At 35.2% G+C, this 1,153,433-nt stretch overlaps 1 protein-coding gene, 1 long non-coding RNA gene and 3 pseudogenes across 15 annotated transcripts; 4 read left to right on the plus strand and 1 right to left on the minus strand.

The window, feature by feature from the left end:
- Positions 1-11,606: 11,606 nt before the first annotated feature.
- LOC131409312 (small ribosomal subunit protein uS2-like) lies at positions 11,607-12,699 on the minus strand (annotated as a pseudogene).
- Positions 12,700-87,693: 74,994 nt separating this feature from the next.
- LOC131409313 (uncharacterized) lies at positions 87,694-115,705 on the plus strand. The gene is made up of 3 exons (XR_009220899.1): positions 87,694-87,852; positions 96,643-96,725; positions 115,606-115,705. It is a non-coding gene; the product is annotated as an uncharacterized LOC131409313 (long non-coding RNA).
- An 8,170-nt stretch (positions 115,706-123,875) lies between these two features.
- Positions 123,876-908,677, plus strand: ADGRL3 (adhesion G protein-coupled receptor L3). 14 transcript variants are annotated; one of them, XM_058547158.1, is made up of 26 exons: positions 123,876-125,243; positions 222,487-222,524; positions 294,201-294,269; positions 412,218-412,440; positions 432,787-432,990; positions 492,948-493,161; positions 569,327-569,436; positions 617,324-618,124; positions 676,543-676,623; positions 696,439-696,525; positions 748,913-749,215; positions 751,325-751,428; positions 761,954-762,139; positions 765,124-765,162; positions 786,216-786,399; positions 787,314-787,436; positions 792,469-792,677; positions 793,387-793,563; positions 814,005-814,214; positions 816,609-816,829; positions 830,964-831,030; positions 832,814-832,905; positions 860,350-860,518; positions 868,440-868,565; positions 875,167-875,263; positions 900,435-908,677. In XM_058547158.1, the coding sequence occupies exons 4-26, from the start codon at positions 412,368-412,370 to the stop codon at positions 901,232-901,234; spliced, it is 4,677 nt and encodes a 1,558-aa protein (XP_058403141.1). In that variant the 5' UTR covers positions 123,876-125,243; positions 222,487-222,524; positions 294,201-294,269; positions 412,218-412,367; the 3' UTR covers positions 901,235-908,677. The 14 variants fall into 14 exon arrangements, with proteins under 14 accessions (XP_058403141.1, XP_058403154.1, XP_058403140.1 ...); XM_058547171.1 differs by lacking the exons at positions 222,487-222,524; positions 696,439-696,525 and adding exons at positions 893,553-893,681; positions 898,472-898,489; XM_058547157.1 differs by lacking the exon at positions 222,487-222,524.
- Positions 126,045-135,962, plus strand: LOC131409642 (large ribosomal subunit protein uL22-like; annotated as a pseudogene).
- Positions 908,678-1,040,943: 132,266 nt separating the features above from the next.
- LOC131409314 (large ribosomal subunit protein eL21-like) lies at positions 1,040,944-1,041,626 on the plus strand (annotated as a pseudogene).
- The last annotated feature ends 111,807 nt before the right edge of the window (positions 1,041,627-1,153,433 follow it).

Genomic DNA, 1,153,433 nt, shown 5'->3' on the forward strand with positions numbered 1-1,153,433 from the left:
GCTAAGAGCCTACTATGTGCAAAGCACTTTGTTGAGACTTACAGATAATGCAAAAAGTACCAGTCCTGCTCTCAGTGACTACTAAAAATAGAAGACATACAATTAGAGGAATAATTTTTATATAACACTTTCAAAGCAAGTAAACACTTACTGAGTGCCTACCATGAGCACAGCACTGCTAAGAGTAAAATGTGGCTATACACAGATGAACAAAATGTGCCACTGACAGCAAGTAATCTAAAATCTAAATGGAAAACATAATTTCTCCTGGAATTAGTTACCAGAGATTATAAAATATACATCTGTCCATTCTATCGTCAATAAGCTGGGAATCATCATTATATCACTTTTGAAATCCACTTCTATGCTTGCCCAATGGCACCTGGTAGTCATATTCCTTCCCCTTCTTATATCAGGGCTCAGCAAAACATGCTGAAGGGACCGTAGTGATCAGCACATTGTGTTTTTCTTATCGTCATACTTTGCTTGACTCATGCTGTTTTAGGTAGAGAAGCTGCACTGCTAAATCAAAAGGCTATGTACTCACAGCGACTGGATTCCGATGACCTAAATGATTGAAAGGAGAGTAATTTTCTATGCCATCTGAACTCTGAGTGTGCAGAGCAGAGTCGTGCATGGGGCACATCTCTGTGCTTTTTCTGTGCATTCATGCACTAGGATTTCCCATTCCACATAATTAGTCACTTTATATTAAAATAATTAATAAGAAAGGATTTTAGTGTCTCATGTGTTGCTAATGGTATGTTGCCACTAGCATTAAAATGCTTTACATGTATCTTTGGAATGTGAAAGTGTTTCAACCCAGCATCATGCATTTTCAGGGCTGGGTGGGAGAACAGCGACAGAGGGTTTGTGTTTTTCAGAATGACTGAAATTACCTCATCTGCTACTTATAATCGTAGGTGTTAAATGCCAATAGTCTGTTTTCACTTCGAAGGGAAGTTGTGTATTATGTCAAAGCCAACGGTATGTTTATATTCATGAGATTTGCAGCAAAGGTTGGTAGAAATGCTTAAGGGGTGGAATTTTTACACATGGAAGCAATTGAAGGGCAAAACAGAATCATATAGGTAAAATCTACTCTCAGGGACTCTGCATACAGCTGATTTCTCTCTGAGTTCAGATGAGTACCTAGAGGCTGGGTCTGGCCCTCAGAGTGATAAAAATAACACGTTCTCACACTTATGATGACAGACACCTGTTATTTAGACAATTTCTACCAACAGCAAAAAAAATAAAAAGCAGAATCCTCATTGCCAGCACTTCCCTACTCACAGCTGCTTCCTTTCCATACTAATCACAGCAAAGCAGACAGTCATCTCAAAATTGACCAGAGAATGCAAATGGAAATAAAAATCTTTACTAAAGCATCTGAATATGATAACTGTCTGGCAACAGTGGTTAGGAAAAAGAAGAAACTAAACTGAAATGGAACCAGAAAGCGATAAAGAAAAAGTTCAACATATTCCAAATTGGTAAGTCCATCTTCAGATTCAAGTGTCCTGTGTGTGTATGAATATAAAGTAAAAGATACCCGAGTAGATGTGTCTAGCTTTTTTAAGATGACACTACTTTATTCACTTAACATTTAGAAGCTCCTATCATGAGAAAGGAGAAATTATTTCTTCTTGTTAGATTGGATTGGGCTTCATGGAAATTATGGCATTTGCCCTGAGTCTTAAAGAACTAAAATCTTTTTGTAGGAGAAAGGTGGAAGACAATGTTGAACTCACAAGTAAAATTGATCCTATTTTGGGGAAGCTGCTTTCTAGACTCAAGGTTGGTCCTTTCTACTGATAGAGCAGATGCAATCCTGACATCCATTGGCTGATTTTCCAGCTGCACTTGCTTCCAAGTTATCTAGAGCTGTGCCTTATGGTTTAGGATTGGGCAACTCAGAATTCCCCTGCCTTTCGTGAAATTCCCCAAGTTGAACTTAAAACAAAGCAGGTGCTCAGATATTCTGCTGTAATCCATTTTTCATATATGCCTCGGCCAGCATATGAGAATTTTAAACACTTGTGGTTTCAATGCTCACAAATTGGCTATCTTCTAAGACCCAGCTGTTGTGTGCATTGATCTTGTTCTGTCACTTGATATTCGCCAAAGTGTAAAGAACCTGGTGTCACGGAAACACAGATGATGAGAGGAAATGACTACTTTGTGGACATTTTGCTTAATATGGGTTTACTGAGAATTTGTAAAGGTAACTTGCAAACTAGAAACTTCTATACAAATATAAGAGAGTACCTGCAGTAACAGTATTACGCTGTTGGCCTTCCAAAGGACGCACTGACCTTGAGTCAATTTTCAGTCTCATTTTCAGTGATGGCATCATTAGACAATGCACATATCTCTACGTGGTGTTCATATGACTCGTACCTAAACCCTGCCAACCATGGGTGGAGTTTGGTTGCTGCAACTGTTAAGCACATTTGATTCACTGAGAAGTAAATTATTAAGGTTGTAGTTGACAATATCAGCATAGATGCTGTCTTAACTTAACCACTCTCTAACATCAGTGAAGGAGAAAGAGCTATGTGTTGGTTCTAGTTAAGCTCACAGAATGTCAAAGGGACCTTAGACACGATCTGACTGGTAAGTGCAGCTTCACAAATTTTCTAAAAATTATGAGAAAAATTGGACATTTTCTATACAATAATACCACACATGAACACAAAAATAAGGTTTTTTTATTCTAATCGGCATTATATAAATGTAATAGAGGAGAACAACAATAAATGAATTTTTTGTGAATTGTTGAAATCAATTATTAACTAATTTAATAACAACTGCTTCTGAAACAAACGTTACTAATTTTTAAAAAATCTCCTACTTATCTCCTGCCTTGCCCTCTTCCTAATCCATTCTCCATCCTGCTAACATTATACCATTTCTCAAAAATCAAATCTGATCAAGAGCTTCCTTATTTATACATCCCTTTACAGAGTCTCATTCGCCTAAGGGACGAAGCCCAAACTCCTTATCAGAACATGGAAGACATTCAGTGTCCAAGCCCAGCCTGCCTTTTTAGCACCATTCTCATCTAGCTTCTCATTTCCTTCTACCCACTCATCCACCCACTCGTCTCAACCTCAAACCATACAAAACTGCATGACTTACAGTTCCTCAAAAATGCCAGGATATTTCACGCTGCCTTGCCTTTGCATACGTGGTTTCTGCTGCCAGGCGTGCTCTTTCCATCTTTGCCTAGCAAACAAACACCTACTCATCTTTCAAAATTCAGCTCAAGCTTTATCTTTTCTATGAAGAGTTTCTATATCCCTCCCTCCTGGATGTCCACCCAGTGAGATTCTCACTCTCCCATGTATGGTGTATGTATCATGGTACGTTTAGCATGAGGCACACATCCTCATTTGCAAGTCTGCTGTTACACTCTCACTCTATTCTACCCCACCTCCCACCACCGCTTGATCGTTCTAAGGTCTGGAAACATGCCATAATTATCTTAGGATCCCCGGTACCAGCACCCTGCCATTCAGTGTTTGTGGAAGGAAGGAACAAGGTAGAGAGGGAGAGATGGAAGGAAGTAAAGCCTGAAAGTCCTATCAACTCTACTAAAAAATATATTTGACATCTAACAACACCTGGGCCTATCAGATGGTACCACCCTCATCTGAACCACTCTCATCTGGACTTCTGCATCAGCCCCTCGCTCTGGTCTTTTTGGCTTCCAATTTTGCCTTGCTTGGTCCATTCTCCATACAGCTGCCAAAGTAATCTTTCTGAAAACTATATCAGATTATATTACTTCTCTGATAAAAACTCCCGAGGCGTCACATTAAAAGAAAAAAATCACATGTCATCTTACCTCTCCAATCTCTTCTTGCATGGTGCTTCTCCTCCTAATTCAGTACGTTTCAGCCATACTGTTCTTATTCCTATCTCACCAAGACATCAAAGTTTTCCTTTCCCAGGGCCTTTGCATTTAATGTGTCAGGAACATTCTTCCCCAGATCTTCACATCATTGAGAGACAAGTTCAAATATAACTTCATAAATGAAGTCCTTCCTGACGCCCCTGTTGTAGTCTCAATGTAGCCTCAATCCCATTCTGAATACTACAATTGTCTAAATGGAATCTATCACTATTTAAGGTTATCTCTTATTTTTTCACTTGCTTATTGCCCATGTCCCCATAGTAGAATAGTAGAATAAAGAAGAGCTTTGTCCTCTTCAACACTCTATTCCCAGGGCTTAGAAAAAGTCAGAGTATTCTGCAACAGGAGGCACCTAATACATATTTGTCCAAAGAAGAGGAGAAAAATACTGAGACATTGATACAGTCTTTATCTTTCCCTAGTTCATTTACTCTCTCATTTTCCTAGATAACCATTTGGCAACCTCTCTTTCCTCCAATCTATACTTCCTCCCCCAAATCGTCAGTATCTCCATTTGCTCCAAACCCCTAAGATCCATGCTCCACCCTTCTCTGCTCCTCTGCCATCTGGGAACTGACCCATAAAAATGTATCCCCTAGGGAGCCTGCTGCCTGGTTTCCCAGAGTTTGCAGTGGGAACCTTTGGCAGGATATAAAGAGCAAAAGAGAGAGGTCATGATAGTTCCTTCCTGCTCCCTGCCTGCTGTGACTGTGGTTCTGCCAGGCGCTGTATCCTTCCAAATCTACAAATTCATAAGGGCAGCTCCTTGTCTTACCACTGTTTCCTTCCCTTTCCCCTTTAGGCATAGGAGCAAAATAGCTTTTTGCTGGTGTTGGTCTCCTTTGTGATTTCCTTAACTCTTCTAACACATTAGTAAGACTCTTGAACCAACTACATTAGATTCCATTTCCTGATGTTTCCAGACTAATACATTCATCTTAAGTTGATGATGATTGCTTTCCGCTCTACTAAGAAAACTGGAACACTCAAAAGAGGATTCCCAAGACTTGCCCCACCACATCTACCTACCTACCACTATCTGTTTCAATATCCTCTGCCATCCTGCGTGAGATTCTAGAGCTGCCTGTCTAATATTATAGCCACTAACCACATTTGGCCATTGAGCACTTGAATGTGGCTAGTACGACTGAGAAAGTAAATGTTTAATTTTACTTAATGTAAATTTAAATTTATAATTAAATACTCAATTCAGTTATCGGCAAATTTTAAGTATGTTTGGAACACTTGAGGATATAAATCTACTTTTTGAACAGTACATCTTTTGAAATCTAAATATCAATCAGGTATTTCTGATGAAAATTTAGTGACCAAATTAATATGTTCTGCAGATATAACATACAAGATTTTAAAGATCTAGTACAAAATAAAGAATACAAAATTGGTCATTAATAATTTTATTTTAATACATGTTGAAACGATAATATTTTGAGTATATTGGATAAATAAATATATTATAAAATTAATTCATCTGTTTATTTTTACTTTTTTAAATGTGGCTACTAGAAAAAAGTAAATTACGTAGATGGCTCATTTTCTCTTTCTATCACACAGCGCTGCTCCAGATCCACTCTCCGTGCCTCTAATTTAAATTAATCTCTCACTTGTACACTAGCTCACATCCCTCTCACCTACTCAAACACACCACTTCTGCAATTCTCCCCCCTCTTTCCAAAATTATCAATTTCTCTTTTCAATTGGATCCTTCCCATCCATACGCAGACATGCTATTATTTTTCACCTTCAAAAAAATTATCTTAAGGGGCCAGCCCCGTAGCGTAGTGGTTGAGTTCTGCGAGCTCCGCTTCAGTGGCCTGGGTTTGCGGAGTTCGGATCCCAGGCACAAACCTACACCACTCATCAGCCATGCTGAGGCAGCAACCCACATACAAAAGGAAAAAAATAGAGAAAGATTGGCACAGATGTTAGCTCAGGGCTAATCTTCCTCACGAAAAAAAAAAATTATCTTCATCCCATTTCAACCACTGTTTTGCTACTCCCCTTGGCCTCAAAGTTCCCTGAAAGTGTCTTTGATATTCATGGTCTCCAATTCCACTCCTTCCATTCTCTCTTAAATCAGTTAACCCCCTCCACTGAAATTCCTCTTATCAAGGTTACCAATCACTTCTACATTTCTCACCCATTGATCTGTTCTAAGTCCTGATGTTAGTTGATCTATCAAATCAATTTTAAAATGTTATTAGTTCCCTCTTTCTTGATATACTTTCTTCCTTTAATTTCCAAGCCATCATACTCTTTTGGCTTTCCTCTAGTATCAGATTGTTCCTTTTTGGTCTTTTTTATTAATCTTTCTTTAATTTGCAAACCTCTTAACATCGGAATGCTCCAGGATTCAGTCCTTGGTCTTCTTCTGTCTCTCTACTTTCATTCCTTTGGTGATTTATATCGAGTCTTTTGGCTTTACATATCCTCTGTTTGCCAATGGTTCTAAAATTTATACTTCAAGACCAGAAATAAGTCTGAAATTCAGCTCATATTTCTTACTACCTACTTGACATCTTAAACTTAACTTTTCCAAAACTGAACTTCGGTCTTTCTGATCTCCATCCTTTGAGCTGTTTAGGACAAAAATTTCAGTCATCCTTGATTTCTCTCTTTCTCTATTACACAACAGCACATCAGTGAGGAAATCACACTGGCTCCATCTTCAACGTATATCAAGAATCTGAGCATTTTTCACCACCACAACTGTTACTATGCTGCTCCAAGCCCCTATCATCTCTTACATGGATTATTGCAACAGCTTCCTAACTATTAACCCTGTTTCATCCTTTGCCCCCAACAGTCTATTCTTAACACAGCAGCCAAGCTAAGTATCATAACAAGGAAATCAGATCTTGTCTTTTCTCTGCTCAGGCAAGTTGAATGCTTTACCATTTTGTTTGGAGTAAAAACTAAACTCTTGGGGCTGGCCCAGTGACACAAGTCGTTAAGCACTTGCACTCCACTGTGGCGGCCCAGGGTCTGCCGGTTCGGATCCCAGGTGCGCACCAACGCACCGCTTGTTAAGCCATGCTGTGGCAGCGTCCCATATAAAGTAGAAGAAGATGGGCATGGATGTTAGCCCAGGGCCAGTCTTCCTCAGCAAGAAAGGGGGATTGGCATTGTATGTTAGCTCAGGGCTGGTCTTCCTCACAAAAAAAAACTAAACTCTTAACAACAGCCAACAAACCCTGGCATGATATGGCCAAAACAACGCTATGACCACATCTCCTATTATTCCCCAGTTTTCTCCCTCCGCTTCAGACACACCAGCCTCCAAGTTCTTTCTGGAGAACACCAGGTATTCTCCCTACTTGGGCTTTTGCAATGGCTATTCCCTCTGCCTGGAACAATTTTCCTCCACATATCCATATGCTACTTCCTTTACGTCTTTCAAGTCTTTGTTCAGAATTCACCTTTCCTGTAAAGCCTGATCTAACCCCCTATTTTAAATTGTGACACTCACCCCAAATCCTTTCCCCCTTACCCTGCTTTTTGTTGTCATCTCCTAGCACTTACTGCCTTCTTACCTACTATATGTTTTAATTATTTTCACGCTTAATTTTATTTCCTGCTCCACTAGTACGTACACTCCAAAAGGGCAGAGGTTGTGTCTATTTCCTGCCTACCTAAACTAGTGCCTGGCACATAGGAGACATTCAAAAAGTATTTATTGAATGATATGATAGCTCAACTCCTTCATTCAGTCTTAATTGTTCTTTCTTAATGGTCATATTTTCCAATGCAATCAAGGGCCTAAGTTCCAGTTTAAGAAAAAATACATTCCAGACTCATCCTACTTAGCCTTTGATGTGCTTGAAAGTCCTGATACCCAGAGATCATGATATGAAGATGGTGGTGACGTTTAAGTGCAAGAAGATAAAAGATAGGCGATCTATTGAGGAGCTGCAGCCTAAAGTTATTGCAAGGATGGACCAGTTTGCAACAGCAGCTCTTCATGAAGCTTGAGGCTTTCACTACAGCGTTAAAAGGTGCCTCTAATTTCTGCTAGTAAAGAAATGAAACAGAAGCATAGAATGCCCCATCTAGAAGACCCTGGGGATCATCTGGTCCAATTTGCCCCTGCAGCTATTCAGTAGTAGAGCTTGAACTAGGGGTACTTGTCTCTCAATCAAGGGTTCTTCCCATCATCCTATGCTGCCTCTTCTTATGTGCAGGTATATGCTTACATGCACAAACAGGGATTATAAATGCAGGCTGTTGTTAACTGACAAGAAGCTTGTGTTTGTTTATAAGGCAGTTGTGAAGAAACTGTACATTATTTCCTGAATAAATAACATTATGCCTCTAGGCAAGCAAGCATATAAATGTATTTTACCCGGAATTTAATTGAAGTGTAATATTAATTGTATCTCAGCACCTAATCACCACTTGTAGAAGCACCACTATAAGAAACAGTGCACAAGGTTTCCATTCATTGTACTGAATACACCTTAGTGCCAGCTCCATAAAAAAGAAAACTCTCCAAAAAAGTTTCTGCTGTTTCTCCACAGTGAAGATGGGTCACATACAACAATGCAGTTGCTAGAATGGAAAGTGCAGCATTTCCTAAGTGATGGGAAAACAGACTTTCATGAGTTTTCTGTCAAGGTATCATTATTGACACAATAATAGTTATTGTTTTCATACTTAAGCTTTTATTTTTATTTATTTATTTTTTTTTATTTTTCCCCCAAAGCCCCAGTAGATAGTTGTATGTCATAGCTGCACATCCTTCTAGTTGCTGTATGTGGGACGCCGCCGGAGAAGCCGTGCGGAGGTGCGCGCCCGGGATCCGAACCTGGGCTGCCAGTAGTGGAGCGCACGCACTTAACCGCTAAGCCACGGGGCCGGCCCTAAGCTTTTAAATAAATGCTAAAGTTCTGCCTAAATTAATCAGCAATAATGAGTACATAATATACTCAATCTCTGTTATTCAGCTTTTGCATATGTGGTAGGCAGAATATTGCTCCCCTCACACCAATATGTCCCCATCCTCTTCCCCAGAACCTACGAACATGTTACCTTGCATGGCAAAAGAGACTTTGCAGAGGTGACTAAGGTTAAGGACCTTGAGATGGGAGATCGTCCAAGATTATTCAAGTGGACCCAATGTAATCACAGGTCCGTAAAAGATGAGAACTTTTCCCAGCCCCAGTCAGAGAGGGAAATGAGACTATGGGAAGAAGTCAGAGAAGTGAGATATAAAAATGACTCTCCCCATTAATGCTGGCTTTGAAGATGTTGGAAGGGGGCCACCAGCCAAGGAATGCAGATGGCCTCTAGAGGCTGGTAAAGGCAAAGAAACAGATTCTCCCTTAGAGCCTCCAGAAAGGACCACAGCCCTGCCAACCCCTTCATTTTAGCCCAGGGAGACCCATGTCAGACTTCTGACCTACAGAACTGTAAGACAATAAATTTGCATTGTTTTAAGCCACTAAATATGTGGTAATATGTTATTGCAGTGATAGAAAACCAATATTGTATTCATTTAGAAATATTTTTCTCACTAACTGTAACCCAGATATCAATTGGGATCTCCTTGCCTCTTAAAAACAAGATCCCAGGGGCCGGCCCGGTGGCGCAAGCGGTTAAGTGCGCGCGCTCCGCTGCGGCGGCCCGGGGTTCGCTGGTTCGGATCCCGGGCGCGCACCGACGCACTGCTTGGTAAGCCATACTGTGGTGGCGTCCCATATAAAGTGGAGGAAGATGGGCACGGATGTTAGCCCAGGGCCGTCTTCCTCAGCAAAAAAAAAAAGAGGAGGATTGGCGGATGTTAGCTCAGGGCTGATCTCCTCACAAAAAAAAAAAAAAAAAAAAAAACAAGATCCCAAATGCAAATTTCTAGTCCACTGATTGTAAGAACTGATCCTTCCCCCAAATGCGAATGAATGCAAAGCTAGGGGTGGTTCTCATGGTCATCTCCACATCTATGCCTATTAAAATATTATAGGAACCATTTCTTCATTTCTCTCATATGCCCCCTTTTTATACAGCATAAACTCAAGTGGAATTTAGTTGTTTTCCTGTATTTCCACCAAATTATCTGTGTGCATAAGAGTTTACTGAAGACAGAAAATTTATGCTTCAGAAAAACCACATAAAAGCAAATGTTTTTCAAAAAATTTCCTTTATCTTTCAACCGAAATTTGGGAACCTAGTCTTGTTTCTCTTCCCTCAAATCCTATTGCAGAGTAGTTTATGGCCTTTTCTCCTACTGAACCTTACAAGCCTTGAGTTTTGGCTGTCTTCTCCCCACCCAGTGGCTTATCAAGGGTTTTCTCTAAACAAAACATTTCTTCCCCTAAGGGCTGCAACTCAGATAATTCATTTGTCACCCTTCTACAAAAACCTTGACTATTTAACATATGCCTTTCTATAATCTATGTAAGAAAATATTCTCCCTTCCCCACTCTTCCCCACGTCTATACAATAAGACAAATATTTTATGGCCATCAATCAGACTAGGTAACCATTAAATTCTAATGGCATCATGACCACCTTTCTCATGGAACAGTGAATAAAAAAGGAATGTTCAATTCTAAGCTTATTATTAAATCAATTTCCTGTTGTTTTAACTTCACATACAAAAAAATAAATGTAACTATATTAATCTCCAATATACAATTATGCAGCATTTGGTTTATAAAGCAGCCCATCACTGATTTACAGGAAAAAGAGGGAATTTTCTTTACTATTAACTATGTGCCAACTACTTTGCAGGTATTATCTAATTTAATCAACAAAATGAGTAAAAACTATCCAATAGTATTTGATACTGCAAGCCAGCACAGCATATGTATTTTCCCATTTTTTTTCAATAAGGCTATAAGGTAGGTACTAATATCCTCATAATATGGATGAAGAATATAAGGCATAGAAAGGTTAAGTAATTTTCCCAGCAGTAAAAAAGTCATGAAGCCAAGATTCACTCCTGGAATGCTTTATCAAAAGATAATCTTTCTACCCTGTAGGCTATAATACTGTACAGTCAAGTTACAGAAAAGCAACCTGAAGTTCCAAGAATTCAGGCAAATTCCTTAGAGTTCCATAACTAACTGGCCAAGGGCTAACTTTCCAAGCTCAGTCCATACAGCAGACCAAATTTCATGCACTTTCCACTATTCCCATAATCTGCACATGTTAAGCAACTTGCAACCCCCAAATAGAAAAAAATTTGACTGAAAGATAATTACATTAACCCATTTTTTCCTCTTCAGTTTTGATGCTAAGATATCCAAAACAAAGGTGACATATAAGATAATATTTCAGAGAGGCATAATTTCTTGGAAAGAGTAAAAATTTTGTAATTGGAAAAAACTCAATTTCCTATTTTATACTTATCTAGAATATTTCTTGAAGAATGCACAAGAAAATGAAGAAGTTTTGGCTCTAAGAAAACAAAAGTGTGCCTGGAAGATTGGGGTAAAAGAAGACATTTTTCACTAAATACATGTTATAGCTTTAGAATTTTCTATAATAGACTAATATACTAATTAATGAAAAAATTAATTAACTTTTAAAGATATATTTAATGTAAAAAGTACCTAACACTGTAAATGCATAGAATAGGCACTTAATAAGAGCCTTTTCCTTTTTTTTTTTTTAGAAACTACTTATTTTCCATCAACCTTATTTCCATTTTCTGCTTGGGAGTCTGTGGAAGAACAGCTTAAGACCACTCAGTGGTTGTTCCTACCCGTTCAGTGGCCTGAGCAGTGGGAGCTGCAGTCCAGTCTTCAGTAGGGTACTCTAGAACAGCACAGAGGGCATCTACCTTTGGACCAGTCTGTGACCTCAGGTTGAGTAAAGACATGTGCCACATAATGATATTTCGGTCAATGATAGGCCACATGTATGACAGTGGTGCCATAAGATTAGTACCATATAGCCTAAGAGTGTAGTAGGCTATTCCATATAGGTTTGCGTAACTACATTCTATGATGTTGGCACAGTGACGAAATCACCTAATGACACGCTTCTCAGAAGGTATTCCCATCATAGAAAGAAGCATGACTGTATCAGTAAATTCGGGAGCTGGAGCAGTCCATTCACCCTAAACTTCCTCCTGGTCACAGCCCTTTCAGCAGCAGCCTGCTCTTCCTTTCAATTTCTTCAAGATCTTTGTAGAAGTGGAGGTCAGGCGTGACATCCCACGGGTGCTTGGGCAGATGGTGCTGTGCATGCACAGAATTTTCTGGGCCAGCATCCACCACATCAGACCCGTTGAGTGAGCTCCCTTGTTGTTGCACAAGATGACAATGTCCACATGGTGCAGAAGAGAGTCTGCGTTGCACAACTATGGTAGGCAGGTTAACATAAGACGCCTCTGGGAGAGGCCGGTGGTCAGCCCTGGGATCAGTAACCAGCAGAAGCTGTGGCTCTGAGAAGGATGCCTGGATCTGGTGAGTGAAGCTTCCAGAAGTGAAGCAGCCTGCAGCGGGAGTGGCTCTAGCTGCAGCAGCAAACTTCAGCACAGCTCGCTGGCAAGTATTCCTGAAGGATACGACACTGACATCAGCCGGATTTTAAATGGCAACAATGGCAGAAGCTGACAGCAGAAGCTTCTGTCAGGTTCTCTTCAGATTTATGGTGTAGAGGCCATTGTTTTTCCTTTTGTAGATGTACTGTTCCATTTGGAAGTCAAGGTTGGTGCCACCTAAATGGGTTCTTGCTGCAAGGAATTTGAGGACATTCTCCTTATATGTTTGCAGAACATCAAGGGCTCTGGGCATCATGACAGTTTCCCTTTAATTTACAATAGGAACCCGGAACAACGCTGACTGGACATTTGTCTGGGTGGTGTGGAAAGCTCCTCTTTTTACTCAAAGATGGGAAATACCTCCAATATCAACAGGATACAAAATTCCTGAGAAAGAATTTTTTTAGAGCCAAATAGTGCCCTCCCTCCACAGATGCTGCTGCTTAACAAAAGTATGGTTTCTAATAGTTTTCTTCCCATACTTTAAAACAGAGGTGATTTCTTAGGAATAGAGTTAAGAATGTAAAAACTGCACGGCATCTTTATTTAAGGAGCCATACTAAACTTGACTTGGCTTAGTAAAGCTAGTTTAGAAAATTCATGGAACAAGAAATGTTTTAATTGTAGACAAATTAATTCAGAGCTTGAAGTTTTAAGTTGTATATTTAGTCTATAAATTTTTGCAGCTCCTACAAAAACACTAACCAACATAAAACACAACACTAAAAAAACAAAAATGCAGGTTTAGTATATCCAATTATCACTAGATTTTTCACACACACAAAATGAAAAATTGCTGTAATTGTCAGGATATTTCTAAGAGACATTTGCTGAGTTGTTTGGTTCTTAGAACAAATTGTCTCCAATCTGGTAGAAAAAAATAGTGAAGGTAGAAAAGCAGGGCAATAGGGTATCACTTGGCTCATTAAAAAAAGATCATGGGGACCGGCCCTGTGGCATAGCAATTAAGTGCACACGCTCTGCTGCTGGCAGCCCAGGTTCAGATCCCGGACGCACACCAATGCACTGCTTGTGAGGCCATGCTGTGGTGGCGTCCCATATAAAGTGGAAGAAGATGGGCACTGATGCTAGCTCAGGGCCAGTCTTCCTCAGCAAAAAAAAAAAAAAAAAGACAAGGATTGGCATGGATGTTAGCTCAGGGCTGATCTTCCTCACAAAAAAAAAAAATCACTGCTTCTACTTATAACTAAGATGAGTTAGAGGTACTTTCAGAAAGAAAACAGAAAGACAAAGATTATGCTACCTTGAAAAAATTTGCAAAGAGAGTACATGTCTATAAAATCCTTGAAAAGAAACAGAAAGAATAATGAAGGGTTTTACTTATTAGTCCTACAGTATGTGGCCAATCACCCTAATTATGAAAGAACCAATCCATGTTGATTCCTAAAGCAACAGTCTTTTATAGACTAGGCAACGTCTACTAGACGTTGCTTATTCAGCAAATGTTTCTTGAATATTTTCTAAGTGTAAGGTATTATGCCAAGTGCTGTGAGTAATAGAATAACACACCGTATCTAGTCCCTGACTACAATCACCAGGAAAATAAGAAGAATAGGACATTATGTTAGCTGAAATGCAACTTTTAAAGCCTAGTGGAGCAGATAAGACATGTAAAATAATTATAATAAAAGACAGTACTTAAAAAGTGCCTAATGAGTACAACACAGACTCCTCAATAGAGGCTCAAAGGAAGGATGTGGCTACATAAACAGAGAAAGCTTAATAGAGGACAAGATGTGAGGCAAAGCATCAATTTCCCCATGGCCTTATCAGCTACCCCCTCTTGTGATATGATGGAAAAATCTTAGTCTTCAGAGTATGATCTGGCTAAATTTGAATGCTAGTTCTGTTACCCATACCTGTGCAAGAGGGGTAAGTTTCTTATCCTCTGTGAACCCACTTCCTTATTTGTAAAGTGGGGATAAATGATATCCACTTGTCTTTAAAAAATTTTTTTAGGGATATACCCTTCCTCACTCGAAGACTTCTTAGCCCTTAGCAGTCTGGTTTCATCCCACTCCTGATCACTGGAATCAGCACTGCCACAGGCACCGCTCAATTACCACTGTGTGATTATTAAACCCAACTGAGGTCTTTTGAACATTATCTTCATCTCTCTGCTGCCTTTGACTCCCTTGATTAATCACTCCTTAAAACCCTTTCCTCCCAGGTCATAACGACGTTACATTTGTAGCTACTTTCCGCTGTAGAAGTATTTTTCAAACTGCAGGTCAAGACTTACTTACTAGTGGACTCAACTAGTGGATCACCACCACAAATTTGTTTTTTAATTAAAATAAAATAGAATTGACTTGAAAACATCAAATACATCACATTAATTATAATAAGTATTGTTTGGTGACGTATTTGTTTCAGGGGTGTGTGTGCGTGTGTGTGTGTGTGTGCACGTGTGTTTAGTTGGATTACTGTGTATTTGTATATCTGGCCAAAATGTAAAATGTATTTCTCATCACAAGTCATGGTGATAATTCTGTAAGCCATGGTTCTAGAGCCATCCCTTCTCAGTTTAACTTGCTAGTTCCTATTCTTACATCCACCTCTTTGATATTGATTCTCTTTTTCTCTTCTAACTATCTATAACCTTTAATTATGTCTTTGCGAGCTCTCTCTCCTGAACTTCACAACCACCTTTCCAATATTACCACCTGTTTTTTTAACAAATACCTAAACTCATTAAAAATTATTGATCATTTTAATTGAGTGACATGTAGAAAATGCTTATGTTAGCATGCTTAAGCTGACAACAGTATGAAAGATAGGTTTGAAGAAGAGAGACTAGAAGCAGGAAGATCAGTTAGAAAGTTTTTGCTGTGATCCAGGTTAAAGTGATTAGAGAATAAATGTTAGAGGTCACTGGTGAGAAAAAAAGGTTAATAGCAATTTCAGAAAGAAAATATATATATGTATTAAGATTAAGGTGACAAATTTGATACCAAGTCTACAGAATAGAAAGATTAGATTATTTTTCCAAAGTTTTCAACCTGAAGATGAAAGGAATTTCAATAATAATAATCACATGATAATAATATCATGTTTATTTTATTTTTAACTTAGACCACTAGCAGGATACTAGGCTAAGCAGTTAAAAGGCTAAAATCTGTCCAGAACTAAGTCAAGTCCATAGAAACTTAGTTCCATAGAGATTTTGGTTTAATAAACACTATACATCTCTATTTAGGTTCAACTTTGCACAGAATTAATAAAAAAATAAATATATATTCAGCAAAACTAACTTCTCTGAAATTCTAGTGCTATTGAGCCCTTATATTTATACTTGTGTCATAATCAAATCTATAAACAAATAAGTCATAATTTTTCCAATAGTTCTTCACTCCGCAATAATTAGAGTACAAAAGGAGAAATTTAAAATTCAAACTATTATTTGAATTTTTAAGTACTAGATTTAGGTTTAAAGATATTTTTTCCAAGTGGGAACCCCTTTACTTCACACTAAAATGTCCCTTGCTCTTTTTAGGAACAGTTTAACTTTCAAATTATGTGTCAACAAAGAAATCTGTGATACCATGTCAGATAATTGATTCCTTGTTTTCTCCTCCTCTTCAACTAAACTTCATAAAATGCCCTCTAACCATACTTTAACAGGGTGATGACAATTTAATTAGATCAAGACCTCAGCAAAGAAGAATCATAATGGAATTAAAGACAGTTATGATTACAGTTTGAGGTTTTGCTACCACCTCTTCTATGAGTTCAGCAGCTACATAAAATAACTACCTAAAAAGTCAATGAGTGCTTATAAATTCATGTTATTACTTCCCCACCAATAAAAGAGCCAGTGAGATAATACCCGCCTATTAATGCACAGCATCATTGAAAGAGAATTGAACTTGGAATCAGAAGACCCCTTTTAGGTGTGATTTTATCATTTGCTAGTGATTTGACCTTGAGGAAGTCACTTAAACTCTCTGAGGTTCAATTTCTTTTTCATTTGTAAATAAATTTAATGTATTTTGCAAACTAGAAGGCACTGACACTCCTGTGCCTTCCTAAAATGGCTCCTGTGTTAAAGTCAAAGGGAACATAGTCCACACAACAGCTCAAGGTATGTAAGGTCAATGAATGAGACAGGTTACCAAAAAAAAAAAGGAGACATAAAAAGGAATGGAGTTCAAATTCTACATCGCAATAAAGAGACACTATGTGAAAAAATGCAAAGCAAGCACATGAGAATATAATTGGTTTCACAAATAAGGGATGCTACCAGTGGCATTGTTTCAATCTGAATATTTAAGACTATGTGAGCTTATTGGTAATCATTTAGTAAAAGCCTCAGATTGTCACTCAAAGAGTAGGCAGACATAAAGTAGGAATGCTGTTGCTATGTTTGTATCCAAGAAGAATGGCATTACAACAATGCTAATGGAATATTACAAAAGAGTCATACAAATTGTATTCATGGCTTGCTTTCTTATACTCCAGGTATGTATTGAGAAATGCAGAGTGGAGAACGAGCTGGAGCATAAAACATCCTGTTCTCAAAAGATCTTAGATAGCACAAAACTACAGAAACTGCTCAGGAAGGGAGTAAATATGTCAGTTTCTCAAAAATAGGAATGACCACTGACACCAGGCCCATCATTCCCCTGAAACACTAGCCCAGAGAGAAAGATACTTTCCTAGGTTCCCTAAGGAAATCTTTTTTCTCTTTTCCTGAATGTATATCGTAAAACAAATCTCATTCCACAAATGATGGGAGGTTGCTACGCCCTGGAGAATTCTTAGAGGGGATAATTCTACCAGTCTATCTACAATTCAAAACCATGTGTCGTTCCTATAGAACCAGATGCCTTTTATCAAGCACAGTATCTCTGGGAGACGTAACTCAACATTTCTTTTAACCACCTATTGAACGAGCTTGGTCTCAAAGCAAGCATGATGAACAAGAAACACGGCCATGGGGCAAGAGGAAGAAACTAGGACCATAAAAGAGAGATAACTGAAAACTAATGACATTTCCTTAGGGCAGGACTCTGAAGGGAAGTCCACTGTATAAAGAGCAGTGCCCAAAGAGTCCATGGTTCGTTTCAATAGCCACCAAAGTCTGGGGAACTCCAGCCAGGCAAATGGGGACAAGAGCAAAGATTCAAAGAGGCCGGCAAGACTTGAAATCAGGTCTATAATAGGGTCCTGGTATCAGACCATCAAGCCATTTAGAAGATACCAAACAGGTAATAACTATACTGGGAACAAGATCTAGCCTCTTATGATATGGCAATACCCAAAGCTAGTCAAAGTGTTGGAGTTCTTTTTAGGTAAGCAGTTTAGGACAAGACTTAACTCATGGATAAAATTAGTATTTATCAGTACTTGAAGGCAGAGCTGATGAGGCCTATACAGAACGTATGGACTGACAAGACATGTAGATCCAAGAAATTCTTTTTAGAGATATAAAATCCTAATTAAATAATATCAAAACTATTTCTAGACCTCATCACATTGGTGGGATCAAAATAACAAACGTGTTCCTGGTATTCATCAACGTGAGTTCAAGAACTAAGCAAGGATGAATTTTCACATATGGGGCAGGGAAGAGCATAGCTGAGCATGAATGGAAGAGGCAGAAATTGCCATCAGCCCACACATATAACAAAACCTTTCCTAGTTCTGCGTCAGCAAGATCATTCGTATCACATAAACCTACATCCAGAAGAAGAGAGAAAGTGATGGGGTGAAAAATAGAAAATTCAAGATGTCCATCTTCTCTATATTTTCCCACTAGAGATTTTTTCCCCAGATGAACTAAGTTTAGCCATTTAAGTTGTATCCCTGAATACATCAAGATCATTCCAAATTTATACCAGTGATGTTTCTAAGTTATATTTTTTTATCTTTCTTGTTAACAGATTGATTTTTATTTAGAAATATTTACAATCAACAATTTGGACTTTCAAATGTAAGTTCATAGCATTCATACTAAACTAAGTAGCACAATTCTCCTTAAAATACAAATGAATTAAATATTATTTTTCATTTTGTAATTTAGAAAGTTAAATCATGAAAAAAGTTAACAAACTTGGGACCATCTCTAACTCTTGAGCCCCAAACACTGAAATTTTAAGTTAGCTGGACCCCCTTGTACTATCAAATTGTTGGCCTCTAAAGGGGAGTATCCATTGTCATCATCCTTCTGGATTCTTCTTACTTTAATCCTATTTCTCCCAATTCTTTGTTCCTGCTGTATTTTACTTCTATTACCTCATTTACTTCTATTACCTCATTTCCATCCCTTAAATTTTGGCATTTGGTCTTTACATTTTGATCCTTGGCTTATCTTCAAGGATTTTGACAATGATTCTCACTCAATCCCCACCCCAAACCCCACCCCACCCCCCCAAGGCTCAATTCAGATACCAGATACGTTAGATGGTCCTTGTCATGGACAGAATGTTTGTGTCCCCCATCTTCATATGCTGGAGCCCTAACTCCCCAGTATGGCTGTATTTGGAGTAAGAAAGTAATTAAGGTTAAATAAGGTCATAAAAGTAGGGCCCTGTTCTGATAGGATTAGTGTCCTTTTAAGAAGAAACAAGAGAGAGCTTACCAGCTCTCTGTCTGCCCACACTCAGGAAAGGACATGTGCGGACATAGTGGCCATCTGCAAGCCAGGAAGAGAGTTCTCACCAGAAACTGACCCTGTCAACCTTGACCTGGGACTTCTATCCTCCAGGACTGTGAGAAAATAAATTCTTGTTGTTTAAGCCACCCAGTCTGTGGTATTTTGTTATGGCAGCCTGATCCAACTGGGACAGTCCTAGATTAGAAACCCCATACCTAGACCCCTCACTGTCATACCACAATCTCCCCAATATGCTCCTATTAAGCAAATGTTGGGGGGGCCGGTCCACAGACAAAATGCAAGTCAAAAACCATTAAATTATATATGTTTTCTTTATTACTAAAGGATGCCAGATTTTTGGGAAAAAAACAATGCAAAGATCTATAACCAAAAAGTGAGAGTTTGCCATCATTTAACATTGCAGTCAGAAGTTAACACTATTAATAGTGTGAGGTTTATATTTCTAAACATATTTTTGAAAGTCAAGAATTAAGATCTCACTCATTAAGTAGTAGATAATAACAACAACAAACAAACACATAGAGACAGAGATTGGATTGGTGGTTACCAGAGGGGAAGGGGGAGGGAGGAGGGCGAAAGGGATAATTAGGCACATGTGTGTGGTGATGGATTGTAATTAGTATTTGGGTGGTGAACATGAGATCATGATGTAATCCATGCAGAAATAGAAGTATAATGATGTACACCTGAAATTTATACAATGTTACTGCAATAAACAAAAAATAAAAACCAAAAAAAAAAATCAGGAATTAAGAAATCAAGTGGTTTTAATAATTTGCATATTCTTATATTTATAAGACCCATCAGAGCTGGGCCGGCCCAGGGGCGTAGTGGTTGGGTTCACGTACTCCACTTCGGCAGCTGCCCGGGGCTCGCAGGTTCAGATCCCAGGCCACAGACCCACACACCGCTCATCAAGCCATGCTGTGGCAGGTATCCCACAGATAAAGTAGAGGAAGATGGGCATGGATGTTAGCCCAGGGCCAATCTTCCTCAGCACAAAGTGGAGGATTGGCAATAGGTGTTAGCTCAGAGCTAATCTTCATCACAAAAAAAAAAAAAAATCATCAGAGGTGTTGTTTTACAGTATGGACTGTGATTCACCTTCAGAAATTCTGATTCAGTAGATCTGGGATGTGATCTAGGAATCTGCATTTCAAATATCTAAGTAATTCTGATGATGTAGTCCGAGACCATACTTGGTCAACCCTTACTTTAGATATTCTAGCTATTGTTCTGTGTTTTTATTAGTATTACTATGCATTTGACTATTGTTCAGTTATGTGCATTTTTACTGTTTCTCAAAAATGTATTCATTTTACAATTTTCATAATATATTATTTGTGTAACAGTCTCTAAACATTTATGTTTCCCTTCAGAAAAATAGAAAATCATATTTTAATTGAGCTGTGAACTTGGATTCAGGCCTACTAGAACTCACAGGAAAAGGTGTCTCTGTTTTATTTTCCTTTTTATTAGTTTACTGTCACCAATTACTCATTTAATCCCAGATTTTATGGTTTAACTAATTTGATCCCATAATCTCACAGTATTCATAAAGACAGAGAGATTAGGTAAAATAAAAGACCACCAAATGTGCTTTTTTCTCCTCTGATGAAATTTAAACTAGAGCTATTGAAGTTCATTGTAAACTGCCAATTGTAAAGAAAAAACCCACTAGAAATTCATTTATTGACAAGGAATAGACAAATAAGAAACACTATGCTTCCTTGTAGTCACCATTAACACTTTTAAAGCAAGCAATTAAAAAATAGTCCATTAAAGACTACAAGTGATTTGTAATGTGAGATGGACACTGTTGTCATTGGGGTCAGTCAAGATAGATTTTCATTCAATTACCTGCACATCTTGCCTCCCCAAGGATACTTGAAGGAGTCATCCATACCAAACTCTTCAGTGATTTTTCACTTGAAGTTCATTAGCTCAATGGCAGATTGATGTGCTGCACTTAAAATACACTCAGATGTCATCTTTTCAAAAAATCTGCTAATACAGCCTTAGACTATGGAGTTAAATTCAATCATTTAATTTAGCTTTTGGTTCTTTGGAGAAATTACTTTTCTTTATCAAATTCAAGCTGCAAGGCTGTCAGAAAAGGTGTTAATCACGTCATTTGCTACCATTAATGAAAGCTTTGTTTTTATCCAGTTCTCTGCTCAACTTCTTTCTGCCTCAATTTTTTTTTAGCCAGAGTCTTCCACTGTATAATTACTTCCTAAGAGTTACTTCTGTGTATTAGGAAGCATATTAAACAACCAATAAATAAATATTTATTGAAAGCCTACCGTGTGCCTGAAAGAAGACCTGTGTCCCTTACTCAGAATTTATAATTTTATTGGCAAAATATGATTTACATACATGAAGTGATTAAATGGCCATCAAATAAAATAAAGTAAGTTATGTTGCTCAAAGAAATATATGCCCCACAAGTTCAGCGATAGGAAGGGGGTCAGAGGATTTAAGCTGGGCTCTAAGCAATGAGCAAGGTTTTGGAAGAAGAGAAAAATGAAAACCATTACAAAAAGACTGAAAATGGTATGAGCACAGAAGGTGGGCTCAGAAGCAAGGAGTAGGGCTGACGTGAAGCAGAGTGAGCCACCAGCCTGCCTGGACTGGGAGCTTCATGTTGGGAAACAGTAGGAGATAAGATAGACTGGCTAAAACAAGAATAACATTTATTGGACTGTCCTGCTGTAAAACAAAACAGAAGATCAAAGACTATCTCTGATCTCTAAAAGTTTACATTCCTTAGAGAAAAATAATATTCTAAGAAGAATGTTGCATCCTTGCTTCTTTGAGTTACTCACCTACAGATTTTTATTTCTTCACCTACAGATTTCTTTTTTTCTGCACTTAAATTTGATTCATTTTCCTCCATCACTTGATTTGCAGAATACCAGGGAAGAATTTAAGCTCAATTTTGATTGTTTAAGACTATCTCCTCCTTTATAGGTTAGGAGGTGATGGATTCAACTCAATATAATTAATCACTGACTGGACTTTATTATAAACAGCCAGACATTTGTTAGGACCCAAATTCTGCATTATTTTACACATAGAATAATTTCCTGTGGGAATTATGAATTGGGAATTAAAACAAAGAGAAATTTAATTGAAAATATCTCAATCATACCTTAAATGAACTTACCATGCAAAGAGTATAATATTTTTTGAAGCCGGGATTCAACCATCAATTCCCCATTACCTAGGAAGCTGGAAAATCTCTTCACTCCAATTTTTTTCACTGTCCTCTTTTTGAAAGTAAGACGTGATTTATTGTTCTTTGCTTCTCTGCTCTTCTATTTTCCTTCTTGATGCAATGTAGGAGGTTTGCAGAGACCCTTGACAATGACGCATAGTCTAGTTAATCCAGACATTTGGACTTTGTGACCTCCCTAAGAATCCCAGTCACCCTGATTCTCATTCTCCTTCACACTCTCTCATAATATTCTCATTATGTGTATATAAGTGTTTGGTAAGTGTTGGTTGCCAATTTAAACTATTTATTGTCTTCACTGCTTCAGCTGCCGCTGGATTTCTGAACTTAATCTGCCAATAACTTCCATGCAACACATGCTCACTGCAGTTTTCATTGTGGTTGCCAGTTGCTGAACTCTTTGTGTACATTTGCAATTCATTGTGTTACCCCCTTAGTGCTGTTTCTGGCATCTGCTGTAACTGCTGGATTTTCGGGTAGAGAGAGATTCAGCAATTCTCTTTACAAACTCTCTGCCCGGTGGGAGGTGCTATTATTGGACTTTATTTGGAGAAATTGGCTATTCCCCCAGGAAATCAAACAAAACTCGTGTCTTTTATACTTCCTCATTTTCTCACTCTGACTAAAGTCAAAAGGTATTTCACCCAGGGGCTATGAGGATAGCAGGAACATATTTTGTGGATTTTATTTTAAACTCCAGACTTTCCACTAAATGTGGGTATAAAATCCAGTTTCACAGAGTTAAGAGTTAGCTAATAACTAATGTCGCCTGAGCACCTAAGTGCCAAATTGTATGCTAAATATTTTACACAATTTATTTTAACTTCCACAACAAACCTATGAAATAGATACTATTATCCCCCTTATTCAGGTAAGTAAACTAAAGTTTAAAAAGTTAAAGATATTTTCCCAAGGTAACAAAATCTGTTGTTTAAATATAGGTAGGTATAGGTAGTAAAGAAACAACCAGATGCCAATTTCTTTACTTCTATATTACATTGCCTCTCAGACTATCAACAACACTTAGAAAAGAATCAATTTAGAATGAGATCAGGACCTCCCTGTCTGTGACTATTATTTTTTAAAAGACAGGCAGCATTGTGAGAGCCTAGGACAAGAAGAAAATAATGCACTTTACATTATGCACATGTATTCATTAGAATAGGTAAAACTGTTGTTACAAATAGGACCTAGCCTAGCTCAAACATAATGGAACTTCATTTCTCATTCACATAACAGTGCAGGGGGAAGAGTTTAGATCAGCAGGGTAGTTCTCCTCTCTGTTGTTATTCAGGGACACAGACTCACCGGGCTTGATCATTTACAACATATGGTTTCCAATGTCCCTCTGGTCATCTCTGATTATCACCATTTCAGCCCAAAGAAAAGTGAGAGAGAACATGAGCAGACATGTCTGGAAGTTTTTATAGCCAGCCTCGGAAGTGACTCACATGACTTGTACTCATCTAGAACACTGGAACCATTGGAAGAGCATAGTTTCATGACTCCACCTAAATGCAAGGGTAATCAGGGAACATCGGGTAGCTGGCCAGCTATATGTCCAGCAACTTGATTACAATGGGAGAAAGGGGGAGTACGTTCTGTGGGACAGGTAGCCATCTCCACCAGTCCACCTCTCTGACCATCAAATATCTGTACGCAGACAAAAATAGACTCTTTCCCTCCCCAAGGAGACAATTCAACATCTTATCCAGTTGCCACATTCAGTCCAAAGTCAGGTATCTCTGGAATGTGAAGTTTCTCCACCAGGGCTAGCTAATTTTTCTTTGTTCTACAGAGAACTATAATGAAGGTTATCTGCCCTAGCCCCAGTCAATATACGCTGATGGGACAGGATTACCACAATAAAAATACCTGTTAAAAAAGAGAAGACTATGTGGAGAAACAGAAACTCTTTCATTATTGGTAGGAATACAAACTGGTAAAGCCACTCTGGAAGATAGTTTGGCAGTTTCTTAACAAAAGTAAACATACTCTCACCACATAATCCAGCAATCATATTCCTTGGTATTTACCCAAATGAGCTGAAAATTTATGTCCACATAAAAACCTGCACTTGAATAGTTCATAATTGCCAAAACCTGGAAGCAATCAAGATGTCCTTCAATAGGCAAATGGCTAAATAAACTGTGGTACATCCATACAATGGAATATTATCCAGTGATTTAAAAAAAGGAACTATCAATGCATGCAGATTGCTAAGTGAAAAAAGCTAATCTGAAAAGGCTACATGCTGTATGACTACAACCATATGACATTCTGGAAAAGGCAAAACTATGGTGACTGTAAAAAAGTTAGTGGTTACCAGGGGCTAGGGCTGGGTGGAGGTGGGACAAGGTTTGAGGAGAAAGGGAGAGATGAATACATGGAGCACGGGGAATTTTTAGGGCAGTGAAACTATTCTGTGTAATACTAGAATGGTGGCTGTACGTCATTCTACGTTTGTCAAAACCCAGAGAATGTACAATACAAGAGTGAGCCCTAATGTAAACTGCGGAATGTAGTTAATAGTTTATCAATATTCGCTCAGCAATTGTAACAAACATACCACATTAATAGAAGATGTTAATAATAGGGGAAACCAGAGGGCAGGAGGGAGAACATAAGAACTCTCTCTGCTTTCGGCTCAATTTTTTTGTAAACCTAAAACTCCTCAAAAAAAGAAAACGTCTATTAATGTTTTTTTAAAAAAGAGAGGACAGGGCCAGCCCTGATGGTCTAGTGGTTAAAGTTCGGTGCTATTACCACTTTGGTGGCCCAGGTTCGTTTCCTGGTCATGGAACCACACCACCTGTCGGTTGCCACGCTGTGGCGGTGGCTCACATAGAGAACTAGAAGGACTTACAACTAGGATATACAGCCATGCACCAGGGCTTTGTGGAGGAAAAAAAAAAGAGAGAAAGATTGGCAACAGATGTTAGCTCAGGGCAAATCTTTCCTTGCAAAAACAAAAAAAGAGAGGACTGGGAAAAAATTCAGCAACCATAGTCCATTGAAACAATGCACTCCTACTGGTCTGGCACTGTGTAAACCTCTGTCCTGGTAATAGAGGGGATCCCCAGATTAGGTGTGATTCTGCTCTCTGGGAGAAACTTCCTTGTCCATGATCCTCAGAGGCCCCTGGGTTTGCCTTCTGAGAGGTTTCTTCTTCTCTGTCATCCTCCATGGCACATTTGTAACGAGCATTGAGTGTATGGCCTCCTTACAGGTCAGAGAGTCAAAAGCTTTCTCTGGTGAGGCTTGTAATTTCTTGGCAATTCCCTCAAAACTAAGGAGGTTTTTGGTCTATTTATCTCCTGTCCCTTCCAAGTGCCAGTGTGCACACCCAAAATAATTTCTTAGACATAATTCTTCAAGCTGTTCTTTTTTTCAACTTCCCTGCAGAGAGAGAGAGAGAAAGTGTGTGTGTGTGTGTGTCTGTGTGTGTGTGTGTGTGTGTGTGTGTGTGTGTGTGTGTATGAACTTAAAGACAGCTACCTTGAGTACATTTAAAACACTTGGGTGAGGAGAGATATCACTCTTCATCTGATTTTTGCTGCAGGGTTAAGTGCCTTAATTTAACTTAGACATCTTATTGGACCTTTGCATTTGAAACCTTTTTAAATTGTCTTTTTTGTTTGAGTTTCAGAAGCAGTTAGCTTTTCCAACCCCATGAGGCCCTTCATCTGTGAATTCTCTCTTTCTCCTTCAATCTCTGTGCACAAACCAGACAATTCTTTTAATACCTTACTTCAAGCAATGAATAGCAGCCAACATGTATAAACATTCTGGCTCTTTCCAACCACTACACCTAAAACTATATTAGCATGTGGTCTGCCTTCCAAGTTGTAGTTGGAGATAATTTTAATAAATGCCAATGTTTTGCCATGATATCATGTATTTCTCCAACTTTTCAGCCCGTGACACCACTGCCCAAACATTAATTTCTGGATTGGTTACCATAGACAAATCAGTTGAAACAAATGCCAAAAAATTCAGTAGTTTAAAAATATGTCTTTCTCACATAAAAGTCAGAGTAGGGGTTCCAGGCCAACTCCGGCTTTTCTCCATGTATCCATTCAGGGACTCGTCTGATGATGACTCTGCCATTTTCAACACATATGAGTTCCAAGATCTCTCTGGTTATTGTCATGCTAATTAGGCAGAAGGAGAAAAGAACATGGCAAAATGCTCAGGAGGTTTATAGGCCAGGCCTGCAAGTGGAACACAACACTTCCACTCACATTGCATCAGAGACAACTCAGTAATCTGGCAGCATCTAACTGTAAAGAAAGCTGGAGAATGTAGTGTAGCTAACCAACCATTTGTCCAACACTTCCATTCCAATGGAAAAAGGGAGAATACATTTTAACAGGCGGCAATCTTGCCCAAATCACAATCACCTTAGCCCCACTTCAGCCTAACTTCATGGAATAGTTATTGATTTATCCCCCGACACACACCAGCATGCAGGAGGATACCAACCCACATCCATGTCTAGATACTCAACGAGTCCTTTGGTCAGAGTAAAAAAAAAAACAATTTCCCTTTTACCTCACTTAAAAGTTCACCTTCTGGGGCCGGCTCAGTGGTGTAGTGATTAAGTTCATGCACTTCTGCTTCAGCAGCCCAGGGTTCACAGGTTCGGATCCCAGGTGCAGACGTAGACATTGCCCATCAAGCCATGCTGTGGCGTCGTCTCACATAAAAAAATAGAGGAGGATGGGCGTGGACATTAGCCCAGGGTCAATCTTCTCCACCAAAAGAAAAAAAGTTCCCCTTCTAATTTTCTGTCCCAGAATCTTCCTCTACTCAAGATAGTCGTGAGTGGGAAAGTTAATTCAAGAAAAATTTCCTTCCAGGAACAGGCAAACACGTCAGAGCACAGTAGTGTATATTACTATATCCACCTGGGTCCTTCATGTGTAGAACCAACAGCTGTTTCCATGTTGAACTTGCAGCCCTGTACTTTATACACATCCTCCTGCAACAAGAAGAATCAGACTTGGAGTTCATTCTGCTGTCTTCTGTCCAAACAAAGCACCTACATCTCCAGGAAGAACAAATCCATTTACTGGCAAAATGCAGTCTCAATTCAAACAAAAAATGAAATATTTATTTTAAAAAACAGTAATATTCTCAGAAACATCATCATCACTAATATTAAGCCACTTACTAGATGAGAGAACCCATTCAAAAAGATTTACTTGTATTACTTCATTTAATCTTCCCAAATAGTATTGTCCCCATTTTGCTGAGGAGGAAACCGAGGCTGAGAGAGTTTCACTAATTTACACAAGCAGAGGCAAAGTCATACATCAGCAAACAGTGCGCTTAAACTCAATCCAAAATGTTTTTGTTCGGGTGAACTATTACATCACATTTTTCTCCAAGAACAATGCATAAATCATAAGTGATTCTTGCTTTACATTTGTGCAGCTAAAGGCCCATTCAGGAGGTTTTCTCAGAGTGAAGAAGCAATCAGCTCCAAAGGAATATTCAAGTCTTTGCCCGTTAAAGGAGATGCCTGTAGCTTTTATACGGCAGTGTGTGCAGCTTCTACCTATTAAGATTTCAGAACACACTGTTAGAAAAACTTGTAAGTGTAAAGAGTTGCTCAAAAGCAATCTTAGCCTCATCTCATTTGATATTTGGGTTATCTAAAGCTATTTGTTCTAATTCCACACTCACCAAGCAACCTTCTGATTATGAATTGGCTTCCCATGTGGTTTTGCAACCGGGAAAGAATGTGCTGATCAAAAGGATTTTAGAGTATTTATGGCTCCTGTGACAATACTTTCTTATGGCAAATTAATAAGTGGCTTAGATTATAATGCGACTTCCTTTGCCCATTGCCAAGAGAGGAAACTGCAATGATCATGCAAACTCAGGTGTTCTCACCATGCAATAATTAAATTTATCATTGAAATTAAGAAGTTGATATTCTGGGATCTAGGAGAAAGGATGGAACACAGAAACCAGAAAGGGCCTCCTTGGCTATTTTGTTTGGTTCAAAGACACTAGGCTAACAGTAAAAGATGAAAAGACAGGAAAAGAAGAGCAATGAGAAAAATTAAATTGTGCAAAATTCAAATTTGATACAGATGTTGATAAGGAGGAACTATAGGATTTTAAGGAAGATGGGGATTTGGTCAAACCATGAGAGTATATTTTATAACACAGCCCAGTGCTGTACTTGTGCTGGATAAAATATAATAGAAAAATTAAAATGGTTCCAATCTATAAGAAACTTTAAATATTACTGAATAAGTAACACAAATATACATAGTTTCACAACAACAAGACTGTAAAAAAGAATGATGATTGCAAACTTTTGAGGTATTTAGAAAAGAGAGACAACAAGGCAAACTAAAGTAGGGAGAAAAATTTTTAAAGGAAAGAACATTGGATATGAGTACTTCATGGAAGCTTTTAGGCATCAGCATCACAAGACACAAAAAGCTAAATCATGTAGCAGTCACAGGCGAAAGTTTTACAACCATTATAGCCTGCTCCCCTCCCCCGCAAAAAAAGCATATATGTAACTCTTCTCAAAATCATCATGAATTAGGAAGTTCTATGACTAAAAAGTGGAAATAAGTGACTGGAGACTCTGTTCGATATGTTCTGGTGACCCTTGATGATTAAAAGTTTGAGGATAGTTATACTGGGTTCCAAATTTGCCAAAATACACACACACACACACACACACACACACACACGCCCACCCCCTTTTAGAAAATCAAATAAAAATCCTAGAGTATAGGTGGTAAAGTAGCAGCCCTCCTCAGTGTATTTCAATTATCTGCCGAAATGGGACCAACAGAATCATTTAACATTTTAATTGGTTTCCAACATCTAAAAATCAGAACATCTCAGCTAAAAATTCAGATTCCCAGCTTGCACATTTAAAAAATCTGAATATCTGATAACACTAAATCTGTATTCCACCTGTAACCAATTTATTCTTTCATTCATCGAATATTCACCAAGCTCTGACTACAGGCCAGGCACTGTTAGAGTTACTGGGAATATATCAGAGAACAACAGGAAAAAAAAAAAAAAAGAACTAAGGAAAGGAAAGAAAAGGTTCCCCAATTTCATGGAGATTATTTCAGTAGAATCTACTCGAGCTAAGTAGCAGCTGCCCATTTTAAACAGATATGCAGCCTCCAGGGCCCTACAACCCCTCTGGCTTCTAGTTGGAGACAGAGAGAGAGAGAGAGACAGAAATGTTGAAGAAAAGTTTGAAAAAAATTAGACCATGCCTCTAACAATGAAATAAAATGAAATAATGAAATCCCCTCATGTTAACCATATCATGATTTCAGTAGTCTTTGTTTAAGATTGGCGGGGGGGGGGGGGCACAGTGGGGGAGGGGGGCAGGTGTTGTTGGAGGGGATCAGTAGTCTCTGGCATCAGGAAGCATGCTCTGGTTAGAGTGGGAAGGAGGCACAGGTAACCCTAAATGAACCGGGGGTGCGCTTCAATGGATACTCCAGCCTCCCCATAAACCTTATCTTCCAGTGGGACATTTTGAGAGTTTCTAAGAGGGCCCCCCATTGGGGTGGATTCAATGCATCTTCTGTTGCCTTGTTACCTTCCTTGTCTCATCCCCCCACTTCTTCACATGTGACTATAAAATCACTTCCCAGTAACAACTTTCACCCAAGGCTATGTTTCAGGTGCTTATGTTTACTGTTTTTGTTCTTTTGGTTTGCCTTTCGTTTTGGTTTTTTTGTTGTTTTTGTTGGGCTGGGGGTACTGAAACTAAGACAGTGTCACAAGAAGAGGTCACATGCTTGGGCTCATGACCATGACTATGTAGCAGCTCAGGATTCCTCTTTCCTTCTTTTGCTCACCCTGTCTCCTCCATGCCTTCCCCGGGGCAGCAAACAAATCCTCTATCCTCTAGTTTGCAGTAGAGTCCCACTCATGTCCTGCATATTCAGAGTCCTCTTCTACTTACAAATATTTATATGGCTTTATGCAAATAAATATAGATTCTTTCTTAGGAGGGTTTTGAATACCAATTGTTAATTATTTTTCCCATTTTATTACAAATATTAATTGCATAAAGATAGAAGGAAATAAAAAAGAATATAGAGTTTGCAGCTCACGCTAAGGGGTTGAATTCTAGAAAAGATAGATTTTAAACTAGATAACCTAGTGGATGATGCAAGGGGAGGTCACCAAGTCAGATTTCTAAGAACTTTTTGATTAGAATCACTTCTAAATGAAAATGAACAGTAGAGTTAGGACTCACACTGGAAAAGAACTTACATGAACACTGACAATAAAGTAGAAAATAACTTAGCTCAGCCTTTCACCGGATAGAAATGAAGCATAGACAAATGATTGCATGGTTCCAATTACAGGATAAACCAGCCTTTCTAAGGAGGAAAATAAAAGAGAACCTGAAAAATGCTGTACTGAGCTCATTGAATAAGATCAGACAGTATAGTCCTAATTTACCCATTTCTCTCTATTCAACAATTGTAAGTGGACCTTGAAATTCTTCCCATTGAGGTAAAAAATAATAGTTTATTCACTTTCAATAGCTTGCTAGAAGTGTTTAATTGTAGATGTTACTGGGAGGGAAGGAATTCCTGTGGGAAAAAAAGTCAAGGGGAGTTATGATTCTTCCTCCTAAACCTCATCTACATTGCCTGCCCCACTCTGGATGGCAAGAGAACAAAAGTGTTCAAACAAGAGATGGTGAAGGAATCTTTTTGCTGAGCACTGTGCTGAGGCCCGTGTCTTGTTTGGGATGGGGGAGTGGCTGTGGCGTACAGTGAGCAAAGAAGAAGGAGCTACTTCTAAAGGCAGGACCCACCCACAAGGTGTCAGGATTGTTGAGAAGAGGACTATCTAAAATGCAGCTTATTTATTTGCTCTGAAAACATTTTTAATGACTACTTGTCAGGCAATAATTATCTAGTTATGTCTAACAACCTTCTGAATTTCATTATGGGCATTAAAAAAAACATGCAATAAAAAAGAATGGATGAGATTTGCTTGCCACATCTAAAAAGATGACTAAGCCTCAGTGCAGATAAACAGCCAGTTACTTTGATGAAAAGAAAAAATCAATATCATGTGTCCCTGGGCTAATCTAATCAATGTGGTTGAAAAGGTAGATTTAGAAACTCCCTAAGTATAGCATAACACTTATGAATTTCTTATATATCATGCTAATAATAAGGCACATTTTGAAAACTTTGCCAAAACAGAACAAATGTTAAAAACCACTCTTGAGCCAGCCCTGAGGGCCTAGTGTTTCAAGTTTGGTGCTCTCACTGCTTCTGCAGCCCAGGTTCATTTCCCAGTTGCAAAACCACACCACCCATCTGTCAATTGCCATGCTGTGGTGGAGGCTCACATAGAAGAACTAGAAGGACTTACAACTAAGATATACAACCATGCACTGGGGCTTTAGGAAGAGAAAAAAAAGAAGAGTAAGATTGGCAACAGATGTTAGCTCAGGGTGACTCTTTCCCACCAAAAAAAAAACAAAGAACCACTCTTACCTTTTTGGGGTAGAGCCTTCCAAATTTATTCCTACGAAGAGTGAAGAGGCCTAGTCCTTTCTGCAAGCCACATCTCAATGGCTGACATGACCAATAAACCAGCTATACAAGAAAAAGCTATGGAAGCAATTCTGAGCATCTCCATCTCTCTTCCCTCATATCAAATCCATCTCCAAATTCTGTCAATTGACTTTCTAAGCAATCTATTTACTTCTCTCCATATCAACCACCACCTTCCTTGTCCAAGTTGTTGTCATCTCCTACCTGAAATACTGCAATAGTTTTCTAATTTCTAATTTCCTCTACCACATTCCCATCCCTTAATTGCATCTCCTTTCAATGTCAGAGCAATATTTTAAAAATATAAATCTGATAATTTTATTCTCTAACTTAAAATATTTAATGGCTTTCCACTGCTATAAGATTGAAGACAAAATTTCTTAGTATAGCCTACAAGACTTTTCAAGGTCTATCTCCCAACTATGATTCTAGCCACATCTGGAATTACATTCTCTTTTGCTCACTATCCGCAGTGACATTAGAAGTAACTTTCAGTTAGTACCATGCAAACTCCAACCAGATTCAGACACTGCTCATTCTAAAGTATCCCTTTCTTATTACCATCTTAATTATTATGTTTGGGGCTGCAGAAATCCTCAACTTACAGTAGTTTGATGATCCTTCAATGATCTTTCTGGAATTAATTAGGTTCAGAGCATTTGATCAAGACAAATTTATATAACATCTTAGAAATATTCTACTTTTATGTAAGGATAAAGAAGCCTTAAAGTGATGGTTAGTCAAATCAAAATAACAATATCTTAGAATTTTTTTCCTTTTTATTGATAAAAGCTTTATATGTATAATAAATAAACTTCAAAAACATATAACTAATTTTAAGGTAATAAACAATAGTAAAAAGTCATAAAATAGAGTAATTTACAATGCATTTGAAATCACTTTAAACTTCCATTTTATTCAATTAAAAAGAAATATTTGCATATTTTATCATCAATAAATTTATATCAAGGTAAATAAAAATTTGAATAGTCTAAACACCTTAAAGTTATGTTCTAAAATGCTAATATTCTGACTAGGAATGAAACCAAGGTTAAAACACAAAGCAAAACGCAACCTGAATGTTCTTGGAGAAAAATAAAATGCCTTTTGAAATTTGAATTTGCACACTAAGGCAAGAATCATATACAATATTGGAAAATCAAAGCTATCAAGCAAGAAAAAAGCTTTCCGTTTAGAAATAATGCTTTAGAATGTAATAGACTTTAAAAGAACACTTTCAAGGTTGTTAGGCCATTTTTGTGCCCTCTCTTAAGAGTTATATTGTGAGACTCTTCCCCAAAGAAATACAGATATTTTCTTCCCAATTTATTCTTCCTTCAGTAGGAGATGATCAGGGAGGGAAGAAAAGTCAGATTGTCCTAAAATTTTTTCCAGAAACACGCCATTACACCTGTTCCCTAGTTCCTCTTTACAATGGAAAGATCTAGCAAGTAAGTTGCTGTTCATTTTTAATCTAAAGGCATTCTGCATGGTGGATTCTTGCAGCAAAACTGAATTAGATGGAGGAAATATTGAATGGTAGAAGGAATTATCAATGTACTTGGAAAGTAATATATTTATCAATGTTTTTTGGCATTTTTTGTTCAATGTAAATAAAAAAGACCACACATTTCTATATGTTAATGAAAATTAAATACATGAAATAAAGTGCAACATGTATTAACAAATGGTACATGAACAATGCAAGTTCAAGGAATATTGTTCTTACTAAAGAAAGACACAACATCTTCAGGCTTGCTTAGCTTGACATCTTTGTAGAAGCCAAATGTAAAACTTGTTTGTATAATAGAGACTAAGAAATGATATTCCTGTTAGAGGTGTGAAAACTCAGTTCAAAGTCAGAGATCATTCTAGTGCTAGTCTTGGCTCAACCACTCACTATTTAAAACCCTTCCTCCCTGAATCTCATATGTCTAACCCTAAAAGTGAAGGACTGATGAATTTCTCAATTTATATGAGAAATGAATTTATATTTTAATATAATATTTTAAGACCATTTTTATAGGTGGCAAGTGCTCTAAATATGTTTAAAAACTAGTTAGTAAAAATGGAAAATTACACCTGAAATTTTTACAATGTTATAAACCAATGTTACTGCAACAAACAAAAAATTTTTTTAAAAAATGGAAAACTAGAAATATTTGTAACTAAAAAGAGAACCTATTATATTGAAAAACTTGATGAAGTTACATTTGTAGTTATCTTTTTAACTCATCTGAAATAAAATGTACTTATTTGAGAGTAAAAAGAAATTGCCCTCTTGAGTGTAATAAATAAAGATTTAAGCACAACACATGGTTTCATCGTTTTGGTTTTTTGTTTGCTTTTATTTTACTATAAACTTACAGCAAATATTCAGCTATTCTGACAACGGACTAACTAGTTACATCTTTCTGTTACAAGCTTCACAAACAAAAGTATAGCTTTGTGGCCTATAGTTATTCTTGTTACTTGAATGTCCTTTTTTATTAATAGATATAAGTCAAAAAATAACACGGTTATTTTTCCTTTAAAAAATGCTGAAGATATACCAAATGGTAGACTCTATGTTCTGTAATTCCAAAAATCATCTATAAAATTTTCCTCAGTCATATGAATGTTTGGTACCATTACATGTTTTTCACAGAGAGATAGATAGTTATTTTACAACGTAAGGAAATCAGAGCTATAGGTCATTCATTTAGACAGTGCAGCATGATCAGTCTTTTGGGTAACCTAGACTGGTTTAGGATTGATTATTCCTTTTCTCCTTTCAGCAAAGCGATTTGGTCTAGTAGACTGGCATACAGCATCTTAAGTCTAGGTCAAAATGGATAATCTGCTGAGGTGAAAGGATCTTAAGGCCCTGTTAAAACTTTTATACCCATTGTGACAGTCAACCTCCCAGATGTCCCCAAAATGTCCCTACTTCCGTTGTTGATGGCCTCGTATAGCTCCTGCCACATTGAATAGAGCTGGTATATGCATCCAGTAGGGTATTAAGGATATGATACAGTGTGAATTCCAAGTCTAGATGATAAAAGACAGAGGCTTCTGTCTTACACTTTCTCTTGGATTGCTTACTTTGTGAGAAGTTAGCTGCCATGTTGTGAGGATATACATGCACCCCTATGAAGAGGTCCATATGGAGAAAAGTGAAGCATCCTGCCAACAGCCAGTAAGGAACTAAGATCTTCTCCAGACAGCAGTGATGTTGAATGAACCATCTTGAAAGTGGATTCTCCAGCCCTTGTCAAGCCTTCAGATATACAACTCCAGTTGACATCTTGATAGCAATCTCCTGAGAGACCCTTGCCGGAGCCACCCAACTAAACTGCCCCCAGATTCCTGACCCTCAGAACTCTGAGATAAATGTTAATAGTTTTAATTAGCTAATTTAAGGGATGATTTGTTACATAGTAATATGTAACTAAGGCAATACTAAGAACCTTTGATCTTTTATTTTTAAAAAAACATTTTGTCATCACTACCTCACCATACACACACACATGCGTGCGCACACACACAAATGCACTCACATGCACTTGTACATATACAAATGGAAAACGTATTCTAAAACTTATTTTTTTCTACCCCAAATGCACTCAGAGAATATTCATCTTCTTTAAATAATTTCCTTAGTTACTTTCACTACACATTAAAAATTGCTGTAATTTTAAGATATCTTAAAATTTTTGCATCTGTAAGTCCAGAATTAATTTTACTTTTTAAATATTTTTATATAATATGAAATGAATTTAATCTAATAGTTGGCAACCCCTTACCAAAAAGAATAAGCCTGAACTCTATTAGCTAAGTATATCATTAAAAAATAAACCATTTTACTCTCACAGATATTTAGTGTTCCTATGACTAAGATAGTTTATGCTACCAACAGAGACTTTCTTATTTTGACCTACATAAAGGTAGTCTCTAGAACCACAAAAAACTTGGCACCTGACACTAAACATGTAAGTAAGTTTGCCATCAACACACAATGCTTCTTAGCTAAGGCCTTTACCATAACGCATAAACAAATTCATAAGCATTGATTGTTTTGCTGCTTCAGCTGGTTTGTCTGCTTGCCACAAAGAATCCAAAGTGCAACATCTTGAAGACATTCCTTATATTTAACACCACAGGAAACCACTTCTGCACTCCCAATTTGTTGTGATTTTTTTTTGAAGTAGGGACACTACAGATTGGAAAAGCATGCAAGGGTTGTTTGTTTCCCACAAACTGGCCATCTTGCTGTGAGAAAAGGGAAGCTCCCATCATAAGCTTCTGCAGAAATGCGCTGATTGGCACTCTGCTGACTCGTTGATCTTAAGCACAGCCAGCAGAAGCCTGATTGTAATTATTCTTGTTCCCGCTCTCTGTGTATACATCAGGTGCGGCAGGGCTCTCAGGGATGTGCTGTTTAGTATCAAAACCCAACAGAGTTGGGGAGTTCCCCTTACTCATTCACTGGTAGGCAAGGAAACACATTTAACATGGCTAAGTTGTTTGCAAGCCAAGTCAAACATAGCAGGGCTCATGATCGGAGCCTAGCCAAGTGCTCATAGTGGGTGGTCAATGCACATTTGTCTAATTTAATTGAATGATCACAGAGAGCTTTAAACTAAACTAGAGCTTTAAAAAGATTCCATTATAGGCACCAGCTTTTAACACTAAAATATGGTGGCAGATTCATATTCTCAGAATGTGATTACCAGGGTCTGTCTGGAAACTTCCTGTGGTGTAGGCTAGAATTAGTATATGTGACCAGTGTGGTCACAATGGAAGCTTCTACTATAATTTTCTAGCCCTCCTAGAGAGGTAATGAACCATCCAGTATCCTTTTAATGAATCCATTCTCTTTTTCAATTATGCAGAGTTATTTTCTGTTTGTTACAACTGAGAATCTTGACTGATACAGAGGTCCTTTAAAGAATATATTCTAGAATTTGAAGCTTTTAGGCAACTAAAATAGAGAAAAAAAAAACTTATGGAATCAATATAGAACCGGCAAACACATCATGACATTAAAATAAGATGTTTCAACATAATATTATTTTTAAATGACATCATAACACTAAAAAAGTAAGGCAAACATAATTTCTGAATTTAAAAGTCCTTTAGATTTATTGTATTTAGCTCCATGGAAAAGATAACCGTTTTTCACAGTGAAAACAGTACTCCAAAAGCATTTGGGAATCACTGCTCTAGAACATTCAGCTGTAAGTATATTCCTAACCACCCCTCTCACCATGCCTCATAAACTACCATTTTACTTTATCTATATTACCCCCCAAATATCTCCTTTGGTTCCTATGTAATGAATTTAAATAACTTATCAGTCTATGGATAAACTAGGTTGGGAAAAATGATTTAAAAAGAAATAGATCCTGGGGCCGGCTTGGTGGCGCAAGTGGTTAAGTGCGTGCACTCTGCTGCGGCAGCCCAGGGTTCACCGGTTTGGATCCCGCTTGGCAAGCCATGCTGTGGCAGTGTCCCATATAAAGTGGAGGAAGATAGGCACAGATGGTAACCCAGGGACAGTCTTCCTCAGCAAAATAAGAGGAGGATTGGCAGATGTTAGCACAGGGCTGATCTTCCTCACCAAAAAAAAAAAAAAAATAGATCCTGAAATTGAGCTATAGAGGCAACACAATCTCTATCAAAACCCTACCTGGCTTTTTTGTAGAAGTTGACAAGCTGATTCTAAAATTCATAAGGAAATGCAAGGGACCCGGAATAACCAAAATATATATGTAGAAAAACAGCAAAGTTGGAAAATGCCCACTGCCTGATTTCAAAATTTACTAGAAAGCCACAGAAAATGATACTCTGTGGTGTTAACATAAGTATATACATATAGATTAATGAAATAAAATTGGTAGTTCAGAAATAAACCCATGCATTTATGGTCAATTGATTTTCTACAAAGCAATACAATGAAGACAGAATAGATTGTTTTCAACAAATGGTGCTGAGACAACTGTATAGCCACGTTCAAAAGAAGGAAATTGGACATGTATCTCATACTATATACAAAAATTAACTCAAAATGGACCAAAGACCTAAATGTAAAAGCTAAAACCATAAAACTCTCAGGATAAAACATAGGTGTAAATCTTTGGATCTTGGATTAGGCAATAATATTCTAAGGTATGACACCAAAACACAGAAAAAATAGATAAATTGGATTTCATCAAAATTTAAAACTTTCATGCTTCAAATGATACTATCAAGAAAGGGATGATTAGGCACATGTGTGTGGTGATGAATTGTAATTAGTATTTGGTTGGTGAACATGATGTAATCTATGCAGAAATAGAAGTATAGTGATGTACACCTGAAATTTATACAATGTTATAAACCAATGTTACCTCAATTAAAAAAAAATAGAAAGTGAAAAGACAATACACAGAATGGGAGAAAATTTTTGCAAATTATATATATGATAATGGTCTATAATCCAGAACATAAAAAAACCATTACAATTCAACAATAAAAAGTCAAATAACCCAATTTAAAAATTGGGCAAAGGAGTTGAACAAACATTTCTTCAAAGAAGATATACAAATAGCCAATATGCACATAAAAAGAGACTCAGCCTCATTAGTCATAAGGGAAATGCAAATCATAACCAAAACGAGCTATCGCTTCACACCCACTAGGATGATTATAATCAAAATGACAGAAAATAAAAGTGTTGGTGAGGATGTGGAGGAATTGGAATCCACATAGACTGCTGGTAAGAATGTAAAACGGTGTGGTCACTTTGAAAAACAGTTGGCCAGTTGCACAAAAGATTAAATATAGAATTACAATATGACTCATACTGGAAAAGGCAAATCTTTAGGTGTGCAAAATAGATCAGTGGTACCAGAGGTTGAGAGTAGAGGGAACAGCTGCCTACAAAGTGTCTGCAGGAAGGAATTTTAAGGTGATGTAACTTTTCTACATACTACTGGGGTGCTAGATACATGACTGTATGCATTTGCCAAGACGCATAGAATTATACACAACAAAGATTGAATTGTCCTGTTTGCAAATTTTAAATAATCAACCAGGATGTCAGGGGATTGCAGGATGGAATGCAGACTGTGACCAAAAAAATCTTATTACATTACAAATATATGACATAACTTCACTGAAGGGGGTGAGAGAAAAGAAGAACACACCTAAATAACTTTAAAACAATGTCTTGGCTGGATCCTATAAGGCTAAAGACGAAAAGAACTGTACACAACCACTATTGTCTTGTTGGTAAATTTGTCTCTCACAGGGGTATGGACTAACAATTCTAAAACTACTTTACATGTATCTAGGGTTGAACATATAATTAAAAAAAATTGTACATAATGGGACCTAGTTTCTCACTGTCAGAGAAAGAAGTTACAAATAAACAAGGAAGAAAGGCTGCAATGAACCTTATGGTGCTGGGTTAGTTTCAGAGATACCAGCATGAACTCATGAACTTTACTTTAATATAAATACAGATAGACAGATTCAGTAATATAGATATGTGTGTGTACATGGGTTGGTATACATGCATATATTTCCTAGCTTTGTCAGCTAAGGACCTAAAAGCTGACATCTAATAGCAATAAGCACACCTCACATCCAGATCTTGGTTTCCAAATACCTAATTGTGAAAAGAATTAGAGTTCCTTCAAGAAATGACTTATTCTGAAGCTGGAACTGAGAAAATATAAGATAAGCGTGGAGCATCTTATCACATGAGAAAGTAAGAAACGGCTCAAGAAAAGAAGAGGTAGGGGCCCCTGTCAAAGGGGCACAGAAGTGAAACAGAAAGAGCTCTGAATGGCCAAAGATGGAAAAATTTCTGCAACACAATAAAGAACATATTGAACTATAAATGCAAGAACATAATAAATATTCATCCATCCATGCTGATATAAATAATTGAATAAATAAATAAATATGGAGAAGAAACAAATCTCTTTACAGAAGAATGCCAATGAATAAATGCAGAAGGAATGAGGGAAATAGAACATTACTCTAATAACTGCTGCAGGCAAAGTCCACTGACGAACGCTAAAACTAGTAAGTAAAATAAGAGAAACAGAATGTTTGCAAAGCTTCACAGTGTCTCCCCGAAAGTATTTATTAATAATTATGGTGATTTTTACCATGTGTCCACAAATTCGTTGCTACCCTTCTCTCCAGATAGTGAAATTTAATTCCCTTCCCCTTGAGTCTGGGTTAGATTTAGCAACCTGCATGTAACAAGGGAAATATAGTAACTTTACAGTAGAGAAATTTGGCAGACACCACCTTAAGTGATATATTAGTTTTTGAAGGCTGTGGTAACAAAGTAACACAAACTCAGTGACTTAAAGCAACAGAAACTTCTCTCACAGTTCTGGAGGCTAATAATCTGAAATCAAGTTGTTGGCAGGGCCATGCTTCCTTTGAAGGCTCTTCCTTCCTTCCATCCTCTAGCTTCTGATGGCTACTGCCAATGCTTGGCATTCCTTAGCTTCATTCAAATCACTGCCTCTCTCTTTCTATGGCCTTCTTCCCCTCCTGTCTGTGTCTTTTTCCAAATTTCCCCTCTTAAAAGGACAACAGTCGTTGGATTTAGGGTCCAACCTAATCTAGCACGTCTTCATCTTAATTTGATTACATCTGCAAAGACTTTTACAAATAAGGTCTCATTTTCAGGTTCCAGGTGGACACAAATCATGGGAGACACTATTCAAGTACAAGTGATCAAGATTAACACCAACAGTAAAATCACATTGATATCATCTTCTCACTGGTTTTATAAAGCTGATTTAACGTCTTTGCAGACAATTCCAACGTCTTGGGGTTGGTTCTGTTGATCATCTTTTCCAAGTGAGTTGTGATTTTCCTGGTTCTTCATATGCAAAGCAATTTTGGATTTTACTCTGGACATTTTGAATACTATGTTATGAGACTTTGGGTCTTGTTTAAATGCTATGGCTGATGTTGATGTTTTGGTTTTAGCAGGTAACCAACTCCTTTGGGTACAGGTTTCAAGAATTGACCAACATGCCGTAGGTTGTGGTTTCCTTATCACTTCTATTTTTAAAGCCTTTACAGTGCTATTTGGATCTGTACTGTGTGTGTGCCACTCATTGTTCAGCCTGGGACTTGAGTGAGGGTCTATCTCTTAGTTCAGTTCTCAAAGTCATTGGTATGCTATTTATTTAGGATCACATCCATGCATATATGTCTCAGGGGTGATCCCAAGAGTTCATAACAAATTTAGGTAGGGTGCTTTTTCAAGCTCCTTCCTGTCTGTGGTTTCCCTGGTGCTTTCCAGTTCCCTGGGTCTCCCCTTTTCATTCCTCCATCCAGAAAACTGGGGCCATATTTACCTCACTCTGCCACACACTTCTTGCATATGGAGTGGAGTCGTGATATGACAGAGAGAGACAAAAGCAACACAGGTTTACTCTACCATCTTGGAAGCACAGTACTTCTGACCAAAGAGGGACAAAGAAGTTTCCCCTCCCTCTCAGTTTTAGGTCTGTACTATCACCACCGTCGCTTTGAAATCTCCGTCCTGCTCATCAACCATAAATCAGTATGCTTCTCCTTGAGTCTTCTCTGTCTTTGCTGATGTGCACTTCTGGGTTTCAAATTGCCTTGAGTCCGGGCTAGGAAATAATGGGAAAAAATGGTAAACTCACAATCAGTCCAGTGTCACTAAAATTTTTGGTCTTTTTTTTCTACTATTTACTTTTCAGTCCCCGGATCACTGCTTCATACATTTTGTCCCAATCTTTTTAGCTCATTCAGTAGGAGAGACAGGGTAAACTATGCTTATTCCTTTTACTTGGAACCAGAACCACCATAATGGAAATAAACTAGAAACAAAAACCAGAAAAGTATCAGGACAATCTCCTAATATTTGGAAGTCAAACAACATATTCTAAATAAACAGGGTGCATTGAGGGACATTAGAATTCATTTTGAACTAAATGAAAATGAAAATACAACACATCAAAACTTGAGGAAAACAGCTACAGCAGTGCTTAGAGTGAAAATTGTGCCATTAGATATTCATTTTAGAAAAGAAAATATAAAATCTATAAACTAAGCTTTGAAGGGTAGCAGACTACTTCTCTCTAAAATATGCCACTTTAGCATATCGATCATTCTGAACTGTAGGCCCTTAAATACAGCAAATGCAGGAAGAGGCTGTCGCTGAACTCCCCTTATCTGCCTAAAGACAGACCCTCCAAAACGAACTGAACCGTCATAAATCCCCTTCCTGGGAGTTTCATCAACTACGGAAGATCGACTTCATCACGGGAGAGGAGACTAGAAGTTGACACCACACCCAGACAAACTTTGTCACAAACTATCACACCTCCCACCTATTCTTCTAAAGGTCCATTCATCTCTCTTGAAGATTATTTGCTCTCCACTAAGAGTCCTACATCCCCCTACCCTTTTCTTATTAAGATGACACTTAAACGTGAATTCTAAGCCACCTCTTTGTGTTACTCATTTTTCCCTGGGTATCTCCCATATAAATGAGGTATACATGTTAAAAACTCCTGCTTGTTTTTCGCTTGTTAATCTGTCTTTTATTACAGGGATCTCAGCTAAGAACTCAGAAGGGCACAGGTAATATTATTTTTCCTCCCCTACAATTTCCACTTGCAGAAATTGGATAAATAAAAGCTAAATAAACCCAAAGCAGGGGGAAGGAAGAAGATAATAAAGACGAAACAGAAATCAATAAATTTTAAAACAGAAGAGAAACAATAGAGAAAATCAATGAAACCAAAGGTTGCTCTTTGAAAAGATACATAAGCCAACCTACTTGCTGTTTGGATCAAGATGATAGCACAGGGATGGTGAGAAGCAGTCGTGTTCTGGATATATTTTGATGGTAGAGCCTGTAGGATTTTTGATATACTAGCAGAAGGCTGTGAGAAAAAGAATCAGAGATGTTTTCAAGGGTTTGGGCCTAAGCAACTAGAAGAATACATTTGCAATGTACTGAGAAAAGGAAGACTGAAGAAGGAAGAGGTTTGGTAGGTGTATCAGTCAGGATTTGTTTTTTTCTGCACATAACAGAGGAACCCATATACAAGCAACTTTAAAATTATGTGAGCTTATTTATATCTCATGAAAAACAAGTCTGGAGATAGATCACCAAAAATATCATTGGGAGACTCAAGGTTATATATTTATGCTTCGCTATCCTGGCACATGTTTTCCATTCTCAATGTCACCCATTGTTGTCCAGATGAGACCTAATCCAGCAAATACATGCACATTAAAACTAGTAAAAAGAAAGTCAAGCTGTCATGAAGGGAGTCCTTCCAACTGTGTCAGCTCTCTGTACACAGCCACGCGTGAGTCCCGTGTAACAGACCCACTTCTACCACACTGGTTAGAATTAGTTTGCATAACAACCCCTACTGCAAGGAAGGCTAGACAACGTGTTAACTAACAGCAGGCATTGATGTATCCACCTAAAATCAGGGCTCCAGAGGGCACAGTGTAAGAGTTGTGTTTGATGAGAAGAAGATGGAGATGAGGGGATATACAGAGCCATGTGGGGGTGAAATACGAAAAGGAGAAAATCATGGGAATTTTGTGATAGATGTGCACAGTGGTATAGGACATAACGGCGTGGAGAGCAGGTTGAGAAATGCTAACGGTTCTTGGTACGTGGAATAGATGAAGGTGATCCAACGGCAGCGTTCAAGAGATCTAGCGTATTCAAAAAGCCAGACTCAAATGATCACAAACATTTTGAAAGAGAAAATTCAGGCGTTATTGAACAGGATAGAAACAAGAAAAAACAGGCCAAAAATGGTTCAAAGTGGAAGACAGGAGGTAGAACCTAGAAAAAATATCTGAAGAGAACAGTAGCAAAGAAATTTTCACAGAGTGCTTGTACACTAAGGTGTAGGGGAAAAGGGAGAGAGTAACAGTAACTTTTACTAAAAATGTGATCATTGGCATTGATTGCTGCAAATTTGATTTCGATTATAGAACAGCTACTATAAATGATCCACAGTGCAGATGGGGCAGTGTTGTATCTTTTTATTAATTATTGGTAATTACCAATTATTGGTAATATTGGTAATTACTAAAGGTATTTTGGCCAAGTAATTTAGCTAAAGTAAAAATCATTACATTCACTTTCTTTAGATGGCATTGGGTTTGGGGGTTTTTTTCAGCCACCAAGTTAAGAGGGAAAAAAATCTTTTTTTTTATCATTCTGTTTAAATGGAAATACCACTGATACTTAATTATTACAAACCAATGACAACTATCTACAAAGGCTGTGATTTTATTAATATATTACAACAAGCAATATGGAAAGGATGTTATATGTGTAAGGGGTACTTCAATGGATCAATATATTTTTGTTTAGTACATAAGATAGGAAAGGATTAACATTTTACTGTTTGTATCAATAAAGAATTATCTCATTGGAGGCTGGTTCATTTCATCATCCATACCAAAGATGGGGGAATATCTAAGAGGAAATCCACATGAAAGTAAGAGAATATAAGACAATAATTGGACAATCTTCTTTATGATTATTTCCTACCATTATTTAAATCCACCCATACAGCAATTGTCAAAAAACATCCCCATTGCTTTCCTTCCTTTCTTTTTTTTTTTTTAAAGACTCTTAACCTACATGAAAAAATCCAAAATATTTCACTTAAGACTATATAACTTGACCCAACATTATAGAAATATGTAAGTTTTCACTAATAACTTCTTTTCCCTTCTTTTCAAACTAAGTTGCTGGGGAAATTACTTCTTGTAGGTTTGAAAATGATTACCCATATCACCAATTGACTCAGTAACTACTGGAATGATTGTTTGATTTAAATCTAAACTATTTTATTAGTTCTAAATGAATCCAGAATTGTAACAGTTTTATAAGAACAAAGATTTTAAAAGATAATACTTTCACATTTTTATGGCCTAAAAACTGTCCTAAAGAACCTTCCAACAAAGGTGTTTCATCCAACAGTTACATGTCCCTTTCTATAAATGAAGAAGTGAGTCTCCGTAACATAATCAAAAGGGAAACGTGTAATAACACTTGAGCAATGTGTTAGAAAGGAAACTACCCTTTAGAGAAAATGGATCTATTCTCTACTCCATGCGTGAATGCAACTCTCATTAACACTAATGGAAATTACGCGTGAGCATCAAGAAAATATACGTGGTATAACAGATTTCCAAAATGGGTAATGGCATATAATCTATTCCTGGCAGAGTTGTATCTTTATGCAGCCAAGCAAAAGTACTCCTGAAATTTGGGGATAGAGATTAAGCATTTAAGTGCAGAATTTTGAAGTACTAACAAACCCTGAGAACACAGCAGCGGCTTTGTACTTTTCTTCACTCTTAAAAAACTCCTTCCAGGGGCCGGCCCAGTGGCATAGGGGTTAAGTTTGCATGCTCCGCTTTGGTGGCCCAGGGTTCGCAGGTTTGGAACCCAGGCATGGACCTACGCAGCGCTTATCAAGCCATGCTGTGGCAGGCATCCCACATATAAAGTAGGGGAAGATGGGCACGGATGTTAGCCCAGGGCCAATCTTCCTCAGCAAAAAGAGGACTGGCAATGGATGTTAGCTCAGGGCTAATCTTCCTTACCCAAAAAAAAAAAAAAACCTCCTTCCAGCCACTTTGATTATTTCTCCTCTGCCATTTCAAAGCAATGATGTCACCTAATCAATTAAATAAGATAATCTATAATGCACTGACACAAAGTTAGTGCTTAGAAAAGTTTGTCTTCCCAATGTCATTTGGATATTCTGTATAGAAAATTGTCATGACATTAGCTATCAATAATCCAGAAATCTTTTTTTCTCTGAATTCAAAGATTCTTGATTACAGATTATCTCTTGATATTTTGGTAGCTAAAGTTATTAAAGAAGCTTTTTTACTGTAGAATTTTTTTTTAAATGGGATAGTCACAACATCCAAGCAAATGGAATTTTTTATTAAGCAAATTGTAAGTTTAATTTACCTAATTTATTGAAAATAATCAAGTTAGATATTAATATAATATTCCAATAAACATCAAAATATATGTTAGAAACCAAGGCAGTTTTGTTGACCCTTCACCTAAATATCTTCCATGATTTCTGTCAGAGGTGTAATGTCGGTGTAGAACACCAGAACTTACGTTCAGAAACACTCCAGAACAGCCTCTCTATACAGCTGGTCTGTGTTCAACCAGAGAACAGCTAATTGTTTTGAAATAAGCTACTTCACAGTTCATGGTCTTGGTTTTTGTTTAAGTAGCTAATTACTCAGTTTATCTAAATAAGGAGTTCCTATCCGTTTCATGTATTGATATTTTAGCAGTTTTCTCTGATCTTTCCTCTGCAATTTTTTTCCTACTAAAATTCTTAGAAGCTTCCCAGTCACATTTTTTGCTTCTTGTTCAACAATGGGGATTGCTTGTGATCAACATGTAAATCTCTCTCTCTCTCTCTCTCCCCCTCAGTCTCTCTGTCTCTCTCTCTCCCTTTTGCCTTTTGCTCTCCTCTGTCAACTCTACATAAGGGGTAAACATTTCTCCTTTCCACCCAGCTAACAGGTGGAACAAGTTAATTCTCTTGGAAGAAGTTTTCAAGGATAGTATTCAAGATAGAAATCAAACTGGCTTAATGCTGACATAAACATCTGCGTATTTTCCATAATAATCACTTACATAAATATACTACTGAAATGTTTTGGGAAAGATTGAAGCCATGCCTTTTGAGAGCTAAAATTTGAAAGAGGAGGAAAAAAATAGAGAAAGATACTGACGAAGAGTCTGGAAACAGCATAGATCAAACCGGTAGTGAAGGGAGCTGGCAAGAATAGTGCTAGCATGATTGGAAATTTCCTATATGCCTGACATTTTAAATATTAAGTATTACTGCCATACATTTAGTATCATCCAAAGAGAATGAAGCTCAGAGAGATTTAGTAAATTTCCCAAAGATACACATGTTGTAAATAGTGTATGTGTATTTGACTCCAAAGCTCCTGAACTTTCCACAGCTAGACAAGGCTGCCTCATTAATAAAAGGGTTTTTTGTTTAGCCAAGGTTTCCTCTCCACGGAGTAGATCATTCAAGCCATCAAATTAGAAAGCTTTTAGTCTCCTACAAAACTTCCAACTATACGTACCCCAAACCACATGAGCTGTATACTAGAAAACATGTTTTAATTTTCAGAAGTCTGTAGCGGCCAATTTATTTCATGTTTCTTATTGCATATATATTGCTCTTAATTTCAACTATAATATCTTTTCAAGGGCATGTTTTCCCATTCTGATTCATAAGAACATTATTTGTTCCCCAGTTTCCTCATGTAAAATGAAGATAACCTGCCCTCCACCCTCACACAGTTGTTGAAGGATAAAATTTATGCAAAATAATCTTATTTAGTGACGTCTACTATTTTGTAATTTATCTGTTTCATGACTGAAAATAATGCTTTGCATATAATAATTCTAAATAAACATTGAATGGATGACCTTTGACCTCCTACAATACAGTTCCAAAGAAGAAACATCATATAAACCGTTAACTATTATATTATAATTAAAAGAATTCATTTTTAGTGTTCTAAAGACAATATGCTTTAGATAGGTAACTATCATTCTCTCCACCATTTTCTTCATTTATATCTGTTAATTTTGAATTTAAAGAAGCAATGTGGCATAGTAGAAAAAGCATGAGAAATCCCAAAAAACACATGTTAAAATCCCAAAAATACTTGTTATGAAGTTTATGGTCTTTATCAAAGGTTAAACAACTTGGTGCTTCAGTCTCCACAGCTGCCGAATTGGAGCTGAGTATTTACCCTATTGATTTGTTAAGATGAAAAGGCACTGTACCTGTTACATATTATGCACAAAATAAATTACGGTTACTTTATCATCATCACCATCAACAGTATTCAGGTCAATACAATGAGGTTAGAAAGAATTACTTCATAATCTAGCGTTTATATGTACAATTTACTAAAACGTGTTTTTTAGGTTGTGAACAGTACCCACTAATTGATGGGCATTAAGTTAATTAGGGTACACAAAGCACTAATTGCGGGAACGGAAAAGATTCCCTAACACAAACGCCTCACAAAAGAGAATGACTATATCATCTATCAGAGTACGTGAGTTCTATCAGCACAACACGACACTTTTTTTTTCTCTGCAAAATCTAAATTTGCATACCCAAGCAATAAATTTGTGCCCTTGGAAACTTAAACTAACCAAAAGGTTTCCTTCCTTCCTTCCTTCCTATTTCTTTCTTCCTTTTCAAAAATTTAAAGCTCATTCAATATTCCAAGAAAATATAACAATTTGCTGGCTTTCTCCCTTATTTTATTGTTTTCTTCTTCCATCCCTTTCCCCAAACTCTATTTTCCAGTTCCTTTACTTCCAAGAAAGTCTCAAACCTCATTCACTCTAGAATATAAAAATATAAAGACCAGATTAGAATTACAGTATTATTTGTGGAAAGGAGAAAGATGTGATTTTATATTTAGTTTAAACCAAAGTAACTAAATCACCTAAGAAGCACTTCCCTGTATGAATATTTGGCCCCCAAAAATCTGACTCATTCATGGGTGGCCTTTTTGCTGAATTTTCATAGCTGCATCTCTACAAAGTCCCAAAATATTGACTCAACACTTATAGAAAAAATATAACTGCCAGGAGCAAAATAGAAGCACCAAATGCACAGGAAATCAGCTATATAACTTGTAAAGCACACATTGTAAATTTATCCCAAACTTCTTATCAAGTTAGAGGATTGAATATTAATAATAGGTAAAAAGATCCTGAAGACTATGTTGTGGAAAGATCTACCACAACCACAGCAAGTTATTTATGCCCCCTTTCCAACATTTTCTCTTTGTTCCTGTTATACCTATGTCTCCTAAAAATAAGAACATTAGCTATATCTGCTTAGGAGTCAGAAAAAAGAATAACCATCCTTCCATCTTGTTCCATGTTTACAAATATATTATACCTTTGTGTTTACTGTATCAAACAATATTTCAGTCAACACCTTAGCCGTATGCCCTTCAATCTTTGATTAGTGTGATGGAATTCCAAGTATGACTTAAGAATTGCCTTCTGGTCTATTCTGAACCCACGGTATACCATGTCATGTTCTTTTCCAGATCTGAATAGCTAAACCTTAAATTTAATGGATTAAAGCAAGGCTTTTTTATTAAAAACACATACTGAGAAAAATGAACTCAAGAAAGAAGAAAGATTGACTCTGTAAATTGGAACACATAAAGCTCAAAGGACAAAAGAGAATGGAGTTACATTAAAGTAAGGATAATTTAAAAGTCAAATTTAAATATATGCAGAAAGCATATGAAATTGTGTGTATTTTAGCCATCAAGAACCGACAATATTATTTGCCTCAAAATTCTTAAGTTTCTTTAATGAAATAATATAATGTTTAAAATATGGAGAAAACCACTGTAAAAACTAAGTAGTGTTACTATGTCAACAGAAAACCATTCAACTAGTCTTAGGCACTAAGAAAAGTGAAAATGGATTCTTGCTCCATGAGAAATAATATTAAAGAGAGATATGCAATATATTAGTTACACTTTTGACCTAATAAATACTTCAGCAATATTTAAAAGCAGATTTGGTATAGAAACATTATGTTCTGAGTCTTTGGAAATAAATTTTTTAAAAATTCAGAAAAGAAGCTCCAATTCTGAAGACACCATATGCTATCTCTTGGGATAAAGATGGTACATCAAATGAATTGATTTCTTTTATTGCTTCATTCAACATATATTTATTAGACTTCTACTATGTTCCAGCACTGTGATAGTTACTGTGGATAAAATAGTGAAGAAAACAACACAAATCCTATTATCCTGGAGAGAAAGTAAAGTAGGAAAAAAGACACTAATCGTTTAATCATTTATATACAACCGTAAGATCTTTGCATATGTTGTTCCTGCTGTCAGAGGCAATGGGTAGAAAGAGGGACAGGGAAAGAAATCCTGACAGGGAGACTGTGTGATGAATTCTAGAAACTGTTAAAAAAAATCCAGTTGGGGCCCAATCACACAGGATCTTATAGACTAGGTAAGACTTTGGTCTTTAGTCTAAAGGCAATAGAAAACCATTGAAGTGCTAATCAGAGAAATGAAAGGGTCATATTTTCATCTCAGAGAAAATTAAATTTCAGACTACATTGCTCAGCTTTGTTGTGGAAACCAACATAAAAGCTTGTAAAACAACAAAAGGTTTTTATGTGAATCGCTACTGGTCAGCTGCAGCTCAGTTCTGGCTACCAGGCCACACTTCTGCTCTCCAAGATTTTTTCATTTTCAGATCAGGCTGAAGGAGTAGCTCCTATCCGGGACATGCTCTTCTCGTGGCACATCAAAAACAGCTCCCAGCCATGTTGTCACAAATGGCAAGATTTCATCTTTTTTTATGGCTGAGTAGTATTACTCCTCTCTGGCTCCAACGCTGAATATGCAGGAAGCCCCAGTGTATGTATATATGTACATATATACACACATATATATATGTATATACATATATATATACACACACACATATATCACATCTTCTTTATCCATTCATCCATCAATGAGCACTGAGGTTGTTTCCAAGTCTTGGCTATTGTAAATAACTCTGCAATGAACATAGAGGCTCATTTGGTGGCTGCCAGTGGGGAAGGGGGCAGAGGGAGGGCAAAAAGGTTAAAGGGGGACATCTGTACAGTGATAGATGGAAACTAGACTTTTGGAGGTAAACACAATACAGTCTATACAGAAGTCAAAATACAGTAATGTATACCTGAAACTTAATGATGTTATAAACCAATGTTACCTCAATAAATAAATAAATAAATAAAAAGAGCTCCCAACAACCCACAGTGTTCTTAAAGCCTCTGGCTAAAAGTAAAATAAGATCTTTTCTGTTCCAATTCCATTGACCTCCACAAGTCACATGGCAAAGACTGACCAAGTGGTCAAAAATTGTACTTTACCTAATGAGAAGCAAGGCAAGCTACGTGGCAAGTAAATGGGAGGGGAAATACACAATCCTTCATTCAAGAAGGGAGAGACTAGGGGCTGGCTGGTGGCGCAGCTGTTAAGTGCACCCGCTCCACTTTGGCAGCCTGGGGTTTGCAGGCTCGGATCCCGGGTGCACACTGATGCACTGCTTGTCAAGCCATGCTGTGGAGGTGTACCATATAAAGTAGAGGAAGATGGGCACAGATGTTAGTGCAGGGCCAATCTGCCTCAGCAAAAAAGGGGAGGATTGGCATCGGATGTTAGCTCAGGGCTGATCTTCCTTAAAAGAAAAAGAAGGGAGAGTTAGGGACAATAAAATAATCTACCATAGAGAATTTTATAACTTACCCATGTTTAAATATGCTTTTGTGACTCTAATAAATAAAAGTATAAGATTGTATAGCAAGGTCATATCATTCTTAAAATCACCTTGCTTGTTACTTAGGTATGAGGAGACAGGTGGCAGATTTATCATGAATGAAGAAGCATTTAGAGGAGCTATTCAAGGATGACTACCTCAAGCAATAATTTGAAGGCATATTACAACCTCATAAAATATGTATCCTTCAATAAAAAAGAAAACAAAATTAAAAATCATCTCAGCTAATAGGTTTCAAAGCCTGCATTTGTGACTCACATGTATTTATTATTTTATTTCATCTCCATTAAACAATTTAATTTTAAAGATTTCATGACCAGAATATTAGGGTTTATCTCTGGTTATTTGTGCCCATACACATCAAAAATATGCACAGCACTATGTCACATAAATAAGCATTAAAATTTAGCCAACCACTTCCTATAAAATAAATGCAGTTAATTCATGAACATAGTGAAAGTTATCATTTGGCACTTAAAATACAAATCATATTTATTTGAGAATTGATAGTTTAACTTCATCAGAGCTAGATCACCAAAATCTGTATACTGACAAAGGTAATAGCTTCTTCATTTTGTACTTTTTAATGATGGGGGAATTTCTAAACCCATAAACAATTCTTTGCCACTAAAAAATTTGCCTAGTGATCTGGCCTCATGGGAATTTCATCAGTCTGTCTAGAAATTTGAACACCTGCCTGATCAAAGTTTTGCCAGACTCAGGAGTTTTAATGTTCCTAAAAATGTACTTTATTCATACTAATATATACTAATTTTCATAAGTATTATTTCATTAAAGTTTATTTTCATTAAGTATACCCTTTTAAAAATGATTCATTTTAGCTATTTACAACAATACAAATTTATTGTCCCACATTTTCCTTGGGTCAGGAATCTAAGTATGAGTTACCTGGCTCCTCCGCCCACAGTCTCACCAGTCTGAAATCAAGGTGGCAGCCAGGACTGCAATCTTATTCTTAAGCCCAAGGTCCTCTTCCAGACTTACAGGTTGTTGGCAGAATTCAGTTCCTTGATGCTGTAGGGACTAAAGTCTCCGTTTTCTTGCTAACTGGAGGTCAGGAATGCTTTCAACTCCTAGAGGCTACCCTCAGAACCTTGCAAAATGCTCCACTCCCCCATATCATGTTCACGACATGGTAATTGGCTTCTTTAAGGACAGGAGGAGAATCTGCTGTTTGATTCTCTGACATTTTTTAAGGGCTCAACTGATTATATTAGGCTCACTCAGGAAAACCTCCCTTTTGATTAATTCAAAGTCAACTCTTCAGGGACCTTATTTATATCTGCAGAATTCCTTTTACCATACAACGTCACATAATTACAGCAATGATATCCCATTACATTCACAGGTCCTACCCACACTCGGGGGTGGGGGGTGGGAGGCAGGCGGGCATCTTCAGGGCCATCTTAGAATTCCGCCTGCCAAACGTAGTTACACATTTTTTTTCCAACTGGCCCTGCTGACTCATTCAACAATCTAAAATTGTAGAAATACAAATTCAACTCTGCACAATTAGTTATAAGTGCAATTTAACAATCGATATGCCTGGAAGATCCTCGAGGAAAAACAATTTTTACACTATAGACCATGTTGCAAAACCTTCTATAATTATATAAATAACTTTATATAAATATATATTTAAACCTAAAACAATTTTACTTTAAATAGTGAGTGAACCAGAGAGGTCCAAAAGGGAACTAAGATGGGTTCTGTAATCATTCTACTCCTACAAATTCCTCCAATTCAATCCTTTCCTTTCACTTATTCCCTTTCTTCTAGAGATGATCCTGCACGAGGATAAACAAGAAAAATCTGCACTAGCAACCTCCAAAAATATGGAATTAGTAAAAACCATCACCCCAGGGTAATCCGGTTCCTGAAAATTGTGATCTTGATTTTCAATAATCAAACAAACAAATCAATAAGAGAGAGAGAGAAAAAGAGAGTACTGGGTGGCAACCAGAACCTTACCCCAACCAATGTAAATCCTGAAATTTGTGTTTTAAACTGAATCTCAGCAAATTCCAAAAGTTATATTTATTTTTGCTTTAAATTTTTCTTTCCTTTAAATTCTTAGGGTCACCATATTCAAAAAATGTGTATATATCTGAACCATTTTTTTTCTTTAATTAGGGTTTTGTAACAAACTGAATATCTGAGGGTGGAAATTGATAAATATTAAATGACGAAGGAAATCATCACCTTTTAATATAAGTAGCAAAGTTCTAAGGCTAATTAGGAGATAAAAACCTAGACACCATTGGAGTTGCCATTTATTACTGAAAAATCATCTAATTTCAGCATGGTATAAATATTTAATTGTTTATCAAAACTATTAAAGGGAGAGATGGGTTTTTAGGTACATTCTGCAGGCAGGCATAAAGAAGTGCTGAGTTATCCAATTCAATTAGAACTTGAAAGCTGTCCACGTTGAGATTCAAGGCCAGTTTGAGTGGACTGACATTTACCTTGTTATTTTTCTGTGATACTTTTTATTGTTTATAAGCTTCCTTCACTTTTATATGTTTTATCTTGTTATGAAATATACGACTCAGATTTGAAAATATCAAGATATAAACTATAGTTTTATTATGCTGAATAAAATGAACTTGGATACACAAGAATAGAGAAACTAATCAAAACATAACTTAAAAATATAAGAACATTCTACCCTCCAGACTGGCAAAAAAATGAAAAATTGATAACAAAATACACTGAAATCTCACTATAACACTTTAATCCTTAGAAGAATTCAGCAGAAGGAAGTTAATCTTTCATTTTTCCAGAGAACTTTGGAAGGTAAAGCTTATAAAAGGATTCCAACTCTAAGGTGATCTCTTGTTCTGATCCCTTGAGGACTGTATTATAGAAAGATTTCACAGTATCCCTTCACCCACCAATGAAATGAACACATATTTAAAGATTCAGAAGCTTATTCACAATTCTGAAAATGTTTTTAATCAGCTCTTCCTACAAACCAGTTAAACATCATTCTACTATTTAAGACTAGAGCAAAAACTAAGACTTAGTCCTAAAAATCAAATCATCTTAGATTTTTTTTATTTACAACTTTTCTTCCATAAACTTGACCTTTTTTGGTATTCAGTTCAAGAAATTGTAACACACGTATAGATTCGTGTAAGCCACAACAATCCGGCTCCAGAATAGTTCCATTACCCCCAAAAAACTCCTTGGGGCTCTCCTTTGTAGTCACAGCATGCCCTACCCCTGGCAAGCACTGATCTATTCTGCTCAGTATAGCTTTGTCCTTTCCAGAATGTCACATAAATCAAATGTACAGTATGTAGGCTTCAAACGCAGAATGTTGTATGTAGGTACAAACAATAGTCACATAAAAAAAAACCTCAATCATGTAGAGTTCATTAAAGTAACTTTATGGAAATATAGCTTAAACTTCTGCCCACAAGGCTTGGAATCAAAGACAAAACTGGTTTTATAATATATGAGGTCAGAATGAAAGGATAGAAATGGTGCATTCCGTCACCAGACAAGGACAGGAAAATATAAAGCTGTCCTCAAATTCACCTCTCAGAAGTATTTATCTTTTAGTTATGTCCTACAACTTTAGAATTTATTTTAAGCTGGCTATACCCATTTCCCCCTTTGGAATATGTGGCTACTCTACATCCACCTGTTAGGGTCAATTAATTTGTAAAAGAGCTCCAACAGCTTTGAGCAAAATCTCCTTTACATTTATTAAGGCATCAGAGAGTTGCCATATGTTAATTGCTAATCCATTTCTCACTTAGAACAGTGAGACAACACAAAGGCATTATTTACACAGCATACTAAATTATTGTTTTTTTAAATATAAATAGATATTTCTATAACAATGAGGGATAAAATTTCCCCTAAGAATTGATCCCTTTTTTGTGGACATGTTTTCTCTAGTCCAGTTTTTGGAGAAAAAAATAATGGACAGAGGAAAAAAGTCTTTCAAATGATTTTTGATTCATCTTTATAAATGGATTGAAGATCATGGGTATAATAATTTATAATAAAGAACAATTCCATAAATATTAGTTTATGATGGAAAAAGCATAACTTTATATCAATTAAGAGATTGTCTTATTAGCTAGGCTTTGCAAACAGCAAAGTGATGGAGTAGACAACACTAAATAAAATTATTGCAACTTATTGGGGTTATCACATCTAGAAAGTGATAAAGAAGGTCTCAAATTCTCATTTGAATTTATGGTATTTATTGGTTGTTGGATGGTTTGAGTGACCACTTTGAAGTTCTAACTATAAGAAAGGTAAAGAAGAGAACTTCCAAAGTGTTTGATGGAGATAAGGATCCCAATCCAATACAGATGTATGTTTAAAAAAATTCAGGGATTGGAGAAAAGAAATAAATATTTATTGTCATTTGTGCTTCCTGTTAGCTGTCAGTTTCTCTTTTCTAATATAATATAGAGCTTCAAAATCCACCAGTCATCATTATTTATAAATCGATGAGAATATACGGATTCATGTAAACTTCACTACCTTGGAAGGCTGCAAAGTATTAACAATGAAAGTTGCTCTCATAAATAATAAAATAGCAAACTCTTGTCTTGAAATACTATGTTTTTGGGCCAGCCCTGTGGCTTAGTGGTTAAGTGCACACGCTCCGTTGCTGGCGGCGCGGGGTTCCGATCCTGGGCGCGCACCGACGCACCGCTTCTCCGGCCATGCTGAGGCTGCGTCCCACATACAGCAACTAGAAGGATGTGCAGCTATGACATACAACTATGTACTGGGGCTTTGGGGGAAAATAAATAAATAAATAAATAAAATTTAAAAAAAAAAGAAATACTATGTTTTGATCATTGCAGATTAGAGAGCTATCACACAGAACTACTCGAGGCTAAAATTGGGCCCACAATCTGCAATGCCTTGGTAAATTGCTAGTTTCCAAATAAATCTCAAAATAATATTTTTATTTTGTTCTTGTGCACTACATACTCATGCTACAGCTGGTTCATTTCTCCACTGAGGACAGTTAGACAATTCATGTTTTTTCTTCTATTGGATATTCTATTCTATATGCTACTTAAGAAGTCATTGACCTTGATTAACAATCATAAACATTTATTGAGCCTCAACTATGCATCAAGTGCTTTATTAGTCACACTTTTAAAAGAAGAGAGTCACTCCAAAGTAAACATACCCAGTTAGATTCCCTACTTTCAATCCCCCTGAGGACTGTATCTATCCAACCACTTGGAGCATTCATTCACGAGAAACAGAATCTGTACCTGCTCAGTTGACAGATTATATGCTCCTGCCAATATGATACAGAAGACTCAGCACTGCATCTGGGGAGCAGCTAACAGTTAGTAATCTGGGTGGGCAATCAAGTAGAGGTCAGGGGTAAGGGCTCGGACTAGGAGCTCATAGGTCAGGAAGGTAACATTGGAGTCAATGGGAATATAACAAAAGGGGACTTGATTCAATCTGGTGGAGAGGAAAGAGGGATCAATACCACAAAAAAGCATGAAGTAGTGTATATTTGGTGTCTGCCACTCCACCTTGCATTTTCTTTGGCTCCATGGAAACAATAGGTCCTTTTCACTTAGCTCACGTAACTAGTGATTCTCTAGCCATCCACTAAGAAAATTTATTCTTGAAAGGGATATAGCTTCCTTCACTGTAAGGTGTAAAGTACAAATCTTCAAATTCTACTGCATTTGTCAAGCACTAGAGAAGAGTCAACTAAAAGATAAGAATCAACGTATTATGTAAACTGCACCCGCAGTTGGGCCTGCCTCCTCAAGGTCTGCCTTTGCCCTTCCCTTAAAGGAAAAAAGTGTTTAATCTGACTCTGGGCAGCCCTTTCTCCCTTTGGGGAGTTGGAATCATTGGAAGAGGAAATAAGCAAGACCCCACTACTCCAGGGAAAAATAGACATTTAACTATTATTCTCTGGTTATTTCAATTTTATCTCCGACTTATTTATCTCAGCCCTATTAAGCTGACTCTGCATCTAGTCACTATAAACTCATAAAAGCAAATCAGAGATGACAGCTAAGCAATGATTCACAACCTGAGTTCCTCTCCAAGCCCAGACTCTGGCCTGTCTTATCTTACTATAGGCTCCTGGTTCCAAATTCTTAATTCTTTACAGTAATTTCAGTACTCTCCTTCAAACTTCACCCATCTTGCTCTGGTTTGCTGATAGACTCTAGCATTTTGGAAGCTGGTCATTGTCTAATGTTTTTGGCGTTATCTATGGGCAGCAAAGGGTTAACTCAGCAGGCCTGAGTTACTCAAACCCAGTACATTCCAAAAAAAACGCCTGTCTTCAGGAATGACCCTCGGCTGGCTCCTTCCAGACAATCTCTGACCACCCCCAACCCACCCGCAAAAGAGGTGCTTTTGTTAAAAGACAAGATGTGTGATGGGCAGACCAAAAATAAATATCCATGAAAGAGTGGCATTTAAGGCTTTTACAACCCAATCTATGCCTAGTTTTTATTTTGTCTCCCACCACTCCTTGCTCCCCACCCAACTGTGTATCCATCTTTAGTTATGAAAGGTTATGCCCTATTGTACAATCATATGCTCCCATGCCTCTATCCTATATTTGGAAGATCTTTCCTCCTCCTCTCTACCTTTTGAAGTCTTATTTACCCTTCAAGATTCATTTCGAATATAACTTTTTTGATGACATCTGTCATAATCGACAAGTCACAATCAATTGTTCACTTTGTGCTAAGTTAGACATTCAGTTTATGCTTTTATTATGAATTCACAATCTTAAGAGTTAGTTGTGTGTACGTGTGTCCATCAGCAGGTTAAAGAACAGGAAAAAAATTGTCTTAATTATTTTTATATCCTCTAATTGGGGGTGGTGCCCATGAGTAACTGGGTTACTCAGTTACTGGGTGGCCCCTCCATAATTTTTTCACTGTTCCCTACTTCTACTCTATCAATTTGTAATGTAAGTAAAAAGCATAACTGTTATCCAAAAACAGTGTCAAGACAAATGTAATCTCACCTTCCCACCAGATTGCAACCAGTAACCACAACCTATATGAGTTTTTTGAAATCACTTCGAATCTTAGTGCTTTGATCACAATAAACAGTAAATATTTGAATTGAATTCGATTGAAGCAAAAAACTACCCATTCTCTCTTTAAATATTTTCATTGGCCCACAACTCATCATTCCATTAGTTAGACGACAGGTTGTTGAAAATTAAGGTTTTTAAGTAATAAATGTTAGTGCAAGATTGTAGGATGAGAGTATACATAAGTACAGAAGTGGATTTAATTTGGATACATTATAGAAAATATAGAATTATTTTATATGCATGTCTAAATAAATAGAAGAAAGAATTAATCATTACTCATGAATAAATGGATTATAAATCATACATAGAGAAATTATAAATGTCATTTTTTTAAAAATAGCACATTCATAATCAACATGATTAGTTCCGTGACCATACCTATTGTTGTCTTTTTAAAGAACTATTACTACTGAATCACAACCAAATTTGTCAGCTGAATTCCAGCTACAGAATTCATGTTTATCATAACTATACGAGAGGGAGAAGGTGCAAAGCCTCATTTTCAAGCCCTAGGTTGAGACCACAGTGTCAGCTGGAAAATGATAAATTTTAACTTTTTAAATGAGTTCCTTCTTTGTGGAAATCACTTAGAAAGAATAAATATTAAACCAGTGATAGTGTATTTTCTGATACATATTAGACTTCAGCCAAAGCCAGAAAGGTTGGCTATAGTGTTATAGAAAAATTTTTCCTGCCTAGAAACAGATAGTGCATATAGCTGTCTAAAATAATCTCACTAGACCATTATACATTATATATATAGTTACAGATTCTCGTAATATAAATATTCAGTATAAAGCAAAAAAAAAATCATCACATAAGAATTTTAAATTTAATGATTTAAATCATATATTTTTGCCTGTACTTTCATATATTTTTTCCAGAAGCTGAAATGTACCCTATGACATAGTAAGGGACAACATTTTCTGGTAAATGTCTAATTGGGATTTTATTTTATCTTTTGTTAACCTTTAAAGTTCAGTCTTAGAATGGAAGACCTTTTGTTCATGTTATACATTGGTGTATCTTTTTTTTTTTTTAGAAAGATTGACCCTGTGCCAACATCTGTTGCCAATCTTCCTCTTTTTATTATTTTTCTCCCCAAAGCCCCAGTACATAGTTGTGTATCATAGTTGTAGACTTGTAGCTCTTCTATGTGGGATGCCACCTCAGCATGGCTTGATGGTAAGTAGGTCCGTGCCCGAGATCTGAACCAGCAAACCCCAGGCAGCAGAAGCAGAGCACGCGAACTTAACCACTACCCTACTGGGTGGGCCCCTGTTCACCTTTTTTTACCTTCAGGGTTTTTTGGTTCTTTTGGGGTTTTTTCCTGAGGAAGGTTGGCCCTGAGCTAACATCTGTGCTAATTTTCCTCTATTTTGTACATGGGTGGCCGCCACAGCATGGCTGCCAACGAGTGGTGTAGGTCCACACCCAGGAACCAAACCCAGGCTGCCAAAGCAGAGTGCACAGAACTTAGCCACTAGGCCACGCGGCCAGCCCTCTTAACTTCAGGTTTTTAAAAATTAAACAATAATGTTTGATGTTTAAGCGTGTAGATGCAAAACATGGCATTTAAGATCTTCAATGTGTGTGCCTACCATACCTTCCTGGCTAAACTTTCTTCTACAATAATAGGATGGTTTACTTATGTTGACCTTCTCAGGTTGCTGAATAGTCCAATAACAATGTCTTTCACTTGCTGATATCATGTATTAGTCACAGCACCAAACATGGCATATACAGTAATGAAAATCAGCATAGGAGAATGGTTTAGACATGCAGATGTTTACAGTCACTTAGTAGTTATGCCATGGCAAGCTACTCAAACCCCTTTGGGCCTCCTTTTCCTCATGTATGATTTGGTAGTAATAATAGTACTTAACTCATAGAGTTTTTATGAGCATGAAACTAGTTAATATATGAAAAGTATATATATATACATGTTAAACAACATATAAGTGCTCAATAATCATTAATTGGTGTTTTAGTCCTAGCTTTGTCACTAAATACTGTGAAGTGTCAGGCAAGTCATTTACTCTTTTCCGCCAAATGAAGATAACAACATCTTCCTTACCTAGTTACTAAGGTTGCTGTAAGTGCAAGTTAAAAAATTGTATTAATTTACATATTAACTTAAAACAATCTTTTTAGTATGTGGTCAACCTTTTTTTTTTTTTTTTGCTGAGGAAGATTCACCTTGAGCTAACATCTGTGCCAATCTTCCTCTAATTTTGCACATGGGTTGCCACCACAGCGTGACCACTGACAAGTGGTATAGGTCTGCACCTGGGAACTGAATCCAGGCTACCAAAGCACAGTGCACCAAACTTAACCACTAGGCCACAGAGCCAGCCCCTATAAGTGATCGATCTTAAAGGAGATGGAGAAAATAGAGTTAAGGATGTGCTGAAAGTAGGTATAACGGGAAATGCGAGATACAGGACTAGAAACAAAGAGAGAGAGAAGAAGAGAAAAGAAACCAAGATGTTGTCAGTTCCTGCCCTGGGAATTCTATAAACACTGACCAGAATGTCTGACATTTACAGACCAAAACCAATAATGTTTATAAAACACAGAAACCTGGAAAATATAAACTCATGATAGAGCAATTGTTTTGGAAAATGCAACATGGTAAGTACTTAATAAATATTAGTTATTATGAATATGTTTCTTCAGAACAATCTTACATTGTGTGTATTTTTATCTCCAATTTGTTAATTAAAAACAGAGGTTCAGAAAATTTAAGTAAATTACCCAAGGTCCACAGCACAACTAGAACAATGCAAGAGCTCAACTCAAGTCCTCTGCTGATAAAGCCCATATTCCTTCTAAGATAATAAACTGCCTCTCAATTTCATGAAATCACACCACATAAGTACGTCTAAGCAGTGGCAGAAACCTAGGCTGAAATAGCCAACACGTATTGTCAAACATTTTAGAAAGATTGTTTCTTTTTGTTTAAAGAAGAAGTGGAACATATGCTTCAGGCAGCCAGACAAATAAGTGTTAATGGTTTCATCAATATCCTAAAGGAAGAAGTTGAATAATTAATTGCCACTAGAAAAACATTAGCAATGCAAGAGTGAAAAGAATTGACATATCTTTTATAGGTTTGTATAAGGTCAACTATGTATACTATATTTTATTGTACTATGTTGTATATGTTGAATTGTACAGGGAATTTCAAGGATAGTTTTGCTACATGCAATTTTAACCTTTCTTATTGGCTTCAGAACTTAACATTACACTTCCCATCCACTAATGAAAATCAAACTTACTCTATTCTCCTTATATGACACTCTGCTTTTTATATTCCCTATACGAGTGAAGGTAAGACTAACTACTATAGAGCACAAATGTCAAAATTTCAGTAGTTTACCAGAGTAAATATTTATCTCTTATTTAAAAATCCCTAAAATGGGGACCTGCCCCATGGCGTAGCGGTTAAGTGTGCACGCTCCGCTGCTGGTGGCCCAGGTTGGGATCCCGGATGTGCACCAACACACTGCTTGTGAGGCCATGCTGTGGCGGTATCCCACATAAAGTGGAGGAAGATCAGCATGGATGTTAGGTCAGGGCCAGTCTTCCTCACCAAAAAAAAGAGGAGGATTGGCATGGATGTTAGCTCAGGGCTGATCTTCCCCTCACAAAAAAAAAAAATCCCTTAAATGGGTTTTCCTAATCAGTGAGTGGCTCTCCTTCAAGCTGTGATTCAGGGACCTAGGCTTCTTGCATACTGTGAATGTGATCTCTCATCTTCACCACTTGGCTTCTAAGATCTGTGGACCATCCTCAACAGGGGGAAGAGCAGGAAAAAAATCATACATGGCAAATTTTATAGAGGTGACCTGGAAGTCTGCAAACTTTACAGCATATCTACTGTATATACATTCTACATTGTATACATTACCATGTATATGCAATATACATTCCTTTGGCTGGAACGCAGTCACATAGTTACACCTATCTACAAAGGAGGATGAGAAAAAATAATCTAGCTCTGTGCACAAGAAGGTTTGTTAACAAACTAGCCGGGCTGAGACATAGTCTCTCTACCTGAAGATGATGTCTCATTCTAGAGTTCCACGTACCCAAATGTTTCAAGGACCATTCCAAACACAACCTACCTAAGAAGCTTTCTGGGTTCTCCCAACACAGATGTGATTTCTGCCATATGTGAACCATTAAACAGGTTTGTAGGGTTTCTGTTTTGTTTTGTTTTTTCATGACTCTTAAGGAATTTACCTTAAAGGCAAAACAGAGAGATTAAGAGTATGATTCAGGAGACAACATCACAAGTTCAAAAGCCAACATGTTTACTTATTGACCTCATGACCTTGGAAAGTTGCTTTAACTCTCTAACTTAGTTTCTTTGTCTATAAACAATACTCACCTCAAAGTAGGGTTAAAGGTCCAATTGGTTCAATATATAATATATAATTGGTTTGTGTGTGTGTGTGTGTGTGTATATATGTGTGTATAAAGCTCTTAGAAGAATGCCTGGCACGTGGTGAGTACACAATAAATGTTGTCCATTATCTTAAATCTGTTATTTATTATCCATTAGCTTATCTCATTACTTTTACTAAGCTGTAAACCTCCTGAGGACACGATCATGCCTTACTCACTTTGGGATCCTATGTATTCTGTCTATAGTACCTTAGGAATATTAGACAATCAAATATTTGTTGAATCAAGCAAATAATTTCTTTCTCAGTTTTTATATACACTGTCATTTTTATATGATAATACATCAGAACAAGATATATAATGATGCTTCACATTCAGTTGCAAATATTGAAACATATTTATAATTTTTCCCATTACTTCACGCAGTTTAGTACATAAACATCCACCTAAATGTAAAGGGTGGTATTTATGACTGAGTTTTACCCTATATGCCCTTTATATTAATGTAAACTCTTGAACAGTGACCAAAAATCATTACAGCTTGATGTCTTTTCAGTGGCCAGAATGAAATGAATTGGTCTCAGTCCAATTCCTAGTGGACAAGTGTCTAAATCAAAAACACCACCACAATTAGCATTACTTTAGTTAATAGTTTTAACCACTGAGGTCAAGGATAAAATGAATAACAAAATTTGAACTAACCTTGCAATGCAAGTTGTAACTCCTTCCAAAATAGAGATTAGATAAGTGAAAATGAATGTCTGCTAACTAGTTAATTTCAGAATAAAAGGGAAAAAGTAATTCCAATGAGGCTGACTAGGAAGTTATGCAATTTTATGAAACCAAATTTTCTATAATAGTCATTCCTTTTCGTAAATAGCCTTGAAAAGTTTTTTTCATGAAAAATTAAATTTCTACCAAAATTAACATAACTTTTCAACTTATTATTAATTTTGCAAGTCAAGTTGAGAATTTAAATATAAGCATATTTATTTCATTCTCAACTCACAATGTAGAAGACTCACTATTAAACTCCTAAAAACCAGGAGAAACACAAATATTCCCTAGAGTCTTTACAGAAAGGTAGAAGAGACAAAATCTCTGAATCAGAAAACATCAAAGGACTTCAAAGCACAAAGGCTCAAAAGTGTTTCTAGTAGCAAAAAGGTAAAACCTGAATATTTGTCCCTTCACAAAATGATGGGATTTTCTATATTTTAAGGGAGTCTAGACATTTCATTTTTACATATGAGATAATTAAGGTTCTTATAAATTGAGTTCATTTACCCAGAGTTACACAGTGATCTCCACTCTTCATGTGACACTTAGTGTCTATGCATACGTAATAAAAATTAAAAATTTTTATTTACACATGCACGTATATATGTATGTGTTCAACATTGTTCAAAGCACTGAGAAACACATCAATGAACAAAGTAAGCGAAACTCCTTGCTTTCATGAAATGTACATTCATAGTGATAGGAGAAAGAAAATAAATTAAAAATATATTTAATAATGTAATAGTACAAGGTCAGCGTGATCAGTTTTAGGGACGGTATATTAGTTTGCTGGGGCTGCCATAACAAAATATCACAGGCTGGGTAGCCTAAACAACAGATATCTGTTTTCATACAGTTCTGAAGGCTAGAAGTCTAAGGTAAACGTGTTGGCAGTGTTGGTTTCTTCTGAAGGCTGTAAGGGAAAGATCTGTTTTTAGGCCTCTCTCTTTGACTTGTAGATGGCCATTTATTTCCTGCTTCTTCACATCATTTTCCCATCTGTGCATGCATCTGTGTCCAGATATCCTCTTCTTATAAGGACACCAGTTACACAGGATTCAGGATTCAGGCCCACCCTACTGACCTCATTATAACTTAATTACCTCTTTAAAGATCCTGTCTCCAAATACGGTCACATTCTGAGGTACTAGTGATTAGGATTTCAACATGAAAATTTTGAGGGTCTCACATTTCAGCCCATAACAGGAAGGGGAGTGATATTGGAATTTTAAATGCAGTGATCAAGTTGGGTTTCAACGAAATGGTGATGTTTGGGCAAAGGCATGAAGAAGATAATTTACAAAACAAAACAAGTTAAGTTGCAACTTTGTAATAAAAGTTGGTAATAAAATCCAAATTTGTAATTAATAAAAATCAATTATAGCTAACTAAGGTAAGAGCAAAGTGGTATTGCATAGAACCCAGGAAAAGGCCGTGGTTTGGTTTCAAGAAGGCCCTAGGATCAGAGCCCAGAAAGCCTCCAAGAACCTAGGCAGTGCTATGTCTGCCCATTGCTTGTGTCTGGTGTTCTCTGCACATCTGCTTCATTCTCTTCCTGTAGACCTCCTCTCTCTGCTTGTCAGACCACATAGTTGATGAAGGCTCTCTATGGTTCGCTGTTAATATATATCCCATTTTCAGCTGGTTGTAAAGACTTACTAGACATTCCTGAATGCTAATTCCAAATTCCCAGGAGAGAGAGTCTGACTGGCCCAGTTGACTGTGGACAGAGACCTAGGATCGTGTAGAACAAAGATAGCTGCCCAGCATCCTTCCTCTCTGTGGAACATAGGTGAGGGTACGGCTTGTGGGCTAAGTAAATGCCTCCAAAATAGTGTGACAGACAGTAGTTCTCTTTGGCTATTAGATAGCACATTTTTTTAGAAACTTCATTGTTCAGTGCTTTTTCCTTTTTTCCACTCCTAAAATTCCCTCATCAAAAGTTACCAATTCTTTATCAATTACTCTGAGCATTTCTTCTCTGATGTTGAAAGGTAGAAAGAGTTACAGGAAAGGGAGTCATAAAAATTAGGTGAGATCCTAAATTTCACATTACATAGCCCACGATCTTGAGCGTGCTACTTTATACTCCTCATTTAGAACAGGCATATATAAAGTTCTTATCTCACTGTAGTGTAATTGCTTATTTATTTAAATCCACAACTACTTATTCAAAATTCACGTAAAAATATGTTTATTAATTCCTCACTCTGGGCCAGGCACCCTGATAAAACAGGGCATCCAAAGGCGGGAGGGGGGGGGGGACCTGACATGTTATCTGCATTTAGGAATTGCTATGGATTGAATGTTTGTGTCCCCCCAAAATTCACATGTTGAAATCCTAACCCCCAAGTGATAGTAGTATGAGGTGGGGCCTTTGGGATGAGATTAGGTCATGAGGGCAGAGCCCTTAGGAATGAGATTATTGTCCTTATAAAAGAGACCGAGAAAGCTCCTTAACCGCTTTCTGTCATATGAGGTTATAGTGAGAAGAAGGCTATCAGTGAGGAAGCAGGCTCTCACCAGACTCCAAATCTGCCAACACCATGATCTTGGACTTCCCAGCCTCCAGAACCATGGGAAATAAAAGTTGTTTATAAGCCACCCAGTTAATGGTATTTTTGGTATAGCAGTCTGAACAGACTAAAACAGGAATTATTACCATTTGTAATTTAAAATTCCAATCTGCTTTGTGATAACCTTTACCTATCTCAGTAGATTGAAGCAAGGTCTTCCCGCGAAAATGATGTAAAGAAAATGGAGATAGAAACTGTAAGTTTCTAGAGGACAGGACTAAACCTTGCTTTCTTAAATACTCAAGATTTCACACATTTTAAAAAGACTAGCGACTTTTGTAAATCATGTACCCCATTCTCATAACTTGCTTCTATAAGCGACTCTTAAAGAGGGAAATTTCAGGTTAGATGGATAACAGGGTGATTTCATGACAGACTAGTGAGGGATAAATGAACACGGAAATGAGGATGGTGAGATAACTACGAAACAAAGGCATTGTGGTTGTCACATACTCTCCATATCATAGAATCTTTTGAATCTCAAAAGATGTTCAATCTCCTTTTACCTCTATATGGATTACCAAAAATTTCATGCATGTTGATTGTTTTGTTTTATTTTACCTCTAATTTCAGCCTCTAACCTCAACATCTATATCTCCCAAATGTAAGCAATCCATGAAGAACCACACAATTTAGGGTTGTTAATTAGAATAAAGTTGGCAGTTTGACTGCAGAGGAGTTCAGCCTGTTTTCTTGAGATTCTTTAATGAGGTTGACTGCCTGCAAACATTTAAATGATTCCCCTGCCACTTGTCTATGTATTTAAGCAAATAGACTATTACGAGAACAAAGACCTACTTGGTTTTTCTAATTTGACCAAGGATAAAAGAAGGCTTCCGCAGCTTTGTTTTATATCTAAAGTCATTTAGCACCAAGTGCATATCCACTTCGACTTTTTTGGAAGAGGTTCATTATGAAAATAGTCTAATAATGAGTAGTTGGACCTAGAGTTTTTACCCATGCCTAAATGAACCCAAGCTTTTCTCATCATTTAATGTTTCATAATTATGTTCTCTTTCAGCCCATTCAGACCATTCTGCAGTCTCCTCTAAACATACTCTCTTTTGTACTGTTTCCTTTGTGAATATCTCATTATATGTAGTAATTTCTATCATAGGTCTACAATGTAAATTCAGCAATTGATCTCTAGGTGTCTACTTTTCTTAAATAACTCACTGACAATATATAATATAGGTGCTTGCTCAAAATCTTAGTACTCATATTAGGGAAATAAGTAAATAAGCTATTAAATAAATAGGAATATAAAATATAAACATTTTATAACTGAGATTGAGCTATGCCCAAGCTAAAGGTTTACATGAAGATAGGGTTTTGGGAATGTGATTCCAGGAAGCAGATCTGAGAGGCAGGGACAGGGAAACAAGGAAGACGGCAAAGTAATGTAAGATCACAGAATCTTAAAAACTGAGGCTCAGGATATCAGTAGGTGGGACATTTTTTTGTAGTGGCCTGAAATTGTCTTGTGTGGGCTCCTAAGTGCTCATTGTTAATTTTCAGGAATTTTGCAAGTTGGTTTTCAAACTACTGGTAGTTTGAAATTAGCCATGGTGGTGGTATTTATGCTATGTAAATCAGCAAACACTCCCCATCAGGGCATTTAATTTTTCCCCCAGGAACACTACTCATGCGAACTCCTTTCTGTTCCATCTGGATCCACAGACTACAATGACATGTTTTGTCAATAAAGTTTTATTGGAACACAGCCACACCCATTCATTTATGTATTATCTATGGCTGCTTTTGCACTACAAAGTCAGATTTGTGTAGTTGGGACACAGATCGTATGGCCTACAAATCCTAAAATATTTACTATATGGTTCTTTAAAGAAAAAGTTTGTCAAGCCCTGTGTTGAACTATGCTGAGTGAATTTTCTGCTGTAGTAAAACAAATCCCTATAGCAAGATCATTCCTTTTATCTCTTTGCCTCTGTTTATCAATATGATAAGGGCTACCCTCACTCTTCTCTGAGTAAGGTTTATGCAGAGCTGTCCCAATCCTTGTGCTTCACCTCCATAGGGAGGTACATTTCTTGGCTCCCTAAATTTATCTGGCAGTTATAGAAAGATTTTAAACAGCAGCAGATTTTAAGCTCCCAGACTCTGGTAATAACCACATCCTAGAAAAACAGTGTAGCAAAATTTCCTTTGCGTTTTTCCCCCACCACTACGTGTATCCGTTTCTCCTTTGTGTAGCTGCTGGCTTAACCTACGTCTCCATCTTGGCCTTCAGTTTTGTATAATCCAAGGTCCTCACGACTCCATGCATTGACTTCAGTGTGTCTCTGATCCCAAAGAGCCATGGGGCAACTTTGATCTTCGGAACAGTGATCTTAAGACTCTCCTTCTTTACTTGTTTTCTAGGTCTTTGTTGAACTCTATTTTCCCATCATTACCACTAAAATAAAATGTGCATAGCTCATACAGACCTAAAGCAACATATAAAGCTTCTCCTTGATTTTCAGGCTTTTCCTATATTTATTATTCTCAAGGAATTTTTGAAATGTTATTTAATTCAATGTTTGTATAACTATATTTATTTTTAAAGCACAGCTGCTCTTTTCCATATTTGACCATTTCACTTATCAACTGCTAATCCCAATACGAATCATAATGGCTGATCAGAATTTAATAAAATCCAAAAACATGAGGAAACTCTTAAAGAATTAGATGCCAAATAAAATTTATGCTGTGATTAAAATCCATTATATTTTTTCAAATGTATTTTTAAATTATCTTGATCTAAAATGATGCCATAAAGTCCAAAACTTAAAACACAATTTTTTAATTTCTTTTTCTAAGATTCTAAATATCAGAAGAGTGCCACCTCCTTATAAGTACTAGGAAAAGAAAAAAGCTTGAGTTAGTTTTGCTTTCATCATCAAAGCAGATTTTAGGTGTTGTATTTATCAAGAATCTTGCAATGGAGGAAATGTAGCTTGAACCAAATTAAGCAAAATGGAAATAGGCAGAGGTGAAAGCTGCATATACTTGGCTAGATCCAAGAGTTTCTCTCTCTCTCTCATCTCTCTATCTCTATCTCTCTCTATCTCTTTCTATCTCTATCTCTGTTTCTTGTCTCTGCTTCTCCTCTATTGGCTTTATTCTCAGGCAGGCTCTCTATAGGTAGCAAAAACGACATTCTATGACAGCTTTAAGCTTACATATTACCTGGTAGGTGCTGAAACGGAAAAGAGCCTCTTATACTAATAGCTCAAGATAATGTGTCCTGGGAGGACTTTGATAGTCTCAGCCAATAGGAACACATTTGTCTTTTCCTGACCTGATCAATGTGCCCTGGGAAAACGATACCCTGTGATTGGCCAGGGCTGGATCACATGCTCCCACCGGTGGTATTTAAGGGAAAGCCACATATAAGCCTCAAATAATAATGGATTCTGTTAAAAAACATAAAAAGCAGAGGAAGGAAAAGGAGGGTCATTGTATCTACCAATGTCTTCTTTATTCTATAAATAGCTCCTTTTTCTAAAGTGAAAATTCCCTCTATGATGAAAGTGTGTACTGACATAAAATATAACTAAAAATTGAACACTATTGCTCTTTCTAAAGGGGCTTGATCCATTTCAGATGACAGAATAATGAATAAGTGGATGAATGAATGAGTGCTTAAGCACGGATTCATCTTCTCTGTCCAGGGTAATTCCTACATTCAAGAACTTCAAGGTCAAAGTGACCACTTGTCAATTCTTAAAAGAGGTGTAATCAACTCAGACAACTTAGACCTGGGGAAATGGCCAGGTTTGAACTCAACAGCAAAGTTCTCAAGAACACAAACTTTAAAGTCTTTCTTCAAATATCCCTTTAAAGACAAGGAAGTCAGTATCTTCGAGCTCACTTGAAACTTGCGAATCCCCGGATTTTGTAAATTGCCTCACTTTTCAATAACTTTAAATCCCAAATTTTCAAATGAAAGTACTTATGTCTGCTATTCGGTATAAAATCATTTTTAATTTAGAAGGACGCTTCATAAGGATTGTGAATGAGATTCTTTGGTACTTTTAAAGGCCCTAGAGATTATTTGCTATGATTTCAAATTCAAAGTGTAGGACTTTTTTTTCTTGGTATGCATAAGAAGCTATTTTTCTCTGTCTCTGTCTAAGACATAAAGAAAAATACTATATTCTGTGGAAAAAGGCAAAAGTGGAGGAAGAGTAGAGAATGCGACAGAGATGCTTAAATGACCACTTGTGCAAATATTTTACATTTGGTGGATGTTTACATATTATCATTTTGAACTCAGTTTGCTCCTGTGTGAAGCAAAAAGGAAAGATATTGTTATCTTTATTTAACAAATCAGTAACTGGGAAATTAGAAAGTTAAGACACTAGGGCAAGTTCATGAATCAAGTTAATACATGATGTGGAGCAGGATTATAATTACAATGAAGATTTCCAATCTCCTCCACTTATTAGTAAATTGTATTTGATCAGAAACACCACCCCTTTGGCATCTTTTTTCCTTGATCTTGAAATAGGGATTAAATAGCAGCCACCTAATGAAGTCGTCATGAGGAAATGGAAAGAATGCACAGGCAGCACTGCTCAATAGGGAGTGTCTGTTTTGCAGCCTCCTCAGCAGCTCTCTCTGACTTCACCATGCCAACCTGCCTCGTTTTAGAAAATGTTTGCTTAGAAAAGGCAGAGCAAAAGTGGAAAATAACCATGTGTTGAACTTGCTGAGATGTAATAAGAGAAGCACTAGAAAAAACTTTGTCTGACAATTCATTCTGCAGACCAACAAGAAGTGTTACTGGTTGAGAATGGATTGATTGCCATGGGAGAAAGGGCTTGGGGCTCAAGATGGTGAAGTCTCCCCAGGGTAAGATGGACAGGAAGGGAATGTGTGAATATCGAATGCCGTTTCCCCATGAGACATTTGCAGGACGATGACTGAAAAGGAGCTAGGGCCTACACTGGCCAATACAAGGAAACTTTGGCAGCCTCATAAAAATATTCTGTATTGAAATGCTAGTTTTAAGGAATAAAACACTAAAGTACAAATTTTAAGGAATAAAATGCTAATGATATCGGTGCATTTTTCATATGCAAGTTGCTTGATATTTGCAGACCTTTAATATTTGCAACCAAAAAGTTGCTGCAGACATTTATATTAGGTGTGAGGAGAAACTGTGTGGAAGCTAAGTGTTGTAAGGTCTGGGTTAGCAATTTAGACAATTTTTCAGAGTCCTTCCAGGCTCATAAGCGTTACAACTGTCTATTTCATTTAATACTCCGTGAATATTAACTTTAGATTCATTCTGGTTCTCATGAGTCAACAATTCTTCCACTTTAAAAAGAAAATACAGACATTTTAAATGTTTCTTAGAGTTTATTCACATATGTTCTTGCTCTAACAGGAAAAAAATTTAATATGGTAAATAAATATGGTAAACAAAATGATCATCACAACATTTGTATTTTGATAACAAGTAAACAAGTTATTTACCTGAACAAGAGTATATACCTCTGAACTGAGAGGTAAGAAATAGTTTATCAAAATGTTCCCAAAATCAAAACTAGTCATTTTGAAGAAAATATAATTGAAGAACAGAAACAGATATTTCTGGTCTCTCTTTATTATTATTATTATTGTTATTGTTATTATTATTTGAAAGAAACTGTTCGTTTTCCCTTTCCTTTAATTCTTGATAACGTAATGAATTCTAAGATTAAAAATGTGCAAATGTTCCTAGCATTTGCACACATCCAAGTCCCATGCATCACAAATAATGCTATCTTTGCTCCTTCAACTTCTTCTCACCAAACATCCCACCTTTTGCCATTTGAGCTACAGAGTCTGACATTGTGCAGAGAAAGAAAAGATGTGAGAAATAGAAGAAAAACGTGCCACAAGAGGCTGAGTAATAAACCTGACAATAAAAGGGTTGGGGGAAGAAAAGAAATTACATGGGCTAGAGTAGCATGAGGAGAGAGGAGTGTTTTTTCATGTTTGGATGGTGTAAGTAACTGAAACCAGAGTGAGAAGGGATTGTGATGAGTATTGAGTTTTCATTAGAAGGAGATTTATCTACCATTCAAACACTGGAATTCTCTGGACACATGGGTCCAGGAATCAAAAGATATATATTTGGAGGGTTCATCTAAGATTTTGAAATATCCTGGGATGAAAACTAGAAATGCTAGGGATTTAGAATGATGATACAATCAAGTTTCTCTGAATTAGAAAGTCAAAGAACCATTATGAGGATGACAACACAATGAAGTCAGGGGCACAAAGTTGAGAAAAATATCTGTTTAAAAGTAGATATACCAGGCATAGATCCAAACAAATGCAGCCCTACATAGTCCACTACATTGAGGAAACTGAAAACGTTCCCTTAAGAAGTGTTAAAATAGAATATAGTCTTTGCCCACTCATTGACATACACATCCACACACACCGGCATTCAGTTTCTTAAGAAATGTGCATGCTTATTGGAAGTAAAGAAGAGTTCCAAGTTCACCTTGCATGGGTGAGTGGATTCTTCCTGTCTCTCTGTGGTCAAAACCAAATCTTTGTGGGATTTGGTGGTAACAGGGAACTTAGAATTAAAAGAATTTTTTAATTTTCTGTGTAATTTATTTGCCAAAAGAACTTGGAAAATAGATGAGAAACAATACTTACAAAGTGAGTGAGATGTTGAGCCATAACTGAAATATACTACAGACATTGTAAAAGATTACAGGCAGAGAAAAGCCTCCATTTTAATTAGTCTTCAAGCCTTGCACTGAGATGTAAAGCTGTAAAGAACAGTATTTCTATAAAGACACTAACTCACTGCGCTAGAACTGGGGTAGGCAAACTATTGCCTAGGGGACAAATCCGGCCCACATGTTTTATTACCATCACAGAATCATTTTTATTTTTCAAGTGGTTGGAAAAAATACCAAAAGAAGAATTATATTTGGTGACGTGAAAATTATATTAAATGCAAATTTCAGTGTCCATAGTAAAGTTTTATTGTGACATTGTCACACTCACTCATTAATGTATTGTCTATGACTACTTTCACACTACAAGGCCAGAGTTGAAAAGTTGGGACAGAGACCATACATGGTCTGCAAAGCCTAAAATTTTTACTGTGTCCCTTTACAGAAAAAGTTTGCCAACCACTGTACTAAAAAAAGAATATAACAGAATAGAAGACACCTCTGCCTCTGCCAATTTCATAAATGTATATTAAAAGCAGGGTAAAAAATGTATTCTGTCTCCTGGATAGGCTGTTTTAACACTAGAGGACAGTTTCACAAGGGACAGAAGAGCAAGACATGTGGCCCAGAAGTAAGTTAAAATGGAAGTGATTTGGAGTAAAGAACTCAAAAACTCTATTGGAATCCATGGTTCTTTCAAAATCTCCCAGATTCTCATTGTTGGTGAAACAAATCAGAGCTGAAGAGGAAAATGAGGACAAATTAGAAGCTATCAGGAAATTGGATCAACTAAAGAAATTCAGACTGAGATACAGGGATGAACCTGATAAACCAGAAGGGATATAAATTTCTCTGCCTTTAAAAGATGAAAGATCCCAGAGGGCTGAAATGAACAGATTCGCCAGTCTTAATCAGTGGACTCCACTGCTTATAGGTTGTGAATGGATCTGAGAAGAATCACGGTGCTTGCTTGGATATCCATTCAGAACTCAGCTAGGGTAGCGATGATAACACATTTGCTTTGGTTTTGGCAAAGAAGAACGTTGAAAGATGTTTAGTGGTAAACAGCTATTAATATTGTTATAAAGGAAACAAAATTTTTTTGTCAAACTACTGTTCACTGACACCTGGAAAGTGAGAGAAATAACTGGTAAGTTGCCTTCCCCCAGTCTAAAGTTAGAGGGTCTGTGATGAACCCAATAAGGCTCTGCTTGCCAGTGTTTCTGGAGTTTTTCCAGATGAATTACACAACACTCACCAAGCTCTCCTCCTCCCCTGCCCTCAGTAAAAAAATGAAAAGAAAGGGAGTCAGTGTGTGATAGATTGTCAATGAAAGGATCATCTGAAAGCTCCATTTCAATATTGGATTTGCCTTTGAAGGCATCTGTGAAGATTGACCTGGGTAAATGTGTTAAAAGGGTGAAAATTTTAACTCATAAATTTCCCAGTCTTTTTTACCTCATTAAATGAAGAGAACATAGTCTTTTGCTATTTAGTTTCTCCCTGACAGTGACTCTTACGAAGTGTGTCTTTGTCAGAATATCATGATACAGAATCAGATAATAGGCAGAGAGAAAGAAGGAAGAAGTACACGAAGTGGGGAAAGACCTTTTACCAGACACTAAGATTACTTACGTAATAAAAGTAATTAGAGATTGGAAAACAAAGACAAGAAGAAAAATCTGCATTGATTGGGGCATATTGAAAGGACGTGGGGGTTTATTATCACTTACTTGCACTCAGATATGTTTTGAGGCATTAGTTTTAGATAAAGACAGACTCCAAAGCAATATAGAGTAGAAGAGAATTGGAGAGAAGAGAAAAAAGAAAATGAAAAGAGTTCCAGAATTTGAATATCAGAAATATCATTACATTTAGGTGTCTGCGTACCTATTTCAATATGACCATGAATAACGTGGGATCTGGAGTTGTAGGATTCATAAAGTTTACAATATATTTTTGTTGTGTAGAGCACATATTCAATAGGTGACTGCTACATTGGATCCTTCATTTGGAATAGTACTTCATTCACAGGAGTGAATCAGATTCACAGCCTACGTGACTGGCCGTAGAATTTCACTGCACCCTAAAGATTTTTGGTTGCCCTGCTTTTTGGCAAGCTATCTTGGGCATCCCTTTGCTTTCTATATGAGTGTTGACATGTTACATTGTTTTTCTATAATTTTTCCTTCTAATTTGCAAACACTTAGCCATAAATCTCATTTTTGAGGTGATACAATGACTATTGACTTTTCTAGAAGGACAACAGACTCAATTTTCTCTGCTCTTGAGAATATCTTGACACATATTTGCTCTAATGCTCTAAAAGGATGATAAATACAATTAATGCACAGTGAAATATTTATATGCACAATTCCATTTCTAATGCATTTTCAAAATATCTGTTAGCTCCACTTAAGTAAAAGTTTAAAACTTTGTATTTCCCTAATCAGACAAAGGGTGTGTCACAAAATCTTTCAAATGTAAAGGACTAGCACATTTTGGGTGGCATTTTAATACATTGGTGCAGCAGCCTGACAAAATCGTCTCCAATTAGACCTCCCACAGGTGAGAAAATAATTTATGCTCAAAGATTGAACACTTTTTTTTCAACCTGGAAATTACCATTTTAAGAAGTGTCTTTTAGAGATATCCTGCTACTGAATAGTAAGGGTTAATATAAGTGAAGAGCAAACATATCAAAGAGAATGACTTTTGATGAATGGCAATTACTCCTCCACTGAAGAGAATTGTTATGTCAGAGAATCAGCAGAATGGATCCATACGCAATCATTCAACTCAACAATCATTTATTGAGTGTCTTCTTTACGAAAGGCAATGTACTAGGTGTTGGGGTACAAAGATGAGGAAACCACAAGCTAATGTGAAATAAATATGTCATTTTCTCTACTCTAATGCCAAATGTGCTATAGAGTTACAGTGTGCTACTGGAGAGGGAGAAAAATTATGCTGACTCATGGATTGAGGACAACTTCATGCCGAATGTGGGTTTAAGCTGGGACTTTGAGGATTGTAACTAGTGGGAAAATGTGGAGGAAAAGAATGAGCAAAAGTGGAAAAGCTCACAGAGTATGACATAGGGAATAGAGGTATGAATACACTAGAGGAACTAATTTAAAAGACTCTTCAGAGATTGGATTAATAGGGCATAAGGCATAATGGTATAAGATTTGGTTAAGAGAGTCAAGGTTGGAAAATTCCCTTTGGATACATCTTCCTGCAAAGCTATGTCCCTAAGTGATCTGAAAATTCAGGATAAAAGACAGGTTTTTAGGATAAGGAAATCAATTCTGCTTTGAACATATTATATTTGGGGTAACTATGAGACATACAACTGGAAATATCTAGCAAGCAGTTTAAAATTCTACTCTCTGGAACACAGAAGAAGCTTCAATCAATTATTTATTCAGTGAATAGATATTGAGTACCTATAATTATCAGGCACTGTAGTGGAACCAGAGAATATAAAAATTAGTCAGCATGACTAATTAGAGGCTTCCAATCTAATGATGGAGTTAGACCTGTAAACACACAACTACAACCCAAGGTAAAATGTGGTTTCCTTAAAAAAAAAAAACAAGAGTCATGTACAAAAGGTTGTAGAAGGAAATGGAAGAGAGGGGAGACATAACTCTACCTAAAAAGAAGGGAAGTCTGGTTTCAGGATTAAGGCAGGGCTAATTCTAGGGAAGTTTGACCGTGTCATCTCATTTTTTTTGGCCAGGTCTCCTCTTTATGAACCTGGTTACATCCTGCTAAGAACTTCAATAGCGGTACCACTCCAAGATAATGCTCCTGCATTTAAAATATTTCTGTATGCATCCTTATCTGAACATCTACACCTACCATTTTTCATCTGCAGTGAAAAGTTTTCTCATAAGACTAAGGTGGGTAACTGAATATTAAAGGTATATATTATTTCCAATAGATGTGATTTTTCCCCCTTGAACTCCAAACTTGTACATACAACTGTATATTTGTTATCCTTACTTGGTCTCAAACTTATGATATTCAGAACAAATTTCCTGTTAGACCTCCCTCTTTCTCACCCTGCATAACCCCTTGCGTCTCTCTCAATATTCCCCATCTCAGTAAATGGCACCTTGGTTCTTCTGGTCGCTCAGCCAAAAAATGTTGGAATCTGTTTTTCTCACATTCCCACACCCTAAATGGTCTTTCTGATGCTGCCCTGGCTCTCGGGGCAGCAGTTAGAGTGATTTTTTAAAAAAAACATCTGATCTAGTTATTCTTCAGTTTTAGCTTTCTAACTTTCTCAGAGTAAAAGCCAAAATCCTCACAATAATCTATAGGGCCCTAAAGACCTCTCTCATTTTCTCTCGTGAATCACTCCAGGCAGACACTCACAATTCCCTGTTATCTCTCAAATACAACAGGCGTATTCCCACCTCAGGGCCTTTGTACTTGCTGTTTCCTCTGCATCAAATGATCTTTCCCTAGACATCCCTGTACTCACTCTCTCACATCATTCAAGTCTTTACTTCACTTTCTTGTTTTCAGCAGAGCCAGCTGTAATCACACTGTCTAAAAGTTTAATCTACTTCCTTACTCATACACACAGGCAGTATACTTCCTCTACTGTTTCTTTATTCTGTTTTACTTTTTAATACTCTCCACTAGAATGTAATTTCCATGAGGTCTGGGTTTTTGTCCATTTTTTTCACTACTATATCCTCTGTACCAAAACAGTGCCAGAAACATAGAAGGTGACCAATAACTATGTCAAATTAATACATTAAAGCTGAATGAATTATAACCCTTGAATAATCACAAAATATATTCCTGTAATAGGAAAGATGGAAGGAAGAAAGGAAGGAAGGAGGGAAGGAATGGATGGAGGAGGGAGGGATGGGGAGAGAGATGGGGAGAGCAGAGGGAAAGAAGAAGAGGAAAAAAGGGACAGAACAAAGAGAGGGAAAATAGGCAATGCATTTCCCAGGATAATTTACAGAGTTTCCATGCAAGATACCCTGCTCACATCAGGAGAGTCTTACTCTCAGATCTTCCTGCCAGAGCTTAAACTGAATGCAGGACTGCATTATCAGAAATGTTGACATTCAAGAAGAAATGCATATACGATAAAAAAGGAATCCAAGGAGCAAATTTTGCTTAGGATCAGTTGCCTCTTCTGTAATATTGGACTTTTCCCAATTACCAATTTAGAAGTAATCACTCTCTTTTCTGGGTTCTTAACATTATTTTGTATACTGATGTCTCTTATCAGTATTCTGGAAGCCAGAATAACTGATTATATATTTTCAATTGCTTCTAGCTGACTGTGAAATAAAGAGGGCAATGATAGTGCCCCATTTCTCTTTAGAGAAATGCTAGATCCCCAATCTAGCATACTGCCAATCACACGTTAAGTCCTCCATAACTGTTTACTGAACTTTTTGCGTGGAGAACAGAGAAATATAAACAGCAACATTAGAAGTACAAACATACTCATATTTAACTTTAATAGAAGCCTTTAGCTCTCCTTCTCTCTCATGTCCTTTTAGTATGGTCAGATTTGAATGAGTGATAAAATAAAAATATACATTTTTTTTCTTTTTTCTATATAGCCATGCCCCCAGGGTATCAATCTTCCACGTCATCCTTCAACCTAGCCTTAAATTCAAACATTATTCATCTAGAGCCTGTACCTTGATGACTACGAGGAATCCAGTCCCTTCCAGCAGTACTTCTGATGTTTACTGTTGATCTCCTCTGACCAGCACACACCTATTACTCCAAAAGGTTGTGGGTCTCTTTGACTCACCTCCACTACAAAATACACATACCAACCTCTCCCTTTATCCTTTAAACATCCTAAGAGTTTAGAAATAGCATAATAATAAAAATTAAAGTTAATCCTCATGTCTGAAAGATTTCTCCTTACTCCATGTCCCTAGTGGCCGTCCTTCCCCTTCACCCAGATTTGTCCATGGTCCTAGGGCTCACTTCTTAAACTAGAGTTTCTTTCCTAAATTCTCTCTTTACTAAATCTCTAGACTCCACATCTGGTGTGAGTCCTCAGACAACATAAAAATTATCTGCATAAAGATATCCCTACCTAAAACAATTCCATTATGAAACAGATTGTTTAGCATCCCAGCCAGAAACACCTGCTTTTGGGTTATTTTCAATTTGGTGTCTCTATAGAAAAATGGAATTTTTTTTGGTATTTACCTTATATCTGCACGACTATAAAGACTCTTGAAAGTGTTAGCTTCCAGAAACAAGGGAGAGTCGGCCACCAAAAACTTACAGCTTCTATCCTTAGAGCTATTGAGAGCTCAGAAATATCTGAGTTCAATCTCAAAACAGTATATTAAATACATTAATGTAAGCACAGCAATTAAAATTATGGTGTGTAAAGTAGTAGTAAGCATTGGGGACTGTACAACTTAGTGCTGAGGAAAGTGGGATGATTTATAAATATCGTCAGACTTTTAGAAACTCATTCTGGGTCCTGGAATTATTGCAGCGAGACACCTAAAACAGTTTTTGAAAATAAATAAACTTTTCTGAATACTTATATTATAAGGATATAAACCCAACTGCCCAATGAATGAATGATGATAATTCAAAATTTGAACTGAATTTGTTTTCCTAAAATTTCCATTTATCAAAACTGTCAGTTAAATAATAATGGCTTGGGGTTATGTTTTGAGAATGTATGCTTGTACTTTCGGCCAGCTGCTTTGCTTAAACATATTCTAATTTTCACAGACATTCAAGGCTGGTCTTACTTTCCTATTTTTACAGGTGAGCACAGATAAGAAAACAGATTCAATGGCACTGCAGCCCGTCCTCTCAGTCCACTATACCACACTGCTCCAAAGAGAGCGAATACGATCAACTGTTTCCTTCTCTGATCCTTTCAATATTGAAGAATCCCTCAAAGTTAAGAATAACACAAAGTATACCCTGAAGATACTTATTGCAAGGCAAACAGATATTAATTGTGACTATAAGATATTTTTATTATTCAACATTTCCCTTATCTTTGCAACTGTGCTTATATATACTTAAAAAGCAAGTGAATGCCAAAATTTTCTTCTAACCCAGTCTGTCATCTGAATGATCTCTTACCTAATCTTTTAAAACACATTTACAAATGTGTTTTTACATTAACAAAACATATTTATAATTTTTTCTTGAATAAATTTAAAACGTGTCTGTATTCATGAGGATAGTTCTTATTACATTCTCACTAAAAGCAAAGAAGGCCTCTCATTATGTCTGCAAAGGTTTTTGTGGGGGGTGAGAGGAAAAGGATGGGACAATTTGAAGAGTTTTACATTACAAAGATCATCCACAGAGCAAAGATTAAGAACTTCTGTCAAACAAAATTCAAACTCAAATCTTTCTTGAGATCTGAAGATAAGAAAAAATCATGTCTTAAGAACACATTGTTTAAAATACCTAACAGAATAGTATGTACAGGTGATACTTAATAAATACTATTTTAATACCATGTTTGTAATGAATTTAAATGAGGCTTGCTGCAGAATATGAGACATTTTCACATGTACCTGCTTATAGCATTGTTACCTAAATGCCTTACTTTAAGATTTATAAAGCATCTTTTAAAAAAATTTTTTCATGCTATATGTGTTGCTTCTACAATGTGGTCAAGTGCTAACAGGATTAAATAATTAATTTATTGATTTTTTTTTTTAATTGTCCAGCTGTATGTCGGCATTTGGCATATATTTCTATGAATAGTTGAATACAATACAAAAATCAGATACTTATATATAATGCACCCAATTCAACTGAACTTGAAAAAGAATTTAATTTTTTAAATTATTGTTTATTTCAATTGCTTCTCAAATTAAGTGTATGTATTTTGGAGTAAAATAATGTGTCAACTTAGGACTGACTACTTAAAAACTTTAAAATAAGCTCAAAGGATTCTAAATTTCTAGTTAATATGTGTTACAGGCTGCAGTAGAGGTATTGAAGTTTCCTCCCACAAAATCTAGAGGAATGCAAGAAAGAATTACTGTTTTCTTAGTGTATTACAACTGCAGATGTTTGCACATATTTCCTAAAAGTACATTAATTACCCTATTGTCTGAGTTTGTTCAGACAATTCATTTATCTCAGTGTGTACTTATCTTTTTTTAAATACTTGTCTGTTTTCTAAACACAATTAGAAATATTTTTATTATTAATAGATAAGCTTCAATTTAATTTGTTAAAACTGAAAAATTTTCAAAATCCCAGAGTCTCAAAATCCCATTTTATCCATATACATTTGTGATTATAAATATTCATTAAAAATATTATAAATCTATATAAAAATAAACAAGCTAAAGCCCAACACAACCATATCTAACAAAATCAACATTCTGATATGATGAGTTATACAGAGCAAGTTGCCAAGCCAATAATCGAGAGATGTCTTTGTGAAATCACTTTTTGTTTAGTGAACATTTGTTCAATAAGATTATATGTAGAATTAAATCACTGTTCAATATTATCATCGTATTACAGAAATTTGTAACTCGAGGATTTTCAAAACTTAGTAGAGATGTCTTCTTTCAAGTGGAATGGAGCAGCTTGCAACAGATCAGTGCTCCATCTAGAATAATCAGAAAAGCTGGACAAAGTAGAAAGCTCAGAATACAAGGGCTAGCACTCCAGAGTGAGAAGAATTTTGAAAAGGTAAGTTTACTTCTACATTTCCCAATCACGAGTTTGGAGGGACCTTGAATATGATAGATATCACTTCTTTTTTTTTTTTTAATTTTTTGTTTATTGCAGTAACATTGGTTTATGACATTGTAAAAATTTCAGGTGTACATCATTGTACTTCTATTTCTGCATAGATTACATCATGTTCACCACCAAAATACTAATTACAACCCATCACCACACACATTATCCCTTTCACCCTCCTTCCTCCCCCCTTCCCCTCTGGTAACCACCAATCCAATCTCTGTCCCTATGTGTTTGTTTATTGTTGTTATTATCTACTACTTAATGAAGGAAATCATACGGTATTTGACCTTCTCCCTCTGACTTATTTCACTTTGCATTATACCCTCAATGTCCATCCATGTTGTCACAAATGGCTGGATTTCATCGTTTCTTCTGGCTGAGTAGTATTCCATTGTGTACATATACCACATCTTTATCCATTCGTCCCTTGATGGGCACTTAGGTTGCTTCCAAGTCTTGGCTATTGTGAATAACGCTGCAATGAGCACAGGGGTGCATGTACCTTTACAAATTGGTGTTTTCAAGTTCTTTGGATAAAAACCCAACAGTGGAATAGCTGGATCATATGGTAGTTCTATGCTTGATTTTTTGAGGAATCTCCACACTGTTTTCCATAGTGGCTGCACCAGTTTGCACTCCCACCAGCAGTGTATGAGAGTTCCCTTCAATCCACATCCTCTCCAACACATGTTGTTTCCTGTCTTGTTAATTATAGCCATTCTGACGGGCGTGAGGTGATATCTCATTGTAGTTTTGATTTGCATTTCCCTGATAGTTAGTGATTTTGAACATCTTTTCATGTGTCTGTTGGCCATCTGTATATCTTCTTTGGAGAAATGTCTGGTCAGGTCTTTTGCCCATTTTTTAATTGGGTTGGTAGGTTTTTTGTTGGTGAGATGCATGAGTTCTTTATGTATTTTGGAGATTAAGCCCTTATCAGAAGTATGGTTTGCAAATATCTTCGCCCAATTGTTAGGTTGTCTTTTCGTTTTGTTGATGGTTTCCTTTGCTGTGCAGAAGGTTTTTAGTTTGATGTAGTCCCATTTGTTTATTTTTTCTATTGTTTCTCTTGCCCTGTCAGATGTGGTGTTTGAAAAGATGTTGCTAAGACCGATGTCGAAGAGCGTACTGCCTATGTTTTCTTCAAGAAGTTTCACAGTTTCAGGTCTTACATTCAAGTCTTTAATCCACTTGGAGTTAATTTTTGTGTATGGTGTAAGGTAAGGTTCTACTTTCATTTTTTTGCTCCTGGCTATCCAGTTTTCCCAACACCATTTGCTGAAGAGACTTTCTTTTCCCCATTGTATGTTCTTGGCTCCTTTGTCAAAGATTAGCTGTCCATAGATGTGTGGGTTTATTTCTGGGCTTTCGATTCTATTCCGTTGATCTGTGTGTCTGTTTTTGTGCCAGTACCATGCTGTTTTGGTTACTATAGCTTTGTAGTATATTTTGAAATCAGGGAGTGTGAGACCTCCAGCTTTGTTCTTTTTTCTCAGGATTCCTTTAGCTATTCGGGGTCTTTTGTTGTTCCATATAAATTTTAGGATTCTTTGTTCTATTTCTGTGAAAAATTGTTGTTGGAACTTTGATAGGGATTGCATTGAATCTATAGATGGCTTTAGGAAGTATGGACATCTTAACTATGTTAATTCTTCCAACCCAAGAGTACGGAATATCTTTAGATTTCTTTGTGTCTTCTTCAATTTCTTTCAGAAATGTTTTATAGTTTTCAGTGTACAGATCTTTCACCTCTTTGGTTAAGTTTATTCCTAGGTATTTTATTCTTTTTGTTGCAATTGTAAATGGGATGGTATTCTTAATTTCTCTTTCTGCTACTTCGTTGTTAGTGTACAGAAATGCAACTGATTTTTGTATGTTGATTTTGTATCCTGCAACTTTACCATATTCGTTTATTACTTCTAAAAGTTTTCTGGTGGATTCTTTAGGGTTTTCTATATATAAAATCATGTCATCTGCAAATAGTGACAGTTTCACTTCTTCCTTTCCAATTTGGATCCCTTTTCTTTCTTTCTCTTGCCTGATTGCTCTGGCTAGGACTTCCAGTACTATGTTAAACAGGAGTGGTGACAGTGGGCATCCTTGTCTGGTTCCTGTTCTTAGAGGGATGGCTTTCAGTTTTTCACCATTGAGGATGATATTAGCTATGGGTTTCTCATATATGGTTTTTATTATGTTGAGATACTTTCCTTCTATACCCATTTTATTCAGAGTTTTTATCATAAATGGATGCTGTATCTTGTCAAATGCTTTCTCTGCATCTATTGAGATGATCATGTGATTTTTATTCTTCATTTTATTAATGTGGTGTATTATGTTAATTGATTTGTGAATGTTAAACCATTCCTGCATCCTTGGAATAAATCCCACTTGATCATGGTGTATAATCTTTTTAACATATTGTTGTATGCGATTTGCTAGTATTTTGTTGAGGATTTTTGCATCAATGTTCATCAGTGATATTGGCCTGTAATTTTTTTTGTGTTGTCCTTGTCTGGTTTTGGTATCAGGGTAATGTCAGCTTCGTAGAATGAGTTAGGGAGCTTCCCCCCCGCCTCAATTGTTTGGAAGAGTTTGAGAAGGATAGGTATTAAGTCTTCTTTGTATGTTTGGTAGAATTCACCAGGGAAGCCGTCTGGTCCTGGACTTTTATTTTTGGGGAGGTTTGTGATTACTGTTTCAATCTCCTTACTGGTGATTGGTCTATTCAAATTCTCTAATTCTTCTTGATCCAGTTTTGGAAGGTTGTATGATTCTAGGAATTTATCCATTTCTTCCAGATTGTCTAATTGGTTGGCATATAGCTTTTCATAGTATTCTCTTATAATCTTTTGTATTTCCGAGGTGTCTGTTGTAACCTCTCCTCTTCCATTTCTGATTTTACTTATTTGTGCCTTCTCTCTTTTTTTCTTGGTGAGTCTAGCTAAAGATTTGTCAATTTTGTTGATCTTTTCAAAGAACCAGCTCTTGGTTTTATTAATTTTTTCTATTGTTTTTTTAGTCTCTATTTCATTTATTTCTGCTCTGATTTTTATTATTTCCCTTCTTCTACTGATTTTGGGCTTGGTTTGTTCTTCTTTTTCCAGTTCCTTTAGGTGCATTGTTAGATTGTTTATTTGAGATTTTTCTTGTTTGTTGAGATAGGCCTGTATTGCTATAAACTTCTCTCTTAGAACCGCTTTTGCTGTATCCCATAAATTCTGGCATGTCTTATTTTCATTTTCATTTGTCTCCAGGTATTTATTGATTTCTTCTTTGATTTATTCGTTAACCCAGTTGTTGTTCAGTAGCATTTTGTTTAATCTCCACGTATTTGTGGCTTTTCTGATTTTCTTCCTATAGTTGATTTCTAGTTTCATACCGTTGTGGTCAGAAAAGATGCTTGGTATTATTTCAATCTTCTTAAATTTATGGAGACTTGTTTTGTGGCCTAATATGTGATGAATCCTGGAGAATGTTCCATGTGCATTTGAAAAGAACATGTATTCTTCGGTTTTTGGATGGAATGCTCTGTATATATCTACTAGGTCCATCTGTTCTAGTGTGTCGTTTAAGGCCAATGTTTCCTTATTGATCTTCTGTTTGGATGATCTATCCGTTGGTGTAAGTGGAGTGTTAAAGTCCCCTACTATTTTTGTGTTACTGTCTATTTCTGTTTTTATGTCTGTTAATAATTGCTTTATATATTTAGGTGCACCTACATTGGGTGCATAGATATTTACAAGTGTTATATCCTCTTGTTGGATTGTTCCCTTGATCATTATGTAATGCCCTTCTTTGTCTCTTTTTACAGTTTTTGTTTTAAAGTCTATTTTGTCTGATATCAGTACTGCTACCCCAGCTTTCTTTTCATTGCCATTTGCGTGGAGTATCTTTTTCCATCCCTTCACTTTCAGTTTGTGAGTGTCTTTAGGTCTGAAGTGTGTCTCTTGTATGCAGCATATATATGGGTCTTGTATTTTTATCCAGTCAGCCACCCTATGCCTTTTAATTGCAGCATTTAGTCCATTGACGTTTAAAGTAGCTATTGATAAGTATGTACTTACTGTCATTTTTTAACTTTTTTTTTTCTCAGTGTTTTAGTAGTCCTTCTCTGTTTCTTTCTTCTTCCATACAGAATTGATGGTCACTTTAGTTTGAACTCTGTCTGAAAGCTGTACTATTAACTCCCCTCCTCCCTCCTTTTATGTTTTTGATATCATATCTAACCTCTTTTTTGTGTATTTGTATCCATTACATTCTAATTATGGAAAGAGATAATTTTTCCTATTTGTGGTCTTCTCTTTTCCCCTTAAATCAGTCCCTTTAACATTTCTTGTAGCACTGGTTTCTTGGTGACAAACTCCTTTAATTTTTGCTTATCTGGGAAAATTTTGATCTCTCCTTCCATTTTGAATGATAACCTTGCTGGGTAGAGTATTCTTGGCTGTAAGTTTTTTCCTTTTAGCACTTTAAATATATGATGCCATTCTCTTCTAGCCTGTAAGGTTTCTGCTGAGAAGTCAGCTGATAACCTTATGGGGTTTCCTTTGTATGTAACTTGACATTCTCTTGTGGCTTTTAGGATTCTCTCTTTATCTTTAATTCTGGACATTTTGATTATGATGTGTCTTGGTGTGGGCCTCTTTGGGTTTATCTTGTTTGGGGCTCTCTGTGCGTCCTGTACCTGGATGTCTGTTTCCTTCCTTAGGTTAGGGAAGTTTTCATCTATTATTTCTTGAAATAGATTCTCTTCCCCCTTGTCTCTCTCTTCTTCTGGGACACCTATGACACGGATGTTAGTGCGCTAGATGTTGTCCCAGAGGTCCCTTAGACTGTCCTCACTCTTTTTAATTCTTTTCTCTTTTACCTGTTCAGCTTGGGTAATTTCTTCTAGTCTTTTGTCCAGCTCACAGATCCGTTCTTCTGTATCCTCTACTCTGCTTTTGAGCCCCTCTAATGAATTTTTCATTTCCAGTATTGTATTCTTCATTTCTGATTGGTTCTTTTTTGTATCTTCCATTTCTTTGTTGACATTCTCACTGAGTTCCTCTATTCTTCTCCCCAGATCAGTGAGCATCCTTAACACTCTTAGTTTGAACTCTCTGTCGGGTAGGTTGCTCATTTCTGTTTCACTTAGTTCCTTTTCTGGGGTTTTGTCCTGTTCCCTTACTTGGAATGTATTCTTTTGCCTCCTCATTTTGTCTCTTTCCCTGTGCTTGTGTCTACGTATTAGGTAGGTCAGCTACGTCTCCTGCTCTTGGATAGGTGACCTTATGTAAGTGATGCCTTAGGAGGCTTCCAGTGTGCTTCCCTCAGTTCTCAATGTTCCAGGGGTGACCCCTATGTGGGCTACGTGTGTCCTTCTGTTGTGGCCTGTTTGCTCTCCCTGTAGGCACCCAGGGAGGCTGAGTTATGCTCCTGGCCAGCTGTTGTAATGCTCAGCTGCTTGTAGTTGTTGTGGGCCCTTCAGTCTCTTTATCAGGTGTGGGGAGCCCCAGCACAGTTGGCTGCAAGTTCTAATACCACATTTGTGTTGCAGTATTTCTTTTAAGTGAGTAGGCCCCCAGCGTGGCAGGTTGTTAGGCTCAGGGCCTTACAATTGCTGTAAGCCTCTAGCCTATTAGGTCTCTTGTCAGCTCTCTGAGGATTGCAGCTGGGTGGGGCTGGCCTCAGGCACGGGAGCACCCAATCATTTCAGGCTTTGGAAGGTGGGGCAAACCTCCTATGTGGGTCTTTGAGAAGCACAAGTCTTCTGCAGCTGACAAGCCCTGCCGCCCACAGGTCCACACACACAGTCAACACAGTCCTGCCCCGTGTGAGCGCCCCGACCTCCCCAAGCGGACCCAGTCTCTCCACGGCGGGAGCCCCACACACTCCGCCACCACCCCACACTCTCCACCCACTCCTTGTGCACACCCTGCCCTGCTCAAGTCGGCTCAGTTGCCAGGCTGCAGAGAATCCAGTCACCAATCTATCCAGGCCCACACGTTGCCTGAGGGCTTGTTGTTGGGTGGGGCCCGTCTCTAGGGTGGGCTGCCTGCCCTGGCTGAGCTGGATTAAATCGGTGCTCTAGCGGGTGGGGCAGACCCTGGGCTAGCAGGCCTCAGGGAGAACTCCAATGGTGTCTGTGTCAGCACACCCACACCAGGCCACAACAATGGCCACCGCCAATGTCCCAGTCCCTGGAGAGGTCTCACCCCTCACCGAGATGCACTCAGGGCCTATTAGGTGAGTCTCATTTCACCACAGCACTGTGCACCTTTCTTTCTAGTGATTTTAGGATGCTTTCTGAAACGGGTGAGTTTGCGCGCGGGCCCTTTAAGAGCCAGTTTTAGTTTCTTTGTGAACCGGGTTTTCTGGGGCTGCTCCCCAGTGTTTTAGTAGCAGGCAAAGTCAGATATTATGCCGCTGGTCTCGATCGTGCTGGGTCCACAAAATGCCCACAGCGGGGGCGCTCCCCGGCTCAGGGCCCCGCGTCTCCAGGGAGGCTGCGTACCTGTGAGCTGCTCCCCGCGGCCGTGAAGCTGGCGGCTTGTGAAGGCGGCGTTTTTCCTCTCCAGAAGGGAGTCTCTGCCTCTTCCACCTCAGTTAGGATTGTCCGTTGTTGCAGGGGTTCCTCTTATGCAGTTTTCAGTTCTGTCTCAGGGGTAATTTTTCCACGAGTAGTTGTAAATTGGCTGCGTCCACGGGAGGAGGTGAGTTCCGAGTCTGCTTACACCGCCATCTTGACTCCAGCCAGATATCACTTCTTAATGAGGTTATGTTGCAAGACAGTTGACTTGAAGGAAGTAAGATTATCCTTCTGGACCTGATCTAATCAAGTGAATCCTTAAAAGGGACTGGGCTGTTCCTGGTGAGATTCCAGATGTGAGAGGTAATGAGGGAAATTCTCCTTTTCTGTGTTTGAAAATGGAGGGATCCACAAGCAGGGCACAGCAGGCAGTCTCTAAGAGCTAAAAGTAACCCCTGGCCAACAGACAGCAAAAAGATGGGGACCTCAGTCCTACAACTGCCAGGAACTAGATTCTGTCAACAGCCTAAATGAGCACGAAAACTGATCCTTCCTTAGTCAACTCTTCAGATGAGCTCACAGCCCAGCTGGCTCCTTGATGTCAGCCTGGTGAAACCATGACCAGAGAATTCAGTCATGCCGTGCCCAGACATCTGACCAACAGAAATATAACCTAATAATGAGTGCTATTTTAAGATGCTAAGTTTGTGGTATTTTCTTATGTAGAAATTCTAAGCAAAGACAGAAGGCTGAGAATCTAGTATGTATACTGCTGAAGGGCCATTGCACAGAGAAACCAAAAAAGCTTTTGTTGGAGATTTCCTAGACCCTCAAATGCATGGCCAGTTTCTAAGTGGGATAGGAGACTAAAAACAAGTGGAAAGCCTCTGAAAAGCAGATCAGGTATTTCAACAGGCAAGTAAGACAGAAATAAGGTCCAAGGAAACTCACTGGACTCTCAATTGAAAATCTAGAGGGGCAGGGGTGAACAGAAACAGACTGAGCCTTACAGAGCTACACCCAGCCTCTACTCAGTAAAATCCCGGATGGATTAAGGGACCACTCTCTTCAACTAACGGAAAGGGTAAACCCTCTCCAGAGAAAGATAGTGTCATCTGGAATCTCTACATCTGGCACTCAATCAAATATAACTAGTCATGCCAGAAGTCAGGACTGTGTGGTTGAAAACAACAGAAAAACAGTAGACGATAAAAACAGATCCACCAGTGATCCAGATGTAAGTTAACAAAAAGCTTTAAAGTTAACTGTTATTAATATGTTCCAGAAAATAAATAAAAACAGTGACAAAAAAGATAAAGTGAAGAATTTCACTATAGAATTGAACTATGAAAAAATATAATCATAAAGATGTCCTGAACTGAAAAAATACAATCACTAAAATAAAGCATCATGGATGGTCTTCTATTATCTATGAGCAAATCCATGTCAGAGTTCTCTGAAACAAAAGAAAATGACCAAATAGTCATTATTCAGCTTGACTATGTCATTTTTAAATAAAAAGTACATGTGATTTTACAAAATGCCACTTAAGAACCAATTTCCAAATTCCTCACAGCAAGAGCATCAACAGTGCTTGTTACTTATTTAGATGATTCGTGTCCAACTGTACACTTGTTGTTAGTGCCGTTGAGTCAATTCTGACTCCTAGTGACCCTGGGTACAGCACAGTGGAACTCTGCGCGTTCTTTTTGCGCCATCCTGTCACCTCCTGGCACTGTATCAGACAATGCTCCACTGCTATTCATATGGCTATACACTTGAGCAGAGTTTAAATATTTGTTCTTCAAATCTGGAAAATAAAATATCAATTAACCAAGAGAATGAATACCTAATCTTTAACACTTAAGTTACTGGAATTCTGGAGACACAGGAGTTCACAGATTGGTAAAGACTAGGAAGTCCCATAAATCTAAAGATAAACTTCTCTGAGGACTTCAGGCTAAAAAAAAAAAGATTCAAAAGTTATTTTGAAAGATACTCCCAATTACTATTTTTCAAATTTATAAAGTCTTGGCACAAGCATCCTATTAGGAAATGTCTTTAATTTGATTTCCCCCAGAAATGTGAGAAACTGAAAAGAAACTAGCCCAAAGATTAATTTTATTTCTTAATCCCTTGTTATAAGCTGATCATAAGACAACTCAGAAAATGCTTCACAATAAATAAGGAGCTTCAGGAAAATCATAGCCTACTTGATCCGAGGAAACATACATACTGATTTACCCATAAGGTACTGATTCTACTTATATATTAATTGTTTTTGTTTTGTTCTTAAGTACAACATTTAAGTTTTTTTGAACATGTGAACTAGCTAAAACATTTTACTTAAAGAATACAAGAATAAGTATACACCAAGCTTTTTGTTTCCATTTCTACTGCAGAAAATTTTACTACCCCAAAATAGTACCAACTTTCTTTTGAAAGATTGGTTTTTATGAGTAAAAATCTACTTGTAGGATTCTTGAGTTAGTACACTAATAATTGATATTAGCTATGATTATTATTGCAGATTTAAAAGTATTGATATCCAAATAAAAAGAAAAAATATAGGGGCCGGCCCCATGGCTTAGCAGTTAAGTGCGCGTGCTCTGCTTCTGGCGGCCCGGGTTTGGATCCCAGGCATGCACCAATGCACCACTTGTCCAGCCATGCTGAGGTGGCATCCCACATACAGCAACTAGAAGGATGTGCAACTATGATATACAACTATCTACTGAGGCTTTGGGCAGAAAAAGGGGAAAAAAAGGAGGAGGATCAGCAATAGATGTTAGCTCAGGGCAGGTCTTCCTTAGCAAAAAGAGGAGGATTGGCATGGATGGTTAGCTCAGGGCTGATCTTCCTCACAAAAGAAAAAAAAGAAAAAATATTAATCAAAATTCCCCATTCTGGTTAAGAGAAATCTATTGATATTTAGTAATCAGAGGATCATAATTTTTTTCTCAAAAAACAAAATATTTTGGTGATTCTAGTTAATTACATCCACAGGGTTTTAAAACATATTTTACATAAAATAAAATAATAAAAGATATCACAATAATCAAGTTGAAATCAAGTATAAAATCATTTCGGAAATCATAATAACAAATGTAAGCAGTAATATGTAGGTTCATAGTAAGTTATTATGAAATAGTTAGATTACAGATTTGTTTGTATATATGAATTATAAGCCTTTACCCTTAAAACAAGACAACATTTTCTCATCTTACACCTATTATTGAATATTACAGACAAGTCTCCTGAAATGGGGTAAAATGAACTCTTTCTGCCAATGCTTCCATTTTTAGTAGTCATTAAAATGAAACAAACCTATAAAACATTTAAGATCTGAGCTTTAGACATCACTATGAATTACCTTTTCTGAATTTTGGATCCTTTCAAAAATTCAACATTTATATTTATTTCAAGATTTGTCAGTAATAAAATTTCACATTGGTATGTTAATGGTTTTTATTTCTGGACTAGATCTTAAACTGTGTACTACAAGTAATGCTAAAAATGACTCAGCAAAGCAAATAATATTGGGGTTTCCAGCTTTCCAGATTCTAATTGCCAGGTGGAAGAATGACTAACAAACACTAAATAAATGAGAGAATATCCAAGAAATATATTACCCATATTTATCATGATTAACTATGGTTTATGTAACTCTCCTGTCTGAGATGCCTGGGGCTTACAATCTACTTTGTTTTGCAGTAGGCAAGGTGTAGAAAGAAATGACATTTTCGTTGACCTGTGCCCCTGTCCAACACTTAGGAAAAAAATATTTCCTTGGATTCAGCTTTATACAAATAAAAGACGATGAGTTTTGGAATTGACAGATCTTTGTTACAATTCTGCTCCTACCTCCCTGTCAGCTTTTGGAAATTACACAAGTCACTTAATTTGTTTTAACCTGAGTTTCTTTATCTGTAAAGTGATATACACGTAGGTATTCCTAGCTATATAGGAATAGATATAATATATTTAAAGCTCTTGCCCCTTAGTAGGTATTAAATTGATGGTAGATATTATTAGATGGCCTGGCCCTCCACTGGCAAGTCTTCTATTCAGTGGTTCAAAAGAGTTAATTAACAGAAAACAACATTAACCAACAGTAAATCTGAAGTATGTGTAAAATGACTAAAACTAAAATTCATAGTATGCTCTGCCTCTTGGAATCAAATCCCGCAACGAACATTTCTCGTCTTGCTAATACACAAGTGTGATGAATTTCTCACCAGCTGCTTTCATCGTGAGCCCTGCCAGGTCTTGCTGTGGATGTGACTCTTGCTCAGGCACTCAAACACTATTCCATGGAGCACATTTCAGGCCCAGATGAGTGAAGCCTCTATTTACTCATAGCATTGCTAGATCCCTTTGTTCCCTCCTCCTCGCCCATGAAAATTAGAAAATGTGATGAATGTGTAAGTGTATTTCTCCTTTCCACCCTCTTCCATCACAAACGCCACTCTTCACCTTCCCTTTCAAGGGAAATCATTGTTTACTTCAAGGCTTTGTTTTTTGCATACTTTGAGGTATATGTCACTTTATTTCTCTCTTTGTCTTTATCTCCTATTCGGAGTTCATTTTCCAGATTGAGGATCCACACAAAAGAACTACAGAATTTCTAGGCAACATCATGAATGCACTTATTGAAATTATGTAAGATACGTGTTATTGCTAAATCTGACTCACTGAGATTCAGTTAAAAGGTCAGCTCCACCATTCAAGTTTCCCTAATCAGCCCAGCCCTACTCTGAACTCCAGTAGCAATGTAGCACGCTTTCAGTTCATATCATACGTGGCCTCATTTATAGTTTTGAATGTACACGGATTCAGTTGTTTTTTTTTTTAAGAATGTGAGAACAGCATGAGGGAGAAGAAAGAGCATGGACTTTGTATGTCGCACAAACCCAGGTTGAAATTCCAGCCTCACGATTACTGACCGCGTGGCCTTCAAATGGTTACCTTCATCTTGGCTCAACTGCTTACTTTCTGTATGACACTTCACCTCTCTGTGTCCCACTCTACTCATCTATAAAATGGAGATAACAACAGTTTTTTGTTAGTATACAAGATTGTGATGAATAAATCAGATATTTCATGTTAAGTGTTTAGAACAACTACTGGTACGTGGTAAGTGCATTAAAATAATAACTTTTCTAGTAATAACAATAATTGTATCATAAACTTATCATTATTATTAAACTCTCAATTTTAATTTTCACAATATGTATAATCATACTTTCTTTTCAGGGCTATTGTATGACTTAAATGTGATATTTTATAAAAAGAATACCTAGAATATTTTCTGATGCCTAACGTGTATTTCGTAAATAATGGTCTGTCTTCTATGCCAAATCCTAATTAAAATGTAATTTTCCTCAGAACAGGTAGAATGTTTTACTCATTTTTGAAACTTCCAAATCGTGTTTGTACATAATTGTATCTCAATAAATGTTTGTTGAATTAAATTATATCAAATAGAATTGAATTGAATAGCATTCTACAAAATAAATTTTTGTTGGTGAAGCTGGTTTCTCCCAACCGTCTTCAGTGGTTTATTATTTGTGATTTTGAGAATTTGCAGATTCTGACAAATAGTCCTAACATTTGCTATCAATATGTCAGTAATTTGAAGACTTCCCTCCTGTCTCCAGACATCTGGAGAAATCTACCTTATTCTTAAATATAAAGAAGATAATCTGTTGTAATTCAAAGAGAAGTTAAATGAAAAATATGCTATATACTATACACCAAAATCCAGAAATACCTAAAAGAAAAATGAAAAGTTTGTTTCACTGTTAAGTGAAGAAACTTTAGTCCATTTAACAAATAATTGTTAAATGCATATATATTTACTTTGGGACTAGACATTGTGGGCAACAAAGACATATAAGGAATGATCATTTTACATTTTTAATACTTAACAGTATTTTAAGTGAAATAAGGCATGCAACTGAATGAATATAATATGAAAGAATTGTTGATTTATATGGTAGATGTGGAATGAAGTACTTCATGAAAATAAGGGTATTTTTAGCTGAAAAATGAGAAAAGACTAAAACAGGTATCTGAGCTAAGTATTAAAGGAGGTATAAATGTGTATCATAAGTCAAGACGGAGAGAAGAGTACAGTCAGACTTTCCAGAGGGAAGATGGTTGTAGTGGGTTGAATTATGTCCCGAAAAAGGTATGTTCACGTCTTAACCCCTGGTACCTGTGAATGTGACCTTATTAGAAATAGGATTTTGCAGATGTCATCAAGGTAAGATGAAGTCATACTGGATTAGAGTGGACCCTATACCCAATGGCTGTATCCCCATAAGGAGAGGAGGATTTGGAAACACACACAGGGAAGAAAGCCTTGTGACTATGGAGGCAGAGATTCGAGTGATGCAGCTACAAGCCAAGGAACATCAAGGATTGCCTGCAACCACCAGAAGCAAAGAAGAGTCCAGAAAAGATTGTTCCCTAGAGCCTTCAGAGGGAGCCTGCCCCTGCTGACACCTTGATTTCAGACTTCTAACCTTCATATCTGTGAAACAACAAATTTCTGTTGTTTTAGGCCACCAAGTTGTGGTAATTTGTCATAGCAGCCCCAAGAAACAAACACAATGGTCAAAAAAGATGTTTTCCACAAGTTTACCTCTTCTATTGCAGTAGGCTTTAATGAAAACGACTTCAGCTTTAATCCTAATTTAAATCATGACTGGGCCATTTTTATTACATGTGTAGCATTGGGTAAATTAGTTAACTTCTTGTAGCCTCAACTTCACTATAAAAAAGATATGATGATACCTACCTTACAAGTTTTTAAATTTTTCATGGGTCAATTGAGATAAAGTATATGTGTTATATGATATGTAGCAAATATTTAACCAACATTAGCAGTGACAATGTTGTCAGAGATGACTTTTATACAGGGTCCCTTGCTGATTGCAATTATCAAAAGCACTGATGGTGGCATGATAATTAGTAAAATAAATAACCCCAGACTTTAAATTATACCTTTTTTCAATTTTCTTAAGATTTTGAATATGTAATATGTACCTGTGATTTTTAAGAATCTTGAAAAGTCAAGATTTTGTTTGAAAATAGATAAACAAATTACTAGATACACCAGAACTTTTTTTCTTTTTTGTGTAATTATAAGTGATACACTTGACTCCGAGCATCATGTTTGATTGACATTGGGTAGTAGTCAGATGATAGGATTAAATAAACAAATATGTTCTTTAGTAGACTTGGATCAGCAATATTTCGGCATTATATCAAATAGTGTTAGATATAGTATCACATTTCTTGGTACTGTGTACAAGTGTGTAACTCGAGGAATCACATAGTCCTTACTCTGTTCATTTTGATGAATTGAAGACAGACAATACCATATGCTTTGTCCATGCTTCTTAAAACGAGGTTTAGGAGGTGTGTATACCTGTGCCAGATGATACTTGACAACTCCACAGGATAAGCAGCGCATATATTCCTATAGGCTAAAATTTGGGGAGACTTTAAGAAGAGAATTAAATGTGTAATATCACAGTAAGCACAGCAATGAACAAATAGTTAACAGCACAGGTTCTAAAGTCAGAGAGCCTCAGTTCATCCTACTTGGCCGAGCATTAACTTTGTGAAGTTGGGTAAGTTTCTTAATCTCTGCGTGCCTCAATTTTCCTCGTCTATAAAGTGGGGATAATCACTAATATAATAGTATAACACTTAATATAGTTATTAATTGAGCTAATACATGTAAACCACTTAAAAGAATAGTGCCTGACACCAGAGTTGGATTTACCATGAAGGTATAAACCTTAGCATTAGGCATGTTCTCTTGCATCGCTTATTCCAAGCCTTAGGAGGCACCCTTGCAATATTTTCACAGACTCACATCTTTTTGTAAGTATGCAAAAATCAGATATTTATCCATAATCACTTAAGACAGCTGTCTCTTTCCCTTCTGATTCCCTCGTCATCATCTTTTTTCATGTCAAGTGAATTGGAGTGGCCCTGGGCATTCAGAATCAGCTAAGGGTAAGCTGAGCTGGCGAGATGTTGAGTTTAGGTTTAGTAGGATAATTTGCATGTACAGTTAAGATATTACTGGCTATCTTGATGAAGGAATGCATTCCAGGATTACTCCTAGCCTACTTCTGATTTGTCCAGTGTCATGACATGAAGGTACAGGGCAAGAGGACGTATTGCAAGGTGAACTAGTCCCGTAGCACCTGGCAGTGGAAGTATGTGAGCAGTTGAGAAAAATTTGAAATGTATGCAGCAGAAGATAGTTTCTAGAAAATTCTTCCAAGTCTTGTAGGTTATACATGAAATCAAGTTAATAAACGTTTTCCCAAATTTGAAAACGGTTCAAAAAATGTCAATGACATTATAAATAATGAATTGTGATGCTGAAAGAAGTTTTTCTAATATTAGGATTATTAAAACAAATAATAACCAATCAGTTATGTCAGAAGGAAGACTAAATTATCTTTCTATTCTTGCTATAGAAAATGATGTATAATACACATCCTATGAAGAAGCAATCAAAGAGTATGAAGACAAAAGAAAAGGAAAAGAAAGCAGTATTGAGGTGGGTTATGCATTTAATTAATAAAAATGTTTTATGTTTTCTGGATTTTATGATCATTGTGGCATTTGTTGTAATTTCTTTTCTCATTCTAAATAAATGTTCACTTACATACTTAATTTTATATACGTAATTTTATACTTGCTTTCTTAATGAGCCAACAAAATTTTATAAGCTTCAAACTCTATGAAATTTGGATAAGCCCTTGCCCAGTTTATATTAAGTGATAAAACCACAAAGCCATTAAAAATGGCATGTGAATATATATAAATATAAGTAAATAAATACATACATAAATAGATGTGCATGTTTAAAATCACTCAGCTTTAAATGTAAGACTGAGAGTCCAAAGAAATTTACAGCTCACAGAGAGAGAGCAATCAGACTCTCTACCACCGCCATGGATGATGCTGAGATCACTGCTTCACTGAAACCATTCAGCAGACATTTAGTGAGCTCCCACTAAGTGTTGACTGGAATACAAATTGAACACTTCGCTGTCTCCACCTTCAAGGAGCAGAATCATCCTCATGTTTTCTCCAAGAGAAATTAATTAATAATACCAAACAAAAGACATTATATAGGCCCAAGCAATTAGAATGCAAAATATTTCCAGATATTACTTAGTGAGAACCGTGTCGCAGCAATGACGTATGACAAGCAAAAAAAGTAGCTCAGAAGAAAACAGTGAAAAGGGAAAAATGGACATAGGTGTTTTCCCTTTAACTGATGTTACCCTGGAAATACAAAATCCAATTTTTATAAAATCACTAATGGAGCTATTCTTCAACATAATATAGAAAATCCTTTTTTAAAATAAAGATTCATTTTAATTATTTTTGAAATAAGCTAAAAAATAGCCCAGGGACAAAAGTAGGAGATCAGAGTCAAAACATGGAAGCAAAGGTAGTAAATTATATAAATGGAAAAGCTTTGGTGAATTAACTAAAGAATAATAAAAAAAGTAAAAAGAATAATAGCATAAGAATCAATTACAATATCTTGAGTCCTTCATCAGTTAGTGAGTTAAATAAAATCTTTAACACATGTTCATTTGGCATTTCCACGAGAGTCTTATTTTTTTTTTTTTTTCTGCCGAGGAAGATTTGCCCTGAGCTAACATCTATGGCCAATCTTCCTCTATTTTGTACGTGAGCTGCCACCACAGCGTGGTCACTGAGGAGTGGTGTAGGTTCACACCTGGGAAACAAACCCAGGCCACCGAAGCAGAGTGTGCCAAACTTAACCACTAGGCCCCCAGGGCTGGCCCGAGTCTTAATTTGATACTCTTAAAGACTGTCCACCAAGATGCCCAATGGTTTCGCATGACAGAGACAGGTAAAATGTGTTGCCAGATGATTGCACACCTAATGGATGGCTTAAGGCCAGGCATATCTCTTCTTGAACTCCCAGAGGTGAATTACAAGCATCGACAGAACTTACTTTTTCTGACCCTCTATTTCTCTAGCTATTCTTCTCTGCTAACTTTGAGTTTTGTTTTAGTTTTTGGTTTCCACACAGCAGATAAATTATTACCCATTGGGGGCAGCAATAATTGAGAGTTTGGTTTTATGGTTTGATCCTTTAGTGATTTCTGAAAATAGATTATAGAGATTTATTTTCTGTTGGCTAAGAACTGTCAGAAAATCTTGTTTGTCTTCTTTTATTTGTTTGTTTCTTTTGAGTTCAAATAATTCAAGAATGTCACATCCATCAGAAAAGATAACCACTCTTTTGTATATGGATTTCTGAGGTGGTGTGTTTTTGTGTCTCCTGCATCTCTTTACCTGTGGTTAAAATTGTAGATATTATGCTATAAACTCTCTATGTGTCTGCATGTTTATGTGTCTGCAATTCAAAAGGCCTTTTATTCTTGTTATATTAGTGGGAAATATTTTTCTATTTCCAGGGAGTATTAATAATTAGATTATAAGTTACTTAAATGAGTTCTGTCCTGATTGGTTTATAGAGATAAATAAGTGAATATATAAATTAAACATTCCTAAAATTCCTAAAGAGTAAGCAAATTTAACTTCTAATATTTTAAATGTGCTAGGCTTTAAAAAAAAGTTTTCTTACAGAAACTGACTCAGAAATATTTTAAGAATCCGACTTCATATACTTAAGGTACACTTAAAGTATCAGAATTTGGTAAACCTAAGGTAAATCTCTGGCAAATAGGGCAAGTTTTATAATTTTGGTTTAATAAAAACAACTATGCCCTTTCTCTGACATAGTTTTCAAGTTTTCTCTGTTCTAAGTATCACACAAGCACACGTTTTATTCTACTTGGGTTCCCTTTTCCTAAACAAATTTCACTTTTTTCAACTGATCAAATAAGCTAACTTTACTCCTACACAATGTTTAAGATTATGGAAATGTAAATTTGCATTCAACTAAATTGAGTCATTGTTCTGACACTTTTGATTTCAACAGTAGTTATATATGCCAACTTAAAGACAATTTCTAAAATCTTTTAAGGTAATGTACAACATTAGATTTATATTAAATTGAGTTAATTAGTGGATAAACATTGATAGTTAACTAATTTATATGATAGAATACTGAAACACCTAAAGCACTGATTAATACTCACAACTTAAAGTTTACATATTTTACTAATTTTTCTATGCCATAGAGAGGCTGTATCTTGGGGTAATGCTAATGAAAGTTCATTTTTGCCACTTTAAGAAATTGTAAAAGGGAATGTGTGGCTATCGAATACTTTATTATGTATTTATTTTCACAAGCTTTGTTAATGTGTTAAAATGCTTGAATAAGACAGAGTTCACTTTCCCACCCACCCAGTTTTCTGTGTGAAATAGAAGTTAGTTACTTTTGTTAAAATTTTTAATTCATATGAGTAGTTGAGACCACACAATATATTGAAAACTCAATTTTTTTCCTTTTTAAATAAAAAGAGCAATTTGTCCCAAAGCAGGGGTTCTCAAACTTTTTTGGTCTTTGGATGCCTTCACATTCTTAGAAATTATTGAGGACCCTCAAGAACTTGTATTTATGTGAGTTATAGTTACCAATAGTCACCATATTAGAAATTAAAACTGATTGTTTAAATATTCATTTTTTAATTTATTTGAAGAGAGTAATGATGAATACATTGGATGTTGATATAACTAGCATCTTAATATAATTATGAAATTAGTTTTTACCTGGTAGATTCCCTAAAAGCCATCTTAGTAATGTACCAGTTCTAGAATATGAAAAAGCATAATAAAAAACAAAATTTGTAAGGCAAATTTTATTTTTCTTGGATTATGATACCTGAGCCTGAAAAGAAGCTCTGAAATTTGTTAAAATTTCAGCAGTTTGTTCATCCTGATTGGCTCGCTTCCTTGGTTTACTGATTAATACCTTCACCTACAATGTGAAAAGTAATTCTTTACCTTCTATGTAATCTGCCTACATTGTAAAATTCTGTGTTTTACCAAGATAATTTTCTGTGCTTTATGTTAACTTTATTATATCCTTGATTATTTAAGGGGAAAAAAGGGCAGAAACAAAAGTTTTCACTTTCCAAAGAACTAAGGTTCTTCACAATCCTACCATCTAATTTTTTTAAATGCTTTATTTTCACTTTAATTAAATGGTTAACCGAGTACTGTTTCTCAGGTACCCATGATCTTATCTAAATCAGATGTCCAAATCTCTCCTGAAAACTATTTTGATTTTTACCTCTCAAAAGTCATTATCTTATGATAGATAAAACTTTCAGGATATTTTTACATCTAAGACTATTACACTATATCAGAGGGTGCCTGGAAAATCACAGATTTTTTTCTTTCATTTCTTAAGAAGAGATGCTAGAAGTATCTAATTAGGTTTGTTTGATGAGTTGCATGGGAAGAATTGTCAAATCAGAAGAGATGCTCAGCCTTCCTCAGGTTAATTGATGTAGGTAGAATGTTATTAACATAAATATTCCAGAAATTTCATACCTTATGGGAAGTCTTCGGGTATTTGTTAATGCCCTTGCTTTCAATAATATGCTTTAACCTCAGGGAAAACATTGATCGAAACTCTTATGAAATAGTTTTTTCAAGTTTTCCTGTATTTTTCAGGTGCCTTATCTGGTAATGCTTTATCTAATAATAGTTTTGCTTTATGGCAGTGCTTTATCTAATAATATTAGTCAATAACAATAGAATGTTATCAGTCATAGTTTCAGTTATTACTTAAAATGTTCATAGGCCACTGCTTTACTTTTTAAATTTGAATCTACCATCTTCTAAGCCAGTGGTTCTTAAACTGTGATAAACATCAGACTAACCTGTGGAGTTTTATAAAAATGCAGACGTGTAGGTCCTACTCTAAAGTTTATGTGATATTTTTGGTATACTCTTGATATGTATGCTATGTTTCAGAATCATTATATACTATATCTCAAGATTTTTTTCTTCTATTAAAAAAAGTCCAATCATTTTTTAAAATCAGATAAAACAGTCACTGACTTTCCTAAAAACGGAAAAGGTCAGTCTCCTTCAACACGGGAGGACAATCTCAAAGGCTTGTGGAAAAGAACTCTATTAGGTTCTTCAAACTATTGACACTTCAACGGATAGAATGTTGGATACATGCTTCTGACCCGACATTGTCTAGACCACTTTTAGACTGAGAAGCAAATGGCATCATGAAAATGCTAACTCAATATCCAACAGAACAAGAATTAATTACTTAGGACTGAATGAACTGATGAGGAAAATTTTAATGTGCTTTTTTTTAGGGGGGAATAGTATTAATATTACTTTAATGTTCTATTTCCTAAATATATAAGAAAGATCCTTCTCTTTGTTAAGCTGTCTGAAACCCAGGACAGCTGAGTAAACTCTGCTTTTGTAAATTGAAATGAAATTTTTAAAATGATACCTAATTACCGTTCCTCACCAAATTCAGAAATTCTTATTACTTCCCTTTACTTTTTATGGCAATATAGTTATTAGCTTAGGTTTGATAAGAATGTCTTCCTTTTTATCAGGATATAATAGAACAAAATGATTGTACAACTATGGCCTTATTTTGAGTATCATATTTAAGACCAATACTTATTTAATCAGATACAACAAGCTGCTCTTGAGAATCAAATGGTGGGTTTATTACAGAGACAATGTTTACAAAACCCTCCCAAGGAAATTGCCTGCTACCTGTTTTTTGGGGTCCATGGAGGTTTACAGGTAGTAAGGAAGGTTACTTCCCATTACGTCAAGAAAGAACCTTAGAAAATTTGGAGCACTATGAGAGAAAAATCACCCAAATTTAGAGCTACTGCAGGTGAAATATGGTGGAGGGAGTATCTTGGGCTTCATTTCCTCACCTTGGGACAGTAAATAATAAAAGATTTTGTAAGTTAAATCTGAGGTTACCTATGAAAATTTCCAAACAGAAGTTAACTTTGTGGTGTTTGTAATTGTTAAATATTATACAACTCTTGATTTGTAAAAAGTTTAAGAAGGCCTATATGGTAAATTAATACTCCTACTGCACCTATGTAAATAATCAGGCCAAACCTAGTGAGACCTGCCTTATTTTGTAATCAAGAAAATCTTTCTTTGAGATTATCACAATTACAAGATAAAGAGAGACTGTCAGAAAAAATTGTGAAAGACTTTGAAAGGTACCAAAAAGATTGCAAGGTGTCTTCAATGGAAAACTATGCATTGTCTAGAGCAGGCCCTTCCGGAGTGTCTGACTCTATGGGATTTGCACTTTTCATTGTCTTTGACCTATTTTATAGTTTTGTAAACTGTAGAAAATCAAAATAAAGTGAATGATTCTTGACCATGGAAATGCAAATTAATTATGCTCAGTGGAATGAAACTGATTATTACTCTGTGGATATTGACTAATTTTGCCAGTTTTGCATCTATTAAGCAAATTTATTTGAACATTCACCATAGCTTATATAGGTGTCTGCTCTTTGGATTCTCTAGCAAACTAGTTGTAACATATTACTGGTTCCCTCGTTACTTAATGAATCATATGGAATTTTTGGCATGTGTTCATTCAAAATATAAGAAATAGGTTATGATAAGTAAAATACTTGAATAAGTAGAAGGAGAGTAAACATGCTGAAGAAGTAGGAGGAGAATAAATGCACCTCCACAGGTTCAGGATAAAGCATCTCAAATAAATTTAAAAGATAAAATGTATAATTAAGCCTACGTTTTGATTTCCCAAAGACTGTGAGGGAAGAAGCCATTAAAGAAAAAGTTTAAAGTCTTATGTCAGTGCATTTCATATATCTTTATTTTCTATAACACGGGTTGGCCTATCTCTCAGAAACTATTTTTATGAGCACTATTCAGTCACATAGTTTCATTGTTTTAAATTTGTTAAAAGGCACAACAGTTGCATTTCTGAAGCAGTGCAAAAGTTCTGTCACCTAAAAAATGATATCTCTAAAATGAGAAAAACCAAACTCTATACATTGAGTAGTGCACCCTTGAAGATATATTTCTAAAAACTGACAATTTTTTTCAGCCCATAAAATTTCATAGCCCTGCTCTTGCTTATCAGTATCATGACAATAATGCAGAGACCATCTATGGTCTTAAGGAAACTTATGCTAAAACACCCTTTATCAAAGTAGTAATGAGAAATGCTAGTTTTAAAGAACGTTGAAAAATATTTCTTGCAAAAGGGATTCGGTGTCAATTAAAATTGAGAAAGAAGATTCTCGATGAAAACTGGCATGTTTGAAGTTCTGTGCACTCCTACCATTAAAAATCATACCTGTGAAGCTTTAATTAAAATGAAGTTTTCCAAACCTATGTGAGCATTTTCCCCCATAGATACCAATTAACAGCACATGGAATAATATTTCCCAAAACAATTGTTTAGGGTATGCTGTACTACGTCATGAATCATAGTTTAGATTGTCAGTAAACTCTCAGGATTTTTAAATCCTTTAAAAAATAAGATATTTTTAATGATAGCAATTATAAATGCTTGTATAATAGAAAGAAGTATAAATATAGGCAAGAACAAATGGAAATACAAGTCACATGTAATCCCATCATGTAGAGGTAACTACGTTTAACACTTCGTGTCATTTTTGCATGCATCAGTAAGTACTTTCATTTTTATAAAAAAAGGAATCATAATGCATGTTCTTTTTTATAGCCTGCATTTTTCATTAGACATATTACAAATATTTCTGAGCTGTTAAATATTCTACAACACAATTTTTGACGGCTTCGTGATATTCTATTTACGAATGTACTTAATTTTTTAAACAAATCTTATCAATAACCATTTAAGTTCGTGTCAGTTTTCCATTATCATAAATTCTGCCGTGGATACCCTTATGGCTATATCTTGGGTCCATCTATAATTACTTCTTTAGAATAAATTTCTAATCCAAACATCGTGGATCAAAGAGTATGTAAAATTCTACTGCTTTTGATCTATATAACTGTCTGGCCTCTGATCTCGGTTGCGTCCTCCAAGCTGCAGACCTGTATTATGTTTGTATTTTAGTATCAGCTCTCTTTTCAGTTTTTGAAGATATTTAAAATCATGACCACTCTTCAAACCTTCGACTGTATTCAGTTGACTTTATGTCCTTCTTTAGAGAGAAAATAGAACACACCAGAGAAGAATTGTCTTAACTTCCTTACCTAAAATAATTCTACATACTTAATTGCCTTACTGTCGATTCTTTTCGCCTTTAATCCTCAGATTAAAATGTAAATCTTTGTCCTGCATATTGGATTCCATTCTTTTGGGTTTCTCAGAAACCCTTCAGGTTCACTCAATTACCTGTTTTCTGTTCTGCATCATCAGCCTTTCCTTCTATACTGAATTCTTCTGAAATAAAAAAACTCAACACGACAGTTCACTCCAGCTACTATCTTATACTTCTTCTCCTCCACAGGCAAACTTCATCAAAATTTTGTATCTACTCACTGTCTTCAGTTCCTCACCTGTGCGTACAGCTCATTGCACCACAAGTCTGACCCTCCTCCATATCTTACACTGCTCTTGCCAAGGTCATGTTTTTGCTGATAATTCTAATGGAAACTTGTCATTTGGTCCTTATATTATTTGCCCTCTCTGTGATCTTTAACACTTTTGATTACTCTCTCTGAAACATTCACTTTCTTTGGTTTCATGAAAGCATGCTCTTCTATCACTTCTACCACACTTCTCTTACTCTACCCATGCTTTAAAGTTAACTATCTCTCAAGTACTGCACTAGGCTTTTTTTTCTTGTCTTCTCTTTATTTTTTTATTTTGTTTTTCTCTCCCACATAAGATACACTTTCTAGGAATTATCATCCACATTCATGGGTTTGATTATCATCAATCTCATCTCTATCCTGTGCTACAGTCCTACTCACAATTTCCAGGTACCAGCTATAACTTTAACCAAGTTACTTAAGCTTGCTCAGCCTTAGTTTTGTCATCCATAAAATGGGAATAAAGATTGTATATCTGCCATAGGTCACACTGTAAAGCATCAGTGAGACAATTTAAATGTTTTAATACTGTACCTGGCAAAAAGCAAGGGCTTAATAAATAGCCTTTATTCCTAATCTCTAGTGTATTTAAAATAATTTTGGGATAAACACTACAAAATTCAGGTAACTAGGAGGAACAAAGTCCTTGGTAAATAACAAAATTAAGACAAAAATAAATGACTGATATGTACACAAAAGACTGTATTAGTTAAGGTGCCACTAGCTGCCATAAGAGATGAACCTGAAATTTCAATGGACTAACACAGTAGAATTTTATTTTTCTCTCACTTAAAATACAATAGGTGGGGCAGGGGTTTTCCTCCAATAATTTATTCAGGGACTCAGACTGATGCAGATTTGGTATGCATATAATCTGCCTTCCAGGTTTTTCCTGCTGGTATTTTTGCCAAATATTTTGCCATTGCATATCTTGGGTCTCAATCTTTCTAGCCTCTGACACAAATTTTCTTGCCATCCACTAAGCCATGATGTATCTTTTCGTTTTTTCTTTCGTTAGAGTCCCTATTCACGTCTAATGGTAATTTGCATGTTGGTTATAATAACACAAGCTGCCTAAGAGATAAATGTCAAATCTCAAAATAAATGTCAATGTGGCTTAACATATTGACAATATAAAATTAACATCATTTGTGTAACATCTTCTTCAATTTCTTGATAAACTATGAGTCAAGAAACATGTATTAGTTGTAACATTGTAAGTAACTATAACCAGCAGTATGACTTGGGTGAAGTTATTTCTCTTTTTCTTGTCTCAAATTTTATATATGCAAAATAAGGGGCACGGTCATGGAATAAATGCTAAGATTCCTTCAACTCTATAATTTGGTTAATTTATCATATCCAGATATTCATGACTATCATAGAAACCAACAGGATAAGAAAAATGTGTGTGTTTAGGATCAACACTAAACATTTGTTTAAGTGTTTGTGAAGGAAAGGAGGATGAGCAAGCTACAATAACTATAGCTTAACAAACATCCTTCAGGACATCTGTGATAGGCAGTCTCTAGAATGTCCCCAGTGATCCCACCTCTTGATATTCACATCCTTGTGTAATCTCCTCTGAGTGTGAGGTCAGACTTAGTGACTTTCTCCTAAGAAATAGAATATGGAAAAAATAAAGGGAACTCACATCTGAGATTAGGTTACCAAAAAACTATGACTTCCATTTCTCTCTCTCTCTCACCCTTTTTCTCTTGATCCTTCACTCTAAGGGAAGCAAGCTGCCATGTTTAAGGGCCTTAGACAAGGAACTGAGGCACACATGGCAAGGAACTGAGCTGCAGTCGCCAAGGACCTGAGGTCTGCCAACAGCCACATGGGTGAGCTTGGAGTCAGATCCTACCTCACTCGAGCCTTGAAATGGCCTCAGCTCCAGTTAATAACGTTACTGCACCCATGTGACATTGCCTGAGACAGAGGACCTGGGTGAGCTGGGCTCAAATTCCCAACCCACAGGAATTATGAAATAATAAATGTGGTGTTTTTTTGGGGGGGAAGCTCGGCCCTGAGTTAACATCTGTTGCCAATCTTCCTCCTTTTTTCCTTTTTTCTCCCCAAAGCCCCAGTAGATAGTTGTGTGTCATAGTTGTACATCCTCCTAGTTGCTCTATGTGGGACACTGCCTCAGCATGGCCTGATGAGTGGTGCATAGGTCCATGTCCAGCATCCAAATTGGCCAACCCCGGGCGTCCCAAGTGGAACATGTGAACTTAACCGCTATACCACCAGGACGGCCACCTAAATATGTGTTTTTTTAAGCCTCTGTGTTTTGGGTTAATTTCTTACACAGAAATAGATAAATAAAATATCTGATTGGTAAACAGCAAGGACATCATTCTTTCAAAAACTGGTATTCTGATGTAGAATAACTCACTTCTGGAAAAAGAAGCAGCAAAAAGTCTTCCTTGGATTTCTTCTTGTATTTTCTCTTTGGCTAGGCTCAGTTCCTATCCCCAAAAAAGCAAGGGACTGCAAAATCAGGAATTTCTCCCCTCTCTTTTACTTTGCCCTTTCAGTTCTTAGAATATTTAAATTGTACCTGGCTGTCCCTTATCCCTCTCCATGATAATACATTTACTATTTCCTAACAGATTATCTTTTCCATTAACTTTTTAAATTTTTTGTGAGGAAGTTCAGCCCTGAGCTAACATCTGCCAATCCTCCTTTTTTTTTTTTCCTTTGCTGAGGAAGACTGGCCCTGGGCTAACATCCGTGCCCATCTTCCTTCACTTTATATGGGACACCGCTGCAGCATTGCTTGACAAGTGGTGCATCGGTTGGCACCCAGGATCCCAACCGGGGAACCCCGGATGCCACAGCAGAGCGTGTGCACTTAACCGCTTGTGCCACTGGGCCAGCCCCTTTTCCATTAACTTTTAAAAGTACTTTTTTTTTGTTTTTTGTGAGGAAGATCAGCCCTGAGCTAGCATCTGTTGCCAATCTTCCTCTTTTTGCTGAGGAAGATTGGCCCTGGGCTAACATCCATGCCCATCTTCCTCTACTTTATATGGGACACCGCCACAGAATGGCTTGACAAGCAGTGCGTGGGTGTGCGCCCAGGATCCAAACCTGCGAACCCTCAGGCTGCTGAAGCAGAGCGCGTGCACTTAACGGCTGCACAACCGGGCTGGCCCCTAAAAATACTTTTTAATAATTTTCTTATTATATAAGTAAAATTCATATTGATCATAGAAAATTTAGAAAACACAAATAGGTAAGAAAGAAAAGTAAAAATCACATGTAGTCACAAAACCCAGAGGATCTATCATTAACATTTTGATGTATATCCTTCAAGCAGCTATCTTATAGTTACTTAGATACTCTGGTTTTAAACAATTTAGGAACAATAGCATATATATATATATACATATATATATATATGTATATAGTGCTTTCTATGTGCCAAGTATTTTTCTAAGTACTTCATATATATTAACTTATTTAATCTTAACAAGGACCCTCTATTATTGCCACTTTACAGATAAGTAAACTGTGGCCCAATATATCTACATTCACACACGTTGTTTTTCTCACTGAGCATAATGATCTAAAAGTCACTAGACTGTCCAGGGCTGGCCCCATGGCGTAGTGGTTAAGTGCGCGCACTCCACTGCTGGCGGCCCGGGTTTGGATCCTGGGCGAGCACAGACGCATCGCTTGTCAGGCCATGCTGTGGCGGCATCCCACATAAAGTGGAGGAAGATGGGCACGGATGTTAGGTCAGGGCCAGTCTTCTTCAGCAAAAAGAGGAGGATTGGCATGGATGTTAGCTCAGGGCTGATCTTCCTCACAAAAAAAAAAAAGTTACTAGACTGTAACTGCTTAACACATCATTAAGCACATCTCACTTGTTTACATTTTAACAAAAGCCTTCTAGTGACTCACTTTGTCACACTCAGAGGTTTGGGTAAATGATGAAAGAATAGTAAAAAGCCTGACAAATCTTCCATCACTGCTTTTAAAACACTCGCACACATTTCTTTCATCTCTGCATAAGGCCAGTCCAGAGGTCAACACTTCTCAGAAGTTACCCTGGGGTCCAGCTGCTGGAGAAGAGCATAGATCTATGTTAACATCCCATGCGGTGTGGTCAGGATGAAAGGGGCCATTCTGAGGTATCTACAGACTCCTTCCTCCAATACCTTAAGTTACATCTCCCTACGCTTTATGAGATCTGGAGACCACATGGGCATAATGTCCTTATTAAGTTCAGAGAATAATAGAGGAGCCAGAAGGTGATTTAAAACCTGTGACATAGCATATTAGGAACTCTGGTATTCATTTCAACGGCCAGACTCAAGAATCAGTGGAATGTCAAATCAAGTTGCATTTTACAAAAACTGCGACATCTCTGCATTGAGTGAAAGTTGCTGAATACACTTACTATATCATATTCCATACCCTGCGATTAAACATTAAATACATATGATGTATGTAACACTTTGCAGTTATAATATCTTTGCCACCTTGATTCCTGGATGATGCAAGAAAAAGTTCACTCTTTTTATTACATATGAACATAAACAAATATACAGAATATATTGAATTAAATAATCTCTCAAATATGCTATAGCAATTATATAAAGTATTACCATAGTAACTATATATTGTATATGTAACTGTATGTTACTATAGTTTGACCAGTATAGCAGTACTTTCAAATTTTATCTACATGAAAAAGAAGCTTGTCTGCCTTGTACACCACTTTATCCCCTAGAATAACTTTGTGCCAGACATATTTCATATGTATTCATTCATTTAATAAATACATATGACTACGTACTGTTAACAAGGAAATGAATTAGAGAGAGGCTAACTAACTTAGACAAGTTCACATAGCTGGCATACATTGGTTTGAATTCAACATTATTCCTAAAAGAATCCATCACCACCACCACCACCACGTGAGAAGGAAAAGGTCACAGTGGCAGTGAGTGCTCTGGAACTCACACAAATCTGTATGTCTACCCCAGGAATGTGCCACTAGGAAGCATTGTCAGTCACAGAATTTGAGTCACTGTCAAGATCCATATCTCTATCTGTGTATGTTGCAGGTATTTTTGTCTCCAGCATAGATCATGACTGGTGAAGAATAGATTTCGTGTCTTATTCATATTTGTTACATGGAGCTAATATAGTGCCTTATACACAGTAGAGACCTAGTAAAGTTCTGATGAGTTGAATCAGAGAAGGACAATATGTTAGTTGTACAACTGACTTGTAGAAATGAATATCATTTTTGTTGGACAAGGCAGAATATAAATATATACATATAAACTTATATATGTATACATACAAACAGGTTGATCTAATCTACAATTAACATAGCATCAAACCCCAAATGAAACTAAGGGACTATAAAGTGATGTTTGTTTCTAACTTTTTATAGAGATATAAGAATTTAAAACTAAACCAGGTTATCCAAAAGCAAAAGGAATACCTGCAGTGGGCTAAAGTTGGCAGTGACAGGCATGAATCTCAACCTAGACATAGGGCTGAGTTGTAAAAGGCATCTTGAAAGGAAAATAGTAGGGGAAAAATCAACCAAATAAAACACAGAACAGATAACAGGAACAGGCCTGGATAAGTGGTTCGCATTAATATAAATATACACCAGCACCTCTTACTGGAGTTGCTTAATACTATTAATATGCGTGTGTGTGTGCATATATACGTGTATACGTACAGGTTTGTGTGCATACATATACATACTAACAGATGGATGGACAGAGAGGCTCACATTCAGCGTTGGGGCTGTCTGGCCAAGGGTACCCAGATCCCCTATGTGGATCTGGCATTCAGAAGGAGGGCTCCCATCTGGGAAGAAGACAGGCTGTAGAAAAAGTTTGTCAAATTAAAGAAGTGCTTCATTCCTAGAGGAAATGAGATATCAAGACGTGTTGTCAAGCACAAAAGAGTAAAGCAGCTGCCCCAGCTACTCCAAGTTGGAAACACAGCAAGAACTTGTTCAGTAAATCAAGACAGAAATCATTGACTTAAACCGAAGAAAACAGGGCAGAGCCAGACTTGAAGCAAAATTGATGAAATGCTGAATTTTCTCACTTCTCTTTCTTTCTCTTTGAGTCTTTTCTCATTTTTTTTCTCTTTTTTATTCCTTACCCTCAACAGGAAAAGGAGGTATCTCACAAATTAAGGTCACACGTGACAAAACCGTAACATCATTTACACAATGACGACAGGCAAGTAATGATGGGAACAATAATAACCTCAGACAACCAGGGAAACTATTGCTATTGTGCACAAAACCAAATGCTTACCTTTCAGGCATTCAAAACAAAAGGGGAATATAATAGGATATATCGCCCTCAATAGCTAATAAGGTAGAAAAAACAAATTATCAGGAAAGAGATATTTCCCTAGCTCTGAAATCTGAGCAGAGACATTGCACATGAATCTACACTGGGACTTTTTTGAATCACACAGATAGTATTGTAATAAGGTCTTTCTGGGGGATTAAAAAAAAAAGAAGATATAAAGAAACTTTGGATAAATAATAAATTCATAGAAATGAGAGAGAAAAAAATCAGCACTGCAAGTGAAGATGAGACTTCTAAAAGACTAAAGGAGACAGGCAGAAATAAATAATCACGAAAGATAAAGAAGCACAAAGAAGATAAAAATGGTAGAATCATTTTCACAATTGACCTAGACATGACAAAATACAGATGTTAAAATAATGTAAAATCTGATGGACCAGTATCTGTCACTGTAAAATGTCTACATTTTCCCTAGGGATGCATTAATCATTTTCATATAGGTCTCCCTGGCAGAAATCATTATGATTCAGAATTCTTGTTTTAATGTAGTGGCTACTGAATTAAAAATTTAAGCTGTTTTGTAAAAATTCATTATGTTATCTTTAATATCTTGCTTTAAAAGCTTGCTCCATTGCTAAATGCCATATTAGTTTGTAGAGTTGATCCTCTGTTCATGTGAAGATGCAGGAGAAAGAACGTGGGTTTTTAAGTTAGATAGGTTTAGGTTTGAATTTAGCTCTTCAACTTATTGGTTGTTTGACCCTGAGTGAGTTAGTCAGCTCGTGGTCTTTTTTTATTTATAATATGAGGTAAATAACTCCTATATCTCTGAGTTGTTTTTATTATTAAATGAGATCATGTATATAACATCCCCAGCAAGTTTCTAGGTAAGTATTAGATAAATAATGGGTCTATCTTCTGCTCTTCTCTGATGGGGTTGGGACTCCATATCTTAAATAAGTAAATGAAATATATACGTGTCAGGTAGTAAAAAAGAAAACTTCAAAGGAAAGAATTTCCTAAGTATTTATACAATGAAAACAACCTATGTCTATAGTTTTAAATTGTTTCACATTCAACACTTCATTCATTGAATATCTATTCAATAGGAAAAGCATCATGCTAGATAATATATGTAATAAAATAAATTGTACATGCTTCCCTAACAGTCTAATGGAGGACAGACATATGTAACTAAATATTAGTCAAGCTCTGAGGAAAACACATGAGACTGTGGAAGGTAGAACAAATGGATAATTTCACAATAGTTCCAGAAAAGGTAAGGAAATGACAATGGAGGTTCCTGATCAGCTGTACATTTAACTATTCTGCCTATTATTAAATGTATGCAGCACTGTAGTGATTTTTGTCTCCTATGAAATAACATTTTCCTCTCAAAAAGGTTTCAGTGGTCACATTTTATCCTAAGAAATTCATAAGTACCAAGATTCTTAGTACAAAATAAGCAATATTTATACCCCTGCAAGTTTAACTTTGGTTTTCCCAAATCAAATTGAAGGTCTGGTCTCTCCTTTTCTAATAAATACAAATCAAATTTAGTCATTTTCTTATCCTTGCTCTACCACCTGAGACCCACCAGTTTTCATACAGTTTTTTTTTTATTTTCATTAAAACAAATCTCTGAAATACGGCAACCGCACTAGTTTAGTTCTATAAAATTATTTTAAGGTTTTTCCTGATTTATTTTGTTACTTAGAAGATATTTCAATATTATGGTTTATCTCAAGGTACCAGTAACAATTTTTCTTATAATTCTTTAAGGAAGTTTTTTAAAGTTCAAAAAAATGTTTCTCATAGTATTTGTAATAACTTCCTGACATAGAACTCTCCAGTGCACCAAGGTGGGCTACAGAAAAGTAAAGTAATTCCACTAGCTCACTTACCATAAGCTTCCCATGGTTCCCAAGAGTTGTGTGAGGCTGGAATCCTGTGGTTAGTTCAAAGGTTGGTCGGCCTATTACCGAATTATTCTTGAAGTTTTAAGTATTGAAGTGGAAATAACAGCACATTCTGGATTAGGCCACACAAACCTATTTCACTAAGGGAATGGAAAACTAATTCTAATGGAAAATCAAAATGATCTTTTTAGCCATTCATATGCTCAGCAAATATTTATTGAACATTGCTATATGCCAGGCCCTGTTTTACTTGCTGGGGAAATATCAGTGAGCAAAACAGATAAAAGTCCTCATCCTGCAAGAGCCTACATTCTGATGGGGAGGCAGTTATAAACCAGGGCCAATTTATCCATTAGACACAGAGCCTAAGGCCCACGATACTTCTAGGGGCCCACAAAATGTTTTAATTTTAATTTCTTTTAAAACCAGAAGAAAAGACGTGAATATTATAATAATGCATCCATCCTGGATTATATTTTTCTTCATACCAATGCAGTCATAAAATATAGTTTTAAGTACTTTTATAGAGGGAGGGGCCCATTAAGGCAAAAGTGCCTTGAGACCACGGAAATTACATTGTAGACCTGTAATAAACACAATGAATAAGTAAATTACATGGTATATTAGAAGGTGAGAAGCTCTGCAGAGGGAAAAAAAGAAAGTGTGATAGAGTTTGGGATAAGGTTGTTTGCAGTAAAGTGTTAGAGAAAGCATCACTGAGAAGCAACATTTGTGCACAGACTGGAAGAAGGTTAGGTAAAGAGCTGTGCAGGTCTCTAGGTGAAGAGCATTCTAGGTGCAAAGGTCAGCAGATGCGCAGATGCGAAGCCCTGAATTAAGAGGTGTGCCTAGCATGCAGAAAGAGCAATAAGGAGGCTATCATAGTTGCAGGAAAGTGATCTCTGGGGAGAGAAGCTGAAGAACAAGCCAGGGAGGAGTCAGGGGTCAGACTGTATAGTGCTTTGCAGGCCACCTCAGGTTTATGCTGAGTGATATAGGGAGCACCTGGAGGATTTGGGGCAGGGTCACTGCTATGAGTTGAATTGTGCACCCCAAAAAGTTATGTCGATGTCCCACTCCCAGGTACCTGTGAGGATGACCTTATTCAGAAATAAAGTCTTTGTGGATACAATCAAGTTAAGATGAAGTCCTTAGGGGCCGGCCCTGTGGCGTAGCGGTTAAGTGCACGCGCTCCGCTGCTTGCGGCCCAGGTTCAGATCCCGGGCGCGCACCGATGCACTGCTTGTTCAGGCCATGCTGTGGTGGCATCCCATATAAAGTGGAGGAAGGTGGGCGCAGATGTTAGCCCAGGGCCAGTCTTCCTCAGCAAAAGAAGAGAATTGGCATGGATGTTAGCTCAGGGCTGATCTTCCTCACCAAAAAAAAAAAAAAAAAAAGGTGAAGTCATGAGAGGGGCCCCTAATCCAAAACGATCAGTGTCCTTGTAAGAAGAGGAAAACACCCTGTGAAGACAGAGATACACAGGGAGAACGCCATGTCATGAAAGAGGCTGAATTTGCAGTGATGAGCTGCAAACCAAGGAATGCCGAGTATTGACGGCCACCATCAGAGGCCAGGAAGAGGCAAGAAAGGATTCTATCAAGTCTCAAAGGGAGCATAGCTCTGCTGACATCTTGATTTCCAACTTCCGGCAGAACTATGAGACAATAGATTTCTGTTGTTTTAAGCCACCCAGTTTGTGGTACTTGGTTACAGTAGCTCTAGGAAACTCATATAGCTACTTTGTTCTAACAGCATCTCTGCAGCTGAGTGTCGAGAATAAACCATAATAAAGGCAAGCATAGGAGGTGGGAAGCTTTCTTAGGTCAAGTGTCCTGGAAAGCAGATTCTAGGATGGCAAACAGGAGGTTTATCCAGGAGCTCTCAGGAACAACACAGAATGGGCATGGGGAGGGGTGGGAATGAGGGCCTCAGAGTAGAGCAGAGGGAAAAGTGGAACTTCAGTAGAGCCTTCAGACAATCCAATGGGGGCTCACTGAACCCGGAATGGTCCTTCAGAGTCATCTTGAAGCAGGAAATGAGCCTACTGTAAGTACGCCTGAGAAGGACAGGAATTGCACGTGGGCTGACCCCCAGGGAGGGAACATAATCTTGAGTAAGACATCTCCCTTCAGCAGAGGGAGGGAAATACTTGAGGAACTCGTATGTGAGCAGCCTACATTCCTCAAGCTGTGGAAATGAATACTTAGGTCTTGGGGAGAAGGAATATGTAAGGGGTTTCATAGCATCTCTGAGAGAGGATATTTTATTTATAGAGGAAAAATTCAAACAGCATGGGAAAACATGAGAGTTAGAGTACAGCACATGGAATTCTGTGTGTATAAATGGTGTAGTTGTGTGTGTGTGTCCTAGCAAGTATCTTCCATTTGAATAGCACTCTGAATTTATAATATACTTAATTTAGTGACCAGAATAACCTTGAAATGTAGGTAGGACAGATATTGTAATATGCCAATTTTACTGGTATGGTAAAGAAAACTTAGACATATTAAGTGACTTTCCCAATACACAGTGAGTTAGTGGTAAGGACAAGACTGAAATATGGTTTTCTGAATCCATGTCCTGAGTTCTTTGTACTGTGTCATATGGCCTAGATATTACTTCAATTATGTGGCAATGATTGGCTCCACAATTCTGTATATTCTTTTATATTTCGTTATTTCAGAACCACCAAGAGAGTGTGTGGCAGAACCCGCATAGTTGTTTATCAAGCACACATCAACTTCTTCCTGCACCCAAGGCTAGACTACGTTTGTCAACCTCCTTTACAGGTAGGTGTAGTCCTATGACTGAGTTCCTGTGAGTGGAATTTGAGCGGAAGTGATAAGGATCATGCAGGCCCATAAATAGAGTGCTAAGAAATCATCCCTCTCCTCTGTTCCCCTGGTCTGCCCAGGGCAACCTTGAAAGCCATGTGTTAAAGACGGAGGAATCTCCATGAGCCTGGATCTCTGAACGTCTGAAAGGAACAAAGACACTGATATACCCACCCCCCTCCAATTTAGAGTCCTGATCCAGGATTATCTTAACCATTAGAGAATTAGAAACACAGCATGCATACCTTAGTGTAAGATGCACAGTATAGATTTGGAATTTTATTTTATGACCTTTCACATAAGTATAACTAATATATCTTATTTAAATCTAATATCGAATCTCTTAAGGTAAGAATATGCCAAGTTGTTGACATGTATATGTTTAAGCTTTTCACCATTTTGTGAGATAAATTGGAAGAAAATTATTATTCTATTTTTCTAATTGTTAAGTCCCTGAGAGACAGCTTGGAATAATATAAACAAACAAACTAAAACAAATAAATAAAAGCAAGCTTCAGATTTACACCATTCTAACTTGAAAGCACACCAGAGAAGGAGGGAAAATTTCTCTATTCCTGTGTTCATATAAAAAAAAAAAAATCACAGGGAAGAACTCTGAATAGCTTGACTTCTGTTATGTGGCCATCTATAACAAGTCACTGGGGTAGAGCTGGTTACAATATTTGATTTGGCCTGGATCATTTGCCTTCCCTATGTGGTCTGGATACCACAATGGACTGATCATGCCAATATATAAAGTGAAGAGGAAAAAGGCACCCAAAGAAGAAGCATGCTATTTCCAGAAATGGGAATTAAGAAATGAGCAGACAAAACCCACTGATAACTACTACAAAGTTGTGCTGGCTTCATCAAAAAGGAGAATGTAATGTAACACCACAAGGGCTGTTTTCCAGAGACTAAGTACAGAAATGTAGCTGGATCTCAGAAAAGAAATAGAACCAGGGTCCAGAAAGCCATCCAAAACCTCTCTCTGCATTTCATCTAGGCTCCTCTCTGTGCGGGTGTTTTATCCTTCTTTCTGCAGATTAGCATTCTCTTCACTTCTGTTGGTGGTGAAAAGCAAGTTCAACTGGTAATAGAATATTCCATGTCTCCCAACAAGAGTGAACCGCCTCTAATTCTTGAATTAACATGGCAGGGAAAAGAGGTCCACACCACAGGTTGGTAGTTACATGGCCTATTCAGAGAAAGAAACAATGACTCGCTCAACCTGAATTCCAATTTTGATGGGAAGAACACAAGATTAGCCTGCTAATAACGCAATTTACCTCTTCCCCTCCCCGATCCAATGAACTGTAGCCAAGGAGGAAGGTTCTCATTATAAGAACACGCCTTTAGGATCTCCACCAATATAGGCAGAGGGTTAGTAAGACAAACTTGTCTAAATGGTGTACTCTACTGAGTGTTCAGTCTTGAGAAAGTTATTATACTGTCTGAATCTTAGCATCATTATTAATAAAGTGGGAATAATACCTATATTGTTGGTTTCTTGTGAGGATTAGGTATAGTCCATAGAAAGTGATGCTCATTACTTTAAAGTAGTCTAAAGTTAATCCACAGGAAAAAATTAGTCATACTTTATTTATTTTGAACATGAAATATTGTTTCCTGGCTTGATAACTAATTAGATGATTTCAAAGCTCTATTCCAGTTCTTTAATGCCAGCGATTTTTTTTTCCAGTTGATTCTAAATCATTAGCCAAAAAAAAAGAAAAAAAAATCAAATGTACTTTAAAAGTAAGAGATTTGTTAATATCTTAAGGCTACTCCAAATCATGCCGTAGTATAAAATGATTTCAAAAGGGTTCAATTTATTTTGAGCAATGGCAGCCTCCCCTAGTCAAGGTGACTAATTTGAATTTGATAGCTCTCACTTAAATGTATAACTTCTATTAACATAAAATCTTAATAGAAGGATGGATATATTAATCAGACAGTTTAATAGACACATCTTATGCATTTTATAATATATATTATATAACACTTGGATGAATTATTTCATTCACCAGACATTTATTGAATATCTACCATGGGCCTGAACACTATTTCCAAGTAGGCAATAATCATTATTTTCCTACCACTCTTCATTTTGCTTTCATAAGAAAAGAGGTGAGGTGTATGACTGAAGCAGATACCAGAAATGAGAAAATCATCTGACTGGGAGTCCTGCAAAAATAATGTGACCAACATTCCCAGAAGAATAATGTAATATGCCCTCTATGAGCTCAGCTTTCAGGAAAATCCAGTAGGCAGTCTTAAGGGGAACCCAATTTCCTGGATATCACTGTAACGCAGATTGCATGTTAGCACTGTGACAACATGTCCATACAGAATTTTCCCCTTGTGTGCATCTTATTTGGGAGTTTAGATATAGATGCAAAATAAAAGGGAATTTCTGATTAAGGCTAGCAGTATTTTTAAAATCTGATTGCATTCTTCCAGAAAATATTGAACTAAGTTAGGTTTAGATGGCACCATATAGCAGAAAATGTGGCCATGAATAGTCACTGAGCCTCCTCCATCTTCAGAGATGCATTAAGACCTTTCCATAGTATAGTCTGAAATATGTTGGGGAAGGATTCTGATTAGCCAAACTTGGGTCAGCTGTCTTGCCTAGACCCGTCAACCACGGCCAAGGGACAGGGCCAAACAGTACGGACAAAGCCATACGTACATGGATTCATTCTTAGGGAAGGTGGAGTAATTACGAGTCAGATATCTACTAGTGTGTCTAGTATAGTCCTTTTTTTTTTTTTTGTGAGGAAGATCAGCCCTGAGCTAACATCCATGCCAATTCTCCTCTTTTTGCTGAGGAAGACGTGCCCTGAGCTAACATCTATTGCCAATCCTCCTCCTTTTTTTCCCCTTTTTCTCCCCAAAGCCCCAGTAGATAGTTATATGTCACAGTTGCACATCCTTCTAGTTGCTGTATGTGGGGATACTGCCTCAGCATGGCCAGACAAGCAGTGCGTTGGTGCACGCCTGGGATCCGAACCAGGCCGCCAGTAGCGGAGCCCGTGCACTTAACCGCTAAGCCATGGGGCCGGCCCCCTAGTATAGTCTTAAAGGAGCATGGCTGAGAAGCAGAGCCCAACTGAGTGGCAATGTTTTACAAAGGAACAAAAAGTCTATTTCCTTCCTTTCTGGTCCATGACAGTCATTATTGACTATAGCCATGTGTCCTTTAACCATGGGGATAGGTTCTGAAAAACGTGTCATTAGGCAATTTCAGCGTTGTGTGGACATCATAGAGTGTACTCACACAAACCTAGATAGTATAGCCTACCACACTTCTAGGCCACACGGTGCTAATCTTATACGACCACCATCATTGATGCAGCCCATTGTTGACCAAAACGTCCTTATGCTGCACATGACTGTATCCCTGGTTGACCATGATATTTTCATTTGCAAAGTACAAGCACATTTGCCTTTATAAGAGGAAGACCTTAAGAAAACAGTGTTGAGTTTCTGAATATTTTCATATTTCTAGAGTCTAGAATCTAGACACTGATTTGATGCTTTTAAGGCAACTATGTTTGTATGAGTGCTGAGTATTTCTGCAAGAGCCAGTGTTCCATCAGTAACATTATAGTAAGTGGCTGAAAGCATTTGGTGTTGAACTTAATTTGCAGTTAAGAAAGGTAATTTAATTGTGGAGTCTAAGACAAGGTAGCTGGGAAAGTTACAGACAAAAAAAAAAGAGAAGTTTGTTGTTCCTTTAAGTCGCCCAGAACCGGCATGTATGTATGCAAATATTAAAGAAATTATGATAGAGAGTTTTAAGGAGACACTTCCATTGGGAAGAAAAAAGTCAGGATGTGGAAAAAGTTAACCACTTAATTAGTTTTAACAAATATCTAGATCTAGATTTACCTTATCTAGATCTATAGATAAGTTTCCAGGTCATTAAGAATGTAGAATACAAGGACCCTCTTTTGGACCAAAAAAGAATAAGGGTGAATTGCTTGAAGCAAGGAGAGAATAGACAATATCAAATTAGTAGGGCAATATAATTTAAGTAAGATTTTACAGTCTTTAAAATGGTCTTTTGATGTATATTCCAGGGAACAGAGTGCATCAGTTGATTCTTCTTAGAATTAAGCTATCCTATAGGGAAGCCAAGTACGTTCTGATAGTCTGTGTAATCTATATTTGAATCATTAGTCTAATGAAGCCAAGACCCCTTAGAATTCTAATTATGCCATGGCATACTGGAATCTGAGTGCTATGCTTTGCAGATATGATTTAACCTTGATTACCTTGATTTATCAGTGTTTCTGGGCCCAATAGCATTTAAGACAGTAACTGTCTGCTGACACTTTTTGGGTATTAGAGAGTATCTTTCCTGAACGCAAAAGCTCAGTAATTGGAAATCTTGTGAAAGTTTACACCTGATTGAAGTAGAAGGTCACTTCATGTGAAGGAGGTATTGTCTAGTGTCTGTGTTAGTTATTCATTTGGTTACTGAAAACCTAAGGTATACAAAGCTCAGCTCAGGGTGGCTCATAATGTCAAGTCATAGGTTGAGGAAGAGCTAAATCGTGAAAGAACCCTGATTTTCAGTTGGACACATGACTGCCTGGAATAGTCAACGTTTCCCATTAGCCTTGCAGCTAAGTGTTACCATCTTGCCGTTTCTGAGGAGTAAATGAAAAGGGAAATGGTGAGTGCAACTTTAGGAAAATGTCCTTGGGTGTGAGTATGCCTTTCTCTTCCTCCTTTTCTTCTTTGCTCCTGCAATGTAGGCATAATTGCTAGAACTGGAATTGGGAATAAAGGTCAAGCGTAGCTGAGCAAGAAGATAAAGAAAGTATCTGTTTCTTTGGGATGCTTTGGAGGGCCATAACCGCCCTGGATCACCAACTGCTAGACTTTCACTCAAAAAGGAAACCAACTTCTATCTTGTTTAAGTCATCGTTCTTTTGTGTTTCTGTTGCTTGCAGCCAAAATGAATCCCAACTATTATAGAATGTATGGATCATTTTAAAAAACATTTTTTGCTTTAACCAACTTTTTCCCCACTAACTGAAGAACTACCAATTCCAATCAGATAAGAGGACTTTTACCAAGTACAAAAAAAACAAGATCACTCTGAATATATGCATGCATACCTTACATACTTACTCCCCTTATATAACAATTATGACTGAGATGTATATAATTGTACAAAAGCCTTATCCATATCTCTGTTTATTTCTATAGAAGTGATATTTGTAAATAGAAACACTGGATTAATGACATATATATTCTATAAGGCAGTTGATACATATTGTCCACTTTCTTTCTGGAAAAAATGGGTCAGTGTACATCAGTAGCATAGGGGCATGCCTGTCTCAACATACATTTGTTAGAGTTTAGTAATAGGGCACTGTTACTTTTCAGCTAATTTCATGGGGGAAACATGAAACATGACGGATCTGATAATTGTATATATTTTTATGTATTGGATTTGTACATGCAGAGCATATTTCCTTACATTTATTGGCCATTTGCACTTATTCTGTGAACAGATTTTCCATGTTCTTTTCCTGACTTTCATGCTGTTGGAGATCTTGGTGTATTTCTTATTAATTTGAAGAGTGCTTTGATCAGAAAATTTTAATAGTTATTAAAATATCTTAATTTTGGTTATCCTATTTGATTGGATATTCAGCTTTTTTAATTTTAAAGGGGTTCTTTTCCATTTGGTAAATATTGATTTTTTTTTCAATTTTAGTGGAGCTGAAGCCAATAGTGCCATCTTTTTCAAAAACCACTGTAGCACAGAGAGCTATCGTGTGTAATAGCACCTTTGCTCAAACATCATCTGTGATACTATCCTGTCCCTGAGAAGAAGGTGTTAAATCTAGTTGTGGAGCAAAGAGGGCACAGGATTTACTTGATTTTATTTTTGTGGAAGGTTCACCTTAGAAAAATGTTGGCAAGAGTCATGGATTTCCTGGCAATGGAATGGGACGCTTTATATGTTAAATCAAATATAGAAGACTATGCCCATCAGATTAAAAATGATTTGGAAGCATGAAGTTTGAGCCTAAAATAGAGGTAGCTGCTGTAAAAATTGTTCCCTTGACCTTTGATGAAATTGTATAAACAATTAGCCTATTCTCTTTCTTTCTTTGCTTTTCTTTAACCATCAGTTGTTTTTACTCACTTCTTTTCCTTTTTGGTTCTTTCTCCCTCATTATTCTGTTTGTAATTTTGTTTGTGGTCAACTCCTCTTTGGTGAATACTTTCAATTACTTATTTAACTTAATATGCTTAGTTTTCAGTTAATATGTTTCTTATTTTGATAAATATATTAATTCGATTTTGAAATTTCATTCCTTTCCCATATCCTTCCAAACCTGTCAAGTGGTGATAAGGTTGATTCTAAAAATTGGTCTATAGGTACTGTTTATATTTCTGCTGCTCCCAGTGATAACATTTAATATCTATACAGCACGTTTCATTGTACATTCTATTAGTTTCATTGTACATTCTATTATTTTATTACTTTTCTACATATATTCTTTGGGGAGATGAATTGAGTAGTTTCCATTTTGTCTGCTTTACAAATAACAGCCTGTTGTCACAATTGGCTACAGTCTACTCTTTCCAAAATTATTTAAGTAACAAGTGACTCCAGATGTCAGTTTATATTTTCTTTAAGTACTCAGGGGCGTTCACAGATACCCTATATTAGGCAAATTCAAGTAGCCTAACTTGAGCCTGTGAACATCTAGTTGGTCAGAATTCAGCAAGAACATTAAATCCTCTCATATTTTAAAAAAAGGAATTACAATGTGCTATGTACTGTGGATACAGAGTAATCTTGTGTTATACAGATGACTAAAATTTGGAATTTGCATTCAAGGAAGATCCAATAATCTGAGGAGGCATATAGACAAGCAACTAATTATTTTAAAAGAAAAAGAAAAAAGCAGAATGAAATAGGTGTTATTGTAGAGATACCATCAAAGTGCTATGGGAATGTAATGGAAGGGGTGATTATTTTGATTGAGGTTGGTGAGAAAAGGCTTCTTGGAGCACTTGACACTGAAATTGAGCTTTAAAGAATGAATGAGATTTTGACAGTCACTTACAATGGGTATGGTCTTTTAATTCTAGTGAGAGTTTAAATTCTTCAGATGTTCTGGGCTTGCTGTTACCTCCCTAAGAGCTCTGGAACGGCATTAGATCATTCTGAATATATACATTCAAATACAATTTGGATATAATGCGCTTGTTGGATCTATATAATAAATGTTAGTTTCTCTCATAATCGTAACTTGAATTTGCTGATATAGAAAATAACACCTTAGCCATTTCAAATCATGAAATTTTAGAGCAGGAAAAGACCTGAGAAATTACCTACTTAACCCTCTCATTTACAAAGAAGGCACAAAGAGGTTGAGTAATTGACCAAGGTCACTCAGTTAATCCGAGCAGACTTTTCCTCTATCAGAAGGCATTGCTTTGGAATCGGCACCTTTCTGTATCCATTATGGTAATTTTTATTGATGTCGTGAAATAAATCATTGATTCCTCACGTCCTATTATCAGAGAAGGATACTTTAAAGTCTGCAATGAACTTGCACGTTGAGGTAAGTTTGAAGAAACATAAAATGGACCAAAGGCAGAAAACTCATTGGGATCTGGTACCTGCATGATGAAAATATGGAATAACCTGCACCTAAGCAGAGAGACAGTGGCAGGACTTTCAATCTGACGTCGTTTACTCACCTGGGGTGCAGTGGAGGAGCAAGAGAAGAGAGGAGAGAGAGAAAGGGGAAGAGGGGGAGAGAGAGGGAGAGAGACAGAGAGGGAGAGAGAGAGAGAGAGAGATTGGGAGAGAAGTGTGCCTGAAAGCCGCAAGAAGTACCCTTTGTTTGACAAACCCTGAAAGGGAAGCCTCTCTCGTTGCCACCTCCAAGCGTTTGCCGAGCTGCTAGGTGGAGCCCGCGCGGCGGAGCCCGAACGTACTCCAGATCCGGGTTTTGCCTGCCACCCCTTTCCCCCGGCGCGAGCCCCCTCCCCGGCTCTCAGCGCTCTCAGCGCTGGCCCGCCGCCGTTCATTCTGGCCTCGGCTCGGGCCCCGGCTGCGTCCGCCGCGCCGGCTGCGCGGCCCCGGTGCATCCGCGCTCCGATCGGCTCTCGGCGCGTCGCCCGGTCGCCTGCTCGCCCGGCACCGCTCGCCCCAGTTCCCAGGAGCGGGGATGCAGATGCTGCCGCTGGTCTGGGTGGGCGCCGCCGCTGCCGCTGCTGGCTTTTCCCGGACTGCTCGTTGCCTCCGCTCCGGCAGCCGCTGCTGCCGCCGCCGCCGCCGCCTGTGACTCGCCCCCTCCCCTTTCTTTCTTCTCTTTTTGCCTCCGTCCTCTTTCTCCGGGTGTGCGCGCGCGCGGGTTGCACGGTTGGCTTTGGCAGGAGCTTGCTCGTGTGTGCGCGTGTGTGAGTGTGCGTGTCTGGAGAGCGCCAGAGCCCTGCTCCCTCTCGGGCAGTCGAAGAAGAGAAAGAACCGAAGAGGCGGCGGCGGCGCGGAGCCCGGGGCCGCGCGATGAAGCTCCCACATGCCTGCAGCTGCCCGGCGCGGCCGGCGAGCTAATCAGCCACCCCCCGGGCTCGGGGCTCCGCGGCCCCCGGGACGCAGCCCTCGGCGGCCCGGCGCCCGCGCGCCCCGGCTGTGCACCGGGGAAGGAGTTTGCGTGGCCCTCGCTCCGGCGCTCGGCGAGGGTTGCGGGCGCAAGAGGAGACCCTCGGCGGGGAGAGAACCTCGGGAGAAGGAGGGGGGTTCGGCGGAGAAGCCACCCCTGGCCCTCGCGGCTCCCCCTACCTATTCCATCGCTCCCGCTCCCAGGCGGAAAGGGGAGGACGAGGAAGAAGAAGAAAAAGAAAGAGAAGGGGGTGGGGTGGGAGAACTGGATATAAAGATCGGCTGGGGGGATGGTGGAAGATTTTTGGTCTCTTCAGCAGCGTCTTTCCTTAAGCGGCAGCAGCAGCAGGAGAAGCAGCCCCAGCTATGACTGCCGCATGTTAATAGCTGCCGCTTGGGTCCCTCGGCTGCTGCTGGAGGCAGAGCCTGACTCCGAAGTTGTGCAACTGTGGACTGGGAGAGACGTTTGAACCCTCCTCTCTCTCTGCTCCGTTTTTACCCTCTTGGTGTGTGTGAAGCGAGGAAACGTGAAGGAAGACAAGCATTGGTTCTTTTTTTTTTTTTCTTTCTTCCTCTTTCTCCATGGCTGTGTAGCAGAAGAAAGGGGGAAGGAGAGACTTTTTGTTGTTGTTTCCTTGGCTGGGGTCTCCACCCTCCTGCTGCCTTCTCTGCGCTTCGGTTATCATCCTTCTTTGCCTCGTGTAGTGGGGGTGTCTTCGCTGGGGCCAGTCGGTCTTTTGCCCCGGGCTCCATGGCTGGATTGTGGAAACTGCACCCGGCTGCAGGTTGTTGAACAACTGATGGGACGATCTCAGGGACCGGCGGTTACGAAAGGTAATTTATTCTTCTCACTCTTCCTAATCTTGGTGGCCCTGGCCCGGCTCAGGCGGCGGCGTCCGCGGGGCGGGCAACCGAGGGGGTGCAGGATTCACGCACACTCACCCTCCCACTCGCACACTCGCCCGCACACACACTCATCCGATCGTGATGCGGGGCGGGAAGGGAGCCTCCTGGCTGGTGGGCGCTGGGGTTTGGCACGGGTTCGAGGTTTTTCCAGCTATTGGGCGATTTGGCGGCCGGGAGGGATGAAGGGGAGAGCAGACTGGGCGCATTCGCAGTCCAACACGCTGGGGAATAGGAACGGTTTCCACTCCGGGAATTGTCCCTCCTCTCTCACCCCAGTGTCATCCCCTGGTGGGGGCTGAAAGCAGACCAGGGGGCGCCTTCTCTCCGCCGGCCTCGAGCCGGTGCGGATGGAGGCGGGAGCGGGCTGGAGGACCGACAGGGACCGGGTGAGGAGCTGGGCTCTCGGGTGATGGGGACTGCGGGGCTGCGAGCCCGCCGCGATCCTCCCTGGACGCCTGCCTGGAGCATCCATGGTGGCCGCGTTTGCCCAGGTCGCGCCCCTGAGTCGTGGAGCAGCGCTGCCTCTCTGCACCCCGCCCGTTGTGTCCCCTTCACGGCAGTTTAGTTTAGACCTGCTTGCCAGGCTTTGTTAGGCGGTTTTGGCTGAAGAGAGCTGCTACTTTCGTGGGTGGCCCGGGGCGGCGCGGTGTCGGGAGTGGGCACGGGGCAGGGGGCGGTGTTGCACGAATCGAGGCGGCCGGGGCGCCGGGGCGGGGTGGCCAGAGTATTGGTGGCCGCGGGCGGCTGGGTTACAGGTAGGAGGGCAGGCGCCCTGGCGCTTCTCATAGGAGAAGAGGAGGCTCCGGGCTGCAGCGGAGCGTGGGTGCTGCCGCGCCCCCGCTGCTGGTCCCACGTCGGAGCTCAGGGGCAAAGCCTACCAGGCCCCCCGGCAGTATAGGTGGGTGGGTGTGTATGTTGCGGGGGGACGAGCTCCGCTACCAGGGTTAGTTGGCGGCGGGGCCGGCGTGTGAGTGTCTGTGCGCGCGTTCGTGCGCTCGGGGGATGGCTGGGAGATATTTGCGGGGATGGCAGAGCTGATGCTAGTTGAGCTGAGCTTGCGTATCGAAATCGCCTGGGATCCGCTTAACTGGAAAATCTAGTTGCGGGGGGCCGCATAGGGGTTGGGAGGAAACCTCTCTGTGTCCCTTTGGCCCAGTCAGGAGCACCTCCGCAACATGCGTGCGGCACTGGAGAGTCTCTGGTGCAGCGCTCGACGCACCCCAGATTGGCCCTGATGAGGACCAAGGGACAGAGTAGTCATCTCTCTGGTAGATTGAAATAACCGAGTGAAGCCTGCATAACCCCTGGTCCCTGGAATTCTTTGGCCACTTTCCTCGCTCCGATAGAAGCGTGCTCTGCTTTATTTATGGCCAGAGATATCATAGCAATTGGGCGAGCTCGAGGCGTGCGAGCCACCTCTGGGTGTCTCCTCCCTATGCCTGTGTGTGATCCTGCCAGCGGTGGTTAGAGCACATTGTAAACAACGGTGTAAGCAGCCCTGCCACAGTCTGTTTTAGAGTCGAACCTGGTGGTGTCTGTTGTGTTTACTTTCCTGGGTGGATTACTCATTAGGAAGTATAAGCCTTCTTGCACCTCTGATTTTACATCCTTTTAGCCAGCTGCTGGGGAAATGAGGAGACGCACAGACTCTGGCAGGAAGGAAAAATTGCCTTCTCTGTTTTGCACTGAAGTAAATAGGCGGTCTGCTCATTTAGTGTCATATGGGCTATCAACACTAGTTAAAGAATGTCGTAGAATCTGCAAAGAAACACTTCTTGAGTAATTTTTCATTTGGAGAATGTTCTCTATTTCCCTATGAGATGAAACAGAATTTAGCCAGATTTCCCTTGTATATTTTTCAATCTGTAATGGTACTAAATGACCTGGAGTTCTGGCGCCCAATGTTTTGTATGTGGATTACAGAGAGAATTGTCAGGTCTTTTATAGTATCACCAAAAGAGGTTTCCAGATTTGTGTAGGAGTTGAAAGGATATTTGTGTTGAAATATCTCTCAGCTTTGTTTCACTCAATCTTTTTTTTTTTGGTAACTAAAGCAAGGGTTAAAAATGTACAAAGATTGAGTTTTAAAAAGTTGAAAAGATAAACTGCTTTTCAGTTCCAATAATTAGAAGATACGAAATTCCATAGTTGTAGATTAGCTTTGATGGCTTTGGTGTTTGTTGCAAATGGCTATGTTCTATTTTGTTTAAAAAAGTATGTAAAATGGTACTTTGTTTCTAGGTCCTATACTTTCTAGTTTTTTTTTTTTTTTTAAAGATCTTGACTTCTTGAAAAAGCTTAAGTGGCAAAAAAAAAAAAGAATACTGAATCATTGATGCCTTATTTTGATTAAGTTATATTTTTAGAAGTTATTGCTAATGGTAGTCATTTTAATAGAAAACTTAGAGAATTGTGACTTAATTCATGAGACTCTAGTTCATGTGTTTGTTTCATTTCTAGAGGGAATGTGCTAAAGTCTTTATGCTTGCAAATATTTCTGAAGATTAAAGAATACTTGTCCTCTCATTTTAGAAGATCTAATCGCAGTGATTCCCAGTCCTTCCATTAGAAGATTTGATCAGATCTGTTCTTTGTTTCCTAGCAGCATGTGTTTCCAGGCAGTCATACATTCCACAGGTCCTGATGTCATTAGAACTGTGTCTGTCAGTGTATTGTGCTGTCTTTAGCTGAAGGTGAATGTGTCAGAGTTCTTGAATGCCATTCCATAGCACTTAGCACTAAATATTCAATAACCTGCTCTATTGGTGTATATGGTTGACTGGACTATTTCTATAAACTTGAAGGAGGTGGAATGATTAGTATAAAGGATTTTGTGAACTATTTAAATTTTTTAGATAGACTGCATCAGACATCCCTGGCCTGAAAAGTGATAAGCCAGCAGGTGATTTGCCTGATGGGTAAATGCTTTTGATGTCTCATTTTAAGTTGTTTGGTGTGATTATCCTTCATATTGAGAGCTCTCCTCGAAAATATGAATGGAAGGTCTTTTGGAAATGATTTTCTTAATAATGATCTTCGTACAGCTTGGAGATTTAAATATTCCTTTCCACAGGGAATAACAGCGAGTCTGAGACTTACTGACTCCGGCTACTGTGCCTGGAATTGTTTCTAGTCATTAGGAAAGGCAGAATTTTTATGGACTTGATTTACCTTTGATTCCATGGTTAGCTCTAGCCAAGGAAAATCCTAAATAGAAAATAAAAAAGGTTATAAAATCAAAAGGATTGAAGTTAGTCAAATAACATAATGCTAAACTGAATTGTTTTTCACATTTTATTTGGACCAATTTGCTGGTTGAAACTCTTTTTGAAAAGGGCTGCCAAGGAGTAGTGACAGTTATTGTTGGAAGTGGGGCATTTTTTGCCCAGTAATCAGCAAGGAAACCTGATGGTGACTTTTGTATTTAAGAACAGAGAGTGATTTTGAGAAATGCTCTGCAGCCTTAAGGTAGCATGATGTGAATGGCTGGAGCAGTCGGAATTAGAGGGAGATGATCTTTCCTTCAATTTTACAAATGGCTATTTTCCCTTTGATTTCTTAAGATTTGCATTATATTCAAAATATGCATTTGCTCACAGAGGAAGGAACCCTAAAGACAGAGGCTATATTGTAATTTAGCATTTGTTTGCCTTCAAGGACATATTTACACTTAGATTTCTATTGCAAGTATGTCTTTTTCTTTTATGCAAATGCATTTCTTTATAGAATACCCTATTTTATAATAAAATATAAAGTAAAATATTCAAATATGTGTAAGTTCCTCCTGCCATTTTCCCTTTGTTGTCTGTGTGCATGTGTGTATGTTCTTGGCCAGTTTGAGAAAGTAGTGTGAGCATGCCTCTAGATAGCATTTCTGAGTCCCAAGATGCGCATATTTTTCCTCAAACCTTTTAATGTCCTTACCCTGGTCTGAGTGTCTATATGGCCCAATAAAATTAACTCTACCACTGCATAAGTAACCATGTGTAATTTTTCTCTTAGAATTATGAAGTATGCTCATATACTCACAAATACAAAATATATTAAAAAAATTAGCCATCCTACTCTTAATTAATCGAAATTCTCCAGTTTTGTTAGGGAGTGGGTGAAAGGGGAGAGTTCTTCCTATATTTGATCAGAACAGATTGTATAGATCTTAATAATTTATGTCTTGCTTATGTCTTATTGACACTTAAAACAAGAATTTAGTTTAATATTATCTTATGAATTTCTTCATAAGAATGATTACATATACATATTAGAAGAAGTTAACATTTGGTCTATATTATTCAAGAATTTAAATAGAATATTGTTGGTGGTAATCCTATTTATTATGAAAATTATCTCTGAGATGGAAAATTAAATCACCCAACTGAATATTTCTTGTCTGGTAAAGCTTTGATTTCAGTTATTTTGTAGAGCAGACAACCCTCCCTTCTCAAAGTGTGTTCTGGGGAAACTTGTGGGTCTTTGAGACCCTCTCAGAGGGTTTGTGAAGAGAAAACATTTTCATAATAATGTTAAGATAGATTTGCCCTTCACTCTTATACTGTAACAAGTGTACAGCGGAGTTTTCCAGAATGTATATGATATGTGATGACATCATTGCTCTGATGGCATATGGCGTGTGTGCTTGTGTATTCTTGTGGTTTAAAATTTTCCCGCTTTAACTACTAATACGTAGATATTGATGGTTATAACCAAGAGAATCAAAAGTTGCTTTAGGTCATTAATTTTTAAGTTTGTAAAAGGGTCCTGGGATCAGAGAGTGAGAACCACTGATGTTGACTTTTCCAAGATCTGCCTCCTTGTATTCACAAATATCACCCCATCTGACCATATAAGGAGCCATCTAGGGTGAGAAAACAAGTGGATTGTTCAGGCTTTCGAAAGACCCAAGCAGGTTGGATATTTTATTAGTTATTTGACATTTCATTATTCTTTTCCCAATCTAGACAGCTTGTTTTTAGTTTTTTGGTCCCCAGTTAGTGAAACAGAAACTTGAAATCTGCAGGTCTCCACCCTGATCTTGTGACAGTTGCACAGGAGCTACGGGGAAAATTTAAAAGCAAGCCACAGGTCTTGAAATTCTGTTATCTGGAGAGGCAGAATGGTGTAGTGGTGAAGAGAAGGGACTCTGGTATGTTTGCCTAGGTTTGATAAATTATTTGACTTGGGCAAGATACTGGATCTCTCTATGCCCAATTTCCTGATACGTTTTAAAGGGTATACAGTTATACCTAATTCATGGGTTGTTGTGAAGATTTAATGGGAAAATGTATGCAAAGTGCTTGAAACAGTTCCGAGCACATAATTACAGGATTGCAACTATTTGCTGCTGTCATTATTATTATTATCATTATTATTATTTACTAGGTTTCATGAGAGTCCCAGGAAACATCAGTTAACTCCACATGTGATTCAGATATGCAATTATGTTTCACCTCATTGTTTTAGAGCATGTCTTAAAAATGCTATTAAGTTTGAAAATTTCATATAAAAGATAATCGTGGGTTTATTTTACCCTCCTACTTTAAAACTCATGAAGAGTTATTGGGATTTTTTTTTTTTTATAGTAAGGATTAATAAAACACCTTTCATCGCTTGGGCTAAGTTTGAAGTAGGGTAGAGTATGAATGCCCAATTAAATCAAGATTTCAAAGACCCTAATTGAATATTTATCTATCTTGGGAATTATTAGGGAGGAAATCACTTTTCTGAAGTGATATCAAGACAACTCACTACATTCTTAGTCTGTTAATCACTATCTAAGCATCACAACAGGCCATTTTCAGTGAAAAGGATCCTTGGGGTAATTATATTCTGTGGTTCAGTTTGTTTGTGAGTGATAATATGCCTAACGAGTAACGGAAGCTCCACATAGAGATTAGTTTTACTAGATGCTAAAGTTTAACTGGGGAACTGTAAGACTTCTGAATGGCACTTTGACATCTATTTGAAAACTTTGTAGATATATTTATAAATTATATACATTTTTGAGGTATATTCCATGGCTAGTTTAATTTCTGACCTAGGCCTACCACTATGAAATTAGTAATGCAGATTTATCTTCTCCAGTACTTTGGTTAATCCTGATTAGTGTTGTAGAAACTAAATTGTGCTCCTTAGATGGACACAGCTGGGCACTGTCCCTAATAATGAACTTCTTAGAAATGGCCTTTGGAATGAGAGACACTTGAATACAGTCCCAATTCTGCAACTTTCCAGCTCTCATCTCTATCTGTAAAATAAAGGTAAACAAATCTACTTTGCTGGTTTGGAATGCAGAATAGTAAGTAGATAGAAAAGTATCTGATGGAGTGAGCATTTATTGAATTGTACCAATTGTTATTAGTCATAGTATTATTAGAAATATCCTTAAGTAGCATTATTAAGAAAATTTAGCTAAATCAACTATCATTTTCTTAATTGAAGAGTTCTTGATGAGCTATGTAAAAATCAATAGCGTTTTCTTAAGCAGTTGAGAAAGGTTTCACAGGTCTTTTTGTCTTTTTCATGTTCTTTCCCTCTCTCCTTTTCTAACCTTTTATTAAGTACCTATTTCTGAGCTCTTCCTCTTAATCTTAAAATGTTATGCTCTGCTACTAATTCTCCGCCAAAAATCATAATCCTGACAGGAAAATATTTTTGATAGCCACCAAGTGTCTGAAGACTGACTTTAAATCAGGTATAAAATGAAAGTAGCAATTTAACTTAAGACATTTTAAATTAAACTCCTGATCATCTTTCACATGGCGTCAGCAGCTCTTTAAGCTTTAACTGCATCAGAATTTTCTCCAATGTCGTAACCAAATTATCATAAACTTCCAAGATTTAAGGATTCCCATACTTTTAAAAGATTTATAATCCCAAAGTTCAAGTCCTTATGAGATTGCCGTAAATGCAGATGAACCCTTAAAATTCAGATCCCAAAATTGCTTTGAAGACTAGAAGTAGGGAAAGGGTCATAAATAAGTCCAAATTTTAGAATTAACATCTGTATTTCAGTGACAGTTGCCAGTAAGAGAAGTTAGTACAATGTGTGACTTTTACCTATAATTACCCAGTGGAAAGAGTACAACATGGTAGGTGGTAAAAATGAATGAAAAAATAAGTTGCACATTGGACAGCTGACTTGCTAAATTGTACCAGACTTAAGTGTTTTAAAGTATGATTCAAGAAAATGAAAGCCAAGTAGAAACGACACCCCCTTCTGTTTGATCAGCTTGTGTTGGTGTTGAAGCGTCCCGCAGAGGCAGAGTGTGTTACTATTCAAGACAGCCCCAGTGGCTCCACAGTAGCCTGAGCCTGTGAGAATAGGGGAGAGACTCAAGCCCAGTTTTTGATGTTCTGCATGGGTGGGTAACCTGAATACTAAAATGCATTCCATTGACAGCTGACCCTGTAAGAGGTTTTTCAACAGTGGTCTGTTTTGTTTTGTTTTGGTTTGGTTTTTTCTCCTTTTCCTTTCCTCAAAACACTTCCAAATACTTTTGGATAAGAGGAAATGGTCCTGACTGCCGGTCATCTTTTTGAGATGAGATTTTCTTTCTGGCAAGAATGGAAGGGCTCAACTGGTTTACATTTATGTCTTTTGTTTTTCAAATTTTCAGTGTTCTTGATTTGTCAATGGCTGATGGTTATTATTTGAACCTTAACTCAGAATACTGATCATGACTTCAAGGAGTAAACAAAGAGTCTATTGAGAAATAGTTTTGTGTTAACATGAGTCTATATCTATAGACTTTCTTTTTTATATTGGCTTTAACTGTTCAGTTGAATTTGTCTGTTGTTTTAATCATATTATTAATCATAGTTGACTTTGGAAGAAGAGCTTAGGCAACTTTTCTTTTAAAATAATACATAATCATTGTTTGAATTTTAGGCATTTTCAGTTAAATTTCACTTTAATTTTCAGTTTTTATGTATGACTTAAATATTATTTTACACTCATTCCAATGCTGCATATTTTATGATAACATCTCAGTTGTCGTATGGACTTAAATTCAACTCAGAAGATTTAGTAGAATGGGTGAATTCATTATTTCTCTTTTAATTGCAAAGACATCTCCAACTAGCTTTAGGCCGCAATGATTAATTTAGTGGGAGGTTATTGTGTTTCTCACATGAAGAATCTTGGGGAAGGATGGAGGTTTACCTAGCCATCAGAAAGAATTAGCACCTTGAATCCCGCTAGGATTCTGCTCTGGTTGCATGCCTACCCAGACTACCACATTTCCTTCTCTCTGCCTGCTAGATTCTTTCCCTTTCAACACAGTCTGAATTAGGTACCCAGCTTTAGATCTATCTACTGTCACAAGCTTAGTGAAGTCAGTAAGGATATTGCAGTTCCTCTGTGGATGGACGAATAGGTTGAAGAAGGAAAGGCTCAATTAAGAGAGGGATCTTGTCCACAGAAAAAGGCAGAATGGTTGATAAAACCTGAATGTCTACTACAGTGATCCTTTGTTAACTGAGACAGATCAGGCGTTAGGAGAATTGGTTAGGAAAACCATTAAAAATGGGTTTGCTCTTTTCCTCTAAGTGGCCAAAGTGATCTTGGAAAATGGTTCTCTAGTCACTTGAGCCAGAAAACCCAACAAAAACATGCAAATCAAGGGATTCAAATCTTCAGGTATAAGAATACCTGTGAAACTGCCCAAGTTATCAAGGCTATGCATATCTGAAAAGCCACCAGATATCTGAAAATGTCATTTACATAAGCAGTGTATGCCATTCCATCATACCATGGTGGAGTTGCCATCGTACAATGCCAAACAGGGGCACTGAACACAGGTTTGGTGGCACATTAAGTGCTGAAGTTTTGCTATGCGTGCTTAAAAATACAGAGAGTAATGCTGACCTTACAGGTTTAAATGTAGATTGTTTAGGTGTTGAGTACATCCAGATGAATGTAACCCCCAAGATATGCCCTCTGACAGAACTCGTGGTTGAATTAAGTTCTCCACCAGCCACATTTAAGATGGTCTTTACTGAAAAGGAACAAATTGTGGAGATGGGACAGAAGAAAAAGTTATCCCAGAAGAAACTGAAGAAACAAAAACTTATGGGAATCAATACAGCATAAAATAAATGCAAATAGAAGTAAAGGCAGAAAAAATGGGTTTGCAGATATGAATCCATCCATCTGTTTGGGACATCTAATTATTTTACACTTGCTAGTGTACTCGTCATGTCATGGTACTGATGGGAATATATATTTATTCAAGTGAACCTTATATTTAGAGGCAGAATATTCAAAAGTACGTCAAGTAGGATATTTCAAATAAATGAGTATGGATAACTTTATTAGCTGCCTGAAGAATCCAATGAAAATATACTTCAACATATCCAGTATAATGTTATTGAAATGACAGACATCTTATATGGATCCATTATTACAAAAACTCGAGTCTGGGGAGTGTTAATGCTGACACTTGATCAGCTGAAGTAAAATGGTGCTTTGGAGGTATTATTTGGATAAGTTGGGAAAACCTCCTACATTTATTGGTTTTTATTTTTTCTTTATTCAAAACAGAAAGTTGTGTTGACTTTTCATTTTTAAGTACCAACTCAATATAAATAGTAGCATAGGATAATTTGGGAGAATTTTTAAAGGTTAGTAGAAACCTTAATTAGAAGAAAAAACTCCCATGTACCTTCTTTATTGTTGCAAATCCTTGAAGAAGAAAGAACACTAAAAATTAGTAGGCTGTCAACATTGTATTTTTATGATTTGACATTATTAAGCAAACTTTGGGAGTATTTCTTTTTTTTGGTGCACTTGATTAAATGTGTGATCTTATCTTGGTGAAATAGCCTGCTGGGCTGCAGACAGTAGTGTTCAGAAATGAAATTCGCTTAGAGCCTCTGAACAGACATTTATTCAATGAGAACCTTTCTTGAATAATGGATGATGGTGAGATTGCAGTAGTGTATATGTGTGTTTTCTTCCTTGAATATGAGGGGTGTTGAGCTAGAGCGACGGCAAAAAAGTAATGGGGTATGAAAGAAAGCATTAGATTTAAAGGTAAGAAATTAACCTAGTTTATTACAAATGAGTGAACTCTCTGTATGAAAGACTCATAGTATCAATGTCACAGGATGGTATGCTAGTCCATCTGCTTTGTTTCACTAATCTTGCTGTGTTAATTCCTTTCCTGCTACTTTCTCTTAGCTTGGTAGATGTTATTCTGGAATTTTTGCTACTATCCCAATGTATATGATTTATGTATGCTCTTTTGATTCTACTTGGGTAGAATCCAATAATAGGTGAATCACCAATAATAGGTGAATTTTGATTCCCATTCATTCTTCCCAATGAAGCTTATTCTACATGCTGAACGATCATATTTAAAAAAAAAATTTTCTGATTATAGTACATGCCTGTGTTGAATTCTTGTAAATACAGAGATATGTACAGTCAAAACAGAAATTACCCAATATATCATAATATAGTGGTACATCACAGTGTTCACAGAGATTATTACACACATATTTTTAGCTTCATTGTCCATGTATTTTATCCGTGTATTAGCGGTATTTTATTTGTATATGTGTGTGTGTTTTAGTAGAATTGAGGTTAAACTGTGTATACAGTTTGTATAATTCTCTTCAATTTCCCAATGCCATTAATTTTTTTTGAAAGCATCATTTTTAATATTATAAAATTTTTCATAGTATGAATACACTATGATTTGTTTAAACACTTCCTTATTCATGTGGGTTGTCGTATTTTGCTAGGATAAGTAATATAAAGCTTGGCCCATTCTCTGATGATTTCTATAGCACAGATTCCTTGAAGTACAGTTCCTAGGACAAAGAGTAAATAATTACTTGTTTGACTTTTACTACTTGGTTACAATGATCTGCATGCATCATTGTTCTCTGTGTGTAACTGGGCTTCCTTTTTGGAAATTCTTAGGAACTTCTCAGTCTCAGCTGTGTATAGTTAGTAGTTACTAACTCATTGGTTATGTAGAGTTAATAAAGTTAGTAATATACCAACTGTTTGTTAATTCTTAAGAATTACTAACTCTCATCTATATCAATGTATAAAAGCTGAGGTCCGTAAAATAGTCAGTAATAAAAAAATGAAATTTACTGGCTATTAACATTTAAATAGGACTGTGCCTAATGTCTTTGAATTTCAAATAATATTAAAACAAAACTGTACAATGAAACTGATTTATGAAGAACTAAAAAGTCCACCATCCACTTTATGTCCCCATAAAATTTCTTAGTTTTGTTCTTTGCTCCGAATGGACCTCTTATCTCTTAAGTTCATCTAAAACATCAACTTAACAAAGTTCTTCTTTCTTTACCAAACCTCTTGTGGAACCAGAAAATTGGTGGGCTTCCTTGGTTTGGGCTACTCTAAACTTTAAGTATGAAAAGTAGAAGTAAATTGTCAGTAAACACTTTTATAGTTATTGAAGGTTGTCTATAAAAGGAGAGAGAGATCAATAAAGAAAAGTAAACAGACCATGATGACTCATAATTAGTGAAAATGGACTCAGATTTTGGTCGGTGTAAGTTCAGTTAGAGGTCTGTCCATAGGAATAAGAATGAGGTACAAAATATGAGGTGTTACAGTAACACTTAAGTCAAGTGGAAGAGTAAAATAGCAGGTGTATAATGCAACTTTTTATCGTTTTTACAATAATACCAATACCTACTGAATTTGATTTCATTAATTCATTTTTTAGTTAAAGGTACTAACAGTTGTACTTTAAGTCGCGTCTTTGTGACTTCTGCTTCCAATCGTAAAGGCATATGTTTAAGGTACATTTCTAGAAGTCAGATTGGAAACTGATTCTTACTTCACTTTCTATATTTCTTTAAATCTGCACCAGAACATATTTATGGACAGAGTTTAACGCTTGATTAATAAATGAATGAATAACTGCATGAATGTGCTTTATGGACCTGAAGAAACAACTGAACATGAAAGCAGTTTTGAAGTTACTGTTGCAAGATAAATTCAAGTGCCATTGAAAATTGCTCTGTACCTGCATGTGGAATAATAAAGGCATAGAAGGAATCCTAAAAGGCACATTCTTGCACACTTTGTTTCCTCAAAAAAAAAAAAAGTTAAATTCTTGTTGATTATCAACTCCTCATTTGCTAATCAATGGGTATAAAGTTTCGATTATGCAAAATGACTAGGTTCTAGAAATCTGCTATACATACAACATTGTGCCTATAGTTAACAATACTATATTGTATGCTTAAAAAATCTGTTAAGAGGGTAGATCTCATGTTAAGTGTTCTTACCACAATAAAAATAAAAATTAAAAAAAAAATAAATCATCAAGAATTGAAGTGACTTGCCCAAAGTGACTCTGCTTGTTTATAGCATATGCTGCCTTCTATCAAGGAATTTCTCAGTCTTGCACTTGAGAGTTCACATTTCTGATTCCAGGCATGGCATTGTCACTTAGCAGCTGTATCACTCGGATCATATAACTTCTCTAGGTCTGTTTCATCTGTAAATAGGGGATAGGACAATGGGTTCTTTCTAAAACATCCGTGAGATAAAATAAAAAGGTAAAGTTCATTAGAATAGAATACCTTTGCTTGCAGTTAATTTTGCAAAAAAACTTAATTCATAGTTGATTTTATAAGAATTTTCTCATTACATCCTTCTTAAAGAGCTAAGGTACAGTATTGCATGTGGTAACAGCGTATTTTAAAAAGATAAAATAGGTTAGACATTCTTTTTGTGAAGTTTTAAAAAGAAAATGACATAATGAAGATATCTTACATTCTTTAAAAATGTTAAGGAATCGAATACGTTTCATATTTCTCAATGTTACATTTCTCTATTATTAAAGATACTCATGTTTTCTTAACAGTAAATCATTTTAGGATTTGATATAGTTTCTTAAATCAACTTTCTTTCCCTTTTGTTTGAAAATCAAATAAATTCTACATCCAGAGCTTTGGGCTCACAGTACTGTTATCTTATATCAAGGCAATCAACATCTGTTCATTTATAAAGTAGCAATGTATATATTGAATATACTGAATATCAAATACAGTGTACCCGTCACTCCTTTTTTCCCCACATGAATGAATTTATTTACATGAAATTATTACAAATTATTTTAAGGTTTAGGCATTAACTTTCATTTAGTTCTATATTAATCAAATGATCTTTACTGACTAATAAATACACATGTAGAGAAACACAAAATGCAGTAATGAAATGTATATTAAAGAGAAGCGAAGAGCTAAAGTAAAAAGAGAGCATAAACTTGGGAGTCAGAAATGCGTGATTTCCAATCCTCTCTCTGGATGGTCCTGGAAAAGCTACTCAAACTCTCCATGCCTCTGCTTCCTCATGTATAAAATGGGGATCAAAATAATACCTTTCAGAGTTATTGTGAGGATTAAATGAGATGATGTATATCAAACATATAGCACACTGATAGCTTTTGTTGTTTGTGTTAATTTTTTCATCTGTTGTTGCAGCTGATATCTTCTCCTAAGTGAGCCGCTCAATTGTTCTGCTTTTTTCTGCAGTTCTCAAAAGACCAGCTTCATTAAATCATTCATTTTGTCATTCGCTATGTATTTGTTAGCACCACATGTCTGCGTCATGCTGAGGATATGGAGCATAACATGGCATAAAGAGCCTCTGACTTTATAGCACTTGCAAAATCATGGAAATAAAGAGGTATTAAGCAATGTAGCTATTATTAATTATTTAGTTAAAATTGTGGTAAGTGCTACCAAGGTCAGCTCCAGGATGCTATGAGAGTTGGAGCAGCAGGATCAGACCTTGTCTGCGTTGAGAGGGTGAGTAGGATGTGGAAAGACTTTGCAGAGCAAGTGACGTTTGAACTGAGATATGAAGGTTGAGTAAGCAGCCCTAGAGAATGTGCTGGTTCACTGCTCCCTTCACATTCTGTCATCAGAAGAGCTCATCACAGACCCAAGCGTTTTCTAGTGGAGGAGGTTAATAGAGGTGAGTAAAGGGAAGAAAATTCAGCATAGTTGCCTTGATTTGGCAATAGGGACAACACACCTGAATTTTTCATTTTACCGAGAAAGTGAACACAGAAAATGTCTTAATATCAGTTGTCTGCCTGTAATATTAAATTTCAGAATGTCATAAACTATCTGTTGACTATAAAGAATGGTCAGGCATTGTAGATTTGAGATAAGGAGAATACTTATGATCTATATGATGTTGAAACTAAGATTTCCTAGATTAGTTTTGGAGATGTGTATCTGTGTGTTTATCCCTGGGAGGGAGTTTTACTCCAGAAGGTTGATGGCTATTCATCCTTACCTAACTGCTCCCCATTCTCATTGGCTTATTAAGTGTCTGGTGTCTCTTGGTCTTGAGGAATTCTGTGAAAATGGAGGAACGAGCTTTAGGAATACCAGTGCTCAAGTTGGCAATGCTATGATTATGACTCTTTACTTGTCAAAGAACAGCAGTAAAATATTAATCTGGAAAACAATAGTTAAGAAAAATGTGGTATTATCATTTAGTAAAGACAGTAGACTTTATCTGTCATCTCACCACTTTTAGGTTTAAGCTTATTTAAAATTTTGGAGGCATTCCACAGTATGTGATCATAAAACCAATTTTATTGTTATTTAGAACAAATCATTGAATGCTAATAAAATAAAGTTAAAGTATGTTCTAGAAAACAAATGATATTAGTTTAAGAGTCTATAGGCAAAAGGATAAATAAGGGTGGTTTAAGAAAGTTATCTCAGTGAAATAAAATCTTTAATAGAGAGAAAATACTATAGTAAGAAGATAGTAAATTTGACATCATTAATCTTTTTCATCCATTTATCAACAAATATTTATTGTGTGCTTCCTCTGTGACAAAATTAAACACAATTGTGATAGAGATTAGAAAAGAGGAAATACATGCTGAGTTTTATGAGAACATTTGACCGAGGGATCTAGGCACTCCAGATGAGAGGTTTTCTCATCCTGTTGAGCCCTGGAGGATATGTCGGAATTGGCCAAGCAGACAGCCTTCCTGAAGCAGAAAACCTGTTTCAAGGCCAAGAGTAAGAAGGAGCTTGGTTCATGTGAAGAACTCAGAGAAGGTCCTAGTAGCTGGAACACAAGGATTGAGGGAGGAAGTGATGTGAAATCTGGCTAGGGAAGTAAATAGAAGTCCAGAATTTGCAATGTTTTTTTAAGGTTAAGTATTTTGGACTTTATCTTAAGAGCAATGGGAAGTCATTAAAGGTTTTAAGCAGGGCAATAACCAGATCAGATTTTCATTTTACGAAGATCATGTTGGCTGTTCTGTGTAGAGGTAATTGGAGGAGGCATCAAGAGGAGATGTGGAGAGACCAGTTAGACAAGAGTCCAAGCTTCTGCCGTGCCCCTTCTCAGCTGGGAAGTGTAAGACAGAGCTTGCCTCTCTCTGGCCTCAACTGATTCGTGTATAAAGAAGGGGTTTGTATTAAATAATATCCCTTTCAACTCTAATATGCTGTACTCTAACTTGATTATAAAGACATGGGGGAGCTAAGTGATGGTAATCGTTGTTTAAATCATTTTATCTGAACTTGTTATTAATTTTTACTGATCTGCCTGTTGATACACTGTTATAATGCTGTATCCAATTATTTAATCAGATGTATTTTTTAACTGAAAGTTAAAATTCGTTCTTTGGAGACCTATAACTAGAATTTATTATATATTTGTATTTTAAATGCTATATAAAAATTGTAAAGTCTGATGTTGGAACTACATTTAATTTAGTTAAGAGGGTTTAAACCACAAAGTTCTTTCATTTTGGTCAAAGTGATTTATTTATAAATTTTCATTATTGAAGTCATTCAGAGGAATTCCTATTTTAATGATACCTGTAAAGACAATAATACGTTTCTTACAACACTACGTGGTCTGATAGTCTGAGTGACAAATGCAAAAGAGTTGACTGTATATTATTTAAGAACTTCTAAGACATTTTGCCTTTTATGTCTTTAATTAATAATTTAAATATTTTATTTCCCTCTTATGTTCTGTCCTCTAATTCCCTGTAGCCTTTTGTTATATCTCTTTTATGGCATTTATGACATTCCACCATGGCTTTTGATTATTTCTCTTCTTGTTTTATACCTCTATGGAAATATAAAGTCACTGAAGGCTGGGACTGCTTTTAGTCTTCTCGTAACCTGGAGAACCTGATTATGTAAATAAGGTTTGTGTTTTATGTTGATTTTTTTTAAAGATGAGGGTGTAGTATTTTAGATAAAACATCATACATGAAATGCATCTTGTATGACTTAAAAAATAGGGGCCGGCCTAGTGGCGTCGTGGTTAAGTTCGCGTGCTCTCCTTCGGGGCCCAGGGTTCGTGGGTTTGGATCCCGGGTGCAGATCTGTGCACCGCTTACCAAGCCATGCTGTGGCAGGCGTCCCACATAGAGCAATTAGAAGGGTGTACAACTATGACATACAACTATCTACTGGGGCTTTGGGGAGAAAAATGGAAAAAAGGAGGAAGATTGGCAACAGATGTTAGCTCAGGGCCAATCTTCCTCAAAAACAAAACCCAAAAAACATAAAAAACACAAAAAAACTCTTGGTTTTCCAAGCCTTAAAAAAAAAAATTTTAATAGCACAGACTCAAATGACTTGGCTGTATCAATAAGACAGTGATTTTAGAACATGCCCTTTAGGGTCAGATGAACTTGAGCCTAATTCTAAACCTTGGAATTACTATGGAGCAGCTGTGTGACTTTGGGTCATTTTCTGAGCCTCAGTTTACTCTGTATCGTTAGGCTAATGATATCTATGTCATAGTGGGATTGTGAGAATTAACTTAAATATAAAGCACTGCCGTGAGGTTTGGTTATTATGAGAGTCAGATGGCAAAAATAGGTGCTGTTAGCCTCGCTTCACGTGGCGAGAAGGGGCGGAGCACAGTGATTCAAGCCATCTCTTTTTTTCCTTTTGCTCTCAAACTTTTTGCAAGATTGACATCACATTTTATATCTGCGGCCTTCACTCTTTATAGCCTTCCATTTGGAATCATTTTGTCATGTTACTTCATGTACACCATACTATCTTTTTTATCTCTGACTTATTCTGAAAGGAATGATTATCTAGCAATTTCTGAGATACAAATGGAAGCCTGAACACTTGCAGGCACTGTCAGATAAGAATGCCAGAAATACCTTTATTACTTATGTCTGATACATTCTGCAGACATAAATATCTAATATATAGAGACTATCAAATACAGTTTGTATACTTAGTATTCAGGGCAGACATAGTCTTCCCCTTTCCCCAATGTACATTTCCCCCTAAATCAACTATTTTTAGGATTTGAAGAAAATTGTTTATTTTAAAAGTGACAACTTAAGAAAATAGTATTACTGTCACAAAGAAATAACTGTTGCAGAGTACAGGGTATAAGCTCAGAGTCCTTTATCTTGAATAAACTTCTCTCATGTTGAATGGAATACAGTTTCATAAACACGTATACAACAATGAGGAATTATGATTAAGTAATACTTAGCAAATTTATTGGTGGCTTTGAGAAAAAAAACAATTGACATGCATAATAACGGCATAGTTTTCAAAAATATTTTGAAGCTAGATATTCTGAAAGCAATTGCAGATGTGTATGAACTAGGACTTGGCCTGTGAGAACTTGCTCTTCGACGTAGGCTTGTAGTATGATGTCAATATTTGTGTGCTCTTGAAGAACTGCTATTTCAATATAAGATATTCTCTGTTCTCTAATTATAGTATGGAGAAAGAGATACAGTTTTAAACCTTTCTTGACAGCTGAAAGGGCGTTTTGAAAGAACCTAAAAACCTTGAAGTTCTTGTTCTTGGTAACCAAATATCTTATTTTACTTATAATCCTAACTACTCTAAAAGTGAATTAGTAATTTTCCTGTGAGTTTTTGAGTCTCTTATTGGAATTAATACTTTCTTCCATAATTAAATTGTTTTATTATTTATTTTTTCTGAATGTTGTATTAAAAAGAACTATTAAACACAGTGTGACACAGTTAAATGTATAAAAAAAACTTTATTTTGAATAATTTTGGGTAATTGTAACCAGCCAGATGTTGCTAAGTTCTTATTTAATCAGAGATAAAAAATATTCGCAATATAGTTTTGTCTGGCTGTCAGCTTAGATAAATGAATCCATTTCAGTCAGCATGCTCCTAGTGAAAAAGGGAGGGGATATAATAACATTTTTCTAGCTACGTTTGTTGAAAATAAATATTAATCTTCTATGTGGTTAAAACCATGCTGTGCCAATTCCATCATAACTATAATTGCAGAGAAGCCTTTTAGATTTTTCATTTTTATGAATCTTACTTCTTTTTATCCTTCTTGAGGCATTGAGTTAGAGTCTACTTTTGTTTAGATTGTGCGCCCATGTAGATTTGTGTTAATCTTATATTATCTTGAGGCTATGTGTTAAGACACTATTGAGTAGTTTATTCTACAGATATAATGCTGTGACGTGGGCAAGATTTTTTTTTCCTCCTAAACCTGAACCTCTATCTTTACCTTTCTTTTCAATCTGCTGTGCTTCACAGGAGAATTTTAAATATTAAAATGGTGCATAAAGTAAAACACTAAAGGAGAACAAAACCCACACTAACAAAACAAAACAAAATAAAGCATAAAGCCAAAAAAAATGTTAATTTCAAGCTCCATTAGAAATGCCAGTGAGAAGAATGCAGGAAGGCATAATTGGTACAGGGACCAAATTGGTAAGGAATGAGTTTACATATCTAGTCTCTTATTGTGCAGTCAAGAAAGGTAGAAAGAAAACTCAGACCGTAAAGTGAATAATTTCCTCTTAAGACAATATCAACAGCATCACTTTTCCATACTAATAAAAGTTTTAAAATTAAATTTATATTCTGTCTTAGGAGCCTCCAGTATTGTTGTATACAAGGAGTTGTAGTAAGGTGTTTGATATTATGACTGTAATTGTTGATTTTTGTCAAATGTATGGAAAGCTCATAGGGAAAATTGTTAGCATAGTAGAAAACCACTGTGAACTGTAATAATTACCAGAGCTAATTGATTGTTCCAGCTTATGTGGATGTTTGTCTAGGCTATTTATTGAGGAAATATAGAAAATGAAGATTGAAGTTGGAATTTTATTTCCCCCTCTAAGAATAATTCCTAAGGATGATTCTCAGATTTTTTTCTTGAAAGTCATGTTCTCTCTCTCATCTCAGTTTTATTCATGTCCTCTCCAGAAAGCAAGTTTTGAAAAGGTTCTTCTTAATTGGTACATAGAAAATTGATTGGAAGAATTTCACAAAATTCTCTTTGGAGAGAAATTAGAATGCCAAGGAGGAGGGGGAAATCATTGACATAGTTTTCTCTCCTCCTGCTTTTATTATAGCATTTTGAGGAAAGAGTAAAGCACACTTAATGGTCTCTCTGCAGTTATGGATACCACGTACAATATGAGCAGTGAAAAGAAAGCGATGCAAAATTGTCCTTTTACTGGTTTCTTATTGGCCTTCTTGCTTCAGTGACTTGATGAATGAGAAATAAAACAATACTCATAGCTTCTCCCGGAACACAGTGGTTTTGAATGTAGGTGTAGAACCAGATTGGTTGAGTGGTGGTGTCAGTCAAATGCCTCTACTTGCGTTGAAGATTTATATGTCAACATTGTGGGTGTTTTGCCCACACACTATGGGGTAACAACCCGTATTTGGATTTTATTTTTTTCCTGCGGTGTGGAGGGTGTGTGTCTGACTGTGACTTGGTGATTGGGCAGAAGAGGTAGGTTGTTTTGAGTTACCTTGTTATTCTTACCTTTGGCTAGTTTCTGTCTGCCTCACTATGTCTTGTGAAGCACAATAGAAACGACAGTCTAGAAAGTAAGCGATTAGCTTCCCTAGGCAAAATGCTAACAGATCTCAGACTTTAAATGTATGATTTGTGGAAGTTTCCAAATATTACATTCAGAAATGTGAGTTCACAACGTACTAGGTAAGTGTCTTTATTTTTGTTAAGCTCTCATTTTAAGTTCTTGATGCATTGCTTAGTCAACAGTTTTTCTACTCATAAAATTACTATAACGGTAAATTGAAACTTATTTTGGGGATAATTTTTAAAAATAATACTTTAATTTTTATTTCCAAAAATAATCTTTTTGTATACATGAGTGGAGTGTCAAAGTCAGATCTGATGAAAATTTCACATCTCATAACTACCTTTATCATTACTCTTCCAGCTTTCGGAAAGCTTTAAATGTGTTTATTTTACATAGCTGTAATTTTTGGGGTGGACTTATAAATATCTGAAGTGTGTTTATGTGCCTTTATTTGGGTCTTTATTGACATTAAAATGTATGGTACAGTGCCAGCCCGGTGGCGTAGTGGTTAAATTTGCGTGCTGCCCTTCAGCGTCCAGGGGTTAGCAGGTTTGGATCCCAGGTGCGGACCTACACACTGCCTGTCAAGTCATACTGTGGCAGGTGTCCCACATGTAAAGTAGAGGAGGATGGGCACAGGTGTTAGCCCAGGGCCGATCTCCTCAGCAAAAAGAGGAGGATTGGCAACAGATGTTAGCTCAGGGGTAATCTTCCTCACCAAAAAAAAAAAAAAAAAGTATGGTACGTGATTGGGGAAGCCACTCTTTTATTCTTGTAAAGTTTATTACAATTTTGATATAGTAGTGGCCAGAAACTTCTAATGTATGAGTTTATTTTGGTCCACAAATTAAAAGTTCCCAAATTATAAATTTTTTGCTTCTTACAAAAGCACTGTGTGTTTACACTTTTTTTAACTGAACGAGAAAAAAATGGACTGGGTTTTCCAGATTTTCTCTGGAGGAAATAAAGAAAAGTTGTGTTGTAAACCTTATATTTTTTAAGCCCAGAAAAAACTATATGCGTAGGGAATGGTAGTGTTTAAAATGTGTGAGTAAAAGTTTAACAGTTCGTAGTCGTCACTTAGAGGTCTAGAAATGAACACACAGCTGCTTGTTTGAGGGCACTGCCTTGAATCCCCTGCAGCCCTGCTCTAGGCTCAGCGGCCTGGCTAACTTCTGTGCCGTCCTAGGCTCACAGTCATTTAGGAATCCTTGGCAAGGCACCTGGGTGTATGACGCTGGACTCCAGGGCTCTGTAAGCACCGCCGCCCTGGCTTCTCCGACTAGATGGTGAGGCAACCATCTCTGATGCCTTCTGCAAGACTGGAAGAGCTTGAAACAGTCTGTATACAAAAAGGAGGGCTCCTCCTCTTCATTAAACTTCCCGTTCAGAATGTCACGCCAGCCACCCCTGCCTGCACGAACCCCCAAACGTTGTGGAGAATGGAGGAGGGCGAAGTGCCTCTCTTGCACGCTCCTTTCACTCTGTTCTCCAGTCCCTCTCACTTCTAGCCCGGAATCTGCTTTGTATTTTATCCCTTGGCAAAGGGAGGGGAAAAGAATCGGTTTTATCGTTTCACCCCAAGGTTGTAAACTCATCCCTGGAATTGAGCAGTTTGCACTCTGGTGCTTTCAGCTCAGCTGCCTGGTAGAGCAGAAGGGCAGTCCATGATCGCAGGAAGTGGGAACAGCCACCTTCCTTTAGTATCATAATGTGACATGTGCCATTTCCTGGATGGTGCTGTGGCTTAGTTAGTTCCCAACCAAACCCAACTTCCTGGAATTGATGGCCACACAGTTAAAGGGCTATGTATATAACACTGAACATTTTAAAAACATGTCATTTTTATGTAGCTACTGGGCCAATATATGGCCTTCCCAATTCTTCCCTTCCTGTCTCGACGCTGATACGGACATTCTCCTTTCTGCCTCATCCTCTTCAAACTCAGTGCTGTCCTGGGGCCGTACCTATAATATCATTTAACTATCAAGTAATGTGATTCATTTTGCAAGATGTGTGAAAATCGTTCCCAATACTATAGTCAAGATTTATCTGTGCAGGTAATTACAAATACCACCTTATTATTCACTTCAGCAAAATACAGATTACTATATTTTAGCAGGCATTTGTGTAATTGGCATCTCTATTTTTACTTCTTGCTGCTCTTTTAGTGATATCCAGTTTAATTACAGAGCTCAGCTTACTTCATTCCTAGAGAAGCAAGGTCCTTTCTTCTGAGCCTTGGTCAGCAGTCAAAACTGTTCTTCAGTGACACAATTCTAGCTCATCAAGTTGTTTGGATTCGGTTCTATGTGTGTTTTCTTACCTGGCCCGTGTTCAGAGTGAAAATACAGTAAATATTTCCTTAATCTCCCTTAGTATTTTTTCCATCACTGCCTTTTACTTTCTTCTCTTCTGAATTCTTTTCCTAAAAGCCCCCAAGTTCTCATTTTTTCTGTAACAACCTCTCAGAGTGCTCTCCACCCCCAATCCTTGTCTCTCCAGGAATTACCATCTAGACTTTATGATGACTCATCTTGGATTACAGGTGTCACTTTTGTCAAGCTTAGATTTAGTTCTCTGTTGTTTCTTTCAGTTCAAATATTAGCATAAACATTAACATTACTAAACCTAATTACAATGATCATGCTTCCCATCAGACATTAGCACAACTCTTCCTTCTAGCTTGGTGAGGAATGTCTTAGACTCTGTAGTTATTCAAGTGGCTGAGATTAATGACCACTTCTTTAAAAGAAAACACCACAAGTTTATTTTAGCTATAACTAGATGATCTTTAGAAGTAACAGCAAATAAATCATTTCATTTTGAAGTGTGGGAGACAAGAAAAATTTTTTTTTTTGAAACGGCACATTGCTTTGCACAATGTCAGAAATCTCTTGTTTTCTGTGCATGTGGCTATTTTAACTTTAGGGTCATTAAATGAGGTTTTGATGAGTGTACAGCAGAAGAACATTCATTTTATGAGACTCTTTTCAGATTCTTGACCTTAGGTGAAATGCGAATACCACTACTGAGGTGAATAATCTCTGAATTATAAAGTAGGATATATTTTATCTTTGTTTATTGGCCTTGTTTTGTGGGCAGATGGAAGAGGTGAAAACCTTGAGAGGTTTCTGCTTCTACTTCAAATTGCCTAGCAAACTTCTTGAGGGACAGCTCAATTGGGAATGTGGCATAAAGTTGTAATTTCACCTCGCTCTGGAGATATTTAGGTGTTAGTTGGAGAAAACTAATGGAAAATGGATACTCTACAAAATCCAACTCTCTTCTTCTATCTCCAGGATAAGTAAAGCCGTATGCAAGTGGAGCCTCATTATCTTCAATTTATCTTCGTAAATTGAAATATTTAAACTCTCAATGAAGGAGACCCAGAAAAGATATCCTGCTGAGAAACCATATTTGACCTCTTTTAGATATTTAGAACTAGATTATTTAACTAATCTGTGCTTTGGGAGTAAGTTATATGTCTGAATGATCATAAAATCTTTTTATTTTAAATTTTGTTTTCTGGAGCTTAACATAAATTACAGTGCCCAGCACATAATACGTGCTTCATAAATGCATATTGCATGAATGAAGGGGTAAAGCTTTGTTTGCCTTCACAAAGATGTTTGCGAAAGATGACTTGGGCAATTTTTGCCTTTTCTTCTAGCAACACATTTGCCCATAAAGTGTTTCTTATCTCTCAGAATTGTATTACAATCGTAATGGAAAAGAATGATCCATTTTCTAATTCTTTCCTTGGCTGAGCTGAGCCTTGGAATTTTATAACTAATGAAACACAATGTTTTTCTTCTCAAGTTCAAATGTAGCACTTAGATTTTCATTTTTCATTCATGGATTTCTTTTTGTAAAACCATTCTTTTGTCAAAAATCAAAGGTTAATAAGCCCTAATTGTTAAACACAGTCAGTAGAAGCTGTGATATGCTGATTTTCTATAACTTTGAATATGTCAAATGGTCATCATTTGGTGTTTTGTGACATTTGGTGTTTTTTGAGAAAACTTGAATTTTTGGCTACCAAGGATTTTTTAGATTTGAATTTTAATATATTATACCTCTTGATCTTCAGATTAGCACTGGAAATATTGCTTTTTTTTACTTAAGTTTTTTCTTTCAACCATATATGTGGTTATTTTAATTTTGTAAACATGTGAAAAAAAGCCAGGCTGACATCAAATGATTTTATGAATCAGAAATCTAGAATGTACTTTTAAAAAAATTATTTCAGTATCTGATCTTTAAGTGTTTCTAGTCATGAGGGCTAAATAATATCTGGAAGTCAGAATGCCCTGAGTTTAGGATTGAACTCTAGCAATTACTAGCCATGTGACATTGGCATGTTCCTGGGTCTCTTGAATTCAGGGATACTAAGTAGTACTTATATCAATAGTGTTAAGATTGATGAGATAATATATCTAAAGCACACAGCACAGTGTTTGGTCCATAATAAGGACTTAATGAATATTAGTTATAATTCTTTAAAGAAGGTATTTTAGGATTTTAAACTACAGTATAACATATGATATTTTGAGAGACTATTGAGAATAAATTAGATGTATCATTGCTGAATAATTGGAAGTTACATTATTAAAACTCTTATCACAATTTTGGTATATGTTTGTTATTTTCATTTTAGATAAAGGAGAAATTTGTTAATTTAATTTTGAATGAATTTAGAGATTATCCTAATATGTAAGTGCTTTATCAAAATATGGGCAGATAATTAGGCAACCATACCAGTGCCAGGAGGGAATAAAGAGAAGTAGAAAGATGGGAATAAATTAGGAGTGATGTAACAATAAGAAAAGAAGAAAACTGTAAAATAATGATGACTTTAATAAATTTTCCTCTTACTACCATAGTAGTAAAAATTCTACCACAGAGGCATTTTTATTTTACTTGGCTCCTAGAGTAAGAATATTGTCAAATGCAACAAAGTAAAAATTCAAATGAGATAATGCGTGCAAATATGCCTAAAGACATTTAACCAAATAGAACTTTATTTTTTTCATGCAACAGTAAATCCAGAGGTGAATAGTCCAAAACTAGCATAGGAGGTTGTTGATGGTAGAAGACCCAAGACTCCTTTTGCTTTCTGGTCTGTTAGCCTTATCTTCTATCATTTGTGTCCTCATGGTCACAACGTGGATGCTTCACTTTCAGCCCCTTACATTCCAGGCATTCTTGTCAATCAAGTGCAGGAGGAGAAAAAGTTGGGAAGGGTTGGAACCAGTGTTGGGAGAGGAAAACTTTCCTAGGGCCACCCCTCGCTACAAGGTGTCTGAGGAAGCAAGTAATTTTTAAATAAGCACGTTCGTACCCTGAACAAAAGTAAGATTCTGTTACATAGGGAAAGGGGGATGAGTGATAAGCAATCAGTACTGTCTACTGAAGCTCTTAGCACAGTTCCTGGCATCTAGTGAGTCTTCCATGTCTGGTAGCCGTTCTACTGTTGTTATTATTGTTACTGTATTGCATTTGAGTTATTTAGATCATCAAAATTAGTCCCAGTTTGATTAAGATGAAATAGTACTTAGTAGAACTATCAAATATTGTAAATATTCCAGATGTTGCAGCGTTTCCCTATCATTTCTGAATTTGTAATGTGGGGTTAATTGTGTAAGTTATTAAGAAATTGTTAATGAGAGAGATTTTTTTCCCAGCTTATTTAAGCCTTCATCCCCAGTGTGTTTCTTTTATTTGCATGTTATGTTTACAAAACATGCATATTACTATTTATCCCAACCACCTGTCACATGTGAGTTTTATAGTAGTATAGCTTTATCTTTGTATTCAACAAAATATTTACTGTGCACTATTAGAAGTTTGTATCCCTATCCCGAAATGCCTGATAATATCTTGAGGCTTATCAAACTTGCAGATAGGTCTCAAAGATTATAGTCTTAGATAAAAGAGCAGCCTCCTGGGGAAAAATGCTGATAAGAACTAGGCAGGGTGGCTTGGGCCCCAACAGGCAGGCATCCGGTCCATGCAGGTGTTTATTGTGCTAGACAGGGAAACTGAGGCAAAAGCCCAGGTGTGTGGAGTGGCCCAACACAATGAGGATTGTTAGATCTCTCTGAGAAGATGGTCACAGCACTGTACAAGACAGTACCCAGACATGCCAAATAAGCAGTTTATGGCAATAAAAGAAAATGCACATGACTCCAGTGGGTGGACTTAAGCTGTTGTTGTATTGCAGTCTTCTCTGGCAATTGGGTGGGGCAGAAACTGAAGTTGGAAGACGTCCTGGGATTCCAGGTGAGAGGGTTTGAAGACAGAAGAGGCCAACGGCTGGCTAGTGATTCACAGAGGGAAATAATTTATGGAGGTTGTTGGGAGAGGGGAAAAACAAAAAAAAACAGACAACCTCTCAGTGTTGGTCTTCATCCTTTTCTTTCTTTGGGAATACTGTACATTCCTTCCTTCTCTGTGTCTTTCTCTTTTCACTTGGCTATTTCAGGTTTATCGTTTAAGGCTCAGATTACACAGTGCCTTCCCCAAATCTGGATAAGGTTGTCCTTCTCTGCATTGCCTTAGCAGCTGTACTTGCTTTGCCACAGCCCTTATCGGGGCTTTTTGTGACTGTGTATCTAATCTACTTGCTCTATTTCCCACAAATAGTATCCGTGTTCTGCATTTTATCCTCTGGATCTAGCACCCTGCCTGGCGTGTGGTAAATGATAAATATAAATTAATCAAAGTTATTCATGGTTCAGGTATCTGCATTGTAATTTACAGTACCTGGGTGGGAGTGTGTTTGAGCGTATAACACTGAGGAGGTGATTAGGATTACGACATGCTATTATAATGCCAGAATGAGACCACTAGCTTGGAATAAGGAAATGGAGAAAACACCGTTTGAGAGTAGCATTACTCGACAGATAGATGAGGAAAATTGTAGAGATATGACCTTGTGCAAGTACTTTACCTCCCAGAGTCCCTGTTTCCTAATCTGCAAACAGTGAAGAGAGTGGTGATATCTCCCTCCTGGGATTGGTGTCGGGATTAAATGTGATGATGTGTGAAGCACCCAGAATCAGGCTTGTTATGGAGTAAGTGATCAATTCTTTTTTGTACATATTCTATTACACTTATTATATATTCTTATCTGGATTTAAAGAGAGGGATTGATTCTAATCTGTTTAGAATTAAATTAAATTAAATTAAATTAAAAAGCCTGTTTGCTTAGATTTGAATTCCAATTCTACCAGTTACTAGCAATTTCACTTTGGAAAAGTAAGTTTATTTATCTTTGAATTGGGCTAATGGTACTCTTGCCTCACAGGGCTGTTGTAAGGATTAAATGGCACTTAGAAAATGTGCTTTAAGATACTTAGTTATTGTAGGTAAAGACACTCAAAATATTATGTTAAGAGACAGGCCCTCACCTTTCATCAGGACACTTACAAGAATTTAGGCAAAAGAGGCTGTGCTCTATTGTGGAACTGTCACCAGCGCCAGGACTTACCCAAAGTTGTAATCAATCTAGAAGATTTGTTGCCTCTGTCTCAGCTTGAATGTGGATAGTGACGATGCTTCAGTAGTTCTAATAATATAACTTTGTTGTAGAATTATGTACTTAAGTCTTTATTATTGCAGACTTTTAAAAGAGATTTACATATTTTATAATTAGTACTAAAATTAGTGCTAAAATGAAAAAAGCCATTATCTAGTTTATTTGAATATATTAATGAAAATGTAATAATAATAATAATAAAAATAAAATCTTGTATTTAAGGTATTAAACTTAGATTTTGTTTAAGTGCTTCCACACACATACTTTCGTTTAGAACCATGCCATCTATTTAGGCAATTTTGAGTGATTGAAGTGATAATGGGTTAAATTCTTGCGTATTTTCTTTCTTTAACTTAGCCTTTTTTCTTTATTTTACTGTCTTGTGCTTCTGCCTTCTCTCTTTTTGAGGCCATTGCTCCCCCTGCCCTGCCAGCATTTTATACGATATACTGCTTTTATATTTTTTTCCTTCTTTCCTCTCTTTAGTTGCAAGATGTGCTAGCTGTTCTTCCTGAGCTGTACTGCTAAAATAATGCAATGTTTGTATTTTTTGAGATGGACAAAATATTACATTTACCATTCACATCCTTCACTTTATAGACCAAGAAGTTGAAGTGTTGAAGGGTTAAAATAATTTACCAGAATACACACAGAGGAACAAACAACAATAATGAAGTTAGCACTAAAGCCACTGTGTCCCTGGCTTGGCCGAGGAGCCCCTGTGGCCATGATGTCTCTGCTGTGGGAGGCAGAAGGCTATTTAGACTGGAGTTCGTGAGCCCTGGAGAAGGATATTGAGGAGAGTTCCTGGGTTGGTCCAGACAATATATGAGAAGATATAATGAGGTTAGTTCCTGTGGTGCTGACCGTGGGAATGTTCCAGTGTTACAAGTATCACATTTATCATAGATTCCTATAATGCTTATTAACCAGTGATTAAGAGACAAATTTAAATTATGTATTCAACATTCAACAAATGCGTATTCAAGTACCTATTCAAAACCAGGCATTGGTCTGGTTACTTGGGATCATAAATGAACAACAAAGATCCCTGTCCTTGTGAAACATTTTTCTAGAGGGGAGAATATATGTATAATGCATGGTAAACTTGGTATATGTTAAGTTATATTGCCTTTTGGAAGGTAGTAAGTGCTATAGAAAAAAGAAGCAGAGCAGGCTAAGGGGATTGGAGTGACAGGTTTGGGGAAGGAAGGCAAGTTGTCATATTCATAGGAGGTCAGGGTAGGCTTCATTGAGAAAGTCACCTTTGAACAAAGACTTGAAGGATGTCAGAATATATAAGGAAGTTTAGTCGAAATTTCTATACAGCTTTTAATTGTATAGAAATTAGAAAATGAATAAGGAAATGAAAATTCATTATTGGTGACCTCTACGTTTTGGGCATTGTGACACATAATCCATAGCTATAGATATGAACCCTGGTCTGTAGGTAAATAGTAGAATTTCAAGGACATTTCTTAGGGAAAATTTTAATTTACTAATAAGGAGCAAGGCAGAGGCAGCTTTTACTGATAGAATGAGGATGATAGATACAAATGATTGCTTAGGCTAAGAATTTTAGCATCCTCTCTAGTCACACAGTGAGAGCAGTGTCTTTGGGAAGAAAAGATTTTTCCTTTTGAAAAATTAAATTTTCTTTAGCTTTGTAGTAAGTTCATTATATTTTAAAATGTGTTTGGCATAATAGTTATTGAATATATTTTTAATTATATTTGAATCAATTTTGGTATCCAGTTGCATATGAAAGTGTTATGTTATCTGAGTGAATGCAGGGCTTGCTCTCAAGGGTTAGCATCACATTTACATCGTTTCTTGACACTGGAAGTTATAGAATGTTAGAACTGTTTGCTAATAACTCTGAGCTATATAGCCACATATTCAGCATTCCCAACCTAAATGACATTACCACTATATTGTTAGTGTAGGGATTTATTATTATGGTGAGCTAAAACTACTAAGTAATTCAAAAAGCCTAGTATGGTGAAGTATGAGCCCTGTTAATAGTGGTGAGTGTAGATAGAAAAGCTTCTTAATTTGTGATAGAGAAGAATATTGTAATATACTTTGTTTTAAATTCTTGTTATGGTGGAGGTTAGTTGTGGTTTGGCCCATCTAAACTGGCAAAGTGAGAATTATTTGTTGACGTTTAACTGGGAAGAGAACTCTGCAATGTCAGTAATCATACTCTGATTTTAAAACATATTATGGTTCAGGTCAGTCATGAAAGAAGTTGAAATTGGTTTCCTAAGACTGCATTAGATATTGGATCAACGTGGCACTGACCTGAATATTGTGCTGTATGGTATGGCAGAAAGAGTATGAACTTTTCAATAAATTTGCTGTGTGTGCATATTGGTGTGCTTTTTAGCAAAAGTCAGGAGAAATTGTGAGGATTAAAGCTAGAGGTAGGTATGAGCCTAATCCTGGTCCTTGACACCCTTATAAGGAGTTTAGACTTCCCTGCAGTTAGCGAGTGTGGGGTATGGAGGGAGAGCTTCAGTCCTAGAAGGGAGGCCAGTTGGATGCCTCTTGGAAATATGTTAAAGACCCAACCAGGCAGTAGACACAAGAATGGTGAGAAATGTACTGACGTATGAGGTTCTCAGGAAGTAAAATATTCAGGAGTTGATGATTAAATTATAGGTGGGCAGTAAGAGAGAAGAAGTCTAGGTTGATTTACATTTGGCTTTTGCTTGGGGGATAGAGAGGATGGTGATGTCATTTTATGGTCTTAGAAGACCATGAAAAAATTGGTGGGAAAGATACTGCACTCAGTATAGCACGTTTCTCTTCCTTACATGTGATTATGGGCTGGATATAGAGTTCTGGAGCTGAGGGAAGGATTTGGGCTAGAGATATAGATTTTTGCATCTTTGAATGGAAGTTGAAGCCAAGGTTATGGATTAAATTACTAGGAGGAGGCATCAAGTGTGGGCGTAGAATATGGCCAAGGATAAAGCCATGGGGAACTCTACCAATGAAGGATAGAAATGAGAACAGGGATGGTCGAAGGGCTGAGAGGAGAAACACTTCAGTTTAAAAATGGAAGCAAAGAAAGAGAGTGTTTCAGGAGTTCCTGTTCAAATGTAATTACTGACCTTTTCCACAGCCCATTTCGTGAAAGGTGGTGTTGCCTGAAAGATGACTACAGTGGTTGGTGATTGAATGAGGGGTGAGTGAGAACAGACAGCAAGTGTAAATTATTTACCCATTTGTTGGGAAAGGAAAGCGAAAATTTTGGCAGTGTCCAAAGGAGAATTATGGACACTTGTGAGGGTTGGTTTTTATTTGTTTGCTGTCTTGCCCACTTGCACTTTCAAGATGTGAAAGGCTGGAACATGATTTTGAGTTTAGAAGTCAGGCAGAAGTGAAAATGCTAGCGAAGAAGGACTGACAATGGAGCAAGTTGTCACTGTTGGCACTGTTACCACTAGAAGAGGTGGAAGGGGAGCCTCAGCGTGCTTCCGTACGTGTGGAGATAACAGTAAGTGTGGAGATAACAGTACCTACCTTTGGGCTGTAAAGAATTCATGAGAGAATATGTTCTCATTTATCTAGTCAAGTGCCTAGTGGTAATAGGCACTCAGTAAATGCAGGTCCATTCAACCTCCAAATCCTCACTCCAAAAATGTGCCTTGCTAACCTACAGTTGGCATTTAGTATGTATTAGATGAAAGTATTCAACTGCTCTATGTGTTTACTCATCCCACATTTATGATAATTAAAATGTTGAACTAGTTGATCTCTAATTCTTAATGTGCAGTCTAAACCTGTCATTTGGCTAATTTTTTAAGCACCAAATCTTTTCTGGCAATGTCATTGATTGTCTAAAGCCTTACAAATATAATGCTTATAGTTCCCAATGACAGTGCAGTCTGTTAGATCTTGCGGACCAAAAGTTGCTTACAGAAGTGAGAAAGAAGGGAAATAAAAATTCCTCAGACAGTGAGATGAGCACAGAATGAATAAAGCATAGGTGTGTGAAGCCATCTCAAAGTGACTGAATTGCTCCCCGGCCTGAAGCTCTTTGCTAGGACTGGGTTGAAGTAGTGCTAGATCTGATAAAATACTGTGTCCCTCAGGAGAAGAGCTGGTTAACTGTGAATGTACAGAACAGAAATTCTGCTCCCTTGGTAAGACCATCACTGTTGTGAGATAGGTAACTTGGCTTTCTATGGAGATCTTTAAATTCTTGAGTTGGTTGATTCCTCTTGTTCTCATTCCTTGTTTGACTTCCCCTGAAGTCTGCCTTTAGGGAGAGAATGGACTGATGGATGAGACCTCTAGTATCCTGCTCCCTGTGAAGGTTATTTCTCCTTGTAAATTAATAAATTGACATTCTGTTTATGTATATCAGTCTCTGTGGGCTTGGATATAGTGAGTCTGCTCTTGAGAGATCATTTTTTTTCTAGATGCACAGCCTTCATCAGTGTTTCTAAGCATGTGAGAGTGAATTCTTCTCTCTGGGATGTGGTCAGTGAGGAGACACCCTGCAGCTTCTTCTTTGGTGAACAACACATCAGCCATTTTTGTACTCTGTGCATCATGGAGATAAAAATTTATACCATTCAAAGCTCTTCTTGTTTATTCTTTATTATTATATGAAAACAGTTTTTACTACATATGAATGTTATTCTAATAAAGGTTTTTAGGTGTTAACATATGAAATAAATTTTTTATGAGCATGCATCAATATTATGATAGCAAACTATCTTTAGTGATTTTTAGCCCCTGTAAGTGGAGGTCAGTGTAAGATGTATAGGTTTGTGTTGTCTGTCTTATTAAGTTTAAAGAAAACATGATAAATTCTAGTAATAATTCCTTTGAATTACAATTGTCACATGAAGTTGTTTTGGAAAAAGTGTTATTTATTTCATAATTCGATAAAGTGAATTAGAGCTCAGTTTCCTGAGTGTGGTATATATCAAAACTCTTTGTCTGCCTGATGAAATCATTATTATAAATCTGTCTAGGCCTGTGTTCTTCCGATCTTTTTAGATAAACAAGGCTATGAATTTGACTTTCTATTTCAGTTATTACTACATTAATATCTTTTGTACTACATGTGACTTTACAGATAATTCTTTACTCATTTGCTTTTCAAAATGAAAAGAAACTTTATTTACTCCTTTACAGTGGTATTCCGAGTTTACAGTTTTATATTTTACTTTATTGTTGCTGACTACTAAGATATCACTTAAGTTTATTTTCCCTAAAGTGTTTTCTTTCAATGTGCGAGCAATAAGATTCTGAAAATGTTAGGAATCCTTACATTTTCCAAGTATATATTCATTTGGGCTGCTGGAAATTTTATGTATATTAAATTTTTCATATTTCAGAAATTGAAAGCATTACATAAAATGTTTTGTATGGCTTACCATCTATTATCTCTACATATGTCACAGTGTTTAGTTTTGCAGGATGGATTTCTATTGGCCATTTAAATATTCTTTTGGCGAATAGAGCCAGGTTAGCTGCATTTTGCTCCACAGAGAGAGGGAAGTTTCCTGTTAGTCTCTATTCTTTGATACAGGGAGGAGCACCGAGTGAAATGGAAGAGTTCACGACTAAAAAAATCTACGAGTTTTTTGTCTATGACAACTTCATGAGTGAAGCTGAGAAACATGCTATTTTTTTCTTTGACCTGAAGTATAACCCCAGTCTGCACTTTAGATGTTCTGAATATTGATAAAGATCATAAAAAAAAAATAGACCTATCAGTTAGCTTAAAAAGAGGAAAAAAAACCAGCTGTAAAATAATTAATGCAGCCGAGCTTTTCTGCAGTTATTAGTATTCTGGAAATATCTCACTAAGTTGCATTAGCTTTTTGAAAGCTCGGCAACATCTATTTTTAAAATCTGGTCGGTAATCACATCTCTAGTGCATTAAATATAAAACAAGTTCTCTTTAAGAGCCAGATGATACTATGATATTGCAAATAAAAACAGTGTATAGTGAAATGGTTAGGGTGAAATACAGAAACACAGTAAAATACATTTCTGAGTGACTTCTGTACAATGTGAATTGGTGTGGCTGAGGCATATAAATTGACAGCAGCTCTTGTGTACTCTTGAGTTGGTGCTGAAGGCCAACAACTTCCTCCTTTCAGCTGATTGATTTTGAATTTTTCAAACTGATTAATGTTTTCATTTGAATGGTAATGCTGACTTTGCAGAAGGTGTGATCTTTTAATTAGCAGATGCTGAGATTAGCATTAGGGCTGAACAGTAATTAGCATTTGTTCTTGTAGTACAAGAGCACAAACTAAGTGGTGCAGCAAATAGAGTTCCATGTCTTCTTTACATTGGCTCTTTAGATCTTCTTTAGGAGAGAGGTTAAAAATTATTGAAATACTTAATCACTGTTGCACTGAAAACATTTAAACAAACTGAAGATTCACTTCAGAGAAAAATATTTTCAGTACCCATATACTATCTGTATAGATGTAGGATTCTGTTTTCAAGGTTTACCTAAATATTTTATAATGAAACTTAAACATTATTTGGTGAAAAGGTAAATTCTTATTTATGTTTATGTGTGTATACATATGCACATGTGTAGTTATCTGAAAAAGTCCAGACTCTTGGTTTCCAGATTGTACTTTTTTCAGTAACAGTCACTGTATTTTTCAAAGCTATTTTGAGAATCAGCTTAAAATCCATGAGCCCCAGCTAGAGACAGTAGAGTGAAGGGGTTAAGAATTGAGTTGTGGGTTCTGGCCAATCTAGATTTAGATCCTTACTGTGCCACTGCCTATGGCATATTATTTGACAGTTCATTTCTCAGTGTCCTTATCTCTAACATGAAGATTGTATTAGAGTTATTATGAAGATTAAAACTGATACTTTACATAAAGTACCTTGTGTACATTAAATAATGAGTAACTTACTGTTTTTAAAAACCCACTATGTATATTAAGTAATACTCATTCTTTTTATGAACTGCATTTAATAAAACATTGAAAAATGATTTATTTTAGCTTAGGTAAGCATAGCAAAGAAAATAACTATTAAACACCTATAGAGTAACTAAACCCCCTTAAAATAAATATATCCTCCTGGCAATACATGTTAGCTTAGAGCCGGTCTTCCTCAGCAAAAAGAGAAGGATTAGCACAGATGTTAGCTCAGGGCTGATCTTCCTCACAATCAATCAATCAATCAATCAATCAATCCTCTTATTCCAGGCAGGCAGGTTTTTCACACTATCTTGTGAGCGGCGTGTGTGCCTCTACCTCCTCTCCAGAAAGCCCTGTCCAGTTAGTCATTGTATCTGTTCTAGCTCTTCTTCACATAAGAATTCTTACAGGTGGGTAGAGATTCCTCTCTAAAACTGCTGCCAAGTGATGGCTGTTTTTAATTTTGTTTTTTGATTTAAATGGTTTCCACAACAAATGGTAGGGAAAAAAGTCAGAGCATGAATGATGAAATATTCATATAAATCCAAGGCAGTTTGTCCACATATGCAATGTAGGCTACATTTGTAGACTGAAGGTAGAGAATGGGGTGATATTTTATAGGGATGCTAAACTTGTGACTGACTGCTTCAAGTATATCAAACTTCCGCATGATGAGACTAGCCAGTAGTATTTAAAGAGGAAATTATTGCTGATTTCTGGTGCCTGAGGAGGTATGGTCCTATATAGACTTTTTTTCAAAAAACTCGTAGTGGCATTTTACATAGCCCCAAAGTCTGCATTTACATTTGTTGCTATGGATGTTACTCTCTCCCAGGAGACATCAAACAGAACACTTAAACTCTGAGTGAGCAGAATAATTGATGGTCTAAATCTCTATCCCCCACCGTTTGCTGCCTGCCCACTTAGATACAAATACAGAGAAAGAGTAACAAATGAGTGAAAGTAGATTTCCAGAAAAAAAGCAAAAAAAAAAAAAAAAAAAGGAAGAAGGAAGGTGTAATGCTTTCTTTCTATGAGAGAGTTTAAGTGGTGCTTGAATGTAATGCAATTTTAACATGAAGAGAAGAGAGAATAAGATTTTCTTTTCTTTCAAGGTGTTTCCATTGAAAATAGGTAGAACAAAATACGACATTGAAGTAGGAGAGTTGTTACTTTAGAATTAGAAAATAGTTAAGAAATACATTCTTGAGAAAGAACTGACTGTTGTAAGTTCATAAACTGAAATGTCTATTTACTTGAGTGTGCGTTTAGTTGAGTATCAACAGATAATAAGGCCATTGATTATTTGGCAACTACTTCAGTTTTCAGACCTAATTAGTTTGAGTGTTTTCCAAATTAATCTTGCAAGATTTCCTTATCTGCCCATCTCTAAGCAGTACTTTCTGTTTCACAAGTTTGATGTAAAGAAAAGTCCATCTTTCTTTCCAGTAAAGTAGAACTTACTTGAACATATATAAAACAGATGTAAAAGATTTTTATCTGTAATTTTTTTTTTTTTCTGTTTTAGTGCTGAAATAAAATTTAATTGAATAGGTGGCAGTTTTCTATGTTTACTAACTTCATATTTTATCAGCAAATTTTAGGAAAGTTTGGTGGATAGATAGAGCTATACACAGATATTTTGATAGGGATATACTCATGAGCTACCAGCAGGGTCTTCATAAATGTTCCTTTCTTTCTAAACACTTGCCAAAAGATGTAGTTTTTTTGTGCATGCATTTGCTTGTTTAAGTTTTATGAGAGATAAATCTAATTTATCTTGTTCATTACAATTTATCCATAGTACATGCTTGATAAGTATTTGTTGAAAGAATTAATGAAAGGTTTTGTTGAAACTTAACGATAGGTATGATTTTAGTGGATATTATATCTATGCATAATATATAATACTTATTGAGCATTAACTGTTCGGTCTTTGCATCCATTATTTCATTTAAATCATATGAATTATGTTCTATTATACTTATTTTTAGATGAAAAAACTATATTTTTATACACACACATCCATACAAAACATACATAGTGAGAGTATAAATCTGTGATAATTTCTAGAACTAATTTGATAAATTACTTAATAGAGCAAATACAGCTCGTGTTGGGCCTTAAAGGATAGAAATAATTTAGAGATGAGATGAATAAAGAGATAGAATGGTTCAATAAAGATGACAGACATTTGTTATAGTTTTTATAAATGTTTAGGTAAAGGTTTCGGAAGAGGCTGTGTGGTTCAGGATAGATTCCATAAGATCTTGAACGACAGGCATAGAATTTTTCACTTTATCAGGAAATTGGACACCATGCAGATTCTTGAATTAGACATCAGTATGTTGAAACTGCTTTTATCAATACCCATTTTAGCCAGATTAATCTATAAGTGGCTTGGAAATGCTTTTGAAGGAGATTACTTTTTAAATTTTTAGGATAGATATTATAAAGAAAATATTATTTTAAAAATTGTACTTTCTACATTGGATTTTCATAAAATTTGTAAGTTATTTATAAGCAGAATCTGTAATTTGAATTGGAAGTAAATTGAATTGGAACCTCTCTTCCATCCTTGTCCATTTTTAACTAGACCTTTCTGAGATTTTTAGTAAGCATCACCATATTTCTACTTGGTTATAGCATAATGTATAGACTTTTTTACGTATGAGCACAAAAATACAATTAGGTATACCATTTACTCTTAGTATAGTTTGAATTTTATTTTCCCGTATTTTGCTAAGCAATGTACTATTTGAGAAGAATATGTTTTATATTTCATAATATATAAACATTAGAATTATTAAATTTGCTATGGTGTGGCATGATTTGGATATCAGAATATATCTGATCATGTAACTTCTTGCTCACCTCTCTCACCTCAGCCCTCTTTTCCTGGGCAACAGCTAGTCATGATTTTATTTGCTTGATTATCTAACTCTTTGCACCAATTATAACCTCAGTGAGGATGGGGACTGTGTCGATTATGTTGCACTGCTGTACCTCCAGTCCCTGCAGAGGATCAGGCATTTAGTCAGCATTCAGTAAATATTTGTTAAATGAGGTGAATGAATGTCCTCTAGACCGATGAAGTTTTGATTCAATGTTTTTTAAACACATAGGATTGTTAATTGCCACAAGGAAGCCTGTGTATAGCTAGCTATTGGCCTGCCTCTGCAATTTTCTTTCCTTTATTTATTCTGTTATCTCATACATTGATTTATATTTAAATTGAAGGGCATTTGCGTTATTTTAAACATTAACTCTCTTATTCATATGTAAGCATAAAATTAGGATTAATGTTTGAAATCCTAAGAAAAACCAGGGCCTGAGTTTATCAGTGAGGAGCTTTCCAGTGAAACAGTTGCATGCATTTTTTATGAACATTAGAACTAGCAGTGCAGAAAATACATAGAAATTCCCAGCGCACAAGTTATCATTGCCTGAAGGCTGCTAGCTAACAGTTTCCCCTCAACTGTTTAGGAATGTGCTCTTATTTGTTGGGTAAATAGAATATATGTGATGATCTCACTTTTGCAAACTGTCATTCTCTTCATACTTCATAAACACATCTTTAATTTTAATATTTTAACATTAAGAATATATGAATTTTAGAATTTGATTTAACAATTATTGAACAGTTCTGCGCAAGGCACTGTTTAAAGGGCCTACCAGTAATGAATTGTTCCTGGCTTGACTTGTCTCTTACGTATTTTCGAGCTATTCCGGAAATAGGACAAATGCTGTAAGCAAACTACAAAGTGCCATGGGAACGTTGAGGAGAAACAATTTCAACAAGGGACTCAGTTAAATGTTCACTGAAATAGGTGGTATTAGACATGAACATTTAAAGATGAGTAGAATTTCAGGAGGTGAATTGGTAAGAACACTGTGACCCTACTGTGTGTTTGGTATAGGGATTTGAAGTTCAAACCAAATGGGAAATAAACACAAGCATCATACAGAAATCAAACTATCTACTTTATTATTGGTAGATCTCAATTACAAACTGTAGTCTGGACCTGCAGCCAAATGGTTTTCCACATACTTCTCTAGAGTTAAACTTATCCAGACCAAGAGAGAAAAGAAAGTTGGCTCACTGGCAAACTGTGACATTTCACACCTTTCTCTTGCTAAATTGAAGAATATAGATGTTAATGACAGACTCTCAAGGTCCTACTCACGATGTAATCTCTGCTTCTCCTGTGGGCAGCAGTGACTAAGGAATGAAGAGATTGTCTAGTGTATTTTTCTCTTGGGAGTAGAAGTTTCTGCATGAGAGAGGGGATTAGGGTTCCCCCAACAGTATATATCTTAATAGAAACTGGCTTAAGTTTTACATGATATGTACTTATAAAATTTTACATAAAGCTGTTTTAGTTCTAATATTGCCTTTTCTTTTAAGCCATCATTTTGTTTTGAAGGAAATCTATTTAATATCCGTTCCAGTTCCTCCTCCTTCAAAGACGTTTAAGGGGAAGTCATGTTTGTATTAGTGGAAATCTTTGGCAAATAATATTAAAAGGCTATTATGTCTGATTTGTGAATGAAGCACAAGGTTGATTTTAATACCGTCATCATAAAATAAGTTTAAGGACATTATTTCACTATGCAATCTCATAAAGCTAACCGCACTATTAAGATTGATTTAAATTCAGTTTTACTTTACCACTAAAATACTTTAATGAAATACTTTATACTTTTTTCTCTATAATGAAGGTAAATTTGTATTGGCAACTTTAGATACAATTCATTGATAGAATGCAAAGATTAGAATCATTTGTTGCTATCCAGATCTACCTAACTCTCCCAACCTGTCATATTTTATAGAGCAAATATTTGTGGGTTATGGACTTCAGTGTGAGACCTTTGGCTGTGCAAGTTTATTAGCAGACTCCAGTTATACTGATTTATGCAGTAGTAAATACGATGAAAGAGGAGGGATTGTGTTTTACTGATCAGAAAACAGATTGGGAATTAGACTTCTTTCGGGTCATCCACTCTCTGGGGAATTTTTTCCTTATAAAAATGTTTTAATGACATATATGCCCATTTGATAGAACAGAAATAAAAGTCACTTAAATAGTATTAAAGAAGAGTTCCAGAACTTGTTTTTCTTTCTCTGTGAGCCCTAAATAACTATACAAGTAATAAACATAAAACTGATGTTTCTCTTTCTCTCTTTAAATAGATATATGCACATGTAAATAGATGTATGATATATTCTCTTATGTTATGTGAGTTTAAATCTATAATACTGAGAAAATAAACCTAGCATTTAATCTTTTAGGGTTATTGTGCAATAACAAAATAAACTCATAAAATATAGCCAAATAAAACCCATTCTTGGATTTCTTGCTATGGAGCGGATGTACACTGAGTTGGTAATTGGGAACACACAGATGGAATCAGCCCGTGTAAAAACAGTCTCGAACTCAGTAGAACCTATGGACTTTGGCAGGGATACAGTGATATTAGGAATATTGCACAGTGGCTGGAGAAGTAGGCAGCCTAATAATCTTCACCTAAATATTTGCACTTAACACTGTGATATGGCTTCACTGCACGGCTTCTGTTTTATCTTTCTGCTTTTCTACTCTTTTATTTCCACCACTCATATTTGTTTATTATGTCATATACTGGGTGTATTTTCTTTTAAATGACAGATTGTTTGATTAGAGAGAAGTGAAGGGTTTACTAAAAGAGGCACTCTGCACATAAGCCTCTCCTTTCCCCTACTCCTCTGCAGGTACTGGTGTGAAGAAATGGGCTTCAGACTGGTGAGTAGGTTAGGCAGTGGTAAATGGAGAGACAGCATCCTGGGCATTCTGTCTTTCTCTCTTTTCCTCTCATCCTCTTCTCTGAGAAGCACGTTCAATTTTGCTGTCCTTACTTCTGCTTTCTTTGCCAGACTGTCAAGGACAGCTGAAGAAGAATCAAATAGTCTTGTGGATCCGTGCTGTTACACATGTAAGGTTTTCAGCCTCAGCCGAACCTTGAGTACTACTCAGCAAATCCTTTCACTTGTCTCCCAGTCAGCTCCCTTTCTCTTCTATCATGCTCTTTGTATTTGCTTGTGCTATTCTTTTCTTGAAATACCTTTTTAAAAAGTTCCTCTTCAGATAAACGCTAGTCATTCTTCAAGACCAGCTGGAATGTTACCTCAGTTTATGAAGCCCATGTTTCTCCTGCCCCTTCCTCCTGCCCATCTTCCCATGTCTTGTGCCAGTAGAGTTAGTTGCTTTCTTTTGTGTACTTTTTAGCGTATCACGAGTAGCATTGCTGTTGGTGTTTATGCCTTTCTCTCCCACATGCAATTAATAGAGGCCATGTCCATGCCTCATTAATTGTTGTCTAACTCAATATGTGGCACATGGTTGACATTGGTATAGGTTTGCTAAGTAAATCAATGCCTGTGAATATGTTGTCAGTCTCAAAATGCAGTCTGCTGGAGAAGCCAGAGTCATCATCTTCTTAGCATCTGTCCAAATATTTTCCTGGTTATAATTATCATACTTTCTTTAAACATATCACTATATAGTAATAGCATTAAGTGGTAAACAGATGGAAGGGTGAGGAAATAGTTCAAAAGTTTAAATATTCCTATTTTCAGATAGGGCAATGAAATACCTTCAGGCAGACATCCGTTTGTTTATTTGTTTGTTTGTTTTTAACAAGGGTTCTCAGGTTCTAGGCTCCTTAATTTCTCTAAGTAGTTCCTGCCACAGTTTGTTAGCATCGGTATGCTACTACTTATATGAGCTCTCTGTGTGTTTCTTTTCCATCCTCATCACCTCTTCTCTTTGCTACTCTCTGTTGCCTCCTAACTATGGCTCTCTCCTACATAAAATCTACAGCTCTTTTCAGATCTCATTTTTGTGAGCCACCCGCCAGCTGTTGAGGCAACAGCTGATTTTTGTTACAGAGTGAAAGGGTGGAGCCATTGATTCACAGCTGCCAAGCTTCTGGTTCTTTTCGCTCACCACCTTGAAAACCCAAGTCCCTTATTACATAAAATAGCCCAGCTGCTGTCTATCTTGTAACAGGTGATCAGGGAAGAGTTTTCTGTAGGATGATTAATAGCAGGACTAGTTCTAGGGGAATCTAGGTGATACCTGACAGACAGCACTTATATCAAGCGTTGGGGGTGAGTTCAGTCATTGCTATATTGCTGCACATTTGGGACTCTTAAAGGGTATTATTATCTTATGAAAAAGGTCACAAACTTTCAGGAGCTGATTATTTGCATGTGCCCAAAGTTGTTTAGTTTTGCCATACTTTTAAACTTAAATATGTATTTAGGTTGGAACTTAGCAGTATTGGCTTTGAAGGTGTTCCAGTCTGGTGCAAATTTTACTTGTTTTCATTTTTCTTATTTTTGTCATGTTATTATTTTATTTTTGTTTTGTCCAGAACAAATGAACATTCACTATGCCCTAAATTATAGATTTATCCTAATAACCCTTTTCCTGTATAATATTTTAACCAAAATGAGCTTTGAATATATATATATTCTATATCTGTATATATATATATTCTCTATATATCTTATATGTATATTTTTTTTTTTTTTAGTAATGGATCAGAATTGGGATGAATGCTTTTTGCTAGGATTACCTATTCTGTGGCATCATATTTTATCATGTGCTTACAGGAAAGATTCTCAATTTATAATATGTAAGATAACAAATTGATTGATACTACTAATAGATTATCTTTTAAGCAAACACTATAAGTAATAATATAACAATGTGATTGAGACTTTTTTTTAAAAAAAGGAAATACTAAATAATTTTTCCTCTGTACATTTTAGTTTCAGACATCTTTGTCATGAGTATATTGGCTTTCAAAGCATGATGAAAAGCAATCATTTTTAGTTTTAGCTAAATTCATTTTGCCGTTCATTTAACATACTATATTTATTGAGTTCTTATAATGTTCCAAACACTGAGTTTCATCCTCAGGATAGAGAGGAGAGTACAAAGAGCCTTCATTGTATTCTGTTGCTATTCAGGGGTACTTTTATAAATAGAAATGTTGCCTGTACACTCTCTCCTATAGGCAGACCAAGATGTATATGGCAATTTGTGTGTTGTAAATTCTATAAAATGTTTAGCTCTTTTCTAAAAGTTCACAAGGCATTCACTTTTTTGTTTGTTTGTTTTGGTGAGGAAGATTGTCCCTGAGCTAACATCTGTGCCAGTCTTCCTCTATGTGTATGTGGGATGCCTCCACAGCATGGCTTGATGAGCGATGTGTAGGTCCACACCCAGGATCTGAATCCTAGAACCCTATGCCACCAAAGCAGAGTGTGCAAACTTAACCACTACACCACTGGGCTGGCCCCAAGGCATTCACTTTTTGATAGTACAAATTGTAAAATTTAGGTAGGTTTTTGAATACCGTCTCTGCATAGTTTGTGGTGGGAGTTAAAAGTATTTCAAAGGGTGTATTTTCCCCCATACTTCCCACCTATTGCTATGATTCACAGTTGGCCATTTCCCTGCCCCAGAATGGTATTTAAGTGTTGACTCTTTTCTAGCAAATTTCAGTCAGTTGCAGGGGTTTCTAGTCGAGTAACAGAACAATAATTCTGTTATCATTTACATTCTATATAGTTATATATTTTTAATGTATTTTCACATAAAAAATTGAATTGCATCCTCCCAACCTCCTGGCAATTTGGGTTTACCAGAAATTATTATTCCCCTTTCTTGGATAATAAAATGATACTCAAAGATGTGAATAATAATAATAATAGCTGTCATTTCTGGACCGGGAACCAGTATTTGTCAAGAACAATATGAAGAACTATGGAAGTTATGCATTATTAACTTCTTTTTACAGCGGAGAAAATTGAAGTTCAGGCATGGTAAATGCCTTCCCTGTTGTCTGTCTACATCAGGATTTGAACGCAGATCTGCCTCTAAAACTTCCTTGGAGTATCTTTCTACCATACCACTCTGTCCCTCTTGCGTGAATTAACCAAAGTCATTCAGCCAGTTATTATCAAAGCTGGAATATCCCAATCTTTTGGAACATAATCTGGTACCTCATTCACTGACTCCTTATTCATTCAAAAATTGTATATTATGTTCTAACTCTCTTCCCTTGATTATGTTTCCTTGCTCATAGAGTTAATGGCAAAGAAACTGATTTGAATTCTCAGTTTATTAGTAAGGCTTTAAAGAAATATGACACCATTCAAAACAAAGTTAGTTTGATTTATGTTTTAGAGCTATTCTGTTTACTCCAGGCATCCCAACAAGGAGAGTGTAGTAACTTAGTTTGAATGCCATTTAAAAGTTTTAGAGGTTGGGGCCAGCCCTGTGGCATAGTGGTTAAGTTCACACGCTCTGCTTTGGTGGCCCAGGGTTTGTGGGTTTGGATCCCGGGTGTGGACCTACATGCCACTCATCAAGCCATGCTGTGGCGGCATCCCATGTACAAAATAGAGGAAGATTAGCACAGATATTAGCACAGGGCCAATCTTCCTCACCAAAAAAAGAAGTCTTAGAGGGGCAAACTGCTGTGTGTTTGAAATGCATTGTTGACTCACTGATTTGAACATTTTCATTTACTTGTCTTTGCTTCTTTAGCAGTTACATCAAGTGCTACTGTAGAGTAAATTTTTTTGTCATTCTTATAGATTTTTAGATTTCTAAAGCAGACCCATGGTAAGTTGTTGAATTGCTTCATTTCAGAAAGTTACATATGACTAGGCATGCTCTAAATTGAAAAGTTAAATTAAATTACTACTTACGTAACATTTCTTTCCAAATATTGAGTTTGATTTCCATTACTTATGAAGCAACTCATCAGTGATTTTATTTCCCTTACCTTAGTTCATTTATTGTTTGTTTAAAGTCCTTTAAAAACAAATTTCACTGCTATTTTATAATCAGTTGACTAAGCAGCAAATACTGGGTTAATATTAAAATATTGTTTTACTTTTTGGTATAATTCGATCCGCAACAAAACCTAATCTGACGTGATTTGTTTGTGGGTTGATAACAGGTAGGCTGAAATAGTTAATAGCTAAAGCATCTGAAATCAGCTATCTTATATTTGTCTAAAATACTCTGTCTTCTTTGAGACACTAACCAGTTTTTCTTTTAACAGCACATCTAATCAATTTCAAAGTGAAGAAAAATAAAGCCTGAGCCAGGTTTGAAAATTATTCCTCCTTGAAAAGTTCTGAGTGCTGGAATTTATTTTACAGTTCCAGCTAAGCAGGCTTCTAGACTGAAAAGAAGGGGATGAATAGTGTCTAAATCTGCTTTAGGAGAGAGCTTGTTTATCGAGCTACACCTCATTTTCCTTTATCTGTCCCTGCGTAAATAATAGGTAGAATTTCTTGGTTGGTTGTATTCTACATGCACAGCATAAACCCTGCAGTCAACTAACTGTAGCATTTCTGAGTCTTCCTTAAGCTCTCTTTTTCTTGCTAAGCTCCCTTCCCCATCTCACCTTCCTGCCTGCAATATGATGCAAACAGAATTATGCAGTTTAGACAATTATAGTCTCCAGTGTCTATCTTTAAATTTGTACATTCAGTCTTGAAATGAAGGATAGGTCCTTTGCAGGATGAAATAGAAATTGCAGTGAAGTAGACTATTAGGTATAAATTGATTTTTTTTTTTTAGGAGCTTTCAACATTTTGTTTGGCAACATTTTTCTGTAAAGGTGATACATTAGTAAGGATTGGCTGTGTTGAACAGCGTTTATCAGAAAATTCAACATATTAGGAGCTTAAACAGTATAGAAATTATTTCTCTCTTGGAAAAAAGTTTATCAGTAGGCGGGGCATGGCTCTATGTTGTCTCCAAGATCTGCAGAAACCAAGGTTTCTGCCTCCTTCAACATTTTGGCTTTGACTTTCATTCTCAGGATGACCTCGTGTTACAAGATGGCTTCTGGAGCTATAGCTATCTCATCTGCATTCCATATTGCAGGAAGGAAGGAAGCAAAGCAGGGAGGACAAAAGGAATGCATTTTCCAGCTGAATCAGCAGGCTTCCAGGAAATTCCACACAACATTTATATATATCATTAGCCTGAACTTAATAACACGGCCACATCTAGCTGAAAGGGTGATTGGGAAACCCAGTTTTTAACTGAGTGCATTGTCCCATTAAATAAAATAAAGAAAAAAGGAGAGAATGGATTTTATGTGCAGCCAGCAGTCGCTGTCAAGGTTCATATACGTGATGGTTACTTCTCCAATTTTCAATTTCGTCATCTGTAAAATGGGCAAAAGAGTATCTTCTCCATGGTGTTTGTGTTAAGGCTTAAGGGAGATGCTGCATGAATGATACTTAGTCCTGGAACACAGTAAATATTATCATGGTTGCTTTTCAGTTCTCATTTTCCTTATCATTATCGTAACATTAGAGCAGCGGGAAGTCTCAAGGCTTTATGGACACTTATGATATGATGATCCACATTAACTTGTGAATTATTTCCCTTTCAGGACTAATTTGTGCTTTGTTTGCAGTTGGTGTCTCCTTGTGTTGTCTCTCTTCTGTAGTGCCTTACACAGCATGCGTACATTCTATCTTCATGCCCTATATATAACTGAGAACTGGGGATTAGTTACTCTTTGAAGTGGAAAAGGGTTAGCCACAGCAGTGATTAATCTATTCTGAAATTTTGTGGACTACAGAGTTCACGGAAACAATCAGTCCACCTAAAGAAGAGGGCTGCTCCCTGGTAAAGGGCACTGCGTGGGGTGGGAAAAGAAGGCCAGCCTTGGGCAAGTCACGTGGCTGTTCTCCTTGTCAAAGGAGGGATTGGATTGGCTGACCTCTGAGGTCCTTCTTACTTCTTAAATAATGTGACTAACTGTAGGCATTCCATTCTCTTCAGATCTTTTCAGACCGGTTAGCTTCTTGCAGTGTTTGTTACCCTTTTTGTGAAGATGGATAGTGAGGGGCTGATCTGGTGGGCTTTAAGGGGCCCTTACAGTTTCACACCATTGCCTTTTGCTGCCTGAGAGACTAACTTCTTTGTTTTCTTCTCTCGAGTTCTAAGAATTTCAGGTTATTCAGATTTGAACTACTCCAAGTAACTACTCCTGAGAATCAAATAGTTTAGAGATAGTTACGGTAATACATTTTTGTTATTGTTGTGAAATGCCTATAGGATGATACGTTACTTTCCTGTACGGTAATACATTTTTGACAGGTACTTTCATGAAAGGAACTGGACATTTGTATCTTTCACATGAGCAGTGCATTACTAATAACTGAGTTCTCCCAAATAACTCAGGTAAATACTTGTTCTGGTATTTGTTAGTTTTGTCTTTGGGGAGATTACTTACACTCTCAAAGACTTAGTTTTCTCATCTGTAGAAATGGGAATATTTATTATACTTGTTTTAGAGGTCTGTGAGAGAGAGTTAAATAAAATCATGAATGTGAAGTGTTAACATTATATCTGGAGCAAGAGATTATTACAATTATTACTTTATTAATAGTACTACCACTGTTACCATTAAGGAAATGGACTTAGCTGGCTAATTCAACTAGGATGATGGTCCATTTATCTATTGGTGCCTAACAACCTATCTCAAATCTAGTGCCATAAAACAACCAACATTTTATTATGTGCACAAATTATGTGGGCAGACTTCTGACAGGACACAGAAGTGACAGCTTGTCTCTGCCCCACAGTTGTCTAGGGCCTCAGTAGGGAAGATTACAAAGGCTGGGGGTGCCTCAGGTTGGAGGCCTGGATCAAATGAAGGCTCCTTCACTCACATGTTTGGTTTCTGGGCTGTGGTGACTTGAAGGCTGTTCCAGCTGGACTATTGACTAGAGAACCAATGCATGGCCTCTCCATGTGGCTTGGACTTCTCCCAGCATGACAGCTGTGTTTGGAGGGGGAACATTCAGAGATCAAGTGTTCCAGAGGACCAAGGGGAAGCTGCTTGGCATTTTATAACCTCACTTCAGATATTAAAAGCAAATAGCATCACTTCTGCCACATTTTATTAATTGACGCATTCACAAGCCCTCCCAGGTTCAAGAGGAGGGGGCATAGACCTTACATGTCATTGGAAGGAGTGTCAAGGAACTTGGGGCCATTTCCAGTGCCCTACTGCTCCTTTCAGAAGGATGAAAGGTGACAAGGAATAAACATGGTTTGGTTTGAAAATAGTTTTTCTGTAAATTATTTCCAAAAGTAACTCTATTCTGTCACCATCTAATATGGGCAGGCAGTTAAAGGTTTTCATCAAAGACCTAAAATTACCGTAAATGTAATCCTAGCATTTAATCCTGCTCATCTTGGACCTTTACACTTGCAACTCTAGGATAAATCTTTCTTTTAACAAGTTTAAAAGTCATTGTGGTTCTCAGGCAGGCATACTTTATTTTTCTCATATAGAAGTTTTCTCTTCCTAAGGTTTTTATGAGGATTAAATTGCCTATTTTTAAAATGCTTAGAACAGTACCAGGTATACCATAAGTCCAATATAAGTGTTCATTAAGTTAAAAAAAATGCCTGTAAACACCTTTTAAAATGCCATAAGGAATAATAGGAAGTAAATTATTCTTAATTCAATATAATATTTACCAATATTGTACCATTAAGATTATCACTACAATATTTTGTCAAAAGATTTGAAAAACAAAGAAAAGTGATTTTGGTAAATTTGTTTTAAAGCTCAGAATTCATTTTCAACAAAACAGTGATTCAAACTTTTTAATGACAGTGAATGAATATTCTTCTTTCTAAGGGCTGTAGTTACAATTATATTTCAGATGTGAACGTCTCATTAATTTTCCAAATTGATCTTTGTTATTTATTTGGAAGCAACAGCATATCTTCAAACTCAGTCAATAGCTCACTTGTTCAGATTGTTGTGTTTTGGATCATTTCTTATTTCTATTTCAGTTGTCTCAAATTAAATGAACATTTTTTTGGAGGAGCCCTGGTAGCTTGTTTCCAAACCTAAGATTATAGCACCCAGTGGTTAATGATACCATTCTAAACTTATTAAAAGCAAAGAGGAAATATATTTACATTTAAATGACCATACTTTCTTCTGTTCCCTATCCAGCCTGCTAGTTCATTTTTATTTATAGTGACCTCATACTAGGAGCACCTTGCATGAGTAGGAGTCTAAAAATTATTTGAATAGCCAGGATAAATATGCCTTCTCTTGATGCTTTTCCCCTCTGAGTGACGTGAGGACACTGAGGTTAAAGTGTGTGAGGCATATTTTTTTAGTTACTCATTCTCGGTCTAAGCCAGTTATATGAGAGCTCTGACAGTTCACTTTGTAAATCATTCAGGAATCTGACCGCTTTCTCAAGACATGCCTGGGCCTTTAGGCGGGAGTCTACAGGTGATTGCCCCTGGATGTTGGCCTGAAGATGATTTAGAAAATTGGTTGGAAGCTTTGCTCTTCCCCAGCTATCAAAAATTAACCTGCCAGAAATTTGCAGACACAGCAACGTTATGTTAATGATTCTGACTCATGCATAAGACTTTTTTTTTAAAGCTGGCTGTTAGAAATTCCAAAGATTCAGCATTTATTATTTGGTAATTTACTTCTGTATTTGTGCTATGAATAGGACATTCATTATCAGCCTCCTTGACTGTCTCGAACCTCTAGGGTGTTGACTCGGTGTATTTTTTGGAGGCAGGTAACCAGTGTTCTCTTACTCCAGTGGTGAATGTGGTTCTCATTTGCTGGGGAAAAAGAGAGGAAAATCTTTGAGTCAAAGACTTAACTCCAAGAGGGACTGTTGTCTGATTTCCAAATAGGCCAGGGAATACATTGTGCTGTCAGATCCCATGGGTATTCATTAGAGCATCCTGACTGGGTCACAGGGGTGAGAGCCAGGAGAGCTGAGGGGGCCTCGTTCCTGACTGTACACAACTTTGTTTATATGTTCAGTTCCACTCATGTAGGCATGTATTTATTATTCAGTATATAGTCACAGCCTGTTTATAAATTTATAAATTACTGAGTTCATTTCTAGAATTATGATGTACCTTATAATTAATATGCTTTGAAATTTTACATATATATTAAACTCTTATACCTGTGAGGATCGAACCAGATGATGTCCAAAGGCTTTTGCAGCTCTAAATCCCTATGATTCTGTGACCCTGGTTATTTTTGTAAAATTAAGCCTCCAGTTTTATTTTTTAGCTTTGCTTAATGCTACATGTAAACATTATCCTGATCAAAGCGCCGTACAGACAATCAAGTCTCATTATCAGTATTGATGGTTGAGAAAAGGAAGGCTTTCTACCTTTTCTCATTTGAAGCACTTATTAACCTCCTTGTGCCTTTTTTCTTTCTAGTTACAGGAATTCATTCACTTTTGGAATCTTTGGGTTGTCATTGTGCATGAGAAGCGTTCACTGTTGTGTATCCCATTCACTCCCACCATGTAGAAGTGTAGTTCGGTCCTTTGGAAGTTTGAACATGGGGATCCTCAACTCAGAATCTTCAGGGGCCAATCAGATATCCTTAATGAGTTACGCATATATTGTGTAAGTGTGGCCAGATCCTCAGATTATTTTTCAAGAGACCAGAAACTCAGATTTTTTATTTTTATTTTTTTTTGGTGAGGAAAATTGGCCCTGAGCTAACATCTATCACTAATGTTCCTCTTTTTTGCTGAGGAAGATTGACTCTGAGCTAACATCTGTGCCCATCTTCCTCTATTTTGTATATGGGACTCCACCACAGTGTGGCTTGATGAGCGGCGCATCAGTCCGCACTCGGGATTCGAACCTGGGAACTCTGGACCGCCAAAGTGGAGCATGCGAACTTAATCACTACACCACCGGGCCGGCCCCTGAAACCCAGATTTTTATTGTTAAATATTCCACCTTCTTAGTGCTGCTTGAAATTATTTTAAGACTCAGAAAAAAATGGAATAAAAGTGATATGACTCTGCAAGACCAGGTCTCCTAGTTCTTTTACCTCTGCTTTAAAACCAGGCATCTCTTCAGCTTCGTGCTGCTAGGTTTTCTGTTGTGAATCATTCCTCCAAACAGACTCCTCCCCTTGGGCTTGCCACTCCTCACTGCTGTGTTGTGCAAGCGTGAACTCGCTGGAAACTATAATTCTCCCTGGATTTTGACAAACGTTCCTCGGTAGTAGTTACCATGCCTGTTAAGTTCCTGAACAAATTTCTGTCTCCTGAACTAATACCGTGTTCACAGGCGTCCAGAAAAGATGCTAACCCTCTGGTTATCCACACACTCCAAACTCTTCCTTTTTACCACTTTTCTTTCTTGCTTGTGGGTCAGCCCAGAACTTTTTACATGTTTTCTGATTTCTTCTTCATCTTTCAGAGTCTGCTCTTTACTCAGTGCACACCTCAGCACCGGTGCTTTCCTTCATTCTTATTATCTTTTATTTCTGTCATAATGTGCCCCTTCTTACAGCTTTTAACACTGTTACACTTTTTACATTAATGGAAAGAATGGGATGGATAATGTACACAAAGTAATTCAAAATGTGGCATAAATATAGTGACCACACAGTAGGTTAAAGAACAATGCTGTGGGCTGGTATTAGAATGACAACACCTGGCTGTGAAATCCATTTGTTGTTGGCATTCGGGGTTGATATCCTGTTGTTCTTGAACACAGACTTGCTCACTTCTGTGAAATTTCAAAGTAGAAAGTTGTCAAGAAAAGAGCTTCTATTCTGAAGTAGCTCTCACGACACAGAAATTATGGTACATACACAGACTGGTGCACTAGAGTTCCTGAAGTGATTCAGCTGGCCCTCTTAGGAAATGGTTTTTGGGTTCCTCTTACTAAACATCAGTTTGATTTTATTTCTATATTTCCCATTGCATGGACAAGACTGTCATGAGTGATCTTGCCAGTTACCTTGTTGAAACAAGTTAAATTCTATCTTCTGCATTTCCCTGCTATACATGTCTGTTTTGTTCTGAAAAGATGATATTATAGTTAGAGATGCCATTTTGGATTATGTATTCTGAGGGAGACATGCATTATTGTCTTATGTTGTCTGAGGATCTATTAAATGCATTGATTTTTCACAACAATATTATGTAGATGTAATATTATTATTGTTTTACAGAGGGGAAGCCAAGATATAGGGAGTGGAAATGACTTGCCCAGATCACATGGGTGGTAAATTAGTTCGGGGCAGTTGAACACACAAGTCTCACTCATAACCATCGCACTATACTGTCTGTCGCTCATTACTTCATTTCGGATAACTCATGGTTAATATAGTGAGGTTATCTCCTTTTCTAGCACTATACAAATCAATTCCTAATAAGTTGTTATGGAAGCTTTTTAAAGAATAATGTAAAACTCTTCTGTCGATATTTTGAAGAATTACGGCTTTCCTCTTTTGCAAACTGAAAATGCATTTGTCTGTCTGCCTGCAGTCTTCTGGTCCCTCTCCAATCTTTTAAGTTCCTTCAAAGATTATTGCAGTTGTTGGATCAGTTTTGCAAGTCCTCTCAAAAAATCTGGTCCTTAGTCAAATGGTCCAGGAGATTGGAATACTTTTCCAGCAGCGGAGTGTGTCTCAAAACACATTTTATCTTTAGCTTCACTTTTCCCTCTGACCTGTTTTTCATCTGCTCTTTTCAGTCAAGTGGTCATTCTTTTTGAAGAGAATTCTGAGCCAGATTGAACATTAGCTGGTTGGCTATCTTTTAATCATCCTTTACTTTTTATACCATTAATTTGAAAATGTATGCCTTTTCCTTTCTTGTTTGTAGGCATTTGCGTATTGCTTTTAATTATTGCGGCGTTGGTATTTAGCTGGTAGAGAATTTAAAAGTAAATCAGAAGTTATCTTTTCTGCAAAGCTGAGTAGATTTTATGAAAACTCCAAGAGTTTTCTCTGAGCTGGTACCAATAATTACCAACATATTTTTTTCTCGGCATGAGCCAGTAAAGGGACTTGACATTTTCAGGAACATCATTTATATCTTTCAAGGTAAATCTTCAAAGGTTAGCTTCTTTTGTGTGTTTATTTGTTTTGTGTGAAGAAGTATTGTGAGTTACTGTACACCAAATCAAACACAGAAAGCACATTTTTACTTTGCTTTGCCAATGATTCACTTTGTTAATTTTCACCTTCTATCAAGTGTAATCTAGAAACAAACTTAGTTTATAAAATCTAAGGATGATTGAAGACATTCAAGATAGAATCACATTTTTAAAATGCAAAGCCAGTTAAATTTGTAGTGCATTTGACTATCTGTAATCTCATATCCTGTCATTTGTATTTATGAAAAAAGAAACTGTGCCTTTGAAAAACTAAATTTAATATTTTTCCTATTAAAAAGCCTAACATTTTTGTGATTCCCTTTCTTATTATGCTTGAGGTCTTTTATACACCCACATACAAAATCAAATTTTAACATGAATTGAAACATGAAAATCACACACAGTATTTCCCAGCTGAATGCAAAAGCATACTGAAAAAGTCTTAATGTACATTCTACAAAGCCAATGACAAATCTTGCCCATAGTTCTTAGAGTTGGTTTCATTGTAAAATATGTTCCATACTTTTACTTCACTTTCCAATATCTTGAATTCCTCAGGATTGAAATGTGGTATTTCTATTAGATCCACATTCCCAGGTCTACCTTCACATATTTGCCCTCCTATGGATAATGTCACTGTAGTCTTATATAGATCACAATGTGAGAGATCACAATGTCAAGAAACTGGTCTTGGTCCAATTTTTAATTTTATTGAAAGAAATAAAAAATTTCTATTTGCTTCCAAATTTTGGAGAGAAGAAAAAACACAGTTATTCAAAACATTAATATTTATTCATGGTTTCTAATTAGTGCCATTTGTTACTGTTATTTTTAAAACCATTGTAATTATTTGGTGGCAAGTTTATATTTTGTGGGCCAGTAAACCTATTTGTTCAAGTTCATGGACCAGGTGTGTATTAGAAAAGATCAGGGTTCTTTGAACTTGGTATTGGACACACCAAATAGTGTAGCTCAGGAACACTTTAAATGTACATTGTGAGTACCATTTTTAAAAGATGGTGATAAGTATTAAAATTCAACTAAAAAAGCCCACTATTGATGTATTTTGTTATGTAGGCAGAGAATCCCCAAATGAGGAACCATGGTTTTGGTACTGATGATTACTTTTCCATTTATACTAGAATCCTCTTGACATAGAGCTCTTGCAATATTCAGGACCCGCCAGGACCCCCTGGGATGCGTAACCATTCAACATATGTTACGTCATCATAAGGTGGTTCATGGGACCTTAGGATCAAGTTTTTGATCTCCTCTGTGGTATGTGACTTTGGGGATGTTACTTTCCTCTCTGATCTCTTTGCTTCTTTGTAGAGGACATAGATAGAAATAGTACCTGCCTCCTGATCGTTTTGTTATATTAAATAACATAATGCATATAAAGTGCTTAGTTCTGTATCAGGCACATAGTAAGTGCTCAATCAATGTTATTGAAATCAATTAATTGTCATGGACGCTCCTGAGATGGTGTGTAACGGAAGAGCGTACCTAGAGTATTATTCATACTCATCCCTTGTAACCCCTAAAACTATAACATCATTGTGCCCATAAACAATAGATAAGTTAACTACCTCAGCAATAATCACATATTATTTGTGTATATTTTAAAAATAAACAAAGTAACTCAATTTTAAGAAGTACAATTAAGTGAAGTTGAATATTGCAAGTGCAATAAAAATAGTCCTCATATACTTTACTTTCTTAAATCCCATATCCAAGATAAGAAGATATTAATTTGGCCTTTCCTTTCTGTCTTTCCAACATTTTAAAGCATTCCTATGTTTGCCTCATTACCCTTAATATCACTTCGGGCACACTTCTTCATCAACTGAGCTTGTCTCAAAACTAATTCATGATATATTCCAATAAAATCTTTCACCAGCATCTTCTCATTGTGACTGTATTAATTACTTTTTTAATCAGGACAGATGGCATGACAATTTAATAGAAGGCCATCACAACTCAGAACTGGTCAGGCTTCTTCCTAAATCTAAACAAGTAAGCAGGCAGCTGTTCTCACAGCCTCGAGTCTTTGCAGCTTTATCCTCGCAGTGTTTGTATTGCATGAAGTCTCATTGAGCTGCAAGTTTGTCCTTGTCTCTCACTGACATGATGAGAGAAAGGAAGAAAACAGCAGTGTTGGCTTTTTGCATCTTTCTCTTGTACTTTTTCTTTGAACATGTTTGTGTTCTGAAATACTCACTTTCATTGGAAATCTATGAGATTCTATTAGAGTGATGCAAATCAATGCAGACTCAAGTAGGTTACCAAGATATATGCCAGTGACAGATTAGATTTCCTTGTTTCTACAATTTCAAAAATCATTACTTATGATTCAATTAAGGACACATTTGAATAAGTACTTTGTATCTAACACTGTGCTAGAGGCTTCAGGGATTCCTAAAGAAGTAAAAAAATGGTTCTTACAATCAAGGAACTTCAGATTTCATTGGTCTTTATGAGACGTGTATGATTAAATGTCAAAATATTTGATGCACATACTAGATATTAATACCATATGAGGTCAAAGTCAGAAGAGATCAGAATGATTCAGATATTTGAAGATGGTTTCATTGAATATTAAACCTGTAAAGATATGAAACTTTCAAAGAATATTTGGAACCTAATAATGGTTTGGTTCTTTTTTAGTATATGGATGAGAGAACAGATAAAGGCTCACATGAACTATATAAATTTTAATATTTTCTACCTAAACATTTAGCCAACAGCTGTTTATAGGAAGAACCAAAAGTATACATTTCTGTCTATTCTTTTCCCTCAACATTGCTTGATTTACTTGTTAATAAATAATGAAATGACTAGAGACAGTGTAGTATAGTGCAGTTCATGTCAGAAGTAACATATAACGGTAAAAAAAAACGGTTTTGGTATAGACAATGTGGTTTTGACTCTTATTTTTCATATTTTCTGCCTTTCTGATTTTGGAAAAGTTATTTAATATCACTGTCTCATTTTTTCCATCCGTAAATATGTATTTCAGGGTGGTTGTGAGAATTAAATAAGTGAAAAGTGTTTAGCAGAGTGTCTGGCATAGAATACATCTCAACACACACAAATTTAACTCTGACTTGAATTAAGAGACTTGTTTAGGAAGTTTGTAATCTTATGCAACCAAATCTAGTTTCTTCATCTGTATTAAGAGAAAGATATCAATTTACCAATGTGTTTTTAAGGATTTAAACGATTGGTATTTTAAAATTGGCCATGGTGTGTGCATGTGTGTGGTGGTGGGGGAGGATGTTTGCGGTGAAAATTGACAAACACTACAAATCAGGATCTTTTTTTTTCCAGAGCTGGTTTATAAACAGAGTGCTGAATAAAAGAGACAAATGATTAAAGACTCACAGTAAAGTATGATACAAAACATAATACAGTGTTTCAATGTAGTTTTTACAAGGACATCGGAACCAGCCAACAAGGTCAAGGAGAGCATCTCCTTTGCAAAGTAGTAACATCTAAATTGAGTTCTTAAAGACCTTAGGATTTGCCATGCAAAGTGTGAGGACAAAAGCATTTGTGGCAGAAGGAAACAACATATGTGAGGCTCCAAAGCTAGGAGAGGACTGTTCTTTCAAGCAACTGAGTTCAGCAGAGCTAGATGTTAGACTCGCAGGGGAGATACAGATGTTAAGATGAGACTGAAGATGTAAAATAGAGATCAGGGAAGGGCTCAGTAAACCATGGTTAGAAGGTTCGACTTGCAACATTATTCCACGTTGAAGGAATCAAGACTTATCTATGAGGGTCATCTTTAATATGCAACAGTTATAAAAATTTTATTTTTTAGCAGTGCCACAGATTCTGGAAAATCTATGATCATTCATAGCCATCTGTGTGGTGTGGTCATTTAGCCATCTATGACTACATAATTATACATTTTTTTCTTATGTATTATGTGTATTATTTTTTAATAAAGGCCTTTACAAAATTCAGTTGCTGAGGATCTGAATTCTGCTGATAATAGTAACTCTCAAAATTAGAAAATAAAATGAGTTTGGTATGACGTCCCTAGGAGTCATCCCTTTCCTCTGTAAGTGCTCATTTTATTTTATAGCTGTTTTCGTTTTACCCAGAAGAAATATTAACCTCACCATTGTGTTATTTCTAGACTCCACTCTTTTGAAACAATTCGAGCAACAGTTTGCTTTCACATTCTCTAAACGGTATATTAGTCATCACCACTGTCAGATCTTTGACTAACCTGGGCTGCTGCTTGCCTGAGTCAGCTTCTTGAACTTATTTAAAATACCTTCCTTAGTTTCTTCCCATCATCTTTAGTTTGGGCCCTAGTTTACTCTTAATCATATTTGTTCTATCATAGTCAATATTAAGAGCATTTACCTTGGTTGAGAAAAGAGAAGGAAAATAGGAGTTGAGGACTTCTTTTTCCTCTCTAATTTTGTCCTACTTCATACAGTGGTACCTATCCACCAAGAATCGTATACTCTTTATCTCTTTCTTTTGAATAACGAGCAGCCAGTTCATTCTTTCGTCCTGTGATGCACTGCCACCACTCTTAAAAACTGCTGTCACTCAACCACAAAAGGATATGTTTTTAAAAATATTTCTGGACAAACTACCAGCACCTCAGGTCTCATGGGTAGTGCAAGAGAAGATTTATAAACTAGTACTCAGATGTGTGAGGAGCTGTGCATATTTAGATGAGTTTAGACTCTAGTAAAAAGGTGAAAGTTTCACGTTTTGAGATTCCTGAAAATTGTTGAATGCAGTCTTGATATATTTAGTCGTTAGGGAGATAATGAATTGATAAATTAACAAGTTAGGCAAAAGTAAAATCATTGCAGAAACAATTCATCCTCAATTTGCTTTATGCTGATTATTTCCTAAATATAATATGTGCCATTTTGTTAACATTATTAAGTGAAAATAATTGGAATGAGATTTACAATATGTAAAATATTATTTAATGGAAGTTGAGCTTTGTAGTGGACCCCCCTAATTTTCCCAGAAAGAAGGAATTTAAAATAATGTATTAATTCACTTTGGCATTTAAAAAACAATTGGCCTATTTCTAAGGGAGAGAAACCTGGTGTTTGGAGTTTAATCCTTTTAATAGTAGCTGTAATTGAATGTAAATTGTAAAGCAGCTGTTTTTAAATATAGTACATGAAAAAGACCCTGGAAAATTCTGATCTCTATGAATTTTTATGTATAATTCTAGCCCTTCATTTTGCTTGAAGAGTAAATACTTCTAAATCTTGCCCATTTGGATGGAGTGTCTGTCTACTGTGAGATGCCAGAAAAAGCCTTAAATGTTGTGTGATGTGCTGCTGGTCATCTAATGAGGCATTCAGTGCAGCGTGATTATGACTATGTTACGTGGTCATTTCAAGTTCTATCCATCAAAACTGTGGGCACTCTTCTCAAATGAATCAAAAAAGTTTCCAGGGCCAGGGAGAAATAAGTACTGAAGTGGCGAGGAACAAATTTCATAAAGTAGAAGTGACTGCAACAGCAAATGTAATGTAGAGAGCTTCATGGTTGTGGATAAAATAGGCTATATTTATTTAACCATTTAGAATAGATTTTTTTTATTTATTCCAGGTTAATTTTGACATTCTTCGAAATCATTTTGAGATAGACTTGTTGGTATCCTTAATTATCTGTATGGTGTCTGCATGAAAGAAGAAACACGTAGATTTCAGGAAGTTTCCATAATAGTTACAGAAGCAATCAAACTGGCCAATATTGAGAATTAGTGCTCCATAAATAATGTGGTTGGTTTCTAACTTTGATTTTATTCAGTCTAATAATAAGTATTGCTCTATAGATAATTGTTGATGGTTGCAGACTCTGATTTCATTCAATTAAGCTGGTAACCTTGTTAAGAAACTGCCTGGGAGAAAGCCAAGAATTCCAGTCAACTGATTTCTAGGGGAACTGAATTGAAATCGTCTTCGCTTAGAAAATGTTCCATGTAGAACACAGCTGTGTTAATTAACCTTTTCCTTAAACTACACTCTCCACACAGAACTCCAAATGGGCAAAAATAGCAAAGGATCATGTTATCTGGATTCAGATTTTGCTCAGAGTGATTATAAACTTGGAAAGACATTATAAAATATGTTTGAGACATAGAGTAAGAGTATGAAGGATGCTCTGTCTTTTTAAATGACATCAAAATTCAGATTATCTCTCCTTCCCTTTCTTGCTTTCTAAAAATCACTGATGTGTATATTCAACAAAAGCAAAACCAATGTGTATTACACAAAGATTTGCTTTCTTTATGTCAAATTATAAATCCATAATGATAAATGTTGGCTTCCAATTTTAGGAAACTTGGTCAAACATACTTTTTCCTAATGAAATGGAGAATTATCAGAGTAGTATAATTGACCTATGACCAGTACTGCCAGTACTGAAATTTTGTTTTTTATTTTTTGTGCTTTCCGGAATGGGAGCGGAAAAAAACACATCTTGTTGAAAGTATTCACTAAGTCTGGAAAGAAAAAAAATGTTTCCTTAAATAAACAAAGCCTTTTGAGTAAGTACCAGTACAAGCTAGGAAGACCAAGGTCGTAGGCCACAGTAACCATATATATCAACAAAGGGTATCTTATGTTTCATGGCTACAACCAGTCATCTGTAAAGTTGTGCTGTTGATCATACTAGTAAGAGGCAAGAAAGTATTAGTGGAATTTCACAACTGTCCATCTCTACCTGGGAATGGTGGCAAGACAAAAGGATAAACTCTTGAAAACATGCTCATTTGAATAATCAGTAGTATGTGTTATCTTTATGTACAGAATAGTTGAGCTAATTTATTAATTGCATCGGCTTGGTTAATATTTCTGTATTTCTGGGAAATTAGAATCTGCCAAAGCACAACTTGCTAAAAGTCATTCATGACATTGCCACAGATACCAAATTTTAATAAGTGAAGCTTCATCGTCTGCTGATGACCTTTATTCATTGCGTTTGCAATTCAGAAGATTATTTCCAAGGTGGTTTTGATTGACTGACTTTTCACTGGCTCCCTGGCAGGGTTGGCATATACCTGACGATTCTAGGCTGTATCTTCTAGGATTTATGTCTACCCTGTGATAGCAGCAGTTGTTCCCTATCTCCCCAGGCTAAACAAAAAGAGACGAGGGTTAATAAGGTGGCTTTGAACAGTGGAAGAAGAACATAGCGATATACCTCAGGTTGTAAACAACCTCTAATCTCTGTGGGCAAAAGCTCTAAGTCACATAAGTGAAAAAAGTATAACATCAGGAGTTTTGTTAGAGGAGAAAAAAGTGAGATAATTGGCTAAAACGGACAAGTGTTGAAATTTACTGCCCTTGAACAGTGATGAAAAGTGCTGAATCCAACTGGCTTTTGAATAAAAGCAATATAACATACTGTGGAGGTCAGTCAGTTCCAATAAGTGGGAGGTCCTGGCACACACAGTAAGATAATGTGAAAAATTATCTTCAGTCTAAGATTTTTGACCTTCAATGCTGTTTCATTCAAAGTTAAGAGAGATTAACCTAAAAAAAATAATGATGTTCAAAATTTGCATTTTGGAATTTATCTTTTCCTTAGTCCTTGGAAAAACATGTACATTGATATCGATGCACATAGATATTTTGGGAAAATTATCCACAGTGGTATAAGTTTAATAAGGAATTCTGATAATTTAACTTTTGAATTTTACATCTTTTAGTCTTGATATATTTCCAGAATTTTTATTCAGGCAGTTACAATTTGATAAACTCAACAGTAATTTGTGCCATTTGAGTTGAGATTCTTATTTTTATTTTGTGGTGAGTCTAACAGTGATTCCATTTTCAGAGAGCTTCTCTGGGCTTCCTCCTTCTTGCCTCTTTCAGCCACCCTGCCCAACCATATCCTCAGGGTCTTTCTGATCTTGAACTTGGTTCTCCATTTCATGGTCTTTCTGGCTTGGGACTACTTAGACAGAGCTCTGTTTTCGAGGCTTTTTCTATGCTTCACTACCATATTACCTTTTCGAATGTGTTTAGGGATACTATAGAAAGATTAAATTGTTCTCATACATATTCATGAGGCAGAATAAAGAGCTGACTCTTTTATTTGGGGAGCCTTTTTTAGAGAGTAGGGATTCTAGACTCTTAAGAACATGCCATTTAATTTTAACATTATATCTACTTCTGATAGAAATATATACAGAAATAGAGAAAGATATTTGTCATATATTGCTTTGATTCACTAAATCCTTACGGGATGTTTTTGGATAGAATTTGTGGACGAGGAATGTTCTGTAGTGGATCCCCTGTTGAGATTTGTGGTACATACATTTTTACAGACTATTATAAAAATATAGGGATAAGAATTTTCAGGAAGTAATTTTTCTGATGTAGTCATTTAGAATTTAATGCTTATTCTTATAGAATGAAAATGGTTTTATATGTAAGGAAAATCTAATCATTCCAAAAATATTTTATGCCTGGCTCAAAAATCATTTTGATCCAAATTATGGTAGTTCAGTAATTAAAGTAAGTCATGGACTAATTTCACTGCCTTTGTTCTTTAACAGTAAATTCACAGGAACATTATTGAAGTAACGCAGTGGAGAGTTAGTGTTCAGAATTGTATTTTCAGTAATGAAAATGTGCTGAACTATTGCTAAAAGCTGAATTTTAATTTAGTTTTGAATATTATTTTTGCAAATATTCTTAATTTAGTGTAAGTATTATACTTTGGTACTTCGATATTATAATACTGAGCCTAATAGTAATTTTGATGTATTGAATGCCATATTTTAAAATATTTTTAAAAGATTTAAGCAGACTCAAACAAGTTACATAAATGGAAGCAGTTACAGTTCTAGTAGGAAAATTAGGCCTTCAACTGTGTTGGAATGTATTTATAATAACCTTTTCTAAAAACAAAATAAATATCTCATATAATAAATTACTGGCATGTGATATTTAAGAGGCATCAATCAGCATTTTCTTATTTTCAGCGAGGGTCACAGCTGCAATACAGCATGAATAAAAGTCTCTGTCCCTCCGCCCCCAAATGATTTATACGTTTTAAGTAAGAGTTACACAGAGAGAGTACTTGTAACACAACTGTACCGTCATTGATCTCAGAGACTGGCCAACCTGCAGGTACCATCAGCCCTGGAGAGTTGACGAGGCCCAGATTTGATTGACTTGCACCCAGAGGGTCGGTTTTCTGATTCTTTTTTTGATTTTAGCTTACCCTCAACATTCCAGCATAGACTAGAAAGAACATTTAAGGTGAGTTGATGTTGTGAGCTTGGTAAATGAACATGGTATTCCTCTCCTAATATCATGGTTCAATAAGAAGAAAAGCAAATGTGCCTTCTTTCCTCTTTGTCTCTCTCATGTACTGGCTCATAAAACCTGTGAGCTACCCAATTAAAAGGCAGGGTGTATGTGGACCAAATCTCCGTATCTGTTTCAGAGAAGACATCATCTGTCTCAAATTGGAATAGGGTCTGGAATATTTTAGTTGTCTTTACTTTTTAATTTCGATATTTTGATTAAGGTATTGTAATTACACAATAAATAGTTCATCCGTATCTACAAGGAGGTATATTGTGAGATGTTTTTAAAAATACAAAATCTTAATCAAGTGAGTTTTCTGAAAGTATACGAACATGCTCTTTGTCCAGAATACTGGCAAGAAAAAATTGATCACTGACCTTAAAAGTTATGAATATGTGTAATTACCAGATTGGCAGACGTGCCACTTTTTATGGTCTGTGTAAATGTATGATTGATTTTTTGAAACATGTGGATTCACTTTTTAGAGAATCCATACAATTTATTTTGCTTTTGTTGTGAATCCAGTTTATTAACTGATCAAAATGAAAAAAGTATAGGTTGTTTAGGGAAAAAAAGTGTGTCTCAGTAAGTTAATATTGCTTCAGTTCTGTTGAAAGTTATTTGTATTTTGAGTGGGCACAAACTGTGGAAGTCGCAAGCCCTAATGATATTCCAATTTGAAATCATTACAGCTTTTCTCTCCTGAATTCATTTTTTCACTCTATGTAGATTCAGAATATAAAACTTCATCTCAAGAATAGTTACCACTTTTAATGCTGATTAATCTAACCAAATCTACATTTTATTATTAGTTATGTTTTAGCCTAAGGTCTAATAAAGTATATAAGAATTTATTGGACTCAGCCATTTTTTTGAGGTAAATTCTATGGTTTGAGGAAGATATTCATGTATCTTAGTTTCCTTTGGAAATGCCCTATGAAATATTTAACGTCGAGTTGCTAGTGTACTTTTTCAGTGCTAATAACCTACTCCAAAGAGAAAGAAATGGCCTTCTTTTTCGTTTTATTCCAATTGTGTGTGACATATTAAAATATGACACATATTTGGAAAAAGACATTATGTAAAATTAAATATTAAACCTGTAATTCATCATTTATTAATTGGGCAAGATAATTTCTTGAGAAACACGGCTACTGTACTATAGAAAATATATGATCGAGTTTTTCAGATGGCAAAAACTGTGTTAGTTTTTTAAAACTAAGGACATTTATTTGGAGAGCACTCTTGGGAAAACCAATAATTTTGTCAACTCATTCATTATTTGCCCTTTATACTTAGAGCTTTAAGAAGTGAATGGTAAGTGATAGTATATCCACTGTTTCTTGGGCTTTCAGATAGTAACTTGTTCAATTAAATATTCTTGTTAGGTCAGACATAATGGATTCTTGTTGTTACTTTTGTATTTATTCAATGAAAGGGATCAATATTTTTGGCCCCAAGGGAGCTACACTGATAAGAGACTCCGCAGTAAGTCTCTCTGTTCATTATAAACTTTTGGCTGGCACGTGCAGTGTCTGTTGTATGACTAATTTTAATTAGAACATCAAGGTGGAATGAGAATTCAGACATTCTTTTTCTCCCTTTTTAATAGCACACATGCTTTGTTAGTGCATTTTCCATTCCCCTTCTCCCTGTTCTCTTGTGTCTGCTCTTTTTATAAGGGATTTCTAAAAGAGAATTTGAGAACAATGGATCTGATTTTGAGAAATTTAACTATCATGCACTTGAACTCTGTACAGAGCCCATTTATTTCAAGTTTGAATAGATTAAATCTTATCGTGGTAGCGTACAGACTGGTTGTACCAGATAGGTAGAGAAATAATCATTCTTCATTATCACAGTCACCTTTGCCAAGTTTTAAATGTATCTGTGTTTAAATTTAATGAAACAGATTTGTGATTTTTCTGAAGCATGGCATTAGATGAAGCCATAATAAAACCTATTTTGCTTTGCTACTTCAAGTACTTTCCAAATATGGCCTAATGCTCTATCCAAGTAATAATGTCATTTGCAGAACAAGCTGTCAGATTTGACCAGCTCTAAATTTGGCTAGAGCCATTATTTAAAAAATTAAGCCAAAATGCAAGTCCTTGCTGTTCTCCAGCAAAACCTTACCCAGACCATCACATTTAATCTAATAGATGATTTATTAACTTGCCATCTAATTCATCTGAGTAAAAGATTTAAATGAGATCATCTATTTGAGAGCTGGCAGGAACCTTTACAAATCATTTAGTTCTGCTCCCTTGTTTCACAGATGGAGAAACTGAGACCAAGAGAAATTAAGTGGCATGCCCAAAGTCACATATCAAATTATTGCCAGAAAAACCAGTTTCCCCAACTTCCAGTTTTCTTTTCAAAATATCATGTCAAAGAGATTTGTTACTGTTTATAAGAAACAATAATTGTTTATAATGGGTTTATGTAATCCATCCCAATTTACTTAGAATGATCAGAGTACAAATAATTTAGACTTGTACAGCTTCCCAAAACAGCCACATTCAAAGGACAGAATATGTAAAGGTTAAATGTTAGAGGCCCAGAAATAACAGTTACGGCCTCTAAGCCTAAACTTAAAAATGTAGGCTCCTGAGTGCAGGAACCCTGTCTACTTCTGTTTTCATAAAAGAAAACCTTAAAGGTTAAAGTACTCACAAAATGTTGTTGCACAACTGATTAAATTCCATAGAGGGTGGGAATTTGAGAGAATTTTACATGTGACTAGCACCCATATCTCCCGTACTGGAATCATATTATTTGTATTATTTTTCGGTTAATATTCTTAATAAGACAAAATCTGTTTATCTGAGATGAGACGTTCCTGGAAGCATATCTCTGTCTAATCATGAAGGTCGTCCTAAGCATCATAGGAGAGTGGCGATTGCAGTAGGTTCGACTTTGCATATAAGATAACATCTATCAGGGGAAAGTGTAAAACGCAGAGGCAATTGGATCGGTTATTAGGAAATTAGTGTTATCAGAAGCATGTTTTTATTATTGCTGCCAATAGGCAGATGAGATATAAGAATGGCCAAGAAATGCAGAATGGCCTAAAAACCTGCCATGGATAGCAGCTAATACAGTAAAAAAGCAAGCGTTTCCTTAAAAATGGAGTCCAGCCCTTGTCAGGCCAGACACCTGATTTTCTTCTTCTGACTTTCCTGATCAGTTCCTTCTTTGTCTATAGTCATGTGGAGACTTAAGTTTGGAAAACCTGATACTGGTGGTTTCCAAATTCTTTTCACATCATGCGTATAAAAAATCATAATATTTGTATGATACATTCATGCCTAGAAAACTGTCTCATGACAATAAACTGAGGAAACCTGTGGTTAAAAGAAACAAGAGAAAAACAATAGCAGTTATTGAATGTCTCTTATATGAGAGGAATATAAGAGACCTTCTCTTAGAAAACGTAAAAGATAGGTATTGTTCTTTTTCTAAAATATTACCGCTCAGGGAAATACAGCTAAGAAGTCGTAGAACCAGAATTCAAATCCAGGCCTTTAGAGTCCAAGTCAGGACTATAATTCAAATGCCTTTAGGAGCCAAGAAAGTAAAATGAAATTGTGAAATTTATGTGTTGTAAATCTTTGCTCTTCACGATTGTATTGCATTGAATGTCTGAGTCTTTGCCTTTCAAGATTTGACAGAATTGAATGTTACCCACTTTTTAAAATATCTCATCTCACATGAGCTTATGCTATGGCATTAAGAAATATAATTACCCTAGGGCTTTTGATGTTTCAGAATAAGAGTATTGTTAGGTTTTCTAGTGTTTTAGATCTTAAATGAGAAAATTTTGCAAAATGAAATCTATCTTGTGTACATAGTAGTTTTATGTACACATCAATGTGAAGTAAGTCTTTATAAGATTGATTTTGTGGCATTGAAGCAAAAAAAAATGTAAACTCCTAGAAGCTGAAATGAATAAGGAAGCAGAGAAGCCTACTTCTTTTCTGAACTCTTTGCTGAAGGCAGCGTGGCCCAGCGCTCACTAATTTACGGAAGAGTATTCACTACTTGTGAGCTTCAGGTTACTCAGAAGCAGCATTCATGGCCAGCCCAGAATTATTGTGTAAGTGACCTTTCTCAGGACTGGGACAGAGGAAAACGTCACTTATCGTGGGAAGAGATAGATTTTTAGATGTCATGAACCTCTCTAGCTTCTATTTGAGCTAAATAGTAGAAGGGTTTCCTTTTCATAAGTGTTCATTCTCATTAGAGAATGAATGGGTGATATATAGTTCCATCTAATTCTAGATTCTTGCTGTTCGTTTGTGTGATGTTTAATACAAAGCGAGAGGGAAGAAAATGATGTGACCATTTAACAAAGAACCTTTCAGTATGTATTAAATTTACCATTAGAGGTGAAAATACTTTGTTTTTTTAAGTGCTTGATCTCTGTGAGGTCTTCAGATGACAGAGTGAATTCACAGTGAATTCCATGTAATGTGGATATTTGGGAATTATTTAGAACATCTGATTTCTCTAAGTGATGGTGTCTCATAGGGCACTAAAACATTTTACTTTCTCATACAAATTAGTGCTTATGCTAAAGCAAAGCTTCTACTGAGTTTTGAAAAGGGATATGGTTTTTTGATATTGTTTTAAATTTTTGTGTGTCCGTTTTTTGAATTTTAGTGACAAACTTAAAATTTTAAATTTAATTTATGTTCAGATACATAAGTATGTTCAGAAGTCATGTTTTAAAAATAAGCAGAGAAAGTGAATCTACAAAAAGGGGGAGTAGGGTAATATCTTACATTTTTCAAATAAAATTAAAGGTAATTTATTAATATTAATGTTGCATTCAATTATATAAATCAAATATCTGTGTAAGCCCTGCTTTTTATATAATGAGGACTATAGGATAGATTTAGCTTTTTGAGCATCCTTTTTAAATTAAAAAAAAATGCAGTCATGATTTTCGTTAAGTGGAAATGCCCTATCACAATATGTCCCCAGATCCCTTGGGGTCCACTGCTAGTGAGAACAGTAGTGCTGTGGCCTCTACAAAGACTCCAGAATGTGATGCTAATGAAAACCAACACTAATTCTGCTGCTTTATTGACATATGTAAAATTTAGAATGAAAAGTAGGTTTTGAATGACCTTAATTATCAATAATATTAAATTTATTTTGATATTTGTGAGAAAAGAATCTTCATTTAAAATTTACTGAGATTCTGCATAATCAAATGCCTATTAAAGAGCATTTAGATTGCTGCATAAAGTATATTCTGCACAGATAGTAAGTTGAAGATACATAGTCTGCTTTAAACTGTTATGTGGGAGTGAAGAAGTATACGATACCGTGGATTATAAAGTCAGAGTGCCCGGATTTTCTTCCCTCTTCTCCTTGCTAGCTGTGTGACTTTGGTAAATTACTTACACTCTCTAAGTCTCCATTTCCTCATCTGTAAACAGGGGATAATGATAAAATCTACTTTTTTTGTTTTGGGAGTGGAATGAGACGGTGCATGTAAATGCTTAATACAATTTCTGGCATATGTGTTAGCTCACTCACGACCAGATTTTAGTTTACTGTGTTGAATTTATTTGATTTGGAAAGGAAAATGCATATTTGAATGAGAACACTGTCATTACTCTGAAGCTCTCTTTTCCTAAGTGTGGTATTTGAAGGAAGTTGTGCAATATAGTGCCTTTTTGTAGTTGGCAGAGGAAGTCACTGCTAAGATGCCTTGTCCTTGATATGGAGAAAGCTGTCCTAATGTCTTCCACTACTTGTGACTGGCATAGTCACTCCCTTGCCACAATGTGCCCATCCACCCAGCCATTTCTGCAGAGCTGTACAGAGGTCCTGTCCTTGCTGAAAAATAGGCTTGTATGGAAAGTCCTTGTGGTGTATTTCGTGGCATTGAATTGCTACCATCTGTTTGTTAGCCAATGTTAAAAGACAAAAAAAAGAGAAGTGGCATTGGAAAATGGAAGCGTTTCATAAAAGCTGTGGTAAAATTTTTGTTTATAACCCACCCCCCACCCTCCTCCATGTGGCATCTGAGGGGAGAATGGCTTCCATACTCACAGTTTCAGATTTACCAATTCACAGCTGTTATAATAAAAACATTTAGAGATTTTAATGAACACTTTCTCTGTTACCTAACATCTGTCCCCACAAATGGAATTTGTGCCGAAGTCTTAATGGCACTTTATGTTATTTACCTAATATATATTTTAATAGGTATTTAAAAAATATTTCTTCTCACAATGATATCTGTTCCTAGGCATACATGAATGCCATTTTAAGAGAAATCCATACAGTAAATGTTAATGGTTTGAATGATTGTGAAAATTCTGACTTTTTCAATAAATAATCTATTGTCTGCAGCAATCTCAGTTACAATAAAGGATGCTAAAATGACCTTTATCTTTTTAATAGAAGGTGAATCAACGTAATAAATGAGCAAAGAATTAAGAAGCCTTAAAGTGCATATGTAGCAATATTAGAGGGAGAAGCTGCTGCAATGTGAATAGCTTTGGCAAGAGAAAGTTAGCTAAAGTGTGGCAGTCTGAGGAATATTTGATGACAGAGTCCTGGCATGAGTAGTTCTTTCCTACCTTTCAACATGAAGAATCCCTAACAGTTTAATGAGCAAATATAAAAATGATAAATGTTAACATTATTATATAAACCACGGGAGAGACTGCCACCTCCAGTATGAAATTGAGGAGTTCCAAATTGTCTCCCATTAGTGGAAGACAAGAAGAATATGTTATGAGCTTTAAACTATGTTGGCCTCATGTTGAAAACATCTACTTCCCCTGACTCTGAATTTCCATGAGGGCGAGACTGTTTATGCTGTGTTCAGCAGCTTACGCCCCCAGTATCTAGTCTAGAACTCTCAGTAAATGTGTTCAATGAAGGACCATATTTATCAGAATGAGTGATTTAAAAATAACATGTTTAGGGTTCATAATGTATCTTCTCTGGTTATCGGAGACAGTGTGCTGGTCAGTAAAGAACACTAGATAGATGGATGCTTAGAAATGTGCTCCTGGCTTTGCCACTAATTAGTTTTGTGACCTTGGGCAAGTCACTTTCTTTTTCTGAGCTTCACTCTCCTTTCTGGAAAACAGTGGTCTAGAATTGCAACGGAGGGCACTTTTAGTCTTAAACTTCATAAAGAGGACAGAGTCAACCTGCCACACTGTTCCCAGATGGTACCTACATATTGTCCACCTGGCTGGGACAAAGAGCTTATTCTTTGCTGTCAGTATTGCCTGCTGTACTATTTAAACCTACATGTCACTCCCTTTATCAGAGATAACGATCTCTTCCATTACACCATAAGTTTATCTGAGATTAGGAGTCTTGCCTTTATCAACTTTGAGTGGTGCCTGTCATAGTACATTTTTATACCTGACAAAATGCTTTCTTCAATAACAACAGAAAGGTACCTTTTAGTAATAACTATGTTTCCAAGAGCATCTGACTAGTGTGGTAGCTGAGGGTATTTGCTTTTATTTTAATAGGATATGTGTACATGAGTTCATGTTGATAAGGAGTATACTGTCCTGTCAAAGTGTATCTGAAGGGACGCACTGGGCCTCTAGTTCTTTTGTTTTCTCCAGGAACCTCGGAATGTCCTGCACGATCTATCCAGTCTGCAAAGTTTGTCTCTCAGTGTTCTTTAAAATATTGAATTAGCTCACCTTAGAAGGAGCATGTATTTTTTAGTTTACCGTAGCTCTCACTGCTTCCCATTGTTTCTTCCCATCCCACTTGACTCGTTTACATAACCCGCCTGGTTCCCGCAGGCCCTTGAGTGTGAACTGTGTCTAGACAGATCAGACTGGGCATTCGGTTTCTTACATATCTAAAATAAAAGTGATGTCTGTTGGCCTCTGGGGAGACACTGTTGAATCTATTTATTCTCTTAAAAATAGAAGTAGAAAACTAAATAAAGGTTAAAGAAGTTTGTGACTCAATTTTTTTTTTTTTTTTTTTTGAGCATTGGATCTGAGACTGTACCATAGGTCAAAGACAGATGTTAGGGAAAAGACAATAAACTGGTATCAGAGTTCATGGTATAAGAGTGTGGGCCAAAAGCAGAAAGATGGGAAAGTTATTCTGGAAAAATGAAGAGTAGGTACCTGGGGGCAGAGAGTGGTAGACAAAAGAAGTTGATTATCCTATTTAGCAAACCAATCCATTTAAATAAAGGTCATGCTGCTGCCAGAAAGAAATATATTATATTTTTTTCAACATCTTCAAATGTTGCTGTCCATAATAAAGAGGACTCTTTCCCCATCATATCTCTAGAGCTTCCCTTCCATTAAAGGCATGCCATCCATAAATTTAGACATTTTCAAGCCATTTGTGTTTTTGGTCTATACAACTTCTTTGGTTCATATGTGTAATGGTTGCAGTAGAGAGTATGTCTTTTTATTTGTTATATATTTACCTCTTTCAAACTTAAAAGAATAGCACTCAATTCTGCTGTATATGGATTTAGAGAATGTCAGTTCCCACCAGTCGTGATTTTATTACAGATTTTCATTGTATTTATTCTTTGTTTCTAGCTTTCTGGGCCATAAAGTACTTTGTTCTTTAGTGGGATTTCCACAGGTGTGTTTAATCATTTTGTATTACGGATTTTAGAATCTCTGCTGTTCATTTCTAATTCCTTTTAGTCAACTTGGTAACGGATAACTGAGCTTCCCTATGTAGGTTTGCCTATTTTCTTTATTTAGACAGTCTTCCCTTTTTTTTTTTGTAGCTGGTACATTAGTAAGAAAACAGGTAAAATTTAGAAAAATCAGGATTTTAATTCTTTTTTTCTAAAAATTTTTAACCATGAAATCTTAGGTCTTAACTTTCTTAAATTACAGTGGACTCCTCTGTAAAATAGGGCTAATACTCAGTACACATTAGAGCTACTGTTATGAGAATCAAATGATTAATTTGTGGAAGAAACTGGAAACTTTGAAATACTAAACACGTTTAAATTTTCATTTCTTTCTAATTGTAGCTGTTGGAAAAGAAAATCCTCCAGGTTTTATTTATTTTTAAAAATAATGTCTGGACTTTCAGCAAGTTTTTTGGATGGTTTCTGGCTAATTTTGGATGGAGTTTTTAATATATACATTATACTCCCTCAAAAAACACTACTAGGGCCAATGACCTGATTTCAGGTTCTGACTCTGCACAGAATAGATGCACAATTTGGGGAAAATAAGTCATTTAACCTGGAGCCTCAGGTTGCAGATTTTGTGGGTGATAATATAGGCCTGTCTGAGTTAAATGGACTAGAGTTATTCATGTGAATCTTAGCGCATGACTAAAGTACTTCAGTAAATTGTTGATAGTGCTTTATCTTGATGAAAGCAGGTAACATATAAAGTACCTGCCATATGACATGATCAGGATAGACACACACCAGTATTAGCTCTATTTCCCCTTCTCATTAAGTTATGGCATATTTATTTACTTGATAAATAAATTTTATTTATTTAAAGTAAATTTATATTTTTTTATATAAAGTATATTATTTTATTTATATAAAATAAATAATATTTATTTACTTTAAATATTTACTTTAAATTTTTTGATCAAAGTTTCAGTTACTTCAATAGAGTCACCATCTTGGCATAGAACTGACTAAAATCCAGAATCTAAAATCACAAGGATATAGTGGAAAGAATGTTTGAATAGGAATCTCAAGATCTTAATTCCAGTCCTGGGCCACACCTCACCAGCTGTGTTGTTCAGAACAATTTACTTAACTTCCCTGAAATCCACCTCTCTCCTTTATAAAAATGGGATAATAATATCTATCCCATGTAAAAAGACTGTTGTGAGGATCAAATAAATTAATCCATGTCAAAATGTATCATAAGTCTATAAAAATAAACAATGCTATTGTTCATATTAGGCCAAGCAATGCAAATATTAGGAGAGGACACTTCAGGAGAAGATAGATCGACCCTCAAACATGTAGAAGCAGCAGTAATGGCCTAATCCTCTGAGGGAAGCCAGCCAAGAATTTATACCTGCTGGGTAAATTCTCAGTTCTAAGGCTTTGTGACTATGAGCAGTCAACAATTTCCAAAGGGCTGGTCAGGAAATTAAGAGAACAGATTAAAATAAAATTGGGTAATGTTTCCCCTGGATCTTTATACCTGAAATTGTTCGACTGGGACACAGCTGATCCTTTCATTTTTTTTAAAACTATTGTAACCAGGTTTGGCTGCCTGTAGTTATGGTATGAATCATGCTTATATTCTGAAAAGATGGTCTCTTTCATCTGCCCTTTCTCTTGCCCTCCAACATGCAGCTAAGATCTAAAAGTGTTTTTTTTTTCCTCAGGGGAATTTCTCCTCAGATCAAAACTCTGGAATTCTGAGCAAAGATAGTTAATGAGCTAGTAACAAATTGAATTTTAGCTTTCCTAAGACTATTAAAATATTTCTTATGGTATGTCTGGTAGTCTTCAGGGTTGAAAATAAGAAATTGCAAAATATCATAGGAAACATTGCAGTGAAATTTTAAAGGGAAAACAAAACCACTTCCTTGGTAAGGAATAGCTTTGAGTACGTATACAAAAAGGAACAGATATGAACACGGTACAGTAGCAAAGCCTGCTTTATACGACAGGTTTTGTATGTTTTGCGTACAGACATGCCAATTCTTAATTCAAGTTGAACAAAACTTCTTTAATAATAAAGTCCTTTTGTGGCTACAATTTAGTGTCTTAAACATATTGTTGCTCCATGTCTGTTCATGATCATAAAGAGAAAAATATTTCAGACTCCAGCAGATTGTGTCTGTCTAGACTTGTTTCAAAAAAGATATTGCATTATTTGATAATGGAAGTTGTAATATTTCAGCTTGGGGCACTCCTTTTAAAATATGGGTCTATTTGGACTGTGTATTGAAGCCAAAAAGTATCACTTCTGAAACTTAGTTTACTTGTACGTCACTAAACTGCTATATCAAAAATTGGGTATTCATTGACATTTCTGAGTATTTTTTATATGTGTGTTTGTTAGATGAAAATGTTTGTTTCCCTGAACAAAATTCATTGTCTCCTATCAGGCAGCTGACTGCCTTCCTGTTCATCCATTCAGAATATACTTACTGAACACCTTAGACAAATGATCTAACAAGAGAGACTGTTGCGAGTGTGATCAAGGAAAGCGTCTTTGAATAGATGACGTTTAACCTCAGGCCTAAAACATTAGAGCCAGCACGTCATCTATATAAGGCTGGATTTTAGGATATTTAAGGTCACGTCTGTGATTCTATGTGTGTGTGAGAAATATAGTAATCTCCTGTGACTGGCTTTACCATGTTTGTTCATTGCTTTATTTTCCAGTTTGAGGACTTTCCAGGTTTGCTGCTGCTGTTTGTTTTTATTTTTTTTTTTTTGTGAGGAGGACTAGCCCTGAGCTAATATCCAATGCCAATCCTCCCGTTTTTTTTCTTGAGGAAGATTGGCCCTGGGCTGACATCCGTGCCCATCTTCGTCTACTTTATATGGGATGCTGCCACAGCATGGCTTCACAAGCGGTGCATCGCTGAGTGCCTGGGCTCTGAACCCGCAAACCTCCGGCCGCTGCAGCGGAGCGCATGCACTTAACCGCTGTGCCACCGGGGTGGCCCCTACTGCTGGTTTTTTTTTTCTCTTCCTATCTACTATTTGTTTTATCCCTCACCCCCCTCACCTCCCTACCTCTCCTTGCCCCATGACAAAAGCACTTGGGTTTAGGAGATTGATGTCAAATTGTTACTGAGCCCCGAGGGACCGGGGACCGGCAAGTGGGTCCTTTTGTCCGGAGCCACCCGCGCCAGTAGAATGAGACCCGGTTCAAATAGCAGAGCAGAAACGTTATTCACTGATCAATGAATGAAGGAGGCAGAGCTCCTGCTCTAAAACACCCTCTCCCAGAAGCGCAGGTGAGCAGGGTTCTTATGGGATGTGAAGAGGAAGGAGTCTCCACTTCATCGCTTGGGGTGAGGGTGTTTGGGGCATGTGCAGATCTTCCCTTCTTGCACACGGCACCTTTTGCACACGTTTCCTTTTGTGCATGGCGGCGGGTCACCATCTTGGACCTGTCTGGTTTGGGCTGGTTCTGCTGTTTGGCCACCTGGCATTGTTCTGCCTTGGTTCCTATAAGCAAGCACAACTTAAAAACAAAGCATTGGACATGGCAGATGTTTTAGGGTCTTCCCTAGGTGACAAAATGTGTTGTTCTTATATTGGTTCTGTTAATAAAGGTATGATTATGGCCAAGTCATTTAACCTCTTTGGGCCAAAGCTTCCTCATCTGTGAAATGAGGATAATTATGTGTTGTAACTACTTCATGGGTACTAGAAGGTGATTAATATTTCAGTATTAAATGCACTAATACATATGAAGGGACTCTGGGAAATATAAACTATGTTGGGAATATAATGTGTCGTGGTACCTTCACCTCAGGAGAGGCTGACGCTGTTACAGGAGATATAAATAAACCCCAGTCAATTTATTGTTCTTTAAAAGAGGTTTCTGTATAAGGTGTTGATGCCTATCCCTACACTTAATATACTGTGTTGCCCTTAATTACACCATGTTGCTTTGGGAGACATAAATAGGAATTAAATATTGGATAATGTTAAATTAAACCTGGCCTCCCCACCCCCCCCAAATTATAGCTTTTTATTATCTGAGTTTATTTTTTCTGAGAAAATTATTTCAGAGTAGATTGGCTTTCTAAATTACAGAGTTGTTATTGTTTAATGACTAAAAAAAAAGGGTATGCTTTTGCCTTTTTAAAAGGAAACAGACAACCGCAGAAGGCCATGTAAAGACGTATTTTTTTGTGTGTGTGTGAGGAAGATCAGCCCTGTGCTAACATCCGCCAATCCTCCTCTTTTTTTGCTGAGGAAGACTGGCCCTGGGCTAACATCCATGCGCATCTTCCTCCACTTTATATGGGACGCCGCCACAGCATGGCTTGCCAAGCGGTGCGTCGGTGCGCGCCCGGGATCCGAACTTGTGAACCCCGGGCCACTGCAGTGGAGCACGCGCACTTAACTGCTTGCACCACTGGGCTGGCCCCAAGATGTATATTTTGATAGCAAGATATCAGAATCAATTTATATGTCTAAAAAATGAGATTAATTAAATATATTATAGATCTACTTAATGGAATGCTTTGTAATAATTGAAACTGTTGATGCAAAATGTACACTTATTGACCTGGAAAATAGCTGTGACATTTTACTGAATAAGAAAGATGGGTCATATAATATGACCTACTTTTGTAATAAAACATATTGATAGATATAATATAGAAAGTTCTGGAATACTGTACAGCAAAATGTTGGTTTTTTTTTTTATAATTTTATTTATTTATTTTTTCCCCCAAAGCCCCGGTAGATAGTTGTATGGCATAGCTGCACATCCTTCTAGTTGCTGCATGTGGGACACGGCCTCAGCATGGCCGGAGAAGTGGTGCGTCGGTGCGCGCCCGGGATCCGAACCCAGGCTGCCAGCAGCGGAGCGCGCGCACTTAACCGCTAAGCCACGGGGCTGGCCCCAGCAAAATGTTTTTATTTAAGGCTTCTAGTAATTTCTGATATTTTTCATTTTATTTATGCCTTTATATATGTCTAGAATTTTGAAAGTTAGCAAGTACTACTTATTATCAGACAAAGCAAGAAAGCTATGTTCAGTTTTTAAAAAAGAGCTAGGATTGTTTGAATTACATTGCCTAAATGGGGACTAGTAAGATTATGATATTAAAAACCAGATTTTTAGCTATATCCACTGCTGCTATTATTTTTAAACTTTTCACATATTAAGCTTCCATTTGTTATGAGTCTGGCAATATTTCTCTAACCTAACCTTTTGGCACCTCAAGAGTAAAATCTCTTTCTTGCATATAAAACTGTATCCTAATGAGCAACTAAATATTTTAAGAGGACTTACATACTCGTAGGTAGCTATATTTTTTTGCGGTAGAAATTGTTAACCATTAAGAATATCTATGGGGACTTGATTCCTGGATGAAGCATTGAGTTACAAACAGCTGTGGAAAAGAAGGCAGGATTGAGACTTCAGAATCTTAGGACTGAAGTACTCCTTCCCTTTGACTCCTTCTAAATGCCTTAAGGCCAAGGAAGCAAAGGCAGGCAAGAATAGGGTGAAGGCATTGTGTAGCATTTCATTTTTAGATGGGGTATATTGGCTGACCTTGACTGAGCATTGGTTGTTTGTCTGGTAACAGTCTTCTTGGACAGCATTCCATTTCTTTTAACTGACAGAACCATAACATTGATTTGGGGAAAAAATCTTTTAATAGGAAGTATTAGATTAGAAAAGCAGGTATTTTTCAAGGTTTAGAAAATATTTTCTGTTTATTATTGTCAGTGTCATCTTTCTAGAGTCATCAATGTGAATGGATCTTTGAAACTACCCATTTTGTTTCTCTGCACTGGCAAGGCCCTTGGCCCTTCGTCTCTAGGTCTTCTAACTCTGGGAACTATATCCAACCTATTTTTCATTTTGCTATCTAGACTCTAAATAGAGTGAGCGATTGCTGCTTTTGCTTGCCTTCGTAGGATGGAACATTATAATAAAATAAAATAGAATATAAAGTGATAACTTCAGTCTCCTCTAATCATTCATTGAGATGACACTTGGGAATAATTTGCATATCTTGAAGTTCTAAGTATAAGGCTTCATGAGTAGTCTGTAAAGAATGCCATTCATATGACTTCGTTCTTTCTCTGAAGTACTGGCAGTTGATAATGGAAGTTTTCGGTTCAAGAGGATTAAAAAATAAGTCTCACAGTTTTAAATAGTGTGTTTAATGGCTACTTTCAGAAGATCGAATTCAGGACTCTATAATGAGATTTTACATCACATTTAAAATCCACATTTGGTTATTAAATTGGTTGGTAATCATTTTACTATTCAAATAGGATAAATTTGTGTGGGGTTTTTTTTGTACACGTGGTTGTGTCTCATAGTAGACAGTTGACTTTCAGGAAGTTAGATTCATAGCGGTTTTGAAAGTATAACATTTTATGAGTTTTTTGAATAATTTTTTGGATGATTTGTGACTTCATTAAAGAGATCCCAACACTTTTTATATTTAGCATGGTCAATTCTCTTTTAGTTCCTATACTTATACGTCTTTTAATCTTATCTCACACTGCCTAGAACTGTTTATTGAGGGTAAATATTGGTCAAAGATTTAAAATAAATAGCTTTGATACAAATAAAAGTCTGAAATTCCACAGTAATTGAGATTTGATATTGATCTTTAGACTCACATTTTAAATTTAACAAATAGTTGAAACATGTTGCCTAGAGTGTGACAACCAGTAGTTATTTCATTCACTCACTATTACTTGGCAGACCCAGAGTTTTTGTTATCTATTGAAAGACTTCAAATGTGAAGAACTTCCTCTTAACGTGAAACATAAATTTTCATACTGGAGATCACGTCTTTTTTGTTTAATCATGGTCCAGCTACTTTTTTTTATCTACGCAGTTCTTCCTTTGTAATATATTCTTATGCCAAAAAGAGTCCTAATAGAAGGTTACGTTTTAAGTAGCCAGTTACACTTTGTCTGAGTCTTCAATAAGGCCACCAATAATTGTATCACACGCTGCCTAATGTAATTTGGAAAAATAAAAGTATTCCTTTCTGTTCCCTTTGTGTTTATGTTTTCTTTGCAAGTTAAGTAACAAATATATCGCTTGAATCTATCAGAATTGAGTAGCCTTCCTGCTTGTGATAACTGTAGCTACCAGTGGCTTGATGGCTAAAACTTAGCTTCCCCAGAAATTGCCACTTAGGATATGAAAGTTTTTCAGGGAGGTGTCTTCCACTGTGCTCATGAATAGGCCATTCAGATTCTTCAATTCCAGCTTTTTCTTTCTTTACCTTTTCTTTTTCTTTTTTTTTTCCTTTTGCAACAGCTGTCTCAGGCACTGATGACCTTAGTGAGATATGTACCCTCAGCTGTGCACAAATACTGTCACCTCTGTGGTCAAGGAATTGAGAGACACTGCTCTCTCTACTTGCAACTAACTTTCAGAAATGGTACAGTCTTTCTTCAATTCTCCAAAGTACCGTAGAGATCAGACTCCAATGGTTCAGACTTTGCTGGTGAAGTTCAAGGATAACAAAGGAAAAAAATAACCGATAGTAATTTACAAATGTTGTTAAAGAAATCTCAGATCTCAAAAGCTTAAGTTTATCCTCAGGGTCTTTTAGCTGCTTACCTTTCTCCAAATACCTGGGACAGCTTACTCTACCAAATAGAGTACTTCAAGCACCTCACTGCCTCTGTGTTCTGGCCCAAATTTGAGAGGGCCATGTCCAGAGTCCTTAATCTGTCTTGATTCATAGTGTTAAGATTCATAGACCAGAGCATACCCCTCCATTTAGTCTTACAACTATATAACCATACCTGCTTGCATCTGTAGTCACAAGGCTGTGGTCTTGACCCCAGTACATAATCTAACCCAGTGCATTCTGAATTGTTGATCCGTGATAAAATAACCTACGCATCTCAGTGTCTTTCTGTGGATTCGTTAATTGATGTGAAGTGACACTTAATTCCGGATCTCCTGCAAACAACTGCTCAAATAAGCAGTAATTTTCAGTCATAGAGCATTCTCCAGAAGTAACAAAACAACATAACGTTGTAATACATTTATAGAGTATTAACTCACTTAAAAGGTACAACCAGGGCTGGCCTGGTGGCATAGTGGTTAAGTTCACGGTCCGGGGTTCACAGGTTCGGATCCCAGGCACGGACCTATGCACTGCTTATCAAGCCATGCTGTGGCAGGCATCCCACATATAAAGTAGAGGAAGATAGGCATGGATGTTAGCCCCGGGCCAATCTTCCTCAGCAAAACAAAAAGAGGAGGATTGGCAACAGATGTTAGCTCAGGGCTAATCTTCCTCTCCAAAAAAAAAAAAAAAAACACCAACACAACCACCAACTTTCTTAACCATTGAGACCATTCACTCCCCTTCTGAAATATCTGCATCAGGTGATTGATTCACTGCTTTTAGGTCTTCCACAAGAAAGAATTGGTAGTTGTTTGCTTTTAATAGCCTATTAGGGCCAGAGTCTACACCCATAGGTACAGAAAATTGTATGGCACATTTAAATAAAAAGTCAGCACCTACCCTTTACCAAGGCATCTCACCACATATTATTTATGAGCTGCATATGAATGATGGATCCAGAGATATATCTTCTCTCTGTCTAAACGTATGCGGAGTTTTTAAATTTATTAATCAGTGTTTTTGACTACTAAAGAAATTGGAGGTTCATATTTTAAAAAATATTTTGGTTTAATTAATGTGGAAAATTTAGAAGTCCATAACTAATTGCTCTTAGCTAAACTTTGCCTAGCTGTGAAAATCATTGGAAGGACATATCCAAATTTGAGCATTGGCGCATTCATTTATCTTATTGTGCAATGGAAGAATTCTCCTTGGAAGAGTTGTATGCTTTCCTTAAAATACCTAAACAAATGGTGAAATTGCATCATATTGGGGTGGGGTGGGAAATCAAATTGGAAAAAATATCAGCATATGTGAATTGACAGATGCTATTTGTGCTCTCTTTCTTTCCTCCCTTCTTCTCTCCCTTCCTCCTTTCCTCCAAGTTATCTTTCCTTCCCCTCTTAATTCTCTTTATTTTTTCATTTATTTTACCAATGGCTTTGTTTAATCTTTTTGTAATAAATTCATGATCTTAATGTCCAAAAAATATGTATTTGTGAAATGTTTGGCTACAGGTAGTTGTGTATGGTTTCTGGCAATGAAAGAGAAGCTACTTAACCTGTAGAGAAAGGAAGAAATAGGACCCTGGCTTTATTTAGTATAATGCTGGGATACCACACGTTAAAAGACCACATCTCTAGAAGCTAATTACAACAGAAGGTTTTACCACCTGCACTGATTAAATCAACCTTAAACAAATAAATGATAGGTTTATCTTCTAAGTAAAAATACAGAATATTTATCAACAAGTGGGAGAACAGATATATATGGTTTTAGTTCTCATCTCTGCGATACTCCTGTGTTTTAAGTCATATATAAATATATGAGAGAGACAGAGTGAGGTATAGATGTGTATATTTCTTATAATTTATTTGTTGGTGGCTAGAAATAGTTGAGTAATTTTCCTGATCTTAAACTTGAGAAAATATATTTTCTAAAATATAAAATGTTTATCAATACATTTTTCAGTTTCCTTGATGACACGCCTAGGTTGCTGATGAGTCCACTGATTTGATCCTCATGTATTTAACTTTTCATTGAGCAACCTTGTCCCACAGTCACACAGTGCCAATCCCAATGTCAGTGTCTTGCTCAGCGCTGTTCTGTGCCCCTTGATAAACTCTGTGCTCGGGGCTGGTGAAGCAGGATAGTTATTCATTGTTGTAAACAAGGGAAAACATGTGTTTTCTAACCTCACTTTTAACCTTTTTAGCTTTAGTTAGGGATTGAAAGGAACCCGGTTTGGAGCGTGGCATTAGACTAGAAATTGTTGCAGATTTTGTGAAATGCTTTGTCCTTTTCGTGCTCTCCCTACATTCCAGTGAACTTGAATTCATTTAATATAGTACCATTAAGAATAGAGAGGGGACTAGTCCCTCTTAGGAAATTAAAAAAAAAATCGTTTGCTTTTACTTGACAGCTTTGACCTAGGTTTCTACTTTGCCTTTCCTTTTCCTTTTTCTTTTTTTCTCCAACTCCTGCGTAGGAGAACTGCAGAAGAGTGTTTAATTCCCTCAGAATTCTTTAAAAAAATGAACCTAGATCTTAAATATATTAAAATACTTTGATTTATTCTGCTGTAAAATTAATCCTCTTTGTGGTCAGCTATTTTACAGTATCTTGACATGGGGATATATAGTGTGTTTTTAAAAATACAATTATTTGGAACTTGATTTATCTTTTTGGCTCAAATATTTGAACCCATAGAATATTTCACATGGATTGCAATGCCAGATTCATGTCATCCTCAGAAAACAATGAAGTTTGTATTTTGCTTAGAGTAAGGAGTCACTCGTTTGGTATTTTTTTTTAGCAATTAAGATTTTCACTTTGTCATGAAAGCTAGCTAGCATTGGCAATGAAGAATTTTAAAGATTATTTGATTTTTGAGTCATTTTTTTGAAGTAAAATGTAAAAGTTTTTTCTAGAATATTTTAGAGCATTTGAGATAGTGACAATTCATTAAGTGAGAGAAGATAAATTCAGTCTGACACTTTAAGAACTTTAAGATAGTGTCTATGTAACTAAGGCAAATTGGTGAAATTATATATAATTACCCAGTGAATTGGGAAACTATGCAAATAGTTAAATATAATAATTCGGGTCTGACATGAATTTTTTCACTCTTTTATATAGCCAGATAAACCTTGTGGATGGTTGTAAATTATGTAAATTCATCATATTCACTGAATTTTTTTAATAGTATCTTCTTTCTAGAGGTCCTAATTTGAATAAGGTAAGAAATGAGGGGGAAAAAACCCAAAACTACACACACACACATACAATTTTCTAGATGTGTAATGTTGGGAATGATATTTCTTTTAAAATTATAAAATCCATAATTTTTCTTTCGAAATAGAGGTCACTAGTTTTGTGCACATTTCCTTTTTTTCAAATTTTATCCTCTTATTTTTGGTAAGCAGGATGTCTATATTCTTTAGTAATTATAAAAGTCAAAGGCCTTTCTCAATTTATAAGAAGAAAAACAGTGTCCAGCTTTACTGTCACTGACTTGTGTTTAATGATTCAACATCACCACTGAATATGGGGCTCTCTATAGTAGGAAGTCTCAGTATGTAGAAGAGACCACATTCCCTGTACATGAGTAGAAAATACATTTTAACACACCAAGGTTGAAACAGTCCAAGTACAAAATGTTTATAGTTATTGTATCATATCGTAGAAGTGTAGTAGTGTAGAAGTTGCACTTTGATGACCGTTTGCCCCCTTGAACATCTTAGGATTTTAATAATGGACAGCTACTAATGTAGTTTTCTTCTATGCTGTGGTCTTGCCTCCAAGAGTATAAATATGTTTGATGTTGTTGTTAAGGTGACACATCCTGTTCCAATATATTGACATTTCTATTTTAATGCATTATACCTGTCTGGTAAGTATAACTTTAATGTGCTCTTGAAACATTAAAAAAAATTACCAGAAAAGAAAAACGTCCACTCTAAGGGATTAGAGGTAATTTAACTTATTATTTTTTTCTGTGTTGTAGGAAAAAAATTGTTTGAATAATGTTACTATTTTGGGTACATTCCCTAAGCTGTCAATGAATTCTGTAAGTAGCTTTCTGAGTGGTAATCAGAAGCATTGAAATATGGGTTCTGCTTGTCTGACGTTTTTTAAAGGTACTGTTTATAGTTCTACCTCTAGAAGAAACTGATAATATAGGATTATGGATTCAGATTTTTGGTAACTTGAGAAAAATGTATCCTTGAGGCATAATGCCTATCTTTTGATATATAACTTTAGTAAGCTAGAACAAATTGTTTTATATTTGTTAAATTGTTGAGATAAGTTTTGAAATACTATAGTTGAAGACAGTGATGATGATTTTGGGGACAGACAAAAATCTGACCCAGATGACTTAATAAATATGTGAATGTACTGACTTTGCTAATGAGTTGCAAGGGTAGATCTGTCTTCAAGCAACAGCTTTAAACAAGATTCAAGAAGTGTGATCAGGACCAGATTCCTCTTTCTACATTTCTTGGTCCTGCTTTCTCAGTGTTGACTCGATTCTCTAGCAGTCCAAAGATGGTGGCCACAAGCTCCAAAACTACACACTTTTCTCTGTAAAATTCTGATGGGAAGGAGAAAAGTCTGCTTCCCATATTATCTTATAAATGTCCCAGGATCAATGCTATTGGCTCTGACTGGCTTGATTTGGAGAGTATACCTAGCTAATCCATCTGTAGGCAATGAGGATGGCATGTACTGATTGGTTTATGACAATGAAGGCTGATGTCTAGATGAGTGTTAGACCAATTTCACATTGCTGGGAAATTTGGGGTACTATTTAGAAAAGATAATGGATGCAGGGGTGGCAACTAACAGATGTTGATTGCAGTAGTATGTTTCATTTTTGGAGCTCATGAACACAGACTATTGATGGGTTGAGAGAGCTTAGCATAAGTTTTTATGCTTTTGGACACTGACATTCACCCCTGCCCCTTATTTTTAAGATCTTTTCATTTATATTACTCCACCCATCCAACATCTTGGGAAATATGGAGTAGAACACTACTGGAGCAGAATGTGATATCATTCTTTTAGACCTCCCCCTACCCTGGGGCTAGTTGGAAAGAGGCATTTTCTCCATTCAATACCATCAATAGGGTGAGATGGTTTTGCTTGGAGAAAACCTTGCTCTATGCTTTTTAGCTGCAATGTCCCTCCCCTCCCCAAAGAACTTTTTTCACTTGGTCCCTAAGATATTTTTATTTGACCAAATAAATACTTCTCCTTCATTGAATCCTTTAGGAGCTTTTGGCTCTACGTAACAGAAGACCAAGCCAGTAGTGGCCTTAAGACTAAAAGGACACTTGCTTACTTAATAAGAATTCCTGAAGAAGGGTGGTACCTGTGATGGTTTAGTTTTGCAATTGAATCATCAAAGATCCACTATCTTTTCAACATCTTTGGTGTGTAGTTTTGTTAACTGGGTAGTAAGAAGGTTTTCAGATACCTTGGCATCAAGTTCTGACACAATAGCATTCAAAGACAGAAGTATGGTGGATTGAACAAATATTTTTCTGAAGTCACCCAGCAAACCCCCCTTACATATCATTAGCTAGAAATAGGACACATAATAATTCCTAGCTTTTAAACGGACTGGTAAATAAATAGCTGGGTTTCTAATACCTAGGGTAGGGACTGTGCCACGTAGAATGTGACTGAGAATAGTTGTGTGGCCGGTGTCTCCCACAACTGCTTAAAGTAAATGAGACAGCTCCTTTGGTTTTGCGTCGAGGCATTGGAAGAGGCTAGTACCATCTTGAAGACGTTGTATTGAGATCCACTTTTTATGGTTTAGTTCTTCTGCTTTTTCAATGGTTCTGAATTTTTAGAATCATGCAATTTTAATAAAATATTTCATATAATAGAAGCTGGTTATGCTAAACTTGTTATCCTCACATGCTTCTTCAACCACGGTAGTGAAAACAGGATGGGTCAAAATAAATAAATAATGTAAAATCATACATATTTATACATATATACAACAGAATATTATATACAGCTGGATATGTGTGTATACTATCATGCATTATAGACGTATACAGTTCCATGATTAGCACAACTGAGCAATTGTAGTAATTTAAAATAGCTTCATCATATTTTCCTTTCATTTCCCAATTTCCAAACTTCTTTCTTTTCATAGGCTCAAACAGGTACCACTATCTTTCCATTCAAATTATATGATCAGTGTAGTCTATTAACAAGAAATGCTTTAGATATATTTTCACCCATAGAAATATTAACATCTTCTCAGAGAAATTTTTGCTTATTATATTTTGCACCATCTTTCTCTTTTTTCTCACTTTATGTCTAATAAGATACTTATTTTACCAGACTTAAATAATTATGACATAAATAATTTTGTTTCACTGGTCACTTTCAATATTAAAAGTCTATTAACATGCTGCATAGTAAATTATAGGGATATGCATTATGGCAATAATTATCTTTTTGGCACGGTCATAATTTATATGTAGTAAGACACCCATTTAGAGATAAGTACTAACATAATAGTTTTTGTCTCATGCTACTAGAATCAGAACTTCTAAATCAATTTTTTTCAAACATTTGAAGTAGGCAAATATTTGGGTGTTGATATATCAAAGATTCTCTCTGTGATTTTTATTTTTGTTCAGGTGGATAAATTTTAAAAAAAAGGAATAAAGGCAAATTTAGTGATTCCAATATAATGTAAGGAGGTAGTAACAGGATACTGAAGACACAATGTCTAGGCTGATAACCCAGCTCCCATTATGAGCTGTGTGACCCCGGGTCACTTAGTTTAGCTCTTTGTTCCTTGGGTTACTTTTCTATAAAATGACTATTAGAACGATTAAATGAAATTATCTGTGTAAGCACTTAGCATAGTGCTTAAAATATGGTAAGCACTTAGTAACTGTTAGCGCTTGTCATTATCATTTAATTTATAAAACTTTGAAAGTGATACTGAAAATTATATTTTAAAAAATGAAAAACAAACAAAACACACCTCCTCGCCTATTATGAAATAATAGGTCTTCATGTGTCCATTAAATATTAGATCATACTTATAAAAATATTTGAACACTCATTAGGTTCCATAATTATATTTAATCATTAAATTACATTGATTAATACCACATTTCTTATATGCATCTATCCTAATCAGCCACACCTTTTGTAATTTTTACAGAATTTATCTGAGATTAATTTAGAGTAGATGACCTCTTGGAGTTGTCACTCCTATACTATCAGAACACTCAGTTAGTTTGGCTAATAAAAATTAAAATAGTTAATTATAAAATTCAGTATTCTAATTGTCTGGTATTGTCATATAATTAAAATTTTAATGTATTGACATATTTTGTCTCTCTCCCTATTTATCTATCCACGTTTGTACACACACACATGCACACACAATGTTAAGGAATATAAGACTATATTTAGGTTATTTTCGTCCTCGTATATGATTTTATCACAATGAGTTGGGCCTTGACCAAGTCGGCCATTGATTAATTTCATGTTTTTCCAGTTGTAAATCTGTAGCATGTTCTTTTTTTAGCACTAGAAGCTTTATTTCTAAATATAAATAATGCAACATATTACAAGTATAACATTTTATAAATGAATGAACTTTTAAAAATGTGAATGCTTGAATTTTTAGGAATGGGCTACTACCTTTCCCTTAAGTCACTTAGGGTTACTGGTGAAAATTCTGATCTCGACTGAAAGGGGAAGTTAGAAATTGGTGAAAGAAAGATCATTGCCCATGCCATTATGTTTCCTTGTAAATAAGAACTGGGCTATATTTATTTTGAATTTCAAAGGCCTAGGATTTTTCCTGGGTTAATATACATGTGTGTGTATGTGTGTGTGTGTGTGTGTGATTTGAGTAAATGAACCAATGGTTTAATACAGAGGCCAAACCATGACTTCTCATGAAAGATGTTTATTTGCCCTTATACCATTTTCAGTATATAAAAAAATGACTATTGTTGAGACAGGAATATAAAATGGAGACATAATAAGAGTAACATAATGATCATTTTCAAATTATTTAGGAGAAGATTTTGTTTCTTTTATATCTAATCTGCATTCTTTAGGCTCTGTCTTTCATTTTATGGTATGATAATTTTTGCTAGTTGAAAATACACAGCTTTTTTTTTTGTTGAAAGTATCAGTTTTAAGCTCTGATGTAAAAAAATGGCAGTTGTAATCACCATTAATTTTTAAAAAATGCAACTAAGAAAGGAGGAGCAAATATTGCACATGTTAGAGTAGAGTCAATGAGATGGATATGGTGTTTCTTCAGTATCTGTTGACTGGTATAAAGTTTGTAGGGTCAAAAATATAGAGCCACAATTAATACTGAAGTCAGCATGAACCTCAGTAAATAAACAGGTACAATTTATAGGCTAAAATCTCTTCATAATTAAAACTATCTTAAGGCTTACGGAAATAAATTCATTTTTCATTAAGGCTGAAGTATGAAATATCATTCTAGGGGCTGGCCTGGTGGCGTAGTACTTGGGTTCACACGTTCCGCTTTGGCGGCCTAGGATTCGTGGGTTCGGATCCCGGGCACAGACCCACACACCACTCATCAAGCCATGCTGTGGAGGCGTCCCACATACAAAGTGGAGGAGTATTGGTGCAGCTGTTGGCTCAGGGACAATCTTCCTCAAGCAAACAGAGGAAGATTGACAACAGATGTTAGCTCAGGGCCAGTTTTCCTCACCAAAAAAAAAGACGAAAACCCATCATTCTGGGAAAGAAAGTAAATTTAATTTAGTTTGTTTTTTTCAATGAGAAAGGCTTCTAAATTTGATGACAAAAAGGAATATAATAACATAAAACAATCTCTGGGCATTTTGAGGCTATAGTTATAAGACAGGTAACACTTACTATAGCTTATCTGGAAGACACTAGTAGTGTTTGGGAATCAGATTATTGTTCCACTAGATAGCGAGCTTCAACATGTTTGTAATTATCTTTTGTTTATATAGAAACATGCTTGTGTGTGTATGTCTAACTGTTCCATAATTTGTACATTTTTTTTTAAACTGTGAATTTTAAGACTGCCCACGACGTAGTCCTTTGATGACTATGTCGTACATCCAATACATCATGGTATTGAACTGAATAATACAAATGGCAGAGAGTCTGCCTGGAGGCTTTTCTTCATTAATACCAAAGTTAGAGACCTGGAGTCAAAGAGAGAAAATCCTGAAAGCTGGGAGGTAGCTGGAAGGCAGAACATAATCTAGTTTACAAAGGTAGAGAGTTTAAGATGCTTTTCTGTGTTCCCTTAGATGCCTATTCCAAAACGTTCCCCTTTCTTCAGATTGCACCACTGGGAAGGCAAATAGAACCTTCTTGACCGGCAAACCAAGAATCATTTTAACAAAATGTGTACCTGAGTGGCTTGACAGTATCTTCTGACCTGTAATTTCCTAAGATCACCTGTCCAATTTGAGGCCCCAACGGAACAGTAAGGAGGGATTTCACAGACTATTCAGGTGAACCATCTTCTTTGCTTCCTCTGTTGCAGTCCCAGCTACAGCTAGTAATCAGACACCCAACACGTGCCTCAGCAGAGCAAGGTTGAGCAGGAAGCGGAGTTGGTGAACTGCAGAGACACATTGTGTAGCAGCTGGAGGTTTTGTGAAGTGGAAGACGCCAAAGTCAAGCTCAAGTGCTGGTTATATTGAGGGGAAAAGAGCTATCTCATCAGAAGGAAGAGTGCAGACACCTGGAGTGGAGAGAATGGTTGCATTCTCTTTCCTCTTGTCTCTTAAACCATTATTACCATAGCACTTGGAAAGGGATCTGCATAAAACATGTTTTCTGCTAGGTTTATATTAAATATGCTGAATAAAGCCTTCTTGATTTCACCTACAAACCATGTGATTTAAAGCAGTTGCTCAGACGTTTCTAATGGATTTATTTTCATTTCCTCACAATGATATTAAAAGTCTACCTTTTCCTGTAAATGGAAGTATATAAGTAGCTAAGGTGCTCAGAATTTAGACTTATGACTTGTCTTATTTGTTATGATATAGACAGTTGTGCTAAATGATAATATTAGCAAACACCCTACCTATGTGTTCCACATTACAACCACATTCGTTAATCAGAAATTAATAGACTCAGATAAGAATGTTCTAATTAATGCTATATTGGTTGATAATACCTAGTAGAAAGTGACCGAATAAAGAAGCATATTCTATTGGTTCAAAATATTTGTTTACTCACTTCTTAAGGAAATCTAGTTTCAAATCTATTAATAAGAATTTAGATCTAGCAAGCAGTAAGCATTAAGGAGGGGTCAACCAATGTGGGATTCATTTTAAATCCTAGCTCCAAGCTTCCTAGTTGTGCTACTAGAACAAGTAACTAAATCTCTTTCCTAAGTTTTTCCACTTCATACATATGAAAAGCTCTCTTGTGGTTTTGAAGGGTAAAATAGGTAATGAACTTGAGATTTGCACAGTGACTGGAACATACTATAATTTATTTATTCCAAGACCTACACTGTATTCATATTGTAATATATTGGAAATTGGATGCATCATAATAATCAATAGTGTATCAATGTAATTGGCAACATACTTTTTTCCTTAATGGTACGTAAAATTATGTTCTGTCTTATAATCAGAGGCATCTTATATTTGTTGAAATATGGTTCATAAAATGGCATATAAAATAATATTTCTCCTTTAATGAGAGGTGTCTTAATATATTATGAATATGGGGATAGGTGCTCCCTAATTGTTAGTTGCCTTTCCTTTTTTGTGGAGCTGTTATTTGGTGTTGTCAGCCATTGTTTAATACTAATGGCTATCTAAGTCTCAATCTAGGCTCCTTTTGTAGTTTTCAAATTAAATAAACATATATAAAAATTATTTTTGATTAATAAAATATAGACTTCATAAATGTAAAGCAAATAATGAAAGTACTGAAATTTTGGTAACTGAACAAGTTAATAATTCCTATGATTTTGCTAAATCCATTTTCACACCTCACCAAGTATCCTACAAAACAATTGATTTACTATAATATATAGGGGTTTAAAAAAAAAACCAGACTCTGGTATGGCATTGGTAGCATATGTTATGTGTTTTTAAATGGACATTTCTATAGTTTCTCATCCAAGATAAACTGATTTTTGTGGCTGTATAGTGTGGTGTTAACATTCATATGTGCAGTACAAAAAGGATATTGTGAAATTGAGGCTAATTTTTATGATAAGAAACAAAAGCAAAGGTAGCTTAATAACACTTTTTTCTGCTGCCTTGGCAAATTATGTGATGAGGGAGACTTGTGTTAGAGTTCAGTGATGAGAAATCAGAACCAGAACATGACAGGTGGCGAGTCACAGGAAATGAAACAGAAGGTAGGGTGACTCTTTCTCAGAACAGCTCTCTCAGGTTAACCGAAAGTCGGGGGCTGGGAACAAAGACAGACTCATTGTCCTTTCATAGTAAATGTCTGCAAACCTAGTCACGAGGGAGCTTTTGGTGGCCTGAAGTGCCTTTCAGCAGATTTGTAAATTCAGTAGATATATGAAATAAAAATCAGCAGTTGGGAGTCAGTGCCTTGCCTTATATTTTGATAGATAAATTGCTTAAGGATTTAAAATCCATTCATAGTCAAGAGGATACATGCTGGATTAAAATTAAGGGATTTATCTGGTCTTCTTTTCCCAGAAAACCAAGATTACTTCGTGTCAAAACAGTGTCTTGAGAAAGTGTAAATAGCAAAAGGCTTTACTTGAAACTTCATTTGGAAGTGAAGACTCTCATATTTCCAAAATATATTATCGTTATACGATATGATTTTGTGTACCTTTATTTCTGAAAGTAAGTAGCTTGCTTTTCACAAAGCAAAACTTGTTAAATTGTGTTTATAAAATATTGCTTTGTGAAAGTAGCAATGCTCAAATATATAATTTATATGTCTATTCTTTGACTCATTACTTTAAAGTTACTTTAATTATATCTGTGTAATTAAAAATACATTACTATGGTATATTCGTCATATCCATACTCTTTGAAAACTATCACCAAGGTGTTTCAAAAAGGTAAGATCACTTTTATAGCAGTTGGTATTTCCACTACACCTCCTTAAGAAACTATAAACAACATAGAACCATAGATCACTGTATAGCGCCATAATGGAGAATTGCACCGTTATCCAAGTTTTCTGTCTTATTTATAATCAATGAGCCTGTTTTTGAGTCTGATATTGTCTGTCATAACTTTTTGGTTGTATAGGTAACAGTTTATTTTAAAACTGTTCTGTTTTATTTCCTGGATAAAATGCATAATTCTGATTGTTGAGTGGTTACATTGAAAACCATTACTGAATAGACACCAGAGATGTTTCTGGAAAAGGGAGTCCTTTTTGTGGTGTCCCTTTAATTGCATTGAATAGATTGCCACCTAATCAGTTTATGAGTTTGGCCCTATACCTTATATAATACATGCTAAATTACAGATTTCAAGCCTTTGTCAGTGGAATGAGGATGTTTATATGTACCTTGAAAAACTGTGGAAAAATCAGAAACACTGAAAGTTAATTTCTAATTTATTAAGAGTGATGATAAAAATTTGCTGCATTTTTAGTTTCTACCTTGAATTTTTGTAAAGCTTTAGGGTACAGTTCTTATTCCTAACAAAAGATTTTTTCTCTCTTGTTTTTTGCTTGAGTCATATCCCTTTTAATTGAAGGTACAAGGCACCCTGGGGAAAAGGATGGCTTTTGAGAGACAGAACTCGCTAAATCCCCACCTTATATTTTTATCTTACTCAGATTACCCCATTCTCTCATTTCTGATGTGGAGTGTAAAGGAGGAAAAATAATTTTCCCTCTACCCTTCTGAGTTCTTAGCTGAGACCCCTATAATAAAAGATAGATTATCAAGAGAAAAATAAACAGAAGTTTATCAAGATATGTACCTCATGTATACATGGGAGATACTCAGGGAAAAATGAGTAACTCCCCAAGGTGGCTAAGAATTCAGTCTTAAGTACAATCTTAATAGAGAAAGCGTAGGGGGATGTAGGTCTTAGGAGAGAATAAATGATTTTTAGGAAAGATGAATGGGCCCTTAGAAGAATAGATGGGAGGTATGACAGTTTATGACAAACGTTCTCTGGGTGTGGTGTCAACTTCTGCTCTTTGCTTCTGTGATAAGTGTCAATCTTCCTGGTTGATGAAACTTCCGGGCAGGGAATTTAGGACAATGAGTTCCTTTTGGAGGCTCTGTCTTTAGGTAGATAAGGCAAGTTCAGAGACAGCCTCTCTCTTGCATTTGCTGTTTTTCATGTGCCTACAGCTCAAAATAATCAGTATTCCAAAGCGGCGTATTTTGGGGAGAGATGTGCTGAACTCCCACAGTCATATTTTTGGGATGGCATATTCTGCCACCCTTCGAGGGTTTGTTTTAATTATCTCAAGAGATTCTTGTGAGGGTTAGATAAGATACCCTCTGCAATGGTACTTAGTATTCATACCACCATTACCACCACCACTGTCTAATATTAGAACATTTATTATTTGCCAGGCTTTCTGTTATGTGTTTTACTTGCAGAATCTTGTATAATCCTCCAAATAGCCATTTTACATGTATGAATACTGAAGTATAAGAAGAATCAACTCCTCAAGATTACGTAGCTAGTACATATTACAGCCAAGGCTGTTTTTTTTTTCTTTTTAATGATTTATGACTCTGTTACAAACTAATTTGAGTATATGTTTTAATTATTGAATATTTTTGAATTAATCATTAACCTGTCCATGTGAACGTTATTAAACAGATACTATTTCTATGTGTCCACCCCGCCCTTTTTTTTGCAAAAAAAGTGAAGATATTAAGGAAGCTGTCAAGACAATATCATAATAATATTAAGGGGCATAGAATCAGATTAATTCCATTTATACCATGCTAACCAGCCTACATTTGTGATCCTTCCACTTGGGCACACAAGCAGCTTGCTGAATTGTGCTGGTAGAGATAACCCTTAATTCCTCTGTATCCTGTTTTTGAATCATTTCACTAAACAAAAGCCTTTGAGTCTTCTTTTGTTGCTGAGAACAAATGGTTAGATTTTAGGAACTGTAGCTACTTTTGTTATTCACAAATTCCAGAGCCTTTCAAAATTTATCATTCACATTCTCTGCTCTGCACACAATCAGTCATTATGTCAGCAGCTGCCCAGGGAGCCACACTTCAATTCATTCAGCCAAGTAATAACCATCAGGACAACCCCTGCTACGTTAAAAATAATAATAAAATTAAATTATGAAGTAGCAGAGTTCTTTACTTCTGCAGTTAAAAATTAATTACTTATATTCTGTAGAAATCCCATTGTACATTTTGACAGGTAGGGAAAAGCAATATCTGTGTTGAAAATTAAATTGATTAGATTGATATGTTTTGATAATAGAAAAGGTTATAAAGGGTTCCATTTCCAAATAAATGACTTCAAATGATTTATTACAGGCTCCCATAACTTAATCAGATGTCAGCTTTTGTTTTTGTAGTTCAGTGAGGGAACAATCAAAAATCTGTAATAATTTGAGTAATTATAAATTTTCAAGTAACTTTAATGCACAAATATCACGTCCACTTTTCTACATTAGAGGTGATAATGACATTACATATTGAACATTTAGCTTGCTTTTGAATGTGTGATATATTTGTGATTAAATTGGAAAATAATTATTTTAAATTACAACTTGAGTGTTCCCCTCCATCTTTCTTCCAACCTGCCCACCCTCCCCGTCTTTTCTCTCCCACTTTTCTGTGATATGTCAGTTCTGGTATTCAGTGGCGTATCATTGAAATAATGCTTCATCTATTACAACCAAACCATAAATATAAATAGTAATTTATACAGCATCGTAGTCAGGCTCTGTCAGGGACACACTTTCTTAGAAGTCATTTGTGTTATGTCAGGTTCTCATTATTTTAAGTGCCCTTGATCATGTTCTTCTCTACTAGTGTCTTAAATGAAAGCTCATGTTTTTGTCGGTATCCTCACTTAATTTCCTTCTTATTCTAAAAATAAAGGAAATGTGATGTAAATGCTGACTCAGATTATCAGTTTGCTGGCAGTTTGCTCTTAAGTCACATATGGAATTAGAGGCATCAATCTATGTCCAATGTTGCCACCTTCTGCTGAACACTTTACCTCTTTGAAAAGATCTGTTTTTCTTTTGGAGTCAGTATCAATTTGAACAAATGAAGGGCTTTATATGAAAAAGTGTAGTTTTGGTTAAAAGAAGAAAAGGTGCGTATGTCAGATGAGTTGAAGATTCGTTTTTTTTTCCCCTCTGATGTCTGTGAGGGCTATTGTTAAGAATCTAGGTAACTTTTTAAAAATTTATTTGCATATTTTCTCAATTACCTTTATCGACAAAAGCTTAATAATTCACAGTTCACTGTTCATTAGCAAATCCAAAATAATAGAGATGCTTTTTTAAAAGATTATCAAGAAATTTTGGTGTTCATAGTAGAAAATGTATATGGCATCCTTTATTATGATTTTTATTTTTACCTTTCGAGTTTTCGCTTATTGTCTTATTTATCATCACATATTGGGATCCAGTTTTCTTTTTTGAAACAAGTGTAGCAGCACGCTGAAGAGTGGGTTTTTTATGGGTTTAAGTGGGTTTTTTATGGGTTTATGTTTTTAACTTACACTTATCAGTAATGGATAGTTCTCACAATTTTCTTATATTTATTTTAATGAAAGAAAGAACTTAGTTGAAATTTAACAACTTCTTAAAAGGGGTGTTTACTGAGGACTCATTCTCATATATAATGCCAGTATCTTATTTCTATATAATCCCAGGTTATTGGCATTATGGCCTTCATTCAGTGTTTCAATGCAAATGTTTCTAAAGGGTTACTATGATTTTGCAAATACTTTAAAATCTGCCAAACAACTCTGCATGCTCTAAATGCATAAATCTTCCAAACAAATCTGATACAGAATTAATATGAAACTGGAATAGGCCAGCCTAATGAATGCCAAGCTTAATGTACAATCTATTTTTTGAATAAATCATACAGGAAAATTGCAGAGTGTGTAAATTACATAGCCATCATAAATCAATATTCTTTAGATTGCTCTGCCTTAGATAAGGGGAGCACTGCAGAGGCCATGACATACTTGAAAGTGAATGAGAGGAAAGCAGTTAAAGTGAGAGAGGAACACCCATTAAGGAAAGGAAATGCTCAGAAAATTATTATAAAAGTTGAGTACACAAATTACACATCCCTGGGCAGCGGTTATTTTATGCAGAGTGCGTGGATGAATGAGATGGCTCATGCTCGTTTTCTCCAGGTGAATGTTACAGGACTAAGTTAAGGAGTTTGAACTGTACTTGCAAATTTGCCCTAATGCTTAAGAATGAGTTCTCTAAATCCTAGCGTTGTTGAAGTAGTTTCTTAATAAACATTTTGAACTCACTGAGAAAGCTGCAGATCGTGGTCTCTGTTCTAATCTTAATTTGGTATAAAAAAATTAACTTTTAAAAATATTTCACTATGGACCATTTAATCATTTTATTATAAAAACATACCTTGCCATCCGTTTTACATTTGTATTGGCTAAATGAAGGAAAATATTAGCCCAAATAAAAAGATTGTGAGTTTAAAATATAACTTTTAAAAATACTGTCTATACTGGCAAAACGAGTTCTATGAGGAGATGTGAACACTTTTTTAAAAAGCTTTTTCACAGGCTTACTTTAACTGCCAGGAAGTTTTGCCAAACAGATTTTAAGGGGAAAATCAGGCTAGCCGAACTGTCCAAATGTTTTCTCACGTTTCAAACAAGCAGCTGCCGGGAGTTCCTGCCAGTAGTAAACCTTTCAGGCAGAATGTGAGCAGCTGCCAATCTTGTGTCAATATTTTAAATTCACTTACAACCATCTTAACTGGTGTAAAAATTTCTCTTTACCCCAAAAGGGCCAACAGATAACTTTTTTTGATGCTTTGCCTCCTTTTACTCCCCTAGTGGTGAAATAGCCAAATAAGCAATTTTGGTAGAGAAAGAGAGATTTCTTTGACTATTAGGAGTAAGAACAAATCTCAGTTTGTCTGTTGATGAGGATAAATCTGAAATAACAACAAAAATAACAAAAATATAAAAAACTTTATAATCTATGAATAGTTCAGCAAAGACTTGTATAATAAATTTATTAATTTAGTGCTTATTGCTAGAGCTTTTATGTTTTAAAAGAAGGAAAGTCCAGAATTTGACCTTCAGAAACTTACAGATCGAGATTGGCAAAGGCAAGAAATAAGGCCTAGAAATTAGTTTGAAAGTATCTATTAAACTTAAACACTGGAGAATAATTATCTTGATTTGACTCTTAGATTACAATATAAGATTATATCATAATCCACGTTATAAAGAGTGTTCTTTAAGGCAGATGAGAGTCAAAGTACCTGGTGTTATTGCAGACGTAAATTCAGAGGAAAAAATTGGCAGAAGACTGTTTGAGATCAGATTGGATGAATCTTTGTTTCTCAGAGTAGGAGGACCTTGGATTTTATTAAAAGGGTGATGATGGGTAATAGTAGAGTGAGAATGATGAGGGAAAGACATGAGGGAACAGTAACATGAGGACGATGCATAGGGCCACTGGTTTGCTTGGAGAGTGAGAATTTGCAGAATTACAGATGGTGAAGTGAACGCCATTAGTGGAGACTGTGAAGCAAATGGTTCAAAATCCATCCTCTCCTTGTGTGTTTTTATCTAACAAATAGGTATTGGGAATTTTTTATTAAAAGTTGAACAGTTTGTGTAACCCAGCATTATTTACTTCTCCTTGAACAACCTTTCACTTTCTCTCTTCTTCTTTTTTTTTTTTTTTTTTGCTTAGTACTGAAAAAAATTCCTTTAGTCATGGATATTTTTTTACAAGATTTAATTTCAACTCTAAAGTTTTGTGAAGTTTTTATTATTCAGGTTCAAAAACTGCTAATATATATTATTGTGCATATTAATAATGTTTATAAAATATCCACAAAACAAAATCCTAACTCATTATTTATGTTACATTATGAGATATAAGTGTAAGGTAATGTGAATTTAAAAACCAAACTGCCAGAAATAGTGCAATTAATGCAAATCAGGCAATCTTTTAAAGTAGTTATTATGGAAAACTGTACACATTCTAGTGATGAGGATATTGCGGAATCATTTTTGAAACTTCTCATTGGAATTGCCTTTATAACTATTAACGGATAAGAAAGTAAGTCCCATTGTTTTGCCAAAAACTATATGAACTATTTCTTTGTGTCACTTCACTCACCTGGCTTGGCTCAAAGTATATTTTCCAAAAATAAAATCTACTCTCAAAAGTTAGCAGTATGCTATTAAATATAATATAGACTGCATTGGTACCCCAAAAATATTAGTTAATTAATGAATATGAAAATGAAGTCTAACAAAGGAGCTAAATTCTAAGAAGGGATTCCAGTATATATATATTTTTTTTAATTAATGGAAAATTTGCTATATTATTGCGTAAATTTTTAAGGTGACTTACGAAGAATCCCCTTCCTTGGTATGTATAAATTCTAATAAACTTTAAAATAAGTTAGATTATTTTATAATATCAACTTAACGTGACTCTCCAAATTGATGACTCTTGTTTGTGGTGTTAACATACCAAACATTTGCTTCTTGGATGAGAACCTTGGATACTAATTATATAGTAGTCAGACTCTCAGACTCTGGGAGATAGAATGTCTACTTTGAAAGCTCAGCTTCAGCCTTTACTAGCTGTGTGGTCTTAGAGGGAAAAAAATCACTACATCTTCCTATAACTCAGTTTCCTCCTCTGTAAATTGGGAATAAGAATAATGTCTCCCTTATAGGTTTTAAAAATTAACAACTTAGTGCATATGAAGTGCTCAGAATGATGCCCTGCACATGGCAAATGTTATCCAAGTGTTGACAATTATTAAGGTAATACTGATAAATTTGGATTTATCCAGTCTTTTTTTCCTCACTAGCAAATTTAATATTAAATGGTCCTATTTGTGATTTTTACCTGAAAATGGTTGTGACAGAAACTGTTTCTGGAAAAGTATTGTTCTATGACTGAATCTGTCATTTTCTTTGGTTAATTGTTTGGAATCTTACATTTTTATAATAAAGACTAATTAGATATTTATGCATTTTACATTTCAGGTGGCAGCATTAAGTTTCTGAAATGCAGGATTTTTAAGGTTAGCACAGCTTTCTTTCTCAGGGTTTAAGATAAATGATTCTGTGTTCTTATACATAAGTGGTGAATTTTATCAATGGTCCCACAGACTACCTAGTATAGTTTGGTTCCCTCATTTAGTTTAATAAACACTAAAGAATACATACTAATTTTGAGTGGTTACATAAAACATGGATTTGACAGAAAAAGATATATTAAACCTTGCAAAAATCACAATTTAAAGAAATGTATTTATTTAAAGACAACGCAGAATCTCTGCCCTGTTCACCAGGCATCATGTTCAGTATTAGGAGATGATAATAGATAGCTTGTTTTTGCAAGGGTGTGAACACATTTATTCTCTGCCTTGGGTAGCAGCTGTGGCTGCTGTGCACAGATGTGACAGACTCTCCAGGTAAATGAGAGCTACAATGTTTGTGTAGCCGCAGCTGATAATTGTAGAATATTTGTGCTGTAGCCCTCCTACCTTGCTCTTCTGCTGCATTCATGGTGGTAAAGACTTCATTGTGGGATAGGTTTTGCCTTCAGGTAATTGATTCAATCCTTGTTTCTCATTTTGTAGTGAAATGCATTTGATTTTAATCCAATAGTTGTGCAACTCTAAAGGGAATACCCACTGCACTATTGTAGATGAAATTCTCTCTGTGCACTTCAGGTCATGAGGCTTCCAGCTTGTTTGTTTATGTTATTGGGGAAAGTGATTGAATACCCTGCCCTGCCTTTGGGTAATGCTACTGAAAAACAAACTCCTGAATGGCAACAGGCAGTGAGGAGGGCTTTTTTAAAATTCTTTTTTAAGCTTTATACCTGAGATTTTTTTACTTTGTGTATTCTCACACTTAATAGTGTGTGTTTTTCAGCTTTTGTTATGCTTATTATTCTTTTCCTATTCTTGTGTTTGTTATAATTTTCAGATTTTCATTTCAGAAGTTAATTGTGTGTGTTGTGTATGTGTGTAGCTTCCTTGTAATAACATATTTCTGTGGTTCTGATTATATCTGTTTTTAACAAGCTCCAAAGGGCCTTGGGACAACTTCTCTGGGGTGTCCTCCCATTGACTTAAAACTCATAGACGAGCGTTACAAATACAGTCCGCCCTCCGTATCCGCGGAGGATACGTGTACTATGTTTAGAGTCTGAGGTTGGTTGAATCCGCGGATGCGAAACCCGCAGAGAAGGAGGGCCTAGTGATGGACTCGAGCATCCGCGGATTTTAGTATCCGCGGGGGTCATGGAAGCAATCCCCCATGGATACCGAGAGACAACTGTATAGTGAATGCTTACTGAAAGCCTAGGGCTTTATGGACCTTTGATGGAAAGGTTCTTCCCATCTTAAGATAAGCATCACCTGAAGTAATTCTGACAGTCCTGGAGTGAATCATTTAGACAGTGCAACACTGGTGGCTGCCTTACAATCCTTTGTCTTTGGATAATTCTACTCAAGATGTAGGCAAAGAATGCAGAGTTCTGGGTCATATTTATAACTTGTTAAATTATGAGTCAAGATTGGATTATTAAACAATGGAGACACGATTGTATTATTCAAAATCAAATAACTAGTATTTTATCAGTCATAAGCCTTGTGCCTTGCATAAACCATTGGCAGGAATAATTTGAAGCACTTAATTCTTTGAAACAGCAGATTTTGCAAATGATTTTTTTTCAACTATTCTACTTTACGTCTATAAGAAACAAGATATATTTTTGCTACAACATTTAAATTGTTAATCTTTTCTTTGGAAAAATGAGTTTTAGTCTAGATCTGGTCTTTGAGTAGTAGGTCACATGTATTAGAATTTCTACATTACTCTGTTGTTACAGAATTTATGTACCATCTTGTACTCCTTCCAAGGAGAGTTCAAGTTTGAAGTACTAAAACAACTGTGTTACATATGGTGTTGTACAATGGATTATAAAATCAATGAGGCTTCTGTTTAGATAAGTATGTGTTGTTGGTGTAGAAAACACTAGATTTCGTAGGGTCTGGGGCAGACTTTTATTGAAAGGTTAGCTTTTATTCAACTTCAGTGATTGTTGCCTTGAAGAAATGTGAGTTCAGTCTTACCAGATCTTCTGATTTTTTAAAGAGAAGTAGGGGATCTAGATTTCCATATGAATTCCCTAGTTTTTAAATGTTCCCTAATAGTTCAAACTTTTTCTATAATTATTTAATAATGAATAGTTCATAGAAAAAAAAGAATCTTTCCATAAAGACTTTGGTTTTCTAACTCTCAGGTTAGCCTGGGTTTTAAAAAATTGAGACATAATTAACATAAAATAATATGCACACTTCTGAAGTGTTCTCTTCAATGATTTTGGACAGTTATATGAAACCGTGTAACCACCACCTAAAACAAGATTTAGAACATTCTCATCACCCTGAAAGTTCCCTGGTGCATCTTTCCAATCATTCCCCATCTGGCACTTGTATAACTATTTTCTAGAACTTTGTTTTAAAGGGCAAAGATCTTCTGTCTTTACAGCAGATGAAGCCCAAGGTTATAGCTACCATTGGCAGCCTCTTCCTATAAAGAAAACAAATAAACTCATTCCTTTGTTTAAAGGAAGAAAGGAGGGGAAATAATATTTATCTAATGCTTGCTCTATGCTAAGCACTTTATATCCATTATTGAATCCCTGTGCAAAACTTCTGCAGTTTTTAAAGCATCATTTTCTAGATGCAGGGACTGAGGCTTATAATGAAAAGGTGGCTTGCCCAATGTCAAACAATTAGTGGCCAAGGTAAGAATGAAAAACCAGAACTGTAATTTTAAAGACTGTTTTTCTACTACTGTAAGCCTAGAAATATATTTTTGAAAATATAATAATGAAAAATGATTATATGTGAAAAAATTATCACATGATGACAATATCTGAAACATCTTGATCATTTATTAATTGCCTAACACCATTCTGGGATACTATTTCCAACTTCACATTCAAATTTACGAGGTAGTATTTTTATTCCTATTTCACAGGTTAGGAAAATAAGGATGAGAGATATTAAGTACCTTGCCCAAATTCACATATTAAATAAATCATGGAGCTGGAATTTAAACAAGGGTCTTTAAAGACTGTCTTTTTTATAAAACTATTTTGTTATATTTTAGTGTTGTAAAGTTACTGATTTTTACTTTGAAAGAAAACTCTTCTTGAGGAGTTAATTCTTTGACAAATATATTCATGAATTACAGATATCAGTTAATGAATATGAAGTATGAAAGTATGCAAACAATATCGACGTTTCAAAAAGTATGAAAACAATATCGATACGAATAGGTATATCTGTATGTAAACATAATATTTAAAAAAAACCCCAATAAAGTGCAGTTATGGTCTATAGTGTATTGTACCGAAGGGTAAGTTCTACAGTCCACATGTCGGATAATTAGCAGTTTAATTTCTTGTCCCATTGGTTGGGGGTTGAATAGTACAAATTAATCACACCCTTTTTTCTGTTTCATTTCTGAACCTATTGGGAAATTAAGATCAAACTGATATTTTTAGAATTGTCAAGGCTAACTTAGAGAGTGTAGCTTGGGTGAAAAAGTGGGGTTTCAAGCTATATCCCACTGAAATGCTCTCACTTAACTTGTTTGTAGAAGGAGAAGCTAGTGAATCAAGATCTCCTTGAAAGCAAGTGTAAGATTGTCCTAGTGACTTCCTAGTTGGAAAAAAAGGATGCTTATGGGCATGCAGGTCCAGGAAAAAGTGAAAGAGCTCATGGAGGGCCCTACATAGGAGTAGTGACTCTGACACAGTAACTCTGCCAAAATTGAGTATGATCCCATTGAAAACTAGCCTCATACCAGTTCTTCCTCTCCTTTGGGGGGAACAAATACCAGATGGAGAGAGAACAGGATCTCCCACTCTAACACTGCCCCTGAGAGTGGAAGGATGGTGGAGGAACACAAGTAGTTCCTTGGAAGCGTGGCAGTGAAAAGAGAGGGAGGGAGAAAAGGGTCCCATCTATGTTAAGTGTTGCTTATTGTTTTCATACCCCTTGAGGTTTCAGTGAGCGACAGTAAAATGTTTGCGTATTCATACTTTAGTGTTTTTAAGACTTCCTTAGGGGACACTTACTATGCTTATCCTGTTCATTCACCTGAGTCTGCTGCTAGGGGTTAATCCACCCTGGCACCATAACTGCATTTGAAATTCACAATAAAATAAAAACCATTAGTGAAGGCATCAGTCAGTAATAAAAATAAGGTCTACAAAACTTATACTGTAATTAAAAATGGGGGCTGATGAAAATGAGAGATTAATGGAGTCATAAAGTAGAAAAATTAAAATGCATAGGTAAAACTGAATGGAATAGCAGTTCTGAAGATTTACCTTGTCTTAAAAGGGTCTCTGCAACTTTCCTCTCATCATTAGATTGCAGTTCTGAAGGTCATGAAGCCAAGGAAGTAGGAATTTGCACAGTCAGCATTACTGAATTGATAATAGAGTGTTACAGTTTATTTACTGTCTTATTTAAAAAGATAATACAGTGGTAAACGATACTATTTTACCTTTCCATTTTGTTTTTCTTTTCTTTACGAGAAAGTAAAATAGATTTTTGTTTGGGAAGTTCTTCAGTTAAATTTTTCTGTGCATGTAGACAAAAGAATACTCCTTCAAATTATGTGGCTCCAAAGGAAAGAGATCAAAATTTATTTTGAGTCACGAAAATGTAAAGCTTTAAATGTTGCTCATTTCTAATTGATTTTGCAGAGGGGAAAAAAATGTGAAGGAAGAAAGGAAATCGCATCTGTCAATTACTTTTCTGGAAATCTATTTGAATTCAGTAAATTAATAAATGACTTGGTCTTCTATGTGGTTCAATATCTGAGGTGAGGACATCTGGAATCCTAATTTGGCTCTGCCACAGTTGGACAGTGGAGATTTGGGTCAAATCATTATAACACCTTTCTTTTTTTTCCCCTCTACCAAGCCTCTACAAATTAAAATGCAGGAGAGTAATCACTGGGGTATGTTACTAGCATCTTATCTACTCATTGTCTATGTGTGAAAATTAGCAAGACAATTACTTCTACCATAATACTTACTTACTGCTATGTAGCAGTGATCATTTATCGTACTAAGAAAATCTCATCCTTATGTACACATATAAATAATAATAAATAAAGCATAGCAGTGTCTTTAGCTAAGAATAACAACCTCATGCTTTAAAGAGGTTAGAAGGAAAAGAAAGGTAGATTGCTGATAATTCACTGGTTCAGAGTATTGGATTTTAGGTGTTTTCACCAATGGACCTACAGTAGATGGACATTCTCCACAAAAACTTCTCTACCACAATCTTCCATCCCTTAAAAATGAAAAGATATGATTTGGTTGTCCCATAAATCACCTTTCCAAGAAAGCGAGCTGTTCTTGCAATAGGATGGCAGATGGAGCAGCTTTTTACCAGTGGGGGGTTTTGTTCTTTGCTGCCAAGGATATTGAGGAAAGAAGGAATTATGCTAATTTATCTGTTTTTCTCCTTTGCAAGCAACTTTACATGTATAAGGAACTCACTTATTTTGGGATCTGAGTTATTTTTTGGCACTTGGCACAAATTGTGTGCTCAATGGATATGCACTGTTTAGCCTGTAAACATTAGATATGAATGCAATATACCGTTAAAGGGTCTTCTGCTTGTTGAATTTCAAAAAGTCATGGGAAGGTTAAGGTCTAGAAAACATTCCAGGTAGTCTCTCTTGCTGCCCAGTTTCTAAGATCATGCGCAGTATATGAGAGCTCTTGGAAAAGTAGAGATTTTCTTTCCCCTGGCCAAAACCTAATAAATAAAAATATGTAAAATGGACCAACTCTCATTCTGATTAGCCATTCAAAGATTATTTATTAAAAGACCAGGTTTGTAGAAGAATAGAGTGCTTAGGCTCTTGGTAAACTATACCCATGGTATTGGCTTCTGATATATATACGGAGAGTTTTGCTCTCTCTCCTGACTTTATACAATGGCTGCTTAAATGCAGAATCTGTTTTCTCTCTGTGAAGAACAATACTGATTTTCCATTCTTTGCCAAGGGCATCGGTTATTCCAGGGTGTAGTCAAGTGATCAATCCATTGGGACACATAATTATATCCTGCTCTTTGGTGCCTTCAAAGAGAATATTTTGTGAGGATTATTAGTTTTCTCAAGCAGTCACACATCTATTGAAACTGTAAGATCAAATCCAAAAGCCTTTTGAGCTTTTCTGGAATAAAGCTAGCATGTGAAAATGATGAGCATCCTCATTACAATTACTACTTTCTAAGAAACCCTTTTTCCATGCCCTCTAATATCAGTATTTTTTTTTAGAGTTCCTTTGTTCCCTTTTCTTTCATCTGCTGCTTTTTACTTGTACCACTTCGGGGGAGATAATTGAATCACCTCAGGCTGAATGCTTGTGGACCCTACAAATTTAATGCCTCTAAATAAGTTATGCATGTTCTACAGGAGTTAGAAAGAGTGGAATGGATGTATTCCAGTCTAGGTTGTGATATCAGATGGATAGTTAATATCTTAGGTGTCTTGTATTATTTTGATAGAGAGGGAATAAAAAAGGATATCCAGATCTTAGGCACAGACAGTCTGCTTTGTGCCAAATTTCAACTTTAGGTAAAATAAGTCTTTTTTCTGAATTTCTCATCCTGACTGCTGAATGATGCTGACAAAAAAACGAAAACAAAAAATAAACTACTATTTTTAGTGTAATATTAAGGCTAGTGCAGGCTATGTTGCAGTGACAAATAAAGGTTTTAATGCTATAAAGATTTGTTTCTTGCTTGTATCCACTGCCTATCAGGTGACTTTTTTTGGGAACTTCTTTTCTAAATCATGATTTGTAGACCCGGGTTGCTTCCATTTTGTTATTCCTTCTGGAATACATGGCTTCTAGTGTGGCTGTGGTAGTATAAAGAGACCTGGTAGACCAGAAGCTGTATTTTAATGGCCAGGTCTGCTCACAGTTCATAATCCAGAAATGAGACGCTTGGTTTGCAACCTCACCACAAGGAGACCTGGGAAAAGTAGTCTTTCTGTATGTACATCCAGGAAGAAGTAACAATGTGGTAAACAGGCTCCATTGTCTCTGCCCATAGTTAGTGCTCCTATAAACTCATAACACAACCTATGCTTTCAAATCATGGTACTTACACTTAGATACCTTATTTATCTTAGTGTTCATAAAGCATTAAATATTTAGAAAGAGAAGACCAGGGCCGGCCCCATGGCTTAGCGGTTAAGTGCGCACGCTCCGCTGCTGGCGGCCCGGGTTCGGATCCTGGGCGTGCACCGACGCACCGCTTCTCCGACCATGCTGAGGCCGCGTCCCACATGCAGCAGCTGGAAGGATGTGCAACTGTGACATACAACTATCTACTGGGGCTTTGGGGGAAAAAATAAATAAATAAAATAAAAAAAAAAAAAAAAGAGAAGACCAAAGTTGGAAGACTGACTACCCAATTTAAAGATTTGCTCTAAAGCTACAGTAATGAAGATAGTATAGTATTGGTGAAAGAACAGACAAATTCTTTTTGTCAAAAGATCAATGGGATAGAAAAAGAGTCCAGAAAAAGACTCACACAAATATAGTTAACTCATCATCCACAAAGGAGCAAAGGCACTTTAATGGAAGAAGGATAATCTTTTCAACAAATAGTACTGCAACAACTGGATATCCACACGCAAAATATATGAAACTAGAAACAGACCCTAAACCTTTCACAAAAATGATAAAATGGATCAAAGACCTAAAGGTAAAACACAAAACTATAAAAATCCTAGAAGATTACATAGGATAAAGTCTAGATGACTTTGAGTTTGGCGAAGACTTTTTATACAGCTAAAGTCAAGTCTATGAAAGAAAAACATTGATAAGTAGGACTTCATTAAAATTAAGAACTTCTGCTCTGTGAAAGACACTGTTCAGAGAAATGAAGAGAGAAGTCATATCTGGGAGAAAATCTGTAAGACATATATCTGATATAAGACTGGCATCTAATATATACAAAGAATGCTTAAAATACAACAATAAGAAAACAAATAATCCAGTTAAAAAGCAGGCAAAACAACAGACAACTCACTAAAGATAAGCAGTTGGCAAATAAGCGTATGAACATATGCTCAGCATCATTTGTTATTAGAGAATTGTAAATTAAACCAGCAATGAAAAATACCACTACATACCTATTAGAATGACTAAAATCCAAAACACTGACAACACCAAATGCTGACAAGGGTATGGAACAACAGGAACTCTTGTTCATTGCTGATGGGAATGCAAAATGATATAGAACCACTTTGGAAGACAGTTGGGCAGGTTTTTTTTGTTTGTTTTTTTACCATACTCTTACCATGTGATCCAGCAATTATGCTCCTTGGTATTTACCCAAATGAGGTGAAAACATATATCCACACAAAAACTTGCACACAAAGGTTTCTAGAAGCTTCAGTCATAACTGCCAAAACTTGGAAGATATCCTTCAATAGGTACATGGATAAACAAACTGGTACATCTAGATAATGAAATATTATTCACAGATAAAAAGAAATGAGCTATCAAGGCACGTAAAGACATGTTGCCTGGTGAAGAAGCCTGTCTGATTCCATACTATATGATTCCAACTATATGACATTTTTGAAAAAGCAAAACTTCAGAGACAGTAAAAAGGTCAGTAGTTGCTAGGAGTTGGGAAGGAAAGAGAGGAAGGGATGTATAGGTGGAGCACAGGGGAATTTAAGGCAGTGAAACTATTCTGTAGGACACTGTAATGTTGGATACGTGTCACTATACATTTGTTAGAACCCACAGAATGCGCATCACAAAGAACATGAATCCTAATGTAAACTATAGCCTTTACTTAATAATAATTGTCAATATCAGCTCATCAAATGTAACAAAGGTACCACACTAGTGCTAGATGTAATAATAGGGGAAACTGTGTCTGTGTTTGGGGGGGTGAGGTGTTATATGAGAACTCGATACTTTCTGCTTAGTGTTTTGGGTAAACTTAAAACTTCTCTACAAATAAAGTTAATTAAAAAAAATTTAAATACATCATCAGTCACTTCTCCTTACTCTAAAAGATGAACTTGTCTTTTTCTTTATTGAGTATGAACTCATCTAGCACATATTGACTTTGTGTTCTCTGAGTGTATCCACGTTTTGCAATGTAGTGATCTCATGGCACTTCACCTCTCTCACTTGCTGGAGGTGAGGACTTTACCGTCCTCTTAGCTCTTTGAGAAGTATTAATTTTGCAGTAGATTCTGATCAGTGTACTCAAGCCCTGGGCTTCTCAACTGGGGGCAATTTTGGTCTCCAGGAGACATTTGGCAATGTCTGGAAACATTTTTTGGTTGTGACAATTGAAGTGGGGGTGAGGGCGTGTGTGCTCCTGGAATCTAGTGAATAGAGGTCAGGGATGCTGCTAAACATTCTGTAATGCACAGGACAGCCTCCCACAACAAAGCAATATTCACTCCAAATGTCAGTAGTACTATGGTTAAGAAATCCTGCTTAGCCTTCTCGTTTTTTTTATGCTTTGTTGGAAATGAAATCTATTATCTAATCATCAACATCACTCATTAATTCAGTCATTGGATACTTATTGGATAACTAGTGTAATAAGGAATTGTAATTAATGTTTTTAAGTGTGAATACATACATGGGGACTTGATCTAACCTGGCGTATCAGAGAAGTCTACCCAAAGAAGGGATATTTAAGTTGAGATTTGAAGGAAAAGGGATATTGAAAGTTGTAAGAGAGGAATGGGGAAGAATGTGGAGAGGGAAGAGTGTTCAAAGCAGAGCACACACTGAGACTGATAAGAATCAGGTCCGACTTCTCAGGAGGAACTGCTCAGTTCTTGCCCAAGATCTTGACTCATAGGTGCCTTGTCCCTGGATCCGTTTCCTTATTTCTGATCTGATCTCTAGTCCCACGGTTGACTGTGGACAGTGTTTGATTCTCCGCCCCAATTCCAGTACACAGAAGTAATGACTGTGCATTATATGTCCCCCTAAACCACTCGTAGGAGTCAAGTGGAAATTCTGATGTCCCTCCTACACCAGTCACAAATACCATGATGGTAAACCTCAGGATATTAGGCCAGGGCTCCGTATAAAGCCCTCATCTCTGAGATCAGAACTAAGCTTCCAATGACAGTGTTACAAAGTGTAGCTTAAGTGATCTCAGTGGAGAAGGATGGGCTGCAGAAGAAGGAACCAGACTGGGCTGGATTTTAAGTCTTGTTTGTATAGATTTAACAGGACCCTTCCTCTTATCAGCAACTTCTGAAAACCATGACAGAAGGTTAGGGACCTAGAGACGTAACGGGAGCCATACTTGGTTGGGTTTTGTGGGGCTTTTGACTGCTGTTTTCTAAATCCGCATAAAACCGTTTTCAGGTCTGTCTCTGTCTTAGTAAGGAGTCCTCATGATGACACTACTTCTTGGCAGCAAGTTAAATGCCACATGAACTTATAGAATAAATTTGCCTCCTATTCTCCCCATTTTCCAGATATTTCTAATGTGTAAAATATAGTCCAGAAGTATCATATTTTACTCTTTCATTCATAGATATTTATTGAGCACCTACTATTTGCCAAAACTGTTTGAGGCACTGGGATGTGACAGTAAACAAAAATTGATCCCTGCTGACGTGAAACAGTTCTACTTGCGGGAGACAGACAATGAAAAAAACTATAAATAACTTCCTAAATAGAATAATTCCACAGAGTGTTAAATACAATTAAAATAGTACAAGGTCAAGGAATGTAGAGTGATCTGGGAATGAGGCTCACCTCGGCTCCATTAAGGAGTAAGATTTGGGATGAGACCCAAACGTTAATAAAGAAGAAACCTCTTGATCTGGGGAAAAGCAAGTGCAAGAGTCCTGAAACAAACAAATTTGGCTTATTTCAGGGACAGAAAAGGCCAATTTGACCAGCATTTAGTGTGCAGGCAAAGTGGGGTAAAAGTTAGAAAGGTAGGTAGGGTCTAAGTTATGCAGGGTCCTAAAATGCCACAGTAAGAAATTTGGATTTTCTTCTGCTTTCTTGCACATCATTTTGGAGAGTTATAAGAAGGCAGAATGACATATCTGATTTACACTGTAAAAGATGAGTTTGGTTACTGGATGGATAGTGAACTGGGGCTCAGTTGGGGTAAGTGTAGAAGGCAGGAGATCAGTTACAAGGCCTTTGCAGTTTTCTAGGTGAGAGAGAATGCTAAGTTGCTAGGGTTGTACTAGTGAAATATAAAAGGAGCTAATTTGATTCAGGAAATGATTTGGAGTTGTTCTTTTCAGTTCTATGTCATTTTCATGTTTTTAGGACTGTTTATCTTGGGATCATTTAAAATATTTGAGTACATTTTTTGCCAACATATCAAGTGTCTGATATGTAATGTGGTGTGCTCTGTCTTGCTCTCTTTTTCTCCCTTTTTGTATTTCTGGCAACTATGTAAAGGCAAGTAGAGAGTTTTAGGCAACTTTTCTGTCTCTATTTCAAGATGCATTTTGTTAAAGGTAGTAAAATTCCTGATAATACAGAAATTGAACTTTTAAATTGATTTCTTGTGAGGTTTTTCCTAAGGCTTTGAAATTTATGAGATTCCACCCAGACTTACCTTTTGGGGTATTTTGTTGTCTAGAAGGGTATAAGAGAGAAGTAAAACCTGAAACTCGTAGAAATGATAGCACTATTGATTTCTAAATTCCCTTACAGCTCTGAAAACTTTGGTTACTTTCTGATTGTGTGCTTGTTTTGTTGTAAACTACGAGGCTAGATTATATGTTCTTTAAGCACATTAGTACGTTTCTTAGAGCTAAATCTGGGAGAGGATCTGGCAAACCAATATCCTAGGTACGGGTCCTGCTAAAGAAGTAGCAATTATTTTAACTCTTTAAAATAGAAAGCAGATTTTCGGTGGAACCATATGCAAGTACCCTAGTAGATTGTAAGGCACTTTTGACCCAGAGATTAATAGGATCCTTACAAAGGCTTTTCACCATGTCATAATTCAAAGAGTGGTTAGAGCACATTCACTATGTACTGCCAGGATCCTTAAGGGGTTTACGGGAGGGCTGGAAATGGATCTCCCTACATCAAAAGCTATTAACTTGTTTTTTCTTTCTTGCATAAGGCATACATTTCTTTATGTATGTATAAGGCATAGGCTTTTCTTTATGTATTGGGTTTAGTACATTTTTGAAGGGCACAGTAAAGAATGAATTGTGAAATGTGAATGCAGGTTACTGGAGAGCAAAGTAGTTTGTTTTCCAGTCATATTTTTTGATTGAGGAAGGAAAGGCAGAAGTGAAGATTGTAGCTTCTATCCTTGTAGAGTAACCAGGGGCTATATTAGCCTTTCAAACTGCCACACTAACAGATTTTTTTTTTTTAATATAGGTTTGAAGAATGTATTTTTTTTTTCTTTGCAGAGGAAGATTCACCCTAAGCTAACATTTGTTGCCAATCTTCCTCCTTATTTTTTCCTTCTTCCCCCCGACCCCTCCAAAGCCCCAGTACATAGTTGTGTGTAGTTGTAAGTTCTTCCAGTTCTTCTATGTGAGCCGCCACCACAGCACGGCTACTGACAGATGAGTGGTGTGGTTCCGCGCCCAGGAACCGAACCTGGGCCGCCAAAGCAGGTGTGCCAAACTTGAACTGCTAGGCCATCAGGGCAGCTCTCACATTAACAGTTTTAATAGCAAAATATCTTCTTAAAATCATTTTCTTCTTCTCCACTCTGATGTAAAAACTCAAAAAGAAACTATTAGTTCTGCACATTATAAAAAGAAAATAACTAGGATATTATTGTAAATAAATGATTTTTCCAAATTCAATCTACTTAACTTTGGAAGAAGATTATTATAAGCAACACTAGGCAAGGAGACTCAAGATATGGATTTTAGCCCTGGTTTTGCTAATGGGCCAAAATTTTACCTTCTCAGAACTCCAGTTCCACCAACAGCGAAAGGGCCATAGTATTTGCCTTGCTTTTTTGTCAAGATTATTTTGAGGATCAAATGAGGTAATGCTTGGAAAAGTTTGTGAATCGTGAAGTAGTGTTATATCATTATAGTTCTCATGATTTGAGTCGTCACTCCCTTTCAGAAGAATTAACTACACACACTGTCTCCTGAAGTCTGTCACTCTGTTTTGTGGGGTTAGCCCATGCTAGTCTACAAAATGACAAAGGCACTGTGACTGTAGTCTTCAGATAAGCATCATCAGAGTCCCTCATCAGGATAATAGCCCTGAACCACGCTGATACACCACAGCTACAATTATAGTGCACACCACCATTTTGCCTTGTTCCAAACTCTATAAGAGTTTGTCAATATGAAAATTCCTTCAGTTAAATTTTCTATGTTTTTTTCTTGGCAAATTTAATATTCCAGAGAATTTAAAATATTTTAAATAGAATTATTATGTTGACAGTCACAATGCTAATTAAATCTCATTTATTTAGCAATTATTAGTTGTCAGATATTTGGCAAATTCTATAAATTATTTCTCTGATTTAATTCTTTTTTTATGTGTGTGAGGAAGATCAGCCCTGAGCTAACATCCGTGCTAATCCTCCTCTTTTTACTGAGGAAGACCGGCTCCAAGCTAACATCTATTGCCAATCCTCCTCCTTTTTTTTTTTTCTCCAAAGCCCCAATAGATAGTTGTTTGTCATAGTTGCACATCCCTCTAGTTGCTGTATGTGGGATGCGGCCTCAGCATGGCCGGAAAAGCGGTGCGTCTGTGAGGGCCCGGGCCCGAACCTGGGCTGCCAGCATCAGAGCTCACGTGCTTAACCGCTAAGCCACGGGGCCAGCCCTCTGATTTAATTCTTATAGCAGTCTTACATTGTTATGCCCATTTTAGTTAAAAGAAAACTGAAACATAGAGATATTAAGTAACTTGTCCAGGTGACACCTGGTAAATGGTGTGATAAGAACCAGGCTGCCTCGTTTTAAAACGTACACTAAAATGCTACCTTCCCAGCTCATTTTTTAAGTGAAAAAAAATCTAAGAAAAATTTTAAATAGAAATGTAGCATTTTCAGAAACTCAAAAAACACCACTCAAGGAAAACATATGACAATCTCTCACTTTTGTTTCATTCCGGGGAAAGAAAATTTCGGTGTTCTCTGCAACCGCTTGAAATAAATTACTAAGTAATTTGATAAAAATCTTCATATCAGTATTACTTTCTGTCCCAAATGCCCAGGACTTTTAACGTCTTTATTTATTTTTTATTCTGTTAAGAACCCTGGGTATATTTACATGTTTACACTTAGAGCTAAGAAAAGAATGGGATGTCTGGCTAATTCCTGAAAATTGACTTAAACATGTTATATCAGTCTAGAAATTCTTCTCCCATCTCCCGCGTGCTGCAGGTGATGAGCAGTTCTGAATATGCAAAGCCTATAACATTTAGAATCAATGGACATAGGTTCAATCCCAGCTCACTATTTGCGAGACTAGTGTACTGAGATTCAGTGTATTCACTGATCTCGTTTGATCATACATAAAATGAGAATAACTATTAATAAAGCTTTTGTAATCTGTTTGAGAATGCCTTGTAAACTATCAAATGCTATATAAATAATTTAATCAATTATATTATTATGTAATAAACTATAGATGCTAGCAGTTGAGCAAGATAAGGTGCTCATGTCTGTGGAACTCTCTTAAATTTTAAATAGAAAAGCTGCTAAAATGTGCATGTACTTTGAAGAATTGTTTCTCCTCTGCTGTGGACTGAATTACATTGGCATAGACATGGAGAAGCACCTGGGTAGTATAATCCATTAAAACATTTATTAAATAGAATGTTAAATTCTGAAAACCTCAGATAATAACCTTATTATCAAAGTTATAATAGAGTTCTTATTGTGTGGAACTCTGACTTGACAGATTACTTTACTGAATCCATTGCTTAAAAATGGTGTATACAAAATTTACAACAGATTTTGTAATGTTAATTTTATTTATGTTGTAGTGCAATATGTGGATATTAACATATGCTCATATACTAAGGCAGAAGTCCAATTGAAATGCCAGTAGAAAGAAGTTTTTCAGTAGTTCAATAGAAAACTATCACTTTGAGAGTGGCATGTGAATTCTCATTTGTTTGACAGGCTTTTTCTTTTTCTGTTTTGTTCACTTAACAAATGTTTGTTGAGCATGTTCCAGTACTAGTTCTAGGTGTTGAAGAGAAGTTAACAAAATAGAAAGGATTCTCCTCCTATGCATCTTATATTCTAGCTTTTGTTTTGTTTTGTTTTTTACTAGTGTGATAATTCTTTTCCTGGTAAATTTATGCTATTCTTCTTTTTATTCCTGGGTATATGGAATAAATTAGAGGAGTAAAAATATATTTATTATAATAAATTATTATGTAAAAAGTTAATTTTGAACTAATAGGATTAAATAGCTTACTGTGAAATAGGAAGGGGGGGCGGTTATTGAGTGAATAAAAAGCTGTTGATTACCTGCATATTGCTGAGAATTATGTCCCTTTAAGAATACTAGAATATTACATTGAAAAATATAACTTGCATGTAAGAAATTAAGAAATAGGGCTACAGGGAACTGGGACCTAGAGAGTTAAATTGTTTGCCCATGGATGTACAGATGAGGAAGCAGAAATCTCAGCTGAGACTGGAAACCAGGTGTATTTCATTCCAACATAAAGACTCTTAACCCAAATGAAACCTGACATTGCTTTGTAAATTACTCATTCTCTTGAGTGAGATGTTTCTAGTGTCTGTATGCTGTTAATATGTACTGTGTTACCAGGAATTTGAAGACTTTTTGGCCACATTGTTTGCATGTATTATCACAGAGAAGGAGTCCTCTGACCTCAGAACCTATTGGAATCCACATGCAGGTCATAAAACAGACTCATTTTTCTACATCTCAATGGAAATTCTAGGCAATATATGATTTGCATATAGGTTTCAAATGAGCACTTAAATATTTGAGAATAGTACAGGAAAATAAACATTTATTACTTGTTTGATTGTTGTAGAAAAATATATTCTCTGTGAACTAGTTTTTAATCATGAAATTTCATTTTGAATCTCCATAAGCATGAAATCATTTTCTGTAGTTGAAATTTTTTTTTTTTTTTCCCCCAAAGCCCCAGTAGATAGTTGTATGTCATAGCTGCACATCCTTCTAGTTGCTGTATGTGGGATGCGGCCTCAGCGTGGCCAGAGAAGCGGTGTGTTGGTGCGCGCCCGGGATCCGAACCCCGGGCCGCCAGCAGCGGAGCGCGCGCACTTAACCGCTAAGCCACAGGGCCGGCCCAGTAGTTGAAATTTACTTGTAACTTTTTCTCCTTAATTTTCACATACATGGAAAAATTTTGTCAATGTAAAAAAGATGCTTATTTTGTTAATCTAAGAAATGTTACGTATTAAACAAGATCTTACAATAAACATTTCTTGAAATCTTAGCAATAAGCATTAGTATTTGCTATGTGCTGGGTGTAAAAGGATGAATTAGCCAGTCTCTTTTCTCAGGACCTAAATATTTAGAGGTATGTTCACTTCGTTTAAATGTTGTCTGAGACACAGAAGGAGATATCTGGTCATTTGCTATGTTTTATTAGATATTTCCAACAGAGAAAGTATTTATAATCATAACTATTCATTTAATTGGTTTTTTAAAACCATTATGAAAGATAGAAATCAAGAAAAATTTAGGTAGCAAATTAATATTACTTCTAATAGTAGCTACAGTTATTTGTTTAATGTGGCAAAATCCATGAACTTTTATTAGATAGATTTTATTTAGAAGAATTTAATTTTAAGTATGAGTTGTTTTGGCAGTGTTATTGATCTCTAGCTAGCCACTATTCTGGTGAAAAAATGTAATAAAAAAAAGAATTCAAAGATTGGTATTAGAATATGTCTGGTCTGAGAATTGGTATTACCTGAGAGTAGAATTTTTTGCCAAACTATTTTCATATTTTATACAATAAGCTCTAAATTCAAACATGAGTTTAAATTTATATGAGCCCAAACTTTGACAAATATGTAAAATGGAAATATGAAGAAATAAGACACAAAAACATATTTAATACTCTTTTTGTACTGAAGGTTATCCACAGTCAACAGAAAGCCATATAGTCAAAGTAGCATATTTTGGTAAGCACAAGACTAGTAAGCCATCTAATAGCAATTTTTTTCAGTGAAATCTCTAATTAAAATATTTGGAAGCGTTTCTCTACGAGGTTAATATTAATGGGGAACAGACCAATCATAATTAAAATTTGCCACTAAACGATTTGGTTTTTGATTTGAAGATAAAACGACTAGTATTTGGGGAAAGAATATCAATTTATATTATGAGTTTAAGAATGGTGAATGGATAATTATACCGGAAAAGCTAGATTTGTGTTGGAAAATTTAAAATTTCCTTTCTTTTGGGTGCTGTTGCTCAGAGCTTTTGGGGTAAATTTTCAACGCAGTATGTGTTAAGATTGAACCGTGCAACTCTCATTGACGTTAATGGGAATCTCTGGGCTAAATCTGCTCATGCTGTGCTGAAAATGTACCCCCTGATGTTTGAGTAGTTTTTCAGCTATCATAGATGCTAAAATAGAGTTATTATGGTCCACAGTATAAACATATATTTAGACAATTTTAAAAATATTTATTCGACATAGGGTTATGTGAATTGTTATATAGAGCTCAAATCTAATACACTACCTCTTAATATTGAAAATAGTGGTGTTCAGTGAACTAAACTGTACATTTTACTTCAAAGAAGACAGAGATGCTATGCTCCACTTTGACTTCAATTTATTCCTTGCTATGATTCTTAAAAGAAGCCACTATGGCACAAAGTGAGAGTACCCAATGGATTTGTTAATGTAATGCCATATGTTAGAAGTATTCTTAGAGCTTCCCTCTTTTTCTCCGTTGTCCTTTATCTAAGTACATCCAAGGCTTCAAAACATTCTATCTGGTATAAGCCACACATTGAGTTTTGCTCATTTTTTTCTCCATTTTTCTTGTTGAAGCAAAGTACATAAATATCTTGTAAAGTATGCTCCTATCTTGTTTTCTTTTTCTGTTTTATTACAAGTAGATGGTTTGTCATTAAAATACTTTGCTGTTGAATCTTTTTTAAATGCTTCATGTACAGAAATTCAAAGCTATTGTAAAGCTAACTTATTAGATATTTACTGTATTATGTGTAGTTTTTGGATGGTATTATTTACTTACAGAAACTTGTGACTTTATAAATAGTCAACAAAAAGTAATTTTTTGATAATTGCAGAATGATGATTAGAACATTTTTTATTTAGGACTTTCTAGTTAGCAGGATCCAAGTAAGAAACATTCCTAAGTTTTGCTTTGATTGTTAGTGTTTTGTATTTGTTTTACGAAACTTTGATGTAGGAAGTTTCAGAAGAAATACAAGAATGAAATGAAATCTGAAAATATATCTATATTAAGTGAGATAGACTATCATAGGGATATATTTAAATTAAGGAAAAGGAAATGGATAGTACTGAAGGTATTTTTTTAACTTTGGTAGAAGAATCATAGAATAATTCCACAACAGGCCTAATTTACAAAGTTTAGCTTTCCCCGTGTCAAGAACACTTTGTCTTTCATTCATTTATTGATGTTATTGACTATTACTATCTAGGCTTAAAGCATCTGTAGATACTATCCAAGACAGACAGATGAATAAAGCACTTGGAATTGGAGAGACATTACACATTTAAGATCGGTGAAAACGAGTTTGGACTTCTTGAGTTCAAAATGCCTCTAGATGCCATCAAGAAGTATCTTCCAGTCAGATTCAAATTGGAAGTCTGCAGCTTGGAGGAAAAGTCAATTCAAAGGACAGATTTTGGAGTCATGAGCATAGAGGTGGTAGTTGAAACTCTACAATTAGAGTAGATCACTAAAGAAAACCAAGTAGAATAAGAGGTGAAAAGTCTGGAGAAATAATACAAATAAAGAGAAAGAGAGAGAGAGAATTTGAAGAGTTAGAAAGAATTGTGAAAATGATAGACAAGGAAGAAATAATTTTAAGAAAGACGAAGTGATCAAATATCTAATGTTCCATAATGTTATTGGCACATTGACTGAGAAAAGGCAATTTAATTTATTAATCCGTGATTATGTTCAGTAGTTTTAAAGAGTTGGAACTTGAGCTCTAAAATATTGAGGTATTAAAGGAAAATGAAGAAATGGAAGCTTCCATTAAAACTGTCCAAAATTCAAAGGAGTTAAGAACATACAATGGAGAAAAGAAAGTCTCTTCAACAAATGGTGTTGGGAAAACTGGATAGCCACATGCAAAAAAATGAGAGTAGACCCTTACTTTACACCATACACAAAAATTAACTCCAAATGGATTAAAGACTTGAATGTAAGACCTGAAATTATGAAACTTCTAGAAGAAAACATAGGCAGTACACTCTTTGACATCGGTCTTAGCAACGTATTTTCAAGCACCATGTCTGACCGGGCAAGAGAAACAATAGAAAAAATAAACAAATGGGACTACATCAAACTATAAAGCTTCTGCACAGCAAAGGAAACCATCAACAAAACGAAAAGACAACCTAACAATTGGGAGAAGATATTTGCAAACCATACATCTGATAAGGAGTTAATCTCCAAAATACATAAAGAACTCATGCATCTCAACAACAAAAAAACTAACAACCCAATTAAAAAATGGGCAAAAGACCTGAACAGACATTTCTCCAAAGAAGATATACAGAAGGCCAACAGACACATGAAAAGATGTTCAAAATCATTAACTATCAGGGAAATGCAAATCAAAACTACAATGAGATATCACCTCAAGCCCATCAGAATGGCTATAATTAACAAGACAGGAAACAACATGTGTTGGAGAGGATGTGGAGAGAAGGGAACTCTCATACACTGCTGGTGGGAGTGCAGACTGGTGCAGCCACTATGGAAAACAGTATGGAGATTCCTCAAAAAATCAAGGATAGAACTACCATATGATCCAGCTATTCCACTGCTGAGTATTTATCCAAAGAACTTGAAAACACCACTGCGTAAAGATACATGCACCCCTGTGTTCATTGCAGTGTTATTCACAATAGCCAAGACTTGGAAGCAGCCTAAGTGCCCATCAAGGGACGAATGGATAAAGATGTGGTATATGTACACAATGGAATACTACTCAGCTGTAAGAAACAATGAAATCCAGCCATTTGTGACAAAATGGATGGACATTGAGGGTATTATGCAAAGTGAAATAAGTCAGAGGGAGAAGGTCAAATACCATATGATTTCCTTCATTAGTAGTAGATAATAACAACAATAAACAAACACATAGAGACAGAGATTGGATTGGTGGTTACCAGAGGGGAAGGGGGAAGGGAGGAGGGCGAAAGGGTTAATTCGGGCACATGTGTGTGGTGATAGGTTGTAATTAGTATTTGGGTGGTGAACATGATGTAATCCATGCAGAAATAGAAGTATAATGATGTACACCTGAAATTTATACAATGTTATAAACCAATGTTACTGCAATAAACAAAAAATTAAAAAAAAAAAAAACTGTCAAAAATTGTTTCAAGAATTTGGCCGTGAAAGAAGGAATCAAGTGCAATGGTAGTGTGATATGGAACAGGAGTTAAGGGAGGATATTTTGTTGTTGATTTATTTCTTTTGGATAGGCAAGATTTGCATACATTTTTCACTAGGAAGATTTGTTAATTTATAGTCCAAACTGGGTCACTTCTGACAGTGAAAAGGGGCTATCAGTATTTACTCGAGGACAATACACATACACTGGGACTGTGCCCAACAAACGAGGATGTAATAGATACCCTATTTAAAGGTTGAGGGAATTAAGCCTAGTAGTTTTTAATTCTAATCTGTTGGGTGGACAGACTGGGGTGTCATAGAAAGCTTTTAGGTTTCTGGATGATATAGAGAGCAGAAACATTGTGACATTTGTTCCTCAGATAATTGGATCCAGTGATGCTTTCCCAATGATTGGCCATAATGCAGAGGCAAAACTTGTAAGGTCTATGCCAATTGTTTCATTATATATTAAAGAGTATCTTCCTTGCAATGAAAGGGAAAGACAAACACAGCAGATTACCTTCTAAACAATTTTTACATAGGCATGTGTCCACAGCATATAAAGGAATATGACAAAGAGGATACCATCCATTACCAGAGAAAATAGCCAGAATTACAGGATTTTTCTTTTTTTTTTTGAGTTCGGGTTAATTTTTTTTTTTTTATTTTGAGATATATCAAATGGGGCCCTCGAAGATTTAGATGAAATTTTGTGTATTTTAAGTCATTTTTTTCCTAAAGTAGGATATTTTCCTGATAAATATGGTAGGAATGTTAGAGATATGATTGGCCTCTTTTTACACTAAGAGAAGCTCATTTGGTTTGGTTTGTTTCACTATTGAATTCTCCTGGCCCTACTCCTGCCTTATTGTGTACTGTTCTCCATAGTCCCTCAAGCTGAAAATTGATCTGCAGTCAATAGTGTGCAGTGATTTGACCTGCTCCGTAATCAGTCCTGCACTGTGAATGAAATTCATCGTGGGAGACTTGATTACTATCTACTGAGATTACAGTCTCAGTTGGGACTGACCTGGCTGAAAGGGCTGTCAAGCTCCCTGAAATTTGGATGCTTTGGACGTTGGCCATGGGAATTCTTTGCTCACCAAGAGAGCTAAATTGAGCAGAGATGAAGGACTGGTGGTTATTGATTTCTTTCTCACCGTTGGTTCTGAGCAGCTAGAGGACGGGATACAAATTTAAAAGCTGTACCCTTAGCATTTAAGTAAAATACTCCTCTACTCTTGTAAGTCTTCCTGATGTAATTTCCAATAACTTTATAAAATAAAGCAAGTTTTATAATTGAAAAAAGAAACATATTTAACTGACTAATAGAAACTCAAAGGAATCTTCGACAGTATTGTGTTATTGCATGTACCTGCTCTTCTTGAAAGCTGAGAATAATATCAGTTTCCTTCCTCTAGGGATCAAACCATCCTTTGTTTGAAATGAAAAGTCAGTCCTTTAATGTTCCACTGAGCCTTTTTTTCTTTTGCTCTCTTTTTTTTTGTTTCAATTGTGATTTGTTTTAAATGTAGAAATTTGATTTTTCTTGCTTTATAAAAAAACAAGATGGATGCTCAATGAAAAGCCAACAATACAGAAAATTATAGAGGAGAATAAAATCACTTATCTCTACAAATATAAATTTTGTTAAATTTAGGTCACTATCTTTTCAGATATCTCACTGTGTGCATATATTGAATTGATGGTGTTCTGTATGTAAACTGCTTTTCTTTACTCAACAATATGTCGTGACCATTTTCTAAGAATAAATATAGGTCTGTGTTCTCTTTTTATGACTGTACAGGATTCAGATATTTAATGGATTTTCTAAGGGTTGGGCATATGGCAGTGTTTCCGGTTTTCTAACATCATAAATAGGGCAGAGGAATAACTTTGTCTTATTCAGAGATTGGTGTCAGGAGAGAGATATTCAGGCTGAGCACCTAGGGGTGTGTTGTAAGGGTACAAACATACCTCAGAGAACCTAAGAATGTTCAGTGGAGTTGGGCCTCCTTAAGGCCTGTAATTAAGATATAAATTGACCTTACTTTTGGGCACCTTGCATTGTCCTGGCTTCTCTTTGGCATCTGCTGGCACTCTTTGCATTTTTTGGGCACCTTGCATTGTCCTGACTTCTCTTGGGCATCTGCTGGCACTCTTTGCATCTGTGTATTTAGTGAAAAATGGCTGCTCCACCCCTACATGTCCTCACAATTTAAGGTTGATTAAAGTTTTCATTTTTATTTCCAAATTGCATGGAGAGAAACAGTATTTGGTCAGCTGGGGTCAGGTGGCTCCTGCTTTTCTGATCAGTTGGGTTCAAGTCTCTGCCCTCTCAGGAGGGACCATTGAGGTAATAGTACGTGTGCCGATTTTCTAAAGAGAGGGAGTGATGAAGGAGAGAATACTTTTGCATGTATTTTTGTGCTCATCTGATTGGATATCTAGGATATCCTAGGATAAATACCTATCAGTAAAATTTCAAGATAAAAAGTACATGTTGTATATTTTAACAGATCCAGCCAACTTGATTATTAGAAAGTTTGTTCCAGTAGACACTCCTTCCAAGAGTACCTGAAATGCTTTTTTGCCTTGATGCTTATACCAACAATACTTAGTTGTCGATCTTTTAATTTTGAACCTATATCATAGCCAAAAAGTTATGACCAATTACATTTCAATGAAATTTATTTAAAAGTGAAGTTAAAAATATTATACATATTTTTGCCAGTGTTTTTTCCTTTTGCTTAAATTTTCCTAGAATAATTTTTCTATAATCATTTTTGGCTCAGTTTGTAGGAGCTTTTTCTTAATATTTAAATTGTTCATACTTTGTCCATCATTGATTATAAATTATTTTTCCCCTTAGGCTTTCAACCTTGTTTATGATGGTTTTGCTCTACAGATTTTATGTTTCCTATTTAGTCAATTATTAAGTATTATGAGATTTGGGGTTTGAGGAATATACGTTCTAAATAAGACTAACTTTTGCTGGAATTAATAGTTTCTAACATTGCTAGTACAGATATAAAAATGTATTCAATTACTTGAAGAGTTTAGTCATTTTTCTAACTTGAATGCATGCAGTACAGTTTCAGATCATTCTTTTCTTTCCTGATTTGGGGACATAGGAGCACACACTTTGAAGTTCTCTCTTGGTACTATTAATAAAAAGGTGAGCACTTGCACTGTTCCATGGGACTAGGCAAGTCGCTTAGATATCGTGGCTTCATTTCTTCTGCTGTAAAGCAAGGCAGTTTGAAACTGTAATTTCTACAAATATGTATTGAGCATCTATAATTTATCCGGCTATTTACATGTACTCTTTATTTATTCATCACTTCAACACCGTAAGATAGGTATTGTTGCCTGCGTTTTGTGTATGGAGAATCTGAGGTTCAGAGAAATGAACTAAACATTCTTATTATCATGCAGTTAATGTATGATAGAACAGAAATGTGAATTTAGTTCTGTCAGAATTTAAAATCTTTCATTTCCCTGTATATCGTATATTAAAGTGATACAGACCCTGTGCTCTAGAAACTTGGTTTCTAATTGGGAAGAGGATGTATTTAATGGTTATTTGCAGTCCAGACCAAGGATTCTTAACTAGAATGGTACCACCCTTGGAGCGTTCAAAAACATGTAAGGACATTTTCATTTGTCATGTTGACTGGGAGTTGCCACTGGCATTTAGTGATTAGGGCAGAGTAATGTTAAACATTTTGCAATGCCTACTTCAGGCCCCTAGAACATAGAATTTTTCCCCACCATTTGCCATTGGCACCGCCATTGAGAGACACTGTTTTTCCCTGTGATACCCATGAGAGCAGGGGACATTTCTTGTTGTATTACTACAGCCTAGTACAATACCTTTTAGCTTTAGTCTCTTATTACATGTACTGAGAACTTCCTAGAGTCATATCCATGAATAGGAGCAGCCCTACAAATGGGGCAGTGGCTATTGCCACCCTTTACCATCTAACCCAGAGTTTCAATACTAGGCACATTTGTTTACTTATAGAATATCCAAAGCCTTCATGGTGTTATAGATTGTACATCATCATCTGCTCCTATGATCTGACTTTTTCGCTGTCAGAATACTTCACTGATTACTTCCTTCCTCAAATTTATATTCTGTTAATAGTGAACTACCGAGGGAACCCTGCTTTCATGCTCTTTCACGTTACTCTCTCTTGAGTCTTGTTCTTTTCTCTAGTAGGAATGCCATTCCCATTTTTCTTTACCTCTGTAGATCTAATCCACTTTTCATTATTCAGTTCAGGTATATTTTCCTGGAAGTCTTCCCTGAAGTCTGAGGTATGGACATAAGTGTTCTTCCTCTGCAATTCCAGAACACCCTGTTCATATTGCTTTTAAGGCATTTACCACCGAATATTATTTCAGTTTTCTGTTCTTGTTTCCCCTCTAACTTGTAAGCTCCCTAAAGATAAGAGACTATGTTTATGTCAACAGATAAAAAATTATAGAATACTTTCCCTGTAATTGGAGTTTAATGAATGTTTGAACTATTCTTGATGAATATACCTCCAAGGGAACAAACTCAACAGTGATTTTGGAACAAGCTGTCCTTGCGCCAATTCAAACTATCCAAACATTGGATTATGTCTTGGCATTCTTTTCGTTGGAATGAACCTTGTAAAATCTTGGTATATGTTCTCTTCACAAAAAAGATATTTATATGGCTTTAAATTCATCATGGATTTCTAAATCTATCATCAAATTTGGCAGTAGACACATTTTTTTGGCTAAATAAGGCTAAATTTTTGTTAAAATTTACTCTCTGCCAAAGCTTCATTCCAAAAAAATTAAATCATTTGCTTTAAATAAGCAATTTAATCAAAGTAGAAGATAATCACATATACTCTGCAAGTAAAGTAGGAACAGGAATTAACACCCATGATAGGAGAGAACACTTGGAAATTTATTAGTGACTTCTATTTCTATTTTGCACTATCATCATAAATTGACTTAAAAGCAAACTATATCTTGATTAAATCCTAAAAAGAAAAGCTTTAGTGTGCCTGTGCCACTATTAAGAATGCAAATATTTGAAATTTAAAAGTACAAGAAATCATTGACAAATGGAATTCTTGGATAATTAAGTATTCTGATATAAAGGAGGCTCAGATTTATAAAGTGTGAACTAGTTACCTCAATTTTTCAGTTGTATTACAAATATCTCTAAAATGCTTTAGCACATTAATTTATATGTAGAACATTATAAAAATAATATATCCTCTTTGATATAGGATCTTATAGTGCCTGAGGATCATTTTTGAAATATGAAGTTTCTAATTGTAATTGTGGGTTATGAATGAAATTATGTGACATGTCTCCTGAGTCCAGAATCTACTCTGGGTAATAGTGTTTTAAGAATAATAATTTATAATGTATTTTCTTGTGATTTATCTCTTTCTTTTAAAAACTATGTATAGTAAAAAACGAGTTTCACTTAGTTGGGGATTTTTGATAATTAAGGTTTTAATGTATCTGTGAAATATAAACTCATTTGCTTATCAATCCTAATGACCAAAATGTACTACAGAACATTAGTTCAAATAAGTAAATGTGTAGGGGTTGGCAGAAGGAAAAATATATCACTTAAATGAGTGAAGTGCTCTTTCCTATTATGGTATATATCTGAACTTGCTTTTAGCTTATAAATAAATATATATACTTATATAATGTAGCGAGGAAAATCAAACTATTCCATAGTTCTATTGAAAATGGCATGTTATTATATTCTACTTTTAATATAATTAATTTTAATTGAAAAAAATGTTCAAAGACCTCAATGAAAATAAAATCGTCACCTCAAACTTTGTGGATTTTGTCTTGAAAAAACACGCTATTATATGTTAGGTCAAGGTTAAAGAATTTATTGTCTTTGAAGGCTCTGACAATTGGGTTGCTGGCATGGTGAAAGAATTCATATTCCATTAATGGGTGAACTTCTCACCCATGTGATAAATAGTATACTTTACAGAGAAGTAAAATGATGAGATTTATTTCCTCGGCTACAGGGAAATGAGGCAAGGTGCATATGGCTATCTTTACTTGAAAAGCTGTCTCCTTACCAATAAACCACAGATAAAAATAGCTTATTTGAGTCCAAGTCCTAAGGACTTGAAAATATATATTGAAACTTTATTTTCTTTGGGCTTTTTTTGTGAGTTAAATTAAAAAGAATACATTGTGAAATTTTAACTCTGGTGTAAACAATACTAATATTGCTGACAGAACTAATATCTTTTTTCTTTTTTCGCTGAGGAAGGTTGGCCTTGAGCTAACATCTGTTGCCAACCTTCCTCTTTTTGCTTGAGGAAGATTGTCCCTGAGCTAACATCTCTGTCAGTCTTCCTCTATTTTATATGTGGGATGCCACCACAGCATGGCTTGATGAGCAGTGTGGGGTAGGCCTGTGCCTAGGATCTGAACTCTTGTGCCCTGGGCCGCTGAAGCGGAGTGTGCAAACTTAACCCATATGCCCCCAGACCGGCCCCAAAACTGATATCTTTCTGATAAACTAGCTATGTATATAAGGCTTTACCACATAGAGCTGTAATGACTTAGGGGGCATGATTTGAACTCAGGAACTTTTGAATCCTGATAATCGTGAACTAATGGAATTCTACTTTATTTAGTGTTCTCTTGTTCAGAGTACAGGTAAAACATCACACAATATGTAGTATAATATCTTGGGAATGTAATAAAGCTGCCTTAATTTTATTTGAGAGTGTCACTTATATGGTGTTTCTGCATTTCTGAATATGTTCAATTCTTATTTAAACTTTCAATTTTGTTGAACTTCCTGATCTTAGTATTACTAAAACATCCTTCAATATAAAATTTTATTTGCAAAAAATATTAAAAAAATATTTTCCATAGTTTGTAGATAATTTAAATTTATTTTTTAATCCAAGAATTAGAATAGATTTTCTGGAACAATGGGGAAGGGAGAGGAGAAGTTCCACCCTTGGTGCTTTTTGTAAATTACTCCCCTCCCTCTGGTGTAATCAGAAAAGAAACTCTGAGAAAAATACCGTGTGGTGCAGAGAGATTAATTACTTGTAGCAAAGTTTAAAAGGGTATGTTTGGCATGAAATGAAAGTAGAAGGAAGCATTTGAAAATAGGGATTAGATACCTAGTGCTTTCAAAGAAGAAACCAGAGTGGTCACTATCAAGAGCGCCATCACTAAATGTTGTCTGGGGCAACCTTCCTTGCCTGATACAGACTGTGACAGTTCCCACAGGTCTAGAAAATGTGCCTTAGAAGCGAGGTTTCTCTAGCCATAGGTGAGGACGCTGAGAAAACTTACACAGATGTCTCCAATTTGGTTTTACTACATTAATCTCTTTTTTTTTTTGGTTAGGAACAACAAACATGAATGCAATCTTATATAATAAATATTTTTAAAAGACTCCTAAACAAGACTATAAAATATGTCTTTTTCGAATTCAATTGAGTTAGGTTTGTGAGACAGCTTTGGTAGGATTTTTCTATTCATCATATTGGATTTAGAAAGAGATTTGTCATCCTACTAGATGAAATGGGGACAAAATCTAGTCTTAAGTTGCATCCTACCATGATATTGAATAAAATTTCTTAAATTCATATAGTAGATACAATATTTACTTCCTCATTAAACATAAAATAATGATTATTAGAATCCATATGAATTGAATTCTCTCCCTTTTAAAAACACAGTTATAAACTAATTATTTTTATGAAAAGTAAAATGATTTCTGCTTTTCCTTGGAAGAGCTTACTTAAAATAATAGAACTAGTTTATTAAAAGACTAATAAAATGTTGAGTTAACCAGTTGTCTTGTTTTTTACTTGAAGGAAAGACGTTGAAACAAACGTTATGTCTTTATGGAGAATTTGTATCTGGGCTTATGAGGGTGGTCTTGTCTCATATAAATGGGAATACTTAGAAAAGCAAGGCTTAATGTATAGGTTCCTTTTCATTCTGTTTTACTCTTAAAATTAGTCAGCTTTTAAAGAAATATCGTTACTCTTTAAGGTTATCCCTGTAATGAGAAATCTCAGCATGCATCTTGAAAAATGGTTCTACTTCATCTTTTTTCATTCATCTCCTAGTGCAATTAGAAATGCATGAGTGCAGTATATGGCTATTCAGGTCACAATCTCTTTCAGGACTGATGTTTTTGTTATACAGTTTATCCATCTATTAACATCCTGATATGTCAAAAGCTTCATTTTTAAGAGTAGAATGTCAGTTTCTTTTTTACTTAGAGTAATTTACCCAGCAAAAAAGCAAGAGATTTGACAGTTGCAGTTGGCAGGGCAAAGACTGGCTAATGATTTGAGGAAATAGGAGTAAATGTTCAAATATGTTTCAGGGTGCCCAAAGTTTATATGTTTCTAGGATAATGCATGAGGTAAAAGGGAAGCACAGATCAGAAAGATCCGTGCACATGTATAAAAAAAGCTGCATCTGATTTGTAAATTTCAGGGTTTTGACAAATATTTCTTCATTCTTCTAAACTCTTTATTTCAGTCTTAAGTGACTTTTGTACTGCAACCAAGTATATCGTTGTAATTGCATGAAAGTAAAGAAGTTTTCAATTAACTATTGTTTACATCTAAATATTTGAAACTGTGATTAAATGCTTTTTATTGATAATTAGAATTTTATTTATTGTAAGCATATTAATAATGAGGAAACCAAGGATATCATACATATGTGGAAAAGATGTTGGGTGGAGAACAAAGATTATATATATTAATAATATAGAATATTTAAGATGTATTCTATAAGTCCTTATTTGTAATATATAAAATGCATAATATACATTGATATATAAAATAAAAATATAGTATAAAAATACTGTAAATATGAATGTATTAATTAACTTAATTGTGGTAATCATTTCACAGTATATACGTATATTAAATCATTATGTTGTACACCTTTAAAAAATAAAAAAAAATACTGTCAAGGGTATTCAGATCTGTGAAAGACTACACAAGCCACACAGTTCTGAAGTTGGCAGTGAAAGCCAAACAATGAGCTTCCCTTCAAACCTCTCTGAAAGTTCTCTTTTTTGTGAGAGAATGGATTGGGGTGGCAGTTTTTAATTTTTTTTCCATGTCAAAAATGAGCTGGACCTGAGAAATGACTTGGTTGTTATCCACACTCCATGTTGATTGAAAATACCTTCCCACGTGTTCATGTGGTGGGATTCGGACGAGTCTGTGCGTCCTGTAAGGTCTGTGAAGTTGGGCCTCTATTCCTTTCTTTTGTTTTCATTCTCTGAGTAGGACCGTGCTGTCTTGAGAAGGTCTATCGGTTTAGACTTTTCCTCTCTAAAATCAAAATAAAGAACGTGGAGGGTAGCAGGTTATTTTGGTGGCTTGTTTCCCTCAGTGTGTGTGTGGGGAGGTGTGAGGGTAGAAATTGGGCTCATTATGTCTTTCAGTTTATTCGTTTGTTGGTCCCCTGTCAACCTGCCAGCCCTCTCTGTGGGATAACTGCCCTTTGTACAATAATCTGCCAACACTCATGGTGGTTGCATTCACCGTACCCATTCTACTTTGGAACTCCATTACGCCTGGGGTTTGAATGCAAAGCTTCATGATATCTGGGTATAAACAGTATGCTGAGCCACAAAGACATCCTTTGTATTTCTTAGTCTTCTTATAATCTGTTTAAAAACAAAACAAAACAAAACAAACTACCTTTGAAGAGGGAATTTTCTGGAAATAGGAAGGAAAATACAGCGGTTACTACTCTATTCCTTACCTTCATAATGTGGTGTTTGAGGTGGGGGGGAAGTTTCTAATTTTAAAACCTGATTTGTTTCCTAGGCTAAAGTGGGCTACGTTTTAGGCTAATTTTCTACCTGTGGAGGTGTGGGTGAATTGGGCTTTGTTTTCTTGCAGTTACCTTGCCTGGCAGGTGGCCACATTGATTATTCTTGGCATGTGCTTTAGAAGTGCCTCTCTGATCCTTGTAAGCTCTTGCTTTGTCCACAGCAGTCCTGTAGAATTCTTAACCCTGAACTCTCTTCTCAAAGGAAGACGTGCCTCTGACCTCTTTATGGTCGCCTCCTCTGAGTCCCTTTTGTTTATTCTGTCTTGTCTGTGGGCATGTGAGATGGCCTTGAGAATAAAAATGACAGAATCTTCAATCAGCAAACAAGTGACAAGTACAAATTAAACAAGAAAGATTTGTTTTCCTTCCCTCCACACCCTGACCCATTACTTGAGCGACAGAATTAAAGCCCTGAGTTATAAAGAAATGCTCCAGTGAATTAAGACAAATGCTATGCCTCTGCTTTTTGTCATTCCTTGCCGCACCTGGGGCGCTTGCACAGGCTTTGTGACGGTCAAGGATCTTTATGAAGGTGTTTTCCTCTTTCCTGTTTTGTTTTTATTGAAATATTTGACTTATATGGAAATTATATGTTCACTCTTTTTGTGAAAAATCAGTGTAAACTGATATTTAAATTATGACATTAAAGTGTTGAGCACTGGCCGAGTACTCTGCTTCACATGTGTTTTCTCATTTAACTCATGAACTTATATTTGCCCATCAAAGTCAGTGCTTTCTTTGGAGATTCTTTGACACTTTAAGACACATAAGTCTAGTCATATTATTGTACCTTGGTTGTTTGGGCAGAGCATTGACCTGCATAAGTTCTTATGTGTACTGTTACACGTACACACACAGACACACACACACACACACAAAAGATAGCAGTCTGCTAATATCTTAATGAGTGCAGATGGATACAAGGCAGGTTCTAGGTCTTTTAGCTTCTGTAATTAAAAGAAAAAACGTCTTTGTTGCATCTTGGTCTCTCTAGCATTGAGTTTTAGTACATCTTCAGGACTTGAAGGACTTCCATGACAATACAAAATGGAGGAAACCTGCCTTTCTGTTCTTCATGTTTCTAGGTGGTTCTCAAAATTTAGTGTGCCCATGATTCACTGGTATTTGTGTGTATGTGTGAGAGAGAGAAGAGATTGATTTGATTTAGCAAGTATTGTTGTTGCACAGAGATTTGCAAGTTAAATAAACATTTTGGTTTTCGTATAAGAAGCTCAGAAACCATAGTTTGAGGATCACCGAGAAATGTCATTGTGTGTAGCATCTAATGTTATAAATGTTTCATTCTGTATGAGGCTCTGCTCATCAACTGTGCTGATTTAACTACACATTTCTAAATTTGATTACCAGAAGAATACTTTATATATACTCTCATTTTCATATGTATGTATTTAAATATTGTACAGATAGCACCATATATTGTTTTCCATTCATCATTCAAAAAATATTGAATAACTAAGTGAAAGTCAGTGTGTAAATCATAATGAACATTTTATAAGAATGTACATTACTGTAGTCTTATGACAAATTATGAAGTGTATTTTACGTTAGATACGTCTTATCAAGTAACACCATTTCCATGTGTCAACGAATTTGACTCATGATCATTCCATGTTTCACGTACACAGTACTTGCTAATACATGCCACTGCTCTCATTAATGAGTTCTGATGGTAATATTGGGGAGATTTTAAAATTCTCTTCATAGGCCCAACAATATAGTATTTAAGTGCTTTCTTGTCAGACTGACTCTAGCAGTGATTGATCCAAACTCACTCTTCGCTAGTGTTTGTGCAGGGTACTTAACTTCTCAGTACTTCCTATCAAACAATTATAAGAATAGTCTTAACTCAGGTTTATTTTGAGGCTTGATGAAAACATATATGCACAAGCCCTTAGCACAGTGCTTCACACGTATTAAACCTTCCATAAATGTTTACTCAGGTGGTCAAGAGTGCCAAGGAAACACATACAATCTACAGATTTGTTCATTTTGGGTATCAGCACAGTTTTGTTTTACTTAGATGTTTGTCAAACTCAACAGTGCAGTTAAATTAGCTTATTTTATACTAAAAGAGATCTGAGAGATTTTTAAGTAAACACCCCGTCATCAGCTTTCATTTCAGAAACTGAGGAAAATGTATACAGAATAGTGAATGAGCTGGCATTACCTGATTTGGTTTATTTGGTCCAGATGCAGAATACACATCTAGCTTCACCGTACTTTTGAATATTAAATTCTTGTGCCTTAATTCACAGAGGTTGAGTTCATTGTCATCAAATAGCGCCCGTTTGATAATCATTTGCACAGTGCAAGAGACTTCGTGTGTAGTTTAAATATTAGAAGGAATATGAAATTTCTCTGATACTAAATTTTTAAAATAATTTTTTCTTTTGAATTTGTTCCTGTAACAACATACAGCTACGCAGATATTTAAACAGTCTTGTAACTAAAATTGTCTTGCCCTTTGTATATTAATATAAATTGGCAAAGATGGTTCTATAGTTTGGCAGTGATTCTGCCTGACAATGGAGCCCGGGGGACAATCTTCGATCTCTTGGTCTTTGGGTTTGTGAAGCTCAGGTGTTTGGAGCTAGTCTGCTGCCAACTGGCCTATCTCAGAGGAGGTAGTCTGACAATAACTCTTCAGGTAGATAGAAGCAATCAGGTTGGTCAAAATAACTGAAAAACAGTGTTATTGGAATCCCCATTCGGGATAATTCCTTTTCAACTGGCCCTGGCTGCCATGTAAAGGGCAGTGCAAAGTTGGGTGGGGTATCCTAACTGAGCTTCTTCTGCACTTCCTAAAATACTCCATCTGAAGACATAGTGCTTTATTTTGGCAGCTGTGATGTGGAGATTAGGCTTGTATTTTAGACAGGACATGCATCAGAGCCATCATCCCATAGATTTAAACTAAATTGGACATTTTGCTCTGGGGAATAATTCTGCTCTACTCACATGTGACTGCTTGCTGCTTACCAGAGGGTGGCCCGACTGGCCCTATTAATCCTCATTTTAAAGTCCAGTCCAAAATATCACCTTTTCAGTGAATTCTTTCTCACTTCCTCTTTCCCACCATATCTTCCCTGGGCTTCTCTCTATTATGGCAATTAGTGATTTCTAATTTTTTTGTCTCACTTTTGGAGGGCAGGGAGAGTAAGAGGGACATTCTTATACTGCCCCTTCTGTACAGCTTTATTTTTTTGAAATCTCCAGTATAATGTTGGGCACATACTAAGTGCTTAATAAAAGTGGAATGAATGACTGTGTAAATTGGACACCTCTTTGTAAGATAGAGTTTAATACGGTACTGGTCGTGGGTGAACAGTGTTGCTATTGCCCAATTTAACTGTATGTAATTTATACCAATTCACGTCTCTTAAGCATTTATCTTGCTCTGGAATATTACTACTCATCTGGAATGTTCTGCTCAACTTTCTTGTTTTAAAGACCCTTTTATAAAGCTGTTTTTCACTAGTATTTAGAAACAATAGTAATAATAAATATGATATATCAAGAGCCAAAGGACTTTCTTTAGGTTTGTTTCTTGGTTTTTATAGTTTTCTTTTTCTCTCCTCTCCAGAACTATATCTGTGTGCACAGTGACAGTGGGGGTGTCCAGCAGTGGCTGTTACATTAGTTTGAGGAACCATGGTAACATTGAAGTAAAAGATGAATTTAATAACAATTCTTTTAAATTAGTTTGCTTTAAATGCAACCTCTTAGATGCAATTGTGGTAATGCAAAATAGAGGTTTTAAAAATGTATATATATGTGTTTTATTTGTCAATTTTATTTGGTATAATGAGTTGTGTGTGGACTTTTTTGTTCTTGTTATTGCAAAACCATTTTGTTAAATGTATAATCTATTAAAATCAATATAATTTTGAGGAATAGCTAAGTTTACATTTTCAAAACTATTAATCTATGGAGATATTTAACATGAGGATATTAGTTAATAGTTTCTTTTGGGTAACTTTTATTTTAATATATTATTACAAATGTCATTTATGAATTCTTATAAAAAATCAAAAACTACAGAAGTGTATTAAGTTAAAAGTATAAATCTCCAACTCCTCCCATTGCCCATAAGTAAATAGGGTAAATGATTTAGTATGTATTTTTCTAGACTTTTCTCTGTATATATAAAGTCACAAATAGGATAGTGTATTTCTATATGCAGTATATGTGTACACATGTATATGGTATATACATATAAAACATAAAATATTTGTTTAAAAATAGAAATATAGCTGTTATACAGAATATTCTCTCAGATATTTTTGTCACTTCAAAATTTATCTTAGAAATCTTTCTCTGTTTCTGTATATAGATTTGTTTCTTTCCTTTTTATTAGTTCTAGAGTAGTCCTTTATATACAAGGTCTACAATTTAGTTATTCAATCCCCTCTACTGGGACTTTTGCATTGTTTTCTACTTTTTCTTGCTTTGAATATAGCTGCAGCAGACAATGTGGGCATAATTATTGGCACATTGATGTAAATATTTTAGGAGACTATATTTGTAAAAGTAGAATTATGGGAAATTATGAAGTATATAATTAATGTTTTGCTAAATATTACCAAAATATTCTCTAAAGTGTAGGAGCACTTTCTTATACATGGTTATTTTGAAACCAAGATCTTGGTATTTTAGGGCAAGCACTTTTTTTCTGATTATAAAATAATGTATATTCACTATTGAAATTTTAAAATTGTAGAAATGTGAAAGAATAAGAAAAGCTTTATGATCCTACCGTCTAGAAGCAATCACTGTTGCTATTTTGATACATTTACTCCAATCTATATTTTCCTATGCATAATTTTTACTGTTTATATCTCATAATTTTATATTCTGATTTTATTATTTGACGTTATAGCGTAGACAGTTGTATCTATATCATTAGAGACATTGAAACACCAATATACTGATTACCTAATAGTTTATTATATAGCTCTAGCATGATACTTGAACTATATGTCTGTATTTTATTTTGATACTTAATATGTCTCCAGTTTCGGCAATCATAAGTAATAAGGTAAGAAGTGTCTCTCATGTAAAGGATTCTGTGGATTTCATATTAGTCTCTTAGGGCATACTAAAAGTTATATAATATTGGGTTAAATAATAGTGATATTAAAATGGATCTTGATGTCCTTTGCCAAATTATTTCCCACAAAGATTGTGCCAATTACAATTGCTCCTGTAGGGTTTAAGTATGCCCATTTCAGCATTCCTGTGCTGTTGTGGAAGGGTTTTTATGATGCTTGGATGAGGTTTTAAAAATGGAGGGCTACAATCCATTTCACTTCTTTGAGTTCCAGAGTATTATTTCTTATTTATTATAGGCACTTCTTTATACTTTTGGCTTAAATTTACAACTGGGGCTAAATCTCTTGAGCCAGCCAGTTGGCCAAAATTATTAGATAGTTCAGGACTGTTTACTTATTGTGTAGTTTTACAGGCATTCTGGGGGTGACCAGTGATAAACTATTAAATTATATAAATATTTAATAGTGATAATGAAAACTGTAGGCTTTCTCTGGAGAAATACCAGATACATAAAGTTTCCTTTCGACTTTGTGTATTTCTGGGTCATCCTCGAGGAGACTATGCCTTTTGTATCCATTTCTCACACACCCTGTGTACCTCAGAGTAGGAAAGGGGGGTCAGTGTCTTCTTTGGTTGCCATATTCTTTTTCATAATTATCCTCTTTTTGTGACAAGCTATATTCTTTTGAGATTCTTGCCACTTGGCTTTATCACCTTCGTCCCCTTTTATTGGTGACATGATTGCTTGCCTCGTCGTTTTCTCATTCAGGGAACATTCTAGGCTCTGTCTCATAGCTTTTCTCTCACTAAAATCCTTAACCTTGTTTTCGGTGACTTCAAATTGCCATGGTGTTAACACATCTTAGTTTTGAGGCCTAACCATCTCTTATAACTTTATCCATCTACCATGATTATCCTAAATCTTATCATCACCAGATATTTCAGCTTTTCAAACCACAAAAATCAGACCCACCTCTCTGACTATATCCTCCTATTCTTCCAACTCACTTTCTCAGATACTCACATAGCATCAATACCATCGGTGCATTGATTTTCTTTCTTATGTGTGTTAGATTCCTGGATCATCATTTTTCTTACAGCCTTGCAAATACTCTCAAAAGCCTTGCTCCTTCTTCTTCCATCACACCAGCCTGGCAAGATGCCTTACCCTGTGTCAGAAGTGATGTGTTGGAAGGACCCTGGCCAGGTCAGGCGCTAGTCCTTGCTCTCATGCTGACTAGCAATATAACCTTGGCAAGTGACTTTACTAATCTAGGCTGTATAAATTGTAGTGTTTGGACTAGATCATCATTTTTTAAAATGTAATAGACGCTAGACCTAGATGTTACATGAAAAAAAAAAAGAGTTCCACAGTCAAATGAGTTTGGCAAACAGCATATTATTCCCTCTCACAAATTCACTGTGCATAATAGCATTTTAAAAGCTCTGAGAATTCCTATAAGAAGAAAAAAACAATTTAACATTATTTATCCTAGCATTGCCCAACCTATTTGACTATGGAGTCTCACACACTTCGTTCAAACCTGCAAAACTTGGGTTCAATTGAACACACTTTGGGAAATACTGGGCCAGATTATCTTTGGCATTATTTATTTTCGATCTTTAATTTCATGATTCTGTAACTCACTTTATGTGTTTGTTCAGTCACTAAAAATATCTAGGATAGATATACTTCAGCGTCTTCATAATTCAGTGAGATGGATTTATGCTACGTATCACCCACAAATAAAATAGTGCATTGACAGTGGTCATTCTTTAAGAAGTATTCTTTTGAGGTCAGCAGTATTTTATATGCTATGTCAAAGAGAGAGAAACAATTCTTATGATTTATTAACTGCAGCGTGGCAAGTAATCCCTTATTCCACAGTCATCACTCAGTGAAAATGAAGGTTTCTTTAAGACCTTTCTTCAAAGTCACTTAAATGAAAAAGTAGATACATTTTTTTGGAAATGCATATATAGAAGAATTGCCAATACTTGCTTTGCATAATTTAGTGATTCTGATAGATTGCTTGAGTAAGTACAAGTTAAACAGACACATGCAAGTACAGGATTGTAAAGTTCAAAGGAAATGCAAACTTGATTAACAAAAGTCACTGTCAGAGACTAATTGTAATTCTGCACCATAAGAATCCTTGAATAATGTCCCCTAAAAGGTCAGCCAAAAGTCTTGCTGCTGTCTCCTGTTCCCTTGAAGAGAATTTTCACGATTTAGGTGTTTCCTGGCATCATAAAAGTCAAGAGAGCTATAGGCATTTTTTTTTTTTTTCAGTTTCTTTTACAAGTTAAAACAACATGAGATTGGTGAGAATAATAGTTGAGCATTTTCTAGTCATTAAGTAATAAAGAGATTTAACTTATAATTAAGTTAACTAAGTATATTATGTGTGAATCAGATCTCTATAAATTGTATACGTCACTTTTTGTTTACGTTTCATTGTATTAATTTTATTTTTTGAGAAAAGATTTCTAAATTTGACCTTTTTTCATACATTAAGTTAGCATATTAAAGATTCATGCCAATGTTATTAGTTATGCATTTTAAAATAATTATGTTGGTTTTATTATAAATATGGGATATAATTTCCCAAGAGCATAGCAGAAATAATGAATTAGTACTTAGACATTTTTCTAGCTCTAATGATTAAAGGATTGCTTCAATAGTATAATTTTTCAACTCTACATAATTAATGACTCTGAACAAGCAATTAAATTATGTTTAATTTTGGTAACTGTTATGATTAAATAATTACATATTTTGTTACTTCTAAAAATTAATTGTTTTATTGGCTGTGATGTTGATTGAGTTCTCACTCACTTAATTTATTGATTTTTGTTTTATAGGCAATGTTTTCTAACTCAAACAAAACGGCCATGTTGATAGCAGGCAAAATCTCTATGTGTTTATTGCATGGGCAAGAATAAAAACTTGGACTGTGGTCCAAGTACAAGGGCAGTTATGTACATTACTAACAGCTTCAAGTACTGTACCTAGAGGATGGTCATTGTTGATACATTCTGAAAGGAAGCTTTCTGTTGCATATTACACTTTTCTGTCTCTTTTGTCTTCTTATAAAATGTTGAGCATTTTATTAATGACTTGAAGAAAGACATCAAAGGGAGTTTCTCCATATTTGCAGAGGACACTTATTTAGTAGCAAAATATTATGTTACAGAAATAAATCCCTAAATTGGTTTATGTGGGCTATAAAATTTGCATCAGTTGAAGAAGAAGAGATTTATGGCATCTTATTTTATTCTATTCAAGAAACCATCTGAGGAATTACTGTGTTGGGTTGGAGAAAGTTAGGAGCTGCTCAATGTATTCACAAATGAACAAAAACTCTTTATTGAGTGACGGCTTACAACATGCTAGCAGGGCCAGCTGCTCCTGGCCCTCAAGGTGCTTATAGTAACAGCGGAAACTGATATGCCCAAATTAGTGAAATTCAATAGTATAGATGCTCTGGCAGAAGTAGCAGGTTTGCATAGGAACAAGATTAAAGTTATTTTAACCACGGACATCACTTTGGAAGTTTGAGGTTTCACTTACCTTACCACAATTTGACACTGTGGTGGTGTCATTAATGACAATTATATTATCCAGAATAGGGCGGTTATTCCTAGTATTGAACAGAAAGAAAGTTAAGAATTAGGGCCATTCTTAGAGGCCCTAATTGTGAAAAATTATGGTGGTGAAGATGTTCCAGGCCATGCTATATTAAAAAAAAACTGTTTAGCCTAAGGAAGAGAATACTTGGGGGCATGACAGCTTTGTATAGATGTTTGCAGATGCCGTAATTCCCTCTCTTACTATTCTATGCTCTCTTATAAGTTCCCAGAATGTTTGTGAGAGTTAATGCAACTTTCAGAGCACCCTGAATTGCATACACAGAGTGTATTAGGAAGTTTAAGCTTCTCCATTGATATGTGAGACTTCCCTAGGTTGGTAATAAGGAGAATTGTTTTAAACTCTTTATGTGCCTTTCATTACACCAAAGTGAAAATTTCCAGCGTTAGGTAGAAAAAAAAAGGTATCGTTTTTTTTTTTTTTTCCCTGCCACCAAGTAGGAAGGTATATTAAACTTGATTACCCTTGGTGACTAAGTCACTTCCTACAGCTATAGGAAGGTGCCTTAGCTCTTTCAGGCCAGCAGGTAACATTTAATGCATTCTTGAAATTATAAAGCTCATTGTGTTATTAATACATCATTCTGGTTTTCAGTATATAACTCAGAACAACTTAGTATTTGTTTTGAACTATAAATCCTACAGCATGATGCCTGAATTCACCAAAAATGAAGAAAGCCAATGCAGTGTATGCCTATGTTAAATCCCCTGATCCATATAGTGCTAGTGAAAGTAACGACTCTATTCAAATGAAAGGACTGATCACAGTGATTTGCTTTTTGTTAAGTTAGTAGAAAATCTTGCATATTCTGTGAGAAAAAGTGTTGAATTTTTGTGTTGTGCTCAAAACCAGAATCAAAAGAGAAGGATACCAGTTTGACTCATGGTATCTTTCTTCATTAACCCATATTTTGTATATCTTATATATGAAGAATTTATTTTATCATAGTAAAAACATAAGCCTGAGATACTTGCTATAAATATTATTAGAAAATTTATATCTTTATTCTTTCTGTATCTTTCTAAACAGGCTATGTTCAGATTTTTTCCTTCTCATTTCTCAAAACAGACTCTCTTAGTGAATTATTCTACCCCTAATAGATTATTTCTTGTCCATCATTTATTAAAGACAGACAAGCTGACTTGTTAATGTTTCCTCATCCTCTAAAATTGCCAGAGAGCACTCAGATAATTTTAGCACTTTTTCTAAACTTGTAATAAAAGCAAAGATTATTGAAAAAAAAGAAAATGTGGATTACCAAAAAGAAGAAACCAAGTAACATCAAACCCCAAAACCCAGAGACAGACACTTTTTATTCCTATATGCACATGTGAATGTTTTTAATCAAAATGATCATAATATGATTATTTTCCTATGTAGTAGATTTTTTATTTTGCATATATTCATGTCATGTAATTTGAAATTAACAGGAGGGTAATTTTTGAATGTGTGCTGAGACATTTGTTAATCTTTTTATTTTTTTATTTAAAAAAGTCACAGCTTGCTCTTTTAACATTCTGTAATTATTCTTCCCTGGGTACTTCAATGAGATCATGTAATAAAATATTCTTTATTATTACAAAGCAGAGTTGTGGGAGAAAAACATGGCATATTCAAATGAGTATCCTAGTAATACTGCCAGAATAAATGTATTTTCTTAAAATACAGTAACAAAACTTATACTTTTTGGAACGTGGAAGCATAATTCTCAAATTAAACTTTTACAAGGCAGAATTAGGGTTATTTAATGGGTGAAATTAAATTTCTGTAATACAGAAAGCTTAAATGTGAGAAAAGGACTAGTCAAAGGTATAAAATATGGTAGATATAATAATGAATTTAAAAACCTTAGTAAATCATGACTGTGCCATTTTATTAGACATTGTTTCATAAACTGGAAGACCTGGCAATCTGATAAATCTGCCTTTTAATATTCAGTGGTTAATTTTTTAAATAAATTATTCCTTTGTCTTCTACTACCGTACTTAACTAAATCTGTCTTAAGGAATATGGAGATCTGCAGTCATGGCAAAGTAATAATACAAATGTAAGTGAAAAATTCTGGACTTAAAAAGTAAAACCTATTATTTTAACCAATTTTTTGGTATAATTTCAAAGGAGAATTTTGAAGTGAAAGTAAAGGAGTTGGGAGGGTAGTTATTTAAGATATATACGTTTAATTTAAGTGCCTTAAAATATTTGTATTATTTCTGTAAGAAGTGATTATGGTTGAATGATAAGTAAATAAAGTTTTTATGATGTTACTAGTTATCATGTGTTAAAATGGCGTTGTTATTTTTTGAAATAGAACATTTTGAGTCTTATGAAATAGTGAAACTTGATAATAAACAGCCTTTTATTTTGGTATTTAGAGATGTGTTCCATCAATATGTAGATTCCTTTCCTCCACAAGTTTTAACATTTAAGAAATATTCTTTGAATAGCAGAAAACAATAGCAGTTTTTAAACATTTGTTATTCCACCAAAAACTATTTATGATATTTTTTTACATTGAAAGTAATTAAGCATTTGGTTATTGTTTTTCTGTGAGTGATTATAGAAAATATACCACAGCAATAACAACCCATGGTTATTTTAATAGTAAATCTCTTCTTCCTAAAATGCTGCACCACAGTTCTCTGTATTCTCTCTGTAAGGCTCGCCATACTATAAAACAGCGTCTCTTTACACACTTTGATCAAGTCCAGACTCCCAGCTGCATCACACACAAGGCTATAACTGCTTACCTCTTTTACCATCTGTTAAATGGTGTAATATTAGTACCTGTCTTATAACTTGTAGTGAGGATCAAATGACATAACACTTAATACCTATACCTTTGTATAAAGTAGGCACTCAAAAAAATGTTAGATGTCATTATTTTCCATTAAACTATGGGGTCAATAGGGCTTTGTTCTCTGTAATATTTATCCATGGCTCCTAAAATTGTGCCTTGCCCATAGTCAATATTTGTTAAATGAATCAGTAAATGAGTGAATGAATGTTTCGTAGATGGTGTTTTCACACTACACCTTGCTCTCGTTCACTTTTGAGTTAGCCATTGAAAACACAAACATACATTACTTCTTCCATTTATTCTACAAATATTTATTGAGTAACCACTCAGAACCAGGACACTCTCTGAGGTTGTCAGTAGGTTAGGATATATTTAATTATTTTAAAAGTTAATTAATTTCACAGATGCATATTGAGTACTTACTATGTATGGGCCAGGTGTCCTGGAGAATGTTTCAGAAGGGGCTCAGATTGGAAACAGAGAAACAAGTTCCAGCACAATGCTGCTTTCAATTAGAGAAAATAACTTGAGGTCCTCTCATTCATGGAGCATGAACCCACAAGTGTAATATTTTCAGTTAAGTTAATACGGCTATCTTTGTCCTCTTGGATTTTGAATTCTATACTGAAGAGTAATTATGAAGTAGAGAGTGTAATTTTTATGAAAAGGTATGCCTTTCCCAAAATATTCTGATGGAGTTTTTCTTTCTGCGTAGGCAAATCTAGACCTTTATAATAACTATCCTGTCAGAAGTATAAAATTAAGAGCCCGGATACAGTACTCTTTCTATTATTCCTAATTACTGCTTTAGTACATTCAGTTACCTGATGGTTTGAGTGATAAATTAAGAATTGAAAATATTCAATGCCCAATAGTTCCCAGGCTTGCAGCTCAACATGACTAGAAAGGAACTGAGTCTCTCCATCTATTTGACCCTCGTTCAAAAATCCCGAGAGAGGACTCTTTCAGGTCTAGCTACTGTAGTTCAGGGAGACAGGTGGTAGCACTACCCAGAAGGAGGAGTTGGCTATGGGTCCGAGTAAAGTGATCCAAGTGGGTGGTCTAAGTTATGATTTATTTGTTTTGAGCAAGAAAATAAATGTTTATATATAATTTATATATGTATATATTTATATGTGTGTGCATATGTATATATGTACATATATGATATGTCTTTATGGCTATATACACATACATATGTATATAATATATTACACTGTGCTGTTTTACACAGTTTCTGTTTTTAGTGCATTTTAAATTTGTTATGAGTCGTTTCCATGAAAAACATGGTAAAAAGCCATTTCATTATTTAGACACTTATACACATATGGATAAAAGTATCATGTAAAATGACTGTTAGTATGTTCTCAGTTTCATCCCAAGGAGGTGTTGGAATGGGTAGCTTTAGCTTTCAAACCATTTTCGTATAAATGTCTATATTATTTACCTATACATTTTCTAATCAATTATGTATAATTTCCTAAGTTAATCACTTATAACTTTGAAGGCGAAAGGGAAGCAGCTTATTTTGTTTTCCCATACATCATCTTAATGTTTATATTTGGTTTTGATATCAAATTTGTTAAAGGATAAGAGTCAAAGAAGGAATTTGATACGTGACATTACTGGATATAATTAGTGAGAGCTGCAAAATTTAAGTTATAGGTAGAAATGTCAAACTTTGTGTTGTGATAGTGATTTAGGAAGTTGTGGTGTACTGAAAGAAATGAGAAACTTGGAAAAAAATTTGAAAAGTATTACTGATTAGATCAACAGTCTGGACAAAATGTATAGTTCAAAATTGCTAATTGGTGGTTGTGATATATTAATAATCTATGAAGTGTAGGAAGTGAGGAGAGTAAAGGGTAAGAGGAGGTGGTGGTATTGCCCAAATCTTGATGATTAGAGGAAGAGGTGACACAAGGCTCCTCTCCTCCCACATGCCCTTTCTCCACCTGCCATACTTCCCAACATAAATCCCTTTGGAAGTTAAGAAGAATATTAAAATAAACTCGAGAGAAAGACTAATTAATTGGTTAACGGTGTTTGAGGGTTCCTTCAGTGAGAAAGGAAGGGGCAGATTCCTCTAGAATAGCCTACTGTTTGCCACACAAAGTGTGTGATCAATAAATATTTGTCGATGGAGTGATTAGAATGCCTGAGATTTCCTGTATGACTTGTGATTCTATCATATAAAAGTAAAAGTTATGTCACCCTAACATTGGAGAAAGCAATACTTTTTTCATATTTTGTTCACTCTGGACTAAAACATCCATATCTGGAAATGCAGATAAAAACTACAATGAGGTATCACCTCACACCTGTTAGAATGACTATTATCAAAAAGACAAAAAATAACAAGTGCTGGCAAGGATGTGGAGAAAAGGGAGCCCTTGTTCATTGGTGGTGAGAATGAAAATTGGTGCAGCCACTATGGAAAACAGAATGGAGATTTCTCAAAAAGTTAAAAATAGAACTACCATAAGATCCAGCAATTCCAATTCTGGATATTTATCCAAAGGAAAAAAACCCCGCTAATTCGAAAAGATATATGCATCCCTATGTTCATTGCAGCATTATTACAATAGCCAAGATATGGAGGCAACCTAAGTGTCCATGGATGGATGAATGGATAAAGAAGATGTGTTATATATACGCAATGAAATATTATTCAGCCATAAAAAAAATTAAATCTTTCCATTTGTGACAACATGGATGGACCTTGAGGGCATTATGCTAAGTGAAATAAGTCAGAGAAAGACAAATACCATATGATCTCACTTATATGTAGAATCTAAAAAACAACAACAACAATGAAGCTCGTAGATATGGAGAACAGATTGGTGATTGCAGGAGGCCAGGGGATGGGGGCAAAATGAGTGAAGGGAGTCAAAAGGTACAAACTTCCGGTTATAAAGTAAGTCATGGGAATATGGAGACTATAGTTAATAATATTGTATTGCGTATTTGAAAGTTGCTAAGAGTAAATTTTAAAAGTTCGTATCACAAGAAAAGTATTCTGTAATTATGTAATGTGATGGATGTTAACTAGACTTATTGTGGTGATCATTTCATGATATATACAAATATCAAATCATGTTGTGTACCTGAAACTAATATAATGTTGTGTGTCAATTATACCTCAATTAAAAAAAAATAAGCTAATTGAGATTAATGGTTCTAGGTAGTTTCATCCTAGGCATCTTTGCCATAAAGATCTTTCCATGAGCATTTTTGCCACATAACTGACTGGTTGTAAGGCAATTTTGCTGTAAAAGATAAAATAATTGGTTGAGTTTAGTTTCATTTTTCCATTGATGAATTAATCAATCAACCACCTTTGGCTGACTTCATGTATTTAAGCTAATTGTCAGTTTGGTTTTCATTTGGTTTCCGTTGACCAAGTTCTCACAGTACTTATTCCCATTTTTATATTATATAAATCTTAAGCCCTCATAATGGTCTCAAAGAGTGAAATAAGAGAATGTAAACCCAGATATTGCATACTATACTAGAAAATGGCAGTATATCAGTTTGCAAATCCTTTGGTGAGCACAGTGATCCATCCCACATTTCCCGTAGAACTTGGGAACTTCTATCCATGGACATGTGACGATATGCCAGAATGAACAACACAACAAACAGTGTTTTTATAACACAATAGAAATCTCAGTTACAAATATGCATCCTAGTCTTTGGAATCTTATATTTGTGATGCCTCCTGGAAGACTTAGAAGACAAGTGCTTAGGTACAATCCACATAATAAAATAGGTTATTATGTTTTTATATTCATTATGTTCAAAACGTTCATTTATGTTCAATTATGTTCAACATGTTCATTATGTCCTTTCTAATGTTCCTCTTTTATTTTTTGTTATTTTATCTTTTATGGCAAAATTACCTTATGGCCACTTAGTTATGTGGTAAAAGTGTTTGTGGCAAAAATGTTTGCTGTGAAGATACTTGCAGAGAAAGTACTGGACACGGAAATTAATATAGGGAAGGCAAAACTTAAAAATATTCCACTATGGGACAGGGTCTCATCTGGATTAAAAGATCTGTCTTTTCTAGATTAAAAGATCCTTAAAAGCCATATGTAAATACTGGATGTAAACCTTTATTATATCTGTTTTGAACAAATCAGCAGTAAAACACAGTAATTCGGTAGTGGGTGATAATAAACAATTGTTTACTAAGGTGTGAAAATAGAATAGTAGTTAAATAGAAAACATTCTTATTTTTTAGATGTGAATACCAAAGTATTTAGGAGTGAAATGTCATTACGAGTATAATTTATTTTAAATACTTCAGCCTCCACCCACTCCCCAAAAGAGATGAAGCAAAGAAAGAAAAATTTTTAGTAGTTTTTATATGTAGATGATGAGTATAAATGCATGCTTTGCATTTTCTCTTTACTTTTCTTAATGGAATTAATTTTTTTTAAGTAATAAAGTTTACCCGTACCATTTCTCACCTTTCTTTCTAAAACCACAAATGGATTTAACAGTCTCATTTTCATTTTTCCAGGTAGAACCTACACCCAGACATTCTTTGTATTTGTGTCTCTATTCTTTTCTTTCTGAAACATAAGGTATATAAATAATAACTGTAATACCAAATGTTTATTGGTTGCTTACTATGTACTATGTATGGTCTAAAGTGATTGACTTGTGTTAACTCTTTTAATTCTCACAACAACTCTATGATATGGGTAAGGATATATTCCCTTTTCATATGGGAACAAATGGAGGTATAGAGAAGTAAGTGGCTTATCTTAGGTCCCACAACTAGTAATCGGATGGGATTCTTGGCAGTCTAGCTACACTGCTCATGCAATTAACCACTAATCTATGCTGCTTCTATAAAATAGTTTATTTCGAATATCTGGGAGTTCTAAGTATATTACATTACAATATAAAATGGACTTTCAGAAGCAAAATCGTTTAAGAAAAAATTATGTTAGAGGTACTACAAATAATTATAAGAATGAAAGAAGGCTTAATTTGAGAAGAAATTTTAATGGCTGAGGTTATTTATTTGGGAAATGGAGCACGATGGCATATATTATATACTTCACATGAAGTCCTCTGTTACCTGGCGATGATAAGACTTTTTCTTGGTGCTGTAGTGACCCAGATAGAATACAGACTGAACTCTGATTCAATAAGCTATTGTAAGATATATAAAATTTTCAAAATTATTAATCAGGAATGTGAATGATCTGCCCATTACCTCTGGGTTCAGAGAGGCCAGGACAGTGGGTTCTGAAGAAATTAGCATGATTTATTAGTAGTTCCAAGTCGTATTCATTTCAATTTATCAGCACGACCTTGCTAAGACTCTTTAAAAAGCTTCTAGTGTTCACCTTGAATCTGTTCTGCCTTAGTTTGAACAGTGGTGTAGTTTTATGGCCTCTTTTCTCTTTTCAGTTTATACTTGCTGGAGCAGGTCAGTGTCTGGTTTCAACTTTTCCTTCCGTCACAGTCTGAATTGATCGGAATATTTAAGGTCAATGGACCAGAATAATTTGTCCTTGGCCTTTTATTGAGGTCCCTAAAAGTAAAAATATAAAGAGTAGATTCATTTTATGAAATCCGAGTAGAGAGACCTCTTTTCTAATACCAATTCTTTAACTGCCTGATGGGTGATATTAGATGAAACACAACTAAGGTTCAACGTTCTCATTGTAAAATTTGGTAAAATGAGATCTGGTCTGCTTGCTGCTCAGGAATGTTGTAAGAGTCAAGACAAAATATTTTCATCAGCTATAAACAGATTCCACATCCGTGTGCATTACAATATTATTATTATAATTTATTTTTATTTAATATTCTTCCATTAATTTTACTTTAAGCCTCCTCTAAAAAGGCTTCTCTCTCAGAGACGTGTATTTTACTCTCAGAATATGTATGTGTATCCATAGCCCATCTTATTTCTCAATTCTTAAATAATAATAATGCATTATTCACCCCACAGAAATTGAGTTAGCTCTATTATGTATAAGCACAGCTATTGTGCTTGGTTTAAAAGCATTTTGTAAGTTCGCAGGTGAAGGTACATATCAAAATATGGAAACCTCCATTTTACCTATCTTTCCAAATTGGTAATTTGAAAATTAAGTTGGTATTTTTAGTCTGTGGAGGGTATGTGACTGAGCCTTTTGTGGCCGTGTCTATTTAGACAAAATGTGCCTTGGCGGTCACTGCAGACGTTGACCCACTCTCGTCTTAAGATATGTCTGTATATATGTAGTATTTAGTTGCTGACCGTTTCAGCTCTCAGCACAGCTATACTAACCTTCCTATGGGAGTTATGTATCTAGCGGAGAAGAAAAGAAATGGCAGTTTTTTAATAAATGTTGGTTAAGTGATTGAAGAATAAATGTTTCAAGGAGAGTCTTCTGGCTTCAGAGATAATGGTCATGCTAATATTCAAGTTTTGAAGTGTAATACTGTGTCTATTTGTTAATTTGATATTAATTTGGTTCCTTTTATTCACTTAAAATTTAGTAATAATAATAACAATTTAACAATTGATTATTTGATCCACACAAATATATATGTGGATGCTATTTCTATGGGAAAACTTTGACGCACTAGATCCTTATATATAGGATGTGATATCTATGACTAGTGGATAGAGGAGATTATACAAATTTCACCACAATTTTGTTTGTCATCTGTGATAAATTCCTTTTCTTTTTTCCTAAAGTGGAAGAATATAAAAGCTTTTGCCACTATTTACTCAGATTACTTCCTTACTAGTATTCTCATTGATGTTGGAAAAGAGTGCATTTAAGGCTCAAGAAATATGTTATGTAGAATTCTTTTCTGCGGAACACTTAGGGCTACATCAGATATACTGTCTTCTGATACTTCACTAGTGAAATAGAAGATCGTAGCTGTTAATGCAGTAAAAGTGATTCCACGTATTAAGATGAAGAATCCAAGATTATTTGTTCTCAAAGAAGAAAAAAATTCAGTTATGTAACTAATGACCATATGCAATAGCTTTTTTTATTTCCATAATACAAATCATACTTTTTATTTCATTTTTGTAAACATTTTGTAATACCCTAATGAAGCAAACACAATTCATTCCATGGGGTATTTGACAAGGTCATTGCATTAAATAGCTTCTTTAGTTTTTGCTTCTTAATTTTCTTTGCTTGGTCTCATTTTAAATTAAAAACAAACGTTAAAATTTGCCTTGCAGTTTCTCTTCATAAACAAAATGACTTGTAAATGTATTTTATCATTTATCATAGGCAGGAAAAAGATAAGTTAAAAAAAAAAAACATTTAAAATGCCATGACTGCAAAGTCCTGTCCCCAAAAAGTTTGTTTTTTTCGGTTTGATGCAATTTGTTGAAACATTGGACACTTTTTCCTCACTGAACACTTTCAGGCTGTGTCTCAACTTACTTACTGGTGTTTGGCAACTTGCTGATACAATTTACTGACAAAATATAGTGCTTTATTTATTTATTTTTCAATAAAATGTTGGTCAGGTTATATGTGCAAAGATGATTGAATTAGTCAATTAAATTGGCATTAATTTTAAATCCTGTCATCATAAATTCAGTTCATTATCCATTGGCGTTAGGGAATTTTAAAGTTTATTTTATCGTGTTGATCTGGGGAAAGTAATAACCCATAGCCTTCTTTTATCAAATCATTACATTTTCTAATTTTGCAATATGAATGTACTAAATTAATTGCTTATTAAAGGCTAATATATATTTCAGTTTGTATATGATATTAATTTAAATAGTAGTGTGGAATAAAAAAACTTAAGGGTGTGAATTCCAATATAACTAGAATTAAATAATGCGGTAGAATTTTTTGAGTTATATTGAATGATAATAGTAGAGCATGTTAGTATTTTTCCGTTATCATATTAATGAGTGTCTGTTAAGTAACAAATACAGAAAAGCGGAAAATAATAAATTTTCACTTACAAGGTCACCAAATTTTTAAAATATTTAATATATTTTACTTTACCTTTTTTATAGTTATTTTTAAAACATAATTATAATATTACATATATTTACCTTGGTTTGCTGCTTTCTTCAGTTCACATTGTATTTTAAGTATTTCTGAAACTATTTTACATTTTGCACATCGAGGATGGTTTCTTTTAGGCATCAAGAACCAGATTTTTGGTAGCAATTTGGCATTAATATCTTGGGAGCCTCTTGATAAAAATATACAGATATGACAGTTTTCAGACACACATGAAAGTTGTCTAAAACTAATAAACACTTCGTTCTGATGGAAAAAAGCAAAAATCAAATAAGAATCCAAGGAAATAGTATTTAATATATATTAAATGGAGCATTTCTAAGAAAAAAGTTACTCTAAAGTCAGAAGCAATCACTTAAATGATATGTGAAGGAAACAGTAGTATTGCCCAGTGGTTAAGGTACAAACCTTAGAACAAGAATAATTAATTATGAGTAATTTACTTAGCTTCATTATTCTCATAAAGAGTTACACATAGTTATGAAGGTGAAAGATATTGATAGAGTTTTCCTCCTTCTATCTTCTTTTAAACCCATAACTAATCAGGCTTTAATCCTGACCATTCTACCAGAACTGTTCTTTTCAGTGTTCATGTTGTGAAATCAAGAGATTAATTTTTACTTTTCCATCTTGATCTTTCAGCAGCTTTTAATATAGTTCCTCTCTCCTCCTTGGAACACTTTTTTCAACTGTCTTCCAGATCACCCCACTTTCCAAGTTTCCCTTTTATTTTTCTGGCATATCCCTTAGTTTTTTTCAATGGTTTCTCTTCATCCTCCCCAAACTATAAATCTTGGAGATTCACAGAGCTCAGTCTTTGCTTATTTTCTGTTTTCTCTCTACATTCACTTTGTTGGTGATCTCTTCTAGTTAGCATTAAATATTATCTAAATGCTGATTACTTGTGAATTTTTATCCCTAGCCCAAACATTTACACCAACTCTAGGCTCACATATGTAGCCACTTTCTCAAGCATCTCCACTAGGATTTATAATAGATATTTCCAACTTAATATGTCCAAAACTAAACTTCTACTCTCTCCCCACGTACCTAAAATGACGTTTTCCTGAAGCCTTTACAATGTCAAAACTGGCAACTCCGTTTTTACAGTTGCAAATGTAAAAAACACATTGACTTCTCTTTCTCTCACACTTCATACACAATTCACAAGCACACCCTACTGGCTCTACCTTATATACATTGAAGATTCCACCACTTCTCACTCCTTACACTGCCACCACCCAAATCACTGCCCCTAAACCACCATCCGTACTCACCTGGATTATTGTCATATCTTTCTAATTAGTCTACTTGGTCCCCTATAATCTGTTCCCAACAAAGCAGCCAGAGTCATCATTTTAAAATGTCATATCATTTTACTCTACTCAAAATTTTCCAGTTGCTTTCTATCTCATAGAATAAAAGACAGAGTGTGAATAATAGCTTGTACCAGAATTAGGACTTAGCCCCGTTAGCTGTCTGATTCTTTCTACCATTCTTCCCCTCTCTCACTCTGCTGCAGCCCCTTAGCCTCCTTACTGCTCTTTAAACAACATCCTTTTCAGCTTCTGCCTGAGGGAGAGCCTGTACACTTGTTCCCTCTGCCTGGAATGCTGTAGATACCCACATAGCTTCCTACCTCGTTCCATCAGGTTTTTATTCCAGTGTCATCTTCTCAGTGAAGAATTCTTTTGTCGTATTCTCTAAAAATTTAAAATCCTTACACACTTGTTATCACTGCATACTGTGAAACATACTATATATTTTACTTAGCATGTTGTGTTATCTAAGCTCTTTGAAGTTAGAAATATTTCTTTTGTTCATTGCTTTATTCCCAGTACCTAGGAAAAATGCTTAGCACATAGAAGAAGCTCAATATATTTGTTGAATTACTTAAATATTTATTGAATGAATGAATTTTGATTCACTTAGTATATATTCAGTTCATAGTATGTATTATGATCGTTTTGTTTTTGTTATTATACGTAGTATTATATATAGTACTGATTAGTCCTTATTTGTAGTGTTGGTTTTCCATCTTGATTGTATTTCTATGGGAGAAATATCTCCTAAATTACCTACCTGTACCCTCCTATCCATGGAGAGAGGCCTAGGAGGCAGGGTATTTATTTCTTTTATTCAACAAAATGTATGAGAGGTAGGATGCACAGAGATCCCTGAGAGGGATGTCGTAAGAAAATAGTCTATGCTTGAGGTGGACCTGGGGGCTACACAGTGCCATGATGTGATTTCAAAGATTATAAATATTTCTAAGATAACTCTGAATACAGTTTACAATATTCAGTTCAATGTAAAAAGAGCTATTTATTAGAAGTAGGAGTCCTAATAGTAACCAACATCATTAGATAAGATGATATATGTGAAATTCCTAAAGAAACAAATTTTTCAGCCTAAAGAAAAGAAGAGCAATGATAAGATTTAAGTACATGATAGAGGGCACTGACCAAATAGTTTCTATAACTACCAAAAACAGAACGAAAGAAATTAAGAAATTTGGCCCAAACTGTAAAAATTTCCTACAAATTAGACTTGTTAAGTATAAGGATATGTTATTAATAAAATTATCTTTACATGAGTTTTTTAAGAAGGAAAACCTCTTTCCTGGAATGGATCTATAAACTAAACTATTAAGAGGGGTTTGGATTTTAGGTGCATAAAAATAGCTGTTGGATGCAACATATTTCAATAGACTTTTCTCTCCTACGGTAAGAAATAGTGAAGGCTAAAATCTTTCAGACATTGAATGAGCATCTTTTTGTCACATACTAAATACGAGAGATACAATATCTGTGAGTACATGATTACTTTCAAATAGCTCTTCCCCTAGAGGATGACAATGTCATATAATAGTAATAATTATAATAGCAGCTAAAGTTTATCAGGCTCTTTTAATGAGTATTTGCCTGTGTTATCTATTTAGTTCTCCAAACATTACTTTCAGGTAGACATTTTTATATTCATATTACCAGTGAAGAAACTGAGGCTAAGAGATACTGCAATCCACCAAGGCCATGAATCTAATAAGTAGGAGACCCAAATATGACCCCAGGGCTCCTAACCCCTGTCCTGTTCTTTCCAATAGACCATAAAGAACACTGTGTGCTGTGCTTGATATGGGGAGCACAGCTGCTTGGGTTGAGTCCTTCACTAGTCCTGTGACTTCCTGTGACTTTTTAAATGTTTTTGGCCTTCATTTCTTACATTTGTAAAGTGCAGATAATTAAATTACCTATGTCATTTGTGAGGTGATTCATATATGGAAACGGTGGCTAGCATATAGCAAATATTCAGTAAGTGTAAGGGATCAGAGAAGAATAGCTACATGTTATGAAAAGAGAGAAGGAAGCTTTGTTCTGACTGATTGCATGATTGTAAAAAGCATTTATTGAAATATCTGCTTTTGATTTGAGCCTCGAAGTATAAATAGCATTAAACCAGTCAAAGAAAGTAGAGAGCAAAATGAAGTGGTTAAGAGCATGGGCTATGGGGTTAAATGGGCTTGATTTGTAGTCTAGACCCTGCCAATTACTAATAAATTTCTAGGGCCTCCATCACTGCACCTTAAAATCAAGACAGCTACTCTCATGATGTTGTGAAGATTAGGTGGGTCACTGTAAGCAAAAGGGCTTAGAACAGGGCCTAGCACATAGCAAAGTGAGCTATTTTTATTATGAATTTACCTGTGTTTTAGGACGGATACTCTGGAAGCAACAAACAGTATGAATTGGCAGAAAGAGAATAAGAGATACAGAAGACTATGATAGACTTCCGTAAATTAAAATTAGCAAAAATAATTATAAATGTTATTAAGAATACTATGAAGTTTAGTATTTTTTTTAGAAATAAGCATAAATTGTGAAGCACACATACATATTCAATCATAATATTGAAGAAAAATATCCAGAAACAACTAAAGGAGTTATGAAATTAACTGTGAGTGAGCTGAAGTAGAGAAGTTCTCTGAGGAAGGATGTATTTTCTTTTATGATGCAAGTATATATTTGAAAATACTATTTTTATTTTATATATAAAAATATATGTAAGAAAAAATGATTACTTCCTAGACACTTCTGCTATAATATATCCCAATGTCTGTTATTAATGTCTATTTTTCAAAGCCTTTTATTAATGAAAATCTTATCCTCCTATATTTTAATTCAGAGCGTAATATATTGACACCAATGTCACATAACTAGCCCTTAACCGCCTTTTCCTTGAGTTTAAATTCTGTATTGATACAACTGTCTAGCTTGAGGAATTTGAAGTATCTCTTTTAGAACTCTATATTGAATGCCTGTGATACTAGAATGGCAGCTTCTCTATTGAAGCTGTTGGTTGGTATGAGTAGCATTTGTCCTCACATTAATTTTAGAGATTATTGTGATAATCATCATGTAAGCCTTGTGGCACTCTTAGAGATGTCCTAGCTTTCTATTCCTGTGAGGGGAATTTTCTGTTTCAATTGTTGAAACAATTATTATATTTTTGAAATTATTGCATTGTATTGTCGAAAATTATTGTATTCTGTCTAAGACTATAGGAAAAAGTTATTAGCATAAACTTAACTAATGAGCTAACTAAATTAATGAATTAATTAAATGATTAATATAAATTTGATAAGAAACAAAAACAAGTACATAATTTCATCTAAGGTGCTGTGCATTTTTATATCTAAATTTTATAATGCAGTCTTACTCCAGAAGACTTGAAGATGTAAATTTAAGGATTTTATGATGGGTATAATACAAAATATCATCAGAAATGATTACATAATATTCTTTTTTGTTTTTTAATAAAGAATACACTGATACCTGTACTTCATTTTGTCAGGATTCTTGAGACAAAGGCCCCAATTAAAAAAAATCAATTGGATTAAAAGCTACCAATATTTAGCTATTTAGGATTTTTTTTTTTTTGAGGAAGATTGGCTATGAGCTAACATCTATTGCCCATCTTCCTCTTTTTCTTTTTTCTCCCCAAAGCCCCAGTACATAGTTGTATATCCCACTTTTAGGTCCTTCTGGTTCTTCTGTGTGGGTCGCCACCTCAACTTGGCTTGATGAGAGGTGAATATGTCTGCGACTAGGATCTGAACTGGCGAACCGCTGAAGTACATCACGTGAACCTAACTGCTACGCCACTGGGCCGGCCCCCTAGGATGTTTTTAACGTTTGAAAAAAATTTTCTCTTGGTTTACTCTGCTAAATTTTTTTGGTAGTGATACTCATCTCTTGAAATGGCTGCAGTTGTGAATGTATAAGTTATGATGCTCAACTTAATATTAGCATGTCATTTTTTTCTGTCCTTTTTGAATATTATAGATATATATTGTCTTATGAGTCTGCCATTTAGTAACTCGCTCACTTTGAGAACGTTTTACATTTTGTGTGCTGCAGATTCATCATCTGTTGAATGATGATAATGGTCTTTACTTTGTAAGTTAAGATTTTTAAAAACATATACATGAAAAACATCAAGTGTAACATTTACAGCCTTAATAACTAAAAAAATTGTACCTGTTACATGCTAGAGACACTTCTAGGTTTTTCACATGGGCTACTTCTTTTAATCTCAATAATACTTTAAGAGAGCTCATAGTCCCCATTTTATAGATGAGCGAATTGAGGCACAAACAATTTAAGTGATTTGAGTTCATGCAGCTAGTGTCAGAGTTAGAATTTGTAATCAGGCAGCCTGCCTCCAGAGCTAGGTTTTATGGGTTGTTTACTATTTTTAAGTATATATTTTATATGTATAGTTTGTGGTAAATAATTGGGGGAGTGGCCAAACTACTCCATAAATGGTATATCTTGTCTCCCATGGGTTTATTGTGTGGTGGATGATATATGAAGTGTGAAATATTGAGTATACAAGGCGAGATTAGGTTTGTCTTGCATAAAAACCTATTGTGCATCTCCACTGCTTTCAGTTCTTTTTTTAAAAAAACGAAGTATTTACCTCATGTTTTTTGAATATTTATTTACACAACAGTTTCCTCCACAGGGTATTAACCTTCGTAGAAAGCAGGGCTCTCGTGTTATTTATTTTTGTATCACCCGTACTAGTGCCGTGTCTAGAGCACAGTAGATTTCAAACAAATGTTGTAGGATGAATGAATGAACAAATAAGTGAAGCTGTTAACATAGGTGGTGAATCGGAGAAGGACATTCTAAATGTGGTTCACCATATGTAGAAACAGGTTAGAGTTAGAGATGAAGACAGGGCATTTGAGAGATCACCCAAATTCAGTAATAATAGTAGTGGTTACTGTAATGTGACCTGTGGTGGCCTTCCTCTTCAGTAGTAACCATGCCTTAATGTCTTCATCAGGTTTTGAATGTCTGTGTTGTGCATGATATTGTAATAGATGTAATAAAGAGCAAAATGCATTCATGTTCTTAAGACTGTTCTTGCAGTTGTGACAAATCTTACGTTAGCCTTAGGTTGAATTTCTAGAGGGAACATTTAACAGTAGGATATTCTATAAATGACCGAAAAAAAAAAGTGCTTATCTGGTAAGGGGAATGGAAGAGGAGATGGGTATTGTAGGCTAATATAATTATGCCCAAGCCGTGAAACAATGGTTATGACATTGTGACTATTATACAGATGCTACTGCCTAGACATCCTCCTAACCGAAGTTGGTTGCTCTAAACGGAAAACAAAAAAAGGAGACTGTTACTGTTGAGTTGACTTGACTACTTGACTTTGGAGATCACAATGCCAAAAAAAAAAAAAAAAAAAACACTTCAATAGAATCTACCACTCAGAAGTTTAACTGATTTTTTAAATGTAAAATCTAATTTTCTTTAGCTCTACAGAGACTGCTGTAGGGACCAATAGTTTGGGAAATGGAAAAGGCGTGGAGGAGACTCTCATCAAACACTAGCTAGTTGATGTTCAACATCATTTGAGCTAAATTATCTCAAGAAGAATTACATCATCCATATACTGGAGGCAAGGGAAACGCAGCCTCCTCGGTGCCGTTCTTGCTCTGCGTTTTCAGGTGGTCCAGGCATAGTTTGCAGGGGTGCCGTTACGTGTCAGGGGCTCTCAGCTTTTGGAGCAGCAGAAGGTTTGAGTGATGCTTCATGGCAGCAAATCTAAACTTGCTTCTGCTTCAAAACTAAAAGCAATTTTTAGAATTCCTCAAGCTCTGCAGGACCTTATTTTCCTGCTTAAAGTGTATAGAATTATAGAACACCAGTTACTATCCTTAGAAGCTGCGATGTTAACCAAAAACTTACGTTGCCTTATTTTTTCTTTCTTTCTCTCTCAAATATCAGAAAAATATGAGTATTTCTCCTTTGTATAGTTAGAATTCTATGTAATGCCTGCAATCTTTTCAACGTACAGTGAATGTAGATTGATGAGAATAATGATGAAAGGAGGAAACATGATATTTATAGGGCTTAGAAAGGCAAGTGAAGCTTACCTTCTCAACAAATTAGACTACTTATTAGATAACGGATTTGAACTAGAGTTTACAATTTACAATTTGATGATATGCTAGCTACTTTCTCTGAAAATAGGGTAGTAGTTTTAGGGGGAAAATGAAGACTTTTTTGAAAAGAAATGGTTGCTTTACTTTAAAACAACTCTTCTCCTGGAAATGTTCTAGATCTCTATAAAGCCGCAGTTTTATGGAACATTTAAGTGGAAATACTGTGGCTAGCTTTATCATCAGCCGCATAAACATCAATGTCTATTGACACATTATAAAGGCATAAGTGGAACGCAGCCTGGCATGCTGCTGTCTGTGCTGAGTTTTAATAGTGCATCTGTATCATTTTTCCTAGTGGAAATAACAGGATGTCGCCTTATAGTTTTTTTACTACTGTATAATAAGATATAGACATAATAAATAGCATCTAAACAAATAAAGCAGATTTGGACTGAATCCATTTTGCCTTCATCACTTAATATAGCTCAGGCTTTTAAGTAGTTGTGTGTCCTAAATTGGCTTAATTAGATCAAGTTGCATTTGACTTTCTTTGATTGCAGTGAAGTGGAGAAAGATTTTATTTTTATTTGCTATTTGATATTTAGGTAATATTTGCAGTATATTTGCCTTTGTACTCCAGTGTGTTATTAACACAGTTTGTCCAGATTGTAGTCTAAATTGTGCTTTGATTAAGTTAGATGACCTCTTAAGCTATTATTGCTGTTGTTTTGTTATTGTTACTATTATTATTCTGATCCGTAATGCTGTTACTTAAATAGTTCCAAACCAAGAGTGTTGTACATTGTTAAGAATTTGCACAATTGGCTGTGAGTGTCCTGGGAGTAGGAATAATGTTTAATTCAGTTTTGTGGTCTGTTAGCTAGCCCAGCTCCAGGTTTACTGTGGCTTAGTTTATTGGATTGATTATTGAATGAAAATAACTATAAACAGTTTTCCTACTTGAAATTTATGTATATAATAGGTTTGCTTTTTAAATGTATTTTAAATTTTCATTCATTTTAGTAGAATGAAGGTTAAAGTGACAAGTTAAAATATAGCATTTAAAAGCTATTGCTTATTAGTAGGAATTTTGCCAAGCATCAGAGGAAAAAAAGTGGATTTTGGGGGTCAAAAAATGATTTCAGCCAAATTTTTCAAACCTCTTTTCTGCTATTCTCCCAGAAATACCTCATTCATCTTTATCTTGATTTTTGTCTGTAATAATCATAGCATGCTATTCTTACAGTTATGATAGCGTATAATAATCATGTAAGAGAAGATGGATGTATGACTGTATTCTATAAAGCGTGGTTGTTTAGTTTTAAATACTATCTTGAAGGAATGAGAGACATATAAAACTTTTTTTTAATTTGTATTTATAGGTAAAGTTATATTTGCATATTTTATCCCATATGAATTTGAGAATTTAACTTTGTTAAGGGGAAAAGTAGAAAAAATAGAAAAAAATTTTCTTATTTTAACTATTAGTATTTCCTTTATATCTCTTAAATGCATACTTTAAAGTAAATTGGTTATATTCAGTAACAGTGTAAGCTAAATTCAGTACCAAGTAAATTAAAAAAACCTCAATATTTTAATTCAAGTAAATAATCTCCCTTGTGTAATGTTCTTTGACTTGTTATTCTGAAAAATACTGTTTCAGTTTGATACACCTTACTTTTTAAAGAGTTGTGTTGATAGTTTGTAGGCAACATTTACTATTTTTGAAAGGTCTGTGAATAAATATGCTTTTCTTCCCCTAAAAACCAACTAATTAAAAAAAATCCTCATGGACATTATTTAGAAGGAGTGGTAGGAATTTTCTCTCTCATGGGTATGTGATACCTAAGTAACTTAAAATGTGGGTTTATGTACTCTTCTTTATCTGTATATAATATAGAAAAATAAAATAGATGTGCTTAAAAGTAATGTTGTCAAAACGGATGGGTAAAAGACACACACATACACATAGCATTTACACTTTATCAAGGTTGTTAACTTTTTTTTTTTTTGGTGAGGAAGATTGGCCCTGAGCTAACGTCTGTTGCCAGTCCTCTTTTTGCTTGAGAAAGGCTGGCCCTGAGCTAACATCTGTGGCAGTCTTCCTCTATTTTGTTTGTGGGTCACTGCCACAGCATGGCTCAACGAATGGTATGGGTCCAAGCCCAGGATCCAAACCCGTGAACCCCGGGCCACTGAAATGGAGCTCACTAAAGTTAACCACTATGCCACTGGGCTGGCCCCAAGGGTGTTAACTTTTAATTGTCTATGATACCAGGATCATTTGAACTTATCAATTTATGATTAGTTTGAATTGTACACGAGTAAAACTTCAGTTATATAGCCTCTTGTTTGGGCAGTGGGTTCTTTGGGTAGAGAAAAATTTCTGAAAAATTTAGGCAAACATCTACCCAATTCAAGTGGCAAAATTCCAGATGTTTGACAATTTGAATAAAAACTGTTTCCATAGCTCTTTCTACGTGGTTTTCCCCAGAGCTTTAGGTATTTGTGGTGGTGGTTAGTCTGTCAGTATGCTGCTTCTGCTTCTTCTGATTTCTATTTGTTAGAACATTATAGACAATAAAGAATAACTAAGTCTTGATTGAGGGTCTTTTCGTGAGTCAAGTGCATTGAGTTTTGGTGCAGTGTGACTTTTTTTTATATATATATTTCTTGATTTAGGACTGTGGACTGTATGTTAGATGGGTCTGATTTCCAGGTGGTGGAGTCTCAGATAAGGGACTTATTACTGTGAAATATAAAGCACACCATTTTCAAGATCTCAGTACTGAAGATTTTCTGCTTGAAATCTTATACAAATTGAGAAATAAAGCTTCATGCAATGAACTTCAGGCAATGTAAGAATTGGACAGAAAAAAAAGGAGAAAGCAGGGTAGCAGTGCGATGGAAATCTGATATTTGATATGTAAGCTAATCCCTCTTAGTCCTCCAGCCAGATTTTTTTTCACTTGTGCAGAATCATTTCTTTATTTCCTTTTTTTCTGCTTTTTGATCCCACACCCTGCCCCCTGCACAGTTGGAATGGCCCCAAAAGACTTTGGCAGAGGTCACTTCTCAGAAGCTTTTTAAACTTTAGTTAGAGTGCATTTATTGATTTTTTTTTTAATGAGCAGAGGAATGAGGACTTTTGGAAAAAGCTCATCTGAGGTTCAGTGTCTGGCTTTGGCAAACCAAACTCTTTTAAACCTTTGGGACCACTTCATTAGACACGAGGTTCTCATCTTTAGTAAAACTTAGTGAGGATCTGGCATGTTGGATTTTTCTTGGAATTGATATCAACTGACAATTTGGCCTCATAGACATTGGAGTTAAAAATTATTTTTCTGGAACTGACAGTCAGAAACTGCATAAGTGTATAAATATGCAGTTACTCTTTTTAAAAAAATTCAGTTATGAAGTCTGTAGAAAATATTTGGGAGCATGCATTGGCAAAGTAACTTTCCTTAGGCTATTTTCCCTATATGGAATAGTTTGAGATTAAACTATTTTACTTGTCTAAATTAGCCATGAAGGGAAAGTACATTTTTGTGAACTAAACACCAGATAATTAAGGATAGCATAATGTTTAAAGAAAAAGGTGTTTTCATATTTCAGCATTTCTGTTTCATTGCATTTTTAAAGTTTCTTGTTTAAATTTTGAACATGAAATAAAACATGAAACGATATCTTACGTCCGTAATTCAGAGATAATTCCCATATAAATCAGAAAGTGTACTCTCTAAGTTATTCTGGTTGATATTGTCCCAGCACCTATGTTTCAGGTTAGCCTCTGGTGTTGGTTTGGTTGGTGTCAAAGGAAAGGAGATGGAGCGATTGTAGAGTGTTTAAATAATATACATTGAAAGCTGATTATTATGCATTGTATTTAAAAATTATTTAGAGATCATTTAAATGGCAAATATCTCTAATACAGTCAAAGTGAATTAATTTATATACAACTTTTCAAAAATACATCTATGATTAGAAGAATTAACATAGTTAAAATGTCCATACTAAAGCAATCTATAGATTCAATGCAATCCCTATCAAAGTCCCAACAACATTTTTCGTGGAACTAGAGCAAAGAATCCTAAAATTTGTATGGAACAAAAAAAGACCCTGCATAGCTGACACAGTCCTGTGAAAAAAGAATAAAGCTGGAAGCATCACACTTCTTGATTTCAAAGTATGTGACAAAGTTGTAGTAGTCAAAACAGCATGGTACTGGCAGAAAAACAGACATATAGATCAGTGGAGCAGAATTGAGAGCCCAGAAATAAACCCACACCTGAATGGACAGCTCATTTTTGACAAAGGAGCCAGAACATCCAATGGAGAAAGGAAAGTCTCTTCAATAAGCGGTTTGGGGAAAACTGGACAGCCACATGCACAAGAATGAAAGTAGACCACTATCTTACACCATGCACAAAAATTAACTCAAAATGGATTAAAAACTTGAATGTAAGACCCAAAACCCTAAAACTCCTAGGAGAAAACATAGACAGTATGCTCTTTGACGTCAGTCTTAACAGTATCTTTTTGAATGTCTCCTCAAGCAAGGGAACAAAAGCAAAAATAAACAAATGGGACTACGTCAAACTAAAAAGCCTCTGCATGGCAAAAGAAATCATCAATAAGATGAAAAGACAACCTACCAGTTGGGAGAAGATATTTGCAAATCATAGATCTGATAAGGGGTTAATGTAAAAAATATATAAAGAACTCATAGAACTCAATAACAAAAAGGCAAACAACCCAATTAAAAATGGGCAGAGGATCTGAACAGACATTTTTACAAAGAAGATATACAGATGACCAACAGGCATATGAAAAGATGTTTAACATCACTAATTATTAGGGAAATGCACATCAAAACCACAATGAGACATCATCTCATGCCTGTCAGAATGACTGTCATTAAAAAGAGAAAGAAATAAGTGTTGGAGATGATGTGAAGAAAAGGGAACCCTTGTACACTGCTGGTTGGGAATGTAAACTGGTGCACCCAGTATGGAGAATAATATAGAGATTCCTCAAAAAATTAAAAATAGAACTACCATATAATCCAGTTATTTCTAGCACCCATTTATCCAAAGAACAGAAAAACACTAATTAGAAAAGGTATATGCACCTCTATGTTCATTGCAGCATTATTCACAATAGCCGAGACTTGGAAACAACCTAAGTGCCCATTGACAGAAGAATGGATAAAGAAGACACACACACATGCACACATGCACTGGAATACTACTTAGCCATAAAAAAGATGAAATCTTGCCATTTGTGGCAACATGGATGGACTTGGAGGGTATTATGCTAAGCCAAATAAGTCAGATGGAGAAAGCCAAATATCTTACTTTTTTTTTTTTTATAATTTTTATTTATTTATTTTTCCCCCAAAGCCCCAGTAGATAGTTGTATGTCACAGTTGCACTTCCTTTTAGTTGCTGTATGTGGGACGCGGCCTCAGCATGGCCAGAGAGGCGGTGCGTCGGTGTGCGCCCAGGATCCGAACCCGGCCGCCAGCAGCGGAGCGCACGCACTTAACCGCCAAGCCACAGGGCTGGCCCCCAAATATCTTATGATTTCACTCATGTGTAATATAAAACAACAACAAACACGTAGATACGGAGAACAGAGTGGTGGTTGTCAGAGGGGAAGGGGAGAATGAAAGGAGTAAAGGGGCACATGTGTATGGTAACGGACGGCAACTAGACTTTTGGTGGTGAACATGATGCAATCTATACAGAAGCCGAAATATAATGATGTACACCTGAAATTTATATAATGTTATAAACCAATGTTACCTCAATAAAAAAAAATAAAAACAAAAGTACATCTATTATAAAGAACAAGGTATTTTTTTCTCTTTGTATATCCACCTTAGAAAAAGAAGGCAACATATGTGAGCTTTAAACTGCATATTCAAACAAGCAATAGCAATCAGTGTCATTTGGATGATGTGTATTTTGAAAATTAATTCTATAAAATTTATGAATTGTAATTTCCTCTTTTAGTAGAAATTCTGAGACTACATTTTTTTCCTTAACTCCTCTGTATTTTGAAAAATATTAATTATTCAAAATTCACTATATTGCTACTGAAGTTGAAACAAATGCACATTGATCTATATAATCCTCTTCTTAATGAAACTTCTTAAATACTAAATTGTTATATTTTTGTTACTTATAAAGCAAACTGTTAAAATTATTTTGAACTGTTCTGTCATAGAACATATAAATATATGTACTTTTTAACAATTATTATTTCATTATAAAAGTAATAGGGTGGATTTCAGTGTGTTCTACTAGAAAATGATTATTTAAAAGTATAGAGAGTAGGCACATTTTATTACAAATGAAAGAAGCTTGATAACTCCTATTACTATAGAATTTGGAAACCATGATTAGGATTCAAATATGTTATGTGTAATTACAGTCATAATGTAGCCATTTTTGAGGGGTAAAAACACAGATTAATAATGATTGCTTTTTATATTGATAACTTGAAAGCTATTTCTCAAGTGAAGAAAGGAAAAACATACATTGCTGAGGAAATAATCTTCCTGGAAGACCACCAAGTCTTCTTAGGGTTATAGCAATGGGCTGCTGACTGCTTGTAATGCAGAAGTGTTAAAAGGACAGCAGGAAACCCTTCTGCCCCCAGCCATTAATCCATTTGACCCCCATTGAATCTACATTATGAACTGAGTCCTTTTCTAGCTACTTCATTGGTTCTAGCCTTCAATACGTCTGTTGTGTATTTTATCATCTTTTCTCCCATCGTATTAAGCTTCTCATTTTCCTGTATATGGTAGAACACTAGAACTCCTTCTGATGGTGAATTATTCACAGCAGGTCACATTTTCTCCCTTATTATGCCATACGGCAATAGTTGAATACTCCTTTACGTAGGAACAAGCTAAAGCATCTGTGAATCACTCCTAGGCTAAATTCGAAGAAAGAGGTGGTTATGGCTATGAAAGCTTTGGGTAGTCTGGATACTTGGGTGAGAAGAATATCCTTGCCATTTGGTATCTTTATAAATGCTGAAAGAGTACAGCAGAAACAGATCTCTGGAAGCATTACCATTCAAGTCCAATGCCTTAGCCGAGTACCTGCTGGGATGAGAGTTTTGGTGTTATGTATGCCCTGGACTTCTGATTAACTGATTAATCAGGACATTGCCATTTCTGTGAGGGCAGAAACTATCTCTGTGTGATTAAATTGCAAGCTAAAGGAAATAAATAAAAGGCCTTATCTTTGGTTTTGATTTTAATAAACAAAAACTCTTCTCTATGAGGGCAAAAACTTTGACTATAGATACTGCTCTAATCTTCAATATTGCACAGGGGCTGGGTGGATATATTAGACACTGATTAAGGGTCCTTCCCTTGCCTATACTGTCCTAGCCTACTTTTGCCTGTCCTATCCTATCCTATCCTCTGTACACAAGCAGGCAAACTGACTGTCACCATAATAAATTTATTCCCTTATCTTGCATTAATTATAACTTATTTTGATACTTATCTAAACAAAATATAAGAAGTTCAGCCTTTTATAAGTGAAAATGTTGGGTAATATATTGATTAAGCTTTGAGGATTATTCTCTGTTTTGTATTATCTGCAGTCCTTTTCCCCTAATAATAAACTATGAGTTGTCCATGTGCTGTTTATTATTTCTATCCTTTATAGATCTGTTGGCTGTTCCAAAAAATATCAATTATATGTTTTCAATGAGGAAGAAAGTTGAGTAATTTATTCTTTTTATTTATTTATTTATTGAGATAACATTGGTTTATAACATTATATAAATTTCAGGTGTACATCATCATATTTTGATTTTTGTGTAGACTACATCATGTTTACCACCCAAACACTAATTACCATCTGTCACTGTACAAAATGCCCTTTACTCCTTTGAGTAATTTATTCTAATTATCATGTTAAAGATGAAGATACTAAGGGCTAGAAAAGGTAAGGGATTTTTCATAATGTAAAATAAATAACTACTGGGAGTGTTTTCATTTTAACATTGGTCTTCTAGTCAACATTACACATTCTTTCCTTTATTATTCTCTCTTTTTTTTTTGCTTACTTTGCATTTAGTTTGCTCTTCTTTTCTTACTTGCTTAAGGTGGAAGCTTCGGTTATTGATTTGAGAACTTTCTTTTCTAATATAGGTGTTTAAATGTATAAATTTGCTTTTAAGCACTGCTTTAACTGCATTCAAAAAATTTTGATATGCTGTGCTTTAGTTTTCCTTCAGTTGAAAATATTTTCTAATTTCTCTTGAGATTTCTTCTTTGATGCATGGGATATTTAGAATTTTTTTTCTTAATTTCTGAATATTCAGGGATTTCCAAATTTTTTTTTTTTAATTTTGATATTAACCCTGTTTTGGTTAGACAACTCACTTTATATGATTTCAGTCCTTTAAATTTATCAAGATTCGTTTCATGACCTAAAAGTCTAGGCGGAGATGGAGGAGAGATGGTAGAATACCCAGGCAAAAATGGCACAGAATCCCCACTGATTGTACCAAGAGCAGAGTAGTTTTTCTGGTATAAACACTTAATTTGTTGGATGACTGGTTAATTTCTGTAGTCCTGAAGCAGTTGTTTTTGATAATTTTGTCCAGTTTTATCATTTAAAATTCTGTCACAAGGTACTCTCCTTTATATAATGGCTTATATTCCTGGGTCCTGTGAACGATCACCCATGGAAAATATGGTGCATTTAGGACTAAACTTTGTACTCCTGATTTAAAATACACCAGGAGTTTAGAGATAGATGTGTTTGTGCTCAAAGTGTTGAGGCTGATTTCATGGGAGCTTGAGATCTTAGCATAGTGTTAGCATGGTATTAAAGCATAAGTGTAGAGAAGTGCGGAGAGCATTCTTGGTACAAGGGATTGCATTAACAAGCCACTCTATCTGGAATAATCTGTCTGAGGAGCCAGTCAGCAACCCAAGGTGGCTGATGTGGAAATTCTTTTTGGTGGAATAGAGTAGCGTCAAAAAGATGTTTGTAATAGAAAAGAATGTTTTCATCCTGTAGAGGGTCTGGAAAGCCAGATTCTGTGGAAAGCAATAGAGTGCTTTTGTGGATTACTAAGCAGAAAATTATCATGAGGAAAATGAGGTGTCAGATTATTCTGGCAACTGTTTGCAAGGTAGCTTTGAGAGGGGATAAAATGGTGCTATGCAATATGTCAGGTGTAGGGGCCAGTGGTGATGTGGTGTAGGGGCAGGCAGCCAAACTAAGAGTAACATGTCTTGGAATCTCATCTTGGCACTATCACGTGATACCTTCAATAATCTTTATGAGTTACAGCTTTCTAATCTGTAAAATAGGAAAAATTCCTTCTCTGCCTACTTTACATGGCTGTGAGGATTATGGTCTTGGAAACAGATGTGAAAACCAAATCTGAATACTCTATAGAGAGACTAATAGGATGACATGATGATGGTTATCAATAAGAAATGAAAGTAGAAGATATCTGAAGATATCTCATAGACTAGTAGCTTGAGAGACTGAAAGGGGGTAGTTGGAAAAATGATTTGAACATCATGAGGAATAAGATAACATGTGAAGGCCTAGTTGAAGATGTGGAGGTGGAATGTCATAAATGCAGTTAATGTGTCTATTTATAGAGCTTTGTCTCATATTTTCTTGTTTAACTGCTAGATAATTTGAAATGATAGATATGATGGCTATATACTTCTTTTTACAGATAATAAAATTGTGGGACCCCATGTTTAACTATTTGTTTAGTTCTAAAACTGCTTTAAGGACTAACTCTCATAGACAATAAAACCAAAAACCAAAAAAACTGCCTCAGATTAGATTTCTCTAATTCATTGTATTTTTTTATCTCAATTCTCACTGACCTTTTAAAAAATATCATCATCTTAGACTGCAAAGCCATCTTTTAACTGACACCAGAATGATCTGTTTAAAATATGTTTGTTCATGTGACTTCTTCATTGCCTCATGAACCTTTACTGGACAGTTCAGTGGGAGAGGTCAAATAATTTTGGAATTAGTGCCACACAGACGAAGACAGTAAAATATCTTTTCATCTTAATTCCAGACTAATTTTACTGGGATTGCCTGGAATCTCGTTTAAATATCAGAGTGTGAAGGTACTTTCTAATATTAATCGGTGTTATGAAATTCTGAGATGATTATTTCCTGAAATTCATTTAAGGGAGCTTATTTTCTGTTTTTCATTATAAACATCCTCTTATCAAATATGGACAGTAATAATCAGGGCAGTGCTATTTGAGAAACTTGAGGGTTTAGACTCTGAATCTGCACTACTTGCATTCAAATTCTGGCTTTGCCAGTCAATGACTCTCAGAATATTTATTTGTAAAATAAAGTAGGTAATGTTCACACTAAGCTCAGAGGATTTTTAGAAAGGTTAAATGAGAATAGAAATAAAGTGTTTAAAACCTTAAAAAAATTTTTAAGGTTAAATGAGAATATAAACAAGATGTTCAAAAATAGAACGTGTTTAAAAACTTAAAAAAGTATCTGAAGAATATAAAGTCTCTCTGGCTCTCATTTTGTTCTTATTCTGCAGCTAGAATGTAAATGTAAACTTTGTGAGTGCTATTTTTGTCTGTCCAGCTCACTCCTGCATCTACAATACCTAGAACAGTGCCTGGGCACTAAGTAAATATTCGATAAAGGAATGAAGTTGCTCTACTTTTTCAACTTTCTATTTCAAAATTAGATAATTTAACTTGAACATTTATCTTTATCATGTGTTCCTGTTTTTTGTTTGTTTGTTTTTTTTTGTGTGTGTGAGGAAGATCAGCCCTGAGCTAACATCCATGCTAATCCTCCTCTTTTTGCTGAGGAAGACCGGCTCTGAGCTAACATCCATTGCCAATCCTCCTCCTTTTTTTTTCCCCCCAAAGCCCCAGTAGATAGTTGTATGTCATAGTTGCACATCCCCCTAGTTGCTGCATGTGGGACATGGCCTCAGCATGGCTGGAGAAGTGGTGCGTCGGTGCGTGCCCGGATCCGAACCCAGGCCACCAGTAGTGGAGCGCGCACACTTAACCGCTAAGCCACGGGGCCGGCCCCCTCTTTTTTTTTTTAATTGATGAATTGAAACTTGATATTTTATTTTCCATTTTTGATGTCTTATGTATGTGTTTGTTTACAAGGTTTTATCTAAAGCAGAGATTAATTTAACTTTTAATTTTTTTTTTAAAGTTTATTTCTTTTTTTTTTCTAGTGAGGAAGATTGGCCCTGAGCTAACGTCTGTTGCCAGTTTTCCTCTTTTTGCTGAGGAAGATTGGCCCTGAGCTAACATCTGTGCCTACCTTCCTCTACTTTATATGTGGGACACCTGCCACAGCATGGCCTGATGAGCAACGTGTAGGTCTGAGCCTGGGATTCGAACCTGTGAACCCTGGGCTGCCAAAGTGGAGCTTGCCAACTTAACCACCACGCCGCTGGGCTGGCCCCTAACTTTTAATTTTCAATTAAAGCAATTTGGTATTTCTACTCAAAGTGTTTCCATCTAATTTGGAAGACCTGGAGCGAATTACAGTAATTGCTGGTGAATTGCTTTGTGTGTCCCTTTTGAACAGTAATGAAAATAAATTTGTATGGATTCATTTTCATCCAAAACAACCAAATTTTTATATCCTCCAATGAGAGCTTTCCTTTGAAGTAGTCACATTACTCACAAATAATTCTAGTAGCTCCTTTTTAAAATCCCTTTTAGATCAAGTTTACTAAGTAGAAAAAAAATTCAGCCTTATTACTTTATACTGATGGAACAATATCGCTTGATATGATACCTTTTCCTGCCCTTCTCTGGTTTTCTGTTCCCTTCACCTGTCTACTCCCTTTTTCCATCCCTGTGTTTTGCCTCAGACCTGGCCTTCTTCCTCATAAGGAGGCTATGACCCTGTGTAAGCTTATTCTTTCCTCTGAGTCGTGTACTAACTCTTAAGTGCCTTAAGTGGCTGTAATTAAGTGAAGCACTGAGATGTTGAATAGCCAAACTGTAAATTGAAGATTCTCTGTTCTTCTGTACAAAAAGAAAGAGGAAAAGGACCTATAAAGATAGTTATGTAAACAAATTCATTTTGTTGACAAATATAATGGTGCATTTTTGTTTTTGGTCTCAATTTATATGAAGCCAATACAATTTCCAATAAATAATTTTATTTATTTTATTATTATTAATTTTTTTTTGGTGAGGAAGATTAGCCCTGAGCTAACATCTGTGCTAATCTTCCTCTATTTTCTACGTGGGTTGCCGCCACAGCCTGCCCACCGACAAGTGGTATAGGTCCGCACCTGGGAACCAAACCTGGGCTGCCGAAGCAGAGCACACTGAACTTCACCACCAGGCCACAGGGCCGGCCCCTTAATTTTTTTAACTTAAAAAAATGTAAATGCTTTGTTCACCCAGTCAGCATTTTTGAGTCCCCATTAGGTGCGTGGTTCTTTAGGGAGGGATAATACAAGTTGAAGAAGTAGTCACGGTTGCTCTTGTCAAACAATTCACACTATAAGCAATCTATATTATAAGTGTAGGGTTCAGCAAAATGGAAGAATATACAAAGAGGTATGGGAGCATCAGGGAAGATATGATTGGTCCTGTCTGTGGCAGAGTGGCTCTGGTGATATCAGGGAGAACTTGTGGAATGTCATGTTTGGATTTCAGAATGTATTTCCTAAATGGGAGAAAAAAGATCTAAAGAGTGAGGATATTTGTAGGAGAGCCTGTGCTGTCATTACCCATGATTGTTCAGATATGTAGAATATTTGCAAGATGGAGAATGCTTGTTCTTCAAAACCCAGGGAAGAATACCTTGTAAACAGCCAAAAATTATTGAAGGAACATGCTTAATTTGTTGAAAGAATGGTTGTGCATGGAAATTCAGGAAGTTGATTAAAAAATTACTTTCAGTTGCCTGTTCAAGTAGTCAGGCATGCCATTCAAATATGGACTTGGATTGCTCTTGTGGTACAAAATCTCATTAATTGGCCCAATATGGGTGGACAATCACTAGTAAAAATATAGTGAGTTCCCATTGCTCTAATATTTTAAGTTCTTCAGATAAATATAATGCTTTATTAGTGATTATTTTTCCACCAATTTATTTTCATATATATCTGATGGTAATCTATAGTGATTCTGTAAAGGAGAACTCAATTTTAATTTTATGCTAATAACTTTCTGCCCATCTCTGAGTTCTTATTCATTCGGGGACAAGATTCTAGGATAGATGGTGGATTTTGTTTTTGTTTTGGCACATATATGATTACTTAGCTTTTTGCTAATACCATAATACTCCTAATAGCATAATAAATACCGAATATCATAATAATTAATGCAGCTGATGTTTGTATAAAGCACTTAAATGGACTCACTAGATAGAAAGTTCAAAAACTGATATGACCAGCTGCAGAACTATTAGAAGACTTTGAAATCCCAAAGAAAATACTTTGAAGTACATTACTTCTTTTCTTGTAAAATATCTGGCCTATTGATATTATTTAATAATAAAAGAAATAGAAAATATGGCAATTTAAAGAAAATGAAGACCACAAAAATCCTGTAAATCTATTATTTAGGTAAACTCTTCTGATATTATTAAAATCTGAATTTGTTTAAATTATTGTAATCACAGTCTCTGTATATATATATATATATATATATATACACTACACATAAATACACAGAGCATGTGTACTTGTGTGTTTGTGCGTGTATGTATGATTAAGTAGCAAGATATACTAAGGTGTTCCTCAATTTTTTTTTTCTGCAGCAGTTCTAATGGTATAAGTGAGTAAACACATCCCAGGATCTTAGCTAGAAGTGCCTGTTGCAAGAAACCAGAAAATTTCTTGGAAATTTCAGAATTTATTTTAAAAAATTGCATATTCTTTTAAATAGGAAAATATTCAAATTCCATACCTACTAAATTCATTAACTGTTCCCAGTGAAAATTGTAGTAAATTAGATGGTGCAGGAAGATGTGTCACCTGTAAATTTAACTTTTTTTAATACCGTAGTTCTGCTGCTATATCCCAAGCATGGTGGAAAAAAAGATACTTGACAAGCAATAACAAATATATGTCTACTCAAATAGTTCTACAACTATAACCATAAAAAAACTATATGTTTTTCTCATCATCTAATTTTTTTTTTTTACAGAAATGTTTAAATGTTCAGTAAATCGGAGGAAAAAAACATGGATTTTTAGCAACTGAAGAACAAGTTAAGGTAATTATTAGATTATTGTTGCCAATCAAAATTGTTAGTAATTTCAAAGTGTATTTAATATGTTTATATTCAAGTTAGTATGTGCTTTTATGAGCATCATACTGAAAATTCAGTGTATTGTTTAATGAGTTACTAAAATGGAATTTTGTATGTTTTTGAAAAATAATTTGACATTTCTTATGAACGAATAGGTAAGTAATATACTTCAAAGTATTTGCTATTATGAGGAAGTTTACTCCAGCTATATGAAAAATAAATGGGCTACTAAAAATAAATAATTTTAATAGCTCGCTGACCCTTTCAAAAGGCATGTAGCTATATTACTATTTTAGGTAATATGGAATAACGATTCAGAATTTTTTAAATTGGTACATGTATACCAACACAGTTTATTCAAGTCACTTTTGTTTAATTCATTCCATTTGCTCTCAGTTACATATCCAAGATGGTGAATATGAATATTAGGAAATAAAATGTATTCATTTTACAGCACCAACATACAGCAAATTATTTTCAAAAGTAATGTTTTTATTTATCACAAATATATTTACGGAGTGCAACATAAAAGACTTCAAGGAGTATAACCTTAGGCCAGTGCATATATTTGCATCTTCTTCAGCAAATCACTTGAAGGCAAAACAGACCTTTTTATTAATCAATCAATCAATAGTAAAATTGGAATTTCCTTTCTTTTTGAAGTTACCGAAGTTAATGTCTGTAAAGTGACTTCGTAATGTTCGAGTGTAAATTACCATAAATATACCAGTTAAAAGTAGAAATATTAACTTTCTTATTTTTCTTCATATTAAAATAATTCATGTTCATTTAATTTTGACTTGATGTAAGTGGTATGTAGTATAAATCATTATAAATCTATTTGAAGATTCTGTATTTTTCTTTTTACTCTAAGAATACTGAGTGACTTAAGACTATAAAAACATTGCACTCACCTTTGTAGGCACTAAATTTTCCAATTGATATTCCTTTTTTTAGATATTTTTGCCTTAATTTCTTTGTCACTGCTTTCTTCTGCACATTCATTCATATATGCAATCAATTATTATTATTCCTATTTTCCAGAGTAGATATGATTGTATTTCCTCTATTTGTACTCACTAGCTTATCTATACATTAACATATAAATTTTGCAGACATCCTTTTACTGACTTGAATATGAAATGAGTTTTTTGGTACTTAGTGAAAAAAGTTAAATTAACAAAACCAGGTTGATTCAATCATCTTTTTTTAAATTAAGCCAAGCGTGACTTAGATGTGCTTGCTCTGGAGAAACTAGACACTAGTGGGAAAGATATGACACTCTGTAGGAAATATTGTATACGTTTTGAAGCGTCAATGACAAACTAGGTGGGAGCTAAGGAAACAAAGGTGGGAGTAGGTCATTTGGCTGGAGGCTCTTGAAACCTTCATGCAAGTTGTGAAATTCACTGAGGGGTTGTTGAGGCAGGGAAGGTGAGGTCATCCAGGCCAACAGACTAGCTTGTGAAAGGTGCATAAAGGAGCAAATGATGGCCATTGAAGGATTGATATTTGCATTGATATTTCCATTGGCTGAAGGATTACACACGTGGTAGGAGATGAGTCTAGAAAAGTAGGGTTTGGAACAGCCTGTGCAATATCATGTTTGCCATCCTAAAGCTTAATTTGCCAGCCTAGGTGTCTCTAGAGTGCTTAGGGTATCCATAAGGTTGTGAGAAGAAAATTTCAGAACCTCTCCTGATATTTATTTTCATGAAGAAATACGAGAAAGAATTAAGACCTCATAATACTTAATATAATGACTGCTGCAGGCCCCCAAATATGAAATTTCTGGAGGAATTATAGGGATTTTTACAATGTTAAGTGATTGACAGTGTTTGCTTCCTTGTTTTTTAATTGACATATAATTCATATACCATAAATTCACTCTTTTAAAGTGTGCAATTTAGTGGTTTTTAGTACATTCACAATCTTCTGTAACTATCACCACTAATATAGAACCTTTTTATAATTCCTAAAAGAAACCTTGTACCCATGCGCAGTTACTCCCCATTACCCCATCCCCTGGCAATCACTAATATACTTTCTGCCTCTGTGGGTTTACCATATAAATGGAATCATACGATGTGTGGCCTTTTGTATCTGCCCTTTTTACTGAACATAATATTTTTAAGTTTCACCTTTGTTGTGTGAATCAGTACTTAATTTCTTTTTATGTGTGAATAATATTCCATTGTATGGATATATTACATTTCATTTATCCATTTGTTTGTTGATGGGCATTGGGCTTTTTATACTTTTTGGGTGTTATTAATACTGCTGCTATGAATATTCCTGTACAAGTTTTTGTATAGGCATATGTATTCCTTTCTCTTGGATATATACCTGAGGTGGAATTGCTGGGTCATATATGGTAACTGTATGTTTCACCTTTCTTTTTTTTTTTGATGAGGAAGGTTGACCCTGAGCTAGCATCCATTGCCAGTCTTCCTCTTTTTGCTTGAGGAAGATTGTCCCTGAGCTAACATCTGTGCCAGTCTTCCTCCATTTTGTGTATCGAATGCTGCCACAGTATGGCTTGATGTGTGGTGTGCCGGTCCGCTTCCGGGATCCAAACCTGCGAGCCCTAGGCTGTCAAAGCTGAGTGGGCGAACTTAACCACTATCCCACCAAGCCAGCCCTGTATGTTTTACCTTTTAAGGAACTTCCAAACTACTACCGAAAGTGGCTGGTCCATTTTACATTTCCACCAGAAACATATGAGTGTTCCAATTTCACTATATCCTTGCCAAAAGTTATTATTGTCATTTTGATTATAGCTATCCTGATGGATGTCAGGTGGCATCTCATTGAATTTTGGTGGCAGTGTTTGTTTTTAAGAGTATTTTAGTGTACTGATGTTACATGTGTTTGGATAAGTGCATTGATTGTCAATTTTTAACTAGACTAGTCCTCATATTTAGACAATTGATTTTATCAAGTGTTAACTAAACATTACAAAATAAAAATTATTTGATTAATACATGCTCAAGTCAACAATAAAAAAAAATTGCAGAGCTGACATTTTCCCTACTCCTATTATAGGATAGTTTTCAGATTCATTATATGATATAAACATTGATAATCTACTCAGATTTATTAAAAATGGCTGAAAACTTAAAATAGTCAAGACTATTAAATAGAGATTTATCTCATATCATAAGTGATTAAACATGTTCTAAGAACATATTTTGTCTTGAGGTGTAGGTTAATGATAGTACACAGCAACATGAATAGCAAGACTTTTAATAACTTAACATCTAGAACACAAATGCAAACCTCTGGGTTTTTCAGCCATATTTAAAGTCATGCTCCATCTAGTCATTTACAAATTTTCACTAAACTTTATGATAAATGTTTAGAAGTCTTGTTTGAGATCTCCTGCAGGGAAGGAATAAAATTGTTAGAGACACCCTAGTTCTTCCTGCTGTGGTAAAAATGTCTGAAATCACACAAGAAAAATTATATGGCAACAAATAAAAATGTATTACTTTATCAGCAGATACTGTTGGAAGATGACATTAAAAATTTTGCTTTAATCAGAAAAAAAGTATTAGAACAAATTATGTAGTATGAGAGGTTCACTTTACATTTGGACAAAATATATGTATTTTTAACATGTCAATTTATGATATTTGCTAGATTAGCCTTTTTAATCAGGTTTATTGATGTATAATGTATGTATAGTAAACTGTTTTTAACACACAATTTTGTTTTGACAAACAAAAAGTTGTGTAAGTATGACCAAAATCAAGATATAGAACGTATCTATCACCCCCAGAAGTTCTCTCATGCCCCTTTGTAGTCAACCCCTCCCACCATTATCAGCCCTGGAAACCTCTACATTCTGTTTTAGTAATAAAATACAAAAACAAAAACAAAAAACACCTGAGAGGAAGCAGAGTAAAGAGGGCAAGTTTTGAATACAGACTCTACATATGACCTTGGGGGTGTTACTTATCCTCTGCATATTCAATTTCCTCATCTGTAATATGGGGTTAACACAATTATCTACCACATATCATTTAGAATAGAGCTGAGCATATTTAAGCACTTACAAGTGCTTAAATAAACTATAATTTTTGAACCTCAAAGGAGAAGATAGATTTTCCACAGTAAATGACCTCTTTGAATGGATTTAACCGCAAGGCGTCAAATCAAAGTTTTCAAAATAATAAAGCCTATTTAGAAACATTACTCTCACGAAAGTTTTGGTTAATGGCCCTATTCTTCCAATTCCTTAGGCACAGATCTTTGGAATGATTGCTGAATTTTCTCTCTCATATCGCACATCCATCAGCACATTCTGTGTGACTCCTGAGCTGAGCACCAACTCAGCTACTACCTTGGTTCAAATCACAATCCCCTCTTGCCTGGAGAATTACACTAGCCTCCTGTTTTTCTGGCTCCACTGTTTTCAGCGTACAGCGCTCATAGCCCTGTTCCACCTTCAGCCTCCTCGGCACTCCAGCTGCCGTGGCTTCATTGCCGTTCGCTGAACTCACCAAGCTACTCTACCTAGGAGCCTTAGCCTACTGGGCCCTCTACCAATCACACTCTCCCTAGTTCCTCCCGTGGCTTATTTCCTAGGCTTTAATTATCCTCTTCTCGTGGCAGCCTTCCCTGAGCATCCTATTTAAAGTTGAAACTGCCGTTGGGTACCCTCTGCCCTCCTCTTCTGCTTTATTTTTCTCCAGATCACATATGACCACATGTTACACAATTTTGTTTCTTGTCTCTTCCCATTAGTTAATATATTCTAAATATTTCCTCTTTATAGCATCCTTTTAATTTCTATTTTTATGTGTCTTTTATTTTGTACCACTGGCCTTGCTCATCAATTTGGATAATAGAATCGTAACTCTGGAGGCAGTGTGGGTGAGTGTGTGACTAGAGGCAGGAGGCTTATCTGGGAAATATTTGCAGTATCTTAGGTGAGTTATAATGAAGATCTGGTTTAAGGCAACAACAGTGGGGATTGAGTGCAGTAACACATTTGGGACTGTTCGGAAGGAAAATATACGGGTCTTAGTGACCGACTGCATTTGGATAGAGAGAGTTGAAGTCTGAGTGAGGTGAGTCTCAGGTTTGAAACTAGCAATCTACTGGCTGGCGGTGCCATTTACGGAGCTTTAGGGAGCAGAGTTCTTTGTTTGTTTTTTTTTACAGAAATAGTAATTAATGCTTTTACCGAAATAGTAATGCGGGTTTTTTACAGAAATAACATCCAGACCTAGATGTTAATTTTTATATCTAGGTAGGAGTGATCTCTACAAACATAACACCTAAACTGAAAGTTGTTAATTCCCTGACTTCTTACCCATTTGTTTATAGAAATTAAAAAAAAAATGTTTTGGTTTGTTATGAAATTACATTCTCTAATTAATTTCAAAACCATGGTCAGAAAGTGCAGGATGTAAAAACTGGCCATGGGCAGAGTAAAGGCACATTAATTATTCAGACAGTCATCCAGTCATCGCTGCTTATTCCCTTCTTGGAGATAGAGTGGCTGTCAGAATCTGTCAGCTGTATAGTTAGTGCCCTTCAGAATTTCCATGCATAAATGGTGACCTTTGTAAATTTGCATAAAGATAAGTGTGGCATTCGAATGATAGCTGCCAGTCAGTTGAGCAAAGCAAAAGTTGTCAGCCACTACTTACACCACGGCCATAAAGCAGTGAACAGCAAATGGAGTATGTACAAAACAGCAATACTTTTTTACCCAAACAAAAATAAAACCTATTTTTAGTAGAGTTTTACAAAGGTTAGAGAAGTAATAACCAATTACTGAATACCCTTGGATCACTATTTTTGATTATATAGCTTTTCTTACTAAACATTTCTGTTAAAACTTTTTATGTTTGAAAGTGGCTAAATTTTAAAATTTGATCATTTAAAATATTTATTAGATTTTATATTATAAAATTAATGCATACTCATTGTAGAAAATTTAGAAAATATTGCAGAGAATATTAATATTATCCATAATCCCACACCGGGAGGAAACCAGGGTTAATGTTTTAGTGTAAATTCTTAGTTATCTTTTAAATAAAAAAATATACAAGGGCCGGCCCGGTGGCGCAAGCGGTTAAGTGCGCGCGCTCCGCTGCGGCGGCCCGGGGTTCGCTGGTTCGGATCCCGGGCGCGCACCGACGCACTGCTTGGCAAGCCATGCTGTGGCGGCGTCCCATATAAAGTGGAGGAAGATGGGCACAGATGTTAGCCCAGGGCCGTCTTCCTCAGCAAAAAAAGAGGAGGATTGGCGGATGTTAGCACAGGGCTGATCTCCTCACACACACAAAAATATATATATATACATAAACATATGTATGGTCTCATATATGGGCAAGTACCTTTTCCCTAGTATCATACTACATTTTACTCATCATAAATACTCCTGAGATAAACATATATTTATATAAATCTTTTGGTACCTAAGTCATTATTTCCTTGAGTAGATTTTTTCTAGTCAAATTATTGGGTCCACGTGTATGACTCTTTTAAAGCTTTTGATGCATGTTGTTAAAATTTACTTTCAGGTTTCACTTCCATAAGCTGTCATTTTACCTGTATCCTCCCCTTCTTCCTTTAATCATTTTTAAATGTTGTATTTTAAATGTCTGATAAAAGCTTGCCATTTAGGGAATATCATATTAAAACCTATAAGGCAGAAAAATAATTTTCAATGTAAAATGTCCATCTTTTCTTTGATTATTGTTACAAATTACAATTTCTGTGTAAGTAGCATGTCACTCATCACTTACCTCACCCATCAACTTAAACCTAAACCATTCATATTTCAGAACAGTGCTGAGTACTTAAAACAAAAGCAAAAAATAATAAAAACAAACTTAAGAACTTTGAGTATTCAAAATAATTATACATAAATAGTGTAAAGACAGACTGTCAGAGCAAACAAAGTTTGTTGCTCATCTCCTGTCTTTTTTTTTGTCATACATCTCTGCCTATTTTAAACATCCCTGTCTTTTCCTGCTTTGGCAAAGAAGCTCATGACCACCGTAATTTTGGAATGCAGCCAGGCCTCCTTTAGATTTTTTCATCTTGAAAATACCTGAACATGTTCTTTAACTCAGTACTTTAAAGATGAAACAAAAAGATTAATTGAGAATAAACACTCTGAAAGGATATACAGCTTTTTACTGATAATATTAAACTTGAATTTGGGCGATATGTGGGAGGCACACTAGTCCAGTCAAACCTCTAAGATGACTGTGATGTTCACTCCCTATTATTTATTTTTATGGGTAAACCCTGAACTAGCAGTGGCCCGGACAGAATCTTGTGTCTTGATCTTTCTATTTGACCAGATCTTCTTTATCTTAAACTGTCCACTGCTGCCTCTAATCCACGACATTGAAAAAATATTATGTGGTTCAAAAAAGACTGCTCATTTCTGTCTGAATCAGGGATGCTATATTGAATAGAGAGAGATCTGCTCTATGCTATAAATATTTATAGATTGGGGTTGTATGCCACAGCTAAAGACTAAAAGCAGTCCATTATTGGCTATAGATTTTTCCTGTTTGTTTTTTGCAGGAGAGGGATTTGTTCATAAATTTTTGAGTATATACATTTAAAATTGCCCGTTGCAAATGTTTAAGGAATTTTAACAAATGTATATACCCATGCAACGATGACTGTTATTTATTTGTCTGTATATCTCTGGCTGTCTATTTATGCTTATAGTTTTTTGTTTTCTTTTGTTTTCTGTGTGCAACTCCATGAGAATTAAGAGTTGTATAAAATTGTGTTTTCATCACCACAAGTAGGGTACAAAATAGTTTTATTACCTGAAAATTCCCTTGTGCTGCCTGTTGTGGTCACTCTGCCTCTGTCTCTAACCCCTAGCAACCACTGATCTGTTCTTCATTCTTGTACTTTTAGCTTTTTCAGGATGTCATACAAATGAATCATACAGTGAGTAGCCTTTGAGACTGACCTCTTGAGACTAACTTCTTTCACTCATCATACTGCCTTTGAGATGCATCCTTATTTTTGACTATGTCAAATAATTTATTCTCTCTTTATTGCTGGGCAATATTCCATTGTATGGATGGATCACACAGTTCACTTATCCATCTACATTTGGGTTGTTTCTAATGTGAAAATAAAGTTGCTTTAGACATTTACATGCAAGGGGTGTGTGTGTGTGTGTGTGTGTACTTAAATTTTCATTTCTCTAGGGTAGATTCCTAACAGTTGGATTGCTGGGTCATATGGTAAGTATATCTATTGATTTTTTTAATTATTTCTGTGTTTCATTTCTCTTACTGGATTTTGTTTCTGTTTTATTTCTATTTTAAATGACGTTATATAAATTGGTGTTAGGCAGAAACTTTAATCTTCTTCAAGTGTGGAGTTAAGTTATTAATTTTTTAACACTAGCCTGACTATGGCAAGACTTGCTTTTATTGGTCTCTGAATTTAGGTAGGAAAAATTACATCATCCAAGTGGAAAATGCTGCTTTTCTGATTTTTCCTTCTGTGATATTTTTCACTTTAAAAAGAGTGGTCTTATTTCCTTTAGTAAATGATCCCCAAACAACTAACCATAGAGACTTTGGCTTAACTGCACTGGATGCAATATTTAGCTATTTTATTCTAACTTAAGGTCATGTGCTTTTTACGTAGAAAAGACCCTCATTGAGAATATATTTTGCAATATATTCTAACAAATGTGGTCACCTAGCATTCAAGACCCAGCAAATTAAATTAACCAAATTATAGAAGAATAGAAATACTGAAAACTAAATATGAATCTGACATTGTATATTAAGGATACTAAAATCATCATAAAAAATTTAGCAGACTGGATCCATTGTAGGTCAGAGCAAAGTTTCCCTAAGTATCTAAGGGCCTCTGAGTTATACACATTTTACAAATGTGGTTCCTATTAGGAAGAATGCTGGATCAATTTACCTTTACTTGAGGCCTGGTCTTGCCGTTTACTTGCTGTGAGACCCAGGGCACATCATATAATCTCTCTGGATTGTAGTATTCTCATTTGTCCAATTAGTGAGGGCAGCACTAGATTATCCATAAAGGACCTTCTTGCTCTAAAAAAATAGGATGCTGCAATTCTGTGATGATCTTGGGTCATTGAGAAGAAAAAGTTTGTGTGCATGTTTAATACACTTTGTTAGAAGGCAAGAATATGTACAATCCATTTTAAAAGACTTTTAAACAATACTTAAAATTTTGAAAAACGGTTTTGGTGCTTGGAAAAAATCCGCTAAGTATTCTAGAAAGTTGAATATTATGGAATCATTAATTTCTTTACTATTTTTCACAAGTTTGATAATTTGAAAAATTCTAGATGTTGTTTTCAATTAGATAAATATGTGGGTAAATGTAAATGTCATATCACCATTTTTTAGTATTGTAGGATTTTATTTAGAATAGTGTTTTAAAATTTTTTCCAGAATTTCTAATGTTGATAAAAATTTATTTAATTAGTGCCTCCCCTTAATTATGAAACATAGGCTTCACAATAAATTCTCCTTTTTTCAGAGTAAATATGCATTTTACTAAACAATTTCAAGCTTATATACTCACAATAAGAAGAGACTGATTAAAAACTTCACCTTTGGTTACATTTGCTTAAGGTAGAATGACTGCTGCTTCTTTAAGTAATGTATTTCAAAGGCTGAGGAATGTCATTGTAAATCTTGAAGAGGAATGATTAAAACAAATTAATTTTTATTTACTTAAAAAAGTCATTTATTTAGTACACGTTTTATTAGTGTAAGTCTGGTGTGTGTAAGACCTCTGCTGTGTTCTGGAGTGATAATGCTGTTCTGACCTAGAGAAAATCAAATCTAGTTGGGGATATGGAAACGTGTACAACTAACTATATTGTAATAGGCTGAATACTATAATAGAAACATGAGAAAAAGGGAGTAATTAATTCAGAACAAAAGGCCTTGGGAGTGCTTCACAGAAGTGGTAGCATATGAGAAGGATTTTACTACTGAAGAACAGAGAATGGACATTCTAAGAGAATGGTCATGGGAAGGCCAGAGTATTCATTAGATAATAATGAATAATCTGTTCTGGGGAAATATGCTTTTCCTGAGTGATAGAGTATTGGGTAAAGATACCTAGGAGGACATTTGAGGACGTATTCAGAGACTTTATATATTATTATATACTTACTAGAAACCTAATTATAGGTAGTATTGGGATACTGTTATTTTAAAGAGCAACATCTCTTGGAAGTGTGACAGATGCATTAAAAATGGGATACAACAATCAGATAAAAAACATGAAATAGAGGGTTAGAACTAATAGCTACAGCATTCTGTGAACTGTTCACAAACACCAGGGCTCTCAGCGCTGATGAAGTTCAAATGGTGAACTCCCTTCAGTGCACTTTTAAATAAACCTTTGAAATATATACCTTTAGACCTTATTTAGCCCAAGAGGACCACATTTTTTCTTCTTTAAGACATTGTAAATTTTATACTTAAATAAAAGTTTCTTTTATATCTTTCCAACCCATTTAATATACAATATATGCATTTTTTTCCTTGAGTCCTAAAATGTGTTAGTGGAAGAGAATTTTATTGCTTAAGAAAAAAAGAGAAATAAAGAAATTGGATTTCTTGGTTTGGCTTAGTGCTGCCTTCAGTGTTCTGAGAACAATAATGCAATTAGCTAAAATGTTTATCCACAAAATTTAATTCTTGGGGAGTATCTTCTCAAATTGCCTCTTACAAGTGTAATGGAAGCAAGCAGTTGTTTGCTGGCTTTGTTGCCAAAAATTGTGAATGGCTAGGTTTTTATAAAACTTGGTGGTAATGCATGTATAATCATGTAAACTCTCCATTGTAAATTTGAATGAAGAAACTGAATTTTGTAGACAAACACTTTTTGTTATATTGTCTCTCGGTGTTCTCAGCCATGAGGGAAGAAATCTTCAGTGTTATTAATTATTCCACAAATGAAGTTTTTAATAGATTTCTTTTTCATTTCAATTTAATTTCATCCTTGATGAAATACACTGAATTGGCAATATTTTTGGATTATCAGTTTATGGATAATCTAGTGATAAGTCATTGAAAATGAAATTTCGATGTTTATTCTGGGCATGTATAAATATTCAAAGAAAATGAATGCTTTTTATCATTATACCTTTATCAGTAAATATTGTAGTAGTAATTCCCTCTGATATACTTTTTTTTTTTTTTTTTTTTTTTTTTGTGAGGAGATCAGCCCTGAGCTAACATCCGCCAATCCTCCTCTTTTTTTTGCTGAGGAAGACGGCCCTGGGCTAACATCGGTGCCTATCTTCCTCCACTTTATATGGGACGCCGCCACAGCATGGCTTACCAAGCAGTGCGTCGGTGCGCGCCCGGGATCCGAACCAGCGAACCCCGGGCCGCCGCAGCGGAGCGCGCGCACTTAACCGCTTGCGCCACCGGGCCGGCCCCCCCTCTGATATACTTTTGAAAAGAATTACTAATAAGAAAAGAACAGAAGAAGTGTATTATAAAACCTTGCTGAAAACATAGCTTCTGAAAAGTTATCCCTGGGTAAAGGCTATAGAGATCATTTCTAATAACTTTGCTTTACTGTACTTTGTTATTTCAGGTGCTTTCTATCTTGATTGGACTATTTCCTAGCTTCAGTTAAAACATACTCACTATTAGGTTAATCCTATACAATAAATATAATAAAAATATGAGCGTTATAATGCGTTATTAAATCCATTCAGCAAAATATCACAATGAATTAAAGCTTTCTTTTAAAAAATAGCCAATTGTAACCTATTTGAAATAGATGAGAAAATGTTAAGATAGCTGAAAATGTTTTCTCTGGCATTGACTTTAATAGAATGCCAAGGAATAAGTTTAATAAAACAATTTGGACAATGTTGATATGCAGGGGAAGAGCTCAACCATTAGTTTAGAAAGACTAACGCTAATAGGTTTTTTATCCCGTCTTCTGAGAGAGCATGCTGTGCTAATGTTAATAGACAAACAAGGAATAATGAACTAATGGAGTCTCTACCAAGCTATATTCACCATGAATTTAAGACCGTATCTGAATTGAGATCATTTTCAAACTGCATTTACTATAGCCTGTTTTAGCTAAAGAAGGAAAGGATTTATTTGTGAAGTGCTACCTACAGTATACCTTCACCCAAATGCTTGACACATTTCTTGTACATATGATATCCAGTGACAGAGTTCTTTTAACTTTAGCTATAGCAGAAAGTAAACTTTTAACAAAGTTAAAATTAATGAAATAAGCTTAGATTTTTTCCCATTATGTATATTCCTGTTTCATATATTTACAATACAAATTCAATTATAATATTGGCCCATTTCCGCCCTTAATGATGATAAAATCTTTAAAGTAAAAAAGAACATTTTTAACTATCTTTGATAATACCCTAGATAAATCATAATTGGGTATTTTTAATCTTTTATAGGGATGTACATATATTAAGTTACATTAAAACACATTTGTTACGTTAATCTGGAAGGGGAGATTCTTATTTTGATTTACCTTGGAAAATTATTGTGAACTTGACTCATACGAACTGAGTTCTTGAGTAGTTTATCATTTGGAGCCTTTGATCTCTGACAACATAATGTATAGTGTGGGAGAAATGAAGAGTACCCAACACACTTTTGGCTTTCCCAGTCAGTGCGTTTTCTGTCATATCCAAGTTCAACTCCTTCAGGAGGAAAGTCTATATTGTTGTTATATTAATGTACAATGTAGTTACTATAAATCTGTGTGTTTTCCAGCTAATAAATTAGTTTCTGAATTGACACCAATAACATGGATTTGCATAGTGCTTTTTGATACTTCTCACATTCAGATTGACATCACTGAGTGTCTATTATGCCCCAGGCACTCTGAAACATATTTTCATGTAATTTATTTAATAATCCATTAACCTAGTAAGGAAGATATTATTACTGTTACCACTGAGAGGGATGGAAATTTGATTTAGTAGAATAAAGTTTTATATTTCATTATTTGTTTTTGACATAATAAATATAGGTTAAAATATAAAATAATATATAACAATGACAATAATAATGCAGTTTCTGGGAATTCGCTTTCATAGAAAATGTCATGAAATCGTTACATCACCATTCAGCAATTATTACAAAATTATATAAAGTTAGGACTTTTAAACAAAAAACTTTTTTTCTTGTATGTTAATATAACCTGTTTTATTGTTCCTGTAACAATTTTGCCTTCTTGTTCTCACAAAACTTTCTGAATTTCAAATCATTTTATAAAAGAATTTAAAGAAAAGGACAGATATGACTGAAGCAGAGTTATCCTCCATTTCCTTATCTGGCCAGCATTATAAACAAATAGTCAAAAGTTTATCCAAAAGGGAAATGGGGAAAATGTGGGGATATGAAAATATGAAAGCACATGATCTCCGGAGGTCCTGCTTTAGACTGGTGCTGTTCTCGTATTTTCTAAATGCTACATGTGAATACTTATCTCGGGAAAATGTGAATAACCACAGAAGTTGCTAATCTCCTGTAAAAAAATTTGAAAGTGGTAACTGGTCTTTTTAGGCTCTTGAGGGGTATATGAATCTCTTACGTGTAAGAATCATTTCTTCAAAGAAGAGATTTTTAAAGTTTAAATTAAAGATTCTGCTTCTTCTCTGTATTTTACTCCAAAGATGGTTTGAGTGTATAGTTGTAGAAATACAGTGGGTGAGTGATAAATCAGTCACTGGAGAGTGATACCACACCATATTTTGAACAGGTAAGTCAATCTGGACTTTGTAAAGTAGATCCTCTGTTGAAATTTCTGGAGCGAACCATTCTTCATATTATTTTAGAAGTCTTTTATCACACCCGGCAGGCTAGATTCTGAATGATGAAATAATAAAGTGATGTTAGTTTTGATATGTTTTATTTTGCGTTGAGAAAAAGATCATTGAACAATGTCTCACTAAAGCTGCAAACCTGGAAATTTGTTAGTGTCCTTTCTGATACTCCCAAAAAGTAAAAATAAGGAATAGTGGAAATGAATATGATAAAAAAGTAATTTATTGAATAAGAAAGCATCCTTTGGAACTCTAAAAATAGGAAATATGATGGTTTTAGCTTTGAATTTTGGATTTTGATTGAAAAGATCCATTTTTATAGACCCTTCATTAGATATCATGGAGTGAGAATTACTAGCCTCTGTAAATGCGTTGACAGTCAATGACGCCACAGTCCAACTTGAAGAATATATTTTTTTCATTGAGATGTTACCTTATCTTTTTTCTTGTCTATTAATACTGAAAATAGGGCAGAGAATTTTATATTTAAAGTTTTCATCCAGGCTTGATTAGCAAGTTTCATTCATGATAATGCTGTCTATCAACCTGAATCTGATTTAGTACTACTTTGTAAAATGTCTTCCTTCATGCCTTTCCTGGCTTCCCCAGGTTTGCTGACCACTCAACCTTTTTGGCTTCATCTGCACTTCTATCATCTAACTCCATTTATGGAGCCTCCGGTACAGACCACTGTTTGTTTTTTTTTTTACGTGTTTGATTTCCTTGGTGTATTCCTGAAATTTGAACTAACATGTACAAAGGATCTGTCAAAATCTACTATTTATTTAGATAGCCGAATCAGATCTGAGGTAGAGAACATGCAAATAAAGGAATCCTCTCTTCTGCTCTTTTCCCTCCTCTTCTCTTTCGCATGTGGTTTTTCTCCTTCCTCAAGTGTCTCCCTAGCCCCTGGTCCCCCTCCACATGTATACGCACACACCAGTCTTTTTCTCTTCTTCATTCTTTCTTACTGCAAAGGAAAGAATAACTTACACTAGGGTTACTTGAATTTATTCACATATTCTAATTAGAAATAAACGGCCTGAATGGACCATTTATAGGACAGGACAATCCCTTACTTGTAAGTTGAAAGTATACGGAAATAGAAATTATCCATAGAGTCAGACATCACTAAAAGTTTTATTTATTCAAATGTCAAAATGGTGTTTGAAGTAGAAATTGCTTACTTCAGTTAATTATCAGATCTATAGTTAAAGATAAATAACATCAAATGAACTGTGTGAAACTGTCAGGAATAGAGATGATTTTTTAATATTTTTCATGATAGGAATTAATATTAATTAGTAAAAGGCACTGCTGACTTGTTTAGCACTGCCTTTGAAAATGTTTTATGGCTAAAGATGTAATAAAGCAGATGATTTTCAATATGAAATCAAATTTTTAAATGACGTAAATCGTATATTAGACAATAATGTGTAACAAAATTAACTTATCGTTATTTCATCGTTTGGGTTAACTCCATTAATTTTCAAGATCTATTTTACGAATACGGTATATACTTTATACTTTCAAGGTATTTAGGTTTATAAATAAAAGTAGAAAAAGATGCCAAATAATCATAAGGGAAACATCACTCTTCTGTAGTGAATAAAAATGATAAATACTTAAAACTACTAGTACTGATTCTATTACTAGACATATTCAGGACATCATTTAACTTCCACAGGCCTCAATTTCTACCCTAGAATTTGAGAGCATTGGACTTAATGTCTAAGGTATCCTCCTGACTCTAAATGTTTAATATTCAAAATCTTCCCTCTTGCTCTATAAACATAAACTTGGTCCTTTGGGATTTTAGGAGTGGGAAGGAATGTCATTCATGTTTGCTCTTATAGATAATAAGGTAAGTGAGAAGCTCAGTTGGAATGACAGAGTATAATTTCCAAATTTAAAATGGTGTGTTGACTACTGCAATAAATTTGTACTTAGTTATAAGTAGAGGTGATGAGTACCAGGACACGTGATTGGTGCAAGTGTGCCCCTGAGACAATATAATTTTTTGCAAATCAAAATAATCAGCAAGCGAGCATATATTTCCTTAATGGAGTACTGAGAGTTTATCAGCTCCTATTATAGTGCTCAAAAAAAAGGAAGAAAAGGGAAAAAGATCCAGTCGAAATTTTAAAAGTCAGTTAAATAAGAAGGTTTTGCATATGTTGTATCTTAATGATTAATATATCTAGAAGGGTTAATTCCATGTTTAAGACAGCACTGTAATAATTATAGAAATGAATGTAATTATTACAAGTGGATTTGAGGAATTAAAATGTCATATAGTTTCATTTATTGCCTTAGTATATCAGACTGTTATAAATAGCTTTTGCTCGAGTTGAACAGGCAAGTGAAATCAGTATAGAATTTAAAAAATTCTTATAACATATAAAAAGAAAAAATCGATATACTTTATTTTCTAGAGAAGACTGGAAAGTCAACTAAAGATAATTCCTCTGTTTAACCAGGCGTTTTGTAAAAGAGAACCATCACTATATATTGTCCATGAGATTCCCTGTGAATAACTGGCAATGTGAGGCTATAGTAGTCAGAGCTCTTTATTCCTTCCAAACCAGTTATTGTGCTGCTAATTAGAATTGGATATTGGTGGTAGTGGAAATGAGGGAGACTATCAATGTTACTTTGTGTTAAATTTTAATCACACAAGTTAGGACATTCAGAATTATGGTTTCCATGGTAACCACAACACTGAGCCCTGTGTGAAGGCATTACAGTGGGAGTCTTTGATTAAAAGAAAGTAAACCAGAAGTGAAACAAAATGCTCCATATGTGCAGCTAAAGTTACCAAAAAAAAAAAGTCCAGCTCCCTTGTCCTTAATTATATTTGCTTAATAGTATGTCACGTGTTTGTGTAGTACACTGAAAGATCTGTTGTAATTCTCATGTGGATGCTGTGTTTTCATTAGATTCTAAATGATTATTTTTATAGCACCTTTTGCATGTTTTTAATGTATTCAATTTATTATTTTTATTTTTGAAATATCTGCAGAATCTGACTTTGGGAAACTTGTGATAATTCATATGGAAGAGGATTTTCTTTTTCACTGAAAAAATTTTTTTAATGTGTAGATAGAATTGTAGTGCTGGGATTTTGCTTATAATCTTTCATTTGGAATATTTGGGTTAAATCAGGTATTTAAAGTTCCATTTTTATTAAGTTAATTTTTATCATCAACATGAATAGAATCCCAAGCAAGAAATTGAGACTGACTAATTCAGAGCATGTAGAGCACTGGATGGGTAAAAGGATATTAACAATAAAAAGTAATTGGAGACACTGATCACTAAAGATAAAATACATTTGGTAAGAAAATTTATTTTTGAAGACGTTTTAGTCAAGAATGAAGATAATAATTAAACCACTGTGTTATATTCCTGTTTCATTTTTGATAGAAATCTAATATTTAGTATATACTGGAAAACAAATATGTCTCATACAATTAGATATGTACATACCAGCATGACTGAGAAATATTTTTGCTGCAGGAACAGAAGAGGCCTGCTCAGATATGGAATTTTTCATGTATTGTAGTAGTGCTTTATTGTGCATCTATTATGGGCTTTGTTTTGCTAAATTTGTCGTTATCTGAGTTTATATGCTACAAGGAGCATATGATCTAGTGATATTCTTGCTGAGAATAAGTAAAATTAACGACAAAGATTTTTCTACATTTTTGTCTCTAAATATAGAAAATACTAATCAGACTAATATTTCTCATGAAATAGTTCAAAAACTTGTAACATATATTCAAATCAAGTAACATAGATTAATTACTTCTCTATTAATACTTAGTCATGGATGAATGCTTGTGGGTCAGACTTTAAAATCAAGCACCGTTTTATAGACCATTAGTCTGTTGCAGAGGTCAGCTAACTTTTTCTGTCAAAGGCCAGATAGTAAACATTTTAGGCTTGCAGGACATGTGGTCTCTGTGCTAACTGCTGAACTCTGCTGTGCAAAGGCAGCTGGAATCAATATGTTAAAAAATGTGCATAGCCGTATCCCAGCATAACTTCAATAGACACTGAAATCTGAGGTTTGTATAATTTTCACATCATAAAATATTCTTCTTCTTTTGATTTTTTTTTCAACTATTACAAAATGTAAAAAGCATTCTCTGCTCGCGGGACTCACAAAAACAGGCAGTGTGGCAGATTAACCTTGTGGGCTGTAGTTTGCCAAATCTTTTCGATTATCTGATTTTTGTTGTGTTTTATTTTTGTTTTTTGGGAAGGAGGGGCTATTTGTTTGTTGACATTCAAAGTGTATTATCTACCTGTATGACAAAAATTAGTACTTAAACATTATGTATTCAAAATTATTTTTTCAAAATTCTAAACAATTTCCATTGATGATTTGAATATTTGATGATCCGTTCTATTATGAAACAGTGGTAATATCATCTACATGGATTTGATAGGCCCAATAAATAGCACATTTTTTTCAGATGTTAATTTTAATTAAATTGAGAGCTAGACAAGAATCTGGATAGGTGGAGATCAAAATGTTAATAAAGTGGTTGGAGAATGTAGCTTACGCATATGGCTGCATTGGGCTCCCTAATATCGCATCCCAGAAATAAGCAGATTCAAGCTCAGAGGGATACATACAGGCCTCCCCATGTAGGGGGATGCCACTGTAAAATTTATGGTGTGGAATAATACACCAGGATCTGTGTTTCCTGTGTGTGCCTGGCTACCCACAGATGAGAGAGGGAAAAGAAACGAGCTGAGTATGTCAGGGTCCTTTCCTAAACTCATCAGTTAGAGAAGTCACTTTTTTTCCTTCAGCAGAGTGAACATAGACTGGCAAATGTCAGAAAGTTACCTTAAATGCTGTTCTTTCTCATGAAAAAATGAATTTAGGGGAAAGGTTCCCCCCCCCATTATCTTTTATTCTTTCATTTATTCAATCAATCATTCAACACATCTTTTTGATTATCTACTGCATTAGTCTGCTTAAGCTGCTTTAACAAGGTACTATATTGCGGGTGGCTTAAACAACAAAAAATTTATTTTTTCACAGTTTTGGAGGCCAGAAGTCCCATCTCAAGGTGCTTGTCTGTTTGGTTCCTGAGTCTCTTTTCCTGACTTGTAGATATCAGCCTTCTTAATATGTCCTCACATGGCCTTTCCTCCATGTGTGTGCATGGAGAGAGAGAGGGAGTGAGCTCTCTGGTGTCTCTTTTTATAGGGACACTAATCCTATTGGATCAGGTTTCATCCTCATGACCTTATTTAACTTTATTTACTTCCTTAGAGGCCCCATCTCCAAATACAATCACATTGGGGGTTAGGGCTTCAATCCCCAAATTTGGAAGGACACGTTTCAGTCCATAACACCCTACTCTGTGCCAAGCTCTGTCCTAGTTAATGTATTTGTATTAGTCAGCAAGGTCCTAGTACCATGGTGTTTTACATTGCATTGGCAGAGACAGACATTACTCAAATAGTTTCACTAATTAATGTGTAATTGCAAACTGAAATAATTTCTCTGAGGAAAAGAACAATATTTTTTTGAGACTGTTATAATAATAAAGAATATATATGTAATACATAATAAAAAAAACCTAACTTAGCCTGATAGGTTCAGAGAAGGCCTCCCTGGAAACTGAAGAGGAGTATTCTAGAAAAAGGAAGCAGATTGTGAAAAACAAAACGTTGTTGCAGTAGGGAGCATGTTTCTGTAGTCTTTCCTGTTCAGTTACTGTGAGGGGAATAGTAACTTGCTCTTTTGCCATTGCAACTTACTTTTTTTAGTCTGCAAAAATACAAGAATAAATCCATGGTCTATAAAAATTATTCAATTGAATTTGAAATAACTTATCTGAAAAAGTTTAAAATCATGTCGTTTGACACTTCTTTATCCTGGCTTTAATATTTACTAATATTAAGGATGCCTCAACTGCTGTGTTACTGCTAAGAAGTGGAAACATTCTTTCAATCCATCAATTTTTATCACCACCCTGAATGAAAAATAAAAATCTTGATACTGTATGTAAGTAGTTTAGTCTAAATCAATAGCACGTTCACTTTTGTCCTTTGCAGAAGATTTCTGGTTAATATCAGTCAAAAGGGAAAATCTATTCATGATTTCAATAATCAATTCAAAAGTATCAGAATCATGATTAAGTAATGGATTAAATAAAAAGCTTTTTGTCTTTTTAGAACTCTAGTATGTTACTAGTGTCCTAATATTGTAAAAGACTATCTAAAAATATTTGAAATATTCATGAGAATAACATAGAAAATGATGGGATATATATATATATACAACTGAGATGTAAATAAAGATGTGGTGAATATGCTTACATTGCACTCCACTTGACCAGAAGTTCTTTGCTAAATCCTTTCCCAGACTTGATCTTGGTGAGTCTTCATAGTAGCTACTTCCTTTTTGAAAAAAGATTAATTCATTGAGGAGGGACTATGGATGTCAAGTCTTGGGAACCACATACTTGCTCATTATGGAGCATACAAAAACATTGGCAGTTTAAAAGACAATCATGATTTTACAGTGAATAAATGATTCCATTAATAAAGGAAACATAAAATTTCACAGACTTTGACAATTTTTTCTTGTCAAAAGAAAGAGTGTTTCTTTTGGAAAGGAACTCAGTCTTAATTGTACTTGGTATTATAGTAACTATTTACATTTCTTATTACCGTTATTTAGAGGGCACAGTTCTGTAAGAAGTAGTATTTGTAAACTCCTAGCACTGAATCTTAACTGTATGTGTTATGATCTACCTAGTCTAGATACATATCTATAGTAATACTCAAAGGGATTCTTTAATTTGAGATTTATAATGACAATAAAAACTTTTGTTAAGAGTGACTGAAGCATTCCTATGGCAAGAGAACTATCCATTGAGCCAAATGGAATACCAAACTGTATTCTGGTACATATCAATTTATTTCAGTTGATTGATTCAAATTCCCCATAATCCTGAAGTAAAAAATATGATATGTAAACTTATGGATAAATATTAGTACTGACTGTGAGACATAGATTTTTTTTTTTTTAATTTAAGGATGGAAAGTGGAATTTAGATTGTGACCCTAACCCAAATTCTTTGGTTGAGAAGCTTCTTTGTATTAAATGCAAAACATGTTTTTCACATTGACAAATGCTAAGCTTTCTAAATAATTAACATTACTCAGTGTAGTGGTCAGCCACAGCAGAAAAAGAATGCATTTTGATCTGTATAATTCAACATCTGGTTGTCACTATAATGCTAAGCCTACTAGAAATACTCTTTGCCAGATGTGACTTATGGTTACATTATGTTTTATTTAGTTCAGCAAAATGTATTTGAAAAGAAGTCAAAGATATTACCAGGAATAAACAAACCTCAAACAATTTATGCATTCATTCACTGATGGTAAAAACATTCTTAATGGAGAAGACCCTGGACAGCTGCTATTTGCATATATGTTACCTTGTTTAATTTTGCATACCAACTCTGTGAGAACAGATTCTGTTTGTTCTTCATTAGATACATGAGAAAACTGAGGAGAAAAAAATTGTGTATGGTCACACAGCTAACATGTGGGAAAGCCAGGCTTTGAATCCAAGCTGAGAGCAAAATGATACACAATACCATCTCCATCAGTGTTGCAGTAGTGTCTAGTGTAACTTTGAACCCTATCTATAAGAACAACTTGAGTGGCTAAATTTCACAGGTCAAATTTTTATTTTATTAAGATGTTTTTCTCTGGTGAACATATAGTTCTTTTTACTGTGTTTAAAATAATTTTTAATATATCTGTGTTGATAGATATTGCACTTTTATAAAATAAATTCATTTCCAGTTTTGTATTACTTTACATTTAAGTCTTTTTTTCCTTTTCTTGTTTATTAAAATACAACAGGATAGATAATGTGGCTGATAAATCATTGGGATTATCAAACCTTTGCAATATTACACATTCATTTTGGAGACTCAAGGGTAGTTCAAATATTTTAACTATAATGTGTTTGTAGAAGAAAATATTCTGTGCAACTTATTCAACATGCCAGGTTAGTAGAAATATGAAACACTGTTAGTATTGTTCTTTAATAGGTGAGCTTATCTCCTATAATGGCTAAATGATGTCATTGGTATTTCCTTTAGCTAATAACAGTATGCTGTATGCCACAAATCATTCCGTGGAACCAACTGTCATAAAATAGAGTGTAAGGTTTTATATTACAACTAAGGTTAAAAATAACAAAATAGCATGTTATGGATATGATTACTTTGGTCTGATTTGTATAGGTTTTATTTCATTTCTATGAAATTCTAAATTAGGCAAATAATTGTGTAAGTAATTCAACAGGACTTTTGTACTTTGGTTTTAGTAGTAAAATTTATATTCAATGTCTAAATCTGACACAATGAAACCTTATAATACTTTATTATAATTTTGCAGAATTAATAATAAAGATAATTTGAAGTAATTTTTTTCTAACTGGAAGCCAAGATTAGAGCCACGTGGAAAAAACTGCATTAAAGAATTATACTAAAATAATGTACTTAAAAAGTAACTTCTTTGGTATTGCAGAAGTGGATGTGTCATTAGTCTTTCACATATTAATTTTCTCTTTGCTCAAATCCATAATGAGAGAACAGTCCCAGCCCTTTAAGATTTGGACAAAATCTGAAAATCTTATACAATAAATAAAATAGTTAACCCTTTAATATCCTTTCTTTATATCCTATGAAGCCCTCAACTTCAAGGTTTGAGGTTCTCACAATCGCTCTTTATTCATAACATCTTAATAGTGTCTTAGAGTTGTCCACAAGAAACAAAAGAAAAGGGCAGCTGTGTAAACAAATTTTTAGTTTACATTGCATCTTGTTTTACCTTCAAAACAAAGCTCTGTGACAACAGTTTCTCTGTCATTGTTATAGAACATCTTGAAGGATTGGGAAAAGGCAATAGAGAGTCAAATCCCAAGAGATAAAAGAGGCTGGATTAGCTCATATGTAATGTATATACTTTACCATTAATTTCACAAATGCCTGTATTTAAAGCTATAAAAATTCTTTTGGATTTTGGCTTGCATTCTCAAGCATAAACGTGTGCGCTCTATATATGAATGAATGAATTCACTAGAGAATGAGTGAATAAATAAGTAAATGAAGGGATAATTTGTAAATCAGACTCAAAATTATAAATTAGTTTTCCATAGCTAACATTTTGTAGACTGTAGTTGTGAGGAATGCATCTGGAAAAATAACCACCTAAATATGCATGATGGTGAGTCTACATTACATCATATTTTGGAAAGAAGGCGGGGCAGGAGGAGGAGGGAGACGGAAAGGAAAATAAGATAAAGACGTGTTAAAATGAAGAGTTCCAGTACTATTTATAAGATGAATCTCTAGTTTTCAGAGAAATTTCATGAAATTTAACATCCAGCAAGGGTTTTTTTAAAGATTGCATTAAATCGACTGTTATACTTTTCTGTATGCTTTCTTTCTGTGGAGCTTTTCCTTTCTCTTTGCCTCCAATGAATTCCAAATGTGCCAAGCTTATTAGCTTGGCCCTTAACTTCTCTTGCTGGGCCCCAGTTGGCCAATGAGAAGGCTATTTTAAACTACTGACCCGGCACCTGGGTATTTGTAGCCCATGGGGGTATTAGCTGCTGTCCATTTTTTTCCCAACTCTACTGCTTGTAAAGACTTGCCTGGTTGCAGACTGTACAGAGATTAATTTGATCGTTCCCTGCTTATGAGAATAGGTTACCAGAAGCCCCACAACTATTTTCCAGCACTTACTGGTATGGAGGACTGACTTTGGACTGAAGCCTGTTTTTTTTCTTAAGCCTGTGAAAATGTCCCCTACTTACCCGTATTTAAGTTGAAAATTGATTTTTAACTTAGATTATTTTATTTATATAAAGTACAAAAGAGTCAGTAATGATGCATTTTAAAATTCTTGAAACTAATATGTATGGTTTTAGACCGAGGTTCAAATCTAAATTGAATGATAGTCTGATTTTTTTTTTGAAAGTTCAGTAAGAAAACACTGAGTTTGTGTGATGCCAAAGTGTTTATATTTTCTTTTGCTAAATCTAGCATGTTATTAAGCTTATTTCCAAGCATTTAAAAATTATTCTTATAGATTAATTTAAAAGAATCATTAATAATGAAGTCTTAGGAACACGTCATAAGAACAATGATTTTGGCTATGGAATTCTGATACTGGCATTTTCTGCCCCAAGACTAGCTCTGCCTGATTCATTAGTTTGCTTTTCCAGTTATCTTTTAATAAAGCAAAGGTATATTTTGAGAAAAAAGAAGTCACAAAAAATTCCCATTTTGTTGAAAAATTTTATGATAACTATGTGTCTTTTCCCAAGCTTTTCCTTTTCATATTTATCAAGCAGGATGCATATTGTTTCTTTTCTTTTCTGATATGTCTAAAAATAAGGCATTGTGATAGCCTTAACTAATTCACAGTCCCCAAACCTTACATATGAATCAAACACAAGAAAGGCATCCAAAAAACCAAATTGTGTAGGGGGTCTAAATGTTTCACTTACAGAGAAAGTCGCCTCATTCACTTTTCAGTCTGTTTTAGCAATATCTAAAAGAAGGATATTATCATAATCCCTTTGTAATTTGAACCAGAAAATAAAATGTTATACTTTCTTTTTAAAATGATTTGTAAATGTGGAATCATATATCTTTACTGGGATTCTAAAAATAATTGCACTGATTTTTATGTTTGATTAAAATAAAAATTTTGACAATGATTTGATTTATAAGGTTATTCCAAAAGAAGAATGCTGAGGAAGATTGGCCCTGAGCTAACATCTGTGCCCATCTTCCTCTATTTTATGTGGGACACCTGCCACAGCTTAGCATGATAAGCAGCGCGTAGGTCTGCGCCCAGGATCCGAACCTGCTAACCTCAGGCCTCCGAAGCAGAGGGCGCGAACTTAACCATTATGCCACTGGGCTGGCCCCTAAATGAACTTTTTGAATTCAACCTTTTATAGAATTAAAACTTAGTTCAGAGCTTAATTAAGGGATCACAGAATGGGAAGTTTAGGATAGAGCCACCATATTTTAGTTACATTTTTGTCTGTAAGGATAGATATACTAGATTTTTACAATAATTAATCTGGTGGTTTGTGTGTGTGTTTGTGTGTGCGTGTGTTTAATGTCCTTTTTTTAAAAAAAAAAACTGCTTAAATCAGCGTTTTCGCAAATGTAAGGGAAGAAAAAATTAAAACTCTAAAAGTTATTTGTTTCTAGTTATTCACTACTTTACAAGAATTGGTGTTGGACATTTTTAAATAACATATTTTTTCATAACTTTATATTTGTAATTCTGTAAACATGGTTTATAAATGTGAGTAGTATTGAGAGGTGAGCTAGATAGAATAGGATTTTTCTTCTTTTTGTTTGACATATTGCAAGAATTATACAAAGACTTCCTATATATCCTTCAATCACATTCCCCCAAATATTAAAATATTACTTGTTACCACAGTTGCTAAAAAAAGGCCACAGTTTTTTAGCACAGTGGCTACACATGCTCTGTTGTCCCATCAGGGTTCACTTACAACAGACAGATGCACAGATAAAATTATTAAGAATTTCAAGATGATTACCGAAGAGCATTTAACCTACCACGTGTTAATCCTTTTGAGCCTGGGCCTCATGTCACTGCACTAGTTGCATGCCCATGAAGCCAGCCTTGTTTATAAACCTCATTCAGATGTTATCACTTGTCCCAATAATGTCCATTATTGCAAAAGAAAATCCGTAATCATGCATTACATTCAGTGATCATGGCTCTTTAGTTTCTTTTTTTGTGTGTGAGGAAGATCAGCCCTGAGCTAACATTCGATGCCAATCTTCCTCTTTTTGCTGAGGAAGATTGGCCCTGGGCTAACATCTGTGCCCATCTTCCTCTACTGCATATAGGATGCTGCCACAGCATGGCTTGACAAGCTTGCGTGGTGCGCGCCAGGGATCTGAACCTTCGAACCCTGGGGGCTGCTGAAGCAGAGCGCACTTAACCACTACACCACCAGGCTGCCCCCAGTTTCTTTTTTTTTTAATGCTTTCTCAGTCTTTCTTTGTGTCTCATTACTTTGACATTTATGAGTAATATAGGACAGTTATTTTATAGAATGTCCCTCAATTTGAGTTTTTCTGATGTTTTCTTTTCTTTTTTCTTTTTTGTTGTGTGAGGAAGATCAGCCCTGAGCTAACATCCATGCCAATCCTCTTTTTTTGCTGAGGAAGACTGGCCCTGGGCTAATATCTGTGCCCATCTTCCTCCACTTTATATGGGACGCCGCCACAGCATGGCCTGACAATCGGTGCATCGGTGCACGCCCGGGCTCCAAACCAGGCCGCCAGCAGTGGAGCGTGCACACTTAATGCTACCCCATGGGCCTGCCCCTCTGGTGTTTTCTTATGATTAGATTCATGTTATACATTTTTTGGCAGGAATACCACGGAAGTGATGTGATGTTCTTCTCAGTGCATCTTATCAGGGGGCGAGTGATGTCAGTAACAATAATTTGCCAGCCCTCCTTCCTCTGTAGAAATGATGTAGTAACAGAATAAGCAAGATTCTTTCTTAAATAGCTTGCCAAATTTTTATTTGCTTCTTATGTGGATAACTGGCTATTTCAAATGTGATGTTACGTGTGTTAATTCTTAAGAGCAATATTTAACTTCTAGGTTTGAATCATTAATGATATTTCTGTACTTTTACTTGTAGTTTTGGCTAAGAGCTCTTTCTGTCTTTATCTTTTATTGGAAAAATGATCAGTTCTCTTTACTATATTGTTAAATTTTGTTTTCTCCACATTCGTGACTGGCTGAAATTTTCAGCACATCTTAAGCTGAGGTGCTGGAAGAATTGCTTATATTTTACTTACTGGATGTCAGGAAATATTTCGGAGATCTGAGAGATTGTCCAAAAACTTTCAGAAGTAGTGATATTACTGAGACAATCACTTAAAAAATTCAGCTAATGTAATGATAATTCTATTTTAAGATGGGAACAAAGGTTGAAAGTATTTAAATGCAATTGTCATTAAACTTTTATTTTTTAGATTAAATATTAAGACTTTGTTAACCCTCATTCATTCATTTTAATAAATGTGAATCGAGTTCTGGGTACTATGTCACTTCTCAAATTTCCAACGTAATAGACCAGGTGCAGTGGTCTCTTGTCTCAAAAAGCTCACTGTTTGGTCAGGGATGCAGAAAAGTAACCCAGCAATTTCAGTTTAGTGGGGATAAGTTCTATGACAGAGGCAGGCATAAGGTGTTCTGGGAGCACTGATGTGGGTGCCTGACTCAGCCTAGAAATTTATTAAAGTGTTAATGTTTCCTGGTAAGCTTGCCCTAAGACTTGCATAAATTTTAAAAGATTACTGAAGGCTGGGGAAAGCCTTCCAGAGAGAGGGAATAGCTACTATCTTTATAAATTGGAGATATTGTGTTTATGTAATTTTTAACTGTTCATTTCATAATACTTATTTACGTTTGTTGATTACGTTTGTTGATTCCAAAAAGAGGTTCCATAACTCCCTGAAAGTATCCACTTTACCCGTTTCAAACAGGAGTTGGAACACGGCATTAAGCATGGAATGAGCTGAAGAGAGTATTGAAAACGTTACGTGAGGCCAGAATGAATAATTATTTAGCTAAGTTGAACATGTCATGGAAGGGACAACCATGAACTGGAAATTTTCTCTTCCACATTTGATTCTTTCCTTATAATCTGAAGATTTGTTTGGTTAATGTTACGCACTTATCAGCTTTTACATTCTTATTTCGTTCTAATGTATATTAAGGTGAAAGATTAGATTTTCTCTAAGGTGGTCTTTTTATTCATCTGTTAATCTCAAATGAAGTAGCTCGAATGTCTTGGGTTTTCAAGGAAAATGGTTTAAAAGAAGATAAGTGCCATTATTGCAACTAAGCTTTAGATGTGATTTCATGATATTTCAAACCAATTTTTCTTTCATATCTTGGGCAAAAAATCTCCATACAATTTGAGAGGTATATAAAAATGTTTATGAGTAATTTGAAAAATGTTTTATTCTTATGTTACAAATTGCAACCTGTGACAGGAGCCTAGGATCTTGTAATGTTTTGTAAAGTAATAAAAAATATGAAATATCCTAAAAATACCCATAATGAAAAAATATTCCAGTATGTTAACTGAAAACTCGTATATTGACGTCATATTAAGGAATTCTAAATACCTCAAATATATTAAATGTACGTAACTAACCCTTAATATTTCCATAGTATACAATATTTGGAATCTAAAAAGTACTGAAAAATAAAATAATTTTTTCATTAACTTACATCAGTTTCATAATTCTCATAGAATTTTGAGTATTATGTAAACAGGAAGAGGCAGGTAATACCTTGTTATATTTATTTCCTGTGAAATGATGCCGAGCACTTTTATTTTGCAGTTTACCAAACAATTAATGGTGTGAAATTTGTCCATTTAAAATAATCTACTAGAAGTAATTAAGTAGCCTAATAAATATACAGTTACTCTTATTTAACTTAAAATCGTAAAATATTTCTATTTTTAAAAAGTGTATGTAAGTGCATATCTAATAAACACAGTTAAACATGTATTCAAATGTGGAAATTAAATTACACAATTTCCCTAAGGTTTACTTTATTAACCACCTTCATAAACATTTTGAACATTTTGTTATTTAGATCAAATTTTTTATTCTTTCTGGAAATTATTGGAAGGACCATCATATTTATATTATTTTACAAATATACATAATTATAATGCTTTATCATGCCGTATTATGGTCTATAATTAAGACCATGTAGTAAAGAATTACAAGCAATGTCATTATTTCAAGCAAATTTTAATATTTATAAACATATTTACTTTGTTTTTAATAAAATTTTTATTTATGAAATTTATAGATAAATGTAGATTCACATGTAAGAAATATTACAGAGAGATATCTTGTACCCGTTACCAAGTTTTCTGGCAAAACGACAGTATGATATTACAACTAGGGTATTGGCATTGATACAGTCAAGATAAAGAATATTGCCATCACTCCAAGGATAGTTATGTTACCATTGTATAGACACATCTATTTCCCTCTGAACCTCACTCCCTCCTTAACCTTTGGCAACCACTATGTCTTCCCCTCTTCTATTATTTTGTCATTTCAAGAATCGTATACAAATGGAATTACACAATATGAAATCTTTTGAGATTTTTTTTTTTCACTCAGTTTACTTCTCTGACGATTCATCCAGGTTGTTGCATATATCAATTGCTCATTCATTTCTATTGCTGAGTAGTAGTCATGACATGGATGTTCCACAATTTGCTTAACTATTCACTTGTTCTCGGACATGCCAGGTTTGGGTTATTATGAAGACTACTGCTATGAACATTTGTACATTTTACATTCCAGTCAGCAATGTATGAATGATCTTGTTTGTCCTTATTTAGTAGTTGTCACTATTTTTTATTTTAACCATTATGATAGATGTGAAGTTATATCTCATTGGTGCTTTAAATTGCATTTCCCTAATGGTTACTATGTTGAACATTCTTCATGTGCTTATTTGTTTTCTTTGTATTCTCTTTGGTAAAATGTCTTTTCATGTCTTTTTTCAATATTTTAATGAGATTGTTTTATTTTGTTTTGCTGTTGAGTTTTGAGCATTCTTCTTTTTTTTTTCGGTGAGCAAGATTGGCCCTGAGCTAACATCTGTTGCCGGTCTTCTTCTTTTTGCTTGAGGAAGATCTCTGCCAATCTTCCTCTATTTTGTACGTGAGATGCCGCCACAGCATGGCTTGATGAGCGATGTGTAGGTCCGCACCTGGGATCCAATCCCGAGAACCACAGGCCGCTAAAGCAGAGCATGTGAACTTAAGTACTATGCCACTGTGCTGGCCCCTTGAACATTCTCTCCATATGCTAGATTCTAGTCCTTTTTCAGATACGAGGTGCAAATATTTTCTGCCATTGAAAATTCTTAATTTGGATGAAGTCTTAATTTATCAATGTTCCTCTATAGATTATGCATTTGGTGACAAAGATCTAAGAAGTTTTTGCCCAGCCCTAGATCCCAAAGATTTTCTTCTATGATTTTCCATAAAGTTTTTATTGTTTTATGTTTTATATTTAAGTCTGTGATCCATTTTAAGTTAATTTTTTATAAGATGTGCGAATTAGATCAAGGTTCGTTTTTTGATTATGTATGTCCACTTACTTCCATAATATTAGTTAAAAAGGCTATCTTTCCTTGATTGAATAGCATCTGCAACTTTATCAAAAACCAGTTGGGCATATTTGTGTGGGTGTATTTCTGGGTTTCCTGTCCTTTTTCAGTGATCCATGTGGCTCTCCCTCTCCCAGTAGCATTCAGGCTTCATTACTGTGGCAATACAAGTCCTGAAATCTGGTAGAAGGATTCCTACTACTTTATTCTTTTTCAAAATAGTTTTAGCTATTCTAGTTTTTTTGCCTTTCTCTGTAAATTTTAGAATAATTTTGTCTGTATCTATAAGAAATCTTGCTGGGATTTTGATATAAATTGCATTAAACCTTTATATCAGGTTGGGGAGATTTGATATTTTACTATGTTGTCTTCCAATCAGTAAACACCATATGGCTCTTGATAAACACCATCTTGTCCTCTTTGATTTCTTTCATCGATATCTTGTAGTTTCCAGGATACATGTCCTGTAGATATTTGGTTAGATTTACATATATTTTTTCTTTTCTTAAGTTACTATAAATGATAATGTTTTGGTGTCTGTGTGTTCAGTGCTAGTATATAGAAATAGAATTAATTTTTGTATGTTTTTCTTGTATCCTGAAACTGCTGAACTCACTTTTTAAGTCTAATAGATTTTTTGTAGATTACTGGGAATTTTTTTTTTTACATAGATGATCATGCCATCTGCAAACAGGGACAATCTTATTTCTTTCAATTGTATTTCTTTTCTTTTCTTGTTTACTGCACTGGCTGGAACTTCCAATATTGTGTTAAATAAGAGTGGTGAGAGTGGGCATTCTTGACTCATTCCTGATCTTAGGAGGAAATCACTGAGTCTTTCACCATTAAGTATAATATTAGTTGTCTTTTCTTCATAGATGCCCTTTATCAAATTGAGGAATACCCCATATATTCTTTTTTTTTTTTTCTGTGATTTTTATCGGGAATGGATAATGGATTTTGTAAAATCCTATTTTGCTTTGGTCAACATGATCATGTGATTTTTCTTCTTTAGCTTTGATTAATTGATTACAGATTGATTTTAAATGTTGAACCAATGCTGCATCAGTGGACTGAATCTCTCTTGGTCATGGTGTATAATTTTTTAATATATATTGCTGAATTCAAATTGCTAATATTTTGTTAAGGATTTTGTGTATACCTTAATCTAGGTTCTTGAGGTAGGAGCTTAGATTATCCATTTGACATTTTTTCTTTTTTCTAATATATGCATTTAGAATTCTAAATTTCCCTGTCAGCAGTGATTTATCTGTGTCCCACAAAGTTTGGTATGTTCTATTTTTTTTTTTAATTTTTCTTGAGACTTTCTCTTTGACTTTTTTTATTATTTATAAATGTGTTGTTTAGTTTTTAAGTTTTCAAAGATTTTCCTGTTATCTTTCTGTTACTGATTTCTAGTTTGATTTGGCTCTGTCAGAGAGCACACTCTGTGTAATTTCAGTTGTTTTAAATTTGTTTAAATTTTATATCCCAGGATATAGTCTATCTTTCTGTGTGTTCTGCAAATCCTTAAAAAGAATATGGATTCTGCTGTTTTTGGGTGGAGCATTCTACAATGTCATTTAGACTCTCTTGATTGATAGTGTTCAGTTTTTCTATATCCTTGCTTAATTTTTTGCCTAGTTGTTTTATCAATTATTGAGGATGGGTCGTTGAGGTTGTCATCTATAATTGTGGATTTGTCTATTTCTCTTTTTTTTTCTGTTTTCCACATATTTTGAAGCCTTGTTGTTTCGTGCATACATATTTAGGATTGATATATCTTCTTGCTGGATCGACTCTTTCCTCATTTTGTAATGTCCCTCTCTGCCTATGACGGTTTTCTTTGCTCTGGAGTCTCCTTTATATGATATTGATATAGCCAATCTTACTTTTCCACTTTTTTACTTTCAACCTGCCTATATCATTATATTTGAAGTGAGCTTCTTCTAGACAGTATGTATGCCAATCTTTGTCTTTTATTTGTTGTAAGTTCACATTTAATATAGTTGTTTATATGTTAGGACTATATCTTTAGTGTTTTTTGGTGTGTTCCTCTACTTTTTATATGGTTTGTCTAGCTGTTATATGACTTATCAAAATATACTGTCGTCAGTATTTTACAAGTACAAGTGAAGTGTGGAAACCTTATCTCCCTTATCTCTGCCCGTTAGCCTCCCTCTTTTTTTTTTTTTTTTTTGAGGAAGATCAGCCCTGAGCTAACATCCGTGCTAATCCTCCTCTTTTTGCTGAGGAAGACCAGCTCTGAGCTAACATCTATTGCCAATCCTCCTCCTTTTTTTTTTTCCCCCCAAAGCCCCAGTAGATAGTTGTATGTCATAGTTGCACATCCTTCTAGTTGCTGTATGTGGGATGCGGCCTCAGCATGGCTGGAGAAACGGTGCGTTGGTGCGCGCCCGGATCCGAACCGGGCTGCCAGTAGCGGAGTGCACGCACTTAACCACTAAGCCACGGGCCGGCCCAGCCTCCCTCTTTTATAATACAGTAATGTGTTGCTTAACGACGGGGATACATTCTGAGAATGTGTCGTTAGGCCATTTAGTCATTGTGCCAACATCATAGAGTGTACCTATACAAACCTAGATGGTATAGCATACTACACACCTAGGCTGTATGGTGCCGGGACCACCCTCATATGTGCAGTTTGTCATTGACCGAAATGTTGTTTTGTGGCGTGTGACTGTATAGTTGTCATTTTTTCTACATAGATTCGGAAATGCATCAGTGTTAAAATTTTGCTTATAATGTCAAATATAACTTAGAAATCTCAAGAAGAGGAGGAAAGTCTGTTGTATTTACCCTTATTTTTTCTTACTGTATTCTTTTTCTTCCTGATAATCGAGGATTCCTGCTTTCTTATTTCCATTCAGTTTAGAGAACCACTTTTAGGCATTCTTTTAGAGTAGGTCTTTTGGTAACAACTTCTTTGTTTTCCTTCATCTGAGGATATCTTTATTTTCCTGTGATTGCTGAAGGATATTTTCCTTCACGTAAAACATATTCATAGATTCCAGCAATTAGTACGTGGATATCTTTGGTGGGCCATTTTAAGCCTGTCAGAACAGGAATGGTAGACAGATCTTTTACTTTATTTTCTGAGGCTCTTTTTATTTATTTATTTTTTTCCAGTTTTTTTCCTCTCTGTGGTTCAAATTGGGCAATTCTATTGTTCTATCCTAAAGTTAACTGATTTTTTTTTCTGTCCTTTCCATTCAGCTCTTGTGCCCTTGCATTCAGTTTTTAATTTTGGTTATTGTATTTTTCAGCTCTAAATTTTCCATTTGGTTCTTCTTTACATCTTATATTTCTTTGCTGAAACTTTCTATTTCTTTGCTAAGACTGTCTGTTTTATCATTTGTTTCAAGTGTTTTCGTAATTGTTCACTTGAACATTTTTGTGATAGTTGCTTTAAAATCTTTGTGAGATTTGTGAGATAATTCTAACATCTCTGTCATCTCAGTATTGACATCATTCAATTTTTTAATTCAGTTTGAGATCTTACTAGTTATTCATATGATGACTGATTTTCAATTGAAAGCTGGACATTTTGTGTCCGTATGTTATGAGACTGTGGATTTTATTAAAATCTTATGTTTTAGCTGGTTTCTTTTGTCACTGCCCCAACAGGGGAAGTTGAGTTCTGCCTTGTTACTGTCACATGGAGATAAAACTCCAAGTTCCCCATTCAGCCATGGTTAAAAACTGAAAGGGGGCTCCTTATTGCTACTGAGTGGGGCTAGGAGGTCCAATTTCCACAAGTCCACTACTGATAATGCCTGATTGGGAGGGGTAAGAGGGCTTTTACTACCCCCTGTGTGGCCTCCGCTGATACCACAAGGTGGGGGAGCCTCCTTACCCGTGGGCAGTGGTGAAAGTCTCCACTTGGCCTCTGCTCACACTACTCTACAAGGAGTCCTTTATTACTGTTGGTTGGAGGAGGGCACTCTGGTTCCTCATGTAATCTTTATTGATAACGTGGAGTTTGGGTGTCCTTGTTACTGCCTAGAGGGGATGAAAGTCCAAGCTCCCCACTGGGCCTTCTCTGACACCACCCTTGTTGGGGAGCATTGGGATGCCTTGTTATAATGTAGTGGAGGTGGAACTCTAGGCTTTCCTTGACCTTTGGTGGCATGGATGGTGGTGAGGCCACAGTGTTTTCTGTGTTGTTGGCCTGGGCTAGAGGGGTTTGTGTTAAAAATTTTTCTGAATTACTGTGCTGCCTCTTTCCTGGTTCTTTGGCTCAAGAGAGCCAGCTTTAGTTGGGCCACTTTTTCTGTCTGCATTTGTTGGTGTTTGCAGGTGGCCAGCTTCTTGTGTTCCAAGTCTGGGTTGTGGAAGTTCAAAAGAAAACCCAGAGACCGTATCATCATGTTGTTCCTTGAATCTTGAGGTCCTTAGCCTATCTGCCTTATTCTCTCCATTTTTCAGTCTTCTTTATGTTCGTTTTATGTATAATATCCAGGATTTTTAGTTTTACTTAGCTGGAGAAATAGAAAAAAATACATGTATACCTTCTTCCTGGGATCAGAGTTCTCTTTACCTTGTTTTTAACAAAAGCAAGGTTTTAGATAATACTCTTATTTAAATGTATCAATTTAGATTTATTTCCTAATATATGTGGATTCAGTATTAAGGAGAGTGAATGGGTTACTGCTAGTTTTTTACTATTAATGGAAAAATATTAAAGTCACATGCTCCACTGATAAGAACTATCTTTGTGTATAAAAGCCACGTTAGTATGAAACTTTATATTTAAGGATGCTTCCATATTACCAATCCGCGGCTTTGCCATTAAGTTTCTAACTTTGCATTGTTTTAATTTTATTTTCATTTTCTTAGTCCCTTTCTTTAACCGGGAGTATTTTCTCCTCTCTTGTGATCCAGACTAATCATTCATTTGACAAGTTGACTTTTTAGACATCTTCTGTATGGTCAAGCGAAAAGAAAACATTCTTCACCCTTTATTTACTCACAGTTTAATAATGATGAATGTATTGAAGAGTGAGAAAGTATTGTGTTTTTTTGTGTGTGTGTGTGAGGAAGATCAGCCCTGAGCTAACATCCGTGCTAATCCTCCTCTTTTTGCTGAGCAAGACCAGCTCTGAGCTAACATCTATTGCCAATCCTCCTCCTTTTTTTTTTTCCCCCAAGCCGCCGTAGATAGTTGTATGTCATAGTTGCACATCCTTCTAGTTGCTGTATGTGGGACCCGGCCTCAGCATGGCTGGAGAAGCGGTGCGTCGGTGCGCGCCCGGGATCTGAACTCGGGCCGCCAGTAGTGGAGCACGCGCACTTAACTGCTAAGCCACGGAGCCGGCCCTGGTTTTTCTTTTTTAAGTATGGGAATATATGTAACCCTTATTTCCTTCTTTTCTTCTTTAGCTTTATTCTTTCCCTTGTATTGAGTCTTGGTACCTTAGAATAAAAAGCCAAACAAGAGCCAAATGTTGACATGGCATATCTTGGATCTTATTGATTTGGGGCCAGTTTATTAAAATTATGCATTTTTCAAATAATTTCTGCATATTTGGCAGCTGTGTGTGATTTTCCTGTAGTTATAAATGTTTATGTCCAAAAGCCCTGTTTCTAATATTAAGGTAAACCACATTGTTGTGACTCGAATTCATCATCTCTGTGGGAAATGAGACAAGTCAGGAGATTATCTCAGAAGTCACTCATAGGCTATCACAGATAATTCTGAAGGGCAGAAAGCGTTACATAGAAATAGGAGTCCTGGTGCTAACTTACCTCAAAAAATGGGAATGATAAGAAAGGCTTTCTACTTACGTTTGGTTGGGACTAAGTAAAATCTGTAAAGTTTCATAAACTCTTCAATAAAAAGTGCCTCACACATATAACGTACATGGTTTCTTGTATGTGATTTTAAATAGGAGCTTCCAGGAATATTTTTTCCACTACTGAACACGTGTTAATTATTTTGAGCATTGGTACTGATAACCAAAGCTTTTCTTTATTCTTTTATAGTATAAGTATATACCACTGTTATACCTAGAGAAGAATTTTCTTTGCTTGAGTCTTTTATTCTCCTCTTTTGGTAAAGAGATAAGAATTATTTCAGGTAACATATAAATGAATATTTCCAACAATTGGATTATTATCCTTGTTATTTTTCTTAACTCTTTGAGTGGTTATTGGTTAACCAGTGTTTTTGCAGTTATATTAGGGGAGAGAGAGGAGAGGCGACAGAGACAGTCAAAGAAAATATGAGAATTGGTTTGTCTTTTGCAATAATATATTAAATCAATAGGTTATATTTCTGGTTATTTTCTTCTGATTTTTATCTGGTTGTTACAGGAGTTGATAGTTGTCATATAAAGGTGATTTTTCACTTAGTTTCTTGTAAAAGACATAATTTTTTTTTCATTTTCGTCATTAAAATAATGATAATGAAGTTTTTATGTTTATATTATCATCTTGGTTTGAATTCTCCAACCTTTCCTGGAGATGCTAAGTAAATATATTTACTTCACTTAACCTACATCATAGCTTTCTGGTTGTTCTAACAATAATTGGAAATGTGCAAACCAATATTCTAAGTAGGTTTCTAAATTGTATCTGAATGGAAAGAGATGCTATATTTTTATTTACAGCTATTTCTTATTTTTTGCTTTGACATTAGGGAATATTTTATATATTTTTTAAGGGAAATAGTCTTGAATAAAAAGACAAGAACCTTTAAAAATGAGCTTATTAAAATATATCACTGGATGCTAACTAATTGTGGTAATCATTTCTCAATATATACGTATATCAAGTCATTGTACACTTTAATACGAACTTATATGTCAATTATGTCTCAATAAAGCTGGGGAAAAATCTATTTATTAAAAGTCATATACCAAGAAATTCACAGTTATATTAGCTTGCCTGTTGCATATTGGTAATTAATTGTTGAAAAATGTTATTTATTTATAAATAATTGCTTATTTCCTTGAATCTTTTTTATTTTAGGAGGATTTTGTTTGTTTTTCATGAAGAACTAAAGAGTTACTGAGGAAAGATGAAATTTTTTTCCAGTGTAGTGCATCCAAAACAATTTTTGCAGAATATTAACACTAAAAAGTCATGAAAACTCCAAATCTAGAAATGTATTACATGAAGACAACAATGTTAAGGTTGTACATTCTTGCACATCATTTTTTGTCTAAGGTTGAAATCCTAGTTTTATACAGATTGTAATCTTAACTTCTAATGAGTAACAGTGATACGTAAATTTGACTGTTGTTAATCTCATTTTCCTCTAGTCTGTCTTTGTTGCCACTTCTTCTTACCAATCTCTTCTCAGTCCTCTCCTTTTTCTCCTCTTCTTCCTTCTCATTTTTAAAAAATGATCTTTATTTAAACTAAAGTGTCTTTTTTCTTTTTCAATACAGCATATATCTTCAGCTTTTCAGATTATCACTTGATAGAGCCAGGAACGTACATTTCAATAATATGGCATGAGGTTTCTCAAAGTAGGGAATCTACATGAGGACATTTTTTCCAAGTTCTGACACTGACATATTATTCTTGCTTTTTGAACTATTCTTCCAATAGAGCATTGTAGAACTTAGTAGTAGTCTATGCTTTTTGGAAGGCTATCTCTTTTCTCCATCTGTCTTTTCTGTGGTTTAGTTAGACGTTCATCATGATTCCTCAATCTCCATTGTTAAGAAGTTTGTATTATTACAGAATATAATTTCCAGAATATAAAAAAATACATTTTTCAGTCATTTTCTCCATGTGCTCGTGTTTTAGAATAGGTAAAAATATGTGACATATTATAATGTGTTAATTTGAAATTATTGTTAGTATATTTTCACAAGCCTAATAGTAACATATGTCTGTCTCAATTTTGGCTGAAGACATATGATGGGAAATCAAAAACTAGTACTTTTTTTGGAGAAGCCAAAACTGCAAGAATTTTTAATATTTCTATACCTATTAGAAAAAATTAAATAACCTTTAAATTTCTTTTAAAAAGCCATTGAACCTCCTTTTTTTCATCTGAAATTAAGGAATAGGAACATGAAAAACTTCCCCAAATTCCTCAGGATGATGTTATTTAATTCAGTTTCAATTTGTGGTCAAGAAAAAAGGATGGTTGAACCCTAAATTGAGTCAGAGTATGTAGGAGTTATATTTAAAAATATATTTTTACCTGCATGTTTGAATCCTAATATAGATGACTTACAAAAGTGGTAACAAAGTGTATGCTGTGGATCCATACCAGTGTGCTAAGTGCTCATTTCCAGTGTGCAACAAGGCGAGGAAAAGTTGAGAATAAGGTTTAGGAAACTTTATAGCAATTTGATATTTGTTGCAAAACAAATCCAAACTTGGATGCAAAACATCCAAACTTATGATCAGTGGACTTGTTTTGTTCAGAGGGTTATATTTTATGAAAGAATTGATCTATGATAGCTTGCATTAAAAAAAAAAAGTCCTTCCTCACAGATAGTCTGTAAAGCACTGGTTTAGAAAACAATCCACTTGTTTGGTTGGATTGTTTTGTGTACAGTTATTTTTGAGAAAATTTAGGAAAGTCTTCCTTAATGTTAAGTAAAACAATAATAGATATTTTTAAATAGTTTGGGCCAAATTCTGTTTTTTTTTTTCTCTTTTTTCACATATAAAAGTAATGGAGCATCCAATTTTGTGCTTAAATTGGGTCTATTTCATGAATGAGAAATATGGATTATGAACTTTGGTGAGAGAGAGAGTTTTTGGGAGACTCCTTTGACTGCTGAAGTAATATAGGTCCAAGGGGATTGGATTGATTCTAGGTTGGTGGTAGAGCAGTGAAGGCTTTCAGTAAACATTTGTTGAATTTTTTTAAAAATGAGGGATGAATTTTAGCTAAGTATATCAGTTAGCAGTAGAGTTTGGTCCAAATTTCTTAAAGATAAGATATTTTATTTTTCCTAAGATGAGTCATCCAGACAAAGGGAATGGAGGCTAGTATGGTTTCATAGGACTCAGCTTTTTCATTGTCTTTATGTGTGACCTTCTTTCTCATGCTTGCAACTGGTTACTAGAGTGCCAATCACCATGTTCAGGCTGGAAAAGGAGAAGGGCAAGAAGCAAAAGGCACATTTCATCTAAGACTGCCATTCGTTTCAGAGATTTTCTAGATGTTGTGCTCAATAACTTTCTCTTACATTTCATTTGACAAAATGATGCCTTATATTCTCCTGTATCTGAAAAAGTGGGAGTGCAATTTCTTTTTAAGGTGAGAACACGGCTTCTGCCAAGAGAAATGGAGTTCTCTTAGTAAGAAGGAACTAGAGAATGGCTATTGGGTAATCACCTAGCAGTCTCTGCCGTAGCAATTGTCTGATATTACGCAATTGAGCATATTTGAAGCTCTGAACATCTGACCTGCTTTTGTCTTCAAAATGGCAGCAATTTTTGATAAAATTTTGTTTGAGGTCATCTGTGTGCATTACTCCTGTGTCTTGAGCATTGTCTGATCCTTTGTGTTCTTGGCAGTACAGTGTTCTTCCTTACAGTCTTCCTGTTGATACCAGTTCTTTTTTTTTGGTCTCACTAAGAGCTTTATTCTCTGATAAAATGATACAGATTGATAAATTCCGCAAAAGAAAACACTTTGAATTAAAACAGACCATTTGAGTATAGAAACAGCAACAGCATTCTGTTCAGAAAATTCTCAGTAAGGCCCAATCTTTGTTTATTCATTTCCTAGTAAAATGTTCTATTCATTCACGTTAATATATGTTAATAAAAGTAATATGGCTCAGTACTTAATTTTGTTAACTGTGTTGAATATTCATGCTACTATGAGGGGAGTTTGAGGGAAGACACTCAAATGGATATACAGGTAGCGCAGAGTAAAATTAGTGGCTCTATAATATATAGGAAGAAAAAAGTATATTAATTTAATTCAGGTATTATTTACAATTTTAGTGACTATAAATAGAAATCCTATGTCATACTTTTCCATAGTTTACTTGATTTATAGTGTGGTACTATGATTTCCACAGCTTTAAGGCTCTTAATATTCATAGCTTAGATGACAATTATTGTGTTAAGAATGTAGGTATAATTCATGTGTGATACATGCAAGTAGATTTTTAGTATCATTATGACTATATTTATTTTGGTAATAATCTATTTTTTTTACAACTTTAGATCTGATTGTGCATGACTGCACAGTTAAAAATTTTAAGCCACACATTTCTATTCTCTTCATTTTTTTCTTCCATGATATCTTTTACATTAGGGAGCATTGCTATGTTAATGTGCAATAGATGTACTAATCGGTAATTTTAAAATGTTTTGGTTTCTGTAAATACACATTGGTTAGTGCTTCTTCACATATATTTTTATCATGATAAATCCTAGAATAATAATAAAATATTTGCACTGGATAAAAGTTTAGAAAATAGTTCAGAGTCTCATTTATATAGATGCAGAACCTAGAGCATAGAGTAATTAAGGGTCATGACCAAGGTGAAAAAAAGCCACATATTTAGTGAGGTGAATTAGAACTTCATTCTCTAAGTCTTTATTTTTCTATCACTTGTCTCATAGAAGAAATGTGCACACCACATGAGAAATCCCACTCTAGTTATTTTGGAATGAGAGTGGAAGAGCCATATTCACGTTTTAACTCTGTCTTTTAAGAACTGCCTAACTTGGGGCAAAATACTTCTCTGTTATCAGTTTTCTATAAAACTGGCAAATGCCGTCTTGCTAACAAATTCACACATTGCTGTGAAGATCAAATAAGATGCATGTGAAAAGCGCCAGCAGTCTAATAATAGTATCAACAACAAGAATAATTTATATCTCTATGGCACTTTTAGAAAGTACTATTTATTATTGCTCTAGTGCCTTATTCATTTGACCTGCTTATTTTTCTCACATTTTATACAAAGAAATCATGAAAAATATTTCTACATGCTGTGATGCTAAATATTATTCTGTGCCGTTGAGTTGGCTCTGACTCCTGGTGACCCTATGAATGAGTGGTGTTCACAATGTTTTGTCCTCAACGGCCCTGCTTGGCTCCTGTAGACTCATTCCTATGGTTTCCTTTATGGAGTCAATCCATCTCATATTTGGTCTTCTTTTCCTGCTGCCTTCTACTTTTCCCAACATGATGCTAAATACAAGTAGGAAAATTTACCTCATGATTTCAGCATGAGTAAATTTAATTTATGAATTTATGAACTTTACAAATTAATTAAAATTAATTTATATCAATATTATGATCTATAATATCAAATAACTAAATATTAGGAACTTTAGTAAAGTCATCTGATAATAGTTCCACAGGTGGATTGGTGCCATGAGTCAAAACACCTTAATGGTACTGATTTTAGTGTCTATATTCAAGAAAACGAAATATACCTTGCTACTGGATAAGTAGCTCTCATATGTTTATGGCTAAATATCATTCATAATGTTCGTAATTAGACATGAATTTTCTTCAGTCATCATTAATTTGTTCCATCACCCTCTCTTGGCCTTGAAAATATCTATTCGTCCTTCAAAGTCCCAATCAGATACCACCACCTTTGGGAATCTTTTCCTAACTTATCTTTTAATTTATATAACTTTTATAGCTTGTATAAACGATGTACTAGAAAATTTGTCCCAACAAAGGCATGTAGTGAGTTACTGCTTTGCGTTTTCATGTCTTTCCATGTTTGAAAGAGAGCAATCATCAGATATCAATGTGTGTATTTTGAGGGTAGGAAGTCTTGAGAATCTTTCATTTAAAATAACCTTTAGAGTGTTAGAGTTCAAATGGATGTACAACTTTTTTATGCAAGTATTAACTTTAGTATTTCTAGAAAGATTATCAACTAGAATATCTTTAAAATATCTTCCTTAAAACATTCTTAAATATTTGGCTTTTTCTAAATAAGAAATGTTTCTTTGATTTCGTTTTTTTTTTTTATAGTGACATGTTTATTTATGTATTTTTTATTGAGGTAATATTGGTTTAAAACATTATATAAATTTCAAGTGTACATCATTATATTTCAATTTCTGTGTAGACTACATCATGTTCACTACCTAAAGACTAATTACCATCCATTACCGTACGTGTCCTCATTTCTCTTCATATATTTTCAGTTAAGATTGTGACAAACATGTCATTATTATGCTTGTCAATATATACAAACATATTCACAAACATCATGTTTATGCATACACAAAGATAAGACAAAATGGAAGTAGTATGGAGTATCTCTTTTTATACTTGGTTATCTTATGTACTAAGGTTTCCAAAATACTTTCTGTAAACATGATAAAACCAAAATTGGCCCAAGATATTTTTCTCTTTAGTTTATGCAAATACATATTTGAGACTAATATAAATGCTTCAGAGTATCTAATTCTTTGGTGTTATAAAGGTTAATAAAGTCCAGCATGGGGAGTAGCACACTGTCTTATTAATTAATAGTAATAAATTTTGGGCTATGTGATTTTATTTTTTTATGAATAGTTTTAAGAACCTATATATTCTTAATATATAAGCTATACATGTAAGAACATATATACTGAAGAATATGTAAGGAAATAGACAGATAGGTAGATAGAAAGAAATTATGAGTTGTTGACTTGGTTTGGCCAAAAAAAGTATGTTAAGCAGATAATAGAAAAAGTAACAATTTTCACAATGAAATTCTATAAACATAAAGATAGATAAAACATATTAGTTCCTAGCCTTAATATTATGAAGAGGTATGCTGAAAGATCTAAGAGAACTATATTATATGAGTTTTGACATTAATTTTAGTGTGGAAGGGCATGGCTAACGACTTTTTAAAATTGAGAAGAATTAGACCATGTTTTGAGATAAAATTATATAGCTTGTCTGAGTTGGTTACATCTTGATTACTTCCCAAGTTTTATAATTTTACTTATCTGGCTGACATAGTATTTCTGTACAGGAGAAGTTGAGGATTCTATGGTGAGGAATCTTGGAGTTGAGAGTCAATTGCCCCAGTAAAACAACCGGAAAGAAATCGATCATTTCAGTAAAATAACAGATGGAGAATTATTAAGATTCTGATAGTAGAGAAGGAACAGGTGGGATCAGGACTTAGGATGGATAAAACAAGAGGCCATGAACTTTCATGATATTCCAGGGAATGTTGAATCCAGTGTGGAGAAGTTTAGCAAAAAATGAGCTGGAAAGGCATACTGAGGTTAAATTTCAGAAATTATTGAATGTTATGGTAGGGAGTTTGGATATCATGCTACAGCAGCATGAAGTCATCTGAGACTTGATGGAAGGATATAGAGAGACCTTTTCAAATAGTTCTGTCTGGCAGGAGTGTGGAAGTTGTTAGGAGCCAAATGAGTTCACAAGGCCCTGCACTTGTTTAATGACAGAAATAGAATGAAGGGGATGGTGTTAGTGGTATGTTGGAGTTGGTATAAAGGAATTCACAGGATTATATGAGGGAGAAGAATGTGGAAGAGGAAAGTCTCCAACATTATATCAGGATTTGTAATGTGGCTGACTGGAAGGCCAATGATGCTATTTCAATAGATGGAAATCACAGGAAGTGAAAGGGCTGGGATTACTAGGAGAGGGTAATGATTGTGGGATGTTTTGTAAGGCCTGCTGAAAATCTTGGTTGTGTTGTTCATTATGCAGTTGGAAATGCATTGTGTTGGAACTTAGAAGCAATGCCAAAGTTCACTTGAAATAAGAAGAATTGGCATAATGTATATAGATGCCATAAACCGAGGAAGGATTGTAGAGTAAGAACATTTCTAAAAATGGGACTTTGATAAACGCCTCCATTTAAAGAAGTGGAGGAAGAGGAAGAGGAGTCAGCGAAGGAAGCTGAGAAGGGGTAACATTAAAGGTTTAGAAGGAAACACAGAACAAGAGGACAATGTTACAGAAGATATTATTGAAGAGAATTTCAAGGAAAACAATCAGCAGTGTCAAAGGTTACAAAAGTGAAGTCAGAAAACACTCTGGCATCCAAAAATATAGTTCGTATTCAAATATCAAGAGGCAGTATATGTAATATACTGGTTAAGAGTTGACTTGGGAGCATAGGAAATAAAGGGAATTGAAGCTTGACAATTTTAAACTGAGTCTTAGCAAAGGAAATTGTGTTGCCCAAAGAAGTGCTTCCAGTAATGGCAAAGACTCACATCTGTATCTAAAGAAACACCACTCTACAGAAACACCACTCTTTCCATTATACCTTGTTGTCTCTCTGGAAAAGAAAGTGTGGGTAGAAAGCAAGCTGGAAAGTTAAAGGTAAAGGGAAATCAAGTGTATCTTAAGTAAATAGTTGGAGAGAGAGGACATTTTGGGCTGAAATCTTCACGGGGATATGGGATCATGTATCATATTCTTCTAATATATTTCAAGGTACTACACATGATAATTTTACAATAAATGTAATTGAAATGGATTTTACCCTCATTGCTGTTGTTTAATGTTGGAGAAAAAGATTATGGAGTTTTATCAGTTTATTCTTTTTTTTCTTTGAACATAAGAGGTAGCTCTGTACATTCTCATGTACACATTTGTAAAAGACCAATAAGTGGTTAAAAAAAGTTCCTGTTTTGTAGGCAGTGTGATTTAAGAAATGAGGGCAATAGCTTGCCAAAGTATTGGATATTGAGAGACTCTCAAGTTATTATAAATTACAGTTCAGAAATATGAATTGGAAGTAGTAATTTTAATTAGGGAGACACACTTGGAAGTGAAGTAATTTTTTTAAGGTAATTTCCTTGGTGAATGAGTGTCTTACTGATCACTCGAGTTTATTTACAACACAAATGTCACAATAAAATAGGTATTTATGGGATAGTTTTTAATTATAAATAATGGCTTGTAGAGTTGAAATGATGAATCATTTTATCCACATACTGTATTGGCTTAAGTGGACCTAGTGAAAGATGATCCCATCGACAGTTTTGGAGTATCCTAACTGAGTGCTTTGTCTTCAAAGGCACAACAAAATCTGTCTTTTGTTTATATTCAGTTTATATTCAAAAGCTCTACATCAAGAATAAGCTTCAAAGATAATCGAAATATTAACCTGTGCTTTGGAAACAAACAGGCAATTTTGCCTTTCATCATAACTGAAGCACTTTATAAATTAATAGAAAAATAAGTCATATGGCTACATATTTCTAAATGTAAATGGGATTGGAAGAGAATCAACCAACCTTGTCAAATTTATGAGCATGAGTGCAGTAGTCTAGCTGATGAGATGGCTTCGCAGGTATGAAGGATATGTCATTCAGAAGGACACATTGATTCGAGTTAGTTCTTTTCTGTTTGTTTGCATTTAATTATGTCCTAAAAGCAGTGGTATAGAGAATAAAATATACACGAACTAGCACTTCTGATTTATAAAAGTGTATCAATGACATTTCAATTTAGAGTACAACCTCTGTAGGGAGAATAAGACTGTGTACATGCAACTTGCATTAACAATATTGAATTCAAATGAAAATTTATTCCTATTTCTCATTCTTTAGCCAAGATATTTTCTTCCTACTGAAATGTACATTTTAACATTACTTGTACTTAAAACCCTCAATCAATAAAACTGAGATACAAAAATAACTAAATAAAACTTGAAAAAACTTATGTACTTAATTTTTTCTTTTTTCATCCCTTATACAGATGGTGTTTCTCAATGCCCCTTAGATAATAGAAACTTAAGAAATTGAATCTACCACTAACTGACTATGCAGAAGTAAAATTTTTCTTGTGATTGCACCATTATTCTGTATGTTGATATCAGAATATATGTTCTACTGAGTATTTTGATGTTAAGGATAGCAGAGGTTTAGTGACAACGTTAAAACCTCAAGCTCAGGAAAGTCTCAAGGTGGTTATTAAAAGGGTAATGAGTCTTAAACTCAGTGTTTTTGATGTTCAAATAATCATTGATTGCTACTAATATCCACCCTCTTTCCATATGTCTTGGCCTTTTCCCAAAATTTGAGCCACAGCCAGTGTAAGATAAAGTAGCTCTGTCTTTAATTTTAAATTACTTGTCATTGTAATCACCATTATCATCACTTGTAACCAAAACAAAAGAGGTAGATTGGAGATGCCTCTCTGTATAGTTTCTGTCAATTTAATTGAAACAATCTGTCTTTGTGAGGAATCTGAGGTAAACTGTGCCGACCATGAAATAGGATCTTTAAGGTGCTTTAAACAATCCCTCTATAACACAAGACCAATAGATGTGAGGGCCATCTGGCCGCAGCAGCTGTCCCTCCGCACCTCTGTTGGCTGCTCTCATTGGATGGTAGACACCCCTTCCTTTGTCTCCTCCGAGGCCAAACACAGAAGATGTCCTACTGAGATAGAGGAGAACTCTTTTCTGTAAGAGTGCTCAGTCTCAGCTAGCTGGACCTGTTTGCTGCCATCTCTAACAAGTTCCATTGACATTAAACTGTTCTAAATTTTGCGTTGTTGTTGCACGGAAAGCAAACTAAATAACAACAAAATGAATTGGAATATAACAAATTTCTGTTGTAGAATCACCATATCAAAAATGACTGGGATAGAATGAAAGCAGGAAAATCTGAAAAGACAGGTTAATATTAAATCTCCCTCAGGAAGAAAGGTATTTTAAATCATATTCTTTATTTTTTTATTTTTTTGTGGGGAAGATTATCCCTGAGTTAACATCCGCTGCTAATCCTCCTTTTTGCTGAGGAAGATTGGCCCTGGGCTAACATCTGTGCCCATCTTCCTCTACTTTATGTGTGGGATGCCTGCCACAGCATGGCTTGATAAACAGCGCGTAGGTCCACGCCTGGAATCTGAACCTGCGTACCCCAGGCAGCTGAAGCGAGGGCATGAATTTAACCACTACACCACTGGGCCGGCCCCCTATATCATATTATTGATGTCAATAATGGCTTATAATAAACTTGTCTAATAGAGTCTTATAATATTTGAAAAGTAACTTAAGCTGTTAATGAAATATAATAATAGCAATAATACTTCCTGTCTGAGTGACCATAGATAAGTTAATGAATTGATCTCCACTTTAGTTTCCTTGTAAGTAAAATGGGGATAATTGTAGTTACTTCATAGTTTTATTATGGCGAATGAGTCAATATATTTTAAGTGTTCAGAATGGTTCTAGCACAGAGTAAGTTAAATATTTGCACTTCTTTTTTTATCACTAATAATAGCAAACTGGACCTAGTGGGCTTTCCTTTAGCCGTTTGCAGAATCATTTGCTTTGTTTGACATATGTAAACCAATCGATCTTTTCTCCTGAAGATTTATTGTAAGACCAAGTTCTTGATACTGGTTTATTTCAAGATATAATTTAAATTACATTGTCACTTTTATGATTCTGTAAACCTCATAAATTTTTGTTTGTAGTAAATATAAAGTTAACTCTTTTAAATCAAGTTATGATGTCATATTAACCTGGTTATCACTGTTGTGCCACAAGGTATTTCTTCCATGCTTATCCATTTTTAGTCCATTCTACATCTATAGATTACCAGTCTTGCAATAAGATTATAATATAAGGCAAGCTTTAACTTTTAAAAGACAAGAGAAGCCTGATAAGTAACAAATACATTGGACTCTTTCCTAATCCTAAATCAGTGTTGCAGGTGTCTCATTAATTGTAATACTTTTCATACTTATGCTTGGTGTTTACTGTATTTCTGGTGCTTCATTTAGGCTTGAGTTACTAGTTTCCTAAAGCTCAGGATCAGGGTAGGCTACAAAACCAATACTTCTTCTACTTGACCATTTTAACGTTTAGAAGTGGCAGTCCTAGAGCAAAAATGCATAGAATAGACAAATTAAATGATTATTTTTCTGCATTGCAGTGACCGCTGTACTTCCCTATGCACTGCTTATATCTGGTATTTTCAATGTTTCATATATATATTTGTGTCATGTTCTGGGCTCATTATATATAAAGATTGCATCTTGTGTTTTATTCCCCTTTGAATTGTCAGCCCACCGTAGATTGCTTGTCATTTAGTAGGAATTTAATAAAAGTTTGTTAAATTTATTTTATCCATATATACGTAGTGTACAAGATGTTTAGATGAAATGTTTTAAAATGGATGAATTTTGGGGCCCGCCCCGTGGTGTAGCAGTTAAGTGCTCGCGCTTGGCTGCTGGTGGGCCGGGCTCGGATCCTGGGTGCGCACCGAGGCACCGCTTGTCAGGCCATGCTGTGGCGGCGTCCCATATGAAGTGGAGAAAGATAGGCACAGATATTAGCCCAGGGCCGGTCTTCCTCAGCAAAAAGAGGAGCATTGGCATGGATGTTAGCTCAGCGCTGATTTTCCTCACAAAAAAAAAAAAAAGGATGAATTTTGATAATACGTGTTTTCAGGATTGTGAATAGTTTTTTTATTTTTTTTTAATCTACCAGGCCACTTCTCTCCCTACTAATGCTGTAACTTCTGTGTTGCTAAATATGGTGGATAATTTCCAGTTTTATCTTACTTAAGTCTCAGTAGAATTCAGAGCATTTAATGACTCACTTTTTCCTGTAACCTTTTTTTTTTTTTTTTTAGTGTGATGAACCAAATCATGTCTCTTGTACTTCCTTTTCAGTTGTAGGCAATGCCTATTTGATTTTCCTCCTTTACCTGTTTACTGAGTTCACTTTTGGTTTTCTATCCTACTTGACCCCTTACTTTCCTATTCTGTAAATACTGAGTCTATGTCACTGAAATTTATACCTATATGATCTTTTCTTCTTAGCCTCAGACTCATATATTCAACTGCCTACTTGATATCTCAACTTGGGTGTCTCATAGGCTTCTCAAAGTTAATATTTTCAAAAATATTAAAAAAAAAATCTCTCTATGCCTTCCAAAACTTTTCTACCAATCTTCCCCATATCAATACATAAGACTTCCATCATGCCAAAGACTTGTGAATCATTCTTGATACCTCTGTGTTGCTCACTCCAGAAGCTACTCCTTCATTGGGTCCTATTAACTGGATCTCCCAAAATATGTCTCAAACGGATTCAGTTTTCATTATATTCCTAAATACCATCTACTTAGTCTAAGCCGCCTAGTTTTCTGATTCAGTCTCCTTTACTAGAATGTAAGCTTCTTAAGGTCAAGAACTAGATATGTTTCGGTTCTTGTCATTTTTCAAGTGATTAGCCCAGCACCTGGCTCACAGGTATTGAAAGATATTTGTGGAATGAATGGATTGATTGGCGCTTCCTGGAGGAGCCTCTTCTGTAATAATTGATAAATGATACCTTGATAATGAGTTCTGCCACAGCCATGGTAGGAAGACTGCTGGCAAATCCTGTATTAAATGACCCTGATATTATTTGAGGTAAATTCAAATGACCTTTTTGATAAAATCCTTCCAGAGTTTGACATGGTAATAAGTTCTGAAAGAGTGACTCCAGATTTAGATAAAAGCAGTGTTGCAAAAGCCATGTGTTCACGTATCTTTAACTCAAAATATATGATATCTGACTATGAAATTCCATGTATTCAAATGGTAATAAAATGAAATGGTGTTCTGCTTTGAATCCTTTGTTTCTATAGTCAGAATAGATGATGGACACACAGAATAGTTTCCTTCTTTAACATCAATGAAGTGTAATGATTATCCTGAATCCTGCTGACTCTTTTAAAACTGTTCTCAAATTTGAGATGTAATAATTTTGAATCAAGAAGAGTACTTTATACTACTGTATTTAGTGAATATTTAGTTTTTTATTCATTGAGTAATTTAAAAGTTAACCAAAGTTCTTCAGATATGCGATTTTTTTGAATTTTTGATTAGAGCTGATTTTAAAACATACTCACAACTTGGTTTAAGTGATATAACCTGTAAAAATTGAGATTTTTAAATTTAAGGATGTAATGTCACTCTGATTTTTGAAACAGAATGGACTTTGCCAAATTTCTTCATGTTGATTAATTATAATTTACATTTATAAAACAAAACTGATTCGTATGGCGGCATGTCCACTGAGATTTAAACAAAATATCACTCAAATTCTGTGAGAGAAAGTTTTCAAACATTAAATTGCAGAATATAAAATTAATAATTCTATTTATTGTAGATGATCTTGAGGTAAAAGCAAAGTAACCCACATTTTTAAATGCCAGAACAATTCTTCTTTGCTATAAATGTGGAAAATATTTTATCAGTAATACCTATGGTCATATGCAAACATAATATTTTGGTGAATTTTTATGTGATGTGACCATTTAAATTTGATATCTTCTACGTAGATGGAACTATTGTTTTCTGTGAAGGCTGTGGTCCCTAAAATTAACAGTGAATCATTGCCTTTACTATTTATTTAATTTTTTTCATGATAGAAGTATTTTTCGTCGTTTCAGAAGGAGTTCATGCCCAGTAATAAAAAGAAAAGAAAAAAATAGCAAATGTAGAGAATAAAAAGTAGATCCTCGCTTAAATTTCAACTCCCAGCAGATATTTATGGATTCGTCATAAATATCGTGTTTTCCACATCAGTACATTTCTTGATGAATGTATATGTGCTCATTTTCAGCATGAAAATAAAAACGTTGGTTTGTGTTTCTATGTATGGACCCAACGAGTTGTTTTGTCTGTATTCTATTGTCTATATATTGTCTCATTCTAGAATATGTCTTTTAACTTCTCACCATCTCCTTTGATCAGTGCATAATCCAAATATTTTATTCCTCCCTCACCTGGACAACTGCATCAGCCTCCTCCCTGATTTTCTGTATCCTCTCTTCTGCCCTGACAGTCCATTCTCCATCAAACAGCCACTGAAATCATCCCAAAAGATAAATCAAATCTCTTCACTTCCCTGCATAAAACTTTCAGATTAGACCCTGTTATTTGGTTATTTTGGGAGGTCCAAATTAAAGCTATCAATGGGAAATTAATCTTTATTGTGTCAGTTTCCTTTTTTGAGTTAGTATTTCTACTAGATATTTATTAGTAATCACTTTTGTAATGGTCATCATTATAAAATTTTAAAGATCTCACGGTAATCTTTTTTAGTATTAGACTGTGTCAGGTATTTCTAGGAATATTTCAGTATTCAAATTAAGCACCTTTTGAACATTGAGCCATTAAATGTTCTTTTCCATTTTTTTTTTTTCCTGAGGAAGATTGGCCCTGCACTAACATCTGTTGGCAAATTTCCTCTTTTTTTTTTTTCCGCCCCAAAGCCCCAGTATGTAGTTGTGTATCATAGTTGTAGAGTTGTAGCTCTTCTATGTGGGATATCGCTTCAGCTTGGCTTGATGAGTGGCGAGTAGGTCAGCACCCAGGATCCGAACCACCGGACTCCAGGCCGCCGAAGCAGAATGTGGGAACTTAACCACTGCGCCACTGGGCTGGCCCCTGTTCTTTTCCATGTTTGCACAACCATTTATTGCCTATGTATTACAGACTTCCCTTTGAGGGCTATTCTTATGTCTAAACTGTGGTCTTGTGCATATGTGTGTTAATTTGTGTACTGTAAAATGTTGAGTCTATTCTTGGCACCATTTGTTTCTAAAGAGATTATAAAATATTGTTCATACAGAATACAGGAAATATCTTTGGTAGGTCAGAAAAATTCAATCTTAGGCAAAAATTAAAAAGGGAAAAAACTCAAGATTTATTTTAAAAGATTCTTATTTACATTTGTGACATTCTTATATGAAAAACATGCATACTTATATCACCTCACACACGGATATGGATCTATACCAGCTTAACAGTAATTATACTTCTTCATGCCTGACTCAATTTTAATATAAGGACAAGGAAATTATATGTTATGTGTGTTGTGTGTGTGTTTCTTCTTGTGTACCTACTTTTTTAGTGATAAATATACAAACTTATATTCTGAGGTTTTTCACATATATTGATGAATATACGTATGTTTAATTGTTGGGTGTTGGTGGCAAGTCAGTTAAGGGAGAGAGCTACAATTATTTTTAAGAGAGGTAATAGATACAATTTATCAGACTGAGACAAAATGAGAGAATGCATCTCTTTTTATGAATGTTTTCGTACTTTTTAGTTCTAGTGTTTTCTCACCTCTACTTCATCATCTTTCTTTGCTTCTCTCTCCACCGTCAAGTGATTTTTATCCTATTTTTTTAAAACACAAAAACATAAAATCAACCTCTCAATTTTATATAATCCAGCATATTTAAAAATATGTATAAAAAAGTTAAATTAAAAGTAGTTCTTAATACAAAATACACATAAATTTGCCCCTGGCATAATAGACACTTTTTATAAATTTGGGATTTCTTCTAAAAATTAAATTACTATGGAAATGCTTGCAGACATGATGTACTCTGAATAACTTCATTAGTAGGAAAGGACAAAAAGAATTAACTTTATTTCACATGTAATCAAGAATAAGAGATGATGGGTACTGATTAAGCTTCGTGATTCCAAATGTGAGCAGCTGTTGTATAATAATACTCTTTTCAGTACCAGTTAATACATCATGTTTAACATCTGTGTCTCAGCAGCTTTAAAACGTATTGTTCTTTTGGAGAAATTAAAGATGTCAACTGTAATTCATTTTTTGCTTCTCTTTAAATTTTAAAATATTTCTATGTTTTGATTATACTTACGGAATAAATGTTTATGGATATGCAATTATATTAGCACCCCATCCTATAAAAGACTGTGGTCAGTCGTTCACTTCTTATGTAGGTAAGCTCATTCTGATCTTATGTGTTCATTTGCTTGTTCAGTTCATGAACAGTTACTGTCACTCTGTTTTCTGTATTAGTACTTGTGATGCACATCTGACTGGACAGTTTCTACTCTCAAGGAGCTCATAGTTTAGTAGGTTATAGTTGATTTGGAAAGACTGACATAAATAAATAGTTACAGGAAAATGTATTTCCTAAGACGTGTGTACAAGGGGCATTGCTGAAATAGAGGAGACCCATGAAATTTGCCAAAGTTCACAGAGAAAGAAACAAGTACTAGGAGATTATAAACCTCGCATTAGTGGCTGCTCATTCCAGGTAGACAGAACACGTTCAAAAGCAAAGTGTGTGAGACAGCATGGCGGTCCCCAAAGTGAAAGTACAGCAGTAGAGCAGTCTCTCTGTAACTGTTGAGTCCAGTTTTCCAAAAACTCTGTTGGCAAGATTTATAGATGAGAAAATTAACACCTCATGTGAAATACAGGGTGAGATCCAAAGACATCGTCCATATACAGAGACCATTAGAATAATACTTTTAAATTTGTAGGACTTGGCATTGAAGAGAGATCCAGGCTGCAGACAAACATTTGGGATTGATCAGCACATAGGTAATAGAGAAAACCTGGGATTGCCTGAAATTTCCAGGAGCCATGAATTTAATAGACAGACCTTCAGTACTTACCAACTTTGTTTCTTTTTTATGCATAAATATCTAAAGTTCGCAAGTAATACTGGACTAAATAATAGTGATAGGAAGCGAAAAGTTGGAAAACAAGATGAGTTTATAAAAATATTGTTATATATGAATATAGAAAAATCATATTTGAGTTGAAGAGAGTAATGACTAGTACCACTGATCCAAAACTAGAAATTCAGTATGTTAGAATTAAATTTTATTTAAAGATTTGTAAGAGGTGAGTATACTCTTATATAAAACATATGCAACATAATGAATGCTTTTAAAAAGCTTTAGTATATATGTTAAAAATTTGAAGTCATCTAAAAAATATTAGTGCATTTTTATGATTGCTAAGTTTATTCCACAGTGGTCTTTAGTATACCATAATATTCCTGGCAGTAAGGCAGACACTTTGCATTGTTTTCCTGGCAATGGTAATAAATTTGACAGCTCCCTTTTTTCCTACTCTTACCTACTCATCTCATCAGTCACGGTGTTTTGTCTATTTGATCTGTAACAGTTTTATTTATTTATTTATTTATTTATTTTTCCCCCCAAAGCCCCAGTAGACAGTTGTATGTCGTAGATGCACATCCTTCTAGTTGCTGTATGTGGGACGCGGCCTCAGCATGGCCAGAGAAGCGGTACGTCGGCGCGCGCCCGGGATCTGAACCCGGGTCGCCAGCAGCCGAGTGCGCGCACCTAACTGCTAAGCCACTGGCCGGCCCTGTAACAGTTTTATATATGTGCTTTCTTACTGACGCTGCTATTTGAGTTTACATCAAAGCTGTCCCCTTCTAATTGTTGTAAATTTTCTCTCATCTCCCACTTTTAAACCACATACTGGTTTCAGAATCTTCTTTGTAAAATATCTATCATCATATCCTTCTCCTCAGAAATATTGAATTACTTGATGTATACAGATGAACATCCTTGACCAAAGTTCTCCCCAGCAAACCTCCCTTTCAGTGCAAGCTTCTCCTTCTGTATAGGACCACCTCAGACAAGCTTGCTCCAGACTCAGTTCTCGCCCTTTTCCCTGCTTAGAATCCTCTGTGTCTTCCTCCCTGCCTGTCTAACATTGCCCTCACTTCAAGGTCTGGATCACATCCCACTCTCCTCCATTGGACAGTAGTGACACTCTTCTCTGAATTCTTATGGCACGCCTCCACCTTAGGAACCTAATCTCAGCTAACTGTTAACATTATTAACAGATTTCCATTATTGACTTCTCAGGCCTGTGTGTGTACCTTGTTTTCCCTAGCTACCTGGAAAACTCCAGCGGGACTGGCAACATGTTTTTTTCTTCCTGGAATTCCTCATACCTAACATTGTATTACTCATATTGTAGTCTTTCTGTAAGCATTTTTTGATGGAGTGATAAGGCACATGTGCCCTCAGTGAGGTGACGAATATGAATATGACAGAATGGAAAGAAGGTATGAATATTTTAATACCCTTTTTAGGAATTTGCATGCTAAAATGCATACACAAATATAAAACTGTCTGTAGGTATTTGAGTCACTTCGTCATTCTCTTTCACGTTAACCTAGTTCATTTCCTTCATAGTACTATTATCAGAAATGAACTTATTTATTATGTTGCATTTTTGTCTATTTGATACATAGACTAGGCTCCACAGGAGACTTGTCTGTCCTCATTACTATGTCCCCAACATCAGCATAGGACCTAGAACTTAATAAATATTAGTCGAATGAATTAATTAATTAATTTAGCAAAAACATACTATGTTAATACTCTATATGTTACTCTCATTCACTAGGTATTAAATTGAAGGAAAGAGAAACTCAGGAGAAGGATATTGAGCTAAATAAATTATACTACGTAGTAAAATCAAGGTACTTGTGAAAACATCATTACATTGTAGTATTCTGTTTAATCAAAACTTCCTGATTTGGATTACATCTGATAAGGAAGCTTCTCCATAAATCTATCTGAGATGTATTAACTCTGAGGTCACTATACTCAGAAATTATTAGAAGAGTAAAATAGACCTGAGGAGCTTGAAAGACAGGATTTGATAAGAGCAACTAATTCTTAACTTATTCTTCTGTCAAGATCTGGTCTCAAGTAATGTTTAAGAGTGACCCACTTATAAATAAGAGGTGACATTTTTCTTGTTAAGGAAAGGGATATAAATATCATATTGGCGGGGCTGGCCAGGGGGCGCAAGCGGTTAAGTGCGTGCACTCCGCTGCGGTGGCCCTGGTTCGCCGGTTCGGATCCCGGGCGTGCACCAACACACTGCTTGTCAAGCCACGCTGTGGCAGCGTCCCATGTAAAGTAGAGGAAGATGAGCACGGATGTTAGCCCAGGGCCCGTTTTCCTCAGAAAAAAGAGGAGGATTGGCATCAGATGTTAGCTCAGGGCTGATCTTCCTCAAAAAAAAAAAATATATATATATTGGGTGAATTTTTATTTTAAACAGCTTTCCTGTTTATCTTAAGATGGCGACCCTTAGAAATATAGATTTCAGAAAAATATTCTACTTTTTCTTTTCCTCCTACACTCATTCTATATCTCTACCCCCTTTTCTTTCCATTTCATCCCCTCTTTTACACATGCACACATACATGGATATGCACACACAGGTTTAATATGTATGCACTTGTCATATGCAATAAAATTATTGCAATTTCAGCTAGTCTCATCAATGATGTATATGTCCTATATTTCTTTTAATGTAAAGTTTATGGTTCTTGCATTTAGAATTTTTTTTCACAATTCATTTGGAAACCGACAAAGTTTAGAAGAAAGATTTAGTCATATGGCTGCTCAAGTCATGTAACAGGTGATTTGAAGCCTATTTATAAAACACCATCTGTTGTCTCAAGGGACTTCTCAGACTTCTCAGCCATGTCAGTAGATTCCCCATAGTTTGTGAGTGGCTTTTCTTAAGAGATCATGATGACAAGGATTTTATAAGAGGCTAACATCTGTAGATGGTAGAAATTGAGTTACTATTTGAAAAGTTTATCAGAATACATATAATGTATCACAATATGTTGTTGACCCATGATGTTCTACTCATTTCTCCTATTATGATTTGTATTATGTTACATTATCCTGATTCTCATTGTTCCTTGCCTTTTCTCTTTGTGTTTTCCTAATAGTAGTAGTGGAGGTGAGGATGGTGGTAACAACAGCAGCAACAACAATAATAATAGAATTACAATTAACTCATTAAGGTCCTAATATGTAATGTCATGTGCTATTTAATTTAAACATTATGCCATTTGATTCTCACCACATTCTAAGACTTAGAGAGGTTTAATTATTTGTCCAACATTGTGCAACTAATAAATGGCAGAACCAATGGCTGAATTCACGTCTCTTTTGAACTCTATAGAGTGACTCCCTAAAATTTATTTTTACCTGCTATTCCTCTTCTTTTAGTACTTTATCTTTCTTGCCAAACTGATCCATTCTTGCTGCATCAATTTGCATCTCTTTGTAAATAATTTTTAAATTGATATCTATGCTCCCATCCCTCTCTTTCTTCTGACCTCCAATCTCTGCCTCCAAATGTCTGATCAATGTCTCTGCCTGAAAATATTCTAGAAATATCGCTGTCTTCCTACCAGTATTTACCCCATATTCTTCTTGGTTAATATTATCACTATTCTTTTAAATATGCAGACTCACAACATTCTCTTTGTCTCTATTCTTTCAATTGCTGTCTACAAACAGAAGGCACATAATGTTGATTTTTATCCTGTTTCCTAGTTTTCTTCATTGTTCTGTATCTTCAGTATCCCTCAGATACATAAAATTATTTTAAATATCATTGCTATTCAGTATGTTGTAAAGCCTGCAAATAGCTTTACAAATTACTCCTACGTGTTCCTGCTGAATAATCTTTCTGAAATTATTGAAAAGATTCTCTTTATACTCTAATAGTCTTCATTGCCCACACATTTTACAAAAAGAATTATAGAGGGCATGCTTGGCATCTTGATATTCACTGTCCTCCATAATTGCATGCCAACAAATATTGGTTACATCCAGAAGTCTCCTTCACAAATCATAAACTTCAATCAAGCTAGACAACTTTTCATTACTTATTAATGTGTCCAAGTCCTTGTTCATTGCTCTTTTATCTCCCTGGAATGTCCTATTCCCCCCATCCCCTTATTAAGTGCCTTCCAGAATTCTGTTCTTCCTTCATTCTGTTTAGATAACTTTTCCTAATGGGAAGTAATCTCTTCTGTGAATGAATGGACCATGCCTAATTCAGCTATTTTCCATTGTAGATGTTGAATAAATGTTTATTTAACTGAACAAGCTTCATCCAGATTCTAAGCTTGGCTGTTAAGATGTAGATCATTTTATAGCTCTCAGTTCACATGAAGTACTATCTTTGCTGGAATCGTATTGATTCTAATTACGAGCATATTGGTTGAATATACTTTCTTTCTGGTATCAGCACTTTTGACTAGATAGTATGGTTCATAATACTCTTGTTTAAAAATTGAGATTTTTCTGCTACCCAGTGAAAATTATGAATGATAATTTCAACTAAAGGAATAATTTGAATTCCAGGGAACAAATTGCTTTCTTCATCAAAACTACAAATATTTTATTTTGTTCCTTATAAAGTATTACTCTAGTCAGTAAAACATATTGATTACATTGTTTTGAATTGAATAATTTAGAGCACCTAGTATGTACATGGTACTGAGTGCCTAGGAGATGAATAAGACCCCCCCACCTTTGCTTAAAATAGAACACCAGGTATTAACAAACAAAAGTACTTTGATGAATACTATAATGTTAATTCAAATAAAGTATTTGGGAAATAGATAGGAGAGTTGGTTATTTTGCATTGGAGAGTTATATCTGAGTTGAACCCCTGAAGCATATATATGAGTATAGGAAAGCTATCACAAGTAAAGGGGAGAGTGTTAAACAAATTTTGGAGGAAAGACTGTGTGTGTGGTGCTAGGGGAAGAGTGAGTGGAGTGGATAAGGCTAGAGTATCAGATACGTGGGAGAAAATGATGAGAGGTTAGATTTAAACGTAGGCTGGAATAGGTAAAAGAAAGCAATTGGATCCTTTTAAGCAGAGAGAGGACACAATTGTATTTATAACACTGTAAATGCTAGATTGGAGAGAGAGAAGAACTGGGCAAGGAGATCATTTAAAAACCACTTCCGGTAAATTAGGAGAAAGTATGCTTTGACTGGGATAGTGAATACGAATGGAAGGAGGCAAGTGTGAAAAGTAAAAGAAAATAGTACTTGACTGAATGTGGGCTTAAAGGAGAGGATAACTTAAGATGTTTATCTTGAACATTGGGTGAGTGATAATGCTACCAATTTAATACAGAAAACAGAGTTTGGGAGAAGGAGCAAGCATAATGAATTTATCTTAAGCTTATTAAATATTTAGGCTTATATCTAGGTTCCTTGAAGCGAAAACATGGTTATGTATCTTAATAATTTATACTTTAGAAAAACCAACATAACCTTATATTTCTTATTATAGTTCTTCATTCCAAAGCATAGTTGTTTTTTTTTTATAGCCAGAAAGAGAAAGGAAGTGTAAAACATTCTTGTTCAAGGCACTCACTGCTATGGGGCATGTTTCAATTTAAATTCATTTTTGTCCTAAGTTATGTTTAATATAATGTGTCTTGGAAACATAAAATAGACTATATAGCATTTTAAACAGAAGTCAAAATACCCAGATACAAAACCATTTTGTTCTAAATCTAGTGCACTGTTTCTGATCCTTTTCTTGCCAAATTCAGCCAGTTTTATATCAATGAAGTCATATAGTTTTCTCAACTAAAGGCCATTTAGTCTTTGTTTCATGCAACACAGTCGGTTTACCAGCAACTGAAGTAATTTTCCGAATCCTGTTGCAACATATACAGCTACGTTCTTTACAAATACTCTCTTTATTTTTAAATGTTAAATGAAGATTTATAGGAATTCATGCTCTACAGAATATTTCAGTACTTATTATTTCATTCCAATTAAAATGTGTCATTTTTTTCTTTTAAGGCAATTGGAGCCATGTCATTTTATCATTAACAAAGATATTATTATCACTGCCTGCTCAATATTTTATGGTTATTATCTAAGGGAACTCGTCTATTAGATCTATTATCGAAGGGAAAAATGTCCAAATAAAGGTAGCATCTAAAACAGCTAACTGCTAATTGTTTTTTCATATTTCTTTAAATTTGAAGATATTACTGGTCATATGTTATATACACTTCGTGTGATGATGGTTTTCCTTTACTCTGGACCAGTTGTGTGGGAGCTGTATCCAAATTCATAATACGTTTTGGCTCTCTATATGCTCTCTAGTCCTCATTGAAAAATCACATACCAGTTTTTCAAAGGAAAAACAGGATGAAGATAAGCCATAACTAACTTCAAATATCAAAATCTTTCATTGTTATTCAATGAGTGATGGTGGGTACAAGGACAAATTACACTATAAATTATGTGAGATTTATATGAAGAACTCATTAATTCACTAACACTGGATTAAGATGGTTTCATTTTCAGTGGTGTCATGTTAAATACATTGCAAATATATTTGATTCTGATGCCTGAATCAGTGTGTGCCATTAGATGAAAAACAAGTGACAGAAATTTATTTTATATTATGTAGTATAGGCAAACGGACTGTATTTACTGGAATAAAAAGGCATTCCCTTTTCACAATATCAAATCAGTTCTATGCATTTAATATAACATTTAAGGATGTAATGTCATTCCATTTATGAAGATATATTTGCATTGTTCCTCACTTGGTGTGTTTGTTAGCTTAATCTGATTAATTCCTTCAGATGAGTAGCTTTTAGGAAAATTGGAGCTTTGTCTGTGGTCACAGGCCTTTGATGCTCTTTCCCCAGCCTGTCAATTCTTTTTTTTTTTTTTGTGAGGAAGATTGGCCCTGAGCTAACATCCATTGCCAGTCTTCCTCTTTTTGCTTGAGGAAGATTGTCCCTGAGCTAACATCTGTGCCATTCTTCCTCTATTTTGTATGTGGGATGCCACCACAGCATGGCTTGATGAGTGGTGTATAGGTCTGTGCCTGGGATCTGAACCTGTGAACCCCGGGCTACCAAAGAGGAGCACTCGAACTTAACCACTATGCCACTGGGCCAGCCCCCTAGCCTGTCAATTCTTGAATCCCTAGCTTGTCTCCTTTCCAAACTTTTGGATTGGCCTATGGACCACCTCCTCCACTCCCCAACCTTGGCCAGATACCATGAGTGGCTTTTGTATTGATATCTGGACCCAGCCTCTGACTTGAGCTCACTTTTCTCAACCTGCTTTTTGTTCCTTTACTCCAGTTTGTGTATAACTGGATCCCTGATGTTTGTCTCTTTCCTAATCTTTTAATAAATTCCAGGCATCTTGATCTTGGCTTTAAATCTTAATTTTTGCTGATTCTTGCATTCTGTATAATGTTTAATTTTGTAATTTGATTTTTTTATTATAGACATCCCTTTGGGTCACTATTTCTCAATTCACTCAGCCTGCACATTGTTTTTTATAATTCATTATTGGCTTTTAACCAACTCAGTGTGGACTGTATGGCCGCAGGCCATACCATGGTTATAAGCTAATCAGGAACCAGGTTTTATAATTTTCTTTCCCTTAGTAATCCCTGAGTTCTTAGAACAACCATTTTAGATTAGGCTCCTTGAACCTGTGAGATAGGATTGACAACTGACAAACTATTAAAATGTGATACTTCTGTGTGGGATTTCCTTTTACGTTTTAGGTTCTGGATCTCGGAATGATCCTTACCCAGGCTCAATGCTGGCAGTGCTGCCCGTAGGAAAAGATGTATTCTGTGTGTCCTGCCTGGAGTAGTTGGAGAAAATACAGATGAGTATGCTGAAAGTCAGAGAAGATTGATATAAGGCAAGGGCAATCTTGTTTCCATTATATCCCCAGAATTTCGCTCAGTGGCCTGCACAGAGCAGTAATACATATTGGCTGAAATCACCAATAGTGTGCTGATAAAATCTTCCCATGCTTCCTTCTCTGTTGTAAACAACCAGGTGTGTATTTATTTAACTTCTTGTAGGCCTAGGCTAGAACAGAAAATATATTTCCTAGCAAATTGTTTGCTGTTAAAAAGCTGAAAAAAATAACTATTAAGGAGAAGTGGACACAGGGACAATAATGAGAGAGATAAGACTTGGGGAAATAATTCTAAGCAGGCTGGTGTCCAAGAATGAGCCTATTTGAGGAATTTTGGGCAAGTTATTTTATCTCTCTGTGCCTCAGTTTCTGTCCTTGTTTGTGGAATGAAAATAACAAAAGCACTTCATAGATTCTTGTGAAATGTATATAAAGTGCTTAGAAGACTTCTCAGCGTATGCATCGTTTGATCAGTGTTACACCCTACATCCTGCGGACTTCAGATAATTTAGTTGAAATTTGATTCAGATGTATATCATTAGCAGCTTTAAAGGCAAAAATGGCAGCGGAGGTTGTGTGTAGGGAAGTTGAAATTGGCAATACATCTTTTTTGCCAACTGCTGTGGGTAGTTGGGGTTTATGGGTTAACTGACCACATAATAAATTGAAGTGTTCATGTAGTCACTTAGCTTTTTCATTAGAGCTAGCTTTTTAGCTCATCTTGACAAATATTTAGTAAGAACACTTGATAAATCACTTTTAGAATTTGGAGTGATGTTGTTTGAATGTGGCAGACCATAGAATAATGTACATGTAGGGAAAAATAATGTACTGATTTTCCAGTTGTTTAGAGTCTTTGAGCACAGGTGTTTATAATCTATAGAGTGTATAGTTTGCTAAGAATAAGAGAGTATGGATTGATAAGTTGCCCCTCCTTTCCCTAAAATGAAACAAAAAGAAGCGATTTGAAAGCCTGTAGAATAATATTATTTTTTATTTTTTGCTTTCTCTTTGCTAGTGTTCCATTTGATTTTTTTCATAGCACTACAATTTCAAAGCCTATAAACAAAATATTTAATCACATGATATTTTTGGACAACTTTTTCATGTGTACTGTTTTCTAATATTTGCAGGATTGTCATGTACAGATGAGCATTTTGTTTACTGTACAAGTCAAGGAGGCAAATAAAGCCTGAAACTCAGATTCTACTTTCACTTCTGAAGGCATGTGTCTAGTATGGGGCTGAGTGTGCACAGATGGGGCATCTTTTTTTGTTGGGTGCGGAAGACTGGCCCTGAGCTAACATCCGATGCCAATCTTCCTCTGGGCTAACATCCATCCCCATCTTCCTCTACTTTATATGGGGCACTGTCACAGCATGGCTTGACAAGTCGTGCTTTGGTGAGCACCCAGGATCCCAACCTGCGAACCCCGGGCTGCCGAAGCAGAGTGTGGGCACTTAACGACTGTGCCAGGGGGCCCGCCCCAGGCATTTTTTTTTTAATGAATTTGCACAAAGTTATTCTATGGGCTAACAGCAGCCCTGAATATTTGGGTCTGACATTCATCTAATGTACACATGACAATAAGCATTAGATATTATAATTGAATTCTCCATTGCAAATGTGTTGTGTCCTAGAGTTATTCAGTGGCAGTTAACAATTGTTCTATAGAGATACTTTTACAAACGGATATGGCTTGCCCTTACACTCATCTTTTAATTCTTTGGAAAAAATTCTTCTTAGACATTTCATTATTCTCCTTTAATTAACTTCAACAAATGAAGATGAATTGTACAATTTTAATCATGACTGGGATGCAGTTTTGTAATGTAGACCTAGAGTTGAAGGTTAAGATCTGCTTATTTCTCTTTATTGCTTTAGATTGATAAGATATTCAAACAATTTATAATAAAGGTCCTAGTAGAGCGTTAAGAGAAAAAGCCAGATTATAAGGGGTTAATGAGTGATTTCTTTGCGAGAAAATGGAAATCATTTGTGTATTTTTTGTGTGTGTGTGTGAGGAAGATCAGCCCTGAGCTAACATCTGATGCCAATCCTCCTCTTTTTCACTGAGGAAGATTGGCCTTGGGCTAACATCCATGCCCGTCTTCCTCTACTTTATGTGGGACACTGCCACAGCATAGCTTGACAAGCGGTGCGTCACTGTGCGCCCGGGATCCGAATCTGCAAACCCTGGGCCACCACAGTAGAGCATGCACACTTAACCGCTGCGCCACCGGGCCGGCCCCTGTATTGCTTTTTCACATACGAGACAAGCAAAGGGAATTTAGTCAAATATGAAAAATATGAAGGAATGATTTTTTTAGGTTCAAACTTTCTAGAAGGAATAGGAATCCTATAGTTTCCTTTTCCTTAATTGTGAATATGCTGAGATTTCCAGCCTTTTTATATACCACTGCTGGGGTTTGAATTCTGGCTTACTACTTGGTGGTTGTGTATATTTACTTTGTGCCATGATTTCCCAAATTATAAGATGAGGGTGATAATTGTAGATACCACATAGATTTTTGTGAGGTTTAAATATCATAATGTACATAAAGAAATAAGAACAGTGCTGGTTACAAGGGAAACACTCAACATGTGAGCTATTATTCTTGTTTTTATAGTTATTTATGTAGTCTTTCATCTGTAAATTCAAATCAATGCTTATTTTAATAATTTATTACCATTTCCCATAGTAAGATGGTAGAAATATATACTTTTTTTCACTTTTAGTCTTACATTCAATAATAATTTTGGAGTTTTGGAAGTTTTAAGTAATAAATGGATAAATGTGTGACACACAAGTGCCCCAAGAATTCACTTTTTAAAGGGAAGTTATTGCATTATCATTACCTTCACCATAATCAATTAGTAATTTATAATGGCATATATTCTACCAGTGCAGGTCTATTTTTGGTTATATTTTTAGAGATTTTCTAAGGCTATATCAATATTAGTATTTTTAAAAGATCTAGTGGTTAATGAAACAATTCAGGGAAATTAAAAAGTGGTGGCCTAAAATTACATTATAGCCTATTAAAAACATAAATGTTTATTCTATTCAGACCAACCTTTGAGTGACTGTATACCACGTTGTCTTGGGCAAGACCGCAGACACAAGTCTGTTGGGCTTTTAAGCCTTTACTATTCTTCCTAGGCCCCAATAGACTGGTTGTTGATGAGCCATAAGAACAAAAATCTAAATAAGACAATTATTATTTTGGGTTAGTCAGATATCACATTGCTTTTTCTAACAGGCATCATGCCTAGAAAAACACTATCATGTCCTTTTCCTTGTAATACTGTTTACATTTTCTAATATGATTGTTAAGTGTGCTGGAGAAACTCGGGTTGCCATGGACTAGTATTAATTGTATTCACTGAAGGTTTGAATATGAATACTTTACCTGTGGTTGGTTTCTAGAGTCCTTATTTAGTCAGCTAAGAATTAGGTAAGAAAAAAAATTTTAGCTAAAGAAATTACATGTTCCAGTTCTCTAGATGGTAACTTGCTGTGTGAACATACTTTAAGTAATTATAAGTTAGAGAGTATTACATACGACAGAGTGCTATGTTCGTGGTCCACACTGGGCATCTAAGAAATTGTGTGATTTGGGGCAAGTCATATTCCTTTATTGGGTCTAGTTATTCTTTGAATAAATAGGTGAGACTCAATTAGGGTGTTCAAACTATATCTTTCTAGTCACACAGTTCTGCGTTTATTTTTTTCATCCAAATGCTGTAAGTCACTAAAAAGAGAAAAGAAATAAAAGTATGATCCCTGAATTAGAGCTGTCCAGTTCCCCCTGTCTTTAAATTCTAAGTGCTCTAAATAAATAATTTAATTCCTTAACAATTTCTTCAGTGTCTTATTTAAAAAGGGAGGAAACATAAGTTCCTACCATGGACATGGTTTTCTCTAAAAATATCCCCTGATTATTTGCTTTATTAGTCTTTGCTGTTAGTCCTATTTTTTATGAAGCTAGATATCCATTGGGAGTTTCATACCTTACATTACAAGGTTTATCTTTTTCTATTCTTTTACGTTAAATTCTTTGTGTCTTGTTGTATAAATGTGTTTTTCAATGTGTTTCTTGTTATATAACACAATTGTAAGTGACAATATATAGTTTAGTCTTACATTTTATCCAACTTGTCAATCTCTGTCTGTTTAATTGGCATATTGAGTCCATTTACGGTTAATATAATTATTGATATATTTTGGTTTAAGACTATTATGTTAATGATTGATTTCCGTTTGCCCTGTCTGCCTTTTTTTCTCTCAGTTTGTTTTAAATACAATTGTTTATTATAGAAATCAATGTTTAATAAAGTGGTCTGATGAAAAATAAAGATAAAAAATTTTCTTATATATAGCTTTCTTATGTATAGGCAAAAGAAGTTTGAAATTTTGCTGTAGGAATTTCCATACACTACAGCCTTAAACATTTCAAACATCTATGAATAACCCTAATAAGAAATATTTGAAAACCATTTGAATAACACTATAAAAATTTGAAAAGATACCTAAAACAAGACTTTACCAAATGGAGAGATATACCCTGTTCCCAGAAGGGAAGAGTAAATATGAAAAAAAGATGTTGATTATCAACTTACGTATATTTACAGAGTTGCACAATTATAATGGTATTAAAGTTTGACAAGATTATTTTAAATTTAATCTGAAAGTGTAAATAGATGAAAAAAAGTTAGTGACCAGTTAGTGAGCACTTATTGTTTGCTGACTATTGCATTCATTATCTAATTTAATAATTTAAATATTTTTAAAGGAATGAATTTGCTACAAGAATAGTCAGACAAATCATTAGACTAGATAGCCCAGAAACAGACCCTACTGTATATATACATCACCTAATTATGTGATAAAATAGATAACTCAAATATATAGAAAATAGATTGAAGTATTTAAAAAGTGTTCCTCTGAAAATTTGTTAGATATTTCTATAAAAATCCATTGACCCTCTTTCATACCATATAACTAATAAATTATAGATGGTTTAAAGACGTAAGTGTAAAGATATAGCATTTTAATGAGGAAAAAAGGGCATAATACTACTTATATCTGAATGGTGAAGAATTTTATAAACTTGCATGTAATGATAAATATCACCAAGGCTGTACAATCACTGTGTTGAATGTCAATAGATTCAACAATTTCCAGATTGATGGATAGACCAGCTCAGATGCCACCAAGGTAAGTAAAAGAGTTTACTTACTTACCTAATATATTTAAAAGACTCTCAGAGCAGTCCAGATGCAGGGTAGAGAAAGGGAGAATATTTTCTAGTGTAAATGGACATTCAAACTTTGAACTCAAATTCCTCACCAAAGGATACAGAGGTGCAGAAAATAACATCTGATTGAGTGAGGATTACATTATGCCGTCCTGGAAGCCCAACTGTAATCTTCAGACTCTCTTTCTATATGTATACATATGTTTATATGTTTGGACTAGACCAACACATAGCCTAATCTGGACTTATTCTGGAAACACATCAACTGGCCAGCAGCCCCCTTTAGTCATTTCTGATCTTAGTGGAACAAGAACAGGGATTGGTTTTCCAGAAGTCACACAAGTCATGGTAACAAGCAGACCAATTAAAGGATTTTACTACAATAGACTAAGGTTAATATGTACTCAATTTTGATTTTGCATTACTTTATTTTCAAAGCCTTTGCCTTCTCCCTACACAAAAGAAATCACTTGTTGTGATGGATGTTAGATACGTTGTGCAGATTCCTCCTCTTTAGCACTGGTTCCCTCAGTTGCCTGGAGTGTGGCTGCTTTGGGCTGACAGTTCAATCTCTCTGCAGAAATATCCCTTAGGCACGGAATTGCCTTACTCAAGGTTATGTCTCTGTCCTCGGGAGGTCTTCCTCCAGTGAGTGGTCAATACTAGGGTACCCAGACTCTCTCCTTTGCCTCGTTGCACGCCTACCCTCAGGGGACATCTTGCCTCTCATTCTCCCTGAGAATTGTCCCTGGGAATAGGCTGAACTCTTATCACAGTTCAACCTTGCCCTCTGCTCAGCTCTGTTTCCCTCACTCCCTCTTGAGTGCTGTTCCCAGTAACCCTACTGCAAAAATATCTTGGACTCAGAGTCTGCCTCCCAGAGAATCTGACCTAGAACACTATTCACATTTATGATAATATTCCAAATCTTGCAGCTGTTGTCTCAGTTTTTGTTGATCCCTGGAGCAGGAAGACAAACTTGTTCTTTGTTGAACTTGTGGTGGTAATGTTTGAGAATCTTTTAAATGTACCTTGCTTGGTGCTTGAAATCATCCTTAGCTTCTTGTCAACCATTAACAGGGTTTTAAGGCACAAAACATGTAAGTCTAATCCTATATTTTCCTCATTCCCACTAAAATTGTAGGCATAACTATAGTGAATATGATATGTCCACAATCCATTTTGAGATTTGGAACATTTGTGATGTGAACTCTCATGATATACTTTCTTACCTAATTGTATAGGCAAGTGAGACAGCTCTTATTTTACAAATGGCTGGAACAAAAATGCCAGTATATAAAATAGCTTGGCAATTGATGGAAGATTTCTTAATATTATTTTCCTGAGTTTTTAAATTCTATTGTATAGACTGCTTAGGAAATATTTACTGTAAGTTTCATATTGATTTTCCAGTAACTCAAACAGAAAGACAGGCATTGATTACATGATTAGAAGTCATATACTGAATTATAATAAGTGATAAAGACCATAGGTGCTAATGTAGTTCAGAAGTATCATAGTGTGATTGGGAAGGATTCATAAAAGAGAAGAGACTAGGTCAGCAGTGAAAGATTTGGAAACAACCATGCGAGATCATTCTGAGTAAGGTCAGTTAAGACGGTGGTAGGTTGTGAAGGGTTTTGAATATTAGTCTAAGGATGTTGAACTTTATATTTTAGGCAGTGTGAAGTTTTAAAGGATTTAAGGGATAAGTAACATGTGAGAAATATATTGTAGATTAAAAAAGATGAATTGGTAGAGGAAGAGAATGGTGGAAGGGTCCCCATTTAGGAAGCGATCTCAATAATGTAGGACGGAGGTCTACTTGATTGTCATATTCTTGATTTAATTATTCAAAACGTTTACAAATATGTTTATGTTTCATACCCTTTGGATTGATTCCTGGGGGCAACTATTGAGAGGATTATCTCAGATTATTGTGTAACTGACAAACCAAATCACATTATTGTGTAACTAACAGTTGGATTTTGGCCTGTTTTGTCACAAAATTAACGTTTTGGTTTGTAATGGATAGCGTATCAATTAAAATCAAAACAATCACCGAAGTCCACAGGTTAAATATATTTCTTTCTCCTTAGCTACATTGCCTCTAAGTTTATTACAGGAGGAAATTAAATTGTTTTGGCAGTATTTATACTTTACAAAGCCATGTTGGTTCTACCTAGTACCTCACGCTTGTGCAGATAATTGAAAATTGAGTTGAACTCAACGGGTATACATCAATCTATAACTTATAATTATTGACCATTTCTTATGCAAAGACATAGTTTTACATCCACTATATTGAGGAACTTCTGCTAGCCTCCACTAACTTCCTTATTTCATTTAAGAAACATTATAATAGGTAGTAGCACTAGGAATAATATCACCTAAAAGTTGCATAAGTACCTGTACACACAGATATTATGTGTGTAGAGAAATATATATAAAGTATATATATAAAGTAAAGATATATGTCTCTATATATTTACTTGAATTGCTTTCAAATTGCTATCATTGTTCAATTGTTCATTTTAATTGAATTAGTGTGGGTGATCCAGATAGCTTGTATTTCAAACTTGAGCAAATTTTTTGTATCTGTAGTTCACTTGTTTTAGATTCTATGAACTTCACATTTGCTAAGAATGTTCCTTGTTTCCCATGTGGTTGATTGAAATAAATGATATCACCTTTTAAGCTAAGATACCTATGATTCCAAAACAGGCTTGTATCTTCCTGATTCCTAGCTATTTCACATAATTGTAAATGAGAAATTATTAAAAGCTGTGTGACTTATGTAAGTGAAGATCCATTTATGTTAACAGAGGTTTGATTAAGAGGTAGCTAACAAGTAAAACCTTGAAGTGTAAAGCTGGGAAAAGAACTAAAAATACAGATAAATCAAGTTGAATGTATGATTTTACTTTTAGATTTGTCATAGAGAAATAATTTCTATGATGTTGAATTTGTTGATAGTGCTGTGGGGTTGATTTCAACTCCTAGTGACCCTGTATACAGCAGAGCGGGACCTTCCTGGGTCTTTTTGTGCCATCTTCTCACCTTCTGGTGCCGTATCAGACAATGCTCCACTGCTATTCATACGGTTTTTATGGCCAGTTTTTTCAGAAGTGGGTGGCCAGGTGCTTCTTCTTAGTCTGTTTTAGTCAGGAAACTCCACTGAAATCTGTCCACTGTGGGTGACCCTGCTGGTATTTGAAATACTGGTGGCATAGCTTTCTTCATCACAGCAACACGCAACCACCACAGTATGACAACTGACAGATGGGCGGTGTGATTCCCTGACTGGAGGACAACCCAGGCTGTGGTAGTGAGAACCCCAAATCTTAACCACTAGACCAGCAGGGCTGCCTGTTGTATTAAATACTGGCCAAGATTTTTACAAATATGTAGCAAAACTATGAAAGATATATGTAAGGTTTTCTTTTTTTTTTTTTTCAGCTGAGGAAGATTCACCCCGAGCTAACATCTGTTGCTAATCTTCCTTTTTTTTTGCTTGAGGAATATTAGCCCTGAGTTAACATCTGTGCCAGTCTTCCTCTATTTTGTATGTGGGTCGCCGCCACAGCGTGGCTGACGGGTGGTGTAGGTCTGCACCCAGGATCTGAACCTGCGAACCCAGCACGCCTAAGTGGAGCACACCAAACTTAACCACTATGCCATGGGGCCAGCCCCTAAAGATATTTTTTTAAAGAAAACTTTCCCATTCCGTCTTTTAATACCAAGGACTCTTTTTGGTTCTATTCATATAGTGAAAGATATTACCCATTAATAGTATTATTGTTTCTTAATTATTTTCTTTCCTCAGCTTTCCTGTTTTGTTTCATATTCGTATTCTTTTCTCTAGTAATATTCTTTAGGGCTATTGTTGTATTGTTAGTGTTAGATAAGAAAAAATTGCATAGATGACCTTGGTAGAAATTACTATAAAATTAGTTATTTGTGAGAAATAAGAATCTTATGTAGAACTCATAAAGGAATGATTAAAACAAAATGTAAGGTTTATTTCTGCAAATAGATAAGTAGTGTCTGTTGTATATGCAAACTTTTGCTTTCATATATCTTCTATTTATTTTTATTTTCATATTTATGGTAACTTTTTTCATCTTTAAAAATTATACCAAATCAGTTTCTGCAATTTGACTATTATTTTCCCTGTACTGAGCATATGGTAGGCTCTCACTCTGGTTAATGAATTTTTAAAAATGAACAATGTTAATTTTCATTGTTTTGATTAAGCTTAAACCTAATGAGTGTGTGATATAGTAATGGTGTATAGTTAACCTTCATCACACACATGTCTATGGTAATATCAATATACACAACTTGTTTCTCCCACATTGATCACCTACATAAGAATCTATTTTGCTTTCAAATATGAGTTTGTTATGCAAGCCAAATATTTAAATGATAAATTTAAATATTTAAATCAAGTGATAAGAACTTATAAACATAAAGCACATGCTTCCTAAACCTTCAAGACCAGCTGAAATTCAATCATTTCTCTCTTTAATCTGTAAGTTAGTTTTTTATTTTTCTGTTTATTAGTTTATTAATGTGGCTTTTTGAAATAAACTTTCCCTGTAATTCTTTGAGATTTAGGAGGTACTATTTATTTATACATATCATTTATTTTATAAAATCTTGATTAATGATTTTGAACCTCCTATTGGCCAAATATGTATCACATATATTTTACTGTGAATCCATATAAAAGATGTTTATTTGTAAATTTTTATCTTTACTCCTTCCTTCCTCTGTTACCCACCTGCAAGGCAGAAATGTTGCTAGATATAAAGAAAATATTCATGAGTGGAATATTATTATTATTATTATTATTATTGGATATTTTTTCTTCTCTTCGTGAGGTTTGGAATTTAAGGCTACATAAAGACATAGGCTCCTTTCTTTCTCTAAATGATCATTTCTAATAAAATAGCAAAAATAGAAAATGTAGGTGACAATGTATTTTAAAATCGGTAACCTAAAATATATATAGACCTGTTTTGAGGATCACATATAAGTGATTTTGTTCTACTCAGGCCCTCCTTGCACACCCAATTCCAGTTGTGAATGGCAGCCCATAGGTAGTGCTGTGGGCAGAGGGGCAAGTGTCAGGATTGCTGTGACTTTATAATGGCTTGCTATTTTCCATAGCTTCACCTAAAAACAAAGCAGCACATTTTATACTATGTTTTTTCTGAACTGTCACTTATCCTTAATTTTGTATATTCCACACCACACAAGCTAATGTTTTGTTTAGGAATAAAGTTATTATTGCTCACAATTTTTACTAGGCTATTTTAATCGACAATTTTGTGATTTGACATTAATAAAGAGTTCTTGGAAAAGTTACTTCCAGGATTTAAAATTGCTCTTGAAGATAGTAATAGCTTTCTTCTTGCAATTATAGATCAGTTACAATAGCAGCCAGTATGTAGACTTTAAAGTGTTTTTAAGCTTGTTGTGGTGAAAAATCCATTATTGCTACATTTTTCTGAGAAAGTACTTGGACATGAAAAGACTTAAAACCATGGCTAGACATATTAATTTCAAATATCAATTTGCTGTGAAGAACAAGGACAATAAGATATTCTTGAAAAGGAGCTGAATATGCACGACAACACAAAGCTTAAACAAATATAATTTGTAAGAAACATTTATAATGGAGAAATAAAATGTAGTGGTGAAGAGAAAGGATGTGCACCAGTCATGTTTCAAATCCTGGCTCTGCCAGCCACTGGTTGAGTGGCCTTGGGCAAGTCACTTATATTCTCTGTTCCTCAGTCTATTTACATACAGATGAGGGATACTAAGAGTGGTTATTTTGTAAGGTTGTTGTGAATGTTAAATGAGTTATATGGAAAGTGCTCAGCTAGCCTGGTTGCTTATCCTGGAATTACAATTCTTCCTGTAGCTCTGAATAGCATGAGGTTTTAATTAAGTCAGTCCCACAACTAAGGTTCACCTTAACTTAGTGGCCTTGGAAGAGAAGTGAAGAAAATCTGTACTTCTACGTTCAGAATACTGGTTTCATTGAGAGAAAAAAAAAAAGATATCTTGAAGAAAAATAAGTGCTTTTGGTCAATGATTTTCTTTTTTTTTTTTTTTTTTGCTTGAGTTGTTTTTCATTCTTACCTTTTTTCTTTTAGGATAATATTTAGATAACTTTTAACATGACACAAATATTTTGCACTTTAAATTTACTTGAAAATACAGATTTATTTTTAAAACAAAACAATGAGAATGTATGCAAACAGGATGTTGGTTTTTTTGGTGGGAAGTATGATATATTATTACAGCATACTGGAGTGGGAAGAGCTTGATTTATAACCCTGGATAGTTAATATGAATAAATCATACATTATGACAGTAAGCTTTTCTGAGATTTAGAATACTTTATTTTGCATATAGTCAGAATGAATTTGGCTGAACAAGTGGTAGCTTTTTGTTTGTGTGCATACATGTGTGTGTATATATATATATACACGTATAGTCTTTAGTCTTTCGTCTATGTAGACTCATATACAAATACTTTTTTGTATCACAGACTAGACACTCATACACATATATGATTGGACAGAATGGAGGATGTTTTTTTCCTTAATTTGCACATGAGAGGATCATCTGTGTTTGGAATTTCTTTTCTTGAGAGCTCACTCTACCAGGAAGTCATAAATGCCTTTCGCATTGGAAATCCTTCCTCAATGACAATGGTATTACAGATTAAAGATGATAAATTTCATTACATGGCTAGTAATGTATTTTATCTGTTTGTTAAAGCAAAACAAAACAAAAATAAAAACAAAAACTCTTTAAAAAACCACTTAATAATCTTGAACTAAGTTTTACTTGGTTCTTCTTTTGTATACCTAAATATAATCACTCAAAAGTAATGATGGTGGGGTAGGGAAAGAACGTTTTTAGATTTGAAGCACTTCAAAGAGGTTATTTCCTAACTAGTGATGATTCTTGAAGGAGAGGGAAGATCACATGAAGGCTGGAGGAGTGGACAAGGCAGTGGGAAGAGCATCAAAGCAATATTATTAAAAGTTGAAAAGGAGAATTCATCATAACTTTGGAATTTTTCAAAGTTGAAAATGTTTTCCTATGACAAGGTTATAGATAAGGACACTTGTAACTAGAAAAAGTAAAAATATGGGGAGAGCTTAGCTGTATCTTGAAGCTGGATGCTGAAGCTAGAATATTTTAAATAATTTATTAAACAAATTTACTGAGCATCAGCCACGAGTCAGGCCCTAAGATTGTAGGTGTGAACAAAACAGACAAAAAACATCATTCTCTTGGAATTTATGTTTGATCGAGGGAAGTAAACTATTAAACAAATATTTGTAAGTATAATAAATAGCGTTATCATATTAATAGTCCAGAACTATTCGACTCTGCTATTCTAGTCTACCGTATTCTCTTCTAGTCTACTGTATTCTATTCTATGTATTCTATTTCATTCCACTCCACTCTATTCTTTACTTGATTCTAATTTAAGAAGAAATGTTTCCAGATAATAGCCCTACTCTACTTAACAAAACACGTTCTTTTGCATCATTGAGATATTTGAAATTGAATAAACCTGTCACTTGAGAATTAGATGTAAAGCACCTTTGATCAATAACAGCCTAGAGATACATGTTTAGTTATTTATTCAACAAAAAACCAATTTTCACATGGGTACTAGGAGTTTTGTCTGTTTCATTCACTTGATGTTTACCAAATTTTGTGTTAGTTCCACATATATTTAATAATAAAACAAACCAGATATTTGAACGAAATATTATAAAACAAACCCTGAAAGGACTCAAAGCCTTAGCTATTTAACTAGCCTTTATTCCACACCCGCTGCTTGTCTTTGCTGTGTAACTCAGGCAGATCAAATGTAAAAGTAAAACACAGCCTCTGAAGTTTTGGGAACAAGTTCAAGACAAACAAAATGATATGTGGCTCAGATAAAACTATGTAGGGATACTTTTGAGGATAGAAGAGATAAATAAGAGTTTTGAAATGAAGTGTGTTGAGGTAGGTCTCGAAATATGCATAAGTTATCAGAAGGAGAAGATGAGAAATGACTTTCCATTTATCGGTTAAAATTTAGTCATACAAATTTTATTATTATATGGTAAAATTTAGGGAGTTATATAACTCAATTTTTCTTCTAAAATTTTTTCATGTTTTTCTTTCAATGAATATCATTTATTCATATTTTGATTTACTTCTTTTTAGTCTTTTGAAAAAATATGTACCTATGACTTTTTTTTTGATATATAATTTTTATGGACCAGAATACATGTACAGTTTGTGTCTTTTACTTAAATTAATATATCATGAAGTACTTTCCTTGCCCTTAAATATTTTTCAGAACGTGATTCAGTGGCTGTTTCCATTGTTTTTAAAAAGCCCATCTCCCTTTATTAAACCACAGTTTGAAAATATATAATTGCCCAACTTAATAATAATTTTTTCCAGGTGTAAAGTAGACTTAGTAGTTAAAAAAGTTACTTCACAAGGTTGCCTGTAGTCATTCTCAAATATTTAGGGGTTAGCATCTGGTAGTCATAGCGCTTACTTTGGAAAATTATGGGAAATTGATTATTAAACATTAAGTAAATAAAAAAAATATTTTCATTAACTCACCATCTCATACATTAAGGAAAAATTCAAGAGAAATTTGAAATTCAGAAAATTCTATCCATTAGCTTATTCTTTTCTCTGAATAGTTTTGATAGGAGAACACTTAGCTTAGATCTGTAATAGTCATGTTCTACAGTAGCTTGGTTTGAAAACCTCTGTTAAAATGCAGATTACATAGTGTTGAATAATGGGAACTTAATCAAATTAATGGGGCTTTAATTTACATTTTTAATCCCTTCTGACTTGTTTCTTGTTCTTTGTGACTGAGCAGATTCAGTATATTATTTTAGAATGGGACCTGAATTGGCAGTTAAGATTCAGGTGTTCGCTTTTAAGGTCGGCTACTATATGCATAAATTTTAGGAAGGTCATTTAACAGCTCTTATTTTACTGATTTGCAAAATGATTAGATTGGACAAGGTTGGAATTTCTTAGTTATTCTTGAAGACCTTGAGTTTCTGTATAAAATTGTCTGTGTATATGTATATATATGCAGATTTTTGGCCTGGAGTTCCTAATCTCCAAGAGTAAATAAACAATCATTGATTTATTAATGCCTCTTGCAAATACAGAATTCAGTCTTTTTGGAGGTCTTCAGATATCGTGAATTGCTTTTTTGCCACAAATTTGTAAAGATGCTTTGTCAGTGAGTTAACATGTTTGTAGATAGTAACTATCTAAAAATAGATTGCATATGATAGTATTCATCTTTTTGTCATAATAGGTAGGATACTTTGCAGTATAATTTTGGACCACTGCTATTTGATTTGTATCTGTTTCTTGGGAAGTGAAAATAAATAATTGGATATTTCCATAGATATAAATATTAGTGTTTTAATTCATAAAAATATGATGAAACAATTGTTAAATGTCTTTACTTAGCCTATACTAATTCAGTTTTTCCTAATTTTTTAAATCTGAGCTAAATGAGTCACTTTGATGCTTGATTTTCAGGATTTCTAAGTAATAAATAAAATGTTTATTAATAATTGGTCAGAAAAATTGGTGTAATTTTAGAACTAGAAATATCTCCTCCAGTGATGGTTGTTTATATACTAAATATGTACTAGATATATGATTTATAAAACTATTTAAGATATTAGCATTATCTAATAATATTCTTGTCAGCTTCCAAATAGTGATTTGTCTTAGAAGAAACAAATTTGGGAAAATAATAGGAATAGAAATAGGTAAATTCCTGCAATTTGATCTTGGAGACTAATTTATTCTAACTTTTAAATAAGACAATGTAATGCTTTCTTAGCAAGGAACTGAATTTACCTAATCAAATTATCCAACACACATTGTTTAGGTTACCTAATATTACTAACCAAAATTAATTTTAAATTATACAGGAAATATATTTTAAACTATAAGGTATTTATTTATTTCCTTTTTGGAACCCTGTTATCCCTAGATGTTCTCTAGATATTTTATTTTATTTTTATTATCATCTTTTTTTGCTGAGGAAGATGCACCCCGAGCTAACATCTATTGCCAATCTTCCTCTTTTTTTTTTAAATTTTTTTTATTTTTTATTTTTATGTAAGCCACTGATTGTCATGGCCACTGACAGATGAGTGATGTAGGTCCGCACCTGGGAACCAAACCCAGGCTGCCGAAGTAGAGCACGCAGAAATTAACCACTAGGACACCGGGGCTGGCCTGATATTTTATTTTTTGAAATAGTGAAATTGCAATGTGATTGACATGACACTAGTATCTCAGAATTTCCATTCCATTTATTTTTATAATTCCTATTTATCACATTTTCTTTTAAAGGATTTAATACATTTAAAATATCACCAATAAGGTATTTGTTGAAAAACGTGTTACCGTTTTATAATATAACTGATGGTAATAATTTTTTAGGAGTTCTGTTGAATATTAAACACAACACCAAGATTTAAAGAGTAGATTATTTCCTTCACATTCTATTAAATCGTTTAGAGGGGAAAAAGAAAAAATATGTATACTCAAGTTTCGAAAATGTGTAGTCAAAAGGAGAAATATTTTTATCCAGAGATTGCATTTTAAACTATCTTTGTATTCCTATTCATTTATTATTTAGTTAACAAATGTTTAATGATATCTGATTAAATACTTTTTTAGGTCCTTGATTTATATATGGCAGTAAAAAATAGAATAAAATCTGTGCTCACCTGAAATGTATATTTTAGCTGGAGGGACAGAAATAAGCAATATATTGGAAATAAAATAATACGTCATTTATTGAAAAATGCTGTGGAGGAAGACAAGATACAGAACCTTATGTAGGTTATTAATGAATGTGTGTTTACTAAACTGAATTGTTGAACTTTATATCACCATTAAAAATGAATTTTAATTTAATTGATTCAGCTCATGTTCTGTTGTATATGAATTATCTTTTTAAATTTGTCACATTAACTATCAAGGAAACAAATTTAATCTTAAATTTTAAATCCATTCTCATTCATTGGCACTAAATTTTTAGGCATTTATCTTAAGAACCAGTCATCTGTTAAAAATCATTAGGAACTGAATTGTTTCATCTTTCTAAGTCGCCAGCACAGATTTTAGTAGCTACCATATTGAACGGATCTATATAAACACTGTTATGTAACAAATAAGACCCAAGCTGGGTCAATGATTTACCTCCAGATTACAGCCAATTCTAGTTCCATGCCTCTTAGCTAGTGTGAGTCAGCTCACAAGTGCATCCTTTATTTTTTGTTATTCATGTGCTCAAAGAGGCTGCCTTTTCATAATTAGAAAAAAATGATAGTTCAAAAATCAAACAAAAATATCATAAATGCCTAAGCATGTATTATTAACTGTACAAGATATACCAAAAACTAATATTTATATATGTAATTAAAGAGCTTTTTGTTATAAAATTTATACTTGAGCTTTCATTTTAATAGCCCTTTTAGGAACCTGGTTATATCCATTGAATGCATCAATAGACATAGGAAGAAATATGATTTCATTAAACGTTTCCAATTTGGGCTGAACTTAACAATAGATATAGTAAATTGTTGTCTACATATTGCGATTTCAAGGGTGCTGGAAAGAAAGCCCCAGCATCCACTAACCTCTTACTTGGCTGTTGAGTGAAATCTCCAGTAAGATCAATTCTTTGCTTTTATTAAAATGCAGATGGGAATTTGAACATCTGGGAAGAATAACAACTTGAGCCCTAGCAGAGCTTTAGGTAAAATTGCTTATCCCATTGTTTTCTAAGTTAGGCGGATAAGACGGAGTGAGAGTTTGAGAAAAGGGAGCCTCTGAAGGGAAAAGGAAATATTAGTGTGGAGACAATAGCTCTCGAATAGAGGAGTCTGGGCAGTAGTCTTCTGGATGCTTTGGTCTTGGTTTGGTCCCTTTCACTGAATCAGTAGAAAAACATGTTATGTGCTAAATCATAATTAGCAAAGGATATGATGACTTGTTAGTGTTACTGTCTCTTGATAAGCTATTCCTTAAATGTCACTTAACAGCAGGAAGTAATAGAGTTAAGTATTTTAGAAAAATAAAAAGAGAAAGAGAAGATAGAAAGTTATGTTGAGAGTTCTGTTTTAGACTTGGCCGAGTATGTTGGGCCAGTCAGCCTAGCCAGGTGTCATGGTGTTACCCAGGATAAACAGCCATTGTTCAAGGAGTATAATGACTAGACAGTACCTGCTTCGTGGCATAAGATAGAACCAAAGCTAAAATAGCCTATCCCTACACTAAAGAGAGTCAAGATTAGTCAGATTTGGGCCTAATCAGAGCTGTTTCAATGGCCCACTGCTCAGATGTTTGCTTTTTCCCACCTCCAGCGTATTTGGTAGAAAAATATAAGCATCAGTTATGGAGCTAATACTCTTCCAAAGGTGAAATAGTTGTATGTAAAGTGAAGTGAATGTAGAAAGGAGATGACAAAAGGAGCAGACATAGCCCCTCTTAATTTTCCGTGCTCTTAGGTATGGTTAAAGGGGAGGGGGAAAGGTTATGTATAATGATCTGCAATATCCAGGACAGATTTGTAGTAAAAAAGTGTATGTTGTTCATCTGAAACTCAAATTTCACTCAGAATACTGCATTTTTTACTTTAATCTGACAATCCTGGTTTAGGGGCATAACACTCAAAAAATCCATCAGTGACACATTAAAAAGAAAAATGATAGGAACATAATAAATGCAATAAATATGGTGCTTTACCCTAACAAAGACTTCGTTTGTTGTGGAAGTGCTTGTCAGCTTGTGAGTTATTATGAGGAAGAAGTGGGTATGATGGTTATCTGAAATTGGATGGAAAGTTCCAACACCAGATGTGGATGGGTGTGACACAGAATGTACACAGTAAACTGAAGTCACTAGTAGACATTTGAAACTATGCTGGTGCTTTTTCTTTTCTTTGTTTTTTTTTTTTGGTGAGGAAGATTAACCCTGAGCTAACATCTATTGCAAATTCTCCTCTTTTTGCTGAGGAAGATTGGCCCTGGGCTAACGTCTGTGCCCATCTTCCTCCACCTTATATGGGATGCCGCCACAGCATGGCTTGACAACCATTGCGTCGGTGTGTGCCCGGGTTCAAACCTGCGAACCCCAGACCACTGAAGCGGAGCGTGTGCACTTAACCTCTACGCGACTGGGCTGGTTCCGGTATGCTGGTGCATTTTGTGTATTCCTCTGCAGCTTGGTTCAGCTGACAGCAACCATTTTCCTAACGGGCCAGAGATGGTCTGTTCAAGTTACTCAGCTCTACCTTTGAAGCATGAACGCAGTCAGAGACAATACATAAAAGAATGGTCATGGCTGTCTTCCAATAAAGCTTTATTTACGAAAACAGGCTACCTGCTGGTTTTGCATAGATTTGCAGACCCATGACTTGGTGTATCTTGCCTACAAAATCTCACATAAGCAAATGCAAAAGTTGCCTGTTGCTCATTTTCCCAAACACATCAATTGCATTGGAACTAAGCTGTGTTTTCAAAACAAGTCTTCTAGTTTATTCTTAAGTTTAGTATGTTAGGATAAGGGATGCAAGGACAAATAGCAAGAGGGTGAAACTTAAATAAGGAGTCATTAATGCCTGTCCTGGGAAAATAAATATGCAAAATTGTTAGTTGGGACATGCTAAATCAGATTTACTGTCTCTGCCAAGATATTTTTATATTTTCATTTTTTAAATTTAACCTTTGGTTTGCACTGTTTAGAAACATCCATTTACTCCAGAAATCTCCATCGTGCCTTTTGGATTTAATTTTGACTTTTGGAAAACATTTTAACTGAAGTTCTAAAATCAGAGCATTTATAATATATTTCTATTATTTTAAAATAACATATAATTAATATTGCAATTTTTAAAGAATCTTTATTACATAATACACATTTTAATATTAGGACCAGGAATATAAAATTGCTTTTTTAGATAGAGCATTTACTAATTATATGTTTCCTAGAAAATTTATCAAGGTTGAAGCATGTAAATACATTCTTTACTTTCTACCTTCTCTTTTTTGTGTGTGTGAGGGAGATCAGCTCTGAGGTAACATCCACGCCAATCTTCCTCTTTTTTTTGCTGAGCAAGACTGGCCCTGGGCTAACATCTGTGCCCATCTTCCTCCATTTTATATGGGACGCCACCACAGCATGGCCTGACAAGCGGTGCATTGGTGTGAGCCCGGGATCCGAACCCGCGCCACCAGCAGCGGAGCACGCACACTTCACTGCTACGCCAGACGGGGCCGGCCCCTCTACCTTCTCTAATGTAGGCAATCAGTTTGTAAATGGTATATATAATTGGTGAATGCTTCAGGCAGTACAATAGGCATCTTAGTCTACAGAACAATATAACTGTTCCTCTGATATCCGTATCTTCTGATTCTCAAGCAGAACTAAAAGGCTTTGCGGTATCCTTCAGAAATGTCCTTGATAAATTGTTTTGGTCAACTGATTCTCAACAGTGGGATCCTGACGTCAGTGTGTGTTTAGGGAAAATACATTGAAATAAATTTTAAAATATTGTGATTATTTTGGAAGACCCATGTAGACAATATAAAAACTTAGTTAATGCTACATTTTATTTTGTATATCAATAAAAAAGTATCTGCAAATATATTTACTTTATTAGCATAGACATATGTAAATGTGAAAATGCAAGAATTTGCCATGACTTCAAATATATTTCATTTGATATTAAATATTTTTCCAATTATAAGTTAGTATAGCATGTGCAGAGGAAGATGGGAAAGATTTTACAAAATAATTGTGAGAAGTTTTTAAATAGTCTAAATACAACCTACAAATAGCCACATTTCTGTCAGAAACAGATTACTCAGCTCTAGCACAACACATAGAATTATGTTTAAATATAATTGAAATACAATTGCAAGGACAAATAGTTGTCAATAACAAATAATCTAGAGGAATTTATGTTGTATTTTATTGAAAGAAAAACAAATATACTTTTTGCGTATATTTCTTGTAATTTTAAAATTAAATATTCAGAAAACTTCAATAATTTCTTGAGTATTAATTATTTCTAACTGCCAAATGATTTTGCCCAAAATTTGTTTTTTCTCTTGGTAAGTTTGACGAACAAGACTGTGGAAAATACAACTGTACTTTGTTTTGGATTGTTGGGCTGGCTCTCAAATGGTAAAATAATATACATAAGTTTTATAAGGGATACATATTTTTGTTATATAATCACAATACAATAAAAATAAACCAACTCATATTTAACGTGAAACTTGAAAAGATTTTAAAGTTGAAAATAACCTTTAGAATAATTTCTACTAACTGATCACTTTGAGTCTTATTTCTAGATTATCTTATCCGTTAACTTATCCATTAATATCAGAAAACAAAGCCTTGGGAAGTTTTTCACCTTTAAAATGACTGTAACATGTATTTCAACTCACCATATTATTTTCTGATGTGAAAGATAGTTTTAAAAAAGCCCTAAAGACTTTATATCATTAGTATTTCATAGAAGTATCAAGAATAAAATGTCCACTAGATAATTCAATTGTAGAAGTTGTAGTAGGTCTTGTTGGTGGGGCAGGGAGCATAAATCAGGTTATGCATGAGTGTGTTTTACATTACCTTATTTCTGCCGTTAAATTGCCAAAGAGTGGAACCGATACTATTTAGACAATTAAATATCCTCAGGAGATTCTAAGTTTCATAAGATCAGAGGCATTGTCTGCTTTGCTCCCTGCTGTGTCTGTCCCCAGATTTGGAATGCCTCGTACAAAATAGGCACTGAATTTGTTGAATGAGTGATGTCTTCCTGTGTTTAGTAAACCAATAAGAGTTTGAATAAACCAATAATAGTTTGGGAAAATTTATTATATAAAAATTTAAGAAATGAATTTAAAATCAAACAGATTCCAGTTGGAATGTCAGCTTTGGTGGTTTTAGGTAAGCTCCTGTCTCTTTTTGATCTTGAATGGTCACATTAATAAAATGTAGATGACAATACCTAAATTACAAAATTGTTTAAAGACTGAATGAAGCAAAAATATGTTTAAAGCACTTAGCACAATGTTTAAAAAATAGAAACCAAACATTTTAGAAGTAACCATTTTTAAAACTATATGTATGAATTGATTTATTCATTAACCTTGGGATAATTACCTACTATACCAATCTTTGGTTTAGGTCTTGGGGATGTAGAAATAAATAAGACACAGCCCGGAGGAATTCAAAGTCAAGCAGAAGGAACAGTTACATAAATAAATAATTACAATACAGTCACACATCACTTAACGACAGGGATACATTCTGAAAAATGCATTGTTAGGTGATTTCATCTTTTTGCAAACTTCTGTTTCTGTGTGGCCAAACACTTGTTTTCCAAATGTTTGCTCCTTTTCACCTACCTGTGAAATACCTCCCTTTCCTGTGACGTCCCTGACTCTCCCCCAATATCTTTATTTGTCATTAGCTGAGGATAGTATTTAAGGTGAGGGCCATTTTGGTGAGTTGTTCAGTTTTCCTGGGTTTATCTCATGTATACATTATTAAAGTTTTGTTTGTTTTTCTCCTGTTAATCTATATCATGTCAATTTAATTCTTAGACCAGCCAGAAGAACCTGGAAGGATAGGGGAAAATTTCTTCCTCCCCTACACTACTTATATAATCCTAGATAGTTTAGCCTACTACACACCTAGGCTATATGGTACTAAGCTTACCAGACTACCATTGTACATGGGGTCTGAAATGTCATTATGTGGCTTATGACAGTACTAAATTTTTAATACCCATAATAAAGGTATGCACATTAAAATGTTGATGGAGATGTGCATTTTATCTTAGATATGTTATTGTTCAAATCTCTTTCACTTATCAGTGTCAAAGCTTGATAGCTGCCTAAAGCACTTGAGAATATTACTGTTACATTTGACTTCCATGCTCTATTCTTAAAATTATTTTTATGGTGTTGTAGACCATACATTTAGTTAAAGAATTCCTGTGCTTAACATACATTTAGTTAAAGAAATCCAGTGTCTGCTACTCCATAACAGCCGTTGAATGAATGAATGAATGATTGAACAAATTAATGAGAACTTTGATTGCATTTCAGGTGTGGACACATGTATATGTGAAATAAATGAAGACTGAGGTAGATGCAGTTGGGGAACAATTTTTTTAAAAAGTGTGGCGAAGAAAGGCACTCTCGTTTAAAATTGAAACATTGGAGTAGAAGTGATCTCTGGTGTCCTTGTCACAGTTTGTGTAAATACAGGTAAATCAACTCCTAATTATTTAACACTTCATTATCCCATTTGTAAATTTTATAGATCTTGCTTTTCTTCAACACTTTCCCTTTTTTATTTCAAAAAATCTTTGATTAATCCCCGTTCTTTCTCTTGTATATTTTTGATTTTTGACACACTGAAACTATTTATGAATCTACACGTATATTCCCTTCTTTATTCATGATTATGGCTGCATGTCTGTTTCTCTCTCTCTCTCTCTCTTTTTTTTTTTTGAGGAAGATCAGCCCTGAGCTAACATCCAATGCCAATCCTCCTCTTTTTGCTGAGGAAGATTGGCCCTGGGCTAACATCTGTGCCCATCTTCCTCTCCTTTATATGGGACGCCGCCACAGCATGGCTTGACAAGCGGTGTGTCGGTGAGTGCCCGGGATCTGAACCTGCAAACCGTGGGCCGCTGAAGCGGAGTGTGCACACTTAACTGCTGTGCCACCAGACCGCCCCCCCACTTTCTTTTTGAGGAAGATTGGCCCTGAGCTAACATCTGTTGCCAATCTTCCTCTATTTTTCCTTTTTTCTCCCCAAATCCCCAGTAGATAGTTGTGTGTCACAGTTGTACATCCTCCTAGTTGCTCTATGTGGGACGCCCCCTTAGCATGGCTTGATGAGTGGTGCATATGTCCTTACCCAGGATCCAAACAGGTGAGCCCCAGGCCACAGAAGCGGAGCATGAGAACTTAACTGCTATGCCACTGGGCCAGTCCGTTTTTCTCTTTTTAATCGCTGAATTGATATCTACACCAGGGAAAAATATTGTAATCAGTGCAGAAAATTATGTTCTATTTACCTAATGTGTTTTGTCATACCTTTGGCCTCTGTCAAAGGAAGGATGGATTAGACCCTGGTTAAGATGAGTATACCATGGTATCTCAGGTAATAGGTTGAAAGGAACATGGAGAAGAACACAGGTGTCTGGAGAAGAGAATGTGTGTTTCTCTGTGTGTTTTGGGGGCGTTGGATTGAAGAAAAGAGAGAAAGCTACCTTAGATGTGATTTACCAAGCAATAGTCAGTAAACTAGTGTGAGACATGCTCATATTTAAAACTTTGGAATAATTTAGCTGGTCAAAATGCCTCTTTTATAGGAGGAAGCTAGAGCTGTGGAAACAAGACAACAAAAAACCTATTATGCTGCTATTTAAAGCACACACGATGTCATTTTGTCTTCTAAACTCAAACAGTCAATAATCACTTACTTCAATACACTTGCTAAATGTGAAAAGTAAAGAGACAATCTGACTTCTTTGATAGAACAAACTGTATAATTCTTGAAATAATCACAGTGAGGAGTACAGATATTACTTAAATTTAAAAAAAGATATGAACACATTCTTGAATATTCAATGTTAACTTACACACTCTTATTTTACTCAAACAGATGTTCTCTGAGTATATTCAAGTTTGGGGAAAAATTATACTGAACATTTATATGAGTGGGTCAGTCTCCTAAGTAAAACTATGAAGTACACTTTAAAACCAACTGTCTCCCATATTTCCAGAAATATACTTCTTATTTATTTCCTTTTTATATTGCAGTTGTACTTTTTTCTAGAAGCTGAAATTTCATGCAATTCTGAACCAGGAGTTTTGGATCGGGGAGGAAGGGGGTGGACCTTCTCAGGGGAATGAGATTACTCAAAGTTTAAGAACCTAGTAACATGCTTTAAAAACTTTAACTTTTAATAGCATTAGCTCCTATTCATCTAATTACCCATCCTTTTAACTTTTGAAATATCTAAAATCAATATCCATTGAATATTTATTTCAAGGTGACATATATTTAGTTATACCAAAAAAATTATGACTCTTTCGGGAATCGTTTGTTTGTTTTTTTTTTTTTTTGTGAGGAGATCAGCCCTGTGCTAACATCCGCCAATCCTCCTCTTTTTTTGCTGAGGAAGACGGCCCTGGGCTAACGTCTGTGCCCATCTTCCTCCACTTTATATGGGACGCCGCCACAGCATGGCTTGCCAAGCAGTGCGTCGGTGCACGCCCGGGATCCGAACCAGCGAACCCCGGGCCGCCGCAGCGGAGCGCGTGCACTTAACCGCTTGCGCCACCGGGCCGGCCCCTCGGGAATCGTTTTTATAGAATGAAAAAGGTCCTACAGTTATTTAAATACAATTATGTGATCCTGTGTAAATTTTCATGTCTGAGACTGTTTGCTAATATTAAGAGCTATAGTAATATTACTGAAGCTACTGCCTTTATTTCTTTTCCAGCTTTTTGTAGAACTAGATGTTAGTGAATACTTGATCTTTACTTCCTTTGACTAGTTTACAAGCCTTAATCGTACTGTCTGGATATGAGTAAATTTATCTCTTTATTATATAGCTCTGAGAACTTGCTAATGTATCTTTGGAAACATTTATTTCTGAGACATTTGATTTCCTGTTTCACATATTTAGTTTTAAACAACCCAAATAGGAAAAAGTAAAATAAAGTTAAACTCTTGTTGTTGAAGAATAGTAAACACTTGAGTTTTGACACTTCTATTAAATATTAGTTGTGATGGAAACATTTCTAAGTAGTTCCTTATTAGAGAAAACTGATTTAGAGGTTTTAGTGGAACTCAGTTTCTTTCTTAGAAAACTAATTGACTGATAATCATATTGATTTTTTTCCTCATTAATGATTTTTTCATTAATATTTGATATTTTACCTCTTCTAAATATTTTGACAGTTTCATTATGATTCTGTATGAGCTTCAAAATATGTCCATATTTTAATGATGATTGATTTATGACCTGAGGAAACTTTAAAATGGCAGCATTGAACATTGATGGAAAACTTCTATTTCAAATTGTTTGTCTTTTTTTCTTGGAACATCTATTGCTATCCTCATAAAATATTGGCTTTGTGCAAGTCCACATATGATAGTTCTATGCACTGTACAATGTACAATCATTTAGAATTAAGTAATTTAACATATGTGAACTTATATTCTGACACATTCATATTGCTTTCTTTTACTTGTGTGCTAGGGAGGCAGTAAATAGCCAGGCTCTAACATGCTTTCCCCTGTAGTCTTTATAGTTATAAAAATCACTTTAGGCTAACAGCTCTCTAAATCATTGCAGCATATATTGCAACAGGTGCTGCAAAGGAATTAAACATAAAAGGAAATAAAACAAGGTAAAAACCTCATTGTTGAAAAACAGTTACCACTGGCATAATTTCTTCCATCCCTTCTCCTGAACCTCTACCCGTATAGCTGCCACCATCTCTTAAGCAAAAGCAACAGTCAGGTAACTTTTTGTGAAACCTTGCCTGTGTTTTACTGCCAGGCATATAAATACCTGGTAGCTCGGCTTTAGTGGTGTTTTCCTGACTTTGTGGCTTTGGTGGATCATTATGAGTGCAGCTGAAATAGCAGTGCTAGATGGTAGAGAGGAGTCTCTTTTTTCCCACTGGTCTGCTTTTGTCAAATCATCCTAAAAGGAACCATTTTTCTCTAAAAGTCTTTTTCAGGGTGTCCTAAATATTCTGTAATATAGAGGATGATTAGAGTTTAGATATGATTTTACTTTATCAAAACCTTAACCTCAGCTGAGTTAAAAATTCTTTCCCTTTGTCCAAAATAATGGTGTTATGAATCTGCACATTACAAATAGTAGAGAGAGAGAGAGAACTGAGACTCTTGCAATAGAGGCTAGAAGTAGGACTAGGATAATTATTAACGACTGTGAGAAGTCATTGTTTCTTCTTTAATGGACTTTATAATAAAGGCTCTGTTACAGTGGCTGGCATGAAGAGAGGGAATGGTATTCGGCAGAGCCTACATTGCAGACTCAACCAGGGAAAAAAGGGCACCTCACTTCTCTACTTCAGTCAGTGGCTCTCAACACAACCACTCCTTTGTACTGACAGAGCTCCCCATTTCTCAAGTAATAGGTAAAATGAAAGATAAAAGTAAAATAGGTTACTAAAGTATATTAAAAAGTTATAATTAAACTCTTCCTACTTCTTTGTGTCCCTTGAGCCAGACTCAGAATTCTCGACTGTACGCTCTACTTGGCTGAGTTTTGTCGTATAACTCTGCCCTAACTCCAGGGAGCATTAGAGTATTGGAATTTTCTCTGTTCTTAATAGGAGATCCAGCTACCATTACACCTAATTGACTCCTATTCAGCCCTCAGATCTTGGAAGGGCAGTATTGCCTTGTGGTTTAGAGTTCAGTCTCTAGAAGCAGCCTACCTAGTTTGAATCTCTTTTTTTGCCACTGTGTGACTTTGTGAATAGTGATGTCTTCTTGGGAAATTATTTAATTGTTATGTACCTCAGTACCTTCATCATAAAAGAGATGATAATAATAGTGTGTAACTTAAAGAATTAGTGTGAGGATTAAATGAATAAACCTTTGCCAAGTGTTTTGAATGGAGCAGAGCATGTAGTAGGTGTTGAGTGCTGGGAAGGCTTTCTCACTAAGTACTGACCTCTGTTTACAAGCTCTCACAGCCCTTAGATTTCTCTTTAGAAGCATTGGTCAGAGTTCCAGTTTTATCTTTGTGTGTGTGTGTGTGATTCAAGTCTGTCTCTTCATTTGAAGCCTATGGCCTCAGACATTTCAAATCTTGTTTTGTATTCAAACTTGCTTTTATATCATCCTAATAACATTTTATCCCTTGTAAAATATTCTTAGTCACTCTTTTGAGGTTGATTTGGATAGAAAAAGAGATAAATAGATTTGGCTGTATGAATCTTCTAAGTTCTAAATGTTATCCATTTCCAAGACCATTTATAGTTTACAGCATGAGAATATTGCACAAAATACAAGTGCCAAGAGAATATATAAAATGGAAATTCACTTAGGGTATAGTTATGGATGATTGGTTTGAGAAGTCAGATATAATTCCAAGGCTCCTAACTATGTATGCCTGGGAAGGAAAAGAAGAGTATGTTTTTATCATGAGTGTACCCCAATAATTAATTTCGTTGTGTTTCGTTTGTTAAAAAAAATAAAGAACTATACTCTAAAGCAATGGGTGTGCTTTCTACCAGCTGGATGCTTTATTTTTCGTTATTGGTTATATACACTGATTAGGTAAGGCTAATTTAAATTCAACTTTTTCCTTCTAATTACTTGGTTTTTCACACTTTTAGACAGTACATCATAGTAAGATTCTAGGTAGCTGAGAGGAAAGTCTTTTTTTCATATAATCAGAAAAACTGATTTTTGAAAGGTGCTGGGGAGGAAGATCTTGATTTCCAGTACCTTCTGAGGCCGATTCGTTTTAAAAAAGAGAATACGTTGAATTTTAGGATCTGGAAATTGATTATCTTAAAAGTATCTGGAATCCCATAGTACTGTATTAAAACAATTAAATACTACCCGAAACTAACAGTAGAACCAATAAAACAGAGCAGTCCTTATCTGATTAACAAAAGCATTTAGGTAACAGTGATTTATTGGAATTGCAGCTTTGGTCAATATAGGTATTATTCAACAGAGTTTTGTCTAATTCTGAACATTTTTGTAAGATTTTGATACCTATTCTAAGGTCTCAAATGCCATGATCACAAATAGCAGAAGGAAACCACTCGATATAGTTGAGAAACAGTAAACCAGTTAGGACAAAGTGGAAGATTGTGGTTGGCTTTGGTATTTATAGTTATACTTGGTCTGCTGTTATGTTTAAGATGTTGCTTACCGGACATTGATTAATAGAAAATCATAATCAATGTGACAGTATTGGAAGGATGAAGGAGTAGAACGAAACAGAATGCTTTGGGGTGGAGAGATACTTGAACTAGTACAATAGTCTCAAGATAAGATGTTGTATTAGTTATCTTTGCTGCATGAGAAAAATTATTCCAAAGCTATCATCTTAAAAAAAAAAGCGTTATCTCATAATTTAAGTAGATTCTGAATCTGAGTGTTGTTAGCTGAGTGCCTCTGACTCTGTGTCTCTGAAGTTGCAGTCAAGTTGTTGGCCTGGACTGCAGTCTCACTTGAGACTCAACTGGAGGAAAATCCACTTCCAAGCTTACTCATGTGGGCCTCTCTACAGTGCTGCACCATGACATGGCAGCTGGATTCCTCCAGAGTGAGCCATACATAATAGGGAGTGCCTAAGAGGGAAGCCACAATCTTTTCATTAGCTAATCTTGGAAGTGATATTCTATCACTTCTGCCATATTCTCTTTGTTAGAAGTGAGTGAGGGCCGGCCCCGTGGCTTAACGGCTAAGTGCGCACGCTCCGCTACTGGCGGCCCAGGTTCGGATCCCGGAGCACCGATGCACCGCTTCTCCGGCCATGCTAAGGCCGCGTCCCACATACAGCAACTAGAAGGATGTGCAGCTATGACATACAACTATCTACTGGGGCTTTGGGGAAAAAAAAGGAGGAGGATTGGCAATAGATGTTAGCTCAGAGCCAGGCTTCCTCAGCAAAAAGAGGAGGATTAGCACAGATGTTAGCTCAGAGCTGATCTTCCTCACAAAAAAATATATATATATATTCCTTAAGAATGAGTGAGTAAGTCCAATCCAACTTTAAGAGGAATGGATTACACAAAGGTGGGGATACATGCAGGCAAGAATCATTAAGGTCCATTTTAAGGCTGCCTACCACAGATGGTAAAGCCTGGGATGTAGATTTGATAGAAGCAGAAAGAAAGATCTGTATTAAGGAAAGTATTGATAGACTTTGGAGAGATAGCCCTCAATTATTATTATTTTTTTTGTGTGTGAGGAAGATCAGCCCTGAGCTAACATCCGATGCCAATCCTCCTCTTTTTTGCTGAGAAAGATTGGCCCTGGGCTAACATCCGTGCCCATCTTCCTCTACTTTATATGGGATGCCGCCACAGCATGGCTTGACAAGTGGTGCGTCGGTGTGCGCCCAGGATCTGAATTGGTGAACCCCGGTCCACCAAAGCAGAGCCAGCACTTAACCACTTTGCCAGTGGGCCGGCCCCGAGGTAGCCCTAAATTTTAACCATGGCTCTGTGCCTAACTCAAGATATGACCTTGAGAGAACTTATTTATCTTCTTTAGGCCATAGATTTCCCATTTGTAAATTGAGGTGTTGGGCTTAGTTATACCTAAGGTTTCTTTGTTATTTGGCATGACTTCCTTTTAGCCCTTGTATCTGATTGAATTTTAGGAGCTAACGAATCTGATTAGGTATAAGGATCATCAGTGCTACAAATAAATTAAGTAGATTGAAAACTATGAAGAGGCCATTGGATTTGACAATTATAATAAGGCCATTAGGGAACTTTTTGAGAGAATTTTCAGTGAGTGAAGGAGACAGGTCCTGGACTGGAAGTAATTAGAGACCGAAGTGGCTGTGAAGTAATGGAGCCGACATTTATTGGTTGCTAAGGTGAGAATTTTGGCAGTGAAAGGAAAAAGACACCTATTCATATGTGTTTGAGTGTGTGTGTCTTTTTTTTTTTTAAGCGTGAGAATTTCATATATTTCTGAGACAGAAAGACCCCAAGGGTAAAAAGGAATCTCAGTCTTTTTCACTTTTGTACCCGGGACTTTGACAGTGCCTGGAGCAGAGCAAACGCAGGGTGCGGCTGTGGTAAATCAATGAAAGCAGCTTTTTCTTCTGTCATTGGAGGCAGGGCATATTATGGTTAAGAGCAGGCTCTACATTGAAACTGCCGGGATTGAATCCTGATTCCAGCACTTATTAGATGGTGACATGTATTTGAGCAAGGTCCTTAAAGTTTATGTGGCTCAGCTTTTCCATGTGTAAAATGGGTATAATTTGAGACTGTACAAGACATAAACGAGGAAAAAACAAACAAAGACAAACCCGAAATATATATAGTGTTTGTAACAGGGTATAAGACATGCTAAGAGCTTAATACATATTAACTCTTATTATTAACTAGTTTTATTTAGGACAAAAGATTTTCAGGCATTTTTCTTTGACCTAACCAACTCTAATTTCTCTAGTATTTCGAACCTTAATCATTGGCTTTTTTATCACAATTTAGTGAGGCAGAAAGTTATTGACTTTCTATTAAATGCCAAGCCTTATGCTAGTTGATGGGAACATAAAAATGAATAAGACATGACCTTGTCTTTTTGGGCCTTATTGTCCAGGAGAAGATAAACACACGTGAACAAATGAGAGTAATAAAGTATCTTTGACCCTGTGATAGAACTGTGAATAGGCATTTTGAGAAATTGTCAGGAAAACTTTTGCAGGGTAAAAAATCCATGAATATTGTAGAAGTAGGGCTTATTTTGTGATGGGAAGATATTAACAAATGGATTAGCAATATAGATAATTAGGGAGCTCATGCTTGAGTGTCTATTTTTGCTATTCAGCCAGCAGACAGAACATTCTACATGAGTAAGTTTTGGTGTACAATAAGAATGTAAGACAACTTGTGCAAAATCCTTCTGAAATATTGAGAATGTAGTCTTGGCATTTAGACACAAATGTCTCATATGAATAAATTCTGAATAGGGAAAACAAAGAATGTGAAGAAGATCCTACCACCTTTTGTGAATGACAGTGAAAAAAATCACTTTGAATCTTTTCTGTGGGAGTGCTTTTTCTGCCTCCCTACCATGTGAGGTTCTAAAAGTGAAGCACATGTAACAAACAAACAAGTCTCACTGAGTGTTATGATAAATAGCACTTTTAGGACATTGAGACTATTTCTTTATTTATATACATTATTTGTTAAATAAAATATTATTAGTTGCTAAATTCATAGAACCAAAGTTATGTCATCATTGCCTTAAAGTGTTGATGTTTTTTTTGAGGGAGAACGTGTTAAAATATTCATTTGTCGGGGCTGGCCTGGGAGCATAGTAGTTAAGTGCTCGCGCTCTGCTTCAGCGGCCTGGGGTTCACAGGTTCGGATCCCGAGTGCGCACCGATGCACCACTTGTCAGGCCATGCTGTGGCAGCGTCCCATCTAAAGTAGAGGAAGATGGCCATGGAAGTTAGCCCAGGACCAATCTTCCTAAGCAAAAAGAGGAAGATTGGCTTCGGATGTTAGCTCAGGACTAATCTTCCTCACCAAAAAACAAAAAGAGAGAGAGAGAGAGAAAAATATTGATTTGTCTAACATGAAAAAACAGTGAGAACATTTCAAATAGCAAAATAAACAAAAAATGAGATATATCCTCATTGTGCTCCTTTTATAATTTTTTTTCACCCTAAACAGGAATGAGTATGTTAACTTCATCAGCACCATGATAGATTTTATTAACAGGAAAAGACCTACATATCTCAAAGCTTTAACATTAAGGTATACCACCTCTTCAGTATCTAAAGCATAAATATATTTAACTCCAGTGCTATTATATTTCACATATTTATCTGAATGTAGTATATCTCCTCCAAATATAAATCCTTTTCCTCCACAAGATTTTGAAGTTGCCGGTTAAATTAATATAAATTACTATCCAACTCTCATTAAATCACTATGCCCAATTGCATGAAGTTACACTTTTAATTTAAAATGATTAATCTCTCACCAAAGAATGTGTACACTTCATAACAATCAATTAAACTACTTTAGACTAATCTAACAAACTATTTTAGAACGTGGAGGGAAAATGTGAAATAAATGCCTTCCCATTGTTCTCTGATTGAACATTCTGAATGTAGTTTTCACAAGCTAGGAAATTTCCTAATGCTTCTTTATCATCGATTTGTTGTATAGTAGTATTTATTGTATGTCACATAGAGTCTCTTAATTCTCTGTGTAAAATGTAATGGTATATGTTTGAATCATGACATTTTAAGCATATTTTATCAGAACCTAAAAGGGTTGAAGTAAGTTGGGATAGAATTAACAAAATGACTATGTTACCTCAGTTGAGAGAGAAGGAAAATACTCCATTCTGGTTGAATTCAGAGCTCATTTCTGAAAATGACAAAGATTTATAGTTTCTTTTCTGTCAGTCCCACTTAGTCCCCATGGTACTACACCTTTCTTGAAGTACATAAAAACAGTTAGTGCTAATAGCAAGATATTTTTTATAAAAATGTATTTTAAAGATGGATTTAGGTAATGTTAACAAGCCCCTCTGATTTTTTGAAATACTGATGAATTATGACTACCAAGTGTAGGTCTTTGTTAATATTCATAAAATATATCTTACATTTTCTTTAGTTTTGTCAAAATATCTTGCCAAGATCTTGTGTTAACTGTGACAACTATACAGATGCTGAGGAGCCTTAATAATATTTCAATGATTTAAATTCAATTCAAGAATGTTAAATCAGGGATAAATGAAACCTCTAAATTCTTTTACCTCAGTAGATTTATAGACAATGTGCATTTGGTGTTGAAATCTATAGACATCATCTTCTTCATGGTGAAGCAGATCTGTAGATCATGTACTGATGAAAAAATAATCACAGCCTCTAATTTCAAAAAGTCCGTGATATTACACAAGCATTTTAGTTAAGAATTTAGATTTCACTCTTAAAAGACAAAGTGGCTTCTCAAAAAATGTGGGTGAATTAGCAACATTACAATCTGTCTTGGGCCAGGGGCACTTTTTTGGGCTGTGCTCAGTTTGGGACATAAGAGTCCTCATATTTTTCAGTCAGATTTTCGCTGCACAATAGTATATTCTATTTTCTGGCTAATTCCTTTATGAATTAAGTGTTCTTTCTGTCCTTTCTTACCACAATCAATTATTCACCAAGTATTCTTGTGTATCAATAGTGTATAAGGGTAACTGTTATTGCTAGTGCTCTTCTATCCTACCTCCTACATCCCACTTTATTTATTAACTAAACAAACGACTTGAATTCAGTACTTGTGAAAACACTGAAGAAATATGCAGAAATAAATGAAAAGATGCTGCACCAAATCTCATTCTTTGTGGTTTGAAAAAGCATTATACAGAAATACCTCTGATATGTAATTTTTAAAAATCTATATTTCACAGCTTTTCAGTAGCTTTTTGGTTCACTACATCTTAATTAATTTAAACTTTAATTTCGGCCACCATACAAATAATCTAAAATCAAAAAAGTCAACTGAAGCAGAGAATTAATGAGATTCCCTGTTATTATGTTAGACTATTCATGGCCAGAATTTTCATCTGGTAATGTGGTCAAGCTTTGGTGTGGTAGGCATTTCTGTTTCATTATTATTAAGCTATAGTAGCATTTACCTTTTTAAAATAATGGTACTTTATTTAAAATAGCAATGATCCTCATTAAAAATTATTGAAAAGGAGTTGAAACAAAAAAGCCTACTATTTTTTTGTAAAGGTATTAGCGTTCCATAAATAGTGAATTCTGTGGACAAAAAGGCTTGGTACAAAAATGTGTGAAATCAAGAATTTGAACGGTACCTTTAGCTCCTTCTAAACAGAAAGTTGCTTCCCAACTGTATTTTGTATTTTCTTCAGTTTCTCTAAGACATTTGGCAAATGTATCCCCATAGTAAGAACTGTGCAGAGAAAGGGAAGGATGCAGAGAGTTATGGAAGTATATAAAATCTTCACTTCACTTGGCTTAAGGGATTTAAGCTGTGTATAATTGAAAATGTGTCATGGAGTGTATTTTGGGGTTGGATCAGTACTTTCTGCTGTAATATGTCTCATGATCCTTCTTTATCTTTGTTATTTTAAAAAGCTTTAATTATTTTGGCACAAAAATGTATTTCTACTAGAGAATTCATGAAAAGAACTCATCATTTTTTAATGTTTAATGCATTATATTTCTCCTTCAAAAAAAGGGTTAAAGTAGATGATTTTGAGTTTTCCTTACTTCTGACGCCCCATAATTACCCAAATGTGAACTTTGTAACTTTTTACATATATTAAACTATTTTAATTTCTCCATAAAATGTCTTGAGTCACATGTTTCATTTTTATTTCCTTATAAATTTGCTTAAAGAATAGAACATAAATTAATAATCACTTCATTTGGAACAGAATCTCCTAAAGCCAATAAAAAGTTGATCTATGTCAGAGTAATTTTATGGGTATCTAGGATGAACTCTATGCTAAAAGGATTAATGCTACATTTCTTTCCAGATGATTTTGTATCTTCTGTTTAATTTTCAGATACACAAGCTCACATTGAGGTGTATGTTTGTATAGAAGCATCTGCACTGATGATATCAGGGTGATTCTGGTAACAGTGTTAGTAAACCTTTGCTTTCTTGGCCAGACCACTGTAAGTCAACAAAGCAATAGAGAAAGAAAGAAAAAAAAAAAGGAAACATAGTGGGGTCATGTCTGAGAGTAGCTAATGGATGCTTTTGGTTTAATGGTGTCTGAAATGTATTTTTTAATGCTCCTTAGAATTCAAAGAAGCTTTCCCATTACATTAACTGTTTTAATCGCTGAGAACACTGATGTCCTCCAGACTGCCAATCACGTTTCTTTTTGGCCTCTGCTATATATTTTCATATCTGAATCTCTAAAATATTTGGGGAATCCAGTATGGGCTATTTGACTCTTCCTACTTGAGATAAAGGGGATTATTATTGTATCTATTTCTTGGATCTGGATAATGAAGATGTTTTATAGTTTGCTATTTACTGGCCAATTATTCAGCAAATTTTACTTTTAACTATTGGTTTGTAATAAGACATCCCTTTCTATCTAAAATCTTTAAGTGTGCTTCTTTTATTTATGTTCATGTGAAATAAAAAAACCATGTTTTGTTTTAGGTAATATGTTTCCATGATGAAGAAAAAAATAGATATGCTCTAAAAAACTTTCCTTTCTATAGCATGGATCAGGTAGAAAATATTCAACATATTTTTCTTTGATTCATAGACATCTGAAGTTATACTTCAACTGAACCAACAAAAGTTTTTCTTTTTTCTCTTTTTTAAAATTTTTAAAAATTTGGTGAGGAAGATTGGCCCTGAGCTAACATCTGTTGCCCATCTTCCTCTATTTGTATGTGGGATGACCCACAGCATGGCTTGATGAGCGGTGGGTGTGTAGGTCTGCGCCTGGGATCCGAATCCACGAACCCCAGGCTGCTGAATCAGAGCATGTGAGCTTAACCACTATGCCACCGGCCTGGACCTCCTCTCTTTTTTTCAAATATTAGTTATTAGCGAATAAACTCTAGACAAAATTGTCAGAGATATCCTTCTTTGACATCTTGGCTCCCAACCTTTTTTTTGACAACACACTCCCAATCAGATCCAAGTTTTTCTCTTTGTTAGAAGAAAATTAACGTTAATAAACAACTAATCCCTGATTATAAATCAACTACTTGCACTAGAAAATTTACATAATTTAAGAAGGACCAGGGCCGGCCCCGTGGCTTAGCAGTTGGGTGCGTGCTCTCTGCTGCTGGCGGCCCGGGTTTGGATCCCGGGTGCACACTGACGCGCTGCTTCTCCGGCCACGCTGGGGCCGCGTCCCACATGCAGCGGCTGGAGGGATGTGCAGCTATGGCGTACGACTGTCTGCTGGGGCTTTGGGGGGAAAAAATAAATAAATAAAATCTTTAAAAAAAAAAAAAAGGACCACATGAGAAGATATTTAGACATACATAAACTTTACGTACGTGGAACACATGCACGCCCACACACACACACACAACCCAGGGTGGAAGGACAGATACTCAAAAAAGAATTTGGTCATGTTACCTACCTATCTTCCTGTGGAGTTCCTTGGTGAAAAATACATTTGGACCATAAAGCATTCCTCAAATCTGTAAAAATATGCAATGTAGCATATCACCCTCTCTGTCGACTGATAGGGGTGATTCTTAAAGGGAGCTATTCTTTGGAAATCTTTCCAAATATGTTTTTAAATGTAAGTAAGTATAAAAAAGTTTAGGAAATAGGGGAAGATTTAAATCAGAAACTATTTATCAAGCTCACTATTGGGGAAAACACCATGGTGCATAAGTCTTGATTAAGGTGATTAAGGAAATTTGAGGAGTAAAAATGTAGTGTAAATTCATGGAAACATGTATATCAAAGGTGAAATGACCCTATGGTGATTACATGATATTTTAAAATTTGTAATCCATGTTAATACTGTTTTCAGTGATATCATTTCTTCTTCTTTTTTAAAAATCGGCACTGTTGTTACATTCCAAGGATGCAGAATTCTTTTTTTTATTGAGGTGTAATTGACATACAATATTATATTAGTTTGAGATGTACAACATAAAGATTCGGTATTTGTATGTATTCGAAATGATTACTGCAATAAGTCTAGTTAACATCCATCACCATCCATAATTACAGAATTTTTTTTCTGGTGATGAGAACTTTTAAGATTTACTCTCTTAGCAACTTTCAAATATGCAATAAAGTATTATTAACTATAGTCGCCATGCTGTGCATTACTTCCCTGTAACTTATTTATTCTATAAATGAAAGTTTGTACTTTTAGACTCCCTTCACCCATTTTGCCCACCCCCCCATCCCAGGCTCTGGCAACCAGCAGTGTTCTGTTCTCTTGATCTATGAGCTTATTATTATTATTGTTATTTTAAATTCCACATATAAGCGAGATCATATGCTATTTGTCTTTTTCTGTCTGCCTTGTTTAACTTAGCATAATGCCCTTAAGGTCCTTCCATGTTATTGCAAATGGCAAGATTTCATTTTTTTTATCACTGTATAATATTCCACTGTATGTATATATGTGTGTGTGTGTATATATATCTATAAATATACATGCACCACATTTTCTTTATCTATCCATCTGTCGAAGGACACTTAGGTTGTATCCATATCTTGTCTATTGTAAATAATGCTGCAGTGAACATGGGAGTGTTTATATCTTTTCAAGTTAGTGTTTTTGTTTTCTTCAGATAGATACCCAGAAGTAGAATTGCTGGATTATATGGTCATTCTATTTTTACTGTTTTGAGGAAGCTCCATACTGTCTTCCATAGTGGGTGCACCCATTTACATTCCCACCAACAGTGCACAAGGGCTCCCTTTTCTCCACTTCCATGCCAAACTTTGTTATTTTTTGTTTTTGTTTTTGGTTTTTTAAAGATAATAACCATTCTAACAGGTATGAGGTGATATCTCATTGTGGTTTTGATTTGCATTTTTCTGCTGGTTAGTGATGTTGAACACTTTTTAATGTACCTATTGACCATTTGTATGTCTTTTTTGGAAAAATGTCTGTTCAGATCCTCTGCCCATTTTTTAATTGGATTTTTTTTTTTGCTATTGAGTTGTATGAGTTCTTTATATATTTTGGATATTAACCCCTTATCAGATATATGATTTGCAAATATTTTCTCCGATTCAATAGATTGCCTTTTTATTTTGTTGGTAGTTTCCTTTGCTGTGTAGAAGCTTTTTAGTTTCATGTAGTCCCACTTGTTGATTTTACTTTTGGTGTCAAAAAATCTTTGCCAAGACTGATGTCAAGGAGCTTACTGCCCATATTTTCTTTTAGGAGTTTTATGGTTTTGAGTCTCACATTCAAGTGTTTAATTCATTTTGAGTTAACTTTTGTGTATGGTGTAAGATAGTGGTCCACTTTCATACTTTTGCACATAGGCTGTCCAGGTTTCCCAACACAGTTTATTGAAGGGATTCTTCCTTCCTCATTGTATGTACTTGGCTGCTTTGTCATAAATTAATTGACCATATATGTGTGGGTTCATTTATGGGCTCTCTATTCTGTGCCATTGATGTATTTGTCTGTTTTTATGCCCATACCATACTGTTTTGATTACTATAACTTTGTAATATATTTTGAAATCAGGGAGAATGATTCTTCCAGCTTTGTTCTTCTTACTCAAGATTGCTTTCACTATTCAGGGTCTTTTGTGTTTCCATACAAATTTTAGAATTATGTGTTCTAGTTCCATGAAAAATGCCACTGGAATTGATAGGGATTGCACTGTATCTGTAGATTGCTTTGGTTCGTATGGTTAGAATTAACAATGTTAATTCTTCTAATCCATGAGCTTGGAATATCTTTCCACTGATTTGTGTCTTCAGTTTCTTTCATCAGTGTCTTATGGTTTTCAGTGAACAGGTCTTTCACCTTCTTGTTTAAATTTATTCCAAGGTATTTTATTCTTTTTGATGCAATTGTAAATGGGATTATTTTCTTAATTTCTTTCTGATAGTTCATTTTTAGTGTATAAAATTGCCACAGATTTCTGTATAATAATTCTGTATCCTGCAACTTGACTCAATGTACTTATTAGTTCTAACAATTTTTTTGGTGGAATCTTTAGGTTTTCTGTATAGTGTCATGTCATCTGCAAATAGTGGCAGTTTTACTTCTTTCTTTCCAATTTGGATGCCTTTCTTTCTTTTTTCTGCCTAATGGCTCTGGCTAGGACTTCCAATACTATGTTGAATAAAAATGACAGGAGCAGGCATCCTTGTCTTGTTCTTATCTTAAAGGAAAAGCTTTCAGCTTTTCACTGTTGAGTATGATGTTAGCTGTGGGCTTGTCATATATGGCCTTCATTATTTTGATGTACATTTCCTCTATATCCACTTTGTAGAGAGTTTTTATCGTAAACAGATGTTGAATTTTGTCAGATACTTTTCTGTATCTATTGATATGGTCATACGATTTTTATCCTTTATTTTGTTAATATGTGTATCATGTTGATTGATTTGCAAATGTTGAGCTATCCTTGCATCCCTGGAATAATCCCATTTAATCGTAGTGTATGATACTTTTAATGTATTGTTGAATTTGATTTGCCAATATTTTGTTGAAGATTTTTGCATCTATGTTTATTAGTGACATTGGCCTGTAATTTTCTTGTACCCTTGTCTGGTTTTGGTATCAGAGTAATGGTGGCCTAGTAAAACGAGTTTGGAAGTATTCCCTCCTCTTCTACATTTTGGAAGAGTTTGGGAAGGATTTATATTAATTCTTCTTTGAATGTTTGGTAGAATTTACCAGGGAAGCCCTCTAGTCCTGGACTGTGGTTTGTAGAGAGTTTTTAAATTACTGATTCAATACCCTTAGTAGTAATTGATCTGTTCCTATTTTCTGTTTCTTCCTGATTCAGTCTTGGAAGGTTTTATGTTTTTAGGAATTTATCTATTTCTTCTTGGTTGTCCAATTTGTTGGCATATGATTGTTGGTAGTATTCTCTCATGAATCTTTGCATTTCTCTGGTATGAGTTGTAATGTCTCTTCTTTCCTTTCTGATTTTATTTATTTGAGCCCTGTCTCTTTTTCTCTTGGTAAGTCTGGCTAAAGGTTTGTCAATTTTGTTTATGTTTTCAAAGAACCAGCTCTTCGTTTCATTGATCCTTTCTATTGTCTTTTTAGTCTTTATTTCATTTATTTCTGCCCAATCTTTCTTATTTCTTTCCTTCAACTAACCTTGGGCTTCATTGTTTGTCCTTTTCTAGTTTCTTGAGGTGTACAGAATTCTTAATTTTAAATCATAGTGAATTACTCTAAAAGACATTGACTTATTTGCTGAAAAGCATAATGGTCAATATTGATATTTTATATATAAGTATAAAATTAAAATATACCTAACACACCTCTTGTAATACACTGGCTGTGGTAACGAACAGTCATTTTATTTCAGACAGCTGGGGTCTGAAATTATTTAATCATTAATGATCTAATTAATACATAATAGTAAGCCCAATGATGGGATTTAATCAAATTAAAGGATTTCATGCATTTCTTTATTCTGACTAAAATAACCTCATAATTGGAAAGTTATATTTGTACAATGAACATATAAAAGAACAATAAGAAAAAGGTCAAGAAGAGAAAAGAAAGGTAGGAGGTTGCTCCGTAAATAGCGTGTACTGATTAACAATGTTACCATGTAGGCCTTGGTTTCCTCAGCCTCTGCAGGTGTAATGAGGGAGCTGGAGGAAGATGGACCTTGGAGTTATCCAGCTCTAAAAGGCCAACAAGACCCACCACAATGCGCATGCCCTTCATGTGGGCAAAACTGATGCAGTTTGTTTGGATAAGAAAACACTCATGACTAGATGATGAAAAGCCATTAAATAAAATTAATTCATGGAGATCTTTAATATTTAGGAATGATTGGGATTTTATATATTAATTAGGTTCCTTTATGAAGACCATGGGGAATTTTGAGATAAAGTATATATTTATTTGTATTTTATTTTAAAACCACATATTAAAATATACATCTTTATTTAAGGTAAAAAATAAGATATCATAGAGGAAAAAGAAATACAGAATCCTCATCAAAAGACCAGTATTTTAGTTGAGTATATAGTCCTCTTACTCTTTCATAAAGAAAAGTAATTATCTTCTCTTTGTTTTAACATTTTTACAAAATAAAAAGTAAAGGATTTACACTCTGTGTTTAAACTGTGTCATGTTTCGTGTACAGTATTTAAAAAAAATTAATTGCTATGGTAAATCATCATAACAGCAAAATTATGTTTTCTTCCTGAATGCAGTTGTCTTGAGATATTTCAGGGAACATCTTATTTTTTAAAGTCACCAAAAAATAAATCAATGTCTAAATTGCATGGTGAAAAAAATCTTTAGGTTGCTTTGAACTAAATCTTGTTTAATAATTGCAGACATGCTAGAAAAGGCAAAATTAGAAGACAAATAACTACTGATTCTAAAACAGGTAAAGACTTGTAATTATTCTAATTCACAAAATTTTTTAACTCTCATAAAATTAGTACAAATATAGTTATTCAATTAAAAAATGTTTTTAAACTTTTTAACTTTTTTAAAGACATTTCAACATTTTCACAAAGTGGAGAATTATCTACTTTGGCTCTTTATCTGCCATCACTGTAAAATATATTATGAGAATGTTTAAATTAAACGTTAGTTAAAAAGGATCCAGGTATCCTCTGTATAATAATCTACCAGCTTGGTTGTTTCTGATGGATTTTCTATCACAGTCAATCTGTGTTCCCTTACTTTATTTCTAGCTAGAGCCAAGTGTTAAACAATGACACTATATATCTTTTTGTACAATTTGCCAATTTTGGTTACTTTAGAAGCTAGGCGCCTTCTGAATTGTCCTTGTGAATCACCATTCTGCCAAGAAAGGACTGAACAAAGAAATGATTTATGTACTGAAATGTCAATGTAATTTTTAAACTATGTAACTCAAAGATATTTTTACCAAAGGGAAAGAAAAAAGAAAAGGCTTTTTGTGGGGATCAAAACAGTGGTGTCTTGGGCCCGCCCGGTGGCTTAGCGGTTAAGTGCGCGCGCTCTGCTGCTGGCAGCCCGGGTTCGGATCCCAGGCGTGCACCGACGCACCGCTTCTCCGGCCATGCTGAGGCCGCGTCCCACATGCAGCGACTAGAAGGATGTGCAACTATGACGTACAACTACCTACTGGGGCTTTGGGGAAAAAAGGAGGAGGATTGGCAATAGATGTTAGCTCAGAGCCCGTCTTCCTCAGCAAAAAGAGGAGGATTAGCAAGGATGTTAGCTCAGGGCTGATCTTCCTCACAAAAAAAAAAAAAAAACAACAATGGTGTCTTTAAATAAATAGAAACCATTAAGCCATTTTAGGTGTTTCAATTATTAAGAAAATAAATTTTTTTGACAAAAGTTTCTTTTAGGCATTTATCTTAAACAATAACCTTTGTCAAAATAGTTTCGAATAGCCACTTTTGTGCTTTTCTTTTTGAAGTCTTCTTTCCTTAAGTATTTCAGTTGCATAGTCCCTATGTAGAATAGCTTGGTACTTGGCCTAAATTTAAATATAACTTGGAGATAATTATATAACATATCTTATTACCTAATAGTTAATAGAAAACAGTCACCCAATGGAATACTGTCTTGCTCAAATCAGTGAGATGATTTCATTGAAGTTTCTAGTTTTTGAACACATTGAAAAGTATGGACACCCAGAGGATGCAGCTTCAAGACCACTAGGTGAGAAATGTGTGTCCGTTTTTGTGATTAGCTGTTCATACAATTTCACATTTCTTAATGAGGCTATTCTTGTTATTCTTCCATTCACCAAGACTTTTTTTGTTTTATCAATTGTTTTAGATTGGTTTAATTATCTCTCTACATCAGAAAATGTGTAGTAGTGTTTGTGGAGACATCTTTAGGAGTCATTCAGTGTAATGTTTTAAATAAGTGCTTGTCATTGTTTAATTTGAGGTGCCATTTATTTTTACTTTTATAAAATATACCAGATATACAGAAAGTACACTGAGAAATAGCAATTGACTAATGATAGCTTTGAATTATGTATTCATAGACTTTTTTTGTTGTACTATGTTATTAAAATCACAAAAATTTTGAGTTGCAGTATTTATTGGATATAAATATGAATGAATGGTATAATAAAAGATTATATGCTATCATGTGTGGTTATATGTACATTTGTATAAATATATATTACATATATAAATGAATAAATTAGTATATTAATAACTTAGTATCATAAGTTCTGTAATAAAATTCTTTAATTATGGAATCTAAACAGGACCTGAATGATATGTTCCTTCTCTAAATACATCCTTTATTATCCTGTATTTTTTTTCTTTCCTCACAAGCTTTTGCTTACTTATTTCTAGACATAATTGATGCTTTTTAGTTTTTCCTAATGCTGCTCCAGGTCAATTTCTACAGTGATAGGATTAACAGAAGCCAGATGAATGGAACAAAAGGATGGTTTCATTCTTATATCTTTTTACTCCATGTTTGCCATTTTTCCTAGCAATTAAATCCCTAAAAGTCGAGGAGATATTTTTGATGGGAAAATAAGATTCTTTATCCTGAAAGCTGGAATGCCAATATCTCCATCTTATACTTGTTTTATATTATTATAGTTAGAATAAAATGAAATAGTACATGTAAAATGCTGTCAGTGTGTTTGCACCTATTAAGAACCTCTCAAGAATAGCTGTTATGATGATTATTATTTCTGCTAAATTATATACATTTTACTATAAAGATTAAATTTGCTTAGGGTTTTTTCTTCCCCATGAAGAATATACTTTGGGGTCCAAGCAGCTATTTTAAAAGTTAACTTTTGTAAAATGACCCATTTCATAATTTGGTAGCTACTTATAAGTGCTAATTATCAAAACATCATTATAAAAATGTATTGAAGCATTCATATTTTTAATCTATGTCTTGGGATTATGTTAAACCTTACTGTGGTAACTATTGATTTTAAAACCATAAATATGTATTAAATTAACTCCCAGTCAGGTTAAAGTTACAGCAGAAATATTGCATCATATGCTACAACCTTAGAAACTCTCCCTTGGCAGTAATGGTCCCTGACTCCCTTTGGGTATTTTAGTCACTGATACTCCATAATAGGCCATTAAGGAACATGTTTAATTTGAGACCTATCCAGGTGCACCCTACTGAGATGAGATAATTTCAAAACATGTGTATTTTCTCTCCTGCCTGGTTGTTACTGACACACTAACTACAAGGAATAAAATATAGGAAAGCTGTCTTGGAATACTTTGTAAATCACAAAAGACAATACATTTCTTTCCTAATCTCAAGAACAAGTATTTAAAACACATAGATATTCTTTTTACCTAAGGAGGTTCTAAAGGAATGATTTGTAGACCTTGTCTACTATACATTTTTAAAATTTTTTGTTATTTTATAGTAATCTCTTATTAATAGTTGTTTAAACTGCTTTTGAAAAAAAGAGACTTACTGAAATTTTTTGAAAATGTGAATATCAAGGGTTTAAAGTCAAATTGTTTATATGAAAGAGATGTATGGGACTGACTAGTCATGATAACTAAACCACAGTGGAACTCTGATATAGTTATCTAGCTCATAATGAGATTTAGCTTCCCCTGCATTCCTCTTAGTTTTGGAAAGTCTTCAAAGAAAGTGTAAGTAGATGTGTATTTTTTCTTTATCTGCCTGAAGGAATTGGAATAAGATGAATTTGACATTACTACCTCAATTCTTGTAGCTTCTCTATTCTAGGCTTTATTTTTAAGTCAGTTGCTTAGTAACTGTCATTGTTTTCAGAGAAATAGTGGTAACAAATGAAATGTTTCCTAGTTCAGTCCCTTAAACTCATGCTGTAGCTTGATATGATTCTGGTCATTTAATTTGTCATTTAAAGTTCATTGTTCCCAGCTATGGAAATAACTTTCTCACCAATCTCAACTGTAGTGCTATTTGCATTGATAATGATAGTTTTTAGAATTTTACAGGACAAAATGTGATTATATTGGTGTTAAATCAAACCCTGGAACTTCACTTATAACACAAACTTACACTAGATATAATAATATATTGTCATGGTTGTCAATCATGAAGTACTCAGATGATTTCAGTTATAAAATTGGCAAAAAGAAAACAACATAAGGCAATACTAATCTATCCCAATTGTAAGGGCTTTGTAGATAATAATAATCCAACAAATATTGGAAACATTTGAGGTTTGCTTGATTGATCATTTGTCAATTTGATTCTTGAAGTTAAAATAAGTATAAAGTTACAAATAATTCTACTTTGAAGATATATTTGCTCCTTATCAGTAACATTCAAAGTAATCTCATTTCCCTTTTTAGAAAAATTACTTTAATACCGGAATTAAATAGTTGTGCTAATTGGAATTAGATTGATAGGTTTTTGAAGTCTTTCAAAATTTCATTTGGAAGATACCATTTTTTTTCTGATTGTTTTTAACTTTTTGTATAATTTAAGAAGCACTTGCTTGGCTCCTAAGAACCTCCAAGATCATCATTCCTAGGTTATTCACCCATGGATGAATAGGGTTATTCACCTAATGAAGTTTGTGGTCTTGCTGCTCACTCACCCAAAACAAGCATGAATAACATGAGTCATTGGTATCTATTCAGATGTACCAAAGATTTGTATGGTGCCAGGTAGGAATTATTCAGAAGTGAAGATAATGAAGAACTTCTGTTTATGGCATGATTCTCTCAATCTGAAGTTTGGTTGAATATTTCAGTGTATAGCTGTATTGTAGATCTTCATCTTACGCCATTAAACCCATAAGTTAAACACTAATCACACCTAGGTAAAAGCTCGTTACATTTACATAAAATATTAGTCAGCATAGGCTTCTGTAACAAACATACCATAGACCTGGTGTCTAATAAGCCACAGAAATTTATTTCTCACAGTTCTAAAGATAGGAAGTTCAAGATCAGGGTGCTGGCACGGTTGGGTTCTGATAAGAGCCCACTTCCTGGGTTATAGGTAGCTCTCTTCTTACTGTAACCTCACATAGTGGAAGAGGCTAGAAAGCTCTATGGGGTTTCTTTTTATAAGGGCACTAATCCTATTCATGAGGGCTCCCCTCTCATGGCCTTATTTCTAATTCCCTTGGAAACATAGAAATCAGTCCTTTATTATTATCATAAATAACATATTGCAAAGCAATTTTTATGTTTGAATATCCTTTTAAATAATAGCTATGTTCATTCAGAAGTATTTTTCACAGCTAATATTGATAAAAACTTGAGATTTTTATGAGTATTTTCATTTTCGAAGAGCAAAATAAAGGCTCTGTTGTACAAATCATATACGTGGAAAGTATGAGATCTATTTTTTAGTTTTAATTATCTCATTTCAAGCAATTAAATTATTTTCTAAACTAGTTGCATTAACAATTATTTATACTTAGCTTAATTTCAAACTCATTGACTTTATTTCCTATTAACATTTCAATGGAGGCAAATATTCAAATCCTGTTGGAAACAAACTCCAATCAAATGCTTTGTGGGATCTCAGGGAAGAGGTTAACTCAAGGACACTTTGCAAGAAAATGATCCTGTGTAAAACATCAATCTGTTTCATGGTTAAATGATATGCTGCCCTAAAGCTGAAAATAGCAATGTTCATTAAATCCAAATTTGTTCCTCAACATTAATAGACACTTATTAGATCATAGCATTATCACAAAGACAATTAGATGGGACTTTTACTCTAGAGAACTTTCTTATTAAAATTACCTTCCAGATTACTTCTTTTCTAACGTAGCATCAAATCATGTTTGAAATATGATTATAAGGAGATAAGTGTTTTACTTAAGCAATAAAAAATATTATTTGTTAGTGTTTCAGACTACATGTAGAGATTTAGCATTTCATTGCTTGAAAAGTCTTGTCAGTAATCTTTTTAAAAAAAAATAATTGAATACAGGTAGGACTTTCATTGCTCTGATGTCTCTGAAACTTGTGGAGGAGATAGTAAGGAAAGAATGAGGGAAGAATGGAGACTGAGTGAAATCCTAGTGGAAAGGTCGTTGTATTCCTGAATTACTCTCCCTATTTCTAATTTGATTTAACTTTTTCCTGTATCTTCTGTACCCATCCTCTGTTTTTTCCTTCTATTTTTCCATCCTGATTTATTTTTCCTTCCACCCCGATGAAACATATAACTGCGATACTTCTACAACTTGGAAAATTGTTGTCTTGACTTTCTTCAAATAATCTATATTTTATGTCACAATTCTGGACCTGTGGTCCCTGTAAACTCCCACCGCGCTAACTTTGGCAAATACTGTTACTGACACCGCTAGCCTAAGGTATTTTTCTTTCCTCTCTATTTTCTCCTACATACCACAGCTAATTTAGTCTTCCAACAGCATGGTGTTAACACCCTAACTTCTGGTTCTGTCCCCTTTCCACCCAACCACTTCCAAACTCCTATGCATGTTCTTCCGTCCCACTCACCACCAAGTGTAATCTCATTTACCATTTATAACCCTACTTTCAAATATAAAACCCTTCATTAAATGAGAACAAGGATTTTTCTCACTTATTGAATGCCTGCTCTTGCCAGGAATCTTTATAGGTACTTCCCGTTATTACCTTTATTAAAGCCTTATGACCACCTGGTGGAATAAGTATTAATTTCAGATGTGAACCTTAGGGTATAGAAAATTTAAGTAATCTGCCTATGGTCATACAGATCACAGCTTGAAGAGAGAGGACTGAAACGCTTTTTCTCACTCCAAGTCTCATGTCATGCCTTCTATTCATGCTGCTTCTGATGGCTCTGACTTATGTGATGTTTAATACTTGATGACAGAAACTTAGATTTTTTAAAAAATCTGTGCAGAAATAAAGAATTAAGAAAAATATGGCCACATCCAGTTGTAGGTCAAGGCAAATACATACTTATTGAATATGAAATTTCTTCCAGGTTATATTTAACTTGAATGTGTTATAAAATACACATGTCTACAGATAAGTAATAATACACTGCCAAATGCATAACAATACCATTGTATCTAAAAGTTTTGCAATTCTCTGGAATCTATATTTGATCTCAAATAGCATAATAGCTGCTAAGCAGTGTTATGCAGGTTTGGAACCCTGACAAAATGTACCGTATTATGAAAATGCAAAGGCCGCATTATTTTTGTGTGGTGTCATGTTAAGTACTATCTAAATATTAGTTTATTAATTTAATGATTTACTTAATACCTCTATTTCAGTTAATACCTCTATTAATTCTGGCTCTTCATTTCAAACCAAAGATCATTTACACAAATTAACTTCATAAAAAAATGTTCAGGCGTTTAGGAGCAATAGAGAGGATTATAAAAATTTTAGGAATATATTCACCATAAATATTTACCCTCATTGTTAAAAGACAGTACTTTCAGTGATTTTTATGTTTTTATGTAGTTTGTACCTTTAAATATTACAAAAAATTATTTAAATATTACAGAACACATGGTTAGAAACCAAATTGAATTCAGATTCCTTTGTGTATAAAACCCTTCCTATTCTGCCCCAATGGATTGTCTATATTATTTTCTGTTACTCTTCACTTGCTCAGTAGACCTGACAAACCAGATGACTTTCAGTTCTGTAATAGGCTCTGTCTTTTACCAGCTCTTTACCTTTTTTTTTAAATAATAACCCTTAACCCAGAATGTTCCTCCTCCGACTACTGTTTAGTGGAATCTTATCCATTCTTCACATTCTAGCACAATTACATTCTCTTGCAGGTTTTCTGGATCTTTCAAGCTGTGTTATCTCTTCTATTTTTTTTTAACTTTTTTATCATATTTGGATTTGTATTTTATTATTTGTATTTCCTATGTTACCTCTTCTCCTCGTCTTTCCTGCCCCCATCATTCTGCTTCTCCCTTTCCTCCTCTTCCTTCTTTAATCCAAGAATTTGCCGTAAATATCTCATATACCGTCTATGACCAAACACAGTTTACATTGTTTGTATTCATTAAAGATCTCTTGGAACCCATTGCCAAAGAAACACGTGTGTGGGTTGATTAAGTTCAATATTTCTTGAAAATATTAAATAACAAGATGATTGAGACTTTGTCTTCTGTGAATCTCCAAAGGATCTAGCACTATTTAAGTATTCATTGCTAGAACTTTCAGCTCCTTATTGCTTCTAAATAGACTCAATAATTAAGTACTTTGTTTTGTTCTTTTGTTTTTTGGTGAGGAAGATTGACCCTGAGCTAACATCCATTGCCAATCTTCCTCTTTTTGCTGAGAAAGGTTAGCCCTGAGCTAACATCTGTGCCAATCGTCCTCTATTTTGTATGTGGGACGCTGCCACAGCATGGCTTGATGAGCGGTGTGTAGGTCTGCACCCAGGTTCCAAACCTGCGAACCCTGCGCTGCCAAAACGGAGTGTGCGAACTTAATCACTATGCCACTGGGCTGGCCCCTTAAATATTTTTTAACAGTTATTTAATATAATGCTCTTTCACTCCATAAATATTGAAAGAAAGGAAAGATCTTTGAACTTTATTGTAATGCTTTGATTTTCAGAGTCAAAATGTTAAGAGAAACTGTTTAACTTTTAAAAAAATGGTATGATCAATAGTAGGACCCAAACTAATAGTGCTTTACAATTCTCTAGTACACTCACATGCACTCTCTCAGCTGAGGAATAATACATATAATTCTTTTAGCAAACAACAAGAAAACTTTTAAGTAAAAGTATATTTTTAAGTTTCAGACATTGTAAATTATAGCTAACATTTAAAAAACATTATAACTTTTACTCAGTCTAAACTCCTTTAAAACTTATTTTGCTTCTACCTAGTGATCATCACACCAAACATTTTAACATTTTATAGGATGGCAATGGGAGGAAGTTGTATTATAGACATCTAATTTTTCGTCTTGCTGCCCTACTTCTTTTCCCTAAGATTTAATGATATCAGAGAGCTTCCATTCACATCAGAAGGAGTCTTCTACGTAGAACTGCTTTTGGAAAGGCATTTTTGAGAGAAAAGATGTCATCCTTCATTTCATAGAGCATGAACTATGAAGCATTGCTGTGTATGTGCTTATAATTGTGCAATATTAGTAAATCATGGAAACACTGCCATTTTAAATTTGAATAATGAGCATTAAAGCACCTCATCCAAGCATCTATGCCTAATTAAATACTCTAGTTGAAATATATTTTCCAGCCTTATTAAATGAATATTTCTCAGAAATACTTTGCTTTTTTTGGTTGCTATGGATGGATCTTATTTATGAATGTCATGAGCTATGTGACACATAAATCATGATTATCTAGATGCTCTGTTATGATAACAGACACTTGTTTTACTTGTTTAAGGTAGTGACAAATGATAAAACAAAATAGGTTAATATTTTTTGAAATTTATATCACTTTTCATAAGTTACCATATTTCAATTTTATATCACTAAAAAGGTAATTTATGGAGAAGGATTGTGATAAGTATTTGATTTGTTAATGAATGTAATTTCAAATCAATCAAATTTTAAAATTCATGCACTAACCCTGGAGGAATACAGATAATTCCTAAGTGATATTTATAAACAGTTCTAAAGTAAAGCGGTATTTTTTTGAGGTAATAGCTACAATTTCCCTATATGGAATGTGAAAAAAATAAACATGCTAAATGAGAAACTCCTGTTTTATAATTAGCAATGGAGTTATAGGACTATATACCAGTTAATTGTTAAAATAGTGCCACATTGCATCTTATATATGTGACATGTGCCAAACGTGTAAAAAACATTGACTTATAAAAAGACATACGGCAAAAGCAAGTAAATATGCAAAATAAAATATGGTTTAATAAAAATTTGTGAAGTTGATATGGAGTAGAATTGTTATTAGCAGAATTTGTGACAAATGAACATGTAATATTTGGGAAAATGTAAAAATATTATAAAGAAGATGTATTATCTTATCTAGATTATTATGAGAAAAAAGGAATAATAACATACAATTTAATTTGGAAAAAGATTTGAGTAAGTTATCTAACAGAAATGTGATTAAGAGTAGCTAAAATAAAGGTAACAATTCCAAGGTGAGTGGCGTTCAGATTCTAATGTTAATCTCTAGACTGTAGGAAGAAAGCGAATATAAAATAGAAATAGAAGCTTTCAAATATGATTTAAGAAGAAGGATATATGAAAAAATTAAAGAGGAAAAACAAATTATGACACCAGAATTTAAGGCGAGAGTTTTCCCAAAGTAAAATCAATGTCTTAAGTTTAGAATAAGAACTTTTGTTTCAGCAGTAACAAAAAAATTTACATATCTTCAGAGTATAATTGTGCTAGATATAAAAGAAATTTAGTCCAAATGTAACAAATAAGGGGTTTTCCATATAGTTTATGAGGAAAGACTTTAGTTACGTGAAACATTTGTAGAATATTTTTCCATGTTGTGATTTTTTTTTAACTTTTAGTGCAACTTGAATCAAATCACATAGCTTCATGATTATAATCTTAAATATTAATGATGTAAATTAGGATACCTTAGTCAATCTCACCTTTTAATTTTAAATATTGTGAAGAGTAGTGAAGTTAGGTAGTTTTGTTTGAGGACATATAAACTCGAAGTACCTAATCAAGAAGTGCACTAAAAATATATTCCTTCCAAGCTTTGGATAGGGTACAAGGTAAAACTGTTTGCCATATTGTGATAATCTTTGACAAAAGTTAGAAATACTATCTTTGAGGTCTAATTTTTTTTTTTTTGGTGAGGAAGATCAGCACTGAGCTAACATCCAATGCCAATACTCCTCTTTTTGCTGAGGAAGATTGGCACTGGGCTAACATCCGTGCCCATCTTCCTCTACTTTTTATTTGGGATGCCACCACAGCATGGCTTGACAAGCAGTGCATTGCTGCACGCCCACCTGCGAACCCCGGGCCGCCGAAGCAGAGCATGCGCACTTAACCACTGCGCCAGCAGGCTGGCCCTTCAGGAATAATTTTTAAAGCATTAATGTTTTGATTTATTAATGGAAATTAGCATAAGTAATAAAGTGTATTGTAAACAAGAGAAACATACTGAAAATCCTCCTTTATAAAGTCTCACATTGTTTTAGTATGCCTTGTTTAGGTATAGAATTGTCAAGGAGAGTGTGCATGCTAGGTACCTGTGTTATTAGTTTCCTAAACCTGTAAGTGAGAGGGGTGGGGGTCGGGCAAATGGTCTGTTCCTCAATTTTGAAGGATCAAAGGAAACAAAGGAAAGTGGTGAATGACAGACATACACTGACAGATATACAAGATCATGTGACAATCGCTTAATCAATCAGACAATAATTTACATTATCTCTAATCCTCACAGCCAACCTGCAAGGTGAATATTGTTCTCTCTTTTATAGTTGAATAAACTGAGAATCAGAGAGGTATGCAAACTTGCCCAGCGCCAGAATATTAGGTCTGCAGGATTTTAAATCCCTTGCTGTTACACACAAAAGAAAAGCTGACAGTTTTTTACTTTGTGTTCCTAGAACATCTCATATAACACATATCACATTTTGCACCACACTATAATTATTGGTGAGTATACCTTTTAGCATTCATATTTTACTGCAAGTGGTTTTCAAATGGTGATTACATTTTAGGCTTGTAGCCACAGTCTCCCTACAAGACCCATAGTGTTAGCACAGAGCTTTGTACAGAGAGAAGGCTAAAGAAATTTTATTGGAGATGGAAATACCTTTTGAAATTGACTTCTTGAATGCTTTATATCATTAGTAAATCTTCTTTTTTATGAGTAATTATCTTGTCATATGTTACTTAATGAGTCCCTAATGACTTCTCTTGATTTTTTGTGTGTTTTGAAGAGCTATGTTCAGAAATGACTTGAATAAAAATCTCTTTTACATGAAAACTGATTGGTTTGGTCAAGTTAATGACAACACGTAAATTGAAAAAAAGTCATCCCAGAAAGTTTCCTTTTTTTTTTAATGTTATTCAAAGAGCAGTGGTTTATCTTTCTATAGGTTATGAGCAATCTTGTCTTTCAAATTATTAAAATTCATATGGTTTAATTATTACAATTTATTATATATGCACTGAAATTAGCACATTATTTTAGGGCTGTGGCTGAGAGGTAGGCAGGTGGTGAGGCTGCAGTGTGCGAACATGTTACCCTCCTGAAATAATAGCTTTTATTCTTCTAAATTTGTTTCCCCACTTCTGTTTACACAATAATCATAAAAACAAATTCCTTTGCCCAAATGGAATGTAAAATATCTTCGTACACGTGGCTTTATTCCCTGCCACAAAATCTTAAACCATTATTAAACATAATAGATAAGCGCTTTCTTATCCTTTCTATAAAGTAACTTTCTCCTATTGCTTCATCAATTTGAAAATATATATCATATGAAATAAACTATTCTGGTTTTCATTAAAGCCAGACTTAACAATAGCAATACTCATATTTCACTATGGAAATAGTTTTCCCTGTTCCTCCAAAGGATACAGTGCTATAATTAGGCTGGTTTCCTTTTAAAACATCTTTCTTCTTTTTTCTCTTTGTCCCTCCACTTCTACCTCATATCCATGCTGTTCCCAGGTTCTCCACTCTTCACAATCAAACAACATTCAAGCAAGTTCTAAGTTTTCCTTGGAAACTTGCTACATTGTCCCCTTCCCTTGCACAATGAATACCCCTAATTACTCTCATACATTTTTTTGTTTATTTCTACTATAGAGAGAGGAAAGAGCACTGATGTTGGAGTCAGACACTTGGTTTGACATTCTTACTGCATAACATGACTGATTTTCTTCCCAGTAAACATGAGACAATATTATCTGCTTTATAGATTTGTGTGGAGAATTAAATCTGGTTTTAGTATAATACCTAGAACATTGCTTGGCATATGATAGGTACTGAAAATATGTTAATTCTTCTCTTTATCTTGTGACTTCATTTACTGCGTTCTGTTTTTCCCACTACAGTGTGAGTTGTGAGAAAAATTGTTCTATTTCATTTGCATTCTCAATAATATCCACTATGGTAGATGTTAGTATACATATTTTTGAAATAGTGAATAAATAACTCACCCAGATTTTCCCACAAGTTTTTTTGGTGGCAAAATAGTTTTGTGTATATACGCTTGTGCTTGTGTGTATATATGTGTGTGTATACATACATCTCCTGATGCCATAGATGTAGAGGGGGAAAAAAAAGTACCTGAATGTTGAGAGTTGGGGGGAGAGATTGTTTACTTGTTGATATATCAGTCAATTTAAGTATCCATTAATTATTACATGCATGTTAAAGAATGTAATTTTAAATTAGCAGTTTCTTTCAGAAAGAGTTATACATTTATGGCAATTAAGGAATAAGTTCTGAATGTTTTCTTAAGTTAGAGAAAATGAAATGGATGTTACACGTGATTCGTTTCCACATAGTTTGCTTTATCTCAACCACATTTTTTCTTTTTTTTCTTTTTCTTTATTTTTTTTGTGAGGAAGATCAGCCCTGAGCTAACATCCATTACAATCTTTCTCTTTTTGCTGAGGAAGACTGGCCCTGAGCTAACATCCGTGCAGATCTGTCTCCGCTTTATGTGAGACGCCACCACAGCCTGGCCTGACAAGTGGTGCATTGGTGTGCGCCCAGGATCCGAACCCCAGGCCGCCAGCAGCGGAGTTCGAACTTAATCACTATGCCACGAGGCTGGCCCCTCAACCACATTTTTTCTTATCAGTGCTTTCCCTATTTGTAAAAGTAAAATGTTATGAAATTGTCTATTATGAGCTTCATTTTTTTTATAATGTCTATGGGATTAAAAGGAAAATTTTTATATCTATTGTGTCCAGATTTAGTGTTCTGGGAGCCTATACAATAGTGATTCAATAAATATTTTTGAGTTAAATTATCAAATGATCTTGCTTCATATACATCCATGCTAAAAGGATGAGTAGGATAAAATTGAAAACTAATGAGATGTATAGTAATTGTTAAGACATATAGCACTTATCACATGTTAGACACTGTTCTGTGAAATACATATTTTTATATAATTTATATAATTTAAAATTATAAATTTAACTTATTTAATGTTCATATAACTATATCAATTAAGTAATATCACTCTCCCCTATTAACAGATAGGAAACCGAGGGGTTAAATAACTTCCCCAAGGTCACAGTGCTAGTAGAGCTGAGATGAGGTGGTCTTGCTCCAGAAACTGTGCCCTTAATGACTATGCTGTGAATAACAGTGCTAGAAATTCAGATAAATCTGTGTAGTTTTGCCTTATAACCAAAGCAATATTTCAGAATATATTGGTATTTATTTTGGCAGAATGACGCTTATTAATACAATTTTCAGTAAACTATCTCTATTTTGAATATCCCTTTTCAGAAAAATTTTAAATTTATACTCAAAATGTGAAATTGTTTTAAATATATATCCATCCACCAGAATAGAAGGTAAAGAAAAAAGAGAGAGAGAAAGAAAGGGAGGAAGACTCAATTTGTACTTGATTGATCAGTTTTAAAGGTGTCAACTGTGAAAGACATCATTAAAATTTGGTTCATGTTCCTTCAGTATTTTTACTTCCTAAGATAAATCTGTGCAGATTTTAAGAGGGGGCAGCTATACCAGTTTGGTTCAGTAAAATAACCTTTTACATGCTTAAAATTTTTAATGTCTTTCATATACATTTAACACTTTTAAGCAAGATTCCTTATCTTAAGTTGTAAGATTCTAGAGATTAGGTTGCATGTTTTATTCAGTGTCCCTAGCCTAGTGCTTTGTATTTCAGTGGGCACTCAATATTAACCTCTGTTGAATGAATTTATTATATCTGAGCATAATTTTTTTTTATTTTTTTATTTTTTATTTTTGTGAGGAAGATCAGCCCTGATGCCAATCCTCCTCTTTTTTTTTTTGCTGAGGAAGATTGACCCTGGGCTAACATCTGTTCCCATCTTCTTCTATTTTATACTGGACGCTGCCACAGCGTGGCTTGACAAGTGGTGCATTGGGGCGCACCTGGGATCCGAACCTGCAAACCCGGGGCCACCGAAGTAGAGTGCGCGCACTTAACTGCCGCGCCACTGGGCTGGCCCCAGAGCATAATTAATTAACATAAATCTTTGGTCTGCATAGATCTACTTAGAAAGATGCTTAGAAAAGTAATGTAGTTAATATGTAGAATAATTTCTGAATGAATATCAGGGCCTAGAGTGAAAGTAAGACTTACATTTAACTTTTTTTTGTTTTAAGCTCATGGTATTGGTAATGAATGAAATTTTATTGCTATTCTAATGTTAGTAAAAATTATATTTGTGGAAAATGTTTATACAAAGTAAGTCCCAAATCTATTTATACTTTATAAAACCAGTATATTTAATTAATTAATTTGACCAGTGAGATTGAATTATTTATTTCAGTCAGTTTAGGGGCTGGGAAATAAACACTGTAGTAATACATGCAGAAATGATGTCCTTTAGATTACTTATTCGTTTTTATATATGCTGCCCATATTCATGAAAATAAAGAAGGGACAGATGGTTACTAGACTTGTCATGGTGATCATTTCATAATTTATATAAATGTCAAATCACTATGTTGTACACCTGAAACTAATATTTTATGTCAACTACACTTCAATTAAAAAAAATGAAGAAGGGAGAAGGTATACAGATGTTCTAGTCAGGAAATAAACTTCCAAGGAATTAGGAATACCTTTATTTGATAACCCATTTTTTTTCTTGTTTGCAGGATTCAGACTTGGGATATTGGTGTTTCTGTTTTTGAGGAGTATTTCTTTTTGAGTTTTTTTTTAAATCATCTATCTTGGAATACAGAAGAGGAACCAGAAAGACACTTGTTTTGTTTCCCGTTTGGAGCGCTCACTCCTGGGGCACGCTCATGCCCGAGCACACAGCCATGTGGCCATCACAGCTACTAGTCTTCGTGATGCTCTTAGCGCCAATAGCTCGTGGTAAGACCTTTACTTAGATTCTTGTGTGATGCTTAATATTGTCTCACTTTTTTACACTCGACCCTTTTTCTAAATCTTTGCTCTACAATTTTGCAGCTATTCCCTACCCTATATTAAAATGAGTATATATTAATATGGCTAAGTAAAAGGCCATAATGTGTACCTTAAGCTGCAATAAATAGGATTTGAAGTTTGATTTCTTAAAGTGCCTATTGAAATTTATGTATAACCAAAGGGTTTTTTGTTTGTTTTTTAAAGAACTCTAGCATGTTTTATTGTTTGTTTTTACCACGCTTATGGAAAATCAGCTGAATTATTAACTATATCATTTATGCTGAATTTTTTGGTTTACATATTTTCGTACTTAAAAATAATTTTTAATGTAGTAAGTATGCACATTTGAAAGAAAACACCAAAAAATCTGCTTTCCCAAAGTACCTGTAATCATTTATTTATGGGTGTTTACTACTCTGTTCAATCTTTAATACACAATCTTTAATACATGCAAACTAAATCTGTCAATAAAGGGAAATTGTTTTTGTTATATACTTTTTAATGCAAACAAGAAAAAACAAACATCAAAATAATATGAATATATGCAGGAAAGTAATTTTACTGAAACATGCTAATATTCTCATAATAGACTTGTATACTCTGTTCATTTAAACATCTTGGTATTTATAACACAAATATGATAGTTAAGAAATGATGTACCTTTGCAAATTTTATAAAACATGCAATTATTCAATAAATAAACAAGGCAAATTCTGTACAACTTAGTATAATATTCACTGAAGCTCTCTAAAAACTGGCAAATTTAAGTTTATATGTATTTTCCATTTTTACAATTTAAAGTTTTTATACTACTTATCATTGGTTTGCACTAAGCTGAAAATCGGATAATATAGTCACTATGTCATATGTTAATGGTAATTATAGCAAAGAAAAAGGGACACAGCTGTATTTGCCACTGCTTAGGAGGTCTCAAAATATTATAGTGTAGCAAGCAGCTGAAATGAATTTTCAGCCTCTTCAGCTCACTTTTGGTTTGTAATTGACTACAAAAATCTGTTGTAGTTCATCAGTGATGCAATTCCGAACTTGGCCCATATTCTTAAGTTTCAACATGAATTGCATTCTGCTGTCATTATAAAAACTGGATAAAATAATTTCTGTCTCCTTTGAAGTTTTCCTCTAAAGTTCCCCTGATTTAACACATTTATTTCTAATAAATCACTCTAATAAGAGGTAGTGTTTTTTTAAAAAAATGAAATAAAATTATACCACCATCTAGTTTTAAACGATGTACATTTGTCAACAATTTCAAAATGTTTCCTGAATTCATATACTGATCCAGTACATTTCACATACTTGGGCACAGATAACATTTTGTGATACAGGACAATAAAAGAATTATGTCACTTAACAAGTGTTTTTCTTATTATTTGTATATCTAAAGATGATTCTAATTAGATTTTTTTATGTTATAAAAATGCCTCACTCATAAGGTTATTTGGAAGGTTAAACAAATAGTATATGTAAAGAATCTAGCATAATGCATGACAAATATTAAGTGCTTGAACAAGTTAATTTCCTTTATCTTGCTCTCTGTCCCTCAGTTTATTTTTGTTCCAGTAAATTGTAACAACCAGGAATTAGCTAACCATGAGAGCTCTTTCATTTGATGTTGATACTCAGGGGGCGAAAAAAATATATACATATATAAAAATACACATATACACACACACACACAATTCATGTTTAAAAAGTCAATCTAAAATGACACTTGTTTGAGGAAGGTATGTTAAAAATATCACAAATAGACATTATAAGAAAAACTCTTTTCAGAGCTGAAATTTCTGGTCTCCAAAAATGGACACCTACTATGTATTTCAGTAGGGCCCAAACATGGCTGAGCCATAGATCATGGGTCTTGGGTTTGGACCTGTAAACACACACACACACACACAGTTTCTCCAACTAACTCTGAGAAGTATTTTAAAACTCCTAATAGTGCACATAGAAAATTGACCTGGTATATAAAATATTTGGGGCTAAAAACTTAAGTAATCTTTTCCATTTTATGTGAACTATTTTCTACTATCTTGACTTTGAACCATATCAGGCTAAACATTATAGAAGCTTTCTACTTATAAACTTCATCTTTATTACCTTGCATAGGTATTTTAAAACTTGCACCAGAGAAAATGCAAGTCAGTTTTGTCGGCCTTCTATAGAAGTCTTCTCCATTGCCTTTGTGGTACCACTTCTTTTATTTTTTTATTTTTTTTTCGTGAGGAAGATCAGCCCTGAGCTAACATCCATGCCAATCCTCCTCTTTTTGCTGAGGAAGACCAGCTCTGAGCTAACATCTATTGCCAATCCTCCTCCTTTTGTCCCCCCAAAGCCTCAGTAGATAGTTGTATGTCATAGCTGCACATCCTTCTAGTTGTATGTGGGACGCGGCCTCAGCATGGCTGGAGAAGCAGTGTGTGGGTGTGCGCCCGGGATCCGAACCCAGGCCACCAGTAGTGCAGCACACGCACTTAACCACTAAGCCACGGGGCCAGCCCTGTGGTACCACTTCTGACTTGTAAATAAAGGGCTTCACTGTGAACAACCTCTGGAACCCAGTTTGTGCACAACTAGAGGAATGTATGTACCTTTGATCAGTGCTGAAATCTGACAGGATAGACATTTTTAGAGTCCCCACCAATCTTGGCTTAAAGGAATACTGCATAACCTAAAACCTTAGACGACTGAGTTAAAATGGATAGAAGTACTCTTGTTTTCAAAACATCCCCTGATAGTATCTCACTGTCTACTGTTGTTGAGATGCCCAGCAAATAAAGCCCTCCTGACCATAGAAAATTAACTTTACTGCATGTGACCTGAATTGCTATCCCGTTCTCCAGAGCAAATGATAATGACGACAACTGATTTTATAGCCATCAACTTTAGATGTATCGGTACAGTTAGTCCTCACCACAATCTTATGGGTTTAATATTATTTATTATTATTAACATTATCATTAACTTTTTACAGTAAAAACATCGAGGCACAGAGTGGTAAAGGAACTTGACCGAAGTTACAAAGCTATTATGTGACACTGAGGGATTTAAAATGAAAGACCTGGTTTCTTGAGCTCTGGTCTTAACTGCAAGTAGAGAATCAATTCCTATTAAGGCTATGCTTCCCTGCAGAGAAGCCCATCTCAACTCTCCTGGTCATTTGGGAGCTGGTGAGGCAGAAACGCAGGTCGCCTGCCTCTTCCACATTGGGCTTTGAAAACTGACAGACCTGAGATAAAATTCCAGCTATGCCTCCTGCTGGCTCTGTGATCCTGTTCTTTGGTCAACTCCTCAGATATCGTTTATCACCCACTATGAGCCACAAAACTACGCTAGCCGCTAAAGATATGATAATGAATAAAAGATTCCTAATTCTTCCCTCAAGGAACTTACAATAACTTAAAAATGTACTTTTCATCTACAAGAATGAACGTTTATTCCATGCAAATTATTTTAAGGGATGGATAGAATAATATATGCATAGCTTCTAACGTAGTGCTTGGCATTTGGTAAATCTTCCTTACATTTTATTTTCCTACCCTTAACTCCCTTGATATAGAGCTAAACGCCTGAACATTAGATAAAGAAAATGCATAATTATCCTTATTCTTACCCTGAGAATTGAAAGAAATCTTTTTCTACTTGAACCTCAGTATTTGTTTTGCCAGAAATTTCTTAATACTAGTATCTAAACAAAATTATTTAAACTGATATGTATGAAGGCTTAGTATATAATTGTTAGTATATAATAGTATATAATTGTCAGTGATACAAATATATAGTCAGTGGTAGTAGTATATAATTATCAGTGATATATTTTTTGCATGACTTCTACATGGGTAAAATTAGAAACCAAGCTAAAGAATTAATTCTGAATGATGTTTACATTAGTTGAATAATCTCTACATTGTCCTAGAAAGTCTGGCCAGTATTTTATACAGAAAGACAAAATTAATCAGTACACCCACATTTGTGTGTGTATACACACACACACACACACACACACACACTATTTTTTAATTAAGAAATGTCTCTGGTTCTGTGTTTATCTGTCCATATTTTATGTCTCTGTGTACCTCTGTATTTCTCTTTTTCTGTTTTCCATGACTGTGCCCCCTTCGTATACAGCATAAAACCCTTGTCTATAATGCAGTGAGACCTGGCAGAAGTAGGGAAGCAGCTAAAGTAGATGGCCAGTTCTTTTTGCTGTTAACTAACGTAGTGTTGCGTGAAGGTAGAGGATTGTTTGTTCTATTGATGTGGTTGGGAGCAAGGGAATCAGAGAACAATTATCCACTGGTAACGTGGGCACCTGGGGCTCATCCTGATTGGCTGTAAAGGAATACCAAGGTCCAATGTGGGCCTGGGCTAGGAGATCTGGTCCTAGGAGGTGACTTCACCCAAGCCATAATGGACTGGAAGTTGAGAACGTGATTGAGGTGCTTAGATATTTTAATATCACATCTTAATTAAACTGTACTTATAAATTGTGTCACAGTTGAAAAGATAAAAAACAGGAGCTTACAAAGGGGAACAATATTTTTTATAGTACCTTTGCAGAAAAGAATAGAGTTTTAAAAGATTCTTCTATAACCACCATACGCATACTTGTTTTCTGCAAGTCTATTTTTTTGTTGTCAAAGTTGCATGTGTATTTATATATTCATGGACATCACAGGCTAACCTGCTTTTTATTATGTTCAAGGAGTTAATTACAATAAACAGTTCTTAACAGGGACAAAACAATGACAACTGCAAATATATTTAGTACAGTATGTTATTATGTAATTTGCATTTTGTTATTAATCTATTTTTACAGTTATAATGCTTTTTGTGTCGATGATTTAAAATCATACCCATATATTTTTTAACTTCTAAGTTGTGAAGCTTGAGAAAGTACAAAATTTCATTTTACTACATAATATCTTACCATATAATAATTTTTATGAAGTCGTGTTTTATTAATTGTGAACAAGTCAGGTTGACTTCTAAGCTCTGCTTAACTTTGTTATTTTTAGAAATTAATCATCCTTGAAATGTTTATAATGTTTGCCAGCCTAGGTAATTTGTAATACTCGCAGTAATATCACTGTTTTTATGGTTAAGTACATTATACAGAAAAATCTTTGTCATGGTCATGATATATGAGGTTACTGCAAATGCATCCAACACCATCTGCATTAGCTACTTGCTACTGAATTTCAAAATATATATTTCATAAGTTAACTATGCAGTCTCTAATATATCACATTATAAACGACAAATATGCATGGCTGATAGCTTCCCTTCGTAAGAATGTATTTAGAAACCTTCCTTGCACGCTTGATAAGCAGGTTAGTAACTGGAAAATTTCTTAACGCTTTCACACTTGCAAAATATGTTACATGTGAATTTTATTGTAGTGATACTCTGTCAGTAATGTGTATACTTTGAAAGTAAAATAGCATTTTCTTATTTTTAGATTTTATCTATTTTGACTCTTTGGGGGGTTTAGGATCGTATATTATTTTTTATATTTCTTGGCCTTGGGGTGGACTGTGACTGCAATAGGGTAGTTGTTGTACACTTGATGTTGAATGAATTTAAAAATATTTGGGTATAAAATATATAAATACCTAATTATCTGTTTTCTTTTTCTTTTCATTGCTATTTACTTTCATTCTCATTGTAAGAATATTGTTCTTATATTTATAATTTCATATAAGTAACCATAGTACATTTTCACATATTTATTTCCTTCATTCTGATTGGGTAATGATTCCTTAATGACCAACCAAAAGATTGAAATGCAATATGAAAGAGTCTCATTGATTTGTCATGTAAATAAGAGACTATATGTTGTATTATGATCCATTTTAATTTGACAGTTTAGAATGAGACCATGTTGAAAATAGAGTTAATTCATTCTCTACTTTTTTTGGTTTTTAATTGATAAATTGAAAGTAAATTCTTTATATTTTGTTAATAATTACGTTTTTCTTTTATTTGAATCTATATTTCCCCTATTTATCATAGCAGAATTAGTTTATTTAAATATAGAAAATTGTCTTCTTATCAAAAAAAATCTATCATATATGAAGGATTTGATCAAATAAGCTAGGCCAGCTAAGGATTTGCAAGAGAAATATGCTAATTGTGCTCTCAAAGGTAATACATACAGGTCTTCATACAAAAAGAGGCTCTCACAATGGCATTTGATAAGCTTTCTGTGTTTATTTCATCTACACATATTATAGTTTGTGGTGATTTGAATGTCCTGAAGTCAAGGTTGTAACTTACTGGTAAAGTACAAGGACATAGTCTCATATATTTCTTTCTTTGTCATTACCAGTGTCGCCTACCTTATTGTCAAAGTAATTCTCCTCACACAAGTTTAAATCAGAAAGTAAAAATCCAATAATCCCATGACCCAGTGATATAATTAATATTAATGTTTGTTAGATTTTTCTTGCAGTCATATATGTGTAGATATTTTTTAAAAAATTGGAATAATGTTAGAACTAAAATTTATCTTTCATTTTTACTTAACCTTAAAATGCAAACATTTCTATGTTCTCATTAAAATTTTTAAAAATTATAATGTTATATCATATGAAGGAATCATTGTTTATCTAACCACATGTTGATGGCTTAACATTGAAGGTCATTGATATATTACCATTACAAATAGCACTATAAAGGAACACGCCTGTATATAAAATTGGACTATATCTCTGTACCCCTACAAGAAAATCTCTTGAGAAATGTAAACTAAAAGAATGATTCCTTTTTAGATTAATTAATAACTATCTTTAATGGCTAGTAATAAATAATGAATACAACATTGTTTGTTATTACTACAATTTATTTCAAACAATTCCACAAGTTTTGGTTACTATAATAAGGAACAAAACATAAATAAGTACAATAAATATTGAAATATTAAGATATAATTATTATTTGTGGGGGTATAATGATATATCTAGAAAATTCAAGAAATAACTTTCTCAGAATTAATGAGAACACTTTGAGTTCAGATATATATTTCACTCATACATATATGATTTGAGTCAAAACAGCAATGAAATGCATGAGTTACTTAGGAAATAGCATAGCAGGAAATGTATGGAACCTATGAAAAGAAAACTCGGAGACTTTACTTGGAGTTATAAAAGTAGACATGCCATATACCATGTTCATGGATGAAAAGACTGAGTATAGCAAAATTGACAAATATTTCCAAATTAATTTTTGTAGATTTTTACACAACTGCATTCATAGTACCAATGTGAGCTTTCTATGTAGAAATTCAACAAAATTATTCTAAAATATATATTGAATGTTAAATAGAGAAAAGTTAATAAAAATGAAAAGAATAATAGGAAGGCACTTGCCCAATTGATAGTAAAATATATATTATAAAAATACAGACATGAGGGAGCTGGCCTGGTGGCATAGTGGTTAAGCGCGTGCACTCTGCTTCAGTGGCCCAGGGTTCGCAGGTTCGGATCCAGGGCACGCAACGAAAACACTGCTTGTCAAGCCATGCTGTGGGGTGTCCCACATAAAGTGGAGGAAGATTGGCACGGATGTTAGCCCATGGCCAATCTTTCTCAGCAAAAAGAGGAGGATTGGTATCGGATGTTAGCTCTTGGCTAATCTTCCTAAAAAAAAAAAAAAAATACAGTAATGAAATACAAAATCTCAAAGTTAGGGCAATTGATCAGTTGTAAAAACGAGATCCCTGAAACAACATGGCAGTTTATATGTTGTGTTGCAATGTGATAGGAATGACTCTTCAGAAAATCAAATGTCTATTGACAAGAAGTAGTCAAGTAGGAATCAAATCAATTGTGTGTGTGTGTGTTTCAAATTATATATTATGAAACTTCTGGAAGAAGAGTTCTTTGAGTTATCTACCTTAATCTCCATTTTTGAGCAATATATTAGATAAGATAAACTAGGCTGTAGTCACAATAGATTCTAAAATTAATAATGGCTTCTGGAGAATATTTTCTTGTACATCAAACATTCCAAGGCAGGGAGGCGTTTCTGGTCAGAGTGTGTGTGTGTGTGTGTGTGTGTGTGTGTGTGTGTGTATGTGTGGTGGTAGGTGGAAGGTCATTCTGTTGCTCTCAGTTACTCAGAGACCCAGTGTAATGGCAAGAGGCTTCCCAAGTCATTCTGAGGGTCATTACCGTTCCAGTCCGCAGGAAGCAAGAATGAGCATTGTGGATATTCTGATGGAAAGTTTTTATGTATATGCTTGGAAGTAGTGCACATGACTTCTGCTTCCATTTCCATTAAATAAAACAGGCTCATAGCCACACCTATAAAGGAGTTCGAAAAATGTAAGCCTCTTGTGTTAAAGGAAGAAGATATTTATAAAAGATACCATAGAACTTTGTTTTTTTGAAAAACAACACAAATTTGGATCTAATGCACTAATATCTTTTTTATATGTATAAATGGAGGGGTTTTTTTTTACAGCTTAATTGAGATATATTTAATATGCCATAAAATTCACCGAGTTAAAGTGTATAGTTCAATGGATTTCAGTGTATGCACAGTTGTGCACCCATCACCAGAATCAATTTTAGACTGTTATCAGTCCTTCAAAAAGAAACCCCATACCCATTAGTAGTCACACTCAGTTTCTCCTTCTCCCCAGTCCCTGGCAACCACTAATCTACTCTACTTTATGTCTCTATGGGTTTGCCTATTCTGGACATTTTGTATGAATGGAATCATACAACTTTTGATCTTTTGTGACTTGCTTCTTTCGCTTAACGTAATATTTTTAAAATTTATGCATATCATAGCATGTATTAGTACTTAATTCTTTTTTATTGCCAAATAATATTCCATTGTATAATATACCACATTGTATTTATCAGTTGTTGAAAATTTAGATTATTCCTTCTTTTTGGGCATTCTGCATAATGCTGTTATGAAAATACATGTATAATTTTTTGTATGAACATGTTTTCACTTCTCTTGGGTATATACCTAGGAGTGGAATTGCTGAGTCACATGATAACTCTGTGTTTAGCATTTTGAGGAACTGCTAAACTGTTTTCCAGAGTAGTGGCACAATTATACATTCCAAACAGTAATATGAGGGTTCTCATTTCTCCACATCTTCACCCTCACTTGTTATTGTCTGTCTTTTTTATTTTAGCCATCCTAGTCAGGAGGAAGTAGTATCGCACTGTCGTTTTGATTTGCATTTTCTCTAATCCATAATGATGTTGAGCTTCTCATGTGCTCATTGGCCATTGGTATATCCTACTTGGAGAAATATTATTCAATCATTTCTCAATTTTTAATTGTTTTTGTTATTGAGTTCTAAGTGTTCTTTTTATTTTATTTTATTTTTTTATAATTTTATTTTTAGTTATTTTTTCCCCCCAAAGCCCCAGTAGATAGTTGTATGTCATAGCTGCACATCCTTCTGGTTGCTGTATGTGGGACACGGCCTCAGCATGGCCGGAGAAGCGGTGCCTCGGTGCGTGCCTGGGATCCGAACCCCGGGCCACCAGCAGCAGAGCGCGCGCACTTAACCGCTAAGCCACAGGGCCGGCCCATAAGTGTTCTTTTTAGAAATATCTTTTTTAGAAAAGACCAGAAGGTATCATTGTTAGAATACATTTAGATTTGAGAGTTCTTGAGACTGCATATTCTAAGAGAGGCTTTTTGCCTGGATTTGCTTTAAATCTCTTCTCTTTTACATTCACTTTGAAATCATATACCATTTGTCTAGCCTCACACCACCTCCTATTTTGTTTACATATATGATTCCTAAAAGTAGTTCATTAATTTGGGTTTTTATTATGATGACAGAAACTAGTAAATGGCAATGAATGAATCTTCACTCTTGTATGTGAACTGTATAGTGGTGACTTATACACAAAATAACAAAGTAATTCATTGGGTTCTTCAGTGTTTCCAATTACTCCTCCCTACGAAAATGATAAAGAACATTAAGCTTTAATCATGGTGGCCAAAAAAGTATCTATTTTTGTTCTAATCTGAATTCTTATCATTCCAGATTTTGGAAATTATTTACATTTTTTGTATCTTTGCTCAAATTATATTATAAATATTGAATTTTCCATTTTATTTTCATAGACTTTTTCTCTAATATGTTCTGCAAACTATTAGAAGCCTTTTTTACTTCATCTCAGGAAAGTTATGCAATTCCTCATGTATCTTTATCAAATCTACATATTGTATGTTAGTCACTTCTGGGCCTACTCACATCGCATCTTTAAAGAAACAGACAAAGATGAGAATCAGAAGAGAACCTGAGATTTTATATGGCAAGAATCCTAGCAAACTTGCACTATTTCAGCCCACTGTGCTTATCTGAAATATTACTATTTGGGGAGGAAGGATTAGGAGAAAGCTAAGTAAAGATAATGAATGGTTTATAAATGGTGATATTTGAACAGCTCCTACAGTTTTAAGGAATCATGAATGGAGGAAGACGTCAACATATTTAGAAAGTAATATTTATGTGAAGCTCAGAAAGTGAAGTGTACAATATTGTCTAATTGAAGCAGCTTTAGAATCCTAATTTGCATGGTCCTATTGAATGAAGAGAAAGATCTCAGGCCTTAGAGTCTAATTCCAGTTCTATTACTTCCAAGATACATGACCTTAACCAATTTGATTCACAGTTTCCTTATTTGTTAAAGGGGTGATTAGGCCTACTTTGTTATAGTATGAGGATTAAGTAAAATAATGTATAGAAAGGCCCTAACACAAAGCCTCACACATTTAATCCTGGGAGAATGTGGTCATTAAAACATACCTTTTGGAATTAGAACTAAAAAAACAAATGACCTGGATAGTAAGCAAAATTTAACATACAACACTATCTTGGGATCACTTACTTTTCATAGTGTTTTTCAAAGACTGCATTGTATATTCTTAATCCTCAGATGTGACAGTTTCTTTAATTATGAGCCTGTACATTTGTACACACATTCCATCATTATATTCAGGACTCACTCACTGGACTGTAACTAAGTCTTTAATGAGTTACTAATGAACATCTTAAGCTTAGATCAGCATTAAAAAAATGTTACAGAGTGTTGAAAAGCTATTCAGAGTATAAGCCTGTTGCTTTTAATTAGACTGTAAGCCCAATAAAATTCCCTGTCTTCACTATTCATCCCAGGTTTGAAGAAATTGAATAGTGAGTGACAGGTATACCCTCACTTTGATATTACTAGTTTAATGTGAAGATAAAGGGGATAAATTAATTGAGCTAAATTAGAGAAATCATTGATTTGATTATATGCAAAGATAAAAATAATATGCAAAACCAAAGTAGCATTTTACAATGATCCATTTTTTTCTTAGACTCAGATGACTTTAAAACAGACTAATTTTATTATTGCATTAGAGAATAACAGATGACATGAAGAAAAGTTATCGAGATATGATTAGATCATGAAGATGAAAAAAAAACCTCTATGTTTATAAAAAGAATGAACAGTCGGCTTTCACACATTACTGCCTGTCTCCAAGCTGTTAGAGATACCATAAAAGTAGTCATCATAGACACTACCTGAATTAGATCAAGACTATTCTTTTCTGTAGCTCTTGTTACAAGTCAACAATGATGGTGACTATTTAGCAATGATTCTTTTTTTTTTCCTTTTGATAGTGAAGTTGGTGAAACCATGAAAACCTTAAGGGCACATGATTTAATAATGAAGACAGATAATACATAAAATTCAAAGCAACAGGCTGATATGATGCTCTCCCTCCAGGGAACACTACACATTTGCTTAAAAGGAAGCCTTTTAGACTAGTCACAATAGCTCAGGACAGTTGGAATAGCTGTGATAGCCCAGATGTTTTATAGGTCACAGGCTGTTGTTAGGAGGCCGGCTTGAAGTTGTGCCACAGCACACAGATAAAAAAACCACTATGTTGATTTTTAAAAGTAGGTGTCCAATAATAATTGCACGCTGTGTATATACCACCAACATAATATAATCAATCATTTTGACATGTGAGCCTGTTAACCTGTCTGCTTTCTTGTTAACCAGAATCTAGGCATTCATTTTGTGTGTGTGTTGAAGAGGGGGTGTAGAGGGTAAAAATCTCTCACTACCAGAAAAAATAGATAAAAAATTTTCATTCTTCTCAACTATCTTCAGAGATGCCAGTTACGATTAACTTAGGCTAAGGAGAAGGAATTCACTAACAAGACAGCTCTCTGTCAAAATACGTATGCTTTTTCCCACATGTCAAGTATAATTGGCTGTGTGATTAAGGAAAAGTGGCCCATTACTATAGTTATAAAGATTTTTAAAGAAATCACTAACTTTACAACATTCTGAAAGCACAGCTTCCATACCATTAAAATTTTAATATCCTTTATGAGGGGAGTAGAGGAAAGGAAATTAAAAGAAAGCCAGTACTCTCCAAATAATAAATTCCAGAGTTTTATTTTTGTTACCATGAATTTAAATCTGTTTGCATTATGTTTACAAAGAGGCAGGTGTTTTTATTTAGAAAAGAAAAACTATTAGTTATCATTCCTCTGATGAATAACATGTGTAATATGCATTTTATTTAATTTGAATGAAAATAATGTCTTTTTGTCAGAAGATGATTTTTTGTGTGCATGAGGAAGATAAGCCCTGTGCTAATATCTGTCAATCCTCCTCTTTTTTTGCTGAGGAAGACTGGCCCTGGGCTAATATCCATGCCCATCTTCCTCCACTTTATATGGTATGCCACCACAGCATGGCTTGCCAAGCAGTGCGTCGGTGCGCGCCCGGGATCCAAACTGGTGAACCCTGGGCCGCCGCAGCAGAGTGCGCGCACTTAACCGCTTGTGCCACTGGGCTGGCCCCCAGAAGGTGATTTTTTAATAAATTTATATCAATAGCAGAAACTGTACTCTCTGCTTACTCATTTTAACAAATGTTTGAGGTATTTACATCATAATATTACAATCTAGCCAACTATTACAATGAGTAAGCCACAATTTTTTCCTCTATTTTTAGGATATGGAAGATGCCAGACTTGAAAGCCAACTAAAAAGTAATCTTTAAATATTGTTTCTTTTATTTTTTAACACTAGGAATTGTTTTCCCTTAGCTTCATTCAGACCGAGTGTTGGACTTTTACACTGTTCTGAGAATGTCTTATATAGCTTTAATAACTTGATTGTTCAGTCTTCTGGCAAAAGTTCAACCATAATATGTTTTATTGTAACAAGCTATGATGTAGAGAAGAAGAGTGAGGAACCTAATCTGAAGGGAAAATTGCTTACCCACGTAGGGCATACTAGCACTTCATGAAACAATTCAGTCTAGAGAAGGAGTCTGTTGAGTTGAATTGAATAATATCCAGGTTTCCCATGAAAGTTGTGTCAACGCAAATAATCTATAATAAATCAAAATTGAGGTGAGTTTATTATGAGCCAGATCTGAGGACTATAACCAGGGGCCTGCCTTCCCCAAGGAAGGAAGGGCACCAAAGAAGTGGGATGTACAGAGTAGTTATATGCCATCCTGGAACAAAGAACATACATCACATATGACAGGAATATCTCTTTTACTACTACCATGAGATACTTAGCTGGCACAGCGGGTCAGTAGTCACAAGGTGGGCACAGCAGGTCAGTAATTAATCCTTAGTTTCCAGGAAGAGATGCTTATCCTTAAATAAATGCCAATATTGTGGGGGAAGCTACATCCCTATTTTTAAGGGCATGATTCTTGTCTTTGGGACGTAGTAAATGTTTAAAGCAGATGTGCAATGCATGCTCAAAAGGCCATGTCAGGCCCTTTTGGAAAAACAAGGTCAGGCTGAATTAGTTTTAAACCAAATGGCTTCCTCATATACTTCAGTATATCCTATTGCTTTTCATTTATTTATCAGTTGCTTCATCATACACAGGTGGACAATTTATCACTATTGAGCCATTTTCTTATAAGACCTGGAATTGAAACAGATTTTTCTCTGTTAGAACTTCTATATTGTAATTTCTACCTGTGGCATCCTTAGTTGGGTGCTTAAATTGGAACTTTTATGACTATTGTTAGGCGATTACTATCCAGCCTATAAAGAAATTATGCAACTGTCACATACACCTTAGAGAAATCAGGAAAGAAGTAATCTTTTTATATGGCCAAAAGAAGGTGCTGGGGGAAAGGTAGAGCCTTTCAGTATGCAAAAGGAAGCAGGATTGGAAAATGTGCCTTTACTTGCAGCAAAAGAAATGAAAGCAATAGTTTCTCTCTCTCTCCTCGTCTCCTCCCTCCACCCGCCCCCCATATATATGTACGTTGCACTGAAGTTGGATTAGACATGCCATATCAATCAACCATTTGTTGTTATAGATATTTCAGTATAATTTCTAGCATTTACCTAGCTCTTTGCAGTTAGCTGAACACTTTTGCTTGCAATAGCTTGCTAGGAGTGAATACTCCTAGCAATGTTGTGAGTCATAGGTACTGGTATCAGTAATTTAATATGAAAAAAAATAGACTCAGAGCCATCAATCTATGATGCAATGGCATTTCAAATAGTTGTTAGAAGAAAAACTCAAATCAAAATCTCTTAACTGTCTCTGGGAAACTTCTTCCAAAGGCATTTTAATAACCTACTAAGCATTTGCCTTATTTTGTAGAACTATGATTTAAATTAGAAATAAACCAACCAAAACGACGTATAGAAGAATGAGCTAGAATATTACAAAACAAAAGAAGTAAAATTAATAAAGTTTCATTTAAGGACGAAATCAATATTGTGTTTGCTTATTTAAGCCTTGGAAATAAAAAAAACCCTCTATGATTTTAAATTTTTAAAAGATTTAAATTTTAATTTAAAAGTAGATTTAAAATTTTAGATCTTAGTACAGAATGGAAGGGAAATAGTGTGAAATTTCATGCTGATTATATACATAGTGAACAGTTTAGGAAAAGTGTGGGAAGACTGATACTTGGAGAGAGATTTGGAAAGCCTAAGCACTAGGGGAAAGGATTTCCTGCTAGGAAGGATAATTTGAACAAAGGATTAGGCAGGTATGTATAGGAGGATACGTTTTGTAGCCAAGAGATAATAGTGGAAGACAAAATTGAATATGTATTTTAGGGTCATAGCTGTAATTACAGTACATTTTAAACTCTATAAGGCTCATAATTAGCTAATAATTAAAAAGATATGATAAAATATTACTCCAAAGCACAAAAATGAATGACTTTTGAGAAACATCGTTAGTATATGAAAATTAAATCACTTTTAAGTGATAAATATGCTTTGGTGGTGTTTTGTTGTTAGCATTTCTCTCACCTTAGGAATATTTTCATACTGCAGCCCATTGTTTTGTCTCGATTCCAAGCTCATTATTATGATCAGTAGATGTTTGGAGGAAGAAGCTGGATAATTGTCTGAATTGCACAGCTACTCATCTAAGGAAAACAAGAAGACAGAAACAGTTGAAGTTGGTTAGAAACAATGCTTATTTAGTATTTTTTTTATTATAAATCGGTATTGATCTCTCAAAGTATGTACCATTGAAGTCTGATATTTTTTATATTTATTTCAATTGTAAGCTCCAAAGATAAGATGAAAACTCTGGTACTACCGTCATAAAGACTTTACCTCTTACATGCTCTTTATTTTTCCTATTCTTGCCTCATATTCACCCATGACCAATATTCAGAAACTCTGATGCTCTGATGGCCTTTGATGTTGGAGACTATACATAAACAGGGGGAACATTTTGATCATTTCAGTAGATTTTGAAATATTAATTTTTATATTTCATGCTTGCTACTGGGAAAGCTGAATCAAAGTGTTTAAATAGTAAAAGTATCTGAATATGAAGTGATTATGTGGGCAATTTGGGTATAGCAATAACTCATATTACTTATGATGAATGTTAAATATTATCTGTGATTAAAGGAACTCAAACTTTTCAAAAATTAGTGAATTCCTTTTTTTAAAAAAATCAAGTCTTAATTAGATACACAATTTTTAAAGGAGATAAGAATGAAGTTTGCTCTCTCTCTGAAGAAGGTCAGAAAGAAAGAAGAAGAAAATGTGTTGGCCTTATCATTACTTTCTGTCCCAGAACCAAAATTACCTTTGAGACATCTTAGAGTTACATACAACAGAGTTTGAAAATGTGGTCTCAAATGGAGATGGCAGAGGAGTATAAGGGGAGTACCTTTAAATTATAGTTAACGCCACAACATGCTGGAGTACTTTTCATAGTTAATTTGAAAGAACCCTTTCACCTTACGAATCTGGAGAATAAAAGAGACATTTAGGATGTGAAGACTATCTTCAAATATCTGAAGACAAGTACCTTCTTAGGAGTAGCTTGATGTGTTTTGCAAAACCCATTTGTATAGAATTTAGTCAAGTGAGTGGAGAATGCCAAGAGTATAGATACCACCTTTCTCGACGTGAGGAAGAACTTCTGCTTCAAATGGACTGGGGTGCACCAAGGACAGAGTGAGTTTCTGATCACTGCCTCTTCCTGTGAAACTTGGGAGATTTTTAGCAGGAATGCTCTAAGGGTTATTTATAAATAATCTTGCTTGTGAGTTGAATGATTTTTTCCAGACTTAAGATTCCATGCCTCTAATGGAATACCAGACTTAGAACTGTGATGTTTATCTTGAAGACTTATAGCTTAAGGAAGACAAATCAGATTTATATTTATAACTCAAATAAATATTTCCCCAGAAGTCATACAATATTGTGGGGGAAGAAGGTGAATCCCCCTCTGCCCTTTCCCTTAAGGTTCTTATGGCTGGCCAAAAAATTAACAAGACAGGTTAGCAGGAGAAAATAATACCAAGTTTAATAACATGTATACATGGGAGAAACCAGAGACACTGAGTTTCTCGACGCAATAGCAGAGATTCTCATCTTAAATACCATCTTCAGCTAAAGACAAAGAAGGATGTTGAGAGTGGGGGGAGTCAGTTACAGATTACCACTAAAGCACAGTAAACAAGAGTAAGGTTATTATGCAGATTTAAGGCCTCACCTTCCACATTGATAAGTTTCTAGAAATGAGGTCTTCCCCCCTCTTCCCAATACAGAGAGGGAGATACCTTTACAAATGGAGATTTCTCTTAGAAATGTAAATATTTGTCTGGCAACTCCTTGCAGGGCCATCTAGAGAATGTGGCCAGAGAGAGAGAATTTTTTGATAAGATGGGCTTGTTGGTGCCTTTCCTATTGTAACATCTATTTTACATTATATTGTAGCGATCAGATAGTAACTCCTTCCTGGAACAGATCTTCTATGTCAAATTCTTTAGCCAGTTAGTGGGGGAAGTCAAATGCCCATCAGAGAAAACAATCAAGGAAAAAGAGATATATTTCAGGGTGGCCAAATCTTGATCTCCCACAATATCTTAAGTGTAACATATGCAACATTTTTTAAAACAAAAGTTAAGATTTTTGCTCTGTTCTAATAGCCCTGTTCCATGTGGGCAGGGTAACAGCCTCTCCCCTTAGGCTTCCACTGATCTATGACACTGGGTTGCTTTTATAGACATGATGAATTTAAAGGAGAGTCTGATGTATAGACACATAAGATACTCCAGCCTCATAGAACACATCGAAGTCTAATTTCCTTCAACCTGAGAGTCAAAGTCTACTTAAATTTCTGGTATTTTTTATTCCTCAGTAGCACTCCAGAAAATCATTTTATTCTCTGATCCAGACCTACTTTTTCTAGGTCCCTAGACCTTGCTTTCTAGTTCAGTTTGAGCATGTCCTTATTTCTTTTTTAAGCTGAGATTCTTTCATTTAATACAGACACCATTATATTTTTCAGCTGATAGTGATTCCACTTTGTATGCATTTTAAATCAATTGTCATTCTCTACCTACTCTAGAAGTTGACCTTTCCTGAAATAATTGATCTCTGCTTCAGTAGAGATCACCATTCCCATGTCTTTTTTCCTATCCTGCCCTACTCTTCCTTCCCAAGAGCTGTATTCAACATCCTAACCAGATGCTTGATTGTTTACAAAGCTCATGATCTGGTGGTTGCTTACCTCTCTGATCTTATTCCAGACCATTCTTCTCCCAGCCGACTATACACAGTGGCCACTGTGCTGTTTCTTGAATAGACCAAGGTGGTTTCAGCCTGAGGCCATTGCAGCACCTGGAATGCTCTTTACTCCTGATTTTCATATGACTAGCAACTTCTAATCTCATTGAGATCTCATTTTAAATTTTACTCCCATGGATATGTCTTCCCTAAAAACCTAAACAGAGTAGCCTTTGCCTATGACCTTATTTAAACTTTCTGTAGATGACTCATATCTATATGGTATTTAAAAAAAATTATTTATCTATTTGCATATTCTTTGTCTCCCACACCAGAATGGATGATTCATTGAAGTAGGTACGTGGCCTGTTGTGTTCACCAAAATCTCCAGCACCTAGAGAAGGACCTGACACATAATGGGAACTCAGCAAATATTTGTTAAATGAATGAACAAATAGGTGCATGCTCCATCCCTCCAAATGTCCTTATATGTTAATTTGGCTGAGGGTAAAGTCTCAATTTTATTATAACTGAAGCTTGTAGGATAATGTAGCTTTATAATCTTTTGCTAATTATTTTCTTCCAAAGAGTAGTTATAAAGATGTTAGAGAAAACATGCCTGTATGTATTCATGTAAAAAGTAGTTAAAAAATTAGTCACATTGTCATTTTGGGCAACGAGGAGAGGGATATTGTCAAAAGATCAGAAAAGATGTCACTGGAGTTAAACATCAAAGGAGGCAATTACTTAGAGATTTTGATTTTCACAACTTTTTTGCTCTTAAAACTTCTTTTCTTCTTTGACACCTTTTTCATTCACACAAACTATCAAAATAGCGTTCAGATTACCTTTGGCCTAGGTATTTTAGTACTCATACATTATAATGAGTTTAAATGAAAATGTTGTTTCAGGGCGATGCCTTAGAGTTATATTCTAAACTTTTTCATCATAGATGGATTATTTAACAGATCTCTTAATATTATTTTTGTTTTCTATAAGGGCTGTATCATTTCTTGTGATTTGGAAGAGAATATGTTTTTTATTCTTCATGTGCAAGTATTTTATATATCAAGAAACTGTTGTGCCACTATATAAACTTCTAGTGTTAGAAAGATGATCTTAAGATTCTCTTGCATTAGTGAATTTCTTAGTTTCTCTCCTGATTGTTGAACGGTAGCCATTATTAACGTGTTATTAAATATGCATGTTATAGAATGTTAAAAATAATTGTGTAAAGCAAAATATTTTTCCTTGTAAAGTCTTTTCCTTTCTGTTAGCTGGAACATTTTCATTATCATTCCTATTTATTAATACTAGTTGCAATCAGTGTAGAGAAATGTATATCTTATATACTGATTGACCAGAAAAAAATCCTGTACTTAATAGCTGTTTTTCATAGCATGTAATGTATGACTGTTTTGTGAATAATTAAAAAAAACATGTGTGCAATTTTATTTTTTCATTATTGTCTTGGTCTTCCATATTTATTCATTTATGTAATATGTACCATTTGTCAGTTAAATCACTGTGTATATGAATGGCAAAAATGTATGTATATCGTTTTCACCTTAATGTCCATCACAGATCTTAATACAGTATCTTTCAAAAAATGTTAAATGACCTGAAACATATAAATAAATATAAAATAATCCATGTAAATGTAACAATCCAACAAACCAAACAAAACTAATAAAAAAACACCTCTCTGAAACTTTCTTCACCCATTACCTTATCAGGTTTTTTGTGTGTAAATGTTTAGTTCAGTAACCAATATTTTTATTTACACTTATAGATATTAATGCCCATATTAGTTTTTTGTGTGTAAATGTTTAGTTCAGTAACCAATATTTTTATTTACACTTATAGATATTAATGCCCATATTAATACCCTACTATTCATCAGAAGACTATGAATCTATAAAAATATAAATAATATTTTTTCAAGTAGCTTTCTCTGCTTTCAATAATTAAATCTAATTTTCTAATCACTGCTAGGGATTAGGATGAGGTTTTGAGCTGACTTAAGATAGTGTTTAACTAGGCCAGAACTACACAGCATCACGCTAGGGACCAGGCAATATGATCTCCTCCGCTCCAGGGTTGGCTGAATGGGGCCTGGGGTGGCTGGAGCCCGGGCCTTGGGCCTGCAGCAGAGAGCGGCCTTGGGAATAGCCTCTAGCAGGGCTCCTGCGAGGCCGGCCTGAGCTGAGCGGAGTCTGATGGTGCGCCCTGCGGTCCCCGCAGGTGGCAAGCACAATGAGCGACATCCAGCCCTCGCTGCTCCACTGCGACACGCTGAGCGCAGCCCAGGAGGCGCTCTCCCACCCCGCCATCTCCTTCAGCAGCCAGCTGCAGAGCGCGCCACTGCTCATCGCGGACCAGGGCCCCGTGGAGCTACCAGAGGAGTTCGTGGTCCAGGTGCCCAAGGAGCCCAGATTGCAGCCCAAGGTGCGGCCAGCGGTGGGGAAAGAGGGCTGGGGGAGGCTGGGTAGGGGCTTCTGGAAGGCTCAGTCCCAGGCAGTGCCCCAAATGTGTCTTCCCACATGCTTTCTGCGTCCACTCACTGTGGCTGATGTTTGTCCTAGGTATCCTAGCCAGTTGTTTACAATGCATGCTTGTTCTACACTAGAGCCTCATCATTATTTCAAAATGTTGGACTTTAATTTTCTGACTGGGTTTGAAATATCTTTGCTGTATCACAGGAAATTTAAAATTACTTTCAGCGCAATTTCAACTATTGTAAAACTTGATTGGTTGTAAAAGACTTTTTAGCGTTTTTTGAAAAAAAAAATTCTCATTAATGGAAACCACCAAGACTTTGAGGAGATTATGATGAAAACATCTTGGTCAGGAATTGTGTATAGTCATTTAAAGTATAAAACCTGATAGAAAAGTGATGGTTACGGAAGCAACCTAATTTTCTTATTAAAATGTAGGAAAGTACTTTATTTATAAATATTGTATCTGCAGCTGGCAAGTACAGTGAGTGACATCCAGCCCTTGAAGCTCCAGTGAAGAATATTATATACTATTTGCATGAAATTCAATACTATTCTTTCCCCCAATACTTTATATTTTATTTTATCTTTACATAATATTAAGGCAATGTAATTTTTCCTTTTTCTCACTAAACTTCATACAGGCACTCTTATCCCCCTAATACCCCCAGAGAATATAATATATAATATAATAATAATATGGTATGATATGATAAGATGTAATATAATAATTATATTTATAATTTTCTTTGTGTGCCACAACATGAAAAAGGCTGAGAAGTATTTGGCTGGTGGAACCATGCATATCAAATCTTGTCCCAAAACACAGTCACTTCTCCTACCCCGTAATTCTTCAAGGGGGTATACATACAAGAAATACTAGCAAAGGAACATGAAATACAACTATGTTAGTTGAGCTTTCTTCTAAACCCCATTACAGAATTCTCTGGTAAAATAAGTTGGAATACTTTGTTTCAGTTCAGGAACTAAGGGAAATGCATCGTAAATCCTTTTGAGATTTAAGAGACCTATGAGAGTTAAACCGAACTCTAATTACTGCAGCCACATAGAAAGAGTAAGTGTGTGGGTAACTTGGCACTCATAGTAGCTCTGTCCACTCAGTCACATTGTTCAATCAATGGCCTGGAATCTTTCCATTCAGATTAGCATTTCTTCCTTGCTGGTGATGGCTAAGGGGCAGTGGTGGTGAGTGAGTGCATATACTTTCACAGAAGCATTTAGAATTGAATCCAACGTGTTCTGAAAATTCAAGGAAAATGTGTAGTAAAGATTCCTTAAGAACGTCATTTTTTTCTTTTCTGCTTTCTGTTTTGCATTACCATTTCAAACCTGAAATTCTCTAAATTGGGTGCAGTTATATTTTTCCCAGAATGTGCTTCAGCATTCACAAAGTTTTCATCATGATATTGGCTTTTGATTTATATTGTAAAATAATAATATAAAATCAATACAATTTAATTTACTCTAATGCATATACATTCATCACAATTTCTAGTACTAATGAAGAAGAAATCCAGAAACAAAGTTTAATTTTTGAGTAGATGTTATAAATGTTTAAATCAGCAACTATAACATCAGTAGATGTTATAAATGTTAAATCAGCACACACACACATGCACACCTGCTGGTAATTCTGTCTTGTGACAAAAATTCATGATATCAGTCAGTTAGAACAATTTTTCCTATATAACTTTTACTAAGAAGTTGGCTGAATTTAAACTTTCCTCAACTTTTATAGCTTAATAAGATTTTTTTATATTACTAGCTTTTTTTGCCATGTATGTGGCAGGTTACAGTGTAGTAATGGGTTTTAAATCATGTTTATCTATCAAGTTACAAGAGGAAAATTGCATTATATCTGTTTTGGACAGAAACAAAAATGAGGGTGCAAGGCAACCTGCACGTGATCTCATAAATGGAGACTGAGGTAAATGTCATGTGATTTAAAAGGAGCCTACAGAATCATGTTAATCTGTTATGATGAGACAATACTTTTGATAGTTGCCTTTGTGCAAAAGTAATTTTATCAGTGAGATGGAGAATAACTGAAGGTCATCTTCTAGTGCTCCCTATAGAAAGAATAAAGAAGAATAAGTAAATATTACAGGGGCATAATCTTTCCTGATATAGAAGATAGTACATATAGCCAGAGCGCTTGGACAGGTATTAAAAATGAAATTGAAAAAAGAGATACCACATTACCTTGAGCTCTTCAAATTGAAGACATGGGCAAATGCAAACAAGAAAATGTCAGTGAAGTGCAGCTCCCTCGCTTCCGTCCCTCCTCCTCCTTTCTCAAAACAAAAACAACAGTCTGTTATAGAAACAAGGTACTTTAAGGTACAGGAAACTCAGAAATAAGTATAAGTAATAAAGACTGATATTAATGCAATCTTGGATTGAAAAATAAAATTGGTAATACTTTTTAAAAAGTTGACCTCTGTTTGTTCTATAGATATAGCCAAAAAACAGGTAGAAATGCACTAAAAACAATCATAATGACATAACAAAAACCCTTTTGTTGGTTTGATATTAAACTTTGCCCTTTTTTACATTCATTTGACTCTGGATAGCTAATAGCAGTTCTTGAAGTTAACGAGTGTTTGGATTCAAAGGAATTAGGACTTCACAGGAGAGCAGCAAAGCATAAAGAATTAAAAAACATTATTCTCAGAAGACATGTTTCTCTTTAGTATACTAAGGCAGAAGGAAGTCTGAGGGCAGATTGCCTAGTTAATGACTAGATATCAAGACCTTTCCTTGAAGCTAAAGGAATGTTAATGTGTTTTTTATCAGCATTTTCCTTGCTTTAATTGTGATTTTCATGCAGATGCATAAAAAGTTCGTTGAGATGATCTGCAAATAACCCTCCTGCAAGCCACACATGTAGTGTGCAGGGTTCAGACAAGTGTTCTCTCAGAATACAGCTAAAGCATTTCAATCCTGACAAGTCGTAAAATCTCTGCCCTGTGCTCATTTTAAAGCTTACCTTTTGCAAGAGGCAAAATGCTTTACAAGGGGCATGTCTATTCTACCAGTCCTTTTGGAGAATCACATGAATCACTTTTTTTATAATGTCACTTTTTTTTTCATTTTCTCCCATTCTTGTGTTTTTATGTTTATGGATGGGAATGCTTTTATGATAATTATAACCGAGGAGAAAACTCCATTTGATCATTTTTGTTACTTTAAACAAAAGTCTGCCTTTAAAATTAGTCTGGAGTATTAAATACTGGAAGTTTCTTCCTTCCTTCTTGCCCTCATTTATTTTTTCAACAACATTGGATTGAGTGCAAATGCATGCTGAGTACTGCACTAAATGCCAGGGAGACAAGGATGGAGAACTCACAAACTGATCTCTCAATGAGTATTGGAAGACAAAAATGGGTTACAGTGTGGCAAATGCTTGTTAGAGGTATCATACCTCTCGCCTGCAACCAAAGAGGCAAGAGCCTTCTTTGTAAAATGATAATTAGCACAAGCTCTTGTGTGCGCATGTGCATGTGTGTGTGCTTGTGTGTGTGTGTGTGTGTGTGTGTTTGAGAGGGAGTGCTAAATGTAGGAGCAGTGTTTTAAGAATAAATAATTGTCATAGAAATCTAAGGACTCTTGAGTATTGGACCTTGGATATCAGTAAATAATACCAGGGATTTTTTCTTTCCCTGTGGGCCTAGTTCTTCCTTAGTTCTTCTCTAACTTTCCAATAGCTTTCTTTGTTCATTAATACTGCAAGTAACTGTCAGCCCAAATTGTACACCACTCCTCTTAGCCACAGCACCAACCACCAACTGGCACTTGTGTTCTTGCCTTTTAGTTTAAATCTCCAAGAAAGGGAATTTAATCCCCATTAGGTTAGGTCAATATCTGTGATCTAATTATTCGTGTCACTGGCCATCCCATGACTTACACCCACATAGTAGCAATTATGTAGCAAAGAGACAATACTAGGAATACCTACTATAGAGGTGAGTATAGCATACTATGGAGCATGTAGAGGGAGTATCTACCCAGTCTTGGAGGGTCAGAGAAAGTGCTTCTGAAGATAAAGTGGCATCTAAGCTGCAACCTGACAGACAGGTAGTAGTTAGCCAAGCACAGAGATAGAAAAAGAAAGATACTATTATGGACAGAGGAAACAGTAGCACAAAGGCCTAGTTCAGTATGATTGGAGCATAGAAGTCCAAAGGGTAATTTCTAAACATCAGTGCAGAAACAATCTGGAGAAGTGGCCAAGGATCTGATCAGGATGGCATGATGTAACACTATGAGGAATTTGAAATTTTCCTGATGTCAGTGAGAAAACAATTAAGTTAATTTTAGAGGAATTAAGTGAGGAGTGACCTGCTGCCTGCATTTGAAGCATGAACTAGAGGCTTCAAGACTGAAGATGGGGAGTTTATTCTATTGATTCAGACAAGAAATAATGGTAGCCCTGACTCAAGGAATGAGTGACATTAGGAATAATAAGGACCAGTTGACAAGAGTTAGAGATTCATTGGATATGTGAGTACGACAGAGGGAGAACCCAAAGAGGACAACCAAGTTTCTGGCTTGAGAGATGTATGATGAATGATTGTACCACTTACTGAGATAAGAAAGACAAGAGGAGACAGAGAATGCTGGTAAGGAATGATGATATTGTTATCCAAACATTTACAAATGACTTCTTCAACATAATCCTTTGAATAGAAACCCAACTTTCTGGCCCCAAATTTAAAAACTCATAACTTAAATACAATATACAAATCTTAAAAAGGATAACTAAAAATGCTATTTGTTGAGCATAAGTTATTCTTATCAAAAAGTACACAAAGTTATTACCATTCTTTGTTAGGCATTCTATTTTGGCTTAGGCCTGATAAGATATTATATGACAAGAGAGCTTCTGCTAGGGTTTTCATTAAATCCTTCCTTCTACTTCCCAGTAATACCTACCAGGGCTATAGTGGAGCCGAGGCTAAATCTGATTTTGAGCTCTCCTGTGGTCTCATGAAACAGCTGAAAGAATTTTTACTATATGTGTGCATTTACAATATTTACTTTTCAGTACTATGGCAAAGAGACAAATTGAATGAAGTTAGGACAGTTGATCTGCAGACCTAGATATATTTGGCATTCGTTCAATTCTTGGTACAATGTTCCATGTCAGAATTTGGAAAGAAGCAGAAGACTAATTTGCTTAGATTTGCACTCATTATCAATGTAACATAGCACACAGTTTAATAAAATAATAACTAAAAATAATCTCCATGTGTCTTTTGAGAGTGCCTCAAAAATGAATCTTGGTTTCTACTCTTGCCTAATTAAAACTGATTATTAAAATAGCATATCCCTGATGACATTGTAAAGTGATGCTTTATCTTAAGGACATGTTTAATGTTATCGTTGGTGAAGAGTCTGGAAAATAAAAGCTGCACACAAAAAAATAAGCACTTTTAAAGTCATAGATCCAAGACCACAGTTGCAGAGCTCGCCTAATTGTACATGTGAAGATGTTATAGTAAACTGATAGAGGCAGGAAAGGGTGGCAAAAGCTCATTTGTAGGGTTATTGTAACACAACGACTTGGAAATGGAGCCAATTCTTTTGCATACTGTGAATTCACCAACATCACAGGGCAAGTCATGGACCCTGGAATAAATGAAGAACAGGGAGAGGTAAATGTGAGATAGCCCTGGTATCTAATGGTTAGGATTCAGCACTCTCACTGCAGTGGCCCAGGTTCATTTCCTTTTCAGGGAACCACATTACCTGTTTGTCGGTTGTCATACTCTGGTGGTTGTGTGTTGCTCTGATGCTGAAGGCGATGCTACCAGTATTTCCCATACCAGTAGGGTCACCCCTGGTGGACAGGTTTCAGCAGAGCTTCCAGACTAAGACAGGCTAGGAAGAAGGACCTGGCCACCCACAAGCAAAAGCACTGGCCATGAAAACCCTATGAATAGCAGCAGGGCATTGTCTGATATAGTGCTGGAAAGTGAGAGGATAGAACAAAAAGACCAGGCAGGGTTTCACTTTGCTGTACAGAGGGTCGCTGGGAGTTGGAATCAACTCGACAGCGCTAACAACCACAAAATGTGGGATGCTTTAAAACCTATGAGCCAGAACACATACATCCAGCAAATAAGATAGGTGGGCAACACATTTCCTCTTACCTCAAACCACATCGCCACACTTGTCATCGTGCAGCCCCATGGAAGTTCTATCAATTTACTAGACAAACCATGGCCCTTTCCCTCTGTGTCTTTGACAAATGCTATTATCTTTGCTGGTTGGAATGTCCTAAACCACCTGAGTCCTCTTCAGCTCAGCTGAAAATTCAATATAGGGTTGAATTGAATTGATTTTCCTCCACTTTCACCCATCCCTAGCCCTCTTCTTGACAGAACAATTCCTACTCTCCCTCTGATTCTGAATTAGAGTGGCCTGAAAGTTGTGTGTGTGCATGTCGTAGATAATTTGTTTACTTCCTTCTGACTTTCATATTTTCATTTGATATAACTGCTGATTATTGGACAGCCTGAGACTTTTTTACTCTTCAAATGTTTTTCTTGGTGTTATTTATATTGACTTCGGTGAGTTATCCTTCTGGCATGTTCTCATGTTTTTCCTCCCCTTACTCCCAAGTTTTTGGAAAAGCTGGTTCTAATTTTGTTATACATTATGGCCTGAAGAGTATAGGTGAAGTCTAGGAATTCATGGGGAGATAGAAAGAACACCTTCAAGAGAGATGAAAGAACTTGTAACAGAAGAACAGAGATTAATGTTGCCACAGCAATAGAAAACTGTTTTACAAGCTCAGCCTTTTGGATGTAACTGTTACTGCAAGAGAATAGTATAATGTGGCCTTCAAAGTGCTGTGTTAGCGTCTTGTTTTATATGACAATATAATGTTATTTCAGATAAAAACCCCTGTTCACATTTATTTGTGTCTTTCAATGAGGTTTGCCAGTTTAGACAAAACATCAGGTCTAATTGATAGGCAAAATACATTCTTTCTTTGCACATCTCTATTTAAAATTCTTATGTACATCTAGGATCATATTATATTTCTATGTAGGAAGAAGAGTAATAGGCACCTAGGGAAATAGATAAAATATTGAGGTTAAAAAAGTAATAATAAACTTTGCAGCCTTAAACATGATTTCAAAGCATTTCTTGAAGATCATGTTTTTTTCCCAAGTGGTATAAATACCAGAATGATGTATCCAATTGAAAATAAATGTGTTAGTGAGTTTGGCCTTCAAGTATTTCCAGGAAAATGTGATAAACTCTTTTGTTTCTATTGGCATAAATTACAAATTACTTTCCCTTTCCATCTGAGAAGTATGTGAGTAGCTTTTCAAAATGCTTCCGAAAATTATATTTTGCAACATTACATTTTTCTTGTTACAAAGATTATGAATAAGGGAAAATAGATGCTGAACTTTGATGTTGAGGCCAAAAAAATATTTTGTTTCTTCAATCTAATTAGGAATGTATTGTAAGTTATTTCATTAATTACCTGCCATATGCTAATAATTGTATATATGGAGCAAATTTTACACTACCAGTGACAGATCCTTCTCAGAATTAGTCAATTATGAGGAAATTCCTTCCTTTTTCTTCTGTTTCTCTTTTCTTCTGTTCTGCCACACAATATTTGAGTATTGTGTGGTAGTAAAAGAGATCTGAAGTATATCCCAGATACAGAGAGGAAACTTCCATTATATTTATAGAAGCCTTAACCCCAAATTCAGATGAAAGGAAAGAGCAGGGCAGGTGTTGTGCATAGAATATCGTATTTCATGGATGGGCTTCTATCTATGTTTTTAGATTCTGCATTATTCATATAGGTCTCCAGTATAGAAATGCAGAAGTTTGGCCAGGCACTCTAATGTATTCTTTCTCCCTTTCGTATGTATAGTTAATTAAATTAATGATTTTTTCTCTCAACTATCACTTCTTAAGAAACATTTTCTTTTTCTTGGTTATTAGACATATCTTTAATTCTCCGCTACTTTTCTTTTACTGCTACAGAGAGGGCAGTAGTATGGAATTACAGTTACTACATGAACTTTGGGGTCAGTGAGATTTGGGTTCATTCTCAGCTTTACTGTGTATAAACTGTTTCAACCGAAGACTTAAATTTTAAAAATCTTTGTTATCTCATCTGTATAGTATGATAGTAGAAGTACATACATTGTTGTTATGATGATTAAGCATTATATATATTAATATATATTAAATATGTTTAAGCATATAGTTCTTGAGACCTAGTAAGTATTACCTACTACTATTTACCTTTTTTGTGGCATTCTGTTCTTTGATAATCATACCAAAGATATATAATGGAAGTATATGAAGAATTTTCAATGAATTTATTTAGTTACTTGTTAATATTTCTGTTTAGGTTGGGGAAGAAACAAAGTAATGTTCTAAGATACTGGCTTCATATTTGGGGCGCGTTCATAGGTTCATGGCTTGGGTAACTGAACATTGAGTACAAATGTTTAAGAGAGAAAATAATTCAAGCTAATTTAATTCACATATTTGTTGTGCCGATGAAGTACATAAAACCCTCTATAACGCTGTTGCTTTCCTTAAGGACTTACAGTCTGTTGCTGTGACAGAGAGAATAGGGAAACCAGTATGCATTTGACTCTATGATTTGGTGAAATGTAGTGTCATGAAAGTGCTGTAGTATTTTAAAGACAGAGGAAATGACATCCCTGCCTGGTGTGGCATGAGGATACGGGAGAAGGAAAGATGGGTAAAGCTTTCTTAGATAATGTGATATTTTAACTAACTGTTGAAAAGGCCCTGGGATCATTTGCAAGCATAGATGGGTGGTGCTGGAGGAGGGAGGGTATTCCAGAGAATTGAATTATGTGAACAAAGTTATAATTGGAGAAAATTATGACATTTGCATCAAACAGTGACTAGTCTAGTTTAACCAACAATAAGGACTTGAGGAAAGAAGTAGTGAGGCAAGAAGTTTGAAAGGCAGGTTGTAGCCATCTTGTAGGGGGTCTTAAATGTCAGGTTGAGACTTTGCACGTAAAGTAGGGATTCTTTGAAAGGTCTTGATCAGAGCTGCAGTTTAGAACCTGTCGGGATTACATGGGAAAATTGAGGATAGAGAGGGACTTGAAAGTGCAGAGATCAGTTAGATTGTCTGCTGTAGGGCAGAAGGTAATGAGTGTCTGAACTGGGGAGATAGCAGTGGGGATGGAAAGAAGAGGAATGATGTGGAGATGTACAGAGATTGAATCTGCAGTGCTTGGCTACTAATTGGATGTAAGAGGTGAGAATGAGGGACGAATCAAAGATGCCTAGGTGATTGGGTGGTACCATTCACAGATTTAGAGTATCAAGAGAAAGCTTTGGTTTTCAGGAAAAAAAATGGTCAGTTTGGTCTTAGAAATATTGAGTTAGCGGTGTAAATATGATGCAAGCTCTGAAATATGAATCTAAATATCAAGAGAAAAGTTATCACTAGTAATGGAAGTTAGGAATTTTTGACACAAAGGTGATAGTTAAGGCCGTGGGGTTTCTGAGATTGTCAAAGTAGAGAAGAGAATGAGCAAGTGGAGATCCTGGGGATACACTTACATTTAGAGAAGGGAGAGTTATAAGCCATTGAAGGTGATCAAGTCACGGGTTGATGTAATTGGTAAATTGGAGGGAAGTCCCAAACTTTTTTTATGCTTTGCTCCTCTGGCGGTCTCTGCTAATGTTAATCCACAGGAAGTTCATGCGTATGTAACATGATGACAGAGCACAAGCTAAATGGATGAGAAATGAAAGTGCTTTTGATTCTCACTGATAAATTAGTGATGTGGTGATCTTTCTCAAATGCCCTATATGTAAGCAGAGCAAATAATAGGTTTATGAGTAGACATGATAGAATTGAGGAAATATGACTAAGTTTAATGATTTTCTTCCATTTTGGAATTGCAATACCCTGTTCCTTTCTGATCATTGGTTAATTATAAATCATTAGGCTATAGTAGAGCTGGAGTGAACACATATTAAAAGTATATCAACATATATTAAAAGAACACATATAAAAAGTATTTAATAAAATTTTAAAATTTTTATTTCTGGAATGTTATAATATTGTTTGAGATAACTAGAAAAACACTGGGGTATTTTTGGATCAGACTTGGAAATTAACAGTTAACTCAATGTTATATATTGTAATGTTTTAACTGGATGGGTCTAAATATATTTATATGTAGTCTATAGTAAAAATATAGTGAAGACATTTAAATACTTAAATCATTCTAAAATTTAAGAATTATACTTTGGCAAAATATTTGTCATTAATGATATATTTACTAAGTTTTTTATGAAAAAAATAAATTAACATTTGCAACACATTTTCTTAGACACAAAAATATCCACGTTTATTTCTATGTTAAAAAGTAAACACATTAAGACTTTTATTCTTTAAAAATCTTAGGAATTCAAAAAGAGATTGACAATTTTATTTGAAACTCTTGGTCTTGTAAAAGTAATTTATTTCCTCAGTTTCACATCTGAAAGGAAAAATGTACCATTTTATTCATCTAATATTTATAAATTTACTTCCATCTATATTAAATAATGTGATTATTTATAGCAACAGAAAAATAATGTGGTTATCTATAATGGGAAAATATTCTAGCAGAATTATTTGAATGGCCTATAAAGATATGTGTTTTGTTGGTTTATTTCTCATCTATATTTCATTTCTCCTGTTATACAAATTTGTTTACCATCTTTTTTTTTTTAAGATTTTATTTATTTATTTATTTTCCCCCCAAAGCCCCAGTAGATTGTTGTATGTCATAGCTGCACATCTTCCTAGTTGCTGTATGTGGGATGCGGCCTCAGCATGGCCGGAGAAGCGGTGCGTCAGTGCGCGCCCGGGATCCGAACCCGGGCTGCCAGCAGCGGAGCGCGCGCACTTAACCGCTAAGCCATGGAGCCGGCCCTGTTTACCATCTTAAACATCCATGACAACATAGTATTGTTGAATAGCTACTTGTTTGAGACCTATTTTTGCATTTCTCTCATTTTTATTTGACATTTACATAAGTGTGTATCCATAGGTTTACTTATAATGATGACATGTGTGAAACTTCAACAAAGTAGAAATGGTTAGGTAACCCATGGATAGAACTCTAGATTAGATGTAAATTCTGTTAAAATTTTTATTTGTATTTTATTGTAGTTTAGAGAATTCTCCACGTGGAGTTTTTATAAGATGTTACTGTAAAAAGAAGGTTATTATTAATTGAAAATTTCAAGTCTTGTTTTTGGCTTTTGTTTTTCATGCTACATAATGTATTCACTTATTTTCCCCTGATAAGATTGTGATGTAGACTTGAATAATGGGGCCATGTGACAAAGGGAGGTGATAAGGTGTTTTGGTAAGAGGTTTGGTAATCTAAGCATATCTTCAAACACTCTTTTTCTGGGCCCTGCCTAATTTAACAGCTTCTTCTCTTACAATTCCTCATACCCATGCCATGTTCAAACTCTGTACAACTATGGCAGTTGTCTTGGTTTGGGTTCTTTTATCAGCATGCCCCTTTCTCCCTTTTTTGTCTTTCTAACTTTCAGCCATATTTTAGTTCTTGGCACTTGGGGTATGAGGCAGTATAATTTAGTGATTAAGAGGATGGTTTCTTGGGCCAGAATGCTTGGCATTTAATACTGACTCCTCCACTTGCTAAATTTGTGACCTCTCTGGTGCTTCTCTTCTCTTATTTTTCAAATAGGAATAATAACAATAATAACTCATAGGGTTGTTGTGAGTATTAAATGAGTTAATCTACATCAGTTACTTTAGAAAATTTTAAAGCATGCAGTAAGCAATAAGTGTTAGTGAGTCTATTCTTCTCTTCTCTTCTCTTCTGTTTTATCCTAGTCTGTATTCTCTGGTGTCACTTCCTCTGGGAAGCCGTCCTTGATCTCTGAAGGCTGGGATATGACAACACCTTATCTGTTCATCTGTTTTCCTCTTGGACTCTGTTTAAGAACAGAGGCTGTGTCTTTCATCTTTCTATCCCAAGCACCCAGAATTGAGTGTGCTGTGTGGAAGGTACTTAACATTTGTTGAATTCGTAAATAAATTAATGGAATTTTGTGCCATTTTGTGGGAATTCATATCGATGCAGGAATAGCCTCTACATAAGCTACCAGGCAACCTATAACAGAGGTCATGGAAACAAAGGTCACAGACCAAGATGCCAAAATTCTGGAGGCGTGTGGTTCATTTATTCTGTAGTGGGAAGCCAAGGACAAAGCTATAGGATAGGTTTACACGGTGAGCACAGGGTTCTATGCGATGAAAGGACCGCACTTTCTTAATTCTGTTTTATGCAATGTTGCAGTATCCTGATTCACTTTCTGCCTCATCAGCTATTTCTGCTGATGGCGTGGTTATAGAGACCAGATAAGCAAGGAAGCTCAATAAGTGAAAGGTGCCTGGAGGTAACAGAGGCTTACTTTGTTGGCGAGATGAAGGGACTCACACCTGGCCACAGCTGTAGCTTGCTGTTTAATGTGTTGAGCTGCTGTGGCTTATATCTGTGTTTCTCAAGCGAAAAACACATGGAATCAGAAAGGGGCCATAATGCATGTTACTAAATGAGGCAGATTAAGGGGTGAATAACTGTTAGTCTGGAAGTAATATGATATGGGCTTTATGAATATTTAAGGTTTATGGCCTTTACATCCCTTTCTAAGTAATGTTCCATTCTTGTTATTGATGTTCAACAGACCTATGTTCCATTAATTCTATAATATGTCTATGGGTTACTAACTTACTCTCTTTTCTTAATACATCTTATGAATTCTGCCTATGTCTCTCAAGTTACTTGCCTAAACGTTATGTATATTTAACACACAAGTTTTATTTATCCCATTTGTTTCTTGTCTCTATAGCAGATTGAATATTCTCAAAACAGCAAATACACATTGCATGTGTTATGGTTAGGCTAACCATATATCCTGGTTTTCCCAGAGAGACCCAGTTGTCCTGCAGTGATCCTTAATAGTGTCCTCTTTCATTCTCAAAAGTGTCCTGATTTGGGTGATAATGTATATAGTCACCTTAGTATTAATTCACCATCTGCTACTTGTAAAACTATGTAAATTGAGGTAAGTTATATGGTATCCCATCTATAAAATTAGTGGGTTGGCTGTTATTTGTGAAGCCCTTGCCAAATCTAAAATTCTTTGACATTTGTGGAAAAAAATATAAAGCTTTTTACTTCCTTGAGTCTATTTATATGACCACTACCCTGTAGACAAGTGCGTTTTTTCCATTAAAAATGGATCTGAATACAAGTTGAATATAAATGTACACCTTAACTATTTGAAATGTGCAAAATTACAGTTTTAATTTATACTTGGGGTGAAATATTTGAGACATTGTGACCATAGACTTTAAAGTTAAAAAACCAAAAGCACTTTTATTAATTTCTTTAAAAATGGAGTATATTAAATAAAAGGTTTTGAAATTATATGTGGTTTTAAAAATATTTATGACTGAGTTCAACCTATGCTTATATTCCTTATCTGTACATTGAATTAAATAGTTGACAAGGAATACTGGTTTCTGAGGAAAGTAATGATTTTAGTTTTCAATGTGATATATTTCTAGGTGTTCATGAGCCAGTTTTATAGGGATTTTGAGAATAATGGGAATTAAAGTAAATCAGATCTTTCGCAACTGATTTGGATATCACCTCCAGAGAGAAAAATCACATAAATGTATGAATTGTCCCAGAAGGGTGAGTGTAGATGTAGAAGGGGAAGTGAAGAAATCTGGATGGCATTTCTGACTTTCTCTGCTGGTCAGCTGTTCCCTGGGTCTTTCAAGATTGACAACTAAAAATCTTACCATATGGTAACTAGGATTGCTCCCACCTCAAGAAAAATCTTCCCAGAAGATGTGGATATCGGACTTGTTTCCTTGTAATGCAACATTGCTTATTTCACTTTTTGTCATGGCTAGAAAATTCAATGGCTCAGCGTTGAGTTCAGTGAACACAGACTTTGGGGAGATAGATAGATTTCGCCTTTTGGAATTTTGCACTTATGTTGCTATTCCAGTTGGAAGGGAATGGGGGTAACACATTCATTTATTATTCAAGTCTCCCAGCACCCCTGCTCAGGTGATCTGATACTACTGAAAAATGGCACTACCAGACTGCTGTGTGTGGTACCACGTTAATTTTGAAAATACCAAGAGATTTGATGGGTGATTAAATGACTTTGGCTTGCTGGGTACTTTCTTATTTTTGTAGGTTTATGGAGAAGCAAGAGTGATAGAAATGTATTGATGTGTGTATTATTGACAGTTTCTGGAATTAGTATAAATGTAGACGGCAACACTTGGCACTTAGATGTCTGAGGGAACTTATCACACTATTATCATATTATAGTTATGTATATATGTGCCTTTTCCTCCTTGCTTGATTATAAAATCCTTGAGATAAGGAACTGTGTTTTATTTATCATGTATTTGCCAGGGTTCTTAGTGTTATCTGTAGCTCATGGTATTTACTTAATAAACATTTCTTTAATGGTGTATTAATTATAATGCAAATAACAAAATATTTGTGATCTATAGACCACCACCTATGAAAGCAGGAAGTAGCTGATAAAATATTGGCATGAGTGTATGGCATATCACAGATGAGCCTATTAGCAAATAAAAGAAAATAAAATGAGTGTGCGTGTTTGCACACATGTTCTTTCGCAGACATGAATCTTGGTAGAATAATGAGGTGCTTTGCTCCTACCTCCGCCCTACAGGAGACAAGGTGTTCTCCTAGTCTCACTTGTGTTGTACTAATAGGCTATAGTTCCCGTTTCAGTTGTTTGCCTCTGAGCTTTGTGGAATTCCCTTGGGGCTATAGGGGTGGGAGGAAAGGTGAGTGCCTTGCATCATTCTGTGGCCGCCTCAGGGGTTCCTTCCACAACCTTAGGGGCTTGCTGTGGTGAGAGCCAGTGAACAGCCCTCCAGTTGGAAAGACATTATAATTCAAGCATTTCATTTCCTTCATTCAGCAGGCATTTACTATGAACCTACTGTATGTAAATAAATGACTCTGTTTAGATAAATAATAGAAATCTGAAGATTTAACTCCTATTTGGGAAGAAATTATAATCAATAGATAAAATATAAAATGAAGCAGAGAGGAGAGCAACCCTGATTTAAATCATCATTGAGGGATATAGGATGTTTGTTGGAATAGAATTTCCAGGTGTGATGTGCTCTCTAATTTTCTAATAGTTCGCCTTCTATTTCCTCATGTCTGCATTACTTTGACATTAGTAGTTTTTGAGAAAAGCAGACAGTTCTTTTTTCCTCCAGTATTTTTGTTAGCCTGTGGAAATATTATTTTCACCGCTTATAACCCAACTTTAAAGTAGCTAATATAGTGTCTGTGTTTCGAATGAAGGTGATGTGTTTTCTACCACATGCAATAAAATAAGGAAAGAATCCTTTTGGCTCTCTGAGTAAATTACTTATTTGATTTCATTCAGTCTGTTTTATAATACTGAGTAGTTAACAAGCTAAACAAAATATTTGGCAGAGTTGATGATCTCTTCCCTTAGGAGAGATCTTGGAATCAGAAGGCATACCTCAATTTATATGAGGGTCACCAGTTTATATGAGCGTGTGGGGAAGGGAGGCAGGCAGATATGCATGGCTGCATCTAGACAGGAAAAGTCTTGCATTTATAACCACAGCAGCTCTTGGCTTTATCTTTAAAGTTCAAATAAAAGCTTGTATGACTTGGAGTGGGAAAAAAGTTTATCAGCAAGATCATTAATAACTTGGGACTAAGCTTTTCAAGTTACAATTAGCTGCTCAACAGCTGTGACCTTCAAGAGCTACTCATTATTGTTGGTCCTGATTGTTCAATCCCACTCTAGAGCTCTTTTCAGAAATAGTTTCTCTGACATCATTGACCCGAGGGGTCAGTGGGAGAAATGAGTCTTCAAGCACTCATTTGTAAGTCTTGTTTCTGCAGGATGCTCCGTGTGTGTGTGTGTGTGTGTGTGTGTGTGTGTGTGTGTGTGTGTGTGTGTCTCTAAGGAATTCAGCTGATGGTTAATGCCTCATTGTAAATCCAGCTGTTTGGTCAGATCCCAATTAGGATGATGCCTGTTCAATGAGGGGCACTCCTTGGAGTAGCGAGAAGATTTAGTGGCCTCAAAAACAGTAAAACTGATGGTAACACAAGCTCTGTTTTATTTAGATTTTTTTTTTTAAAAGAAAGGTCTCAATGCACATGCTCGCCAAACACTGTCATGCACTGTGTAGCATCTCAATGGATCAGCAGGGATTTTAAACATGCTGTGTGTTTGGCATACACTGCAAGCCAAAGAGAAAGTGGGGATTAGAGAAACTGTAGTGAAGTATGAAATGGAAGCTCAGCTGGAGAAGGAGGACTGGATTATGTTCAGCTTCTTTGCCTCAGTTCCTTTGGATTTTAAGAACGCGGGATTCTTAGGAAAAAAGGATTTGCTTTCTCAAGGTGTAGTGCATAATCTCTATATTCTGAAAGGAGTCTTAATTTGGGAAAAGTTGTCTGTCATAAAACAAAGAATAAGCAAATCGACAGGAAGGTTGATAAGGACTTTTCTGGCTAATTAAGACTCAGAATTAAATTATGTAGTCTTTGGGGATTCTTGTCAATAAAATGTATGTATGATGTAGCTTTTGAACATGCAGCTTTGGCAGTTTCAACCTAAGATCTCAAAGCATCTCTGGATAGGACAAGGCCGATTGGCTTCTAGTTCTGACTCATTTCCTTTTAAACTGTGTGATCCAGGATAGCACCTCTGTCATGTGTGCTTCTGAGTTCTCATCTGTGAAAATGGTGGGACTGGCGTAGACTTGGATGGTATGTACCATTCTTGGGAAGCTACAGTTCTTGGGATTGTAATCTCTCTGAGAGCATTTGTATTTCTCTTTCACTTTCATTTTAACTATCTTCATTAGTTTCCCTATTACTAGCCTCAGTGACTAAAAGAACCGTTGGATAAAATCCAAATAAATTTTGGAGGTCTCTTCCTTTGTTCTCCGACCTTAGCCTCTCTACCACAACACTATTTTTTGTTTGCCATGTCTAATGTCAAATAGTTAGGTTATTTTCTATTTTTTGAAATGTCCATATTTATGAATTTGCTAATATCATGATTTCTAAAGCATAGCTTTGCATTCAAATGTCTGATAAGGTTCCCCTAAAAAGTAACTTATTAATGATGTAATTGAAACTATTGTTGATATTTTTAGCAAAAAGAAGATACAGATGAACAACAATAGTAATATCTTACTTATTAAAAATGTGCTATGTACTTTTTTTAAGCACTTCACATATATTAACTTATTTAATCTTCATAACCAACCTATAATGTAGGCACCATTATTATTCCTTTTACAAATAAAGAAATTGAGGCACAAAGAAATTAAATGACTTGTCCAAAATCATGGCAGAATTGGGATTTGAAAGCAGGCAATCTGCTACAAAGTCTGGACTCTTTACCACTGTATCACATTTTAAAACACTAATGCTGAGTGAAATACAGTGGACTTTCTTCAAGGAATCTAAGATTTCCATATGTTTTAGACATTAGAATTAATATAAACATATTCCTAAAACTGGATTAAACATAGCAAAATCTTTAGGGAGAAGATTTGAGAATACAGCACAATTGTCAAATTGAATTCATTGTTCTTAAAGATTAACCTAAATTTAATGCCCAAGTTGATATTTTAAAGGAACGCTAAAAAAAAAGATTAAATCTGTGCATATTGGAAATCTACCACTGATTACTACAGGCAATTAGTGAAAGGGGCATGATTGTGTGTAAAAAAGAAGTTAGATGGGCTGGCCCCGTGGCTTAGCGGTTGAGTGCGCGCGCTCCACTGCTGGCAGCCTGGGTTCGGATCCCCGGCGCGCACGACGCACTGCTTCTCCGGCCATGCTGAGGCAGCGTCCCACATGCAGCAACTGGAAAGATGTGCGGCTATGACATGCGGCTATCTACTGGGGCTTTGGGGAAAAAAAGAGGGAGGAGGATTGGCAATGGATGTTGGCTCAGAGCCAGTCTTCCTCAGCAAAAAGAGGAGGATTAGCATGGATATTAGCTCAGGGCTGATCTCCCTCACCAAAAAAAAAAAGAAGTTAGAATATACAACATTAATCTCACTAGACTTTTATCAAAGGTTAAATTTGGTATAGGAAATATTCCCCAAAATAAAAAATTTAGCCACACACCCTTATTCACAATATAATTAGGATCAGCTGGACTGAGCTAGGGAGGTAATGACCCGGAGGCTTGGTAAGCAGAATCCACGAGGACATTTTTATCAGAGGCAGAGTAAGAGGGGCATTCCAAAGTTCATAGAAACTGCTGGTAGCCTGGAGAGTCATAGGAAATGAAAGGTCCAGGGCGACAGGGGCAAGAGTTCATGGCCCCAGCAGCCAAAAAAGGACTGAAACAGTTTGATTGCGCAGTCTTGGCTGTCTTTATTTGTTTCACCCCTGGTGAGAGTTCATCCTGAGAGAACCTGGCCAGCAGGTGCCAATAACTGAAAACAGCTGGCTGTTAGTGAGGGCAGGGGTAGAGCAGATGCTATTTTCTGGTAGAGGTGTTTGTTTTTTTCCTGACAGCTGGGCAAGTCACATGTAGTTTACTCTTTTAGCCAGACATTGTAATAGTCCTTCCAATAATCCCATGCCCACAAGGCTGCCGTTCTTATATCCTTCAAGGCTGATCTGTCTAAGGAAATATAAATAGAGAAAGAATTGGAAATGAAGTTGATATTTTTCTGTAAGGTTGATTTGCTCTCATCTCATAGCTAAACTCCAAAGTTATCGTGACAGGAAGGCTGTCATTGGAAAGAGGAAGAGTGCTGCCAAGAAAGCCAGAAGAACTAATTGTGTGCTCTGTTCTGCTGGATTACCTGGAGAGCAGTTCCTCTGTATGTTTCCAGAGGGAGATCTCTGCTAAAAGAACTAGATGATTATTCCAAGTTCCCTGGTGGCTATAAGTGTGGCCTTCTTTTCTGTCTTATCAAAGCAAACAATCTGTAAAGAAAGGCAGCCAACCAGGCAAGTGGATATATTGAGCCTTAGATATATATACACTAGTGTTTCAGTAGCAGAGCTGGTGGTGTTTTTGAAACCACTTTAAATTGCTTGAGTCTATTTGTGCCTGTGACCGTATTTGATGATATCCTGGTGTGGGGTTGTGGCAAATTCATCCAAACTCTGACGAACTCTGATTACCAAAGCAGTCCAAAAGAGTTTGCTTTTTTCTGCTAATTTTTGATCTAAGTAAATTATATAGATTTTTATGTAAATAAAGATGACTATGTGAAAGTAAGAATGTCATTTGAATCTGGATATTCTCATAAAATGTTTAAGCTAGGAGGAACATTTGAGATCCTATCTACCATCCACTTATTTACAAATGAGGGAATTGTGGCCCAGCAATTTCAAGTAACTTCCCCCTGGCTAATAGGCTGATCCCAGCTATGGATCCCAGTTCTATTTCCAATCAAGTTTTAGTTTCTTTACTATGAACACATATACATTTTGAAGTGAAATATTTATATTTTGTTTTTAGTTGTTCAAACAAAAACAGTTTTGAGGAATCTTACTATGTCTAAATATTTACTTTTTATTTTAGGGAATTAAAACATAATTCATGTTCCTAATAGAAAATTGGGAAAAATTAGAAATATTTAAAAGAAAAAGAATCATATGTCAACTTGCTAATGATGACTACTAAGAAGACTTTCATGTACTTTTTATCTATGCATCTATTTATTTTAATTCCATATGATTAATATATATAGGTAATTTTTATCTCTTTTTTCCAACTAAGATTTTGAAAATATCAGACTTTTTGAAAGTGTTTATAGCAGTTGCATTTGCATGGTATTCCACTGAGGGACAGAATAATTTACTTTGAAGTATTTGTTATTTTGTGGCATTTCATTTTTACTAGGAGATTTTTGCATATTACAAATACATATTATAGAAGTGACTGTATTTTCTCACCATTTCCTCACCTCATGTTCTTTCCTCAATTGACTTAAATCCTGCATTCTTTGCTACCGCTACATTGACTGCATTTATGAAGTTTACCAAGTATTTTCATTTTGCCAGATCCAGTGTTTATTTCCTCTATCCTTAATTGACTTCTCAGTGTCATTTGACATAGCTGACAATTCTCCAATCCCCTACTTCCCTTTTTCCTATTTCTTCTATTTTAGGACCTTAGGCACACAGAATTGAGTTGATTTCATTCTTCATTGGGTGTCACACTATCATCACTCTTTCCAACTTTGTCAATCTTTGTGTTATTTGTTTTTATTTTTCCCTATGGTAGGCAGAATAGTGGTCCCTCAAAGATGTCCACATTCTGATCCCTGGAACCTGTGAATGTGCAGATGTGATTAAGTTAAGGATGTTAAGGTAGAAAGACTATCCTGGATTAGGATGGGTGGATCCAGTGTAATCTCAATCGTTAAAAGTGGAAGTAGGAGACAAAGGGAGAGTCAGAGGGAGATGCAAGAAAGGCACAAAGAGATGCAACATTTGTTGGTTTTGAAGATGAAGGAAAGAGACCTCTAAAAGCTAGAATTCTCCACTAGAGGATCCAGCAAGGAACACAGCCCTACTGACTGATTCCATTATTTTAGCCCAGTGAGAACCAGTCACAGATTTCTGACCTACAGAACTGTAAGATAATAAAATTTGTGTTGTTGTAAGCCACTTAGTTTGTGGTAATTTGTTAACTGCAGTCATAGAAAACTAATACATCTTTATCCTCCTTTCTCCAGTTCATTCTGCTTCCCTACTGTAGTGTATTTAATGTATATTCTTCCAGTCATACTTTCAAAGTTTACTCAAGTATACCTGTATTCTTGTAAAAATAGAAAATGTTTTGTGGGGTTTTTTTAATATACATAAATGCATAGATGGTATTGTGCTATTCATCTTATGTGTTTTTGACTCAATGCTTTAATTGAACTCTGTCCATATTGCTATAATGTTTGTTCAGTGATTCTAACTACATCATATTCCATAATTTGAGTATTCCATGGCTGCATTGTATTTCATCCTATGCCATATTTTACCCATCCAGTCTTCTAGCGATTCTGTCTGCTCATTGTAAATCCATCATATGTGTGTTTCACATTTTACTTATCCCGTGATGGATGCTTAAGATGCTTCTAACTCTTTATGATCAAAAACAATGTGCCAAACATTGTCCTAGATGTCTCTTTGTGGATCAGTTTGAGAGTTTCCTTGGGAATATTTTCGGAGTAGATGACACACATAGGCAACTTCATTGAGCATTGACAGATTGCTCTCCAGCATGACTGCAACAGTTTTCATTTGAACAAACAGGTCAGGAGAGGTTCCCTTTCTTCTTAGCTTCACAAAGCTTGATGGTAGAAGCCAGCTTTCTGATTTTGTCTACCTGATAGATATTAAGTGGTATCTCATTGTTTTAATTTGCATTTTTCTCACTACTAGTAAAATTGAACATCCTATAGTGGGAAGCTTCAATACTAATTAGCCATTGGATAGCTCCTTCTGCAAATTGAGTCCTGATAGTCATTACCTAGTTTTCTCTTAGTTTTTTTCCCCCTCAGTTGTGCAAATATCTTCTTCCTCTCTGTTGCTCTCTAGATAAATTTGAGCAGAAGTCTTTCATTGAGATATAGTCAGAACATTGCATTTTCTCCCTTTTGTTTTATGATTTGTAGGTGTTTCAGAAACATTCCTCACCCAATATTATAAATGTTTTACCTTTTGCATTAGCATCACACTTAGAATTCGAGTCCATTAACTTGAAGCTTTTATGTTACAAGTTAGAAATACAGCATTTTTTGGATGTAGTGAGTCATTTTTTTCAATATACATTACCAAATAATGCAAGCTCTCTCCAGTGGCTTGTGATGTTAACTTCTGTATGGCAAATTCCCGTATACTCGTAGCCTCTTTATTCTCTCTCACTGGTTCATTTACCTGTATCTAATCCAGTATACCATTATAGATTTGCAATATTGCTGAATACCTGCAGGAACTAGTTCCTTCTTTTTACTCCTGTTTTTCAAAATTGGCTTAAAAAATTTTAAACCAGATTGTCAAATTCCTCCCAAAATTTATGATTGGGTTTTGATTGGAAATTTATTGAATTTAAATTGATTTGTGTGAAGTTGGCAAAGGGAATCACACCAATATCCATTACAAAATCTAGAAATCATCTTGGTTTTTTTGTTTTTCATTTACTTCCCCCTCCCACATTGCCCTTAACATTTCTGGGGCCTAGAACAGGAGTTTAAATGGAAGCTGCTTAAATGGAAGATATATATCATTTGTCATAGTTAAAAGTTATAAATCAAGCTATCCCTATGACTTCTCAGGTTATCATCCTGAAATCTGGAGGCTAAAGGAGTTCCCCTCCTTGTGGGGCCAACCTTGATAAACCTGAAAGTAGTGCTTTTCTCCTTGGTAGGAAAAGTGGGAAGCTTCGTTGGGACTGACATAATCAAACTCTCTAGGAAGAAATGGGTGGGCAGTGCCTCTCCTCCATATCTCACTGTTCCAACTCAGTTCTAGGCTCTTGAAAACAGGAAATGGAGAGAGAAGGAACTTTGTCTGCCTAGACATGACTCCGGGTGATTTGAGAAAGACAACTGTAAACAAAAGGGCCACTCTTTTTTCTGGTTTTCTACTGCAAAGTCTATGAATTTTTCATTCAGTCCTCAACTTCTACTCCCCACTCCCACCCCACTAGTTAGTTCCCAGATTCACTTCCTCTTGTCTACAGAGCCAATTTAGCTCCTCTGTTTCTCTCTCTGTAATTATCCTTCGTTATTGAGCTTTCAAAAAACTTTCTTTATACAATGGAATACTACTCAGCCATAAAAAAAGACAAAATCATCCCATTTGCAACAACAGGGATGGAATTTGACAGTATTACATTAAGCAAGATAAACTAGACAGAGAAAGACAAACACCACATGATTTCACTTGTATGTGGAAGATAAACAAATACGTGGACAAAGAGAACAGAGTATCGGTTACCAGAGGGGAAGGGAGTTGGGGATGGGCATAAGGGGTAAAGGAGCATATATATATGGTGACTGATAAATAATAATGTACAACTGAAATTTTGCAATGTTGTAAACTATTATGACCTCAATAAAAGAAAAAAAAAAACTTTCTTATGACCTAAAAATATGAGTTTCCATGAATGTGACATGTGGCTCTTAGTCTGGTCTAAGGGCAGTGCCGCCTCCACCTTGGTCCATCAGTAAGTCTTGTCAGTCTGTCTCTAAACCATCGTTGCAAGGAGTACGTTCTTTTCTAAGCCCTCATTATCTCTCACCTAGACTTTTACAGTAGCTTCTATCTGGTCTCCGTGCGTCTGTTCTGACCTTCTTGAAATCATTTCTCCAGAGCACTGAGAGGGAACATTTTAAAACACAAACTGAGTCATATCTCTCTGCTGATTGCCGCCCTCCAATGGTTTTTTTCTTTATTCTTTCAAGGAAATAAAAACTCCCTGCGTTGGTTTACAAAGCCTTTACCAGCTATGTCCCTGTTTCCATCTGCAACCTCATTTATGTCACTGTGTCTGTATTGAGCCACTGTGCTGGTGTTGGCTTGCATTGACCAGTGAGAACCAAATGTTATATTTTCAGGAATTTTGCAAACCAGTTGTTAAAACCAACTATTGAAAATATTATATAATCTTACTGTTAAGTAAATTGCATTATGAGCAAATGCAATAAATGCTCAAAGCTAATCATTTCCTAATTACTACATTTTACTATTATCTAGGCTATTGGGGTTTTTTTTAAGTATATTGTATGTGTATGGTGGAAATACTATATAATGGTTTGCTTTTGTACGTCTCTTCCCAACTTCACGTACAGTAACGTCATGTTGGTGGATTGAAATCAACTCTGCAGGGAGTATTTACACCATAGAAATTGGCAAACATTATAAATCAGGGTTTATTTAATGTTTTGTTGATTGTGTAGACATAAGAAACTGTTGGAGAAAATTTTATAAAAGGAGTTACTCACATCACTGACAAATGAGTGAAGTTCCAACATATGTCTTTGTTGTTTTACTTTCATCTTGCTCATTAAAGTAAACAGAAATATCAATCGACAGTTACTTTGGTGCTATACTCGTTCGTTAGTTACAACCATAGTTTGGCTATAGATACAAGAGTTCAGCAAAAGTCAGTGACAACCTTCTGTGAGAATAATTGGCTATAGAGAATTTACAACATAGAGTATTGTATATTTTATTATTGTCTGCAAATTGTGTGCTAGGCATCTTTTATATCAGTAAAATTTATAATAAGCTTAATGTATGATTCTATATACATACATGTGTTTTTCTAGAAAGCCAGTTAAACATTTATCAACATTCTACTGCTCTCCCTCTTCTCCATTAAGCTCCAGCCACACTGGTTTTCTTTCTGTTTTCAGCAAACCTTGTTCTCACTTTAGGACCGTTGCATTAGTTATGCCCTCTGCCTAGATGGTTCTTTCTCCTCATTTTTACGTGAGTAGTTCCTTTACAGCCCTCAGCTTACTTCTCTTTGTACAATTTGTAGAGACCTTCTCTGACAAAAAAGTAAACTAGTCACTCTCTATCACATCATCCTATTTTAATTCTCTGCGGAAGACTAGATACATTTTTCATCTTTTATTTTATTTATCTGCCTGCCAAATTTTATCCCACCCCTCTAAAATACAAGATGCCATGAGATTTGGGACTCTGTTGTCTGGCTTAGTCACTGGTGTATTCACAGGGACTTGAACAATGTCTAGCACTTATTAAGCATTAGAAAACATTTTTAACTAAATTAATTAATATAATTAAAAGTAGATAGATCCTGAATCTGATGATTAATAAATAATGTGACTACTTAAGAAGTTGATAAAATTGTTTCTTCCAGCAATATATTGATACAAATTTAAACCTTACAATAAATTCTTATATTTAAATAAAATTCTGTGGCTTTTTTCTCTTTTTTGTGTATCGTAGAAGTTGTACATTTAAAGAATGAAGTTCAATTTTTAAATTACATTTAAAATACTCACATATGGCGACATCATGTGTCAAACCTAATATTGCTTTGACTTGAGAGTAATTGTTTATCGAGCATAATTTTATCATAACACAATGGTGAGGGAGGAAATAAAATTATTTACTTTTCTTCCAAAATACAGAAACATCATGAAATGTACCGCTTGAGGCTTTGTTCTGTCTCGATCTGCAGGAACTATCTACGGTATTGATTGTGGAAGAAATTCTCTGCATTAGAGACTGATGCTGGGGTTTAATATATCAGATGTGTTTGTTTTTTTTGTTTTTTATGCATACAGTATCTTCATTTTTGCAAAAAATATTTTTTGATCGGAATAATTTTCCTTTGGGATTCTGTTGAGGTTGAGAAGATAAGTAGATTCGTGGAACTTAATTGATTTCCAGGATTAGAAGACTAACTGGAGGGTATTAAAAAAGATAATACTGTTGGGTGCTGGCCCGGTGGCGTAGTGGTTAAGCTCACACACTCTGCTTTGGCGGCCAGGGACTCAAAGGTTGGGATCTTGGACACAGACAGATGCACTGCTTGTCAAGCCATGCTGTGGCGGCATCCCATATAAAGTAGAGAAAGATGGGCATGGATGTTATTAGCCCACGGCCAATCTTCCTCAGCAAAAAGAGGAGGATTGGCAATGGATGTTAGCTCAGGGCTAATCTTCCTCACACACACAAAAAATAAAAGACAATACTGTTAATAATGACAGTGTCAGCATGATAAAATAATTCATTTCTCTTATAAAAGAGAATTTTGAATTGTGTACTTTCTCAGAAAGAGGCATGCCTTACTTGTATAGTAATTCAGATGCGAATTCATGCATGTGTGTGTGTTTTAATTGGATATGACAGTAAAATATTATGAGAATACAGATTACTTCAATGTCCTATAATCTCTGTTGATTCATTTTATGGACAGACAAAATTGTTTAGATACTTTGCTGTGGTGAGGGGTGAATCAGTGATACTGGCAGTAGTCAAGGGATAACAAAGGAAGGAATATAAGTAAGAGTCCAGAAGTATTCTTACTTGTGAGGCTAATTGATTTTGAGAGGTTGGCCAAGGCATAGTTTGAGAGCCATGAACTATTTATTAATTTATGGGTCATTAATCTAGGGAGCTGGCCAAGGAAGTAGTTACCTTGTTAAATAATGGCACTATAAATCCAGGTAATTCCTAAATATCTCACTATTTACATTATAAGTTGAGCTAGTCACAGGGCCTTTCAGTTCTCCACTGTCAACTTGTGTGTGTGGGTGTGTGTGTGATTGGACACTTGGAAATTTTTACATTGAAAATATTAATCACAGTGTAGCTACATTGTCCTTTTTCATATCAGCTCAACTGTTAGTAGATTGTAGCTAAACACCCAATCCTAGGGGTCCTAGGGTCGCTGTGCATAATCGTTTTAAACTAAGGATTCTGAGGATATTTCTCCAGCACCAGAGCTTGAGACAAGTGTAATTGTTTGTAATTATATAGTAATTCCTCTGATTCCTAAACTTAATTATTTCGAAACCTGCCTATCAAGAATTAGCAAGCGTCTAGTAATTTTTGTGAAATTGTAAAACTGGTTATGTACTCAATGGAAAAAAATAACGTGTCTCAAAGATCATAATCAGAATTCTTCATTTTATCTAGAGTTGAAAATATTAATTTGAAAAATCATGACACGTTGGATATTTTAATGTTAAAGCATTTAGTCATTTTCGTCTTCCTTATTTTGCTTTAGTCATATATCAAAGCTCAGAGTTATAATTCTAGAGGAGAGTGAAGGAACTGTGATAACCGAGGAAAGCTATGACATTTTAGTAATATGTCAGCATTTATACAAGCTGTGATTACATTTATATAAAACTCATTATATAAAGAGTTGGATGTGACTCCTTTTGCTAAGATAAACAAGATCTTTTTTCATCCCTTGAGTTGGTAAATCTCTAATTCTAGGGTAATATGTACAGATTATACATTACATAATCTGTACTTTGTATTTCTCTTGAACAAGTATATTCATGCCTGGATTACTGCAAGGAATCACAGAAAGGAACAATAATAGGAATAAGTAAAACCTCAGGACATGTTTTTATAAAACTTGTGTTGGCAGTCACAGAAAGAAAATAGTTTGTAATATTCTGAAAATAGAGTTATTAAATGAAACTGTATTACAGATATACTTATATGTGTATATATACTTATATAGTAAGATATAATATGTGTGTGTATATAACTTTAAAATTAATCCACCACCTTAAATACTTTCCTCAGCTAAAGACAAAAGAAAGGTGTGTGTGGTGGGTGGGGGTGGGGTGCTGGTGGTGATCAGTTATGGGAAGTTACCAGGAAAAACAAAATAAACAAGGATAAAGTTTGTTAGGAAGATTGAAGTTGATAACTTTTCAATGATTCTTTTGTTATTTAGTCATCCTTCTCTTCTTGGTATAGACAGGGAGACACTCTTACAAGTGTAAATTTCCTTTATAAATGTAAATGTCTCTTACAAAAGAGTAACTTCTCTGTTTTCAGAACTACTTCTGCATCTGCTGTTTCTCAAAATAATCGGCTCAAAATAGTCCTTATGCCCAAGAAACACATTTTGAGATGGTATATTCTGCTACCCTTCATCACTCTGCCAAGATGTAGAAGTTACCAGTTGACTAAGGGAGAACTGAAGCCACCACTTTTTGTTAGATGATGTTTATTTAAAAATATGAATTGTGGGATGTAAGGGAAGAAAAATTTTCCCTTTTTCCTTTTTAGGTTCTTTAGCTGATCTAATAATTTAATTTGACATATGAAAAATTAACAGGAAAAATAAATTTAATTTTGTACGTACTGAAGCCCCATGAAAACATGAGATTCAAAGGCAGTCAGACAATTGAGGCTTATATGCTGTCCTGAGCTACGAAGGTATAGGGGCCTGAGGCTTCAAAGGGAAAGAGGGCAATTCACAGGAAGGTGAGAAGAGCCAGTGTTTGGTAATCTGTGTGTGTGCCACGCAGATAAGTCTTTCAGATAAAAAGCAGTATCTCTGGTGACAGCTCTCTTTCTGGTATAGGCCCCCTATCTAAATTCTTTTAGGCAGTTGATGGAGAGGTACAGATGCTTTTTCTGAGTCCCCTGGGTATTGATTGCCTTCAGTTCAAAATAATGCACATGCCAAAATGCACGTTTTGGGGTGACATATTCTACTCCCTTTCAGGAGCTAATTATTTTAAGTGTTTAAGATATGTATTATAGTTATGGGATAAATGGTTGTCTAGGGAATAGACTAACTAATAACTAACAGGAGCAGCAGCTTAGTGACAATAAAAGGCTCGTATGTGTCATGTACAGTTATGCACCGCATAACAACGTTTCAGTTAATGACAGGCTGCAAACACAGTGGAGGTCCCATAAAATTAGTACCATATAGCCTAGGTGTTTGGTAGACTATACCATCTAGGTTTGTGTAAGTAGGCTCTAAGGTGTTTGTACCATGACAAAATTGCTTAATAATGCATATTTTAGAACATATCCTGTCAAGTTACATATGACTGTACTCTTTATTCCATTCAATCAAATTTATTGAGCACCTCCTATAGTATCAAATACAGTTTCATCATAATCAACTCTGTCAGAGTTTATTACTGATTGCTTTCTGTACTTTCTTATCTATAGTTTAGGTAACTGATTATAGACATTTGATTCAGATTTCCTAATTTAAAAGTATGCTTTATTTTAAAAAAAGAAACCCTCAGAAGATTGCCACACTTTGCATCACACAGTAGTACTACCACACTGAATCATGTTTTCCTTTTTTATCTATGGAAGGCCTTATGCCATTTATTGTTGTATCAAGGCGAAGACTACATTATTAGACCTTATATGCTAAAAATATCAAAAATTACTTCTCCATTGAGCTTCTTTTCCTGCTTGCTTGTTTGTTCTTCATATTTCTGTCCTACATTCAACTGCTTATCTATTATCATAAATATTTATGAAGAGCCTCCAATGTGTCTGACATCCTGCCAAGTCCTGGGAAACAAAGATATATACTATCAATTTTTGCCTAGAAAGAGGAAGCAACACATCGTTAACAGGTAATTTCAGCACATGGTAAAGGTCTTTGGTTTATTGCACCTGTGCCATTTAAATTATAAGCCACCTCCAGTCCCTTTTAGAAATGGGCATAGGTCATAGGTGAAAAATTCGTATTTGGATATGTTACTAAGTTGCCTGGCCAAATTTTATATGAATTTGCTGTGACAAAGGTGAAACAGCTGTAATTCCTGTATTTCCATTCTCCTTTAGTTTGAAATTCCAAAGCCAAAGAAAGCAAGTCCATGAACCTAAGGGTTTCTTATAACATATAAGAGATCGTGTAACATATAACTCAGATCAAAAATAATAAAAAAGCATAAATAAGTTTTCAATTCAAAATGGAAAAATAGATTTTTAGGCAGAGGAGCAAGGGAGAGATTTTTTTAGCTGGATAAAATAGCACAACTATTAAGTGTGCTTCCACAAATATACAGTACTTCCCAGAATGCTAAATAAAGAAAGCTAAACAGTGTAAATTATTTAGCATTAAAATAGATCGTCTCCCCAGTTGATCACACAATTGGTTGGTTGTGTGATTTTGAAGCATTATTTAAGTTTTTTTTTTCCCCATTTGGATTTATTGATTATTGGCTGACCTCACAATATAATTTAAAAAATGATTATTTAGATATTAAGAACATGTGTAGACATAAAATGAAATCACAATAATTCTAATTCTTTGGGCTTTTTTCTTTCAAGTGCTTACTCACCCTTGTGTTCTAAATGTCTCACCCAGTGGAAGTATTTGGTTAATCAGTGGCTTGGCAACAGGATGTTTTGTAGACTTGGTGGAAATTTTCTAAACTTCTCAATTAACTCCTACAGTTGACATCTTTGGGTTTTCAGGTTCTCAAACTCAAAGCGGAGTTAACAGCCCATTTTTAAATTAGCTTATGCAAATTAAGAGTATTTGAGCTGAAGCAATCAGAATTTACATATTAATGTTATGTGGAATTTTCTTTAAATTAGTACTAGGGCACTGCCTCTACATGTTGGAGGACTGAGGAGAATGTTTTTCAATGAAAGCTGTTAAGGGAAAAAAAAAAATCATTGTCCATTTTGTCAATCTTTATTTTAGGAATTCATTGTAATCCTCATTAATTCTTGAGATTATTAAGAAATTCTTTTAGCCTTCCTGAATTTGGAATGTTAACTCTTTTTAATAAGAATCTCAAAGTCATATTAGCTACAGACTTCTACTGTAAATTAGACTTGGACCTTTTTTTTACATTTTAAATGTTTATTCATAAAAAATTTCGCTCCTAATTTTAGGTATTTAGTTCTCTTATTCATATTTATACCTTCTCCCACCTATTTCCTAATCACCATCGGTGTGTGTGTTCATGAGAGAGAGAGAGAGAGGGAGAAGGAGAGAGAGAAACTAAAAGGAGAAAGGAAGAGAGAGAGACAAAGAAAGAGGGAGAGAGAAGAAAACTGATTTTGTATCTAAGTGTTTAAAAAACAATTACTAAGTAACACAGGTATTTAAACTTACGGTATTCCTACACTTTAACGTCAATGTCCACACTGAATTAAATTGTATGTCAGTGTAGGGGAGGAAGAACTTTCCTCTGCCCTCTTAGATTCAGTAGCTGGAGCCTCTGAATTAAACTGACACAAATGAGATTAGCAGAAGGTTTATGCACGTGGGGGCATCACAGAAACAAAGTAAAAACCTCAAAGAGGGCGTTAGACCTGGGGGCTTATAAAAGGGTGATAAGGTATGGAGAAGAAACTAGACAATGGAAAAGGGTGTTTGGGCTTCCAGGGGAGGGTTAATTGTGGGAAATGTATGGTAATAAGCATCCTCTGGCAACGTTTGTTATATTAAGTCATCTCAGGTGATGAGACTTGTCTACAGAGTGGTCCTCTTATTCCTTGTAGGGGAGAGGAGGACACCTTTACAAATAGAAATTTGTTTTGTAAAGGAAATTTATACCCTGCTTTCAGGCAGAAAGTGGCAGGGGAGAGAGCTCCTCTGTTTGCTGTTTTTAATTTTCTTCAGCTCAAAATAATCCAATGTGGCATATTTTGGGGTCACATATTCTGATCCCCTTCATCTGCTTTAGAATTTCATTAAATATCCATTAAGAGAATTTTTTCCCAATTTGTATAGACATGATTTAATTTAAACAAATTATATACCTCAGCTCTTTATTTCCCACCTAACAAGTAGCAGAAATCTTTGTCTTAGTGAATGCAAATGACATATGAGGCTATTAAAAAAATAAAGTCAGGATTATATACATTCCACCTTTACCACTATGCTCCAGGAGCTGTTCTAGATGCTGAGAACACAGCAGCAGGATAGGGATGAGCAACAGACAAAATATCCTGCCCTCCTGGGAAGGTATTCTAGGGAGAGCAGAGAAAAAAGGAATGAAAATATGGTTAAAAAATATTGTATATCATATATCCAAAAGTCCTATGGAGAAAAGGAAGGGATGGGGGAGAGGGATTGCTGGTATATGGGGAGATTGCAAATATAAAGAATATAGTCAGAGAAGATTTCAGCGAAAAAGTGACTTCTGAGCAGTGACATATCTTGGGAAAGAGCATTCCAGGCAGAAGGAACAAGAGGTAAAAACGTATGAGACAGGAGCGTATTTGAGGAACAGCAAAGAGATGGGTGTGACTAAAGCAAAATGAACAAGGGGCTGAGTATTTGAGAATGGGCGAGTTATGGAAGTGTGAGTTATCGTGTGTTGGGGAATTATCTGGGGCAGAGTAAGGGCTTTGGATCTCAGGAAAACGAGAGGGCTTTGAGCAGAGCAGTAACGTGATTTGACTTCCCTGTTTCCAAGGACCACCCTGCCTACTGTACAGAGAATAGACTGCAGGGGGGAAAGGCCTTCCTTATTTTGAAATGAAAGGTTTTGCTAAAGCTTGACTCAACAAACACAGATGACTACAGGGCCAGGAGATAATGTGAAAGAACATAGCTAAGTGATGAAAGAAGCTGGGTGTTAAGATGAAAAAAGGCAGTAGGCACTTAGCCTCAGTGATGAAGATTCCATGAAGTGATAGAGGCTGCAGTAAATCAAGTGGGGGGTGCCCATTGTGCAGGGGCAGTCATTGCTCACTGCCAGTTTTTACAATGTGGTAACATGAGCCCAAGTGTTTCTGGGTCTTCAAATTTTTTAAGAGAAGCCAAAAATATGAATTTTTATTTTAAATCTCCCCGATTTTTAGATGTATAGATACTAACTCCTATTTAAAACACTCTACAGCCCACTACTCTCTGGGGCAATTAAAGCATTTCTGAGTGTGGGATTTAATTAACAGAAAGCCTCCAGTTTGCATTCTCTAATCTACAGGAAGATAAAGCAGATAGGTTCAACACTGGTAAATAAGAGGTGAGATGAAGATAAGGGAGGGAGATCAGTCCCTAAATTCAGATCTTCTCAGGTAAAAGGCTTATCAAAATTTTCTTCTTCAAGATATTTAGTCATAATCCAATAGTGAGTATGACCTAAATTAAAGCATTTTTGCCTTAATGATTTTTAATTTGCCTTCAGATTAAAATGATTCCTAACACAGACACACACTAGAATACTTCATCCTTAAATAGCAGGAACACTCATACACTTATATTATCTAAAACAAATTTCCATTATGGATCCTAATGGGTGCATGGTACACTCGTTTTTATACAAATACATCATTGATTCACAGATATCAGGCACCAGGAATTCCTGGAATCCGTAGACTCACTATGTGGTTTTAGTAAAAATAAGGCAGTAAAAGTCGATAACCCATTTATTATCAATGTGTACTCTCTACAGAATTAGGCATTTTAATGATGGCACTGCCTGTTCCAGTGGATTGAGCTGCTTTACAGTGGCATTTATAAGTCATTGCTAATGCAAAATTACCCAGCAGGCTGACTGCCTGTCTTTCACTCTGTAATGCTAAAGTGCTTTAGGTCCCCAGAGTTGAAATTAATAAGAGCACTCAAAAACCATCCTTAAAAATCTCTCACAGGGTGTGGTTACTTTAGTATAAGAGTATATGCCTTGGCTATTTTGCTTTAAATCATTGATCAGAATTTTAGTTTGGATTTTTTTACAAAGACTATTAAAGAACTATGATTGACTCCAGCAATTTTTTCATGAGAAGGGAATAACAGGTTGCCTGGATAAGAATATTCACAAAACAGTTAAGGTAATATGGATCTTTACTTTAAAATCCTGTGTGGAACTTCTGGGTAAAAACAGCAACCTCGATATAGTGGCTTGTGAAATGTGATTTAAAAAGTGTCCTAAGTTTTGGGAATGTCAGAATATATATCTTGCATTTTAGTACCCTTATTGAGTTTGTTCAGAATTTGAGGTTATTGATTTATATTTTGTTCCATCACAATATCCTGAATTTTCTGGCTACAAAATCTGATGATAGTCTAGTTGAATGGAGGTTTTGATAGAATGGTACTACTTTTGAATCATTTTTCTTTTGTATTCCTGACTCCTTTCCTCAAGGACTTTTCCAGTCTGCACTGGATGCCTATTTTAGGGGATAAGTAAGAAAAGATAGCACTTTGAAATTGACATTAAGCCTTTTGATAAACCTCTAATCCATAATATTGCTTTTGGTTTCACTCTCTTTTACCAGTACCAGAGATAAGATAGATCTCTCTTTCTCTTTCTTATATCTACCTACCTATATATTCATCTCTGTAGATTCACTGCCTTTAAAATTGCTTAAAGAATATCATTGTTATTATTCACTTGTATTTCAAAAAATCTCTTAAGATTCCTACAGTGGGACTGTTTTATTTTAAGAGGAATCCTATTAAACTTCTGGCAGAAATGGGTACTTTTTTCTAGGCCATGAAGAACATATTTGATATATCCAAGTCTCTTTTAAAATTTCAAAATGCTGTTGAACAGTAAGCGAATGACTTAAACTCTCTGAGTCCTCTTTTCCCATTGGTAAATGTGAATGATAACACTCCTTGGGTTATCATAAGAATTAAAGGAGAATACTATGTGTAAATAATAGTTGTATTGAGGATTAAATGAGAAGAATGCTTAGCACAGGTACTGGTGCAGAATAAATGCTTAGTCATACTTGGGAATTATTATTATCATCATATATTGTGCTATGTAAAGAATACATGAGACAGCTTACATAATAGATTCTGTGCTGTGTTTTGCCCAGAGTGACCTCTCTGAAATGGTAGCTCCTTTATTATCATCATCACCATCCCTAACCATTGCCATTTTTTTCTACATAAAATTTCAAATTTTAATTTTTAAATAATAAATAAAATAATCTGTTTGTAGAGAAGTGAGTCAGTGGTTACGAACTGGTTTTCAGTTCCCTTCAATTGGTGCGTGGTGACTTGAACGTCTTCTGTCAGTTGCTCTCCCTTTGCCAATATAAGCTGCTTTTGTTTATGGCCTGGCTGGATACTTCAATAAAAATTAGAAAATGAAAAAGTTTAAAAATAAAAGCTTGGATTGCACCCATCATGGCATTTAGTACAATTAGGCTGAATTTGGCTCCTGCTTGTACACTAATAGTCAGTGCGTCTGACACATTGGCAGTAGGTTTTTCCAGCACAAATGTTCATGCTTCATAGTATTTTGTACTTAGTGTGTGGACATATTTGTTATGTGTTACTTTTTTTCTGGCAGTACCATCAGGGGGTGAAAGTGTGACTAAAAATGTTGAAAACAAGGAAAGCATGAGTCAAATATTTGTGTCTTTCTTCTCTATTTGCTTATGTCCGTATTAGTGTGTATAGTTCACTGACCTAAAGAGGAAATAATAGGGTATTGGTGCATAATCCTAATCATGTTATTTTTTAGTCTAGTGTCATGTATGTCTTAGAGAACAAAAATTAGCTTTGAAGGAATAGTGTATGATACTCGGTGCACTTGCTGCTCCCTGGACATGCCGTATTCTATCATGCCTTCTCTCTCTACATGGAGTTCCCTTCTTGCTCTTTGATCCATAGCCATCTGCCTTTGATTGACACGCCCAACTCCCAATTACCTTTCAAGATTCAGCTTCAAGACTCATTGCTTCCTAAAGAAGCCTTCCTGTGCTGTTATGTCTTGCCCGGCCTGATAGCATTAAAGAGACCCCTCTTTGCTCCCATAGCCTACCCTTCACAGTTCTTTTATGGCACTTAGCCTATTATATTGTTATTGATTATTTGCCTGGGAGCAAAATAGAAGTACAAACTGGGGAGGAGTGCTAGATCTGTCTTTTTGTCATTGTTTTAAATCTCTGGTGCCTAGCATGGTGACTAGCTTGTGATATGCAATGAATAATTGTTTGTTTCATGAGATAATGCACGTTAACTATAATAATTAATAAGGTACCTTTTATGTATCCAGAAGTCACTTGGAATATAATGTCCTTTCCCTACATTTCAGAGTAGAAATTGTAATAACAAATGGTCATCTGACTATATTTGACCTTTAAGTGACCAGGGGAATTTAAATTTCCAAGGGTCAAATTATTATATCCTTAAATTATTGTAGTGATTGGGCTTGTCTTTTGGGAAATGGTGGGATAGTCTGAGCACCTAAAGTAACTATGGTGGATACCTGCCTTTGGAAGTCACTGAGTGTGTGGGGCTAGAGAAACCCGGTACTACCAAATCTGTCCAGTATTTCAAATCTCATTGAATTTGCTTAATTTTTTTACCTTACTTTAGAGAAATGGAGGATAGTCTACCCCTTTATAAGAGCCTAGAGAAGTCTTGTATCTCCATCTGGCTGATTCCATATGGCCTCCCACACTCCTAGGACTTAATATACATACATCTCCCTTACTATGGCAATAGGACATTGGGAAAGAGAGAAACCTATTTGTTCTCCAGTCGTAGGTTTGTTTTCATTGTCACTAAAATACAGATTCTCTGATTTATTTAAGGTTGTAGCAATTTTCTTTCAGGTGAAATGTCGTGATAACTTGGGTTGCTAATAAGTTGAAAAAGGTATCTAGATTGTGGAGAAAGATATAGTATCATATAGATAAATAAACATAGTACCTTTTATTTTAACTTTCTCCCAAGGTGCTTAAGGAGTATGACTGTGCTTTATTAATAATAACAATCAGTACTTACACTGTAAGCTCTTATATTAAACATTTTTGCCACCCAGGGAAAATTAATTCTGCCATTCAAACCTTGTTTTTATTAGAGTGCTATACTCCATGTTGAATACTGTATTTGGTAGTAGGTAAAAGAGGAGGTAATTCTGCTTATCTTCCATTATTTAACAATGCCAATTAAAATAATTTTGAAAGAATGTATTCCGTTCCCAATCCTCTGGTTTAGGAAATTGTTGAGAAAGTAATGCGTGTTTTGCAAGACGATAGACCTTTTATTTAATGAGATTATTTTAATTACAGTCATGCATTGCTTAACAACAGGGATATGTTCTGAGAAATGCATCATTAGGAGATTTTGTCTTTGTCATTGTACAAACATCATAGAGTGTACTTACACAAACCTAGATGGTATAGCCTACTACACAGTGAGGCTACATGGTACTAATCGTATGGGACCACCGTCGTATATGAGCTTGGTCATTGACTGAAACATCATTATGTGGCACATGACTATATTTCAACTTGTATGTCATTTATAGTCTCTTTTAACTCTGGCTACATTAGGTTTCCTGCCACATCTTCTCTTCTACAGGAAGAAAAATAGATAATTTACTGCTTTTTTTTAAACAGATGATTTAGGAGGCTGGGGAAGAAAACACAGACAAAGATCTCTTCAGGATATTTGACCTACTCTAGGTGAATTTTTAAATACCTGAAACTTCCGTAGCCTTATGCTAAGTAAATATTGGTGAAGTCCTTGTAAAATAAGCAAATATTCTTTGCACATGTTTCTGTCTATTATAAAACACACTAACAGTTGTTCCATTTTTATTTCATGGAAACTTATAAATTATAACCTATAAGTCTCATACAAATCTACTATATAAATATGAATTATTGTTTTAATTCTCACTGAGTTTGCTTTAGAAATTATTTTTAGCTGGGAGATTCCATTTAGTGATATATATATCTCTCACAATGTTTGTTCTTATCTTGTCATACCATCTATCCTGTGATTTGCTAATTCTAAACTCAGGCTTGCCATTTTGAGAATTTATTTATTACTCTTAAGATGGCCCTAACTCTTTATTAGTGTTTTAAGTAGACTTAAAATTTATATTTAATCAGATATTATTTTGGCACTATTAATGATGATATAGGATAATAAATCTTGTCTAACTGACAATAAATTGGAACTAAAAGAGAAGGCCAAATCAATGGAACTTGGATATATCAGTTTATGCATGTGGTCTCTTCAATTTACTTTGATTTAGGGATCTATTCATATTAGCTATGATACTGCTAAAGTGATCCTTTTTTCCTCCTCATTTGCTTGATTTTGTATGGATTTATAAACTGTTTTCTTGAGATTTATGATTTCCAATTCATAGTTTTGAAAAGAAAAGTCTAAAAGTATGTTGATTATAAGAAAGGGAGATGAGAGGATTTGCGCAAGAGCATTGAACTATAGGAAGTCTATTAGTTTGTTAGGGCTGCTGTAACAAAGTACCACAAACTGAGTGGCTTAAACAACAGAAATTTATCGTGTCATGGTTCTGGAGGCCACAAGTTTGAGAGATCAAGGTATCCTTAGAGTTGGTTCCTTCTCAGGTCTGTGAGGGAAGGATCTGTTCCAGGCTTCTCTCCTTGGCTTATAGGTGGCTGTTTTCTCCCTGTGTCTCTTTATGTAATCTTCCCTCTATGTGTGTCTCTGTGTCAGATTTCCTCTTACAAGGACATTAGTCATATTGGCTTAAGCTCTATCATACTAACCTCATTTTAACTGGATTATCTTTGTAAAGATCCTATCTCCAAATAAGGTCACATTCTTAGGTACTGGGGTTTAGGACTTCAACATAGGAGTTTTGATGGGGGACACAATTCGACATATAACAGGAAGAAAAAGTTGAATTTCAGAAAAAAAATCTTGAATTTTTTTTCTCCTAGTAGAGCTGTACCTGCTATTTGAAGTTACTTTTTAAAATATAAACCTTTTCTGCTGGTATCCATGGTATATTAGAGGAGATTAACAAAATATTTTTCGGCATCTACTCAATAGCTTTAATGTGTCTGATAACAATAAGACATGTATGATTAATAAATAAAATTGTATTAAATATAGCATGCAATTTTGACAGTTTATGCAAGAATTTTGTCCTTAAGAAATATTTTTAAATAAGTTAGTGTAAAATTTGTACAATTTTTACTATCATTAGCAATACAAGCGTGCCCATTTTGTTGTTCCCTTTGACTGTTATCATTAAAAAAAATAAGAAGTTTTTTTTTTCTTTCTTTTGAGGAAAGCTGTTCCTAACTTATATAACATGGAATTGCCCATATTATATCATCAATCACCTATTCAACTTGGACTCTAAGCTTGAAGAACATTATTAATCATTTACTTTACTTCCCATGTTTTATGATAAGGAAATAGATGCCTGAAGCAGAAAAGGGACTTGCCAAATGCTATGCAATTAGTAGAAAATGTAGGGCAAGATCCCAAAAATTATGGAATAAAAATTCAACAAATTTTACAACTTTAAATGACCTTTGAGTTCATCAGCTCTATAATTTTCCGGATGAGGGAACTAAGGCCCAGAGAAGTTAAATAATCTGTCAAAGTCATACAGTTAGTTCAGTGGTAAATATTAAAATGCAAGTTTAATTGGTGCACTCATTTCTAAATCAATGCAGGCAAGATGAGTGCCAAGGGATGTTTTAGGAGCCTTTGGTAGCTTATGCTGATCTTCATCACCCCCTCTTCCAAATAACCCTAGATATAACTATTAAAAATATTTATGCAAATACATACATAAGTAGGAAAAATAGGCAGAGTATCTGCAGTCTTCAGACTATTGAAGTCACAGCTCAATTTGTAGTACTGTTGGAGTGGCCAGTCATTAGAAAAAAAAATATATTACATTTTAAGAACAAGATCCTCTGTCTTCCCACCATCTAAATATCCAGTTAGACTGGTATTCCTTAGCCCCTTCTGGAGCTTCCACTGAATTCATTGATGTCTTCCGTACACCATTCTTGTCAGGGCAGGAAGGAAATTTAGTCTGCTCGTTAATTTGTTTTGTTGTGGTTTTTCCACTTATTAGGGTGCCTTATATTTTTCCTTATTCATTTTTCACTTATCTTTTAATCTACTCAATTATATTATTAGTGTATTATCTGACTTGATTTGAAATCTTCCTTCCCTCTCGGTATATAATATCTTCTTTAATTTTTAATCTTTTTACATGGCCCTACACCAACTATCTATAATCATTTTTAAGGCTTCCCCAGCAAGACATGCTCAAACAAACAAGCAAACAGAATAAAATAATAATGATGATAATTTCTGAAACTCTGTATACTATACTACGTTTCAACCTATTCTCTTCTGATACTTTTTCTTTAAATGATACTGATAATTTGTAATTAAGTTTATTCGTTATCTTTAATGGATCCAAATTCATGTTTTCTGTGCTTTCCCACTACGCTAGAGAACCAGTCCTTGATAAGTGGAAACAGTAGAAGAAAGGCATTGTGAAATAATTGCTTACATTCATAGTTGAGGCTCTGAGGAATTGAGAAATTATACAGATGGCTATACACTTAACAGGCCATGATCAGAATTCTATAACGAAGAATTTCTCAATAGTCTGTATTAGTCCCACTGTAATATACTAAAGCAAAAGCATTAACTAAATGCCTTAGTTCATTCAGTCTACTAGAACAGATAGACCATAGACTGGGTGACTTATAAACAACAGAAATTTATTTCTCACTCTTCTAGAGGCTGAGAAGTCTAAGATCAAAGTGCCGGCAGATAGGTTGTCTGATGAAGGCCTGTTTCCTGGTTCATTGATGGCCCTTTTTTTGCAGTGTTCTCACATAGTAGAAGTGGGAAGGAAGCTCTCTGGGGTCTTTTTTATAAAGGCACTAATCCTATTCATGAGGACTCTGCCCTCATAACCTAATCACCCCACCTCCAAATACCATCACATTGGGGATTAAGTTTCTACAAATGGATTTAGGGGGGACACAGACTTTCAGTCTATAGCACTAAAGTTAATGTCTTTTTCACTCTTCATCATCACTGAAAATTCTACATTATCTGATATTGATTACTAGTTCCTTCATCATCCCCTTTACTCCATTTACTTCTGTATAGCATAATCATGGTTCTCCTCTTGTTTCTTTAGCTCCCCTTAAGTTTTCCTTCATGATTCCTTCTTCTATTCTTAGCTCTTTCCCAAAAATCAACCTAATCCTTGGGACAATCCTCAGCTCTCTTATCTTCTCTAGAATAGTGTTTTTTTTTCAGTCTATGGATTATGACTGATGATTGAGTTACAAAATCAATTTAATGGGTTGAGACTAGAATTATTTTGATGAAGCAGAATAGAATAGAGTGAACCTCATATAGTGAGCATAAAATGATGATAAATCTCTCTGTCTAGATTGTCATCCTTGGCAGTTTTTAAAAAATAATAGCTTTCTTTAGACGTAGTTCATATGCCATAAAATTTACCCTCGTGAAGTATACAATTCAGTGGTTTTTGGTATATTCACAGAATCATGCAACCATCACCATAATCTAGAATTTAGAATATTTTCATCATCCCCAAAAGAAAAACTGTACTTATTAACAGTCACTGACCATTTTCCTTCAAACTCCCAAACCCTAGGAAACCACTAATTTGCTTTCTGTCTCTAAAGATGTGCCTATCTGGATATTTCATATAAATAGAATAATACAATCTGTTGTATTTTGTGACTAGCTTCTTTTACTTGGCACAATGTTTTCAAGGTTTGTCGAAGTTATAGCATGTATCAGTACTTCAATATTATTTTTATTTTAATTTTTCGATTGAGGTCAAAGTTACATAGTATAAAATTAACCATTTAAAATTGTGTACTTATATAACATTTAATACATTCACAATGATGTACAACCACCGCATATATCAAGTTATGAAACATTTTTGTCACCCACTTTATTCCTTTTTATTGCTGAAAGATGTTCCACTGTATGAGTATACCACATTTTGTTTATCTATTCATCAGTTCATGGACGTTTGGGTTGTTTCCATTTTTGGCTATTATGAATATTATGCTATGAACATTTGTATACAAGTTTTTGTTGGCAATCTTTTTCGATTCATGGGCTTCATGTATCATTTTTAATTTAGATTACCATCATTTATATTTCCCTAAGATTTATTTATATATGTGCTTGAAATTTAAGAGCTAAATAGCTATTGAGCTTTTTTGTATGTAAAGGCTTACCTTAAAGTGAGCTTATCTTTGTTTCCCTCCCCTCCGACTTGAATACCCCTGTCTTTCCCTTTCGCTGCTACTAAGGTGGCCGTCGATATCAACTTTGATACCATCCTACCCTTTCTTCCCACAGCCTGAGAATTAACAAAATTTGGACTAATTTCCACAAGTCTCTTAGAGTTGCACTCTATTTTCTTTACTAACATTGTCGTTTCCTCTTATCTGGGTGATTACAGTTATCATCTTGTTATTCTTTCGACTATGATTTTCTCTCTAAATTCTCTCAAATCCCTCTTGCTCATCTCAGACTGATTGTTGTTCCCAATGTGCAGTTATAAGCAAATCAAGACTCCACTCAGAGAAATCAATGCCTCATCTCTGAAACACCTCCCTGTCCCTCTTAGTCTGTGTTCCCTCGGTCGGGAAACTGTTGGTGGTAGCGCCCTCAGCTGGGAACACCTGAGGCACTCACTTGGGCCTATATTATTTGTAGTGAGCCCCCACAGACATTTCCACCACCTGGGCCAATGTTGTGGCTGGACCAGCCCTTGTGGTTCTTATTATGATCTCAGGACTCAGGATTATGATAGCAAAAACTATCAGGGAACTTTGAGGAACAAGATTTATTACTCGTGGATCCTGGAGAGTACACAGCACACCCAAGGGCCACACAGGGAGGTTGCTGGTAGAGAGAGAAAAAGAGCATGGACCTGGGGCTCAGCCTTTATTAGGGTCTGAGGGCAGGGTGTCTAGAGTTTCATGGGTTCACTCTTTATTGGCTAATTTAAAGCATAAGAGTGGGAATTAGGGCTTGGGTAGGGAGAAGCAAGCTCACTCGAGTGGTCTGTTATCTGGGTTAACCAGCGCTTTCTGAAAGAGGGACCTTCATTGGTGGGGGCGGTCTAGTTCTGCATCTGGTTGTTTTGCTAGTAGCTGTGTCATACAGCTGGCCATATGTTTATTCAAGATGGATGTCTTTTGAAATGGATGCCTTGGCAATCAAAAGTTTGATGTCTGTCACTTACACCACAATCAAAAAGCTTAATGTCAGGAACTTACACTACAGTCTATTATATTTTTTGCCATAGCACCAGTAATGGACACAATATGAATTTATGGTTCATTTTCTGTCTCCCCGAATCAGAAATTAAGCTCCATGAGGGTAGAGATTTTTTTCTATTAGTTTACTGCTTTGCCCCAGCTCTTTGGACTATGTGTAGGAATTCAACTGTTTGTTAAATGAAGTAGAAACCAACCCAGTGCTCTCTTCAACATAACCTAATATATGTTTTCTCTAGTCACATATATTGTTTCTTATCTTGTACCTTAGCTATAGCAAAACTAGACTTCTTGCCATTTCCTGACTAAACCTATGTTTTCTTGCCTGTGTGCTTATTTCAATTTAAACCAAATGGAGAAATGGGTAAGCATGGCTCAGGATTATGGGGGAGGCTTTGTCAAAGTGATTCTGAAATCAAGATTATCTCAAAAGACATCTTTTAAGCAGTGAAGACATAGAAAATGACACAAGATTTGGTCTGAAAAAAAAAGCATAAAATCTAAAGGAGAGTTATTGAAGTGGAGACAGCGAAAAATAAGATAGTACATTTGCAAACATCAAGGCAATTAGAGGTCTCAGACCAGAGGAATGTGGAGGTTTGGGGCAGCGTGGAGGCAGATGGTTATTTTATTGGATGTCTGGGTGTACTTAGGGCCCCCAGATGGCTCTCTATGACTTTATTCATATCATTCCCTCTACTAGGAATGTTTTGTATATATTTCTTATATTCACTTAAAACCTTAGCAGTACCAAAACATACTAGATACGTAATTTGAGTACTTAGTATGTACTTGGTGCTATGCTTGATGATTGATTTAATTCCTATGAAGGAGGATCAAATTATTATCTTCATTTAATACAGAAGAAAACTACTACTTAAAAAGTTTGAGTAAGTTGCTCATGAATAAATAGCTTTTGGATAGGAACCATAACATTTATATTCATTACATTCATATTCATCTCCCAGAAAATAAAGCTTATTTCTTGGCATACAATAAAATTCAACAGCTGTTTGTTGAATGAATGGTTGAGTAGATAGATAAATAAATTGTATTAACTTACAAATAATAAGAGGCTCACATCAGACGATTTTTCCCAAATGAACTGTTTGAGTGTTTTTGAAGATTTTAATAATATTTGTTAGAGAGTTTTCGAACATTCTCTTGGCTTGTTTTAAATCCTTTTTCTTGGCAAAACTTGCTTTAATAGATTTAGTGTTATGGTAAACAAGCTCATAAACCATACAAAACACTATAATCATGCAATTCATCACTTTTTTAAACGTGCAAATATTATTCCATGAGCTTACAGTTCCTCTACAGAAACTGATTAGGGGACCACAAGTACAGAAGAAGCTTTAACTCTTAGTAAATCCTATCTGTACAGTTATTCTTCCTCATGTCACTTTTTGCTTTAGCGTAAACCATAATTCATTCAGCATCTCATGGTCTTCTGGTTGGTTTTTGTGAACCAATTTATTCCTCAGTCTGTCCTTAGGCTTAGAAGTTAAAATTCTTAGTTTACCCAAATGTTGTAAAATGAGAATAGAAACACAATTTGAAATGCATATATATTTTGAAAAAGAGCAATTTATGAGACAGTAAGAATTATGTAAGAGACTGCAGATTAACCTACTTTTTAATATATCTGTTGAAAACTGCATTTCCCAATCTAGGAAATTTAAACCATGTGACTGGTGGTATTTATGGCAATGTGGTATCTCAAAATACTGTAAGTTTAATAATATACCAGCAACTTGTGGTTAGTAAAAAACTCACTTATGTCGCAGTTTGTTTTCCCCGTAAATACACTGCATTAATTTGTGTCACGTGAAATTAAATACTGCAGAGATTTATAATTATTACAGATGTGAAAGTTCCATGTGTTTTCAAGACCTCATTCTGTAATGTGACCTCATCTTTGAGACCACCCAAATAAAGAAATGCTTTTGGCACTTCAAATTTCCAAGCATCTTTATGTAAATGATCATTTTTGCCAAAAGTTCGGGATTTTTGTGTGCCAAATTCTTAGAGCATTTCTGAAACAAGATTTATGGGTCCTCTAAGTGAAATCATAGGACCAAAATTATAATTATTTATTAGTACTGAACACTAGAAATGTAAAGGTGTTTATTCAATAAAAATTGAGCACCAACTGCATGCTAAGCATAGTGTTAGGTATTGGGATCCAGCAGGATCTGTTCTGTCATATTTGAAAAAATAATCCCATGAAATAAATATGATATATATATTACTGGTTGGCCCTAATAGTTTTTAATCTTGAATATTCTGGAAAGATTGAGATTTTTCTCTCGCTAACTTTTTTCCAAATAAGTGCTATCAACTAGTCAAACTATATTTAAATGTTATCATTAGAGTACACAGATATTAAATATATCTATATTTATCTTAACCATGGATCCCTGGAGAGAAAACATTTTATTAGCTTTTTCAAATTTTCAAGTGGCTAAACGTATTTCATACGTGGTAAATAGACATTTAATGCACACTGAATAAGTGAGTGATTGAGTTAACAGATATGTGATTTCTAGTTCTTCCTATTTCCCCATTCTTCAGGAAAATTCTTTATATTCATAATATGATAAGAGTTTTTTTCTGAATTGATATTCATGTAATATTAAATTATGTTTCTGTGAAATAGAAATCAAATAATTCATATTTTCTCATCAATTTATGAACTAGAATAGAATCTCTTCTTTGGAGAGACTTTGGACAAAGAGGCTGTTCAATTAAAATTGATAAATATAAAGCATTTAAAAAAATACCTCTACTGACTTGCATTCAACAGATATCTATAAAAAGTATACTAAATTACGTTCCCTGTATTATGGACTTGGACAGATGTAAAACATAACCAGAGAAAGCATGTTAACTATAAAAAACTAGATATTATTCACATTTCATTATAGAATGATAGTTTTTTTTTTTTAAAATAACCACTGATCTCTTTTTCTTGAAAGCTCATATGGGGGAAAAACAGCACAAAACTTTGGCCAAATAAGTGTACAAACAAGAAAAATGAAGAACAGTGCAAAATGCATTTATGGTAATTTTTTAAACTGTTTGTTTAAAGTGAAATATTTTCATTCTCAAACCAAGTGGGCTCTGTCATTCAACTTAACTCTATTTTATGACTAGGGCATTTACTGGTAACCAGTCACCTTGAAAGCATACTTCAAATCAAACCAAGAAAAAGAGTGTGGCTCCATCAGACCTATACCATTACCAGTACTAGAACAGTAATTTAAAAATGCACATTTTTGGGGCTGGCCCTGTAGCGTAGTGGTTAAGTGTGCGCGCTCCGCTGCTGGCGGCTCAGGTTTGGATCCCGGGCATGCACCAACACACTGCTTGTCAGGCCATGCTGTGGTGGCATCCCAAATAAAGTGGAGGAAGATAGGCACAGATGTTAGCCCAGGGCCAGTCTTCCTCAACAAAAAGAGGAGGATTGGCTTGGATGTTAGCTCAGGGCTGATCTTCCTCACACACACACAAAAATAAACATTTTCATAAAGCAACCATATGTGTGTGTGTCTCTGTGCATATATATGTTGAAAAGGAAACCATAAATAAATGGAATAATTACCGTAAGGTATATGTAAATAATCATCATTCATAAATATTAGTGTATCACTTTAGAAGTTTAATAATTAATTTGAAATTTTAGTTTTCAAATAAAATGGGCAAAATGCCTTCTAAACTCACTGTGTAAATTCAATGAACAAGGTAATTAAAAATAATTTTTCTCGGGGGCCGGCCTGGTGGTGCAGCGGTTAAGTGTGCGCCCTCCACTTTGGTGGCCCAGGATTCACAGGTTTGGATCCCAGGTGCACACCAACGCACCGCTTGTCAAGCCATGCTGTGGCGGCATCCCATATAAAGTAGAGGAAGATGGGCACGGACGTTAGCCTAGGGCCAATCTTCCTCAGCAAAAAAAAAAAAAGAGGAGGATTGGCATCGGATGTTAGCTCAGAGCTGATCTTCCTCACACACACAAAAAAATAATAATCTTCTTCAAATATTAAGAACAGAATCCTATGTAAAAAATAGGGAAATATGTCAAAAATAGTCAGCATTAAGCCAGGATCTTGGAAATGCTAGAGGATATTCAGGTGATAAATGAATATGAAAATAGATGATCAACAGGATATAATTAAAGATCAAGTCCATTACTCCAGTATAGTTGACAGGAAGATGTCTCAACTTAGGAAATAATTTTTGATTTATGTATTTCTAATGATGGGTTTGTTTCTTGGAATTGGACAAATTTCTAGGCATTAAAAGGATTCTTTCATTAAAAACTTTCATTTTACCGTGTATCCTGAAATGATAATTTGGAGACTTATTAAAATCTGCAAGATATCTTTGCTCAAGTAAACTCTTTTGAAAATAGAAAGATTGGCAAATTCATATTAGAATACCTTGGTACATTATTTATTATTAATATTAGAAGGCTCCCCTATGTTATTTGTTAAAGGTTGTGTAATCTTTTTATAGCCACGTTCTCAAGAGTATTTATTACATTCTATGCCAATCAAATCAAAGATGTGAAAATCTCTTCACATATGTCAACATTTTCTTTTTATCACATCTTTTCAAATATTCTTGCAATGTGATGTGGTTTGATTGAGGTGGGAAAAGCAATGCAATTTATCCCTTCATTTCCTTTTTTGTTATGAATTACAGAAAGCCACTTGTGAATGTAATAGTCCTATCTGCTCTCTCTTTCAACTTATTTATTCAAGTAAATATCTATTTGTAATAATACATTTTCAGCTTCCTCTACTAAGAGTTTGAGTAAGACTTAATAAGATAATTTATTTTGAATAATGTAGAGAATGTAGAGAAAAGGTGCATTATGAGATTTTAAACTTGTGTGTTAGTAATTTTTAAAATACTCTTGTTAAAATCATTTTGGACACTCCCAACTTACTTGGGTAAACCAGAGATAGACATGTTGTTCAAGCTGGCAATTGGTGAAACTACTTTCTCTCGTAGTATAATATTTTGTTTTGGTTTGGTTTTCCATCATATTCTCATGGTGATTTTAGGTATTTAATTTTTTGTATATTTAATTGTTTTTAGTGTTTATCCTCTACCCCCATCTATACTAGAAAATCCTTAAGATCGTGAATCAATGTTTTATTGACCATTGAATGCCTACAACATGGAACAGTATCTAGCACTTCTCTAGTGCTCAATTTATATTTGTTAAATGAATAAATGAAGTTCCTCACTTATGTGAAGGATTAATATGGATTATTCAGGCATGTTAGAATATGTATTTCTCAACTACCACTTTGAAAATTAGTTTTTATTACACAACTTATTTGTTTAATAATTTGCAGAGACATTGGGGTGGATACTTGGAACTTTGATTTTAATCTATTTCAAGAAACTTGCTGTGTGGCCCTGAAAATGTATTATATAAATATTTTCCATTAAAATTTTGTAGGTTGGAAAATGTGTTTTACTAACCTCAACAGTATACTTTGTGGTTGAGCTGAACAAATATAAGAGAGTGCTGTAGGTGCCTTATGTCATTTCATGACTGTTTTCCTATGTATACAAATAACCCTTGGTATGGCCTTTATCACCTGTTTCCTGTGATTTTTTTCATGTGGTTTTCGAAGTCAGTTCCTAAGGCTTTTGAAACTTAAGTCTGGAGCTGCTTTTCTGCCTTTCAAAGTATTTTTGTTGTTTTAACTCTTGTTAAAGAGAAGTAGAAATCTATTCATTCAGAATCCTTCTGATGGCTTTGCCTCAAAGCTGGGGAGAGGTGAGAGTTCCTTTCTGAACTAGCTCAATAGATTTCACTTTCATTCAAAAAATCTTTTTTTAGCGTCCAGAATTATCCAATGTGTGTTGTTTCTTCCCCCCTAGGATTTTGGGCTTCATTTTGGCTTTTTTCTCATTCTGATTGTTTTTTTCCTGCTTTGGAGAGAAAGTTTTCGTCAGTGCTTGTTGAAAAAACTAACTGGCTCCTCTTTCTGTCTCACATTTCTAGCCTTTGGCAAATATCTGGACTTTCTTAGGCTGAGAGATTTGGTTGGTTAATACATTCCCTATTTACTAATATCACTAAATAGAGATTCACTGTCGTTAAAGCCAGCATTTACATTTAGTATTTAGTGTTAGTCTACTTCTTAATGAAAATTTGTTTGTTTGAAAACATTGCTGATAAAAGTTTTCACTGTGAATAAAATAAAGAATAAACATTTCATTTTGCAAGCAGCATAGTCAATTGGCAAACTTCTAACAAATACATTCTAGTGGAATGAATGTCAACTTTTAGCTGCAATAAACAGGTGATAGGAACCTTTGGTTAGAAAAAGTAACAGTGTGGAAATAACAGATTTGGTCAGGCTTTTTATGGTCTGGCTTATTGTCCTAAGCTCAGATGGATTACATAGACATTACAATTCAACGGTGATCGGGCGAGTATATATATGTTAAAGCTGTTGTAAAGCTTGTGGATAAAGGGTTTATAAATGCTGTTGTGTATGTTTTTCAATCTTGAAAGTATTATCAAAGAGGTTATTACAAGGTCTCTTCTGCAGAACATTTATGCTGCTGAATTAGAAAGAAATGTCTTAGCATTAATTTCTTTAAGGATTAAAAAACCACCCAAAATTATAAGTCACTGAAATCTCTTTATCCTTTCCAACAAGTATTGTATGTGTGTGTGTGTATGTGTGTGTGTGTGTGTGTGTGTGTGTGTGAAGGAGGGGGCAAGAATGTGATTAGGTGCTGCCTGTGTATTTCTGAATGGTGTGTGCAGTGCAGTAGAGCGTTTATTCACCGTTGAGCAACTCCTTTCATTTCCTTCAAAGTTAAATCTTGTTTAGTCTTAACCTGTGACATCACTGTTTATTCAAAACTTATGTTTATCCTTCAGTAAATTTCCTGTATGTTTCTTCTGTGAAAATCTGTATGACTACAGATTTTCTTGGTTTCGCCATAAGAAAAACATAAACTTTAAATTCATTGATTGGCAGTACAAGTATAATGACTCCATCTGAGAATTAATGCCACATTTTAAAATTAAAGTAGTGATTTTCCATCTTACTGCAGTAGATTTTTCACACAAAGGCAATCTTCATATTAATTTTGGTGGTATAATATCAAATTATTAGGAAAGAATTCTTAAAATTCTCCAAATAGTAATAGTATGCTATTATGTTTTGTGCTATTAAGAGAAAAAAAAGCCCTCCCAGACACAATAAATGGAATATTCAACTTAACATTTCATGTTCAGGAGTTAGATTTCATTTCACTAAAGGAATGTCAATCCATGAACTTTGGATCAGAGGTTATTAGTGTGATATTCTCATATTACCTTATGTATTTCCTGAGAGAACTCACCTTTCTTTGTTATCTCCAACTGTATGATACCCAAGGAGAGTTATTTCATCTTATCTCTCACCTATATGACTTTCTAGTTCATGCCTCCCATTCTTATCATTTTTCTAAATCACAGTTTCTTGGTGTACTAAATGTGGACGATAATATTGCCAAGCTTTTATTGTTTTATAGGAGTTTGAAATAAAATGATGCTTTGAAAGCACCAGCACATGGAAAGCACTCGATAAACGTTAGCAATTATCATCATCATATCACCCTAAATAGCTTTTTGCAATATGTTCCCCATTAATTCCCGGACTCTGTTACCTTTCACTCAAATCTGTTTGAATAATCTATTGGCTAATGCTTTTTAAGATTAATTTTATTAATATTATTATTATCTTATTATATTGTACTGTAATCCTCAACTGCCCTATATAAGTTGGACTATATCCTGAATCTGATTTTGAGGTTCTTTCCGATTTGACTGCTCTTTAGTTCTGTCTCCCCTCTGCTCCTGATTCTCTTGTCAATATCTCTCTCTTTTTTTCCCCAGATATAGTTGACATATAATATTGTGTAAGTCTAAGGTGTACAATGTGTTGATTTGATACACTTATATATTGTGAAATGATTACCACAGTAGGGTTAGTTCACACCTCCATCACCTCACATAATTGCCATTCATGTTTTGTGGTAAGAACATTTAAGATCTTATAACATTTAAGATCTTATAACTTTCAAGTATATAATACAGTATTGTTAACTATAATCACCATACTGTACACTAGATCCTCTCAGAACTTATTCATCTTATAACTGGATGTTTGTACCCTTTGACCAACATCTCCCCATTTTCCTCAATCCCCATCCCCTGGCAACCGCTATTCTACTCTCTGTTTCTGTTGAGTTCTGCTCTTTTAGATTCCACACGTAAGTGATATCATACAGTATTTGTCTTTCTCTGTCTGACTTATTTCAGTTAGCATAATGCCCTCAAGATCCATCTATATTGTCACAAATGGCAAGATTTCCTTCTTTTACATGACTGAATAATATTCCATTGTATATATGTACCACATCTTCTCTATCCATTCATCCATCTGTGGACACTTAGGTTGTTTCCGTGTCTTGGCTATTGAGAATAATGCTGCAGTGAACCCGGGGAGGCAGATATCTCTTCAAGATCCTCGCTCAGAACTGTTTGCTCAGAATTTCTGCCTGGAGTATTTTACTATCTCTTCTCCTATATTCACATATTGTTTTGTCTTTAAAGACCAGCTCAAGTTTGCTTCCTTCAAGAAATCTTTCTTAAGCACCCAAACATGTTTATCACCTCATTACTTTTTCATCTGTTCCACATAATGCATTGTGCTTTATTATGCTTTAAGCCTTGCATAGCTATGTGCATTCTCTCTCCAGCTACAAGCTTCTACACCTTGTAGACTCCAATGGGGACACTTAGGAAGATTCTCTGTACTTTTGCTCTGGGTCGTCTGTCCATCTGCCCTCCCCCGCTTCGAACTTTCACCCATTTGATCTTGTTGTCATTATCCTGTAACCTTTTGGTTTTAGTAATCATGCATATACCATCTCTTGGCTTTTGGGACTTGCTACACTTACATTGTTCCTCAGGACTCTCCAGATTATTTTCTAATTATATTCATACAAGATAAAATTTCTAAAACTCTATCAAATTTCACATATCACAATTATCCCTATATATATGGGGCTAATTAATTATATATATATATATATATGAAGAGATTTATTTTGAGGGATTTGCTCACACAATTATGGAAGATGAGAAGTCCCACTATGTGCTGTCTGCAAGCTGGAGGCACAGGAAAGCCAATGATGTAGTTCCAGTCCAAACTTGAAGGCCTGAGAACCAGAGGGCTGCTGGTCTAAGTCCTGGTTCGTGTCTGAAGGCCTAAGAACCAGGAGCACCAATGTCAGAGGGCTGCAGGAGATGGATATCCCAGCTCAAGCAGAGAGCAAATTCACACTTCCTCTGTCTTTTTGTTCTAGTCCAGCCCTCAACAGATTAGATGAGGCCCACCCAAATTGGTAAGGATGATCTCTTTCTTAGTCTACCTAGTTAAATGCTGATCTTTTCTAGAGGCACCTTCATAGACATTCCCAGAAATAATGTTTTACCAGCTACCTGGGCATCCCTTAGCCCAGTCAAGTTGACACATAAATTAACCATCACACACATGAATTTTTATCATTTTCCTGATTTCATATGATAACTCTGAAGCTCCTTCTGGCAGACTTTTGGAATCCCATTCTGTATAGGACCATTCCTAGGCCTGAGATAATCCCAAATGTGAAGGGAGAATTTAAACAATGTCCTTGTCTTATGTTTAATAACTTTTAGCAGCCACATTGTAGGTCATCAATATGCATTTTGAATTAAATTGGCATATCTTGTATATATTTCTTTTGAATTGTATAATTCGTTTTATTGGATTCTTATTTATCCTGAAATTATCATTTTTACTGTAAGAACATTTTGAACACCCAGTTTGGAATTTTTAACATTTAGAAAAAGATTGGGATAATTGTCATATGTGAAATTTGACACAGTTTTAGAAATGTTATTCCTCATGAATATAATTGGAAGACAATGTAGAATGTAATTTTATTAAATGTTGAAAATTTATAACAGGTAGATATGAATTCATTTATTCAAATACTTACTACGTTTTTTAGGCAATCTTTGTTTAGACAATTTCACTTGAAGACCACCACTTTGTATACGTATTTTCCAAAAGTATGATTAATGTTACTCTCATGCTGAAGCTCCATAAGTCAAAAGGATAGCTGAGCATTAATTGTTTTATGATATTCCACTCATTAGAACATTTTTTTCCCTGTAATTTCACAAATTCTAAATTTCATGCTTTTCTTTTTGACCTCAGATCATAATTGCCTTTGCTCATTCCTTCAGGGTGTCAGTTTTAATTGTCACTGTTACACTTAATTAAATACTAAAATATCATTTAAATTATATGTATTCTTTGTTGAAATAGACTTGTTAAAATTCAGTGTATTAGAAGCTTCCTGGTAGCAGATGTACTTTTAAAGAAAGTGGATGATAGGTTGATATTTCATTGGGTTCCCAATGTTATTTTTGCTGCCAAATGTTTTGGACTAGATTTTCAGAGCACATTTTTTAAAACTTGGATAAATGTGTTGGCATGTAAAGTGGCACAGAGAAAATACACATATTTAAAGAAATAATATCATAGGCTCTGCCTATGAGAATATTTGGCTTTTGGGCAGCATTTAAGTAATGAAGTATTTTTAAAAGGCATTGCCAACAAGTAGAAACGAGCCCACTTCCAGATATGTAAGTGTCCCTCTCTAAAATTAAGAAACCATTTAAAATCATTAGCCTTGACCTATAAGTAGTTTAACTTACTTCTTTCTCATAAGGAACCAGATCTATTTCCTTTTCATTTTAAAATTTTCAAGAGAGCCTTTTTTTTCTTCTTCTTATGATTATTGGGATACAGGAGAAAAATGTTTTTAACACCTATTAGTAATCAGTTTTCAGCTCTAAAAACTGATTTTACATGTATATAAAATAAACTAAATGAATAATAAATAAAAAGATATTATTACATATATTATATAGAATATATATATATTTATATTTAAGCTAGTGGCCTAAATGATGTTTAAGCAAAGGGATGGTAATATTAGACTATCTGTGTGAGTCATTCATAACATATTTATTTTATTGATTTGGTAATTCTTCAATATTATCTGTCCAATAGTTTCAATGTCCACTCTTTAAATTTTCCTTCAGGCTTGGTTCAGGGCTATATTAATAACATAGAGCTCCAAACTTCGTGGCTTAAGATAATAATCATTTATTATCTTCTGTGGTTTCTTTAGATTAGGAATCTGGGTGTAGTTTAACCAATTGGTTCTGGCTCAGGGTCTATCATAGGTTGCAGTTACCCAAAGGAGGGCTTTCTGGTGGCTGGAGGATCATCCTCCAAGGTACCTCACTCACCTGCCTTGCAAGTTCACACTGGCAGTCGACAGAGGGCTCAGTCCCTGGCCTGGAAGTCTCCATGATGCTGTTGAGTGTTCTCAAGATCGGGTGACTGGCTTTGCACAAAATGAGTGATCCAAGAGAAAGGCTGAAGCTGCAATGTCTTGTTAATGAACTACTCTTGGAAATCACACACTCTTATTTCTGGCCCACTGTGTCCATTAGAAATATCACTAAGTAAAGCTCACATTCAAGGGGAAGGTGAATAAAAATGGAGGACTATCAAAGAATTGTGAACATTTTTTTTTTTTTTTTTTTTTGTGAGGAGATCAGCCCTGTGCTAACATCTGCCAATCCTCCTCTTTTTTTGCCGAGGAAGACAGGCCCTGGGCTAACATCCATGCCCATCTTCCTCCACTTTCATATGGGATGCCACCACAGCACGGCTTGCCAAGCAGTGTCTCAGTGCGTGCCCAGGATCCGAACCGGCGAACCCTGGGCCGCCACAGCGGAGCGCGTGCACTTAACCGCTTGCGCTACCGGGCCGGCCCCGAATTGTGAACATATTTTAAAGCTGCCACGTGGACCTCCTTAATAAAATCTATGCTCCCTTCCTAGGTTAACTTATCTACTGCTCTGGTTTTAAATACTACCTTATTATAAAGGTCTCTCTTTGGAGTCATTGCCATGTATTCAACTTCCTACCAGATTTTGTTCGTGGCACTACAATCTAAGCATTTGCTTATGCCAGAAACCTAATAGTCATCATTGTCACCCTCTCTTTTACCCTTCGTGTTCAGCTAATCATCAAATCATGTAATTTTTTTGTTCCTAAGCATAGATCAAGTATGTTCTCTGCCATTACCCATTTAAAGCAACCGTCTTATCTTTACTGCTACAAAATAGCCTTCTAATTTGCCTTTCATTATCCATGCTTAAAAAAAATTCTCTAGTAGATTTAAGTATATTTAAATACACAAGATTTGGAGTAAAGAAAGTGTAAAGGTAAGGAAATGGGAAATAAATACAAATGTAAGCTGTTTTGCTAATATTTTTGTATTTACAACAAACATAGGGAAGGCTAAAGATTTAAGTCTGCTAAATGAACATTAGGCTGCAGCCCTTATTTTTTGAGTGGATCCTTGAGTATTTAAAACAATCCATGCAAAAACCAGAATTGAACAGAGCATTGAAGATTTGGTGCAGGGAGAGATAATATGTAAGTGCTAGATTCATCTGTCCTCTAACTAAGTTCCTTCCCCTCACTGCGTTGGCAGATGGGTTAGTCCATTTAGTCAAAATCTTCCTTGAATAGATACACAGTGCCGTCCTCTGTGTTACATATATCCAGTGACTAAGTAGCATGCTCCTCCAACATGTCTTCAGCGACCACTGGTATTCCAACTTCTGCATTCATCCTCTTCTACTCTACAGGCACTCTCTGAGCTACTTCACATTACTACCATGGTTTTAGACTATATTCTACTCCTAAATTCTAGACTTGTGAATCCAACTGTTGATTGAATATTTCCCAGTGTTATATTGACACCTTGGATTCAACATGTTTAAAACTTAATTAATTATACTGGGTTATGCCCTCAACCAACTAACTGGCTGCTTGCCTCTTAGTCTATGTTTAGTCTTTTACTTATTCTTATTGATATCCTTTATCCTAAAGTCCTGTGTCTCAAGTAACACTCGCTTCTTTGAAAGCTCCCCTCTAATGCCCTAGAGTTATCCTAACGAGTCCCTGACCCCATCCTCGAACTCCACAAGGAATCATTTGACTCCTGTGTGGTCACCAGTATTTAGCCTCCTGCCCCCTAATCCCAGGATTGGTATCTTTAGTTATCATCATGCACAATTCACCAAGAATTTAGGACATTTTGCATCAAATGTCACCAAGCAGGCTTAACAGTAGCAACCAAGAAGAGAACAAAAAACAAGAGGTTTCAACAACAGAGTGGCTGAGGTCTCAGTAAAGGAGGAAAGCAAGTGATTTCTGCTGAAACCAGTGAGTAAGAACAGGGAGCTGTTTCTCTTGTTATTTATTCCCTAGTCAGGAGCACTTTTCATTAGGCGTGTGTTCGATGTGGAACTTGCACTTCTCGAGGTTCTGGTTGTCTTTATCGAGAAGCTCAGTTTCATTTGTGTCCCCTCAGTCCCATGGTCAGTGAGTTGTTCCAAAGTGCAGCATCCTACCAGAAGCTTACCTGATGTTGCATCTAAAGCTTTTTCAACTTATTCAGCTAATGTCTATTACACACTTAATAGGTGACACTCTGTTCCTTGCTATAACAGATTAACTCATGAGATAAAAGTGAGAAGGAGCTCAAGAATATTTCTTCTTTGCCCTGAATTTTTTTTTCCATAGCCTCTTCACAATGCCCAATACAATATTACCCTGATACAGCATATAACAGACTGTTTCACTGAATACCGTGCATTTGAATTGTTGACATTTTCCATGGCTTAGTCGTTATCTCTAGTAACCAAAGCCTCTCCATTTTTAGCATGATAACTGAGTGGTAAAACAAACACACAAACAAAACTTTACTTTTAATTTAGGCATATTTTTTTCCATTGGACTTCAGTTGCTGACTAAAGCATTTAGCAATATAATTGAAAGTAATTTAAATAGCTAATTAGATAATGTTACAGAGTAGTTTTCAGTACTACATTCCTTTAAACAAAGCATCCATCATTTAGGAGTGCAATTTATCACTGGGTTACTGATACAAATGCAATTATATGTGCAAAGGAAGAAAGTGTCCACAAATCAACTTTGGTTTTGCATAAAAATTGCCATATCCATAACTTTCAAATAATTCTTATAGGGCCAGAAGCGATACATAGAAAATTTGAGCCTCTACATTTTAGTTGACTTTGCAACTGTCTAGTGTCTAGTTCTAAATCATAGTTTTGACAGTTAAGACCCAGGTTAAAGCTATGTCTATGTACACATGTTTTGACAAAATTGACTGATGAGTTTAATCAACCAAATTGTCTACTTAGTCAAACAACTCCTCTGACTATATAAATTGCTTATTTGTTTTATTTCTTGGTTAAATTAACTTGTTTTTTAACTTAATTGTTTAACAAAATATAGCCAGATCAATTCAATATTTGGAAACAGTTTCAGTGTGATTTTTTTTTTTTAATGGTTATATCAAAGTTAAGAAACAAATGGTCTCTTAGCGAATGCTCAAAAATTTACTGTAAAATGTTATGGAAAATTCTGATTACAAGGACCTTTTATTTAAAAAACAACAACAAAACCCCTGTATGATTCCATTTAATCTGAAATCAAAGTTGACTGAAATCATGAAACTGGATTCCCAAATTGGAACGTTTTTATTATTCAAGGATTCCATTACTTAAAATACTAAATACCTTAATGAAAATGTCTTTATCCATGAAAATAGAATCTCAGTATTAAAAAAGACTTCATGTTTAAACAACCGTCTAATTTCTGAATGATAAATAAGCGAAGATGTTTTATTTTAGGAAGAATAGAAATGCACATTTCAGAAACTCAGTGTCTCTATTGTGAGAATACCCTGTCAAAATGTTGACTCAAGTCAAACTTTAAAAATAATGTTACAACCCACCTCTAATTATGTTAACTCTCTTTGATCAATGTCATGGATTTGCTAGATTCTTCTGTGTGTATGTGTGTGTGTGAGAGAGAGAGAGACAGAGAGAGAGACAGAGAGAGAGCGAGGGAGGAAGATAGGGAGGGAGGGGGAGAGAGAGAGACAGAGAGACAGAGACACAAAGACAGAACAAAGAAGATGAAGAATGAAATCAACTGTGCAGTGGGGCTTGAGAACTTTAACTTCTTAACTTTAACATAACTTCTGACCTTCCCAGAAGTTCTGCATGGGATCTATGATAGTTATAGGTTTTTCCAAAATATTATAGAAATGAGGTAAAAACTAATGTCTATCTCAATTTTGAAATAATAAGTATGGTTTCACAAACCAAATCAATACTTTTCCAAATTCCAAGTGAAAATACTTACAGTAATAAAATTTCTGTCGTTCACTACCTCCTTTCTTTTTTCACTTCCTTGCTTCTCTCCTCCCTTCCTCTCCTTTCACATTTCCTGCTTAGTAAAAAAGCCACAAGAAAAGTTGCATATATTTGTTTAAATATGTGTGCACATCATGTGAGTTAATCAACCATCAATGCAAATTTATAACTATCGTGGATATATCTCTATAATTAATTCTCTTATGTGGAAATCAACTTATTAGAAGGCTGGTAAACAATTAATTTAGAATTTCAATTATATGCTTTTAAAAGAAGACTCGTTGAGTTTTTACAATTAAACATTTGACTTTCTTCCAATAATGTACAGATTATGTTCACAATCTTGGAGTGGGAAAACTGTTCAACTTGACGTGAAAAGACAGTTTTCTGTACAACAACGAAATATATATGTTCAGCAAATATCTAAAACCACATAATGAACTAGAAAAACATATTTGCCACGAATATTAAGGACAGGTTTTTAATTTTCTTGCTTTACAAAGAGCTTTTACAATAGCAAATTATGCATAAATTTGATCAAGCAATTCACAAATAAAAGAAATACGAAGGGCCAATAAACATGAAAATATATTCCATTGTCCAAGTAAAATAGTGCAAATTAAAATAAGGATGTTAGATCATTCTTTGTCAATCACATTGGCAAAATTTAAAGGAATTGATAAGATTTAGTTTTGAAGAGAAAACTGCAGGTGGAAGTGTACATTTTTATTAAGTTTTTAGGAATCTAGTTGTTGATATTTGCCAAACTTGAAATATATTTCCCTCTTGATTGATCAATATCATTTATAGAAATATACCATAAAATATATTTGGATAATTGTTTTTTCCAAAATATTACACCAAGGTACACAGCTATGATATGTATTATGCACATATGTATTTGCAGTATTATGACACAAAAACACTGTGAAGTTCCTAAATGCCCATTGACATAAGACCAATTACATAATGTTTTATATGTAGATATAATGCATTCATTAAAAATGCAAGATACAATATAGAAGTGAAAAGATTTCCATCATATATTGTTAAATTAATAAATAAATCGAGATGTTTTATTTTTTAAACACATATTGTAAACAGTATGTGTAGTGTGAATTTACCTGAGTAAAATACAAAGAGAGTTGGGAGGAAACATATAATGTCTATTTGTTTTTCTGTAGAAACTTCTGATAGGAAGGTCACGGCATAGTCAACTGGTCAGCTCTTGACAGTAGGGAAAAGTGTGGGGAGGGAGCTGAAGGAAAATTTCATTTTTCTCCATACTCATCTCTGTTTTCTTAAATAAAGAACATGTGTTATTTCTATAACAAACTCATAAACCTACTGATTATGTTATTATTTAAAACAAAGAAACTGTGTTATAAAATTGAAATATACTACTTTATTTAACTAAGTGTATATAAACTCAAGCAAAGTGCAGTTTTTTGGTAATGATTTCCATAAAAACGAAACAAAACAAAAACACATGCACAATACCTCTGAGGTTTATCTGAGACTCTTACTCTACAAATTGGATGATATTTCTGTATAGTCTTTACCTCACATACCAGCCAAAGTTTTAGAAAATCCAGAGTGGTCTTTTTTCTTGTTATAAGAAAAAAAACTATGTTAGATAAGGTTTTTAAGAAATAATTGTTATTGTTAGATTTTTAAAAATCCTGTGGAGTTAATGAAGTGAGAGATTCTACTTTAGTTAAAATTATTAATTGCAATTGCTTTGTTCCTTGGTATTAGTTTACCCCAGACACTGGAAAATTAAACACAGGTACTTTTCCTTTGTATGTAACGAAGACGACTTATTTTTCTCCCTCCTCCTTTCGTTAGCTTTCAGCCGTGCCCCAATTCCGATGGCTGTGGTCCGCAGAGAGCTCTCCTGTGAGAGCTACCCCATAGAGCTCCGCTGTCCAGGAACAGATGTCATCATGATTGAAAGTGCCAACTATGGAAGGACTGATGACAAAATTTGTGACTCTGACCCTGCTCAGATGGAGAATATACGATGCTATCTGCCAGATGCCTATAAGATTATGTCTCAAAGGTATGATACTTCTAATATTCTTTTCTTTGCACATTTAATATAAACTCTCAACATACATCTTTGTGACATGTTGAGCATAGGTAAGGATATAAATACTATTGTGTATTTTAGGATAATTTGAACTACTTTTTCAATATCAAACTATTCTCATTATCACTAAAAGGCTAGTATTAGAAATTGCACATGAGATTTGGAAATTATTAAAATTTATTAGATTATTTATTAGGTCTCATGATCTACTCTGTGTTCTCTAGAACCGAGTTCATTAAATGAGAAAGTAAATTTATTTTTCACTAACAGAATTTTGTAATTTTCTCCAGAAATTACAAAAAAGTTATTTTACTGCTAATAATTATTATCTATCAGTGTAGGAAAAAGAGAATAAAACTAAATTAACAGACAATTTTTATAATCATTAGTCAAAATATAGTAAAAGACTTGATTAAGGGTTATTTGGCCTTGGAAAACAATGAAAAAGATATTCCTTTGATATCTAGCATAATTTATCTAAAATATTACCATCTTAAAATAATATAAATTAAGGTATCACATAATATCACTGGATAACAAAAAAGAATATCTTCAATTCTAAAAAGACTGGGTAATATGAATTCATACTGTAGAGGGTTGGAATTATATTAAAATTTGTTGATAAATTAGCTAAATACTAAATATCTCTTAGATATTGTCCACTATTACTATGATTTCTCAGAAATCAGTGATGAAGTTTTTCATTTACTATAAGCCTTCATATTTTCTGACTACTTGCTCACAAAGTAATTTTTAAATAATTAATCAATAAATGATTTATTTAGTGAATTTGTTTTTTCATTAAGATTTCTATTTAGGCATTTCCTTCTTTCTATTGTTTACGGATTTCTTAAAACATGGGAGAAATCATAGCATATGTACAAATACATCATTAAGGGACACGTGACTGTAAGCAAATTGATGTATGAAAGCAAAAACAGTAGATTTCGGATTATCTGTTTTGTGCTTAAGAAAGCCTGCCTTGGGGCCGGCACCCGTGGCATAGTGGTTAAGTGCGCGCTCCGCTGCTGGCTGCCTGGGTTCGGGTCTCGGGTGTGCACCAATGCACGGCTTGTAAGGCCATGCTGTGGCGGCGTCCCATATAAAGTGGAGGAAGACCGGCTCGGATGTTAGCCCAGGGCCAGTCTTCCTCAGCAAAAAGGAGGATTGGCATGGATATTAGCTCAGGGCTGATCTTCCTCACAAAAAAAAAAAAGCCTGCCTTATTTTTAACCTTTTGTCTTCTTGATGCTAAAAATTCTGATATGTATGCTTGCATGTGATTAATAAATTGATAGTCGATATGTTATTTTTGTAAATTACTATTGTATAAATTATTAAAAGAAATAATAACATGCTGGGTTTTTGATGATCCAAACATCCTAGGTATACTTAAAGGGTAATGATCTCTCTGGGCAAATCTGAGGGCTTTTGTTTGTCTATTTCTAAAATGTTGGCTCATGGTAAGGTGAGTGTTAATGAGAAAGAATATTTTAAAAGTAGGGATTCCATTTGATATAAGTTTGGTAGCATTTGGCTCTTCTCGTGTGTCTCTCTCATTGTTATATATTTGACATACCTCCAACTATGGTTAAATTCTCTGATGTTATGCCTAAAAGGAGTCTGATTATCTCATTGTGTGCAGGTGTTGTAATGGTCTTTCAGCAGTGGTTTCCATGAGTAGTATGGAATGGGCACTATGACTAAGTTATTTTGTTTCTGTCAGACCACCAAACACAATTCATTTGGGCTGTGGATTGAGGAGGAGATCCTGCTTTTCTGTGATTAGGTTTTCATTTAAAATGTAACAGAAGCATTAACTTCACTAGCTCTTTGATCTCTATATGATTTTCATTGAAATTGTTTTAATCCTTTCATTGATATTATTAATGGCTCCCAAAATAAGCCCTTAATCTTATAATTATTGCAAAAAATAGTTATAATAGATCCTCTGGAGCTACTGAATTATATGGGATGCATCTATAAAGTGACAAATCTGCAAGTAAAATTGCTTTAAGCGCCCTGAGTAAATCATTTGTGGAAGCCCTCCTGGTGGTTTCTCAAGTAAGAATTGTCAGCTGAAATAGCTGTGGTTAATTCTCTATGGAGGCAAGTTTCTTGCTTGTATTTGGACATTTACACTTGTCCAAAATAAATGCTTTTGACTCTTGGAGAGAAGAAATCGAGTTCCATCTTGGAAGCTCCCAACAGATGGGATAGCCATGTCCACTTAAACTGCTTTATAATGAACTTTCACTGTCATGCTAATAACAGCACGTTAAATAATGCAGTAATTACTACTTGTGATATGGACAGTTTAAATAATGTATTTGGGCTAAAATCATAATGGAAAACATCTTTTCTAAAAGTTATCTTAGATTATTTTGTTTTTTGTTCACTTAAACTTCTCGAAAGACACTATATCAGGGTCTAAACATTTTTAAGTATGTCTCTAGATGGGAAGATTATTACTAAATTCAAAAAATTATTTGTGTATTCTTGCATAACCTTGTTAAACAGGCATCATTACTTGCTTCAGCCTCATAAATCAGATAGCTGTCACAGGCAAGGACAGACATGAAATGTTCTTCATGCAGGTGTTTCAATATACATTGAACAAATACATAAATAAAATCGTATACCAACATGTTAGTTAAGTGTGAAAAATTGGGGACTTGAATCAAGAAGGATATGACACTTGATTTTCCCATTTTTCCCCGGTAGAACTATGCAATCTGATATCTACTCTAGAGAAACCAGTTTCTTCACTGCCTTTCAGATTGCACCTCATGTTCTCAAACCCGAGCGTGTTCTCATGCCATTCTGCCCCCAACCCATCTGAATGTTCTGTGCTTTACCTCTTTTTATTATCTTACTAGAAGATTGTTAAAATGTCAGAACACATTTATTTATTCTTCTCAGAACTTCTAATCTCACGCACTTATTATCACCTACATCCCTCTTTATTGCATCTAAACTTTAATAAACCTATTTTATTACACTTTAGACAGTTACCTGGTTTAAAGTAAATTATAAGCTTCTAGAGGGCAGACTTTCTGTTGATTTTAGCTAAAACTAAGTTTTGATGTGTAATGATGTGTAAGTGAATAAATATGCTCTCCAATTTTGTTATGCCACTTAAAATCTTTAATTCTATTATCTGAGTGATTTTTGTGTGTCTTTTTATTTTATGTTTACACACTTCAGAGAGTTAAAAAAATAGTACATATAGCTTTGGAATCTAAATGTGAAAATGACTGTTAACAACTGATAACTGCAGAAATTTTTCAATAAATTCAGCAAGTAAATTTGTATGTGCTTTAATTACCTTATTGGTACAATGGAAGTGATATCAATATGTATTTCTTACTGTTATTGAGAGGAATAAATGACATAATGAAAGGTAAATTCTGTCCCAGAGTTTATGGCAAATGAAAAACACACAATAAATCCTAACAAGTATTATTATTATCAGTAACAACTGAATATGTTTCCTATTTATTTAAGCACATTATATCCTGGATATTAAAACTCCAGCTAAAGGAAAAATACCTAAATAATCAGCAGGCAAGGAAAGGATATTTTCCTAAAGATGACACAAAAGCATTTTTATATACCATATAATTCACCCATTTCAAGTGTACAGTGATTTTTTTTTAGTAAACTTACCAAGTGGTGCAACCATGACTGTAGATCAGTTTTAGAATATTTCCATCACCACGGTAAGATTCTGCATGCCACTGACTGTTCCCACCCTGTGCAATGGCTAATCTACTTTCTGTCTGTGTCTAGTCTCGATGCATTATTTTTTGAGCTAAAAAATGAATATTTGAAATCAAGTTAATGTTAGTGGGCATTTCAGTGGGGATAGTATTAAAGAAATATTAGCAGTTATTTCTGAAGATGTGAACATAAATATGTTGCTTGCATTTTGAATTCTCTTAGACTCAAAGATCATGAATGCAGATGTTTAAAAAATACTCTCTTTAGAGTTTTCCATCAAGTATGTTAAATGTATAAAGTAGGAGTATTTTTTTCTATTTAAAGGAGTGATTTAAATTTCACTTTTAATCTTTTAGCAGTATTTTAGCAATATGACATTTTCATATGTCGTAGTCACATTAGGAACATGCAAAAAGAGAGAGAGAGAGAACTGTTTTTTCTCACTTTTCTGAAAAAGTTATATTTCAGTTTATATCAGTATCACTGCAGGGGATTTTACAGCTTACAAAAAGATCTTAGTTTCTGTTATATTCATTCCTAGTGAAGTTAAGAACTCTTTCAATAGCAGTAAAAGAAGAAATGCCAGTAGCAGTTTTTGTATGTGCATAGCTGAGTAAATGTTCTGCAGTAACTGTGTGTATATACATGAGTTTTTCAATTTAAGCATTCTCCTTTGCTCTTTTGACAAAGTCATTACCTTATGTCTTGTGTTTCTCTTACGAATTACAACAGATCAAAAACAATTCCTCATATCAGGGACTTTTCCATTGAATCCATGTTCTCTACAGTAAAAAGAACAGATAGGCATGGAAACTGTGATATATAATTCATTGCCTTAAGGATTATTTTTTGTGTGCATGTTTATTTAAAAAAAAAAAATAAGAAAGTAAGGAAGGACCATAACTTCCACTCCCAAAGCCCGAATGTAGAAAATATGACAAAGCTGGGAAGTTCCTTTCTAGAAGCCTTTTACCTCTTGTAATATTTTGGCCCATTTTGATTCTGAGAATATATTTTGATAATGTCCTACTAAAATGCTTCCTAGTAGTCCTTGCTATTAATTTAATTTTGAATGAAATTATATTTTATATATGTGTAGTTTCAAATTTAAACATTCCGTAAATAAATCAGATATTTTAGGATAACTCAGGGTAAAAGCTAAAGGGAGTTGAGTTGACTGTCTCTTATGGGCCTTGGGGAACATTAACCCTTTGTGCAGCCATTCTTTAAGTGTGGTTCGTAGAAATTTGGAATTCTTGATTCTTTTCCAGGGATTCCACAAGGTCAAAACTATTTTCAGAACAATACTAACATATTATTTGCCTTTTTCATTGTATTAGACATAGGCACTGATGGTGCAAAAGCAGTGGTAGGTGAAAGTGCTGGCATTTTATCAGGGATCAAGTCAGTAGCAACAATATACTTAAAAGATTGTTTCAGGTTTGGGGGCTGGCCTGGTGGCATAGCGGTTAAGTTCTCGCGTTCTGCTTCAGTGGCCCAGGGTTCGCAGGCTCAGATCCTGGGCGAGAACCTGCTCACCACTCATCAAGCCATGCTGAGGTGGTCTCCCACATAGAAGAACCAGAAGGACCTACGACTATGATATACAACTATGTACTGGAGCTTTGGGGAGAAAAAAAAAGAAAAAGAGGAAGATTAGCAACAGATGTTAGCTCAGGGCCAATCTTTCTCAAAAAAAAATTCTCAGTTTTAATTTCTAGTATAGTAAATATTAATATATATAACTGACATCAACTGATAGTCTTTGGGTATCTTAATTTTGAGAGTTAAAGAGGTCATGAGACAAAAACGTAGAGAATTGATGCTTTAATAAATATAATTATTTTTTCATTCTTGTTGCTTGAAAATTAGTTATTTATGTTTTGTTTTCATTATTTTTACATTGCATAATACTCATTCTATGTGCTTTAAAATCATCTGGACTGTTTCTGTGAGTGAATTATTTTTGAAGGGAAGAATATCTGTATGTTATATAGTAGTCCTCGCTAATACAAAGCCAAATGAGAATTAGACCCATTGTAACCTGAAAATTACTAATGTCATTTTCTGTTCAGACAGTCATGCAATTAACTTTCATAAAATTATAAATACCTGCTTAAAATTAAAGATAAAATGATCAAAACAATAGAAACTTAGAATAGTGTATTTTTAAATAAAATATACTGCATAGATTAATAGTATATTTTAGGGGGAGAGGTGGGAGAGCCCTGTTATATTATTCTAAACACAAAAATGTTAAAGGAACTAAATTTATAAGTATGTATACTAGAAAAACATATTTTTCATTTTAATGTATCACTGATGTCAGTTTTCTTTTTAATAAGAGTTAGTCTTGTAAAGACAGAATTTGAGAAGTTTTGGGCAGCTGTTTTGTGGCACTGTTTAAATTTTCTGAGTTTTTAAAAATTTGTTAGTGCTAATTGTAACTCCACTGCATTTAGCCATTAGTAAATGCATTGGCAAACAAACTAAACAAAAAAACACTAAAAAGGACTTAAATAGTGGTAGAGTTAGAATGGTAGATTTACCTGGAGTTTGTCATATTTCACATTTGATTTATAAATCATAACAATCATTTTTTCCTTTATGGTAAATGATCACCTTAGTTGTTTCCCCACTTCCAGCTTTTTAGGTAACTTTACACTCTGTGGTCAGTCTGTAGAACTTGACATCTTGTGGAAAATATTTAGAAGATATTACCAAGGAAAGAAACATAAGAAGTTTTCTGAAAATTAGAAGATATGGGATAAAGACACTAAGTAATTATCTTGAGTATAGCTTAAATCTAAATGGAAAAGAACTAAGCAGATTATGAATATAAATTCTGTCACTGATTAATTGGCCATCACTGGACTTTGGAGGAAAATCAGTTATAGTGACATTTAGCAGACATTTGAAATAAATACCTCAGTTTCTCTATCATTACAATGATTTTAAAGATTGCTGAGGCTGTTGGGGGAGTCTGTCTCAAAGTATTTTGACCGTCTTTCATTTGTCATTTTACTGATGAGGAGACTGAGTTATTTGGAGTTTGAGGAATTTACCTGAAATTACTTACTTACTATATCACGGCACAAATATGCTCTCTCGCTGAGTACAAAGCCTATGATTTTTTTTTTAACTTTGCTCTATTTTTTTTTCCTCTTCTAAGACACTAAGAATAATTTTTGTTACAAGGAAAGGTCTTTTCACTTTTTTAGTACATCAGGAAAAGCAAATGAAAGATTCAAATCCATCCACATTTTATATAATCCAATCTTTTGGTTACACAAGAGTAAGGTTTAATGAAACCAGCCTTACAAAATTGATCGATAGAGCCATTTAGTTTCATCTTTAGAAAAAAATCTTTTCCTTGCCTGCTGATTATTTAGGCATTTTTCCTTTAGCTGGAGTTTTTAATTCCAGGATATAATATGCTTAAATAAATAGGAAATGTATTCAGTTGTTATTGATAATAATAATGCTTGTTAGCATTTGTTATGTGATTTTCATTTGCCATAAACTTTGGTAGAGAATTTACCTTTCATTATGTCATTTCTCCTCTCAGTTACTCTATTACACTAAGAAATACGTATTGTTATCGCTCCCATTTGTACCAATAAGGTAATTAAACCGCAAAGAAATTTACTTGCTGAAGAATTTAAGCCAATACATTGCCTTATTTGAGGAATATGGGGCTTTGTTTATTGTGAAAAGGGTGATAAAATGATGAAGTGTTAAGAACAGTTAAGAACTGTGCTTCTTATCATGATCATGATGGTGAGAAAAGAAGCTCATTTCCTCTCATGCAAACCCTCAACCAAATATTGGATTGATTTGACTTAGGTTTTATCAATATTCAATTACAACCATACACAAATTTTTATTATTGAAGTTTTTGATAGAAATAATTTAATTCCTATGAATCTGAAACCCTCCAGCCTCTAAACCCTTTTTTTATTTGCATCAATTGTGTTTATAAAGTGTTTTGGATAATGTAATGCTTCTTGGAAAAACAAGCATTGACAGTACAGAGCTGATTGTATTACTAAATATTTCCAGCTATAACCATAGATAAGCAATATTTATTGAGATCTTCCTATGAGCCAGACAATCTTCTAAGCACTTTATATAAATTAAGTTATCGAATTCTTCCTTCAGTCCTGTGAAATGGATACTATTGTCATCCTTATTTCACTGATGGGAGAACTAAAGCACAGCGAGTTTAATTAGCATGCCAAAGTTACACAGTGAATAGCAAATCTGCAATTTTAACCTAGGCAATCCAGCTCCAAAACCCACGAAACTACTACAATTTACTGCCTTGTATGCTTTGTCTAAAATGTGCACTATTTTTAGTAAATGGGACTAGCCAGGAAACAAGTATGGACCAGTCACTATTACCAAAAAGAAAATACGTACATGCATATGCATGTTCACCTCCATACACATGTACAATATTAGTGGTTGGTTATCATTTTCACATACAATAATGAAAACATGGTCTGAAGCTTATTAAATTATGTGGCATTTATTTTCTGCATTAGGATAAGTTTTCAGGCAAAAACACTCAAGTACTTGTGATGAAATTTTTAGTATAAAACAATATGAGGGGCCAGCCATGGTGGAAAAAAGTCCCTCAGCCCCTCAGCAAAGAAAGGAAGATTAGCAACAGATGTTAGCTCAGGGTGAATCTTCCTCAGCAAAAAAAAAAGTGAAATCAGATTTTGTTATGTTTGTAAGATTTTGGAGTTTATGGGGACACAATTTTCTATAAGAATATTTAAGTAAAGGTGAACTCACTGGTAATAATGGGGAATAAGTTGAAACTTGTATGGTGTATGGAAATAAAAGAAAATAGATATTACTTATGCAAGCTTTGGAACAGTGAAGGCTCATGAATTAGAAACTAAATATATTACCTGAGTATTCTGAAATACTTGTAAATGAGAAAATATATCATGCCAGCCTTTCTTAATCAAACTCGAATATAAGTAACAGATTGCTTTAAAATTTCTAATGTTTTATATAATGAGATTTTAGCATAAATCTTAGCATAAATCTTCACAAAGCTTTTGCTAAGTTATAAAAATGATCTTTATTTGTACCACACTATAGTAACTTTGTTTTATCATATAGATCAATTTATTCTTATTTAATATGTTTTGTTCTCTGACAGATTATGCTGAAAACATATTGCTAAATTTGCCTCCATGAAAACTACTAGCCACAAGCTTTAATTGATTCATTGTTTCTTTATTATTAAGAATATTACTAAATATTGTTAATAAATCATTCTGTGTAATACATTTTGAATCTTCCCATTATGCGTTCATGTGATTAATTTAACTCTAAGATAAACGTTATTTCCCAAGTTGTTGGGGAAGAACTATTACCCTAATATTTGTTAATATGAAAAATGCATTAATTGATGCTGGTTTCTATAAAATTAGATATTTACTCTATCACGTGCATAGCAGGAAGATATGTAAATCATATTTATTTGTAACTAGGTTTACCAAATGTTAAAAGACAAACATGTTTTTTCATGCATATGGGCTGATTTTGACAGATAAATATCTGTGTATATATTTTGGCTCAAAAAGACTTGAGGTCTTTCCAAAAATGCTATTACCCATAACTATTAGTACTATCAACCTTATGAAAATAAACATTTGGACCTCTTTCTTGGACTTGTTAGTGTATTGAGGAAGTAGTACTTGGAAAAGAATACAAGTCTACAGGAATATTGTAATATAAAAAGAAGAAAACATACTTTAAAAGTAATCAAGAAAGAGACAAAGAAGAGATGGTTGTTACAAAAGGAGGAATCTAGATGGCTATGAGTTTGAAGGTGAGTAGATGATAATTGAACTGAAGCAAACCTTTTCAGCTAAAATTATTGATGTTGTTAAATTATTTAGAGACACTTAGATGTTCCGAAACCTTCACCACTGATTGTCTAAACGACTCTGTGTATTTTACATTTAATTATTCTACTCCTGGAAATTTGAATTTGCTTATCAAATATAGTATATTAGTGTTATGTGAAAGATTTATGACAGTCCTCTACCAATATGAACAACTTATTAAAGATAATATTCTAATAATACCTCCTAGTTTATTAACATTGAGTTTTTTTTCATGATAATAGTAGTTTTTGTTTTATTTTCAGAATTATACCCATGAGGCCCACAAAGCCTGGCTACATGCTATATCCTTGAGTGTTACTGTTATATGTGATATATGTTATATATGTGTTTCTGATATATGTTACATCTACACATTTCTAACTTTGTCTATATACTAATTTTTTATTATCTTATTTCTCTCCTCAAACCACAAATGTTTGTCTTTTCATTAGAAAATACTGTAAAAATACCTATGACCAGTTTCATCATTTCCAACCTTCTAGATATTGGGAATTATTTCTCTGTAGGTCCTTTAGAAATTAGGGTCACCAAAATGTACTCCTTCTTCACAAATTAGTCTCTGCAAAATTTGTCGTAATAAAAGGCCTTTCACCTTTCCAAGGAATTCAAGTAGATCATCCTTGCCTGAGGAGATAGGATTGTGAATTACTTTCCAAGTTTGGTTCTAAAAAAAGACATAAAGTCCTTCAAATGACTTTACATTCAATTTCCTCCAATAACATTTCCCTGCTGTGACATAAAAAATCACTATAATGATAACAATAAACATTGTGTATAGTGTAATCTTTCCATGAAAGTTATAGAAGTGGAAAAGCATAAATAAATTAATAAAAAGTAGAAAAGCACAAGCCCACATGGATATTGGAAGCAATATGAGCCTCCTTCTGGAAACAGAAAAATGTATCTCAGTGAAAGTTGTGAGGTACATAACATGTATCTAGAATGTTATACATTACTGTGTATAAAGGAAAAGATAATTCTTGATGTGATGTAGTTGAATACATATTTGATAGCTATAATTGCATTATAAAAGGATATCAGCAACAAATGATAAGAAGAAGCTGCAACATAAGTCTTATCTCCTAGATTCTTTTAGTCTGTTGTATCACAATTTCTTGTGAGAAATAATTGAAGAACACGTTGTTTTGATGGTTATAGCATAAACTCAATGTATCTTTAGAGTGGCAGCTTTGAAACTAGTGTGCCAACAGTGTTGGTATACATGTGCATAGACACACACGTACACGTATAGAAACAATGAGAACATAACATCAGAGATATAAATATATAGGGTATTTATGATGTATATTTCTAAGATGCAGATTAATTTCAAGAAAAAAACAATGTATTTATCCTGGAATCAGATAGTTAAATTGTTATCTAATGGTTCAAGATTTCAAAAGGTTTCTTTTTTCTCTCATTTATTAAGAAGTAGAGGAATATGTTTCTACCCATGTATTTTATCCTTTTATTTAAAAAATTTTTTTTTATTTTTGTCAGGAAGATAGAGCGGACATAATTATTTTATTTTACTCTTGAAGATACTGATGCTCAAATAGGTAAAATGATTAATTCGAGGTTAAATGTGACCCTGAACCTTTATTTTAGTTTAATTATAAATCTATTTTTATAACTAGTTTATTTGGAAAACGGAATGACTGGTATTTGTTATTTTGAAATAAAGGTATATCTTTCATTTATTGGCAAGATAAAAAAACAGTTTAAATTGTTAGACTTTACAACTGGAAAATAAAATTTCCTAATTTTAAGAGGAAACAAATTGGAAATGGGATATTCAACAGTTGTATAGAGACTTTTTAAGAAAAAAATGTCTCTTGGAGCTCCAAAATTCTATTAATTTTAGGAAGATATTTAGAAACCACCCTCTACTCTTCAGATACTTGTGCCTCATGTTCTAGGTTCAGAGCATGTGCTTTGAATTCTCTGCAGTAGACTTTGGTTTGAAATTCAAGCCATGTGTCCTGGTGCGCATTGACTCTCTGAGCAGTTAAGAAGTAAAATACTTGCCTTGAAGGCTCATGATGAGTACAGAAAAATGTATATTTTTCCACATGGGTACCACCACAGTGCTACAGTGGTTGTTATTATTATGACCAGAGATACATGTTTTTATATTATCCTCTATTGTTGAATAAGAGGTTTCATTCTGGAGTTTGATCTTGTTTGTTTTCCTATGTAAGTCAAAGAGAAATGTTTAAAGAATTTCTGTCTCAGAAAGAATCTCTTTCCATTCTGTCTTTACCAATATATCAACTTCATATTCTAAAGAAATATATTATGATGTAGTTACCTTTGTAAATGTTTTTCTTGCTCTACTTATTTTCAATTTTTTTATTTTATGACCTCTGAGTAAACAGTTCTGGTTCTGGGAAAATCATGAAGCTTACCTTAGAAACCAGAATGGGGTTTTTTTTTTTTTTTTTTTTTTTTAAGTGTTAGGGCTTTCACTTCTTTAAGTTCCGGGACCTCAGCCTCATTCTGTAGTCTCTCTTCCCCACCCCACTCCTTGCTTAGTCCTATATAAGAAAGCCATCACTTTCTTACTTTAAAATTATCTCTATGGGGGGCCGGCCCGGTGGCATAAGCGGTTAAGTGCGTGCACTCGTCTGCGGCGGCCCGGGGTTCCGCGGTTCGGATCCCGGGTGCGCAGCGATGCACCGCTTGTCAAGCCATGCTGTGCATCCCATATAAAATGGAGGAAGATGGGTACAGATGTTAGCCCAGGGCCAGTCTTCCTCAGCAAAAAGAGGAGGATTGGCAGATGTTAGCTCAGGGCTGATCTTCCTCACACACACACACAAATTATCTCTATGATTTTGAATCTCGTGATGGAGTTCCAGCTTTTAGATTTGTCTTTCACCAAATGAATCAAAATCTAGTAGCCCAATTCTAAGAAGGATACTTTCTGTTTCCTTTCAAATGGTACAACAAGGCAAACCCCTTTCTTCGCCTGTCTATTCAACAGGCCCTGGCAAAAATTATTCTTTAATGTTATTCTACCAGTTTTTGAAACCTATAGAACATGATCTTATTCCTAATTACCATAAATAACTACAAAACATTTCTTTTCCTAATCAATCAATTTATGTGTTAAACACAATTTTAAAAAATATGACTGGACTCTGTGTCGATGAACTCAAGTTGTTCATTCCCATAAAGAGCAATACATTTTGGCCATAACTTGGAGACCAAATTTTTGTGCATATTTGATACTGTGTTCATGAAACCCAAATAACCATTATTGGAAATAATGTAAGTTTTAATTCCTCCTCCATTTCTCAGACCCTAGATTATATTACAAAAGCATCTATTTACATGCTAAGACTTATAAATATTTCAAAATTAATTTTCTCTATTATACTTGGTGCCAGTGGTGGCAGAGGCTAATCTGTCAGGGTTCCACTGTGGTTTTAAGCTAGAGGAAGCAAAAGTATTATTTTTGGAAATTTTTTCAGAGGTGCATGGAATTAGAGAAATGAATATATGTCTTTCTTAGTAGGTGAGTGGAAGCACTATCCTCTCAAGTCATACAAACTACCATAGCTAAGGACTTCTGTCATCCTTGTATCTTAAACTAGATCATATCTTTTAAAGCAGGTTGTCCAGTATTCTTCCCTCTGCCTGACTGTCTATGAATGTAAGTTGTTAGATCATGTATCTGTTAAGAAAATTTTACTTTTAAATGAGATAGATAAATACATACCTATATACATAAGTGGAAGTATATTGGTTCAGATAATTGAATAGTCCTTGGGAAAGTTGGCCTTTGGCCTTTGACCTTTGATCCAGGCTGAAATGACCTCCTTGTCTCATATCTGCCAACTCTGAGTTGGCTGCTTCCTCAGGCTTCCATAGGGTGGCATCCTCCAACCCCCAATAAGCCTACTCCCTCTCAGGGCTGGAGCTGTTCCAAGACTCACTGTGCCCAAAGGAGAAGTCTTTATCTCTGCATGCCCAGCCGACCCATTTATCTTGACTGAGTCAGCTTGAGCTAAAGAAATCTCTTTGTTAGAGGGTGGATATGTAGATTGCCTTAAGCAGGTGGTTCTCAACTGAGGATGATTTTGCCCCTCAGGATATATTTGACAGTGCCTGGAGACATTTTTGGTCATCACAATTGGAAGGGTGCTAAAGATGTCTAGTGTGAAGAGGCCAGGCATACTGCAAAATATCTTGTGATGCACAGGGCAGCCTCTGTCAACAAAAAAATTATCAAGCCCCAAATGTCCAATAGTGCCAATGTTGAGAAACCTGCCTTGAGCCAGTCAGCGCCCACCCCTGGAGCAAAGAGTGGTTCCAATCCCAGGTGAAGCATATGCCTAAAAATGAGAGAAGAATGTTCGCTTAAGGTAAATCTGTATGTTTTTGACAGAAAACAAGAGAAATAGATACTGCGGAGATAATCAAAACTATTTATCCCTTGCTTTAAAGGCAATTCAATATTTTACGGAGAATATTACAAAATGGTTTACTCTTTACTAGAAATAACATGCCAAATGTAATACTGTATAATATATTACAGATATAACCAAGGATATTATTATTTCTTCAGAGTGTTTTGCTTCCCACTTAGGAGTTCATCTACACACAAGAGGCTATATTTTGAGCTGTGAAAATGTCACTAGATTGATAAGAAATGTGGCTTGAGAGTGTCTCCACGAATCATTGCTTTAAGTTTCGTATTGAATAACTGAATTTCTTGGATCTTCACTATTCTATTTAAGTAAGATATATCAAACAATGATCTTTGTAGATTTTTAGAAAAGGAAGTCTTAGAGATTTTTAGAGAAGGATGTCACCAGTGTCATTTCATTCTGCCAATGTTCTTGAAAACATCTTGCTAGACCACATCAGTCACCCACACACTGTTTACATTAGTAATTAACAGAGATAGAATTTTAAGAGGGCTTATAAGCCATGTCATCACTCCAACATTTTCCTCTTAATGAAATAACCAGCACAGTGGGGAGACAGTTGCATTTCTAAAACCCAGCAGGCTAAGCTAAATTGTGGATAGAAACTAAGTCTCAGAGGGAAGAGTTTAAATACAAAGTTTGCTACTGGTGAAAATAAGAAGTACTCATGTAAGGAAATGCCTCTTGAACAGTCCTGTCCAGGAGTTTAGGAAACTTCAGGGTTCTTTCCAAATACATATTGCCATACATTTTCTGGTACAGCTGGACACTTTGTAGGCTGAGAGGCCCCAAAGCCTAAAAGGATCAGAATTCTTTGCTAGTGAAGACTCTCCTCCATAAGACTAGAACCATAATTATTTCAGTGGCTCTTTTACATATACCCATAGGTTTGGGAATAAAATACTCATTTCTCAGCACTCAGAGTATTTTCAGAAAGAAAGGTGGAACAAGGAACAGTAGCCCTTTGAAAAACTATTCTAACGTCTAAGTTTGCATCTAAGGCCTCTGCGAATTCTCCCTCTCTTTTCATTACTGGTCCATGGGTCTAACACTGAAGCCGTGAGCTGACACTGTCCCCTGAGTGTGTGCTAGTGCTTCTGACCTGAGACCTGGAAGCCTCCTTCATGTCGGTGCCTGCCCCTCACTCCAGGTTGTTGAGGTCAAGCTTATGAAAGGAATGGCTGTAGGAGCACAGGCCAGGCTTCCTACTAATCACAACTTTTAAAATTACTTAAAACTTTTTTAACAATGGTATTTTTGCTCTGAAATAAAATGTTCATAAAAGGTAAAAAGGCAAGTGCCGTCACATTTTGCTCTTGGAATGAAATAACTAGTGAATTCTGTGCTGAAATTTTTTAAATGTTTAAAATTGTATATTATGACTTAGCAAAAGAAAGGTCTTAAAACAGTGTAAAAATCTCAAACGATGCTTCCTTCCCCTTTCTCTACTTCAAATTGTACTTTAAAACTCGATAAAACAATTCCATATGTTCTACTATAAAACTAATTGCTGCAGTTTTTACAGAGTCCTAACATCTCTTGTTTGTTAACACATATGCTAAATGAACCGTTGTTAGATGTTGCATAGTAAATGGTATGATTCATTTGTAACAGAAAAAAATATATATATTGCTTTTGGCAGTTACCAAACACTTCAAAGTTATTTTCCATTTCAGTCTGAATAAAAAAATAAATAAAAAGTATTATAAACACATGAGGTCCATTAATTTACCAAAAATTAGAAAACTTTCTTTATAGGAAGAAACTACTGTGCACTACCATGGAAGTCAAAAGTTAACTATTCTGGTTTTGTGAAAGCCTTTAAACTTGTCTTATTAAAGACAAGAAAGGAGAGAGTCAGATATCAGAAAAAGTGCAAGATATTTCTATCCAAAGCCCTGGTGTTAAAGAATCTTCCTAAGTAGCTCCTCCCAAGTTGTCATCCTTGTTATCTGGCTGAGGTGTCCAAGCCAGACAGAGAGATAGGTAATGGGGTCCTCTTTACCGGGAGGACAGGGTAGAAGAGGGTGATGTGTATCTGGAAGGGCCAGATCAGCAAATTCCTTTTGCCTGTGTGCCTCTGGCCTGGAGCTAGTGTTCAGGGGAGCCAGTCTTTTGCTTGTTTATTGCCACCCTTCACCGTTCTCCATATCCTCTATCAGAAAATGTAAACATTTTAATGTTAGGCCAAAATAAACAACCCGTAGGGTACATCCGTTGTCAATGAAGGTAAAATGGTGCATACCAAACCAAACTAAAATGACTTGAATTATCTGCTCTTTGGATAATCAGGGATTCACAGAAGATTGGAATAAGAGACTGCACTTTATCGAGGGCATTTCAGTTCCTCCTACCACCTCAACAGGACTTTGTCCAGGCTCTCCTCTTTCCTTTGTGCCTTGACTATGGTTCTTTGTGGCAAGATGCTTTAGTTGGTGGAAGATAGTATGGAACAAAAAATCCACTGAAGTGGGAAAAAAAAATAGAAAAAAAGAAGTCCTTTTTGCAGAATTTGGATCTTCATAAAGTAATCTTTTTCACTTTCTGTGTACATGCATTGAGTAAAAAAGATTGTTAATTTTATTTTGTGAGAGAGAACTTGATGTTTCATAAGAAATGTCAATAACAAATGTGTGTCTGCAACAATACTAAATAGATAATGTGATGCTGCTTCTTAGAAGCATCTGGCAACTCCACTTGAGTCAGTCATAATAAATGCAAGAATATGCACTCCCATTAATCATTCTATATTCTATATAAACACTGTGATGTACAAGTAGTTCTACTTATAGGCTAGGGACGCAATTAAATTATGGGTAGTTCAAGATCCTTGATTTCATGCTAAAAGTTGAAGAAAAAGCAAAAGGCTGTTCTGTTTTGTTTTGTCAATAAAATTACTTTAATACAAAAAGTGCAAGTTTTACTTTTTAAGCATTCAACAAATATCCAGGGTTTTTATACTACAGTAGACCTTTCTTAAAAGCTTATGTATGTAATATGAATATTGAAAGCTGATTCTGAAGTCCAGGCTTGATAGCACGAATAGACTCAAATTAACCATAGAGATAAGCTATTACTAAAGATGCTTCACATTCGCTACTGTGCCAGGAATCGTACTAAGTGCTGGGAACTTAAACATGACTAAAATAGTTCCTCACTATGAGGAGCTTTAATGGGGGAGACTATTACATAAGCAATTCCATTGAATAAAATGTGGTGGATGTAGTGAGAGTGATACAGATAACTAAAAGACCAAACACAAAAGCTCCCAATGTAGCCTGAGGTGGACTGGGAAACATAGCGGGTGAAATCTTAGCTGAGTCTTAGCATGTACATAAGAAAGGCGTCAGAAGGGCATTTGAGGTTGAGAGGTTAGCATGCACTAACGGGAGAAGTATGGGATTGCACAGATCTGAAGGGAACTAATGCAGTTCAGTGACACTGGAAGTTAAAGTATAAATCAGAGAATAGTAAAAGACGAGGTCTATAGAAGCAAAATAATGGCCTTGACTATCATGTTCAGAGTACTGGATTTTGTAATGACTGTAGTAGTTTGCTAGGGCTGCCATAACAAAATACCACTGACTGGGTGGCGTAAACCACAGAAATTTAATTTCTCACAGTTTTGGAAGCTAGAAGTCCAAGATCAAGGCATTGGGAGGTTTGCTTTCTCTCTCCTTCGCTTTCAGATGGCTTCTGTGTGTCCTTTTCTCTGTGTACATGCATCCCGGGTGTCTCTTCGTCTTGTAAGGACACCAGTTCTTTTATTAGGGCCTCACCCTATGACCTCATTTAATTTTAATTACCTCTTTAAAGGCCTTATCTCCAAATACAGTCACATTGGAGGTCAGGCTCTCAGCATATGAATTTGGAGGGACACAAATCTGTCCACAACAATAACCATGAAGACCACCCACTGAAGGATTTTAAGTGAAGAGGTAAAAAAAATTCCTGCATTAGGCAAATTCATACCTAGATGCATAATGAGGATAGATTTGAAGGAGAAAAAGAATGGAGGCCTGAGAGCCAGTTAGAAACATATAACAAGTTGTCCACATGTGAGAGGCTTGATCTAGGGTAGTTGTGGAATGAATGGAGAAGGAGAGACTGAGTTGAGAGAAATTCATCATTAATTGGATACAGAGGGTGAAGGAAAGAAAAAGTAAAACATAAATCCCAGTCTTCTGTCTTAGGAAAAGAGATAGTGGTACTACCATGGGAGAACAGGCCTACATAAAAAGGGAATCAATGCCTGTGTGACCTACACAGCTGGACCAATCTGCCTCATTTGCCCGCCTCCCACATTTGCACATGCAGCTTTGCCTTTTTGATCTTGTCTCTTTGTTCTCCCAGTCTTGCTCTTTCTGATCCAACACGATGGTGTCCTTGAACATGACAGACACAAACCACATAACAATGCTATTAGTTCCTCCATTGATCAAGTTAACAGCATAAACATTGTTCCCATTAACTTCCTGTGAAATACTGTAGACAGTTTCAAAGTATATACAGAAAAGTAGAAAAACCTCCAAGTACAGTCAGCATTATATATAAACTGAGAAGAAAACAAAGCAAAGATCCCAAAATAATCAAACAAAAACTAAGGCAAATGTCAGAAATGCAAAAGAAAAGAAAATAGTATTTTGCAAACTCAATCAATGTTTGTTTATTTATGTATTGAGATATAAAGTTAAACTCTGGTGGCTTTAGGATAGTAATAATAAGAACTATGTTAAACTGCAGATTTGTACACTGTCTGGAAGGTTTGCCATGTTGGAGTGCTAGCCATAGGTAGTTAGATCTTTTTATTATTAAAGAGAAGCCAGAAATTGGATTTTTATGAAAATCCAATTTTATGAAAATCTCCTAAATTTGAAATTTTAGATCACTTAAAAAATACGCTGTGTGAATCAAATTATATTTGAAGAAGAGATTTAGCTTGTATTTTATTGGTATCTTCTAGAATCTGGGGATTCAAACATGAATTATCATGAATGATAATTATCTTGAATGACTTCAAAAGAAGTCAATGAGGGGCCGGCCCGGTGGCGCAAGCGGTTTGCGTGCGCTCCACTGCGGCGGCCCGGGGTTCGCTGGTTCGGATCCCGGGCGCGCACCGATGCACTGCTTGGCAAGCCATGCTGTGGCGGCGTCCCATATAAAGTGGAGGAAGATGAGCACAGATGTTAGCCCAGGGCCGTCTTCCTCAGCAAAAAAAGAGGAGGATTGGCGGATGTTAGCACAGGGCTGATCTCCTCACAAAAAAAAAAAAAAAAAGAGAAGTCAATGAATGGGGCTCAATTTCATCGTTTACTTAAAATTCATTTCAATCGTTCAAGGATCTTAATTAGTGTAAACAATGTCTCAAGTTCACAGAACAGACAATATCAGAGTTTGTTTCAGTTTACTTTCAAAATCATACTGTGCACTTAATTCCAAGGCTGTTCTGGGTGGTGGTCGTGCGAGGAGGAGATAAGACCATCAGGGTATAACCTTGCAGCACATGCTGGAGTTATAGCAAAGCTCAGCTTTCATAATTAAATTTGGTCAGAGCCAGATAGTAAAATAATAAATTATTATAGACTTATTAGAAATTGTTTTTCCTCAGACATGATGTCATCAGAAATGGTATGCCTTCACTTATTTGTAATTTGAGAAGATGTTGCCTAAGTGAATCAAATGAGGTAGGACAAATTATCTTTGATTTTCACAGTTGAAAAATATAGAAATATAACTGTTTGCAGATCCCCAAATGTAACTTAGCTATTCAGGGGCAAAACACTTCAAATTTATTACTTAGCTATTCGTTTATTTGTTTGGCTCTTTTGCTAGCGTTTTTGCATATTTTGCCTTTGTGTACAAGGAGATAATAAGAGTGAGAAGGAGGTGAAATTATCATCCATTAATTTTATCTTTTAAACATGTATTTTCTTTTTATGGGGTGAGTCTTTTATGGGAAGAACTATAAGGTTATAGGTATATTGAATCTACTGTACCTTTTATTTATACTATTAATTGAGAATAGTCTAAATCATTGATATATGCAACAGCATAAAGATATGACTTATATTAGAAATATAAGTGGGGTATTGTTAGTAGCATCCAGTCAGCTCCATTATGTGGCAGTGTTATTGAAGGTTATTATCTTTTTTGGAAAATTAATATTTCACTGACTACCTGGGAACTTATTTGGAATTTCTTGCTTAAGATTAAGGTGACGAGAGTAATAGTTTTTTTTGTGTGTGTTAAAATTGTCTCTCTCTTTTTGTTTCTTACAGTGTAGCATTTTGTTAGAATGCATGATAATACTTATTTGTTTGTGTTTATATAGATAAGCTTTATCAACTGTGAAGCTATTAACTATATAGAGGAAGTCACAGCAGGGAAGAGGCAGGAAAGTCATTGCCAACAATATTCTTGTTGGTTAGTCTGTTTGCCAATTTTGCATGGAAAAAGATCTCTGAGTTCCAAATTGTTTAATGTTGAGATTAATTAAAATTTACTCATCAATATTCCCAGAGAAATCTACCCTCACATGTTATTCCTCACCTTCTGAAATAATAGATTCTAACTCTGCAGACATGTGCAAATACATAATTAATAAGCAAGATACAATATGCTGTATATACTATTTTTGACTACACCCCAAAGACTATTTTAAAACCTTTATTAGGTTTCATAAAGTCATTTATAAGTAAGAATGTGCCTGCCTAATTTTCATGCCTATTAATGTTTAATAGCCTAGCTCTGAAAGAGGTAAACATGGTTCTTGGGGAAAATACCCAAATCATTTGGGATTCATTTTTAAAGAATTGTTTCATACTTTGATATTATTTAGTTCAGTTTCTCTGTATTGAGTATTTTAGAATTCTTCCTCCTGAATTTCTTTGCCTGTATTTATGTGTACAATCCTGATTATGCAACCCAGTTTCACCTAATATTGTAATGTCTTAATCCTTTCTTCCCTTGGGCATGCCCCATGTTATTTTCAAATGTGTAACATTGAGATAACAAATATATCAAATTAGAACTCTCTAGCTTCTGATCTGAATTTTAAAAATAGCCTGTGAGTGGTTAGTTTTAGTATACAGAATATAATGAGCATAAATTATCCATGGTTACTTTTGCTACCTTTGATAAATTTATTCCCCAAAAGAAATTAAATCAAACAAATGTGTAATAGGTACCAAAGACATGTTGTATGTAAGGTGATATGTATTTTTGTTTAAATAGAGACACTTGTGAAAGTGAAAGTGGACAATGTTAGGAATTATGTTAAGATCATAGGGGTAAACCAGGAGAGTCCTGAACTAACTGGGACTAGTGTATGAAGTCTAGCTACCAGAACTAATTTTATATATATATATGGCTTCTTTTTTTGCTCCTCCCCAAAACCCCAGTGCATGGTTGTATATCCCGATTGTAATTCCTTCTAGCTCTATGTGAGCCGCCACCGCAACATGGCAGCTGACAGACAGATGGTGTGGTTCTGTGACTGGGAAAGGAACCCAGGCTGCTGAAGCAGTGAGCTCCGGTCCAAACTTTAACCACTAGGCCTTCAGGGCTGGCTCCAGAATTAATTAGATTTTAATGAGCATTCTATGTTAAAATAAGAGAAGTGATACATATGCCTCTCATAAAATGACCCACTTTCATTTTTAATGCAAGGAATCCGTAATGCAAACATTTATTGTATAATTTTATTCACTCTCTAACCTAGTACTTTTCTTTGAGACAAGTCACATTCCTAAAATCCATCCTTAATTTTAAACTTATGTGAGTAATGCATTGTTTCTTTGTTTCTAATGGGTCCTATTTCCAAAGATGGCCCAGGGGTGGGTCAGCAAACTACAGTTTAGAAGATGTGTAATTTCAAATTTAGACATGATAGGTCATTTTCTTTTATCAGGACTAATCTGTAAAGGATATGATGGACAGGAAAAAATTATTCCAACCTCGGGGAAATACAGCTTAATGTTTTGGTAGAGTAAATGATCTGGCAGATTAAAAGAATAACCATAGTCTAAATATTTGTTGAAGAGAAATCCTCTAGAAACAATTTCACAGAGATTATAGTGACATAGTCAAATGACTACAGCATATAATATTTTTCCTTGACTTTTAGCAAGAATATAGGTAAACATTCAAATGTTCAGTTCATTCTTCTAGCATGTTTTCTGCTTGTCAGTGGAAAGAAAGAAGAAAAAGGTTTTAACCATGGGGAACAGAACATTACATTAATATATTGAAAGAAAAAGTCTTTTATTTATTTTAGGTTAGAAATTCATTTCCTAGAGGTCAAAAAATAAATATTAAAGACATGGTGAGGTGAAGAATGTTTGCATATAATCAGCATTAGCAATTTGACTAAAAAGTGTCAACTACTTACCAAAATCTTTTAGTATTCTTAGGCAGAGGGAAATATTCTTTTTGTTGTTGTTGTTCCCCTCAAGTCCATTATGTCAAAATGTCAATATATGCAGGACCATTCTTATTAGGGGGATGCTAGATGCTCTCATAAATAAACTGAAATTTCAGCAGCTTAACACACGAAAGTGTATTTCTTTTCCATCTAAGACTTCGCAGTTGAAGCTTGGGCAGGTAATTTTCTTTCATGTGATTATCAGAGGACCTAGGATCTCTCTAACTTGTGATTCCCATTTTCCCTAAGGCCTATGAGTCCCCCTGCATCCAGCTGGCAGGGCAGTCAGAGGACATGAACCAGATGCAGTGAAACCCTAACAGCTCCTCAAAACCTTGGCCTGGACAGGTCACGCTCATCGCTTCCAATCACGAGCCACTGGCAAGAACTAGTCAGATAGCCACACCTGATAGTTTCTATAGGCAGCCACTTCCCACACTCTGGAATAAAGAACATGAATTTCTGTTGAATAACTTGAATAAATAACTCATAGTAGCTATGGTAAATTTAATAGGATAGTGAAAGTCCATTCAAAAGATGAGGATTAACAGGCCCTCAGAGTAGGGAGGTGAGCTGTGTCCTTGTGGAGGAAAATGTCTTCAGTGAATTTCTATTTTACATTTTGAATCAATACCATGTTCATGAAGTAATTGATTAAATATTAGTTGTGATTTTTAATTTTTATGTGTAAATTGAATGGAAAGGAATCTTAATAATCATTAGCTCATCCACCCTAGTGTTTTAGTGTAAACCATATACATATCTTATTCACTTAGCATGTTATAAAATGGAAATTTGATCATTTAAAGAGAATAAAAGTTGAAAATATGAAACAGGGTTTGCTTAATTTTCCTGTTGGAACATGTTTCCACTAATTCACATGATGAAAGAAAAAAATTTCCTTTATTCTAGTCAGATAGAAATGTGGACAATCTGAGTGTACGATGAGCACTTTAGAAACAAAAGCAGATACAGCACAACACTCGGCATGGTTTTGATATCATTCTATCTTTCAGCCATGAGGTTATTGTGAATTTTATCAAATGAGGCATTTAGTGGTGAGAAGCCTGCTCTCTTCACCTCTGAAAAATCTCCAGGTGATATAGCTAAAAGACTCGTTAGAAACCAGAAACTATGGTCAAAGGCTCCCCAGATGCTAGATGGTGAAAGGAATGATGGTTATTCCTGTGTTTTGTCCTGAAAACATACACCTTTACTTATTTGTTGGATCAACCAATAATATGAAGAGTCTTCTAACTAGTTTCTAAAGAGTTTACCTTATGATAATGACATTTTCCTTACTTTTACAGGATGGTTATTACCTTTGGCAGATACAGTAACACATCTTGAGAGAATATTTAAAAAAAACCTTAAATGTAAAAATCAGTCTCTTTTTTATCATTGGGAAAATGGATTATGTTGCTATCTACAAAAAGGTGATGGATTTAGGCTTTTGCAACCTAGTATGCAGAATAAAGGGCCAGTTATAGATCTCACTACTCTGAGCGCTGCTAAATTATTTATTGTTATATTTGCAATGTCTGAAATGGTGTGCTTGCCAATTTAGTCTAGCCAATTTGGACATAAGACTGGCAGCCCCACATTTGGTTTTATAGGTGTAACCCCCAGGGCATGACTGGTAGCTGCTGTCTACCTCAAGGGAAGAAAGGGGAGAAGAAGAAATCCTAAAGCTTCTTTAAATCTCAACAGGGTGATTTTTTTTTTTTTTTACCATCCTAAATCACTATATAGTATATCTATATGCAATTTAGACTAAGTCCCTACGCTCATAGAGCTGAAGTAAATTAACAAAAATGTTAAAGGAGCATATTAGCTCCTGAAATTGAATAACCATGTCTTGTACCTACCATGGCCGTCAAGGCTCGATATGATGTGAACTCTCAACTCCTGTCTGACCTCCTCTTCTACCATGTTCATGCTCCCCGGATTCCGCCTGCGTGTTGCTTATGGCTCTGGATATGTTCTTTTGTATTTGTTCTTTGTATTAGTCTGGGGAAGCTTTGAAGCTGACTTAAATAAGAACGTAATTTATATTTATCACCCCTATTTTTCTTGTTTTGAATATTTTACTACAAAGAATGGTGTATTTAAGGCCTATGCACAAAATTCTGTGTTCTTAAATCTTCACTGATGTTTTCCAAGGATTGTTATATTTTTAAAAAGTTGGTCCAGAATGAGTTCTGCTTACGTATTGCAGTAGTAGGTTCAATTATAATATTATTACATTGTTACATGAAATACATAAACCGAGATACAAATATAAACATATCTTATATAAAAATGAACAATGTGATAGCAACACTGCAATTGATATTATTGAGTGCAAGATTTCAGCTCTGAAGAAAGAGGCGTGTGTTAAATTCCTAAATGGCATGCATCAAAACATCAGTGTGAATTTGTCCAAAATTTATTGGCAAGGATGCTTTATGGATAATGAGTTTATTCCCCACCTGCTTAATTTTTAACAAAGTTGAAAAAAGTAGTATTTTTTACAAAGGAAATAAAATATCTAGAGCCCAAGAAAATATTCCAAAGTAAAAAGAGACTACGGCTAACTATATTGGCGATATTCACTGTCGCCACCCAGCACAGAAGTGAAAGTTGAAAGACTCAAAGGCTGCCAGCATACTACTCAATACAGCACTCTCACTAATAGCATTATGCATGCTTACGTTGAGAGTAATCTCAAAAAAAATTCAATTTATCCCAAGTGGCAAACTTCAGAAGAATCTCTTTCCAAACTTTGTAGCATGCAGTTCAGAAAGTGATTGATCTTATTAAGCAAGTGCTGTTGTCTGCTGTGAGGCAGCTGATGCTTAAGGTCATTACTTGTTCTGTGCACCATTCATCCCTACTGCAAATACTTTCACTGCAGGATGTGAGCAATCAATTGAGATCCTGATGACTAAAACATAAAGGCGAGCTTCTGATAGTTTCAACAAACCACACTAGATTAAAACACCTTTTAGCGTAGTAGTCTCCCTACTGCTAAGAGAATTAAGATAAATTCATCAAGTCTAATAGAGAAAGAAAATCCAGAGTACCAAAAAAGGACATAGTGCACGTGGAATGATGCCCACTTTATTTAGTCTGTACTGAAAACTCACCTCAAAGAATCCTTCCTTGACCTCCATGTCTAAAATACCAGTTGTCATCCGATTATAATCTAAGATTTTTATTTATTCATTTTTGTCTCACCCAATGAGAATATGAACTCTATGAGGGTAGCAACTTTGTCTTTTTTGCTCTTTGCGATATGCCAGTGTTTAAAACAGAACGTAAAGACATTTGAAAAAAAAATGTATGGGGGCTGGCCTGGTGGCGTAGTGGTTAAGTTCGCGCACTCCACTTCGGTGGCCTGAGGGTTGCAGGTTTGGATCCCGGACGCGGACCTACGCACCGCTTATCAAGCCATACTGTGGCAGCGTCCCACATATAAAGCAGAGGAGGTTGGACACGGATGTTAGCCCAGGGCCAATCTTCCTCAGCAAAAAGAGGAGGATTGGCAACAGATGTTAGCTCAGGGCTAATCTTGCGCACTAAAAAAAAAAAAGTATGAATGACGTGGAGCAAGACGGAATGTATTGTCCTACTTTGTCACTGGAACCAAAGTAAGGAATTTTCTATAAGTAATCTCAGAATATAGGAAGAGTTTTACAAAGAACCTTTTATAATGAAAAGGAAGCTATTCATTTATAGGAAAATGATAAGGGAAAAATAAGTACAGTTTGAAAGGAAACAAAAATGAATATTAATATGAGGTATGCCTAAGGATGACGATTTTAAGAAATCTGTCATTATCTTGAATTATGATTACTGTGTTGTTTGTAATAATTATTAAATTATCTTTAATGTGCCTGACATTGTGCTAGACATTAGACATAAAAAGATTAATAGAGCATATGTCCTGCCCTTCAGCAGTTCACAGTCTAGAGAGAGTCGAGAGCAACTAAAAAATATTTAAATCAATAATGTACTTGCTGAAGTAGAAGCCAGTACAATGCTCTGCGGGAACAAAGAGGGGAAATGCCTTGCAATGTTAAGAGAAAGCTTCAAGAAAGATGTACTATTTACACTGAATTTTGAAATGTGAAGAGGGTTAAGTTGATTGGTTAGATAAAAAGACAAAAAGAAACAAAGATGTGAGAAAGAATTTGTATATTCTGATGGGAATCATGTGTGTGTATGTGTGTTATGTGACAGAATGACAAGAGACTCTGATGGAGAAAGAGAAAGGGAACAAATTATGTTTTTGAATAGCATATTAGAGAATAGATTTTTATTTTATTCTCTAGGTGATAGGACAGTGCCAAAGAATTTTAAGCAGGGCAATATAGCTTGACCAGGCTTGAGTTTTTGTTTTGTTTTGTTTTTGTTTTGTTTTTTGCTGAGGAAGATTCACCCTGAGCTAACATCTGTTGCCAATTTTCCTCTTTTTGCTTGAGGAAGATTTGCTCTGAGCTAACATCTGTGCCAGTCTGCCTCTATTTTGTATGTGGGTTGCTGCCACAGCATGACTGCTGACGAGTGGTGTAGGTCTGTGCCCGGGAACTGAACCAGGGCCACTGAAGTGGACTGCACCAAACTTAACTACTAGGCCACAGGGCCAGACCCAGGCTTGCATTTTTGAAAAATGATTTCTATGGCCAGAATGTGGCTAAGAGATTGCTGAGGGAGACAATGTGGCAAGGTAGGAAATTGATATCTTAGCTCTCCAGTGTTTCCCAAATTTGTTCATTGGGACACTGGTTTTAGTGGATGTTCATTGAGAGTATGTGAAAAAGGATTGCATGATCAGCTATGTTTTCAGAATACTAAGTTAAGCAAAGATAAACAGGTTTATTATTTGTATTATTGTTATTATTATTAGTATTATTATTATTATAGTAATTATTATTACAGAACTTCATGGCAAATGCAGTATGTTCATGTGCATCATGCATCTGTAAGATGGGGGCATGTTATATGTATGTTCTAAACATAATTGACTATGCATGGAATCATCTACTTTCCCTCCTCCTGGCAACTACCACCTGCCCAATCTGATATGACACTCTTGAATTTTCAGTAGGGCTAGTGTTTAGGCAGACTTTCTCAACTGGGCTTTTCTGTGAGAAAATTAAGCCCTATAGGAAATTGAGTAGTCTTCTGGCAATTCTCCCAAACGTGTTTCACAGGTAGTACAATTCTAGACGCATAAGAGTGAAGCTAATTCTTTACATACAGTGAATGCCCTTGGACATTAGAGATTGATTCTTTTATGGAATCCCAATTGAGAGGAACAAATTTTGGGAAATACTGGTAGAGCTAATAAAGTAAGAGGGCTTGAGCTAAGGCGATAGCAGTGTTAATAAAGAGACTACCTCCTACACTTTAGTGAGTTATTTTATTGTTTTTTTGTGAATTTATAGCTTGCATTGAAAGCTGTTTTCATAGGTTTTCTTTATTGAAGATATATATTTAATTTATCAGTCTGATTTTTTCTCCTCATAATTATGTTAAATCAAGATAGAGTTCTGTTCAAAATCTTTTAGAAACATTAGTATAAGGAACAAACTAAAAAATGTGCTATAGAAAATAATGGGTAGGGGAAGTTTGCCTCTCACAGAGTTTGGGAACATATATTTCAATAAAACTGGCTGTTTTGTTGAATCACAGGAAAGACATTGGAAATATAGTAAAGATCACATTGAAAATTATGAGGAAATTAAACACTGAGAGAAAAGTGGTCCAAAAGATATTTATTTTTAAAGGTTGACAGTATAAGTGGTAGGAAAAGAAAAACATAGACATGAGTAAGTTGTGTGATCAGAATGATTAGTAGTTACATAATAACTGTGACTTAGGAGATATGTTGAAAACTAAAACAATATTAGAAATACAAGTTTTTAAAAGCAGTGTCTTACTGAAAATATGCATGGTAGATGCCTAAAACTCATACAATTAACATTTTAAAGTACAATTTAAAGCCATTTATATTTTTCTTTTGAGAGCGAAAGCAACTGAATAGTTCAGTGGGCAAGACAATTTCGTCACTACTGGAGACTGATTTTCGCTTCAGTAATCAAGAGGAAGGAATTTACATTCTGCTATCCTTAAAACATGTCAAGTAGAATTTTGAGCAACACAAAGACCACAAGAGAAGGCTTGTTTTTTACAAACAGCTTGATTGGTAGAAGATTTCTCTCTCTTTTTTTTTTAACAGTCTATTTCCCAGTTGAGTAGATAGTCTCTATCCAATTATTGGCTACAACCTCCCATGTTGACAAAGATTTCCTTTACAATTTTGATTGATACCTAGAATAGGAAAGGCTGAATTTCTAACACTAATTTGTGACTTTGCATCCTGTCCTCCATACTATACAATGTGACTGATGATAAAAAATAAGCTCTTATGTTATAAATAAATTGTATTTGCTTACATTGGTATCCAAAATTAGAAAAATTATTAATTTGGATAGATTCTTATAATTTCTTCCTAAAAAAAAAATCTTATCTTTATGATACAGTGAATATTTCTGGTGTTTACTGCATTTCATGAAAATCTAGACCTTCAAGGGATACTTTCATAGGCAATAGAATAATTTTGCTCCCAAAGAGATTTGATCACAAAATGCAGATGGTCTGTGTTGTTCATTAGAATGATATTTTCCCCGTATTTTAAATATGTGAAACTATAACCTTACATATAAACAGCATAGCGTTTTTATTTAATATGTTGCTTATCAATTTTGATGTATATGTTATTTATGACAAAAGCTGGCATTTAGAATTTTTAGTGATTGAGTACATTTATATTTTAGTTTTCTTCTTTCTGATTTTAATCTTTCTTTCCATTGTACCATTTACATTTTCTTAAACTTCAAAACCCAAAAGCACTTACTTTCGCTAAGCCATTTCATGAAATGCTTTCTTTCTAATTTTTAACTCCTCTCATCATTCTTAGTGATCACTGACGGGTTATTCCATCTCGTGCTTTTTTCCTATAATTACTGTGAGGGCTTCTGTAAAACCAACACCTCTGTGGCTCAATCAGAAAGAATCTTCTCCTTCAAAGCTGCTCTATGTATAGAAACGGCAAGTAAGAGACAGCAAAGCTTTCGAATAGCATTTGCCCCCAACTCAAGTCACTTAAATGTTTCTTGATCAACAGCTCTACTTTTTATTTCTTGAACTGTGAAACTTGTTGACATAGCTTGAATTCTGAAGACATGCTCAGTATTTCCAGCCCTCAGCAAAAACCTGGACTTGTTTTCTGTTACCTTTTGTTATAAATCTTAATTAGTATCTACTTACCTATTTATTTTACTCTACTTACCTTATCTATTTCCTCCCTAGAGTCTTTCTGACTGCTCTATATCAGCCAAATCAGAGAACTTGTACTAGTAAATTCAGCTCAATAACATAGATTCAAAATCTGCTATTTGAAAATATTTAATCTGGACTGAGTATTGGGGCTTCAGTGACAATAAGACATCTTCTTGACTTTGAAGAGTTTAGACTTTAGTGAGGGAAAAAGTCACATCAATAGATAATTTCAGCCTAATGATGTAAACCCTGGAACTGAGGTGTAATCCGGGCCCTATTGGAACCCAGAAAGAAATTCTTGGCCTGCTCTTGAAATTGAAGGATAGCTTCTTGAGAAAGGTTCTATCTTGGAAAAGTAAGCCAAGTAGGAAGATATTTCTAATAGCAGAAGCCCAGAGATTTGAAACAGAATGAATATGAGGAAAACATTTTTATTTAATGAGAACTGTTGTATTATTTTTGATACTTGTTTCAAAATGTTACTTTTTTTGTATCCTTGTGAATTTTAATCAAACTAAGATAGTGCATAAAATTACTGTAGCAGCTGTTTCTGTTTAACAAATCACCCCAACACTTGGGGTCTTAAAACAATAAACATTTATCAAATTCACAATTCTGTTGGGCAGCTGTGTGCTGCTTCTGATCTGACCTGGGCCTGCCAGGCTGGGGCTTGATGGTCTAGGATGGCCTCACGCACATTTCTAGTGATTGGCAGCATGATTAGTTTGGTTAGGAGAGTTGGAGGGATCAGATGGGACTGCTTGGCTGAGGTTTCCTTGATCTCTGGTTTCCAGGCTTCTTTATAAGGTGGTCTCGAGGTTCTAAAGAGCTGAAGCAAGAGCAAGGCCCAGTGTGCAAGCACTTTTCAAATCTCTGTTTGAGTCACATTTTTTTTTTCAATGAACCATTAGCCACAGCACCTCACATGGCCAGTCTCAGAGATGATTTGTGGAGAAAGAAACTACCTCTTTAAGGGAGTAGTTGCAATTCACTTTGCAAATAGATCATTTATACAGCGATAGGAACGATCTGTGGCTATCTTTGCAATCTACCTGTTACCCTGTAGACTTTCTTTATAATTTTTATCATGATTTTATTCTTGTGTTTTTCTTCCGTCATTGTTATTGTTTTCAAATTGAAAAGCACATTCCAATTTGCCTTGGGGCCAGTTATTAGTTATAAATTTACAACAAGAAGAGCCAATCTGTTTTTTTGTTTTGTTACTACTAATTGCATATACTAGCCTCCTTTGTTCTTTCTGCTTGATCTTTTTTAAGGTAATCCTCCATAAACAAATTCCCTCCAATACTGTTTTTTTCTAGGAGTCAAAGGCAAGAAACTAATTATTTTCTTTGGAAGGAGATATTGAAATTATTTTTTAAAGAAATTTCTATGCTACTCAATATCCACATTTGTAATATTCTGTTTTTGTTTGGTTGTTTTATTCCTAGGCTTTTGCAGACTGCGCTGTAGGTGTATATTTTTTGTCATGTTTTTGGATTGATAACAACTTCATGATGTTTTTGATGCAGTTTTTCCCTGGTGTCCAAAGTGCTTCTAGCTAGCAATTGACACTCACAAGGTGGCTCATGGCTGCTTTCTGGCCACCAGGGTGCCATTCAGAGCAGAGCCATTGTAGCCAACGCAGTTTACGCTTGAAAGTTCTAGGGACTGAATCTTAGCTCACATTTTTATTTCTTTCTTCACTCAAACTCTGCCAACTGTTTTAAAAGAAACGTATCCCACCAAAGGACTGTACGTGCCGGAGAAGGCTGATTTAATTTCTGGAGCTTATTGCTGACTAAGCCAAAATGTGCTGCTACTCATCTTGGTAAGAGCAAATAGTTGAAATTTTGTCTGCATCAAATTTCTGGTGGAGTTTTACCAGTAGAAAGAACAGAGTAAAGTAAAATTATAAATGAAAACTATTTGAAAACTTTTGCTCTTAGATAATTTGAGATACTTTTTGCCATATTTTTAGAAATACATACACATATATTTATACAAATGTATATATACTTATTTGTACTATAGATGTATATATGTATATAAATATATAAGCAAGGTAAGACTGGCTTTAGGCATGTTTCTTAAAAAACATAGTTGGAGGATTCTTTAACAATGTAGAAAAGTACAAACAAGAACACTTCTCAATAAACATAACAGATTTAACTCATACGACTAATTTCTGTCCCTTCTGAAACCCATACTACAATGACAGTAAAGAGATTTTTATGACATAAATTCTACAACAGTGGAAAGAACAGTAAAGAAAATAATAGCTACACAACTTTGGAAGCTGGAGGGTAGATGGATGAGTGATAACTAACTGGATATACTTGAGAAATTTCAGTTCTAAAATGACATTGCAGAAAGCCTAAAACCAACCGCATTCAAAGGTCTATGGGATTGATGGTTCCAGGTCCTTCTGGAGGTAAAAAATGAAAATAAAACTATTTAATGAAGTGACTCACAGAGAAGCCCAGGTGCTTGAATCTGCACAAATGTCTCTTGTATGCTTTTTACTCTTTCCTTCATCTCTTATGCAATAGTGGACAAAGAAACAGTTTAGCTAAGTTCTTTTCTACTCTTGTGTATAGTGTATGTAATATAAATTATAACTTCCTTTAGGATAGTTCATTTCTGTAACTATTATGATTTTATGAGTTTATTTGTTGTTTTGTTTCTGTTTTTCTTTTCCTTTTTTGTTTGTTTTAAACAATAAAATCTCCTTAGCACTCGAGAGGATTTCCTTCATTAAAAGAGGGCACATTGATAATGAACAGTCTTATGGCTTTATTGAATTTTGATTAATACTTTTTTTCTTTTTTTCACATTTTTTTCTTCTTTTCTAGCTTCTTCTTTACCTATATTGCTTCTCTACTGTATAGTTTATTTTAATAGCGTGGATGGATTGAAGCCTAAAGATTATAATGAGATTACCACAAATGAAATTCCTGTCTAGAGTTTAAACAATAACAATGATGACTAACACATAGCAATAACTGATAATTTCTAAGAAAGATATTGCACCCTCCTTTTTCCCCAGTGGACCTCAAGATGCAGTAGGTTTGCTGGGAAATTTCTTAGTGTTTATAATTATGAGAGTACTTTTCATAGTAAATTAGTAAAATCTGAATGGAAAAGGAAATTTTATTAATTTTGAATTTTTTTTCATTTTTAAAGAAATTTCAGTGTTAGGATTTTATCATATGAGTTAGCATTTTGTTCCTCTTCGCTCAACTTTATTTTTTTAATGTTATATTTTTAACGTTAATAAAAATCTTTGTAAGTATATTACCCATTCCCAGTATAACCAACATTATCCTTTTTTACTCAGTGGTGCTTAGATAATTCTTCCCAATAGCTAATTTTACTTTTACTTACTGTCACCAGGATAGCAGAGCTAATTAATCTGAATACAAGACAGTTTTTAGGGGTTTTTTTATTGTGGTTTTAATTTTTTTTGTGAAATTTAAAATTAAAGAAGAAAAATAGTTATACCTCTACTTTCCTGCTTTAAAAGGGGAAAAAGGCAATTAATTTCTCCCTCCAGAATTTATTCAAGTGAAGACTAGGGGAATTGCAGTTTTCATCTATGTCTGTACTTATAAGCAAAATTTTAGTCAGACTATTAAACTACAGTAATCATTCATCAAGAGGCTGCCTGCCTGTCTGTGGCTGCTGTTGGTATGTTTATATCAAAGCAGTGTTGTTTTCAGTGTTTTCTGAGAGTTTACAGAACCAAGTTTGAGGCATGCGTACAAAACAGAGAAAACTTTGGGACTGCATTTCTTTTAAACATTGCAAATAAAGTAATCTTACAATGGAAAATTATATACAATCATTGACCTGACATCTGTGAGCCACATCTCTTTATTTTCGTTTATAAATCCTTCTATATTCAGATGAGGGATATTCTGTTAAAGTAAGAGAATACTAATCCAAACCAATATGGATATTGATATTTTGGCCATTGGGTTAAGAAAATGTCCATATAATGTTCTCACTGTGTGTTATAAAGGACTCATGTCTTAACATTCTCATCATTCCTCCCATTTCCCCACAGTTTTTCTCACAAATTCAGTCTGCTCTGTTAAAATATCATTTTATACATATGGTGGTATGACGGTAATGAAAATAACACTAATAATAATAATAATAAGATGATGATGATGATGGAGAAGAAAAAGAATAGTTAACATTTATTAAATATTTGCTATGTGCCAGACATTCTGGTATGTACTTTATGTGGATTATATTATTTAATCCTTACAACAATTGGGTAGATAAAAATTTTGCTTCCGTTTTAAAAACTCGACCAGAAAGAATTTAAAAATGTTTCCCAAAGTCTCATAGCTAGTAAGCAGTGTGGTTCAGATTGAAATCAAAGCAGTTATTTTTAAGAACTCACTCTAATCATAACATTCTACTTCCTCCTCCTCCTCAACGGTAAGTTTAGTCATATCATAAAGTAACTATGATGATGCCATTCTTCTCAGGAAGAATGAAGCAAAAATTGAGAAAATCAGCTGTTCAGTCTCCAGTCTTTTCATCTCAGAAGGAAAAAAAGATTGAAAAATAAATGGTTAGTATCTTACAAAGGTCATATTAATAGACTGGTGATTATGAAAGTGCTTTAAAAGCTAAGTTGAGATTGTTTGCCTTTTTAGCCAAGTATTGCTCTCTCTCACAGTGCCTAGAATAATATTTCCACAATTTGAAGAAATGACCCCGTCTCACCTACTTCAAACTTTATCCTGCTGTCCCATTTTGTCTTTGCCACGTGTCTTCCCTAACTTAAGGCCCCAACTTTGTTCTTCCCTGACTCCTTTTATCCATTTGCACCTTCCCGATATAACTAGTCCTTATTCCGCAATGTCTTGATTGTCCAAGAGGCTGTCCCAAGCAGCGTGCTTTGGCCCTTTCAAAAGTAGGCAGATTAAATGTACTTTAAAAAAATAAAAAAGGAGAGGGATTGTGTTCAAGCGGAGCTGTGTGGTCACAACCCTATAATTTAAAAAGATTTTAGTATGAATGAATTGGCAGCACAGAATACTCTCTCATCTTCTTTCATGAAGTTCAAATTTTAGGATATAATCTTTTGGAAATTCTTCTTTATAGATTTCTCCAAAGATAAAACACATTCATCTTTCAGGAACTGATACAGTCTCTTCCATCATTACTTGTATTTGCCAGTAACTGGTATTCGGCTTGTCTGATCTTAGTAATTTCAGCAGATATGTACCATGATATGTACCGAGTACCGTGTACTCCTGATATGTGTTAGGCACTATGCTAGGCGATAGGGAGAACATAGTCTCTATTGAAGGAGACAAGTAATACCCCCAAGTAGTATATTATTAGTCTGATAGAAGTGCTCTGAAGGATAGGAGCACTGTTCTGCAAGAATGTTTAGCAAAGAAATCTGAGCTAGTCTAGGAGGGTGGGGACGTGTCATGGGAAACCACCCTAAAAGAGACATGAGCTGAAACACAGGAGAAGGGTCAGGAGGCATGTGGAGGTGAGATGGGAATAGCATTCAAAGAAGAGGAAACAGTATGGCCAAAGGCTCTTTCAAGGAACTTAAAGACTCCGTTTACAGTGTGTGACTGGTGCTCAGAGTGCAAGGTGGCGAGTGAGTACAGTGAGGCTAGAGATGCAAGAATGTCTCAGATCACACAATGTCCTACTGGCCACATTACAGCATTTGGTTTAAGCCTAAACACAATAAAGATCTGTTGAATGGATCTAAACAGTGGTACAAAATAATGTTAGATTTGCATTTTGAAAAGATCTGGCCTCAGGGTGGAGTTTACTGTCAGGATATCCAGAGTAGATATCCAGATTGAAGTCAGGAAACAGCTCTTGTAGATTCTTAGAGTCTAAGGGAAGGACAGCAGCAGTTGGACAAGTAATGACGGCTAGGATATAGGCTATGAAGCCATGAGATGTGTTTAGGATGACTCCTGGGTTTTTTTGTTTTTTTTTTTGGCTTGTATTACTCAATAGATAATAGTAAAGAAGGAAAAACTGGAAGATCAGGTTTGGACAGAAGATTCATTCAGCAAATATTTATTGAGTGTCTACTCAAGACCTTCCCAACCTGGTTTCCTTGAAAGAATTAAGCCCTAAATGCTTCTTAAGGCATCCATTGTGTGTAATGAATAACCTCTTTCCTAGGCATCTAAATGATACCAGTCTTGTAAACATCCTTGGAAGGACTGAGAAAATAGTCAATCAAGTCATTTTATGTAGGATTTAATTGAGAAAGACTGGCTTACTTTATATCAAATAATATTCTACCTATGTCTTAAATATAATGAGTATGAGATGTCTTTAAGCATGTGAAGTGAAGAAAAATCATTGTCATGACAAGATTAACTCTAACAACTTAATTTTATTTAATAGTTAAGGTACCTCAGAAACAGCTTACATATTTTGTTATATATCATTAAGAAATATCTTTTAAGAACTTATAAAACATCTCCTTAAAAATTACACTATAATAGTAGATATGCATCATTAACGTACTCTTTATCAGATACTTTAGAGATAAATTTTTTGCTTTCTATTAAAAAAAGCACATGCTAAACATTTGCAATTCTTTTTGAAGTATGCATAGTTTATTTTTGAAGTAGAAAACTGGAAATTACTTTGAAAAATTACCTGTATGGTGATACAGACCCAAAAATAGCCTTAAATGTTGAAAATGAAATGTAGAAAATGAAACAATGCCATCTGAACTTTGAACCTTAGGTGTAATTACATTAAGGTAAAGTATTGTTTTTCATCCATCCAAAATTATTTATTTAGTGCTTGGTATATGCCAAGTGGTATTCATGACGCTGGGATAAATCAGTGCAGAAACCAGATAAAATATATGTTTGTGGGTGGGGTAGGTCAGGTTGCTATTTACATAAGATGTTCAGAAAAATTCTTCTTGAAAAGTCATAAACAGGATTGATAGTATTTGTGATGAAAAGTGCATGGATTTATTTTATAAACTTTAGGTACTTTTGTGCTAATGTTTTGCTCTTTCTTGGACAAGAATCTTAAGCATTAGAAGGAATAAAGCCTATGTATATTATTTAGTATTGAGATCTATCTGTTGGTTACTATATTAATTTAAAATTTTAAAAAATACATCTATATAGGGGCTGGCCCCATGGTGTAGCAGTTAAGTGCATGTGCTCTGCTGCTGGCGGCTCAGGTTCGGATCCTGGGCGCACGCCAATCCACTGCTTGTCAGGCCATGCTGTGGTGGCATCCCACATAAAGTGGAGCAAGATGGGCACAGATGTTAGCCCAGGGCCAGGATTCCTCAGCCGAAAAAAAAAAGAGGAGGATTGGCAGATGTTAGCTCAGGGCTGATCTTCCTCACACACACACACAAAAATTCATCTATATAGACCAACCCTAATTAGATGTTTTCCACTTTTTAATTTCAGTATTTTTGAATTTGGATATGGGTCATTTGTCCTTTCACAGACCTTATAGTCCTAATGGAGGTCAGGCACATATATAAAGGTACATAATACGAAGCTAAGAATTTGGATGGGGTCAACACAGGGTGACCAGAGATGACACCAGTAAAGCAAGTGACTCAGCGTGGGTCTTCTTCACAGAGAAGATGTAAGGAGGAATAATATTTGAAAGGAGGAATAGAGCTAAATAGAAGTGTGAGTCTGGGCACTCTAGGCATATCATTAAAACTAACTTTTAACAGTAAATACAAAAAGGGAAAGATATTGCATTAATTGACAATATTTTCTTTTGCTTTATTTTATATGTTTCTGTATACCATAGAACAAAGGTCAAGTGGTCTTGCAAGTTTGTAACTATTTAAGTAGAACTCTAAGTATTTATAGAGTAAATTAAATGCATTAAATTATATTTTGTCAGCATTTTTCACTTTAGAATGTACGTTTATGTGACCTTTTATTTCATCTTCATAGTAAATGAGAAGACTATGGGTAGAGATATTAAATAATTTCTCACTTTAAAACCTGTAAGAATCAAAGAACTGATTTATTTTTTTACGTGATTTAATGAGGTATTCAGAAATATTACTGTGATAGTGACTAAATGAATATTTTACACAGAATAACTTTTGTCTGTGTGTGTCTTCCGCTCCATTTCCTTTTCTGTAAATATCCACTTATTTGGATTAAACCAATTATCATGAAGTATTCATATTTTCGTATGATTCATAATTCAGCATATTTCTTCAAACACAAAAGCTAGGTACAACCAAGTTGGAGTCACTGACTGTATGCTACTTATATTCTCCACAAACTTTTTTAAAAGGTAATTTTTTTCTGTTTTGATCTCTGTTGTATTATCCTGTTAGTATTGTCTACCCTCTGGCAAGGTTAAAGTAGTAAAATTTCTTCTTCCTCAAGAGGGATCAACAACAACAACAAAATAATTAATCATTAATTAAAAATTGTATTTCGGGTCCAGGGATATGTTTCCTAATTTATGCTTCTAAATTGCTTACTTTCCAATTCCATTTTCTATTATACCTTTATGAAAGAAAACTCTGGAAGTAGTTTGGTGCTGATGAAAGAAAACAGGCTTTAAAGTGATACAGAGCTAAGTTAAATAATTTTTGTTTATCAATGAAATTACCTTTAATCTTCCTGATTTTTACTATCTTAATCTCTAAAATGGGATTAATGATATCAAATACATAGTTTTTACAAAAATTAAATGAAATATCATATACTTGTCACTCTGCAACGTGTCTGACATAGAGATAGTGAACAATTGTATTTCCTTTTGCCTTCTAGTCCTCATTTATTAAATTAGACATCTCCCATTATATTTAACCACCTAAAATAATAATATACTACATCAGTGCATAATTTTAATCTGGATATGCTCTTTTTCAAAGAAATTAGAAAAACCCTCTATCCTTGTTGCTTCTGATTAATATTAATATTTTTATTGCCATTTCCCTCATATATCAAGGGACTTTGTAATTCTGCTATTCTGCAGATTTTTACGTCTTTATTTGACCTTGTATTCATTTATGCCTTATTTAAAATTTGTCGTTTCCCTTGTAGCTTGTCAAAAATAAAACTCATCTTTTCTAAAGTGTTCACATATTTTCCTTCAGAGCTGGTACATTGGTAACTATTACTAGCAAATACTTCCTCTCAGTATATTAGAATTACAACAGCGGACTGCATTAAAAAAAGTAGAATAAATGGCAGGGTTTGGGTGCTTAGCCCACCCTGCTTTCTTATAGTACCTTAATTTCCCAATCATTTAAACCTTCTCTTTTGCATTAAAGTTTCTTTTAAAATATGAACACATTACTTCGAAGATTATCATTGAGTCACTGTCGTGTATTTTGTCATTGGGTGTGGTAGGGATTGAAGAGAGGAGAGGAGGAGATGCAGAAAGGAGGGTATATAGGTAGGGAGCAAATCTAAGGAACAGCAACTCTTGGACCAAACTGGTGCATATTACATAGTAGCTCCCCTTGGAGTTAACTTGATAACATGGTAGGAAGAGGGGCACAGTATAGTAATAATGGTAGTAATAAGAGCAGCTAATACATAACATGGCTATGTTATTGCTATTGTAATGGCTTGCTATTAACTTAGTTAATTTTATACAACCATTAAATATAAGTACTATTATTGTCTTATATTACAATATAAGAAAACTGGCACAGAGAGGTTAAATAACTTGGCCGATAATCACACAGCTATGAAGTGATAAAGCCTGGATACAAATCTAATCAGCCTGATCCCAGAAGCTGCTCTTAACTATTACCCTTCACTGCCAGTCTGGTGAGACTTACTGTCCGGACCTACTGCTACTACCACAGTGGCTTAATGATTAGTAGGATGAAACTAATGCACGTTTCAGATTCTTTGACAAAGTATTGTTTTAAAACAAAGGAGTTCTTGGAGAATAATGAGTATTTATAATGGGGTTTACTCATGATTGAGTTGATTAAGCAATTTCATTTAACATTATGCATCCAATGAAGATAACTTTAATTTAATTATAAATGAAGAGTAAGAGTTTAAATTACAGTTTGACATCTTAACTTGCCGACTTGGAAAGTTTGGGTGTGGTTCTCTAGCGTGCAAGACAGTTGGTTCTTTTCTGCTACAGATTATTCTTTCCATTTTGTTGCTGCTGTTCTTGTTGAAGTCTTGAGGGCAGTGTTCATTTCTCAGAGATGGCTGTAAAGAGGTTGGGAACTGCTTTGCCAAAACTCAACTTTTCCTGCTTCAAAATACAGCTTAGGGACAGTAAGACTCTCAGTATTAAAGAAAATGAAATTGGATGATGCTCTTTTTGATAGTATATAAAACCCCAGAGAATAAGTGCTGCCACGATGTGGTAGTGGTACTTTCTGTTTGCATAACACCTAGTCCTACAAAGCAAATAAAACCTTTCCTGCATGAGAGCCTCTAAGTCTGAAATGTGAGACCTTGCTACCGCATTTGACTAACAAATCGATGCTGAAAAGACTAGTGAGACTTGGGTGAGAATGATATGATTTGCAGATCAGCAAGGTGAGAATGAGTGAAACTTACATACAGATGGAGACTCTCTTTAGGAACCTTTTTGCCTTAAAAGTGCTATAGAGATAGAAAAGATGCATTTTCATTTTCTGAAAGGACAACTTGTAACATTCACAAGAAATTGATGCTGATACTCTTAGAAATTAGTAGCGATAAATGTGCAATTCATGGCCATGTAGTGAGATTACCATTTCTGCCCCCATTATTATTTCCTTTGTGGACTTATATTTATAGTTTAACAACATACATCGTTCATTTTTATTCAGGGCCATCGATTATGAGTATCTGAAGTTGTAATACATGTTTTTCCTCCATTTAAAAAAAAAATCCAAGTAATTTGGATTCGTCCAAAAATCATAATGCCGACTGCCAGAATCAGAGTCATTTGCATTGAACATGTGTCCTAATTGTGTCCATGTGTTGGCACGATATCCTGTGGAGACTAATTCTAATCAATTCTGTCTAAACATTCTGAATTTCCCATCAATTGCTATGCTAAGTTGTTGACAGAATTCCTGGCAATCTTTGGGCATATGCCTCCCAGTACTGCCATTTTAACGCTCCAGAGTGAGTGCAGCATGACAGATCTCTTCGTCTATGTATTTTGCATACCCTCCTTGTTTAAATGTGAAAGATTACTCCTGTGAAAACAGTACTTCAAGGGTATTGTACTTTTCATGGATTTTAATGTACTGTATCGAAGGGAACAATATATTATCCCAGTTTTCTGAACTGATTTGGCCATTAAATGATTATAGTATGTTTATACACATGTAATATTTCCGGCATACTTTAACTTTCCTAACTAATATAACGTTACTTAAAAGGTGAAGTAATTTTTTCATTAGTGACATTATTAGAATTTCATATACGTAATATTATTCATAACATTTCTGTTTTAATTAGAGGTCTTTTTACTGCAGGTAATAGGATCTCAGTAAAGAATAGCTTGATTGAAAAAGAAAATTTTTTGGAAAAATATTGTGTTGTCAACTGACTTCACATTGTCCTGGAACAAAGAATCATAAAGACATCAGGGATCTGGAAGCTACATGTCTTTCCCTTTTCCTCTTCCTCTCTCATTCTCTTTTTTTCCCTTACTCTCTTTATAACTCTTTTGTTCACTCCATTTTTCTCATTGTTAAATGTTTCTTAGAGCTAATAGTGCGAATGACCAAAAAGTCCTGTAGAAATCATGTTTACATGTCTGCAGTTTAAGAAAACCAGCCAAGGCTGGCTAGCCAAATAACCCAGGGAAGAACTTTGGGTTTGGGTGTAAATCTTGGTCACAAAGTAGATATATGAATGTGTGCGAAGTGCATATATAAATATGGAGCCTTTTTATGGACAAGCATGTAGATGGTGGTTCTCAAAGAAGAGGTGGACAGACATCTTGAAAGATGTCTACTTACCTTATCTTTTACAGGATTTTGTAGTTCAATCAGTAAGCTGTTATGCTTGAAATAGGATCGTAGTTTTTCAGACTTCACTAGTCACTTTCCTAGCCTAAATAATTCTGAAGGCTAAACAAATATTTATTGCATGATTAAATGAATGAAGTAATGGACAGTAGGCATACGTATCAGTATCTCAACTTATGTTGATAATTGCATTATTTTCCCATCTCCCAAGCTAAAAACTGTGGCAGTTATCTTTCGCTAGTCCTTCTCCTTCATGCTCTTTTACAGAACTCTCAGGGGTTTTTCTAGTTGTTGTTGTTCCTTCACCATACCTAATGAATTTGCACCTTTCTCAGTATTTCCAATGACTTCTTCCTAATCCTGACTTCACCTAGATCAGCACTTTCTAAATTTGGTTTTGTGGAATAGTCATATCCAGTGAGATATTAATGAGTGTTATGGGAAAAAATAATAAAATGTTTCTAAGGTCAAATAAATTTGGGAAATTTGCATACTCTATCACCCCTTGGAGACTCACAGTACACATTAGTGCTTTGAGATGTTCTACAGTAAAGAAACCTGTTTAATGTTGATTATCCCAGCATTTCTTTAAACATTTGACCAATGAATCCTTTTATCATGGAATATCTGTTAGTATCTCATGAGACTGGCGTTCTGTAGATCAATGTTTGGGAAATGCTGAGCTAGACTATTAGAAGGGATTCTTAACTGCCTTCTCTTTGTTTATTGTCTTTCTGAGTCTCTGTATCCTACACATTATCGTTGAAATAATTATTATGAAAGAGCACCATGTAATGGGCATATAGAAAGTGGTTACTAAACCTTTGTTGACTAGATTAACTACTTAGATGAAGAAGAAAATGAGTTTAATTAAAATCAGAAATTACTTGCTAAAATGTAACATTCGTTAGTTACTAAAAATAAGCTTAATTTCAAAAAAGTAAATTTAACTAGTGTTGTTTTACTTACGAACTATTATTTTCATGCCTATATCAGCGTGGTCCTATAAGGGAACTTGGAAACAAAATATCTAGACAGCTTCTTACAACACACATACCAACTCAAAAATAATAATTGCTAATAGTTAGGACAAATAAAACTGTATAACTTTTGATTATTTCTTCCTTCATTTTTATTTGCCTATATCTATATTTATTATTTTATTTAAAATGATGATACTAGAAAATGAGTTTTCTGTTTTTAAACTCCTACTCAGAAAAATACTTATTTTAGTGTACTAGAAATTTTAAGGCCATAATAATTTTTTCAGTGTTAAATAAAATGTCTATATGACATTTTCATAATGTGAAAGTCACGTTAAGAATGAGAATATGTTATCGAGTCTTTAAATCTCCATGAGTATTAGCTTGTTCTTTTAAGTTAATGAAAGGAGGCAATACTCATCATCAAAGCATATATTGTTTAAAAATCAATGAGAGAACTGCCCTCTGTGTTGCTCTTTCCACTTTAGTTTTTTCTTCTCCTGCCTGGACGCTTAGGAAGAGTCTTTGTTCAGTCTTTAGATGTACAGTCTGGTGTCATGCCTCTTAAAACCACGATAAAAATGAGCTAGTGTCCCAGTCAACCTAGACACTGGGCCTTGATGTTTTATACCAGGAAGCTAATTATTGTCTCCCTTTTCATAGCCTCATTACCCCCAAACAACTTTTCTCTTCTTGTGCTTATTTTATTTCTCTTGCTAAGGATAATTGCACATAGTTCTTATTGCTTTCCTTAAAGGTATAAATATAAATTATCAATACATCGTAATTATTGGCTGAGGTAAATGACCTCTCCAGATTTCCAGAATGTTGGTCTCCCATTGATCTATGGGTAGCAGTGATGTACTATATATGAGTCCAAGTTATTGATAATTTAAAAGGCTCATTACTTCTTTTTTTAGGAAATAACATGGATAACTTGAAGTTTGGAGCTTCCCAATAATAACGGTGATATTCACATCTTACATTTGAAAAGTGATTTACAGGTTTTCAAATGTGCCTTCAATATCTTATCTTATTTGGTCCTCACAGCAAGCCTGTGAAGATTATAGATATTATTATTCCATACAACGAAGGGATGAACTGTATGTGGGAGAGTCAACTGCATTGTGTCCTCAATACACATAGTGAGTTTTGGAGCTGGGACTCTAAAGCCAGTTTTTCTTACTCCTTTATTCCTGAAGTAGTAACTTGATAAAACGGGACCCACGTTGCAGGTTTTTGTTTTTGTTTTTTGTTTTTTTGCTAAGAAAGATTCACCCTGAGCTAACATGCATGTCAGTCTTCCTCTATTTTGTATGTGGGTCGCTGCCCACATGCATGGCCACTGACGAGTGCTGTAGGTTTGCGCCCGGGAACCAAACCCGGGCTGCTGAAGCAGAGCACACCGAACTTAACCACTAGGCCATGGAGCAGGCCCTCCCATGTTGCAGTTTTTGTTTTTAAAGGGTATTGTTTGGCAAACACACTTAGGATTAACATCTATTTCATGTACAGTTCTAAGTTTATCTTTTACATGTCCCTTTTATAATGCAAAAATATGATGGTCAGAATCTCAATATTAACGCTCATTGTAAATCACTTCTGAGTTATAGTACTCTGTAAGCATATGATTTCACATCTTCTAAAGGCACAAAAAAGAAACAAGTCTTAGTGTTCTGCGAAGTAAAAGCAGCAGAGCAGTCAAGAGCTCCTTATGAAGTCAGACCACTTGGGTTTAAATTCACCCCTTCTAAGCTCTATGATCTTGCACACGTTACTTAAGGCTCATTTTTTTTACCTGTAAAGGGGGCAGCATTAAAGTTTTTTCTTTGTAGAGTTGTACTGTAAATTAAATGGCACAATATGTGTAATACCCTTAACATAGGGTGTCTACTTAGTAAACACGATAATTTTTAGCTATGAAAAAATAATGGAATGAAAACTTCAAAAGAGGCCTCTAGAACATCAAAACACACAGGCATGAAGAGAAGAGGGAAATGAAATGGAATAGAAACAGGGAAATGAGAAAGGGTAATTAAAAACAAATGTGATGGGGCTGATGTTTCTATTTAGGTTGGAGAATGTTGCAAGAGAATGTCCCTCCTAACCTAACAATAAAAACAAGCTGAATAAACCACAAAATCAGTTATTTTAGCCCCTCAAAGAGTCAGGCCCAAAGCAACTGAATAAATTAAAATCTAAAATTTGACCATCCTCTCCTAGGATATACAGTACCCATACCTGCTTTCATTTTTGAAATGTGGGAGGAGGAAGTCACTATAGATGCAGTAAAAAAAAAAAAAAAAAAAAAAAAAACAGCTGAACTTTAAAATTTTTAAATGCCAAATGTGGGCTGGTATAGGAGTTTAGAATTCCTGGGAGTCCTAGATACAAGAGGAATCTTTACTCGTTCCTCATCTCTTTTCCATCAGTCTTCACTGAGAGCTGATGAGAAAGATCGGGGTGAGGGCAAGAGAACTGAGAAGTGCCGCCTTTGAGAAGCAGGCACACTGTCTGCTGTAGTCTGAGTGAAGAATGAGAACTAAGGGAAGAGCTTCTGCATTCTGGGCCTTATATTGAACAAGTGGCACAGGCAGTCTGCCACAGGAGAGGGGCAGAAAAGATCCCTCCATCTGCAGTGCATACACACGAGGCTGGACCTCAGGCTGCGTAGAGTGTGTGGTGGGGGGATGGCAGGAAAAGGAGAGCCAAGATACACCTCTGAGGCATCTGAGGACAAAGTATGACACCTAAGAAAAAAGGCACTTAGACTCCAAGTCCTGCTGAAGTGAAGGTTCTGATTTTGCCCTCGAAATTTAAGCCTGTGGTAAACTGAATTTAATTAAAATAACAACCAAACCCAGAGCCGTTGTATTAATAAACACCTAGAGACTGAATGGCTTACACCACAGAAATTTATTTTCTCATCATTTTGGAGGCTACAAGTCCAAGATCAAGGTGTCAGCAGAGTTGATTTCTTCTGAGACCTTTCTCCTTGGCTCGTAGGTGACTGTCTTCATCCTCTGTCTTCACCTGGTCTTTCCTCTGTGTGTTTATGTGTACAGACTCCCTCTTCCTATAAGGATACCAGTCGTACTGGATTAGAGCCCACCCTAATGACATCATATAACCTTAATTACGTATTTAAAGACCCTGTCTTGAACCACAATTGTATTCTGAGGTGCCTGGGACTAGGACTTCAACGTATGAATTTTGAGGTGACACAGTTCACCTCATAACACCTATCTAAACTAGACACTAGGTTGACTCAACCAACTATACTAATAATCAGTCTAAACAAGAGATGTGCCCTTTTTTGTGTGTAAATATTATTTACCTCAGTCCTTATTGTTCTTTTACACACAATGTTCACATTCAATCAAAAAATTACAATATGCAAAAAAAGGCAGGAAAATGTGATCCTTTGCCAAGAGAGGAAAGAGTCAATAGAACCAGATCCAGACATGGCCAAGGTGTTGCAATTATCAGATAGGATTTAAAAATACCTATAAATATTAAGGGATTAATTTGAAAAGGTGGGTGACGTGTGAATAGATGGGGAATTTCAGCAGAGAGAAACTATGAAAAAGAATCAATTGTAAATGCTAGAAATGAAAAATACTGCATTGGAGATGAATAATTCTTTTCATGGGCTTATCAGTAATCTAGCACAGAAAAGGAAATATCAGTGAACCTGGCCAAAGACAAGACAATAGAAGTTTTCTAACTTGAAACACAGGGAGAAATAGAACAGTAACTGATTTCTATGGGACTGTGTTTAATTGGAATTCCAGGAGGAGAAGAGAAAGAGAATGGGGAAAAAATACTTGAATAATAACTAGTAGCTTTCCAAAATTTGTGAAAAACATCAACCCACAGGTCAAAAAGCCAGAGAACTTCAAGCAGCATAGTAAATACAGAGAAAAACATAGCTAGCCATGTCCTAATGAAACTTTGAAAATTAAAGAAAAAGAAAACTCATGAAAGCAACCAGAGAAAAAAAGACACATTAAGTATAGGGCAAATGATGTGTAAATGATGGCCAGTTTTTGCTCAGATACAATGGAAGCCATGAGATAACAGAATAGATAGATCTGTCACTCTAGAATTAATGCCCCACAAAAAATATTTTTCAAAAAAGGTGAAATGAAGACATTTTCACAAATTAAAAAGCAGAATTTTTCTTTAAGAGTTCTCCACTATGGATACACTAAAAAAAAAAAAAATCTTCAGCCTTTAGTGAAATGATACCAGATGTGTGTTTGGTGATCTTTCAGTAAAGATCATGTCAGTAAATATAAAGGAACTTATGTATATATATGAATATTTATAGGCATATACAGGAATATTTATATATAAACATATAATACATGCATAAATGTTTGTATAATAAAATATACACATATATCATTAATCTTTATAAAGACATTTGATTAAGGAAAAATAATAGCAATATAATGTGTTTATAGCATATGTAGAAGTAAAACATTATATGATAATAAGAGCACAAAGGTTGAGAGGGTGATAATTGGAATTATACTGATATAAGGTTTTTATGGTTCTTATAAACTAATAGAATATTTTTTGAAAATAGACTGTGATAAGTTAAAGATGCATATATTAGTATTTTGAGCAATAACTAAAGTCAATGCAGAGAGGGGTTGTTACGGGTTGAATTCTGTCCCCTCCCCCCAAATTCATATGCTTAAATCCTAATACCCAGTACCTCAGAATGTGACCTTGTTGGGAAATAGTGTGATCACAGATGTAATTAATTAAGACGAGGTCATGCTGGTTAGAGTGGACCACTAATCCAATGTGACTGGTATCCTTATGAAAAGGGGAAATTTGGACATAGACACAAATACAGGGAGAATGCCAGGTGAAGCTGAAGGCAGAGATCAGGGTAGTGTTTCAGTAAACTAAGGGACATCGAAGATTGCCACCAAACCACCAGAGGCCAGAAGAAAGACAGGACAGATTCTCCTTCACAGCCCTCAGATGGAATCAACCCTACAGACACATTGAACTTCTAGCCTCTGGAACTGTGAGACAATTAATGTCTGTTGTTTAAGCCACTCAGTTTGTAGTACTTTGTTATACCAGACCTAGCAAACTAATGCTGGAACAAATAAAAAGTTGGTAGAGAAGATAAAATGGAATACTAAAAATACTAGATTCACCCATGCCCAAAATAAGGCAGAAAGAAGGAACAGAGAAACAAAATACAGATTGGATGAAATGAACTCAAACACCAGATAGTAGAATTAAATCCAAACATTGCAATAATTTCACTGAATGTATATGGACTAAACACTCCAATTAAAAGGCAGAATTTGTCAGATTGGATAATAACTGTCATTTTCTCGTAAAAATTCTTACATCAACTTTATGACCCAGTAATTCCAATCCTAAATATTTATCTATCAGAAATGAAAACATATATCCACAAAAATACTTATACAAGGATGTTTATTGATAATAGCCCAAAACAGGAAATAGCCTAGATGTTCATCCATAGGGGAATAAATAAAGAAACTGTGGTATATTCCTACAATATGAGATTACTTACCAATAAAAAAGAACAAATTACTGAAACATGCCCCAAATGGATAACTCTCAAAAACATAGTTGAGTGAAATAAACCAGACACCACAAAGTATATACTGTATGATTTCTTGGTAATAGAAAACAGATGAGTTGGTTTTTTGTGCCAGTTGAGTGGGATTTAGTGGGAAGACGATTGTGGGAACCAGGGTAATGGGAATATCCTATGCTTCATAGTGGTGTGGGTTAGATGAATTTAGGCATTTGTCAAAACTAATCAAAATACATTTAAGATCTCTTAATTTTATGTATGTAACTTAGAAAAATATTGGAATATACAAAAACATATTTACTTATACTGGCATACAACCTTTTTTTAAATTTGAGTTTATCTATCTTTAGTGACCAATATACACCATGTTTTAATCTACTAGCTTACTACTACTACAAATAGTTAATAATATTTATGCTCTGAGTTTCAGTTTACAAAGAATTCTACATACATGGTGATTTATTCAGGCTTCAAAATTACTCTGGGTTAAACAGGAAAGGCTCAGTATGATTATCTCTACTTTATAGAGAGGATAATGTCACTCATATGTTTATTTATCCAGGGTCAGTGAGGTGATCAGTGGCCAAGACAAATCTTAAATGACAGTATTTTGACTCTGACTCACTTAAGTAAAATTCTTCTACTAAAAGCTCAATAATATGTAAAAGTAGTATGTAAATTTAGTTCCTCCCCTTCTCCTCCTCACTTAACTTACTTGCCCTTATATCTCATTTATGTAAAGTAGTTCCCATTGAGCACCAGGTGGCATAAGGCTTGGTGGCCCGTTGAATTGACTATATGTCCTAACCCAGTCATACTGTGTACTTCCATGTTCCTTAATGAAACCTGGTTATTGAAAGCAGCCAGGAGACCAATGACAAGATGTGACAAGATGTGACCAATGACAAGAGTGAAACTATTTCCTATGTGCATATAGTAGATTTAGAAGTGGATAAAATGCTAACTGAAAGTGTCTTTATACTCTAAAGTAGAAAACTCACTTTTTTAAACCATATTTTTCTGGCATCACCCTTCCCCCACCTCCCCAAGGCTGTTGGATGTGTTGTCATGATTATTAAAAGATCTTAGGTTGTTGAGGCCTTAGGTTTTTACAACTTATCTTAAGAGGAAGATAAGACTTTGGAATGATGTTTAATGTATTATGTGAGTTATTTAATATCTTAAAAGTAAAATGATCATGGACAAAATTTTTTTAAAAATTAGAAAAACTATCTCCAAAAATAGAGTAAAATGTTACTACTGTGTTCTGAAATTGGTTGTTCAAAACTTATATACTTGTGAGATCTCAGAAAGGGCATTTCAAGAGTTATATTTGCAACTCAATGTAGGAAAGGGTGAATATAAATTAAAATCTCTCTGGAAAGTAGGTTTTATCATCCGAAATAGGACTGATTCATTAGGAGAATTTATTTTACTCAATTAATAAAATATATTATAATATCCTGCTGAAGACTCTACTGAAGCAAGTATAAACTGAAGTAGCAGAGAGGTCATAAAATCTCATTAAGAAGGATTTTAAAATTGTATTCTCAGTAGTGGGTTAAATTAAAGAGAATGAGTCCATGTATTTCTCATTCAGAATTATGTGTTCATAACCATAATTTTAAAACTTCAGTCATATAGCCCATATTAAATCCTAATTAATATTGACCGTCTTTTCAAATAATTTTAGTACCTATCTAGATTTCTACTTAGTCCTTCATGTTACAGATTATGTGGAAAAACATTTGAGACCATCTATATTTCACAGCGGCTAACCAATACTCATGCTCGTTAAAGGAGAATGGAATTGTCTGAATAAATTACTTCTGACTTTCCTGCTGACAGCTGGAACCTGGGGAGCAGTTCAGAGTATAATATCCTTACCTCCCTGAGCAAGGAGTGGTCAGAATAGTTAACACCTCTTTTTACTTTCAGTAAACTGACTACTTAGAATCATTTAAACTGCTGTGGCCAAATAATCAGATTAGATCATGCTGCTGCCACCAACCAAAGCTGTTCAACAAGCAGAATATGGCAAGAGGAAATAATTGAATATGTCTTCATTATGAGTAGAAAAAAGCAATAAAAAGTAATTAAATACAAATATCATGTTTTTAACAAATATCATCTTTTGAGGATAAGTTACATAAAGGATCATCCTGCCCTGACATCATCCATTGGAGGCCACTGTTGCCCTCTGTGGTGTGAACTAGGAAGGTTAATGGTGCACCACAGAACATCCCTGCTTACATAGTTAGCCATAATTGCCTTTTTAGAGCAGACAGTCTCCTTATGTGGGATTATTTGAGCAAACCCTTGTTCACTCTATTCTCCATGTGATCTTATAGTTGTGACGCATTTCCATTACCCTTTTTGATTTATTTGTCCATATCTGCCTCTTCTCCATGGAATAACTCTGAATGTGAAAACTGCTTTTTGTTAATTTATCTATCAGTGATGGTGATCCCTGTCTCAGGACTTGACACATATTAGACATTCAATGGGCGTTTTTTATTTGTAGGTAACACTTTTTCTTAAGAAAATTGTATTGATTTCCACCACTCGTACTTAGAAAAAGAGACCATTTTAAATCATTTTTAACACATACTGGTCAATAGGTCTCATTGTCATTCTTCAGTTTTGCTTGGATGGGCTCTCTTTTTTTCTTTTAAACAAAAATTTGCTTTGTTTTTCTAGGATAGTTTTGTTTTCCTTTGTGAATTATTCAGACTTTGAGAGAACAAGATTCTGTTTAATTTTCTTCATATACTCAGTGTTTTGGAGTAAGTGATATGTCTTTCAAAAATTTTTAGGACTATTTTTTTAAAGCAGTTTTAGGTTTACAACAAAATTGAGAAGGTACAGAGATTTCCCTTATACCCCCTCCCCCAACGCATGTATAGCCTCCCCCACTGTCAACATTATTCACCAGAATGGTACATTTTTTACCAAGGAATCTACACTGACATATCCTAATCACCCAAAGTCTACAGTATACTTCAGAGTTCATTTTTGATGTTATACGTTCTATGTGTTTGGACAAAAGTATAATCACATATATTCATCATTATAACATCATACAGAATATTTTCACTGCTCTAACAATCCCCTGTGCTTTGCCTGTTCACCTCTGTGGCTGCCCCCTTTGCCACCTCCCCACCCCCACCCCTGGCAACCATTGATGTTTTTATTATCTCCATAGTTTTGGGTTTTCCAGAATGTCATATAATTGGAACCATATAGTATGTAGTCTTTTCCGATTGGCTTCTTTTATTTAGTAATATGCATTTAAAGTTCCTCCATGTCTGCTTATGGCTTGATAGCTCATTTCTTTCTAGAGCTGAACAATATCCATTTTCTAGTTGTACACAGTTTATTTATCCATTCACCTACTGAAGGTCATCGTGGTTGCTTCTTAGTCTTGGCAATTATGAATAAAACTGCTATAAACATCTGTGTGCAGATTTTTGTGTGGGTATACCTTTTCAACTCCTTTGGGTAAATACCAAGGAGTGCAATTGCTAGATCCTACAGCAAGAGTATGTTTAGTTTTGTAAAAAAACACCAGACTATCTTCCAAATGGGCTGTCTGCCATTTTACATTTCCACCAGCAATGTGTATGAGAGTTCCTATTTTTCCACATCCTTGTCAGCATTTAGTGTTGTCAGTGTTTTTGATTTTGGCCGTTCTAATAGGTGCGTTCTGGTATCTCGTTATTTTAATTTGCATTTCCTGGATAATGTGTGGGGCATCTTTTCATGTGCTTATTTGTCATCTGTATATCTTCTTTGGTGAGACGTCCGTTAAGGTCTTTGACTCATTTTTTAATTGTTTTGTTTGTTTTCTTATTGTTGAGTTTTAGGTGTTCTTTGTATATTTTGAATAATCGTCCCTTATCAGATGTGTCTTTTGCAAAGATTTTCTTCCAGTCTGTGGACTGTCTTCTCATTCTCGTGACGTCGTCTTTCACTGAGCAGAAGTTTTGAATCTTTTATACTTAATCCAGGATTCTAGTGAGTAGCTTTTAAGAGTTGGGGGATGAAATCTGCATATATTTTTCAGTTGAAGACAACCCTTAATGAGTGATTTTCTGTTCAGTTGTGTTGGAATGAAACACACTCCTTTCCAGGTCACGAAGTTAATCAAGTTAAGGGTTTGTCTCCATTGTCATTCTTACCAGTCACAGATATCATTTGTGTTAGGAGGTTTGATCTTTTTTCTTTTGGGATTTTTTTTCTTCAGTTTTTAAAAAGTCTTTTCCTGTGTTGAGTAATCATCTTTCAAGTCTGTGAAGCTAAATGTCTAATAAGCTATGTTCCTGTTCTCTAATTGGGGGAGAAAGAACAGTCCAGAATATGATTCATCATTGCCTTTTACTAATGAACAAGGGAGGAAGATGAGCAAACTGGCATTCATTTAGTGCTGCCATGTGCCAGACATTGTTAAGCACCTCACCTATATCATTTCAATTACTTCATCTAATCCAGTCATTTAGATATTTTTCCAATTTTATTGATGAGGAAATTGAGGACTAATGGATGTGGTAATGTTTTTTATAGTTTTGCACTTTAAAAGTACTAGGGACATAATAAGAACACAGTTTCCTATGACTTCAGTCATCCCTTTCCAGTATTCTGTATGCTTTCTCTCTTTTAAGTTCTTTAAATTATATAAATAATATTCTCCAACACCAAATCCTAGTACTTAAAAGTAACCACTTTTAATAGTTGTATTTTAATGCTACATATATTACTGTATGTAATAAAATGGGATCTTACTGTATATATTGCTCTGCAACTAGGTATTTGCAATTAAAATACATTTTAGAAATGCATGCTAGGAAACATAGTGCTATCTCATTCTTTTCAATAGTTATATCTGGATGTACCATCACTTATTAATTAATGAAAAAATCAAGCTCATAAATTTTTATGATAATATGATAAGATATGTATCCCTCTAGTATTTGGTATTTTATTAATAATATGTAGGTCTATACTTTATTCACCCTTAATAGCAGCAACATCTAAATTTGCCAAATAAAGTTTTAATGCTGTACGTCTCTTTTTATTCTGAGTGTGTTTATCTTTTACTTGTATGCCTTCAGTCCTCAGTAAATTTATAAGTCAAACTTCACTTTGCCTTTTTATATTATCCTTTATTTTCTAGAGGTCCTTTATGTCTTTTGCTAGATTTATAGTTTATGTACTTTGTAGAGGATTTAGTCTTTCATCACGTCTGTTTATCTTAATGATCTATACTTTTTTTTTTTTTTTTTTTTTTTAGCACCTAGCAAAACACAAAACCTCTTCTGGGCTAATCCTAATCATTGGTTATCTTATCATTTTACATCCTTTGTTGTTTAAGATGAAAGTTTTAGAGAGAGTCCAATCCCTTTCTTATAGATGAGAAAATTAATGTATCAATCTCAAGAGTCTTCAACCTGTCAAGAGCAAAGTTAGAACCAGAACCAAGTACCCAGTACAGCTCCTGTGTCAGTTGTTACCTCTACACAATATTGATCTACACACATATATATATTTCTGTGTGTTTGTGTATCTATGAATTTGAGTCCACATCTCAGTTTGCTTTCCTGTTATAATGATCCTTCATATTTTAGGAGGGAATTTTGATTTGTGTTCCAGGAGAGGTGACAAAGTTGTACTGATCTAGCCTTGTCTAGGCTTCACTGTGACCTTTTTCAGAATAGGCAGTTGGAGTTAGAGCTGCAGTCCATTGTCTGATACCTTTTCTGCCCTTTTAGAAGAGTATTGTATCCAGTTAACAATACCATATATTGTAACCAGCTAACAGTGTGCAAGTGGAGAAGCAGTTTAGGGCAGTTAAATCTACCAAGAGAAATAAAGGCTTTTTATCTTTGTCTTGAACAATAGTATATGTTTTCATATGTCTTCTTATGTTATGAGGATGTACAATGCAAATTTATTAAGAAGATAATCGATAAAACAAAATACCATTTTATAAATTATAATCAAAATTAGACTTTTACTGATTTCCTCTAAAATGCTTATTACTTTTTAAAAAAAGTAAATTATAATTATTGGTAGTACATAATCAGTAACATTAGAAAAAATATATTGAATGGAACCATATTATAAGGCTTCCAGAGATTTTATTGGGTTCAAAATGCAGTCGTATTATTAGCGCTCTTATCTTGGCTGAAGTTTTTCCATTTCATATTTTTTGTAATGATATATTGCTAAACTTTAAATAGTAAATTCCTATTTTAATGTTTTTATCACAATATTTATATAAAAAGCTGTGAATAGTAGCCTTCATGCTTTTGTAATTTTTTGTATTTTCTTTTTAATATATTTTTGAGGGCTTTTTGTTTATTTTTTAGTTTTGTTGTTTTGGAAATTTTTTGCCATAAAGGTGACTACCAAGTGAACTAAATGAGTAAATGGTAATAATTTGGCCTGAATCCTTATGAATTAAAGAAGATAACTTGACTTTCTGACTACAAGGTCATGATGGGAATAATTCTTCACCTTAACCAAAGTACATAAAATAATTAAAAAAAAATAAAACCTGAAAACAGTGAAAATTAATACAGTTCCTATATATGATTTGGGAGTGAGCTGGTAAAATCAATGCTTATTTTGGACAATAAATGATAAACAATTTTAGGAAGGGTATCTTTTGAACATCTTTTTGATTGCCTGCTTAAGAAAAACAAAAAGGAGCAATAAAAAAATACAGCCAGGGATCAGTGAGAGGACAAAGAGATTTAAATAATGCAATCAACCTCACTCATTGTGATTGTTGGACAAAATGAATTATTTTTTTTTCTACTAATTTGGTAGTTTTGAAATGTTAGGAGGAAAGGTTTTAGCTTATGGAGGCACTTTCCATATGAGAATGAGGTTAGAAATCTTAGCAAATCATTAATGGTCCATTAGAAAGCAGAAATGACTCTTTTTGGATCATATTGCAAGGGTAATTGCAATCCCCAAACAATGCAAATGGGGTGATGAAAACTGATAAATGTGCGCAATTGAATATAAATTCTTTTTATTTATAGTATTTCCTAAGTCACTAAAATATCACTAAATATATTTATACTGTTTCTTAAATCAGTAAAAAAGTCGCCAAATTACTAACATTTCTGTGTCATTAATTCCTATATGAGAGCACTTCTAATATACAATAGCCTTATCCACAGCTGCAATTTTGAAAATATGTTTCAAGAAGTAATGTTTTTGAGATTTGGAATGAAAACTCTTCATAAAGAGACTAAGATTTCTTTTAGGGAGGGCTTAAAACATTTATTGAGTAATGTTGTTAAAATAAATTACTTTTTAAGATAATTTTAATAATGTTTTAAAAAATAAAAATTTTATTAAAAAAATAAAAATATTTACGCCAAAGAAGTAATTGGATTAAGTGTTTATTTTTAACCAATCTTTCTGACAAAGTTTGCATATGCATGTTAAAGAAGAATTTTTTTGTAACCCTCTAACAGAACTGGAAAATGTATGAGAGAAAACAAAATTTTCTGTTTTGCCAAACATCTAAGGAATGGTCCAGAGTATAGATAATTTCGTCAGAATATTGGAAAGCTTTTTTTTTTAGATGCCAACATATGCATAGAATGCAAAGCTATATAATTAAATTAGGGGCAATTTTTTTGTGTTACTTAGCGATAGAATGCATAGAATTTTAATAATTATTTTTTATCTTATTTTTTACCTAGTCTGAAAGTTAAAGATAGCTATTATTGTTGAAACCAAAATAGAGGATTCTTTGGATTTATTGATTAAACAAAGCAGAGGACAGCAAGCAGTGGCCCTTATTCCAAATTAAGCCTGTTACAAGGCAACTCATCTATTTATCATCTGTGGAGGCTTTCTTGCTACAATGACAGAGTTGAATAGTTGTGACAGAGCCCATCAATTTCACAAGGCCTACAATATTTACTATCTGACCTCTTAAAGAAAACTTATGCTGACTTCTCAAAGAAATACATGCATACATGCATACCATACGTACATCACACCATATTATGGTGTATTTTAAAAATCATTTTGTGGAAAAATATTTGGATACAAAACCAATAAGCTCCTCTAAGATTGTCTCCATTTATGCTTCCCTGACCTACAATATTTATATTTTTGTCATAATTATAACCCTCCCTTTTTTTTTTCCTGTAAGAGCATTTTTCGTATAATGGCTGTCAATAGAATGATGAATTAATGCATTAATCAATTACTGAGCACTTGCTATATGCAAAAAAAGTAAGTACTAATGATATAAAAGTGAATAATGTTCCCAATCCAGTGGGAGAGTCTCAGATAATGTAAATCAACGCGTGTATTGTGTGCACAAGACAAGACATAATCAGGCCTGAAAGAAACTCAACTGTCGAGGAGTCTCAATTGCAGGGAGCTCAAGCCTAACTTAAAATGACTTGCAGAGAAAGAAATGACTCTCTTAACTGAAAATCCCCGGGTTTAATTGACTTCAGGTCTCTCTTCATCCAGGTGCTCAAGTGATGCAATCAGAAATCTGTCTTTCTCCACTTTTCTTGTTCTTTGTGTTGGGCTTCATTTTAAGGTATTAGCATATTGGCTCCTGGCAGCACCAGGCTTATGTTCTTTAACTTTCAATCTCGGTTTTATGTTACCAGCAATCCTTTTTCCAGTGTTTTCAGCAAAAATTCCAAGTCTGGACATTATTGACTTCTCTTGGATTGCACATGCATCCCTGATCCAATCACTGTGACCAGGGAGATGAATTAGGTAGGCGTGGTTCACATCCCCAAATAGGTTGCAAATAAGAGCAAATGCTTCTGCAGAGCAAAATCTGGATGCTTTTGTAGGGATGGGGGCTAGGTGGGCAAATAGATGCCAACATTCAGCTAATCTGCAAAGTTGTTCTAGGGGAAACTTTTCAATAATGCACTAATTCCATATACTTAGGATTTCCTGCAGTAATCTTTCTTGGAGATATTTTGGGCTAAAAAGAATGTAGCTTTTGTCTTTGGTGATGTATGTTGAAAAAATATTCTATGAGTTAAGACTACAGTAATGGTAATTTTTTTGGTAAAATTTTGAATTTCTCACATTATGTAAATCCTGGTAATTAGTTAATTTAGAAATTTGAAACTTCCGACAAAGCTTCTGGTTTTTAATATTTCTGGTAATGAAAATTTTTGTAACAAATGTGACTTTTTTCATTAACAAAAAAATTATATTTGAACTTTCTCTTAGTACCAAAAATCTTACAAAAATCTCTCTAAAATTTAAGTATGAATACAAATATGACATGATTTTTAAATTAAATTTGATTCTCTTATTCATTATTATCTATGAAGTGAGTTTTAAGTATTTCCATGTGAACGTATAAAATTGTTATTGTGCTGTAGGAAAAGTACTGACTTGAAAATTAAATATTAAAATTATTTTAAGACTTTTGTACTTCTTAGAATTCTATTCCATTCCATGTTCTATTATTTCCTGAAATAAAAATGATTATGAAATTTGTATTATATAGTAATAAAACCTGAGTCTACTTTAAAGAAAACTTTATTCTTTAATTGTTGTATATGTAAATATATAGAGAGAAATGGAAAGGAAGAGTGTTTTGAGGATGTAGTTCTCCAAGAATCATGACCTTTCTAAATGAGCTGCCTTTCATTATTATTTTTTTTTTTTTGTGGCTTCTGTCATCAGTACTATTAATATCTAAAAGAAAGTGTCTTCTTTGTGAGCAATATTGTACTTCCACATACTATATGACTTGCCTTTTTATTTTATTTATTTATTTTTGTGTGTGTGTGTGTGTGTGAGGAAGATCAGCCCTGAGCTAACATCCATGCCAATCCTCCTCTTTTTGCTGAGGAAGATTGGCCCTGAGCTAACATCTGTGCCTATCTTCCTCCACTTTATATGGGACGCCGCCACAGCACGGCCTGACAAGTGGTGCCTTGGTGCGTGCCCGGGATCTGAACCCGGGCAACCAGCAACAAAGTGCCCGCACTTGACCACTATGCCACGGGGCCGGCCCCCTGACTTTCCTTTTTAAATTCATACAGGAGCCCTATGAAGTGTGGATACAATTATTATGTTCATTATATAGATGAGGAGTTTGAGGCTTACAGAGTTAAGTAACTCATATATTGATAGTATTGATATATTGATAATTGACTGACCCAGGATTCATTGTCAAGTTTGCCTAATTTAAGCAAACATTTTTAACTTATGCAAGGCTGCCTCCTTACCTCTGTCATATAATTTGAAAATCATTGTAATAAAAGCAATAGTAGATATATAAAACCTTTGTTAGCAAATCTTTTATGACTGCATTTAATAATAATGTGTTTCCTCAGGCTTATCATTAAGTCAAGTCAGTATTAATTAAGATAAATAACGTGAAATAACACCATAAAAAAAACAAAAATACCTTCATATTAGGAAAAAAATTAACCTAAAGTTTGAGTTGCTTTTAGGCAAATGCCTGTCTTTCCTATTTAACATTTTTGACTCAGGATTCAGATTGTGGTTGGCAGTAACTGAGGCCTTCCTTTTTCTCTAGATTGATAGATTGATTCAAAAAGTTTTTTAATCAGTGATTTCTATATGCCAGCTGTCATGGTAAATGATGGTATAAAATGGCAAATTAGACCTCTGCATGAGTCAATTCCTCAATAAGATTTATTTTACTTTTCTTCTTGTGGAAATCTATGTAGAGAGTTGACTTGAATTTAATTCAGCTAAAACAAATAGAATGTTATCATAGCTTTAGATTTTGAGTAAAAACCTGTATTTTCTTTGGATTGCTGAGATTCTAGATATATTTGGAATATATTTTACTCACTGGTATAAAAGAAAAATACCTGCTTCCTTGTCAGTGTTGAAATTCAAGATTGGTGGTTGACTGAGTCCCACCTGTTTGGTTTTCTCCAGTGGCTTTTGATGCATTTTTTTAATCACATGTTTTTGTTTTGTTTTGTTTTGTTTTTGTGAGGAGATCAGCCCCGTGATAACATCTGCCAATCCTCCTATTTTTTTTGCTGAGGAAGACTGGCCTTGGGCTAACATCGGTGCCCATCTTCCTCTACTTTATATGGGATGCCGCCACAGCATGGCTTGCCAAGCAGTACGTAGGTGCACGCCCGGGATCCGAAACGGCGAACCCCGGGCCGCTGCAGCGGAGCACGCGCACTTAACCGCTTGCGCCACCGGGTCTGCCCCATTTAATCACATGTTTTTTGATGTTGAAATAAAGCATTAAATGTTCATTTTATTGACAAAAGAGCATTTATTGTTTTAGCGTGCCATGCTTTTCATCTTTCAGCGGACAACGAGACAAATATTATGAATGTTCTTCACTGCTTTCTTTTGGTGCCATCACTTACATGTATCACTGTAAGACAGCATCTTAAAATGTCTTTAAAAGATTAGTATGAATCATTGGGTTAGTTTTTCTATATGAAGTTACACTTACATGTGATCATTTGCTGACTGAAAAAAAACTTGCAATAAAGCTACAAGAATTGGTTGGATCATACAAAAAATATGTTATACTTTTTTTCACTGCTGCTTGCATGGAACTCAAGTCCTTGAAGATTAGGATAAACATTTCTTGGACCCCATCTCCCTTAATTTTGGAATCTAAATTTTAAAACCACATGTTACAAATGACTATGTAAGTGAGTTATTTGGTTCCTAGGTAAAATTCAAGTCAAGAAAAAGTTTGTCCTATGTTTGCCTGACTATTTTGTAAGTGTTGACAAGTGAAGACATAGTAGCTGTGTGCTACTTTCCTAGAGTGAGTCTCCACTGATGGAAAGAAGAGCCAATGTATGATTAGAGAGTTGAAACAATGAATTTCCTAGCTTTGTCTACCTCCTCACCCAGCGTATACTATCCTGCTTTTCCATTGACTACTTGTTCATGTCCGTTTAGACATTTCAGATAGTTAGCCATTGCAGCTGCTTGGTTTTTATCCCCTGCTATTTTCTCTCTTTGCTGAACTTCCACTACATTTCTGAGTTGGCATTCTATTAATGTCAGTCTCCCAGCATTCTTCTCCCCTTGAAAAGGAGCAAACACATCCTTCAGTTTGCATACACTTGCCAAATGTCTACTCTTCTGATGCTTTTTATTTATAAAATGTGTTTACTTACCAAGTGGATTAAAATGCTTGAAATCTGGTAACCAATAAAAACCATATGTGTTTTTTTGCCCCTTTGCTCCTGTCCATTCTTGTACATCGCTTTTAGGCTTCTGCATTTTCTTTCCATCATTTTTATGTAACTTGCTTCCAGCCGAGAAACCATGAGAGTGGCTTTCCCTCAAGCTGACGCAAGTATTGCTCTATAATTAGACCAGAGGGAATGCTGCCGAAGGAAACAGCCACCTTCTTCCTCGCCTTTAGGGACTGTCTGTCATCTCTGCACACACTCAAACTTCATAACCCTCAAGAGCCAAATCTGCAGACATACATACACACCTTACGTAAATAAATGTTTATCCATAATTGCATATGTTCGAAAATCTATTGCCAACCGGTGGTAACTCAAATCAATATCTGACAGTGTGGGAATTTTATTCACATAGGTATTGTTCTCTCTGGAGACTCAGTTCTTTAAAATGTGATGTAAAAATTTCCATTTAACACCAAGAGCCAAGAAACAAGGTTGTCTTTTTGATTCCATAGCTAACCGACTACCTAAACCATTTCTTATATTTGCTCTTCTGAGAAATTTGAGTCTTTTTGACTAATTTTGAACATGTCTCTTTCTTTGGAGAAAGAACAAACAACAACCACAACAAAACCCGATTATGTAAATGTGTACGTATTGCATTGGAAATTTTTAAATATTTCAGACCATCTATTAGAAAACCAAAGGATGGATACCCAAGTTATTTCTGTTGACACCTGAAATTTAGGTTTATATCTTAATCTCTTTGGGGACAATGATAAACACTGGAGGGCAAGAGGCAGGAGTCTGTTAACAGAGTGCTGCTCTCTGCCACTGTGCTACATTATAGCATAGTATCGCAGAGGAGCAGTGCTTGTTGAAGGACACTGGAAGTTTACCAGCAGCCATTCAGAGCTCCTATTGTGTGCACATCAACACAGTACTTCATTTGCCATTTTCGTAATGTAGATCTACTGTGACTTCTGCCCTCTCCCGTATTCTCTGTCTTAGTGGGTTGCACCACCAGCCATTCAATTTCTAAAGCTAGAGGCAGCCTTGGTTCCTCCCTCCTTTTAATTCCTGACAGTCCACCCAATCAAGACTTTCCAATTTTACCACCTTAAATATTTCTTGAATTCACCCATTTTCTCCATCTCTGTTATGAGATCTCTTTGCCTGTAGGCCTTTGCTCCATAGATTCATTTTCTACAGAAATGGCAAATTAACCTATATCAAAAGCAATAAGAGTGTATTACCTCCTTGCTTTTAACACATTCCATGATTCCACTTAACCAAATAGATCAAGTCCACACTCATTTAATAACTAGCTGGATAACCTTTATATAAATCACATAATTCCTCAAAGCCTTGGTTTTCTCACTTATCCATGTGTACAGGCTTATTAGGGTCATTGTGAAGATTACATAAGATAACGTACATAAAGCACTTTGCATAGTGCTGAACATAGAGGAAGCGATCAATACATGTTAGCTACTATCGTTTATTAACATGATACAAAGTCTCTGTATTTGAGCATCTGCTCACTTCTCTAACCTCTTCTCTTGTCAGCCTGTGCCTTCTGCTCCAAGAGCACGAAATGGCTTCTAGATCTCTACATTACCATGCTGTTTCGGTTCCCTTTCTCTTTTTATTTGCCTGATGTGCCTTCTCTATTCTTTCATTAATTTCACCAAGATAACTTACTCATCTCTTAACACTCAATTCTGGTGTCACCTACTCCTGGAAACTTGCCCTGATATCCCCAATTCTATCCAGGTTAGGGGTCTGTATTAGTTTCCCAGGGCTTCTGTAACAAAGTACCACAAACTAGGTGGCTTAAAACAACAAAATTTATTCCCTCACAGTTCTGAAATCAGAAATGCTTAGATGTCAGCAGTACCATGCTGCCTCTGAGACTCTGGATAGACTCCTTCCTTGCCTCTTCCTAGCTTCTATTGGTGGCTGTCAATCCTTGGTACTCCTCGATTTGCAGCTGCATCACTCTAATCTCTGCCATGTCACAATATGGTGTTCTCCCTGTGTGTCTCTATATCTGTGTCCAAATTTCTCTCTTATAAGGACACACATCACACTGGATTAAGGGCCCACCCTACTCCATTCTGACCTCATCTTACCTAATTACATCTGCAACAAGATGAATTCCAAATAAGGTCACATTCTGAGGTACTAGGTATTAGCACTTAAACATATATTTTGGGGGGACACAATTCAACCCATAACAGTGACCCTTACATGTACTTTCATATCACCTTGCATACATACATATGTCATTGCACTTAACTCATTGAATGTTAATAACCTGTTCATGTATCTGTCTCCTCTAGTAGATTTCAAGCTCTTTAGAGCATGTGCCAAGTCTAATCTATCTTATTCTTCCTAGCGCAGGACACATGGTAGGTTTTTAATACATGTCAATTAAATGAACAAATTATTGTTCACTGTTTAAAAAACTGGTCTTGTGATACAAAAGATTACAAGGATTGATAATGTCACATAATTCCTAATAATCTGATTTTTATTTTCCCATTACTACAAAGGGAAAGAAAGTGGGAATATCTTAAATCAGGAACAAAAAGAATTTAGTTCTTTTCCCAGCATCCTCATTGTTAGTGCAGCCTTGGGGAAATTACTTAATTTCTTCATGCTTATCTATAAAATATAAATGAAAGAAGTTAGAGCTTACAAATTCATTTTCAAGTATTTATATTTTGCACTTTCCATTCTAGAACCACCAGAGACTTAATTTAATCAGAAAGTAGAGGCTACTTAAGAGGAGCCTGGTATGTCATGTTTGGTTTTTAACCTGGAGGGAATGAAGGGTCATCAAAATCAAGTGAGGTTTATGAAAAAAGCTAAACTAAAGGACCAGTAGTGAAGCTGGTTGGGAAGGGATCCTGTAGATGAGGGGAGCACACACAGAGTATGGGGCTGATTGGATGTTGGAGGGAGGGACGAGAAAGAGATTCAGGAAGCATTGTTGAAGAAATCTGTTGAACACCTTATCAAATGCCAGGTAGGATGCTATAGATGCTGGAATCTAAAATTTGGGACTCCAGTAGAATGATATTTTTGATAACTATAGGAGGCTTCACGTGTTTTTATCTGTGTATCTGTGTTTCAGTGAGACATCTTTTGAGGTTATTATACCTTGTAATTCTAGCGTGTTTACATTTCCCTCACTGCTCCCCACTTCATATTACCTTTGACGTAGGGAGGTGAAGCCCTGTTACAGTTGTTTTATGCAAGAGTAGAGTAAAATTCAGAAGGATAAATGGCTTGCTTGTACAGTTATTACTTTGAAAACGGTCTTTTGATTCAGAATCTTTTTCTTAAAGTAAAGCAAATATGTAATTTTAATCTTACTTTCTCTGACTGTGCCCACATATATTCCATTCCTGTAATTACTGGAAGTCAACAGATGTTTCTTAATCATTATCTACGTTCAGGGAGGTCTCCTATAAAGTCAAAAATATTATGTGTATTTGGAGATGGACATGGTTTTAAAGTGAAGCACAATTTTCCCAAATTAAATGGTTTCCTATTTTGGTCTCTGTGTTAATCAAGAATATTTTAATTAAGCTGTTCATGAATAAAATCTAATGGCATATTGATATAAACATCACCATATATTAATAATTTTTGTTGATGGTAATCCCTTGTAAAGGAAGGAAAGTGAAGTGCACAGTGTTAGGTTGCTTTTTCTACTGAGTAACATTTCTGCACTGAACCTAATTGATCAAAAGTGAAACCATGTGGTTTGAATGCAGAATCCTTGACTTGGTTGCCTGTGAAATTGTTTTATTTTACTTGGACTTCCAAATTAAAGACTTAAAAGACACCAATTTTTTTAGAAAACGTTTATTTTATCTTTACCTTTTTAATAATTTAATTCTTACTATTTTTTCGTATTAATTATCATATATCTTCGATTCAGTAAACCAGCATTTATTGAGTATCTGCACCCTCTTGGGTTATATGTTGTGTTTTCCTATATGTTATTGCTTTTAAGTTGCAAAATAGTCACAGTTTATAATTACAAATAAACAGAAATTGAGGCCCGGAGAGGTTATGTATCTTTGTTTGTTTTTCACAATAGTATGGTTTCAAATGTAGGCTTCTGAGTTTAATTTTAGAGCACTTTCTATATCACTAATGGTATCTAACCTCTTGGCTGTGGAGTTTTTAAGCACCTTAAAATTATTTCACGTTTCAAGCATTGTCAGTAACCTGAATACTTCCTTTGCACATTTTGCATATTTTTCAAATATGTATAAAATCCATTGTGAATAATACAATATAAATCCTTTTAAAAATAGCAAAGATATAATGATCACTTTCCATTATAGACTTTTGCAATCAAAACCAATAAATCTACAACTACTATTCTACAGTAGAATTCTATTTTTCTTAAAAAATGATATTCTTGAAAAAACTATATTTTTGAAAAGATTGGAAACCATTGCCTTACATCAGAGCATTTGCCTAATTAAGTGTTATAATAATATATGCGAATAATGAAGAGTCTAACATGTAGTAGGCACATAGTAGGTATCAGAGAAAACTTTATTTTTATTGTGCATTTGTTAGAAATATTTATGAAACTGTCTTTCTGTAAAGGAAACAATCCTTAAAAGAACAATGTAATGACTGCTGAGTAATGTTGATATTGATTGTTATTTCATCTCTCAAGTTTAAGGTATAAAGTAATGATTGTGTGTATTTCATCCTAAAATTTTCTAGAAAGGTACATTAGGCATTCTAGTACATATTTTATTTCTATTTCATGTTTGTGATTTCATAATCAAAAAGGAAACTCTAATAAAACATATAAGTGTTCAATCTTATCTGGGTTCAGAAATACAAAGTTCTTTCACTTAAACTTCAAATTGTAAAGAACATTTTTTAAATTTTCTGTCTATAGCTATCTATCTGTCTGTCTGTCTGTCTATCTACCCATCCATCCTCAATGTGGGAAGAAACACCAAATGCCAATCGTTGAAAATGGCAGCAAAGAAAATAAATACATTGTATTTACGAAACTGTTGCTTATTCTCTTTAAAAAGCAGGTTGTGATTACCATTTTTTTTTTTGTTCCCTTTTCTCTTTCACCACAAACCTTAAGTGGTTGGTAGCTTTCTCAACCATGCATAAATTATGAAGTGTATGTCTCAGATAACTCATTGTGTTGGGTTCAATACTGTAGTTCCATTTGAATATGTTTCTTTCAAAATGGAATAAGGACTACAACTTTGAAAAAGACAAATGTGAAGCACTTCCTGAAGACACTGTCTGTCGTTATTTTAAGATGTCATAAATTGTCATCACAATCATTCTAAGATGGAACAACTAACGCTGTTATCATCTTAAGGCCCTCAGCAACTGTAGCAGAGGTTATCCTGTTGTGAATGATATGTATCAGCTTTCTGGACATGTGGCAAACTGGATTTCCATTGTGCCAGAGTTCCTAGGTGACCTATACGTGTACATTATCTCTAGAAAGAGATTATTTCTCATCTCAATACCAAAAATAAATGTAATGTTTTAGAGGCAGAGAGATGTACAGTAAATATCGGAGAATTTGGCAGAATTTTTCAGAAAAATAACTTCTATAAAAGGTGCATTGTATAGATGTTACTATGTAAAATTTTTAAAGAGCTAACACGTTATCGTTATCAGAATATGAAGTAGTTAATATGAATAGTCCTGAAAGAATTATCATCCTTTTTAAATTTTAAATATGCTTCAGAGTGATCATGAAATAATAAATGTTCACTTTGTTTTAAAAAGGAGAAAAAGTGTTAAGCGACTGAAAAATCACATTTCTCTTACATCTCAGTGATAATCACTGTTGCTACAAATCCCTCATGGCTAATCTCTACATTTATGAAGGCATACAGCTATACAAGTGTTTTTTTCAATGTTTTCATTTTAAATTTCAATATGGAATTTTTTTTCAGGTTGATAAAGAAAGAGTTACTTTATCATTTTTAAATGACTGTCTAGCATCGGTTAGTAGGGAAGCATTTTTATGTATTTAACTAGACTGTATACATTAAAATGCTTATACCATATACTTTCAAAGTAAAATATGTATTGTGCTTTAAATTTGAAAAAAGACTTTCTTTATATGTCTCATTTGTTTTTTTTTTTGTTTTTTTTTTGGTAACTGTGCTACCAACTTTAGAATATCTTAAATATGAGGTACTTTTTGCTAGAGAAGGGAACTTAAGAATAACATGTTAGATACTACTACCACAAACCCATCCTCTAACCACTCCCCCCATTCTTCTTCACTAGCAAAACCCTGATTTGTTCACTCTCCTATAAGCAGCCAGGTGCTTTGGAGGAGACTGGGTATCTCTCTGGCTCTGTGATGTTGAACCTTCACTGGGTAAAACCAGTCATGGGGATGTCATTCCCCTTGTGATTGTTTTAGGCATAGGCATAGGCATAGGCACTGGCTAATTTTGGCCAGTGTTCTTAGGGTACTCTGCTGAGGGCTTCTGTGTAGAATACTGTTACTCTTAAAATGAGACACAAGATAGGAACTTTAATTTTATCTCCTCGATGGAACACCTGCAAATGCCGTGGCCATCTTAGGACCATAGGACAAAATCCAGAGAATTTGATCGAATCTAAGTCACTGTTAAATCTCTAAATTAACTGGTTTGAACCAACCCATCTTCCAATTTTTAATATATGAGGTGATATAATCCTTATTTTTAAGCCACTTTAATTTGTATTTGCTGTTTTTGCACCCTAAAGCATTCTGATACAATTAGAAATGTCTTTACATTTCTCCTGTATTTCTTGCTTTCTGGTGATACCATACATCAAAGCAAGTAGGATATATGCTTGAGTTGAGTCTCTGTCTGAGGTGATGAGTGGACTTAATTCAGCAGAGCCAGCCCTGGTACCAGAAGTGAGAGATGAAGCACCTAAGAGGAGAAGGCCCCACGAGAATTAGTGGTCTTCAGTCATTGGCACATATGGGCTTCCTTTAATAGTTTATTATGCTGCACCATGTCTGTTACATTATACTACAAAGCAGGAAGACAACTAAAATTATTTTTATGTAATACAAAAACTTACTGCTGCCCTCTTCAAAAAAGTCTGTGTATGAGGACAAAGTTAGACAGAAAAGTTTGTTTCTCTCTGCCGCGTATTCCAGCTTTGGAAGTCTTTTTTTGATATATGTAAAGATTGTGTATATTTGTGTGTGCATGTGTGTGCACACACGCACATACATCCACACACACAGGATTATTTGTTTCTTTTGTTTAGCACTTTATTAAGAGCAAATGTGAGGAAGCCAAAGGCATTTTTCCTAGCTCATCCTATGTTGTTCCTTATATAGTCTTTCATGTTAACTGACTTCAGTAGCCAACATTAGTAAAATTTCATTTTCTTTCTAATTCTCTTTCTCAAGGTTTAATTTTATTTCTTTTTATTTTTCTCATACATAAATGGTTTGATTTGGAAATACCAAATATTGATGAGGAAAAAACTTAACTAAATTACTCAGTATGACATCCCTCATCTAACCCCTGTCATGCACATAGGACATTTTTGTAGCTCTGGGAAGAAAAGAATGCCTTGTAGCACTTGACTTAAGTTTGTCTCTGACTTAAAAAAGAAAAAAGAGTAGAATAACACAAGTAGTCCTGGAAAATAGATTCATATATTAATATCCTAACTAACTCTCAATGAAGTAATGAAGTGGGCATTGTCTTCATTGAAGAAAAATACGTGTGTATAAAATATATATACATATAAAAATATTGCTCCTTTTTATTTAGGAGAAAATGAGCAATGCTTCTATGTGCCATACTTTCAGATAATGAAGCAGACACATGCTCTGATTTATTTGGTTAACCATACATGCAAGTAAAGAATGTTCAGCTCACAAAAGCTGCCACGAGTAGATGGTAGTAAGTTAATACATATTCAATTCCAATTATTTTTAAATGAAAAGTTTTGCATAATTCTCTATAGCCATTGTTATAGCATTCAACTACTGCTTCTAAATTAGAGCTTGGAAATCACTGATACAGAACTAAGGACTGAGATGCTTTTCCAAGCAATGTTTGTGAATATTTTATTTATTTATTTATTTATTTATTTTTTTGCTGAGGAAGATTCGTCCTGAGCTAACATCTGTTGCCAATCTTCCTGTTTTTGCTTGAGGAAGATTCACCCTGAGCTAACATCTGTGCCAGTCTTCCTCTATTTTGTATGTGGGTTGCCATCACAGCATGGCTACTGATGAGTTGTGTAGGTCTGCGCCCAGGAACCGAACCTGGGCTGCCAAAGCGGAGCATGCTGAACTTGACCACTAGGCCACAGGGCTGGCCCCGGTGAACATGTTAATTTTAAAAGCACATTTTTATTTATTTTGAACACATGCTTTTATGAATTGTACTCGTGTTTGACATAGCTAATCATTTTATTTTTGGAGTGGGCTCCATAAATATCATATGGATGTTGACTGATGATTATGATAATTTCTTCTACCAAATATTACCCAGAGACATGTGGAATATTTGGAAATTGGACTTTCTTGCTTACCACATTTTGAAACATTTCTATATTTTCTGAGTATTATTAAGTCAATTTGAAAAATTTTCAGGAATAAGCCCTTAAGGTTCATAAATTTGTAAATTTATATTATAATAATAAGACAATCTGAAAAGATTTCTATTTTTTAAATTACCACTGACAAAGTTTAGAACATAGACAAATAACATCTTTTTATTGCAGTAGAGAATTAGTATTTTAAATTGGATTTTGTCAAAATAAAATTATTTCAGTCTGTAAACATGAAATATTAATTTTTTATTTGTTTATAGAAAAGTATAATAACACAGAAACATAAATTCAATTTAATATGAATCAATGGGGTTTCATTAATAATTTCATAATGTTTGATATTTTACATTGTGAGGTTTTATATAAATCCAAAATTGAAACTTCGATCACAATTACTGTAAAATGCTTTAAAAGTTAACTTTATTGGTCAGGTAGATCTACCTCAGTTTCCCACATCTATAGCAATAAGCTTTATGCACTGAGAATTCCATTGTGATCAAACAAAACAAACATATAATGTCTTTTAGCCAAATTATACTCAAAACATTTATTTGCACTGGAAGATAGTATATGTAACTGGAGGTCTATACATCTTTTTAGTAAATAAAACTGCATTATAGAGACATTAAACACCTTAGCCATGCTCCACTGCAGTGACATCCATCTTACTGTGCAAGACTTCTTCAAGGTGACTGTCTCAGGAGACAGTTTTCAATATGTCTTTTTACTTAAGTTCTTGTGCTAGGCTGAATAATGGCCCCCCAATGATGTTGGCATCCTAATCCCCATAACCTGTGAATGTTACTTTATATGGCTAAAGGAACTTTACACGTGATGAAGTTAAGGCTTTTGAAATGGGAAAATTATCCTGGATTATGGAGGTGGGCCTTAAATGTCATCACAAGGGCCCTTATAAGAGGGAGGCAAAAAGGTCAAAGAAGGAAGAAGGTGATGTCGTGTCAGAATCAGGGTGAGAAAAGGTGATGTAATGTGGGTCCACAAGCCAAGAAATGAGGGGACAGCCTCTAGAAGCTGAAAAAAAGCAAGAAAACAGATTCTCCCCAGAGCCTCCATATGGCAGCAACCCTGCCAACACCTTGGTTTTAGCCGTATAGGACTCATTTTGAACTTCTACTTCCAGACCTATAATAGAATAGATTTACATAGTTTTAAGCCACTAAGTTTGTGGTAATTTGTTCCAGAAGCAACAAGAAAACTAATTAGTACCCTAGTTTCTACAATCCTCCTCGTTCATCACTTTGGTCATATTTTCACTTGCCTGTGTCAAATTACATTTCTCTAATATAAAGGAATATTTGTAAAATCATGTATAAAAGAATATAGAAAATAAAAGACTTGAGGCTAGAGAATCACATTGAGAATCACAGAACTTAGTTTACATGCATTGTCACAGTGTGTTTTCTAAGATCCTGCCATACTTTCAGTTTATGATTTAGAATCAACTTTCTCAAAAATGAAACAAATTAGAGGCTTTATCACTTTTGTTACTCTTCTTAAATTGCCACCTATATTGTCAGTGGACAACATTGGCAGACTCCTTTGTGAAGGCTAAGAGTATAGCTAAAATATAAGAATGAGAGAATTTTTTTCATATTTTTAATGATGATGATTGATTTCTGTTTTCTCTGACCACTTAGTTCTCTTACCATTTGAGATCTAGATGATTCCTTTCTGATGTATATATTCATATTCTACCATGAGATAATTGCCTTATCCTTCCCAGGCTTATAAATCCAAAATGAACGCCATGTCAGCAGGTCTCAGACTGAAAGGCAGTGGAAAATAGGGAAAGTACTGTTTTAAGGAGGAAAAAAGAGTTCTGTTGATTCATATTGAACAAAATACCCTTGATATTCACACATTAATTTATGTTTTCTTGTAGTGCTACATTCCATCCTGAGAATTAAAAACTCCTATTATCCTGATTACCTAGATTGTTTTCAGAGTTTAAACATTAACATATTATGAGGAATGGTGCCTTTTTTTTTCTTGCATTAACAGATATCTTTAAAACTTTTTCCTCATAGAGCGTAGTGCCTTATTCTTACATGACTCAAACATTGATTTGTCATATGTTGCTGTGAACTACTTGGATATACTAAGTATATCTGTGTTTCTTCATCACACATGCTTTTGTATAAATATCACTTGATAAGTGCTAATGTAAATTCGTATCACTAATGTTGGTAACAAAAAGACACTCACAATGCACCTTTTTTAAATTTACACTATCATATCTTGTCATTCCAGTGATTTTCAGTGGAGTTTTGTATATTTATGTGGCTGAGGCATCAACAGAGAAGTTTCTTAACATTCCTAAGAGTGGCTTGTTTGTACACACTGATTTTAGAGTGTAATAACATGTGATTGAAGGATTTATTAATGGAGAACCCCTGTAGATTACACTCCCAGAACATAAATACAATATTTTATTTGAATTATTTTAATAGTACTATATTAGATTAGTAGAGCTGTGGAACCAACCATACCATCCTTATATGTCTGTTATGTGAGAATGTTTTAAACTATAGTAATACTTAAGGCTCATTTTTATATGCTTCATCTATAAATTTGTCATAACCAAACATGAGATAAGAGGCTACTAATTTTTATCTGGATAATGGAAGTCAAAATAAACATCACTTTATTGAATTTAGCAGAAAAGACACTAATTAATTTATTTCATATATAATAGGAACTTATCTGAATAGTTGATATGTACATAAGCCCAGCAATATCATTTTTACTATATACTGCGGTATACTGTGGCAAATAGAGGAACTTTTTTGCCCAGGGATGCCTTTCCTTATCATGCTTAACTAATTTTGTTCTTATACTGCCATGAACCATATTGGAATGAATAAGTTAGCAGCAAATGATTCTGTATCCTATGATTATGTGTATCCTCCCTGGCAGTCATCATAAGATATCTTTTAAAATTAAACAATACTGCTTTAAAATCAGTGCTAATAACCAATAGCATTCAACATATTAATTATCATATTAAATAAACTTGATCAATGAAGGGCAACTATACTTAAGTTGGAGGTTTATATGTGAGTTGAATTAAAACAACATGTTTTTGTTCTTTTTTTTCTTTTGGAACAGTCTGTGTATAAATAAATATTCATTCTTTCTATTACTCCTACCTTATGTTCAGAGATTGATCTTTCTGATTGCTGCATTCCATTTTGGGTTCAGAGGGCCTGGTTATGTTATCACTGTAAATAAACCTTAATACTTTCTTAAAATTATGATATTTTCTCATGAATATCAGTGAATTAGGATGCATTTGACCATATTAGTGCAGTCTTTTCTCATCCTTTATTGTAAGTTTTAAAAATATCTTTAATATCAGGGATACTGAAAATCATTTTTAAATTTATATTTATATTAAAAGTAAATAATGAAAATTTTGGTTTAAAGCACATGAGAACATTCAATTATTTTATTTCACTTTTATTATCTATAATATTTTAAAATGAATTTACTTGTGACAATTTTGATGTGACTATAAAAGTACTCTTACTGGTGCAAATTGTTCAATAATCTTTAATCTAATATTAAGTTAATTTCATTTTGACTCACAGTAACTGAAATAATAAAATAAAACAAGAAGACAGACCTTTAAACTCTTGTTTTCAAAATGTAGCTAGTTTTTAAACAATCAATATTACTTATACAGAAATAATATTCCAGAGATTGTGTACTTTTCTCCTTTTGATTTTTAAGAATCTTAATTTATAAATTATTTAATTAATTTATAATATTAATTTATAAAGCATTTGGTATAGAAATAGTAATGAAAAGCAAATGTTGTAAAGCATTGTTTTCTACAGAACAGTAATGACAGTGACTGCAATATGTTGTTGGTATAGCATGTTTTGGTTTATGTACCTCTTCACATACAGTATCTCATCAATTACAAGGCTTTCTTGATTCATCTTTAGTTAAGGTTAAGTAAGATATTTTGGACTCACAACAATGTCTAATGTTTATAACAAATGGTCATTTGTTTCAATTTTCTTGCATATGCATAAATACTTAGTATTTTTATAACTTACATAATATGTAATATGTAAATTGGTCGATGCATGTATATGGATGGAGGGATGTGTATAGTGTCCATATTATATATATATATAATTTTTTTTTTTTTGGTGAGGAAGATTGGCCCTGAGCTAACATCCATTGCCAATCTTTCTCTTTTTGTTGAGGAAGATTAGCCCTGAGCTAACCTCTGTGCCAGTCTTCCTCTATTTTATATGTGCGATGCTGCCACAGCATGGTTTGATGAGCAGGGCGTAGGTCTGCGCCTGGGATCTGAACCTGTGAACCCCAGGCCACCAAAGCGGAGTGAGCAAACTTAACCACTAAGCCACCAGGCCAGCCCCCATATTATATTTTTTTAATCTAGTCTATGGAAAAACCCATTTGAAATTCTTCTTGATTCAAGATAATTTTCTGTGTAACAAACACTTCCATAATTGTAAATTTTAACCTTTAGGCCCTATTCATAAATTACTAGTAATCTACCTGTTGATATCAAGCACTGACTTTTTAAATAATAAAAGATTTGTAATTGCCCTTCTATATCCGAAAATTATTAGAATAGACGTAGCTTCTACGTGAATTTTATTATTAGAGCTGTAGTAATTAGAATAAAAGGTTGATAATAGGGAGTAAAACAACAGTAGACCAAGAAAGAAAGTATAACATATATATATATATATATATATATATATATAAACACACACACATTTGAAATTTGCCATAATTTAATCCCTGGAGATCAGAAATGATATTACATTTACAGAATATTTACATTTCACCAAATTTTATCTTGTATATTTCTTTCATTTTTCATCATATCTAGTTAAAATGTGTTCCTGATAATAGCCAAGTTTTCTTTAACAACTATGGAAATAACTAGTATAAGTTTTTATAGCTGCTCATTGTATAAAAACCTGAGATAGATTTATGAGTTTATTTTTTCAAGGAGTGATGTGAAAATTGTATTCTTTAACTGTGAAAAACATGTCTTTTAATTTGAGACAGCTTCTTCAAATGGGTTTTCTTTGTAATAGGGAAGTATTGCTATTTTTTAAAAGTTTGAGTACACTAAAATGGCAAGCTATCTATCTGCAGTGCACGTGTGAGTATAACGACATTTAGATTAATGTATAATGTACAGCTGTCTGATGATCATCCTCAGACATTAAATATACACAAGAGAACTTTAGAACATGTTGACCCTCAGGATTAACTGTTATGCTAAATCGCCTGATGAGTGTGGAATATTGGCTTTTATTAATCTTTCACTGATAACACAGAATATATTTTTCAGCTTAAGACGTTCAGTAATGAATCAGCTTTCATTTAGGGACTAAACAAAATCCTCCTTAAGCCTGACAAACGGTAGCCTCAAGTAAACACAAAGCACTTTCACTGTAAATCAAAATGAGTTCAGGTCTAGATGCTCCTTATCCTGCCAGTCCTCGCCAGGATTCAGAGGTATATGTCATATCAGAGCATAGAGCATCTTTTTAAGAAAGTGACAGAAAAATCTAGGCCTGAGGTATTATATTTCTGAGATGAATAAACAAGAACATAAAACAGAGGATAATTAGAATGTCTCATCCTATACACTTAGTGCCAATATTTTGGGTGGGAAAAACCATTATTTTTCCACAGAATTGTCTACCTATTGATAAAGTATTGAATTTAGAAAGTTTCTGAGTAAAATTTACCATAACAAGGCCACTCTGAACTTGGGTGTCTTTTTCAGAGTAAGAATTAATTTAATTATATGTATATTTACCCATGATTAAATGTGAGTGGCTCAGATCTGTTTAGCCCAATTGCCACAAAGGATGCCTCAGTTTTATTTCTATTTAAATAGCAGTATTTGACTAATCTCTTTGGAGATTCAAAGTTATTTGAAATTATAGAATATTGGTATTTGTGAACGGCAATCTGTGAGATTAATGTCATTATTTGGCTGAACACAAGGAGAATCAACTCTTAAAAATGGTTTAACTTATGGGGTTAGTTATTATTATATTGATTTATATAAGTTAGATTTTAAGATGTGTGTGTGTGTGTGTATATATATATATATATATATATATATATATAAAATATATTATTTCTTTTTAGTGAGGAAGATCAGCCTTGAACTAACACCTGTTGCCAATCCTCTTCTTTTTGCTTGAGGAAGCTTGGCCCAGAGCTAAGATCTGTGCCAGTCTTCCCCTATTTTGTATGTGGGTTGCCACCACAGTATGGCTTAATGAGTGGTGTAGGTCCATGCCCGGGATCCGAACCCACGAACCTAGGCTGCTAAAGCAGAGTGTGCCAAACTTAACCACTATGCCACCAGGCCGGCCCCAATTTTAAGATATATTTTAATATTTAAATATTAACTTTAACAGATTTTTTTTAGGTTTAGCTAAAAGCTTTTCAGCATCATATTTTCACTACCTTTAAAATGAATGCCATGATAAGCAGTGAATTTATTTTATAACTTTCTAACAAAACTCTGTGTTTATATTTTCTTAATTTTTTTTTTTTTTATATTAGGAGTGAGTGTTTCCTATCAAACAATCCTTCTTACGTGTCTTCACATTGGCAGTATCCTGTGGACCAGTTAGTTTGCTTAAGCACGATTTAAAATCTAACTCAAAATCATGCTATGTTCAATCAAATACTAAATTAGTTAGCATGAATAAACTGAATGAATTGATTTTTATGTCTAGTTTTTTTTTTAAATATACTGCAGATATTTCCTTAATAAGTCTGAAACCCTAAATTGGCCAAAACTTTATTTAAATCTGTGTAACAGGAGCTAAAGTGAAATGAGTATTGATGTTAATAATGATTTAACTTTGCATAAACTTATTATTTCTTCTTTTCTTGTCTTTTGCCTTTAGGTGCAATAACAGGACCCAGTGTGCAGTGGTGGCTGGTCCTGATGTTTTTCCAGACCCGTGTCCGGGAACCTATAAATACCTTGAAGTGCAGTATGAATGTGTCCCTTACAGTATGTATATTCATATAATTTTCTTATAAAAAGAAATTAAGCTTTATTTTGCATGCATTGACAAAATATTCTCTATGAAAACATAAAAATAATCACATAAATTATATGAACAGAACTGGCTAATTTTAATTTTTCAGGATAATAAATGCTCCCTACCATTGGAAGGATTAGATGTTGCTGCATAATACTGCAGCGTATAATTTTGACTATATGTTTCTATACATTGGTACCTATTCTAAAACTCTTTTCTTAATGCAAGAATATAAGTACTTAGAAAAAGGTTGAAAGAGTGGTATGTCAACATTACATCCCTCCAGATCCAAGCAAAAGAAAGCAAAAGTGAATAATATACTTGTATATTTAGCGATATAGACGTTGATAAATTTTGAATTTGATAGAAGCAATTATATCTAAGCTTTCTGTGCTATGAACATTTTGATGATTAAAAATATATTCATTCAGAGAGGGCAGACTGAAAAGAAAATACAAGGATTCCATGAACTCTTGGAAAGCACTCTTTCAAATCTATTTGAAATTCCAAAGCACTCTTCAGAATGTATCTTTTACAGCCTCAAAAGCGTGTCTTTTCACCCTTTATGTCAGATATGGTATATGCCAACAACTTATTTTTTCTTTAGGAATAATGAAGACTCAAACAGTCAAAAATGAAACATTTTCTGATTTTTTTACCCAAAGGAAGAATCACTATATCAAATAAAATATTTTTGATCTAACTAGTTAATTAATCATGAGATTTCTTAGTGAAGATCATTCAGGAAATCCTGTATTCTCATCTTACATGTTCAGCTGATTCCAGAGGTATAAAACACCTGGGATCATAAACAAATCCCAGGTTCTGACTTCCTTTGACATCTCAGAAGTGAAGTATCTGGGGATCAGCAAGTTTACGGTGCCAAGAGATAGTTCTAGGCTTGCCTCATTTCTGCTTATTTAAGAAGCAGCACATTACTCATGAGCTGTCATTGTGCGTATTCCAATAATAGAGAGCAATTTGGCCAGCAAGAGAGAGTTGAAATTTTTAAATAATGATGAAAACAATCAAGAGAAAATTTTATTTTTGCTTTATTTATAGTGTGATTGATTAGAGAAGGTTTATCTAGTGACTTTTTATAAACTAATTTTCTTTGTTATGAAAAAGCCTAAATGTATAGGTTTTATTGAAATCGCACTTGAGGTTATGCTTCTTATATTGTTATCTCCAGAGACCTTTCTATGAAAATATAAAGCTTGTACTGACCATTTATTGTTCATTACTGATATTTTAAAGAAATAACATTGGTAGTCCGTTTTGGAACTGTGACAATTATATTTGTATTGCATAATAAGATCTTTGTGAAATATGTAGAACAGCTGATTCCAAAGGCATTTTATAAAAATATACAATAAGATATACCTCATTTTTAAAAACAGTTGTAGTGAGCTTACAATCATACTTTTGAAACATGAAAGCTGAAATAGAAATGTCAAATTACAGATTTTTTCACAGTTTTTAAAAAGTAAAGATTTTCACAGCTGTGTCTTTAATTTTCTGTATTTCTTCAGAATTTCTTTGAGGATAGCTACTCCAAAATCCTCTGCCAAACTCATTCTGAAAAATCATCTACTTAAATCATTTCAGCATAAATAAGAACTTGCTCGTGGTTTGCCACAGATTTCCTGTCTCTCAAAAATTTCCAGAGATGAGCAATTTGATTCCTGAATATCTTATCTTTACAGGTTTCTGATAATTCTGAAAATTTACTGATTGCCTTAGAAGTATGTCCATGTTATATTAAATATTTATTCAATTTTTTAAATTAAATAAGAATTATAAATTTAGGTGCAACCACTTGCCACCTTTTATACCAGTTTAATTTATATGGTATATAGCATGATTGTGTTTAAATTATCTTCAGTATATTTCACTTAAAAGTATAATGCATAATTGGGAATTCTTTTAGTATATTTAACATTATTTTTAAAGAAAATAATCCAAAAGAAAGTATAAACTATGAAATAAACTATAGTGACTCATTTCAAAAATAGGTTGGCTTAGCAGAAAGACAACCAGAAATCAGGAAGCCTGGGTTTAGAATACAGTCTGGTTACTTAACAAAAACCCTGGGTCCTTAGCTCAGGTAAGCTATTAAAATTTTCTGAATCTCACCTTGTAGACATTCCCTGATCTGTAGTAAATTGTGATTTAGATCAATACTAAGCTCTTTTTCTTGTCTCTAACATAAAATACACAGACTTTTCCAACACTGAGAAGATTCACTTATTTAAAATAGCTATCATTTATTGGCACTTACCACATGTCATTTACTACCCGGGTTAAGTGTTTACATACATTATTTTATTTAATTCTCCCAATATCCTCCCTGTGTTAGGTATGAGTATCACCATTTTACTGAAGAGGAAACTGAAGCTCCATTGGATAAGTAAATGTCTCCTGTAAAATGTAGAATAGCTAGAAAATGGCAGAGTGAAGATTTGAGTGTGTCTCTAATTCCTGTTCTGAAGGACACAATTATAGTTCTCCCCATAGATGTTTCCTTTTATATTTTCATGAGTTATTCAATTTTGTTCAATATTTAACTCTTACAGTTTTCATCAGTACAGTAATGGTACATGGTGAAAGCAAGTGAACGATGAATGACTCTTTTTCTTAGTTCTTTTGCTACTTACTTTTAAAAGGTTTGTATTCTTTTCTTAAAGCAGCTGAATCACTGCAAATTTTTATTTTCCCAAATAGCTAATGAAGCTGTATGGCAAAAACTAGTTTGTGCTATAAAAATACCAGCCACAATTTAGAATGAGGCTCTTATCAAGGAGTAACTTAAGAAGTTGTTTAAATTAGCTGTATTGTAAGAGAAAATCTTTGTACTTAATACACTTGTTAAAAGACGCCTATTATATTAGTAGAAGCAAACTTCAGATTTAGGATTCAATATTAATATTTTAAAATCTTCTAATTAAACAACTGAGTAAACAATGAAACAATGTTAGGTTCTATTTTTTATACAATGCAGTAATATTCATTTTCATTTTGAATTTAAGATGGCAAACTTTAGTGTATATAGTGATATATTTAGTATTTATGAATGTTTTCTTCTTAATATTGATATGTAGAAAAAATATATTGATATTTTCTTTCTTTATACATGCTCTGTGTGTATGTATGTGTATATTTTTCCATGGTAATATTGATTTTTAAGGTGGTACTTTTTCATGGAAAAATATAGAAAAAATGAATATATAGAAATATAGGAAAATATAAATATTAATGATCTATAAGCATATTAGAAGTAATACAGACAAAAAAATTCAGCAAAGTTCATTGTATCACACAGGAGAAGTAGAGTTAAAAATATCTAAGGTAAGCTTGCAGTAATTTTTGCACAGAGTTTTAGGAGTCAGTAAATAGGTGCATAATTGAAAAATTTCAGTTTTAGAAGAACCTTAGCCTAAATTAACCAAATGGTATGACTTTTTTAAAAAAAATGCTGATAGGAAAGAAAAGAAGAAAAATTAGTGACTGTAAACAATTTAGTGAGGCTGCCTTCTTTGACTATCTTGTACTCAATTTTTCTGAATTGCCAAAGTTATATTTAATCTTTTCTAAGTCTTAACTTCTTCCTACTGTCTGTATTTGCTTGTTTGGGTTCACAGATACCCTGTTTGTGACCAAATTTGGGGCAAATGAATCAATACTTTTCTCTGTTCCTGTTATATCTTAGTTCCGATGCGACTTTTATAGCCTTTGCATTTTCTTTTGAGGTTTGAATTTCCTCCTTAGTGATATTTTCTTCCCAGGAGATGACCCAAATATTCAAGAAGTTAAACCTCACTGATTACGGATGTACATTTTTGCTCTCTCATCTTCCTTCTTCTCACCCCACCTCCATCACTTCTGGCCTGATCTGGGATGGAAATTGTGGTGTCTTCAAGTAGAGCTTCCTTCATTTAGCCAGTTTACAGGGATGACTTGTGTTAGAGAGAAAACAATAAAACAACTAACCACCTACGCAGAGTATTTCTGAGCAAAGAATCTTTACTTTGTATCCTGCTGACAATTTGTCTTTCTTCCAAGGCATACAATTTTACGCACATTACACTCAAAAAGTGCTTGTCTTCTCTTACAATCCGGCTTTTCTCTTCAGTCCTTTGTTTCTTCTTTTCAGAAATACAAAGCACATATTACTTATTCTAGCAATCTTCCCTCAAGGTGGATTTTCTTAGGAAATAGGTGGGGGAAGCACACAATTTGGAAAGCTACTTGAAATGAGTGTTTTATTAACCAATCTTATGTTATGGGACTTACAGACTTTCTCACCATTCGTATTAGCCAGCTGAACAGTTGTGAGGGGATTGTCTTTATGGAAAGACATGCAAAATGAGTATTATTGGAAAATGAATATTTACAAATGATTATATTATCTGTTAGTTTTGTTTTTTTTACTGTAGGAAAAAAGTATTATACTTTTTTGCAGCATTTAAAACATAAAAATGTCTTTAAGTATGTGTTTAGTTATAATGACTAAATACATTTTTGCAACTAATGTTCAAATCAGTGAATATTTTAATATGTGCATACTTTGGTTCCTCTTATGTAAATAAATAATTACATATTTTAAAACTCCTGCTGAAATTAACCCATATGTTTAATTTTTAAAAATCACAGAAATGTCAAGATATAATTTGATTCCCAATGCCTCTGCAGTTTTCCAGTTTCTGACAAATAGGAGACATTCAATAAATATGTATTGGATGATTGTAAGAAAAAAGAAAATATAGTCAAAATTGCTCCTCCAAAAGTATTATGTTCATTGCTAGAATGATAAACACAAGAAACTCCCGTGTACAAACAAGACCTTATTAATTCAAAGGGAAGATCTATGGTAAAAATATAGATTATATGAATTTTAGTTTCTCCAAAATGCTTGGTGATTGTGAGTGTATCCTGCAAGAATGCTACTAGCATCCAATTTGTTTTTCATCTTATTCCTCTGTATGTCTTCATATAATATAGCAAGTATTGTCCCATAAATATCACTCCCTCTGTAAGAGGAGTATCAGTTATCTAAATTCTCTTTTTTAGAATATTTATAACAATAGAAACAGAATTCGTCCTTTCTTTCTTTTCTTCTTTTCCTCTCCATTACAGTTTCTTTCTTTCTCTTTCAAATAGTTTCTTTCTGCTTGACAGTATCTGGCACCTAAGAGAGAATTCATAAAGCTTTTGCAAATGAATTGGTGGTTATTTAATAGTTAATTTAAACTTTGCTTGTATGCTAAAAATATTATATATTCATAAAAATTGTTATCATCAGTTTGGAAAACAGGAAGAATAGGTGGACTATACTTTCTTGGGCGTCCTCATCCTAAACTCTCTCATAACTTTTTCTAGCTGCTTCATACGTTCCTGGAAATTATTCTCAGCCTAGATTATATTGTTTTCTTTCAAGACCTCCCTCTTCATTTTCCTTCCATCACTCAACATCTATTGCAGACCAGGCACCATGCTAAACGCTAGGGTAGAAACCTAAGATAAAGATTCTGCCCTCAAGGAATTTAGTCAAATGGGGCTCAAGATCCTCAAAGTTACAGTGTTATTAGTTCAGCAAAGCAATTGAGCATTTCACAGTAGCGGAGTATGGAGAAGACACACCCATCCCATAGTGGCTGATGTTTGTGTGGGGCAGGCTGCGGGTATCTTCAGGGAGATTTTCTAGAGATAACCCTTGAGCTGAGTCTTAAAGAATGAATAGACTTTAGTGAGAAGGGCAACCATTTTTAGCAGGTGGGACAATGTAAGATAAGCAATTGTTTTGGTGAATGTCAAACCAAAATGGTTTGATGTTGCATAAAATACAAAACACAGGAGATGAACTCATAGATGAGCGAGGTAGAAATCATGACTTCCCTGCATGCTGCAATTCCTCTGGTTCCTAATACCCATCACAGTGTGGAGCACAAAATCAATAACCTATTTCTGAATGTAGCTAACTGATATATTAATGAGAAATGTTTGTTTGCAAATCTGCAAAAACCAATTTTGACTAACTTAAGTTAAAAAAAAGAAGCTTTTTTGGGGGGGGGGAAATAGAGAGTAGTAGTTTCAGAATCAAAGGGAAAAGGGTGAAAAGCAGGTCCAATAAAATAAGATCCAGTGATCTAGAGAGCAAGAAGTCGTGGACAGTCTCTTAAGGACTCCATGTCCAAATGAATCAGTTTCAAAAATGTTCTAATTCCTGTAACGATCCAGGCTGGGACATCAAGATTGAATGAAATCCAGTATCCAACTGTTGTTTCCAAGGAAGGAGAATGGGGCTGGCAAAGAACCTACGTGTGGTAATGAAGGATCGGATCCCTCAGTAAACTTTAGAGCAGACTGCAGGTTAGGGCCTTAGGCCAAATACAGCCTGCAGGGGGATTCCTTAGGCCTTAAACACTCGAAACACTTAAAAGTCAGATTTAACATGAAGTCTGGAGAAACACTGGGCCTGCGTTCCCTTGGGCAACAAAGGCTAGAGCTGAGTAGAGGCTGCCCATTTTAAATAGGGTCTGTTCTTTTCTATTTGCTATATTTCCCAGCACTTACTGTGTTGTACCTGGTTCACTAAATCATTTAAAATGTCTCCTGGCTTCTGAAGATACTTAAATTTGCAACTCTTGTTTTAGAGTTTGGATCTAATCAAGGCTAATAGATGTAAAAGCACTCCTAAATTGTACTATATTTTTTAATTTTCAAAATACAGCAATAAGTTCTTGCATCAACAATAATTCTATCAGTAGAAGTTTATTGGTGCCTCCTATGGGTCAGTCACTACCTTAAGTGCCAGGGAAAAATAGATTTTGGCACTATGGAGCTGGCAATCTCATGGGTAAGGCAAATAATAAACTCATGAACCAATACATAGAATCATCAATGATAAAATGCAAGAAGAAAATAAATGCGATGGTATGATGGAGAACAATGAAAGGGCCAGCTTTTTTAGGTGTGATGAAAGACTGCTCTGAAGAGAGGATATTTGAGACCTGAAGAATGAGAATGAGGAAGTCAGGCAAAGAGCCTGGGAAAGAACTTTCAAAGCAGAGAGATCAGCTGCTCCAAAGACCCTGAGGTTGGGGAGAGGTCAGCCTGTTCTGATACTTGATAGGAGGTCAGGGTGACCGAGGCCCTGTTAAGATGAGGGAGAGTGACTTGGAGAGATAACAACCAGCAGTTAGTACTATTAATACCATTGATAATGAAGCAGCAATTTCTTTCACATTTCTAGGATTTATTAAGAATTAAAGTATGTTTGCCTGGGCCGGCCCCGTGGCTTAGAGGTTAAGTGCGCGCGCTCTGCTGCTGGCAGCCTGGGTTCGGATCCCAGGCGCGCACCGATGCACTGCTTGTCCGGCCATGCTGAGGTCGCGTCCCACATACAGCAACTAGAAGGATGTGCACCTATGACATACAACTATCTATAGGCACTTTGGGGGAAAAAAAATAAAAAATAAAATATGTTTGCAGAGGGAAATTGAATAAACTGACTAGCTTTAAAATATATATTGTGGGAAATATTACATGATTCTGCAGTAACATAAAGGTAAACTTATATCAAATAAAGCAAACCATCAAATGGCATCAACACCTAATTAGGATTTATATGTATTTATAGTAGATTAATAATATGTAAATGTACACTTAGATGCGAATTATGAGGAAACAAGATGAATTGAGAGTATTAAAAATTAATTGGATTGCTAGAGTTAGGAAAATATTTGGTTTAGGAAGTAAAATGTTATTACAGACATAAAGTTTGAGGGATTAGCTGACCCATGCTCATTTGCTTTATTTGAAATAGTAAGATTATAGAGCTTACGCACTTAAACTTAATTCAAAGAAATTTTTATAAGGTGCTCAAATTAAGTGGCATAAACATGGGATTTAAAAACATGGAATATAACATTTTCCTAAATACATGTAAAATCAATTAACATTTTCAAATCAAATCAAATAACATTTTCCTAAATACATGTAAAATCAATTAAAATACTATGAAAGAGCATTGTTAATTTTCTTGTACTCCAATTATTAATCTTATGAAACTAGAAAAAATTAATTTGCTTAGAAAGTACTTCATTCAAATATTTAAATTTTAACATATTAATACCTCATTAAAATGGGTAGTTAGTAAAGGGAAAAAACTATATAAATTTTAATATTTTTGTTTTATTTTTGAGGAATTTCTCAAATGGTAGGAGATCACAATTCCTGTGAATACTGTAAAATTTTTTAATTGCTTAAAAATTTTTCAAAACCCTCCTATAAAACCCAGTCTTTTAAACAATTAAATACTTATATGGTAGACTCAAAAATGGTCCCCCAAAGAAATCTATATCCTAACCAGAGCCTGTAAATATGTTACTTTAAATGGCAAAGGAACCTTGCAGATGTGATTAAATTAAGGTTCTTGAGGGGGGGATTATCCTGGATTATCCAAGTGGACCCAATCTAATCAGAAATGTCCTTACAAGAAGGAGGCAAGAGAGTTAACGTTGGAAAGAGGAGATATGACAACAGAAGCCGAAACTAGAGTGATGTACATTGAAGACGGAAGAAAGGGCCAATAGCCAAGAAATACAGGTAGCCTCTAAGAAGCTGGAAAGAGCAAGGAAATGAATTTTCCCCTAAAGCCTCCAGAATGAACACAACTCTATTGACCTCTTAATTTTAGCCCTTAAGACCCATTTTAGACTTCTGACAATTTCTGTTGTTTGAAACCACTGTTTGTGGTAATCTGTTACAGCAACAATAGAATGCTACTACAACCTATTATAATATTACTTTTTTTCTAAAATGATTAATATAGTTTAAAAAATTCATTATTTACCTAGGACATGAACTAATAAAGACATAGTTTTGTTTTCTAAATAAAGATTATCGTATATTTCTGTTATGATATTTTTAAATCTAAACATTTAAACCTTTTCTATCATGGACTGGCTGGATATGGAGTGTGCAGCATGTCGTTATAGACAAAAGTCATTTTAATTCTCTTTATGAATATATCAAACCAAAGGCAAACCCAAGTCAAGTTACTGTTTAGTTAAGTCAATTTTACTATATTACACCTATCTACTATTTCTATGAGGCAGCAGAAATAGTGAATGGGTAAATAAGGAGTCAATTGTGAATATATGAGCTAGATAAATAGGATGAATAAATGTAGTGATTAAATTTTTTTATATCTTTAAACAGACAAGAATTTCCCACAATAACTGACGTGTAATACTTGAATTAAATTCATGTTTATGGACTTCAACATCTGTCCTGTATGTATTAATTTAATTTAGTTTTACCAACACTTAATGCAAACCTAGTCATCTTTAAAATATTACATAATATCCAAATGCCCCCAATAATATAAATATGACTGGTTGCTAACTTCCAAGAACCCATAATCTCATCATTCTGTCATCCTTCAAGTAATCGTATCAACACAGAATCAAAGACTGGGAAAGTAACTCAATTCTGTTTAGTTTTTATTCATATATATTATAAATATATTTTCTTCTCTCTATGCTAATTGCTTTTCTATCTCAATTAGAACAGACACCAATGCAGAAGGGAATAGTAAGTAATATGTAGAGAAAAGAAGCAGCTGTTTCTATGTCTCTATAGCAAAGACGTATTTCTAATTATTACTTAGGCTCTTCATCAGGTCCTACCACATTTCCTCTGTCTTGGCCTTACCAAGTTCTCTCAAGCATGAGAGTATAACATAGTAGTTAAGAGCGAGAGCCTTAGAATCTACGTTCTGACTTTTCCAATTATTACCTGTGTTCTAGTGAAGTTGTTTTACTGCTCTGTGAATGAGTCTCTTCACATAGAAGATAGGGATGATGACCGATTTACAGAGCTCCTGTGAAAGTTAAATATATGTAAAAATCTTTGTACAATGACAGTCATATTAGAAACGCTCAGTATATCATAGCCATTCAAATTAATTATGCCTGTTGCATTTCACCCATTTTTGAAGTCATTTGACAATCAGTTCTATGGTCCACTGAGGCTTGGAATTACGTAATACTGTTAGCTTATCCCAAGGTTTGGCGAGCCCCAGGCATCATGGAGTTATAGCATTCTCTAGTGCTCTTGACCATCAGATAATTTTAAAGACAAGACTTCTGTCTTAATTCTTCATTTTTTATTTCTGATCACCTCTGGATTTTGAGTCCTTCTCAGGGCTAGTTACAAGGGAATCTGCCATATGATTTAGCTCTTAAACCAGTTCTCTCTTATGGGATTGTTCTCTTTAACCCCAAAGTGATATAAGACATATCAGGAAAATTTTCTTTTCTTTTTTTTTTTTTTTTGTGAGGAAGATCAGCCCTGGGCTAACATCCGATACCAATCCTCCTTTTTTTTTTTTTAGCTGAGGAAGACTGGCCCTGGGCTAACATCCGTGCCCATCTTCCTCTACTTTATATGGGATGCCGCCACAGCATGGCTTGACAAGTGGTGTGTCGATGCACACCTGGGATCCAAACCTGCAAACCCCAGGCTGTCAAAGTGGAGTGCGTGCACTTAACTGCTGCACCACCGGGCGGCGCCCAGGGAAATTTTCTGAATCCACGTTCAGCCCACTGGGTGTCTGTGGGTTCTTTTATTGCTTAAATTTCCTGTTCTGCATCTCTTTTGGACTTGACCTGCTGCTACTGGTAATTGCATGAATCACACTCAAGCTTTCCATGGAGTTTTGGCCTTGTATCTTTTATTTTCATACTTTCCTCACTGGTATTAGCTTTTATTACCAGTTTATTTACCTCCAGTCCCATTTCTCCCTGTAGATAGCAATAGATAAGGAGGTGCCAATGTCCTCAAATGTGTCCAGGTGGACTCTGGCCATGTCCATTTATTTCATTCAACAAATATTGGTTGAGCCCCTATTATATGAGTCTTCACATACCGTCTCTAGGTAATAACAGTGAAATTTCATTACAAAGTAATCTAATCCCATCTTTTAATGTTTTTGAGGGATGAAGACTTGAGACTTAGAATAAGTGAAATAGTTGATGATTGTGTAGTTAGAACTCATTGACTTTTAACTGCTAATTGTCTTTCTGTCATGTTACTCTGTTTCTTTAAATTTCAGACTAGGTTTCCTATAGTCTAGAGATGGAAGGAGTGATTAAGGCTTACTCTCAAAATTATAAAAGATTCAAATATATTCTCTTTATTGAAATTTAGAATTCTAACCCAGTCCCTCATTTTAATTCACATTCTTCCAGAAAAATTTCAGAATTCAAAATGGTCCTAATGTGACTGCTTGATTATTTGTTTTTTGTTTATCTTCGATATGGCCTATAATTAATGCAATTAATGATGGCATATTGAAATATCAAAAAACCCAACTTTCTCAGTATTATGACAGAGCAGTCGTTTTGTGCAAACAGCTAAATTTCAAGCCTCATGACCTTTCTCATCAATTTATTTCAGAATTGCCTGGAGAAAGCCAGTAAGTGAACATTTTTAGAGAAGGTGGGGTGTGCAGTTTGCTTTTCTGTTCACTACACACTAACCATTTGCTTTTGAAAGCCTTCAACTATGCATCCAAACTTGCATGGCAAATCTTTTCTCATCTCAATTTTTAGAGCAGCTTGAAATAAGTTCAGTACTCAGTAACATTAAAATTTCATAGGTGCCAAAAACTGTCTTCAGTTAAAAGAAAAAGAAAAACAAAAAAAAAAACCCAACAACTAATGGAATTATGGAGTGAAGAGAAGAATGAATCTTTCCCGAAGGCAGAGCATACAATTTCCTTTACTATGATTTTCCTTGACTTGCGCTCTCCCCTGTTCTCCTTACCTCTTAGAGAACTCATTGATGTTAAGTTTATCAAGATAACAGGAAAGGCTCAGAAGGGAGATCATATTCAGATTTGTTGGAAACAAAATGCATTATTCCTGCAACAAGGCTTCCATTTTTTTTGCTCCTGGATTCATTTGATTGCTCAGGCGCCAATAGAACTGATAGTCGGCTCCATGTGTGTATCAGAGTTTAACAGAAACTGTTTTTATGGCAGTATTTTGGTCTTATCCTGATCTGTCACTTACCAGGAGCTATTCACCCAGTCTCATCAAGCTTAACTTCAAGAAAAATGTCTGCCTCGTAAAAGAATATTATTGGGGATATTATCAAGGCAAAGCTCTAAGAATTCCTCATTCTAGTTTATCATGCACTTGATAATGCTTATATCAAATAGATTCAAATACCAAGCTCAGATCTCATAAATTATGAATGACTGCCCTGGAACAGATGGCATGTATTACTCTTTTTAAGAATTAGTGATAAGATTAGTAGAGTGAGAAACATATGCCATCCTGTGTCTTCAGAACTCGACAGTCCTTCAGTCATTTATCAATATTGGCCTACGTTTGTGATTAGCTCTGATTCTAGTACAAAATTCAAGAGTTTATGATGAGTTATAATACTTGCTTGAATCTTATCAGCTGTTGCTCCTTGGGGGTATCAGATGATATTTTCTAAAATGTTGGAATACCTTATCTTTATCTTCAAACAGTAGCTTGAACACCAGTAGGAGCTGTTTACTGAAAATCCCATCTATCATTGATTCTAAAAGTGTTGAATATCCAGAGCTGATAGAGACCAACTTATAAAGGCCATTTTACTTTGCCTAAGTAGTGGAAACTCAGGACCTTTTCTTCCTCTTTGATGGATAATAAAGATGAAGAGCCTCGTTGTTTACTAGAAATATACAAATGAATTTAGTGCTTTTGAAATATGATTTATGTCTTCAATGCAAGTACTTACTCTAAAGTTATTTTGATTATTCAAATAAGTAATACACACAACAGAATTAAAAATTTCCAGCACAAAATTAGAGCTGGATAAAAGTTTGCTATTATCATTTTAATAAGTCTTCCATACAATATGGATAGAGGAGCTTATTGTGGAAAACACTCAATCATAAAATTCTGAATACCAAGCTATAAATAATATTGTGCACTCCCAATTTAAGCTCTTGAGATATTCTATCTGGATGTTTTTTTAAGAGTTAAAATTCTGACATTGGGGGCCGGCCGGGTGGAGTAGTGGTTAAGTTTGAGCTCTCCGCTTCAGCAGCCCAGAGTTCTCAGGTTCGAGTCCCGGGTGCAGACCAACGCACCTCTCCTCAAGCCATGCTGTGGCAGCGTCCCACATACAAAATAGAGGAAGATTGGCACGGATGTTAGCTCAGAGCCATTCTTCCTCACACACAAAAAAAAAATTCTGACATTGACTAGTATTCACCTATCTTTGAATCCTTTTAGTAGATTGTAGACTTTTACAGAAACTCAGATCTAATTTTATATAGTAATGGTTGCTTTTAATTAATGCAAATTAATCATAAACATTTAGCAGCTCATTCTCTGATTGGAATGGAGACTGGAATGACTTAGAAGCTGACAGCCCAGAAACAACTGATTGAGAAAGAATATCTTGACGTATTTAATAAAAATAGACTATAACTCCTCTACTTGATTTTCTTCCTCTTTGTCAAAATCAAAAAAGAAAGAAGAGAAATTGCTGGAGAAAAATGAGAGCTTTCTCCTAATAGTAGACACTGTTCTCTGAACAAGTACCAAGTGCTTACACTGTGTTAAATACTTTGTAAAGAATATCATTGCATTCTCACAGTGATCTGTTTATTTAGGTAATATAGTTCCTATTCTAAAAATAAGGAACACAGGAATATAAATTAAGTCCTTAACTTGTCCAAGTTCCCACGCCTAGTAGGTGGGCGGGGAGTGGGAATAGGGATTTGAATACAGTCCCTTTGACTCATGAGATTTTTGCTTTTTTCATTATGCTAAAGAAGGCAGATAAAAATATCTTCTTGTCTGGAAATTGACAAATCTAACCAGCTCTCTTTTGCAAAATGTTTTACTGCCCTCTAGCCTGCTACCTAAAAAGTGGAGTCGTGTGCTGAAGTTAGCTTGACTTCAAAAGAATTTTCATCAAGAGGTAGGAATCATTGTTAGGAATCTAGCATTGAACAGGATGGAGAGAAACTGCAGTTGGTGAGTGAGGTGATCACTATAACATTCTGTAACTCTTGCCCTGAATTGAATCTTGTTTATAATGTTTTGTTGTTGTTAATAATTAAGCTTTTGCATTAGTTTTCTACTGCTACTATATCAAATTACCATGAGCATGGTGGCTTAAAACAGTACAAGTTTATTCTCTTGCTGGTGTAGAGGTCAGAAGTCCAAAATCTGGGTGTTGGCAGGAGGCTACAGGGGAGAATCTGTTTTCCTTTCTTTTCCATCTTCCAAAAGCCACCTGCATGTTATGGCTCATGATGCTTTCCTCCATCTTCAAAGCACATCTCTCCAACATCTACTTCTCTCCTCACATCTCCCCTATGACATTGACCCTCTTGCCTCCCTTTCAGAAGGAGCTTTGGGATTAGATGGGCTCCCCTGAATGATTCAGCATCCTCTTCTCATCTCAAAATCCTTAACTTAATTACATCTGCCAAACTTCCTTTTGCCATGAAAGGTAAAACATTCATAGGTTCTGGGTATTAGGGTGCGGAGACCTGGGTGGGGTGCATTTTTCAGCCTACTGTTACCGAGCAGTGGGCTCACTCTGCTCATCTCGATCTGAGCCAATTAACCACAAGGAGTTAGGGATCGAGAAAGAAAGTTTAATTAGATTAGATTATCCAGCAAATCAGAAAATGGGTGACTAATGTCTCAAAAAAACCATCTTCAAGGATTACAGAATCTTGAGGCAGTTATATAGGGACAATGGGCAGTGAGGAGGGGTCCGGGGATGTTGGTCTCCAGGTGTGATGGGCTCCAGGCATCACATTGTTCCATTCTTCTGTCAGCTGTGATGAATACCTTGTAGGTGTGTTTCCCGCCTGTGGTCAGCCTGTTCCTGGAGGGAAACTCATAGAACAAAGTTTTAATTTATCAAGCTATCGGGGAGTACATACGTAAATGGAGGCCATAAATCAGGAGAGCATGTGAATTTTTTAGTGTACGTGCAGAGCAGCGAGTAGTCACACAGAGGAGGGGCTGGGGCCATTTAGTTTAACAAGATGGCCTCACTTATGTTCACTTACAGTACCACAGGTTTGTTTCTGTTTTAATTAAGTACAGATCTGTATTTTAAAAAGAGGACAGTTGGCTTCAGGATAAGTGTAAAACTCTATTTCTTAGTGACCAAGTATACCTGATCATCAAGTGTTAATGGCTGCAGAATGCTCATAATATCTAGGAGAAAATGCACAGTCCATGGCTGATTTCAGACTGATGGATTAAGTTGACACTAAGCCATTTGCTTTTTTCTTCCACAATAAAATGACTTCTTTTTCTGGTTACATAAATAAAGAATAAACAAACAAATAATAAAAATGCTACAAAAATATATATTAAGATAAAAGTAAACTTTACTTGAATTTCTAGCACTGGAGATAAATTCAGCTAACACTGTAATGACCATTCTTTTACACATTGCTTTATGCATACTTACACACACGTATGATTTCACAAGGATAGGACACACACATACACATACATACAAATACACACATACCCACAATTTAGTGTATATTCTTCACAGTTTTATGTGTACTCAGGTGTCCTTTGGAAACCTTTACACGAATATAGATTTATTTGTGTGTGTGTGTATTTACAAAAATGGGGTTGTATTATACACACATCTTGCTTTTCTCACTGTTCTCTTGTGACGTTCCCCCTGAGTCAAGTAGTATAACTTTGATTATTTTCGAGGGCTTTATAATAGTTTATCATATAGTGATATGATGTAGACAATGTATTTGGTCGTTCCTCTGTTGATGGAAATTAATTTTTTGTTTTGCTTTACGTGATAAGGTGAATGAGGTTTAAATCTTTACCAGTAAGATTATCTCGGTTGATCTACTAAGAATCATTTGCTTCATCTTACTTTTCAAATAGCATTGAGGCACTTGCCACCTGACACAAGAGAACTTGTCTGCTGACTGGAGTTAATGGTTCAAGCTATGGAGTAAAACTAAGTGGGATTGAACCTGTGACCTTTAATTCTCCAGCAAAGTAACTGACCCAATACTTTTGACAATTTTTAACCTTTGCTAACATTTGAGGCATGTTTTTTATGTATCTGTATAGTCACTTGATTTGGAGAGTTTTCATTAAATAAACCTTGGAAGTATCTCATAACATCTGTGACAAGCAGTGCAGCTCACTTAAAATACCTACAACAGAAGAAGTAAAGTAACTTTGAACTACTCAGAGAAGGAGGGACTATGACATGTCTGAACTAATTTCTGTAATGGCAGCAGGCTGGAAGTATTTTTGTTTTTCTTTTTTACCTTGATGATATACTTGAAGCATTTAGTAGATACCTCCTTGCAGTCTGTCTTTTCCTTCCACCAGTTTACTGATAATTGATAATATTTTATCAAAAATCATCTGAAACTTTCTTTTGAGTCAAACTGTATTTTCTCAGAACTTATTCTTCAATAGTATCTCTGCAGTAGTTGTGACCATTTACCGTCTCCTCCTTTACTAAGCGCTTCCTCTGACTTATGTGAAAATATTATCTTCTACAGAATTTCTCTCTAATTAAGTTTTCTCTAAATTCTTCTACAGAATTTCTCTCTAATCTCTCACTTTTCTTTCTTTTTTTTTTTTTTTTGAGGAAGATCAGCCCTGAGCTAACATCCATGCTAATCCTCCTCTTTTTGCTGAGGAAGACCGGCTCTGAGCTAACATCTATTGCCAATCTTCCTCCTTTTTTTTTCCCCCAAAGCCCCAGTAGATAGTTGTATGTCACAGTTGCACATCCTTCTAGTTGCTGCATGTGGGATGCTGCCTCAGCATGGCCGGAGAAGTGGTGCGTCAGTGCGCGCCCGGGATCCAAACCCGGGCCACCGGTAGCAGAGCACACGCACTTAACCACTAAGCCACGGGGCCGGGCCCTCACTTTTCTTTCTTAATTCATTTTGGCAATTCTTTCCTTCCCTCTTCTCTGTACTCCCTTTTGTTTCCCTCTATTTCTCAAACTCCATATAAAAAACTATATAATCAGGGTACTGGTTGTTTGAATTTTGTTTGCCTTCTAACTGACCATTAGTCATTCAGTCATTCTTTTTCTCTTTCTCTCTCGTATTGATAGTATCAACTCTTTTTTCAGTTTTGAAGAACTCCTGCCCAATTCAGTCTCTTATTACAATTATTATTTTACTTTGTTGAATTTCTTAAGCCTTGAAGAATTCAATGATACTAATCCTGAAACAGACGTGTAGTGAGTAGCTTCAGTGTGTTCTTGACTAGTCATGGAAAAATGTGAGTTCTTATCTTGAAAATTATTATACTCCAGTCCTTTTTCTCCTTAGCAATTCCTTCATGTCCTCACACTACTGTATGATTTCATTTTTTATAAAGCTTCCCTGTGCGAAAGTAATTTAGAACTCAGGGGAAAATGCCAAAATCCGTGAACAAAAAGCCTTAAAGTTAAGGACAGTTTTTTTTTCTTTCACTCTTAGCTTTGTAAGGCTTAATGATCTCTACTTTTGTGAAAAGAAAAGCAATAATTGGAATAATATCAGAACGTATATCCTTTTGTTTTGTGCTCTTCTGTTACCATGCTTTAACTCACTATTACCACTGATTAGTGTCCTACATGAAGTGATCAGATTAACCTTTAAGCTATCATATTCACTTTTCTAAAGCTTCAAAGGAAATGGAAAACTTCAGCTCCAACCAAAATTTATTATATTTTTTATGTATGTTTTAGACAAATCAAAGATATAGCATGCCAGAATTCTAACTGGCATGCCTAAGGCTCATAATGTTAGACTCTTAAAATCAGTATTATTAAATCACCAAGAAGTTTCAGAGTGGTAGAATAAAGATTATGTTAAGTCTGAGATTAAGCTGTCATATCAGAGTAATTTGATTTTAAGTATGGCACCACCACCTCCATTAGTAATCACATCCTTGACAGAGACAAAGTTCATCCAATATGAGTTCTCATTGCGGATGAGGTATTGATGTTTTCGTGTTACTTTGGTCAGTCAATAAAGTTAAAAGGATAAAGTTTATTTAGTTTTCAACATTGCCTTCTTGAAGTCAAATGTCTATTTAATTAAATTTTCCAGTATTTGGCAAGAAAAGGCTGGTAGTGTCAGCTTTCTTCAGCTTGATATTAAATAGCATCTTGTGAAATTTGGTAATGACTATCTACAGTAATATGAAAGAGATATACTGTGAGTCTACTTAGGAGAGCATTAGGAAGGCCAAATTCTTTGTCAAGGTAGTTAATAATTTCTAAGAGTCTCCTAATGCTAAAAGTTTGAAATATGTCTACGAGTCTTAAATATAATATTCATTTTCTAACTGGTTTATGGTAATCTGTAGTATTCTGTTTCTTCAAATATTGAGCAAAAAAATATACATTATGTAATTCTCACCATTACTTCTGAACCGAGCAGGTGATAATGACTTTAAAATAGTATGTCTTCTACATTTTATTTGTAATACACGCACCCATCATATAATTGTCTTATTTTTCCATCCTGCCCTATTAAAAAATTTACAATTGCTGTTTTAATATGCTGACTACATGTATAAAGAAGAAAGAAATAGAAATTTAATTTATGAAAAACCTGGCCACATTTGAGGTATGAACATTTTATTTACTCAACAAATGTGTTTTTTGAGTTTACTCAACAAATGTGTGTTTTTCAAGTTTACTACAAAAATTAAAAAATTTACTCAACAGTTGAATTTTGCATGCAATTAATATAGATACCTTGGTAAAGACTCAGCATGGAACAACGAATATAATGGATAAGATTCTTGCCCATATGATATTTTCTTTCTAGTGTGGCAAATAGTCATTAAATACAGTCATTACGTATATTTATGATAAATAAGTATTACAAAGGAAACCTCTAACAAAACATGTGAGTATGGTGAAAAATTTTTGAAGGTAGAGTTTCTTGATCAAATTGATCATTTCTGAATCTACATTTGACTTGAATCCACAAAGTCAGGGGGAATATTCTGTTCCAGAAAGTGTGCTTCCTAGGGCTTTGGCTCTCTAGGAATTTTACTGGTTACTTGCAGATGAAACTTAATCTTCATGGTATTTTTCCTTCCATAAGAAAATGGTAGATTAACTGTGATTTTAATTATCTAATTTATTTCTTTTCTTTATCACTATTCTCATGGATTTAAGTGATGATTTATTAATTTAATTATTGAGTAAGCTTGAAATCCTATGAGCTTATATTTTAATTATAACTGCAACAGATGCTATATTTTAAAATGCAACTTATCACAAAAAATTTTTTGCATGTACATTTTATAAATATTTATTGAATGCCTTTTATATAAATGATAAATGATATATATTTTCCCCAAGTCCTATGTGGTCAGGAGCTTATATTTCTTGTCCAGGTTCATATCCCATTATGTATCACATTGCCCAAAACATGGTAGATATTTAGTAGTATTGATTAAGTGATAAGTTGAAGACTAAATACAAAGATAACCTTAAAAAGCTTATCACCAAATAGGTGAGATACTAAATTATTATAGCACGAGATGTATAAAATCAAAAATATCATAGATTCTATAGAAGTAGAAAGAAATATTCAAAAACAAAAATAAGTGAAGATTCTAAGGTAGAAGTAATACTTGTGGTGAAGTGGAATTAAAACTATGCCTCAATGAAGTTTTAAATCAAACATATTTGATACTATTTGAAAACTGATAAAAATAGGTGGAAATATCAAAAAGTTCAGTGAAACATTGGAGGACTCCGTACAAGAGCTTGAAGTGGGAGAGGTGTTTCCAAGAAAACAGTATCACCTGGATTTCTGTCCATTTCTGAATTCTTCAGGAGCTGGCCTAATAATTGTAGCATACTTTGGTTATGCTTAGGAGACTTGGCTGTGTCTTGGAACTTGAACCAGTGCTGTTTTTGGAAACCCACAAAGTGGGTACAAAGCCTCTGCACCAGTTCTTCCTCAGAGGGCCTATGCTATTAGTATGGAACCTCACTTACTAATCTGAAGTTAGTCTGTTATATATATCACTTAACCACAGAGAAATTCTGCCACATGAAGCCCAGGAGAAATCATTAGACTTGAGCAGATCGTTCTGATCTATACCATTATCTATCAGGTATAGAGTAATTTAGAATGAGTAAATACTATTCAAAGAACTTTCCAGCTTTATGAATTGGGAGCCGTAGAAGAGAATATTACTAATCTTAGTTTCCTCTGTTGGATTTATGACTCTTCCTTTGAGGCACTAGTACCAAAACTACTTGGCTATTTGAAGTTAAACAGTATTAATTATTGTGAACTTTATGATTCATTCAAAAAATAATATTGGGCTCCAGTGTTATATGCTAGGCATTGGTTGAAAAGCTGAGGCCAAAGTGAAAAAATAGTTGTTGCTGACCTTATAGAGTAGAAAAGAGGTTATACTCATTCAAGTTCTTGTGACATTCTCAAATACATATTTTTTAAATTCCACCAATTATAGATTAAATAAATTATTTTCAGAACTTGTAGTAGTATGTGAGTTTACCTTATGAAAAATACGTGATTAAGTATTGTAGAGAATCATTTTGGTGCATGATTCTCCATTCAGTCACGATGCATTGCAATCTTTGATTCCAGCTCCTGCTTATAAACTGACAAAATTGCCTGTTACATAGACTTCCAGAAAATCCACTTTAAAATTATATCTTATGTAAATGGCAAACTATTCTTATGTGAAGGGTGGCATCATTTAATCCAGTTAAAATTACTTTCTTTTTTAACTCTGGAGCTTTGACTTAAATTAGTTTATCTCGAGGCTTCAGCATCTCACTTAAACCATTAGTGTGCTTCTTCCTCTAGGGACTCCCATTTATACTTGCCCATTCAGAATGTAATCCTATCAGAAATGGTAATAATACTTTGCTCTTAATAACATCTTTCATCCAAAGAAGTCTTGAGCACTTTCAAATCTGAACTTGTTGATGTTTGCAACATCCCTGAGATATGGCCAGGAGCTGAGAAGGATTCGTTCAGTTTTACAGGTGGCAAAATGAGGTGAAGGAGAATGGCTGAATTCTCCTTAAGTGATTTTAAGAGGGCACTCTGGTATGATGTAATGAGCATTTTAAAATGATGGAAGAACTGAGGGAAGGAGTTAGCTGAATATCAGATACATTCCAAAAGAATATAAGATTTTTTTGAAATAATATTTCTTATCAATTCTATTTATCATTTTTCAGTAATTATTTATTAACTGGCTACTCTGTGACCTGTGATACACTATACACTGAGTACAGCAGGAAACAAAATAGAACAGGGTAAGATTAGACAGGAAGACACAGGTTCAGCTCCTACAGGGCCTTGTGGGCCAGGGAAAGGATTATGGACTTGGCCTAAATTTGTTGAAGGGCTTAAAGCAGGTTTTGGTTTTTAAAAAAACATCACTCTTGGTAGAATGTGAAATGGGAGATTTAAGAGAATAAACAGAGAAAAGCATTAGGATTTTTATATCTAACATATATTGGTTATTTTTGCCCTTATCTCTTAACCACATGCTCAGTGGTTCATAAACACATAATAATCACTTCCAAAAATCTGTGCAATTATATAGCAATAAATAATGTTGAATGTATTGAATTTTGGAATAAAATATGCTATTTCATTCATTCAGGAGCTATTTAAAAAATGCTTAACTTGGAAGAAAGTACTTTGGATAAATCGTGCTTACAGGAAGTTACTGTCTGATAGAAAAGTGAGTGCAGATCTGTACTCAGATAACAAGGATATATATAGATATATATGGGCTAGATAAGGTATTGTAGGAGTTCCAAAAAGAAAATCATTACTTGAGGGGAAAGTGACCAACAATGGAGAAAGAGGCTGATATGAGACAATCTACGAAAATGTATACAAATAAATTCACAAATATTGTGTCGTTTATTTCCCAAATACTATGGAAGGTGATGAAGAGGATATAGATGTGAATAAGGCATTGTTTCTGTATTCAGAGTGCTCATAGTCTATTGGAAGAAATAATAATTCCATAAAAATTCTAATACTAGGCATAGTGCCATAAGTACCACAAAACGGGAATATGAAAGAAGAAATTTAATCCAACTACGGAACCCAAGTAGATTACATTAGAGAATAGCAGAAAATAAAATGGCAAGTTTTGATTGAATAAAGAACAGAGCTTCCTTTAAATGTCAGTTTAAAAGAAGACAAATGTATTACCAGTGGAATTTTAGAGAATACTGTGGCAGTTACATTCAGGGTGCCTTAGATTCAGGAAAGAAGAGGTAAGTAAATAAATTAGTAGATGAATTGCACAGTCTAGATACTGAGCAATTCCAACTGAACTAAGGTGCTGATGATGGTAATGAGAAGAAAGGAGACTGGGGGAGGTGGTGAAGAAAATTTGACAGAAACTAGCAACTCCTTGAATGTGGTAAAAAAGTCAATAACTGAGTTTTGAGCCATGGTGATTATGCAAGTGGTGATACCGTTATTTACAACAGGAAAATCAAGAAATGTTGACTTGTAGTGTTCCGTGATGTGGCATTGGAAGTAAGTCTTAAACATATTAAGTTTGAAGTGCTGGTGAAATATGCAGTGCTCAACAGTGATGATAGCCTGGGGGCCAGAAAAGCACTTGGGTTAGAAAGAAAAATAGTAGGGGCCCGTCTGGTGGTGCAATTGGTTAAGTGTGTACGCTCCACTTTGGTGGCCCGGGGTTCGCGGGTTTGAATCCCAGGCGCGCACTGACACACCGCTTGTCACGCCATGCTGTGGCGGTGTCCCATATAAAGTAGAGGAAGAAGGGCACAGATGTTAGCTCAGGGCCAATCTTCCTCGGCAAAAAAGAGGAAGATCGGCATTGGGTGTTAGCTCAAGGCTGATCTTCCTCACAAAAAAAAAGAAAGAAAAATAGTAACTAAGAAGTATTTGAGGCATTTTATCTGAAACACAATTTAATTCTCAAAACTTATTGAGCAAATACTCCTTAAACCCAAGGTCATGTAGCTGCTAAGTAGAGACCTGATGTTTGCATTCCTTTGGAGTTATTACACCACACCAGTATGCTGCCACTCAGGAAGGAACTAAACATTTGAGAATCATTTGTACAGAGGTACAGTTGAAATTTTGAGAGTAGTGGGGAATATCTGAAAATAACTGAAGAAAAGGTAAAGAACAAAAATTTGGAAAATTTGGAGGGCTGGAGAAGGAAGACAAGCTGAAGATGTATATAGAGAAGATGTGTCAAAGTTGAAAGCAGCTAATCCAAAATCTTGAGAAGAATCTAATGCTACAAAAACTAAGAGAAAGAAGTTAAAAGAAAAAGAAGCACATTCGCTTATGGAATTCTGTAGAGCAGCATTTCTCAAAGTCTGTTCTGTGGAGCATCAGCCACATAATACATTTGATGAGGGGAAAGAAGATTCCATCCATCATCAAGTAAGTTTGTAAAACAAAATAATAAGCTGTCACTACCACCTTCTCCTCATCTTCTAGAATCACAATACACATAGCACATTAAAGCTGCAGGAAAATTATTAAAGGAAGATATTAACTTTGTGGTAGCTTAAAAGGCATCTTCTTTTTTATTTTTGTTAACCTAGAAAATACAGATTTGAACACATTTTTAAGAAATGAATCATATTTAGGGATAAGATAAAGATTCTGAGAGAGGCAGTTTTGAGTTATTAGGATCTGAGGAATGTTAAAAGAAGTGGTGCGGAAATAAAGGAACAGTTTAAATCTGGACACGAGGATTAGAGATAAAAAGTGAAGAGATGGACAGAGAATTGTGGAATTGTAGAATTAGAATGAAAGGGTAAGACCACTAGTTTAGTGACTGTGTTAGGATTACCCTGGAGCCAGTTCGGGTACAGGGCCAATCACAGACTTACACAGGGGATCTGGGATATGCAAAGGGTGATTGGAATACCAGGCCCTGAATTATTTCTTCCTGCCAAATACTCCAGGTTCTTTATTCATGGTTTCTAGATCCTACACCTTTCTAGTTTCAATCTTTAGACCAGTCCACCTTGATGATGCAGCTCTCAAAATACATGGCTCAAACGGAAAACAGTACTTCAGTCGCCATTTCTAGGGCGCTGTGTGTTTTCTCTCTTTTGACCACATGAGGGCTTGTTCCCTTTGAATTTCAGTCAATTTTATTCAATTTATGTGAATTTTTAAAATTCTTCTAGTAACTATACAACTTTTGTACATGAATGAAACACCTTTTCAAGGTTATTTTATAACTTTAGAATTTGCATTTACATTTTCTCACTTTCAGCCCTTTATTCTTGCCTGCCATTTAAAGAACTTTTTCAGATATTCATTCTGACTTCCTTTTTATTAGAACCCCTAACTTTCTGTGAATTACAGATTTTACTTTTATACTTTTGATTTCTTCAACTGAATATTGATATTAAAGTGATCAATAAGAAGGACAGAGATTTCCTGAAAGCCACTGGGAATCATTGTCCAACCTTAACTTACCCAGGAATCTCTTTGGGTTCAGTGATATGTCCAGTTCATTGAATACAGCTTTGTGTCCTCCTAAATGAATCATCACTATTGTTTTTATTTCTACATTCTGTCTACTTATATATCAGGATAAAATTTGTCAAAATCACTTGGAGTCCAATTAAATCTTTACTCCTGCGTTTCCTGATTTTCTATCTGTAAAGAAAGTGTTACTAATTTAATATAATTTGTCTGTGATTTCGTTTTCATTTTTAGGTACTTAGGAGCCATCTTTCATTCCTTCTAGAATCTTGCTTGTGCCTTAACTCAGTATCGCTAATATGTTTCCCTAACCATAGATTTCCTCCTTTTGACAAAAGGCATTTGTCTGTCCTCTTGTTGATCCACAGCTTTCCTTTGTAGTTTATCATATTTTTTTTATTTGTGAGATAGTTTTGTCATAGGGGCTTTGGATCCTTGAGTAAGTTACTCAAATGCTTTCTGCCTCAGTTTCTACTTCAGTAACATGGGAATAATAACAGTATCTACCTTATACAATTTTTATGGGAATTAAATACATTTAAATGGTGAGAGCCATACCCAACACAGACTAAATAAATGCTCAAGAAATCTCAGTTGTTATTTTTTCAGTACCTTAGTCTTGACTGAGAAGCATGATCCATTTACAAGCCTAGTGTGAAAATGCTTTGGGGAATTGTAAATTGTTGAATAAATACAAAAATTTCTTTCAACTACTAAGCTTGAGGAGCGAAAGGGTTTGCTGGAGACTTAGTATTTAACTCTTTCTACATAAACAGCTTGTAGGAGACATCGATTCAGTTAAAAATATGTAATAATGAAGGGCTCTGTTTATTCACCCAACATCTGAAAATAACGTTCTGGATTTGAAGGTAAAATGCCAAGTATCAGAAAGAAAGGATATGGTTTTAGGAAAAATGAATCAATTTATAAAAGAGATAGACATCAAGACCGTTACTTCTATTGTTGCTGAGAGCAAATTAGGACGGTCTTGCTGGGCAGTGACTCAGAAAGGCAGATGACAGAAAAAATGGGTGCTAAAAAAAGACCAAACTCTGTCACCACAGAATCTACCTCCCCTTCCTCCACCAGGATATCTGATGCCCCTTTATTATATATTTCTTCTATTGTTTGCTTTGATGTTTATTTTAACCATTTTCCTTATTACATACAAAGGTTTGTTTAGAGGCCAAAATAGAGAAAAGATGAGGAATGGTGTCTGCACCCTAGGAAGTGGTCATTTGTCATTGTGGGCTCAGAATCACCCGCTTCGAAAGTAGGGAGGAAGATACTCTTTCTTTGGGGTAGCACCTGTGCTCTCTAATGTGTAACAGTCTTTAAAATCTAATTAACAATGCTTCATGGGGCAGCACTATTACTGGCTGAAGGATTTTAATAGGAACATAAAAATTATAATTGCTAAAGAAGCTCAAGTTTACCCAGGCTTTGTTATTTGATATCACAGCAAATCCAAGGTTGACTGAAAAAATGTATCAGACTCTCTCCACTCACCAATAAGTAAACATTTCCATAGGAAGTGCCCTTTCGTGAGTACTCATATTCTCAAAGAAAAGTAAAATACAGGATGATAGTTTGATTTAAAGAAATAAATAGCAGTTTGTTGATTTCTTTTTAATGTGTTAATATTACTATCTTTTCGACTGATTTTAAAGGTGTTTACTTGACCTTAGTTTTCTGAAGGTTTAAGATTTAACTTTGTTGATGCATGTGAACATTTTTAGTTGTCTAATCAGATCTTAAAAATACTTTTCAGCATGTTTAAATGTACTGAGATTTGTTTTTAAGCAAATGAACAAGAATTATGGAAAAGAAATGAAAACCCTAGAGTTTCATGTGCTTCTCTCTCTTCGTATGTATCCCAGCATGTATTCTGTAGTATGTAAGATCATCCACTATTCTGAGACCCCCTGATGTTGAGCCCATATGTGCTCACATACCTACTGTAAGCCCAGCAGGACCCCATTACAAGCATTGTGGAGGTCTTAACTCACCATGTCACTGCTTGAATTAATTTATTTCAAACTCAGTGTGGGTCATCCTGTCTTATTTTTATTCTTTCCTTTATTTTTTGGCTGTAATGTGTGATTTAACTCAGTTTTCTTCAGAATGCTGCATTCGACTTTCCAAATTTCAGACATTCCCTCCTGAAATTAAAGTTTCGTGGGTCATTTGGCACAGAGTTATTGGCTTATTTCCAAACTTGCCATCTCCCTTTTTTTCTTATTGCTGACATTTTCCTGTTTATTCATGAAAATGTTATGTGAATTTACACTGGCACTGAGAAAAAGTGGCTGCTGTGCCAACAATAAGTGTCATTTGGGATGTAGAGGGATTTAGAGCCATAATAAATTGTCTCATTCTTAGTAAAGTAATATATCAAAGTCATAAATCTTACCTTTCAAATGCCTTTCTTTAATTGTAGTTGCTGGGTTTGTTTTTTCTATATCACTAGTAAGAAAGCTTTGATTACTCTTAATATTTTTAAAGCAGGTGTAAAACATGTTTTAAAGGTACATTTTTTACTTAGTTACTTGTTGTTTAAACTATTGAGGTCTTAGTTTTTTTAATAGAAAATTTCCAAGTTGAAAATTCAGAATTTCTTAGATGTATTTTTTTAAGTAGGAATAGGAACTCATTAAAAATTCAAAGCAACACATGTTTTCTATTTATTTTTTTTCGGTCATAAATGAAAGCTGATTAAAGTGAAAAGATCACCTATTCCAATCTTGACAATTTTTACACTTTCAGTTTAAGCCCTACCTTCCCCAAAGAACATTTCATAACCAGTCATATTGATCTTGCTATTACACCCTTCTGACCATTTGTAGTGAATCATATCTGCTTCTTAAATTTAGCCTATTATTTTAGCCCAATTTATATTTAATATAGTACTTTCATATTTTAATATTGCCTAATTGGTCCATGTATTTAATTTTTAATGATTTAATGAGCAGGAGTCATATCCTCAGCAAAATTATGAAAACCACAAAAGCAAGGAAACCATGTTTATCGAATAATAATGATAACAACAACAACAATAATAATACCTAGTAGTTACCAAGTATTTACTCTGTGCCACGCCCTGTGTAAGCTTCACAATAAGCCAGAGAGGAAGAGACTTTTATTATAATCTTTTTTAACAACAAGGAAACTGAAGCACAGAAACATTATGTGACTCAGCCGATGTTACATAACTACGCAGTGGTAGAGTCAGGATTTGAACCCATTTGAAACTATGTGACTCAAAAACCTGTTCTCTCAGGGCCGGCCCCAGTGGCCTAGTGGTTAAGTTCGGCATGCTCTGCTTCGGCAGCTCAGGTTCAATTCCTGGGCGCGGACCTGCCCCACTTGTCTGTCAGTGGCCATGCTGTGGTGGTGGCTCACATACAAAAAGAGGAAGATTGGCATTGGATGTTAGCTCAGGGTGAATCTTCCTCAGCAAAAAATAACAAAACAAAACAAGCTGTCTCTCAACCACTACAATACCCTGCCCAGTAAAAAAATATCATCCAATGAAATATTTGTTGAATAAAGTATTTTAAGTGCATAAATCTGAATTCTGCCAGTAATGTTAACATAAACTTCATTAATGATTGCAATCAAATTTCTGGTGTATTTAGGGGAGTTAATACTTGGGTATAGATTACACATGATAGTATAGAATTTAAGTAAGCAAATGTATCTAACTCTCTGGAGTGGCTTGTGAGTCGGAGTGACCTTTATGAGGGTATGGGCGTGCTATCTCCTAGATAACAATTATTCAAAGAAGCATATGTTTTTACTGTAGCCAAGTTGGTATTGCTATGGCTAAAACTTTGAAATAATTAACATAGAAAACATGCTTATTATTTCTTAAACTAGAATTGGTTAATGGAAGCTACTCTTATGGATGTTTAAAAATGTGGTATGTTCTTCATCTTATCCAGATATCTAAACTGTGGCATTAAAAGCAGTTCTGATGTCAGTGGCTGGTGGTAGGTTTGTCCCTGGCTTTGGAGTCAAAACCTTTGTGAAATTTGTTATTTCTGTATTTGTAAAGGAGAGTTTATTAATGACTTTGTTGTTCAGAAACAGTAGGTGATATTTACAGAAAGGAAAAGCCGATGGGTCCACCTTGGGGCATTGATCCAATCTTGAACTACAACCCTTCTAGGTTCTCTAGCTGGGACCGTGTACTTTGGCTTGACAAAAACAAATTAACAAGAGAAATCATACAAATTTAAGTTCTATGTGACATAGGATCCTTCATAAGGAAGTGAAGACTCTATGAAATGGTTAAACCTGAGCATTTTTATACTTGGTTTGATGAAGAGTAGAAAGTTGTGGAAAAATATGGTATGAGTTAAGAGTAGTAAGCTGGGAGAAACATAGTCAGGTCTGTTATTTTGGATTCCTTTTGGCATCCCTCTGTCTTCAGAGATAAGGATGCTCCTTTCTTCTGGGTATTGAGAGGGCACCTCTCACAAGAGGGTCTTAAGTCCTGCTTCAGGGGATAAGGGGAAGGTCAGAGAGTCCTTCCTGCACCTGGTGTTTCTCACGTTCCTCAGCTTAAAATATTCGATATGCCAAAGGGCCATATTTTAGGGTGACATATTCTGATCCCCTTCATGGTCCATACAATTACACAGCTGATACCACTATGTGAGCATGCTTGTCACCTATTTAAATTCAAGAGATGGCTGCCATCTGCATCGAGGCAAATGATCCCTTATTCTTCACTGTGATTTTGGTTCTTTCTGTCTCTTGAATTAGCGCTCTCTGTATACACTTATGTTCTGTGTTTCTGCACTGAAATGTGTTGTTTTAAAATTAAAGTTGCCCTTTTTGACAAAGATGACTATCATATGCTTTGAAGATTGTCTGTCAATTAAACCTGGGTATCTGAGTTGCACAATACCCAGTTACGTGGAAAATGATGAGGACAGATACTGCAGCTACTGTCAAGTACCCTGCTCAAGAAAAAGTAATTATATATATGTGTAATGATAAGACTCTCTCATTAGTTAAGTATGTAAATATGAATGCATATTACTATATCACTAGCTTGATTCTGAAGCCTACTTTTACATTACTACACATACTGCTGCTTTGTGTTAATTATCCCAGTAGTTAATGGTCATTTGTGCTCATTTCCTCCAATGAGAAAACATTTTGGAGTCAATTATGCTTGTATGATGAGCACTGAGTGTACTCATTTTTTTTCCTGTATGTTCTTCCTCCATCTAGAAATTAGTTCTTATTAACTCAACATTATGTTCATTAAGTCGATCAATCAGCAAGTATTTATTGTGTACCAGTGCTCACCAAAGCATATATTTTGTTGCCTTTAAATTACTTATAAATATTTCATGTTGCTTGCTAATTTACTGGTTAGACTAATTGGCCTTGATCTAATTCTAGGTTTAAATTATGTCCTCTCAGAATCTTAAAAGTTTCAAGGGCTTGCTTTTGTCTAAGTTAGCAAATGAAAATATATGAGTTGAAATTGCATGTCTTCCCCATCTCTTTCATACTCTATTCAAGAATTCTGGACTCCTTTTAACTATACTGAACTACAAGTGATTTCTTAAAGGGTCTTTCTATGCTGAATTTTAAAAGGCCAAGAAATAAGACCTCAGAAGATGAGAAATGGTTTTTATATAGGAAGTATTTTAATAGTTTCCTATGATGGAGGTCTATCTAAACATATTTTTTTCTTATCAAAATAGGAAGGGCTGCTCAAGGGCTAGATTTAAATGAATGTTATCATATCATAAAATAAAGTAGGGGAAAAGAAATATTTCCTCTGTTGAAACCCTGCTCGCCAGCTGGGTCTCAGCTGCTAGTGAATTCAGGATAGTAAGTGATTTATCTTTCTCTGTCTCTGTTCCCATGATTGACATGACAATAGACAGAATCAGCCACAACAAGTTCTACTTTTCCCTTTTCTGTGCCTCCAGCAGGAGTTCTGTGGAATGTGTAAATTTTAGACCTCTTACTACAAGTCTTTTCTGAACTTTTCACTCAGCTTCATGTAACTGCAAAGGATGTTACAAAAATAAGCTAGGACTATTGCAGTAGTAAAAAAAAAAAAAGTTTTTTATTGGAGAAAGAGTCAAGAAAAATTGCCATGTGAAAAACTATGAGATTAACAATATCTTTTGCAGTATCCAAAATTGAAGTGACTGCTAAATAAATGTAAAACTCAGTATAATGGGAAAATAGAAGTTAAAGATTATGGTCTAGGTACTGTTTTGTTTATGTGTGCTCACACACACACATACAACTGGCAGATGCCTCTGGTATATGTATAGTATCCCCTTGGCTCACCTCTGATTTTACCCAGTCCCAAAGTGAACTGTTTTATGGGAACTCAGGACTACCTCATTTACCCAGTTCTCACCCCAAATGCCTTCTGTTTGTTTTTTGGCATTCTGCTAAAAGCCTTTCCCCAAGGCCACTAACTTGCGTGGCTGGCACACAGCCATCTGCTCGTGTGCAGGGGAGTTCATGCTGGTGAAATTGTCCTCAGCCACTGGGGAGGAAGGGCCTGTGCATCTTACCCTAACTTTGTGTATCTCAGAAATCTGGGCAGAATTTGCTCCTCCTTAGCAACAGTGGCAACTTCAATAATAACACATATTGTGGCTTCTCTTCCTTTTATGTATCCCCCTCCCAGTTCCTTCACACTTGTTTCCTGGGATCACCTCCCAAATAAACTACCTGCATCAAAGTCCTTGTCTCAGGCTCTACTTTCCGCAGATCCTAAATTAGGACACTATACCACACAGGAACATTTGGATTTATTATGTTTGAGTAACTCAAAACATTTGTGGGCATCACCAATCAATAAGTATTTACCAAAATTATTTAGTTATTTACTGTTATTATGAAAGTATTCCATAGCCTTTTGTAAATCTGATTTGACAAAATATTAATCACTTTACCACCTCTTTTAACATTTAACATATGATCTACCTTCTTGGAGAGCAGCTATAATCTTGTTGGTGAAGTAAGATTTACATGTTTGAAATAGTTGGCTGATATTGTAGAGAATCTACTCCTTTTTGGCATTCTACTGATTGCTGAATTTCTTGTTAACATACTAAATAGAGTGATGTCTTACTCCAGATCCCCCAAGGTGATCAGTTTCAGAAAAACTTTCTTCCTAAGGCTTATCTTTCAAAAGAAGCCTTCCCGAAAGCTGTGGTTCACATTGGAATTTGTTGAAAACTTCATAGGAGAGGTGGGATTTCACCTAATCTTCGATGAATGTATTGGAAACTGTGAAAATAAGTATTAAATAATACGTGATATGTACAAGGGCACAGATAGAGGAGATTCATTATGTTTCATTCCAAGAGAGATGCTTTAGGAGAGAGTGACCCTATAACCAACTTGCTTTTTGTTGTGTAAAAAGGGAAGTTTATGTTCAAGAAAATAGTACATAAAAATGAAAGCAAGGCATTCATTCACACACAGCTTTTCAGAAGTAAAATCAAATGTGTCATAATAAAAATTCTGGCATATATCTACTGAGAAATATTTTATACTCGTGGTAGGTGCGTAAAAGATGTAGTATAGCTATTTTACAGCTGTGGGCATCATCTGGTTTAATAAACATCAATATTTTTCTTCCACTGTGTTGTCATAACCAAGGGTAAAATGATTGTCACATAGAAATGGGAGAGAGCAGGTTGTATTATCTGTGAGCACCTATTCTAACGGTTGCATGCTTGACCAATTGGTCAGAATGGCTCTAGGGGATCGATTATATAAACCATATCCATAACCATCTTCTGTGAGAGTAAAGGACTGGAAAAAAGCAGTTTTTCTGTCTTCAAATTAAAAAACTTTTCCTGTGCAATACTGTCAAGAGGAGTACAGACTATTCCCAACATTTTGTTTATCCTTCAATTATCAATTTAGAATATAGGACTAAATTTGCTTTTATTTTAAGTTTATTTGTCCAAATGGAAAAAAAACTAGGTTTGTTAATGACCCATTTTTCTGGTGATAAATTTAAGAAAGACATCAAACTAACATCATAAAATTCAGCTTAAGCTGTCTTTCCTCTTTCTATATTTAAAGACTTGTAGGGCTCTAGAAACAATGGATAGAATCTTTTAAAGTCTTAATATGCCCCTCCTTGGCCCCTTTCTGAATATTCCCAAGCACATATCAGAAATATATAGATCAGGTCCTATTATACTGCCATTTATTAACATTAACAAAATAGCATTGCTGTTAGGGGCAAAAAAAGCAAAATAACCTCTCTCTCTGCCTTCTTGAAGTTCGCAAGAACTTCAATGTACTGATTTTAAATGAGAGTGAACATCGGTAAACTAGACAGATTTATTGAGTTAGCTTATAGCAAAATGAGCTTGCTCCATTTTCACATACTTTTTCTAGTAGTCAATGTTTTAATCTACTGGTGCCGTGGAGAAATGCTACATTAGCTATAAAACAGGAAGAGGGCACTGTTCAGTGACAGGACTCGTAATATGTATAGTGCAGTAAACACTTTGCAAGAATTTAATGGCCCTGAATTCAAATAGACAGTATGTAGTTTACTAAGCTGAGGGAGAAGATTCATAAAAGACTGCAGTTCCTCCAAATGCATAAACTTAACTTAGACATGATTAAGACATCAGTTTTACAGTGGAGAAGAAACTGTGTTTGCTTTCAAAAAGAAGGAAAACTCGTTCTCGTAGCGTAGCTGCACACCAGAATTTTATACTCTGTTCTCCCTTTTGTAACGTAAGCATTTGATATTTACTGTCATTGCTAAGAAGTTATCATTTTTTGTCACAAATCTCTCCTCTTCTCTAAAATTGGTGGCACAGTAGAGCAGAGAAGCTCACTATGGTCTGGTGAACCATGCTATACGCATAAGAAGTGAACTGATGTTAAGAGAAGACTTGTGAGTGAAGATGCCATTGTTTGTGATTAGAAAAGATCCTGAGGGGCATCACCATGGCGTAGCGGTGAAGTGCTAGCGCTCCGCTGCTGGCGACCCGGGTTTGGATCCTGGGCGCACACCGATGCGCCGCTTGTCAGGCCATACTGGTGGCATCTCATATAAAGTGGAGGAAGATGGGCACGGATGTTAGCCCAGGGCCAGTCTTCCTCAGCAAAAAGAGGAGGATTAGCGTGGATGTTAGCTCCGGGCTGATCTTCCTCACAAATAAAAAAAAATCCTGAGAAATCTAAGAAATCTAAAACTTACCTCCTCACTCTATTTCCAAATGTATATGTCATTTATTTGGAAGTAGATACCAGATTCTGTAGGCCACATAGTTTTTATGTAAGTTGCAAATCAGCTAAAATTCACAACTTGAGATTTCATTCAAAACATCATAAATTTGAATCTATTTTTCAAATTTATTGACGTTTGAAACAGGCCATCAAACTGTTCTGTTACTTCATTTTCTTGGTGAGAAAAATTAGTCAGTATAAACTGATCAGTAATCTTCTTGGGAGACTATGTAGACCATCTGATGAGCAAAAACCTTGGAGCCTGAGTGTCTTTTTTCCACTTTAGCTCTGTTTCTTACTAGATTTGTGACCTTAAGCAAGTAACTTGATTTCTCTGCCTCACACTTTCTTCATCTGTAAAATGGTGACATACACTCACCCTAGACAGTAGTTTTGATAATTAAATGAGTTAATAATAAGGGTTTCCACATAGTAAACATTCAATAACTGTTGGCTAGCATTGCTATAAATGCTTCTTGTTTCAATATTCCGCATTTATACATTTGTGTTTGAAAATGCCCTAAAATGCAAGTTGTTTTCAATGTTCATTATTTTAAAATGTAGCATGATGAAACAGAGTACAGTAGATTTTTTTTTTCAGTAATTAATATATTGTCAACAAAAATCTCTGGAATACAAGAATTTAGTTAGGAAAACTTTATTGCTCATACAGTTTGCATACAGGGGACACGTAGCCTTTGGCAGCAAACTGAAAGTACCCTCTGAGAGAACAAAGGAAGGAGGCTATCTTATATAAAACCGGTTCCTGCCCAGGTTCCCACTCTGGTCTGCTTATGCAAATGAGGGATGCAAGCCTGCTTAGTCCTGATTGGTTGGCTCAGGTCATTTTATTGGTTGGGTCCAGGTGGCTGTTAGGGGCTTTTGTATAATCAGGAACTTTGGCAGAGTCAAAGCTTATGAGTGCGTTCTGTGGTTTTTCCAAGAAGAGAGTATGTGACTGCGTCCTGGTCCCATCATAGCCGATTGACTCCATTCTGTCTTTAGGTCCTGGTTAGCCACAGAGAGTCCTTCTTCTTCTCAGGGGTCTTTTGATTTCATTTTATTCCATAATATTAACCTCAAATATCAAATGCATTTATTAACTAAATGTCATCTTCAGAAAATATTTACTTCAGCATAGCCATCTACATACAATTTTATTTTTAATTTTTTTCCTTTTATTTTACCTTTGGCAATATGAGTCAAGTTATACCAGTTATTTGAGAGCATCTAAGATAGAGATCCTTTATATTGATTTAACAAATTTAAAATATTTATTGAGTAGCTTCTATATTCCAGGCACTGTTCTAGGTGCTGGGACATGACAGTGAATAAAATGAAGAGAGTCCTTCATATACACCTAACTTTCTAGTAAATTAACAGAGTGTATCATGATATGAAGGTTCCGGAGAAAAGCAAGTTTCTATTTCAAATTTATTTTTTCTTTAATGTTGTATTTTTTTTAAAAAATCACCTTTTGTGGTAGGTGTAATAATAATACTTATATAGTAGTTACTATTACACTTGTAAACATGAAATTAAAAATGTAATAAATACCATCTACAGTCAGTTTATTAGATATCAACTGCTTTTTTTTTTTCTGGTCTACAAGAAAGTTTATTTTATTTCATTAAAAAGTGAAAAAAATACACCTAATAAGGTTATACTGTTGATATTTCCTTCCTCAATGCTCTAACCAGCAAATTCATTTTTATGACCCTTCTACAGATAGCTTTTAAGGAAAAAGACACAAACAAACAGTGGGGGGCTAGTTAGTTTAAATAGACTGTGAAATATGTTGCCAGTGGTCCAATAGAGCGAAGAATAATGTGATCATTTGTTTCATTCTCTAAAACTTGCTTTTCCTCTAATTTGACACATTTCACTAAAACAAATAAAAAGTGCATTTAGTGAATTACTGAGCAGATGTTGGCTGAGTATTACAAAGAATAGGAGAGAAAGCATACTTTGTGTTGTTTGTTTTAATTTAATTTTAAATTTAATATCTCAGCTTTGGATGTTGTACCACATTATATACATTTGAAGGGCTATCTGCTTATTATTGCCTTTCTCAAATCTGACGTAGCTAATTTACCACTATCTTTTAAGGAATATTTATTCCTTCTGTTGCTGTCTCTCATAAGATAAATTCGTGAGGAAAAGAGACAGAGAAGAATATGCTCCCATTGTTAGGAGCATGCAGTTCTTGTGTCAGATATTGTAATGCTGCTGAGCTAAACTACATTATGAATGCTTTCAACTACCAGTGGGAAATAAGTAGAAACTATTCACCATCCAATTAACTATGTTTGGCTAGGCCAATGGAATCTTGCTACGGAATTATCACAGACACACTATGATGGACATAGAAGAATTAGAAGAGAAACAGGAAACTCCCATGAGAAAAGTGCTACTTCCACAGTTTGAGATGTATAATTAATAAAACATGTGTTTTTCCTTCAAGTAGGAAAAAAAAGTAGCAAATAGTTTTATGTCTGCCACCTTCTTTTTGGTGTATTTAATTCTTCTACCCCTGCATTTCTTTCACCTCTATCAGAATTATTGATTTAAATCAAATGTAGTCTCCTCGCTTTACAGGTGACAAGATGTGCCCTGTGAGTCTGCAATGTGACACTGCCCTAAAAAGTGTCCAGAGAAAGCCTCTTGTCTGAAAAGAGATCTTAAACAGACGGCTCTGAGAAGAGATTATTTGAAAAAAATCAGTGTCATACTTTCTTCAAGATCAGTTATTGCTAGTTATTAATACTAACTTTAAAAAGTTTTTGTTTGTTGAAATCACAATCAGATATTTTCATTGAGAGCAGGCCATCAGATCATTTTCTGTACCCGGTGAGTATACCTTAGTGGATAAAGCACTGCTGGCATTTAGAAAGTAATAGGGGTAGCTGAGAACTCTAGTTCCTCCCTCAATCAATGAAATTATTCAACAATAGTAGCTTGCACTTGAAAGAGAGTGGTTTAGCACTTGGGTTCTGGTGACAGGCGTGGCATTGGAGCCTGCCTGGGACTGTGACTTACTGTTTATTTAACCTATCTGTACCATAGTTTCCTTCTTTGTAATATGGAAATACTTGTATTATCTATTTTATAGTGGTAATGTGACTATTAAGTGGATAATACTTGTAAATTGTTTAAAACCATAAACCATCTAGTAAGTAGTAGGCACTCGATTGATTAATTAGTTATCCTCGTTATTTTCATCATTATCATCTTCTTTTTTGTCAGGGAGCGTAGCGTAGAGGTTAAGAGTGCAGGCTCCAAAGCTCAAATACCAGCTATACCAATTGCTAGTTATATGACATCTGTCTAGGTCATATTGAGCAATTGCTAGTTATATGACTCAGTCTCTTCATCTGTAAATGGTGGGAACAATCTCAACAGGGTTGTTGTGAAGATTAAATAAAATTATGTAGATAAAGTATTCAGCAAATAGACTATCATAGTGTAAATGCTAAATAAATGGGACCAAAAATAACTTAAGTCTCAATATCATTAAGGAGGAATTCCATAGTGATTACAAAGTCTTTCTCAGCAATTGACTGTAGAATAAATATTTTGCAGTATACAATGATGTAAGTAGATAGTGAGAGATATAATGTACTCCATTATAGAGAGATAAGCAGTAGTACCTAAGGAGGATTTTATGTGCCTACTTAGGAGAAGTAAAACACATACTTTGTCATCTCTAAGATTTGCCCCCTTCTCCTTTGTTCACATCATTGAACAAACCGTAGCAAATTCATATTTGGAGCCATTTGCTTGAGATTTTAAAAGCATGTCAATGCCAACATTTATTGACCAGCAGTTATAACAAGACGTTGAGATAGAACCTGATAATGCCTAGGTGAATGATACCGGATTCTCTGCCTTTAAGAACCTCCAGGCACTTCCAGAAGAAGCATAGAGAGAAGGTAAAAATACCAAGTACCCAAGAGAGTAGTAACCGAGATAGTATAAATGAAATTAACTAGAATAAACATTGGCAAATGATGGCCTTGGATAAACATCTAGTGGATTGTTTTTGTACTGGCCATGAGCTTGGAATATCTTTTGCATATTTTAAAGGTTGTAAAAAGAAAGAAGACAAGGACTGTGTGACACAGCCTGTATGTGGCCCACAAAACCTAAATTACTTATTATCTGGCCCTTTGCAGAAAAAGTTTGCCAATCCCTGGACTAGAACATTATTGAAGACTCCCCTCTGCCTCAGACGATGTTGAAATTATAGTTATTTGATATGGGGCTGCACAAAACCTAAATTATTTATTATCTGGCCCTTTGCAGAAAAAGTTTGCCAATCCTTGGACTAGAACATTATTGAAAACTCTCCTCTGCCTCAAACTATATTGAAATTATACAGTTACTTGATATGGGGCTGGTGTAGAAAGTAGTATTCATGAAAACTTAAAGATAGCGTTTGGCTTAACTAGGAGATAAGAGGTGTGAGGCATTCTTAACAGAGGCAATAGAATGAGCAAAAGTTGAGAAATAAATATAGGTGTGGAGTATATGAAGTAAAAATGAATAAGCCATTCTGAAGGATGTGGTTAACATATAGAGTTAGTAAGACATAAAATTAAAAAATATATAAGAAACACATTTTTGAAAATGGCAGTAATGAATCTGAAGACCTGGAATTTTTTCTAGATGCATTATTATTATTAATTTTTTTGTGTGTGAGGGAGATCAGCCCTGAGCTAACATCCATGCCAATCCTCCTCTTTTTGCTGAGGAACACCGACCCTGAGCTAACATCTATTGCCAATCCTCTTGCTTTTTTTTTCCCTTTTTCTCCCCAAAGCCCCAGTAGATAGTTGTATGTCATAGTTGCACATCCTTCTAGTTGCTGTATGTGGGACGCTGCCTCAGCATGTCCAGACAAGCGGTGCGTTGGTGCGCGCCTGGGATCCGAACCTGGGCCGCCAGCAGCAGAGCGCATGCACTTAACCGCTAAGCCATGGGGCTGGCCTGATGAATTATTTTTTTTATCTCATTTTTATCAAACACCAAAAAAACTGAATGAGTAGGGATCTTAAATCTACCTTTCAAGGGGTTCAGTTGACATTTTTAGGATATATTTGGCATATATTTTTTACTAATAAATTCTGAAATTGTTTGATTTCATTTTCAGTATTAGAAAACATGTTTGTATTATTTATCGTGTTATTACTAACTATGTTATTACTAATACAAAATATTTTCCACTCTTTGGTGAATTCAGTCCCAAGTTGTTTGGGGTTACCTGGAAGACTTCTACAAAATGCTGGAGTATTTAGTAGCTCCTCAGATTTTTAATCTATTCCACAGAATGTTGGCTTTTTTTTCCTTCCTAGTGTCTGTGGGTTTTGCTGTCCCATTCTGTCACACCAAGTGATGATAAAAACTGTCAATTCCAAGATTAGTTCACAGAGCTCTGGCAAAGACTGAAGAACAATGTTTGTCCGAAGTAAAGTAACTTGACTTCTTTCAGCTTCTGTTTTTCTCATCAATAAAATTAGGCTAGCCATTCCTGCCCTCACAATATGTAAAATTGTTATGTGAGTCAAAAAATATTACATTACTTAATCATTTTTTAATACTCGTAAGAATTAAAAAGTAAACCGTGATTTGGGGCTAATATCTTAATTCTCTGGCATCATTTTTCTTATTTGTAAAATATCAGCTAGAATTAGATATCTAAAAAAACTTTCTGCCCCAAACTCTGGGAATATTAATTATAAAGTATTTACTAAATATCTGGGATTAGATCTAGATTCATTTCGAATATCTTATTTGTTGCATATCCAGAGCTGGGTGCATAGAACCTAGTAAGAAGAATCAGTCAAAAACATATTTCTCAGAAACAAATAGATGACCTTTTCCCCAAGAAGTTTGATTTTAGTTCAACAGTTGTGCCGTGTGTTTTCAGCTTCTCTTAACAATTCCTCCTCTCTCTGCCATTCACTTCTATTTGTCTGTTTTTAATCACTTTACACATGTTCCTTTGAAAGCATTTTAAAATAGCTTATTGTTGGTAAATAAGTATATTAGAAATCACCAATTATTAGACTGTAAGCTTCCCTAAGGCAGAGATCAGTTCCTCCTCTGTACATATTCATAATAGTACCACCAATTCACAGGGTTTCTGTAAGGATTAAATAAAATGATCCACAAGGTAACTATTTACGTAGTACATGTTGAGTAATGGTTAGGTATTATAATTATTATTGCTTATCTCTGTATTCATAGCTCAAAGGGCCTTGCACATAATAAATGCATTCAGTGAATCTAATACATAAACATGCATATGTAGACTTATACACTCTGAGGGGACTCTGCCTTCTTTTGTTGTTTAGCAGCTCTAAATGCCATGTGGTTGTTACACAGTGGCGACAAATCATTATGACAAGGGTACATCCTTGATGAACCAAATGGCATGTTGACTTTAAGTGTTACTAATAATAACTTTGAAAAATTATTATTTTTACTAGAAGCTATTACCAACGGATTCTCAAAAGAGTCTATACTAATAGCACCGTTTTCTTTTAAAAGGCTAAATTAACAGTTTGAAAGATTTTTGCAGATCCATCAATGGGATGGAAAGTTAATACAAAACAAAGTGAAGTCTCAGGTTCTGCAGCATTTATGGATATTGTATTTAAGTGTTTAAATTGGAATGTGGCTAGTGAAAGCATTTTATGAATTATTGACATTTTCAAGCTACACACTCCAGGAGGAAATTCATTAGGAGGTGATAATTTTGGAAACACATTATATAAAGCCGTTGTACTACAAGGTGCTTGAGCGACGCTCTTATTCACTGATGCACGAGTATTATTTGAAAAACATAATTTAGAAGCTGAGCTGCAGAGATTACCCCCTGTCTTTCATTAAATAAAGGATTAGTACTTTATTTACTGAAAGAGACCGATGTCTGTCAGAATTTTTGATATGCAGTATATCAAAAAATCATGAACTTCACAGATCTTTTTATTTCTATTTACTGAAGTGATTCTGTATTTTCTTGGTGGATGTGAAATGGAAGAAAAGAGAATTTTCTCTGTTTCAGAATAATAAGAATTAACAGGACATGAGGTATTCAGTACAGGTTTGTTTCTGGTGATAAGAAATATCTTGTTTCCTTGGCCAAGAAATGAGAAACCCATTTTTTTTTTTATTATTTTATCTTCTCTGAAGAGATGCTCTGCATCGCTAGTCTCAGGGTTGATAGCACTGAAAAGTATGACATCCAATCCTTTTTTGGAAAATACCACAGTGCAGTTCATCATTACGTGGAGGCATAAGAAATGTTAATTGAGCCCTTCTTTGTGCTGAGCACTGAAGATACAATAACGAATAATCAAAACTTGGATTTGAATTCCAACTCTACCACTTATTAACAAAAGAGCTGTGCATCTTTGTACCTATTTCCTCATTTGAAGAGTTGAGATAATGACAATATCTACCTCATAAGGTTGCTGTGAGATGAATAAATTAGAATTGTATACAAAACTCTAGTGCAATATGAGGCACATGGTACGTGCTTAATGAATGTTAGTTCTTATAACAGACGCAGTGCCTGCCCTCAGGGAGATTCCATTTGTGTTATGTAGCTCTTCTAACGTGTGCTTCTATGTGGATGTAGTGACAGAAAGGGAGTGGAAAGCAAGAACACAACAAACACTGTTTCATTGAGTTTACATGTTGTGAGGCCAGCGTTTGATATTAGACATCTGACAGGATTCTGCTATCTACCAGTGTTGATCTTGGTCAAATCCCTTAACTTTTTGAGTTTCGATTGACTCATCTCTGATATGGGAATAATAAATACCACTTCCTAGTGTTGTTTGAAGAATTAAATCAAGTGATTCATGTGAAAACATTTTGTTACATTATAAAGTGCTATACAAGTATAAAGTATTATTTTGAACTTTTGATTATCCACTTATAGGTGACTTTGTTTGTGGATGATGCACCAGCAAATTTTCATCCAAGACTGATTTTTTTATTACTTACTTAGTTTGCCTTTCTGCCATTTCCCTTACTGCCCAGCTGGCCTGTGATAGGGTAACCAAATGTATTTTAATAGTCTAAGCCAAATGTAACCAAGAAAATCATTGTTTAAAATACTACTATATTTCAATGAAAAAATATTTATTTATAAATTATTCAATATCTTATAACCATCTTATGTTCCTCATATGTGTCTTGTTATTTATATATTACAGAAATATAGAGGCATCATTGTATTATTACATTCTACTCATTTGGGACATTTAAATTGTAAATAGAAAATCTGTTGCATGACTTATAGTTTAAAAGAAAAGAAAATTTAAGTTACATTAGAATTAGGTGCAATTTCATAGTTCTTAGTTATGGCACTAACAATTTTTGGCACGCAACAATTTTATTTCTCTGTACTTGGCAATGCAATTTGAAAAAGCTTGGCAATGCATGCATATGCTCTCTCATCCATACCTTTCCTAACTAAAGAATGCAATTCAAAGTATTGCATATGGTGCAGATATGGATAGAGCTAATAACATTTTTATAAACAATAACATGACTATATATTATATCTATTTTATGAACTGTTGGGAAATGAAGGGAAAATTTACTAATCTTTTTTTTCTTGTTTCTTCCTTTTATACAGAATAAAATTACACTTAGTTTGAATTTGTCATGTGCTCTAACCACAGGATATAGCTTATGACATTAAGTTTGACAAAGGACAACAATGAAATCACTTTAAGGAAATATATAAACATATTTACAGAGGCTGAATGGACAATAAAAATAGTTTGGGGATTAAAAGTGAAGAGAGAAAAAGAGAGAAAGTACTTCCAAAGAGGTTTGGAAATGAACAATGACAGCTCTAATGTCAGGATTCAGGATATTGGACCAGACTAAAAGACAGCAGGTCCTGAAGAAGGCCTAGCACAGTTGTCATCGTACAATTCATTTATTTATGATCTCGTTACAGATAGGAGAGAGGGAGTATTTTCAGCCTTTGTTTTTAGATCATCTGAGGCTGTTTTATAGCAACAAATTTTTCTTGCCAATATAACCCTCAAGACCATCCCTGTACTATTTCTTCTTTTTTTTTTTTCCTCCAGTTTTACATTTAACGAGTTGAAGATACAAATTGCTCATAAATTTTACTTTCCTCCTCATCCATTGAAATATTTAAAGACATTATGCAGATAATGCATTGCACATATGATTTTATATAGTAAATCCAAATTCTGTTCCACCACTTTTTTCTTTTTACTCCATGCTTAAACTATCAAGAAGCAGAATTAATCGCCTTTATTTGGGTTATGTATTAATTCAATAGCAGGTTTCCTGAGTAATTATTATGTGCCAGGCACTGTGAGGATGTGAAGGATATAGTAGGAAGCATGTTTCTTGTACCCATGCAGTTTGTTTGTTTGTTTCAGAGGAGGGAAGCTTCTAGAATCAGAATTAGATGATGGACAATGACTGGCTAATCCTAAATGTTACTAAGCTTTTCAACAACAATTATGTTTGCCTTGCCAGTTTTTGTTATAGGAATGTGATTTGTGTGTGCTTGTTTCAACTTAAATTATGGGATTATTTTATTTCAGTCTTGAAAATAACAAATAAATGATAAATGAGCTACAGCCAGTCATGACATAGCCAAGACCACAATAATTTTCTCTAAAGTAGAACTGCCTAATAAATCTTAATTTTTAGTAACCAGCAAGTAACAGAGGCAAGCTTTACTTGTGCTATAGCTGATGCCAATTTCTCTGAAATGAGACCAGGGCTGGAGAATTAAAAGCAAAATTTTAAGTAATGACAATTGAGAAAATAGAGGTGAAAATTATTTGAAAAATAAAAATGTCCATTAAAGTGTAAGACAGTATTTACAGAATATAATAAATACCTTATCAATACTTTTTATCACATATTCCATCTTCCTCATTAAGTATTTATTAAAGGGAGAAATACCAGTCACCATGAAGTTAGGATATTTTCCCATAAGTATAAGACTACCCAGGAGTTTCATGTGAAATAAGACTAAAGTTTAGTGAGTGTACATTAGAATATTAATACCTCCATATATAATTCTCAAAAGCATATATGTTTAGAGCTATTTCAAGGAATAAAATTAGTTCTAGAAATTTCTTTGTAGGATAATCATTGAAAAATGTCAACTTTAGTACAACTTCCTTGTCTCTACCTCTACCTTCATTGCAATGGGCCTCAAGTCCAAACTTTTGAGACTATTGATTAACTAATTTTGTAAAGTGTTTAGTTATGCTTCTTCTAGGTGTCAGTCTGAACTCAGGGTTGTTAGTATTCTAGTCATGGCATGAAGTGCATCTCTTAGGTAAAGATTTCAACTGACCCATAATGAGGCATACAGTGCAGGGAACCCTGCAGTTACTTGATAAAGATTGAGGATGATGATAAATTCTAACAGTATAATAGTTTTTAAAAGAGTCCTATAAATACTGTTAAAAATAAGATTTGTAAATTAGTGAGATTAGGAATCTAAAAAAGATAATCCCATTTGCAACTTCTTAAGCATAACTTTTGATACATACCAATTTTGTCTTCTAACATTATGATATTGAGGTTTCAAAAAAGTCAATGGAGAGAAATGAGTGTGATTTTGACAATAATTGAAGACATGAGCTTGGGTCGAAGCACAAAAATCTCACCCAAATGGAATTATCCAAAACAACGTTTCTCCCTTGTTTTGAAACTTTCCTAGAGTCTTAAATTTATTTATTGTGCATAATATCTCAGTTTATCCCTTCAAATGAACTTATCTTAGATTTACATCATTTGCAATCTGTGCTGTTTAAGTTTGTGTTATGAACCCATTCTTCTCTGACTCTTCCTCTTTTTTTTTTTTTTTGTTTGTCCCTTTTTTTCTTGTTGTGATCTAGGCAAATTGTCTCTGATGAGGCAAATGTTTATAAGATAAAGAAGATGCTGCTTGATGAGTTTTGTGAATATGTTACAGTTTGCCAGAATTTTCCCTGACTTGTATTGATCAATACTTTAAAAAAAAAAATGGAATCTAATTTGAGAGATACATAACCATAACATGTTTGAGGATCTCAGTTTAATCTTACAAGAGTATGTTGAAAGATTCAGTTAAGAATTTCAGAAAAGGCCAGAGCAGGTGGCTCGTTATTTATATCAACCTTCTGATACAGATTTTTCTGAAAGACGGTATCTTTCCACAATAATATAAAATATTGATGAGTGGGAGGAAGGGAAGTTTCTTCAATAAGGATTCTAAATCCATTTATTCAGGGTGAGAGCATTCCCTGTTAATGTGTAGCCTCATGAGGTGCATTTCTCATAAGACTGACAAGCTGTAGAAAACCTTAGGCCTTGGGAAATGAGTTGCAGAGTAGTTTCTTTTGAAGAGATCAATTCTTGAGATTGGTAAAAAGCAAAACTATTACATTAAATAGTGGTATGAACTACTATATTTTATAAATGAAACTAGCCAAATTATTTGAAAGCTTTCTGTGTATAATTACCTACCTGCCTTTCAAATGGGAATATTGGTTTTCTTATTATGAATATTGTATTTCCTATGCCTATAGTTTGGAATGGTATGTTTATTCAGTCTTAGCTTGATTAACTTTTCCCTTGTTTTTTCCAAGTTTGTACTGTATTTTTAAGCTTATAATATGATTGCTTTTTAAAAATAATTTTACTAGAGGAATGAGTTTGTAAAAAAAAGTAGAATGTTCAATAAAGCAAGTATGAGTGAAATAAATTATTTATTTTCAGTTTGGAAGAGGTGAATAAAAACTGCTTGGCCAATACCGTACCATTAATCTATTCTCTTTTCTCCTTTCTCTCTTTACTTCTCTCTCTCCAATAGAAGTGGAACAAAAAGGTAATTAAATACCTTTCATAAATTATATACTATTTATAGGCTAAGTTATTTAACAGTTTAACATTTAGTTAAAATAATTTTGTTATTAATTCTTATCTATTTTATGGAAATTTATTTACTACTTCTGCTGCTCAACTTCACTTTAATCTGTTGTACAGACCAGCGCTGGTTTGATCCTTTTATCCTAAAACAGTTATCAGTGTCAAATTTTCAACCGTGCATTTTATTCCTCTTTATTTTTAAGTAAGTAGTCAGAAATCCAGTAGATGGTGATGGAGAGTGATTGCTTTAGGTTTTTTTATTTCTAGACTAGATAATTTTCCACAGCTCTGTGTGTGGTTTCCCCTGTTCCTTTAATTTTTAACTATTAGGGGCAAAGGTAGAGATGGTTTTCTGAAATACCTTAAAATAAATTACTTTAGTAACCAAGGGCTGATGATTAACTAACATAAAGTTTATATACACTTTTGACAACAACACCTACCCATCCTTTATAATTATAGCCCTCATATTAGAATCCTGAGAAATTCTTCTAATCATCCATTTTATTATTGAGTATAAATTGATGATGGCCCTCTATCCTTGCTATGGAAGATTTTGATACTCAACTTTTCCCCAAAATTTTTCATTTCTCCGAAAGTAAAACTTTGGGCATTTTTATAATGTACTTTCCTTTTTAATAACCTCCACATCCTAGCTGAGTTTCATCTTAGGCTGTTTTCCATTGGATCTAGGTTTATAGTTGCTGTTAAAGAGCTAATCACTAATATCAAGAGAATAATACTTTAATCATTAAAATACGAGTCAACATCCAAATTCTTTGTGATTTCCTAATTTCTCCACCCAGTACACTTCTAATCATTTCAAACATAACAGTGGACTGCATGATTATTATTCAGTGTGTTTGCTTTGCAAAAATATTAGAGCAGTGTTTCCCATAGCAGGTTCAGCAGAACACTACACTCCAAACAGTCTGTAGAAAGGGTTCCATGATCAAGTTAGTTTGTGAAATTTGCTCACCCTCCCCCCTTCTCCCCACTTGGAGATTCACTAATGTATCTAAGCCGTTAGAATCTCTCCCACAATTCTATTTAATATGATATTTCTTAAACACATGTGGCTAAGGGTCCCTTTTTTCTTTCTGTGTAACACTTAGCTATATGACTTGATTCAGGTGCTTCAAGGACCACACTTTGGGAAACATTGCTTTATAGCCCCTTCATTACAAATGAATCAGCCATGCCTCCTTACCACCACTCACATGATATGCTACTGAATCATACTAAAAATCAAGTGAATCAGATAGTTCCTGCCCATTTCAGTCTGAAGTATGAGCAGCAAAATATTATAGCAAGTAATCCTGTTTTTTAATGCTCTTCTCATGTAACAGTAAAAGGTACATGTTTTTAAGTTCCAATACTACTGTATTTAACAGGACATTTTTAACTGATTAAAATCTAGATCTTGGGTTCTTCTCTGTAACCTTTCACCTTTTCTTCTTTCCTTATTCCTTCTTTCCTTTCTTTTTCTTCCTTTCTCTTTTTCTTTCCAGTATCCATCCGTCACTCATTTTTAATTGTGTGGGTTGCATGCTCTGTGTGTGCTATAGCAGCTTTAAGAGCTGTTTTGCTAGAAGATTCAGTGGCCTGTATTACAGGGCTTTTCTTTTCCTTTATTGTTATTTTTTAAGTACTATTGGATTTCCATTTGTTTCTTAATGATAACTATTGAATAGCTAATATTATAGAGTGAAAACAATATTTTTAAAAATTCCTAAGATACATAAACACATCATGTATAAACATTTTATTTGCTGTATGTCTATAGTATACATAGACATATGTCACATCTGTATACATATATCCAAAAATATTGTCACACATGTTTGCAAAGGTAAAATCCAAAGGAAAGCACAGCTACTCATAAAAAGGCCAAATTTTTTCGGCAAATGAAATCAAAATGATTTTGAGCAAAAGTCAAAATCAATGTGGAAGACTATACTTTGTGTTCTCAGAAGAATACAGCAAAGTAATTAATTGGTGGTGGGTATCTCTTGTTAGAGCTACATGCCATTTGGTGAAAAATAAGAATATATGACAAAATATTAAAATTAATATATATATATTATTTTAACTCTTTTCCCTTCCAACAGTTTTTCTTTGTCCTGGACTACTAAAAGGAGTATACCAGAGTGAACATTTGTTTGAGTCCGACCACCAATCTGGGGCATGGTGCAAAGACCCTCTGCAGGCTTCTGACAAGATTTATTATATGCCCTGGACCCCCTACAGAACTGATACCCTGACTGAGTACTCATCCAAGGATGACTTCATTGCTGGAAGGCCAACTACAACCTACAAGCTCCCTCACAGGGTGGATGGCACAGGATTTGTAGTGTATGATGGAGCTTTGTTCTTCAACAAAGAGCGCACCAGGAACATAGTAAAATTTGATTTGCGGACTAGGATAAAGAGTGGAGAGGCTATCATAGCAAATGCCAATTACCATGATACCTCCCCTTACCGATGGGGAGGCAAATCTGACATAGACCTGGCAGTGGATGAGAATGGGCTGTGGGTAATCTATGCAACAGAACAAAACAATGGTAAAATTGTCATTAGTCAATTGAACCCTTACACCTTACGGATTGAAGGGACATGGGATACTGCATATGATAAAAGGTCAGCTTCCAACGCATTTATGATTTGTGGGATTCTGTATGTGGTCAAGTCTGTATATGAGGATGATGACAACGAGGCCACAGGGAATAAGATTGACTACATTTACAACACCGACCAAAGTAAGGATAGTTTGGTGGACGTACCCTTCCCCAATTCATACCAGTACATAGCAGCTGTGGATTACAACCCCAGGGACAATCTTCTTTACGTGTGGAATAACTATCACGTCGTGAAATATTCTTTGGATTTTGGACCTCTGGATAGTAGATCAGGTAAGTTTGACTTTTGAGAGTACTCGAGGGGGAAATATTTACAGTTCTCAATAAGTTTATTGCATGTTTTGATTAGACCTTCTTTGTGGCCTTCCTTCTGCCCGTGTACCTGAAAATTGTTCATTGTCTTTTCATCTAAAACTATGTTGCTGTTAATCACTTTCAGCTGTAAAAAAGTATAAGAACCCGACTCTCTTTTGTACAGCTAAGTCTCCAATCTTGAGCTCTTCCTTGAAGGGCATATTGATTATCAGCTGGTTAGTTCTTTGCGTAGTGAAGTATACAAAACCTTTGTTAAAATAGTATGCCATCCTGTCTAATTAATTGTGACATGCCCTCAGAGGCTCTCTCCGCTTGGAAAACGTCAAAGGGTTGGCTGGATATAATGCCTCAGGAGCCCTACACCAATATATTCACCTTGCAGAGAGCATCGTATGTGACCACCCCTATTGAGAATGTTGTCAGTCAGTTTGAGTCTGAGTTATCTGTCTGAGTATACCCAATTAATATTTACAGAAAAAAATTCATAACATAAAGAAAAAGTTGATCTCAATTTTATAAGAAACAACAATGCAAAACACAGCTTTGAGTAAACTTAAGATAATCTTTTAATTTCCATTGTTTAAGAGGGACTTTTTCCCTTTTAGGACATATTGTTTCCTTTTAATGTTATTTAAAGACAGTCATAAATTGCTTTTTATTTTTTTAATTTTTATTTACACAACTGAACAGTATTATCTTAGTTTAAAAGTTAAATTATTTTAACAAGCAATGATACTGTTCTCCATGATAAAGTATAATGGAAAACTAAGGTACAGGTGTCTGAATTTTGATAGTAATATAGTACTTCAAAGATTAAATTATTTTTTTATTCAGTGTTTACATGTTAATATTTCTTATTTTCTGTATTGTTTTTACCATGCTTTTAATAGCATGCCATTCTACTTCCTAACTAGTTCATTATGTACATATCTTCTTATACAACTAGATTCTAAGTTCCATATGGCCAATGACCTTGCCTTACCTACCTTTTTATTATATATATATTTTTTTATTATATTTTTATCTGACCATTATTTCTGCCTCCTCAGACATGAGTGTAATATATGGCATATATAAAATAAAGGCTCAATAACTCTTTGTTGAATGAAGAATGAATGGCTTTCCACTTCTTATTTTGATAGAATATCAAATTAGGCGGCATTTTCTCTAATCTCTGAGAGGCCTTAGTCAGAGTGACAGCAATTCTTTCCATGGCCAGCAATGCTGATATTATGTTGCATTGCCTCTTATGGAAGGAGAAGCTAAATATGCAACAGCAACAAGAGCAACTTCTCCTTACTAAGTCTTCAAAAAGTCTCCCAGACCAAGTACAGTCTCTGGCTCACCTCTGTCCAGGTAAGGTTTTTCAATCCAGTACACCCGTCAACTGAAAACCTAAGCAGGACTCAATCATCTGGATTATTCTGGGAAGACAATTCTTTCGTAGCTGTGATATTCTTTTTTTTTTTTTTAATTTTTTTTTTAATTTATTTTTTTTCCCCCCAAAGCCCCAGTAGATAGTTGTATGTCATAGCTGCACATCCTTCCAGTTGTTGCATGTGGGACGCGGCCTCAGCATGGCCAGAGAAGCGGTGCGTCGGTGCGCGCCCGGGATCCGAACCTGGGCCGCCAGCAGCGGAGCGCGTGCCCTTAACCGCTAAGCCACAGGGCCGGCCCCGTAGCTGTGATATTCTGAAACCAAAATTTATATTTTGCCAGTGAAAACTCTATTGAGCAGTAGTTCTTAGACTTTTTTGACTCTTAATTGGAACAGGAAGTAATTTCTAATTGCCTCCAAAGAAGTAATAAATAATAGCTCATCATCATCTTTTGGGGTTAATTGGTGAGTAAGGGGCAGTGCCATATTTCACATTTTATTTATTGGAAAGATCATGCATTATTTTTCTTTAGAATAATAGGTTAAAATTAATTAGCATTCCAATTTGATTTGATGGACTGAAGCAAATTCTTAGCTTAGTTTTTATATATTATCCGTAAAGAGTAAGATGATACCATAGTCCCAGGTATTTAGAGACTTGCCAAGAAAATATTTCTGACATACATTAATAAACTTATATGTGTGTGTATCCATATATTTGATAAATCATTGTAATTGTGGACATAAGGAAAATTGTACACTCATTTAATTTTATTTGTTCATCTCTTTATTTATGGGAGTTAAAATATGGGCCATCTTGCCCACATGTGCTAGTGCTCATATTTGTTAAAAGAATGTTATTAAAGTGGCAAACGTCGAAAAATGATAAAGTTCAGCTTTTGAAACATATTCCTAACTTAAGCCAGGAGATTCAGTTTTTGCTCTTTAAATAATAATGTGGACCTTCTCTGTTTTGCAAAGAGTGAGATATCACCTGTATTAAATTTGTAAATATAATCGCAAGAAAAAATATCAATTTTCATGCCTGAATGCTCAAATTAAAAAGCTCATACTTTGGCATGGACTTAACTGCAGTTTAGAGGTGGAAAGAATAAGTGTAGAAGTAAATTTTATGCATGATATGTGTGTCTATGAGGATTTCAATTAGGATTAACAGAGGCTGTTCATCTTATTCCACACATTTTCAGCTGGGTGTTCTTCTTTAGTAAATTACATTGACATTTTTCAAAGACATTGCCTTTATTATGGAATTCTTGTTATAGATCTTGTTATGTGTCTATGTATGGAAACCAACTTACTATGTTGGGGTCAAAAAGACTAATTCTAAGTCTGTAGATCTAAAGTGTATTTACTGTTGCCAGCTGTTGGAAGCAGGCTGAGTATTTTTGTTCTGATTTCAACTGAGTTCTAATCAATGAAAATTCACATTTTTGAAGTTTTTATGTAAAGGATAGCTATGTTTTACTTCTTATGAGTGTAACTATTCAGTACATTAAAAGATCTGGGTGTTGGAAGTTGAGGCAAGTTGAGAAATATGCTTCTCTTGCATATATAAAAATCCTCATGTGAAGCATACACATACGTAGTGTACTACTCCTGACCATGAGCTGGGGAGTCTGAAGTACTGGGTTTCAATTCTGCCTCCAGGGCCTGTTTGACTGTGGGCACGTTTGCTCAGCCTGTTGGTCTTGGTTTCCTCAACTATAAAATGGAAAAAGTAATACCTACCTTAGAAGATTATTGTTAGATTTTAATGAAATGATATATGTCATAGACATAACAAACTTAACCTTATAGCTACACACCAACCCTACAAGGACCATATTATCCACATTTTCTAGACAAGGGACCTAAGGCACTATGGCTCCTATAACTTAGTCAAAAACCGCCCAGCTGTTAAAGTGCAGCCTGACTTCAGACTCATGCTCCTCTCTGTGACACCAGTAGTGGAAATATGCTTACTGAGGCTGTGTGTCTAGATTCATTCATTTGATAGAAGTGATCTCAGTATCCCCATGTGCCAGGGACTCTCTAGATGCAAATCTAATTTGTAGTTTTCATGATTAGATAATTGTTGTAGATTTGTGCTCTAAAAAATTGTGTCTGTTCTTCAACCATGAAATCAGATTTTTTTTTTTTTGACAAGACTCGATTTTAAATTCTGAAATGGTAAACTTAAAAGAAAAACTTGACTTCTCAGATTTATCCTAAAACATAGTTTCAGAAGTCATTTACTTCTACTTCCTTACTTTTCCCAACTCCCATTCTCAAACTGCTAGTTATCCTGTATTTTCTTAGGTTGGTTCAGTTATGTGGCATTTATGTTTGTATTCTTTTTCAAAGGAAAATGTCCTGGGGAATGGTACAGTTTGTGAAACAGGTTGTTTTCAACAATATCTATATAAAGAAATTAATTTAATTTGATTTTTTACAACTTATAGTTCAAATATTCATCTTTGACTAAAAGTCAAATTTCTCCTCGAAAAGTTCTTTAATGGGCCTATTCTTCTGGGCAAAGTTTTAAAAAGTTTAAAATTTGTTCTCATTTTTCTCTAAAAACATTTTCAGAACATTATACTGTCATCACTTACTGTACATTACATAAAATGCAAGTTTGCCAGCATTTTTTGTAGTTTTCCAGCATCAAGTTAGTGGGAAAATGAATCAGAACTTATTTGATATTGCTATTCATATAACAGTTTATATTTATAAATTTTGTAGAAACAGTTTTTTAATAATGTAGTTATATCTTGCATCTAAAACAACATACAAATGCAAGGAATTTCCAATTTATAATAAGCTTTGTTCAGGAACTAATGAGACTTTAGTTCACATTGAAATAATCTTGTTGATGTTGTTTCGGTCATTTTTGTTTGCAATTCCTTATAGAGTGCCTGATAAATAGTAGGTTCTCTGTTAAGATTTATTGAATGATTTAAGAAATAAATGAATGAATTATAATATACATATATTTTAAAACCTTCTTATTCAGAATATTATGGGAATGGGAGTATTAGCCCTGAAATTTGTTCTATTAAGATTACCTGTATGCTTCTCAGATAGTCTTCTTCACTGTTTGTCACACACTTCTATAATCTAGAAGTTTTATAAATCACCTCAGTTATTTCCCACCCTCACCACCCCCCCCCCCCGTTAGCTTCTTCCTTTCTTCACTCAGATTGTAGTGAGCTTTGATAAAGTAAAGGGAGTTTAGCAGATGTTAAGGAGAAGTGCCAAAGCACATTAACACCTAATGCACTTTCTTCCAGAAGTAATTAGAAGAAAATTAAAGTCAGTAGTCTTACAGTAGGGAAGTAAGTGAGCGACTGTTCAATGAATTTTATATTCAGAACATATTTTCAAATTTTTCAGTTGGCAAATTGCAGGAATTTCTTTAACTTAGAAAAAAATGGAAAGTGTCTTGTATTCAGAAATCAGTAATAATTGTGTTCTGTTGAGAATGCATTTTGTCTGCAAAACAGGTGATTTGGTTTTGGACACCTGTATCAAAAATGCTAGTAAGCATCAGCCCCTGAGTATAAAGTAAATGTGAAAGTGCTTTCTCTATTTTTTCTGAGCAGAGCACCAAATCTAGAACTATCAGATCTAGAATTTTCCTCAAAGGTACTTTTAACTGAGCCTTTTTCCTATATTATAAAATGTGATATAAACTGTACATTCATCAATTGCCTTCCATTGGCTATCTTTTATAAGATATACATTAAAAACCTCCAAATAATATTTAGCTATTTCACAGGTTATTTGAGAGATTCTTAGGGCGGCATCATAATTCTAAAACTGATCCTGGTATATCTGGTGCGAGGGAATCAAATAGTTGTATCACTTGCCTTTAGCTATTATCAGTGACTGGTGTTGACAGATTTTCACCCTTTAGTTCATTCTCTCAAACCACCTTCTGCTGAGTTCATTATCCGTTAATAAATAGGTGCAAGACATGAGGTATTTTCTTTGACTCGTCAAGTTTGTTTCTAAACTGTCCATAGAACAATCTCAACTTGCCTTGTCAAATATACAAATGTTTTCCAATATTTCTTACTGATGGAGGAGAAAGTAGGCTCAGGTTGATAATAAGAACAGTCAGAGAAGCCCAGCTCCAAAAATTTCCTAAAATTAGTATGTCTAACAGATCAAAAAATCTATTGGTTGAGGGCCTTTCCATGGTGTAGTGGTTAAATTCACGCACTCCACTTCAGTGGCCTGGGGTTCATGGGTTCAGATCCCAGGCGTGGACCTATGCACCACTCCTCAAGCTGTGCTGCGGCGGCATCCCATAAACAAATAGAGGAAGATGGGCACAGATATTAGTTCAGGGCTAATCTTCCTCAGCAAAAAAGGGACGATTGGCAACAGATGTTAGCTCAGGGCTGATCTTCCTCACCAAAAAAAAAATCTATTGGTTGAGATTTAGTGAAATACATCATGTAATCCATAGGAACAATAGAACGGTAAAGACACGTAGCTACTGCCTCCTGCGCCTGCTTTTCTGCTTCCCAAATGCAATCCACATTTTCTTGGAAGCCATTTGAGATTATGTAAATATAACCATTTTTATATATGCTGAAAGATAGTAGAATCTAAAACAACAAAAAGCCTAAACACAACAGTTTAACAATGCAGATAAGGTGAAACTTCTGTCCTTATAATATGCTAATTAAATGCATTTGTGTCTCTGGTAAAAGCTGAGGCTATATAGTGATGAATAAGAACTTTAAACACACATGACACCTCGTTAAAATGTAATTTTCACATCATATATCTGAGCGTTTTACTTTGACAGCTGAGTAATGTGAGTGCTGGGCAGGGAATCTTGAACATTTTGAAACTATCACGTGTTTAATAGGTAGCTGCGTCTGCTTCCTGAACGGTTTAGTTAAATATGGTGCACCCTAGTCACCAAATAGAGCCTGAAAGCAGTGGAATCTTAAATCAAACTTGTCCTCAGCGTGTGGGTTATGATTGCTTCACAGTTCCACCTGAGATGCCACATTGTCTCTAAAGTTTAATTTACATCAATCTTAGTAGCAGAGTGAACTTTACAAAAAGAAAAAGTAGTCAGCTACTTGTTGCTAATTTCATCCTGGTCTGAATGTTTATGCACCAGCTGTTTCCCCGTGTGGAGGAGTCCCCCCTTTTTCTCTCCAGTGCTTCTTCATAGCGTGTAGTGACAGCTGCTGCCTGAAGGGCATTGCTGCTGGTGATTTTTCAGGGAGCACAGCCAAAATTTGCAAAATTTGCAAGAGCTCTTCCATTACCACTTAACGTCAGCTGAATTCTCTTGTTTGTTTTTACCTGTCTTGTATTTTCCTTTCTTCATAGTTGAAGGTTAAACCTTTCCAGAATGACACTTGCTTTTCAGGCTCTGAGTATCAAAATCACAATCCTGTACAAGGCAAAGCTGGACCTGGCTTTTTACAGCTGAGCCCAGTGTTAGCCATTCATCTAACATCTAGGTGACCTTCCTAATAAATGAGACAAGATGCAGGAAGGTTCACAAATGTTACTAACTTATTAATTTTTTTTCTACAAACCGATGTCCCTGATAAATGTATATTTATTAGAAAAATAATGAAAATCATCTCTACATGTAACTCACAGGCATAAAAAAATGACTTGTGAAGAAGCTTCCCACTCACACCAGCTGTCCTTTCTGTAGCCATTTCACTGCTCGTTAGCACATCCACCAGAGGGCAGGCAGGTGGAACTGAAATGCTTTTGCTGCTCATAATTAGCACATCTTATAAAGATGGGCGATAGTGGCTAAAATGAGAATTCTGATTATTTCTAAATTATTATAAAGGGTTCCCCTTTAGAATACTCACCTTCTACCCACATTAGCACAGATAAGTGAGAATTGATTTTATTATATAGCAATCTGACATTTGCTTTATTTCTCTGTTTTTTTAAATTTTAGGTAGTGTTTAAGCACCTTAGAATAGGATTGACAAGCAAAAGTATGAATTTAAGTACAAACGTATTTCCCCCTTAATTACTTTTCCACCAGAAAGCTGAATTCTCAGATAATAATGATTCGTGACCAAATAATTTAAGATACATAAATGACAGGTAAAATCTACTATGCTGTATAATTTTATGGGACGAGACCTGTTGTCACATTTCCCTGAAAACAAATGGAGAATATCTTTTTTCATTTGCTTAATAAGAATTCTGCCTTATTCTCTTCATGGCTTGCAATAGTAAAAATTTATGGCCAAGGTCTTTGCATCCACTTATTCCAATGAAGATACAAATTAAAATGATTCAGTGCTTTCTCTTTGAAGTGTCTTGTGACTGAAATATTTTAGCCTTAAAATTTAGATGTTTAAAAATGATGTTAGAGGGGCCGGCCCGGTGGTGCAAGCGGTTAAGTGCAGGTGCTCCGCTGCGGTGGCCCAGGGTTCGCCAGTTTGGATCCCGGGCGCACACCGACGCACCACTTGTCAAGCCATGCTGTGGCGGCGTCCCATATAAAGTAGAGGAAGATGGGCATGGATGTTAGCCCAGTGCCAGTCTTCCTCAGCAAAAAAAGAGGAGGATTGGCAGATGTTAGCTCAGGGCCGATCTTCCTCACAAAAAAAATAATAATAATTATAATAAATAATAATAAAAATGATGTTAGAAAAAACAGTTCTACCAAAAATATACAAATGCAAGTGAAGTGTTAGGTATTTGTTGATTTGATGACTTTGTATTATCTCTCATGCTAATTTTTTTAATGAGAAATATCTTTGAAGAAACTTTTGCCTCTGAGAAACAAGAAAATGGCACTTTATTTAGGAACATACTATTCAATAAAAATATAAAATTGTGATTTTTAAAACATAGTAAAGTTTTCAAAATCTAGGATAATGTTGCTATATAGCATACATATTTACACATTAAACAAAAAATTTAGATTTTTATATTTTATAGAGAAGCCCACTGAGAGACATAAGTGGTAATGGTTTGTGAAGCTTGAAAGTGGAACTGGAAACATGAAGAAAAAGCCAAAGATGAAAGTGAAATTCAGGCACAAAATCAGACCTGCCGTCGAATGCAGAAACAGGAAGTCAAAACTGAGCTTAAATCAGAAACCTTGATTCTTTCTTTCTCTGTTTTCCTCCTTCCCTCCTTCCTTTCGTCTTTCCTTCCTTCCCTCCCTCCCTCAGGAAATAGGTCTTTAAGTATGGCTGAGGCCAGCACTGGGCTATGCTCTGTGGTTACAACTGCGAACAAGCAGGCTTTGACCCTTCCCTCATGGTGCTCACAGAGTAGTGAGAACAAATAAGAAAAAGAAAGGCAGTTGTCCAAAAATGCTAGTAGTACCCACTGTTATTGAGTGTTTTCTTTTCCAGCCATTTACATAGATTATCAAGTTTAATCCTAACAAAAATCATGCTAAGAAAGCATCATTTCCATATGAAGAAATTGAGAATCAGAGAAGGTATATGCCTGAAATGTCACATACATAGTCCAGAGCTGCAGGTAGAATGCCAGTCTGTCTGACTTTCTGCTATGTCATGTTGCCTCCATCAGTTGAAGAGAATACAGATGCCACAGCTAAGGAGGGAGGGGAAATGCAGCAAGAAAGTGCACATGTGTTAGAATGTAAGCAGAGCAGGTCAGATCGAGTAGCAAATGCAAGGCAGCAAGGACACATCAACCTTCAAGTAAAGTAGGAACAGGCAAACAGTAACTAGTGTTGTAGCACACCCACCATCCCCTCCAAATTGTGCTAAGTTTCACACACATACCTTAACCCTTAAACATACACACTACAAGGCACAGATGAGGAAACTAAGACTCAGAAATGTAAAGTCACCTGCCCAGAGAAACCCAGTTTGTAAGTGTAGATGGGCTTCAAAGAAGCCCAGGTTTGTTTGACTCTGTAATCATGAAGCTGAAACACTTTATATTTACACTGGGGAAAATTATAATGAACACAAGCGCACAACAGAACGTGATATAATGGTGCGTGGATTCCATGGGGTGGGGGGTGTGTGTGTGCGTCTGTGTGTGTGTGTGTTCTTGGAAATGCTTGAAGAAACAGATTTAATTATTAGAGGATTGGAAGACTTAGAAACTTTTGCAGAAATTCTGCACAATTTGAAAGACTTTAGAGGTTTGGGGACTGGCTCTTAATTAGATTTAATTCTGCTTAACATACATTATTTCCATTTTCTTAATTCAGATATATTGCTAGCAATACTCTCATGGTTACTATCTATGAGCAAGATTGGCAGAATGGTGAAAAAGCAAAATGAAGAAAGAAAAGAGTTAGGGAAGAGAGAAATTAAAGGGAAATAATTTTTTTTCCCTAAAAATAAATGGACAAGAAATGAATGAGTTCTCTTCCAAGGGAAGGTGATGAAAGATCATGCATTTAAAAATGTTAAAAAGTTATTTCCCAAGATTGCTTTAACTAACCTCAAGGGGTTAAAGATAAAATTAAGGGCAAAGTGTGGAATGCTTATATATTGCTGGTTGGAGTATAAATTGTTATAACCACTTTGGAGAGCAACGTGGCAATAGTAGTAAAACCCATGTCTAGGTGATAAGCTTACTTTATATAGTAGCGAATCCACTTCTAGGTTTCTTCCCTAGAGAAACTTTCATACCTGTGTGCAGAGAGACTTATATGAGGGTGTTGGTTATAGCAATGTTTCAAATGACATCAAAGTGGAATATATGAACTGCCCCTCAGTGGGTGAAAGGATACAGGGTAGGGTAGGGAAGGAGGAAAGAGCACACTTTGTGCGTAGTTGCCCTGGTGAATGATAAGCAGCTGGAAGAGAAGATACGGGTGTAACAACCATCTGCACTGGCATCAGAGATTTTGAAAGCCCTGGTCAACGTGGAGGGTAGAGGGAAACATTATATGATCAGTTATCCCTTAGAAAGAAATATACTAAGTCAACTATTGGTACCTATGAAATGATAAATAAGAAAAGACCTTACACTGGAATTTACTTTCTCTCTCTAGTCTCATTTGGCCACAAACTGGCTTTAATAACTCAAAGAAGCCAGGATTACAACTTCCCAAAGCACCAACAACCTTTAACTCCTGTAACTCTTTCTACTAAATCATTACATTGTTAGTAAAAGAAGCCCTCTCTAGTCAGAAAAGGAAAATTTTACTCTGTAATTTTAATTGAGTGTGGCCTATAATAGTAACTAACAAGTGTTTCAGGTATTGTGCGTATTAAACAATTCTTGAGAGTTGAATTGATTGAAAATTATTTTTTATATCACCTTCACTGAATTTTCCCCTGAATATGAGTATGAATATGTTGACTTGCCGTATATTGCAGATTCCTATGACAGCTTTTAGTATCACTATAATTTTTAAGCTTTCAGGAGCATGGCAAAGTACTTAGTGGAGGAACAGGACTACTACTTGGATGATCATGTTCCAGAATTACGAATTTGAAATACCGTGGCAGAGGTTCCAGTACACAGTTTTGCAAGCATGGAAAATTTTCTAAACCTAACAGTGAACAAGAAGAATTATATGTGAATAAATGTGGGGATTTTAGGTGTCTGATTTACTACCGAAAAAGATAAGCCAATCAAAAGAGATATGTGCCATAAACGTATTGAATTTCAAGACAGGATTCACATAAGGAATATCAAAAATAATCATCTAGTGGAATTGAATTGTATATTGAGGTTAGAGTCTAAAGTCATTTATTAAAGTAAAATTAAATATAATCAAAATTATTTTTGAAACCCCTTTAATAGTTTATGAAATATAGTGAGTTTTTAAAAATATATCCCTATAGAATACAGAGATAGTATTATATGTGTATTATTGTGCAGTGTATGTTGTACGTAATAAAAAATACCTTTACGAGGTATAATTTTGCAGTATTTTAATTACATAACAAAACTACTTGAATTCATGTAAATTAAATGTATTTAACAAAGAGAGTTCCGTGGGTATTTCTGTGTAGATGAATCCTTTTTGTAAGAACTTTTTTCCCCACACAATGCATATATTCTTCTTGAATATATTGATTTGTACTTTCCCATTAAACTTGTATACAATTATTAGATCACTTATTACATGTCTCAACACTGCAACTAAAAACGTTAAGTGGTATAAGAATATTTAATGATATGGGAAATGTTCATTATGTATTGCTACATTTTTTTAAATAGCAGATTTAAATGATTTGAAATTTAGATTATTATACATTTTCTCTACTTTTGTTTGTGTTTGAAATTTTTTATAAACAGCTTTTTAAAAATGATTTATGTAGGTTGGGCCTGTTTTTATTACACATAGTACATATTTCAACAAGCATATAATCTAAAGTTTTAATGGTAGTTAATTTCTGAATGGTTCAGATTTGAGCTTTTCTGGGTTTTATCAAATTTCTTTAGTGAATATGTTCAGTCTTTGAAATAGTAAATAAATTTCTGAAAATTAAGCTAATATTCCACATGAATAGAGTACCAATAATCTATTGGGAATTCCATGATGGAGTATTAAAAAGGCCTAATTGTGTTCAGGACAGTTATCCAGCTAACTAATTAGCACCTTCATGTGTCTAGGACACACACCTAAGAAAGTGCCAAGGCCTTACTGAGAGAATGAAACTGTAAAAGAGGAGCCTTACTCTATTTCTAGTTTTTTCGTTTGTTTGTTTGCTAACGAAGAAAAATTTGTAGTTCTTAAAAGCATTGGGTATTCCTAGAGACTTTTCTACTCCTTGATTACAGAGCTCTACAAAAGTGTATAACACAAGATTGAATCGACTCTCATAGGGAAATATGGAATAACAGAGTAGGCTGATCTCTCACTTCAGAGTCCTAAGAAATCGTTCTAATGTTCCGTTACATTATTTGGTTTAGTGGTGCTCTCTATCCATTTTGACTTTTAAACTGTTCAAACCATCAATTTTTTATTGTTTATAAGGATAAAAATTGAAAAGAGAAAAACATAAAAAGAAAGCCATCGGTTTAAATATACCAACATTGAATTTGAATGAAAGGAGAGTCAACCATTCTAATCAGAGATGAAACTTTAAAATTTTTACTTTTAGCTTTGACAGTAAAACAGGTAAATTTGCCCATCTGAAACATTCAATATTATTTTTTTATTTATACAACTATGCCCTTTTTATGTTCACGATTATATCTCCTAGATAGGAGTAGTAAGTATATCCATTCGATGAATACTTTTGATGAGAGAGAAGCACTAATGGTCATTATCATGGTGTAATGATATTAAAAATCATTTAGAAGAAAGTATTAGAATGTTTTACCATGATTTTATGTACTTATTTTGGGAGACAAATAATTTTGTTCTAGTGAACAGTGGGTTTAAATACTTTGGTGAATTAGAAGCCTCTTTTTATATTTCTTTGTATAATAAAACTTAAGTATGTGCAAATAGATTACAGGTAACTGATTCCTGAATTATATAGGATAATAGATTCAAAGTGTGAACCAACAAGAACGTGTTACAAATGCAGATTCTTAGGTCCCACCCCATATTGAATCAAAAACTGTCGGGGTGGATCCCAGTCATCTATTTTTAACATTTAACAATTTCAGCTAAATTTGAGAATTACGGTATAGGCCATAACCTGTACTACGTTAGTATACACTACAGAGTGTTATAAAAATGTTAAACTCTTTTTTTCTTTAAATTTCTGTGACTATTTCTGTTGATTGCCTTTAAATGTTTCCCAATCCCCCATCTAATGACTTCTGCAAAGAGACTACATAAATCACCGAGGGAGGGAGCATGTTAAAATGAAGATTTCCTGTCTCTTTCTCATCCCATCAAATCACAGCCCTAAGACATTGATTCAATATGTGAAGTGAGGCCCAGGATATTATTTTTTAGAGATGATTCTGGTTTGGAAAAGAATTACTACTCTAGATTCTCTAACATATCTTAGCACAAATATTGTCTTAATGCATTAAGAATCTATGGAGCAATATATACTAACTACGCCCTCTCTGGGCTAAGGCTGCTCTGGCAGTGAAATCCATCACTCTTTTATTAAATGACCCTGTTTTGTGTCCTCGTAGAATTACCACCTGTGTGGTTAACAGAAAAGAACAGCAGACTGATACAGGATGGACACGTCCTCCTCTCAGACTTGTCCTGGCAAAGCAAGGTGCCATTCATCTTTACCTTGAATAGCTGGAATAAATTAACACAGTGAGAAGAGCGATGAGACTCTGGGCAATCATACAGTGCTTTGCAACTGCTCGTGGTCTGTTCATGTGTTGGGAAAACAAACAAAAAAGGTGACAAATGGGCAGGAAAACAAATTAGACCTGTCACTATAGTTGAAAGAATGTAGTAACCAGTGGAATCTCATCCACACCATGAGCAGTAGCTCAGACTTCCGTATTTTAATTTAAGTCAAAGGTATGCTTCATACTGAAAATGGGAGTAGATACAATTCTGAACTTTTCATTTATGTTCGTAATTTTCCAGATGTACTAACACATAGTCTGTAACACATGATGGTTCCTTCTTCTGTCCGCTCGCACTGACTTTCCTAAACATGGACAGGTGAAGAGCTGTTTCGAAATGCTGTGTTGCTGCCTGAGTCCAATCATTCTTTCTGACTGTTAATGTATTCTGGCTATTCAAGGCTGGCATGAATGGCACTCAGCTTTGCCAGCTGACCTCTGAGTGAATGCAGAGAACGTGCCCATCCTGTATCAGGCTGATGTGTAACCATTATTTGGTTCAGCCGCCTCCTGCTCTCACTTTTTTAAGACAGAAACATGTGGTGGCTTTGCCCCACCCCATAAAACTGTAAAATTTAAAAGCACATTTTTCAATGTGAATCTCTTGAATTAAATATTCTGATATGCTTAAAAGGATCTCAAAAAATTTATATCTTTTTAATTTGTAAATTAAGATTGTGTATGGAAGGGCTGTCTCACTTAACGGAGCAACTGTTTTTAAGAGAAACTTTATGTTAAATTCTCCCTTCGCCTCTTTTTTTATATGTATCATTAGAATTATCCTTAGAAATAATTGGCTTAGTGACTAGGGTGAGTAGTTGTTTGTTCCAAAGATCTTTTGCTCAGTTTCCTTTAATTCTTTTAATTTGACACCAACTCTTCCACCAATTTAGAGCTGGAAATGTAGTCATTCATTCTTGTTGAATGAAGTTTGATTTATTTATTTGGACTGTACTCTATTCTGATTAGATGTAAGACAATTCTGCTCTTATTCCTGTTTAAAATAATATGAAAGAGTAAAATCAATAAAATAATTAAAGGCTGCCACAGCCTTGGGGCGTTTTTGCATTTCTAAAGTACAGGAAAAAGGAAAATCTAAAGGATGGATCAGTTTCTTGTTTCACTAATGGCCATCATGATTACCTATTTTAGATTCTAAGGATATTCTTTCTGAGATAATTCGGAGGCCTTTTAGATTTTCTTAGTTATTTTATGTAATAAGGCTAAAAAATTTTACGTAATTCACTTTAACAAATACTTATTGAATTCTTAATTTTGTGTCCAGCTCTGTACTCAAGATCTTAAATGAATTAGAATGGATATGTGATGGAATTGATCCTTTTAAATTCCAGAGCAATTCTTTTCAGTATTCAAGTGGACTGATTATACTGCTTGAAATGGGATGAGTAGGATAGTTAGTGATCATTTGGCAGAGTATCGATGGGTACTATAGGCAGAAATGCAACGCTGGCCGCTTCCTAAATATGTGAGCTTCCTGTAATTTTGACATGCCCAGCTTATACTAGATTCCTTTCTTTTTCCATTAATGAGAAGGAATAATATTCACTGATTCAGTCTGTAGCTCTTGGCCATTATTTGCTGAGCCATATAAACAATGAGCAGCTGTATCATTGTTTATATTGCATGATTTTGTTTATTCATTTTCAACATTTTATGACAGCATTGTGGCTTAGCAGCGTGCTTGTGGTAATGAAGAAGTTAATTAGCAATATTGAGCAAGACTTCAAGAGATGAGTTTTAATAAGTAGTGCTAAAAATAATACAGTAGTCATCCACAGATAAACATAATAAGACTCAAACAAATGGGAAAAATGGTCAGATTACAGGAAAAATCATATTAGAATCCGTTGGCTTTCTGTTTCAAAGGAATAGTACAGATAAACAAATACTCATTCACATTACTGAGAACAATGACCGTAATTTCCCTGTTTTTTTTTCTGCCTAACATAAAACTACTACATGGGTAGAAAATGGAAAATTACTTTAACAAAAAATAAGCAGTCATCTTTTAATAATAAATTCGCTCTGATAGAAGAAGAAGACTCTGCCAGTAAACGAGTCAGACAGCTTACCAAGAATCCTGGAATTACATGAGCTTTCCAGCCCAGAAATATTGATAGACATAGTCTCTGTATGTTAGTCTGCTTCATTTTAGAGCCAAAGAAGTCTTAATTCAATCACTAGGAAATCCATAATTGGAAAGAATCCCATAGTCATTGCTGATATTCTCCTCTAATTATAAGTGATTTTGTGGTGTCATAAGCCCACTTTAAGAACTCTGGATTTTGAAAGTATTCCCAGGCTCCATTAACTAGACCTGGTGTTATCAGAAATTCACTTCTGTTGCCTATGCATTAGAGTGTCATGTAGTGTTTGATATAGTGATATGAAAAATGCTAATATTGGAGTATTTTAATACAGCATCACTTTTGCCTGAGGGCCAAACAGAGGTTAAATTTACATTTCTTGACATTAGTAACTTAGTAGATACTATGACTCACTTTGAGAATTCATTATGATTGTGGCAGGTGATGGTACTTTATTCTTTTGTCATGTCACCATCGGCAGTGTTTCCATACCTGGGCCAAGCTGATAGGTGATTAAGTATATATTCAATTCCCATAGACCTGAAGAGGTTACTTTTAATGAAGAAAAGAGATTTTTTTTCTTGTTTATAACTGTCAGATGTATGAGTCTCTTATGAGTGGTTAGTGCCAAAAGTTATTAAAGCCAAGAGAAGTTAAATTGGTGATAGGAGATATTTTGAAAACAGATAGTCTTCATCTTCAATCTTCAATCTTCATTGAGATTCTTTCCTGGATGTTATGACCACACTCAAAATATTTTATTTTATTTATTCAAAATTCAGTTAGTGTTTATTATGTGCAGTTTAGTGTTTATTATGTGCATTATTACTGAATGCTGTTGGAGATAAATTAAGCCCCATAGATAAGAAACTTATAATTTAGTCAGGGAGGCAACACACTTGAACGAAGAACAAAGTCAAGTCATGCCAAGTAACCAAATTTCTTAGTTTTTTATAAGACTTACCAAAGTAATAGTAATAAACCTTAATAAATAAATAAAATAATAAATCTTACAAACTAAATCTTGGAATTAGTTTTATTTATATGAGGTATTTAGCAAAATCTCATATGACATTCTTAAGAGAGGATGAAAAAAATGTAGATTAGATTAGATTAGGTCAAAGTATATAAAATTGCCAATATTTGACAGTTTTGATGTACAAAAATATCAATTTCATATGACTTGACCTATTATAATGTAATGTCTTCATAAATGGATTGAATTACTGAACAAGAATAAAGCAATATGTTGATTCTTCAGAGTCAGCCTAGAAAGTGGTCTTCTGGGCGTGTTGATAAGCTTTGTCACTGGCCTTCTCCTGCTCAATGTTTTTAATCAATAACTTTGATGAAGACACAGAAGATGTGACAATTTGCATTGCTGGATGACAGATTATTGGGAAGGAATATACTAATAGACCGGATGATATAATCAGGAATCAAATGGGTCTGGGCAGCCTGTATCAATGATCTAAAATGAAAAAGATGAAATCTAACACAGATAAATGTAAAATCCTCTGTTTAGGGTCGTTCATTTGTTTGTTTATCTATAATTCCTAAATGAGAAGACTCTGTTAGTTCATGTGGAAAAAACAAAAAAAAAACCTGTTAGTTCATCTTCAGCCAGCAAATACGTATTTTTTGACTCACTCTTTACCAGTTACTGCATAATATACTGACTGGGGATACAATGACACAAATACACTCAGTTCCTATCTTCACAAGCTTACGGGATTTGGGGGACTGCAGATTAAATTTGTATCAACAGTTTGGGATGTGGGGTAGGAAAGATGAATGCATTCTTCAACTGTAATGATGATGATGATGATGTTGATGATGATGATGATAAAGCACCTAGAATAAAGGAGAAAATTTCATGCTATTCCCATTTGGTCAGACCATTTCCTCAGAGTTTGGTTCAGAACTTTTGGGCATCAGCGTTTAGGAGCAATGTCAGTATGTGAGAGTTTGTCTAGTGGAGGATGCTTAGGTTGTTGTGTCTTCTGGGAACTATGATCCATTTGATGAAAGATTGAATCATCAGGATATTTAGCTAAAGACTGTGAAATCTGATTGCCTGGGTTTGCAAATGGCTCCTCCACTGACTAGTTGTGTGACTTTTGGCAAGTTACTTGGCCTTTCTTTACCTTAGTATCCTCATCTATAAAATGGGAATTCTAGTAGTACCTACATCTCGCATTTATTAAGAAGAGTTAGTGAGTTAATATTTGTAAAGACCTTAAAACAAGGAATGGAACATGTTAAGTGACATACACATGATAAAAATGCATAAATGGATAGAGAGAGAGAGAGAGAGAGAGAGAGAGATTATTGATAAATGGATAGGGAGATTAGATGGGAAATCAAGAAGTGTCTTCAAATATCTGAAGAGAAGTCTGTGGATGAGAAAGTACTAATACTTTATTCTTCCTACAGGAAGCATGAGCAAGTGGTTAGAAACCATAAGGTAAAGACAAATCATATTCTTTTATAAAATATAATTTTAAAAAATTTTAATTCAACCAGCTTTAATTCTGCAACGTTCTCCTCCTTCGTAAATTTTGGTCATTTCCAAAATGATGCAGAATGTGTAAAATTAACTTCAACAACTCTGTGACTTGGCATCTTTCATGTGAAATAGGTGGCAGTGTTTTTAAGGTCTAAACAAATTTCAGAAATGTTGTCAAATCCTAACCTGGAAAGAAAATGTATTATAATAATGGTTTGGAACCTAACTGAGTACATGCCATGTTAAGGCATGACTGCCTATTGACTGATAATATGGCTGATTTATGGTGGTAACCAGAAGTTGTAGTCTCTGTTCCAGGAGCTCTCCTGCCAAAGATTACCTGAATACACTCAAATAATTTTCTTAGTCTCTCTTTTTCTCTCTTTTACTTTAACCAAAGAAAATCTCATCAGTGTGGTGCTATTACTAACATTATCAGAGATTTCTTGTAGTAACTCGTCATACTGGCAATGACTTCATCTTTTGCATAGTGCTTGATTATCCTTAATGGTTTTAGTGAAACATCTTTTGCTAGCTTTAATTTAATATAACATTTTCAGAGTAAAACCTTGGTTATGAAGAAACAGTGGAGCTTTTGAAATGGTATTTTTAAAAATTACTTCCATAAAGGGGAATTGCTTTTTTTCCCTGGCATGCTAAGCCTACAATATTTTTAGGCTATCCAAAAATAATCCAGAAAAATAAGAGTGTTAGAACATCTACTGACGCTGTGGCTCAGTGAGATTAGCTATGTAGTTATATAATTGGACAACAGATTTTTCCCTTATAAACTTGAAGGCTACATACCTAAGAGAGTTGTATATACTAGCTGGGTGGTATTTACAGCTTCATCTGTAGAATGTTAGTTTTGTGTCTCCATCTCCACTGATACATATCTACATCCATGCTAACAGAAAGCCATTCCATGTTGTTTTGGCTGTTGTTTTCAAGAAGGCTAATTTCTCCTTATGAGAAATGTGTATGGTTTGGGATGTGATTAGTAAGCAGTCATTTTCTAGCATTCAGTAGATAGTTCTCTTAATCTTCTTCCTACAGTTAAAAAATTCATTCATTGATTCATTCATTCTGTTTTGAGTGAGGTTATTTGGTGGGCACTGTGGATTTAACACATATAAAAATATGACTCTTACCTAAAATGGACACAGCCCAGTCGGGGAGACACATTTTAAATGAATAAACCAAATGGAGAAAGGATGAGAAAAGCTTTCATAAAATGATGAAATAATACTCAAAAAGGTAAAAGTCTGAGAGACCATGGGAAAAAAATGAGATGTAAGCCATTTAGTAAGGCACCCTTACTTTAGTGCTCTTGCCATTAGTCAACAAAGTATTGCATTTCCCATGGCTTTTGTTTGTTTTTACTTTTTAAGAAATAACCTATCTGAAAAGGACATCATATTGAATAGTATAAACATTGAATTACAAAAAATTGTAGTTCTTTCCCACAGATGAGCTTATGAACTATTAGGATATTTTTATCCTAAATGATTTTTTGGTCTAAAAATATTCTAATGTTTGCCCATTATGCTTTCACATATCTATTGTAACATAATTTTTCAGTTGATAGTTAGATTTTATTTTGAGAGCCACTCAGCTTTCTGAAAAAATAGAATGGAATTCATCATGCAGTACCCAAAATAATCCTTATATTATGATTGTAATAAGCCACACATCCAAAATAGGCTTATTAATTTATTGATAAAAACAAATACTTTATATTCTAGAAAACTTGTCACACAAAGTGATACTGCTGATACTGATGGCATTCACCAGTATACAAAAGATCAAGAGAAATCTGGAACAGAAATTAATTAATTAAAATAAATTTGTTAACATTTCTTAATTTCCTGTACTAGATATGCCCTGGAAGGTTGTTAGAGGCAAGGGAAAAATGCAAAGGGTCACTGTTATATCCTATAAATAACAAAATTTCTGAATAACTTATTAACATTACAGTGGAAGGTATCATTTCTCTTTAATTGATATGTCACATAAGATGAGTTATTGTTTTCCACTAATTGCATGTGCTATCGAGGCATTATGGGACATCCTAGAATTCTGTAAAAATTTGCAGTTATCCTCACATTATTTTTCAAATATTCCAGCATTTAGTAAATATAAAAGTACAGTCATGGATTTAAAAAAGCATAGGCACATATAACAGTGAATTTGGATTAAATAATATTTTGCCAGATTATATCTAGCACTGTGTTCTTTTAAAATGTTATTGTATGTTCTTTACAATATTAGGAAGTAACACCATAAGCAGTGTTTTGGGGGATTTCAGTATTAGTTTATGCCTGTGAAGGGAGAAAACAATCCAGTGGAATTTAATATCTAAAACAAACCCATTCAAAATAATTCTATTTTCCTTGCAGTATACCATTAATTGAAAGCCTGCCGGAACTCCTTATGTGTTATTTTCTTTATTTTTTAATAGGATTCTGCCTTATTTCACAAAGAATTTTTCCACTTATTAAAATTAAAGAATAAATTATATACAGTAAAATTCACCCATTTTAGTGTAGGTTTTTGCAAATTTTGACAAATGTAGTCATAAATCCACCACCACAATCAAGATATAGAATAGATTCCAAAATATCAAAACGTCTAAGGTGGCTTACATTGATACATACAACAGAATAAGAGCACATAAATTAAAACTGAAAAAGTCTAAGAAAAACAATAAAGAAAAGAAAGTGAAGAAAGTAATGAGGCTAAAAATGCATACTATATAATCTGATATCTGGCCACAATTTTGACAGTAAGAATCTGTTTCTATAAATGAGGATATGATAAAAAATGTTTCTCTCTATGTATTTATGGATATATAACTAAATTATCAAATATTAGAATTGAAAAAAATGATTAGATGTTATTGTATCCATCTTCTCTCCCTATACAGAAATATCTGCTGTAATTTCTGTGCCTTGGCCATCCTCTTTCTGCTTTGTGTCATGTGGGTTTCATTTTTGAGAATGGATTCTACTTTTGAGGGTTGATTCCATTGTTCCAGTGTAATAAGTTCTTCCTTACACTAAACTGATATCTTTCTCTGGACGTTTTACTCAGTTAAAAATTTTTTTGCCACTTTCCTTTGGGGCAGAATGCAGTAAATCAACTTTCTTTTAAATACAGTGGCCTATCACAAATTTAATAATTGCCTCTTTTCAATCTTTTTTCTCCAGTCTGAGAATCCTTACTTTTCAACCATGTATCTTTATGACATGGTTCTCAAGACTTCTTATCTCCTTTTCTCTTTCCATTCTCAAAACTGGGCACAACATAGAGATATAACATGATCAATGTAGAGGTCGTTTGACTATCACCAACTAACCACTAAAATTTACTGAGCTTTTCCAATGAACTGTGAGGTTTTATTTTTCCATTTTACAGATAAAGAAACTGGGAGTTACAAAAGTTAAACTGTATCTCCATGATCACATAACTAGAAAGCTTAAGGATTTCAATTTACATCTGATTTTGTTCAGAACACTAAACCATTTAATATAGACTGAGCTTATATTAAAGTTTAAGCATCTGTATCCTTCTATTGATTCATGATGAGTTTATGGTTAAGAAAACCAACTAGAGCTTCCCAAAATATGACTTCTTTATGTGAAATATCAAACTATCTCCTCTACACTCTATATATGTAGAATCCATATTTTAAAATTTAAGTTCAGTCCAGTTATGGAGTGTTAAATGAAGTCAGTTCTTCACTTTTAAAATTTAAGTGGAGAATCAGAAACATTTTAATAAATATTAACATAGGAGCCATGATATTAGCAATTTATACATTTATGGCATAAATGCATGCATTAAATCTGTGCTATTTATCTAAACTGGTTTTTTTCCACTTATTTTCAATATTTTGTTAGGATAAGTATACCTTAAATTTTAGATCATACCTATTGTTGGAGTGAAAAACATGTATTTTTATTTTTTACTGAATTTATGTTTTCTTGGAACACTTTTCACTAAATGATACAAGTAAAAAATGTGGATATGAGTTGGTCTTTACTTAACGAAAGAAGAAACTCTCAGAGAGAAGAAATGTTCTGTGAGGGCTTTATATGACACACTTAAAAACAGACCAATTAGGGGCCGGCCCGGTGGCGCAGTGGTTAAGTGCGCGTGCTCCGCTTCGGCGGCCTGTGGTTTGCAGGTTTGGTCCTGGGCGCGCACCGATGCACCGCTCGTCAAGCCATGCTCTGGCGGTGTCCCATATAAAGTAGAGGAAGGTGGGCACGGATGTTAGCCCAGGGCCAATCTTCCTCAGGAAAAAAAAAAAACGGGGAGGAGGATTGGCATGGATGTTAGCTCAGGGCTGATCTTCCTCACACACACACACACAAAAAAACAGACCAATTAATTACCAAATATGCTGAGTAAAGTAACTGCTTTATGACTTGCTAAAGGAAGATCTCAGATTCCACAATCACTTTTTCCAAGGTTTATCAAATATATGGGCCATTATATACAAGAATTTTACTCACTTTCTTTAGAATTCAAAATATATTACTGTTTATTTAGATTTTCTGATTATGCATAGGATATTGCTAAGTAATAGCATACTGAACTTTCTTTTAATTAAGTTGAATTTTAAGTACTTAATTGGTATTTCATAACAAAAATGACTACTAGTCCATTCTCAAAGAATTCTCTAAGGAATGAAATGTGTCTTCATTACCAGCAAGGTGTAATTAATTTTTAATTATTTTCACTTTTGCCAAAATATGTTCATACACTGGAACATACATTATGTAACTCCAATGCTAAAGGTTTCAGAAAGACACTGGAAAAGTGTTGCATAATCAAAACTGGAGAGCCATAAAGTGCAAATGCGTAAATGAACCATGCCCTTTTCTCCGCACCTATTATTAAAAATATGATGAAAGTTTTCCTATTTGAATCTCTCAGAAAATGAGTCATTCTGAATAGCTGAATTTTCCATCTAAATGAGAATATTTAAGCACTAAACATTTAAAACACATTTTAATCATTTTGGCAAGATCCTTTTTGTAATTTTTACACCAAACTTTTTTCTCTAGCAAAGCTGACTCAATTTAACTTTTAACTTTACCTTGGTCACTCAAAATTTTCATTATGCTTGTGGATTTTGACCTGTCTTACATATTTCATATTTAAATTCCTGGTTTCAAAATAAATTTTTACTATGTAATTTTTGTTAATTTGTGTTTGTTAATACTAGGTTATTTTTACTATGACATTATGGGAAATTAAGCACTTATAACTTAAAACATATATTCATTATGAACATTTACAGTTCTAAATTAAACTTTGAGAATATCACACAGCTCCTATGACAATAGTTGGCTATACTTTTATTTATGTAGTCATAAGTTGCTTGTATTACACTGAGTTAATGCATTTGTCATATTATTTAAAATAAGCAAAAACAAGCTAGAACAGTGTTGACACAGTAAAATACCTCACTTGCACCTATTCTCCTCAAATTCTGATATAGTAGATTTGTTTTTTAAATCATATAACCTTAGAATCCCCCTTTACACCCCCTGTCACTGTTCTAGTTCAGTCCATTGATTCTCTATTCAGGTTGTGGGGGGGATTATGATCTGATAATCACCTGAACACACATCGGGATTCTGAAACCCCCTCATCCTCCAGAGTTTCACCTGTTGAGAATGGCTACTATGTGAATGGCTGTTTCTGACGGAAGTATGTCTTTCCTTTAAGTATCTGGAGGCTGAAAAAAGCAGGAGAACTGTTGGTCCAGGCTCCCAACATCACTTGCCTATTCTCATGCAGCAACTAATTTAACTCCTAGCCTCCAGTCTCGGCATACTCTTCTTCATCCTCATTCCCACTCTGTCTGTCCTCCACGCAGCTACCATATATTTCAAAAACTCAAAACAATAATTTAAATCCTATAGTTTATTTCTAGACTTCTTATTGCTTTTATGATAAACCCTATGAAACCTATCATGAGAAATATGACCTCAACATATAGGCCACAGCAAGAACGATGTGTAGTCATAATTTCACCTAAATTTATACTATGAATGAGAATGCATTTTATATAATTTCTAAAAAGAAGAACATTAATTTAAGCTTAAGTAAAAAAATAGATTTTAAATATATCAATGAGCAGGAGAAGGTAAAATAAATCCCTAATATATAATGATCAGCACGTTGAATCATGGGAAATCTATTTTACAAAAAAAGGATGCTAGGTGTTATCTGCATGATGTTATGGAGACACAGTCATAGTCGATAAGCTTATATTTGCAGACATAGTCATAGTTGATAAGTTTATATTGCCTTGAGAGAACCAGGTAGATCATATTTATTTTTGTAGTTAGATGAGTCTTAAACATGTGACCTAGTTTAGTTGACAGTACTCACACAAAATGTTATTTAGCCATTTCTCTGCTTACAAATTTATTTACCCAGGGGATGAGGGGAAGTTTTGTCACCTGAACATTAGCCAGGAGGTCATTTTGTCCTCACAGGGTAAAGACATAAGTGGATGAATTATTACAGCATGCTGTCTTTAGTATTTTTTCCATTGTAGGAGTTTATACCTTTGTGATGTCCTTTACTAACATATTCAAAACAGGAAGGAAATTTCTGCTTGTAATACTTTCTGAAAAGACCAGATTGGTTGGTTTTTAAACCAATTAATCTGAAAAGAGAACACCTGTCTCTTCTTAAATAATGAGTGTGATGTTTTCCGATGAATTCAGTTTGAGATAATGCTAATCTGAATAGCCATGATTCATGTCTAGTTGTCTATTTCTTCCAATTTGAAACAAATAAAGCTTCCTGTTATTGAGGTTCCAGGAAAGGAAAGACAAGTGATTGTTCACTTGCCTGTGGAGAGATTCTTAGTCAAGAGGAACTCAAATATACTTGGCAATGATTGACTGACTTAAAGAATAGGGTAGCAGAGTTCTAAGAGGCACTTGCTCATTTGTAAATCGTAGAGCCTAAATGAAGTAAACTGTTGGGTGATGGCTCTTTCAGTTTTCTGTCATGTTTGCTTGTGAACTAATGACCATTTTGAGCATAGATCTTAACTGCAAATTATTCTAAAGGAAATCACTTTTTGCAGTTGCTTTCATAATTACTTCCACATGAATAATTTCTTATCTCTTAACCTCTTTTCATGCCTAAGCGGCTCAAAAAATTCCTATGCAATAAATGCAACTTACATGATTGGTTTTATGTCAGGCCACTGAGGAGAAATTGAAGAGCTAGTCATTGGGTTTTTTGTATATCAAATAGAAACAATACTAGCTATTTTCTAAAAAATGAAAAAAAATCAGTTTTAGCTCAACCTAGATTTAAAATAGAACAGATCAAGAATGATTAGAGAGCAACTACTGATTAGAATTCTTGAGTTTCATTCCTTTTAGTTCATATGTGACCTTGAGGGAGTCATTTAACTCATCTCTACCTAACTATGACTAGAGAGTACATATATTATGCAAATTTTGAAAATAAAATATATATACATGAAGAAAATGAGTCACTTTTCTGGCTTACCGACTACCATCTGCAATTGAATACTTTTCAGCTATTCACAATAAATATATATATATAAATATACTTAAAGAAAATGAGTCACTTTTCCAGCTTATCAACTATCCTCTTCAAAGTAATACTTTTTATCTATTCATGGGAACTTCCATTGTTTCTTAGAAGTATGTCAAGTTCAGAGAGCAATCCAAAAGGACTACTACTTTTTGAAAAACGATCACTTTTTATTTCACTCCTCCAAGCAGATTATTGTGCAACTGTGTTGGAAAATACAACCATAATCTGATCCTGCTTATGTCTCTTATTTCATATCTCACTTCTTACTCCTTGCAGTTTGCACCCCAACACAATAAACTTTTGTGGTCCCTGTGCTAGTTCATGCTAATGAATCTCTGCACAGGCTGCTACCTTGATGCTGCCTCTCTCTCTCCTCACTCAGGAGGCAAACTCCTCCGTACCTTTTAAGATTGGGATGATCATACAATTTATCACCCAAATTGGGACACTTGAGAAGAAAAAGGGAGCTAACCAATCAGGAAATCTGAAAATAGGTGTCAACAGGGCCGTATGGTCACGTTACTTAAGAGCCATCTGAAGCATTATCACCTATGTGACGGTTTCTTCCTAAATAGAGATGATTGTTTCCTATTTTTGTTGCTGGTGTACCTCTGTTATGGCACTTCACACATTGTAAACTTATTATTTGGATACATCCCTGTGTCTCCTATTAGAATGGGATCTTTTAGGACAGGTTCTCTTACAATAATCATTTTGAATCCTCATCATACTCTCTTCACAGGGAGACTCAATTTCTTTTCCATCCTAACATATCTGGGGAACTTTCTCTGCTCATCAGTGTTTGTGCCTCATTACAAGAGTAATCCTTGATGGAGATGGATTGAATTGAAGATAAAGGGATCAAATCAGAAACTGAAGTCAGGGGCCCGGCCCAGTGGCATAGTGGTTAAGTTCGTGCTCTCCGCTTTGGTGGCTAGGGGTTCACAGGTTCTGATCTCAGGCACAGACCTATGCACTGCTTATCAAGCCATGCTGAGGGAAGGCGTCCCACATATAGAGTAGAGTAAGAAGGGCACAACTATTAGCCCATGCCAATCTTCCTCAGCAAAAAGAGGAGGATTGGCAACGGATGTTAGCTCAGGGCTAATCATCCTCACAAAAATAAAGAAAGAAAGGGGAAAAAAAAAAAAGAAAAGGAAAAAGAAAGAAACTGAAGTCAGAGCTCTTAAGAAATTAGAAAATGCCCTGAAGGTGATTCCGAGGGAGACGGGGCTAGAGAATGAACCACTGGCTTAACACGTTATGTGAATTTAATAAATATTTAGTGATGAATTAATAAAAGAGATACTTATTCTAAAAATAATACTTGATCAAATCTATTTTGAGGGAAAAAGATTTTACTGATTTCTCTTTTACCTCACTTTTTTCATGCTAAATCTAAATGTCTCGCTTTTTTTTGTATTTGTTATTTTAGTTTATTGTTAGTTATTTACCAGAAATGATTTGAAATTTTTCCTTAGAATAGTTTAAACATGAATGGATCTCATTCTAACAAAGTAGAAACAGATTTGGAGAGCAAAAGAAAAAAGAGAGCAGTTTGAGCCTTTTTTATATTCCGGGTTTTATAATTGACATATGATTTTGTGGTGGAGTTGTTTTCCCCTTTTCTTTAGAATTTTTAAAGTTCAGCATTTTCAGTCTTTCCTCTTCTTTTTTCTTCTCTCAAGTTGGCTTTACCTTTGCTTCTCAAACACAGCATCCCTTTGCTTCTCCAAAGGATTAAAGATATTTCTCAGAAGCCTTTGCCTTTTTTTCCTTACATGACTAATTCAAGTGAAATTTAGTGATACTTTCCTTCTTTCAGTTCTTTGATAGCTTTGCATCCACAGAGCAGTTAAGCAAGGTGAATTTATAACATAAGAGAATCAGAGTTTTGATTAGAACTCTGATGTCTAAGAAGGATATTCAGACTTTATGATGCATGATGACTAAGATTTTAAAATATCAATTGTTTAATTTTAGAGCAATATGGAAATTAAGTACCTTATGAAAGGGTATTTCTATATCAAAGCTCTTAGTATTAATTTGGGGGTCATATTTTCTCTGAAATTACCACAGATTTGAGACAGAGCATGTGGGAAAAAATGCTCAATTTAATCTGAGCCCTAGTTTCCTCATTGATTAAACAGAGGTAACTATGGCAACTACCTCATTGATCTGTTGTTTGTTAGGATAAAAAGGAGATTATGAAATACTTAACAGAATTTAGCACAGAGTTAAATATTCAACAAATGTCATCAACATTATCATTATCTTCATTTTTATATTATCTTTATAACTGATAAAAACCCAAAATGCATATTCCTTTTTAGATTACATTTGACTATCATGTATATGGATTCTCAATTCTTAATGGATGGGTTAATTTTCTCTTCTGTGTTCAACTGGCTTATCAAGAGCCATGTCATTATTAATCTTAAATAATTAATGTATTGTCATTCTTGTTAGCTATTTTATTTTCATGCCCACCTCTTGTGGACTTCCTTTGTGACTTTAGAAAAGTCGCTGGATCACACCCATCTATTAATATAGGAAGGCATAGCCTTCTATTACATTTGGCAAGTGGAAGGGTTAGGATGATCAAAGGAAGCCTAGAAAAATGTATCTCAGTCTTTATTATGCATATGTTGTTTCATTTCAACCTTTGCACCTTATGGACAAAATCAAGAGCGTGCATTTTCTAAAGCAACTAACTCCCACTCTCTTGTCTCGTGTTGTACTGATTAGTAGTAAAATAACAAGCGGGACCATCAACAATTACTAAGTTTAAAACTTCCCCGAGCTAATATCACACCAAATCACATGGGAAACTTTTATCATTTCTGAGTCCTATAGTATGTGACTGTCCCTTATGACAAAACTGAGCAAACAATAGGTATACACAAAACAGCACCCACAATACTGTGTGTGTGTGTGTGTGTGTACGTGTATGTTTATGTGTATACACGTCTCTGAATGGAGATCTCTGATATAGGACTCCCTCGCGTTAAATGCATAAATGCAGCTGCATGAAACAAAATGATCTAAACTATTTTTGCAAAATAATTCCTGGCAAAGATAATATCGTACATCCGCCTCTGCCTTATTTAGCATATTTCTTTAAGCAGAGAAAGAAAAACCCTCTTGGAAGGTTCTTTCTAATGAGTTTAGGGTATCAGATATTTCTGCGTCAGCAGTTATAGGTGGCATAAGAAGAATTACTGCTTCCTTTGCTGTGGCATTTAGATAAAGACTTAGAAGGTTAGTAGCAAGAATAATAACTACAATTATGCCAAGTCCTCTGCTTGGTATATTTCATATATTGGCTCCTTTAATAATCACAGTAATTCACAGACACAGATCAGCAAACTTTTTCTGTAAAGGACCAGATAGTAAATATTTTAGGTTTTGTGGACCACGTATGGTCACTAGTCCTGCTGGTGCTGCTGCTGGTGTTCCTCCCCTTCCTCCTCCTCCTTCTTTCCTTCTCCTTCTGCTTCTTTTTCTTCTTCTTCTAACCTTTTAAAAATCGAGAAGCAATTCTTAGATCACAGGCCATGCAAAATCAGAGCATGGGCCAGTTTTGGCCCACGGGCCATAGTTGAGTGACCCCTTCTCTGTGAAATATCTAGCATTATCCTTGTGTTTCAGATGGGGAAATGGAACCTCTGAGAGGCTAACCAACTTGCCCAGTGTTCCTCAGTTAAAGATAGTGCTTTGATCCTCAGCTAAAAATACCATCTCCAAATGCCATTTCCTAATCACCAGGCTGAAATGTCCTGTGTTCAAAGGCATTTGATTAGCTGTGCTGGAATTGTCTCGTTTGCCTCAGAGGAAACAAGTGTGAGTTAGTGATGATGCAAACAATGATGATGACAAGAGTTCAATGTTCAGGTGCTTATTATGTGATTTTTTTTTTTAAACACTCACCATAATCCCATGAAATGGTATTGTCAATGTTTGCTTTTTACAGATGAACAAACTGGCACTAAGAGATTAATATACCCAAGGCCACTGAGTCCATAAGTGATGTAACTGCGATGAGTACACACAGGTCTTGCGTCTCTAAAACCTGTGTTCTTAACCATGGCACTGCACTACCTCACCACTGAAGCTCATATGTTCTGGGATATGTGACTTTGATTAGAGTTAGTGAAACCTATCTCAGCTCAGCCTTGTAAGGTCTAGCAAAGGCTGACCTTCTTAAACATCTAGTAACAGTGAGCAAAGAAGTGAAACAGAATCAGGAAAAAATATATATATATGTATTTCTTTTGAAGATTTCCCTAGTGTGTACAGTTGAGGCAGGACCTGAGCTGTCAGCATGGGATTCGGCAGGAATGACTGCTGTTTTGAAATATTGAGTGATACTTTGGACGCTAGGAAAACTTGGCGAATTATTTTCACGGGTCTGCCTTAGGGGCTTCATTCTTGTCTGTACCATCTTTTTTGGCTGTCTCTTGATAAGAAGCAGAGTGGCATTTGGACAAGGATACTATCCATAAAGTTCTCAACATCAACTGAGATAGATGCTGGTGTGGTCATAAAAAGTTAATATCTGGCCATTGGTGTATTGAAAATAATTGGCTCAGAGCCGGGAAGCAGCTTGTTCAAGGTAGAACTAGGAATCCTTCACGTTGTTTTGATAAGAAACCTACCAAAATCAAGAAGTTCTCCTGGAATTATCCTAAAATATAACTGAAGATACTTGTTCAGATATTTTGGGTCATTTTCTAATAATTTAATTTCTTTTAGTGGGTTGTCATGAACAGCTAGGTTGGGACTAAACTCCTCTAGAGCCTTCTCAATATTAGAGCCAATCAGAGCCATCAAGCATAATTCTAAGGAGGATTTTCATGAAAATGATTCTTCCATGTGTATAATATTGTCAAGATAATGTGATGACAATATTCTGGAATAACTATTTTTTTCCTTTAAAAGTATGCCTTGGGTCGGCCCCGTGGCTTAGTGGTTAAGTGTGCGCGCTCCGCTGCCGGCGGCCCGGGTTCGGATCCCGGGTGCACACCGACGCACCGCTCCTCCGGCCATGCTGAGGCCGCGTCCCACATACAGCAACTAGAAGGATGTGCAGCTATGACAGACAACTATCTACTGGGGCTTTGGGGGAAAAATAAATAAATAAAATCTTTAAAAATAAATAAATAAATAAATAAAAGTATGCCTTATGGCAGATAAGTCAAATTGCTTCTTTGTGACCGACTTTACTTCCTCAGCCAGTTCTGGTACTGATCTCTTCCTTCATACTTGGCTTATATAGATGAGTCTGCTGTCCTACACAGTTAACTGTGCAATTTGATCAGGTTGAAGAGATAATTGAGAAGGTCCGCTAGGTTCAAACTTTCCATGGAGTTAGCGCGGTGTCACTTTTGATGTTGAGTAGCAGATGATTCAGCCCATCAATATTTGACATTGCTTTTCTGGTTTTGCACCTGTAGATAAGACCTCTGCACAGATAATCTACTTAAGAATGTCCTTATTTTTAGAAATGAGGTTAGTGATTGGTACTTGGTAAAGTCATCACCAAAATGGAGGCTATAGATGATGGCCTTTGGAAGGTTTATGTGATTTTTTTTCTTGAGATAACATTTCTATGAGCATCAAGCATTTAGAACATCAAGGCTATATTTGAGTACAGCACCAGTACCTGATGTACAACATTAGTGATAAGAAACAGTGGTTTCTGTACATCATTAACATGGAACAGATTTTGAATTAAGTTGAGGGGATTTAAATTCTATTCATTGTCTAGGCTTTTATATTTTTTTTTAATAGAATCTCACATTCATCTCATGAAAGTAAGGTGTTGGGTTATAGAATAAAGTGAAAAAAGCAGCATCCCTTCATTGAAACCATAGCTTCCTCTGACAAGTAGAACCTTGGACTGCGACATTCTAGATCACTATAGCAGTGAAATACAAAAAGAAAAAGGTAAAAATATGATGATGCCTCATGGTATAAGGCATCAATTGCTCCTGCTGTACTAAAGGAGGATAGAGTAAGAAGTCTAGCATGGCTATGTAATACAAGCAGCTCAGAGTAGGATTTGTTAAGGGTCTTGACTGATGCCTAGTGTCCCTAAAAGCATTATCAAGGTATCACAGTACTTCAAACTTGTTGAATTTTGACATAATTAATTTTTTCAGAAATGAATATGCTCCTTAATTTTTTAATGATTTCATGTTCTCTGAATATATGTAAAATAATATGCATGAGGTTTCTCTCTCATAATATGTGAAGTGATTTACCAAGTTTCTCTGTTTTTTATTTGTAGACATTGCTGTATAAAAATTCTAAGATGTCTCCCCTCTATTATTAAGTAATAAGCACTTTAGGAGCATTGATAACAATTTTAAAAGAATCATATATTTGTCCTCTAAATATTCCCATTCAAAAAGTAATATATTAAGATGTTAGTTGAGTTATATGTGGCTGAATTTTTTTTTTAATTTTTTTTAATTTTATTTATTTTTTTTCCCCCAAAGCCCCAGTAGATAGTTGTCTGTCATAGCGGCACATCCTTCTAGTTGCTGTATGTGGGACGCGGCCTCAGCGTGGCCGGAGAACCGGTGCGTCAGTGCGCGCCCGGAATCCGAACCCAGGCCGCCAGCAGCGGAGCACGTGCACCTAACCGCTAAGCCATGGGGCCGGCACAATGTGGCTGAATTAATTGTATTGAAATCATGGTAGTAAATTTTTGAATGGCCAAGGGAAAAAGCTGACGTGATTAGCTTCCTGTTATAGTGTACACTCATTAAAGGAAGAAAATACTTCTGCTTCCCAGACACACATGCACATGTCTGCACACACAGTATTAGTCAAGATGCTTTTGTTTTAAAGTAAGGAAAGCCCGAATCAAATTAGCTGAAGCTGAAATTAGGAATTTAAACTCTCAAATAACTGGGCATCCAAAGAGTGAAGCTTCTTCAGAACTAAAAAGGAGGTTTTCATATTCTGGAATCAAGGCTCTGTCTCCCGCAGTCCCCGTACTCTGCTTGCTTCTGATTGGCTCCTTTTTTGGATACACTTCTTCCACATGACAACAAGACGACCACTGGCATCTTCAAGCATGTATTTTTCATGGAGCTCAGGTTCTCATAGAAGGAGCATCTGCTCTCTCTATTAGCACTAGCAATTTCCAGGGAGGAATCTGAGTGTCTTCTTTTTTTTTTTTTTTTTTTTATTGGTTTATAACATTGTAAAAATTTCAGGTGTACATCATTGTACTTCTCTTTCTGCATGGATTACATCATGTTCACCACCCAAATACTAATTACAACCACTCACCACACACATGTGTCGAATTATCCCTTTCGCCTTCCTCCCTCCCCCCTTCCCCTCTGGTAACCACCAATCCAATCTCTGTCTCTATGTGTTTGTTTATTGTTGTTATTATCTACTACTTAATGAAGGAAATCATACGGTATTTGACTTTCTCCCTCTGACTTATTTCACTTTGCATTATATCCTCAATGTCCATCCATGTTGTCACAAATGCCTGGATTTCATCGTTTCTTATGGCTGAGTAGTATTCCATTGTGTATATATACCACATCTTCTTTATCCATTCGTCCCTTGATGGGCACTTAGGTTGCTTCCAAGTCTTGGCTATTGTGAATAATGCTGCAATGAACACAGGGGTGCATGTACCTTTGCAAATTGGTGTTTTCAAGTTCTTTGGATAAATACCCAACAGTGGAATAGCTGGATCATATGGTAGTTCTATCCTCGATTTTTTGAGGAATCTCCATACTGTTTTCCATAGTGGCTGCACTAGTTTGCACTCCCACCAGCAGTGTATGAGAGTTCCCTTCTCTCCACATCCTCTGCAACACTTGTTGTTTCCTGTCTTGTTAATTATAGCCATTCTGACGGGCGTGAGGTGATATCTCATTGTGGTTTTGATTTGCGTTTCCCTGATAGTGATTTTGAACATTTTTTAATGTGTCTGTTGGCCATCTGTATATCTTCTTTGGAGAAATGTCTGTTCAGGTCTTTTGCCCATTTTTTAATTGGGTTGGTAGTTTTTTTGTTGTTGAGATGCATGAGTTCTTTATATATTTTGGAGATTAAGCCCTTATCAGATGTATGGTTTGCAAATATCTTCTCCCAATTGTTAGGTTGTCTTTTCGTTTTGTTGATGGTTTCCTTTGCTGTGCAGAAGGTTTTTAGTTTGATGTAGTCCCATTTGTTTATTTTTTCTATTGTTTCTCTTGCCCTGTCAGATGTGGTGTTTGAAAAGATGTTGCTAAGACCGATGTGGAAGAGCATACTGCCTATGTTTTCTTCTAGAAGTTTCATAGTTTCAGGTCTTACATTCAAGTCTTTAATCCATTTGGAGTTAATTTTTGTGCATGGTGTAAGGTAAGGGTCTACTTTCATTTTTTGCATGTGGCTATCCAGTTTTCCCAACACCATTTGTTGAAGAGACTTTCTTTTCCCCATTGTATGTTCTTGGCTCCTTTGTCAAAGATTAGCTGTCCATAGATGTGTGGGTTTATTTCTGGGCTTTCGATTCTATTCCATTGATCTGTGTGTCTGTTTTTGTGCCAGTACCATGCTGTTTTGGTTACTATAGCTTTGTAGTATATTTTGAAATCAGGGAGTGTGAGACCTCCAGCTTTGTTCTTTTTTCTCAGGATTCCTTTAGCTGTTCAGGGTCTTTTGTTGTTCCATATAAATTTTAGGATTCTTTGTTCTATTTCTGTGAAAAATGTTGTTGGAACTTTGATAAGGATTGCATTGAATCTATAGATGGCTTTAGGAAGTATGGACATCTTAACTATGTTAATTCTTTCAATCCAAGAGCACGGAATATCTTTCCATTTCTTTGTGTCTTCTTCAATTTCTTTCAGAAATGTTTTATAGTTTTCGGTGTACAGATCTTTCACCTCTTTGGTTAAGTTTATTCCTAGGTATTTTATTCTTTTTGTTGCAATTGTAAATGGGATGGTATTCTTAATTTCTCTTGCTGCTACTTCGTTGTTCGTGTACAGAAATGCAACTGATTTTTGTATGTTGATTTTGTATCCTGCAACTTTACCATATTCGTTTATTACTTCTAAAAGTTTTCTGGTGGATTCTTTAGCGTTTTCTATATATAAAATCATGTCATCTGCAAATAGTGACAGTTTCACTTCTTCCTTTCCAATTTGGATCCCTTTTATTTCTTTCTCTTGCCTGATTGCTCTGGCTAGGACTTCCAATACTATGTTAAATAGGAGTGGTGACAGTGGGCATCCTTGTCTGGTTCCTGTTCTTAGAGGGATAGCTTTCAGTTTTTCACCATTGAGGATGATATTAGCTGTGGGTTTCTCATATATGGTCTTTATTATGTTGAGGTACTTTCCTTCTATACCCATTTTATTCAGAGTTTTTATCATAAATGGATGCTGTATCTTGTCAAATGCTTTCTCTGCATCTATTGAGATGATCATGTGATTTTTGTTCTTCATTTTATTAATGTGGTGTATTACGTTGATTGATTTGCGAATGTTAAACCATCCCTGCATACCTGGAATAAATCCCACTTGATCATGGTGTATAATCTTTTTAATGTATTGTTGTATGCGATTTGCTAGTATTTTGTTGAGGATTTTCGCATCCATGTTCATCAGTGATACTGGCCTGTAATTTTCTTTTTTTTTGTGTTGTCCTTGTCTGGTTTTGGTATCAGGGTAATGTCAGCTTCGTAGAATGAGTTAGGGAGCTTCCCACCCTCCTCAATTTTTTGGAAGAGTTTGAGAAGGATAGGTATTAAGTCTTCTTTGAACGTTTGGTAGAATTCACCAGGGAAGCCGTCTGGTCCTGGACTTTTATTTTTGGGGAGGTTTTTTTTGATTACTGTTTCAATCTCCTTACTGGTGATTGGTTTATTCAAATTCTCTACTTCTTCTTGATCCAGTTTTGGAAGGTTGTATGATTCTAAGAATTTATCCATTTCTTCCAGATTGTCGAATTGGTTGGCATATAGCTTTTCATAGTATTCTCTTATAATCTTTTGTATTTCTGAGGTGTCTGTTGTAACCTCTCCTCTTTCATTTCTGATTTTACTTATTTGTGCCTTCTCTCTTTTTTTCTTGGTGAGTCTAGCTAAAGGTTTGTCTATTTTGTTGATCTTTTCAAAGAACCAGCTCTTGGTTTTATTAATTTTTTCTATTTTTTTTTAGTCTCTATTTCATTTATTTCTGCTCTGATTTTTATTATTTCCCTTCTTCTACTGATTTTGGGCTTTGTTTGTTCTTCTTTGTCCAGTTCCTTTAGGTGCATTGTTAGATTGTTTATTTGAGATTTTTCTTGTTTGTTGAGATAGGCCTGTATCGCTATAAACTTCCCTCTTAGAACCGCTTTTGCTGTATCCCATAAATTCTGGCATGTCGTATTTTTGTTTTCATTTGTCTCCAAGTATTTTTTGATTTCTTCTTTGATTTCTTTGTTAACCCAGTTGTTGTTCAGTAGCATTTTGTTTAATCTCCATGTATTTGTGGCTTTTCTGATTTTCTTCCTGTAGTTGATTTCTAGTTTCATACCGTTGTGGTCAGAAAAGATGGTTGGTATTATTTCAATCTTCTTAAATTTATGGAGACTTGTTTTGTGGCCTAATATGTGATGAATCCTGGAGAATGTCCCATGTGCATTTGAAAAGAACGTGTATTCTTCGGTTTTTGGATGGAATGCTCTGTATATATCTACTAGGTCCATCTGTTCTAGTGTGTCGTTTAAGGCCAATGTTTCCTTATTGATCTTCTGTTTGGATGATCTATCCGTTGGTGTAAGTGGAGTGTTAAAGTCCCCTACTATTATTGTGTTACTGTCTATTTCTGTTTTTATGTCTGTTAATAATTGCTTTATATATTTAGGTGCACCTACATTGGGTGCATAGATATTTACAAGTGTTATATCCTCTTGTTGGATTGTTCCCTTGATCATTATGTAATGCCCTTCTTTGTCTCTTTTTACAGTTTTTGTTTTAAAGTCTATTTTGTCTGATATGAGTACTGCTACCCCAGCTTTCTTTTCATTGCCATTTGCGTGGAGTATCTTTTTCCATCCCTTCACTTTCAGTTTGTGAGTGTCTTTAAAAAAAAAAAAAAAAAGTTAGAATATGGCAGTAAGTACATACTTATCAATAGCTACTTTAAACGTCAATGGACTAAATGCTCCAATTAAAAGGCATAGGGTGGCTGACTGGATAAAAAAACAAGACCCATATATATGCTACATACAAGAGACACACTTCAGACCTAAAGACACTCACAAACTGAGTGTCTTCTAATATGTTTGATGGAATCCTCTGAGTGGCCAAACCTGGGTGATGAACTCACCTCTCAGATTTTAGAGGATACTGGAGAGGGTCAGCTCTACCCAGTGTATTTAAAGTGAGCATGATTAATGTTGAATGCAATATGTATCTTGAAAGAAAGGGATGCTAAACAAAGAAAATAGGCGTATAATTCTATACAACAAAAAAATCATCTAAATTTACACTAGTAGAAGTGTTTTGGTTTTTATAAACAGGTCCTTGGAGTCATGTTTATTGTTTCTTGGCTTGTTTCCCCAAATGTAAATCTTAAAAGAAAATCCTTTATGAATAAGAATTAATACTTTAATCTCACTTGAGGTAAGCTAAAATATCTCTTATCAGATGCTGTTTCCTTGAAGTCTGAAGGAAAAAAATAAGACTACAATATGCAAAATTTTCAGCAAAATAGAGATATAATGGCAGCCTAGAGATTCATTTATTCATGCATTATGTTGCAATAATGAAATAAGATGACCTTTTTACAACTATGAAAATAGTGTATCTGTCTCGTAAAGAGGAAAACAAAACTATCAAATAGTATGACATAACTATGAAAAAAGATATTCCTATTAAAATCTAATATACAGTATCTTAAAATCAATCAAACTCTATACTGTTACTTTATAAATATTTTCACTTCTATTACAATTCTTGCTTTTTATAGATAACTATAATATAAATGCCTGGTACCTCCAAATTATGCTAATAGTGCTTCCTGTTCTTTGAGTGTAAAGCTAAATTCTAACTTTTCCAAATTCCTTTGATTAAGACTGCAAACGTAAAGGTGGGATAAATCTGTCAAAAATGAACAATTTGCACAAAGAGTTCAGATTTTTCAGCAGACAGCATTTTAGCACACAGTGGGGAGTTGTCAAAATTTCACTACAGGCAGTTTCATTCCGTACAATGATATATTTTAGAGTTTATTGAAAAGAATTAGGTGGTAAAATTCACTGTCGTCATCCTGGGAGAATATCCATATTCTTTTATTTCTCTAGGTGCTGATTTGGTCTTATTATGCGTGGGTCATTCTGATCCCACTTTTGTAAGCCTGTGCATGCAATACCTTTGCATGGAATTTAGTGAATGCCAGTCTTTTGGGCATATATTGATCTCAGTCAACTAGCTAAACATGCTGGCAGGTCCTGCTGGGCTGCCTTCCTGAGAGATCCTCTCACAGATTGCATGGATTGATAAAAAGGAAGGAGAGATTCTGACCTAATTGTGGAGAAAATAAGCGTCTCCCTGTCTCTTTTCTTTAAAAGAACAGTTAATTTCACAAACAAACTTTACATATATTCTTGTAAAAACCTTCTCTGATTCTTCGTTATCTTGCTTAACTATATCATTATACATATGAAGAATGTCTTTGAATATTGGACCTATAATGAATATATTTGAAATTTTCTACTCTTTTCTGAAGTAAGCTGAGGTACGTTTAGTTTACTATGACTCTAGTACCCCAAGGCCTCATTCTAATTCTCCTATACGTAGATGTGCCTTCTCTAAGATTTACTGACTTAGGAGCTGAGAGGAAAAAGGCCTGATGGGCGTCATTTGAGAGTAGCAAATGATGAGTACACATGGTGAGTAGCTTTGACTTTGAGATCTACATTGTCACACTTCTCCATTGATAGCATTTGTTCAGTCAAATCTGGGCTGCTACTTTTCATATCTTGGACCCTTACTTGGGGGCAGGGGCTAACGTGAAAGGTGTTAGCATTTTGTTGCTATCCACCTACAAACCTTGTTTCAGATACTTTGAACATGCTCTTTTTGAGTTAATATTACTGGATGTTTTCTGATCTATCAGCGGGGAGGTCAAAAAAATTTAACATGTTATGTTTTTCTTAGCATGCTAGGATAATCTTTGAAGCAGAACTTTAAAAACATAAGCACAGCAGGACAGCTTCCTGACTGTACTCTAGGGAACAAACCTCTTTGTTGTGAATACCCTGGTCTATGCTTTTCCTCTTGCTGCTTCCTTCTGTGGTTCTAGAAGCAAATTTTCACCTGCTGGTTCCCCTTTGAAACAATTCTGATATCACTTTTCAGGCACCATAACCCTTTCTCCTAAACGCGTAATTTCAATCTTTCCTTTATGGCATTAAGTATTTTCAGTTCTGTTAAATACAGATAAATAATAGAAATATGGTGCCAATTTATCCAAGTTTTTCACAGTTTATCATAATGATGTAAGCCACTTAATAATTATATTACTGGGGGAAAATAAAATTGCTAAAGGACATTAGAAGAGTAATTTTTAAAAGATCTACTTACATAAATGCATTGGGTAAAGTCTGTATTTGGAGAATTGGTATGTGTCTCATTTGGTAGAAACTTTTTCAAGAAACCTGTGAATGTTTTCTGCAAGAAATGAACAGGCTGAGTTAACATAGTTACCAAATTTGTAACACTTCTCAATTAAACAAAGTTAGTTGCACTATGAATTTGTTTCCATTTTTGAAAGAATTTTTCCCAAAGTTTTACTATTTGTCTTGTTTATGATTTGAAGTGTAGGAATTTTGACATTAGTCTTAGTTTCTTTTATGTCATTACTGTGAATTTTCACCAGGAATGTATTGAGTTCTTACAATGTCTAAGACATGTGAGTGGGTCCTAGGATGACAGAGAAGACATAGAAACTGTAGTTGATATGCTTCCAACCCTCGTGGAGTTTTATATCTGAATTGTTCTATGTAAAGTTTTCACTAAATGTGTTCATTTAGATTATTCTTCCAACAAAGGCAGATTAGAGAAGTGAAAGGATGTTTCAGTTTTATTATTTATAAAATTATAACAAATGTTAAAACAAGTTTCAGAAATCCTATAATAATTTGAGAGTAACCAAGGTGTATATGTGTGTGTGTGTTTATGTGATTATAAATATAAATATACACACACATTTGCTATTCACATTTTTCCATGTAGTATACAATGACTAGAGAACAAAAATTTTAAGTATTATATAAATTTTCATAACAGAGAAAATGAGTATAAAGCCTATTTCACCCTTTTTGTTTTCTTAGAATTTGCTATCTAAGCTACCTGTTGAAAAAGGTTAAATAATTGCTATCTTCTTTTAATGTTAAGTTTTGATAGGTGAATTGAATTATGAGTAGAAATATGGATTCAAGAAATGTATAGGCTATGCCCTTTATGTAATTTTTGCCCTAAATAAAAAACCATGGAAAACACCTCATCTTTTTCTCTCTCTTAAAAAGCATTTTATAATATGGTGAATCATATTTCCGCATATCACAAGGAAATTAGGAGAACAAACATGACAAATAGCTTTAGTCTCACAGAGTCGCAGCATCCGCCTTGTAATCATTCCTCTGCCAACCTTTCCTGAGTCACCCAAGGAGCTTTTAAGTCTCTGTTATTAAGGTTATTTTTGTCTTCCTTATAGACAAAAAGTAATAAGTATGTATTGAACACCTACTGTGAGTCACACACATATTTATTGGGCTCTCTTAGCAAATGGATTTCTCAATTAAATCTCATAATTTTGTATCTCTGATTGTAAGTACTAGAGTTGACAGTTCACTGGTTTATTTCCAGTACCTGGTGTCAGTCTCATAGTAGGCACTCATTAAATATTGTCCAAATGAATAAATGAGCAATTGAGAGAATTAATAAAAGCTCATTCGCAGTTCCTTTCTTTCTCTTTTGCCTTTTTTTGGGTTGAAGAGTTATTTTACTCAGTCTTTGTAAGCTCCAGGATCAATAACTGGTATAAAACTAACATTAGAGGGGCCAGCCCAGTGGCGCAAGCGGTTAAGTGCACACGTTCCGCTGTGGCGGCCCTGGGTTCGCCGGTTCGGATCCCGGGTATGCACCGACGCACCGCTTGTTAAGCCATGCTGTGGCGGCGTCCCATATAAAGTGGAGGAAGATGGGCATGGATATTAGCCCAGGGCCAGTCTTCCTCAGCAAAAAAAGAGGAGGATTGGCATTGGATGTTAGCTCAGGGCTGGTCCTCCTCACAAAAAAAAACAAAACAAAACAAAACAAAAAAACTAACATTAGATAATTTATTTAAAAAATTTATGATTTTAGAATGACTCATTCTTGTAGAAAGATATATCATCAAGAAGATCATATATACTTCATTATCACATTTCTGTACAGAATGTCTGTTATATTCTTAAAACACCATGAAGTATCTGAATACTAACAAGGAATACAGCTGGTATATAACAGAAAATTGAAATCAAGCTTGCCTACATTTTAATATTCTACTACACAATCAGATTCTGAGTGTCAGAGACCATGACAAAGAGTGATTCCAGGTCAATCCAAAATTCTCAGGTCTTAATTTCCTCCCACCAAAAATTAGGTAAAAATAATAAAAAAGAAAACTTCAAAAAATAATTTATTTTTCATTACTTGTGTTTATCATTTTTCTTTACTGATGAATGAGATGTCAGAAATGCACAACACAGCAATGAAATAACCCAAAAGGAAATATTTATTAAAGGAGTAGGCAGGGTAAAGAAACTCACATTTAATGAACCTTGATTCTGTACTAGACTCTAATAATCTTTATGCCACTATTAATTTCATTATCACAGTAAATCTGTGACCTACATAATTTCAAAAAAGTGGATTGACTAAATCTTACTTTTATACAAAACTTTATTTTCCTATATTGCAGCATTCCTAGCCCTATTTTGTTAGCCAACCAAATTTCTACACTTTCTGTATTTTCTATCATAAAAATAGAAAGATCAAGAAAAGAGGAGGAGGTATGAATAGGCAGAGCACAGAGGATTTTTAGTACAGTGAAAATACTTTGTATGATACCATAATGATGGACACATATCATTATACATTTGTCCAAACCCATAGAATGTACACCACCAAGAGTGAACCCTGCTGTAAACTACGGACTTTGGGTGATTGTGATGTCAATGTAGGTTCATCAATTGCAACAAATGTACCACGCTGGTGGGGGACGTTGATGATGGCTGTGCATGGGGAATGGAGGCAGGGGATTTATGGAAAATCTCTGTACCTTCGTCTTAATTTTGCTGTGAATTTTTTTTAATTGCTCTGACGATATCTTAATAAAAAATATGTGTAAAGAAAGACAAGACTAGTATAGAGGAAAGAGCCCATGTCTATGAGTCATATGACTATTATCCTTTGTCTGCCTATGCCTTTAAATAGAGGGTGACTTTAGATGTGTCCTGTATTTTATCTGGGCCTATTTCCTCCTTTGTAAATTATAGCCGTTGGGCTAGATAATTTCTAAAGAAATCATTTCATCTTTTTGATTTCTTGTTTTGTCTAGTTAACCATCTCATTATATATAGTTGTGTTTTATACTTATCATTTTGTTGCAATCAAGTCATTACATGACCTTATGAAATGTTCTCCTATTTCTGATTAAAAGAATGTCAAGTTATCTGTGCCATAGGTGACTTTTTAGATCATTGTACATTCTTAATAATATAATACAGGGATCTATAGGGGTTAGAAAGTTGTGGTTAAACAATTGAAGCTCTAGAATTACTTTTTAGAGCAGGCTTGGCAAAATGCAGAGTATTAGTGTGTTTTAATATGACAACAATTCAAATAAACAAATATTTGTGTGATCGTGTGTGTGTATGTGTGTGTGTTATAGGGTCATAGAATAACTCTACAAAGATACACAGGGTACTGGAAAGAGAGATTGCCTATGGGTCATCAGGTTGGTGAGAGGCTATCATTTTATCCCAGTTGAATATGTACCCTGTAAATACAGTATTCAAATAATTAGTACACTTAATAAGAACAGGATTTTTTAGAATTAAAATAAATACCAGTTATTAAGTTGTGTATTAGTTTTCTATCACTGCTGGAAAAAATTACCACATAGGTAGAAGCTTAAACAATGCAAATTTATCATCTTACATTTCTCTAGAACAGAAGTTTGACACAGGTCTCACTGGGCTAAAATCAGTTCTTTCTGTAGTCTCTTGTCATTTTAAGCTTCTGAAAGCAGCCACCATTCCTTGGTTCTGGTCCCCTTCCTCCACGTTCAAAGCCAGCAATGGCTCGTCTAGTCTTTCTGACATTACATCACTCTGACTTACTCTTCTGCCTCCCTTTTAAGAACTCATGTGATTAGATTGGATAATTTCCACATCTCAACCTTAATCACATCTGCAAAGTCCCTTCTGCCATATAATATATTCACAGGTTCTGGGGATTAGGAAGTAGACATCTTTGGGGGACCAATATTCTACCTACCACAAGCTCTAAGCAAAATATCTGAGGTCACTTTAATTCCTAAATCAAGATTGCTCTGGCAGTGAAGGAGGCTTAGAAACAGCCTCTTGTCTGTCGTGTGTTAATTGACCCACTGGAATTATTGGCCCCTGAGTTCATTGCCAACATCACAGTTCTGGTGATTAGATTTGCCTATGTTAACCAAATTTTGACTTTTCTAATCTAGCTTGTCATGCTCCCCACCCTGAACACTAACACCTTCAGTGGAATAGGCCCGAATATTAACCGATTGGATATTAAAATATTTTCTTTTTACTCTATTGTTTGCAAAACGTGAGCTTAGTACAATGGTGGTAAAGAATAGGAAAGATGTGAGAGTGTGTGAGTGCGTGGCAGGGGAGAGGTCCACTTCAATTCTTTTTACCAGCTTTTGGAAATCACAATGATTCAAGGGGATCTGTATTACTCAACCCTAATAACCTTTTTTAAGGAATCAGTTAAAATAAAAAAATGCCAGGAGAGGGCTAATATAACTACCCTCTTTGTTAGGTAGAACATAATGTTTTGCTCATTGTCTGAGAAGAGTAATTTTAGAATCCTGATTGTTCTGTGATTTAGTCTTTTAGTAATGTAAACACATAATTTTGGGTATCCTGGAAACAATGAACTAGAACTTTCTAATGTTTTAGAAATTATAGTATATTTGCCTTCTCTCCCCACCCCCGTGTGTATATTTATAGGATGTGGGGGCAGTAAGCTATATAGGAAGAACATAGTCTCTGGATTTGAAACTTGATTCCCACATACACTATTGTATAACTTTGAAAATGCACTTAACTTTATGGAGCTTTAGTTACTGCATTTTTAAAATGGGAGACAATAGTTACCTCACATGGTGCTTCTTAGTATTAGCCTCTTAGAAAATAACTGTTTTTATTAATATGATCTTCAGTTTTCTAATGTATTCATTCCTGTTTATTTTTTATTTATTTTTTTTTAAAGATTTTTATTTATTCATTTTTTCCCCCCAAAGCCCCAGTAGATAGTTGTATGTCATAGGTTCACATCCTTCTAGTTGCTGTACGTGGGACTCGGCCTTGGGTTGGACCGGAGAAGTGGTGCCTTGGGGCGTGCCCGGGATCTGAACCCGGGCCGCCAGCATCAGAGCGGGCACACTTAACTGCTAAGCCACAGAGCCGGCCCTTTTCCTGTTTATTTTTGAAGGATTATATAAAACTAAAAATTCAGGGAAGATAAATGCTCTGATTTCTTTTTCTTTTTCTTTTTTAAGTCTATTGTTGTAATGCTTGCTACAGTAGGTTTTTGAGACTTCATGGAATAATTTTTGAAGTGGTGCTTCCAAAATTCAATGTTTGTCATTTAACTATCAAGTCTATTTTTCATGCTTGTGAAAGAAAGAAAAGCATTTGTATGGTTTTATAAAATAGATTCCCCTCTCTATCTGTGAGTACCAGAATTCATCATAAATATAAAGCATTCCTCAGTCCCACACACTTTCAACACTGGGACCAGTGGAATATTTTGCAGGCTAAAAGGATTCATTTCTTTGAGACTTGTTAATTTCTTCTTGACAAGTGCTTTATTGAATTTGACATTAAATCCATTTTTCATGATAAAGCTTCTTAATTTTTAGGTATCATAATGCTATTATGGTTATTTTAAAAGAGCACTTATAATTTGTAGACACATACTCAAATAATTTACAGATGAAATTATATGATGTCCAGAATTTGCTTCAAAATATTCTGGAATGAGAAGGGGGCATGGGAGGGGAGAGATGAAACAATATAGGCCCTGAATTGACCATTGTTGAAGCTGGATAATGGGCATATATTCTTGCTTTTTTTTTTGTACATTTCTGAACATTTTTATTATTTTTTAATCATCTTTTTTGCCCACCCTCCACTGTGGCTTGCTGTCCCCTAGCCCTCTTACTCATATGATCTGCAAGCATCCGCTCATGATGTTCCTTCTGCTGCCCTATGCCCGCCATAGTCTTTCACTGGATGACAACTTGCTGTTCCCTCAGTCTCAGCTTTCTCTGGGTACTGTGCTTCCCTCCCTTCACTTACCTCAGCTAGATGCTATTGTTGTGCTCTTTTCTCTCACCTCTATCAAAGTACATATCATACTTCACTGTATCTAATCCTGAATCTAAACTGAAATCTCTCAGTGGAGGGATCATATTATCTTGTTTACATGGTATTGTTAATATTGACCACCAAAGGGAGTGGGTACTGAAAAAATGCTTGCTGGATAAAATACACTCATATACACACACCAACAGGAAAGTTACCTTTGCTTCAAATTACTCCATCCATTTTCTGTGTGACAAGTAATATCCACTGGGGAGAAGCCCATCAGTGACCTTTGCACCTCCATCAATGGCTTTATATCCTCAATAAGTCAAGCATGTAGTTGTTTCTCTGCTACCTCATATTTTCCTAAATTCACTGAAAATAAGTATGAGTAGTAAGATGAAGGGGGAAAAGAGCCAGAGTGAAAAGATGGGTATCAAATTGGCAACTGTACAATTCTTCTCGTTGATGATTACTTTTGATTGGTGTTTACATCTTCACCTGAAAGCTCACTTTATAAATGACAGATGGTTATAGTCAGACTGGGATTTGAAGACAAAAAAAGCAAGCTATTATAATGCTAAACACGCCCAATTTTCCATCAGCACAAACTACACATTGACCTCTGGTATTTTTTTTATCAGTAGCTGAGATTATTTTTAACAAGAAATTAAACTTTTTTTTTTTTTTGAGGAGGCTTAGCTACTTTCAGAGTATTTGAAAAACTTAGAAAAATTCCATATGCCATTCTTAAATGTAGTTTAGTATAGGTTCCCACATTCCACATGGAATCATTATTGTTGTAGGGCAGAGAGATGCAGAGATATAACTTGCTATTGTCCAAATGATTTTAAAAGGAAAATAACAGTGTTAAAAACCCCAGAAGCAAAAATATGAGATCTATTTTATTGTTATTAAAGAGGGGGAAATGTCAGATCTCTAGAGGAAATAATCAAGATTAGCAGTTGAAAATTTAAAGCAAACAAACAAAAAGAAGGCATACAATCTGCCTGGAGGGCCATAAACTATTAAACTTGTTTATAGCACTATTCAGAAAATGAGGAAAATTTGAGTTGAAAGATGGTGTAACTAGAGAAACCAATGGGGACTTTATGGCAGTAAAATATGTTTTTACTTTAGGAAGAAAGTTATGTTCGTTTTCCCAACTGTATATCTCCATATTTTATTTATGTCTTCTTTTATTCATTGGTCATTGATGACATTATTAATATGCCTATAGATATGTGTAAAATTTGAAATATATGCATGAGAAAAAAGCATCTGATACCGGTACATTTTGTTCTTTCATTCTTAATTACTAAAATTAGATTTGGACCCTTATCTATACTTTTACCTTTTTATAGTTTCCTATAAAAGTCAGATATTATCTCATCTTTTCTTGAACTCTTCAAATGCTGTTCACGGAAATTAAATTAGGCCTTCCCTGATCACCCTATTTAAAATTGCAACCTGTCCCTCCCACTCCAGATCCCCTTTAGCCTGTTCTAATATGTTTCCACTGCCCTTAACATCTCACATATACAATATTATTGATGTATTTATTGTGTTAATTGCTTACTGTCTGTGTCCCTCTACATAAGAGTGTGGATTATCATTTATTTTGTTGTGTGATGTATGCTGTCGGGGGAAGAGGGAGAATCTCCCTCTGCCCTTTTCCTTAAGGTTCTTATGGCTGGCCAAATAATTAACAAGATAGGTTAGCAGGAGAAAATAATACCAAGTTTAATAACATGTATACATGGGAGAAACTCAGAAATGAGCAACTCGTCCCTCTGTCTAAGCTGCTTGCTTAAGTATTGCAGCTAAAGGCGAGGACCGTGTTGGGGGTGGGTAGTGGTCTGGGACTTCAGAGGCCAGGAAGACAGTTCTTTTCAGGGTCATCTATAGATAATGTGGTCAGGGAGAGACAGTTTTTGATAAAAGAGGCTTGGTGCCTTTCCTGTTGTAACCTCTATCCTACATTATCTTTACAGCCATCATGATAACAACTCTTTCCTGAAACAGATCTTTTGTTTTAAATTCTTTAGGCAGTTTGGGAGGGGAAACTCAAATATTCTTCCTGAGTTCTCTGAGTCCTTATTGTCTTCAGCTGGAAATAATCCGCATGCCAGAGTGGTGCCTCCTGGGGTAGCTTGCCCTGAGCACCATCAGTTCCCTCCTCTGAAACTTCCCTAGAAGTTTCACAGTCCTTTTGAAACTTAAAGAAGTTTCATAGTCCAGAAGCTGAGTTGGTAGATTGTTTCATCTCACTGAACACATTTCTTAGTCCTGATAATAGATCAGTTCAATTAAGTTCATTTTAGAAGGTGGTGATGCAGGTGGGCTCTCAAGGTTACACCTATATTATGGAAGCAAGCAATCAAGTATTTAATAGAAGCATTTCTATGTAAACAAAAGAAAAACAAGGTTAATGGTTGGAGCAAGTTGTAAAGCAGTTTCTGCGTTTAGAGGACAGCCAGTTAAGATTTTTAGATGTCAGCGTCAAAGTATCTTTTACAGTTTAAAATGTCTCTGATGATGTCATCAGGTCATCTCTTAAGTTTATATCAAGTCCATCAGCTTCAGTTTGTAAGGCTTCAGGAAAAAGGGCAGGTTCAGTTTTTGGTGATTCCAAATGAAAATGATGGAAAAAAATGAAAAACATTAGTTTGGAGATCTGTAGCCAGATATTTCAGGAGACTAGAAGAAATCAGGATCCAGTCCAGTCAACAGATCTAAAACAAAAACCTCAAAAGACAATTAACAAAACTAGCATCTAATATCCGCAAATGTATACTATAGTTTTTACTGAAATACAATTTTTCTCTCTAAAATCACCCTCATTTTTATTAATATAGCTCAATTAAAACTAACTAGTTTGCAAAATAAGTCTAGTTCCAATAGAGTTGGCCCAATTATTTACATAAGTACAGCAAGAATAGCAATTGATCACATAGGCTCCTTAAATCTGCTTTGCTGGAACTTTTTATAAGGAATCTCACATTGAACTTCAAAGGCCTCTCGAGGCCAGAAAAGTCAAGCCAAGGATTTTGTCATCAGACTTCGCCTGCAATACCTACAGATTTGGGTGAATTCCTCTCTTCCGAGGTTCCCCCAAAATATTTCAAGGTTCCTTGTACCTGCCAGATAAGTGACATTCTTTACTTATCCTGGTAAGTGCTGCTTGGAACATAAGGTACCAGGCCAATATTTCCATGTAGCTTTATTCTATAAAGTCCAATCTTCATTCCTCAAAAGCTGTATGGTTATATCGCAAATATGATGTTCCAGTCACAACCTTGGTAATATAACCAGTGTTTCCAATTGTGTCCTGTTATAAGGAGAACAGATTCTTATTGAACTTATGCAAATAACTATATTGCCATGAAAACAACAATACTCACTCACTAAGAGTTTCCAAATTCGAGGAATCAGATAGAGAGAAAAAGATAAATATTTCAATTTTACTTACAAAAGTATCATTTACCAAATTGTTATGTTATAGCTAGCTCAGGAGAAAAGAGAAAAAGTTTTCCTTAAATCTGAAAAAAGAAAACATTAAAAATTCCGCAATACTTCAAACGAAAAATCATAAAAATTATAATCATCCTTATCAGTTCATTCAGTCCTGTGTAATCCATTCTCGATCCCAGTCTTTTTGTGAGCAGCTTCATGAAGTCAGTTTCTCCATCAGATTTCTGTAATTTCTTACCAAGTTCAGTTTTATGATCAGAAAGTTTGTCAGAAACCTGTATTCCAGTGTAAATGTCGGAGTCCTTTCCATGAATTTTTCTGAAGTTGAAACATATTTTGCAAAAGCATTAGAGCAAAGAAATGTCTGTAAAGAACAAGACCTCAAAATGGCAATTGACAGAGAAATTTGGTTAATTTTGTGACATACAACATTTTAAAATAATAATAACCAGAATTATGACTGATAACCAGGACAGATCAGAATTTCAGTAGTGTTATACAATTTTAAAACACCTATATCAATAACATTTACCCACGAAATACCACCTAAGCAGGCTTATCATCACTTGTCTGACAATGCTTTCTATGTAATTTAACATACTGAATAAGCCTAATAAGTTTAGTATCTTTCTCCTTATAGGAAGAGAGCAAATTTCTTTGAGAAGTTCCAGGGCCCTTTGAAAATTCCCAAAGAAAAAAAAGTGAAAAAAAAAGACTTTAAGATATGAATTTTGGGGAGCTTGTCAAAAATACAAAAAGTCAAAGCAAACAGAGCATTAACAGTCCAAAAAGCCTTAATAGAGAGACCTCAGTCTTTTGAACGTAGGAAATCATTTTAACAGGTTTTTGTTTTTGTTTTTTTAGGTAGACTTACTCAAAGGTAAAGAAAAATCTTTTATAACCTCTTTATCAAGTTCAAGAAATTATCCCTTTAAGAGAAATAAGACCAAATTATAATTTTGTACCAGCTTACTTCTGATATTAAAACTCATTTACTTAAATTCATTTTAATCTTAGCCAACTTGACCATGCATAAAACTCTTTTTCCAGAATTCCTCTTCCACAAACTTTCTATAACTTCCTTTTTGCATTCAGAATTTGTCCCATGTCTTTCTTTTCCCTCCTAGTACTTGAGGACAAATTTATCTTTCTTAACCAAACAAAATATTTCCATTCTTTGTACCTTCTTTATACATCTTACTTTCCCTGTACACAGACATATTTTTCTTAATTTTTAGTAACTTCAATCACATATACTAATTAGAAATTTTAACCTTTAGAAACCTTAATTTGTAAGTAAAAACTAAGTAAACAAATATAAACTTTCTTTTACATTAGTATCTTGTGGTTTGGAAAATTTATAAACACTTCATAACTTCTAGAAATATGTTACTTTATAGTACAATCTTTTAATAAAACACATGTTTACCAATAGACCCAAAACACCTTTTAGTTTTCCTGTAATGAAAAGCCAAAAGTAGACAAACGTACATTTAGCAATCAATGTCTAATATCTTATGTTATTTGGAAATGATCTAGATACTCAATTGAATTTTTATCATAAAATTTAGCAAAACTCTAAAGTTTTAAGTTACCAAAAAGAGTTTGGAAGCTGTAACCACCATAACACAGATTTATTGTTTAAAGTTCATCCAACATTCATCTTTTTCACAACTATTTAGTTACTTATTCCCAATAATTATTTAGGTTGCCTACAAGACGTCATAAGACATTAGATAAAATTAGCCATCATTTAAATTACTATTTTTGTTAACCAGTTCTGTAATAGAAATAACATCAGTTTTTTCCTACAAAATTTCATGTAAATTTCATCACCTCTTATACCTTTAAACATAGTTATCATTAAGATTTTTATCAATAGGTCTTGGTCTTCTAATTTTGGACAAGGGAAGCATTCCCAGTCAGACATTTGAAAACATACTCAGGCAAAGTTGATGTAACCTCTTTATATAAAATTAGCTCAAACATTTCAACCTTTATACTCTTATCAACACTTACACTTTTACATGTTCTCAATTCAATTGTAACCTGAGTCAAAGTCTTAAGGCTAGTCAAATTTTTCCCTTCCTTTTTCTGGCCATTTTTTTTTTTTGGTACCAATTAAACAATTGTGTGAGAGCTCTCAAAACATTTTTTTTCCCTCCAATTTAGAAGTTTTCTCAATTCAAAGGATCCGTCGTCTGGCCATTGATGAGTAGGATCTTCATTTGTATATTTATTCCAATAGTGACTCGAACCAATAAGCCTTTTCAAGGAAAGACCCGGAGGTAACTTTCCACGCTTAGAATAAATCTTTACCATGGACGCAAGAGGCGTCCCTGGTGAGGGCGCAGATGATGTAGCCCCCATGATCCACAGAATTCACTCCCAAAGATATTCAGAGAAAGTAAAGACCTTCGTTGCACAGGTGGTAAGGACGGTGTCTCCGGTCTCCCACAATAGTGTGGGACGCCTCCAGTCACAGACCCGCTAATCTGTGACACCGGGCAGGCGATACTGGAATGGGATTTTTCCAGTACTAACAAGCAACAAAGGTTAAGACGACAAAAGCCCTTATGGACTGGGCCCTTTATGACAAACTCCCCTGAGAGCTTGGCACAGCCAGACAAAGACAGTTCGGAACTCCAGTCTACTTGACTGGCCACCAAGGTGCACTCTGGTAAATGCACCTTCCGTATGGTGGAGACCAAGGAGAATATTCTCGCTGGTCACAAAGCCAAGTTCTCAGGACACAGAACAAGACAGAGATTACTCTGGGAGGAAAAGAGATCAAGATCAAAACCAAGAGTACTCTACCAAATTTAAACCAAGAGTCACTAAAAGCACAAGAAACTAGTTTCCCAAATATTTTCTCCTGCCAATCTAAATTTAGAAAGAGAAAAAATTCTCACCACTTCCTTCCCCCGGACCCCGCAGATAGAGATTCCGGGAGGCTGACGTGGTAAGAAGTCTGACCTTTTTGCCGGCTTTCGTCAGGCGTTCCCGTATGTCATCATCTGCAGTAGTCCAGGGAGAAGACAGGTCTTCCAGCCAGAGAAGGCAACTTGCCAGCCAGTGTGGCTCCTGGCAACTATGCCAAAACTGTCGGGGGAAGAGGGAGAATCTCCCTCTGCCCTTTTCCTTAAGGTTCTTATGGCTGGCCAAATAATTAACAAGACAGGTTAGCAGGAGAAAATAATACCAAGTTTAATAACATGTATACATGGGAGAAACTCAGAAATGAGCAACTCGTCCCTCTGTCTAAGCTGCTTGCTTAAGTATTGCAGCTAAAGGCGAGGACCGTGTTGGGGGTGGGTAGTGGTCTGGGACTTCAGAGGCCAGGAAGACAATTCTTTTCAGGGTCATCTATAGATAATGTGGTCAGGGAGAGACAGTTTTTGATAAAAGAGGCTTGGTGCCTTTCCTGTTGTAACCTCTATCCTACATTATCTTTACAGCCATCATGATAACAACTCTTTCCTGAAACAGATCTTTTGTTTTAAATTCTTTAGGCAGTTTGGGAGGGGAAACTCAAATATTCTTCCTGAGTTCTCTGAGTCCTTATTGTCTTCAGCTGGAAATAATCCGCATGCCAGAGTGGTGCCTCCTGGGGTAGCTTGCCCTGAGCACCATCAATGCCAAACACCTAGAAAGGCAGCTGTCATGTATTAGGTACTCAACTAATATTTGTTGATGAATAAATGAATGAAACAGTGAATTTGTAATAATAATAATAATAATAGTAATAGCTAAAAATTCTAAGTACTTTACTATGTGCAAGCACTGTTCTAATTACTATATATGTATAAATTGATTTAATCTTCAAAATACCCCTAAAGGTAAGTGCTATTATAATCCTCATTATACAAGTGAGGAAATTGAGGCACATAGAAGTTAACTTGTTAGTTGCTGGCTAATAGGTTACATGGCTAATGGTTAAATGGTTAAAAAATGGCTGGGTTCAGATACCAACACAGGCAGTTCTGTTCCCTGGACATGATCTCATCTGTTACACTAAACTACCTTTACTTTGTAGACATAGCCTTATGGGGAAAAAAGTACATATTTTCATAAATAAATAGTTTTCAACCTTTTTAATGTCTCAACACACCAGAAAGATCATGCCTATACACCTCGAAAATAACGGCTTCCTAAGGAAGGCCTGAGAGGGAAGAGAGGATGTGGGCTGTGGCAGTGTCCTGCAGGCTAGCTGTAAAGCGTCCCCTTTCTTCCTGTCCTCTGACATCACTGTTGACAACCACCACCTTGATTTGACTTTTGAAAGTCACCAATTTTGCGAGATTGTCAGTTTCCTCCTCCTAAAATGTAGCTTTGGGACTATAAGCTATCAAATGCCTTTCTCCCTCCAAAGTCTATGATTCTAAAAATGTATTTCTGTACTCTGATGTGCACGTAAAGTATTGACAGTAGAAAGAGAGAGGGAAAAAAAGCCTTTTCTTGTACCTCATGCTGGTCAAGTCTTTTCTATACTTGAACTTCAGTAGAAATTGAACAAGATTCCTCAATGAAATAGAAATTAAATGAAAGTTGAAAAAGAGATTGCAGATGGAAAAATAATGGCTTGTCCAGAATCCATAATGGCCTTTGGGTTTTTGCTATAGTACTGTGTTCTGTTGACCAGCACCCTTAAAATTTCTACATCTTTGGCATACCTGACACTGGAGAGTCCACAGATTTTCGTTTTAAAATGTGAGATGCTCTTTTTTTTTTTTTTTGGCTCGATCATTTTTCTCCTTCTGTTTTCTCAATGTGGATGAACTATACAACTTCTGACCCAAACCCTCTGTTTTGTCTTTCTATACACACCTGGGAAGATTGACCCCTTCCTAGATTTCACAATTGTCTTAATATTAATTGTTTCAAAATCTGATCAACTCTAACTTAACTACACTACTACCTTAAAAACAAAAATGAAAAATCATCTCCGTGATATTGGAACCCTCATATACTCCTAATAAAAAGTAAAATGGTACAGCCTCTTTGGAAATCAGACTGACAGTTCCTCAAATGTATACACATAAAGTTACTATATGACCCAGCAATTCCACTCTTATGTATATATATTCAAGAAGAATGCAAACATATGTCTACACAAAAACTTGTACATGAAGGTTCATAGCAGCATTATTTATAATAGTCAAAAAGTGGAAATAATCCCAAATAGCCATTAACTGACGAATGGTTAAAAAAATGTGGTATATCTATACAGTGGAATATTATTTGACAACAAAAAGGACTGAAGTACTGATTCGTGCTACCACATGGATGAGCCTTGAAAAATTATATTAAGTGAAAGAAACTGGTCACAAAAGATCATATATTTGTATAATTCCATTTATATGAAATGTCCAGAAGAAGCAAATCTGTAGAGCTGGAAAGTAAGTGAGTGGTTGCCTAGGGCTGGGGTGAGTTGGGAGGAAATGGGGAGTGACTGCTAATGGGCTTGGGATTTCTTGCTGCGATGAGGAAAATGGTCGCAAATTGATTGTGGTGGTGGTTGCACAACTCTGTGATTATAGTAAAAACCATTGCATACTTTAAAGGAGTGAATTGTACGGTATGTAAATTATATGCCAATATAGATATATCACATAAATGTACACATATATATACATATGTATATACATAGATATGTATATATACAAATATATGTGATATCTCCCCACAAATGTGTTGTTTTACCTAGACTAAAAATGAATAAAAACTTATTCATCAGCTACTCACCTGTTTCCCTAGCTGTTATTCTTTTAGACTCCTGAAGCTTTTTTTCCCTCTCCCTTTTAATTCTTTTATGAAATCTGTTGTTAAGCGTTGTATATTCCTTTGGTAAGTACTTTGTAGGAACTTAAGATAAAATGACAGGTGAATAGCAACAGCAGGAAACTCTGTCCCCTAAATTTCATATCCTACAAAATCAATCTTTAAAATTTAAATTCTACAGCATAAAATAATTAAATGCAAGAGTATGTAGATGAATCTTAATGTAGGAGTATATTTCATATAAGAAACAAAGATCACAGAAAATAACTAAAATTTTATTATTAGTGTATCTAACTCTAAGGAGCTGAGAAGGTCAAAGTCAATAACTAATAATTCCAACAATAACCATCAAAAAGTTCCACTAAAGTTATCAGGAAAATTTAAAAACTTTGTTCAAAATAAGGAAAATAGAATACTTAAACAATGAAATATTCTTATAACCAAAATATAGAAAACTTTAAAAATTAATTCATTTCAACTTAATAAAAGATGGTTCAAACAAATGGAGATCCATTTTAAAAAAAATTTGAAGACAAAATATTTTAAATGTTTATTTTCCAAATTAATTTATAGGATTAATGTATTTCTGATCAAAATCTCAATGAGATTTTTTTGCTTTAAAGTTCAGAAAAAAATGAAAGAAAATTCTGGAGGAAAAATAAGCAGGTATATATCTTTTTAATTTGGAAAAGTAAGGGCAAAAATAGGAGCAGCACATCACATGTTTGGATATAGAAAGTGTCCGTTACAAGGACCAGGCAAGTCTAGTGTGAGGTAGTGGTGGAGAAGGTGAGAAATGAGAGAGCAGGTATGTTCCCTGTCTAAGAGGATTCTGGTCCAATCTTTAAGAACAGTGTGTTTGCCATGCTTTTTCTCTCCCTGAGCTCTTTCTGAACTCATCACATTTTTTGTTGTTGGATATTATTCACCATGTGTCTGAGAGAATGTATGTGGAAGTTATTTATGGTTTTAACTGGGGTTTATTATTATTACTATTATTTTGCAGTAATTCTTAATGAAGGGAGTGGAACTATGAGAGTCACTGGAGTTTTTTTCAAACTATGCGTAGCCCTCCCTCCGTGTTCTGATACTCCCTCCCAGAAGAAGAGTGATTACAGCCCTGAGAATTGTTGCCTTAGTTAACCACAGATTAGAATGTTTTATTACCTTTTATGTGTTTTTGTGGAGATAAATGTGTGAATACCACTGATCTAAAGTGAAGTGGAAATCTTTTTAAGAATTTGACTAATGGAATCAATCAACAGCAACCTCCATAATTTCTAGTTTTTGTTCTGTAGATCAGAAATCTCAATCACCAAATGGATAAATAGATGAATAAATATTACTGCATTTCTGACCCTCCTCTAAGGCTTAGAGTCTCGGTCAATTCCTACCACTGTGGCTTTCCCTGCCGCACCTCATCCTGCAGTTTGCTGGATTTCTCCTTGGAGCGTGAATGAAAACCAAGTTCAGGACTGGTCCCATTGCTCTGCCTCTTTGATAGCCCCATTCCCCTTCGGGATATACACATTGTGATCGCGTGCTACCAAAGGTATCCCTGTGCAGCACTCTTGAAGTTACATGCTTATCCTGAGAACAAAGGCAAATATAACATTTAAAGGGACTGTTTACTTCAACTTGAATATAGGGGTGACAGTTTTAAAAGCAGTTACTTGTCAGAGTTTAATCACTAAAATCTATACACATTTTTTTTCCAAGTTTAGTATACTGAGAACTTCTTTGAGAAAAATATTATGATATAAGATTTGATATATTATTATGATGACATATTATGAAAAAATATATATTCATATATATATGAATATGATATATTATTATGAAAATATTATGATATAAGACTTCACATTTGGAGTCAAAATGCCACTGGTCTTGCTATTTACTAGCTGCTTGTACTTGAGCAAGTTACTTAATCTCCTCTGCTTGTTTCTGTGATTTAAAAATATGTATATATTAACATAGTACCTACCTTTTAATCCTCATAGTGATATTGGTTGCATAAAAGAAGATGATGTATGTATGAGTGCATGGTGGTTGTTATTATATGTGGTGAAAACCATGTTCCTTGATTAGACATGAAATCAATATTATTTTATATGCTGAGGTTATTTTGAACCAATATAAAGTGAAAGATTCTTATTTTCATTTTCATGATTGATAAAGTTTCAAACCAATTCATTTATAATGACACAGGATCTTAAAATTGTTTTAGCAATCAAGTATACAACATAGGTAAACATCAAGTGTTTTTATAATTAAGATAATCTGAAGTTTTTAATAAGCTGTATTACACATGGACTGCTAACAGTGCACAATCACTGTCTTATTTCTTTTATAATAGTGCTTTTAGTATTCCGCTGAAACAGGGCCAGTGAATGCACAATATTCTTAGTTACCATTATGAGGGGCTCTGTATATTACAGCCTCTCCACTGTGTCTGCTGTTAGCTAGAAAAATGCTGGGAGCAACAGCAGCTACTATCAACAGGGAGCCATATTAATTATTTGAAATGTGCCTCATAAGAGGAATCAGCAGAGTTTATTACAAGTCGAATATTACTTGAAACGGGAAGGTTACTCTAACTGTTATCATAATCTATGTATCATTAACTTTCCTTGTTTAGGAAAGGAGATTAACAACCCTGTAAATTGCTATAGTAAATGTGTAAAATATAACTGCATATTCCCGTTATAGAAAGAAAGTAGTGGATCCTCCACTTCCACCCAAACCTGTATATAAAGTAGCTTTAGAAATTGAATTGACTCTATAATTATGCTTCCTTGCCTCAAAATTCTAATTGCTTACTGAATCATCAGTGTACAAACTATAGCTACTTTGAGCATTAGAAAATTATTTTGTTTTTAAGCTAGCAATTTTCAATCAGTACCTTGGCCTTCAAATCAATTTGAACTCGTAAGACAGTGAATGTATTACAAATATGTTACGTGAGCTGACCGAATGCTTTGCAAGGAAAAGAGAATGAATCCATCTACCTGCTTTTTATATTGTGGTTAGTTATTGTTTTTCCATCAAATACAATAAACAAATAGTAGTTTTCTATTCAAATAATGGAAGCAAATCATAAAAATAAAATATAAATTAATCAGGATTGCAAAGTTACCTAAATAAGTGCTACTCAAAGTGTTATCTGACATTGATGCCAGTCTGCAGACTCTTTATTACTGATCTACAATGAAATAAGTGCAGAAATTGAGAGTAAATGTTTAGAAACACTTACAGCAAATTGTTAGAGTACTTAATGTCTATTGAATCTAACAATAAAAAATGAGAACTTGTATTTTGTCTTTGTTTTTAGTTTTTACATTTCATTTTTCTTTTCAATCATTTTTATTGTATTTTTAAAGTGTCACTCCACAATAAATTTGTAATTTAACCAAAAACAATAAATAAATAAAGACTAGATTAAGAAGGACTGATTTAATTGGTTGATGTTTGGATGACACATTATATATCTGTGTTTGGATAGAGCTGTCTACACTTTGTAATAGCTCTTAATTCAGTGTGGAGAGAGATAATGTGACATCATAAAAACAAAAAGAAGTAAAAAGCTATAGCCTCAAAATCCATAGCTACAATGTCTTCTTACCATTTATTTTTGGGTCCACAGGGCAGGCACATCATGAACAGGTGTCGTACATCTCTCCACCAATTCACCTTGACTCTGAGCTAGAAAGACCCCCTGTCAGAGGTGAGTTTTTTTTTTAATTTAAAGAAAAAGAAACTCTATTCATTCCTTGATGAAGGCAAGTAATTAAATTAAAGATGGTTGTAAATATGTATTTTACAATGCAGTGCCTATTTAAAAAGCAAGGGGAAAATGGTGGGTAAGGAATCTGATAACAGAAAAAGTAAGTCTTATTTATAAACTAAAATGTGAAATATTATTCTGAGAAATGTTTGTAAACCAAAATAAGAAATAGGGATTGGGAGCAATTCAGCCAGTGGAAGACTAGTTGAAATCCAACTAGATTTAGAGATTATCAGATAACCATTACTATTTTTATTAGAACTTCCTTCTTCTATTATCCTATTTTTTATAAATTAAGATGTTTTCATCGGAGTCATATTGACAGATTTATTTCCTTGCAGAGTGATATTTTCTATTTTATTATTCTTTTTAAAAGTCATTTTAGTATTAATATGATCATTGAGTTTCAAAAATGTATAAATTAAAATTATATATTTTAAATTGATGCCACCTGCTCAAAGATTTTTAAAAATAACTAGTCATACAAAATAAAAGTTGAAAGTAACATTTATTATCTCATATAATCTAAATACAGAATTTGTGATTTTAAAGAAATACTAATGATTTTCAAAATGTTTTATAATGTCCCAAGCTGATATGATATAGACATGTCTTTTAATTTTGTAAATACTAAATATGCTAAAGTTAATTTTTCAGTTTTAAGTAATGCAGTATATTTGCTTATACCTTCAACAGTATTAATTACTTGATACAATAAAAGTCATTAGGTCTGACTTTTATGAGCATGTTTTCTATACATGCTATTTCCTCTGCCAGGAATCTCTTCCCTTTTCTTTTCTACCCAGTAAGTTTTACCAGTGTTTCAAGGCCCTGCTTTATCTTCAGTCTCTCTGTTAAGCCTTCCCTGACTACGTACTAGGGAGGAGCCAAGGCATTCTCTATTCTCCAAATGTCCCTGTGCTGGCCTCGGTTATTACACTTGAAACATTGTATTTTATTTTTCAGCATGCATGTTTCCCTTTCTCTTCTGTAAGGTCCTTGAGAGCAGAGAGTGTCATAATTATTATTTCCCTTCCAGCCACTGGGCTGTGCTTAGCACATAGTAGGAACTCATACAATGATTTCTGTCTAAGTGACTGAAAATGAAGGTAGCAACCCAGATTCTAAGGATGCATCCTCAGTTTTCAAGAAGAAAAAGGAGCAGGGAAAATAAGGGAATCCCACGAAGAGGAAGCAGAATTAACCAAAACATGGATATGTGAAAGTTGTGATATTTTTAAGGAAGTGTGCTGGGTGCACAGTAAAACGGGAGCAGTTCTAGAGAAAGAGACTGGAAAGATGTAATGAGGCAGATCATGAAGGATTCTGTATCACATGCCAAAGAGTCTGTATTTTATCGAAAAAAAATCATGAAATATTTTTAATTTTTAAAAAAATTTTTCCTAAGTCAGTGGAGTGTTACATCATAACATTATCAGTTCTTGATATGAGACAGCTATCTGTGAAGTCAGTGTAGACGATGGGAGATTGGCAGAGGGAGACTGTTTCAGTAATCCAGATGAAAGATGACTGGGAAATTAGTTAGGAGTGTGTCAGCAGCAAGGGCAGGGTCTGAGAAATATTTTGAAGAGACATGGCATTTGACTGAATGGATACAGGGAAAGGAGCAGAAATGCCTCTAAGGTTTCTATATTGATGAAGATCTTAGATGCTTGTGACACAATTCCTCATCATGAGGAATAGATGAATTTTAAATTGATGCATTGTTTTAGACTTGTTAATTCTTAGTAGAATGTTGTTCATACTAAAGATGGAGGCCTATTTATGCAGGTTGGTAACTTTAATATAATTCAGTTCTTCTGACATGATCCCGGTGTGATTGGGGAAGAATACTGCTAGGTCATGGGAAGGGTAGTGTAACAATCCACTCCAAAAGTTAGTGGCTTAAAACAAGAAACAGTTATTATGGTTCTCAGAGTTGGTTGAGTCATGTGTGTGCTGACTTGACTGAGGCTGGATGTTTACTAGTTAGCAGGCTGGTTGGTTTTGCAGGGGAGGGAACTCACTCACCTGTTTGGTAGTCACCTTGATGTCATCTGGGGTGATGGCCATAAGGCTCTCATCATCCGGCCTGCTAACACAGGCTCATTCCCATTGTGACAGGATTCCCAGCAATAAGTAGGCAAGTCCCAAAGTTCAGGTATTTTTCAAGCTTATGTCATGTTTGCTGTGTCCCAATGGCCAAAGCAAATCATAGTCAACCCGAGACTTAAGAGGGCAAAAATGAACTCCATCTCTTGATGGAGGAACCATATCCAAAGGACCACAGATGCAGAAAGGAGAGGAATTTGGACCATTTCAAACTACCGTAGGTAGACAGACAAAGAGTAAAATATTTTTAGAATGAACTAAGACAAAAATTGACTGATAAAATGAAGGGATTTAGAGCCAATAAACTTAAACTTGGGAGTTCTAGACCTCTCTTATCTTTAGTTTCCTCAACGACTACACAGAAGATCAGAAATAAGAACTTCACAGTGTCTTTGTGAGGATTAGGGATAAAAAAAATCGTCTGGCATCTGGTAGACACTAGATAAAATGTGGCTATTACCATATACTTTTGGGTTCGCTGCTGTAGCGTATGGGAAGAAATTGGGCTTTGGAGCCAGGCACATCTGCCTGCATGACCTCAGACAGCTTCTGTCTGTCGTCTGGCAAGTTTATTAGAAAGATTAAGTGAAATAGTCAGTGTCAAGTTCTTGGCAAGTACCTGATATAAACTAGACCCTGAAAAGTTGCTGGGTGGGTTGGCATTATTAAAAGTTTCGCTTTAAAATGGCATCATCTTAGTAAAAGTAGTGATGTTATTGACCTAGTAAAGAGTGAATTACTAGAATCTAACAGTCATCTTTGCTCCATATCTGCCTTAAATTGTGGTCTCTACCTTAGTACGATTGTCTTGATAACTTCCCGTTCTCATATCATTCCCCTACATGTATTGACCCAGAGACCCTCCTACACTGCCCTGTAGTTAATACAATTACAGTTACAGTCACTAGCTCATGTGCTACAGTCCTGCAATTTTCAAAGAAAGAGCATTTAATTAGACAAAGAGGTGTATATAAAGCACCAAAATAACGTTGCAAAAAGTCTTGTGCTTTTTTTCTTAAAACTATCTAATATTTCATTTAAAAACGAATACTGGAAATGGGATAGAGTTAGCATAATAATATCATTACTTTGGAACCACAGAGTATTTCATTTCCACTTTCAGCTGACACCCCTCATCTCCGTTTACTATTTTTAATTATACTGTACACTATTGTTGATATTTATATGCAGTAAAATTAAACAAATGAGCTACATCTATATCTATTTTATATATATAAATATGGAGAGAGACAAAGAGAGAATCTCTCATATATTGTAGGTTTTTATTTATACAGTAAGACAAATTAGGTTCCAAATAATTTGGAATTCTATGTCCAATAATTGTTTTTTTGAGGGGGAATGTATAGCAATATCCTTTGAACTACATAAAAATTCACATTAGCTCACCATTTCAGCTTTCCTTTTTCTACTATTATTTTATACATATTGAGAATATGAGAGATGTGTGTAGATATTCCCCTTCCCCCATTGACCTATGGCTCTCAATATTCCTTCTTTCCCTTCCTTTACAATTTCCACTAGTCTACATGCATGTTAATGTTTTGTGAATTATTGCTTTATATATTAATTCTTTGTGTATTTTACAGACTTGACTACATTTTTGTAGGAAAATTATACTTAAATTTCTGATATTCATCAAGCTAGCAATACAAAATAATATTTAAAAGTGTATTGATATAGTTAGCAATAGTAGCACAGGGAACTTTTCAATAGAAAATATGAACTATCTAACACACAATAACACATCAGATTGCTTTAAATATTTTGCCATTTTATTCTGTTCTCATCTAAGTATTTTGGATTACTTGGTACTTTTTTTTTTAATAGTGATTTTCCTTTGAGTACTTGAGACAGTGAATTAATTATTGGTAACTTTGGAATTGTGTTTTAAAACTCTATTTTGAAAAATGATTATATAATTATTTTTCAAAAATATACATATGTATATCACATTTTCATCCCTTTTTTTTTGTCCCCTCAAGTTCTGTATCACCTATGAATCATTTTGGTTTTAATCCACATATCACCATCCTATCTCCTTTTGATTCTCTTGATTTCTTTCACTTTTGCTCTCATTTTTTAGAGAAAAAATATTTTATGAAATTGATGCATTTATTTGTAATATAATTTCTTCTTTGGTATTGTGAATTTTAATTGTGACCCACATGTTCTTGGTAACCATATGGAAAATGTAGCAAGTTACCAAATAAATAGCCTTGAATAAAGTGTTGTAATCTACATTTTAAAGCAGCCGAAGTATATAAATTCAGTGTCACCCACTGATGAGTAAATTTGATAGATTCTGTTCTTTAAATCTAATGTGATCATACATGGCATTTGGTCACATAATTTATGCCTGTGATGACTTTATATGCATTCTTTAATTTACAGATTTTATTACTGAATAGGGGTGTAAATTCCAATAGTTTACTAGTGCATTAATGTCACAATACATTACAAGGTAATTAACCAGAGCTGCCACTATAAATAGAAAAATAGTCACAGCCCTTACTATAAACTACTTAATAAAACTAAGATCCTGAATCAGCATTCACCATTATAGTAATTTTTCTCACCATACGTCTCATTAATCAGGACTTAAAAAAAAAATTGCTTCCTCTAGAAGCACTCTTACTTTTAAAGCTTTTGTTATTAAAACAAGTTTGTTACAATTTTGTAGTTAATTTAATGGGATTCATTATGTATTTCTGTATGCAAATAAATTCTACGTGCTTTTCAGACATATTTCCCAATTTTATATATTGTAATTGGAAATGAAAGACTACTTTGGTAATTTTGTAGCAGATTTGTAAATAAACACAATGGAGTTCTTTGCAGGGCTCCTTAAGAGTTGCAGTTCTGAAGGTCGCGTGACCTCACCAACTATCCTTTCTCGTCAACCTTTATTTTGCCTCCCAACTACTCACATGCAAAATACCCTCTTCTAGAATCAGGTCTATATTACAGGCGGAATAACTCAATGAATATGGTTGCATGGGAGTTTGTGTTGGAAGCAGAATCAGAGTCCTAAGTAGAGGCGTATATTATTTGAGATTCAAATATACCACATGCCCTTCAGTTAAAAAAAGTGTTTTGGTTTTGACTTGGTTTGGTTTCATTATGTTCCTATACAATTTGGAGACAGCCTTAGCAGTCAGTTATAGAACCCAACCTAGGAATTCTTCACAACGTCACTAACAATTCAAGTTAGAGAGATTCCTGTCAATAACCAAGAAAAGACACTAACTTCTGAAAAATGACCTCCATTTGCATATTACTAAGGATGATATTTTGAATGTTCTACTGCATAAAAAATTTGACGGTTACCAGATCCCCTCCACCTTCCAGTGTGGTAAACCACTAGTAGTAAAGCTGGTGAAAACAGTATTGTATTTATTTTGTATACTCTTTCTTTAAATAGAGTTTTTTATTTAATCAGAAGTCTAATAATAAATACTAATTTATGCATTTACTAATTGTTGGCAGTTACAATTTATACTCTGAGTAAAAGCTAAAATATTTGGGCACATTTGAAACACTGCGTCTATTTTTCTACTTTTTTCCCATAATAAACTAAGTAATACAAACATGGTTCAATTGGCACATAATCAATGAACTAGAATAATGCCAGGCATTAAGTTTCATGTGCAAATTGAATTACATTCAGCAAATCCACAAACTGAAAATATTTTTTAAAGTTCAAAATAAACAGATGGTCCTGCCTAGTGCATCTATATGAAAAATAGGCTATAGCCAAAGATTTAGCATCACAAATTAGAAACATTAACACACGATATTATCTAGTGAAATGTAAAAACATTTGAAATTGATTAAAATGAAATAGGAAGAAGACATCTGGCATTCTTATTGAGGAGTCTCCAGGTCTGTTCTTTAATATTCTATGATGGTGTTTTTCTAACTTATCTGGTTAGTGGACCTTATATGGTAGAACATAATTCCCTTGCTTATCCACCCTTACCCAAGGGAATAAAAATGAAACTTGCAAATAAGAGAGTGCTTTGACCATGTGAGAGAAACACCCTTTTCCTGCACTTGTAAATTCCAAACATTTTTTGCTGTGTTTGAAGTACACTGTGAACACCTACAAGATAGAGACAGAGAATATAGCTTGTTAATATTAGTGGTAAACACCACTCCCATTTATTAAGGATGTATCTTGTGTCAGACACAAGAAAAGATATTTTATACACATTGTCTCATTTAGTCTTAAAGGGTCTTAACATTTTTTCATTCAGTATTATTGGTCATCATCATTATATTTTTAACATCAAGCATATTACTATAATACTATATAGTAATAATTGAATTTGAGTTGACTTTAATTGCAGCTTAATTCTAAACTTAATGGTAAAATATACTTTTTATTTAGTATTGTTAGGAATAAGTATTAGTGTTTTGTAAATTGTAACATGCTTTCCAAATATAAGTTATTGTTTAAAAACCAACATTTGAAATAACACATTCCTGCAGACCCCTGTGGTATATAATTCATATGTTGAGAATAATTATTTCAGAGAGTAGTGTGATCTGGTAGTTTTCACATTAGCTTCTAGTCAACTTGTCTTGGTGGTCTCTTAATGAGCCTGAATGAGAAGGGTGATAGAGTTTGTTTGAATTCTACTTTCCCATGGGCTGATGGAATGATATTCTTAGTATTCAAAGGACGTTTAATAGAGGCTTGACACTGTTATGATCTCAACATTCTCCTTCAGGTTCAATGTGACTGATGGCAGATTCAGTGACAATGATCCTTGACTTGAATATGATAGTTCCTCTGTGGAGCTTTTGCTCAAGGCAAGGCAAAGTCTCGGGATTAGGATGTCTCTAAGCAGCAATGTCCAGGGTTCAGTTCTCTGAACTTCACACCTCCCGCCTCTCACCCCTAGTGTCCTATACCCTCTTTCCTAAGATAGCTCACTGGCCCAGGCCTCCTAAGATTGCTGCTATAGCTTTCAGCACGTAATTCTCTTTGTCTTATTTTGTTTCTAGTCTCACTCAGAAAAATGGGAGTATACCTGCTCTATCTTGTTCAGAGAGAAAATATTTACTATTTTCTAAATGTTACAACTTGTTACAGCAAAGTATTGCTAATCAATAATAATAATGATGATAGCTAACATTTATTATGCAAATTAAGTTTAAATCATATGTTCAAAGTAAAAATTATCCACATGACCACCTCTCTCCCAATTCCTGAAGAGAGCCAATCATAATATTCTTCAGGATGTTCCAATAGATACCAGCTTTTTGAATGGACATGGTATGAATACTTAACATTTGTGTCCAGCTCTATTCTAAACACTTGACATGGATTATTATTTCATTAATTTTCCAATCCCATGAAACAGGTAGTATTATTACTGTAATTTTATGAATTAAAAAACTGAGACGTAGGGACCGGCCCCATGGCTTAGTGGTTAAGTTCAGCGTGCTCCGCTTCAGTGGCCCAGGTTCGCAGGTTTGGATCCCGGGCACAGACCTACACCACTCGCCAGCCTTGCTGTGGCGGTGACCCACATATAAAATAGAGGAAAACTGGCACAGATGTTAGCTCAGGGCTAATCTTCTTCAGCAAAAAAAAAAAGAAACCCTGAGACATAGAGAGGTTCTTTAACTTCATAAAGACCAGACAAGTATTAAGTGTTGGAGCCAGGATTCCAACCCAGGTATCCATAAAGATCTGCTATTGTCACCAACTAGGGGCCTTGAGAAACTCAAAGGTGGGTTTGGAAGCAATTAGCTGTTTTTCCAAGTTGTTTCTTTTCCTTTTGTGTGTTAAGGAGATGTAACTACCAGCCATCCTGAACCAGACCAAGCCTCACCACAAGAGCTATGCCCATGACTTTTGCCTTATTTTTAATGCAACGATCTCTCCACGAGGAGCTTAGGCCTCATTATGTGAAAGCATGTTCTCCAACTGAACCTGTGCAAGTGAATACCCGCCTCTCCCTTTTGAATATTCATTCTCCAACCAGATAAAATTTCCTGCTTTCCTTTGTTCAGGGACGCCATGACTTTGGAAAAGATTCCTCATGGCCTCCTATTTGCTGCAAATACACTTTGTGAGACAACTTCCACTGGTGTAGAGTCTTATTTAACTCACCAGGAGGCAAGCCCACATGGTTCAGTATCACTATGACAGTTTTTTATCTATACAAAAGGAACTATGATTTAATTTCCACAACCATAGCAAGTAATTAGTAATGAAATGCATTACCAACAAGAAATGGGGGCATCTGACCATCCATATTATAGTATTTTTAAGAAAATTTCTCACCCTCTCCATTATTCATCCTAAGAGCACAATATAACACAAGTAGTTTGCTACTTTGTTACCTTTTATTCTTTTCAAAAGATGTCTTATTGTTTCTTGCAGGTGAGGTGTCTAAATTCATACTATAAAACAAGAAGTCAGGCATTCTGATAATGTTTTACAAATTGTATACAAATTAATGTTCCAAATTTGTTATATTTTGTGATAAAATATCCTATGTTTGTGTTTTTTAATATTCTCTCCTCAAAATGGTTATTATTTCTGTAATTACCAGAAAATAATTTTATACCTGTGTACTGAAAATTAATTACCTTGCTGCCTGGAGCAGACAGCTGGCTGATAGTTGTGTTGACTACCGCCACCAAAGCCTGGGATGGCGTGAAGAAGGGGTCAGCCTTGACCTCCAAAGTAACAGTCACCCTCTTCCCCACCTGCTGAATACCCACAGCTGCAAGGTTCCAGTTCTTTGGTGTACCCATGCAACACGTGCATGCACACGCACATGTGCCATTCAGGACTGTTTTCTTGAATATCACAACTCCTACTTGACAATAGATGTAGAAGACAGGTATGATAAAAATTATATTTGGTAAATCCTTAAATTTTAAAATATTGTTTACTCTTAGAGTCAATTGCCTGACATTAAAGATCTCTTTTTTCTAGATTCATCTTTTATACCTGGACAGTAGGGGTTGGGACTCTTACAGATACAACATCCACCTACTTACCACGACTTGGAGAAGATCTTGTTTCCTTAGCTGCTAAAAGGCATATGCTTCTGTATGGGAAGTGTTGACTTTGGCTATTATTTATCCCATAGCACCCCAAACAGCATTTCCTTCATACTAAGAGGCATTTGTCTCCATTAATACTAAGAAGCACTTTTCTCTTTATTAGTTCTAGCTCTAAGTCCAGCAATTATTTCCACTTCTTAAGGGTCCAGCAAAAAGAGTTTCCCTCACTGGAGCAGGAACTCCTGTTAAGTTTGGCTCAGATTCTCCTGGGTAGAGTCATATAGAAGTGTGCAGCTTGAATACTGATGCTTACATTTAATGCGGATAATCCCAGTTTGCTAACTATATGATCACAGACAAATCCCATAACCATAGCTACAACCTCTTTCCCAAGATTATTTAAGTATCAGATATCAAACATGATAGTATGTGTAAGTGCTTCATACCCTATAGAATGCTATACAAATATTGCATAATATAATTTAGCAGCAATACTTTATTGCTGTAGTCTAAAACTCAGTATAGCTCATACGTGATAAGATCAAGAAAATAAGTCCTCAAGAGAGTTTGCAATGTTCTTATCTTCCTTAAATCCTATTGGCTTAATTATGATACAGTTTTATATTAAAAATAATCATATTTTCCCCATGAATGTCTATACATTTAAAATCTCAAACATGTATCAAACAATAAAACTATACGTCAACTTTTCTCTGTGCTCTCGTGAAAGATTAACTTTCATTCAAGATTCAACAGACATTTTCTATGCAGTTACATTTTATGCATGGGTTAGATTCTGAAGTTACTGGGTAAGGCCAAAAAACAACAAAAAACAAAACCCACCTTGAAAAATCCTCTAAATTATCCATATGTTATATCCAACAGTGAGTTATTCCTCAGTATCAGATAATGTGAATACAAAAATACCCCAGATCTCTCTTGGGTGTGGAGATACTTATGTGATGACAAGTGTGGAGAGACAGGGAAAGGAGAGAACATCGTCCCTACTCCTCCAGTCACTCTGGGCCATGTGCTCATTGAGTAAAATGGCGAGCAGAATCTTCCCCCAATTTCTTTTTCAATGTATATAGTTGAATTGAAGTCAAATTGATTTCGATGTGACTATACTACAGGGAATGCCTACTATGTACCATGCATTCCACAGGGGACCGGAAATACAGTGATGTGCAAGAGAGAAAAGATGTTTGCCCCCATGGACTTTACCTTCTAGTGGAGGAGGTGAACTGTAGATCAGTTATAGATTTAACAATCAAGATTGTGAGTATGTTACGATTAGAGGTACAAAGGAGATATATAAGGTAGATGGTCAAGGAAAACCACTCTAGGGAGGTGACTATCGAACTGAACTGTGAAGAATGAAAGTGAGTTGGCCACGATTAGAGTTGAAGGATAGGGTAATTAAAGGCCCTGAAGGCGAAAAGTCGTGGTGTATTAATTCATTTGTTTACTAAGCAGATACTGATTAGGGCTTCATATGGGCCAGGCGTTGTTGGAATTGTGCAGTTTACAAGTCTGTCAAGACTTCTGTTCTCATGAAACATATACTCTAGACAGAGTAGAAAAACTGTGAATGAGCAAAAAATTAAATAAATGGACATGATAATTTCTGGAACATAGTGAGAGAGAGGGCTGAGGATATTGGCAGAGTATTAGGCAGGACTCAGATTATGTGGGGCCTTTTCAAAGAAAAACCAAAGCTGGACAGTAGTTAAAAATGGTAAAACTATTTTTTTTCGGAACTATTGCAACGGAGAAAAGAGACCTCGGTATAGAACTGACATCGACTCTGAATACAGCATGGACAAGTGGGAATTTATAGCCAAGGAACAGGGCAGGAGTCACTGGATGGAAAATTACTAAGAGGAAACATTAGAGGTAAAGGAGATTCTGGAACCAACTTAATAGGATTGTTGCTGAAGACAAGGGGAGTCAGACATCACCAAGGGGATGGTGGAGGATGAGGAACCTGATCAGTTAGGGAGGGCGATCAGATATCAAGGTGGGGCGGTGGTTCTGGTTAAACTGACTTAGCAGAGTTCTTGCTAAAACTGGATTTTGCAAGGAAGTGCACAGATAAGCCTAGGAGAAGTTTCAGGAACCTAATTAAAATCTGATCAAGCAAAGAATCTTTGTCATCCTTGTAGGCCGTAAAAGGAGTTGGGGTTTTATTTTAAGAGCTGTGAGGATCCCTGGAGAGGTTTTACACAGAGTACTACATACTCTGATTTCGATTTTTAAGAGAGGACTCTAGCTACAGGGTGGAGAATGGTTTTGAGAAAGGTAAATCCAATCATGTTGGTGTGGCCTTTCCTTAAAATTTCATTTGCAGAATTCCCTCCTGCCACTTAAATTCTCTGAAGATTCTCTTTCCTTCTTTCCTCTCCATTTTCCACATTACTGGCCTCTGGGTAATCTGTGACTTCTCCCCTCTGATCCAGAAGGCGCAGAAGAATTTGGAAGCAGGCAAATTCAAATTGCTGTGGGACTGAGTGCTGAGTCCTTTAGAAGCAGACCCTGAGGGAAGGCATGCCTGGATTCCAAGAAATGCCCTAGGATTACAGTCCCTGCAGGGAGGAACGGCATTACCTGCTAACAGATAACCAATAAAAAGACTGCATTTGCTGAACCCATAAGGATCAAATTCTCATGCCAGGCACACTCAATATTGATCCTATTAAAGCAAGAATAGTTTTAGACTCTTGGCTGGTGATTGTGAGGCTGTTAATCTATTGGTCAAAATAGTCTGTATTGCCTCTGGAACTGGACAAGGCGTCAGTGTCTACAATTGATGTGGTGTAAACTGGGAAGAAAGAAACTGGCAAAAAGGCATGTAGCTCAGATTATAACAGATCTCTGTGTACTAAACCTAGCAATTCTAAGTATTCTATAGATATTGGATACTATTTCTATAGATACAGAAACCACAAAGGACTTCAGGCATAAAAGGCATTACTACAACTATTTTGCATAGAAATGTTGATTCCAGTACTTAGGATGGATTGGAAGCAGAGAGATTTAGTAGGTTATTTCAAGAAAGGGTTCTTGAGAGCATAAACTAAAAGACAGTAGCAGTGAGAATAAGGACGACATGATGGATTCATAGACACTGCCGTTAAAGCATAATAGGACTTCGTGATTGGTTGGATATGTTGAGAGAGAAATAAAAGAGAATTCCTTGATTTCTAATTTGGGTAATTTGGATGGATATTGATACTGTTCTGGAAGACAAGGGTAATTCATGTTCAGACTAAAGATCACCCATTATTAATTCTTTGGAAATACATGTTCAGACTAAAGATCACCCATTATTAATTCTTTGGAAATACATGTACCATGAAATATGATTGGAAATTGTTTCCTTTCAGTCTATGGGAGATCTAAAAAATAATTTCAGGGGTATCTGAGACCTTTAGCCTTTTAGAAGTAATTGAATTGGCCCTTTGGTCACCAGCTGGTTAGTTATCCCAAGATGTAATTTATTTAGAAAAGTATGGCTAGTGGATTTATGTGATACTGAGTCTGATAAAGTCCCTTCTTGGAACCTGAAAGGCATGCATGCCAGACTTTATTTAGGTTTTAATGAATGAATAAATAAAGCCAAGACTCTAGAGTGAAAACCACCTCTGGTCAGCAAATGATCCATGCCTTTCCTTTGTTTCACTATTTTGAACAATTGTACTTCTTCATTTTGAATGTGTATGTTCATTTGAGAGGGGCACCTCAGGGCATACTTGTTTGTTTGTTAGATAAAACCATTCTTGATGACAGAACACACAATGTACAGCACATAAAACCCGGATTACCAGATGGAAAATGTCTTAGCCTTGTGCTTCTGATTTCTTTGCAAAAAAAAAAGCGTAAACATTCAAATTTCGCCTCTTTGTTTCCTCCTGTTATATAAAAATGTGCTGATATCTTATACAAAATGGGTTTTTAGAAGCGAATCCTCAGGGTTTTAAAATCACTCCCCCCTCCAAAAAAAATCTGTGGTATTATTTTTCTTTATAAAATCTACCCAGCTAAAATATTTTCTGATGAATTTAAATGCATATGAACTGCAGCTCGGGAGGATTTCTTAATTGAGTACTTCATTTTGCACTTTATTGAAATGTGTACTTTGAAAACATTGGTGAAATTTGCCATTTCCCACCTGGCACAGGCGACAGCTGGAGCGTGGACCATTTCCGATGGCCTACGCTCATGCAGCACTAATCTAAAGCAAATGTCACATTAAAAGCTACCTCCTTGCCCCTTCTTCTGTTAAACATATCTAAGGTAAAAAGAAAGAGCGTCATATTTTATTTAAGCTCCAGCTATTTTCATTTTTCTCCTCTTTGCTTTCCATGCCTATTACTCTAAAGCTATTACTAGTGGTCGTGCTCTTAACTTTGAAATATTTGTAGGAAATAGATTTGTTTTAAATGAGCAGATGGGCCAGTTCTAAGACAAGCTGCTATATTAATAAACATGTATGGTGCTTTATCAGCAAAGGAGCCTATTTTGACATTTCTTCTAGATGATTTGTATGGCCTATCACTATCACACCTGGTACAGGGACAATAAATGGGCACTTAATAGTCAAGCAGTGTGCGAACACCTTCCATTATAACTTCATTATGTCAGATATAATCATCTATTACTGAATGTCAGGCATTTAATTTATGATCAGTCGCCCTGTGGAATTAGTGGTCATACAAATGAATGGCCCATTCATGTCACTTTTACTGTAAATTTCCTTCTCCCAATGCTGGCCCCTTTTTTAAACACATGGAATTAATTTGATATCCTTTTGGGATTTTAAAATACAAGATGTTTTGTTTATATTCATGAAATTTGAGAAGAGGGTAAATGTAAATCACATATGATATAAAATTCCTTATGTGAATGCACATATCTGTTTAAAATAATGGTGCAGTTCTTTAGTTTACTTATGAACTTTAGTTTGATTTTGGTAAAGTGACAATGCTTTTGGGAAAAAACAAAACAAAGCTTCTCCCTAGAGATCTACAATAATACAATAATGTGCATATAGTTAACAATACTGGACTGTACATTTAAAAATTCGTTGAGTAAATTTCATCTTACGTATTTTTTACCACAATAAAAAGAAAGCTTCTCCATTGGACATCATAAACAAGTATATAATCAACTGTGGCACTATCAACAGAATATGTGCAAGGGAGACAGTGAGAAGAAAAGCTTAGGTTTGTGAAGAGGAACTGAGGGAAATAAAAAGAGAGCCAGGGAACTAGTATTTTGCAGGCTTTCAGAATTAATGTTCCCTACTAGCATCTACAGAACCCTCTGGGCTCTTTCCTTGGACTTAAGAAAATGCAGTCAGAACTTCACCATGCCTGTTTTCAAGATCCATATTAGGCAGAGCTTCAGTTCTTGTGAAGATTCCCGATTAAAATTACTATCTATGAAAAAGCTGCTTTCAGAGATGTCTCAACTGCTATCTGATGAGGATGTTAGGACTGGGGCGATGGTAAGACCCATTATTTGGGAAAAAAAATCTCAAAGGCTGTTGAGCAATCAAGAAAACTATTGGACCTGCCAGATTAAGGAGAAAAGGAATGTTACAGACAAGAAAATGTTAACAAACTGATAATAAAGTTGGATGGTATGAGAATGAATCTACATTAGTACCAACGCCATATTAGGATTGTCTTTTGCGATTTGAAAGGCTGAAGCTGCCAAAAAGAAGGTTTCACTTGTATCATAATATTATGGACCTGGCTGTCTTCCACCCAGTTCTAGCTTTCAATGTGATGAATGGTGGCACTCATGCTGGAAACAAGGTGGCAGAAGATTATTAATGTCTTCATTGGAGTTATAAACTTCAAGAAACCATGCATTTTTGGAAGGGATGTCTCCATAGCTGAAAAATGTCATCAAGGAAAAATAAGGGGAAGATGCTAGGTGGGGGATAACAGTGGGTTTATTCCTAATATCCTAAAGAATTTAAAAAGCGCTGGTACTTTCAAAGAATGCAATTGTGAAGTCTCACTACACTGATACATTTGTAATTGACATGGACATAGCTGCCTCTGATTTCTACTCTCTATAGACACCAGTGGTCAATAGACATACTAGTCTATAGACTATTCCATTGACTTGAATGACGGAAAGCTCATTGAGGTACCCAGGTTTAGAAGATGATTTTTTAATGACCAACTCAAATAATATTGTTAAGGTTTTTTTGGTGAAAACTCATGCTAAGGTGAGTTAGAGTGACTCTGGCTGAGACTCTTCAGGGGCGCAAGCTCCCCAAATGAACTGATCAAGATGGCTGTCTTTTACAGATCTGAACCTTTGGGCAAGTGTAAACAGAATCAAGGGGGAGCTGGCAGCAAGGCTCAACTGGCTGGCAAAAAATTCCAAAACCCGCAGAGTAAACATCACATAGGAGAGCCCTGAGCCAGTTCAAGCATGAGACAGCTGACTAGACTTCAGTGCCTGTTCTAAACCAAAGTGCTAGTGCTAGACTAAGTACTAGTCTTGGCAGAGACCTCTAGTAATTTACTCTCCTTTCCCCAATGTCTTATATGTATTTTCCTCATAGCTTCATTGAATCTGCAGCATCAAAAATCTAATTTGATCATCTGGAACCTTATTGGAAAACCTGGTTTTATAATCACTTGACTAGTCCAGAATCATTGTTTTTCTCACCTTTCCGACCATCAGGTTTATGTAGAGCCATATATAGTTCCTGCAGTGCCTACAGGCAAGATCTTGAATGTTTTTGTGTGCAAAATAAAAACCGTTAAGAAACATCACCATCTGGAAATTAAAAGAAAAAATATACATTTATCTGTATCATCCTTAAATTCATTTTATTTTTGCTGGTTATGCTAAGACTGAATTAAGAATAGAAGCATATATCTTGTTGTATAAATGGTAGGAAAAATATGGGCTACACTGAAATTTTATGTAAAATAACCAGCATAATTCTTGCAAGGGCACTTGGTTCATACTACATTAAAAGAATGTACAAAGGTGAACACTTTGCCTTTTCGTTTCCACCTATATTTATGGTCTTTAAAAACGATATTAGTAAGTAGCTTTAGTTATCACACTGAAATAGAGCTTAACCCCTGCTAGGGGGCAAAGCAAATTCAAGAAAATATATTTTAAATGTTTAAAAAGAAAAGAGAAAATGTTAATACAAGTAAAACTGTTTTTAAAAAGATTTATAATGAAATAACACATGGTAGAAAATAGCATGACAGTCATTTGGAATAGCAAAATGGAGGAAGCCTATGTCTAATTATAATTTAGCCAGGGTGAGTACAGTCACAATGCAAAGACTATAAATAATGATATTTACAAATCTTACTTTGAACAGTAATCATTCAATAAATGTTTGTTGAATTTAACAGAAAACTTTGAGATATAGCATCTATTTAGGTTATAGGGCAACAAAATGTAAATTGCTTTCAGTTCAGCAAGAAATGCAATAATTCTAAAATGTAAGCAGCCGTCTTTTCCCTCTTGGGTATAATTAGAACCATTATTAAATCAGATCCATTAAACTCCTGGGAATTTTGGAACAATAATTAGATTTATGGGCAGAAATTGATTGAAGAATATCTAATCTAAAGAAAAATGACATAAATTTTTGAGAACTCACACTTGCACTGATTTTATTCCTTTTTTATGTTTCACAAAGGTTGACAATCTGTTTTAATTTTCTAAACTAGAAAAACAACACATTACATTAAAGTCCAAAAATTCTATGATCTCCGAAAAACACATTCTGTAAACTAGGTTCCTGTCAAACTATGTGAACCCATTTTGTATGTACTCTTGAATATTATTTGCGATGCAAATAATTGAAACCTTGGAGTCATAAGAGTCATAAAAGCCAAGTGGAAACAATTTAAGTGCATTGTTTCCTTTATAAAATCCACTGGAATTTTTTTATTATTATTCTGTAATTTAGAGTAGACAGTGTTAAATGATTGGTATGAAACTTTATAGTCTCTTGTTCATTTTACCAATCAAATTTGAATGTGTGATATTCAGGATATTATGCATTTCTAAAACTATATGAATCTGAAGTACTCATAATTTCAAATCAAGAGACACGTAAAACCCAAATGTCTTCTTTATGCTAATATTTTTCCTTGAATAAAAATATTATTCATGAATGCTTATTATAGTACTTATTAACATTTCATTTTTAAATGACTGTATTTATCATGAAACAAATTTCTGTGGAACTTTTTGATATGTTCTCGATTAGGAAAAAATTTGGTAAGTGATTTCCATTTATTCTGTCATGTGAAATCTTTGCCTTTATAAACATGTAATTTAAAATGTGACTTTTACTCAGCTTCTATCCACTGTAACTGTAGGAGTAATACTGAATAATAGAAGAAATATTGAAATCCAACACTTAGGAAATATTGTTAGAAACACCGTTAGCAAATAAAATAAGAACAAGAAAGGTCACCACTGATTGAATGGTAATTTTAAGCCTGGTACACTGTTTGGTGCTTCATATAGGTTATTTCTAATTTTTGTGAAAACTTGGGAAGGTAGGTATGTGATTCTAATCATAGAAACAAGAAGCTGAGGCTTAGAAAAGATGAGGTAGCTCCTCCAGCATCATGCAGCTGTTAAGTGCTAGAGCTAGGACTATGGAAAAGGTTCTAAACAGTAACCACATTTTTTTTTTTTTTTTTTTTTTGGTGAGGAAGATTAGCTCCAAGCTAACATCTGTTGCCAGTCCTCCTCTTTTTGCTGAGGAAGATTGGCCCTGGGCTAACATCTCTGCCCATCTTTCTCTAAGTTATACGTGGGACGCCGCCACAGCATGGCTTGACAAGTGGTGCGTTGGTCCACGCCCAGGATCCGAACCTGCAAACCCCAGACTGCCGAAGCAGAACGCGTGAACTTAACCGCTACACCACCTGGCCGGCCCCATTAACCACATTTTTAGTATCAGTAAGACATATGATAAATGTAACAAAATGCTAGTATCCCTTAGGACACAACTGAAAAAAATAACAATCATGATTGCTTTCTAGGAAGAAAAGATCACACACTGTTATCGGTAAATAGGCCTTATTTCCCAGAGCTGGGAGTTGGGGGATAGCATTGAATTATTATTTTAAAGTTAAATGAAGTGAATTGAATTCCATTTGTCATGATGTACTGTTTGCAGTTAAGAGTAAGCTTTAGAACTATGTTGTCTGTTGTTGGTAAAGTTTGTTTCTCATCAAACTCTCATTACCGCGGGTCACATTACCCAGACCCCAAGCTGCAGCTAAATGTAAACCACATTGTGATGATATTTAGTAATAATTACACTTGCTGGATTCTATCACAGGGAGAAAGAGGAAGAAATATTCATGAACTACTTTGATCATCTCATTATAAAGATAAATATCAAATTTAAAATCAAGAAACCTCATGAACAATTTCTGAAAAATGCAGAGCTTTTTTAAAAGTGTGTTTACAGGGATGTAAAATTACTTACCAGAAGCGATATAAACCCGGCTCTATCGGGTTCAGATCCTGGGCGCGCACCGACACACCGCTTCTCCGGCCATGCTGAGGCCGTGTCCCACGTACAGCAACTAGAAGGATGTGCAGCTATGACGTACAACTATCTGCTGGGGCTTTGGGGGTAAAAAAATAAATAAATAAAATTATAAAAAAAATAAATAAATAAACAGGAAACTTTTATAGACTTTCTCATGGTAGTTAAGCATTTATCTTATTTAGGATTCTATTTAATAGAAGATTGTCAAGCAGGTAAACTCAAGACCATTCTTCTATTTGTTGAAACTTCAAATTTTGTTCATTTGAAGTAAGTTAGAACTGCATATGAACATGTACAATTGAGTTTCTTTGATTAAATATAGATATGGATATCTAATATATATATATGTGTCTATATCTTACAGTAGAAAAATTGAAGAATCACAACTCTGTTATATTAATGAATGAAGTTTTATCACAAGAAAAACCTTAACTTCTCTTATTGAAAGTAAAAAAGGTCTGTGCCTTTTATCTTTAAGAAAAGTCTGAAGATGCTGATTCATTTAATTTCTTCCCTTTGTTATATTTTATTTTAGAGGAGATAAGTAGGTTAGTTCAATTTAATGAAAAAAAAGGCTTTATCTGTAACTTAACTCACATTCATTTGTGTATTTAAGTGTCTACGGCAGATAGAAATGATCTTTTAAGAAATCTGAGATGAATGCTAGTGAGACTAACACAAAAGTGATCTTCAGAATCACTTAATATGAAGAGTTGTGTTGATAGAGTGATTTTCTGTTAAGGAAACTTGGTAGGTGGGGTGGAGTGGGAGAATGGGATGGGAGGGAAAAGTGTTTGCTGGAGTATTTAAAACGATCATACTTTATGTGGTAGTTTTTAAATTGGTGTTGCTACCTATGGTATTCTTTGTTTTTATGTAACTATAAAATTTGTAGTTATATTGGGATTGTTGAACTAATCAACAAGAAAAAATATATTCCCATGGTAATTCTTTTTCTATTTAATTGTCATAATTAGGTTATTTTATTCTTTTTAATTGGTTGGTGGCTTTTCATTTAGTTATAGGTTTTGAAGGCAAGACATATGAAGATAAGTCTGCAAACAAACGGCAAGTGAGGTTCTCATGCAATGGTGTTACCGCACCAGGTCCGTTTTTGCCCACTGCCCAGAAAGCCAATCACCAAGACGACAAGATTGCAGAGAGAGAGGGTTTAATCACAAGGCAGCCAAGTGAGGAAAATGGGAGAACAAGTCTCAAATCTACCTCACCGAAAATAGGGACTCAGGGGTATTTATGGGGAAGGGGGCAAGGTGTTCTGAAATGATTGGAGGTGAGGAGAGATGAGGTAATTGATGATCTGTGCAAGCGTGGTCAGCCTTCATGCCTCATCGTAGGACGTGTGTTCACAGAATGGCGGCATTAGCATGCCCTGAGGGTGGAGTTCCACCTCTTTGTCAAAAGGGCCCAGTTGATGGGTTGATAGTCTCAATCCAGCCTGAAGAGGACAAGGGATTCAGTTCCTGAAAATAAATAGCTCAAACATCCATGATGACCCCAACTCCAGGGGGTTGTTACCTATAGGAACCTAGTGGGAGTCAGATAGCATATTACCTAAACAGCACAGTTAACAATGGGTAAGTTTATCATGCAGATTTAAGTCCTCATCTTCTGTTCTGATAAGTTTCTAGGTAAGGCCATCCCCTCCTTCTTCCTGGTACAGGGAAGAAGATACCTTTACAGATGGAGATTTTCTTTTCAAATGTAAATATCTCTCATAAAGGGTAACCAGAACTAAGAATGGGCTTAGCAAGGACCCACCAGATACGAGAGATGTCTATGGTGATGGCCCATTCTGGGGGCAGGCCTCCCATGCCAAACTCCTTAGGTTAGTTAGTTGGGGTGGGGGCCAAAATGTTATTCAGGCAGAGACATATTTTGAGTTGGCAAATTCCAATCCCTCATAGTTACTAGCTGCTTAATCATCAATGGCTGTTTGCCGGTTTCCATGGCATAGAATTGATGTTACGTTTTTTATTTAAAGGAATTAACCATTAGCTAGGTTGTCTCACTTTATGTTCACAAATACACAGGAAGTGATATAAAATGCCATTTACATATGTTAAAAGATAAACTGGGGCATATTAAAAATTTTAGGAGTTTGAGCAAAAATCACTTCAAATTGGGGAGCATCCAATCTAGCAGATAGAAAGGAGCTCCAAGGAGCTGTACAAAATGAAAGACTTTTATAGGAAGAGGGGAGTGGGAACAAGGAAGTCATACTGGGCAAAATAGCTGGTTGATTATTGTGAGGTTAGTTCCATTAAGGGATGGCAAGTCTGTCAGGTACATTACCTAACTAGTGCTGATCAGGAGATTCCTGATTGACTGGTTTGAGATTCCATTTCTGGGAGAGCCGAAACTGTAATTAAGTCTCTGTTTGATGCTATGGGGTTTGGCATAAGCGACTCTGTTTGGGGCCTCTTGTTTTTTAACACTTATAAGGAAGGGGAAGCTCTAACAGTTTATGACTGGTAATAACACATTTTGAGTGTACCCTTTTGTTAGTCTGAGTCTGAGCTCACTCTTCCATATCAATTAGCATCTCCATGTACTGCCTTTAACTGGCCAAACACTACTGAACTTTTCTATTTTTACTTTTCTTTTTTCACTGTTTATTTTGCTAGTTACTGTGCTGGGGCCCTTGGGAGGTTCTAATAAAGGTATTCATTGTTGGGGCAGGCCCAGTGGCGCAAGCAGTTAATTGTGTGTACTCTGCTGCAGTGGCCTGGGGTTCACCGGTTTGGATCTCGGGTGTGCACCGCTTGTTAAGACATCCTGTGGCGGCGTCCCATATAAAGTAGAGGAAGATGGGCATGGATGTTAGCCCAGGGCCAGTCTTCCTCAGCGAAAAAGAGGAGGATTAGCATCGGATGTTAGCTCAGGGCTGGTCTTCCTCACCAAAAAAAAAAAAGGTATTCATTGTTGTTCATTTAGTTTTCTTGCTGTCTCCTCTTGAAATCAGAATTTTTCTCTAAAAGAATGAGTCAGATGATTTGGGAAACAGCCCATGTTCATGAGTTCTGTCTGGATTCGGAAGAACGAAAGGGTTAAAAGAATTGCTGCTGCTTCTGGACGATCAAAAGATGCTACTTAAGAGAAAGTTTCCCTCTTCAGTGAAAGGAGAGGAGATTGTTTTTTGTTTGTCTGTTTTTGTTTTAGATTTTCTCTTTGAGAATTGCTTCCTTCCTTCCTCCCTTCTCTTTTTCTATTCCAAGTCTAACAAAGATTTCCAACTTCCTCTAATCTCAAGGGAGAGTACTAACTACACTCCAGGTGAACTTTATCAGTGTAAACTAAAAATTTACATTGGGTAGGTTTTTAAAGTCAAATACTCCACTTTCCCCTAAGAGTCAAGCCGTTAACTACCCCTTTTCTTTTGGTCATCTCTTGCCTTCCCTACTCTAGGCCCTCTCCTTTTCCTCCCTCTCTCATTTTGCCTAAACAAAAACGACCATGGCAACAACGAAAAACCCTAGTTCAAACAAACATTTGAAAACTCAAAGTATGAAAATCCTTAAGCGTGACTAAAAATTGTTGGTCTCCACCAAGCCTTTCCAATACGCTGGAGGCTCACTTATGTGTTTGTTTATAAATTATGTAGTTTCTTAAATTTCCATATACATCCGGAGGCCTTACAAATATTCTCAGATGATTTTCAAGTCAAAATCACAGTAGCCTGTGCCCTTAAGGAAGTTCTTTTTGAATTTTCTATTCTCGATGTCTTTTCATCTAACCACTCATTGTAATTGACACCAAACGTCATGTCACCACTGCATTTGTTAGAGATTTTGAGAGTGAAAAATGAGAAAAAAAGATTAAAGAAAGCAAAACAGATTTGTTTTGAAGAATCTTGCACACAACAAGGGCAAGCTGTCTTTGAGGAGAAAACGGAACACATCCATGAGATAACTTAACCCCTGAGGTAATTTTAAAATTGTAGAATGGAAGAAATTTTTTTTTGGACAAAGTAAAATATTTATCATGAGGAAAGAATAATTTCTATTGCTGAATACCTATACGAATAATGAAATCATTTGTACCTGCCTGGTGTTTTCTTAAAAATTTTGAATTCCTTGCTGCCTAACCTTTACTTGTATCTTTGCACACACTGTTATTATAGTACATACTTGTACTGGGGGAGTGAGAGGGAATGAGAGGAGGCCAGCATGCATCAAGATAGATGACTGAAATTTGGCTTTAGTTGTCCATAGTAAGAGCCAGCAAAGTTGACACTGCGGGTATTTTGCAATCATTTGTTTAATTAGCTGAAACTCCTAAGGGAAAATTTTATGAAATGGCAAACTCCCAAAGCCTAATTTAAATCTGTTTTTCTATATACGACAGAATTTCATAATACAGAGATATTAAAAAGGCACCAGTGAATTAAACTCTCTACGGTCGAAACCTTTTAATACCAAAATCAATATCTTACAGGGAATGTAAAAATAAATTATATAGGTTAAAATATCATTCATGTAAAAGAACTGAAGTAAATGTTTGCAGGTGGCTGAGAAAATCATATTTTGGCTAGGGGGATTTTTTTTATTCCCTCCATTTTCCCCCTTTTTTGTTTCCTGTGGATTTTTCTACATAGGTAAGCATATAATCAAGTTTACATTTTTTTCTTATCTAATGGAATTTTTAATCTACAAGATATTTCCTTTTAGAACAACTACAAGGCTGTCACTCAAGGCTACAAAGTTTTCATCACTCTGCTTTGATGCTTTCAGAGTTTAGATTTAGGTAACTGGTTGATTGAAAAGGCCAGTGAGTAGGTTTTCTTTTGCGTTTGGTTACACAGGGGCAAAAAGAGCTGTGGACTCTGAGTCATCCTCCTATGGGAGAAATAGGAGGAAAAAAGCATCCAACCAAAGAGCCATATTCTCAGGTGTTCTTGGTTAAAAGAAAACAAAACAAAACAAATCCACTGTATCATTTAGAAAAATCAAAATCTTATTAATATATTGATTCCGGATGAATAAAATCCATCAGTTTTGTCATAATCCTGAGTCTAGAGGCTGAATCTATATAAATTCTACTTGAAAGCAGTTTGTGTTGTGTATGAAGCTGCATCTTTTGCTGTTTTGGGGAGCTGGTGACTTTAGTGTAATTTCCTTGAAAAGATCAGCTAAATGGAGGCTTCTAGTCATGAATGTGTGTAGTCTACACTGAAGATATAGGTTACATGTTGGATACTGGAAACAGGTGTCCCAGCACTGGTTCTATAAGGGCTGTTACAAATTGCTTTCAGTAGGCTATGAGGAAACACTTGTAAGAAAAGAAAAAGAGCAACTTATAATTGTTACTGTTATTGCGTTGTCTATACAAGTATTGAGTGACTCAAATGGAAAAAGGTAATAAAGAACAACAGGGGATTAAATCTTTCAAAATGTGGGTCTAGGTGGAAGGGTGGGTCTAGGTGGTAGAAGAGAGACAGATTCATTTTTAATGCTATAAAATTTAATTTCCTTCACTCTTAGAAATTGGGCCAAGTTGATGTCATTTCTAAATTTATAGATATAAACTTATAGATATGCAAAATCCATGTAGTAGAGACAACTAGAGTTCCACTAGTATCTGTTTGCCCTTTCTCTTGTAGTCATGGAGCCCTCATTTTTAGCTGGACTTTTGGCTACTGGGAATAAAGACATTTTCCTTGCAGCTAAGTTATGTCTTAGCCAATAATACATAAATAGAGGTGGTGTGTGCAACTTGCAGGAAGTGTTCTTGAAGGAAGATGGCATTCTCCTTCCCTTTTTCATCCTTGCCACTGGCTGGTTGCAATATGCTAGAGGAGCCGTTATATCTCACATAGTGGACCGTTATGTATTAAAGAAAGCAAAGAACATGATAGAAGATGGCTGCTTCCATACTAGGCCTGGAAACCAGTTTTCTCTTGTGAGAGAAAGAAAATGATCTCTTGAATTAGCCATTGTTATGTTGGATTTTCTGTTACTAACAGCTTAACCTAATCCTATTATACTCTAGCATAAGGTCCAATAATAATTTTATTAGGAGACTGTGTCTATATCACATTCATGAGAATCTCTGCCTCTCAAAAATGCATTAAAAATTTTTAAATTGTATTTTTTTGTTTTCTGTTTCATCTTTGCTTCCTTTTTTTTTCTGTGCTAGTTTTATGGATAGCAGCGGCTATCATGAAAACAAAGTAACAGTCAAAAAAAGTTTCAGAAAAAATTTTAAAGTCTATATATTTACTTTTTTTCCTCTACAAATTGGGAAAAGACTGGCTAAAAGTAAATACTGGCAATAAATTCACTGTTTCATAGTTTGAACACTACTGCTTTAACGGTCACCATTGATGTAGCCTTCATTCATTCATTCATTCATTCATCCATTCATCCATTCATCCATTCCAACTTTCCTTGCCTTTTTGCAAACCCTCTTCGTCTCTTGTTTGTGTTATTCCAACATGATAGAAGATGTCTGCTTCTATCAGGCATGAAACTACAGTCACTGTTTTTGGACTGTTTTCTTTCCCGTCTCTGACTAGCCGCCTCATTCCCTTGTGCTATCCTATGTTTATATCACTTGAACACTTAACCACACATTGTGCTGGTCTTTACATATCAGTCAAAAACAACTGAACTGTTCATTCCTGCAGGGCCATTTGTGTATCTAGACTAATGGGCGTGTAGTAACTACCCATTAAATATTAAGAAAGAAAAAGAAATGAGGAAGGGTAGGAAAGAAGGAAGGGATTTTTTCTTAAAGTAAGCCAGCTTTCCTGTTTATATTCATTTTTTAAATTTTATGTGGATAACTACAGTCATCAAATACATTTCTAGTCTGTACAATAAACTTTTTTGTTACAATTTTGTGTTTTGATGGTCTGTTTCTTTGCATTCTAATATTCATTGAGGCATAAAATCTCTTGGAATGCCCCTTTACCTCTTCTTTTTTGGATAGTCTCTTATACTGAGAAATAGGAAGAAACTACTCATAACCAGTGGTCAGGTCTCCTGTTAGATTTTTCTCTTCTTCTCTTTTATTAACAATTATCACTCTCCACTGTGCTCTACTTAATGACCCAAAATTTGCTCAGTGGTATTATTAACCCTTAATGGCAGAAATCAATAGCTTCTGTGGGAGGTGTGACAGTTTGGCAGAAAATCGGAAGAGATTATAGGGATCCAGTAACATACTTAAACTGACACAATGTAGATGTTTACATGATGGGGTGTAAACCAATTCTTTCCAGCAGTTGCCTCCACCAGTACTATTTTATTACTGTGTACTGTTCAGTAAACTTTTACAGCATTTATTGGCATAACATTCTTTTATCAGCAATTCCTTCATTCTTTGGTTGCAAAATTTTATATTTACACAAAATCTTTTTTTATTAAAAAAGTTACACATGCTCATGTAGAACATATTAAAAAAAACAAAAGAGAATAAAGTTAAAAATTACTCATATGGAAAACTGGACTGTGGTTACCCGGGAAGTGGGGGTGGGGGGTGGGGGATGGGCACAAGGGGTGAAGGGAGTCATATATGGGGTGAAGGACAAACAAAAATGTACAACCCAAAATCTCACAATGTTAGAAACCATTAAAATATCAATAAAAATGTAAAAAAAAAAAAAAAAAAATTACTCATATGACCACTTCCCAGAGGTTATCAATGTTATTCTTAGTTTATAGCCACCTAGCTTTCTCTTCTATTTATACAGGGAATACTATTATACATTGTTTTGTGTATATCCGTGATTGTGTCCTTAGACTAAATTCCTAGGTAATGAAATTTCTAAATTAAAGGATAAAGAACATGCTTTAACATCTTTTTAAATATTCATTAACAATTGTCCTGCAGAAATATTCTACCAATTTACAGTCTAAGCTGCAGTATATGGGGAGCAGAACGTTCCCCAAAATCTCACCAACTCTGTAGAGCCATTTGAAAAAAATGTTTGCCAGTTTAAGGGGAGGGTTGTGTGTGTGTGTCACATGAAAGTAGACGTTATACTTTTTGTGTGAAGATTATTAAATTTGTGTCGTAGAATTCTGTTGGTTAAAGGTCTCAAATGGGAATTTATATTAAGTGAAAAGAATACGTATGTTTAAATAGTGATAGAAGAAGGGCAGAATGTTTTTAAATCCTGTAGTTAAAATGTTATCTTATGAACTATAGTCTTATTTTTGGTGTTGAGATATAGAAGTTCTTACTTCCGATTCTGAAACCACGTGTTTTAGTTTCCTATGGCTGCTCTAACAAATCACCACATATTGTAATGGCTTCAAATAAGAGAAGTTTATTCTCTTCATAGTTCTGGAGGCTAGACGTCTAAAATCAAGATGTCAGCTGGACCATGATTGCTCCAAAGCCTCTAGAACAAGATCCTGCCTTGCCTCTTCAAGCTTGTGGTAGCACCAGGAGTTCCTTGGCTTGAGGCAGCATAATTCCAATCTTTCCCTCCATCTTCCCGTGGCTGTCTCCCCTCTGTGTGTCTCTGTCCCTGGACATCAGTCATATTGGATTTAGGGCCCACCCTACTCCAGTGTGACCTCATCTTAATTTGATGACATCTGCAAAGATCCTATTTTCAAGTAAGGCCACATTCACAGGTACCAGGGTTAGGACTTCAACCAAATTCTTTTTGGAGGACATATTTCAACCCCTAACCCCATGTATCTTAAATTTTATCCAATGAATCATAATCTAGTTTTGGTAATGAGAGAATAGTACCTCTTACTTGTAGGTCAATAATTTTAATAGTTTTGCCCTTGAAAGGAAAAATGAATTAAATGACCAAACTTTCTAAAAGGCTTACTTTAGCATTCTATGACTACTGTCTGTTCCAGAGATCCTCTTATATACAAAGAATAGCAAAATTAAAATACACTGAGGATTTTCTGAGACATACTATTGATGTCACAGGGGTCTAGGTCATGACAGAAGGCAGTAAAGAAAATTCCAGCCCATTCAGAACCCTGTCCATACCAATATTTTGAGAAATGCTTTATAAACTATCTAAATAGTTCATAATAACTGAACCAACTCGCATAAATAGGAAGTATATGCATTTTGACAAGTTCAGCTTTTAGCAATACACAGTGAAGTTATGATAGTAATAACCTGTTTTCTTCTAGTGAAATGTCTTAGCCACTGTTGTAAAAGAATTACTCATTTTAAATGGGTCTGGATTTCTTTTTTTTTCTGCTTTGTTTAAGTTCTATTGATCATTTTTGAAAAATTTTTTTTTCTCTCAACAGCGTATTATGTCACTTTCTTTTATTAGGACCCTTATTACTATTTGTAAAAGTCCCAGTCTGCCTATAGAGATGCTCAGATTTTACTTTAAATCCAATGATTTTTTAGCATTGCCTTACCAGTGAAGTATTGCTTCCTTAGGGCACAAACATGTTTTTTGTTTGTTTGGGGTGTTTTTTGCAGGGGAAGATCCACCCTGAGCTAACATCTGTTGCCAATATTCCTCTTTTTTTTTTTTTTATGTGAGCTGCCACCACAGCATGGCCACTGACAGATGAGTAGTGTGGTTCCGTGCCCAGGAACTGAACTGAGGCCACTGAAGCAGAGCACCCCAAACTTGAATCACTAGGCCATAGGGGCAGGCCCATGAGCACAAACGTCTAAATGCTGTCTGCTGTCTTTATTGCCTGGCTTCACTTAGTGCTGAAGCTCTGTATCATTAGGCTGGATTCCAATGTGTTTTCTACTTTTCTGTGAAGGCAGAATATTTTATATAATTTTTGTGTGGTGTAGTTCAAGAGCTGGATCCTCCTTCTTTCACTGGGCAGAAGCTGGTATAGCTTCACACTTCCTATGTAACCACATTAAACATTACTCTCTGCAGCACTTTTGGGGGGTCTTTTTATCTATTTTATTTAGAAGTTATATGCAGCCTTTAGAAACAGTTCTGTATCTTCTGTTTCTCATCTCTGATTTTAATTGTCTTTAGGTTAAATTTCCAATTCTTTCTTACAAATATTATACTCATTTAATATCTAAATGCCAGCTGCGACTTCATTTCTTACAAACAAAGAGAAAATGCAATCAACATAACCAAACACATTTAGTTTATTCCTAATTTGAGGATTGCTTAAAATATTTTCATATTCCAATAAACATTGCCATGGGTATTTTAGGTATAAACACATTACATGTAAACAGAATGCTTCTGCAAAACAGATTGGCTTGAAAAAGTATTCACTTGAATTATATGGCATAATATAGCATATTCAGGCAGAGTTTCAGCATTATTTTATTGTCCTAGATTCTCCTATTATGGGCATCAGAATCCTAACTCCTAATAGATATGCAGTGTCCTCTGATACAAGTCTTGATGAAAACAATAACTAAAGGAATTCCTTAACTCAGAACATGGGGATGGTCAGTCCACATTGTCTTGGTATTTGTTGAGCACATGCTGTGGGCCACATGCACTCTGCTAAGCACCTTATGATTATTATTTCCTTTTATCCTCACAATAGTTCTGAGTTTTTATTAATTTTATTTTCCATTTTAAAGGTATAGACACTGAATCTTAGAGAAATTAAATAATCGAGTTTCTTGTCCTAGTTTCAAATGCTCTTATTCAATTTACTGCATACCTACCTTCAGTGAAATATAAAGAGTAGAAAGGATTCTGATAGCAGACTTGAGCTTCTCTTATCATTTTTAGTACGATAAACTTAACTTTAGTAACTAAGTGAATAGTCCTGAATCATTTCAGATCCTTTTGCATAATTTTGTTCTAGGCCAAAGAGTTTCAGATTGTGCAGGGAAATTGTATTTTTATGACAGATAAAATGTCAACATAACAACGCTAGTTCTCTAGGATCTCTCTAGACAGCATTTTCTTTGCAGCATTTTACACTTAAAATAGATACTCTATTTGGGCAAGGCTATTACTTCTTCATAACAGCATTAAATATCTTCCATATTATATAGAATTGTAGTTAGGTGGAAATTTAAATATAGAAGGAAAATCTCAAAGTTTTTGTCAATAGTCTATTTAAAAAGTATCACTCTTGCAACAAAAGAGAAAAGATAAAAAATAACTTTAGATAGAGTAAAATATAAATCACTCACTATCAAGATACACTGCTATTGACAATTCTATCCCCAAATGGAATCATCTTCCCCAATGGCATTATGTTACTGAAATAAACAAATTCCCTAATAAAAATATTGCCTAATGATAAAAGTAAGATAAAAAGTGAGCAAAATGGCTTTTTTTTTTTTTTTTTTTGGTGAGGAAGATCAGCCTTGAGCTAACATCTGATGCCAATCCTCCTCTTTTTGCTGAGGAAGATTGGCCCTGGGCTAACATCCGTGCCCATCTTCCTCTACTTTATATGGGATGCCGCCACAGCATGGCTTGACAAGTGGAGTGTCGATGTGCGCCCGGGATCTGAACCCCGGGCCACTGCAGCAGAGCATGCGCACTTAACTGCTACGCCACCCGGCTGGCCCCCACATGGCATTTTTAATCATTCAACAGTAGAAATTTGAATTAAATGCTTCATGTCTATTATTCTAAAACAGGTATAATTTTATCCTCTCTATTATTTTTATCACATATATTACTTTGATATCTGAGTCTTTTATCTGTTTCTTTTTAAATATAGTGATATATCCACAAGTCATATTATGCAAAAGAATTATGAAAATGTTTAGTAGTAACATGTGAGCAAAGATGTGCAGTTCAGAAAAGGATAAGTATTCATGTCAGTAGCATTTATTAAGTACCTATAAGGTGAATAACAAATTGAGGTTCTTGATTTAATGCATTGGAGTGTCGTTTTCGGGAGACAGATACTGCAGAGTGACTTTGGTAGAGATTTTGTTAAGAATTTCACTCTACACTAGTGTTTCCTGAAATTATATTTTAAAGATTTTTTTTTTCTTTTTGACACATTATATAGAATAAACCTCTCCAATGACATGTGAAACTGTTTACGTGTTTTTGGCATAATATAATATATGCAATGGGTTTACTTTGTTAAATCTTGAAAGACATTGTCAACATACAATAGAAAAGACTTGTTTTGCCATACACCCAGAAAAAGGATTGGGATAGCTTTTAGTTGGTCCGGAACTCATTATGTAGTTATGTATGTGTTTATGGAGAAAGAAATATCATACCTGAAATATATATTGTTAGTGTTTAAATTTTTCCAAAGCAATTTAAAATTTAGATCTTAAAGTTTACATGCTGGGAAGGCCTCTGCGATGGAAAATAACAAATTTGAGGGTGGCTATATTGTTGTGTTTTCATTTACTTGTTAGAACAGTTTTTTTAAAAGATTAAAAAATGAAAGCTTGTCTTTGTAAACTCTGCTTGTCTAAATTCTGCTTAGTGGGCCAGCCCCGTGGCTTAGTGGTTAAGTGCGCGCGCTCCGCTGCTGGCAGCCCGGGTTTGAATCCCGGGCGTGCACCGACGCACCGCTTCTCCGGCCATGCTGAGGCCACGTCCCACATACAGCAACTAGAAGGATGTGCAACTATGACATACAACTATCTACTGGGGCTTTGGGGGGAAAATAAATAAAATTAAATTCTGCTTAGTTAGCATTGATATTGCATTGATGTATTATTTAGTACCATAAAAAACTGGTTTTGGAGTACAGATGCTATAGTTAATTTAGTCTGTTTAGTGCATTTAGTTAGAATATGTAAAATTAAATATGGAAAAATCTTTGAGTCAACTGTCAAAATGTGGGAAATTACCAGGTAGGTATTTTGCCCACAGAAGAATCCTTTTTTAGAACTCAGCTTCTTACTTTTTAAAAATACATCTAACTCTTCTCTTTTGACATCACCAGCTACTGGCTGTAGAAGATAGAAACTTGTTTTGTGCCCTAGAGGGTATCCCTGTCAGCAGTTTATCCTTCTTTGCACTCCTATTCTTAATTAGCACAATGTCTGTAGTCTGGATGCTCAGGGTCAAGATTTAATAATCCAATCTTCACTGATTGCCTCAAGCAATTAATATTTCTTAAAGAAATGTAAACATATAGAATAAACGTAAGACAGTATCTGTTTAAGGACCTGGTAGTTTTCACATTTTAATATGCATAAGAATTACCTGAGATGAAGATACCATGTCCCATCTCGAGATTCTGATTCCTTGGGCTTGTGATGGTGAAACAGAATTTGCATTGTTAACATGCATTTTAGGGAATTTTGATAATTGTAACCCACTTATCCCTCTGATCCTGATCCTAACACCACTACTTTAATTGTCAGCTTGTGTTACTGATATCTGTTAAACACGTGTCATGTGCCAGGCAACACTGTATGCCCTTTTTAAAGTACTCTGTTAACTATATTCTTATAATAACTTTATGAAGTAGACCCTATTTGTCCCCATTTTACATACAGAGTATAGCCGAAGCTCAGAGAGTGTGGTAATGTGACCAAAATTGTAGAACTAATAAGTGAATTTATGGAAATCCCTCACCTTAAGTTCTTAACATTTACTTAACAATTATTAATATCCCCCAGGGGTTTTCCCAAAATGGGTGAAGCAAACAAAAGCAATAAACCAGATTGGACTAACATATACATTATACATGTGCAGTCTATTATCTACTAAACAATGAATTAATTTCTCTCATTAGAATGGCACTGATTTTGAATGCAGAAATCAAAGATCCTCTTAGTCACCCTCAACAGGTTTCCCTTTAGGTCCCCACCCTCATTGGCCTCAGTCATGATCAACCTTCTTGTGGCAGTAACCACTTCTTTGCAATCAAGGATGAGCATAGCCATCAATAGTCCTCATTGAGATTTACCTGTTCTTTTTTTTTTTTTTAAGATTTTATTTATTTATTTACTTTCCCCCCAAAGCCCCAGTAGATAGTTGTATGTCATAGCTGCACATCCTTCTAGTTGCTGTATGTGGGACGCGGCCTCAGCACGGCCGGAGAAGCGGTGCATCGGTGTGCGCCTGGGATCCGAACCCGGGCTGCCGGCAGCGGAGCGCGCGCACTTAACCGCTAAGCCACGGGGCCGGCCCAAGATTTACCTGTTCTTAACTAACTTCAAGAAATGGGAAAAATGCACTGCTTTCCAGTGATAAAACAATGCCAGATGTTTTTTATCCACCTCTATACTCCATTTTTGTCACCTGATCCGTTATTATCCTTGGCACAGCTCACCAAAACTGTCCTAACAGCTCAGATTATGTGCCCTAAGGGGACTTCTTGTACTAGTAAAACTTAACCAAATAAATACGTATATGCATAAATAAGGGACGAGAAACACAAGATTGACAACTTTTTTATTTTGCCAAGTAAGGATATTAATTATATAAATTTTTAAAAACTATTATTGGCATCATCTTATAAGAAGAAAGAATATTTTAGACCCTTCTCCACTGAGGAAGGGGAGAATAAAGGTTATAATCTCAGAATAAGGATATTGTTTTGAGTTCTGGTAAAAAATGACATGGATTGGGATATGTTGCTGGGCTGGCATTTGGGAACCACTGTTTTATGCAGTTGCCTATGCTCTCTTTTCAAGAGCTTCCTAATGACTTATTCCCTGCTTTTATACTTCCTTATAAAATGCTCCCCTTCAAATTTTCAAAGAGTTTGAAAGAATGCAATATTTTAAGATTCTATTTAAAATTTAAAGTTTTGTAGTGTCACTACAGCAACATTTCCTCTCTAAGTGGCCAGCAATCTATATCCCCACAACAGTGTTTTTGCTTTTTAATTTCCATAAAAATGTATTCCTAGTGTTTCTCTTAGTTTGCTACTTCCTTTTTTGTTAGCATTCTAAATATGTTCTAAATATTCTAAAGCATAGTTAGAATGCCACTGGTGCCTAATATTATGTTTAAAAAATGAAAAACAAGTTCTTAGTTGCAATTTCAAAATAATAGCAATAGTTCTTTTGTTTGTTTTTATTTGTTTTTCTTACTACTGCTTTGAAGGCACTAAGAAAAGAAAGTGGAATTAAAGAGTATTTAGGGACTAAATGTTATATATTTAATAAATATATATATATATATAATGTCATTTCTTTAAGGTATGTTTCCATATTGCTTGTGTGTGGTGTTTTCTGACACTAACTCCCAGATCCTACAGGTTAAAGGCTCAGTCCAAGAAGACTGTCCCCACTTCAGACACCAGCCATAAATGTGTACCCAGGCTACCCACACTTCTGCCCAGGTGATGACAAATTCGGGGAGTTCCTATGACTCCCTAGCCCCACCTCAGTCTCAATAATTTGGTAGAACAACTCGTAGAGCTCTGACCTCAATTAAGTGCTCTTCTCATGATCACAGCTTTATTATATACATATATATATATATACATATTTTAGTTTTTATAGTTTATTTTCTTTATTGTGAGTGTGTATAGACAAAATATTGTGTTCCAGAATTACTTGGATTGGTTATTTTAATTTCTTTCTTTTTTTTTATTTTTTGTTTATTGAAGTAACGTTGGTTTATAACATTGTATAAACTTCAGGTGTACATCATTATACTTCTATTTCTGCATAGATTACATCATGTTCACCACCCAAATACTAATTACAACCCATCACCACACACATGTGCCTAATTATCCCTTTCACCCTCCTCCCTCCCCCCTTCCCCCCTGGTAACCACCAATACAATCTCTGTCTCTATGTGTTTGTTTGTTGTTGTTATTATCTACTACTTAATGAGGGAGATCATATGGTATTTGACCTTCTCCCTCTGACTTATTTCACTTTGCATAATACCCTCAATGTCCATTCATGTTGTCACAAATGACTGGATTTCATCATTTCTTATGGATGAGTAGTATTCCATTGTCACAGCTTTATTATAAAAGATACAGCTCAGAAACAGTCAAATGGAAGTGATTTATAAGACAGTGTATGGAAGTGGGGGCGGGGTTCCTCAGAGCTTCTGTGCCCTCTCTGGGGGTGCCACTCTCCCAGTATATCAATGTGTTTACTAACTCAGAGACTCTCTTTCTCTGAATCTTGTTCAAGAGTTTTTATAACCCAATCACCAGCCCCCACTCCCCTCCCAGAAGGTTGAGGGATGAGGCTGAAAGTTCCCACCTTACAATCATATGTTTGATCTTTCTGTTAACCAGCTCCCTCCTGAAGCTATGTTGGGGCCCCACCCTGAGTCACCTCACTAGCATAAACTCGATTGTGCCAGAAAGAGACTTGTTATGAATAACAAAGGATACTCATCACTCAGAAAATTCCCTGGGTTTTAGGAGCTCTGTGCCAGGAACCAGGGAAAAGACCAAATATATTTTTTTATTCTACCACAGTTTGATTTCTGAGGAAAGTGGAATATTATTATCAGATTTTCCTCTCCCGAACCATCAGTAAGCTTTCACAGTGTGTTTGCTGTTCCATCATTTGCTAAATTTCTTATGTTCTATTTCACTTTCAACTCCAGTATACTGGCTATGAAAATACTTGGAAAAATTAAAAAATACCCTCTGTCTATAAAGTATTATTATTACTTTAATTATGTTGAGGAACATTTCTCTCCTAGAGACACTAAAGAAGCATGTGGGTGTCCTCTGCCTCTGACCCACTGAGAGTGTTACCTGAAAGCCATCTACTGGGGCAGCTTCTCTTTACATGATTTGCATTCTTTAAATGGATGTTTATACATAGTTCCTAATATTTGAGATTTATTCTTCCTTTCCAGGATCCCTAGTCACAGTCCCAAGGGAGAGGTTCATTTGTAAAGCTCAACAAGGGAGAGCTGGATGTGGGAAGTAGGAGCTGTAATGATTCCTGAACATAATTGTTTTTATTGATAGCCTCCTTTCTATAGCCTGTACTTAAGAGATCTATTACTTGACATTGAAAGCATATCTGTCTTTTTGAGTAGTTACAGATGTTGATACAGTACAGTTATCATTTGCAGATAGGGTTTGGTTTATTTTCTAAGAAATCTTCTATCTTTGCATATTTACAAGCCAGAGTATCTGGAAATTTATTGCCTCTTTATTGGTAGAAATATGTATGCCTGTGAATATGCTTGTATTCATATTCATTAGAAGGAGCGATGGAGTTGGAATGGCGTGTGTCTGGCAAAGTTGACTGCTCAATACCTTCCTTGCAAAATTGAAGCCAAAATCAAAAATAAAAGAAACCATTGAGCACCCAAGTCTTGGTTTCTAATACAATTTTCCAATATAATGAACTAGGCTCCTTGGAGAAATGTCTGATTCTGGGGCTGGGGCAGGAAATAGGCAAAATGAGCCTGGAGAATTGTGCAGCATCAAAAAGTAAAGTGCTCAAAAAATAAAATGATGGGATATGTCAAAGAGAGAAGGGAACAGTGGCAGAAAGAGCCACTATGGCCAAAGCTGAAACAATTTGTGCAACAGATTAAATAATGTAGCATTGGATTCCTGTCTAGAGTAAAAAATAAGTATCCATGAGTTGATACTGATACAAATAAATGATTGAATAAATATATAAATGGAGGAGGAGAGACAAATCTCCTGTGGAAAAGAATTCCAAATAATTTGTGTAGATACTTCCTCCTCAATGAGATGGAGCTTAATTCCCACACCTTTAGCATGGGTTATGCTTAGTAACTTGCTACCAAAGAATACCATATGCAAGGGAAAGAAAAACATAGAGTAAGTTTACAGTGGAGAAACTTGGGAAACACTACTTCAGTCAGAAGAATCAATGCTAACATCATCCTCAATAGGACATGTTAATAGCACACACTCTTGATATGTTGTGGTCAGAATGGCACTTCACCTCTGTGGTCATCCTTCCAAAAATACACAAGCCCAGTCTCACCATGAGAAGAGGACATGAGACAAGCACAAATTTAGGGACATTCTGCAGAATACCTGAATGCTCCTCAAAATTGTCAAAATCTTCAAAAACAAGGAAAGTGTAAGCAAGTGTCATAGTCCAGAGGAAGCTAAGGAGATAGGACAAATAATGTAATGTGATATCCTGGATGGGATCCTAGAACAGAAAATAGGCATTAGGAATAAACTAATGAAATCTAAATAAACTATGGAGTTTAGTTAATAATTTATTAATATCGATGAGGGTGTTTTTGAGGTATAATTGACATATAACAATATATTAGTTTCAGGTATACAGCATAATGATTTGATATTTGTATATATTGCAAAATGATCACCACAATAAGTCTAGTTAACCTCCATCACCACACATGGTTTACTAGTTGTGAGAAGTGTACCACAGTACCAGAGTGAGATGTTAAAAACAGGGAAAACTGAATGCTGGATATATAGCAACCCAGCTGCAAATTGTATTTGCAACTTTTATGTAATAAGCTAGAACTCAGTTTTTCTTTATTGTAAAATAAAAAGAAAATAAATCAAGTTATGAGATGAAAGTCTCACATTTATAGAGTTGACTGAGTTTTTGTACTGAAGAATATTTTCTGGAAATTAGTCAAATCCAGAAAAAACTTTGAAGAGTATTTGCTTGCTTTTCAACAGACAAGAGTTCTGATTTTAAAGACATTGTTTAGTGAGTGAACTATTGATCAAGAATACAGAGATATAGAGATATTGATAGGAAATATTACTAAAGATTATTTTTCACTTTTAAAAAATTCCCTAGAACTATTAAAAATATCATGACAGATTTAGTTATGTTCTTTTAGATACTAGCAACTTGTTACCAATAAAATGTACAACTGGACCACACTGGGACTTTAATAACCCACCTTAAATCATTTAAAATAGTTCTGTGAAGGTTATGAGCTATGATCAATGAAGAAGGTTATGATCAATGAAGAAAAGAATACTTTCCTAACGGTCACCTGAAATGTGATAGATGTAATTCCTTTCTTTTTTTCAGCCAACATGTATTGAACGCCTACCAATTGCTAGTCTCTGGAGACACAAACTTAGTCCCTAACTTCAAGGAGTCTGGTAGAGAACAATGAGCATATAATCAATGAGAGCAATTAAGTAAACTCTTAGTCTAGGTCCACTGAGAGCACTGAAGAAGGAGTCATCAATTCCAGCAGAAAGGGTCAGTTGGAAAAGGCTTTGCAGAACAGGTGATTCCAGTGCTTAAATATATTTCACCTTGCCAAAAAACTTGGGAAACCAAAGGCATAGTCAGAAGCAGTATGTTAGATTTAGTCAACTGCTAGTGTTTGAGAATTGCTCAGTCATGCTGGAACTACTGCAAGAGAAAAAGTTCTATAAAAGAAAATCCTGGAAATATAGACATACTCTTGGCTATGGGGAAAGAAGTATAAACCTGGCTAGAGTTTTAAATAAGAAAATAAGATGATCGAGTCAATCTAGCAGCTGTTTATCAAGGACAATGAGGGTACCTTGCCTATCAGAAAGTCTAGGGGCTTTATTTTATCTTCCTATGACCCAAGCACTGCTAATTTCCTCCTCTATGATGAAATAATGTACCTAAAAGTGTTGTTACAACAGCCCTGAAGTGTGATGGGGGAGAAAGTCGAGAAGAGTTTTAGAGGATGATAAGATTGTAGACAGCTGAGAAAGGTGTTGAATAATGGTTTTAATAGTCCATGTGAGAGGTCTGAATTAAAATTTAGCAATAATGATAGAGAGGAAGACAAATGTGAGAAAATTTGATGAGGCAGATTCACTTGGAACTTGATCATTGATAAGTGGTAAGAGTAAAGATGTCACAGATGACTTTCATTATTGAAAGGAACAGAAGTTGGCTTGTGAGGAAAGATAATGAGTTAAATTTTAGCATACTGAGTTTGAGCTATCTTTGGGACGTAGAGATAACATGCCCAAATGGCAGTAAATAAAATGATCTAGAGCAGGAGTGGGCAAACTTTTACTGTAAAGGACCATATAGTAAATGGTTTAGTTTTTGAAGGCTATAGAAGGTCTCTGTCACAGCTACTCAGTTCTGTGGTAGCTGGAAAGCAGCCATAGACACTATGTGAACAAGTGTAGCTATGTTCCGATAGAACTTTATGAACACTAAAATTTGAATTTCATATCATTTTTATATCATGAAGTCCTCTTCTTTTTCTTCCAACTATTAAAAAAAAATGGATAATACATTCTGCACTCGTGGATTGTACAAAAACAGTGGGGCAGGTTTAGCACAAGGTCGTTTATTTGCTGATCCTTGATCTAGAAAGAGGTCTGGCTTAGAGATAGGAATGTTTTTGTCATCCATATGTAGAGAGAAGTCTGAAGTGGTGGTTGTAAATACCATAAAGTCTATGTATTGCTGGGGAAAAGAGTATGGCCAGGATATGGCTAGGGAACTACCAGAATTGACTGTATAAGAGTCAATAAATGAGATTTGGGAAGTAAAACAAATCCTTTATTGTTGTGAATAATCCCATAAACATTATTTTGTATATATATTAACCATATGAAATTTATGTATATATACTATACCATTAGCACTTCTGGGCTCATTCTTCTGTGTATTTTTCAGTGCTTAGTTACCATGTGTGATAGAGGTGGCATTTGAAAAATGTCTAAGGGCTGGATGGTTAGTAAAATTTTTAAGTACTCTTGTTTAGAACTATTTGATATAACACTGGAAGTTGTGGACTGTATTGTTTTTTCTACCTATTAATTTAGATAAGCAGAAAGGAAAGCAAATGTAATACTTAGAACTTTGAAATAATTTGTAGGTCAAGTAATAAACTGATGGTAATATGGCAAGTTAGTGGCTAAATTTAATTTTTTCATACTCCAGTCGTGATGGTGTTAAATGTTTTTGTTTTTCCTAACTCCTTGGTGTTGAAAATTGATTAAAAACATTTATTAATAAAGTTCTTAATCGTTAAGCAGATTTTAGTGAACCAAATCCCACATTTCTTCAATACTATTTTTCACTTTCCAATTTTTTTGCTTTCTCTTTTTTGGTGAGGAAGATTGTCCCCGAGCTAACATCAGTGCCAATCTTCCTCCACTTTGCATGTGGGACACTGCCACAGCATGGCTTGACAAGCGGTGTGTGGGTCTGCGCCAGGGATCTGAAACAACGAACCCCGGGCTGCTGAAGCAGAGCGTGCGAACCCAACCACTATGCCACTGGGCCAGCCCCTCCAATTTTTAAGTTGAAAAGCATGACATAGAAGCAACAGTAACCTCATGCAGTTCTGTGAGAAGTAGAAGAAATTAAAATGACAAAAAAAAATTAAAACACTATTAGAAGATATTTATAACAGTTCTGATTAAATGTTGGGAAATAACTGCGATTATGGATCTGTGATAATGATCTGTTCTGCAGTATGTAGTATTAAAATGGCATTATTCTTACTAAAGAGACAGCCACTAAACAGACCCAGTTATCTCATCAGTGAAACCAATTTTAAGGAAAGCAAGTCAGTCCCTGATTATTCATGTTAAAGAAATAGATGACATCTTTTTCTGATGCTTATCTGAGTTAGAGAAAAATGATCTCATTGCTTTTAGGTTAATAAAATAACACTATACTAAAAACTAATGGGTATTTTTCAAAGTAGAAATCCTTATATTTACTTTAAAAATAGAAATCGCGTATATCTATGTTCACTGTTTTGGAACAAAGCTTCTAACTACAGGGTATACTTCAGAATTACTTGTGGAGAGTTTTGATTCAGTAGATTCAGGATGGCAGGGCATTTAATTTTTAAAAGCTCTCCAGGTGCTTTTTTTAAAAAATTTTTTGTTTATTGCAGTAACATTGGTTTATAACATTGTGTAAATTTCAGGTGTACATCATTATACTTCCATTTCTGCATAGATCACATCATGTTCACCACCCAAATACTAATTACAACCCATCACCACACACATGTGCCAAATTATCCCTTTCGCCCTCCTCCCTCCCCCCTTCCCCTCTGGTAACCACCAATCCAATCTCTGTCTCTATGTGTTTGTTTATTGTTGTTATTATCTACTACTTAATGAAGGAAATCATATGGTATTTGACAACTCCAGGTGCTTTTTAACATGCAGCTCAAAGTTAAGAAACACGTTGTGGTGTGTGTGTGTGTGTGTTCTCACACACCCGTGTGTATTGTTTCGTTCTTTCTTTGCATCCAGCTTAGGACAAGTAACCTGAAGAACAATCCCTTTCTTGCCTACTTTTTTTTGTCTTTTTGCTTAACAATATGGAGATCAACTTAAGCCCTTTTACTTACTGGCACTGTCTAAAATCAAATTATCAGAGTTGGAGTGAAATGTGGAATTATTTGCATTGCTGATCGGAAGATGAACAAATTTGCCCCCAAGCAGAGATAGGATAACAGCAGCTGCCAACTAATCCTTTTATCTCTCTGAATCTGGGTGGAGTAGAAGACTTATAATGCTGGCATCAATACAGTGTGCTGATGCCAATATCTAGACTCCTTTGTTGATGCCAACATCATACAAATCTCATCCACTCTACTCCATCTGTGGTGCTTACCCTGGGTGCTACGGCTAAGAGTTGTCACTGAATTTCTCCATTCCAGTGCATTTGTCTCTCAGAGCTCCTTCCTGTTATTAAGAGCTGCCGTGAGAGTGCCTGTCATGTGGCAACTACTCTTCTGGCACTTTGTATCTTCTCATATAATGATTACAATATTATGAGATAGTTGTTGTTATTATTATTATCATCATCATTCTGTTACAAATAAGAAAACTGAGTCTCAGCAAGTGTAAAGTAACTTATCCAGCAATAGAAAGTGATAGATCCAGGATAAAAACCATGTTGGGTCTAATTCTTAAGTCTTTGTTTTTTTCTCTAAACCATACTATGAAATATTGCAAATATTACTATGTTAAATCACTCATCATATTGTGTCAAATTGGAAAGCAATTCTACATATGAAATATTAAAACCTATTTCTTAGTATAGTGAGAGTATAGGGTGCTGATTTGTTACAGGAGATGCAATATTGAAATAGAATAGGTATACAAGGGCAGTTACCCCCTTGTGTTTTAAAAGAGCGTAGTTCCAATTGAGAAAACCAGTGTCAGGGTTACCAGTGAAGAGCAGAGGGGTATAACATAATTGCTAAAAGCAAGGAGCTTAGAATGAGGCATGTATTTGAATTTAGAGTCCAGTGCTTATAAGATGTCAACTTGGGCATCTGTGAAATGGGGAGAATAGCATCAGAGGGTGTTGTGAAGATTACCTAAAATAATGTAGATTATTCATTTAGGGTAATGACTGATGAATAGTTGTGCTTATAAGTGTTTAGAAAAAAATTCTGAAAGACTAGATTGCTGGGTTTGATTAAATCAAGGAATCACAGGATGAAAGATTTAAGTCAACTGAAACGCAGCGTGCTTGAGCAACAATCTTCACAAAACCAAGTCTAAATAGAAACAAGGATGATACCTTTTCGATTAGGTGGGGTTATGATTACCTATTAGTGAATAACAAACCACCCCAAATTTAGTAACATAAATTATCATTTTATTCTGTTTATGAATTCCTGGGTCAGCAGTTCATCCAGGGCGTAGTGGAATTGATTTGTTTTTGTTCCATATGTCTTTGGCCTCAACTGAGAAGACCTGAACACTAGAGGTGACTTGAATGACTGGTGACTTAAATGGAATCATCTAGAATCTTCTTCACTCACATGTCTACTGCTGGGGCTTGATTACTTTAAGCCCAAACCTACTGGGAACTGACCACTATAGCACCTGCATGTGGCTTTTCCATGTGGGATTGACTTCTTTCAGCACGGCATCTGCTTTCTGAAAGAGAGTGCCCCAAATTAAAGCTTCTGGACAGCAAATGTTCCAAGAGAACCATAGAAGCCACACAGCCTTTTCCGGCATAGCCCTGCAAGTTATGTAGCATCACTTTGGAAATATTCTATTGGTGCAAGGCAGCCGCTAAGGACAGCCAAGATTCAAGGGAGATGAATTAGACTCTTCCTTTTGATGGGGAATGGCAAGGTAGAGTGGCCAACCCTCTTGGTTTCCCTAGGACTTAAGGGGTTACCAAGACATGAACCTTTCAGTTTTAAAACTGAGAAAATACCAGGAAAACCAAGATAAGCTGGTTTCTCTATGGCAAGGTCACATTCAAAAGAACATTGGGAAGATGATACTATTGCTCAAAATACAGTCTACAAAGATGGCAACTAGGGGGCAGAGCTGTAACTATGAGAAACCAGAGTCTAGATGAGCCAGAACTCAAGCATTTGCATGTTTCAACTGGTCTGACCCACTTTTAACTGAAGTTGTTAGTTGGCATTGTCAAATGTGGGTTAGAAGAGAAGGAGACTGGCCTATGATAGGATGTTGAATAATCTGGCCCTGGATGAAAACAAAGACTACTGTTGTTGCCTCACACATATTCCCTGGTGTTATGTGCACCACCACCACCACCACCACCCTTGGCAATTAAGGTGCCTCTGCTCCAAGTCTCTGCGTGCACTGGTGGCCCTGCCCTCTGTAGCAGTGCAATTCAGAGTTTGATCCCTGGACTGGTAGCATTAGCCTCCCATGGGAGCTTGTTAGAACTACAAATTCATGGTCTCTATTCCAGACCGACTAAATCAGAATCACTGGGAGGTGACCCAGGAATCTATGTTTAAACAAGCTCTCCAGGTGATTCTGATGTTTGCTCAAGTTTGAGAAGCACTGCTCCAACATAGCTACTATGTTAGTGGTTCTCACCCTGGGAGTGCATCTAAACTGAAATTTTTGTGGGGAGGGGGTGGTTAGAGATTGTTTTTAAATCAGACTAAATTCAGCTTTCCAGGTTCATCACCAAAATGATTCTGATTTAGTAGATTGGAGAAACAGTGGTGTAGGCAAAAGAACATAGGATTTGGATTTCAGAAACCAGAGTTTGCAGTCCAGCTTTGACACTTACATACTGCGTGACTCCTCTCTGAAAAGGGCAAGTAGAAGCAGATGAGCAATATGACCCTTTTCTGTTCTGACATTCTGTGATTGCATGATATCCTGAACTCACTAACACAGACCAATGCATTATCGACAAGGAAATGTTCTACTGCACATAGTGTCTGGACGTCATTCGTTCTCAGTAACTCCAGTCCCGCATCTTGTAGGGAAGTGTGGAAAAGTGGATATTTATGTTGGCAGTAGTATACACATAAATGCCCACATAGGTACACATGAAATTCCTTTATTTTCAAATATTATTTAACACAAGTCTTACAAATATATCACATTAGTTGTAGGAGGACTTCAGATATTTTGTAACCTCAGGGCGGTTATTTATTATTGACAACAAAAGGCATAAAAACCTCACTGCCAGCATGAGGGCACAGTTTGAAGTGATTGAAATCATGCAAGCATCACTTCATAAACATTGATTTTTGTGTGGCATAGTTTTAGAAAAGACTGATTTTTTGAAGGATATTTTAATTATGCTCTAACAGGTGTTTGGAATGAAATGCTGTGTTGCAGTTATCCATGTGAAGGTTTGGTCAGCATTGATTATTCTGAATGTCTAGCTTTGCAAGAGAACAAAAGGAAAGTGGTTTTAAATAGACAAACTTTTATAAAGTGTATTTTATATGACTAGTAGTTACGTTGTCATCAAAACCTTGAATAGAGTCTCAATATTTTTAAGTGAAAGATCGTATAGGGGCCGGTCTGGTGGCACAAGCGGTTAAGTGCTCGGGCTCTAATGCAGCGGCCTGGGGTTCGCCGGTTGGGATCCTGGGCGCGCACCGACGCACCACTTGTTAAGCCATGCTGTGGCGGTGTCCCATATAAAGTGGAGGAAGATGGGCACAGATATTAGCCCAGGTCCAGTCTTCCTCAGCAAAAAGAGGAGGATTGGCATGGATGTTAGCTCAGGGCTGATCTTCCTCACAAAAAAAAAAAAAGAAAGAAAGAAAGAAAGATGGTATACACTAAGCTGTTATAGGAACGAACTGTATGTAGCTTGTCCATGGAAATTCACTTACTGAGTTCAAGTCCTTAGTTTTAAAAGCTTACAGTAATCCATTTAGATCTTCTTTTCAAATCAGTTTACTCATGAATGATTGCCATGTATTAATTCTAATTTATCAGTAAATTGGCAGGAAATTTTGGAAATTGATTAATAAAGATAACTTCTCTAAGCCAATAATGATTTTCCCACTGAATGTAAACTCCCAATCAGAGTAAGAAGGCAAGTAACTAGTTTTCTCCTCAATGTAAAAGGCCTTTTATGAGCCTCGGTAAATATGGGCATGTCCGACATAAAATCCTGGTTCTTCCCTGTCTTACATTTGATTTGAACATTTCAAAGCCGAGGATATCAGATACTTAGGTTAAACTGAACTCACCAGAAAGCCAAGCTTTTAGGTGTTATTGTGACAGTCACTTACTGCCTAAAACACATGCAGACGCTATAGTAATGCTGGCTTTACAGGATCAGAATTTTGGTCTACTATTCCCTTTATTTGTGGTAGACTAACTTTATGCTGCTGAGGCAGTAAATAAAGCTAATGTTACTAGCAGAAACTGGAGCAAAGGTTAGAATTTTCAAGCAAGATGCCTTTGACTCTGGTGTTGAACTGACTGAGTAAAAAAAAATGTTACATTTACTGAACTGAGTGAATTCTCTGAATAGTTCCCTTAAGACACACAAAAGGAACAGGTTAGAAAAACTGGTAAAATGGTGAAGCTGTTGAACTAAAATGCAATAATCAGAAGCATAGTATGTAGTGTTTCATTTAATTGTATTTTGTTGTTGTTTTGTTCGGGGGACATCCAGTGTCACATGTTTGTTACTTTGATGCAGAATGGCCCAAATATGTAAATAATGGTATAGAATCTAGTGATCTTTAGCCTGTTAAGATAAAATATAGAAGCTATATTTGCTAAGGATTCTACTTATATCTCACTGAATGAGTTTGCTTTAAACTAAGCATAAACTATGAAATAAAATTTTGATCTTAAGAATAAAGTAAATATTTTAGATGAGAAACTTGAAACCATCTGAGAAAAAACAAAAACAGAACTGAATGCATCAGTTTCTTCAGGACCTTAGTGTAATTCTGTTGTGTCTTGGTAGCACTTCAACCAAGATGCAGATTCCCAGAAAGTCTGGTTGGCTTAGCGTGGCTCACAGACCCACCTCTGGGCCAGGGAAGGGCATCTTGAGTAGCATTTCACAAGTTTGTAGGCAGAGGAGGCTGGATAGTTTCTCAAAGCAAAATTGAAATGCTTTCCCAAGAAGAGAGAGTGAAAGCCACAGAAGCAAAAACAACAAATATTGGACATAAAAAGCAAAGTGGAAATTACTTTTGTGTGTGTGTGTGTATGTGTGTGTGAGGAAGATCAGCCCTGGGCTAACATCCATGCCAATCCTCCTCTTTTTGCTGAGGAAGACTGGCCCTGAGCTAACATCCGTGCCCATCTTCCTCCACTTTATGTGGGACATCACCACAGCGTGGCCTGACAAGCAGTGCGTCGGTGTGCGCCTGGGATCCGAACCCGGGCCGCCAGCAGTGGAGCACGTGCACTTAACCACTATGCCATGGGGCCAGCCCTGGACATTACTTTTGATTAGTCCTACTAACGTAGGATAATTTTTTACCAATCTGACATTTTTCCACTTCAGCTAACAGGTAGATTGCCAAATATTCCTGAAACAATATACACATACACATTCTCTCTCTCTCTCTCTCTATTTGATAGCAAAAATTAATCCAAAAATCTTATACCCATTCCTTTTCCCTCTTGCCAACTTCAGGGCTTCTTAACCTCAACACTTGGGGCAGATGCCCATTTGGCATTTTGACGTTTGGAGCAGGATAATTCTTTGTTGTAGGGGACTGTCTTGTGCATTGTGGAATGCTGAACAGCATGCCTGGCCTCTATTCACTGATACCAGTAGCATCCCCTGAGGTGTTACAACCAAAAATATCTCCAGATATTGCTAAATGTCACCTAGGGGACACCATTTTCTCCACCAAGACCCACTGAAGTCCTAGACTATATTTGAGGAGAAACTCTTTTTTTTTTTTCTGTGAAAATAAATAATAAATCTGCTAATACATTTTAGCTATTTAAAAGAAATTTCATATAGAGGAAGATTGGTCAATGTACTAATATTAACATTTCTTTTTGTGATGGTTGTTTCTTGATGTGATTTTTTTCACACATCATTGGTATTATGGACCATTATTTTCATAGTGGGTTTTCTCTGGACCAAAGCAGTATCTGAGATATGTTTGGATGACTAATAACTGTATCTGTTAGCGGTTAGTAATTGCCTCCCACCCAACCCCACAAAGCTACTTAAGGAAAAAAAAAGACTCTCATTGGTGCAGCCTCTATGGAAAACGGTATGGAGATTCCTCAAAGAATTAAAAATAGAGATGCCCTATGATCCAGCCATCCCACTACTGGGAATCTATCCAATGAACCTGAAATCAACAATCCAAAGAGGCTTATGCACCCCTATGTTCATTGCAGCATTATTCACCATAGCCAAGAAGTGGAAGCAACCTAAGTGTCCCTCGACTGACGATTGGATTAAGAAAACGTGTTATATATGTACAATGGAATACTACTCAGCCATAAAAAAAGACAAAATCGTCCCATTTGCAACAACATGGATGGGTCTGGAGCATATTATGTTAAGCGAAATAAGCCAGAAAGAGAAAGACAAACACTGTATGATCTCACTCATATGTGGAATATAAACCAACACATGGACAGAGAAAACTGGACTGTGGTTACCAGGGGCAGTGGGGGTGGGGGGTGGGCACAAGGGGTGAAGGGAGTCATATATATGGTGATGGACAAACAAAAATGTACAACCCAAAATTTCACAATGTTAGAAACCATTAAAACATCAATAAAAAAAAAAAAAAGACTCTCTAAATCTCAGATCTCAGTAGCTTCAAAAAAATTAGACTTTTACCTTCCACCAGTTTGGAGCCTGTAAGGCTATACTTGGGACAGGATTTTTAAAACAGCGTGTATGTCTAGAAGGCTGTGGTTCAACATTTTGGTCTACCAATATAATCAACTAGACTATAATCAGCACATTAAATAAAGATTTTGAGGCCAATCATGAAACAACTTTATTCAAATCCTACCATATGCCTTCCCTGCCCTTATATTCCCCTTTGCCCACAGTCATCATTTTTAGTCCCAAGAATAATCCAATTTTTAAAATTCAATGTGCAATTTCATATGATAACAAAATTTCTGCACTTCATTTATAGTAAAATTTCTTCAAAACTTTCCCCTCTCCCCAGCGCTGTAGGTAGGAAGCTTGCCATGTGAAATGGGTGCATAGCGAGCTTCCTTCCCATTTCCTCACCTGATGCTTCTACTTGTCTCCTGTTGGCTAGACTGCCTCGTGCTTCTAAATGGTTAAGCATGAGAGGGGAGGAAGGGAGGACAGGTAAGGCACAGGAAAGATCTTATGTGATAAGTTTTGATAAAAAATAGTTTCTGCTTAGGAAGATGGATTAAGATGAATCTCTGGCTTGGGCAGATTTTTGAAAGCTGAGAGGTCCCATTGAGGAATATTTGACTGTGCTTCATGTGAAAACGAATGACGCATGTTCTTCCAGCTGGATGACCACTTACATTACCTCCTCATGCCCCTGAGAATCTAGTTGTGCATCTCTTCTGTTGATAATCTCTTTTCACCTTCAAAAAGTCACCTTGGGCTTTCAGGCCTGCACCCTCCCCTAGTCCTTGAGAAACTCATGCAGCCTTGCTTTTATCTGTTGAATTATAGCTAATTCCCTATATGTCTTGGTCTTTCCTTCTCTGTTTTGTCCCCACACTCTGGGGCACACATATTAAGCTCCCATGAATCCTTTCTCATTAGGTTTAAACAAGGGAGAGCAAATGCCACAGCCCTTCAATAACTTAAATGACTTGATGGGGCCACATCTCATCCTTCTCACTGTAGTATGTTCCTCATGGTCACATCACTTGTACGAGTTGCCAGGAGTACAGTGAACTTCCTCAGGACTGTCAGCAATCTTTAATGACATCAGATTTGTCTCCTCTGGAGCTGGTCAGCCTATCCTCAGCATATTTGTTCTCTGTGTCAGGGGAAATTCAGATGCTATTGATACCCACCCAAAGCTACTTCAGTGTCTTGCTTCCTGTCAACAGGGAGGCTGGGAAACACTCAGATTTCAAAGTGCCTCCCAGCTTTCCAATATGCCCTCTGAAACCTCATAATTAAGGAGCTCCCTGTACCATCAGTCTTTTTCACTGAAGACTCCTTGCACTTCCTGGTATTAACTAAAATGCATCTGTCCCCTGAGCACACCCTCAAGCTCTCTTTGAGGGAAGATTATTTTCTCATGTCTGTTGCAATTCTGTTTTAGGGATTAAAGATAGTGTCACATTGATCAATCTTCTACATGCTTATTGAATCACGAAATTAAACAAGACAAAAGGAAAACTCTGCTCTTTTGAAGTTCATGATATTCAGCTGTAGTCTCTGAGAGTCAGCTATACATACAGTAGAGATTATGGACAGACTCTATAAGGATCATATTGACTTTGTTGCAAGGTTTTTTTGATTACAACATGGAAAATTCTTGTCTACTTGGCCTTCAAATTTTGTTTCTGAGGCCAAAAAAATAGGAAAGAGATTATGATATCAGCCCATATCTATTTTTATAACAGATATGCTAAGGAATATTTGCATTATTACTGGTTAGATTAAACCAAAGAGAAACCTACATCTAAAGGTAAATGATTTTTTGAGATAATCATATCAACACTCAGTAGTAAGTTGAAGAAATAACTTTTAAGGAGGAGGAAGACTATTATGAGAGGAAAAGAGGCAGGAGATAGAGAAGGTAAGCCTGTGCGAGGTTGTTCAGGCAGATGAAATAGGACCAAATTTTACCCAGTTAAGTAGAGAAGATCCACGTAGGAGTCAGATAGACTTTATTTTGATTCCCTGTAATACTTACAAGTAGTTGTTTTTGATAGTTACTAGCATTGTCCTTCCAAAATGATGCAGTGAGTATTTTTTCCCAAAACATTACCAAACAAATAAATTTAAGTGAAGTGGATTTTAAGGAGGATCTAGTGGAATCTAAGATCAAACAGTGTGTATATCCTTTAAAGTAGGACTTGTAAAATGCAACTAATTTGTGTGTTAATGGCATAGAGTCTTTTAAGCAGCACATTAAACTAGTAAACTTATTCAATGTTTATGGTATAATGTGAACAAAGAGTTTTGTCTTGCTATTTGAAGTTGTTCCAGTAAGGAAAAGCATTATTATTTGTTTATTTTTTAAAGTTACTTGAATAACCCTTATCTTAGAGTTTTACCAAATACATTTGGAATACTTGATAAGACCTAATGGGTTTTTGCTTTTTTGATAAAGTTGAATTCATACCTTTTCTTCTTTATGGGAAATGTCAATCAAAATGTTGCCATTGTGTGTTTTAGTTGATAGTAATTTATTTGTATGATCATGTGCCATATTCCAAAAAAGGAATATAATTGAACTTATTTTATAAGAAGGTGCAGCAGAGAACCTTTTAAAATTATTTTTCCATCCAAATGTCTTTTGTAATATGCATGTTGACACAAAATGTCAATTCTTTATTTAGGTCAGTGTAATATATGAGAGTGATATTGATTTTTTTGTTGCTGTTAACAGTTTACGGATTGAATATATGGGATAATAAATGATAATATACATGATACAAATAAGTTATAATATTGGTGTGACCAATGCAATATTATTCTCAATAACATTGCTAAATAAAGCTATATATAAATATACTCATATATTTAATTCCCAGTGAAGTAAGGAGTTTGAGATAATATCACAGAACGTAATATAGCCCATATAGAGCAATATGAACAGCAGGGTTTTTTCCCCCTGTTGACTACTTAGCATATCTATATAATTCAATCCAGAAATGTGAACTATACCTTTTAGCGTGTAATAGTATTTATGCTCTATTCTAGTGGTATACTGGTTACTCAATTTTTACCTGGTTGAGTCTTGATTTTTTTTTCTTTTTTCCTCTTAGATTTTGTATAAACTTAGATTTTTTTATGTAGCTTATATATTTATCACTTTTGGTGACAATAATCTATCAGCCACTTGAGCCATTCTCAAACTGTGCATATTTGTATTCTTTTCATCTCATCCCTAATATATAGCCCAAATCTACATCACTTTATATAAATGTATGGATTTCTTTTGTAAAATTCCCTTGTGATATATTCTCTTAAGTGGAAATATAGAGAGAAAGGGTTATAATATTTCTTTCCATTCTCTATATATTGTCATTTATTTTATAGCCCTGATTTCTCTTTGCTTGAAACTTATTATAATATCCTGTTTTAATCCTAGTTAGTTATAGAAAATGCAGCTTAGCTAATGATTTAGATATGCACGAGTAACAACAAATATGAATTGAAACATATATGTTTCCAGGAATATGGTTGTGTTTTCTTTGTTTGCAAATAAATAAAATATGTCTTTGATGTTTAAATGTCCTAGAAATATGAAAATAATTCAGTGATTAAGACTTTCAACAACATTCTCTAGCTCCTCTCATTTCTTTCCATCCTTTTCTTTCCCTCTAGGTTTCTGAATACCTTAAATTTCAGTTCTGATTCTTTTAAACACCAAGATCTCTGTCTCTTTCTCTCTTTCCCCCATCTCTCTCTCTCCCCATTAGCTTCATCTGTTCCCACATATATCGCTAACATGTTTGAATAGATAGTTACCAGATCTACATATCTAACCCAAACTTAGTCTGAGCTCCAGCTATGAATTTCCAATTCCCTGTTTGACATCTGTATCTCAATAACAAGCTAATAATAGGAATACATTTTAAAATGTGCAGTGTCTTTTCCATTACCAGTGCCATGGTGACCCTATTGTCTTTTGACTCTACTGTTTATTATAATAACCTCCAAACTGTTCTTTCTTTTTTCTGTTATATTTTATATTCTGTAGCCAAATTAATCTTCTTAAAACAGAACTTCATCCTCTGTTCATAAACCTCAACAAAAGCTTTAATTTCTAATTTAGTAGGCAATTAGAGTCCTTAGCAAGGCATTCAAGGTACTGAAAAGTATCACTTCAGCCTACTTTTGTAGCTTTGCAAATTTAAATGCCTTCCATTGGTGCTGTTAGTCATCAGAGTACTACCAATCATCCAAGATCCATCTGAAAGGTCCTTTTTAACTTATTAAACATTTACCAAGTGCTGTTATGTAGCAACAGTGAGAGATTCAAAAATGGAAGAAAAACAAAACAAAACGTATTTCCTGTCCTTGGGAAACTCATTGCACTCATTTGAGATGTAAAACAATACAGTTTTATAATTGTTGACAGTGTGAGTAGAACTTGAGTTACTTTCAATGATGAGCGGGTGCATACCAGACACAAGAAGTTAAGGACAAGACAGTTCAATGGGAAAAGAATAGTAGTCTTTTCAACAAATGGTGCTATGACAATTGGATATCCATATGCCAGTGAATGGAGTTGGACTCAGACCTTATACGACACACAAAAGTTAACTCATAAACCTAAATGTAGGAGTAGAATAAAACATAGGAATAAATCTTCATAACTTTGGATTAGGCAGTGGTTTCTTAGATAGGATACAAAAATCATAGACAACACAGAAAAAAATAGATATATTGGACTTCATCAAAATGAAAACAATTGTGCTTCTAAGCACACTGTCAAGAAAGTGAAAAAATACCCACAGAATTGGAGAAATTATTTGCAAATCATATATCTGATAAAAAAAACTTCTATTCAGAATATGTAAAAAATTCTTATAACTCTATAATAAAAAAACAAATAACCCAATTAAAAATTGGGCAAAGGATCTAAATAGACATTTCTCCAAGGAAGATATACAAATGTCCAATTAGCACATGCAAAGATGGGCAACATTATTAGCCATCAGTGAAATGCAAATCAAAACTACAAAGAGATAACACTTCATAGCCACTAGAAAGACTATAATCAAAAAGATAGCTAACTATAAGTGTTGGCAAGGATATGGAGAAATTAGAACACTCGTACACTGCAGGTGGGATTGTAAAATGGAGTGGCCACTTCGCAAAACAGTCTGACGGTTCCTCAAATGGTTAAACAAAGAGCTACCATATGATCCAGCAATTTCACTTGTAGGTATTTTCCAAAAAAAATTAAAACATATATCCATATAAAAAGTGTACACAAATGTTCACAACAGCCTTTATTAATAATAGACAAAAAGTAGAAACAACCCAAATGTCCATCAACAGATGAATGGATAAAGTGTGGTATATTCATAAATAGAATATTGTTCAGCAATAAAAAAAGAATGAAATACTGATTTATGCTACAACAGGAATGAACCTTGAAAACATTATGCTAAATGAAATAAACCAGTCACAAAAGGCCACATATTGTATAATTTCATTTATATGAAATGTTTGGAATAGGGAAATCTATAGAGACAGAAAGTAGATTAATTGTTTCCTAGAGCTATGGGTTTGGGGAAAATGGGGAGTAACTTCTAATGGGTATGGGGTTTCTTTCTCTGGTGATTAAATTGTTCTAAAATAGATTGTGGTGATGGGTACACACTACTGTGAATATACAAAAATTGTTGAATTGTTCACTTTAAATGGCTAAATTAGATGGTATGTGAATTATATCTCAATAAAACTGTTATTTTAGAAAGTTAGGGAAAGAAGGATGCAGAAAGGCATGTTCCTTTTACTTGCTATTCCTGTATATAGAATGATCTTCCCTAGTTATATGTGTGGCTCGTTGCCTCATTGCCTTCAAATGTCACCTTTCAGTTAGGCAGGCCTACCTTGATCACCAATCTAAATTTCAAAATTTTCTAATTTGCACTTATTACTATCTAACATACAATTATTTTACTTATTTATTTTGTTTATGATTTGCCTGCTTGTAAATGGAATAATTTTTGCTTGTTGACGTGTCACTGTATCTCTAGTCTCTAGAATATGCCTGGCACATAGTAGATATTCGGTAAATGTTTATTCAATGAATGAATGGTATCACGTAAAAGAAGTGACAGATACACTCAGATCTCAAAGAGCCTGTATGTTTGGACACTACAAATAGTTCTTAAATAGCTAGATCAGAGGATAGCCAATGGAATGTGGTTATAAATAAGGCTGTAGAGGAAAAGAGATCCTGTTACTCAGGATCTGTTATAGACACACTAAAAAAATTTAATCTTATATCCTATAGACAGGAGAGAACCACGGAAGGGAAGTGAGCAGAGGAATGTAATGATCATTGTTAGTTGTGTTGCCTTGTTGGAGGCAGAGAATTGTGTCTTTTTTTATTTCTCTCTCTTTCAAGTAAGAAAGGTCTCTGAAACTATTTTTGATTTTCCCACTCTTCCCATGCTAGTTTATATTATCATGTACTTAGAAGTACTGGTGACAGTAAGGATATATAATTTGTAGGATGATTTACATTTGTTTATTATTTTATTTTAGCCTTTAACCCGTGGCTTAAATCAGACATTTCTTTAATCCATCTCAAGTCAGTTTCTAGTCTCAATGTTAATGTTATTTAAAAAAATAAGAGAATTCAGACAAGATAAAACCTTTTCTCTTCCAGAAAAAAACAAACAACAACAAAAACCGGGAGTATTTTTTCAGTTTATCTTGGTTATAACGGTATTTAGATTTTCACACTAAAATTGGCATAACAATGTCCATGGGCAAGGTGAGGAAAGTAGCAAGTTTATTTGTTTAGCTTTGAAATTATTAATCCAAAAAATGTGAACATAAAGTGATGATCAGTTTATTTTACGCTCTTAAAGCAAAATGGATTTATCAGCCGTAAGGAAATGACAAGCCCTGCTTTCACTTCCTTGTCTAAAATCCACTGTAGTGCGGTACAATTTGCATGTTAGTGATGTGAATCCAACTGTATCATAAATGAGAAGAGGAAGACACAAACTAGTTTCAGAGAGCAGGTTTGTTTGTTTTTCGTGATTTCTTCCTTAAATGTTTAACTTGAGAACACATGGACGAGGTATACTTATGTGAAAGCTAAAAATCTGTGGTCATCGAATGGAGAAGCAATGAAGCAAGAAGTTTCATCCTCAGATTTCTCACTCAGAAAGCAACCAGACACTAGAGGCATTTGAACATCTTTGGAAGGCAGATATAATGTAGTAAAGAAGAGGCTGGCAGAATTCATTCTGTGCAGAGCAATCTCTGGAATCAGAAAGCGTGAAGCCACTACAATTTCTCTTTCTCTCACCAACTCCCCCCATCTTTGACCCAATTCAAGCATGCAATTGAGATGTTTTCATTAGTGTCCTGGTGTGTTATTATGCATGTTCTCCTTAAGTAAAACAGCAAAATAAAACCAATTTTTAAATATTAATGTGTGATTTGTGGAAGTGTGTCTTAGAAGCATTGAATCACTAGAAATTGAAAAAGCATAATCTGTGTTTTTGAAAGCCATCCAATTTCCTTTTATTTACAGCCTTGGAGCCATTTCACAAATTGAAAAGCAATCATCCAGTCATTTCATGTTTAGATTAATATATATTTAAAAGATCCTAACAACGTTATCAGCATGCAGTAGCCCTCTTAATGAACAAATACACATTAGAAGTAAATGAAGAAATTCCTCTAAATCGGTGGTTCTCAAACACAGGTGATTTTGCCCCTAAAGGACGTTTGGCAATTTCTAGAGGTATTTTTGATTGTCACAACTGGAGGTAGTGAGTACTACTGGCATCTAGTGCATAAAATCCAGGGATGTTGCTAAACATCCTACAATGCACAGAACTGCCTCCGCCCACCCCCAGCAAAGAATTGTGTGCCCTGGGGCTGGCCCCGTGGCATAGTGGTTAAGTGCGCTGGTTCAGATCTGGGCGCGGACCAACCCACCGCTTGTCAGGCCATGCTGTGGCAGCGTCCCATATAAAGTAGAGGAAGATGGGCACGGATGTTGGCACAGGGCCAATCTTCCTTAGCAAAAAGAGGAAGATTGGCATGGATGTTAGCTCAATCTGATCTTCCTCACAAAAAAAAAGAATTGTGCGCCCTAAAATGTCAATACTACCAAGGTTGGGAATTCCTGCTTTCAATAAAGATATGAAGCCAATTCATATCCTAAATTTTAAATTCTAATTCCCAAAGGTTTACAACTGAGAAAAGAGTTAGGGATTATATTTTCTACTGGTATATAACAATGCTACCACAAACTTAGTGGTTTAAAGCATGCACATTTATTATCTTGGAGGTTCTGTGGGTCAGGAGTCAAGGCACAGCTTAGCTGGGTTTTCCAAAAGGCTGAAATCGTAGTGCCACCTAGAGATGAGTTCTCATCTGAATGCTCAACTGGGGAAGAATCTCTTTCCAAGCTCATGTGGCTGTTGGGAGCATTCAGTACCTTGCAGACTGTCAGTCTGACAGCTTCAGTTTCTTGCTGGCTGTTGGCCTCAGCTCCTGGTCCCACAGCCCTCTCTATAGGCAGCTCACAGTGTGGCAGCTTGCTTCTTCAAAGCCAGATGGGAAAGTCTTCTCATATGACAGATCTTATAATTATATGTAATATAAATTGTGCACATAATGACATACATCCCACCATCTTTGCCATATTCTATAGGGTAGAAGCAAGTACAGGTACTACATATACTCAAGGGTAAGGAATTACAGAAAAGTGTGAATATAAATAGGTAGGGATCATGGGGGTCACTTAGGAATCTGTCTGCCATAGGGAAGTTATCTTTGTTTTCTTCTATTTGTTTTTGCATTTTAAAAATGTTGCTATTCATTAAAATTTAATAGACTAGGGGCCAGCCCAGTGGCGTAGTGATTAAGTTTGCACGCTCCACTTTGGTGGCCTGGGGTTCACAGGTTTGGATCTCGGGTGTGGACCTAGGCATCAAGCCATGCTGTGGTGACATCTCATATACAAAGTAGAGGAAGATAGGTACAGATGTTAGCTCAGGGCCAATCTCCTTCACCAAAAAAAAAAAAAAAAAAGTTAATAGACTAAATGTAAAAATACTTGCTGGTAACATATATGTATTATCATGTGGGAAACTAGAAGGAGGGGAGACCTCAGGTGACTGTCACATAGTGACTATCACTACTACTTTTTCATTTGTGTGTAATATTTGCCCTAACGTCAAAGTACTCTTTCTACAGTCAACTCACACAATTGCTTTGATTTATTTGTGCCTGCCTTTTTTTCTCTAGACTCGTACTTTGCTGCTGTTTGCTTGCCCACTCTTCTGTCTGTTTCATTTTCTTTCTTTGTATTAAGAATTTTCTCATCATTTAGAGGTTAGGTGTGTGGGGTTTGGGGAGTGGAAAGGCCATCTTGGGTTCTTTCTTCATTGTTAGTGATAGGTGAAGATTTTTCTGCATTTACAATATATTATTGTAAGTAGGATAAATGGAATAACTAATAATTGAGGGTAATGTGAGCTACATAACACAAAAATAGGTATTGAATCTATCTCTACCATAAATTAAATTTGTCTTATTATAGTAAATTTTGTTTACTAGACCCTTGCTGGAAAGATTTCTCTGTTTACTTTTACTCTAAGTGTATGCTGAGGCTTCATTCCTTGATGTGCAACTCTGTTTCCTTTTACCTTTTATACACGTCATTAATTTCTACAGTGTCGGACATTAATTTCAGCAGTGAGAGTGTGATACTGCAAAGGTTATAATATTAAAGAGATTCATTGTTAAGCAAGGAGGCACAAATATTAATGAGTAAGAGTTTTATGAATACATTGAATCTTTTATCCATGTGTTCTTTTAAGATGTACAAATAACAATAGTTCTTTTCAGCCACTATTTGATCTACTAGATATACTGTAAGACATATTCTGTGGTATTTACTACATATGTGATGAGTGATAAAATTGCATTATGGTAGATACCAAGTGTACTTTTCACGTTCATAGGAGAATTCAGAATTTTTATTTTATATAAGTTGTACTCAATGCATAATTTGGAGGGATATTGAAATTATATAGTCAAATAGATTTTTTGTTCTCTTCAAATAACTTCCTTGTGTTTGCACCATTTATATATCTTATATATTTATTCACAAGCACACAAAATATTTATTAAGCACCTATTATATGCCAGGTACTGTACTGGATGTACAATATTACCTTGTCATTCTGAAGTCTATTTTACCCAATTTTTTAAAGGGAACTGATGTTCATCCTGGTTTAGAGATTTCCCCCAAGTTTCACAGCTAGAAAGTGCAGGAGCTGGTAGTCATATGCAGACATCCATTCCTGTGGCTCTGCCTAGCTAGTGGTATAAAAAATTATCACTCCCAGGAAGAATGAGATCTTGAATTCTTATTCTGAATTATTTTGAATTAATATCCTAAAAATAATAAACATATTGAATACAAGTATGAGTAATCCAAAATGACAATTTCATCCATTCTTTCCCATTTTCTGCTTACAATCACCACAAATCACAGATATCAAAAGGATTAGTGATTTAGTCAAGTAAAGGGAGTGGGACGTGGGAAGGATGAATAGTTAAGATCAAGAAGAGAGTATTCCAGAAAGAAACATTCACATCAGTGAAGTTGAGAAGAGGCCTTTGTGGGACACAGGAAATAAATCCAGGATGGTTAGAGGGGAAAGAGCAAAAGTAAGGGAGCTGTAAGTGGAGGCTTGAAAGGTAGGGAGAGGATTAGAGGGTCTTTAAAGCCATGTTTAAGGATTTCAAATTTATAATCAAATCAGTTGGGAGCTTTTAAAGAGCAACAACGTCAGATTTGCATTTTTCAATGATCACTTCAGGTACAAGGTGAAAGACAGATTCTAGTATTCATGTGATGAGGCAGGGAAGTTGCTTAATTATTGATAGCTGCGACCACCTGGATGGACCTCAAGAGCATTATGCTTAGTGAAAAAAGGCCATCTCAAAAGGTTGCATGCATATGATTCTATTCGTATAACGTTCTTGAAAGGATGAAACGATAGAAATAGAGAATACATAAGTGCTTGCCAGGAGATAAGGATGTGGGTGTGTGGGTGTGAAATCAAAGAGGTAGCATAAGGTAATTCTTTTGTAGTGATGGAATAGCTCTGTATCTTGTATGTAGTGGTGGTCACACAAATCTATACATGAGATAAAATTGCATAGAACTATACACATACACACATAAATGAATGCAAGTTAGAAAAATGGTGAAAAGTGAATAAAATCTGTAGTCAAATTAACAGTTATGTGCCAATACCCATTTCCTGGCTTTGATAGACTATAGTTATATAAGGTCTCATCATTGAAGGAAGCTGAAGAAAGGGACTCTTTGTACTATTTTTGCAACTTCCAGTGAGTCTATCTCTACTTATTTCAAAATAAAAAGATTTTTTAAAAGGCTGTTGTAATAGAGCAGGCTTAGGTTGGAGTGGCAACAGTGGTGAAGAATAAGGAAGAAAATATTCTTTGGGTGCATCAGTGAGCAAATTTGCAAATCCCAACATTAACATTTTGGAGTGAATCGAGGTGGTTGATGTTGGAGGGCCTTTACTGAGCAAATAGTAATTGAGAAACCTGTTTTGTGTCACAGGCTATGGAAGGCATTGAGGATTACTGCTGAGCAAAACAGCAAGAGTCTGTCTTCATGGGGCTTTTGGGCTACCACAAGAGTCTAAAACATGGCCTGCAGAGAGTGTTATACAAATTTTTGACACTCTCCTATATGAAGATCAGGCTCTGCTTGCAAGAGATCAAGCTAGGGATAGAATTCTGTTATCACTGTGGACTTTAAATTATATGGGCCATCCACAATTTTGATTCCACAATAATTTGATCTTATTCATATTATATATTTCAATATTGATTTAAAAATGTCCTTTTCCTTCCCCCTCCCCCCCATTTTACTTTCAAAGCTAAACACTGAATTTTGTTTTTTGAAAAAAGATTTGTTATATCCTATATGCCCCCAAATACTGTCATGTCAAATTTTGAATTACTACAGAGCAGGCAAATGAATTTGAAGAAATATTTTTCTATTGATTTACATTATTCTTCCTTCAAAAAAATTATTTCCCTTTGGAGTGCAAATAACAATATCACTGATCTTTTCCAAAGCTAGTTTGGATAAAGTGCTAGATTACTACTGGGGTGTTAAATGTTCTTGAGAGATTGAGGTGAAAAGGTAAACTTTATAATTTTACTTTAGGCTGGTTTAAGTTCAGTTCTTGTTATATAAATGCAGGGAATAGTTCACCTTTCTAAGTTTTATAGCTCTCCTGAAAGAGTTGATGGCATCTTGGGATGATCTGGATTTGATTATAATAATTATTTATTATTTTTATTATTTATGATATTTATGATTATTATTACTGAATGTCTATTGTATGTCAGTATTATTGAGGTAAACATAGGAATCCACATTTTAAAATCCACATTTTTAAAGATAAGGAAATTTTGAGTTTCTGGAAGATTAATTTGCCCAAAGTCACACAGCTAGTAGATGATTATCTCATATTTGAACCTAAAATCAGTGCTTTTTTCAGTACACCTCACTGTCTTTTATTTTATTATTACTACAGTAAATGCACTGTTTTATGAGGCTTTTGGGGTCTCTTCATAGGCCTCTGAAAATGAACATAATTGTTTTGGAGTAGAAGAACTCAGTATAATCAGTATCCGTTTTATTTACTTATTTCTCTAGCAATTTGGAATATATGTGTGATGTGCTGCTTATGTTTATGTGTATGTATGTGTGTGTGTATAAATGTAAAATATATATATATATTTTTTTTTTTTTTAGTAGAGAAACCTGAAAATCATTATCGTGTGGGCAGATTTTCCCTAAGCAATTTGCTTCTCTAACTCATATATCACTACTTGTGAAATGCATGACTCCATCTTCTTAAAAAACAAAATGATCAGGAGAACACAAAATGGGAAGGTTTTTGTTACTCTATTAATTTGGAAGATGATGAGTAGACATGGTTGGCATGATGGTTGAAAGAAAATAAATTGTTTGGTGCATATACGAGTGAGGAGATGTTGCTAAGTTCTCAACTTGAGAACTAGTTGAAAACATTTTTCGTAGAGATAAATGTCCTGAATTTTAGTCCTGAATCTATAACAGAAAATACCTTGGCCTAATCACTCAACCACCTAATCCTGTCATCATAGACAATTTCTACCCTTTCTTTTATTTTTGAGGGAAGTAATTGTGAATTAGTATCTATATAAATATTTAAGTTTCTTTAGACTCTGTCTATAATTTCTGATACTTTTATTATGACTATTAATATTGTATAAGTGAAAATTTGAAACTCTTATATATTAAATCTTCTTACAAAGTTTAGTCTAGAGTGGGTGATCAAATTATTTAATCCAACTTCATCAAAATCTCGATGTAATTGAGATACAGTAGTATACATAGATCTGAAAATACTTTTCAAAATAAAGCATAGATATTTATTCTATCACTCATGTATCATGCATTATTGAATATTTAATATATGTCAGGTAGTATATTTGCATGGAAAACGAAGTGGAATGTCCAATTTCCTTGCACTCAGAGTTATAGAGTTTAAATGTGGTTTTGGCAGAATGATTTAATTTATGTATCAAGTTTATAATTTATATACCGAATATTAAGTGATTTAGAAGGAAGTACAATACGTTTGTGGTTTTACTTGCGATTAAGAATCATTTATATCCAAATATACAGCTCTCTTTCTTTTTTATAATTTAAATTATCTGAAAAAAAATGAAACGTTTAGTGGCCTCACTAGTGTTAGGGAGAGAATGGGCACAGTGAAGAGCCAAGTTTTGATTTTCTATAACCCATAATAAAATTAGCCTACCCACCCCATCAACTCCTTGAGGAGAGGAGCCGTGTTTTATGCAGCCTTATATTCCCATTCCAGTAGCTAGTTGGATCTCCTGTTTGTGTCACTCTTAGGTTTATTTGATGAAAAATCAATGCTCCAGTTTTTTTTTTTTAAGAAATATTTTGAGATACTTAAAAAGCAGTGTAAGATCCTCCTTTTTTCCAAACTCTAAATGTAAACAACAAAACAAATAACCAAAAACAGTAGCCACCCTGAAATAGTGCCTTATATTTTATCAGTTTCTTAGAAACTTGTGCATGTCTAACAAGGACAAGCACACATGTATTTTTCAAGCATCTGCAATGGATCAAAGTTACTAAAATTTCGTTCTTAAAAAAAAAACAAAAAAACCTAGAGCTTAAATTATGAGCTCTTCTTCACTGTTCACTTTGAGTATTTCATGTCCAAACACAGAGGATAATTTTATTTTTCTGGAATTTATTTTAAGTTTGTACTTATATATAAACCATGCATTACTCTTATGTTTCAGTATCACTTTGTCTTCATAGGTAAACTACAATTTACAAGTTAATAATAAAACATATGTCACTGCAAATATTAGGCAATTACTCTAGTAAGTGGATAACAATGATGTCAAAACTAGGGGAATAAAATACAATATTGAGACTAGGACTAAGAAATTATTCTAAATCCTAACACCAATTCACCTTCTTGAATGTTTTACTGGTTGTTGAGAAATCCGTAAACTCAAATTCAGTTGAATTTATTTCCCTAGTTTGTTTGTTTACATGGTTTTGTCACCACCAAAGTTTACTTAATATTCTCATAAATTAAAACTTCTAGAAATTTTACAGTAATGAAAGCACCAACATAACTCTGTTGGTTATAGCTCAGGAATCCTCAGGAATATTTTCATACTGTTTGAAGTCATGTTTATGTGGTTGTTTCCATTTTAAATAGATAATAGTAATTGAAATGGAGCTGGAGAGGAATTTACATGAAAAGGGCTAACTCTTCTTTTGTTAAAGTGAAGAGGCAAATATCAGTTCAATTCAACCATCGATTATTAAAGGCCTCCTATGTGCAAGTGGGATCATAGCATCCATACTCAAAAGCCATCACCTCCTTTCTCACACCGCCAGGCTCTTGTATGTATGTAGGTGTGTATCCTACAGCATTCTAGTCATCATCATCACTACCACCACCTCAGATGTAGAGCCAAATGGATACTTGTTCTCCCTACCTCCGCTTTCCTCCCGTTCAGTCAACACAACAACCCAAGTGAACCTAAGTCAGATCGTGTCACTCCTCTGCTCAGAACCTTCTGGTGGCTTCCCACAACAGATAGAGTAAATGCCAAAGTCCTCACCATTAGGTAAAGTCCTATGTGCTACAGACCCCTCCACCTCTCCGATCTCACTTCAGACTGGTTTTCCCTCACACACTTTGCTCTAGCCACACTGGCCGCCTTACTGTGTCTAGGCCTTTGCAGATGCTGTTCCCTCTACCTGGAAAGCTCCCCGGTTATTTACATCTCTCACACCTCCACTTCCACCAGGTCTTCCTTGTCACCTTAACAGCTGGGCCATGCTTGACACCCTATTAAAAATTGCATTTTCCCTCCCCCAATACTTCCTGTTACTTTCCCCTGCTTTATATTTTATCATCCTTAAGCACTTTTTAAATATCTAATATACTGTGTATTTTAATTTTTTTGTCCTATTTATTATTGATCTCTCCTACTAAAGTGTAAGCTCTATGAGGGCAGGGATTTTTTATCTTTCCTTGTTTTTCTTGTTCGATTCTCTATCCCCAGCATTTAGAATAGCAATTGGCACATAGGAAGCAATCAATAATTCTTGATTGAATTAACGAGTAAATAACAATATTATTACTGATACTAAACATTTATTAATCCATTATTCTCTGTCATTTACTGTGCTAAATACTTTAAATCCATACTGCCATTTGTTTTTCAAATAAGTATGCATATTATTATCTCTATTTAGTGAAAATAAGGTACAGAAAGGTATTATAATTTGTCCAAATTCACATCTCTCTTAAATGATTGTCTCATTGTGTTAAAGAGACATTTCTGTAATTACAGTATTTTATCAACTCTAAGATTCTCATTTTTTTACCTTTTAACATGTCATAAGTTGGAATATACCTAACAATTGAAGGCATGTCAAAGTTTAATTGGCAGAGTTTTTTTTTTTTTTTTTTTTTTTTTTGTGAGGGAGATCAGCCCTGAGCTAACATCCGTGCTAACCCTCCTCTTTTTGCTGAGGAAGACCGGCTCTGAGCTAACATCTATTGCCAATCCTCCTCCTTTTTTTCCCCAAAGCCCCAGTAGATAGTTGTATGTCATAGCTGCACATCCTTCTAGTTACGGTATGTGGGATGCGGCCTCAGCATGGCCAGAGAAGCCGTGCGTCGGTGCGCGCCCAGGATCCGAACCTGGGCCGCCAGTAGCGGAACGCGCGCACCTAACCGCTAAGCCACCGGGCCAGCCCGGCAGAGATTTTTTTTTTCTTTCTAAGTAGCAGAAAGAATAATTGACGGTGTTGTACCCTCCACAAATACAATATATTAAAGTTTCTTGAGGGCAGTAGTCTCCTTCGTCTTGGAATCCTTGAGGCCAAGTACAGTGTGTAATACAAAACAAACACCAATAAATATGTATTGAATGAATAAATATAGTTGGTATATTTCTCCTCTTTCTATTTCCTACCTTCTTCAGTAGATTTTTCTATAAAGCCTCTTAAAGAGGACTTCATGAGGACAAGGAACATGATAACTATACACAACATTTTATTCCCAATACAACGCCTGTCACATGGTAGTTGGTTAGTAAATATGGATGGAATTAATTAATCTTGTCATTCTTAGAGCTGAGGTCTCTTATAGGCAAATAATATGTGCCATACTTGATACTTAAAAAAAATGACTTCAGATCTTTATGAGATAATAGGGATCCACATGGGTTTTGGAGTCAAACTATCTGTATTAAAATCTTGGCTTTACCACTTTTGAACTGTATGAAGTTAGGAAATTCCCTTAACCTCTCTGTACCTCAATTATGCGTGTAAACCATTAGCACACTGCCTGGTGTATAATATATGCTCGAGAAAAGCCACTTATTATTTCACATTATTGTTTGCTGATTGTTTATTGCCTCTTTGTATGCTAAACAGTATATTAAGTTTTCTGGATTCTACAGTTTTTTCCTAGCAGGTCTTGAATCTTTACATTAGGAGAATTAGAAATGCCATAAACAGAAAGAAATTAGCTCAAAGACGATTACTTTCTCCACTCTCAACAGCAGTGGGCAGCTGCTTTCCTGTGGATCAAATTCAGGTTCTCAATATTCCCTCCAAGTTAGTGTGGTTAAGAGTGGAGTCTCTGGGCGGGCCCCGTGGCTTAGTGGTTAAGTGCGCATGCTCCGCTACTGGCGGCCCAGGTTGGGATCCTGGGCGTGCACCAACGCACCGCTTCTCCGGCCATGCTGAGGCCACGTCCCACATACAGCAACTAGAAGGATGAGCAACTATGACATACAACTGTCTACTGGGGCTTTGAGGGGAAAAAAAAAAAGGAGGAGGATTGGCAATAGATGTTAGCTCAGAGCCGGTCTTCCTCAGCAAAAAGAGGAGGATTAGCATGAATGTTAGCTCAGGGCTGATCTTCCTCAAAAAAAATAGTGGGGTCTCTGCAACAGTGCCTAGGTTGTTTCCTTGTTCTTCTACTGACAAACTTTTAACCTTTGAAAAATTACTGAATCTCTTGGTGCTTCAGTTTCACCATCTATAAAATGAGGGTAATTAATAGTACCCTCTCACAGATTTGTTATCAGAAATAAATGTACCGGTTCCTGTAAAGTGCTCAGAATAATGCCTGATCCATAATAAGTGCTCAGTAAGTACCCAGTAGGTCTGGGCCATAGCAATACCAATAAAAGTACATGTGAGGGCCGGCCCCATGGCTTAGCGGTTAAGTGCGCGTGCTCCGCTGCTGTCCCCGGTTCAGGTCCCGGGCGCGCACCAAACCTGGGCGCGCACTAAACCTGGGCGCGCACTGACGCACTGCTTGTCCGGCCATGCTGAGGCCACGCCCCACATACAGCAACTAGAAGGATGTGCAGCTATGACATAAAACTATCTACTGGGGCTTTGGGGGAAAAAATAAAATAAATTTAAAAAAAAAGTACATATGAGCAGTGTTTGGGACAAATTAATTTCCAAATTCATTAAGAGTTTTTACATACGTGTTTCTGTTGTTCAATTTTGCCTGAATTTTTAACAACAACATAGTCCTAATGGAAAGGGAGGGATTTTGATATAGTTGGATAGAACCCTGGTCCTATCACTTGTCAGTTGTGTGAGCTTGGGAGAATTACTGAATTTGACTTCTTTCATCTCCAAAATGAAAGTAAGTATATCTACCCAAAGATTGTTAGGAGTACTAAATTAAAGCACATATGTAAAACATAAGGCATAGTTCCTGGCCTGGTAGGGACTAAATATGGAGCAGATAATTTTAATAAGATGCCCCCAAAATCCTATATTTTAGCCTCTTATCTTACATGATAAGGCCATTACAAGTTCATGTTTAATTAGAACAGATAGTTTCCTCTATTTACAATAAGGATAATATCCTATAAGAAAATCAGAAGCTATAAATGGATCAAATTACAAAAATAAATATACTTCCACATGGCTGACAGTATGTGGAATTTCGCTATCTCAAGAAGCCATAGAGCCAAGTATTATAAATGGATTCTGAAAAGAATTGGATAATTTCCTGACTGGTAATATTAATGTTTCTTTTTAAAAACTAGGTGTAATCAAATCTGCTGCCACCAACTGATGTTCATAGGGGTCAGGCAGGATTTCTTTCTTCAATCTAGAGCCCTGCACAAGTAGACAAAAGCCATTTACAGTGTTGTCATGGTTTTAGTTTTCTTATTTCCTCTTTAAAGCCCTCGGGAAGATATCTTCAATAATTGGCCATAGATTTAAATAAATATTTAGAGAGTGGGGAGAAGGAAATGCTTCTGTAGTCAGCCAAAATATTGTATGTTGGAATGAAGTTAACACAAAAGAAAGATTTGTAAAGGGAAAACCATGAGGGGAGGTACATATTTTAGAGAGGAAAGGAAAAAATGAAGGAGAATCAAGAAGAAAGTAAGTGTACTTTATGAGTAGAAGGTAATTATTTCTTCTAGTGTAAAGTGAAGTTTATCCTGACTATCCTGACTATCTTTGGTTCTGTAGTTTTATATTCTGTCTTACATATTACATTTTTCAGAAGATGTCTGTATTAGTCTTCTCAGGCCATAACACAATACCACAGACTAGCTGGCTTAAACAACAGAAATTCATTTCCTTCCTGTTCTGGCTGCTAGTCCCAGATCAAGGTGCTGGTTTCTCCTGAGGTCCTTGTCCTTGACTTACAGATGGCTGCCTTCTAACGGGTCCTCACGTGGCCTTTACTCTATGAGCACATCCCTGGTATCTCTTCCTCTTCTTTCAAGGACCGCAGTTCTCATTGAACCTTAATTACCTCTTTAAAGGCCCTATTTCCAAATACAATCAATCACATGAAGGGTTGGGCTTCAACATGAATTTTGGGGGAACAATGAAGTCCATAACAATGTCTGTCCCAAATAATAAATATGTTTTGTGATCAAGGATAGTAATATTTTATTAGAACCATTTTATTTTTTTTTTTTTTGTGAGGAAGATCAGCCCTGAGCTAACATCATGCTAATCCTCCTCTTTTTGCTGAGGAAGACCGGCTCTGAGCTAACATCTATTGCCAATCCTCCTCCTTTTTTTCCCCAGGGCCCCAGTAGACAGTTGTATGTCATAGTTGCACATCCTTCTAGTTGCTGCATGTGGGACGCGGCCTCAGCATGGCCAGAGAAGCGGTGCGTCGGTGCGCACCCGGGATCCGAATCCGGGCCGCCAGTAGCGGAGCACATGCACTTAACTGCTAAGCCACGGGCCGGCCTGAGAACCATTTTATTTACTTCATTTTCTTCTTAAAGTGGTATGGAAGACTCATAGTTGTAGAATGCATGAAATAATTCAGAATGTCATTTTGTGTGTGTGTGTGTGTGTGAGGAAGATCGGCCCTGAGCTAACATCTGCCAATCCTCCTCTTTGCTGAGGAGGACTGGCCCTGGGCTAACATCGGTGCCCATCTTCCTCCACTTTATATGGGACGCTGCCACAGCATGGCTCGACAAGCGGTGCATCGGTGCACGCCTGGGATCCGAACCCCGGACCACTGCAGCGGAACGCACGCACTTAACCACTTGCACCGGACTGGCCCCCAGAATGTCATTTTTGATAGCATATTACGAAAAACATAGACTATGGACTCAGGGGACACTGATTTACTTACACTATGTATTATTATGATTCACTTACCATTTGAGCCTATGTTTTCTCATTTGTAAAATTAGAAATTCGTACTTACAATTACTCTGCACATTTTTTTAGTCAGAATTCAGTGAAATAATAGAGATAAAGAAAAACATTGCAAAATGTAAAGCACTATGTAAATGTTGGTTATTTTTACTGTTTTCCGTTAGTATACTCCACAAACTATAACCTTTAGTAACATTCAAAATAATATTTATTCTTTTCAAGGCAGGCTGAAGGAAAAATAAATTAAATAAAATAAATCAAAATATAAGAATGAAATAAGCCTTGAGCAATAAATTTCAGGGGACAGGAGAATTGAAAATTTCTGTTGGAAATGAGGTTAATTATGATGGGAAAATGTTAATATGGAGTTTTGTGTAGTTACTTTTATGAAAATGCTAATCTACATAAGCACAATGTACACAATATTGATGACAAAATAATAAGGAAAATTACACAATTCTGATAAAATGTTATATGTAAATAGTCACTCAAACTTGTTTTCTTTTACACAGTAACTTTCCCTGATACACAACCACAACCACATAAGGCACTTAATAACACACGGTTTTATTAAACTAGCTGTATCATCAGGTGAGACTCAATAACAGGATACACTGAAAAAGTGTCATATTGCCTCTCGCTTACTGAAAGATACAGTAAGACGAACTCTTACAGGGTCTGATAAGGGCTGGAACTTGGCCAAAGAGTGTTGCTACGAGTCTTCAGTGAATTTAGGTCTTTTTTCTCAGTATCTAGTAATAAGACAGGTTCTTTCTTGGGCACTGGTGACAACATGTATATCACTAGTACCTAGTCTGCAAAAAGCTAGCATTGAGCAAAGCCCTTGGGAGTCTTACATAGCAGTAAATGGAAGGGAAGGGAGGGGGATTAGGGATAGCTTTTAAATTTGACTTTTATTCTGCTTAAAGTCAAACGGAATGATATGACCCTGCTTGTAACATCTCTCTGAGGCACAGTTCCAAGGAAATAAGTTCTATACTGATCCTTAATGTTAGTATGTCTATATTAAACTAAGTCCTTGCAATGTGTTTCATAAGAAATCAAACTTTTAAAAAAATCTCTTTTAACAGTGTTACTGCTTCACAAGAGTATATTCAGTTCAAATATGAATGTTCTGAGATAGGGTCATTTGGGGGAAGAAGAGGCTTTGTATTCTCCTTGCTTATTTTTCTTTGAATTGTCTGGTGGTTTTCTTAATGATAGGGTAAAATGCTTTTATAAAATAACTTTTCCAGCCTACCAACTGTAGGGACTCTTAGCTATCCCATTTGGTATTTCCCTCTATTTATCCTTTCCCTTCTTTTGTGCTATTTCACAACTGAACCCTCCTCTGCTTCCTGATCTATCCCTGATGTTCATCTATCTTGGCTGAGAGCTTATTTACTCTTGATCAGATACAAGGCTAAAAGCTGAGGAAATAATCTTGAACAAAACACATGTTAGTGTATAACCCCGTCTTGGTAAATTTGAAAAGACTCCTTGATGGAGATGGCATCCAAGCTAAGCCCTGAAGGATAAATAGGAATTAGCCGGGTACAAATGGGGCAGGAACACTGCAGCATGTGCAAAGGCCCTGAGGCAGAATGAATAGGGTGCAGTTGGGAAATTACTGGTAATTTTGTATGGTTTAAGAGTAGCGTTAAAAGATAAAGAAACATTATAAATAAACTGGAGAAATAAGCTCATACATGGCTTTAGGCACAAAGAAAAGGAGTCCAGCCTTTGTTTGGAGGGCAGACAGAAACCCTTTAAGGATTTTAATCTGAGGAGAGACATATTCTAATTTATACTCTACGAGATAAATTTTGCCCTCTGGCAAAAGGTAGAGAATTGTTTAAATAGGATAATTTCAGAGAAAAATAAAGAACGTTGATTTCCATTACATGGTGCCATTGTTAAATACATTTTGGTGTGATACTGTAGTCTTTACAAATCTGAAATCTAGATCATTGAAATAGAGCAAATGATACATGTATTAAATCTATACTAAAAGATAAATCTGGCAAGTCCAGAGTCATAGCAAGCAAAAATCTTGCAATAGTGTGTCATTGCTCCTTGGGTATGATTTGTGTGATTGAGACAATAGGCTGGTGAATCTTCTCACTGCATGTAAGATCATGCGGTTTTATCAGAGCAAAAATGATTGCAGAGCAAATCTCTTCTCTTCCCAGAGCATTATATGCTAATTAAAATATCTAAATGAAGAAAGGTGCATTCATTTAGAAAGCATTCTTCAGTGCCTATAGAATTCTTAAGAAACTACAAATGAGAGATATCATTATTTAAATTGAAAGAGTCAGAAAAATATGTGGTGTTAGCTTTTAACTGTTGCCTTACTACTCCATCAAGTAGTACGAAGTCAAAAAGAATTTTTCCATCAGCTAGAAAAATTTGCACAAAAAATGTGCTTATATTCCAGTAATGACACTATTGATGCATGTTTTTAAGGCTAATATAAAAATAATATTATGCAACTTTAATATTAATTTATTTTACTAATTAATTTTAATACTCATAAATAATATTTAATTTTCAAGTTATTATTAAAAATTTTTAATTTTATGTTTTCTTTTTGAAATATTTCAATAAATTTAGAAGAAACTGTATATTAGAATCACATTTTTACTGTTTATAATTTTAAGAATTCAATTTCACTTACTATTTTGAAACATGTTGCTAAATTTTATATTTGAATTGTGTTAAATGCCAGTGTCAGTAATTTTATTTTATAAATTCTGAATTTTTCTTTTTCAAAAATGGATACCAAAATACCAGTATTGCCATTTTGTTCTGGTATTGCTTTCATTAGGAAAACAGTTAAAAGGCTGCTGTATTCATCCATTGATGATGGTGGGCGGAACATAGATAGTGGTAACTGGGGAGGAGAAAAAGAAAGGAATGAGACAGAATTGACAAGACTTGGCAGTTTGGGGGATATAGTATATATGGAAGAAGAAGGGGAAAAAAAGATACTCTGCAGTTTTGTCTGAACTTTGAGTAAATGTAATTATAAACATTACCATTCACACAGAGAGGGAGGGAGCACAGGAGAAAGAGGAGGAAAGCTGAGGAGAGAGAGAGGAAACAGAACAAGCAAGAAGACAAATAGCAAATAGCATCACTTCAGAAACTGCTACAGTTTCAATGATTAAATGTCCAGAAAATTCATTACCCTTTCCCCCGGCCATCTTTATCCTGCTTTTGGAAGCTTTATATACACCAAATACACTGTGATGGATTTGGCACCTCTTCTGGGGCAGCAGAGTCAAGTTGAGGACATGTTAAAGAAAGCAGACAATGAATGACAAACAGCGGGATGCTCATCATGGGACTCCCTGCAGTTCCTTAAACCTGAGCTACTTTGAATCTGACTAGAGCCAATGCCTCTACAGTTTATTGCCAGTAGTGAGGTTAAGAGTAGTTTCTAATCTTACAGTGAGGAAGGTAGTGTGTGTGTATGGAGGCCTGGTGTGCTCTTGCATTCCTATGATGGGAATATGAATATATTTTCCCTGAAAGATGATTCTCTGCAGTGATTATTTCCATAGCATTGTTAGAACATTCCTTTGGATACATTATAGGTTTAATAACCTGTTAATATCTAGAAGAGGAATATAACCAGTTTTATTTGGAACTTAGAATGTATTGCCCCATTTAAAAAAATCTAGCTAGAAAATAATTTATGGACACAACTAATTGAAAACTACTTATACTTTACATTTATAAATGTCAAGTTTGAAAGTTTTGTTAAGATGAGTCAGTTTTAAGAGCAGCGGGGTAGACCAACAAGCTATTCTAATTTGTGTTAAGGAGACTATACTCAGAATTGCTCTTTACTTTTCAGCTCGGGAGCACTTTTTTTCTGATCTCTTCCTCTTTTTGTTTAGCCTCTTCCCCTATTTTCTGCATCTTTAGAAACTCAGATGATACTTAATGTGAAAAGAATGTTGTATATGGCTCTCTCCCTTTGTATGCCAAGTTTGAAAATTCTAAGGAGAGGTCTTTAAGTACTGTCAAAAAGGCCCGAAGCGTTAAGAAGCTTACTGAAGAGTTGACTGTGCTGTAATTTTTTTTTTTCTGTGACTAGAGTTGAAAAGCACAGTAAACAAGCCTGTTTGGCATTGGTCAAATGGCTGTTTTGGTACCCGAGTGGCACTCTGATGCCCTTGTATTGACTTATTTTTCTCTTGTTTAGGGCTCTTTGAATTGTTACATAAAAGTGGTTTCTAAAGTGTTAGGAAATCTTGAGGTGCCACTGGGAATCAGCAATGTAGGTGTTTTTCTTTTGAATTTTATTCCAGAAATCTCTACCACAGGACCTCTTGGCATGGGCAGCACCACCACCAGTACCACCCTGCGGACCACAACCTGGAGCCCGGGCAGGAGCACCACCCCATCAGTGTCAGGAAGAAGAAACTGGAGTACCAGCACCCCGTCTCCAGCTGTCGAGGTGCTTGACGACATTACCACACACCTTCCATCAGCGTCGTCCCAAATCCCAGCTCAGGAAGAGAGCTGTGAGGCTGTGGAAGCCCGAGAAATCGTGTGGTTTAAGACGCGTCGAGGACAGATGGCCAAGCAGCCGTGCCCCGCAGGAACTATAGGTAGGTCTGTGCCACAGAGCTAGGCTGAAGGTATGTTGTTACTTTGGCTTGCTTTTCTAGCCTTTTTTTTCTTTTTTCTTTTTTTTTTTTTTGTTCCTACATATTTTTGTTACTTCACATTTGGTTCAATTCTGAACTCAGCTAAATTCCCGCTTAAAGCAATGTGTTCTCAGGGTTTGAAAATGCAATCTGAAGAAGTCACAGGCGAGACTTTGGTGGGAAGACATGTGAGATCAGTAGTTCTCACCCAGGGGTGAGGTCTCTGGGTCGAGTTACAGTTAGACTGTGGATGCCCTGCCACTCCAGAGAGACGGCTATTCCATTCAGCAGCCCGGAGTGCATCGCTGGAACGTCAGGAGCCAGTTCTCATGCTTGTCACCAACTGTCAAATATTGATGACAGAAAATTAGGTTGAGGACTTCCGTTAGAAGGCGATCATTGAAACTACCTAAAATTTAACAAAAAAGGAAGTTTGACTATGCTTTTTACCAGTCATTGTAGCTGTCCTTTAATAGTCACAGGCTCTTAACGTTTTCACGGATGATGCTGACAGGAGCCAACCTCCCACTTACTCTCCATCCACTAGAGAGCAATGCTGTGTTGTTTTCTCTAGGGGATGGTTAAGAACGAAATAGCTCTTTGCCCTCTTTTTTTTTTTTCTTTTACTGTTAATATTCATAATATTCCCAAATAGTAACTATATTATTACTTAAAATTTTAAAGCCAGAAATAGTCTGATTTTCTTATTGTTACATACATTAATCTTCATAAAACTAATACTTGATACACTGAATAAAATTTGCATTATTCCATAAAATATGTAAATAAAACAAATTAAGCAATAGATGTCACTATACTATAGTTGTTAGGGACTGTATCTTTGGGTGATATTGATTTGGTTACTTTAAAAGGATTTGTCTTAGAAAAGTTCCAAAATGGCTATATCACTCTGAGTTTCATGGTATATGAAGTGGTGGGAAGACCAGAAAGTATATTGGTTTTTATAAAAGTATGTGTTTGATTTTTTTTTCAGCAAAGTGTTTAAAAATATTCTGAAATCTTCCTTCCCTTTACGAAGCGGGGCAATGTTTAGTTCTAAAGTTTTCTGTGGTCATGAAATCAGAAAACAGTTTGAAACCTTCTCTCTCAGCACTGTCCCCTTAGTTCTGGGCTTAGTTGCTTCATCTCTAAAAGAGAAATAACAACAGCCCCCCTACTTCAGACATTTGTTTGTGAAGGTTAGTGAAATACTTTATTTGAAAGCGTTTTGCAAACTACCAAGCACTGCAGAAATATGTCGTTCTTGTTCTGTGAAAATGGGGAAAAAGATTTAAAGGAAACCTTCTGAAGTCCTCCCAGGTGACTGTCCATACTCTGCCGTCTTCTTTTTACCCTTTCTCTGTCCCTCTGCTGCGCCCTTGGTGAGGCCCACACAGTCGCTCACTTGAATTATTGCAATAGCTACCTCACAACCTCCACATCGCTCCCTCAAATTCATCGTCCATGCCACTGTAACAGATATCTTTCTAAAACCTAAATCAGCTTATTTCTCTCCCCTGCTTAATGTTCTTCGTTGATTTTCCAGCATCCACAGATGACAGACAAGGGAGTTTATGATCTGGCTTTGCCTACCTTCCAACTCCGTTAAATAAAGCTCCCCTATGCAGTAGACCTCAGTTCAAAACACTTGAAGTTTCCCAAAGAGAGCATATTTTTCCTCCACCTGGAATGTCTTTTCCCACCTTCTTTTCCTGAAAGACTTACCAACGAATTCTTTTAAGACTCAAGTGCTACCTTGCCTCTGAAAAATCAAGTAATAAGCCCGGTGGAGGCAGGTACCACATCCATCTAATTCATGAAATTATTCCCTGTACCTGGTGTAGTTGCCATCGAGCGTTTTAGAAATATTGAATGTTTTTGTTTGTTGGATTACATTTCTCTGAAGCTGTTTGCTTGCCAGGCACTGTACATGGTGTTTAATCAACATTGACTCAGTTTAATGATCTCGTTTTTACCTTTTGCTTGTATTTAAACATGCCATGGATGTAAAGTGAGTGTAAAAAGCTGGTTTGAATATTTGCAGCAGACCTATTTCTCTCGTTGTTTTAGGAGTATCAACTTATCTATGCCTGGCTCCTGATGGACTCTGGGATCCCCAAGGACCCGATCTTAGCAACTGTTCTTCTCCTTGGGTTAACCATATAACACAGAAGGTAAATCGTGTCACCGACAAGGAAATCTTTGCCAAATCTGGATCCTCTGTTGTTGATTATAACTGTTGCAAACAAAATAGTCAAGATTTTTTTTAAAAAATTAATATGGAAAATTCTCCTGTTATAATTTCATTTAAGATTTAATGACAACCTCTGATATGCTATGAGCTAATTGTGGAATTTTGTTGTTCTTAAAGGGCAAATCCATGAAGTTCCTCTAAGCCAGGCAGTATTGTTTATAATAATTTTATTATTAATAAAATTTTTATGGTATGGTGAAACTACAGATATAAAAGTCCAAGAGGTATTATAAATCAAGCAAGCAAAAGCTTCTAGCATCCATACGTATGGATTTTCCTGTGGAAATAATAATTACAAAAAAAAATGTCTACCTTTGGAATTTTAAGCCATTTGATAAATGTTCTGTAACCGAATCCTTTATCAGTGCTAAAAGTATACACATGTGTGACAGAATCTTGCAGACTCAAATTTGCAGGGCTTATTTGGTTGCAATATGTTGAACATTTTTATTATTAATGCACTGTGGGGCTTTGAATTGATTTCATTACAAACAGAGACCAGATGTGCATTTATGCCAAAAGGGCTATGGGATGAATCCTTATTATAGCAATTTGTGTGGATTTATGCACTCCTAAAATGAAGAGTCCTTCTATGGTACATTAGCTATGCTGAGGAATTTCTGAAAGAGATTTTTCCTGAGAAATATTACAAATGATGGCCTTACTAAAAGCCTGTCTGTGCCATTTGCTCTTTTCTCTATTTGTTTTTAACCAGGCTGATCCTCAATAATATACTGTATAATAATCCATAAATATCTACCCAGTAGATCGTTTAGCAGATGAGCCATAACTATCTATTTACCCTAAATCATGGAAGAACAGTGGTTATATTGACTCTAGTTACCCTCTTACATATGCAGCTCCATACTTGTTGCTATTCATAATGATGCTTCTCCAGTTTCAGCACTGTTCCTGCCACAGTTTTTATGTCCTTTGATTTTATTACAATGTAGCTCAGACCCCAGGGCAAATAACTCTTGCTGGATGTGATCAGATTAAGAGATCAGTAGCGTATCTCCTTACATTAGCAACTTTTAAAAGATACTCCCTACATACTTAGCCCAGGGGTTAATATTAATTCAGTAATAATTCACCTAGAAAGCTGAGTGTTTTCATGATAATTCCTGAATGTGGTTGGACTGTTTTGTTGCAGAAATTACTGGGTGACTTTAACTGATAATGATGCTTAATTCTTTTCTTCCCTCTGCAGGCCTGCTAATCTTATGACAAAAGAGATAATTCTTTGCAAAAACCAGACAGCTGTGGCCCATTTGATTTATGGATGGGGTGTTTTTGTTTTATAACAGATACGTTCCATTCTTCCAGAGCATTTCTGTTTAATTCTGTAGAGTCTGTAAAATTATGTTATCTTATAATTATAATAAGATTATGGAATTTAGGCAATTGGAATTTATAATAATACCTTAGCTTGATTACTCATAAATTTATAAAATCTTCAAAAGGATAACAGAAGGCTTTGGAGCACTCTGAATCGGCTTGTATAACTAATCCTAGGTCAGTGTTGGAGCTGGAGTTTTAGCTGGGTCATGCTTATCAATACATCATGCTTAGCCACAGCACTGGTGAAACCATGAATGGATTATGATTGCCTTTATATCACACACTCAGTTACCTAGTCTCTCTTCACCTCTGTCCACTCTTTTACCTGGTGTATCCCTTATACCTCCAAATATTTATGCTACTCACTGAATATAATGCTAGTTGAACACGTTTCTTTACCATAAAATTCCAATACTTTTAAATATTAACATTGTAGAACGTCGAGAGAATTTGTATGCAGTGTTCACAGAGTTATTTCTGCATATTTTCTCTCTTTTCCCCAAAGCGTCTATTGCAGAATTCATACCTTAACTCATTTCCTCCCTCAGTACCAGAGTCCCAACAACCAACAGATGGAACATTTGAAGAGGGTTTGTTTACAGTGGTATTGAGGGAGCAAAGGCAAGCTGCAAGAGATTGAGCAGGAGCCCAGAGCTGGGAACAGGTGTTGGAGCTATTCCCAAGCCCAGACCTGTGGTCGCTGGATCAAAGGAGTGACTGAAAATTAGAAGTAGAGTGTCCTTGAGAGGAAAGATGACCTATAGATAAGAGACACAGCCTAGCCTCAGACAACTTATCGGAAAGAGATCTAGGGCAATAAATATCCTGACGTCCTTCTGCCTCTTTCCTCCATTCACCCACCCAGCCACCCCATTAGCCAAACCCAAGTGGAAGTTGGAGAGGAGGGGCTCTCTTGATGACAGCCATGTAAGTCCACCTCCTGGGGCAGAGAGCAGGATGGAGACAGATGGAAAATGACCTTGAACTAGCAAATGGAAAGTACCCAGCATAGTTCTCGGCTTTTTGCTCCCCTCCTCTCACTCTTCCTTCCTTTCCTATCTCCTTCTCCTCCTTTCTTCCTTCCTCTCCCCTCCCTCCTTCCTTTCCTTTGTCCTATCCCCTCTCCTCTGCTCCAACCTTCCCCTTTTTCTCTAATGGATTTTTTTATGCCATGTTGAAAAACTAAAGTGAAATAGGTGTCTTGAAAGAGTTATTCCTTCCCTCCTCCCCACTTTGTAGTTCTGTGGACTTCAGACTTTTAAGGTAAAGGAACGCTTTTTACGGACAGTGAAAGTATAGGTGAAAAAACAACATACACATGCCAAAAAGAAGGTGATTCTTTCGCTTAAACTGTGTATTCAGTTTCCCCTCCCCAGGAGTTTGTGGGTGAATGCACCCTGGAGTGTGAGACACCTCCTTTATGGCTTTATAGTGCCTCTGGGGAATTCCTGAGGGCTTTAAAGGAAAGAATACCTCTGGGTCATGGTCTCCCCATCTATACAATGGGGAGGATCATTCATTTCATTGTCAGTAGTATTCACTCACTGTATGTCAGACACCATTGTAGACAGCAAGTATATACAAATAAAGGAATCAGGATGCTTACTTTAGTTGGAAAAAGCAAACTTTATATTTTCATTTTCTCTAAGAAATGAGTTATGTTTTTTCCCCTGTAGTCAGGCCGAGAGGCAGAAAACAGGCAAAGAATCTTGAAGGTTTCTGACTCACCAATGAATTCAGGCCACTTATATACTGGTGAAATTATAGAGTAAATTCTGTGTGATAATAGAGAATGGATTATATTTCACCAGAGAAAATGTAAGCCTTTAAATTCAGAATATCACAAAAAAATTTGTTACGAACAAACTAGCCAGAATACTTTCATAATGATGAGATTTAATGAAAACATAATTTGTGCAGAAAGGGAAAGGCAAAAGTTGTACACAAAGGGACATTTACTCCAGCAACAATAGAAGGGGAGGAGGGGAGGGAGAGAGAAAGGAGAGATAGATAGGTGGGTGGGTGGATGGATGGATGGTTGGATGGAAGGAAAGGTAAGTACCAAGATAAGTAGATGGATGGATAGAAAGATAGATGGATAGATATTTGTTGTTGTTTGTGCCATCAAGTTGATTCCCAATCCTAGTGACCCTGTGTACAGCAGAGCAGAACCTTGTCCAGTCTTGTGCCATTCTCTCCTCTTCAGGCGCTATACCAGACAATGCTCCACTATTCATAGAGTTTTCACGGCCAATTTTTTTGGAAGTGGGTGGCCAGATCCTTCTTCCTAGTCTGGAAGCTCTGCTGAAACATGTCCACCATGAGTGACCCTGCCGGTATTTGAAATACTGATGGCATAACTTTCAGCATCATAGCAACATGCAGCTGCCACAGTATGACAACCAACAATGGGTGGTATGGTTCCCTGACTGGGAAATGAACTCAGGCCTCGGCAGTGAGAGCACTGAATCTTAACCACTAAATCACCAGGGCTGGCTATAGATAGATATATCTTCAAATTAATGTTTTAAAAATATTTTCCGGTTTTTATTGAAAGCCAACAAATTAGTTCAGAGATCTGCCTCCTCAAAACATAATTAGCGAAATATCCTATTTTCTTACCTTTCTTAATAACTGCCTACTAAAATCGTAGTCTTCTGGCTTCAGCTGGATCTCTTTCTTAGACTCACAGTTTCGAAAAGGAAAATTCTATTTTGCATACCTTTAAAGAGTTTATTGCACTTTTTAATCCCTCCAGTCTTTTTCAATTTAAAATTCTGTGAAAATAGTTTTGAATAGCTTCCATATTTATTTACATGTAAAATGAGGTCTGCTTCCTACTTCATTATTTGATCCAACTACTATATGGGAAATACATGCCTGAATTGTCACTGAGAAATAATCTTTCCGTTTCCAGCAAACTGAAGTGTCTTTTCTTTTGTTTGTACACAAGCTACTGACAGATTTGAGACAAGTAGGGTTCTTCCTCCATTTTCTAAAGAAGGATGTGAAGATCTGGATATACTGTTGCTATTTTACAGTATAAAAAGAGCCAGTTATTTGCCCTGAAAGACTAGGTTGAATCCTGTCACCTAGATTTTAATGTTCTCATTCTTTTAATCTCTATAGATCTAATATGAAATGAAAGTAAATTGCTTTTTGATTTTATCAGAGGTTGGTGGGGTTTCCAAGACTTCAAGCTGATTTAACCTACTATTAATTGTAAGACAGAAGTATTTTATTGTTTATATACCTACTTGACTTAGATTTATAGCAAAATAGGTAGATCTTTCAAAGAAATGGTAGCTATGTACTTAAACACCATGAATAACTCCTTCATAAATTGCTTTGGCACTGGATTCATGTTTGATGTAATAAATCTCATAAGATGCCAAAGCTTATTTCAAAGAAAATTGTTTTTACTTGTGTCAAAATTTGAAATGTAAATAGTATCCATCTCTGTCATAATTATTATTCTTAACTAAAGCTGCAGGGTTTCCCCTCCCCTCTTCAAGTCCTGGATATAATCCTATCATTTCAATACAGGCGTTAATTTACTAATCCTCACAAAACTCATAAGATTTCTCAGTGTACATGTGCTTATTTCTGAGAAATAGTTTTTGTAGAATTTAGTAAAAGAAGTGTTAGAGATAGACATTGTAACGAGGTCTGTAAGCTAGGATATGTGAAATAACGTTATTTCAACCCTGCCTCTTTGTGCACAGAAGACTTGAGACAGATTGAAGATATGTATGTATTTTTGAATGGAAATAAGATAATTGTAGTCCATGAGAACTGTAATGAGAGAAATAAATATGGCAATCAAAAAGACAGTGGAGTAGCTTCTGGATGCCACTGGAAAGAATATGGTCAGTGAAGACCTGGTCTGGAAAGGCAACCTTTGAACTTAGCCATGAATGTTGAGGTCATGGTGGCGATGGGAGAATCCGGTTAACAGGCACCACCACCAAGTTATGTAAATAAGAAACTTGGGGATGGCTCTTGGTGCCTCTCTTTTCTTCCTCTCCCACATCCAATCAGATAGTAGATGTGTCTGTACTTGTAAATTCCTCCCAAATCAGGCCACTTTTCACTTTCCTCCACTGCTACTACCCTAATCCACAACAGCTTTTTTTACTGCTGTAGCCTCACAGCAGGTCTCCTTTCATTCACTCCTGAGCTCTCTAATCTTGAGTTCATTTCAACTACAATCCTGATCAGACCACTCCTGTTGAGACACTTTACACCTTCCCTTGCTCTTAGCACAATTCCCAAAATCTTCATCATGACTTCCAAATGGGGACTCCTGAATCTGCTCCTGGCTCACCTCTCCAGCTGCCTGAAGTCCAGTAACAGTGCCCTTTGTGCATTTCCTGAGACTCCATCCCCTCCCTCCAGACATCTGTGCTCTCTGTCTGGAGGCCCCACCTTCATCCCAACCTAATTCCTTCTTTTCCATTCCATCTCAGATTAAACATTCTTCCTCCGAGAAGCATTTCCAAATTATTCCCCAACTTCATACACCAGGTTAAAATGCCCTTAAACTGGGATTCTATACTGTACTCAACAAAATTGAAATTAAATAATTGTGTAGTTAATTTAACAACCCTTTCCATTGCTAATACGTAAGCTCCTTGTTATTGGGAACCATTTTATTCACCATTATATCCCCAGACTTTAGCACTGTCTTATTAGAAATTCAAATTTTGGTTAAAGAAAAAATGAAAATATCGACTGATCAAACAATTGGTGAAATGATAGATAAGTAGATAGATGAATAGGTAGATAGATATAGTCATCCTATCTTTTAAGACCCAGATATAATATATTTTTAATACATGTACACACACCATTTGTACTATGTAGGTATCAATATTGAATTCTAAAGGTAGAAAATGTATATATTTTTTCTTTTTGTTGTACTTCCGTACTCGGTCTTCTCAAACTATGGTTATCCTAGACTTTAGTTTTTATATAGCATCGTTTTGGCTTTCTCCCCACCAGTCGCCATCAGTATTCCATCTTACCTGGTCACCCTCAACTTATCTTTTAGGGTTCACTTGGCTGTTACCTTCTGTTGCTTTCCTACCCCATATCTAGGTGTTTATTACCCCTTTACTATATTTCCATAATATTTCGTTTACATTTCTGTTATTACAGTTGCATTGTTGAATTAGTATTACCTGCCTTTACGCACTCCTCTCCTCTCTCAATCCCATCTGGCAGAATGTGAGCTTCCTGAGTGCAAGAGCTATGTAACCTTCGTCTTTATTGCCTCAGGAAATAGTGTACAAATGGTTGTTGAATGAATAGAAGATTTATACTACAATTTCTTCAATTTTAAGAGGAAGAGAAGAAAAAATGAATAATTAGTTATATTACTTTTTTACTTCAAAAACATACTTTTCGGGGCCAGCCCAGTGACATAGTGGTTCAGTTTGTGCGCTCTACTTTGGCGGCCCAGGGTTCGCAGGTTCGAATCCTGGCTGCGGACTGATGCACTGCTCATCAAGCCATGCTGTGGTGGCGTCCCACGTACAAAGTGGAGGAAGTTGGGCACAGATGTTAGCTCAGAGCCGATCTTCCTCAGCAAAAAGAGGAAGATTGGCAATAGATGTTAGCTTAGGGCCGATCTTCCTCACGAAGAAACAAAAAAAATAAACAAATAAATAAAGTACTTTTCATATTTTCATTATAAACATTTTTATAATTTATTTGTACTTTGTTTTTTTCCCTACAACTTTCTTGTTGGTAAACATTGAGTTTCAGAGTTCTTTTGTGGTCTTAATAGATTTATTCTTCATAAATAAACACATCTTGAATGCTAAAATGTGACTACTATTTTTTAAGGTAACCCACTAGTGATTTTCATATTTTGATTTCATTTTCACATTTTCACACTGTTTTACAAAACTGCGCTTTCTGCTATTGACACATATATAGGCAGCATCATTATCTTTTATGTTGAGAATAGTTATATTTTGACTTATTAGTCATCTATATTTTCAACTTTTTCATTATTATACACAATGAAAAAGTTTACATTTTTATATAAGGAAATTACATAGGCCTTCTTTTCTGCCTTATCATGTCCCTCCCCAATGTTATAATAATTAATATTGAAGACTATACTTGTACAACTACACAGAAAAAAAAAGAAATGAGATTACAGTATGAAAATACCAGTGCTATTATTTCTTTTTTTATGTTTCATAAATAATTTTCCTTTTCATAATGTTCCCTGATAGATGTAATGAAAGTCAGTATTTACATCCTTACTTTTGAAGATACTATGTTGACAAAGAAAATGTATTGTCTAGTTCGATAGATCTCAAACTTTTGTCAATATGGCCCATTTAAGTGAATCAAAAGACTGCAGAGGTCCATCTGCCCTGACATTTTCTCATAGAAAAAGTACTATGTAGTAATAAAGAAATAGAAGAAAACAATATATAATAATAATAGTAACGGAAATCAAACAATTACACAAGAACACGATTAACAAAGTAAGACAATAGTAATTCTATAAATATATTCATTATTACAAGAATAGCATAGGTGGAAAATTACAACAGGTGCAAGACACTGTGAATGGTGCATTGATCAAAAGAATACCCCTTTGGAAAATTATAGGAGTTCTAGCTGTCTGGCTATTCAGGTGCGCAGTAAGAGTTTCGCAAAGTTACCAAGCAATTGTACCAGATGTTCAGATTTACTGATGGAATACTTAATTTGAATGCTTAGTGAGTACTATCATCTCACTAATTTAACTGAATTTTGTAAATTGTTAATTGATTTACTAGATTAGCGGTAAGTAGCCCTAAATTGTATGTAAAAATTAAAATGTATGCATTATAATCACATTTATGTCATTCTTTGACCACTTAAAGTACTTTCATGATTCATCAGTGGGCCATGAATGCTACTTTGATCTACACTGATTTTGTTACATACTTATCCTTGCAGCTTATCATATATCCCATTTAGTCTTAACAGATGTCTTAAGTTTGCAGGCCAGGACCATACATATTTTACTAACTCTTTAAACTTAGTGCTGGTGTTTTCCATTTTAAGGATTTCTAAAAAGTACCAATTAACAATATAATAATACTTTAACATATTCTTGTTATAATATATTATATATAATATAATATAATATATTAACATATTCTTCTTGTAAAACTTACATATTACAGAAAAGGATTTTTCTTTGGAGTCCCATCTTTCAGACTTTGTTCTACATATTTAAATATATATACATATGTAAACACATAAAATGTTATATATATTTTTCATAAGCAGCGTGTTTATATGCTACTTATGTTGTATGTTTATATTTCACAAATAACATGCTAAAGTATATTAGCATATATAGAACTAATGTTTTATACTTGCGTTTAACTCAACAGTACATGTTGAAGATTAATGTTAACAATATTGTTCTCCTTCATACTTTTAAACTGTTGTATAATATTCCATAGTATTTATATACATGAGCAGTTTTCTACGATCAAAACTCATTTTATTTTCTGTTATAAAGAAGCTAGAATGAACATCTTTGAACGTTTCTCTTTTATACCTGCGGGATTATTTCTTATGGTTGATAGTGATAGAAGAAATCTCTGGGTTACACAATCTTCACATTTCAAAGTTTAATAGACACTAGTAATTTGCTCTACATAGGGGCTATACAAATATACACTTCTGGTAGTAGTTTATGTTGGTGATACACAGTTCTACAAATCCTAGACAACACTTTATGTTACTAAATTTTTTTTGCTTTTTGAATTAGGATTTTTCTATATGCTTGAGGATGTGATTGTTAATAATTTAGATGTTCCAATCCCTCCAACTTATTCATTTGTTTCTTTAGCATGCGATTCTTCTGCAAACATTATTATTAAGCATCGCTGAGTAGATAAGCAAGGACCTGTTTGACTAAAAGTTTTATTCGTGCTCCTTGTAGCTTTCTGAATATCCATTAAGGAGATAGCCTTACAAAGAGATGACCTTTCTGTTTGTGATAAGTTTTATACTGGGCTGTGTTAAAGAAAAAAAGAAAAGAAAACCATTTTATAAATAATGTCATTGTTATATATTTAAGTAGTAATAGGGCAATTTGGAAAGATGCATATCAAACCATTAACGATCTCTGGGAAGTGGGAATATACAGAGGCAAAAGAAAAGACATTCATTATTTTTGCGTTGTATACTTTTATCTGTATTGTGTAAATATGTTTTAATCTTATTTTTGTTTATTAATTTAAATTTAATTTAGTTTATTAAATTAAAAATTAATTAAAAGAACGTGACAACTTGGGAAATTACACTTATTGGTGTTTGTTTGTTCTTTTAAGTTCCCCACGCCTGTCTTACAAACTAATAGATATTCCTATCTTTTTATTACCCAGAGGTATTAAGTTTGTTCAAGTGATCATAGAGCATTAGTTTTTGTCTCTTCTAACGTCTTTGGAGTGTTGACAATTTGACATATTCTCGTAGAATATACTTGAAAAATCAGCATGTAGTTTCAGAAAAGGAAAAGGCTAGAAACTGAGCAGTAGTTTGCTACCCAGTGCATTGGGAACAAAATCTCTTAGTAAGAAGATGAAAACCACCTTGAAAAGCAGGGATTTTATTTGGATGAAAATTTTCTGAGTTTAGCTGCTGGTGAGTATTCATTGTGAACTAAGGGTTAAACTAGGCATGATGAAAAATTTGTACTTGCCTCGAGAACTTAGAACATGGTTAGGGTTTCACAATGCAAACTCACCAATGTCCAATTTAGAAACTTACAAAGAAAATCAATCATAGGGCAAACCTTAGACTTAACTACCCAAATGGATAATTAAGGTGAGAGAAATTTATAGAAGTGAGATTCCTCAGGAGGAGCTTCCTAAAGACATGAATTTCAAGTCAGGTATTGAAGAAAAAGATGGATTAGCAGGAAAACTTGGGAAATGTATTCCAGGTATAGATGGAGTTTAATAGCTATTTCTTGCCTCAATGATTATAACTTATATACAAAAACAATTGTCCAAAGAGACCAATAAAATTACTTATTTATGATCTCTTTCCTTTTTATTTTGTTTTGAAAATTGCAGTTGAAATCCGGAGAGACAGCTGCCAACATCGCTAGAGAGCTGGCTGAACAGACAAGAAATCATTTGAATGCTGGAGACATCACCTACTCGGTCCGTGCCATGGATCAGCTGGTAGGCCTCCTAGATGTACAACTCCGGAACTTGACCCCTGGTGGAAAAGACAGTGCTGCACGCAGTTTAAACAAGGTAAGGACCTCAGTTATATATATCTTTAAAGTTCTAGTAAAACAGTGAGACTCTCCTGATTAACTTCTCTCTTTCTATACAATCAGATTATTCTAAAGGGAATCACTGATTATATTCAGTTCACTTCACTACTTCATTATAATAATGACCCTATTTGGCTTTCAATCTACAGAAACAATAAATGATAATCTTTCTGTATATTTTTGAATTTACAGTTCTATTTTTCATAGTAGTTACTCCGTTTTGGATGCTAAATATGACAGTTAATATGGATAAATGCAATTTATTTTCTTTCTTTTTTTCTTTCAAACCTTTAAATTAAAATAATTAACAATAACACAAATGTCTAATCAATAAGTAGGAATTTAGAAAATTAGCGACAATGAGAAAGGATATTAGTAATCCATTACAAATATTTTAAAAATGAAATAATTTAACCTAATGAATTTTACATTTAAAAACTCATGGGAGAAGTTTTAATTTTTATTTGCTTTTGATTTTTTAATTATTCGGATTTTGCATCACTACCATTAAAACTTAAAGGGTTTAAATGTGTTTCAGCAGATTTAAATTGTGAATAATGAAAATAATTCATTTTTTAATTCTCAGGGAAGACACATTTCGTGTATTTTTATTTATATTTATAAATATATAATATATATAAGCATTATATACACATATATAAGCATTTTATGTGGGTATTGTGTAGAACCTATATATTATATAAGCATTTTATTTACATAAATATATAAAATATATTTTAAATACTTATAAGAAATATATTTTATTTATGTAACAAAATATCACGTAGTGAATTAACCCCATGGGGAAATATTAGAATTGCTGCCATCAGATGACATGTATTCCCTGAATGACATTTGTGTAGTAGAGATGATCAGTTATTAAAACTGAATTTTAAGGCAGTTTTAATTCAAGAGTATCAATGATGGTCTTACTACTTAAAAAAGCAAGCATTTGGCAGTGACAGACTAATGTCCTCTATAGAGTTCACTAAATGAACATTTTCCTTTAGGATGAAAAAATGACTTTGTGGAGTAGTTTTTAATATGTTTAGTTCTTTTCTGTCTTATTAGACTGAGAATCTGACTCATCAAGATGGAAGACATTTTTTAAATAATGATGGTTTGACATAGAAAAGCCAAATATTTTATCTGGCAAATATAGTTTTTCCTGCAATTTCATCCTCAGAAAACGAATTCTGTTTTATCTATTAGATATAAATTACTATTAAAGTTTGTTTCATGCTGAGCATAAAGAAGTTATTTTTGTCACTTATACCTCTTGATAGAATCAAAGCCAAGCTCCTGATAGAATATAATCCGTAGCTGCATATGTAATCTGGGCATGCTGTGATTTTAATGTTATTACCCAGGCTGACCTGATGCTATTAATGAATATTGCTGCCAGCTATTGTTATCATAATGTACTGGAGGTAGTAATTTCTATTAATGTTACATATCCATAACATTACTTGTTACAGCAATATTTTGTATCTTTATTTAAAAATGGTGTTGATGTCTGACAATATCAGGTAAAGCTGGCAATTAATGTCACATTCTAACTGGCTACAGCTAATCGGCTTCCTACTCTGAATATCAAATAACTACATAATGGGAAAATTTCCATTTGTGAAGCTTTTTAATGCTCTCTTTTGTTTCCTATTTGGCTCTTTTCAATTGTTTATATAGTGTGGTTCTCATGTGTTAATTTGCATGATGGGGTAAGGAGATGGGAGGGCAAAGGTTATTCACATGCTTGCTGGCTTGTTCTCATTTCCTGTGGTTCCCACTGTTCCCTGAAGCAGTTATAACCCATCAGATTTTCAAAGTCAACTTGATACAAATCAATTGCACTCCACATTGAAATTCTGGAAGGTTTAGAGTCTTGCAAAACCAAGATGCGAGTCAGTGATCCAGATGACAGCGCTGGCAATTTACTTGCACTCATTCCTCACTTAATTCTTTAGAGGAGTAACCGCTCTATGCTCATTGAAGAATGCATGAATTAAAGTTGGGAGAGTATTAGCCACACAAAAGGCATCAGAGTAATTGCTTCTTAAAACTGGGTAATTTTCTCCTTCAACAATCAAGGCTACTGAGGGAAAAAAATAGAGAAGAGAAAAACTACAATCTAATTTATAAAATTTTGGTTCATTTATTTAAACAGGGCAAATAAACTTATTAATTACTCGTTTTATCAGCAGGAAAAAATGTTTGGGACTGAATATGTGTTGCTGTTAAGCTTTTGCCCAGAAAAGCATTACTTTGTATGCACATAAATAAACAAACAAAAACAGACTTTTAATCCCACAGAGATTTCTAAAATGTATAAGTTTTTTTTTGTCAAAACTGTCAAAAGAAATTCTTCAAAAATAAAAGCCGTGATAAACCAGGAGCTTGATCATATTCTTTTAATTAAAAGTTGCTTATCTCTTGGTATGTGTCCCTTAGAATCAAATAGTCATAATCAATGGGCATTTCTATTTTCTGGACAAACAGAACTTTTTGTACGTATGAACAAAAGGTTTGTGGTGCGTATTAACCATGTATATAATCTGTAAACCACAGACAATGTACTATCTGAAAAATGGGTTCCAATTTTTGACATCATTTACTTAACTTCGTATGTCTTCATTTGTGGCCCATGAATTAATAACTAACTTCATGTGAAATGATTCATGTCAAAAGAATGAAGTATGTTGATTTTTACTAATTTCTACTAAATTTGTTCCAAGATTTCTTTCCATCATTAACAGCTTTATACCACCCAGTTTTCACTTGAGTTACTATTTTTCAAGCCATTGCTTACCTTTTGCTGCTGCTTAGCTTTCATTCTCTTCTAGAAAGTCGTGCACAACAAAATAAGGTGTTTGTGTAAATGTGTTCTTTTATTTTTCTTGTTTTCTTCTGTCACTAACTTGTTTTTTCTATTCTGTGTTTAATCTGCTGTCTTAATGGATTCAGCTTCAGAAAAGAGAGCGCTCTTGCAGAGCCTATGTCCAGGTACTTTCTGCGTTTTTATAAATGGGTGAAGTTGTTGAATTGTCTCTGTTTGGTAATAGCATGTATGGGCGTCTGATAAAAAATGATGATGTACCTGTTGAACTAAAGGAATTTCAGGGAGGGCAAAGGGGGTGGGAATGGGAAGACATATGAAAGGGTGTGTGCTTAAAGGAAATTTGGCAGTGCCAATGTTCTGTCACACAAAAGGAACACAGACTAACAAGGAGGTGCAACTTGGCACCTGAGAATTTTGACCATCACTAAAAGGTGAGTTGGGTATAATCTATAAATATCTAATTTGTTCATAGAAGTGTATACAAAAACATTTCATTAATACATTGGGGCAGCTAATATTTGAGTAGCAAGTCATTCAGAAGTGACACTCAGAGTCATGTAAGACAATGAATAGTCCAGGATACTTGGAATATCATGCTTCTGTACCAAAATGTTCAACACGTGTTGTGACTGTCTTACTTTCCCACCCATTATAAAATGTTAATCCCAATGTAAATGTAATTTTTCTCCAGTTAACATGTTGCAATTTGTTTCTAAATAAGGTAGAAACCATCCCTATGTTTAACAATTCTGTGTGAAAAAGAATCCCAGAAACAATCTTTATAGTTCTTTTTACAAGGGAAGGAAGGCAGGAAGGTAATGTAGATTGGTAATGGATAGAAAAATGTTCCCTTCTTCCCTTCTAGGTTCTTTGGCTGGTTTAATAATTAAATTGACATGAGAGGGATTAACAGAAGAAAAACAAATTTAATTATGTATGCACGGGAGCCCCACAAAGATATGAGACTCAAAGGCAATCAGGCAATTGAGGCTTATGTACCATCCTGAGCTAAGGAATGGAATAGGGGCCTGGGGCTTCAAAGGGTAGGAGGGAAATTCACAGGATGTTAAGAAGAGCAGATGTTTGGTAATCAGATGTTTGCCCTGCCATGTAGATAAGTCTTACAGATAAAAAACTTATCTCTGGTAATAGCTGTCTTTCTGGTACAGGCCCCCTATTAAATTCTTTTAGGCAGTTAAGGGAGAGGTAAAAAGCTTTTCCTGAGTCTGCTGGATCTTGATTGCCTTCAGCTCAAAATAATCCACGTAACAAAGTGGCACATTTTGGAGTGGCATATTGTGCTCTCTCCTTCAGCAGGAATGCAGGAAGGAAGAAAAAATATGAAACTGTGTGACTGTAAACTTTATTCTTTATGTATATATAGCATAGCATTTTTAAAGAAGAAAGCCAATTGCATTTATAAAGAGAAATGCTCTCAAGAACCAAGTTACTGGTTCCCAGATCAGCAGTCCAGAAACTAAACCTTGTCAGTTTATTCACAATAAGGGCGTTTTGTGAGACAATCATTTAAAAGGAAAAAAATAATAATTTGGACATTGAACAGATATTAGGAAGATAAGCTTTTAATTTGAATTTTGTGCTTTTTATTTGCATTTTACTTTATAAAATAATGAGTCTGTGTATAAGAAACTGTTCAGGTTGATTTTTCTAAGGTTTTGGGAAGTATATATGTGTGTGTGTGTGTGTATATATATATATATATATATATATACACACACACACACACACTACACCCTTAGTGTGTGCAATAGGTAGAAAAATTGAAGTATTCCTCAGCACTGAAAGCCAAAGATCATTTTGAGCAATATTAGGATTGTTTTTGGTTGCAATCTATGCTATCCCTTTAATGGGGCCTTGGAGATAATTAGCCTTTCAGTATTTAAATCTATGAAATGCATGGTCATTCAAACATAAATCTCTCATGGAAAATTAATAGCACAGTTTATTCAATGGCTGATTTCCTGATGTTACAATTGGCTGGCTATGAATAAATATTTCAGCTATTCACTAAGCATCTGATAAGAGCAAATACAAACAGAATATTGGTGAAGGGGAAATGCTCTAATCACTAATACACGGCATTACTTCTGTTCGTTTTAATATGGATCATTATTCTATGAAATTCTAAGGTGAATGATACTTTAAACTTTGGTCTGTTTGAATTTTAAAGACTTGTTTTATGTTCTCTATTGTTTCTATATTCAGAGCACATTCTGAGCTATCTTTGAAATAGATATGAAATACACTTAAATACTTTATGCATTCCATTTGAAAAACGATGGTTGTTTAGTCATCATGAAATTCTTAAAAAAAAAAAGCCCTTTCCCTAGGCAAAGGCAATGATTTTTCTAGGTTTGATTTTGACCATCTAAATCCATTTAGTTTTAATTATTTAGAGGTACAGTGTTTATTTTATTAATTACCTAGGTCCATCTTTTACTACTTCTTGCTTCCTTCCTTTTATTTATTTTGCAAAAAAAGCGCAGTGAAATCCGGATTGTCAGCTGTCAGGTATGATAGCTGATCTGTAGGTGAACAATTAAAAGGTGGTTGCTTTGAGTTTTTAAATAATACGTGCATCTCCTAAAACTCATTGTGATTGCATCTCAAGAGTTTTAACAAAAACAAAAAAATTGGGCCTAGTATATTTTATTTTTCTTTCTTTAGCTGTAATTTTAGATTACACTAAAATCCTTGTTGACTACCAAAAGATAGAAATTGACATGAGTTATAGTAAAAAAAAAATCATTACCCTATCTTGGGCATAAAACATACCTTCACTTAAGAGAGTTTTAAGTTTTATGCCAGAGAAGGTAAGTAAGGCCTGTGTTTCACATGCATATTAAATATCTACTATGATGTAATAGTACTAGAAGGGACCTTAGAAATGAAGATGAGTTAGCTGAGATCTGGAGAGATGTAATGACTGGCCCAAGGTGACACAACTAGCACTGATGGCACTAATGCTGCTCTTCTGACACACATCCAATGTTTCTTCAACACCAGCAATGATTTATTATTAAGAATAAGTACATTTATTAGGCTCTAATTGTGTGGCCATCACTATGCAGAGCATTTTGCATACATTCTTATTTAATATTCACAACAATCCTATGATACAATTATTGCTATTATTAGAGTAGAGAAAATGAGGCCCTGGGAGGATTAAATGACTTTCACAAGATCATACAATAACAACTGAGGGAGTCCTGAATTCAAAGCTAGGTCTTCCTGATTCAGAAGCTCATGCTCTCAATCCCTAAGATACTGCTATTGCAGACTGACGTCGTTATTTGGTGTTGGGGTCATAGGATATCATTTGGTTTATATCTATTGATTTATTATACTGTATTTCAGGGACGATATAGAGTAAAACAATTTTTTTCCTATTTCTTTTTTTCAAGACTGAGTTCAAATGGCCGTATGGTAATTATTTTGTACTGCTATATTAAGGTCAAATACAAACATAATTTGCTTTGAGGTGCTTTTGTTTTCAGAGGAGACTGTGATTAAAAAATTACCATATTGAGAGAAGAAGAAAACAAGTAGAAAATATGGTTCCTTAAAGCAGGAACTGTCAAATTGTTTTTCAAAGTGGCTGCACAATTTTACATTTCCACTAGCAATATAGGAGGGTTTCAGTCTCTCCACATCCTCAGCAACACTTGTTATTTTGTGTCTTTTTGATTACAGCCATCTTAGTCCATGTGAATTGTGGAATTCCTTAAGCGTAGTCATGGAATGGGGGCAGGGGAAGGCTTGTGAGTGTAATCCATGAATCGGTAAAAAAAATCACATGGCTCTAAAGAGAGGTCTGTGGTTTTCCTGAGAATCTGGGAGTAGAGTATGACCTCAGACAGCTTAAGAACAACTGCCTTCGTGTTCCGTAAATGTAACCAGAGCTTAGATTTACATGTTTTTCTCTCATTTTTCAACCCCAAGTTCTCATCTTTTAAATAGTAATGTTTGTTAGCATTGTTCTCTTCTTTAGCAGGAACTCTTAAGAATTACTGGCATTAACTTTTTTAGTGCTTTAAAAGCAGGACGTTTTCCTAGTTAAGAAATATATTTTCAATTTTATCAGCAGTTTCTTTTGTCCTCCAAATCTCAGAGGTGGCATGTACTCCCTAGAGAGTCTGCGGTAGACCTTGCTTAATGAGAAATATAAATACATATAGTTATTGATATGAATTTTTTGAGTCATTCTTTGGAATCTGCTGTTACCTGTCAGTTTGAGAACTGGTCAGAAAAAATCGGTAGATAGATGCAAATTGAAACACACACACATACATGTACACACATGCCTGGTTTCCTTCTTTCCTTCCTTTCTTTTTTTATTTTTGAAAGGCAGACGGTCTGTATGTTCTTTAAAGCTTACAAAGTGTTTGAAACAAGCCCTCAATTTTTTCAATTTGGAATTATAATTTGCTCATTTTACTTATTTATTTTGTTTGTTTCTTTGACCTTGATTATCCAGTAGAAATCTCTGTCCTTGGTACCAGCAGTGCAAAAACAGTTTCTGTCTTCGACTGGAAAAACATCACATAGTGATTAACAACAAAACCACCCAGAATTAATAGTTGAGCGCATGTGCCCTTTAACCTTATCAGCACTGGGAATACAGCAGTGCACAAAACAGGCAAGAACCCTGCTCTCTCTCCTGGGATGAAATTTCTAGTGGCAGAATATAAACAATACACTAAACATGTGAAATATATGATGTAAGAGATGATGATAAATGCTAAGAAGAAGAAAGCAAGAAATGCATCACTGAGGTGATATTTGAGCAAAACTCTGAAGGAGGTGAAAGAGTAAACTATGCAGATACGCAGGAGAAAGCATTGTAGCAGACAGACAGAGAGTTCCTGAGGTGGAAATAAGCCTGTGGTGTGTCAGGAGGCCAGTGCAACTGGAGCACAGTGAAAAAGAAGAGGGTAATAGGGCATGAATCTGTGCCGTGGCGAGGGCCCAGATCTGATAGACCATTGTAAGGACTCCGGCTTTTATTCAGAAAGACACAGTAAACCACTGTCGGTTCCTGAGCCGAGGGATGACATGACCTGATGTGTTTTAAATGTGGAGAATAGATTATAGCAGCAAAACTAAGGGCTGAAACAGGGTGACCAATTGGGCAATAACAGTCCCTTAGAATAGAATATGCATGTGGGATGCTGAGATAATTATTCAGATTTGTTTTTTAAGTGGAACAAACAGGATTTGCTAAGGGATTGTATGTGAAGTGTCAGAGAAAAAAAGGAGTTGAAATGACAGAAAGTGTTTTGCCTGAGCAACTGGAAGGATGAAGTCACTTATTTATTAAGATGGTCTATCTGTGACCAATTTGGGAGGGGCACGAAAAGAACTTCACTTTGGGGCATGTTAAAGTTGAGATTCCAATTGGATATGCAATATAGATGTTTAATATGCAGTCAGATATACAAGCTTGAACTTAAGCTCAGAGGTAAGGCTAGAAGTAATTATTTGGTAATGTTTCACTTGGAGTGGCATTTATAGCCGATGTACTAAATGAATTCATCAAAGGAATGAGTGTAGAAAGAGAAGAGAAAAGCATCTAGGATTGAGCCCCAGGACACTGTCATAGTAAGAGGTCAAGGAAAGGAAGAGAAACCAGCTCTAGAGACCAAAGAGCAGCCTTAAGGAAGGAGAAGCATCTGGAGAGTATGGCATCTAGGGGTCAACTCAACTTCTTGTTTCACGGAGGAGGAAAAGATGTCAAATGCTGCTGAATCTGCTCAGAAATGCTGATACAGCTTTTCAAGGGTAAAAGTAATGTCAACTGTCAATTAATTTAAAAAAATACATAGCCCAGATATCTATATTATTATATGTACTATCTAAACATTTTTACCTATTCCTTTCATTTTTTTGTCTTTAATGCACACTTTCTGTGAACCAAAGTTGTTACTTGCACCTTTGACAAAGTGCAAATTGGATTATGCCAGTTTTACTTGTATGCCTTTGGTGCATAAGACAAGAAGGAGTCTAACCTCCATTTATACTGCTAGGAAACAATTAATGAGTATTTTCAAGTTCCTTGTTTGGTCACTTAATTGGCTGTGTGACAAAGAGCTCCGTGGTGCATGTCACACAACTTTCGGAGTCCTCTAATGATTTGTGCTTTGCTTGACTTGTGATACTATTCTGTGTGGCCCATCAGGCTGGATATCCTTGTTAAAGTGACTAGAATAAATTGGCTAGCAGTGTGCAGACAATGTAGTATATTAACTACAGCAACAGGGAGTACTTTTAGCAGCTCTTTCAAGAGATTTCGATGTTTGCCCATAAGCATCAAAGCCAACCCAAACTTTCATTCAATATAATTAAAAGGACATCTGAAAGTAGTTTGAATCACAGCAGGTTCTTGAGGTTTGGTAACCCTTTGTTAAAGCCCTGTGAACTTAATATATTTCACAGCTTGATAAATCTGCACTTGATTCGTGTCAGTAAGAGAGAAAATATAAATCTGCACCCTGCATGTTTCTGGTGCCCTGAACCTATTGCTAAAAGATGTTGAGATCAAACAAAGTGACTTCCATCTACAAAACCAGAGTAGTTTTCTTTAGATAAAGAAGTTATCAGAATTCTCTCCTATAAGTTATAGTCATTAAATGCTGTCATAAAGCAATCGTTGAATCAAAAGACAGTAAAACCATACGTAATAAAGGCAGAGTAAATTATACAGGTATTATTTAAGAGCTTGGACAAGTCCATTCATAAATACAATAATTCAAACACCTCCACAGGCCCATGACAGATGTTGAGGATGGAGATGCTGCTTTGACAAGTAAAGACCGTCATTCTGGGAACCTCTCAAAATTCCTGTGGTGAATGTGTCAGGTCAGGCAGAGATGGCTGCTTTACAAAGTCATTTCTGACTCTTCTGTTTTGCACATTTCCTATAAATAAGCAAATGTTCCAGCTGCTGTTTGTATAATACAAGGTTTGTGAATGCTTCAGGAAGTAACTCTAGTGAGGGTGAAAAAAAAGCTCTTCTGTTTTTAAATAAAATGTTTCCATCTAAAACGAAAGTATTTTCTCACTTTTCACCAAGTTGTATTCTCTTCTCTTATAATTTTGTGATCAAAGCCTGGGTCATTATTTAATTGTAAAATTGTTTCTTTGAAGTCCATTCTAATGCATGATTGCTTTCTGAACATGAGTTTACCTTCAGAAAAGTTTTAAATACATAGAATATAAATAGATATTTTTTCTATGCAAACACAAGAGAATACACAAGACTTTATTTCTTTAGCAGTTTTAGGATCACATAACTAATCAGAGGAAAAAGATATTAAAAATAGCATTACAGATTTAAGATCCTATTTTCTAAAACTATCATTACCTTTTCTTGTACAGGTCAGAAAAGAAATGGAAGTTTTTTTTTGTTTTTTTTTTTTTTTGATTTTTATTGATATTTTAATGGTTTCTAACATTGTGAAATTTTGGGTTGTACATTTTTGTTTGTCCATCACCCCATATATGACTCCCTTCACCCCTTGTGCCCACCCCCCACCCCCCCTTCCCAGGTAACCACAGTCCAGTTTTCTCTGTCCATGTGTTGGTTTATATTCCACATATGAGTGAGATCATACAGTGTTTGTCTTTCTCTTTCTGGCTTATTTCACTTAACATAATACGCTCCAGGCCCATCCATGTTGTTGCAAATGGGACGATTTTGTCTTTTTTTATGGCTGAGTAGTATTCCATTGTATATATATACCACATTTTCTTAATCCAATCGTCAGTCGAGGGACACTTAGGTTGCTTCCACTTCTTGGCTATGGTGAATAATGCTGCAATGAACATAGGGGTGCATAAGCCTCTTTGGATTGTTGATTTCAGGTGCGTTGGATAAGAAATGGAAGTTTTAAAGTGTAAATGCAGTGAAGTAGTTGCCTGATGGCTTGGAACCAAATAAATGATTTTTTAGGAATGCTCCCAACAGAGTTATAATTTGGCTATTTTCCCTTCTCTATTTTATGAATTTTGTACAGCTAATAGTAACAGAAATTAAACTATGATAACTTAAACCAGGGTTTTATTCTCGCACATAAAAAAGAAATGCAGACAAGGCAGCCTAGGATTAGCATGAAAACTCCGCATCAGAGAGCAAGGCTTTATCTGTTCTCCTGCTCTGTTATCTTCAGCACATGGGCTTCCATCTTCAAAATGACATGATAGCTACTTAGGTTCCAATCATCGCTTCATGCTAATCTCTAATAACAGGAAGAAGGAGGACAACGAACTCAAAGATTCATCTCTTTTAGAACTGTCCAGAAGTCTCACTCAACTTCTTCTGACCATATCCCATGGGCTGCTCAGTTTGCATAGCTAAACACTACATTAATAGGTATAGCTTTGCAGCTGGGCCTAGCATCCAATGATTCTGTGTCTAAGGCAAGCAAGTTATTGAGCAATTAGCCTTCTTAGATGCAATCAAAAATACTTTTTTTCTTATTTAATGATACATATTGATATTTTCATCCAATTTTGACTTCATAACATACCATAGATTTATGACAATGTTAAGGTTACTTTTGAACCCTAAGTACAGAATAAAATGTTCTTTTGATTGTTCTGTTAATTATTGTTCTTTGAGCAATCACTTTCTTAAAAGAAAAAGTTACTTGAATCATTCTCAGATGGCATTTTCTTCTTTTTAAATAATTTTTTGAATAGCTAATATAGGCACATAGTTTAAAATTCAAAAGATAGAATAGTAAATATGTCTCCTTCCCACCTGGGCCGCTGCATTGCTAACTCTGGAGCATGCCACTGACATTGTGATCTGAGTGGTGCCCCCTTGGAGTTATGCAGTGCAACCCTGCCCCTCACCTCTCTCCAGTCATTCAGTTCTCCTTCTTCAAAACAATCACTGTTACCAGCCTCTTAAATACCTACAGAGAAGACTATTTTTACTCACATCCATGTTATTATAATGTTTCTTTATAAACCTTGTCATTCAATTCCAAATGCGTTGTTTTCCTTGCTTAGAGTAAGGACTTTGGGAGTAGCTTTCCTCCATCAAAAAGAATAAACACGTAAGGATGATCACAAGGTAGACTTGTATCATAGTTTATATCAACGAAGCAACTTACCTCTTCATCAGTAGGAAACTGGTTGAATAAATTGCTGCACCAAATAATGGAATACTCTTAAGCCACAGAAAAAATGAAGTAATCTTGTATTGACTTAGAAAGATGGGTGTGATATATTATGAAATGAAAACAAACAAGCAAGCAAAAACCAACAGATAATAGCATTATTATAGTGATCACGTTTGTTTGTATGTATGTATAAATATTTACAAGTCTGGAGGGATCGACAACAAACTGTCAAAAGTGAGTCTTTTTTGGTGAGGTTGGTGTTGTTCCATGAATAGATTTTGAGGTTTTAATTTATGTATTTCTGTATTTTTTAACTGTTTACAAGCATATACTTTTTAACTTTTTTACTAATAGACATTATTTTGGGGAACAGTTTTAGATTTCCAGAAAAATTGATCAGCGTACAGTTCCCATATATCCCCGCTACATACCATTTCCTCTGTTATTAATATCTTACATTAGTATGGTACATTTATGACAATTAATGAACCAATATTGATATATTATTATTAACTAAAGTGCATAGTTTATTCAGATTTCCTTAATTTTTACCAATATCTTTTTTCTACTTCAAGATCCTATCCAGGATATCACATTATTTGTAATCGTCATGTCTCCTGTAGACTGTGACAGTTTTTCAGACTTGCCTACAAGCTTGTCCTTTGTAAAGTCAGTGAAATATACTTTCCATTTTAAAAAATATTTGATGATATAGTTTATGACTAACATAGAATTATTTATTCGTTCGCTCACTCAGACAGTATTTGTTGAGCTGTTGTGTTTCAGGCACCGTTCCAGGTGCAGCGATTCAGGAGTAAAGACAGACAGGATTTCTGCTCTGGTAGAGCTCACATCCTAGTTTAGCAGGCTGGAGTTTGGGAAGGAAATAGTAGATCAATCAAAATAATAAAGTAAGGTAATGGCAGAAATACCATGCAAAGAATTAAAACAGAGTCGTGTAAGTAAAAGTGGCTGCTTGGTTACTTTAGATTCTCTGTGTCAGAGAAGACTTTCTAAGGAGGTGACAGTGAAGCTGAGTCCTGGTAATTTAAGATCAGCCGTGTGCCTCTCTGGAGAAAAAGGTTTCCAAGATCAGAGGTCACTCCTAGCAAAGACGGTCAAGTGAGGAGTGATTGGAGAGTTCTGGAAATAGAAAGAAGGCCAATATGCCTGAAGCAATGGGTTGAAGGAGAATACAGGGGTAGGAAATCTATGGAAAGGAGTCAAGATTCTGAATGCCATTGACATTATATTTTTGCAAGATTTTTTTGGTTGCAAATTTAGTGTTCCTCTGATATCCATTCTTACAGCTTCCACTGTCACCTTTATGTAAATGATTCTTAAAAAACATTAACCAACTGTTTTACACATTTAGAAATTGGTCTCTTAATCCATTCTCCCTACTATTGAATATTGCTTTAAAAATGTAAATCTGATCATCACTTGACCCTACTCAAAGACTGTTCATTACTCTCTTATTGCCTTAAGAAAAAATTTCCGTTTTGGGACTACAGTGTTGAAGAATTTGACTCCTCTTGCTAATTTCCCATACCTTTAACCGGCCCCTCCCGTGTCCTTGGATTCTACACCCCCAAACCACCTACGTACTTGAAGTTCATGTCTCTGTGCCTTTGTAGTCACAGTAGCTTCTGCTTAGACTACTTCTGGATTTGTTCTTTCTCCGTCCCTTCATCTCAGTAAATTTGATTTATCTGTCTACACCCACTTTATGTGTTGATTACTCTAAGGAAGCATTCTTTGTCCCACTTAATCTGGATAAATGCCCTCTTATGTGAACTTATAACACCCTCAGTTTCTCTTAGTACAGCAATTATCAAGCTGTATTTTCATATCTGTTCACTTTTCTATCTCTGAGCTCCATGGGAAGGAACAGTGACACTTTTATTTCTGTATCCTCAGGACCTTTTAAATTGCACATACAAAGTGACCTCTAAATATTTACCATTTAAATATTTACCATTTTTCCAATTGTTTACTTGTATGTGCACTGCAGTAGAAATCCTCAAAACACTTGTCTACACTCACTTTCGCTAATTCCTCTCCTCCCATTCTCTGTTAAATTAATCTCATCAGCCTTTTGCCCCCACCACTTTATTGCAACTGTACATTAATGATGTCATTAATGACTTCATGCTGCTAAACCCAGTGGGCAGTTGCCAGTCCATCTTACTTGACCAATCAGAAACATCTGACACAGTTGATCACTCCCTCTTCCTTGATACACTCTCATCAGGACAATTCATTCTCTTGATTTTCCTCCTACTTGATGCTTCTTTCCAGTCTCCTTTGCTGGTTTCTCCTCTTCTCCCAAACCCTTAAGGTTAGTGTGCTCCCTAACTCAATACTTAGTCTTCTTATATCCTCTTTGTACAGATCTCCTTGGTGATCTCAGTGATTTAGATACCACCTACATGCCTATGACTCATGTTATCTCCAGCACAAACCACTCTCCTAACTTCAAAATTAATTTCCAAGCTAACTTCACACATCTTCACTTTGTTGTCTAACAGATACCTCAGACCTTCCATATCCATAACTGAATTCCTAATCTTCACCTGCAAACTAGTTTTATATGCAGTCTTCATCTACTCAGTGAATGTGGTTCAGCCCCACTCCTACTGTTCTCTTTCCATTTGCTCCAAAGAGGCCCTTAAGGTTTTGGACATGCAAAGCATGTTCCCACTTGAGGACTTTATTCTGGTTGTTCCCTCTGATTGGAATATCCTCCAAATATCTGCAGGCTAACCCTCTCAATGACTTAGTCTTTCTTAAATTGTTACCTTTTCAATGAGACTCACCTGGAGCATCCTATATAAAATCACAATCCACCCTCTCCCCACCCCTACCCCTGACTTTAAATCTCCCTATCTTGCCTATTTTCCTTTAATTTTACGTGAAACTTAGCTCCTTCTAAGTATGTATGTATTTTATTTACTTGCCTTGCCAGAATGTTCAGTTCTAGGATTTTTTTTTCTCTGCTTTGTTTAAGATGTATCCCAAGAGTCTAGAACAACGTTGGCACATATTAAATGCTCAAGAAATATTTATTGAGTGAATAAATGTCCTACTTCAAAGTAAAGATACATAAAATTGAACCGATTGTCCCTCAAAAGCAGCTTCTCTGTGGTTTTTCTATTTTACAACCATTCTACCAGTTACCCTCCCCCCAAAAATCTAGAGTTATTACTATTATTTCGAGAAGAAGGACTTTTTGTATACTTTATGATTGAGTTTATTTTGAAACTGATGGCAGCTCTTTTCCCTTGACTTCTGTGATACCACACTCTTCTGGCTACTTACTCTTTCTTTGTTTCAGTTGTGAACTATTCTTTCTGCCTTTTCTCTTCTATTGTTAGTGTTTCTGGGCCATCAGTTCTCCCTCTAGTCAGTTTATCTTGGTAATGTGAGATGTATCAAAGGCTTCAATGAGCTTACGTAAATTTATGATGCCTAAATCTATATGTCAAGAACAGATATTTGAAGAAGCTGCATGCGGATGGCTTAAGAACATGCCACTCCAAAATATGCCATTTTGGCATATTGATTATTTTGAGCTGAAGGCAACTGAGAAACAGCAGATGAGGAAGGGCTCTCTGATCTCCCCCTTTCTACCTAAAAGCAGGTCGTAAAATTTCCCATGTACCAGGAAAATAAGAACATTCTTATCACCAGAGACTGGGAGCCAATGCCAAAATGGATCTGTACAAACAAACATACTAAAATAACCCTTATCTTCCATTAGTTTCACCTATATATTTCCTAGTCACTTTCCCACAATTTACTCCCCCTAGAAGCTTAAACCCTTTTCCTTTATCTTGTCACTTCTTCACAAATTTATTGTTCTTTGTTTAAAACAGTATATAAGCTTTCAGTCCTAACTGCTTCTTCAGGTCTTCATTTTTCCTGTGAATGTTCCTGTGTGCCCATAAAAATACTAAATAAAATTTGTATGCTTTTCTCCTGTTAGTCTATTTCATGTCCGTTTAATTCTTAGGCCCAGTCACAGAACCCGAGGGTAGAGGAAAGGTTTTTTCTCCCCTACAAGTCTTCTCTAGACCTTTTAAATTAATGCCATTCAAGTATTTTGCATTTAAAATAGGCAAGCCTGAATTCATCATGTTCTGCACACTATCGCCCTACCAATGCTTACACCCTCTACCTTTTAACAAACTAAAATTTGCTTCTCTTCCTTTATTTGCAATTTAAGTGAGTGCCACCTCATTGCCTACCCCCAAATTCTGTGCACTGCAGTTCTTTATTTCCCTCACCAAGTGACTGTAATTAATCAACAATTCCTTTTAAATATCTTTGGAATCTCTACTTTTCTCTATCCCCAGAGCCAGAATGGATGGCTTTGAACCCCGGTTCTGGCTTGTGTTAGCTAATTAGCCTTTAGCAAGTTACTTTCTTGCTCTGAGTCTCAATTTTCTCACTGCAAGATGAAGATAATAATCATTTCTACCTTATTGGGTTATTGTGAAAATTAAAGGAGTTGATGCATGTAAAGCATTCAGATGAGGATTTGGAACACACTCAATAAATATTAACCATTATAATTTATATCACTTCCCTACTTTAAATTTTTCAGTGACATCTTATTGCCTTTAGGAAGAATTGCTAATATCTTAACATGGTTTGCAAGCCTCTGAAAACTAGCCTTCACTCACTAAATCTTGCCACTAAGCCTGTTATACTCTTTGAGTCTTTGCTCTTATCATAAGGAATGTTGTTCACTTCCTCTACCATGCCTGTTCTCTTTCACCTCTGTACCTGTAAGCTCATGCTGTCCCCCTTGCCTCTTTGGTCACTGTTGAATTTCAGCTTGAAATTCTACTTCATGAAGGCTTTTCAATACAGAGCTTGAACCCTATGTTTCCATTCTTATAATGCTTGTCATGTTGTATTTCAGTTACTTGTTTATTTGTCTGGCCTTACTATATTGTCATCACTATGAGGGAAAAGAGAACATCTGTCTTTCTTGTAGCATCCCAATTGACTGCCACATTAAAGTACTTAGTTAATATTTGTTGAATGAATGTTGCGTTAGCTACAAGTTTGAGTCAAGTTATGGCTCCATTTAATTCCTGCAACACAGTATAGATTTATTTGACAGCATTCAATCATTTAACTCTAACTAAATGAGATTTAAAAAATAATAGTCAATTACAGTTTTCTAAAAACAATACTTTTTTTTAAACAATAAGGGGTCTCTTGAAGAAGTAGTCTTTTCTATGAAATTTTAGTTTCATCTTGGTCTACTGTCAAAGGTTCTTATTACAACATTACGGTTGGTTATGTTATACAATCTAATTTTAATTAAGACTTGAAAATGCGAACACTTCACTATAATATAAAAGGGAGTGCAGAGATTAGTGGTTTTCATATGCTTAATAATATTAAATGACAGTGATAATGAAAAGAACCTTAGGTTTATTGATCAGATGTGTAAATATCAGCCAGTCAACTTGACTTCTAATAAAAAACCTGCAAGTTCAAAATTGTTTTGAAGACTCTTCTAACATTTGACCTTTAAAATTTTGATTTGAATCAATATCTAAATGTAGATGGGAATACAATGTGCCTTATTCAGTAATGTTTTAAACTTTTGCTCTATTTTATTTTATTCTCAACTGATAAACTTCATATCAAGAAGTTGAAAATGAAGAATTAAAGAAAAGTTGTTTTTATTTTTTCAAATTATAAATTAACGTAAACTATATACATATAAAAATATAGTCAGAAAGTAGAAGATGGGAGGAGAGGAGACCTGAAGACTTACTTCTCTTTTTCTAAATATCCTGAGATTTATACATGAAGAAAAATATTTAAACATAACTGTATATATAATATAGTAAAACAGCAATGTTCAGCATAATGATTGTAGTAATATTGATAAAGAAATATTGCATTCAGAAGAACACATCAAAAAACAAAGATGTGGAAGTAAAGAGTAAAATAAAATTTCATATTACTAGGCAGTTTTTCAAAAGCATGTCAGTCATTTATTAATTTAAATTTAGCTACTAATAGGAAATAATTGATCTTAACTTTCTAATGGGGTACTTAACGATAATTTGCATGTTTATAAATTTTTGCTTTACTGTAACACAAAAGCACTTTTAAAAAATAGTGGATGAACTTAATATAGAATTCATTTTCCATTTTGTTATTTTTCATGGGGTCTTAATTCTACTCTCCGTTCATCCTTTAATATATTTTCAGAGGAAATTTGCTAAAAATAGAGATCTAAACATAATTTCTTTGCTCAAAAATCTTTAAAAGTCTTAAAAGTCTTTAACATTTTCTACACGATAAAGACCAAACTTCTATCATGCTGAAGATCTTCTAAGGTCTGACTCCTACCTGCCGTTTCTCCCACCATACTCATCTTTTAACACTCCATGCACCATACATTCTCCTCCTCTCAAACCCAATACATTCCCTGCCTTAGTACATTTTGTTAATCGTCAACTTGCTTAATATGTCCTGTAGCCTCAAATTTTCTCATCATAATCAAGGAAAATTTATTCATGTTTTAGTGTCTAACTCAAAATTAGACACCTTCTGGGATCTTTTCTCGACCCTCTTCAGCAAGAATTCATTACTTTTTGTCCCATATGCTGTGAGTTTTTAGCTCTATTTTGTGCTTACTTTCTGCCTTGGATCATAGGCAAATTGAGGGCAGACTCCATGTTTTTCCTTCTCTTTCCTAACCTCATCTAACTGTGACTTCCCTAGTCCTTTCCCTATCATACGTATTCAATGAAACCTCATTGAATTACATTGAAAGTGAGCTTTGGTACACTTAAAACATTTTGGAAAGCTTGTTATAGAATATATTATTGTTATGCATAGTGGTCTGCATTCACTACAATAACCTATGGTTCTGCTTTTCTCCTTTTGAACTCTGATTGTCTTCTTAATTCCCTCTCATTCAGCCTGCCTTCCTTCCAAACCATGGTAATACCTGAGCACTTTATTCTCTCAGAAGACTTCTTGGGAGATATGGCAAAAGTTATAGAACTAGAAGAGGATGCTTTCAGTTTTCCTATTACATATAAGGTGATTAATGATTTGGTTGTAAAAGTAGGTTATCTTTGTTTAATGAGCATTTATTGAATAGCCCAAAGTATCTCAAGGCACTCAAATTTACCCTGAGAAAACACAAATGAACATGATCTTTCCCCTGAGAACATTATAGTCTAGTGAGAAAGCCAGACACAAACATGGATAATTCTATTAAAGGTGAATAAGTATTAAAAGGAGAGCCCACTTTGGCATTGAATATCTGAAATGAAAATGATTCAGATAATATTGGCTAGTTAATAAGATTTTTCACTTGTAGTTAGATATTCTTTGCTCTTATAATTATATAAATCCAATACCTTCAGAGATTTTTTTCCTGCTAGTATGAAAATGGAGAAAACTCACTTAAGTATGAATTTTCACTGGATGGCAGTCATTCAGCAAAGAGTTATTGAATACTTATCGGGTGCCAAGCAGAGTTGTTGGTACTTATAAATGAGACAGAGTTCCCACCCTCATGAAGCTTACCTTTTCTTGAGTGAGAGATCTAAAATAATCGTCTATGTAATTATATGAGATGCTTTAGATAATGATACATGATACAAAGAAAATAAAACAGGTGATGGATTTAAGGGTGGGGGTATTCTCCCTAGATATGCTGATAATGGAAGACCTCTTTGAGCAGTTGATACTTGAGCTAAGGCCTGAATGAGCTCATTATTAAAAAACTTATATTCAGAAAAATTCAGTGGTGGCAAATTGTGTATCTTTTCACAAGGCATTCATTCTATTTGGATTTTTATTTTGGTAGTTTCGAGTGAAGGAAGAGGAGTAACTAAGTTCCCCAGGTGATTCTGCTTACCTAGTTTGACATTTACTGCTTACTGGGGCAAGAAATGCCATTGATCTGTTTCTCATCGTTGATCCTTTTGTGTATTCTTGCTAAGGAATCCTAGGCTACTTCACAAGCGCAACCTCTTGGAATAATGACAGAAGTGGTTATTGGAAGGATATATAGCTGGTTTTCCCAAAATATTTCACAATAGTTATAACAAATAAGTAAATCCTCCCTTTTGAAATATATAACGTATGATTATACAGTTTATAACATCTTTAACAAACGTACTTCACTTATATGCTATCAGTAAAACTAGTCAAATGAGTTTGCTTAAAATCTGAATTTAATGGTAAGAGGTCCAATAATATTGTGTAATGCAGATATATCTCCAGAAGGATATGGTATGTCCATGATCCTGGTATGAATCTAAGTGACTTTGTCATTTTCTAATTTATATTTGATTTTTAGAAACAAAGTCACTTTAGAGTCTACTCTGTAAACTGTATAATGAGAAGAGTAACATCTAATGGTGGAATGCCCCTAACTACCCTCAGGTTGAGACATAAGACTTATTTTCTTATGTAGTTCACCTTTTGTTGATTGATTGGAAAACACATTTGTCCAAAGATACGCTAAAATTTAGTGGCAGAACTATAATACAAATTTCCAGTGCCCATCTTCTATTCAGTTTCTAGTGTTTAAAAAAAGATAATGAAGTCAGTCAACATTTACATTCTGGCAAGGACATTGTGGATTAAATTTACTTTTCAAAATTTTAGATTATTTCAATTTGTACATGTCAAACCATTAAGTGATTTTCCTTTTCTCCTGGATTGAGGCATTGCAGTGAGGATATAAATTTCTTCAAGATAAATTCAGGACCAATCTTATTTTCTTCCAACTTTAGAATATAAATTTTAGGTCAGAAAAATATTTATAGCAGAAAAGAGAAATCAATGAGAGCTGTTGGACATTAAAGTGATGTCCCAGTATCTCACTTTAATTAAGTTCTTTGTACATTTCTCATTCGACTTTGGTTCTAAGTATAGTTAAGCTCATTTCATTGTAACCAAATAAAATGAAAATCAACCTGTTTTTAAGGAGATGTTGAGCTAACAAAAGCAAATGCAAATAACTAGTTTGACAAAAATATATATATATATTATCACCACATGTCATCATTTGTAGGCAAAATTTACAAATGCATAAATGTATAAGGAAAATAAGATATAGATATTCTTTTATCATTGAGGAGTTATGACTATTTAATTGGCCTTCATTAAACTGGTAACAAGGACATGTCAATCACCTTTGTATTAATTATAAATTATTTTATATTGTAAAATTGTGTTAACTATAAACAAACTGTATTAACTATAAAGCTATTAAGACTGACATAATTGCACTGTCTCACTAGCAGAAAATGAGTCAGTTTGTTCAAGCCTCAAAAACACACATTGTAAACTATTTAATGCACATGTTCCTGCACTCCTCTATTCCTCAAAGCTTCCAGTAGTATATCCTTTAGTAGTAAATTGTATAACAGATCTATTTATGAAGATTGCATTGCAGAAGAGTTATTCCTTCCAGAGTTATTCACTTGTGTGTGAATATTTGGCAATTATCACGTATGACTTGTGTTTCACTCACTGAAGACCTCTCTTCTTCCCACACTGGACTTTGATATCAAATGAAAGTAAAGATAAGGTTACACCTTAAGCACTTATGGGCCAGGCAACCTTATGAAATGATTATACTATCATCTTCAATTTACAGATGATGTATAGATAAGTTAAGTAACTTGTTCAACATCACAAAGCTAGTAAGTGGCAGAGTCCAGGTACAAACTCAAGAGATATGGTTCCAAGCCCCACACTCTGATTTTAGTACTACAGAATTCTGTCTCTCAATCCTTGTGTTGACATTTATTTACAATTATACTTAAGCAATCATAACAGGTGCTTTTTTAAGAGGAATAAATAAATGTGAGATTTGTGTCTTAATCCACTCAAGTTTTAGGACCATATTTTAAGTCTGTCATTTCTATAATAAGCTTGGAAATCATTTGGGCTTTAATACAAATCTTCTCTAAAGACTGTGTCTTATTTAGGAAGATGCAATTGTTGAAATGTTCTCAAAATTTATAACTATGAAAAAATATCGCACTTTATACATTTTCAGTTGCAAAACAAAGATAAATTAATAAGAACTATCTTTTATTCATTTGCTATCAATTCAAAGACACAGTATTTTAGTTAAAGCTGTCTGTTGTCAACAGGTTCCTATTTAGAACATTCTTGGAGTTGACCATGGTTATTCCTTTTTCTTGTTTTTTTTTTTTTCTTTTTTTTCTCCTTTTGCATTTTCTAAATTAAAAAAAAAATTAAAAGCAATAAAGGGCAGAACAGAAATATTGCATTATCCCCAATAATTTTCCCTCAGGTAAGGTTTAAATTAATCAATGTGAGATTATTAACTAATGCTAAAATGGCTGCTCCTTAAAGAACAGGCATAATTTTTGTTGCATGTGGGATTTTCAGAGCATTTCTAATGAATTCAGAGGATCATCTAATCCCAGAAAGAATACTTCTTTGCACTCAAGAGGTTGGTTTTCTCTGTTGGCTTCACAAAATACCTAACCTTTTGTTTTTATTGTTTTCTATCTGGCACCTCCTTTTTGGCATATCCTGTTGGCATTACCCCTATAGAGAACTTCCGGGAAAGCAGATCATTTTGTTGTGATGGGAAATGCTTTTGTCTGGCTTCTAGGTCATGCTTTAAACCCAAAACAAGTGACAGAGCTAAGCATCCTATGTGAAAATGCCCAATCATTAAACTCATGAGAGATTTTTGGTGGTTTTTTTTTTAAATGATGCAAAGTACTCAAGTTTCAAGTAGGAATATTTTACATAAAAGTCCCGTGATGTTGGTTTTTGGCTAGAATTTGGAATAGCTGGGAAAAATATCAAGAAAAACAACTTATATCAAAAGGCAAATTAGTTTTTGAAGCTGGTGTTAATTGGCAGCCAAGGTGTTTCATTATGAAGCTGAATTTGTAACAGTTGTTACTTGGTTACTATGAAAACACCAGCCAGAAGAAAACACTGCAGTGTAATGGATATTTCTCCAGTCTCCCCGTTCCCTCTGCCAACATGTCAGTAATGTGACTCCAGTTTTAAAACACCTATGTGCTGCCTGGGAAGTGCCTGTGTTGGCTATTTATTCAACTTTATTTCTGGATTAGATGCATATTTCATGATCAATGGGTTCAGGGATGCTCACTTTCAAATTGCAGGTGTTATATTTTTCTATTTTGCAGTTCTCTATGTTTGAATGAAACCTTAAGAAGACCTTATTGAGAGAACTGTTTTCTTCTTTGTAACCTAGAGCATAGAGCTAACCACAGGATATATATAAATTGTAACTAGAGAGATGATTCTTTTGGATGAAGCAATGAGAAATATAGTGCTTTATCTCTATGTGTGAGCGTACCTACTGCTGGTTTTTTTTTTTAAGGAAAAACACCTGAGGGTCATAGGTAGCAAGTTCCAACTGTTTATTCCCCTCCCTAGTAGAAAACAGCATGAAGAATGTTTCCGTCCACACATAACATATCCAAAGCCCCTGGGAGTGTATATGCTTTGATATTTTCCCTATTCTGATATTTTACTAGCTGGCTTAGAAAAAAATTGGTTTGCTCAGTGAGTCCTCAACCTATAGGCAACAAATTCTTGTATTGTCCTGTCATAGCCATCGTGTTAATCTCTGTTGTGTTCAGCATCTAGTTTTAGGGTGATGCAGAGAAAAAAATCATTTTTTGTGAGTGATGTGACAAAAGTCTTAGTTTAAATTACATGCCAACAGTTTCCCAGCCAAATAATTTAATTATGTGATTATAGTCTTATTTAAGCCTTTGCTATTGATTCTAAGAAGCGAGTATGGCTCTATTTGTTGTCCTTCAAAACAAAAGCAGGTTTTCCTCTTGCCTTGCAAAGTCTCAGGTAGGGTTTTGCAGAACAAAATAATGAATGCTTCCGCTGCAGCATGTCACAGGGGAGGCTGGGACAATACTGAACTCATGCACACCGCTGATCCTTGCTTGCTGGGCAACATGTACACCTGGATTTCTGACAGCTCTGTGGGTTCACTAGAGACCTCTGTCATTCTGTTCATCCTCTTATAGGCAATGGTCGAGACAGTTAACAACCTCCTCCAGCCACAAGCCTTGAACGCGTGGAGAGACCTGACTACAAGTGATCAGCTACGGGCAGCCACCATGTTGCTTGACACTGTGGAGGAAAGTGCTTTTGTGCTGGCTGATAATCTTTTGAAGACTGACATTGTCAGGGAGAACACAGATAACATTCGTAAGTGGCCTTTGTTATACGAAGGGCCAGAGACCCTTGTACAGCAGAAGAGGGAAAAGAAAAAAGTCTCTGTGGTGGCCTGGATATTATGAATGATCCTTTATTTCATTGGGGATAAGTTATTCTTTCTCTATAATTGGAGGATATCATCTGTCACAGGCTTAAAAGAGTCCTCATAATCATGTATGTTGTCCTCCTGGGGACATTCCAATATTGGATGTTAGCCTGAGGTCACTTACAGTGAAGTCCATTTATTTTTTATCGTTTTTATATACATATGTATCTATGTATGTATTGTACTATTTAAAATTTTGTCCTCCTAATACAAGCCTTATGGGTCACTTCAGTTATAGTAAGAGTGTCTCTGAATTATACACTATAAAGAAATCAGTTATTTAGTGAAGGTGCTAAAGCAATTTTTGATAATTGTGTTATTGGCTCATAAAGAGTATAAATTTATTTTTATTGTGTACAAGGATGTAGCTGACAGTTTTATTTCAGAAGATTTGATAAAGCTGTTTCAAACTTATTAGATTTAAAGATGGATCAATATTGATGTAATAGAGCAGCTCTAGATTATAAAAGGATTTTTACTTAATTCATAAAATAAAGAAATGTTTTGAAAATAAACTTAAAGTCAATGACAAGTATAAGGGTTTGAGCTTGCATTTTAAATTTTAGGCTTTATAATTGATACATTTATATTCTTATTTACCTGATTTTAATAGCTTTTATTTGCTTTATTTTGAAAAATAAATAAAATACTAAAAGGGTGCTTTCTAAATAAAAGGTTGAACTATTATAAAATGTGACAAATAGAACACTAATTTTGATTTTAGAAATATTTCAGTGATTTAGGTAATTAGCTTTGGTGTGTTTCTCAGTGAGCACTGATATCTCTTTGCTGTTAACAGAATTGGAAGTTGCAAGGCTGAGCACAGAAGGAAACTTAGAAGACCTAAAATTTCCAGAAAATATGGGTCACGGAAGCACTATCCAGCTTTCTGCAAATACTTTAAAACAAAATGGCCGAAACGGTAGGTTAGAGCTTATTTGTTAAGCTTGATGGAATTGAACTTTTCATCAAAGCTTTGCCTCTTGGCTTGGAATTTTAGATCTGCTATCCAAAAGCTCTCCTCCTCTCACTCCCCTATTCTCTTTTTCCTCCTCCTCTTTCTTATCTCCTGAGCCAACAGTATTGCAATGATATTTGTTCTACAAAATTCTCAGTCAGATTTGGAAATTGTTCCATTATTTTTCAGTAGCAATAAAATGTCAGAGACTTGAATATGAGGGAATTAATGAACAACAAAATTCAGATGACCTAACTTTTTTCCTTGAAAGGAAGAACTCTCACTGAGTTGTCAGATTTAGTTTCTAAAAATTGTAATGGAAATTTTACCTGGAATTTTGAAATCATATATTTTTTTTCCTTATTCACTTCTTTTTGAGGATGTTTCTATGCTTTTCCTTTGCAAAACATACAGAAAATTTAAAAGTGAGGAGATGCTTTTGGGAAATGGAACTGGTAAGTATAGGTCAGTGTAGTACTAGATTAAATTCACTGAATATAATTAAAATTAAATAAATAAATAATCTCATACAGAAAGTATGTCTCAAGCCTCACTAATATTAAATTTTTAAAAACATATTTTTTGCCAAAGAAGTGAGATCCTTTAACCTTTTAGGTGATAGGAAGACAACCTCAGATCGTAGCAACCAATTCAAAGCTGATGTTTCATATTGCAGGCTGAATACTTTTGAAGAAAGAAGAGCCTATTAAAATAATATCAAGAAAAAAATTATGTTTGTTGTCAGCAGAACAAGATTCTTTATAAATGTTGGAAATCTTGTAAGGCTGAACTTATAAATTGTTATTATGTTGCTAATTTGACTATGTGAATTTTGAGGCAGCAACAAGATTTTCTATAAAGCAAAATCAGATTCTTTTATTAGCTTCCTAACTGGTTTCCCTCCTTCCAGTTTTGTCCCCCAACAGTGTATACTGTTGCCAAAGGGTTCTTCCTGAAACATAAATCTGACCAGTTGACCTCTAGTTACACTTAGAATGAAATCAAATGACTTAACTATGCCTACCATGTGCTACCTGGATCACCTCCTTCCTGCCTCATCTGCCCCACTTCACATCTGTCTTTAGCATGCTCTCTGTGATCCAGACGGTCTAGTCTTGATTGTTTCTTTTTATTGAGATATAATTGACATATAACATTATATTAGTTTCAGGTAGACAACATAATGATTTGATATTTGTATGTATTGCCAAAACAGCACCACAGTAAGTCTAGTTAACATCCATCACCACACAGTTATAATATTTTTTCTTGTAATGAGAACTTTTAAGATTTATTCTCTTAGCAACTTTCAAAATATGTAAGACTATTATTAACTATAGTCACCATGTTGTACATTACATCCTCATGAGTTATTTGTTTTATAACTGGAAGTTTGTACCTTTTGACTCCCTTCACTTATCTTGCCTATTCCCCATCCCCAGCCTCTAGCAACTACCCATCTGCTCTCTGTATCTATGAGTTCAGTTTTGTTTTTTGTTTTTTAAGATTCCACATATAAGTGAGATTATACTGTATTTTTCTTTCTCTGTCTGTCTTGTTTCACTTAGCATAATGCCCTCAAGGTCTATCTGTGTTGTCGCAAATAGAGAGATTTTCATCTTTTTTATGAATGGATAATATTCCATTGCATATATATACCACATCTTCTTTATCTATTCATCCATCGATGGGCACTTAGGTTGTTTTCGTATCTCGGCTGTTGTAAATAATGCTGCAATGAACATGGGGGTGCAAAGATCTTTTCAAATTAGTGTTTTCATTTCCTTTAGATAAATACCCAGAAGAGGAATTGCTAGATCATAAGGTAGTTCTATTTTTAATTTTTTGAAGAACCTCCATACTATCTTCCAGAATGGCTACACCAATTTTCATTCCTACCAATAGTACACAAGGATTCCTGAAGCTAGGCTTGAGTCTGTTCCTTGAACACACCAAGAATGTTCCTGCATCACATTTTTGCATTTTCTTCCTTCTTAGAATGCAATTTTTACATTTTCTTTACATAGAAACATCTCTATCATTCACTGCTCAGTATAAATCTTACCTTTTTAGGAGGGTTTCGCCTGTCTCCCTGAAGTTAGACCACTCTTTACCAATCATTCTTTTCCCATTAACCGTTTTATGCCAGTGCTTCTTCATAGGATTTATTCACTTACCAGTATATGAAATTATATTATTATGTATTTAAATTGCCTGCTTATGGTGTGACTCTCCCTCTAGGCAGTAAGCTCCATGAGAGCAAGGAATTTTTCTAACTTGTTCGCTGATATAAACCTAGTGCCTGGCACATGGATACACTCACTAAGGATTTATCAAATAAATGTGTGAACTTTCAGATACAAAGCTAATGAAGATTGAAATATGTCTATATTAGTCATATTATGTTTTGTGCTCATTTATTTTATTTACTAAATTAACGTATTGTGTGTGTGTGTTAGCTCACATTTAAGCATTAATTTTGGAGTGGAGAATCTGTAATTATATGTGCCTAAATACACTGGTAAAACAACATAGGATGGCAACATAACACCCCCATCCCAGAAGCGGAAATTGGTATAAATTATCAGCCAATTATAAACCAATTCAAAGTTGTTACTGTCAACAAGAAAAATACATAGATACATACATAGTTCCTAAGTTTAGCCTTCCAAAAAATCAGTATTTTTATCTTTTATCATAAATCTAGAGGGAAAAAACTAAAATAAATGCTATGTTGTAGCAGTCAAGCTGTATTTAGTGAATTACTATTGTTTGCTCAGTACTATGTTAACAGATGTGGATTGCAAGTTTAAGAATGCCCCTTCCCTGTATGTAGCTCTTATCATCATCTCTTTGCTGGACTACTGAAAGGAAAATAGATATCTCATAGAATCACTGAGAAGGCTGGAGAGTCAGGCCCAGAAAACACACAAGAGCAAGGAGGCTGACAGCAGCCTGCACCTAATCATGCAGAATCATTGCCGGGAGATGTCACTGCTGCCACAAGTGAAGCACAAGTGAAGGCTGCTGCTGCACCTCCTCCTGCTGCCTTGTGTCGCTAGTTCCTCTTCCAAAGTCTGAGGCTGGTGCCTCTGATTGGATGCATCTAGCTGAGATGCCCATAGCAACCTGGTTGCAAGGCAGACTGGGAAAGCAGGTGTATGTCCATTTTGTGTTTCTAAATCTCTAAGAGTAGGGAATTTCCAAAACATGGGAGCACAATTTAGATGTTGGACAGCCCTCTCCCTCCTCAAAAAAATATATTGTAATTTCTTTTTATTCCCACTTGACTGTAAGATTCAGAGACAAGGACTGTGACTTCCTTATCTTAGTAACCACGGTAGTCAGGGCAGTGCCTGTCTCTTGGTGAACTGAAATGAATTCATACTGGAAGTAAGACATAGGGTTTGACTTATATTAAGAAAGGAAGTGATATAATAAGACATGTTAAAAAAAGGTTAATTTTACAGAGGATTACATGTAAGAGATTGTCATAAGGGAAAGATTAAGATAGAAGAACATATGGAGATAGTGACCTTAAAAGAACACGGTAATTAAGTTTTAGGGCAGTAAAGATTTTGAATCCTTGTTTTTTTCTTTAATTGAAATTGAGATATAATTGACATACAAGAAAATGCATATACCTTGAGTGTTTAGCTTGATGAATTTGACAGTTGTACATTCCTCTATAATGTCCCATAAAATAAGGTATAAATCTCTAATATTACCCAGAAAATTCCCTGATGCCTCTTTCCAGTCTTCTCACCCCCTCTCCCACCTGATGAAACTACTTTCTTCTCATTACTATTTTTGTAGACTAATTTTGCCTGCTCTTAGCCTTCAAATAAATGAATCATACAGTTTCAACTCTTTTCTGCCTGTATTCTTTAACTCAGCGTAATATTTTTGAGATTCAGTCATTATGTTTCATCTGTCAGTAGTTTGTTCTTTATTGATGTATAGTATATTCCATTATATTAATATGCCATAATTTATTCTCCTATTGATACATTGTTTAGTTGTTTCCAGTTCAGGACTATTATGAAAAAGATTGCTGTCAGCATTCTTATATAAGTTTTTTTCGTTGTGGATATATGTTTTCACTTATCTAGGAAGAGTAGATATATGTTTAACTTTTTAAGAAATTGCCAAACATTTTTCCAAATAGTTGAACCATTTTATACTCTCACCAGCAGTGTACCAAATTTCCAATAGTTTCACATCCTTATCAACGTTAGTGTGGTCAGTCTTTTCGATTTTAGAGATTCTGGTGGGTATGAAATAATATCTCAGTGTGGCTTATTTTTATTTCCCTAATTACTAACGATACTGATAATTTTTATGTGTCTATTAGCCTTTCATATATCTTTTTTTTCTAAAGTGTGTGTTTATGTGTTTTGTCATTTTAGTGTGTCATTTATTCTTTTATTGTTGATTAGCATAAATGCTTTATAGATTCATGAGTCTTATGTATATATATATATATATACACATACCCATACACATATAAAATTTCCTAGTCTGAGGCTTGCCTATTCGTTTTCTTAATGCTGTATTTTGATAGACACAAATTTTCCATTTTGATAAAATTCAGTTTACCATATTTTTCTTTTATGGTTAGTGTTTTTGAGTCCTATCCAAGTCATCTTTGCCTTCCCCAAGATCACAAAGATGTTCTAAATTTTTTTCTAGAAGCTTTATGGTTCTGGTTTTTATGTTTACGGCTATGATCCATCTTGAATTGCATTTTGACTATGGAGTGAGATAGGGATTGAGGTTCATTTTTTTAAATACTGATATGTAGTTGTTTCAGCATCATTTGACTTTACTTTTCTCATTAATGACTTGACACTTTGGTTAAAATGAATGCTTGATTTTTGTTGTGAGTATGTATTACACAGATTTGATTATGACCTAATTAGAACTATCTAAGTGGAATGTACAAAGTAATCAGAGCTTTTTCCCAATTTATAATTCACATTTGCATTTATTTTAGGAGAGATCAGAGTGGCCTTTGTCCTTTATAATAACTTGGGTCCTTATTTGTCCACGGAGAATGCCAGCATGAAGTTGGGAACAGAGGCTATGTCCACCAATCATTCTGTTATTGTCAATTCCCCTGTTATTACAGCAGCAATAAACAAAGAGTTCAGTAATAAGGTTTATTTGGCTGATCCTGTGGTGTTCACTGTTAAACACATTAAGGTAAGAAAATGGCATGTTAGGTTTAGTTGTCCAGATTATTTGTATTTGTTATGGCATGAACATCAAGTGTATTAATTTTCTTTTATTTTTTTCCTATTATTTGACATATAGCAGTTCATTCTCTATAAAATGATGGTGTGATTTTTTTTCTGAAATGAGGGAGAAGGATAATTCTTAAATATGTAAATGCTAATGGTAAAAACATTCATAGATGGATTTATAAATGCTTCTCCATAATTAAAAAGAGCCAGCAATGTGTTCAGTAGAACTGGACATGGCTTTGCATATGATGTTACAAATAATTATGTCTTTGTGTGTAGATATATTTTTGTGTATTGTAAAATTGAACAAAGATTTCTAAAAACTTTCTTTTCAGAAGTTGATTGTTGAGAGCAATTAGCTTCTTTACTTTGCAACGTACTTTACTTTGAAATTAGTTGATGCGATTCTGAGACATTGATACTAGTATTCCTTCAACATTAATATTTTAAAAAGTAAACTCACCTCTAATTCGGGGGAATAAACAGCAACATATAATCAAATTTGCTTAGACTTGATGAGGCCCACTTAAAATGAAAATACTGGTAGATATCTATCTCCACGAAAATTGGAACAGAGTATGACATTGTGTTAGATGTAAAGAGAATGCCTACCTAATTTATGTGATCCTAAAGTAGTTATTGGCTTTATTGATTTTTTTTCCCTACAGCAGTCTGAGGAAAATTTCAACCCTAACTGTTCATTTTGGAGCTATTCCAAGCGCACAATGACAGGTTATTGGTCAACACAAGGCTGTCGGCTCCTGACAACAAATAAGACGCACACTACATGCTCTTGCAACCACCTAACCAATTTTGCAGTGCTGATGGCACATGTGGAAGTTAAGGTAAGATATACACCGTAAAATAAAAATCCCTTAGCATACAATCGGGAAACTAACTGTAAAAAGTCCTAACTCCATGGGCCAGTCTCACTTCAAAATTTTTCCACTTTCACAGTAATTCTATTCAGGAACTCTCTGGTATTCAACCCGTATCCTCCTGGATGACTCAAAGAATCCTTTTTTCTATTATCAACATATTTCATAAAATTGAAGTTTACTTATAAAATATAATTTTTTTTTTCCCCTAAAGCCCCAGTAGATAGTTGTACGTCATAGTTGCACAGCTTTCTAGTTGCTGTATGTGGGACGTGGCCTCAGCATGGCCGGAGAAGCGGTGCATCGGTGTGCGCCCGGGATCTGAATCCGGGCCACCAGCAGCGGAGCACGCACACTTAACCACTAAGCCACGGGGCCGGCCCTAAAATATAATTTTGAGATAAAACTTCCCTTAGTCTCTCCAGCTTTTATTTTGTATGAATAAATATCAGACCTTGTGGACAGGGCAAGATAGGACCCCAGGAACAAAGGCCAGTGTGGTGGGGTTAGGAACTGGGATCTGGTAGGTTGAAGACTAAGGAGCTATACATGGGATAAATACTGTCAAAAGGCCTCCTGGAAAAGCAGCACAATACACAGTGCATGGTAATACAAAGAGCTTAGCAAATTCTAACACAATGTATTGGGTATTGTCCATTCAAGAAGACACTATTCTAAGGAAAAATCCAGGTAATAGGTAGTTTCTAAAGTCAGAAACATGGCTAACTTGGTTGCATCAGTCTTTTCCCAGCATGACTCTGGCTGTCATGCTGGGCATGAAGAGGATTTAGATTTCAGATATGCTTAGGACGTAAAAATATAAAGGACTTATGAATTTGGTTATAGAGATTGATAGATAGTTTGGTAACAAGAAATTATATACTAGTGAATTCTCTTCTCATCTCTCTGCTGTCAGTAAAAATACAGGAAATATTACTGTCCAACACATTTTAATAAGTGAAAACTGTGGCAAAGGTTTTATCTAGCTAATATCATTGATCCAAATAATTCCATCCAGAATTTTCTTTGACACTGTTAAATTTAGAGATGGCACAGGTATCCCAGAGGGAGACCCAATCCAATCCCAGTTAGCACCATAAGAGCAAATTACCTTAGCCGTGTCAGCACAGTTCAAATTTTGGTCTTTAAAGGACTACAAACCCTATTTTGTCAGAGCATCACAAATTGATCTAGCTTTTAGCAAGACTGGCTACACTAACAAATGTTAGATTTAAACCTGGAATGTGTTAGTGTGGCTCTGGGATTCTAGTTTTCAGCTTAGGGAAGAAATTCAACTCAGAAAAATGGATCATATTTGAAGCAACAACAAAATATCGTTTTTTGCTCAGTTCATTGCATAACAACCTCTACCCAATCCGTTATACAAGAATCCTGACTGTGACCATTATTGTGTGTCAACAAGAGATAAAATAAATGGAAATCAATATTTTCCTTTAGCATTCAGTCACACAGTATGTATGTCCTAGATTTCTTGTATCACAACCTCTTCTCATTGCCTAAGTCAGTCTCATTTTGATCTCACAACGTGATTTTAACACTTGAAAAACAGAAAACAATACAGACTGATCATCCCTACAAGTCCAAAAAGAAATACACTGACCAAACTTACATTAGACTAATGTCTAAACAGAATGCTAATTTATTCACGCACAGTGAGAAATACAGCAACCAGTTGGAACAGATATTTGTGTTTGCTACTTGTCACTTTCAACTCTGCGGGAAAATCTATAAAAGAAACAAAATTGTACAGGAGAATTTTACTTAACGAGCTTGGAAATGAGAGCAGGAAGAGTTAGCTGAGTAATCTTGAGAGCTATGCTGTTAAACTGTGGTGCCCTGATGAATGGGTTTTCCCTCCAGGGCTCTACTTGTGCACTGAATTGCCCTTATCTATCACCTGTTCATTCAGCACTTCCTTCATTCTTTCACCAACATTTTTTGAGCACCTAAGTAAAGGTATTGACATGTTGCCTATGACACAGTAGGCTCTCAATAAATGTAATTTCCTCCTTTCCGTCTGCCAGAGATTACTAGAATCCAGCATTCCAGTGAAGCTTCTGGCCCTCAGGGAACTCACATTGTTGACGGGGAAGAGAGGACAGAGAAGTGAAGCTGCAGTCTCATCTATCTAAGGCAGGACTGCTCAGAGATGGCTTATCAAAAAAGTGTCCTGCTCTGAAGGATGAGTAGGGTGTAATTAGTAAGGGAACGTGTGAAGAATTCGCGTTGACCACATTCTGGTAACATTTTCTTCACTTTGCCTTGGACACACCATTCTCTTGTTTCTTTCTCTCCTCGGCAACTGGTCCTCCTTAGCTTCCTTTTCTGGGGTCACCTCATCTCTACAACCTCTCATTTTTGCTCTAGCCCAGAGTGTAATCCTAGATGTAGTATAGGCCCTATTCGTTCTTTCTACCTAGGTGATCTCATATAGTCATATGGATCTAAATATCATCTCAAAATTCCCAGATTTTCTATCTCCGTTTCTTAACTCCAGATTCATAGATTCAACTGCTAACTTGCCGTGTCCACCTAGACTTCTAATAAGTGTCACAATTTTAGAACTACACTTTTGGTATTCTCCCATCTGAATCTTCTCTGTCTTAGTAAATAGCTGCTAAGTACCTGTCTTTCCAAGTGCTCCAGCCCTAAACCATGCACCATCTTTGTTTCTTTTCACTCATACTGCACACCCAATCCTATGAGCATATTCTGCCAGATCCTGCATCTGACAGCTTCTCAGCATCTTCAAAACTACCACCTGGATTCAAGCCCCTATTATCTCTCTTCTACTTTTTTGTTATAGCCCCTTAATTGGTTTCCCCACTTCCTCCTGGTCCCCCTTAAGTTTGTTCTCAGCATCATTGCCAGAAAGCAGAAGGATACTCTTAAAATGTGAGTCAGACCTTGTCACTCCTCTAATTCATTCTCAAAAAGCAGTTCTGTGATCTCTTTAAAGTACAAATCAGGTACTTCATACCTTGGATCCAATCTGACTGACTTTTTATCTCGATAGGAGCAAAATCGCAAATCTTGGAATATATTAGCATCTCTTGACTTCCTCTCCTCTTCCTCTTCCTCTTGCTCACTTGGCTTCAGCCACGTTTACACCAACATATCAGGTGTGCTCTAGTTACACCTGAAGGTCTCCCTTCCCCGAGGCCCCCAAATAGCCACATGGCCAGCCTGCTCTCTCCTTCAAGTCTTTGCTCCACTGCCACCTCTCAATTAGGCTTCCCCTGTCCACTATATTTTAAATTTCAGATTACCCCACCCCCATGAAATACTGTAGGGAGTAGGACAAAACAGGTCCTTGGCCTCAGGGGATTTATAGGTCATCAAGGGAGACAAGTGTTAAGAATAATTTTTGAGTGGGTGCTGAGAAAGATTTCATAGCTAGGTCAATTTAGGCAGATAAAAGAAGGAAGGGGACGTTTCCACCCCAAGGTGGCAGCACAGCTGGTTAACTACTTCTCAGTTCTCTTGACTTCTATTGTCTGAGGACACACTTGATTGTCTTCTCTTTTAGACGTAAGAGTAATCATTACAGAAATTTATATAATGTAATTTTATACTAAACTAAAGATAGTATTTATGGTACTTTAAAACCTTTCCATTATTGAGAATCACCTGCGGGTTTATTTGTTGTTCAGCAGAATGTTAAATACGCTAAATTCAAATGTCTGTCTCTTGTCTTACAAGCAGTTCTTTTTGTGAACACCCTTTGTGGGAGGAGTATTTTAGTTTACAGGAGCACAAGTTTCAAACTAATTGGCTAATTAACATTTCTACTGTGGTTTTGTAGAGCACTGAAACAAATGCTTTAGGTAAAGGTCTGACAATTTATATCACCTATAGCTCTTTCCTCTACTCAAATTATAATTCTTTGGGAGATAATAAAAAAAAGTCTCCTACTATTTCTTGTCAGTTCAACTTGACATTGATTTTTATTATCTTTAAAAGGCTTCACTTTCCTTAATTTGATGATTGCATCTCTCTCTTTTTTATTTTAGCTTAGTATATTCTATTGCCCCAAACCCAACTTCACCCAGTCCAAGTGTAAGCATTGATTTTGCTATTTAAAATCATTGTATTTCTTTCTTAATTTAGTGTTGATTCACAAGAGTGACAATTTGGAAATTTTTAATTCCATACCATGGATTCTGTGTATCAAATATTTTATAGCTAGACTTTTTTAGGCTAGGAAAAAAACACGAAATAGTTTTACTTTGCAGGGTTCTGCAGTTGTACATGAAGTAAAGTACTTGCTTTTCAAAAAGAGTATTTTTATTTTTTAAGATACAAAAAGCAGAGTTACTTTAAGAATTTAAGAAATGATTTTATTAGTGAAAAATGAAATGTTTAATGTATGGTGCTAAAGGTGTGATTCCCAAAATTTTATGCTCATTTTGTATTTTTTTTTATTTTTATTTTTGCTAAGGAAGATTCGCCCTGAGCTAACATCTATTGTCAGTCTTCCTCTTTTTTTTTTGCTTGAGGTAGATTAGCCCTGAGCTAGGATCTACGCCAATTTTCGTCTACTTTATATGTGGGTCGCCACCACAGCATGACTGACAAGTGGTGTATGTCTACACCCAGGATCCAAACCTGTGAACCTGGGCCACCAAAGTGGAGCGTGCCAAACCTAACCATTATGCCACAGGTCTGGCCCCTCATTTTGTATTTGTCATCTATAGTATGATGGGATTGAGATGGAGGTAGAGATTAAAAATCGTAACTCGTTTATAGTACTTTAAATAGTATATTTCTTTAGCAAAAAAACTAGATAACTGATAAATTGAATACCCTCCAATTATGAAAAATTCCATGAAAAGAAAATGGTTTCAAAAATTTAAAGTTTTGTTATATTAATTATCTTGAATATTAACATTATCAAAAAATTAGAAAACCTTTTACAACCAAGGATTATTGGATTTTCTCATTGGACAATTGTTATGATGATATATTTCCTTCATAGATTTATTAAAATTTGAAATTATTTATTTGCTAGTATGCTGTGTTATTGTCTACCTCTTCCTAGACCCTAAGCTCAGTATTAGGAGCAGAGAGAAGTGAGAGAAAGAAGTGAGAGAGTCAGCCTTGCAGATAATCTGGAGAAAGACTCTTCCAGGAAGATGGAAGAAGAACAAGACCCTGAACTAGGGGCGATTCTGATGTATTTGAAGAACTGCGAGGAGAGCAGTGTAGTTGCAGTGGAAAGAATAAGAGAGAAAGTATGTTAGCAGAAAAAGTCAGAGGGTCTAGAACAGAAGGCTTTGGACACCATCAGAAGGACTTTGGGTGTGTTTTATTCTGAGTGCAATGGAGAACCACAGCAGAGTTTTAAGCAAAGGAGCAGGATGATCTGTCTTATACATATGTAATATATTTAATGTTTTTCATCTACTGATTTGATGTGTATTTATTAAGAAGGAAACTTGAGCCAGGTCCTGACCCTAAATGATATACATACTTCCTTAAAGTATGGATTAGTTTTTCCACTGAGGAATATGTATTTTGCAAGATAGCTTATCTCTATGTCTATTTTGTCCTTCTGAATTTTAGGTTCTTGGAGATCGGTTAGCATATTTATTCTGGACTCCTACATACGTAGGACTAAGTCTGTAACAATTTAAGATTTCTAGACTTGTTTAAATTTTTGCCCAGGCTTCCAAGAAGTAACACATCCCTTTCACTTAATAAAAGAATGACAACTGCCGCCTTCCTCACTGACCCACACCCTTCTCCCTGTACCAGACACTGGCATACACACGACTTCTAGTTTCTTAGGTCGGAGAGAATATTTAGAATTTCATATCACTTGCAAGCAATGGGCAGAGGACAGGTATTTCAAAATATGATTGAGTATAATGGAAGAATTTTCTTCCTACCCCCATGGCTCCTGGAGCACCACCTCTAATGCTCCTTTGAACAAATAAGAAATGAAGAATGCTGCCTCCATATCACTTCCCCATCCTATAATGAATCACCAATGGCCTAGAGCCTCTTTTGTTTTATTTCTGATGAAATTGTTTATTGGAAGAAGAAGAGGAAAGTTCTATGGACTCTTCCCTCTACTTGTCTGTGTACAGGGCAAGGAGGAAGAGAGGAAAGGTCATCTATAGTGATAGCGAGAAGGATGCTCTCTGCATCTGTGTTTGAGAAGAGGAATAGGCACCTAGCTCCTGGTATGTCTTCTTTAGTTCATGAAAGGAGGAGATATAAATCCAAAACTAGCTATAGAGACAGAGCAGCCAAAATTATGGACTTGAAGAAAAATAAACCATTAGAAATTATTTTATTACTCTTTTTCTTCACTCCTTTTAACAGAACTTTTATAGAAAAGTTGAAAGAATAGTACAATAAACACTCATATAACCTTTTTTCTGAATTCACTTTAAATTTTTAATACATTTAACTGTAACTTTTCTGTGTATGTATGTGTGTATATGTTTTGCTGTATTATTTGACTTTTTGAAAGTAAATTGCTGACTTTATTGTACTTAATTCCTAAGTCCTCCAGCAATTATGTTTTAAGACCATTCTCTCTCTACTGTTAACATACAAAAGAAATTTAACATTGATTAAACGCTATTATCTACTATATAATCCATACATAAATTTTTCCAGTTATCCCAGTAATATCCTTTAGAGCCTTTGTTTCTCCATGCAGGACCCAGTCAAGGATCACACACATTGCCTTTAGTTGTCATGTGTCTTTAGTCTTCTTTAACATAGAAGTCTTCCTGTCTGTTTTTGTCTTTCATGAAAATGGCATTTTGTAGAATCCAGGCCATTTGTCCTGTAGAATGTCCCACAATTGCAATCTTTCTGCTTGTTTTCTCATGATTAGATTCGAGTTAGACGTTTTGGACAGGAATACCATGTAGGTGATGCTGTATCCTTCCCATTGCATCAGGCGACCCCTTATTGGAATGACCAGTTTGATCACTTGGTTAAAGTTACATTGTACAGGAATATTGAAGTTTTTGTAATTAAGAGGAATCTATAGAAACATATTTAGAAACTTTGTTAATCTCAATTTCTTTAATTGTAATGTGCTTAGTCCATCCTTTATTTGTTCCTCAAAGAGTTGAGTTCCATCTTTATGACAGGCAAAGCTTACAATCTAATTAGTAATATAGATAAGTAATCAGCAAAATCAGTGTCTTCTGAGAAATGTCTTATTGTTGCAGTAGAGGATGCTATGGAAACACATGGGAAATAGCCTTCACTTAACCTTGAGGGATCAGAGAATGTGCTCTAGATAAAGTGACATAACTGTTTAAGCAAAATGAGAGTGACAGGTCAAAGTAGCGTGAAATAAGGCTGGATTTTTGTAGTTTTGCAGAATATTTTTTCACTAAATTGTATATTCTTTAATATTAATATCATCCTTCTGCTTATTGTTTTTATTTCTGGGTTGTAGCAGAATTTTTAAGCAGAAAGAGACCTACAATCTTCTTATATGCAGTTTGGGTCCTTATCCTTACAATTTTTAGGTTTTTTATCGTGTTCACTAAATAAGCTTGGCTAAACACAGCAGCTGGAGATGCATCTGCAATTCTAGTGAGAAATATACAAAATAAATAGTCAAGTTTATGGACATTCAAAAAAGTGGAGATTAGGTGAGGACATCAACTCTGAGAAAGGCTCAGTGTGTCCAGTAGTAATAGAAATGAATATCATTTCTTTAATGTCTACATACGTTATCTCGTTTAATCCACAATACCAATACCACAATATGTATTGTCATCATAATTTGCCTAATTTATAATCTGAAGGAAAATTGGAATAAGAATTAAAAATCAGGAGATTTAGGGTCCTGATTCCAATTCTTGAAGTAATTGTCTCTTGTTCTTAGGCAAATCATCTAAACTGCCTGTTCCCATTATTAATTGTTTAAATGAGACTAATAAAAATTTTTCTAACATTATCTCAGGATTATTTTATAGATTGAATACCAAAATCTGTTAAAATAATGTTGGAAATTATAAACTTTTTTGAAAATATGATTTTTTGTGTGTGTGTGTGAGGAACATCAGCCCTGAGCTAACATCTGCCAATCCTCCTCTTTTTGCTGAGGAAGACGGGACCTGGGCTAACATCCGTGCCCATCTTCCTCCACTTTATATGGGACGCTGCCACAGCATGTCTTGACAAGCGGTGCATCGGTACACGCCCGGGATCCGAACCGACAAACCCCAGGCCGCCGCAGTGGAGTGCGTGCACTTAACCGCTTGCGCCACTGGGCTGGCCCCAAAATTATGATTTTTTTAATTCACTATTTTCTTAACTGTCTTCAAAGCCCTTGAGCTCTGGATCCTGAGGGGTAGTTAACTATGAGAGTCCAAATATTTAATTTAGTTTCTAATAAAAAATAATGATTTTATCTACCTCTAAACAAGTAAGCTTTCCCTGAAAGAGAGAAGTTTAGGCCAATGCTTTCCCTCACTTTTCGATGTGACACTTTTTCACAGTGGGATCTTCAAATAATAGATTTGCAGCAAGATATTATCGTAATTACGTATAACTTCCCGGCTCTTCAAAATGTTGGTTATATGAACATTGTGAATGCCCACAGTATCAGTACCACCAAATTCAATTTTAAGTACAATCATAAATCAATACTAAGTATGCATGAATTTTTTCATTGACTTGGTTTCTTTTTCATTAATGACATAATGTTTAGTATTGACTAACTGAAGGATTTTTTTAAAATTATTTTAACTATAATGGCTCTACTCACCCAATTTATCCACGCTTGAGAAAGTGTAATCAACCAACCAAGCAAAAGAAACAAGCATAAATACCTTTTCCATCCTAATGTTCTAAAAATATCCTCAATTGCTTCTACTGCTCCTTGTAAGAACTAGTTGATGTGTTTACTAACTGTACTCTGTTCCGGATCACAAAATTTTACCTTTTTTTTTAAACATTGGGACTATTCAGTGATTGTTTTTCTTTTTTCCTGGCCTTCTTCATTCCGCTGTGCCTAGTAAATAAAGTGGTAAAGCTAGAGAACTGCTGGACTCTAGAGGAATTAGGCTAGATTTTCCAGAATAGTTATTTATATACTTTATAAGACAGGCAATAAGGTCAACTTGTATAAATAAGATTTTAAAAGCATTCAACAAAAATATGGCTGAAGTAAACCATCTTTCCTATCTTGTTATAGACAATTTGAAGGACTGCCAATTTATTTTGTGTCTCCTTAGAGTGTAAGCATTACTATTTAAAGATCTTCTATGATTGGTTACTTGCTGATTTAAAAATCCAGTTCATGCAGCTTTTAAGACGTTAATTTTGTAAAATTTAATGTTAGCTCAAGTTATTGTCTCTAGGCCTGTGGGATCATTGTCCACAGGGTTATTATCTAGAAGACCCTTACTCTGGTTAAAATGCAATAAATTGATTCATGAGAATGGAAAATAAGAAAGCCTAATAACCATCCCTTTTTTCTTTTTCCTCAAATTGCTTTAGCTAAGAACACCAAATGAAAATGGAATAATGATGTAACAAGGGGATGTGCATGTATGTGCACGTGTGTATATATATTTATATTTATATTCTGTTTAATTCAGTGCCTGACCTATAGTAGGCATCCAATGAATATCCTTAGAATGAATCTACCAAAATTTTATTAGGTATTTTTGGCTTGGTGTAGTTTCTGTTTGTGTGGTTTTTATAACCTAGTTATGCAAAATTACTTTCTCTTTTCTAATTCAATTTGTCACTATTTTAAAACTTTCCCTTCTCGTGTGGTGAATTCGTCTTTTCTTATGTGCCAAAGGAAATGACTCTGACTCGGAGAAGAACAATATATAAATGATGACAATACACATGTCTGGGTAATTCAAGTCTGGCATTTCTACAGTTCCATTTCATTATACTGCAGCTCCTCTACCCCATTCTGTATCACCTACTCCCTTTAAGAAGTACTTTCAAAAATTGTGTGTGTGTGTGTGTGTGTGCATTTTAATGAAAACAATCTTAAGAGAAGTTATCCATTTTGTCAGAGAATCAGGAAATTGGCTGAATGATCCCCAGCAAGCTTTGTTTTAATAAAACTTCTGGGTTTAATCATTGCATTCAAAGGATAGTCAAGAAATTTTCACCCATGAAAGCCTGGCTCTGTCCAATTCTAAGGAGCTTAATATAACTGGGTCACAAAAGGGACTATAGGAGAGGATCTCCCCTGTTAGTGAAGTTGTTAAGAGCGTGGAGTATGTGGCCAACAGTTAGGGTGATCAACTTTTTAGAGAGCCAACTGAGAAATAGCACTACCAGATCAAAAATATATTTAATATGTAATAAGTAATGATGCCCTTATGTGTTATTAATACTTAATAGTGACATTTAGTAGTATTTAATAGTAACGCTAATAGTGTGAAAAGCTGTATCATTATTTTTTAAAGGTTTCTTTCTGTCCTCTGATACAGCAAAAGTCTTTATTGGGTATTTAAACTTTTAGGCTGTATTATTGTATATTTTTAAGATGTATAAATGTGAGATTAAAAAAAAGTGCAATAAAGTAATTAAACAGATATAACCTATATTTAATAAAAATAGCTATGGCATATTTCTTTCCGTTTGTCTTTTTTTTTTTTTATAATTTTATTTATTTATTTTTCCCCCAAAGCCCCAGTAGATAGTTGCATGTCACAGTTGCACATCCTTCCAGCTGCTGTATGTGGGACGCGGCCCCAGCATGGCCGGAGAAGCGGTGCGTCAGTGCACGCCTGGGATCCGAACCCGGGCCGCCAGCAGCGGAGTGCGGGCACTTAACTGCTAAGCCACGGGGCCGGCCCCCGTTTGTCTTTTTCCTTCTGTCTTTAGAGTTAAAACTGAATACAGTCAAAAGCAAAATTCACTTTGACCTGCATTTCTGCTCTTATCAAGCCCACTTTACATTGATTCCTTGGGTCAATCCAACGTGATGACATCAAGCTAAATACCTTCTCAACAAAAATGTTGAACATGGAATACTTAGGATTTTACTTAATAGTTTTACTTAATAGGTTTTTAGACTTGAAGGAATTAGTTCCCAGCTCTCCAAAATGCCCATCCACTTTGTATCTACAGGCTTGTTTTGGTAGACCCGCTGTTTGCCAATCAGTTCTTTAGCACGTGTGAATTCATCATATAGGCTGTCCATGTCCAAAATGTTCATCATTTTTAAACACTTCCAAGCACACTGGATGTCACCATAAGCTAAAATATTATCAGGGATAATGAATTTAAAGCACTGAGGTAATTTTACTTTATGAAATAGAGATGGATTCCAAATAAGTCACAGTTTTAATAAAGAAGTGAGAAAATCCTGTTTAACTTGACTGCCCTTTTCTGGTGACATTTGTTGGAAACAGTCTGAAATCCCCAAAGTAGGTAATGTTTTCTTTTTCTGAGTTTTTGTCCTAACCTACACAGAAGTTCATGCAACTCAGGTAGAGTCAGTTCATCTTTCTCCAGGTTCCTCAGCCTCTTCAGAGCTATCAAACAGTTTTGGAGAGACATCATAAACATTTGTTTTACTGTAATCTTTTTCTCTGTTGTCATCTGTCATGTATTTCAAAATTAGAGAAAGACATTCTTGTCCCACATTTTGAAAATATGATTTTACAAAAGGCCGATATTTTAACATCTTTCCCATGGCCAGCATCAATGATAGCCATCTTGTAGGCACATCTCAGGAGACTGTCTCCTTCCATTTCTAGAAAGTTAAAGAGCTCATTAAGTACTTCTGTGCATTTTGAGGAAACTTAAAAGTGACCAAAAAATTTCATTATGAAACTTCATTATCTCAAGTAAGCAAATCACATCCCTTTTTAGTAGTCTTGTCTACAAAGTGTACAGAACATTTAGTAGGTAAGAACTGTTCATTTCCTTTTGTAGGGAATCTATAGGCTGAATGCAATTTTCCAGAATTTAGGTTTGCACTGTCTGGTGAATATGCAGATAGACGAGCAAAGTCTGCTTTATATCTGGACAAGGTGTCAACAATCTTTTGTTTTATGTCTTCTGAAGTTTCATTAATGAAACTAATTATAGAAATCAAGCAGATGATTTGAAACTCCATTTTTCAAATCAAAGAGGAAACATATCTTGTTGCCATGATTCATTACATTAGTAAGATCTGACAGAATCAGCTCTACGCTATAAGGGGCCAAAACATTAGTTTTCAAAATTCCCTTTTTGTGCACCCACAGGATGTTTTAGTTGCAACATCTGAATCAGGAAAAGTAACTTTATTCAGGTGCATAGAGAAATTAAAGGGAGAAAACAATAATGTGTGGTTGTTCTTGTGGTATACTCAAGCTTATTCCAGGAGCGTTAATTTCAACTGAGCATTAGTATCTTTTATTGGAGATTAAAAAAAAAACCTTCGATTTTACAAAAACCTGCCTGTCTCATCCTAGACTTGTGAGATTTAGCCTCCATATCCACATTCATACAGCCACCTCTTTCATGCCTGATCCCAAATTCATTTCTGCATATTGTGCCGTATGCTCTGTCTTGGTTGTCTCTCTAATCTGGTTTCATGTGTCCTTCCATGTATCTTTAAAATAACACAATTATTTAGCCTTCTTTTTCAGTATTGCCATGTTGTTATATTATAGTCATTCTCAGTTTCATCTCAGTTTCATTGAACTATTGGAAAATATGGTCATAATGTTCACAATGTTAAAAATTAAAGTAGCACAATTTTGATACAAAGCGCAGCAGTTAATCCAAAATCATAAAGGAAGTCAGGATCACAACTCACCGAAGTTGCATAGTTAAGTCTCCTCACTCAGAGTGATGCAACAATGGGTGATCCAATACCGGAACTGCACATCATGGTTGCCAACATCAATAGTCAGAGGGGAAAACAGCAGGAGTCACTAACGAAGGTGGATAATCGATGCTACATCCATTTGACGCTAAAAATAATGTTGCTTTCAGCCTCTATTTTCTTGGCTGTCATATGGATTTTGTACTTTTCTTCCAAACTTCTGCGCCCATCTCTGATCTCTGAGATTTATTCATGTCTTGGAGACAGCTTTCCCAGGATGTGGAAATTTAGTGCCAAAACTAGACCATTCCTGAGCAAACCTTTACAGTTGGCCATCCTACCACTAATCCTATCTCTACTGCATACTAGTTGAATGATCGTGGTTAATCATCTGTAAATTGGAGGTGATAATAGTATCGCATCATGGTGTTTTGTAGGATTAAGTGAGTACCCTAATAAAATAACTAAAACTTCTAATAGAATCTCACATTTGGAAAGTTATGTTAGCTGTCATCATCATCATCATCATCACTATACTTAACTTAGAAACACTAAGGTTGAAATTTTCTATCTGCCCAGCTTCATTTCCTTTCCTCACCCCAGATACTCCTACAAGTAAGACCCGAGATAGTCCTAAAATTTTTTTCTTATTTAATCCTTGATCAGTTCACTTCCTTTAAAAATTTCTAACTGATCACCAATCACTTTTTGGTCTATCAACTTTAATCTGCCTTTGATACCCATATCTACGTTTAATTCTTAGCTATTGTGAGATACTTAGTTCCCACATTTTCTACTATTTCCTTTTCTGTTTCCTTCATTATAGTAGTTGAGGATCTAGTTCACCAAATATGGTGAAATTAAATTTTTTTCAAATTCAAAACAGGAAAATCACAATTTAACGTGTGCTATGCTATGCTTCGGAAATCAAACAAATTTGCAAAATAAGTTCTATTGAATCCAAAGGAGAATTGGATATCAATGTTTTTGTGTTGTTGCCGCTGTTTCTCTCTTAGCAATTAAATCCTGAAAATATTTAGATTGATTTTTTTTCAGTTTGATAGAAGTTTGAGAATTGTTGCTGAGTTGTTTTGGTTAATTTACTATAAAAATCATAAGAAATGCAATCATCTTGTTCTTCTTACTGTGTTACTCACCTTTGACCTCCATCCTGTTTTGCACAGGAACTCCTAATTTCCTCAGACCGTTGAGCCCTTTATTTTCCCAGGCATTTGTGGGGTGACCTTTGTGTCTGATGACCTGGTTCCCAAGAGTTAAAGCAATACCAGGAACTTATTTCACAGAGTTCATGACACATTTATCAGAAAATAGGCCCTTCGCAACCCTACTGGCTTCAGTGAAATTCATGATTCAAATCAATGCCTACGCTTGTGTGATACATTACTGGCAAGGCAAGTAATGTATCATATGTTTGCAAATTGAGAATTGTTGCTGAGTTGTTGCAAATTCTCATATGTTTGCAAAAAAGAAAAAATAAAACTCATTTTAGCTATATTACAAATATTTCAAATAAGATATGTTTGAGGCAATTTAAAAATCATGTTATGCTTTAACTTTAATCCAACTCAACATTAAAATAATACATTATTATGCAGAAAGTAAAACAGGTTCTTGATAACTATTGGCCTGCAGTTAATAATTATTACAGGGTGATTGTTGAAGCAGTGTCTGGAAAATGCAACTTTCTAAAAATATAAAAAGAGAAAAACCATCCAAAGGGGTTCAAAATTAACTCACATAGTTTGTATGCCATCTGGAAACACTTAAGCAGTTAAAATGAAAAACATTTCAAAATCTATTTCTCCATCTTGTTTGCTGACTTGCTTTTTGAACAATAAAGTTAGAAATATCAAGATTTCCACAAAAGATCTTAGTGTACTCAGATTGAGTTATTTTAAAATCATGAAGCAAAAGTCACATTTCTCTTTTCCATGAATTGGGATTTAGTTTCATTAAATGTAGTTTATTGATATATTTGAGAGTTTTACATTGACAGAGTGGGTTTCACAAAACATCATTTTTTAAGGCATCTTTTTTGCCCCCAATGTGACACTCATCCTTTCATGGTATTGTGTTACTCAGGGAGCTATCCAGAGTGATAAGACAAAGCAGATTCATTGAGGTAAAAATAAAAGGGAAAATCAGAAACTTTCTGTTGATTTCAAAAAATACTTGGCATCTCAAATATGAATAGAAACTTCATAGAAAGCCTGAAAAACAAGTATTGTTTTAATAAATCTTTCCTTCTAGAGAGGATAGAATCACTGAATTTCCAAGAAGTATCTTCTGATGAATCTTTTTGTCATCTTGCTTGAAGATTTTCTCTCACACCTCCCCATCCTCTCTTAAGAAGTTAATTTCCTTGAAATTTTTGCTCTTTTGTTTATTTTGATGTTTTTTGTTGAGTTTTCCAAGCATTCTTTCCAACAAATTATGCTAGTCTATGGTACAGACTCTGCAAAAATTTTTAAATATATATATATCTTTCTTTGCTATTGGATTTGTCTTCTTGTTGTAACTTAAGGAAGAATATATAGGTGAAATTGAGGCCCCCTGTAGTTTATTATTTAATAAAGTCGTAAACACAAGTCTATAGTAATGAAAGTGGAATTCAGATGCTAAAGTTAAAATCTGCCTCCTTCAGATGATATGGGTATTTTGTGGACTTAATTTATCAGTAGCACAAATATTAATAATACAAACTAAACTGGCAATGTTATACAGTGAAATTAGTTGGCTAGAATGTTTAGTTCCTTAGTTAAAATGAGATTAACATTTGTTCTTGTTACAGTTGTTATTTTTCTGATCCACTGTATCATTCTTACAGACTTTTGATTGTTGAAATGAAAGTTGCTGTCGAAAAAAGAAAAAAATCCAGAATGTTGTCAGATTAAAAAAGGAAATAAAAAAGAAACATTGACTTTCTTACTTTCCCATGTATTTTCTTAAATACTTATCACAATAACCTAAAGCCTCAGTTATTTTAGTCTCCTGTCTGTATGAGTCTTCTGATACTCAAAGGAGTAAGTAGTTTGTTCAAGGTAACAAGTGCAAAATTGGAGTGACAAGGTTAAACCCATGTCTTTAGATTCTGAGACTTACTCTCAAGTCCTCTTTCTTCCATGAATAGTTTTGCCCCCATTGTCATAATTGGTTGTCACCTTACATTTCAACATGTCTTGACATATTAAGGTGTAACAACCTTCTCATTCTCCAGCTCTGGTTTTGTCTTTTATTTAAGATTTTAGAGAAGATGGTTTAAGAACCCAAGAGTCCCAAAGACTGTAATGGGCAGCATGATACAACTTTTAGTTTATAATCTAAATCCATCGTAGAAGAGGGGGATAATTAAAGAGAGATTCATTTATTCAATCAACACATTAATTGTGCATCCACTCCATGGTAGACATTTTTTGTAGGAACTAGGGATACATTGGTAATCAGAAGAGATGAAACAATTTATTCTCCTGAAGTGTACTTTCTAGTGGAGGGCACAGACAATAAACTAGTAATATTAATAAACTATATAGTTTGGATAAGTGCTAAGGTGAAAAATAATGCAGGAAAAGCAATAGAGAGAGTCAGAATGGGGAAGATGTTTGCAATTTTAGAAAGGGTAACTCAGAAAAACCCTCTGTGAGAAAATGGCATTTGAATGAAGGACTGAAGGAGGGTAGCCAGTAAGCCACGCAGATGTCTTTTGGAAGAGCATTCCAGGCCAACAGAACATCAAGTGCAAAGACTCTGAGGCTGGAGTGTGCTTGACGTATTCAAAGAACAGAGCAGGCCAGGGGCCAGCCCCGTGGCGTAGCGGTTAAGTGCGTGTGCTCCGCTGTTGGCAGCCTGGGTTCAGATCCCGGGCGCGCACCGATGCACCGCTTGTGAGGCCATGCTGTGGCGGTGTCCCATATAAAGTGGAGGAAGATAAGCACAGATGTTAGCCCAGGACCAGTCTTCCTCAGCAGAAAGAGGAGGATTGGCATGGATGTTAGCTCAGGGCTGATCTTCCTCACAAAAAAAAAAAAAAAGAGCAGGCCAACTGGGTGGAATGGACTGAATGAAGGAGAGAATAGGAAATGATGCCACAGGGTACAGATCTTATAGGACCTTATAGACCTTTGTAAAGACTTTGGTTTTTGCTTTCATTAAGATGGGAGACATAGGAGGCTTTGATCAATGAGTGATATTATCTGACATATATAAATAGAATTTCTCGATCCTGTTGAATATAGAAGGAGGATGAGGGTCAAAGTAGGGAGATCAATTAGGAGGCTATTCAAAAAAAAAAAAAAAATCAGGTGACTCTGACCAATTTGGTGCAGCTGAGGTGATGAGAATTGGTCAGATTTAGAAGGCAGGACCTACAAGTTTTCCTGATGGATTAATTGTAGTATGTGAAATAAGGAAAACAGAGGGAAGAACAGATTTTTTTGAGGGGTGGGAGAGAAACAAGATCAGGAGCTCAGTTTTGAACATGTAATATTTGATACTTTATTAAATATCCAGTGGAGATTAAACGGATGTTAAAGCTATATTGACATAAGAGAGTTTAGCTCTAAGGCATTTGATCTAAGAGGAGTGGAATTATAATCACTCAAAAATAACTATTTATTAAGCTTTTTTTGTGTGTCAAACCCAGTACTAGGTGCTGGGATATAATATTAATAAGATATAAGGTTAATAAAATCTCAAGGCACATATGGTTTATAGTTCATATTATAGGTAATTTAGTTATATAATGCTCACAAATATGAAATCTTGGAAATAGGAAAATTTGATCCATTATCACATTCTTACAACTGTACCTAGGAGTTTTATTTGATTGGCCATTCTCTTGAAGGGGGTTTGGTTTTTTTCATGGCTTGGCCTCCTGGAAGTTCTATTATGGTACGCTATTATAAAGAAGGCTATATTTAAATCTCTTATTGGCATTTAATGTCCATTGTTCTTTTCCTTTCTTCTTCCTGATGAAATTCAAGTGGTGAGTTGTGTTCAAAGGGTGCTGCTATTACGGTATAGTGTACCATAATAGGGTCGGTGTTGGTATTTTCTGAGCTAGATAGTAGTGCCTGAAAGGTGAATTAATCACTAGATACTTTTGTTCTGTCTATGAGTGTTATGTACTTTTTATACTGATGTTTTGACATCTGGTATTCTTCTCTTAATAACTCTGCATGGGGTTTTTTGAAGGATCTGTGAAGGCACTGAGAACAGTAAATACATTTCTAGTAATGAAACTACACAGACAAAGGCAGGAGTTTTTTGGTATTTCTTTTTTTAGTGTTTTAGGTCTTCAGGATACATTTGAGAATGTATTATCCCTGCCATTTTTCCCATTATGGAAGACTGCTGTGCTGAACGTTGGTGCTTGATACTCAATCACAGCATCTTTCCTTTGAGTCAAAGAAGAGAGCAAATAGCCCTCTGTTCAGGGAACTGGGTAGCACTAACCACTCTCCACTCTCAAATAGTAAAAGTAATTTAAGCTATCAGAGCCTCAGTACTACTTTAGTAGTGTCCCCTGGAGAACAAAGCAGTTAAGGCAAAATTTCGTGTGGTTTTCTTTCATGATTTGAGCTCCTTCCGAGAAATAAATCTAGAGTTATGCAGGAATATTTCGAAACTGTTTCATTGACAGTGTTCTAGCAGAGTTCTTTATCAAATAACAACTGTGAAGTCGTGTCTGACAGTATGAGAAGTGCTATGATTCAGGCTACAGCATAGTAGCTCACCTGTAAGAATAATTTCCACATTTAGAATAATCTTTGTATGAAGTTTGTATAAAACATAAAAGTATGAAGTGTGAATAAAAACAAATAAGAATAGAAAACCTGGATATTTATGTATTTTTAAGGTGAGCTAACAGTGTGGAAGACAACTAAATGTAGTAACTTACATTGTAAAACAAAAATCAATGTGTATGATCTACTCAGTTGAAAAAAGTATCAATTAGAAACACATCTTTTTTCAACTAAAAAATTTCCCATGTACATATTACACTTTTAGTATTTATGTATATATCCATAAAAATCAATGTCATTGATTTGTATCTTTTAAAATTTTACATAAGTGGTATCATACTGTATAGATCCTTTTGCCACTTGCATTTTTTTAAAAGTCTAATATTAAATTTTTAAGACGTATCCATGTTTGTGACTATAAATCTAGAGCACTGATTTTCACTACTCTTTAGAATGTCATTCCGTAAGTTAGCCATTATTTATTCCCCTACTGATGAGAGTTATGTTTTTAGGGATTTTAACAAACCTAGAAAGAAAAGAGGAATTGATGGTCATAGACAATTTCTCCACTCTGCTCCAACAACTTGGCACATGACTGTGTTGGGCCGCTGTAAATTCTAAAGCTTCACAGAACGGGTTTTAGGTGGAGGCAAACTACCAGAGGTTGGAAATAGAGTTTTGAATCTTATAAGAAAAACAAAAATGAGATAGTGGACAGAACAAGGAGCATAGCGAATATGCAGCTCACAGGACTATTTTAACAGAGCCCAAAAAACACAGTTTCAGTAAAGAAGTCTTCATGAGCTTTTTCTTTTTCTTAGCTCTACTACCTTTTTTATGCTGCTCTCAGGTGTAGTAATTCTGAATCCTTGTTTTCCTTCTGTGTATACCAGCTCTATTCTTGCAGAACCTTTCAAGGATCAGACTTGCTGATCTCTTTAAGCCAGTCAATATGAATATAAATCCAGTGAATATCGTCATTCTTTTAGATCTTGCATGAAATGAATGGTACGCATATGTGGCTATTCATCAGAATTAGCTGGAGAGCTTTATAAAAATACATACTTTTATGAACTCGACCTTGGAAATTCTGATAAAGGATTTATAGGACAGAGGAACTGTATTTTTTATAAAGATCCCTCAGTCATTCAAAAAGCATTTCAGCTGAAACACCACTTCCCTAAGTGTATAGCTTAATTTTTTTTTTTTTTTTGTGAGGAGATCAGCCCTGTGCTAACATCTGCCAATCCTCCTCTTTTTTTGCCGAGGAAGACGGCCCTGCGCTAACATCCGTGCCCATCCTCCTCCACTTTATATGGGACGCCGCCACAGCATGGCTTGCCAAAGCAGTGCGTCGGTGCGTGCCCGGGATCCGAACCAGCGAACCCCGGGCCGCCGCAGCGGAGCGCGCGCACCCAACCACTTGCGCCACCGGGCCGGCCCCTGGCTTAATTTTTTAAATAGAGCATTCCCTAGTGGGGGTTGTCAAAAATTAGTCTAAAAAAGTGATATGGGTTAAAAAACAACAAGTTTTTCCTTGAAATCTTTGGCCAGAATTAAGTTGATTTGCTTCAACTATTTATATCCTGAAACTGTATGTAGCTAAGAAGGGTGTAAACACTACCGAAACCGTGAATATCAAACTGATTTACACCTCAGAGAAAAGATAAAAAGCTTTACCTATGGACTAGAAAACCCAAATAATTACGTGATCTTGTTTATTGTGTGTGTGGAGGACACACACAATTTAGTACATTATTAAAATCCTGCTTCATGAATCTAGGCCCTGTTAAAACTTTATAATTGGTTATGCATAATTGCAACTTCTGGTTTTTCTGTTGTGTTTCCAGCACAGTGATGCAGTCCATGACCTTCTTCTGGATGTGATCACGTGGGTTGGAATTTTGCTGTCCCTTGTGTGTCTCCTGATTTGCATCTTCACATTTTGCTTTTTCCGCGGGCTCCAGAGTGACCGTAACACCATCCACAAGAACCTCTGCATCAGCCTCTTTGTGGCAGAACTGCTCTTCCTAATTGGGATCAACCGAACTGACCAACCAGTAAGCGACTCACATTGCTGTTAGTCCAAAATTTCTCCACTTCCAGCTGTTCAATACCAGAAATATTCATGTTTGAAAATATCCTCTCTTCCAGTTGTCTAAGATAGATACTAATTTTCAGATCTTATTCAGTTTTCCCTTTTTCATGTCCCATTGTCATAAAGAAGTGAATGTGATGGATGTATAAATGTGTATTTCTTCAGAAATTCTGTTCACGCACTTGCCTTTCTGAAGAACTGTGTCTCTTCATTAGGTTTTTTTTTTCTTTAATTTTTAAATCAGCTGGATATTGAAGAAAGTTGAATAAAATCATTTGAGGAATGGAGGAGTATCTTTTCTAACAGATATAATTGTTATTTTTTGAAGTTTTAGTATACTTTTTTTAAAAACAGTGGATATTATATTAAAATTGCATGCTTAAAATGAGTTTTTCTTATTGACATATTTTGGACAACAGTTCCAACTGTAGGTCATTTTTAGCATATACAAACTCTTCCCAAGTTTTGTTTGACACGTTATATTTGCTTAAGTTCTGTTCACATCTTTAAGTGCCAACTTCGTACTATATTACTACCTACATTCAGTCATATTGAGAAAGGGAGGGAGGGAGGGAAAAACGAAACAGCACTAGCCGACTGTTCTTGGTAAAGCCAAACAGAAAATATGAATAACAGATAGTATCTAATATATTACACAGACTTTATGCCCACTTATAATTTTTGTGAGGCCCTTTCTATTTACTTAAGATTCGTGTGCATAGTGCAAGTTTGTTCTGATGACTAAAACTGCAAATGAAAAGAAAACTTTCATTTTTTAGAATTGTAGGCATAATAAATAATTCATTCACTTAATGCTGTTCTCTGGTATGTGTCCATATGTATGGAGTACTTTACAATAAAAATGCAGTTGGATTCATGTTTGTGATTACACATTCATGATTAATGGCCGTAAAGGGTACAATTATGGTGATTATACTTTTAATTGACTATCATATACAAATGTGACAGCTTTTCCCATAAATGCATACATATGAATAAGCAATCAAAGTGCACATTTCTTTCCCCAAAAAAGTAAAGCCTTCTGATAACAAAAATTAATAGTTGAAGTTCTAACTCTAAAAAGCAAAAAGTAGCAAACTGTGATTTTTTCCCAGAAGAAATCATTTTATTCTCTTGTTAACCTGCAATTCAAATGCTGTGTGATTTCTTTTCATTTAGATCCTTATTCTTATTTTTGTTTCCGGATGTTACATTCCGGATAAACTTCACCAAATGTTGCATATGGCACAAAACAAATTTCCAACAAGTAGCATAAGGAACAGTGATTGATATGAAAAACTTGGGTAGAGTGCAGCTCAGCCTAGCTTGTCCTTACTCTTATTGCTGGACGGGTGTCCTCTTCCTGCATCCCACGTAGTGGTTAGGCTCTGCTTTCTCTCTAGCCCCTCTGACGTTTGACTTCCTTATCTCCCCTTCATTGTCATCCCTCTAACCCAGTGAAATTGACCTGCCCTTTGTCTCATTTCTCAAGGATCATGCTTATCACTGAATCCCCCATCCTAATCTGATCATGTCCATAAATTTGTTGCCCTTTTCTACTAGGAGCTATAGCTTTTATTTAGGACTTCTCATAAAAAAAAATCTGAACTCCAGAGGTATAAGAATGTCAGGAACTGACATAAGAAAATGAATATATGGTCAGCTGAAACTTGTAGTAACTTAGAAAATATGCCAAAGTAAGGTCTGGCTGCCTTTTTTGACCAAGTTTGTCTAGACTAACATTTAGTACAATAACAAAAAGTGAGAGACAGAAAGCACTTCTGGAACACTTTATTTTAACCAGATTTACTTTCACACTTGTGCAGCATGAACTTCCCAATGCCACCTTAAATCCTTTCTGAAACAAAGGAGGGAGGAAATAAACAAGCAATTAATAATAATGAATCTATAATTAATTATATTGTTTAGTTTTAAGAGCTTTTAGTCTCCTTGGTTTTATTATTTCTCTTTCATTTACAATTGAAGAACTTGATATGTTAGTACACACATGATTATGGCCAACAAAAAGATGTATTTTAAGACCTTTAGACTAGTCTCAGTAATAATCATCAATAGGCTCTTATTAGAACTTTTTCCTAAATGTTATGATTTTTTCTTATTATAATGCTATGTTGTGATCCATAAGCCGTTATTAATAAAATGTTAAATATAGTTTTCACAGATAGGTTATATTAATTAAGTTTTGACATCTGAATTTTAAGAATCCTGACTAGATTATTCTTTTGCAGACCTATTTTATTACTGTGGTCTTGATAAATATTTATTTTAATTTTGTGGCAGTTGATAATATATCATTTGGTAATTATTTGACTGAATCGTTTGTTCCTTTTCCTAGATTGCCTGTGCGGTTTTTGCTGCCCTGTTGCATTTCTTCTTCTTGGCTGCCTTCACCTGGATGTTCCTGGAGGGCGTGCAGCTCTATATCATGCTGGTGGAGGTTTTTGAGAGTGAACATTCCCGCAGGAAATACTTTTACCTGGTTGGGTACGGGATGCCTGCACTCATTGTGGCTGTGTCAGCTGCAGTAGACTACAGGAGTTATGGAACAGATAAAGTGTGAGTTTATGTTTTCTTTCCCTTTTTTTTTTTCTCTTTTTAAACCTAGTTGAACTACAATCTTTGGATTTTCTTGGAAGTTAAAGTCTTTATATCACCTCACAGCAATAAATTACTCAAAAATATTTCTGAGATTCAGTATGATGCTGTTTTAAAACAGTGTAATTTTTCCACATCTATGTCATAACCTTGACTAATTATAAAGAAATAATTATTTTAATATCTTTCAGAGCATTGAGACATTTGTCAAATGAATAACTAGCTATACTAAAAACTGTGTATTCAGAGGACAATATAGTCCCTGACATTAACAGCTTCTCTTCTTCCTAACGTGTCAGTTCTAGTCACTAGAAAGAAATTTGTGTGATTAACAGAAAGACAAACTATAGGAGCAGGGGCAGCTTGTGTTTTTCCCTTTTTTTTTCCTAAGTGCATATTGGGGTATAGTGATGAATTTTATTTTCAGCGTACCATCAAATTGCTGAGACATACACGTAAAGATGTCCAGCATACTGGAAAGGGGTTTAGTGAAAAATATTTTTTGTAATCCACCTCAGTGTAACAGTTGAGATCCTGAGAATGAATGAAAGTTTCAATAGAAAAAGATTGGAAAGAAGACCAAGATAGATCTCTGATGAATAGCCATATTTAAGATATAGATTGAAGAGGGAAAATAAAAATAGAGAAAGAGAAGAGGTGACCAGAGCCTTAAAAGTGAACCATGAGGAAAGTGAGAAGTTTCAAGATGATGATTCAAAATACCATCTATGGTGTTTTATGTCAAAGGTAATTCAAGTAAGATAACCATTGAGGAAAAATCATTTGTCCTTTGCAACAACTATTTTGATAAAGTGCTGGAAGCAGAAGCCAAATTGGAAGGTGTGAAAAGATAAGCCAGTGGCAAGAAAGTAGAGTCTTCAAGTATTATCTACACCCTGAAAAAGTGTGATTGAGAAATAGTGAAAATATTAACTTGTGATAACAGTAATGAAGAAAGATTTTAAAAAGTGAAGTCCCAAGAATGTCTATTGTGGGAAGAATCAAAATGATAAGAGGAGATTAGTAGAGAGAAAATATCTTATGCCTCATTTGTACTTTATATATACAGACATATATATATAGAGACATATCTATATATAGGTTGAATAAAAGGGAAAGGTTATAGGGGGATAGAAAGGCATAAGATTAGACATAAGATTAGGAAAACCTTGATTTAGTGCTGAAAATGGCCTTAGAATTCACATAGACCAAAGCATTAATTTTATAGATGAAAGAATCAAGGACCAGGTAAATTAATTGCCTTGCCCATGGTTATAGAGCTAGATAATGGCAATCATGTGATAAAACAAGTCAAGTTTATTTCCACTAAACTAGGGTGTTTTAAAAATAGTAAAGTGATCTCTCCTGAGGTGAGTGTGAAGGAAAGAACAGCTAAGATAAATTTCGAAGTGGAGGAACTTTTCCATCAAGTAGGAGATGCTGACTTTTGCTGAGTGAATAGGTGAGGTCACATTGAGAGGACAGGGGATTTGAAAAGCTCTGAAATGAGCACTATGGAAAATGTGTTAAGGAGCCAATTAGACATTAATAAAAAGATTTCCAAGCAGTAGTGAAGGCTCAGATGAGGTTAGATACATCAATTTGTACAGAAGTTAATAAGCCAAATTTCATGACTTTCCACCAGCAATCAGCAGCCTGAATATGCTGCCAATAAAGCAGCTCGCTTCCCAGAAGAGAGGATTCATAAGGAGGGAACGACAGAAAAGGACTCCAGAGTTATTGGGAGCATAGTTAAAATAGAATATGTGTTGGTGCAAAGGCACCAACAATGTCTTTAGAAGACCGTCTCACTTCTGTTGAATTTTTTTCTTGAGTACAGTGACAGGGTATATAAAGCCCTTTGTCTAAATGTAACTAATAGGAATTATTTTTTAATCTAACCTTTGTGAATTGTGGTCAAATCTGAGTTCATTTTGTAGATCCCAGTGACAACTGTGGAACTTATTAGGATTTGATAAAAAATTATCTGGGTTTGCCTCTAAGGACATCTTAGGGGAGAGGGATTAGATAGATCAGAGGATTTTTAAAACTTACCTTTATTGATATAATTCACATACCATAAAATTCACTCATTTAAAGTATACACTTCAACCATTTTTAGTAAGTACATTCATAGTGTTATCCACCCATCACCATTATCTAATTTTAGAATATTTTCATCACTCCAAAAAGAAACCCGTTAGCAGTCATTCCCCTTAGAGGATTTTCATTTTAATTCATGCATTTCCTCTCTAAAATATTAAATTGAATGATAAAGTTATTTGTGACCTTATACTACTTCAAATATTATTCTTAAGTAGTTCAATTTTGCTCTCTTGCAGTTCTTGATTTACTTTTATTTTTCTTTTATGTTGAATTTTTTTCTCTTTCGATATTTGCAGATCTTCCTGTTACTGAACTGGCTCAACTTATTTGCCTTGTGTTTTAGTCCTTTATTTTGACACAGATGTCATTTTCTGGGAATCTATCTTTCCTTAGAATCAATAATATGTGGTCTCTGGTGACTTTGTTCAAGCTTTGGCCATCATTGTTTTAACTCCCTGCACCATAACTGGAAGCGCTCATTCACTAACATTATTCCTGTGTGGGAATAGAGGCTAATTTATTTCCCAGGCACTGATTTAAAACAAGCCTTAATAATAGTTCAGTTTTGCAATGATGATTTTTCCTAAAACAGAGAGAAGCATAACAGATATAGAGAAAGGGGAGCATAGATGAGAGAGAGAAAAGGATAGAGAAAATTACATTAAAATCCTGTCACAGAGAAGCATAAAACATTTAGTGTCTCATTTGTACATTTTAAATAAATTGTCCACAGAGAGACCTTCAGAATACAGGGAAAAAATGTTTAACTTCTACGCTTTGGGAATTCATCCAACCCAATGTCTACACAGTGCTATTTTGCCCATTGAGGAAACAGATGTCGAAAAAAGAAATATTATTCAGTCATTCATATTTACTTGAGAAGCTGCTATGGACGGGTCCTGTTTCCATCAGGACTTTAATCAAGACATATTTTCAAAGAAAAATATAAGCAATGAATTTTTAGGCAACTTGAACGATTTCTGCATATAGAATTATATTTCTTGTTTCTTATTATCAAATCTGTCTTTGTTGTTCCAGTTTTTGTTACTGTTGTTTATTAAACTTTTATTTCAAATGGCATTTCCCACTCCATGCTCGTCACATGACTTTTTTTCATGTAGGTCTCCTATCTCAAGTTTCGGGAGTTTTTTTTCTGTTTTCTTTTTTGCCAGTGTTACCTTCTTATGTGCTACAGTGATTTTTGTTTGTTTGTTTGTTTTTGTGAGGAAGATCAGCCCTGAGCTAACATCCATGCCAATCCTCCTCTTTTTTGCTGAGGAAGACCAGCCCTGAGCTAACATCTGTTGCCAATCCTCCTCCTTTTTTTCCCCAAAGCTCCAGTAGATAGTTGTATGTCATAGTTGCACATCCTTCTAGTTGCTGTATGTGGGATGCCGCCTCAGCATGGCCAGAGAAGCGGTGCTTCAGTGCGCGCCCGAGATCCGAACCCGGGCTGCCAGCAGCGGAGCGTGCGCACTTAACCACTAAGCCATAGGGCCGGCCCCTGATTTTTTTTTAATACAAATATGTATAGTCCACAGTCTTAAATAAACTGGAATTAGCCAGAATTCAGAGATATATTGTCAGCCATTTTTTATGAATTCTTATTAAACTCAATAAAGTAAATTTTGTGTCTTGGAAGTCTGCCTCACTTACTTTTGGAACTGTATTATTACTACATTTTTACTCCTCAGTCTCAACCACTTAGAGTACATCTAGAATAAAACCATTGAATGTATATTACAGTAATCCAAATAGTAAACATGTCTCCCTTTTCTCTCCTCTTAATGTACATAATTGTATTTTATTATACTGACAATGAGGTTTTATTTTTGAAACCTTTAATAATAATAATAATAATAATAATAGTTTACGTTTTCCAAAAAGTAGAGAATCATATCAATGGTAGGAGATAAAATTGTTTTTGTAGGTTAAATAAATGTTATTTTGATACAGATAGAGGTAACTATCATATTCCATGTGGCAGATGGATGTGTTTTCCTATGAAATGTTATTAGGGCTATTGAAATGATTATTATGTACAAAACACATACTCACACACAAAGCATACATAATTTGATTTTGAGAAGTTTTCTTATTTTGCCATCAATTTGCAATGCTTGTAAGAGAATCTTATTATTTTCTGATGTTTAATGAAATCTTTTTATCTGTACTGAGATTATTCTTGAGAATGTACTTAAAATTACATTTAGTACTATAATCAGACATTTTAAAAATCTGATTAAAAGACCAATACAGTCATTTTTAAAAAAATAACTCTCAGCTAGTGGACCATAGGTCTAAATTGCACTGTTAACAATGGGCATTTATTTCATTTTATCTCTGTTTTTGTATCTTCTCTTAGTTTCTCTTATCCTGCTGTTCATATGGATATTTAGTGCAGCCATCCTGTATGATACTGTCAGAAGATGAAGGCTGGCATTGACTTAACAATAATTCAAACAGGACTGATTTGGAAATTCAGTGCTAAATAGTTTGATTTTATGACCTGGAACTAGTCAGTTCATTTAAACTTTGATTACCTCAATCAATGTTACCAAAAAAATGCAAACTGTTTGAACAGTTAATTTTTATCTAAAGAAAAAAATCACGTTTATAGTGCTTTCCTCACAATCTAAGTATACAACTAAAAAAGCAGTGATTAACATGATGGGTAAATTGGAAAAGGGTTGGAAGTGGGTTCCAGGAGCAGAGAGGCTGCTGGGAAGGTGTACAGCCCAAGAATAGCCTAAGAGTTAAATATGGGCTCAAAAGTTGATAAGAGATTTCTGAAAGATGTAGATTAATTCATGAACATTTGTGATGTGTCAGAATATCCTTGAGTACTAGAATCAGTAACCAAGCTCTTAAAAATAACTGAAATCAAATTTGTTTTGTGTGAGGAAGATCAGCCCTGAGCTAACATCCAATGCCAATCCTCCTCTTTTTTGCTGAGAAAGATTGGCCCGGGGCTAACATCCATGCCCATCTTCCTCTGCTTTATATGGGACGCCGCCACAGCATGGCTTGACAAGCAGTGCATCAGTGCACACCCGGGATCTGAACCCACAAACCACAGGCCACCGAAGCGCAGCGCACACACTTAACCGCTGCTCCACTAGGCCAGCCTCTGAAATCAAATTTTATGATCTGAAAATTATTATAAATCATCTATTAAGTTTTAGATTTGTAATTTCTCCTCTGCTGGTTAAAAGCCCACAAATTTCTTTATTTTTACTTCATTATCTAAGTGGCATAATCATTTGGGTAGAAAAGTGATTACTGATCTTTAAAAATACTAGATTATACTATTATTCAGGAAAGATCCTAGCCAAGGAACATTGAGCTTGATAGTCTCTGCAAGTTATACGCACAGGTTTATCTAATACATTTCATAATTTCTAAGCTCTTCAACCCACCATAGAAAATTATATATTCATTTGTAGTATTTCTCTAAGTATATTATCATATGATGTTGTAAAATAGTTTTTCTTGTATCATTTCATTAACATGAAGCGTTTATCTCGTTGAACATGTTGAACTCAGTGTGTTGGACTCTAGCGTGACCAGTGGGAAATAGTACAGGAATGAAGTATTTTTTCATTGATATATCAAGATAGTCATTCAACATGAGTGTGGGGAGTGCTTTGTATATTTGCATGTTATTTTATTAAAGGCCAAGAACATGTTTTATGTGTATGTGTACTGGAGATTGACAGCTTATTGTGTCATCATTTCATCACCCAGGAACCCTATGATTGGACGTAAAATTATCACCATATATAAGAATTTGGGGTTGAGAGTAATTTTTCTGTTACGGAGTTAGCCATGCCAGACCTATATCAGAGAACATCAGGACTGCTCTCCTGTTATTAGAAAATGTGATTGGGGCCGGCCCCGTGGCTTAGCGGGGGTAAGTGTGCATGCTCCGCTACTGGTGGCCCAGGTTTGGATCCTGGGCACACACCGACGCATTGCTTGTCAGGCCATGCTGAGGCGGCGTCCCACATACAGCAGCTAGAAGGATGTGCAACTATAACATACAACTATCTACTGGGGCTTTGGGGAAAAAAAGAAGGAGGATTGGCAATAGATGTTAGCTCAGGGCCTGCCTTCCTCAGCAAGAAGAGGAGGATTGGCATGGATGTTAGCTCAGGGCTGATCTTCCTCACCAAAAAAAAAAAAAAAAAAATGTGATTAAATGTTGCCTTTAAAGTTGAATGTTAGATGTGAGTTCTTATGAGAACCAAGGAAATACGATAACTTCCACAACTAGAGATTGCTTTATATTGTAACTTCACCCACTAAAAGGTTACAATAAAAAAGACAGATAATAACACATGTTGGTGAGGAAGTAGAAAAATTAGTCATCATATATTGCTGGTGGCTGTATAAAATGGTGCAGCTAGCTACTTTGGAAAACAGTTCGATGGATCTTCAAGATGTTAAATATAATTAGCATATGACCCAGCAATTCCACTCCTAGGTATTTACTCAAGAAAAATGAAAACATAAGTTTACTCAAAAACTGGTACACAAGTGTTCATAGCAGCGTTATTTATATTAGCCAAAAAGTGGAAACACCCAATGTCCATCAACTGATGAAAAGATAAACAAAATATGGTACAGTCATGTGCTACATGATGACGTTTCAGTCAATGACAGACCACATACATGACAGTGGTCCCATAAGATTAGTACCATATAGCCTAGATGTATAGTAGGATATACCATCTAGGTTTGTGTAAGTAGTGTAGGGGAGGAAGAAATTTTCCTCTACCCTTCTAGGTTCTTCTGGCTGGTCTAAGAATTAAATTGACATGAGACAGATTAACAGGAGGAAAACAAACAAAAGTTTAATAGCATGTATACATGGGAGAATCCCAGGAAAACCAAGTGACTCACCTAAATAGGCAAAGCTCCCATGTTAAAGACCATCCTCAGCTAAAGACAAAAGAAGATGTTAGGGGTGGGGAGAGTCAGGGACTTCACAGGGAAGGAAGGTAATTCACAGGTAGGTGAAAAGGGGCAAACTTTTGGAAAGCAGGTGTTTGGCCACACAGAAATAGAGCAACACAGAGGGAATCCCGACAAACAGCTTTTCTAGGTTCCTCCCTGTCTACAACCTAGTTCATGTAATGCTAAGGTGATAGCTTGCTTCCCGAGACAGATTTTTTTTATCTGAATTCTTTTAGGCAGTTAAGGGGGAGGTAACAAGAAAAACTTTCGAGTCCTTTGTTTCTTAAAAATAATCAGCCTAATTGGATGTTAGCTCAGGGCTGATCTTCTCACACACACAAAAAATAATCAGCCTAAAATAATCCTCATGTTAAAGAGACACATTTTGGAGTGGCAAATTTTGTTCCCTTTCATTATACTCTATGATGTTTTCAAGACAAAATTGCCTGAAACATTTCTCAGAATGTATCCCTATCATTAAGCGACGCATTACTGTATATCTATATGATGGAATATTATTTGGAAGTGAAAATGAATGAAGTATTGATACATGCTACAAAGTGAATATACCTTAAAAACATTATGTTAAATGAAAGAATCCAGTCACAAAAGACTACATATTGTATGATCCCATTTATATGGATTGTTCAGAATAGGCAAATCTTTAGAGACAAAAAATATAGTGGTTGATAGGACTGGGAAGAGATTGGGGATGCTGTTGGGAGTGAATATAGTAGAGACAATGGACAGTGACTATAGATGGGTACAAGGTTTCATTTTGTTGCCATGAAAATGTTCTAAAATTAGATTGATGATGATTTCACAACTTTTAAATATACTAAAAACTATTGTCTTGTACACTTTTTTTTTTTTTGTGAGGAAGACTGGCCCTGAGCTAACATCTATTGCCAGTCCTCCTCCTTTTTTTCCCCAAAGCCCCAGTAGATAGTTGTATGTTGTAGTTGCACATCTTGCTAGTTGCTGTATGTGGGACGCCGCCTCAGCATGGCCGGACAAGCGGTGCGTCAGTGCGCGCCCAGGATCCAAACCTGGGCCGCCAGTAGTGGAGCGCGTGCACTTAACCGCTAAGCTGTGGGGCCGGCCCTGTCTTGTACCCTTTATATGGATGACTTATAGTATATAAATTATGTTGCAATAAAGCTGTTTAAAAACTAAAGTTTTTACTGACTTATCAAGAGATAATCTGATGTTTAGAAAGATCAAATATTTTTACTTGAGACATGTTTCAACAATCTGTGCTTTATGTGTAGTATATAAATTTTTCATCTACTCATGGAGAATTTATAATTGTCAACAAAACTATAACTTTTATTTATTTTATAACTTGTATCTTTATTCTCTTGGAGAAACACATTGTAGCCCCAGGGACTTTGGAGCTAAGTAGACTAGAATAAAATTCAGGCTCAACTAATTATTAGCCATGTGGCTGTGGGCAAGTCACTTAGTTTCCCTGAGTTTCACTTTATAATCTGTAATGTGGGGGTTATTATATAAGTACCTTGCAAGACTATTGCAAAGTTTGAAACTGTGTGTGAGTGTGTGTATGAGTATGTACATATGTATATGGATATGTGTGTGCATATATATGTGTATATATTTTAGCATGTATATATGTACGTAAAGTGTCTGGCATATATAAACATTTATTAAGTTAGAATTATTAATACTGGTACTATTATTTGACTGATACAAATGAGGGAATACAAACTTTATGATTTGCAACATTGTTTTAATTATAAAATAAATTGTATTAAAAGCATTCATTTATAAGAGCAATGATTACAATTCTTAATGCTACTACCTCCTACTAATTTAAACAACATGGGACCATTGGAATTATTCCAACATTTAGTATTAATAAATTACAACAGTGCTATTCTCACTTTTGTAGTCCACAGTAAAAAGGTAGGATGTATTTTGCTGAAGAAATAGTGAAATCCTTATTTAAAAAAAAATAACATATTGAGGACATGAAGACAACAAAACCTGTATTTAATGTATTAGAACTAGTGTGGATTCTAAGATTCAGAACTGTAGCTGAATCACAAATGTGAGTTTTGACTACCACTGATCGCACTCCATTCCTGCATCACTCCGCCAATGTTTTTTCCAGTTCATGCACTTGCTCGCCAAGTATTTCAAGATTAGATACATGAGTGTGCTGTGACGAAAATGGCATTAAAGAAATTTTTAGACGTATTATGCAGTAAGTTTATTATGCTTGAAGTATGTGTATCTGTCTCTTTTCCTTTTCTCTTCCTTCTTTCTCACCCTAGTTCTCTTTATTCCTTCTTTTCTCTCAATCTTGCCAGATATACGTAGTACAGATATAGAGAGATCTGCATATGGTACGGGGAAAAGATCATGTGGTTTATAAACTCTTATAAACAACCTGATATAGTGAAGCCTTATAAATTTCCTGGTCTAATAATGGCCAACGATTGTTTACTGGTTACATTTAATACTCACCAAGGGTTTTGTCTGTGATTTAGTGTCCTGAAGAAAATGAAGCAAATACCATTGCTAATTTATATTAGTTCAAAAAACTGGTTAATAATCAGATGTCTACTTTGATAAGAGTGAATTAAACAAGCAATAAAAGAGAATATATCCCAAAGCATTTTAGTGTCACTACATTAAACATGCTAACTTTGAATAAAGAACTGCACTCTGATAGTATTACTGGTATCTAAAAGCATTGTAAAACATGTTTTAGGTGGTACTTATATATGTTGAGCAGTTGGCCTTACCGTTTTTCTAAATACAAAATCATGTGTTTTTAAAATGACTAGTGATAATAAAACGGTGAGGAGTAGTTTAGTAGTAGAAGAGAATAAACTTTAGAAGTATGGTTTTCTATTGTTCTGTTTTGAGAAGTCAATTTAGTTCATTATTTTATTTTTCTCTTTTCTGATTAAACGTGAAGGTGGTACTTTTGGGACTAGTAATTGACATTTTTATGGGAGACTGATCCAGATATCAGTATCTTTATTATTTAATTCGTAATGATGTTTCTTATATTTTGGAAGAGAATAATTCCGAGAAAGAATAATAACTTATTCTTGTGATTAGTATAAGAATATTCTTTAGAATATTAAACCAGTAAACTTATATCAATGCAGTGAAGCTTCATCATATATATAACAATATATGCTGCTTTTATAATTTGAACAAAATGCTACAAAAAGAATTTTAATGACATCTTTGTACTAGATAAGTGAAAAAAGTCAGGGTTTATGGTATATGACAAGTGCTCCTTTGAAATCCAGAATATATCTGGTATCATAAGATTTTTCAGTATTGCTTCAAACAAACATGTAGTGTGGTCAGAATGCATTTGCTTTTTCAACTGCAAGTCATCTCTTTTGTTACAGTACTACTATAAACATAATTTATAGTTTTATGCATATGACTGAATTTCACTTTAAACAAAGAAATTGACATAACTTAAAAATTAAACAAGATTGGCCTATTAAAATTAATGAGTTCACAAATTAAATGTTGCTTAGTAGATAAAAGCAATTTTCAGGTAAACCTTATTCTTCAGTAGCAAGTCTGTCTGGCCATTTGTAAGCTAGACTTTATTTTGGTTAATGCCATTACTTGTTCCTCTAGTATTTGTTTTACTAATCTAGCCTGGTCTCCCCTTAACCAGTGGTTTTGCGTTGTATCTGAGTGGCATCGAATGGCCTAGGCTTATAGAATACTATGAGGTAGAATATACGTGCCCAGGCATGTAATATACACCCCACATAATGTAATATACATGTTAATATACACCTCCTTCACCTTGATGCCAGGGTGAATTGTTTCCACATTGGCATAGGGAAGTCAGGGCAGGAATCATGCAAACTTTTAAGGTAGTTAATGGGAAAGAAAGGAAATACAGAAAGCTTTGAGAAAGCCAGCATGTGGCCAAAAACAACAGCAGGTGTGGCCATATGGCAATCAAATTAGAAAAAGGATTCTTGCCGCACTGCCTTCCAGAAGATAGTCAAGCCCAGGCAGCCCTCGTGGAGGGATGATTTACTCAGTACATTTGAAGTGTTTCATATTGCCTCTTTCACTGTTCAATTCTGAAGGGAATATAAAGTTATTGTACCACAGAGATATTGAAGAACTTTCTTAAGGAATAAAAATAACTAACAAAGTAATTTCACGTCCACATTTAGAATCACTATGCCAAAAGCACATTTATTTCCAAATAAAGCATTTGCTAAGCAGAGGCTGTTTTCAAAAAAGTAAAGCATTGTAAGGCTAACATTTAATGACATTATTTTATTTTAACAAAAATTTGGTAATATTATTTAAAGTTTTAAAATTCCATACTTAGTCTTAGACACTCTGTAATAATATAATTAAAATTATTTGTTTAAGAAGTCCTTAACCTGTAGAATAACATTTTTCAGAAGTTCTTGAAGCACATTTTCTTTTAAAAAGAATTTGCTAAAAATATGTTTTAGTTATCAGATTAGTTCTCAAGAACTTGTTTGACCTACAAAATAACAGAGACTGTGCTATTCACAGTCATTGTTAAATGTATTATTAGTATTGTATCATGTTGTCATAATTTCAGCAACGTTCTTGGGCTCCATGGGGTGGGGAGGACAGGGAGTGAGGGGGTTCTAATCTGGGAAAATGTCCATGCTTTGTCCCTTATTGTTTTTATCTTGAGGGAAAATATAGTTTTTGTTGAGAACCCAGAGAGACCATGAACATTTCCCCTGCTCTGAACACATCCGTTTGTTAGGGTGGTGACAAACTAGCAGAATGAGACCAACGTTCATATTTCAACCTCAAGTTCTTTGATTTGTTTCTGCTTATTGGCAGCATCACATTCTTATTTTTCTTGACTGAATTTTTTTGAACAACAGCACAACAGAAAGATAACTAATTATTCAAACAAACTAACGGCTAATAGTTTAAGTATTGATTGCTCCTCTGATAGCAGTTTTTCAAATAGGATTATATGTTAATTTTGAATAAAGAGAAATTCTCTCTCTATGTAAAAATATGAACTTGTAGTCAGTTTCTTATTGGAGTACAAATATTATACTTCTCTTGAAATTAGTTTACATGTATTTAACATACTAGAAGGCAGCCAGGTTTTGTTGTTTTGAAATTGATTTTTTTCAGGAATTGAGTTTGTTTGTTTTTCTGGCTTAGAAATCTAGCCTTTGGGGCGAGCCCAGTGGCATAGCGGTTAAGTTTGCACACTCTGCTTCGGCAACCTGGGGTTTGCAAGTTTGGATCCCAGGCCCCGACTTACGGACCCCTTATCAATGGTGTGGCAGCTGTGGCATGCGTCCCATATAAAGTAGAGGAAGATGGGCATGGTTGTTAGCCCAGGGCCAATCTTCCTCAGCAAAAAGAAGGATTGGCAACAGATGTTAGCTCAGGGCTAATCTTCCTCACCAAAAAAAAGAAATAAAATCTAGCCTTTAACCATTTAAAAAAAAATTTGGGTTACAGAAAAGTAAAAAATAAATTAAACATCACTGCCTCCATAACTCAGATGTTAAAACTGTTAGTATATTGGCACATTGCTTTTAGTAATTATTAAAGTAAAACACATGGCTAAAGCCCCTTTGGTCTACTTCTAGTCTTCTCTTCATTCATGTAAGAGGCAACTGCTAACGTGAGTTTGGTGATTTTTGTTCCCCTTTCCATTTAAAAAAAATTACATACATATAGGTATCTGTCATAAATATAGTGTATTATTTTAAGTGTGATGGATACACGTATATAAATATATACTAATATATCCATCATATACTTAAAAGTATATATTACATAATAATAATATATATTAATATAAATATATATCAATCACACTAAAAATAATACTGTATATTATATATATATATCAGTTAAAAGGTATATGGTATAGATTCTTCACCTTACTGTTTCACTTAACCATGTTTTTGTGATCTATCTTATTGCATATATAGACTACTTCCTTCCTTTTAACTGTTTTATAACATTTCGTCATATGAATACAAAACATTTTATTTATCCATTCCTATTTTGATGGACATTTATAAATTCTTTCCTTAACAACTTTTTTGTTATTCCATTATTGCTGAGGTTTAAATAACATTTTCATAATGACAGAAATATTTAGGTACTTAGGATTTGCAGGTTTAGACCACTTAGCAAACCACTCTTGAATATTTTCCACTGGAGATGTTTTCTTTTTTAATTATGCTTCAAATGTAGCAAAATGGCAAAAAATTCAAGGTATGATTTTTAACATCAAATGTAATTTGTTCAAAATTTACATTAATCTTTCTCATAACTAGTCACTTCCATTTTGTCTTCCTGTCGTGCTGAAGAATGAAAATGTAATTTCCCAGAGGCTTTAAGAATTGGAGGAGTATTAAATGTAGCTGAAATTAAGTGATTAATAATTTACTTTTGGATCATGAATCAACTTCATGGGATGCTAAGGATCATTTGCAACCCCAGAAGCTCTAGCAGTAACAATGCACTTTTTAAGACTCAAGAACTCTCAAAGGTGGGCTGCCCAACCTAATTAAACTTCAATCTTCTGATACCAAATTTATTTCTTCTTTGTACTGAATTTCCTCAGATCTTCTTGAGAGGAAAATGTCACTTTGCCTGACAACTGATAGACAGGCTATGTAGCACCATAATTGGAGAGAAAAGGATAGCTTAAAGCTACTCGATTTAATGGCTATGTGTATGGCTTTTTCGTTCTTTCTTTTCCTTTTTTTAAAGGTTTCTATGACAGACACAAAAGGCCTTAGCAAATAGGCCCAGTGCCATTTTTTTCCTGCTTCCTCCAGGGGTAATTATCTTACTCCATCAATAGTGCTGTCAGAAATTGGGCACATAATTCAGCATTTAAATGAATAAGCAATGTAATATTTCCTGTCTCCCAGTGGAATGCTTTGCAGCTCACATTCTTCTCTGTCACTCGCTCGCTCTTGATGTATGTCCCATACCCAGTCCTTGAATGTCTTCTCTCTCTTGTGTTTCATTGCAGATGTTGGCTCCGACTTGACACCTACTTCATTTGGAGTTTTATAGGACCAGCGACCTTGATAATTATGGTAAGAACTCCTAATTAACTATGTGTTTCCCAGGTCAAGAAATAAAACTTTCACAATCCCTGTACTGACTATCTTTAATTTACATAGATTAATTTGAGGAAAGCCTGTACTTATTTGACCCTACATAACTCAAGCAATTAGACACTCATTATAGTCTACTTTTATATTGTAAAGTACTTAATCAAAACCATTGGGAGAAGAAAACATACATTTGCAAGAGTTTGTGCAGTGCTATGACTCCTCAGGAGCCTAATCCAACATAATCTATTTGGTTTTGTAGGTTTTTGGACAATGATGACTTCAAGTTTGACAACAATACATTTCCTTTCTTTTTCATTTGGATAATTTGAATTGTGAATAGAATTGGAAATTGAAAAAGTAGCAAAGCACCTTCCTGTTCCTTCCAGTTTTGTTTTATATTTTATATATATATTGAAAAATTTTAAATTTAAAAGGGTTTCACTTTAGATAGGCACAAACAAACATTCTGTAATCATACTTTCTTTTTCATTTTTAGATGCATGATATCTTGATTTCAAATATGAATTATTTATTCTAATTTAGATATGTTTGTTGGTATCATTATTAACATACCTATCATTTTCAAATACAAAGTTGCTATCCACTTTTTGAATAAAATAACCTCTTGATTTTGAATAAATATAGGTCTACAATTCATTCTCTGAAATCCTTTGGGCCAGATATTTTGAAATTCAGAAATTTTTCAGACTTTAGAAAGGTAATACAGTACATGTACTGCATATTATGTAATATCCCTAGTAGGGAATAAGCAGTTGCCCAAAATCAAACACATCAACCAAGACTCACAGTAGGGTCTAGGCAGGACTCTGAAACCAAACAGAGTAATAATTCAGCAGAAAAAAGTAGGAAAAGTAAGAGCAAATAGGATAAAGATAGGAGCCTTATGTCCATTATAATCAGATTTTCCCACCAAATGGGTTCAGTTCAAATTAGGCTTCTTGGCTACTCAATGAATGTTTTAAAATTTTCACTTTTTCAGACATTTTGGATTTGATAAAGGATTGTACACCTCTATTATTGAGAGAAGTTTGATGGGGCTTATAATTGGACTTTCTAGTCCCCAGCAGTCCCAAGTTCTAAAATATATAAACAAATCAGGTGATAAAGCGCAATTCAATATGTGGTTTTCAGTACAGTTGACGTATATGTGATATACAGAATGCACACTGGGGCTTTTTGTTTTGTTTTGTTTTAAATCATATGCTCTCTTTAGTTCCACTAATATAACAATCTCATTGGAGGTTCCAGCTGCTTTAATCCTGATTTGTTTTCACATCAAAATTAAACCAGTATTTTATAATACTTTTGATCTAGGTATTCAAAAACATATTGATTTTAGTTTGTGTGTTTTTGTAATGTAGCCTTTGAAAATGTATCCCTAAGCAATAAATAAAGGACCATGCTCAGAGGGTAGAAATAATTACACACCTGGAATAGTTATTGTTTTTTTAAACATATACTTGGCTTTGAGTTGTTTTACAGTTCACACAGCATCTTTTCAATTGCTGCTGATTTTGTATTTGGCTGTATTTGGCCAAGCAGTGCTTTGTAACTCATTGGTATCCCAATTCCCCAAACTGACTGCTTGCCATTACCAAAATACTGGGCAATCATCTATGATCCGATTCCTCTAAATGTGTAGTGAGAGCTAATTTCCCAGAACAACGCATCTGTTATGAAGAAGAGACTTACTTTTTTTCCACTCCAACTATTGTACATAACAGTACTTTTTACATTCCAGCTTAATGTAATCTTCCTTGGGATTGCTTTATATAAAATGTTTCATCATACTGCCATTCTGAAACCTGAATCGGGCTGTCTTGATAATATCAAGTAAGTGATTTTTCTTTTCATTTTCTTTAGGCTGCCTTACTTTGGTGCTCTAAACTATCCCTACTTTTAATTGTATTGAAATCTAATGACAAAAGATAAAGATCAGTGTGTTGTCTTTGCTGAATAAGATCATTTATTGACTATTTAGGTGACTTATTCTGCCTGAAAATAAATATAATGAAGCTCTGTCTTCAAAGAAACTTTTCCCCCCTAAACTCTGATTTACAACATAATAAGTTTTTAATATATACATTTATTTATTTTGTCCTGAAAGCAATTACAAAGTTTCTGGATCTGGGCAGACTGTTATTTCTTAGAGCAATAACTGCGTGAGTTCCCAACATTCCATGTCCCCTGTAGGAGGGGAAGACAATTCCTCCACCCTCTAGTTTCTTCTAGCTGGTCTAAGAATTAAGTTGACATGAGACAGAATAACAGGAGAAAATCAAACAAAGTTTAATAACATGTATACATGGGAAAAACCCAGGAAAACTGAGTAACTCACCAGAACAGCTGAAGCCACCACCTTAAATACCATCTTCAGCTAAAGACAAAGGAGGATGTTGAGGGTAGTGTTTTGGGGCTTCAAAGGGGAGGAAGGCAATTTACATGGAGATGGAAATGCAAATGTTTGACAAACAAGTGTTTGCTGGACAGTGTGACCGAACTTTGATAAAAATGGGCTTGCTGGTGCCTTTCTGTCTATCACACCTATTTTACACTATATTATAGTTATCTAATGGTATTAGCTGCTTCCTGGAACAGGCCTTCTATCTTAAATTCTTTTAGGCAGTTAGGGGGAAGGTCAAAGTTTCTTGCAGAGTCTTTTGTTCTTAAAGATAATCAAGCCAAAGAGACACATTTTGGGGTGGCCAATTCTGATCCCCCACACCCCCTTCAGAGCAATGTGAAGAGACCTAGATGTTGGCACCTGCAAGTACCAAAAGGAGGATTTTACACCACAAGAGACGAATCCAGAAATTATTAATAATCCGAGTGTTTATATAGGAGTTGTTATACAGCTGCTGTCCTCTTCTCCTGAGAGAGGAAGAGAAACCTCCACTCCCCAATGTAAAATCCTTTGGGATGTAAATATATGGCTCCAGGCTTTACATACCACCCCCCACCTTTGAAATGTTAATATTTACTTGCTGGGAGATAAATCCCTCCAGAAGTCTCCCACTATCTAGTCAGTCATCTTGTAACTTCCCAGATTTGCCTTTTAACCCAAATTCTACTTTTCTATGCTCAGAAAACCATAGCCATTCAGAGACATAAAAATATTCACATTCACTTTCCACATTAATAGTACTTCCTTTATATACACAGAAAAGAAACTAATTTACATTTTCTGAAAAGAAATATAGTTCTTCAGTATGACAGAAAAATCTATCTTCTTCCCTTAGAGGCTGTGACATTTGAGAAAGATAGTAATGTGGAAATGTACTTTAGTCCTTAATATATGTATGTATTTAATTGTATTTGTATATAATTTGCCTATGCTATGTGTTAACTTGGTTAAATGTTTGCATTTAAATGAACGTACATTCAGAAGTTTCATGAGGTTACCTTGACTTTCATGTGCTACTGACATTCTCCTTGAACTACCTCAGATAGCAGCTATGTCACCCATTTTCCATCTTTCTACATTTAGTGCCTGACATAGTTCCTTGCCCATAGTAGGCCCTCAATGAATGTTTATAGGATAAATTAATACATTATAGACTTTAGTAACAAAAGTGTAGTGACATTAAGTGGTTAATTTATTGAAGGAATCATCTGTCTAAATTAATCTAAAAGAATAGCTAAGGAATTTAAAAAAATAATAATATAATGGAGCAAACTAGGAATTATCTACTAAAAGTAATAGTCTTTTGTAGTTCTTAATATTACTTAGTTGAGATAATAGTCATAATATTGTTGTTATGTGCAATTAGATTTCTCTTCTAAGGTGTTAGTTCCTTAGACTGTTCCTGATGAAGTTGTATTCGGATAAATTAAATAGGCACATAAAATATATTTTCTTTATCATATTGTACTTTTATCACTTTAGTACAAATTATAACATCCTTATATCTATTATTCTGTAGTATAAAACAAAATGCAAGTAATACTTTACTTATCGTTTATGTTTTGAAATTACTATCAGAAAGAAGTGAATAATACTTTGATATTTATGTAATATCTTTTACCAGGTTAAAAATCAGAAAAAAGGTCTTATACTTAGTACTGTCACATATTTTTAAAAGATCAATTTGTTTGCTCATTATTCATCTGTATTTCTTTAGGTAACATGGGTCAAATGTTGATGATATTAGATATTACCGTTTAGAAAAACAAACACACAAAAGCCAACAATCACATTTAATGACATTGATGGCATAAAGTTTTAAATTACAAAGGAAAGTAAAGCCTTAAATGAGAATATCTTGATTTGAATTCTGTCCAAATTGCTTTATACTTTACAGCTTTTAGAAAGTTTATCACTCTTTACCAAGCCTTCCCGTCCTATTTAAAATGGATATAAGAATGAAACATAAGCAACCATCAAATGAGCAGAGGAATATGAACAGCCTTTGATGATGCTGTTTAAAGAAGTCAGTAAGGCAAGGAGAGAAATTGGGTAGTTGTTAGAAAGGGTATAAAGCGTGGTTTTAAGATGGAAGAAACATGAATGTGAATATAATGATGGGAAAGAACCAGAGATAGAGAGGTTAGAAATATAGGAAAATGAATCATTGTTAAAGTTGTGACTTGAGGAAGTGTAGGGAATGAGATCCAGAACAGTGGTAGAGAAATTCCACTCCATTAGATTCCATGAAGGACATTTTCCCCCTGAGATAACAGAAGCCAGGAAAGAGGACCCTTTTCCACTGAGACTGAATAAAATAATAATAGATGTGATGTAGATACGTTGGTGGAACCAGGGTAGACAGTAAATTGAGGGATTTCTGCCTACTCTCCTCTAGGAAGTAGGAAAGATGGTCATCTTCAGGATACAGGGACATGTTGAAGAGTGATAATAAGAAAGAAATCTTGAGAAAATATTCCTTAGAACTTTCTAGAATATGAAGGACATTTCATTTTATTTAAAATATATTACCTATTTAAGGAGTGCTTGTAAGGAAATTAGCAGGGCATAATTGGTAAGGAAAGAAGAATTTTAAGAAAGTTAATGATTTTGAACAATAAGAAAACACAAAATCTGGCATCCTTTATATTTTCAACAAAAATAAGGATCTGTATAATATATATTTTTAAATGGTATGCATGATACGAGAGTATTTATTTTAAAGGCATAAACATCATTTATCTGGAAAGTCTTTTTCTGAGTACATGAGAGAGAGGATAAACGTTAATAATGTTTCCTTGCTTTTGTTTTTTGTATTTTTATAAAGTGGTGAACAAGACAGGCCACCTTGTTCAGTTTATTATGAGAAGAAAAAAAAGATATAAGGCCCTTTGAAAGTCATTGTCTTTCTAAAAACAATCCATTCATTTATCAAATGTTTACTGCTTTTATTATATATGTTCTTTCACACATAGTTATCTCCTCTATCTAAATGTGTTTGCTTCTCCCCATATTCAACTGCCACTGTTTCCTTTTAAGCCACCATCATCTTCTGCAGAACCACTGCCGTGGTTTCCTTACTTCTTTCCCCATGTTGATTCTTGCCCCTGCCTTCATCAGCTAGAGTGAGCTCTTGAAAAGTTTAAATCTGATCGTACTACTCTCTTGGGTAAAACTCTTCAATGGCTTCTTGTTACTTTTACACTAAAGTCCCGACTCTCTATGATGGCCTAATGCTTCCTGATCTAGTTCCCTCTTTCTTTCTTCAGCTGTTTTTTGAGCCAAGTGCCCATCTGGTCATTCTAGATGTGCTCTCTTTCGCTTCTGATTTATCTCTACTGACTTTCTCTTCCCTAACACTGTGCCTGGCTGACTCCAATTTACTGTAATTAATTTAATTATTGTAAAATAATTTAATTATGTTTTAATTCCAAATTTATTTCATGGTCATCCTAATAAACACATTTTGATGTTAGTATAGAACATTCATTTGGCTGGCTCATCACTAAATAAATGATATACTCTGGGAAAAAATAATAATACAGTGGATTACTATGGGTAACATAATTACAGAGGAAATGAGGTACGCCAATTCTCAGATTTAACTAAAAAAGTAATAAAAATTAAATGATACATTTCTATTTGCTGTTTGCTTACTTGTCCTTTGTCTCTTGTTCATCAAAATAGGTAATTATATTTGGAGGAAAAAAAATAATTCCAGTCATTTGAATTTTCTGGTTGAGTTCTGACAAGTTGAAATTGGAGCTTATAGTAATCATAGCAAAAATCTAACCTAATTTTAAAGATGTATATGTAAACGTGAATAAAACAATTATTGACTTGTTACCAGCACAAAATTAACTTATAATGTCACTGAATTATTATGACATGTAAACGTTAATTCTTGAGGAGCATTTAGAACACTCTTGACATTTACCTTCAAAATAAAAATTGATCGTTTCTGTAGTTATCAACTAATTTTTCTATTGAAAAAATGTATTTAATAAAATCACAAATGCTTTGAAGAATAAAAAGAAATAATAGAGGCTTTTAGGGCCAAGAAAGAAAATTGGTGCCTCTATGAAGGGGCAAGGAATCCACTAGGCTTTCCCTTCCTGAGTCCATCCCTCTGCCCTTTCCCATGAACAGACTTCTGCATCCAGGCTTCTGATTTTGACTCAGTCATGTTTTCTCATTTCTAGTCTCTCCTCTTAACTTAGATTTTGCATGAGTGATGGGTTGGCAAACACATTTTCAAGTGGTTTAAAGAAACACCTTCCACTTTTTCTTGCTTCTTCTCTGTGCTCTAATTGCTAAAGGAAGACAGTGGTAGAGGAGGGTGATAACTTCAGTGTCAGACACACTTGGGTTTGAATTTCTGTTAAAGCCTATAATGATTTTATGACCTTGCAAGTTACATCACGGCTCCGTCTGAGTATCTCCTCAGAATTGGGAATAATTGTATCTACTTTGTAGAGTTTCACAATAATTAAATATAATCATATGTGTAATGCATGCAGCACATAATATAGTGCCCATACAGGATGGTTTGATTATTTTTCATCACTCTATGTGGAAATATAGTGCCCATACAGGATGGTTTGATTATTTTTAACCACTCTGTGTGGAAATATACTGCTGCCTTTGGTTCTTTGTGTTTTCCATGGTGAAGTTTGCTTAACCTCTCATCAAAATTCCATTAGAGTTTGACAGGCTTTGTTTACCATATGGTGTCATTAAGAATTTGCATGATATGATCTTTTTTTTTTAAGCCAAGCTTATTCTGTTATGAAAGAATTGGCTCCAGGAGTGAAATGTTCATCTGATTAATAAATAGCAAGTTCTGTAGTTAGTTCTGGAGAAAAAAAAGAAGTGTCTTCGGTGAGCTTGGACACCTGCCATACATAAAGAAATCTAAAAACTCTTCTAAATAGCTTCAGGGATGAACAAAAAAATGTTTTACCTTACCAGTATCCATAATAACTTATTCTGTTCCTTAAGAAGGTGACTTTTACTTTGAGGACTCTATTTCTAGATATTGGTAGACACAGTTAATTCAACATTACGTTAGTACTTTATGGAGTTAAGGGTGGTAGGGTTCTGAAAGCTTGAAGACAGAAAACCAAATTGACTTAATCTTGAAAAATGCAACAGTATCATAAGAATATTTTAATGCTTTAATTTTTTCCTTCATATTAATACATTACAATGCATGTATATGTATATATAGATAGCCTGCTTTTCAAAAGGGTATCGTCTTTATATTGTAACCAGAACAAAATCCTAAAAAGAGTTCTAACCTGTATGAGAACAGTAAATCTAGTTCTGAGGTGTATTTAATAAAAATTTGCAGTTTTCTGAATGAGTTTTAAGGAAAATACTTTTAGTGCTTTCTCATTCTACTCAAAATACTAGCTAGTGAGATGAAAATGTTGAAATACTGATTTGGGTTTTCAAAGGGGAAGCCCAGTATAGTCCATATAGTTCATGCAGACTTTCAAAAAAATAGCTTCTATCTCCACTCAGTTGATTTTATTCATAGTTTACCTTTCGCCACCAAAACTACTAAATTCAAATGAAAATTTCACGGATTTCTAATTATTTTGAATATTTAGAGATGTTGTGTTTATAAACTGTCACCTCTCTTGTAAGATTACTAGGTCAACGCACTATACGGAAGAGTGTTTTACCAAATGTTTTTTATCAAATATACTTCCCTATGCCCATATACACCATGAACACTTGTTCTTCAAAAGAATCAGAACCAATAATTGATTTATTTTATTCATGTAATAAGATAAAATAACTTTTGAGAAAATTCTGAAAGGAATATCATCTGTTATCTCATTTTTCCCAGTCTTCCTCCATTTCCTTGGTCTGTGGTTAAACATCACTGGAAATATGCCATAACATTATCATAAATGATCCAGGTGTGTTTGAAGAGAAATGCCATCCAAACAACACTGTTTGGCGCTCTGTGTATTGTTGTGACACCACTAGATTCCTTCAAACAAGTTCAGACCTTCCTTAGGTAGTAGTTAGTCCTTTGCTGGTTAACTTAATTTCAGCATTTAAAAGCATTTAACAATCACTTCTGTATCATGCATTTTAGGCTATAGTTTTAGGTTTTCTGAAATGTAAAAGGGTTAGTCTCGTTTTTTAGGCTTTTTCTTTAAAATGTATTCAAACCCCCATATGATCTTTCTAGGAACCAGGTGTTTTATGCATCACTGTGTTTGGTGTACTTCATAAGCTGAGAGCTGACATTTGAGAAAAACAGTTTGAAGGATGACTGTCACTGGCACACTGGAACTGTTATGCATTATACCTTGAGATCAATAATAGTTTCACCTTTCCTCAAAATAATTAGGTTTATGTCAGATTTAGAAGTGTCAGTTGCAGTCTGAGAATGAGAAAGCCTGAAAGGCTACCTAAAGGAAAAGTAATTCTTTTTTATAATAAAAACATAAAAATTAGCAGCTCCTTTTTCTTTGTATGTGGCTTGGACTCAGATTTCCTTTGTATCCTACGTGAAATATGCAGTCAGACTTTGGGAAAACTTGGTAATCGGAATTTTTTTCATAAGACTATAGTTTTTGCCCCAAAATACTTAAGTGCAAATTTTTGTAAGAGTGGAAGAAATCAGAGAATAATTGTAACTAAATAACATTTGTGTTCCACATTATCCACATACTTCATTTAGTTTTTAATGTATTAACTTTGATTCGATTTTTATCCTTTAAATATTCATTAATTTATTCAATAAGTGAAAAGTGATAAAATTTTGGATATGTTTGAAGATAGAACTTATAGAATTTGCTAATTTATTTTATGTAGGCTATAACAGGAAGGAGTGGAGTGTGATTCCAAGATTTTTGGCTTGGGGTACTGGAAGGGTGAGTTGTTATTACTGAGGTGTGGAAAACTGTAGAAAAAACACATTAGGGGTTGATCAGGAGCGTTTTTTTTTTTGTAACATAACTTTGAAACACTTGCTAAACATTGCAATGTGGATGTTGAGTAGGCAGTTGGAATAATGAAAGCTGGAGATTTAAATTTGGAGTCAAAATGATAAATAAAACATGTCCTAACCTCCTCCTCTGACAAATACACCTTGAAAACCACCTAGAAGACCATGATTGAATTTAGAATCCTTTGGCTTCTTGGAATTCCATGCTAGAATGTGGCGCCTGGCTCGCTACCCATCTTCCTTCTCTTCCTACCCTCAGTTTCATCCCGTATCACGTAGGGCCTCACACGCAGTTATGCGGTCACTCCAGCTGGCACATCCAAGCTCTGTCTATTCTTCCCACAAACAGCTTCCCCTTGGCCACTCCTCTAGGTAGGAATGTGGGTACTGGCTACAATCTTAGAAGAATGGGTCAAGGTAGATTTTATTTTAAACCCATGAGACTGGGTAAAATAAAGGAATTGAGGGTAGACACATAAAATAAGAGTACCAGGGACTGAAACCCTGGGTCACTCTTTTAGAGATCTTGGAACTGTAGAGCCTGCAAAGTAGATTTAGAAAGAGCAGCTAGTGAGATAGGAAGAAAGCTAGAGATCCTGGAAGCGAGGTGAATCAAGCATTTCAATTAAAATGGGGACTTAGATATGACCACTGGATTTAGCAACATGGAGGTCCTTGTGAATCTGACAAAAGCTGTTTTGGCAGAGTATTTGATGAAGCCTTATTACGGTGGGTTGAGGAGAGAATAGGAAGAGAGAAGTTAAAAACCACATGTAAAGACAACTTTTTTCAGATCATTTTCTGTAAATGAGAGCTGAGAAACATAGTAGCTGGAGGTAAATGTTGGGTCAAGGGAGTTTTTTTGTTTAATTGATTGGTTAGTTTTTAAGCATGAGAGATGTTACAGCCTCTTCTTTTTAATCTGGTAAGAATGGACAATTAGCTGGTGCTGGCAAAAAAGGGGGAAATTGCATGATACCTGCATCTGAGTAGGCAAGGGAGGATGAGGTCTAATGTACAAATGAAGGCCAGTCTTAGATAAGAAGGAGAACAGACAAGACAGTTCATCCTTTATGTGATGAAATTATGACTAAGTTCTGCTAACTTATTAACCAACAGATGTTTTCTTTTAAAGTAATGCAATAAATTATGATGACTCATAAGTACTAAGTACTCATTGTGTTCAGAAACATTCATCTACCTGGAAAGAAACCTGTATAATCTTGAAAAATACAATATTATTACAAGATTGTTTTAATTCTCTATTTTTCCCCTTTATATTAATATATATATTAATATATATACTTGTTATAAAATTAATATTCTGCTTATAAAATCTATCAATATCTATATGTATGTATAGATACGTGTATGTATGTATATTATGTATACTATTTATACTATATATATTATATACTTTCTATAAAATGTAAATGTCCAAATACTTTATTAACAAGTAAAAATCTGTTATGTTTTGAACATATTTAATAACTTTTATGTGTAATTTCATGAGTTTAAGAAACAAAATAAATAGGTTATACAATTTGGAGAAGAATTAATCATCAATAAAAATTATTTATGCAACAAAATTCCTTTTCCTTGAAGAAATAAGGTACACATTTTGATATCTTGGAAACAAACTTTTATTTAGCTGTCTTCCTGAAAATAAAATACAAAGCTATATATTATCAAACTTTATTAAGCATACTTTATAGGATAGCTGTGTGCTCATATGCCTTTTGGGATATAAAATGAACATTCTTATTTCTCAGAAATAAATATTTATACCTGTTACCGCACCGGGTCAATTTTTGTCTGCCGCCCAGAAAGCCAATCACCAAGACGATGAGATTGCAGAGAGAGAGAGGGTTTAATCACAAGGCAGCCAAGTGAGGAAAATGGGAGAACCAGTCTCAAATCTGCCTCCCCGAAAATAGGGACTCAGCAGTATTTATGGGGAAGAGGGCAAGGTGGTCTGAAATGATTGGAGGTGAGGAGAGATGAGGTAATTGATGATCTGTGCAAGCGTAGTCAGCCTTTATGCCTCAGCCTTTATGCCTCCTCCTAGGACACATGTTCACAGAATGGTGACATTAGCATGCCCTGAGGGTGGAGTTCCAACCTCTTGCCGTCAAAAGGGCCCAGTTGATGGGTTGGTGGTCTCAATCCGGACTGAAGTGGACAAGGGATTCAGTTCCTGAAAATAAATAGCTCAAACATCCATTACCATGGGGACTTGGACTCCAGGGGGAACCTAGTGGGAGTCAGGTAGCATATTACCTAAACAGCACAGTTAACAATGGGTAAGTTTATCATGCAGATTTAAGTCCTCATCTTCTGTTCTGATAAGTTGCTAGGTAAGGCCATCCCCCCCTCTTCCTGGGACAGGGAAGAAGATACCTTTACAGACAGAGATTTTCTTTTCAAATGTAAATGTCTCTCATAAAGGGTAACCAGAACTAAGAATGGGCTTAGCACGGACCCACCCAGACACCGGAGATGTCTATGGTGATGGCCTATTCTGGGGGCAGGCCTCCCATCCCAAACTCCCTTGGTTAGTTAGCGGGGGTGGGGCCCAAAATGTCATTCAGGCAGAGACATATTCTGAGCTGGCAAATTCCAATCCCCCGTAGTTACTAGCTGCTTAATCAACAATGGCTGTTTGCCGGTTTCATATATGCAGAAAAAAGAATAAATGGAAATGTACTAAAAAGTTAAAATGGTCACCTTGTAGTGCTAACATTACGTGTAATTTAAAATGTTCTTTTTTATGCACTTGTGTGATACTTTCTGGCACCAAATAAGTGTTGTTTTTCCACACACCAATGGATTCTCTAACACCTACTAAGTGTCCAACAATTCAGTTCAATTCTGACACTACCTCCTACAGTTCGAGTAGACCCTACAGCTTAAGGGCTCAGTTTCACAAGACTGCCCCCCACTTTAGACGGCAGCCATAAATAGGGTCCCCAGTCTACCCACACTTCCACCGGAAGGACTAAAAATTTGGGGGTTCCCACAACCACCTCTCAGATTCCATAATTCACTAGAACAACTCACAGGACTCAGGAAAGTGCTCTTCTTACAATTGCAGCTTTATTACAAAGGACACAGCCCAGGAACAACCAAATGCAAGAGATGCATAGGGCAAGGTATGGGGCGGAGGGGGAGGAGCATGTAGTGCAGAGCTTCAAGGCCTCTCCGGGCACCACACTCCCAGCACATCATAGTGTTTGCCAATCCAGCAGCTCCTTGAACTATGTTAGGGGTTTTTATGGAGGTTTCATTACAAAGGCATGATTAAATCATTGACCACTAGTGATTGAACACAATCTCCAGCCTGCTTCCCTCCTTGGAGGTAGGGTTATAGATGCTGGTGGGGCTAAAAGTTCCAACCCTCTAATTATGGCTTGGTTTTTCTGGAGACCATCCCTGCCCTGAAGCTATTTAGCCCCCTTGACCTTCCTTATCCCTCCTGCGCCCTAATCATCTCATTAGCATACAAAAACACTGTTATCACTCAGGAGATTACAAGGGTTTTAGGAGCCCTGTGCCAAGACCAAGGAAAAGGACCAAATATTTATTTTTTTAATACTATGGCAATCTTGAATTTTCTAAGTTGGTGTGGTAAAGATATAGTTCTCACATAAAAAGTGTTTCTTAAAAATGGCTTACCCTACATTATGTCCATAAAGATATTAGTGACAGAACACTCTAAGAATGTCATTTTTCTGAAAGTTATTCTATATGTCTAAAGATTGAAAAAAATTTTTAAAATCAAGTCTATTTTCTATTATTTATATGCTACTGTGGATATAGCTACCTGATGAAAATTTAATGAAGTCTTATGAAAATGGAAACATTTAATTACTGTAATTTATTTGTCTCTAAATTCTTTGCAAGATAGAACTCATTCTAGTGTTTCAAATTGATTTTATTTATATCATTTTAAAAATTAATGGAAGAATCTAGTTATGATTTTGAGGTAAAAAATTTTAAAAACTTATTCTGTTTTTATCTTTTTTGTTCATCTTTTAAAAGTAATGCTATTAATTTTCCTTGGATATTAAACATTTGAATAAAGGTTCAGTAACAGGTATATATGTTTAATAATATGTTGTTTAATTCTATCTTATATACTATGGGTGAAATTTGCAAATATTATCATAAAACAATTTCATTTACTTTTAACATATTTATTTTAATGTAGTTTCAGCTCATAAACAATTTTACAAGGAATGAGTAGATTTGGAACTGCAAATTCCAAATGTACATAAAGGCATTTGAATCACATTTGAAGTATTTCCAAGAAAATTGTTTTTCAATACATAAACCAATTTTTACCCAGTGATTATTTAAGGTCATAATTCTTCGAAGTCTTAAGTGGAAAATATCATTACTTCCAAAGACTGCATGAACTATGAATGAAATCTCAGTGATATCATGATCTTGTGTCTCTTGAAAGTTTGTCTTGGTTTCTGTAATCAGAACCAACTAGAAATACACTTTTTTCTAACATAGCTTTCTTTAAAATGACACAAGTTATTTTAAATTGAAATTTGTATTTATTACAATGATTATATGTATATAAATTTGTTTGAAAATTGACCAAACTTACGGATTTTAAAAATCTGTGTTGAGAGACTTTGAATGAGTAATATTAAGCTAAAAGACTTTTAGCTTCCAAATCCTGATCAACCCAAGTTTCAAATGCTTCTTGGAGATATTTAAAGTAAAATTTTGTGGGTAATATTAAGTTAAATATTACATCATATTTTGAGTCATATACTATAAGTAAAAATTTAGTCATAGATTTTGAAGTAAAATAACGATACTCCTGGTTCTGCCCCTAAATCAGCTGTAATTGCTGCGCTCGATCAAACATCAACTTGAGATTTTATGTGTTGTGTCTATTTGAAATTATGTGCAAAATAATAAGATGAATAGTTAATTTATTGAAGCTTTAGCATGTGCTAGGCACAATTCTAAGTCCTTTACATGTGTAAGTTCAATCTTTGCAATAACCCTTTGAGGTTTCTAAGAGGATAATTAACTCACCTCAAGACCTCACAGCTAGTTAGTGCCAGCACTAGGATTCCAACAGGCAGTCTGGCTTCAGAGTCCGTTTTCCTTAACCATTACCATATCCTCCTTGTTGCATTACATTGCACACCTATAAATAAATTAAATTGTTTTTAATTTTAAAACATGTGATTTTCTTTTCAGGACATGTGTAAGAAGCTTTAAATCCAAATATTAATTGGATTATGTGATCACTGAGGGCCCATGTTTAAAATTCTGTGATTATTTTAATTTTCAGTTATGAACTATAAAATTAGGCTAGCAAAATGCAATTTTCAGGAATCTCAATGTCCTAGCCACTGTGTCAAGATTAAAGATAGAGATTTCAGACTTATTCTTATTTGAAGTGAATTACTGAATGAAACCACCCAGGAAGAATGTTCTGGTAAAGGTGACTCAGAGAGTACAGTCAATGAGGTATACGTAAAAACATTATGTCATGGAAGCCAAGAACAGAAGGGAGCAGTCAACTGTAGAATATTGCTGAGTGGTCAAGTATGATAAGATGGAAAATGTTAACAATGGATTTGGCAGTGACAGGGGCATTGTGGAGTTATGGGGAAAGTAAGGCTAAATAGAGTGACTTTTAAGAAAATGAGAAGTGAGCATGTGTGGATCACAAGTATAGAAAACTCTTGATAAATTTTTCAGTAGAGGGTAACACACAAGATTCTTGGAGAATCTCTGGAATCTAGATAGAAGATTCGTTTGTTTGTTAAGTAAGGAACACTAAAGTATGTTTACTGATGGGAATGAGCAAATAAGAAGGAGATATTAATGAAGCAGGAGAGAGAACCATCATTGCAGGAGCACAGTCACTGAGAAGCATGAATATGGGTGGATATGTTGGCTTTATCAGGACAGAGGCACTTCTTTCATTATAAGAGGAGGGAAGACAGTGTGTGTGGGTACTGTTGAAGGTAGTTGATAGATTTGGTGTTGGAAAGATGAGAACATTTCTGTCAGTATTCTTGATGGAGTTCTCCCGGAAGTGGACTCGGAGCCAAGGATTCAGCGCAGGCAATTTATTAAGGAAGTGCTTTCAAAAGAAATCAGTAAGAAAGTAAAAGGAAGCAGGATAGGTAAAAGGAAGAAGCTATGCAAGGTTGTGATTTTGGGTGAAGTCTCAGATTGACTCTGAACCCAAAGGGAGCTCTAGAGTGTCAATTACATTTTAGAGGTGTCCAACCTGGAGACGAAGGAGCTGAGATGTTGTACCTCCACACTTGTTACTAGTTAACTAACAGGCTTGCTGGGGGTTGAGAGTGGAGTGTAAACTCCCAGGCACTTCTGGTTGTGTGGGCACAGCAGCTCTAGTGGCAAGGGCAATCATCTATAGGTCACAGGGGCCAGCCTTTAGCAGCTAAGCATGAAGAAGCTGGGTGATAAGTTCAGGAGCTGTACAAGGGAATGTGAGGTATGGACGGTGCACTAATGTGTTTCTCAGATGGTTTCTATTTTTTCAAGGAAATAAGAGACAGTATTCAGCTGAGGGTGTTGTGATGAGAGGGAAGTTTGGGGTTGAAGGAAGACATGAAGTATTCCTTATGGAGAATGGGAAAGCATATGTGCTAGGAAAGTATATAGTTGCTTGTCAAACATTGTTAAGTACCATTAAAAACTTGTTGTCGTGAATTTAGCGTGTCTTCAGTAATCAGGATTGTGTGGTTTTTCTCCAGCAATGTTCACCTATTTGTGCTTGGGGTTTTTTCGAATCATTAAAGGGGAAAGAGGATATAAGAAAGTAAGAGGTCATGGGATCTAGGCTGACAATGGAGGAAAGTATGAACATGAAGGGTGTAATATATAGTGAAAAAGTGGAGAGACAGAAGAACAGGAGGTCTGGAGATGTTAGTAGATAACAAAAACAAGAAGGAATAAAGGGTGCTAGTAAATATCTGATGGCAAGAATCTCAAAGGAGCTGGGGTGTTTGACGGAGAGGAAGTCATGGTTTGACAATGGCACTTCTACTGCCTGAAGGTTATGAGAGAAGCAATATTTGAGTGTGTTGTGGTCTTCAGGGAAAGCAACTGTCAGCAGGGGACAATTTCACTTAAAGTATAAAGGTAACAGAAACACCCAAGGATGAAGTTTAGGATATAGGGGAATTTGTTGGTATTGGACTGTAAGTTTGAAAGGACAGGATGTAATTTTTTGGGAGGAAGAGAAATGGTGGAAGGTTGGATTGGATTAAGAAATATACAAAGAAATGTTAGAATAAATGGAAGGAATAAGCTTGTAAGCAATTTTGTTGTCCAAATTCATTATCTGCTATCTTCTTATGGTCACTTACCATCCTGGGCAATAGAGTCCCTGCCTGGCGGCAGTGGAAAAGTCCCCTACATGGGTGAGAACACTACTTACACTCTGACTTAAATACATACATGTTCTCTCCAAATTCTAGAAAATACCAAGGTACATAAATCTTATAATCATAGCTCAGGCTGTTTAACTATATCCCAATTCATAAAAGGAGACTAAAATGCTCTGTGATTAAAGGTAATAAATAGATTATCACTGATTGGCAAAATAATCATCACAAAGTTTATAGACGACACAAATAGACTGAAAAACTCATCAGCATGCTCTGGATGCGTATCAGTTTCCCCCAATTCCAAGGGTATCCTCCCATTTAGTAAAACAACAATAAGGTAACACTCAGACTTCAGCTTTTCTCATTCTCCTGTTTTCCAAGAGTGCCTTCCAACAGGAGTGTTACTTTGTTTTAAAATGATATTTTTTTCCCTTTACCTCATATTAAAAGTGGTGAAAGCATATGTCACAGTTACTTTAAATAAAGGACTATATATTAAATCATTGGGTTCGTAATTAAAATGTGCAGACAGTATAGTGGAATGTTAAGTGTCTTGAGCTGCTCAGTCCACACTTGAAAATTTCCTAATCTAATTTTCTCTTGGCTGAGTCCCCATTGTTGTTGGATTTTTCCACTACATACAATTATGTATTTTTAAAAGGTCTGTCATCAAAGTCCCTGGCACTTTTATAAATGTGCTGTTTGGGTATGCATTCTGGCATACTCTGGAATGTTGTCTGTGGAATTTTTTTTTTTTCAGACACTTCAACATGGGAACACAAAAATCCTCAGTTCCAGAACTGAGATCGATAGTCTAAGGTCATAATTTAAAACTGTTTAATTATGAGATTAAGAAAACAAGCCATGAGCATAAAAGTGAAAATTTATTAGCAAAAGTATTGACATTATTGCATATTGGTATATTATATATACCAAATATAAGTTAAAAATGGCACATTTTCTGCATAACAGTCATTGTCATTGCAGTTCTCTGATTTTTCTGCCTTCTTTGACTTTACCACATTGTGCTCCATTAGCCTTTAGAAAGGTTTCTAAAATTATCAGATCTCCCATTCAGTAACTTTCATTAATGCCATATAATGAAACAGCAAATTTGCAACATCTCGGTTAATTTTCACAGGATCCCTATCAGTAAGATGATTATGCCCATTTGTTTTTACCAGATTTTCTATCTTTTTTTAAATGTTTTAATTTTTTCCCACTTTTCCTATTAGCTTTCCTATATGCTTTCTCTTTCACTTGCTGGTACACAATTTGAACGCTTTTGCCATTGCATGTATCTTTTCCCAGTCAGCCATGTCTCTATTAATTTTGCCTTTGTTACAGAGAAATATGTAAATTTAAACCGTCAACTTTTTCCTCTATAGTGTGTGCTTTTGAGGTGTTTGGAGGACATTTTGTGTTCTTCATATAATGAGCCAGATTTCCAACATCATTTGCTAAATAATCCATCCTTTTCCTCTAGATTTGTGCTGCCACACTATCCTACATCAAATCTCCATTTCTGTGCTCGCTCTTCTGTTCCATGTACATATACTTTGTTCCTGTACCATTGCCACATTATTACCAGAGCTTGCTTAATATCTGGTGGAGTGAGTCCTCCCATTTCAATCGTCTCTTTCAAAATTGCCTTAACTACTCAGGAACTTTTATTATTCTTTCATATAAATTTCAGAATCTGTTGTTAAAGTTTTTTTAATATATTCCTTACCATTCTGGGACAAATCTTAATTGATCATGATGTTTATGCATCTTTCGATTTTGCTATTTAATAGCTTATTTAGGATTTTTATGTAAGTTCTTAAGTAAAATGTTCTTATAATTTATTTTTTATTCTCTTAAACTGTCCTTACCTGGTAAGTTATAGTTGTCTCATAAAATTTTTCTTCCTTTCTTTTTAGGCCTAACCTATATGAAAAAAGGGTTATTTGTTACTTGAATATTAGATAGAACTTATTTGTAAAATATTTGGGGGCTTTAGGCTTTTTTGGAGATATAGCAGAAGATGGATAATTGTTCATATGCATGTATGCATATTTTGTTAGTTATTGATTTCTAATTTAATTTCATTATCATAAGACAATACATTCTGATGGATATCGATTTTTAGTACTTTATTGAGGCTACCCTTTGGCCTAAAATGTGATTAATTTAAAATTTGTTATTTTGCTATTTGGAGCTTTTTATATATCAACAAAATTTGATTTATTATATTGCTTAAATTTCTATAACATTTCTTAACTTTTTTCTTATTGACATAATTTTAAGACTATATTTAAATTCCTAGCAACAAATTTAATTAGGAACAACAACACTGTACAGTGTTTCTGTATTAAAAACAAAATTGTGGTAGAGATCTTGGGTCATTAATTAGGTCTACTCGCTTTCCAAGTAACTAGTTCTTGTGCACTTTCTATGCAGGGTGACTTCAAATTCTTTACCAGATAATTACAGTGGACTTGCACTGTTGCATATGAACGATCAATTCAAGAATTCCAAATTCTCTTCAATAACTCTTACTAACTGATAACCTAGGATCCATAGACCATTCTTTCCTTGGTTCTATTCAACTCTCAAAAAGATCCTAGTGAGATTATTTTATTCGTTGTAGAGTTGTGTAAACTAAGGCTTATGAAGGTTTAGTTACTTGTCCAAAATTAAATAAAACATGTCTGCTTCCTATTGCGTTTCAGTGCCTCTCTTGGTTCCATTTATTGGAATCTTTAGTAAGTACAGACATGTTTTAAATATTCAGTTGTGCTTTTTCTATGTTTTAGTTGTTCTTACAAGCAGTTTATAATGAGGTGTTTATTCACAGAAGGGATATGATGAATGTTTCTGTTGCAAGTTGTTGAAACGAGAGGTGATGAGACCATATGGTATGAGAAAGAGTATAACAGCAATTCAGCCTGTCAAAACACATTTGGCAAGAATATCAAAAAGTTATTAATTTCCTGACTTATTTTAGTTAACTTAAAAGTTTGTGCATTTTCTAAGTTGAAAAAAGAAATCCAGAGAGTATGTAATATATTCTTTAAAGTACTTCAACACTTTACATTTCCAATGTTTTATCAGCCCTGTAGTCACATATTCTAAAGACTCAGTGAATTCTGAGACTCAGTGTAAGTGTAAAAATATTGGCCCTCCAATAGTGAGCCAGGAAACATTGTGATTTTAGTTACAAGTATCAATAAACAAAGGATGTCAACTTGTTGCTAATATTTTATGGATCTTGAGATGCTACTGACTAAAGCCACAGTTTTCATTGATTACAAGATAAAAATTATTGAAAAGAAATATAAATTTCTCTTTCTATAGATATCTTGTCATTTATTTCTTCTTTCCTATTCAAGCTTTTAAATTTTTAAAAAATCATAAGAAAAAATATTAATGAAGTCCAATTTTAGAACATATATCTCATGAATTTTCAAGAACATATCACATATGATTTTATGTCTTTTTATTCCTTACTTTATGGTCAAATGGTTACATTTAGTGAAACATTGCAGTTACTTAGTAGACTTTCAACACTGAAGGTGCAATATATTTGTGAGTTAAATTTAGATTTCTCATATAATCCAGAGAACTCTGGCTTTCTATTTTAATGTTCATTAATCTGGATATACCCCATTTCAATTGAGAATGTAAAAATTCATAGTATTTACTAAGCCTAAAGAAACCTTAAGATGAAACACTGTATAAACTGAGACTTTTTTTTTTTTTTGGTGAGGAAGATTGGCCCTTAGCTAACATGTGTTGCCAATCTTCCTCTTTTTGCTGAGGAAGATTAGCCCTGAGCTAACATCTGTGCCCATATTCCTCTATGTGAGGTGATGCCACAGCATGGCTCGATGAGTGGTGTATAAGTCCGCACCCAGGATCCGAACCTGCCAACCCCGGGCTGCCGAAGTGGAGCACGCAAACTCAGCCACTATGCCACCGGGCTGGCCCCTGAGGCTTGTTAAATGTAAATATTAAAGATGATTTCAGATCAGTGACTGCCTCTTCCTCTTTGGATTCCTACCTAATATATGAATTTCCAGAACATTTAAAAGGAAACCTAATGTAGCACTGTGTTTGTATTTTTCCCTTTAGTCCCTTTTTTGAGGTCAGAACATCAATACACAACAGTAATTGTAATAGCAAATATTTATATACTATTTTTATATATTAAAATTTTGTGTTTGCGTATTTTTGTGTGTATTGAAAAAAAGTGTCAAGTCTTTCTATTTAATACACACAACAGCCCTATGAAGTTCTGTATTTATCCCCATTTCACAGATGAGGATTGTGAGGCTCAGAGAAGTTAAATAATTAGCCCAAGGTTGCAGAGTTAGTACAACACACAGCTGGCATTCAAACTCAGGCAGACTGATTTGCAAGTCCATGCTTTCAGTCACTACTTTTCATACATTAATATTAATAAATAATCATACAGTGATATATTTGCTTCCAACGTAAGATTCCAAAATTTTATCTTATTTGCATGAAACCTAACAATTCATTTTTATAAATCTGATAGATGTCGATACTAAATTTTAATAAGTTTGTAGCTGTCTAGGTACAATATAATAACTCATTATTCATTCTCATAATTGATACCCTTAATTTCTTTCATATATAAATTACTTTTTTGACCACATTATATTGAGTTATAAAAATTTGCATAACATTGAGTTTTGGAGATAATATAATTAAAGTTCTATCAGTCACTGATTTAATATTTATTGATCCTGATTTATTATACTCAATTCTGTCTAATTTCAGACTTAGCCAATTCATCAGCAGGGTGAAATCTGTGATTAAAAATTTAGTATTGGTGTATGCTGTCAAATCTCCAGTATGATTATAGGGACATTGAGGCATGGCAATGAAAATGTTTGTGATATATTCTAAGCCATTTATTTTATTTATTTGGTTCATTTCATTTTTCTCTTAATAAATTTCATATGAACAAAATATAGCAATATAGCTTTTAGTAGTAATACTTTAATAGCAATCAAATCCATACTTGAAATATAATCTTCTCTGTTTTTTATAATTTTACATTTATGTTATTTGAATTTCATATTTTTCTAAGAATTTTTATATCTTTAATACTTAGTGATTTAAACATATGACCATAATGAAACATTTTTATATTTTACTCAGAAATATTGAATTACATTCTAAATGACTTTTCCCTTTAATTTTACTATAGTGGTTAAAAAAAGATAGAATTGAATATAATAATATAATTCTAGGATGGTATAATCCACTAATATAAAATACATTTGAAAGAAATATAAAGCAGTCAAAATTTCTGTCATAAGTATTACTAGTTGATGCAGCATTTTCAACACAGTGAGGTATAAACGTGAAATGTTTAGATTTTTCTCTGATCACTACTCTTCACATAGGCTATCTTAAATATCCATTAACCACTGGTAGCATATATCAATGCTATCTTAGACAGATGTTGCTACTTTGCCAGTCTATTCTGATTATTAAATGTCTACGCAATTTAAAACTTGAATAACATATCTCATTTAAAACATACTTCCTCCATTGCTTGCTAAGATTTGTGGCTAGGGGATTAATATAAGTAAAGGTGTTTCTTTCCTTCCTCTTTCTACTGTTTCATGTATTCTGTGAACATTGCAATCCTAAAAGGCCTTCTAGTTTTAAAGACTGGGAACCCCTGGATTGGTAGTGTGGCAAAGCAGTTCTCAGAGATCACCTCTAAGTGGAGTCTATTAGGTTGGGTTGCTGCTGGCTCCTTTTAGAATGTGGGTAACTGAATCCTCCTAGTCCTCAGTTTGGGAACCTTGTTGTTGATCGAAGGGCAATAGGGAAAGCCCACTCAACAGACAGATACATAAGTATTTATTACCTTTTTTTTCTTCTGTGAAGAATGAAGAAAACTTTTATCTTGAGAAACTCACTCACATTACCATTATCATTCCTACAGTAACCCAAACCAAATTCAAGGGGAAAGGTCTTCATTCTTTTGATATAATTAGTTTTATGTCAGGAAAAGTAAATTCAGCTGGATACTGACCATGGAAATACTGGGATACTAATCAGGATAGCTATATACCTCATGATAGCTCTCGTTTTTAGTATTGACCATTCACTTCATTACGAACACCAATTAGCTAAGTCTCCAACAATTCCAGAATGTCTTAATCTTGAAGTTGATGGGATCAACAATTCTGCCTAAGCCATTCATTTTCCTTTACCTATTGTGACTTATCAGTGACCAGATCTTTTGGCTTGGGGATTAAATTCACAAATATGCCTCCCATCACTCCATCTTCTTTCACACCAACCCTTACCCATTCTGCTATTTTTAAAAATTACTGTCTATCTAAATATAATAGAAGGGGAAGTTTTAAAGAATTGATCTCCTTTATATCTTGGATTTTAGATAATATTTCCTTTCAAAATTTTGTCAAAAAACAATATTCAATTTTGAATTCTTGAAGTCAGAGAAAGAATATCCTATAACTAACTTGATTCGTTCATGTTGTGTCTGTTCCTTCATCATCTGTCTATTACTGATACACTATATTATGAGTCATTACATCATAGCATTGATTTATAAGTTGATGTTTTGGTTAAGAAATCTGTCCTCTTGAAGATGTATTTTGAGCTAAACTTCCTTGGGGCTAGATTTTAATAGCCCTTTTGTGTGCTTTGGAATTATTAGAGAATATATAAATATATGCATAATTATTATCAATCTGTGCAGAGAACCCTAAAAATTCCAATCTTGATTCTAATGATCACTTCTAAAGATAATTTTATGACATTAATATTTAAATAAAGTTTTCAATTTTAGATGTTAGTAAGAATAAAATAAAATGGTGAAAGAAAAATGTTTTTACTGAAGAAAGGATGGTCTTCTTATTTATTTCCTGAAAATTGTATGTTCACGATATTTTACTTCATTTTCAATAAGTCTCCACTTTACATTATAAGATAACCTGTAAGTTCCTGTTAGCATCTGCCAAGAGCATCTTAGGCCTTTGTGTCCATATTTTCATAAAACCTTAAAATAACTGCAGTGAAATTGTTTTAATCATTACAAATTGGAATGAGATTTTGTTTCAATCTACTTTCATTGGTAAATCAGAATGAAAATTATTCAGCTTTACAAACTACTTTTGTAGATACGTTTTTTAGAATAGAAAAATTGAGTTAATAGCATATGGCTTTCCCACCATAACTGGTAGCAACATTACCATCAATTTAATTTGGATTTGGTGGAGAGACATTCTAAAACTAGATTTTCTAAGCGAATAGAATATCTGACAAAATGATGGAAGGCACTGACCTATTATAGGTAATCTTTAGTGATTTTTAATCTTGAACCATTGTATATTATTTAGGTCATTCTGGAAGCAAAATTAATGAATGGTACTTCATCCATTAGCGTGAATTTCTATATTGAATATAAACTGGGAATTCTTATAGCTAAAAGATACAAATTAAATGCTTTATTAATTATTGTACAGGTTAAGCCACTGTAAAGAAATACTCTAAAATATAGTGGCTTAAACTTATTAGATAAGAGCTAGAAGTAGGTGATCTAAATCTAATACGGCAGCTCCACAATGATAAACAGCTTCCGTTTCTGGGTCTGAGGCTCTACTGCCACTTTCTCTTAGCAAACAGGGAGGGAAAAATGGTCAAGGGAAGCCCAATTCCAATCCTTTAATTGGCAAGACCCAGAAATGTCACAGTTCACTTCTGTTCACATTGCACTGCACGCTATTTAAACGCATGGCTATAGCTAACTGTAAGTGAAGCTGGAATGACAGTCTTTGTTATTGAGTGCAGCAACTGGTTGATCCCCACAACTGCCAACAAAAACTGCTGAATTGCACCCTATAGCTCTCTTTTTGATATTTCACATTAAAGGCAAAATATCTCATTCCAGCAATTATAGTGCCAGTTTTGTATTTTATTTTTTGAAACATGTAGATAGCTTAGTACAATTTTGTAGAGCATTTTTGCATATATTTCTATATGCCAACCTCTGTAAATTTCTTTACTTGATGTTGTACTACACAAATTAAGATAGAGTCATTCTAATCATGAACTTGGCATCACAGATGGAATATACTGATACAGTGGGAATGCATGTAATGGAATAAATATTATATTATTACATTTTATAACTTTTGAATGTTAATGTAAATACAGGATTTTCTTTGAAGGCATAGTTCACAACTATTAAATAGGATTAATTCTTAGAAATTTTTCTGTCTTTATCTTTCACACATCTCTTCACACATCCATGGCATTATTTAAATATCTCTTGGAATTCCACTTCTTGGCTTAAAACTCCCTTTGAATGTCCTAGTCCAGCACTGTCCAATAGAACTTTCTGTGAAGACAGAATGTTCTAGAACTGTATTGTCCAATATGGCAGCTGTTGAAGCTTTTGAGCCCTTGTTATGTGACTAGTGTGACTAAGGAGCTGAATTTTAAACTTTATTTCATTTTAATGAATTTAAATTTAAATAAACCTATATGACCAGTAGTCGCCATATTAGACAGCACAGTTAGTCCCTCTCTCCTCCATCTACAAACTTATTTCTGCCACATATATTTTACTGCATAATATTACTCCTGAAATGTCCTCAAATGAATTTAACTACTCAACATTTATTATTTGGTGTTTTATTCTTTGGGTAAGAAATTCTGTATTTTCAGTCTGACTGTCTAGCTTTAAATAGTCTAATAATAACTATGTAAATACTAAACACAATATGTGTCAGGCACTGTTCTAAGCACTTTATACATAATATATCATTTCATTATCATAAGAAACTTATAATTATCGCCGTTTTATAGATGTATAAACTGACACAACCACAGGTTAATTAATTTTTGCCTAAGATCAAATAGCTAGTAAATGGCTGAGCTAGGATGTAAACCCCAGGCAAACTGGCTTCAAATCCCAGGCTCTCACTCCATTCTTTACTCTTTCAGCATTCTGGAGAGAGAGGTTTTTCATTAGTAGTTCTCTTTATTCAAAAGGCATCACAATTCGGGCCTTTCTAAGAGCTTTATCTATGTATGCATAATATCAGAAACTATTGCCTCTGGCAGGAGGTAAGAGAAAAGAGCAGACAGCTTCTCTTCCTTTTCTGTCCTATCACAATTCACTGGGCTGCAACTATGTTTGTAAAAAGATGATCCAAAATATTCCCTAACTTATCTTTACTAACTTGGCACTGGGATCTTATTTTATTGGAATGATACTAAATTAATTAGTAAATGTAAGTGATAATGAACTGGTGCTGTATGTTTGCTCCTATTACTATGAAAGATTATTCAAATTTTTTTCTCGGTACACTAACAGAAAGAATTTTAAAGTAGTCAGGATTGATTATTTTCAAAGGGCTATAATGTTCTGATTTAACTCAGGTCAATCACTTGCAAGTTAAAATTACTTAGAAGTGTACTGTCCATAATTAAGTAATCTTACCTACTAATATTGCAGAATAAGGATACCTTTAGGTGACACGAAATCTGTCATTTTAAGTATGCCCCCAAGCCTTTTCCAGATTGCTCATAAGATTTCTCATTCTCTAGAGAAATGTAATCTCTAAGAAATAAATGTCTCTGTCAAGGCACAAGTAATATGAACACATGATGAAAAAATGGAATTTTTTAGTCTCATAAGGGATATGGCAGTATTGTAAAATTGATTTTATTCCTTGTTATTTAAGTTCTCATGGTCATTTCAGGATTTACCTTCTGGATATAAAGGGAAGGTTATGATTCCTCATAGGGAGGTGGGGGACAGAGGCCTTTGGGGACCAGGAGAATATTTTTCATATGAAATTCTTTGTCATAAAATGCTAATGTTGGTGTTCTTGTCTTTATGTCTATGCATTCTTTAGCTATGAGGATAACAGACCCTTCATCAAGTAAGAATGACCTGAATGGCTGATAAATCCCATTTATCAGTGTGGTCCCATGAACCAGCTGTCAGATCAGTACTGAAAAATCATTAGAGCTTCTGTCATTCACATTGAGGCAGAAGAGCAAACTGTGCAGGAAAATAATCAGGCATACAACTTCTGTGCAAATAAATATGCTGCAGGTGTATTGCCAAAAAAATTCTGCTTCACCTCTTTTAATTGGATATCACCTGAACTCAGTGCCACAGTAATAGCAACTGCATGTGGTACAGACTTGTTTCGCTGTTAATAGCTTTCTCCTTTCATTGTGATGTGTTCCTCTGTGCTGCATAGGTCCTCATTTCTGTTGTTTGTTTGGACATCATTCATCTAAAATTATTTTGTGATTTAGCGGTATATCTTCAAAATGATCTCATGGGTCTGAAACTACCCAATTGCAATTAACATTAATGAATTTCTATGTTAAATATCCAAAAAGGGAAAAAAATGCCTCCTTCAAAAATTAAATTCTACTTATACAAAATGATGTCTTTCAGATGTGACACATGTCACTTGATTAATGATCTCATTGTTGATGAATACATCTTTTAAATTTCTGAAACAAAGCTACAAGTCTGTACTAATCTAATAAGAATAAACGTAAATGTTAATATTTGTGCTTTTTTCCTTTGTACACTTTAAAGTTACATGTCCTGCAACAATAAACTTAAGATTGGCAACCTATGGGTGACCTTGCTCTAGACTTTCAGTTTGTTCTTCTGGTGAAGAGTCCTTTGTTTTCATTTTCTCCAATACCATTTCATTTACTTCTTCATGCTTTTGCTTATTTTTTTCTTTAGAAATTGGGCTCATTGCAGTTTTATATCAGCATCTCTTGGGCCCATCATGTGTTTTCTAGTGGTTAATAGCTGACTTCAGTATTTTATCCTATCATTTTATTTCTAAATATAAATAGCAATTTTGCCTTGGTTTAATGACAATTCTTCCCATTTTTCCTTTTTCCAGTGTCTGTGAGAAGCTGAGAGCTTTACCTTGAAAGTTCTCATATTTCTGAATTAATTGTAGAATAAAATATTCACATCTGAGATGTTTTCTAATTCATATAAACAAACATGTACATACAATAGCAAGCCTCCTTTAGGGATTCTTTATTCAAGAAAATGTTTCAAATTAAACATGTTAAATTTAGTGGATATTTAAATCTGAAGTATAGTGGCTAATGGTTGTAGAAGAAAAATAGTAAATATTTGAGATTAATTTTACCAATAATTGAGTACTTTGGGACCATGTCTTTTCTGAGATGGAATTCTCTCTGAAAACTTTATTTAACCCACCTTGAGATTATGGTAAACATATGTGATTTTTTTTCCCTTTACGTTGCAATGTTTTAATCCCCATAAATATTTCTTCTTAGACAATGTAATTGGAGGATAATAGTCTGCTAAAAAGAAATAGTAGTTTACCCTGTTCAAGGAAGGTGTGCTGGGAAAGGAAAGTGTAGATTCATGAGTGTAAAAAGATCTAGACTGGTTTGGTCCTCTTCTCCTATATACTTAAAGAGGAGTTGAGAAGGATTCCATTTTCAATTATTGGATTCCCGTCTATAGGAAAGATTCTTTTTATGTTGATAGTAAATACGTAACACATAACCACAAATATATGGACTTTTGTCACCCGTTTATTACTATTGCGAATGGCAGCTTGGTGGACACTAAGAGAATGGAGTGAGAGTGAGAATTTGTCTTCCGTTCTAGACTACTTTGTTCATACCACTCCATCCCCATTCTCAGCTTCATTTTCTCCCTTGAGTTTACAGACACTTCAAAGAGATGAAGGTGCCCTGAGTCTTTAAGCCTCTTTTCAACAAAGCTGCCAATTGACTCATTTACAAAGTCTAGCCCAATATAACCTAGAAGACCGGAATCAAAGGCTGAAAGAAAGTAGATCATGATCAAGAATGGAAGTATTTTTTTCCATCCACTGTATCTCATACCTATTCTATGTAACTATAGAATGAGCCAAATAGAACTTTTAAAATTTATACATGTATTCCATATACTGATTCCTTCTAATATGAGTTCTGTTTTTGTTAGTAAACACTAAATTTTTTATGGAAAAAAAGGAAATTTGGAAAAATGGGGTAAACGTGTATCAGATGAAGCACTAATGGAGACAGTCCAATCAGACAAATGTTATTATACCAATGAGACCAGCAGAGACTAACATAGCTTTGTAGACTTTTTCCTCCCTTGCCATTTACCATAATTACATCTCCATATCATTTGCATATGTGCTGCAAATACATGAATAATTTAATAGGATAAATCTGCTTTTGCTTAAATGAATTTCTGTGTTCATAATATTTTCATTCATGTGTATCTCCTCAAGCTTGAAAACTTGTAGTCTCCATTAAAATCTTAAAGTACTTATACCACCTGTCTTACGTTTTCTGTCAATGAAACTTACTGTAACATTCTTTTCAGTGTCAGTATTGTTCATATGATATTATTGTGTTAATTAAAGACCAATTATTTGATAACCCTTAATTTTCTCTTCTCTCTACAGGTCATGGGTTATAGGTGCAATAGCTCTTCTCTGCCTGTTAGGATTGACCTGGGCCTTTGGACTCATGTATATTAATGAAAGCACAGTCATCATGGCGTATCTCTTCACTATTTTCAATTCTCTACAGGGAATGTTTATATTCATTTTCCACTGTGTCCTACAAAAGAAGGTAAGCTAGAATTCTCTATTCAAGCATAAATGGCATACATCGCATGATAGCAAAGCAACCATAGCATAAATCATTCTTGATATGTTTGTTTCTAAGAAATAAATATATAACTTCATTGATTTCATTTTTATAATAGTAAAAACAAAACAGACACAAAATACAAGCATAATAGTGGGTTAATGTATTTAACACCAAAAAACAGAATCAAAGTTTTTTCTGATTTGGACAATGCATAAAAATTATATTCTTGTAGACTTGACCTTATAGTCTTTAATATTTTTATTCATACATACATGGAATTTGTGTTTTAGGAGGAAGCTTTTCTAAGATGTTATGGAGGCATGAGACAGATATATATCTCTATATATCTATATCTATATATATTGGTATGGCATAGGAAATACATATTTTTCTGTTTCTTTAAAAATTAGTTTATATATACTAGAAAATATAAATGTCTAAACATTTTATGATAAAATAACATGTTAATGTTTTTTGAATGAATGATGGCATACTTAGTCATGGTCTCTGTACTTCTTTTCTTTAAAAGCATCTTTTATTAAATCTATGAGTTGGGTGATTAGAATGCAATATTTAATTTTTTTATAATGGCCTATTTTTGTGATTCTTCACATCCACCAAGACCTAAAATATTCATCTTCAGAGTTAATTTTAACAACTAAATACTTTTATTACATTTTTTTCTTAAATCTCACGATTGATTTTCTCATCTAATACTTTTTAAATCTATTAAAGATGGGATTGTTATAGTTCCGATCACATAGACCACTGAGCCAAGACTGTCTGGGTTCGAATCCTACTTCCTCCACTTAAAGGCTTATGTGACTTTGGGCAAGTTAATTAACCTTGCCTTGCCCCAGATTTCTCATGTGTAACATGGAGGTAATAATAATAATTATGAGATATTGAGAAATGGCTTTGAAAATAAAATGTCAAAATGTGAATATTTTTTCTAAGAAGAAAACAACAAGACCTAAAATTTTCTTTGGAAAACAAAGAAAATGAAAAGTAAAGATATCTTGCGCTGTGATATTTGGTTTGAGAGACTGATGGGACCTGAAATAAAAGTTGAGAAGGGTGTCCACTTGTCAAGATGACTCTAATTTTATTCTGTTTCAATTTTATGTGTTGATAGGTATCAAAAATGTATTGACATGATCATAAATACAGGCTAGAAAAGTAATGATGACTCAGGCCTATAAATGCAGGTTACAGAAAAGAGTTATATTAGAATGAATAGATTCTAGTCTAATGGATTAGAATTAACTTAGAAAAGAGGTTATGTTAGAATGGATGAATCTTCCCAAATACTTAGTGTACACATCCCCCAAAATACAGTTGCTTCACCCAATAAGTGTTTATTTTTTGCTCATGGCCCAATTGATGGGGGTGCTCTGTGGAGGGACACAGGCTGATGAACGCTCAACCAACCTCAATATATGATTTCCATGTCACCCTGGGTGTTAACATCCAGCAGGCAGTCTGAGAAAGAGAAAGAGGATCTTGTGTAAAAGGTCTGGAAGTGGCTCATATCACTTCTACTCACCTTCCACTGGATAAGACACTGTCAATGGACCACCTAAACTGCAAGGAAGACTGAGAAACATAGTCTAGCTTTTTTACCCCAGGAAGATGAGGAATTGGGTGTTGCAAACAGCTAGCTGTCTACCATGCTTGATGAGCGTAAAGAGGAGGAGACGTGAATTATGAGTAAGAAGAGAGATGGAAGGAAGGAAGTGTCTGAGGAAAAGAATGAGAATCAAGATGATTTAGTGAATGAAAGACAGGAGAAAATATCCAGAAGTAGACAGTGGTCAGTATTGTAAAACACTTTAGAGAAGTCAGAGAGCCTTAGCACTTGGGGAAAATTTCTAGATTTTGATAGAAGAAAGCCATAACTGTCAACAGAAATATATGTAGAAAGATGGGAACAAAATCAGGAAGTTTTGGAAAAAGGTAGCATTTGTCCATGTAAATAAGGGAATATTGGGCCATCATAATCAGTCATCCTCAATTATAGTGAACCAGATTTACCTGTATCTTTCTTTTATATATTAGCTGGAAATTTGGACTAACAATATTTAAAATTTTAATGTTAATATAGAAATTTTCTACAGGTCAGAAGACTGTACTTTATGCATTAATTATTTTGATTTCATTAATTATTTTGGTTGTGAGTATTTTTTGTTAGCCAATACCTAGACTTTTCCCAATTATTTTTATTTTTCTTGTCTTACAAATACACGTCACTGATAAAACTAGGAATTACACTTGATATCCAGGTAGAGATATTGAACTTCACAATCCAAAAATAAGTCTAGAGTTTTTAGCATATTTGAAATATTTAGCATAAGTGAAATTTTTAAAAATATATGTCATCAAGCTCAATTTTGTGATTTATTAGAACAGAGTTCAGCAAACTACAGCTTATGGGACACATTTGTCCAGCTGCCTTTGATTTTTACAGCCAGTCAGCTGAGAATGGTTTTTACATTTTTAAACGGTTACATTTAAAATTTAAAATAAGTACATACACAACATCTTTGGTTTTGCCTCTTGGCTCACAAAGCCTAAAATATTGACTATCTGGTCTTTCATAAAAAAAAAATTGTCAATCCCTGATTTAGAAGCTTACTGTTATGGTTTATAATAACAAGTAATAAGCATATTGTTCTTTCATCCATTCTGTGTTTTTAATTTTTCAATTTTGGTGGCATTTATTGAGTGTCAAGAACATGACCCAACATCAGAAAATATAGAGAACATGAAATTATTGTTCGAACTTGTTTTCCTACAAAAAAAAAGATACTTCTCTTTGAAATTGCAGAAATTGTCTTAGGAGATTTTTCTTTTATTCCTTTTAATAAATTGAGATATAACGTTGCTTAAGTTTAAGGTGTACAATATGTTGATTTGATTCACTTGTATATTGTGAAATGGTTACCACTATAGTGTTAGCTAATACCTCCATCACATAATTACCATTTCTTTTTTGTGGTGAGAACATTTAAGATCTCCTCTCGTAGCAACATTCAGGTATATAATACAGTATTGTTAACTATAATCATCATCCTGTATGTTAGATCCCCGGAACTTATTCATCTTATAGCTAGAAGTTGCACCCTTTGACCAACATCTCCCCGTATCCCCCACCCCTGACCTCTGGTAACCACCATTCTACTCTGTTTCTGTGAATTTGGCTGTTTTAGATTCCACTTAATAGTGATATCATGCAGTATTTGTCTTTCTCTGTCTGACTTATTTCACTTAGCATCATGCCCTCAAGTTCCATCTGTGTTATCAGAAATGGCAGGATTTCCTTCTTTCTTGTGGCTGAATAATATTCCATTGTATATGTTTACCACATCTTTATCCATTCATCCATTGATAGACACTTAGGTGTTTCCATATCTTGGCTATTATGAATAATGCTGCAATGAACATGAGAGTGGGGATATCTCTTCGAGATCCTGATTTCATTTCCTTTGGATATATACCCAGAAGTGGGATTGCTGGACCATATGGTAGTTCTATTTTTAATTTTGTGAGGAACCTCTATACTGTTTTCTGTAATGGCTGTACCAATTTACATCCCCACCAGCAGTGCTCAAGGGCTCCCTTTTCTGCATATTCTCACCAGCACTTGTTATCTCTTGTCTTCTTGATGAAGCTATTCTAACAGGTGTGAGGTGATATCTCATTGTGGTTTTAACTTAGATTTCCCTGATTAGTGATGTTGAGCATCTTTTCATGTTGGCCATTTGTATGCCTTCTTAGGAAAAATGTCTATTCATTTCCTCCGTCCAGTTTTTAATTGGATTATTTGGGGTTTTTTGCTATTGAGTTGTATGAGTTCTTTATATATTTTGGATATTAACCCCTTATCAGATATATGATTTGCAAATATTTTCTACCATTCTGCAGATTGCCTTTTCATTTTGTTGATTGTTTCTTTTGCTGTGCAGACGCATTTTAGTTTGATGTAGTCCCACTTATTGTTTTTTACTTTTGTTGCTTATGCTTTTGATGTCATATCCAAAATTCATTGCCAAGACCAATGTCCAGGATCTTTTCCCCTATGTTTTCTTATAGAAGTTTTATGATTTCTGGTCTTATGTTTAAGTCTTTAATTCATTTAGAGTTAAATTTTGTGAGTGGTGTAAGATAGGGGTCCAATTTCATTCTTCTGCATGTGGTTATTCAGTTTTCCCAAAACTATTTGTTGAAAAGATTATCCTTTCCCCATTTAGTATTCTTGGTTCCCTTGTCAAATATCAGTTGACCGTACACGTGAGGGTTTATTTCTGGGCTCTCTATTCTGTTCCATTGGTCTATGTGTCTATTTTTATGCCATTACCATACTTTTTGATACTATAGCTTTGTAGTATAGTTTGAAATCCGGAAGTGTGATGCCTACAGCTTTGTTCTTCTTTCTCAGGATTACTTTAGCTATTTGGGGTCTTTTGTGGTTCTGTACAAATTTTAGGATTGTTTTTTTCTATATCTGTGAAAAAATACAATTGGAATTTTGCTAGAGATTGCACTGAATCTATAAGTGGCTTTGGGTAGTATGGACATTTTTAACAATTTTAATTCTTTTAGGAGATTTTTCTTAAGCTATCTGATTGAATTTCAGGAATATGTCCATAATGTAGTTGTTCATATGTTTTGCTTAGAGAAATATGAAATATTCCATTTTTGAAATATTTTGGTTTATAGGGTTATTTGTTGATTGATTCAACTCATTAGCAGAAATAGGACTTTGAATTGTCAGTCCTTTTCTGAGTGTGGATTGCATGATTGTGTCACCAGTATTTCCACTGGTGACATTAAAGTTGTCACTTTCTCTTTTGTTATGCACTCAATTATGTGATACATCTCAGAGAGTTTCATAATTATTTTATTCCTGATAAAGAATATAAAAAAAATATTCCATTGGTAAAGTATATTTTCTTTCCCATCATTTATATTCTAGAACAAACTCACATTGAAATAATAAGATATCGTGTCTGATTAGGATAAGATGGAGTATCATGTGAAGTAGTGGATTAAAATATGCAAATGACTGAGCAATAAAATAATTTTTATTGTGATCTAAAGAAAAATATCTCATAGACATAGTCTGTTATTTTGGTTTCTTTTTTTCAAAACACATATTTACCTTTTCAAATCTAATCATAGAAAAATAAAGTCAGTAATGATTCAGTAAGTAATATAGCTAAATGTGGGACTTGGCATCACTAGATATCTTGATTTGCTGGTTCTTTATATAATTGGTCCAGAACATTTAACCTTTGTTAGAAAATGTAAATAGTCCATGATGAATTCTTGTGGCTTATACAATATTGCTGCCTTTGTAACAGGAAGTGGAGTGGTTCTCTTTCTTTCTTTTCTTCCTTTTTCTTCCTTCTCTCTCTCTCTCTTTCCCCTAAAATATTTGTTTAAATTTAAGTCACTTCAGGAAAAAACACTTCCTCTTCTAAAAAGAAAAATATCACTTGTTCAGTACATTAGGAAAAATAAAGTGGGATGTAGGTTATAATCAAAGTTTAGGTTCTTGGAGATGCTTCATAAATTCAGTACAAATTACTAAGCTGTAATGATAGGGCTTACCTTTAGGTAGAGCATATTTTAAGCTTTCTCAAATTCTAATTAAAACATTTGTCATTATTTTTTCCAAATACAGAGAAGGAGATATACTAATAGATTAATAATAATGTTAATAATATATAATACCCTGTCTTGATCCTATATTAATGTTAGAAATGTGGCATCTTAGAAAGAGCTTTCTGATCACAGAGCACCCATGAGATTTGGAATTTTTCACGTACGGCACATTGCTTAACCTTTCTAGTCTATCACTTACTTTCATTCCTTAACCTTTTTAGTGTTCTTACTATAAAATGTAGGTAATAATTATTTCCCAGAGTCATTTTGAGGGAGGGTCCTAGCACAATTTCTGGAAAATAGTGATTAAAAATTAGAAGCTTCTTCATTCCACCCTCCCAAACTCACACATATCAAGGACACACACACAAGTGGGTACAGATTTATTTCTTTCAAAAAATAAACAAAATGTGAATTGTCTTGTAAATACTAAATAAAAATAATTATTTCTAATTATTGGTAAATGTTGCATAGATGAGATATCTATCAGAGAAAGGCCTCAAAGGTTACACATCATGCCTCTGTTTTGCTCACACTGTCCTGAATGCCTTTTTCTCTCGTCTATCCTTTCTTTCAACTTTGTCCTCTAAACTGACTAATTCCAACCTATCTTTTGAAGATTCTCTGAGAAGCCTTCCTTGTTCTCCCTACCTACTTCCATCAGGCACTCCTTCTACATGTTTTGATTCTGTATCATTGTTCCTATCATATAATAAGCATTCAATAAATATGAGTTCTTCAACCAAATCTGAATATATTCTATCTCTGATTCTACTATATCTTTGATGGAATGAACTTTACAATATTAAAATATAATGTTTTAGTTTTGAGTACTAATTTCTTTTTTTTTTTTTTTTTGCTGAGAAAGATTCACCCTGAGCTAAGATCTGTTGCCAGTCTTCCTCTCTTTTTTTTTTCCCTCCCCAAAGCCCCAGTACATAGTTGTATATTCTAGTTGTAAGTCCTTCTATTTTTGCTATGTGAGCTGCCCCCACAGCATGGCTACTGACAGACAAGTGGTGTGGTTCTGTGCCTGGGAACCGAACCTGGGCCGCCAAAGCAGAGCACGCTGAACTTTAACCACTAGGCCATCAGGGCTGGCTCTGAATACTAATTTTAATGTATCATTCACATTCCTTTTTTTTGCTTTTGATTCTAAATAACATTCCTCAAAAAAACATATATTTATAACTTTGTTTTAAATAAAATTACATTGTTACATTGTCACAGATTGTAGAAAGTATGAACTCATGAGAAATCAATATATAAAGAGCTAAGAATAACATATATACATGGTTATTTCATAATGAATGTAAATTTGTGAATATATAACAAATAAGATGTCCCAGAATGTGTTTTTAATTGATAAACACATTGTTGTGGGTTATTTTTGTTGATGTTGATAGTGGAGGTATGAATTAGGGCAGTTACTATTTATTTTTGCATGTCTTATTTGATTAAATGGGCAGTAATAAAATTTTTAAACGTGATAAAAGTTTTCCCCAAAATTGTTGATATATTCTCCTGCTTGAAAACATCAACTAAAAAAAGTTTATCTCCTTTTTTTCCTGCGATTTTATAGTACAGCGGGATTAAGAATTTAATCAGCAATGCCATAAAGAAAAGCAATCACATTTCTCTGTGATTATTGAATAGCACTATTTTGAGGAAATAAGTTAAAAATATTTCGAATTTTATATTCTGAAGTTGCAAATTTGACCTCTTTTAAGAGAAATAAACTTCAAAGAAAGATTTAAAAGAAATGCTTAGCCCAACACATTCCTTTTTTCTGTCTGTAAGTGTTCTCTCTCCCTCTCTCCCTCCCGTTCTCCATCTCCTCTTCTCTCTATAATTTCCTCACTAGACTTCTGCCTAAAGAACAATTGCACCAATAGGTTACTTCATATAAAATTTATGAAGCTAAAAATAGTGTCTTGAAGAGTGTTAAGTTTTTGTTCTTTGAACTGAGAGGTAATATCGTTGTGGTGTGATTGGACGTGTGTGTGCGCATACGTGCATGTTTTAAAGGCTCTAGTTATGCAAAATTTCAAGCTTGATGGTATGAGTATCATTTTATATTGTAAAATATATGCTGAACAGACTTTCTTGTATCTGTAGGGCAAGGAAATAATCATATTAATTGTCTAAAAATAAAACTCACATACTTGTTTTTATCATAGTTCCTAGCTGAAATGAATTACCTGCTAACAGAAGTTAATATTTAATTGGCTAGGTACGAAAAGAGTACGGGAAATGCCTGCGAACGCATTGTTGTAGTGGGAAAAGTACAGAGAGTTCCATTGGCTCAGGGAAAACATCTGGTTCTCGAACTCCTGGACGCTACTCTACAGGCTCACAGGTAAATAATTAAAATAAAATATCTCTTAACTTATTCTGTTATGAGTTGCTGTTTTTCCTTGATCAGAACTATTTTCTATCCCAAGTGGTTAACACATCAAATTTGTGTTAATTTCTTATTCTTGTTGTTGTTTTAATGTGTCTCAAATGGGAATGATTATGACAAACTTAAGAAATCAAACTGCAATAAAATTATGAAATTTAGGATCTAAGTTTGTATGATAATTAATGATTTTAGATTGTTCCTAGTTGAATGAGTATAGAAGGTGAGGAAAGGAATTTGGCACTTCACCCAAAATTCTGAGAAAGTAATATTATATATATATGATTCTTGAGTGAATCACTTCTTTTAACCAGTGTAATAATTCTCCATCACATGCTGAAAATATTTACTTATTAAATGGTATGTTTAGTAAAAACAGTTATAACTCATACCACATTGTCTGCTGATAAAGTGAAGAATAAGTCAGGCTAGTGAAGAAGAATACCCAAGAGCATCATTGACTACACTGGTCTAAGTGCTACTCCCATCAGTCCAGCACTAGTGGTAGTAGTTGCATCGTCCCTCACCAGGGAAATTGTAAACTTTTAGGTAACGTATCTGCCATTTTTCCCAAGCCACAGTGTCCGTCTAAAGATTATCAGGTAGAAATTTCAGCAACTCCAGGATGCTAAAATGAGCCAGTCAAAAAAAGACAGGATTATGTGGGTCATGAGTGAGTTTGGGTTCAGACTAGCTGACTAATACTTTTAAGATAGCATGATTCAGTAGGAAAAACAATCATATTTTCAGTGTTGTCAATTGATTTTTTCTGAAAAAGACTTGAATTTATTTTTGTTATTTTTTATTTTTTTGTGAGGAAGATTGGCCGTGACCTAACATCTGTGCCAATCTTCCTCTATTTTGTGTGTGGGAAGCCGCCACAGCATGGCTTGACGAGTGGTGTGTATGTCCGCACCCAGGATCCGAACCTGCAAACCCTGGGCGGCGGAAGCAGAGCGCACAAACATAACCACTATGCCAACAGGCCAGCCCCTTGAATTTAAATTGACAAAGTTATAAATCAAGAACTTAGTTTTTTCTTAACTCTTTTAGCTCAACTTATAAATCTAATTATTTTTTGTAAATTTGATAATTTTATATAAAATAAGAAAGATCATTTCATTTGTTCTTTGATTAATGCTTAATTGGCTTGTAAGCTTAATAGATTAAATTTCCCTAAATAATTCCATTCATATCTTTAGAAAATTAAATATCCTTATAACCTTTAAATATCATTTACAAATTTAATATACCTGTTCCTCTCAAATACATCCACTGTCAGACTGGACAGTTATACACACCTAACCAGCACTCGAACAGCTCTTTTAAACCAAAGATAATGAACAATGCTCTCATAAACAAACACTTCCTCAAACTAGTGGAATTCTCTTTTATCTTACCAATAAAACCACATATTTAATATCAATCTAATACTTCCAACTAAAAATTTAAAAACTAACAAATAAACCATCAAACATATCAGACTATCTTAAAGCTTAAGTTAATAACCAAAATTTATCACAATGATCGTGAAACTTATTCCTAAATATAATGTATAATTATTCATAATTTGAATTTAACTTATTTTATTATTTCTGTACCTTACTGAGATTGCAAAGTTGCAAATTAGGGGGGACAGATGTTCCAACTCAGATAGGTGAGATTTCTGAGTTTAGGACTACTAAATTTGCCAATTAGAAATCTGAAGTCTCACATAAAAGTAGGGGCATACCTGAATGATGCTTCCAGCATGAACCCCTTATAATCCATGCCTTTATTTCCAACCTGATAATCCTTACCTTCCTCACCTCCAAAACAAGTTGTGGAAAAGATTATTAAAATGGCAATTGCTAAGATTCTGTACATCATCCAGACTGATTAGATCCTGCGTGTTTTTCGTAATACTGAGCTTATCAGCCATCATCCTGTAGTCATTTTATTGGCATATGTCATTAATGAAACAATATATTTGGGAGTTTCATTTATTAAGTGACAACAGAGTTGTGCAATGTTTAGCAATACCTCTAAGCTACAAGATAGGGCAATATAGCTTAACAGAATAATCATAAATTTGGTAGGGGGCTAGACCTTGGTTTGGATTCTAGCCTTGCCACAAGCCAGCTGTGACACAAAACAAGCTACTTAATCTCATTGACCCTCAGTTTAAGCTTTTCATCTGTAAAGTGGTAGTAATAATACTGATGTCTTATGTTGTTTGGAAGCTTGAGCAAATGTATACAAAACACTTAGAACGAATTGTTGTAGATTGCTTAATAAATTGGAGCAGCTACCACTTATTAGTGTCATTATTACAGAATATAATTTCAGATCTATATTTTAAAGCTGTATTACATTTTTTCTTCATTTTTATAGTTGTGAGGTCACAATTCTAATCTTGTGGGAAAGAAGCCTTACATTGTTTTCTTATGCTTAATATGATACTGATTCAGATTAACTATGACTATCCAACCCTGCATAAAGTGATAGTTACTTAAATCCAGTCTATTTGTCTAGGTAAAAATAATAAAATGTATTTCATATTAACTGTGACCTTCTATAAACAAAGTCTAAAATACTCACTGATATTAAAGTAAAATTTGGATAGTATGGATGCCTTTTTCACATCAAAGAACTTCTAAAATAACAACCTCTATATTTTTTACTTTTTACTGAGAAATATTGAGTGTCTCCTATGTAATGCCAAGCCATCTTCTAAGCTCTGGGGGATACAATAGATAACTTCCCCTGCCATCTGGAGCTTTCATTCTAGTAGTGGAAGACAGAAAATTTATTAACAAACAAATAAATCAATAAAAAATATCGGATTATGAAAGCTGGTAGAGAACCAAATGTGGTGATGTGATGCAGAAAGTCCAGGTGGCTACTTGGATTAAGTACTGGAGAAAGACCATTTTGGGAGTTGATATTGACAGCAAGATTCTGAATGGCAGGAAGGAAGTTCAGGGGAAGAGAATTCCGGGTGAGAGAACATGTTACATAAAGCCCTCAAGTTAGGGGAGAACTTGCAAATTCAGGAATAGAAAGGATGTCATTGGCTGAAGTGGGTGAGAGAGCGAATGGGAGATAAAATCAAAGGAGAAGGTTAGAGACAGATCCATAGGTATTTTTATGAGTATGCAAGTTTAGATTTTATTTTGATTACTTTAGAAAGCCAATGGGATGATTTAGAAAAGAAAGTGACAGGATATCATCCACGTGTAATAAAGATCCTGTGGCTACTATGTAGATAATGGAGGGGCATGATTGGCACGACTAAAAAGTGAAAATCCTCTCCACCTGTTGTTCCCCCATACCTACTTCCTGGTGCTAATCACTTATAAAAGGTTAGTAATACCCATAATCACACAAACATATATTCACAGAGATGTGTGTAGGATTGTTGCATGTGTGTGTTTGTAAAAACTATGGACTGAAGTATTGTCCTTCCCACTGTGACCTTCCTTTTCTTGTTCTATTTATCTTGCATTTATTCTATTGACTTTTTAGATGTATTTACTTCTATAATATGGTATTTGAAAATAAAAGAATGTATGTAACATCTATTAAATTGTGAAGAATAGTCATAAAACGAACACCTGTGAACTCAACATCCAACTTAGGAAACAGAACATTTTCCATGTGTTTTTCTCTTCTTGAAACCTCCCCCTAATCAATCTTGTGCCTCCCCACCAGAGAAAACCTCCGAACTTTTATTCTTCATTTCCTTGACTTATTCTAATTGTTTCTCCACCTCTAAAAAAAGATATTTAGTATTCCTTTTTTAGATCTTCCTTTAAAATGGTGTCTTATTGTATGTAGTCTTCTGTGACTTGCTTTATTTGCTCCCATATTCTAAGGCTCCTCCTGGTTCATTCCATGAACATTTAAGTGTAGGCTCTGTGCCATATACGATATACTTTCCCTCGGCCTGCAATACTTCACCCTTTCTCTCTTCCTATTCAACTGTCATTTGATATAGTGTAGTGAGTTTAACCTCCTACTTCAGGATCCAGATGACTGGATTCAAATATTGGTTATGCCACTTATTAGGTCTGTGACATTGGACATGTTAATTAACCTCTGAACCTCAGTTTTCTAATGAATAAAAGAGTACCTACCTCGTGGAATTCTTGTGAGGTTTCAGTGAATGAATACATGAGAAATACATAGTATAGAACCTAGAACATAGAGAGAATTAATAGAAATATTTGTGTTATATTTATATAATATATATTTTATATATACATACATATAATATTTACCAGGCATTATTTCAGAAGTGTGATACACCAATGAACAAAAAAGACAAAATTTCTGTTTATCTAGAGCCTCAAGTCTAATGCAGACATTAGACTTTAAATACTAGACATTAAATATAAATATAAGAAATAAGTATATTGTAATAATATGTTGTATTATAGAAGATGGTAATTACTATGGGGGGAAAATAGCTGGGTTGGATGTGTGGAATACAATTCTAAATAGGGTGATTAAGTTAGGTGTCTTTAGGGAGAAAATATGTGAGCAAAAATTTAAAGAAAGGAAGGAGTTATCCATTCCTGTATCTGGGGGAAGAGCACTCTAGGCAGACAAAAAAATTGTACCAAGCCTAAGGCAGAAGCATGCTTGGGGTGTTAAGGAATAGCAAGGGAGCAGGTGTGGCTAGCCCAGTTGGGGGGGAATAATAGAACAGGAGATTACGTGGGCAGCTCTTATAAATGTCACCTAACAACAGTCATAATTCCATCAGCTCTCAGTTAAGATGTTGCTTCTTCAGTGCAGTGTTCCCAGACTTCCCAGACAAGGACATATCCCCTTATTATGTGCACTTAAAAATTTTTTTTAATTGTGTAGTATAACGAACATTAACAGAAGTACACATAATATAAGTGTATGGCACAGTGATTTAACACCCCTCCCCAGGTCAAATATTAGACTATTGGGAGTACCTCAGAAACCCTTTGAACCCTTCTCAATCCTTCAGCTTCAAGCATAACCACTATCTTAACTTTTAACAGTACGTATTCTTTTGTGTTTTCTTTCTTTCCTCAGACGTCTATTTTTTATTTTCATTGCTGTATATATTTCTGTATTTTATTCATCCATTCTACCATTGATAGTCATTTGGGTTGTTCATAGTTTTCAGCTATAATAATTAATATTTCTATGGAGATTTGTACGCACATTGTTGTACTTTTGCGTTTATTTTTGTGATAATTTGATTAATCACTTACTAGTCTAGCAGCTCCATGAAGGCAAAGATGTTTTATGTTAGCCTTTCTCTTTTGTATTTGCTAGGTTAATATTTGGCATGCAGTAGAGTGTAATTAATATTTTTAATTAATTAATTAATTAACAAATGTGAGAGATTTGTCCCCAGCGTTTCAGTTTGAAGTTTTGAAGTACTTCTTGATAGAAACATTCCTCAAGTGCTCAGGATCTATAATCCTGCACCAGTTTTCTTACTGTCCTTTTGTTTATTAGTTGTGCTGTGTGTGCTGTATGTGTATGTGTGTTTGCTGACCTATAAAACAATATAGACAATATTTCTGAAGGATAAACATGTCCCAAGATTCATAAAACCAATTGTCTAATATTTTAAGATTAGGTACTCCTGTTATTCAAGGAGTTCAAATATGTTTGGAACATAATCCATTTGTGAGCTTGGTTTTACCGTTAGTAGTACTAATAGTTCTTATAACTGTTTCATCCTTGGAAAAGCTTCTGAAAATATTTTGTTTTCTCCTCCCAAGATGGTTAACACTTTTTTGATCCCTAACTCAATAAAATAGCAAAACAGAATAAACCAGAAAAAAACAATCCCCCTAAAATGCAAAAGTATTACGGTTTTCTTGAATTATCCAACACTTAGAAAATTGAATGTGAGAATGTAAATAATGATGTAAGAATTTTCAGTTCTCTATAAAACTGCCTACTGTGAAGCAATGAATAAGCACGAATCAACTTCCTTTATCTCCTTCAAAAGAAAGAAAAGTTAAGATAGTATGTAACCTGTAAAATTACACTGATCTTCTTACAAAATTTATGGAAAATGTTAAGTTCGGTAGCATTTTAATAATATTCTGTGTTCTTTTCTTACCAAACTGTTGCAAGATTCTGAATTCTTAAAGTAAATCTTTTGTTAATAAAACTGACAATTTAATACATATTTAAATACTCATTCCCATAAAAGTTACAATGAAAATAATTTGTTTTACCTTGGAAACTAAAATTATTAAATTCTAACTGTCTAGAGTACACTTCTATATGTCTTCAATATGTTTAAGTTGGTATAGTACATTACATTTATTCCTTTTTCATAGTTATAATTATTTTTGGTATAGGCATTTAGGAATACACTTAATGAGAACCAATTATTATCATTAATCTAGTTTCTGATGTTCTCATACTTCTGTACTGCAAGCATGTGGAAGTTGTATACTCATCAGATGCCAGAAACAAAGGTCTCATATAACTATGACAGTAAGAAAAAGGACGATTTGTGTGAAAAATCACTACCCGGCGAGTTCATATCCTTTTTTCCTTTGCCCCCATTCAGAGCCGAATTCGTAGAATGTGGAATGACACAGTCCGAAAGCAGTCAGAGTCTTCCTTCATTACTGGAGATATAAACAGTTCGGCATCACTCAACAGAGGTAATTAGGAATGCTTTTTATATTTATTGCTTTGTGATTACTTTAAGAAGTTTTTAAATGCATTGCTTTATTTGCAACTTCTGGACCTTGTTCCCTGTGGTAGGAATATTGCAAGGATATAAAACCTGGCTGAGTGTAGCAGTGTGTTCCATTATTCATAAGGCTTTTTTTTCCAATCCTGAATTTTCAGGAAATCTTTTCTGAAAGGAAGTTAGAAAACGAGAACTTTCTTTTTCTAGTCATCTGCCACTGCTATAAACTGGTGAGCAGTCAGGCCTCATTGGAAGCAGTGAAAATGGGCAATTATGTGGCTATATAGTCTGCTAAGCATCATAGAGTTCCACTTTGTCCCAGGTATAGAGCAATTTCATAGTATTTGTGGAAGTAAAAATATACTGTCTAATACATACTTAAGGCAACCTGTGTATTTGGAGAAAAAAATCACATCTAATCATAATATCTAAAAGACTTGTGCAGATAATAATGGATATTTAAAGACCTAGGAGAAAAAAATACTTTATATGTATATTATGATTTTTTTGTGTGTATGTGCCTCTGGTTAAAATGTTCCTAGGGCATCATTTAGATTTTTGAAATGAAGTTCTCTTAATCTACTGTTTTGTTTGTGGTTGATATTTTTTTTATTATTCTTTGTCTCTTTCTCTCTTTCTCTCTCTCACACACACACATATACACATGCACAGTGTGTGTGTGTGTGATTAGAATTAAATTGACTGCAGTAAGAATGAGTAGATGCAACATTTGTGGAGAGCTACACCACAGTCAGTGCTGGGAAATATTTAGAATGTAGTTTTATCTGGGAAAGTGGCATTTGTATGAGCTTATTCCAATCCTGCTGTCTTAAGAGAGACATTATTGATACATATGTTCAGTAGTTATTTTTTTTTTGGAAGATTGGCCCTGTGCTAACATCTGTTGCCAATCTTCCTCCTTTTCTTTTTTTTTTTTCATTTTTCTCTCCAAAGCCCCAGTACATAGCTGTGTATCATAATTGTAGAGTTGTAGCTCCTGTATGTGGGACACCGCCTCAGCATGGCTTGATGAGCGGTGAGTAGGTCCGCGCCCAGGATCCGAACGGGTGAACCTTGGGCTGCCAAAGCGGAATGCGCAAACCCAACTGGTGCGGCCAGCCCCTTCAGTAGTTATTTTTATGATCAACATTGTTATTTTTTTTCTTACCCCTGAGCTAGGATTATTAGTTTATTTTAAACCTGTTTCCGTCAGCTTTTTATTACATTAAATGCTACTTAGAAACAAATAATTTAACAATTACTGCTTATGATTAAGAAAGATTCAGATGCTGGTGCTCTTAATTACTTTTACTCAAGTAAGTTGCATCTTATTTATATAAAAAATGTTAGGACAACTAGTGTCCAAGTTGAATTTGATATAAGGATCCATATTATATATAATCTTAATTGACTTTCATATGTTATTTGGAGCAGTGATAGAGTAACTGTAACCTAGTGATGATATTAAATTTTCTACATCACTTTTGCTGAAGAACAGCAAGTGCAAATGTTCCTCCAAATATGAAGAAAATACATTAAAATAAAACAATTAACTTCTTGTATTTTGTTTCATTATTAGTCTGTTTTTATTTGGTAGAGTATATTGATTTACATAATATCACTCAAATATTCTTTTTTAAGTTTAGTTTAATAGTTACTTTGTGAAAATTCATTTAAATAGGAATCCTCTAACATTTTGACATATTTTCCAAATCATAGAGAATGAATTACTTACAAATGCCTCCAAAGCTTAGGAACTAATTTGCCTCCATTTTCTTTATTATTTAAATAATCCCATATGTAGAAAATTTATAGGATGTTCCTAGAAAGAAAACTATTCTTATTAAAGGGGTTTATTATTAGAAGTATCTTACATCTAATGGTCACAGCAACTGTTGAATAATTGTTGTTTAAACAAAAGATGAGATAATATGATTTTAATGATTCACTGTTCATTTCCTTAACGTGAAGTTGGATAAAATATGTAAACTTATTATTTTGTCTAGCATTATGATCTAAATTTATGTAAAGATAGTAACGTGTGTAACTTTCATAAGAACTATTTTAAATAGATAATTTTTTATAACCTTGATTTTAAGGTCAATCACATTATATAATATTGTTGTGCCCTTTTTAGTTTCTTCTCAAGAATTCATCAACTTGGAATATGCAATATGTGGATGACTGGGTCAATTTGAAATATATTTAAAGAAAATAATATTTTATTTTGACTGATCATATGTTTAAATCTGTTTTTAAAATCTTTAGTTTTAAAAGATATTTCTTAAAGTTACTGAAGAAAGGGTACAAAATTTCTTGTGACATCCAATAACTTACTTTAATGATGACTTTGGGGAGGGGGTTAAATTGAATTTCTGATTTGAAGTGTGTCCAGGCAGTGATCTTTTCCTTCAGGACGTATGTTCTTCCTTTCACTCAGTGACTTTAATGGTGGTGGACATCATAGTGATCTTCTCGATTTCCTATGTTAATTTCCTAGTCCCCCAAATCAGAAACTCCTTGTTTTATTCTCATCTCATTATTTTTTATCTTAGATGAGTGGAGTACTTTAAAATTTTATTTCTTCATAGTATATCTCTCAAGATAGTCTTTAACCTCCTTCTTTAATCTTGTCTTATTTCCCAGGGTCCTATCTTCCCTGCATTCAGGCGTGTGTATCATATTTAGGTAGGTGGCATCCAAGATTCACCTTTCCAGATAAACACTTGCATTGTCTCAGCAACATATTCATTCACCTCTGTTTACTCAAAAGACTATATTCTCTATTACTGAAATAAAAATTTTAGGCACTGCATCTTTACATCTTCATATATTCTATCTTCCCATTCATTCTTAGTTTCTTACAGCAAGCAATTTTTTTAAATTCAACTCCATTTTCTTTTCTTTCCAAGTTAGATATATTAAATCTCTTATTTTTGTCTTTAGAAAAGTTCTGGCCCTTGAAAACTACAACAAGTTGTCTAGATTAGTCCAATTTTCACTTTAGGTTTCTTTCCTTTTCATAGCACAGCCCAATTCATCAAAAGAATAATTATTTTAAAATTCTGTATGTCTTATCATCTATTCTTCCAAACAAGAGTCCATCATTATCATCTTGGGGATCCATTAAGAATAAAGCATCTACCATGCAGTACAGAACTCCTTCTCAATGGTTTTTATTTTTTTCAAACCATCTCTATTATTCTATTCTTGAACCAACTTGTTACATCCTATGTATCAGATTATCTGTTTAGATTTTCCAATCTGATAAATTTGGGATTTTACTCCTTGGAATCATGTGAGACCTTGGAAGATTTATTGATAATTTGCAATTTGTGTAATCATTCTTATATATTCTCTTTGGGATTTTGTTATTTGATGACCTCATCTTTTTAAAACCTTCGATTACATTTGTCCTTTGAATGTATTTATGAAGATGTGTCCCAAAAGTTCCCTATACATTTTCAAATATATTTCCCCTGCCCACTTGTTTACTACAATGCTGCACACTCTCGCAAATCCAGAATTCCTTGAGGCCAGTACTCCAGGACTACTGTCAAGTTAACTTCACCAATCCAACTATAGACACAGGTAGAAGGAGCTTTTCCAGAGCTCTAAGGTGATGGTTGATTACAGAGTTTCAAAGAAGGTTAACTCTGATCCAAACCCAAGTTTTCCCAAATTATACAGAAGAGATTATTCATTGGTTCATTTAAATATTTACTATTTGCATATACCTTGAAGTCAGTCCTCAATCTCCTAGCTCCTTCCAGGCCTATTAGAAATCCAGTCCAAATTTCTAGTAGCTTCAACTGCTTGGTAATGGGAGAAACAATTTCTAGCTAGAGCTATCTTTCTCACCTCTATCTCCTACCCACAGTCTCTACTGGCCAAACCTCATCCTGAATGATTTAGATTAACAATGCCTCTAAAACTTGTTTGATCCCAAATCGAAGGTATTTGGTGAGAAATTTCTCTGGTAGTTCAATTAATTGTTAAACATTTCTACTCTCTTTGTAGCTCTATATAGAAATTGGGATAGTTTCTGAAATTAGATTTTATTGGGCTTTGTCTCACTGTGAATAATATAATTGTATTTCTCATTTTCTTTTTATTTAATTAGTTGAATTTACATCTGAAATTTCGGTTTCAAATAAGTTTTGCTAGGTAACTGCTACAATGATATGGTATCATTGTGTGAATTACAAAATAATGCCCCATCTCCCCCCCACCCCAGCTGTGGAGTTATTGCAAAAATTTGCCCCATCTGAGTGACAGAATTAGCAAAAGGGCATTGCTTCTGGAACAATGGCTTGGCTGGCATCGTGGGTTTTTATTTTCCCCTACCTCTCATCCTCCATCTCATCAACCTCCCACACAAGTTAATGCTATTTAGATTTTTATACATGGAGATCTGACCAGTAAGGCTATGTATTTAAGCCAAATTTAAGTGTTACATGGCAGAAGACTGTCTGATCTGTAGATGTATAGCACTAATTTGTTAATGCTGATGGATTCTCCTTTCAAGGTTCAGATTCATATTAATCTACAAATGCATTCTCAGTAAATTTATGTAATCAGTAAAATTATGATGGCCTATGGCAATCTTTTCATAAATTTAAGGGTAAATTTTGGATCTCAGTGGCATAACTACCTACTGAAAGGTGACGTCGCCTATTTGGAGCATTGTTGATAACAAAGGAGAAAGGTGCCATCAAATAGACATTTGCAAGTCGTTAACTTACTCACTGCAATTTTGCGCAATAGTTCTGGGAATGGAGTTTTAACCCAGTGCCTTTGGTAAATTGCTTAACTTCTCGGTGTCTATGCACTAGGGATATAAACAGTACCCACTTCAGAGGGACCTTGAGAGGACTGAGTTAATATATGTTAATTGCTTACAACAGTGCACGAAACATAATAAGTACTACTGTTATTATTATTTTATTCAGAAGTTCACTTATGTTTTCTAACAAATGAAAACCGGTCCTTGCCATAGCTCTCAAGTAATCAGATATTAAAATTCATCATTCACTACCGAAGGCTTCTTTTCCTTTTTATTTTCTGGTAATAGGTGGGAGGAACAAGGTGGTTACCTGAATGCCAAGTAAAAGAAATAATTTACCTAAGATGGTGCTACCCTTGAAGCTAACAAAAAGAAATAAACTAATAAAACTGAATCGTCTCTTCTAAATCAGAAGTTAAATGTAAATTACATTTGCCTAGTTGTACTTTCCACTTTTGATTTGTAACCATCTTTTAGAATTGAAGAAATAAAGGTAAAATATTTCCCCTCCCTATCTTAATGATACAAGCAAACACTGCCTTCTCTTATCTCTCAGCCCTATCTTACCCTTCAGAAGCTTAGAGAACACTAGTTAATTCAGACAGCCCTGCTAAAAAACCAGTTATGTAGCGCGGAGCAGACCTGTGACTCATTCCCTTTTTAAACCCATGTCTTCTCAGAGCCTGGATTGTCTTTCCCAGGAGGTTGGTCACTGAGGCAGAAGAAACTTCACAATAAATCACCTGCCACATCATTAATATTCAGGCTACTAAACATATTTTGTTTTTATGTTTTTAAAGAAAAATGCAAATGAAGACATGTAAGTGATGTTTCACTGCAATTAATGATTTCTATAAATTAAAGCTGCTGAATGAAAAACTCATACTCATTCATTGCACTTTATTAATGGCAGTAAATATAATTTGGCTTATCTGCATAAAATATGTCATATTGCCCAAAAGCCTTGCTGTTTGGAAGGATTGTAAAATCGTTGTTTGTAAATATTAACCAGATCCTGATATAATCTGACATCTATTTGTGAAACTGGCAAAAAACAGTTAATGATGTATCTAAGAGTGCTTGCATAGCCAACAAATCAGAGTGGCCTCTATGACAAATTACTTTTTGTTATGAACAATCATTACAATGATATAAGTGCAAATAAAATAAGTATCCTATGGCATGGATAAAATTTTCATTTGCGATTCACCATTATATTTATATCTAGTATTTTTTGACCTTTATATTCTTGATTTGTAAATGAGGCAGCAGTGCTCTCTGTGTTAATTTTTTTCCTTTGTACATGTTATCAATAAAGACATAATCAAAAAATATAATAAAATAAGGAAATCTGTGTTAGGAAAATCAGTTCAACACACAAAAGCAAAGTAGGTACAGATTTTAAAAGTGAGATGCTGCATCAAATAGATAATTAAACAATGCTGTTAATATCCTGATTCCTAAGTCAAGGAGACCAAATAATTTTCAGAATGAACTTTCCATTGCAAAATGAAATATATTAAATATTGATTTCTTATCAATCAGGGGCAAAGTTTCTTGCTATAAGTTGTTGGCAGGAACTGAAAAAGAAAAACTTTTAAAATGCTTGCCCGGTGAGTCTTTCTCATGCTTTGCTTTTAACTTTGTCTCTTTGATATGAGTCTTTCAAATCATCCAGCCTCTCACAGCTAACTACACAATAGTAAAAGTGGCTTGTATTTATTATGATTATGATTATAGCTTTCATAGATCCCTTACAAAGAGAGTTCTTTATCTATGTAGATTCCTCATTTTTATGGGTTATTATCTTATTGTCTATATATAGTTGGCAGTATCTCTTACCTCTTTATGATAAATCAAACGAGCTGCAGTGAGAGACCTTGATAACTTCTAACTATAGTACTACAGAACATTTTGACTTAGTTTTGAAATATTACTGTTGTTTCATACTAAGTTGCTGAGGATGTAATATTTCAAAAAATATTATCTTTTTTTAGATCTAAATGTAAATATTCCAAAATTGCTAGTATTCTTTTCTTTAATAGAACACAATATGCCTCTTTGTAGTTCCTGATAAATTTGGGATTTCTCCTTTAGTGTGTATAGCTATCATTTACCTATTATGCACTGTTCATTATTCATTATCCATTATCTTTATATTCATGAAGAAGCAGGGTTTCTTGGTAACTTGTGCAAGATCACGTCACTAGTAAAGGCAAAAATCTAGACTCCAAACAAGGTCTTTCTGACCACAAAGCCCTACTCAAGATAACAAAAATTTGTGTTCTTTTCTTATGATTACAACTTTTCATGAAGCTTGCTGATGGTTAGAATAAAGATGTTTTCCAAGAATGTATTTCAAAGTGATTTTATCACCTCACATGGAAATAAGATATTCTTAATGGCACAGTTATTCACATCTTTATTTCTTGATTTCCTTCACGTCCTATTCATTTCCTTCTACTTTCTTTTGTTCTCAGTACAGTTAATGTGGATTCATCCTATTCATTTAGGAAAAGAAAAGCTTTAAAATACTGTGAATATACAGGTAGATGGATTGGCCAATAACATGTTCCTTTTACAAAACTATTTGATATGGCATGTGGTGAATTAGTATACATTATTGTCCAATTGTAGGGCTTAAGTTGCAAGAATTTTATAATCATTCTTCTTTTCTTTCCTGGAAGCTCTCAAGGTATTTCATTGGTAGAATCCTTTTATCAGTAATTTTTAATTTCTTATATTTCACTAAAATGATGAACATTTTGGTCAGGGCAAAGATGGTGTTAAAAAATAAGGTAAATAGCTTCTGCCTATAATCATTTAGTAATAGAACCAAAGATGTAATTTTCCCAGGCCTTTGTTCTCCTGAATTTGATATTCCTTGAAACTGTGTCCTCTGTCAGGACAATATAGTAATGCCTAGAACAAGTAGAAAATCTGTTTGAGTTGACTTCAAGTAGATAGTGATAATGTTATAAATTAAACTTATTACTTTTATGTGTTAATTCCGGTTTTAACAAAAACTGTGAAATGTCTTATAATTCAAAATTTAAAAACAAAATCTGACTGTACCTCTCTCATCTGGAAAAGCGTCCCTACTGTATTATGAACATAAAGGGTGTGATAATATAAATGCAGTATATGATATCCAAAGTTAACTGAGTCATCACTTGTTCAAAGTACTTTTTATCTAAGAAATAGATTATATTAACTTATATCAGCTACTTTAAAAGTGAACAGAAGTTAATTCAATTGCATGAAAAATTAAAATATGGACAGGAGATATCAATTTAGCAAAAGAAGGCCTCATTAGAAAAAAAGATACTTAAATTGTCATTACCAGTAATTGTGTAGTATCCAATTAAAGTAGCTCCTATTGAAGTGCATATAAAGGCTTGCACTTTATATAGCTCAACCTTATATACCGCATGTCATTTAAAATTATGTGATAGGAAGTCCTATGATTTTTAAAATAGGCTTTCTTCATAATTTATCATTATAAGGAATGTGACTGCTTCAAAAACTAAGACAAGTTACCCATCAGATTCATGGAAAGTAATTTACAACCCCCAAAATATCACTGGAGAATTAGGAAAGATTTAAGAGGATATACAGATTGAAGGAAGATAGTCTTGATGTAGAAAAATAGAAACATAAGTTTCCTTAAACACCCTCAGTCTAAATAGAACAGAGCTGATTGTGATTATATGATAAAACAGACCTTCTCTGAACATTATCAAGAATCTTTTGATTCATAGATACCTTGTTTTAATTCATATCTGCTTCTCTCAGACATTCTTCATTCAAATATAGGTTCCAAATTTAAAATTCAAGTTTTAACCAGGATAGACCTTCTGCATGTAAACTCGTATGGTTTGCACAGTAAAAGAAAGTATGCCAGTAGAGGACAGAGAATTACACTAAAAGTCATATTTTCTTCACATTAGTAAAATTATTTTATATTGTTAAATAGTTATCATACTTTCATTTGTTCTGAGGTTTGTTTTATTCAGCAAAAATTGACAAGCAATGTGTGATTTACAAATAAATACAGCTGTGGGATTGACTACATACTGTTAACAGATTATCAAAAGATAATCTGATTTAGAGAAAATGAATTGACTAGCTACTGTGCAAATGACAAAGATAAATATTCTTTTGCTAAATGCCTTTGATTTACTAAAAAGAGCTGTGATTTACTGCTCTTTTGCCTGTGGTTAAGCAAACTTGGCCATTATCTTTAGGCTCAGTATTCATTGTTTTGAGTACTATGCCGATGTATTCAAAATATCCAAGTTTACAGCACACAGATATATGCCTTTGACCACAAAAGATGAGCTTTAGAGATGAGTAACTAAGTAGTATAGATTCATCATTTCTACTGCAGACCAACCCCTTCCTCTATTGTGAACCAAAGATTCACCAAGAATTCTGAGATCCAATCCTGCTACTGTTGGCTTGAGCAGTCAGAAAAACTAAGATCTCTGAGCAGCTTTGCTTTCAGCTAATTATGTAAAAAACAACACTGAATATCTAAAGTCATCAGTTTCTTCATCTGCAGCACAACAGGGTTGTGTTACATTTCATAGCCAAAAAAATAGAGAGAGAGAGAAAGAAATACTTTAAAGCTTTTAGAAGAAAATATATTTTAGATTTTAGGTTAAAGAAGGAGTTCTTAAAAACAAAATAACAAAATCATAAACTAAGACAAAGACAGATAAAAATTTAAACAGTACTCATAGCAGGTGAAACACTGGGAGCAGTTGTAAACAACACATATGACAAACACAATGTTAGTGCCTAGATGGTATAAAGAATGTCTACAAATCAGTAAATAAAATTCAACAACCCAATATATATGTGGGCAAAAGATAAGAACAGGCAGTTCTCAGAATAGGAACCCTTTTGGCCAATAAACATATGAAAAATTATTCCGTCTTTATGGTAATCAGGGAAATGCAGAGTATAACGATAATACGGGATCTTATTTCATACTTCATCAGATTGGCAAAAATGTCAGTCTGACAATACCAAGTTCTAGAAAGAATTTGAGAAATATACATTGCTTCTGGAAGTGTGAATTAGTACAAACACATTTGACAGCATTTTGGCAATATATTGTAAATTGAAAATGTGCACAGCATGTGACCCAGCAGTTTGACTTTTAAGTATTTATTGCAGAAAAACTCATGTGTTTGGGCAAGAAGACATGTATAAAGCCAATTAGTGCAAAATAACAGGGAATTGAATAGCTAATTTCTAAGGTTCCCAACTCTAAAGCTCTCAATATTAAAATAGAAGCAACACCTTTGCATTCAGAATATTTCATTTTATATTGAACTAACAATAACCTAATCTGTACTCTGGAGAAAACATGTCATTGAAGTTCATATTAATAGATTCCCAGTGAATGAATTAGCTATTAAAAGAAGCTGAAGTATCTCCAAACCATTTGAAAGAAATTTAATAGGCAGGTTGATTAAAATTTAATAGCAAACTTGTTGGCTATTAAAAGTGCACAGTGTGATAAATCAAGATGTCAGCTCTTCAATTTATGACTTTAGAAAAAAACGATCAAAGAGCTCTTTGCTTTCAATAAAATATTTCTTCTTTGACACTTTGTAATTTCATTAATTGTTTGAATAAAAATAGTAAAAAATATAAAATTATGGTTTCTGTGGTTTTTAAAAGTTTTATACAACTTTTAAGGATAGCATGCAGATTCTGTTAGTTTTGTTTCTTATTATAAACAACTTGGTCTTGATTTATATAGCTGTCTCTATTTTATAAAGTAGCCCTTTAAAATCGAACTAATCGTTGCTTGCACTATCTTTCTGTAGGTTGTGTGGTGTGTTGATATTGTTTTGTTACACAGAAAAGCAAAAAATAGGAAACAAATTACTTAAAATAGATAATGCCTATTGGATCAGTTCCCCGTAGTTCTGGAAGCCTCTTTTATCTATTTACTTTTATTTTCATTTGTTCATTTATGGTACATAAATGAATATATGAATATGAAAATAAAATAATTGAACATTACAAAAAAGCATATGAGGAAAAAGTAATGCACTCCTAGAAGGCTCCTAGTAAAATTTTGTTGAAACATATTTTGGGGAGAGGATGCTAAAAATGTTTGAAAAATCACTGAGTTAAATATGTTTAAGTAAACCTACCTGAGTCATTTGACCTTAAGTAAAATATAAATGCCCTGAAAAATGTGTTTCTTTATGTATTAAATAATAGTGGTGGATTAGATAACGTTAAAATCTTATTCAGTCCTAAATTCTGAGTTTTAACCTTTCTTCATAATATTATATCACAATTGATTAGGTGTTATACATATAAAATGTATTTTTGGTACTTCTGATTCATCTTTTCCAGTGTTCTTGTTTATATTATAGCTCACTTGCTAAAGAAAGACATGTCTTTTTAATCCTTTACACCAATTTTCTTAACTCTTTGTGAAGGAAATAAAAACCATAGAACCCTTTCACCGGAAGGAGATGCGGTCCTGTATGCATGCACAATTGAGCACACGAATGTACACCTAAAGCATGTTATATACAATTTTAAGGGTTTCACAACTTCGTAGATACCACCTCCCAGTGAAAGATCTCTTGCCTTACACTGAAGTTAGTATTCTAATTCTGTAGAAAATACCATCATTAGTGAAACTATTTATATTTGTACAAAATGAAGTCTCCGTTATGGAGCAAAATTAAGGTCTGACTACAAAAGCACAGAGGCGTCACTCTGCTTTATATATAACTCTTGTTTATATGCAAGAGTCAATGCATACAATGGAAATGACTTCATAAAAGAAAAATGTCAAACCAAGGGAGATAGAACCAAGAAGGAATGGAATGGAGGATGAGGTATATTAAGAAGGAAAGAACCATCCAGGTAAAACTATTTTATTGAGATAAAACAAACAGAACATTTACTATTCTACATGTTTATAAATTATAAGAATTTGAAAATTGAGGCATGTTGGTATGTGACTATTAAAGAATGGTTGTATTCAGTTAGTTCGTTAGATCACCAAGGTCTTGAATTATAAAACTTTGCCCATCCAATATGATCAAATAAGAATGTAAGTACATTTTTAAATAATGAAATGTGAGGGGCAGAGTAGAGTGACAATTCAAGTTATTTTAAGAGCTTTTCAGTATACTTTTGTTAGCCTGCTGTCAGGAAGAAACGTTGTTTGAATTATGTTTCTGAATAGTATAATATAGATTCAAGTGAGATCCAACTGTCATCTTTTTTCAGATCTATTCTTTACTCCACAATTTCAAAGCCCACCGATCTGCCTTAGATTTTCAGTCCTCAGTTACACGTATCACACTGAACTGGCCTACACAGTGCTGTCATTCAGAGCCTCCCCATGTCAAAACACCTGTTTTATTTTCATAAAGAAAGAAATATAACAGTTTTGTGGCAAAACTCTACATTTGAAAAGAGTGTACTATTATTATTCCACTCAAATTTCACTCATTCAAAAACTTTTTTATCAACCTCCACCTTCATGTATAAATAAAGTAAAAAAGAAAGAGACTCCTCTTAAAATGACTATCTATGATTTTACACAGAATCTTTTTCAGTAGCTTTATGGTCTGACTTTCAAATAATTGTCAGAAAAACTTCCCTAAGTTGTTCAGTATGGGATATGAAAATCCTGTTTGCTGTGTGTCACATTTTCATCAGTAATAAAGATTTTGTGGTTGGCCTTCTGTTGGCAGCTTTGTTGATGATTCACATATGTTGAAATTCAATATTAATTCCTTTCCCATGGTTTTATTAAAGGGCTAACCCTTGTTTCTGACAGCAAATAAGTAGGTATGACTAGACTGTAGCCAGGATTTAGTGAGTCAGATAATTAAGGGTTAGCTATTTTTACATAGCTACTTGGAACTTTTTCCTTTGAGCTTTTTTACCCAATTTGAGCTTTTTATTTTGAGTCATGGTAAATTGTACTTTTTTTTTTTTTTTTTCCTCTTATTAGTATCTGCAGTTAGCATTCAGGTAGCATTTTTTCAAATAATTATGTGTTTATTTCTGATTTAAAAGTTTCCATATTATAGCACTTGGTATAGTGTTAGAAGGAAATACAGAAACCACATTAGAAATTAGACAATGGGCACTCTTAAAAAATTTATGCAAATTATGAAACTACTCATAGTTGCTAAGATGACTGTTTTTGTTTTGTATTTTAGGATGCTATAGATTTCACATTAGTGTTTTCATTGATTAAACAAATATTTATTGAGTTCTAGGAACTATTCTAGACACGGTGTGTATAGAGCAGTGAAAAAAACCTGAAATATTCCCTGTTTTCCTGAGCATTACATTCCAGGGAAATTAGCACAAAAACATTCTTTTCACATATGTAGCATTGTAACTATCTTCCTCTCCACCCGCTAACGTCCGTCAACTTATTTGTGTCTTCAAACTAACTAACCAGTAAGCTTAACTTTTCAGCTGAAAAACAGTGACAGATGGTCTGTAAACACTGATCTTCTTGGAAGTCTTCAGCAATTTCACAGCCATTAGAAGGGAAGTTTACAAATCAGAAGTTAGTTGGAAGGAAGAGGAAGAGACAGGACGGACAGAACCTTGGAAAATAGTATCAGAATTCAAAGCAACCTGAGTAAATCGAGGAAACAGCCAGAAGCAAACAGAATAGACTTCAGCAAAGACAAGTGAAATGCAGTACAGCTACAGAGAAAAGACAAAAGTAACTTTGCACATAAACGATGGAGGGTGACAGGTTCTGTGCGAGTTTCTAGTTAAAAGATGTAGGCGTTGACAACAAGCCAGTTTTTTTCAGCACAGCCAGTGCCACCTTTCAAAAGTATAATTGAAATGCCTAAATGTGAGTGGGGACTATAGGAACCATGTGGTAATACCTACTAGGAAGGTTGCACTTGTTTGAGATGGCGACAGGAAGAATGACCCCTTGAGGTCACTCCACGCCCTGAGCGTCCATGAAAGAGTGTTGACCTCTTACCCTGGGTGAATCAAATCAGTAATAACTGTGTGATTGCTCAGACATATCCGTCATTCTTTCAAACTAGCAAACACACAGAGCTTATCCATAACTTCCTACTCTTTGCAAACATTGATGATCAAACTTCATATCCTCCTCTTTAGTTCCCGTTACGGATCCCTCACTTGCCTTGTAGCTCTCCATTTTGGGGACTAAAGTTAGTTTCAGTGACACTAATTACGTTGATTTCAAATGGCACCTGAGGTATAAAAGTGAGTGAGAGATAGTAAAAAAGCAACTTACTTTAAGTAGTGATTCTTGTTTTTCTATCAGGAAAAAGCTCCTTAATACCAAGGATAAAGAGGAAAAGGCTTTTAAAGTTTTAAATTATTTTTTATAAGTGTTTATGTGGTTTTAGATGTAACAGCAGGTGACTCTCCAATTCGTGACTGCATGTCACTCGTTATGGCTGTAGATCAGTCACTGATTCCGCATCGCACTTGGATTTCAGAAAGCAACCTGCTAAAGCCATTGGCTGAGACTGAATATTATTCCATTTAGCCAATATTGTATCACACACAGCTGTGTACCAATAGCATTTCTGCTATTGTTGCTGGCCTTTCCAGCTTAGCAGGAACTGATGATAAATAAAATGAACTTTAAAACTCAGTCTTTCTACATTAGCGGTCTCACTGATGAAAGTGCTTTAAAATACGTTCACAAATTAGAAAAACACCTAGAAAAACTGAAAAGGAAATTTATGATAGGAAAGATATAACCAATGCATTATCTATAAAAATTTTGATAGCTTCGTTAGAATTCCATTATGGAACTCCAATTTTTTGTGATTAAACTTTTTTTTGTTCTTATATTCTTAGCTTTTTTTTTTAAACCGAATGATAAACAGAAACCAAAATATTGAGTCACCTGCTTCTCGCGTATGCTTGATTCTTCCCAACTCAATTGTTTCCTTATTCTAAAGCACAGATCATCTTCTTTTACGTGAGCATAGAAAAAAATACATTGATATATATGACAGAGGGATGTTTTCTTTTATAAGTTATGTGAAGCATAGAAAAAGAGTGGCATGGCAATTTTCCCAGCCTACTGTTTGTTTTCCAATTAGTTCAAATTAAATAATGTGTCATGATGAAGGGGAGTGTATAAGAATGCAGATATAAGCTCCAGCCATCAAAATCTCGCTTCTTATCTGATCTGTGAGGGAATGTGAAGAATTTGAGCAATTTTATATTTTTAAGGTTTTTACCCTAGTACATTTTAAGTTGCTTACACCTTTCATTTTCTATTTAAATGCTTATTTAGAGTAATTTTAGAAAGTAATTATTTGTCTTGAAAGACTAACTTACCTTTTTGCTTGAAAAAAGGCTAGGATAATAAATATTAACTAATAGGTACAACTTACCTATTTGCCTTTCAAAAATGTACAGAGCAGGGGCTGGTCTGCTGGCGTAGTGGTTAAGTTCGCGCACTTCGCTTCAGCGGCCTGGGGTTCGCAGGCCCAGATCTCGGACGCGGACCTAAGAACCACTTATCAAGCCATGCTGTGGCAGGCATCCCACATATAAAGTAGAGGAAGAGGGGCACGGATGTTAGCCCAGGGCCAATCTTCCTTAGCAAAAAGAGGAGGATTGGCAACAGATGTTAGCTCAGGGCTAATCCTCCTCACCAAAAAAAAAAAAAAAATGTACAGAGCAAATCCTGTCTCTAATAATTAATCTTAAATTTGTGTAACATCAATAATATATATGCTTAAGATTTACAATATTCCATTTCTTATTTAAAAGGCACTATAGCCAATTCTTTTTAGCTTTTCTTAATATTCCATATATTTAATTCATCAATGGAAAATAATATCTTGATAGACCCATTTTATGATAAACTGAAGATCTGCCATCTCACTGTGTTAAAAACATTTAAATGTATATGTTGTGAAATTCCAGAAACTATTCATTGAGGATTTAGTAAGTGAAAAATTCTGTGTTAGTTCTTTGCAAAATGTGTAGGATGCAAAAAACATGGCTTATTTCCTGAAAGAATTGAAACTTTCCAGCTCTAAAGATCTGACAAGCTATATTGTCCTTTAAATCAAGATATGTTCACTTTCCTAATTTTGAGGTTAAAATATTTGTTGTTTGGCTGATCATTTACCATATAACAAGGAGCTATGATTTTGAAAAAATTAAAACTAGCATCACCGAGTTTTCCCTTTTCATTTTTTTAACATTTTCTACAAGTGACTAAATTTTTTTTTTATTCAATATAGATTACTTTTTTTTTGAGATAATTGTAGATTCACTTGTAGTTGTATGAAATGATAAAGAGGTCATGTACCTTTTACCCAATTTTCCTCAATAAGACCCTGTAAAACTATACTTTAAAATCACAGACAGGATATTGACATTGATACAATCCATTAATCTTGTTCAGATTTCTTCAATTTTACTTATATTTAATTGTATTTGTGCATGTGTTATGTGTTTAGTTCAATGCAATTCTATCACAAGGGTAGGTTTGTGTATACACCACCATAGTCAACACACAAAGTAGTTCCATCACCACGAGGATGCCTTATGTTGCCATTTGATGACCATACACACTTCTCTCCCCCTTCCATCTTTAACCCCTGGCAACCACTAATCTGTTCTCCATTTCTATAACTTTTTCATTTCAAGAGTGTTGTATTTGTATAAATGGAATCATACAGTAAATATATGCATTGTCTTTTTTACTTAGTATAATTCTCTAGAGATTCATCCAGGTTGTTATGTGTATCAATAGTTATTCCTTTTTAGGAATTCCATAATATGGATATACCACAGATTGTTTAATCATTCACCAATTGAAGGACATCTAGGCTGTTTACCATTATGGGCTATTACAAATAAAGCTGCCATGAACATTCATGTGGCAGGTTTTTGTGTGAACATAAATTTCCATTTCTCTGGGATAAATGTCCCAGAGTACAGTTGCTGAATGGTATGTTAATTGCATGGTTAATTTTATAAGAAACTGCCAGACTATTTTCCAGAGTAGTTGTACTATTTTACATTCCCACCAGCAAGTATGAGTGATCTAGTTTCTCTTCATCCTTGCCAGCATTTGGTGTTGTCACCATTTTTATTTTAAGTGTGTAGTCACATCTCATTGTGGTTTTAATCTGTACTTCCCTAATGGCTAATAGCAGTTCTTTTCATGAACTTGTTTGCCACTTGTATATCCTATTCCATGAAGTGTCTGTTTATGCCATTGGCCCATTTTCTCATGGGATTGTTTTTCGGGTTTGTTCATGTTTTGTTTGTTTGTTTTTACTGTTGACTTGAGAGTTCTTTCTATATTCCAGATCCTAGTCTTGTTGGACTGCAAATATTTGTAAATTTATTTGCAAATATTTTCTCCTGATCTATATTGTATTTTTATTCTATATATAAGTTACCATATACCTGTGTGTTCAACCTGACTGTCCCCATACAATTTGTATTTTTCTTTTCACAGTCACCATTCCTTTCTTTATCATCTAACATAAATATACATTCTGCCAATTGTTTTCATACATGGCCTAATTATATTTAATAAAACTATTCCTCTTTTGCTTTTTTGATTACAAGTCTTTGGAGGGTGGGAGGTTGCAACTCATACTGATGGTACATTAGAAACTAAGTACATCTGTTTACAAAGAGATGAAAAAATTTAACTTTGTTACTTTGCTATGCCAAAGTCCAAACAACCAGTTGGAAAATGGAAAATGGAATTATATATATTTATTGCTGGATACCACAAAGTTAATATTTTATTTAAAATATGCCCATATGATTATTTTATCAGATTTGTAATTTCACCTAATTAGTATGCTTACTATGGTGTACTAATAAGAGTGATTTATATTTTATTTTATTTCAATTTAACGAATTCCTCTTCATAGAATTTCAAGAAATGTCAAATTCTTCTGTTGTGTCAACAACTGCTCTCCAAATGAGTGTTTTATCATAAATATTGCCTTTTATTCCTTTTTTACTTTCATTGAAAACAACCCAATGGTTTCTGTGAATGAAGGAATTTTTAGTTTAATTTTAGCTTTTCTTTCTGTGTTTTAAACTATTTTTTTCAGCTTTTGTTTTGTGTTTTGTTTGTATGGGAGACTGCATTTTGCTTTGTTTCTAATTTTTATTTTTAGCAAGCATGGGAATATATTCTTGCTTACACTTTGGGAAAGAGAACACTCTAAATGTGGCTTAATCAACATTGTAAATCATTTTCTTTCTTTCCCATTGACTCTCAGATATGTGCATTGTTGGAAACGTGTGCTTTAGTGGCGTATATTTTTGAGTCTAATTAGCTGCCTGCCTGTAATCAGGACTATATCAACTGTTGTCATTCTAAATGTTTCCTTTCTTTTTTTCAAACACATTTGCCTGATTGACCTTTTTTTTTTTTCTCTGTCTTTCTATGGGGCTGCTCCAGGAGCCATGGCTAATCATCTTATAAGCAATGCTCTGCTTCGTCCGCATGGTACTAACAATCCCTATAATACATTGCTTGGGGAACCGGCGGTCTGTAACAACCCTTCTGTCAGCATGTACAACGCACAAGGTGTGCTGGAGTTTATCTTAATTTTTTCAAGTGAGAGTCCCATTTTAGGTAGCTTTTATGGCCACATCCTATTTTTCCTTCCTCTCTCCTGCCTTTTCTTTCCTTTGGAAGCAGACACACAGACTCCTTTTGCCTCCTGCCCTTCTTGGTGCTTTTATTTTCCATTTTCCTTAGGTTTTCCTTAGAAAGAAATGGATTCCTTCCTTCTGATAAACAAATGCTTGATTCATCAATATGTGTTTGTTTCTCTGCAATGTTAGAAAATGTATTGTGGTTTGTCTGTACTGTTCTTGTTGTTGATTGATTTCTATATTAAATACCTATGTATTTATTTTGAGAAGTGAGATATTTGCCTAAGGTAAGTAAGATAAAGGAAGACTTGATTCGATAGTCTTAATGTTATAAGATCAAGAAAATAATCTTACTCTATTATACCATGAAGCACACTCTAGGCACAAAGCATCAGGCCTGATGAAAGCATTTGGATCGATTCCAGGAAAAATTATATTGAACTAAGCCGTGGAGGAAAGAGCAGTGAACTGAACAGTAGCAGATCAGGTTCTACCCTAGCTTGCCATTGCCTATATGAGTTGGCTCAAGAAAGTTACAAAATGCTGTTTTACTGTGGCTACATGTTAAGAACAACGCTTTTGAACATGGTTCCTCTGTAGATCCTCCAGCTTTAAATGATATAAAATTTAATTGTATCTCAACAAATAAGCATAAATCTCCTTAAAATCATTTACAATATAAGCGTTTGGATGTGGCTTTACCATTTCTAAGAATAAAAATTTATTAGGAGCGCAAGAAATTAAGAATTATTCATATCATATGTAAAAAGACCACAGGAAAAAATTATTCAAATAAAAGTTTCATAAAAGAAAAATCCTAGTCAGTGATCCACTTATTTAAAATTATATTTGAAAGAAAATTCACTATAACAGAGAATTCCATGGTTCCTTCAAGTTAGATGTGATAGATTAACAGTATTTAACTTTCCCAGGTAATTTGCAATAAAATTTCTATTATCCTCTGTGGGAATCTTTGTTTTTTTTCCTTCTCAGTCAGAGGTAAAAGATTGGTGGCATGAGTGCGTAACACTTGGTGTGAATGCCCATTCTAGAAACGTGTATGTTTGTTGCAACATAGCCGTTGGGTGTCTAAAACCGTCTGAGCTTCCCAGGTCACACCTTGCCAGATACAGAGGATGACTTTAAGTTATTTCAAAAATACCAAAGTCAATAATTCAGAAGTGACTTGACAAATGCAGTTAAGTTGTTTGTCAATAGGATGAAATAATTAACCAAACTTTAAATTATTTTTGTGTGTATGTGAGGAAGATTAGCTCTGAGCTAACATCCGTGCCCATCTTCCTCTACTTTATATGTGGGACACCGCCACAGCATGGCTTGATAAGCGGTGCGTAGGTCTGTGCCCAGGATCTGAACCTGCGAACCCCAGGCCGCCAAAGCAGAGCATGAGAACTTAACCACTATGCCAGTGGGCTGGTCCCTAAACTTTCAATTTTATCAGGTTTTTTAAGGCCTATGAGTCTAACTTGAATCACAGAGTTTTAGAATCAAAGGAAGGGAAAGAACTCCTTGAATCCTCTTTACCATGTTGCTGACATTCTGTCAGCCTGTGCTTAAGTATTTGCTCTAAGGGGGCCCTTCCCACCTCAGGATTTCATATGTTCAATTTCTGAAATACTTCATATGTTATATATATTTTTTCCTTCCTCTAAGCCAGAATTTGCCTCTGGCCATGACACTTAGGTTTGCCCTGTAGAGGAAAGAAAAGCAAAGCATTCTGCTCTCTGTGGCAGTCCTTTAAATACTTGAAGGCAGCGAACCTGTCTTCTTTTAGTCCTCCAATTCCCTAGTAAAACAACCTCAGTGCCATCAATATGAGAGAGTTTCTGGGTCCTTATTCATGGTTACCTCCCCCTCTAAATTGTCTCTCACTTGTCAATGTCCCTATTCCATTGTAGCACTCAATGAAGTGTACATTACACAGTACACCAGGTGTGGTTTGGCAAAACAATTTAGCAGACCTTATAAAGGCTTGTTTTGTTTCTTTATTTTCATTAGGCTAAATGACAGATAATTGTGTCATTATAAGCATTTTAAAGTGTGCTGACGTGTTAGTAAGTTTTGAATGATGTTAAATGAAGATTTACACCATATCTGCAAATTAAATCTATTCCACATTATTCACCTTACATAAAGAGTTGTTGGAAACTGTTTTAAAACAAGAAATAAATTTAGGTCACATTTTGTTTAGCTTTTTTGACTCAGATACAATTTCTAATGTCTTCTATAATGAAAAACTAGCAGTTATTAATCTATATGTTTTCCTTAATTCAGTATCTGCCTTCTTATTTTATTTTTACTGGTATCCTAAATGAGGGGATTTTTCTAAGGATGGAACACTTCTATAAACACTATCAAAGTGAAATTCTCACGATGCAAAATTTAAAATAATACCATATAGATACAAAGTTTTATTCCTGTGGAATCTATTACTAGGTACTGCTATTAAGATTATCAATAAATACACAAAGGATTCTTCTGAATAGATTTGTCATTTATGCCAGTAAATTAAATAAATTCTACTGACTTTTCTTAAAAAACAAAAGTAAATAATTTTATTACTGTTTGTCAGAATCAGAAGTGGAATTGTTCAACTATTTTATGTTTTAATATTTTTTAGATGTTAAGAAACTATGGTAGTGCTTAAAATAATTCTTTTTATCACTTACCAAAAATAAATCTTGGTGATTGTCATATTGCTACTAATCTTATGCTTTCAGATGAATGTACTTATATTCTTACTGGCAAGGTGAAATCTTACATGAAATATAGGTGGCTCGGTAGGTACTGGAGTGGTTTATGTTGAATTACCACTTGGTTCTGTTCTATGGGTCCTCTAATTCTATTGCACCAATGCCATCCAAGCAAAAAAGGATTCAGATTTAAAGTATCCATTTTTGTTTGTAATGCCTTTATTTAAAATATGTAAAAAAGTGTTGACAGTACTACTGAAGCATATAGAGTTAGGAATAAAGATGAATAATATACTTTTGTTATAGTGGATTTAGATTCTGTCTGTGAAACCATTTAAGACTTCATGCATAGTATATCTGGGCCATTATCTTCTTGTCAGTATTAGAGAATTCATTTTTTGTAAGATAAATTTCATTATAGATTAACCTGTCAACAAAACATAATATAAAGAGAAAGTCATCATTTTACAAAAGAATTTACATTTTAAAGTAATGTAATTGAATTCTAAAACTTTAAAGAAAGACATAAATCCTTAGGATGGGCTATAAGGAAGAGCACATTATAATTGGTAAGAATACAAGGTTATATTATAAAGTATATAAATAAATATTCTGTTAAGGCTTTCAAAGCCTAAGGCAAAGGTGAAGAGAAGGAGTTAGACAGTAGTGCACAGAGGAAATCTAGAAGATTCCCTTTCTGATCCCAGTTCTGCCATTATTTGCAGAGTGCTTGTTAGATAAGGCTCAGCCTTTCTTGGCTGCAGTTTTCTCATCTTGAAAAACGAGAACTGAACTTTGGTTCTCTCTTATGTGCTTTCCAGTTCTAAAATGCTCTCATTTAAGGAAGGAGCCATAATGACTCTACAAACGATTTCCATCTGTTGCTATACGGCTTGGCTCTTTATGTCAAATTCTTTTTCTAAAGCTATTTTGAAACTTTAAAAGACGTTTCCTCTGCCTTTTGAAATATTATTGGTCTTTTGCTGAAAAGCAAATTAACTTGTAAAGTACAAACACCATCTCTCTAAAGCAGTGGTTAAATTATAACAAGTTGGAATCTCTTGAAATGATCTAGCCCAATGACTTCCCTGGTGTTTATTTTGTGGTGATTTAACCTTCCTGTAAACAAAATCAGCAAGAGCAGTTCTTTTGATCTGATTAAAATACGAGTTTTTAAAAAAAAATAATTTTGCTAGGATTGTTTTTAAAGGATCAACTCTAAAAATGTTTGATTGCATTTGATTGTATAGCAATCCAGAAGAAAACCTGATATTGATGGTGATATTCTTTTCCCCCTCACATTTTCTTGATATAGAATAATGGTTGGATTTAACTCTTTTCTTTCTCCATAGTTATACAACTTTTGAATATGAGCTCCAGAAATGACAGTATTGATGAGAATTATTCACAAATGATAAAAAGCATTTGTATAGGTACAGTGGGGGAAAAATAACCTTTGTACACGGAAAGAGAAGATACGTAAGGGGAAAAATCGCAATGATGAAAACCTTCAGCTGTAGTTTTCTCTCTGTATATAAGCCAAAGATTTTATTTAAAATTTTACTGAAAAATTGTAAAGTTATATAACATTCCTTAGAAGCAGGTATGTTCTAACATACACACACACATATATAATATTGAAATATAGTTGTGGAGATTGTCATGACTTGCCCTCAAATTTTTACTCTCCTTGGTTGGTATGATAATCTTAACTTTAAAATAAATGTGTATTTGTTTGAACTTTACAAACTGCAGAAATGCTTATTAAAGACTCATTTTATTAGCATGTGTTAAGGGGGGTTTCTTATTTTCTGACTAACATTTCAATATATTTAATTATGATAAACCATGTAACACAGACTCATGAATTTTGGGGCAGTGGAAATTATTTCCTTTGACTCTTTTTTCTGCATATCATCAATTTGCTTTTTACTCATGTTTCTTCTACTGTCGCTGTAAGCTTACTTGTTGTTTTTTCTTTCCTTTTCTTCATGCTGTCGTTTAGAGCCCTACAGAGAGACAAGTATGGGAGTAAAGCTAAACATTGCATATCAAATGTAATTTTTTTTAGTTCACTTTTATTGCATCACATATAGATGATGTAGCTATTAAAAACAGTTCATCTCACAATTTAAAAACTAAAAAGCTTATGAATCGACTTATATAAATATATGTTAATAGCGATTAGACGCTTTTGTTGTCTGATTCTTTTATTGTGTCACATAACATAGTTGTTAAGTCTCGTGTAATGTTTGTGTGAGTTAAATTGTTTTTAAATTAAGCATTTATTTTTGCTAAGTAATTCATAAACTTTTAATTTTCATTAGTACATTCCATCATACAAATACTTCACATGCAACATAGGCACTTTATTTTACTATGGCTGTTTTCAACCCGTACCTAATGCATTGACAACAGAAATAATAAACACATGTTGCAATGCATCAGTCACTCAACCATAACCATCAAGCGTACCACAGCAGCCTCTGCAGCAGCAATCACCCATCACATATGGCCCTTTAAAAAGCATTTACTTTTATTTTTTCTTAACATTGTGGATTTGTCTACAAGATATCTTATAACATGAAAATAAATCGCTTCACCCTATGTCTGTGATGGCCACTTTTTAATGTATTTTATGCATTGCTGTTTTTGAAAACTGTGTTACTTGAATACAGAGTATGCATCAGAAGTCCATATAAAAATTGATGTATTGGGATACTTTATTTAAACCAGCAATGAAACTAGCAATGAAAGTTAGTTTTGGTAAACATTACTGCATCACAGACATAGAATGAATGCTATATTTTCACAAGCTAGCAGTGTATTGAGACGTTTAATACAATTCTTCAATTAATTGTCCTGTAAACAAATACTCTTTCTTATTTCCCAGTATTGGTTAAATGTTTGTGTTTTATTTTCTTTTGTGGTTGCATTTGAAGTGATTTATGGAACTATTACAGATTCTTGGATTTCTGTTCATTCAAGAGAATGCAAAAACCTTGAAGAAGCATGTGGTCAAATTTGTTTCACTGCAACTGTTTCTCCCCAAGATAAAATGTTTAATCTCTTTTACACCCAAAGTTTAATATGCACACAAAGTCATCACTCATTATGAAATAAAACCTTTAATACTGACTGTTTTTAGGAATCAGATCCATGTGTCTTTACACATTGTTCTGTAGTATTACCTAATGACCCCAAATGATTACTAATGAGTTAATATAATAGTAACCAAAGTGGTTATAGCAGAAAAAAAATTAGAAAGTAGATCTGAATATTTTTGTTTTGAAAGTTCCTATGTGCAAATTATTTTGATGTGCCATTTATTTGACTAAGCATGATTTCATGACTACATCATTCTGACAAATTTAACATAATCCTTTTGTGGTTTTGTGTGTAGGGATTATTTTTAATCTTACAAAATTATATATCAAATTATTAGAAACTACTTGATTCTTTTACTTTGACCAGTATATTCAAAGTACCACACATGAATTATGTTAATATTATACCTATTTCAATATTAAAACAACATGTAAAATTAAGGGTAATGAATTATTGAATTGACTTTGATGTGTATAAATTGAAAGCTATGAATGATTACACCAAAATTTTGCATTTTGTTATAAAATTTTTCTAAGTTATAGTCAAATATGCTTCAAAGAATGTCAGGCAATGTTTGTGTGGAAATTGCAAATTTATAGGTTTTTTTTTTAATTCTTTTAAAGATTTGGTTTAAACACTTCTTTTCCATTTACAAGATTTCTATCAATTGTCCAAGTATATATATAAGATATGTACATATAGATTTAATAGTATTTTTTATTTCCAAACATTTTATACTTAATTAAAAATGCTAGCAGTTTATGCATCCTTCATAGTCAGACGTTCTTGCTTTTGTGTTTGTGTGTGTGTTCTGTGGCTAACTGGATATAAATGTCATAGTGTTTTGTAATCTTTTTCAGAGGGGCTTCTGAACAATGCCAGGGATACAAGTGTCATGGATACTCTACCACTGAATGGTAACCATGGCAATAGTTACAGCATTGCCAGTGGCGAATACCTGAGCAACTGTGTGCAAATCATAGACCGTGGCTATAACCATAACGAGACCGCCCTAGAGAAAAAGATTCTGAAGGAACTCACTTCCAACTATATCCCTTCTTACCTGAACAACCACGAGCGCTCCAGCGAACAGAACAGGAATCTGATGAACAAGCTGGTGAATAACCTCGGCGGTGGGAGTGAAGATGACGCCATTGTTCTGGATGACGCCACCTCCTTTAACCACGAGGAGAGTTTGGGCCTGGAACTCATTCATGAGGAATCTGATGCTCCTTTGCTACCCCCAAGAGTTTACTCCGCAGAGAACCACCAGCCACACCATTACACCAGAAGGCGGATCCCCCAAGACCACAGCGAGAGCTTTTTCCCTTTGCTAACCAACGAGCACACAGAAGATCTCCAGTCACCCCATAGGGACTCTCTCTACACCAGCATGCCGGCACTGGCTGGTGTGCCCGCCGCAGAGAGCGTTACCACCAGCACCCAGACCGAACCCCCACCGGCCAAATGTGGTGATGCCGAAGATGTTTACTACAAAAGCATGCCAAACCTAGGCTCCAGAAACCACGTCCATCAGCTGCACACCTACTACCAGCTAGGTCGCGGGAGCAGTGATGGGTTTATAGTTCCTCCAAACAAAGATGGGACCCCTCCTGAGGGAAGTTCTAAAGGACCTGCCCATTTGGTCACTAGTCTATAGAAGATGAGACAGAAATTTAAACCAACAAAACTGCTAACACCTGGTTGACTGTTCTGAGTTGATATAAGCAGTGGTAATAATGTGTGTACTCCTAAATCTTTATGCTGTTCTTGAAAGACAAACACAAACTCTCAGACTTCTTCTTTTTTTTTTTTTTAACTAGGATTTTTAGGTCAGCCCAGGGGAGAAAGATAACTGCTGAAATCCCCCTGTGCCCTGCCCTTTCCTGTCCTTTCCCCCTCAGATGGAGACTTCATTATGTTAATGAACGTGATATGAAGCAAATGGTACTCATTGTGGCCTTGTTGAATTATGTTGTGTTTGTTCTAACATCTCTGATGCTCTGTTACTATAATGACAAGGACCTGATTTTTAAAAGGCCAGAAGAGTTGTTTGAAATTAGTAACAATGCTGCATCTAGATCGGAGTGCTGCACAAACAAACATAAAAGCAAAGCAAAACTGTGTCACATAGTGGTTTTTAGTCACTCACAACCTGAATTGACCACAGCGGGAACGGCTGTGGAATACAAAATAAAACAACAAAATTAATAATGAAACGGAGGGGAATTCTAGAATTATATGCTAAATGCATATTTTATGATTTGCTGTATTAACTGATGATAAAACTAATGGCAGAAAAAAAAATTGAACAATTTCTATGTAATGTACAGATACTAGCATTGCACATGTAGTCTGCTTTCTGTTCCTCCAGAATTTGAGTCCTGTTAATGTAGTGGAAAAAAAAGAAATGTTCTTTTTCTTTCGTGCTGGTCTTGCAAGTTTGTCTACCAGTAAGAGAGCAAAGTTTCCTTCCTTTCTTCTTTCTTTCCTTTTCATTTTCTTTTCTTTCTTTCTTTCTTTTTTTTTTTTGTGCCTTTTTTCCTTTAAAATTTCACCTGGCAAAGAATAAATAAATAAATGAAGCTATCACTTTATAAGAATCATTTTCTAGTAATGCAAACAAATTATTTTTTACAAAAAAAAATAAAATAAAGAAAATTAGACTTCCCTCCCTCACTATATATCTTTATTCGGTTGGAATATTTCCAAGAGCATTTTTGCAAATTAGAGCAGGACGAACTTTTATGTTTACGGTGCACATCTGTTGTAATGCAAAGCATATTTGGCAAGCAGTTCATCACCAAGACAGTAGCTATGATTCTAGAAGTCAAGAGGTGTCAGTAGAACTAGTGGGGCTTCTGCATGTGAAAACCAGTATCCCATAGGCGTTAAAGTGCTGAATGCTCAGTCTGACCCTCAAGGGGGCACCTGCACTACCAATTTTTAAAGGAAATTCACTCCCTTGTAGTAAAAATCGAAAGGTCAAGTTATTTTGAGTGATTTTTTAAAAATCTTCTGTTTATTAACAGGAAAATTTATTTATTTGACAGGATTTTAAGTAATGTAGGAATACAAGAGGTAAATTAGCAGCACATATAATTTTTTTTTTTAAATTTATGATCCATTTTGTATGGTCTCAAAGTTGGATGACCTCATTACTAATATTTGTTGTAAAAGTGAAACTTGTTTGCCAACCAATAAACAACTGATTGAGATTTAGAAGATATTGTATTGATGTATGTACTATATGATTAATTATTCTTTTCATTTTTCTTGCCTTTCTTTCCTTCTGTTTTCAATATACAAACTTTGCTAATCCTACATGGCCCAAATGAGCCTTGCAAAAGAAATCAATCTGCCTAGATGGATAACCTAAGCACAAAATTATACAATTTTTGCAGACAAAGTAAACCAGAAAAATCGGATGGGCATATTTATGTTGGCTGAAATAAGATGTATAACTTACTTTCAAGCAGGTTAATATATAGGTTACTATGTAGATTATTTATAAACCAGCTACAGTCACTATGCTTATTATAAAGGCCAGCTTCAATCAGAGATTTAAGCATTGAATTTGGGGGGAGAGGTTGAATCATATTGTTTCCTCCCTTATGTGCTCCATTTTGAAGCTGGAAATTTAAATTCACTCGATTGGCTAAAAACCACAAGAATAATAACAAAGAGCATATCCATTTTATGAAGATGGTTTAAGACATTTTTATGCTAACTTTTTCTTGTTCCATATATGGAGAAAATGGGAGGGGAAAAAAGTCCTTTCAAAGACACTTTCTAGATCTCCAATTACTGAAGAACCTTTGCCAGCAGTCCTCCAAGCATGGAGCCCCTCCTAGGACAAAGCTAGAATGAATTCGCCAAATTATATTTTCTCTTGTAGTATGTGATATATTGGTGATTTCTTTTTCTTTTTCTTTTTTTTCCCAAGAATCTAAACACCACCCACCTATAAATTAATTTCTTAAATCAAGATGAGGTGTAGTTTGAGAATAGCCAGCAATCTATACATAGTTTAAAAATATATGACAAAAGAAAAAATTGGGTGCTGGGCCAGAGTACATCATAACCTTAATATCACCTCAAAATATCTTCTGCATCATTCCTTTTTAGTCACTTAGAATGAGTATTTTTTTAAATCTACAGATTTTTTTTAAGCTGGAGGAGAACCACAAGCTTTAATGGTAATTAGGTTTTCTCATACCACAATATGGCAATATTAGCACCTGAAAGATGGTTAGCCTATCTGTTACATAGAATACCTTTGGTAATGAAAGAACCCTTTCTAGACATGTTGAAGGTAACTTTAGAAGCAAACGTGGTCTGTGGATTATGAACACTAAGGCTTCTTTTGCCAGTCCAACAGTAATCTATATGAAAGCAACTCTGTCAATAAGAAGCTGGTTTCACAGAACAATGAGGAAACTACCTCAGTTCAGCTTGCTGACGCTGCCGATTCTGATTTTCTAATATTGCTACCTCCCTGCCCGTTATCTTTTGTGTTTCATTATATGGAAATTTGAAGCAGGTAGCCTCCCAGCTCTACATAGACCAAGTTGAAGAAAATCACTTGAATACATACACTGGTGCAGAAGGCCATTCAGTACTGTCAGTTACTACCAAGCTCTTGTATCAAGATGAAAAGATGAGATTTTTGAACTCTCATACATCATAATTGGGGTGCTTTCAGAAAGACTTAAGATCCCAAAGACTTTCACAAGAAGAGATGGTTTTCCCAAGTTTTATGTGACTCTAAGGAAAACAAAACAATGGATGAAGGAGTTAATTACACACACTTTTCAATAGAAATTTGTGTATATCCTACATGTATTCATTTAGTCCTCTTTACACTAGCAAGGGTTGAATTCCCGAACTTGAATTTTTTTTACATGCATTTTCATGTGTAGCTATTGATAAATTAATAATTTTTAAAATTTTCTTGTTTTTTACCACCTTTGGTTGTTCTATATTGTCGATATCCTGTGACATTCATGACCTACTTATTGGCATATTTCTGATGTGTTTATCTGATTTTCCATTAAGAAGTAAATCTCTATCAATCAGACAAACTATACATACATAGCACATTATTTGGATAGCTGGAAGTAAATGTTATGCTAATGAAACAAACCAATTATTATTTTCTAGTAAAGTAATACTTTTATAACATTTTACACTTGATTTTTTTTCTCTTTGAGATCTATTTCCCATGATACTTTATCAGGACACTAGTAGCATACCTCATGTTGAGTTGATTCAGAAACTGTTGGATTGTTGCACAGCCCATGTTCCTAATTGATATAGTATTTATGGAGAAATCTACATTTTGTGAAGGAGAAATAAGTTGGAATTCCAATTAAATTTTTTGAGCATCCCTCTTTGTTTTCACACTATTAAAATTAAAAATACTATAGTCGAATAATAAATGCTATGCTAAAACAATCGTAATGGGAAAAAAAGAACTGGCATGAGAACAATTATCTTGAAGTAAAAATAATCAGGAAAATGGATTAATCAAATGCAGGTAATGGAAACGCTTAACTTCCTGTAAAACAAATTCACAATGACTCAATTAAAATGTGGTTTATGATCTGTATTTTTAAAATCCCCATTGATCTAAAAATGTTGACATTGATGAAAGATCTTTGAGTCAATGTTTTTTTTTTTAATTTTTTAATATTAACTTAATTGATATGACAAACTTTTCATGATAATGAGGTAAGCATATGAGTGAATTAGTAATAGTTATATAGAACTCATAGACTTAATTTTAGGCAATATCTTCAGCTTTTTCTCTACACATGTTCAAATCCATTGACTAGTTTGCTTACTTTAAAAAATGACATTAAAAACTCTAAAGACTGACTTTCTGCATTACTGTAAAGACCAAAAGGGAGACGAAAATAGTTTCTGGGTTGTCTAAAGATAAGCTTCAAACTAATCAATAATCATCTCCTATTAGTGGAAGAATAATTAGTTTTTAGAAATTGTCCATCAGTTCTGTACCTAAGTACTACTGTTTGGGATATTTTTGGGAAAAAAACCCACTATGGAACTACTAGGCATGTCATTTCAAATTTAGAGAGAGAGAAAAAAAGAATCCAAACTCTAATTTGGTTTTGAGCTGTTCTGAAAATATTGACAAGAATGTCCTTTCTTCTCTAACAAAAATATTTGAGATAAAATAACAATATGTATGATCTCCCCATTATATTCTAGTACCAAGGTTTAAGATTTAATTAGTTCATGTTTAGTTATTCATAATTACAACTCACCACGTAAGTAATTACTATGCACTTCTAAGTAATACTTTAAATATATCTTATGTTAGATTTCTGCAGGTCAATAAATTAGTTAGGAACATGGAAGCACAAGGGCGAAGCAGCAACACTACAAAATAGCTTATGGAAGCATCTTTGTGCAAATGAAAATTCACATGAGAAGCTTCTTTGAGCTCATAAAATAGATTCGATGGATGCCAACTGTAAATTCAATTTTGTAATCAGCAAAGATGTCTTTCTTAAACCATCTGAAAAATATTGCTAAATATCTGAATTTTCATTTCTAGACTAGTAGAAATTAAAACGTGTTGGTAGCTGCTTCTTTCCTGCTTAGGCCATAAGAGGAATCTTTCCTATTTACTAATTAACCTGGTTACTTCCTCTTTGCTTTAAAAGGGAAATCAATCTTTAACTTTCACCTGTACATATATTCCATACTCTTATTACTTTTATTTACAGCTTGCAGAGGAAATAGTGTGTTTACAATATTGCAAACTTTGTGATCTTTGCAATAAAATAGGTAGCTATTAAGGTTTTGCATATTCTCATTTGAAATAAAGTTATTATTATTCCCTGTTTTTAAAAAAAACTAAAAGTCAGCCCTTCTTTAACACTTAGGACCTTTACGTTATTATTTGAATGTCTTGATTTCAACTGTTTTGATGTTTCTTTCTCTCTCTTAATAGTATATCATGCAAATTTTTCTCATTTAATTTGTGTCCCATTAGAGTATTTCAAAGGTAAATTCAAGCTATGATTTTTAAGAAGGCATGTGAAAGGAGAACTTTGACTTATATTACAAAGTCAAGGAAGAACATAGAAGAAGAAAACCTCTAATGGGATAACCAAGTCTTTTCAATCACAATATGAACAGATGGAGAGCAGAACAAAGTTGGCAAATTTATGGTGAGGTAGCAGGACCTAAGTTAGAGTTATACAGAAGAATTTTCCAGGAAAAAATAATGAAATCACTTAGCGTGATAAAAACCTTAAACACTGTACCAAATGCTATCGATGTGTTGAAAAAAATAAAATTGGAGTTTGCCATATTATAATTTTACCCTGCTGATTCTGCAGGAAACACTAAACACTTTAAGACTCTTTGGATATTTCAGTCTAGCTACATCTTGTCTCAAGGAAACATGAATATTTTATAAATGTTTCTTGAATATAAGTATTTTTGCCTCAATTCAATTTCACTCTAATCTGCTTACTCTATTGTACGCCGACACAGTTAATGCTACTAGTAGCTTTGTACCTTTTAGAGCTTTATTATGAATCTTTCTAATAAACATTAAATTAATATTGAATTGGAATTATGTACGTTGTGCAAAATAATTCTTATCCAAGCAATATTCATATTATAGGCTAATTCAATATACATATATGAATATTACTTTGAAACTGAACAAATAATTACACTGCTGAAAATATTACTCTCAAGTCCTCTCTTCAATTATTGTAATCAATTCATAAAATACTGCAGACCGTTGTACACATGATGTGTAATCAAAGTATTCCATAATCCAAATGTGTCTAAAAGTATTCTCAATGCGTCTTTCATTCTAGAATGCTAAAGGAAGGCGCTTGAAAGAACAGGAAAGTAAAGCTGACTTCTAACGATCTAATTTAGATAAACATTGTCATTCAGAATGAGTAATTTCAAAATGAGAATGTTCCACTCTGTGATCTAAGGGAGAGGTTATTAAAGATGTACAGTTAGTCCAATAACAGAGGATTTTAAATTTTAAGGGAGTTAAGTTTGTCTCAATGGCGCAAGACTGCAGAATTGCACACTACATTGGCAAGGAAATATGTTTAAAAGCCATACCTAAAGTAGCTTTTTAAAGGTTAAAAATTCCTCTGATTCATCTCAAGGTAGAACTGGCAAAATGATCCTAGCTTCAAAATGAAATGTATTGGTTGACCTCAAAAAATGTTTGACAAAATTCATGCACGTCATTAACTCTTTAATGGTAGGTAGAAGTCTTTGGGGCTAGAACTCAGAATACAATGACTAGAACAGAGTGTCCTCTTATGCTGACCACTGCCTAGTCCTATAGAGCATTTTTTAATGCCTTGAATTTCAAGTTGTCACATTGTCTTATATTTCAAATGACATTATGAATCAAGAAAGATGAAGAAAAAAACATTTAAAGTCGGTTTTCATGCTTCATTTGAGAATAAAGATTTCCTTTACCATCCTAAGTAATAAAAGATAATATGTCTTGAAAGAGCTGTGGACAATCAGAATGTCTTCATTTATACACAAGTCTTTGTATATTCTAGCTCACGCTGATCTTTGCCGATGAACTATAAAATGAGGAATTGGTGGAAAAAATCAGCTTGATTTCCCTTCATTTGGCTTCTGTGAATGCATTGGAAAGTAGAAGGATAATTTGGAAAAGTTTTTCCATACTGTTTTCCCACTTGCCAAGCATTAAATTCAAGAAATATCTTTTAAAAGATGATAATTTATTTTAAAAACTAACAACTAATTAAGCTATTTCTCATTGATAAGAAAAATCACTTTCTAGGAACAAGAATATAGCTATTGCAGGCTCTGGTCTCTTACCATTCTCATATTACACATGGCATTAATCTTATCATATACACCTGGCAGATTTCAATCTATTGGAATTTTTCCCTTGTACAACCTTTCCAGTCTTTTTTTTTTTTCTTAAATGCTCTGTACAATCACATGTAAAATCATGAGCTACAAACCTCAATAAAAAATGTCAGTAAACAATAAGTGATGTAGTCACTGTTATTATATGGTAGTACCAAAACTTTGGTTTTGGGACAGGTGTTTCAAACTGCAGGATAATAATTAAAACACAGATTTCTAATATATCTCCTTACTATCCCCATGGCCTACCACCCTCCTCTTTACACACTGAAAATAAAATGTGAGACATTTTTTTCCCCCTTATGTTCTCAGAGAATTGCTGCCACCCCAGGTGTCTGTAAAGCTATTTATTCTTTCCAGGAAGATATGAAGTTAAAATAAGAACTTACTGTTTGCCAATGATGAGAGAGAATCAAATGTAGTCTTGTCTGGTGCCTGATCTTATTTCTCCTCATCTCAATCTGGGAAGAGGACAGGCAGTCACCAATGAACCTCCAATCCAAAGGCAAGTTCCGAGCTCTGTGCTATGACATGCCACTCTTCTTTGGAATAAAGACGACAATAAATATTAGTGTATGTTGTGGATCACAAAGATAAATGTTATCTAGTCACCATTCTATAGTGTCAGAGATTCTGATTATTTAGTTTACTAACTCTTAGCATCAGTAAAATGAGCACAAATATCAGCTGGAGAAATCTAATTCAGATGCCTCTCCTTTATAATATTGAAAATACATTTTCATAAGAAATATTCTGAAAAGGAAATGGAGAGAAATCAGCAGCTCCTGAGTGCCTAGTACGTGTCTGGCACTTTACATTGTTTCATTTAATGTTCATTTAGTGTTCACCAATAATAAGGGGAAATGGATTTTTTCGTACTCACTTTACAGCAGAAGTTTAAATTCAGATTCACAGTCATAGAGCTAGTGAGTTTTGAACCAAAATCTCAGTCTAAAGTCTATTTTATTCTTTTTATTTTATTTATTTATTTTTATTTATTTATTTATTTTTTGTGAGAAGGACTAGCCCTGAGCTAACATCTGATGCAAATCCTTCCCTTTTTTCTTGAGGAAGATTGGCCCTGGGCTAACATCTGTGCCCATCTTCCTCTACTTTATATGGGACACCGCCACAGCATGGCTTAACAAGCCGTGCGTCGGTGCACACCCAGGATACGAACCTGCAAACCCCAGACCACCGCGGCAGAGTGCATGCATGTAACCGCTGCGCCACCGGGCAAGCCCTCGTTTTATTCTTTTTAACCATGTTATATGGCATCAATTGGATGATTAAAAGAAATTAATCCAACCTTTTTCATATAAATAAGGGAAAAACAGGCATTCAAGGAAACATTGAAAAAACAAGGAGCCTGCTTTTAAGGAGCTCAAAGTTTATGTAAACTCCATTTTACTAGGCACTTGAGAAAGAGAGAGAGAGGTGTCACCAATTCTATTCTTTTGAACAAATTACTTTTCTAAGAATAGGGTTTCTCATCTCTAAAGTAAATACAGTATCTATGTTGTATGTAATATATAAATGTCCTTGGCACACATGAAATGCTCATCCAGAAAATTCTTAAACAGATTCTGGGTTAGTACTAAATAGACTCTGTGTGTGTGTGTGTGTCTTGTTTCTGTTATTATCCACCCTCTACCCGCTGCCCTCCTCCCATAATGGTTAGAGAATAGTAGCATGCTTCTAAATCAAATTCTAGTTCAAGTTCCCCTCTGATCTCTATGACTGGTTCATTCTATTATCAGAGCTTATTTAACTGCAAGTTTCTCAGTCTTTATGTATGCAATTTCTCAATATTTAATCTTTACACAACAGTTTTAACAACTGTACCTCTAGTGCTCAAATGCAGCATTTTATAACCTGTATTCAGCAGGTCTCATTTGAAGAAAAAAATGGTTCTGAGTTTAAATGTTTGCTAGAAGCCAAGCTAAACAAAGTCAAATAGATTGTTTTTATTGTAAGATTTCAGAGAACGCACTGCAAAACTACAAAAGAAGTATATATTGTGCTGCTTCCTAAAATTATTTGGCCCTTAAATCCTCAGGAAACTTGGAGCAATACATGGGGAAGTATTAACCCATGGAACTCAGTTTGTGAAACACTGCCCAAAATATTTTTGTTACAACTGAGTTTGGGTTTTTTTCTCTAAGTATTTTACGTCAATGAAATGCTGGAGGTGTGACTCTTCTAATATTAATTGGCTTTATAACTCAAGATAAAATAATGTTATAAAAATATCTCCACTAAATGTCTGATCCCAATCCTCAGGTGGAGAAAGAACAATTAATGAGATGTATGCTGTCTTAAGAATTCGGCCCTAACCATAGAATCCCATTATTTCAGTATAGCTCCCTATCTTCTAATATCAAATATCCATTTGGCTGCAGCAACTGGAGACAAAAAGTGTCCATATTCAACACCCGTTTTTCTCATTTATAAAGTGTATATGAATTACTACATGGGAATCTTGTTAAAATGCAGATGTTGATTTGTGTTGGCCTGGGGTGGGGCTGAGGTTCTGCATTTCAAACAAGCTCCCAGGGCTGCCTGTGTAGCTGCTCCACCCAGTACCAAGGTTCCCAGTCTCTCTCTGTCTCTTCCTCAGAAACACACTGTGCCTTGCTATCAGGATTGTTTTTTACCCCCTAAGCTGTTATTTTTAGATACTAGGGACTATATTACAGGAAAGGAGAAACAGAGTTTCTAGATTGTGCTCATTTTTACCAAAAGATAAATCCATTAATATTTTTGGAAATATACAAAAAGTGGATTCTCAAAGGTGGTAAGGGATACAGCAGGACTGAAGCTGAAGCCATTACTCTTCCACTCCACCATTTTAGGTTTAAAATGACATGTGGGAGGCCAGCCCGTGGCTTAGCGGTTAAGTGCGCGCCCTCCGCTGCTGGCGGCCAGGGTTCCATCCGGGGCGCGCACCAATGCACCACTTCTCCGGCCATGCTGAGGCCGCGTCCCACATACAGCAACTAGAAGGTTGTGTAGCTATGACCTACAACTATCTGTTGGGGCTTTGGGAGGAAAAATAAATAAATAAAGTTAAAAAAAAAAAATGACATGGGGAAGGGAGATGTGTGTGTGTGTGTGTGGATCTGTGTCTGTGTGTAATTGCACATATATATGTAACTGCATATATATGTAAAACAATGCAATATATGTGTAGTAATTGCTTTTTATGAAAGATCTTAGCAAAGTGGTATTTTCCTCATAAATATTTATCTAAAACACACTAGAAATAGTTATTGAAGAAATTTAAACTAATTTTTCAAGTATGTAAAAGATTTGACTATTGCAATTGGACATACTTGCTGGTCTTCTATTTGTATGTAAAGTGGGGAATAATCACATAGCTACCTATGACAAAAAGTGAAAAATTAACGCATGCCCTGAAAGTGACATCATTTTGAATTTTATAGATAAATCCATTTCTAAACATATCAGTTATAATTAATTATTTGTTTCATTACAATACTAAAAAGTTTATTGCCAGTAAAGAATCTTCTCTAAGCAGAGTATCTAATAAGGCAAAAGTCAACTTTCTCTTTTCTCTGCTTACCTGAGATGCTTCATCCAGGATTTACTCTCAGTCACAGCAGCAGAAAATATAAATGTCTTATCCAAAAGTATCAAAGATGTCAATGTGCTCTGCAGATGTTATGTATAAATTGAAATAAAAGATCTTGTCCATATTGGTGATTGTGTAAGTGTATTAAAGTCAAAACGCATCATGATATTAAACAAAAATGTCTGAATAATTGTGGCTAGATAATCCTTACAGTGAATATGATCTTTCAAATAATCTCAGTTTTCTCAAAACAAGACTCATATCTGCATCTCCAAAATATTAATTCTCTTTGTATTTCCCTTTGGGAGAAACCTCACTAAAGCCTTTTATTTTGATATTGATATTCATGCTTTGCTTATATAAGATATAAGAACATATATTATATATTTAGTATATAGCCTTAAACCTACCAATTAAGCCATATTCCAGAAATTAACAATTATTTTTAAATGTTGAGAAAAAAAGATAAGGTGTATTAAAATATAAGCCCCTTGTCTTGCACTTTATACTTCTTCAAGCTAGTAATTTCTCACATTCTTGGAAAGCCTTTAGCACAGTGTTAATTTCCACCATTCTGTTATAACTGAGGAAAACAGAATTCCATTAATTCTGTTACTGCAGAAAAACACACTAAGAAGGAATAGATTCAAACTGAAAAAAAAGAAACAAACTTTCTTTTTAAACTTGGTCCCTTGCTTTAAATTTCTTTTTTAACTAAACATGTTACTTTTCTATAACCTAAAATTTTTAAATTAATGTAGTTGTTTTACAGTTGTAACCTATGTATACATAAATTGCCTAAAAGGCTAAAAATAATAACTAATGACATTTGGTTTAAAAAATTCACATTGGAATAATATCTAAGGTTGAGGAGTCAAGACTAATTCAAATCCTTATGAAAAACATGATAATTCTGTGTGACATTTTATTCACTTATTTTGAAAAGAGGATGATTAAATTTATCTTGCTGTTATCATGCATTATTATGAGGATCAATAAAATAGTTAGCTCAGTATTTCCCAGGCCTGGCTTCAATTAGAATCACCCAGAGCATATTAAAAGAAAGAAAAAATAGCCCTTACCTCACTCTGTACCAATTAAGTCAGAATCTCCGGGGGTGGCGCCCACATATAAGTTAATTTTAAAAGCCCACAGGTGGTTTAATGTGCAGTTTGGGCTGAGAAGCACAGAGTTAACTGCTTAATAAATATTGGATAAGTATTTGTATTAATCATGTTTAAATAGTCTCAAAATATTATAAAAGGTTTTTTAAAAGAAGGAAAGATGTGTAGGAAAGATCAAAACAGAAAATTTCTTATTCTCAAATGTGTCTAGTGAATCACCTAAATATGGTTTTCCTCCCAGTTTATATAGATAGTATATTGTTCAAATAAAAATCAACTGGATTATTAAATTATATTTTTCATGATTTAATTCATAAAACAAAACTTCTTGTTGAAAATATCTGGGTTTCTATCACCATTTTCAAGGTCCATGAATATTATAACAGTAGAAAGAAGTCAGTTATTAATTTTAAATCAGGTGGAATTCACAGACATATGTTAGGAATAACATGGAGCAGAAAGCCTCTTTAAGTTTTCCCTGGAAATTTGACTGTTATCAGACTGTATATCCACTCGGTATTTAGCACAGTGTCACAGCTTTCCAAAAATCTACTCTTTGTAAAAGTGAATTGCCTATAATTCCATAGAGTGAAACTCTAAGTTGATGAATGATATTCTTTTTTTAATTATTCAATATGCATAATAAATAATAAATTGAGTTTCTTCAGCATGACTCCCAGCTTGTGTTTGGCTTCCGTAGGCTACCCAATTCATATTCTCCTTTTTAAGTTTTAGTAAACAACTAATATTGATTCCTAAAAGTTGCGCTAAACAGGAATAGCACTGAGAACCCCATGGAAGGTAATAGAGAAACCAGTGACAATTCATTAGACAGAAAAACCACTTCTGTGGGGTTCTCATACCCACTAGTCTTCTCCTTCAAAGGTTAGTAATAATAAATAGAGTTAATACATCTAAATTACCTAGCTACTTTCACATAACTTTCGTGGATAGAGTGACGAGGTGTCAAATAGTTTTTACACTAATGACAACTGGTCAAATGGTAATGCTTGTTTGGAGTGCTGTCTTCAGAAGCCTTCATCCAAGAGTAGTAAGAAAGAATTCCATGATGGATTATTTATGTTTGTTATGGTCAGGGAAAAGGACCTCTCCTCTGTCCAATCGTCACCTCCATCTGACCACATCCCTGACCAGTTTCCCTCAGATACAGGCTAAACTCCATCCAGTCTCATAGAAATACGAGATCTCTTTTCCCTTTTTAAATCTTTTCCTACCTATCAAGCTCATTCTCACTCTTCCTCTTGTTGTTTAATCTTAGCCTTGCTCTTTTTCCGCTTTTGTTTCTGTGTTCCACAAAGGTCATTTATATCTTATCTGATGTTTCTTTGCGCCATAAATCAGCAGCATCTTCTCTCCCTCAGTCTTTTTTTTGTGTGTGAGGAAGATCAGCCCTGAGCTAACTAATATCCATGCCAATCCTCCTCTTTTTGCTGAGGAAGACCAGTCCTGAGCTAACCTCTATTGCCAATCCTCCTCCTTTTTTTTTCCCCCCAAAGCCCCAGTAGATAGTCGTATGTCATAGTTGCACATCCTTCTAGTTGCTGTATGTGGGATGCGGCCTCAGCATGGCCGGAGAAGCAGTGCATCGGTGTGCACCTGGGATCTGAACCCAGGCCGCCAGTATTGGAGCGCGCGCACTTAACCGCTAAGCCGTGGGGCCGGCCCTTCTCCCTCAGTCTTGAGATTTACCCATCAGCCAGTCCTTTCCTTTGTTTCCCTTCTTTCTCTCAATATTCCCAGGTCCACCTTCGCCTCAGCCCTCAACCACATTTTTTTTCTAGGTCCTTTTCATCCATCTCTCTGGACCTCTCCACCCATCAACTCTAAGCCATTTGTTTTTTTCTGTGCCCAGTGTAAAATCACAGAATTGCAGACCTGAAACAACTCTTGAAATCATTTAGTTCAATTCCTTTACTTCACAGATAAGTAAACTGAGGACTACAGAGGTCATGTGATTGTTCAGTGCGTACCTCAGTCAACAGTGGAGTTAATTCTCAGATCAGGCTTTCCTGATCAGCACATTTTCTACTACGTTATTTTTTTTTAATAATTTTATTTATTTATTTATTTTCCCCCAAAAGCCCCAGTAGATAGTTGTATGTCATAGCTGCACGTCCTTCTAGTTGCTGTATGTGGGACGCAGCCTCAGCATGGCCAGAGAAGCAGTGCGTCGGTGCGCGCCCGGGATCCGAACCCAGGCCGCTGGCGGTGGAGCACGCGCACTTAACGGCTAAGCCATGGGGCCGGCCCCTATGTTATCTTTTTATACTGGATTTTCCTAGCTAAGCCCTCCTACTGTAATATGTCTGCCTCTGTGTGGTCTAGTTTCTCCTCTCTTACTAGAGTATTTTTCAAGATCCTTTGGTCTAGGTCTTTGATCCTAGAATCATTTTCTAGTTTTGTGATTCTGAGTAAGTTCCTCTCTGTATCTCAGTTCCCTCCTCTGTAAAATGAGGATAATAATAAAGTCTACTAACTAGGGTTATTAGGATAAAAAAGTTAAAATCATGAGTTACTAAAGTGTTTAGAACAGCACCTGACACATAATAAATGCGTAAGAATTATTCCCTGTTCTTATTGTTGCAACAGGACAGTCTCTTTTTACAGACAGTGTCATGTTTGGCAGCAGTTTTGGACTTTCAATCAAATAGCCCATGAAAATGTGAAAGAGCTTTTTGGTTAGAAAAATTGCAAGGAAGGATTCAGATTCACCATGCTTGGTTCTTATCCCTTACCCCGGACCAGTTTTGCCCAGGGGATTGAGTATCACGATTGCCACAGCCTAGGTTACTGTTTATATCTCCAATCAGGGCAGCAACGCCTCACCAGAAGCTGGTGTGAGAGTGAAGCCGGGCAAACATACCTGTGTTAAGAGTAGTTCTTACAACGCTGCAGCATGCCTAGTCCATCTGAGACATGAGACTTGTAAACTTCACTCTTTCATATCTAAATCAAGCTTCACCTCCGAGTGATCTTAACTCTTTGTTTACTTTGTTCAGTGCCACTTGGATCTCACCAGTGTAATGCTAAGCAAAAGCAACTATGAAATTCACAATTCAATCAATATTACAAAGCAGCACATTTCCATTGGTTAAAATTAATTTCTATCCTCTCCATAAGAAGCCTTCATTGTAAACATCAGAAAATCAGAGCTGAATGTCTAGGTCTTCTATTCACTCTTCTCTCGTACCAAGGTCCTGAATTTTACTCTGTAAGCTTGAAAATTTCAAGTAGAGAAATACTACTTTTTCTAAACACTTATGTGTCCTTGAAAAGGTAATTAAATTGGTTTTGATGAAAACTCTTTTTCAAAAAAGGGTAGAAATGAAAATGCTATTAGGTTTAATCCAGGATTAGAAGTGATATCCAGAAAAGCTGTTGTTCTCACCAAGCCTGAAGGCTTAGAGCAGAGGGATACACCCCACCACAATCCATACATCTACATAAAAGAAGAGTTACATTTAAAAGGATGCTGTCACCAGTTAGAAACAGCCTTTCAGATAAAATTGCGGGGACTTTTCTCAAGGTACGCCTTGCACCCAAGCATTTTATTTGATTATGGATTAGTGACCTTATCTTCCAAAACACACACACAAACACGACTTCTCGAAAGAGTGAAAAAATACATATAACTCTAGCAAACATTAATGGATCCTAGCATTTTTTCCTCCTAATCTCATGAAGAATCGGGGAGGAATATGTATGCAATACACATCAGGGTACTCCACATTCTTCGAGTCAAGGGGAAGATCCAATCCTTGTATAATGCCACAGGATTTCCAGCTTTACCACAAGAATGTCCGAAGCGAAAAACAATTCCAGTTGTGCCGCTTCTGCTCAGTAATCCATATATATGTAGAGTTGTGTTTTATTTATTGGTATTTTCAGTTTTATTCTAAGTGGAAGTGGTTACTGAGATGTTTGTGAATAAACAAACTAGAAGTGCTACTAAATTTTGATTTTTCTTTTGAAGCTTTTCCAGAAATATTAAAAGCCAGACAAAAATAAAAAGTAATTGAGTGGTCTTATTAAAAAAAAATAATTTGAAGTGTTCCAAATCCGAAACGTAGGGACTTGGACATACATCAGAAGAAATTATTATTTCCAATAGATCTAATTTAAAACAAGCTATAGGGGATACTATCATAAGGAAATGATACAAATCTTTAATTAGAATAATTAAAGCCTAATTGTGATTTAATTACAGATAAGATTAAATTTTGCCAAGTTTAAAAGTAAAATTCAATTGAATGGTAGTGCTTTATTGAAGGTTTGCTAAATTCGAAAGCGTAGATTTTGGAATTGTGGAAATTAATTATTAATTGTCTGTGTACATAGGTTTTACATTAAAGCAGTTGCATAATTTCAGGACACTGAAATTTTCAAGGTGATAGAATGGTCAACCATTTCTCATCATCCTACATAAATGTTAACAGCATACAAAATCGACATATACTTTCACTTTTCTCAGAGGAATTTCAACTTCAAGAACAAACCAAAATACTGAGGATTAAATCACACTAGGGGCTTATATAGTCACATACCCAAAGTGTTTGAAAATGTTTTCAAGAGAAGGGAGTACTGAAAAGGATTGTAACTCTCAAGACCACTGTAACTAAGCATATTGTGCTACAAATAAATCCTGATGTGACTGTTACAAAAAATAGGTGCTGTAAAGACCATCCTTTGGAGGGAAAATATAAGCTGTCTATGCAAATAATACAACCTTTTTGATTAAACGAGCTGAAGCTCTGATGTCTCTAGAGTTTTAGAATGTTATTCAGCAATTATGTCCCTACTGAGATTTAATTACCCTGTTAGCTATTTATTTACTACTACATATTAAGTTACAGTATGCCATTGGAGTTGGTAGACTAATAAATGCATAACTACTGCTAGATGGAAACAGCTCAGCCAAATAATTATTTCCAATTATTTCACAAACATTTAACACTATACCCAGAACAATGTCTTGCCCGTAGTAGGCATCAAATAAATATTTTTGAAATGATAGGATGGATGACATGACCTGCATTTTATTTGCCTGCTATTATCTGATCTAATTTGTAATAAACCTTACAGAGATCCACTTAGGACTTTAACTTGACCCCCAAACTACCTTAAGCGGGCTTGGGGAAGGAAAGTAACAGACAAATGGAAGAATGTATAAGGTCACTTATAAGAACCAGGGGCTTTTTTTACACGTCCTGCTAGGGTTATTTTCTCTGCCAAAAGCTACCGTAGCTTGGCAAGAGAATGTGTACTGTGTTAAAACTGAGACACAAAAGACTGGAGATAAAGCCTTTGGATAACTATTTCCATTTTGTAGTTCTTCAAAAGAAAAGAAAAAAATGACTTACTCATCTCAAAGTAAGCTTAGTGGTTCCTGAGTAAATTGATGTTTATGTTACACGTCTTATTCAAAGAGTTTAGAAAAAGATATCAAGCCTTCAAAATAATCTCTACCATGATAACATTTCCGCAGCAATGAAGCATAAGGAAGTTACTATAAGACTTAAGTCAATGTTTCCCAAACTATTCTGATAAACTTCTGTTCTTTGAGATATTATGTGCGTGACTTTGGCAGGGTAGGGGGGGCTTTCTGTGGGTCAAGTAAATTCGGGAAAACTAGATTAAACATATTTAAACACGTTTCTTAACCACAAGATTCACAAAAGCTTTAATATAATAACCTTCAGTATGAGCCTCCTCAAAGAAAGCATAAACTGAATATTTATTAAGAGGATAACTGATGGGATAGAAAAGAAGGAAATCAAATGAGAAAGAACATTAGAGATCTATTACCAAGTCCACAATCCATTGATTTCTAAGCCTAGACCTCAATCAGCAGCATCTCAATCATGTTCTATTTTATAAGGTAAGATGTTGGAGAGGAGCGACAGAACAGACTCCCTCTTTGGTGAATAAACAACTGCATAGTATCTACCCAGTCACCATTGTCCCTTTTAGAGAAGGGGGATAGATATTTGCTGGGTAGACAAAGTATGGTCGGCAGCTCTTATTAGAACACAGCCATACCCATTCGTTTAGTGTCATCAGTGGTTGCTTTGGGGTTATAAGGGTAGAGTTGAATAGTTGCACAGAAACCTTGTGGATAGCAAGCCTAAAGTATTTAGTATCTGGCCCTTTTTTAAAAAGGTTGACAGCCTCTACGTTAGTGGTTAAGGGTACACACTCCAGAACCAGAAAGCCAAGCTTCAAATCTTGGCTCTTTTCTGACTTTAGGCAAGTTACTCAAGCCTCCAGTGCCTCGGTTTCCTCATGTGCAAAACATAAATAATAATTTTACCTACTATGTAGGTTTGTTGTGAGAACTAAATAAATTAATCTATGAAAAGCATTTAGAACTTGTGATACACATATGTGCCTGACACACATAAAGTGTATATAAGTAAACTGTTATTGCTATTATTAATAAAACCCTGATATTATAGTAAGGTTGCAATTTGCCCAGCTAAAAGTCTATATTACCCACCTTTTCTTATAGCTGGAGGTGATCAATGAGATATAGATGGAAATTACTGATATTTCTTCCAGGAAGTCTTCTTAAAGGAGGTTGCCTCAGCTGGGCAGTGTGCCCTTTACCTTCCTCCTCTTCCTCCCTATTCTCGTTGGAATATAACTATGATGGTTAGAACTCTAGCAGCCATCTTGTGTTCTAAGGCAACTTTGAAAAAGAAAGCTGTATACTAAAGATGGCGAAGCAGAGAGATTGAAGGAGCGTAGGTCCCTATTGACTGCAGCTCTATACAACCCTGAATTGTTCACCTTCAGAAATCTTTTACCTGAGGGAAAATAAGTTACAATCTTGTTTTAGTCATTGTTATTTAGACTTTTCTGTCACATGCAGCTAAACATAATTCCTAACTGATAGAGCAATGTGAATCAATTAAAATTATTTCCTTTTTTTGGCATAGGCGAGAAGAGATAATAATAATGTCATTTTTTAAAACATAAGAGTGACAGGGCTTTACATTTCAACATGAAACTGCAGCTTTGCATCAAGGTGTCATTTTAGACTGCTTAAAACAGGACAATTCCATTTAATTCTAATCTCTTCATGGAATATATATTATTGTGGGGGAAATCTCAGCTATCATTTAGTTCCAGCACAGCATGATTTCTCATTACTAGCCTGCAGTTATCAGAAGAGTGTGCTCTCAAGGTTGTAATCATTATGAAAATGGCAATGAAGTACTTAGTCAAAAGACGGTAAAGTATGCTTCAATTAAAACCTGATAGCAACACAAATCTTTCTTTTCTTTCTTGACTCATGCACAAAAGCTATCTATACCACCACTTAACTACTCAATTAGAAAGTAGCGCTAGATAAGGCTTAGCAAGCAAGGACCATAATGGCAAAGCCACCATGAGGTGGCTACTTAAATGCTGTACTGTAGTATCCTATTAGGGGGTGATGGCCACATATGTGATTTAACTTTTCCCTTGTTAAGGCCATGTCATTTTACTGAAAGACGTCAGTAAGATGTAACTCTCCGTTCAAGTAACACATGACACACATGGCTAGCATGATATAATCACTTATGGATGATAAGTAATTGGTTGGTAAAATGTTACTTAGATGGACATTTCTGGATGTATCTACATTCTCCATCTTTTGCCACATAGCGGTACCTCCATGACTCGGATTTAAGAGGAGAAAACAGGGAGAGTATAATTAGATGGTGTGGCAGGTGAAGGGACGAGTTTTAGCAATGGTTACGGGGAAAAATAGCGAAGATTATTAGAGGTTAACACATAAGTATTTAAAAATGACTCAGAGTTTGATTTGATAGGTTCTCAAACAGAATACTGCCCGTTGGTAGCCAGGCGAATGCTTTCTTTTTCTAGAAATAGACTTCCAAATTAAATGAAGACAACTGCAGACGTCTTTTTATAAGTATTTTCATATGAAAACAATACAAACTTATAAATCACAACAAAATAACTACAAAAGAAAAATCCCCAAAGCTAGTGTAGCAAAAACAACAAAAGGTGTCTGATAGCCTCTCCTATCTCAGTGTAAAAAAAAAGCAAGTCCTTAACAAAGACCTACAAGGCCCTACATAACAGGCACCCAGTTCCCTCTGACTTCATCTCCTACTACTCTTCCCTTCATCCTTTCCTCTCAGCCTCACTACTCTCTGTATGCCTCACAGAAGGTATACTTCTGCTAAAGGACTTTGCAATTGCTGTTCCCTCTGCTGCAGTGCTCCTTCCCAAGAAAATTCCTACAGCCGCTTGTCACATTCCCTTCACTTAAGGTCTCCACTGAAAAGTCACTGTCTTAGTGAGGCTTGTGCTGAGCAACTTATCTAAAAATCCAGCAATCTTCCCTTCCACTCTTCTTTGCTTAATTGTTCTCATGACATACTATAATTTTACTTATTTATCTGGCATATTATCTGTCTCTCCAGGTTATACTTCCATGAGGGTAGTGATTTGTGTCTGTCTTAATATAGTGTAATCTCAGTCCCTGGAATAGTACATGGCATACAGTAGGCACTAGATAAATATTTGTTAAATGCATGAGTGAATGAATGGGTAAGTGGAAATGAAAATTTTAAAAATAACATTTTATAAAACTCGCCATTGATGTCAATTTAGTACATACACTTCTAAGAACTGTCTAGGGGTTTGCCAATGAATATTTGTGCTTTTGTGCTTATGTGTGTATGCACACACATGTATAAGTATGTTTGCATGCATATATACACACTTTATATAATTATATATTTTTCACTGACCTACATTTATATACATAGGTTTAATATTACTTATGATAAATAATTTGCTGCACACTGCTTTTTTAAAAAAAATTATAAGTAGACCACAGACAGCTTCCTATGCAATACATCTATGTTTCTTATCATTTTTTATAACCATTGTATGTTTTTCAGCCAGGTTCAACCTCCCATTTAAGTTAATTCCAGCTTTCTGGTGTTTTTTTACATATATCCTTTACACTTAAGTTAGCATATTTGTAGATAAACTCCTAGAAGTAAAATTTATGCATTTTTAACTTATTATGGAATATTTTAAACATATGCTAAAATAGACAGATAAATGTAAAACCCTCATATACTTACCATCCACTTTTCAACTATTATCAACAATTGGCCAGTGCTGTTTCATCTACATCCCCATTCATCTCCTCCTTTCCCATTTTCTTTGGAAGGAAATCATTTTTATGATTTATGTTCATTTTTTATGAAGCAAATCATGTCATTTTATCTAAACATTTTTCAATATGTCTTTCTAAGAGAAACTACTTTAATGTAAACATAACAGTAATGCCATTCGCACCCCTTAAAATTAAAAATAATTCTTTTAAAATCCTCAAATGTCTAGTCAGCGTTCATATTTTCAAATTGCCAATTGTTTTATAGTTTGTTGGATTTAGGAACCAGATATAGTTCATTCATTCAGACTGATTGGTCTCTTAAGTCTTTTTTTCCCTTGCCTTTATTTATTTATTTATTTGGGTTAAAAAAATTATGCTGTTTTCCTTTATGGAGTTTACAACAACCTGGATTTTGCTCGATGCATCACTGTGGTGTCTTTTGCCAAGTTCCTCCATTCTCTGCATTTCCTCTCACAATGATAGTTGGATCCAGAAGCTTCAGTAGATTCAGGTACAATAGTTTTGAAACCTACTTCATAGGTGATGTTTTCTTCCATCAGGAAGCAAACAATGTCTGGTTGTCTCTCTTCATGTGGTGTTAGTAAACATTGATTATCACATCAATATTTATGTCAATATATTTCCAGTCATTTTCATTACTTGAATCTTATATCCCAGTGGATTTCTCTAGAAGAATTCACAGGAATAGTATTTGTTGAGTTCATAGATGTTCAAAAAAGTTTAATGACAACTTTTATCCTTGAAAGACAGTTTGGCTGGAAAAAAATATGGACTCACATTCACTTTTCTTGAGTATGTAAAATATTATAAACATGTTGCTTCTCTGTCTTTTGGCATAAAATGCTGCTATTGAAAATCTGATGACAATCTGATTTTCTTTTCCTCATAAGTAACTTGGTCTTTTTGCCTTAATGTTCACAGGATTTTTTTTTTTTCTTCAAATTCCTATAATGTTATTAAAATATGCCCTCAATGTCGGCAATTCTGGGTCAAGTTTTCCAGTATGCATACCTTTTTCAATATTGTTTTTATTTTAGATAGTCTTCTTGAATTATAACTTTTAGCATTTTTTCTGTTTCTTGGAATTGATTTTCTTGTTCATGGACATATATTATATATATATATTGGAGCTTATTTTCCTTCTATTTCATTTCATTGGTTTCTTCTTTAGGGATTACTATTATGGATATAATGTAGCTTATTTTCCCATATCTTTTATCTATACTTTCCCTCAAAATTTCTTATGGCTTTCCTCCCTTTTTTTATTTTTACAACTTTCCTTTTTTCTTTATATTTCTAAGAAATTATCTATTGAATTTAGTAGCCTATGTATTCTTTATATTTTTCATTACTAAATTTATTTTTTCTTTTATTTCTGATTTTTTCCTCAGTTCAATCACCTTGTTTGAACTTTTAAAATTCTGATCTATATTGTTTTTTCATAAGTTCTAGCACTTTATTATTTCTTTTAGCTCATTTGAAAATTTTAGTTTATAATTTTCATCTCTTTTGAGCATGTCTGGCCTGCTTTCATGTCTATAGGTTTTCTGCTTCATATTCTTTTGTTATTTCCAAAAACTTTGTATGGGCTTCAAACCAATCACTTTCTGTAGCCCCTACTGATGTGAAATTAGTTTTCCTGAACTGTTAGAAAGGAGAGGTGGGTCAGAATATCTTTTATGGCTTCATAATTCTAGAGCCCTTTCTTGTTTTCATGACATCTTAAAAAATATGGTTTTATGCTTTCTGAGCTCCCCTGATCTGGTCTCCCTCTTTTTATCCGGGTCTTCTCTTGTCTTTGCCTATACAGTTAGCCCTACATATCTGAAGGTTCCGCCTCTGCAAACTCAACCAACCACCAATGGAAAGGCATATGATGGTTGTGTCTGTACTGAACATATACAGACTTTTTTCTTGCCGTTATTCCCTAAGAAGACAGCATAACAACTATTTACAAAACATTTACATTGTATTAGCATTATAAGTAATCTAGAGATAATGTAAAGTATGTGGGAGGATGTGGGTAGCTTATATGCAAACACTAGGCCATTTTATATAAGGGACTTGAGCATTCTCGGATTTTGGTATATACGGGAATCCTGGAACCAATCCCCTACGGATACTGAGTGATGACTGTATTGTCCCTGTCCTGCTCCCAACAATTTCTTCTCATGGTAGAATTTTGTCCTAGATGGAAGCTTTCACTGGTTAGTTTTGAGTATGTACAGAAACCGGATTGCTCCGTTCTGTCAGATCTTACGTGGAACTCACTCACCAGGAAAGGGAATGCGCCAACACTCTTCCACCTTCAGCCGCTGTGCTTTCTGGTGAGAATCCGCTGGAATTTAGGGGTTCTCCTCCTTTCAGGTCATTCAGATGCCCATTTGCTTCATTCTTATCCCTCTTATACATCCTATACAATACAGTTTTATAGTTATTGGTGGTTTATCTCCATCTACTTGTATTTTGGAGCCTGTTGGGATATTTTGTCATCATTTTTATTGTAGTTGCTAGCTGTGAGGTTTTGGTTTTGCTATCCTAATTTCTGTCTCCTTTTATGATAGACTTTGGAAAATCCAATATTATGCCACCAGAACCGCCTTTTCAGAATGTTCTAGAAAAGTGGATGTGTAGATTTTCAATTTTGGTAGGTAGTGGTGAATTTCCTTCTCATTTACTTTCATATACAGTTTATGAGAGTTTGTTTCCCCACACCGTGGCTAACGTTAGATATTATCATTACTTTTCATCTTTGGCAGTCTAATAAGTAAACAGTTTTACACCACTGTTTTATGTTGCCTTTCATGAATGCAGCTTAAGGAGGAAGAGGTAATTTGAGCTCTTTTCATGGCTGTCCTAAGCTGTCATGTATGTTTTCCTATGAATTATATCCTTGAAATGTATTTCTAACAGGTTGGTGGTCTTTGTGTTGATTTAATGTATTAACAAATTGGTTAGATAATTTAAAGAATTTCAATATAGTAATTCATATGTGTCGTAAGTATTCTATGTCTTTTGTTTTTCATAACCATCCTGTTATGTAGACACTGTTATCCAAATATTCTGTTTTCTTCAATGATTTGAAATCCCATGTTTGTCACTGTTAAATTACAAAACTGTACTTGGATTAATTAATGGACATTTAATTCTGATTCACTGAACTGTCTGTCTACTCTTCTTCTATTAACATTCATTTAAAATTGCTATTTTTATCATGTTTCCATGTCTATAAGGACTATGTCCCTCTCAACACATTTTTCACGCATTTTTCTTTCTATTAGATGAAATTTAGTTGTAATTTTCACTTTCTAAGGAAATAAGTGACTTGCCTGAAGTCACATTATTAGGGATGGGCAGAGGCAGCATTTGAAATAAAATCTGCCTGGCTCCAACATGTGTGCTCTATTAATATAGTTCTTGTTTAAAAATTCAATTGTTTTCATTCAGCAGGAAAAACAAATCTGTGGTGTGTACTGTGTGCCGGATTCCGTGCTAACTGCTAAGCCTGCAAAGAAAAATTATTTTGTTTCTGAGCTTGAAAGCTTATTGCCTCATATACTATTGTTATTCTTTTTTATTGCCAATTTCCCTCCAGAAAATCATATATAAATCTTTATAAAGCCTTTAAAACCCATAAAAGTAGTCATTTTTAATATCATAAATACATCAGTTGGGCACAGAGACAGTTTCTAAAATAACTTTTGTTTGGATCCATTTTTATGGGAGAAGAATACTTAAAAAGGAATAGAAGCAAGGTTTATATTTTAAAAATAACAGAGTAAGTATAATCTAGTCTGCAAAACAGTTGCTTTTGGAGTTTATACATAAAAGTCCTAACTCATGTTCCCTAATTCCCCTTTAAAGATTATTTGATATATTGGAAAACATGGCTCAGGTTTCAAATCCTTCCTCCTTATATTAGTTGTTTATAGCTAACTATTTATAGTTTATTTATAAACTATTACCCTGAAACTTTTAGTGGCTTAAAACAGTAATATTTATTATCTCACAGTTTCATTAGGTCAGGAATCCAAGTGAAGCTAGGCTGAGTGCTCTGGTTCAAGTTGCAGTCAATCAAGATGGCAGCCAGGACCTCAGTCTACATAAGGTTCAACTGACTAAGAGTCCACTTCCAAGCTCACTCACCAGGTTGTTGGCAGGATTCAGGGCCTCAGTTTTTCTCTGTCTGTTGGGCGCAGGCTGTCCTCAATTACTTCACTTGGACCTCTCTATAGCACAACTCACAACATGGCAGCCTGCTTCAACAGAGTGAGCAAGCAAGAAGACAAGAGAAATCTGTGCTGGCAAGATGGCAGTCAAGTTTTAATCTAATCTTAGTAGTACCATTCCATCACCTTTGCTGGATTTGATTCATTGGAAGCAGGTCACTAGGTTCATCCCACACGTGAGTGGAGGGGATCCTAAAAGGACATGAACAACGGGAAGCAGAGGTCATTATGGGTCATTTTAGTAATCTGCCCACCACTCTCCTCTCTGTACTGATTCTGCAACCCTGGCTTGTCTGTATAATAGAGACTTGTAGGTGAAAAGACACGTATTTAGGAGTTATTATCAATAAAATTAAATCTAGATATGCATGGAATAAAATCCTGTCAAAATTTTCTTTATTTTTACCATTACTGATAATAGCTAACATTTATTAAACACTGTATGGCCAATGCTGGACTAAATGTTGTACAAGTTTTACCTTATTTAGTATTCATGTAAAGTTACTAGAACAATCTTAAGAATTAGGTGATACTATTTGCCTCTTGTTATACTTGAGGAAGCCAGGGCACAGAGAATCTAAGTAACTTGCCCCAAGTCGTACAACTAGTAAAAACTGGCCAGCCTATCTTCAACTCCATGATTACCACCACTACATTGTAAACAAAAAGTTGCTTTTTTTTTTTTTTAAGTCTCTCTAAATATTGTGAACTGCACACTCTCTACTTCATTGCTAGGAACTAATTTTGAGACCAAAATCATCTTGTAGGTAGGACTTTTGGTGTCTGTTTGAGGAAAAAAACAAGCCAGCTATGAGTTCAAGTTCACGTAAGTATCATGCAGTAAGGCTTTGCTGCACAGAAATTTTATTAGCCTGAAGCAGTTATAAGGCTGAACTGTGAAAAAACCTGAACAGACACAAACCATTTGCAGATAATTGTACTGACATTCCTACTTCATTACTTTTTCATGGAATTGAATTTGTGGTGCTCTTGCCAGGAGACATGAGCACTACCTTCAAGAGGAAGACATGCCGCATGTCCTTGTTCTCAGTTGAATGGAATGCTTTTAGCAGGAGGTCACCTTGCAGCACGAAGGACACATTTACTTAACTAGGGACCAGCCTTAATTAAAATAAAATCATTTAAAAATGATTTCACATGATCCTGTGCATTTAGCCTAACTATAGGTAAAAAAGATTAGATAATAGAAAGTAGTTGTATAATGGAGCTCTCTGTGCAAATTTGGTATTCATTCCAATGTATATCGAGCATCTATTAGATAACCCACTGTTAAACGCTGAGGAGGAATAAAATCTGAGACAAACATAGATATATTGTCAAGGATTACTTTTGCGTTCAGTGAGTACTGAGCTTAAGAAAACATTAAAGCATTTTACGGGAAACTAATTAATTAATAAAATGAAACAATTAAACATAGGTTCTTTGACCTGTCCAAATGAACGTCTTTATGGCCCTGACATCAGTCCGTTTTCTGCACCATGACTCTCCAATTAGTCATTCAAGTCACTTCATTAAACATCTGTTGAAAGTAGGTTTTGTATCACTGCTGTCCCCTCACTCATTCAACTAGTGATTGCATATGTCCTCCCTTCTGAGAGACTTTTTCTGAGTAATATGACCCCACACATTATTTTTACACATTTTAAAGTTGTAAAATTTCTCACACTTGCAGAGGAGTCCCTAAAATGTATAGTTTAAAGAATAATTATAAAGCAAACACACATTTAACCAATACTCAGGTTGGGAATTAGAAACTTGCTGGTAACTCATATACCTATTGTATACCCCTTCTTGCTTTATCTCTTTCTTTTAACTCTTGTCTTTTCTTTACAGCTTCATTACTTATTTGTGCATCCCTAAAAAGTATAGTGTTGTTTTGCCTATTTTCCAATGGTATTTAAATGGAATCATACTTAATCCTTTTGTGACTTTTATTTTTTGCTAAATTTCGTGTTTGTGGAAGCCATCCTCATTGATGTGAATATGTTATAGTTATTCACTATACGCTATAGATAGTTTTTATTGGTGAAGAGCATTATATTTTATCAATATACCACAATTTATTTATCCAATCTATTGTTGATGGACATTTGGATCATTTGTAGTTTGGGGCTATTACATCAATACTGCTATGAGCATCCCAGTGTGTGTCTTTTTGTGCATGTTTGCAAGAATCTCTCATGTTTTCTTCATTTTTACTAGATAATGCCAAATTATTGTCAATTTTACTAGATAATTCTATACTATTTTCAAAAGTGAATATGCCTGCAGTGCATGAGAATTTCTGTTGTTCCACATCCTCACCAACACTGATAGTTTCTCCTTCTCCCCCTCCTCTCCCTCCCCCTCCCCATCCTCCTCCTCCCCATTCTTATTCTTATCAGTTCTAGTTAGCCTAGTGGCCATGTACTACTTTCTCATGTTATTTTTAGTTTGTGCTTTTTGATTATAAATGAGGTTGAGCATATTTTCATATGGCTATTGATCATATGGATATCTATTTACGTAAAATACTTATTTTGGTTTTGGTACCATTTTTATTTTGGGTTCATTTCTTTTTCTAATTTATTTATAGGAGTTCTTTATATATTCAAGATATGAATTCTTAGTTATATGTGTTGAAAATATGTCCTCTCATTTTGTAACTGTTTTTATTTACTTCATGAAGTCTTTTGATTCACAGACCTTCCATATTTTAGTATAGTCACAGATATTTTTATTATATATATTATATATAATGGCAGTACTCTCCAAATTGATCTAAAGAGTCAATTTAACTCCTATCAAAATCCCAGTGACCTGTTTTGCAGAATTTGATAAGCTGTTTTTAATATTCATATAGAAATGTAAGGGACTCCAATAGCAAAAACACACTTTAAAAAGAACTAGGCTGAAAGACTTACACTTCCTGATTTTAAAACTTACTTACTACAAAGCTAGTTAACAAGCAATAGGATACTGGCATAAGGATTGACATACATATCAATGGAATGGAACTGAAATTCCAGAAATAAACCTTTACATTTATGGTCAATTGGTGTTGACAAGTGTGCCAAGCCAATTCAATGGGGAGGCGGGGGGAACAGAAGCCTTTCCATAAATAGTACTGGACAACTGGACATCTGCATGAAAAAGAATTTGGTCTTCTACTTCACATCATATACAAAAACTAATTCGAAATGAATCAAAGACCTAAATTTAAGGCTAAATAGATGAAATTCTTAGAAAAAAAAATAGGAGCAAATTTTCATGACCTTGGATTAGTAAATGGTTTCTTAGTTTGATGCCCAAAGCACAAACAGCCAAAGAAAAACTAGATAAATTAGACTTCAAAAATAAAATGTTTGTGCTTTAATGTACACAATCAAGAAAGTGAAAAGACAACCCACAGAATGGGAGACAATATTTGCAAATCATAAGGAATTTGTATCCAGAATATATAGAAAACTCTTATAACTCAACCATAAAAAGTTAAATAACCTAATCAAATAATGGGGAAAAAAATTGAATAGATGTTTCTCCAAAGAAGATATACAAGTGGCAAATAAATAAGCATCTGAAAGGAGATATTCAATATCGCTAGTCATTAGAGAAATGCAAATCAAAACCGCAGTGAGATACCACCTCACACTCACTAGAAGTGAGTGAAACAAGACAGACAATAACAAGTTTTGACAAAGACATGGAGAACTTGGAACCATGAAACCTTGCTTGTGTTATTGTAAATGGTGCAGGCACTGTGGACAACAGTTTATCAGTTCTTCAAAAGGTTAAAAGTAGAGCTACCATATGATGCAGCAATTCTTCTTCTAGGGATATACCCAAGAGAACTGAAAACAAATGTCCACACAAAAACTTGCACACAAATGTTCACAGCAGCATTATTCATAATATTCAAAAAATGCAAACAAACCAAATAACAATATTGTTCCAGCAATAACAAAGAATGAAGTACTGGTACATACTATAACATGGATGAATCTCAAAAATATTGTGCTATGTAAAAGAAGCCAGTCACGAAAAACCACATATTGTATCATTCGTTTATATAAAATGTCCAGAATAGGTAAATCCATAGAAAGAGAAAGATTAATGGTTGTCAAGGGCTAGCGGAAGGGGAAAATTTGGTGAGACTGCTAATGTATATGGAGTTTCTTTGGGGGTGATATAAATATTTTGAAATTAGGTGATAGTTATGTTTGCATAATTCTATGAACATTAGAAACCACTAGACTGTATACTTTAGACAAGTGAATTTTATGTTATATGAATTATGTCTCAATAGAAGATTGTAAGAAAATTTTACTTGCCACATTGTGGATTTGTCTATTTTTTCCTATCACATTTTAAGTTTTCATTATTACCTGAATATAAAAATTCACTAAAATTAAAAGGGCTGTACCTTTCTGGAGAATTGCACCTTTTATTTTTATTTTTATTTTTTTTTTGTGAGGAAGATCAGCCCTGAGCTAACATCTGCCAATCCTTCTCTTCTTTTTTTTTTTGCTGAGGAAGATTGGCCCTGGGCTAGCATCCGTGCCCATCTTCCTCCACTTTATATGGGACTCCACCACAGCATGGTTTGACAAGCAGTGCGTGGGTGCACACCCGGGATCTGAACCCCAGGCTGCCGCAGTGGAGCGTGCGCACTTAACTGCTGTGCCACCCGGCCGGCTGCACCTTTTATCTTTAATAAATATCTTTAGCTGTATTTTTTGACTTAAAGTCTATTTGTCTATTATTTATACAGCTACACCTGCTTTCTTTGATAAGAATTTGGCTGGTTATAATTTTGAAAAATTCTTTTACTTTCAGCTTCTCTATTTTCTAATTCTAGATGCTTCTCTTACAAGTAGCAAGGTTCTTGGAAAGGCCCTAGAGATGTATTCATTAGCCATATGTTTTGGTTAAACTTGCAGTATAAGGTATTTTTACTGTAATTGATTAATTACTACTTTTTCCATTCAAGTTTTCCTCAGTCATACTTCCCTGCCTGATGGATGGCAATAGAGTGGCCATGTGAATTTTGGGGGTTCAGCTAAGGGGATAAGTACTTTAGGTGTAGAGGGGTATGTTTTACAGAGTCATTTTCCTAGACATTTAATTCTTGTTTGCCATGTTGGTGTAGGAATGCCTTCCAGGAGCCCTCCGACTGCGCATCGTGCTGAGTCACCCAGCATCACGGCACAGAACGTATGGCCCTGAGAATGAACTGCCATATGAACTTGTCCTACAGTACCTGGCACCAAAAATATGTGTGAAGTGGAGGAGAAATAAGTTTTGAAAAGTATGAATGTTGGAACTTATCTGTGGAAAATTTTTCCAGTCAAAGAGGTTTAAAATTGTAAGCAGAGGATTTGGTTCTTCTCTATGCTTAGTCAAAACAGCAGCTGTCTCTTGCCAGGTATATACTCAGTAATTCACACGTACAATTATGAATACATTTTTTTTTGTTTTTTTTAAGTATCTTACACAATAGGATCTATTAGACCTCCTGTGTTTTGTAGGGTACAAACCTGTAGACACGCTACAAATAAATACATCGGTGTGTTCAGTCTCATCTTTTATGCGACTCCACATCTGGGAACACATCTTAGTATATTTGATGCATCTTGTCCTGTAAGTTCCAGATGATATGGCTCATATTAAAAAAAAAAGATTTCCTGCTGATGTGACCCAAAATCCTAACATTGATGAATATATCATAAGATATACCACACAATACAGCTATCAACAATAATTTGATTAATGAGTACATAATCCTTTAATATATTTCTCTGCGCAAGAAAATTTTAAATGCCCTGAAATCTCATAGCTCATATATGAAACAAACTTAAAGAAGTTTTCCTAATTTTGACAAAAATCTTTAAAAATCTATATGATATTATTAATAATAAGTCATAAAGCTGAAACGTTTCTACACTATAAAGTAGAATTATCTTTCTATTCTTTTTACTGAAAAATTTTGAAAATTGTTATTATATGAAGAGCAGTAAAAAGGTATGCAGCCAAAAAATTTAGAGAAATACTGTTATATAGGTATGACCAAAAATAAATTTTTTTAAAGTTTTGTTTATTTGTTTTGGCTTAAGGCATTTGTGGCATTTATCAGCTTTTTAAAACTTGTAATTTGTTATGATTTCTTTTCTCATTCTAAATAAATATTAAATTTTATACCTAATTTGTTATTAGTTATTCTTTATTTTTTTTCCTTAGAGAGAGCACTCCAAATTACATAAATCTCTGGCCCCTTACAATACCTGGATTGTGTCTGTTTCTTTCTGTTGGAATGGTCTTTCATTTTAATTTTTGTCTTTATGTGAATATAAAATGGCATTTCACTGTGGTCTTGTTTTGCATATCCCTGGTCATTACTAATGTTTTTATTGGCAATGTGAATTTTTTTTTCTTTGAAAAGTCTCTTTATCCTTTTTTTACCATTTCTTTTATGATTTAAAAATTTTTCATATTGTTCTGTGGAAGTTTTTTTAGAACATCTCAATATTTGTTGGTTATGTATATTACAAATATTTTCTCCCACCTTATAACATTTTTCACTTACTTCAGTATGTCTTTGATTAATAACAGTTCTCAGTTGTGATATAGTTATATTTATGTCTTCTTAATTATGGTCAACTCTTTTTTCTTTTCCTTTGCTGAGGATGATTTGCCCTAAGCTGACATCTATTGCCAATCTTCCTCTTTTTTTTTTTTTTCTTCTTGAGGAAGATTAACCATGAGCTAACATCTGTGCCAGTCTTCCTCTATTTTGTATGTGGGTCACCACCACAGCATGACTGGTGAGTGGTGTAGGTCTGTGCCCTGGATCCAAACCCGTGAACCTGGGCTGCCAAAGTGGACCATGCCCAAACTTAACCACTACACCACAGGGCTGGCCCCCAACTCTTTTTTTTAAATGTATTTTTAAGAAACTTCCATATCTCTAAATCTAAAAACTTTTTAAATAGGTTTTTCTACTAGACATTTTAAACATTTCATTTTTGACATTTGTCTTTGATTTATAAGCACTTTATGTTTATATATGGGGTGAAGTGGCTTCAAATTCATCTTTTTTTCATGTGGATAGTGATGTGTTTCCCCAAACATCTTTCCTTTCCCAAATGATCTGAAAGGTCACGTCTGTCATATACCAACATGTGTCACTTTACACTGTATTATTTATTGTAGCTTTATAATAATTCCTGACAGCTCTTTGGACAATTCCTTTGCTCCTGTTCTCTGGCTACTATTGGCCCTTAACTCTTCCATATAAAATTTTAGAATTATATTACGTTTCATGCATAACCTTGATATACATTGGAATTATATTGAATATGATCATTATCAGGAGATATATGATTTCCAGATATCAGTCTTTCTAGCCAGGGACATGGTACATCACTTTATATATTTAGATGTCATTTAATATCTTTTAATAAAGCTTTTAAAAATTTTCCCTTAGCAGTCTTGAACATTTTTAAAGATTCTTGATATTCTGTAATAATATAAATTTTGATATCTGTTTAATTGTATTTTCAGGTTATTGCTAGTAATTAAAAATGCAATTGATATGAATTTTGTATTACTATTTAATTAAATAGTAATTTTATATATAAACAATTTACTAAATTATTTGTAGTAATTTTAGTTCTTTTTGGATTTCTATGTAAATTTCTATAGCTTTCCTACTTTACATCTTTATGTCTCCTTTTTTCCCCCCTTGTCTTATTACACTTGCTAAGACTTCTAATACAATGTTGCATACAAGTACTGGGTCGTGCATCCTTGTCTTAGTCCTGACTATAAAGAGAACTCTTCTAGTGTTTCTCCTTTCAGGGTGATATTTACCTTAGGTCTATCCTCTTTATAAGATTAAAGACATTCTACTCTATTCCTTATTTACTAATAATATTTATCATAATAGGCACTGGATTTTATTAAACACTTTTTTTAACCTAAGTAGATGATCACTTCTTTCCCCTTTAACCTGTTAATGTGTTAATTAAGTTATGAATTTGAAAATATTGACCTATTCTCACATAACTGTGATACCATTTTGGCCAACATATATTATTTGAAAAATACATTTGGATTCAATTTTATAATATTTTGTTTAGGATATTGCATCTATATTAATGATTAAAATGTTTCTGTAATTTTCCTTTCTTATATTTTTATGGGTTTAATATTAGGTATATCTAGCAATAGTAGAGTGAGTGTGGAGAATTTCCTCTTTTTCTGTTGCCTATAATATTTGGCATGATCTGTTCTTTGAAAACTTGATAGAACTCTCCTATCTTCTGGATTCCATTTTTATTATTAAAAAGCTAACTGTCTATCTTTCATTCCTTTGAAAATAATCTGTCTTTTTTTCTATCACATTTTAATATTTTATCTTTTTATTTGATGTTCCAGAGTTTCATTACGGTGTTTCTGTGTGTGGATTTCTTTTAACATATTCTACAAATGATACATCAGACTTCTTGAAACATTTGTTTGACATCTTACATTAGTTATAGAATATTCTCAGGTGTGCTTTATTTATTTATTTATTTTTGGTGAGGAAGATTAGCCCTAACATCCGTTCCCAATCTCCCTCTTTTTGCTGAGAAAGATTCGCCCTGAGCTAACATGTGTGCCCATCTTCCTCTATTTTGTATACAGGATGCTGCCATAGCATGGCTTGATGAGCAGTGCGCAGGTCCACGCCTGGGATCCAAACCTGCAAACCCCAGGCTGCCAAAGTGGAGTGTGCGAGCTTAACCGCTACACCACAGGGCCGGCCCCTCAGCTGTGCTCTTTTTACCAATTATTTTCTTTCTCTCTATCTGGATTACTAAATAGATCTGTGTTAAACTTTCTCAGTTATTTTCACCATCTCTCAGTCTTTTTCATAGTTTCTGAGTTCTCTTCTCTGTGCTACACTCTGTATAATTTCTTCTCACCTATCTGCCATGGTACTAACTCTCTCCCTCTGTTGTGTCTAATCTGATGTTATAATCATTCTTTGAGTTTCCATTTTCAATTTTTAATTTCTATAAGTTCTCTTTGAGTCTTTTTCAAAGCTGCTTGTTTTTCTTTATTGTTTCCAATTCCCTGAAGATAGATTCAAACTGTGTTTTGTTTCCTGAATTCTAAACAGTATAAATATTTTTTATTCTATTAATATGAATATATGATGAATTTACGGTCTGTTTCTGCTGTTGATTTTTTGTTTTGCTGGGTTTTACACATAGTGTCTTATTTCTTTGAGTCTTTTTTGATTTATTTTTCTTTGAGCTGCTTATGTTTCGAGGAGAAATTATTCATGAAAATTCTCTGAGTCCTAGGATGAAGTTTTGCTCCTCTAGAGAAGACTTTCATTTGCTTCCTCAGATCCCTGGAAGTACTAGCAATCTCCATCAACTTTACCATAAACTTATGACAAGTTTTTATGTATTAACTGTACAATGTAAACTTTGACTGCAAATTCTCCTGAGGACCAGTCCGAGTTACTACTTCACACAGCCAGTTCTATGTTACAGACCACTCCTGGAATTTAATATTGGCGATTTATTCAAACAATGTTATAGGTTGTATTCAGGATTTGAGTTTGCACTGCAGTTAGTCTAAATACTTGAGGAATAGGAAGTCTGATATTTCCTTTAGATTCTAGTTTCTGTGATAGCTTTTAACACCTGTGTCACTGAAATGATCTGATTGCTACAAATGTGTGGATTCAGCTTAAGATTTAAGGTTAGATGTGTTTATTAGCTATTTAGTTATAGAATTCATCATTGAATGTTTACAGGAAGTTGATTTGGCAGAGCCCAAAAACTGGAGATGTTTTTATAACATTGCTTATTTGCAAACATTTTGCTTAATCAAGCTAAACTTTTAAGCAGTTAAATATGAATAGATATTGTGAATAATAATGTAAGCACCAGAGTAGTTTAAAATACCTTTATCTAAAGGAAAATGCCATTCTGGTGCCTTTGCTAGCAATCAACATACACATTTAATGTAAGATTTTTCATTATAGTAATTAACTAGCTTCTGAAAGGAGAAATGCCTACATTTTTAAAAGGCAGTTTGCTTAGCTTATGGAAATGTAATATTCACTCTTATATGTCACTTAATAGATTTTTCTATCATTGCACATCTGTAAGTTTAACGATTACTATCTTTATTTACTTAGAACCAAATTCTAAAGTAACAGATGTACTGAAATAATATATTTGATGCAAAAATTCATTAAAATAATGTGCATTGTGCAATATATATTATTATATACATGCTTGTGCTTGCTTAGCACAGACTCCTAGCACTTCACATAAATGAGGCTGTGATTATGGTTCCCAAGCTCATGTGCTTTTACAGGGATAGAGAGAAAGTACATTACACATTAGAGTATAAAGTTAGCACTCCTTAGGTTGTATGAAATAGACACCCACTCAGCTAGAGCAAAAAGGTAATTTATTAGGGCAGCAATATACCTGGGCCTGGGGAATAGAATTAGAATGGGAACACACTAAAGAATCCATTATGTTACTCTCTTGGTGCCTCTCATGTCCATTCCTCTCTGTATATCGTGCTTTATTTTTCTCCCTCATTGCAGGAGAGTTTTTCTCTTTCTCCCTCCCCTAGGTAGAAAAAGACCAACAACACTTGCTATGTAAAGTTATTAGGTAATTGAGAAATACTAAATTGACTCTGGGATTCAGTTCCCAATATTTGAGAAGGAACTGATTGGTTGAGCTCAGGACTCACCCCTGGAGTGTGAATGATGATCAAGTATGGTCATAGTGGCTGCCATTGTGCCAGTGTTGATGCAGAGGGAAAGGAATAGTCCCAGAAAAGAGATGCTGGAAGACAATTTAGTAAGTGTCTCTTGTATGTGGCCAGAGGCTGCATTCTCTAACTCCTTGCAGTCAATGGAGCAACAACGCTGGTATGACCAGAGAGCTTGTTAAAAATTTAGAATCTCAGGCAACCCTATCCCTTATGAATCAGGATTTGCATTTAGCAAGATCCTAAGTGATTTGTATGCACGTTAAAAATTAAAAGCACTGTTTTAGTTTGTTAAAAAGTCAGGACCAGGTACACGAAAATTGGTTTTATTTCAAGATACATTTTACTCCTAACCAGACACAACTCTTTACCTTCCTCAGTTATCCCTTTACATCCTGGCAGAATGCCTATCAACCGTTATATATATAGTATAATATAATATAATATAATATAATATAATATAATATAATATAATATAATATAATATCTTGAGAGTGAGTGTATGAGAGAGAGAATGACTGAAAATTCATTCTCACTAATGGAAAAATCAAACAATTTTAATAACCAAATATAATAATTTGGGTCAATAGTTCCAATTTTATATATCAAGGATAGCATAATGTATCAATTGACAATGTATTTCTAATATTTCTAAATTTTACTAATATGATTCGTTTATATTAATTGCCAAAAAAAAGTAACTGATTGGATAACTCAAATGGAAGTTGTTTAGGATAATGGAAATCTCAGCTCTTAGGTATCATGTACTTTATTTTTTGTGTAAGCATATCTTAGGAGTAAAACTAGTCTTATTAATGATTATTATTATTATTAGCTAAGTGTTATTAATGATAATTTCATGCCAGAAACTTTTCTAAATAATTTACACAGATTTTCTGGTTTATATTTGGTCATGTTCGGACTGTGATCTACCATAACTGAACTTCTACAGATATAACTGTTTTTAGCTAGTTTTTGTTTTGTTTTGTTTTTATCACTGTAGTATGTATTTTAACTTGAGCCTGGGATATGGAGTTGAACTGACTTGGATTTGAATTTGGATTCAATCTCTTACTAGTTGTATACATCTTACTTACATCAACTCCCTAACCCTCAGTTCTCGGTCTGTAAAGTGGAAATAATAATTGCATTTCTTTTATAGAGTTGTGAGGATTAAAAGAGAAAATGTATATATCCTGGCATAGAGTTAGCATCAGTAAGGATTAGTTATTATCATTATTATTCACCTTATTATACGCCCACCTTTACTTAATTTCATTTGGTTCATAACAGGAAGTTTTCTCATGTTGCTTTTGGAAACATTTTTACTCTAGCTAGCCACTTGGAAAAAGAAGCTTTCTTCTTTGGTCAGCCTGATTTTACTGAGCGAAGTGTGGCTGATTTGGGTTAGATATTTATTGCCATTAGGTCTCCTTCTTGAAGGGGAACTTGAAAATAGTACTTGTTGCCTGTATTTGGTTATAACCTCCATTTGGAGTTTTTGACTTGATCCTTTGTTTAGGTTGACTTCGTGTAATTTTACACCATTGTATATATACCATGTCAGAAACAGGGAAGCAGAGAAAAGTCAACATGGAAGACATTGTTTGAAGATGTATATATATTTTGCAGAGCTCCCTTCCATAAACAGAACTTTAGCTTCCTGATTTCCTGATTTAATTTTAGATTTGCCATAGATAATTCATGCATCATTTTAGAGGTAGAACCTCCAGGTTAGAAGTTTTGTGGTAAATTTATGCATTCCAATAATCAAAAAGGCAATCCATGATCTCATAAAAATAGATTTTAAAGAACTTTGCAAATATCCTTTAATATGTCTGCATGACATGGGGTTAGGTAGAATGTTATTCTGATTCAATATTTTATTTCTCATTTCTCATAGATTTCATAAGACGAAAAATTCTGATAGAACGTATCTCATATAAAAACACATTGAATCCTTTATTCTCTTTTCAAGAGTTATTCTTTTCTCATGTTTGGAACCATCTGAGAGACAGACTTAGAGGTCAGACAAAGAGCAAAATGTCACAATAATGTCTCTCATGACTAATTGGAAAAGGTGAATTTAGATGTAAGGCTAAATTGGCTTGTTAATAATCCATCTCTGTATTAGACTAACTCACCGTGTTAATGGGAGAACTGCGCAGTCCCAGAATGAACATACCAGATCTCTTTCCCAGCCTCTTGCCAATAAGACAGCAAACAGACCAAAATACGTGCCTCATGAAGACAAAATAGGAGCATAGAAGTTGCCAAGAGACTTATGCTCAGTTCTTTCTTCCGGCATCATCATCAGGAAAATCATTCCTCCTTCTATGAGCAAGGTAATTTGAGTTTCACTCTATTATTTTCTTCCTCAAGGTAATGCAGTGAGATGCCACCAACCTTTAACATTACCATGGAATTGAAGATATCCTAAACACTGGTAAATAATAGCATTCTAACATTCTGAGTAGTTTTCAGAATCTAAGGATAGATTATTCACCTGAAATGTTTAATTATCATTTTATATTATATGTAAGATTAAGTAGGGATCTGTGACACCCTCAGAAAAGTAAAATCTAGCCCAGTCTTTGGAACTATGAATTCAAACTTATTTTAACTTTGAATGTATAATTCAAATGCTATTCATTTCCTTTTACCGTTGACAATTAAAGGATACACTTTCATTACTAAACGTCTTCTAACTTCATGTACTTTCTTCTGCTCAACTTTCTTTCTAATATTTCAATAGTTTCAGGGTAGGAGGAAGCTCATTGGGTAAAATCCAAGGCAAATCATTAATTACAATGTGATTGCATCGATAAAAATCTCAAGTATCAAATTTAGAATTTATTTTTACTTTTCTTCTTCATTGGATCAACTCAATTTACTTTGATTACTTCAGCTTCAACCTCAATTAGACTCATTACATCATCATAAGAAGCTAATCTCTTCCCATGACACTGTGTACATGGAATGTATAAGAAAGCCACTGGAGACGAGATTTACTTGTCAAATCTTTAGGCTCTAAGGTTTCATGAGTGGACAAAGAAGCTTAAGTTCTACTTCTCCTTTACTATTTTTCCCCTATTTTCTCCTTTCCTGTTTGTTTCTTTGTTTGTTTCACCTACAAACTTCTTTAGCAGTCTGTTTTCATCTTATTTTTAGACATAAAAAATAAATTATCACTTTTTATTGGTAGTATGGTACAAATTTTGATGCTACTGATTTTGTAGTATGGTCACAAAATCACAAGCTAGTATATAGAAATCTTATATCTTAATTGTAGTTTTCAAGATTAGTTTTTGTTTGTTTATTTTTAAAAAACTCTGCAACTTTTACCACTTAGTTTAATTGAGCATTGTCTGGAAGAGATTTTGGGACATCAGTTTTTTCAATATAAATACCCATTTAAAAATACGCATGTTGGGTGTTAGTGACATTCTTAAAGATGATTAAACTATTCTCTCTAGACAGTTTAACAGTATTCTTACTGCATACACATTCAAGCATCTGGTTTACCTAAAGAGAATTTAAAGGATGATGTCACCAGAGTACCTCATCTACATTGAAAACACTGCACTGCATACACAAGAGTGTTATTAGAAACATATGTTTGGTTTAAAAATGCTTGTCGTTTCATTCATTGTGAGCCCGATTCTATCAGTGACAAAAATTTTTCAGAAAGTTAGCTGGCACTTGAATTTATTAAATTACTGCTAAAAGGCACAACATCTTAAAACTAGTCTCAAATATCTGTTGCACCAATTAAAATATTTGATTTACTCTAAGGAGAATATTCTTCTCTAAAAAAAAAACAAAAAAACACCCTGTGTATTATAGTTTAGAAGGCATAGCAAAGATTTAGTGAGTCTATGTAGCAGCACTTATATTCTTTCACATTTAAAGAAAGGAAGGTCAACATATAATCTCACAGTGAAATTATTGACCTATTTCCATAGAGGGTTAAAAAATATTGAAAAATTGTCTGGCCTTAGAGAGGAAATGCAAAAGACATATTATGGGGAAATATTTAAAAGAAATATTTAGAAAAAAGTATTCTTTTTGGGTGACCTAATGTTTCAGTGACTTCATTTTTAAAAGGAAGTGCTGTTTGTAATAAACTACCCTCAAAATACAAGAAAAATGATAAATCTTAAGCAAGAAAAAATAAAAGATTAAGGACTTTTTTGTAATAATGATTGAGGTTAGGATGCAATAAATTACAGGATGTATATTTTATCTATACAGTGAGTTTTAAGTTTTACTTTAAAATATTACTTGAGCGGTTCTTCCTCCCAATTGCCATATAATTTCTTTTAAAGATTTTTTTTCCTGAAAGACACAAACCTTTAGATTAGCAAAACTCATTTATTTACTTTTCAGGTAAATTCATTTACTTCCCAGCAGAGAAGAGGGGTGGTAAATATCAAATGAAATCAGATTTCTGAGAGCAAGGATAAAGATAGAATGGTTTTTGGATAGGCAACCAACCATATCTGCTTCCAAGGGCTTATTTGAAATCAATTTTGATGTAGTCAAATTATTCAGTGTACTTGAAGTATAATGTTATTGCATTGCTACATTCATGTATTAATTGCTGTATTTCTTGTGAAAGCTAAACCCCTCAAGATTAAAAAAAAATCTCTATATTTTTTAAGGTAAAATGACAAAATAAAAATATACCCTAAAGTGTCAATGAAACTGATAAAAGAGGTACAAGATATAAATGACCTAGAAATAATGTGGTATCCTAGAAGCATATTGTTTGCTTTTGTTTGTTTTTTGATGTACCAGAGTACATATGTAGAATGGTCTTGGACTTATAAAATATCATCAATTTAATGTCATATTAAAATGTGATTTATTCTATAGGCTGGTGAGTATCCATAAAGTTCAACAACTTCCAAATTGAGATTCTTTTAAGGGATAATGTAGTATAGTGAATGGGACATGGGTTTCGGAAAAAAAAAAAGAGCCTGAGTTTTAATCTCAATACCTTTATATACTAGCTGTGTGGCTCAGGATAAATCACATAATCTCTTTGAACCTGTTTTCACTTCTGTAAAATGGAAAATTTTTTAAGATGCTGTGTGCATGATACATACTTAGTCCAGTTACTAGGGCTTCCTAACAAATTACCCCAAAACTTAAATGCTGTAAAGTAGCCTTGTTCCTGGGTTCTGTGGGTCCATAATTCAGATGGGGCACAGTGGGGATGGTTTGTATCTACTCTGCAATGTCCCCGGCCTCAGCTGAAGACTTGAAGATGGAGGTTGGAATTATCTGAAGAAATCATCAACTCGCACATCTAGAATTGATGCTAGCTGCCACCTGGGGGCCTCAGTACCTCTTCACATGAGCCTCTCCATGTGAGGGCTAGTTTAGTCTTCCTCACAACATGGTGACTGGGTTGCAAGGATCAGTGTCCCGAGAGAGCGCCAAGTGGAAGCTGCATCCATTCTGGAAGCTAGCCTCAGAAGTCACATAAAATCATTCGACCATACTCTGTTAGTCAAAGCAGCCACAAGCCCCTGCCCAGATACAATGGAACCCCACCTCTTGATGGGAAGATTGGAAGATTTTCAGTCACATTGTAAGAACATGAGGGATGGGGTACATATACTGTGTGACCATCTATACAAAATAAAATATTCTACAGTTCTTAACACATTGAAGCTATTGTTACTTTAATATAGTATAGAATTGTGGAAAAGGCAAGCATTTGGGATCAGGACATTTTGCCACTTATTAACTTAAAAATCTTTGTTAAATTATTTAGTGTTTCCCACAAATTCTTCATATATTAAATTGGGAGGATGTACTTATTTTGAAGGGTTATTGTGAGGATTAAAGAAATAATGGGCAAAAGTATTTGATAGACACTAAATGCTCAGTAAATGCTCCCCGACTACCTCCACCAAATTTTGGCTTTACAAGTAATGGCACTAAAAGTGCCTCAGTCTGCTACTAAGTCAGCATTCCCAACAGGCCAAAGCAGTCGTTAATAGGCTGAAGAGATGGATTTCTGTTTAGAATCAAACTTTGAGCTGTATGTTCAGCACAGGGCAAAATATAACTTTTTATATGGAGAAATCCAGTGTCACTGAGAGCTTGAGGAACAAATTGAATCACAGACTCATATAATCTTAGACAAGGAAGGTGACTGAGAGGGCAAACTCCGCATTTTATAGATAAGGGATCAAGAGAGGTTAAATTGTTTTCAAGCTATACTCTAAGGAGCAAATCTGTGGCTGAAATTCACATCCACTAACATGTAATTTCAAGTCTCTAATACTCAACTATGCACATTATGAATTTTTTAATACTTTTTTCCCCTGGAATAGAATCATGCATTAATTACAATTGAGTATATTATTTACGTGAAAATAAAAATAATGTCATTATAATAGCTGATGAATTAATGTGTCTTATGATAGTTCTTCAAAATCTTTAGTATAATAGAGGGACTAATTATTCCATTATGGAAAACAATCAGGCAACTGAAACTTAAAAACAACTGAAACCATTTCCAAAGTTTCCCAAAATGTACAGGTCCCTTTTTGAGTTCTTATTACGTTGGTTAATCGAAAACCTACCTGTGGCTGGATCAATCATAGATATACTCAGTTAGCTTTCCTGCCATGGAATACAGTGTAGTAAAAGACAAGGGATTTGGAATCAGACTGTCTGGATTGGATCCTGCTTTTGTCACCTTACTTAACTTTCCTATGCTTCCAATAATAGTTTACACATTGAGTGGTTGTGAGAACTAAGCGATGTCTTAGTTTCCTGTTACTTCTGTAACAAATTACCACAAACTTAATAGCATAAAACAACACAAATTTCTGACTTCTAGTCTCAGAAGTCGTAAGTTAGTTTCACAGGGTTAAAGTCAAGGTGTCAGCAGGGCTGGTTTCTTCCGGAGGCTCTGAGGGAAGGATCTGTTTTCTTGCTTTTTTCAACATCCAGTTTCAACCTGCCTTCCTTGTGATTATATTGAGGACCTACACAGATAATCCAGGATCATCTTCCCATTTCAAGATACTTAATTTAATCACATCTTCAAAGTCCCTTTTGCTAGATAAGGAAACGTTCACAGGTTCTGGGACTAGGATGTAGATAAATTTAGCAGATATTATTCAGCCCAACACAAGTGAGATGATGCATACAAACTACTTTACACCTTGCCTGGCTCTAAGTAAATGCTTAATAAATGCTAGTAGTTATATTGGTGTGAGATATAGCCAACTTTTAGTTATACACATAGACATCACTTGCTTCCCTCAGAGTCACACCATTGTATGATGTGTTATTCAAAGAATGTAGATGACAAGAGCAATAAAGGTAAAAACCATCTTTGTCTCTGAGCATTACCTAGTGGAATCATTGGAATTCCAAGCACACTGCAGATCTCTTCCTTTCCCTCACATGATCCTGAGAAGGAACCTCTGCATTCTATGGCACCTTTAAATCTTCTTCTGTTCCACTTGTTTCCTGATTTTCTATCTTGATCCCTTGGTCTGCAAAGATGTCCATCTTTGCATTTTCCTGTATCATTGACATTATGGCACTGCTGCTGATCCATCCTAGCTCTGTCCCTGACAGCTGGGTTTGTTCTTCTCACCATGATCCTCAACCATGAGTGAGATGCCCAACTCTTTTCTCTTTTCATCACTCTGTTGATTTGACTATCCCTCCCTCCCCCCCACCCCCCATTTTTGATCCCTTCTCCTCCCCTAGGTTTCTATTTTTCCTTTTCTTTTCTTTTTTTTTTTTTTTTACCAACTTTAATATTGTACTCTCCTTTATTAATTGACATCCATGTGTCTCTTATAGCGTTCCCTCATAAGGCACCTTCAAGCAAATTTCCCTAGGCTGAATTGGAGGATACTAACATCAGCTGCCTCATTGACAGACGGTATTCAAGATGAAACCTTTCCTTTGCCAAACATAGAGTGAATTCTCTGTTGAGCCGGGAGGTGAATAATGATTGAAAATATAGTATACATCAGGCCTGTGTTGATGAACATGAAAGCCACAGTCTCTCCCCAGGAAGCTTATAGTTAAGCATGAGGAAAAGAAAACCACACACACAAAATAGATAATTATAATCCAGAATGATATACTAAAGAATATAATATTTAGAGTGCTATGGAAGCACATAGGAGAGGCAACTAATCCTGATTTGGAGGGTCTGAGGAGGGTTCTTGGAGTAAATGTTCTATAGGATGAGATTTAAAGGATCAACTCTCCTTGGACTAATGAAATGCAAGAGAGCGTAGGACTGATGGCTGCAAGGAGAATATAGTTTTCAAAGGAGAAAGAAAAGACTTGGAGAATAAATGAGAGTATGGCATATGTAAAGTTCTGAGTGAATTTCAGAATGGCTGAAGCATTTGGTATGACAGAAGAATGGGAAGAGAGAAGATGGGAGAGGTTAGCCAGATCCTGAGAACCGTGAGAGTCATTTTAAGAAATTTAGATTTTATATAAAGAGCAAAGAGAAACCCCCTGAAGTGGAGTACTACTTTAAGTTTGATGTTTAGGAAGATCATTTTTTCACTCATATTTTAACGGAAAAAGGGCAAATGGCAAGATTGGAGATGCACTCAGGGTGGGGGGGCAGTGTGGAGCTTATTAGAGTAACACAACTGAGACATGACTGTGGCTTCATCCTAAAAAGGCGATTGTGATAGAGTAAGGTGGACGAGCTTGAGAACTATTTAGGAGGTAAATCCCACAGTATTTGATGCTTGTTTGAATGTGGATGTTGAGATGAAATGAGAGAAACAGAGGAGGTCCTGGTGCCTCTCATGCATAGATTCTTTGTTGGGTCTGAGGTTAACTGTTAGAATTTAGGGTCTTTTCAGTTTTTCTAAGGAGATCGTTTACTTTTGCATTAAAGGTACTCACAAGCTAGAGTTCATGGTGTACTCACAGATTTGGCCCTTCAATCAGGCCCCTGTTGCACACATACATTTTTTTATATCACACATATAAAAATGCACACATACATTATTTTATATATTATAACAATGTAATCATTATTGCTTAACCATTGTATTGGATTCGTTCCTCCAACCCTCCCATAGAATTAGATGGTACTGATTCTCACAGGCTCCGCAAATCAAGAAAAAGATAGGAAACATATGGCTACAGATTAGAAAGTCTTGCTATTTAAGACACTAAGGCATTTCGGTGAAGCCCCTGGGAATCTTCTAAGTGAGAAGCTCTTGACAGTGTCCTTCTGCTATTTAAGAAGTATCAGAGGCTATGGTCTTGTTAGAGACAAGGAGGCAAAATTTTCCTACTCTGCTCTTGTCTTCAGCTATTTTCAGGGTTGTTTCCTGGTGTGATTGTAGAATGTTGTAAGGTGCTAAATTATAAGTAAATCTAAACAAGAAAAAGGCAGAAGCTTTCATAACTAGGAGATGAGAGAAAATTTTTATCCAATGGATTATTTCTCTCCCTTCTGAGGAATGACCTTACACTGTCAAATCATATCAAACATGACCACACACACTACACAGTCATTAGGAATTCATCCCCTGCTATGATGGGAATGGGTAAGATCTGTGGTTGCAAAGCTCTATAGATGGCTAGTCTTTGCAAACAATGTAGGAGAAGCACAATTCTTGGGTTTCTAGAGTGTGATAGAATTCTTTAATTTTTTATTAAAGAATATGAACAGTTTACACAGTTGTCTGCATTTTCAAACAGTTAGAGAAAACCAAGCAGGTCAAATTTCAGAAAATTATGAAGTATTCTTTCAGCATGCCAATGTATTTTTCTTTGTATGTTATACAGAGGACCATGAAATTACTATTCAAAAATAATACAAAGCAAATCAAAATGAAAAATACAAAACAATATGAGAATACATAAATGAATAATTTTTTGATTATATTATAGGGAGAACTTTTAAAAGCACAAAGCACGTGAAAGAAGTAACAATGATGGATAATTTATGTCCCTTAGAAAAATTTCTATACACAAAAAAATTAATCAAATTGAATGTACATGAAAAACTAGGAAGAGATTATGTGATTAAGAAATATGACAGATAAATGGTTTATAATCTTAGCATCTTATTTTAAAAAAAAAAAACAAATACACAGAGAAAATCCTAACACTTTAGCAAAGTTTGGAAATAGCACACAGAGAAACACCAGTAGCCTATAAGTGTATTGTGCTTAACATTTGTTTTTGCTTGAACTCTCTAGCAGTTACTTCCCCTTCTTCTGACAACAGGCCCTGAAATTCATTTGGGGACTCCACCTCAGACCCCAGTGGTCAAGCATGTAATCTAGGCTCAAGCCAATATGTAGTTCAGGGCTGGGCATGTGTCCTTAGAGGATCCATTCAGATCTTAGGATCTTTCTGTGTGCTACCAGCAAAGATCCTTTCCCACTGAACTTGAACCTGAGAATGTATGAAGTTGGAGCTGCTGCAGCCATCTTGCCACTGTGTGGAGCCTGAGAATAAAATTTACGTATAGAAAAAAGAAGAGCATAGTAAGTAAACAAATAAAGAGACCAGGAGATGATGATATTGTGTGAGCCTAGAAGTCCAGAGCCTAGAAATCTGTGCCGGGAGTGTAGTTACAACCTTTTTGCAGAACAATAATATGACAATAATAATAATATTATTATTATCTCACATGACCCAGAATATATAAATTAATACACTAAAATGCTAAGATACTCATATTACATATATCGAAGTGATACAATTACTGATGATTTTCATTGTCTTTATTATAGTCTATTTTATTCCCTAAATTTTTCAAAAACGACATGTTTTTTAATTTTTATCTTTTTGTGTTACTTTTATAAATCAGAAAAATATACATTATTAATGTGTTAATGTGATCAATTGTAAGGACAATATAACAATTTATATAAATTCAATTAGACTTAAAAAACATTAATTCTCACAGATGTACTAAGGTGCTACCAGAGTTAGCCAAACTGTGAGGTTTGAGAACACAGTCCTCCAGTCGACCAACTTGGCCCAAGACTTCTGACATCAACTACAAGTTTTGGGAGTTAACAAAACTGCTTTCAATAATTCGCTAGAAGAACTCACTGAAAGCTAGTGTACTCATGGTTACAGATTATTACAGGGAAAGAATACAGATTAAAAAATCAGGTAAGGGAAGATATGCATAGTGCAGATTCTGGGAGGGTTCCAAATGTGAATCTTCTGTTGTTTTCCAGATGAGTTACTCTCCTGGCATTGAAACGTGAAAATACGCATCAAATATTGCCAACCAGGGAAGTTCACCCGAGTTTCAGTGTTCAAAGTTTTTATTGAAGCTTCATTAATTGATTGCCCATGTAGTTTAAATCAGTCACCAGCTATATGACTCTGCTTGGACTTCCATAACAAAATATTATAGACTGAGTGGCTTAAACAACAAACATTTATTTCTTATAGTTCTGGAGGTTAGGAAGTCTAACATGAAGGGGCTGGTAAGGTAGGTTTCATTCTGAGACCTCTTCTCTTGGCTTGGTGGCTGCCATCTTGCTGTGTGCTCAGAGAGAGAGAGCTGTTTAGTGTCTCTTCTTATGAAGGCACTAATATCACCATACTGGAGCCCCACCCATAGGAACTCATCTAACCCAAATTACCTCCCCAAAGCCCCTCCCCAAATACCATCACATTGGGGGTTAGGGCTTTAACATATTAATTCTGGGGGGGACACAAACATTCAACCCATAATACCAGGTTAACTGATACCATGTGACTCAAAGCTCCTACTCCAAACCACATGGTTGTTCTTTCTAGCATGGCCAGCTCCACACTGAGATCCAGTGTAGCCAGCTCCCCACCCTAAACAAACGCATAGATTACGTCACAGAAGCAGAGAACAAAGTCTAGACTTCTCTTTGGGCAAGGCCAAATTTTTTACCACACAGGTACTATACATATATACATATGTATGACTAATTTTTAAAAAATGGGTTTAATTTAGTAAAGTGGAATAAAGAAACAGCTTTATTCTTTATTCTTCACCCTTTACTATCTTCTGATATAGACTCTCCTTTCCCTACCTGATCACAGTATATAGGCAGATCCTATAGCTGTATACAGTCACTGTCAACTATAAAAATAGTCTTATTTGATCTTAAATAAATTTTAAAACTTTTTCTCTCCCTCTTCTAACACCAAATCTGTGGCCCTGTGTCTGAGATGGGACAAGGTCTAGTCTTTTTTTTTCTCACCAACCACCTTCTTCTCAATCCTTCTGACAGGCTTCCAAGGTAGGATTTGAATGCAGTGGAGAAATAGAGCAAATATTTTATTGGTTGGATACCACTATAATCTGGCTATCAATACACTCTATCATGTCAGACATCCATGGGTTTATATAGGCTCATACACAACGGATCATTCTTTTTGGCTGGCCTCTTTCCATCCTTTTCTTAGTCTGGTTCCCCAGTCCACAGCTCTAGATCAAACTGGTTACCCACAATGGCATCCTCATGGCCTAAGGAAACTCATGCCTCCTGGCTCCACAAAATGCTGTAGGGCTGCCTGCTTCCTGTGCCGTCCTCTCCCTTCACTTTGTCATTAAGTGTTACCAAGGCTGGCATCTTAGCCTCTGAATTTCCCAAGAAAAGTGTGTACAAGTCTCTCTCTTCACATATACCCCCAAATCCCAGGGATTCATGTCAGTTTTTACCGAGAATTCTCTCATGCCCTACATCATTAGGAGATTTGCAGCTCCGCAAGTGTACGATCCAGATAGCGAGAAAGATGCTGGTCTTCCCTCTTACAGATAACTCTTATCTCTATGAGTGATTTTTTTGGGCACCTCTCTTCATTTGGTGGTGATGGGACAGTGGAGACCCAGAGGAAGGAAAGAGAGAGGCCACAGCATTCTCTACTCTTATATATTTCCTTTAAGTAATTTCTTCAATGAATCTTCCAGTCATTTTTAACAGAGACTGGAAGTGGGCGATGGTATCTGATACTGGAAGGACCAATTTAATGACATATTAGTGAGTTCTGTGGAAATATGTTTATAGCTCTCTTTGAATGTGGGAGTAATATATTACCTACTGTCTGCAGCTTTGGGGATTTAGCCAAATTTTTCAAGTTGATAGGAAATATCCCATTCAACATCCTATAACATATGGCATATATTACTATGCTCATTTGCTGCCTGGAAAAACTAAGGCATATTGAACTAAGATAGACTTAGGGAAAAATATTATTTCTGATTGATAGATTTTATTCTAATCTAGCATTGCCTAATGCTAGTTTAGAGAAGCAGTCCTCCAAAGGAGGGATCCTCAGACTCTCAGCATATTAAGGATTCTGAGAAATCAGGACAACGCTCTGTAGAAAACCACCCCAAAATTCAGTGGATTAAAAAACACTCATTTATTCTTATGCATCTGTTTGTCATCTGGGGCTTGGCTGATCTCAGTTGAACTCAACTAGGTGGCTTTCTGCAGGCAATGGTGGCTGAGATCCTTCTAAGTTAAGGACTGAAGGCAGGGCGAGTGGCCCTGCTTCAGTGTCTCTCACTCTCCTTGTGACAGAGAGGTAACAAGAGATGTCTCTTCCTCTCATAGCACTCTCAGAGGCATAAGATAATAAGCATAAAAATGTGTGGCCCCCTAAGGTCCAGGCTTGGTACTGGCACACTGTTACTTCTGCCCATATGCCCTTGGCCAAAGGAAGTTATTTGACCACAAGCCCAAAGTCAAAGTGTGGTGAAACATACCCATGGTGAGGCCAAGGCAAGCATGTGGATGCAATGAGGGGAAAAGGATCAGGGCAATAATTCAATCTAGAACAGCACTGTTCAACAAAGATTTTGTAAATTCTTTTTTTTTTTTTTTTATCATGGGATTCTTTTTGTTTTCATGTAATACCTAACAAATTCCTAGACAATTTGGGAAATGTTCCTCTAGACTATTCTAAAAAAATGGACAATAAGCTACCTATTGGGTCAGAGATTAGTTCTAATGGCTTACTTCAACAACCAGCAAAGTACTTCAAACAAGTTATGATGAAGTCATTAAACAGACTTCAAACTTGGAGTCAGAGCCTATCCACGCACCCTTTATCTGAGTGACCATAGGTGAGACACTTTACTTCTTTAAAGTGTGGCTTCCTCCTATGCAAATCTAAAATAAAGAATAATTCCACTTCACTGAAGAGTGGTGATGAACAAAAGACATAATATGAATAATTAAATAATTCTCCATTTTCTATATTCTCTTATTTATTTTTTACCAGCATCATCCATGTATTAAATTTCACAACTACCATGTCTTTTCATAATCTGTTCAACTCTCTTTTAGTTTTAGATAGTAATTGTGAACTTTTCAGTGCTTAATAACCTGCATTCCCAACTTCTTTTCTTCCTCATCACCTCCAGTTCCTTCTGGGTTGCAATCATGTCAGACTTGGACAGTCTCCATAGCTTCCTAGCTGGGCTTCTCATATCTCTGCTGCCTTACTACCCACTAACCAATTCTCCCCAAAATAATAATGTGATACTTTATCTTTTTATTTATTTATTTTTTTGGTGATGAAGATTGGCCCTGAGCTAACGCCTGTTGCCAATCTTCCTCGTTTTGTTTGAGGAAGAGTGGCCCTGAGCTAACACCTGTGCCCACCGTCCTCTATTTTGTATGTGGGATGCCACCACAATATGGCTTGATGAGCCATGTAGGTCGGTAGGCCATAACAAGACATACAAGATACAAAGTCTTGGATATTATTTGTTCCCTATTTTCCTTCATGTCTCGCAGCACCCCTCCCCTCAGTCTTTGTATAACAACCACATCAATCTCTCATTTCCTCAAAACTGTCAAGTTCTCTCCTGTTCTTGCCTTTTCAGAGACTGTTTCCTCTACCAGGATTCCTTCCTCCCCTTCACTAATTAGCTCTCCATTTCTTCCATGTCTCAGTCAATTACCACTGCCTTGGCCCAGCCTCCCAACACCTCCCACCTTGGTCATTTCACCCATTACAAATTCTCATAATCACTGTGTGCCTTCCTGACACGTTTGTACGGTAGGAAAAAAAAATATTTTCCTCTGCTCATCTTAATTTCTCTAGCTGGGGCTCTGTAAATTAGATTGGCCAAAGACAGATTAACAAGAGAAAACAAAGAGAGGTTTATTAACACGTGCATCATGCATGTACACACACCAGCACTCAGGGATGAGTAACCCAAAAGGGTGTTTAGAACTTAGAAAAGGGGCTTTAGGCTTCTGGGTGGGGAAGGGTGATCAGGAAAATTGTAACAAACAAGGGTTGTTTAGTACGATTATGCGCATTGAAGTCAGTTGGCACCTTCTCCATTGATAACAGTTTTTAAGAGTTCTCCTCTTCCTGATATGGGAGAGGGAGATACCCTTTACAAATGGAAATTTCCTTTATGAATGTAAATTTCCTTTACAAAAGGAAAACTTGTGCCCTGTTTTAAGAGCTTTTCCTCTACCTACTTGTCCTCAGTGGCCTTTAGCTCAAAATAATCCATGTGCCAAAGAGGAAAGTTTTGAGGTGGCATATTCTGGTATCCTTCACATTACTTATTACGGTGGCAATGTAATATTTCTTTGTGTGATCATTTGATTAATGCCTCTCTTATTAACTCTGCTATAGGCTCCAATAAGACAGAAAACGTGCTGTATTTAGTCACTGTGATATCACCAGCATCTTGCAAAGTACCTCCTCCAAATTCAAGAAATATATTTATTGGATTATTTTGATTATTATTTCCTATAGTGTAGGATAAGAATAATTTATAATACCTGGGATTACATTATGGTAGCACAAGAAAAAAAAAAGACAACATCTTGTATAGATATTCATTTCTTTTCAGAATGATTCCAACTTTCTTCCTTAGAGTCTGATTTCTTTCTTAAATCAAGTTTTCTCTTAAATTATACCTCTCAGTGAGGAGGGTTTACCTTTGTTCATAGCCTCTCTTTCTGCCTTCTTTCACATCACTCTGTTCTTTCATCTTCAAAATATCTCTTTTAATATTGAACCCGAAACTAACCTGATTCCATACCCAGAAAGCCTGAATTTTAGTAAATCCCAAGGGCTTCTCCAACAAGCAAAAGGAAACACTGATTTACATGAATGGATGAAGTCTTTACCATCTCAAATTCCTGTTATAATTAGTTTCAGGAGAACAGATCCATGTTATGTCTATTTCTATTCCTTTCCTCATCTGAGACAGGAGAATGAGTCATTAGAACTTTAACGTCTGCATTACATGCCAGCAGTGGTCTGCCGTTAGGCTTTAACTGCTTAAATATTCTCGATTCTGGCTGACTAATCCATTCTACCTTTTATTGTAAGAGAACAGGAATGGGCTGCTAATCAAACAAGAGAGCATGGAAAAGGTCAAATGAGTACAAAATCATCTGTCTATCATTAAATGGTGACAGAATTTGAAGGCTTGCTGTTGTGACTAAGATTGAAATTGGAATATAGAATGTCACCACATGAATCCTCTAGATTGACAATGAATACGGTTGGAGTAGGAATGGTGAAGAGTTAACTATTTTTAAACAATTTTGTTGCATATGAAAATTCTCAAAGGGCATGTTCTTTAGCCACAGGATACAGTTCTAATAGTAACATAGTGGTTCAGATAATAATGAGGTGCTAACAGGGTGTGCTTTTGAACTCATCTGAATGCAAATTTTTTTGGCTAAACATTTAAAAAGAAACCAAGTCCTATTCTCGAAGCAATTCATAAATTTCACTAATAAGATAGTATATTCTTTCAGTTTGATCTTGTGTTTGTATTTTATTTTATTTTTTTTTTGGCTGAGGAGGATTAGTCCTGAGCTCACATCTGTGCCCATCTTCCTCTATTTGGTATATGCTATGCCACCAAGCATGGCTTAATGAGTGGTACGTGTGTCCCCACCCAGGATCTGAACCTGCGAATCCCAGGGTGCCAAAGCGGAGCGTGCAAACTTAACCACTACACCACCAGCTGGCTCCGGCCTTGTATTTTTTAAATTAAAAATAATTGTTTTGAGTTTGTAAGTTGTAAGGTGCTATTTTTAGAAATGAGTTTGTCTCTATTTCATTTATTGTTTGGCTACATTTTAATTCTCATACTCAGTTCTTTTTTTTCCCCCAGAAAGTCTGCCAAATATTTATCATGTATTTAAATAGACTTTTAAATAAATTATTCTACAAGGTGCCATTTCCTTTGCTGTGGATTAGCTCAAATTTGCTTTTAATGTCTTTCTCCTTATTTTTAAAAATCACGACAATAAGTCTCTGCCATCATTTCAGGACTGAAAGCTATGCACCAGCCACCAACTTAGGTATTTTTTAAAAGACACTTGTTTTATTTGTGGACTATTCAGAATGATTGCTTTCCTTCCACTGTGTCCTGCAAATTTCCTTTGCCTGCTGCACCACATTTCAAAAACCTCATTGTAGAAAAAAAGAGAGGAAATGAAGTTGCACGAGTGAGGTTCAGTCTAATGACTAAATGAAGTTTGTGGTGTTATCTGTATGGTTCAGTCTCCTCTGTCCCCTTTATCTTCCTATGAGTGGATCTCCGGCAATTAAATTTATTTATTCCTTTGCCAGGTGTTGAGGCTTCTACAAGGTCATCTTAAGGGTTCTTTGTTTTATATAGATAACAACTCTAAAGCACTTGACCATTTATCATAAGTTGGATTCTTTGGCCTAGCAATTGCTTTGTAAACTAGCAGGCTGAGAGAAAAGTTTCTCAATCATTGGTGTTATAGGCACGCTGTCTATAACAGCACTAGAAATCTTGGAAGCTCAGAAGAAGCTGTGAAGAGAAGTACAAGATAAATTATTGTTACTCTCATGACAAAAGTAAAGAGCTAAATTAGCTGATCCAGAAGAAAATCAGCACACTGTGCTTAAGGATATAATTTTATATTTCATGGAAGTTGAGAGGTAGACAACAAAATCTTATGTGCAAACTAACAGAAGAATAGAGAAGGCTCAGAAAACAGAAGTCACTATTAAAGCATATGATTTATAGGTCTGCCAGAGGGGACTTTAAGAGTCCCAATTCCAGTGAAATTATTTGAAAAATTTATTCAGAGATGTGCAACGTAGAGGGCAAGGGAAGAGTGGAATAAAATTGACAGATAGATACCTTCACCTTCACATGCTCAACACCTGACTTAAAGGCTCAGTAAAAGTGCAGCTGGCAGTATTTTAAGTCCATGATACCTCAGGGAGCTGTGTCATGTCATGAATCCCCATTAAAACTGACTAAAATTCACATTCAGATTAGACAAATTCAGTTTGCTCGATATTTATGCATATTGATTATAACACTTTTTTTGTCATTGCAGAGGGGAAAAACAATCAAACTTGGAGAATGCTCTGGACCTAGGATTTTATGTTTGTAAATCCAGTTTTCTTTTCATTAATTCCCCTCTACATTACTTAAGTCTTAAACAGGTGAAACGGTTGAATAAAGTAATGCTTTGTGGGTATGTGGATCACACACAAAAAATATGAGGATAAAAAACATAATCCGACGTGGGCAACATATGTGATGTGGTAATAGAGTGTGGCTCAAATGTGGCAACACAGCACAAGGTCTCTGATAATTTCAAATATCTAATGTAGTGTGCCTCCTGTGTCTGAAACATGCATAAGAGCATCACACAAGACTGCCCATGGTTGAAGGAGGGAGTCTAAGGTCATCTCTGTCAGTTGTAGCTGTTTAATGACATGAAATTCATTAGTTCACTAAGAGTGATATAAGAATAAGAAGTAATCATGAAAATATACTATTTCTATGTTCTTTGAGCTTTCACAAGGCTCTTAGGGGTCCTGAAGAAACAGACTGTCAAAAGAATTGAGTACCTACTATGCAAGAGGCACTGTGTCAGATGAGAAAGAAGGCTACAAAAAACCCCATAAGTTAAGATTCTTAAACAAAAGACTATCTTGCTTGAGAGATAAAATCTGAAGCAACACCAAAGAACAAGTGAATACTGTGAGACCTAGTCTAACAGTGCCTAGAAGATTTTGACCATCATTAAGCGTTGAATAGGATACATTCATTCATTCATTCATTTGAGGAATTGAGTCACCACTGGAGTAGGGACATTAGCACATGCCTCCTTTCTTCAACCTCTCTTGACACCACCACACACTCCTAAATATTGGAATATGGGAAGTGAGAATGGGAGGTGGAGAGGTTGCATAGGGATTGGCAAGGGTCACATTTTGATAATTTCTCTTTAACTCAATTACACTTGGATATATTATTGTAGAAAATAAAAAATAAAGATGTAGGGGAGGAAAAATTATTTTTTCTCTACCCTTTTGAGTTCTTGGCTGAGACCCCTGTAATAAAAGACAGACTAACAAGAGAAAAACAAACAAAAGTTTAGTAACATGTGTACCTCATGTGTACATGGGAGATACCCAGGGAAAAATAAGTAACTCTCTCAGGTGGCTTAGAACTCAGGCTTAAATACATCTTCAGCTAAAGACAAAAGAAAGAAATATGTGTGCAGGGAGGCCAGCTATGGGGAGGTTACCAGGAAAAACTCAGTAAACAAGAGTCAGGTTTTTTACGCAGATTTGAGTGCCTTTACATTGATAAGATTCTCTTGTGATTTACAGTCTTCCTTCTTTCTCTGGTACAGAGAGGGAGACACCCTTACAAATGGAAACTTCCTTTATATATGTAAATTGCCCTTTCAAAAGAGTAACTTCTACTTGTTTTCATAGCTTCTCCTTTGTCTGCTGTTTCTCAAAACGATCAAGTCAAAATAATGCTTATGCCAAAGAAGCATATTTTGGGGTGGCATATTCTGCTGTCCTTCATATAATATAAGAATAATTTGATTACACAATTATGTAGGTCAATATAACCTAGAAGAACATTTAAATTATACTCGTATATCTTAATTTCATCAATTTTGTATATTTTTTGGAACATATAGGAAAGAAGTACAAAAGTGTCAGGCGGTTAAATAATACAAATACTTTTGCTTCTCAATTTTATAATGTTTGTGCTACAATCAGCTTTTTGAAAGATATAAGTTTATTTTTCTTAGAGTCTCTCAAATTACATATGTTTCAGGCCCCATAAAACCTTTATCCACTTCTGATGACTATTTAGCAACAATAATTTTAAAAATCCATTTGGTTAAATAAACATGGACTCCTAGTCACTTAACCAGAAAGAAGTTATAATTGTATTTTTGGCACTGTTTTCTATCAAGCTTGTGATAATGAGCTATAAGTATTAACTGGCTCACAAGTGACAAAAGAGGCCACTGAACGTAGCAGGGAAGTTAGTTGCCGGAGTTATCAGATAGATAGGAAAAAAAGTCATAAAAAAATGACAGGGTTATGTACATCACATGGATAATAAGAATATACATAAAACTTGCCACCTTCTGTATGAAAAATCTTAGCATAGGAAAAACACACTGACATCTATAAAAATATAATTATTTGAACTCTTTTACACATTGTCTTAATTGAAAAAATTGGCTTTCATATTTTTTCTTTGTAAAGATTCATTAATACTAGAAGGTCAGTGCCTTTGAAATAGCTCAGGAGATTTGTAAATGGAAATTCTCTCATACTCATAATAGTTTTCTAATATAATATTTCAAAAATGAAGAATTCTGGAAGAATTGATCAATAACCATTTTTCCCTAGATAAAGCATGGTAGCAACGTGTACTTTTTAATATATTGGTAAACATGTCAGATTCTAAAGTGAGACTAATGTAATGTCAAGGTATTTAGCTTATGTTTGCATTACCAAATACCGCAATTTTTGATTATCGTGATGTTTGGAAAACTGAATCTACATCTACAGATGTGGTTCTCTTACCTGGCAATACCTCCCTATGATAGTTCTTCTATTCTTCAAATTCCACTTTTTCAAAGAAGTCTTCCTGACTTATCCTCTCTTTCTTCCTCTGAAATCTTATATTACTTATTGTTTTATAAATATTCTTCATAAATTATTCCACACTGTATCTAAATTCTTCATTTTTTTAAGTCTCATCTCCCCAATTAGCTTTTAATCTCTCTCAAGACAGAATCTGTGTCTTTTGACTTTTTGGTACTACTCACAGTAATATGTAAGTAATTAACATTTAACGTAATTGAGTTTAATTTGATTTAGATTCTAATGGATTTTTTCCAATTAGACGGTGTGAGATTTTTATCCGTTAAAAAATATGCAGTTATTATTAATTTCAGCCCTTTTCACTTATCCAAAGGATGAGCTAAGACAAGTTATATTTTGCAATCTTGAGATACATTTCATATGCTCTTCATCTAATCATTTTTCTATTCATCTTCTACAAATTCAAGCCATAAAATTCAACATGCGCTTGTCTCAGCTCAGATTTACTACAAATCCTTGTTCTACAATAGATCAAGTTTTTAGATATTCATGAAAAACATATCAATAGATATAGAAGACAGGACATATTGATAAACTTTTAAATACATCATTCAAGAAAGGTATAATAATGTATCAGGCTAGATTTCAGTCCTAGATGGGGGGATAACTTGTGGAAAAGGGGGGATCTGATTACCAGTGTCCTGCCCCTTGCACTTATAATTTGACTACTCTCTTCAAATGTTTAAAATGTATATTTAAAACTGTTTAAAATTTACATAACCAGTTTGTTGAACTGTTTAAATTCAATTGCCTAAAAACGCGAGGCAGTTTTATTTTTCTCCAGTTACTGCCCTCAGTTATACTATAACAAATTTCCATTGCTGGTCGCTTAAACAATATCTGAGAGAGAATGCCTACTCCCAGTCGCTCTCACTTGTTAAAACCAATCCAGATAGAAAATTGGACCTCAAAATCCATTTAAATCTCATCTCCTCACCTCTGCTCAGAGGAGACTAGGTTCCTGGTTCTATCAGGAATTGGGGGTGAATCTTAGGGGACAAGGCCAGTCTTACTATTTAAGTGGGAAGTAATGAAATCCCTTCTTGTTGGCTGTAGAGCTTCTCAAGATAGACAGCAGTGGGTTGAATAGTGGCCCCCAAAAGATATGTTCAAGTCCTAACTCCTGGTCCCTGTGAATGTGAGCATATTTGGAAATAGGATCTTTGCAGATGGAATTAATTTAAGGATATCAAAATGAGATCATCCTGCATTTATAGTTGTCTTTCAATCCAATGATGAGTGTCCTTATAAAGGAAAGAAAAGGAGAAAAGACAGAGACATACAGAAAGGAAGGCTGTGTGAACATGGAGGCAGAGATTAGAGTTTTGTGTCTATAAGCCAAGGAACATCAAGAAGCAGCCACCAGAAGCTAGGACGAATTCTTTCTCAAAGCCTCTAAAAGAAACCAACCTGCAGACACCTTGCTTTTGGACTTTCGGACTCCAGAACTGTGCGGTGACAAATTTCTGTTGGTTTAAGACATATAGTTTGTGGTAATTTGTTATGACAGCCTTAGGAAACTAATACAGACTCACTTCTGATGCCTCTGTGTGCCAGACATCCAAACGTTTGCTCTGTTGGATTGCATATGTGAGTTCTTCAGAGAAACCTGGGAAGTCACCCCACTATAATTTCTCTGGTCTGGAAGGTGAGTCTTAAGCTCAACTTTCCCTCCTCCTCTTAACCCCTGTGGCAGGCAGTATATCCAAAAGCTTGTGCTGCTGTCATCCTCTTGCCTTGAGGTCAGTCCTCAAATATGCTGCACTCGCAAGGTAGCCCAGACATTCTGCCATATTCCCCTGATCTCTGATATCTGTGAGAAACCCACCCCTTCTTAACATGCCAAATACTGAACACATGTTGCTCTACTCCTTTCACTTCCACACCTCCCTCTAATTTTCTTGCCCTGGCTCTGATGGGTCTGCTGCCTAACAGACAACTAACTTAGGAAATAGTACGCTAGTCTCCCTTTCTTGCAGGAAATTCATTTCCAAGAGTATCACATGGTTTCAGACGTTTTTGAGGCCCCTTTCCCTGTGGGGAAAGGTGTTAATAATTTATCTCCAAGAGCTTACAGTTTCTACAAGAAAAACAACCTCATGTCTTTCTTTCCCTTTCTTACTCCACATTGATCCACCCTCTTACTTAGATTGGGAAAGAAGGTGTAACAGTAGCTGGTGGTAGAGTTAAGGCTGATTCTCCAACTCTGTAATTAGCTCAGAAGTCGGGGCGGGATGGGGGGGGTAGAGAGCAGACGGTGTTTGCCTTCAACTGTTAACCGGCTCTCTTTAAAATGTTGGGTAGTTAGTGCCTCTTTGTCTTCAACTTTGGCCCCTGGTCACTGATTCTTTGGCATTAGAAGACATTTCACTCAAAGACCAGTTACACTTGCTTTATGTGAAATCTCTCCACTAGTTATTGTCAAGTTTGTGGGATTGGATCTTTAATGTGAAATCAATTAGCAAGACTATTTCACTATTTATTTGATGTCCAACTCAACTCTTCAATTTACTTTTTTGTAAAATGAGAGAATTGGACTAAAATCAGGGATTTCTTACTCAAATAATTTTAGGAGCCAGAAGGGAAAGTAAATGCATGAAGTAGTCATTGTGAATGGGAGGCTGTGACCAACTTAAGAGTGGCAATACCTACCTGAGGTACCGACATCATTTACCAAACCAATTGTGGCAAGTCTTCTTAAAGCAAGTTACTAATCTCTGCTAGATGGCTTTTAATGTCCATTCCATATTAATTGTCCCTGTGTCTGTGCTTTGTGCCATTTAGACAATATATGAGAGCGTTATTTCTTTGTCATAATGATTGGAAGTAGGTGGTACTAACCTTTATAGTGAGAAGGGACCAGAAATGTTATACATGCAATTGTCCTTTGTCCCCATGATTTTCAAATGACAAATAGGGTATTCATGCAGGAAAAAACCTGTTCATATTTATTTGAATAGAAACACAATTCTGTTTTTTTATAGAGAGATATGGAAAAATAGATAAAGTTGTTTGCATAATTTTATAGAGATAATTTTTTTCCAGAAATACAAATTACTGTGTGTATTGAGGGATCATCACACTATATCTTGTTTAGAATTTTACTTAGCATTATCTAGAATCAGACACCTTTTCAGAAAATCATTTCAGCAACGGCAAGTTATTCATAGAATTTACGTTCCCAGTGCCTCATATCTGCATCAGGCCACATTTGCAGTTTCACATTTATGTGATTATATAGATAGAGGCCGGTATCTGACTATTTCATGAAATCTTCTCATGTAGTTACTTAAGAGCGTACATATTAAACTTCAGATTTTTTCTAATAAATTGCTTTCTTATTATTTATACTTAAACTGCAAATAGGGCATTATATAGATTTTTTAAAAAACTATGTGTAGGTAGATATTTATATTGATGATCTTCATTTCTGGGTGCAAAGCATGAATTACAAAATATTTGCTCTAAAAAGGGAAATCAGTGGTCTAATAACACTGACCTATGCCCACCGCCAGAGATCTATGAAATCCCAAAGGTTATCAAAATTCCAGAGTACTGGAGTGACGTCAGCATCATGGCGGAGTGAGCTTTCCCGTGAATTCTTCCCCCACAAGATACAACAAAAGTAACAGCCACAGACCAACAACGGAATCCCAGACAGTGAAAAGCTAGAGCGGAGGGATCCACACTGCCGCACATCTGAGAGCGGAACGTGCTGGGCCCCCGGAGGAAGTGGGGAGAGGTAAGGAGAACTCCGCTCCCTCCCCATCAGATCAGCGATCCGGTCCACGCGGCTCCCAGAGAGGGGGGAGGGGCGGCCCTCGGCGGGAAACTGTAGCTCTTCGGGCTCTCTCAGCCAGTGGGAAACTCCCGCACAGAGGGCTCAGAGGAGCCACAGGGCTACCATCAACATCTGAGCAACCCAGAGAGCGGATAAAGAGGGGCAAACGAGAAGCCTCCCACGTCAGGGACCCAGAGGGCAAAAGAGAGAGCTCCCCCCTCCCCGCAACCCGGAGTCTGCAGCTCGACCAGATCTAGCGGTCCGAGGCAGACCTGAATAAACTGGACTGGACCTGTGGATCGCAGTGGGGAAAAAAAACAAAACAAAACAAAACAAAACTGCGGATCGCAGCAGAAAAACTGGGGCAGAGCGCAGGGGGCTTAGACTACACAGCCCTTTATCACCAGACAGTGGCGGCAGGTGGAAATTGCAACCAGAGACTTCCAGGATGAGGAAAATCAAAACCAACACAGGAACCACAATGCAAAAATATATGAAATCACCAGACCAGAAACAAAATGACAAGCACCCAGAAATCAACCCCGAAGACACAGAAATCCATAAACTAAATGACAGAGATTTCAAAATAGCTATCATAAAAACACTCAACGAAATACGAGACAACACAGACAAACAATTAAATGAGATTAGGAGTTTCTTCACAAAAGAGATTGAAATCATAAAGAAAAACCTATCAGTGCTGATGGAGATGAAGAACACAATGGAGGAGATAAAGGAGAATCTGGAATCTTTAAAGAACAGAGCTGACAATATGGAGGAAAGAATTAGTACTTTAGAGGATAGGAATACAGATATACTCCAGATGGAAGAAGAGAGAGAACTAAGACTAAAAAGAAATGAAGAAAGACTCCGAGAAATATCAGACTCTATTAGAAAATGTAACATAAGAATTATAGGTATTCCTGAGGGAGAGGAGAGGGAAAGAGGAACAGAGAGCCTATTCAAGGAAATAATAGCTGAAAATTTCCCAAATCTGGGGAAGGAGCAGGAAATACCAGTAAGCGAAGCCAACAGGACGCCTATATATATTAACAGACAAAGGCCTTCACCACGACACCTAGTGGTAAGGCTAGCCAGGGTCAACGACAAATAAACAATATTAAGGGCAGCTAGACAAAAACAAAAAATAACGTACAAAGGAACTCCCATCAGGCTCTCAGCGGATTTCTCAACAGAAACTTTTCAGGCTAGAAGAGACTGGAATGATATATTCAAAATACTAAAAGACAAAAACTTTCAGCCAAGAATACTCTATCCAGCAAAAATATCCTTCAAATATGATGGAGAAATAGTAACTCTCCCAGATAAACAAAAGCTAAGGGAGTTCATGGCCACGAGACCGCCACTACAAGAAATACTCAAGAAGGCCCTCAGGCCTGAAAACAAGAAGAGAAAGGGAACACAAAGCTTGGAGTAAGGAGAAAAGTAGGTAGACAAAATCAGAGAAATAGTAGATCTTTACCGGAATAGGTTAGCAACCACTTAAATACTAAACTCAAAGATCAAAGGAAGAAATTCACCAAAAATAAATTTAACCTCATCACTGTAAACACACAGCCACAACACAAGATAGAATAAGGTATAACAAGAGCAACTTAGAAGGGGAAGAGGAAAGTGACTGAATTGACTTAGTATAAGGAAATAGGAGGCTATCAGATAATGGACTATCTCATGCAGAAGATTTTTCACCCAAACCTCAAGGTAACCACTAAACAAATAATCAAATTAAAACCACATATGATAAACAAAGAGAAAACTAGAAGAATCATAAGACAGAACAACCAAACTGAATTGGCAGTCCAAAACAAATGGGACAAGAAACAAAGGAAATGCAAAAGAACCAGAAAATAAGTGACAAAACAGCAACATTCAACCCTCATATTTCAATAATTACCCTAAATGTAAATGGATTGAACTCTCCAATCAAAAGATACAGAGTGGCAGGATGGATTAAAAAGCAAGACCCAACAATATGCTGCCTTCAGGAAACACATCTTAGCACTAAAGACAAGCACAGGCTCAGAGTGAAAGGATGGAAGACAATACTCCAAGCTAATGGCAAACAAAAGAAAGCAGGTGTTGCCATACTCATATCAGACAAAGTAGACTTCAAGATAAAACAAGTTAAGAAAGACAAAGAAGGGAAATATATAATGATAAAAGGGACACTCCATCAAGAAGACATATCACTTATAAATATATATGCACCCAACATAGGAGCACCAATGTACATAAAACAACTATTAACAAACCTAAAAGGAGAAATCAACAACAACACAATAATAGTAGGGGATCTTAACACCCCACTTACAGCAATGGATAGATCATCCAGACAAAAAGTTAATAAAGAAATATTAGACTTAAATGAAAAACTGGACGAGATGGACCTAGTAGACATATACAGAGCACTCCACCCAAAAACAGCTGACTACACATTCTTCTCAAGCGCGCACGGAACATTCTCTAGGATAGACCATATGTTGGGAAACAAAGCAAGCCTCAATAAATTTAAGAAGATTGAAATCATAACAAGCATCTTTTCAGACCATAAGGCTATGAAACTGGAAATGAACCAGGAAAAAAAAACTGGGAAAGTGACAAAAATGTGGAGATTAAACAACATGCTACTGAATAACCAATGGATCATTGATGAAATTAAAGGAGAAATAAAAAACTATCTGGAAACAAACGAAAATGATAACATGCCATATCAAACCATATGGGACGCAGCAAAAGCGGTCCTGAGAGGGAAACTCATAGCGATACAAGCCCACCTTAACAAACAAGAAAAAGCCCTAATAGGCAACCTTAAATTACACCTAACAGAACTAGAAAAAGAAGAACAAACAAAGCCCAAAGCCAGCAGAAGGAGAGAAATAATAAAAATCAGAGCAGAAATAAATGATATTGAGACCAAAAAAACAGTAGAAAGGATTAATGAAACAAAGAGTTGGTTCTTCGAGAAGATAAACAAAATAGACAAACCCTTAGCCAGGCTAACTAAGAAAAAAAGAGAAAAGGCTCAAGTAAATAAAATTAGAAATGAAAGAGGAGAAATTACAACGGATACCATGGAAATACAGAGGATTATAAGAGAATACTATGAGAAATTATATGCCAACAAATTGGACAATCTAGAAGAAATGGATAAATTCTTAGACTTATACAACCTCCCAAAATTGAACCAAGAAGAAATGGAGAATCTGAATAGACCAATCACAAGTAAAGAGATTGAAATAGTAATCAAAAACCTCCCAAAAAATAAAAGTCCAGGACCAGATGGCTTCTCCAGTGAATTTTACCAAACATTCAAAGAAGATTTAATACCCATCCTCCTCAAACTATTCCAAAAAATAGAGGAAGATGGAACACTTCCTGAATCATTCTATGAGGCCAACATCACCCTGATACCAAAACCAGACAAAGACAATACAAAGAAAGAAAATTACAGGCCAATATCGCTGATGAACATTGATGCAAAAATCCTCAACAAAATATTGGCAAACCGAATACAACAATATATTAAAAAGATCATACACCATGATCAAGTGGGATTTATACCAGAGACGCAGGGATGGTTCAACATCCGCAAATGAATCAATGTGATACATCACATCAACAAAACTAAGAATAAAAACCACATGATCGTCTCAATAGACGCAGAGAAGGCATTTGACAAGATACAACATCCATTTATGATAAAAACTCTCAATAAAATGGGAATAGAAGGAAAGTACCTCAACATAATAAAGACCATATATGACAAACCCACAGCTAACATCATACTCAACGGGGAAAGACTGAAAGCCATTCCTCTGAGAACAGGAACGAGGCAGGGCTGCCCACTCTCACCACTCCTGTTCAACATAGTACTGGAGGTTTTGGCCAGAGCAATTAGGCAAGAAAAAGGAATAAAAGGAATCCAAATAGGTAACGAAGAAGTGAAACTCTCACTATTTGCAGATGACATGATTGTATATATAGAAAACCCTAAAAAATCTGTTGGAAAACTGTTAGAAACAATCAACAACTACAGCAAAGTTGCAGGGTACAAAATCAATCTACAAAAATCAGTTGCATTTCTATATGCTAATAATGAACTAACAGAAAGAGAGCTCAAAAAGATAATACCATTTACAATTGCATCAAAAAGAATAAAATACCTAGGAATAAATCTTACCAAGGAGGTGAAGGACCTATACAATGAGAACTACAAGACATTATTGAGGGAAATCTACGATGACATAAAGAAATGGAAAGATATCCCATGCACGTGGATTGGAAGAATAAACATAGTTAAAATGTCTATATTACCTAAAGCAATCTACAGATTCAATGCAATCCCAATCAGAATCCCAATGACATTCTTCACAGAAATAGAAAAAAGAATACTAAAATTTATATGGGGCAACAAAAGACCCCGAATAGCTAAAGAAATCCTAAAGAAAAAGAACAAAGCAGGAGGCATCACAATCCCTGACTTCAAAACATACTACAAAGCAATAGTAATCAAAACAGCATGGTACTGGTACAAAAACAGACACACAGATCAATGGAACAGAATTGAAAGCCCAGAAATAAAACCACACATATACGGACAGCTAATTTTCGACAAAGGTGCTAAGGACATGCAATGGAGAAAGGAAAGTCTCTTCAATAAATGGTGTTGGGAAAACTGGACAGCCACATGCAAAAAGAATGAAAGTGGACCATGTGCTATCGCCATTCACAAAAATTAACTCAAAATGGATCAAAGACCTGAAGGTGAGACCTGAAACTATAAAACTCATAGAAGAAAATATAGGCAACACACTATTTGACATTGGGTTTAAAGGAATCTTTTCGGATGACATGCCTACCTAGACTAGGGAAACTAAAGAAAAAATAAACAAGTGGGACTTTATCAGACTAAAGAGCTTTTATAAGACAAATGAAACCAGAATCAAGATGAACAAACAACCAACCAGCTGGGAGAGAATATTTGCAAAACATACATCTGACAAGGGGTTGATCTCCATAATATATAAAGAACTCACACAATTGAACAACAAAAAAACAAACAACCCGATCAAAAAATGGGCAGAGGAAATGAACAGACACTTCTCCAAGGAAGATATACAGATGGCCAATAGGCACATGAAAAGATGCTCAACATCACTAATCATCAGGGAAATGCAAATCAAAACAACACTAAGATACCACCTCACGCCCGTTAGAATGGCTATAATCACCAAGACAAAAAACAACAAATGTTGGAGAGGATGTGGAGAAACAGGAACCCTCATACACAACTGGTGGGAATGCAAATTGGTGCAGCCTCTATGGAAAACGGTATGGAGATTCCTCAAAGAATTAAAAATAGAGATGCCCTATGATCCAGCCATCCCACTACTGGGAATCTATCCAACGCACCTGAAATCAACAATCCAAAGAGGCTTATGCACCCCTATGTTCATTGCAGCATTATTCACCATAGCCAAGAAGTGGAAGCAACCTAAGTGCCCCTCGACTGACGATTGGATTAAGAAAATGTGGTATATATATACAATGGAATACTACTCAGCCATAAAAAAGACAAAATCGTCCCATTTGCAACAACATGGATGGGCCTGGAGCGTATTATGTTAAGTGAAATAAGCCAGAAAGAGAAAGACAAACACTGTATGATCTCACTCATATGTGGAATATAAACCAACACATGGACAGAGAAAACTGGACTGTGGTTACCCGGGAAGTGGGGGTGGGGGGTGGGCACAAGGGGTGAAGGGAGTCATATATGGGGTGATGGACAAACAAAAATGTACAACCCAAAATTTCACAATGTTAGAAACCATTAAAATATCAATAAAAAAAAAAAAAATTCCAGAGTACTTATACATGTACATGTATGTATCTTCACCTATTTCCTGGTGTATCTACTATGTCCTTTACCACGTCATTGTCCCCAGACCATGATATTCTTTTATGAGTCACCAGGGGTCTAAAATAATCTGCTCTTACTTGTAGCACAGTGAAAACTTCCACCAGAGACCAACTGCCACAGAACCTATTCATTTGATGGTTTCCTGACTAGATATAGTTCTCAACTGCAGATTTAATATGAGACAAGTACAGCTCCCTAAATATTGTCTCTGGTTATTTTTAGATATACACAAAATCATTTTTTGCCATGACTAAAATATTTATGAGACTGAGAAGATTTTAAAATTCAAACTAATAAATTGGATTAACTCAGTGTTAAATGGCAAAGCATTTTCAACATTATAAAGAGAATGCATCATTTAATTTTCAAATGTTTTATCTTTCTATTTGAATGTCTAATTATTGAGCACTTGATGAAAAAGGTGAAAATACTAATGAGATAAATTCATAGGTGTTTCATAGAATGAGGTCAAATATTATTATATATATATATGTACTTTTGCATATGTTACAGAGAAAATTCTCATTATGCAAGATAATTAAGTGTCACTTGTCATAAAATTTTTCCGAAGAGATTATAGGTGGCATAAAATTGCAGGAAGCCAATTATCTGATCTTTCACCTTTCAGTTATTTACTCTCATTTGTCTATAGATGAATCTTCCTCATTTCTTTAAATCCCTTTAATTACAAATGAAAAGTAAGGGAGTGAGACAGCAATTGCTACTAAAATTTTAAACTAAAGTTTGCTTGTTCTGCAGACATGTGGTGAGCACCTGATATATTCAAGGGACAATGTAGATGTTGTGAGGGATAGAAAGTGTAGCACAGGATTCATACTTGTCATTTCTTCCCATTATTCTGCAATTATAGAAATAGTTAATTTACATTTTCTTTTTAAAAATTTACATATTTTTCACTTAGTTACATTTATTGAGTTGGGTAACTAAAATAAAGTGATTTTTAGGATAGGCATTTCTGTATTTTCTTTCTCCCTATTTTGTCTTTTTATTTTTTAATATTATTTTTGTTTCCTCTATAAAGGTTTATATATCTGTAATAGAATATATAAATTTGGAGATTGAAATAAAACCCAAGTTGACACTATATATGAACAGGAGTACAATCCAGAAGGAATACCTTTGTATTGTTGTTCATAAATGTTCATATTTTGGACTATAATTATTAGGGGGCTCCACTAATAGCAGTTTATTGGGCAGAGGATATAACACACAAATTGCTCCTCAAGGTAGTAAGCTGGCTTGAAGGAACCTATAATTGTCATGTCCCTGAGGGGGGCTTAACTGAGAGTTCATGGCTGAAATTGTATGCAAGATTTTAAGCATTTGTCTGTGTGTGTTTGTGTCCATACGTGCGTGTGTTTGTGATATTTTTCTGGGGCCAGGAGTGTGATATCATCAGATTCTAAAATCTGATGGTCCATCAACCCCAAAACCTTAAGATCTCTTGAAACCTCAGCTTTCTCCCTCCTATAATTCTACAGGAAAGATTTAATTTCCCCTCTATTTTAAATTTTTCACTGAATAAATGAATTATTCTGCCCTTTAACTGATACAGGCAATACATTACTTTGGTCATTAAAATCCACTAGCACGATTGGCTTTGACAGGCTCTGCTCAAATAAACACTAGTTCCACTTCATTTCCAAGCCATTCACCTCCATCCAAGTGACATTCCTGAAAGTTGTACATTTCATTTGTGCCGTCTAATGATTTAATTTAGTAAGCTTAATAAGCTTATCTTCAGTCAAAGAAAATATGACATTTATATGACTCTAGGGCGCATGGTAGGACTGGATTCTTCCTGCTTCAGTTTCAACCTAGACTCTATTTTGATGATATCAGTTACAAAAGGGAGTGTGAGACAAATCTACCCATGGAGATTTTAAAGCAACCGATTAAGAACGTACTCTTTTATTTCTTAAACACTCTCATGTATTTAAAGAATATTCAAGGGGATCGTGGTCTCAAGAGAGGATTTTATGAAAGGGAAAAGTAAAGATATTTCTTTGGAGAGAGCTGTTGCCTTGCTTGCTTTTCCATCCTCTTTTGAGGGAGAGGCATCAGGAGGGAGGTTAGGGATTATTTTCCAATCTCAACCTTGAAGAGGATGGACTTTTAGGCTTGCAGTTGAAAACCTTTGAAATAGTCAAGAAACTTTGATTAGTAGTGCCTGACCACAACAAATTAAAATGTATTCTGAGGTCTTTCCTGCCCAGAAAATCCGGAGGAAAAGAGAAGGTCTGATCAGCAGGTTTGGTGGCTGCATCGGGATTGGCCCACCCTCTCCAAGTTTGTTAAGACAAAGGACGTGTGATTGTTTCTGATAAACCAGATGTGCCCACGCTGCAGGGGATTTTCTTGGGCTCATCCATTGGAGATCCCAGGAGGGATGAGGGCTGGAAGTGTACTCTGGATGCCCTGGGACTCACGAAGAGTCACAAGAGTCCCCACACAGTAGAGACAGATCAACCTGGGACAAGAGAATTTCAGGCAAGAAGAGGAGCAGGGAACCATTCCAAAGCTCATCAAATCAAGGTCATGAGAGTCAACTTTAATCATCTGCTAGATGCACCACGGCACTCCACTTCACTATCTACTGTGCCCAGATAGCACAAAGCCACATAGTTGAGTAAATCTGGTGAGGGGCCAAACAGCAGCTTGCAAGTGAAGGAAGAGAGAATCCAGTAGTTAATAGCTGAAGCACCAGGCACCACCCTAGTCCACCTTCTTTGAGCTTCTAGTAGGGGGAAGGAAGAGATTATCAGGCTACGTTAAGATTGGAGTGTTTTACAGCAACTAGAAGGATGTGCAACTACGACATACAACTATCTACTGGGGCTTTGGGGGAAAAAAAAAAAGGAGAAGGATTGGCAATAGATGTTAGTTCAGAGCCAGTCTTCCTCAGCAAAAAAAGAGGAGGATTAGCATGGATGTTAGCTCAGGGCTGATCTTCCTCACAAAAAAAAAAAAAAGTTTGGAATGTTTTGAGTGACTTATAGTGGATTTTCTAATTATTGAACTGAAATGGTATCTGCAAATTAAAGTGACTATATTGTAATCTATTCCCTGAGTATGTGCAAAAAAGCCTTGAGACCTACTTGAGCTTCCACCTAAGGCTACTAGAAGATGGTATTGAAGAAAGTTTAAAGGGGTAATGAGAGAGAAAAAGAAAGTTGTGTTTTATTCACATCTCAAGTCCTACTTGTTCATCATACTAGTTAAGCTGCTTAAATAGAATCCAGGCAATTAGTACTTGTATTGATAACTGATTCATTTTTTTATGCAACATACTATTTTTTATAGTGCCATAGATAAATAGATTGATGAAATCTTAATGGTACTTAGTTTTCAACTGAAACAGTTTACTCTCCATCATTTCCACTATTAAAAAGATTAAATCTTGCCTGCTTAATACTTCGTGTGTGTGCCACACTATTTCAGGTTTATGATACAGTTCATTTGAAAACTTAGCCATTCTCAAAAGAATTTGGGTACCATTTATGTTACTGAGAGTTTGTCATCCAGGGTCAATACTCATGACTCACACTGCTATGTCCCCCACATCTCCCACTGGAGATGAGAAACTCTGAATTTTAGAGACAAATTGTGTGGATGTCACAATGTAAAATTGTCTTCTAAATGAATTCAGCTAAATCACATTTCATATCAGATTTTAGTGACTTTCTCATGACTGTTTATCAGCTCTCTCAACTCCCAAATGACTCCTTAATTAATTATTCCTCCTTTAGTGGCTTATTTTCTGTCAGGTCCCCTTCTTTAGAGCATTCTTTTACCCTTGTACGGCAGCAAGGCTGTCTGAAATTCCACTATTATTACATGTAGTCTAGTATCATTTAAGTACATTACCTTGATGCTAGTGACGTCACTCAGGTAACTTGGCCTACCAGGAACTAGCATAATTTCACTTGTTTCATTTTAATAGGTCCCCTTGGCTTTGAAGCTATAAACTAAAATACCATTGCAGTCTCCTCCAGCAATCTCAAACATAATTATTCCACTCCAGGAAGCTGTCTGATGGCCCTGCAGAGACCTGCTTTTGCACTAAAATGCAATCCCTTATTGTGTGACAAAATTACCTTTGCTTCATGTTCTTTTTTAAAATTTATTTACAAACAGCATGGAAAAGCACTTCTCAGCAAAACTTAATACGTGATTACCACAAATTTGATTGCAAGAATTTAGATTGGATATTTGTCAGGGTTTTCTTTTTATTCTTTCCTATGTAATCATGGTAACTTCTTAAATACTATTCCAGGTAGTAAGCATTGTGGGTAATGTGTTGTAAATTGCCAGGATAGCTGACTCAAATCTTTTCCTAGTAGGTTTTGACATTATTTATTAAGTTTCATAGCTTAGATGACACATCTTACATACCCATCTCTACCAATATCTTTTTCACCGCTTTGAGCAAATTTAGTTTTCTAAACTAAAATTTCTAAGTGATTTCGCAGAAAGGAGAAGAGAGAGACAGAGTTACATTGTAAGAAAAAGAGGCAGAAAATAAGAGATTTACGAATGTTGCCATTTGCAATACACAGTTATCTTTGAAAATGAAAATGGTCAGGTACATATTTGACAAGCAATGGAAATTTGCTTTTTAAATTTTAGAATATTTTCAAGATTTGAATAATAACCAAGAACAATTCAATTCTGTTCTTAGTCAAAAAGAAGGTTGAACCGAGAGCCAGAAACTCTGTAACGTTATAGAAGGGAAGTGTTTGGGTTCTATTCATCACTTTGGTCTATGGGGACTACTAGAAAATTTATTTCTCACTTCTGTCTCACATTCTTGAAAGACAAGGGGGCAGCCCATGCATGCGCTGTGTTTCCTATTAATAACATTTTCGTTCTATTGCTAGTTTCTTAGGCTTTGAAAAAAATGGTGGGATGAGAGAGAAACAAGTGAGAGAGACTGGCATTATTATACTTTATGTGTGCAAGCAGTTTTTAATTTTGTTCTTTTCAGCCTAATGCTCTCATCTGTGTAAGAAATTAAATGTATGAGAATTAATATGCTCAAGTCAATAGGTGAAGCAATAAAATATAACCGAAGAGAAAGGGCCCCCATCACCCATAAGCTTTATAGACATTTAATTCCCTATGTGGATGGGATGTTTACTTATCTGCACCAGAGCTTCACACAAAACAAGAATTAGATTTTCTTCATTTTGAGCTTGCAATCCTACTTCATTTAACAACTGTGGAATTGAGAAAGAAAAACAGATGTGGGGACAGACAATATTTGGAAAAAGAGCCAGAATGAAGCTGAATTCCGCTTGTTTATTTTGGGTTTGGGAGAATGTGGAGAAAAAGAGATTGAATTTACACACACAAAAACCACAAACACTTTTTTCTAAAACTCATTTTAGTTTATCCTCCCTGAACAAACTGAACAATATTTAGTGAAGCTCTGTCTTAATCCCAGTGACCACTTTTAAATTACAAGATGGTCGGAGGAGGATGGGTGAGCATATCAAAGATTGACAAGTCATGCAAAGAGAGAAGGTAGATGCAAGCTTCACATAATCTTTTGTCTTAAAATGAAAGGCTTCTTGTAAAATGAGTTACTATACTTTGCATTAACAAACATATGGCTATTCATAGACGTTATTCAGTTAGTTTTAGAGATAAGTAGAAACTAATACTAAGATCACATAAAGAAATACCAATTTAAATAGTCTTCCTAGGATCTGATATCAAAGATTTTATGATCGAAGGCTAATATGCCAAAACATAAGACATATATATGGCTACCACATAATTGAAGCACATCATTTCCCACTCAAAGGGAACTAACAGGTTAAAATGAGACAGTAGTCCTGAAAGAATTTTAAAAATGTTTAGAAAGTTACATAAACCTGCAGCTTCGTTTTTCATTTTGATCATAATAAATTTCATTCTTTTACTATCCCTCCAAAGATATTATTTTTCATGTTCAACAAAGTAAAAATTATATATTTTAAGAAGTGTCTTTCTATTACGAGAGTTGACTTATTCAGCAAGTACTAATTAATGATACTTAGCACTGTGTGGCTAGGTTTGTTTCACTCTATGTCCATCAAATGGAAGATTTGAAGCAGGGTGGATACAGATTTTCTGATTCCTAAAGCTTGTAAAATTTTGGGAGCCTTTCTTAAGAAATAGAGTACAAAGTGGCAAACATACAACCATGGGACCCCTCCCAGGGCCTTGGAAGGGACGTTGTCCAATGAGGACCCAGAGTTTTAAGCTACATGAGCTTCATAGTTTGTTTTACTGTGGTCTTTTGTAATCTTATGGAAAGCACGATTCTTTTATCCTTTGAATTGGAAACAAATGGCATCAACCTGAACAAACAAAGAGAAAAGAATGCACTCTCCTTTGCTTTTCAATACAATGCAGAACAGGATTTTCCTCAAGCTTCCAGCATCCAATGGTGATAAATATTCCTATTCCTACCTCCTGAGTGATTTTAACCCTAAGGACATAGTGTTTGGGGGCCAATTGATCTAAATGACAGGTAACAGGAGCATCAGGAATTGTATTATGGAGATGTGGTCCAATACAAGTGACTTAAGATTCTGTAAATATTACGAGAGAGTCTGGAGCCCTGATCTATAAAATAAGGATTGGGGGCCGGCCCAGTGGCGTAGTGGTTAGGTTCATGTGCTCCACTTCGGTGGCCCAGGGTTTGCAGGTTTGAATCCCAGGCGTGGACTTATGCACCGTCCATCAAGCCGTGCTGTGGTGGCGTCCCACACATAAAATGGAAGAGGATGGGCACAGATGTTAGCCCAGGGCTAATCTTCCTCAGCAAAAAGAGGAAGATTGGCAACAGATGTTAGCTCAGGGCCAAAAAAAAATCATCTTCACTAAAAAAACCAAAAAAACAAACAAAACCCAGGAGTGAACCACATGGCATAAGAGCAGAAATTCAGGCTAGTGAAACTGAGACCCATGGCAACTATCCATGTACTAAATGAGACTAGGTTTTGGTAACACATTTATGAAGCACCTACCTATTGACCATGCATTATGCTAGGCCCTAAAGATGTACATGTGCATGAAACCTGCTCTCAGGGAATTTAAAGTCTTGTGGGAGAGGTAGCTTCTTCAACAGGTAGCATTGAAATACTTTATTTCTGAATTATAACAAGCTTATATAAATCATGAAGTGCCTTGAGTGATTATGATTTGTTTACTCAATTAATATGGAAATCCTACAGGATGAAACTACACTCCTACATTCTACTGCAATATATACCCTTGATTCAGGAGGTATCGCCTTGATTACCTCCACTGCCATTTAATCTAATCTCTCTTAGATTATAATTTTTCACAGATGCTTAGACTAGTTAGCTCTGAGAAGGTGCACCTGGGGCAGGACTTGCTCTGCATCATAAAGTTAGTGGTCCCATGTTTGGATGTGAGAAGAATTAAAGGATAGAGACACAAACAGATCGTTTTATTGGGCATGCTTCCTTCACTGTGGGTGGGACATGTAAGACAGTGACTTCCATAGAAGTCACCCCATAGTCTCCAGAGAGAAGATGCCCTCATAGCGTTTTGTGCTCCTGGCAGCTTAGGATAACTCCACTGACCTCCATGTGGTTAGATGCAGACTTCATCCATCACCACTGTTGAGGAGGAAAGAGTTTTCCTTGACCTTATCAGGGTTCCTGGCTAGGTCTGAAAATTAAACTGACAGAAACAGATTAACAGGAGAAAAGCACACAAATTTATTTGATATAAGTTTTATGTGACCTGGGAGCATTCATAAGGAAATGAAGACCTAAAGAAACAGTCAGACCTGAGTATTTTACGCTAGGTTTGATGAAAAATGCACAGTCTTTGAGGACTATAATAAGTTAAGGAGTATAAGGTAGTAGTAAACTGGGGGAAGCTTACAAAAGCCTGTTTGCTGGGATTCATCTTGGTGCCTCTTTGTCTTCGGAGATAAAGGTGCTCCTTTCCTCTGGATGTAGGGAAGACACCTCTCATATGAGGGTTTTATGGCCTGTTTTAGGGAAGAAGTGTGAGAGGTTGTGGAGGTCCAAGTCACCTTCATGCTTCCGTCATTTTCACAAACTCCTTCAGCTTAAAATATGTCCAGGTGCCATATTTGAGGTAGCATGTCCCAAACCCCTTCAGCAGCATTGAAACAGTTGATCTCTCTTCTCCTTTAAACACTGTCTTCTCTTGACTTCTGGGACGAAATTCTCCCTTGGTTCTCCTCTACCTCATGGGCTGTTCCTCCTCAGTCTGCTCTGTTGGTTCCACTCTTTCTAATGTCTACAAGGTGGAGTGCTCAAGGTTCAGTCTTGAAGCTTTTATCCTGCCAACCTATCTACTCACTTTCAGTGATCCCATCGGATCACATGGCTTCAAATAACATTGATATTCTGATGACTCCAAATTTATCTCCAGCCTGAACCATTTCCACGAAACCCAGGCATGTGTGTCAAAGTGCCATAGACATCTCTGCTTAGATTTCTCAATTAATATATCAAAAATTAAGTTCCTGATTTCCCTTCTTAAACTTAACTTTTTTCCCCTACAATCTTCCCTTCTTGTAAAAGTCGATTCCAGTATTTGAGCTGCTCAGCCAAAAACTGTAAAGTCATCGTTTACATCTCCCAATAGTTCCCACTCTACTTCCAAACCAATAACGAATTCTATCATCTCTATGAAATACAATCTAGAATCTGACTCATTCTTACCACCTCCCTTGCTACCATCCGCATCCAAAACAGCAACATTTCTTGCCTGGACTTTTGCAATACCCTTATAATTGGTCTCTCTAGTTATCACCCTTGTCTCACTACGGTTCGGTCTCTTCACACAGCCAGGGCGATTCTTTTTAATGTGTCAGATCACGTCATCCCTTACAAAGCTCTCCAGTGGTTACCCATCTCCAGAAGGGTAAAATCTCAAGTCCTAATGATCTGGCTTCCATGACATTTTTAAGATCTCATTCTCTATTTTCCTCCTTGTTCACTTGGGTCCAGACGGGCTGGCCAACTCGCAGTTTCTTAAACATGCAAAACATTTCCCCACCTCCGGACCTTCGCACTAGCTGTTCTCATTTTGCTTTTCACCAAGGTATTTGCATAGCTTATTCCTCACTAGATTCTTAACTGCCACCACACAGAGAAAAGACATCACCTACTACCTGAAATTCTCTATCCATCTTACCTTGCTTTATTTTTCTTCATATATAAGTTATCATCGTTTAATATATTACATATTTTTCCCAGCTTTATTGAGATATAATTGACATATAACTTCGTGTAAGTTTAAGGTGTTTGATATGATGATTTGATACATTTATATATTGCAAAATCATTACCACAGTAGGGTTAGTTAACACCTCCATCACCTCGCATAATTACCATTTTTATTTTTGTTGAGGAGGATTCACCCTGAGCTAACATCTGTTGCCAATTGTCCTCTTGTTTTGCTTGAGGAGGTTTGGCCCTGAGCTAACAACTGTGCCAGTCTTCCTCTATTTTGTATGTGGGTAGCTGCCACAGCATGCCTGATGAGTGGTGTAGGTCTGTGCCCGGGATCTGAACTTGTGAACCCTGGTCGCTGAAGCAGAGCATGCCGAACCTAACCACTATGCCATGGGGCCAGCCCCACCATTTCTTTTTTGCAATGAGAACACTTAAGGTCTCCTCTCTTAGCAACTTTCAAGCATATAATACAGTTTTGTAAACTATAGTCGCTATGGTGTATATCAGATCCCCAGAACTTATTCATCTTGATACGGCAAGTTTGTACTCTTTGACTGATATCTCTCCCCATTTCCCCTACCCCCGGGACCTGGCAACTACCATTCTACTCCCTGTTTCTATGACTTTGACTTTTTTCCCCCAGATTCCACATATAAATGATATTATACAGTATTTGTCTTTTTCTGTCTGACTTATTTTCCTTAGCATAATGCCCTCAAAGTCCATCTATATTGTCACAAATGGCAAGATTTCCTTCTTTCTCGTGGCTGAATAATATTCCGTTGCACATATGTATCATATCTTTTTATCCATTCGTCCATCCACAGACATTTAAATTGTTTGCATATCTTGGCTATTGTGAATAACGCTGCAGTGAACATGAGAGTGCAGATATCTCTTCGAGATCCTGATTTCATTTCCTTTGGATATATACCCAGAAATGGGATTGCTGGATCAGATGGTATTGCTATTTTTAATTTTATGAGAAACCTCCATACTGTTTTCCATGGTAGCTGAACCAATTCACATTTCCACCAACAATGTACAAGGTTTCCCTTTTCTGCACATTCTTGCCAACATTTCTTATCTCTTGTCTTCTTGATAATAGCCATTCTAACGGGCGTGAGGTGATATCTCATTGTGGTTTTGATTTGCATTTCCCTGATTAGTGATGTTGAACATCTTTTCATGAACATGTTGGCCTTTTGTATGCCTTTTTTGGAAAAATATCCATTCAGATCCTCTGCCCATTTTTAAATCAGATTGTTTGTTATTTTGCTATTGAGTTGTATGAGTTCTTTATATATTTTGGATGTTAACCTCTTTTCAGATATATGATTTGCAAATATTTTCTCCATTCTGAAGGTAGCCGTTTCATTTTGTTAATTGTTTCTTTTGCTGAGCAGAAGCTTTTCAGTTTGATGTAGCCTCATGTGTATTCTTGCTTTTGTTGCTTGTGCTTTTGGTGTCATATCCAAAAATTATTGCCAAGACCAATGGCAAGCAGCTTTTTCCCTTTGTTTACTTCTACAAGTTTTATGGTTTCAGGTCTTATGTTTAAGTCTTTAATCTATTTTGAGTTCATCTTTGTGAGTAGTATAAGACAGGGGTCCAGTTTCATTCTTCTGCATGTGATTATCCAATTTTCCCAACACCATTTATTGAAGAGACTATCCTTTCCCCATTGATTATTCTGGGCTCCCTAGTCAAATATTAGTTGATCATATATGCAAGGGTTCATTTCTGGGCTCTTTATTCTGTTCCATTGGTCCATGTGTCTACATTTATGCCAGTTCCATATTCTTTTGATTACTATAGCTCTGTAGTATAGTTTGAAATCAGGAAATATTATGCCTCCAGCTTCGTTCTACTTTCTTAAGATTGCTTTGGCTATTTGGGGTCTTTTGTGTTCAGTATGAATTTTAAGATTGTTTTTTCTATTTCTGTGAAAAATGCCATTGGAATTTTGATAGTGATTGCATTGAATCTATAGATAGCTTTGGGTAGTATAGACATTTTAACAATATTAACAATATTTGTTAACAATATTCAGGATTATTAACAGTATTTGTTAATAATCCTATGAGATGATTGAAAAGATTTGGAAAAAATAATTCAAACATCTTATTATGTAAAATTGAGTGTTGCAAAATGGACATATTTCCAGGAAAAGGGGTCTACAAAATCTCAAATGAAAGGGACAGATTTCCGGAGAGTGTAGATAACAGAATGCAAAATATCTTCTTGGTCCTCTGGCTTTTCCGTCCTCTACAGTGTGCTTTAAGAAGAACCATGTCAATTTGGTTGGTCATTGTGTTACTATTGGTATATCTCCTTTTTAACTTGAACAGGTTTTATTTGAATAGATGACATGTTCACATATTTCTGTGATGCCCTGGTGTGCTCACTTTGTTTACAAATACCTAGGGATGTTGAGTTTAGAAGCTGCTAAGACATTCAGCGCCCACGAGGCTCTTTTTGGTCTATGTCAGTTGTGCTTCTCAGGTGGGGTTGATGACTGTTCTTTCTAGAACTTGACAGATGTATTTCCAATATGTGAGGAATGTTTCTTACTGCTTTCAGTGATGGGCTTAATCTAGGAGTAACAAAACTCTATTTCTTCCCCTTGAGGCCTTCCACACTTCAACATGTGGGACCAGGAACCATCTTTTTTAAGAAGTGAGAGAAATTGCAAGTATATCTAAACAACTTTTGGATAATATAATCTGTGAAAACAGTTTTATTATTCAACACTTCTGAGATGTGAAAATGAAATAAACAAAACAAAACCAAAAGCACCATGAGACTGACTAGTTTGTAAAATAGATAGAAGAATTAACTAAAGCCTATATTTTTGATGGCTTCAGATACTTAAAACATAGCCAGGAAAATAATCCTATAAATACTGAATTATGTGTGGTTAACCAATATTCAGAATTTATCAAATTTCTTAAACTTATATTTGTAAGAAACTCCTTTAGGGCAGTTGTTTGGCTTCATTAACTTTTGATTCTTAGTTAGATATATTTTTACATATTTTGATGGAGTTGAAAAGCAATTCAATTATGCTTTATAATCAAAAGATATTTCTGTAGGAGAAAATGTCAAACCCTAAAGTTTGGAAGACTGTAGAAAGGTAAAAAATCTTGAAAGATTTTTCTAAGGAAGTGAAAATTAAGATCAATTTACCAGTGAAATGATTTAAAGTCTAGATCCTAATTTTAGGTAACTCTAAGCCTTTAACGTGTATTTTAATAGTTTTATTGAGTACATATTAATCTTTTAACATATCTTAAACACATTTTAAAAATTCTGGTTCTCTCCACCATAATTTAGATTTAATATTAAAGGGTAGACATAAAATGATAAGCCCTTTAAGGAAAGTATATTTACTTATGTTTCCTATTTTCCAAATGTGTTTCCTATTTTCCAAAATAATCTCAAATTTATGTATATTTTCAATATAATTTGACAGTGTTTGGCATAATTATTGGCATATTATAGTTATATCAGTCTGGATTCTGTGTTGCAAGCCACAAAAACAAGGTCTGGCTAACTTATCAGAAAAGGAATTTATTGGAAGTATATCAGGCCATCACTCAGAGACTTGATGACAAGATTGGAGAATCAGGCTCAGAAAATGGACAGGAAACAAGGAAGCTTCAGCATCAAGATTCCCAGCTCTGATCACATTGCAAAATTGTCTGGTCTGGTCTCCATGACCAAACACTGTTGCTGCTGAAAGTTGCCCCCTGAAAATATATTAAAAATCATGCCTTTGTCTTTACATCCCAAGCTCAACATTCCGTGCCCTAGTTCAATTGACGAAACCTAGGTCAGGTGCCTACACTTACTGTCAAAGTTGTGGAGGGACAATATCTTATCCCCTTAAGCTTGCCAACTTACACTCCAAGGAAAACTTAATGGAGGAATCCCCTCCACCAAATAAGAAAGTTTGGATAATGGGAAACTAAAGAAAAACAGATGTCATCTAAACTTGGCATTCCGTAATATATAGACAGTCAATTCTTGGTATCCTTTGTGGTTATGTTCTAGAAAGTCTCTTTGAACACTGAATTAGTGAATACTAAGCATTGCACCTAGGGAAAAATACAGGGTTAGGTTCCTGTGAGCCTCTGTTCACATTTTCATCAGCCGATCAATATATAACCTTGTTTTATTTGTTGCCTTTATGTTTATGTTATAAAGACAATATGTAAATATTATGTTTGTGTTATAAACATAATAGATATATAAAAATATAACATATTGTCTTTATGTTTAAAGACATCCTATTTAATATATATTATTGATTCACTAACTTTGAACTCATGGCCAACAGCACTATAACTCATGCCTGAATGAAGCTCGCATAACACGTATTTTCTTAGAAGGCACATTACAGCCTTCTTGCCCTTAGGAACACCAGACAGTGCTTTGGCACTATGCTTGGGGGACATCTTAAATAGCAAAACCACCAACAAAAAGCACAAAACTGCAAAAAACATAGTGCTAAATAAACTGCAAAAAGGACACTTGTTTACAGTGTGAGTGCTAAAACAAGAAGGCAGAGTGTCACCTTGTTTAATCTCTGCTGGGAATGTGAAGGTCCAGCAGCTGAAATTTTTCACTGCTCTGTGCATGAGTATGTCTGCAAATGACAGCAAAAAATTCCATGAGTATTGATTTTGGGGTTACCAATAAATTTTAGTGAGTAGATAACTTCACAAACCTGAAATCTGTGAATAATACATATATATGTATACATATTCAGAATTAACAAGTAGTACTGTAATTTTGAAAACTGTAAAGCATACACATGCATATAAAAGCTGAAATCACAGTAATGTAAGTCTATGATCTAACATCTACAAAAATACTATATCAGCATTGACACCTTTCAATCTTTAAAATTCTTAGTATATTTTTATTATTAGATAAATGTGATAATGTGGGAAATTATATATTTGTCCTCTATTTGATTGTAGAAGTTAATTGCTAATACTTTGAAAACAATTTTACATCTGTGAATTTGCTTATCATTTGTGGGTTTTAGTTTTGCTTGGATATGTCAAAATCTCTTAGCCATTATTCCAAGATTCATGACAAATAGCAAGTGCTCAAGGCCTGTGTACAATATTTCAGTTTCTAAACTGCATTTAAAGGTAATTACCTAACTAATTAATCACTCTCCTCTGTTCAAGAGGATAATTTCATATTGAAATGAAATTTTTCTTTTATTTCTTCTTCTTTTTTTTTTTGTGAGGAAGATCAGCCCTGAGCTAACATCCGTGCTAATCCTCCTCTTTTTTTCCCCAAAGCCCCAGTAGATAGTTGTATGTCATAGATGCACATCCTTCTAGTTGCTGTATGTGGGACGTGGCCTCAGCATGGCCGAGAAGCGGTGCGTCAGTGCGCTCCCGGGATCCGAACCTGGGCTGCCAGTAGCAGAGCACGTGCACTTAACGGCTAAGCCACGGGGCCGGCCCCCTTTTCTTTTATTTCTATATCTGATGAGTTGAATAGACTTCATCAGTCAAATGACTTCCCTGAGCATTTGGCAAATTAAAGATATTAAATCACAAATAAACCTAACTCCTGTCAACATTCCCACCTGTGGTTTCTTTCTGGACAGTAGAAGAAAGTTGATATGGCTTAGTCCTCTGGTACTTTAATATTTTCAATCTTTTTCAATGCTTTCTCTCGGCTCACTGACTTTTGACCTTTGGTTTATGTCAATGGAGATAATAATATGAAATATATCTTATGAGGAAATGAGGAGGAACTATCAGATCTAACAACCTTGTTCCACGTGGAAAACCTTGCCAATCCTACAGTTAGTGTTGGCATTGTTGATACCTCTGGCAAAGGTGGATCAGAATGATAGTGTTAGGACTGGTTTGAGGCAAAGGCTTGGATCGAGGATATCACTTGTTCTAAGTAGATGTTCTTTAGAGTGAGTAGCACATAAAGACATCATTCGTTTAACTATTGGGATTTAAATTGTCAAGTTTGTTTCTGGCATCAATACTGCTAAACTGAGGACACTTGGAGAAATATCGTGGGAATCTAGAGTTGGGAGAGTCCATGGTAAGTAGATAACTGAATGAGAGTTATAGACAGATTGGTGGGTGGCAAGGTTGTTAATGAAGAGGACAGTGTGTAAAGGGGAGAGGGAGCTAACAGACAAGCCCTCCGAAAACTTCCTTTGAGTCTTATATTTTCCTTGAAAGCTGGCCCCTAGTCAAAGTTACTAAGGAAACTGGGTTAATTCAAAATGTAGATGCTCTAGACCGAGATGCTTTGAATTTATTTATTCAACTCAAGGCATTTGCTCTTTATGTATGTTATTTTAGGATTATGATGCCAGATGTTTCTTGTGCAGGATGCTGGCAATGAAATTCTTCACATATTTACCTTTCAATTCCTATCTAGGAGGCTTTGACTGAATGCCACATGACTGGAATTAAAGTAAATACACAATCCAACTTTTTAACTTAAAATTTAATAACTCTTCTCAAGTAGATATACTTATCAAACTTACTATCATTAAGAGTAGGCAGTTTTCTTACTTTTTGTTGATTCTATATTTTCTACAATCGTACCCTGTGAAATAAAATTAAAAATATATAATTACAGTCCTTTTGCTAGACTGTTGACTATTTTGAGTTAAAAAGCATTCTGTGCTGGCAGCAGAAGCACAGCAGCAGCGGCCTAATTCCCTCTAATCCACTAGGTGCCTGCTTAATTACAACCTTCCATTTACTGGCTCTTTGGCTGTATTCCATCTTTGCGTGTATATTTTTTTCATTCAGTTTATTATCCATTTCTATTTCATAGAGTAATATATAATACAGACTGTGCCTATTTTGCTCCCTAGCTCGCACACTTTTTCAGTTGAGCCATTTCTATATTTTGCTGTAGAATTGATTTTAACCTTTTTTTGACTCAGGGAAGAAAGACATTTATAATAAAGTTTAGTGTTTAAAAGGTTTTTTAAAAATGTCAGAACATTATAGGAAATAACAGAAGAGTTTAAGAATCATTTAAACTGTCAAATTGATGAGTAAGGTGGTAGAAAATGGGAAGAAAATGAAAAGATGTTTGGGGAAGAGTTATGTTGCCATATAATGTATTTAATTAATTATTTTTAATGAAAGAAAAGACTCTTAGAACTAGTTTTTAAAACTGTTCTCTTGTGTATGTATATAGATCATATAACTTTTCAAAGCAGCCAAATATAGACTGAAGTCAATAAATGAAAAATGAAAAATTTACTTATTCATTCAATATACAATTATTAAGTACTTATTAATTATATGTATTTAATTATACACATGTAAAATATATAGAGTTTCTGTACAGCTGAAGCAATTTTGCATATTTGTGGTGTTAAAATTGTACTTGATGTTTTATTAGAGTCAATAGAATTAATGACATTGGCTCTGGTTTATAGTAAACTTGTTCAACTTGCCTAGATTGCAATCTACACAAAGGCAGGGACCTCGTGTAACGTTTTTAGCACTGTATTCTGAGCCTGGTGCTAAATATAATGCCTGACACAAAGTAAATTCTCAATAATATTTGATGTATATGGACATGAGGATTTAGGTAAATTTCTCCTATGGCAGGCATAAAGAGACGTACACACAGATTTAACAACAGTACACAGCCAGATACACGTATTGAAGCTTGACCAAACGCAGAATGAGTTTAACCTTGTGAAGATTCTTGTCAGCTGTTATAAAAAGACAAATTCAGGAAGATTAGGAAGAAGCAGAGAAAATTCTACCTGGAATCTTAGAATACAAATGTTAGCTTTTTTTAGATGAAAAAACAGATGGTGAAGAGTTGGGGGAGGGATCAAATGGAAAGGGAAAAAGGATTACTTTAGGGGGATGAATAGGTTCTATATCTTGATTATGGTGGTGGTTACATGTGTGTATATATTTGCCCAAACTCATAGAACTATACACCTAAAATGGGTACTTTGAACTGTGTGTAAGTTACGTTCCTTAATACGGTTGATTTAAAAAATGTCCCCAAGCAAGTAAATAAATAAATAAATAAATAAAAATAAAGGTGATGGCTGCTGTTGTGCCTTTTAAAAAACTTCCGCCAGAAAAGCATTCTACAACATGACTGCAAGTCTGATCTGGAAATAATTTGTCAGCTTGGAATTTGTTGACTAGAAAATCAATGACTTTGTCATTTTCATTTTATTCTCTCACCTTTTCTGGCTATTAGCCACTACAGAAGCAATGCCTGGAAAACATTAGAGCCCAGAAAAGACCAAGAAATCTCCTTAAGTTCTGTAATTACTATTAGAGAATGGATTAGAAATTAGGGTCACTCAATATAACTCATTGCATTTTTGAACAAACATTTTTATAAAGACATCAAAATTCTATTTTTTAAATAAAATTATTTATTTATTTTGTTTTTGCGAAGGAGATTGTCCCTGAGCTAACATCTGTACCAATCCTCCTCTATTTTTTGTATGTGGTCACTGTCACAGTATGGCTTGGCGAGTGGTGTATGTCCATGCCCGGGATCCGAACCCATGAATCCAGGCCACCGAAGTGGAGTGCACTGAACTTAACCACTACACCACCAGGCCAGTCCCTTAAATAAAATTTTTTTAGCTCTAATTTTGCTGTCATTGCTCACTTTTATTCAGTCAGCCACAGATCTACCTCATTTGCTGGGACTAGCTTAATGTTTGGCTATACTTTGAGGGTCTGTATCATAAAGCCCTGTCTGACTTCAAGTTATGTGATTCTTTAAGATTTCCCATTGGAATGCAAGCTCACTGTTCTAACTTTAGTGCTTAGCAATGAAGTCGTCATGTCATATGCTGTAAATAAATAACATGGATATGTGAATTACTCTCTCCAGTGGATTTTCAGAACTTCCTTTGAAAGACTAGTCCAGATCAGATAATTTGAGGGTTCCTTTATTGGTTACCACTATCTTTTACAAAAAAGTATGTAATATGTTTTTACTAGATTCTTTGCCTCCAATATCTTAAATTAGAATGCCAATTCCATTTACTTCTAGGATCTATAGGTATGTTGGAGTAATCATTTTTCACACTTGGTGGCTGTCCACCATGTTTTGAACGCTCCTACTCATGTTTTGGGGAATTCTCTTCCTTATAAATCCTGTCTTCTCAAAGAAGACACCAGAAATTTACTTTACCAGCCTCCTTTGCAACTAGGTTATGGAATTAGAAGGCTCTGCCAATTAGAAGTATCCATTCAAGAGTTTGAATTGGAAGAGGAGCTACCGTCATGTATTGGGTGTTACCTGATGTACTAAGCCATAAATTTGGCATGTCCAGTAACCCTCCACCATCAAATGAGTTCATCCATCCCTTAATTTATATATATGATCTCATGAGAAGTTCCCAGTGACTAACAGAGTGTGAAAAAATGAACTTGGCTTGGTTTATAGACCATCCTGAATGGTATATCAGAAACATGGACCTCTGCAGTGTTAGAATAGTACTCAAGGGTTTTCCTAAAAGATGGTGAAGAATAAATATTCTAATGGAAAGAATTTTGAGCAATAGTCTCATCGTCCATTTGTCTTAGAAGGAAAAAATACCTGAGGTACCTTTCACACGCATTCACGGACACTAAATGACAAGTTCGCTGGACTGGCATGGACTTTCTTAGAAGGAACAAGAATGGAGGATTGCTGGCAAGGCACTTTGGGGAAGAGATATTTAGGTGAATTACAAAATGTACCTAGAATGTGAGATTGTTTCCTGTGTGAATGATCAACTGAAGGCTCACACTGTGAAGGAGATTATCAATATTCAGATAGAAAGGATGACCCAGCTAATAAATATTAGTAACCATGACAATACTGAGCTCATTCTTGTTTTCAGTGAGGAGGTTATGCACTGAATCAACATGTCCTTCCCTTAATATAATCTGACCACTTACCGACTACATTAGATATCCAGTTTGCCAGCGGTAGAAACTTCAAATGATAAACCCCTTAACCCTTGATAGTAATACCATACTTGGGAGTACGGTATAAACTAGCCAGGAAGGGGTAGACAACTTACTTGGTGGTAGGTTGATTATACTGAACATATTCTGCCATGAATTGGACAGTGATTTGGCCTCATTGGAATAAATTACTATTGTGGACTTGGATATTTGGATTTACCTTCTCTCTTTTCCAGGAACGATGTCTGTGGACTAACTGAATGCCTTGTCGGTCATTATGATGTCCCATGTACCGGTGCTTCTGACCATGAAATTGATTTTACAGGGACCAAATTAAGACATAGATGTATATTCATTTGGATTTAGAGGTCTAGCTTTGTACTCTGTCACCCAAAAGCTCTGGTCTTGATAAATATGTGTAAGATTATTGAAGAAACGTTATGACACCACTCTTATGAGGTTAGAATACCATCTTGCAGAATGTGGCACATGTTATGTACCACTAAGTAATGTATAGTGTTGCTTCTTCCAAAGATTTGGGAATAAAGAGATTGGGAATCAGAATATCACCTCTCACTTTTACACCTTGTGACTCATTAACAAAAATTATCATTCATGTTTCACGGCTTTGGCTTTGTTGGTGTGGAAGTCTTAGTATCCAAGTGAAGAAGGCTTCCATGGCACCTAACTATATTTCCATCCAACTGGGAGCTGAGGCTGCTTCATGACCGTCACAAGCTTCCTGTACTATTAGATGAATAGACCAAGAAGGAGAGTTATAGTGTTGCTAGGGTGATTGACTCTGATTATCAAAGATAAAAGGGGACTACATACTGGGTACAAGTATGAATATTTGAAATACAGGAGATATTCTGGTCTTTACAGTGCTATTATAGCTAGTGGTGAAGTGGATGGAAGACTACCATAGATGGGTACACACAGGAAGGACCTCCAAGGCCTCTATATCTAAGGAATAAAGTTTGGTTTATCATGCCAAGTAAGAACCCTGAACAGTTGAGAAAATTGGCTGAGGGAAAAAGAAGTTTGGAATATATGGTAGAGAAAGAAAATCAAAATTTGAAATAATGAGCAGTTCCAGAAATGAGGAATATAGTTTCCACTCATATTCCCTGAAGTGTCTTATACATATTTACATATTTTAAAATTTCCTCTTTCCCTTTCTCTTATTTTTTATATTTATATACTTTTATGTTGCAATTTGTCCATAAGTTAGAGAATATAAAGATGGCATTATGATGGTCTTAGAAGAATAATGACTATCATCTAGATAGCTTCGATTTGGAATTGGATGCAGAAACCTACGAAGCTTTGGATTTTAGAGAGAGAGCACTTGTATTTTCGTTTGTATGAAGAATAGTTGCAACATGCTAGGCTGGGGCGTTTTCTTGTTGGAAATTTAAATAGGGAAGAAAAATACCTGGTGATGTTGGGAGGTCAAGAAGTGTATAGTCCTGGATATCTGGCATCTTTTGTGGCCATCACCATGTTTTGAACCTTCTCCCTATGATTTTGAATTTCTGGTGTTATGCATTCCATTTCTCCAAGGCTCAAGTTCCCCTTCCCAGATTCTCTTATAGTTAGAATATAGGTACGTGACCTAAGTGCTACCAATCAGACACACCTCTCAAGAATTCTGTTTGGAAGGAGGCACTCACAGGATCTTTCTGGCAATTATGGAAGAGCCTGCTGGAGAGATTTCAGTTTTTTGGAGCATAAGTTGCAGCGATCCTAATGGCTATGTCCATGAGTAACTTCCAGCCTTTTTCCGGAAAATATCCCTGGCTCTGTAGCTTCTGAACACGATTCCAGAGAATCTGGGAGCCACCTACTCGTTAATAAATTCATTTTCTACCTAACCTGTGCTAGAACGGGTTCTATTGTTTGCAATCCTGACTGAAATATACATATAAATGTATGGCACATGCACGGGTGTGTGTTGTGTGTGTGCATGTGTGCACATACATTTAAACATATACGTACTATAAATTTTTCTCCATATGTGTCTATTTATTTGTAATATGCTCCCTAAACATAATGGAACTTAAAGGGCAAATAATCTGGAAGAACAATAGATAAACATACATACATGTATGTGTGTATGTATGACATAAAATTAATTCAATTTGAATATTTATTTTTAGAACTTCTAGTATGTAAATTTTCAGACTACCTTTCATTTTGATACTTACTTGATAAAACAAATTACTCACTTTCAAGGTACCTTTATGACAGAAAAAAATAGATTATGAGATTCTCAACATCACTCAATTGAACCTTTTGAAATAGTGTCACAGGATTTTTCCTTTTTTTAATTTCAAGGTATTTCTAGTCTTATAAATCCAATAGCAAGAAAAAAATTCACAATTTCACTAAATAATATGAAGGAATGTATGTCACATATATAACTTTCAGAACATTATTTCTTACTTATTTAAAACAATTTTTAATTGTTTGAGGCTACTATTTTCACTCTTTCCTCAGTGATCTGGAAAGTCCCAGCACTTATTAATTGTTTTTTTTAATATATTCCAGTCATGCATATATATATTATGAAAGTACGTTTATATTTTTAAAAAATACATCTGTAAATATTTGTTACGATTTCTTCTCATTGCTAAAAAAGCCCAGGTTACTCAGGAACCAAATTGAACACATTTGGCGGGAATTTGGGAGCACATAAAACAATTGGTTTTTAATTATTTAAACAATTATATCATGTCAAAGACAATCTTTCACTTGTTCAGATGGCCCAAACTAATAAACTGGCTATTTTCCAGTGTGGTGCTTGTTGCTGAAAGGCCAGGTCCTCATTCAGGATGTTATTCTTCTCTAGCCTTTATTAGGCTCTCACACCTGCATTAGGAGTCTGAGAGGCATCAAGTTTGTGCAGGCTTGTAAGCTTAAGTTACCCTTGTATTCCTCTTGTAGTTTAGGGTGGAATCTATTCACAATTAAAGAGGGAAAAACCCCCAAACAATAGAGAGGCCTTCCAAAATGTCTACCCTTCAGGCCTCTTGCCGTTCAAATATTTCCTCTGGGCTTTCTGTCTTTATTTCCTCTGGTTTCTCGTGCTTTCTTTCATTCAAGCATTTGAAGAGAGAGTACTTAAAACGAATAGACCAGAGGAATCATGTCCTAGGTGGACAGATCCAAGAGCTCAGCTCTACTGTCTTCAGGGCACACAGGACAAAACAACAACTGAGCCTCAGAGGGTTTAGGGAAGGTGTCAGGAGCCTGGAAACAATCCAGCTATTCTCAACTGAGTTTGTGTACACTCACATCATCTGCAGGGATTACATACGAAAGAAAAGAAATTCTCTCCTCTGCTCACTGGCTGCTCAACAGGCAAAGCACTAAATCTCCTGGTTCCCTTCTACTTGTGGATTTTAATTGATGGGGCTGGTACACAGAATAAAGACATTTTGGCAAAAGTGACGTGTGTTGGCATTTAAACAAGAATGGCAATTTTAATTTTATCTTCATTCCAAATTTGAAAGAAAAAAATTAAAAAAAGAGAAACTCTGCTGTTTTGTCAAACAAAAAGTTTTTTGTTTTTTTTTTTAATTTGGTTTCCAGGAAAAAAGAAAAAAAATAATTAAAACAAACTTGCCTATCTCCTTTTAAAGAGGTTGGTTAATAAGCTTTGGCTTACAATTTCAATCTGGAATTTCCCTAGACTACCCTATTTATGATACAGGCTGGATTTTATGGTGGCGTTTTATGTGCCTGGTCTACATTTTAAAGCCCAGCCCTGCTGTTTAGGACCAGAAATGGACACAATTTAATTCTGTTTATTATAGAAATCAAGTGCTTTTGGAGAGAGACTTGTGAGCAGCTGTTTAATATTGTCTTTCTGCTAATATAGAGGTTCATTTCTCTTGTCCTCTGAGGAAAAAGCAATTCATGAGATTTCTGGAGCCTCTTTTCTACAGAAATACAGGTCTGCTGCCAGGATTTAGCAGCAAGAAAGATTTGCTGTTAATCGGTGGGGTGGGGCTGGCTGTCTCTGACAGGTGTCAATTTAAGACCTGTACTCCAGTAGGCTTTCTAGGGATTCTGCAAAGAAGACATCAATAATCAAAATAAAAAAGAAAATAACATTTTATTATACAATTTCCCAGCTACTTTTTAACCTTATGTAGCTAAATTCAATATGAGGTAAGTTTTTGGAATGAGGATGGGCAAGGATTATCTGCCTTCAAAAACAGAAACCAGTTTAAGAGACAAAACATTTATTTGGGATCAGAGAATTGCAATTCGGCGAGAACAGATTCAGGCAGAAACCCAAATGGTGTCCCATTAGGGAGTAAAAGTCAAGGGCTTTTTAAAGGCAAAGAAGGGAGGTTGTATTACAAAGAATTTTAATTGCAGTTGGAGACAGAGAGCTAGTCTTGGCTCAACATCAATTGACTATTGATTCTATCTTCAGAAAGTCCACAATCCTCAGTCCTTGTGATCAGGGTGTCTGTTCTACTGCTGACTTCTCAAAGAATTGCTTGTAAAACAATTGCCATTTTGGCCCAGTCCAAAGGCTTGGCCCATCCAAGGTTCAAGACAGAAAGGTAGTTTCTCCAGAAGGGCAGTTCCAACTCCATTTTAAAATGGCTCCACTCAAGTCAATTTTGACACTGCATTCAACAGTTAAGGAAATTTGAAATTTTCTTTTAAAAACAACGTAGTTAAAATAATTGAGCAAGTTTTAAGGTGAGATGGAGGTTTTAATAATTGTACTTATTGGTGAATAACTGAAACTCACAGTTTCTTCAAGTAGGGCCTTGAATATAGCATTTGATGTGTCTCAAAATGACATAACGGAAACTATTAGACTTGCTGGAAAATCAAAATGGCATTTAGCCCTTAGGCCACTTCTTTATTTTTAGTATTGATATGAGTAAAATTGTACCTCAAGAATGAGACATACTCATATTCTCTTAAGGGCCAGTTCTGTTTTTTAGGGTCCTTTTTTCTTAGTACTAAGAGAGGGGCAGCCAACTGTATCTAAGAATTTCAGTGATGCTATGAGTCAAAAATAACAATATTCAGATAATTTCATTATTCTTAAGTGAAACTTATGAATATAAACTATATGTGAACTACTTTGACAGTTGGAATAACATTGAGGAATTATTAATGGAGTAGGATTTGTACCACACATAAATTTCAGGCCAAATACCCGTTTAAAATATGCCTTGAGGAGCATACCCTGGTGGATTTCTAGAAGCAAACGGGTGGTCTTGTAAGTAGACTATGCTTTCTGCATTAAGACTACATGGGGTGAGGTTATTTCTCTCCTTGTTCCATGATTACTTTGTTCTTTGTTTTATGTGATTTTGGAAAAACTAGTCTGAATTTCTTCATTCACTGGTTTTTCCTTCTGTAAAAAAAGTACTAATTATAAGATTTATTGCAGAAATACCACATTTTGACTGAGTTGTGTAAAATGATTCAGAGGCAAATTAAGAGTCAGATAGTGTTTGCCACCAGACTGCCTAAAAAGCTGAATTATTAGAGTAGCAGGTTTTATTTCTTCCTGTTGGTAGCACCCGTGGATCTGCATTCCAAGATGACCTGTTTTCATTTCCCAGCTCATATAAGGATTATTACTGAATCAGATGGTAATTAAAATACATAGGATGGCAACTTGAAAACTTGACTTGTGAAGAAAGCTCTTTGAAATAAAAGGTAATTAGATATGACGTATTCTTTTATGGAAAAGAAAATCTTTGATAAGAAATTTTAGTCCCTGAGACTTTTTGGCATCCTAAGGAAGCACACAACCTTAAGATATCAGAAGCAAGGATGTTGGAACAAAAGAGAGAAGAAACTTGGGGACCTGAGGACTGTAGTGCTGTCATCTCCACCCTGGACTATTAGAGAGAATTACAGGATTTTGTTTAACCCTGTAAGCTCTGTTTGTTTGTGTTGTTATATAAAGGTGAACCCGATACTAATACATTTATCCAAGCATGTTGGGGTGGACAAACTGCATGAATCAACCTGTCTCTCTTCCTCCTTCACTCTCTCCTTTTACGTTGGGAAGATATATATATGCATATATCTGTATGACACAGGCATACATATATCAAAATACACTTCTAATAAGAGGAAATAAACCTTGACTTCAAGTTGTAGGCCCTGTATTCACACGTTTTCTCCACTGGACAGATATTTTAACAGTACTTATCATTTATGTGCATGATCCTGCAGTCTTTTTTATCAAAGACTAGATTGATGATGAATGAAATAATACGAGAAAACAAAACCTGGCACAGAGTGGCAGTCAAAAAATGTTATTTCCTCTTTTCTCTAGGAAATGAAGCCATGGTAGAGTTCACAGAGTTCACATAAAGACTAGGGGCACATTTTAGGCTTTTTGAAGGTCATATTATTCTTGTATATGTTTTAAAAAGAAATCAGTGATAGGAACATGTAGTTATGCTGTAGAATACTATATGGGAAGAGAGGGGAATTATATTTATACTCTACATTTGCAAGCACTTTGTCCTCGGTTGAATGGAGATAAGAATCAAATTAGTTGATGTCTTTTAAAAGATAGTACAATTTCAATTTTCAAGAATTTTATAATCTTTGACCAAGCAGATCTTTATCAGCCTATGAGAAGAATAGTATTCCTAATTTATATATAGTATACATATAATCTTCAGGATTTTACACGAGGAATAACATTTCTGTTTTATTGTATGTGAAGAAATTGGTGGCTTTCTTTACTTGACTGTTTTAATCTGCTTTCACAGTTTAGTTTAGGAGAAGGCCATCACGTGAACCATTCACTTTTCACCCTCTTGAACTGCCACATGGGAATGCATTTAAAACAACTTGAACTTTATACATGAGCGTGATCCAACTTTAACCTTGTCCTATATTTCAAAAAATTGTGAGTAATTTTCATCAATTACTTTTACATATGTTTCTAGTCCTCTGTTATGGCTATATCAAGAGGCAAAATTCGTGGAAATAACACCAGACAGTGATCCTGTTTTAATGAGATTTTCAGTCTAATTATATGTGCTCTAAAGGTTCAAGTAACATTTGGAACAACTGCCAAATTTTTTGGGTGCTTAGCTGAACTGAACTTCTGAACTTCTGAACAAGTTCACTTTTTAGTGATTGAAAGACTCTTCTAGAGAAAGCAAATCTCTTGGTCTGGTCAGGGGTTTTTGATAATTTTTTTTACAGCCTAGCCTGCTACATCTGACCTGTATACGCCTTTTCTACCTAGCTTACTAGTAGGGAAGTGGAACCATCAATTTCAGAAAATGCAGGTATTTTTTTTTCTAAAGGGGTAAATGCATATTTTGAACCTGTTATGTTCAAATTGGGGAAGGAAAAAATGTCCTTTTTTTCATGTTTGTAATTTACACTAAATTAAGCTATGGCCAGATGATGTCATCTTTATAAAAGATAACGTTTTCCAGTTAATAGTAACAACCAAGCTTTATATAGATTTTATTATGCCCTCCCCATTCCTTTTAATACACATGTGATCCTAACTACTCCCTGTGAAATTTCTTATTAATCTCATTTCACAGGAAAAGAAAGCCTTGGAGGTTTAATGACTGGTTGAGCATCTGAGTTAGTTCTTGAACTGAGATCTTTTGACATGTGGTCCATTATTCATTCCACTGTTCCACGACTACCTCTAACCTCATGTGATTAGCCTTTTTCAAGAGCGAGAGGAAAATACAAGGAATACAGAAACAGCTAGATTTTATCTTATGAGGTACCAAGTGGCAAGTTTAAATAAAAGTGGATCCTGAGGTAGCTCAGCCACACGTAAACTAAGTTATGGGGGAGCAGAAAAGTTATGATTGAGAGGAAAGAGACAGAGGAGATGGCCCTGGTTTCCTATTTTTTTTTTTAGTTTAAACATCTTTAATTTTCTGTTATAAAAATAACACATGTTCCTTAAAGAAACTTTGAAATCTAGACAGAAAGAGGAAAAATAAAATGATTTTAAGTGAACTTATTTCCCGGGGCTTGGCGGAGCGGTCCAGCACCCTGTGCTCTGTCTGTGTCCACCTCGCCATCCATTCACATCCACAGCAGCGGCGGTGCCCACCTAGGTCCCCTGAGCTGCTGCTGTTCCTCTCACTCTGCCTGTCTTCTGGCTGTCTGCGTTCTGCTGTGTGGGCTGTGGGATCAGCCTGTGGCAAACCTCGAAAGTCTGCCCCACCGTCCGGACGATTGGCATAGCTTGGCTCTTCTTGCATTTAAAGACGCCACGCCTGAAGGTATTGCTGGCACCATCTCGAGATATAGCTGAAGATCTTGGGAATCATGAGAGATGTAGAAGATCCTGTAAGACAGGGTCCTGTATAACCAGCATCTTGTTCTCATCCCACGTCCACTCCTTTTTCTTTTTCTTCTTCTTCAGAATCACTTTTACCCCATCCACTGAAACCATCATGCTCACTTTCTTCTTCTTGATATTCTTGGCTTTAAACTCATACAAACTTTTCTAGAGCACTCGAAATGGAAGATGAGAAGGCACACACAATTTCAGAGCCCATCCAGCCCATGGCAGCCATGATCTCCACTCTGCTGTTGGGCCTCTGCACTCCAGGCTCCCTACGTACTTCTTCCCAATGGCATCATAGAAGGCTGAATGGGAAGCTGGGACATCGGGATGTCCACCCTACCTGGGCGATAACAAGGCCTCCTCCCCTCCTTGCTGGGGTGTCAAGAGGAGGCCTAGTGGAGAGTTCCTGGTTTCCATTCTGTGGCCCACCCAAATCATGAGGTTCCTCTCTACAGTTTTTTTTCCTTGGAAGAAATAAAAAGAATAACAGCATAAGACTCTGATGTTCTCAAGTAAGTGATAGATTCAAAAGGCATTTTAAATTTTGCTTTAATTCTTAGAAGATGGAAAAATAGCTCTATTTCTTTCCACCAATTTCTCTGCACAAAGAAAATTTAAAAATTCTAAAATATTTGAGTGATTTAAGCTGAACCTAGAAAATAATCATTCCAATTCTATCACGGATCCAATTAATATATTATTATGAATTACTGCAATTGTTTGAAAAATATCTCTCTGACTGAATTCAGTCATTTAAAAGAGTCTGAATACTGAGCTCAGGCAGCTATTTCCTCTCCTCTGAGGATTCTACTGAAATTACAGAAAAATCTTAACAAAAACAGCGGGCAATATTGTCATTAGAAATCAACAAAAGGTTCCACCAGCACAACAAAAGGTTAAAGGGATTCCTAGAGAATAGAAATCAAGTGTTAAGACTGAAGGAGAAAGAAAAGAAAACTGTGGCCCTGGGCACTAGACAGAAGCATAGATCTTTTCTGGGAAATCCAAGGTCAGTATCAACACGCACCAGTGAGAGTGGCTGGGGAGCATTTTGCACAGTGATTCGTTAAAGAACTGCCTCTTTCTTTCCCCTGTAAATTAAGAGGCTGGCAGCAATGACTTTTACCCTTAGGCTCAAACCAGGGAACTGCTCTAGAAAGAGTTTGCAACTGGCCTCAGGGATGAGTTCATTGCGTCCTGAAAGAAAAGCACAGCAGAATCTGAGGTAAACAGCTATTTGAACAATGGATTCAGGAAAAGACACCCCTCTCCCCCCAAAAAACCTTGTATTCTCTTCTTAATTTGTAAAACTTTGTTGAGGGGAGGGGGTGTTTCTAGTTGCCTAACTAGTGGTTCTTTATCCATATACCCTACTGGCAAAACCATGACTAGGCTCTGCCCAACAATCTCAAACCACCAATTAGTGTCCCTCATTCAAGGGATGTGGGGGTGGGGGGAATCTATCTCTATCTCTGTCTCTGTCATCTTTATCTCTATCTCTATCTCTATCTCTATCTCTGTCTCTATCTCTACCTGTCTCTCTCTCTCTCTCTCTCTCTCTATCTCATCATCATCTATATACAGAGGAAATCCATGCAAGCCAACTACACTAATTAACTTAGTACTTCCTTCAAAATAGGAACTGACTCCATGTATAGTGGGTACAATAAAAAAGAAAAATTCATGGAGTATAATTAAGAAGCAACTTAATTTTTGTCTTCTACTGTCCTTTTTATCCCACTGGTCAGGTGAGGTAGGACTTTCCTCACACTTTCCTTACCCATGACTTTTCTAATCACTCTTAATTAACAGAAAGTATGTTGGTTACTGTATCTAGCAAACAAATCTGGATTCGTGGCCTTAAATCTCGGTTCACCATATTAATTGACACTTCAATATTCATTCAAAGATAAGATTTTCCCCAGCTGCCTCAGCTTCTGTGGGTGGGCTGCCTGCTTTTAGGGAAGGGGTTATTTCACTTCTTTTTCCTTTCTCTCTTGCCTCTCTTCCTACTGAAAAGCTTCTCTTTCTGACCATTCAAAGATATGAGAGGAAAGATAATGGGAAAATATTACATATTTCATAGCATTGTGAGAAATGAACTAATATACCGTATTTAATGGAATCAAAAATGCTAAATCATTAGCATGTAAACCACACTTATTTTATGTACCACTAGGAAAGGAAAAACAAAAGTTGCCAATTAAACTGACACAATACTTTTTTAAATGACTTCTGTTTATTTTTTAATTATTGAAAGAATTCTTTTTAATTTATTTATACATAGTTTTTTGATCTTTCTCCTATGTACATAACAAAGGAAGCTATAAGCGGAATGAATTTATTAGTATATTTCTAAAACTTCTTCGCGTTCAGTCTAACATGTTTGAATCACTTTTTGACTCAATGTCATTGACGTCTGTGTTTTTCTACGTGTTCTCCTTTTCTGTGCCGTGAATATCATTGGTGATACGGTATTTCTTAAAAGAAGGTCCCATGATTCTTTATGGTATTTTCTTCCAAGTAGCTGACATGCTTTCTACAAGTTTTGATGAAAGTATCTTCTTAATCTTATCAGAAGATATCAACAAAAGGATTTCAGACAACAATCAGAACTCATATTTCTTTCTTAAAAGATCCTTAAAGAGTTTATTGACTAAAATATTTAGAGGGGCAGTTGTCCAGTCATGCCACACGAGCAACCAAATAAAGTTATGCACAGACAATGATGACTGCAGCATAAGTGGCAAATAGAGAATCATAAAACTCTACTGATTGTAAGATGCATCTGGATTTCAGAAATGCTACAATATGAGAATGTGGACATCTTGAAATTGATGAAATATGATACATGCACACCTGTATGTATGTGAGTATGTGTGAACAGTGTCTGGAAAATATTAAGGGCTCTATATGTATTAGCTATAATTACTATGATTATTATTATAACTTGAATGATACTCTAGAAAAATGGTTTTGTGTGCTAGGGACTGGCATGTGTTTAAAACTAACTTTTTCTATTGCAGGAAATTTTGTAGGTGTTTTGAAGACGCCTTTCTTGGAAAAATTTGACTATACATCTATGATATAGTTGATGCATTTTTCTCTATCTGTCAACTGTCCACATATATTTTTTTGTCAGTCTATTCCACATATATTCTTTCTTGTAGGCTCATAGTGCCCTCCCAGGTGGTCCTCTTGGGTAGGATTTAAAATACCTCTCTCTTATGTATAGCACACGTCTAGTCCATGAGAAACACTCATGAATCCTGTATCCAACCTAGTTTTGAATTAGACTGATCTTAAGGCAATGTCTCTTCTTCTTTTTCCCCTTCCAAAGCAGCTAGCTGATAAATTTGATACTCTATATCTATATTTTCAGATTACAAGTCATACCCAGTCCACTGTCCTCTAAACCCACCTCTCTTCTCCTCTTACCCACCTCAGAAACATCCTATAGACAAAGTGTGAAAGGCTTAATTAGCATTACAGTAATGTAAATGTAATAAAACTTGACAATCAGATTGCTAATGATGATAACATTGATGGATTGGGACTTGAGGTACATGTTGTACATGTAGGGAGAGTTTTATGTTTCATCTTAAACTGTTCTGTAAATTTTTCGAAAATATGGATATATCTCTGCGATTCATCTGTCGTCAATATCATGGTAAAGAATATAATTGCCTAGTTTCATTCCAATCTTAGTTATATAGATGCAGTCTCATCTGGATTATTCTTACCTGAATATTCCATGTTTTCCCCCCACACATCCATGGCTTCATGCATGCTATTCTTTCTGCGTGAAACATGTAATCTCTACTTGGGCTCCCAACACATGTCTACTGCTTCTTCATGACTAAATTATTGCACCACCTCCTCCAGAAGATTCTCTTCTTTTTGCCTCTGTGCTTTTCTTTATAATAGCTTTTAACAAACTATATTAATCACATATAGAAGAATTATAATTACACCTATAAAAACATTAAGTTGGTTAAAGAAGCTTTTGAGTTTTCAGGTAGTTCAGCTATCTACTCTTAATAGGAGGCTAGTACTAGTTATTATTTATTTTTCCAATTCCAGTTCTAAGCATAAGGCCTGGCAGACAGTAGGTATATAATACATAATGAGAAAATCTAAATGGGTGTAATCTTGTTAAGAATGTAGAATCACTTATAACTCATAATTTTCCAACATATGGAAAAGTAAACAGAGAGATCTTCTCTATTACTGATTTGATCAGGCTTGTCTTATAAATTAAGCCCTTAAATTATATATGCATATATTATGTGTGGCTTCTTTTTTTCTGAAAGCAACTTATAATCTTTAACATCAGTCCTGTAAAACAAAGTCGTACTAAGTTCATTTATGATGTTAACTACAATTTCCCAAATAGAATGCAGAATTAGAGTCCATGCATTTAAATAGTTGTCTATAAAATATCATTTTTGGTTAGCTATTCCATGGTGAGGAGAAGCTATTTTTATGTTTGTTTTTGGTGAGAATCAGATTTCTTAAGAAATTATTTGAGGAAACATTTTGAGAGTTTGAAGACCTTTGAGAATTGTTTAAGCAGCAGAAATTTTAACTGGGCAAGTGGCATCTTTACACTAAATTTACAGATTTATATATAGAATTTTTTTCTGATAGGGCAAGAACTTTCTTGTGCAAACATTGTAACTTTTCTTCCCTTGGCCTCAACCTCTTGAACTTGTTTTTGCTCTTTCTGGAATGTGCGCCTCTTCAATTAGCCCTATGCATCATTTGTTTCCTTGTTAAATGTCACTTTGCCAAGAAGCCTTCCTCATCTGCAGGTGATATAGACTCTCTGTTGCTCCTTTCATGGATTTCATTTTACCTTCCTTTTCTTTTTTTTAACTATCTTTCATGGTTTTATCAAAATTGATGTGTATGCATTCATTCATTCACTTATGTACTTATCCATGCAATTATATATTTGATATCTCTCCCTGTCTCCTTATACCACAAATTCTCTTAGGGCAGGAAAATATATAGGTCTTGTTCTTAGCTGAGAGCCTCACATACTATAGGTTCTCAGTTATATCTAGTAAATGAATGAATTAAAAGAATCAGGGACATTAGGAAATTTTCAGGTAATTGAACAAAGTGTGAGGGATGGATTTGATTTGCTTGTATGGTCAAATGCAAATTCTTTCAGCTGTAGAAGACCTACTTTCATTTCTTAAAAACATATTTTATCAACCTTTCATTTTTACTTTAAAGAGACATGCAGAACCTTCTTTGCCATATCAGCATGTCTCAAATAAGTGAGCAGTTAAAAAGTGCAATGTATTACCTAAGACTGACTACAGTGCACAGCTAGTTACTTAAGACCTCTCCACTATTAAAATACATCCTGACCCTGCCAGGTAGGTCATGCGCCAAATGTAGAATTCTTTCTTCTAGAGGCATAGTAGTTGTTTGTTTCTTTCCATTCTTGTGGCCAAACTTTTCTTTTTCTGTTGATAGTTTTTAAAATTTTATTTGAACAGATATGAATGATTAGTCAAAGGGGAGAGATTTTCAGAAATAAAAATGCTGTAAATAATTTATAATTGTGGAAATTTTTTCTTCCTTCATTTTACTTTAGTGCAGTCATGTGCTGCATAATGGTACTGCAATCAACAATGGACCACATATGTGACGGTGGTCCCATAAGATTAGTACCATATAACCTAAGTGTGTAGTAGGCTATACCATCTAGGTTTGTGTAAGTAATGTAGGGGAGGAAGAAATTTTCCTCTACTCTTGTAGGTTCTTCTGGCTGGTCTAAGAATTAAATTAACATGAGACAGATTAACAGGAGAAAAATAAACCTAAGTTTAATAACATGTGTACATGAGAGAAACACAGGAAAACCAAGTAACCACCAAAATGGCTGAAGCTCTCGCCTTGAATACCATCCTCAACTAAAGACAAAAGAAGATGTTGGGGGTGGGGAGAGTCAGGGACTTCAAAGGGGAGGAAGGCAGTTCACAGGTAGGTGAAAAGGAGCAAATGTTTGGAAAAAGTGTTTGGCCACACAGAAACAGAAGAACTCAGAGGGGAACCCAACAAAAAGACTTTTCTAGGTTCCTCCCTGTCTACCACCTAGTTCATGTTATGCTAAGGTGATAGCTTGCTTCCTGAGACATTTTTTTTTTTTAATCTGAATTCTTTAAGGCAAGTAAGAGAGACATAAGAAAAATGAGTCCGTTTCTTAAAAATAATCAGCCTAAAATAATCCTCATGTTAAAGAGACACATTTTGGAGTGGCAAATTTTGTTCCCTTTCAGTACACTCTATGATGTTTGAATGACAAAATCGCCTAACGACACATTTCTCAGATTGTGTTAAGCAATTCATGACTATAATGAATTGTTAAGCAATGCATGACTGTATGAAGGATAAGAACCCTCATGCACTAAACTTGCAGCTTCTGCAGGTCAACTAGGGTGCTGCATTCAGAAACAAACCAAACCCCAACAGCAACAAATTCTTTGGTTCATTCTGAAAATGAGTAATAAATCTCCCGGCGTCCTATTCCAAACAAACTCTTTTAAGGCATTGTTAATCTAGAAAGGGGATAGAGCATCGAACAAAAGATCGTGGGCCTTTTATTCTTAAGGGATTTTAGCTTAAGTGGTATTTGCCATATGCCTTCCTGTGTGACTTGGAAAAATGATTTTTCCTTGGAGCTGGCCTAGGGTTTGAGTGAGACCAAGGTGTGGAAAGGTGATATAATCCTGTTCTTCAGGCAACAGATACTTTGTAAATAATTTGGTTTTCAAATCGGGGTCACCTCAGGTCACTCTTGGGAACATGAGTGGTGAGTGAGCTCAGCCCCTAGTAGCTACCACTAATACCACATTTGGGAGACTTTGCTGCGACAGCTGAATCAACAGCTGGGATTCTAAAATCCCTAACTTGCACATAGGATTTAGCTTTCTCACCCACAAAATTATGGTCCTATATTTACCATCTGTGTGTCACTTTATATTTATGAAATTATATAAAAAAAGAATTTATTGGGAAAGTAAAGAAATATTTTTGAAAATAATTTAAAACCATGGATCTGTGGCTTAGAAATGCAGTTCTTGATAAGATACGATCCATTAGGCGTAACAATAGCTCATTAACAAAGAATAGCTACTAGCTAATAACTTTTGAAAGGAATCGTTTTTAATTAAAAAAAAAATCATGTGCTATTGAAAAGCCTATCTATCCCCTTTACCAATAACAGCAGAAAGTTTTCTAAATTGCTACAGAGTCCATCCAATGCTTTATTCTCTTCGACTGTATCGATGTTAACATACAATAGAAAGAAAAATGGAAGCTAACTTTTTGGCACCTTGGAATGCCTTTTGTTTTTTGCCTTGTGTACAAAGGACATTTGCTTTTTGCTAGAGGGTGTGAAGTGAAGGAACGGCTGTCAAAATGCAGGTCACTTTGTCAGGTATGGGACAGTCTGAGAAACAGGGAAACCTGATTCTACCAGGCTAATACACACAGGTGAGATGCAAATCTTCCGCTAACCATTCCCATCGGTGTTGTTAGCCCTCCTTTCCATAAATAAATAGGCTTTCTGTGAAAGAGCTTCTAGGTATTGTGCTGCTACTTCTGAGTGGTATTAACCAGCAAAAGAGGAAAGAGTAATCAAAGAAGAAGTGCTCCCCAAGCAGGCTGTGACTATAGACTGAAGCATTGTGCTGGTCTGAGGAACAAAGGGCTTGACTTCCATGTGCTTCTATGGAGTAGTATGTCAGTTCTCATATCCACTATTCTCTTGATAAATAATCAGTGAATTGTTTTTATGTCTCTGCAATATAGTCGTCTCAGGTTCACGGTTTATAATATTTCATAGCTAGAAGGGACCTTAGAGATGAACCTCTTACAGAGGAGAAACATTTTCACATTTGCTTTTTTCTAGAACTATAGAGTCACATACTTATTTTTGTTATTGCAAAGGACTGAGTTCAAGTGGGAGTGGAGGGAGGTTTTTTAATTTATCAATTCAAATATGCTGCTTAGTTTGGGAAAGAGAAAAATCAAGTAGAAGTCTGCTCTAAATGTTTAGTTACTCTTTTCTCCAGATTTTGGATATGAATTAACATTAACTTTTACAAAGACACATTTTCTTTCTTTCAAAACAACTTTAGGTTATTAATCTGATGTTAAAGTTTATAACCAGAGACGATTTTGTTTGTTTTTCATAAGAGATTTCCAGTGTCAGTAATCCCATAAATGTATGGTCCTAATTTAAAATAATTGTTCTGAAGTAAAAATAAGTAACTCTGTCACTGTGGGGCTTTAAAGGAAAGGGCAGTCTTCCGGGCGAATTATAAACAAATTGACCCTCTTAAGATTTTCATTCTTATATAAAAATTAGTTCTTTGCCAGTAAGCCTCATGATTTCTTGTGGTTAGGAAAGCATAAGTTCTTAATGGCACATTATCCTCAGCCTTCCTCATTCAGACAAGCAAATGTGAGCTTATGCCTCATGAAGAATGATTAATTTAGTTACATGGGCATAATTGCTCTATTAGGAAGAATCAGTTCGTTAAAGCTTAGGGGAATGAGTAAGTTAGAGGTGAGGCTAGCTAGACTTACCTTGACATGGAGACAATCAAGTGAGGAGAAATCAATTGGCATCTATTTAATACTCTATGATGTGTGAAAACTATTCCGAGAAATTAGGTTACTTTTTCTTTTTTTTCTTTCAAAAGGGAGAAATCAGTAGTTTTAGTTAAAATGTACATTTCACTTATAAATAAAGGTAAAATGTGATTTCAAGGTATATGAAGCTTCTTTAGAAACAGAACTTCATTCTAATATGTATTTTATAAATACTGCCAGTACAGACTCTTTGTAGATAAGGCTGTTTTACTTAGGTTTACCAAAGGACAGAGGAGCATCTTCTAGAAACAAGTTGACATTGTAAAAGTAAGGAAAATTATATATGTATATGTGTGTATATATACACATATATATGTATAATTGTATTCTTCTATAGGCAATATGATATGCCACTGATAGAACCATAGGGTTATAGGACTGTAATAATAATAATAATACATTGAATTTGTTTGACTTTTTGTAGATTTTGCAGGCTTTTGATTTTTCATAGAAATCCTGTAAATTAGCCACTTCTATTTAATCTCCATTACTCATATGGAAACTGAGCCTCAAAGTCACCTTGATCGTGGGTAGCAGATCTGGACTTGATTCTAGGCCTTTTGGATCTTGACAATATCTAGGTTATCTCACTTATTTTGTACATAATGAGATTTAAATTTTGAGATTTCTGATTTGCTCAGATCACAGTCTCAATTGACTCATATTAAAATAAGCTTTATTGAATTACTTAAGAATTCACCAGTACATTTTATTATAAAGAATTTAAACCATATAGATGCAAAAATGAAAACAGGAAGTCACCTTTCTTCCCTACTCTGTCTGTGACCTTTGTCAGTTTGCTGTGAATCATTTCAGACATAGCTCTCTGGATTTAACCACAAAGGAACGTGTATACACACATACACATGCCCTCTCTCTCACACAAACAGTGTCTGATTCACTTATTTATAAATGAATGATAACATGAATGATAATTTTCATCTTTTTTTCTGCAACCCAATTTTTTAACTTAATAATACATGCAGAGAAACTCTCATTTTTAGAATAGCTATCCTATTCTTTTAAATTACTACATAGTGTTGCTTAATATAGGTAACTCATGTAAACCTTTTACATGTTTTGATGGGCATTTATATAGTTTCTAAGTTATTTTCTTTAAACAAGCAGATAGTTTGTATATATTTTTGTAAATATATTGGAATATTTTAAAGAACAAATTCCTAGAGGTGATTGACATTGGAAAATTGCCTTTCATCAAGGTTCTACAAATTTTTACTCAAGACATTGTTAGAGGAGGTCATCAAGAAGACGTGATCATTGGTCGACCCAAGAGCTGGAGCTGGGCAATCAGAGGCTGCTTACTCCCTCCCCTGCCTTTGGAAAGTATGTTGCGCCCACGTTCCAGGAGCCAGAGTGGGTTCAAGGACTTAACCTTGAGAGAGTAAGGTATTATTGAGACCTTCTGGACTGAATACGTGACTGAATTCAGTTAAGGCCTCTATATAAACTTTTAAGATTCTAGCGGGCAGGTATGGAGATCTCGTCTTGCAGCCTGCCCCAGACAAGCCTCATCCGTAAGTTCGCTTGCTTATTAAAACTGCCACCTACCAGTCTGGAGTGTTCTGCCTCCTTCCTTGGTCTCTCCTTGCCCTCCATGTATGGGGGATAGTTTCAGATTTCACCTGGGAAGCTCCTGAGTTTGCCAACCAACATAAATCCACCAAGTTACTACATTGAAAAGTACATATTTTAAATTTTCATTTATTTTTTCAAAGGAAAATGGATATCTGTTTTTTAAAAACATTGTGTCTGAGCAAATTTTCATTTGTTTAGTGGCCACTTCTGTTCCTTTCACTGTAAAATATCTGTAAATAAACTTAGTCCATTTTTTCTGTTGGATAATTTATATTTTCCTTTTGATTTTTACAAGTAATTTACATATTAAGAATATTAACCTGTTGCGTCTTGTCTAAATTAAAAATATTTTATTTTATTTTGACATTGGACTTTTAACTTTTTAATAATGTCTTTTATGTTTTAAAAGGTTTACATTTTTATGTAATTCAAGAGATCAATCTTTTTCCTTATGGCTTCTAAGTTTTGTGTTATGCGTAGAAAAAATTTGTTACCTCCAAACTAATTAAAAATGTCATCCATATCTTTCATAAATTCAGCTCTTTAAGCCACTAACATTTTCATTAGGTGTAATGTAAGGTAATGTGAGGTAAAGATTTCACTATTTTTTTTTTTTTAAATTCTAACAATGATCTCTAACTTATTTGTTAAATAAACTGTGCATTCCCTACTGATTTCAAAAGTAAACTTAATAATGTACTACATGCTTATTTATATATAACGTGAACTGTTTCTGGAATCTCTGTTCTGTTCCTTTGCTCCTCTTGCCTGTATCTGTTCTTAATAACTTGTTTTACTCTATAGTTCCAGAAGCTTTTACTAGAGCATGTTACCACACATTATTCCTCACCCTCCACTCAAATTGTCTATTTTCATGCTTTCTTCTCTGTAAAGATCTTCCAATCATCAGGTTCAACTTTTCAAATTCCATTAAAAAGTTTAATTTTAGTTGGAGTTTCATTTCATTTGTACATGAATTTGGAAAGAATTACTATCTTCATACTGTTGACTCTTCTCATCTGGGAATATGTTATGTATTTCCATTTATTTAAGAGAGACAGTGTGTGTGAGGATGTGGGTGTGTATCCTTCAGTACCTTTCATAGTTCTTTTTTATTAATTCTCATTCAAGTTTTGTAAATGCCTTTATATTCCCTTTCTTTTTTTCTTATCCAATTTGTTAGCTTTATTGAATGTATCACTTCTTCCAGGCAGAAGATAAAAAAGATAGCAAAACTTGAGGACTTTGGTCGAGGAGTTACTAGGGGAGGACACAGGAAGTAGAGTGTTTCTTGAACATTTTCCCTTGGCCATTCACTTCCTTAGAGCTTCAGTTCTATTTTCTCTTTTGATTTCTGTTCCAATTAAATATGGCTTTCAAGATGCTCAGGAAAATGTTTATTTTATTTTAAATTTTTTTAGCATTTCATATCTTTTTATTATGAAAAAATTTAAACATATTCAAAAGAAGAGAAATTGTGTAATATAGCCTATGTACTCATCACCCATCTTCCATAATTATCAACTTATGCTCAATTGGATTCATTTATACTCTCTTCCTGTTCCTCTTCCTTTCTCCGGGATTATTTTGGAGAAAACATCAGATATCATATTACGTCATCTGTGTGTATTTTTGATGTATCTCTAAAAGATGACTCATTTAAAAATATAACCTCTATTATTACATAAAATACTAACAAGAATTCCTCAATATAATTGAACATACAAAGATGTTTCAATCCCTGCAATTATATCTCACTCTTTTTAATAATTTAATTCTTCAAATCATGATCCAAATAAATTCCATGTATAGCAATTAGTGGATATGTCTTTTAAGTCTCTTTTCATCTATAGCTTCTACCTCCATTTCACTATTATTTTTCTTGCAATTATTTGTTGAAGGAATCTTATTGTTTGTGTTATAGAGTTTCCCACAGTCTGAATTTTACTGATTGCATCCTGTGGTATTTCTAAATGGGTCTTCTGTTCTTTTTCCTATGAATTGATCAGATTGAGGTTTGACTTTTTTGGGCAAAGCTACTTGATAGGTAGTGGTATATTTCCATTAGAAGGGTCATAATGTCTTCTTGTCTCTCTCTCTGTGAATTTAGCAGCCATTGATGATCACTGCTAGATCCATTATTTCATAAAGAGTTGCAAAAGGGTGATATTCTAATTCAGTCATTCCTTTTCAATTATTATCTGAAATATTTAGATGAACAAAAAATTCTCCCCCTTGGACGTTTTGTTTATCTGAGTCCAGAGCATATAGCTTAGAAGTGCAGGTTAGATGCTTGGGTCTTTTCCTTATTTATCAGATTTCAAAATAATGGGTTGGCTCCCTAGCATCCTTGCAAAATCAGTTATACCTTTAAATATATATATTATTAACAGCTTATGGATTTAAACCTTTGATATGTTTTAAGCAATTAAAATTATTATTCCTAGTCATGCTTAAATTTTCCCGGATTTGAATAGTGGGAGCTTCTCCCAGTTGGCTCCTGAGTCCTTTTGACATGATCCCAATAATGTTTGCTTCCTTACTGGCTGATTTGACAATACTTTGTATGCTCAACTTTTATATTTTCTGCCTCAGCTTGACATCTAAAAATGTTTTGAGGAGCTTTAGTTACTTTGTGAGAAACTGTATTTGGAGACTAAAATATGGTTGAACGGGGTATTTACTGTTCTTGTGTAGGTCTTTTTAGTGAAAAGAAGTAGGATTTTTTTTTAAAGTATATGATATGCCATATCATGTTTACACTCCAATTCAAATTTAACAAATTCAAGAATTCAGGTTTCTTACCTAACCAAATTCTTCTTACATGTGGGTCTCTTTTTCTCTTGACCAAAATTCCAGTTTTCAGTGACATCATTGTTATTCATTTGCTTTGTCCTGTATAGCACACTCAGCAAAACAATGCTGGCACTCAAGAATATGATTACTGAAAATAGTTTGAGGATTTTTTCTCTTTCAGCTTTTTTCCTTCTTAGTGTATATTCCATTAGGAATGAACAATTGATTTACAGTGTTTTGAAAATCACTTGAAACAAATAGTTCCTCTCAGTGTAGTTTTTTTCATCCACTCCATACAGACTAGGCTCATTTTTTTATTAGTCTTTGGCTGGAATTTTAAGATTAAAAAAAAATAGTAGTTTGTGTTTAGGGAAAATATTTATGTTAGTCTATCAACTGTTTTCCAAAACTTTTTTGTTTCTTTGTTTTCGATTTATTTCTCCACTTTTAAAAAACGAAACAAATATATTTTTTAATTAATGTTCTTGTGTTCTTTGGATAAATATCCAAAGGTAGACTAGCTGGATCATATGGTAATTTTATTTTTAATTTTTTGAGACATATCCATACTATTTTCCATAGTGGCTGCACCAATTTACATTCTCACCAGCAGTATACAATTCCCTTTTCTCCAGTGGATGAATGGATAAAGAAGATGTGGTATACAATGGAATACTACTCAGCCATAAAAAGATGAAACATTGTCATTTGCAACAACATGAATGGTCCTTGAAAGTATTATGCTAAACAAAATATCAGATCGAGAAAGACAAATACCATATGATTTCACTCATATATGGAAGATAAACAAACAAACAAACACATAGATACAGAGAACAAATTGGTGATTACCAGAAGAGTAGAGTGGTAGGGGGAGGGCAGAAGGAGTAAAGAGGCATATATGTAAGGTGACAGATGGCAACTAGACTTTTGATGGCGAACATAATGTAGTATATACAGAAGTCAAAATATAATGATGTACACCTGAAATTTATATAATGTTATAAACCAATGTTACTTCAAAAAAAAATAAGCAAATATACTCTTTCCTCTTTCTTAGATTAATGGCAGATTTAAAGATTCATCTTTAAAGATGAATAGCATCTGTGTGTGTGTGAGAGAGAGAGAGAAAGAGAGAGAGGGAGGGAGAGAGAAACAACATAGGTTAAAGAATGTGTGCTAAATTTTGGCTTGGCAAGTAAGTTTGGATTTATGGAGACTTCCCAAGATGATTTCAATGTACATATTTATAACTAGGAATCTGTTTAATTTGACTGTTAATATGCTAAGGTTTATAATTTACATGACTTTTTTTCTAACATATTCTCTGAGGTAATTTAGTTTTCAAAGTCTACATGGATTCTATTGAATTTATTTGAATAATTGTGAATATGGTCTTCATTTACATTCCCATGTGTAAAGGTGTCTTTGACAAATACAAGTTCATTTGCAACTATTCTTTTTATTAAAACATTGAAATTTAGCAATGAGTTGAATGTGACTCAATAATATTCACTTTTAACTGTGAACGAAATAAACTTATTAGTATTATACATTAACATTGCTATATTGCTTCTTCAGATTTAATTTAACGTAGCTCTAATCTTTGAGAATAATTTCTCTATTTTGGTAACCACCAGTGCTCCTTGCCTCCTGGTATTTATGCCCTTGTGTTGTTTCCTCCCACTTTAATCACAGCTTGATTCAGTAAATTTTCTCTAGTATTTTTCATTGATTTTATCACTTCTTATGTGTATTTACACATGTCAATAACTGTCAAATGTATGGCATGTTAAAAAGAAGACTTTATTTACTAGGATTCTAGGCAAAATGCTCATCTCAAGAAATGCAGTTAATGGACGATGGATGGCACTTTTCAAGTGACTAGTCATGGTTGGAAATGTGTCAAGATTTAGAGAAAATGTAGTGAAAAGCGAGCAGTGTGACAGTGTGGTAGTGCTGGGACAAAGTGGAAGAAAAGAAAGATTCTTAATACCCTAAAAATAAAACTCGGGAGGATGAGGGTCTAAAGGGAGTTTTAAAAAATGCTTACCAGTATGATGGCACAGCTGTGTGATATCCTTGGGCCACACTTTCAAGAAAATCTATAATCAAACTCTTCTGATTAGTCAGTGTCTTTAGAGTAAGACTCATATTGCTTTGTGGTGAGTAATCCCAGGTTTTACAGCTAGAACATTCCTGCCTAGTTTTACATTGATTTTATCTATTGTTTCATCTCTCTTCTTCCCTGAACTCATTGTTCTCACCCTATCCACAGTCTAAATCTGCCTTTCTGACTCTCTGTATCAACACATGGAAATACCATCTAACTTACGATTCAAGATAGAAACAAGAGAGTCATTCTTAACATTCACCTGTCTCTGAATTTTCATAATCATTCATTGAGCCTTGTCAAGATTCTTCCCGAAATATCTCTCAAAATTGTCCTTTCCGATCACAACCTCACTGACATTGCTTTAAGTTAGAAACTCAACATCTGTGTTCTGAACGATTAAAATAACTTTCTGACTCTTGTGCCTATCTTCAGAATCTGTCTAGTTCTAAACTATTTTCTCCACTTCCATTAATTTTTGTTATGAAACACAGATATGATACTGCCAAATTTTAGATAGAAATCCTTAAATGGCACTGAATTAACAACTGTTAAAAGTCCAGATACTTCAGGAGGGCATGCCAGGTTCATAACCTTGACCCAATATATCTTTGGGGATTGCACTACTATTCAGAAGAATTCCCTTAACTGTGAAGAGAATCCATTACTGAGGCTCTTGGCAGCATTTGGTTGGTCCAGGGATAAGGCAATGGACAATGCAAAGGCAATTCAACACCCTTTTTTGAGGAGGATTGGGAGGAATTTGGAGTTGGGTTAGAGAAAAACAGAGATTGAAATTTGGTCTCTCTCTCTCGTGAATTTAAGAAACTGTTGGCAGTCATCTTCCTCCTTTCATGTGGCCTGAGTAGCAGAGATAGTAAATATGTTGAGAAAAATCATTTAAGTAAATTATCAGAAAGAAGCAGATATGAGAGATGGAAAGAGCATGCTCCTCAGATCCCTTGAAACCTACTAGTTGCTGATTTCCTGAGACATGGGTTTCTGCTTATCTAATGAAAAAATTAGAATAAAAACCTAAGCCAATGAATCTAATTGTATTGGGGAAAAATTGAAGATACAAGTAATTCTACTTGTTACTAAGTGAGAAGGATAATTTTACTAAAAGTTTGTTCAATTTTAACACACTTAAAGAATTGACAGAGCTTTTGAAATGTGTTATATCTATATAAAAAGCTATTTATATATTTTTAAAATATTCAATATTAAAGTTAGATATGTAAACTATTAACAGGATAGTAACACAGTTATTCATTTGTCTTTGGTTTTAGTTCGTCTGAAATTTGAATCTCTGCCATTAGTTCAGAAAAAAGAATTTTCTCTGCAAACAACTCTTAATGTAAATTGGAATGAGATGTATTTTCTCAGCCAGATGTGAAGTGAGGAAAACTATTCCCTGTATCCCACCTCTAGCTCACCTATTCATGATCACAGAATAGTTTCTTGTTAAATAACAATGTCAGTGTAAGCTATGTGGAACTTCTCTGTTGTCCCAAAATTGAATATAAGGCTTAATGCTGAAGATAAATGAGCTCTAAGCACCCTATTTCATTTCTTTCTTTTTTTTTTTGGTGAGGAAGATCAGCCCTGAGCTAACATCCATGCCAATCCTCCTCTTTTTGCTGAGGAAGACTGGCCCTGAACTAACATCTATTGCCAATCCTCTTCCCTTTTCTCCCCCCTTTTTTCTCCCCAAAGCCTCAGTAGATAGTTGTATGTCATAGTTACACATCCTTCTAGTTGCTGTATGTGGAACGCCGCCTCAGCGTGGCCAGACAAGTGGTGCATTGGTGCGCACCCGGGATCCGAACCCGGGCTGCCAGTAGTGGAGCGAGTGCACTTAACTGCTAAGCCACAGTGCCGGCCCCCTAAGCACCCTATTTCTGAAAAAGTTCTCCAGCAATTAAGTCTAGAATCTTCCCATTCTAATCCCTGGATATTAATCTTGAGGCTTGTCTCCTATATTGGCTAGACTGTATTGGAGACAGATATAAATGTGTAACTAGTGATTTAAGAAAGGTAATTTCTGAGTGCCATTAAGTGCTCTGAAGGATATAAACACTTTGTGATAGAATGTGACCAGGGCAGGGACCTTGGATAGGGTATTCAGCAAAGGACTCTGAAAAGATGACAATTGGACTGAGATCTGAATGATGAAAAGAATTAAGCTACCTGAACATTCACAGGAAGAGCATACCATCCAAAGGAACAGCAAATGCAAAGATTAGAAGGTGGGAACGTGTCTGAGATCGTTGTGGAACAGGAAAAAGGCCAATGGGCATCTGAGAGGCATAGAGCAAAATAGCATTATGATTTTTAATGCATTTACTAGAATAAGTCTGACTATAATAATAAAAACAGTGTTGCCTTTTCAGTGTTTCAATATTTAATAACAGTAAAATGTATTTTAATTTTATATTCAGATTTTTCTTTACTTGAATTATTATGATTGATTAGAAGAATTGTGAATGATTCTTAGATACTCATTGTAAGATCGTCACATGTTCTAAATGTAGAATGAAGCCTGTTTTCATAAGAACTATCTATCATTATAGACATGTATATCCAGAAATTTTATATGAAGTTCCATCAGCACCACGGAGCAAGAAATTCCAGTCAATACCATTCAAATACTTTTATTTGAAAATAAAAGGAAATACTACCTACTCTTCATGTCTGCTTTCCTGGACAGTTTGAACTTGCTAACATAATGCGGCTATCAGGAATTTTTTTTTGGCAAATCATGGATCTTCTTTCCTTTACCTAGAGGAATTGGCAAGTATATACCTTTTAACTTACTGTAAAACTTTCAAAGTCATCACTTTGAGCAGACCTTTTCTTTGGGATTTTAAGAAGACTATCAGTAACTAATGGAGTACCATGGCGATTTTAATCCATTGATGACTTGCAGGAAGTTATTGTAAGTCAATACACAAGGTTCATCAGTGCAGTGTCTAAAGCAGCAGAAATTGACTTGCAGGCATAGGTGTACTTCAGTACTGTAGTTATTAGCTCCATTTGTCAATATGGAGAAATGAAGGCTAAGGAAGATTAATTGGGCTTGCCAAGGTTACAAAACATTGGAGTGACAGAAGCAGAAAAAGAACCTGTGTTGTCTGACACCCAAATCCCAGCTCAGAGTCCTACATAATATTGCCTCCAGCAATATTGCTACCAGTTTGGTGGATAACAGGCTCAATGCAATGCTTTTTATTGTGACTTTTCGATAATTAATGGCCAGGGATGCCTTCTCTGTTCTTTCTAAGATGTTAAATTGTTTCTCAGTGAGTTTTCAGTCATGAATCTTTGTTCTGTACTTGCCTATATTTCTCGCCCCATTGACTTCACAGCGAGATGGAATATGGGAATGATGTAAAGCCTCTGCCCTTTTTTCCATTAGTGACAATATTTTTCCAGTTCAGTTACAGGTTTAAGCAAGGGCTCTTTGTTAGCCAATTCATCTAACACCTCACTCACACAGAGTTCAAAACATACAAATGCTTCCTAAATCTTTCTGTTCTCATTCTATTAATTTCAGAGACAAAGTAATGTGATCTTTTTTCTCCTTTTTACTTTGTATCTTTTTATCATGAAATATATATGAGTTCTGCAATAACTTACTGATAAGGTAGGTTACCAAGGATTATTGATTAAATCCTACTCAATTGTGAGCAACTACTTTTTAACTCCATTTCTCATGGGCTAGGATTTATTTCATAAATCAGATTTGCCGTTGTGAAATGTAGTAATATTTTGAGAAATGTAAATAATGACATTGAAGTCTTCCAGTCAGTAAAATGATATAATACATTTAACTAATTTTCTTACCACATCCCAAAGGCAATTGAAAATTGAAGACTTTTCCTCCTCAAAACGTGCTGCGCATACTTGCAATCGTATATCTTGATAAAAAAGACTACGGCAGGGTGCAAAGGAAAGAAAATGCAATAAAACGTCTTGTTGCTCTGGAAGCAAAAGTAACTCGATAATAAGTTGCCAGTCAATTCTGAGATTTCACCCCAGACAACATAACAAGACATTAGTAATACTAAATGTGGAGAGAATATACCCAAAGCTGTATTCCTAGTGTGTAATCTTTAAAATATTGGGTAATTTATTTATCCCGTGCATTTTTTCACTTAAAAACATGTATCATAAATTCTGATTACATTTTAAAACTTAAAAAAGTCAAAGTTCATTGATTTTAAAATTTTTCACACATTTTACCATTGCGTTTAACCAACGTGATTTACAGTTATAGTTACCATGCATGTTTCCACAGTTTCATTTTATTACATGCAATTTAATTAACAGTATTTCAATAAAATGAATGAAACTCATTAAGTTTTTCTGGGCTTTTCTTACATGGAGAATACTTGGCATAACCATATGCCATCTGTTAGAAGAGTTAAGATCTAATCTAAAGAATTTTTCCTCCTTTGATTGATGGACAATTTTTAAAGAATGTAGTTTGTCGAGAAGCCTGTCCCTTTTCCTTCTTGAAATCCCTGTTTCAAACTAGTGCTAGCAATTTCCTGTCTGTGATGGTATTCAAGACATGAGATATCCTTGTCTTTGACAGCAAAGGACATTTGTTTTGTTTGAGCTGCACTCTTATCACTGACAACAATAAAATTGTCAAGTATGTTATTTGAAACATCAAATTCAATAAGAACCTTTGTGTAAGTAAGGGACATCGAAAATAATAATGTTTTCTTTCTTAACCAATGAAGCACACAGCTAGAATTTGGGATATTTGAGGATTAAATGACAAAATATGATATAATTACAAAAGAACATAATTATAAGGAACCAAGGAGAATATTTTTTGTAAATGATAATGTGGAATGCAAGCTATTTGTGAAATTACACATTAGGAATCGAGGGGACTATAACAACAAATAGTTTAAAAATACAAATAAATTTTAGTTCTCAACCAAGTTTTGAAATTAAATATCTGAGTTGTCACTGAAAAAAGGAATGAAATCAGATAAAAATTAGACTACTGTATCTCTGTTTATTTAGAAAAACTCACTGTCAACAGGAAATAATGTTCATTCATTCACTCATCCTCCATTTTGGTTGAATCCATGTCCTTCTGACCCAACTTGGACTCACATTTCTGAAAGGATTCAATGTTTGTAAGTGAAGGGAAATTTACTTAACTATCTTGTGAATTGCTGAGGTAAATTACATGAAAAGAAGTTTAAGTATTAAATTTAAGGTTTAGAACTTTTAAAGCCTTACAATTTATACTACTGATGGCCAAAATTTCAATGACATGGACTCATAGAATTTCAGTTAGGATTAAATTCATTGTCCTATGACATACAACTATACTCTAGTAAATTAAAATAGTAGTAAATATGTCACAATATAAGAGCTACATCCAGTGTAATAACTATGGAATTATTAAACAATCTCTAGCAATTTTTATTTTTAGCCTCTGTGAAGCAACTCTAATTTACATTAAAAATTATAATTAGACTATATTTTTATTTTACAAGCACAGAAATATCTCAGTCTTTAATTTTTTGGCTTCTTGCTTTGCAAGATTTCTAAAATATAAATTTAGAAAATGTACCTTGAAACAAAAATTAGTAAACATATATGATAGGGATAAGGATATATTATAATATTTTCTTATTTTAAATGTATTGCATTTTCTTGGAACACTATATAGCCAAAGAGAAAAAAAAGCATTGTATTGCAGTCCTCACCAATGAAATTTTAAGAATTCTCATATCATTTTTTGTATTTCTTCTGGAGTAGTGTTTAAGCGACATGGGTCCAAGAAGATATAATTTCTTTTTAAGAGATGGGGGATATAATGTGTTAACTTATTTCATATGTGCATACACATCTGAATGGCTGTCCAGAGTAGAGTCCATTAATGATCAAAATGTGCCTAGAGTTGCATTGGTGTCTAAAATAGAGGAAAGGAAAAGGGGAAGACTCTCTATTCCATTATCATTACAATTCTTTCCCTTCTTCGTTTCATTTCCTCTTTGCTTCTTGTCTCCTCTCCTCATTGGTCACCTTTGCACAGCCCTGGTTCACATATACTTCAAGAATGATGGTCAGATTCATTTCTACATTTGCTGCTGAGTTGAATCACCTTTCTGCCACTGAGTGGGCAAACTGCAGGAGACTATTCAGGCACTTAGGAAATAACGATTTTATTTTTAAAGATTTTACTGAGAAAAAGTGTTATCTCTGAATTAGAGAACTTTAGAAGTTGAAGTGAATAGGTGAGTACATAATTAAAGTTACTTGGTTTGAGAGCTATATATCCTTTAAATTTTTTCAAGTCATAGAATATCAAATTATTAAAACGCACAAAAACGAAAGTAAGTCTTGGACCCATTTACTCTTTTTAAAAAACATTAATATATATAATTATGTGTGCAGTTATTATTAATCTAATGATAATATTAGCCAAATATCCTAGAATTCAGTCAATAATATGTTACATGACCTTTCCTTTTAATGTACAGTATATAGCTGGAATTCCACCTGACTACATGATGGCCAGGCTTTTACTAGATTACCCTACTTTAGAATTTCTGGCAGTCTCCAGGGAATGCACGTTCATCTGTTCTGGGCACTGTTTGGCACATCAAGCAGCCTTTTCGCTCTAGAATCCTGCTCTCCACTCAGCTCACAGTTGACCATGTGCTCTGTAGCATGTCATCTCATCCGTTGTCTTAAGACTAACTTCTCTCAGGAGGCTGTTGCTGGTCCAAACTGCTCTATTTTAAGGTTGGGCAGAAGACTGGCTTTTTAGTTCCCCACAGGAATCACTGAGAACAGGTTGTAATGTTTAACAAGATTCTACTGAAGGCTTGGGAACAATAGAAGAGAAATATAATACAAAGAACTTCAAAAAGGATGCTCAGTAGAGTGACTGTCAGCACCCGCCAGTGTCAGCACAGGTCCCCCTGCACCTGACACAGAGCCTGACACAGAAAGCTGCTGGTTAAGTGTTTGTTGAATTAATTAATGGAGTTAAATGTGTGTAGAATCCACACACACATTGAAATGTATTCACCGAGTTTTTGAACTAGAAGCCTCTCCATCGCCAACCTGCCAACTTGTATCAGGATTCAGTTCATTTCCCCTCAGAGAGAGTGACTTTGGGAAGGTCTCTAATCCAGGTCCCATCTCTTCCAAGTTAGCGCAAACTAAGCCATTTTCTCCTTCTCATCCAGGTATGAGGATTATTTCTGAAGTAGTGATTGTTATAACACTTTCATTATTCTAGTATCTGCTATACCTACTACTTTTAAGTACAAAAAATACAGTTGTTTTAGTTAGTGTGATATCAGTCAGCAACTCCATTCTCTGTTTGAAACTCTCCCCAAAGCCCTTGCCCTTTTGTTTTTCTGATGCTGTCAGCCTTGAAACTTGGTATTCTTACTGCAAGGCCCTTAACCACTTGTTTCCACTCAGATCCTTCAAGCTCCTTCCCGCCCATTCCATTTCTCTATGACCCCCTCCTGTCTGGCAACCATCTCAACTCACCAAGTTCCTCTTTCATCTGAGGGAGGAGAGAAGTTAGATCAAAAGAAGGGACACTCTGTAATCCAATGATCTGCAAAATTGTCCTTAAGAAATTTCCTGAGAACTTCTCTCAGGGTGAATAAACACGTGAAGAAATTCTGAAGCCTAATGAGCCCAGCTCTCCCCGAGTTGGGAGCTCTATTCTGAGGCTGCCTTGGGTGTTCTGGACTAAAGTCAAAGGGAGCAACTGAGCCTGGAACAGCCATCAATTTAAATTAGCATGATAATAACTGATATACAGGCACATATATGCATTTACATTTTACCCAACGCATGCTTTAAAGCTAAAGTGTTTGTGTTTTCATAATTTCTAACACAGTATTAGTGTAGAGTAAAATGCTAGCAACTTTATTAAGCTATTTCTTTAAAAGACTTTGAACCTATGCAAGATTTTATTTAATAAAGTTTAAATTTTTCTATAATCATGTAATATAAAAATGATTAGATAATTACAATATTTATCATTAATAATATTTCTTGATTTACTTATTCACTACTCACTGAAGTAGCGTATTACTTACACATGTGGATTATCAAAGGTGTGATGTTTGGGTCTCTAGAGAGGGTAGTTAGGACATTCTCAAAGTGAAGTGGGACACTGGTCAAGGTCAGAGGTAGAAGAGACCTTATTTTAGTGACAGCAAGGTAAAATTGCTTGGCCAAGGCAGTAGTGGGTGTTGGAGAGCAATGACAGTAATGGGAGGTAAGTTTGGATGGATGAGGAGAATTTCTGCAAAGTCAGTAAAGAAATTTTGTGTTGAGGGATGCGGGATATAGTGAATTCAAAAAATGCTAGTTTGTTAAAGAAATCACAGAATTTTTACTGCTTTGTATTTAGTTTATTGATACTACAGTTGGCCATATTATCTAATAAATTGTTTTGTAACATTGTTTTATATTATTCTATCATAACAAAAGGGACAAAAATGTATGCCTTCTGTCCACTCTAGAGTCAAAATTGTAGTGGTACATCCTATTACTCACATAAAATCCAATAGTTCTATTAACTTAAAAACAGTAACTTTGGAAAAAATGTCCAAATATCTGAAGTAAAACTTAAGGAATAATTATTTAAGAAGCAAATCCCAAGTGAAGAATTTTCTTGTGAGAGAAAATGCTCTGAATCATTTTCAAACATTTGTTAGAAACTGTGAATCTCCTTTGTGAATCTTTGAGAAAAAAAATCTCATAAAATAGTGAAAATAACTGAAATTTAGCATCTACTTAGCAAAACAAAAATATTCCTTCATATGTATTATGCGTGTGTGTGTGTGTGTACTAGATCTTGTATTGATTTTGTTACTAATGTAGGAGACACTGTAAACACAAGTATTACATACAAGCTAGATAGATACCAACTGGGAACATATTATTTAGACTTTGCGACAAATATTGTTGCAGGTGCTAAGATTGGTACAAAATTTCCAAATTATCACCTGGTTTGTTTGCAAGAAGGAAAAGCGTCATGGTGCTTAGCAGAAATGTTGTGGCATTGTGATTTTAACACCTACTCTCCGTGCAAGACAAATCCTTAAACTCTTCCATCTGTGATGGTGCCACATTTCATTGAGAAGAATACTTGCCAATTGTACAGCTGTGTGACAGTAGCCAAAAATAAAGGGATTTTGTAGTTCAAGGATTACTATCTATTAAAAAATCTTAATTTTAGAAACTAGGTTTTTGGTTCCTTTAGGTCATGTTTTTGTTGGATTTCTAAAAACAACCCAAAATTGAATTAATGAAGAACTCAATATTCATACCTCCAGTCCTAAATTGAACACATGTACAAGAGGAAAAAGAGAGTGCTATTGCCATGTTACGTTTTTTACATGAACGTATTCTGCTGACTTATCCTAAATACTCAAGTGATGGTTAATTAGCTATCTCTAATACTCCTAATTTAGAGCACTAACTGCTCGTATTGAAAGTGGTATCTGTTGCTATTTGCTTGTGTGGCACTATACTTGTGAGCTACTAATACTCATAACAGAAAAAGAAATGTAGTGCATTTAGATCTTGGAAAATCATATGCATATGTAATATCTGATTGTGTCAGTGAGAGTGAATATTAACAAGAGGCCTATGTGTATGGGTTGCTCCAATAGCATACTGGTTTTAGAAACAAAACTGCAAATTCATTTCACACCAGTATAAAACTTGTGTGAATTGCTACAAGAAATAGTCTACAAATTAAAAAGTTATTAGAAAATGTCTGTCTACATTGCTGAGAGCAGGAGCAATTTGGTATTTGAAAGTCTGTAAAATCTTATAGTGGACGGCTGCCCATGAGCAGTCTCCCAAGTTCCATAACTTTGATTTTGCTTCCCATCTCCTTACCCCTAGTTATACTTTTTCATACATTCCTTAAGAGTGACTAGCTCAATGTCAACAGAGCTCCCTTTCTCTCTCATGAAAACCCCTCAATGTTCTCTGTGGCTTGAGTCTGTGAGTTGCCCTCATTTTCCTCAATTTTATCCTTCAAGTACTCCATTTCATGCAAGCTCTATCCCTTGCTCTATTTTATGCTTTCTTCTCTCTTCAACTGAATATGCAGGACCAAATAAACCAGACATCTGGATGTGTTGGGGCCAATATTTTAGAGTCTGCTCTGGATATTAGGATCTAAATTCCATCAACCTAAGCACTCATAAGTTCCTGGTTTGATTGACATGCCATTTACATTATGGTTTGCATATTAAATGTGTATAAATTCTGTATTTTGAAGGTGTTGTCATACAACTGTCGCACTGATGCATTGACAGTAAAAACATTTTTGCGTCTTTATGTTGTGACCCATTTTTATTTCCACCGCCATTTTGTACATCCGTGCGCGCGCGCGCGCGCACACGCACATAAGCACATACCCCAAACCGCTCAGTGGATTAGATATGGGGAAGGATCACTTATGATGCAGTATAGAAGAGAACAGAAATTCTTCCCAACAATAAACAGTAGGGTGGAGCCCTGAATTTATTTTCTATGAACATCTTGAGCCACTAATTTGGAAACTAGATTATTTTATGTTAGCAGTTTTCAACTAATTTTCCTTTAGACTTGTTGAATATTATTACAGTTTTCAGTTGCACTGGTTTTATATATTGATCCCGGTGGAACTATCTTTTCCAAGGTAGTGTGCCTTCTTTCAAGCCTGGATTAATGACACTGAATTTGCTCTTTGATGTTAATAATTAAAAAAGAATAAAAACTCCTTGTGGACATTTTCTTCAATGTAATTTAAGCTTAGTTTCTTTCTCAATAATAGCTATCTGGTAAGATTTACATAAATGACGAAGACTAGTCGGAGTGTGTGGTTCATTTTTGAAATGACGGGAATAATACTAAGCATGTTCCTGTAGTCTCTCTGGAATCATCAAGTTCTCTACAGAAAATCTTCGATTTTCTGTAGGTATATATATGTGAGTATATTTGCTTCCATTCAATCTAGAAGTGTGTATTGTGGATAAGCCATTTTGAATGATACTATGTAAGAATCAAAACAAACATAAAGTAATTTTCTCAAGTTACTATAATATATTAGGGAATATAAGACAATTTCAAATAACTGTATTAAAATTAAAACATAGAAAATGTTATAAAAATGATAAAATTTATTGTAGGAGTACAGAGAGGGGAGTTTTTTCATTGTTTGTTATTCAATTTCCACATAATAATACATGGGTAACCCTAACATATCCGAAGTTTTGGTACAGCAATTTATTTTAAAGACAACCTTTTCAAATTTTACTAAATAACCACATTCTTATTTTCAAAATATTCTTGGAGAAAAGCTATTTGTAAATTCAGTGCTTCTGATTTGAGAGTGTACTATCGTTACTTTTATTTGACTGTAGCAAATAGCGCAAACATTGTAAGAAATCCTGGATATAGCGTGTAACTTTTTGAAAAAAATATTCTAATATGTAAGCTTGAATATCACATAAATTATTATGAACTTGTGAAGGTAGAAATCACTAGTGTAAATTATTTCAGCCCATTGAAAAACAGTGTGACTCTTATTGATAAAATGCTTGGCCATTTGTTTTATTTCAGAAACCTAATGGTGTTAAAGCTGCTACAGATACCAAGAAAACTTTAAAAGCCTGCAGGAGATTCATAGTGGTACTAGAAGTTTTATAAAGTAGACTTAAGATTAGAAATGTGTTTGGAAGATGGGTTAGTGGACAAACCTTGTAGCTTTTGTAGCTGTGTTTATTTAGGAAGGCCATTATTATTATTATTGGTTTTTTGGTTGGCATTGTTTTTTATTACTACTACTGTTAGTTATTATAGTTTGTTTTGCGTTAAGACGCCTTGCAGGAGAAAGAAAGAACAGACACAATACGTTTTACATAAGTGCTATTCTTCAGTGATAGATGTTCTTTCTCCTTCCCTTCACATTCTTATTTTAAATATTTTTTTTAATTGAAGTAACATTGGTTTACGACATTATGAAATTTACATAATCGTAACAATTTACAAATACGTAACAATCTGTCTGCTTCTATGAGTTTTTTTTTGTTTTGTACTGTTTTGTTTTTTATATTCCACATATGGGTGAAATCACATGGCGTTTGGCTTTCTCTGTCTCACATTTCACTTAATGGTCTATCCATGTTGTTGTGAATGGCAAGATTTCATCTTTTTTATGGCTGAGTAGTATTCCATTGTAGACACATACCACATCTTTATCCATTCATCCACTGATGGGCAATTAGGTTGTTTCCAAGTCTTGACTATTTATAATGCTGCAATGAACATAGTGGCGCATATATCTTTTTGAATTGGTGTTTTCGTGTTCTTTCGGTAAATACCCAGAAGTGGAATGCTGGATCTATGGTAGTTCTATTTTTAACTTTTTGAGGAATCTCCATACTATTTTCCATAGTGGCTGCACCATTTTACATTCCCACGAGCAACGTATGATGGTTCCCTTTTCTCCACATCCTATCCAACACTTGCTGTTTCTTGTCTTTTTAATAATAACCATTCTGACAGATGTAAGGTGATATCTAATTGTAGTTTTGATTTGCATTTCCCTAATAATTAGTGATGTTGGACATCTTTTCACGTGCCTGTTGGCCATCTGTATATCTTCTTTGAAAAATGTCTGTTCAGATCCTCTTCCCATTTTTTAATTGGATAGTTTGTTTTTTTGTTGTTGAGTTACATGAGTTCTTTATATATTTTGGATATTAACCCCTTATCAGATATATGACTTGCAAATATCTTCTCTCATTTTTTAGGTTGTCTTTTTGTTTTGTGGATAATTTCTTTTGCCAGGCAGAAGCTTTTCAGTTTGATGTAGTCCCATTTGTTTATTTTTTCTTTTGTTTCCTTTGCCTGATTAGAATATAGGTATACTGGGGTAGCTAGGGAGCTGATAGAGAGAAACGGGGGAGAGGACACCATTCTCAAGCCAATCAATGTCATAACCACTGCATGAGATAATTAACTAAATGATGTTACTGTGTTAATTAACCCAATTTATTATCATTAATTTCTTGAGACATTTTCATTGGTCTGAACAAATCCCGAAATTATTTGCAATGGTATTAACTGAGAAATACTATGTTTTAACATAGTATTTGCTATTCTTCCTTAACAAGTGTGTTTTTAACATGTATACTACACTTGGACTTTCATATGATTTCTGTTAACTATGATGTGTTTCCTACATGCTTATGGTGAATTTGCTCTTTAGATAAATTCTGGTTTGGAGCATGTATTAGTTTGCTAGATCAGCTATAACAAAATACCACAGCCTGGGTGGCTTAAATAACAAAAATTCATTTTCTCATAGTTCTGGAGGCTGAAGTTAAAGACCAACATGTCAGAAGTTTTGATTTTTCCCCTAGACCTCTTCCCTTGGCTTACAAATGGCCATTTTCTCGCTGTGTCTTCACATGGCCTTTTCTCTGTTGTCTCTCTCTGTAGGTCCTAGTCTTTTCTTCCTATAAAGACACCAATCATATTGGATTAGGGCCCCACCCTGTGACCTCATTTAACTGTAATTACCTTTTTAAAGGGCCTGTCTCCAAATATAGTCACTTTGGGAGTTACGACTTCAACATGTGAATTTGGGGGGAACACAATTCCATCTGTAACAGAGAGATACAGGGGTTTAGATTTGTTGAACAATGAGAAGGTCTAAAAAGTACCCTGAATAACTTGGAAAATAGTATATGCTGTGAAAAGAAGCTTTGTCTAATATTTACTGGCTGCTTTGTGTTACCTATCAAGAATGGTAACAGCTGCTTGAATCAAGAATCTGGGAATCATTCATAACTCTTCACTCTTCCAATATTTAATGAATTACCTGGGAGAATAAAATTTGTTCTCTCTCCTTAATATCTGTCCAGTCCATCAACTTTTCTTAGTATGAATATATTAACTTATCTCTTGGCTAGATTACTATGGAAATTTCCTGATTAGTATTTCTGTCATTCTCCCAATTTCAACTCCTTCCAATTCATTCCCAGTTCAATATCTAAAGTGATCTTTGTATAAACTCTTTAATGCTTTCCATTGACCACAGGATTGAGTACAATTCTGTGTGTGATTTAATGTAGCTTCTGCCTACTTCTGGACCCTGGTCCTCTGTCTACTTCTCCACCCTTTCTTTTCTCGCTCACCTCTTATACTCTATGCTTCAGCTAGACTAAGCTTGCATTTCCTGAGAAAGACCATGTTCCCTCTTGCCTCTGGCATTTTGTACATGTGGACATTTTAACCTGGAACTCTTTCTGCCAAGAATCTTATCATATTTAAGGTGTTAGTTTACATATCACTTTCTACAGAAAACCTTTATTGATCCTCAAATCTGGGTGAGGTGCTCTTAAAGGTACTATTAAAAACTTTTCTTTTGTATTTAATTAATCCCTACTTCTCCCATGATAATTTTTCTCTCATTACATTGGAATTACATTTTTACCAGTATATATATTTCTAAAATATAGTCTCCTTAAGAAATAGGAATCCTGTCTTGTTCACTGCTCTAATCCCAGGACGAGTCGTGAGCCTGGCACATGGTAGGTATTCAGCCGGATGGAAGTTGCTGAGTGAATGATTCGACTGTGGGATCTCTTCTAACATATATATAACAATTTTTATTAGGTCAAGGCTTAATGGCGGGATGATTATTCTAAAATTATAAGTTTTCCCTAATTGTATTTCTTTTGCTGTCTTGAATATTTTCATTTTCTGTTTTTATTATTTTCTGTACCAGAGAGTTTTCTATATTTTTGATCCCAAGAATCAGGTCATCACTTTTATTTTTTTTACCTTGCATGATACAAAGAGAAGCTTGAAAGTTGCTGATATATTGTATAAACTGACAACTGGGATGAATTGAAAAACTGAAGCACGGCGACCAAATTAACTGAGAGGAAGCAAGTAAAAGGACGTTCCCTGTGACACAGGGGGTGCTTTAGGGCAGCTGAGGCTGCTGCCTTCAAGTTTCTGACTGATAACAGAGCTGGCAGCTATCATTACCAGATGCTTTCAAAAGACAGTAGACTCTGCAGCAGTGAGTCTGTGTGCATTTTAAGAGAAGACATGTCCACCCAAACATCAATGTTGTAAATTGTATGTGGGGATGAATTAGAGCTTTATTCTCCAAACAATGAAACTAAATGTGATTGAAAGTGATGGAACTGAAGCATGAAAAAGAAACTCACATACAAAATATTCCCAGAAGAAAGAATGCCTGTGCTAAAAACGTATCATTTCTTAATATATGCTATCAGTTTCACCAGGAATTGGTCCAAGTTTTTAAAAGATTTTTTTAGTCAAATAATAAATTTTAGAATAAAATTACCCTTTACTTCAGATAGAGGCTTTGATTGTATGATTATTGGAAGAAATTCTTGTAGTCTTTGTTCCTTATGTCTCACATGTGCTCAGTTCTTTAGAAACCTTTATATTACTATTGTGTCCCTTTAAAAAAAGTATATATTGAGCGTATCAAGTCTTCTGTGGATTGTGAGTGAAAGTGTTAGAAAATCATACTTACAAATCTTGCTGCTTCTGTGAGTATAAAGAAACTGCCTTGTTGCCCCTGAGAGGAAAAAGTTTACTTTTTGGACAATGTGAGATGAGATAATGCCCTGTTACCAGAATTTTACTCTTAGAAAGGGAAATCTTTGGTAAACAAAATATAGATGATTAGAGAATATATTCGCCCAGTTAGAAGTAACAGACCAACAGTTTAAACCTTTCCTTAAAGAACTGGAACACCACTGTGAGTAGGCTTTAGGTTGCCTTGTGTGTACTGTTTCCATAACTGCTTTGAAATCAGTAATTAAACACACATTTATTGAGTAATTAACATGATGTCTAGGACTATGCTGGGCAGCGGAGATGCAAAATAAAGATTTTAGGTATTATTCTTGCCGTCAACTTGCTCATAGCCCCTTGGAAATGCTCATAATTTTTCTCACTAATGTGATCTTTAAAAATTTTAAATCTCTTTGTGATATTTTCTTGCTTGAAGCTTTCAATATTTTCCCTTTACACCTAGAATAAACTAAAACTAGAAACCATGGTTCAAAAGATTTCAACTGACTTGGTCTAAGATTCTGGTCTCTTCCACCATCTCCTCTTCCCTCACTGTGCTCCTTCAGATCTTTGCATGGCTAATTCCTTCTCACAATGTCATTCTCTGTGTATGTCCCTCCCTCAGTGAGGCTCCCTCCCGACTATGATATTTAATAATCATTTCCCACTCCACACCCCATGTCAGTCTCTGTCCCGTTACGCTGCTTAATATTCTTTGCAGCACTTATCACTCTCTGAAATGTTTGTTTACATTAATAAAATCCCAATAGAATTAAGTTCCATGGGGGAACAGACTTTCTGTTAACTGCTGTATCCATGTCACATAAAGGTGAATGTGTGGCTCATGGAAGGTGCTTGATGAGTATGTGTTACATGTGTGAATGAAGTTCTGGAGAGGCCTTGGCAGTTCAGCATATGGTGTCACAGTCTTCCACGTAGCAGCAGTAGTTTCTGCACAATTGGAATGGTGGAGAAGGCTCAGGAAGCCAATCAAAATGCTTTTGTAAAATGTTTTGTCCAGTTTCCCATTAAATGCCTATCTATAAAATATAATTTGGCACTTAGATGTAGAAAGAGATCCAGAATTTCCCCTCAACTAAAACCTCAAAACTGAAATACTTGTGTTAACACGCTAATTTTCCCATGAACTTACATGTCAGGTGTAGTTCTTAACATTCTTTTCTTGACAATGAAATATTCCTAAAAATTTGATTATGAAATCAATTTTTATAGAAAATAATTTTGAAAACATAAAAAGTTTTGGTAAACAGATCTCATATTAAATATTATTTTCATAAAAATATACAGATATTTAGAAAGTTGTGTTTTCATGTAAAAATTTATTAGAAAGTATCTGTAATAGGTATATGTGTTGTAAAATAAAAGTAGCTCTTCTGATTCTCTTAAAGCATGACTACATTTCAAACTTTACAAATGATTTATTACAGTGTGCCAAGAAAGACAGTCAATGTCAAAAAATAGTTTGGACTAATGGTACGTACATGTTAGGCACTGCATCATCACACATTGTTTAAATTGCTTAAACTGCATCTGTCTTATTTTAAAGATTGCACTTGCAAATACTGAGCATGCATTGAGAATGTTTATTATCTACCAATTTCCTTTTTAGCTTGAGAGACAGAACTCAATATGATAAATTACCTTTCTGTTAGAAAATCCATTCCAGAAAAGCTCTCTGAAGTGTACACCTGTTAAACTAGAAGATCTTTAAAATGAATACATTTTATAATGAGAAGAAGAAATTGATGCACTGAAATAAAATGCCTGAAGGAAAAAACAAAACCTGGTAACCTGTAAAATTTACCTTTCTTAGCTATGCCTCATTAAAAAAAAGATATAACGGTAGAGGTAACATGAAATGGCAAATGTCAGGCTCAAGATATGTTTTTACTGTATGTAATTATGTTATTTTAATTCATATAATTAAACTATATTATTGTAGGTTGCTTTGAGTTAACTTTAAAAATCTGATGTAAACTAAATTTATGAGCGGGCGTGATTCATAGGTGAGAAATTTTGAGTTGTACTACTGGGCAATGTTCAGATTGAATTCTTCCATTTCCCATCTACTCTCTGGGTTCCTCAGAGTAAATATTGTTGAAGAACATGCCTCAGTAATATTTCCTTAGAAACACAGACGCTTCTGGGTGAAAAAATATGTTCTACCTGTAACACGTAAATAAGTTGCTTCTGAGTAAACCTCTCGCAATCCCTTCCTCCCTCTCTCCCTTCCACACCCCACCTCCCTCTTTTCTTCCTCTCGCTCTCTCCTCCCAGGGAAACTTTCTTCCTGACAAGTTACCTTTAAAGTGACTCAACCACTGTTTCCTCATTCAAGTCTCAAGTCATATGCAGTGGAGTTTGTCAGAAGGAAGACAAAGCTCCTGAACTACTGTAATAAGAGAAACTCTCCTAACTTGAAGTTTGCAACATAAAAGCACTCTAGGAAGAATGAAATGACAGCTGGGAACAGCACTTTAGGCACTGGAAGCAATATAGCAGCTGTTAGTGGACAGCGTTCCTCTTATAGACATCTATGTGATTTTCTTAGCCAGGGACACATCTGCGGGGCATTACGAATCTGCCAGAAGATTAAAAAATTCATTTACACTTATCGAAATGTCTGAAGGAACTATTTGAAGTGTGCGAGTCTTTTGTAGCTTTTACGAGGAGGCCATTTCGGAAGCAAGAAAAGTCATGTATTGGAAAGGCCAGTTTTAAATTTAAACTAAAAAAAAGTTCTTATTTTAGGACCAAAATAGTAGAGTGAATTTTAAAAACTGGAAAAAAAACTGACATTCTTCTATGAGCTAACAAAATGGTTATTAGTAGAAAATCAGTAGACCAAATTCTTTTAGTGTTCCAACTCATGCTATCATTTATTTGCTAATTTCTCTTTCTCTACATATACATATATGAATACATTTATACAAAAACACATATATTCTGAAATAGCACACACCTGAGACATCTGCTTAAATGAAGATAATTATGTAAATGTATTTTTTTATTTTATTGAGGTCATATTGGTTTACAACATTGCGTAATATCAGGTGTACATTATTATATATCAGTTTCTGCATAGACTGCATCGTGCTCACCCCTAATAGTCTAGTTTTTATCCTTCACTATACACGTGTGCCCCTTTACCTCTTTTATCCTCCCCTCTACCCACTTCCCTTCTCGTAACCACTACTCTAGTCTCCTTATCCTTGTGTTAGTTTATCTTCCACATATGAGTGAAATCACATGGTGTTTATCTTTCTCTGTCTGGCTTATTTTGCTTAACATAATACCCTCAAGGTCCATCTGTGTTGTTGCAAATGGCGCGATTTTGTCGTTTTTAATGGCTGGGTGGTATTCCATTGTATGTATATATATATATATGACATCTTCTTTATCCATTCATCAGTTGATGGGAGCACGGGTTGCTTCTATGTCTTAGCGATGAACATAAGGATACATAAATCTCTTTGAATTGTTGATTTCATGTTCTTTGGATAAATACCCAGTAGTGGGATAGCTGGATCATATGGTACTTCTATTTTTAATTTTTTGAAAAATCTCCATACTGTTTTCCACAGTGGCTAAATCAGTCTGCACTCCCACCAACAGTGTATGAGTGTTCCCTTTTCTCTACATCCTCTCCAACATTTGTTATTTTTTGTCTTATTAATCATAGCCATTCTGAGACATGTAAGGTGATATCTCATTATAGTTTGGATTTGCATTTCCCTAATAATTAGTGATGTTGAACACCTTTTCCTATGCCTGTTGGCCATCTGTATATCTTCTTTGGAAAAATGTCTGTTCATGTAAATGTATTTTTATAAGGCTTTTACAAATATATAAATATAATATAAAAAAATTAATATTTTTAATTTTGATTTTGCACTTCAAAACAGAAAGGTAACATAGAGCAAATATTTTTGTTTTCCTAGTACAGACTGAGAAAACTAAGGTTGAGAGAATTTGTCTCTGGCCCTCCAAAATTGCTATAGCAATTGAATGCAGCACTTGTAGTTCTAAATCAACACAATGCCCAGCACAGTGCCTAACATACAGCAGGTGTTCGCCTTTTTTTTTTTCAGATTAAAGAGAATTATTTTCAGGGCCAGCCCAGTGGTGTGGTGGTTAATTTTGATGCACTCCACTTGCGTGGCCTGGATTCATGGGTTCAGATCCTGGGTGTGGACCTACACCATTCAACAAGCCATGCTGTGGTGGCAACCCACATACAAAATAGAGGAAGATGGGCACAGATGTTAGCTCAGGGCCACTCTTCCTCAAGCAAAAAGAGGAAAATTGGCAACAAGTATTAGCTCAGGGCCAATCTTCCTCACCCTGGAAAAAAAAAAAAGGAGGGAGAATTATTTTCAATGTTAAAAGCTCAAGTGGTATGTTGAATCAAAATTATAACATGAAGAATATAATTTAGCAACATTAATTGTGTAACATTGGCGAAACATAAAAATATTGACAATAAATTCAATATTGTGGTATGTGGCTTTTGACAAGATCTGAAGGAATCTATCTTGTTCTTGGAGCAAGATAGATAAGTGGCCAACAGATTACTGATTAATATACACAATCAGAAGATCAAGAATGGGCAAGCAGAGGAGGAGGTCACCTGCCCCAATGGGACGTTATGATCCCTTGCTCAATTGCTAGCTGTGAGCCAATTCTCAGACCTGGAAATCATGGCTTGAACAGCAGTGATCTCCCTACTCCTGCCCCAAAAGCACCTATGGCCGTTTATTTGGGTAACCATTCACTGGGGAAAGGGGAATACTAGCTCTTTAGAGGACTGTTGGATGCAATAGCTGAGTTGACACTGATATTTGGGATCCAAAGTGTTGTCATGGCCCCCTCTTAAAGGAGGGATGTATGTGATCAGGTAATAAATAGAGCTCAGGTCCATCTCACAGTGGGTCCACTAGACCCTCCGTGGCCCAGCCTATGCTCATCTCTTTGGTACCTGAATGGATATAGTTAGCTGTTGGCACAACCTTCACACTTATTCCTTGACCTGGAGAGTAAGAGATAGAAGGAAAGGCAAGGAGGAAGCTTTTGAAACTTACCTTTTCCTCAAGATAGTAAATCAAAAATCACTGGCCAATTACTAACTGGTAGGGAGATGGGGCCTAGTCTTCAGGGCAATGATGCCCCCCAGCTGCCCCGTGGGATCAGACTGAACCTAGTTTCTAGCTGAGACCACATTCTTATTATGCTTTTTCCTCTGCCCTATCCACGTTGAGTTCTCCTCTTCTCCTGAGAACACCTCCCGAGTAAGTCATTTCAACATTAATCCCTGATTTAGGCTCCTCTCTAGGCATTTGTAATAGCCCCCTCCACTCTGTATCGCCTTTCATTTCTATCCTCTCACCCATTTTATTTTATTTTTTACATAGCTCAAAACTACTTCATGTTTATTTTTCTAAATAATTACTTTTAAATTTATTTAAATGAACTCCCTAATTAGATTCTAAGCTATTCTTAGTTCAGACACTCTGTATTGTTCGCTACTTTAGCCGAGATAGAATAGGACCTGAGCAATAGTAGACACTAAAAAAAAATTGTCAAATAAGTGAATATATGAATAAGTAAATGAATTTGAAAAAGTCAATTTTTATTTACCTTTTAATTTTTTTGTTCTTCTGTAGGTAGTACGCTAACTTATTCCTAAAAGGGAAATTCCGTTGCTCAATTTAACATATGCTTTTTTTCTATTCTTCTTATATTCAAATAGGATTAAGGAAATATTTTGAATAAAATTAAATAAACTTATAAGTAAGAATTTAGAAGTTTATGTGAATATAAATTTAATCTAGCTTTATACCTAGATTATTTTTCTATGTTTACAAAATGACTTCTTTTATTTTTATGTTGATAACCTATGTCTTGGGTGTTCTAGGCTTAAATGCTATGACTTACCTATATGTTGAAATATAGCACATTCCTAATTGCTCCCTACTGGTTAACAGTCATTTTACAATTGGAACAGTATAATTTTTAGCTATCTCCAGATGCCATCAATCCAAAGAATGTCAACCTTTTGCACATTTAAGCTTCTGAAACTCAGTGTAAAGTGGTGGAGATATTTTATTATACCTGGTAAGTAATAAAACCCCTATAATTTTTGGAATTGAGTAGAATTTTGAAATCATTGTAGTCTTTATAACAATTTTAACTTATATAAAGATTTGCTTTTTTCACTTAAGCTAATTGATTGATTAATTCACTACATATTTTATAGTAGCCTTTAAAATATAAGGAGATAACTTAAAAATATAGTACATTATATCAAGAAGTTGACATATACTGAGAGAAAGCAGACATTTTGAGTTTGTCTCAAGCTGTCATGAATATTAAAAAGCCTTGAGATTTAAAACCTTGAAACAACTTTATTTGGTGGGAGTTTGGACGCAACAACAACAAGAAAAACAAAAACAACAAGACAGTTCAGTGCTTTTAAAAGCATCATCAAAGAATTGAGTCCAACAGAGGAGGCATCAGGAGAACTGTTTTGTTGTCCAAACTTTGCTGTTATCCAGCTATGTGATCTGGGATATAAGAAATGTCATCTATAAAATGATTTCACTTGATCAATGTTGAGTGATTGATAGTGTACATTACCAATGTGTTTTTATTCCACCTCACTCTTCCCTTTAATTCTGTACGTAAGCCCATTTGAGTCACAAGGTCATAGTTGCTCACATGGTCACAGGTGCCAAACCAGTGAATAGCAACCGTACACGCTTGACTTTTAAGTAACAACCCATAGATACAATTAAGATATCTGGAAAAACACTTTCTGGATGCTACAGACTGTTTGTGTCCCCCCCAGAATTCATATGTTAAATCCTAACTCTCAATGTGATGGTATTTGGAGGAGGGGCCTTGGGAGGTGATTAGGTCATGAGAGTGGAGCCCGCATGAATGGGAATAGTGCTCTTTTAAAAAAGATCCTAGAGAGCTCCCTTGCCCCTTCTGCCGTGTGAAGTTACAGCTAGAAGGGGCCATCTATGAACTAGGAAGTGGGCTCTCACCAGACGCTGAATCTGCTTTGATTTTAGACTTCTCAGCCTTCAGAATTGTGAAAAATAAATTTCTGTTGTTCATAAGCCACCAGTCGATGGCTTTTGTTATGGCAGCCTGAACACTCTAAGGCATTGGACAAGTTGCTTCCACACTAGAAGAGATTAAAATTCTGGGCTGAGTTTTAGATATGACAATGACAGGAAGTGAGAGCAGACCCTCATGAAGGAAGAGGCTTTGTGTTCTAACCCCTTAACCCCTGTTAGCATTCAAATGTGGAATAACAAAACTACCAGATAAGTTTGGGTATCTGAGAGTTTAAAGGAGCAGTGCTCTCTAAATTTGTCTGTAAAGCCTGGAAAACTGCAGCCTTGCAGGCATTCACTGTGCCATTATAGCATGAGAACAAGAGAAGATAGATGGTTATCAGAGTTGGACGAAGGATAATTACATAGTCTTGTTTGCCCAGGACGGTCCTGATTTACATCTGCTTTTCAATAGCATTTGTCTCAGACAGCAAGTCCCAGTTTCAGCTGATAAATTAGATGATCACTCTAGCTGTAAGTGGCAAATAGGGTTTGAAGTAGCCCTATCAAGTTTCCCACAGCACTAGATTGGGGTAAGAATGTAGCTGCATTTTACTGTGTCCCAGTCAATTTAAGGAGACACAACGGTTGAAAGAGCCGTACATATGTAGACTGAATTTTATTTGGGACAGTTAGATGAATGGAAAGATGCCTATGACCCTATAATAATTTACATTGCAGTAGATAGGAATGTTGGCATAGTAAATAATAATACCAAATATTATGACCCCTTTCTACTGATGTCACTATGGCACTTTCAAATACCTGTGTAAAAGGAGCTGTAGAAGGTTCTAAACTGACTGATTATAACCTGAAATGACTGTTTATCTGAGACTGAAGAAGATTATGTTTTTAGCAATGACTTAGAATGAAAATTTGAAACTAAGTTCAACTAAGTTCAGGTACAGTTTTAAAAAAAGACATATGTAGATTGAGAAACGAGAAATGTATACCTACTACAAGTGTTTTTGAAAGCCTTCCTGAGAAGTTCTACAGGTCCTCAGAGTGACATCAGGGGCAAAGGGGTGTCTTGGGTGAGGAGTCTGAGCTCACCACCCCTGCTTCAATCAGTTTGACTCTGTTCCTACTTGTTAAAAGTGTCTTAATTGAAGAAAAGATTTTCCTACTAAAATAAACGATATTAGAATCATCTTTCTTCTATTTTTCTCACAGACCGTATCTGACTTGTCTTACCACTTCTATTTTCAAAAGTCTGATCATTTCCTACTATCCCCACTATTAATCACCATGTTCAAAACCATTATCATTTCTCACCTGTATTATTGCAGTAACCTCTCAACTGGTTGCTTTTTGCTATCCCTGTTACCCTATAGTCTATTCTCAACAGAGCAGCTGGAACAATCCTTTTAAAAGGTAAGTAAAATCAGGTCACTTCTGTGCTCATGACTCTTCAATGGTACCCCATATCTCTTAGACCCTACACGACCTGCCCATATGGTACCTAATTTCACAAGGCCCTGCATGAGCTGCCCCCCTCTTCCTACTATCTCTCTGATCTCTGCTATCAATCTTCTCTTGTTCTCGCTGTTCTAGCTAGCTTCTGGGCATCTTTGCTACTTGCACAAATATGCTAATGATGCTTCCACTTGAGGATTTTTGCATTTCCTATTCACTGTGACTAGCCTGCCCGTTCCCCAGAGCAGGCACTAAAAAATAATTTTAATGACCACTAGACCAAATGATTTCTAAGAGCATTTTTATGACATTAGTTCTGTAATTATAAGAAATTCTTGCAGTGCAATACCTGAAATTGAACCAGATGCTCTCTCAAAACACTGTAGAGGTGATGAACTCTGCCTCTGTTGCGGTGCTACAATGTCTATTTCCAAAATGTCTGTTTGTCTCCTGATGGGAGAATTTTGGACCATTGATGTCAATAAGTTAAAAATAGCATACATTCAACTACCAATATGTATAGGATAAGGATACCACTGCTATCTTAAACCATGTAGCAAAGAATTTAAAAATCGCACTTGCTGTGAAATTTACAAACCTGACAATTTTCACCATAATAAATTCAAAGAATTCTGTCTTATGTTCATTATACCAAATCATTGCCATACTCTTCACTTATTTAGATATTACTTATAACAATTAGTTTTAAGATCATGCCAAAAATCACCATCCAAAAATGTTAAGCAGCCATATAGTAGTCCCCCCTTATCTGTGGTTTCCTTTTCTGCAGTTTCAGTTACCTGAGGTCAACTGTGGTCCAAAAATATTAAATGGAAAATTCAAAATATAAACAATTCATAAATTTTAAATTGTGTGCCATTCTGAGTAGCATGACAAAATCTCGTGCCATCCCTCTCCGTACCAAAGAGGACATAAAGCATCCCTTTGTCCAGCATATCTGTGCTGTCCCACTCATTGGTCACTTAGCAGCCCTCTCAACGATCAGACTGACTGTCATGATATCATAGTGCTTGTGTTCGAGTAACCTTTATCTTAATAATGGCCTCATAGCGCAATAGTAGTGATGCTGGCAGTTCAGACACGCCAAAGAGGAGCTGTAAAATGCTTCCTTTAAGTGAAAAGGTAAGTTCTCAACTTAATAAGAAAAGAAAAAAATTGTGTGCTAAGGTTGCTAAGATCTATGGTAATTTTATTGCAATATATTGTTTTAATTGTTCTATTTTGTTATTAATTATTGTTGTTAATCTCTTACTGTGCCTGATTTATAAATTAAACTTTATCATAGGTATGTATATATAGGAACAAACATAGTATATACAGGATTGGGTACTATCTGCAGTTTCATGCATCCACTGAGTGTCTTGTAACATATCCCCCATGGATAAGGGAGGACTACTGTACATTATTGCTGGAAATAGACACTTGAATGCAAACTTGTCGAGAGACGCTGGTTCTAATGATCAAGTCAGTTAACTTTTTGACGATCCAGTTAATACCTTTTTCTTACGTAGTAGGTAGCCACTAAGATGGCCCCCAATGGTCCTCACCTCCTGGTATTCACACCCTTGTGTAATCCTGTTCCTTTGACTGTGAGATGGACTTAAATTGACTAGTTTTTGATGAATGGAGTATAAAGAGAAGTGATGGGTGGTCGTTTCTGAGATTAGGTTATAAAAGTCTATGGCTTCTGTCTTGAGTGCTCTCCCTTACTCTCTATTATAGTGCTTGTTTTGGAGGAAGTCAGCTTTCCTGTCCTGAAGCAGCCCTTTGGAGGATCCCACATGAGTGAGCTTGGAAGCATATCTTCTGAGCCCTGCCAACAGCTATGTGAGTGGGTTTGGACATAGATCTTCTGAGGATTAAGAGCCGTATGAGTGGACTCAGAACTGATCCTCCCCAGTTGACCTTCGAGATGAGAGCAGCCCTGGCTGCCACATTATTTACAGCCTTGTGAGAAATGCTGAGGCATCAACACCCAGCAAGCTACTCTCTAACACTGAGAAATTATGAGATAATAAATGTTTATCATATCACATCATATCATAGAAATATCATATCTAGGGAGATGTTACCTAAGGATAACATTATTGATTACTATAAAGTTCTTTCCTCTGTCTCTTAAATCCCCTCTGCTTTCCTAGGTAAAATCAGACTAGACTATAACAATTGTCATTCTTAACAGTCAGAGAATAATAATAGTGAACCTGAGAAGAAGTGTGACTTTACATTGTGATAAATCTGTTAAATGGCCAGTTGGGCACATAAAATATGTTTAATGTATGTTAATTTTGTCCTAAAACTCTAGTCTTTTAAAAAGTAAATTTTCTAAATCATTTGCCCAGCTTTAGTCTAAAGTGATAAAATTAAGACAACCAAGTCAGAGTGACTGCTCTAGCCTCTTGCATAGAAAAGGCACCTAGAGGAGACAGTTCTGTTCAGATCCGGGCTCCCTCGAAAGAACAGCAGTAGATGGGCTGGTCAGAAGGCAGCAGCTTTGATCTTCCTGACTCCTGTCCTTGCATTCCAAGATTACACCAATGCCCTTCGAAATAACATTTTGATCCTTCTGGTCCATCCACATTGCTACGGTTTTAATTGGTCAAAGTCCATTGATATCAATCCGCCACTCATGGCCTTGCTATATTATGGCTTTGGTACCAGGAACCTCTAGCATCACTGATCCTTTTAGTTGTATAAAAGGAAAAATCTTTCAACATTATTTATATAATAGCACCTCGATGGCTCAAAGCAGCAGCCTGCAGCCTCGTCTTTCTTCCAATCTTCTACAGCCTTTATGTGTACATAGGAGCTTCAATATTTTTATCTTTACCACTTTCTCATAGCTAAACTTCAATGTGTATTTATATAGAGAGATATGTGCAGACAAATATATATGATCATACACACATACACACAAATATAAGATTTTTTTTCTTTTTTTTCAGCTAAAAGCAGTATAATAATTATGAAACAGTTAATAAAATAAGTAAAATAATAATTACAATAGCTTTTACTAAATAACAGGTGACCCCTTATATTAAAATCTATATAAGAAGTACCTTAACTGTAGACTAAAATTAATCAATCTGTTTTTGTGTCCCTATTAAATTATGTGATAGAAAGTTGTCTGTTCACATACACACACATGCATGCACGCACACACAGACACACTTTTCTTCTTAGAGAAAATTTAGCAACAACATGCTGCTATTTGTTCAGGTATTTCCTTAAGCAAGTCATCTTTAGAGTTCTCTGGTAATAGTCCACAAGTTCATTTCTTGGATTATTTTTAGTTAGGTGTTGACATATTGTATACTAACAATTTTCAGGTAGTGTATGTTTGGAAAATGCTAGGCTAAATGAAATAAATTTTGTCACCTAAAGAAATATTAGATTTTAATATGCTTATATGCATTATGGATATGCAATAGGGGACTACAGGATGCAGCATTCCTCAAAAGAACTGATAAATAATTATTTTTTTGGATAATGAAACATTTTTTGGGAAAAGAAGAAAGGAAGGAGAGAAGGAAGGAGGGAAGAAACAAGGGAACAAAGAGACAAATTGGGGGACATATATTGCTTTTCCAACGGGTTAAAAGAAGTTAAAAAAAAATAAGTTAATTCACTGGTTGGAATCTACCTAACATGTTATTGTGCTTTTACATATGTTATAACTATCACATTGTAAGTGGCCCTATCGACAGCTTTTAATGAGAGAGAGACTGAGTGTGGTTGGATGAAGCCTTTAAGGGAACTAGAAGACCAATAGAGGAGATATTTAGCTTGGTGATAGGCATCTTTTAACTACCCAGCAAGGAGATCAGACCTGTGTGAGGTGCTTAAGAGTATCTGTCTATTCATTGGCAGCCTTAGGATGGGAGCAAGGTAATGAGAAACACAACACATTTCCCCTATTTAGCCATTTCACTTAGATTCTTTTAAATAACAGTGTCATTTTTGTCTTACACAAATGAGACATTGGTCTATTAGAATACTTTCTTATATAAAAAAATCTTACCATATAAAAATCTACTTGATGATGCAAGATTCCTTGATGAATTGGCTCTTGTGGGCAAATACTGTTAGTTACCCAAAATGTCATCAGTAAACAGTTGTTTAACAAAAATGACCAGAATCCTGGGAGTGTCCCTACATTTCTTTCTGTATTGGTCCTATTGCTCAAATATTTCTCCAGTCTTAGCATCATCTCCGTTGGCCAATCTCATACATTCCTTATTTTCCTCCTAGACTGTTGTCCATATCTCTTCTTCCCACATGCAGCTTTATCCTTCTACAATCCATTTTTTACTTTATCACTGGATTTTTTTTTGGCTAAAATGAAATCTGATCGTTTTGCTCCAATGCTTGTCTGTAGTGGCTCTCTGTTATCTACAGGGAAAAGTCTAAACTACTACACTGTGTATATGTGTTATTGTAATAGTTCAGTTATTTCATACTTTTATGCTTTTATACCTGCTCTTCCCTCACCTAAAAGCCCTCTCCAGTTCTGTCTACTTGACAGGTTCTTAGAATTACTTAAAAAAAAAAAATCAAGATTTCTAGAAACATAATGGGGAAAAGCTCTTTACAATGTACATTTAACTTTTTGTAACAGGCTTATTTGTAACATGAACCCGTATTTAAGTTCTTAAAGACATCTTCATTTTCTTTTTTGTTCTTTGGGAAAACCTTTAAATCATCCCAATAAACTTAAATTGTAAATAGTCCTCATGCATCTAGGAAATAAAGTTAAAATGTTATTAAACAATTGCCCCACCTCAGAGACATGGGAAAGATAGACGAGAGCAAGGACTACAAGTGTTTAAATGAAGATAAGAAATGTGAAATATCTAGTTAAGTAGTTCTTAATAATAATTATGACTAACACAGTGTGTTACCAATTGATATTTTATTGTGCTATAAATCTTGCAAGTGCTTTTCTGCATAAATATTAAAGTGTGCAATTTAAACTATTTGCTGAAAGTGCTTGCATTTAAACTATTTGCTGGAAGGCCTTTCCAAATTTGAAGCTACACAAAGCAGTTACCTTCATCAATCAGAAGAAAATAAAAAACAAAAAATAAATGACTTTTATAAGTGGAGGAACTCCTCCTGATATGTCACATGCCTATTCAGTTAGCGTAGCATAGATCCATTTTTTTCTTGAGCTGATTAAAATGTATGTGCACATAGTATTCTTGAATAAATTAATCAAGGGGAGGAGTAGTAACACATAAAGAGAGATTATCTGGTGTTGTAAGAATATCAGTCACTTGGAGACACTACAAAGACTCTACATAATATTAAGTGAGTGATAATCCTCAAGTACATCAGTCAAAAGACATATTCAATGTATAGGCAATAGCCACACGTATGATTTTCTTGTGCAGATAAGAGCATTGGTTTTCATTTCAATATCTTTGCTTGGCCTATTTTCTCTAAAATGGGTCATCTCTCATGGCTACATTTCCATGTACTTCCCCTTAAAATTACAGTGAAATTATAGGTGCTGTTTTTACATGTATTAAAAAATTTGAGCTCTTTTTTTTTTTTCCAAATGTTATCTTAGACCTTACTTTTTTTTTTTTTGTGGAGAAAAATTTGCCCTGAGCTAACATCTGTTACCAATCTTCCTCTTTTTTTTTTTTTCCCCTCTGCAAAGCCCTAGTACAGAGCTGTATATCCTAGTTGTAAGTCATTCTGGTTCTTCTATGTGAGCCACTGCCACAGTATGGCAACTGACAGACAAGTGGTGTGGTTCCACAACTGGGAAGTGAACCTGGCCCACCAAAGTGGTAAGCACTGAACTTTAACCACTAGGCCATAAGGGCTGGCTCAAACTTGAGGTCCTTTTGATGGGAACTGCCATATTCCAGTAATGCACCAAAATGACTAACATAAAGGGAAAGTGAAGAGGCATCTGCTATTTGTTCTCTAGGCCTTTTAGAAAACATGGAGTTGTTCCTTTGACCACACACATGTGAGTCTACAAGAAAGGTGATCTTATAGACATCAAAGGAATGGATACTGTTTGAAAAGGAATGCCCTACAAATGTTACCATTGCAAAACTGGAAGAGTCTACCATATTACCCAGCATGCTGTTGGCATTGTTGTAAACAACAAGTTAGGGGTAAGATTCTTGCCAAGAGAACTAATGTATGTATTGAGCATATATGCTCTAAGAGCTGTGATAACTTCCTGAAACTCAGAAAGAATAATGGTCAGAAAGGAAGAAGCCAAGGAGAAATGTGCCTGCATTCAACTGAAGCATTAGCCTGCTCTACCCATAGAAGCACACTTTGTGAGAACCAACCTGATATGCTGGAAACTATTCTCTATGAATCTATGGCACAATGGGTAATGAAAACAAAAAAAAAACAAAGAACAAACAAAAACTTCTGGATCATAAAAGTTAGGCCTTTGTTTTTTCTCTTAATTGAATGTAAATTTGGTGTCCCCTCCTCCAAAGAAGTATTTAAAGCAAACTTTGTGTCCTAATTCATTGGGTAATGTCTTTACTATTAAAATTTAGTGTTTTTCTTCCTGGAAAAAAAAAGTTTGAGCTAATTTCTGGTGTGCATAGAACAGTATGATTCAAATATTCTGCTGTATTTCTGCTAAACAAGCCGCCATGAAAACAGTGTGTTGAATAGGGCAGATACAGCTTTCTTGAAATCATTTTGCTCTTCTATATTAATAGAAAACCTCCCTTGTTTGTCAGATGTGCTCATTTGTTTTTCTCATTTTTTCATAAATTTTAATTAACATCCATTTTCCCCACTAATCTCTCCCCTCCTGATTTTTCTTTAGATTAGGTCAACTCCAGTCTTATATTATTTACCCACTCCTGGAGGTGAGGAAAAGATAAGTAAACATAATTGGAGAGATTAAAAAGATAAACTGGAGAGCTAGAGGCAGAGCTAAAGAGGCAAGAGGTATATGGCAATCGAATTACAGAGATACCGCTAAAAGTTTTTCTTTCTGAAGAAAAAAAATTCAATTCACCAATTAGTAACTTGTTTTTCCTTCTGCCTGGTACGCTCTTCTAATCAATGCCTGCTTAGCTCTTTCTCATAAGTTAGGAGTCAGCTCCTATATCACTGCCTTTGAGAGGCTTTTCTTAATCTCCCAATATAAAATACTGTCCCCTCATCACTCACATCACGTCACCATGTTTTAATTTCTGTATGTCACCTATGACTATCTGAATATATTTTATTTCATCACACGTTAGTTATCTCCTTCAAATAAAAAGTAACCCCCATGTGGACAAGCTTCTTGCTTTTCTTTGAACTCTGTATCCCTAGTACTAAAGAAAAGATGTATTTTTTAAAAAAAAATCTATAAAGGTAATTTTTTGTCTTCATAGAAAACTAAAATTTAATTAGAGAGTGGAATAACTAAAAAAAAGTGAATAGTAGAATGCACCCTGTGGATGAAAAGTTCAAGTTCAATGATGGGAGAAATCAATATGGCTAAAAACATGTGGGGAAGACTTCATAGAGGATGTGAGCTTTCAAGTGGCCTCGGAGGAACAGGAGAAGAGGAGAAAGGGCATTCCGGGGAGGGGAAGAGCATGCAGAGACATCGGAGTAAGAATTCGCCTTAAATGCTGTTCAATGCTTTATTTTACACCACCCACTTGTAATTTCTTTCATGCAAGTGTGCCACTTGAAATGACCCTCCTAAATTTTTTATAAATATGAACCAGATATTTAACACCACAGCTTCCTGAAGGAACTGGACGTAAAGGCATCCCTTGTCTTTGTGCTCAAGCGTAGCACTCAGTAAGCCTGTGTTCAATGAAGTGCTGTCTTTCTGGCAAGACGGATGAGGTAGCAACATTGTGAGCAGCAATTGTAGACTGTGTGGGCTGGCTTTCACAGCAGGGATTTCTCAGGCTAGTCTGGATTTCATTTGGGAAACCTTAAGCACATTTTCATGAGGATGTCTACATGGGCTGGCATAAGAGGTTCTCACTATTGCCGTAGGCCAGCATACACACATTGCCTTCTCTTCTCTTTTGATTTAGAAGCTGACTGTCAATTCATCACTCTCTCTATGTAATAAAAACTCTGCCCTAAGGATCATTTTATTCCATGGGATATTTAGTTAGTAGAAGGAAGCAGCTAAATATGAAATTTTTAATACTGAGGAGAGAGGAAGTGGCACAACTAAATTTTTTCTTGTGACTACCCTTGGTGTTGTCTGGTGTGTTTGTAACTTTGTGTGGATGCATGTGTGTTTTGTGTGTGCGTGTTTTCTTGCTCCTTTTTTCCCTTTTCTTTTACTGCCATATTGACAGACACCTGTGCCCTTCTGGACTGCACAACATCAAAATAGAAAGCGATCCATTTTGAAACTGCCGTTTTAAAGAATAACTGACTGCAGGTAGGAAAGAAAAATGTAATACGGATAGTAAATGAACAGAGACCTGAGAATTATGAAAATTAAAAATATTGAGATACATGACGACAAGAAGGCTTTGATTTAAAAAAATAATAAGGAAAACCTTAATTGGAGGCATCATTTTCTCAATTTCTAGTAAGGCCATATCTACAACCAAAGACTACAGCTGACATACAGAAGCTGAGGGCACCGTTTATATTCAGAATAGATAATCTTACCTAATAGATAATCTTACCTTTGGAAGTTTCCATAGTTATGAAGGACACTTTTTATGGCCATTAGTGACTTCCTTAAAAATTCTGTAAAACACTGGTATAAAGTATGATGATATACTATATATATATATATTGGATTAATAGTGACTAAAATTTTTTCCCAATGTATATATAATATTATAAATGCTTAGGTACATGTTATTGTGGCATATTTCTATAAATGTACCATGGAGATTCTAAATGCAGCTATGATCCAACATAAAATTTTACTTTTTATGATGCAGATTAGATGATTTATTAGAAAAAAATAGAAATAAATACAATTTTAAGCAATATTTCAAACAGAGATATTTCTTTTAAAAGGGAATATTGTAAAAAAATGATAACAAGCAATGATATTTTGGGTTTGCATTAAATATAAATGATAAAGCAGGATAAAACAAATAACCAACGTAATGCTCTTGGTTCAATAAGCTCATAACTTGGAAATGTGTCAATGTGACATTCAAAATATAACCAATTTTGGGTGAACATTTAAAGAAATTATGGAACAATTACGTCATTATAAAATTTAAAAAGTCCAGCTATAAATGATTCATATTTACTTTGAAATGTTATATAATTATTTCAAACCTGCTGTAGTGATTAAAGAAAGAAAATAGCAGTACTAAAATAGTTTATAGCATTCAGACAGAAACACAGTGTATCTTCCAAACTGTGATAAAAGATTTACAGGCTAAATTAAAGTATTGTACTTAATAGTCTATTTGTCTGTTTATTTATTCAATCCTTCATTTATTTACAATTTTGTTGTGCTTGTTAGCAGACTGTTTAGTTAACTGATTGAATTAATTGGTTTATTTAGTCTAACTTAGGAATTTCCTAATTGCTCCAAAATTGGATTTGGGCCAACATTTTCCATGGCTTACTTTATAAAAAATGTTGTATAGAGGAAAATGTATTGCCTAAATAGGGTTATGTGGGTGGTTACTAGCTTGGGCTCATCTAAATGATAATTGTAAAATAAATTACATTTTTTTGGTGATACCAGTTTTACTTTCCAAATGTTTTCTTCCCTTTTGTCCATATTCCCTTTATTTACCAATGCACTTGCATCCTCAAACCCACCTATTCTGCTGTTCTTTTGTCACTTTATATCAGGCAAATGTTTTATATATTAAAAATTTCTGTAATTTTGGAATGCAACATCTTTCCCTATTAAGAGAAAGTCAAGTTTTAAGCAGCTAGTGGGTGTAGAATTTGGGGAGCTAGAGTGTGGCATTTGTGAAGTATCTATTTCACAGGGGACAATATGAAAGGAAAAATAGAAAACTAACATTTATTAAATACTATTATTAATGCTATTGTAATGTGCCAGGTACTGTGCACATACATTTATGCATTTTATCTTATTTAATGCTCAAAATAATCCTATGAGCTGGAAATTACTGTCATCATATTATAAATAATATTTTTTTGGTAATGAGACCTGAAAATTACCTCTCTGAGATGGCAGCCAAGTATCTGACTACCCATTATAAAAGATTCAGGTTCCATTAACTCAGGGCGCCTCTACTGTAACACAGCCTACTGTGTAAACGGGTGTCATATGATCCTCTTCATGTTGACCTATGGGAATTGGCAATTGGGGAATTGGCACAAGAATGCTAATACTCTAGCTATAGCTATGGTTGTAAATAATAAACTGTCCTTTGTTTCTGAGCCAGGACTCTCATGTCTTCTACCAGCATTCATGAAACTGTGGAAAACTAACTTGTTAGGTTCTAAGTAAAGTAAAATCTTAGACTCTTTACAGCTCTTGATAATGATGTCATGATTTAATTGTTAGTTTTATTTTCTTAGTGGTACATGAAATAATGGTATTTTTAAAAATGAATGGTTTCTTAGATTCAATGACATGTGATATCTGAATATATATTCCTGCATTTATAAAGTATAGAATCAATGGCACCCATAGTTTTTCTCTAAGAATCTTGCCAACCCTTCAAGTTCTTATAGCACAGAGCTGACCAGAACATGATATAATCCCAATATTTTTACTTAAAAAGTTAGAGCTAGAGAGAAGCCTCCCTTTGGCTTTAATCATGATCTCTACTCAATTCTTATAGAGCTCTGTTTTGGAAAGATTTGGTGCTGATCCACGTAATCAACTCATACTTCTATTCTCACTTTCTATTCCCACTTTGTAAATAGTCTCCTGGGAAACTTCCTTGGAGGAGGTTTGTCTGGCAAAGATTCCTGGCTTCAGGAATCTTTGGCTGTAACACCATCTTCCTTTTATCTTTCTTTAATGAAATCAGTAAGCCAATTTATTACTTTAGAGTGAGGAATAACTGAAAGGGCCAAGACACTTCTATTTTATAGTTACACATTTTGACCCCGTAGACAACATGGCAATACAAACCATCATTACAAGATTTTGTGGTAGGCACAGAATAGTAAATAAAATCAATTAATTCTGTTGTTTGCTAACATCTGATTGGGGATAAAAAAAAAAACGACAAAAAATACTGATATCCCTACCCTAGGACATGGCCCAGTGTATCATTTGCCCTCTTGGTTTAAGGCTGTCTCGATGGTTTCATTCTTCAGTATACTTGCTCTAGCTTTGTTCATAAGAAAAATTCTGACTATTGAGATATGACAGGAAGTACTCTGAGGATTTCAGAAAAAGAGACGTATTTCCTGTGGGCATTGTTCTGAGATTAAAAGATAGACATTCAATGTCCATTAAAAATGGACATTAAAAGATGACTAGAAATGTGGTAACTTATCTTCAACCATATGCAGAACTAGCTTGTTGACAAAACCAAAATTCTGAGAGAGAACAAGATGGAAAGATGAAATCTCCAAAACCACCAGACCCCAATTCTGTCACTCTATACTCAGAAGATAACTGTCCTGAGCTCACATTTTATATATCTCTTTTTTGCCTTCCTTCCCTGGCCGGGGTTGAGGGCAGTAACGGGATGGAGTAGGCTTGAACAGAAGGCAGCACTACATGGGCTCTCACTTATTTCTTATCACAGCTCGTCTCATTAATTTTCAGCCTAGTTTAATTCTTCCCTAGTGAGACGAGAGAAATCAGTTTTCTTAATTCATGTACAATCACGGATCTTTTTTTCTTTCTTTCTGACAGCAGGTATAGAATTCTTTTAATATTGGAGATTACAATGTAGTGTTCTTTTTCTCTGATGTCCTTATGAAGGATAGGGAAAGAGTCTTCAATGGAAATGAGAATAAACCAGTCTTTGGGATAACAAATTTCTAATTGCCACAAATGAGTACTCCATGTGCCATATTTCTATATATGTAATTAGACATTATACTTTCTTGTTATTTATAGCCTTTTGATCACTGTTTCTCTAAACCAAACTAAGGCTTCATGTACTACTTCGTTTTATGTAATTTCTGTTAGTTCTTATAAATTTTATCACACTTCTTTACTTTTAATAAAATTATTATTACATTTATTTTATGGTAGTTGAGAGTTTCAATACATCAGATATTGAAACTCAATATTTTTCAGACTACTGCTCTTACTGGACTTATTATCTGATTGAATTTTTTTACATTTTGGGCTTTAATATTTGCTCTTATTGATAATCATAGAAGCACTTACATGTAAAAAAATAATTTTACCATTTCAGCCATGCTAGGTGCATTGTTCTGTAGGGAATAATTCTCTTTCATAATCACAAAAGTGCTTCCAAAGATAGTTTTGTACTATTTCCTTTGAAAGGGTCTTTTTACACATAATATTTTCATGACCACATATAATTTCCTGAAGCTTTTCCTAAAAGGCTAAATGCTAGCTTTTATCTCACTTAATACAATTTTTCACATTTATATCACAGGCTTTAATTTCTTTCAGCAACTTTATTTTTAAACTTCAAGTAGTAGTAGAATTCTAAGTAGCTTCCCAACCATTGATCGGCTGTTATAAGTAACACCTCATTCTCCATCATGATCCCCTGTGTCACTTTCCTTCACATTCACTGCAGTTGTAAATGAAAAAGGGGTCAAAGTGAGATCACTGCAACCACTTTGAGTATGAATGAATAGTAGTACCTCTTCAAGGTAGAGCCAAAGCTTAGGATTTGGGTGTGGAAACAAACACAGGGACCTGTTAATTCTAAGGATGCCCACCAGGAGGTGAGCCAGAATATGTTAAATATTGGAGATCAGTATTTGCAAAGGCAAGACTCAAACAGTCTTGGAAATATGTTTGAACTGAATTGTAGATCCAAGAAGCTGTCACCATTATTATTTAACATGGTCTGTAAAGTCCTGCCAATGTAATAAGATTGCACACAATCAGTGGTAAAAAAAAAAAAAAAAAAAGAAAAAAAAGTCATTATTTACAAATGATATAGCTATTATATTTGTTTGAAACTGCATCTCAGCTGAGAGTCTTGGAAAACAGTGGCTTATACAAAATGAGAATGTAGGGGCCGGCCCTGTGGTGTAGCATTTAAGTTTGTGCGCTTCACTTTGGTGGCCCGGGGTTCACTGGTTCGGATCCTGGGCGCAGACCTACTCACCATTCATCAAGCCAGGCTGAGGTGGCATCCCATATAGAGCAACTGGAAGGATGTACAACTATGATGTACAGCTATCTACTGGGGCTTTGAGGAGAAAACAGGAAAAAAGGAGGAAGATTGGCAACAGATGTTAGCTCAGGGCCAATCTTCCCCCCCAAAAAACAGAATTTATTATTAATATTATTTCTGCACAGAAAAGAATACTGGAGGCAGGAAGGTCAGTACTGGTATGAATTTCCTGATATCAGAAGAGAATGAGGCTCCTTCTAGTTTTTGCTCCATCTTCCTTAGGGCGTGATTGCTGTTCATGTCTTCAAGATAGCTGCTGGACCCCAATTATCATTATCCACCCAGGGCAAGAAGGATCAGGACAAAGGTAAAGGAAAAAAAACATCATATCTCGGTGAGTCTGTCCTGCTATTTAAATATTTTTCTTGGAAAGTCTATCTAAGAATTTCCACTTATACAAACTTTGTCCCATGATCATCTCTACTCTCCAAGTGAGGTTGATAGAGTTTTTAAAGCTGCAGTGATAGATCAAACAAACTCAGGAATCTCTTAGTAAGGTAGATGGGGAGGACCATTAGGTAGAACAAAAGTCGTCTCTGCCATGATTAAATATTAGAAAACAAAAGAGAAGCAACTGAACATTCTTAGAAATAATGAGAATACCTAGTATATTGATTATATGTAAGACAGATACACAAAATCCAAATGCATTTTTGTATGCCAGTTATACTCAGAAGTTGAAATGTGGAAACAATAACAAGCACTACCAAAAATCAACCATAAATACTTAGAAATTACTCTAAAAAGAAATATATGATATTTATTTGAAGTTCTTCACACAACTGTTTTGAGAGATGTAAGGAAAGATTTTAATAATTGAGACACATGTCAAAATAGAATGTTTTTTAAAAATCAATTATTCCCAAATTAATTTGTTGGTTTAGTGTAAAGCCAATGAAATGCCAATATTTTTTCCCCTCTTCAACTAGATTCTCAAAATTATTGGGACAAATAATGAGGACAAAATATTAAGATGTTTTTAAATTGCAATAAGAATAGATTTGCCCTGCCAGATATAAAAACATGTTATCATGTTACAAAGACAAAATAGTGCAGTTATGACAACAGCATAGTACTGAGCAAGGATTAGAAGCCAGATCAATAGAAAAGAACAAGCTGTCACAAAACAAAATAAAATATATTTGTGTATTGTATTTATCATATACTTAGCGTATAATTAAGATATCATTGCAAACTATTAGGAATGAAGTAAAACTTGCAACAAATACATGGGAAAGTGTTCTTAAAAACATATAATCAAGTTATAACATTGTCATATTCAAAACACCCAAATTCCAAATGAATTAAAGTATTAAAAGTAAAATACCTAACAAAAATAAACAAATAAATATAAAAATCTAGAAAACCCTGGTAATTAGCAGATCTCAAATCAAAAGGGTTTTTTGAGCCTTCCAGCTGAAAATTATATCACAAGGAAAAGACTGATAAATTTGCTAGATTAAAATTTTTAAACTTTCTCGATGTTAAAATATCACAGAAAACACTTGAACATTCAGCAACATATTTAAAATAAAAGTGACACAGAAAGAGGACAGAGAGACGACTGAAGCCCCGTCACTGGGCAACGGAGTACAAGTTACAGAAATCATTAATTGGGGAGTATTTTGTTGCTCGTGTAGTATAAGCACTAGGATTTGCAGAAAAACCTTAATTCCAATTTATAGAGGACTTATAATTGGCAGGTTTTTACACTATATTCATAGGCTTTCTCAAGATGGACACATCTATAATATGTGCATAATTTCATCATGATGAGTTATATTAAATCATGACTTAAATAATAAGTTCTGACAGATCAATCCAGTAGTCTTTGTCCATATAAGTACATATAAAACATAAGATATACAAACTTGTTCATCTACTTTATAACCTCTCAAATTTTGTTACTATGTTCTTCCCAATAGTGTATTTCAGCTTAATATACTTTATTGCTTTGCAGCCATCCAAGAGATTTCTACAGTTCTCATGTTTCTATTTATTCTTAAAGTGCCTATGTGAATATATTTTATTTCAACAACTATAAAATGTCTTCTAGCTACGGAGAAATCATTACATTTTGGAAAAGAAAACCACCTTTAAATCAAATTGAACAATTCATGGATCTTTAAAAGGTCTGACCTTACTTAAATAAATGTTACCTTAACAGAGCAATTGATCTCAAGGAGGATCAATTATAATAAAAATCACTAACTCCAAAAGAGAAGTCTTGTCTTTGGAAATTAAAATAAAATGATTTCTTTGAATTCTAATAATAAGTATGCTATTAGAAAAGTAAAATGCCTTTACCGCAGAAAAAATACAGAAATGTATATGATTAGGTAATAATTAGTTTCTTGCTCTTTAACTTCATTGTTATTATTCGTGGAATAAATAGACCTTATATGCCAGTGGCAAAAATTTTGATTTACCCTATTATCTTCCTTGTTGAAAGTAAAGCTGAGCCATATCCATGCAAACCAATATATTTAAATGAAAATTAAAAGTTCATTTCGATCTGTGTAGACATTTGTAATTAATGAAATATGTGGAATTAAGAAAACAGATCCTCACTTAACTCATTGTTTACATATTACACAAAATTTAAACAGCAATTAAATGGTTAAACCTTCATTTCCTTCTTCCACATTTCTAGCTTAAACAAATTTTTATACCAATATTCCAAACAATGGATATTTTAATAGGTATTAAATCTTTTGTGTGTTTTTTAAAATACATCTTGTTCATAAGAAAATGTCTTCCTTTTTCTTTGAGGGAAGATACTGGTGTATATAATTACTCACTGCTGTAATGCATAGACTGTTACAGCTATATAACAATGAATTTGAAATGATTAAATAAAAACCCTTCCTGAGTTTCCGTAGTGTCAAGACTAAGGGAGAAGGCAGTTTTAATGGTCTTGCAAGAGAAATGTCATGATGTCCCTGTTTCTGGTCAATGTGGATATGTTTTTTGCTTGGACCTTGTATAAGTTTGCTAGGGCTACCATAACAAAGTACCACAGACTGCATGGCTTAAACAACAGCAATTTATTGTCTCATGGTTTTGGAGGCTAGAAGTCCAAGGCCTTTCTCCCTGGCTTGTAGATAGCCATCTTCTCTCTGTGTTTACATGGTCCTTCCTGTGTGCCTATCTGTGTCCTAATCTCCTCTTCTTATAAAGACACCAGTTACAGTAGACTAGGCCCACCCCAACGACCTCATTTAACTTTAATTACCTTTTTAAAAGCTCTATTTCCAAATACAGTCATATTCTGAGGTACTGGGGGTTAAAACTTCAACATATGAATTTTTAGGGGACATAATTTAGCCTATAACAGACCTCAAGCAAGAAATGCACTGGGACCAGCCCAGTGGTGTAGTGGTTAAGTTCGTGCACTCTGCTTTGGTGGCCCAGGGTTTGCAGGTACGGATTCCAGGCACAGACCTACTTACTGCTCATCAAGCCATGCTGTGGCAGGCGTCCCACATACAAAATAGAGGAAGATGGGCACAGTTGTTAGCACAGCGACAATCTTCCTCAAGCAAAAAGAGGGGGACTGGCAACAGATGTTAGCTCAGGGCCAATCTTCCTCACCAAAAAGAAAAGAAAGAAATGAATCTTTCTGCTAAAAGAATTTAAACATCTCTATCATCATCACAGTAGGCAAAACTGTAATGATGATGCAAATGCCGACTAGGGAGGAAAGACCATAGCTTGTAATTGATGGAGTCAGAAAGCTCCAGTTAAAGAGTACAACAACACGTAGTCATCTTCTCAATTAGGGAAGCTGGTAGCCACCATTTTGGATAACTTATTGGAGGAAGGAAACTGATATGACTAGTTCTACTAACTTAAAGTGCGAGTGCACTTAGTTATTTGTCTATGTACCAGAATCCCCAAGTTGTCCCGGAGGACCAAGAGTAAAATATCACATGCCAAGTGCTCTGGCATTCCAAAGTGAGGTGCTAGACACTTATGCTAGGCATACACATGAAGAGGCCCAGACTCGATTTTGCTATCCTTGTCTTGATATCTAGTTCCACCTCAAAAGTCACCCTTGTGAATTAGAAGGAAGAGGTCTTAGGAGAGGCTTGTACTTGTTAAAAACAGGGTGGTGGAGACTGCGCTTTACCTCAAACAAGTCAAGTGTAAGTGTTTTGATTTATGGAGCCTGCAGTTTGGGAGCATAGTAGACTGGTATCAGATGCGTGTCTGAACACTTTCTCCACTCACATTCCCCTCTCAAAAATGTTTAGAGGCAAGAGGCTGGCTGAAATGGCTTTTGGCAGCAGAACAGAGTACTACATTGAAAAAGTAACTGCACTCTCACTCCCAATGATGCTACCCAAGAGCATAAGACATCTCAAGTAATGGGAGAGAATCCAGAGAACCATAACACTACCCCATGAAAGAAAGATAGCTTTAAATACCTACCTGGTCCGGAGGGTACCATGACCCTCATGATAGTACTAGTCATATAAGACCTTCCTATTAGCATCATGTCCAAGTCAGGGAAGGAGAGAAACTTATACTTAAAGTGTAATTCAGAGTTCTGACTATTATATATAATGGATATTTTATTTTATTTTAATTTTTTAAATAATTTTATTTATTTATTTATTTTTCCCCCAAAGCCCCAGTAGATAGTTGTATGTCATAGCTGCACATCCTTCTAGTTGCTGTATGTGGGACATGGCCTCAGCATGGCCGGAGAAGCGGTACATCGGTGCGCGCCTGGGATCCGAACCGGAACCACCAACAGTGGAGCACGTGCACTTAACCGCTAAGCCACGGGGCCGGCCCTATAATGGATACTTTAATTGTGTAAATGAGATTAGACTCATAACTAAAAGTGAGCAGAGAGCTTTTATTTTCTGAGAGTCAGGAGATAAGTTTTGAAGCCTGCCCGAGATTTCAGTCAGAGACAAGAAAGAACCAGATCTATAGGATGAATCTGAATGAGCATTGAGGAGGGAAGAATAATATTGGTTTCTGAATTACATGCCAGTCCCATTTGTTTAATTAATATTTAAATAAAATTAAATTCTGCTCAAGTGTCTGGAATTATCACAGTTTTCTTGTTGGGCTCCTTTCTTGCCTGATTGTCCAAGAAATCTGAAGAGCTAACATATGTCAGAAAGGTGGTAAGTCAGTCCACCGTCTGTATTCTTGTGGATTTACCTTGTCATGTTCCTCTGAGTTCTGTCATATTTTTGTCATGACTTCCACATGTTGCCATGGTTGAGCCTTCATTGTCTGCAATATATGAAGTCTGGCTAGGCTCTAGTTCCCAGGAGAAGCCAGCATGATCCTTTGTAGGAGAAGGATTGCACCTTGTTTATGCTAGTTTCCCCTAAAGAACTCTTCAGTTAGATTGCAACCTGTGGTCTTCTGTAATTTTTAACAACATACAGAGACGTCATCTTCATACGCCCTGCCATCTTTTATGTATTATACTAGAGATTCCACCAAGATGCCCATATTGCTGCTATTCAACCCAGGAAATCGGACAGATTTCACTTGGCTACCATTCGAGAATGTACCCCTGAGTCCTTTCTGCAGAGGCACAGTCACGTCAGCCCTGCCCTGTCCCATCCCCACCTACTGCTAGTAGATATTCATGGAGAAAGTTGCAGAAGAAATGGCGTGTTCTCTCAGTTCTCAACAAGTCACTCTACTACATCAACTTTTTGAGAACTGGCACTTGATTTCTGTCCTTTGAACAAAAAGGTTTGCAAATAGTAATAAGGTCTCTAAAATAGTAAGTACACATCCTATTGCAAACATCCTGAGACAAACTATAACCTGTTTGAAACTATAACCTGCCTTGAAACTTTCGTAGAGAAATCTAGACTAGATCAGAATAGAGAGAATGATCTTAACACCATCGGTTAAGGATCATCAAATTTCCTTACTGAGAAACTGAAAATGGATTTGAAAATTTTCTAAATATCACACACACACATCCCATATGCATGTTATTTTAAACTAGGTTCTTCTCATTGCATGGTCATAATCCACTCAGTTTCAGTAAATCCCTTTATCATCTTCATAAAATGATGAATTAAAAAATCCTTGATTTAGGTGGAATTTTTCTAACTATTAGAATCAAACTTTTGTACCTAAAGTGGGCAAAACCAGGTAAACAGTATGTGTTACAGAATAATGTCTTCAAGAGGTTTAATTTCACCTAGTGTCAATATAATAGATGACTATGTTCCATGGGTATAATTGTATATTTTCAGCTAGAGAACTTAATTGTTACTGGCAGCAAATTTTTCCTCTGAAGCAAGTATATTTGTAAAAATATTAAAAATTCCAGGGAAGGTAGACAGCTGTCTAAATTTGCATTTCATTTGATGAATATTAAATACTTTGGAAGGCTGAGATGAATCTGCATGAAGGCCTAATTGATCTTGATTGAACACATGAAAGTCTTCCCATCCCATTGACAGAATTGATTTGAGAAGTTAAGACCAGTACCAGCCCATAAAATACTCTAGTAAGTAATATTCTCTAAGCAACAATTAGTTCCTTTCCAGCCACTTTGATATTTGCTGTATTATAAATTCAACATGAGAACTACAAGTAAAGAAAGCAGGAAATAATTAAGCAAAAATAAGTGTAAATGATTTATAAAGTAATTCGAGGTTGGAGTACCTGAACTGCATCTTGAATACTACATATACAAAAGGAGTTTCTTTATTGATTAGAAATTGCTAAATTTTAGAAAGAGGAAAAACCTAGGAAAAAATTATATAGTGTTCTGTTCTCCCCATTATCAGATATTTTCCAGAAACAAAGTGACAGCCAGAACAATAAAACACATTTACCAAACCTCAACATTCCTTACATTGTAGACACTGAGGTAGAGAAAATGATAAACAGGTAAAGTAGAAACATATCAGAAGACAGTATCTAAAAAAGAAAGTAGGCAAACAAAACAGTATTCTTGAAATATTGCATGCCACCGTCACATTTTTTTCTTTACTGAAAAATTTTTACGCCCTGAGAACCTCTTATAAAATTCATCACATTATTTTTGTGATGGCGGCAGCAGAATAGCAATCGTGTGATGACGTTTTGACAGACTCGAGTAATAGCCAAATAGCATTAGCACAAGACCCTTGGTCTAAGGCAGCCGACTATGATGTACCAGACAACACTAATCAATCAGAATTTGAGTTCCCTTTATTCTGACAAGGCTTCCTAATATAAGCCATCAAAAGTAGTTTAAAACTTGATAGTCCTGCTGCCCTGTTTTTAATAGAACAGGTACATACCTCAGCTGCCATCTTCTCCTTTATTGAAAAACTGACAAAGCTTTACAAAATGCACCTGCCTTAAATATTTGAGGCCAACTATAAAACATCAAGATGTGTGGTAATAGATGCATCAGTGATGATGTGCTGTGAAAGAAATATGCATAAAACTGACAAAGGCAAAAAGAAAGTTGAGGAGCAGGATCAAACTTAGAACAATAATTTTGTTAAGAAGGCAAGAAATTTAGTGGAAAGAAGTCTGGATTTAGTGGTCAGGAGACCTGACTTCTAGTCCTTCCTTCGGAGCTAAAACCTGGGTAACAGAAGCAAGTTGCTAAGTCTCTCCAGGCTTCACTTTACACACTTAGAAAATAAGAAGCCAACTGGACGATTTCCAAGGTTCCTTCCAAAGCCAAAATCTAATGATGTTTTAGTGATTTACAGTTGTTAGAAAGAAGATAAGAAAATTCAAATTCTTGCTTAATGATCTTCAGATAATAAAATCTTCCTCCTTTTTAACCTGTAGAAATTGTAATTGAAATGTAAATGGCCACAACTCTTTATATATGTATGTATGTGTGTTTATATATACCTTTTGTGTATATATATATATATATATATTTTTGACTGCTACATTTTACTTTATTTTGCACATAATGAAAACTATCAATTGACTAAGCAGTTCCAGAACTGTTAGTGTTCATTAATCAAGAAGTAAATGAGGTCAGAAGGCAAACTTTTCATTTCCTCCCAAACATATATTGCAAGTATCACAGAAACTCCTAACAACACAGGCAACACAGGCTTGTTTCAGTGTGCAGAGAACTCAAACAAGAAGGGTGAGTACTGAAGATCCACATGGGTCAGACCAGGAGCAGTGCTCCAGGAAGCTGGAATCTACCCAGCCCATCATTCACCCTGCCTCCATACATACGTATATATATAAATATATATAAATATATACGTATGTATGTGTGCATATATTTGCAGCTTATTTTTCCAACTCCTGGCTTGATATTTATTTGTCATGATCAACTTCTACAAATAAAGTATTCAATGTCATCAAAATTACCATCAAATATTTATCAAGTACTCACATGGCCATGAAGCAAGTGAGTATAGAGCTCATAACAAATTCTTTCCTTAGACCTAGTGGCTCTTAGAAGAGGTTCTGTAAATATTTATTGAGCTTCTACTATGTATAAGGAACTGTTCTAGCTTTTAATAATAAAGTGTTACACAAGACAAAGAAGATATTTGTCCTTACTGATCTTACATTCTAGGAGAGGATGATAAAGAATAGATTAGGAAATTAGTAAACAGATAACGGAATAAGATCCTTTCACATGACAGTAAGTTTTATGAAGAAAATAAAATAAGCTAGATATGTGAAGATGAGGGAGGGTAATTATTTCTACTGGTTTCTAATTTATTCTCTCTTAGGGAAATTGACTTCTTTATTATGTAATTAATAGCCACCAGTTTAAAAAAAGTGTTCAACTTTGGATAACCAGATACCTATTGCTACACTCAACACAGAGACCAGTTTAACCCAATGGATATTACTTCTGTATTGTTCCTCCCTGTCCTAGACTATTTTCCATTTATATTTAAGGCTAGAATTTAAGATATCAAAATGGATCTCTAGGGCAAATTCTGGAGATAAAATTCAACATTTTAATCAATGTATTAGATGAAGAAATATTTAACATACACGAAGGAGGCTGATTAATATTAAATGGATGTGGGTTTTTTTGTTCCTTTCTGTAAAGAATTGTGGTACTGAGGGGCTGGCCCCGTGGCTTAGTGGTTAAGAGTGCACACTCCGCTACTGGCGGCCCGGGTTCGGATCAGGGCATGCACTGACGCACCGCTCCTCCGGCCATGCTGAGGTGGTGTCCCACGTACAGCAACTAGAAGGATGTGCAACTATGACATACAACTATCTACTGGGGCTTTGGGGAAAAAAATGGAGGTGGATTGGCAATAGATGTTAGCTCAGGGCTGGTTTTGCTGAGCAAAAAGAGGAGGATTGGCATGGATGTTAGCTCAGGGCTGATCTTCCTCACACACACACAAAAAGAATTGTGGTACTGAGAAAGGGTGAATTTTGAGGCAATTCTATCGCTTTATTTTTTATTATTTAGGCTTTTTTTGTTAGGTACTTCTTTATTTGGAGATATATTATGAGATTTAAAGAGAGTGCACACGGTATGTGCAAGAAAGGTTGATTGCAGGTGAAAATTATTGAAGTATTACGAAATATAATATGATTACGTGGAGAGGGAAGACTGTTGGATAAGTGATAGGTGAAGTCCCCTGAAGAGTCCACTGAAGAGTCCTTGTTTTTCTCTGTGATGATTGCTGAAACAAAGAGCACCCTAGGCAGTTTGTGATTTCCTATTTCATTGTATGAGTAATAATGAGCTTTTCCAGGCAATAGATCTTTGTGAATTCCACGTCTTTCATGTTGAAACTCTGAAATCTCTAGCTGCACTTGGGAAAGAGTGGGCTCAACTCTGTGGATCTGTGCAGTTTACAGTTTACTGAGAGAGTTGCCTAAACAGGTGTAACTCACAACTCTGAGCTGGGTACTCTGCTGAGTCTACCTTTAGTTTCTAGGGGGAATTAACAACTTCTCCAAAGGGATAGGGGAAAGATCATTATTAGTGGTCAGAACTGGAAATTGAATCCCAATTCCAAATAGTTATAATTCTACTACTACCAAAAATGATAATCATGATAATAATAGCTAACATTAACTGTTTTAGTCAAATGCAAAATGCTTTACATGTTATTTCAATTAATATTCATAACAACTCATGGAGGTAAGTATTATTTTTAGCATACTGAGATTAAATAATTGGCTCAAGTGGAGAGTTATCATTTAAACATGGACTTTTTACTTAAATTCTTTTTTTCTTAGCCACTATGTGTGACAATGGGCGCGTTATTTAGTTTTCTTTAAGAGTCATAGATTCGGCTTCTTCATGTAAATTAGGAATAATAATATTTCCCTCTCCATAATAATATGTCCATATACATATGAACATAATATATATATTCATACAGATATATCTATCTCTATCTCTGTCTTTGTCTCTTGTCTCTGTCTGTCTCTTTCTACCTCTTTTTGTCTCTCTCTCTCTCTATCTTTATCTATATCTCTATCTAATTATTTACCACAAACCTGATCAAAGATAGCTTCTTAATAAACAGTAGCTCTTCTTTTCTTTACTTGTGCAATTGGCCTACTCTCATGTTCAACTGTAACCGGAGAGGAAAGCAGGAAGTCAGAAAGCATCAGAGACAGATACTTCTGGTTTAGTTTAGGTCTGACAAATTCAATGAATTTACTTAAGGCAAAGTCAGGTCTAATTTTTTCTGATTCCTCACACAACTGCTAGAATATAAAAATGTCATTACCAACCATTTATAAATTTTTATTCATACTGATGACAATGCAAAATAGTTATAACTTCCTTTTTATAGATAAGGAGATTGAGGGTTAAAGAGGTTGAATGGCTTGTCCTAAGTCATGCAGATAGTGACAGTGTATGTTTGTCTTACTACGAAACTCATGATATTTTTTGTAAATCAGATCACCTCTATGGCAGACAGACCCTAGTGTAGCCTCCATGATTCCTATCCCCTGATGTTCATGCCCTTGAGTGTAGGGACCTGAGACTTGCTACTAGCCAATAGAATATGGCAAAGATTGAGGGATTTTGCAGATGTAATTAAGGTCCTAAATCAGTTGATTTTGCCATTAATCAAAAGAGAGATTATCTTGGGTGGGCCTGACCTACTCACACAAAAGCCCTTAAAATAGGGACTAGGCACTCCCTGAGGTGAAAAACATTCTTGTGGGCTTCGATGAAATAAGCAGCCATGTTGGAGAAGCCCACATGGCAAGGAACTGTGGGTGGCCTCTAGGGCCTGAGAGCAGCCTCTAACCAACAGTCAGAAAAAAGCTGAAATCCTCAGTCATGCAGCTTCAAAGAAATGAATTCTGTCAACAACTTAAATTACCTTACAAATGGATTCTTCTGCAGTTAGTCCTTCAGAGGAGAACACAGCCTGGCTGGCACTTTGATTATAGCCATGTGAGACCCTGAGTAGAGGGCTCATCTAAGTTGTGCCCAGATTTCTGGTTAACAGAAATTGTGAGATAATAATGTGTGCTGTTTTAAGTTGCTAAGTTTATAGTAATTTGTTATACAGTGAAAGAAAACTAATGCAGGGGCTGGCCCCATGGCTTAGTGGTTAAGTGTGCGTGATCTGCTACTGGTGGCCCGGGTTCAGATCCCGGGTGCGCACCGATGCACCGGCCACGCTGAGGTGGCATCCCACATACAGCAACTAGAAGGATGTGCAACTATGATGTACAATTATCTACTGGGGCTTTGGGGAGAAAAAGGGGAAAAAAAAAGGAGAAGGATTGGCAATAGATGTTAGCTCACAGCCGGTCTTCCTCAGCAAAAAGAGGAGGATTGGCATGGATGTTAGCTCAGGGCTGATCTTCCTCACAAAAAGAAAAAAAAGAAAGAAAGAAAACTAATGCAATCTCAAAAATGTTCATTCAATATTTGTGGAGTATTTTCTGTGTGATACATTTTAAAAATGCATCATTATTTATTAGTGTAATAAAATAAGTTCTAATTTCCCCTGAATTTGAACAGCATACCCCCTAAATTGAGGGAATAAATAGAGGTGATATAAATTCAGCACTAATTTTCATGAAGTTATATTAGAAGGAATGTTCTTTGGATTTCAATCTTGGAAATTTTGATAAAAAAAGATTTCCAAGTTCAATTAAAAGGCACACAATATTAAATTCATGATCTTATCATGATCTAGATTTGGGCTTCTTAACTGCTATAGGATTTTCAACATTGGCTGTCAGTCAAATTTGTTTGCATGTTGTAAAAATCAATTAAGCCATATAGGTCATTCTTATGTTGCAGGGCATATAAGTTTAAACTCCAGAGGAAATCTTGAATTCCTATATTGGAATTATTTTACATCTTGGGCTTTGGAGCAAGAACTGCAGAAAACATTTCCTTATACTTTGTTAACATCAAAATAAATAGCTCTTGTAGGAGATATCCCGTGTTTTTGGTCTTTTTCAAAATCTAGGTAATACTCTTTTCCAAAATCTAGGTAGTACAAAATCTAAATACTAGACAATATTAAACATCAGTGTGTTCAAATTGTTTACAAATTAAGCATGCTAAGCTCAAGTATAGAAAAAATGCAAATTGTCGTGATAAAGCTAATAAGATGTGAAAATTCTGAAGTGAAATTGTGCAATAGTGGGTACATTAAATACAAGATCTCAGAGTAAGTGAGACTGAGATTAATTATAGTAAATGGAATAATGGATTTAAATTTTTCCCTCCTTTAAATCTTTAACTTTTCTGTTAACTCCTACCTTATGTCCTTAAAAGACAAAAACAAAAACAAAAACCAACACACAAAAAACAAAAAGAACCTTTAGGGAATATCTCACTTTAGTGAAAAATATACTTCCTTAATCTTAACCTCTCAGAGAAAACTCTATTTTCCTTCACTTTTTTATTCGATTTGCATTGAAAATTCGTATTAAAAGAAGAAAAAAAAAAGAAATTTTACTCTTAGAAAACCAAGAAAACTGGTAGAAAGCTTTGAAATATCAACATAAAATTTTATTTGTTCTATGTAGCTAATCCTAATGTAAAAAAAAACCCCGATGCGCCAAAACCCTAGTCATCAATATAACCTACTCTCTTTTTTTTCCTAAGTCTGTCACTCCTACTAGAAGCAGCTGCTAAGCTCGATTTCTTCCATTAATGAGATCTGGTCAAGAAGGGTGTAATTTTCCCAATAACACTCTTGGAGAGCTTTTTGACTCAACAACCCCACTCTTCGAAATCTCAGAGTTGCAGTCCGTGTGTACAAACACGTACCACTGAGAGATTTCGTTTCCAATCAGCTTTCCTACTAGTAGTGTCTGTAGTCTCTGTTAAAGTACCAGACAGAATGAAATAGAGGAAAAGAAAGGAGGAACTAAAGTGAACATCCTTTTCCTTTCAGTTTATCTGCATTCGGAAGACCTCTCCTGTGCAAAATACGTTAGAAAAATCATGATTGTTTGGGCGCTACCTGCATTTCATTGTCTTACGGAGCTTTTATTTTTTGCTGGCTTTATCTTTCCTTATCATTATGGAAGTTTATCCACAGGTCTCTGAGTTACTGTGTTTTGCTGGTTAAATCCATAATGCCCTTTATTTGAAAAAAGAAGTGCATTCCAGTGTTGTCAGTAATGAGTGGTTATTGTAAGAAGGAGCTCAGAGAAAATAATTAACAGGTGGAAATCTCTTAAGAAACTTTTGCAAACCAGTTGTAAATGTAATTTATTTATGTAAATGATGGGCTTACATTGTATAGCACCTTTCATCCAAAGAGATTTCTAGGTACTTAACAACTGTGACTGTTATACTCATGAATGCATAGTGTCTTTCTCTGAAGTTGTTTTTGTGATGAAATGTGGGATCTGCTTAATAAAGTTAGGTATGGGTTATTTAGGCAAGAAAAATAAAGGAAGGAATGATCCATTTGAGACAACAAAATCACATCTGAGTGGTTCAATGTGTGTGTCTCTAAAACTTTGGCATCTGCAAAGGCTATAACTAGTTCCAGAAGACAAAAATAACTGCTTTTCCTCTAGTATATCTCCTGTCTTGTAACCATGACTTAACACACTTACCCACTACCACTACTTCACCTTTTCTTTGCCTCCTGCACAATTGTCTTCATTCAGCTTTTCTTAGTCAGAAGTATGAGAGCTTCCTTTCAATATGGTTATTATAACTTTCTCCTCATCAAACTGCAGTTGTTTCTAGTTACTTTTAGGGGCTCTTGTTCCTATATTTTATAAAATTCAGCTTTTCTATATTTCCACTTTGGTCCTCCATCTTGCCCATTAATAACACCGTATTCTGTTCACCTTTTAGTGAAAAAATGAATTTCTCTAGTGTCACATATAGAAACTTATGTAGTTTCTATATTCAAACCATGATGAATTTGTAATTAAAATAATTTCAAGGTGTGTTCTTGCTATGTGGGCTTGGATTAGTTCAAATGAGATTGGGACAATAAACTGAAAATATATGTGTCGTTCAGAGGATGATTTGTTTAGTACAGTGGAAGATAGTGTTAAGAAATAAGGGCTGCCTATCTAAAAAGAATATTAAGATAAGAGAAGTTATTGAAATGTGCTCTGGAATAACCAGTAAATGAAGTGTGGAAGCTAATTGGATTCTCAAAAATTGACCCCGGCAGAACTCATGTTAGAGTATCGTCAGGGTGAGAGTGAAGAGTTATACAGAGGCCCAGTCACTGAGGACTGACCGTGTTCTGGGCACTGTGGATACAAAAAGGAACAGGGCATAGCATTTGTTTCTGATTAATTGGTGCATTTGAGTTTATATGGCTAATTGCAATGATAAAGAAAAAGAAGAAAAGTTCTGTTTTTTTTTTTCTTTTGGTGAGGAAGATTAGCCCTGAGCTAACATCTGTTGCCACTCCTCCTCTTTTTGCTGAGGAAAAATTGGCCCTAGGTTAACATCCGTGCCCATCTTCCTCTACTTTATATGTGGCACGCCTGCCACAATATGACTTGATAAGCGGTGTGTAGGTCTGCACCTGGGATCCAATCTTTGAACCCCTGGCTGCTGAAGTGGAGAGTGTGAACTTAACCACTACGACACTGTGCTGGCCCCAGAAGAAAAGTTCTTTATGGTTTTTGGTCACACAGAATAAGAGCCTATTACTGATGATTAGACAAGGAGAGGTAAATAGTATTACCATTTTTTCTGGCTAATTTATAGTGTGTGACTTTAAATATATTTTGATAGCAAGGCAGGCATACCTTTAATTCTGAACTAGAACTTTCTATAAGGCAGAGTAATAAACAAAATTCTCTCAGGGCAGGTACATGCCTATTTTATGTCTTTCTGACTTTAAAAATTAATTGGCTCTTAAAGCATGACATTGGATATATCTCCTTACCAGAGTGGTTGACAGGGATAATTTAAGGATAACTTTAAATTACAAAGGGCTTCACAAATTAAGTTAATTCTCACTTGCAATAGCCTTTCTGGGTAGAAAAATATTGTCCTCCTATAAATGGAAGTTAAAATTGAGATGCAGTTACAGTAAATGCCTTAACATAGAAAAAAAAAAATCAGGATTAAGATTACATTGGGTTTGTGGCCTAATGTTAAAATCACTTCTTCCCCATTAGAGATAATACCCTTCAGAGTTATGGCATTCTTAGTGCGTGTACCTTTTGTATCATCATCATCATCATCATCCTTAACAACATTATTGTCATCAACATTTTTCTTGTTATTACAATACTAGTCACATTAACATTTCATACTGAAATATTCTCAAAACACTCTCCAGATACTGACAGGATATGACAGATAGGCTACCTCTAGGTAGCTGCAGTTCTGGCTTTCTCTGTTCTGGTCTACGTGTGTGTCAACACAAAACAACCAATAACCATTCTATAGATAAGAGAGAGAAGACGAATTTTACTTGAGCCAGAGTGAGGATTATAACCCAGGAAGGCAGTTTCCACAAAGGAAAAGAGCATTCTGGCTAAGCATGTTTTTCAGCATAGTCTTATACATTTTTAGAACAAAGACAATACATTAAACAGGATACGCGTTCATCAAAGTTTCAAAGAGGTATTCAGTTGCAAATTAGCTGTTCAGCATGACCCTGATATAGGGAAAGTGACTAATAGGGCTAGGAGGGGAAGTATGGATTCTCATCTTAAGATCTCTCATCTTTAATGGTTAAAGCAGATGTACAACGTATGTCTGATAGGCCATAAGTCAGGCTTCTTCAGTTCAAGCCGAATCTGTTTTGAACAAGAATAGTTACCTCATATACCTCAATATGTGAAAATCTCTTAGTGAAAACACAGTAAAAAGAGAGGCATGGAAGGCAAAAAGGCATGAGATGTTGTTCAGAATTTGAGCTAGGGAAACAGTAGGTAAAATAGTTCCTGTTGAACTCTGCACTTTATTTTCTTCTCTTTTTTATTTTTATTAACTTTAATTATGAATTTATTTTCTTACATTGTTTTCCATAAGTGATGTTAAGATTTGTCCTGAGTTCTAAGCAATATGTAACATTTAACTTATAGTCCTTTTAGTTAAAATTTGGTACAAAAGGATGCTTTTATACAAAAGCCTACTGAATAATTTTGTTGTTTTAGGTTTTCCTTTTCTCTTCTGTTTTTTTGAACCATAAGTTTCAAGTAATTTGAAAGGGGACCTTTGCTTATTCTAACTTTAAGAATTTTGTATATTCTTACTAGGAAGAATTAGGACAAGTGATTTACTTGGTTTACTTATTTATTATAGAGATAATCCTGATAAGCGCCATTTTTTTTTTTTTGCGAGGAAGATCAGCCCTGAGCTAACATCCGATGCCAATCCTCCTTTTTTTTTTGCTGAGGAAGATTGGCCCTGGGCTAACATCCATGCCCATCTTCCTCTACTTTATACCGGATGCCACCACAGCATGGCTTGATAAGTGCTGTGTCGGTGCACGCCCGGGATCTGAACCTGTAAACTCCGGGCCGCTGAAGCAGTGAGTGCCCGCACTTAACTGCTGTGCCACCGGGCCGGCCCCCAGAAAAGCACAATGTTTATTTTCCAAACAGATCAGTAGCGACAACGTTGAACTTTATGAAGCTTGTATCCTGGAACAGCGAAGGTTAAAGAAATCCCCCAATCCGTTTTGTGTTCCTGAAAAGGCCTTGCTGCGAAGTACCATCCCCCACCACGTGATTTAGATAAGACTCTTGGATGCCCTTGTTTACCGGTGACCATGTCAGACATAGACCCTCCAAATTCTCATTTCTTTCCTTCTAAGAAATTAGCTGAATTTTTTGTCCCAATGATCAATCAGAACAAAATGCTTGTTAACCAAACTTTGGTTAAGTTTCTCTACTTCCCCCGGGGCCTCTAAACACTGACATACCCTCAGCCTGAACCAGCATAGAACCTTCCTTAACAGCCTCTCCCAAGCTATTCTTGAGGCCTCAAGATAAAACATTTTCTGATCTATTCTCTACTATCCTTTCATCTCACTTCTCCACCCATTGTAGCCTTATTTACTCCTTATAAAAGAAAAAGTCTTTTCTGCCTGACCTTTGAGATATTTGCATATCTCATGGTCAGAGCTTTCTCCCTAGAGAAATAGTCCCCTTTCCCCTTAGTCCCTTTCCCTCGCTTGCAATTGTCATCTAACCAGACTAGTTTTGCCTGCTGCCTGATATGCCAATCACCAAGCCAACGAGTTTGCAGCAGAGAAAGGGTATATTCACAAGGCAGTCAAGTGAGGAGATGGGAGAATAAGTCTCAAATCCACCTCCTGAAAATGGGGATTAGGGATATTTATGGGACAGAGGGGCAGGGTGGTAAATTGTGTGACTAGATGATTGGAGGTAAGGAGAAGTGAGGTAATTAATGATCTATACAAATGATGTCAAGCTCCATGGCTCTTCATAGAATGCATGTTCAGAAAATGGTGGTGTCAGCATGATCTGAGGGTGGAAATTTTGGTCCCCTGATGTCAAAGGGTCACCTATTGGGCATTCTTGCAGGCCTAGTTGATACATCAGGGGTCTTAACAGGCCTGAACTAGACAAAGAGTCAACTCTCAGTTCCTGAAAAACTTAAGCATGGTAACGGTACCATGGTGACCCAAGCATCAGAGATGTTATCTACAGCGTAGGCTTTAGTAATGCATTATCTAACTACTGTTGCAGACAGACAACTAACTGAGTATAGTTAAAGTAAGCTGGCCCCTGGTTTCACAATAATTTTTGCCAATAAATTCTTTCCTTGCAAATGTCCAGAGTTATTTTTACTTGATATCTGTTGATATTTGTTAGTTAATGATAGCATTATATTCAGCTACTCCCTTAAATATGGCAGATTAAATAAGGTAGTCTACAGTAAATTACTATCAAAAGAATTAACTGGTAAATTACTGTGCCAGATCTCAATGGATTGTCTTTCAGCTTTGAATTTACCTTTGTTTACCTGGCTTTGTGATACTGGAGGTGGGCTCTGTAATCTCCTTTGCCAGCTGGCAGAATGTTAAGCTTCATAAATAGAGGGCACTGGAGTCACCCTGCAAGGTGATTGTAGTAGGAAGACATTTTCTTTCCAGCTTTAAGGTCTCCATTTTTACTACTGAGGCTGGGACTCCAGGCGCCTGCGCAATCTCCAGCTGTGCCCTCGGGCCATGTTCTCCCCACCCACAGCGCTTCTGAAGGCTCCAGTCTGCCCACACCCGGAAAGCTGGTTGTTTCTACAAACTATTTCCGCCAAGCCCTCTAACAAGTTTCTTACCACTGGCAGGTTGTGTGTCCCTATGAGAGCCATGCTTTCTTTGTAGAAGTTTGAATCTCAGCATTGTCTGGGCAGTAGTCTCTCCCGGTTCTTAGTTCCTTTATCATTTTTATTCCTTAGCCTAGAGGTAGCAGCTGCCCTTTCATACCTACTGCTTCTGCATCCCTTAAACTCCATTTTTATTACATTTTATTACTTTTAGTTAACTACTTTTTACTGGTTAACAATTCTTTATATTGAAATTTTCTTTTCAAATAACCAGTGTAGTTTTTGTCTCCTTTTCCTTGACTGACACAATGAGTGAATAAGACAATTTTCTGCAAGTATTCTTGGCCTCAATTTTCAATATTAGTGGAATCTAGTCTTAACCATTCCTCCAATCTTATCCATCTCAGTAAAACATACCCACTTAATAAATCACAGCCAACTGTTCAGTCTAGAAATCTGGGAGTCATCCTCGACACTTCCCATTTTCTCTCTCCCAATATTCAGTTCACCACCAAATCCTATAGATTCTATCTCCAAATGTACCCCAAATTGTATGCTTTTCCCACTCTCCTCCACCATCCTACATTACTAATAGGCTCTTAAGTAGTTCCTCTTCTGGTGCTGTTTCTCAATCAGCTTACACAATGCAGGCAGGCTAATCTTTTAGAACACAAATCAGATCATGTTATTTACCTGATTAAAATATTTTAGTGGTTTACCATTGCACTTAGGATAAAATTAAAACTCACTAATAAAGCCTATAGGCTACTATCATGATCTGGCTACTGACTACTTCTTCCCTCATATTACATTTATACTACACTCTCCTGTTTCTCTTTTTCTGTATAAAAAAATAACATTTTTAATTTCAGGGCAAATCATAGTGTTATGTTTCAGAGACATTTAAAATGTCACTGAAATTCATCAGCGTGTTTCCAACAAGACACATAATTCAACGTTAGGTGACAACACTGGACAGTTCAGTCATATGCGGACAATGTCAACCACATGATGACCGCTGCTTGGCTTTCACAGATTGTAAAACATCATTGATTGCAAGATGCAATAGAATGGTGAAGTACAATAACATGTGAGGAAAGTTGGGTTTTAAAACTGATGAAATACTGTATATAATTGTTTGTGTTATTATTTATTTAATGTCTGCCTCTTGAAGACTGAAAGCCATGTGGCTTTTGTGGATTTCTAGCTCCCAATGCACTTTTAGGCATTCGAGATGTGTTCCATAAATACTAGTTAAATAAATAAATACATTCAACGTTCCCAACTTAGTGATAAGATTCAAGATAACTTTTTTTTCAAAGGGAGAGAAAATGGTGGTGTTTTTAGTCGGCATGACTCTCCATGCCTTTGTGGTTGACCTTGAATAAGAGGCAACCTAGTAGGTACTGCAGAGCCAGGGATTAGAGAACAAAGAAAAGAGAGTCAGTCTTTTTGTCTCACTGAAGCTTACCTCAAAGGGAGCAGTATATAGGCTTTGGGTACGCTGGTTGTTGAGAGACATTTCCCCCTCTGTATTTCTCAACAAAGCCTGCAGGCTGTGACTTTAAACCTCAGAGACAAGCTATGTGTCACACAGGCTACAGAGCATTAGAGCACGAGGTTTTTGCCTTATAATTTTAACATTAAGTGTTAGTCGGTATTTCGAATCAATAACCAAAATCATTGTTCAACTTTATCTTTTATTAGCTGTGTTTAGGACCAAAGAAAAAACATTGTAGAGTAGACAACTTACTGTATTTATGTGGCCTGTTCATTAGTTGGAGGGCCACCCCTACCTCTCTTCTAATACATGGCTTCAAATCTTGTCTGATTTATTAATTGTATAAGCCCTGATCATGGATGCTGGCTTCAGGAGCCAGTCAGCATATTCAACCACAGAGGAGTGGTGAATCTTTATTGATGAACAGATAGGTAGAAAAGGAGGGTTCTATAACAATGGTAATATTGGTTCTTTTTGAAAGAGGTAGAAGAAACTTTAAATGAAATTACCACACATCCCAAGGTCAAAGTTAGCAAAGAAAGCTTGTATGTGGGGTGCTTTATTGTGGAGGATATGTTGGCATCAAAAGAGTATAAGAACTTGGGACATCAGAGAAATTTCAAGATGTTAGATGAATGAAGCTCAGGAAATATTTTAACTCTGGAAATAGCAGCAAACACATAGGGAAGTATCAAGGAGTACAGGAGGCATACACTTAAAAGGAGGCAAGGTCATTGAAGCCAAACTAGATCTATATGCCAGGCTAAAAATATAGATTTATTTATTCATTTAAAAAATACTTTCTTAAGCACTTGCAATACTGCACAGAAAAAAAAAAGACAAAAATCCCTGCCCTGTATAGAGCTCATGTTCTAGAAGATATATTGAGAACTTGCTTTTTTTAAAGTGGTATTTTAAGGTGTTGATGCAAAATAACCAATAACCATTCTATAGATAAGAGAAATAAGGTGAGTTTACTTGAGCCAGAGGGAGGATTATAACCCAGGAAGGCCTTAGAAAGCGTTCCGGAGAAGCATGGTTTTCAGTCCAGTCTTATATCTTTTTAGAACAAAGAACATACATTAAACACACCCAGGATACATTTTTATCAAAATTTCAAAGAGGTATTCAATTGCAAATTAGCAAGTCAATGTGACCCCATGTCAGGAAAGGGACTAATCCAGGCATTACCAATAGGGTGTTACCAATAGGGCGTAGGGTGTTACCAATAGGGTGTAGGAGGGGAAGTATGCAGTCTTATCTTAAGAGAGTGCATTCTTTACTTTAGTGGTTAAGCAGATGTACAATGTATGTTTGATAGGCCATGAGTCAGGCTTTTTAGTTCAAGCCGAATCAGTTTTGAACCCGAGTAGTTACTTCATATACCTCAATATGTGAGAATCCCTTGTCAAAGGGCAGCAATATGTGAGTTTTTACTAGGTTGGCTTGAGTCAGAGAAACCTAACAGAAAAGAAGGGGCATGACCTCATGGACTAAACTGGAGTGACGCCCAAGAGAAAGACTGGATCCTGGCAAATATTGAGAGGTTCCTTTTTAAACTCCAGACATGAAGTCAGTAATCAAAGCACTTGGCTAATCATTCACTGAGGATTGGGACACTTATTGATGTGGTAAGAAAAAAAATTGAGATAGATTTGAAAGGAACCTAAGAAGATAATCTTGACATATCTTATCATTTTAAGATTAGTTTCAATATGACATAAATCCATAGATAGCACACCAGGGAAATGTGTGTGGTTAGGACTCTAAGGAAAGGCATAGGGGACGTGAAATATACCAAAGGGAATCCAGGCAGGACATTAACAGATGGAGTCTAACCCTGTATTAGTTGAACATTTAATATTAACAATACTTTTTAGGAGAGAGAAGTCAAGATGGCGGTGTAAGCAGACTCTGAACTCACCTCCTCCCATGGACACAGCCAATTTACAACTACTCATGGAAAAATTACCCCTGAGACAGAACTGAAAACTGGATAAGAGGAACTCCTGCAACAAAGGACAATCCTAATCAAGGTAGAAGAGGCAGAAACTTCCTTCTGGAGAGAAAAAATGCTGCCTTCACAAGCCGCCAGCTTCATGGCCGCCCAGGAGCAGCCGAAAGTTACGCAGCCCTGCCTGGAGGTGTGGGGCCCTGAGCCAGGAGTGCCGCTGCTGTGGGCATTTTGTGGACAAAGCACAATTGAGACGAGTGGCATAATATCTGACTTTGACTGCTACTAAAACACTGGGGAGTACCCCCAGAAAACCTGGTTCACAAAGAAATTAAAACCGGCTCTTAAAGGGCCCACGCGCAAACTCACCAGTTTCAGAAAGCAACCTAAAATCACCAGAAAGAAAGGTGCACAGTGCTTTGGTGAAAAGAGACTCACCTAACAGGCCCTGAGTGCATCTCAGTGAGAGGTGAGACCTCTCCAGGGACTGGGACATTGGCGGTGGCCATTGTTGTGTCCTGGTGTGGGCGTGCTGACACAGACGCCATTGGAGTTCTCCCTGAGGCCTGCTAGCCCAGGTCTGCTCCACCCACTAGAGCACCGATTTAATCCAACTTAGCCAGGAGGGGCAGCCCACCCCAGAGACTGGCCTGGCAACTGAGCCCACTTCAGTGGGGCAGGGCGTACACAAGGACCAGGTGGAAAGTGTGGGGCTCCTGCCATGGAAAGACTGGGTCTACTTCAGGAGAATGGGGTGCGCACACGGGGCAGGACTGTGTTGACTGTGTGTGTGGACCTGTGGGCAGCAGGGCTTGTCAGCTGCAGAAGACTCCTGCTTCTCAAAGACCCACATAGTGCGTTTGCCCCACCTTCCAAAGCCTGAAACAATTGGGTGCTCCCATGCCTGAGGCCAGCCCCACCCAGCTGAAATCCTCAGAGAGCTGACAAGAGACCTAAAGGCTGGAGGCTTCTAGCATTTGTAAGCCCCTGAGCCTAACAGCCTGCCGCGCTGGGGGCCTACTCACTTAAAAGAAATACTGAAACACAAATGTGGTATTAGAACTTGTAGCCAACTGTGCTGGGGCTCCCCACACCCGATAAAGAGACTGAAGGGCCCACAACAACTACAAGCAGCTGAGCATTACAACTGCTGGCCAGGAGCATAGCTCAGCCTCCCTGGGTGCCTTTAGGGAGAACAAATAGGCCACAACAGAAGGACACATGTAGCCCACATAGGGGTCACCCCTGGAACATTGAGAACTGAGGGAAGCACACTGCAGGCCTCCTAAGCCATCACTTACATAAGGTCACCTATCCAAGAGCAGGAGACGTAGCTGACCTACCTAATATGTAGACACAAGCACAGGGAAAGAGGGAAAATGAGGAAGCAAAGGAATACATTCCAAGTAAGGGAACAGGACAAAACCCCAGAAAAGGAACTGAGTGACACAGAAATGAGCAACCTACCTGGCAGAGAGTTCAAACAAAGAGTGTTAAGGATGCTTACTGATCTGGGGAGAAGAATAGATAAACTCAGTGAGAATGTCAACAAAGAAATGGAAGATATAAAAAAGAACCAATCAGAAATGAAGAATACGATACTGGAAATGAAAAATTCACTAGAGGGACTCAAAAGCAGGGTAGAGGATATAGAAGAACGGATCTGCGAGCTGGACGAAAGACTAGAAGAAATTACCCAAGCTGAACAGGTAAAAGAGAAAAGAATTAAAAAGAGTGAGGACAGTCTAAGGGACCTCTGGGACAACATCAAGCACATTAACATCTGTGTTATAGGTGTCCCAGAAGGAGAAGAGTGAGACAAAGGGGTAGAGAATCTATTTTAAGAAATAATAGATCAAAACTTCCCCAACGTAAGGAAGGAAACAGACATCCATGTACAGGAAGCACAGAGAGTCCCAAACAAGATAAACCCAAAGAGGCCCACATCAAGACACATCATAATCAAAATGTCCAGAATTAAAGATAAAGAGAGAATCCTAAAAGCTACAAGAGAAAGACAAGTTACATACAAAGGAAATCCCGTAAGACTAACAGCTGACTTCTCAGCAGAGACCTTACAGGCTAGAAGAGAGTGGCACGATATATTTAAAGTGCTAAAAGGAAAAAACTTACAGTCAAGAATACTCTACCCAGCAAGGTTATCATTCAAAATGGAAGGAGAGATCAAAAATTTCCCAGATAAGCAAAAATTAAAGGAGTTTGTCACCAAGAACCCAGTGCTACAAGAAATGTTAAAGGGACTGATTTAAGGGGAAAAAAGAAGATCACAAATAGGAAAAATTATCTCGTCTATGATAAGAAGGTGATGGATACAAATGCACAAAAAAGAGGTTAGATATGATACCAAAAACATAAAATGAGGGAGGAGGGGAGTTAAAGAGCAGAGCTTTCAGACAGAGGTCAAACTAAAGAGGCAATCAATTGTGTATAGAAGGAGAAAGGAACAGAGAAGACCTACTAAAACAATGAGAAAAAAAAAGTTAAAAAATGGCAGTAAGTACATACTTATCAATAGCTACTTTAAACATCAATGGACTAAATGCTCCAATTAAAAGGCACAGGGTGGCTGATTGGATAAAACAACAAGACACATACATATGCTGCATACAAGAGACACATTTCAGACATAAAGACACTCACAAACTGAAAGTGAAGGGATGGAAAAAGATACTCCACGCAAATGACAATGAAAAGAAAGCTGGGGTAGCAGTACTCATATCAGACAAAATAGACTTTGAAACAAAAACTGTAAAAAGAGACAAAGAAGGGCACTACATAATGATCAAGGGAACAATCCAACAAGAGGATATAACACTTGTAAATATCTATGCACCCAATGTAGGTGAAACTAAATATATAAAGCAATTATTAACAGACATAAAAAGAGAAATAGACAGTAACACATTAATAGTAGGGGACTTGAACACTCCAGTTATACCAATGGATAGATCATCCAAACAGAAGATCAATAAGGAAACATTGACCTTAAACGACACACTAGAACAGAGGGACCTAGTAGATATAAACAGAGCATTCCATCCAAAAACCGAAGAATGCATGTTCTTTTCAAAGGTATATGGAACATTCTCCAGGATTGATCACATATTAGGCCACAAAACAAGTCTCCATAAATTTAAGAAGATTGAAATAATACCAAGCATCTTTTCTGACCACAACGGTATGAAACTAGAGATCAACTGTAAGAAGAAAATCAGAAAAGCCACAAATACGTGGAGATTAAACAAAATGCTACTGAACAACGATTGGGTCAATGAAGAAATCAAAGGAGAAATCAATAAATACCTGGAGACAAATGAAAATGAGAATACAACATTCCAGAATTTATGGGATAGAGCAAAAGCGGTTCCAAGAGGTAAGTTTATAGCAATACAGGCCTATCTCAACAAAGAAGAAAAATCTCAAATAAACAATCTAACAATGCACCTAAAGGAACTGGAAAAAGAAGAACAAACAAAGCCCCAAATCAGTAGAAGAAGGGAAATAATAAAAATCAGAGCAGAAATAAATGAAATAGAGACTAAAAAAACAATAGAAAAAATTAATAAAACCAAGAGCTGGTTCTTTGAAAAGATCAACAAAATTGACAAACCTTTAGCTGTACTCACCAAGAAAAAAAGAGAGAAGGCACAAATAAGTAAAATCAGAAATGAAAGAGGAGAAATTACAACAGACACCTCAGAAATACAAAAGATTATGAGAGAATACTATGAAAAGCTATATGCCAACCAATTCGACAATCTGGAAGAAATGGATAAATTCTTAGAATCATACAACCTTCCAAAACTAGATCAAGAAGAAATAGAGAATTTGAATAGACCAATCACCAGTAAGGAGATCAAAACAGTAATCAAAAACCTCCCCAAAAATAAAAGTCCAGGACCAGTTGGCTTCCCTGGTGAATTCTACCAAACATTCAAAGAAGATTTAATACCTATCCTTCTCAAACTCTTCCAAAAAAATTGAGGAGGGGGGGAAGCTCCCTAACTCATTCTATGAAGCTGACATTACTCTGATACCAAAACCAGACAAGGACAACACAAAAAAGAAAATTACAGGCCGATATCACTGATGAACATCGATGCAAAAATCCTCAACAAAATACTAGCAAATTGCATACAACAAGACATTAAAAAGATTATACACCATGATCAAGTGGGATTTATTCCAGGGATGCAGGGATGGTTCAACATTCACAAATCAATCAACGTAATACACCACATTAATAAAATGAAGAATAAAATCACATGATCATCTCAACAGATGCTTGACAAGATACAGCATCCATTTATGATAAAAACTCTGAATAAAATGGGGATAGAAGGAAAGTACCTCAACATAATAAAGGCCATATATGACAAACCCACAGCTAATATCATCCTCAATGGTGAAAAACTGAAAACTATTCCTCTAAGAACAGGAACCAGACAAGGATGCCCACTGTCACCACTCCTATTCAACATAGTACTGGAAGTCCTAGCCAGAGAAATCAGGCAAGAAAAAGAAACAAAAGGGATCCAAATTGGAAAGGAAGAAGTGAAACTGTCACTATTTGCAGATGATATGGTTTTATATATAGAAAACCCTAAAGAATCCACCAAAAAACTTTTAGAAGTAATAAACAAATATGGTAAAGTTGCAGGATACAAAATCAACATACAAAAATCAGTTGCATTTCTGTACACTAACGAAGTAGCAGAAAGAGAAATTAAGAATACCATCCCATTTACAATTGCAACAAAAAGAATAAAATACCTAGGAATAAACTTAACCAAAGAGGTGAAAGAGCTGTACACGGAAAACTATAAAACATTTCTGAAAGAAATTGAAGAAGACACAAAGAAATGGAAAGATAGTCCGTGCTCTTGGATTGGAAGAATTAACATAGTTAAGATGTCCATACTTCCTAAAGCAATGTATAGATTCAATGCAATCCCTATCAAAGTTCCAACAACATTTTTCACAGAAATAGAGCAAAGAATCCTAAAATTTATATGGAACAACAAAAGACCCCAAATAGCTAAAGGAATCCTGAGAAAAAAGAACAAAGCTCGAGGTATCACACTCCCTGATTTCAAAATATACTACAAAGCTATAGTAACCAAAACAGCATGGTACTGGCACAAAAACAGACACACAGATCAATGGAATAGAACTGAAAGCCCAGAAATAAACCCACACATCTATGGACAGCTAATCTTCGACAAAGAAGCCAAGAACATACAATGGAGAAAAGAAAGTCTCTTCAGCAAATGGTGTTGGGAAAACTGGATAGCCACATGCAAAAAAATGAAAGTAGACCCTTACCTTACACCAGACAGAAAAGTTAACTCAAAATGGATTAAAGACTTGAATGTAAGACCTGAAACTATGAAACTTCTAGAAGAAAACATAGGCAGTACACTCTGCAACATTGGTCTTAGCAACATATTTTCAAGCACCATGTCTGACCGGGCAAGAGAAACAATAGAAAAAATAAACAAATGGGACTACATCAAACTAAAAAACTTCTGCACAGCAAAGGAAACTGTCAACAAAACGAAAAGACAACCTAACAATTGGGAGAAGATATTTGCAAACCATACATCTGATAAGGGCTTAATCTCCAAAATATATAAAGAACTCATGCATCTCAACAACAAAGAAACTAACAACCCAATTAAAAAATGGGCAAAAGACCTGAACAGACATTTCTCCAAAGAAGATATACAGATGGCCAACAGACACATGAAAAGATGTTCAGCATCCTTAACTATCTGGGAAATGCAAATCAAAACTACAATGAGATATCACCTCACGCCCTTCAGAATGACTATAATTAACAAGACAGGAAACAACAAGTGTTGGAGAGGATGTGGAGAGAAGGGAACTCTCACACACTGTTGGTGGGAGTGCAAACTGGTGCAGCCACTATGGAAAACAATATGGAGATTCCTCAAAAAATTAAGGATAGAGCTACCATATGATCCAGCTATTCCAATGCTGGGTATTTATCCAAAGAACTTGAAAACATCAATGCGTAAAGATACATGCACCCCTGTATTCATTGCAGCGTTATTCACAATAGCCAAGACTTGGAAGCAACCTAAGTGCCCATCAAGGGACCAATGGATAAAGAAGATGTGGTATATATACACAATGGAATTCTACTCAGCCATAAGAACCTAGGAAATCCAGCCATTTGTGACAACATGGATGGACATTGAGGGTGTTATGCAGAGTGAAATAAGTCAGAGGGAGAAGGTCAAATACAGTATGATCTCCCTCATTAAGTAGTAGATAATAACAACAACAAACAAACACATAGAGACAGAGATTGGATTGGTGGTTACGGGGGGGGGGGGGGAGGAGGGCGAAAGGGATAATTCGGCACATGTGTGTGGTGATGGGTTGTAATTAGTATTTTGGTGGTGAACGTGATGTAATCTATGCAGAAATAGAAGTACAATGATGCACACCTGAAATTTATACAATGTTATAAACCAATGTTATGGCAATAAACAAAAAATTAAAAAAAAAACAAAACAATAATTAAAAAAAAATTAATATCTTGACCCAAAAGCAAAGATAAAAAAGAGAAAATACACTTAGGAGAGAAGAAAAGGGACAAGTTAAGAAGAAGATTAAAATCTGCTGAATCTGCCTAAAAGAAGAAACAACAGAAGGAAACAGAACACTGGGGAATATCCCATTAAAGTAGAAAAAGAATTAGCAAAACAAAATGTTTCTGCTGCTGTTGAAGGACTAGAAATTATTCAAGTATGGAAAATGGAAAAGTTGTCAGAAGGACAGTTTTTGAGGTAGGTGTATGGTCCTTTTCAGAATTTTGAGGTACATATTTCAGAATCAGTTGTACTTTTTTGTGTGTGTGTGTGAGGAAGATCAGCCCTGAGCTAACATCCATGCCAATCCTCCTCTTTTTGCTGAGGAGGATTGGCCCCGGTCTAACATCTGTGCCCATCTTCCTTGCCTTTATATGGAACGCCGCCACAGCATGGCCTGACAAGCGGTGCGTCGGTGGGTGCCGGGATGTGAACCCTAGCCGCCAGCAGCGGAGCGCGCAGACTTAACCGATATGCCACGGGGCTGGCCCCGAATCAGTTGTACTTTTTTTTTTTTTTTTTTTTGTGAGGAGATCAGCCCTGAGCTAACATCCGCCAATCCTCCTCTTTTTTTGCTGAGGAAGACGGCCCTGGGCTAACATCCGTGCCCATCTTCCTCCACTTTATATGGGACGCCGCCACAGCATGGCTTACCAAGCAGTGCGTCGGTGCGCGCCCGGGATCCGAACCAGCGAACCCCGGGCCGCCGCAGCGGAGCGCGCGCACTTAACCGCTTGCGCCACCGGGCCGGCCCGAATCAGTTGTACTTTTGATTTAAGATTCTGCCTAGGATAATTTTCCAGCTGGGGAAAAAATATAGTGAGGAGAAACTTTTTTCCTTAGTAAGCAGGTTTCACAGGGATAAGCAATTTGCTTCTTACCAGAGCAAGAAGTCATGGTAAAAGGGTTAAAAATGCCCTATGGGGAAGCAGGGAACTTATCATGTCAGACCCCCCCGGCGACTGCGGGCATCACCACTGCAGGCTTGCACATTTTACGTGAAAATGGGTCATCATGAATGTCACTTTCCAGGAAAGGAGGCAGAAAGAATAGATTAATCCTGCCCCACCTTCCTTCCGCACCTCCTGAGTTAGGGTAAATGTGGTGACCTGATTAACCACTTGTTCTGTCCGTTGATATTCAACTTACAGGTTGTGAGCTCCACCACTCTACACAGATTAATTGGCACCCTGCTGAGGTGAAACCAAGAGGATTTTTTCTTTAACGTCTTGGTGGTCTGAACTTCCCTTCAGATAGCAGGAATCTTTGGCAACATTAGCATGGAGTTCGGATAACACTCAGAATATACTATTGCTTATGGACACTTGGGAATTTCTTGTGTTCTTTAAATTTTGTGGGTAAAGGACTGGTATTGCAATGACAAGACATGCCCTAGTAATTGTTAGAGACTCGAAATACAAAATACATGCATACAATAATAATAATAATTTTATTGTTTATTTTTAGTATTGCCAGGCACTGTGGTTTTAAGGTCTTTATTTATATTTTAAAATATAGATTTAGGCTTTAATTAATTCAACTTTAAAGCCTAAAAGAGCTTTTTTCATTCCTGGGAATACCAGTTGAGAGAATAACCACCTTGGATTCCATGAGACCCCAGTGGCTGAGAGTAAGCAAAGTGACAAATTGAGAATAGTAATGGTGGATTTCTTGAGATTTTAGTAATTTCGAAGTGGAATTAAATCTTGGACTTTAATTTCTTCCTGGACTTTGATAAAGGGAGAGGAATTGGGTGTTCTTTGAGGTGTATTTCTGCCATCCTTGAGCTGATTACGAAATTTCTAGTAAGCTGTATCAGTCCTTGTGACAAGATATAATATTTAGGATGGGAATTATTCTAGGAAGCAATTTTATTTTATTTTACTTTTTTTGCCTGTGGGGGTACTGTGGCCTTGAAATTAAGTTTGTGTAATATTTTGACTTAATCTGATATTTTCTTGAGGCAAAGGCTAAGCCCACATCAGTGGTCCCAGGATGATATTCAAAAAAGCTGTATTTGACATAGGGCAATTATATTAGGAAGTGGGAGTAGGACTAGCCTGAGAGAATAATAGTCTCCTCCACCCAGGGCCACAGCCACATCCCTGTTTTTAATTATAAAAGGTTAATTGTTAAAATCCATAGGTTAAGAGAATAAAATCTGGGGAGTGATAGAGTGCAAATTATTTCCCTATAAATCTATTTCCTGGAGAAATCATTTATTCCAGTCCCCGGGAGAGAACAGTATTGTGAAGTTAACTTTGCTTCTCTTCTAGCCTCCTCTCTCCCTTGCTAATTGCCCAAAGAAATTTAAGAGAAAACCAATTGATCAACATGATGATTATGGTTCATAATTGAGTCACAGTTACCAGTATTTCAGAGCATTGGCGATTTTTGTGTATCATTTTGTGGTTTTTGTAAGTTTTTGTGGATCTCAACTTACTCTAGTTTACTTTTAGTGTTCCCTCAATTTTGTACTTTGATCAGTTTTAAGTCAATTATACATACACATCATTATTTGTAACATAAAAAACTTGGGCCAGTTTTAATACCAAACAGTAGGACTTTAGTTGGAAAACCCAAAATCTCTAACTCTAGTGTACTGGGTGGAGCAACTCGAACAATAGTCTTGGGCGGAACGCTTTAAAGGTTCCTCAATTGATGGAATGCTTAAGTAAAATATGATAGTGTACCCAAAATAAATAAAATTTACTTAAACATGGAATAGGATTTGAAAATACAAACATCAAGATTTTATTACTGGTGGTATCTGGATCCATGACATTATCTGGATGCATGTGATTTTCCTATGACTTTTTTCACTTATTTATATCTTAATTATCTGTACTAAGTATTGCATTTGTAATTCGGGAAACAGAGTTAATCTAAAAGTAAAATTTCCTATAAAAGGAAAATCAATGGGTTTGGGGGACCTCGGTGATTTATACTTAAAAATGATAATTCATTATAAACCAATTATTTTCCTTCTGCTGATTTGGCTGTGTTATAATTTTATACTTAGGTGTGAAAAACATTTAGTTTGTTCCAATTAATTCCTTCTTGCTGGACATTTAATTTTACTCCCCAATTAAACCCTTATTATTGGATATTGAAGTTGTGCCGAATTGTTTTCAGTTAACTCACTGGGCAATTTCAATGTATAACTCTTTAATTGAAACTAAAAATTTTAAATGAATTAGAATATAATGAAATTTTGCTTAAAAATCTATGTATGCTAATACTTAACTCTGCAGAATGCAATTTTATCTTTTTGTCACTTTGATTCCATTTTAGGAACTTATGTCTCAGGGTCACGCTAATAAATATGGATTATAGTAATAATCATTATAACATTTGTCACCAAATCAATTGGCCTTTGCTAAAAACGCTTGAGTTTTCTTTATCATTTAACACTGTTGAAATCATATCGTAACTCTCTCATTACTTTAATATAGTCCTACAATTTCATGCTTATTCTTCAATGTCTTTACTATATCTTAATTGTTGTTTTCTTCTGCCATATCCACCACTTGTATTTATTCTTTCTCCTTATGTTCCCCTTTTCTCTTTTTCCACCTGCTGTTTCCTTCTTTCTCCTTATCTTCCAATCTTCCATTTTCACTTTTTCTTCTTTTTTTCTGATTATCTTTTTTCTTTTTTATTTTCTGCTCCTATTGTCCTCTCTCTTCTCCTCCTGCTTTTGTTCTTTTCCCTTCTAAATGAAGGCAATCCTTTGATTCCTAATCTTCATTCTTTTAAATTTCCTCCATACCAGTAAATATCAATGTGTGGTCCAAAGATGTCTGAGGGGCTCCCTTCTCTATCTACATATTTGTGTGATGCCAGATTTTTTTGCATATACTTCAACTAAGAAAACATATCATGACAGATTTCATGCCCACCAGACGTCCATCCTAATCTCTGAGACCCGTGAATATTTTACTGTAAGTGGATAAAAGGTGTAGGTGTGATTTAAGTTAAGGATTTTAGGATGGGGAGATTATCCAGGTGGCCTCACTGTAGTCATGAGTGTCCTTAAAGAGGGATGTAGTAGGGTCAGAGTCCAAGAAAAAGATGTGAAGAAGGAATCAGAGGCCAGAGTGACTTGGTCAAAAGCCAAGGAATGTGGGCATTTCTAGAAGCTGGGAAAGGTAAGGAATGTGTTCTCTCCAAAAGCCTCCAGAAAGAACACAACCTTTGATTTACTTTGTAAGACCCATTTCAGACTTCTGACCACCAGAACTGTAAGCTAATAATTTTTTATTCTTTTAAGCCACTAAATTTGTGGTAATTTGTTATAATAGCAATAGGAAACTAACATAGGATCTGTGTCAGAATGGCTGTGTCAGACTGGTCGTTGAGGATCTTTAAAGATGGTAGATTCCTACCCTCAGGGAGTAAGATTTTTTCAGATCTGGAAGGAGAATTGGAAATTATTTTTAAGAGTTCCACAGCTGGCTCTGGAAATTAGAAAGGTTTAAGAACTGCTAGCCAAGAGCACTGATAAGAATTTAAAGGGTAGGTACATTCTGACTGTTTAGAGAAAGTTAGACTGGATCTGTGGCAGTGCAAATTGAAAATATCAGTAAATAATTATTATTTGTAATCCACATGATAATTTTTCTTTTTTTTTTTTGGTGAGGAAGATTGGCCCAAAGCTAACATCCGTTGTCAATCTTCCTCTTTTTGCTGAGGAAGATTAGCCTTGAGCTAACATCTGTGACCATTGACTTCTATTTTGTATAGGGGACACCTCCACAGCATGGCTTGATGAGTGGTGTGTAGGTTGGCACCCGGGATCTGAACCTGTAAACCCTGGGCCACTGAAGCGGAGCATATGAACTTAACCACTATGCCCCTGGGCTGGCCCCATGATAATTGTTTTTAAAATCCACTCTAGGAAAATTGCTTTAGGAAATTTTTTAAACTTAATAATCTATACTGAAATTGAGCAGGCATTGCTATAGCAATTGCCCAGCTTGGTATGTGGGAAAAATATGTAGAGGAGGAAGAAATTTTCCTCTACCCTTCTAGGTTCTTCTGTCTGGTGTAAGAATTAAATTGACATGAGGCTGATTAACAGGAGAAAATAAAACAAAGTTTAATAACATGTATAAATGGAAGAAACTCAGGAAAACGGAGTAACTCCCAAAGTGGCCAAAGCCCCACCTTAAATACCATCTTCAGCTAAAGACAAAAGAGGATGTTAGGGGTAGTGGTTGGGGACTTCAAAGAAGAGAAAGGCAATTCACTTAGAGATGGAAAAGCAAATGTTTGGTAAGCAAATGTTTGGTAAACAAATATTTGCCGTGCCTTGCAGAGACAATGGGACATGGAGAGGACTTTGATCAAATGGACCTTGCTAGGTTCCTCCCTGTCTACCACAACTAGTTCACATTATACTGTAGTAATCTATGGTGATGGCTCCTTCCTGAAACAGGCCTTCTATCTTAAATTCTTTTAAGCAGGTGAGCGAAGGTCAAACTTTCTTCCTGAGTCTTTTTTCTCAAAAATAATCAAGCCCAAGAGACACATTTTCGGGTAGCAAATTCTGCTCCCTTACAAATACAAAAGTTAATCCTTTTCGGTAATCTATTCAGGGTAGTTTTCCATAACTATGATCTTTTTTTTTTCTTCTTTTATCTCTTCAGTTTTTGATGGAGTATTGATTCAAAATGATAAGTTGAGGGGCCGGCCTGGTGGCTTAGCGGTTAGGTGCACGCGCTCTGCTACTGGCGGCCCGGGTTCAGATCCCGGGGGCGCACTGACGCACCGCCTCTCCGGCCATGCTGAGGCTGCGTCCCACATACAGCAACTAGAAGGATGTACAACTATGACATACAACTATCTACTGGGGCTTTGGGGAAGAAAAAAAGAAGGAGGAGGATTGGCAATAGATCTTAGCTCAGAGCCGGTCTTCCTCAGCAAAAAGAGGAGGATTAGCATGGATGTTAGCTCAGGGCTGATCTCCCTCACACACACACACAAAAAATGATAAGTTGAAAATGTTAGTTTATGTAACTTTCATGGATGAGGAAACCACAGTAGATGTAAAGCGATTTTTAAAAAGCATGATCTTTGGGGTTAAAAGGAATGCAACTCATTTAAAGTAACTCACATGCTTGAAATTCTCCAATGGCTTTCCATCACATTCAGAAAAATTTCAAATTTCTCAATATGGCCTGCATGATCTGGACCCTGGCTACCACTCTGATGCATCTCCTGTAACTTTCCTGCCTTACCCACTTCCCACCAACCACAAAGGCCTCCTTGCCTTCCTCAAATATATTGTTCATGAAACGGCATCAGTTTTCTCACATTTGCTCCTCCTTCTACCTGTTATCCACATGGTTCACTTTTCTCTTCATTCATACCTCTGCTCAAATGTTAATTCCTCAGATAGGCTGTCATTTTTCTGAGTTTTCTGTAGCAAATGGCTGGCAGAAAGCCAAGTGTTGTGGGTGGGAGACCAGTTAGGAGACTATTTTAGATAGTTCAGGCATGCTATTGTGGCAGCTTCATAGAGACATGTATGCACGCTGATGGTGACTGTAAATTGGCATGCCCACTTTGGAAAACTTTTGGCAATATTTACTAAAGCTAAATATGTGCATGTCCTATGACCCAGCCATTCCACTCCTAATTACCCACCCAAGAGAAAAGAATCAAAAGATATGTACAAGAATGTTATTAGCAGCTTTATTCATAAGAGCTTCCAAACTGGAAACAACCTAACAGTCCATCAATAGAAAGAATAAATAAATTGTGATATATTTCCAAAGTGGAATTTTGAAATGTAATTTTATTTCATTTTTTAATTTTGGAATAAATGAAATACAATTACACACAACATGGATGAATCTCATAGATGTAGTGTTGAGTGAAAGGAGCTAGTTATAAGTGTCCATGTTGTGTGATTCCAGTTATATTAAGTTTAAGAACAAGCAAAAAATCTATAATTATAAAATAAGCATTAACTTCGGAGGCATATCGACTGGGTGGGGCATGAGGAAGCCTGCTGAGGTGCTGAAAATGTCATATGTCTCGATTTGAATGGTACTTATACAAATTATACAGAATTTATATAGATTCATCTAAAAGTTATATTTCTATACTTATATATAATTATATGTAGAAATTCCTCATGCTGTAAATTTAAGATTTGTATACTTTACCATATATAAACAACTCATTTTAACAAGTGAATTAAAAAAACAGATTATTTTTGCTTGGATAAATGTGATTTTGGTGAGAGATGGTGCAATTCAGGATATATTTTGCAGATAGGGTTAACAATATTTGCTGAATGGGAGTTTAAGAGAAAGAGAGCCATTAAAGATGATTCCATTGATTTTTGGAAAAAGCAAATTCATGAGCTGAGATGAGGAAGATTTAGAGTAGTAAAGGAGATTAAAGGACTTCATCTTTTGCTTGTAATAAATATGCATATCTGTTAAACACACACATGCATGTATGTGAAAGCAGAATGTATAAAGTGTTACAGTTATAAATAAAATGTTATGTGTGTTAAAGAAAAAGGAATAAGTACACTCCTCACCCAGATGGCTGTTACTCTCTGTGTTATAATAAGGCAAATCAGGTTACTAACAATAAAATGGAGTAAATAATAATATTCAGCTGTTAGGCTAGTTTCAAGAATGAAAGTATCTTACGGAGTAAATAATAATATTCAGCTGTTAGGCTAGTTTCAAGAATGAAAGTATCTTACAAGTCCTATAGTGCTTTTTTAGTTGGAATGCTCTATAGGAGCAATGTCTAATAGAACTGTCTCCACAATGAAGGAAATATTCTATATCTGTGCTGTCTAATATGGTAACCACTAGATACATGTGTCTATCAAGCGCTTGGAATGTGACTAGTGCAACTAAGGAATTTGATTTTATTTAACTTTAATTTAAATTTTAATTTAATAGCCACACATGGGGCCGGCCCAGTGGCGCAAGCCATTAAGTGAGCATGCTCCGCTGCGGCGGCCCGGGGTTCGCCGGTTCGGATCCCAAGCATGCACCGACACACCGCTTGTCAAGCCATGCTGTGGCGGCGTCTCATATTAAGTAGAGGAAGATGGGCATGGATGTTAGCCCAGGGTCAGTCTTCCTCAGCAAAAAAAAAAAAAAGAAGAGGATTGGCAGATGTTAGCTCAGGGCGGATCTTCCTCAAAAAAAAAAATAATAATAATAAATAAATAAATAACCACACATGGCTAGTGATGATTGGACATACTATCATTATTATTACCTGAATAAATAGCTGATTCAGACTTCTTTGTTAAACATGATGGTGCAATATCTAAGGTACATGGAGTATATTTGTCTCTATAAAGGTAACCAACTACCTTTCTTTGGCCCATCACTAGCTGAGCGATATACAGATACGCTTGCCTGTAACATTTACTTAGCTATTTACAAAAGCCATTTAATTACTTTCTTAGAATGAACAGTTTACATACTACACCTCTTCAACAATCTAGTTGTACTTCAAGATTTCCTGTAACTAAATAACTCTTTGTTAAATAATGTGAGTCACAAGCAATCTATACCAACATCTTCTCCAGTAACAATGCAAAGATGCAACTAAATTCTATAGATTTAGATTACTTGCTCTGTTTGAGCTCATTAGGAATAAAAGTCAATGGCATGCCAGCAGCCTTGCTTACTGCTGTTTAATTTACTCTAGTTATTCTATTATTCTCATTTGCCTTACATGAGAGAATATAAAACAAAATCTTGGTCCTTTGTATATTTCCTAGGTTCCTGAGGACTCTCAATTTCTAAAGGGTTCTTTAGGACTCATTCTGTCACACAAGTTCTTTTATCATTGATAAAGACTGAATGCTCAGTGCTGTTTGTTTATTCCTCATAGGATATTTCTGAATTGTTTCATGGGTATGGGACTTTTGATGACAAACCGAAAAACAAAGAACAAATAAAAAATTCCAAACTTTTTGAATATATTCCTACTTTTTTAATAGAACAACGGAAGAATAAAATGAGAAAACTTTTGGAGTTATATATATATATTTAGAGGAAGGATAAAAATCTTTTTTATTACAGAAAATTTGAAACATTTGTAGTATTAAAGACAATACCATCATCCAGTTTCACAATTATCAAGACACATGCAATATTTTCATCTATGGCCCCATCCATTGTCTCCCACATGATTATTTTGAAGCAAATCCTAGACATTATATCAGCTCATCTGTAAACAATTCAGTATGATTTTTAAAATATAAAGTCTCTCTAAAAATCATATTGACAAATCAAGTATCACATCTAAATAATTATTTATATATATATTTTGTTTTGCTGAGGAAGATTCGCTCTGAGCTAACATCTGTGCCAATCTTCCTCTATTTTGTATATGAGTTGCCGCCACAGCATGGCTGCTGATGAGTGGCATGGGTCTGCACCTGGAAACTGAACCTGGGCTGCTGAAGCAGAGCATGCTGAACTTAACCACTAGGCCACAGGGCCAGCCCCAATTATAATTTTTAACATCTTCAAACATCCACTTAGTGTTCACATTTCCACATTATTTTAGAACACACTGTTTGTCTGTTTAAATCAAGATCCAAATAAGCTCCATGCATATAGATGAATGGTTAATGTTTCTTGAGTCTTTTTGATGAATAGTTTCTATCTCCATTTTTAATTTTTTTCTTTGAATTTTTCTGTTAAAGAGACAAGGGTGTTTGTCGTATAGAATTACCTGCAGCTTAGATTTTGCTGATTTCTCAGCATGAACTATACTTTGAGTAATACTGACATATTTTAAAGAACTAATCTGCTATAGATAGACTTTTAAGTGGTTTGTACTCTTTACTGTTTTGATAATGCTGTAATGAATAGCTTTGTGGATCCTTGGTTTGTATTTTTGCCAGTGTGTATTTTGGATAGATACTGAGACATGGGATTGTAGGGTCAAAGGGTAATGCATATGAAATTTTGCTGACATAACCAAATTCTCTGCCATTAAGGTTGTTCCATTTTGTATTTCCACCAGCAACATTTTAGTATACTTGCTTTCCCACAGCTTTGCCAACAGAGTAGTTTTCAAACTTTTGGATTTTTGCCTTATAGTTGAGAAATGCCATCTCAGTATAGTGGGTTTTTTTGCATTTATCTTATTATAAATTAGGTTGAATGTACAGAGGAGAAAACTAACAACTTTAGGCATTAAGCAATGATTTTTGATTAAAAAAATTTTAAAGATGTAAATAAGCAGTGGCTAGCCTAAAACATTACTTTTACAGCTGCTGGTTTACTGGGATATTAAATGTTAAAGTGATTTTGATAAACAAAATATTGTGGAAATACCATTAATTTAATACAAATGTTTCAATTTAATCAGTTGTACTATATCTGAAAATATTTTGTACAATGATTTTCTTTTGATAGCCATAAATGCACAAATTGGTAAAGTAAATGGGTAAATTTAAAAAGATAAATTGGTAAATTGCTCTTACAGAGTCTGTCAAATATTTCATGTTTTGGAAAAGTAGACTTTAGAAATATTTTTGGTATTTTAGTATGGCATGGCTTCTTTAATTCAATTTGGCAAACTTGTTAATTATCTAGTAATAGTGGATCACTTTAAAATCTAGGATGTGAGAAAGCAAATAAAGTATTTATCCCTTTCCTCTTATCTCAAGGATAAAAGGCAAAATAGGCAAAATAGAATACTTAGTATACACAACGGGCCTGAGATATAGGAGGGCAGAGGCAGAAGGGGAAGCTGAGAAGTTAAAAGCTCTTCTATTCCACAAGGAAGAGCATTGGAAGGATTCAAATCATTGACTTTTGGGATTTCTTTGTCTGTCTGAAAGACTTTTTGTTTTCTAATGTTACTCTATCGGATTCAGCTTTTCCTCTTCTTCCCTTTTCCGTGTGTGGTAGGGTAAACTGGACTTTCCCTCCGTTTTCAGGCCCCGTGAAAGCCTGGAGGAGCCAGGGTGGGGTCTAATGGAAGCCAGGTATAGAATTGGCAACTTAGGAAAAGTTTGTTCAAGTACATTACAAGAAATACTCAGTGTTTTAGTAGTTTCAGGTGGTAGAGCCCAGAGACTGGGTTTGGCTTAGGAGAAAGGAGTCAAGGCTATTGCTTGACCTACTTTAATTTGAACAACTCAGTGGGTCAGAAAGAATCCTCGAGACTCAGAAGGCTAAGATATTATACGCCACTCTGGGGCCAAAGGACTGTGTGGTGTTGCTCCCTAGAGCACTTGAAAATGTATCAGGCTGCTGGCTTAGGCTTTGGGTTTTCCAACCATTGTGTTTCAACAGAAACAAAATTAATGCCTTCTGTGTGCCTATCACATGCTTGGTTAAGAATCAGCTTCTGAGGGTATAAAATGACAAGACCTCTGTGCTGGAAAAGGTTGTAACCTACTTAAAGAGGCACTAGAGCACAGTGGTTAAACGTGTGAATTCTGGAGTCAGACGCTTACATCTGGGTGACTTTTGGGCAAGTTGTTTAACTTCATGGTGACTCAGTTACTTCAACCAAAAATTGTTTATATTAACTGACAATATTTGTAAAATTCTTAAAACAGCACCTCACGGGCCGGCCCCGTGGCTTAGGGGTTAAGTGCTTGTGCTCTGCTGCTGGCGGCCCGGGTTCGGATCCCGGGCGCACACCGACTTACCGCTTCTCCGGCCATGCTGTGGCGGCGTCCCACATACAGCAACTAGAAGGATGTGCAGCTATGACATACAACTATCTACTGGGGTTTTGGGGGGGAAAAATATAAATAAATAAAATCTTAAAAAAAAAAACCAGCACCTCACGCATAGTAAATACTTAATATTAGTTGTGATCATAGTTATTTAAAACAGACTTCACCTTTGATTTGCCCCTGTAATAAATGTGCCTGCTCTTCATTTTTCTAACATGCCCAGTTCAACCCATAAGGCCAGTTGCAGAAAATTCTCCCAGGTCATCCTGTTAAGGGGCCAGGGACAAATATAGTCCTGTTTTTCTTGGTGGATGAAGACAGTGCTTATTGCAATAAGCACTTTTCTAGCTATGTACCTTTTCTGTGCCATTAATTATCTGTGTATCCAGAATAACTGATTTACTATCTGGAGGTCTTAGTTTATTTATTTACGTATGTGAAAGTTTATCTTGAAAGTCCGTCATACCTGTAAAACATCATCATTAATGTGTAGCCTTGACACAAAAAATATGCTTTATTTCAAGCAGCTATATGAGAAATTAGAAAAAATTTCAAATACAGCCAAGTACATTCTACGTACTGAAAGCCTTGCAGTTACTACTAATTCTTGGGCTTGGAGGAAATTTTAGATCTCCAATTTATAGTCCACTGAGCTTAAAGTTAATCACAGAGTATTTAAGACTAAGTGCTATATTTACAGACCTAGCAATTCTCTTTAGAAAACATACCCCTGTTGGATTTGCCATATGTGCCAGTCACTTCGAGCCAATTAGATAATTTTGTCTAGAAGGGGAGAGAGAAAACTTCAAATCTACTGGATTTCTCTAATACATCTGGATATATAGTGAGAGAAAATTATTTGGACATCAGTATGAAAAGGAAAAAGGTGTACTTGTATATTGTACATTTATCAACATATTAGAAAATATGCTCTCATTGGTACCACCTCTGCATGTAGGTGAATATATATGTATACATATGTTTGTGTGTATATATATATAAACATATGTATACACATATATACATATATGTATATGTACATACATATATGTGTGTGTAGACTTAAATACATACATTTGATATACACTCATACATACAAAGCAAATTGGAGGGATAAATATAATGATGGCAATGGTGTGTGTGTGTGTATGTATGTACGTATATTGATATGCAAAATATATGTATATATTTATCCTTAAATCATTGGATTTATTCAAATTACTACATATTTCTGATTTATAGTAACTTGTAGACTACAAGTTATTTTTCTGAACTTAAGTGATGTTCAAGCCTTAGAAAATAAAGATATCAAACTCTAACATTTTATTTATAGTTTTTTATAAAACAACTCAAAATTGTATTAAGTAGTTTCTAGCATGCTAGAAGGTAAAATATAAAGAGCATTTGACATTGATACTAACAAACTCTGCTACAAAAGGTTAAAAATTCAAAATGTCTAAAGGGAGTAGTTCACACTTGTAGAAGGGGAAGTTTCCAGTAGAGAATGTATGATTTGAGGCATATGAAGAGTATGATTTGAGGATATGAGCTCTTGAGATGGGCCGCCTGAGCTAAACTGGCTTTGCCATTTTTTTAATGACGTGATCTTGGGCACTTCATTTCCTCATCTGTCAAGTACATGTAAGGGGTGTAGGACAGTGCCTGGCATGGTTAATATGACCATAACTGTACTAAGATAACTGAGATCCTTCCAGGTCTATAATTCTATGAAATAGTAATCATATCTGTTTAAGAGAACATACTAAGGGCTTCATTAGCTGTATGATACTGAAGAATATGAGCTCTCAATGAAATAAACACTTTAATTCTTTTTTATCATATGCATTCATAATATAAAAGAGTAACGTACAGAACTCAGCTTGGAACTTGCAACAGTTGGAGATGATTTGAGAAGGGCAATGTATTTGTCAGGATTCTCCAGAGAAAGAGAGCCCTGTTCTGAGAGGGGAGATGGGAAAGAGGGCACAGGGGAGACAGAAGAGGGTAGAAGGGAGAGGGGGATTATAAGCAATTGTCTCATGTGATTATGGATGTTGAGAATTCCCAAGATCTGCCGTCTGTAAACTGGAGACCCAGGAAAGCCAATGGTATAATTCAGTCTGAGTTTGAAGGCCTGAAAACCAGGGGAGCTGATGTTTGTAAATTCCAGTCCAATGACAGGAGATGATGAGATAAGATGTCTTAGTTCAAGCAGTGATCCAGATAAAAGGGTAAATTCCTCCTTCCTCCACCTTTTGTTCTATTCAGGACCTCAATAGATAGGATGATGACCACCTACATTGGGGAGGGCAATCTACTTTATTGAGTCCACAGGTTTAACTGCTAATCTCATCCAGAAACACTCTCATAGATACACCCAGAAATAATGTTTAATCTGGGTACCCCATGGCTAGTCAAATTAACACATAAAATTAACCATCACAGAATATGGTAATTGAAGGAGTTGTACAGATTTATATTTCTAATCCTAACATAAAAGATGAAGGACTCATGTAAAAGCCACTCATGTTTTATATACTATTAATGTAGCTTTGTACTGATTCAGGCTTAAAGAGAGTAAGTAGCTTTCCATTTGCAGAGTTGTGCAAGTATTTGTTTAATCTGAACTCTTTACAAGGACAGTGACATGAAGAAAACTGAAAAGTACCAGTCTTAAACCTGGGCATCAGTTAAATAATATATTCAGGGAACGTACTTGGTGGAAAAAGGAAGGCCAGTGCTTACTCATCTGGCCTCTGTCTCTCTCCTCGTCTGTAGAGAGTTATAGTACACTTTATAAATTGCTGGGGAATGGGGATAAAACTTGATAATTTTAATGGAACTGGTTGTTGTTTCCCTAGAGTAATTCAGTTAAAGTTGCCCTATGTTGTACATCAGTGAGACAATTTCTCTTTCTTTTTAGTTTTATTCTGTATAGAGAATTAAATGGGAAAAAATTACATTTCAGATCATTTTTACAAGGCCAAAATTTTCTGGCCAATGTTTGAACATTGCAAAGAATGGTGTAAGTAAAGATTATTCATTTAGACAAGTGTTCTCATTTCAACAATAGCTCATTTCTAGTATTTAATTACATGATGTTCCAAATGATATCATATCATTCCAGTAGAATAGGAAAGCTCTCCCAATCACTGTTTTGAATATTTCATCTAATTAGAGAACAGAACTTTTATGTTGTGAATATAATCTAATGTTGTAGGATATAATTTCTATTTTATTATTTGGATGAAGAAGATGGGAGAATGATCAAGAAAGAAATGTTTGAATAAACATTTAAAATAACTTCAAATCCTTAAGTGTGCTTTTTATTAATGGGAAACAGGTTATATTAGAAATTATTATACAGTTTGTAATTTTATTAGTCTTTAAGAATTATATGAAAAAAACGTAGACACTAAAAATTTATACCAGGGTAACAAAATTAGTAGGAAAAGTAATATTAGCAATTCTATTAATTTATTTAAAAACATTTTAGACCCAGAAATAGACCCACACAAAGACAGATTTTAATTTTTGACAAAGGAGTAAAAGCAATTCAATGGAGAAAGGGTAGTCTTTTCAAAAAATTATGCTGAAGTAATTAAACATCCATAGACAAAAATAATGAACCTTGATCCACACTTCACACTTTATCCAAAAACTGACTCAAAATGGTTAACTCAAAACTACAAAACTTCTAGAAGATAATGTAGGAGAAAAACAAGGGCATCTTCAGTGTTCTTAGACATGACCCCAAAAGCATGATCCATAAAAGAAAAAAAATCCCTAATTTGGATTCATCAAAATGAAGGCCATTTGCTCTGAGACACTTTTAAGAGGATTAAAAGACAAGCTACAGAATGAGAAAGTAATTGTAAACCATGTATCTGACAAAGGTTCATATCTAGAATATACGGAGACCTCTTAAAACTCAACAGTAAACAAGTAAAAAACCAAAACAACCATTCCAATTAGAAAATAGGCAGAGAACTTGAAGAAACATTTCACCAAAAGATACAGGGATGGCAAATGAGTACATGAAAAAATGTCAACATAAATAACCATTAGGGAAACGAAAGTTTAAACCAAAATGACATATCCCTACACACCTATTGGAAGAGCTAAAATAAAAAACAGCGACAGGGCCAGCCCTGGTGGCCAAGTGGTTAAGCTCAGCTTGCTCTGCTTCAGGGGCCTGAGTTCAGTTCCCAGGCATAGAACCTTACCGCTCTGTTAGCGGCCATGCTGTGCTAGCGGCCCACGTACTAAAACATAGAGAAAGATTGGCATGGATGTTAGCTCATGGCCAATCTTCCTCAGCAAAAAAAAAAAAAAAAAAAATAGTGATAATACCAAATGCTGGTGAGTACGCAGAGAAACTGGATCTCTCATACGTTGCTGGTAGGACTGTAAAATCCTTAGTTCTTGTGATATTTCAAAACAAGAGATAAAACTCTTAAGATTATTTTGATTTTAGTTTAAAAAGCAACTTATCTTCTCCCTGATTTTATCACAGCATTTTAGTATATGCCTTGAGTTTAATTTCTTGTGAGTTAAACTTTCAAAAATTTTACATTATAGTATGTGCATTATATTTATTAGACTATATTACATATATAATATATAAAATATGGATTAGGACATCAGTGTTTCCACAAATTGTTTTAATATCACAGACACATACAATTTTACTTAACCAAAGTACTTGTAACTTCAAAAGTAAAATACTTTTCTTTAGTAAAAGTACTTAACAAAAAGAACTTGTAATAATGAATAAATGTTAAAAGTGTTTAAACCTATGAATACTTACAATGTTATCAATTATATAGACTTGATGTATTAATTTTAATTTCTAGACTGTTACTTAACTTTAAGATATTAGACTAATATTTTATTGAGTTAATAATTTAATCTTCGGATACGTGGAGAATTTCTAAGAAAAAGATGCAAAACATTGGTCATTAATCATTGTTTATATCTATGCTTTTCTTTATTTTTGTTTATTATGGAATGGCTGTACAGTAAAAGTATATGCAAATGCCTTTAAATGATCCACCTTAAAATGTATTAATCTGATGGATTTGTACTCATGAAAAATATTTTTTGGCTTTCTGCCTTTTTTCTTGAGTTTGGAAAAGTAAAACTTGGTTACTTTGGATAATGATAGTAATTAACATAAGCTATTAGATAATGCTTGGTTCAAGAATTATGGAAAAGTATCCATATATGTGTATATATATATATGGTATTAGTATTAGTTTGCTGGGATGGTTTAAGTAACATAAATTTATTTTCTTACAATTCCAGAGGCTAGATGTCCAAGACCAAGCTGTCAACAGGGTTTGTTTCTTCTGAGGCCTCTCTCTTTGATTTGTAGATGGCTATCTTCTCCCTGAGTCTTTCCTCTGCATCCGTTTGTGTTCGAATCTCCTCTTCTTATAAGGACACTGGTCATGTTTGATTAGAGTCTACTCTAATGGTCATATTTTAACTTAATTACCACTTTAAAGGCCCTATCTCCAAATATATCACATTTTGAGGTACTAGAGGTTAGGATTTCAACATATGAACTTTGAGGAGACACAATTTAGCTCATAATATACATACATATACATTTATGTATATATACATAATACACACCCAAGATGATAAATGTGCTTTGGTGAATACCCCAATATCTCACTCTAGGAGCTTTTTAGATTGGTGAAAGGATCTGTTCTTTTGGTTTAATTTGGGCACTCTTAGCTCCTGGCTTAGAAGAAAACCAAAATCTGATCATAATCTTTTCTTAGTATTTGTTAAGTTGCAGAACTCAGGTGTATGAACTCCAGAGTCTTAAATGCTGTTATACAGCCACTGTCCCAAACAATCAGACACCAAAAAGAGTAGGAAAACCTAAACTTTATAGAGGTTGAAATGCTCACAACCAGAAACTTGTCCTGTGATCACACTCCCCAAAGAGTGGTCCGGACTTGGATTGATTGTGTCCCCAGATGACATTGACTTATTGTCCAGCACAGGTACAAGAATAATTACAAGGGAAGATAGAGAACTGTGGCTACCTATGATAATATGACATAACTCTGGCCCAGGAAGTTCTTTTCCAGGAAGGTAAGAGTGTAAATCAAAAAAAAAACTTTACTGTTTACTTCAGAAAATTGCTGTAAACCAATTTATCTGGGCAAACAGTTTGCTCCTCTGGGCAAACAGTTCTCCTATCAAGAAGACAGAACAATCACTGGTGCAAAGAATTCTCATGTCATATAAGATTTTACTCATCAAAACCCTCACTGCGCCGTGTTCACCAATTCTGAACTATTATATCACAAGCTATGCTCAATACCAATCAATTTCTTGTCTTGAACCTTTAACCTGGTCTCTCAAACTTTGTAAATATCATTCCTTGATCTCCCTCTTTTGAGATGCAACTAGGACTCTGTCAAAGTGGTTGAAACTCTAATAAACATAACTTTGCTTGAATAACAGATGTTTTTATGGTCATTTGGGGGATATGACAGTTGATACATTGTGCACCTACACTATAAATAACATGTTAAAGTTAATAAGATTAATCTATTTGGTATGTTTACGTATGATTTTGAGAATTTTAGCAGTTTTTATTTCCTCAAAATTAAATTTGTCTCCCAAATAAATTAAAACTAATTTAAAATCCCACAGAAATTATATTTTAATGATTCAACACCTAATCCATTAAATTCTTTGATTAACCTAAAAATTTGACTCAATACTGAAATTTGATGCAATAATTAAGTAGTGCCAGACACTGTGACCTGACTATCTAACCATTTCCTTTCTCCGTTTTACTTCCTGCCAAAGTTCACGTGTGAGCACACACACATATACAGGGCATCTGGCATTCTTCTTGGTAAAAAGACAGTGCTGGGCCGGCCCCATGGCTTAACCGTTAAGTGCCTGAGCTCTGCTACTGGCAGCCCGGGGGTTCGAATCCCGGGCGCACACCGACGCACCACTTCTCCGGCCATGCTGAGGCCACGTCCCACATACAACAACTAGAAGAATGTGCAACTATGACATACAACTATCTACTGGGGCTTTGGAGGAAGAAAGGGAGGAGGATTGGCAATAGATGTTAGCTCAGAGCAGGTCTTCCTCAGCAAAAAGAGGAGGATTAGCACAGATGTTAGCTCAGGGCTGATCTTCCTCATACACACACAAAAAAAGACAGTGCTGTGAGGATAAAATCTTAACTTCCTTTCTTCTTTGGATGCTGTTGTTTGAGGATGTAATACAAAGAGATGCAACATCGATCTTGTAACCATGTAGCCCCAGCCTGAAAACAGAAGACCATTTGCTGAGAATGATGGAATGAAAGGGCTCTGGATCATTGTTGACGTTGAGACATTGAACTAACCTTGGTAGTACCTACATTTAGACTTGTTATTTATAATAAATATTTAATTATCTGTGAATAGGTTATTCCATAACTCACAGCCAACAGCATCTCCAATTCAAATATTGGCCCCATTAATTTTTTTTGAGTAACAGGTTATTTGCTAAAAACAATTTTTATTTAATATGAGATAATATTCCTTGAAAGAAATTAACATCATATGCCTTCATAGAGATATTAAAGAGAGAACTTTTTTTTTTTACCAATTTGTTACATTCATTTAAAAGCAGAGAATTTTCACAATTAGCCAAATTCAAAACCCCACACGTTATGGTAGGTTTTCAAGTGAAAATCATTTTGTTATGCACCTGTGTGCATATTTAAGGCTTCAATAAAATTAGTGACAATGAGAAATAGTAAATTATAATCCACTTTTTTGCTGAATACTTATCACATTTTCCTTAAGAAAACTCCAAAATAAATATAAAATTTTAAATAAAAAATGCTATGAGATTTCCTTGTAAGAGGTTGAAATAAAACATAAACGTCTAATTTCCTCTGATTTTTGTATGCAAATGATCAATAAAATGGAAAAATAAATAATAACATACAATAACAATGAAAACTAATGGATCCATTCATATGTCTAATACCTCAAAATATTATTTTTCTGAGACAATGAACATTATTTTATAAAGTAATGTACTATGGGCGGACTCTTAATTCACTACAAAAACAATATTAAAAGCATTGAAACATTGCTACATTTATTTCAGTCCTTTGTGAACATTTTTCTTTTTCTTTCCTTTTTTCTCCTTTTATATATTTGAGCAGATCTAGACCTCTCAGTTTTATGAAAGGTAGACAAAACGGGTTTTTGTTTACAATTGTGTCCTTCAAATAGAGGAAAGTGTTCTGACACATTTTTGAAAATGATAGCAGTGATTGCGTTCAATCATATCTCCAGACTCCATATAGAGCAGGCTTAATGGGCAGGCCTATCTCTATGCATTATTAGCAACATTATACACTGAGCTATACTGAATACTTTTCATCAATGTATAAGGAAAAATATTTGGACAAAATTTTGTAAGCTTTGCAGTTTATTTTTGTGGTAACATGAAATTTAAATGCGTATGTGAATATAAATGGAACTAACCTGAAAACTTTAGTTTGTAGTCACAATTTGTACTTTTAATCGTCTTCAAACAGAGGAAAAATTTTTACCTGTATGTAATTATTAAGAATATTTCAAGCTTAATAAAGGGACATTGTCTAAGAGTGGCCCAGAAGAGTCTATCTTTTGGTTTTTCTTAACAATTATCCAACGTATTTTTAAACGTAAACTATCTTTTTTATTTTGTCTATGAATGCATAAAACATCCAGGACTACTGCTCACTTTTTGTGACAATGTGTTTGGTTTAGAGGCCTTGACTTCTCCTCTGCTAGAATGGTGCCCCCAGGAGAGGAGAAATGATAGCCTGTGGTTTCTAGATAGAAAAGGCCTGATACCAACAAAAAAGGGATTTCAATGACTCCCAAAGGCAGCCTGTTCCTGCTGCAGCGGTACTGTGTAAACCTGCTGTCCTCCTCAAATTCTACCCCTACATGCCATCACAGGGAAAAGGAAGAGTAAAGGACAATTCTCTAATAAATTTTAAAGTTGAAATTATTAGTAAACCTCAGAAGTTACAGAGTTTACTTGAAACTATCTAGATTCAGTTTTTTGCAGTCACGTGAAATGGGAGTTTGAAATAGAGACTAGTCTCACTTAGAAAGATATTTTAAAAATAACATTTTTGTGTGCATCATTGTTATAAGAAAACATTACATCAGTTAAAAACTAAAATTTCAAAAACTAATTATTGAGAGAAAAACTACATGAAATGTAAAATGTCAATAAAATTCTGGATAATATACACAGAAAATGGGAAGGGGCTATTAATTTCTTTATAATTCTCAGGGAATCAGGATACTCTTTCATCTTGGTGATGATTTGAGAATTATAAGTCTAAATATAAATTTAATACCTTAACATAAATTCTTGTAAAAGTAAAAATGGCATGTATATTATATAAATTGCAAGAATGAAAAAAATCCAAGAAAACATTGTACACAGAGAAAAATGTATGCAATGAACAAATACGCCGAAGTCCAAAATATAGCAGGTACAACAAATACAAAAAAAGAAGAAATGTATCAGCTTTGACAATAAATGTAAAAAGTTAAACTTGTTTATGCAACAAATAGTTTTATGGAATGGGTTCCAAGTCAAAATTCATCTATACGGTGCTTGCGGAACTACTTTTAAAGTGATACAGAAAGCTAAAATGCAAAGAATGCATAAGGCAAATCCAAAATGAAAAATAAAGAAAAAATTTTAAAGACGAGGTGTCAGCATATTCTTGAGAAACAAAGTAGAATTCAAAGTCGAAAACATTAAATGGAAAAAAGATGACCATTCATATTGATAAACAGTACAGTCTACAAATAAGCTCTATCTCTCATGAAACTGTGAACTACTACGCGCATATAAGAGATTATCAAAATGTGTAAGGTGAAGAGAAATACTAGAGAAAGAGGCAGAAATACTATTCTACTAAGAAATGTTACTTGATCTTTTATGGATCAAGAGGGTAAAATTGAAATAAAAATGGCAGGTGTTTATATAGACTTCCTATATGCGTAGCCATGCATTGTTTTGAGTGCTTTGTATGCCTTTATTTAGCTATTTGGGGTCTTTTGTTGTTCCATATAAATTTTAGGATTCTTTGTTCTATTTCTCTGAAAAATGTCATTGGGATACCGATAGGGATTGCACTGAATCTATAGATTGCTTTCAGTAATATGGATATTTTAACTATGTTAATTCTTCCAATCCATGTGATTGGAGTATCTTTCTTTTTTTTTGGTCTCAATTTCTTTCAACAATGTTTTATAGTTTTCACTGTACAGGTCTTTCACCTCTTCAGTTAAATTTATTCCAAGTTATTTTATTCTTTTGCTTGTGATTGTAAATGGGATTGTGTTTTTTGATTTCTCTTTCCGCTATTTTGTTGTTAGTGTATAGAAACACAACTGATTTTTGCATGTTGATTTTGTACCCTGCAAGTTTTGCTGTATTCATTTATTATTTCTAATAGTTTTTGGTAGATTCTTTAGGATTTTCTACACAAAAAAATCATATCATCTGCAAATAGTGACAGTTATACTTCTTCCTTTCTACTTTGTATCCCTTTTATTTACTATCGATTTAAAGGTTTTGATAGGCAGTCTCTGAAATGGCCCCTGATGATCCCTGCCTCCTGGAAGTCTGCACTTGTGTAATTCCCTCCCCTTGAATGTGGGCTGGACCTACTGACTCATTTCTAATGAATAGGCTAAAACAAATGTAATGAGATTTTGCCTCTGAGATTAGGTTACAAAAAGATCGTGATTTTTGGTCTTATTTTCTCTCTCTCTTGCTCTGACTCTCTTTTGTTCTCTCTCTCCAGCTCTGAGGGAAGCAAGTTTCCATACTGTGAGCTACCTTAAACAGGAGGCCACATGGTGAGGAGCAAAGGGAGGTCTCTGGCCAATAGTCATCAAGGAATGTAGGCCCTCAGTCCAGTAGGCTGGGAGGAACTAAATTCTGCCACATGAATGAGCTTAGAAGCAGATCCTCCCGCATTTAAGTCTTCAGATAAGACTGCAGCCTCAGCTGACACCTTGGTTGCAGCCTTGTGAGAAACCCTGAGGCAGAGTTACCCAGATAAGCTGCACTCAAGTTCCTGACTGCTATAGACTAAATTTTGTGGCCCCCTCAAGTTTATATGTTGAAATCCTAACCCCCAAGGGGATGATATTAGGAGGTGGGGTCTTTGGAAAGTGATTAGATCACAAGGGCAGAACCCTCATGAATGGGACTAGCGTTCTCATGGAAGAGAGACCAGAGAGCTTCCTTGGCCCTTCTACTTTTGCTGTGTGAGGACACAGCAAAAAGCTGTGTATGAATTAGGAAGTGGGCCCTCACCAGACGCTGAATCTCCTGGCATCTTGATCTTGGACTCTTGGTTTCCAGGACTATGAGAAATAAATTTCTATATTTATAGGCCATCCAGTTTATGGTATTTTTTTATAGCAGCCTGAACAAACTAAGACACACCCAGAGCAACTGTGAGATAATAAATGTTTGTTGTTTTAAGCTGCTAAATTCAGCTTGTTCATTTCCTGGCCACAGATAATGTATATAGGGGGACTTTAGGAAGGAATAAAGATTGTCACATGTGTTTGATTTGCCATGTTTGCAAAGAAATCTGAAGGCTCTTCATTAGAAGTCACCATATAATTTTTTAAAGAAAGTAAAATGATAATTATTTGTAAAAGTTACTATTTAGAAACCTTGTGTGGAACATACTGGAGGGAGCAAGACTGGGAGAAAGGAGCTATTGCAGTAACCAGATGAGAAATGATGAGGGTCTGAATTAAGTTAGGATCAGAGGAAATGGAGGAGAGAAGGCAAATTTGAGAAGGCATATTTGTATTAATCATTGATACAATGTGATTGCTGAATAGATATTGTAATTAAATAATAAGCAGATTTCTCCTGGATTCCCATCTTGAGGGAATGAGTAGGTTGTGTTCTGTTAATTAGGATAAAGACTAAAGAAGAAGGAGCGAATATGGAGATGATGAGGATAAATTTAGTTTTGAACATTCTGGGTCTGAGATGCCCTGATACATTTGCATTTAAATCATGGTAATGATGATAATAATAGGTAGAATGCATTAAGTGCTTACTATCAACAGGGACTGTTTGATGCATTCTACATGGATTATTTTGTTTTATCCCCGTGGCAATATTATCTAATAGTTGCTATCATTATTTCCATTTAACAATGAATAATCTGAGGATTAGAGAGGTTAAAGGATTTTCCCAAAGGACACAGAGCAATTTTGAGATAATAATTTAAATATAAGCAGTCTATTTCCAGAGCTCAAACTTCTTATCTCCAATCCATATTGTTCCAATAGAACCAGCTCTCAAAAGGAAATAATTGGGCATTATCTTCAGAAATTCTGAATTTCTTTTGGGTGCCCTAAACATTTTTGTAACCAGACAATTCTGGTTCTAATTACATGGCTGGGCCTACAGCCTAGAAGATAATTACAGGCATTTAAAATTTTCTGGTGAATTATTATATTTTGTGAATCAATTATACGTAAGATATGTTGTTGATAGACATGGAAAAAGACAGGCCTGGTTTTTAGTGTTAAATTTAATCATTATAGTACAAGCCTCCTGGGTGATGTATCTCCCATTCATTTAAGTAGATTATAATATTGACTGTTTAAATCCAAGTTCTTCAGTAATAAGAGGTTGTACGGCATAAGAGTCATTTTAATTTACTTATGCTACTGAAAAATTATGACCCAAATAGTGTTATGTAAGTATCATTGAATTTGGTTTGCTTTACTTCTTAAAAATAATATTCTTCAGGGGCTGGCCTGGTGGTGTAGTGGTTAAGTGCACGTGCTCTGCTTCAGTGGCCCAGGGTTCACGGGTTCAAATCCCAGGCATGCACCGATGCACCGCTTGTCAAGCCATGCTGTGGCAGCGTCCCATATAAAGTAGAGGAAGATGGGTATGGATGTTAGCCCAGGGCCAATCTTCCTCAGCAAAAAGAGGAGGATTGGCATCGGATGTTAGCTCAAGGTTAATCTTCCTCACAAAAAATAAATAATAAAAAATAAATAAATATAAAAAATAATGTTCTTCAAATTGTTGCTTGGATTGAACAGAAAATTTCCTTTTCTGAAATAATCATCAATTTGACATAACATATAAATTACAAGCCTATGTGTAAAAGAAAAAAAAATAGATGTACTCCGGGAATTCTCTTAGGATCACTAGAAGATTTTTATTATTGAAATGAGTAAGTGAATTTTCATGATGATTGCAGACACCTAAGGAGAGTGTAGAAAGATATTTATTTATTGAGGTATAATTGACATATAACATTATATTAGTTTCATATATACAACATATGATTCGAGACTTGTATATTTTACAAAATGATCACCACAATAAGTCCAGTTAACATTTATCACCACACAGTTACGATTTTTTTCTTGTGATGAGAACTTTTAAGATCTACTCTCTTAGCAAATTTCACATATGCAATACAGTATTATCAACCATAGTTGCCATGCTGTACATTACATCTCCATCACTTATTTATGTTATAAACGGAAGTGTGCACATTTTGACCCCCTGCACCCATTTCACCGACCCCTACCTCTGGCAATCACCAATCTGTTCTGTCTATCTGTGAGGCTGGTTTCAAAAAAATACATTTTATACGTATTTTATATATTGTGACAATCAAAGCTATAGAGATATGGGAGCTAATGGTCAAGGCTAAGGGAATTAAGGAAAGACTTGCACATGGGCATTAATTCAAATAATTCCAATTCATTCCGGGACCTCTTCTCTGAACTGTTTGCGTTCTGTCTTCTGTTCCTTTTCCATCAATATCCTGAACTCATCTCAGTGCTATCACCTTATGGAGTTTGATGAGTGCTTCTTTTTATTCTAGCTTTTTATTATGAAAATATTAAAACTATACAGCAGAAAATAGTACAACAAACATTTGATACTCTTCATTTAGATTCAGCAATTGTTAAGGTTTGTCATATCTGCTTGTGTGTATGCGTGTGTGGGTATTCTAATTCATCCCTCAATATTTCAGCATGCATATTGAGGAGTAAGGGATTCTTTAGGGACTCTTTTTCAATGCCAAGAAGAAGAGCAAATTTGATGTAATGGTAAAGAGCAAAAGCATTGGAGAGCTAAGTTTGAATCCTGACCCTGCTACTTACTAGCTATGTAAACTTGCTTTACCTCTGATAGCCTCATTTTCACCATATATATATAATGGGGATGAAACACTTTTCTGCCTGACAGGACTATTATAAGATCAAATAAGGGAGTAGATGCAAAATGCTTCAGCCTAATGCCTTGTGCAAAGTAAGCGCTCAGGAAAAGAGTGGAATTATTTAGGGACTTGCCATCTCTTCCTATCCTTGCTTCACTGCTCCCTGTTCCTAATGTTCAAGTATTACATACTCACAGAAGATATGAAATCAAATTAAGACTGAATATGGAAATTTGGAAATCTGAAGAAAAGATTGAAGAAGATACAATTCTGTTGGTTAACATATCTTAATTCAATTTAAAACTATTCTCAAAAGAAAAAAAACTAACAAAAAGACTTTCTTGTCTACGTTATCTTTTGCCGAGAATTAACAGACCTGAGTTTCCTTCTGCTCAAGATAATTTTGTGTTATTTAGGAATAATTTCAAAGATAGGCAGAGTTTGTAAAGTTTTAAACAACCTACCTTCAAGTGAGTTTAGAGCCAGTGATCAGTGTTTGTCATTAGAATAAACCTTTTGTCATTTGGCTATTTTCACAGAGGACTTAAGAGTAATTGGGAGGCACCTGGAGCACTTGGACAGCTCTTAGAGAAACAAGCAGGAGTTCTTTGGGGAAAGATTATTAATACTATATTTAAGAGAAAGTGAGCCAGCCCTGACAGCCTAGTGGTTAAAATTCGGCGCACTCCACTTTGGCAGCCCAGGGTTCAGTTCCCGGGCACGGAGCCACACCACTCGTCTGTCAGTAGCTGTGCTGTGGTGGTGGGCTCACATAGAAGAACTAGAAGGACTTACAACTAGAATATACAACTATGTACTGGGGCTTTGGGGAGGGAAAAAAAAAAAGAAGATTGGCAACAGATAGCTCAGGGCGAATCTTTCCCAGAGGGAAAAAAAAAGAGAGCACCTATCTTGGGATTGAGTCAATGATACTGGCTTTGCTGCAGCCCAGAGTGGAGAGGGAACTATTTCTTTGTGAGGAGACTAACTGAACTGGCTTCAGGATGAATCTTTCTTTATTGAGAGAAAAAGGGAGGAAAGAACACGAACATTTACAGAATACTTTTTTAGTTAGGTACTGGGCTAACGCTGTGTGTGTGTGTGTGTGTGTGTATGTTTCCAATTTTAATTGAATCCCCAAAACCACCCTAAGTAGTGTTGATTGCCATCCTTAATACATACAAGTGAGGACTTGGAGGATTTGAGACACTGATTCTTTTGCTCAATGTCACACAGCTAGCAAATAATGCAGCTGCAATTCAAACTCAAGCCTCTGCTTCTAAAATTGGTACTCCTTCCTCTGCAATAATCATTCTCAAAGTGTGTTCCTGAGCCCAGCAGCATCCATATCACTTTTAATTGCATTATTTAATTTAATGCAAATTTTCAGGCTTCCACCAGAATCTCTAGCGATGGGGCCTTGCAATCTGTGTATTAACAAGTTCTCCAGGTGATTCTGATGCACACTAAAGAGTGAGACCTCTTGTGCTGTATTATCTCTATTCCCATCACATTATATTAGCATATGAAATTTAGAGAGGGAAATAGATATTAAGGGTAGGCAGTTCCAAGTTGGCGCTTACTGTTCTGATGACACTTCTCTGAGGCATTGCAATCACGGGCTGGATCAAGAAGAAAACTAGGGGGCTTCCCTTGCTAATATCTATGAATCCAGTGGAGAACTGAGATGGAGTGAGTCCATTGAATTAGGGGTCCCAGCAGAGGAGCACATGCGTAGGGGGAAAAGGTGGATCATGCCAGTGGGGAGAATGTGAGATGGTTCAGGGAGAAGACCACTCAGTAGAAGGGTATTTTATTTTAGCTGACCCTCTGGGAATTGTTGATTCTAATGCTCATTAGGAAAGGATTCTTCAGACACTACTTTAGAAAATATTTGATATATGGGACACGGTGGTAGCTGTGATTTGCCTGATATAAATTACATAGCAATTTTTTCTCTTATTTTATTAACTTTTAACAGAATTTTCTTCCAATCCACTGTGGCCAGCATTTTGCAAGTTGGGCTACAGATGCCAACCTGCTACACTATCAATACAACTCGACAAACATATACTGAAGTTCTACACGAGGTGAGGCAGTGGCTAAATAGCACAAATTTCCTAGTTGGGACTCTAGGCCAAAAGCAGGAAGACACAAACATGAAAAAATATTAAGTATTTTTGTGGGCCTGGAATCTTAGAGGAAAGCAGGAGGGTAAATTTTTTTTCTGTGAGGAAGATCAGCCCTGAGCTAACATCCATGCTAATCCTCCTCTTTTTTGCTGAGGAAGACTGGCTCTGAGCTAACATCTATTGCCAATCCTCCTCCTTTCTTTTTTTTTCCCCCAAAGCCCCAGTAGATAGTTGTATGTCATAGTTGCACATCCTTCTAGTTGCTGTATGTGGGACACGGCCTCAGCATGGCCGGAGAAGCTGTGCGTCAGTGCATGCCTGGGATCTGAACCCAGGCCGCCAGTAGTGGAGCGCGCGCACTTAACTGCTAAGCCATGGGGCAGGCCCAAAATTTTGCTTTTTGATTATGCATATAAACTTCAAACTATAAGCCAAAGAGTTAGGTATGAAATTGCCATTTGTCACACATCAATTAAAAATAAATATGGTAAGCAGATGTGACATTATAACTAGAGGAAACAGAAGCAAAAATTAGATAATTTTACTTAAACAAATGAACAGATGCATGGAAGAAAACAACGAGCAAAACAAACAAACATTTGGAATAAGAATTTTTAAATTAAAAAATGAAGTAAAAAGGAACCATAGTCCTAATATCTGGCATGGCGAAGTGTTGTCCATTTGTTTCCTTGGCAAATATCATTTTTTAGGCATCTGTGATCAGCATACAGACTATTAGGCTTCCAGCTCCGAGTTTCTCCCATATTTACATCTCATTCATGCCTGGGTGTGGGAGGAGTATTGCCACCCATCCAAGGTTTCTGGACATTTAATATTCAAGATGTCAAGTAAATGTAGCAAATCCTGGCATGTGGTCACTGTGGCCATGTTTGTGGTTCCCACACTGGCAGAATCTTTGCCAGAATAAATTTGGCAGTGGCAAGGTGAGTTCTCGCCAGTTCTAGGTTTGAGTCTTGTTTGGGCCAATTTTCTTGAGTATCTGTTTGATTCAGATTTTTTTTCTTATCACTGGTGTACTGTATAAGAAAGATACAGAAATAAGTTTAAAACAATTTAAAAAGATGAAGAAGAAAAGATGTAAAGAATTTTCTTATAGATTTTTCATAAGTAGAGTTACAGAGTTGAATAAGCTCCCCTTTGACCTCCTTTACCATCTTTGGGCAATCCGTGTATTAAGAAGCCTCTGAGGTAATTTTGATAGACAATGAAGTGTGAGAACCACATGAACAGACACACCCTGTTCAAATATGTACTCTTTCTTCCATAATAGCATCTCTGTAATATTGAATTTTTACATCTGGATTATAGCCCTCTAGCGAAGTGACATTTTTGTAGAGACATGCTATAGTATACTATACATGAATACTATAAGGTAGTTCAATACAGCAGAGAAAGTACTGGGTTTGCAGTCAAAAGATCCAGTTTTGAATCCTGGCTGGGTAATTGACTATCTCTGCTACGTTGGAAAAGTCATTTTATATTTCTTATACTTAGTTTTCCTGGTTGTAAAGTGGGATAATAATTGCTTTTAACTCAGGGCAGTTGTGTTACTACTGAAAAAATTATTAATGTATTCAATTGATATTTCTTGAGCACCTACTATGTGTTTGGTATGGTGCTAGCAAATAGAGATTCAATGGTGAACAAGATATAGTCCTTTCCCTTAAGAAATAATAGGCAATTCCAATAATGTTTAAGTACAGCTGGGGGGTAAACTGAGGACATAATCTATTCAATGTATATAGTGATGGGCAAGAATCAGGGATGACTTCCCAGAGAGATATTTTGTTGAAAGATGCAACTAAAGTAGGAAGAAAAATTCTATAATGGAAGTGGGTGGCGGGGAGGGCATTTGGGGTAGAAGAAATAAGATGCAAAAACTTGGAGGCAACAAAGAGCATTGAGTGTTAATGGTACTTCCAGTAGTTGATGCGCTGATTGAGGAAAAGGTGGAGTCCTGAGTGATGAATATGGATGTGTGAACAGCAATCAAATCAATAAGGGCTTTATACACTATAAGCTGTGGAATGTAGAGCCAGCAGAAAGGAATTTTAAAAAGACATTGGCACAATTAGATTTCCATTTTGTGAAGATAATTTGGCTGCATTACATGAGATGGGCAGAGATTCTATTTAGGTGGTTGTTGGGATAATCTAGGCAAGAGATGAGAATGGCCTCAACTAAAACAATGGCAATGGATAAGGCAAGAAGTAGACATGTGAGGTGATAAGGATACAGCCTAAACGGCATATAGAAACTAACAGAACATGACTGAAAAATTTATTAACACCAATTTCCCAGACATTGCCAGTCTATAGTTACAAAATTATTTTTAATGCCCATGTTAGCATGGGTTGAACTCTTATTGTCTTCATTGTTAGCAATCTATTCTCAAGATGTCTTTCAACCCCAGAGGAATTTTCCAGAGTGCTCCTTGTTGTGTGCTCAAGGTCAAGGGTCTGAGGTCCTTCTGCTCTGTCCCTCTGTCATGCCACACTATGACTGCCTGTTTTGCAGGCCATCCTCTAGTCTCCAATCTTTGGACACACAGGTCCTCTGCTGGATTGGTTGTTACTATGCCCATCCTGGCCTGATCTATCATTTAGACCTCTGCTGCTATAACAGATGCATGGGACAGCGTCTGATTTGGGGATGCTAATTTTAAGGATATTTTTTCAGAATGTCCAGGAAACCGGGTTGCAGGGAAACATGACACAGAAATTGATTTACAATATGTGGCTCCATCTCATTCTAGAGTTCCTTATCCTGCCTCATTGCCCAGAGTTCCTCATGCGGTCATGAGTTACTGAACTCTCACATTGAAATTTTCCAGGACTTCCACACCTTGGGTTCAGACTAAATCTCTCTCCAACTATAGAGAGAAAAGAAAGTTTTTCCTTCACCCCAAATTAAGGCTTGCATCTTGAGCCCTGATTTCTTTCTGAAGCCTGAATGATAAAGAACACATCCATTTTCCTTCAGGAGAAACCTCATCTCCATTCATAGTTTTATGATCTGTTCCCATGCCCCAACAAAACAACATAACATAATAGTAAGACATCAGTATATTTCTCAGAGTCTAGATTATTTGGTTTTAAATAGTACCGTATATAGAACACGAACAGTCTTATCCTGTGGGCTGATAAGACATAGTTTAGTTTCCTTTTTGTCTCATTTCACCAATGATTTAATAATCTTGGGGTTAAAACTCACTCATGGTAATCTTGTTACTTATAAATAAGTGCTTTTGTTAACTGTAATACACTATACAAATATTAATGCTCTTACTTTTCATGCAAAAAGAAAAGTCTAAATTATTTAGTACAATTCAGTGAATACTAAAGAAACAGGTTGCTCCTTATCCAGAGTACGATGATATAAAACCCTGTATTTTACTGAGTTTGATTTTTATAAGACACCAGAAATAACAATATCTGAATCACAATCTGTTTACGACAGCTTGCCTCACTAAGTCACCAAAATCCTAAGCAGACGTGATTTTTACTAGAATTTATCTGATGATAAATTTTCAGTAAGGTGAAATGAAAAGGAAATTATATTTTGTAATACTCTTATCAGACCCATTCTTATTCCTTTATTCTTATTTTAGAGACTGAGTATCACTCTTTTCCTGAAGTTAAAAGGGATTTTTACCTTGTGCATCAATTTTTATCAAATTTAGCACCAAGAGCACCTATATATCATGGTCCTAGATTCTGTACATTATAAGTCACATGGCAAACATTCCTAGCTTCTAGAAATTGATAATTTAAGCCAAATAGCACTAATACAGGCAGATAGGATAATTTATTTAAAACACCCAGAAGAAAGAATAATACATTTTTTGTCATATAAGAATAGTCAACAATAGAAAATAGATCTTAGGGATGCTTTGGAGTGGGAAAGAAAAAAAGGAATTTCTTTATTTTAGGTTCAAATGAGAAAATATTATCCATAGAGTCCACAGAGTGTTGGAGATGTGGAAGTGCTTTCCTGCACCATAAAACAGTCCCACACCCCCACCTCCATCAGGCCCGTTTCCTCCAGAGAAGTTAGGACATTGATACTCTACCTTCAAGACCCACTTGGCCATATCTTCCCAGTAAGCAAAGCCCCTTCTTTCTAGGTCCCTTACTCATCTCTTCCCCTATTAACTCTCAACGTATTTAAATTATTTTCTGTCCTGTTGACAGTCTTCTTCTGGTGCTCCGCTTTTTACTTCTATATTAGGTCACTTGTCCCTTACTCATCTCTTCCCCTATTAACTCTCAACGTATTTAAATTATTTTCTGTCCTGTTGACAGTCTTCTTCTGGTGCTCCGCTTTTTACTTCTATATTAGGTCACTTGGGTCCCTCTGCTTCCATTGCTGATTGGAGATAGCAGATGGAGGGGACATTGGAAATGGTTCTCTGACGATGGACGGGACTCAAAGTGGAGTAGATAAAAGATGTTCCAAGTTTTCTCGTTGCCCAGAAAATTCCTGCTCTTGTGTTGCCTCTATGATATGAAAATGATGTCTTTCTCCTCCTATTGTTCTATACCCAAAAACAGGGCAGGGAGGTGGACCAGAAGCTCTATCACCTCCTGCCCTCATAGGACCCCTTCAGTCTTTACCCCTCCCTCTCTCCATAGTAGATAAAAAGAACTCACTTGAATCACAGCTTGCCACACAGCAGGGACATTATCATTCCCCTGCACACTTAGCTAGCTGGTTTCAGGCCGGTTGCCTGTGGGAAGCTGTCATTTATTGCTTTACTTTATAAATTGGCAACTTTATAAATCCTCCTTTGAATGTACTTATCCTTCTGCAGTGGTCGTGGACTTTTAATTTTTTGTTCCCTGAGATACATTGATTTCATTCAAAGCCTACTACTTGCTTCCTTGAATATGTTCTACCAAAGAGGGCTTGCCCCTGGCACATGATGAGATACAAAATGTTCCATCTCCATCCACGCTTGAGAGTACCTAGACCCTGTCACAGGTTTCTAGACCCCTCACCCTCTTCTTTCTCAATATTCACCCTTCACTATCTGTTGCATGTGCCATAGTCATTGCCAAATTGAGAGGTGGCTAAGTGTCCATCAAGGGACGAATGGATAAAGAAGATGTGGTGTATATACACAATGGAATACTACTCAGCCATAAGAAACGATGAAATCCAGCCATTTGTGACAACATGGATGGATATTGAGGGTATTATGCAAAGTGAAATAAGTCAGAGGGAGAAGGTCAAATACCGTATGATTTCCTTCATTAAGTAGTAGATAACAACAACAATAAACAAACACATAGGGACAGAGATTGGATTGGTGGTTACCAGAGGGGAAGGGGGGAGGGAGGAGGGCAAAAGGGATAATTCCGGCACATGTGTGTGGTGATGGGTTGTAATTAGTATTTGGGTGGTGAACATGATGTAACCTATGCAGAAATAGAAGTATAATGATGTACACCTGAAATTTATACAATGTTATAAACCAATGTTACTGCAATAAACAAAAAATTTAAAAAAAAATTGAGAGGTGGCATAAATTCCCCTCAGGGTCAATTTGCAAATACAATTTGTGAGTCAATCTTTGTAGAAAGATATTTCTGTACACTGCCCTAGCTTTCAGGGTTATAGGTTTCAGACTTTACATTATATGCTAGCAAGAATTCTAACTGGTCTAATACCAAACATGGATCTTCCTGCAGTTATCTGCTTAAATTCTATTGTGAGACTTAATGGTCTTCTTGTAGCTTCTAGTCCTGCATGTGCATGTCATAGAATTTTTTTCTGTTACACATATAACCAAAAGCAGACATGTCTGCTCGCACATCTCCTGTACATTTTTAGGTTAAAAGAGTATCTTTCTCTGCATTACTCAAGACTCTTAATATTGTAAATGATAAAATCCCGATCAAAATTGACTTAAGCAAAATTGTATTTATTGTGTCCCATAACTAGAAAGTCCAATGGCAGGTCTGGCTTCAGGATTCAAACAATGTTGTTAGAACTCATTTTCTCTTCCATCATTTCTTGGCTTGCTTTCATATTTTTCGTTCCAAGTGGTAACAAAATGATTGCAGGATCTCCAATTCTTACATAATCTCAGGCCTCGCAGGAAAAGGCAGGGATATCTGTTCCAGAAATTAGAGCAAAATCTCCTTTCATCTCACAAACTCAGTTTGGGATATGTGTCCATTCTTTAACCATGACATGGCCAGGCAAACGCAATACTCAAATTTCCAGATCTAAGTCACACAATATTGGGAGATGGATTCAACTCTTAACGTAAGCAAATGGAATGAGAAGAAAATTGGGATGTGCTTATCAGAAAGTGCTGGGCAGCAAAAACAGCAGATGTTCACTGTAGTCTCCCTAAACTTGGTATGTGGGAGGATCCAGGAAAGAAATGGGTTGAAAAATGTAATGACCCAATATAAAAAGATGGCACCATAGGGAATTTTTAGGTTAGGAAGTATTTGAAAAGAAGATAACTTGGCATAGTAAGATCTTCTGGACATTAAGATTTTGTAGTAGGAAGTTGCTGTGTATTATATCATGCAGTACATGATATAATACATATTTTTTCAAAGCTCAGCTAGTGTTCTAAGCAAAAAAGTTTTCCAACATCAAGAAGGAAATGTTTGAATATGATGTAGCAATTACAATTACTCCAGTAGTTATCTATCTTTAAATGGTTCAAATGTTCTCCTTTGTATTGACATAGGTAACATTTTAAAGTGCTATGGCCTATTAAATACAGTCTATGTATTCATTAAAAAATACCTTTGACATGTACTCTGGAGTACTGTTATAAATGGTGGCTGTAAAGAATATATTGTCTACATTTTTTTCTATTTAAAACAATATTAAAGCAGTTCCAGAGGGAGCAAGTAAAATATCAATAATAAAAAGATATATTTTATCTACAAATAAAACCTGAATTATATGAATCAGTTTTTGCAAATAAAAGTCTTCCAAAGCTTGTGACTTAGACAGAAAAAAGATAGCGTTTTCCCTCTACATGCATATTTTTTAATACTTTATTTTCTCTCATGCAGGCAACTTTTCAGCCATTGTCTGTATTTCTAACTCTGAGTGTATAAACTGAGAATAAAATTGTGCCACATGTTATCAGTGTAATCCTAGATTAGGGTTATCTTTCTTGATGGGAGGAAACCAAATCTTCATAAACGAGAGTGCAAACGTCTGAATTTTGGGAAGTGTTATGACCAGGTTTGTTATGAGTTGAATTGTGTCTCCCTGAAATTTACATTCTGAAGTCCTAACTCCCAATACCTCAGAAAGTAACCATATTTGGAGATAAGGTCTTTAAAGAGGTGATTAAGTTAACATGAGATTTTTTTTTAAGGTGGGCTCTAATTCAATATGACTGGTATCCTTATAAGAAGAGGAAATTTGGACACATGAACAGACAGCAAAAGAAGACCACGTGAACACATTGGAAGAAGACACCTACAAACCAAGGAAATAGGCCTCAGAGAACTAAACCTGCTGGTATCTTGATCTTAGGCTTCTAACCTCCAGAATTGTGAGAAAATAAATTTCTGTTTTTTAAGCTACTCAGTCTGTGGTATTTTATTATGGCAGCTCTAACAAACTAATGTAATGTTTAAAACCACTGGAGTTCTTGATAGAGCAATGAAGTAAATTAATAGCTAAATATTGCCCTGTTCTAGTTAGTTCATCACTATACATTGAACAAACATTGCGACCAGAGCATAAAGAACAAAGGAAAAATTGTGTGAGATGAAACAAAGTAACATCTAGAACATGTAGGGCCTTGTTGGCTCTTGAACTTGATCCAAATGATAATAAAAATTTGCTGAAAAGAGTGACAAAATCAGACAAGCCTTTTAGGAAGTTCAATCTAAAGGTAGTAAGGATAGATTAGACAGGATCGAAAGTGGATTCATGGAAACCAGAAAGGAATATATGCTAGGTAAGAAGTTAGGCTTCTCTCCATAAGAAGTAATGGGAATGGAAAGAAATAGAGGAATTTAAGTAGTATGTAAGAGTTGCGTTAACAAGACTTGTTTAGAGGATATGAGTGATCAGCTATATTAGAGAGGGAGGAGTCAAGGACCATGATCAGGTTCTACGTTGAGGAACTTGGTAGACAGCATGAACACTTAGTGATACAGGAAAAACCAGAATAGGAGCAAGTTTTAGGGAGATGATTATATATTCAGTTGAAGAACATTGATTAAAAATTAATTAAAAATTATTAATTAATATTAATTACTGGTAGAGTTGTCAAATGTTTCTCAGGGGGAACATCTGGAAAGATAGGAGAAAAATTAAAGAAATATTTTGTTATTAAAGCTAGGGAAAGGAAGTGTTAGAATTAGCTAAAGAATTAGCTAGTGGTGAACCATATTAAATGACACTGGGAGTTGGGTGGGGAGGGTCAAATAAGATGTGGTCTGAAAAGACTAGCATTAGATGGGCTGACATGGAGGTCTCAAGAGACTGAAAAGTTTCTGTTGGGGAGAAAAATCTAGATTTTTTTTCTCCGGATTGGCAAGAATTGAGGAGTGGTAGAAGGAGAAAAAATGCAGACAACAAGAAAGAAGTTAGCCTGGTCAGTTGAACCTCTCCTCCCTTATTCTGCCTCTACTCATCTCTACTATTTTCCCTCTCTCGATCCCCAAGAAAAGAGGGGCCATTAGTATGGTTGGTTAGAGCCTAGGGCATTAATTGAGTCACATTTTAGTAGGGGTATGGTTTACTATGTTTTAAAGTTTAGCATCTCTGTAAGTGCCTAGTTTTTCTACTCTCAGTCCTAGGCAGGATTTATATGCTAGGGCAAATCATGCTCAATCTCTAATTTGTTCTCCGTATTCTGACTACATGAAAATGGGTATGAGCTAAGAACAGCTCCTGTTCTCCAGACCTACTTTCTCTTTTTCAGCAAAGAAGAATGTGGCCTCACATCAGTTTGTAGAAACCAAGCTAATTCTCCAAACCAGTTTAGAGCATATGTGTTAACTAGGTGATCAGATTCTCGTCTACACTTAATCAAGTAATATACTCATTCTCTTGGCAGTAGTTCCTTGTATTCAGTTCTCTCTGTTGAGACCCTACTGCAGAGGGTTAATAGGCAGATTAGGATTTAAACACTATTTTGAATACCATGTAATTTCAACCAAACCTTACGCCTCAACTTTTAAGAAAGTGTAGAAGAATAGAGGACAGTAGCTAGATGAGGAAACGTGATCAAAGAATTTTTCTTTAAGGTAGAAAAGAATCAAGGATGTTTAATTAAGATATAAAGGAGACAGTAGACAGGGAGAGATTAATAGTATAAAAGAGAGAAGATAACTGAGTATATTATATTCCTTAAAGGAATGAAACAAGGGCACAGCTGGAGAGATTGCATACTAATTTCATTATAATGTGACGAAGGTAGCAAAAAACAGCTGCAAATACACTTAGGAGGTTAAGAATTGTTCCGATCTGGTAACTTCTAGTTTCTCTGTGAAATAGTAGGAGAGGTCATCTATCTAGCATAAAAAATGAAGAAGACTTGTCAGAGGGTTGAAGAGAGTAGAGAAGCTTTGAAATCATTGTTTCAGAGAATGGGAGAATGAAAAGACTAGAAAAGATGATAGCATTGCCCGAGTTATTGAGTGATCAGCTGAGTTTGGGGAACAAGTACCACTTTTCCTGGTTATGCTTTCTTTGCCAACGACACCCAGGGGCCCCAGGGAGGTGGATAATCAGACGAAATAGGGTTGGTATTTTGAAGACAGGGTAAGAAAAATGACAGAGGTAAGTAAGTGAAGACAAAAAGGGGGATGATGTATAGAAAGCAGAAGCTGATGGATTAAGTCCAAAATCAGTTATGGTAGGAGAAGTAATCAAACATGTTAAAACCGTAAAACTGGGATGTATGAATTAATGATGGAACCATTTGAGTTGAATGAATTGGAGATAAAAGAGTTTTGGGTATTTTCATCAAGAAGGATTGTCTAAATAATCTGACCCTACATTACCAAAACCCAGAGCCTCTTGTCTTTATACTTTTATTTCTAATTGGATTCTCATTTACTTTAATAGTAAAACAGGAGTCAAATAATTTCTTTTAAAAGCTGTGACTTCATTATATGCTTGTATGCCCATCCCAGGATTTTTAAAAGAATTCAATATTTGGAATAGTTATTTAAGTCTTAGGTCTTAAATCTTATATAACCTCTTTTTATTTTTGACCCAAGCTTTCCCTGAATGACGTCAGGACTTCCGGATAATATATTGCCAATATTTTCCAATGTCCGGATTTTATCAGCAAACAACTGAACATCCAAACATACCAGATATGAATAAGATGGGTCTATATTTTCTTTTTTTATTTAAAAATATTTCTCTCCTAAACTAGGTTTAGGGTATGCTTTGGTATTATATAGATATGGCAAAATATATATTTAGTGACTTAAATTTTAGAGTAACTTATAGGTTATAGAAAATATAATGTAAGAGGATCTTAAGAACGTATTATGTTATTATTTTCTTCTGCTGTGGAAGAACCAAATTGTATATCCTTAGGGTTTGGGAAACTGTCTGTTGCATTCTTTTGTAGCAACTATGACTGATATCTACATATGTGTATGTGTGTATATATATATATATGCATGTATATGTATGTGCACATAGATATGTTAAATTATGTAAAATTTAAATTATAATTCTGAGCTCCATTGCTAACAAATTGATAAAAATCTTAACCTCTGTCCTTCTTCAAGTTGGTCAGCTCCCCCTGGGATGGTGTCATAGTTTCAGGCTTAGGGTTGAGTAGGAGTTAAATGGTTCATAGTCTTATATTCTCACATCTCGAAACTCCAATATTCTTTGTTCCTCACTTCATGGCTCCTTCCACTTTTCTGTACTAGGATTGGCTTGAGGTGTCTCTGTTCTCTGCAGGGCTGCTTTTCCTCCCTGGTGACTTGATGGAGCACATAGCTATTTTTATTTCATGTCTTGCTGCATCATTCTTAAAGGACTGAAGAATGAATAAGTAAAAAAGTGGCTATATAATTTTTGAGTCCTGGAGAAGAGAGAAACCATACTTGAGTTTATAATTATTCACTAAGGAAAAGAAATTTCTCAAGATGGAGAAGGCTGTGGAATGCAAAGAAGAATGGCGCGCTAACCACTACACATATAAAAACCAGGTTTTAAACAATTTGGAAGGAGGGGGCTGGAAGGGAGTACATTCTCTTGCTAGAACTAGCTCCCTTTGAATACATCATGTGGACAATGAATAGCCTCAATAGCAACTAGGGGGGATTAATAAACGGAGGCCGGATTTGATATTTTCCAGATCACTGGAAAGGAGAAACTTACAATGACTTTAGTAAATCGAGGGCTGGTATATAGATCTTGTTGTCTTTGGCAAAAGAAAATGTCATAGTACTGGCACATTGAGGGCTGTGAAGCAAATCACATTCATTGACACATATTTATTAAGTGCTTACCTCATTCTAGGCAATGTTCTAGGTATTGTAGATTGAATGTTGAACAAGAAAAAATTCTCTCATGGAATTTGCATTCTGATGGGGCAGCCATACTGTAAACAAATAAACAAATGAATATATAATATCATATCAAATAACAATAAGTTGTTATGAAGAAAAAAAGAAAAGTAAAAATATATAGCATGTTGGCGGGAGTGACAATTTTACATAGATTGTCAGGTAAAGTGTATATATGTATATGTGTATATATATTTTAATTGAGGTAAATTTACATAGAGTGAAATTTGTGTTTTGGCAAATGTATATACCTGTGTAACTAATATCCCCCAAAAGGTGTTTAATATTAGTTACACCTGTGTAAGCCAGCCTTGGTGGTCTAGTGGTTAAGATTCAGCACTCGCACAACCACAGCTGAGGTTGGTTTCCCGGTCAGGGAACCACACCACCCTTCTGTTGGTTGTCATATGTGGTAGCTACACGTTGCTGTGAAGCTGAATGCTATGGCACCAGTATTTCAAGTACCAGCAGGGTCACCCATGGTGGACAGGTTTCAGCGGAGCTTCCAGACTAAGTCAGACTAGGAAAAAGAACCTGGCCACCCACTTCTGAAAAAATTGGCCCTGAAAACCCTGTGAATAGCAGTGGAGCTTTGTCTGATCTAGTGCCGGAAGGTGAGAGGATGGCACAAAAAGACCAGGGAGGGTTCTGCTCTGCTGTACACAGGGTTGCTCAGAGTCGGAATCCACTCAGCAGCACTGACGACGACAACCCCCGTGTAACTAATATCCCAATAAAGATATTGAGGATTACGATCACCTCAGAAAATTCCCACCTGCCCCTTTGCAGTCAATCTTCACCCCCAAAGATGATCTGATTTCCTTCGCAATAGATTAGTATTGCCTCCTCTGGTATTTCACATAAAGTCATACTTTTTCATGTCTGATTCTTTTGCCCAAAATAATGTTATTGAGATTTATGCAAGTTGCAAGTATTAATATTTCATCCTTTTCTTTGTTGTTGACTAGTATTCCATTGACGAATATTTCAAAATTTGTTTCTTCATTGTCATTTTGATGATCATTTGGGTCATTTGCAGTTTGGAGCTCTTGTGAATTAAACTGCTGTGGGCATTCTTATGTAATTCTTTTTGGGGCTATGTTTTCCTTCCTGTTGAGTAAATACTTAAATATGAATTACTGGGTCATATAGTAAGTGCATGTTTAAGTTTATAAGAAACTATCAAACTGTTTTCTAAAGCAGTTGTATTATTTTATACTCCCACCAGCAATAGCAATGTGTGAGGGTTCTGGTTTCTCCAAATCCTCCCCAACATTCATTGTTGCCAGTCTTTTTAATTTTAGCTGTTCTAGTGAGTGTAAAGTAATATCTCATTATAGCTTCTATTCGCATTTCCCTGATGACTAATGATTTTGGGCCTTTTCATCTGCTTATTAACACATATATATATATTTTTCTCTTGTGAAGCATCTGATCGAGCACTTCGTCAAATTTTTTAGCTTTTTAGGGTTGTTTGATTGGTATTATTTATTTCTAGACTTTTTTATACATTCTGGATATAATTCTTTTGTCAGATACATGCATTTTCAGCTACGTACATTGAGTATGCATATGTCAGATGTATGTGTTGTCAATAACGTTTCCCATTTCTGTGGCTTTCCTTTTCATTTTTAGAAAATGTTCTCCTTGCTTTCCAGCGTCATTGATTTCTACTCTTATCTTTATTTCATTATTTTAGTAAGTTTGAGTTAACTTTCTATTATTCCAGATTTTTAAATTAGAAGCTTAGAATGTTGATTTTATGCCTGAAGTTATTTTTCTTGACAGAAGTATTTAAAGCTGTAAATCTGCACTTCTTAGTACTTCTTTAACTGCATCTTTGATATGTTGTGCTTTCATTATCATTCAGTTTGAAAAATTTTGCTTGTGATTTTTTTTTCCTTGACCCATGGATCACAAAGGAGCATGTTGTTTATTTTCAAAATATCGGGATTTAAAAAAAAGATATCTGATTGCTATTGATTTTGAATATATTTTAGTACGGTCACCAAAACATACTATGCACATTTTCAGTCTTTCGAAGTTTACTGAGACTTATTTTATGGCTCAGTATGTTGTCTTGGTGAATGTTACGTGTTCAGGTAAAAAGTGTGTGAATGTGTAATGCCTCCAACAGGGATTTTAAGTTTCTTTATTTCTCTATCGTTCTGTCAATTTTCCTTGAAGTGTTTCAAATTCTATTATTTAGGTCCGTATACTTGAAAGGTTGTTATGTTTTTCTGATGATAGTTTCCTTCTGATGATGGTTTGACTATACATGTTCATCTCTGAAAATATTCCCTTGTCTTGAAGTGTACTTTGGTATTAATTTAGCTAAACAAGTATTTGGATTGCGTATCTTTTTCCATACTTTTTCTTTCCACACTTCTTTATCTCATATTTCAAATGCATTTATTGACAACAGAATATAGTTGGGTCTTTTTTTTTTTTTTTTAGTTCAATCTGACAATCTGTGTCTTATAATTGTAGTGTTTAGTAGATTTATATTTAATGCAATTATTTAATGTATTATATTTAATGCAAATATTTAATGATTATGATTAAGTGTAGATATATCATCTTGGTATTTATTTTCTATTTGTTCCATCTTTTAAAATTTTAATTTTGTTGCTGTTGTTTCTCCCTTCCTTTCTGTGTTCATTATTTTGAGTTAACCAAAAAAACATTTTTGGACTCCATTTTAACTCTTCTAAAGCCTTTATAACTGTAACTTTTCAATTTCTTTTTTCTAGTACTCTAGATATTACAATGTAAATCTTTAACATACTACAGTCTACTTAGAGTTCAGATTGTACCACTTCACATGAAATGTAAGAACCTTATAAAGTATAATTCCATTTATACCTTTCAACCTTTTTGTTATTTTTATCATAAGTTTTACTTCTATGTGCAGTATATCCATTTAAGATAATTTTAATCATTTTTGCTTTTAATAGTCTTTTACATAAATTAAAAGAAGAAAACTATTTTTATATTTTCCTACATATTTATATTTCCTGTATTTTTTAGTATCATTTGATACATCTTTTGTTAGCATTTATATTCATTTAGTTCAGGTATTTTGGCAATATACATTTTTAGTTTTTGTTTATCCCAAAATGTTTTAATTTTGGTATCATTTGTATCGGATATAGAATCCTGCATTGGCACACATTAAGGAAGTCTCTCCAATGTTTTTGAAGAGTCAGTCATATTTTGTATATAATATGTGTTTCTCCTTTGGCTGCTTTTATTCTCTGACTGCTTTATCACATGTTTTCAGCAGTTTGCCTATGATACACATAGGTGTAGTTTTCTTATTTACTGTGCTTAGATTTTAGGATCTGTAGTCTTAACTTTTTAAACAAATCTTGAAAAATTTTGACAATTATTTCTGCCCCAAATTTTCACTCCTCTCTTTTAGGGAAATTATATGTATGATAGACCACTTGAAATTATTCTACAAGTCACTTAGAACCTGTTTATTTTTTCTCATATGTTTTTTCTCTCGTTTAGATAGAATAGTTTCTATGGTTCTGTCTTCATGTTCATTGACCATTCATTTTAGAGTTTTCAATATGCTTTTAGACTCATCTAGTGCAGTTTTTCATTTCAGATAATGTGCTTTCCATTTTTGAGATTTCCACTTGGTTCATTTTTACATTTTCCATGTCTTTGCTGAGATTCTCTGCTTATTCGTATGTTCTTCTTTTCCTTTAATTTCTTACATATAATTATCATTGCTATTCAAAGTCCGTCTACCAGTTCTAATATCTTCCTGTCTGTTTCTATTGACTGCTTACCCTCCACCCCCCTTGATCATATGGCATATTTTCATGCTTCTTTGTTCTTTGGTGATTTTTTATTATATGTTAGATACTGTCAATGTTATGCTGTAGGGAATTTTGCTTGTCTTCTCTTAATGGTATTGAACTTGGTTCTAGTAGGCAGCTAAATTACTTGGGGGATCCTTTGATATCACCATGCTTGACTTTCTTCTTTGTGAATGATAATTTCATTTTTATCCTTCTTTATTCTTTGTGAATGATAATTTCATTTTTATCCTAAGTTGTCAAGCATGCCCATTAGTGTAGGAAGCATTTCTGATTCCTGATATGTGACCGTTCTGGAGATTCAACTGAAAGTGTAGGTGCTCAGGGAATTCTCTCTACTCTGGCAGGGCCAGAACTTTAATAATTCCAAGCACTACACAGCCTCTGGTATCTCAGGTCAGCTCTTGGTCCTGTGACTCTTACTTAGTCTTTTACTTAGTGCTCTTACTTAGTCCTCAGATACTCTTATCCTGCTGATATGTGATGAACAGCTAAGCTCTTGTCCAAAGAACTGCAGGAAATTCCCACACAGATTTTTGATGTCTTCCTGTATATTACATTTCTGTTGCTGTGTAACCAATAACAACAAATTTAGCAGCTTAAAACAACACCCATCTATTAGTTCACCCATTTATTAGTTCGTAGTTCTAGCATGGAGTGGCTGGGTTCTCTCCTCAGGGTCTTATCAGGCTGAAATCAAGGTTTTGACAGGGCTATGTAAATATCTGAGAAAAAGTGTACCAGGAATGGGTCACAACAAGTGCATACTTGTTGCATATTATCAAATACTTTATCCAGACTGGATGAAAACACACACACACACACTTATAGAAACATGATATTCCTTTGGGAATGCAATTTGGGGAAGTTGAGTCACTTAAAAGGTTTATTTCCATACATAATCTTAGTGGGTATCAACAACAAGAGATATTTTTGTATATGTAGACTGTCAGAACACAAACACCCTTCTCTTTGTTATTGGCATGCCCTCTCAGGGTACTCCATTCAGTCCTATAGCTCAGACATTCTCTTATGCTCAACTACAGATCATATTGAAACATATTTCTTCAGCTTCAATTTGTTTTCCATTGACTTTTAAGCTGATATATCTGATCCCCTACTCAATATATTATCTTGCCTGACTAAGAGGCAAATCAAAATTAACATGTCCAAAATCAAACTCTTGATAATCTTCCTCCACCCATGCAACAAAAGAATTTATCTTACCCAAGTCCTCTTTATCTTAGTAAATGACAATCTGTTATTTCTGTTGCCCAGGCTAAAAACATGGAGAAATCCCTGACTTCATTCTTTCACAACCACATCACACTATAAGCAAATCTTCTTACCTTTGCTTTCAGTCTTGAATCCCATCAAGCAGCAAGATTTGTTGGCTTTACTTCAAAATATATTCCAAATTTTACCACTTCTAACCCCCCCTAGGGCTACCACTCTGGGGCAAAATCACCAAAATCTCTCACCTTGATCACTGCAATAGATTCCAATCAAGTCCACTGTTTATATTCTGGTCCACGACACCAACAGCCTCTTCTCACAACAGTCAGATGGTTCCTTAAAAATATAAATCATAATTTCCCTGCTCAAAACCCTCCTCTGTTTCCCTATCACACCTAGAAAAAAAAATGCAAATCCTTAGTAAAATTTACAACAACCCATGTGATTAGCTCCTAGCTACACTTCTAACTTTATCCTCTCCCACTCTCCCTCTGTCTTGCTCTATTACAGGCACACTGATCTCCTTAATGTTCCATTAAATGTGCTCCCATCCTAGGGCTTTTACATTTGATACTCACTCTCTTCGGAAAGTTCTTCCCAGAAATTCACATGGCTCTCTCCATCGTATAGCTAAGGTTTCTGCCCCACAAAGAGGCTTACCATCACCATCCTATCTAAAGTGGCAGTCCTTTCACTCTGCTTTATTTTTCTCCTAGCATTTTTCACCTTTTGACAATATATTATACTTCCATTGGTTATGCGTTTATTGTATTCCTTCCCTACTACTGTGTAAGGTGGATGAAGGCAGAGATTTTGTCTGTCTTGCTTGGTGTTGCATCCCCAACAACTTGAACACTGTCTTCTTGTAGGCGGTCAATAAAGAAGTGCATGAATGACTAAATGTTTTTCTGCTATAGATACTTTATCTTTTCAGTTCTGTGGCCACTGAGACTCAGATAATTTACTCTGATAAATTGGGATTACTTTCTGGATCAAAAGGCAAGTAATCAGGCCTGATTTTTAAATACAGGAGCTTTTAACAAAGAATTTGTAGACATTGTCTTTTTCTTTCCCCCTTCATTGCAGATATGCAGCATATCTCTTGGAAAGAGCACACATAAGCTGTTATATTTTGTTTAACATAATAGATACAGACTATTAAGGCCATATGTTGCATGAGAATAGTGGTGCCAGGATTTTTAAGACCTGTATAAAGAATTTTCTAGAGGGTTTCCCAGCAACTATTCCCTATCAGGGAAGGGCTGCTCTCCAATATGTTCTCTCATTTTCTCTTTATTAACAAACTTTCAAAATTTTTATTACTATCAAACACAAATATGTAAATCTGATATTTTTTTTGTAATTTTTTGTTTATTGCAGTAACATTGGTTTATAACATTGTATAAATTTCAGGTGTACATGATTATACTTCTATTTCTGCATAGATTACATCATGTTCACCACCCAAATACTAATTACAACCTATCACCACACACATGTGCCGAATTATCCCTTTCGTCCTCCTCCCTCCCCGCTTCCCCTCTGGTAACCACCAATCCAATCTCTGTCTCTATGTTTGTTTATTGTTGTTATTATCTACTACTTAATGAAGGAAATCATACGGTATTTGACCTTCTCCCTCTGACTTATTTCACTTTGCATAATACCCTCAATGTCCATCCATGTTGTCACAAATGGTTGGATTTCATCGTTTCTTATGGCTGAGTAGTGGTATGTTCTTTAAATAACAAAATGCTAACACCGGTGATAGTTCATGAGATGCAAGATAGACTTGGAGTCACCATGGGTTAAATTATCTCTTAGAAGGAGCTTCTGTTTATAAGATTGAGTCTTACGTGGTAAGGTGAGTACAATTTAAATTCTTTATTATTTCTTTTTTTTGCTGGCATTATTTCATTTTTCTCTTTTACAGATGAAACACTTCACTAGGTTTATTGCATTTGCTAATTAGATTAGCAGTCACCAATTAAGTTAAATTTCAAAGTACCAATCAAATTTTATATCTTAATTTGTTACATTATCACTAATCAGAATAGAACATTTTACTTAATGAAATACGTGTAAATTAAGACAGTTCATTTTTTAAAACCTACATATATTTTTCTAATTGGCATAGTAATCATTAGCTTATATTTAAATTTAATATGTTGAGTTAGTAAAGAGTCATGGACAGTTCAAGTCTGTGAAATGTAAGAAAAATTACTAGAATAAACAAGAGTTAATTTATTTTAAAATTGTCCAATTTCATCCAAGTTTGAGTTGAAAGATGAGTATTATGTAATCACGCTTTTGAGGACAGGTAAATTAAGTCCTCTAATAAGAATAAGAACAAGCGTAGCATAAAATATAGTATATTAAAAATACTCAAAGAACACTTTTTAGGAATATGGGCCTTTCATACAGCAGTTACTAATTGATGTACCTTTTGGTGGGATAGTAGCTGAGAATGAGTTGGTTCTGCCAGAGGTATGTAAATGAAATTTCAATTTTTAAAAATCTCCTTGGGTTTTGACATCTGGACTTTGAAAGTTATTCAAAAATGTATTTCTTTTCACTGACTTTTAACAAATATTTTGTGAACAATTCTACTGCCAGATGTTTTCTTACTATCATTTTTGAGATACATCAAAGAAGACATAAAATTTTAGCAGCATGATAAAACAGATATGCATCTGTAGTGTAGACAATATCCTATAAAATGACTGTAAAATGCTTAACTACATTAACACTTTACTATATTTATCTCATTAACTACATTAACTAACATTAACATGCTTTTGTCTGACTATATTTACTTCATTTTATGATTATTTTAGTCAGGCACAAGAGTTTATATTATTCACATAGTTCTCTAGTCCTAGGCCAAAAAGGAATATGAGCAGAAAGAAATACAGCCTTAGTCACTTATAAACTTGTATAAATCCTGAAATTGTACTCTGCCTCACAAGACTATTATTTCTTAATGCACTCTAGCTCTTTGCTCTTAGTTATGACCCTAGTATGGTAAAAGATGATGCAAATTTACAAATTAGCAAATACATGTATTTTAAGATACTGATAAAAAGGGGGCTCTACCAACCAATTTGGGTAAAAGAAGTATAACTTTCTGTTCTCTATATCTCAAATTAGTTATTTGTGTATACCTATTCCTGAGTGGTTGATATTAGCATATCTGTCTTTTTGCAAAGGGGTCCTATGGAATTATCTAAAGATCTGGCCTGCAAATGGTTAAGCAGTAGGTCTGCAATCTACTCTTTCCTTTAGGGGGAAATTCTCCTCGGAAAGAAAGAAGCTGACCCAGTCTAATCTTGTAAACATGTTAATGACAGAACTTTGGGTAAACACACTGACGATACTTGCTAGTGGGAGAGCCCATATCTATAGGATACATTTAGGAGGTTGGACCAGGTTGTTTACAAAGCTCATGGTAAAAAAACACAAAATTTTGTATTTATGGGACAGCTCTCTGCAAAATGTCCCACAAGCTGTGTTACTATCTGAATAGAAGGTGCAGATGTTTTATGATCCAGACCTCTCTACTGTGTAAGCTATATAGTTGCATATATTATTCTGGGTCTCTCCTTGTTGGCCTGTGTCTTGCGATTGTTTATATCGTCAGAACTATTAGTAAAGCTGTATTACTAGGCTAGACCTCTGATTCATGTGAGTGAGACTTGGCACTCTGATCTTTTGTGTTATTATAGTATGCATCTAATATTTTAAGTTAACTATATGGCAGATTAAGTATAAAAAGAATTACATAGTTGGATGAAAAATACAAAGTCACAACCACTTAAAGTGGCTATTATGTAAGCATATGGGAAAATGATAAGATCCTGGTCTTGGGCACAAATATTCCTAAAAATTCACCCTTTATTTAAGAATCCAATAGTTAATGCAATCTAAAGATCCTTTGTCTATTAAACCTGAGTATAAATCAGTTCAATTTTTATTAGGATTTGTGGAAGAAGGACTACAATAAAAAAGCCATTAGCTTTTTTTGTTTGCGTTATTTTTGCATTTTGTCCTGGACAGAGGGCAAGGGAGTAGGAAAGGAAAACTCAAATTAGAATATTAACTTTCATTCATCTATTTCAATACTGTTATATCACCCATATGCTTTAGGTTTTGATCTTCTCTTTCATTTTACTTTTATTATTTTATATCCTCTTAGTTTTTTCTCTCACTTTTAGCCATTGACTTTGCTTTCTCTTAACCATATTCAATTCTTGCATATTTCTCTCCCTATAAATAGCCTCTCTTACATTTTTGGATGTGTCTTTCTGGATATGTTTATGTCTATACAGATATAAATGCATCGTATGCATAAAGTTTTACATTTCTTTCTTTCTTTTTTTTTAAGTCAAAGTGTGCCATTCTATTAAGTAAACTGCTTTTTTCTGTCAACAAATAATATTTACTATTGTTACATACAAGCTCTTTAAGAAAAAAAGCTTAATATTCAGGGAGGTACCACTTCCAGAATTTTGATTTTGATGAGAGATTTTCCCTAAAATCATCTGACCACTTTCCATTCTCTCTCCCTCTGCCTTCCTCCCACCCCCGCCCAGTTCTCCCCAACAGAAGAACTACCTATCTGATAGGTAAAACTGGGAGAAAGTCACCAGGCTCCCAGGGAACATGAGTTAGCTTCTATTTCTTCATGTGCTAAGTCTTCCCAGGTCATTCGTTAAGCCCTCATGGGCAAGTTTGCCCAAGGCTAGTTATCCAATGGTTGACTAATTATGCCTAACACCGGGATTCACCATTGGATTGAATATTTCACTCTCAACTTAGACTATGTGCCCTAACTTACCCTTTATTGATATTAATAATATTATTGCACTCAAATATCAATCTGTTCAGGAAAAAGGTGAGAAAAAGGGTGGGGAACCTAGCTAATTATTAAGTTCCTTTAAAGACCTCAATGAATCATTATTTATTTAACGTTATCAGAGGACAAATAAGTTGTTTCTAGATCCCTATGTTTACAATAAGAGGACGTATTTGTAGCTATATTTTTGCATATTTGTGTGATTTTTATCTCTAGGCTAAATTTCTAAAATTGAAATTACTGAGCCAACTATTTTTGCACGTTTAAAATTTTTATAGATATTTCCAAAGTGCTGTCTAGAATTTTCACTAATTTATACTCACAACAATAATGATATCTGAAAAGTTGATTATTCATTTTATTTTTATTTATTAAATGCAAAACCAATTTTTGAGTAGTCATTTATTTTTGACTTTTTATATATGTACCTTTAACTAGCATCTGTTCTTAATTTTTATGTAGTTTAATTTCTTACTGTTTTTCTTTATGGCTTCAGGATATCAGGTCTAGAAAATCCTTTTTTTTCTTACTTCAAAATTATGCAATAGCTATCATTTTCTTAACTTCCACAATTTTCTCTGCATTGAACAGGAAAGTGGAGATGATGTAATGAGTCTAGCTGTTTTCAAATTTTTTCTCCCTATAAAAGTTGAATAATGTTTGAGCTTGGATAGAGCAGAGAGTGAGTGAAGTAAGTTGAGTCATCTTAAGCTCCAAAGATGAACAAAAAAAGTGCCAAAAACAAATACAGAAAAAAGAGTGCATAAATTAGAAATCTTGGAAACACAGGAGGGTCAGAAGAACCTGGGATAAGAAGGAGTTGATAAGCCTCTCCAAAAAAAAGGTGATTCAACAGATTGAGTGTTTCCTGCTGTGTAATGCAGCTATGGAAGGAAAGGGCTGATAATAGGAGATAGTTTCCTTAGCACTGAATTATGGGAAGATTGTATCTACTTTCATTGCAATTTGCTCTGATTTCCAAAACAGCTTTAATGACTTTTTTTGTGTGTGTGTGAGAAAGATCAGCCTTGAGCTAACATCCATGCCAATCCTCCTCTGTTTGCTGAGGAAGACCGGCCCTGAGCTAACATCTATTACCAATCCTCCTCCTTTTTCTCCCCAAAGCCACAGTAGATAGTTGTATGTCATAGTTGCACATCCTTCTAGTTGCTGTACATGGGTCGCTGCCTCAGCATGGCCAGACAAGCAGTGCGTTGGTGTGCCTGGATCAAACCTGGGCTGCCAGTAGTGGAGCCTGTGCACTTAACCACTAAGCCATGGGGCCGGCCCCCCCAAAACAGCTTTAAATATAATGCTCAACTTTATTCGTAGCTCACTTACCAATAATTCAGACTTACACAAACATAGGAATACCTTAATATCCCAAATGTAATTATTCTGTTAGTAAATTATACAATAAATGTTATTTTCAAATATGGAACATTAAAGTCTGATTTGTAATCTACCATTGTAACTTTAGGTTGGAGTAACTCTAGAGTCAAAACAGATCATAATTTTTAAAAATTTTAATCAACTTAATACTTTTTATGTTTAGTGTTGGTAATTAATATAGTGACTTAATATATTAAAAATTTATAATTTTAAAATCAAATGTTTTACATTCATTGGATTAAAATTTTAAATATAAAATATTAAGCACTTAAAGTATTAAATGAAAATTTATATGATTTTTGGTGAGAGACAGGAAGTAATATGGAAAAACCAGAAGCAATTTAGAGAAAGTAGACATAGTTAACTATATAGAACTAATTTTATTATTTTATTCTGTTTTAGTATGAGAAGCAACTCCCATAAAATGTTATATAACAAGTAATAGAATAAATATTTAAAATGTATATGACAGTTACAAGGTTAGTATCCCTAGTGCAGAGAATACCTCAAAGTGATAAGAAAAAGACGAATCCCTTTCCAAATTGGCAAAGTTTTCAGTGATCAATTTAAATTTGAGGGAAACCTAATAAAAAATTTATCACAGGAACCTAAACCATTTCTCAATTATGTCTGTATCAATGAAAGATATTTTATTTTATTTTACCCAATATTTTGAAAAACAAAGTAGAACTACAATCTCCAATTCTGGTGACAATGTGAGGAAATGGACACTCTACTACATTGTTAATAGAAATAATAATTGCTACAGCCTTTATGGAATGTAAATTGCTTCTACCTTTAACATTAAAAAAATAGACCTGCCACCTCACATTTTTCCCAGAAATCCTACTTTTGGGAATCTATCATATAGAAGTAAGGGAGACTGTATACGGATATAGAGTGTATAGATTGAGAGAGACAAGGGGGTATATGTGTATATCTATATGTATATATATATTTATATCTATCAAGAGATAAATAGATATATAGATATATATTGCAGCATTGGTTTACTGAAAAGATATTGGCAAAAAAATGGAATGTTTCTCAATGTTACCAAGACAGAAGTCATTAGTGTGGTGTTTAGATATTCCATAATGTCATGGAACTACTACAAAAGAGAGGTAGCTCTATATTATAAGCAAAAAAACAACCAAAAACAATTTGAGAATGATTTGAAAAGTATGATCATGTTTTGGTAAAACATGCAACAAAATTCCTTGTGTGTGTGTTTGTGTGTGTGTGTGTGTGAGAGTATGTATGTGTGTGTATTAATGCTATGGAAGGAAACATATCAGGCTGTGAATATTTGTTCGAGTGCAGATGGGGAGGGAATTTACAAGTGGGAATTCTAGGAAGAACTTACTTTATACATTGCTCAAATGTTTACAGAGAATAGATCTCTACCATTGTAAGTATTGAAGAGAAAAAGAAATGTGGAAATAAAAGACAAATAAAATAAAAGTAAATAATTAAGAAAACTAAAACAAGAAGGTTTTTAAAAATTATCATTATTATTATTATAAACAAATGATTTGGCCTCCATAATTTTTCACCTTTTATTTAAAAAAAAGTTCACCCTGTAAATAATAAGTGAATAAATAATTCCATCATGAATTGGCCATTTCCACAGAACTATTTGATTAAAAATTTAAGCAGGTATGCTGCTACTATAAAATACGTGACAAAAATATGTTTAACCTATATAGGATTTTTCTTTTAATTTATCCTGGAATGCATTCATCCTTACATTTAGTTTTCAAATTGAACTTAAAATGTATGGATAATTAAAAGGTTAACAATATACTGGTTGCAAAGTTCAATTCAGACAAATTAGAAAATAACTGAGCATTTGAATAGAATAAACTATGTTTTAAATTATGTTTTCTTCCAATTAGGATGACTTAAAATGAATCTTGTGATTTTCTAAAGTTAAAAAGAATTATGTCCAGACATTACTGGTATTCTAGTTCAGTAGTATAAAATATTTTGAAAGCAAATGCAATCCCTCCTTCTCTCCTTCCCGGGGATATCATTAGTCAGAGTCTCAACTCAGGTAGACCTGAAGCTGGTTCAGTTCAGAACCCCAGCTAGAGATATTGGGGCTTCTACCACCACCACCTCCTGCTCCCACACCCTCTCTAGGTGCTAAGATGCTAAACGGACGGAGGCCAAGGGAAATGTAGAAAAACATAGATTCACATAACAAAAGTTTATCCCAGTAACGTCCCCTGTGAATGACAGATAAAAGCAGAACTGATTTGCTGTTCTCCTGAATGTCTTTCCCCGAAGTGCCATGTATCAGCATACTTAAAGGTAATATGTTGACAGGATAGTTATTAAAACCATAAAAGTAGAGGAAGTGTGTAAAAGGAAAACCTGGAGGCTGTCAGAGAATTGTGCTGTTCATTCCTGCTTCTTCCCAATCAATTGCACAGGCCCTGCTGAGACCTGTCCCTTGGCTCGCTTCCTCTGATGATGATGAGACTCGACTCTCCTAAATCCACCCCCTTCTTCCCATCCAAACACCACAAAGGATTCTGGAGCTCCATGGAAAAAAATCACTGTTAAAAACAAAGCACTAAAATCACTGTTTAATTTTTAGGCCTAGGAAATAATAGTTTTCTTTAATTTTTAGAATTTGGAGAAATCTGATATTGCAAATGTTTACATGAAGTATCTGTTCTTCAACTATCTTCTTTACGTCTTATTAGATTGATGACTGACATTCATTTATTTGTTTATTCATTCATTCTTTCAAAATTTACTCAGTGTATTAGCCAGAGTTCTCCAGAGAAACAGAACCAATAGGACACAGACACACAGACACACAGACACACACGCACATATATATATAGAGAGAGAGAGGGAGATTTTAAGGAATTATCTCATGTGGTTATCGGAGATAGCAAGTCCAAAATCTTACAGCATCCTGGCAGGCTGGGGCCCCAAAGAAGAGCTGATGCCGCAGCTTGAGTCTAGAGACAGTCTGGAGGCAGAATTCCATCTTTCTCAGTCTTTTTCTCTTAAGGCCTTCAGCCGGTTGGATGGGGCTCACCCACATTATGGAGGGTCATCGGCTTTATTTGAAGTCTACTGATTTAAACGTTAACCACGTCAAAAAAATTACCTTCACAGCAACTTCATTACTGGAGTTTGACAAACGTCTGGACACCATAGCCTAACCAAATGGACATGTAAATTTAACCACCACATTGAGTTTCAAGTACAAAAAGCCTAAAAATCTGTTGAGCACATAACCTCATGGTAGAGATTGAAAGAGGAGGAAAGGGGAGATGAGGGATAGATACAAGATCAACTAACTAGATTGCAATAGGAGAAGCAAAGTAACAGATAACTTACAAAACGTCAAGGGACCTGAGAGTAGGAAGTGAATAATTTTGCTTGAATAAAAAAGAGGTGCATCGATGCTCAAGATGCCTTCCTCTTGTCCAGAAATTTGGCCCAGAAGAGCAATTGCTCTAGTCAGAGAGAAATTTAAAGAGATGTGTAAATCTCTACCTTGGGGCCCACGTGGAACTTGTTCCAGGCTCAGCTCCAAAATATTTGCAAACTCAAGCTGGGATTCAATTTTATAGTGAAATCTAATATGCACTGGGATCTTTCTTAGTTTTAGGCATTGTCTTTAAAAATCTCTTTCCCCCAGATAGATTTTATTTTATAAGCATTATATATGACTATTTGTTTGATTAAATGTGCAGAATTTTTGGAAGCTTGTTTTTAACTGCTTTAGACCGTGAGCTATGCAGTTTTTCCATCTGAAATTTTCATAGCAGAATCTTTGCTTCAGCAAATTGCAAAGTTTTTTTGTTGCAGTTTTGGCAGCTAAATTCACTCTGAGCACAGTGGGCTGTCTTTCTTCAGCACACTGCGTTAGAGGCGTGGTTCTACACCCTGAGGGTTTTTGGAGTTTCTTTGTTCAGCAAAGAATTGAATTATATTCCTGAAAGTGGCTCTATTTCTTTCGAGGCTTAGTTTAAATGATCACTGACAAATCAAGCTAGACACTAATTAGCTCTCCTATTGAAATTAACGTATTTTATATGTATTAATGTGAATATCAGAGGAGACACACTGTCAATCTAGATTTCATAAAGGAATGTTGCATACCTTCCAAATAATTTATGCTGGCAAAAGTTTCTAGAATCCTATCTCATTTGGAACTACCTTCTTGCTGTTTGTGGTTTGGTTACACTGGCCTCGTAGTTCCTTGATCTCTTCAAGACTTTTCCCATCTTAAGGCCTTTGTATTTCCTGTTTCCATTGGTCCTAGAAAACTATTTTCCTGTTTCTCTCATGACTTGAATCTCCTCATCCTTCAAGTCTTAACTTCTATTTTACCTCCTAAGAGAAGCTATCTTTGGCCATCTCATCTATATGAGGCTTCTCACCACTCATTTCTCATCTCTGTTTCATTTCTCTATCATAGTACACTCTATTTCCATCAAGCCCTACAGCATAATAGTAAATTATTTTGCTTTTTTATTTATTGACTCAAATAAAGTCTCTTTTCCTCACTAGACAGTACGCTTCATTAGAACAGGGAACTCGCTTGCCTTTTTTTCACAGCTGCATCCCTAGCACAAACTATGAACAAATTCATGCTCCTTGATGAAATAATGGAAGCAAAACGATGTGTTCATGACAGTAAAATGAAATGCTATTAAATGTTATTAAAAAGTAAGTTTCTTAGAAAAACTCAGGTATCTAATAAAATTATAGTTTCTGTTTTATTTTAAATGAGATATCAATAGCGATAAACATCAGACTCCAAAGTAAGTGTGAGATAAATGGTCATATACAGAATTTACAGAAGGAAATGGTCCACATCTTTGGACTCTTTGGCCATATCAAGGATACAAAAAAGTCAATTTGTAGGGAAGGCAAGACTTTATAAAGTTATTTCCTTGGAGAATGTTGTTGCTCTACTGGTCACCTGACCTCCCCCCTTTCACCTCTCTCAAACCTAGAGAGGGAACACAAATAAGATCAGTCTGAGACTTGGAAGATGTATAAAACTGGAGCTGACTCAGCCCAAGAAATCCAAAATCTCCTGGGCAGCAGGATAAAAATGACATCTTTGAGAGTGACTTAACATTCTCAGAAATTCTCATTACTGGAAGTGAGTGCATATTCCTGATGCTTAGAAAGGAGTCACAAACAATCACCAAGAATTAGAGTAGAGATACCTGCACCCAGGTCAAAGAATTGACGGGAGAACAGTCGCTAAACATGGAACTCTCTGAAGGATCTAAGAAACCCCACAAGAGAAGACGTCAGCTTTAAACATCCACCAAGCCCACAGAGCATAAAGCCACTCATCTAAGAAAAATGATGAGGATGAAGTAAGAATTGCCTTTTCCATCTTTTATCTCTTCTTGCTATCTCCCCCAACCTCCCCACCACCTTCCCTTTCATGCTTCCTTCCACCTTAGCCAAGGTCCATAGCATCAGTTAGGAAGAGGCAGAGCAGTAGAGCAGGGAGAGAGTGTGGATGCTGACCTTACTTCTTTCCACAAAGGCAGGCAGTTATCTGTAATAAATCTTAGCTTGGGAGGTGTTGAAAAGTTCTAATTTTGAATGGAGATTGAAGCATTTGAGCAATAGCTGTGTTGTGCTGTAACTGGAGAAATGTCTGGTGACTGAGATGAAGCAGAGAATTCATGGAATCTGACTAACTATTCATTCATGGGAGAGGAAGATTACCCCCACTGAATAAGTTTTAAAGGGTCAGAGAGAGATATAAATCTGTGTGTTGATCTCATCTCATGAATCAGGTATTCCAACATACCAGTTACAGGAAATTTTGTTATCCTAATTATTCTTTTAGAATTTATGGCTGAAATTTGTCTCTCTTTCAATCCATTCTCCATACAACAGCCATAATTTAAAAGCTCAAATTAGATTATGACAATCCCCTGCTTAAAACCATCCAATTGCCCTTTAATGCCTTTAGAATAAAATTTAATCTGACCATAATAACATATAGAATCTATATGTTTTGGCTGTTGCCCAACTCACTGGCGCGTTTCCTTCTACTCAACTCTCCAACCCTTGTTCTTCAAACACATTGCCTTACTTTTTATTCTTGGAATATGTTAGGCTCATTCCTGCAGAGAGTGCTATTTCTCCAGCCTGAAATGCTCAGGTCCCAGATTTCATGACTGTTTCCTTAGACACTCTTAGCACAAATCTTCTTTCTGTAGTGAGACCGTCTCTGACCTCATAATTTAAATTAGACTCCTTATCCTGGCCTCCTGTGGTCCCACTCTGCCATCCTCTGTTTCATCTATTAGTTTTACAGTCTTCATATGATTTATCATTATGTGAGATTATTTGTTTATTTGTTTGCTTGTTGTGGTCTATGGCTTGCATCACATTATAAACTGCATGAAAGTAGTGAGTAAGTTAGTTTTGTTTACCACTGAATCCCCTGGGACATAGTATGTGCTCGATACATTTTCTTGAATGAAGAATTGAAACCAAAGCATTTCTTTGATTAACCATGAAATTACTAGATAGTTGAATTTATATTTGTTTTAAAACAAGTTGATTGCGATCTTATGAAAAAAGCCATCTACGTGTAACTCTGAATTTGCTTTTATTGCCATAGAAGCTTAAATTTGTGTCTTTATTTTTGAGATAGTTTAATGTTTATTGTTGGGATAGTTCAATTAGTCATATATACACAATGTCAAACATATTGATAAAATATAAAATGTCAAACATTACTAATTTTTTACACAATGTCAAACATTTAAGTATTTTTAAACAGAGTGGACTTATGTTTATCCAAAGCTGTTGGCCAATAACAGTCCAATTCATAGAATATTTTGGTTAACTGAGTGATATCATATATAATACGCATCGATGAATAACTTCTCTAGACTCAGATTAAAGAAACTGAATGTAGGTTAGACTGTGGTTTTGATGACTCTAAATGCACTTGAGAATTTTGCTGAACATCATCAGGAATACTGTAGAATCACAAGTATTGTGGTGCTGGATAGGGTCTTAGGATCCTCTGCATTATTAAGAGATCACTTGTTCCTACTTCTCACCTTCCAGTAAGTAAAACATTACCTCGGAGTGCGGCTGGGGTTTGGGGGAGCACTGAATTCCATATTTCCTATTTTCACGTTGAAAGCGCCACATAATCTTAACAAAACATTATAGGAATAGAAGGAAATAATTCTTCATAGAAAAATCTTATCTCCTTCTCTTGATTGGAATTATTTAATTTTAGTCCCCCCCACCCCCAACAAGTCTGCAAACTTCCAGAGCTGTATTAGCCTACTGTGTAACTGGAAGGATGAGATACAAGTGTGCCTAGCAAGCGTCTAAGCAGAAACACTATTAGAGTTCTAACTTGCTCTTGTTGTTAGTTAAATGTTAATCTCATAAATTGCTGTATGTTTATAAATGTCTTCTTAATATCATTCAGATAATGTGGCAGAACACATCATAAAATGGTACAGCGGCTCTTTATCACTTTACAGTTTTTATTATTTAAGTAAAAGTTGATCTTATTTCATCATCTGTAAAAACAGCGAAAGAAAGCATCAATCTCCAAGGTAGTTTTGCATAAGGATCAAGTGAGATAATGCGTAAAAGTGTTTTGTTCCTATAGGATATAGCATTTACATTTAACATGCCTTATACTACACTGCGTTCCAATTAGTTTTTTTATTTCAGTTTCCCACAGTGGTGAGTGTTAGGTTATTAGGTGAGGCAACAGGTTTACTTAACAAAAGGTTTAGTATTAATAAAAGGTTTTATTAATTTTGTGTATCTACCTCAATATTTAACAATGGTCTTGGCCTGATACTTGAGAGGAGAGAGAGAGAGAGAGAAAGAGCTGAAGGGAGAATGACAACAGATCCAAAGTAGTCTTTAAAGAAAATGAAAACACCCAACTTATTTATGGGTGATAAAATATGAGTAGTTCAATATTTTGAAAATATTTTTAAAAAGTATATTTCATTTTTTTTTCATAGGAAGTTGGACAGTGGAAAGCAATTCCACCTGTAACAGGCTATAATGCCCTCAGCAGAAGTGTAGGTATATGCCACCACCACAAGGAAGAGCAGGCCTTGGAAGAAATCTCCCTCCCTCAGGGAGGGAGATGCACAGAAAATATACACCATTTGGCCTTCCTACAATTGTGGGAAAAATTGAGTAGAGAGAGGGGAAGTACTCAGTGAGACATTTTTGTCATGATCCTTCTGCTCTGGGCCAAATTTCACTTTATATATGGGTTTCTGTGAAGAGACAATCTCTCAGTGTTCCCTGACAGAGCCTGGGGCACTTGCACATAAATCAGCAGGGAAATATAGAGCTCCCAAGCCATCCTTGGATTCCACGTAGTGTGAAGGGGCTCAGAAATTCCTCCATGCCTCACGGAGGGATGAGGCAACTGCTGAGTCTGGGTGGATAGGTAGCCAAAGGGAACCACTGAGAGATGGGGAGTAATCCTACTGGGAGGCTTTGGGGATGACCAGTTTTGCTTGGAACAAATGAAAATCACAGCCAATAGTCAAGTTGTCTGTGCCAGCAAGTACTGAATCAAGGGACAGTGTGGCAGTCAATGACCACTTGTCCTGATCCAAGATTCATCCCAATTGTTAACCAGCCTCAGACTTCAGCGTTGGATGCAAACATCACACCCGGTATCCAGATGACAAGAGGCATCATTATGAAAATCAGAGGAGCCAGGGGATGGAACAAAGTCTCATTCATGTAGAGTTGATGCATGTGCTCCCAGCACAGGCAGTACTTAAGGTCCTACTTTCTGTATATGCTGCAAATGCCCTCTGGTGAGAACACGGAGAAGGAAAGGAAGCCTCAAAGATTAAACATTAATCAAGGAAAAAAAAGATATGGAGTTATCCACAGTGACGATTTACATTATTGGATGAGACTATGCTTACCAGATTGGAATATCTATCTATCTATCTATCTATCTATCTATCTATCTATCTATCTATCATCTATCTATCTATCATCTATCTGTCTATCACCTCTACAGGATCCCTCCCCCCATGCCTAATGTAGTAGGTAAATATTAGCAAGAAAAAAACCCGAAGGATTATCTTTGATTATCTAAATGCTTCACTGATAAATGCGTTTTAATAAATAGATTCATATTAGCGTATTCTTCCCAAACACAAAAAAGAAATATTTCTGTTTCTATTTTTGACAATTTCTTCAGGTGAACTTTTAAATTAAAATTAGAATTCATCTGAAGGAAGAGAGCATTTTAAGAAGAGATGGCTTTTAAAGAGAACACTTAAAACTGAACATACATCTGACCATTTATAAAACTCTTCATCATCTGTTCCACTTATTTGTTTAATTTTTAAACATTAGTTTACTTTTTCAAAAATTTGCTGTGGAATAGGAAGTTATATTTGCAGTATACCTTTATCATTGCCTGATTACGATTGCAAGTGGAAATTATTTAGTCTTCCTATTCATCAGTCCATTTGCCTCTATAATCAAGAAACATAGAGTTAATTGTTTATTAAAAGATGCCTCTTAGAAATGTACTCTTTGTGGATGTTTGAGTATAGCGAAGTAAGTTTGTAGGTTTATTGGTAAATTCAGGAATTTAATAGCTTAGTATTTTGATTTTTCTATCCTTTCCTTGCTCGGGCAATTCCTTCCTGTACAACATGCTGCAGTATTTGTGATTCTTTTCTGAACCTTGAGCAAAACCCTGCTGTCCTGTTAATTTGAATATCCCCCTCACCTCACATCTCAGATCATTCATCAGATATTCTCAATTCAACTTGCTATGGAAACTGGGATGGTGGTATGCATATTTGAAATCCACAAACGAATTAATATATTTATTCAATAATTCAGTTTCCTCCTTGATGAAGTCATTTGCTAGCGATGCTAATAGAGTAACTTTGAATATTGTCCCTACGCACCTGGTGTAGGTACTAACATGTAAATAAGCAAAAGAGCAGCTCCCAAAGGAAGGCAGCAGCGACAGCTGACAGGAAGATGCATCCATGCATAATGAAGAGCTGGCTGCTTCTCATTTTAGCTGTAGAACAGAAAAACATGTCATAGGTCTGTGAGGATAAGGCAAAGGAAAGGTTAATTCTCATAAGCTCATCTTTCTCCACTCTAACTGATTAATAATGAGATTCATTACAATTATTTAGCTTATGGATACATGAAATTTCAGTTTTTGTATTTCTCCTATAATTTGAGAATAATCCTACAGATGACACAGGGAAACCTATTTTTCATAAAGGTACTTAATTTAAATTAAGGTATTCAATTTAAATTAAATCAGTTCTATTTAATGACTTTTCTCAAATGTACATCAGTATTTTAAAAGCTTGAGAGTAGAGAACAATGGAGAAAAACAAGATCCAGCAGAAAGGATAAGGGACTACAGAAAATAATATTTGTATGTTCGCTGCAGTGAATTCTTAATAATTGTTATGAAGCCAGAGCATCAATATAAATAGAAAGCAGCCCAGAGATGAACTTGATAGGACTTTCATTTTTGTGGAGATATTAGATTCATCAATGAAGCAAACATATATTTTGCGCCCACTATGTGCCAACTATAAAAAGTTGTTGAAAATAGAAGGGGAATGAGACGAAGACACGATGTTCAAGGAACTAGAGTAAAGTAGGAGAGAGAGCCCATAATAAAGCTTACTGAGCCTCAGCTATTGTTCTTAGAGTTTTATATGAATTAACTCATTTGACTTTCACACTTATTCTGTGAGATAGGTGCTTTACTCCAGTTTTACAGATGAGGAAACTCTGACACTGATCACAGAGGTTAACTTGTCCAAGGTTGTGTGGTTCTTCTGTTAGCCAGGAGAGTTGAGGCCACATTGCTATATCTAAGAAATACCAGAATTGTAAGAGCTTAATAGAACAAATGTCTATCAGGTCTAGTTCTTGCTCGTGTCCTGGTTTCATAAGGTTCAGGAAACCCTCCTCAAAGTAGTGGATCAGGGCTTCAGGATGCTTCCATACTGCAGCTACAATACTATAGCCACAACATTGAGAATGTCTAGCTCTCAAGGTCCTCATGGAGGGGTTAGGGAGAGTAAGGGGAATGCTCAGGAGGATTATGTTCAGCCCTGGAAAGGGCGGGCATTGTTTCCCTCATATCATTGACCATGTCAGTCACGTGGTTCCAAGTTAGCATAAAGGAATCTGGGAAATGTAGTTGTCCTGTATTCTAACAGGAGGAAATGTATTGTTGAATATCTGAGAAGACTCTGCCACAGTTAATGAGTAGCACAGTCAAGATTTCAACTTCGACTTACAGGGTGCACCCTTTTAACCACCAAGTGTTTCTTGTGAAGAAATATTTATAATGCATTGTGGTAAATAAAGCTAAGCAGAGAAATGGACAAGGGAGAGCAAAAGGAGGCCACTTTGTAGCTAGCAAGTCCTCACTGAACTCATACCAATATCACACGTAACACAACAAAGTTTGGCATTTGTCCTTCTGAATGAATAAGGTGGCATGTCAACACTGCACTGTGTTCTAATACAGTGTTTCTTTGTAAAGGAAAAATATTCTTATGGCTTACCAGTCTTATTGCATAGTTTTATTATATTGTTGTTTATATCTAACCTAAAAAGGGAATAAACTCTTCACTCTTTTTACTCTGATTCAACTTTAAAACTAAAATAAAATTTACATATGAAATATAAGCATGTCTGCAAAACCAATAAAATTCAAATTAATGTTAATTTAATATGACAGATAAGATTGTTTTGCTGAAACTAAATTGCAGTTCCCATTGTGACTATGATTTTGATTGCTAAATTGCTGTTCCTTTAATTTTGGCATAACTCAACTGCTGGTTGCCCTCTGTGGCTTCAAACTTTCTACTATTTTTTTCTGTTTAAATTAGTGGGAAACATTTGTTCATATAGCACTTTCTAGTATCATTTGGTCTTCACTTGGCTTTGGTGCAAAATAGAGTGGTATTTACATGTTAAGTTGGACTGTGTCTTGTATTTACTTGCCTGTGACATCTAAAGTAGAATTGCTTGGAGGCAGCTTAATTATAAATACAAGTGCAAATATGGGCACTAAAATTGTCTAATAGAACTCACAAATTTGGTGTGGAACTTGTAGATTTCTAAGAATACTTGGGGACATATAGGGCCCTCTGTAGAAACTGATAAGAAATACCTTAGGAAGTGAGCTCTTTACAACCAGAAAAATAGCTTCATTTTTTTTATTTTTTAAGAAATAGTGGGTAAGTGTCTCCACAGAAGACGAAGAGGAGGGCTCTATTTTTCTATCCATGGAGGCTACATGAAATCTTAGCCAGCCTAGAATTCAATTCTTCATTTCCATGTCCTGGCACTTTATTGCACCTGATTTGTAATCTTTATGCTTATTTGACATAAAATATTTTCTAAAATACACATGAAAAAGTGAAAAATGAGTTTGTTGAGCAGGCATTGTTAAATTTATAAGTTGTAAACAATGCTAAGTCATGAAATTTTGATGGACACCTCAGTTATAGAAACTCCTAGTTTAATAAAAGTTAAATAAATAAATAAAAGGTCTTATATTTTTGGAGATCTGAATTTCCTGAGAGCAAAATAATATATTACTCAATGAAATAAGAATTCAAGCCCAAATAACAATTTAAAGCAAATATCTCCATTTTATTCTTTTCTTTCCTCATTTTCTTTTCTATTGTTACTTCTGTGGGGCCTATTATTAATGATATTATATTTTCATGTCCATTAAAAAACACCTGAAGTGTTTAATAAAGAAGGAGGTCTCTGGATCCCCTCCCCAAAGAATCTAATTAGATCTGTATCAGGACTGAGGAATCTGGTTGTTTCTTATGCAGGTGGTCCAGGGACTAGTTTCATAAACTCTCCTACATTTGGTTTGCAAATATAATGATAGGGCTGCAGTTGTGTTTGGGTGTAGGTGTTGAATACAGTTTCTCTTCATAAGGGAGTGAGAAGAATCGTTGAAGGTGCAGTGGGAACACATTTATGGAGACGCAACTGGGAGAAGAGACTAATCTCTGAGAATATGAAAAGTGGGAGTGCTTCTTGAGGTGAAATGAGTGGTGAAAAACTGTGAAAGTCACAGTAGTGTAGAGGATGGAGAATTTTTAAGAACAGTAATTTATAATGGTTGGAAGGAAGTTTTTGTGTTGTTTTAATAAAAAACTGCTGCTGCACCAAATCTTTAGTGGAGACCACTGCAAAAGCATAGTTTGCCTTGTGTGAGTGATTTTTTTTTAAGAAGTTGAGAGGTGCCGGCCCAGTGGCGTAGCGGTTATGGTGGTGCATTCTGCCTCAGGGGCCAGGGTTCGCTGGTTCGGATCCTGGGCGAGGACCTACTGACCCCTCATCAAGACATGCTGAGGCGGTGTCCCACATAGAAGAGCTACAGCTCTACAACTATGACACACAACTATGTACTGGGGCTTTGGGGAGAAAAAAAGAAAAAGAGGAAGATTGGCAACAAATGTTAGCACAGGGACAATCTTCCTCAAAAACAAAAAGAAAAAAACTTCTCAGGAGGGCAGATCCTGGTATATCAGAAGATGACCCTTTAAAAAAAAAAAAGAAATTGAGAAAGATACTCTGTCAGTGATGTGCTGGAGCCAGCTTGTACCATCATGGGAAAGCCATTTTTTTAAATTTCAGGGATTTTGTGAGATGATTGTTAAACACAGCCATTATTAAAAATTAACTTATATAAGTTTATAAGCAAATAAATTACATTAAAAAAATTAACAAATACCAAAAACATATCACTTTCTAATTATTTTAATACATAGTACTATTATCACTGCTTTTGAGGTTATTAATATCAATCATATCTGTATGTATATGTATATGTTGGTGTACTACTACACATCTCTTCTCAACTCTGCATTCAGTGACCAGATATCTTGAAATCATCACGGTGGGAGAATTTGCAGCATGGAAATTTTCAAGCACTACAGGGAAAGACTTTTTTCTTTGTTTCTTTGTTTCATTTATTTGTTTTTTTGAGAGCTGGTTGTTAAACATTTACCTACACACCACCAACTTAGTGGAATGTTTTCTATCTTTTTTTCCTCTCTCCCTCCCTGTCTCCTTCCCTCTTTCTCATTTCGCCTTCTTTTTCCCACCTTTCCTTCCTTCCTTTCTCTCTCTGTCCTTCTTTTCCCTCTTTTCTTCCTTTTTTCCCATCTAGCATTCATTCTCCTTTCCTCTGGCTATAATATGCCCATTTTGCTTTTGGCAACCACCTACTTGTACTATCAGCCTGGCTACTTTGGGTGACATGATTCAGTGGAGCATAGGATTTAGGGTAAACCAATCCATCCCTCTATACATTCTATCCTCAGCCACAGCTGATTCAGGGAAACGAACTTGACTCAAGTCAGGCTAGTCACAGTTGAAACTTCTGCTTGAAATTTCTGTTTTAAAAGCCTAGGAAACAGTCAATTATTTTTCCTCTGGGTGTGAATCCTCAGGGTAATAGCTTGGGGATTGCTGGAAATAATTTAGTGGCTAGGAGGAAAGATGGTTTGAGAATGAAGCGAACACTGAAAAAGGAACTAAGAGCACAAGAAAGTAAAGGGGGCTCTGATCGCATCATTTGAGCCCTGGATTAATCTACATTTGGACTATTCACCTCCTTGAGCCAATAAATTGCTTTTTTTTCATTCTGTGCATTTGGGAGGACTTTTCTGCATTGATTATATAAAATCTTTTGACTAAAACAGATTGAGCCTGTGTCTGGGTCAAAATAGTACAAAACATCATCACTATAGGCTGGTGAGATAATCCACAAACTGAAGAAGCAAGAGTCCAGACAGAGCTTGTGTAGACAGCAAGGATACGCATGGAAAACAGAAACGGAGCTCTCAGACTTGGCACTGGTGTGGAGCACATTACTTACTATGTTTAACTTTTCTATCCATTAGTACTTGGCTTTTTAATAATAGTTACTTTTCATTCTATTCTTACAGTTATAGAATCTATATTTCTTGGTTCATGTATTTTGTCTGTAGAGATAGTTAAAATGGAAAGTTCTTTTTTTTTTATTTTGTGAGGAAGATCAGCCCTGAGCTAACATCCATGCCAATCCTCCTCTTTTTGCTGAGGAAGACTGGCTCTGAGCTAACATCTATTGCCAATCCTCCTCCTTTTCTTTTTTCGCTTTTTCTCTCCAAAGCCCCAGCAGATAGTTGTATGTCATAGTTGCACATCCCTCTAGTTGCTGTATGTGGGATGCCACCTCAGCATGGCCTGACAAGCAGTGCGTGGGTGTGTGCCTGGGATCTGAACCCCAGGCCGCCAGTGGTGGAGCGTTCGCACTTAAACACTAAGCCACGGGGCCAGCCCCAGAAATTTCTTGAGATCAAAGACTATATGATTTTGTTTGGCTTTTAACTTCATATCATCTGATGTATTAGTTTGAAATATTGAGCGCTCAATAAATGCTGTTGACTGACTAACACATCTAATTGCATCTTAGAGAGATTTTAATTTCAAAATTTTCCTGTATTTCCATTATTTATTATATGACTCTTTTGAAAATTATATGTTACCCTAAAGTGCTTCAGTAAAACAATGGGTAATAAATTGGGCAAATTAGATCTATAACCTCTATCTGTGATAACGTATAAGGAAAGAGATTAGGGAAAATGATAGAAAATAAATTTTCTTGTTAAGAAGTTCATGCATTAAGTAGGACTTAAAATAGTTTATTCCTAGGATGACCATACATTCTAGTTTGTCTCTCATTCTGGTGAAATTATTAATAGCTCTCTCTTTAATTCTCAACAATGGCCCAGTTTGGATGATGAATTATAATGTCCAATCGTTATTCCAATAGTCCCCAAACATGGAGGATGATCTGAATTATCCAGAGACAGTATTTTTTAAAATTATGATATTTTGAATGTATAAAAAATAATATAAAATAAAAATAAAAGTACCATGTATACCCACAGACAAAATATGACAGTTAACATTTTTGCCATATTTTCTTTAACTCTTTCTAAGAGAAAAGCATTATCACAGTTAGAATTAAAGAATTCTCTATCCTAATCCCATTATCTTCCCTCCTTCCCCAGAGGTAACCATTAAAATGTTGGCATATGTCTTCCCTATGTATGCGTTTATATTTTGATTATGTGTGTATTAAAGAGTTAGACTGTAACAATTTGCATATAGTTTAGTACTATTTACGTAAATGTTACTAAAACAAACAAAAAACCCCAGTGTATATTCTTATGGGAACATTTAAAAAGTATGAATTTCTGAGCATTTCTCCAGTGTATTAACTCAGAATGTTTTGGGGTTGGGGTCAGGAATATATATTGTGCCCCAAATGATCCTGACATTTCAGCAGCCTTGGGAAATTTGATTAATGTTGGATCCCAAACTAATTTATAATGTTTATTTAGATTTAAAATATCTAGTTTGATGGACCAGAGGTTCAATATGGAATATGAGCAGTACACATCTCAGGATGAAATCTGACAATGTAAATAGGTCAATTTTTCATGATCTTTTAAAATATAGCCTGACATATTTTCCCTACATAATATTAGTATGTTAGTTTCACATTAGTTTTCTAGGTGAGAACGCTATGGAATTTGCACCTATTATTTCAATTCCCAAATGAAAATGGGCCAATCAAATTATGTGGTGGTTGGCATAAGGCAATATATCTAAAATTAAATTTAAGGAACACTTAGGTGAATAAAAGACAATGCTGATACATAATTGGACTTCAGGAAAGGCCAAAAACATTTTGGAAACCAATAACGGGCTTATAGACTAAATGTAGAGAATATACTCTTAATGTACTGAGTAAAGAAAGTATAATATGGAGAGCACCAACAATGGGCTTTCAGAATAGAAATAATTGAAGTAGAATATAAAGGTATAAACCTAAGTAAATTGCTGATTCCTGGTATGCACTGAAAGGTATCTAATTTCAAAGTGTTTACTAAACTTATTGAAATTCTTACAATTTCAAATATTGTAAGTATCAAATATTTAACTTCCTTGATCATTGAATGTTTGATCTCTCTTTAACTAAAACCAACTGATCCAGTGCGCTCTGATTATATGTGTTTATACAATTGTCCTTGAGCCCTAAAGCAGATTGTGGATTCATTTCATACAATGGTACTAATGATAGAAAACAATTTAGAAGATAAACTTTGAGACTCTGCCAGAAAATTTCAAGTGACATATCTTAAATATTTACACGTGTATTTACATGAGACTTCACTGACAGATTCTCAGCACCATCCTTCATCAATCAGGCATCAATCAGATTTAATTGGAAAGACAGAGAAACATTCCCAAAATTTCATCGAAAGACTTAACGATGTCACTCTTGGTTTCTAAAAGTTACAGTGAACTTGGCACCTCATCTTTTTACTTAGTCTTTTGGAGTCTCAAGATAATAGAAAGGGAATAATAGAACAGATAGGATAATTTGGGAAGAAATTGTGTTTGCAACTGAGCTATCAAATAAATCACCCTCTAAGGGAGAAAACAATAGAAAAGATTTTGGCTCTAGAAATTGGATAACGATAAGCACTCAAAATGAGACAACCAGGGCTAGGGTAGATAATAGCTTGTCCATCAGGGGCAATGTTGCCAATTAATGCTAATAGAAGCATATAGAATTTCACAATATTGCTGCTAGCCATGCTTAAAAAATTATTAACATTAGTATGTGAATCCTTTATTAAACACCTAGGATGAAAAAGTGGAGAAAAATTGAATCAAATCTTCATCAAAGGTAAGGGAGATTTTAATTGAGAATCACTTTTCAAAGAAGTGTTTTAGAAGAAAAATAAGGTGGTTTCACATTTCCTTTTGTTATACAGATGATTCTAAATTGTGGGCTGACAAAACTTTTGACCTCATTAATCTACTAATTAATATTACAAATGCCTGGATCTGTATGAAGCACTGGAGATATAGAGGTGAATAAGACAGTTGAGGCCATTGCCAATTATAGTACTCCATGGTAAACGTAGCGTAGGGGAATTACAGGGTGCTATGGGAACATATAAGAAAGTTACTTAACTCAGGCTTGCGGGTCAGGAAGTGCCTGCCATTGAGAGAACTAAATGAAGAACTGAAAGAAAGCTGGGAGTTGAGCAAACAGAGCGGGGAAGGGGAGGTGTTCACGTTCCTGGTAAAATTAACAGCATGTGCAAAGATCTGTTTTAAAGATAATATGCTTAAATAACTAAAAGAAGTTTGCTTTGATAGAATCCTAAGAGAGACAAGGAGAAAGTGGTTAGAAACATAGCTGATATATATCATGCACTGATAGATATCTGAACTTTATTATAGAAACTGCAAGTAGTTATTGAAAGCCAGGCCTGATCAGACTTGGGATTTAGAGAACTGCTTTGGTTCATTGTGGAGAATGGATTACAGGAAGGCACAAATGCAGGCAGGGGTAACTTTCAGTAGTTCAGGGGAGTCTAGACAAGGGCAGTGACAGACAAGAGAGGTAGGCAGATTTGACCTACTTCAGGGATAGTACTGACAGACCTTGGTGATTAATTGAACGAGGTTGATGGTGAGGGAGTAAAAGAAATTAAGAGTAAGATCGAAGTTGAATTTTGCTGTAGGTAAGTGGGAATACAGTATTGTGGTGCCCTTGAATGAGGTAGAAGTCACTGGAGCACAAGATTATGGGAGAAGATAAAAAAATCGAGTACAAGGAAAATGTTTACAGTAGGATTTAGGCATTTGCACGTAGATCTGATGTTCGTGGGGGTTTCTTGGGCTAGGATTATATTTTTGAGTTACTAACATTTAGATATTAACTAGAATTGCCGGAGTGAGTGAGATCTCAGTACATACAAAGAAAGGAGATGAAGGCTCTGCATAGGTTTTCTCTGAGAAAGACATTTAACCTGGAAAAGTATATCTCAAAAAGAAAAAGCCAGAGATGTGGAATAAAAAATAAAAGATAGAGAATTGCAGAACGATTAGGACATGTAGAGAAGTTTGTTGGTTGTAAGGGGGGGCTTTCACAGAATGCAATGGATAGCATAGACAGGGAAGGGTCAGTTAGATATGGGGAGAAGCTGACTGCATCAGCTACATCAGTTTATGTCGAGGATACTAAGATCAGAACAGGAGGCTGTTGCAATTACCTGAACTCATGTTTTAAAAGGAGTAATTCCAGTGGTTGCCTGGCAGATGAGTTTGATGTCCTGGTCTCCCCCAGGCACTATATTTTCAAACTATATAGAACTTTGATAAATACTTGATCTCGAATTCTGATATAACAGAATCAATTTCATAGCTCCATTGATGTGGCTTCAATATTTCAGTTGTCCATGTCTAAAGAGTTTGTACCTTTTTTATAATAGAACCTAACAGCAAAGTCATCAGGTACCAGATATAAGAGATTTGATCAGTTCTATCAATTTTTAAGTATAAAAGGTTGAGTAAGTTTATTAAAAGTTCTGACCACCAAGATTTTTATATTTTTTCTTATCTGTTCATGACGTTACAAAATAAGGATTGTGATTTTTGCCTTTTTACTTTTAGCATTTTTGTTAAATTTCATAAAAGATGAATTTTTACAGCATTATTCTTCAGTGACGTGTTTTTTAAAAATTATTAATAATCATCACCCAAGAATCTTTTTTGTTTTGCTGTTTTTTGAGAATCTGGAGTAATAATGCTATTAGGAAATATATTGGAACTAAAGTTTCCCAGTGACAGTCCTATTTCCTAACATGATGCTTGAAGATGAGATCTGCTTCAACATAAAAAAAGTCTTCCAAATAGTTTTTAAATTATAATTTACACTTTGATTTTACAATTCCAGTTTATCTTTTGAAATGTGCATTGTGGTTGACAACAAACTGTACTGCCTTCACAGCCCAAATCAAAGGACTTATTATTTCTATAATCTGAGAATTAGGCATGAATTTTTCATTTCTTATAAGTATATAATAGTGAGATAAAGGCACTTGTATTTTCAGATTAGTTGGCACAGCAACAAATACTGGAACTGATCTGTGAAAGTAATGACATTCAGACAAATATTTTCGTTGAAAATTAGTATTTTTTTTTCACTCTTTAGAGTAGACTATACTTTTATTTCCTTCAACTACAATAAAAAAACTCTCCTGCTCCTTGCAGGAAGCATTAATGGATTACATAAAAGACTATATGCTCATATTTACTACTATTTAGACCCAATAAATTTAATGCACTTCTTTTCTTGGTGTATAAATTAGGGCAGACACCCACTCTTGCTAACCAAAGTAAAAATGGAACTGGAAAAAGCCAGTGGCTTGTTTTTTTCTTGTGTAGAGTTAGATAAAAATCAAGCAGCCTTTCTTAATCTTAGACTACATCATGTGGGACACATGGCACCCAGGGATGCTGAATGAGGAAGACGAGCAACACCAGTGGTGAACTGCCTTGGCCACGAAGGATCATTCATTACTTCTGCTTATGGTCTATTGACCAGAACAGATTAAATAGCTGCAACTTAACTACAAAAAAGACTGGGGAAAGCAGAGAAACAAAATGAAATACTTACTAAGCACTAACTGCCTCGGGCACACTCTGAACTTCGTAGAACTGGAGGGTTAGTTGAAGAATCCAGACTTCAGAACGCCTGGAACCAGAGGATCTGGAGAACCAGGAATCTCAGGGGAAAGGATCAAGTCCTTGGAGAGGACACACCTTTCTGCTTTCTGTCTTCTGTCTCCTCATTGTTTGGATCATTCCCTTATGTGGTTTGTAACTGGTTTTTGTGTGTGTGTTTTTCTAATTGATTTACAGGAGCGCTTTATGTATTCTAGATGTGAGCCCTGTTAAAATCATGTGTTCATATATACACTTGCATTCTATGGCTTGATATTTTACTACCTAGATTAATTGATTAATAAAGTAATAAAATTTGATGAACTGACATTCTTAATTTTAACATAGATTAATTTATCATTTTCCCCCCATGATCAGTGTTTTTTGTAACTTATTAAACTCTTTCCTACATGAGAATATAAAGATATTCTTTCACATTATTTTTCCGAAGGTTTTTATTTGCTTCTTTCATATTTCTGCCTATAGTCTCCATGAAACATTTTTTTTGTAGACTGTAAGGTAAAGGTCCAATTTTTCTTTTTCCTATTTAAGAATATCCAATTTCCCAGCATGATACATTGAAAAGACTATCCTATCTCCATTGCTCTGCGGTGTCGCTTTTATAAAAAATCAACTGTTCATTTAAATATGCACAGGGCCCTTTCTCTAGGCTCTCTATTCTGTTCTACTAATCTATTTTTCTATCTTTGTGCCAATACCACACTCAGTTGCACAGCTTTATAAGTCTTTGAATCTGTTCAGGCAAATTTTACCACTTCTTTGTCTTCTTTAAGGGTTTCTTGGCTTATTGGCCTTAAACTTTCTATTTAGATGTCCGATTCAGCTTGTATTCCACACTCACACCCACACCTACACCCACACCCACACACATGCACACACATTCTTTTGGGGTTATTAGGAATGTGTTGAATCTGTAGAACCCAGGTAGAAATGGACATCCTTTAAAAATAAATCTACCGTGGGCCGGCTCCGTGGCTTAGCGGTTAAGTGCGCGTGCTCTGCTGCTGGTGACTGGGGTTCGGATCCCGGGTGCGCACCGACGCACCCCTTCTCCAGCCATGCTGAGGCCGCGTCCCACATACAGCAACTAGAAGGCTGTGCAACTATGACATACAACTATCTACTGGGGCCTTGGGGGGGGAAAATAAATAAATAAATAAAAATAAATCTATTGATATGTGAACAGAGTGTATCCTGCTATTTTAGGGTCTCCTTTTATTTCTGTCAATAAAGGTTTACAATTCTCCTTTTTTTTTTTTTTTGCTGAGGGAGATTTGCCCTGAGCTACCATCTGTGCCAATCTTCTTATATTTTGTATGTGGGATGCTGCCACAGCATGGCTGCCAATGAGTGGTAAATGTCCATGCCCAGGAACTGAACCGAGGCCACTGAAGCAGAGCACGCTGAACTTAACCGATAGGCCGTGGGGACAGCCCCTACAGTTTTCTTAATAGAGGTCTTGCACATCTTATGTTATATTTACTTCTACATACTTGAATTTTTATGCTATTTAAATCTTTTTGGGGGGATAAAGGAAATTTTTGCTATTCTGAGATTATACAAATAGTTCCAGTTGATTTTTTTAATTGAGATATAGTTAACATATTATATTAGTTTCAGGTGTACAACATAATGATTAGATATATGTATATATTGCAAAATGATTACAACAATAAGTCTAGTTAACACCCATCACCCACACATAGTTAAAATTTTTTTTGTTGTCATGAGAACTTTTAAGATCCACTCTCTTAGCAACTTTCAAATATGCAATACAATCTTATTAACTATAGTGACCATGCTGTATACATTACATCTCCAGGACTTATTTATTTTATAACAGGAAGTTTGTACCTTTTGATCTCCTTCACCCATTCTGCCCACTCCCTTCCCCATGCCTCTTGCAGCCACCAATCTATTCTCTGCATCTATGAGTTCCTTTTTTTTTTTATTTTTAGATTCTACATATAAGTGAAATCATATGACATTTGTCTCTCTCTCTCTGACTTGTTTCACTTAGCATAATGCTCTTGAGATCCATCTGTGTTGTCTCAAATGACAAGATTTCCTTCCTTGTTTATGGCTGAATAATATTCCATTGTGTATGTGTATATATACATACATGTATATTTTATCATTTATCATTATCATATATGTGTATGTATATATACACCACATTTTCTTTATCCATTTATCCATCAATGGACACTTAGGTTGCTTCCATGTCTTGGCTATTACAAATAATGCTACAATGAACATGGGAGTGCAGATAACTTTTTGAGTTAGTGTTTCCTTCTGATAAATACCCAGAAGTGGAATTGCTGGATCATATGTTAGTTCTATTTCTAATTTTTTGAGGACACTCCATACTGTTTTCCATAGTGGCTGCACCAACTTACATTCCCACCAACAGTGCACAAGTGTTCCCTTTTCTCCATATCCTCATCAACAATTGTTATTTCTTATCTTTTTGATGATAGCCATTCTAACATGTGAGGTGATATCTCATTGTGGTTTTTATTTGCATTTCCCTGATTAGTGATATTGAGCACATTTTCATGTAACTATTGGTGACCTGTATGTCTTCTTTGTAGAAATGTCTGTTCAGATCCTCTGTGTATTTTTAATTAGATTTTTTTTTTTTTTTTGCTATTGAGTAGTATGAGTTCTTTTGATATTTCCAATATTAACATCTTATCAGATACATCATTTGCAAATATTTTCTCCTATTCAGTAGGTTGCCTTTTAATTTTGCTTATGGTTTCCTTTGCAATGCAGAAGCTTTTTGGTTTGATGTAGTCCCACTTGTTTATTTTTGCTTTTGTTGCTTTTGCTTTTGGTGTCACATCTAAAAAATTATTGCCAAGACCAATGTCAAGAAGCTTACCACCTATGTTTTCTTCTAGGAGTTTTATGGTTTCAGGACGCTATGTAAATCTTTTAAAAATAATTTTCTAACTATTTTTTGCTGGTATATATAAATACAATTGGTTTTTATATTATATTTTAATATGTCCTGCAGATTTGCTAAATCCTCTTAATAATATTAATAGTTTATCTGAATTTTTTTGGATTTTCAAAGAACACAATCCTTTTATCTACAAATAGTGAGATATTTTTTCCTCCTCTTTCAAGCTCAATATCTTGTATTTATTTTTCTCATTTTATTTTATTATTTAGGACCTTCAAAATTAAGTTAGATAGAAGTAGCAGTAAGGTTTATCCTTGCCTTTTTTCTGATCTCAAAAGAAACACTACTCATTTTTTACAATTTTCTGGAGGATTTTATTTTTGTAGACTTTCCATCAGATTAAGAAAGTTTCCTTCTATTCCAGTTTGCTAAGATTTGGATTTTATCATGTATTTCTGCATGTATTGAGATTATCATATGATTTTTCTCTTTAATCTATTAATGAAGAAAAATGCATTATTGAACCAATCTCACATTCTTGGAATGAAAGGAACTTGATTGTAATGTATTATCATTTTTTATAATTTTATTTCTTTTACTGTTCTTCTCATCTTTTATGATTTTTTAGCTGAAGGTTTGTCAGCTTTGTAAATGAGTTTTATTCTAATCTTTGAAATAGAGTATGTATTGGTAATATTTCTTTCTTAAATGTTTGGTAAAATTTATCAGTGAATTTATCTTGGCCTGGATTTTCTCTGTAGGTATAACCTAACATATCTTTAAGTTACAGATCCAATGTCTCAGTAGTCAAATAACAATTCAGATTTTCTATATCTTTTGCATCAGTTTTGGTAAATTATAATTTTCTGTGAATGTGCTTAATATATATTCATTTTGAAATCAATGTAGTCACAAAGTTGTTTATAATTTCCTCATTATCTTTTTAATGACTATAGGATCTGTAGTCATGACTTTTCTAGCTCAGTACTGGATATTTGTACCTTCTCTGTTTTTCTTGTCCTTCAACTTCATTACAGGTTATGGATTTTATGTTTGGTGGCTTTTCTTCTTTTTTTCAAATAAGTGACTTTTGGCTTTCTGGATCCTATAATATATCTGTTTTCTATGTTATTAATTTCTGCTCTATTATTGTATTTTGTGTGTGTGTGTGTGAGGGAGATTAGCCCTGAGCTAATATCCGATGCCAATCCTCCTCTTTCTGCTGAGGAAGATTGGCCCTGGGCTAACATCTGTGCCCATCTTTTTCTACTTTATATGGGACGCCGCCACAGCATGGCTTGACAAGCAGTGCATCAGTGCGCGCCCTGGATCCGAACCTGTGGACCCCGGGCCAAGGAAGCGGAGCGTGCGCACTTAGCCGCTACACTACCGGGCCGGCCCCTCTGCTCTGTTATTATTCTCTTCTTTTATCTACTTTGTTTCAGTCTATTTTGTTCCTTCATTTTCTAATTTTGAGATGCATGCCTAACTCACTATTTCTCAGCCTTTCTTCTTTGCTAATATATACATTTAAAGTTATGAGTTTTCTTTTATGTACTGCTTTAGTTCATCTTAAATTTTGATATATAATATTTTCATTTGCAACAATGTCAAAGTAAATTTTAAATTTTCCATTATGATTTCCAAACATTTGGGGATTTTTTAGTTACTTTTTTGTTATTGATTTATAGCAAAAGTTCATTATAGTCAGAAAATAAACTCTGTATTTCCAACTTTTGAAATATTTTGAGGCTCGACTTACAGGCCAGTATATAGTCAAT

Source organism: Diceros bicornis, chromosome 8 (genome assembly GCF_020826845.1).
Source record: "Diceros bicornis minor isolate mBicDic1 chromosome 8, mDicBic1.mat.cur, whole genome shotgun sequence".
Classification (NCBI taxonomy): domain Eukaryota; kingdom Metazoa; phylum Chordata; class Mammalia; order Perissodactyla; family Rhinocerotidae; genus Diceros; species Diceros bicornis.

What these genes read in the sequence shown, in the direction of transcription:
- ADGRL3 (XM_058547171.1), top strand. Translation starts at nt 412,368, where the DNA reads ATGCCCGAGCACACAGCCATGTGGCCATCACAGCTACTAGTCTTCGTG. An exon ending in TATAAGATTATGTCTCAAAG is followed by an intron (nt 493,162 to 569,326) that starts GTATGATACTTC and finishes TTTTGCCTTTAG; the next exon opens with GTGCAATAACAGGACCCAGT. An exon ending in GCTACTCTACAGGCTCACAG is followed by an intron (nt 868,566 to 875,166) that starts GTAAATAATTAA and finishes GCCCCCATTCAG; the next exon opens with AGCCGAATTCGTAGAATGTG.